This window comes from Coturnix japonica, chromosome 38 (assembly GCF_054131305.1).
Source record: "Coturnix japonica strain WE chromosome 38, WE-NBRP24, whole genome shotgun sequence".
Taxonomy (NCBI): domain Eukaryota; kingdom Metazoa; phylum Chordata; class Aves; order Galliformes; family Phasianidae; genus Coturnix; species Coturnix japonica.
In genome coordinates this window covers 3,714,812-4,774,416 of record NC_140700.1, presented here as the reverse complement: position 1 = coordinate 4,774,416, position 1,059,605 = coordinate 3,714,812, and the positions used below count along the sequence as shown (strand labels likewise).

Sequence of the window (1,059,605 nt, the reverse complement as noted above, 5' to 3'; positions counted from 1 at the left end):
AGCTGGGACTGTTATAGGATTGCTTCTTTTTTCACGTGTGCTAAATATGTTCTCAAATTCAAAAGCGTGGTTCGATTGCGTGGCACGATGTGCCAAATAAACTGCATCAGAAATAAGAAAGGCTACAGACTTGTGGTTGTTCCTTACTTAAAACCTGATAGCAAAATAGAATGATGTGCTCAGTCTTTATGGCCACCTCCAACTGGCTGCAATGGCACTGATGCAAACAAACCTGACTGCTCATTCCACTCTGCCTTTCACAGCTATAGTAGTTTGTGCAGCGTTTCTCTGTTGTCCTCAGTCAGATTTCAACATTCACTTCCTTTGTCAGGATGCTCCAGGTTTGAAACTCTGCACCCAGGGAACCAGGAGGAAGAGCAACAGAAGGGTTAAAAGGAATTATCTGGGCTGTGGCTTTAAAAGCATAGTATGGAGGGCACGAAACTGAATTTAGTAGGAGGTTCTTTGTCTGGAACACTCTTTGGCAGTAAACAGATCTCTGATCTCAGAGGCAATCTGAGCGCCAGGAGCACAGAGGGGCTGCAGACAGCACAGGGCTCTGCAGCCCGACCTGCAGCTCAGGGCACTGGGGGTACGTGGGACCCCCCTGGTGCAGCCATGTCAAAGGGTGGGACTGATGCTGTTGGAAAGAAGCACAGCCTGTGCTTCTAGTTGGACTTCCTGAGACAGAAGGGGGGCAGCGGAGGATGCGGTCTGGGAGATGAGTGGCACCGAGGATGACAGCCGCTGTCAGAAGGCAGTTCGCATCATCTCTGAGCTGTGCCGGAAGAAAAGCTTTCCTGCCCTGGATCTGGACACGTGTAGGGAATTCCTTCTGCCTTCAGACCAGAGCCTGAGCATCTCTGAGCCAGGTACAGTACTATGGTCCTGTGAGCTCAGGACTGCAAACATCCAAAGCAGGGAAACGCCTGCAGAGGGGGGGAACCTCTGGGAGCTCAGTGTTGGAATTAGGGGAGAACTGTCTTAGCACAGACCTGTCTTTATTTTCCTTTATGCATCCCACAGCTGGTGCAGGTTAATCTGTCGGTGTAAGTCAGTGTAACCCCATGGGCAGAGCTGCACTGAGGTGGAGAGGTGGTTGGTGGTGTTAAGTTTCTGTGTAAGTTCCTTGTTTTTAGTTAAAAACCTCAACTCTCATCCTATACGAAGAGAGAAGCAATAAAAAAGCCTGTTTGAGAGACAGAGATGCTTATTGTTACCTCAGCTCAAGGAAAGGAAGGGTTTGCATGGGGTCACCAGGCAGGGTGATGCATGGGCTGGGAGCTGGTGGTGTATGGCTCTAAAGGCAAAGGGGCACTTCTGCATGGGAACGTGGTGAATTCCCCTTCTGCTCACAGCTTCCAGAGAGCAGCCCTTACCTACAACTGCCAAAGACGTTTGCAGAGGGAACAAACATCACAGGTTCACATGGAGGAGCAAAACCCAAGCGAATGAAATAGCACTTTGCTAAGTCATGATCTAAAACAGTGATTGAGCACCTGGTGAGAAGGCAGGGCCAGCCCAGGGAGCACAGGTGTATGCAATGAAATGCACCTGAGTGACCAGAGCCTGGTTCCACCCCTTCCCAAACCTCATTTGAGGGTTGGCAGTGGAGGTAATGGCATCTCACTGGAGATCCTTGCTGCTCTGGAAGCCTTCCTGATGTAAGTAGTTATGTTTTCTTTTGTTTCTATGCTTAGGGCTGTTGCATTTGAGCATGTGTATTCAAAGGTTCTGTGCTAGTTTTTTACCTCCTGGATAGATCTATTAGCTGGTGGATGGGTAAAGTTGAGTTGTCAGGGCCATGCAGCTCATGTTGCTGATGAATGGGAGCACCCCAGTATATTGTGTGCTGTGAAGAAGTGAGCCAGGTGCCATATTAGCCTTCTTGGATCATATCTGGCCATGGAAAAGGACTGTGGATATAAAAGTACTGGGCTGGTTTCTGTGCAAATAGGTAGCACTGTGCAGTTCTGGTTTTGTGTGCTGATTCTCCTGTTTGAAAGTGCTTTGAATTGGATGTGAGAAGAGATTCTGTGCATCAAGTAGATGCAGCCCTACTCTCTGTGCTTTGGGTTATGTAATAGACTGTTCCCCTACTTAGTCAATAAGAGAAACGTAGCTGCAGTATTTCTCCAGTTCGCCGTACAGCACTGTGTATCAATGAAGGAGCTTTGTGGGCTGCTGGGTTGTAACTCTGTGTGTCTGAAAAATAAGGCTCTTGGGTGAGGAAGGTGTTGTAGGGATGTGTCAGCAGTGCCAGGAATAGCCCTGCTCTCCTGGCTGTGGGCCCTGCGGTTGGACAAAGGCAATGTCCTTTATTGTGCCCATCTGACCCCCCTGCAGCTCAGTGCATCTGACAGCTCTTCCCTGCCCACCCTCATTCACTGTGCAGTGATGCTGTGTGCAGACAGCCACGAGCTACAGGCTGTGATATAGAGCCAACATTTGCCACTGCAGTGATGTACCTTAAGCAAACAGGTATATACTGCTGTACCCTGCAGCTGTGGCAGGCACTCTGAGTTTGCTGAGCTCTATGGGACTTGAAGAGCACGTCTGCTTCCCAGTGTGGTGTTTGAGCTGTCCTGAGCTCCATCCCTTCCATAACTCAGTGCACTCTCAGTGCTCTGCCCTTTGTGTGAACTGCTCTTTTCCGTGACACAGACGGTTCTTGTGCAGTGCTCAGCACGCTCCTGGCGCTCTGCAAATACTATTAAATGCAAAACCCACACGTCTGTAAGCATTCCTGCTGCGGGAGGGGAGAGGCTGAGCTCTTGTGCAGCATGGGGAGGTTTGTTGCAGAAATGCTGATGGGGAACAAACATTTTTATATGGGGAAATTGCTTCTGAAGTGTGTTCCTGGGGACAAAAAATATCCCTTGATAGGGCAGCTTGACTAATGGGAACTTGATGGCATGACCATTCACTGATGTGGGATGCCTCGAGCCACTAGCTGTGAAATAAGGGCCACTCCTGCGTTTACTTATTGGCTGTAATAACACACTTCTCTGAATCACTGTTCAAGTGTATTTTAAGTCAATATGGTGGTATAACAGTGAACATGTTTGAAGCCACCCAGGCAAAACTAATACTAATCATCAAGGCTTACGTCTCTGGAGGCCAAGCATGTGAGGAGCAGTGCCTGTGGGCAAAGATCTCTCTTAGCACGGCGCAATGCACTCACAGAATGGATTTTGCCTTCCTCTGTGAGCGCCTGTTCCAGCAGCAGGTAGAGAGCCAGCAAGGGCTGCATGCAGCACATTTGCTCTTTAGCTCAAGCAGAACAGGTTTGTGCTCTGATCCTGAAGGTGTCGTGTTCAAATCTTGCAGCTAGAAGGCTTAAACTCTATTGAAATAAGGTCAAAACCAGCAGCGTAAATCAAGGGGAAATTGATTGTATGGTTTGTCTATGAATATGTTTATGCGTTCGGTGTGTAGCTCCGTGAATTCACAGCTGGCTTTGTGCTCATTGAAATGGTCCTGGTAAATAAACAGCACTATGGAGCTGTGCAGTGCCTGGGAGCTTTCTAAGTAACTCTGCATAGCGGCGAGCTTTGGATCTGCTGAACTGCTGCTGGTTGGTTCGTTCCTGAAGCAGTCGGGGAGTCTGAGTGTGTTTGTAGTTTTTTTGCGGACCTCAGAGCCGTTCCTGCGCTGCTGCAGTCGCCTCATGCATAGTCAGGGATGGGGATCTGAAACTCCATAGAAACAGGCAGCCAGATTGCTGCTGGTGTTAATTGGGAGTGTGAGCAGGCTGAGGGCAGTGGTGGCGGATTGAGCTGGAGACCAGCTGCCTCCTTGGTAAGTCCCCATTTCTGAAGTTACTTTCTTATATTTTTCTGTATTTTTTTTCCTTTTCCATAATACTGAGCATCTTCCCCTTAACAGACTTTTGCTTTAAAGGTTTCTGTCATTCCCTTTGGAATGTTTCCTTTTGCTATCAGCATTCTGCTTATGCTTCAGGGAGAACCAAGCATGTGCTTTCAGCTGGTTCAGATCAGGGTATGTCCTTACCCCATCTGTCTCCACTGCTTTGCAGGAGGATCCTGAGATGCTGATGGTTTTGTTTGCAGGTGTTTGTGGCTGGACAGCTGGGATCGTACCAGCGCTGTGCGTACGGCCTGCTGCATGCACCACATTCATGTATTTTTATGTGAGCACATAAAAGCCAGCACCACAATACCCTGCCTCAGCTCTGATACAGATTTCATTCAGCTGTAGTTGCAGCCATCCTCATTTTTCTTACCTCTTTCCATTGTTCAGTACGCTCATCTTCTTCCTTAGGACCAACGAGTGTTCAGCTGATGTTGGTTAAGCAGCTTTACCTGGCTTTGCTATTTATTTCTTCTTCAGGGGCAATAATGCACTATTTTCTTCCTATCTGTACATTACAGATAAACCTGTCTGTCGCAGCCCTTATAGCTTCACTCCAGCGGACTCGCACACAGCAGTCACTTACAATAGCAGTGGTTTGGGAGAGCTGTGATGTGTCTCTGCCATGCGCTGTCATTAATTATACTTGCACAGTGCAAAATGGCATCCTGGAGAGACAGCAAGGGTGTATCTGGAGTGACTGTATGCTGAATTCTCTATGGAGAAAAGAAACTTATCTGCAGGGTGCTCAGTGAGGCTGCAGCCCCCGATTAAGGCCACCCTCGTGTTTAGTTCAGCCATTACTGCCTGATATGTTCCTTCCACCTGCAGCACTTCAGGTTGTGGATGTCTGGATGTGCTCAGTTCTGAACCTGGGGACGTGTCAGGTGGGAGATGACATTCAGAGCCGTCCACATCAGCTCCTCCAAAGGGAGCATACGTGTGTTCAGTGCCACCGAGTCACCCGCAGATGTTGCCACAGCACACAGCAATGAGCTGCCCTGGGATTAGCACACAGCTATGGGCTGTAATTGCATGCAGCGTGGCTTATAAATGGTTCATTAGATTGTCATCAGTTAGGCATAAAGCGATGACAACAGTTACTATCTCATTTATAATACCCCAGAGAACAGCTGATTAAGACACAAAGCGACTGAAGTTAATGGGAGATGTTTCCTTCGGTTTGGAGAGATTGTTCCTTTTATTTCTTTGGCTCACTTTTATTATAGAAGTGCAACACTGTTGGCAGCTGAAATTCCCCTTTCTTGTTGCATGTACCAGCAGAAGTTTCAGCAAAAGGCTTTTTTGGTGCAATCTGGAGAGGAAACCCAGATCTCATGTAGGTGTGTTGGGTCTCAGAACTTTCTGACGGCCTCATCCAGCTGTCCATGACTCCCAGCTCCAAAACAGCATCTCCTGAAGAGCTGCAGTGGGTGCTGAACTAAACCCAGCACTGCTTAACAAGGGAAGTTTTGTCTGGGCTGGAACTGGTCAGAGCTTTAACTATAGATCCCAATTGCTTGCAATGCAGGCTCCCACCAAGGTCTCCTGATGAAGCAGGTTGTCTCCTCACTGAACGCGAGAACGAAATATTTTGAATATTGTAATCTTATATAATTACTCTCAAAATAGCTTCTGATTCATCCTTGCCTTTGAAGCTGATAGTTTGCATTGCAATCAGCTCTGGCGTGGCAGGAACCCTGTGGTAGCAGCGAATTAATTTTTAAGAAGTTTTCTCTATCTCAGTGAAACTTCAGCAGGGGCAGTGAGAGCCTTCCTGCTCCGTCCTTCCCTTCTTGTTAGGCAGCAGTGATGTGTGGGTGAGGTGGGCAGGCTCTGGCTGAGCTGCTGCAGAGCCCCTGGGTGCAGGAAGGAAGCTGCTGGAAGCTGATAGAGGAACCCACTGTCCCAGAATGGAGGAAGAGCTTGAATAGAATGAACCTCATTTGCTGCTTACAGGAGGAGGGTGGGAGCTGCAGAGCTTTGAAGGGGGCACTGTGAGGAGTTGGTGTTTTGGAGCTGTTGGTATTTCATAGCACTGTGCTGCAGTAGGCAGTGAGGAAGGATAATCAGTTGCTTTCTGTTCTCAAGAAGTTTAAACAGGCTGATTTGTTTCTTTCCAGGCTGCTCACAGCACCAAGTATTTCTGTGTCCCTTCGTATCCCTCTCTCGCATGCTGTAAGGATGCTGCATGCCCTCAGGCTGGGCAGTGCTGCCTGCCTCTCTCTAAAGGAACCTGACAAGCAGCCAAGCTCCTCTTAGTCCAAGCAGAGTGCCAGAAGGTGCAGATAGAGCAGTAGGTGACAGCTTACACGTGTTCCTATTGCTCAGACTGCTCCTAGGATAGAAAGGCTTTGGAGGGTCTGCAAAGCAAGCTGGTAACCCACGCAGGCACAGAGGATGCCTCTGGTGGCCTGATGCTCATGATGGGTTCTATGTGGGGCTGCTCAGCATCAGCATTAGAGAACATCTGCAGGGTGACAGCAGCTCTGCTCATCCATAACTGTTTATGAGCCCTTCCCTGAAAATGTGCTGAGAATTCACTGGGATCTTTTCCCATCCCTAACTGCTGCACTGTTGTTCTCTGTGATGTTGTTTAAGCAGCAGCCCCTGCTGCAGTGCTTCACATCGCATCTCTAGTGTTGGCTACCTGCGAAAAGCGAATTGGCAGCAGTTAGACTTTGAAGTGACAGCTGTTAATGCCTTCTCTGCCTCGAGAATATTTCAGGACGTTATCCCAGGGCTCGTAGCTGCCTGGGGAATATAGCCAATAAATCAAGAGGTGTTGCTGGGTTTCAGATGACACCCAACTGGCAGCGAGTGGACCTGCAGATGTGACAATGAACACATCAACCAGAGCAATGGCACGCTGGGCACGCTCCCAACCAGCGGAGGCAGCTGGTGACAGGCTTGCAGTGATTACCTCTCGCTGATGCTTTCTGCAGACCCCAGTGCATGCTCAGCTGTGGGCTGTGTCAAAGAGCTGCTTGCTGCCAGGAATGGTCTGCCCTCTATTATCTGTTCCATCAACATTCCCATGCCTATGGCATTCTTGTGGAGGGAAGAAGGAGCTGGCTGAGAGCAGCACTGCACTGCAGCTCACCTCTCTCACCGATCTCAGCATTTTACAATTCATAAGGCAACCCGCTTCCATCTCAAAATTCCTGTTGCAAAGTGCTCTGCTTGCTGCTTTGCTCCCTGGTGCCTTCTGTGTTTTGTTCTGAGCGTTGGTCCCAAAGGGGCTGTTCCTTTGCTCTGTTGCAGTTCCTATTTTGTCTCTATCTGTGCTGCTGTTGGATGCTGTGTAGCTGTGCTGCCCCAGCGTTTGGTTTCTGTTCTATCTGTTCCCTGTTCCTTTGGAGCTCTGTAAAGCTTCAAAGCTGAACAGCATTGCTGTATAAATACGTCCGTAGCCAGGACTGAATGGAAACCTCTTCCTTTTCCCCTGCTGTTGCTGTGTGCTTCCCTTTGAGCTCCCCAGGCCCAGTAGCTGAGGCTCACCACAGTTTCTCATGTCCAATTTCCAAGCCTCAGCCCATCAGATTTACATTGCTTGTGCTTCTCAATGACACATAAATTAGATTAGCAATTGGTGAGTGCCTCATGTGCTCCGTTGTAGCCCCAGAGCTCCTTGCCTTCTCTTCCAGCAATAACTCTCACACTACTCCAACATTTGAATGCGTGATTTCTACAAAGCTGCATGGAAATAGAACGTTTTATTCTCATTCTCTCAAGCCCTGTTGCAACAGAAAAATATGGCAAAAATGGACAGAGAAGCCTGGAAATACCTCCTGGTATGGTACGAGCAATGGCCAAAACATGATTCTTTAAAACCAGATGTGCAAATAGCAGGAACAGAGTTGAGGCACAACACCATCACCTTCCCTGTGCCCCTAAGGATGCTCTTCAAGGCAGCATCTGCTGTAGCAAGAAGTGAAATGTTAAGAGATGTTTGTTTTTTCAGTGGGAAATAAACCAGTGAGAGCTTTCCCTGACTCGAAGGTTTCCCATTAGTCACTGGGGAGTTCACCGGTTAGAAATGTGCATGGGAAAGATGTTCATTGGCCCCTTCAACTTTCACTTGTGGTGCTCAAACTCTGTTCAAGCCCAGCAGCTGCTGGAATGACTAATGATTGCTGGGATGCTGAGAGCTGTCCCACATGTTTTGTTTTCTCAGCGGGTAGTGGGTGGAAGAAAAGCTAAATTGCATCTTCTAGGATATTAAATATAACTCTTCACATTAAACACAGAGCTATCTGTGCATCTCTTTAATAGCAGTGCAGCTACATCTGAGTATTAACAGTCAGCCTTGACATAATAAGACATGTATTGTCTTGCAGTTAATGGGCTGTTTTTATCATAGCTTTGTCATATTATTAATCATTTTGTGTTTGGATGCTGCTAATTATCCCCTTTGGTATCTCAGCCGGGGTACTATGAAGTCATCTGAGCTATAAAGTGGAGTCGTGGTTCCTCGATGTTCTCTTAATTAGTTCCATCTAAGATGAAACGAAAGGGATGCTTTTGCTAATGAGATGCCTTTGGAGTGCAAGGGAAGGGGGCTTGGATAACCAAGAAAGGATCTCGCTTTCTTAAATTTGCTTTTTTAGCTTCAAAGTTTTAAATTACTGCTCTGTCCTTTCATTCTGCCCTGGGCTGCCTTTGTTTGAAAGGCAGGAGGAAGCAGTGACCTTCTCTGAAACTTTGTAGTTTGGAGTTATCCTATGGACTTTGCTCTCGGACTCAGTACTAAGATATATAAAAGCAAAAAAGCATTGTAGTGTTTGCAGCACATTGGCCTAAGCTGCTTTGTGCTGCCTCTAATGACATTAGTTCATTATTTTTCTATGCTGGGCTGCAGGTGTGGGAGGTTGGAGCCTCAATTGACTCAGATTTCATGTTTAATGGTACTTCCCATTGTGTAAGTGGTGATAAATGATGGTTTAGCATTGGCCACCCAGGTACTGCTGGCATTCTCCTGTAACAGAAACCATTCCCCCTGGTCACTAAAGGAAAGCAGAGCAAAGATAATGAGTAGTGTGGGCCTTCCTGCAGATACGCCTGTGTAAGTCCTGCCAGCAAATGGCTTTCTGTTTCACAAAACTCCATTTCTCCATATACTCGCTGCCATTTAACACAAATGAGGTATGCTCATTGCTAACAGCCTCTTCTAATCACGTTGTTAAACTCAGCATTGAACTACTCTGATGGGGAATCTGTGGCACAATTAAAGCGAAGCTCATTCCCATCTGAAAGGAGCCTTTTCCAGGTTATCCTGATGTGGAAAAGCTTTTGATGAAGCGTGCTGTAAGTTAGAGGACATTTAAGGCGTAATATTTTGAATACCAGGTATTTATTAAAGTAACTGATGTTTTCAGATCCACAAGAGAAAGCTCATTAAATCAATTAAGGTCAACTCCATCCGACTGATACATAAGTCTAATAGGTCAGGGAAAAGTCTTGTGGAATTTAATGCCATCTTTTGATAAAGTAACATCCCTCGCGGGCAGTAGCTTAAAGAATGTCTGTAAAACCTCAATCCCTTCCACTTGTGTTTTATGTGAGCTGTCAGAGGCAAGAGTGGGAGGTCATGCATAAAAATATCCGTGAATCCTGTCAAATCCATGACGAGCAGCAGATCAACTGGAGGTGACGTGGTGATGTGAACTGCCATCTACCTCAAACTGGCAACAGGTTTTTTTTGGGTGAAAATCTTTGGGATGTTTTTGTGTAAAGAAATGGGGACTCTGCATTGCGACTGTTTCCTTTGTAACATCTCGCCCAGTACATTTAAATTACTGGAAAGGATGAATATCCAAGTGAGGGCTCATGATATCAGTTACTGCTGACAAAGCAGTTGCTGAAGTTAAATCTGCAAAGCAGCCTGATCCTGAAAACATTCCTGCTGGGCTGCTGGAGTTTCATATGAATACTATTATGAGGCTCTTGGAGTATTCACTGAGTAAAATCTTAGATGCTGAGCCCTGGGAATCCCTTCCCACTTGGGATGCTCTGTGATTCAGTCCAGGCTCAGCCCATGGGCAGCTTACAAGGATTTGAAGGGATGGCACTGGAAAAGATGACTGCATTTCTAAAATGTGTTTGCTGAGGAAGAAGTCAGAACAGGAAGGGCAGAAGTCTTTGCTGAAAGTCTGGATTCTTACGTTTTTCTTCTTGGCTGTTTGTGCAACCTGGGCACGACTCCAGGACTTATCCCTAAGTAAAGGAAAGTGGTACCTTTGTGTTCATTGCTGTGCTGAGAACTCATTTAGCCAAATCTCTATGGAAGCCCCACCGCTGAGAGGTACAATCCTATTTATTATTGAATAAGACAGGACCTATTTATTCCAGTATGTATTTCTATCCTGGAACTACAGCAGAATATAAATGGTGCAATCTGAGCTGCACAGGAGGCTGTTAAGGACAGAGGGAAAGCTGCTTGCAGAACTTCTGGACAGCATTCATCCTTTCCATCTGGACCTGCTGGCAGCTTCCATCCCTTCCTTTCTAGGCACAGAACCCGGGGGCACTTGGAAGCTTTGCCTTAAGCTCTTTGTGAATTTGCACTTGATCTGAGTCCCCTCATGACTTCTGGTGCAGATAAAGCAGATGTCAGGAAGGACAGTTACAGTAGATGCGGTGATGCACAGATGTGCTCTCCTGGCTTTTGTGCTGAGAGCTGTAAGCTGCCCAGTAAGGTTGAATTTTGAGAGAGATGGCTTTAAATGCAGCTTTTTCAAGCATTTCTTAGAGCTGATGGAAGGGAGAGCTTGGATGTTTGCATGAAGTCCTTTTTTTTCCTTTCCTATCTGTCCTGACTCACACTTAACTAAATGAGGAGTACAGCATTGCTGGGCACTGCAGGCAGGCAGGGAATTTACCTTGAACTCAAAGCAATCTGTAAAAGAATCTTCTACAGCCCTGACACTGCCAGCGTGATTTCAGCACAGAACTTGTCTTCATCTCCAGGGGCTGATATGTTTGTGTATTTCAAACACTTGGAATTATGGTTTGAGTGGGAACCTGGGGATGGAAAAACTCTTGAGAGAGGAATTTAAAGTAGCCAATATTTTCACTTTGTGAATTGCCGTGAATCATTTCTCAGCTCCTATTTATACATATGTACATATACGCTCTTCCCCCCCCCCCCTAATTCTTCACTCATAGGTATGGAAAATCTTTCACTCCAGAAAAGACTGAGGGGCTGAAATAGATGCATGTGAGGTAGAAGTGACTCAGAAAAGCAGAGAACATACACAGCTTCTGTGCTATTCAGAACAAGGAAATGTGTGTATTGCTTTCTATACCATCACCTTCTATATTTGATCTATTTTCTTTATTTCCTTCTGTGTGCAGCCAGGCGAGAAGTGAGTGTTAATAGCACAACAATCTGCTTCCAGGACCGTGGCAGACTGAGGATGTTGCTTAATGCAGTGGCTGAACAGCTGCATTATGAAGCCAAAAGGCAGTTTCTGCCAATGTGCCAATGGGGGACTTGCTTTTCTCTCATTCAGCTCCAAAATTCTGCTTGATTTGAGGATCACTTGTATGCCAATACCACAAAAGAAAGCCAAGGTGGTGTTTTGTAGCCAAGCTCACCATCATAGGTGAAATTAGTCAGTTTTATACTATCTGGAGATGTCCTCCACAGATATGCTTGGAGAAGGCAATGATCTTGGGATGTTCACTTGGGTTTGGCTCTCATGTGCAGAACCTGCTGAGAGCTCTCCATTAGGTGCAATACAAGTCAGGTTGGATCACTTCTTCCCTTTGCTTATGGCTTTCTCACCATCTCTCTCTTTTCTTTTCTCCTTTCCCACTCCTCCCGCTCCCTGTCACTGTTGCCTTCTCTCCCCCTGTAGAGCTCTCCATCAGCCTCCTTGCAGTGATAGTTATTGTGTGTGGACTGGCCCTGGTGGCAGTTTTTCTCTTTCTCTTTTGGAAGCTGTGCTGGGTTCCCTGGAGGAACAAGGCCCTTTCTCCTAACCTGGCCGTCTTGCAGAGCGAGGCAGAGTGCAATAAGGAGAACATGGCAGACAAGCTGCAGGACACGGGCACCGTCAGCTTCCTGGAGGCAGCTGTGAAAATCAGCCATACATCACCAGACATCCCTGCGGAGGTGCAGATGTCCATGAAGGACCACATCCTGCGGCGCACGCGGATCCAGAGGCAAACAACAGAGCCTGCATCATCCACCAGGTGAGATGGGGATACTGAGCCCCATTGAAACCAGTTGGGGGCAGGGGGGAAGTGTGTGATGGAGCCCAGGGTTCTGATGGTTTGGGGGATGCACACCCACCGACATGCTGGATTAAGCTCTAAAGGTTGGCCATTAACCAATTACGACTGGCTGATGATGGGCTGTTTAAAAAAAGTATATTAAAGGCTTCAATCCCTATTAGTGTGACTTGCCCTCATTGTGTCTAGCTGTCAGTATGCTTTGGCCACTTTAATTTTGTTACAACACGAGCAGCAGGCTGGAGTATCAATGATGGGATACGGTCAGACAGAATTAGACCTTTTTGCTCTCTCTTGTTTATGCGGCTCATTGCAGCAACAATTAGATCAGCAGAATCGACGCTTTGCTCCTTGCCGACGCTTAGGACTGGCTGTGTTTGGTGCTGGGGATCAATGCACATCTGTTACCCAGGGGTGGAGGTTCCAGCACCATGCTTATTCAGTTTGGAGTGAGTCTATATGAACCTTGGGACACCTCTGCAAGAACACTGAGAAATACGGTACTCCTTGCTTGACACAGACGGCCGTGAAAGTAGGGCAGGAAGCAATGAGAGCAGGGCCTGGCTGCGACCCAGCACTTCTGCTTGCTTTGGCTGTGGCTGTGATGTGTAAGACAGAACAATTGTGAAAGCAGCCTTTGCTCAGAAAATTGGCTGCAGGGTGAGCAGGGCACAGAGCTCAGCTTTCTGCTCCAAGGAGCTGGTGTCAAAACCAACAGTGCAGGTTGTGTGTCATGCACGCGCATCCTGCTTTTGTCATACCTTCATAAGAGAGAAGGTAAAAACTCAGCTTGTCTGGATCAAGGTAAAAAAACCAGTTCCTAGGATGGTGAAATAACTCCATACATGTTCTGTACACAGCAGTTAGTCTGCAATCATGCCACGGGTCCGCAGGAAGAGTTTATGCTTCGCTTAGATAAAGCTTTGCTTATGTAACGTTTTACTTGTGCTGAAGGGGAGCTCAAGGCAAGGGACAACTTCCAGATGAGGCTGTGCATTCCTGTCTGTCAAGAATTATCTATCATTTCTCAATGAGAAAATTTCTCTGTTGGAGAAGTTTGGAAGCAACAATACCCAGAACAAAACCGAACCTTCTGAGCTGGCAATATGGCTCTTACTTTAAAAGCTCTGCTATTTTTTCCACCCCCTGGGGAATCCTAGTGCCAGAGTCTGGGAATTGTAAGAGCCAAGGGTGAGGAAGAACTCCCACACTGGGGTTGTGTGTCCTGATTAAGGAATTGCTGGGTCTCATATATTTAACTGTGGGCTGCCACTTGTGTCATAGGTGAAATTGCTGCAGATACAATGAAAGTTAGCATCCTACCAGGTAGATTCCTTGACCTTTGAGGCTGCTATTCAGTATTCCTTCATTGAAGCGTAGGTGGTTTCTAAAGCACACTTTACCTTCATGGCTGTACTCTCCCTGCTTTCCTACTTCAGTAGTCTGGGGGAGAAAAAGGAATGTCCTTGGGCAAGAATTCAGCTCTCATCTCTTCTATTTGCAGGCACATCTCCTTCAAAAGACACCTTCCCAGGCAGATGCACGTATCCAGCATGGACTATGGCATGGACCCACCTGCTGTAGCTGAGCAGCCGACCAGCATCGGCCGCATTAAGCCTGAGCTCTACAAGCAAAAATCTGTCGACTCCGAGGACCCCAAAAAAGAAGCAGCAAAAACCTGTGGGAAAATTAACTTCACTCTCAAGTACGACTATGAGAACGAGACGCTGACCGTCCGAATTCTCAGGGCTTTCGATTTGCCAGCCAAAGATTTCTGTGGCAGCTCAGATCCCTATGTGAAGATCTACCTCCTGCCCGACAGGAAGCGCAAGTTCCAGACACGAGTGCATAGGAAGACCCTGAACCCCACCTTCGACGAGTCCTTCCATTTCCCTGTGCCCCACGAGGAGCTGGGGAGCAGGAAGCTCCACCTGAGCGTCTTTGACTTTGACAGGTTCTCCAGACATGACATGATAGGAGAAGTTATCTTGGAGAACCTGTTTGAGGACTCAGATCTCTCCAGGGAGACTTCCATCTGGAAGGACATTCAGTATGCAACAACGGTGAGTGTCTGTTACAGCGGTGCTGGGGCAGGTGGGTTGGCCATCCCCTATGGCTTACCTGAGCCCTGTGCAATGGGAGCAGCTGGGTTTATTGCTGGTGGTGCCATTAGCCCTGGGAGCCTGCAGCAGTCACACACAGGGATGGACAAGGCTGCTCTATGTAGAAGCGTGACAGCTGTAACCAAGCCCTGGTTTGCTGGGAGTTCATCCCCTCATTAGTGGTTTGCTGTTATCTCACCTGCAGCGAGTCTCATTGTCACCAGGTTTGCTAAAAACCAGATGGAGGAGTGAGGTAAATTCCCTGTTATCATCTGTTCATCAGGGGAAGGTCTTGGGTTCTGGATGTCTGCCACGTGCACATGATAAACAGCCAGAAATAGTTTTGGAGGGGCTGTACTGGGCTTTACTATACGGAGAGCATCATTCCATCATGTTACTGTTCCCGTGGTTGTTATGAGCCTTTCAGCAGTTCTATTGAATTCTCTCTGAAAGGGAAACCTAACGTCAGGGATGGAAATGTTCCAGCTGCTTTCAGTGCTTCAGGCTTTGGCTGAAGCTGGCAGGAGAAGCCACCTTCTCACCCTGATCTTGTTGCAGAAGCAAAGGCATTAACCTCTATGCAGTAGCTATCTGCTTGTCCACTGTCCTCCCAGGAAGACGTGACCCTTCCTGAGGGGTGAACAAATGATTGCTCTGCTCTGCAGTTGGATGCCAAATCAGTTGTCTTTTCATGTTGTTATTTCTGAAGCTGGAACATGGGAAGTCCTCAGCCCTGCCTGGGCTTGGGCTGGCCCCAAACCCTTTGGTGATCATGGTGGTGTTGGGACAGTGGTTGGACTTGGTGATCCTCAAATTCCTTTAATGATTCAGTGGTTCTGTTCTATGCCTTATCCTGTGCCAGGCTCAGCTTGTGGACAAGGAGAACCTCTTTAGTTCGTGCTGAAAATCATCCTGATAGATTAATAAGGTTCCTTTTTTGTGAAGCAAGGAATTCAATTCCCAGTAGATGCATCAAGCAGCATTAAAGGCAGAGGAATAATAACTCAGTAACTGTTCTCAGTGTTTCAATACTGATCACAGACTGTGGGGCTGTGACTCAGGTCACTTTGCCCTGAGGTTTGCTCTGCTAATGTGAGACCCCTGAATACAAGGCAAGATTTACTTTAAAATCCATTTCCAGAAGGTATCTGGAAACCTTTCAGGTGAAGTCCCAGCTGTTTAAAGAATACCAGGCCTGTTTATAGTCTTACTTTTGGTCTATTTATGCTTATCCCTGAATTCCCATGAGCAAGGCAATGATAGAATGGGCTTTTGGGAGGTGTAAAAGAGAAATGCTACATGTGCAGGAGGTGTGAGGAGCTGTGTGTGAAAGTTGTTTTACAGAGCACCCAAACAGCAAATGGTATCGATCTGTGTCATCCTGAAGTGCTAAACGTTTCTGAGTGCCATCTGCTGGTTAATGCACTATTTATGTACAGACATACACACATTGATGCTGTGTTTGTCAGCTCTGGGAGGGCACATTTGAATGGGCGATGGTCCAGGGAAAAGCCTGTTCTGGTGCAAGTGCTGCATGAACCCTGCACAAAACATTGCGATGGAGGGTGGATGCAGCCAGGCTGAGTCTTGCACATTTCCAATACAGTCTGTTCTCTGTTTTATTGAAGGAAAGCGTGGACCTGGGAGAGATCATGTTTTCCCTTTGTTATTTGCCAACTGCAGGTCGCCTCACCCTAACAGTCATTAAATGCAGGAATCTCAAAGCGATGGACATCACCGGTTACTCAGGTGGGTGCTGGTGGCTGAGGGCACTGTGAGCTGCAGCCACACTTCCTCCTCCTCCCATGAGATACCTCAGTGGGGGCACATCTCCTTGTGCAGCTCAGTGCTTCTATAAATGCTGCATATTTGCTGCTACTTCAGAGTGCATTGCAATTGTCCAAGCAGCCAAAATCAGAAACAGGAGCCATTTGTAACCAAGATGCATTCTGCCACGATCAGCCAACAGAAAGCAAGCGAGACAGAGCTGTTCTAATATCTTTTCTTCCTCTGCTGCTCTCTGGGAAATATGGGCTTTCAGATTCCTCTGCTCACTGTAACTGTGCAACATAATGGATGCAGTTGGACAGATTTGGCAGCAGTGCAGGAAAAGGTGCCACATCCATGCTATGGAAATGCTGTTTCTGTATTGTGAGGGTAAGAAAATAAACCTCCATAATCAGAAGTCCTTTTCCTCTCTCCTCCTCTCAGATCCATACGTCAAAGTGTCTTTGCTATGTGATGGTCGAAGGCTTAAAAAGAAGAAAACCACCATAAAGAAAAATACTCTTAATCCTACTTATAATGAAGCAATAATCTTTGACATTCCCCCAGAGAACATGGATCAAGTCAGCCTGCTCATCTCTGTCATGGATTATGATCGGTAGGTGGAGGGCTCTGGAGGGAGAAGAAAATCCCATTGGGCACGGATGTTCTGCTCAGTAGTTGTTCCCTTACCATCACAGCCTTGACTGCACCCCTGTGTGGCATCAATGTGTCTCTAGAGATGTATTATGAATGTCATTTTTATATGGTTATAGGATCATAGAATGCCTTGGGTTGCAACGCTCACCCAGTTCCATCCCCCTGCTGTGTGCAGGGTCACCAACCAGCAGCCCAGGCTACCCAGAGCCACATCCAGCCTGGCCTTGAATGCCTGCAGGGATGGGGCATCCACAGCCTCCTTGGGCACTGTGGGCAAGAGATAAGTGTTGCTTTCCTATTGTTCTTCAGAGTGGGTCACAATGAGATCATTGGGGTTTGCCGTGTGGGGGTCAATGCGGAAGGACTGGGAAGAGACCACTGGAACGAGATGCTGGCGTACCCACGCAAGCCCATCGCACACTGGCATCCATTAGTGGAGGTGAAGAAGTCTTTCAAAGAGGTACGTGCAGTTCTTCTTTCCTTTGAATCCATGTACTGTGCATGACTGAGCTGGGTCAGGGCTTTCAGAGAGGAGCAGTTCTCACTTGGGGATTTCTGCTAAGAGCTGAGGGAATGTTCTCACCAGACATGAACTCCAGAAGCTGAACATCTCAGAGCAGCCTTGATAATATATAACTCCTTGAGCTTGCAAGCCAAAAAGATAAGAGCTGTATTTACAGATGTGACTGGTACCGTATGACTATTTTTTTATTTATTTTTTGTGGGTTTTTCTTTTAATTGAAGCCAGAGCAGTAAGGAAAGAGAATGCTGCTCTGATTGCAGAACAAATTGTCCAGGGATATCGCGTAATTCAAGCTTCAGTTTGTTCATCCTAGAAGATTTTTCTGTTGACTCATCTCCAAGCCTTTGAGGGAGAATAAATAGAACAAATGTAATTGCTGCAAGCATCTGCAGAGAAAGAGATTCACTGGATGTAACCCCAGATGGTGAAATAGGGCTGAGATGCCTGAGTGCCATTTTGACCATCTCTGGCGTTTTCTTCCTCCTTGAGCTCCATTTTGTCACACTCGTATGGGGTTGTTTGCTTTTTATCTGATTTAGGTAATAAATTCTGGAGGAGAGAGATCTGGAGAATGGCACTCAGTGAAAATAAAGCCAGCGTTTGTAGCCGGCAGAAGTAAAATAAATGCAATTAATTCTGTATCCGGGGTTAAGGAGGCTTTTCCCCTCAAGGCCACAGACTGTTCATAACAAAGAGTGCTTTATTTTCTCTTTGAAGTTCAGATTCTGAGCTCTGCTGGAAGTCAGATATGAGACCTGGTGGTCCTCCACAGCGGTCTCAATTAGGATGGAGCAAAACCTGTTTTTGTTAGAAACCTTCATCTTTTCCCTAACACAAATGCAGTTTGTTCTCAGTGAGCTCCATTTCGGCTCATTCTCATCAGTCTGGTTTCTGGCATTGGTTTGTGACCATCCAAACGGTCACAACCATAGGCAGGTCTTCTTCATCTGCAGGTTTCTTTCCCTCTCCAAGCACTCGTGAGAGGTGTCTGTGTACGGTGAGGCTGGAGGATGTCAGATTACAGAGCTCTGGCAGTACCTATGCAACCCCACCACAGTAAATAAGGGGCCATGACCAAGGGTCAATTGTGTAGATCTGGTGTAAATCAAAACAGAATTGAAGCGATGCGGAGTTGATGTGCAGCAGTAACACTTCCTTTGGGTGCTGAGCAGTGCCAGGCTCTCATTAGGCTTTTCATGCTGAAGACTAGCATAGTTCACATGAGTCAGAGCTGTTTGGGCAGCAGCATATGCTATCTGTCTCACACTGCTGGGTGTCAGCAACCACCGTGTTTTAGCAGAAGTGCTTTGTGAGCTCCCATTGGATCAACAAGCTGTGTATGGTCAGCTGTACCTCTGGATGTGACACCAGCTGCCAAGTCCAACCCAGGGCCAGGAGATCCTTCTGCAGTTTGTCATTTATACGGCTCTGCAGGGCTATTCCTTGGCTCCAGGTTGGAGCAGGAAAGAAAGAGCCCTGTAAATTAATTGAGAATAAACGGGAAGAAAAGGATGTAATTTCTATGACGAAATTTAAGGGATCGGAGGAAGGCATCAGGGTGACTCACCATGTAAAATATACCTCGAGGGTCACTGCTGAGCCCCCAAGATTTCAGAAACAGGGAGGAAAAAACCAACGAGGTGAGTCATTTCAGCAGGTCAGGAGCCCTCTAAAAAAAATGAATAGGAAAAAAAAACCCACACAAAAAAACCCCACTCTGATCATCTGCTCTGCTATTTCTGCCACAAGCCAGTGCTCAGAGCCAACAAGCAAATGGTATTTATTTGCCCTTTTCAGCTCTAGTTCTGCTGCTGGCAGCTCCACTGCAGCTAAAAACCAACTGAAACATAAACAAGCAAATAAAAAAGCAAACAAACAGCAAAAAGAGACACAAGATCCTGGATAGAAATGATCAGTGAAAGGCCATTTCTTACCATTAATCACATTTTCCCTATCTGAGCATCATTCAGAGATAAATTCAGCGCTGCTTGCTGTGTCAAGCACCTCCAGCTTGCAGGGGGCTCCCAGGCTGCCCCATGGCTGCAATGGGGTCAGTGCTGTAGGCACAAGCCTGGCTGCACATTAAGGCATGGTCCAGGGGTCTGCCTGCTCTGGAGTATGGATGCTGGGGAGGAGCTGCTGCTCCTTGTTCCCTTCTTCACCCTCAAATCACTAATTACCAGCTTCTAAATCGGATCCTTCTTACACAGCTCTTAGAAGGCGATTCAGGAGAGAAGGACCCTCTTGCTCTGTTAGCACACAAACCTGCACCCACCATCAGTGCAGCACATCGGTCTCCCAGGTTAAGTGATGTGTTTACAGAAAAGAAGGGAGAATTACAGTATATCTGCCCAGACTTTGAAGGGGACATCTGAAAACTGCAGATCTCTTTGTTGTATGTGAAAGACAAATGCAGGCTGATATCACAGAGGGGCAGCACAGAGCAGGGCTTTGATGTTGCCAAACACCTCTGACATTCGGCGTGGGAGCATTTATTTGTTTAAAGTGCTTCTCCAGATAAAAAGAGACAAGTGAGCAGAGAGCCAAGTCCTGCTGTAATGAAGAACAACCATTTATCTTTAAAGATATGCTAAACTGGCCCTGTCTGGGCTCCTGGGTATGTTTGACTTTCAGTGAACTTCTGTGAGCTTCCTACTGATAATTACAGTATGGATGGTTCACTTTTCCTAATTAAATGAGGGAAAAGTATCTTCAGGTTGTGCAGACCTCTGCTTTGCTGAGGTTCAGTATTCCTTGGAGCAGTGTGGGTATATTTCCACGGCACAGTGGTGCATGTGCTCAGGGTTTGGCAGAAGACATGTTGCTGTGGTTTCTTTTCTCCATGTGATTAGCTCCACTTGAACTGGTTTGCTGCAATTTGCCTAATGAGCTTTCACCCACAGAAACAAAATTCATACATGCTGGAACATTAATATTGTTTAGCAAAGAGGTTTTTTGCTCAAGTGGGAGAGGAGGGAATTGATCTGGGGGAGAAAGGAGCAGTGGAACGATTCCGCCTCCTGTTGTCTTTGGAAGACGTCTATCATTTGTCATTTGAATTTAATAAAGCATGATAGTGAGATGGGCGAGTACTCAAGATCTGAGTAGTAATGGCTTTGAATGATACTAATGGCCCCCAAGGCAGATGACTAATAATTTATGATCCCGTAATTATGGCAAAAAATAAAATGAAATGTTTACTGCATCCACTCGCTGGGATCTGATTTTCACTCTGAGAAACGTTCCTGGCACTGCAAACACAGCTTCTGCCAGGGCAGAGATTGAAGGGTTTGTGTGTTTGTTTGGTATTCCTTGAAATGAAAGAAAATAAAAACAAAATAACAGCACCAAAACAGGACGTGATGCCGGGTAAGCAGAAAAACTTTGTCTATGGAGCAGAGGTGATTAGTTTTCTTTTGGATGAGGGGGTAGCAGTCCCCATCACTGTGAATTGATTTGGAAAGGAATGAAGCTGAGTGTCCTCCCATCTGCTTAGGTTTCCCTTCTCTTTCCTCCTGCAGTGGCAAGGCCGAGCAGCGAGCTTTGACAGCCAGAGCTCCTGTCCTTCTCCCAAACCACCACCCACACCGTGATCTGCAGGGATGGACTCTGCCATGTTACCGTGCTCCTGCAGCCTCAGCAGCGCGTTGCTGAGTGCTGGGGGCAGCAGCCAGACCTCCCAGCCTCGTTGTTCCTGTGTAAGTAAAGGCAGAAACCCGTTCTGTAGTCAACACGTCTTTGTCTAATAGGTCTCCCAAAGCAACGTGTTCCTTTTGTGGCTTTACTGTCCGGACCCGTTTCCAGAGGACGAAGGCAGACTGTGATGTGAGCTGGAAGTTTTTGGTCTCTTAAATAGTTTGTGATGTGTATGAAGGCTGGAAATGTGCAAAGATGTTTTGAGTTCCTACACGTGGCCGGGAAGGAGCCGCCTGGTCCTGCTGTGCTGTGGGCTGGGTCTGACTGGGACAGAGCTGGGAGATGTGGGATCACTGCTGTGATGGCTCAGCACTGTGTGTCCAGGTCTGTCCCTGTAGAGCTGTTAGAAGTGTGTGCAGTGTGTATCTCCGATTCCTTTGGTCATATATTCAAACAAAACAAAAAGCTGTTGATTCCTCAGGGGGAAAAAAAACCTGCTTTTCTGTATCTGGAGCCTCCCTAGAGCTATTTGCATGAACTCTTTCTTAAGATGCCCTTTGTAGCTGCTGCTCATTGCTCTGAACATCACCACGTTACCTGGAATGGAGAGAAACTGTGTGTGATGTGAGGGGGAAACTGCTGCAGAAATAGGGGAGATCCTGGCATGGACACGAGATCCTTCTTTCCTACATGGTCCTGCTAATAGGAGGTGAACAAAAGGGTAACACAGGAACACAACTGCTGCTAAAAGCTGCCACATGTTTTTCCTGAGCAATCAGCCCTTCCCTAATGAATGAAGTTTTGATGCCCCAGCCCATGGAGGAAGGTTTTGCTTTCAAGTTGAAGCATAATTTGCTAGAAAAGCAGCATTTCCCCTCACAGCAGGTTAGCAATGGCATTTTCCTAACTGTCTCAGCATCAGCCTTCACCACCCATCACTGCTGTGAGTGCAGAGAAAGGACTTTTGCTTGCACTGTTTCTCTGGGTAACAGGAATCCTTTGTTCAGGTGATGGACAGATCTGTACTTGCTCATCACACCTCCTGTCTTCATTCTCTTCACGTGCGACGTGCTATAGAAGCCGAAACTCAATAAAATGGTTTCATTTGTAACTCCTGACTGGTCTCGTGAAGGCAGCAAAAAGGTTTCAGCTGGCTGCAGTGATCACAGCTGGGGGTAATGAAGGGGTGATGACAGAGCCCAGGTTGGTTCCCCTCCAGGTGCTGCAGATCTCCATTGAACTGAGGTGATCTGTGCACTCGCTCTGATGAGAAATAATAATAATGGGAGAACAAACAACCCTCAAAACTCCAACTTCTTTCGGCCCATTTAAACAAGAAGTGGTAAAACTGCAACTGTTTTCCAGTACTGAGGACTTCTAACAAGGAGATACACAGGTGAATCTCACCCTTAAAGAGTCCTAATCAGCCCAACCAGCCGCCTGCAGAGACAGTTGAAGGCTGACTGCTGGCCCTGAGCTTTGGTCTGTGTTGGATGGAGACCCCAGATGCTCAGCATCACCAATGGGAGGTGGCTCCTGCAGGTCTGCAGACCAAAGCCAGCTCAGCACGTGGCAGCTGTGCCCTGAATGAGCTGCTGCGATCCCAGCTGGGCACCAGGCTGGCACTCAGCACTCATTAACTGCATTAACCCACGCACTTATTTTTTCTTCTTTAATCCCAGCCTCTTGGTTTTCACTGCTCTCCATAGAATCTCCTTTCATCCATTCTTCTTGTTATCTCGGATTTAGTCAAAACACGCGTGGGGGTTTGACACAGAGCTTCTATTTTTAAGCTTTGCTTTGCACGGAGAATCAATTTCTGCTCAGTGCTGGCTGTCACTGGAAAACGGGATGTCAAGGCAGCGAAAACGCCCGCGCTTGGCTGGCTCAAAGCTCTGCCTTTGGGTTTGCAGTGCTGAGATTCAGCCTTGTCCCCAGGGAGGGGATAATCAAAGCATTGTGTGCACATCACCGCCCCAAGAAGATTGGTCACACCAATGGAAAGTAGACACGCTGTGAGAGTGCCGATATTTCCCTTTCATCTGCAGGAGGATTAGAGCTCTGAGGACAGCACAAGATACACCCCAGAATTAAAGCTGCCTTTATTGCTCCTTCTCTTTCTCAGAGCTTCTCTTAATTATATGGTAATAACCCACTGCAGGGTTGAGAACCACAATGGGGATGTGCCCTTATGGGAGGGGTGACCACCCACAGGTGATGGCAGCAGCCAGGAGTGTGGGCTGGGATGGCAGCACTGGTCACTGTGAGCAGCCGTGAGGGGGAAGCTTTATTTTGAGTAACACAAACAAAGCAAACACAAAGCAGCACTCCCACGTGGTCCTTAAATGCTCTTTTTTAATCTGGTTTCTGTCTCGTGGTCTCTGGATTTGCAGAACGATGACAGGCTTAAAGGGAGAGCAAGAGGCAGCGCAGCAAGGCCTGACATGTAATTACTGCTGCTCTCATGGTGGGGACATGGGGTGACACGATGCTGGACTGCTCATGGCAAGGGTACAGAGTTGGGGCTGAGCAGCTCTGCACAGCCCAGCAGTGACTACAGCCTGTTTGAGAGAAGCATGGCTTACTTCTCTTTCCTTTCTCACTCTTCTTTCGTTGTTTGCCATCTTACTCATGGACTTCTCACTTAACCAGGGGTTTCTCAATGGGGCACTGATCGTTTCTTCTGGCATTAGGGCTGCATACATCAGTACAGAATGACCTCTGGGGCCCAGCAGCTCTGTTGTTATTATGAAGTCATCATTCCCAGATGCAAACACAGCAGCTTTCAGCCTCTGATCTCTGCTTGCACAGCTGGGGCACACGGAGGGGAACATCCTGTAGGGCTGGCAGGGACCCAGGACCCAGGGCATGGGGTCACAGCTTTCCCTTTTGTGCTGGGGTTTATCTTCTTCGTGTCTCCACAGGGGGAAAAAGAAAAGAAAGGAGATCAATCCTTCATGTTTCAGGAGTAAAGATAATGCAGAGACCAGAGCTGCAGGTGAGCCTGGGAGAACAGGCTTTGGTTCTCTGTGGATGCACAAGGTCCTGGAGCCAGGGATGTCCCCACTGGCTTTGCTTGGTCACCGGCACCACTGCAGCCAGTGGCAATGTCACTGCATGTCCAATAAATTCTTTGCTTTGGGTTTTTTTTTCCTCTGTTTTACATATATTTCAATACAGCCATGCAAGCACAATTGTGTATACGATGTTCTCATGGCAGCTGTAATTAAAAGTAAGGAATTTACAGCACATCCATTTCAAAGACCCCGAGCTGGCTGCTGTGAGGATGGCAGTTCATTAAAGCCAATAAAGCACGGTGGCATGAATGGCTCGATGCAAATCCTACAGCATATTCCATTGCCATGGAAACTGTCTGCCCCAAAGCCACGATGAGGGCAGCCACATCATCAGCAATAACTGCAGAGATCTGGGTGGGGAGTGGGGGGGGGTCTCTGAGCCCACCTGGTGCTGCAGGGCCCGTCTTCATTATTTCCTGCCATAAAAGCACAGAAGTTCAAACTCAAAGCTTCTTTTTAGGATGTGGAATTGGGCGTGAGAGAATGACGAGCACAAAACAAGAGCAAATGGTTTGGCAGCAGTGGGCTGTGTGCTGCCATGTCCCCATAGGGTGTGTGAGCCCCACAAGCACAGCACAGCCAGGGGCTGAGTCTGGTTAGGGGCTCTTTGGGTTGTAGGGTGTCTATGGGAGCTAAAACCTGGCAAGCCCTTCCCCTCTGTGCCCAAGCAGTGCCCTGGGTGGGATAAGAGCTGGGGCAGCTGCACTGTGCAGCCTTCGGACTGGGCCAGACCTGAGCACTGTGGCTTTTTTGGTTTCCTTGGCCTGAGGTGAGAGCTCCCAGCAGCAGAACAGAGCTGACAGTGCCATTAAAAGACTTGTTCCCTACAGCTGAGGATGCACAAAGCCCTCGGGACGGGCGACTGCCTACAGGGCTTCCTGAGCAGCCCCAAACCTGACAGCATGGCCGGGAGCGATGGATGTGGGGTGATCAAAGTACTGAAATGACAGCAAGCTCCATTAGAGCCTGAAACTGTCCAGGAAAGGCTGGAAAGGTGCACTGCACACACAGCTCCTCGGGCTGAAACCTCTGAATACAAAGATCTGATTTTCAACCCGTTTTTGCTTATTGCACATCACAACAAGCAGCTGCTGCCTCTTCATTACCCTCCCACAGACCCCCCCCAGCTGCAGCATCCCCCCAACATGTGGGTCAGACTCTTGTATGGGCAGAAATACCTCTGGCAGCCATTAGGAGGGTGCTGGATGGCAAGGCTGCTCCCCTTCTTGCTGCAGTACAATGGCATCTTTGTAACTCGCTCCTCTGAGTTGCCCGCTTTTAATTTCAGTTTCCTGTTGCAGAACTATTTCACTCCACCGAGAAAGAGCAAGAAAAAAGGCTGAGGATGAGACAGAAAAGGCTCAGAAATGAGACAGAGGAAGGAATTAGCCACGGGAGGATCTTGCTTTCTCCATCCTCACTTTAACTTCTCAATTTACTTTATCAGATCGCCTTCCAAAGGGAAGCTTTTTTTCTTGAGAGGGAGATGAAGGGGATTATTACTTATACAGAGGCTTCTTTAAGGAGATAATATACTTGGCAATTAAGGCACGAGGAGCTGCAGAGTCAAGGGGAGCAGGGATGTGAGGGCACAGCAGTGCATCTCCCATCCCCCATAGCGGGGTAATTAACACTGTGCTCACAGAGATGGGGACCCAGCAGCCATGGCCACCAAAGCAGAGAGAAAAACCATCCAGGTTATTCCTGGTGTGGAACCATCGCTGCTCCATCAGCTCTAATTCATGCTAAAGAAATGATTAGGATGGAAGCACAGGATCATTAAGGCTGGAGAAGACCTCCAGGATCACCCCGTCACCCCATCAGCACCATCCCCACCATTATTTACCACCAGGCGACTTCTGAACATCACATTTGTTACTGCAGTTATCGATTGTGAGAAGGGCTGTGAATTAACCTGACAGTGCACAGAGCTCTTCATCCTTGGATAATTTCTCCGCTTGACTTGCACTGCGTTGAACTTTCTGCGCCATCCAATTACACTCATTCAAAGTGTGTATTTAAACATTTTTTTCTGAAGGAAGCAGAAGATATTTCATTAGCAGACAGAAGAGCTCCGTGTAGCAATCAGGTCAGCTGCGGGTGGCAGCACAGCATCCTGCATGGGGACCTCAGGGCCAGACCCACCCCCAGCTGCAGCCCCACAGGACTGATAGGACTGATCCTTAATGGCCAGAGCAGCTCAGGCTTTGCACAAGCGTTTGTGTCCAGAACTGATTCCTGTTGTGGACAAAACATGCTGATACCCCATATTCAAACTCTGCATCCTCAGGTACCTGAAGGAACTGTGACAGGAATGAACCAGGCTGTGGAGGATTGGTGTCATCCCCAGCCCAACCCTCCATCCCCAAAGGGAGAGGTGCATGTGGAGTGTGAGGATCTGCTGGTTTTCTGCCTCCAGCTGGGGCTGCTGAGGCCACGTCCTCATGCTCAGGGCCCTTCTGGGTCCATTCCCCCCCAGTTCATGTTGGCTGTGGCCCCCAGCTGCCCCCACACTGTGGGTCTCAGGCGGTGCCATGTGGAATGCACTGCCCTGAGGGATGGAGGGGGCTCAGGGAACGGGGTATTATAGAACGGGTCTGCCAACACTGCGAAGGGAAGACAACTGCACTTTGTGAGATACGAGCTTAGAAAATGAGGAACATCTGGTGCCGGCTGGAGGCCTCGCCAGCATGTGAGCAGAACCTCCAGTTGTCCTTTTGGATTAAGGGATCATGCTGTTTGCTCACAGCTTTGTTCATGGCATGCCACAGCCATGCCCAGAGGTGCTCTCACTGCAGCAGGAGCTGCCCAACTCCAGCCCACCCTCTGCCCAGAGCCCTGCCCAGCCCGCAGCCCAAACCCAGCACTCACAGCTTCAGGGACCCTCCAGGAAAGGCATTTTGGGGCAGCTCAGTGCAGCACAGGGCTCACTGCTCCAGCCCCCAGTGCCCCACACTCCCAGCAAGCAGGCGGCTGCAGCATGCTGCATAGCATTTATTCATTGCATCACAGAGTAGAAAACCTCATTCCATCAGTCCAGACTTTGGCAGGGGCCCCTTCAGACCTCCAGCTTCTTCTTCATCTCCATGCGGTAGATGATCTGGTAGCCGTCATCCCAGGCGTAGACCTGCCTCTCGCGGGGGCTGTATTTCATGCTGGAGTGGGAGCCGTAGCGCTTGGGGAAGTACACGAGGGAGGCTTCCTCGGGGGGCAGCGTCCCACTGACGTCGAAGACGCACTGCACGCGGGAGCGGCTGGGCAGGCGGGTGTTGTAGGCCACATGCAGAGCCCCGCACACCACGAAGGCGCCCTCTGCGTTCTCCCTCGGGCACGGTGTGTCCCACATTTGCTCGATGTCCAGAGAGTCGGGGTCCAGCTTGGCCAGGCAGATGTTCTTCTCGTTCTCCTTGGTGGCGTAGATGGCCCACAGCCCCTCTTCATCCGCCGCCAGCTCGATGTATGTGAATGGGGAGAGCCCGAAGACGGGGATCTGCTCCTCGGCCGGGAACACTGAGCTGTCCACCACCGTCTTGTTGGCCAGGTCGAACTTGATCACCTGGAAGGGGCCCTGCTGGCGGATGTAGTAGAGGAACCCGCCGTAGACCAGGTGCCCGGTGCCCACCCAGGGGTAGGGCAGCTTGATGCGGGCTGCGCGGCGCGTGGCGGAGAACAGCGTGAACTCCCGCATGCGGGGGAAGACGAACACCGTGTCGTTGGCGGTGCCGTCGAAGACGTAGATCTTCTCAGAGCTCCCCGCAGCATCCTTGGTCCACAGCCCCGCGGAGCTGCCAAAGCGCTTCAGGATCTTCATGGCTCTGACACTTGCAATGGTGTCACTGCAGTCTGAGATGGGGGGCAGCAGTCAGGGCCCGAGGGCAGCTCCCACCTCCCACCCAGCCCCAGGCAGCTCTATGGGGATGCACCATATTGCCTATGGCCAGCACTGCTGCCTTCCCCAGTGGCACCCAGAAGCCCCTATAGGGATATCCCAACCCCATCCCACCCAATACATGCTCTGAGCCCACGGCAGCCCACCAAGCTCACCCGTCAGCTTGTTGTACTTCTCATTCTTCCTCTGCTTGGCCGTGGCCGCCTGCTTCTCCACCAGTACCTCGTCCACCTCCACGCATGGCGGTGCGGGGTTCTGCGTTTCCAGGTAATCCACCTCTCTCTCCAGGCGATCCACCCGCGCCGCAGCACCCTCCGCCTCTGCCCGCAGCGCCTCGCGCTCCTTCTCTGCCGTCTCCAACATGCCCAGCACCTGGTTCTTGAAGTCCCGCAGCTCCGTGGAGTAGCGGCTGCTCTGATCGTGCCACTGCGCGATCCTCTCCTGTTACGGCCAAGGGGTCACGGAGCGCCCCACACCCCACAGCCCCATCCCACATCGCCCCGCTCCCCATCACCCCTCAGGCCGTACCTCCAGCAGTGCCAGCCTCCGCTCCACGTACTCCATGAACTGCTGCTGCTGTGCCCCGGCGAGGAGCGGCAGGAGGAGCAGGCAGCAACAGGGCCCCATGGCCGACGGAGTGTGCGGCAGCGAGGAAGCAGCTCAGCGCTCAGGAATGCTCACAGCCCTTATTGAATCCAGATGGATCAGGGGCAGAGACCAGAGGCGGCCCCGGGAGCCTTAACTCCGGCAGCTCCGCAGCATCCCGGGCTCCCCCCGGCGGCACTGAGCCCCAACCGAGAGACCGAGAGAGCCCAGGGATCGAGTACAGAAAATTAACCCTTTTTATTGATGCATTGCCATTGTTCTACATCTTTACCATATTATGTAGAAAATACTTAAAATACGAGCTACTTTGTAAAACCAAAGACAAACATTGAATCCAAAGATAAACTATGTTTTCACAATGGACCCTTCTCCCATATAGTTAGTATTAAATTTTTAAATAGCTATTTCTTTTTTGTTAAAATGATTTTTACAGCCCCCCCCTCCCTGACCCTCCCCAAGTACATCAGCATTACAAACATAGATCAGTAATGTCAGGAACTACCTGCACCTACCGGCTTGTAGAAAGGAAGAGCACAACCAGAAAAGAAAGGTAAATCGTACACAGTAACTATCGCATATCAAATACATTTAGTAAAGGAGGAATTCCATTGCAATATCAAGGATCCAAGCAGAAATACTAACATTACATATAATGTACTGCTACATGTAGTGAGATAGATATATTCCAAGCTGAATCTGAAATCACACGTTTATATAAAGTTTAGCAACAAACAACCATGTGGACATGCGGCACCATTCAGAACTTTAAATAAAAGGAAGCAGGGCTGTGCCAATCCGGTCATTTAGAAGCAATTGAGTTCAATGTACTAAAAGGAATCGCTGAGTCAGAGGTTAATGACTGCATCCCGTCAATTAGGCGCTAAGCAGGGAGGCTGTCAGGGCTGTGAGTGCAGATCACCCATAGGAACAGCTCAGAGGGACCCCGGTGGGACCATGGTTAGAGCCAATAGAACCCCAAAATGGGTTTAAAGGAAATTAAAGAGGACTCTGATTTCGACCCAGAGAGCATCTATCTGCAATGGCTGTAGCAGCTCTGAAACAGGGACAGCTGGTTATTGAAACTAATGGCAAAGCTGGACAGGAGGGATGCAGCTCCTTCCTGGGCTCAGAGCAGCTCAGTGTCCTGTGTCTGCCACCAGAGGAGCCTCAGGCTCCTTTGGAACAGAGCAGGTTTCATCCTTCCAATGTCAATTCCCATCTCGTCCGCTTCGTTCCAATGCTTTTGGAAACACGGACAGTGCAGGAGATGGCAGCGTGCTCTGTGAGCGCATCTGATTCATCCTAATGGCCATATTCACCTGCTTTTTTTTTAGGGGGTGTGGGAGGGTTGCACCCAAATTCCAGCATGTTTTGCTGCTGGTCTATTTGTTTTTCCAATTTGGACTTCATAGCCAACATTTCCTATTCATGTACAGGACATCAGGCTGTCCTGAAACACACGAGTTGCAACTTTGCCTTTGATAGAAAGGCACAACTCTGTACCCAGGAGGTATCTGAAGGGAAGTATTGCAAACAAGCAACGTGATACGGAAACGAGAAAGTGCTTACGGCAACAAAGAGCGTTATTGACACCAGTGATGTATAACAGCACGACCTGTTGGGTATCCTCACAGCTACAGAAGTGCTCTGACTACAAACACACCAAACATGGGCACTAATGCTACCGTCCAGTTCTCAAGTCCTCCAGCCCTCTGCTGAAAGAGGCACCAAACCTCAATGGTTCGTCAGTGGCAGGTCAGCCCAGGCTTCCTTCTATCAATCACACGGAATTCCAGAAGTTCATTTTTGCACTGTCTGAGAACCAGACCGTCTTCCACTGGGACGGGCTCTAACTGGGATTCAAGGTTACCAAAAACCTCTTATTGCTGCGTAACGCTGCTGCCCGAGCCAGCCTGGCTTCCACCCGGACAGCCCCGGTCTGCCCATAGAGATGAGCAACAATTCCTGGCACCAGAGACCCAAGGAAACAAAGCACGGTTGGATTTGCCCTGCACACTGACTGGCACACAGCTGACACCTTCCCAACAACTCCACATTAGCAGCAGCATTAGAAAACTTCTTAATGGTATTATGTGCTTTACAGCAGGCTCTCTTTGGTATAAATATCCTATCACCAAGCTAGCAATATTTTTACAGGAAATGTCTACTATTAACGTGGGGGAAGGTAACGCCATACTAATCTACTAAAAAGTGATTGCACATATTTAATCACTTCCGCAAGATGAGACTAAACATTCCAATGCATTCCCAGCACTACCCTATTCGAAATGCACCGACAGACAGCTAACAGGACGTGTGCCATTGCCAGGAACAGCTGTAAGGGAACATCGCTTCACTCCAACTAAAAGGTTGCTTTTTATGACAGCATTAGAACTGAGAACAATGCACCTATGCAACAGACCGCTGTTCTTGCTGTGGGAAGCGTAGTGAATTGCTTCAATTCGACGGGGGCTTGCTGGTCCCTCATAAGGCAAGCTCACTGTAAACTCTATTCACACTACATCATCATTTAAGGCACTACAATAAGGGGACACACCAAACAACTCTTCATCACACATACCTGTGCAAAACAAATCTGAAAGTATCCTTTCCTCTCGTGAAGCTCTACTCCTCTCTCAGTGCTACAGTGATGAGCTCTAACCATTGCATTATATCACATACATTCCGACATGAATCAATTCATTTTGGTTTAAATACAAAGGATACATCAAACTCCATCCCCAGGGACGTTTTAAGAGTCAGACAAACACTAAGTACAGAGTTCAAGTATCATCACTACACATCTTGATTACAAAGACAGAACGTTTGGGGTTAGCAGGAAGTTTTGCTTGTTATAATTCTTCTAATCAATATGTACATATTTCATTTTCTGTAAAATATTAAAACACCACCAATACAAAACTTCTAAAATAGTTTTAAATTCAGTAATAAACTTTAAAATCTGGATTCTTTTTTTTTTTTTTCTTTTCTTTTTTTCCTCTTTTTTTTTTCCTCTTTTTTTTTATGCAATTCCTACATGCACGTCCTGTATACGAGTCTTCGTAAGAGCGCTTTAAGGAAGCTGGCGGCATATCCAGGAGGATATGGCCACAGGAGTATAAAAAGCTGTACACACACCAAGACAGTGATGTTTCATTGCATTTCTAATGGTTCAACTCCCTCGGAAATGAATCACGTGAAGAAAAACATGAAGGAAAAATAATATATATATAACCAGAATCAAAAAGCCCTGCGCTTCGGTGAAGGCATCCAGCTCTGCTATTGGGCCAGCTCCTAACGCTGCAGGATGCAAATGTTAGAGCAGTGTGGCACAATTCATTCTCAACTGAAGATTTCAGCATCCTCGTGAAGGCGTTGAGTTCTGTTACACAGTGTGACCTCGAAAAACCTAAAGGGATTCTCCAACGAATGCACTAATAATTCAGCTGCGTTATGGAAACAAAGAATTTGCAGGAAAGCAAAAGAGATTCCAGGGCTCCTGTTGAGTTCTTGTTGATTCCTGAATAAATGATGTGGCCAGGACGAGGCAGCTGCCCCTCCCAGCACTTCAAACCAAGCAGAGATGTAAACAAAACCTCAGACAGAAACACACAGAGATGTGATGGCTTCTCAAAACCAGCGAGTTGTTAAAGTGAAATAGGGAACAAAAGTTAAAACACTCAGTTTGGGTGTTAGAGCTGCCCTGGCAACACAAAGAGATAAATGGGTGTTACAGTTTTAGTGGCAATATGGATCTGTGCAAGCTGCTGAAAAATCATCTGCTCATCTTCTTGTTTCAATTATACAAGTTAAAAAAAATCATCAGGATCTGGCATCCGAGACGCTGATCTTCCCTCCTCTTTCCATTAGCACAACAGAATGATTTTAAATAAAGGTGACCATGAACTTTTAAAAGCATCTATAAAAAGTAAGTAAAATTTGTAAAACTTAATTAGTGACCCTTGCACTGGTAACAAAGCATGCTGCTCGGTTAGTGACTCAGCTCACTAGAGACATCTTTGAACAACACACAACCAGAGAAGGGAGAAACGAAAAGCAGGCAGTTGTTACCAGGTAAAGATTCACCTGAAATCTTTCTCCAATTGCTCCAGCCTGTTGCAGGACAGGAATTGCTCTACCAAGAACTACAAGTATGAGTACTGGTTGATCTTTGTAGGGCTCAGCGGATATCCAGTGTAAATAGCAGATCCTCTGGAAGCACCAATATAGGACTGGGGAGCAAACTGGTGTTGGTACTGGGCAGGTGGAACATTTGCAGAAGTCAGCAGACTCGGACCAACACTCACAGGGACCTGGTGGACAAGTGTGCTGGGGTGGGCAGCGTACTGGGTGTGCCGTGAGGAGCCCTGAGGGGAGAAGAGATGGGCGATGGAGGTGGTGGAGCCCAACGTTGCAGCAGTAGTTGGAGCATAAGTGTACATATGTGGCTGGCTGGACAGATGTGCATTTGCAGTCGCTGCTGCCAGGTGGGGATGCACTGGGCTGCTGTGTTGAAACGTGTAGGGAGCCTGAGAAATAGTTGATGTGAGGGGTGCCACATAAGCTTGCTGCCTACGTGGGACTGCATTTCCGCTTCTCTCCTGTGAGGCCAGCACTGTAGTTTGCTGGTTCTGCTGGGAGAAGAAGGGAAAAAAGTCAAAAAGTAACCTTGAGGAGCAATGAGAGGTTCAGCCAGAGCCTCTCCTTTAACACCTATGTCCCAGCAGGACAGACAATGGCCAGGAAACATCACACAGTGCTTACCTGGCTGAGATTGAGAGGCTGCATGCCGTTTGTTACCACGCGGTGTGGTCGGTACCCGGTTGGTGTTATACAGCATCCTGATGACTGCCCACTCACGGAGGCCACAGGCTTGGTCTTACTGGTGCTGCTCAGGATGCCTGAAAGATTTCATCAGTTTAATCCCTTCTTCCTTCTCATGTTGCATGCAAGCACTATGCCAGCCAGCTTAGGTAACTGAAGAACACAGCACCTGCTTTTGTAACAGCTATTTCTTCGATTACAACTTAAAATTTGATTGTACAATTAAAGACCTTTCTAAATGAACGCAGTCAAATATGCATGAAAGGTAAATGTATCAATGACACTAAAAACAGACCGAGGCTTGCATTCTCAGAACATCACACCCAAAGCAGACAGTTAAAAACTGAAAACAAAGCTGTCAGGAATGAGACAGCATCCAAGCCCAACCTCCAAGCCCTCGCAAAAACCACTGAGCACAGTGAGCTATGAGAGTATATCTACCTGAAGCCTGGGTAGCTACAATGCAGTCGTTGAGCTGTGTTTTCAATGGTGGCACAATGATAGTCCGAGAGTTGGAGCTGTCAGCTGCTCCCCTGCTTGGCAGCTCCAGGGCACCACCTGTACTCCTGAGAGAAGAAAGTGGGTCTGTGGCATAGGGGCTGTTCAGGGAGGAGTCGGAATCAGGTGAGTCATTAACAGTAACGTAGCTGATGACATTGGATCTCTGCTTCATACCCAAACTGCAGGGAAAAAAGACAAACAGGAAACATTCCAGCTTTTCCCACACGACATCTCCCCTTCTGATTTCATACCCTCCTCCTAGTCATATGTGATCTGGTTAATTAGAGAGACAAACAATGCACTGAACATGATGCAGCATTTTCTGTCTTATGCAGTGGTTCTTAGCTGAGCTGGGGCTTTGCATGTAGGTGTCTCTGTCCTCCCTAACGGTTGGGCTCAGCTCAGGATCTATCAGCACTAATTGCCTAAATAAACTTCCTACCTGGCAGGTTTGTATTTGCTGTCCTCTTCCTCATCAGTGTCACTGCGAATGGTGATGACACTGACAGGAGGGCTTGGAGTGTCTGGGATCACAATGGGCTGGTGCTGCTCCTGCGCTGGGACGAGCACGTTGGAGGAGGAGGATGTGGAGCGCAGAGGACTGCTCCCAATGAGTGAGTAAACTTGAGTGGGCACAGTTTCTAGAGTGGAGCTGGACCTGGAGGAAAAGCAAAGCAGTATTCAGCTATGTGTCAGCAAGTCAGAATAAATCAATGCCGGCGTTAAGAACTGTCAGCCTCCAGCAGGATGGAGAACAGTACAAAAAGAAAAACACAAAGAGAATCTCAGTGCAGACACTAATACAGGAAAGCAACACAGAACGTGTCCCAGAAGGGACCGATGCACCCAGGAATGCTGTGATCAGGACTGATTCTTCTGTGCCACCCCTCGTCAGTCAGCTGCTGCTTCTGCCAGTTGTATGCTATGGCACCAGCACACTCTGAATGCATGAAGTCTCAGTTTGCCCCATACAGTAAAGCACTTGGTCAACCTTACTTCTGTGATGGTAAGAACAGTTTTTCACACCACAAAAGCAACCTGCACAACACACCCACAGCCCCTACAAGGGTTGGAAGACAAAGCCTTACTTGGCTGTGCTTGGTGCTGCTGGCTGCTTGTTCTTCTTTGCTGGAACATTGCTGCTTTGCTGCTGCCTAACAACATGAGCAACTCCAACATTCAGAGGCTGCGCTGTAGCTAACGTCACGTGGTTGGTCAGTAACGATGGCTGTTGCATGAGGGTACTGTACTGATTTCCATGGGAATGTGCATTCCTGGGGCAGGGAAAAAAACAACACAAAAAGACCCAAAGCCCATGACAACACTGCAGGCACTGCAGCACAGGCACAGCTGCACTGAGCCCCTGCGTGATTTTGAAAGGGGAGGGAGATATTCTGTGCAGTGCAGCACATGGGACTGAACCCCACGTAGTCCCTACCTCCAGTCAGCTAATTGCTGGCTGCTGCCGATGGTCTCTGGAATCACAGCTGCTGGCTGAACGGAATTGTGCAAGGCAACCCCTGGGAGCTGCTGCCAGGTGGATGGAAGCAGTATTTGCTGGGTTCCCCCAGGCCAGGCCTGCTGCAAAACAACAAACAGATACACAGCTTCACTAGATTTCGGTTCCTACAGAGACAGAGAGAGCTGTTCCAAGCAATAAATGCACTTACGCAGATTGTTAACTTGCAGAGATAAGGGCACATCATTGCACTTTCTCAAAAGGTCTCAGTACAAAAAAAAAAAAGAGCGAAACAAGCTTCTCCTGACACTGTGCTGACCTTTTGTAGCCCAAATGCCACTGGGGAGAAGTGACATATCGTACTGCAGAATGCAGCCAGGTATTGTATTGCTGGATGCATCACAAGTGTTTCAGGCTACTCTGCACAAAGGTTTCTGCACACTGCTCTGCTGAAAGATTCCAGACAAAGGCAGTTTGGCTCTTTCTGTTTGTCTGGATTGCAGGGCTCATACTACGGTAGCCATCTCATAGCTGAGATAGCGCTGTCATCATGGAAAGCTACACCTCCTCAACTAAAATAGTAAAGAAAAGCCATGGTAAGAAAAATATCTAGTGATTTGGGAGGTACAGGAGGCTACTTTTCATTCATTGGTACTTTCAGTGATTCTGTTCAAATTGGCAAAATGCAGAATTTTCTGGGGAAAAAAAGCCAACAGTGACCTAAATTGTGCTACTCCTAAGGTTTTGAAACTGCGTCTCTATTGCACACTGAACTGTAAAAATGCTGCTTGTTTTAAAGGAAGTATTTCTGCAAGTAACAGATCCACGTGTTACAAATACTGGTTCCAAACAAGAAGCCTTCAAAGCAGAGAACTGCGAAACCCTCTGCCAACACAAGCGGAATAACAATAATATTAAAATAAATAAATAAAGAGAAATATGTTAAAAGTCACACCATGCGTCTTTCCAAAAGCCAACACCTGCACAAGACAAAGCAGAGAGTTTAATACAGCAAGATATACAATTCCCAATGAGAGGCAGAAACCGGGCCTTCCAAGCGACGAACTGTTTTGACAGAGGAAGGACAAAAATACGCAAAGCTTAGCAAATGGCTAATGCAAACTGAGGGGAAGCAGCAGGGAGAAGTGTTGGAAGCACTAAAGGTGAGCAAATTCACGCCAAAGGCTCCCAGAATCCAAACAGGAATGGTAAGTTCTCCGGGGAAGCTCAGAATTCAGGCTGGCAGCTCGGAGCCGGCTCTGACTCCCGCTGCTGTATGGGGGAGCTGAGCGGCAACTCTGCCATACACGCAAAGGAGAGAGCAGATCTAATTTGCCTGTTGTTGAATCGAGCTCTGCTACAGTCACCCCTTGCTGTTTTCAGAGCCTAGAGAGCAGCCTTTGGGCAATCAAAACGCAAGAGGAGGAAAGGAGATGCATCCCTGGAGCTGTCAGCTCAGAGCTGGGACCCAGGAGAACCCCTCCTGCCTTCCCCCTCCTCCGAAACAGGGAGCACTTCCCTCGGTTCAGAACTCAAACGAGCAGGATTTCATTTCCATACAGGTATGGCCTGAGCAAATTCCACTTTGGGAGAGGTCTTGGAAGAAAACGACACTCAAACTATCACTCTAAAGCCACAAGAAACAACATGGTTCACAGAAGAAATGGAATGTGCTTTGAAGGACATGTGAGGATACCAGCACTTCAGTGCACCGCAATGCTTTCGTAAGCTTCACTGATCTGATTCTGGAGTTTGACAATGACTTCTCTGTGGCACTTACAAAGTTGTTGTGGTGCAGGTGCCAAATCCATGCAAAGAGGGCAATTTTGGAACCCAGCGTTTCCTAAAGGTGTGTTTACTTCCCCCGCCATTTTTTTGGCAGTAGTTCCAAATAGCCTAAGCGCTATCTAGTGGCACTTTTGATACAGCTCACCTTTAATTTCAACCGAGAAATAAGTATAAACTGAAAGTATCTGTGAAGAACAGCATCTTTGTTTGGATGAAACGAGCTACCTGTGGTTGGCTATGAATAACAAAAGGCCAGAACTGTTGTTGTCAATGGTAGAGATTGAGAGAAATTGATTCCTAAAGCAGTGTGTTACAGAATTGGCTGTCATTAAAGGCTTCTGCCTGTGCTTAACGACCTGACACATTTCTACACACAAAGCAGCTTTACAGGTGTCCAGACAAAGCAGGCAGCTAACTTGCCAGGTAGTTCAAGTTCTGGCCATCCAGGTACCTGTAGCAGAATCGAGCTAAAGACTGATTCCTTTGTATTCAGCAATCAAAAGGCAAAGATAGGATAGTAAGCAGAGAACAAGAACAATTGTAGCTCTTCTACAGCCTAGCTTAGAAGAGCTTTGTAGTACTAGGCCAGTAAAGAGTAATAGTCAATGGATCTGGATTCTTTACAGAGCCACACTAAACATCAGAGTCAGACAGTGCTTCAGCAATGTTGGGGAGGAAAACAACAAGACATTAAGATGTAGCGAGAACACAGCCACAAGATGGCACATGCTTCCATGCCCTCTGCAAGTCTAAGTTAAAACAAAAACTCAGTTAGTGAACACAATCAAGGGAGGCAATTACCAGTACTGCAGCCGTCTGTTCTACTAGCGCCGGCCGGCCGGCTGCGCAGTTCAGAGTAAAGGGGACCGCATACTGCGGCGTGATGGTGGCTACTTGAGGATGAAGAGTTGCTACCATTAGTGGTGTACAGCTTCCCTGAAATGTAGATCAGGCAGTGAGTGAAACAAACGTACCGAGGCAGGTAAGTGGGTTCAGCAATAGGGCTAGACAAGGTTTCACCTCACTGGCATTTTACGGTGCTTGAGTAAGTTCCAGAATTGCAATGGGTGCAGTGAAATTAACACTCTGACCCCCTGGGCATGTTCTTCTAAGCAATTACATGTCCCTGAGGGCAACACAAGGAGCAGGGAACTGGGGAATAGCATCTCCCCCATGACACAGTTGAGAAGTAAATACGAGATAGCGTTCAGCTACTACTATATCTTACCAGGTCCCAGAGAGCACACTGCACTGTTTTTACATCCTAAGCCATAAGAAACTGCACCCCACCAGGACACAGCTTTTAGTATCATACCTCCACATTCACATACAGCACTCTTGGAAAAAAACAAGGCATTTATTAAAAGGCACCAAAGGTCTTTTGTATTATTATGGAGCAAAGTTATCTGTGATGAAACTGTCAAGAAATGACCAATATTAGTCCCAAAAATATCTAATAAAATCAGATTCTCAGTTTACAATTTGCCTTCTCAAGAAAACTAAGGTTTGGATTCGAGATGGGCTTCCTTCAAATATATTCTGCTTTTTGGATACTGTCACCTGCCCAGCTCTGCCAAACAAAACAGAGATCACAGAATGCCACCCAAATTACTTGGACTGAACAATCTGAAATTGCTTCTCTGCAAGTAGGTCAGCAGTACGACACACTTCCTGGACAGTGAAATTAATACAGTATGTGTTAACGTCAGCAGAAGCTTAAATTATACAAATAGAAAGGACTGTGCTCAATTTTAAAGGCAATGACAATTTTCCAGTGAATGATACTCAGGAATCATTGGGCCTCCACTGTTCATATGAAATAATTTTTTTGAAATATATATATTTTTTTTCATTTATGACACATTAATGGTGTTTATAACATCAATTTCTAGAATGCTCTGTGAATTTTGGCAGTGCGTGTTGCTTAAACTGCAAACAGAAATAAGGGTGTCGTTGCTCCAGATCACTTCACACTAACAATGCAACTAATGGAGAAGAATTCATACAACTTCATTTGAAGATGAAATTTAACACAAACAGCCTTCGCTGCTACCTCTGCTTTCTGGGAACTCAGTTCTCACAGAACAGATTTCTTCTAAAATGTGCTGCCTCATTTTTGAAGTGCAGACAAAAACACACTGCAGACAGCTCTAAGGTTGTAAAAAGGCAGTCTTCTTTTCTAACAGCTAGAATGTGCACATTTATTCCTGCTGTTAAACCAAACTCCTCAAACCAGGGAGGCTCATGACATAAAACAGTTCACTCTTTAAATACTCCAGAAAAACAAAACAAGAAAACGCTTTCTTATAAGTGACCTGCATTTAAACCTTTCGGAGTGTTCTGAGAACCTCCCAGCATTCACCCCAAGCACCAGAAGGTAAGTCAGGTTCTCCTGGACAGCGATAGGAAATACAGTTAACTCAGGGATTCTTGTTGTTATTTTATCTTTTTTTACCTGTGTGAGAACTCCAGATTGGATCTGCAGTGGCTGTGCTGCAGGTGCTTGTGGTACAATTGGGACAGCATTCTCCATCCTTACTGGGAACCCGGAATGCTTTGTAGTTGCCTGAAGTCCAGCTGTGGAGGACAAGAATAAATCATAGCTCAGACAGTTTACTTATGTCTATGTGTTCTTTTCAAGTTCCAACCAAGTAAAAGAATAGAGGGTCAGATGAAGAAAAACTGTTTCCTTTGACAAAAGTCTTACTAATAGAACACCAGCTGGAGTAAATACTCCTGCAGCCCCCATTGCTAAAGGACAACGATGGACAACCAGCTCTCAAAAGCTCTGTTCAATTCTTCAGCCTTGTTTTCACACACCAGTAGTTCCCATTTCATAAATAATACTCCAGACTGGCACAACCCAGGTATAAAAACAAATGAAGAACTTCCAGTTTTAACAGAACTATGCTTGTACTAACTTGATTGCAGTTTGTGATGGTTCATTTCTTGTTAGCAAACTACACAACTGCATCAGTGATTGTGAACTGACTTGAGCAGATAATTCTCTCTTGGTACAAAAAAAAAACATGGCCAGGCGTTTTCTTATTTTCAGATAAGTCTGACTGTGTTCAGTGCTTTCTGAGGAATGTTGTTGTGTTCAGTTCGAAGGGAAAAACTGGTTGAGCAACCAGATGAAGGCTGCAACTGAGGCAGGCAAAGTACTGCCACCTGCTCAAGCTCACCTGGAAGAAAACCAAACTGTCTACCCGTGTCTGACCTGATTCTGCTCTTCGTTCTGATGTGACACACAGAGTGATCTTCTGCACTTTCTCAACATGATGTCAATCACAATTTCTCATTTTAATCTAACTGAAAGCACAGTATCACACAAAGATGTTTTTTTCTGCTTACTTTGGAAAGCAGGGGGACAAACAATGAATGTCTGCTGGAATGGGTCGGTCTGAGTGCAGATCTGGGTGGTTCCAGGTTGCAAGGAGACACTCTGCTGTGCCACACCTGCAACTGGTGCTGCAGATGATGGATAGAGAGCAGACTGATAATTTAACAAGGAGACGTCCGAGTTTGCCAGGGAAAGAGTAGCAGCAGCAGTAGAATTGGAAGCCAACACACTGGCCTAGAAAACAAAAACAATGTAGATTTATCAATTGCACTCGTTGTAAAACAAGAATTGTCAAGACTATACTGTGTAGCAAGCACCAGGAAAAGGTTTTAGGTAAAAAGCCCAAGATAACATAAGAAAAAACACAAGCTGCACCAACTTCATGTATGCTGCTGAACTGACAGGCCAATGTGATGAGGTAAAAAAGAGCCCTGGCCTAAGTTATGGAAAACAAGACTTCAAAACAAGACTACAAATTGTGGAATGTGACTTAAACATACTGCTTTGCAGAAAAGAACAGAGGGCTTAAAATGAGGCTGCTCAAGTTCTTCAGTTAGTACAAAACAGTTAGCAGACGCTATTACCTGGTTGTGCACTGTATTGAGCTGGTTGTTAAAGCTCATTGTCAGATTTGTGCTTGTATTAGGAGCAACGTGAGTGGTGAATGGGCTCTTAATCTGATTCACTGTATCATACATATTAACTCTTCGCTTGCAGATCTCCATATTCTGAAAGCAGGATTTCACGCTGGAAGAGAAGACAGAAGGAAAACATGAGATTAGGTACAATGCAATTCAACAGAGATACTACATTCCTGAGGTTATGAACATGCTTTCAGGTTAAGTACTTTTATTTTCCTGTTTTTTTTTTGTTGTTGCTTTTTTGGGTCCCCCTGAAACAAAACAAGGAATCCAAGGAAGCTTACTGATTACTGTGTGGGAAATCCAGTAGATGGGTCATTGTAACAAAAGGATGGTTCAAAGTCTTCAGCGGAGTAATTCTCTTATCTGCATCAATAGTCAACATTTTCTTCAACAAATCAATATACTCCCTTCGGTCAGCCTTCTCTGCCAACATGTCGGTCCCTTCTAAGTCTGTAGACATATTCACCTTGAAAACAAAATGAGAGTAGTATGCAAACATTACATTCATTACTGCTTAACCATTCAGTAACTTCATATCAAACACAAATATTTACAAACCATTTCTGTCTCTGAGCCAGCTTAACTTTAGCTACTACAGCACTAGCATTTAGGAAGGAAGTCAATCTTACACAAGCTTTCTCATCTCAACATGAAGTTAGTCTGCTCAATAGACAGCAGCCAGGCTTCATTCTCCACTGCCTGGCAGGGCCATAAGAGGCTAGCAAAACTGACTGGTGAGATTCTACATTCTCTGCACAGATGTACAGTGATGATAACAGCTAGAAAATCAATAGGAAATGGAGACCAACGTGTTTAAGACTCAAGGCCTCAAATCATTAAAAACACTCAGATATTCCCACTTATAAATTCTGAAAACATAATGGGAAAATGGAACAAGCTGTGGTTCCAGTCAACGTGCTCTCTCAGATTTCCAAGGCTCACCAAGAGCCCTAATCCTACAAACACCTGCAGGTGCTTAACTTCCCTGCTACTTGACTGCAGCTAAGCTGTTCCTAGCAATGCAGGCTAAGAACACTTGTTACATCCACCAGATCAAAGCCTAAGCAAGAACAGGAAATCTCTAATTGCTTCATAATTAACATTTTCACAGCCTTTAATACAGTGATTTCTGATGCAAATTGGCACCATGGCAAACCTATATCAGTGTTCTCAATAATATGTGGAAGAAGTCTGTACTGGTTTAGGAGCCTCATCTTAAAGACACCAATAATGTATGTACTTAAAATGAGTTGTCTGTGTGTTTCTACATACCTGCGCCATATCATCCAAACAGTTGAATATATATTTCCTTGCTTCTTTTGATTTTATCCCTGTCTCCAACTCATGTTCCTCTGGGGTCTATAAAATAAAGCATTTGTTAATATGAATGGAGTTTTGAGAAACTGAGATGTGAAAAAAGAAAAAGCAACATGACAAGCATTGAGCCAGGTCATCTTTTGCCTGCTTCAGTATAAATCATATGCTTGCATGCCAAACACAAGCAGTCACGGGTTCTCATCCCTCTGAAACTGGAAATACCACTCATTACTCACTGCCAAAGCTGAATTAACAACTGGATCAGTTCCCCTCAAGGCTTTCTTAGGTAAGTACTAATGTGAAAAGAACAGAAGAGCTCTGATTTAGGAAAAGACTATTTTTTAATCTCCTTTTTAAAAAGAAAAACAAAATTCCCTCCTTTTGCAGCTCAGCTTAAAAGTCAATCAAACGTCCATCTGACTCCTTCCTGTCCTCTGCCAGTACACAAACCAATCTCTGTTCAGCTGAAAATCACCATCAGGAAATGCTCCCCACTTTACTCCCTATTGTCAGGAGATGACAACGAGATGACATGCTTCCAAGACTGAGCAGACCATAATAAGCAACCATTATCTCAGTTACTTCAACACCCACTCTTTGCTGGTGCTATCATTCATAGTTGCTATTGTTAGCTGAGTATTAGGAGGTCTGCACAATTTCTGGAGTGCAGTACACAAATCAGTGATATTTGAATGGCATTTCAGATCCAACCTTAACGAATCAGGTGTCGATTTATAGCAAGTCCACAGCGAACAAAACAGAATTGGACGTTAAGAAGACATACAAACCTTTAGCCTCCACAGTGGGTATCCCAAATTTGGATCTCTGTTAAAAAACCTGCTTGTTTTCGTTCCTGCACTGAGAAGATACTCCGCTGGAAGGCCTTGAGTCTGTGAAATATAACGAATCTAGGAAAGAAAATAATAAGAATCAGGACTCCCAAAATAATCAGCTGATGCTTAACGCAGCAGTTAGCAACCAGCTTTGTTCACAGCTATTAAGAAACAACCTGCAAATAAAGAATGCCCAGATAACTGACATTAAAGAGACTATCTCAAGTATTTCTAAGGATATTTAACTTGTTCAGTCACATTATCTGCCAAAATTGTAGGTTTTGTATAAACACTGGTTTATGAAAATCATCTTTGCCTGCACTCTGAGCACACAACAATGTCATGACAAAGCTCTCATTTGAAGAAAGCAAGCCCAAACCCCTAATCCAATCGCTCGTGTCCTCAAAAGCGTTTAATACATTTAACACATAACAAAATCATAAGAAATCTGGAAGAGGCACCTGACCAGCTGCGATAGCATCAGTAAGACACAAGGCAGAGAGGTACCAGGCACAAAGGCGTGCTCCAAAACAGCCCGTTATTATAAAACACAGCACGTTCTTTGATATATTCTAAATGTTACATGGCTGCTGATGATATTTGCTCTTCAGGAGTACAGTGAGAAACGTGACATCACCTTTGTCACGACTATTCCCCAGCAGGAGCCTATTTAAAAGTTTCAAAGAAAACCAGTAACATTCTAATTTATAAAACTAAGGGCTAGGAGCACAGTGTTATGGTAACTGGGCTTTGTTCAGATTTTCATACATAGTGTTTTTAGCACGTCTCTTGTCTTATTTGCAAAACTCCTCCTCCTCCTCAGAGCAGCTGAATACGGTGATAAACTGATGGTTATAGTTTGTGTGCCAGATAGAACAACTGATTCACTTTCCATGTATGCCAGTGTGAATCTGAAGTATCTGCAGGCAGCTATCTTTGGTATCCACACAGTAGCTCAGCTAAGTGATCTGCTGGCCTATGAGACTTATCTCTTCCTTATAAGTAAATAATGTTTAAACAATCATTGTAAAACCCATCCCAAGCTGTGAACTCATTCCTAAGAGGTCCCTGCAGAAGTTCTGCCCGAGCTTTCATTTGCTGCTGTGGAACCTCAGAAAACATGAAAGCAAACCATCTCCATTTTTCAAGGGCAATTCAGATATCAAAATCAACCACATGAAGTCACACCTTACAAAGGACTGCAAAATCCTGCTGTTAAGCAATGGAAAAAGCACCTCCTCCCCACCCACCTACATGGCTAGATAAGGTTCTCAGAATTACACTAAACTCACTGTGCAAGGAAACCACCATGGTGTGTCTCAGTTATTTTCTAACTCATTCTGCTCATTAAAGTACCGCTGGGTTTCCTTTGGAAATTCACAGTGTTAGCTAGTGAATACCTAGCCCATACCAAAAACTAAGTTTGAAAGCTTACTTCTGTGTGCTCTGTCACATAAGGAAAACTATACCAAGAGTTGTCACAAGACATCACCAACAAAAACCACAGTGGAAAAAGTCAGTCTTAAAAAACCCCTTGCATAGAATTTTTGCCCCTTTACAGGCAACTGACGAGCCCAGGTAATAACGCTAAGAATGCACTGAAAGAAATAATTAGTGCAAAATGCCTTTTTGGTGCCTTGCCCTTGTACTGCAGAGACACCGTGGGCCCAAATACGTTGGGTTCAAAGGGTCTGGATACAGATCACTGTGGCTTCAACTCAACATCCCCACACTCCCCATGCACTCACCTGATCATACTCAGAGGCTCCTGGATACAGAGGCCAGCCCAGAAACAGCTCAGCTATCACACAGCCCAGCGACCACATGTCAATAGCTTCACAGAATGGTAAACCCAGGATGATCTCAGGAGCCCTGTTGAAAACAAAAGAAAAAGGTGGGGAAGGAGGGTTAAAATCTTCAAGAAAACACAGCCCTTTAATAATTTCTCTGGATAATGCTCCTTCATCTGAGTAAATCCATGTGAAATTAAGAGATTCATGTTCAAGCAGATGTTTCCTCAGGTGTCCTAACATGCTCTACCTTTTTATCACTTTGCATGGCTGATTTTGCTTTATTGCCAGGTGCTCTCCAACCTTATGCAGCTGTGAGACAGAGTGACTCCTTTAGTAACTGCTTTAATAACACACAACAGAGGCATCCCTGAGACAGCACACAGCCTGCCCTAACAGAGACGTCCTGGCAGAGGGTGCCCAGACCTTTCTTTGCAGGTCTCCCTACCCAGGCACCCAGCTGCCTGCATGTGGAGAGGAATCACACCTGCAGACCCAGAAAAAGAAACTCTCGATGGAGGCACCTGCTTTCTGTCGACTCGTTTTCATGCAGGGTTTGGAGAGTTTCGAGTTGAAAACAGATCAGAAGAGCACAGCTGGATATTCTGACTTCTCTTCAAGGTTGTGCTCCAGGTTTCTGTGCACTGAACCACAGCTAAAGCAAAATGTATCGGCCTGGATTGCCCTGAACAGGTGATGGGTAAAAATCGATGCTGCAGGAAGGATTTCAGGGAGATTTCCTTCTAGAAGCAACTCAGGACACAAAATGATGCTTTAGGACAACTCTTCACCCACACTCAGTTCTGAAACAAACTGATGCTTTGCTGTTAGACACAATTCTGGTCATGTATTTGCATACAGCATAAAGCCCAAGTGCTGCAAGAACCACGTGAGTTGGTATGGGAATTTACTCTGGAAAGTACAAACATTAAAACCTTGCTCTTCTTCATGCATAACTAACACAACAGCAAAGATAGAAAAGTCCTGAACTACAGGCTAGTGGTTTTCATGACGTGACTTTGGTAGCATGTCCTAAGGCCAACATGCCATTCCTTATATTGTACCATATTGTAGAGCCTGGTGTTAAAAAAAAACCTTCTGAAACCAATTCTGATCTTTCCACAGAACTCTGAAATGCTTTGCATAACATACAGGTGCCAACAGATCTCAAACCTTCAACTGTTCAACCCAAGTGCAGTTCACACACAACAAGGAGTGACTCTCCTATTAACCCCCCTCTGAGCTGAGGTGACACAGATACAGCCCTTGGTTAAGGTGACTGTACACAATTACCATGAGCCAGGCTCCAAAATAAAGCACTCAGCCCAGCTGCCCAGGCCTCTAAAAAGGCAGATGACTGTGCTGGCTATTGACTGCAGTGAGGTCAGACCTAAACCCTGCTGTTCAGCTTTAAAGGAAGGCAGTTCTTTTATTATGTGAAAATATGATCTTGTCAACATGAGGAATATCAGATATTTCAATTCTGAATCTCCAGCTAAAGCTTTTACTGTAAAAGAACAAGGTGAGGCTAGATGCAGCTCTCTATAGGCTAACAGGTGCTAGACAACATATACTGAAACTTCAATATCAGAATGACAGTAAGTTAAATTCTATGCATTTTATTCCCTGGGACTTAAATGAACTCCTCACAAGCCACTCGACTTCATTCTGATTCAAGGACAGAGCTGGCAAATGAGTCTCTATCATCTTCTCTCACACTGCTATAATTAGTGGCCTTATGAGATGTGAGTTGAAACAGGACAACAGGCACAGGTCACTTTCATAGCTGGCCTGTGAAAGATTAAAGTGAGCTTTACTGTCTTAAGCTCTTTGAAATAAGAAATCAAACATTCACGCTTTACATACGTGCTTGTCAAGTCTGCTCTGACTGCCAAAGTTAGCAAATCTGCTTGGGCACTGTTAAAAGAGGATTCAAAGCAGCAGCAGAAGAATCCAAGGCTTGGTTGAAACCCTTCAGAACATGCCACGTTCCTAAATGCACAGAGGTGTTTTTCCTTCCTGTCCTATTCAGAGCTCCAAGACTCATTCAAACAAAGATGGATCACTGCTCCGTAGCAATGAGTGTAATTAATAAAGGAATGATTTTCCCCTCAGGGCACATATATGGATCAGCAAATTTATCTTATGGCATCTGATTTGGCTGCTTCAGAGTTCTCTACAGGCAACTCAGTCCAGTAACAGGCCATGGAATCACACAACACTTCAAGTTTATTCTTAATAGCTGACAGAGCCAAATGAAGAATTGGTCTGTATTGTCTTATTAAAGCACTGAAAAGAATCAAACTTAGAGCCCATTGAACATGAATTTAACGTGAATTGTTTGCAGCAATCCAGCTCTGACAATTAAGTGGCTTCTGCACCATCTTCCTAAGTTCCTGGAACGTGGATTTTACTAAGCAACACCATCCAGCTAATTACATATCAACCTAAACATTAGCTTTCCACATCACAGCGTTCTCAACTTCAGTACAGCAGACAGTCTCAAGGTTCTCACCCTCCTGGCAGCGTCAGTCCCAGCTCTGAGGGCGGCGGAAGCAGCTCTGAGCTCAGCCCTGCACACAAAGACAAGCAGCCAGCTTCCTTCCCAGCAGCCCCTTCCAGATACTTATCGGCCCCTGCTACTTTTGTCTCAGCCAATCTGGCTTTTGTGCGCACCATATTACAAACTGGAAAGCACTATGAGCCTCCCCAGGCTGCTTTGCCCACATCTGTTGCAAGTCAGAGCAGACTTGAGCAGTGGTCAACGCAACAACAACAGGATTAATAATGTATTTTAGAAAGCGAGCGTTTTAACAGAGTCATAGTGCATAAAAGACAATTGCAGCTACAAAAAATAAGTACTTTAGAATTGAAAAAATCGGTGCCAACCAGCTGAGTGAAGATCATTAGGAAAGCATTAAGAGAAGGGTGTATGACCTGAAGGAAACTGTATAGAAAGATGGGACTCGGTGCAAGAAGCAGCACACAGAGCAGAGAGAGCAAGAGAACAAACAGAACAAGCACAAAGTAAGAGCTGGCCTGAAAGTGAAGCTCGGGAAAGACATCAAACAGGGGCAAGGCAGGGTGGGGTGTCCCAGCCCGGTCTGTCCCAGCTGGAAGGACCAGATACTGGCTGTGTTTTGTGTCGAGCTCACCCAGAGCAACCCCTCACACACAGCACAGACCTGCTCGCTTCCCTCTGATGGCAGAGGCACAGCCGCTAATTGAAGTCTATGGCTACTTACACTCTCTTATTGACAGAACCAAGCTTGAGGAAAAATTGAAAAGTACAGCTTGCTTTACCTACTCTTTCTGAGTTTGTCTGCCCATAAAAAAGGGCTTTTTTCCTTTTTAATTCTTAGCAGTAAAGCAGAAGACATTTATACAGCTCACCAAGGGCAGCACAGACCCATCTCATCCCCATTTATAAAGAACTACAGGTCTCACAGCATCCCAAACTCATGACAGAACTAATCAACTCACTGCCTTAATGTGGGGTAAGAGGAAGGCAGCAGACTGCACATTATGCCACGTTTGCAAAGCAGAAGTTCCATTTATTCACACACAAGTTTCACAAACCTCCAGGAAACAGGCAGAAAGGTGAACAGGCCGATGGTTTCCTTCCCCTGGCCCCTAACCGTAATCAGACCAAACAGCAGAAGAGTCAAAAGCATTTGCATTAGTCAGTCCCTATCAGATCAGCTTTCCCGTGCCAGGGCAGCATTCTGAAAGCAAGCATTGTGTCACTACTCACCTGTAATAGCGTGACTGCAGGTAAGTGGAGCACACTGCTTTGGATACGTGGCTGGCTGAACCAAAGTCTATCACCTTCACTCTGTAGGGCTGGCGTGCGGGATCCACCAACATAATGTTTTCCGGCTTCAAATCAGCGTGTATCAGACCCAAGCTCTTTAACTTCATCAAGGCAGTAGCCACCTGCTGCAGAATTGGCCGGATGTATTTCAGGGGCAACGGGCTGAATTTGTTTTGTTTTAAGAAATCGTATAAGTTCTGTTCTAACATCTCAAATACAAGGCATGTATGATTCTTGTGTTGAAAGCATTCATAGGAGCGAACGAAGTTATATTCGTCTGCATTCTCACTGCTCAGGCGAGAGAGGATGCTCACCTCTATCTGGCCCTGCCTGGCGTAGGAAGGATGGTTCTTCAGGATTTTGATGGCTACAATCTCCTTTGTGCTTCGCTTCCAGCACTTTGCCACCTGCCCAAACGTCCCACGGCCCAGGAATTCCAGGACCTCGTAGCTGTTTGTCATGGAGCACAGGATCTCATGCTGGACCAGCTGATAATCCCCTTCTCCACTGGAACTGCTGCTCTTCGTGGTTACCGTGGTGGTCGTGGCCGCAGCACCCACCGCAGGTCTGTTTTGCAGCATGAGAGGTGGATGTTCCTCAATTATCTGCACGCTACCGTTGCTGTCTACCTCTTCACTTTTCCTTTTTAATCCACATTTTTGGTACGGTTCCAGTAAAGAAAGGTTGGTCCTATGCGTTAAGGTTTGGCTGTTCTGGAAGGATGCTGTCGCGCTGCTGCCCGTGCTGTCAGCCGCTGTAACCACAATGTGCTCAACCGAAGGAGCGGGGAGAAGGAGGTTCTGGTCGTACGCAGGGACGCTGAAGTTGGCCACCTGATGAGAAGAGCTTGCTTGCCCTTGAGCTGCTGGGAGGTTCTTGCTGTGGGTATAATACTTGTCACTACTGCTCTGTCCTGAAACATCCCAGACGGAGGGCTCCACTTTCAGTTTCTTGGCACTGCAGAAGGCACTCGAGGATACTGACGGAGGGGAAAACACCTGCAGCTGTGAGGCCATACCTGAGGAAGGACAGAACCCGTTAGCAGCAGCAGGGTGCCATCAGAACCAGAAACATCATGTTGAGGATCTCCCTGAGCACCACCAAAGCCTGGGGAAGCCATGTGTGCAACCACCCATTGCTAAGGCACCCTCATAGCACACAACAGCACGGCGTTACCTCCATGCCGGCAGCACAACACGCACAGAGCTCGGTGCTCCACATCCCTAATGCTGAGCAACACGGGGCGCATGACGGGGCAGCACAGCAGGAACACGGAACCCGGCACGCAGGCGGGAGGCGCGGGGTGCTCGGATACTTCGTTTGTTTCCGTTTCCCTCCCTAACGGCCACAGCGGAGCCAAATGGAGCCCGACCCGGCGCAGCCCAACTCAGCGCCGTGCCGGAGCCGGAACGCCGCGTTGCGTTGCGTTGCGTTGCACACAGCGCCCGTTGCCAGGAGCGCCGCGCTCCGGCCCGCTCTGCCTGCCCGCCCGCTCGGGGCGCGGCCGCCCACACCAGGCCCAGCCGAGCGGCGAGGCCCCGCGCTGCCGCCCGCCACAGGCCCGAGCCCTCCCCCCGGCTCCCCGCTGCACTCACCGCCGGTGTGTGGTTCTCAGCCTCGGGCCGAAGCTGCCTGTGGGACACGCGGGGGTGCGGAGCCCCGCAGCGGGCTCATCATAGCCCCGCCGCGGCCGCCGGCCCGGCCCGCTCGGCCCGCGCACGCCGGGGGGAGCCCCCAGGCCGCTCCGCCGCCGCCAGGCTCCGCCTCGCCCTCACGGCACGGCCGGGCTCCCCCAGCTCCGCGCCGTCTCCGCCGCCACCTCCGCCCGGCCGGGCCCGAGCGACGCCGCCGCCACCGCCACAGCGCTCCCGCCGCTCCGGGCCCCAAGGCCGCTGGCGCCAGACTGAGGCAGCCGAGCACAGAGCGGGGCGGGCAGAGCGCCGAGCAAAGGAAGGGGGCGGAGCGGCCGGGAGGAGCCACGGGCTGAGACGGGATGGGACGGGCCGGGCTGCGGGTACCGGGCTCCAACGGGGTGGGATGGGGACACAGAGCTCCAACGGGGTGTGCAGGGGCTCTTGGGGTCGCCTTATTACAGCCCAATCCCAGCGATACCGCAGCTCATCGGTTTCAATCATTTTATTATAATAAATCATCCAAACACCGCACGGTGCCTCACAGAACAACACATAATGTTTACTCTCACAGCCATCGTGTGGGTCAACACACAAGTGAGACCACAAACAGCAGCAAAGCCTAAAGGCAGCCTTGGTTTGATAACACGACAAGCATTGTGTGTGCATGTTGGCATGGAAAACAAGCACAGGGTGAGCTGTGCACAGTGCTGTGCATGGCAGGACCTGAGCACACACACCGAGATAGAATATGCTCCTTATCTGCACAGGCACCTGCTCGCAGGGCTGGTCAGGTTCCTCCCTAACAATCATTGCACACTCACGGCCGCTTGCATTGAGGCTGCGCTCAGCTGAGTGCAAAATAACAGCAAGGAAAACAGGCACTGCAGGGACTTCAAGAGGGTAAAAACGGAGCAGAAGGGATTGCAAATGCAGCCCAAAGAGCTGGGTGCAGACAGCAGCTCACGTCAAAGCAGCTCAGGTGATGATCAGGGCACCCGCCTTTCCTACACTTCCAGTTATTCGTTCAGAAGGGCTCTAAAACAAGCACAAAACCTGGGATTTTAGGCTTTAAAACGCACAAAACCTGAGATTTTAGGCTTTAAAACGCACAAAACCTGGGATTTTAGGCTTTAAAACGCACAAAACCTGAGATTTTAGGCTTCAGGTTGTTGTGACGTTACAAAATACCCCCAGTATGTTTGTCTAGATGAACAGATTTCCCCGATATGTCAGTTCTTATCTAGAAAAACAGCCACAGGAACATGGGCTACAACAACCCAAAGCAGCTCTGAAGCAGGGAAGTTGTTGTAAGTGTTGGAGCCTTGTAGCATGGGAAGCAGTTAGGAACAATATCCATAGTATTGCAATGCAATGCACTGTGTGGAGGAGCTCGGCAGGGCAGAGCTGCTCCCAGAGCCATAAGCCTTGCCCTGCCCTTGTGACACACCAGTGTTTGATCACAGCCTGTTAAAACAGGGCTGAAGTCTTGCCAAAAGGAACTCAGCTCTGCTTTGAGCTCCTCTATGGTCTCTGTTTCATCCCACTGGGGCTTGGCTCTCAACTGTGGAGCAGAGATAAACAGCTCAAGCATGTTCTGCATGGATAGATTTGGGAGGGCTTCGGTCTGAGCACTTTACTGCAGGGATGACTGACACGCAGCCCCAGATACTCCACAGCCAAGCAAACACTTGGCTACAGCTTCTCACTGTTGCAAGCAGAACAACTAGCAGCACTGACACAGCTCTGTGCATTACTTGTGAGCAGTGGAGATGCTGCAGCTCAGAGCGGCACAGTGGAATCTGGAGTACAAGCAGTTTCACCCTGTATGTCAATGAGTCACTCACATTTCAACAGCACCCAAGCACAGCCTGCATCTCCAAGGCATCCAGTAACAAACTACTGCAAACAAAGGGCTGTAACTTCCCTGGCAGCCTCAGATGTTATACAAGAAGCAGGTGCTTCCATTCATGCTGACCTGATAAGGCTCTGGAGTTTAATTTTCACTGGGAAAAACAGGACTTGCAGACCACAGGGAGATGCTTCCATTGCAGGAAGTCAAGAACTCACATAAATCCTGTCTTTTCCAGGCAATGACCTGAAAATTGTATTTACAATTAATATGAAAGTAGTGCTGAGAGGTGAGAGAGTCAGTGCTGCCCGGAGGTATTTCAGCGATTAGAAAGGCACTTCATCTTCTACATTTCTTTAAGCACCAGCTTTTAAATATAACCTAATAAATATCTGTAACACATCTTAAAACAAAGTACTTATAAATATGAATGTCAATGAAGCAGCATAGATGTGTAGAGTAAGATCTGCAGGACTCCAGTTCCCCTTTGTTACTTCTTCCATCACACGTGAGCCCATCAGGCTGCAGGCAGCTCGTGCCCTCTGCTGCTCAACATGAACCAACCCACAACAGACACATAAATCTCTGCAAAAAAACAGATTAATGGTTCAGAAATGCAGAGGGACCACGTTGCCTGAGCACAGAATGGGGACCCAACAAAGTCAAAGATAAATAAACGAAAAATGTGATCTCTACTAACTAGCCCTCGATTCTCTTTTGCCTCTAATAAGAGGAACCAAAACCAAATCCTCATAGCTGAGCTCCTCTCCTGTGATGAGAAACCTGCTCACAAAGGAAAGGATGCAGTCTGAAGGCTTTCAGAATCGTTCTCATCAACTGCATTCGCCCCGACAGACAATTTTCAGGACGCCTCCCACCTACTAAATAAATCTTCTACAGCCTTATGGAAGGAACTCTGCTTTAAGGCATTTAAAGGAGTGAGTAAATATTGCTTTGCAAGTTCACTTTCAAAGTCCTCATCAGAAACAAGTGACTGCCCGGCAGTGCCAGCTGCTCCCCCTGGCTGTTCTCCACTTGGCTCTTCCTCCTCATAGTCATAAAAACAAATACCATCTTCGTGGGAGCAGAAAGTTGACTCGTGGGAGTGCTGCCGAGGAGCTGTAACACCCCCGAGCCCCTCAGATTGCTCAGCACATTCCTCCAGAGGCTCATAAACAACTCCTTTGGGCACAGAGTGCTGGGCAGCTCTTTTCACAAGGCACATGGGTTTCTGTTTCCTTGTTTTGCTCTGCTGCTGTGCAGGTACCTGCAGAGGCTTTGGAATCCCAAGGCCAGGAAGTGCCTGGTGGTCGGGACTCAGGTATTTCTGAAAGGCAGCGTAGCACGTGTTGTCCTTCACAATCGGGATGACCGAGCAGGGCTTCAACCACTTCACAAACTCACACAGCTCCGAGAAGGACGAATGATCCGAGTAGGGGACGAGGTGGATTTGGGGGTGGGTGACCTTCACAGGTCTGCCCGTGGGGAGGATGGCGATGGTCGGATGCAGCACGTTCCAGCTCATCACGGTGTCCCGGCGGATCTCAGAGACATCCACTGCTCGGATCCTGCCGGCTCCTTCCTCCGCTGTGAACACCTCGGGCAGCTCCAGCAGCTTCATCTGCTCCAGGCGCGATGGACTCACCACGACCCACGTACCGAACTCAAGCGCCAGGTCCACCAGCAGCTCCTCCTTCCCCAGGCTGTACACACCTGTATTATCACAGTATTATCACGGCGGGAGGAGCAGAGCAGGCACCGTGTGGCGCTCATTGATGCTGGGCATCACCCATTGATGGCACTGGGCATCACTCACCGATAACAACGCGGTGCTGCGGGTGCTGGCGGATGAGCTGAGCAGCCTGATGTGCAGCACGGCTCCGTGATGGCAGCGAGCAGCGCAGGTGGCAGTTGGTGTTGTCCAGGTACAGCCGGTCGATGCGGCGGCCGCTCAGGGATGGTTCGAGCTTCATGGAGCGGCTGTAGCGGAAATCACCTGCGGGAATGGGGCCGTCAGGGCAGGCAGGGCGGCAGCGGGGCCGCATTAAGCACCCCGTACCTGTATAAAGGATGGTACCGAACCTGTATAAAGGATGGTGCCGAACGAGCCTTCGAACAGGAACATGACGGAGCCGGGGCAGTGGTTGGCATCGAGCAGCGTCACCGTCACCTCCTCGCTCACCGCGTGGCTCTGCCCAACCTCCAGCGGGTGGATCCAGCGCGTGGGGACCTGCGGGAGGGTGTGAGGGCTGGGATGCGGGATCGACAGGGCCGAGGTGCGGGGTGTGTGCGGGTTGTGGTGCCGTACCTTCAGGCGGTGATGGAGCAGCCGGGCGGTGAGCGGGGAGCAGAAGAGCGGGCGGCTCCACGTGCTGGACAGTCCCACCGTGTGATCCGAGTGCATGTGCGATAAGAAGAACAGCCGGGCGGCCCCCGCACGCCGCACGCTCCAGAAATCAACGGCGATGGGAGTCCCGGGGATCAACGTGCCGTTCATGGCGATGGGATGCGGGGATGGAGCGGGTAACAACCCGCAGCTTCCCGCTCAATGCTTCCACGCATGCGGGGCAGGGGAGGGGCGATGCGGGGCGGGGCGGCGGCTGCGCGGTGCGGGGCCGTGCGGTGCTGTGTTGTGCGGTGTTGTGTTGTGTTGTTCGGTGTTGTGCGGTGCTGTGTTGTGTTGTGCGGTGCTGTGTTGTGTTGTGCGGTGTTGTGTTGTGTTGTGCGGTGCTGTGCGGTGTTGTGTTGTGTTGTGCGGTGTTGTGCGGTGTTGTGTTGTGTTGTGTTGTGTTGTGCGGTGCTGTGCGGTGCTGCCATGCCGTACCTGGGCGGCGAGGATGCGGTGCGGGACCTGCGGCGCGCTCTGAGCAACCCGCACGTGCAGGCGGACCCGCTGCGGTACCGCAACGCCGTGCTCAGAGTCATCCGGTGCGGGACGGGCTGCGGGATGGAGGAGGGATGCGGGTTAAGGTCGCGCTGAGCTGACGGCAGCGCCGTGTGCCGCAGGCTGATGGCGCAGGGCGCCGACGTGTCGGGGCTGTTCGCGGAGATGGTGAAGGCGGGTGCGGCGTCCGACGTGGTGCAGAAGAAGCTGGTGCAGCTCTACGTGTGCGCTCACGCTCCGCTCATGCCCCGCCTGGCGCTGCTGGCCGTCAACACGCTGCGCCGGGACTGCGCCGATCCCAGCCCTGCGGTGCGCGGCCTGGCGCTGCGCGGACTCTGCGACCTCAGGTGGGTGCCGTGCCATCCCTATCCTCGCCCCTCTCCCCTGTCATCGCCCCCTGCCGTCTCTTTCCTTGCCCACACCCCCTTTGCCAGCACCGCCCTATGAGGAAGGGACCCGCTGAGCCCTCCTTGGTGCCCGCAGGATGCCCGGCATGCAGGAATACGTGCAGCAGCCCCTCCTGAACGGCCTGAGGGACAGAGCGTCCTACGTGCGCAGGATCGCTGTGCTGGGCTGTGCCAAGGTGCACAGGCTGCAGGGAGACAACGAAGTGGGTGAGCAGTGCGCTGTCATTGGGCATGGAGGGATGTGACAGGTTGGTTTGGGCTGAATGCAATGGGGAGTGAAGGCTCAGCATCGCACCATCCCATCATGTACATCCACATGGCTGGGCCAAAGGCTGCTTGCTGCTGTAGAGTGAGAATAGCACTGCAGAACCTTTGTATCTTTGCAGATGGTGCATTGGTGAACGAGTTGTACAGCCTGCTTCGTGACCAGGACCCTATCGTGGTGGTGAACTGTCTGAGGGCTTTGGAAGAGATCCTGAAGAAAGAAGGAGGGGTTGTCATCAACAAACCCATTGCCCATCATCTCCTCAACAGGTTTGTCCTCTTCCATGTCAGAGATGGCACTGGGAGCCTGGTTCTGTCTGTTGCATTTTGTACACATAGCAGTGAGTGATTCTGGATTCCCATAGAACTTGAAATATCAGGCACCCAAAGGTGAAGGTGCCCATCCTAAATGAAACAATATCTGGATGAGCGAGGTGCTGCTGCCCAGGGACCTTGTCAGTGTTTCCCTGTCTGTCTCAGCCCTACATCAGCAGTGATCGATGCTCATTTAAGCCTATGATCAGTTGGTCCTTTTTAGATGAAATTGTGGCATCATAACAAACCCACACGGTGTCTGATGGGAGTGGAGGCTGTAAGGGCTGCAGCTGCACAGCACAGATCCTTATGAGCTCCCTGACTCCTGCAAACAGTGTCCATTTGGTTGGCAGGATGGCAGATCTGGATCAATGGGGGCAAAGCGAGGTGCTTGCCTTCCTGCTGCGTTACAGACCCCGCACTGAGGACGAGCTGTTCAACATTCTCAATCTGCTGGATGGATATCTGAAAAGCAGCAGCCCCAGCGTTGTGATGGCAGCCACCAAGCTCTTCCTCGTGCTGGCCAGGGAGTACCCACATGTGCAGGCAGATGTTTTGGTGAGGGTGAAGGGGCCGCTGCTGGCTGCCTGCACCTCAGAGAGCAGGGAGCTCTGCTTTGCTGCTCTGTGTCACGTGCGTCAGATCCTTGGGAGTCTCCCTGGCCATTTTAGCAGCCACTACAAGAAGTTCTTCTGCTCCTATTCAGAGCCCCACTACATCAAATGCCAGAAGATGGAAGTGTTGTGCGAGCTGGTGAACGATGAAAACGTGCAACAAGTGTTGGAAGAGCTGAAGGGTTATTGCACTGATATATCAGTGGAGCTGGCCCAGGGGGCGATCTCTGCCATAGGTAAGAGCTCTGCCTTGCTTCAGAAGCAGCTGCAGCCCTCAGTCTTAAGAAAATAGTCAAAAAAGAAAGAAGACTCATTTTAAAGAGTTTGTGATGAATAATTGGGCTCGTGGTTGACTTGTATCCTTTTTGTTGCCCCTGCAGGCAGTATTGCCAGGACATACACAGAACAGTGCGTGGGGATTCTGACAGAGCTCTTGGGGCTTCAACAGGAGCACATCACGTCAGGTAATCACCTTCACGTTGTTTACGTGGCTTAAGCTGTCAGGAAATGGCCTTGCGGAGGTTTGTGGTCCCAAAACTTGAGGCTCCAGGAGGCACCTGACAGGCAGAAGTCTCCCTGGTTGAGTGGGGATATGGAGTGTGACCAGACATTGTAGGTTTTCCTTCCTTGGAGATGGTTGTGGCTGTGTTCCTGGTCTGATATGGGGTCTCTTTTCTGGCTGCCTTCTGTTGACTCCAAGGAATGAAGGCAGAGGCATTTTATTAGGTCTGATTTTGAGTTCTTGCTGACTGGTGCTCCTAGATTCTGTCTTTTAAATGTTCCTGATTTCTTTTCCTCATAGAACAGCCTGATTCAACTCAACCCAGACTTCTGCCTTTTTGTTCTGCTGTTCTCAGATCTAACTTCCCTGAGCTATTTCTGCCCTCTTCTTAATGCTCCTGCTTTCAGCTTTCCATGCCACATGCTTACAGTCAGCTCTTGAAATGGTCCTCAGTAGTTTCAATTTGTTATTGTAACCTTGTATATCTGAGACATCCTGAGTCAGTCTCTGAAGGCTGGGGAGCGTCCAAAAGAGGGATTACTTTCCAGAAGCAAGAGGAACAACGTGAAGTTTCAGTGCTTTATTTTAGACTTGGTATATCTTACAGGGGCAGCATACTGGGATTTTGAAGGAGAATGTCTCAAAACTTAGCAAAGTCTTTTGACTCTGGTCATTTTGTTCCATTGCAGCGGTAGTACAGGCTTTTCGGGACCTGGTTTGGCTGTGTCCCCAGTGCACAGATGCGGTGTGTCAGGCACTGCCTGGCTGTGAGGACATCATCCAGGACAGCGAGGTAAGGTGGCTTTAGGTTTGTTCTCTTGTGTCTCTTGATTTCATGTCAACACTGGTAACCTGAACATAGCTACCCTGTTAAACAGAATGTGCTCTTCTTTGGTGCCTTCAGGGCAAGCAAGCACTGATCTGGCTCCTTGGTGCTCATGGTGAGAAAGTACCAAACACCCCCTATGTGTTAGAGGACTTTGTGGAGAATGTGAAAACAGAAGTGTTTCCAGCAGTAAAGATGGAGCTCCTGACAGCATTGGTGCGGCTGTTCCTGTCTCGTCCCGCTGAGTGTCAGGACATGCTAGGGAGACTGCTCTATCACTGCATAGGTGGGTTTCCTCTTTCAGCATCCTACTTTTAGGGACCTGTTTTTGATGCATTCCTGGTGCAGGGATGCAGTGTTGGCATCCTTGTAATGAGGGGACCATCCAGGGTGGCAAAGTAATGTAGTTCTATGCATTAGGCTGCATTGTGTCCCTGATTGGTGTGACAAGCTTGCACTGGATCCCTGGAAGTCTGTTTTTAGTAATGAAGGGTCATGAAACCTGGGGAAAATCTGAATGCTCAAATTCTCTGTGTTCTGTTACTTGCAGAGGAGGAGAAGGATATGTCAGTACGAGACCGCGGGCTGTTCTACTATCGCCTCTTACAGTCCGGTGTGGATGAAGTGAAACGGGTTCTGTGCAGCCCCAAGTCGGACCCTTCCCTGGGGCTCCTGGAAGACCAAACAGAACAACCTGTGAATACGTGGGCATCTGAGTTCAATACCCTCGCACCTATTTATGGCAAAGCACGTTGGGCACTTGTCACAGCTCACCAACCAGGGGAGCCCTGTCACGCTTTTACTCCTTGTCCAGACTCTGGGAATGGGGGCACAGGTAACCAACATCACCCGCAGTTTCTTGTTGTCAGTAAACACTCACATGAGTTCCTTTGGAAAAGATCACAGTGCCTTGAGAACACTCGTAGTGTTCTGTATATCTTGTGCAACGCCTGGTTGATCACCTCCCCATTGGCCCAGGGAGATTGCTGCTGAGGGTGCTGTAATTGCAGCCTTCATCTGATGGCCTCCTGGGATGTTCTGTGTGAAACTGGTAATAGGGGAATAAATACTGCATCTCATTTGTTTGTGCTTTGATTTCAGAGTCACTGGCTTCTGAAGGGAGTAAAGAAGTCCTCAAGGTTCATCCTGATACAGGCAGCCTTACCTTAATTCCTGATGTCGCCCTGACTGCAGAGCAGTTTGAGAAGACCTGGCTGAGCCTGGACGTTAGCTGCCAGCAGTCTGTGCCCTGGGTTGGAGCAGTTCACCCAGATACTATCCAGACTGCCCTTCATGTTGTCCACATCCAGACTATCGCTATGAGCAAAGCTGGTGTCCAGCCGTGGAAAGCTTATTTCATTGCTCAGGATGACGGTGGTTGCCTCTTCCTGACAGAGCTGTTGCTCGAGGCAGAAGATTCGGGGATGCAGGTTGCAGTGAAACAGAGCGAGGCGAAACCTGAGGCACTACAGGCCTTCATGTCTGTGTTCAGGACTGCCGTGGGGGCAGTTGCTGGGCTCAGATCCTGATGGGTCTCTGTTCTTTGTGGGGCGATTGCTCAGGTCGCAGGAGGAGTTTTCTCCTCTGGCTTCAGTTTGCTATTCTTGATGCAGGTTTTGTACTTCTGAACTGTAGGAGTGTTGGGCATAGGAGAGCTACAGCTGCAGCTCAGTGCTGCTGGTGCTGAGCTCCTGAGGCTGGTGAGCAGGACAGGGTAAAGGGCGTCCTCCCCTGGGCTGGGGAAAGGACAGGATAATGTGTGTGAGCTGCTGCTGATCTGAGTCAGAAATGCTGGCACCTGCCGTGAGTGTCACAAGGCACCAATGTGACTGATGGAAACAGAAGTGAGCCAAACTCAGGGCAGCACTTTGGACAGGTTGGGTTGTTTTTTGTTTGTCTTTTTTTCCTTTGGTGAGAACTAATTCAGAAACCATCCCGTCATTCAGGAGAGTTGCACCTGGTCAGCCCCAGCTCTCACTCTTCCCACTGCAGTAGCTTTAAGCCAGGGCACAGAGAGGACTCATAACGACTCTATTGTATCTCTATGTGCACTTCACTGGAACGCTGCTGTCCCTGGTAAACAACAAGTTTTAGGTTTCAGTTCTGATTTTCCTAATAAAGAAGTGAATCCTTCCTGGCTGCCTCCTGGAGTGTTTGTTCACAGGGCCTTCATTTTACACAGCATTTTCTCTCCGCTTCTCTTAAGAACACCTTGAAAGAGCAGTTGTGCAACAGTTCATTTCAGTCCTGCATGCCAACTTACTGTAATACCCAAACTAGGAGTGAAGCCCCACCTCGATAGCCTGCTGGCAAACCCTCAGCTGTAGCTGCACTGAATCAAGTGCTGATCTGGGACAGGACTTTGAGTTTCTGCCCTTCCTTCCAGGTACCTTTCCTGATAAACGGCTCAGCGCTGATCCTTGGCTTCATGTGATTCTTTCGTTGATTTTATCTCCATGGCAATGCCTTATTTTGAAACTAAACCACACCTGTAGTTTGAGCAATTACGGCTGAGGGCAAAGGTTGTGCTGTGCTCCTCAGCAGGGCCCTGCAGCCATGCTGTTCCCGGAAGGAAGGGCTGGCACTGTTCTGGGAAAAGGAGGATAACATTCTGCTCACCCCCAGAGCTGGGAGGCATTCCTGATTGCCAGCAGCTCTGGGTAAGAAAGCTGCCATGAGGAGTTTTGAGGAACAGACAGCATGCATTGTGGAAGCCTTATTTGATGATCTCCTAAACGAAGATGGAGCCCATTTCCGAAGCCTGCAGACAGACTCGGGAGGTGAGGTCTCAGTTCTTGCTGAGGATAATGGAGGGATGTAAAGGCAGGGGGTGCAGCTTGGTGCCGGGTGTTGGAGTTCTTCATCTTGTGATGATCTCTGAGTTGTGGGATCAGTTGCAGTGGGGCTGTTGGAGCCACAACACAGCTGCAGCCTGCCTCGGTGGGACCTGGGGGGCAAAAGTCCCCATCAGCCTCTGCCTGCTTTCCTTCCCCTGGAGCAGATGGGTTGCACACAGCCATGGGATGTCTGCGGCTCCAGCCTGTGCTGAGGGGAGGGCAGCAGGGTAGGATGTGCTGCAGGAGATCAGGGTGCATGCTGCTCTGTTGAAAGGTCCTGCTTTCAGTTCCTTATGGCTTTGTGAGGCTTGGAAATACTTCTGCTGATGTTGGTGATGGGTATCTCCTTCTGGTTGAGAACCCAGGGGAAAAACAAAACAAAACGCTATTTATCTCTGTGTGCTTTTATGGCAAATGCCTTAACAGAAGGAAAAAAGAAAAAAGCAACAAGTTCACTTTGAGTAGCTGAGCTAAGTTCTGATGATTTATGTACCTCAAATCTGTGCAATGTGCCTTGGAGATCCTCCCCAAGTTCAGCTCACTCTGACTCTGTCTTCTTCCTTTCTCCTCTGCCTTGCCATGTATTACCCCCCAGCCCCTCAGCCTGCCCTCTCTTTTCCTTGTTTCAGGGTCTGTGCAGAGTGAGGAAGAGCCAAGTGATTTTGACCCGGTTATTATTGCCAGTCGTTTGCGGCAGATCGGCGATCAGTGCAACATGGACTTTGAAAGGATTTCCTCGCAGGTTCTTCGTGATGTACTCATGGGGAAGGTAAAGGACCTGGTAAGGTAAATTACACTGTCATTTAAAAAGAAGCAGCTCAAACTGCCCTCCTGATGTTTGCAGGTGGAGAAATTTGGAGCTGCTGTGGATTCTCTCTGCAAAAGATGGAGTGACCAGAACCCTGAGCTGGTCTATGAGAGAGCTTTTCTCTCTGTTTCTGTGAAGCTGATGATGTTTATTCTTAAGAAAGGAGCAGCTAATTTCAATCCTGGTCACCTCGTAAAAGCAATTAATGAAAATACTCAAGTGAAAAACTACATTGTGGCCCATGGAGGATGGGTAAGTTCATGGTCCTGTGTGCCTGAGCACTGCTGGCTCCGTGCCTTTGTTTCTCTGAGCTTTCCTATGTGCTGTTCTGCCTGGGGTCCGCTCTCAAACCCACTCATCAGCTCACACTGCATGGAGCTGTGCAAACAGCTTTGCACGACGCCTTGGTGAAGATCTACTGAAGTCAGCACCAAACTTCCCATCTGCTTCTCTGCGTCAGGATGTAATTCCTTATCACAGTGCCCTGGGAGCTAAGCTTGCCTTGCCTTCCTGCATCCCTCCTGTTCTGCCAGCAGCTTCAGACCCACCTCAAATCCCTCCTCTACAATACACACATGGGTTGGTTCTTTGTTTGCTTTCAGGAGAAGCTGGACAACTGAGAGAGGGCTGCACCACCTTCCAGAGCGTGAGGCTGGGACTTTCACTGATATAACTGGAACAATTGCTTTCATATTTCATCGGGATGTTGCTAGGATAACCACAGTGTGTAAAGAAATTATCACTACAAATAAACAGTAATAAATGTTTGCCATTATTTCTTTTTCTTCTTGCATTTCTCATAAATGTAGCCAGGAAAGTAGGCTTGGGAGCCAGAGTGTGCCATGACTTGGACAAGCGTCCCAGCCAAGATCCCAGTGTGCTCATGAGGCTCTGGGGGCTCTCAGCAGTCACAGCACCCAGCTGTGGGGTACCCAGCTCTGGCCCCCAGCTCCTGACCCTGTTTGTCACACAGCCATGAGCACACGTGGTTCTGAATGGAGGCACTAGGGCCCAGAGCTGTGTTTTGTTTTGTTGTTTGGCCACGGTATCTGTTACGCACTAATTTCCTTTAAGGCTGGTGATGAAGTCAGTAAACCACAGCCTGCAGCGAGTGCTCTCTGAGCTGGTGCTTTCCGCTGTGACTTGCACTTGACATGTCCTCTCCTGCACTCGGCAGGCCAGCCTCGCTCCATCTCTTCCAGCATGGACCAAAGGGAAATCCTGCTTCAGAACCTGGAAAGAGCCCAGAGCAAGAAGCTCAACCAAGAAGCATTTGCAGATGAGTTTTTGGTAAGTTTGCTTTAAGGCACGGTTCTGTGTTTGGGTGTATTGAAAAGAGATCTGCTCGGTCACCGCTCCCCAAATGGGAGATGAAACATAGCATGTGACAGTAAGATCTTCAATACATTTTAAAGCTGAAAGAGATGCAGGAGTTAACTGGAGTAAGGAGAACGTAAAGACAGAAGAGTAATGTAAAGGTTTGTGTTTAAAGTGAAACTGTTTGGTTTTCTAAATAATTTACCAAGTGCTTCCTGTTTTCTACTGAGCGAATGCACTTATTGGGATGCAGTTTCGCTTTGCCCTGTTGCTGCACTGGGGACATGCTGAGGAACAGGGACAGCGCTGCTCACTGCCACTGCAATAGGCTGCATCTGTGATGTGTGCTCCTGCTGGGAAGCTCTAGTTGCTACCTGAGGCAGTTCTTTGCTTATTTATCACACTAGAAGCCCCCCAGCCGAACCCCCCGCAGAACAGGACACAAGTGTGGACCTGAGGTTGGTTGTGTCTGTCCATGGATGTATGAATGGCAACCTGGCCAAGGCAGGAGGGCTGTGCTGACTGCTTCCACAGCCTCCAGCACTGTGCTGTGTTATATGGAAGGGCTCCATTCATCTGGAATGAGTCTGTGTGCCTTAACATCTGCCAGTGCTCCTGCCTCCTCCTGGAAATCTATTTCTTATTTCCTAAAGGCAAAACTAGTAGAAATTGCTGATGGCTTTGGTTTCCTCCAGTGTTCCGCAGTGTCTGGCTGCTGAAAATCCATGCAGTGCCCAGGTCTGCTTGCTTTCTGCCAGCCTTGTTGCTGTTTGGGTGGCTGGGGTGAGCCTCAGATGGCAATGCACAGTGTCTCAGACAAACACCAGGACAAACACTGACCCCCACTTCTCCCCCAAGGGCTGTGCCAGGCAGCAAGTCTGGGGGCTGCTCAGCAAACCCCATGAGATCGTAATTTCGAACACTTGGGAAAGCTTAGTGCTCGACTTCCAGCTGTCTGGGTCGGAGGGAAGTGATTAATCTGAGCCTGCAGTAACACTCGGTTGTTCCATGGAACAAAGCACTGTCACAGGCTGCTGGATTTTCCCCCTTGCTGGGGCAGGGCTGTGAGGCAGCAGGGTGGTGAGCCCGGGGTGTGCGGTTCCAGCAGCAGAGAGCAGCTCGTGTTCTGACAGCAGCAGCACGTGGAAGAAGTCAGGGCAGCATTTCCTCTGGGAATAGGGAGAAATCCTCCCTGAATGGCCTGAGCTGATGGCCACTTCTGCAAGTACAGATAATGTGAATGAATTGTGCTCCAAACTTGGGATAAATGTTGGATCCATGCTGCTGCTTCCCCTCTCTGTGTGAATAAGAACCTGTATGTGCATATTGGGGTCATACTGCTGGAAATGACAGAGCTTTTCTGTCTGAGTCTCTGTTTTCTGCCACTTGTTTTTCTCCCACTTGCTTTCTCATATGTAGTCATTTTCCAGCAGTCCTAAATCAGTTTATGCAGGGACTGCAAAGTGATTTGGAGCCATATGGACCAGTCCCAGAGCTGAGCAGCTGTCTTCCTTGATATCCAACCTGGGAGGCTGGGGTTATGCTGGAAGGAGGTGGGAGGAGGTTTCATTTTGATCCCCCAGATCAGTGCCTGAAGCCTTTGGCCCCTACTGCCATTCCTGCCCATGTGTGCCATTGGAGCACATTACGTCCAAGTGCTCCAACACTGGCCAGCAGCACAGCACAGCACAGCCACCTCCTCCACCCATTTGACCATAGGGAGCTATTTTGGCTCGGTGACCCCGGGATCAGTCTGTCTTTCCTATGAGCGGAGTGGCTGAACCACTGTTTCCACTTCCTGCTAAAACTCACGTGTGTGCAAAGCACGAGATGCTCCATCAGCTCACAGCTCAGGTGTGTCAGCCGTCCCTTCCCGCTGCTCCTTTTACATCACTCTTTCACAAAGGCACAGACTGATGAGGGTTTCCATTTGTCGTCCTGCTTCCATGGACCCCAGTGATGATGCTGGAGTGAAGTTCTCTAACAGCATTACTCCACGTTACTACACTCACTGCTGAGGGCGATGCTTTCCATGCTGTACGAATGCATCCCCTCCCTTCAGAAGCCCACATACCCCACCTCCCATGGCCTCATTTTCCATTCTGGGGCTCTTTGGTGGCTTCTGTTTCTATTCTCGGTCTGAGTACTTTGAGAAAAGCCTCTCTGAAAAGAATTAATGGTGTAAATTTTGCTTTGTGGTGGTGAGCCCGACCCCCAGAGACCGTCACACGCGCTGTCTAATAGTGTTGTATGTAGCACATTTGCTGTAACTTGTTCCATTCTTTTACCACAGAAGCTGAAAAAGCAGTCAACGAAATATAGATCGGATAACATCTACCCTACAGCCACAGCTGAGTGCCCAGAGAATGTCAAGAAGAACAGATACAAAGACATCTTGCCCTGTAGGTTGGGAATTGCAAATGTTGCTGTTCAGCCTTCCCTTCTATGCTGTGCTGCAGCCGGAGGGGCTCAGGGCCATGGGATACATATATTAACATTGCTGCTGCTTCTCCTGCTTTTGTGCCTGCAGATGACCACAGCCGAGTGGAGTTATCCCTAATCACATCAGATACAGATTCGCATTACATCAATGCCAACTTCATCAAGGTATTGCTTCTTTCATGGTGCTCTGCAGTGTAAAGGTGTTTGCAGGCTGCTGGAGCACCCCGGCCACCTCATGCCAGGAGGAGCAGGTCCTATGGCAGTGGTTACAAGCAGACGATGTGCTTAGTGGCTACCACGCTGTGCAATGAGGCCAAAAGGTGTCAGGTTCTGCACTGCAAGCCCTTCAGAAGCAGCACAGAGGCACCAGGCTGCAGGCTCAGGGCCACACGCCTACTGGGCTAGAAGTTTGTGGCTCACAGTCCTCGCTTCCTGCCAGGGGGGGGGATGACACAAAACTGCCTGTGGCCGGGCTGGGCTGCCCAAACCCTGGGTGCTGATGGCCGGATGCTGAGCAGCACTGCTCAGCTCTGCAGTGAGCAGCAGGCAAGGCACTGTGGGCTCCTCCAGCAGCTCTGGGTGCTGGGACAGGTGTTGCCTCCAGCCCAGCCCCAGGGCTCTGGCTCTGCCTTTGGGATGTCTTCACAGCTTGGCTTCCGATTGCTTCATTTAATTATGTGCCTAACATGGAACTGTATAGCAGTCCCCCCTTATGGCCTCACTGGGGAGAAGTAGGATTCAGAAAGAGGGATGATTTTTTCTGAGCTATGCAAACGTGTCTTCACATCTGATTCAAACAGGGAGTCTATGGGCCAAGAGCATACATTGCAACCCAAGGTCCTCTCCCCACCACTGTCACTGACTTTTGGAGGATGATTTGGGAGTATGAAGTCATGGTAAGATGCAGATTCACGTTTGTTTGTTTTGTTATATTAAAAGTTGTCTGTAAAAGCAGCCAGAACTCCTTTGTGACTGAAGAGACAGACTCGGGTGTTCTGTGTGTCCTTCCTTTGAGCTGGGATGTGTTCCCATCCATCCAGCCCTGTGCTGGGAAGGTCCAGAGCTGTGGGTGGTGTCCTGAGTTTGCTTTGTCTGATGCTGGGAGGGCAGTCCAAGTAACTCCTTTATGGCCAATGAGCAGCCCCAGACAACGGGGCTGATTTCTCTGCCTGGATAAAAGAACTCTCCTAACAAACCTTCTTGCTGCAGATCGTGGTCATGGCCTGCATGGAGTTTGAAATGGGGAAGGTGAGTAACATACTGAGTTGGTTGTGTTGCAGCAGGACCAGGACAAGGTGGAAGTGCATCAAGTGGGCAGCAATGAATAACCAGGTATTTGCTTTTTGCTACAGAAAAAATGTGAGCGGTACTGGGCAGAGGTGGGAGACCCCTCCCTGCAGTGCGGTCCCTTCTCCATCACCTGTGTGAGTAAAGCACCTTCATACCTTCACACCACAGCACGTGCACTGGAAACTGCTGCCATCTGCAGAAAACGTGACTTTAATTCTTGTACTGCAGGAAGCTGAAGAAAAGAAAAATGAATACGTGATCAGGACTTTAAAGGTGACCCTGAATGAAGTAAGTAGAAAAGTTAAGGCAGGAAAAGCATCTTGGCTGGCTTAATTTAGAGATGGCTGCAGCACAGCAGCTCAGCTCACTGTGCTGATGGCCACGTCAGTGTCCTGCCAGCACTTCTCTCCTCCCGCAGGCAGTGCGCACCATCCACCAATTCCACTACCAGAACTGGCCCGACCACGACATTCCCACTTCCATCGACCCCATTCTGGAGCTCATTGGTGAGGTTCGCTGCTACCAGCCAGATGACAGCATCCCCATCTGCATCCACTGCAGGTGAGTGTAGGCAGGGTGTGCCCGGTGCCTCCCTGGCCTCCCCACAGGGATGGGTGGTGCAGTCTATGCTGTCTGTGGTGTGGGATGCGAGGCTGTAGGGCTTTCTCAATACCCTTGTTGGAGAATATAGCCTGCCCATCTCTGATCTCTGCTAGAAACCCTTCTGTGTTGCTTCTTGTTGCAGTGCTGGCTGTGGGAGAACAGGAGTTGTTTGTGCCATTGACTACACCTGGAAGCTGCTGAAGGATGGGGTAGGTGTCAGCCCCACCACGTGTGGTCACATGAGCATCTGTGCAGGCAGGTTGCAGACCTTCCTGCTCCCGCTGCTCTTGGCTTGGACTTCAGCTTCCAGGTCTTGGGTTGGCACTGGCCTTCAGTCTTCAATACGAGTTGACTGTCTGTATTTGTCTCTCCACACTTTACAGAGTCCTGCTTTCATTTTTAAGTTTTAATAACTTCTCTTTCTTGCAAGATTGTTCCAGTGAACTTCAGTATATTCAGCCTGATCCAGGAGATGCGCACACAAAGGCCTTCGATAGTGCAGACCAAGGTAAATGCTGGCTACTGGAATACCACCAGAACTGAAACCTCAGCACCTCCCCAGGAGGGCTCACAGTAAGGGAGCACAGAATGGCTGCAGGGCTGGGAACTGGGGGTGCAGCTGTTCCGTAAGGTCCCTTTTCTGAGCAATGATTTTGCAGAAACGAATTTCTGACCACTTCTCTGTAAGCAGCTGCGATAGTTTAATGCTTGCAGAGCCATTTTTTGAACCCTTAACGCTGTGAAACAAACGGCCATCTAGGAAATAAAGTGGAAACTCTTCTCAACTGAGAGCGATTGAAGAGGAAGCTCAGTGCAGAACAGAGCTGTGTGAGCAGCTAACAGAAAAAAACCAAATGCTTTGGTCTCAACCCCGTGGAAACTGCAGCTTCTACTTCTTCTGAGAACTTGTCCTGCCACCAGACCACAAAGTGGCAGCTTCTCACAGGGGCTGATGTTTGATTTGGGTGATAGGTGACCAGGGGTGACTTGTACTGTATTGGTTTTCACGTCTCTTTATTTGTCGAACGCAGGAGCAGTACAAGCTGGTTTACAATGCTGTCATTGAGCTCTTCAAAAGACAGATTGAAGCATTGGATGCTCAGGAAGATTCTGCTTCTTCACAGGTAAAAGCCACCAGGACAAACACACAGCCTCTTGCGGCCTGAGGCACAGCAGGTTTAACCTATTGCAGAATGGAACACATCACATTTTGCCCTATTTATTCATAATTCTATTAGAATAGAAGCCTCCAATTCACTGAGGTGTTTATGTGGCCCCTGGTTCCTCACCTGCCATTTCATCTTGTGAAAAGCCATGTCAAAGTATTTCAAATCTCATGCACTTCTGAGGGAGAACGTGAAGTTACGTAAACAGGAACAGCCCCAACACCAACAGCTTCTCCTTATTCTCTGGCTGCAGACACAAACATTACGTTGCCTCTGTAGCTGTCTGCAATCTTGTAGAAATGAAGAAGTTAAGAACTGCCACTCTTAAGTAAAGGCTGAAAAGTGCCAAATTGATGTTTCCAAGCTGGTGTTTGTCATTCCCAAACTCTGTTAATCATTACAAATAGTTGGCAGAAGTTCTGTCTCCTGAAATAGCCCGTTTGTGCTCTTTGCATTCTTTTTCTCTACTCTCTTGCTTTCTTCCATCAGGTTCTAACAAGGCATCCTGTACCCAAGCCACTGCTGACCCCTGTGGAAGATATTTATTCTCTGAGTTTGCTGACCTGGTAAGGTCACCACCCAAGTGTCCCTTGTATTTTCAGTTACCTCTATTATTTCAGGAAGATGCACTTTTCCCGTGTATCTTGTGGGATCATAGAATCACCATGGTTGGAAAACACCACTAGGACTGCTCTAGCTGCCTAAAGGGTCCTCCTGTGATCCCCATTTAATGATAGCCAAACAGGGCTTCCCTGTAGCTCCATGTTGAACTGGGCAGGCTCTGTGTTCCCAGAGGACAGATCTGCCCTTATAAGCAATGCTCCGGGGCCTTGTTAATCGGCTAACAGATCCCTGAGTGCTTGATGCCTCTGACTTCACGCTGCCATGCTTTGTTGCAGTTTGGGACAAGAGGACCAAGATGTGCACCAGTATATTCCTCCATTGGTACAAAATGAAGCACCGCTGACATCCCTGTCTGCCACAGCAGCGCGGGGCAGCTCTGGGGACAGAGGCCCTTCCATCAGACCAGCGGTCTCTGTTGGCACTCTGAACATCAGCAGCACCAGACATGCAGCTGCTGTCAAGATGTGGAGTGCAGGAGAAGCCCTTCAGAAGCACCGCAGTGTGCAGCTCAGCAGCAGGTCCTCTGAGCAGCTGCTGCTGGACCAGGAGCTGCAGGGAACAGGCAGGAGAGGGGCCCATTGCAAAGTACCTCTGGCACGGACCACATCGATACCTTTTGTGCTGCCACAACAAGGAGAAATCTGGGCTTGCGATGGAGGGATTGCAAAGCCCACCTGGAGTTCTCAGTCACCAAATACCTGCTGCTCAGGCTTCCAGGTGAAGGAGCAGGATGTATTTCTCCCTGTTGAGCTGAACCACTCAAGCCAAGTAGCAGACTGTCCCCCTGGCCACAGGAACTGCAGGCAATGTCCCTACCCGTACTGTTGTTCAGCAGAAGACCCCTACTTCTCTTCACTCTCCCCAGATGAGCCACCATCCCCAGAGCCATCTGTTGGGCAGGATGTGCAGGGCCCTCCTTGCACAGTGCCCACCTCCCCACCGCTCCGGCCTGCATCCCACCACGCTGCCCAGCCAAGCACTGGGAGGACATTGTCACTGAGTAAGTGGAAGTGCTTGGCGGGGACCTCAGGAGGTTTCATCCCACCTTCCATCAGGATTTGGTGCACAAGTCTTACTATTCATATGCCAGAGGTTCTGTTCTCATCTGTGTGTGCCATGCAGTAACCTGCTCACATCTCCTCCTTTAGACATCCTGCCCCAGACAGATGATGACGATCCTCCGCCCCTGCCAGAGCGAACTCCTGAGTCCTTTATTGTGGCCAATGAATCAGGTAAGTGCAGTTAGCAGTAAGTGCAGGGACTGACATCTGCTCTGAGGGCCCTTCTCAGCTTCATGGGGGATCAGAGCAGTGTTTGTTTCCAGGCGAACTTCCTCTGGCCACCTCAGATTTTCAGCTTCCAGATAGACATGAAAATACTGGAACCTCTTTGGAGCAGAGCAGTGTGTCTCCCTCAGTGACGTTTAATGACTCAGTGAGACTGAGACCAAGTAAGGTAAATTAGTGCAGTTTTATCTCTTCTCCAGCACTATCACTGTGTCAATTTCCTTATTATATACTATCCTTGTTTTTTGTTTCCAGAGTTTGAAGCTTCGGAGCCCACGCTCAGGTAAAGTCACATCCTCTTACTGCACGTTATGTGTTTCCTTTAACACAATGGAGGATACAGGGTAGAGTTCTGCAGTCCTTGCATTGAACAGATATATGCATTTTCAAAGGCAGATACACAAACCTTCCGTCTTTGCTTTCCCAGAGACAAACCTGGATCGCTCCGATTCTCCTCCCCCTCTTCCTGAAAGAACCCCGGAGTCGTTCGTTCTCGCTGATGAAGAAAGTAAGTGCGGACTTCTTTCAAAAAGCAGCAATAAAGCACTGAGAAAAGGGAGAGGATTCGTGAACGACCACAGAAAATGTTCTGCTTTATATTCCCAGGTCTGCAGCTTCCCACAAGAAGTTCTACAGCGAGTTCTTGGGACTTGAGTAATGGAGCTACTGAAACATCATCAAAAGAGCCTGCAAAATGCTTCAGGAGAAGCAAGGTAAGCAAACAACCAGAGCATTTAGAGCAAGGAAACAAGTCTAGTGATGATGCCGAGCTGTCGAATCATAGACACAACCTTTGTACTTATCTTTTTTTTTCCTTGCAGAGTTTGAAAATACTGAAAAACGTGAGAAAAAGTAAGTGCTTTGTGTGCACTGCAGCTGTATGTGTGGCAGCATGTTCTCCTGTAGGGCTGCAAAAACCCTGTTCTTCATGGAGTTATGAAGATCACTAACTGTGTCAGTGCAACTCTGTGTTTGCAGGTGTCTGTAGCCCATCTTCACTGCTAAAACCATCAGAATCTGCACCTTCACATCAGCTGAGCTCTTTCTTTAGTTTTGGTACGTATTCATGATGAATACAGGCTGTTGCTTCAAGTAAACTACATCATAAATCATGGGATGACAAGCCTTTAAAAAGAAAACAAAACATTATTTCAGGAAATCACACAGTCAATATTTATAGCATGATTAATTTGGTGCATTTTTTTCCCCTAGGCTTTGCAAGTCGATTTATAAAACCAAAAGGCCCAAGAAACCCACCACCAGCATGGAATATTTAGGTGAACCTGATCGATTTGGTGTCACGGAGGAGTGAATATCTCCCGATACACTGCGATGGCTCATGTCAATAAGGTTCCCATCAGAACGAATACATGGAATACGTTGGATATTTGAGGCACTATTTGCACATCCTTCAACCAAAGCTCTGAAGAACAGAAGGACGTGTAGGCACCAGCTGAGCTCTCAATTCACAACAGGGTGGATATCAGGCCCAGGAGCTGATTTTATCCTAACTAATGATCAGATTTGTTGCATCAGGGATTGTATTGACTTTACAAGGGCAGATTTGAGCTTTGTGAAGGAAAACAGCGATTCCAGCAATGCTCAATGGTGTGGAGGCCCAATGAGGGGCCATGGGTGCCATGTTGCTGTGCCTGTGTTCCACCCCCTGCACTAACAGGGAATCCCCATCTCAAACTGTCCATTTTCCCTCATATTTCACATTTTTTTCCCTCATTTGAACTACATTTCTTTGTTATTTCTGCTTAACAAACACCCTGCAGGCCTGGCCCTCACTGAAACCCCACACAACCATCTGTGAGGCAGGAACAATGAAGGCCATATATCCAAACTGTGGGACGGTGTATTTAATCTAGATGGTGTTTTACGATGTGTGACAAAGGCCGTGTAAATAAATAAAAGTTTATTTATAATAATATAAAATATAATACGTATAATTATATATATAACTGTTATATAATTATATATATAATTATTAAATAAATATATAATTATATATATACATAAGTGTATATATATATATAATTTTATTTTTTAAAAATATATTTTATATATATGTATATATATAAAGGGCCGGAATTCATCTGGAACCGCGGCCCTGAGGGACCGTTGTCTTCCCGCCCTTTTCACTGACGTAACGCAGGGCGCGTGACCGCACCACGCATGCGCCCTCGGGCGGACTACACTTCCCGTCTCCCCTCCTCAAACTACAACTCCCAGGTGGCTCCGCGCGAGGCATGCGCAGTGCCGTCTGGCGCTCGGGCCATTTAAATGTGTGTGAGGCAGGCAGTGAAATGGCCGCGCAGGTCGCTGCGGTTCGCGCCGTATCCCGGGCCCCGGAGGAGCCGCCCCCGCTGCCCTCAGGGGAAAGGCCCGGGCGGCCTCGGGGCGGCGGGCGGCGGCGGCGGGCGGCTCCCGGCGATACGGCTGGAGGCAAACGGGCCCGGCTGAACCAAGCGCTGCTGGCTGGGCCCGGCCCGGCGGAGCCGCTGCCCCCGGCCGCTCTGCCCGGCCTGCCCGCCGCCGCCGCCGGGCTGTTCGCCTTCTCCCCGCTCAGTCTACCGCCGCCTCCCGCCGCGCTCGAGGAGCGCCGACACCATCACCACCGGCATCGCCCCGCCGTGCTGCAGCCGCAGAAGGCGAGGCGGGGCAGCCCTGCGGACGGGGCGGCCGGGCGGCCCAGCAAGCGAGGTGAGACGGGAGCGGCCGCCGCTCGCGCTCCCTGCCCGGCCTCGGGTCCCCCCACAACCTCCGAGCCCGGGGCGCTGCGCTCGGCCTCTTTACCCTCTTACCCTGCCTTCCTTACCCTATTCCTTACTGCAAAGACATGGAGATTTTGGAAAGGGCCACGAAGATGATCAGGGGGCTGGAGCACCTCCCCTATGAGGACAGGCTGAGGGAGTTGGGTTTGTTCAGCCTGGAGAAGAGAAGGTTGCGGGGTGACCTCATTGCAGCCTTTCAATACCTGAAGGGAACTTACTCTTCCCTTAAACTCTTGGAAAGGGCTGATAATAGCAGGACACGGGGAAATGGTTTTAAGTTAAAAGAGGGAAGATTTAGGTTGGATGTTAGGGGGAAGTTCTTCACTAGGAGAGTGGTTAGGCCCTGGAACAGGCTGTCCAGGGAGGTTGTGGATGCCCCGTCCTTGGAGATGTTCAAGACCAGGTTGGACGGGGCCCTGGGCAACCTGATCTAGTAAAGGTGTATGTTTGGTGGCCCTGCCAGGCAGGGGGTTGGAACTACATGATCCTTGAGGTCCCTTCCAACCCGGGTCATTCTGTGATTCCTCGGGGGGAAAGGTGGGAGACAAGCTACGGCCTGGCCCAGTACTCACCTATGGACGGTGCAACGCTGAGCTGTGGCTGCTGTTGTTTGGAGCTGCCCTCGGTGCACAACTGCTTCAGGCTTTGCTTTACCTGAACTGAGATGCAGCTTTTTTACTTCTAACTAAATGCCTCAGTTCCGCAGTTAAGAATCGCTATTTAAGGTCTTATGTAGTGCAAGCTCAGTGTCTCACAGGTTAATGGTAGTAAAATGCTTCTTGGGAGAAGGAGTGTGGATGGGATGGTAGCACAAAGGCAGCTGTAGTGATGATGATGCTCTGAATTCTGCTTCAGGAATAGATATGACAAGGAAAGCTGGAATGCAGGTGCTTACAGGTCTGAAGTGTAAACTTCAGCTGTAGTGTCTTAAGAATGGGCAAAACTAGTGGAGGTTGTACAATCGATGAAAGCACTGATGTTATAATTAGGAAATATAGATTGGGAATGCCTCTGTATGTCAGTTCTGGCCGCAGATTGCAGTGAACATCTCCAGTGTCTTTGGTGGTGTTCCAAAATGCAGCGTGCACGTCTGTTATTCAGGGCTATCTTTAAACAAGAAGATACTGAGTGAAAACTGAGTATTTGAGTTGTTTAAACCGAATCTCAGGCTGGAGATATTGAAGATACCTTTCAGTTCACTCCTTATGGTTGGGAAAGCAGCACCTGTACTTGAGAGCTTAGTTAAATGAGTGAGGTTGTGCCTGTTTAACTTCTGAGACCTTCAGTGATACTTATTCAAGGTGCTGCTTCACTTGAATCACCAAAACAGCTGGTGCTGCCTTTCTGCTCTGCCTTCTGTAGCAGTAATAGAAAATAAAGCCAATTGCTTCTTGTAGAATCTGGGGCATAACAGCAAAACTTGTCTTTCAGGTCCTAAAGCAATTGTATGGAGTTAGTATGAAGCAATCGACTATTTCTTTCATGAGAAACCCTGTTTGCTACAAGAGGCTCTTAAGAAGGTCAACCATCTCCAGTACAGAGCTCTGAGAGCAAAGCATTAATGATACAGTTAAATACAGTGCTGAAACTAAGTAACTTGGAGCTGCGTGTATTTGTTATTGCAGCTTTTCTCCTAGATGTCTGTAACGTGGCTTTTTTCCCCTCTCACTTCAAGTGCAGCAGGAGAAGAAAGGAAATATAAACTGTAGCTTTGCATACAAGGGAAGTTTTGTTAGCGTGAAGTTCTGTGCTTAGGAAGCTGGGAATGCTTTAGTTATTACATGTCATGGTCAGGTATTGCCATCAGCAGCAGGTTGCTCTGTCGCTTATTCAGACAATGTGGCACTTTAGGTTTTATGTACGTCGCGTTCTTTGATTCAGGCAGATTGAAATCTGAGCAATTCAGGTTTTGTAGCAGCTGGACCAGCAGATTCCTATCATTACTTGCCACCTTATTTGAAGTATTGCTAATCCTGACAGATAAGCAATTAAGCTGCGTGTTGCTTGACAGATTCCTCCCGTTCATCTCTCTAAGCCTTTCAGCATTTTCAAGGTAGATTAACTTCAAAAAACAAACCAATACTGATAAGTCAGCACTTTTTAGCCTGACAGTCCCTTGTAAAACAGCCTGGTGCAAGGTAACTGAAAACATGGGTTCATTTGGGTTCCTTGTGCCGTTTGTATTGTGACTATCCCTCTATATTTTACTTTATCGGTTTCTACTCCGCTGAATACAAAGCTTAATTTCATTTAAAATATTCAGGGTCTCAGGTAGTTCAATTCTTTAATAGGAAAAGCCAGGAGTTTAGGGAGTTTTCCTTAATTCAGAGCTCCCTTTAGGAAGGGATCTGCTGTGTTTCTGTTCCATTGTTTTATTCTAAGTCAAAAGACAAGGTGTTACCATTGGTCAGTCTTAGTGGGAACAAGCAGTAGGAATTGCGGTCTTTGTTCTTTTAGGATGAATGTGCTGCAGTGCAGAACTCTAATCTTCTTTCTGTTATTGCTGCTAGAAACTCAAGATGAAAATGGCAAAACCCAACGAGCTGACAGTCTGATTATGAAGAAGATAAAGAAAAAAAAGAAAAAGAAACATCGGGAAGATGTGAGGGGCAAACGGCTGAAGATGTACAACAAAGAAGTGCAGACAGTGTGCGCTGGACTCACCCGCATCGACAAAGAGACTTTGTCTCAAGGACAGTGTGATAACTTAGAAATGAACAAGGAATCCTTCAGGTATCTTAAGGATGAGCAGCTCTGCAGACTGAATTTGGGCATGCAGGAGTATCGAGTACCCCAGGGAGTGCAGACCCCGTTTGTGACACACCAGGAGCACTCTGTTCGCAGCAGCTTCTTGAAAACTGGCACTAAATTCAGTAACTTCATTCACGAAGAACATCAGTCTAATGGTGGTGCCCTGGTCCTTCACGCCTACATGGATGAACTCTCATTTTTGTCTCCAGTGGAGATGGAGAGATTTGCAGAAGAGTTTCTTGCTTTGTCGTTCAGTGAAAATGATAAAAATGCAGCTTATTATGCTTTGGCCATAGTACATGGAGCAGCTGCTTATTTACCAGACTTCCTGGATTACTTTGCTTTTAATTTCCCTAACACTCCAGTGAAAATGGAAATATTGGGCAAGAAGGACATTGAAACGACGACAATTTCGAATTTTCACTCTCAGGTAAGAACACCCGATGGTGGGTGTTAATTAGTTCTCACCTTCCAACGTCAGAGAGAGGGCTGGAATATTCTTAATAGCATTTGATTTAAGGCTTTCACTTTATGTACTACCTCGATATTGATAGTTTCAGCTTATCTTAAGTCTGTGGAAGTAAAGCCTTTTCATTCTTTGTTTAGAGGATAAAAGCTTAGTTCTGAAAGCTCAAGGGCTCAAGTTCAGACTATCTCATATAACTTAAATACATGCATCAGTGGCTTTTAAGCTAAGTTCAGGATTCTGTTAAGAAAAGCCCTTACCTTTGACTCTTGTCATCAAGCTCAGAAGTACCCGTGACCATCCGGCACTGCTACAGTTTGGGTAAATTTGTAGTAGTAAAAGTAGGAGTAAAAGCTCTTTTTTCTCAGTCTAGCCTGAAAGCAGTTGCTTACAGTGCTTAACAAGAAGTTAAGATCCTGAATACTGGATCACCCGCTGGAAGGAATAACTGGGAGCTGTCGAATTTACATTAATCTGGATCTGGGTGAAGGTTGCCAAATACTTGTATACCAGGTTTGCATTGGAGAAGTGGTTACTGCCTTACCATGTTATTGTATGGTATCTTGCAGAGTGTTTGAATGCATCCCAGCAGTTACAGTCACCATTAAATCGGTAATTACACCGCTTAGCTTCTGAGTGGTTTTGACAATGGAAAGCTGCTGCAGCACTCACTTCAGAATAGCTTTGTGTGAATAAGAGGCTTCCTTGGGTTACAGTCTGTGCTGGTATTTCAGTTAAATCTATTTTAAGCGCTCTCTGAACTCGATTGAGTCAGATGTTGGGTTCAGTTGGGTTGAAATGCCTCTCTAACCAGGTCATGCTGAGCTGGGTTTAATCTCCTCTGCCTGAAGTGTGTTGGTATGGTTCACATGCTGAACAAATGTGTACAGAAGTATAGTTGTCACAGCTCTTAAGACAACAGAAACGTGAGTCTTTAGAGAGTATGGGTAATGCCATAACACGTGGAGATGTATTGAAACTGATGGATTAAACCACAGTGGCTGCATTCTGCTAAAGCTTAAATCTTGCAAGCTAGCTTATATTTACATGGTCAAAATCCTTTGCTTAGGAAAGTATAGGGAGGATAAGACAAGTTCTTTTGCTTGGCAGCACTGAGGAATGAGTAGTTTGGGTAAGTTTCACTTTTGGACCTTCCTATATGAGGAAATGTTCCGTATGGAAGTATATTGTAGAATGTTACACTTGTGCAGGCTGAGCATGTTCCAGGAATGCTTCAGATTCTACTTTCAGCTGAGGATGCTCAGTGGAGTCGTATCAACTTTTAAGGTATGGGTGGAATACTTAAAGCAAACCACTCCAGTGTGTATTTATACTGTATCGTGTTCAGGTTTTGTACATTGAAGTACTTAAGCTTGAATATCTCTGGATTTCTTCTGCTTTTGTTGGTTCTGGCTTATTTGTTTGAATACTTAAATGCTAAAGCTAAGCTTTAGTTTAAAGCTGTTCAGTTACACTACGAGCTTTCAAGACAGTGACTTGTAAATTACTTTGCATAAGGGCATACTTCAATTAGAAGACTCTTAGCAGTGCAGCTAAAAGGAACCAGTACTCTCCCTGGCAGCTATCTTCCTATGACTGCTATGTCTGCACTGAGAATGAAGCCGATATCACTTCTGGGAAGGAGATGGGAGAAGCATCCAGCAGGTGATGGATAACAGGAAGCTTTCCTACTCCTGCAGTACGCTGTCAGAAAAGGTTAAACTGTCCTTGACAGCAGTGGGCAATGAACCACACTGCTGTTAGGCTGCCCCACTTTTTCTTCCCAGAAAGAGAAGTTAGGGAAGTTTTTTTTGTATAGAAGCTACCCAAGTATTAAGCAAGTCACATCAGCAGAACATAACTCGTCTGGAAGTTGTGTCTCTCCCTTTGCCTTAATGACAGGAGGCAGTGAACTGTAACTGGCTTTAGTCCTTTGTCCTCCTGTAGCTGCGCAGACCCAGGATAACGCTGTTTTGTTTCAGCTGAAATCATTCTGCCTTTACCAGTCATGTTCTAATAGGATCTGGGGGCTTAACTTTCACTTAGGGCACCAGCCAGAAAGAATTAACAGGTCTCCCAAGATAGTGCCTCGATCATAAAATCTGTATCATCAGAAGCCGACAGTGTGTGCTAATATATATAACAAACAAAAAGCTTAAGATTTGTGTAGGTAAACACTGAAATGTACATTTGACTCCTGGTTCTTAGTTAGACCTCTCACTTCCTTAGTTTATTCCCTGATTCTGTGCACTGTCGTGCATTTTTTCAGAGTCATTACATGCAGGAGACACAGGTTCTTCACTGCAGTCATAGGGAAAAGCCCTGTGGGATATTAAGAGTTTGAAATGGAGCAGCAGTACTCACATGCAGTGTTTAGTTTAAGCTTCCTGGTGAAAAACTGAGTCACAGTAAAGCTTTAGTTGTCAGTTTTCTTATGTGAGCCTGGAAGCGTTGCTCCTGAATTAGTCAAGCACTGACTGGTTGTGATTCAAGTGATAGAAGTGTGCCCTATTAGCAGTTTAAACAGGACTTATCTGCTCTTGGGATACCCTACAGACACAGACATCCTTGTATACTCCTAAAGACACCGCCAATGAAACAGATGTATGCGAGTCTTGGATTTGGACAAAAACTCATTTGTAGCTTGGCGTATTCTATTAGAAATCTGTGATTTCTTGTAAAAGCACTGAATCTGTGGTGGCCTTTTTTCCTTTCTGGCCCTTCAGGTCAATCGAACGTACTGCTGTGGAACCTACAGAGCGGGACCGATGCGGCAGATCAGCCTCGTTGGAGCAGTGGATGAAGAAGTTGGGGACTATTTCCCAGAATTTCTGGATATGTTGGAAGAGTCTCCATTTCTGAGAGTAAGAAGTAACTTGTGGTGCTTAATTTAAAGTGCTTTAGGTAATTAACAGATTGCTAAGGCTCATATATATATTCAAGAGATTAGAAACCTTAGAAGTACTTTCTCCATTGATATGCTCATCACTGGAGCTAACGAGGATTGGAGGTACATTCTTTCCTCTATCCAAATGAAAGGTACTGAACTAACTGGCTATGGATCTGTAAATCATTCAAAAGCTAATTATGATTTATGCTGTCATGTATCAGCTACCTAGCTATCTACTTCCCTAGAAGCTAAGTTTGAATTTAGCTTGGAACATATCCTACTTCATAAAGAGCATCAGTTTTTGTACCATTCTTTTGATAGTAAAGGTATCATTTAGTTTTTCCCTCTCACCTTGTGTTTTTTCTCCTTTTCTTTAGATGACTTTGCCCTGGGGTACTCTCTCAAGCCTCAGACTTCAGTGCAGGTCACAAAGTGATGATGGTCCCATAATGTGGGTGAGACCAGGAGAGCAGATGATCCCAACAGCTGATATGCCAAAATCACCATTCAAACGGCGCCGGTAATACTTGGCTTTTCTTTCATTGCAGTTTTATATTCTTTGGACTTGAGAACGAAGCCTTGATATTTTAAATGTAATTAGTTCTTCAGAAGGCTGATTCACAGGCTTAAGTTCTTCATTTTCATTTCTATTTCAGATTAGCTCAGTGAACTGAGCTGAATGTGATGTTTGTGATTGTAATTTTCTCACTTTTCAAAGTAATATGTCCTCAATCAGTTCTCCCTTAACATTAAAACCAGTTCCTGTAGTCCTGCAGGAGACATATCCCTCAGCTAATTTCTGTGGGAAGAACTAATTTGGGGAGTGAAATGCTCCAAAACAACTTAGTTCCTTAAAGCCTTAGAGCTGCTTTTTAGTGTTAGTGCTATCACAGGAAATACTGTGGTGTGTGGATGTACTTTGTCTTTCTCAGATTGTGCTGTAGAACTGATTTCAGGTGAAGGATCGGCAGCGTGTTTTGATGTGATTCAGTCTTTTGTTGTCAGATAACTAGAGTGAGAGAAGTGCTTTGGCCTTTGATTTTGAAGCTGGCAGTATACAACATGTGAAGGTTACTTCAATACAAGCGTTTGTTTTTCTAAGTAGTTTGCCATAGATTTTAGTATGTCTTTTAATCATGTTGCAGGTCAATGAATGAAATAAAGAATCTCCAGTACCTACCTCGGACCAGCGAGCCCCGTGAGGTTCTGTTTGAAGACAGAACAAGGGCTCACGCTGACCATGTGGGTCAGGGATTTGACTGGCAGAGCACAGCTGCTGTCGGTGTTCTCAAGGCTGTGCAGTTTGGGGAATGGTAAGTGCCCCTGAGATGGGACTGCTGTAGTGGGAGGGGGCGAATCTAAGTGTTTTCTCTCTGAGAAGAAAATTCCTTGGGGGGGAAAAAAGGCTAATTAAAGAGTAATGAGATAAATGCGGTCTGTAGCTTGAGAAATGTAAGGCACATACAGACTGTGCCTCCTTTCCTAAATAGCATGCATGTCTACTGAGGAATGATGAGACTTTGTGCCCAGTAGGAAAATGAAGAAGGTTGTTTGTTCAATGAAACAATATAAGTGAAGTTCTTTAAAACTCCCTGCACTTCTCCTCTCTCTGTAGGAGCGACCAGCCTCGTATAACCAAAGATGTGGTTTGTTTCCATGCTGAAGATTTCACTGATGTTGTGCAGAGACTTCAGCTGGACCTACATGAACCACCAGTGTCACAGGTATTTGATCTTTCCTACTGACAGAGCACTTTGTAGGAAGCTTGACAGCTGTCAGGCTCATTGTACAGCCACCCCTTTTGTATCCCTGTGCCCATCAGTTCTCAGTTCCCTCATGCAATTTTCCTTCTTGTGTTTCCTTTCTACCAAACTGGGCTTCCTGCTCTGAGTCACACTGTAGTCTTCTGTTGTTGTCACCTTGTGTAGTTACCATGATTGGTGGCCCTCATAGAACAAAGTTCTTGCTTTAAAAAGAAAGAAGCTTTACCCGTTAAACAGAAATATGTGATCCAGGTCCAAAGTATGTTAAAAATAGGTAGGTACTGAATTATTTACCCTGAACGAAGTACAGCACTAACTCTACCATCTTTCCTCCTCTCAGTGTGTTCAATGGGTGGATGAAGCCAAACTAAACCAAATGAGACGGGAAGGCATTCGCTATGCTAGAATTCAGTTGTGTGACAATGACATCTACTTCATCCCTAGAAATGTCATTCATCAGTTCAAAACAGTGTCAGCAGTCTGCAGCTTAGCCTGGCACATACGACTTAAACAATATCACCCCGTGGGGGAGACTTCTCAAAACACAGAGAGCGATTCAAACTTGAACAGTAGCATTCCTGGAAAGACAGAGTCCAAAGGTGAACCCCGATGCGTGAGTGTAAAAACAGAGTGTGAAGAACCAGGGATAGAAATGCAGCTTACCACAGGGACGCTCTCCTCCTCTGCTTCTTCGCTATCAGGACTTGTACAAGCAGATCAGGCGGCCCAGCCTCTTCCAGGTTTTAAAATAGAGTCTGATCAGCAACACAATCCGCAGGATCATGCAGGCTCTTCTGTGTGATATGTATATAAACAAACATTTTTTAACAGCTTTTTAAAATTTTGATGTGAAGTTATAGTTTTATAACTGGCTTATGTTTTATTGGAGAAATCTTGCCTATAATTCTATAAAGAAAGGTGACATTCCAAAATGTCAAGCATATCTTTTTTACACAGATTATGCAAAACTCAAGTTGTATTTTAACCCCGTAGTACAACCTGTGACAGTGGTCTACCACTTCTTTCTGTTTAAGCAATGAGATATTGAATATCTCCTCAAAACCAGAATGAAATCCCTCCAGGAACACGCAATGATTTAACTCTACTGCTCGGTGTTGTTTCCCAGTTTTCACTCTCTCCCCTTCACCAGAAAGTGATGCTTTTGTAGACAACGTTGTAGGAACTTTTCCCATCACATTTTAATTGCTAGGACAAAAAAAAAAAAAAAAAGAGAGAAAGCACAGCACTTTTGTGGACAATTTGTGAAATATTTGGTGTCTGTTGTTGACGCGGTTCATATGCAAGTTGGTTTCTAAACGAGCTGTAGAAATCGGTCTGTATTCCTTACAGATCCTACCAAGGCCATCTGTAAAACGAACTGAAGGAAGTGTCTGATCCCGTTGAAATGCCGTGGCTTTACTGGCCTAACACTTCTCATAGCGCTGCTTGTACTGTTTGGCGTGAGGGTTTTGCTTCCAAAAGAGGTCTCCTCTGATGTGATTAATACTGGTGTCAAAGGCAGAGAACCTGTTGGCAGACTTGTGGAGGAACTCGCTATCTTTGAGCACTTTAAGGCTTTCAAATGCTAACCAACTTGGCAGCTTGTTTTGATCGGGTCATATTATATGTCCAACGGAACCACACTTTCCCTTGTACTGATGCACTTAATATGATAGCGTTGAGTTGGTGACTGACTTCTACCATAAGAATGTCCGTTTTCTAGGAAGTTCTGTATTACTGTTTCACAATAAAAAGTATTATGGCATCGGACTGCTGTTTCCATGTGTAGCTTTTGGGTGCCCAGGTACTGTGGAAGAACCAGTGGTACGCACTGAATACATAGTGTCAGCTCTCAGCAGTTCTTGACCGGTCTTTCAATGCTTCTAAATGTTAATATGTGTAATCTGTATCTGAATTCCACTCACCCCATTTATTGCTGCCCTTTCCAGTCATTGAAAGGAACGATCCCATCTCTCTCACCCCCTTCCACTCACATTTAGAATCCAAGTTGGCTTTTGGTGCAACTGAAGCTGCCTCCAGATGGCTTCATCTGTTCTCATCCTCACCAGGGTAGGAAGGATTTGAAACACTATCTTAGAGTAGACAAGAGCAAAGATGCCGTGTTAGTTCTGGACGCATCTTTTTAATATCAATTATTACTCTTCTCTTTATAAGGGTCTCTAAAATATGTTACTCTATTATAAGGATTACTTTGTGCAATATTGTTTGTGTAGGCTTTGTTATACATATTAGCACCTCGGTGTAGAGGTCACTATTTTAAACTGATAGGAAAAAGAGAATCATCAGATGAAACCGCAGTGATTAGTTAGAGCCTGTATTACTCCTTATGTGTATGTATGTATTGTCTTCGGTACAGAAATGAGGACTAGGAAATATTTCAATTTAAAACTAATTTACAGATTGAAGTGGTAGTGACTCGCTTTAGTAATCTGTGTAAATAAGGTGTTAGAATGGAAAGCTTTTATGATAAAATGTGATTGATGCAGGGCTGTAATTTAATCTTAGCAGGAATCCTGGATCATCCGGACCGGTTCGTTTCCGAGCTGTCTGTTCTCTGGTGGGTTGGTTTTTGTTTCCCACTTCTTATGTTGAGAGGAATTTTGTAGCTTTAAGGGTTGTTCAAAGTCAAATTCCTCGCAGGCAATAGTGGCTTCAGTCCATCCTGAACATCCCATCACCCGGCGGCGTTCTCTCCTCTGTTAGTCTTCCAAGTGCCCGTTCTCCTTCTCACCTGTGCTGTTCTGCTCATGGCAGCAGAGCAAAGCAATGAGGTTTTGCTCAGGAGCTGACAGAGCTGCAGGTGCTCGATGGTCCCACAGCTGTACCCAGTAACACAGACTAAGAAACCCTCGCACACTGACCTGCCTGCTTTGTGTTGGAGGCCGAACGAAGGGAAATCAATCTGTGAATCCTTTGTGTGAAATTCTAACAGTGTTTTAAATGGATAAAGGCAGAAGATGGGAGAGACTTACGCAGCTTTTAGAACTGCTGTAATGAAACCTGATGCTCTGGGGTGTCTTTGCTGTGCCCTGCAGCATCGTGCTCTCTGTGTTCAGTCACTGATCACATCTAATAGCACATAGTATGTCCTCAGAGCTGGATGTGAAGGATGGAGGTGAGAGCAGGATGCAGGAGATGTGCTTTGGTCACATCTGACACGGCCTCTTTGGGAAGGTGGGATGCTCAGGGTGTTCATTAGCTCTTCATAGCTATAGACATCACCGTACACTATCAGGGCTCTGTTCTGTGCTCTATCAGCTCTCCTTACACCTCAGTTCTGTGGGACAAACTGTCACAGCTTCTACCATGGGCAGCAGTTCCCACCCATCACCTGGCACTGCCTTCAATGGAGAAACAGAGCCCCAAATCCCACCTGCCCAGGGTCTATGGGGGCAATGGCACATGGCAAAGAGCAGGCGACCCACTGTGGCTCTATTGAACAGCTCAAAGCCCTTCCAACGCTTCTGGTTCCTTTGTACAGCGTGTTTTGTGGTTTCCATGTTGCTGTTGTGTGCTTTGGGTTCCATTGGCAGCTCTGGTTTTGCTGCGGTTCATTTACAAGGCCCCATTGCCTGTAAGGCTGTTTGCTTGGTGCAGCCTTACCCTATTTATTGACGTTCTGATGATCCGTGTATGCAGGTCGAGCTCTAAATCCTCTGTGACTAACCCTCATTGCGGTGCGTTTCTTGCTGTTTCTGTGTCAAATATTCCGACGGAATGCAGAATTCAGAGCCTTTTTTTTGTTGTTATTGCCGTTGTTTTGGGTTATTTTATTATTATTATTTTTTTTCCTCCTCCCTGTAAAAAGTATTTTTTTAAATAAACGAAAAATGGGATTTTTTTTCGTCCTTTACCGTTTGGTCTCTTTATTTTGGGGGCGGGGCGGGGCGGTAACTGCGGGTCGGGCTTAAGGTGGAGCGGGTCGGACCGGAACCGCATGGCTGCCTGCGAGCGGGACGCGATCTCCTGGTACCAAAAGAAGGTGAGTGCGTTGTGTTGTGCTGCGGGTGCCGGCCCCGCTGGGTGCTCAGCCCTTTATCCCCCTGTAGGTCGGGGCTTACGATCAGCAGATATGGGAGAAGGCGATCGAGCAGACGGAGATGAAGGTAACGTTTCTCCGCCCTCCCTGAGCGGCGCTGCGCTGCGGCCCGAGCGGCTCACGGCTCTTTGTTCGCTGCTGTGCAGGGATTCAAGAGCAAACCCAAAAGGAAGGGCCACATCCAGGCCGACCTGATCGACGTGGATCTGATCCGAGGTACAGGGGGGGGTGAACGGGGCGGCCCGGCAGCAGCTGGGTGCGATAAGGAGCGGGTGAAGGAGGCGGAGCGGCTCGTCGGGCTGCGGCTCGTCGGGGCTGCTGCTGCTTTGGCCCGATAGAGTCATTGCGGCTCTGTGTCTCCTTGGAGGTTCTACGTTTGCCAAAGCGAAGCCCGAGATCCCCTGGACGTCGTTAACGCGGAAGGGAATCGTCAGGGTTGTGTTCTTCCCGCTGTTCAGTCGGTGGTGGATCCAGGTTACGTCCCAGCGCATCTTTACGTGGCTCCTGCTGCTCTATGTTATGCAAGGTAAGGGCTGTGATGCTGTCTTTTTGTCTACGATAACATCATATGCTTTCATAGCCTGCTAAGGATGCTGCCTGAAATCCCTTTGTCTGCTCACAATATTGGCCCAAGTCAGAAGGCAGAGTGAAAAACAACCAGTTGAGATGGATGTGGAAATGAGGCTGCACTCGTTTCTGCAGTAAATCTTTCTCCTTTCCAGTCATTGCAGTTATATTGTACTTGGCGATGCCTGTTGTGAATGCCAGTGAAGTCATGGGACCCATGTGCCTTATGTTACTGATGGGGACTGTTCACTGCCAGATAGTGTCCACCCAGATGAACAAAACAGCAGGAAACAACGGCCTCAGCAGGAGGAGGAGGTGAGAGGTAATGGGTTTCCTTGCTGGGATCGGAGCATACGGTGAATTGCTCATGGTAGAAATTAGTGGGTAAACGTCTCCTGTTTGCGTGTAAATAGAATGAAGGGATCTTTTAGCTGCGATACCAATTCTCCTTTCGTTCTTTCTAATCAGGAAATTACGTAAATCTGTGGGTGCTGATGGGAGCAGCTGGGCTCCTCCTGACAGAGCCAGCACAGAACAGCAGGCGGAATCCACGTCCACGCTCAGCAGTTTATTTGGCATTCTGTTCCGGAGGAGGTGAGAGATCTGCCCCTGCTTTGTGTGTTTGTAACCACCCTGCGTGAGCTGTTTGATATTGGAAAATGAAGATGGAGTCACACTGTCACTGATGATCCCGAGCCCTGCCAGAATCAGGCCATGGAGAGCTGCCAGCAGGAGGCAGCCCTGTATTCACATATAGGCCACTAAGATATCAGAGGGATGGAGCTCCTCTCCTATGAGGAAAGGCTGAGGGAACTGGGCTTGTTTAGCCTGGAGAAGGCTGCAGGGAGACCTCATTGTGGCCTTGCAGTACTTGAAGGGAGGGGGAATGGCTGTTTGTGAGGGTGGGAAGCGATAGGACAAGGGGGAATGGTTTGAAACTGAGACAGGAGGTTTAGGTTGGATCTTAGGAGGAAGTTTTTCACCCGGAGGGTGGTGATGCACTGGAACAGGTTGCCCAAGGAGGCTGTGGATGCCCCATCCCTGCAGGCATTCAAGGCCAGGCTGGATGTGGCTCTGGGCAGCCTGGGCTGCTGGTTGGTGACCCTGCACATAGCAGGGGGTTGGAACCACATGATCATTGAGGTCCTTTACAACCCAGGCCGTTCTATGATGTTCCTCAGAGCTTTTCTCTGATGCAAAGATGTGATTTTATTTCCTCACCCAGGGTCAAAAGCTCGAAGCTGGTGGCTGAGAAAGGAACTGAGACAGAACACGGTGTGAGCGCCGTGAATAACGGCGTCAAGCACAGACATGGCCGGTCTGAGCACAGGCTGCTGCACTTCAAAGAGAAAAATAAACTTTCTGATGTGGAGAAGAGCCATCAGGTACCATCCCTAAAAGACTGTCACTGTACAATAGCAGCATTAGCCTGGAACCTTTGGTTTGATGCAGCTCAAGTTGGCTGTTTGTTGGTGCTTTTGCCTTGTTTTCACTGCTGTATTTCTAGGACGATTGCACCAACAGAGATGGTGCATCTGATGAGCTTTCAAGCGAGGAGGATGCTGAAGCAGTGGCAGAAAGGATCTTGTTACGGCAGCACGTAGAGGGGGCTTCCAGTGACAACAGCTACGAAGAGAAGAAAAAGCAGTGCCCTGTTTCTCTGAACCAGGCTGTCTCACAGGTACTCATGTTGAACTGATGTTGTTTTCCACCCAGTTTTCTGCTATGGATCATGTGCTGTTTCTCCTTTGTTTTTGGCAGGTCAAACAAGCCCTGAGAGGTGTCAGAGATTCTGACAGCGTTGCGGAATCTGAACTTGAATCCACATTATATAATCAGGTATGGTTATAAGTTCAAGAGACGTTTCTTTACTGACCCTGACCAGCACAGACGTATCTCTCCCATCAGAATGGCTCACTGTTAAATGATACGTGGGGCTGTCAGTTTCCAGCTGCCCCATGGAGGCTCATTTCACTGATTGCTGTGGGGGTGGTGCTCAAATTGGGGCTGTTCTGTCTAAGTTCTATTTGATTTCAAAGGACTCGAGGTCTTGTGTGAGTGTGGGGTCCCGGAGCTGCAGTGTGACCCGGAGAGACTCCGAGAGCACACGGCAGGACTCTGAGACAGAAGACATGCTTTGGGATGATCTGCTGCATGGGCCGGAGTGCCGCTCATCCTGCACCAGTGACAGCGAGGAGGAGACCATGAAAGGTGGCAGGAGAGACCTGAAGGAAGATGTTTTTCAGCAGGTCTGTTGGTTTCTATGCTGCAATTGAGAGAACTGAGAAAGATCGTTCAGGTGTTTTCCTTCAGTTCACACAGTTCTCTCCCATCCCCAAATCCTGCCCAAATTAAACAGAAGGCACAGCTGAATGCTGGTGCTTTAATGTGAGCCATTAGTAGAGGGCAGAAATGCATCATGTGCCCATTGTGTTCTTTGCTCTTTGACAGAACCATTTGCTGTGGCTACAGAATACAAGCCCAGAATCTGCAAAAGTGAGTGCGCTGATCTGGGAAGGGAACGACTGCAAGAAGGTGGATATGTCTGTGCTGGAGATCAGCGGGATCATCATGAGCAGGGTAAGAGGGCAAAGCAGTGCAATTTCAGCAGCAAAAACTTACAATAGTTACACCTGCAATTACTGTGTGCAGTATCAAAGCAGCTCCTCCCCCAGCTGCAAATGTAGCTGTGTCCCAAAGGTACCTAAGAATTGCATAAGCAAAAACTCAGCAGGTCTTGTTGAAGGCTGCTGAGTCTGTTTTGTTCAGTTTGGACTGAAATGGGTGCAGTGATTTTAGGCTGCATCCTCTGAGTGCTTGATTGAATGCAGCCACAGCACCACACAAAAAGCCTGACTTAATGGTGATGTTTTTGTTCCTGCTCGCCAGGTTAATGCCTACCAGCAGGGAGTGGGCTATCAGATGTTGGGAAACGTCATCACCATCGGGTTAGCGTTCCTGCCCTTCCTCTACAGACTCTTCCACACCGATAACATAGAGCAGTTGTGCTCCATTTCTCTGAAGGAGCTTTTGCACATCTTCTGTGGGGCACCTGCCAGCATCCCTGTCATTGTTCTGTCTACCATCAACTTCCTTGAACGGCTTTGCTTGACCTGGATGTTTTTCTTTATGATGTGCGTTGCTGAGAGAACATACAAACAGGTAGGATTCAATGCATCGAACCCCTTCAGTTGGGCCTTCCCAGGGTGCCATAAGTTGAGCTTTTCTACCCGTTACCACTAAACAGTCCCAAGCAACGTTGCTTCTTTCTCTTTTAGACTCATTCGTGTTTGTGTGTGTGTGTTTTGTTTATGATCTGCAGAGGTTTTTGTTTGCCAAGCTTTTCAGTCACATCACATCGGCTCGGAAAGCCAGGAAATACGAAATTCCTCACTTCAGACTCAAGAAGGTAGAAAACATTAAGATCTGGTTATCTCTTCGTTCCTATCTAAAGGTGAGTTCTGACCCAGGATGGATGCAGCTGGTTATTCCAGTCAGCATAAGCAAAGGTTCTGGGTATCTCCATAGACCCGACCCAACCCTTAGACCCAGTGCTGTCTTTGTTCCTGCAGAGGCGAGGCCCGCAGCGCTCTGTGGATGTTGTTGTATCATCCATCTTCTTACTGGCTCTTTCAATTGCTTTCATATGCTGCGCCCAGGTAAGACTCAAATGTTCCCAGGGTGTTTTATTTAAGAGAGCTGAGTGCAGCAGCCTCTTCAACCTGTTATTGAAGAACAACTCAGTAACTGCTCATAACACCCTTTAGTCCTTCACTAAACTACCTGTCACAGACATTTTCTTTCTGATGAGGAAAAAAAAGCTTCAACTTGAAAATGAACAAATTCTTGGGGTTATAAACAAGGCTCTGTACTTTAACCCAGCTGCATGAATGAATTACGCTTCAAGGGCAAATGTGCTGGTTGCTATAGAACACGGATAGCTGTTCTGAAGAGCTGTACAAGGTTTTTGCATGCTTGTTGTGACTGCCTGGCCTTAATTCTTTTTGCTTCCCCAAACAGGTCCTGAAGGGTCACAAAACGTTTCTGAGCGCAGCTTATAACTGGGAGTTCTTAATCTGGGAGGCAGCACTTCTTCTCTTTTTACTGCGCCTGGCATCCCTGGGCTCTGAGACCAACAAGAAGTACAGCAATATTTCCATCTTGCTTACTGAGCAGGTACCTCCATTGGCTTCTTCTCCTTTTGGTTTTATCCCTTTTTTTTGTTGTTTGGATTTAACTACAGCAATTTAAACCAGGCTCATAAACACCATTTGTGCTGCACTGTAATAAAGGAATACAACTCAGCATGGGAGGGACAAGGGGGTAAACACTGAGACAGGTTCAGAGTCTGAATTGCTTCTGGCTTTGGGTTATCACATCAGCTGTGTTTGTTAGTTAAAGTGTGATCTATCACTGCCCAAGTCCTCTGTATATCTATCACTGCTTTAGGAGTGACAACAGATTGTCATTGTTACTGTCACTGCCCTCAGATAGAAACTGGTTGGGAATTAATACTGGGATGTTAACAATGTCTGTCACAGATAAACTTATACCTAAAGATGGAGAAGAAACCCAACAAGAAAGAACAGCTGTCTCTGGTTAACAACGTTTTGAAACTCTCTACAAAGCTGCTAAAGGTAAAAAAGCATTTGGAATAGGAGCACAGTCTTAAAACCACATATAAAAAGCCACATAGAATATTGCTGGATAATTCCATAATAATCCTATAGTCCGCTGCATTAAGTTTCTGCCAGTAGAAAAAGGGGACTTTTCAGATTATAGATGGCCATTAGAAAACATCTGTGAGCAGAGAGGCTTGGAATGCATAGAATTTCTGTATGTACACTTAACTTGTGATACAGAAGCAGGGCACGGTTAGCAGAGTGTGCCAGAGAGCCAACATTAAGTTAAAAGGCAGACAGTTACTTCTGCTATGGACTAACTCTACTATGGGATTTTTGTTCTTTTCCCTTTTCCTTCCACAACAGGAACTGGACACACCATTCAGGCTGTACGGGCTGACCATGAACCCATTAATCTACAACATAACACGCGTTGTAATACTCTCTGCTGTCTCGGGTGTTATAAGTGATCTGCTGGGATTCAATATCAGAGTAAGTTTAACTCCCCCCCCACCTCCCTCCAGGGAATTCACACTTTACAATTAGTGCTCAGTGCAGGATGGGTGATGGATGAGCCTTACCTGTAGATGAGAAGCATTGCAGTCCTACTCTTAGGTCCATGCTTATTCTCAGAATCTCTTTTCAGTTATGGAAGATCAAACCATGAACTGACTGACCATCAGCACAGCCCTCCCCAGCGGAAGGACACGGCAGAGACCGAGGGCTGGGACACAAAGCAGGGCTGCTCTCACACTACAGAGGTCTGTCACTGCAGTTTCTTTAACAGAGCCTCAAGGTATGCATTGAAAGCTGTCCTGTTCTGTGACATAGAATAAATCAGTCCAGTTTATGAAGTCATCCCATGGCATGCTCATGTGAAACAGAGTAAATGGAGCCAAATACCGGTAGTACTTTGCACTGAAGATAGCAGGAACTGCGTGCACTGACTGTGGAGCATCAATCACTACAAAAGCCATGCTGGAACGACACAGGTGCTTGTTACAGGTGCCTTGTTTCTCTAAAGATCAGCCCCGTGCAATAACGTAACACATCAGTCCTCCTGCTGTTGTTCACATCATTTTCAGAGAGCACTGGAGCTACGCTGGGCTTTGTGTATCTGCCTCCAGAGCTCTGCCTGGGTGATACTGATGAGGCATTAATGTGAATGTGCTGAAAAGCACTTTGCTCAGCATTTCATTGTGCTTTTGGCTGCAGTGACAGCAGCCTGCACAGGACGAACGCTGACCCGATGCTGACAGTTGGGCTTGCAGCTGCAGAGCAGCTCTGTAACAGATGGATGCTGGCTGGCTTACATGGGGTTTACTGCAAGTAATTCATCGTTTTTGGAATACACAAATACAGGTAAAAACATCTGTTGGCTAAAAATCACTTTGCTATGGTTGTTCTCTCTGACACCTGAGTGTTTATAGGTAACAGTGGGCTACACACAGCATCCTGCTGTACATCCTTCCATGACAGCTGAACTTGGTGTTCTGAGAAGCTGCTGCAGCTCTGCACTGCAATAGTGCCTTACACTGGAGTACTTAAGGAAGCTCCTGCTGTGGTAATCACGGCAGTGGAAGATGACTGAGAAAGCCTTCCTCACTTACAAATAGATTCTTGTTTAAAAACAACATAGGAAAGACAGAGAAGTTGTAAAGACATCCTGTAGGCTTGCACTGTCCTTAAGTTTTGCTGACTGTTGTATCAGTCATGAGGAAAAGCAAAATGTGACGTCCTCGTGGCTTCATTCTGTCACGTAAGGAAGCAAGATGGCATAAGAACTTTTGGTAGTAAACTGTTTATAGCTATTTTCTGTACAAGGAAAGGTTGAAAGATGGAAAATGACAACTTGCTATATCAGAATGTACAAATAAACCTGCAGTTCAAGTATTCCTTCAGCAGCAGCTGTTTCTGTGCGACTCCATGACTTTATCACCTTTGTTGAACATCTGTTATCTGAGCAGGAAGCCAAGGAAACTTGCACTAATAAACTGCATTTGTTTTCCAGAAGGGTATTTTGTGTGTGAAGTATTAAAGCGCTGGACATCAACAAGGAATCGATCTCATACAGTGCAGAACCAGCAGGCCATGAACTAGAGTTTCTTTTTAATATCTATATAAAAAATAATGAGCGATTTACAGGTCTCTCTCTAGTCAGAACCTCAGAAGTATGTATAAAGGTGCTGTACAATATATAAACATTTACACCCAGTACATCCATACATTGCTTAGCATCCCAAGGCCACGCTGCTAAGTCATCTGATACAGTAAGCAGGGATACAAGTTCTATGGGAGGAGAAATCACACACAGGTCAGACACTAAATCAGGTCACATTGATAGATAGAAAAGATATGGGGGTGGAATTAATGTCAGCAGTGCTAATTCATCTCTGTACTACACTTCTGGATTTGGGACTGCACTCGGTGCTTAGGGCAAGTCCATACAACTCAACACGAATCAGATTCTCTTGGTAAGAGTTCGTAGGTAATATCTACATAGGTTAACTGCAAAGTATTAAGTATTTTCACAGTCATACTCCGTGATGGGGAGCGTTTGGTAACGTTATGCTGCACAGCAAATCGAAGGGTCGCCCAACGAGAGGCAGCAGAGCAAAGTTCAGATCTGCTTTAAAGCCCATTTCATTACAAAGCCAAAAGAAGAGCCTTGATTTCAAACAGCAAGTCACTTGTTTGCATTTTAAGGTAAGAAATGCTTGACCTTCTGCACCTCTTTTTCCTTCTGCACGCTGGGCTGATGAGCTTTTACCACCTTCTGCACTAATTAAAGACCTGCACCCAGGTTTATGCATTCTGCTGACTTACAGCTGTAGGTCTGAGGGGTCAGTGGGTTCTGCTTGTAATATTCCCCAACAGGACTTAAAAAGCCCAAAGAACAGAAATCAGGACTCATGTACCCCATATATCCTCATGTGCAGCACCCTTAGATTTAAAATAAAACACAGGGGGTTTCTCATATGCACAGGCAGGAATTTCATTTAAGAAGTCGATGCGGTGGTTGGTTCTGTCCTAAGGATTCTTAGCTCTACAGAGGGAGAGCAAATCCAATTATGAAGCAGCAATAAATAATGAAAGGTGGGACTTGTCAGTAACGCAGCAGCAGAACGAGGCTGAAAACAAATTCACAGTCCAAGGAGGACAACAGACCCAAAGGAACGGTGCTATTCAACAGGAACCAGCGCTTTCTGGACAGGTGTTTGCCAGCAGTTACTGTGAGCATCCTCACGAATGGAGAAAGCAATTCTGTCGTGTTGATAAAAAGCAAAATTACAAAACATCCATTATGTCAAATATAATTTTTTTATCTACATGATTTTATATTAGGTATAAAAAAAATTTACCAAAAAGCTCCATTGGAACAGCGTCAGTGGCTCAATTTTGCTGCCCTGGAATCGTTCGGACCGACTGAACCCATCTCCTCACTGAAGCAGGAGGAAGATGAGCATTTCCTTATGTAAACATGCAACATGCTCTGCAGAAAACACCCATTTCCAACAAAACCTGGACTTTTCCGTGACTGGAATACACTGAAGAATCAGACTGACTGGATACAGTAGATAACTTGGCACAAGAACAAGAAGTGAGTCATGATCACATTGGCATTATAGGCATTAAATAATTTTTGTTCAGAAACTCACAATAGGAGCTGAGGAAGCTGCAGCAGTGCAAGGTTGAGAGCAGCACAACACCGCCTTCAAAGGGACGAGGGGAGCAGTTCATGTCAGCAATCCAAAAAGTCCTTCATGCAGCTTGGAGAACTTCAGAACCAACCAAACCCTTCCCACCCTCTGAACAGCCTTGGAAAAATAGGCCAACTTTGTGAAAAGAAACAACGCTTTCGAATGATGGTTATTAGAATCTTGGTTCATTCGTTCTCCAATACAAAGCCATTGGTCAGAGCTGTTTCTCAGCCTCGCTTGCTGTTTTGGTGACTTTGCAGGCAGCTGGAACCCTCCAAGGTCCCGGAGTTATCGGTGCTTTTTTGACTGGAGAACTGCTTTCAGATTTGGGAATTCCATCGTCTTTGGTTCCATCGTGCAGCTCCACGTCTCCACGTTGGCTGTTCAGAACATCAGCCTGTTGTGCTTCCAGCCCTTTCAGTTTCTCCACGGAGAGCAGCGGAATATCAGAAAGACTTGAAGTTTTGAACCTGCTGGAACCCGCTTCTCCCAAGTTCCATTTCCTTGTTTGTTCACCTTCAGCTCTGTTCCTCCTGGAGTCACTGAATGGAAACCTGCCCTCATCTAACGTCGCGTATTTTCTATCTGGAAACCACAATTCCTTCTTTCCAGAAACCTTCTGCTTGGTGTCTTTCCTCGTGACTCCTGTTTTACTGCTCCCACCTCTCAGCTGTTCAGTCTTATCAGCACCTGTTCTATCATGATGCTCCTGCATCCTGCCTACCACTTCTGTACTGAGATGCTTCTGAGGACTGGCAGACATGCCTTGATCTCCACCATAATACTGCTTTCTGTTACTGCTGTTCATTCCTGTTTCTGTGGGTTTACGTGGGACATTGCTGTGGGTTCTATCCGCATCCCTCTTTCTAGGGCTGTGCAGTCCTGTCACACGGTGTCCTTCGGCTGCCCCCAACTTTTCTGGGCTCGCAGATCTGTCTCTTCTGGTCCCTAATTCCAAACTACCTTTTGTGACTTCAAACCCAGCACTGGAGGGAAGATCCCACCTGTTCTTTGTTCTCTGGGGAGAAGACGGAGGCTTCATCTCAAACTGGTTTTCAGTTAAAGTGCTTATCTTATCAGGCACAGTGTTCCTCGCTTGATCCAGTTTCTCAGACAGCTGAACTTTCCTTAAAGCTTCTCCTGGTACCGGTAAATAACACATTTCAGATGGGGAAGCAGAATGTGAAGATGAGGATAATGGTGACTGCTCTTCATATATTACATTTGACGAAGATGGATTGTAACTATCCCAATCACCTGGAAGGGAATGGGGAGAGATTTCACTGAGTTATTAGAGAAAGAAAAAGCTCCCTCAACAACCTACAAGCATTCACACTATTGAGGTACGGGCTGTTACGTGAAATCTTCCATTTTACTAAAAGACCACATAGTGCCATGAGCTTTAAGTCTTATTTAGAGCCTCTTATTTCATTGTTCTACAGCCTACAGCAATCAGAAGGAAATGATTGTGGAACAGGCTGCTGCTCAGGATGCTGGCATGATCCCTGCAGGACTGACGTGGTTTTGTATCAGCACATTTTAGAGCCAGTGCAGCCAAACTGCACAATTAGTTCCTGGCTTACGTTCTTAAGGGAAAAATCAAATGAACTGAAACTTTTCCTCTATAAGAAAAAAAAAATACATCTGAAAACAACGAGAAGTTGAGGTTATTCATAGCTTTGCACTTGAATAATAGAAAGAGATGAAACACAAGACATGCAGATTTACCAAGTCTTTAAGGAAAACCCAAGAAAAGCACTGAAAGCCCTTAATGCTGCTCAGGTTTCACGTAGGGACACAAACTGGAAGGAGCCAAACCTGAAGGAGGAAGAGAAAAAGCCCAGAACTACATACCAAAATCACAGAGTACAGCAAGCAAGATTTCAATCAGAAACGTGTGATTAACAGCAGGACGAGAGGCAGCAAAATCATTCCCTTCCCCACAGCTGCTGATCTTATCTACCTTGCTCGACCTTATCTCTCGCCCTGCTGTTGGCAGAGGGTTGCAGATCCCTTCTGCCATTTCTATGATTCTGGGTCAGATTTAGGAAGTTTCTATGAAGAAGAAGGCCAGGAGTGGTTCCGGATAGCTGCTGTGATGTCCTCTCAATGCACAATAAACATTATTTATCATTGCTGAAATGATACCAAGCATAAATAGCTGTTTGTAAGGAGAGAGCTGGAGGTGACCTCACAGTGGCTCCCTGTCTTAGAAACCAACTTTAGATGCTGATTTTTAAAGAGAACGAACAGAAGCTCATCCGAACACACAGGGCTCAACTTCCACCATTAAGAACCAGAAATTCAATGTGAAACACAAACTCAGCCAGACAGAAATCAAGGAGGATGGCACAGGGCAGATCTCATAGCTCACAGATGGGCTGTTTCTGTGCCATGCACAAATGCACTCTGACTTCACAGTGACGTTCAGTGTGAAACATTAAGATGTTAAGAATCATCTCTGGTGGAAAAGAACTTCTGAGCAGATTTTATGCCTACAGCAGACGCCATTTGCTGCTTGTAAGTGACTGCACACAGCAAACTGTCTGGTAGTTCAAGCTGTGGGTTTTTGAGCTTAGACAGACTGAAGTCATGGTCAGTTACCATCACTGAAAAAGTGACCTTATAGTTTAGGAAATTTACCATCAGAATCCTGGCGTCAGCATCAAGAGTTTAAGAATTAAAAGGTGTCCTCAAAGCAGAACACAAACAGTGCTTTGCTTTCAAGTACTGCCAGGGTCTGATCTTTTTGATTCGTTATTTTAGGTTATATCCTAAATCAGACTCAAAATCATCAGTTTAGAATGAACTGGTGGTGATTTCAGTGAACAAGCACAAGGTGTCTTTATTAAATAGACTGCAGCCCAATGCCACCAAAGGACACTGCGCCGGAGCTGACGTACTGTGATCTGGTATCAAGCCGGTCCCTGGTCTCAGCAGCAGCAGAACTTTGTTCCCTCCAGCCTGAATCAGTTCAATGGCTCGTGTGTGAGTGATTCCCTGGGTGGGCTCTCCATTAATTTCAACTATTTGGTCACCGACCTGAAAAGAAAATAGCAGCCAGGTGAGTTGTTATCAATTGCAGCTGCCATGAAATAAGTTTTCATTTAGGAACAAACAACAACAAAGAGCCAGACATGTCTGTGTTTCATGTTAAATCCACACAGCAATAAACAACAGCATCCCAGGACACTGATTGGTTCCAAGTAGGAGAGCTCACAGTTACACAGTTATCAGTAATAAGGTCTCTGAGGTCAATGAGCAACTGCAATTACCTACCCAATGCCCAAGGCAATGCATGCTAAGTCTGCAAATCGGAGAAGGGGACTCAAATAGCACCTTTTCAGTGTCATGAAACCTGTTTTGCAATTCGCAGCTCAGCCAATGGATGTCACTCCTGCCTACATCTAAAGGTTAAAGACAAAGCCTGGGCTTTGTTAAATAAATTGCCTCTGCCAAAGAAGGTCACCAGCTGGTTTCTCATCTGCCAGGACAGGACGCTCTGCACCATGCTACGTGCCTGGCGTCATGCTCAGCTGCCATTAACTGGGTGAGAAATTCCTCTTCTTTGTTTCAGAGTGCAGCCAGCAGAATGTCAGCATTTCACAGCTGGGGAGGGACAAAGTGAATGACAGAGACATGGAACAGGCTCACCCCGGGTTCCAGCTCTGAACCACCCCTCCCTGCAGCCACAGTCACTGCTGGGCATCAAAAGAACTCACAGCTGGGCTGGTACCCGGAGTGCTGCACCAATAGGGAACAGTGCTGCAGAGTTAAGAGACCTGAGCATGTTTCAGGATGTTTATCACTATTAAGTATTCTTAGTACAGCATTTGGGAGTGAAATTACTTATAAAGACATAAGAATTAGCTTCTTAATCTTTGAAAGCAAGAGCCCTTTAGCTTCAAATACCACACAGAACAACAACAGCACAACGTACACACAAAAATTCTTTATAAATTCACTGACATAGCGATGACTCTCAGTTTTCTCCTCCACTTTGCAGTTTCTTGTCTGTGCTCCCCATGTAAACCATGTTAAACTCACATGGAAAAAAAAGACAAACTCACATGGACTCTCCCATCTTTGACGGCCGGTCCATCTTCAGCGAGCCGAAGGATGAATAAACCCATGTTGTATTCCTTTCCTCCTCGAAGGCTGAACCCAAAGCCACGAGGGCCTCTTTCCAATTCGACTGGAAAACAGCCAGAATTCTGTGCAAAAAGGGAGACAGAATGGAGAGCTGAGGACCTGCAGGCAGGTTTAGATCTTCACTTCTCTAGTAAAACATTTCATCTGCTTCTTCCCCTTTATATACATGCAACACGACTTACACTGAATTCATCACAACTCACGTACAATGAGGTGCAATAGTTTCCTTCTAAGTCTACATGTAAATAATGCTTTTCCGTCTTAGTTTTACATGCTGATGACCCAGCATGTATTTTGCCTGGCTCTGCATCCTTACCTGTGCCTGCGAATGCCGGCTGCCAACACCCGAAGCACCTCCAGCATCAGGTTGTGCCAAGTGCTTATGCTCAGGCCACGAAAGCCTGTAACTATTTGAAACTTCTTTTCCAGCTTCACCTTCTGTAGCTCCCCTACGGAGAGGCAAAAGGAAGCAAATGTTACCCTTGCATTTAGCAATTCCAAGCTTGTCTGGTTGTTCTCAGCTCCTCTTCCCAAACCCAAAGCTCTGTACCTGTCCGTGCTGGCAGCAGCGCTCTGTGTTGATCCCAGAGCTCGGTGCTGAGGAGCTGGGCTTTGCTTGGCAGAGTTTGTTCCTGATGGAGGACCACGGTGTTCTAAGAAATGCAAACAAAACCAAGAGTCAGAGAAGCATCCTAAAGGTAAAGCCATGCACACACACTGAGAGACCACGGTGACCAGCAGCACTGAGCCTGCTCCTCACAACAGCCTGGAACAAGGTGATCCAGATACTGACGTGCATCAATGGGGATGTCAGTGTTCTCCAAAAGCTACGTAAAAACTGAATCCTAAGGACACATTAATAAAAAATCCTTTACAATAATTTAAGATTGTTTCCCTTCCACAACAAGCAGCGATTGCACACTTTGCAGGAGATGAAAAAAACATGTTTCAGAATACAAAATGTCACTTAAAAGAGTAATGAACCAGAGCCTATGTAAAAAGCTGCCTCTTAGCTAGAACCTTAAATGGCAAGTTGTGGCCCAAGATGAACTGACGCACTACATTATAAACTCATCAACTCCTTTTCCTCCTTGTGTTTAAAATAAAACCCCAAACTGCAGGTGCTCCAATGCTCATTAGGTGCACCTTGTTACTGCACTGCTGAGCTACAAAGCAACCAACCCAAACCACAACAAAATACATAAAGCACCCAGGCATTTTTGGGATAGCAAAGTGCATTATCAGGCTGAATATCTCGGTTATGCTGAACTCAGAAGGACTTGGTGCTATTACTGCAACGTGCCTTAAAGAGCTTTTTCTCTAGAGACAAAATGTCAACTTTTACTCCTGGTTTATACTCAGGATTTTAATTTAGAAGCACAGGCAAGAGAAATGCCATCTGTTTGTACAAATTCTCCAGCCTTTTTTCTGCGCTCTCTCTTGTGTTTCTTGCTAATACATGACAGAAGCTGACAGGCTCCTGCTTTTGTGAAAAACGTTGAAGAATGTCTTTTGGAGCATGAAGTGCAATTCGTTTATCCATGTAAAAAGCAAAGACCACACATCTGTGAAAGCCAGGAGGGAGAGAGAAGTGGTACATGGTAGTATTTTCATTGCCAGTCTCAGAGGATGGCACTGAAGATGATGCACTGGGGAACATTAAGCTCTGTGAGGGGTTTCTGTTTTGTGATGCTGAACAACCTCTGGCAAAATGGGTGTTTTTCTCTTTGGAGCTGCATCTTATCTTCGTCCTTTGCTTTGTGAATGATCCCTGCAAAGCTCAGGAACCCCAACAGTGGGAACTGACTGAAGCTTTGACTCATTTACAGATGAATTCTGCTGTATGGAGGTTATGCTGTGAGCTACCTGCAGTTCCACAACTAATGGAAGGAGAATTTTAGAACAGCCATTTATTCCCATTTCTGAGGAACAGGTTCTGCTTCTCTCTCTCTTTCACTGTTAAAAACTCCCTGCACCTGAAACAAACCAACTTCAGCTCCTCTGAGTTACAAGTCTTTACTGACCAGTCTTCTCAGCCTAATTTTATCTCCAAATCCATGATTGAGGAAAGAGGAAAAGCTACTTTCTTACACAGCGTCCAGGTGAGGTCATGCATAAATAAGGGACAAAAAGATTATATTCCATTCTGAAGGCAAAGTTGACTGAGAGTCCAAGAGAAGCAGATCTAATGCATTCAACTCACACTTCACTTGCATTACAAACACTGCCCTGCTTTGAGGTGTTCCTTCAAACTGCAGTGAATTAGATTTGATAGAAATGAAGATCTTAATAGAAGAACAACAATTTGTAGAAGTCTCTCTGCTTAGAGAATTAACAAGAAAGGAAATGAAGCCCTTGAAATTCTGCATTAGAAATCTCTTTTCCAAACACCTTAAAACACTCCCTTGTAAGCAAACTGACCTCGAAAGCTACAAACAGATGTGGCACACGTGGCAGCCACATTCACCTGAGCAGGTTGTGCAACCTCACCTTCCTCAGCAACGACGGTCAGAGTCACCACGTGTCCTGCATCTTTGATCAGCTGCACGATGCTGTCGTGGGAGAGCTCCACGATGGACTGCCCGTTCACTGCCGAGATGCGATCTCCCACCTTCAGCTTCCCGCACTGATCTGCTGGGCTCCCATCTATCACACGCCCGATCTTGTGGGGAATCACTGCAGAGTCAGAACAAACCCATCAGCTTCTTCAGAACACACTTAATATCCCTATGAGACGAGCACTGAGCAGACCCAGACCTCCCACAACCATCCCAGAGACTGTTCCTGCTCTGAACACTGCAGACAACCAATAAGGCCTCACCCATCAGAGCGAGATCAAACCAAAGGGGTTGTGGTACAGCCCTTCTGTTATCCCAGCACTGCTCTCCCATGTGCTTTTCTAAGGGGTCAGGGAGGTGAGGAACATCGTGCATGTGTCAGGATTATCAGCTGACTGTTCAAACCACGCCATCAAAGCTGAAACACACCGTCAGCAGGCATCCAGGATTAAAGAACCATCAAGGACAGTTTTAATGAGCCCGTGCAGAAGTTACTGTGAAGCAACAGACATTGATGCCTTCTAGCATTTACCATGACTTTAAATTTTAATTACATTTCCCTTAATAGACTACTTTTAAAGCATTACATAAACCTAAGAGCCAACTGTGAAAAGCACTGCAGGGTTGCAGACTCAATTGCTGATTGCTTGTTTTAGAGCATCTCAGCTTCAGAACAACACAGTGGGTTCACATTAAATCATGGCATAGGAAACTTCTGCACAGCAGAAACTCCAGCACCAGTCAGTGACCAAAGCACCAGATTCCAGCACTCACCGCCAGGAGGAGGTTTGTTTTTGGAGGTGAGAATGACAAAGCCAAATCCTTCGTTCTCCTTCCGCTGCAGACAGACATCATAGACCTCTGGGGACGGCTGGGTGCCAAATTCTGCCCGATTCAGGCGGGGAGAGCTGTTCTGTGCCACCACAGCCTGCGACTCCTCCTCCTCTGCTTGCTTTTCTCCTTAAAGGTAAGGCAAAAAACAAAGCCGCTGTTCTATCAGGTCAATACAACAGAAGCGTGTATCTCACTATCAGTGCCAACAAGAGGAAACACTGCCTGCCTGGGAACGTAAGAAGCAACTTATAAACAATGTGATCCATATAAAACAGAAATCAGATATTGGATGAAGCAGAGGCCCAGAGCCCTGCACAGGTGTGCACAAATATGCAAGACACTGCAGCCTCATTTCCCAAAGCAGAACAGACCTGGCAGCGTGTACAACAAAACTTTGTCAGAGTGAAGTGATGCCTTTTGTTGCAGCACAGTATGTCGTGGCTTTTCTGCAAGCTACATATACAAGATCTACAGCAGAGATCCAGCTACAAAAGAGATTTACTGCTGTCTTAAACAAGGACAACTCCTAAGTTCTGCTTTTCTCCACTTACTCAGAATTACAGCTGACACTCCTGAACCTCAGGCTGCTCAATTCTAGCACAGTAACCAATGCATTTCAGAACAACTTTAGTTGACTTGATTGCAACAAGGAGCATGTTCTATTAGTCAGATCTATTTCACTCTCTGGTCAGATACGTACCACCAAAGAAGATCTTCCTCCGGACCGTGAGCAGCACCTGACCGTTCCGTGCAGCACTGGTCATTAAGTCCAGAACTTGTTTGTGTGACTTCCCCTTAACAGGGACTCCATCGATGCACATCAGTTCATCAGCAGCTCGAAGCCTGCCATCTTTTTCTGCTGCTCCCAACGGGATTATGGCTCCGATATAAATCTATCAACAGGGCACAGTCAGTGGGTTAGATACGAGCATTTGATTGCTTGTTTCTAGCAGAACAGCCATTGAGTGATTACCTTTAAAGGTCCCTTCCAACTCCCTTCCTCAGTCAGAGCCCTGCACAACCACCTGGTCCCATGGATTGAGCTGCAGCCCTCAGACCACACTCAGCACCTCCATGGTGAGGGAACACACACTGCACCCATGGGGATGCTGCAGAGAAACCAGAACCGGACACACACCATGAGGAGTCTGTGTGTTTGCCCAGAGCATGGCTCACTCCATCCAGCTTTAAGCAGAACTGGATTACATCTCCCAGCTTTAACTGGATTACTCAAGAGCATTTCACTGACTGAAGACCAAATTATTTCCCTCTCTTACAAGTTAAACCACTTCTTAAACCCAGAATCAAGCGGGTAATCTGAACTGAATCTCCATCTCTAAAAGTCGATTATCAATCATTTTTCCCATCACTTAGAAGGGGAGAGAAAAGAGGAGGACAGAGCAGGAACCATCCCAATGGCAGCACAGTGAGACAACACATAGGCAGCTGTAAGAAGTTTCACCTACAGGCTGATCTGGTCCGTCCCCTCCAAGCACTCGGAATCCAAAGCCCGACTCTTGTTTTCGCAGGAAAACATCCAAATCTCTGGTGTTTGGAGCTGAAACAAAACATTTCAAACCTGTGATGAGCTGCCTTTGGTTATTGGAAGGTTATTTCTTTGTCGTGTGTTCTGATTCTTGTTATTGACAGACAAGGATTTACTCGTTACTTTGTGGAATTCCCTTATATAAAGATTGCTAAAACAGACCATTTATCCCCCAGAAGATTTATTTTGGAACAGGAAGCTGCATCTGCTTTGCCAGGCCCACAAAGTGACCAATTTGTTCAGCAATTCCTGGACAGCAAATAGAATATTAGAACATTACACCACCTTTATGACTAATTACATTATTGAAACTATGGTTGAAACACACTGTATAGATTTATCTATTTTTAATGGGCTCTGCTGTTTTCAAAAGTGCATAATTCACACTTAACAAACTCAATACATAAAGTCACAGCACTTTTACCACGTGCATGCCAATGAAAAGGTTCTGTTGTATTTGAGTATTTCCAAGCTGGGGTTGATATACTCACGTTTGTCCTCATACATCGTCTTGGACTTCAAGTAGACTTCTGAAGGGTCCAGTTTAGGAGAGCCTGATCTTACAGCAGTGGGAGGGAAAGGCATAGGCTGCGGGATGGCATCGCTGAGCGCTTCCAAACTCCCTGAACTCTCCTGTTTGTCCTTCTGGAACAGAATCCCACCCCACAAACCCCACGTTAAAGCAAAAGCCTGAAGGAATTCGTGCATGCAAAGATGATAAACGTCACAGAGAAGTGAAATGAACTGGGAATAAGTCAACAGTCTCAGCTTTTTTCTCTTCTCCTGTGACAGCTGCAACACTGCAACACACAGCCATTCCATGAGGAAAAGCCAGCAAGGATCCTTGTGGTCTCCCATCTTAATTTCCAATGGACAGTAAGTTTAAATAATTATTCTGGGCCTTAAACCTAACCCGGAAAACTGGAACGTGGTGGTCTGCACGTGTCTGTGCACGTTGAGTAACAGCACAATATTCTGAGCTGTGCCCTTTTAGGAGGGTGGAAGAAAACTCCCCCAAGCAGCTTCAGCTTTCACACTTGCACGTCCACAAACACAAAGACTTGCCCTTTTTAACTGAACTCGTTTGCCACGTTGCTTAATGCCACTGAACATCGAGTGCTCCATGGGAAAGCTGCTCCTGCCTGTTGTGGAACGATGCTCCTGGAGCCCTGTGTATTTTTAGCATGGCTGACATTGGAGCCGTGCAGACACAGCCCTTGTCCTCCAGCTGCACCGATCTGTGCAGCAACTTCCTTACTGCAGGCAGCTGCACGCTTGTAAGAAACAATCTGCAAATCTCAGGGAGTGCTTTAAAGCACCGAGTGTGAGCGCTCACAGACATGACCCCACAAAAATCTTTCACAATCTTGAGGGCATTTCACCAATCCTAACCATTCTTGGCTGTGTCAAAATAGATTGAAGATGCCCCAGTGGAGGGAACTCCCAAAAACAATGAGCAAACCAGAAAGAAGACTCCGGTGCATTAAAAAGGGAGCAATAACCAGTTTGTTATGAAGAAATCCATTATACCCATCAAACTCATAACACTCAAAGGATCCTGTAGAAGAACTGTTTGAAGCAGAACATATTAAGAAGTCTTTTCGCTACCAACCTTTCCCACCCCCCAGTATTTTTCCAACTGAAACAAATTAAAATCCACTGTAAATACTCACCACTTTGCCAGTTTTAGTAGGTGAGGGTGGACCTGAATAAAATACAACATAGAAAGCAATTTCAATTCTAGGTCATCCAAGATTAAATAGCATTAAGGCAATATAATCAGTTCATCCTGAGCTGAAAGTGATAACTGCTTATTCATTCTTTCTTTAAATTGCAAGGGATCGTTTAGCTGACCAAAGCCATCACTTAGGAGAAATCTCAAATCAGAGTTTCTAGCTGTACAGAAATGAGTTTCTCCCTTTGCTAGAGTGCATTGGAAGAGGGTGTGAATTAGCCTGGTGCAATTTCACTTGCCACCAACGAAATCTGTTTCTTTGGCTGATTGAGAAACAGCAGCATTTGTACAGAAAAAGACTTGGAGATTTTTCCAAACAAGAATGACCCGAGTGCCACCCAACAGGCCTTTTAAAAAGCACGTAGCTATACATGACAACAATAAATTTACATATTTACCTCCTCTTAAGATGAGCAGTGGTACCTCTGCTCCTATTGGAAACTGCTTCAGTACCTCCACGACCTGCAGATGTGTCAAGCTCTGTACATTCTGATGGCAGATCTCCTTGATTACATCCCCTTTCTGAAGTCCTTGGCACCACTGGCTGTCTAATATCATTTTTACCTTCTGTCCTGTAGGGCTGTCTGCAATGGCAAACCCAAAGCCTTTAGGACCTTTGATCAGTGGGATGGTGACCAGCTCTGGCTGAGAGCTTCCTGAAGATGCAACAGAGATCCTCTGCTCATTTGTATCCATGGTAGGGCCATTGAGACGACCATTGACCAACATTGGGCCTGTTTTCCCATTCTGGTCCAACACAACTGTTCCAGCTATTAACTCTTGGCTGGTCAGACAAATGTCTCCTTTGGTCACAGGTGGTCCATTGATAATAGGTGTAGCAGTCACTATATCTACAACTGGTTCCTCACTGTCATCAGGAAGAGGATAGCCACGACACAAAGTCATGTTTACATACTGGTTGACAGGAACTAGTTGAAACATCTGGACAACATCTGCGTGGGTATGGCCAAGGACACAGTTTCCGTTTATGTCTACGATGACATCACCTGTTCAAAAAGGAAGTTAAACAGCATTAAAACCAAACTACACACACCTTTCAAGTCTTCTGAGGCTCAGAAAAGAAAAAAAATCACTGGACAAAATCATTCTGTTCAAGAAATAATAATGCTGGCTTTACCTCCTGACTATCTGTTTCCAAGAAGTGTAAAGGACTTCCTCTTTGTGTTTATCCCGTGTCATCTCAGAGCACAGTATGCTAAATATATAAGGTTTAATCTCCAGCAGAGTTAAAAAGAAACAAACACCCTACTATACAGTCACAGGAGATGAAGCAGCACACACACACTGCTGCAAACAGATGTCTTCTGCTTTAATTCATGCTTTAGAGCATCCTAAATTCAATCCAAAAATAAATCGGATTTTTTTTGGGGGGGGGGTGTTCCTATGTTTATTTTAGGATTGGTTGAACTTAAGCTAGGATTGCGCCCACGCGTATTTCATAGCCTTGCGCTGTTGCCACGTGTGGGTTAAGCATGTAATTTCAAAGTGAAGGGAAAGTACATGTCAAATCCTGAAGCCCTGTTTCATAATACACATCACAGTGATCAAGATTGTGTACGCAATACAATATTCCCAGGAGAAAACCGTCCTCTCAATCTCGCACATCAGCAGCTGCACACTCTAAAAAGCATCAGAAGAAATGCAAGCTTAGAGAAATAATGATTTACCTGGTGCAATTCTCCCATCTTGCGCAGCAGGTCCATCTTTTAACACGTTCTTCACCTGGAGAAACTCATCAGGCCTGTCCCCTCCGATGATGGTAAAACCAAAACCCATCGTGCTTTTTTTCAGTGAGGTCCGTATAAGTGCTCCTATAAGCTGGGAGGGATCTCTAGTGAAGAGAGACTTCTCTGCCCCTGTGCATGATAAGATGCAATATAATCAACCATCAGCAATGCTGCTTTATGGCGGCCACTACATCTCCAAAGTACGGTGACCACAAGCACACGTAAAACAGACAATCAGAGAATTAAGGAAGATATCTTAAAGCCTGGCTACCAAACTTGCATGTTTTCCAAACTGTATTACAGATTAAAACAGGGGACAAATGAAATCTCCCACCTCTAATTTCTGGTTTTACTCTCTTACCCTTGACGTCAATATATATTTAGTGATACCTGATTTTGAAGGGCCACCATCAGTCTGTCCCAGTTGTTTTTTCCTTTTGGCTTCCAACACTGGGTTTTCAAACTGAGTTTTCTGGTTAATGTGACTGTAGACAAAAGGTAGATTAAGGTATCAGAGGAAACCATCCTGCCTGCACCATCCCAAGAGACAACCCACAAATACTATTGCTTGAATGAATTCCAAACTATCAGAATCAACATGGAATGTCTTTTGTTTTTATTTCCTTTCAACTTGATTTACTTTAAAAAACAACGTGATTTCACTTGTAACCAATTGGGAGAGTATACCTTCATCCCACTCCACAAACTTCCAAGCTCATTCCTATTTATTAATTACTATCATTGCTACTTGCTTTCCTTCCCTAGAAGAACTTCACTCCAATATGTCAGCACAACCATATTATGGTCCTTCAGTGATTTAGAAATGTGCACAGCAGCCTCTAGAACTTATCTTTACTCAGTGCAATCTATATACACTGCTATGCAACTGCTTCCCTGCATTCTGCTCAGCTTGTGCCTATTCCAAATTAATACTCAGCACTTACTCAACGTAATATGTTCCATACTGTGGATCTTCTATTTTTTCCCATCCATAAGGAAGTTCTGCAATCAGAAAGAACAAAATTCTCCACTACTTTGGAAAACTACCTGCAAATATCAGCACTCTTACAAAAAAAGGACAGATGAAAAACATGAATTAAACAGAAATCACTTTTTTTTTCCCCTTTTTTTGTTTGAGACTTTTCTTCTGATGAGAAAACATTGGCTTATTCCAAGGAACCTGAAGCCCTGCACCTCTCACTCTGTTCCACTGGATCAGACTTCTATTTAACAAAACCACATCAATTTAAGTCTGTAGTAAACTTAGACCCAAATTAACCTATTTGGGAAGGAAGAACATATGAAAGGGGATAGAAAACACAAAGTCTGGTGAGATGGTAAGCAGCAGCAGATCATTAGTGACTAGAGGTGGCAGGCAGTTAAAACAGAGGTCCAATTACTTTAGCTTTACTGTTCTAGTTACCATGACCAGGGAAATTTAAATAGCTGAATAATTGACACAGCCAGGTAACCAGACATTCCGAGGGATAAAATTTCTGTGTAATCTTGTTTGAGGCTGCCCTAAGTTTGAAGGTACCAGCAATTTTCCTTGCATATGACAGCATGTTACCACTTATTAGTATCAGCATCACTCCACAGGATTTGACAAAAGACCCAGGGGGGCTATTCATTTAAACGTTGTTCATTTGGATATCCTGCATCTCTCCGTTTCAAGTGCTCTTTTTATCCTGTGGTGTGCTGCACGTATGTTTAACAAGCAGCGGTATGAGTCCATTGCTCCAGCTGGCTTCATTATGAATACATGATTGTTAGCCTGTGCAATTTAAGGAGATGACAGGCTGTTCTGAATCTGCCTCAGCTTTTGTAATGTGCGTTTGCTGAAGACTGAGCTACTTGGTGCTCCTTTTTTGGCTGACTAAATCACAGACTACATAGGAAATGGATACAGGTGTCGTCTGTGGGTCAGTCGTGAGCCTGACTTACAAGTCTTGAAACAGCAGCATGAAGAGCTGTTACCCCTACTAACACATTCAAATGTTATACCATAAAGCTTGTGATACACATTACTAGCAATAGGTATTACACTGCATCTTCATTCTGCATATATTCTAGTATTTATGGACCTTTTATCCCTGCCATGTTCCACCCACATAAAAATTTCCAGCACGATTGCTGCTGATATATCCAGCTTTCTCCTTAGCAATGATACTCACTGGAACAACATATATCATTCTCTTCTCAGGAATGCAGATACATCCATGATTCAGTCAGATTCCACGGCTCCAGGAAAAATCCATTATGGTCTTTCCCAGTCTTATGTGGACTCTCACTACCACTGAACTATGGATACTCAGCACTACACTCTATTTGCTCCAGTGGCACGTGTATCAGCAGTAAGTTTCTGTCACAGCAGTAATGGATCTCAACTAGCCCTGATAAACTCAACCATTGATCAGCCACAGTAACAAACAAGCTCTAAATATCTCACCTCCATCTTCACAATCTTCAGGAGCTTTGGCTTTCTTACAGAGCCGTGGATCGAGCCATGTTGTTGTCTTTGTGTTGTGGCTGCAGAGCAAAACAGCCCATTAAAAGAAGAGGACTTCCTCAGACTCAAGAAATTTCACTTTACCTTAAATATTTACTACCTCGGTCAAACCATAGTCATTAGATAACCTAATCCCTGCTTATGCCTCAGTCAAATGCTAAATAGAAAAGGTGACAACGATACTCAGAGGTGCCAGCATTGGAGACTCCTGAGGACAGATGTGAAACATGAGAGGAATGCTCTCCTGTGCCCCAGAAAGCTCACGTGGAAACACCATCTATTTCTACCTGAAAGCAGCAAACGCTTTTAGTTGTATAATTAACATTCAATTGGGTTTTTATTTCTTTTCACCTCAGAATTCATAATTGAGGCTATTTCACATGTGCACACATGAACTGCTTTTCTATCCTGAGCTTTAATCTATGCTGCTCATCTTTTCAAGCAGGCATTCCCAGCCAAGGAACTCATGCTGAGAAGAAAGAACACGCAAGTTCTCAGATGTCAGAGAGATTTGTCATTGTAAAAGTTCATATGATGCTATACCTTCCCTACCAACATCCAGCCAGCTTTGCATTTTATGAGATACATAACTCACATTGCAAACTGACTATGCACGTGGAGCCATAACACTTCCCTGCACAACAGCAATCAAATACGTAGCATAAATGATTAACAGTAAGGAACAAATGACAGGAAATATATAAAATTAAATATATAGGAATATAAAGTAAAAGAACAGGACAGGTCTAAGAGCATTAGGCAGCTACCCAGACTGTGGCTCTTCAGCACGTATCTTTCCTGCTGGCAGTGTTGGGCTACTCACTCGATGAAGTAGATCATGCCAGTGTCAGTGTAGGCCATCTCCCAGTTCTTGGGCAGAGGTTCCAGGGTTTCATCCCTTGACATGTAATTTCTGAAGTCCATGGAGCTGCTTGTCTGGTTGTAACTGGGAACAGGTTTCATCCAGTCAGAAGAATCTGAGTGTTTTTCTTTGTTTTCTGCAGTTGTTCAGGGAAAGCATTACTATTTGTCAGATGCTTATGCTGTTTCTCACTAAGCACCACCCTCTTAATCTGGCTATGAGAGAATGTCAAACACGTCCCTGGATGTGATGAGCATTTTTCCACTTTTTTTTTTTTTTTCCAGCTATGGACTTTGAAAAGCTGACATGAAAAAACTGAACTCTGTTCTGCCCCTGCCAAAGAGAATTAACCTCATATTATTTGTCTGAGCCTACGCTACAAAATCAGCACGGGCAGGAATGCGAGCTGACTAATTTGTTTCCCTCCTCACACAGAGAACAGCGTTTGTAATACCACCAATAAACAAATAGGAGTTCTACTATTATTCCTCAAAGCACCAACATTAAAACATAGAAAAGACCCAAACTGCCAATAAGTGAAACACACCTTTTTCATGCAAGCTACAAGGAGCAAAACCTCCTCAAAATCCCTGCTAACACTTCATGCAGGCCTCAGCTTGGTACTTCAAAGGTTATGCCTGGCATCCTCAGCCACACTATGGTGCCCCTGACTTTCACATCACCACCAGCCAGGCCACTGGGTGCTCTGTGCTGTGGCATTGCCAGCATTAAAGCTAGCAAGATTAGGTCAGGTCCGGTCAATATAAGTCTTTCTTAAACGCTCACAAACAGGATCGTCTGCAAATTCAATGTGACGGCTTCTCTCCAACATCAGTTCTTCCCCCTCGAGATGAATAACCATGACAGCAAAACGAAAAGGGCGTGCTGCCAATCTCTGAAACATCCTACTGGACACTGGTCCGGTCTCAATGCACTGTGCTTTACTCCTCTCCATAAACACTCCCTCGGGGTATTTTGCAGTTCCCTTCAGCAAAATCATCTGAACATGTTACAGTACGAGCTGGTGCTGCCCCTCAGACTGATTGTTTCACTAAAACCTCCAGCGTTTGGTAATCTGACCAAAATGAAACGATTAAATTTACAGGGCATGAATTACACTCTGCAAGGGGATTCTGTTCTATGGATAAATTTTTCCTTCCCAATCAAGCAACTGGCTGCTGCCCAGCACTACATGTTCTCTACTGAGCAGTGCATTTTATGATGCAATTGCACATCTGGCTGGGAGAACAGCTGTTTCTTTTTAAAATGCAATTTCAAAGGAGAGCAAAAACACCCGTCTGAATAGAAAACTGCTTTCAAACTTCACTAAAACTAAGGAAGCAGTTCAAGCAAGCATGAATGCTATTCGTATACTTCTTATTCATTCATAAAATACTTCAGGGAATTTCTCCCCTTGTAACCAACCTATCCCTCCGCTGCCATTAACTGCTTCCTTTTCCTCTTCTTCCTCATCTTCAGGGAGAGAACTGTCCATCCTTTGCATTTTGCTGACTGATGTGGTTCTTTTCCTCTGTGATTCGGTATCGAAATCATTGTCAAAGAGAACTTGATCCACCGGATCAGGCTGAAAGGGGCTGGGCTCTGCTGGAGGCTTCGGAGTACCATAAAAATTACCTGCCAATGAGACAGAAACCAGGATAATGAAAGCACTGATACTTGCCCAAAGCCAACTCCTCCCTTCACCCACTTGCTTTAAACAAAAGTGAGTTTGGGGTCCAGACCCTCCACTCCCACATTAAAGGTCCCTCACATCCCTGTAAAGTTCTCTCTGCCTGCTATCTAACCCCTTCAATGACAGCAAATGCTATCACATGATGGCAGCTCCAGGTCTCTAACTGCTTCCCGATGGCTCACTGCCTCCAACTAAATGTTTTTGTTTTTAATTGCAAATTCCCTTGCTTCCCATCCCTTTAGTGCATGCCTCTAAAAACAGCATTTCTGTTCCATAAAACTGGGGAAAAGAAAGAAAGAAAGAAGACCAGTGCTCCTCTCATAGGCACTCCAGCTCTAAAACACGTACTGCAGTAGTGGAGAGGCAATATGAAACCATCAAGGTGAGTAGGAAAAGTGGCACCTCCTGGATACAGAGAGCTACACTTAGACCAAGATACTGGATGTGAGCACTGGATATTAACTCCTGTTCCAACAAGCTGCACCAACATACCATCATACGTTCCACTTTCTAGCAAGGCTCCACTTTCTTCCAGTGCTTTGAACTGCTCAACAGGAATGAAATTATAGTCTACGCCGGGGACTTCCCCATCTCTGGGAGCCCTCGTAGTGCCTGGAAAAAGAGAGAAAACACAACTGTAAGGTACTAAAATCCTGCTTTCTTACCAAACGCAGCCTGCTGTCAAAATAAGTGAAAACAAGATATTTTTGAGGCTTCATACAATGATGACCTCATTCTGCTATGCAAGCAAGTGAACAATAATGTGTAAAAACTAGGCCAAGAGATCGTGTAGGAATGGTAAGTTTTGATGTGGAGGAAGGAGGAAAAAAAGCAGAATGAGGCAGTAATTAGAAAATTTTCCTTAAGCTCAGTGAACCAAAAACCTACAGTGTAGAAGCTGATGATTACATGGGCCAGGCAGGCTGGGATTCTGGGTAACTCTTTAAGAGCTATGGGATTTTGGTGCTGGTTGGACTGCGATGCTAGCAGATGCACAGAACAGAAGGGCTGGCATGACTAAAGAGACCTGTGTCCATCCAGCTCCTCCAGCTAATTAAGCCTTGCTGTGACACTCAGTTTGTCCTTGCCTTGCTCACAGACCCCCTCTGCCTCTTGCCACCATATCCTTGTGCTTTCTTAACAGCATTACCCAGCAGGTTCATCGCATCCTCTGTCACCACAACCCTATAGGTGGTGGACGGCTCATCCCTGGAAATGTTCAAGGTCAGGTTGGATGGGGCCCTGGGCAGCCTGGTTTAGTATTAAATGTGGGGGTTGGTGGTCCTGCTTATGGCAGGGGGGATGGAGCTTGGTGATCCTCAGAGTCCCTTTCAGCCCAGGCCATTCTATGTAGCCTCCCAACTACCTGTGTATGACATCCCAGAAGTCATGATATGTTCACATGATGTTTGCTTGATTGTTCTGAGGAAGATCTATGCTATTCTAACAACGATAACTTCCAAAAAACTAACTTATACTCCTGAAATACTCTGAGCTCTGAACTCCAAAGATTTTGCTGTGTTGTCAGTCTATACCAGGTCTTATTTTCACTGCAAGTTAAGATATGAAACTGTTCTAATAAAGCTCTGAACACAGCTCTTTCCAAAGGGTGGAACTACACACCATGTTAAGAGAGGAGACGTGTAAAGCCCTTGAACGAGGTGATGGTGAGTACAAGCGGATCAAATGAGGCCAACCATTACATACTTACAAGGGATGGTTCTCAAGTAGAGATTGTCTCTGATCACTTGCTGGAGTTTATGGTCTATGGAGCCCTTCTGGAACTGAAGGCTCAAGTAGTGACGCAAATCTTTGTTGATGACTTTTCCTTAAAAACAAACAAACAAAAACATTTATTGTAAGCATTGAGCCAAGAAAATAAAATGCCAACAATGGTATTTCACTCTAAAGCCTTGCTAAAGCTGGTGTAAATATGGCAAGGTGATTCTAAGCTTAACTAAGCAACAGCCCTCCAACCTCAGAACCTCCTAAGCAAGACTGAAGTATTTTGAAGTACAAAGTGTTAAAATATGAAATCTCAGATCAGAATTCAGACTCCACACAGACAGAAAGCTGCTTCCAAACACACACAGCAGTAATACCTTCCACTCCATTTACTGCCACTGCTTAGACTACCTGAGGTCAATACTTGGTCACCACGAGCCTGCACTCTTGATGCTACAAAAAGAGAATATTTGCTTTTAAAAAACCACTGTATGATAGAAGAGGGTTTTTTAGTTTGTTTTGTGGTTTTTTTTTTATACAATTATTCCTTTGCAATACTTCTGTCAGGTATCATTAGCAAATCTGCCACATCACTAGACAACCACGGCCCCTTCAGCACACAAATAAGCGAGCTCTTGTATTACTGCCTCATCCTTCTGACAGAAGGGTACAAAACAATCTTTTGTACCCTGTCATCTTCCCAGAAAGCACATTAAATAGGGTTCAGTGACCCTGATAAATTTAAGTTATGTACTACAGCAGAACACTCAGGGCTTCAGGGAAAAAGACTTTTAGTTGTTGCCTCTTAAAACCAATGCAGGAGATGGCCGGCAGCGTGTTTATACCGGTGCAGCACAATGGGAACAAGGACTGTAATATTCAATGCCTTGTTTGAAAGGAATTCAGCAACAGGTTACAAAATGAAAGGAAACTGTTGTATGAGTGATTTTAACTGGAGTCTCTGAATGGTGCTGAGACCCAGCTGCTGGAATGGGGCACCAGACCCACATCAGCCTTAACATGAAGCTCATCTGTACCCTAAAGCCCAGGTAAATGTTCCTATGTGAGATGCCAGTTAGGGGTTGAGGACACAAAGCCCCATTCACTGCTACTGACCCAACCACTGCTGCAAGGTACGTCATGCATTCTGTTATCTGTGGGTTGATGCTTTTCCCTTCTCCAACATGAAGGAGCATTGAGTCTGTGCTGAGCAGCACAGTTCTCAGCCCCTCAATGCTTCCCAGGCGCAGAACCTCGCAGTGCTCCCATGGGTGAAGTGCTCTCTGCTGTTATGACAGCAAACCCTGAGCTCAATTCCCTGCTTTGCAATCAGGCGCTTTTCTTTATGAAGCTTTGGATTCGATTCCTGCAGCATAATGAGCAAAACATGTCACGGAAAATGAAAACAAATGGTGTAATCTCCACCAAGAAGAATATTTTCCATTTCTTACCGTAAATCTCTTCATTGTTTGCAGACAAGATGGTTTCTCAACATTTAAAAATGTTTTACTACTAAAAGGGCCCATCCATCTCCCTGTCAAAGCCCAACCCACAGCGCTGCACTTGAGCAACAACTCTGCACTGATCGATAGAGGCGGATTTCCCCATGGTGGATGATTCTGGTTCTTAGCTATGCTCTGAGAGCTGCATGGAGCTACATGGCTTGGCAAGTGGGGATAACCCCAAAGGGACGTGGACCTGCAGAGCCTTTATTCACTCATCTTCCCCTCTAAAATGTAAAAGCTCATAAATGCTTCTCAATAAATACCAAAAGAAAAAGTAAAAGCAAAGCTGCTCCTAAGGATGGGCCAACGCTATGGGGTTAATGTGAACGTTACCCTCGCAGATTGGACTGTGTTCTCAGACCACGACCACAAAACTAAAAGCACAGCCTGGGGAAAATGGGAGAAAGTCAAACAAAACACTTGGCAGAGAGAAAATGAGGGAAGGTCACAGCGAGTGGCGTGCATTAAAAAGCAGGAAACTGAAAGAAGAGTGAGGATGCTCCAGGCCGCCTCTAGGGCCCGTTTCTATGCAAGAGGCAGCCACCTCCTCCTGCAGGAGCAGAGCCTGCCCAGCACACCCCAGGAGCAATAGGAAAGCTAAATGCAATGCTGCTGTGTGCTGTGGATGGCACACACAACACAGGGACCAGTCGAGAGGAATAACATCCTTTATACCGCTCAGGTTGGCTAAGATGAACAGGCACAATCCTCTTGCTTTCAGGTTTCATTTAAATTAACCACAAAGGAACTGTTTAAGAGAGGAAAAGCAGAAAGGCTTCAGCAGCACCGCAAGGCACAGAGCTGAGCTGAGGACAGACCTGGGGACAAACAGGGCAGCAGCCCTCTGCTGTCACCCCATAAACCAAGGGGTAAATCTGCACCCCAGCAGGGAATGCTGAGTACACAGCCACAAACAGCTGCTTCCTGCTACGGCGTGACTAGAATTAACCCCAACAAACCCACTGCTGAATTACCAGCACCAATATAACAGCAGTGATCCAAGTTCTGATCCATGAATCACTGCCCAGCCATCAGTGACAGCACCGTGACTGCACAGGTAGCTGTGGGCGATGCTGTGGGTGCAAGGGCTGCATGACAGCAATGCCCACAGGTGTGAACACACGCGGGCATCACACTGTGCTGGAGCTCAGTGCTGTTTCCATGCCAACAGCTGCTGAGACGATGACCTCTATATGCTAAACAGCGTTGGGAGGCATTTTTCTTTCCTCCTTTAAAATAAATACCTTGTTGTTTAACAAGAAAAGCAACTTTTCCAAGCAGAGGTTTGTTATAAGCACGTTCACTTCCCCAGCAAATGACAAGATCCATTGGTAGGGCAATGCACCCAGCATGGAAACGTACTTCAAAGTAATGGATGCTGTGGGGGATAGAAAGAGCACTGCAGACAGATGGACACCAGGCCCAGAGGATGGACAGACACCAGGCCCAGCACACAGACCCAGCTTGGCCACTGCTTGCAGCCCCATGGAGAGGAGAGAGCCATAATGCACAGCTATGGGAAGAGCATCCTGCATGAAACCAATGGACCCACAGAGCTGCTGAACTGGAGTAAACTCGCACACAAACTGCCCACTGCTCACCCTAAATCCCCTCAGCCCCTCCCCAGATTATCCAGAGGCTCAGAGGGGTTTGGTTTGGTTTTTTTTTAAGCATTAAAGAAGGAAAAAAAAAGCTCGGATTAGATCCTGCTGTGTGATTCTGGTCTTCAGTGGGGACTTCCCTGCAGTGTGACACAGCCAAGCATGTGGGGCTGTGCTCAGACAGCAGCAAGAACCACTGCATAGGGCAAGGGAGAACACCCAGCATTTAATTAAATCTTGCGTATTAATATAGAACTAACGTTAATTGGTCTCTGACTTGACTAAGCAAAAGCCATTTAAAGCAGCTTCCAGCTGCACAAACCAGGTGTGCTGCTCCAGGAAACCAAAGCCACACGTGCACAGCAACGACTCACAGGGGGTTGTAATTCAGCACGAGCACAGCAACTTCCTCCTAAAAGCATGAAACAGAATCAGGTAACGGCTCCTTAAAAAGAGCAATCAGATGCTGAGTTATTTCCTAATGCACGACCAGGAAGAAAATCAGCGGGTTCAGCTCACAACACTTAACAGCTCCTATATGCTACCCAGCAATTACAGTCAGGCTGCCACAGACAACCCATGACAAGACACTGAGTTCCCCCTTCACACCGAGCACAACGGACAAGGTGAAGAACTTGATTTTCTAGAACAAACGTGGGAGAAGAGCCAAATACGTTTTAACTATTAACTTTTGGATTTGAAATGCAAAATGGTATCTTTCACAAAGACGAATGAACAAAAACCAACAAGCCAGAAACCACAAAAAAGCAACTTGTTAGATTCTTAAAGGTCGTGAAAAGAGAGCAAAACAGACAGCTCGTATGTATGAGGAGATGCAGAATGAGAGCCCAGAGCCACCACTGCTTAAAGTGCAGGGATGGAGAAGGGGAAGAGCACAAGTGGAAGCAAGCTGGGATGTTTGGGAACACAGATGGGGCATGAAAGCAGGTCCAGCAACTCAGAACCACGCTCTAAAGAGCAAATATTTAAAATACATACGTTAAATTCCTCAGTTGGAGGCCTTACAAAAGCTTTGAAGAACTTTGCTAAAGCCTCCTGTGATGTGAATTTCGCTTTACTAAAGGTCTGCAGGGAATAAATGGTTTGACTGAAGACAAGGAGAGCACGGATTGCTTTATAACTGAACCCTGAAGAGCTATGCAAATGGATGCGTTTACAGGACTGGTTTTACACATCCCCACCAAACGCCCCAAGGCTGGGGAGCAACAGGACAGACTGGCCAGGCTGGGATGCACCAGCATTGCATAGAGGAAGGCAGCAAAACCTATGTGTGAACATCCAGCTACAACAGCAAACCTCGCTTCTTTGAGCTGTAAAGAAATAGGGGTGAAGAGCATTTGATGGTGACCTGCTGAGAGGATGCTGCTGGCGTCAATCTGCTTCCAAGAGAATTGAATTAAGGATCTCTCGTGGAGATGTGTCGTTAAAGATATTCTGCAAACCCAATCTAATGTACAGGGGATGTCACACTGACCGAGTTGCCTTCGCATGACAGATGCAGAACAACGCACAGCACAATTTACATGGTTTTGTATGGAAGAAAAGCTCAAAGCAGTTCAAAGTCACAGCAGCCCGTGAAAGCAGACCCGTTTACCACTTGAAAGCTGAGAAAATATTAAAAGGTTTATGCTGCAAGGCTTATTTAATTGCAGTTTGTTGCACTCTGTCCAATGAAATCCTGCTAATACACTTGTATTTACAGAAGTTGTGGTGCAGATAAGCCTTCCCGTCTTAACAAATCATTTATCACAGCATTCAAAACACCAAACGTTTGGTTTACGGTATAGAAATAAAAGAAAAAACCAGTTTATCCAGATTGAAGCAAAGTTGCCACAAAGCTTATGATCCTACAACCCTGGTAGTGCCTGCATGTAGCCAAAGCTCTCCTTCACACAGCCCACCTCAGCAGCATCACGCACAGAAAACAGCAGGAAATGGGAGCTCTAACACAGCTAAATACTGAAACTGAGGGCTGGGAAGGATGAGAGGTGAAGTGTGAGCAGCAGGAGCTGGGCTCTGTCCTTTGGTTTTATTTTTGGTGGTGTGGAAACAGCAAAACACGCTGCACCAGGAGCCTCCATCTGTGGGCATCCACTGTGAGGTTCCTCATCCACTACCAGCAAAAGTGTTTTGCTCAGTGCAGAAGGAAGCAAGAAAAGACTGGCAGAAAATAGATGGCATTTCCAGGATTCTTTCAGTGCCATTTGGTTGGCGTATGAAAATAACACTTGTTACCCAACTAACAATTCCCTCAGTTTGCAAACAGATGTGTCACAGTTGACAATGTTGGAAGCAAGGAATGAGGACCCAGCAGTGTGGATCCGAAAGGTTTTGCAATAGGAAGATTCTGCTTCTATCTATCGAGTGCTGCCCTAAGACCCAAAGGGGCCAAGGGAAGGATGGGGGGATACCAACCTCAGCTTCACTTTGTCCTATGTGATGCAATGGTAGCACAGCCTGAGACATTGCCTGCCTGCAGCATAAAGGGTTTTCAAAGGGAAAATCCTATGAGCAAAGAAGTTGAAACTTTCAGATGCCAAGCTTCCAATGTAATATTATCAGATATAATTACAGCAATACATTGCACGCACACAAAAATCCATTAACTGTGGAAATAGAAGGAGAATCACAACGGGGAAGGGGTTTCTCTGATAACGCCAAGTATTTGAGCGCAGCTATTATTAAAGAGGAGAATGGCAGAGCACAAAGAGCTCTACAGCTGTTTCTGATATAAGATCAGACACTGAAGGAGATACGAGGAGAACTCAAATGATTCCAAGTAATGAATGGGTTTCAAACAAAACGCAAACATAACCGTTTCCTTCAGCTCAACAGTGGGAAATGCAAAAGAACTTTCCGCAAGAGAACGGTTTGACCTTTTGTATAACATATGGTGACTTTCTTGTCTTTGATTCGCTGTTTTCCTCAGGAAAACACACAGAGAAGATCAACAATCCTATGCATATTTATCGAGGTTTGCTATATTCTCAAGAAACATTTTGCTGCTCTGTTTGTCTCAAGATGCCTCCCCACACTTCAATGGGACACTGTATCACATGTAGCCCATAGGAAAGATGGAGCAATTCACAACCTCCTGCACGTACCACAAGTCACAAGCATTTAAACAGTGAGAGGATGGGGGAGCCACCTTCGAGGTCCTGCTCTTATGCACCAGATGAAGCTGGAGCTGCAGCTCAGCAGGACAACCACCGTTCCCTATGGCTACTGCAAGTGCTGCCGTGTCCTATTTCTAGCAGCCCCCACAATATTCCATCTGCCAGAATGGCACATGGCTACCAGCTCAAGTCGTGCTCACACTGATGATGAAGAACTCGGACTAACTCCTCCATCATTGCCAGGCTCAATGCAGACATGGGTATCTATAAAGCACAGTGAATGCAGCTTGGACAGCTTGAAAGACCTCACCAAACAAAACTTAAGACTTGCAAGACCAAACCTTGCTGCTGAAAGCAAAGCAGAAATGCAAAGCAGGAGAGCAAGCAGGTTCCTGCCATCGTCGCAGGAGATTAAGCCAAGCCCCATTAGCAGGACAGGACACAACGTGATCTGCTGTGCTGCTCACACTGCTCACATGCACCCAAAGCCCATGCAACTGAATGCTGAAGGGTCAAAAACTGTCCAGAACCTTACAGACCTCAGGGCTGTTCTAAGAATAGCACGGATGGCTTTATTAAGGCTTCCTAATTATGTGCTCCGTCTCTTGCTGAGTTTTAATCAGCGTGCAAACGAGCGCACCTGCGGGGGCTGTCTGGTAGGAGCAATGCTGGCGCTGCTGCAGAGCTGCACACAGACATCACAGCTATGAAATCAGAATCCCCCATAGCTGCTAAGGTTATAATAATACATAAAACGTTTAATCTGCTCGTCATTGAGGAGATACAGAGCTGGAACAGTGCAAAACAAAGGCAAGCAATGCAAACAATGAGGCAGATTTCTGCAGGGTAACTACAGCTTGTTCTTCCAAATTTATAGACAATCTTCCATTCATTCCCTTGCATTTCCAACGTGGGGTCTCGGTACGTTCACAGCAGATATAATGATTTATTGAGATTTGAAACAAACCGATTTGCTCCAGGAGGCACAATTAACATACACAGATGAACACAACTGCTCTGATATTAATAATTCCCTATTGTAATCTGCAGCTATCGTGTCTGTGCAGTTACCAACACTTAGCAAGCATTCCTTCAACAGCCCCATCTGACAAAGGGTCCCCAATGGAGGACTTGCACTGGTTTTGCCCTGGGCAAACATGGTCTGCCCTGGTGTCTGCCCTAACGTAGCATCACATTTCACGTACTGACATATGGATAACACACCGTATCTTATTGCTCAAGCAGCGTGAAGTTCTATAGAATGACACACATTTCAGTCACATCCCCAAAGAAAAATGTCCTTGCAGCTGCTCTGTGTTACACAAGCCATTTAATCTGTTTGGGACTTGGCATTACTTCCCCAGCAGAAGGGTACGTGTTCACATGCCAAGACCTTCTTTTTCTTTTTTTTTTGGAATGCAGTGATTAGAACTTATTCAAATACTACACGGGCTTATTTTTAGCCTGCTTTTCATAGGAAGCAAGGCACGCAATTACACTCTGCATAATTTCTAGGCCCACTAACCTATTTCGGGCTGGAGTTGGGCAGAGCAGCAGTTTGACAGTGACATTGTGCTTGTGTTCTCATGAGATGTGGGAAGCCCCGTCTGCAAGGAACCTCCTGGATCAGCACAAACTCTGCTCTGGGACCCCACAGCTGTCCCCATATCCCCTCACTTTGAGTATCATTCCCATGCGCTGGCTCACGCTGCAATGTAATCAGAGCTTTGTTGAGCACACAGCTCTGTTCATATCAACTTGGGCTGGAGATTATTAGCTCTTTAACCACAAAAAACTACCCGTGAGCAGCGCAGCTTCGCACGCTGGGATTAGACTGACCATGAAAAAATGAAGAATTGCCGTGAACTGCAGCCAAAAGGAGGCATTTATTATCGTCTCTGCTTCCTCTCCCTGCTGTTCCCATGTGCTCCTCACCCATCAACATCCATCATGGGGGCAGAGCCATCCACACAAATACTTTCACAACCCAAGGACAGCAGCCGCCTTACCTTCCATCTGCCACACTCTTCTCGTTTTAAACTTCATCCTTATTTTCAAGACATTTCCGCCCTAAATCCCACACTCAGCACTGAAGCTCTGGTGGTTTCCAGGAGCTCTGGAAGGCCCAGCACCTCCAACACAGCGGTGACATTCCCCGAGGACATCTCCTGCTGTGCCAGGGAGGCAGCACAGCAATAAATTCAGGCTCCAGCACACACAGCCGTGCCTCAATGCGCTCCCAAGGACTCCCAGGGATTTAAAAACACTGACATTGTGTTCTAGGTCAGCACTCCTCTGCATCACATTAACAAACACACTTTGCCCGCGGCCGTATTGATTACAGGTACGGCCAAGTTTAATTGGAAAACAGCAGCATCACAGCACGCAATTACAGACCACCCCTTCGCAGCAGCCCATGTCACACTTTAGCAGATGAAGCCACTCTTTAAGTAGAAGCTTCATTAGGCTTTAATTGATTGATGACATTTCCTATCCCAACCAATTGTTCATCATTTATGTTCACAGTCGTGCAAGCACGATTTGCAGCACAGAGCAGGGACTGCTGTGGTGATGCAGCAGTGTTACATCCCCAGGTGGATGCAGATGGACTGAAAGCATTGGTAGAGCTTTGGTGTTCTATTATTTTCTCTCCAGGGCTACACCAACAGCATCAGAACAAACTCAACAACAATTCAGTTGCACTACGCCCATCCGAGCCCACCTTGCAGCTTTCCTTCCATCTACTGAACACAGAGCTGTGTCAGCACCACTGACACCATTGCCTTCCTGATTGCCATCCTGATACACAACATGCTCAGCAAGCAGGACGTTACATCTCACTGCCAAAGGGTTAAGGGCTGCAAGTCAGCTCTGACCTTGGCATGACTTACCGAGCTCCTCAGCAACACAGATGGCTGAAAGGATGCTGCCAATGTTTTAAAGCTCAGAAAGTGCTTTTAATGTTTTATTATTATTATTATTTCCCCATGCTGTGTTTACTGTTTTACATACGCCTCTGACTGCCAAGGAATTGTTAACTAATTACCAGGAGATTCATTCTGTTAGTGCACAGCTGGGTACTTGGTCACGCAGCATCTGCTTCTCAACATTTCTCCTTATCTCACAGTTAGCGAGGAAGCGGCCTCAGCAGAGCACATGGAAACTGGAACTGGTAAATGAGTCTATTAACTGATGGTAATTAATACGGGAGCCTTTGGATTACTGATGAACCCACAGACACTCTGGTTACCTCCTCCTATCCGAGAACTCTGCAGGTTAGTTTTCACCTTCAGAACAAACTTCTTCCACTACTTGAGAGCATGTTATAAAGCAGAACGAGCTGAAGCAGAGGGGATAAAGGCACAGTAAGATAAAGCAGAGGGGATAAAGACTTCACAATAAGAAAACTGCTGTTCTCATTTCTACTTCGTGCTTTCTATCATGAAGAGCAGCCCAAACTGCAGCCACCTCACTCATCCCATCCCCTCCTTGTCACAACACTGACACAGCAGCAAAAACTACACAGCAATTAAAATCCAAAGGAGGGAACAGAAAACAGCTCTCTCTCTTGGCAGGAAGCCGCAGCAGCCGCGCGAAGGATGAGTTATCAGCCTGTCATCAACTTTCTCCAGGTGACTTCATTTTAATTATTGCCTCCACACGCTCTGCACAAGGTAAATGTCCTGAGCAGAGCAGTGATGCTCACACGGACCATGAGATCCCCCTGGTACAGCCCTTGCAGGGCAGGCCTAATCTGTATCTGCTCACAAAACCCTGGGCTGACACAGGGATGGAGCTCTTCTCATAAGAAAGCACTTCAAATAACAAGACAGCTTTAAAGGCAAAGCCAAATCCAATTGCTGTTCTCAATTCACAATCAATCAGAAGGCAGCTTCATACACACACCCCAATAGGGAAACCAGAGCTGACAGCACAGCCTTTTCCCCCTCTATTTATTGCATTGTTCCCTTTCCTGTCATTCTCCCCTGACCGCACTCATTCTGCAGCCATCCCTTTGAAATGCTTTACTACTGCCAGGGCATTTGAGAGAGCAGGTATCTGGATACGCACAATAGATCTTTACTGAAGTGCTGCTTTATTCACAGCCACCCTCGGTACCTTCACATTTACTTCCAGCACTTTTAGAAGGCAAATAAAGGAGCAGAGGTACAACCAGCCCATAGGGCAGGGGATGGGGGCTCCAGGGTCCCTTCAACCCAACCACACTGCAGTGCAGTGAAATACAGAGCAGCAGACAGCACCACACTTGAGCAGGCACAGCCCCCCTTTGCAGTTCCCTTAACATCCAACATCTCTGCAACCACCTGAACCAGAGCAATGGAGCTCTTAACAACGAAGTTCAATTAAGAAAAAACAACAACAAAAAAATGTATCTGCCAAGAGGCAACAAATTACAACAGCAGAACAACAACTGGATGCCCCCGAGGGTGAGTCAACAAAGCAGGAATTGATGTCAGACCTTTTTCCTTCGCTGCATTAGGGAAAAAGCAGAGATGGAAGTTCCTCAGGTACAAAGCCTTGTACTACACAACGCTCTGCATCACGCAGCAGAGCTTGATGACTGAATGGAGCAATATCACACACAACACTGTGATTCCTTATCAGGAACAGCAGCAAAACAGCAGCATCTTCCTCCTCCCCACACACGTGGCTGTATTGCCTTGTTTTCCCCTCTTAGACTGTGTTAAAACCAGATCTGCTGCATGGCAGGGCTCACATTTATGACCACAGGTAGATTCCAGCCCTCCCGGGCTCTCACAGTTACTTCCATTGACATTAGAAAGGTGAAATCTGGGGGGGTTATTCCTTAATTCCACTTCATGTCAAACATAGAGTCCACTGCAACTGCTCACTGCCTCGATGAGCGTTAAGTGCCCTGCCCTGATGAATTCATTTCAGTATCACTGGCATCTAACGGGCATTAATTAAACTTTTCCAGCATCTCCACCTTCACTAGAGAAAAGTAATTACTCTCCGCTGCCCTAGAGAGAGGGAAATAAAATCCTCAGGATTAGGTATTTTTACACCACAGAAGTAGGGCAGCAGAGTTGTTCCATAACACAGACCCTCCTGATGGGTGAGGAGCACACAGCTGGGCAGGGCTGCAGCTATGGCAAACCACAGTCAATCTGAAGCACAATCCATGCGATGGATGGTTCAAAGCATTGCTCCTTTCCACTTACTGGCACTTCCACTCGGCGCTGCCCGCGGCTACCGAGCTGTTTTCACAAACACAGCCCTCCCTGCATCAAAGCATTTGCAATCTAATCTCGCTGCAAAGGAGATTAGTGAAATTACCGAGCTGTAATAGTTTCAGCAACAGAGGTAAAAATACTTCCCTGGCACTTTGGGTCAGCTGGTTTCGGAGGAATTCTTTAGACCAATAACGGATGAAACAAGCCATTAAACATCATTCCCTGGGATTAATAGGGGACTCTGCCTCCCTCTTACGTAACGGGATTTTGACGTTCCTCCCAAGTACATGCATTAAGAGGAAATCATCTCCGCAAACCTAAAACTTCAGGGCTTAGTTATTTCCTGATAGTTCGGTGGGTTTAGAGGAAATAAACTGTACGTTAATCCTCTTGGATTTAATGAGCGGTACCAGCAAGCTCTGCCTTTAGCAAACCTTTGCTCGGACGAAGGTCACCACCAACAAGGGTTGTAACCAAAGCAAAGTTGCTTCTGTGGGCAATGAAATCTTAAAGGCAGGAGAAGGTTTAACTACCCGGGTACTTTCATTGCAGTCACAGTGATTCAAAAACCCAACCCTGTCTTTAGCTTTTTTCATACAAATAGGAAAATAGCTCATCAGCACACTGAGTTACACCAGGTTCAACTCATTGCTCAGCAGTTGTGTGTTTTGTTCTCTAATAACGCCAGGAAAAGAAGAACTAAGTGACACACACACAGCTGCACAAACAGCAGGCATGTGCCAATGGGACGGAACAACCCTCATTCCCACTTCAATCGTGTTTGTGTTGTGATATTCCCCTCAGTCCTGCAGGAAAAAGGAAAAACCCAGGCTGAAGCAGGCACTTCTTTTTGTTATGGTGTGTTTTAAGAGGGATTTTCCTGCTTGGCGCTCACTGCAGCCCTGATCTGGACACCACTCACCTCCTGTGTGCTTCTTCTCTTGTGTTCAGAGCACACTGCAGTGCTCCAGGACCTCCAGCACTTCAAGCCAATCTGAGTGTCCCTGTTGTTTCCTATGGGATCAGTGCTTGGCTCACAGCTGCTGCAGGAGACCCACAGTGTGTCCCAATGGCACATTATTAGCAGCCCACAATCAAGGCCCACCTGCACATCCCACTCCTGGTTCAGCCCATTGAGAACAGCTGAACACCTCTCACCCTGCCATGACCACAGCCCCAGGTCTCTCTGCAGGGTGGTCTCTCACCCACCACCACCACAGCCCTCCTTACAGCCCATAGAACATGCAATAACTGACCAAGCTCCCAAATGCTGAACGTGATGCAAAGAACGTGCCAGGGCTCTAATCACAGCTCCCTCCTCTCCTGCATACCAAAGCTGTCCTAACAGAAGGGACACAATTTGAATCTCAAAGCATAATGAGCACCAAATTGCTCTCAGAATTTAACTGCAAAACAACCCCGGTCCAAGGGAAATGAAACACCCCCTACGTGAGTTATCAAAGATCCTCTGAAAAGGCATCGGGGGGTATTTGAGCAGGAGCTCTATGATAAACCTCCTTATTCCTTCACTACACGCAGGCTGCACTTCGGAGCATCCATGGTTGTTTTTCAGAGCCATTTCCAGCAGATGACTGCACACAGCTCCTGACTTTGCATTTCAAAATGCAAAACAGCCTTCAGTGTTGTTCATCACCCTGAGAGGGGCAGATGCTGTGCACCTCAAACCCCATCTGCTCACCAGAAGGTAAACAGCACTGAAACATACCAACCATTCCTTTGGATTTCCAGGACTCAGCTCTTCCCTTGCATTTACACTACAAAGTGAGATGCCTAATGGCCAGACCTACAGGGTGTGGGGTTGGAGGCTGGGCTGTCAGGAGGGGAGTGGGCTCCTTCTTTTAAGTGCCTTCAGTGTTTAGTCTGCGATGCACCATAGATTGGGAACTTCTAAAAGTGTTTTTATGTAAACCCAGCACGGCCTGCAGAGCCAAGAATGCAGGATGGAGTAAACATCACCCAGCCTCACATCTCCCAGGTGCAATAGCATGTATGGGATTGAACCATCACTTCCATGCAGGGCATCCCCCAGCCCAGCACTGGGGCTCCAGGAAGTCCTTCAAAGTGGATCCAAAGGAATCAAAGGACCCAAAGGAATGGCTGTGCCTTCCCCCGTGCAATGCTCCTGCAGTACATGCAGTCACACTCTGCAAACATCACCGGGTTCAGGCTCAGCTCCTCTTTGGTGACCGCTCACTTCCTACTGCTGCTCCCATCACCTCTTACCTGCAATGAGAGGAGGAGCAACACGCTCCCATTGCTGCTCTCCTGTACAACACGGGCACATCCCTGCTCCTCTGTGCTGTAATTCCACCTGTTTCATGGAATAAAGGTTTTCCACCACGGCTGGATCCAAGCACAAAGCACTGGGCAGATGTGGGTTCCTATTCCCCTATCAGGACAACACTAGTTTGGCTTGATAACAAAGCACTGCCTGTTTCCAAATACAGCAGGTTGAGTGATCAGAAATTCCCACACAACCACGCTAACCTCACTGATCGCCTTCAACGCCTCTTGAAAGAACGCTTCATTAGCATGCAGATGAAAATAATGCCTTTCTAGACAGCTCTCCCAGATTCCCACTTCTGGTATTTCTACAGTACCCACGATCCATATTCATCAGACCCCAGCTGTTAGTCTGATTGTATTTATTACCCAAGTCAGTAATGAAACAGCACTGAAGTAGAACGCAGTCAGAACCCACACGGAAACGCACCACGGTCTGGCAGAGCTGGAATTCCAGTTTTACAGTTCTCATGCAGATAAATGAAGAGATACGGCAATCCTGAACCCAAAGGGATTAACTCCTTCCTTACGTACTACACACTGCTTTCATGTGATGAATATCAAGCTATACAAACTTCAGCAGGGAAAAGCAGCATAGGACTGACAGCCAAAGCTGCACTGGGGGGTGCAGAGCAACATTGCAGGTCCACAACCCAGCAGTGACACAGAAGGGAACTGAAGGGGGTTCTGGCTTCACAGCAACTCAGTGCAGCTCTGCAAACCTTCTCACCGTGGCCTCCGGGATGAAGTAAGGAACTGACTCTCACATACAGCAGAAGAGCTCGTGCTTTTCTTCACCCACATTGAATAACACTGCTTTAAAGAAGAAAACTGTTCTGGCTCGGGGAACAATACAGTTTACCTAACAGGTGAGGAGATGGCTCTGAACAGGAGGTATCCTGAATAGCCAGAAGAATGCATTCAAAGGCCTTATACATCAGAGCAACAACCGAAAGGTGAGGGCTTCTAGCAGCTCTCAGCCTCCACGCATGCAGCTCATTATACGCTTCAGACTTTCAGAACCACCAGCTGAAAAATAACTTCAAACAGAAGCTACGGAAAACAAAATAAATAGACCCAAAAAAAAACTTCAAAAAAGCATTAAATGGAATCTTCTGAGACAACAAAACCCAGCCGTGTTCTGCATCCAAGGAGCCCCTGGTTACGGCCAGCTGGGAGCATTGCATGGCTGCAGCCACGGCTTCTAATGAAGATTCATGTTGGTTCACACTGAGCACAGCACCTCCTGCCATCACACAGCAGCACCAACAGACACTGCAAGGAATTTAAGCACGTTAAACCAGGCTAGCAGGGAAACCTGGGCTGTAAGAGCCCACAAGCAACACACACATGCAGGTGTCTCAATCACGGCTGTCTGAGCAGAGAGGCTTTGCTTCCAGAGCACCTGGAGCACAAGCACCAGCTTATCTCATCCTACAAACCCTGTTTGGGGTTGATGTCAGCACGGTGCCCAGCACAGAGCAGCATCCTGAAGGGAACCAATTCAGAGCGTTCAGCAGCACAGCGGTTGCTTAACTGGCCACACGAGGCCTCGTTATCATTCGAAGCTAACACGCTAAGAATGGAATAATTAGAGCTGGTGAAATCACAGCACTGATGGCAGAGAGGTTTAAACAAAAGACTGAGCGAAAAGGAACGGCAGGATGCTCCATGCCAAGAATAACATGTTCGTATAGACACGAACGGGAGGTTACAAATTGCACACACCTACGGCTGCTGACAGCCATCACGGTGCTTTGGGCACAGCACCAACCCACGGCCTCACTCTATGGGGCAGAGAACACAACCAGAGAGGGAAGGAACCATTTCTCCAGCAACAAAGTGGTCCATGGTTTGCGATCCGCGCTTAACAGATGGCGTTCAATTCAGCACTCAGATCCTTCGAGTGCCTTATCAAACAGCACTAAACACTGTCTTGAAATTTCCATTTTCCATGAGATTTGTTAGAAGGATCACAGACAGATCTCAAAGCTGCTGCTGCCTTTTATAATGAAGGATGCTCAGAGCAGCAGGCAGCCAAACCTGCACTCAGCCCCTGCACTGCTGGGAGCACAGGGATGGGAGCAGAGGAGCCCTGCATTGCACTATGGTGTCAATAGAAACAGCAACAGCCTGCTGCGAGGTGCTGCGTTTAAGGACAGCCAGTCTGACACAGAAGCTCGCTGCCAAAACCATCTGATGTGGGAAATAAGCTCACAATATGTTCTAGCGTGGAAAAGCTGCTCCATCTCCAGCACGGATACGATGCCAGTTGTACCCACAGCACCAGCCCCATCCCATCGCACTATATGGGGCACTGTGGGACCCTCACTGTCCTGCAGCACCTTCCTGCTCCATATCACATACACTCATCCTAATATCTATCCCAGCAGCTGTAACGTGAAGTTTGGGACATCTCTGCTATGGAAACCCCAGCACAGGAACATCCCATTGCCCTCCAGAGCAAACAATTCCATTTGACTCATTATAGACCCACCTCCCATTAAGTTTCTTAGATTTCTTACTGCCTCATGTGAATTAATTTATTCCTCAGTTTATTTACCCCTTTCTATTCTATCTGTTCTGAGCTCTCCCGGCGCACCCTGCTGACCCGGGTCAATGCTGTGCTGCATTAAGGCGATACCCATCGGGGCACAGCAGATAACTCAATTTAATTAGCGGTCAAAGGAGGAAACTGCCTTCAGGTGCACATTAGCTACAGCAAGACGGCAAAGCAGCTCAGAACTCACCCAACCGAGCGGGGAGACGGACGGAACGGACCGAGCTGCCGGACACCGCAAAGGTTGCCCGTCCCTCCCGCCGGGCCCAGCTCCGGATCCGCCCTTATCCTTATCCTTATCCTTCCCGTTCCCCGCCCCACTCGGTCCAGCTCCGGTCTCGCTCCGTGTCCCGCTTTAAGGCCGCGTTGCGGGGCCTGCACCGGGCGCGGCCTGCGGGCTCACCTGGCCGCACGGTCTTGATTCTCACGGGCTCCCTGAAGTGCCGGATAACGGCCAGCGTGTCCCGGTGTGTCAGCCCGCTCACCGGGGTTCCGTTCACCTCCAGCAGCACGTCTCCCGGTGCGGGCGCTTTACCCGACAGCAACACGGGGCCCGGCGCGCCCTCTGTTCCCGCGGTCAGGCGGCCCGCCAGGTACGGGAACTCGCCTCTCTCGGCTCCGCCGTGCAGCAGCTCGGGGTCGGGCCCGGCCGTGCCGCCCCAGGACACCACGCACTCCTGCACCTTGCTCAGCCAGTGCCGTTTCTTCCGCAGCGTTTTGGACATACCGCACCATGGGGCTCAACCCCGCGCCGCCTCCCGCACCGGCCGCTGCCGCCCGACTGCCGCGCCACGCCCACAAAGCCAAGGGGCGGGGCTTGTGACGTCACGGCGCGCGCGCGCGCCGCGGGGTGGGAGCGCGCGGGAATCGGTACCGGGTCGAACCGGGACTGGGATGGGTTGGAAAACTGGGGCTGTAAAACTCGGTTCGGTTCTTTCCGATCCCATTAGAGATGTAAAACCACCGACACAGCTGAACTGCTGCTTACAGCTGCTCACCCGGCTCCTGGCACAGCACTGACACCAGGGGAAGGTTCAGGCGGGGGATTTAGTGAGTGCTGCTCAGAGATGGGCAGACATGGAGGGCAAGGGCGGAACTGGTGATGCCAAGAGCTTGTGGAGTTCAGTTTGTTTCAGGTAAGGCGATATGTATGAGTGTGGAATCAAAGCCCTCCCTGTATGTAAGTGGGTGCACCAGCTGGATTCCCAATGCCTGAACTGCCTGGTCTATATGGTCCCAGCTCATCAGTGTGGCAAAGGGGGGACACCACTCAGCTCTGGCTATCAGCTGTGACATGTGCTGGTCCCAGGCTGTGCTGTGGCTGCACCCACAGTTCCCACCTGGTCCCACAGCCCTCATTTCCCCCCATCACCTCAACACATCCACAGGCTTATCCCTCCCCGATGGTTCCGCACAGCGCTAAGCTCAAGACCCAGATCAGACAGGGCTGGCAGAGCTCAAAAGCGATCAAACAGCAGCAGAACCACGTCAGTGCAAAGCCAGGTCTGAATGCAGAGCTGTGCCTGGCTGAGCCCTGCATGCACCCCTCACCTGCAGCTGGAGCATCACCACAGCACCAACAACTGCATCCGTGCCTCCATTTCCCAGCTGCAAACACAGCACTGCTGGACATAAGGCTGCAGCCCCCAGCAGTAATTACAACACTGAAGCATGATGAGCACACAGCAACGTGCCCCCAAGCACCGTTCAGCCGCTCTGAAATAAAGAAGGCAACCACAGGGATCACTCTGCATGTGCCATAAGTGCAGCTGGTTGCTGCTGGAGCTTTGTGTATAGAGGAGCTAAAAAGATGAACTAAGAGGACTTGTCAGTGTGAATCAGGAGGCGGCCGAAGCAAATCCCCCCCTGCTGCTCGCTCTGGGACGCGCACTGAACGTCTGCGATGCGATCAAGCGCCGCTGCTGCCTATGAATGCAAAGAGGAGATAAAGACCCAGAAAGTGAACCGAGGGAGTCGTGCAGTCACACAGAATCACAGCTGAGCGTGGGTTTGAAGTCGACGCGTTGGATTTAGAGCCTAAAAGTAGTAATGGAGCGTTTAAGTCTGGATCTTGAGCTTAGCGCTGTGCGGAACCATCGGGGAGGGATAAGCCTGTGGATGTGCTGAGGTGATGGGGGGAAATGAGGGCTGTGGGACCAGGTGGGAACTGTGGGTGCAGCCACAGCACAGCCTGGGACCAGCACGTGTCACAGCTGATAGCTAGAGGTGAGTGGTGTCCCCCCTTTGTCACACTGATGAGCTGGGACCATATGCAAGCCAGGCAGTTCAGCCATTGGGAATCCAGCTGGGCTCCAAGCTGGTGCACCCACTTACATACAGGGAGGGCTTTGATTCCACACTCATAAATATCGCCATATCTGAAACAAACTGAACTTCACAAGCTCTTGGCATCACCAGTTCTGCCCTTGCCCTCCATTTCTGCCCATCTCTGAGCAGCACTCACTAAATCCCCCTGCCTGAACCTTCCCCTGGTGTCAGTGCTCTGCCAGGAGCCGGGTGAGCAGCTGTAAGCAGTTCAGATCTGTCGGTGGTTTTACATCTCTAATGGGATCGGAAAATGCTGAAGCGAGTTTTACAGCCCCCGCTCACAGGGATTTGGGAGAGCTGACATGGCCCCAAAACCCATCCCAGCCCCTGACACACGTAATCCCCAGCTCCCACCAGTCACTGTCTTCACCCCAATTGGAGCAGCTGGGGCAGCAGCTCACAGGGAGCTGCAAACCTCCCTGCAGAATGCATAAGGAAATCCAGGTTGCTGGGAGTGGATGCCCATTCCTGCACATCACTGCCTTCCAGCACTGGGCCCTGGTAGCCCTGCAGGTATATGGAGCTGTGCTGCATCCTGCTGCTATCACAGAACAAACCGCTGCCATTGCATCAGCACAGCTGGGTATAGCAGTGCTGTGCTGTGCTCCCCAGGGCCCTCCGGTCACACTGCAGGGCAGGCAGTTTGGTTGTGGATTAAGGTGCTCCCAGGCTTTGCCATCACTGGAACAGCAAAGGGTTCCTTGGGAACTAATGGGACACAACAGCAGCTCTGTGGCTTTGCAGGGCACAGAGCTGATGCTCAGCACTGATCAGAGGCCGATCAGGACAGAAATTAAGCAGGCCATTAAGCAGCACTCCGGTGGATTAAGGTTGCTCTGTCTCCTTACACTGCAGGATTTCAAAACCCCTTTGAAGTCTGCGCATTAGAAAATCACTTTCCAAGCCACATAACTTTGAGCTTTAGATGTTTCCTAACAATTCCGTGGCTGAGGAACAGCTGACTAATCCTTTAGGATTTAATGAGGTTAACTAACATGCACGGCTTTGTAGGGAGCTGTAGGTGGTATGTGGTAGCAAACACGAGGAGCAGTGGCTGTGAGCAGAGCTCTGCAATGAGCCGTGACGGCACCGCAGCATCGGCTCCCAACCTTCTGCCAAAGCTCTGCTTCCCTTCCAGAAGCACAGAAAGGGCTCTGACCTTCTTCAGTTCATAACAAATGGCTCAGTTTGCTTCCATCTCTGGCTGAATCACAGCGTCACAGAATGGCTTGGATTGGATCCTCAAGGATAATGGAGCTCCAGCCCCTCTGCCACACGTAGGGCCACCAACCTCCACATTGAATACCAGCCCAGGCTGCCCAGGGTCCCATCCAACCTGGCCTCAAACACCTCCAGGGATGGACGGGGCATCCACAGCCTCTCTGGGCAGCTGTTCCAGCACCTCACCACTCTCAGAGTAAAGAACTTCCCCCTGACATCCAACCTCAATCTTCCCTTCCTCAACTTCAAGCCATTTCCTCAAGTCAACAGGCACTCACGTTCCTGCTCCTCACTCAGCTCAGTTTCTGGCTGGGCAGCCCCATTCCCAGCACACCGTGGGTAGGAAACATTTTCCTACTCCAGTAGGAAACAGCTCTCAGTCAAAGCATCCTCCTCACTGTCAGATCACTGCCACTCCATTCCCATTTCAGACTTGTCAGCTCTGTGTGGCTGCTGCTCCACCTGGCCCCACCAAAGTGGGGAGCACAGGGATGGGTGCTCATGGCTGAGCCCCTGCAGCCCATGAGAGCTGACACCCCGGGTGCTGTAAGTGGGTCGGGTGCTTCTGTGCTGCTGCTGCCTCGTGATTAAGCACCATCAATATTTATGATTTATTATTGCAGCTTTGGAAAGATCCGTCTGGCGCAGCTCATGGATCATAGTAGCACTAGTAGCAAATAGAGGCATAAAACTGCCTCGTGCTCGTTTGCAGCTCCCCCTCAGCTCACAGGAGCCTGCAGACAGAGGCAGGGGCTGCTCTGTGCCAGCAGTTTCTCTACCATCTCTTCCATTCGTGAATTATTTCACGGGAAGAACGAGGCTTCAGTGCCTCGTTTTGCTTCCTCGGGTCCTTGAAATGTAGAAAGTAAAACACTGCGGGATGAACAGAAGAGAGGAGCAGGCGGTCACAGCGAGGACGTTTGGAGGAATGTGCTGTTACATAAAATGTGCCAAGCAAAGGTTGGTAAATACCACTCCTTCCCCTGGGAGCCCATGGCTGGCAGGAGCCATCAGTGCACCACAGGATAGCAGATCCTCACTAATTCTCCAGGTCATGAGCAAATGAATACAGCTACGCCAATAAACTCTCAGTCTCCACCAGGCAAAGCTGCCTGCTCACCTGCTGCCGTCACAGCAAGGTCGGGCTGCAGACATCAAACTCCCATCCAAAATGCTGCTCTTTGCCAGTAAACCCTGCAAAGGGCTTTAGAAGGCTGCAGGGTTTCAGGCTCTGTGTGGTCACAAAGTGGGGCCTGGGGTGCCAGGGAGTTTCAATTGCTTTTCTGCTGCAGTGATGCCCTCTGCTTTGGCTGCACACAGCACTGCACAGCAGCAGTGGGGCAGCTCTGCACAGCAGTGCTGGCTGTGAATGCCCCAGAGCTGCATCTGCAGGGAACAAAGTGCCGTCAGCCCGCAGCACAGCTCTGCAAATCCTGCCTTTAATCTCAGGTTCCACTAACAACCATCTCCGCATCCAATTACTTGTCTTAAAACTGACATCACAATATGAAACTCCTGAGAACCGAAGCGCTTTGAAAATATAACCTACTTTAAAGCAGACAAGATTTACGGACCAAGTATTAACTTTGCAGTCCTTGGTGCTACCAGAGCTGCTGCCACCCATACAGCAGCCCCAAGTGCCAGGCAGTGGCTGCTGGGTATGGGGGGGTTCCATGGTGCTCAGTGATGTTCAGCCCTTCCCTTCTCCTGTGGCAGTGCCCTGTATGGAGCACTGAATGCTCTGTGTTGCCTGCTTTGCTTGGGGCATCGCTGATAAGGAGCATCTTAGATCTGAGATGGGAAATCTCTCCCCCCATGCAGGCAGGATGCCTCAGACCAGCAGGCAGACAGCGCTGCTCCTGGTTCATTTCTCTGCCTGGCCTCACCCCTAATCAGATATTGCCGCACTAACTGAAATGGAGAGGCATTAACTTTCACTCCTGAAGCAAGGTGCAATTAGTTGGGCATAAAAGAACGCTGAAGTGATGCTAATTACCCTCTGAAAGATGAATAGAATTGAGCTGGAGAAGCAGAAAATTACCTTTGTGGAATATCAGTTTTGGAGCTCGAACCAAAGCAGGGAGGGCCCTCAGGTGATGGGTAGATGTGGCTGGGCTGCAGGCTGCCCCTTCCCATCATGGCACTGCTCTGCAAAGCATCTGGAAGGAAAACACCCAACAGCAGCTCAGGGAGTGCAGCCCTGCAGGGAGCTCAGCCCACCCTGCAGTGCTGCGATGCTGGTGCTGCTGTCCCAGCACCCTGCAGTCGAGAACAAAAGCAAGTATCAGTATGGACACCACATCTCTCCTTCCCAGCTGGAAGCTCGTGGATGTGGAGGCTGAACTGGAGGATCCAGATGCAGGTGGGGGAATGTGAGCAGGGCATTGCCTGCCTGGCATCAGGATGTACTCGGAGCCCAGCATGGTTTGTAGCAGCAGCTCATGAGTCTGACTGTCCCATGCTGTTTGCTCCTGGAAACCATCCAGATTTGTAATTAGCCCTTAAATATCCCCACCCATTTAGCAGCATTCAAGGAATCGAACCCATTTTCTCCCAGCCATCTGCAGGCTGCTCCATTCTGCCTTGCGGCTCTTTGCTGACCAGCAATCACTTCCAATAACAGCGCAAAATAAATCATTGACAAACTCCTCCCCCAGCCTGCACAGAAGGGACAGAACCTGCACTGCCAGGTTCGTGGGGATGATGAAGCTCCCCAAAGCACAGCACCCAGCCCACCACCAGGGCTGCCCAGCTGCTGCCAGCAAAGGGCCCCATTCCCAAGCAGGGCAGGGCTGTGCCATGCCATGAGCAGCCCCTTCTGCACACATGCTTTGTGCAAGGGCTCCAATGTGGCTGTGTGCTGCTGGGAAGGGGCTGAGCTGGCTCCCAAACTGAGCAGCCTCCAGCTTCCCCTGCTGCTCTGAGTTCATACCTTCATGTTCCCACCAAAGCCTCTCCCTGATTTGTGCTCTGGGGAGAAGCTCATGGAACACGCTGTGGGAATCAAAAGCTTAAGAAGGCAATTAGGAAAGCAATGCAGAAGGCAATCTGCTCCCAGGTACCGCTGTGCCTGCCCTCCCTGCTGCACAGGACCGGCTGTGCCTGCAGCACGGGCTGCTTCTTCCAGTCCTCATTTGAACAGTGTTTTCATCTATGAGATGCATTATTTACCAGTCCGGCATGCAGCTGATTTACAAACAAGATTTATCAGCAAAAACACTGTGCTTGCTGCAGTGACTTCCAACCAACTCGCTTTGCTGGGCTGCTGCTGAGTGTGCAGATCCCATCCCCATCCATCACCACACTGTGCCACCAGCACATGGTCCCCTCTGATCTGGGATGCAAACAGCGAGAGGAGAGACTCCTGCAGCACCCAGGGCTGGCACAGACCCAGACCCTGCAATCCAGCTCTATTGGGCAGCCACAGAATGAGCCCAATGGAAATGCCCACACTCCTGTGCCACAAAACCAAGTAGGTGCCCCCAGCGCTGCGGGCTCCCAGCCATGCCCTGTGGGCTCCCAGCCATGCCCTGTGCTCTGCTGGCAGGAGCTGAACAAAGCCCGAGGAGCTGCTGTGATGCTACGGAATTTTTATCAAGCCGTGGGAAGTGTCAGCTGCTTTGCAAAGGTGCAATGGTTCCCAAAGAGCAGAGAGTAACCAGAGCCCAACAGCTGATCAGAATCTGCACTGGAAACAGGACACCGGCACCCAGGGGACGCTGCCCTCACCCTGCATACCCTGTCCTGGCAGCTCCTGCTTCCCATAGCCTGGTGCTCTGTGATCCAGAGCTGTGGGGGTCTGGCAGAGCCTGCAGCCCCCAGCATGGCTGGGTCACATCCTCCAGCACTGCTCTATCAATAACGGAAAGCAATTTCCCCCTACAGAGCAGGGAGAGCACGCAGGCATCCGTGCTCCTCAGCTGCTGCTGACAGGATGGGAAGAACTTTAATAAGATGTGATTTGACAGTAACGCAAAACAACAACAGCATTAAAGGAAGAATAACGGCAAAGGCAGCTGTCAAAAACCTCATGTTCTCTAAGCAGGAGAAAGAAATCAGAGCTGTCAGGCTGGGCAGCACAGCACGGCAGAGGGCAGCCAGGTGCCCCTATGCAGCACCCAGCCATGGGGTTGGGATGAGGGGAGAAGGGGGTGAGGATGGGGATGCAGGAAAGACAAACAATCAGGGCAGTAATGAAACCTGTATATATATATTTTTTAAGAAATATGGTTTTTAATTTAAATGCAAATTCGGTGCTCTGCTATCTGTAGGTCGTTTGCACTGACACGCTGCTTAATTAGCAGAGATGAGACTCAGGAAGCAATAGCAGTTAATGGCTGGCCCTTTCCTGCGCATTTGTTTTAAGTTAATTAAAATTTCTTCGAGGGATCCATCCTGCAATGCCAGCCCTTCCTGAGTGCTGCCAGAGCTCTGCGGGCTCCTGGCCATTAATCGAGCTGGGCACATTTATTTCTGCATCCTAAGATCCCCTTCGGCGACCCACAAATCACAGCAGCCCTTGCTGGCACTCAGTGCTGGGCAGGGCCAAAACAGCAGCAAATCTGAGCGTGGAGGTGGGGGGGGGTGTTTCTGAACGCTGGGATGAATTGCACATTGAAGTTTTCAGATGAGACATGAAAGGTGATGTGAAATGGAACCTCTAAAGCGCTGAGCGGAGCAGTTCTCCCCTGCATTACACCACGAGTTATGCTCAGGAGGATCTCATTTAAGGGAGAGCTGCCTCCACACCAAGGGATGAGCTGGAGGTGAGAGCTGCAAGTGGCAGCCTGGGGGCTGCACTGACCCCCCCACACATACACACAGCCCTGCTCTGCCCCATCTGGGACATGGCAGAACCCAGAGCTCAGGTACGAGCCCCAGCCTGCCAATAAACACTTATGGATCAATCAGCACAAACCCTTGGCAGTGCAGATCAATCACCCCTTGTGGGGAGAAAACGACATAAGTGCTGGTCCTTCATCACGCTCCATATCCCTGCAGAGAGGAACCTGGAACAGAGCTGCTCCCAGCTGCAGGGATAACAGGGATAATTGATAAGCCGTGCTTTGGGTTTGCCAGTGCAAACCCAGCCACTGCTCCATCCAACACAGCAGGTCCAGCTGCAGGATGGGAAGCAGGGAACTGCCCTGTGCTGTGCCCACCCCCGGTGCAGAAGCTTTCCTTAACACCCACATTGACCTCCTGACTGCAGGAAGGCAGAGCTGTGCTGGGAGCACCGCAGGGCCAGGATGGGAGCTGCTGCACTGCAAAGTGCAGAGGGAGAGCAAGGAAGGGATGGGATCTTCCACGAAAACTCAGTCACTAGCAAAGCCCAAGGGTAGATGTGATTGTTTTTCGTTTTTCCCCTCTCTTTGATGACCCAGATTTTGTTGTGTTTTGGTTTTTTTTTTTTCCCCATCTCATCTCAGCCAGGCTGCAGTGTTAATTTTTAAATATGCTTGGGTAACTGAGAGCATTAACTATTCATGATCTTATCTTCAATAGCTGCTGGTTCTCTGACACCGCGCCAGGGCTGGGATGTGCACAGTGAACCTGGGAGGGCTGAACTCACCCGGATAGGTGACAGCTGGTTTTTCCTGTTGATCCCAGGACAGGCGGGGTCCCATTGCTCCCTGCAGCCTCGCAGCACCAGTGTGGTCCTCCTGCAATGATAGTGGGTTGAAAACAGGAGCGTGCAAAGAGCTGATCTGTGGGGGATGTGAATTTATAAACATCAGCACCCCTTCACAGCTGCTGAGTGGGCAGGCAGCTGTGCTCAGTGCCCTGTAAGAGCTGAGCAGTGAGGAACTCAGGTCAGCATGCATGCAAAGCCCAGAGCCTCTAAGCAGTGAAAGGGCAGCCCTTTAACTCCTGCTGGAAAAGCAAAGGAACATGGTATTATCTCATATTTGCATACAGCCAACTCTGCTTTGTGGTTGCTGCAGTGAAGGTCCTACAAAGGTGATGCTGCTCTGCCTGGGGGAGCAGGGCTGGCAGGCATTGAGCAGCTGCTGCCAAGATAAAATGGTAAAACATACCAAAAAGAGGGCAGGAACTGCCAAGGTGATGGTCAGAACATGAACCAGCACAGAATTAGTGGCAGAAATAGGGGAAGGTATTTGAAGGAATGAATGAAGTACTTACAGCAGCTTGTAGAAGTATGGCAGCCGGTGGGCAACTCTCTGAGGAGGGGCTGGACCATTTTGCCTTGTGTGCCAGTTAACGCATGAGCCAGGCTTAATGCCAGGTGATCTTCCCATCAGTACAGCAAAGGACTGGTGTAACATTCACAGCAAGAAGATCAGAATCCCATTTGAAAGTGACTTATGAAGTTGACTTTGTTTTCTTCCCTACGAAAATTAAATCTCGTTCAATAAGAATGCATTATTTAATGTGCAAACTAATGAGAGCGACGATAGATACTCAGTGTATATAGCATTTTATTGAATGTATATTACAATAGACAGACATATATTACACATGCTATACAAAATATACATTCTTATGTGAGAAAAAAATAGCAGGACATTGCAGCAGGGAAGCAGAGCAGCTTTGATCACCTTGCCCCCCCATTCCCTGCCATGAGTACTTTGGCATTGGTTGGAGAAACTGTGTTTACTGAGAACAGAACGGCCACTGCACTGTCTGTACATCACAGAGGAAAGGCTTAGGAAGAGACACCTGATATGCAGGCTTTCCTAGGAAGTGTTTTCCACAATGCTAAGTACTGTGAGGTGTTTGCCTACCTGCAAGCTTCAGCTATTTACATTTAGCTTATGGACTTCAGAGGTTCCACTTGAAAGGATGTCCTAATTCACAACGGCAGCTTTTATAGGTCAGTTCTTCTAGAAATCAGTGCAGCTTTAACTCCTAAATGTATTTCAGAGCTCAGGCTTCAGCTCGTTCTGCTGCAGACAGCACAAAGTTAACCACATCTTGCTTGAACTTGGTCATAGTGCCGAGCTGTGCATTAAGAACACCTCTGGGTGCTCCTCATACACACCAACATCAACCTGTGTCAGTCAGTTAACCAGCATCCAAAGTTTCAGCTGTGGTTTTATGTCTGATACCTGAGTCACACACAACATCTATGAACAGAGCAGTGGGAATCCCAACAAACCTCGCTTGGGCTGCTCCAGAAAGGTTTTTGTCTGTATAAAAATACACCACGCAGCTGCTCTCACTGCAATACACAGCCCACAGCATGGAAAACACAGAGCAGTGACTGAGAAAGCCCTGAGCTCTTCAGGCAATGAAAAGCACAACAAGCTCTGAACAAAAATGGGTTCTAAAAGCCCATCACTGCTGGGACCACAACATCTTGTACACAGAGATCTGCTTTCCCAGAACAACAACATTTCAGAACAAGTCTTTGTGATGTCCCTCCTCATCTTGCCAGGCATACCCCCCTGTAACCAGGGAAGTTGTTGCACTTTCCCATTTCTCTCAGCAAGGGCTGGATTTTCAATAGTGGTTCTGCCCTGCACTGTTTAATAGCTCACCCGTCAAATACTTACACGCTTCTGGGAAGCTGAATAACACTGGAGGCTGGAGCAGGTTAGCACTGTTAGTGCAGGGCCTGCTGGGCTTGATGCTCTACTGGAAAAGACAGGCTGCCTAACATAGAAACTTAAGGACTTGCCACATAAAGCAGTCAGACTTGGAATTCTGCTCACAAAACAGATCAGCTCGCAGGCAGGTCAGCCAAGCTCAATGCACATAGTTGTATGTAACAATGAAATTCATCAGTATCACAGTTTTACAACGTACCTATAACAGTAAATTCACTTCTGCCCAAAACAAAGTCTTTATCCCTTCAGAAACGAGCTTTCCATCCCACAGAACAAATTATGGCTTGATATGCAGCTGTCAGACCAACAGTATAATACATACTTTGGCATAATAAAAAATATATTTACATACAGCCAAGGCATTTCTATGCTTAGTGTGTACAAAATATTTATAAATGCAACTTTATTTACAACTAGAGTTTGTTTTTTCACAGGGGAAAAACAACCCCAAAGTGAGACTGGTAACGAATGTCTGCCAACAGACCGAGGAACAAAAAGCTGGCCAAGAGTTTTATGCTTACAATTACTGGGGAATTCCATGAGGAGGCCCTGAACATTTGTTTTCAAGCAGACAATGTGGTGTGAAATAGCTATGCATTCTTGAGAGGTTTTCAAAGCATGCACCAACACAAAGGCTGTTCCCAACGTCAGGAAATCCATGTTGTAGTGCTAATCATTAATCACTGTGTGTTCTGTCCCACCTTCCAGCACACAGGAATCCAAGCAAAAAGGGTAGTGCCACCTCCTGCTATGGGGTCTGCCTCAGCCCAGGCAGCCTGGAATTGCAGATACACGTTCTAAAGCATCTTTGGCCTAGAGGTTAGTCCTGAGGTAGTAAATATGAGTCAGCTGATACGGATTTGCTTCCAAGACTTCATTCTCGTGCCCTACGTGGTTTCACTATAGTCACGAATGTTCCGTGTCCTATTAAAATCAAAGTTATGCTCACGTAACCTGTGGAAGGGTCTGGGGGAAGCAGCTTGCTCCCGCTCGCTGTCAATGATACCCTCAGTTCGAAGAGGTCGCGGGGCCTCACGAGCTGACTGCTGATGCAGAAAGTGGGAGTGGGAGAGAGCCAGGTCTTTGTTTAGTGCCCATAAGGGAAGCTGAAAGGGTTCTGAAAGAGAAACAACAGAAGATGAACAGGATTGGGTTCATCATAAATAAACTCTAGATTTTCTGAATTGTGCTGTTTGGCAACAACCTCCTTCTGAGGCTACTCTGGTTTTGAGAGCACCCTTTGCAGGACACGCTCTCATTTCAGCAATATTTCTTACAGCAACCCTAAAACAACATACAGTTATGGTGTGAATTCTTAAAAAGGCCAGCTGGAAAAAAAGTCCACACAAAACGAATAGTGACAAAAATAATCCTTTTGGAGCTATTTGAAACTCAGCCCAGCTCGAACAGACTGAGTTCTGAGAATGTGGGCTAACAGACGTGGAAGGGATCATATAGCACAAGCTCTAAGAGAGCTTGTACACTAAGAAATACGGCTTTCGTAACATCATCCTTTCCAACTCTTGAGTACTAAATGCAAATTGGGGACTAGCTCTGCTAACAAGTAGTACATTAGCAGATGAACTACTCCACATTCTATGGAGTTTGTAGAATTAGCAGTGAACCAACAGTGAAAGGCAGTACAAGGAAGGTCAGCAATAACAGCAAATACAAACTATCGGGAGGGAAAAGGACACACTCACCATTCATCTGTTGGGAAGAGATTTTCTTCTCACTTATTCTGTCGTGACTGGTAAGGAAGACAGACATGTCTCTGTCTCCAAAAACGTTATCAAGAGCATTGGTTTCATGCTGGGTGTGTGCTGGGTATGTTTCCTTTGGCATTTGCACCATGAGGTTAGGGAGAGTTTGATCCAGGGGGTCCTCTTCTGTGATATAGGTATAGGGACAGTACTCCCGTGTCCTGGAGTAGATGTTTGCGTTGTCGTAACAGTCAGAGCAGATCACCAATGGTGCTGTGCCACCTGAGCAATGGGAAGGAAATAAATTGCTCTCAAAGAGAACAAGAATGCTTCATTTGCATTAACTTCCATGGCTTAGAATGATCCTTGACTTTCGAGATACCAAAGGAGCAGCACAAAACTCCACTCGATATTGAACTGAGCTCTCTAATGGCAATGCAGCCTTGCTGGGCAGATCACAAACCCTGAATCAAGAAACCTTTGGAGGCAACTGCACTACTCTGGGTAGTGAAGGATGGCAGTCACGACATCTATATGCAAAAGCACTCAGAGCAGATGTGAACCCAGTTATTATCGGACCAAAGATTGCACTACCTGCAAAGAGTGCAGCAGCTTTGATCACAGAATGCAAATACTAGAAGAAAAACTTCTTCAAACTCAAAACATTCAATGGATGCTTTATGACCAACCTCAATTCTTCTCTGAGGAAAGTCACCTTTGATGTTAACATGCAGCACTGCCCTACATTGTGCAACACTGCTGCCAGCCACGAGGACTAGAGGGTGCAGTGGCATCCTGCTGAATGCAAGCAGTACACGTGAGGACATTGCTTACCATCTGTGCCTTTGTGCACGTAGCTACTGGCTGGAGGCATGAGCTGCTGATGGCTTCCTGCCTCTGAGTTACTGTATCCTTCCTGAGGCTCTGACAGCGTTCCTTGGGAGGATAAATAACTGGGAATGTCAGCAGGTAGGTTCATCTCCTCTGCAAGGCAGAATCGACACTGATAATGTTAAGAGCTCAGTCCCCACGTTAACAAAAACACATACATACTGTTATCTTTAACTCGTTGATGAAAAACCCACACAGCTGGTTCAAAATGAATGGGGCCCCAACAGATATTCATACACACTATTTCAGGTCCTAAAGACATCTGTAACTTAATTCAAGGATTCATTCCCAAACTTTTTGTGCTTACCCTCAATGCAGAACAAATTCAGTGGGTAAGAAATAAAATACACTGCTGACATCTCATCAATCAATCAATCTACACTCGCCTCTTCACCTGAAAGGTGAATCTGAGCAAATCCCTTAAGGGACTGAAAAGGAAATCTGAGAACCTTTCATCCTATTCAACCAGAAATTGTGTTTTGGACTGAAAACGTGACTGAAGCACATCGTTGTGGTATCCTACCTGTGTTAGTGATGCTGTAATCCTCACCCTTCCTCCTCATGTGGTAGATCACTATAACCCATACCAGAGAAGTCCCCACAACGCAGCAAACCACGACAATAATCACAACTCCTACTGTTGTCCAACCATCCTCCTCATGGACAATGCCACTCTGGGAAGAATCGCAGTTGGGGGAAGCCAGCACATTTAGGTAAATGTGCCCACGCTCAGTGCCCAGCGTGTTGGACATAATGCACGTGTATTTTCCAGCATCCTCCAGCCCAGCATCCACGATGATGAGGAGCTGATTGGCTGCAGCAAAAAAATGCCGCTCTGTGACTGCCAAAGGTCCATCATCTTTAGTCCAATTGAGGCGAGGGGCAGGGCTGCCACCAGCTATGCACTGCAGGACAGCAGTTTCACCTCTGGTTACTGTTCTGTCTTCCAAGGGCCTAATAAAGGAAGGAGTTTCTGTGGCAGTGGAGAAAACAAACAGAACAACTGTAAGATAACTTCACAGTGCAACCCCACTGTGTATTCCACAATATAAAAATCTAGCCTTACAACCTGAATGCAAACTAGAGCAATGAAGCACAGGATTCAGCATCCAAACACCCCCAACCCCTGACGAGCAGTTTGAGATGTTCCAGAGGCAGCATGTTTAAATTTCAGGTTTGGTGGACAGGGCTGTTTGTGGTGCAGCCATCGGGGCAAAAACCAGCCTTCTTTTTCCTTATTATAGAATACCAACTACAGCCAGAGGTAGAAGAAACTATTTTCTTCATATTTTAACCTCTTTCTGCAGGAGTTAAACCAGCTACTAAGCTATACAAGTTAAATTAAATGATCCATGCCAGCAGAAATGAGCATGTCTCTTACCCAATACAGTCAGTGTAGCATTTGCTGACAAACCACCAGCAGCGTTTTGTGCCATACAGCTATAGATGCCCATGTCTTCTATTTTCACGTTTGCAATAAAGAACACATCATCCTCAGGCATGACGTGCATCCTCCTCTCTCGTGCAGCAGGAAAATCTGTGCCTCCATCTTTCTGCCAGGAGATCTGAGGAGTGGGGTGGCCCTCAGCAGCACACTCCAGTCGGGCCATAGCACCAGTGCGGATTGTAAGATCCATGGGGGTTTTCAGGAAGGAAGGCAGCTCTGGATCAAGAGAGACATTAAAGTTTCACTATTTTCAGTGCCAGAGGGAATACCACAAGCTATTTTTTTTTCCTATTGAATCTCCTCTAGCTAAAGGAGTGTGCCCAGTTAATGAAGGGACAGCAGAGGGAGCTTTTAGTTAAGAGACTTCTATTCCCACTCAGTCAGATCAACAACTAATTGAGCTATGATCTCCCATGCTTTCATACCTGCTCCTTTTCAAAAGTGAACAGAAAGCCTTCTACTAACAACATTACTTCTTTCCTGCTTTATTGAAAGGAATTTGATATATCTAATTCCTGCAAGGCATCACGGCACAGCTACTTTGGACCTGCTCTAATTGGGAACTAAGGAATCCTAATAGATCTTACAAATAAAAAAGGAAGTGTCAGAATCAGACTCATTCCACTTTTAACATAAGATGTTTCTCCTACATCACCATTATCACTTACCATTAACAGTCAGCTTGGCTTTGTCGGAATAGTTGGAGCCAAAGTGATTGGTGACAATGCACTGATATTTTCCTTCATCAGTGAAATTCACATTGAAAAGGTGCAGGACAGTGGTGTACTCAACTACCTCACCACTCTGCTGCTGATACCTGGCAAAATTCTCAACCTCTGCATCATACAGCACTTCGCTGTCCTTACGCCAGGCAGTGGACATGGGCGAATCACTGCTGCTCACAGCAGTGCAGGTCAGAGTCACATTCATGCCACGCAGAGCGATCGTGGTCTCAGGATGTACTCGTATCTGTGGTTTAGGGAAGTTATCTGAAAATAAAAGCAGCAAGATTAGCTACTTTCCTCTTGCACATGTAATTAATATTGCAAGAAAACTCTCCCAAAAGACTGAGTAAGCAGAATGAAAGCTGCAGGAACAGACGTCCTGCTTGAGAGGCAGGTATTTAACTGTTTTTATTTGGAAATCAAGCTGTGGAAGAGGATTAGAATCACATGTAGGAGTGCAGAAGAACTGAGAACAATCCGTGCAGAATCACGCTCCTGAGCAGAGCCCTTTTCTTTCTACAACCTTTTGGAACTCGCCCTATTTAGATTACATGCTCAGCTAAGAGCTGGGTTAGTTCACGAGGAGCAGATTTATTTCCAGGTAGTTTAAATATCCTGAAAAGCCTTTAATACAAACACAAAGCACTGCAAGAAGTTTACACTGTCTCATTTGAACAGTTATTTTGACACCTCTTATTACAGCACAGACATCCGTTGGTAATGTCACAGCGTTGGTAATGTCAGAATGGAGAAGCAGATGTTTGTGCCTACATGGTGATTATTGCATCCTTTACCACCAAAACAATTAAAAGCAATTATGTATGCAAAAGCAACACTTGTTAGACTACTCCTTTGGATAACAGAATAGCAGACTACTTTCAGCACTGCTGCAGACTTCACACATTACCGTGGGCAGCCTCTCAGTTTTCCATTTCACAGTTTGGTTACAGAAATAAACAGGCTTATGTCTGAAACTGTGGCAGCACAGAGACCAGATAAATGTTACAGATTCTGAGCATCAGAAAAGATGTCAGAGCATTAACGATCCTAGCCTTGCTGGTATGGAAATGAGCAAACAAGAGCCAAATACCTCTTCTAAAGCAAAAGGCATTCACACACAAGAGAAATGGAAATAAACAGCTTTTAAACAGTAACCTAAATGAAAAACAAAGCAGTCTCATAGAATTACACAGACCAAGCACCTCCAGCAGTGCTGCAGTCTGGTTGCAATAGATACCTGCACAGATCTGTATTACTACGTTTTGATGCCAAAAGTGATTAAAAATACAAACCGCAGACAAAGTCATCGGGGTCCACACTGAACAGGCTTTGCCCTGCTAACCACTCAGGGTGAGCACAGCTGACGTTCACAGCCTGCTGTAAGTGACTGTCAGTGAGCCACTGTGGCAGCCACTTCAGCTGGCAATCACAGAGCAAGCTGCTAGTGTTCAAAATCCTGCAGAAACAAGGCAAAATGCAAGTGTGATTAAAGGTTGTGCATCTCACACACTATATATGCTTCTAAAATTGTAAGATTTACAACATTCCTTTATGCTCACATGTAAACGTGCTTCCCCTCACCTTCCTCAGACTAGCAGACCTTGCAGACTAACAGTCCATATGGCCAACGCTAACCAGATAACAGTTTCAAAACAGATTATATGATATTCAGAGACTTTATCTCATAGAGACAGCTGTGTTACACTGGGATTAGTCTTGGGTGTGAAGGTCACTTCATGTTACCATACTTCACATGTCTGAAGACAACAACAGGCTCTACAGCAGCTTAAGCATCTACTCAGCATCTAAAATCTTCTGTCTAGCTGTGAATTTTAAGGTCTTTCCCTAGCCTGAAAATGGAGATGACAAAATGTATGTTCTGATAAGCTGCTGATGGGTTCTTTACAAAAGTAAGAACTGTAAGAACTGTAAAGAACTGTCATGAACTTACAGCTCCTTTAGTTGAGCCTGGGCAAACGCATTTTCTTGGATGGACATCACTGCGTTGTTGCTTAAATCTCTGCAAAGAACAACAATGGATAGGAATGACTTCACGTTACCTTCACTTAAATTACTGGAAATTTGAGAGAGAACACAAGATTGAAAGCAATAAACAACCAGGAGTTCTACAGAGCAAAGTACTTACAGATGCTCAAGTCCTTCAAGACCAGAGAACGCTTTCTTCGTAATTGATTTAATCTGATTTCCTTGCAAGACTCTGCAACACAAGTACCAAGCCCAGAAAGCAGTCAATCTCAAGGTGAGCTCATAAATAAGACCTCAAAGAGGCTCCCTGTGATGTTTAACAAAGGTTTTCTAGAAGAGTTTAAGCTCAAAAAATAGCATTCAGTCATTTAAGGCTCAACTAACTTTCTTAAGGATACCATTTTTCTATCTTTGAGATGGGCCTGAAGAAAATTAAACCAGTAAAACAGAACAGTTCTTGGGAGGGAACAAGAAGCTCCTAATACCAATCTGCCACAGCCACAATAGCTTCTGAGACTGCACTATTATGCTGCCTCATGCCATTCACAATTACTCTGTATTTTGCATTCCCTTCTTTTGTCTGCTTCTGAAGCACTGTCGCTCTGATGCTCTGTAATACATACAGTTTATCCAGCCTGCTGAGTCCCACAAACGCTTCGTTTGCATCTTCTATGGCCCAGGAGATCTCATTGTTCCCCAAGTCCCTGCAGGAGCAGAAAAGCCTTCTTACAAACCTTGCAACATCATCATGACCACTGCTAGTGCTTAGCTATGGAAGAAAACTTACTGTTATATGTGCCTGGGAAAGGTGTTCTGGGTCAGACACTGGAACAGGCTCCCCAGGAAAGTGGTCACAGCACCAATCCTGCTGGAGGTCAAGAAGCGTTTGGAAAACGCTCTTAAGACACATGTTTAAATTTTTAGGCAGCCCTGTGTGGAGCCTGGAGTCAGACATGATGATTCTCAGGGGTCCCTTCCAGCCTGAGGTATTCTATGGTTCTATGGGACAGCGTCACCTGGAAGGTCTCAGAACTTTTATAGAACTATGTTTGTAAGATGAAGAACACTCAAATCAGAGATGAGAGGAAAAATAGATGTGTCAAAGATCAATGCCTCATACAGAACCACAGATGAATACTGAAGCATGATTTCTTGATGTGGTATTTAAGGAAAGACCCAGCCTGACGAGCAGCACTCACGTGATGGACTATTTACCAGGAGCTGGGAGAGGCTCCTGCAGCAAGTTGGTTCATGCAAGTGAGTTAACCAACACACTTGCAGCATCAACCTCCCTCAGTAACAGGCTTATAGCAGCATTAGCATATCAGGAGATTACATGCAGGTTATGGAGCAAGGTTGCCAGGCACAAAGTAGTAGATTTCCAGACTGAAGTTGATATTCTGCTCACAAATCTTGTTACAAGCTAATGGGATTTCTGTTTGATCTCTGCACAGCTCTTCTGCCCTTCACACTGAACAGTGCGGTCTAAGCAGTAGAAGCAAGAGAGCAGTAAAGTCCTGGAAGGATTAAATGCTTTTTAAAGAGAAGGTGAAATAAATTCAGTATTTTCAGCCAGAATGGCATGGACTGAGCAAAGAGTTTCTACTGATAAAGCCAAGGTTTTGTGCCTTAAAACCACCGTGCACTGAAGAATTTGCAGACAGATGTGTTTAAAGGAAGATAAAGAGATGAAAAAGTCTACAGTGCACCTCACTAGGTATCATTACATGCCTCAGCAAGATGGACCTTCCAAAGAAGTCATGACACAGAAAGCTAACTATGCTTCCAATTGTGTGTATAACACTACTTTCCTTGTGCTAAGGGTGGCAAAGGCAGTGCCTACATTCCCCTGGGTGAGGCTGTAAATGTGTAGGTTAACGTCCTGGAAGAGACCAGGGTCAGACTCCAGGATGTTGTCAGAGGTTTCACACTTTCTCACTTTGAACAGAGGCCTCGTCCTTAGCACCTTGCAGGAGTCATTTCTGCAATAGTTTCTTTAAAGTTTAGGACCGAAACAAAAGAGAACTTGTGATTTCACAATTCATGTACCCCAGGGACTTCAATACAGCCTCAGCACTTGCTGACATTAAGGCATTTTCCTCTTCGGAATGTGTTCAGTTTAATGTACTGGATACAGATACGATCTAATGAGAAAAATGACTAGATGAGTAACATGCCAAACAAGGCATTCCCAAGTTGCTAATTCTTATGATTTGAACTATTTCCTTGAATTCTCTCCAGGTCTGCTTCAGAATTTTATATTATAAGTGCCAGAATGGCATTAATGCCAAGTTAGAGTATTAAGAAGTAATTAATGTTTTGAAGTTCTAAATTCTCAAACTTTAGTGCTGTTCTTCAATACACCTTTAATTTTACTGTGCTCTTATTACCTTGAGTTTTACATACAGATCTGAGTTTGTTCTTGGTCACTGAAGCGACCGTGCAGAATGGTGGCAGGGGCTGAACATACAAGCACTTATGCCAGTCTTAACACTGAAACAAATCATATACAAGCAACAATGGAAGCAATCTGAGAGCTGCACAGTATCTCTTGTTTGAAGTATTTTCACACTCCACTACTTCAACTGCCCAGTAAAATGAGTGAGCTGCCCAAAAGAAAAGCCCCTCATTGTGTAAGTGGAGGAGTTTGCTCCTTCTGCTTGGTTGGGCACGAATGCTTGGAGCTGCTGTCCTGTAAATTCCAGCCTGAAGCAGACTGCACTCTTTCAGCTGTTCCTCGCCCCTGAGGAGCCCGGGAAACCAACTAATTAATCTGCTCTTGTTCTTTTTTCATGCTATTCTAAATCTAAGAAATTACTTCTAATTATTTCATTAAAAGGTTGCATGAAGGTTAACAGAATATGACTGCTTACATAAATTTCTCTGATAAGTTTGCTTATTTAAGCATTTATTTAATGAACTGACAGAGGGGTTATAAACTTTCAGTCCCTTCTCAACTATCTTTGCTTAGGATGATCATAAACGTTTGAATCAACTTAAGGTTTTTGGGTTTTTGTTAATTAATACTTGGGTCCTGTCAGCAGTGCTCAACAGCTCCAGCTGGTAACAAAGGCACTGGCACATGCAGAGCTGTGCCTCTGATGGAAAGAAGTAACTCTATACCTCTCCTACATGATGCTCTGAGACTCCTGCACGCATCCAGCAGGTTCCAACCCTAAGAACAACACCTGGAATAAAGAGGTCCAGGCTGGTATTTCAGCACCTCCTCACACCTGGTATGATGTGCAACAGAGAACTCAAGGTCATCAAGTCACTGCTCGTTACCACCACTAAAATTAAGTGGTTGGTTTGTTAGCTATGCCAATGTTCTGTTATCTCAGAACACCAAATGATGATCAGCCCTGTCATATCCGAAGGCAGGACAGCGTACAAGAACAGCAAAACACCGACTTCAGACTTGCTGAGAGCAACGCTCATCATCTTCACTTCCAAAAAGTTTTGCTGCATTAAAACGAGACTGTTACTAGAAGCGTTCTGTACTCACAAGGTTCGAAGGTTTGTCAGACCTCTGAAGACACCATCAGCAATGTGACTGATGCGATTGTCTCCCAGGTTCAGTTTCTCCAGCAAACCAAGTCCCACGAAGGCAGATTCCCTGAGGCGAGTTAGCTGGTTGTATGACAGGTCTCTGTAAACATTGAACGAGCACTTCAGAGGCACGTGGAGGGGGTTTATTGTGATGACACCATCCAACAATTAAGTACTGAACCCTGATTAATTTCTAACAGAAGACTTATTAAAAAAAAATTAACTAAAATACACAGGCTTAGCAAGGAAGTCAAGTACTTCCTTCAGCAATTCACTGTATTTGTGCTACCCAATATGTTATTTGCAACATTACAAAATCCCCACTGAAAAGCAGCCCAGGGCTTACAGCTCAGCAAGTCTTTGGCAGAACTCCCACGCATCTGGGCTGATCTTGTTAATGGCATTCTGGCTAACGAAGAGTTGTTGCAGTGTCCGCAGACCATACAGCCAGCCCTTGTTTACTTCTGTTAAGTTATTATGTTCCAGTTCTCTAAGGAAAACAGAAAGGAAAACGTTTGCCAAACAGATAATCAATGAAATATTTATTTCCAAAAGTTTACCTAGCAGATCTCACAATGATTTACTAACACTAAGCCTTATAGAACCTGAAATATAAGATTATATTCATTTAATAGAAACCAAGAATGAACAAAAGGATACATGAAAATGACCATAACAGCAGAGGCAACAGCAATCCAGCAAAACTCAAATTACACTCTGTTCTAAAAGATGACTTTAAAAAACACTCTTGCTAACACTGTGTGCCATAGAGAGGCAGCATCCTTCCACCTCTGGAGTAACCAGATACAGCAACACAATGGGAAAATGCAGATCTATAAACTCATATCCTGCGATGCTCATTGCTGTTTCAGCACAGCCCTAGTGGAAGGGAAGCCAAACAAGACATGATTCTGCCCCCACCCCACAAACCTCAGAAGTCCCGAAGAGAAATTCCAGCACTGAATGTACTCACAATTCTTCTATACTACTGAGGCCAAAGAATGCTCCATCCATGAGCCTGCTAATCCCATTACGCTGCATTTTTAAGGATTTTAGGGACTCCAGGCCTTGGAATGTAAGACTTTCCACAATTTTAATCCGGTTCCTTTTCAGTTCCCTTATAGAAAGAGGACAGCAGAGTATTAAAACATAACTGATCATCAGGAACACCATGAACAACACAAACACACACAGCATCTTTGTGAGCTTTCAAGACTACAACTTACAGAAACTGAACGTGAGGCAATTTGAAGATCTTTGGTGGAATCACACTAATTCTATTTCTGTTCAGCTTCAGCACTATGAGAGAGCTGGATAAGTTATCGAGACAACCTGCTTCTAGGGTGGCGATTCTGTTGTTACTCAGATTCCTAAGGGAGAAAGAAGGAAAGAAACCCTTTAGAACAAGAAGAACTCTATGAACAAAACCAGAGGCCCACACTTCAGTTAGTTATGGTTAAGACAACGTTAACAAGGATCTGCATAAAATGAGCTGAAATGATTCCACATCCCTGCTGGTTAATATACCAGTACTCTGACTGCACTGTTTTCTGTACTATCTGAGAAAAAGCAAGACAAACTGCTATGAAAAGCATTTTATTTCAGGCACATTTGTTCCTGCCAAGTCAAACCCCATATTAAAACAGAAATGTTCAACACCACTGCCAGGAACCCCAGACACAACAGAGCACATACTTACAGGTACTTCAGTTGCATCCGTGGAAAAGAAGCAGCTTTAATTTCTGAGATAAGATTGGAACTCAGATCCAGATTTTCCAATGCAAGGTAAACTTGAAGCTGCTCAGCGTTTATTTCTGGAATGGCATTGTGCACCCTGAAAAACACCAGCAAGAGATGAGTTATTTGCTGTCCTGACGTATGAACAGATCCACATTCTGGATCTGCAATCAAGCCATTCCTTGTGAGAAGTGCAATTCTAAGGTCCAGCCCCTCCCCTTCAATGCTGCCTGCTGTATGTCCATTGGTAATTCAGGGTGACTTGACTGTCTCCCTGATCTGTACCCCTTTAAAGAGTGCTCACCATTCCCCAAAGCACTGCTCCAATTCTCCCACTTGCCAGACAAGCAAAAAGCAGCCGAGCTGCGACTTACACTGAGAGCAGGGTGATATTAGAAGTCGTGTCTCCAAAATATGGAATTTCGCTCAGCTCATTGTAATTCATTTTCCTTAAAGCAAAAAAAAAACCAAAGTCTTTACTGATGCTTCCAAGAGGAGTAAAACCCCTCCCACACACACAGAGCCTATCGCCAAACGTTTAACCATTTCATCTCAGAAACAACAGCTGACAAAGCAGACCAATAATGCCGAGAACTTCACAGCTTTCACCACATGATGAGAAAGTTCTCTTCTTATGAGATCAGTTTTACATAAAACACACTGCCAGCAAAAGCATCCGTGTTAAATTAACTGGTATTGAATATTTCTGCAAGTCAGACCAGTTATCTCGGTATGCAGCACTGATTACAATAAGGCAGTGGGTTCATAATTGTGAACAACACTTACACTTCTTGCAGCGTGTGAGCAGATAAATCCATGCTCCAGTTGGATGACAAGATGTGATTATGGCTTAAATCCCTGGAGAACAGAGAGAAAGGTTATTCTGGGTGCAGGAAATAAGAAAAACCGTGTACTTCATGCAACCGAAAAGCTGTAAACCATGTTTGTGAGGCATCCAACTCCTCTTTCACAGCTGCCTGTGAAAGACAATGTGCTCCAAAGGTGCTTTGCTGGCAACCAAAGCAAAGTGCCAGCATCACTGCAAGCAGTTTGTTAGTTATGAGAAAGGGGGCACCTCAGTCCTCGGATACGGGTGAAATGGCAGCAGTGGGGGGGAAATACATCTGGGACTTTGTGATGTGAGAAAGAAACATGCTTTGATTAACATTAAACAGCTTTGAAGCATCACAGCTCGCTGCGATTCAGCACCATTACAGCTGTCAGAATGAAAGAAGAATTCCCCCCCCCCACAACTCCCTCCACGTGCCAAAATCCTGAAAGCCACAACAGAGAACGCACTGAGCTGTTGTTTGCAGCAGATGTGGGATTGCATAATGCTGCTCAGTGCCAGCAGAGCCCAGCACAGCACCCAGCACTGAGCACAGCACCCAGCACCGAGCACAGCACCCAGCACCGAGCACAGCACCCAGCACCGAGCACAGCACCCAGCACCGAGCACAGCACCCAGCACCGAGCACAGCACCCAGAACCCAGCACAGCACCCAGAACCCAGCACAGCACCCAGAACCCAGCACAGCACCCAGAACCCAGCACAGCACCCAGCACCGAGCACAGCACCCAGAACCCAGCACATCACTCAGCACAGCACCCAGAACCCAGCACATCACCCAGCACATCACTCAGCACAGCACCCAGAACCCAGCACCCAGAACCCATCACTCAGCACCCAGCACCCAGCCCAGCACCCAGCACCCATCACAGCACCCCCCACCCCACCCCCCAGCACTGAGGGTCCCGCTGATCTCAGCCTCCTTCACCCCTTAGCACAGTGCTGCCCACAGCCCCGTTAGGCCTCACCCTGTGGGCCTCCCCCTCGGCCTATCTCCCTCCCGGCCCCGCCCCGCTCACTCACAGCGCCGTGATGCCGTCGGGCAGCGGCGGGATCCTCCTCAGGCCCGGCCCGTTGTTCAGGCGCTGCCGGCTGCAATCCAACAGGCCGCGGCGGCACGAGCAAGGCGGGACACAAGGCTGGACGTTGTCCGCCCGCACCCACAGCGCCGTTACGAGCGGTAACAACAGCAGCGCCCCGCGGGCGGCCGCTCCGCCCGGCCCCGCACCCCGCATCCCCGCACAGCGCGGAGCGGCCCGCACCGCACGCACGGCACCGCCGCGCTACGTCACCACGTCGGCGTGAGAGCGGAGAGAGGCGGGGATACAACGGGGCACGGCCTGCACCGCGCCGCTGTGACCGCTAGGGGGCGCCAGAGCATGGTCAGCATGGCTGTAATGGGAGCATGAGCTGCACTGCAACCTTGTGACTGCTGAGCAATTAGCAAGAGATTGAGGTTTATCTAGTGAATGCTGTCATTAATTGACTGATAAAGCACAAACCTTGGAAATTAATGTTGTGAAAGTCCTTGTTTTATTCAGCTCTTCCAGAACATAAGAATGAATGCCCCAGATTCTACAGAATCACACAATGATCAAGGTTGGAAAAGACCTAAAAGATCATCCAGTCCAACCATCAGGTTCCCAGTTCAATCATATCCCTCGCCTGTTAAATCATATCCCTTCCCAGTTCAATCATATCCCTTCCCAGTTCAATCATGTCCCTTCCCCGTTTAATCATATCCCTTGCCCATTAAATCATATCCCTTGCCCATTAAATCATATCCCTTGCCCGTTAAATCCCATCCCTGATATGATTTTACGAGTGTTTCTGGGCTGTTCACCTGCAGTGCTGCCCTGTTTGGTGGGGGATGAGCTTTGATGGATGCTGACCTTGCAAACATCCCGTCAGCCCCACGTCACACTCTCCAGGGCCTCCTCCTCCTCCTCCTCTCCCCCCCGGGGTCCTGCCCGTGGCCATGGGAGCTGCTGGGGCCAGCACAGGGTCCAAGGAGCACAGCAACATCAGAGCAGGGCAAAGTCCACAGCGGGAGGTAAAATGCCATCACACATGAGCTGTGAATGTCACTGCAGGTGGAGGAGCAGCTCTGCCTCCTGCACATGGTGGTAGAGCAGGGAGTTCTCCCACCAAACACCCCCTTGGCACAGGCAGCAGCAGGAGGAGCATCCCTCCCCATTGCTGTGCACCCCTGGCACACCATGCTGTGCTCTCCAGCCCATCACATCCCTCCCTGCCCTCTGATGACCACCTTGCTGTGGCCCAACTGCTTCTACCACATGGGAGGTGCTGCCCTGCCAGGGCATTGCCTTCCGTGAGCCTTTGTCTGCACCATCACGAATAATATCAAGGTGTTCTGCCAAGTTCCTTCCAGCAAACCTCTGATTTCATTCAAAGTGACAGGGGACCTGATTTATTATACTAACGAGCAGGCGATAAATAAACATGACCTGAGAGAATCCCAGGCCCACAATCCCATTCTTGTTCAGCTCCTTGGGGGAGATGAAAGGTTTCCTGCCATTTCCCAGTGCTGCCCAGAATCTCTCCTACCCGATCTGCCAAAACTTTCCGCTGCTGTCGAGCCCGGCATTTGATTGAACTGACAGAAGCAGCTTATTAATTGCGTTAATGAGGGGCTGAGCAATATGGAGCAGCGGAGACAGTCCAGTGTGGCTGATAAAACACTCAAAGCTGTGCAGAGCAGAAGGTCACCGCGTTGCCAGGCTACTGGTTGAGCTGCCTGGAAAAATAATACGCAAAGCAGTAGGTGACTCTGGGAAAAATATTGCTCCGTAACTCACATAATTAATAGGACAGTGATGCTTTATTTTCTTAGGAAGAATATACAGTGGGAAGGACTGGAGCTTGGTGCTGCAGCTCAGTGCATGGCAGCATAGGGGCAGCTCTGCTGATGGGGAATAGCAACAGTGCATTTGCAGACTGAGCACAGATATGCAGGCCAGGCTATAAGAAAAGGTGGTGGGAAGGAGTCCACTATCAACCACCCCAATGTGTGACCTGAGGGAGGCTGCAGGTAGGTGGTAGCGTTGAGGAAGCTGTCCTGTGTTTGACCTGTGCTCCTTTCTCAAATGGAGTTGCAGAGGGAGATGAATGGGGCTGATTAGAGGCAGCTTTGGCAGAAGGATGTTCTTGGGATCTCTGATCTCCTGAGACATTGGTTCCCACTGGGAGTTCACCATACAGCCCCTGAGGGTTTGTAGCAATAAACAGGAGTATTTTTGCTCTGGTAGGAAGGAAAAAGGGACAAATACCGATCTTAATCTTTTACTTTGCATTCAATTTTAGAGCCCCCATTCAAGTTCTCCAAATGGCACTCACCAGGGGAGCTCATCCTCACACCAACACTGTTATCTTCTCCAAGCCCTGCAGGATGAGCCCTGTGATTTGCAGCAACAGCTCTGCCTAAAGCAAACACCAAGGGAAGCTCACTGCTTTCCCAACTCCTTTGGGCTCACCTGGGCTCCAAAGAATGGATCCTTCATCCCTGCGGTGCTGTAGGGGCTCACCTATGGGCAGGAGGTGTATGGGAAGGGTGGAAGGGCAGCCTGACCCCTGAGGCCATCAACAGTGGCAGAGAGGCAGTGGGTGCTGGGAAGCAGGAGGTGTGGGGGGGAGGGATAGAATGCAGGCCCACCTGCCTGCCCCATAGCTCTTGCCTTCCAGCTGGCCATCCCATCTCATTCCTGCCCCATCCCTGCCCTCTAGCTCCCGGTGGCCCCAGCCCAGCAGCCCCTCTCCTCCCTTGCCCTGTGAGGCAGTCATTTGAAATCCTTTGTTTCTCTTCTCTGGAGGGAAATGGAGCTACGGATCAGGTTTCCAAGATGGAAAAGCAATTTCTTGCCCTTGTTTTCTTTTGCCTCCTAATCACCGCTGGCTGGGCTCACAGAGGCCACAAGCACTGGGCACTGCCTGCCAAGCCAGGGCCTCCAGCCCATTGCTGTGCCGTCCCTGAACAGCAGGGCTGAGTGCAGGAGCTGCAGTGCTTGGAGCCTCGATTCTATTCCCACTGCAGCAGAGGTGAGAGCCCAGGTTTGCTGTGCCCACCACGCTGCCACGCTCCTCTGCCTGGCTCCACTTGCCAGCTTAAAATTCACTTGGGAAAAATTAAAAAAAAAAAAACAACTTAAAGAGACCAACAAATAACAAATAACAAGCCTGGCAGCCGGCCAGTGATTCAAAGGCTCCAAAAATGAACTAAATTTGCAGCTGGCCACGTTCCCTGCCTGTCTTGGCAGCAGTGCTGCTGTCTGAACACCTGCCAAGGGCAGAGCGCTGCTCGGGCACTGCAGGAGCACTGCTGGGCATGGAGTGCTGGGCTTTGTGCTCCCGCTGGCTGCAGGGAGAAGGTGCTGGGCCAAGGAACGTGCCCTGCAGAGCTGTTTGCAAACAGCAAAGCTCAGCATGACCACATCACCCTGCTCCTCTGCTCCATGCCCTGGGCACTGCACAGTGGCACAGTGCTGCTGGTTGTTGGGGATGCTGGGGGGGATGCTGGCCCTGCTAGGCAGGGGGGTTGGAACTACATGATCCTTGAGGTCCCTTCCAACCCGGGTCATTCTGTGATTCATTCTGTGATTCTGTGGGGGGAAGCTGAGCCGCATGCAGGAGGCACAGGGAGCTGCTGTGACGCCAGCATGGCTAACTGCATTAATGCTGAGCGACATTGGGGCACAGGGAGCGGAGCTGGGCGGCACCGCTCGGCCCCCAGCCCCAGGACGGTGTCATACAAAGCAGTAATTGGATCGTGGGATTTGCTGAGTGATACCGTGGATTATTTCCCAGCCGTAGTGTCCCGGGGTAATCTTGTTACGGTATTACACAGCCACGTGCACAAGCAGCTCTGCAGCGCCCATGCGGGGATGTGCACAGCGCCTTCCTGCCCAAGCATCGTCTGAAAGCTCACAGAGGGGTGGGAGCTGGGGCAGAACCGGGCTGAGCAGCAGCTTCCTGCTGCAGGAGGAGCCGCAGAACCCCCGACGGCTTCCTGCTCCTCCCCGGCCCTCGGTGTGGGGCACAAAGTCTGTGTTTCAGCGGGGGAGGGACGATCTTTGGTGCTTGTGCCCCAATGAACTTCCACCCACAGAATACGTCTTAGTGCCTGGCAGCAGTGGGTTTAATCAGAAACAAGCTTCTGCCGTGTTTTTTGGTCTGTTTATGCCCGGCTGAAATGCTGCAGCCAGTTCTCCCACAGCAGATTTGCAGCAAGTTAACTTTGGACTGTGATGATAATGAATTATCTGTTCAACGCACATTGGAAGGGAAGCTAATTTGAGTGTGTCTGACATGGCTCTGGCTGCTCCAGTTTTCTCTGGCTTTTTTTGTACCTCTTAATACGTTTCGTTCTCTTTAGCCTGTAAACCAGGGAAAGGGTAGCAGTGTCTTCATCCCAAGAGGGAGCACGACCTGCTTAGAAAGAAAGCAGCCTTTATTTATCCTGAAGTGGGGCTTGACCCACAGATTATCAGCTGTTATTAGAGAGGGATGACAATGCAGAACGAGCAGCTTGTGGGACATGTTTACCCCACTCTCTTTATGGGATATCTGGGCTCTGTTTGGATGGTGGCTGCAGTTGTTCAAGGATCTTCTGCATCTCTGTGGGGCCAGTACATGCATGTACACAGCCAGATTCCTGCCACGGGCTGCAGTGTGGCTGTGACTGGGTCAAAAGACATTTTATGGGGCACCCTCAGGTGAGAAAGCAGTTCTGGCTTGTCCATCACAGTCATTAGATTTGCTTTGCGTAACTTCTCTGTTCAACCACAAGAGTTTTGCTCAGCAAACACAAAGAGCACTTGAAGAACAACAGGGCAGAATCGGGCAGCAAGCAGTGGTTTTCATGGGTGCTTGGCAGTGTTTACCTGGGTGTAATCTCAGGCTGTGTGTGCTGGGCTGTCTGCCCATGGCAGTGCTGTGCTATCTCAGACAGCAGCACCGCGCTGACGGTGTTATTGGGGGATCATCTGCAGGACTGCAGCTGAGCAGGGGATCTCAAAGCATGGCCGGAGTGTGGGGAGCAGCAGCACAGCAGCTTCTTGAGCTAAGAGTCACCTGCAGCCCTTTTGCTAAAGGAAAAGGCAAAGTCCCATCAGCCGTACGGGGCCAGGACTTCCTCCAGCTCTCAGTGTACTTTGGTGGTGCTGGACTTGGGCCTGTGTGTACACAGGGAAAGGGCCCAACCTGCTTCAGAAAGTGCCGGCTCTGGGGATGAGCACCCAGTATAGGGCCCCATTTGTGGGCACCAGCCCTGCTCACCCACCCCAGCAGCCCCATGGCTGGGCACACTGGCAGTCACCATGCATGCAGCACGTTGTGCTGGGAGCTCCTCTGCAGGGAATTTTCCTCCCAGCACGCACAGCTGAACAAAGCTGGAGGACAGAGGCTTTCCTGACATTGTCCATCCCGGCTCTTTGGGAAAGGAACAAGCAGGGTTTGGGAACAAGCAACACATCTGTGTATTTACACATGCACACAATAGGTCGTGTGTTCACCGGTGCTGAATGAGAGCAAAACGTGGCTGTCCCACTGCCAAACCCTGCCAGCAAGGGGAAGGCCAAGAGAGCAGCACTGATACGCACAGCTGAGGGAGCTGCCAGCACACAGAGCACAGCAGGGCAGCACGGTGGGGGTTTTCCTTCCATTGCTCACACCCACACAGCTGGGGGTGAGCAGTAGGATGCTGGGACAAAGCTGCTCCACCCCAATACCCAGCTGCTGCCAGTGAGACACATGGGGCACCTGGGGGGGCTGGCAGGGAACAGACAGAGCAAAGTCCATGCTGAGTCCCCATGGACTCAGCCTCAGAAGCTGAGCCATGCTCACTCCATGGGTATGAATGTGTGTCAGCAGCTCCAGAGCTGTCCTGCTCGGGTGCCCATAGGGCTCTGCATCCCCTTGACTGTTGTGGGGGAAATAAGCATTTCCTGACTCCTTGGCTGCTGCATTCCCCTCCTGGCACAGGGCAGCCCTGGTCCCATCCTAGCAGAGATAATGCCTACTGCAAGGACAGAACCAGCCCTGACCATCCTTGCTCTCCCCACACAGGTAGCCAGCACTTCCCATACGGTACAGAAGGAGTAGGCTCCTCTCATTCACCCAGGCCAGGAAATCCCAGCCCTCTGGCCCTTGCCAGGCTCCAGGTTTAAAAATACTTAAGGAAAATAATCCTCAGCCTCATTGAGGCCAAAGAAATTCTGGGCAGGTTTCAGAACAAACATTGACGGCTGTGTTTTGTCTCCTGTGCTCCCGCACTCCAGCCCTTGGCTCGGCACTTATTGCCTCCTGTGGACTCACACAGCAGCGAGGTCCTGGGACTGTGTTGGCAGTGCTGCCAAGCAGGGCAGGCTCTGGTCTCGTCCTGCTGTGTGTCCTGAGGCCCTGAGGTTTGTCCTCAGCTGCTGCAGAGCTCTGAGAATGCGCTGAGCTCCCCAAAGATGATGCAGAACTGAAAATACCAAGAAACACACAGAAAGAGATTGGGCATTGTGTAACATCCCAAGGAAACAGCTGCTGCAGCGTGGGATCGAGCTGGAGAGCAGCCTAGAGCTCCAGATTTTCCCTGTGGTGAGACTGTCCTGAGATCATCATGTGAACATTTACCATCCTCCCAGGGACAGGATAGGAACCGAAGGTGCAGGCAGTGAGGGCTGAGCCCAACGGTGCCATCATGGCAATGGATGCTGCTGGCAGCAGCTGTGGGTCACATGAAAATAACACGGGCTCCGTGGATGGGGACAGAAGGGACAAGGCAGGTGAGGCAGCGCAACTGATACATGAAGTCATTACACGTGGGATGTGGTTAAATGATTTGCAGAACCCCCACCTCTTCCTCCCCACCCCATGAACAGGAATAAAGTCATTAAAACAGAGTGTTCTGGGACAGCAAAATCCAGCTGGAGAGCACTGAGGCCTGGCCAGGTCCCCCTGCTCTGCAGAACCGGACCCTGCACCGGTCGGACCAGTCTGGATGTCCCTGAGGCACTGACCCCAGTGTGTCCCTCTGCAGCATCACCCCAAGGATGGGTCCCTGTGCCCCACACCAATGTGGTCCCACATCCTGGGGTTCTGCTGTGTTCCAGCCTGGGGTGTGATTCACCTCCATGTGGGCTCTGAGCCCCCCTGAGCCTCTGCTACACCCTGCAGGCAGGGAGAACACCAAAGGAGTTCTTTGGTGGGGGAGCACTGGGAGCAGACAGGCAGCAATGTACAGTAGGGCCGTCAGCCCCCGCAGCACACAGAGGCCTTCCAAGTCCCCGTGGAGCAAGAGTTAGCACTGAAAGTACACCGAGAACCACCACCTCCTTCTGGCTGCAAGGACAGCAAGGGAGGATGAACAGATGCGATTTCTTGTGCCAGATAAGCTTCTTGGCAAGAGGTGGCACACTGGCATATGCTGTGCAGCAGCGGCCCTGGGAGAGCAGCCTGAGCACATTGAGAGGTGAGGAATGGGCACAGAGTGGGGGCACACACTGTGTGTGATGTCCCTTAGCATCCACTGTGCTGAGGATCCCTTACATCTGAGCAGCACACAGAGGACACAGCACCCTGCTCCCAGCCACGTGTATCTCTGCATGTGCAGCGTGAAGGTGGCAGCAATCGCAGGGATTTTCTATTGATCATTAGTGGCAACTTTAAACACCTTATCAACAAACAATTTCTTCCTAAGACACGCTGTATTCTAAACAAAGCCAGCAGTTGTAGCACAGCCCTAAACAATGTCACGCCTTTGTCATCCATCAGAGGCAGAGCTGCTGCTCCCCAGGGACTGCCCCAACGCCTTCTCTTCCACAGCCATTGTCCCAGCAATGCTGGGGTGGGGAACCTCAGGACCTGGATATGGGGTGAGAAGTGTGAGCCCAAAGGTTCAGCAGACCTTCCCAAAGCCATCAGGAAGCTGATGGATATCTCAGAAAGACAGGCTTTCCCTGGAGATTTCCAATAATTCCTGGATTTGACTCCCGTTGTTGCCTCTCTTATCAAGCAGGACACGCACGCTCACAAAGACGGGAGGGCTGAATTTGCAGCTGCTAGAGACATTAGTTCCGATGGCAACCAAAGCCAGCTGATTATATTTTGAGGTTACTACAGGCCTTTAGTGTTTACAATGGGATACAGAAATCCTGAACTCCGATTGCTCTGCTGTGACCTCGCTCTAGAAGTGCATCGGCTGTACCAGCTCTTAAACTTGATTAGCAACGAATGCAGCCAGTAGTGCGGATGGCAAGGCTGCTTATGGCTGCCTTTAAAGGGTGGCTTTGTTGCCCAGTATCCTGAAACAATATCCTGTTTTCCTCATGAGAAAAAAAACAAAAATTCCTGAAGGGATTAATACTAAATCCATCTCCTAAAGGAGGCGGAAGTGCAGCAGCACTGAGCATGGGGGACTCCTTTCCCCATCTACAAACAAAGGAGCAATGGCAGCACCATCCTGCAGCCATCCCAGCTCACTGCTGCTCCGTGCCCCAGCAGAGCACTGCTTGCAGGTGAAGGCACTGCAGGATTGGCACACTGTCTGCTCCCAAATTCCCCTCCTTTAATCGCTGTTCATCTCACGATGAGATGAACCGAGTTGCTCAGATGTAGATGTAGCAGGAAAACCTTCCACCCACTCGCTTGTTGGGTTGCGTTGCCCTTCAGAAGTGGCTGGGTGAGGTTGCTCTGCTTCCAGCGGGTCACGGAGTGCCCTGACATGCACAGTACAAACCCATGCACACACCTGTGGGGGTGCAGAGTTGCCTTTGATACAAATGGGATCACATCTCCTGCTGCTGCTGCTCCTGGTCCTGTAGCTGAGCTCTCCCCTTCCTTCCCTCCCATGGCTCCGAGGTGAATTACACCACATTTCTGCTCTAAAACAGAGCAGAACAACGTGCAACCTGGAACACGATTAACTTCATTAGGCTGCAGGAGAGAGCAGCTCCAGAAAGACATTCAGAGTCACAGTCAGCTGTGCAGGATTTGTCACTGTGATGCGTCACTGCTGCAGCTCTGGGATAAGAACCATTGCAAGCAGCATCGCCTGCAGTGGGATGAGGGAGCAGTCGGACATCTCCATGTTGGGGAGACCTGGTGGTGGCCTGTCAGTACCTAAAGGGGCTGTAAGGAAGGAGGGGACGGATTCTTTAGCAGGGTCTGTTGTGATAGAAGGGGAAATGGCTTCCAACTGAAAGAGGGGAGATTTAGAGTGGATATAAGCAAAGTTCTTCCTGCTGAGGGTGGTGATGCACTGGCACAGGTTGCCCAGGGGTGGTGGGCTGAGGGGTGGCGGTGCTTCATCCCTTAAGACACCCAGGGTCAGGCTGGGGGGCTGATGGAGCTGTGGGTGTCCCCGCTCAGTGCAGGACCAGCTGGCTTTTAGGGGATTCCTTCCAGCTCAAACCATTTTGTGACTCCATGAAGGCCGAGCCCGGCTCCATCCACCATCTCTGCCTTGCTCTGAGCTCACTGCTCCGGGCACAACATCAGTTTGGGCACCGACAGCCACAACCAGTGGCCGCGGTCGGGGCTCCCACGGACCCGCACGGTCCGAACAGCTGCCCCTTCGTTCCCCCCCAGCCCCCGTCGGGCCGCTCTTTCCGTTCGGGGCGGTACGTGCCGGGCCGCACGGGAGCCGCGGCCACGCGTGGGGCGCTCCGCGCACGTGGCGCAACGACGGAGGCGGCGCTACCCGCTACCCCCGCCCCAAACGGAAGGCGCGGCCCCTGCGCCCTATAACGGCGGGGGGGGGCCGGGGGAGGCGACACTCGGCCGGCGGCGGTACTCGCAGGTAGGGCCCGGTTCTGCGTTGGGTCCACGTGGCGTTACGGGGGGAGGGATGGAGGTTTGAGCCGGGCCGGGGGGTTTTTTCCTTCCCGGGAGGTTTTGGGGCTCCACGTGGCTGGAGGTGGGGATGGAGGATGAGCGGGGATGGAGGATGAGCGGGGAGGCGGCGGGACCTCGTGGTGGGATCCTTAATGCTGCGGTTCGGTTTGGCCACGAGCTCCGCCGTTGGGACGGGAACGTGACCGGTGGGCGTTGATCGCCTGCTTAACGCTGGGGCTCGGTCCCACCGCGGGGATGCGAGGCTGAACCGCGGCCGGTGGGCCCGGGGGTGGGCTGGGCTGGGCTGGGATCCCCCTCCGCTTTTCTCCGGCATTGGGAGCTGCTGGGGCCTCGGCAGCGTGTCCGTGTGCCGCACACATACAGCGGCCGTGGTCTGAGACCTCTCGCTGTGTCCGCTCCCGGTTCGCTGTGCCGTCGGAGGTGGCTGCTTTTGTGTCGCCCCACGTTTCCCATCGAGGTAATTCAGGCCTCGGTTTTGTTGGCCGGGCCCTTAATTTTACTTCTTCCCCCACGTGGAGGAGAGACGGGAGGTTGATGGCCTCCAGCGCCCCGCGAGGTGCTCCTGGGGATGGGGGGGGTCCGCGCCGTCGGTTCTGGAGCCGAAGTGCTCCATGGTGAGAGCAGAACGAAACAAAGGTGGGTGCGGAGCGCTCGGGGCCCTTTTGTGCCGCGGCTGCAGCCGTTGGATGGTGCGGCCCCGGGGTGGGCGATACGTCGGTCATGTTTGTGGTCGCTGAATACAGGGTGGGTAAATCCGCTCTGCCTTGTGCGCTGCAGATAGCGGGGATGGATGCGAGGCCATTAACCGAGTTATGGGTGGTTGATAAGGAAAAGGAGTTGAGGCCCCGGGGGCCGCGTGGGGAGCGGGAGGTGAATGCTGTGCATAAGCAGAGTTACATCTATGGGGCACCCAGCTGCCCTATAGGTGCGGCCTGCACTGGGCTTACTCATTTTTCTTGGCCTTTTGTGTCAGGGGAGCCTTTTAGATCCATCCCAAGGCACCTGGAATGTAATGGGGTTTGTTTTCTTGTTATTCTGTGTGCCTGAAGCCATTCTGTGGTGCACAGGCATCCCTTTCTCATGCTAAGTGAGCTGACTTGGTGTGGGCTGTTGTTTGGATGCCTCTGCTCCAGGCTTTTTCTGGTTATGAAGAAGAGAAAGGCTGAAAAATGCCACTGCTGGGACTCAGGAGCTCCCCATGCACTGTGTGCTGACCTCGGAGCCTTCTCCATCTTCACCTCGTGGTGGATCTTCCATCTACACCCAGATGTGGTGCTGTGAGCTTCCCTGCAGTGTTAGAGCTGGGGTTGCATCCTGTCCTGCCCTCCAGGCAGAGATGGGAGCATTGCCATCTCTGTGCCCATCAGGAGGTGGTTCTTAATCAAAAGGTGCCATTGGTGCATCAGTTCTCTCTGCTCTCTCACTTGCCTTGATGTATCTGGCAGCAAAGGTGGAAAATAGACTTTATACAGGGCTGGATGCTTGCGTGATTCCATTCCATACATCCTTCATGAGGAGTTGAAAAGTTGCACGTAGCCTAAGGGAGGCAAGTTGTGTCTAAGCACCTCGGTGTTAATGTTGTAGTTTTATTGCTTCTCCCACTTCCTTCGGTGGAATAAGCCCATAATAGCAACCTTTCTGATGAAGAAAGCAGGAGCCTCTTGCCATTATTGTCTGAATGACTCATTTTTGAAATGCTCCATTCAAGCTGCTGCGATATAATTGTGCTGCAGCCAAAGAAAGTTGGTTGTTGGGCTGCAGTTGGTTCCCAAAACCACAGTCCTGTAGGTGGTGTCAGGTAATCTCCATCTGCCTCCTCTGTGCTGGGGAGGCTTTAAAAAGGGATGAGATGGATGTGGCTGAGAACAAAGGAGGAGCTGCTGCCCTCAGGGTAGAGAGGGGTGGTTGTTTTGACTGAAACAGCTGTGGGGCTCTGAGGTTTTGCAGCCCCACACAGTGAAACCTGGTGTGGCTGTGTCCTTACCTTGGCTGTGCATATTGATGTCTAATGAAGGAATGCTGGTGCTGCTCGGTACCACATTTTTCTCATTCTGAGGATTTCTTGGCAAGGTGCAGATCGTCTCTGAGGCATTGCTGCAATGCTGAGCTTGGAGAGAAACATCTCTGCTCCTATGGAAGTGTCTGTGCTTGGGGACCTGAGACTGAAACCTGCATGAGGGGATGCTGAGAGCATCAGCCCATCTGGGATGGGGTTGGGTGGCTGCTGGGGTCTGTGCTGTGCATGGAGAGCCCAGTGGGAGCTGTGTCATAGGGCCTTTACTACCACCCTAGAGCTGTGGGTCAGAGGGATCTGGAAGAGCTCTGCTTGAGTCATGGCCACTGCCAGCATGTAATGTAAAAAAGAAAAGATCAGCCAGGGTTTTTTTTCCCCCTTGATCCTTCTGGTTGCTTGCTTAAGCTTGCTTCGTGCTTTCTTATACTAGTAAGGCTCCTGGTCCTTGCTCAGACAGGCTGAGATCATTGGTGGTAATAGCTGGAGACAGCAGCCTGGAGTGGGTGCTTGTAATAGACCTGTTTTGGTGGGAGAAATTGGTACCTGCTTTCTTGTTTGTTTTGGTTTTTCCTTCCAGTGCTGCTTTGTGCTTCTGATAAACAATCTCGGAGTCCTGTTGTATCAGCTCCCTGCAGGCAGGAGGGCAGCGCTGGTGGCTGCAGGCAGTGAGGAGCTGCCTGGATGGGGTCAATGCACAGCAGTGCAACCTGCAAGCCAGGTGTGGTGGCTGCTGGGTGGGAGATTATCTTCAGATCCCTACAATCTCTGTCCTCGGCCGCTGTTTGTAGTGGGTGATGCTCAAGCAGAGCCTGCAGCCCTGCTGAGGTGTTGGGTGCTGCTGAGTGGGCTGCTGTGCACTCTGATCCTGTACTGCAGGCTGGGGCTTGCACTGCTGTGGGATCCAGCGCTGAGCAAAAGGTGAATTCAGCAGTCACTGGCACCTCTGAGAAGCACAAAAAAGCCATATATATGCCTTCTGGCATCTGCTTGTCTGCTCGCCAGGCCGGCAGACTGCAGCATGTCTGGGGCTCTGCTGGCCATCCTTGGGCAGAGGAGGGGTGCTGAGCAGGCTGTGCTGTGGCTGGTGGAGGAGCCTTGAGCTCATCTGCACGGGCTGCTGTCCTTGGGCAAACTTTATGTGCTACTGACCTCGCATCACCCTGGGAACAAATGCTTTGGCTGAGCAGGATCTCAATTGAGTATTGTTTTAGTGCAGAGTCCCTGCAAATGCTGGGTCGTCACGTATTCCATGCACAGCCAGGTTAAAACCCCGGCTAGGGGCACTTGTTGGAATTACAGCCCCATGCTTAATTCTGTCAATGTGCTTAAAACCAGTGGGAGCAGCGTCTCATTAGTTCATAACAATCTCTATTTGATCTTTCCTCTGGCCAGAAAATGTCTTGATTTGAAGCTATGAGGTGTTACTTGCTCTCCCCAGCTTGCAGTTGTTGGCAGCTCCATCTCCCCAGCAATAAGTATAAGCCTGCAGCTTGGAGTGAGGAACTGAGGGGTGCTTGGGGTTGTGTCCTGGGTGCTGCATGTCCCTGCCATGTGGGAAAGGCTTTAAAAGCACCTGAGACAGTGAGTGTGATAGGAACATGTGCATGGTGCAGTAAAAACCCCAGTGGGAGGGATGGATGTGAGGGGATAGTCAGGGGTCTGCAGGGCTGGGATGCTGCCTGCAGGGGTGGAAACTCCTTCTGCCTTGAAAAAGAGCACTGTGAGGTTACCTTTGTAAAGGGATTGCCCCAGAAATATTTAGCAGCATTTGCAGTGCCTCATAAATGTGAGCCTCTGTCTCTCTCCTCCGGAATCCTGCCAATCTGGGGCTTGAAAAAGCACAGCGATTTGCTGGGTTATATAAGTAGAAGTCTTTAAAATCTTCCTAATCCAGGCACTTCCAAAGAAGAGACCACAATAGCAGCTCATAGGACCTGGGAGAGGGGAAGGACCGTGGTCTCGTCCAGGGTCTGTTCCCATTTGCTGCAGCCTGGATTGCATTCTGCTCCTGCCATTGCTATGCAGGGTGAGGGCTTGCTGTGGGCTACCTGTTCCTGCAGGTTTGTCAAGACTTTACAGGCTAGCAGATGTGATACTTGCAGTCATTACTTGGTCTCATCAGTCTTAATTACTGCAAGTATGGTTGCTTTGTTTCCTAATAGGGCAAACTGTAGCTGGCTGCCTGGCAGCTGTGAATATGATTTCCAAACACATCTAACGTGTCGCTGCTCTTCCAAAACAGAACTGTAAATGTCATAACTGTTCATTTACTTTATGTATTTTCTTTTGCAGAGGGGAGGGAAGCTTTCCCTTTGGACCGGCTGCCTCGCGTGTGCTTTTTCTCTCCCATTTGAAGCCTCCCTTTGATAGAAGAGGTATTTTAAACCTGGCCTTCCTTAATGAGGGTTTGCAATGAGTCAGGGCAAAATGCTCTGACATGCAGAGCTCATGTAAACCCTCTGGCATCAAACTTTGGGGATCTTGCTTAATGGTCTCTAACTTCAGCCCAAGGTGTTTCGCTTTGCATTGGCACTACAAGAGAGATTGTCTTGCTCTTCAAAAAGTCCTTTTATGGAAGGATGCTACCTGAGCAGCAGTGTGTAACTTGCCTGCATAGCCAGAGGGTAGAGTGTGTGGTGGCTGCTTGGGGTGAGCTGAGCAGGGCTTGGCTGTGCTGTCCATGCAAGTTGAGTTGATGGTGGTGGCTTATAGGAGCATCCTATGAATGATTCCTGTGTATGGAGGAGCCCACGTGCTCATGATAGTCATGTGCTGTGCTGGCTGGAGTGTGGGTGAATTTACAGCCAAGAAGATCCATGCTTGGGCCAGGCTAAACCAGTCTTAAAGGCTTAGGGCAGTCTCGGGTGCAGGGCTGGCTGCCTCCTCCTGCCCACCAGCCCAGGTCTGCTGCTTGGCAGATGGAGCTGCAGGGCCACATGGGGCCTGGCCTGTGCTAAGAGGTGAAAGTGATCCGGGCACCTGTAGGAAGGAGCTGGCTGCCAAGAGCACGGCAAAACGTGCCAGGTAGATGCTGGCATGAGAGTGGCCGTGGATGCGATGGTAATCGCAGTGAGCCCAAGCGGATGTGTGCTATAAATAGGGCACATCACACCTCTGTGCCAGTCAGTGTGCTGCAACCTGGAGCTGTTGCTGTGTTATAGGAGCTCTGAAGGAATGTCTGGTGCTCCATTATGTTTTCAGGTGAAATCTGCGGGGGCATGTGGGAGCTTCAGGGGCTGAGGCATTTACTGTTGTTTTGCATACAGTGAAACCCATGCGAGTGGCTGATCTGGTTGTTTCCTCCGTGGGATGGATTGTGCTGCTCTCTGCTGTCTGAAGCAGCCTTGTTTTTTCCAGTAACCACAGCTTCAAGGTTTGTGCCAGCTGTGCAGGGAGCACAGGAGCTGTGGTGCTGGGGGTGCATGAGCAGCACTGTCCCAGCTGCTTTCCCTTGTGCTGGGAATGGCCTTTTTGGTATCAGAAGAGGAGTTGAGCAGTGCTGGGATGCACATCGGCTGTGGGGGTGTCCTGGGAGAACAAGAGAACCTCCCCCTCCCTGCCCCAGGGGAGGACAGTGTCCTGGCAGCATCCCACTGTTGTTGCTCACAGCTCAGTTTAGCTGCAGCCTGTGACCTTCGGGGACTGCAGGACTAATGGGTGTGCTGTCTTGACACCTGCCTGCCTTTACTTTGCAGAGTCCTGGCTTGTGCACATAGTTTTATCTGGTGGGTGTGTATTTAAGAACATGGCGGTGCTGCCCTGCTCTGGGCAGCCCTGTTGCATGTGCTGGTTGCTCTATACGACTTCGGGAGTCCCTTTCCTTCTTACTGATTCCCCATTTCAGGGTTTCCCAGGTTTTCCTGCCCATCTGTGGGCTGCAGGAGCCTCAGCACATCTGGCCCTCACCAACCTGCATGATCTGTGTGTTTGATTTTTAAAATGGCTTTCCAAGGCCTGCCTGCAAACCTGGGTTCTCCCCTCTAGGAACAGCCTTCCTGGAGGGAGCTGGGGTGCATGTTTGGCTGCCAGCTTCCTTGGTTGCACTGGGGTTGTTGGGCATCATGCTGACCTTGTGGATAGGGCCCTGCATAGCAGGGGAGCGAGGTTACAGCACTGTGTGCTCAGCTGAGATGATACTTTGTCCTTTGCAGATCTTTGAGCCTCAACTGATCCATTGCCAGCCTCATTCAAGATGCCAGTGGCCTTAGGAGGCCCTGTAGGATACACCCCTCCTGAAGGAGGCTGGGGATGGGCTGTGGTCTTCGGAGCCGTCATCTCCATTGGATTTTCCTATGCCTGCCCCAAATCCATCACTGTGTTCTTCAAAGAGATTGAGGTCATCTTCAACGCATCTAGCAGCAAAGTCTCATGGATCTCCTCCATCATGCTGGCTGTTACATACGGAGGAGGTAAGAAAACTGAGGACAGCATTGCATGTGCTCTTGTATTGGAGTAAGTAATGCTGAGCCTCATTAATTGTATCTTGTTTTGACTGTTGTCATTACAGCTTTTAGCAAAGTTAGGATTCTCTTGTTACGTGAGAGCGAAATTTCTTTAGCAAGCTTGCTTGGAGTAGATTGCTTAAAGTTCTTTTCAGTGCCCAGAATGCAAAAGCTGGGTTAATCTGTCCTCCTCAGCAAAGCTGTAGGTAAATTCTTTCCGGGGTATTACAACTTGTGTAATTCTGCCCTTGTTCTTGGAACAATTTGTGGCTGAAGATCTGTCTGCCCTCAGCACCTGCCAGGGGATGAGGAGAGTTGCTGTGCTGAGCCCAGAAGCCCTGTTATGGGGTCTCCTCCTGGTTCGGGTTGCTCAGTGTTGGAATCCAGCAAGCACTGACTGCCTACCAGAATCTGTTCCCTTTTCTGGTCAGCTCTGACTGCTGAAACATGTTCTAGAGTGCGCTGAAAACGGATGTAGTCTGCTCTTCCCCATTGGTGCTGAGCAGTGCCTCAGACAGCTTGTGCTGTTTGGAGATGGCAGCACACACTGGGTGATCAGAAACACAAGCAGAATAAAGCCAACTACTTGAAGTGAAACAGCTCCCCTCTCCCGTGCTTCAGAAACTGCTTGGAGTCTCTCGATCCCCAAGCTGTGCATTTTATGCTTGTTTTTACACCAGCAAGTGGCAAGCAGACTGTGCTCCTTGGAACACACTTGGTGTGTTCCAAGTCCTTGTATCTCCTGTCCCTAAGCCCTGGTGCCTTGTGCCAGCCTGCACATGCAGTTTTGCACCGGGTAGCTTGGCTGAAAGAAGTTCTTATTGGGACCCTGTTGTTGTATGTACTTCAGAGGCGAATCAGAGCTTGTACTGCTGCCATCCCGAGCTGGCAGGGTGCCTGGTCTTATTTGCATTTGTGCATCAAAAGGAGCTGACGTTAGCGGCCTGGCTGGGCATGAGGCTTTTCCTTTTGGGGAACAGGCTCTGCTTTGTCCTTGCTTAGTGAGCAAGGCAATGGGCACATCTCCCTGCTCCAATGTTATAACAAGCTTGTAAACAGTGTAGCTGCCTTAATGAGGCTTGATCTGGGCCATTCCTTTTTCCTAATGCACTGAGAATAGTCCCTCTGCGTGCCCCGGAACCTGTGATGCCTGCTGCTCCTTGGACTTGGGGTGACTTTTGCTTCTAATCCTAAAGACTCCCTTGTCCTGTGCCTCATGCTGATGCTGCCAGCTGCTCATACTGAACAATGCCCATCAGATCCAGCAGCTTGCTGGTTTTGCATCACTTGCTGTTACCTGCACACAGGCAGATGCATCCCTCCGGCCTGGTGGAGTGCAGCCTCTTCCACTGCAGCTGCTGCAGTAGCAGCTGGGCTTCCCAAACGTTCCCTGGGCTTTGTTTAAACTAGGCAGAAAGGTCAAGTAGTGTCTGAGGACCCATGAATAACATGTTGACAACCTTGCTATCTGTTAATGGCAAAACTAGGTCTGTTAATATTCAATGGATGTTCATTCAGTTTATTTAAATACATTTTAGTATCTGTAGAGCATGCTTTGCAGTATCTAATCACTGTTTGCTTTGGATTAAAGCTCCTGATAATGAAGCACTTAAAAGGCGGTGTGTGGAGCGATTGGGCTGCTCCTGCCTCAGGGGGTAGCAGTGAAAACTTTGCCTCAGTCTCCCTGGCACTGTGCAGGGGCCTTCCCTTCTGCAAGCCCTTGGTGCACTTTGCCCAGCACCCATCAAAGCTGCTGCTTCATGGCCTTGTCCTCCATCAAAAACATGTTGGATGCAAGCTATCACCGTGTTATGCTTTGCTCAGCCCCTGGGCCCAAGGTGGCTGCAGAGCATGGGGCAGGGCCTTTGCCCTGGGAAGCTGTTGGGCAGCTGGATGCCTTACGTGTCCCTGCATAGCCCATGGAAGGCTGCTTGCCCAGGGAAGAAACCATGACAGTAACTCACCTCTGGGCATGTCTCCTTTGACTCTCCAGGTCCCATCAGCAGCATCCTGGTGAACAAGTACGGCAGCCGGCCCATCATGATCTTGGGTGGGTGCCTCTCGGGCTGTGGTTTTATTGCAGCCTCTTTCTGCAACACGGTGGAGGAGCTCTACTTCTGTGTGGGGGTCGTAGGAGGTAAGTCCCAGCTGTGCTCTAATGGGATTGCTATGGAGAAGCCTTTCTCAGAGGAGCAGCTTCTGTCTAGTAATTCTTAGGAAATACTTACTATGAATTTGCGTAAGTCCCAATTCCCTTTACGTATTCTAGTAAGAGGATGGCCCTGGTGATGCAATGCAGAAGGAATGTAAGTGCACAGGCACTCATTTGCCTACTTAAAATAGAAAGCTTCCCATTATTCCTGTCTCGGGTTTGGGTTGTGCCGCACTAGTTGATGTAAGGTCTGTCAGGGGTCATGGCAGTTTTGTCTTTTTAGTTCTCCTAGCTCTTGTACATGGCTTGTCCTCCCAATTACCTCCACAATGGGTGCTGAGATGCTGAGTATTGCTCATACAGGCTGAGGGTTAATACGGCTGAAGTGGTACTATTTAACACAAAGAACTGAAGCCGTGATCTCTTGTTCCTCTTAGTCAGCCTCTCTGTCATCACTGCTGGCTTGTAGGGATGTCTACATGTCTTCATTTCTCCTCTTCAGGCCTTGGACTTGCCTTTAACCTGAACCCTGCCTTAACCATGATTGGCAAGTATTTCTATAAGAGGCGTCCCCTGGCCAATGGACTGGCTATGGCTGGCAGCCCCGTGTTCCTGTCAACCTTGGCCCCTGTGAACCAGCTCTTCTTTGGCATGTTTGGCTGGCGTGGGAGCTTCCTCATCCTCGGTGGTCTCCTGCTGAACTGCTGCGTTGCTGGGTCCCTCATGCGGCCGATTGGTCCCAAGCCAGACCAGATGAAAAAAGAGCCCAATAAAGAGGCATTGCAGGAAGCTGGGAAAGCAGTGAAAAAAGGTGATGGTGATACTAGCACAGACCTCATTGGTGGGAAGACAAAGAAACAGAAGAACTCTGTTTTCCAGACGATCAACAAGTTTTTGGACCTGTCCCTCTTCACACACAGAGGCTTCCTGCTCTATCTCTCAGGCAATGTGATCATGTTCTTCGGGCTGTTCGCTCCCTTGGTCTTCCTCAGCAATTACGGAAAGAGCAAGAAGATTGCCAGCGAGTCTGCAGCCTTCTTACTGTCCATCCTGGCCTTTGTAGACATGGTAGCCAGACCTTCCATGGGGCTGGTGGCAAACACCAAGTGGGTCCGACCAAGAGTCCAGTATTTCTTTGCCGTCTCTATAATTGGCAATGGGGTGTGCCACTTCTTAGCCCCCCTCCTGTCCACCTCCTATGCTGGGTTCTGCATTTATGCTGGTCTCTTTGGCTTTAACTTTGGCTGGCTTAGTTCGGTGTTGTTTGAAACCCTGATGGACCTGGTGGGAGCGGAGAGGTTCTCTAGTGCCGTTGGCCTTGTGACCATTGTGGAGTGCTGCCCTGTGCTTCTGGGACCACCCGTGCTTGGTAAGGATACCTCTGTGTGCTGCTTCTCCCTGTCTGGCCTTGCTGTGGGGCTATGGGTCCTATCTGTGGACATTGTTGTCCATTTCTATGGGGCTCTGAGCCTGGGTGGAGGTGAGGGAGGGGCAGTGGCAGCCCTGGACCTACTGTGATGTCTGGGGGGAATGGGAGGTGGGCTGAGCCCTGGCATAATCTGGGGGACTAGAAGGGATAGACCTGAAGCAAAGGCAGTGGCTTCTTAAACCCCAAGCAGTTCCTAGGCAGTGCTGGAGGTAGTCTTGCTAAGCTGTCCCCTCTCTGTCCCTTCAGGTAAGCTCAATGACATGTATGGTGACTACAAGTACACGTACATAGCCTGTGGGGTCGTCCTCGTCGTCGCTGGGATCTACCTCTTCATTGGGATGGGCATCAACTACCGCCTGTTGGCAAAGGAGGAGAAAGCAGCGGCGGAGAAGGCGAAGAATGAAGGGAAAGAAGAGGAGACCAACATTGATGAGGCTGAGAAACAGAAAGAAGCAAACAACGATGTGGCAACCTTGCCTCAGAAGAGCACAGAAGATGGTGGCAAAGAGGAAGAAAGCCACATGTGAGGGACTGGTTTTAATCCCAATGGGTCAGGGGAAGCGCCGCTGTCCTGAAGCAGTGCCTGGGGAAATGCTTGTGTTGGGCGGCTGTGAGAAGTGTTTAAACCAGGTGTTCATTTTTTAACCAGGCTCTGAACTGTCTTTCCATCTGTGTTCAACAAAGGTAACAGAGCTACATGCGCCGTATCCTCGCATGTTTGGGGTGGGGGTGGGGAAGGGATGACTTTTTATATTCTGGCTTTTTAACAGTAACATGATTGTACTAATATGTGCCTTACAGTCTTAAAATCTAGCTGAATCTCAATGAGCCTTAACTCTACTCTAAGCCGTGCTTTAGCTCTGTATTCTGCTTGGGGTATGATGTGTGTGCGTTTGTGTGTGTTTCTTTGGGAGTTCTGTTGATAAAAAGCCATAAAAAGTGGGATACTGGGTTTGTTGGCGCACGATAGATGTCAGGGCTGAGCCCCAGATGAATCCTGCTTCACACGCTTCTTACTGCAGGCACTGGGCATGGGGGCAGTGGGTCTTTTAGCTTCCATGCCAGGTGCCTCCTGGCTCTGTTAGATGGTCTTCAGGCATGTTTTGAAAACTTTTAGCTACTGTAGTTCTTTAAAATCCTTTTTTTTTTGTAGTTTGGTTCTCATGGGATAAACAGGTTGGAAATGGATGGCTGCAGTTCATGTCGGGCAGCATCTCCTGTGCGGTCGCCCACTCTGGGCCTGAGCAGACCCCTCTGGGCTGCATCAGTCCTCCCCCCCTCCCAGCAAGGCACAACCCGAGTGCTGGGGTCTGTGCCCATGGGTGGGGAACCTGGCACTGCTGAGGCAGAGACTCTTCTCAGTGTAATAAGATGTAATATGAAATGTGTATGAGTGGAGCTCAGCTGGCACCACAGCGGGGTTTGGGGGTGGGTGGCATCCCTTGGCCTTTCCACAGCAGATCCAAGGACAGGCTTCTACCTGGAAGGCACCAGCCCAACATCCCTATCCAGCCAAGGTTTAGGTGCTTAATGCTTCACAGACCGAAGGGGCCAGATGGACCAGACTGTTGTAGATGCATCCCTGAGACAGGCATTCTGCTTTTCCTGTTTTTATCTCTTAGAATTTTCCTCTTTTTATCTCTTAGAAAAACCTCCTTTACATGCTTCTGTTCAACTTAAGATCTTAAGGTGATGGATGCCTTACTGCTCTCATCTAGGACATGTAAAGGGGAGGAAAGAATTTGTTAAGTATTTATTTTTTATCTGTTAGTGTTGGAAAATATCTCAGTGTACGTGGGACAGGTTAATGGCTCTCAGTTCCTAGTACCCGTTAACCTGTGAGAGGCCGAGTATGTTTTGAAATAAACTTCTTTTTTAATAATTATCCCCTTTAATCTTTAACATTTCTTTCACGCTGACAGCACGTTCCAGAAACGTGCCACATGATGGGTCTTTTGGGCTGGTTCTGGGGAGACAAGTTAAACTTAAAGCAGCAGGCATAGAGGTCAGGTATGGTGCAGGGTAGTTCCTTAGCAGGCTCTTGTGTTGTGAAAGAAGAGGCAGCAAAGAAACTTGGTGCTTCCCTTTGAGGATGGCTGAGCAGATCTCTTGATCTCTTCCTGCAGCAAGAAGCTCCTTGGCCTGGAACTCCTGCCTGCAGGAGACAGAGCCTTTTCCCATGGGTCTGGCCAAGGTTGACATGGTGCCCGACATGGGGTGGGTAGGAGTGCATGTGTGTGCGTGTCTTACTGCTTCACTCGCAGTCTTTGCATGTCAGGAAAACGCAGCCTTGGGGAGCAACTGAGTTCCTGCCTGCTTTTCCAGCTGCCTAGAGCTGCTGCTAGTATGGTGTGCCCTGCTTGGGTTGGAAGCTGCTGTGGTTCCAGCAAGGGATGAAGTGTGTTTTGTGCCTCTTTCGATCTCTCTAGCTGCAAGATGACAACTGCCAGGTGTTCCTATGCACTGTGTTTTTAGAGACAGCTTTCCTCTTTTTAGCAGGATGCCTATGAAAGCCGTAAGGTTCTTTATTGCCCAGTGGGGGCCACTTCTTTGTCTGCTCTGTGGGCAGGGCTGTGATGAAGGGGCTCCCAAGCCCTGCTGCAGTCTCTGGTGCTGTCTGTGCTGCTGTGGATGTCTGCAGGCCCGGTGCTGCCAGGAGGGAACCCAGCAGCTCCCTATCAGCCCTATGGGGAGGTGCCTGGTGCCCATGGTGGCCTCACTCAGGGTGCTGACTGCTCTGCCCTGCACCTCTCCTGGCTGTTGTAGTTCTCCATCGTTGTCAGCCAGCTCCAAATCTCACAGGAAATAAACAAAAAAAGGCCAGGGTATTTCATACTGTAGAGTAACTTTATAAAAGCCAACAGTATTTTTGTACAAAAGGTCTTTATTGTACTGAGCTTGTAATACTGGAAAACCAATTGTATTTTTTTTCGTAAGTGCTGTGTCTATTGTAGTTACCATAACTGGTTCCTGTTGCAATAAACTAACCGTGTTGAGCTGCGGTGTGGTTCCTGTTCTGTAGGCTTGGATGGTTCCAATGGTGCTGGGTCTCGCCTGGTGGTAAAGGGATAGTGGGGGTGTGAAGGCTGAGCTGGTTCCTGAGCCCTGTGTGGGGGTCATGCAGCCTGCAGGCTGTTTTGTGCTTGCTGGATGTTCTTGAGTGACTATTCCTTCTGCAGAAGGAAGGGCTCAGCTCTTGACTGCTGTGTTTGACCCTTGCAGGAGGAGGAGTCCTCTTCCCTGGAATCCAGTAGCACAATTACTGATAGACACTTTACAGTAAGTAACGCTGCTTCCCTGCCTGTGACTTCTGCAAGGCGGCTGGGCTGATGGCCAACTTGGCCTCCAAAGGGAAAGATGTTTAAACAATTTCCTCCTGTTTTGCATTGCTGAGCTGATAACGTTCATTCCCCAGTCCTGCTGTTTGCTCGAGGTGGCTGATGGATCTGAACTGCTCTGGGTCTGGCTGAGAGCTGCAGCCTTGCCTTGGGCATGGGGGTGATGAGGAAGGGGCTGGTGTGTGGCACTAGGAGTGTTATAGCTCTGTGTTGGGCAATGAGGTGACTCAGGCTTGAGGGTGTGGGCTGCAGCATGCATGCTGCAGGTGGCTGATGGGTGGCACCGTGGCCTCTGCCCTGCAGCCTCAGATCCTGGGGGAGGGAGCAGTGCAGCTGCAGGTAATGCTGATCCTGTATGGGGCTGCTGTGGGCAGGTCAGGGGCTGCAGGGTGCGGTGCTGTGCTCTGCAGGAGTTATCACAGTCTGCCTTCCTTCCGCCCAGGGCAGCAAAATAAAATTCCCTTCATAGCAGGTAGAATTGAGGAAATAGTTGGGAGCTAATTCCCATGCCGTTTGTTTTCCCAGCCAGCTGCACTTTCTGGCCAGCAATGTGCAGCAGTGACTGGGGCTCTGGGGGGAGCAGATGGGCTCTGGCTGCTGCCCAAGCTCTCACCTCCCATCACAGTGCCTGCTCCCTGCCTGCTTCCATATATCTGGGGTGTATGGGGCAAGCTCCCTTTGACCCCACTGAGGTCACTGCCTCAGTCCCCCTGGCCCCATAGGCTGTGCTGTGTCCCTGTAGGGTCACTGTAGGCAAGAGGGAGGGGGTGAGCCTGGAGCCTTGCACACACCGGTCCTGGCAGAGCAGTCTAATCCCCCCATAATGCACACAATCCCCTCCGAGATGAAAGGCGTGAGCCCAGAGCAGAGCTCATTCATGTGACAGGCATGAGGAGGGGATCTGGGTCCCAGCCTGCTGCACGCAGGAGTTTGTTCAGGTTTTTTCGGGAGCTTTGAGTTCTGCTGAGTCTGCAGCTCTGGCTGAGCAGTCAGGGCTGCTGCTCTGCAAACAACCTCCTCTGTTCCCAGCCGCCTCACCAAGGTACTGGCACAAGTTGTGCTGATTCCGTGCTGGGAAGAGGAGCTGGTGGAGCTGCTGGCCTGAGGGCAGCAACCCAGAACAACTGAATGTGGTTGGGGCTGCAGCAGAGAACTGGGCTGCCCTGTGTGCAACCAAGGCTGCAGCCTGCCTATAGGGATGGCCATGCAGCACCAGGCTGTGCCAGTGCAATGCATGTCCAGCTGCTCCCTGCCCTCCTACAATCATCTCAGTGCACCTGAGGTCCATTCAGATGGCAGCTGGGTGCTGACACACTGCTCTGAACGCACCATTAATGTATGAGCAGAGCAGCGTAACAGCGGACAGATAATCAATCGCTACAAGATGCTCATCAATTATTTTCACTGCGTGTTATATTCCGTTAACGAGAGCCCTTTGCTGGTGCCACAGAAACACGAAGGAGGCGGTGAGTGATGCTCAGCTGTTGCATGGCAGGGAAAAGGCTGTAAAGCCCGGATGGGCTGCGCTCACTGCAAACACAACCAAGGACGCAATGAGCTGCACTTTGCCCATGCCTTTTCCCTCGGAGGACTCGAGACCTTTGCTCTGCTTCCTGCAAACCGTGGTGGCCTCGTGTTACTCGGGTGCATCGTGTAGTGATGGCCCCATCTCTATGGCCAGGCCGGCACGGGGCGGGGGCAGTGCCACCACGTGCGGGGCTCCGGGCCAGCACAGCACCGGCCGTGGACGCCTGACCCATCTGAGCACCGTGCCATGGTTGTGCACGGTGGGGAGTGGCTGAACTCGGCCTTGAGATGGGGCTGGATGTGTCCTGATTCCGCCCGCAGCCCCCGGAGCAACGCCACCCCACGAGCATCAGCATAGGATGCAGGGGAAGCATTTCCCCTCCTACGTCCATCTCTGCTCATCCCGGGGGGGCTGTCGGCATCAGAAATGAGGCTTCCTTGTTGCCGTGACGGTTCTCCCTGGCTTGGTATGGATTTAACGATAACCATTAATCACGAGGAGATGCTGCAGAGGCGCTCATCGGGGTGCACAGCTTCGGCCTTGGGGGGGGGTGGGCACGGAGAGGGGTGCGGGATGGGCATGGAGAGGGGTGCGGGGCTCCACCTGGCGGCTGCGGGGCCGGGCGGTGCGGGGAGGTGAGGCTGAGGCTGAGATTGTGCTGTGAACCCTCGGGGAGAGTCAGAGCTTCCCATGAAAAATGAGAAAGAGGAACGACAGCAAATGAAACGTGTCTAAAGTTTAATTGGCGGCTGCGTGTTGTACATAAGAATGAGCGTGATTTGGGGGATTTGAGCTTCGCAATTAAAGATCTGTGTCTCGGTTTCATCTCCCCCTGCCATTACTCCACCACAGCCCCCCGGCAGTGCCCTCATGTCCCCCCTCCCCTTGCTCTGCACGAACACTGCTGTCGTCACATGTATCTGCAGAGCTCAGCATTCCCCACGGTCTAATTGAATTGAATTTGGGGGTAATTGCTGCTTAATCACATTGTCACAACCTGCAGAGGTTGAATCTGCTTGGGGCGAGGAGTTGAGTCACAGCTTGGTTGGATTGCCCCCATTCCTGCCCCCACAACACACACTTGAGTCCTGCAGAGGCAGCAGTGGGGATGTGGGGGTGCATGGGGGCTGTATCTGGGGATGGGGAGGGGGCTGAACATCACAAGCATCAGCTCCAGGGCTGTGCAGTGCAGGCAGGGTGACCCCAGGGCAGCTGTCACAGCTCACTCCTGCACATCCAAATAGGAAGTTCAGTTTATCGCCTGAATCAGCTGCCCCAGAGCCTCCTCCCTGCACTCAGATGGAGATTAACAATCAAGGGAAGTGGCTGAGCATGGCCCTGCCGGGATCCAGCCTGATGGGGAAGAAGTTAAGGGAAGATATCAGCGAAATATTTCGATTTGCTCTCCAGATAACAGACCTCATTTGGGGAAAATTATTTTTTTTTCTTTTAACTTTGTTTTAATTAACTAAACAACAACAATAACAACAAAGCCATGTTTTGCTGAGCTCTGTGGACTTGTCCCCATGATGCAGCTCCCTGCAGCTGTGGGTCCTGCCCCACTGACCCCCAAAAAAAGCAGTGCCTGCAGGGGCCCATAGCACAGCTCTGGGCTCACAGTGCATGGGGGGCATTCCTAGCAACAGCCCCTCTGACAGCAATAGGAGTGCATGGGGCACAGCACTGCAGTGCTGCACTCACAGCTGCCCTTGAGTGAGGTGATGGTTTTGTGTTGTTGTAAAAGTGAGACCTTACAGGCCTAATGAGCAGCACATGAGTCAGAACCAGCCCAATTATAACCACACCTGTGCTAACAGCAGCTCCTCAGCCCATACGGGGATCTCACATCTCAAACAAAGGGCAGGAAAGGCCTCTACCTGAGATGCCTGCATCTCACGCAGGCAGACACTATGAACTCATTATGCTTCATCCTGCAATACCAGCTCTCTAATTATTTCGTTTTCCACCTTCATCGTGCTGGGCATCGACCAGAACCATCGGGTCCGAACGGGACGGCAGCAGCACAGCACAGCGGGCGGCACCAGAGGGCAGTGCGGGGCCAGCGCTGCTGCGGGAGGAGGGGATGGAAACCCAAAGGACCCCAGGCTCTGTCCTGCAGCCCCCAGCAGGGTCAGAGCCAGGAATCCTCCCCCTGCACCAGCATTGAACATGCTGGAGGTTGCAGATTATCTGCAAATTAATGCATAGCCGGCCAAGGGGCATGGATTATTATGGTGAAATTATGCAACTAAGAAGGTTGTTAACAAGTAGATTTAAAACTCATAAATGAGAGGGGAGGATAACGGGGTAGAGTGGCGGGCTCACGTTAATTTGTATTGTCTGATGAAGAATCGTTGATGCTGGGAGTGAGATGGAGGATTAAAGGGAATTCATTCTTAAAACGAACTGCAAAGGGCACAGGGCACACTGCACTCAGCCTGTCACTGCAGTTCTGAGTCCCTTCTTCCATTCCTGCTCCCAGATGGGTTCCAGACAAGGGGACACACACAGAACCCAATTAAACACATTCCAGCTTTGATTGTAGTCCAGGTGCCGTTTCAGCTCAAACAAAGGTGCTTACAGCCATTAATCACCAGGGCTCAATTTGTGCTGGCGGACTCATTTAGCTCCTGTGCAGGGCTACGATGCTTCCACCGTGTGCTTAACTTTACAAATAATTTATCAAACACAACACCCAATTAAATTGCCCTCTGGTACCTTTTAGACAATATATTGATCTTCTTTTTGCTACCTTCACCTCTAGCTGTGGTCCTTGGCTTTGCTTTAATAGCATCAACATCACTGCAACTCCCTGGATCCTGCTGCTCAGCCGTTCTGTGCCTCGCTTTGGTTCTGAGCTGCAAAGTGCATTTCCTGCCCCACCCTGGGTTGCAATAGCAGCAGGGAAGCGCAGCCTCATGCACGGAGCATGCAGACCCCCAGCACAGTGTGGGGGCTGCACAAAAGGGGGTTATGGGAGCACTCAGGCTCGGAGAGGGTTGAACCTCCCCTGATAAAGCCCTGATAAAGCCCTGATAACGGCACAGCAGGAACCACAGGGATCCCCATTGGGGAGCTGCAGTTTGGCACAGGAGGGGACAAGCAGTTCTCACCCAACCTGCAGCCCTGAGCGCTATCAGGGCTTGTGCAGGGGAGTGCGTGGCATCTAAATGAATCGCTTTATTTATTTGCTTAATTAAATTGGAGCGGTGCCACCGCAGAGTGGAATGAAAGTCGTAATAAAGGATAAATGTGTGGAGCTGGGCTCTCCCTGCTTGTCCCCCCACCCCTTGCTCAGCCCCAGGGGTTGCAGGGATTCATGCAGAGAGCAGCATCCTGACAGCACCCACCCACTGCCCACACTTTTCTTAAGGCTGCTGAGGGGGATGAAAAATAATCCATGTGCACATCCATCGTTTCTACATTTATATCTCCTAGTTTGCAATGAGGCACCACATCAGCCTCCCAGCAGCCCCCCAACTCCTCCCAGCCCTTCAGTGCTGGGGTGGCTGGAGTGTGGCTGTATCACAGTGCTGGGATGGGGCTTGCTCTGCATGCACAGCACATCCCCATAGTGCAGTGCCCGCAGCACTGTAGTGCCATCACCGCTCGCAGAGCGTCGAGTTCCTGCCTCCTCATTTAGAATGTCACAGCTTGCATTTGCTCTTTTATGCTTTGTACTTTCAATGAACTTCTCCTTCCCGGGTCCCATTAGCTGGTTTAGAACTTTCTAACAATCATCAGGGAGTTGTTCATTGCTAATTGTGCAGTCAGTAACACGCCTGCCAGGCTCCCCAGCTCTCCCTCCCTCCGCTGCTCATTATGGTGCATATTGAGGACCCAGAGCAGAGCTGGCACCCATGGGCAGGGTGGGTGCTCCATAGGAGCCGTGCACAGGGTCAGGCCAGGCCCTGCACTGCTCTGACCCCTCAGTGTTGTCCCATGCTGACCCCAAAGCTTCACAGCCACTGGAGCAGAGAGAGAACAACCAGAGGTGCCAGCATCCCTGGGGACGTGCACTGCATCCCACTCTGAGCAGCTGAAAAGGGGGATATTCCAAAAATGAAAGCTCTTTTAAGACAAAAAAGCACAATGCGTAATGACTGCAGGCAGATAACACGCTTAATCCTCCTGAGCAAGAAGGAAGATCCGCGTTAATCCCTGTGATCTCCGAGGAGCAGGGAGGTGGGAGCAGCAAAGCAGCAGCACGGGGTGTGAGCTGGGGGCTGTGCAGCCCCTCCTGCCCATCCTTGGGAAGGCTCTGTGAACCCCCACACTCTGTTTGCAAGGATAACCAATGCCCTTTGGCTGCAGGACCCTATTGTAACCCAGTTCTATCAAATCAGTTCTAGGAATGGTGTTTGATCCATGAACGGGCTGGGGGAGAACTTTGGTTTCCTGGAGGATTAATGTCCAATCTTTGTCCTGTGCACAATGCACAGCAGTTAATAACACACTCAATTCTGTAGCTTATCCCCAGCCCTCTTCACCAGTAATTAGATTGGGAAATGATGAACTGTAGGGCCCGTGGCATTTGCATGCTGGCCAAAGCTAATCAGAAAGGAGAAAATGCACTTCTTTAATTGCCTTAGGCCATCAGATCTGAGACCAGAGGAGGAAACATCTTCCTACTAAAGCTGAATGAGGATTCTGTGCCCACAGTCCTGGAAGCAGAACTGCACCCACATCCCAAACAGTGCCTGGAGCTGCAGGGCATCCCATCAACCTCCCTTAGGGAACTGCCTTCCTATGGCAGTGCCTTCTTGCATTATGAAGCACTGGGTGTGTGGTTCACTCTACCTCGAATGCACTGTATATTTCTGAATGGACTCCAAGCTACATGGACTGCTGGGTGTGCTCTGCATGGTCTGTGGGCAATGAGTAGATGGGCTCACAGTGCACCAACCCACTGCAAACTGCACCCAGGGCTCCCGGATTACCTAGAACCAAAGGCACTGAGTGTGTTTATGCCTCACAGTGTGTTTGCCCATGGGCAGAGCTGCTTGGGGCAGAGCTGCTCCAGCTTTGGAACGGATATGCTGTAAATGCTGAACACCCAGAGTCAATTTGTTTTAATCTGCTAATACTGCGGAGGCTGAAATGTGTGATTATTTTTGCATATTTTACTTTGAAATGCAAATTCTGACAACAGCTTCGATATCTGCGCCGTCTCCTGGGGTCAGAGGACAGAGGGCAGCTAATGGCTTGAAATAAATCTCTTTCCCAGTAATTCTTTGTTCTATCAGGCCCCATCTAGCTCTCATTTCCTCCACCTGGCTGATCTCAATAAGCCTCCTTCTCTCAGCGCATTGCTCTGCTGTTGTCCCAAACCAGCACCAATTTAGGACAAAACACTGACTTCCCAACTTCATGTGTATTTTCACTCTTTCAAATCAGCTTTGGTGAATTTTCACTTCCTTCGAATCACAGCTCCCCACCAATTAATCACTGCCCAGATCCTGCCAGTGTGTTAAAAGGCTCAGCTGGAGACAGAGGTCAGTGGAAGAAATTAATCTTCATGTAACAAGGGTTGCGCAGCAGTGACCACAGCCTGCATGGAGGGTCTGTCCTGCTTCAGTCCTGCTGCTCAGCCCCTACCCTACATGTCCTCACCCATTGGGATGCTGCCCAGGGCAGGGCACGCTCCCACTTACCAGCACCCAGCTGGTTCATGGATGCCTGTAATGACTGCTGGTATCATTTCTAATTTAAATCCAGGGGTAAGCACTTATGGGGAGAGAGTGCTTTTATGACCTTGTCTTTCCATCATTTTTCAGCAAGTCAATTTGGCCCCTACAGTATTTTCTGTTTATCGAGATGTGTGCATTTGTTACTCCAGTGCTATCAGCTTCCATTCAGCGAGATTTATTTTTTTCCTATTAGCCTCAGAAATTGCTTCCATCCCTCCGGCTGCTGTGGTGGGTGACTGGGGGGTGTGCCTTTATGGCCTGATGCTAAGTGCCCCTAAAGCCCATTACAATCTGAGTGGAGGAGGAAGGGATGCCCAGAGCAGGAACCCCCAGTGTTCCCATTTGAGGCCTTCGTGGTGCCCACATGCTGGGTGCAGCTCCTCCAGCCAGGATGCAATTAGCCGAGATGCAGCAGCAGACTGCATAAATGAAATATATATAACATCTGCAATTGCCGAGCTATTTTCAGCAGGGAGTGCTCCTATTTCCTGATTCTATTTCCTACTTCTGGCCCTAATTTTGTCACTGCAGCTCAGAGCAGGAGCAGGGAGGAGCTGCCCCTGCCCTACACTGCCTCTGGGGACCCCCAGAGATGGGGGCCCATACAGTCCCCTGGGATGTATCACCCCCTTGAGATGGGAGAGCTGCTCTCTCTGCCATCAGGGCTGCAGGCGGAGATCAAAAGCTTTTTATTTCTTTCTTGTTTTTTCCTTTTCCTTCGATCTTTTTTAGAACATGTTAATTGGCTCTTACTCTGGGAAATACAAAGGAGGAGAGAGCCATCCTCCAGCCCAAGTGCCAAACCTTGCACTTTGCTCTGTTAATCCTCATTAGATTCTTCCAGGCCCACCTTTTGAGTCTGTTGGGGTCACCCTGAATGGCATCCCTTCCTTCCACCCTGTCAACAGCACCACTCAGAGGGTGCACTCAATTTCATCATCAACGTCACTGATAAAGATGTTACAGAGCACTGGTCCCAAGACAGCCCCATCCACCACAACAGTGTTCAAGAGGAAATGTGCCCATTCTTCCCAGTGTTGGATCTACCAACAGACATGGCAAAGCTTCCCCAGTGCCCTCTTATAATGGGCCATTGCATCCCCCAACACAGACATGGGAACTGCAGAGCTGGCATAATGATATCTTCAGAACGAAATCATTTGGAGGCAGCTTTTCCATTTCCACTTTATTGTTATTTTTAGTCGAGCAGCTGCTCTTCGTTGTTGATATAAAACCCGTTCCTTTCATTGCTAAAGAGAAAAGTTCTTTATCCTCACGGCCGTAGAATCCAACTTTAGAGGTCACCGATTGTTTCCAAGTTCAATGTACTCTGGAAGGAATCTATATTCTCCTCATATGGTTCCTGGGCATGAAAGCAATCTCTAAATACTCAGAGGATAAAATGAGGTCAAACCCGCAATTCCACGAGGCCGCAGCATAGCAAGGCAGCCCTCCAACCGGCCGCTTTGTTTCTGTCAGAGCAGTTTAGAAAACAGCAGTGGGAAATTATTTGGCAATAAATAGGAGCCTACAAGCACAGACGGCTCTGAAGCCTTCAGTTCTCTTTCAAGATATCCCCCCTAAGCAGGAGATGGGAATTTCAATCGGCTGGGCCAGGCTTGGAGCTGAGCAAAGGGTTGTTTCACATCGAGAGCTCTCAAATGATGACTTCTATCAGCATCTCCTGCAGATCAAGCACTGTCCACAGCAGTGTGGAGCTGATGGTACACATCCTCTTTGCATAGGGATGCAGCACAGCTTGTTGTGGCTGGGGCCGAGCAGAAGCATTCATCACACAGCGCTCATTTCCAAGGAGGATATTACAGCTCCTTTCCCTCTGCAGCTGGAGCCGAGGGGATTTACAAACACATTAATCCTCCATTCAGGAGGAAATAAAGCACTGTAAATGTCCCTCAAAATGCACTTAAAATTTTCCCACCATTCAGCATATACTGGAGTGGCAATTAGCTGAGGCAGCTCTGTACCACCCCAAATATCCGCCTCTTTCCATCCGGAGACTGCCAGACGTTACCTCACTGTAGGGTGGGTTAGATTCAGGTTTGGATATTGGAGAACTTAAAGGCAGGTTCTTCTTAATCCCTGTCCCTCTGTGTGGATCAGAGCAGCCACTGCTCAGCGCTGCAGCTCCACTTTGTGTGCCTGCAAGTGTAAGAAGTCCATGGGAAGTCCTCACTTATGGATGTGCCCGTATGCACGCTGTATCTCATATCCTATATTTTCTACTTCATACGTCAGCAACTTTATACGGGAAAATATTGCACGTATAAAGAATCATTACTCCGAGTGTAAAAATGCAGGTTTCCCCGGGTGAAAAACATTATCTGCTTAACTGTGCATAGCAGCACTACAAATCCGTGCAGAACGTGAGGAGATTTGGATGCACTGCCATTTCCAGGGCAGCAAACTGCATGGCATACATGGATACATCCCCCACCTGCAGTGCATTGCACAGCAGCACCGCCGGCTGCCAAGGGAGAGTGGCAGCACTCTGTGCACAGAGCAAAATAAATGGCACGCTGCAACTTTAAGGTCTTTGTAATCAATAGGCACGAGTGATTGATTGGCCTCAAAACTTGGTGGCAGGAAATCTATCCCCTTGTCAATCAACCCCAAAGAGCTGCCATTTACAGAGGACTAAGACAGATGGCACCAATGAATCACACTGCAGTAAAACCAAGCCAGGGACTTGTCAATTTTTCACTTTAATCTGCACCAAAACGCTGCTGTGCTCATCACGGTGCTCGTATGCATTGCCACGTACCATATGCACAGAGGCTGTCTGCGGGCAGGGGGCTGTGTGAGTGTGTGCAAAGCCCAGGTTGGGTTTCCCAGTGCCACATGGATGGGTGGTGTGAGCCTGAGCTGGATTTGCTGCTTGTCCAGCAGCCACATGGCTTCAAGGACCAAAAGCAAAGCTGGGGGGCTCTGCTTTCTCTCCCATTTTCTACCCCCACTGAAGTACTTTTGCCCACCTTGAAGACCCTTCATATGAAATGGAAGTGAACTGCTTTAATTTATCTTGATCCAGTGGAACCTCTGCTCCACTCTCAGCGTTTTCCTCATTTAAACCCGAGACATTTGTAATTTCAGGTTGATCTGCTGCTGTTAAGATTTTACTATGTTGGCCTGAATACTTCTGCAGAATTATGCTGAGCGTTATCCTCATTATAATTAGTGCTGCAAAACAATTTACGTTCCTTACGGCTTCACCTTGAGTCTTTTATAACCAGAAGAGACTTAAGGCTGCAGGGCTCTGCTCTGCCATCTCAGTGCTTTGTGGGGTGTGGATTATGGGTGCTGGGCAGTGTGAGCATCCCAAGCCCAGAGCTGTGGGAGCACATGGGCAGCAGTGGTGATGTGATGGGGATGGGCCCAGTGGCTGCACAATGCTGCAATTACTGCCTGTGGTGAGGGAATGAGATGGGATAATCAGTGCTGTGAAGCTGTCATAATTACGTGGCCTTGATGAGTAAATAAAGGCATTAAGCAGGCAGGATGTTAACACAAAGTGTTAAGGAAGCAGAGGAGAGTGGTTCAGAAAACAAAAGGGCTTCTTCCAGTATTGGGTACCTGGGATGTGCTGTGCCCATTGACAGCCAGGCTCCCACAGCATTAGCTGCGTGTTTCAGTAGAGGAATGTCAATATTTACTGCCAAAGAGAAAGCTTCATTTACAAACAGACTTCTGTTTAGCAAAACAGAACCAAACCAACCCTTCAAACATTGACAAGGGCACCATAAAGCAGCATGTGCTTGGGGAGGCTGGGTGCTGCCAGTGGCTTGAATGCCTGGTGCTGCAGGGAGGATGCCCCATACCTATGGGAAGGAAGGATGCCCCAGGCATACAGTGCAGGTTAGCACTGCCCAGGGCAGTGGAGCTGTGTGTCCCAGCAAAGCCAGAGTAAGGAACGTGGCTATTTGTGCTCTTCATCAGTTGCCCTCGAGAAGCAGTGGGATAAAACCAATGGGAAAAAGAATAAGTGAAAAATGAGAGAGGTAATGGAAGCAAAGCAGAGATAAAGTGCTGTCTGGAGAAAAGTGTGCGGAAACGTGTCCCACAAAATAAATTGAGAAACACGAGGAGACGATGAGATCTCATTTATCTCCCCTGTGCTGCTCCTTCAGTGATTGAGTAATAACAGAGCAATAAAAGGGCTCTCTGCAACCCGCTCTTGTTTGGGACCCATGGGAAGAATCCCCAGCTGGGGCTCTTTAGCAGCCATGGGGTGTGCACCCTGCTGAAACCCCATTGCTACAGGAATTCAATGCCCATCCCCACGTCACTACGGTGCAGCTCCCACACTTTGCACCTTTGCTACACGCACACGTTGTTCCCCAGGGCTGTTTTCTGAGCTCAGCAGGAAAACTCCCAGCTAAGAGCAGGCTCCTCGTTAGCAGCCAGGGATGTTTCTGCAGGGTGATGCCTTCAAGGTTAAAAAATTCTGACGGCAAGGAAGATTCCAGGCTGAAGTTTTCCTTTGAAGCCTCTTTAGACTCTGCCTGAGGGGGTTCAGAAGGCGCCGTGCTGAATATTGACACTGCCCTCAGCTCCTGAACCCGAGCAAAGAGATGGAGTGAGGGGAGTGGGGCTGCAGTGCTGATGGGGAGCAAAAGCAGAAGCGTGGAGCAAAAGGAAAATGAATCATTAAGACTTGTGTTTTCCAAACTGTGGTGGCTCGTCACGTTAATATTCATGGAAGGTGACTTAATCCGTAAGGTACAATAAATTATAGCCATTATTTCAGCATCTTTCTGCTCTTCCAGGAGAGTGCATGACACACATTGTGAAACAGTATGAATTGTAAGAACTCATGTCTGGGAAGGAAAGCCAGGTCACCACCCTTAACGAACCTTCCTCCCATTCCCCATCAGGCAAGCAGTTCAGGAGAGGTACCACCACCAAACAACAGCCACATCCCTGCTTTAGGCACGGGAAGAACTCACTGAAGGCTGTGTCCATTTCTATTTGGTGGGCTGGGATGACTGCATGGTGCTGCTCCCACCCAGCAGCCCCACTGTGCTGCACTGCCACAGCCAAAAGAATAAGGAGAATAGAGCATCACTGCACCTCCTGCTGCTGTTGTGACCATCCTGGGCTGGGGAGGTTGGTGCCTGGCAAGGATTCTGATCAATTCTTTCTTTTTCAAGTGCTATTTGCTGAAATTAAGTGAGTTTTGATTGGAAAATGAGCCTAACCGACTGCTTTATTAGTCAGCAGAAATTGCTTTGGCTAATTGACAGGAAACACGAGGAGGGAAATCACGGCCTGGAAAATGTTATTTAACAGAGAGGTTCAGCTCCTTTAAATTGAGGCGAATGCTGGACGATGGGAAGCAGTAGAAAAGTTTCCAAGCAGTGGCTGCTAATTGCAATAGATTTATTGAAATGAAGATGATTTTGCCAATCTGTGCAGGTATGGTATTGCATTCCTGCTGCAGCTCAGGCACTGAACCCCTGCATGGTGGGCAGCAGAACTCAGCCCTGAGCTCACAGAGCTCCAAGAGTCTGATAGTCAGTGTCTGTTCCTAATGAGAGAGGCATTACCACTGAGTAGCTCTGTCTAATTAGCACATTGCCTAATGCCACGAAGCTCTGTAAGTCGTGTTGAGCATCATTTCATTTCACATTGGCCTTAAGATTCCTCTGCAGTGAGTTATTAGCTTGGTGATAAACACCTTTTGTCATCCCTTACATCATAAACGTTTATTTCTGGTGCTAATTAACACAGATTCACTGTTGCAGAAGTGATCCAGATCTCCAAGACTTGCCACTGCTGCAGTACAGGCTCTGTGTGCAGCTGTGCCCCCACAAATCTGGGATCCCACAGCAGATGGAAGGTGTTACTGTGCCATTAGATGAGCTACTGCTTGTCTGCATCATTACTGAGCTTGGAGAGATGCATTCACCCTGGGAAGAAGTGCTGGCATTGTACTGTGCTGCTCTCCTGTGCTCAATGTGGGGCAACAAGGGTTCTGCTGCTGGAATGAGGGAATGTCCTGAGCTGGAAGGGGGGAGAGGCTGTGATATTCCTGGCACAGTGATGAACTCGGAGCAGTAATGGGGCCATTTCTTCTTGGGATCTCATTTGGGCCCAACATGACAAATGCCACTGCTAATTTAATTGTCTATTGAATTGCCTTTCTCAGAGATGGCCTAAAAATCAATGCATGGGAATGTGTCAAGCTGCACATCCCTGGCATTATATATAACCCAAAATAAACCCAGGTCTGCTTTTAGTCAATTGCAAAACAGCATAAGATGATAATAAAGACTGAACACAAATGGACCAGAGGGCTGAGAGAGCTGCAATTTGAACTGTGAACATTCCTGCTTTGCCAGAGCTCCAGCTGCTGTAATGGGGGGCGGGGGGTGGAGAACCCCCTCCAGGATGTGATGCTGGGACTTGTTTCAGTGCTGGGAATGGGAATGCCCCAACCTCATCCCAGCTCAGCAGCAGAGAGACGAGGACTGAGGGCAGCATTGGACACCAGATGTCATTTCCCAGAGCATTTTGGATCCCATTTCACACAAGCACAGGGAAGAACCCTGAGTGTGTATTGCTTTTCTGTTGGGATGAATCCGCCAGGACTGAGCAGGGACACATCCAGCCCTGGAGAAGTGGTGCCCAGGGATCCATGTGGGCTCAGTGCCTCAGCCTGCCCTGATGAGCACTGGGTGGCACTCACTGCCTCCCTTATACACTGTGTTCCGCTGAATTAGGCTTTAAGATTAAAGCAATAAGAAAATAAAATTGAGTCAAGCCGATAAGAAGGCAAATAATGTCATTTGTAATTAGATCCTTTTGTCTTCCCATTTCATTCTCCGCTCTTTTATTGTCTCTCCCAGCTTTTATGTCATCCCTCTTCTGAATTCTCCCAGCCCTGCTGAGCTCTGGGTGGCAGTGGCTGTTCTCATCCCCCCCTTCCAGCCCTTCAGACCCAACAGTGGTAAGCACTGATTTCCCATTTATTCACCATAAAGAAACAAAACCTTCTTAAAACTCCTAATAGCTTTCCTAAAGCCGTAACCTGCTTTGTCTGTTGTTTAATAGGAAATCAATACTGTTGTAATACAATGAAATTAGCATTGATTTATCTCATCTCACTGGCAGCTGAACCAGTGCAGTATCAGTCTGTGGGATGGAGGGAGTGCTGCTCTGGGATGGGAGTGCCCACGGCTGTGGCTTACATGGGACCTACAGCAATTCTGTTGTATTCATATCAGTACCAGGCAATCAATGTCCATAACACGCTCACAATCAACATTTCACTCCTCAATTGCTGTTCTGTTTGGAACAGTTTCTAAGCCACAACCTCCTCACAAACACAATGCAGGGCCCCATCCAACCTGGCCTTGAACACCTCCAGGGATGGACGGGGCATCCACAGCCTTTATGGGCAGCTGTTCCAGCAGCTCCCCACTCTCACAGCAAAGAACTTCCCCCTGACATCCAACCTCAGTCTTCCCTCCTTAAATTAGCCCTATGGAGATCAATCAGAAGAGTACATTCCTTACTGGGACACTCCAGCAGTGGAAAGAAGTTCCAGCAGCACGAATCCCAGTGAAGAGACCTTTATAAACCCTCCAAACAGTGACTTGCACCTGAACTGCAGCCGGAGTGTGACTATTCACTGCAAGGAAGCAGCTCCAAACGCTGTGCATGGCACACAGTCATCTTATATACACTTATACACTTCGGTTTCGCTCCGCACTCCTGTGAGGCTGCAGTGAAGAAAAACCTGACGGCGTTCTCTCCTGCATTAATCATTTGAGGCTGATCTTACAGGATACAAGGGCAAATTAAATTCTATTTGCAATTTCATGCATGGCGCGCGGTGCGAGCGAGCCCTGAGCCAGCAGTTTTTCAGTAAGACAAGCGTGTAAGTTGCAATTATGCAGCTACTTTCCCCCATGAGCCAACACTTTTATTACTGACAAATTTATAAATGAAAATGTATGGACGGTGTTAAATTCACCTTCAAGGATGTCTCGGATTAAAATGAATAACCCGTAAGACCGTATTCGAAGAAAAGCACTACTTGTAGTGTTGCAGGTGATAAATGGGAACCCTGTGCTGCTGCACAGACTGAGCAGCCTCAGCCCCAGCCTGAAGGCACCTCTGTGTCCCTCATAGCAAGTGATGCACAGCCCCAGCCCACCTTCCCTCATCAAATGTAACTGAGTTCTGTGCACAACTGACTGCAGACGGGGAGTTCTGAGTGCTCCATCCCCCTCTGTTGTGCGGCACACGCTGACTGTGCTCCATGCAGAAGTTCAAAGCCCTTTGCAAGGAGCCCTGTGCTAATCAGGTAATCACATCACGTGCTGCTCAGTCCTCAGGAGGGAAACTCAGGCTGCTCTTCAAAGCAGTGCTCTGTGCTAACTCACAGCCCTCTGCCCCCACAGCCATCCTCTTTCAGCACTACATCACCACCTGCATCTCATCCCTCTGGGTACTCACTGCATCTCCTGCCCATTGGATTGGCTGGGAGTTGGAGCACAACATCCCAAAACGCACATACAACAATGCAGCCCTTGTTTAGCCCCTTGAACACCTGGCCCAGGTGGGTACACATGAATGTCCCTGATGGCCACAGCTGCTCCTACAGAGCCCTGCATGCTAGGGTTTACCTGGCCAGAAGGCACAGCCCTAATGATAATGTGATAACATGAGGCATATGGAATGGAAGCAGTAAGCTGGCACATCAGGGCACACAGCAGAGCTGCTGTTAGCAGTGAGCTCCTCGACCAGCACAGCAGTGCAGCTGTGACATGCAGCAGTGCTATAGAGTGTTCATCAGTGCCACCACCCCATCAGTGCAGAAGAGCTGGAGCTGTTGGAGTGATGCTCCAGGAAACATCAAAGCACTGTGAAGCCACAGTACAGATGGAGGCCTGGGCAGGCAGCCTGGCAGGGGTAACACAAATCACTTCAGGGAGATCAAAAGGAATGAAATAAGGAGATGTGCAGTACGGCTCTGCCAGCCTGAGAGATAGCAGCTAAGGGAGCTTCAAAGGCAGCGCTGCGTCTCAGACAGATGGATAAATAAGTAAAGGAGGCAGCAGGCAGCTCAGAGCCTGGCAGCTTGGGGGGCAGGGAATGAGCATCCCCAGGGGGCAAAAGGGGCACCCAGAGCTCTGGGCAGTCCCACCACCAAAATGTGAAGCTCCTTGTCTGCATCCAGCCTCTCTTCCTCCCAGAGCATGTCCATAAGACAGCATGTTGAGCAACATCTTCCATCCCATGGGCTGTGCTCCATTGGCCGTGCATTTTGACAGAGCATCATTGATTTTGTTCCTTGGGGAATGCTTTGTTTGCCCCTAGCAGGGGCTCAACCATGGGGTGGTTGCTCCCTTTGCTCCTGGTTGGGCAGCAGCAGTGCCACGGGCACACAGCACAGCGTTGGCTGCAGTGCTGGCAGCTCTGCATGTCAGCTGGTGCTGCTGCAGTTCGCCTTGGTTGAAGGGCCCCATTTTGGATTGTTTTCTGGTTTTTTTTGTTTCCTTGTCAAGAGCTGATTCAGGAAGCCTACAGTCACTGCTGAACAAAGCAGGCAGCTCTTGAATCCGAGTGGCAAATTCAGATAATAAGCAGGGAAACAGCTTGGCTTAAAAACTCCAAAGAAGCTACAAATTATTCCGTTTGAAGGGAATGAGCTCTCTCTAAAGCTTCAGTTGGACTGGAACAGTCAGTGGCTGCCTCAGCTCCTTCCTGCTGTTTAACCATGCCCCTGTGCAATGGCCATCATGTCCTGACCCCAGATCTGGAGCTGAAGGAGAGATGAATCCAGGGGTGAAGTTCCATATCCAGTGCTGGGTGGGAGCACTCATCCTGGTGTGAGAGCCAGCTGGTTTGTGAGGTGTGCATTCGCATGACAAAGGTTGAGATCCAGGTGTAAATTATACACCTTGTTTCAATCCCATCTCCAAAAGCAAGGGGAAATTTTGCCTTGGAAAAGGGATCTCTGTGATGGAGGGCTGCAGAGCAAGCAGGGCTGTGTGTAGTGATGGGGCTATGGGGCAGAGATAAGCAGCGCAGTGCAGGGAGCAGCACCTGAGCTGTGCCCACCATACCCAGCTGCAGCTTTTCTCTCTCTGTGAGCTTGAGAAGATGAAGAGATGGTTTGCATCCCGGGAAGCCATAATCCGCAGTGTGACTTACATATTTTTGTTGTCTTCTCCAAATGTATTTAGAGGATTAAGGAAAGCCTGCACTGTACAAGGGATACAGATGTTATTAAGGAAGAAATGTGTTTTTCAGCACGGGCTCCTGAAAAGCATGCAGCCAATAGTGCTCTAAATACCCCGTTGCTGTTATTCATAGAAAACAGTGCTCTCTTCTTTTTTTTCCCTCCCAAATATAACCGTAGCCATTATTCAGCTTTATAACTCTAATAGATGGTTGTGAGACGCCTTCCAAACAAGCCGGCACAATGAGATACAGACGGTTAACCCACATCAGCTCTCCAAGGAAATCTCATGTTGGGCACTTTAATACGTTCCTTTTGAAATTGTTCAGATAAATTAGCGCATGGGGCACTGCTGCAGGGGGAAGAGTGAACCTGGAACAAAGTGGAATGAGATGTGAAATAATAAAGGTAAAGAAAAAAAACACGGGCACCAGCTTCAGGTACACCTCCAACATTCAAATGAGCTCATTTGCAGAGCTAAAAATTTCCCAGGGACTCGAGTTGATTCAAAGAGAAATGTATTTAATTTAAAACAACTCACTTCAGGGAGCTCTGAGCTGGGATGAAACGTGTTAAATAATTGATCAGCCGGGGAGAGAGGAAGAGAGAAAGGGAAAGGGAGAGGGGAAGGGAGGAGAGAAAGGGGAAAGAGAAAGGGAAGAGGAAGGAGAAGGGGAAAGGGAGAGGAAGGGGGAAGGGAAGGGTCATGGGAAGGAAAATGGGGAAAGAAATGGAAAATGGAAAGGGAAGGAGATGTGGAAAGGGAAGGAGAATAGGAAGGAGAAGGAAAAAGGAAGGGGAAGAGGAATGGAAGGGGAAAGGGAGTAGGAAGAGGAAGAGGAAGGGGAAAGGGAAAGGGATGAAAGGCAGTGAGGCACCTCAAATGTATGCAGTCCTCCCCCCTCAGCCACTCTAAGGGCAGATCAAAATGGAGCTGGAACTGAACCGCACATCCGGACCGTTTTTCTGCTGCGGTTCAGATTAGGATGCAACACAGAAATACATTTTCAGTCCTTGGATGTAACAGTGCTGTGTGTGCAGACAGCAATTAAAACCCGCAGCCCAGCTGCGTAAGTCCACCAGTGACAGAATAACTGCAGCTGGAGGAGAAAACAGAAAGAAACTGCAGCTCATTTACATTCTCTCAGTGTAATTTTGCTCAGGCTACAGTTGTTCTGAATGCAATGGAACTCCCAGGCAGTGCGTTGCCATCCCAGGGCTGTGCTGTGCTCCTCGGGATGGAGATGGGCACAGTGCAGTGCTGGTGGCAGCGGTGCTCAGATGGCTTCCAATAAAAGGATTTAATTACCGGCATTAACATAATTGCTACCCAGCTCATGCAGCCCTGCCTGCAGCGTCCTCCTGCCTGTGACCCCGTGATGTTAATCCTGGAAATTCCCAGCAATATTCATGGTGGTTTTATTCCGACACAAACTGCCTGCTCTGGAACACGAGCTGCGCTCCCCAATAACATAAAGACATTTCAGGTTCAAGTCACAAGTACTTTGTTCCTCTTGTTTTCCTTTCTTGATCCCAAACCAACAGAACCATCTTTCTCTCTCCCTGCTGCCCCCCAGCTCTGCAACCCATTGGGCTGAGTACAGCATTGGAGATCAACCTGACAGAGCCCCTCTACCCTGGGGACACGGCAAATCCCTTTTAATCCTTTTCTTAAACTCTTTCTTACAAGTGCTTACGACAGAGTTTATCTTTCATCTTGGGGTCTAATTCTGGTTTCCAGATGAGTTTTTCTTTCACAACGAGACCACAGCTGTGCTCGTTATTTCCAAATGAGAGGCTTGGAGCTCAAAGCCCACACCTGCAACTGCAGCTCCTGTATCCTTTGCTCAGATCCTACAGCCTGGGGTATGGGGATGGAAACAGGGATGTTTGCCATCAGGGATGGCAGTGGGGATGGGAGTGGGGATGGCATCAGGGATGGTCAGATCTGAGAGCTGGGATGGCAGCAGAGCTGGCAGCTCCGTGGCACTGCCAGGGCACTGATACAGAGACCAACAGACACAAATAAATCACCCACTCATTCTTTTTTAAGGCAGGGGCTCCATCACTGCTACAAGTGATTAGATTGTTCTGCTGCCAACGTCTCCTTATGTCCCAACTGAGTTGGCTTTGGGGTGGCTGCAGGTTACGTAAAGGCACAGCCTGACTCACACCAATTAATCCCCACATCAGCAGCACCGTTTGGTTCTTTTCCTGCCTCTTCCACACACAGTTCTCTCATCAGCTCAGCCTGTTCCCATAGAAACTGAGTAGCATCACCACGGAGTCACAGTACCTCTGTTTTTAGGAGTTATCACCCGGCCTCCTTTCTGCCCTGGGTCAGCATCCCAAGCTGCAGCCCTGCTGCTGCCAGTGCTTGGGTTTCAAGGAGCAGTGCCCAGGGCAGCAGCAGTAGCATGAAGATATTCATTCTGTTGAGCACCAGACCCCCATGTCCCCATGGCAGCCCATGCCCTGGCACACAGCTGGGTGCAGTTGGCAGCAGCATTCCCCCCTGTGCTGCTCCTCCATGGCTGCAAAGAGCTGCAGCAGCAGCAGATCCCCAACCTGCAGCCTCTTCCCCCCCTTTGTTTTTCCATCAAACCTCTAATGTAAATATTTGCTGGCATCTCTCCCACTCTGCTGGTGGTGCAGGCTGAGCTCTCGGAGAAGTTCTTTAAAAGTCTCCTTGATGTATTCAAATCATCTCCCATGTATTCATTGGATTTGCTGGGTTTTGCAGGAGTGAAACTCCTGCACATATGGCTCCGCTTATGCAACTCGTTGATTAGATTTTACATTTCCACGTGTGATTTATGGGAAATTGCCCACAGACTCATCAAAACTCCCCATCCTTTAGAAATGTCCCCAATACTCATCCATGTGTTTTACACAGGACAAAAGCAGGGCGGGTCTGTATTCCAGAGGGAGTCGTGCTGATAAGAACACACTGCATTTACAGCAGTTTAGATGTGAGATACAGCAAACGTCTCACTCACCACGCTTTTAAAACCCCCCTAAAATGCACTGCAAGGAATCAATCAGTGCCGACTCAACGTACGAGAATTGCTTTAATAAATCTGAATAGATGTGTCAGGCACTGAGTGAATTACACATTAAATAACACCCAATTCTCCACTGGACGCATTGATTGTTATCAGTAAGGGTGTACTTGTTGCTGTTCCGGAGCAGGGGCCGATCAGCCCCTCACCCATCTCATTTCTTATGTTTTCTTTAGCCCCACTAAGCAGCTTGAGACAGATAAACCCATAAGTAAATCTTCTCCCCAAAAGCTGTTTTCCAAGCACGGGTTTGATGTGCAATGAGCTGTTCAGATGGCTGATTTATAGGGCATATGAAGTTTCCTACCGAAAAGAAATATGATGGATCTCTCAGGTGTCTCTCTGATTTATTGGCCGTAGGGCAATTTATAAGTCATGTCAGTAACTTCATCAGTAACACGATTAATTCTGAAGTTATCCCTGAGTTATCCCAGCTCGGTGTCACTGACGAAGCTGTGATGTGCTGAGTTATGGGCTGGCTCTGAACTATGGCTGACTTTGGAATAAGTCACAGAGCTGAGCCATCAGTCAGCAGATGGATGGATGTGGGCGCACAGTGGCATGTTGCCACATCAGATGCTGAGCTCTGACTGTTGGGTTGTCCACCTGGTGTGCTCCTTTGGGAGAGCAGGCACTGATTCACCCTGCTGGACACACAGATCACAGCCCCAGTGTTGATTTAAGGCTGAATTGGGGAGGAATGTGCAGCCGGCACCGCTGCGGGGCTGCTGGGCACTGGCATGTATCAGGGCCATTAATTAAGATGTCATTTACAGCCCCGCTGGGTGACCCTGATTAAACTGTGTGATGGCAAACGCTAATAAGAGAGATGATATCCCTGCAGGTGGCGAGTGCAGTGCATTAACCTCCTGGTGTGGAGCTTCCCTGGGTCACAGGGGCAGCAGCATCCCTATCTACTGCCCTGCTGTCACTGCTGCTGTCACTGCCATTGCAGCGGGATGTGGAGCAGTGCTGTGTGCTTTCTCACTGTGCACAACTCACTGCTCTGAACGAATTTCAGGCCAACCCCATGCAAGTGCCATCAATTCCTGCAAACACAGCACCACTGCCACTCACAGCTCAGCACCACGCAGCCCCTCCTGCCATGGTACCGCACTGCTCCAACTGAACATCCGTCACAGACACTGAGCAGCAATTCATCATAGCCAGGGCTGTGCTCAATAACCACCATGAGATGAGTAAGTAATGACTCTAGAATGCATTCCCACCTTCCCACTTCTCAGGCTGCCCAGCCCCAATGCTGTGGGTCACTGTGGGGCACAGTGTGAGCTCAGCACCCCCTGGATCAGAGCTGTTCTTGAAGCAACGCTCCCTCCTGCAATCTGAGAACAACCATCAAGGTAATGACAAAATCTCTCCTCAAAAGGCCTAAAAGTGATAATTTGATTAATGAAATGGTCTGATTTACAGCCCCGAGGGGCCTTTCAACTCAGAATCCATCACTTTACGCCTGTTTTACGCCGAATTCACTGTTGAAGTCACTGCAAACTGCATTAGTGATATTAAATAATTAGTAAGATTAATACTATAGAGCCTGGGCAAAATCCAGATTGATTAGCGCTAATTATCTTCTGCCTATTTAAATAATTTATCCCTGTTTTCCCGCTTGGGAAGAGCAGGCATTGCCCTGTTCCTGCGCTCAGAGCTGGAGGGGACGGTGCCTATTTGACCCATTAACTAACTACAGAATTTCTCAGTAATCCCCAACAGATGAGCATCAAAGAGGAGACCTATGGTCCGGGCTAATCCCTTTATCATGAAGTAATGCTACAGAAATCAAATACCGGCAGTAAGTCGGGAGATTAACGACAAGCTGGGAAAGGCACAAATTAAATTGCAATCTCCCTCATTGCTTTGCACAATGCCAACAGTGCCAGCAGGAAAACAAGGTTAGAAATCACTTTATAAAGATGAAAATCTCCTTTAATCCCTGGTTTGGTTGGTAAATAGCGTGTGCAGAGCGGGCTGTGCCCCATCCCCACTGCCTGCACCCAGGGAGGGCACAGAGAGATGGGCACAGGAGAGCAAAGGAAAGGGCTGGAGGGGCTGCAGCAGTGGGTTGAACTTCTGCTTTTCTAGCTCAAAAACACCCAAATGAATAATTGATTCCCTTCCTTAGGACATCCCCACATGCTGTGCAATCCTGCAGCTCTACTTTGCTGCCTGGAGCAAACATGGGGCAGCAGCTTTGGCCATGACCCCCAGCTGAGCACCCCATGCATGGCCCAACCGTCCCACTGCTCCTGCCCCACTGGTGCTCTGTGTTCCTAAATGAGGCACTACAGCTGCACGGTGCACTTTCCTCTTTTGGCTTCTGGAAGAGACAAACCTTTTCCTTGCTCACTGCTAAACCAACAAGGAGCAAACTGGGCAACAGCAGCAGGGCGAAGGTGGCGGGGGTTACTTCTCTTATCCTGCTACAAGGGAAAGAAATCCAATATAAGCCTGTAAAGCAGAAATCTAAAGCCACTAAACCAAAAACGTCCCTCCTGCCCTAACCCAGGCTGTGGCACTCATCACAGTGAGAGATCACAGTGGTGACAGCAGGAGCGGGAGCAGCAACACTCAGGGGATCATAGCCATGCATGGGCCCATTGAGATGGGTTTCCCCCCCATCCAGGCTGCAGGGGATGCTCAATGGGGCAGCCCACCCTGCAGTGCCACACAGCCATGCTCTGTGCTGGCAGCATTGCCCTGAGCAGCTCAGCACTGCTGACAGGTAATGCTGATTTATACAGCGGAAATAAATGAGTCTGCTCTGCAATTTCACCTAATTTTGTCTCCCATTTCAATTTTCCATCTCTCAGCGTAACGCCGGATGGTTAATTATGTTTCCATCTTACTTCTCAGATAATACACCCCCTCGTACCGCACGTCGTCGCTTCTCAAAGGGTCTCATTTTACCTTTCATTTCCCCACCTAGCACAGCTCTAAATTTAATCAGCTCGTAATTTTGGGATATTTTATCCATTAGGCCTTTGTTATTGTGAAGTAAAATGGAATCCTTGTCTTTTAATTCACTCTCTAATAATTCTCCACCAAACCTCAATACAAAGGGCTTTTTTTCTTCTCTCCACCCTCCTCCCCCCCCCCAAAAAAAGACTAATTTAACGAGGTGTAATTACAATATCCAGGAGATGATATGGAAGCACCTGAACTGTGACAGCCCCCAGGGGCTGTGGCTGATGAAGGGACCATGCTCAATGGGGATGGGGCCACATTGCAGCTCCTGGATCCCCCCACCCCTGGGAGCAGGAGGTGCAGCATCACTGCTGGGTAAGGTTTGCTGCCAGGAGGAGCCCACTGCCCCTGTGTGCATCCATGGTGGCACACAGTGGGGGGTGATCAGTGCTCAGCACACACAAAGGGGAGATTTGCTCCCCCAAACCAAGGTTGTATCCCATATGAAAACCTCAGCTGGGCAATGGGATGTGGACCACAACCTGAGGGATCCTCCGCTCGCCTTTGAGGTGTAAATCAGCCTTCCCTGAATTAAAACCCCTGCTCTCATTCAGAACACCTCCCATTAAAGGAACTGATGGAAAACCCAAATCCTGCGTGCTTAAAGCCACAAAGGGCTCAACAGATCAGCAAAGCAATTTCATGTGTAGGGGAACTGGTGCAAAAATGTCTCTCTCTGTGGTCGGATGGCACTAAAAAGCAGTTGTGAGCATCGGGTCCTTCAGCCCCATCACCAGCATTGCCCCTCAGCTTCACAATGAAGAGATCTTCCGCAGAGATTAAATTGGATTTAATATTTCACAGTCTGCTATGTACATCAGTCTGCAGCAACATTATGTACCCCAGAACAGGAGCAGCTCCATGCTGGGTCCATGAGCCCCCACCTCCCCTCCAGCTGCAGAGAGGGGACAGGGCACATTGGGGGGCACAGTGCTTCCTTCCTTAATGCCACATTCAGCCCAGGGCTGCAGAGCCTGCACGTGTCCAGCACTGGGATCCCCCTCTTTATTCAGCAGTTTGATGCAAACACAAGCAGCAATTTGGTGCCTGAGATTGGAGCATCAGGAACAGGCATTAAACTTGCCGCCTCATTAATGCAATTACAGAGGAAGGGAAGAAGCAGCAGTGTGCTCTGTGGAAATGTTTTGCCATCTCTGGAGCACAAGGAGGTGTCGGACCGACCCGGTACCATCACTGTGGGCAGCACTGAGCTGGGTCTGCATCCAGGACAGGGAGAGGGATGCAATATCTGTGCAACTCCCACAGCGCCGACCTTGGCTGTTTTAGCTTGGAATAAAGCCCTGCTGTCTGTCTGTCTCCATAACTGCCAACAACCCGAGCATTTTATTTCAGAGGATGGGAAAACGAGCCCATTTCTTGGCTGCAGGGCGCATCACGGGGCAGCAGGGGATGTGGAGCTGTGAGGCTTTGCAGCAGTGCTGGCTCCATTGCGATGTCATCAGGGCTGGCTCCAGGTTGCAGGAGCTACCGGGTGACCTGCAGGAGAGGAGACAATGAACACCCAGTGGATGCAAACATAACCTGCTCCTTGCATCCCACAAGGCAGTTGTTCCAGGGTTATTTGTGACCCCCCTCACTTTAAAGGCTGTTCCCACTTTGGGGTCTGTCTGCACTGGGAGGCTGAGGGCTGAAGCAGCAGCTGGGGGTTGATGGAAACCAAGTAATGCAAACCAAAGGCAGCGATGGGTGCCCAGAGCAGAGAGACCTTCCCAGACATCCACACACACACTTGAGCAGGAAAGTCCTTTTGGTGATCCAAAATTAAGGCAATAATGAAACCCCCCACCCCCAAAACACTTCTTTAATGTGATAATTTTACAGCGGGAGATGAGGGGTGAGAAAAGCTCCAGCACAAGGAATAATTACCCTCGACTGCATGAACAATGATGAACAAAATTATGCAACTGATTAACCGTGACATACATGTAATTACTAACGTGTTTGATACAATTTTAATTACACCTTGTTCTTCGGGGCGTTCAGCAAGCCATGAAAATAACAATCATGTGGTTCTCTGCCACTGATGGCCCAGGGTGGGGGGCAGAGGGGGCTTGGGGCTGACATACCTTGGTGGTCTTCACTTTGTTGCCACTGCTGCAACTCCAGCCCGAGAGGTCGGGCAGCACCTTGCACTCCTCCCCAACCAGGCAGGGCTCCATCTGGCACCACCACTTCTGCAGCACGATGGAGGCTGGGGGAGAGCAGCCATCAGTGAGGGGGCCCTCTGCTCCCAGTGCCCCCAGAGCAACCCATTGCCTATCACTGCCCCCAGTACAAAGCACAGCATCAGCCCCATCCCTATAGGGCAGGGGAGGTATCTCTGCTCCAGGCCATGCTGCTGATGCAGAGCTTTGTGAGACTTGTATATCCCATGCTAACAGTGTGGATAATTAGAGGGGGCTTCCCTATCATCGGGAAGGACAGCACAAAAGTTGTGTGGGTCAGTGAAAGCCTTCCCTGCGAATTAACCCGGGTATTTCCTGGCACCAGGCACAAAAGCACTGCAGGATGCGAATCAATAATGCACTGGCAGAGGCTCCCAGCTGCTTCTGGTGGCCCTATGGTAACGGCACATGACATCAACCGATGAAATATATATAGGCTGAGCTGTGCTTAGTGCTCCTAAGTGCACCGATGACGTGGCTGGAGTCACGTCCCTGCCTCTTCTGCAGGCACACAGGGACCAATGCTGGGGAGCTCCGGGTTGGGGGCAGTGATCACAGGGCATCCCCCTGCCCCACAGATACTCACCATCCACACAGGAGGGGGCTGCTCGCGTGGTCCCTGCCACCTGCCCCGGGAAGCAGGAACACTTCACAGTCTGGGAACGCTCCTCTATCTTGTTCTTATTGCAGCACCTGTGTGCTGCGATGACCTCGCAGGTGCCGGGCTCCACGTGTGCTGCAGGAGAGAAGGAGCTGTGTGATGTGGGGACATGAGGCAGCTCAGCACTGGGCAGCACCTCCACAGTGTAAGGGAGCTGGTCCTGCCCCAGACCCCTGACATCCAGCCCTGAAAGCTCTCACATCCATCACCGAGCACAATGAACAGCTTGGCCAAGAGCCTTGCAGAAACAAAGGAGCGCAATGGCTAACCAGAGCTGATAATGAGAGGTGTGCTTTGCTGCAGGAGGGGACGTTGCATCCAGAGCAGCACCAGCCCGGCCCCCAGCACCGCAGTGCAATGCAGTGATCCCATTGCCCCGTCCTTGGGATGGAGGAAGGAGAGCCAGGATTGTGCTCCCAGCCAACAGAAACATCACAGGGAGCAGCAGGAACCTTGGCTGCTCTGCTGCTCCCCCTCCCAATGCCATTAAAATATTAAGGCAGAAAGAAAACTAACGTGCTGCCTTATCACCGCTGGGATCTGGGTTCAGAAGCTGGTTAGCATCGCAAATCAATGCATTTCGCTGGGGAACAGCCCACGTAGGCACAATACAAATGAGCCAAACAGGGCTGGATAGACTTGATTCCCATGACCTGAGCACCACTGATCCCTGCAGGTCCTGTTTAATGAGCACCAGAGGAGCTGGCACGGAGCTGCCTCACTGGGTATGGGCTGTATGAAGCTGCTGGGCAGAGAGGGGAAGAAGGGAGCTGCAACGTGCACACAGATCCGTGCATGGGAAAGGCAGCCTGTACCATCATTTGCTGTTATTTATTGTTATTTCATGGTCATTTTCTTTTAATGAACCATCGCTTTCATTTCTGCCCATAATAATTACACAATTACCTATCCTGGAAGTATTTTGTAATAGCATCTCTGGCCATCAATTTAATCCTTCCTTTTAAACGCCACCATAATTCAGTTTTAATGACAATCTCCAGTGTTTCTCTATGCAGAAATTAAACACTTTGGTGAAAGCAAAAAGGAAAGCATCATTACAGGACAAACGTGAGCATGACTGGCTTTGCTTTTATGGGGTTTTCACAGAACAAGCGAAGGTCCCAGGGTTTGGTTGGATGTAAGAAGGCACCTGTGGGGCACACAGAGCCCCAGGGGAGCTGCAGCAACAGCCTATGGGAGACAGCAGAGGGTGAGCGCAGCAAACCCTGCAAGCCTGGGACGGCTCCAGCGCTGCTGGCACACAGCAGAACCCTTTTAAGAAACTCTTATCTCATGGAACCATAAAGGCGCTGTGAAAGCACGAGGCTTTTGAGTCCCGTGGGTACAAAATAAAACAAGAATACCACCCAACTCTGGCTGACCTTTAAGTGAGAGGCAGAACGGGGCTGCTGATGGCACAACCTGAGACGCCATGCTTTGTCAATGAGGAGGTGCAGGCACTGCTCTGTGAGCCCTAAGATCTCCATGCACTGAAGTGCAGCGTAACCACTGGGCAATGCCAAAGCCTGCAGCACCGAGCAGGGCAGGAGGGTGGGGGGACCACACTGCCCACCCAGCAACAGCCCCACTGCTACCATGGCTTAAATAATTCACGTCTTAAAATCACTACTGCCTCAGGTGCATGCATTATTTAAAAGGGGTTTGCAGAGAAGTGCTTCTGTTTTTATTGCTCGTTATCACTGTGCGCCGGCTGGAGCTTTTTATTGGCTCGTCATATCAGAACTCAGCTCACCCCGTTCCCTCTGTAGCACATACGAGTGCACGCACACACACAGCTGCTCACCCAGCTCCCAGCACCTGATGCTCACAAGCAGAATCCAGGGATTGCATTGAGAACTGTTGATAATGTGCTGGTGTGGAGACCCCCCACTGCTGGCAGTGTGTCCCACTCAGCTGTCCAGGTCTTCTTCCTGCCCTGTGCTGAGCGATGGCTGTGGGTGATGGCAGGGATGGGACTCTGGCTGTCACACTTATTGCAAGGTCTTGGACTCCATGTAGAGCTGCAGGGATTGCTGCTCACATAGCAAGGTGCATGTGGGATTGGGCTGCCCGTGAGTCATTCTGCACTGAGGAGTCCCTGTCTCCATCCCTGGATGACTCCATCTCTGCTCTGTTCATGTGGATGCTTAAATCCAATTGCACACACCAGGACACACTGCTCTGCTTTGACATCAGCATTCTCCAGGTGTGGGGTGAACGTGAGCAATTAGACTTTACTCCAAAGCCAGATGCATTGTGTTCCTGGAAGGCCAACAGAGGATCTGCACATTCCATCCCTTCAAGAAATGCCTGAGTTTGTAGGCTGTGAAATCCTGTGGCTGTATAGACACAACCACATCCTTCCCTCTGCAGTTTTACACTGGTAGGTGACTGAATGCAGCGCTGTGCATGGGCAAAAGCACTGCATGTGTCTGTCCCTCTGTGAATGCCATCTGCCAGCAGCAGAGGTGCAGCAATCCCAGCCCACACCTCCCGCTCAGCTCGGTGTGCAGCAGCGTAACCGCGGGCTTTCCAGGGGAAAATGTCACCAGCACTGAGAACGCAACCTTAGAAAAGGGCATTCCCAGCATAACCTTTACTAAAAGATGCCCTAAACGAAGCAAAAGCACAGGGCAGACAAGTGGAAAATGAATGCTACCAACCACCACAAAACAGGGGAAGCAAGAAACAGTGCAAGCAGCAAAACTCCTGCAGCAACCATCAAGGATGTGCTGCAAGAAAACTCGACAACACAGAGACACAGAGCAGGGTTGTGCATAACTCCCAGCCCCACACACACACATGGGGCACCTTCCACAACTCACTGAGTCCCAGCTGTGTTCTTGGGGTCTGGCCATGCCTCAGGGCAGTGCTTTTGGTAATGGCTTTGCTTGGAGCCAGCCCAGATCCCAGCAGTGCCTTCCCCTGCACCCTCCAGGTTGGAAGGGGAAGCGGGTAGCCCTGACTAGCTGGCTGATAGAGCCCCTCAAGAAGATACGCTTCAGTTTTAAGCAATGAGGATGGGGATTATAGGATTAGAAGTGCTTTAACCATCAGGGGAAAACGACAGAAATAGGACGGGGTTAGGTGTGGGGTCAGGCTGTTGCACGGTATTTTCAGATTAACCCTTGGCTGCCTGCTCCCCCAGAGACAGCCCCGAGGCACAGAGTGCATCCAGCTCACACCGTGCCATGAACCCCCATTGGCACAGGAGGGCAACGCATCTCTTCCCTACCTGAATGGCTTCTGTGGTGGGTGGAGGCCAGCGTCAGTCTTCCCCATAATGTGGTAAGGCAGAGAGTGAGCACTAAAACCCGTCTGCTCAAACTTTGTACGTCCCTTTCGCTCATTCTGCCAAGAACAAGAAGAGAAGAACAGATGGGGAGGGGCTGGGGGTGCCCCAAGCATACAGCCATAGGGTCAAGCCTTCCCCCCAGGGTAGAGGGGGCACAGTGGGGATACACCCGCCTCCCTTGGGCTTCATCTGCAGGAGGACAGTCAGAAAGCACAGCAGCAAAGAGAAGCACCGTTTACCTCTTACCGGGGCTTCCCGCTAACAGCCGTGCATCTGCCGACCACCGGTGTTGGGAGCTTCACAGACAGCTGACATCAGAGCATCTGAAAGGGGAGACACAGACAGCCCCATGGGCATGCTGCTGGCAGAGCAAACCAGAAGAAATCCAGGTGTTTCCATGTGCAGTTATGTGCTCCCATCGCCTCCTCGGGGGCCATCCCAATGCCCATTGGGATCGAATGGGGTCTGGGGCCAGTGAGTGCATCCCCACAGCGCTTCAGTACCAGCCCATATGTTACTGATGGAGAGATGAGCAGGAAGAACACCAGGGCTCTCACCTGCACCCCACAGTGCTGCCCAGTGGGAGGAGAGAGCTCCAATGTCCAACAGCCCTTTAAAAGAGGATCCTGCTCTGGGCCAGGCTGGGGCAGTGAAAGGCACTGATCTCACGATGTTCCAGTACAGAAAACACTGACATTTCATATGAAAACAAAGTGATGTGAGGTGGTAAAGGGCACTACTTGTTCTGAAACATTCCACAATGAATCGGGCTGTTTTAAACTGACATTTCGAAATGGAAAGCATCGCATTTCAAAACGCTGATGTAAAGTGATGGAAAGGGATGGAAAGGGATACTTTCCATTCTGATTTTCCAAGCTGGGAGGGGAAAAAACCCAACAGAAAATGTCACCCAAAATGTTGATATTGTCCCAGAGGAAAGTGATCTCGACACAAAAGTGTTTTAAGCTAGAAAATAATTCAGAGGCACCAAAACACTCCTTGTTGCTACAGCAGGACAGCAATGCATGCAGTGGGGTGATGTGGATGTGCAGGTGATGCGGTCCCATTGCTGGATCTATCCCTGCAGATCTCATGCCCACAGCCCAGCCCGGTGCCTTGAACTGCTCTGCAAGAGGACTGTGCAGGCTGGGAGACGTGCACGATGCTCACGCACAAAGTCCCCTTAGGATGGAACAACACAGCTCTGCAGAAATTGCTATTTTGACAGTTTCCAGCCTCCAACACCGTGAGGCACCAACTGCAGATGTTCAGTCTGACAAAGTTTTTCAGCCTGGAATGTCATCTTGAAACGAAGAGTGATGTGGCGGCACATCAAAGCACTTCATTTTGATTGAAAATATCGCTGTTTTCTGTTCCCTTCTGTTTGGAATTTGGTTCTATTTTCTGTTCAAGTTCTGTTAGCTGCTTTCCTCCCACCTGCAGGAAGTGCAAGACACCCAACCCTCTCTGCAGGCAGCTCTAAGGCACAGCCACGGTGCCAGAGGTGAGCACGGCTCTCCTGCACATCACACTGCTGCCCTTTGCACAACGATTCTCATTTTTCAGCACATTTGTTAACCCCAGCACGGAGCTGTGCAGGGCAAGGAGCAGGTGGACTTTGCAGCAGCCCCTCACATGCAGCTTTGGGGACCTCAGCACTGATGCAGAGGATGAGAAGTCCCAGCTGTGAACCTGGAGGCTCCTCCTGCACTTGCAGGGGTGGCCCTGAAGCCAGGGATGCTCCGGTGCTGGAGCACAGCCCGGTGCTCACAGTGCTAATGAGGGGTTCTGTCGTGCCAAATGACGTGCGGAGCTCTGGAAGTTGGGAGTGCTCCTTGCAAAGGTCCTCATGAGCTGAAATAATTATAGCCAGCAAAATTCTACCCAGAAAAAGAAACAAAGAGACAGGGGAGGCTGGATGTGAACTGGCTGTCTGTGCTAATGAATGCTTCAGTACAGCTCCACCAACCTTTGTGCACACCTGGCCCAAGAGATGTGCCATTTGTTTGAAAGCTATTTTAGCACTCCTGCTATTTCAGCACAGCCTGGAACTCTGCCGTTTTTGCTGGATGTAAGAAGAGTGTGCCCTGCTTCCCCAGGGCTCTGTAGTGGTGGGCAGCCCCGTGCCCAGCCTCAATATGGGGAGGAGACCCCAGAAGAGCCCAGCAGGCACAGAAACCTGTGATCACTGCAGATGTTACACTGCCTATTGGAGGGACGATTTGATTTTAAAGCTTCCCTGAAGCACCAAGTCAGGCATCTCAGCACAGAGCACAACGGCAGCACTCTTCATACCCACAATTTTGGGTTAATGCTGGCCAGCAGCTGGCTACACTCCAGCTCCCTGAACAGCACTGATGATGCTTAATTAAAGGCGAGGGTGGGGAGTCATAGCTACGAGGCTGCAGCTGCAGAGCTGGGGATGCACACAGGGAGCTGCTGTGCACACCTGGATGGACACCATCAGGAGCTCTGTGCAGCAACTCCCACCCTGCATGTGGTCCCTCAGCTGCACTGCTGCTCTCCGGAGCTAAATTGCAGAGCTCCAGGCTGAGCTGAGCCCACTCATATGCTTCAGTTTAGCTCCAGCTCTGAGTGCACTTGCAGCACTACAGCTCACAACGTCCCGCAGCCCCAGCACGGAGGGCAGCACGAGGCATGAGCTCGGCAAGCTGGCAGGGGGCACACACGAATACAGAGTGCTGCTTCCCATAAATGAGCTCTTTCCTCTGTGCTGGTAGATTTTCAGCTCCTTCCTCACTCCTCCCGTGTTTGCAGCATTTTCTTCCCGGCTCAGTTGAGCAGGAGAGTTTTTAACTTGAATGCAGCTCAGGCACGGCCCTGATTGCCGTCCCCTCACCCGGTGAATCCCACCTTCCTTCTCCTGCTGTCCTGAAGGTCAGCATTGACCTCACCCTCCCCATGTGCCAGGAGCACGGCCACACACCACGGGTGCGAGATCCAAACACGATCATCAGCAGCCACGGGAGCCTCGGCAACAGCTCGGAGGCAGCTCGAGGTCCCCAGGAGGTGCCACCTTCCCCCTCGTGGGCTCTTTGTAGGAGCGTGGGTCCCTTAGTGAAGGCGGCATCTCGCAGAGCTCCGGCATCCCGCGTGCCCACGGGCTCTTCCAGCCCCGGCGGCCGCAAGCCCCGCACCGCACGGATGGGAAGGCACGGCCGCTGCCTTCGGAGCCACTTGGCTCTAGCGGATGGCAGCGCATCACCCTGCCCGCTGAGCACCGGGCTCCTTGTGGGTTGCCGGCACTGACCCGGCACACCGCGGACCGAGAACCGCTGTGTACCGCAAAACAAGCGCTTCTCGCTCCCCCGCAGCGCGCCCCGCTCGGACAAGCCGGGCACAGCGGCTCCAGCCCCCGCGACGGCCCCGGCCCCGACGGCCCCGCAGCTCCGCCGCGCTGGGCTCCGTCCCGAGGTCCGTTCCCGTCCCGCCCCAACTTCGCAGCCGGCCGGGCCAGCCTGCAGGTACCTGCCGGTGCCGTCCGTGCGGGCCGGGGCCGCCGCTGTCCATGGCCGCCGTCCGTTCTCTCCGCAGGTTCAACGCCTGCTCCGCGGCCCGTGGGCCGGTTGGCATCGCCGGGCGGTGGCGCCGGCAGCGCTGGGCTCGGTCCGCTCCGCTCGGCGGGGCTGGGCGGCGGCGGGGGCGGTGGGGCTCGGAGCCGGGCGGCCCCGGTGCCCGCGCCGGCGCGAAGGGGCGCAGCGCCGCCTGCCGCCGCCTCCCCGGTACCGGCGGAGCGATCCCGGCCGCCCCCCGGGCTCAGCCCCGGCTCCGCGACCCGATGGCCCCGAGCGGCTCTGCGGGAATGGGGCGGACCTGCCCCAGTTATCCCCAGTGCTCATCACCAGGGCTGTTATAGGAGTGGTCAGTCAGAGAGCGGATTGACCTCCCCGACATGTCCCCCTCCCAAATCCTGGGTCATTGCCTCGGCATTGCCCTACAGAGCGCTGTGCAGCCGCTTGGAATCAAATCACAGCCCCTCAGAGCCTCCGCAGCACCGCGCCTGGTCCATTACCACCAGCTTTTTTTGCTATGAAAGGCTGCAGGACAGTATCCTCACCGGGGAGCGTTCCCTTCGTCTGCACGGACCCACAGCACGAGCCTAGGAGCATCCTTCTATAATCTCGCTTTGATTTATAGCATCTCCAATTCAGATCAGTGACAGCCCAACACAGAGGCACTGCCCGGCCCCACTGCATCCCATCAGCTCCTGGAGCAGCGGGGATCTGGGCCTCCTCCATGGGCAGAGAGGAACCTTGAAACCAGGGGACGACCCCTGGCCTAACACCCTTCATAACAATAGATTCTCTCTGCTATTTCATTAAACTGAGCTTTCTTGCCCCTCTTTTTAAAGGGAAAAAATCATATTACCATGTTAAGTTGGTTAGATGTGGCTGCTCAAGGGGGAAAAAAAGCTCTACAAGATTAACCCAAACTCCAGTAATAAGATATTAAGGAAATACGAGCATCGTACTCTTCAGATCAGAGAGTAATGGGGAAATTAATGGAAAAAAATTAATACAACATGAAATTAAGTCTGCTCTTTGTATTCATTAGGCAATTTGTCAGAGTCCACAAACCCAGTAAACACAAACAGATTACTTTCCAGATCACCAAATTTTAATGGAAATTATCAAGCACAAACACAATCAAAACCACCTTTCACGTCAGCCAAACTCCAATTAAATTAGGCCGGATTATTCAATAAGGAAGCCTACAAAAATCAAGCTCTTTATTGATGTAATGGCATAGAAATACAAACTCGCTGCTTTCCAGATCACAGCATTTCAATGCAGGGGGAGAATTAACACTTCAGCAAAGCTGATTTCATTGGAATTCCGGTGAAGAGAGCAGTAATTTCCCTTCTCTCCACTCCTCGGTATACTCAGTAGACTCCCTGCATTGTCCTCATTCCTGGATCTGACTCTTCCAGGAGTCCCTTATATTACTATAGAGGAAGAGAAGGGGGGGAACAAAGCTGAGTGCCCGTAAAAGCTGGCAAGGAAAGGAGCTGCACAAGAAAACCTCCCAGATGTTACAAGGAAAAGAATCATTTCCCCTTTGGCTGGAGGGCTGTGTTCGTATGGGGAAGATCCATCAGGTTCTCTGAAGGGAAAGGTGGGTTGGTAGCAGCAAATCCCAGCAGCAAACCTCCATCCACCTGCAGCAGAGGTGATGGGGATGGTCCACAGCACTGCACACTGCATGAAGCCCTTTGGTCTGCTGAGCACCACCTGCACTGAGCTGCAGTCACAGCTGAGCTCTGGGTGCAGCACTTTGCAATCAAATCACCCCTTAAAAGAAATAACAGTAAATTCTGAACTTCCCAATTACGGGGGACAGGCAAACCTTGGAAACCATTAAGAGCTGCTTCTTCTGGTGATGGATTATCCGGAGCTCACGGAGCTATTTGTGGAGCTTCACCGTATTACACTAATTATAAATTAATATATTGCTCATTACACAGTAAAGCTGCGCAGCCAACTAATGCACCTCTGCAAAGGGCTTCTTTTAAAACATCCTTCAATACTTTTATGATCTAGATGTTTAATTTGCTTACATACTGGCTTAAATGCCACCAACATGTTCTTTCCCATTTTCTTACCAGAAGATGCATTACAGCTCATGGCAATCTCCCCACTGTGCCCTAAGCAATCACCCCCTTGGGGGGAGAAGCAGCAATTTTGTTGTGCTGAAAGGAGCTCATTAGAGCTGGGGGTTGGAGAGGCCTCAAGAAGAGGGAGAAGGGAACTGGGGTTGTGGCAGGGATCACACAGACAGCTCTACCAAAGGGACACCCAAAGCAGGGTGAGCACCCAGTGCAGCGCTCAGGCAGGGCTGGGACCTGAAGGGTGGGAAGGAAACACAAGGATGGAGTAGGTGATGTTCAAAGCAGACTCGGGGGATGCTGCTGGGCCTCCCTGTGTCACTCACCCATGGGCCAGTGCCAGTAAAGGAGCACAGGGACAGAAGGCAGGGAGGAAGCTTGCATTGAGCTTACAGGGAGGATGAATGGGAGGAAATGTCGCTCTCTTTCTTGGAAAACAGCTATTAGCACTGCATTGTTTTGGGGAACGTTCTTGCAGCGTGTTTTTAGGGCAGGCCATTCTTTCTGCTTGGAGAGCAGCAGAACGGAAACACGAGGAGCACGAAACGAGGTCAGACTTGCACTGAAGTCAATCCCGATGCTGCAGTTTCCTTCTTTCCAAGGAACTTATCCTGGTGACTCAGCCGTGCTGGGCAGTGCGGGATGCCCCTGAGGAGCCCAGGAGGAAACTGCGCTGGTGGGGAGGGGTCGGGGGGAGGAGAGGGGCCGTGTTCCCCACCACCGTGCGCAGTCTGTGCCGCCCCCTGGTGCCCACTGCGCTTCTCAGAGAAGATAGAGGGGAACTCTGAGCAGGGAACGAGGGAATGGGAGCCGGGCAGAGGCGGGCAGAGGGCAGGAGGAGGGAAGGGAGGGCAGCTGGGACAGTTGGTGAGGATGGAGATGGGACAGGACATGCAGGTTGGGAAAGGGTACGTGCGTTCAGAGCTCACCGAGAGGCGCTGCTGAGCGGTTTGCAGCTCGGGAGAAAAAGGGAGTAATACAATATCCATAGGATGGGCTCAATAGTTTGCTTAGGGGACAAGGTTCAGCCAAGGACGCGATGGAAGCACTCAGCTGTGCGGGGCGAGCAGTGAGGGTTATGTTTCTGCACGGACCTGATGCACAGATTTGTGTGGGAAGGATGAAAGCAGCTCCCTGGGGAGTGGACCCAGTAAAGTAGACCCAGTTCTACTTCACACAGACAAATATCGTATTATTTTGCAGAATGTTTGTTGCCATGGGAAGCCCGAGGCAGGAGGTGCTGAGATCAGGCCCTGCGGGCATCACCCTGGGGCGGCTGAATCTGCATCCCGAGCAGCGCTACCGCAGCTCCGGAGGAAGGAGGAGGTTCTGCTCTCAGCCCCGTCAGCTCTGCTCGTTCCTCTGCAGCACGGCTGCTTATTAATAGCTCGGCGTGACCGCGGGGGGCTGGGTCTCACCGCTCAGCGTGACGAAGCACCGCCACGGGCGGCAGATGCTGGGTCGGAGCAGGAGGATCTGCGGGAGCTGGGGACCATCCCGCAGCCGGGGAGGAGGGATCCCACAGGGGCCGGCTGAGCTTCAGGTGACCGCTGCCAGGACCTCGGCTGCCATCCTTCACAGCCGGGAGAGCTGAGGCTCACAGCTGCATCACAGGAGCGGAACCATCTCGCTCCCGAGGATCGCCGCCGCTTTCTGTCCCGGTGCGCGTCTCACCCGGGGGGGGCGGCCCTGGGGCGGGGCCGGGGGCGGGTCTCGGCTCGGCTCGGCCCGGTTCGGCCCGGCATGCTGCTGCGGGTGCGCTCGGCGGTCTCGCACCTGGTAGCGGGGCTGGGCCCCGGGCCGGGCACGCAGCCCCCGGCCGAACCCCGGCACGGCGGTGGCGGCGGCAGCGGGGCCGGGGGCGAGGAGGGGCCGCGGGTGGCTGCGTTCTGCCGGCCGGCCTTCCTGCAGCTGACGCCCGAGGAACTGCGCCGAGCCGACGATCACACGGGGCGGGCGGTGCAAAGCCCCCGCGACGGCCGCCGCCGTCTGCCCTGGAGCACGGGCTACGCCGAGTGAGCGGGGCCGGGCCGGGCGGGGGGCAGCGCCGTGCCCGTCGGGGGGCTGCGGGGTGGGCGTTCGGGGCAGGCGGCTCCGTTCTGCCGCTCCCGAAGGCGGCTGTCACCGCTCGGTGGCTTCGATGCAGCGCTGCGGTGCGGAGCGGGGCGCGTTGCGGGGGCTCCCGGCTCTGCCCGACCCCTGCGGCCTCACCGAGCCGGGAGAAGCGGCCCATGAGAAACGAAAGTGGGTCGAGGCGGTGCTGAGCTGTGCGTTCCTACACCAGAGGGCTGCCTGCCGGCTGGCAGCCGATGGCTCAGCTCTGCCATCCCCCATCCCCTCTGCGCTTGAAGCACTTCCATTTTCTGCACTTATCTGCCTGGTGCCCGGTGCTACACAGGGAACTGATACTGAGGGGTGAAGGAACCGCTCCCATTCTTGCAGGACATGGGAGAAGGGAATTGAAGCTGCGTTTGGAACAGGACCTGACCCTGATTTCCCCTTTGGGAGCTCACTCTTCTTCTTCTTTTGCTGGTTTTGAGTTCCACCCGTAGCTGAATGCAGATGGGGAAGGTCAGGAGCTGAAGGCCACCTCTGCTGCTCCATGCGCTGCTCCTGCAGCTTTGCACGAGCTGAGCTCCCCTGGAACCTCCTGAGGAGGTGCTGGGGTAGGGGGGCCCTGCACTTGTTCTTGCAGGAGCAGAAACCCTGCAGATGCTGAGGGGAAGGAAAACTACCCCGTGCTCAGCAGTGGGACTTCTCCTCTGTGTCCCGGGACTTCTTTCTGCAAACCACTTGGAAAGTCCATGCCCAAACAGCTCACTCAGATGTGCACATTTACAGCTTCCCCTCATGAGCAGCTTTTGCAATCCAGACCTGGCACCTGCTTCGTCAGCACGAGCTGCAAAAAGTTCGTGTGAATCTTTCTGCAAAAGTTCTTCTGGTTCCATTTTGAATCCCCCTCCTGTCAGCTGCCTCCTTCCTCTGCAAGGTGCCAGTTTGGGATGGAGGCTGTGCACCCTGTGTAGTGTCTGTGTGCCCAGGCTGGGTGCCATGAAGCTGGAATGGGTTTGGAGCAGTGGTGGGGATGGAGGAATTTGGTGCTGCTGGGGTCACCTCTGCTGCTTGTGAGCTGGGCTGGTGTTCTGCAGTGTCTCTGGGTGAGCCCTGGCATTTCGAGTGCAAAAAGGAGAACCCTAATGCTTTGTTCCCTCCTGGCAGGGTGATAAATGCAGGGAAGAGCCAGCACAACGAGGACCAGGCGTGCTGTGAGGTGGTGTTTGTGGAGAGGAGGCCCAGCCCCAGGGGCCGCCTGCCCTGCAGGGATGGCAATGGGGAGCCCAACAGGGTGAGGGCATAGTGGGAGGCTGCTCCTCTAACAGCTATAACCCTCTGCTCCTGCCCAACTGCTCCCTTGCAGGCATCACTGAGCCCCCCATCTCTCCCCACAGGGCAGGAAGGGGTTTTATTTCCACTACTGGGCCCTGTTTGATGGACATGCAGGCAGTGGTGCTGCTGTCATGGCATCCAAGAGGCTGCACCTACATATCTGTGAGCAGCTGCGGGACCTGGTGGACATCCTACAGGACCCCTCCCCACCTCCCATCTGCCTGCAGCACGACTCCGAGCTGAGCCAGGCAGAGGACAACGGGGATGTCCCTAGTGATGCTCTGCCACGCTTTCACCTGGAGAAGGCAGTTTCCCATGAGAGCCTGGTGATCGGTGCCATTGAGAATGCCTTCAAACACATGGTGAGCTGCAGCTGCTGACTGGCAGCATTTGCTTTGCTCCTGTCTCCTCCCTGGTCTGCAGGGCAGCTCCTGCCCTATTGCTCTGCCTCATTTTGGGGGCACAAAACACACAGGCTTTGGGCTCTGTGTGTGAAGACGGTTCCACTGGGCTTTGTTCCAGCTGCTGCCTCCTCCGCAGTGCTGGGGAGGCTGTGTCCTGGGCTGCACACAAGACCTTGGGGTGAGCAGGGCGATGTGCCCAGCCTCAGCTGGCAGCCAGGGTGCTGACGGGGCAGCTCAGAGCTATTTCAGACTCCTTGGAGCTCTGCTTGCTGGCAAGGGCTGCTTCCCATTCTGCCCACAGCTCTCCATCTCTCCAGGACGAGCAGATCGAGCAGGAACGGGCATCCCAGCACATCTCTGGGGGCTGCTGTGCCCTGGCTATTGTCTACCTCATGGGCAAGTTCTACGTGGCCAACGCTGGTGACAGCAGGTACGTATGGCCCCAGCCAGACTGAGGTGCACCTCAGTTTCCACACTGTGCTGTCTGTGTGTGCCTGCAGCACTGAGGGAGCTGCAGAATTCCTTCCCCACCTCTGGCACTTGATCCCTGCCTTCCCAGGGATTGCACCAAACCCCAGCAGAGCTGGGCTCACCTGGGCCCTGCAGGGGATCTTTAGCCCTCGGCAGGACAGCAAGAAGGACAGGTGGGCCAGAAGTGTCAACAGATCCCCAGCTCCCTGGGACCTCCAGGAACATCTCATAAGCAGCCATTTTTTAAGCCATCCAAACCTCAGCCCTCCTGCAGGGAGCTCAACCCCAGTGCTGGGCACTTGCACCCATGTCCTGCTGCTGGCAACTTCTGCCTGCGCTGCACGAGGTGGAGGCTTAATAACCTTTGTGCTGCTTCTCTTCCAACCATAGTTTGCCTTCCATTTGCCCCATGCTTCTCTTCCATTTCCCCGTCTTCCCTCCCCTGCCCTGGGTGCTGGGCTGCAGGGCTCGGCTGGTGGGCAGTGGGGAGAGGACCTCTCCTCTTCTCTAACCTCATCCTTCCATGTCTCATTGCAGGGCCATTATCATCCGTAATGGGGAAATCATTCCAATGTCCAGGGAGTTTACTCCAGAGACAGAGAGGCAGAGGCTGCAGTTCTTAGTAAGGAAGACCTTTCTTCTAACCTGACTCCTGCTCACCCACCTCCTGAGCCCTGCCTGAGGCTGCCCCTCTTGCTGCTCTTGCACAGAGCACCAGGCAGTGCTGGGGAGCACTTCTGTGCCCTTCACCTTCAGTGTCCCATCGTGTGTTCAGGGGTCCCTGTGCTTAGTGCTGGTTTCTCACTCAGTGCTCCCAGGGGGAGCTGCAGGGTGCTGGCAGATTGCTGGCTTTCTTTCTGAGAGCTCCCCGTCCCACATGTCCTGGGCAGACCTCTCTGTTCTGTGCTATGAGACTTGTGAAGGTTATAAAGACCTCTCTGACTGCAGCGCAGAGGAGGAGGTGTTTATGTTAGAGGAGGTCTTGCTGGATGGGATTTCCTGCCTTGCAGCATATCTGAGAGAGCACCGTGCTACTTTTTCTCATGTCTGTGTTTGAATGACTGAGGGGAAGAAGTTGCTGTAAGCAAGATCCTCCCCAGCTGTGATGCACTCATGGGCAGAGGGCCAGGCGTGTGCTTGCTACACTGCACAGTAGCTGGGCTGTGGCCAGGGCTCTCTGTGCCTGAGCACCAACACTGCCATAAGTCAAAGGGTGGTGCTGGGCAGGACCCTGCTCTCCCATTGCTGCAGCTGAGCTCTCTGCCCCTTCCTGCAGGCGTTCCTGAGACCTGAGCTGCTGGGAAAGGAGTTCACACACCTTGAGTTCCCCCGCAGGATTCAGCCCAAGGAGCTGGGGAAGAAGATGCTGTACAGAGACCAGAGCATGAACGGCTGGTACTGTGCTGTCTGGGTCTGCCACAGCTCCAGCCCCTTCCCCATGTACCAAAGGGGCCTCATCCCAGGGCACTGGCCAACAGGTTGCTTCTGCTTATTTCATACAGGGCTTACAAAAAGATCGAAGAGGATGACCTGAAGTTTCCACTAATCTATGGGGAAGGCAAAAAGGTACAATGCTGGGATGTGAGGGGAGGGGTCCCTGCTGCCCTGGGAGGTGGGGGCCTGGCACTGTGCAGGGGTCATTCCCTGTCTGCCCTTGCTGAAATGGGGGTCCCAGCCCATTTTTCCCAGTGCTGTCAGGGTGCCAATGCCATGTGTATCATCTCTTCTCCCAGAGGTGAGGTAGCTTAAAGCTTGCTTTTGATTTTGCCTTTCTCCAGGCTCGGGTGATGGCCACTATTGGGGTGACACGGGGCCTGGGAGACCACGACCTCAAGGTGTTCAGCTCCAACATCCACATTAAGCCTTTCCTGTCCTGCTTTCCAGAGGTGAGCCCAAAGGCTCTTGTGATGGCTGGAGCTGATTGGGGTGATCTCAGAGAGTGCTCAAAGCACCTGGTGGTGTTGGGATGTCCATGAGCCCACTATCACCCTCATGTCCTGTCCCAATGTTTCCCAGGTCAGGGTGTATGACCTCACACAGTATGAACACTGCCCTGATGATGTCCTGGTCCTGGGTACTGATGGGCTCTGGGATGTCACCAATGACAAAGAAGTGGCCAGCGTGGTGATGGAGGTTCTGACAAGCTATGAGCCCAATGACCCATGCAGGTGAGGGGGAGACAGACAGGTATGTCCTGCACCATAGCATCTTGCTTGGAGCAGTGTTGTGGCCACATATCCCTCTGTACATAGTGCTCCTCTGTATGCATGTATCTGAGCTTTCCCAGACCCACTTCCCTGCCCCTTTGGCTCCTTCAGCTTCTCCTTCACCCTGGGGACAGCAGTGGGGTGCAGCATGATGCCTGCTGGGCTGGGGCTGACCACTGTTCTCTGCCCAGGTACACCATGGTGGCCCAGGAGCTGGTGCTGCGCTCCAGGGGCATCCTGAAGGAGCGAGGCTGGCGGCTGCCCAACGACAAGCTGGGCTCTGGCGATGACATCTCTGTGTTTGTGATCCCATTGGGTGGCCCTGGCAACTACATGTGATAATCTGTCAGCACTGGGCAGAGGGGCCACACTGCCTGGATGGCCGTGAGCAGGATGCTGGCACTGCACAAGGCACCGCTCACTCCAGCACTCAATTCCTGAGCTGACCACAAGAAGAATGAGGATCTTGGAGCCTCCTGCCCAAAGCACCCCCCTCACCTACTGCATCCCTGCCCTGTGTAGAGATGGAAGGACAGAGCAGAGACTGGGCTCAAGGGCTGGTTTTCTTGGTTGCTGTGAAAAGCCTCAGTGCTCTCTGGCTTCTCCGTGCATGCTCAGCACCTCGCCCTGGTCCAGGTGTGCTGGTTACAGCCCTATGACTGGGCTCTGAGTGCCTGTACCCGGTGAAGTCTGTGCTTTCTCCTGCAATCACCTCCTTTTCCTTCCCTGTGACATTTACACCATGGATGCTGAAGCTTCTGCCTTGGGATGGGTGTGGATTGGGGTCCTGCTGGCAGTGGGATAGTGTCCATCCCAGCTGCAGGTGCTGTGAGCCCTAAGGATACCCCAGTCCTGTGCTTGCCCTCTTTGGCTCCTGGGCCCTGTCCCCGGCTGGGCACACTACCTTGGTCTCAGGTTTCAGTGGACGTGACAGGGCTCAGTCACAGAGCACCTGGGAGGAAATGAGCTGTTGCACTCTCATGGTGTTTGCCAGCCCCTGGCTGTGCCATGGGCTCTGCCCACCACCTCTCTTCATGCCTTGGATCACTGCTGTATTTCTAGAGCCAATTATTTATTATTAACTGGAGAGCTGAGCTGGAAAGTGTCTGAATTCCTTCTTGGTGTGAGGTGGCAGTCGGTATGAATATAGGTCTGTTATTTCTGAGCGGTTCTAATTTGGCAACTGCCGAGCAGCAGTTACAGAGCAGCCCCGTTCAGCCAAGCTTAACAGCTTAAAATGCTGCATGAATCTGCTTAGCTGGGGGTTGGAAGCCTGCAATAAAAGCAGCTTGGTTGTGGCTGGGAAATAGGGTGGGCTGGTTTTTCCCCAGACTCGGAGCTGGTTCTGGGCAGGGCTGTAGCTGCAGTTGTTTTCTCTGCAGTATCCTGCATCTGCTATACCTCTCACCTGGGGGATGATGAGTTTCCTGCACCTCTGCAGCGTTGCACCCTGCAAAGCACAAAGCGAGACGTAAATAAACTGGGTGCACTTAGTGGGGAGTGAAAGTTATCCCGTGACATTTGTACCCGTGTGCATCTCTGTGTCGCAGGGGGATGATGCTGGGGTTGGAGGAGCTGCCCTTGTGTGGTTCAATAAAGCTCGTGCCTCTCGCAGTTCCACCTCAGCGCCTTTCTTGCGGAGCTCCCGCAAAGACGACTAACTTCAAAGCCAATTAGCGCTGATTAATTCGTGTAGGCAGGTTGGGTGCCATGTGAGCCGCTGTCCCTCCTCCCTTGCGTTGCTCCCACTCGGGGCTGCGGGGTTGGGGCTGCGCTGCCCGGTGCCCCCACGGCTGCCGGCCGGGGAGGGGCATAGCGGGCAGAGACTGAATTTAGCGCTTCCTCTGCGGTTCCCTTCTTTACTAAAGAAACGTTTCCTTTGGAGCCAGCTGCTGGCCCGGGGAGGGATAAATTAAGGAGAACGCGTCTCCGAAATCTTAAAATAGAAACGACTTACAGGGCATGGCCTGGGCTCCGACGTAACCCCGCTGCCAGGGCGGGGCAGGAGCTGGGCTGGGAGCGGAGCCCCCGGCGCACCACGGCTCGGCTCGGTTCGGTTCAGCTCCGCCCCTCCGCGGGCGGCCCCAAAACGGGGCGGTGCTGCCGGAGCCGGGCTGTGGGGCTGGGGTTGGAGCCGGCATCGGGACCGGGAGAGGGAGCCGTGCCGTGCCCTAGAGAGGTACGGGTTGTGCTCGGGATGCGGGCGCTGCGGGGAGCTCAAGGGGTGCGGGGATCGCTATTGGGGGCTGGAAGGGTCGAGGCTGCGGGGTTATGATGGGACCGAGCGCGTAGCGGTGCGCCATGGGGCGGTGATGCGTGCGGTCCCGGTCGGGCCGGGTCCTGAAGGCGAAGAGGGGTTGGAGCCGTCCCGCACGGAGCCGCCTCCGGTACAGCAGCTCTGTATTTTCTTTGTGAAAGGATAAAAGTTCGCTTTGCTTAGAGCTGAGCTCATTTGTAAACATTTATACAAGGGGGGCAGACGGAGGAGCAGAAACAATTGTGCAATGTCTTAGAGCAGAAAAGCATTCCAGAACCATGAGCAACCCCGGCTCTCCATCACCAAATCGGGCAGCGACCGCCCGATCCCCCCCGACACTACGAGGCCGTCTGCGTTCCCATTTCCTCCTTCCCAGCGCCTTGCCTTGAATCTATGGTCCTCTCTAGCACGGTTACAGCTGCGTGCGATTTTATGTGCTTTAAATTGACTCCTGACAGCTCCGGCTTGTCCAGGGAAACGTTTCATAGGTGGCTATTGGGATGATGCCAGTGGATATTGGGTGTGCTTAACCTGGCTCGCTTGGCAACTCAGTGCGTGTGCCAGGATGGGGCTGTGTGTGTGGACATGGGAAGTCTGGAATGTGTTTGCAAATAGCCATCAGCTGTGAGGCACAAACACAACCACCTGCCTGGCCTGGGAGTGTCATCTGGCAGATACTGGTGCTGCTACAGCTGGGGAAGGTGCTTCTGTGGGATGGAAGATAAGAACGTGGTGGATGGAGGAGGTGGGGACAAGCGTGGGGCTCCTGAGGCAGCAGTAGTGCTGCAGCAGGCTGAGTTCTCAGTGTATCCAGCTGAAATACAGCACTTGAGGAGCCTTGCTGGTTCATTGACCGTGTATAAACTGTTGGCATCTCTTCTTTAGCCCGGTGATGTGTAAAAGTGGGAGGCTGTGGCTGCAGTCCTGAAGCCAGAGCTGTGAGTTTCAGTCTAAGAGGTTTTGTGCACATGTGATGTTTTTGCTGCCTTGGACGTCATCCTGAAACAGAAGACATTTAAATGGGTTACAGTAAGACTCCAAGCGCTGGTCAGGGTTGGTATCATGTGTTGGTTTCACAGTATCTGCCCAGTGAGCACCAGCACTGCGGGGTGTGCAGCTCTGGGTTTGCTGGGCAGCAATGCCACGTGTTTTCCCACAAAGTGCTCCCAGCTCAAGCCCAGTTTGGGTTTTAACATTCTTCTGCTCCAAATCCCTTTCTTTGCTTTGCTTGTGGATGTTTTTGTGGGATTTGGCAATGAAAACTGCCTGCTCTGCCCCTTGTCTGCAGAGCAGCCCTGCTCCGCTGCTGTGTTGTTGCTTGGTGTAGCACAGTGTGTCTGATCAGACCTTAGGAACAGCTCCAAGCTTTCGCAACCGGGACCCCAAAGCCTGAACTTCCTTGCTGCTGTGCTGTGCCTTGGTGTCACTGCTCCTTCCCAGCTGTTTTTGGAATCTTGTTCTGCTTCTGAGGCTCCCCCCATTCCTGAACCTTGCCAGGAACTCATCCTGTGCCGTGGGACTTTCTGCTGGAGTCGTGATGATTGCAATGTGCCTCTGTCACTGTCCCCAAATACCTTCCCTTTAACTCTGGGCTCAGCTGCAGCCCTGAAGCACTCCAGGGATGCTCCGTGCCCACCCTGGGCTTCATCTCCCCCAGGGCCTGTCCCGATGTGCCCCTGCCTGGCGTGCGTTGGGGTGCGGCTGCAGCCCTTTGAACACACAAAGCCATGTTTAGAAGTGGAGACTGCTGTCCTTGGCTGCACTGGTTGGAAAGCGCCGTTTGTGTTCCCTGCTGGGGTTTCGTGCTCTTTGGGTGCTGCAGGATTCCTTAGGTCTCCTCTGTGTCGCAGGTTGAGCTGCCTGAGCGCCTGAGGGAGTGAAACCCAGCGAACTGCATGGTGATGTTCTAGCCTTGAGCCTGGTTTGTGCTGTGATTAGCCCAGCTCCTTCCAAACAGGAGTAAATCCAAACAGTCTGAGTGCCCAGGACGCTTGTTTGTTAAACACTGAGGTTCAGCAGAGGCTGCAGACACAGCAATGCCAGGCAGATGGAGACGGCTGCTCTCCTTGGAGATCTGTTTGCCCCCCATAGATGTGCAGTGCTGTGGGGTCAGGGCTGGGTGTGATGGGCTTTGGGGATGGGGTCTCAGGAGGAGAGGCCAGCGGGAAGGTTTCTGTCTCTGGTCCGATCCCTTCTTCAAAGCACTGACGTCATTCTGTGCCATTTCCTGAGGTTCAGGAACAGAAACTGGGTGAAAGATGCATCCTACCAGGAATTCCCCATTTCCTGCTCAGCAGGAATTTCAGTTTTTGAGGCACGAAGCTCCTCCTGAAGCAGCTGTGCCAGAGCCTTTGCTGTGTTACTGGTGGTGACCTTAGAATAGCTACTTGGTGCCACTCTGGGTGCCCACAGGGATAGGGCAGCCTGAGGGGCACCGTGGCTGCACTACTCCCCACCTCCTCCCTGCTGTTTGGAGGCTGGCTGTGTGTGTTAGCAATGGGCTATTTCTGGGCTGCTGGGTGAGTAATGGAATGAATTGTGCTGAGATTTTGGGCGGGGACAGGGCCTCTGCCCTGTGAGTCACTGCAGCCTTGGGCAGGGCTCAGGGTGATGCTGACCCCTCCCCAGGTTAGGATGGATGCAGCCCCCGGCAGCTCTGGGGCCCCACCAGTGGATTGCAGTGGGCTGCAGCCTCCTCTGCACAAAGCAGTGTGTGCCTGCATGGGGACTGAAGCATGAGCTGTCATCATGTGCCTTGCCTGGGGTTTCTGTGGGGATGTTGAACTGATGGGATCATCCACAGGGCCTAAGAAATGGCTCAGGCTCTGTGTTGAGGTTTCTGAGGAGTTGGAGATGCCAAAGAACTGTTGGACCCTGGAGCAGTGCCTGGCAGCAGTCCTGGTGCAGCTGCAGCCTGTAGCCCCATTCACCCTCATTCTTGTCCTTGCAGTGATGGCAGCCATCAGGAAGAAGCTGGTGATTGTGGGCGATGGTGCCTGCGGGAAGACGTGCCTGCTGATCGTCTTCAGCAAGGACCAGTTCCCTGAGGTCTATGTGCCAACCGTGTTTGAGAACTACATCGCCGATATCGAGGTGGATGGGAAGCAGGTAAGGACCCTGCCCTGTGCAGGTGGTGATGGGATGCTGCATTTGAGAGCGAACCCTGCAGCACCCTTGTTTTTGGGTTACCCCAGTTTGCAAAGGACCCTCCTCACTGTAGATGAGGAAGACTAAGTACCCTATGAGCTGCCTGGTGGGGTCTGTGAGGTGCTGAGTGATGTCTTTCTGCCCACAGGTGGAGCTGGCACTATGGGACACAGCTGGGCAGGAGGACTATGACCGGCTGCGGCCTCTTTCATACCCGGACACCGATGTCATCCTCATGTGCTTTTCTATTGACAGCCCAGACAGCCTCGGTAGGGAGCAGGGGGTGCATCATGGGGTCCTGCTGGCTGAGATTCTGCTGGCATAGTGGGTTCTGGGAAGTCCATGTGCCATTTTGGGGGTGTTAAGTCTCTCATTCCACCCCCAGCTTTTTCCTTACTCCAGGAAGATGCTGGGAACTGGTGCGCAATGGAGGTGCTGGGAGAGGCTGCTCTGTGCCCAGCTGGGGGGTGTTTTTGGGGATCAGCAAAGGCATTTTTCCCTGCTCCCCTTCACAGCACAGGGCTGCAGCTTGTCGTGCTCTCCTCCTGCCCTGCATGGAGCAGCAGCACTGCTGTGTGTCCCAGTGCCCCATAGCTCATAGCTGCACTCTGCTCCTCGCAGAGAACATCCCTGAGAAGTGGACCCCGGAGGTGAAGCACTTCTGCCCCAACGTGCCCATCATTCTGGTGGGGAACAAGAAGGACCTACGCAATGATGAGCACACGAGGCGAGAACTAGCAAAGATGAAGCAGGTGAGGTTGGATGTGCGCTCAGTGGGGTGCCAGTGCTGGGATCCCCTCACGCCGGGCTATTTTGCTGGAGCTTCCCTCCTGCAGCCCTGATCTGGGCATGGAGGATGCCCTGCAGGCTTCTTGCTCCTGGTGGTATTTCCAACCCTCCTTTTTAATGCTGCCCAGGAGCCTGTGAAACCAGAGGAGGGGAGAGACATGGCCAACCGGATCAATGCCTTCGGCTACCTCGAGTGCTCAGCCAAGACCAAGGAAGGAGTGCGGGAGGTCTTTGAGATGGCCACACGTGCAGGGCTGCAGGTCCGCAAGAACAAGAAGCGCCGGGGCTGCCCGCTGCTGTGAGCAGGGAGGGCTCTGCTCCATGCCTGTCCCCAACCCTCTGCCCCAGAGCTGTCCCCAGCCATTGGGGACACCCCTGTGCCACGTTGGGGGGCGATGCCTTCGTTCCCCATCACTCCCTATGGGCTGTGTGGTCTCCCTGCCTTGAGCAGGGCTGGCAGAAGCGGGGGCTGCTGGCTGCTCCCCCTGCAGTGTGCTGGCCCCATCTGCCCCATGGCCTTTTATATGGACTCACCTGGGCTGTGCTCAGCCCTGTCCTGCAGTGCTGTGCTGTGAGGAGTGCCAGCAGTGCCCTGCACCCTGGGACTGCCCCAGGGCAGTGCCTTGTCCCCATGTCCAGCATTAGAATGATGGTGCCTTCTTCGAGTCCATGGCCCTCACAGACTCTTAGCACCAGCTGAGTAACTGGGAGAAATAAATACAAACTGGTATGTGAGTAATTGTAACACTGCGTGTGTGGCATCCCTCTGGCTGCCCCTGCAGACCCTGTGCTGCTCCCACGCAGCGCCCAGGACTCAATAACAGAGTGTTTTTCTCTGAACATTTATTCCAAGGACACAAAGGTAGGTGTGCTGCACGTGGTTCAGCCTGCGGGCTGGGGCCAGAAGTCACAGCACAATTGATTTTTCTACAGATGTATAAAAAAACACTGCTGAAGATTTAAAAAAGATAAGACATTGGTGGTCCCGGGGTTCAACTACAGCCCTATGCAGGAGAGCTGATAGGACCCATCCTGGTTCACAGCCTGGCTCCAAAGGGAAGAGCAGGAGGCGGCTGTGGGATGGGGCTGGGCTGGAGATGCTGGAGCTCCATGGGGCTGTGCTGGGCTCCTGCACAGGGATGGGGAGCAGCAGAGAGAGAGCAGCTCCTGCCCGTGCTGAGCCACGTGTTACCTGGCTGCTAATTGCCGAGCTGCAGGGCGTCGAGGTGGTTGGCAAGGCTGTCTTCATCGGGGGGCTCCTCCTCATAGGGGTACCCCTTGTAGGCACCCTCATCCCGGCAATATCTGAGGAACCTGGGGACACAGTGGGGTGTGGGCAGCGGGTGTGGGGCTGTGGGAGAGCTTGGGGGGTGCAGGGCTCACCTGTGCCAGTGTGGGTCCTTGCTGAGCACGGCTGGGTTACCCACCACGATCAGCAGCGCCTTTGCCCGTGTGAGTGCCACGTTGAGCCTCTGAGCAAGAGAGCAGAGTTGGGGTTTCCCTTGTGTTCACCTCCTGGCTATGGGGCACCTGTGCCCATAGCAGCTCTGCTGGGGAGCTGGGGGGTCACACCTTGGGGTTCTTGAGGAAGCCCAGGCGGAAGGTCTGGTCCAGCTGCAGGTACTCACTGCAGCTGCGCACGGTGGAGATGAGGATGACGCGACGTTCCTGACCCTGGAACTCCTCCACAGAGCCCACCTGGGATGTGGGATTGTGAGGTGAGAGGGGATGAGGCTCCATCACCTCCCCCCAGTGATGTGTGGGGCCCTGGGTACCTTCAGCTGCCCAATGTCAGGCACTGCTTTCAGCACAGGGTCCTTGGAGGTGATGGCAAGGCGGATCTTCTCCACCTGGGGAGGACAGGGGATGTGCTGCAGTGCAGCTGCTGGGGAGGCTGAACCACCCTGATTCCCCCATCCCACTTCCCTCATCCTGCACCTGCTTCCTGTAGGGAGAGATGATGCCGATCTCCTTGGGTGAGATGGTGGGGCAGCCGCGCCGGCCCTGGCTCTGCAGCAGCTTCTGCAGGTAATCAACCACCACCTGGATCTCGGCCGTGTTGAAGAAGGAGGGGCTCTTGGCCTCCCGTTCATCCTCCCCACACACCCCATGGAAGATGATGGGGAAGCCCTGGGGCGAAGAATTAAGATCAGCTCAGCCGCAATGCATTGCAGCTCCTCCCACCCCACCCCCCTGGGTATCCCCCTACTCTTTTGGGGAGCTCCTCCCAGTTGCAGTAGAAGTTGCGCACATCAGGATTGCTGCCCTCATACGCCCTCAGCTCGTTGTCATAGAAGAGCTCGTTGGGGACCTTGAGGATGGCCCTGTGGGACCTGGTGGAGGCAGGGCAGTGTGCAGGAGGGGCTCGATGCTCTCCTCAGGCACCAAGCACCCAGGGCTGTGGGTCTACCCCATCCTCAGGGCTGTGGCACCCATCAGGAGTGGGGTGGCACCCTGTGCCCTGCATTGAGCTACATGGCCCTGTCCCCACCTGTAGTTCCACAGCAGTTTGGTGACGAACTGCGGGTTGTAGCCCCCGTTTGACTTGGCATACAGTGCGTTGTGCAGCATCAGGCGCTCCAGCAGTGAGGTGCCTGCATGCAGTCAGACCTGTGGCTCCTGCAGTGCTGTGCAGGCGCTGTACCACCCCCAGCCCTGCCCTCACTCACCCAAGCCATGCTGCACAGCCAGCGGTGACCTCAGGACGGGGCCCAGCTGCTGAGGATCCCCTGCCAGCACCAGCTGTCCCCCTTCAGGGTTGGTGGCTGGGTCCATTGGAGTCAGCAGCCCTGGGCAGAGGGAGCTCAGCAGGGAGCAGGGAGCACTGGGCAGTAATGCTGACCCAGGGAGGCAGCCAAGGGCCACTCACCAGCAATCGCCACAACACTCTCTGGCTCTACCGCATGGCCACACTCATCGATGAAGACGTGGGAGAAATATCCTGGGGAAAAGTTGGCCGACACCAACCTGGGGAGAGGTGGAATGAGGTGCCATAAGCAGCTCTGCCCGTACAACCTTCCCTCACCATCACCCTACTCGTGTGCTCCTCACATCCCCTCTTATTGCACCCAGTTGAGGCTGACCCTGCAGCCCTGGGGGCCAAAGGGATGCTCTGACCTTCCTGCTGTCACCAGTGTAGTGATGAGGATCCGGTAGGGCTGCAACAACTCTTTGCTGGGATAGACATAGCACTTCTCACTGTCGTCCCAGTTGCAGCAGGGCTGGAGAAGAACATTAGGTGGGGGCTCTTTTCCTCAGTGTTGGTGCTCCAGGGGCTGGGGAGGGGGCAAAGACCTACCCTGACATCTGCAGGCACATCCCTGTAGTTGGCGGAGCTGGCCATGATCCTATAGATGTAACGGGGTGGGATGGTGGTGAGGAGGCGCTGGCACAGCAGGTCAGCAGCACTGTTGGATGGGGCACAGGCCAGGATCCGGGCACCCTTGATGCATGACCACACCTGAGGGGAGGGAAGGCTGAGCCCCATGGGCTCGGCAGTGATGCCCTGTGCTGGCCTTCGGTCCCCACCACCCACCTGCTTTATGGCTTCCACCAGAGTAACCGTTTTGCCAGTCCCAGGAGGCCCAAAGATGAGGTATGGTGCAGGTCGGGACATCCCATTGATGATGTGCTTCACAGCCTGGCACTGCTCCTCATTCTTCTCCAGCCTGCGGTCAAACCACCTGCAGATGCAGAGGTTGAGCTGAGCACTCCCCTATTCAATCCCACCCGATGCACAAAGCTGCTCCTCACTGCAACTCACCGGGGCTGGAAGGTGCCTGTAGGGAGAGAGGGGAGAGGGCGGGATGCCGAGGGGAAGAGCACACTGTCCAGATCCCTCTGCATGGCCATGGCAGCAGCACGGTGCTGCACCTGCAGCGGCAGGCGGCTGAAGGTGAAGGTCACATCGAACTTCATATCATTCACAAACTTCTTCATGAGCCTGGAAGGAGAAGGGTGAGAGGGGGATGCTGCTGCGCCATGGCTGCCCCCAGCCCAGGGGAAGAGCACACTCACTTGGAGGAGAAGCCGAGCCGGACCCTCTCCTGCTCCACGTCGTGCACGTAGCCCTTGTACTGGACGCGTGGGGAGCTGTCACGCTCACTACTCAGGCTGGCAAAGAGGTGGTCGCCCCGCAGCACCGACGGGCGATTCTCAGCCACGCCAGGTACCTGCAGTGAGGTGTCACACTGGGTCCTTGGAGCTGCCCCTCACCCCCGTGCCCCACATCAGTCCCCACTCACATGGAGGAGCAGCAGCCTCCCGTTCTGCACCATGGGCACGTCCTGCAGGTCGTAGCGGCGGATGTCCACCTCCAGCTGGATCTCCTCCAGGTGCAGCAGCAGCTCGAACTTCTGCTTGTAGTTCTCAGGCTGTAATGGGGCCTCCAGCAATGACCTGGAGTTGGAAGGCTGGATGTTACCAGCACGGCCCGTGGGATATGGGGCAGCAATGGGATGTGCGTGGTGAGAGGAGGTGTTCTCCTGCCCATTGGCACTCACTGCATCTTCTTCCAGCTGGAGTCAGGGCTGGTCTTGGGCCCGAGCATGATGGTCTCCTTGAGGCTCTTGGGGTACGGGTAGGTGCCCAGGGGGATCTCCTTCTCCAGCTCATTCTTCAGGGAGCTGGGTGGGGAAACAGCGATGCTGCAGGGTTGCACTCCTGGGGCTGTGTCCCAAAGCCCACTACCACTGACCCCCCAGGATGAAGCAGCCATACAAGTGCATAGAGCTGCATCCCTGCCTGCAGAGCCATGCCCAGGGCCTTCAGTGTGGGACAGCAGTGGGTGATGGCCCTGTACCTGGTGGGGGGCACTCCGTCCTCGGTGATGACAGTGATGGGGCGCTGCAGACTGGCCTGGTAGGGCCTGTAGGGTGCCGAGGGTCCCAGCTCCTTGGCCAGCTGGCTCTGAGCGACGGCAGCAATGGAGCGGCCAATTCTGAAGGGCCCATCTGGCTCCTTGCTGAACTCAAACATCACCACGACACGGAAGAACCCATTGTGACTGGTCTGGCAGCTCACCTGGATGGGATAAGCACCGCCTGCGAAGGGAGGGAGAGCTGGGGCTGCATCCTGCATCCCTGGGGCTGTGTCCTGCATCCCTGGGGCAGCAGGGAGTTGGGTCAGGCAGTACCTGGGTGCAGCAGCAGCGCCTGGCCCTGTGTCACCCCTTGCTCATCCGTGAAGGTGAACTCCCGCAGGTTGCGGAGGGAACGGCAGTGGTGCAGCGTCACGGCTTCGGCACCGCGGTTCTGCACCTGCATGGTGAATGTCTTCGTATGGTTGAGAACTACAGGGAAACGGATCTGCCCTTTTGCCTGGTCATACTCTGAGACGATCTCTACCCCGTGCTTCCCATGGATGAACTCGGCCCTGCAGGAAGGGGGCACTGAAGTCACCCCATCTGTGATGGGGGTACCCGGACCCTTCGTGCAGGATTTAGGAGTATTACCACTTCTTGGCACGGCTCTGTGGCACTAGTGGTCCAGAGCTGGGCTGCTGGCCTGGAGCTGGTGCAGACACCTCAGGGTCAGTCCTGGGCCTGCGATATTGATCTGCCACCACCACCCGCCTCCTCTCCTGCAGGGAGCAGCCAGCATCAGTGCGGGCACAGCCCCTCAGTGCATGCCAGGGTCTTGTTGGGAGCCGGGACCCCCCCAGAGCCCGTCCCCTGCCCCAGCTCAGGGCCTCCATTACCTTCTTGAAGTGCACAGTCTGGCCATGTACCTGCACCTGCTGGGAAGCTCTCAGGGCATACAGGACGGAGGAGAAACTGGGCGTTCTTGTGTCAGTACTGCATATAAAAAGAGATCTTCTGGGTGAGGAGAAGAATGCTGAGCAGGGGTGGAAGGGGTTAAAGCAGGGCCTCTCACACCAACCATTCCTTCTACTTTAGGGGAGGGAAAAGGACGGGGGGGGGGCTTTCTCACTGGCTCCACTCAGACCTTACAGCCCTGCAGGCTGCCCCAGCGCCATTGTGCTTTGCCATGGCCTCTCCAGCTGTGCCCTGCCAGCCCCGCAGTCCGGCTGGTAGGGTGGAGGCTGCACAGAGGAGCACGGTGCCCTGCACCCAGGGGCTGACCCTGTGCAGATGGGGCCCACCTCCTTCTGTGCTGGGGCACATCCCGTGGCAGATGAACTCTGCCTTTGCCAATGATTAACCGTGGTGACGCTGCACAGGGGCCAGCGTGACCAGTGTCAGAGGGGTGAGGTGGGGAGAGGGTGGGCAATGATGCCCAAGGCTGAGCCCAGGCTGCTGCAGGGGGTCCCTGCAGCCAGGAGCGCCCCAGCGAGGCGGGTGGCACAGGGGGCACAGGGCAATGTCTGAAGAAGTTGCTGGCTGTGCCCTCCGTGCTGCAGGAGCCGAGTTGCTCTGCAGCATCACTCTATGTACCCCAAGATCGGGGCCCTGCGCGTCCGGGAGTCTCCTTGCTGTTCGGAATCACTCAGCCCCCATCCCACCCCAGCGGGTGATAGAGGAGAGCCCCGATGGGCACCGCTGCTCGGCACCCAGCACCGCAGCAATACCGCTCTCACCTGGCCCGGAACTCCTGGCTGTAGATGTCCCGCAGCACCTCCCTCCGGTTCTCCTGCTCCCGGTCCGTATCCCGTAGGAATTGCACGAACTGATTCCCGTATCGCCTCGCTTCCACTACGCTGAATCTCGGCATGGCTGTACCGCTCCGTGCCGAGCAGTGCCGTGCCGAGCCGGGCTGGATTCGAGAGAGAAACGAAAGCGAAAGGGGACGAACGACCCACGGAACCGCCCGCCCGGGGATGGGGCCGCCCCTACCGCGCTCCACCGCCCCCGCGAGCCCTACCCGGCCCCCAGCCCGCAACCCCCGGATCCCGATGGGGGCTGGGGAGGGGTCATGGCCGGGCAGTGGAACTGCAAAGGGCCGGACTCAGTCCTGTGATGCTGTCAGGGCTGCGTGGGCCAGGAGGAGCCCCCAGGTGCTCTGAGCAGGTGTGTTGTAAGCAATGATGAGGGGTGTGGGCTCACAGCTCTCACTGCTGCTCCATAAATAGGGATCACTTCTCTAGTTTAAAGCTCTAGAGTCTGCCCAGGAGGGATGAGGATTCTTGACCTGCTCTTGTAAAGCAGCTTGAAGCCCTGGGGTAAGACTGCTGTCAGTACAGCTGGGTAACTCCTGGGCACTGCTATGGGGTCCTGGGCAGGTTGTGGGAGGGCTTTGAGGCTTGGAAAATACAGGCGTTGCTCTTAGAAAAAGTCATTTCCAAGTCTTTTTGTCCCATCCTATAGGTAGGATGCTGGGAGTTTAAAGTCTGATATTGCAAATAGGTACAAAACCTGTCTGTGCTACCTTGGCTTGGTCAAGTTGCAGCTCTCACTTGATGTGAGTGGCTGGGGTCAGTGCTTGGTGGCTTCACGCTGTACCAGTGTACTGGTTTCAGGCTGGTCTCAGTTTCATCTGAAACCTCTGGTTGAGAACAGCTGACAGCTTTACAGATGGAGCAGCATTCAGAATGTTTCATTGCTGGCAGTTCAGTGTTTCAGCTGCAGTGTTATGCTGAACCTTGTTATTTTCTAAGGTGCTGGGCAAAGGATGAGGATAGGTGAGAGGCTGGTGGAGCAGGAAGGTGAGGAGGTCAGCAAGACCCTAAAAGAAGGCTCTGAAGATATAAATGCTCTCTCCTCTCAATCTTAAAGCTGGGACAAGCAGTGAACTACTTACAAAGTAACCCAGAGCAGGAAGAGTGAGACTGGCCTTGAGGTGGAGGCTGTGCTGGTAGATAAAAGCTCTGTTGTGTTCAGCGTTATCTCGGGCCTCTGTTTCAGCTTTGCATTCTTGGAATTGCTGCAGTGCTTGTCTGGATAGGCCCACAGCATCTCTGCACTGCGCCTCACCTCCTCCAGCAGCAGGGGCAGGAAACCCTCCTGCAAACAATGCTGGCAGAAGGGATGGTCTGTCCTTCAGCAGCACTGAGCACAGCTGGGTGCAAACAGAACACAAACATTGCTAGCATTAGGGCAGCCTTGTTTTGTCTAACGTGCCTGACCCTAGGATGTGTGTTGGTTTATAAGCTCCCTCCCAAAGGAGCTGTTCTGAGCATGGCATGTTCGTATCCAGTGCTGTTACACAAGTTGTGCATTATGAGCTTAGGAGGTGTTGCAATGAGACTTGGTGATTAGCAGAGCCCCCTCATCTGTTGTTTCACCAGGGTGCAGTGCTTTGTTCAAGTGGTACAGCTGCTGCTTCTTCTTTCAACCTGAAAGGCTCCAGTTCCCTGCTCTGAGTGCTGGGGTGGAGGTTTGCAAGCAATACAACAGCAGTTTTCAGGCTGTCACCTGCAGTCAACAGGAAAGAATGGACGTGAATGTCTTTAAAATGGCTTTAAAGCAAAGATTAGTGTATTCCTACTGGACTACATAGAGGGTGCCTGTACGATGAATGCTCAGTCTCAACAGCAAATACAAATAGATTTTATTTTGACAGAATTTCTCACAAAGGGTACATAGGATATAACTGCAAAACCTGACTTGTAATGCACGGGCAGTCCTGTCCCTATGTCCTGTCCCCACCTTCTTGAGCTCTTGGTGTAATTAAAAATAGGAAGACACTAACTAGTTTAAAAAACCAGAACCTGCAGAAAGGCCCATTGATAACCAAGTGTAAACAAGGCAGAGTGAGTGAACCAAAGGGGTTTTATGTTGTGATGAATCTAATTGCAAGCTTTGACTTGAGGAGGAAGCTTACATCTCTCCAGTATCCCTGGCAGATAAACTAATAGGGCTGCTATTCTTGATTCTACAGCAAAACAAATTAACACAAAGCAAGCAGTTAAGAGCAATGAAGAGATTAATTCCAGGATTCCCCTTAGGTGTGACAAGAAACTGGCCACAACAAAGACAAAATGGAGAAGTTATTCCTCCCACTTTGGTTCAAGTTGATTTATTTTGTATGCTATCCATCCATACACCTGTGATATACATTTGATGAACCTGCCACAAAGCAATAAAGCACGACATGCCTATTTTTTGCAGGCATTTGCATTTTTAAGCTAATCCAGTCTCCACAGATCAGCAGCGATCCAACTCGGAGCTCTATAAAAATGCAGACGTCTGATAACTGCACAAACATAAAAGAGAGCAAAAACGTTCATTTCTAAGGGAACATGGCTCAAATCTTCAGATTGGAAGAAAAAAGGTCCCTGGAAGAGCTATTTGTGTAGGGATTTCTGTAATGGATATTGTAAACTCATTATGTATAGTAAAATCCAAGCCTACAGGCTTTTGCTTTGTGGAGGTCAGTAGTAAGGATGCTTGGGAGCACTTACTGTGTCTCGTATTATTACACCTTGCAGCACAGTGCCTTGAGCTGTTGGCAGATTTGATGGACTTACTGGAGTACCTGGAGTGCTGTATACAGGTGAAGGAAATGCCCTGCACCCTCAGATGTATTTATAATAGGGCTTTTGCAGCTAGGCAGTTTTCCAACCAGTACAATTAGTGATTGAGAACAGCTACACTTCTGAACCATGAATGTGGTTTAATTAAAACAACCTATTGGTATATGCAATCACAAGAGGAAGCTTACGTGGCAGGAAACACAAAACACAAAGACAATGCTATTTGTTCCACAGTTCTCTCTGAGGCTAGAAAACCTGTCAACTTTGAAAGCCCTAGAAATACGCTGCACTGGTTTAGGAACCATCTACTTGGCATAGGACCACATTTGTTTTTTTTTTGCACACAAACATTTCATACAGCTCCTTATTTCCACGTTAAGCATTCTGCATTTCTTTGCCAATCTTGTAGCTGAGGATTTTGTTCCAGTCGATCTTGGTGCGGGTGACGGGCAGCTGCCGGCGTAAGGCTTTGAAAGTGGTGTCTGACATAGTCTGGTAGTTCTCGCTGATTGCTGTCTGCAAGAGCAAGTAGATTCAGTTAGAACAGCACTGAGATACTCTGAAAAAGCACAAGTGTTAAAGCCTTTTTCTACAAGGGGAATGCACACTGTAACACTACAACCAAATTAATAATGCAGTTACAAGTGTGTGTGCAAGTGAAGGGATTCTACTGAGCTCTCCTGTATGTAGCACTGTTCCCTTGAGGTGCCTCTCTGACTTATCTGCATCAAGTCTTTTTCCAGCATACAGGCTGGGATCAAGTAAAAAGCTCCCACGCTTTTCAGCATGTAACCCTTTAAAATAACTATATGGCAAACTTGATGATAATTACATAAAACTTTACAATTAGATTCTGGCAATATCATTTTCTAATTAATTTTTACAGTTGATGCTAGATTCAGTCAGGAACAAAATCTGAGGTCAATTTTCATTTAACTGTAGATGGAGATTGAGATGATTCTGATGTATTTAACAACCACTCATCTTTGTCTTACCTGATACTCATTTTCTGCGTTTTCTATTATCTTAATGAATTCTTTAGCTGTCTGAACATCGCTCTGCAAAGAGGAACAAAACAATTTGCACGTTTAAAAATAACATTTTTAATGGCTGTCCTCTCAAATGAGAGGCTGAGTACAGACAGTGCATAACATGAGATAGAAGCTGCTGATGTTTGTAGCTGGTTCCTTCTGCTCACTACAGATATCTCAGTGGAGCTCAAGAAACCAGGCTGAGTTTGTGCTTGAAACTGAAACAGGACTCACCCTTGTGAGCAAAAGGCACATAGACCTTCATGGTATAGATGAGGGATTTTTGACTACTGCTCCCCCTGCCGTGCTACAGTGTTACTTATTTTTCCCTGGGTATAATGACTTGGTTTCCATAGCATGTATATAGAAAGGTGTATTCTTCCTTCTTTAAGTGACGCTCTTAAGATAAGCTGTCCAATGGAGATTGTACTTTTTAATACTGCCTTATTTTAAGCAATCAATAGTCTGTGTTTTTCATACAACCAAGGAAAAAGCCCTACAACTACATTGACTGATCACCTTTAATTTAAACTAAATGGAATGCGGTCATACAACCATAACCCTCATGATATGTATAAGAAATAGAAGAGCTGCTTTATCTTTGAAAATGTTTTGGCATACTTACTGAAACCTGTACAGAGTCCTGGATATCTTTGTGACTAACCAGCTGAACATTACCATCTTCATAATAATGAACCTAAACAAAGACAAAACACAGGTTATCATTAATCCTCATTTTATAATCCCTAGAGCCCCCAGATTCTACCAGAATGGCACAACAGCTTTGTTATCTTTTCTGCTGTATATAAAATCAGAATAGGTGTATAGGACAATGCTATAGAACAAATCATGGGCCAGGCTGTAGACAGTGTCCAAAACAATGAAGCTTTAGGAATTAATTTCTTGAACTGTATAGCTTAGTAATACCTTGACTCTAGAAGGACACTTGCTGAATTTCAGCATCTCAATTTGAGCAAATGCAGTAGTTTATGGCAAGCAGTTTTTCCCATTATTGCCAGATAATGCAGCTCACCTGGATTTTAAGCACTGCAGCCACCTGAGCTGTTGGTGGTGTGATGGTAAACTTCCATTCTGATCTCCAGCGACCATTCCTAGAAACAGGTGAAGCATAAAAACTATATTTGCAGTAAGTGCTAACCAGAATAAAAGCTAAATTAATGTGAGCAATGATGTCCTGTTGCTCTGTGATCTGTGTTGAAGTGTTTCATATGCCAATGAACTCAATTTCTGAAGTGCAGTAGAAGCAAGTAGAGGAAGGGTTTATTTGAAGTGTAGTAAAGGAAGAAAATGCTGTTTAAGCAGTCTTACCAGAAATTTTTAGGCTGGAACTGATGGCTCTCAATACAGGCAATAATTGTCTGCTGTCCATCTATAGATTTACCATAAACCTGTATTCAGGATAAAAAAAAGAGTTAAATCAGCCCAAGAGCTGACAAAAACCACTTGCAATTTTCGCTCTTGGCAGTGCTGTGGATGTTTACTATTGTGGTATCTCACTTGGAATGTGCACCACTAGTTACATTGTCCAGTACTTCCATTAGCAGTTAAGTGCAAATAATGCCTCCTATTCTTTAATAGCAGGTGTTAAGGTACTTGAAAGTCATTAATATGAACAATAGGGTCCAATAAATCTTTACCACTACGTGCATACCAAGATTATTTGCACCCTTTTTGAATTTATTCCAAAATTAGCCAAAAGAACCAATGAAGACAGAACTACTGAATGACACACAGCAAAGATTTTCAGTGAAACAAGATGGATACTCAACAGTGCAGAAGCCATTTGGGTAATGATCTTTCACATAAGCTCTCAGTGCAGTGTCGCAGGCATCTCTCCATTGTTTTAAAGCTGATTCTGTGTCCTCAGGCTGAGGGTCGCCAGCTTCTTTCCTTAAGTGATCGAACTTGAAAGAGATTTTGTTTCTTGGATCTAAAAATCTGCCATTGCCCAGATCGCCGTGTTCTGTGATTAAGACCTGAAAAATAAGAAACAAAAATCAAAATGCTCTTATGCTGCTATAAACGTGAGACCACAGGAAAAAATAACACTGAGAATTCACCAGTAGGAACTGTGAGCATGCAGTAATGTAAGGAGTTAAAGTAATCTTTAATCATTCACACTTGATCTGGAATTCCAATGACTCCAGTGTGAAGCTTTACCTAACAATGAATTAGTCACCATTTAGTAACAGACAATGCTCTAAGGAAAGATTTTGCCTCTGCCTCTTACACAAGAACAACAATTTGGTAATGCAGGGATGATGTGGGGGAAGAAGAAAAGATGATAATTTGCATGTAGAAAGAAAATCATAGAGATCCTGATAAAATAGATATTGCTTCTGTGCAGTAACAGAAATCTTGAGTGTAAAGCTCTTCCTTACCTGATCATCATACCCTTCTATCTTCACCGGAGTGAATTGATCCATGTTATACTGTGCAAATGCGCTGTTAAGAATTAAGAGCATGAAATTTAGCTGTACATATATTCATATTCTTTTAGTAATAAGCACATGGTATGACTCATACTACAGGGAAAATTGCAACTTGCAAATAATCCACACATTGATAGCTGTAATAATCTGGGTCTAAAGCCAGGCTTATTCAGTGATCATGAAAGTACAGAGTTCAAAAGTAGAACAGAAGGGAGCCTGAGGGAAAACGAGCAAGCTGATGCAAAACAGGCAGCAAGGTAAACAAATATGAGTAGACTAATGTTTACAACAATTTTCTTCTGTCAAGACCTGCTGACGGATGTGTCACACAGATCTAAATAAAACATCAGAAGCCCTTTATGCATAGCATGTAGACACCTTCTGATGTGACTGTGCAAGTAAACAAGATGTTCTGAAAGCAGTTTGAAGGCAGCTTTTATTTTATGCTCTGGCTGAGGACTACTCAGAATTTCAGGCTTCACTTGCTCACCAAATCACATTTCAACAAGATCAGCCATTCTTGCTGCTGCAGAATTAGCCTTTTTGGCAGAGTGCCTTCCTGTCTGTTATATACGGCCTCTACACCACAAATTCCAATTTAAGCCTTTTAAAAAGAACCAGTCATGCCTTTCATTATATATTTCGGTGGGGGATAAGGAACTACAGCAGACTGCTCTCAATGAAACAAATGGCTTCCTTTGTTCCAGGATGATGGGTGTAAGTCAAATTACCACCACAGAGAGGCATAGTCTTTATGCTTGAAACATGAATACTTACTGTGCTGCTCCTTCCCTGAGAAGATTGTCGTTGTTAAGCAATAACCGGACATCTGGAGAAGAGAACATGTAAGTTATTGGGTTTTTTGATCAAATGTTTCTCTAATTTACAACTGTACAAACATAAACATTGCTGATTAAATTCATTTTATTAAGGGTAAGTAGTCGCAGAATGGCAGCATGCTTTTCCCAACTTCTACTTGACCTTAAAAGCAATGTATGACAGCCACAGCCTCTCGGATGAGATGTGGATAAAATGTTACTGATGGCTTTTCTTTACTTACCATTGAATACTTCATTGAATTCTCCAGGAGGGGCATGAGTGATGAACTTTGCAGCTATACGCACCTGTTAAGACAAAAACCATTTGCTGAATGCAGGCATATTGCAACCTACTCTGAAGCAATTAAACAAAACCCCCAAATCTGATGATAATACTAATTATCAGATTCAGGGAGAAATCCAGGTGTGTGTTTTCAAAGTGGAAACCATCAGTCCCATAAGGCTAGATACTTTTTTTTCTTGTGCAAAAAGTAGCAAGAAGAGCAAATTCCACATGGGTGACTGTGAAAATGTTCAGCCTTCCCAGTACTGTTTACTTCTCTGTACAGAGTTGCAAGTGTGTATCTGTGTATCCATTACACAAACATTTAGCATGATGTCCTGTGCAAGGACATTAAATGTATGTACTCAAACTGTTATACCCTAAACCTATCCAGAAACAGTGTAGGAAACCTGTTTAACCTCACCCTGACTTATGGATTTGTTGCTGACTTTGTCAGGAGCTGAATAGGGATTCATTACAGGATGTCCTGGTTTCTTGTTATCGATGTCAAGCTATGATTTCAAGAGTTATTGTCTCTTTGAAGTCTGTAGTTAACAAAAAGAACTGGATCTGCTCCATGCAGTGTACCAGCTTTTCTGGCATGTTTTCTCAAGGTTTACTGGCCATCCTTCTCTGGCTCATTACTCCTTCCCTTATCCTGCAATAGTCTTTTATTGGAAACTGCAGCACAGTCCAGCCATGAGTCGTCACTGTAAGGAAAGAATGAAGGCATCTGGAACTGTGATACAATAAATAAGAGAAAAGGTCAACTGGAAGGAAAATACCCAAATATCTGTAAACTCTGAGGCTGTAAAAACAAAAGCAGTTTCCTTCTGAAAAATAAAACAACTTCACTGTAACCCAAAATCTCACACAAGTCTGGGATTATTAGAATTTTGGAGTAATTCAGTAATTTCAGATGCCACAGCTGGAAAAACACTTTGTTTCTCTCCTGTCTGCCATGTTTTAATTGGAAATAGTTGTATCAATTGTCACATTTAAAGCAAGCCATGAATGAAAACTCACACCTTTCCAAACAAAGGGTAAATTGCCTTATTCCAACAGTATCAAGTAACTGCTCTGCCTTAACTGGGCAGAGCTTCAGATAAAAACACATTGCTTTCCAAATTAGAATCTATTTTGAAAGATGTGCATTCTTTATAGATGAAGTTATTGTGCAGTAAAAGTGAAAAACTTACACTGGATTTTGTTGACTTGAGTTGGTAACTTGTATAGTTTATATCAGGAAAAATGTAAAACCGTTTTCTCATGATTTCCTGCTTTTAAATAAGGCTGATGAATATATTACAATCCTAACAATGTCGTTCTTATTATGTGGAGCTTTTCACTGTCCAAAGAACTGTAATTAGGATGTACTGCTTCACAACCTTGTTAGGCTTCGCTGTTGGAAGCTCGGATGGTGACGAAGATAACCCAGCAGTAATTAAGAGGGATGCTTCTGTTCTGTATCCTCTGTGGATTTCACTGAAGGGCTGAAACACTCTGGAAATGATATAATGTCCTTTTCTAAGGAAGTGCAAGTGTAAGCATTGGTACAGGTGTAACAGAATGCACTGAAGCATTTGCAGATACAGTACTCGGAGCTCATGCCACAGAAAACCACTCAGTGGTTTAAAGCAGCCCTCGCATCGATTCTGTTGTGGAGCAATAAAATAAAAAGCATTTAAATCAAACCATTGAAATCAGGAGCAGAGCGCGAGAAGCAGACAATAGAGAACTTAATCCTAAACGCCATGCATTCAAATCACTATTACTTATCGTTTTTAGGGCTGGTTTGTTTCAGTGCACCGTCAGCACAGTGGCAGGAAGTTCTTTTGCAGAAGCATTAAAATAAGGTTTTCTGCAAGCTGCCCCATTTCCTGCCCATTGCTGCCATTTCAGGTAGCTCTGCAGCAAGCAAACGACACTGACTTCCTCTTTCCAAAATGGGGAGAGCTGCTGATAGAGAAGCTGCCCATCACTGCAGCAGACAGTTCCTGAGCATTGGCTTTCCTCAAGGCTTATAGGGTTGGGATGTATGAGGGCACAAGTGAATTTTATCATTTGTTTAATTGTTGGTTTCTTTATTAAACGGGTGGCGTAATAAAGCTCTGCTGTACGTTTCTTAGAATTCATTGTTTTCCACCATGGAGCTACTTAGACTGACTCAAACCTGCCTGTGCTGGGACATGAAGTCAAACAAAGGTTCCAGTTTCATGTGAAATCCTATCTGCTTGGACAAATGAAATGCTGGGGCACAGGCAGTGCAGGATGCATCCATCTGAAAGTGCTGTGAAAGAGCCATAGAATATAGAGGAAAGAGGAAAAAGGGCCCATTTTCATTTCAAATGCAATGATTTCCATCGTAGCAGCCGAATGACAGCAGGTCAAAGATTTGAGACAGCACTGGAGGGATTTAATTTCCAGGTGAATTCTGCTCTATTGGTTTCAGTGCTGCTGGGATCTAACACACTGATGGCCCAATGGATCCATAAGGCCCTGCCAGCCTCCTTCACCATAAGGCTGCTGACATTAAGCACAACCAGGGAGGAAAAGGAGAAAAGGAAAGTGACTCTGTGCTCACAGGATCCCCGAATGTTGACATCCCAGAGCAGAATTCCAAGAAACAACACAAAAAAACCCCAAATGCAACAGTTTAACGATACAAGGCATTGCAGCTGTGGGAAAGAAATGGCCACAGGCTGCCAGCTTTTCCTTTGTGGCAACTCAGACGGTAATTTTTCCACATTTATAAGCCAGAAGAACAATCTATTTTTCTCCTCTTTTCAATATGAGCCTTTCTATCCACATCCCATCCCCTCAGCTCCGCACTAAAGAGATGTGGGAGAGGGGAGTGAGGGAACGGAACGGGGATCAAACTGAATGAACCCGGGGAAAGGGAGGAGCCGAAGGGCAGCCCCTGCCCGCTGTGGGGCCGGCCCTAGAGGCAGCATGGGGTCCTCGGGTCGGGCTCGGCCGCTCCCTACCTTCTCCTCGTCCGACACCCGCTCCTCGAAGTCGGCCATCTTGGCAGCTCAGGGCCCGGCCCCGCGCGGAGCATGCCGGGAATCCCGTTTGGGTTAGACCGGAAGCTCATTCGCCGCCATGTTGGTTGCGGGTAGACGCTACGTTGCTGCCATCTTAGAGATGGGCGAAGTTTAAGGAGCTTCCCCTTCCCGGCATCCCCCGCGCTAAACATGGCGGACGGCTGCGGTACCGGGATGGAGCCGCCATGTCCCGGGTTGGCCGCGGCGCTGCGGCGCTGGGAGCAGCTGAGGCGGCGGGCGGCGGCTCCGTGGGCCCGTGGGATGTTGGCTGTGGCCGCCGGGCTCGGGCTCTTCTACCTGGCGCTGCGGGTGCCGCTGCGGCTACGGGACGGCCTGGCGGCCGGTGAGGCGGGGGGGGAACGGGGCGGTGTAGATTCGAGGCCTCCAGGCCGGGCCTTGTCCCCCCCGGGCCTTGTCCCCCGTTACTGTGCTGTCCTCGGGCTGTGGTGAACCCTCGGTGATTGTAGGGTGAGAACTGCGTTTCCTCGAGGGCCTTGATGGAGATCAGGGCAGTATCTTGCATCATGGGTTTAAGTTAAGATGGAATAAGGCCCTAAAAGGACGCGTTGGTGCCCGGTGCCATCAGGAGGTTGTTATGTGATGGTCATATTTTGATGGTTGTGTAAGTAGCGAGCTGTCACAGCAAGACATCCAGGCAAAAACAGCTCTAATAAAGCACTATTATCCATTGAAGCCCCAAAGATAATCTCACACCATATATGTGTGATTTTTAGGCAGCGTTGTTCAATAAAACCCCTTTTTATGTCTTTCAGTTCTGCTCATTAAGTCTTGGTTTTTCTGTCTCCCAACAGTGACTGTGTTCTTAAGCACTTTGACTCCAAAATTCTACTTTGCCCTCACAGTGACCTCATCCTTTATATCCGGACTGATATTTGTAAGTAGGCAGCTCTTCTTTTTTGTTTCCCTTTTATTCCCTGCCTTTTCAGCACCTCCGAGATTATGCCATTCACCTTCAATGGAACTGACTTCTTCAGTCAGACTCTAGAGGGTGCCTTTGCACTAGGAAGGAGCTCGTTACTTAGTATCCTTCCATATGTATTCTATATACTTTTTAACTTGTGTGTTGCCCAGGCTTAGGGAAAGTAGATTGCATCTGTTTGAAGGGTTGTTTTGAGGAGGTGTGTGTCTATTTGTATACACATGTGAATACATGCATAAATATATAAACATTTTAAAATATACATGCAAAGACAGCTGACACCTGTGGAAAGAAACTATTGAGATGTTTCTCTCTTGGAAAGTAGAGAGTTTAGCTTCCTACAGTTGTATTTTGGTGCTTTGTGCATGTATTGAGGTATTAATATGTTATTGTCCGCAGTGTAACAATAAGACCTGGGGAGAGAGGAACATAATGAGAGTAAAACTTTCCCTTTTTTCCATCTTTCCCATGTTGTGTGGGTAATCCTGTGTGACAAGACAATCCTGAAATAGATAATTACCATTGATTTTTAGGTATATATTCTGTCTGGAATCATTTGCAAGGGGATGTCCTTTCTCTGTGCGGTTTTCTCTCCATCCCTGGTGTTTATATCGGAAGGGTGTTGTTGCCTAAGGAAATGTTGAGTGCTTTCTTTCCCATAACAGGTATTTGAATGGTGCCACTTCCGAAAATATGGCACGTCCTTCATTGAGCAGGTATCTGTGAGTCACCTGAGGCCACTCATTGGCGGCGTGGAAAACAACCCTCCAGCACCAGCAGCATTCTCAGCTGGAGAGAATGAGGCGAACAGGCAGAACATGCCAGGTGATTGCTAACACATCCCTACAGTTTGCATTCAGCTTGAAGCTTTCAAATGATTTGAGGGAGTTTACCCTGTGCTATTGCTTGTAATGACTGGAGAAAGGCCTACATCCTATGATGTTAATAATGACACAGTGAGTTAATTGATCTAAAGCATTATTTATTCCCTTAGGAAATAGATTACACGTTCAGCTAAAACTGTTTCAGTAACTTTAGATCCAGTTGGATAAATATAAATTAAATTGGCTTTTAAAATTAAAGTAGCGTTTTCATAACTGCATATGAAACACAAAGCAATGTTGTTTGTGCTCTTAACTCAAAAAATACTTCTTTTTCAGAATGCAAGATGTGGCGAAATCCTCTTAATCTTTTCAGAGGGGCAGAATATAGCAGGTATTAACTGTTTTACTTTCCATTGCATGTTGTCAGTATTAACTGGGAGCCTACGCATGGCTTCACTGCAGAGCTTATACTGGGAAACGGCCGAGCCCTGCAAGGTTACAGGGGTGATTGATGCCAGTCCTGTGTTTAAAAGGCACCTCTCCAAGCTTTGACAGTCTTAATGTTAAGAATGCAAATATTATTGTAAATATCTTTTTTTTTTTTTTTTTTTGAGAGTAAAGTAGGAGAAAAATATTCCTGGAATTATTTTCCTCTTCTCCATGAAAGTCCTGGTCTTACAGCTGTTAATGTTTTATTCAGAGATTGAGACAGTGATTCTGAATCTTAAGTCTCTCCTCTGAGAAGATGCAGCTGTATTGTAACTCTCTGTGTTAGTTTGTTTCTTGAGAAGGAAGTTGATTGGGACTGCAGGATCAGAAAGTTTTTTTTTCCTTGTGCAACCTGTTAAGATTATGGGATAGTAATACAAGAAAACTCCTGATCAGCAGCTCCTGACTTTTATTAACATAACTTTTCTGCACTACTTGTTGTTAAACACTTCAGATATCTTCTTTGGCATCAGCATTACCATTTTACTGACATTTCTCCTGTTTAAGATACATGTGGGTGACTGGGAAAGAGCCTCTTACCTACTATGACATGAATTTGTCTGCTCAAGATCATCAGAACTTTTTCACGTGTGATACAGATTCCCTTCGGCCTTCGGATACAGGTACCTGTACTCTGTATGCATAAGATACGTAACAATTGGGGTGTGTAAAACGGGTTTATTTAATGTCATGTCAAATTTTTTGTGAATTAGCCTTTCTGTACTACTTTGAAGGTTTAATGTGTGGATTTGGGAATGAGATTTTTTCTCACCTTGTGCTTTACTAAAGGCTCTCAGGATCCTGACATATTATAATAGCTCACTTAAAATAAAGATAGTAATAATGAACAGCACAATACTGAAAACATGGGCTGTTTTCTTAACAACCAGTGAAGTGATCTCATTTCAACCTTACAAATGGTGCCATCTCTGTTATTTTGCCATTGTGTTTCAAATACTCAGTGAAGAAACTGTTCTCTACCTGGCTATTGTCAGACCGGCTCCTAGCTGTTAGGAAGCATTACTTGTCAGCTCGTTGTGACATTTTTGATATGAATTACATATTTCACAAGTGGAGTGTATTGTCTCTCTTGCTAAGCCAAGACTAATATTTTGTTTCCAAAAGAAAACTCAAACATTTTTCCACGTTATTCTTGCTGGACAGCAGAAAGTTTTGTTCCAAAAGAAACATGTATAGATTCTTCAGTTCTCTTATCGTGCTTTGAGATAGGCCAGATATGTGATTCCATGAACGTAAAGTTTTGGAGTTATTTCAGAGCTGTTATTTAGTATGAAAGCTATTACTTCAGCACAGATAATGGCAGCTCGAAGTATGTTGTCCATCTTCTGCTTGAAGCTGACTTCTAGTTTGGGATTCCCATTTTTCCCTGATGGAAACATTCCATCAGAATTTCACTTCTATTTCCAACTAAGGGAAAGGTTTAGAGATGCTGCATTCCATTTGTTTGCTCTTCATCTGACTGTGATTTTGAAATCAAACTGTGATTCACTTCACCCTTCTGAGTGGGAAGAAGTCACCATTTTTGTTTCCTACACTTTCTAATAAGCTGATGACTATCATGTATATTGAATTGGCTTGTCGTGTGGCTTTGCCACTGGAATGTACTCTGTACATTTAAAAGGATGTTGTTTAACCCTTTATGATCTGATAGTTATCTGAACACCAAAGTATTTCGTAGATATGTGCAATGCAGATCTTAACTCCATCAATGTTTTCTTGGAGGTTCTGTTTGAAAGCATCAATTATAATTCTGTGCAGGTCTGTGCAAGAACCCCTGTGTTTAACAATTACTCCTGCCAAGCTTTCAAGAAGTCTTGGGAAATGTTTCCAAAAGCTGGAGTACTTTAGAAATTGTACATCTGTCTGGTTATATAAGCTGTCTTTGCTTCTCAGTGTAGGAGTTTTCAAATGGTCAGTGAATAATCTTCCTGATGGTGTTGCTATCTTAAATCAAATCTGTGACACAGTGAGAAGTTGCAAGATTGTGCTCCTTTCGATAGAAACTCTTGCTGACATTAAAACATTCATTTCCTTACAACAGTTCCACAGCAAAGAGGTATTTGCAAACACAAGTGAATGTTAACACAGATCTGAGGCATGGGCAGCCTGTATTGCCTCACTTGTTCTGGTTTGCTAGCAGGTGTTTGCCTGCTTCTCTGTATCTCACCAGTCTTTATGTGTTTTTGCAACAGTTATGCAGAAAGCGTGGAGAGAGAGAAACCCTCAAGCCCGGATTAAAGCAGCATATCAAGCTTTAGAGTTGAACAACGAGTAAGTTTAGATTGTGGACTCCTTTGCTTTATTTCTAGTCTGAAAGATTAAATGGAGTGAAGCTAAGCTGTTTGTTTCTTATTCCAATAATAGTTAGAGAATTGTCTCAAAGTTTATATTTTTCTCTAAAACTGAAAAGTTTTGTTTTCCTGATGCTGTTTTGTTCAAAAATAGGGTCCTTTGTCCCTCAGAATGATTTGTGTCTTTTTGCCTTGTTACAGTTGTGCTACTGCGTATGTTCTTCTCGCAGAGGAAGAAGCAACAACTATTGTAGATGCTGAGAGGTATTTTAAGCAGGCTTTGAAAGCAGGAGAGATGATTTACAGGAAGTCTCAGAACTGCCATTCCCAAAGTCCCCAGCACGAAGCACAGCTAAGTAAGCACTTTGAAATCAAAGAAACGCTTATTTTTATGTGAGCAGAAGTGTAAAATCCAAGTTAGAATTAGTGATTCTAGTTTGACTTACAGTGTATTGAAGCACCTCTTACTGTCTTAGTATGCTTATGCACAGTGTGCTGTATGATCTGTTGTAGTACCTGGATGAATCTAGGAGGTGGCAGATGTGCTGTGTATTCACTGTAGGTTGTCTTCCGAGGCCTGATGCATTGTGTTTTGGAAAGCTGGGTAGATAGAGCAGGCTAATGAAACAATTAACATTTGTCCATAGCATCTTCTGTTATCACAAAAATATTTTGGAAGAAAAAGATAGGTTCTTTTTGTAATTTAACCTGTTTAAAAGTTGCCTGGTATTGGTCTAGATGGACTTTGGTTGGGATAGCAGTATTAGCTATTTTATGCTTTCACATGTGGCTAGGATAAAGGCTGTAGGGTTTTTAGTGTGTTTGTAAGAGAGAGAAAGAATTGAAACTGGTTAGTCTATTGTTCTTGTTTCTTTTAATCAGGAAGAGACACAAATGTACTGGTCTATGTGAAAAGAAGACTGGCTATGTGTGCAAGAAAGCTTGGAAGAATTCGAGAATCAGTAAAAATGATGAGAGATGTAAGTAATCAGAAAAGTAATGAGTGACTGTCATCCCTCTTGTCCAGTTTGCTTTGTGCCTGGCTTATCAACTACTCTGTTGAAGGAAGGATTCAAGTGAGTTTCTATATGTGCCTAATTCATTTCTCTTTACTGATTTTTCAGTTAATGAAAGAGTTTCCACTTCTCAGCATGCTGAATATTCATGAAAACCTCCTGGAGGCATTACTGGAGCTACAGGCTTATGCAGATGTCCAGGCAGTTTTAGCAAAGTATGATGGTAAGTGATACCTGTTGGGAAATATTGGTGGCTTTGTATAAGGATATAGGTGAACTGGACAAGGTGTGCCTATCTAAAAGCAGATGTCTGCCCAGTATCTCATCTCTTTGACTAGATTCTTATAATCACCAATGAATAGGTACTTCCAGACTGTGGGCCCTGTATTTCTTTTTAATGGTGAGCTCAAATTTAGTCAAGCTGTAAGCCGGTACACACTTTCTAAGTTAACTCTAATTCATAAAGAGATCTTGGAGCTCACTTTGCCTCAGCTCAAGGATTATTTTAATTTCTTAATCTCTTCTGCATCTGTGGCTATGCCTGATTTCATCAGCCTTTCTCAGTTAGTGCGTGGCCCCCTGTGTAATTGATGTAAATGGCTGAACAAGGTAGTCTCCCCTTCTGCTGTGTTGCAGGCTTGGCTTCATAGTTCTGTAATGCTGAGGTTCCTTGTCAGAGATTGTTAGTGACATACAGGCATACTTCTTACCAGAGATTAGTGGTATACAAGCTTTTGTCCATTAATTGGCAGCAGTTTGCTTTCACTTTCCATCTGAATTAATACATTTCAGGTGTTGTACAAGTCTAGATAAAAGCTAATAAAACGTAAACTTCCTTCATAGCTTCAGGGAATTAAAAATATCACGTTCTTGCCAAAATCTCTTGCCTGTTGAATGTGGCCACCCCAAATGCAAGCTCCTTTTATTTGATCATCTCTGTTCTTCTGTGTGGATTCTTATTAATTTAACAAAATCATTTGCTTTTTTTCTCCTGGTGCTTCATTGTTAACATCTGAGATTGTAACACTTCCTTAGGAAAAGGTTTCTGATATTTTTTTTTGTTCCTAAGCATCTGGAAAAATGAGCATGAGCTTCAAACTCTCTGTAGCCTCCCTGTGTTTTGCTTGGTACGACAGCCAGACTTCTAGTAAGTGATGGACAAGCCTAGGATGGGATTTACAAAAAAAAAGCAAGAGCCATCTGACTATACACAACATGGTATTTGGGAATTAGACCCCAGACTTTGTCTGCTTTTAAAGTAAACTTGTACTGTGGAGTGCTATCCTTCCAATCTATAATTGTCAGCTCAAACTTAGCCTTGCGTGTTCTACAAAACCTATAACTAATAGATTTTTTTTCCCCCCTATGTAACTGGAAAAGAATGGAAGTTGCATTTTCTGTAAGAATTTGTCTACCTGTCTGTAATATAATTTTTTTGTCAGCTTTTAGATGGTCTGTCCATTTTTTTGGTAAAACTTTGTTAACGTTACAAAATTAGGCAAAGATTAAAAGCTTGTTTTAAACCTTCCAGAGTTAATATAGGAAAAACGCTCTGTTCCTAAGTGTACGTTTATAGACGCACTTCTCTTTGAGTTCTGTTGCAGTGTTTTGTTATGTTTTAGTCACTTTACTGCCTAACTGCAACTCTGGGTTTTTAATCTGACACTGAAGAGTGACCAGAAAGACAGCTGTGCAAAGAGATTCAACGTTTCTAGACAGAGGTGGAATATTCTGGATGTTATGTTTATTGTATGGTGCACTGAAATCAAAAGTCTTTAAGCTCAGAGGAGGTTGATTGAAAAGGTTTACCTTGCCTTAAAATCTTACAGCTTGATTTTTTTTATCACAGATATCAGTCTTCCAAAATCGGCAGCGATATGTTACACAGCAGCCCTGTTAAAAGCCAGAGCTGTTTCAGAAAGGTAAGAAAGCACATCTGTGAAAGCAATGGTTGCTAATCTCAAGTTAAGCTTTAAAAGATGAATTAAGAATATCAAGACCCAACATGTAATATATTTCTAAGAGCAAGTTATGCATGTTTATATATATGTATAGTTATGTATAGTTAACTATATAGTTAGGTATGGCAAAACATAATTTAAAGTTTCTTTTAAGAATCTATAGAGTTAACACGGGTGAAGATGTTTCTGGAAAGCCCACACACATGTGTACCTTTGTATAATCTTGTTTCAGTCTTGCCTGTGGCGTTCAGCAGCTCTTTGCTTTGTGGATTGGGTGCTAGGTGATAGCGGTGGTTTATTGGCATTGCACTTGGATTCCGGTCTGTTTCCGTGGCTGATTCCAGCTTCACCTCCCCCTAGCTGGTGTCCTATCAATCTCATGAAAGATACGGGTGCTCAGTCACCCTGGGAGGTCGACATGAAGTTTTCAAAAAGTTTAACATATCTTTGCCTCGTGGGCTTGGATGACAGTCAAGATACTTAAACTAGCATGAACATTTGCCTCCGTGAAACAAATCAGTCACTTTTAATGAACTTCAAGCATAAAAGCCAATAAACACCTGGTTAGTGTTTATTATTTATTAGTTCTGTTCAGCATGAATTTTCCCCTTCAGGTTCTCCCCAGAAACCGCCTTCAAAAGAGGGCTTAGTACAGCAGAAATAAATGCTGTGGAAGCAATTCACAGAGCTGTGGAATTTAACCCTCATGTTCCAAAGGTAAGAGGGTTTTATTTCCTATTGGACCACATTATTGTTTTCTCAAAGTAGTCATTTTATATTATCATATTGTTTGAGCCCCGTATTTTCTTCAAGTTGATGTTCACTGTGGCCTTTGACTTATTAAACAGTAGAGTTGTTTTTAGTAATAGGTTGTGTTTGAACAGTTTTGATTTTAAACAGAAAAACCCTCAAAATGGTCCAGCTTGTTGGAAACTCCACTAATGCATTTCTATGGATGAGGATAAATAATTAGCAAATGTAAGATTAGACACTTAAAATCCCTGTAGCCAAATTAAGTTTCCAAACCATAACTACTCAAAATGCTTCTTCATGTTATGCTTAGAAGCCAGGCTCTGCTTAGTATAGATCTGCCATCATTGATTTTCCTCGTTTTTAAATGAGAGTAAGACTCAATACTGCTGTGTGATGTAATTTAATATCTTGAAGTGTCCAAGATAAGGATTCAACTGAGCACTGTGTGGAAATAGAATTCTATACTGCAGTTTACTGTCCTAGTGTTGGTGATGCATTCAGTTTGAAACCTTGAATGCAAAAGGTTTGCTTAGGTCTGGACCTAATCCTCTACAAATGATCATGGAGTCCGAGTGACTATTGCTATGAAGGCTCAAATTATCCAACCCCTCTATTCTGTCTGCCTGTCCAATCCAATAGAATGTGCACTGGGGAAGCTAATTGCTGGGAGAAATTGCTGCTTGTTTGCATGACTGATCAAGAGAGTAGCAAGTTCATTTCAGACAGTCTCAGACAGACTTTTCTTTTGCCTCTGCCTTTAGGGGAAGAAGATTATAACGCATTATCGTTATCTGGAAGTTGTTTTAATTTTGTTTGTCCTTCAGTTGTTTCAGGAGTCCCGTATTACCTTAGTGAGATACCATGTCAGAAATCTATTTGCAGACAGTAGTTCTGCAGACATTCATGGAAACTGATGCCAGGTTTCAGTCATTTGATCATCTCTTCCAATTCTGAACTTATCCATGTTTTTTTCATGACTCTTTCAAATTAAAACGTTGCCTTCAAGCACTGCTTCATTGAGCTGCATGGCAGAGTTTTATTGCTTGCAGTGGTCTAATGGGGAAGGGAATCTGCTTTTTGAATCTGAAGTCTGTCCTGTCCCATAGCTTAACATTAAATAAATGTCTAACAGAAATTTCTGGTATCCAACAAAAGCAGTTTGCTTTATGCATTTTGTGTAAGGAAAACTGTTTCTCTCTGCTCTGAGCTTTACTGTTATGTTTTTCGTTTGTAAGTGAGGAGATGGTTTTACAGTGCTAAGAAAAGGCTGCTGTGGGGTATTGTGGCATTGCTTGCAGCGGGGCTCCATCACAACTGCTGTGTTTGCACTCGAAGCAGTTCCTACAGCTGAAAACTGGGCACAGGAGAGAGCATGAGGAGTCAGGTCAGAGGTCAGATATCTGAGACCATTTTCCCACAGCAGCCCTGTGTGAGTGATCCTTTACTGTGTTAAAAAAATAAAAAAATAAAAAAAATTGAAGAGGATTAGAGAGGATTAGCAAGAATATTACCCTCCAGAGTGTGGGCCCAAGGCACTAAGAGAAGAACCTAGCCAGGCAGTAAATGTGCTTTATTTGGCCGGGGCACAACCCCTACTACATTCCTTCAAGAATCTGAATGGGAAAAGTTAAGTCCTCAAACTAGATTAGTAAATAATCTCATAGTTTGTGGCATCTGCTGAAATAAATCGGTGAGCAGGCTGCATTCTTACACTTTGGGAGACAGTCAAAGGAATCACTAGCTACAGTGATCAAAGATGCGGATTAGCTTTGGCTGTTATTGAATGAGATCCTATATGCTGGGGGAGAACAACTCGCAAGTAAATAATAGAGCTGGAACTATCACTTGGTTCTTTTAAAAAAGACTCCTCTGTTTTTAAAAGCAAAATTCAAAAGGAATAACTCTTTTAGTTTTTCAGTATACAGTGAAGAAGAGAAACTGTGTGTCCCGTGTATCAAGGAAAGTTTTAAGTCTTGTGTTATTTGACCCTTCTGTGCATCACACGTTCTGCTGATGTGTGGGGAAAGTTCACATTGGAGGTACTTGATGATAGCTCCACAAAACCAGGTTAAATTTGGGTTTTCCTGTGTTTGGTGGGTTATCTTCATGTGATTAGCATACCAGTGTTTCCTGACTTATACTTGGGATACTTATACATATTTAGAGTTCTACATTGAACCTTGCAGGGATGAAACAATGAACAAAAATACCAATGTTTTCTTTTTATTAGCCTGAACTTGTAGTTCCTGTGGTGTTATACCACAAGAATGTGGTTTTTCTTTTATAGTTTATTTTATGAAGATGCTTTTTCTTTCTTTCTTTCTTGGTATTCTGTGTGTGAGAACCCCAATCTGTGCCTTATACTCAGTGCTTTTCACTTCCCATGCCAGTGGATGCTACCTGTGTTGTGTTGGGACTGGGCTGTTTTACCAGCACATGGAAAGTGATTGCTGTGGTGCTCAGCTGCCCCTCAAGAAATGATCCTCTTCACTGTTAGAAAACAGTTTGGAATATTCTGTGTAACCAGGTGTGTACTTTCCCTTTTCACTTTCAGTATTTACTGGAGATGAAAAGCTTAGTCCTACCTCCAGAGCATATCCTGAAACGAGGGGACAGTGAGGCAGTAGCATATGCTTTTTTCCATCTCCAGCACTGGAAGAGAATAGAAGGGGCTCTACATCTGTTGCACTGTACGTGGGAAGGCAGTAAGTATCTCTTTTCATTTTCTTTCCTGTGCAATAGAGTAACATCTTTACCTTTATTCACCTCAGTCTCCTTTATTCACCTGCTTTCTGTATGGATTAGGTTCAGATCTAATGTCACTTCCTCTTTTTTTCAGCATTTAGGATGATCCCTTACCCATTAGAGAAAGGTCACCTTTTCTATCCCTATCCAAGTTGCACGGAAACAGCAGACAGAGAACTGTTGCCAAGTAAGTGGTTTGTAAGCAGTAATAATAAAACATAACCTAAGGACATGTTCAATTTGTGGTGTTCTGTATTTATCTTAGTATGTTTTTGAGTTAGAGCTTCTCATGAAGGGGTTTCAGCTATTTGTTGATGTCTGTCCCCAAATGATCTTAAAATATCTCACAGGTGCGTAGGGTAAACATGAGCTTGATTCTTTAAATTACTTTTTTAAAGAAGTAATGGATTTGATAACTGTTGTAGAAGAGTTGTTTCCTTTTTGCAATGAGTCTTCTCCAAGTGTTCAGTACTTTGAGTTCAATTATGGAGGTATGAGCCTACAAGCTTCATTCCCTTGGTGAGACGACCTGAAAATAAACCATTAATACCTGTGCCCATCATTCTTAGGAAATTAACATTAATTTAGATTAGAATTGTGCTCTTAATTGTAAATTTGATAGAATTCCTCTGAGGGTAAACTTCTACGTTGTGGATAAACACAAAGTCCCACAGAAAGAGGAAAGAGCTACTGCAAAAGCAGCAGCAGACCCACTGAGACCACAGCTGTGGAAAGCAAACCTACACATACGTGTTTCTATTTAAAAACCTGAAGTTATATTTAAAATGTGTAATTTAAATTTGCCCCCAGACTGCTTTAAATTACTCATTTCTCACTTATGCAGGATATTGCAGAAGGAATTCCTCAGTTAGTGACTAACCCTAAATTGTAGACTTCCCAGCATAATTAAACACCAACACATGCAGATATTTCAACACAATCATTCACGCATTCCTGTTATGTTTAAAGTATAAAACTACCCATAAATAAAACCATCTTAACACTTTTATTGCAGCACTTCCTCAAGAAACCTTGATACTTCATTTTAAATAGATAAATTTTAAAAGGTTACGTTGACCAAATTAATGAGTCAAAACTCCTGGATTGAGCTCTGACTGTTAACAGCCCCCAAATGGCTGTGAACATACAGAAGTGTCTCTCATTGTCCTTATATATTCTGGATTTGATTCTGGTGTACCAATGAAGGAAAAGCTACTGCAAAAAGAATTCTTTCTATTTTTTACCCTTTCTTATGTTAGACTCTGGCTTTTTCTACCTTATGTATCTCCTTGTTTTAAAATCCAGCTGAGTTTCTGCATTGTATGAGAGTGTAATAGTTTTCCATAGCAGGCAAATGATTTCTTTGATTTCTTAGCAAAGAGCGAGTAGGTTTTGAAGCTTTTTTTTCCCCTTAGATTTAAACAATCAGCTCTTGAAGAAATATGCAGCCCTTTCATAATTACTTATGTCTATAGAAACTGCTTTTCCTCGTTTAAAGAACCTTTCAGAATCATTGGATAGAAGTCAGAGCTGCAGGTATTCTTGGCCAGAAGTAATTGCACATTCACCAAACAGATCCTCAGCTAGTAACCAGTTGTAGTGTCTTGAGTGCTGAAAGCTCCATATGCCAGTCCCTCAGCCTTGCTAATCACCTTCTTTTGATTTTGTTACCATAGATTGGAAATTGCAAGGAACTGCTATGTAGAGAATTTATAACCTCGTCCTGCTGCTGTTTTCTTTGAGGTCTACTCTGTCAGCTGCTCTGAAAAATTTACTGTAGTCTGCCAACCAGAAATCTTTGAAAAGTATTGAGGACCTACTTTGCATGTGTATATAACATGGTGCTTGTTTTGTGCACACCGAGCTGCTCAGTCTTACAGGAAGGGTAGATCTGATCCTCTCTCTGGGTAACAGAATTAGGTTGAGAACACCTGAATGGTTGAAGTAGACCTAATAGTCAAGATTACAGCTTGTGAGTTGTGCAACTCTTCCCTCCATTCAATTAAAAGTTATCAAAAGTTAAGCCTGATGAAATGCTTCAGAAGTCTCATGCAAGTGAAAAAGAAGGTTGGGAAGAGCAGGCTATGATGGCTGGCAGCAGTAATGCTTTACTTAATATATTGTGCTTCAAATAGCCGTGAGACTGAATTGATGCCTACTTTAAGTCTGGAGTGGAGCATAAGGCTATTTAGAAAATTACCCTTGATTATTAAGTGCCAATATTCTTTTTCTTTTCAGCGTTTCATGAAGTCTCCGTTTACCCTCAGAAGGAGCTCCCCTTTTTCATTCATTTCACAGCAGGCCTGTGTTCCTTTTCGGCAATGCTTGCACTCCTCACACACCAGTTCCCTGAGCTGATGGTTGTTTTTGCTAAAGCTGTAAGTATGGTCTCTGCCATTTCTAGTTTAACGATGTTTCCCACACCTTTGTCTCTTAAAAATCAGAGACTCCGCTTTCCATACAGCAGATGTTTGCTGTGCTTTGTACTGTATAAGTTGCCATTTCCCTTATGCACAGACTCAGCCTCAGTATATTTAGCCTTTATTGATGTTTGAACCTCATGTATACGTATATGAATGTGTATAACAAGTGATGCATAAGTTCACCACCCACTGACTGATTCCCAGTTAGTTCCCATGAGCAGTGGAAAAGAGGGATGAATTCCCACCTTCAGAACTCCTTCTGCATGATGTCGTATGATATGGGATGTCCCTTTGGCCAGCTTAAGTCAACTATCCTAATTCTGTCCCAGATCCTTGGGTCCTTCTCTGGGAGTAACCTCAGCTCTGGACAGCACTGCTTAGCAGCAGCTATAAACATCAGTGTGTTATCAACATTGTTTTTCTCCTAGAACCAAAACATAGCATCACACCATTCTAAAGAAAATAATTCCAGCCCAGCTGAAACTAAGACACACTGAACTCTCTATTAATTGTTTTTTCAATCCTTGATAGTCAAAATTAGAGGGTGAAAGAGGTTCTGCTACCTTGCTGTTTTTATACAGCAGGTAATGGGGACCTAGGACATAAGCCCTTAATCTTAAGAATACATTGCTCCTAAAAATGTTGGATTTACTTTATTTATTCCAGTCCACAATGCCCAAATCATGCAGGTCTGAGAATGGGGCCTCATTTCCACACAGTTCTGTTGATCTTTATGTTGGAAAATGTAGTCGGACATGCCAGTGACAAATTTCATCGCTGCTCATAATTGGCTGGGTTCATAGTAACCAGGGTCTAACTATCTGCTTGATTAATTCTGTAAGGACTGCATTAGCAAAGTTGTATGATTTCCAAAGAGATACAAGGTCAAATGTTATGCTAACAAAGAATTGCTTGGTGAAGTTCTCTCTGCTGGGTTTCTTGAACCAAAAAAATAGACTTTGTACAAGTTAGTTGGCTTTGTATAATGGCATTCTGAATGTCAAGTGACATGTCCAAGTGTGGGGGGAAAGAAATCAGTGTTTGGCCATTTGGCAGTGTGTTTATTTCACTGTCTTTAGGGAAGGGCAGATAGTGTCTGCTCAGCAGAAAAGATGATCAAGGAGCTTTCATATCACCACGTAATTCCTCCCACCAATTGACAGTGATCGCTGGCACTGGCAAAGGGCTTCTTGCCACTTAGTCTTCTAGTTGAGCACTGCAAAAAGTGGAAATTACATTGTTAGGTAAACAGACAAGAAGTGAATTCTGTGTTAAACTCTTGAGATTGACAGCTGAGAAGGAAATTCTGTCTTCCAGTATTCTGCTGTTTTTGACAGAATTGATGCTCGATTCCATTCATGCTCTAATATTCTTGCTTATGTTAATTATTAGATTATTGTACTCTTGATCCTACTCCCCCTGTAAGAAACAATGCTATTTCAATATTGAACTCAAAACTTTTAGTGGTATTCCTGGATTGCTTCAGATCCTTTCTAAGTTGTCTCTGTATTTAATAGAAGTAATGCTGTGGTGAATGCCAAGACTTCATGAAAGTTTAGCACAGAATCATCTCTCTTGTGCTTTGGAGGAATGTGGCATTATAGCATATCAATTAATTTTCATAGCATGGTGGAACCATTTAGGTTGGAAAAGACCTTCAGGATCATGGAGTCCAACCATCAGCCTGAATCCCATCACTAAACCACATCCCATAGGGCCACATCCACAGATCTCTTAATTACCACTTCCCTGGGCAGCCCTTGGCAATGCTTGAGCAGTCTCTCTGTGAAGAAATTCTTCCTGAAAGGAAGAATTTTGTATTGAAAATGGAAGTTTACCTTCTGTTTAATTACCTGAAGGTCATTCCAGTGCTTTTAAGTTTTCTAAGTGAAAAGAAAAATCCTGTAATGAATTCTCTCAGTGACTTGTAAATAGATTCCTTGAATTGCATTTCTGTTACTTCTTGAACTGTTGTTTCCTATGGTTGAACCTAATATGCCTCTGTAGGAACTGTTTGCCTCTAAACAGCTTTAAGGAGTCGAATACCTTTCTATTGACTTTAAAAGTTGGAGTTTACATATTTTCATTTGTTAGTGCTTGAGTTTGTTTCCTCCATAATAAATCACAGGGTAAACCTTGGCAAATTGCTAAAAATGTTCCAAGTGGCCAAAAATCACAGTGAAGCATTTACTAGTTCCAATATATACAGTCTAATACACCATCAACAAAAGGCCTTTGCCCTGGCACCTACTCTGGTTCAGCTCCCTTTGAAACTGATGGCAGTCTTTCCATTGTATTTCCTCGCTCTGAATCAGGCTCCGAAGGGAACTTGGTTGTGTTTTATACAGGTGGAATGGCTTGTGGATGTGCTTATCATTTGCTAATCTACTTAGTGGCAAGCCTAGCTTCATTTGTTCTCTTGCAATGCTAGTTTTTAATATCCTTCAGCTGAAGGAAGAGGGTAAGATTTGCTGCATGAATCATTTTGGGTGATGCCAGCATCACCTTGCTACTGGAATAGACCATTGTTAGTTAATGTACTGAAAAAATACTGCAGCAGTGTTCCAGTATCCTACTGAAAGCATGTTCTTGCTCAGGGAGTTGGACAAAATCCGAAGACAATCCATGTTCCAAAGTATTTTGATACGGTTTGCTTGATATTTTCGCAACAAAGAAAGAATTCATGGGACTTAAATGAAGAAAGATTGGCTAATTTTGACGATAGCGAGATAAGGAGAAAACATTTTTCATTCGGTGCAGCTCCCCTTTAGAGGATTCCTCTCTGTTCTGCTGATAGCAGCCATCTCAAGGCAGGATACAGGACTAAGCAGAGCCCAGTCTGGCAAGTCCTGCTTTCTGTGACACTGCTTTACTTTCTGAACAAATCCCCCTACCACTTTCCCCAAAGCTCATTAAGTGAGACTGGAGAATTAACTTTTTAGCCAGCTGCTGAACTTTTCATATTTATAAACACTTGAGTCTTTTGCTTATCTAAGAGAAAATGTGTATAGTTTGGAGATGTGCACTTCCCTGCCAATGTGCAATGAGTGGTTCTACACTTCATAGACAAAAAAAAGCCTGAAGTTTCCTGTCACAGCCGAGTGTCGATGCCAAGGGCAAAGGTTCCTTGCCTCACTAATCTACATCTTAACTCATGCACTTAATGTGAAGGTGCCACACGCACGCAGGCAGTGAAGAAGCTAGCTGCAATGAAAAGCTCCTGCGCTGTTGTCAATGTTATGTTTTAAAAGCCTTTTTAATGTAATATTTGAGGTTATGATAGAAGCCAGGAGGGCCGAAGTAAAACTCTCAAAGTAAATGAGTCCTGTCACTGCTGCCTCATGGAAAGAGGGTTTGCGTGAGGATAACGCAGGTCCTGGTTAGCAGGGGGGTGGCTGTGGGGGTGTTCAGAAGGTGCGGGGTGGGGGTTGCATCATTTGTTTTAGCTTAATCTCTGTTTCTGGAACTGTTTAGATGGCATCTGTGGATCCTGTCTGAAGAATGGGCTGCTCTTGCTGGGTTGTCTCTTCTCTTTTTTTTTTTAACACATTTTGAATCGGTGACCTATAAATAATCCGTGTCTGAATCCCCAACAAAATGCACCACCCCCATCCCCAATGTGCTTCATGCTGGTGTAGTGTGGAGAAAGGCTGTTCTGACATGTGCTGCTTGTTCCTAGGTGCTGCGAGTGCTGTGGCCTGTGAGTGCCCCCAGTGTGCTGGCATCTGGCTGAGCCCCATCGTGCCCTGGTGAGTCACACCATGCATTGCTCACACAGCGCAAGTTTTAGGCTCTGTTTTGTGTATTTTTGTCCCGCCATCCTTGTTATTGCCTCGGCAGCTTTAAGAAGGCTCAGCCTTTCTGCCTCCCTTTACTGACGTCTGTAATTAAAGTGCCACAGGTGTTAAGTGCTCAAACGTGGTTTGATTCTCTGCTTTCTTTCTTCATATCTTAAACCTATAACATGAAGTTGATTTTTAAACTTGAGCTCACTTGTTGTCATTGCTGTGTTGTTGTTTTTTTCTTCCAGTTCCTTGGGACTCTCCTTTTCTCCTTTGCTGTGGAAACACTGAGATCCTCACGTTGTCCGGTCTGTGGCACAAGCTGAGTGCAACATTCCTCCCAGAGGGTTTGATTGCATTGTTCCCAATGTGTCCTGGCAGCACCCCAGGCATGGCTGGCTGACACCTGGCTGTGGGAGGCAGCAAAGAAAGCTATGCTGTCCTTTGTAGGCTGCCGTGTTGGTAATGGTGCTTCATGTTTGAGTTCCTTCTTTGGCCCTAGAGTCTGTAATCACCTAAGAAAATAGTTTTCATTGAGCAGCAACCTCAGTGCTCTCTTAACTACTTGTACAACTGGAAGGTAATAACTTCTGTAAGAAATGTGAGAGTGTAAGTTGGGCAGATGCTTTGAGTGTTGACACTTCCTTCTCAGCTGCAGATGCACCGGATAACTGGCTTTGGTTTAATTTTGTAAGTCTTTTTCAAAACATTTGTTAAGAGCAAAGTATGGTTTTGCTTTCTTTATTAAAAGGTTGCTTCTTAACGTGTGGAGTTTGTTGAATTCTTAAGCGCCTGTTTGAATATAGATGATAGCATGCAGAGATTTATTTCTTCTGTATCCCGTAAGTTTGCATTACACAAGGAAACTGTAGTGTAAACTCCTCTACTTCTTGTTTTTCTTCTTTAGATTTAATTATACGTATTTTGTCTGTCAAATCCCTTTGCCTTGAAGAATGGGCTGGTTTCTGAAACTACCAAAAGTGATTGTGGTGTCTGCATGGGAGAGTCTCCTTGGGAGACCTGAACTTTCAAGTGTTAGTCCAAAGAAAAGTGCTATCGTTGTTGATATCAAGATCTGAAGAGACCTGAGGTGTGGAGCACTCTTAAAAGGAATTACTTCAGATATGGACCAGCCACGAGGGTCTGTTTACTGGAAAGGTGAACAGATAGCTGTGGCAGCCAAGTGCTTGGAGGTAATTGGTGTGACCTCCATTTCCACCCTTCCCCCATTAGAGAAAATGTCAGCTTCTCAACACTCAGTTCTGCTGCTCTGTACTGAGGGAGCAGGCTCATATTAGACAAAAAGCTTCTTAAAATGTGGAAATCACAGGAATAGCAGAGGCTGGCAGATAAATGCTAATTCTGTGCATATTAGAAGTCATCCATCTTCCTGTGTTTCTGAGCTACGTGTAGTTATCTGTAAGAACTAGGGAGATTTTGCATGCTTCATCTTCACTGATCTTTGTGAAAGATTGATGTGAGCTGTGACCTTGACAGCTTCTGTGAAAGGTGTCATAAATTACCCTGGTTTTTGACTCCTGAATGTTAGAAGTTTGCTGTAGCCTGTGCCGTTCTCTGGAGCGGTACCTAAACCAATCAGCAGGAATGTTCTTTATTGGATTCTTCCTTGTAGGCAGGACTCTGATGATATTTTAATCAGTACAGATGAAATACTCCGTAATTCTGATTCTCTAAAGGTTTTTCAGTGCAGGTGCAGCTTCTGGTGCTTCAGCAGAGCTTCCAGCCTAAGGACCAGTGGGCAGGTGTTATTGGTGTGATGGTCATTGCAGCTTTTGGCAGAATGTGATGTAAGAACATTGCAGTGTGAAGACAGAATGAGTTTTTCAAATCTAGTTTAAGAAAACAAAGACTACAAAGCCTCCTGTGCACCTCCTGATTGCGACTGGCTGAGATGGAGCACCCACGTTTAGGTAGGAATACCACTGCTACTCTCTTCTGTATGTTGGTTGGGCTTTAATCCAAGTTAAATACTTGAACCCCTCATGGAATCACGAGGGGAGCCCAATGGAAAGGCAGTACCAATGTGTGTTTTTGAGATACCTACCTACTAGTTGGTGACTTTCTCAACTTTCCTTCCAGTTGAATTGCAGCCATCGGTGGTGTTTCTCACTGTGGAATCATTGTGGTGATTAATAGGTATGTTGTGTTCATGTAATTTCACATCTTGGTCCACAGGGGCCCATAAGGTAACCAACCTAATGCTTTTTAAAGTTGAACATTTTCCAGCATTTGTGTGAGGTTATAAATGAAGCAGTGCCTCCCATGTATCATCCCAAGAGCTGCTTTCTTTCACTGTCCTCCCCTGACATAACAGTAACAGAAAGGGGATGGGCTTGTGCTGAAAGTATAGCTGGCAGCAGCCTATGTAATGAAAATGTTCCTGTCTACCTCGAAGTGCCAGTAATTCTTGAGGAAGGAGGAGCTCTCTGCATGATTTCCTAGCAGGACTGTTCATGCTTTATAGCAACATTCCTTTGCCACCTTGGAGCAGGGGCTTAGCACCTGATGCATACCACAGTGCTACCATATCAGTCCACGTGCAATTAAGTTGCATAATGTATATGTAACAAGACAATTATGACTGGGGACAGATAAGCATTGATTGTTGCCATTACCCTGAAACATGCACTTTACAGTAGAGCCTCCCAGCCACTGGAATGGCAGAAGCCTCTTTAAGGCTCTAAGTCATGTAGTAGACTTTTCAAGTCTTCATTATATTTGGAAGAGCCAATGAAAACAAGGAACTTGAAAATCAACATTTGTTCATATACATGCTGCTAATATGTGAATAATTATCATCTCTTTGATTCACGCTGGCAGGGATTTGAGTTTGTTTTGCTGCTGTTGTTGCTTGTGGTGTCTTAGAGCATCTCAGAACATTTTTTGCCCAGCATTCTGCAGACATTTGTGTTGCAGTTGTCTCCTGCAGAGGTAGTGACTGTGCTGAGCAGCTCTACGGGGGTGAAACTTTCCTCTAGCTTATAATTAACTCTTAAACAGCTGTGTGACAGCACAGGCTTAGAAACTCCTCTGGTTGACAGGGGCAGTGTGAAGCACCTCTAGTTTCTTTGGGCTGATAAGCCACGTCAGAATAAGCCTCTAGGAAATGAGCTCCCTTGCAGTTGTGCATCATGGTTCCACCCTGTCACGAACCACAGTCACCATTTGTCTCTCTGCTGACAAGCTCGTGCTGTTGGTGCTCACCTCTTAGCCCAGGCTGCTGCATTGGAGGAGCTGACAGCTGAGGCTCGGGGCACCCAAGATCTCCCATGCCATGGTTCTGATGTGGGCCAGGCCAGGTTATTTCCTGCCTCCTTGTCCTGGAATTGTTGTGAAGGTGCCAAGGCGTAGATCCATGACTCTGAGCAAGGCAGTGTTTAAAGGTCATAGTCGAGATCATTAATAACAAGGTGCAAACGGCTGGTTTATATGTAACGTGAAGCTTTTTACTTATTTCATTTTTGCACTTTGGGGGCTCTGTTTGCTTATGGAGCACTTGGTGTCTGGTACCTATTTAGGCTGAGAGCAGGCAATTGGGTTCCTTCAGGCCTTCAGAGGAATGCAGAAAATTGTTCTCTGGTGTTGTAATTCTGCTGGGATAACTGGAGCTTATTTGTCTCACTGCTTATTAAATGCATACTTGTCTTGAGGTCCTCTTTTTCTTTTTCCTTCTTTTTTTTTCAGAAAAGCATTGGGTGAATCCCAAGGACCACAAGTGAGAGGGGAAGATTCCAGGGGGAGGGGGAGAGCAAAGAGCCTGTACCTCTCTTTGAACTGCATCATTGGCCTCCTGTGCCAGCAGGCTGAGGAGGTTAAACATGAGAGCAAACCCCCAGAGAGAAAAGGAGATGTACATATGGGGGTCTTACGGACATAAATTAATCTGCCCTTCCCCCCTGCCCAGAGATGACAGGCTGAGGGGAGATGCACCTCCCAAACTACTAATATATGGGGTGTGTGGTTGGGAGCCACATGGAACTGCATTGAGATTTCAGAACAGGAACAGCTGTGGAAGCAGAGAGCAGATGTGTGCTGGTGCTGTGTTCTGAGCAGAGGATGGTATTGGTAGCAAGGGCAGCGAGCGCAGATGGGATTCAGATTCTGCCAGCCTCCCAGCAATACCCACACTCCCATGCTTTGCTGTTAACAAGAACAAGCAGACTCCTTGCTTCTCTTTCTGCACTTAAAGGCTGTGTGGCTGCATAAGTGCTGGACTGTCTGTTCTGATCTTCTGCTTATGGTTCAAAAATGTCCCCTAACCATCAGGTCACGCTGGCAGCAGCAGTAGCAGCGGGCTTCTGTGTTCAGCCTGCTGTGATCTGAACTCACCCACGTGTCAATAAAGACAGGGAGAAAGGCAGCTTCAGTTTTGGACTCCCTCCTCCCTTCCTTGCACCTCCCAGCTGAGGCGTGCTCTGCATGTCCCAGCCCTAAGCACTGCAGGAAGAGGACGGCGATCGGGGATGCTGATCATCAGCTTGGAATTTTCCTCTTTATTTCCAGCTTCCATTGTTGTGTCTTGCTTTTTGGTAGGCCCTTAGGTGAGTCTAATCATTGGGGAATGCTGGATAACACACCCGTATTCATTGCATCAGCAAGGGTGCTTCCATGAAAATGAATACATGTCTCCATTGGGGACCTTCTTGCTTTGGTTATTTCTGGTCAATGACATTTTATTCTACTCTGGATGCCTTGAATTGTGCAATCGCATCATAGCCTCATCAGCTTGGATCCTTCTCTTAACAAACTCTTGATTTCTTTTCTAATCTGGCTATAGGCTATCATCAGTTATAAAACAGTGTGACAGAATATGTGACTATTGCATTCTCCCATACTGACTCACCAGCTGTGATTTCAGAGCAGTAATTCCCTGCTGCTATTTGGAGCAGCCCTTCGTGAGCCGTGTTCAATAAGAAGGGATAGGAAGGCTCCCACACAGACCTTGACAGGTTGTGCAAATGTTAGTCAGAACACCCTGATACATCTGTCCCTGAATCTTGGACCTGTCATAGGAGCGTGGCTGTTGGGATAGCCCTCATTCAACATACTGGCACAGGTGCACGAGCACTGCCTTCTGGAGAGCGTGATGGTGAACAAAGGCATCTACAGCTGTGAGAAGGGTTTTTAGGGCTGGGGTGTAACCGGGTGGTGTATGCATTCTGGATTGTTGTAGGTCAACATCTGATCCATCTGTTCAGTGCACCCATCCAGAAATATCATGGTGTTGCCTGGGCTAAGGCCCTCTCTCACTTGCACGTGGCTTGGTAGAGAGAATGCCTTGTGTTAGTACAGGTCCCATGTTTTGGATGTCTCCTCCTCCTGTGCATCCTGCCCAGCTTCTTCAGAGAAGGTAATTAATTCAGAAGCTCATTTAGCAATTAATTCTGCTCCTTGTTTGTGAGTTCGGCCATGCTTTTGACTGGAGGAATAATTAGAACATGATCTTCCATAAAAGGCTCCCCGTACACTTCAGATTACTTAACAGGGGCTTGTGAGTGGAACCGAGTATTCCCTGACAAGACTGCAGCCTTCATAAACTTTTATAGATGGAAAACATCTGCTTTCTGAAGATGAGTGCACTGAAGGGGAGTTTCGGGAGGCCTCATCTGTGAGAAGACACACAGCACTCTGATTTCCATTCAGCCTGCACTGGGACGTCCTCCTGTACAAGCACTGGGGTTAGTTCTGTTAACCAGCACTGCTGGCTCCCGGGCATCGTGCTTTTCATGCTTCTGCTAATCACTTGTTAATAAACAAGAGGAGAACGCAGCCTCGTGTAGCCCTCTAGAAGGACCTCCTGCCTCGTGGGCTTGAGCTGTTGGGCTGCATCCACACCCTCTGCTCCCAGTCCTTTTGCAGTGCCAAGGGGCAGACAGTGGGGCCCTCGTGTGCTGTTGGTGTGGGACTGCAAAGGGAGGTGGTGCTGGGTGGGTTGGTGCTGCAGGAAGCACAGCTGGGCAGGGGGATCCTCACAGCTGTTTAATATCTCATGGGTCACCTCAGTGCTCATCCTGCAGGATCTCTGCCCCTCACAGCCTGCCTGGGGTGAGGTACCCCCAGCTGCCCCTGTGGGGGCTGTGTGAAGTCTTTGAGCCCTTCCCATCAAAGCAGTACTCTAAGGGCTTTTCTCTCCCGTGGCCCTTGCTCATAGGTGGCTCTTCATGCTCTGTGAGCAGATCTGGTGCCTCCTGTTCTGCCAGCAGGTATCCTGGAGCACAGTGCTGCTGGGAGGATTCCCCATTGGATTTGGACATCGGGACACTGCTGTGAGTGATGGGGGGTGAGTGCAGGGGGATGGCTGGGACCTGGGGCAGGAGGGACCACTGCAGCCACATCCCATGGGGTTGGAAGTACAAAATTAGGCATGCAGAAATTCAAAAAGCAAAGAACATCATTTTCTGATATAGGTTTATAATGAATTTTGACTTAAAATAATAAGCAGTATACACAACATACAAGTGAGTCTTACAGAGAGAGAGATGCTCTTTGTATCCATCGACTTCTGAACCTACCAGTTAAGTTCACAGATCTCATTTATCTTGCTTTTCTCTAACGCTCTGTCTGCAAACTTCTACAGCCAACCTTCATCTGTAGCCTTTGTCTTTTTGCAGTCGTTCAGGCTTCAGCTGACAGTTCCCAACCCTGCTTGTCATCTTTGCTACCATGCAGGGAGAAGACTGTGCAGAAGTTGCTCAGCGAGTGTCAGTAGTGCAGTGGGGACAGCGTGCCAGGGCTGCTCGAAGGAAGCACGGAGATATGGAGCTTTCTGAAGACCTTACAACACCTTTCCTCTGGCCTTGCAGAAAGGTAAAAGCAAGAACACTGTCTGCAACAGTTTGTTATTCAGAAACAGTGGGCTGGCTTTTGTTTTTTGCTGGTGAAACTTCAATGTAAAGTTGGGAAGAGGCAGCATCGCTCCGTCATTGCGTCCCCAAGGTCGGTGCTCTCAGTCTGTGCCAGTTGCACTGCTCCTCCGCCAAGGGAATGACGGCAGCAGAAGTTTCACAGTTGAAGTGAGGTTGGCTGCCTCCTGGGAACAGGGATCTGTTTTGCTGAGCAGATAGAAGGGTCCAACAGCACCTCCTGGGAAATGTAGTCCTTTCGTAGTGCTTTGCAGAGTTAATCAATTAAATAAAAGCCATGCAGTCGTACTACAGCTCCCAGAACGCAGTGGCCCACAGGGTGTGGGGGCACAAGTGTTTAAAAATGGAAAAGGTCCGGGGTTGGGGGGGTTTACAGCCAGGTTCTGCCCTCTGCCACTCATCTCCTCAGGTCTGGTCCAACCACTCGGCCCTTTTGGGAGCTTTACACGTGTGCACATCCACAGTGTCCTCGCACTCCTTGCAGCGCACAGCGCAGCACCAGTGGAACTTGCATTCACACTTGGTGACGCGGGTGACGCGGGTGGTGTCGTACCCCCTCCCGCAGCACATCACCTCGCAGCCATCGGTGCCACGGGAGATCTTGTTGCACACGCGCCCTGCGGTGCCCAGTGAGCCTGGAGGGGAGGAAACAACAGCAGGTCAGGCAGTTCCCCCCCACACTGTTTTGAGAGCTCCCTGTGGCCCCCCACCCACGTGTCCATCACCTGGGGCCTCAGGTGGGGCTGTTTTATCAAGGCTGTTGGGGGCTCCTTCCCCACCCACAGAGCATCCTGGCCCCAGGGATGCTCTAAGAGACACAGAGCTGCACCCCTGGGGGCTGCAGGCCATTGGGGGGCAGGGAGAGCTGCTGTAGGTACTTATGGGAGGTTCTGTATGTACCTGCTGACTTGTCCATCACACAGTAGTCGGGCGAGTTCTCAAAATACACCAGGTCTGTCTTTGTGGGCTTCCTGAAGTTCTTGTTGGCCACGGTAAAGCCGGTACCATCCTGGTTCATGATCACCTGGATGGCTCCATTGTATTTCTTCCGCAGGTAATCCCCTGTTTTCCGGAAATCCGACATTGCCAGCCAACAAGTCCTTAAGGTGCAGGAGCCGCTGACCCCGTGGCATTTGCACTCCAGCTTCAGGAAGCGCTTCACAGCCTGCGGGAGGGGGTAACACATCAGGACTGGGAATGGTGGCCACAACCAGTGGGACCATCCTGGATGTATTCAAGGACAGGCTGGATGTGGCTCTGGGCAGCCTGGTCTAGTGGTTGGCAACCCTGCACATAGCAGGGGGTTGAAACTAGATGACCTCAAGATCTGTGTCAACCCAGGCCATTCTATGGTTCGATGAAAGGAGCCCCAGGGATGGGTTTGTGGGCTCCCTGACCCCACAAATGCAGCCCTGGGAGGTATCCCAGCCTCACTCACCATCCTGCCACAGCGGTTGTTGTGCAGGTTCATCAGCGCCCGCGCGTCCTTCACTTTCTTCTCCTTGGCATCCACGAAGGCTTTGGCGAAGCGGATGCCATAGTTGATGTTGTCGCTGCAACCGCCCCAGTCGAACTCCCCGCGCTCATCCTTGGCACGACCACGTTTCAGTGGGTCACAGCCACAGGCCTTCAGCTCCCCTTGGCTGCAGGCACGTGTGATGGCGTACACCACCCCAGCCGAGGAGATGGCATAGACAAAGGCGGCCTCCCTGCTGCCTGCGGGCACAGAGTGTGGGGTGAGGAGTGGGCTGGGATGGGGCTGCAGCTCTGCATGGGGAGGGGGTGCAGAGCTGCAGGTCAGCCTGAGGGGGTGGGGTGGGGGGAGCTGGGCTTTGGGAGCTGTGCTGGCCCCCAGGCTCCCCACACGGCCCTGTGTGCCCCCCAGTGCTCTGTATCTCTGGTTTGAGTTCGCAGCTGGTTTTATAACGCTGTAAAAGATGCTGCAAATCAAAACCATGCTCGTCTTCGTTTGGAGAGCCTTTGAAAGCAACTTCAAAGGGAAATGAGCTCTCTCTGAGCCTGGCAGGATGGGGTAGGGTGAGGAGCTTTCATCAGCCCCTGTGCTCATCGGCTGGGACAGGACGTGGGGCCACAGTGACGCTGGGGCTGAGCGCTGTGCCCCAATGCTTGCAGCCTCCTGCTTTCCTCCTGGGTTGCTCTGAGTCTGCCCAGCATCCACAAACCCCATCCCATGTGTGCCCACATGCCCCACAGATGGGCTGCTCCTGGCACTCTTAACAGGTCTCATCATGGCTGATGTGCTCCAAGCTCCCCACCATGCCAGGAAGGACCCCCCCCTATGGTGCAGCCCCAGCTTGGAGCCTGCAGTAGCGGTGCCACCCGAGCCCAGCCTTGCCTCCCTTGCCATGTGAGGAACAGGGAGTTCCCACGTGAACTGCTGATTCCTGGCCAACCCCGCTCTCCAAATATTTATATATCCCATTACTGTTTACATATGAGCCTGTTCTCTGGAGGTGTCTCCTCCTTCCCCCTTCTCCCCCAGTGCTCCCCCCACTCCATCTCCTCTGGTGCAGCTATTACAAAAGCAGTGGAGTGCCCCCATTACTGCTTGATTAATTTACAGGGAAGGCAAAGCTCTCCCAGGCAGTAACCAAAGCCACAGGGCACAGCAGCAGGGATGCACCCAGCTCTTTTTTGTTGTTGTTTGTGCACAAGGAAGATGCGAAGAACCTTTCTCTCCCTCCCCCATCCCAACCCACACCCTGCACTGGGGCACAGCACAGACACACAGCAGCACCTACTTCTCAGCATCACCCTCCCGAAGACGGTGTGGTCCCGGTCCAGTGTGCTGCAGTTCCAGCGGTGGTGCCGGAACTGGTACTGGCACTCACGGATCCATTCCTTGGCTCCTTCCCCGACGGACTGCATGATGTCTGGGTACCTCTGGCACAGCTGCCTCTGCTTGTTCACCAGCCCTGGGATGTTGTCACAGATCACCCTCGCCCCCAGCGCCCCGATGTACCTGCAGGGAGAAGGGAATGGTGTGGAGATGCAGGCTCTGGTGCTGCGTGGCACCAATGCTGAGGTGGAAGAAGGGGAGATGTGAGCTTTGCTTGTTGCTGCAGGTCTTGCTCATGCTGCTGGCACCAAGTCCTTAAGATGGACAGCTGGTGCTGTGCTGTCTGGCCTGCATGCACATCGTCTGCACCTTTATGCATTGCTGGGAGCAGGCAGCAGCTCCATGCAGCAGTAGCAATGTTTGATGTGCAGTGGGCAGCTTTCCACATCAACCAGGGGGATCCCGGCTCTTCCTGCACCCAGCAGCCCTCAGGCTTGCATGGACAATGGAGACATGGTGGAATTTTCCATCCCCATCCCATGCGTGCTGTGCCAGCAGGCAGCTTGCTCTGTGCCGGCAGTGATTTTTGCCACATAGCACGGAGTTTTGATTCTTCTGGCTGCAAGGGAAGAGGTTTGGGTGGGATTCAAGTGTTTCAACCCCCCACCCAGAGTGGAAATAAGACCCTCCCTTTAATCACAATAAAAAGCAATAAGCTTGGGCAATGCATCATTGTCTTTCTCTCTCTCTCTCTGGCCATGCTCTATCATTTCCATCAGCTTCAGAGATAGCTCCCAGGCTCAGGAAAACCCAGCGAGCAGAGAAAGCAATGGGATCTTTTCCACCCTTCTTTTTCTTTTTCTTCTTTTTTTTTTACACTATTTTGTTTAAATGCTGGCAGAAGCATGAGGTCATCTCAGGCTGGAGCTGAGGATGACAGACACAGCTCCCCATAGCTCTGCTGCACTGGGGCCCGTGGGCACTGTGTCTTTGTGGTGGCATAAAGCAGGAGGGCAGCAGCACCCCCAGAGCTGGGAGCAAAGGAAACCTCCATTTGGGAGGGGAAAGAACAGCCAAACATTGGTTTTGGATTGGTAAAAGCATCCCCTCTGATCACACTGCTGAAGTGCTGGGATGCTTTGAAAGCACAGAAATAGGGAATACAGGGGTGCTCTGAGAAGCTCCCAGTTCCTTTAGCAGAATGATTGCAGGTGTACATCTGGGTTTTCTGAGTAGTGTCTGAGAGCTCTGTGTTGCTCTGGATCCTTCTGGTTCTGTTCCTGTTTCCTCCAGGTTTTCAGCTTGCTGGGAGATGGGTGAGCAGCACTGTGCTCCTCCTGCCACACCTCCACCTTCTCCTCATCTCTTCCCATGGTGAACACCACATGCAGCACCAGCACAGACCAACAGCTTCATGTTCTGCTGGTTAGTGCTGTCAGAGCCTGGGTGTAAGGGAGGGGAAGCAGTCCCATTTTGCTGTCTGCTCTCTGCTCTTTGGGGCCATCCAGCCGTGAGGCCGATGCTCTTTCCCAACAGGCTGCGCGCTCCGGCTGCGCCATGCGTGGGGAACAGGAGACAACTGTCACATGTTGGCTCCCAGTTGTTTTTCTTGCTCTAAGAGTCTGCTGACTTCTCCTCTTGTAAACAAGGAGAAACCTAAATTGCTTCTAAGATAAACATGCAAATCAGAGGCAGACGCGTCTATGTACTTGGCAGCATGAAGTTGTGCTAACCCCCTCCCCACGCACGCCCTGTGCTGAGATGCGCTCCTGGGACTGCACACCCGGCTGCCCCATTGCTCCCTGCTCCTTAGGGATCTCTTGCAGAGCTGTGTGGCCCACGTTGCATCTCTGCCCCTGGTTGAGGCTGCCCAGCAGCTCAGGGTTCTGCCCACTTCTGCTCTCCCCATGGGTTCAAGGGGTGTCTGTGCTGATGTGCGTTGGCTGAAGGCTCTGGGATGTGCCATGCAGTGTTCCCAGAAGCAGCTCTCATTCTCCTGGTGTGCCAGAGTCCCTTTTTGATTGCTAACTGTGCTTTTGGCAGCAGCCCTCCTGCTGCTGAGCTATTTAGTGAGAAATGCAAGCTCCCGCTGTGGGGAAAGCAGGGCTGCACCAGTACCATGGAAGGCACAATTCTAAATCAGATTGATAGCAGCTGAGGTCAGCACCGGAGTGGGGTGCCCATCTTTGGGGCTGCATTAGAACAGACCCCATCCCAGCTAGAGCCGGGGGCAGCTCTGAGCTCATCCCTGCAGCTTCTGTTCTCTTCCTTCCCACTGAGAGGATACGGAATCTGCACTTTGGTGGGAGGCTGAGAGACCCCGGCGGCTGTTGGAGACACCTCTTCCGATAGGATCGGATCCAGCATCCCTGCCTCTTTATCTGATAAAGAGCGAATTCCAGAGGGCCTGGCAGCATCTCTCTCCTCGAGTGCTTTGCATAGTTCCTGTGGAGGCTGCTCTCTCCTTCCTCAGCTCTGCACGGGGCTGGGGGGACAATTTATAGCCAATGGCACCACGCTTTGGGTTGCAAGGTGCTATCGACATATGAGATATTATTTTATTATTATAAACCCTGAGTATTTTATTAAGCCCCACTGGGAACGGGGCCATCCTGGCCTGCTGGAATTGTTAGCGCCTTGGAGTGATTAATAGTCCTAATTTCCTCACTTAGAGCCACTGCTCTGTGTGCTGAGAGCGTTAGTCTCACTTGAATAATTTCTAATATCATAATGCCGGGTGAGGCTGCTCCAAGCGACCCGGCCAATGAGCTTGGGAGAGCAGAAGGATTTTTTCTGTTGTCTCTCTCTTTTAAGAGACACTTCCTATAGGTGAAAGTGACCCTAATGAAAAATGAACTACGAAACACAATTAGGGTTATTATAACTGAGCGGAGAGACTGAGAGAACCCATCTGTTCCCAAACGCTCCTAGCACAGCGCCAGGACTGCCCTGAGGGCGCAGTTTGTTCTCCATCCCTCCAATGCTGCTTTAGGACTGATGTTTGAAGGAAAGGAATCCCTGGATGGCGGGGACTGGAGCACGTTGGGGACAGGGATGGCCTGGTCACTGCCCTATTGCTGCTGTGACCATGCAGAGTGTGCCATGGGGAGCAGCATGGGGTCCCTGAGCCCCCAGCACTGACCTGCACTGGGCACACTGGGCTGCTGGGGTCTGACTGGGAGCAGCAGCACACACACCCCAATGGGTTACGCACTGTGGAGGCTCACGCAGCTGTCCTTCCCTTGGCTTAATTTCAGACATTCCTATCGATGCTATTTCCCCTCCCACACACCTCAATGCGATGCCTGCTCAAGTGAGCCCCTCTCTGATATCCAAGAACCATGTGTGCAAGTAGTTTGACTTCTCCACTGCACCCAGACCAGGACTCAGCACCGGTGTGGGATGGAAGCAGCAGCAACCACTGCCACGTCCCTTCCCCTATAAGCATTGCCCTAAAAGGTTGAGCACCTGCTCAACCTGACTGCAGGGCATGCTCCTGCTCCACCATTTACCCTCACATTGTGTTTCCCTCCTCATGAGCCCCTCCTGGTGTGTGCACAGAGATGAAGAGTGCGAGTGGCCACCCAAAGGGATAGAGCATCCCAGCGTGCCGCAGGTCCCAGCCTGGAGGCATTGCATGCAGTCAGACCCTGCACACTGCTTGACCTCAGCGCGAGCCCACACCGCTCTGCTTTCCCCAGATTTGCTTTATCTCTCTGGGAGCCTGATGCCTCCCATCTGCTCCAGTGCCAGATGAAATCGAATATTTGTACTTTCCAAGGGCTGTGGTTAGCAATAAACAAGTTAGCTGACGAGGACTTGGCGTGTGGCGGCAGTGGGGGATGCGCGTGGGGCTGCAGGTACGTGTGAGGGTGGGGTGTGCATGCGGTCTGTGTACATTTGCCTTTAACCAAACCTTCAGTCCACAATGGCTTTCCACACCAGCGCACTCGGCGGAGCCCTCGCTTGCAAGCGAACCCAACTTGGTTATTTACACGGCGTTTGTTTACTGCACGGTTCATGTTTATAAGCAACATTGGCCTAATCTTCCCAATCTTTACAAGGAATTTTGGAGGCCGTTCTCGGGGCTTTGCAGCACCGCCGGGCTCATGGCACGGTCCCTCCTGCGCCGCGGGCGCTGCGCTCGCCCTGCCTGGGCGCACTTGAGTGTAAACGGGATTTAGGGATTTTCCCATTGCATTCCTTTTTAATTTCTGTCTGTGTTTCAGGCGGTATTTTGTTGCTAAGTGATGTGTCATAAGTTTGGGAGCTTTATAGTTTGGGTGCTGCTGCTCGACCCGCGCCATCCCACACCCGCTGGTGGTCCTGGCAGCACCCACTTCTCCTCTCCATCACCCACACCCCATCACCACTCAGCCCCAGACCCCTCATTTAGAGCTCCCCAGTTCCTGGAGCTCTTCATGGCGATGGGACCATGCCTGACGTCACCCAAAATTAATAATTTGCAGTTGTTTAGAAGAAACATTTGGTTGATATTTCCTTCCCATGTACTCCGATCAGAAGCAGCCCTGTTCTGTGGGGTTTTTTTCCCCCCCTCTATTAATCTACTTTAAAAGTTGACTCCGAAAATGAGAAGCATTTCCTCTATTTCCACAAGTTTATTGTGTGTGAATCCCTAGAAGAATTTGGCAATAATAATGAAAATAAGGAACGATGATGCACCACCAAATGTATTTACTGTAATATCAGTAGTGCTAAAGATGTGCTTTGGAAACCCATGGAAATCACTGCATAACTTTTTCCCAAACCACAGCTGCTTGAAGCCTCTTTCAGTAAAGCACAATCTCAGCTAAAGGCGCTGCTTTATCAGAGCTGACTTGAAGAGCTGAGCAGCGTTGGTGCTGGTGAAGGTTTTTCTTAGGACTGCTCTGCTCTATGGAAGCACAATCAGCAGCGTGAGCTTCTGAAGTTGATGTATTTGGTTGAGGTTTCCTTTTGTTTTTTGGTTTTTTTAAGGTGTATTATGAACCCCAGGGCCAATTCTGTTCTATGAGAGAGGCTGAAAGCACCATGCTCAGCCTGTGTGGCACAATGTATATGTGGGGCTCTGCCTGCTAAGCTCTGCCCGTTTCCAGCTCCTCTCTGCCTCCTGAGGGCACAAGAGCTGATCCAGTGGCCTCCAGAGAACACTGAGGCTCACTGTAGCTGGTTTTGCTCCTGTTTGTTGGGATGAGCATTTGGAATTGGAGCCCCCACTGCGGTGCAATCACTATGGGGAGAAGTGGGCTGTGAAAGCAAGGAAAACCGATGCTTTTCACGCTGTTCATAAGGGAAGGATTTTGACTCATCAGAGGTATCTCAGTGCATTAACAGAACTGCTCAGCTCTGGGAGATGCTGTGAGCCACAGCCTGTCCCCTTCCAGCACCATTATCCCGTGCGCCCACCCCCAGCTCCAGCAAATCTCCCCCTTCCCCTGCCTCCTTGGTAAGGACTTAGAAATCTCCAACTTCTCTGCAACCCTGAGACTGCCTCGGCTTTTAGCATAGCAGCACCGTCACCTTCTGCACAGATGTTGTCCTGTCTTCGCCTGCTGTGATGGGTGGGGGCCGATCAGGCGGCTGGGAGCCAGGCCATGCGTGCATCGACCTGAGCCTCACCACTGCTGCCTCCCTTCCTCACCCGGTGCTTTCAGACCCATCGATCTGCTGGTCTCCTCTGGGCATTGCAGGCACTGTGTCCCCTGGGATGCTGTCCCCAGGATCACCGCTCCCTTCCCTTTCCCCCTCCTGTCCCAGAGCACTCAGAGCTGCCGATATGACACACAGGGCTGTGCTGGAGCACCAGGAGGACCTGAGCTCTCAGTGGGGCTGCGCGGTGCTCCTGGAGCTGCACAACCTCAGGAGTGTCACTCATCCCCATCAATGTCAGATGGATTAAGTTAGATTAAATTCAGCTTCAGCCACTGCAGTGTGCTAATGGTGACGGTGTGTAAATTGGGCTTTTCCACAAGGTTACTGAGCACTGTTACAGGTCGGGACACTGAGAACTCATCTGCAGCAATCAGATGGGATTAAAATCAGTTTTACTCGGGCGTTTCTGACCTACCGAAGCCGTGTGGGCTCACTTGAAATCTTCACCTTTCCCCGTTTTTCTCGCGTTGATTGTGCGAATTTGAATTGTTACGAGGACAGGAGATTGATTTTGGCGAGGCCGGCAGGCTCTGTGCGTGGTCTATGGCATCACCTCTGGCTGTCTCAGAGCCGTATCTTACTCGAAAGAGGGAGAGCGGTAATTTGGGAGCGGTTGAAAAACCAACCGCAAAGCACGGAGGATAATGGAACAGTCCGGAGGCGTTTGGGAGATGGATCGCGATCCCACAATTGCAGAGGGTTAAAAGCGGGGCTCCGGCTCTACCTGCCGCTCAGCCCAGTCCGTACCGAGGGCTCTCATCCCTCTCCTTTCCCTCTGAAGGCCGGGCTCGGGGCTCAGCTCCCGGCGGGTCCCGGCCCGAGCGGCCCCGGTTGTGCCCGGCCCCGATCCGGCTCCGTTTGGAGCCGGGGCGCGCCCGCATGAACCGGGATCCCCAAAGCCGCTCAGCCCGGCGCTGCACGTCGGATGTCCGATCCCCGACCGTTCCGCAACCCCGACGCGTTCCCCCCGTCCGCCCTCCCCGTCCGGGAATCGCCGCCGCGGAGCCGTCGAGGCGCGGCCACTCACCACCACGAGGAGTCGGCGCGGGGCGTCAGGGCGAGCAGGATGAGCACGAAGGGAAGGCAAATCCGCGGGGCCGCGCCCGCCGTCCGAGGGAACGCTCCGCACTCCGCACGCCCGGGGGCCACGGCAATCCCAGGAGACGCTTCCAGGCGGTTTGGACTGAGCATATCTCTCCGGGGCTCGGTCCAGACGGAGAAATGAGCGGGGACGGGGTCCTGCCCTCGCTTCCCTCGGGTGAGGGCGGTGCGGGTGCCCGTCACTGCCCTCCTTCGCGGCTCCCGGCTCCGAGCGGCTGAGCGAGCCCCGGCTGGGCCCCCGCTCCCAGGCTCATGCTGCCGTGCGGGGGGCGGCGGAGGAGGCTCCGGGGGTCCCGGGAGCTCAGCGGGGCCGGCGCCCCCCGAGCGGAGCACGGCGTGCGGCGGGGCCGGGTCGGGCCATAGAGGTCCTTGTGCGGAGGGCGAGGACACACTGGGGATAGCGGCGCGGGGGCTGTGGCCAAATATTGACAGCTCCCTCCGTGCTCCGGGCTCTCATTGGGCAGAGTCAGAAACGCGGAGCCGCGGCTCTGGCCGGACCGACCCCCATTTCCCCAAAGGGCACGTCAGACGGCCCCCTCCGGGCTCCGACCCACCGCCCCGCGGGGCAGCTCCGGCCGCCTCGCCCTCGGCCGCGGTCCCGCAGCGATGGATCCGCCGTTCCGCGGCCGCCCCGTCGGGGTCCGCCGGCGAAGGGGCTCAGCTCGGGGCCGCTGCCGGCTCTTCCGCGCTCGCCCCCACCAGGTGTCACTGCAGGGTGCCAAACCGAAGCGCTCCGCCCGCCCGGTTCCGCGGCTCAGGCTGCGGGCTGCGCTCCTCCGGGCCGGGCCGGGCTGCGGGAGCCCAACGGAGCTCTGCCCAGCGGAGATCAGCCCAGCGGAGCTCTATCTGCTCCGCACCCGCCGCTCGGGGGAGGTGTGCGGTGCGGCTGCCTCACCTTGGAGCTCCCCTTTCCCTGTGAGCCCTGCCCGCCAGCCCTCCCACGCCTTGACGGCGAAGGTATCGGCCTTAAGTGGGTCGCCTCTCTCTCATTGTTGGCCCTTCCCAATACGCCTAATTATTATTTGCTGGGACCGCAAATCTCGGTATCAGCTGAAGGGCTTTCAGCGGTGCCGGAGCCCTCAGCCTCCCCTCCCCTCTGCCCAGCGAGCTTTCTGCTCCTTCCTTCCGACTCCCGTTGTTAGAGATCAGACAGAGACTTCGCTGGCTTGGGAGAAACTGGGGCTAGAGCCTCGCGCTTGGTTATAATCCAATTATACTTCTGAAAACTGCAGCAGCAGAAAGCGAGTGCCGGTGGGGTGCCGTCCTTTTGTCTGCGAGCCTCAGTGAAATATTGCATTACAGCTTGTTCACGAAGCTATTGCGCTGAAAAGGCCGATATTTATAGGCTATTGTGCGAGGCTGGGCGTTCGTACGGGAGCCCCATCAGCAGGCAGCACGTCGGGGCACCTCTGCTCGGACCGTGCCTGCCCCTGGGCTGCCCCAGCTCCGTCCTGCAGAGCCAGGCTGAGTTGTCGGTGCTGTTGCTGTTCCGTGGGTTGTTATCATTCGAAGAGAAGAGATGGAGCTCTCTGCATCCCGCTGCTGTGGGAAGGGCAGAGCAGGGTGCCAGGTGCCGCAGCCCTGGGGTTGGTTTGGCTGTGGCGCTGGGCAGAGCTCAGGGCTGGGCAGGAGACACAGGCAAGAGATATAAGGGGGGTGCTGGGTGTCTGCTGGGGGTTCGGGGCTGAATTTAGGTGCTGGGCACTGCCTTTGGGTCCTGATTCACAGTGCTTAACATGCAGAACATCTCCAGTCTGATTCCTTCTGCTGATGCTTTCCTTGACAGGATCTGGTTGGCAGCCCCAGGTGTCGCTTCAGCTTTGTGTTGGGCTCTCTCCTATCTGCCCGCGTTGGGCAGTGCCCCATGGAGGGGCCGGGGCTGCCCTCGTTGTCCCAGAGGCTGCAGGAGCCTCACATTTGATCTTTCACTCAAATTAGCAGTGCTCTTGGGATGTGTGTGTGCCTCATCGGCATGAGACGCCGGGAGTAAATAAACAAAGCTCTGCTTTCAAAGGCTTTCACGATTCATTAACTTCAAAGGAGCGGGTGCTCAGTTTCCCTAGCAGGTTGCTGGATTTCCCTAGCAGGTCATTCATTGCAGCTCATTCTGGTTGCTGGAGGTGCCCGGCTGCTCTCTGGCCTGGTGCAAACACTTTGCAGTGTCCATGAGCTCTGCAGAAGCCTCCTCACCCTTCCCAAGGCACAGTCCTGCTGGTGATTGTGGCTGTGCTCTGTCCCATGCTCAGGGCTCAGATTTGCTGCCCAGCTGTCCCTCCTTGGCAATGGTTCCTGCAGGCACAGGTGCTGGGGCAATGCCAGGCATTGGGGCTTTGCACAGGGATGGCTGCACCTCCACCCACCCATGCTGGGCACAGCTCAACTTACATGTGGCCTCCCCAGGAATAACTCTCAGCTTTGCATAATGTGCCACCTGGAACCCCAGTTGGGAAAAGCACTGTCCTGGGGTAACCCTGAGTGCCAGGCCTGCTGACCTTGGGTGAAAGCTATTTTCTGAGGCAACAAAGCCTGCTGTAGGCTCACGCATGGAGTGCAGCAGTCCCAGGCTGGGCTGGGGGGTGGTTTTGGCACTCAGGCCATGAGTGCTGGGATGAGCCCTGCAGGCAGAACTGCTTTGATGCAGCAACGGGGCTGTGCTGTCAATGCTGAGCTGCATCCCCATGTGGCTTCAGCACTTGGTTGTGAAAGTTCTGCTCCCCCAAAGAATGGCCATCCCTGACCCCCCAGACCCAGGCTAATTGAGGAGCTGCTCCATGACCTGCAGAGCCTGGCTTCATGGTCATACCCACTCCTCAGCCCGCTGAGCCTGAGCTCCACGTGCACAAGCGAGTGGGCTCTGATGGATGGCTTCAAACCGGGCTGCGTTCATCATAAAGCCACCAAAGGCCAGAAATGGTGCAATATGCCTAAAAATACCCCGACCGAGCCGCGCAGCCCCGGTTTTCCGTCATCTCGCAGAGGCATCTGTGTATTGTGTGCAGAGTGAAGCAGAGCGTGCGGGAGGAAGGCAGCCATAAATCCTCCCCCCTCCCGCGTCCCGGGGCTGTCTGGCAGGCGTGAGCCCCGTCTGTCATCGGCGGATCAGACGGGCTGAAATTCGACAGGCCTGTGGAAAAACGTGGGGTGACATCACGCAGAGACACCAACCCACTGATTAATCTCCAGGGTCAGTGGCTGCTTTATTTATAACCAGGCGAGTGGTGGAGGTGGGGTTTTTTTTCTGTGTGCAAGCAGCGAGAGGTGCGTGGGCCCATCCTGCACCAATGGCTGGGGACAGCACAAGAGAGGATGTCCCCAGCATGGCCATAAAGTGGCCCTGGCAGTGATGGACCCCAGCTTGGCTACATGGCCTCATGTCCCCACAGCCCCCATTGGCATTTCTTTCCCAGATAACCTGGATGGGTGACTGAATTGGAACAGACATGGGTTTGTTTTGCAAAGCCAGGACTGCATTGCTGCTGCCAAGAGGGAAGTGGCCGAGGGGAAAGAAAAAAAAGCCCATCAGATGTGCTCCAGCATTGTTTCTAAATGGAGAAAGTAAAAGGAGTAAGTTTCTAAGTAGGAAGTATGACCACTTCATTAGCACCAGGTGAATATCTTACCCTGACTGCAGAAATGATGCTGCAGAGATGTGTGTTTGCACGTGCCAATGAAGACATTGACTGGCTTTTGTCCTTAACCTTCTCTCAGTGCTGGCTCAGGCTGATGCTGGTGTAGGTGGGAACCAGCAGGTTTCACCTCGCCCACAGGTGTTCAGCACTTACAGCTTGAGCCTTGGCTTGGGCATGATGAGAGCTGGTGCTGGGCTCCTATAGCTCACAGGAGATCTGGGATGGGATGGGAAGGTGGAACAAGTGAGGAAGTGTGGATGGCACAAGCATAGCTCCAAAGCAGGGCAGGACACATCCTCTACATAGCTTCAACCTTATCCTCACCCATTGTATGTGCATGTAGGCTGTGCCTCCCTCGTGCCCCAGCTGGATGGGATGAGGACAATCAGAAACCATCCAGGTTGCTCGTTAGGGATCCAGGCTCGTGCTAAGAAGCCCTCTCTGTATGGTGCCACACATAAAAGGTGCTGCATAGTTCAGAGGTTAACTTTTATCTCCAGCTCAGCACGGAGCTGAAGAGTTTCAGCACTTTTAAAAATACCAGGAAAATATAAGAAAAGGAAGGACAAAATCCAATCTCTGCAGCATCGATATTAATGGAGAGAAATTGAATGGAGGTATGTAGAATCTTCTGATTTCCTCTTGTGTGTGATTGGATAGAAATAACCCAGAGCTTCTCAGTGCTGCTGCCCAGCAGGAGCTATTAGTGTTTCCTTCCCTTTGGTCGGTGCCTGTTTCACAGCAGGAGGAAGATGGGTTATGTCTGTGAGTGTCCCCATGGTGTGTTATGTTGGATAACGAACTGTGGCTAAATTAGAGGAGCCTTTCAGGTGTTGGCCTCTCTGAGGAGGCAGGTAGCAAGCTGTGCTGGCAGCCCTGGTGCCAGGAGCAGAGACACTGCTGTGATAACCACATGCTGATCTACTGGGAGCACCAGCCCTTCTCATTCCTGAGTCTTCACAGTGTGAAAGCAAAGACACTGACACTGTTGTACAGGGGAGCTGTGAGTGAGAACATGTGGTCTTGTTGCTGATTTTATTTGGCTCTTATGGTGAATGCAAGGCTGAAGGATAGCAGCAGTCAGCACACAGCTGGGCTTTATTTTAGACCAGCAATGTGTGAGCAAGGTGAGGAAGCACTGCTGTAGCGTTGTGATATTGAGACCATCCTGAGCCAGGAGCGGTTTGCCAGCAGTGCTGTGGGCAGAGGGAGTGAGGAGAGGATGCTGCCCATGGGAAGTGGCTCCTTCTGCCTGGCAGATGAGGTCTGGTTGTGCTGCAGGAGCAGATCGGAGCCGCCGGCTGCTGCTTTGATCGCAGGGCAGCATGGGGCTGTGCAGGGCTGGGGCTGTGCTCAGCAGATGGAAGAGGCTTCCCGCGTTCTGTCTGTCTTCTGTTTGATGTCTAATCCACCCTTGAGAGCCAGAATCCTGCTGCCTGGTGCTGGGCTGCTTTGCTGCAGGCAATGCTGGTACTCATGGGAACTCAGCCACTGAGGGGCTGTGAGGACAGGGGATGCCCACAGGTCCTCTGCAGGGCTGCATGTGCATTCAGCACATCCCCAGTGCTGTGCCTTGGGTTTTGCAGTGCTGGATGCTGCCAGGCTGAGCTCCTGAGCGACCCCAGGGAGTGCATGACTCCTGGGCCCCGGTCCTTGGCTCCCCACCAGCACACCTCCGGGGGATTGAGCCTCAGTGCTTTGCAAATCATCCAGCAACCAATTCATCCCTGAAGTATTTTGGAGATGTCACACTGAGAATGTTAATGGTGCGTGATCCAGGGGGTTCGGCGTGCTGAGAAACATGCAGCCCGGAGCAGCCCATGTGGGAGGGCTGCAGGGTGGGATTTATTGGCAGTGGGTCACGCTGCCTTTCAGACCCCACTTCCCTCCAGCACAGTGACCTGGGAGAGATACAGGGCTGTTTAGCTGGCATGGATATTGTGCTGAAACTTGGTATTTTCAGATAGTTTCCAAGCTGTCTTTCCCCCCTCAGTTCTGAATGCTGTTGTTTATTGGAGCTGACAGCAGAAACACAAGCAGTTGTCGGTCACTCCTGCAAAAGCAGCATCTATTAGTGAAGGGATGGATGTGACTAAGCCTGCAAGTATTGCAGCACAGAGCTTAGTGTGCATGCAGCCGATGGTCCCCAGATCCCTGCAGCCACAGCACTGGGTGCAGAGCAGCCCAAGGACCCCATGGAGCAGCACCTGCAGAGGTGGGAGGGAGGCAGCAGCCATAGTGAGTGGGTGCCCAGCTGCATGCAGAACCCATTGGTGTCTGCAGCCATTTCCCATCTGTTATTGCGCTCACTTGATTTATCTGCTGAAGAAATTCCTGGTATAAACACAGCATTATCAGAATTTTACTCCAGACTTGCCCCCTGGATTCCCTGCCAGCTTTTGCTGGTATTGCACTTCCGCTACAGCAACTCTTCAGTGAAAACAAACCCCGGTGGAAAGTTACTGGGGCCATGGGCCGAACTGGGAAGCGATGCTTGGAGCCAGCCCGTGGGAAGGCCCTGGTGTGAGAGTACAGGGATCAGCTGGTGCAGCGCAGTGGGAGGCACAGGGACAGCTCGGCGCCTGCAGCACTGCATCCCAATGTCACAGCCCTGGGCAGAGTTTGGAGTGCCCAGCACTGAGCACAGCTTGCAGGCAGAGCTGCATCTGCCTATGGGTGTCAATCACATTCACTTAATAGCTGGTCCAGGGCAGCACAGAGCTGCATTTGGTCACACTCCCTGTGAGCACCAGGGCAGAGGCTCATCCTTCCAGGGCTTAAGGACACTGGGTTGCCCTCAGCCTGATGGCTGCAGGATGGCCCAGGCCAGGTCTGTGTGAATCATAGCTGTGGAAATGCCTCATTCCCAGCTTGGTTTTGGAAGCAGCACCCATTTGTTGCCCCTTCCATGCATTGAGTCCCTTCTGCCTCCTCTGGGGCTGAGGGTTCTGAGGAGCAGAGCTGCTGATGGGGCCCTGCAATGGGCATTGCACACAGGAGCAGTGCTGACAGTGGGCACTGCATGATGGCTGTGGTTTGGTTTTATTTCCCCCCTTCCTCTGCTCCTTTTCTTTGGAACCAATGAAAACCAAAGCCATTCATTAGCAGGAGGAATCTGATCCCACATGATTGTGTCAGAGGCAGATTGTGTCCTTGCAGCCCACCTGTAGCTCCCCTCACATACTGTGCTGCAGTGTGAGCCAGGATCCCTGGCATCACTTCATTACCTTAAGGGAAGAGCCGAGCGGTGCAGATAGGACGGGTTTGCCTTGTGCCCCTCCGATAATATTAACGGCTAATTATTGTGATAGCGCCGCTGTGGTTTGAGACGGGCCGTGCAGCTCAGCACCTCAAACACCGACAGCAGACATGGGGACAGGAGCTGCTGGTTGCGGTGACACGCGGGATGTCCCGTCCCGCAGGCGGCCGCGCAGCGCGCTCTGCCGGCGCCTCCGAGCACGGACGGTGCGGGGTTTTGTGCCCACTGCCATCACATGCGGGATGAAGGACGATTCTCCAGCAGTGCGAGATGCTTTTCAAAACAGGGGTTGGTTTTTTATAGCTAAAGCAACTGTTGGACTTGTGACTGCATCAAAGATCCCCCCCAATACCCCCAGGTATTCTGGCAGAGCAGGGCCGCTTTCCGCATAGATTCCTTGTAGCCCTTTGCACAGCTCTCCCCTTTTCCCCTCTCCGAGCTGCTCTCCAGCTGGGACGGCTCTCCCGCACCCCGCCCGGCCCGCTGTCAGCGCACTGTCCTCCGCTTGATCTTCCCGGAGCCTCTCGGCCCCGCTCTGTGTTTACTCGCCGTCGATCCGACGGCCGCAGGAGATGGACGCGTGGCACACGTGGGAGCTCCGGGCTCCATCTCCTTGCAGAGCCCCCCGTGGGTCAGGGTGGGGGGGGTCCCGGGGCTCTGCGGGGTGGGTCCCTCAACAGTCCGCAGCCATCAGTCGCGAGCGAGAGGGGCTGTGTTTGTTTTTGTAATCCCCCCTTTTTTTTATAATTGTGATTTTAGCGGTGGTGAAAGGTGCTGGATTGACAAGGCACGGAGACGGAAAGGCCTCTGGGCTCCGCTGAAGTTTACATTTACAAAGGACACAGAGAATAAATAGAAGACAGTGTTTAGAGTCCTCTGTAGACACTTCAGACTTGCTTATAATTCTGCAGCAATTCCATCACCTCTGAAGTGATTGATGCTCTCTATAAAGTCGTGCCTTAAAACATTTTCCTACGTGTCAGGGAGAGAAGTTTATGATGCTGTACTGAGGGCAGGATGGTGCTGAGAGTCAGGGCTGCCTACCTGGGGCAGCTTCATGGGGCTGCTTCCACACACCTTCATCCAACCACTGTGTTTTTCTTTCTTCCCCCCCAAAAAAGCTTTTGTTTGCCCTTGGTAGAACAAAAGTTCCCTGGGCTGATCCTGCAGGCTGATCTGGGCCATCCCATACACCTGCTTCTCTCCTTCTTTCTCACCTCTGAGTGCAGCAGCTCATGGTGCAGCATCAGTGTGTGCTAAAGTCAGTGCTTTGTTGCTGTGTCTGCCTACATCTCATCCCCGTGGTGAAGCTGTAGAGAGAATCTGATGTCAGTTCAGCTCCTTGTCTGCTAAAGAACGTCCCTTCCCCATTTTTGTGCTGGCTTCCCCTCCCTCTCCACCCCCCCCTTCCTTTCCATGCCCTCAGCTAAAAAGACAAATTGCAACATATAAAAAATGACCCCCGTCACTTAATTTGAACCAGAGGAGATAATAACAGCCTGAACGCAGTGCTGGATTTATGTGTTTCTCTGTAAAGAACCCCATCCTCTAATGACGGCCGAGGAGCATCTGAAGCAAATTGAGGGGAACCTTTTGTACGGCACAGATCTTCCAGCAGGGCTTGCTGTTCCCAGGGACATCTGCAGGCCTCATGTTGGATTTTGGCAGCTCCTTCACCCATTGTCAGCCAGTTCCATTGCATTAGCTGGTAATGGATAGAAACGTGTCTGCCAAGCTGGCCCATGCGTGTGGGGCTGAGGGCAGACAGGAGCATCCCGCCCATGGTTTCCTACTGGTGTGGGGCTGAGCTGGGGCAGCACCCTGAGCAGGTGCCCACAGGAGGATGTCTGGAATGATGGCAGAATGAGAGCTGAAATGGAGCTTGATAAAGGCACGCGTAGATGGAGATGGGAAGGAGAGGGCTGAACAGTTCAAGGTACTGTAAGTGCTTTGGTTTGAAGGCTGGGAGAAGAGGGTTGCAGAGCCATGGGGTGCTCAGTGCTTCCTGGGGCTCAGTGCTGTGATGGGCTGCACTCAGGTTTGCTCTTTGGTTTGCACTCCACAGCCTCTGCGCCCACCCCGAGGTGCAGCTCGTGCTCTCATCTCCTGGCTGAGCCTGGATCTGACCTGGGAGGGGCTGGGAAGGCAATTAGAGGCTCTCCCTGCCTGCTAATTCAAAGGGATCTTTTTTCTTTCCCTTTTCTCTTCTTCTTCTTCTTTTTTTTTTTTTTTTTTTGATTGTGGCCAACAACATGGAAAAATGTGAATGATGCAGATCAAAAAGAGGAACCAGGAAGCTTAACCTCTGGCTTGCGAGCTGTTGGAGCAGCAGCTCGAGGATGAGAAGCCAAATGTCAGACACATGATGCCTGCGCTGCACTTTGGGGCTCAGGGCTTTCTTAATTATTTTTTTCCACATTTCTTTTAATGGACGGGAAATAATACTGGCTCTTACATCTCCAGCTCCTGTAAGCCTTCCCTGTGACCTTTCCCAGTGCCCAGTGTCAGTGCTGGGGCACAGTGCCAGAGGGAGCCCTGGTAGGGCAGGAGGGGGGTATCTGCCCCACTGCAGCCTCATACCAGCAGAACAGGGTCTGATTTTACTTCCAGAAACTACAAGAGGGGCAGAAGCTATCCTGGCTGTGGAGGTGCAGTTAACATGCAGCCTGCATCTCTATTTCTGAATGCCCTTTGCAGCGGGGAGGATGCAGTTCAGACTTCTGCAATTAGCTCTTGGCCAGCTCCGCGTCCTCGGTAAACACCGTCTGTCTGCAACTCTTCCCAGGGCACGAGGAATCACTCTGCAGCCTCACATCAATCCACAAATCATGCATTGCAATGCAGCTTCTCCTATCCCTGTGCTCACCTCTCCTCTCTCTGCCACTGTTTCCAACCTGCCAGCACAGAGCAGAACCCAGGGCACAGCATGAGCTGAATGGGGTACCCACATCCCCATTCTTCCCTCCCCCTTTTCCTCCCATTTCTCCCACTGCAGCACATTCTCTGATTTATGATCAGAATTCTACAGTGACCGAGGAGTGAAATCAGGACACTTTATAAAGCATTTAATTGCGTTTCATAACCTCTTTCCGTAAACCATCCGCGGGGTGTTTATAAACTTCCCATGTCTTGTTTCCTGGCTCTCACGGCGGCTGCGGTTCTGCAGTACCTGGTTGTGCAGGGCAGGAGGGCACGGTGAGCAGTGAGGGCTGTGCTGGGGATGGACATGGATTGCCACTGGGGATGACAGGTAATGCATTTTTCTAAGCCTAAATTCCCATTTTCCAATGATACAGACAGGAAATAACACATGGTGCCCAATCTGCATCTCCCTGCTCACTGCCCTCATGTCTCTGCTTCCTGTCCTGATGTCCCTACTCCCCATCCTTGTCTCCCTGCTCCCAATCCTCATCTCTCTGCTTCCTGTCCATCATCTCCCTCCTCCCCACGCTCATATCCCCACTTTCCATCCTCATGTCCCCCCCAGTATCTCCCTGCTCCCCATCCTCCTCTCCATCATCTCCTTCCTCCCCATGTTCACAGCCCCATCTTTCCATCCTCACGTCCCTGCTCCTTGTCCTCATCTCTCTGCTTCTCATCTTCCTCTCCCTGTTCCCCATCACCTCCCTGTTCCCCATGTTCAAGTCCCTCCTCCCCATCCCCATCTCCCCTCTCCATCCTCAAATCCCTGCTCCTTACTTACCCTCATCTCCCTGCTATTCCTTCCACTCATAGGATCGCTGTAGCTGCCCACTTTCCTTGCTTGTTTGTTTTTAGCTCAATATAAACAAACTGAGACTGCAGCAAAGTGCCGGGTTCACATGGAGGAGCCTTTCCACACACAAAGCAATGACAAAGTGATGGTTTCATGCCCCAGGATGTGAGATGTGCACAGATATGTTTTACCCAGGAGGTCAACAACTTCTGACTGTCAGCAGTTCCCACTGCTGCGCCGCGGCTGTAACATTATCGCCAGCAAATGGCCCTCAGTTGTTACTTACAGCAAACAGCAAAAACAAACAAACCCTGAACCAAAGCCAAAACATCTTCTGTGGGACTCGCAGCTTTCTAACTTTATTTAAAAGAGGGGGGAAAAAAAAAGAAGAAGGAAAAAAAAAGTAAATTTTCCTCGTCGGAGAACTGCTCTCATCACGCAACAGCACTTAGGAATATTATAAACACTGGTGTCAGTTTATAGGGCTGCAGACATTTTTTCTGGGGCTCGTGCAGTTTTCCCCTCTGACGCAGAGTGGGGGCTGTGGGCTTGTCATCCTCCCCCTCCCACCTTCTGGCTGCTGTGGGCACTGAGCAGAACCCTGTGCATCCCACCTCAGTCCTGCCTGGTTCACAGCTCTGCAAAGGCAGGTGTTGTGTAGCCAAGGAGCAGAGGAACCTCTGCTGGGTGGGATGGGAGGGGGGATGTGTTGGGGTTGATCCCCAGGGCTGAGGAAAGCTCTTTGCATGTTGCTCTCGTTGTTCTTGCACATGGAGCTGCAGCTTCCCAGCGGGCCCAGTGCAATGGTCAATGCAGGGTGTCCTCCTGCTGCAAGGCAATGCAAAAAGCCCCCACAATTATCTGCTTTCCTCTGCTTGTGAAGGGCTGCAAACAGCTGCACAGCCAGGGCATGCCCCAGCTCTGCAGCAGAGCTCTCAGCACACCCTGCAACCCCCATGACCCCACAACCCAGGATGCTTGAAGCCCTGCAATCATGCAACCCTGCACCTTGCAGCCCCACAACCCAGCGTTGCAGCCTCAGCAGACTGCTGGGAGAGCTGCATGCCTGGCAGAGGAGGGACTCCAACAGTGAGGGAACCGCAGCGCCGTGTGCTGGATTCGCTTCAAGGAATTTGCAGCCCCTCTGGTTCAGGCAGGTTCACGTGGAAGATGTGCCAAATGGATGCCATAAAAAGGATGCATGAGAAAGGGTTTGGGGCAGAGATGGGTTTAACCCCCTTCTCCCCAGAGCCCCACGTCCCACCCCTGTATTTATGACACGCACCCGGATGGTGCTGATAGCAGAGAGGCATTTTTGTAAGTCAATAAAACTCAATAAGAGATTCCACCCTGGGAAGAGGAGTGGTTCCTTCGAACAAAACGGAGCGCAATGAAGGAGATCATTCCATTGTTTTAAGGTTTCCATAACTCACTGTGTTTAAGCACATAAAAATGTAGACATTTTGGCAATAAAGTTTGGGTAATTTTGGACCATGAATCAAAAATCTCTCCCTCTCTCTGCCCTCCCCCCCCCTTTTTCCCCTTTTGTTGCTCCTGACGGCAGCCGCCCCCCCACCACGTTCCACCCTCTCCACCCCATGTCCTCATGAACGGAAAAATGTCTTCAGCAGAAACCTCCCAGCCCTTCGTTTCGTTAATCTGCAGCATCTGTGCATCCGTGCCCAACCCACGGCTGCAGGTCACGCACAGCCCTGCCTGCAGGCTGCACTGCAATGCATCGGGCACCTCCTGATTTACAGCCATCCCATGGGTTGCCCCATGCTGCATCACATTTAAGATACCCCATGCAGCTGGGGGCAGGTGCCTGATGTGCCCTGCATCCCTCCCACCCCATAAGGGCAGACCTATGGGGCGCAGCACCTGCACCCCTGGCATGAGCAGAGCAGCTCCTTGCAGCTCACTGTGTGAAGGGCTGCAGACTGAGCACAAATCGTTTCCACCAAGAGCAAAATTGTTTGGGTGAAGATGAAGTTGTTTTGTCGACATCTAATTTACCCTGGAAGACCAGCTTAGTGCATGGGGGGGGGAACTGAAGTTCATCTCCCTGAGCCATCCACATTATAACCCTGCTGCATGTTGCCCCCAGCCATGGATTGGCAGCCCTAAACTGCACTGTACTGCATCACAGCGCATTGCACTGCACTGCATCACAATTCATTGCACCACATTGCATTGCATCAGACCACACTGCACAGCATCGCATCACATTGCACTGCACGGCCCCACTTTGCACAGCATCAGACCACGCTTTGCACCACATCACAGCAAACTGAAACACATTGCACTGCAACACATCATGCCAGGCTGCACCACGTTGCACAGCATCACACTGCACTGCTCACCCTGCATGATGCAAAGCAGCCAGTCCTCAAAATCCCACCTGATTGAGAACAAATGCCACCTCCACCTCCACACGGCCGCCTTGCAAAGCAGCCCAAAAAGCTGTTGTATGTTTGTTAGAGTTAATCATGACTGACATTACGAGAACCAGATGATGGTGGAGCCAAGAATGCGCTCGCCCATTAGTCACTTCAGATAAATACAGTCATCTGTTTCAGCAATATGAGGGCTGCAGAGATTAGCCAAGAGACTCAGACACAAACGCCTGCAGGAACATCTCAGTGACCTGGGCTGGTCACAAGGAGGGCAGGATGGGGCCGAGGTGCTGCTCTGTGCCACGCTGCACCCCGGCCTGCATCACTGCCCTGCACAGAGCTGCAGGGTGGGCAGTGCATGGCGTGCAATGCTGCGAGCACACAGCCAGGGCTCGGTGCCTCATGGCTGAAGCACGCGGCGCTCCTGTTTCCACCCACAGCACTCGGCACAAAGCTGGTCTCACGGGGCTGCACTGCCTGCACTTCGTTTTCTTTCCCCTTTTTTACTCTTTTTCTCCTTCTTCCTCTCACTCTCTCTCTCTCTCTCTCTTTTTTTTGCTGAACAACTTTATTTCCCACTTTGACACTCACCAGAGCCACCTGGGAGCCTGCCTGCCAGAAGGAGAAATGGCACAAGAGGAAATACATCTTCACAGCCCTGAGAACAGAGAGCTTTGGAATCCGCGTCCGTAAACACCACCGCTGCGCACTGAGCAAACCCAGAGCAGGTTGTGCTCTGGAGAGTGTAACCTCACCTCCACCATTGCTTTTCTGAATTAAAACACGGTGAGGGAAGCGGGTCCTGCTTGTCCTTCAATGACTGCGTGCTGCAGGCTGGGGGATGCTGCTGGCTGCGAGCACACAGCCCTGAGAGCTGGGAGGGACCATTGCCCTGCAGCCATTCCCTTCTGAGATGTTTGGGAACCACAAGCAGGTGCACGGAGGTGGCTCTGACCTGGGTGTTGCAGCCAGACAAGGAGCAAACCCCCAAGCACCCAAAGCCAGCACTGCGTTTGTCATGGCAGCACTGCAGGCAGAGACCCCAGCATCACCTGGGGAAGCTGCTGCTCCCCAGCCCCACCACGGCCGTCCCTATACTTAACACAGGCCCTGTCTATACTCCTTCCCTCCCCAAAGCCCTGTTCTACCTCAAGGATTAAGCTTTCATCCTTCATTACGAGCTTCTCCCCCAGGCAACATTTTCCACGAAGAAAAAAAAAGGAATTTCTGGGATTTTGCTTTTAAGAGATTATGTTACTAAACGAGTGTGTGCTTGTGCCCCGGCGAGGAAAGTTCCTCACACCCCGGGGTGATTCGACACAACCCGTGTCAGCAGGGCAAGTGCTGCAGCTCTGGTTAGATGGTGATTTGTAGAGAAGCACCCATCAGCATCAACTTGCTTCTGGGAGCCTGGTGCTGCTGCATGCAGTGGGGCAACCCTAGATGCAGCACTGTGCTCAGAGACATGCAGCAGAAGCTTGCACAGGGCCAGGTGCAGCTCAGAACCCCCTACAAAGAAGCCCCCGGGTCCCTGCACAGCCCCACAGCCCGCACCCCACCCAGCACTGCAGAGCTGTGAGTCAGCGCTGAGTCAGCCCTGTGCCTTCAGCCCCGCTCAGTGTGATGGGGGGGACGATGCAGAGATGCGGCCGGCAGCTCTGACTGCAGTCATTATGTGCCATAATTAAGCAGTGCTAATTGAGGGTTGCTTACTGAGGATGCTTGGAGTGCCGTCCTGCCATCAGAGCAGCTGGCTGTAGCCCCGTGCTGTTAAGTTCAGCAATCACTGCTGCCTTTGGATAAACTGTAGTTGATTTTCCTTTGGAAATCAAGAAACAAAAGCAGCAGATTGGTCCATCCCAGGAGAAGCTCTGCTCGAACACACAGACAGCAACAGGCTTTGTTCTGCATAAGGTGACCACAGTCCTCCAGCACACAGAGAGCATCTGAGCAGGGCTCAGGACCCCGGGGCAGCCCTGCACACTGAGCACAGCCCCCCACCCCGTGTATCACACACGGACACACACCACCACAGGTATCAAAGGGCCTCAATCTGATTAAAGCTTTTCTACCCCCTACCAATGGTCAATTCCATAAAGCAGCTCACCCAGGAGACCAAACTCATTTCATCCCTGAAGTCTAATTAAAGCCATTAGGGTATTCCTTGTCCTCCCGATAAGATCAAAGCATTCCAAGAGCCGCTCATTACCTTATTTTCAAGACAATTATACATCGTGGAGCACGGATTGATCCTGCCTCCAGCTGTATGCGTTTATCTCTGTCTATCATCGTGTAATCTGCACCACCAGACACGGTGTGAGAGCAGCCCATCAGCTGACAGCGCTCTGTCATCCTGCTTCACCCTCGGCTGCAAGAGAGCAGCGTGGGGTGCCCACGTCCGTGTCCCCAACCCCACAACCATCAGCACAACCCCTTCCAGCAGCCATACGAGGGCTGTGCTTTGCATGCCCGACAGCATTGGATCCCATCAACCCCGGCCCTCGAAGCTTTGCATCCCCGGCCGTGTCCCCCTCCCCACTCATAGGGCAGAGCTGCTTCTCCCCGGCACTGCCAGGCTCTGCCCTGCCCCGACCCGGCCATGGGGCTCAGCCGCCTTCTCGGTGCCTTCCGCTCACATAAACACATCTCCGGCAGCTCATGTGGCCGGCGAGAGCGGAGAGCTGTGAATTTTCATCTCTCAGCTAATCAACTCGCCCTCTAGTCCAAACTTGTCAGGAGTTTTATCCCTGCCCTGCCCGCCCTCCTCCCGTCCCACGGGTGACAGGAGACGTTCCCATCCCTCCCAGACACATCCAGCTGCTACAAAAACAAACAAGCTCTTCGGGCGATGCCTGCAGGCAGACAGCGCTGACCCCAACCCGCTGCCCCCGGCCCCATAACGCGGCACCACGCGGCGCTTCGCCGGCACAGCGTGAACGGACGGCACAGCGGCTTTACCCTGAGCGGGTATTTATTAATGGCAGCTTCTTGCCGTCGTCCTGTGACAAAACATTAATCACACGCTGCTCGGGAGGCTCCTGAGGATGAGAGGCAGCTGTGGCCACCGACGGCTCCTGGGCTGAGCTGGAGAGAAGCGCTTTGGGAGCAGGGTGAGACTATCGGTCCCGCTTCTGTTCTGCTTCGTTCTGCGTTACCTCCTGCCAGCCCCGATGTACAGGGGCAGCGATAAACGCACAACGATGCGGGGAGCTCCGAGGAGGGGCTGCAACACAGCGGGATGAGCAGCTCTCACTGCCCAGCATCTCTGCTGACCTCTACACCAGGAAGGCTTTTCACAGCAGCTCTCGGGTTGTGCAAACAGGGCTCAGGGTGCGGGTTGTGTCACTGCGGGGCGATGCGGGGCAGCAGCAGCATCTCACGTCGGGTAACAGCCCCGCAACGGGACCCGCAGCGCCATCCCTGTGCACACAGCGCCCCCTGGTGGCCAAAGGCGGCGCTGCAGGCGCTCCATCTCTCGCCTGCAGGGGGCGCTGCGGGATCGTAGATCTCAATGTTAAAGCGAAGCCCGCAATCTCAGCGTTTCACTCCCCGACGGGGCGCTGCTGACATAGAGAAACTGTGAGTCACGGCTCTGCCCGCCGCCCTCAAAGGACAAACAGAGCTGTTCTGTGCAGGGCTTGGCACTGCTGTGCCCCCAGCCTCACCCTGGAGCAGTCCCGGGGCTGTGAATGGGCGCTGTGTGTGCGGGGATGACTCAGTGCCGCCCTACACACCGCCTTCCTATTGCCCTTCTCGGCATAGAAAAGCACATCATCACTGTTTCTTGGAGGGTTCGTGTTATTCCAGCAGCTCGTATCCCCCACCCTAAGACCCGCATCCCCCCCCTCAAGGCTCACAGCTCCAAAGGGCCGCTCGATAAATGTTAAAAATAAAATCCTTTATTGATCATACGAATGTTTAACACGTTTAATGCCGTCAGCTATAAAAACAATGATTAAAGACTTCAGCTTGGCTTTACAAATGTACAGGTGTTAATGGATTAATACTAGGGTACACGCCTTTGCACTTCATTATACTCCATTCTCCAGTGACAGCTCTTGCTTGTAACAGGTGTGAGCTCTAGGAGTGATATTTAGCTGCTTTCACACAGAATCTACATGGACAGTTCTACCTTTAAGCTCCTCAATGAGTTAATTGCAGCCACTGCCATCTTTGTGCTTAATTCCCCCTCCCTCCCCCCCAAAGATCAGCTGATAGCAAAAATACATTCTTCTGCAGGCCCCTTCCCATAGTATATTGTAGAAGAAATGGTACTCAGTGCATTTCCTAATAAACTTCATCATATTCTCTCTATAGAGCTATAAGGAGGGGGGGTTATACAATTTACATCAATGTAAAAGCAAAGGAACGTTGTTAAAGCAGTGTATACAAAGCCTTGCTTTTGAATCAAAAGCCACACGTGGGCCTGAATCCATCTGCCCATCCATCTCTAGAATTACACTCACCGAGAGGAAAATAACAAATCTTTGCTATGAGTTATTAAAAAGAGCAGTAAATGTGCTTCCCAAAGGGCTGCTGCTGCTCCCAGAGCTTCAGAACTATGGCACACAACAGCACGACTTGAAGGGCTATTGCTGGGTGGGTATGGACCTGAATGTCTGTGCAGGGAGGACAGCAGGGGCACTGCAGGCAACAGCCACTTCAAAGCAGCACACGGCTCTGAAGTCCTATAGAGGGAGACCCAAAGCTGGAGGGAACCCATTAAGGTACAGCAGTGCATCCTCCCAGCCACCGTGGGTGTTTTTCCTATGGCAAAGTGGGACGTGTTTTGTTTAATTAAATATTGAACGAGGCCGAAGGAGAAAGCAGCTCTGGTTATAGGCAACCTGATGCTGCTTCTGAATGCGGGATGAGCTCACAGCCAACACCTGAGAAATTAACTCAGCATCACCCACAGGCAACACTCACTGCATGGAGCCAAGCATTGCATGTAGAATGAAGGCAGAGCAACACGGTGAGGGCTGCACGTCCTGCACAGCAGCAGCTGCTCTGCCCCATTTGGGCCCACTCTGCTTTTTGTGCTAAGGATTTCCCTCAGACTTCACCCATTCCCCTTGCTCTGAACCATTTCTCAGCTCAGAGAATGCCCCTGCTCTCTTCTTATCCAGCAAAGGCTCAAGAACAGACTTGGATAACACACTGGGTACTTAATATGTGTATGTGTGAGGCTACCTACACACAGGACAGCAATTATTTGGTTCCCATTTTGCAGCAGCCATTGAAAGCCAAAACACCCACAGCTTCCTCCTGTTTAAGATCCAGGTCAGCTGGATGCCATGGGAGCAAATGATGAACAAAATTATTGCTTTTGTGTAGGGCAGAAGGTCCCACGTTGCAATAGAATAAAAACACCTGTATCATATGGAGTAGTGTTTTGGTTCTCTTGTTTTCAAGTAATAGCAAGACCTTGATCAAGTAATAGCAAGATCCTTTTTCTCAGAAGTTCTACACACAACAGTAGAATGCTTAAAGAAAGTGGAAATTCAAAGGGACACACCAGAACTTGGAGTTCAGCCATCAAAGCACGCAGGATGTGCAATAGGAAAGCAAATAAAACCTGCTTGGAAAGTGAATGAAGAACCATAGAATGGCTCAGAGGTTGGAGGGGGCCCTAAAGACCACCTGGTACCAACCCCTGCCCTGGGCTGGGAGCCTCCCAGCACATCAATAGGGCACAGCCAACCTGACCACTGGGGAACCTGTTCCAGCACCTCACTGCCCTCATATACAAGAAAGGAAAGTGGGTTGTATTGCTCAGTTCTACCCCAAGGGAACTTGTGTTGCTTCCCAAAGCCCCCAGGAGCCGTCCTGAGGGATGCACTGTGCCTGTGGCTGCCGCAGCAGTTTGGTGCTCACCTTATAGAATACATAAGACATTTGCCACCTTAACTGCAGCAAATGGAAAGAATCAACAACAGTGTCGTCCTAAAACATTCACGACTCACAGAAGGATTTGATCCTGCAGCTCGATGGTCCCCATCCTCACCTTTTCCAAAGGATCACATTCATATTGGAATGCAGACTTAAGTTCAGGCACTTTGTTTTCTTTTTTTATATATATATAAAACGTTCATCTGGAGCATAAAGTCTGCAGAAGCCATTTCTGCTTAGTTCCTAAGTAGCATTTCAGTCCCATTTTTGCTTGATAGATCCAGTGCAGGGTTAAGGTTCTTGTTATTGATCTGCCTGTTGCCACGAGGCATTTTGAGGCTACTGTATATAGCTGTAGTTAAGGTTTCTTCATAAACAAAAATATTTTCCTACCTATTAAAAAAAGGAAAAAAAATATATATATACTAAATGCTTTGTACAGACAGATTCTGCTACTATGGAAATAAATAACACGGAGTGGAAAAAAACAGTGCCTCAGCTCTATAGCATGCTAAGCCACGGAATGTCACATTCACATCTGCTGGAGACTAGCTGCTGGTTGGCAGGAGGATCTCAATGTCTTTGCCATTAGACACCATGGTATTGTTGGAGCAACTGCTTGCCACGTCCGTGGGGGCACCCAGAGAGGATGACTGGGATGAGGCTTTGGTGAGCGGAGTGGGAGCAGCAGGAGACTGAGCCAGGCCTGGTTTCTTTGGAGGAATGGGTGGAGGGTTCCCTCTTTCCGCTCGAGGGATGGTTGGTGACTTAATCCCTGGAGACAACGGGCTGAGAGGGCTGGAAACCTTGGCAGGGCCTGGAGAATGACCAGATTCACTTTTAGGGCTCACAGCATTTGCCAGATTTCGATAGTCTGTGCCAAAAGGTGAGCTGTTAGGGGAGACCGGCTTAATGGGGCCCTGCTGGCTGGTAAATCTGGACAGGACCTGAGTGACCGTGTTGCGTGCCAACTGCTTGGCAGCAGAGTTATCTGCTAGGGTAGGAGACAGATCCCTTGCTGGTGGGCTCTGCAGGCCGCTGATCTGATGATCCTGTTCAGCTTGAGACTGAAACTTGTGCCGAGCTGCGTGGAAGCGCTGGTTGATCCCCACCTGGTAGGAGGACTGGTAACCAGGGCTGCCTGCAGGAGCCCCCACCAGGCGTTTGCTAAGAACGGGTGAGGAGCATGGAGAAGGTGTGAGGGAGGAGGCAGCTGTGCTGCTGGGAGACAGGGATACCCCGCTGGAAGGGAGCTGGGACGGCAGATGCACCGGGGACTCCGTTCTTATGGGAGAACTTCCATTCTCAACTGTGTTCTCTGGTGTTGCACTAGTGGGTTTCTCCTTCTGCACTTGGCTCTCCGGGGTATTTGTCTGCAGCACCTCCCCACCCGTTTGCACGTCTGTATCACAATGGCCATTGGATTTCGCATAGGAATGAGTAGGTGTAGGAGGGCTGGGAAATGCAGCGTGCACAGCTTTGCTTGCACCAGCAGGATTTGCTCGGTCTGCTTGTGGAAACTCTGTCTGGCATGACACAGACTTGATGGCAGGGCTGTCAGTAGCAACCCCTCTGGACATCACAGAGAGACTTGGCTGTGAAGGCTCAGCAGGCCCGTGCTCCTGGCAAGCAGCCTCCAGCTCTTTCAGGGCTTTCTTCAACGATTCCACTTCTTCTTTCAGTGCTTTTGTACGGTTCTCTTCCCTGTTCAGCTTGGCTTTCAGCTGCTCTCTTTCGATGTCAAACTCCGAGAGCTGCTTTTCTACTTGTGCTTCCATCTGTAAGCCCCGCTTCCTCTTGGATGCCAGCTCCTCCTCCAGCTTACTCACCTTGCTCTTCTCTTTTTCCAGTTTCAAGCTCAGTTCTGCAGTCTTCTGACTCTCTTCTGCTGCTTTGGCAGTGGCTTTCTTGCACTCTACAACAAGCATGGAGGACAGCTGCTTGTGGCGTGCCCTCTCCTCCTCCAATTGACTCGAGAGCTTCTTCTGTTCTTTCTCAAACTTCTTCACCTGGGATCTTTCAAACTCCAGCTGGAAGAGAGGAGCAAAGAAAGGCTGTAAGGGAAGCACAACGCCTCCACAAAGCATAACAACCCAAAAGCAAAAGGGTTTACAACACACATTGGAAATAATGCCCAGAAAAAGATGGCTATGCCTAAGGTGAATAAAGAAGTTCTTCCCCTGGTGTCTGCAGGACAGCCTTGTACAATAAGGAGCTCTGTTCATGTACATTATGGATTATTACTTACTAGCACATGAAATTCAGTTGGCATTAAGCTACACGCAGCTGGCATGCACTGATCTGAAGCAAATCTTCCTTCCACCCCATCTACTGCTTTGTCAGTTTGCCTTTTAGAAGCATTTAGCCTTTAAAATGCTGATGTGTTATTTATGTTTATTAAAGCCCGCAGTGCTTCAGTAACAGAAAATAGCAGCTTAAATATTTATTATAATCTCTCAACAACCCCCTTAGGAGACCTTTCATGATTTATTCTCATTTTAAAGTACTAGAAAGCATCATCACTTGTGAGCAGGGCTCTGGGCTCTTCAGAACTGCACAGATTTTGGTCTGAAGTAAGATTACAAAGCACTCATTTATGAACAGCTTACCAGAAAACTACATCTGTTTTTCCTATTGAAATGATAATAACTCAGAGGGACTCACAAAGGTGTGAGGCTCATGATATTCTTTTGACACTGAGGTGTGATCTGGCCTCAGCAAACCAACTGAAGCTGCATGGAACCATGGGCTGGGCAGTGAGCTGTACCTGCTGGGTGAGTCGTTCCCGTTCCTTTTCCAGCATGTAGGTGACATCATCCCCCTCTGCTGTATCCTGGGCATGTCGCTGCCTCTCCTCCTCTAGGTCCAGGATCACCTGCCAAGCAAACACTGGTCACCATAGTGCCCTGCTGAGCAAAACACAGAGACCTGCACCCAAACTGCAGTTAGCTTATACAAAAGAGCCACCACTGTGTTATCTGTCACTACTGGCTGCACCTTACCTGTCACCTCCTGTCTGTACCTCTAACAAAGCCAACAGGAGCAGAGCACGTGGCACAACAGGCTGCAATTTGCAGACAGATTGCTCCATTTGAGGGCTGCGGAGCAAAGTTTATTTTAAAGAACATTCATTTCTTCTTCCACTTAAGAATGAGATGAGCTCTTGAAATGAAACAGCTTGCCATAAGGACCCGGTTAAGGAGCTCCTTCAGTTTCTATGCTGATCTAGAACAACTGAAATTCTATTAGCTCAACAAAAAGAAAGCCAAATATGGTGGAGTCTCTTGGGTGAGTTTGCATCACCCTGCAGACCTCCAGGCTTTCCAAAAACAGTGACCAGGAATTTACAGCAGCTTCTCAGTCTTCCTGCAATTTAGGCTTCCAAACAATGCTTGCATATCTTTCAAGTACACAGGGAACCTTTTTATTAGAGGAAAAGGGGGGGGGGGGGGGGGAAATCTGATTTTCCTGTGAATATTTAGTTAGATTCTTGTCTGAAAGGTGACACACATCATGCTTCCCATGACTCCCAGCACACTAATGGGCAGTTGAAAGCTCCAGCTGCCAGCACTCAGCACAGTGATGGGAAGCCCAGCTGGCAGCTCATATCACTGTGAGTGATTTCTGCATCAGAAATGCTTCACGCTCCTCACAGACTGAAAGAACCTTGCTCTGCCTTATCCCCATCAAAACAGTAGCTAAAAATAGACTTAAATTCTTACTCTGATGCGAGTAAAAGCAAAATCCCAGCTGCTTCTCAGTATGTGACCCAATGGAACAGGTTGCCCAAGGAGGCTGTGGATGCCCCATCCCTGCAGGCATTCAAGGCCAGGCTGGATGTGGCTCTGGGCAGCCTGGGCTGCTGGTTGGTGACCCTGCACATAGCAGGGGGTTGGATCTGGGTGAGCACTGTGATCCTTTTCAACCCAGGCTGTTCTATGTGAAGAGGCTGAGACACAGCACTGCAGTGCAGGTGCTGGAGATAACACCATGTAAACAGAGGGATTTGCGTGTTTGTTTTTTAAGAGCAAAGTAGTTACAAGAAGAAAGTACTTTGTAGCGGGTCTTTGAGTTCTATACACTGTGGCTTTATCCTTTAACAAACTGAGGCATGATAGATGGGCAAGCCTATGGGAAGAAGCCTGATTGAACATCACTGATGGCAACCCATTCAAGGTACACTTCATGTACAAGTGAATTATAAAAGAGACCAAACAGCATGAAAAGCAGCTTTGGCCACGTCACTCTGTGTTAGGAAAGCTCATCTTATAGGAGGTACTCTCCCATAAGTAGGTGGTACCAGATCCTTGATGATCATAGGGAACAGTGATATGTCTGCTCAGAATTCAACCACCCAGCTATTCTCTTACATTTGCTACTACATCTCTTGTCTCTGGGCAAGGCAATTCCTTCTGCACGTCCTCTAATAGAAACCTCAATGTTATCACTACAGTTGCTGAGCTTCCCAGTTGCATCATAGAGTGACAAGTAGCTCACATGAAGGTGCACAGCCCTTTCAGTCACCAAAATCCAAGCATTTCAGTGTTGTTATTGAAACCAACATAACTTCAAAAGGCAGCTATCCACCTCTGTGTAGCTTATTAGAAGCAAAACGTACCTTTCTGTGCCTGCTTTCTGCAGCAGCTAGTTGGGATAACATTCTTTCCTGCATATTCTTGCAGTGTTTCATCACCACCTTCAGGATGGATAAGGGATTGGAGCACACTGGCTGCTTTTCACCATGATTCGCCTCTTTCAGGGCCTCAAAATCTCTCTGCAAAGCCATTAATGGATCACTGATGTTGTACTTTCCATAGCGTTCTTCAATGAAGGTGTCCCTGTGCTGGGCCTGTGTATCAAAACAAATTTGCACGTCAATATACTTAAAGCACAAACCCTGCTAAACAAAATAAAAGGAAATTGTTGAGAGTTCACATCCCCCCTTCCCAGGTCATTCTGTGATATCATGATATTGGTGATGAGGGCACTTAGAACAACATCAGCATCATTCCTCACTTCCTCAGCAGGAACATGATGGGCAAACCATTACCAAGCATCAACCATTTCTTACAGGATTGCTTAAGGACAAGTTTTAGGTAGGAGAGCTCCATTCTGACTGACAAATACTGCCTTCTCTGCTCTCTTTTCATTGGGAAAGGTGCTTTCTGACATCTCAATAAACAGCACTGAGAAATAAAATGCTTCCCTCAAGCGTACAACAGCGAGAGCTGCTCCAAACACTGCAGCTGGAACAGAGAAGCAAACTGATGTAACAGAATTGTATTGCTCAGAGGACTGATGTGATGCACAGTAAATCTTTACTCAAATACCAACAGGGACTTCTCGGTCCTGTTTATATCCTAAGATGCAGCCACGTGATCAGCATGGGAACAAAACAGCAATCAAAGGCAAGCATTGCTCCCTCTAAGGGAAAAACGTGTGGGTTGCCTTGGAAAAAGGAACAACAAAAGCACTTCTCTCTCCATGTCTCAAGTCAAACCCACTCGGAGACATTTGTCCTATGAGAATGATTTGGAGCTGGATTCTAAGCCTTGCAGCAAACAAATATGCTCCCAAACACCGTTCATCTCTTCCTGGCAAAGGTGGGTGTGATGGTTCTGTGTCTGCTTGGTCACAGCTGAAAGTATCGTTCCAACTTTACACTCGAAAAAAAGAGAGGAAGGAAAGGCTTAGCCCTGGAAATGGGAGGGCAGCCCTGGATAATGAGCCACCCATGGGTTAGTGAATCACAGGAAAAAACACAGCCTTCTTTTTTGGTGCTGGGGTGGAGAACTTCAGCTATTCTGAAGAATCCAGAAAAATGACTCAAGCAAACCTCTCTCTCCAAGAGCCCAAGGGATGTATAAGTGACTCAGGCATTGCGTGCCTGCAGCTGGCAAGGGAGCTGAGTGAGCCCTTGGGGACACCCCAAGCAGTGCTGTGCCCCTGGTTAGGCAGCAGGGCAGCTCTTAAGTTTGCTTCTGATCCTTCTTCTTAACTAAAGCTCAAGGAGCTGGGATTTACCACCAATGAGGTTTACACCCGCTGCACACAGCCCCTGGTTCTCATGCATTCGGTGCCTGCAGAAATAGCTGCACTTCCCCCACTCTCCTGGTCAACGCTGGGCTTTAAGCTCCAACTGCAGGTCGGGTGGTTTATTTCCTGCTGGGAAAGAACAACAAGTTCCTCCTCGTTGCTTTGAGCAACTCAGTACTTTCCTGAAAGAGCCCAACAGCCGGATGAGCTGTCACAGCACTGATGGCACCATGAAGTCCAGCAATGCACCAACACGAATTAAAGCTGTCCGAAGTGCAAAAAAACCCACCCCAACAACCCTTGTAATCAGCTCATCCTACACCAACTGCTGCTGGAAACGAAGCTTCGGAGCAAAGAAATCATTTTACAAAGAGCACCACTGACCCAGGAATACAAGATTCAAGCTGGAAAAGCAGAGATGACGTTATATAATACATCCCACAACGTCAGCTGCTCTTAGAAGGGAAGGTGCAACCTGCAATTCCATCTCTGTATCACCTCAAATATCTGTTCATCTGGAGCTGATAGAGCTGCAGGGATGATTCCTGTGCATATGAGCAAAGCAAAACCTCACTGTGCAACAGGAGACTGCTTTCCCCTGGGATTTCTGCACTTCTTTGGGCTGAATTTTTCCCATCTTTTTTTTATCATTATTATTTCCTCCTCTCACTGAAGCCTCGTTTCTGAGGCAGCATTTTCTTCTGCCTTCGGTCATTTTTACAAGTCATTTTACTGGAACATCAGGAGGGGAATTTCCAGCTCTTGCTTTTAAGTGCTTTTCTGGACACGACGTGGACTGTGATGTCAGAGCGTGGGATTTAACTCAAGGCACGACACAAACAGTGTTAATTAACCACACTTACTGCACAGGCAGCACAAACACACACAGGAGTTCCTCCTTCACGTTGCAGAGTGGCTTAATCTGTAAATAGCTTCTCCCTGCCTCCAACTTCCTTATTAGCTTTGTTCCATGGAGCCTGGAAGTCGAGCAGGAGCTCACTGTGTTGATGGCAGCATGCAATAGAAGGGATATCACACACACAGTGCTCTGAACCACCACCACCATGCTGCAAACCAACAGCAGCACGTGCCCATGTGAAGGCTGTTATCAGCTCTGAGCAATGTAAGAAATGTTCTCGACAAACACAGAGTGGCACAGAGCTGCAGTTCCTCCCCTGGCAGCTCCCCAGCTCAATGCCAGTCCTAAGAAGAGCAGTCAGAAAAGCCGGCATTGCAGATCATGCAGAGCCCTGCTGGATCTCAGCTGCTCTATAAGCTTGTATGGAAAGCCCACCCTGCCCCATCTGTGAGAGATTAACAGCACCTGCATGCAGGTTCTTTTTACATGGCTGAACTTTTTCCTGTTGAAACAAAGAGGTCGATGCTTTAGTTTGCAAAGTGCGCTGTAAGTAAACTTCCAAAAGCCACTGACAAATGGGCATTTAATTGCGCAGTGCATTAATACTGCCAATTAGCCAGGTTGGAAGGGAAGCAAGGAACATCAGCTCATGGTCCTTAGCACAAAGCAGTTCCTGCTCCAATGCACATTGCCTCCGACCTTACCACAAAGGAATCTGCCAGAAAGCTGCTTCCTGTTCTCCAAAAATAAACAGAACTTCGTTTCCAGTGTGCACAGAACTCTCATTTGAGGAGTGGGGAACTGTGCTCTGAATTACCCATACAGACAGGGAAATACCAAATGACTCTCAACAAACCCACCAGCAGTTCGTGCATGCAGAGCGACAGCCCTGCCCGCAGCATTGTGCAACCCTGCCAGCATCTGGGCTTCTTGGATGATTTAAATAGGATCGTAATGATGGGAAAGGAGATTTAAGGGCTGCTCTGCAGAGAGCGCTGAGATTTATGCAGTGGATCGGAAACGACTTTTGGCTAAAGAGAGAAGACAGTGAGAGCAAGTCGGAATGGGGAGAAGCATTAATTAGAGCTGGCCTAAGAACTGCCCTTTATAGTTTGAATCCAAGCACCTGAGCAGTGCCCTCAGCCCCCTCCAAGCCTCCTTAGCTGAGCCCTGGTGCTGTGCAGGCAGGACTGGGGTAAGGAGGGGGACCTCATAGAAGGGGAAAAGCTATTTTGGGATCTGTCATCTGCGTGCGCGGATCCTCTGCTAAATGCCAGATGGTGAATGCTTTCCTTTAAGCACACAGGATATCAATTAGTGCAGGCTGCGCTATAATCACATTACAAGTTGACAAATTAGGGCACTTTTCCTATGCAAGCACTTGCTCTTTCCTACAAGGTAACATCAGGTCTGCCTCAAGAACCCAAAGGAGTCAGTAGCATTTAAATTAGAAGTGGAGGTCAAACCAGCCCTTTTAATTGCTCCTCAGTTATGAGACCCAGGCAATCTGTGCCAAAAGGTATTTCAACCGTGTTAAACTCCTCCTGCAAGAGGGAAATGCAGGTTAAATTTCAACAGGAAGGTGTGCATGGAATGCCTATGGAATGGAACAGTGCTCCTTGCAATGGTCCTCAGTGCTCTGCTGTGTGCACTGCAAGTGGTTTGGGAGGGCAGCAGTGCTGCTCCTACGTGACAAGGCTATCACAGGAAAAATATAATGGCAGGAAGAATGTAGGTGTCCCAACTGCATTAAAAGGGCAGAGCTTTACCCGACAGCACCTCAACCACTCCTATTGACGTGCCATAATTACAGAGCCCTGTCCTCTGAGTAGTTTACCTCTTTGGGAAGGCAGTAAGGAAGTTGAAGTAAAGCCAGGTTAGAGCGAAGTGCAGCCCCTGAAATGGGAGGCATAGAACAATGCTGGAGGGTGGGTTCTCTTAATGGCACCGTGCCACCTTCAGACATCAGTACCAAAGTTCACCACATGTAATGACTTTAAAATCAGTTCAAAAGTCCAGAAATGCCATAGAATCACAGAATGGCCTGGGTTGAAAAGGACCACAATGATCATTGAGTCCCAACCCCCTGCTATGTGCAGGGTCACCAACCAGCAGCCCAGGCTGCCCAGAGCCACATCCAACCTGGCCTTGAATGATGCAGGGATGGGGCATCCACAGCCTCCTTGGGCAACCTGCACCCTGCCCTGTGCACGTTCATCCACACAGCTAAAACTCAGGCTGCCCAAGGCAGTTTTTTGTTCATTCCTTCCTAAGAAGTGGAGGCAAACGGCCAAGAAACACCTAATAAGGTGTTATAAAGACAGAAGGGCACAAGAACAGCACGAAGCTGAGCATTACAGGAGGGAAGCCAAGAGCCTTCACACAACCAGCACCGAGTGGTAAAGTTGCTCAGCAAGAACTGAAACTGTCAGCATTACGTTCACTGTGGGAAAACAAAGAGCAGATTTGAAAGCACAGGCTGGCACTGCCTGCATCTCGTGCAGACAGACCCATGACAATCCATATCTTCCTTCTGGATGGTGAGTGTTTTAATTTTAACAAGCAAACCAGAAAGATTAACTGCTGTTTGTGTTAGCTAGATGTGGCCTAACCACAACAAGTGCTAGTGCAGTTTAGAAAGGGATTTGCACATACCCAGCTACAAGCATTACTAAGCAATGCGCGTCTGACTGCTGACAGATCAAACCTGCAGAACACCTTGATTCTTATTGGTGACAACGTGTGACAGGACAGGAATAATGGTCCCTCCGACAGCCCCGTGTCAGTGCACACCCAGCAGAGCTGCACAGTGATGCTGGGAGGAGCCCGTTCCCACCTGAGCTCATTGCTGTGCTCAAATAATTACAGCTGTCAGAGCATAAACAGATGCAATCTTTGGTTGGCAGCAGCAAATCACGGATGAAAATCAGGTTTGTCAGCACTCAGCATCCCCCGGATATCTGTGGCAATCATGGAGAATGCACGACAGCCACTCCTGCCTCACAACACAACCAGAGAGACCTCTGCTTTTCAGTCCACAAAGGGGAAAAACAAGCAACAAAACGGGCTCCAGTCAAAGGGGAATTTCTTAGTTCCTCAAGCTGAGAGCCAGCAAAGCACCCCCAGAGCAGAGGGGGGTCAAAGAGGAGTCAGGAGGGGCACACAGCACTGCATCTGCCAGCAGCACCAGCTCACATCAGCTCAACATAATGCAAAGCCATGCAGGCTTTTATCTTCGTGTGATGTTATTCTCAGCACAGAACTCATCTGTGCTCCCTCCTGGAGGGATGTTCTGCTTTATTAGGACTCCTTCCCTCCTAAGTCAGAACGCAACCAGCAGAGGAAGTCTAACAGACCTTCTTCTTTTCTCAGGACAGCAGAACTCTTTATCAGAGCTGATGAAAGCACACGCACAGCACTGCAGTTAAACACTAAAACACCTCGTGCAGCAAATATAGAGACACAGAGCAATATACACCATCTATATCACTGCTGGTACTAAGATAGGATCCCAAACCGGTAGCGCTGTTGCCATTTGTCCCTTATCAGGGTGCTTACAACATACCTTTAAGGCTTCTATGACAAGATCCCTTGCTTCCAGCTCTCCCTCCAGAATGCTAAACAGCGTCAGTAGTTCTGGTTTGCTGAGTTTTTCCAGATTCATCCTGAAAACCTGAAAAACAGAAGGCAGGACACCCATTTCAACACACATAGAAACACACTGCTGTGATGCATAACCTCTATTTAACTTCAGCTCCCAGACTGCAGCTGACCCTATGGGAAAGCAGAGCACGCACAACACAAACACTTTGCTCACCCCAGCTCCAAAGACCAGTTCATTTTTCACCTCATCCCAAAGGGTCACAAACATATGAACACCCAGATGGTGCAGGCAGAGCCTAAGGGTCAACACAACAGCACAACCTTCACCAGGAACTGCTTAATGGGAGAGCAGGGATATTTAGAAGCAGGGATATTTAGAAGCAGAGCTACTGTGGGTTGCACATCTGGATCCCACAGCTGCCAACAGCACTAAGGCTGAAGTGAATGCAGCCCGACTTGGGCCACCTCCATAAACCCAAAGGTGAGGTTAACGCTGCAGTGCTATATGGGTCTCTATGTTATATTACTTTATCAGCAAACAACTGCAATCATTCCTCCTACTAAATCATCATCCTATGGGACAAAGGAGCCTCTTGGACCCCCAACCCCACAGCAGAGGTCAATATATAACCCTATAACCTATATCTATCTATCTATCTATATAAGGTTATTTATAATATATATATTTAGCATACAGAATGCTTCTTCCAATCGCTTCTATACGCTAAATCCCCCCGGCATTTAGCTTCTATATGCTAAATGCTGAATGACTCACTGCTCTGCATTAGGAGAAATAAGCCGTGCTATTCTTAACGTGCTTTTAATCACCTTCACAACAGAAACAAGCCCAGCCCCTTTAGATACAGCACCAGAAGCAAAGCGGGGCAGCGCTCACACAGCAGAAGGGGCTCAAACACGGACCAAAAACCCGATAATAATAATATTATTATAATAATATTATTATATTATATAATAATAATAATAACAGCCCGGCTCTCGTTTCACAACAGGACCCCGAAGCTCAGGGCTCACAGCCCGTTCCATTCGGTCCCATAACCCTCAGCCCCCCCCCAGCATATCAATGTAACCGGACCGAACCTCCATCACCCCCCGGACCGAACCGAACCGAACCGAACCACCGACCTGCCCGACCCGCCGCCTCCGCTCAGCCCCGTGCGCTCCCACCCCTCCGCTCTACCCGCTGATGGACAGCCCAACCACCAATCAGCGCCGCCAGGAAGGAGGGGAGAGGGCGTGGCCAAGCCGGTGAGGCCAATCAGAAGGCAGGATGAGGCGCGGTGGGCGGGGCGTGAGATGAAATCCCTTTTGTTCTACGGGGGAGAGAGAGGGAGGCTGTGATTGGTGCGTCACTTCCGGGCGAGGGCGCTGCCCGGGAACCAATAGAGCGCCGCTACCACAGCGCCCCCTAGTGGCGATTTAGGTGTATTGCATGGCCAAGGCTGAGCGCGGCTCAGCAGCGCCCCCCAGCGGCCATCGACCTGCACTGCAGCTCATCCTTACCTGCATTGTGCCATGTAGGAATGGAGGTTATTTCTATAGCAAATTGATTTGTGCGAGGTTTTGGACCTCTTAGACCCTCATCTTATCCAGGGGATGGATCCAGGTTGGTTCCCATCGCCACGCATTGCAGCCCTAGGGCTGTCAGTTAACAGCAGCTGAAGTACTGCAGTAAAAGAGCTTATCTCTGCTGGTCAATCTGAGCTTATCTCCAAGCCCAATTACATACTGTGCAATCTGAGACCTTCTACATGGTGTATATAAGATAAACAATGCAAAACACGGGAGGGAAATGCATTAAGATTCTGGTGTTCTTGCATGCAACGTAGCTACATCCCAAATGCCATCCCAGCCTGGTTGCATGGCACAGCACAACATAGCAAGGCACAGCATGGCACCATCTCCTACTACACCCCTGCTATGCCTGGAGCAGCAGGGAGCACCAAGCCCTGCACTCCTGCAGGCCAGTTAGGTTTGTTTTATTCCTCCCTCATGGAAACTCATTTATTATTTTTACATTACAGTCTGAAGCCTCGGAGCATCTCTTCCTGCATTTAAAATAGGCAAAAATAAAAGTCCTCTCTCTGTGAGATCCACATACAGGATGGCTCTGCCAGGCTCCCTGCACAGCTTAGAGCTGGTTTGGCTGAGCCCACTACAGCAGCAAAGCCATCTCCATTTAAATAGCAGTTAATAAAAGTTGTCTATACAGGGCTGTAAGCATCCTGACACTTGATTAATCACACCACAGCACGGTATCCCTAGCAGCACTAAAGCTAACACACAGAAGGAAGCAATGAACAGCAGCTCAGCTACTGCACAACTCCGCAGCCTGGCTGGGGATGCTTTGCAGGCCAGGTGATGGTTCTGAGCTGAGCCCTGAACCAGGTCTGATGGGCAAATCCAGTGTCAGGATCCGAAGCTGGGGGTCAGCATGTCCATGATGGGGGTGGGCACACAGCACTCTGCACTCCATCCCCCTTTGGCTGCCACTGAAGGCAAACTATGCTAATACTGAGCCATGGACTACGTGGAAACACACATTTTCGTTGTATTTTTGGTGCAAAATGGGGCTTGAGCACCTGCAGAACTGTGTGATCAGTGGCACTTGTTACCCAGCTTCATGCTCAGAGCATTCTCAGCCCGCAGAAACCCTCTGGCCATCGTCTCATCCCTCACTGCTGCATTCCCGAGCTCTCCATGCTGCCAAAGCCCCGCAGCTCCTGCTCTGCCTCTCTTGGCACTGGGCAGTTCCCCGTGTGCCAGCTCTGCTGTTACATTAATGTGCTGCTCTCAGCGGGCAGAGCTGCTCAGAGGGCTTTTCTAATGGGGATCAATGGGGCAGAAAGAAAACGCTGTGCCCGGGCTCTGCAGTGACCGCACGCAGCATTGCTCACACTTAGCAGAAATCTCCTCTCTCATCACAAGGAATGGCCCAGAAGCACTGCAGGGTCTGAGCAGCCCTGCACAGCACTGCCCAGGGTCAGGATATGCAGCTGATAGTGGGGCCACATGTAACTCCCTCTGCCAGCCCTTTCTTAAATGGAGACAGTGGTCAAAGTCGGCTCTGCGTTCACTTTCCATCCGTGATTGATTTGGGTTACAAGCAGAGGTGCTGCATATATTAAGCTTTGCGTTATCCAAGAGGCAGCGTAACGGCACTCAGCCCCCATAACTCACTGTCAGGTCCAGGCTGCAAATACAGATCTAACAACGAGACAAATAAAGAATACGGGCTGTTTATAGCTCTGTCCTTATCCTCTGGTAATCAATATGGCTCATTAGGCTTATGAGACAATCATGTCTTCTGCTTCTCCAGCCCAGAACCTCTGAGTAATGGCTTGCCAATGCCAAGTAATTATAACAGCGTCTTGCAAGTGAAGCAGAAACTACCAAGTAAACTGATGCAGAGCACTGTAATCAGGCTGAGTTCCCTGAGTTCCCCATGCAATGCTTCTGGCTCTCCCCAGTCCCAGGATGCAGCACCCAGGATGGCAGTAATGTTTTGTAAGGAAAATCACAAGATAATATTGCATCCCTCTATTTCAAGCCACAAAGAGAGAAAGGAGGCATCCTCAGGGGCTGGGGGGCACCAAATAGGACCCACTGGCCCCACATACACCTGCAGCTGGAAGTGCTTTTCCTTCTGACACCTCTACACTGACTGATCACACACACAGCAGAGACTCCATGAGAAATAAGAGAGGGGACAGGAACACAAATCAAGGGGGAACTTCTCTTTTTTTTCTTTCTTTCTGAAGGAGAAATTATAAATTGCAATTTAATCACATAATCACTTTGACACTCTCAAGCAAGCTAATTTCTTCCCTTGCCTCATTTCACCCACTTGGCAAGATGAATCTTAATGAAGAATGCCCTATGAATATTGCATTTTTTTGGGGATCAATTTGAATTTTTACCTTACCATCCCTATGTGCCAGATAGGGAAACCAGTGTTCCCACCCTCCCATCCAAAGGCAGAGTCCCTTGCACACTCAGCTCACCAGCACAGGGTGATCCTGCAGAGGGGTCAAGCTTTGCATACAGGGGTGTAAATCGATGGCTGAGAACTGCAGAGCTTTAATGCGAATTGATTATCTCTAATGGCTTCAGGTATAACGGGAGCGTTTGGGTCAGAAGCAGGAGGCTGAGCTGCAGATCAGCTCGGGGTGGTTTGTATGGGCAGAGCTCAGCTTCTGGGATGCCTCCAGAGGAGCAGCTGTAAGGCACAGCACTGCTCTGCTTCATAGCAGGCTCTCAGTGCTTCGAGAGCATCACAGCTCGTGCACGGGTGGTCTGGGTCATTCGTTTGATTGAATGACCCATTGAACACAGGCCAGCTGGGTGAATTCCAGGAGCTTTTGGCCTCCTCACACAACACGTGCCTCTGGCTCCAGCACTGTCTGTAGCGCTCACCAAGCTGTGCTGGAGCTGCAGTGCCCACAGTTCCATGGCACATCAGTGATTACAGCTGAATGAGCTGCTTGCTCTCTGTATATTACTCAGCTGATGTCCTGTGCCCCCTCCTGTGCCCTGTGTGCCCATAGCTACTTATTTGAGGAGCAGTGGCTGTGCTCAATGGGGGGGTGCTGAGCACCCACTGCTTCCCATGTGAGGATGGAAACACACAGCAGCACACAGGAGTCCTCATCAGGGGGTCAAAATCAATTCATTACGGTGTTAAAACAATCACACTGCTGCATGCAAACATATTTGTGTTAGTCTTCATATAAACACACACAGGTATATGAACATACCTTGTAAATCGTTCCTCTTTGCTTTCATTTCCAGGGCAATGCTGAATAGAAGATGCAGCCTAACAGAAGGCCAGCTGGGGAATGCCACGATGCAGTCAAGGTCCCAGAAAGTCAATTACACTGTAGACTGTAGGGGATGAAGGTATCTAATGAGATTTGCATGGAAATCACTCATCTCCTGATAGAGGGATCACAGGAGACACATCAGGGGAAGGTAGAGGTGGGGATGGAAGAGCAGAAGCTGCAGCCAATAGCAGTATAAGATGGAATGGTATAAAGATAATAACAGATACTTAAAAGGTTATTTATAATGAAAACTCACCAATATGGATGCCTTCACTGGGAAATGCTGAGGCAATCTCCACCATGAAGCAACCTCCAAGAGATGCTGCCTTAGTGGGGGTCAGCCCTTAAATGAGGTCTAAGAGGAGCTAAATGACTCTCACCTGTGCTCCCACAGCTGACCTGACACTTGTCTTTGATTAATCAGAGGTTCAAGCTATGATTACCAGTTTCCCATACAGGCAGCTTAAGTTTTCCATTAAACTTAACAGGCCGCAAAATAATTGGCCGTGAGATGTGATATATAACAAAGAAACCATTCCTGCTATGAGTTAGGGAAGCAATACATGAACACATGAACAGCACCAGGTGCTCTCCATGGAGAGCTGTGCCTCTTGGCTGCAGGGATTTGGCCACATCTGGCACCAACCCCAGCCTATGCAGTGCTCATTTATGGGTGGCAGCGAGTTCTCCTGCATAGAAATGAGACAGATTTGCCCCTCTCTGGGCAGGAGGACTCCAGGCCATCCCCACAGCACTGCAGTGCATGTGCTGTCACAGCTCCATGCAGGGATGGCATCAGTTTGGAGGCTTGATGCAATCTTCCTTATTTTTTGATAATACATTTAATGCAGCAGTTTCTCAATCTGCCTTTCTCAAGAGGTTCTTTTTTCTCCCCCCTTGCTGTTGAAGTTAAACTGGATTGACTCATTATTCCTGATGTTCCACAAGTCCCTCTTCTGAATATTTTTAGAAGAGCAAAAAAAGAAAGAAAGAAAGTGAGATTTCAGCTCAGGACTTTATTGTTTATAAATTTTGCATACATTTCCAATACAAAAGCAGCAAAAGGCATTTAAGCAAATCTTTCAAGAGCAGGAGCAGCTTGTGATGTACAGAGCAGAACCACGGGGTTTGACGGGCTGAGAGCTGGGAGGAGGACGAAGCAATTAAGGGACAGAGGGATGTGGAAATGAGGGTCACTGGGGGAAGGCAGCAGGCGGAAGGTTATCTCTGCAGCTGTGTGCTGAGCTCTGGACTTGGCTTAGAGCACCAGGATATGGGGCAGTACTGAGGGCAATGCAGGATGCACTGAGGCTGCAGTTTTGGGCTGGGAGAGCTGGCTACAACTCATCAGCTGATAATCAGCCTGCTCTGATTGTAGACGGAGCCAACACTGAGGAGATGTGAATCACAGCCCTCACGCTCCCCAGGGCTGAGAGCAACGTGATGAGTTCCACTCATGCTCAGGTGCTCACTGATGTGAATGGAGCACCCTGTGCTGTGGTAGCAGGAAGGATGCTGTGCTGGGTAGGGCTGGGTGCAGGGAGCCCGTGCCCCTGTGCTGCTGCTGCTCCACTTCCCCAATTGCTCTCTCGGAAAAGAGTGGCTCATAAAAATTTTAGTGTTGAGCTGAGCTACCCCATAAATTCACAGCACTGCAGGCTTGGCTGGAAGTGAGTGTCCATGGAGCTGTTTGGTGACTTCTTATTATCTGTGTGCAGGATGAGAGCTTGTTTGCACTGCCAGGACGGAGGCTCATAACACTGCTGACCCCCAGCCACATGTCTTGGAGTCAATGGAGGGCAGTGGGCAGGGTGGCTTAGAGGAGATCCCCTGGGAGGGTTACATTGCACAGCCAAACTCACTGCCCCTTTATTAGCAGTGTATTAAATCTGAATAATTAGCTTTTATTTTAATGTCACACGTCGCATGCAGGGACACCAAAGGGACCACAGGCACTGTACGGAGCCATATGGTTCTCTGATTAATGATGTCAAGCAGAAGCAGCTTAAAAGCACAAGCTGGGGAGGTGAGCTGAGCTCGTGCTGTCCAAGCGATGCCATCGGTGGTGCTGGGCCTGCAGATGGGCTGCAGGAGCACACAGGGTGTGCATGTTGGGTGTAGTGATATAATGCAGTTTAACCAAACCATTGGGGGAGCAGCCCATGCCATGTAACCCCAGGGCTGCTTCACTGTGAGCTCTGCCATGGGGTGGGGGTTGGTGTCAGCCCAGGGGAGAGCCAGGTGGGCATCCCCATCTTTGGAGGTATTGAGGTGCAGCTGAAGTGGTTCTAGAGAGGCTGTAATAAGTCAAAAGATTTCAGGCTGATGTTCATCAGCGAGTAAATTCGGAGCACAGGACAAGAAAAGCAGCTGTGTGTTATTTTCCAAGTAATTAAATTTAAATCTCTCTGGTACAGAGATTGGGGGGGGGGGGGGAAGTAAATTATACAGAAAATGCAGTTGGAAAGATTGTAATGTTATTACAAACCTTCATTATAATGTATGATCAAGCATGTAAGTGAGAAGTCTTGGGACCCGTGGGTAACACATATCGATTCTGGAGGACATCACGATTTCCATTTGATGCTTAAGCAGGATCGAATCTGACTTCTGATTTTGCATAATATTTCAGGGTAATTAGACGTGTTTGTGTGCTTTATTGGTTCTTAACATGATCATAAGCATGTGGGGAACTGATGTGCTCTGGATTTAAGGGAATGAGGCTCCTTGATTTCAGGTAACAGATATGCAGGTAACGTTTAACAACAGAGATTGCACTTATAAAGGAGTTATGGGTGTGTTTGCTCACAGGAGACGAGCGTAATGTCTTTTAGGAGGAGTCATAGATGTAAGTAATAGCCAGCACCCAAGTGTTCCATCAGGCAGCTATGGAGCAAATCAGCTTTTATTGCCAAGTGAGAAGTAGGGAACCCAATTCCTTGGAAGCTAATAAAGATCTTATAATTATTTGTTGAGTCGGATAAGCGCAGGGCTTATTGCTTTGTAGATGTCTTCATAGAAAGGAGAGCAAATCTGATCTGCAGCAAAACAACAGCTGTGAGGCACGATGTGTTTGACCAAGATGGATGCCGCGGAGGTACAATATTCATTAGCTCAGTAATTCAAAATGGTAAACAAGGTTTAATTAATCTTGATTTCAAGCTACAGCGGTTCATTGGTGACACAAAGGTGTGAGCTGGGGACGCAGCTGCAGCAGGAATAGGGGTTCTTGGAATGACTTTGCACACTGAGGTGACATCTCTGCTGATATCTCCTACCAGTCCTATGCTGTGCACCCCCTATAGCTTCCATTGCCAGATAATTCTTCCACACAGAGAATTATTTTCCCTCCTGAAATAACACTGTTGTTTCCCTGCTCTGCCTCTGAGCAATGTGCACAGAGGCTCCTAGTGCAGACAGACCCATGATAGATGGGTGCACAATAGACAGAGATCTCTTTGCATTTAACCAGGGGCTGCTGCAGAGCAAACGTTGCTGTTGGTGATAACACTGTTATTGATTGCAGGGAGTGTCCTGATGGAAGAGTTTGCTCATGGGGTATCTGAGCGAGGTTCAAAGTGTGAAACACACAAGTGTGTGTTGCTGACACTGGGGGACCCCAGAACAAAACACAGACAGAACTCAGCAGCGATATGAGCACGCACAGAGGTGCTAATGAAGCACAGCATCGTTGAGTGCTGTCTTGGTAAATGCAACCGTAGGCTCTCCAGGTGTTGAAGGAGGGTTGTGCGTCCCCAGAGCCATCACTCACATCTCCTCCCACCACAAACAAATGGAGGTGTCAGCAGCAAGAATGCCCTTCAAGGACAGTGCTGACGGGCAGCACGTGCGTAATTGCCAAGATAAATGCTGAGCTTGGAGAGCACAGAGTGCACAGAGCACTGAGCAGAGCCTCTGCTGCTCCCACCATGCTCTGTCTTTTGGGAAAGCTTCCAGCCTCAGGGGGGAATTCTTAGCAATGAGGTTACAGCTCGTGTCTCACTTCAGCTTCTTCTTCCTGTCCGTGCAGAAGTTCTGCTACGTGTGATTCTGAATTACAGGCTGTGGGTTCGTGCTGCTCAGCCCCACACACAGCAGGGGGGACTTTAATTGCCACTTTCTATGGCATGAATGTCTCCTCTGCCTGCGTGCCCTCAATGCTCAGCTGCTCCCATGAGATGCTTGGATGCACTCAGAGCTGCAGGGATCCCCTGTGCAGGAGCTGGGGTGAAGGGGTCTCAGTGTTGCAGCTGCCTCCATGCTGCTCTTTATGGAGTGTCAGCATCCTTCAGTGCTGCCCACACCAGAACTGCTTCCTTAACTTGAATCATTGGCCGTGGCCAGCAGAAATGATGCCGGGGCGGTGTGATTTATGACTGGCATAAAGAAACACTGCAGCAGTATTACAGCAAGGAGTTTCATTTCAATGGGAACAGCGGAGAGAAAAGCCATTTGGATGCTTTTTCCTCCAAGATATAAGCCCACAATCGAATCTTTCTATCCCAAGGCAGACTTCACAGCAGAGGTATTAGGTTTGTAAGCGAATTCCTCTGCCTCACAACAACACAAGTGGGAAATCACGCAGCCCTGGAGTCCCATGCAGGGACCCTGAAGGCTCTCAGCTCAGCAGGACAAGGCTGGAACAGCATGAGTCTCATAGATCCCTGCTTCCCAGTAACTGCTGACCAACAACCCAATGTGCAGCAGGTGCTGGTGCCACTCCTGCCCTAGTTCAAACCTACACAAATCTGCTTCCAACAGACCCAGAGCTGCTCGAGTGAAACCAGCCAAAGGACGGGCTCAGCACCAAGCTTTCATGTATGCATCGTTAGAATGTCACGGCACATAACTCCAAAACACTTAAGTGAGTTAATTGCTCTATTGCTGCATTTATTATCCATGTGTACCACGAATCCAAATGTCCTTTACTGCCATGCAACCAGCACGGGATACGCTGCACAATCGCTTTGCTCACAGCCATACACCTGGAGGTCTTTGCTTTCAAGCAGCAGTGGAAGTGTTGTGACAGCCTGTGAGTGACGTTAGGACATGCACTTGTTTTGTACTTGCGAATCCAAAATGTATTTAATTCAGGCTCAAGGCAAAGTCATGGCTCGGAGCCCTTTAGTGTGCTGCTGAATTTGAAACCAGCTTGCAAAAGTGTTCCAAAAATAACCTTGCGAGCATCTTTTATGCAGAACCGTATAAAATACTTCTGTTCAAAGACAGAACTTCAATGTCAACATGGAGAAAGGGGACGGTGTGGGGACAGCTGCCAACCCGCCGGGCTCACATTGAGGGCTCTGAATGCAATGCTCTGCTGCTGGGCACGGCTACTCCATCCCATGTTGCTTTGGGGATGGGACTGTACCCACTCCAGTGGGCAACTGTACACTATGAGCAGCACTTCCAGCACTGGGGTCAGGGGCTGCCCATGTTTTCTGTCTCTTAAACCAACAGACAGGTTATACAGCCAGGCAAACTCCTCTGGCAGATCATTGCTGTCCCAAAGCTGGAGATATGCTGCAATGAAGCACTACAAGAAATAGCCCTGTATTCACTTCTTCTTTCCCCTTGCACGATAGACAAATTTATGCACTTAAATAATCCTGATGTGTTGGGAGACCACAGCTAAATAAGTAGGCTGGAAGCTTTGCATATCTTATGCAAAATAATTTGCTAGCTGCAGGATTTTAAGTTTCATTTAAAAACAATCAAATAATCGGAATGAAGCCTATATCCCAAGCCCAGAGCTTTGCATTCATAAGTGCCACAGCCATAATGCAATAATGAACATATTTGTCTTCTTCAGACTGCCATTCTATTAGCTGTTGTGTGTAACAATCTGCTCTCAGCTAACGTCTATCATAACACACAAATCCAAGAGCTGAATGCATTAAAGAGAAAATTGATTCCTCGCATGCCCTCGTTTGTCTGGTTACTTTGTTTGCCTATTAGCAGCCGACTGTGCAATTAATCCTGTGCCATTCCAGGTACAACCCTCTCATGCTGCAGAAGAGCACCGATGGAGTTCTGCAGAAGCTCCAGCCCTGCTGTCACCCCTCAGGAGCACAGGGAGTGCTAATGATATTATTTTTCACGTTCAGAGGGACGTTAATGATTTACAAAGCTCCCAACCAGATGCTCAGTGAGCCCGATGTGCGCCACATCTTCCCCTCACTCTGCTCCCCATGTCTTTGCTTTGGGAATAGAGGCACCTTCCCCTGCTCAGATGGGCACTGCTGTTTCCCATTCACTGCCTGGAGCATTATCGGGTCCCTGAATGCTGTCAGCACCCCCAGCCCTGCCCTCTGCCCCTCATCCCCATCCCACCCACCTCACAGCAGCACGATCAGAGCTAACAAGTTTGCCCTCAGGCAGCCACCTCCGCCTCTCTGTTATTTTTCCATTTCTTGGAGCCTCGTTGCTCCTCCAGCATCAACAACATTAATGGCTTCTGACGTCTCATAAATTTCCCCTTGGTGAAACAAAGAGAAAGAAACAGTCAAACAAGTTTCACAATTACAGGGGGTCGGCGCTTCCAATTTTTCCTTCCCATTCTGCATCTCAGACTGCACTGCAAGCTGCCCCCCCTCCCATTCTGCTGCAGACCCCCAGCACCACTGCCCAGGGATTCCCATGCACTGCACAGCATCACAGTCTGAGCTCAGCCCCCCTGCAGCAGCTGAAAGAAGCACCCACCGCATCCCCCATCCCATCCATCACTTTGCACAACAGTGGAAGGTGTCTGTGGATCAACTGCTATGAATCTTGCTGCTCTTGGGATCAGTATATTTTCGAAGCAATATGATTTAGGGTGAAAAGTGTATTTCTTGCTGATCCCGTGTAAATAGCATCTGCATTCCATCGATGAAAGCTTTAATACCTTATATGATGCTACGAAGATAAAAGCGTATCTTGAGAAGAAAGCCCATGGCATGAAGATGAGCAGTGATGCTGAGCCCTGCAGCTGTGATGGATGGAGCTGCTGAGCCCCAGGACTGCTCCACTCTGACTTGTCCTGAGCTTTTATGAGTGCACTAAAAGCAAACGTCACAGCACACAAGCATGAATCCTGATGGCTGGGAGACAGACAGTACATCTCTGTCAGTTATATGGGTCCAGAAAATAAAGCGATCTGAAATAGCACGTTTGATTAAAGAGAATAAAACACCACGTGTGTTTAGAGAAAAAAGCAGCAGGGACCAACAGCACTGTATGACCAAAAGGAGGGGGGAAAGGCTGGGAGAAAACAAGAGTCTGAAGTCTTTTGTGCCCAATGAGTCCTTGAGTTTTAATGTAATGGATGCTCTTCACACAAACCAGACCCAAACAGCAGCACTGTTACTTAACCAATAGTATCCATGTGGGAAGGAACTGGTGGAGCGATTCCTGGGTGAGCAGTAATTGGTTTGAACATTTCTCTTACCCCGAGGGAGACTGAAGTCACAAATAAGAGAAGGAGCTTTTTCAAATTAATTCCCATGTAATTGTATAATATGCAGAGGGAACACCAGCACCAGGCACGGGCTGTGCAGGGGGACAATTAAAGCCAAGGGGTTCAACATCTTCACAATGTGAGAGCATCACTCTTTGGCACTTCATCTTCAAGTAACCCCGGCAGAGGGCAATGTCACAGAGCAGTGCTGTGTGCTGGCACCTGATGCTGCCATGTTGGGCTGGTGATGGAGGCAACACCTTCCAGGTCTGCTCCAGGATCCTGGCTCCTTCTGCACTGATGGCGAGCACTCAGTGCTGCCCACAGAGAGCTGTTACTGGGATCACAGCTACCTCTCCTGAAGGCTCTTTGTGTAAAGGACTGAGCTGGCAGAGCAGGGCCAGGACAGATGGAGTGACAGGAAAGCACGGTGGCTGCCCAAAGCTTCATCAAGAGTGAGGTCTGCTGGGTTCTGAGCAGAGCCAGGGCTTGATGCTGCCTTGTGAGCACAGAATGCATGAGCAGCCCTCCCGTTGGCATTGCCAACAGCAGATAAACTGAAACAACCCAGAAGGAGGGATGCTGTGTGTAACTCTGACACAGCTCCTTCATCCCAATGGCCTTCCCTTTGTGCTGCACAGCTGCAGTCCCTCAGTGTGGGCAACATCCTCTGTCAGCTCCCCCATCATCCTGGATGCTCTATATTTGCACTTAAGGTGCTTCAAGGAACCTGCCATACCTGTGCTGTGCCTGGGTATGCACAAAGATGCTTCTTCCCTCAGACCCCAGGCACAGACTGTGAACAATCCCATCTCAGGGGTGGAGGGGGCATCTCAAGGGTGACCAGATGGCAAACCAAGAGTGTGAGCAGGGATGAGTGCTTGGCAACTGGCTCCTGCACTGAAGCCTGAGCCCAGAGGTGCAGGCACATGCTGCATGGCTCAGCAGCACTGCAGCACCCACCATGCCCAGCGGGACAGCTCGGCTGCACAGAAGCAGATGTCTTCTGTCTAAATATATCTGGAAAGGCAGGCAGCGTTTATCTGCCAGCTAGCTACGTGTCAGGTCAAAGCCTTTCAAACTAAAAAGGCAAATACAAACTTAAGGAATTTTCATTCCCAATAAACTACTCAACGCACTGCTTTAATAATACAAATATCAATAGCTCTGCACTGTGAGTACAAACCTTCCCAAGAAAAACAGAGAAGCAGAGCTGCCCTCTCATACTTCTATGCCATAAAATTAGCTTTTAGATGAATACCAGTCATCAGGAATGACACCCACCCTATCATGAAGGATGTCTGTTTGCAGAGCTGTTCATACTGTCATGCTCATGGCTACATTGGAAGTGGCCGTGCTGCCAAATGCTTCCCATTTCTCTTCCTGCAGTTGCAGTTCAGCATCTCTTTTTCCCACCTACCCTCCGACCAAATCCCGTGTCTTTCAACAGCCAGGACCATTCTCAGCCATCTCTTTTGGTGTCTGCATTGATTTACATGGAATGGAAACTCAACTGGCATGGAGCTGGATGGCATCTTTCCTTCCATCCCACCCTTCACTTTGCTATGTGGCCCTGGCACACGCAGAGCTACATGATGGCTGGGCAAAGGAGATGGGTTCCAGCAGAACCAAATGAGTGTTCCTTCACTGTGAGCCCCAGTGCTGCCATGCATAGCTTGCACCTGTGCCTTCCATTCCACTCCAAAGACTCTTCTTCCTCATAGGAGAAGAGTGCTGGAAGTTTTTGTTCCTGCTCATTGTTTGGGCCCTACATGGCTGGGGGAAGAAATTTTAATTAAAAGCTGTTCTGCTTTTATGTCCAATATGCTTCAGTGGGAAATACATCTTTCCAATGCCTGAATTGCCTACTTAGTATTTCTTGCACCTTCTCAGCAGCTGGTGAGAGGCAGCACTTGAAACAGGATCAGGAGGTGGATAGAAACTACATGGTGTGGCCACGAAATCCTCTGCTCCTCCATCAACACAACTAATTATTGCCATGGCTGGAGTCCAGACCCTTTGCTCAGCCTCCACAGCACAGGAGCCCTCCTTACCTGTGTGCTTGCAGGACCTGCCAGGTAAATGCACTGCCAGAGCCTAAGCTGGGAACTGCTTGATGCATTCAGCCCAGAGCTTAGTGATGTTTCCCATAGGACCACAGTGCTGTTTACAGATTCTGAAGAACACCTCAAGTCATTTCTGGCACGGGCTTATGATTTCTTTTAAAGAAAATGGGACAGAGCTTGTGGGTCTGTGTTTAATGTAAAAAAGGGATTTGGAAATGAAAAGTCAACTGGCATGAAAGATTGCAGGGCAAATGTAATAGCAGCAAAACGTGTGGGTGGTCTGTGAGCATGTAATAGGCTATTTGTAAGGAAAAAGGAATCACATTCAGAGTGGTAACGCCTAATAAAACAGTTCCTTTTTACCCAATCAATAACATAATTGTAATTTTCCGAAGCAAACTGCCCTTAGCTCCTTCTCTGAAGGAGAGAGTGACACAAATGGGACGAGGGCTGAGAAATTGTGAACACAGCCCCATGAACCCAACCCAGCTGGGAACCCCAGCAAACGCATCCTTGGTGGTGTGAGGCATCATGCATGGCCCAGAGCCACACGTTGGCACCAGCTCGGCTTCATTACATGGCCAAAAGGAAGGCAGTTTAAAAGACTCTGCTATTGTCCTTCAGGACAATCACACAATAATTAAAAACACCCTCTGCAGCCCGTTTTCCTTCTAGACCTTGGAATAATAGAATAGGCAGAGGAACAATTACCAGGGTCCTCCGAGCCCCCAAAGAGCCTCACGACAGACAGAGAGCTGCAAGCCCAGAGCTGTGCTCTCAGGGAGAAGAAACCCTGCTCAGAATATAGATTTTGGGGGCCAGATGGGAATTACAGCCCTGATCCATCCTCCTCTGTCACTGGAGCCGGTGTTGCTCTGTGGGCTGAATGGAAGCGAACACAGCTACATCCCCTGTCTTGGGGGAATAAATGACATTCCATTTTGTCTCCGAAAAATACACATTATTTAACTTATAAAATATTTAATCTACGTAATTAATCCTCTCATGACAGCGCTTTGCACATTTTTGCTGGCAATCCATACTTTGAATGGCCTATAGTTACAGCTAACTTTGTTTCCTTTTTCTCATGAAATTAATCAAAGGCTTGTATTCTGAATTATTCACGAGCTGAGAGAAGCCTGCTTTTCTGTGGCTCACAGCAAGAAAAACTCCTATTTCTTTCGTGTGCCATCCACACAGCAATGCAACAGTTCCACTGGGGTAGCACAGAGAGGATGCAGCAGCACAGCCAGTGCTAAACCCACATCCAGGCACCCTCTATGGGCAAACCCTGCTGTGTTCTGGTGTCCCCTGGGGTTGGGGAGCACAGTTGTGCAGAGATCAGTGGTTCTGCACTACACTGAAGCAAGGAGAGGAGAGGAGAGGAGAGGAGAGGAGAGGAGAGGAGAGGAGAGGAGAGGAGAGGAGAGGAGAGGAGAGGAGAGGAGAGGAGAGGAGAGGAGAGGAGAGGAGAGGAGAGGAGAGGAGAGGAGAGGAGAGGAGAGGAGAGGAGAGGAGAGGAGAGGAGAGGAGAGGAGAGGAGAGGAGAGGAGAGGAGAGGAGAGGAGAGGAGAGGAGAGGAGAGGAGAGGAGGAAAACCAGCAGCATCAACAATAGCAAACCCTCAAATGAAACATATTCTGCTGTACAGAAAAGTTCAGTGTGAACCAAAGGGCTCTGCAGAACATGAGGTTAATGCATGAGAGCATTCAGAGCAGCACTGTGACACTGATACAGGACGTCGTGTAATGATGAAGCAAACATTGTTAAATGAGGTTTTATGGGTGTATGAAACAAATATACACGCTTACCTTGCTTAGTGTTATTTTCCAGTTGGAACCTTATTTTAATAGAGATACCCTGAAATGATACCATTCATAAATAATGCAAGCAATGAAACCTTTCTCTTATCCCCTACTGTGCACAAATTTGAGCTTAAATGTGGATTTACAACCAAATAGTAGAACTTGGGGCTTAAAAAATGGAAGCAATGAAGGGATGCCAGCCACCATGAGAGCTGGGATGGTCTGAGATGCTCCAGGCAGAGGGGCTGAAGGCACTGCAACTGCTCAATGGGAGAATCCACCACTGCTGCCACTCATTTGCTATGCATCTTCTACATAATTCATATCTCAGAGATTGCTGGAAATCAGGACCAATAAATAAGGCTGTAAAGTTTGTGTCTTTGGTTTGGTTATTGCAAAGCAGAACACGACTAAAAGAAAAACGCTGTCTCTTCTTTTGCTGAATCTGGTACAATCCCAACCATGGGCAGAAGTGCATTTCCAACCAGTAAAAGTCAACTGTCCTTTCCCTTTCCCAGCAGCAGTGTTTGTGCTCCTTGCTGCTCCTTGCTGTGCTTTGGCTCCTCAGACACTGAATATTTGCAAAGCACTCAGTGTTTGTTGAAATATTCTCTCTGGATTAAAGCTCAATATTTCTTGGCTTTTCCACTCTTTCTGAGCTGCCTTCTGCTCGCCATTGCCTATTTGCCTTTCCTTCCTGGGCTGTTAATAGGACTGAATGGCGTTTGTGTAAAGATCCTTCTATTCACAGCACCCACTCGGGGTCAGCAGATTTTAGTGGTATCCCTTATAAAAAGAACACAGCAGAGGAAAATAACTTGAAAAGTATTAGAGCACGCTTTAATGAGCTCAGGGCTCCTGGCTGTGACCCTGGAAGCCTGTTTATCTTTAGGCTTGTCCCTGAGCCATCATTCTCCCCCAGCTGCTTCAGGAGCTGTACGAGTGCACGAATATGCAGCCTCAAATCCCATTTGCCTGCATGTAATCCGGTGGTTTTCCATGGCAAAAAGGTTCAAAACTCTGCACCTGTCCTCCTTTTGCAGGGATGGGATTATGGGCCTGGATAATTATTGTATCTTCGTGTCTAATTGGATTGCCAGGGCCATTTTTGTCAACATGAGGCTAAACTGGAAGCAACCTGAGAGTGAGTTTATTCATCCTAAAGAGCTGATAAAGTTGTGACAAGCAAACTACAAAGAGAATGGGGACACTCACACCATGGAGAAGGCAGGCAGAGATGGGATTCGTGCTGGATTCCCAACCAAGATTCCTCTCACCATTCTGTGCCCTATTTCGTCTTTAGCCATCCTTCATTTATTGCAGCTTGATATGCCATCAGTTCATGGCCTGGCACTGTGAAGCCACAAGCTGGTGTTATAAGAGAAGCTCGGTGGTTCAAGCCAATTGCTGAGATGGAGAGGCAGGAAACATTCACAAGGCGATGACAAATGTGTGCAGTGAGGTATAATTACACAGCAACAGATGGGATGCTTGTGACAGCTCAAGTGTCTAAAGGGGGCAAGCGGGACGACATGGGAGCTCTTAGGCAGGATCTGTAGCAACACAGCTACAGTGCATCCCTCACCACTGCTCCTGCTGTGATCTCCTTCTCTGGTTTGTAGCCAAGCAAGAACAGGTAGAGCTGCTACAAGATATGGGACAGCACAGCATGCCCAGCCAGTGCTAAGCAGCCCAGTGCTCACAGTATCTATCCTGCTCTGTTCCCCACTCTTCATCATGTTGTATCCGATCACCATGCACTAACGATGCCCTCAGCATCCTTACAACCACGAGTTTAATCTCATAATGAATATTCATTTGCTCACACTGTTGCATCTTCCCTGGAGCCCAGCACTGTGGTGAATGCAGTAGGAGAGCACTGGGCCACTTCCCTGCAGCACTTCTGGCTCCAAACACACAGAAACAACTGTGGGGGAAACTCCGCCGTTCAGCAAGTTTATGGGCAATGCAATTTATTTTATGACCAAATTAAGCCAGGCTAATGCTGCCTTTTGTATCAGACAATTCAGTTCTAGTAATTGCTACCCTGGGGGTCTCTTCTCCTCTCTCCATACTCAGCCCATTTATAACAGTAATGGCAGCGATGTGTGAGCAGAGGGAGGATAATAGACCTTAAATAGCAGCAGCATCCTCCTGGAGGAGAGAGACAGCTTTGTCTTTCCATTTCCAGGACTTGTTGAGCCCCAAGAGGCTACAGGGAGACCTGAAATGACACTGAGTTGATGTCATATAAGGGATGGGATCAGAATACTGCCCCATACCTGCAGCAGCCTCCGCACAGAGGCTGCATCATCAACCCACCTGCTCCTTCGTGCTACCTCTCCCTTCCTTCCCTCTCCTTGCTGTTATATTTGCCACCCATTCACAACGTGGCTTTGCAATGGCCCATGATTCAAATGAGATAAGGCCTTTGCTTGCCTCTTTTTAGTGCACTTAACAAAACAGTTGTGTATAAAGCCAAGATCTCCAAAGCAGCACGGCGAGGTGAATGTGGCTCAGCATTTCTTTTCAGATATGAGGAGCTGAAATGTCACAGGAATGTTGTTAAGATGGAAAAATCTTTTCACAGCCTGCCTTGACTTCTTCTAAAAAAAAGGTGAAAATAGCTGTAGGATCTGAGCACGGTATTGCTATAGGAATGGAAATGTCTGTGCCTGCAGTGTGTCTGCAGTGGCTGCGGGCTGCAGCCACAGCACCACAGCCCTTTGCCCTTCTCTCTGCAATGGGGGCAGCTTCTACCCCCCAAGCTGTGACCAGAGGCCCAGCATTGCTGGACATGGCATGAAATAGCATGATGCATTTTGAAACAGCGTAAGAGGAAGAGGTGTAGGAGCAGCTCCAGAAGGACTGAATGGGCTCTGGGTGCTCACATGCTGCAGCCAGCAAGGTCCCAGAGGTACCTCATGGCTCACGTGACAGTGTTCCCATTAAGAAAAGTTCTGAATGAGAACCTCCTGGCTCCGAGAGCAAATAGCACAGCTGGGAATACAAAGGAATGGGAGATGGAAACAGAAGGAACAAAACCAGAAGCTGGAGGCCCCCATCAGTGTCATATGCACAGACCCACATGCTTTTTCTTACAGCTACAATGATCCACAGTTTTAATGTACTCCTCATTTTTCTCCTTTGCAATGAACAGCCGCACCTGATCCATCTACCTTTACCAGGCACTGCCTCCAGCATTCACCCATGGACCCCCTGGTTCCTCTGAGCACATTCACAGCAGTGCTCACATACACACGCTCACTTCTCATTCCCTCACACCTAACAAGATTTCCTCTGCAAAATGTCACAGCCTCCTTATGGGCACTGTGCTAAATATACACCTCACGACGGGTCTGCAGCAGCACTGAGCTGCTGTCCAGGAGTGGGATATCGACCTCAGCCCTTTTATGCCTCCCATCCTCTGGTGGAATGAATGCAGAAATAGCATTTCCATTTGCATTTGCTTGTCCCTGTAGTATGTGTCTCAGTAATAGGAATTTCTGATTTCAGGAGCTCAGCAGCCCAAATCCTTCCAGCTCCAAAATTTCCTATTGATTCCTCCTATTGTCCCCATGGGGCAGCCGGGTTAAAAATCCCATTTGAGTTTGGGTAGGATGGTCAGATTGCTGTTGAATTTAATGATCTTTAAGGTCTTTTCCAATCTGAGCAATTCTATGATTCTGTGACATTTCCAGCACAGGTGGCAGATTGAAGAGGCTTGCAGATATAGGAATTATTCAGCCACAAACATGCCAATATCGAAGTAATAATCTGCTTTACCATAAAGTCCTCTAATTGCCAATGAAGGGAGAACAGTCACTACATCACCCCTGAGCCAAGGTGTGCTGCCTGACATATGGGGGCTGAGCTGCTCATCTTCCAACATCACTGCATAGGAGAGATGAGCGGGGAGGTTTCCTTGCACAGATCTTCATCCATTTCCATTTGAAGAGAAATGTGGGCCCTGGTTCTTTTATTCTCACTGTACAAATGCACTCCACTTCTCCATCTCTTTCTGCTTGACTCATCCTCCTCTGGCTGGCTGTAGAGAGACAGATCCCTGTACTTACATTGAGATGCAGAAGTAACTACCAGGAAAGGTGCTGCTTTGTTAACTGTGGTGAATGGCAGGTTTTATAGATGGAGACAACGTGGCATCTCTTCTGAGGACTTGGGAGCAGCCACCAACAGAGCTGCATTGAGGGGTTGGCCATTGCCCACCTCCCCATCCTATGGGGCTGGAGCTCCTCCCAATGCACCACCGAGAAACTCTTTCACTACATTTGCCTCTTGGGTAGCGATACATCACAGCCTAATTAAACCTTTAATCGAGATGTAGTAACAGCTATGCAGATATTAATTAGCTAAGTAGCATTGTTTATGAACAGCTCATAGAATGCTGCCAACTGCCACGCAGTGCACAGACCTGTGCAACTAATGGCTCATTGGGCTGAGCAGTGATTTCTGGTTATTTAGTGGGACTGGTATCACAAATTATTAAATCCAGCTAATAATTACTTTAAGTGGACATTAATTTGCATTAACTAATAACCAGATTGTTAGGACACCCACGTGCTTATCCAAATGTCTTCTCCTGTTTAATGACACAGAAACAAAAGTCATAAGAATTACTAATATTTACAGCTTATTGAGAAGAATGGCTTCAGCCAGGAGGAATAGATTAGCTGGACATTACCACATGTTGAGCGGAACCACTGCTAACATTTCAGGCATGTGTTTAATTGGTGTGCTTTGCTAATCTGATCACTGTGCTGCAAAGCAACCCTCACTGCATCTCATTGCACACGAGGAGATGGGCTGTAGCACAACATGTTATGGAATTTTCTGCTTCAGGAACAAATTACACTGCAGCAAGCTATATTTGGAGGTCTCCAGCGCTGCTTTCCATTCCGCGTCCTTTGATGTTTTATACATTTGTCTGAGCTGCTGTCTGCTGCTTGAGCTGGCTTGAAGTTATCAAAGCTTGATCATCTTTCAACTATCAAAACACTTTCTACAGCCCTCCTCTTTCTCAGGTTTTGCTTGAGATGCAGTTGAGCTGCAGAGACAACAGCAGGCATTACCCATAGACACAGAGCAGAGGGTTGGGAGCACTGCACAGGGTGGCAGGGGGGTGGGATCAGCCCAGAGATGGCCTCAGGACCCCCACCAGCATCACCTTCCCCAGCACTGTAGGGTCACAACCACAGCTCTGCCCAAGGAGCAGGAAGGAATTTCTTTGATTACATTCCCCTCTCCTCCAGGGCCCTGAAAGTCTTTATCAGTTCTCACCTAAATGAAATTAGCTATTTTTATACCGGATTCTGTATGGGGAGCTTACACTCAGATGAGCAGCAATGACCATCAAGGGAAGTATTGTTTGTCCTTTCTCATTGTGCAGAGGCAATACGAGTGCAATGGGAACTACCAATATGATTAGAAAATGACAAAAAGGAGTGAAAGAAATGAGGTCATGCCATGCAGAGAAAACAGATACCAAAGCCTTGGCTTATACAATGCAAGGGGCATGAAAGACCAGGAGGAAATCAGACCCTGCGGTGATGATGATGGTGCCACACACTGCTGGGAGATGATGCTCTGCCCCACAGCCCTCCTTTCTGGAATGGGCAATAAAGGTGCAATTATGCTGAGACAGAAGAAGAAGGAAGATAAATGAGGGCCTTGCATTTATATAGCCCATTTCATCCCAAACCGTCGAGTTAACTGATTGATATACAAATTACATCTTGAGAGATCACTGTATCCCTCCCTGACATGCAGATATGGATAATGTAATCATTATTTTTTTTAAGCAAACTCACTTATTAATGCGAACCCTACAATTGGGGTGAGCTCTGTGGGTAAAGATGAATCAGCAGTGACAAAACCTTGCAATATGGTGACAAGAGTGCTTAAGAAGGAATGGAATAATTTAGCTACCGAGATCCCTCCGACACGATAAGTTCAAAGCCAAACAGAAAGCCCTCTCTCCTCCAAGGATTCAAAACAGACTTTGTTAAAATGTAATTAAGCACTGAGTCCCTTGAAATCAATCATTTCCAGAAATGAACGCCTACCTTGCTGATTAGATGGTGGGTAAGCCAGGGGCAATTAATGCGTTACTATGAAAATTGTTCACCATGAAAGCAACCCATTTTGATGGGATAATTGCTCTGAAAAAGGCCGGATGGTTAGTAACAGAAGTGACGTATCTGGGAGAGGAGAACCAGCTGCGCTAACTGCTGCTAATTAGCAGCGACCTGTTCTTCATTAGTGCCGTGTTTGATTGGATCTGAGCAGCTCAAGCCAGCACACACAGACCCACTGGCTGAAGCCAAACCCTCATGCTGCACCACTCTGAGCAATGTCCTGCATTTCTCCATCATCCAAAGCAAACAAAGTGTTTGATCAGCGTGGCTGAATGGAGGTGCTGGGGAAATACGTTTGTTTCATTGACTGTGATTACCACTTGCTGCTCCTGAGCCTGCCTGGCTCCCCATGCCCAGCAAGGGGCTGCCATACTCCAACAGCACATAGGGCAGCAAGCAGAGCATGGTGCCAAACTCAACCTGAACTCACACAACTTCCATCAGCCAACCACATCTATGGGAACCAACAAACCCAAGAGTTCTTCCCAACCATTCCTGGCAGCCTTCTGCTCCCTGCACAGCACACATTGCCATCCTGCTGCCCTCTCTGCTTTGCAAGAGAACAGCGTGGCTTCTGGCGGAGCCTCATGGAAGTGATGGAGCCTCTGCAAACTTTCCGCTTGCTGAACTTGGGAATCTCAGCAGGTGTTTCACTTGCAGCTGGAGGAATGCTCGGATGTATGTCTTCCATTGGTTTAATGATTAATTGTATCCAGTGGAAAATTATCCCGCAGGCACCACAATCAGCACTCAGTGTTTCCAAATGTTAGTTTCTTCTATAAATGGATGTTAGCAGAAAGCAGATGGCAAAGATAATTCACTGTCTGCTGTGCTATCCTCACCCATTGTCTCAGCCTGTTGTGCGAGCCTCAGTCGGGACAGATCCGCCGTTATCTCCTCAGCTGCTGGGTATCAGGCTGAGACAGGGTGTGATTTATTGCCGCCTGGGTTTCATTACCAACTTGTTGCTCTGTGATGCAGTTTGAGATCAGAAGGGACCTGGTGAGGCTGAGAGGAAGGAGTTAACACCAGGGTGCTTTGCTTTGCACGGTACCCCATGTGCATGTGCACTATCTGGGCTGCAGTTAGGAGCTGAGTGCCATTCAGCTGAATGGGATGTGAAGTTGACATATGGGGGCTCAAGGATCCATGTTACATTTGTGGGACCTCAGAGCCCAAACTCCGTGGAAGACAAATGCTGAATGCTGTGCTGTGGTAGACCTGAAATGCTTTAAACAAAACCAAAACCCATCAGAGTTTCAGACCAGACCGCTGCTGGCAGCATCCCCAGTCCCTGTCCCATGGTGCGGAACGTGGCCCTCCTGAAATGGATCTGAATGCTCAAATTCAATGTCAAAATACAAAACCCTGAAGCACACGAGAGGAATCCCTCCTGTCCTCAGCAGCAGTGCACAGCCCTGAGGCCAACAGCTGGCACAGGACTCCCTCCCAGAGCCTATTTCTGCACAGCATTAGGGCTTGGAGACCATCCAGGGGCAGCTACTGCCATCCGTGCTGACTCACAGCTGTAACTCACACGTGCCACTGTCTTTATTCAGATTTCCCACTTACGTTGCAGCATCTGACCTTGCTAATTACAGCTTTATTATTATTACTATTATTACTATTTCTTTTGTTTCTCCCCTGTATATTTAGTAGTTTTAGAGAGAGGCAAAGCAGGCACTGATGAAGATGTCCTCATTACAGAAGTCAGCACTGAAAGGAATGGGAGAAACCCTTCCTGCACCTCATTGCATGGAGTTTTGTCCCAAAAGGAGGGAGGAAAACCCTCTGATAGGTGACAGCCAAGCAGTGAGACACATGAAGAGCTCAGAATAAATGTCTCACTCCACTTATCAACCACAGTTCTCACTATTACTATGTTTTAAGTGTGGCTGCAGTTACTTGGACCTATTGATGCCTCCTGCACTGAATCAATCCTGTTTCCTGCAGACCACGGATACAAACCCACCGTGCAGGTAATGAAATATTTTGTACTTAACTCAGCAACAGCGATAATGAGAAGTCACCTGGATTTCAGCTCTAAAAAGCAGGGCTGAGAGCAGGGAGCTGGAGCCCAACAACACACCCTGCTGCTGCTCGAGTCGTACTCCCTCTAGTGAACAAGAAATGCACATCTATTGCATTACTCAGCTCACAGATGAATGGGACCTCGTCATTTTGATCTCTGCTGATTCAAAGAGAGGCTGGGCAGCCTGCCTTGCTCCAGGGAAGACTTTGGGTTTTCTACCTGAACCAGTTGGGTGCTCTCCCACCTGCTGAGCATCTGCTGTCTGCTTCCTGTATATGTCTGTGAATGACTCTGAGATCTGAAACGATTCACACTGAAATGAAAACTGAGCTCAATCGCCCCATTTTATGATCATTGCAACAAAGTCTCTTCTGGATCATTTCTGAGTTCATATTCAGCACAAGCACATTTTAATGAGTCTGCTGCTGGGGATTTGAGTAACTGCACTGAAAGATGTTACTAAACCCCATCTTCCTCTTGTTGGCTTTGCTGTGTTGCTTTTCTCTTTCTGTTGCTTTTCTTTAGCACTCACATTGCATTTGTATGAACGCGAACCCCATCCCACGGTGCAGGTGGAACCAAGAAACCCTCTATCCGTGCCCAACAAGACTCATGTTAGCAAACACAGCATCATTCCTCCCTTACTAACAAGGTGGCTTTCCAAGGAGCACTTTGATAACTGATCTCTAAAGGACTCCTGCCCATCTCCGCCGTGCTTTCCCTGCCACGCGTACTCCAGCATATGCCTGCAGTCTACAGAGGCGACACAAACAGATCAGCTGTCCTCATGACTGCGCTTTGGAGCTATAAATAACATGCTGGAGTGAATGCATTAAGTTCTGTATGCAAAACGCTGTGTGTGAAGTGTCTGTTTGCACTGCTGATAAAATGTGTGTTGAAATATCCGTGGCCTCGATGTCTCATATTCACAGAACGGGGCTTGGCAGCCAAAAATACCACCTACAACGCATGCTGAAATAGCAGCATATTAATCTGCTTAATTTTTCCATTCTCTGCTGTTTTGAAGGTCAGGTATTTGCACACTGTACCTACCTTCAAGCTACAATACAAAGCAGTAAAAAGCAGAAAATTTGGGCTTAGAGAGAAGTGCCTTTGCATAGTCCTTCAAGTCCAAGAGGAAACTTCAGTTGCAATGTGCTTATGGCTCCTTTGCAGCTGCTTGTTCTCATCGACACCATGAGAGAGATGTCAGACTCAATTCATATAGATTCAGGTGCTCTCGAAAAGGAGATCACGTCAGCAGGCAAGCATAGGAATCAATGTGATTATTAATGAGAGAGATGAAGGCTGAGCAGATGAATGCATGGAGAGAATCTGAGCAGAACCATTTCAAGGGGCAGCAGCAGGACAGGGTTAGTGGTGCTGCTGTGCCAGCAAACAACAGAACCAGCCATTTCCCAGGTAGCTGGGGCACCTCCAGCAATCCCTCAACATCCCATCTATATGTAGACTCTCATTAGACATCATCTCCCTGTTCTGTTATTGTGACAGAAGGAAAAGTGAGGATGAATGCTTAAATGCTTTCCTCAATTCTGACTCAAAACAGGCTGCAGAGGGAAAACAGAGGTCTTTTTGACATGCTTTGAACAATGTTCCTGTTGCCAAGAGGTGCTTTTCCCACCTCTCCCATCCAGAGGATGAATGGTTCCATTTCCTTCCAAAGAGATGTTATTAATTCAGGTGTCTACGTTATAAATGTGTATTCTGCTGATACGTTCTGTGTGTCATTCAAGCCAAAGTCTCCCCCATCTCCCAGTTCTGCAGCACAACAGTTACCACAGTCTGAAGCCAATTCACCATTGAGAAAAATAATTAGCAGGAAAGTAATTAAATTAATTGACCAGGGAAGTGATTTTATGAGGCTGTGGGGATAATTAAAACTAACACATATTTTGGTGCTTTTGTATGCTGAGTGCACAGAGATGCAAGGTTAACTGTCCTTCTTGCTTCCTTTCTTCACCCCCCTCCGTGTCCACCCAGAGTAATGCAAACTGGGGTTATACATATGCATAATGAGCATTTCTCTTAATTATCTTTATGCAAATGGGACCCACGTTCTTGAGGCTCACCAAGAGCCAGGCCAGAATCAAGCTCTACTTCTGCAAACAACGAGTGTGCTTCGGAAGGGGAGACAACTTTCCTGCGAGTCCTCATGCAGTTGGGGCAATGGTCAATGGGCATCTCACTTCAGAACCCACATATTTGTGTGCTCCAGTATTTATTCTCTCTTTGAAAGTTTGAGTTGGAAGCACATCAGGTCACCCTGGGGAAAGGCGGCCATTTGTTTCTATTAGATGAGCAGTTAAGTGAAACGGAGCCAGGTGCCAAATTCCAGCAAGTTCTCCTGATAGCTGCCATGAATCATTTTGCTTTCTTTGTTTAATGAGAAACAGCCAATAATAGTTCACACCTTCTACACCTATCGCGACTTTGCAGCTTCCTAACCTATCCCTGCCCCAAAACCAAGTCCTCCCTTCCGCCTTCTTGCCTTCCTTGAGCCAGAACAAGGTTCTTGAGGCTGGTTTTCCAATTCCACTCTTTAAGTCGTCCTTGGTGAAGTTGCTCTTTATTACGAGTCATCCCACTGAAAATTGGGCCAAAGGGACTCTTTAATATTAAGTCACGCTTGGAGGAAGCAGCAGCTCATTCCATAATTACAGTTACTATCATGCTTTAATGTTGATGTGGGTGTAATCTTCTAATTAACATATATCTCTTAAAGCTCTCAACTCCTATGCCAGAAAGCGCTGAAACATAATGCACTAACTCAATAACAGCATAACCCACTTCCTTTCAAATGAGAAAGGAGGGAATGATTAGACATCAATGCATCATTCGCTAATGAGCTGTAAATCTGTATTAATTTATCTACCAGCTCATTATATAGGAGAGATGCTATAATGCTAGGGATCGTGGGTGCAGAAAACCAGTTCAAAGGGCTCGCTGTGCCAGAATAAGCTTTTTAGGTCTTGTTGGAAAAAAAACAACAAGCAAATGTACTTAAGTGAACAGGTTCCCTCCTGTGTGCATTAATGCAGAGCACAAACAACAAAGTTTTCCTATTTCTTAACCTCCAAACCCAAGGATGACATGCCAGCAGATCCCTGCCCTTCTCCATAGAAGGGAGGAGAAACAGAGGTTGACAGTGCCTGGATTGTTTATGAGCATCAGCTCCTGTCCCTCCCCAGGGCTGGGGCAGCAATTGGTTGGGATGAGGTCCTTACAGCCCACAGGAGGCAGGACCATAGATTGAGATGCTTCCACTGTAACAGACCAACAGCAGCAGATCAGGCATTTTTCAATGGCACTATACCACTCTGCAGAGCTGTGTGCTTCCCTCAGGAACAGATCAACCCTAGGTTTACCTTTTGGAGCCTGGCCATGCTCTGCTGGGGATTTTCAGCTTTTGTATTGACCCTTCTTACTGAGTTCATCAGGATAATACCTCTAAAGTCAGAGCAGATGTTTTGGTGCCCACACCACAACCTTCCCAGCAGCCAAGTTAAGGTGAAACCCCACAGCTGCAGTGGGGTCTGGGCATTGGGAGGCACCTGCCAGCATACAGCCCCGGGAACCAACCCAAAGGAGTTTTAAAACCTAATCAGGGCCAAACAAGGTGGGTAATTGCATGGATATTCCCTGTGCTCAGCAGCCTCCCAGCTTTGAGAAGAGCATTTCCATCAGGCCTGACTTCACAGCATACAACAAGCAGTGGGTTTGGATCCTCTGCAAAGATCACAGTAAGGAGAACTCTGTACAGTACCCCATCATTTGCAAGAAACCCCTTTAATGCTATAACAATCACACCCCACACATATACTCCTACACAGCCTCAGCAGTGCTGCATTCAGCCATGTGGGTGGGTTACAGAGGGGGAACCATGTTCTGCTGTGCAAAGCAAAGCTCCAGCACACAGCTGGGAGCCCAGCAGGGACCGAGGGGTGTTGGGGGATCAGTGCCACTGATCAGTGGCAAATAAGGAAATATGAGGCTTTAAATGTAGAAAGGTACGAACCCAACAGCATGCCCAGTGTTTCCCCAAACTTGTATATATAATCATTACAACAGACAGCAAATGCCACAGCAACTCCTCACGCTTCCTGCAAAAATCAGCATCCTTATCAGCAGCAAATGGGAGCTGCAGCTATGAATATTTAACACACAGCATTGCTGTGAGTTCAGAAGTGCCTCCTATAGCCTTAACCCAGCCCTATAACAATCCCTAAGGTCTCCTGGGATACTTTTTTAATAAAAAGAAATTAGAAAACCCATTAAAGCTAAGTCATTGAGTGCTGGAAATAGCAGCCAATGCCAAATGCAATCTGTGCAACCCATCAGTACAACCTCACTGCAAGTCAGGTGCACTTCCTAATGCATTTCAGATTTATTCCTTTTGCACGACGAAGCCATAAAGCTTTCTTTGCATTGCTAAGAAACAGCAAGAGCACCTCATGGAGATGATGAAGGTACTTACAAACTGAACCAAAGCATCAGCTTTCTAATTTGCCTTCTGCATGGTTTGAGTTCCCTGACCACTCCACTGCCATCTGCATGCTGAGCTTTGCACTGAGGAGCCAGGCAAGGAGCGAAGTGCAGCACCCAATGGGAGCCCCATGTGGAGGTTCCCCCAAAGTCAATTACTTGCATGCATAAATTACATGGGGAGCTGCCAAGGAAGTCAGCCACAAATTCTATCGCGTTGAAGAGTAATTATGGCTTCTGTTTGTTAGTAATAAAATGATACATTAGCCGAGCTTACACAAAACACAAACACCTTCTGATTTCATTGAAGATTAATGCCAATGGGCCAAATTGTCAGGCTGAACTTAATTACTCTTTTTTATCTTCATTAAACGATAAGCTGCAGCCACAGAAATTGCTCTGGTGACCTCGGGTGTGCACAGCCCCCAGCCCTGGAGCATGTCCCATGGGAGCTGCAGCAGCAGAGCAGAGCTGGGGACCAGGGAGGTGTTGGATGCTCCATCCCTGGAGGTGTTCAAGGCCAGGTTGGATGGGGCCCTGTGCAGCCTGGTCTGGTATTAGATATGGAGGTTGGAGCTTGATGATCCCTTCCAATCCAAGCCATTCTGTGATTCTATGATTCCCTTATGGGGTAGGAAGCAGCATTGCCTCTATGTGACCGCCCAGCACTGACCTCTGCTCCTTCGAAGCAAAACAGAAATGGGGAAAGAGAAGGAGCCACGGTATGTTTGCAGAAGAACATCACACAGCTCCCTCCCATCACCATGGAAACACTCCACTGTGGCTCCAATTGATAAATACTTTGCAAATCCCTGCTCCTGTTGCAACAATCATACACCATTGCTCACAACTAAATGCACGGCATTTAAAATGTTCTCCAGGTGAAGAGTAATGACCTGATTTTAGCCCTTGTACACCTGAACTGCTGTTATTTGCTGTGTTTTTTTTTCAGAGAGTGAACAATTGCAGGCAGTTTCATTCATTTCTATATCCAAGCAGGGCAAGGCAGGTTCCTGCTTGGTGTGCTGAGGGCTGAATGGCTTCCTGTGAGATCAGGGGAGAGGGAGAGCACAGGATCCCACCTTCTGTTGTTTGTTACTATAGGAAAGCTGCTGCTGCACATCTGTCCCTCATCCAGCAGACCCACCCCAATGTTATATAGGGAAATGGTGGCATAGAGACATCCCTGCTTCTCCCTGAGCTCCAAGCTGGGCAGGGATGAGCAGCGGACCAGGGGAAAGTAATGCTTCTCATCTACACCATCCTGCCCATCTGAACCAACAGACAGAGCCACAGTGCCCACAGAACCCAAGGGACTGCTCTGCTCTCCCTCCTCCCTGCAGCCCATCCTACCTCCAGCACTGAGTCAGCACCAGCCCTGCCCGAAGGGCCCTCCTGGCAAAGTTCAAATGACCAATTAGTGTCTCCGTGTACTTTTAAGCTTCTTTCCAGCCTGCCAAGGCTGACTCAGTAACCTTTAAAGATGTAAAGCTTCTCATGGGCTGCTTGCAACCACATCTGCAGACATCGCTGCTGGGCAATGCAAGCAGTGTCGGGGCTCTCAGTCTTTCTTATACCATCAGTAATTTAAACCTATGCTTCACTGCTCGGCATACAGAATAAATCCCAACCTGAAGCAGGCAGTGAGAGGGTGCAGACAAGCAATGGGATGCCTGGGAGGAGATGGACATTTGCTCTTGGGTCTGATTCAGAAGGCCCAGGGATGGGAGCAGTTAGGTGAGGTATCCCAGTAGTTAATGAGGCTCAAAGTTCACAATTTCTGCCTTGTTAATTGGATTTTTCTGCCTTTATCTTTAAGATATTTGGTCTTTTAATGCCTTTCTCTGAAGAAAAAGCCTTTCAGCACCTGGAGCTTCTTTCCCATGCAGGTACTTATCCACTGAAATTAAGTTACAAGCTTCTTGATAAGATCAGCAGACTGAGCTCCTTAAACCTCGCTGTAAAACATTCTCTGCAGCACTTCCTAATTCTTTATGAATCTCTTCAGCTCAGTGACGTGGCAGCAGAAGGGTAAAAGCCAGGACAAGCAGCAGAAAACCCAAGTCCTGTTGCACAGCTAAAGGGATTGCTCTCAGAGGCAGAGGGCCCAGGAGATGCAGAAGTCATTTAGCAGCCGAGTGCTCAACGTCTTGCAACCACCAGGAATCAATCCTACTTTCAACCCCCCTGCTATGTGCAGGGTCATCAACCACCAGACCATAGTCACATCCAGCCTGGTCTTGAAAGCATTAAGGGATGAGGGTAATGCATGCACTGATGTACAGATCTACACCCTATGCAGTACCTTGAGCACTCCAATATGACACAGCCATTTGTTACATCACTGACCCTGCTGCTTTACTCATTTCTAGTTCAATTGCCAGTTAAATGGGATCAAGTACCTCCAAACTGAAGCCATTTGCATTAAAAATAATACATCCATTCCCTTGTACGCCCCTGTATCGAGGCAGGTGCTGCTCAATCATTCGATCAGAGCCTGCAGAAAGCTGCTGATTAATTAATGAGAGATGGAATGGATGGAAGTCTCAGGGAGGAAAGCAGACGTGGATGGAGAGCACTGAGCTCTTGCACTGCAGAGATGTCCCAGCAAGGAATGGGACTTTCCCTCCTGATGAGTACATCGTAATTAATTCTCTGCAGAATCCTTGCCTAGGAACTTTATCAAATCACATTAAGACTAATGAATTGTTGTTGTTGCCTAATTATATAGTTGTTCCTAGTTTAATGAACTGTGTATTAACAGACATAGAGCAGACACTTTGCTTTTGGGAGGGAAATATTTTAAATAAGAAATATATATTCTTGCTAATAGCATCATTTATTGGTTACATTCACTCGTAATGAATCTGTTGGATGATGCTGTCCCTTGAATACAGATTTTGCTCGCTAGAGGCAAACCAAAGCCCAGAACTGAAACGTGTTCCAACAGCTGATGCGAAGCAGATATTTTTTGCTCCTGTTAATGCGATTTCTCTCTGCAAAATAAAACCTGAAGACCTCTCCTGCCAGCTGAGCACTCCTGTCTCAAATGATCTGATAGAGAAAAGGCACAGAGCAGGACGGGTGTGCTGGGAGATTTTCCTTCTTGCAGCTGATAGTGCTTTTGCTATTCCAGCTGCAGCCCAGAGCCCAGCATCCCCCCCCACCCCCCAAAGGCTCACAGAGTGCCTGAAGGAGGGAGGAAAGTCTCCCAAACTTTTCCTGAGGATATCTGCTAGGGCAAAATAGTTGCACTCCTAAAATAGGAGCTGCTTAAAAAGTCAGAATTGCTGCTGCTTAAGGAAAAAAAGAAAAGAGGACAATCATCGTCTCCAATGCTAATACGTATAATCTTCAACACACTGCAGCCACCCCACAGATTAATTTCAGCACAGAGATTATGGTAATATACACAAAAAAGAAGTTGTGATATTGAGTTAATCAAAGATTTTTCATTTCAGTCCCTGCCTTTGGCTCCAATCAGCAGCGCTTGCTGCAAAGGAGAGTCAAAGGCCCCTATCATGCACTGAGTTGAACAGTAATTATTACAGGGAAAACAAAGTTTAAACCAGAGCGTTGCTTGATCTTGCTCTGACATGAGCTCCTAAAGCAGTGAGGACATGATGGGGATCTGTTGCTCCCAGGGCCAGCGCTCAGCTCCATAGAAGCGCTGACCCGGGGTGGGCACTGCAGACCTGCTATGGGTGCACAATGAAGAGCTGTAAACACCTTGAGCAGCCTCATTCCACCTCCAAGACCATCTCTCAACCCCAACACAAGTGGCACAAAGCTGCTCTGCAGTCCTCCTGCAGGTGATGGATGCACTCAGCTCATGGGGCAGCATGGGGGGCTGAGGCTGGTGAGTTCAGCCTGGACCCTCCCCAAGGGCAATTGCACCCAGGCACAGCCCTGCTCTTTAAGCACCTCATTCTCTCCCAGCAGAAGCTGGAGATCTCCTATTTTCAGCCATGGAGGCTGAGCAGAGTTGGGCAATGCCAGGAGGGTCCTGTGGGGCTGTGGGTCCTGGACCCTCCATCCCTGCAAAGCAGAGATGAGGATGAGACTCCTGCAGCCTCCCAGCAGCACCAGCCTTCAGCCACACTTTAAATACAGAACAAAGAAATGCCAGCTCTGGGCAAACCTTAACAAATCACAGAACAACCAATTAACCCCTGACAGGACCGGTTAGCTGAGCTTAACTCCAGCTCTTTCTAATCAGCAGTGAGCATTCTGCTCAGGCACAGCATCCCTCTAACCTGTCCTATGGCATTTTACATCTCAGCATTGCTGCTGCAAACAAAGCAAGCAGCCACCTGTATGGGATGCCTGCTCTCAGAGCATCGCTGTGCATCACACAAACTGCTCCGTCGTAAAGCTTAGGCACAGGTACCTGTTATGACCTTGCTGCTACGGCAGCAGAGCAATATTTCAAGGCTGAGTGGAAAAGCACTCTGAGGACTCGGTTCTCTGCTGCCTCCTTGCACATGAACCCACTGCTGCCACTTGACATCTCAGCACTGACACGTCACGCTCCTCGCTTTGTGTTTTGCCAATGAAAGCAAAGCAAATGGAAGCAGCTCCCCATATCAGGGTTTTGAAGAGGCTGCGAGGATGAGATGGCAATAGAGAACAGCAATACACATGTAGAAATCTTCCCACATTTCCCTCTTTGGAAGAGCCCAGGGGAAGCTGTGCTTCCTGGAGGCAATGGCATTTTCCCCCCACATTTCCCTTTTGGAAAGCTCTTTCAATGTTGGCCTTGCAACGCACAAGTTTGTTGCTGCTCTACATTACTCTGAAGTGCTGTGAGTTTTAATTAGCAGGTTTTCAGTCTTTCTGGCTCATTATAACAACAGACAAGAAATCACAGTTAAATTAATAAATCAAGTTCCCATCCTAAATCACTGCTGGGCAGAACTCTGAGTGTTTTTAATGTGCCTAATTATGCTCAAGGATCTTGTCAATCACAGCATTAATCTGACTCTCAGGGACTTTGGGAAGCAGCAGTGGGTGCAGGGAGCACAGCACTACGCTCCTTTGCTCACCCACCACGGAGCACTGCCAACCCCAACACAGCACACAGAGATGCTTCAGCGGGACAACACCACTCAGCTCAGCACAGATAAATAGCAAACTGTGTCTTTATAAGCACAAAACACCATTATAAACTCCTGCGACTGATGTGATTTGGGGCAGCAAGCAGCAGCAGGTCGCAGTACAGGGGCTGTGTGCCCTGCTCTGCCTGCAGAGCCTATGGGTGTTTCTTGCCTTTAGAAAAGCCTTCTGCTTCTCAGCTTCCCTCCCTCGTGGCTGCACAGCAGCCTCTTGAAAACAGACATCCAGCACCTCCGTCTGACAAGTGCGTGCCTGAATCCTGTCACAACATAAGCCCCGAGTACTTCACAGCCGGGGGAAAATAATGCCATTAATACAGCAAAGGGATCTAGATGCATTAGCTACACCCAGGAGAGGGCTCGCACTGCAAATCTTAAGCATCCGAGACAGCAGATGGAAAAGCAATACCAGAAGGGCTCTGACAAGCAGGGCTCTTGTCTCTCAGTTCCATTTACGGAGCTCTGAATCACCACAGCACAATAGGAATGGGCAGCAGCCACAGCAGCACTCCTGCAGACATCACACTTCTCTGCTCCTCAGTGCACTGCTCTGTGCCACAGGCAGAGTGAAAGTCACCATTCAGCTCTCACAACAAGCTTAAACTTCAGAGCTTCAGCCCCTAGGATTGTTCTGCTATCAGCAATTGCTGCTTTGTAAGTGTTGAAGCAAGGTTTCCATCCATCACTAAGCTCAAGATAAGAGCACCAGATGGGCAGCAGAGCACACCCTGTGCCCAAGGAGCACCTATCCAACACGGCTGTGGATGTGGCAGAGCAGCGATGCTCTCATTTCTGTTGGAGAGGGACTGTAAAGAAGCGCTGCTAAGAGGTTTCTCATTAGTAGAGAAGAGCTGGAGACGGCGTGATTCATCGTCCCCTTTTTGGGAAGCCTGCAGAGTGTGGCAGCAGCACAAATACAATTTCAGTCACAACAAAACGCCGTGCCTTCGACCATTAGCTTCGCTGGGCAGCAGTTATCATCTCCATTTGTTTATTTAATCCATTAAGTGCACAAATGTGAAATGCTTCTCTAAGTACCTCGGGGATAAAGGAGGTGAAAGCATTCAGAGCAGTGGAATTGAGGTGGCTTGTGGCAGGGTTTGATGCATTCAGCTCTTGTGTTCTCCAGCCCCATTGCTAAGCAGTCAGCCCCAACAAAAGCTCTGCGCCCTCAGCTGTACCCAATTCACTGCCATCTTAATGCAGACATACAAAGAAAACTGGGGATAATTTAACATCTAGGAAAGGGAAAGACAAAACAAAAGCCTGAAGTCCTCGGCAGCTTCTTTGAAGGCAAAAGAAGTGTAATTTGCCTGCAAAGATGAAGACGCTGTTAAAGGGAGTTGTGACAAGTCCAGGTTCAGAAGTGTTTTTGTTCTCCTGTTCTGCTGTGGCACTGAGTGCTGGCAGCCTGTAATTCATTCAGGAAAATCCACAAATGAAGTGAAGGAGAGAAAAACGAGGACACATTGCACAGCTCCTGCCTGCACCAGGCTGTGAGGTGATGGACAGCACAGCACTGCTGGCAGCCTCAATGCCATCCCCCAGCCCACACAGCCCTGAGCAAGCAGGAGCCACCACTGTGCTCCTCCATTCACAAGCACAGGGGAAAAAACAGCTGTTGAAAAATAAATGCGCGACTAATTACACGTGATTGAGGATCTTAAACTGCTATTTTTAGCTCCAAATTAAAAAAAGATTGGATGAACCCAATGTTTGTGCTCAGCATTTCAGAGCTGGAGGGGGGGAGCACCGGCTCGTCCTGCTGCATGCAGCAGCATGGGGAGCAGCACAGCCAAGGGCCAACCCATGGGCTGCTGTATTGTGTCAGCCATTTAGATTTCAGAAGACTTAAATTGCTATTGGACTTTCTGACCATCTCTGTCAATTAACCTTTCTCCCATCCCGGCACGTGTTGGCTTTGGATTTAGGAACTCAGGTTGTAGTCGATGAGATCCCTGCATTATGGCTTCCCCACAAACCAACAGTCCATGCATTCAAGGGGAAAAAGCAACACTAAGAAGATAGATTTTCTTTTGCCTAATGCTTTGCTTGCCACTCAAAATCCCTGGCTCACGTGCAGACAGGGCTGTGCCCAATCCAGGTGAACCCTCATTTATCCAATATCAACAAAGCCCTAATTGAGAGATCAATTGGGAACCTGCCTCGTCACACGCAATTTGGAGAGCTGACAAAGCCACCTGTAGGGGCTGGAAAATAAGTTCTGCCTCATTACAAAAGAAATTGCATCTAAATGAAAAACAACATATAATAAGAGGTCTAAAATGCCTGCAAAGCACTGCCAAGCAGACAGGTAACGCAGTGATATATGGCACAAGCTGCGTCTTTGACAAGGGTCACCCTTAATAATTCAGCAACCGAAGGAGCTGAACTCATTTCCCAAAGGTGGAAATGTATGGGGTTTTGTTAGGATGATGTGGAAATTCCAGGGCAGAGAATTAGTGTTCCTGAGCCCAAGCACTGCATCTCTTGGGTAGATTCAAACGTTAATAAGTGTACATATAGCAAAGCAGGAGCATCTTACCAGGCTTCCCTGCAGTGTCTGGGAGAGAGTCAGACTGACTCTGATCTGAGTCAGAATATCCTTCATTCCCTGCTCCTGTTCAGATGTTTGAGATCATGGTAATAAAAGACAGTCTGGAAACAGCCAATGATGGTAAAATGATGTTTTGACATGGAGGTCATACATGGCTGATGGGGAAAAATGAACCAAGTCAATGATAGAGGAGGTGCTGGAAAAATCCTCTCTAGCAGCTGATGAGGCTCCACTCAGCAAATCCCAGAGTGATGGATTCCACAGAACAAATCCCTCACTGTCTTGGTTCATCACCACAGCTCTCTGCTTCAGGACCAACCACTTAATCTCAGCTTTTCCTCTTTATATTTGAGAGCTGATTGCCTTCCCTGTTGGCTCTCTTCACCTTTTGTTCTGCACCAGTCTGTGCCCCATCCCAGTGTCCCCTCCTGGCTCTGCTGCCCTGGGGATGATCATAGTGGGGTGGAATGTCCCTGAGCAGCACGAGCCCAATATGAGCTCCAACAGGGAGCAAGGAACCAACTTGATAAATATGATGTTTCCATCCAAACTGAGCATCCCCCAACCTTATTTCTGAGTCGGGTATGTCATTGATTGACAACCCAAGCAAATGTAGCACCGTTTTTCAGGTGTTAGCATCATTTTCAAGTAAATCTCAGTAATATTTCAGCACAGCGTTATTACAGATCTAAAGAAACATAAATGCTGCATTTCTCAAGCATCAAATGTAAACGTTTCCTTGACTCCCCTGAAAAATGCTCCATTTTCTTCACAGCACTGAAATGCTTTGATGAACGCAGCACCCCTCACTCATTTCATTCACTGTTATGCTCCAAGCTAACCTGGTGCACAGCTGTGCCATTGCTGCACTGCACTCACTGCTCTCCCAGACCCCCTGCAATGGGGAGAGCCACCCTCAGAGCCCACAGTGCTGCTTGGGGCTCAGCTTCATCTCTCCTGCATGAGAGCTGGAGATCTTTCATTATCTCTTAGCTAATGCTGGGAATTCATAGCCCTTCTCATCCCCAGTGTTGGGAGCAGGGAGTTCAGGGATCACCAAAATATCCCCAAAGAGAAAGTAACATGGGAAGAGGACTAACCAAGACTGATTATAATGAAGTTTAAAGTACATGCAAATAGACCTTTAGCTAAAAATAAAGCAAAAAAGGATAAAAAGCCCATGCTGGTTGCAGGCAGGCACTCAGCATCCTCCCAGAGGCTGCTCTGCTCACTGCATGCTGCTTCTGGCTGCAGCACTATGTGACACTGCCCCGTAGTGAGCTGATACATGGGATGATGTGCAGCTCAGGGCTCCACAAAGCATAGAGCTACATGAAATAAAACGAGTTTTAGGCAAATCACAAGAGCTGACAGCAGACAAATTTCATATGCCAGACTATCAGTGCATGCTGCAGGACGGGGCTGCCTTCAGTCTGCCTCCTTCCTCTATCACAGCAGCAAGCATCCATCACAGAGCCAATGCTTGCACTCTACATGAAGACTGACCACCCCAAGATGAGCCCACCCCATAATCACTCAGCTATTTTTCCATCTCTGAGCTGCAGCAGTGATGATACACAGGTGGGGCAGAGGCTGTGCAGTGTGCAGCAATGTGAGGGAGATGCAAAGCATTGATTTTTGCCACACGAAAATCTTTTGCAATGATGCAATACTACTAAAGAACGCTGAGGAAACTGGCAATGTGTTGGCATCACAGAATGTTTGGGCAATTAGCTCATAAAAGGAGACATCAATCCACCAGAGTGAAATAATGGTGGGTTCACATTGCTACATGCCCTGTTCTGCATTTGATGACAAATTATTAAGACCTGATGAGCAAATGTTCCCTTTAAATCATGTAAAGGTTAAATGATCTTACACAATGCTCAGGACTGCCCACAGAAAGCCAGACTCTGCTCCTGATGCTTCTAGCTGGGCAGAGAAGAAAACACCAGGCTGTAGGTGTTTGATGCTCTGTTAGGATCAAAGCAGGGCTGTGCTGGATGGAGCTGGAGCAAAGACCACAGGCTCCAACCAGAAAGGGATGAGGTGTGCAGCCAGGAGATCTCTGATCTCATCACTGTAGCAGTGTGGCAGCCTGGGTTAATCTCAGCTCTCAGAGCTTTCCTGATCCACCCCCAATATTTCCTCCCCCCATCCCTTCAATTTCAGGTTTAATCCTCCAGTGCAAGTGGAACTCAGCCAACCTCTTGCCTTCCAGGTCGAGGAATAATCTGTATAATTTTTGTAAATTAGTAGAATGATGTTAAGAACAATGACTGCAAGAGGCCAAAGTAGCACAAGCATGCCTTAATTCTGCAAAACCTAAAGGAATCAGAGCTCCTCCTTCAAACCAGCATTATGTTCAACTGGACTTAAGACGTGCTGGTGGTGCATCTGCCCAGGCTGCTGCTGAAGAAGTGCTTCCTGCAGGGGAAGGAGCACACAGACCCATGTCAATGTGCAGAGTGATGCACAGCAACTGCTTCTCACCACCCCTCCAAGCATTGCTGAGCCAGAGAGCAGCTGCAGCAGTGTCAGCAGCTAATTGGGGCATGCTGGAGTTCACACTTGGTCACCAGCATCCCAGCAGACAAAGCATGGATGCTAAGATGGAGAAGGAAGCAACACGAGCCAGCAACATCACACCAAAAGATGAATCCAACCTGCTCATCTCTGCACCCCAAACCACAGAGAACCCATCCTGGGATGCAGGAGCTGCAATAAATGCACCAGTAACACGGAGTCAGCAGGTCCTTCAGCACAGACCCAGTTTGGTCTTAATTTACAGCTCACGCTGGACATCTAAACAAGCTCCTTTTAGCACTGAAAACGTTACAAGGAGCATTTCCTGACAACAGGAGTAGCCTGTGGCCAAAGAATAAACGTTCTGCAAAAGCTCAGCAACAGCTCAGGCACCGAATGTCATCATCTCCCTCTGAAGGATAGCGCTGTATTGTCAGGATTATGTGAAATTATCCTCAGCGCCGCACACAGCAGTTTTTTTTCCAGCTGTGCATCTTATCTTCCTGCCTGAAGGTCAATTGAGAATTATCCACCCCTATTTTTGCTCACAAACGGGGGCTGTGACTGACACAGGGAAGTGCTAACTAGGCTTATTCAGTACGGTTAATAAACACTACTGCAGCCCTTCTGAGAAGCAGCAACCAGCCATAGGGCTCAACCACCAGAGCAACCAGTGCAGGTGTCATCATTGCCCAGCCCCATGGCCAAGCTCACTTTCCAGCAGATAAGAAGTCATGTGTTTGCTATTGTGGAGGCTTTTATTGGCAGTGATAACACAATTAGCAGCAGCAGTGTTTGTGGATGTGGCTTAGTGGGCATGATGGATAGGCTGGATCTTGGGCTTGATGAGCTTAGTATCATTAAGGTTAGGATAGACCTATAAGATTCTCATTCTTCACCATTCACCCATACTTTGAGTTGCACACAAGTGGTTCTGTGGGTTTGTTGTGACTGTGTATATTTGCTGCAAGACACCTTACAGGAGGAGGATTCCAGACACGCACAGTGCTATGAGCAGTCCCCACCAAGCTGTGGGTAACAGCACATCAGTTCACACTACTCTGACATCTCTCATCAAGCACATGCCTGCATAGCCCCGAGAACTCTGTAGGGCCAGCTGTGCTTCCCCAGCCCCATAGCAGCACCCCTGGCCATGCCCCCGGGACCAGCCCCTTAAAATAAGCAATCACAGGAGCTCAGCTAGCAGATTTACCGGCTCCTTCCCTGCATGTTTGAGCGCTTTAGATGATTTATCTGCTCAGAAAAGGATTATTTTTTGAGCTTCTCTTTGCCAAAAATGTAAGCCTTATCAGATAGAAATCAGAATCTATTCTTCAGATCAGCAGCCCGGATCCAAGCTGAGGTGGAAAGGAGGTCACATGAAATACAGACACTTCCACAAACGTTCGCCTTGCTTTTCTCAAGCCTTCCACCTGCAGCTCTGATCACAGACAAGCTGTACCTTTGCACACCGCAGCTCCCAGCCAAGTCAGCAGCACAGCCAGGCAATGGGATGCATCAGAGAAGCCACACAGAACTGTTGCTTTGCGACGCACTGAGAAACCACATTTGCTTTTCCTCCTGGTAACACGTGAGCAACACACAGCTGGGGCTCGAGGAGCAATAAACACAACGTCACACCAGACCTGTTGGTTGCCTGCATCGATTCTGAGCCAGAACCATTTAGCATCACTCCTCAGCTGATCTCACACAGACAAAGGCAGCCTCTCGGGCATCAGATCCATGCAATGAGGACAAGGCAGGGAAAAAGCTCCTCAGTGTCTTTTATATTGAGGAAAAAACCTGCATTTCTGCCCATGGCAGATGACATACAAGCAGCTGGTTCTCCCAGCTGTGTGTTCTGAGAAACTGGACAACGTCTGCAAATTCAGAGCCATCCAAATAAAAAGTGCCATCAGATGGTGAGGTTTCATCAATATCAAAGCCATTGTTTGATTGAACTCTATTCGATGCCTATTACACAGATTTATTGCTTGCTATTTAAACATTTCCTACATTCCTATTTATGCTGGCTTCTATTATTCCCCATGACATCATTCTGGACTGTGTTGCTTTGTGCACATTAATCCTTGTACAGAGAAATACTACAGCTAAGGCAGCATTAGCTAACATTTATTGTGGTCGCTGAATGCTTGTTTTCTTCCCCAACTACTTTCAAAAGGTCTCTTAGTCAGAAGAACTGTGGTTTTTAAAGATAAACCTCATCTTCTTTGCCAGCCCATCACCAAACCAGAATGACTGATCAGCTTCATCCAGATTCTGCCACCAGTAAAACCAGTCAGATTTAAGAACACCCCCTTGAGTAGTTTGTACGGGCAATAAATGAGGAAATCAAGCTGAAGGCAGCCTGCTTCCTGCTCTGCTTTTGGACATAGAGATAAACCACATCCCAGCAGAACCCCCAGCCAACCTGCAGCTCACCAGGCCCAGGAGAAGGCAGGAGAGCACCAAGCTCAGACAGCACCTGGGTAGCTCAGATGAAGCACTGCCTGTTCCAGGAGAACTTCATTTAACACTGGACTACCTGACCCCAGTCACTTCCATTACCCACAGGCTATCAGCCCCTCCTGCTCTGAGCTCATGTAGCCCATGCAGCAGCACAAGCCCTCCCTTATATCAAAGGATTAAGATCTGAATCCCAGGTTAGCCCTTCACAACACAGACTGAGCCTCCCCTTCATCCAACAGGCAGCTCCCACACCAGCAAGGCAGAAATAATGACCTTCCTGCATTCAATAATTCAAAAAAATATATCCTATTAAGCACAAACGCCAGTTGCAGAATTTTGTCTGCAGGTGAAATTCTCTTTAATCTGCTCTAAGATAAAAGTAAATCTATGTCTGCCTGCCAGCACTTCCTACACAGGAGGGTCTGGTAAAGAGCAACAGAAGGGTGCAAGAGCTGCACCAGGCAGCATCACACTGCCTCACCCCTCACAAAGGAAGGACACAAAACTCTCTAAACAACAACAAAAGTACATTATTGTATAAATTCAAAGAGTAGGACTAACCTTGTGCACTCCAAGCTGCTCTGACCAGCTCTGCGATCCCCCAGCATGCAGCTCACAGCACACAGCTGAGCCCAAATGCAGCTCCTGGCTTTTGTTGAGCACCCATCACACCCTGCTGTGCACCCGTGTCAAAACCAACGTGCAGGAGCAGCTGTTCTCAGTTGGCATTTGCAGAGAAATAATTAAGGATGGGTAGAGAGGAGCAGAGCTCAGCCCTTCCATAGCAGTGTGACTCCAATGCAACCTAGCTGGGAAGGATGAGCTCCCAGCCCCATGTCTAATAACAATAAAAAGGAATCACAGCATTGCAGGGCTTGTTTCCCCAGACAATAGTGAGCTGGGCCGTATATTGTTCTATGGCCATTGAGTTGATTTAAAATGCACTCTTCAAAATGAAAGAACAACTCCTTAAATTTGCAGTAAATGTATAGCTCCACAGCTCTGATTTACTGGTTATGAGCCACCCAAGAACTGTGATTGCAATTTATTGTATTGTTGACTACAGCAGCGAAAGCCTCAGCATCACTTTAGCTCTGGAAAACCTGGCCGGGTAAAATTAATCATTTATTTCAGGTTGGTTTGTTGTTGGGGTTTTTTAAAGTTTTTCTTTCATTGCCCCCACAACTTCCAGCTTTGATGGTGACTTTGACCCAACAATCCAAGCAGTGAGGTTGGCCTGGGCTATGATCCTGGCACTGCTCATCCCATTCTGCCCAGCCTCAGGGCTGTTCACACCAGGTTCTCACTGCTTAACTCTTTGGACATTGATGATGTGGAATATGGCCAATTAAGCACAATGAGAAGTTGCAGTGTGAAGCACTGCAAACCAGCATCTTTATTTTAACTTACCTCATGAAATGAGACTGGAGAAGAGCAAGATGTGGAATGCACAGGGGAGAAAAGGGGAACGCTGAGCAATAAATCAAAACATCTCAGCAGTGCTCCTGTCCTTCAAGGGTCTTTTCCCTCTGCTCTCATGTGTGATCCTTTCTTGATTCATTGAGGTCAGCTGAGCAGAAAACATTGCGGCTGCTGGTTAGATAGCAGGGCTGCTGGACAACATCCACGGCTCCTTCCTCTTTCCTTTTGGAAAGAAGTGGCAGAATGCAGCTGCTTGTGCAGCTTTATTTCAGGCTGGAACATCTCCAAACACGGCGAGGGGGGAGAGAAACATGCTGTAAATCAGAGATGGCTTTGAACCAAAGCCCACAGTCTCCAGCAACAACAGGCAGTGATGGGGACATGGACAGTCCTCATAGAGCCACACCACCGGTGGGCTGATGGGCTCTATGAGCCTCCCAGGGCACAGCCAGTGTCCCTGCAGTCAAAGTCAAAGTCCAAGGGTCAGCCAAGGTGTGGAAGAGCAGTGGGGAGCAGCAGATACACTCAAGCAGCTGTGTTTTCCAGCCCTTATCAATCAGCAGAGCACAGATACAATTTGAAGGCTGCAAAGACTATCATAGTCTGGTTAATGGTCTTCAAATTGTGTGGGCACTTTTGCAAGCTTGGATCCAAAGCAAGGAAACCATTGGCACGATCTATGGGGCATAAGCAGATCACAGAGCTACGCCATTACAGCAGGCTGTAATTCCAAGCGTCCATGCTAGCTTTATTGCTGCATCTGCCATTAGAGAATGCTTATGCAGCACAGCCATGGAGTCAGTGGGATATTTAGGCACAGGATTAATGAGGGATAGCACCCAGTGTAAAGAACAAACACAGTAAGTAAAACAGGCAGTAGAGGTGCAGGATATAAATACAGAAGACAATGTCAGAGCAGAAAGAGATGTCCTTCATCTTTAAACTATCTTTAAAACATAGGTTTAACAACCTGAACAGGTTATTCCATTTGTTTCTTTGCATGGGGTTCATTTTAATGCCAGCAGGTTCAACTTCTTTGGTAATGGAACGACAAAAAGCTGCTCCAAAAGTTTTAATAAGATGTATAATTGGCTCATTAGAAGCTAAAGAGATTCCTAGAAAGCAAGAGAGAAAAGGAAAGGCAGAAAGAAAGAAAGGCAGAGAGCGAGAGAAGGGAAAAGAAAACGAAGTGCTGAAGTGATTGAGAATGAGAGAGAAGGAATGTTTCCCCATCAGACTATTTGCAGCTAGCTTGCTTTTGACTTTCACACTCTATTTAAAAATACAAAATCAGGAGCAATAGCAAAGAGCTCCCAAATTAGCTTTTTAATAGAGATCGAAAGTTAAAAGGGGCCGAGTCATGGGGGAAAAGCTGCTCAGAAGCACAGCCAGGCCAGAGCTGGAGAAGGGGAGGCCAGAAAGTGCCGGAGCTGAGCAGAGGCAGAGAAGCACTGACATAAATCACAGCCATGTCTTTTATACCAGTAAAAGCCAAATGGCATTTCTGGTTTGACTTTCTTCTGTGCATCTGCGAGAGGAAAAGAGCGAGCGGAGATATAGGAGGCACTTTTAAGAGTAAAGTGCTGAAGGCATTTAGCAAGGATGGATTGTGGGCACTTTGATGTGCTTAAATTCAGAGGAGCGCTGAGAGTTTCTCATGGAAGTCTTAAGATTCGCTTTGTACCCAACCACCCATGTGTTTCAGTATCCATATTCTATAGATTGCCATCGGTGGCATCAGCATGACCTCCCCAAGCAGGCTGAAGGTGCAGCTCAGTGCTGGGGGGAGCAGTTCTGGGGGATGATTACCCACAACCTGTCATTCAGAAATGATTTTTGTCTTTAATACAACTTGCATTGAGTTACTGGGGATCAGACAGAGCTGAGCCAGCGTGCTGGGTGGACTGCGGCTCTGGCACCAGAGATGGATCGCATTTTCTGAGTGCTGAAGTGTTTGGGGCTTTGTGGTTTGGTTGCTTTGGTTGCTTTGCTTTTTGTTTTGTTGTTTTGACTGTATTTTTCTTGGGAGGGTGGGATGGGCAGGGATGCTAATGCTTAGAGGCTTTCGGGGTGGGGGGGGAAGGGGGAAAAGACTTCGTGTAACAGAAAGACACCAAATCACCTGGAAAACTGCTCCTGCTTAGCGGCACATCCACCTTCCCCCATCCCTTTCCTTCTCTAGAAGCCACAAATCCTGGGCTGCACCTGGGGGAGGCATGCGGTCACTCCGGGTGACCTCTGCCGGCGGCGGAGGGCAGGGGGGAGGGGGGACAGGGAGGCTGCAGGGCAAGACCTGCTCACCGCATCCTTCTATCGGACCCCGGCCCCAAACAACCCCCCCATAAGGCTCAGTACCCCCAGCTCAGCCCGCAGCCCCCCGACCCCTCTCGGTCCCCCCCCCCTCCCATCACCCCGGCCCGCTCCCTGCGGAGCTGTCCGCCGCCGTTGGTGCTGATCGCAGCTCTCCGCCGCCGCCCCGCGCCCGCGCACACAGCGCCCGCCCCCGCTCCGCGCTCCCGGTACAGCCGCATGGCAGCGGCCGCTCTCGGCTGGGTCCGCGGCCGGCAGCGGAGGGCAGGAGGGGAGAGGAGAGGCGGACGGCTGTCCGGGACCCTGCGGAGGTGAGCGGGGCAGGAGGGACGGCGATAGAGCCGGGGAGGGGAGCGCCGGCGACGTGGGAGGGGGGCGAGGGGCAGGGGCCACTCCCGCCCGTCCGCGCCCCCGCTCCGCATTCCCTCTCCTGCTCTCACCTTCCTCGCTGCTCCGCTCTTTTCTCTCCCTCCGCTCCCTCCCCTCCCTCTGTTCCACCCTCTGCTTTCCAGCCCCCGAACTCCCGGCGATAGATTAAAGTGAGGAGCTGAGCTGGGGAAGGATGCGAGGCAATGGCGAGACAGCCGAGCTCCTCTATTCCATGTACGTATCTGTCTTACTTTATGGAAGTCACTAACTATCGCTGCGGCGCATCAGTCAGTGCCAGAGCTGCCCGGCAGAGCGGAGCACGACTGGGTTGCTCTCGCTTGGGCTGAGAGTTATTTATTGAAGGGAGATTCGCCGGCAAACATAACTGAGCAAGGATGCCAGCTCTCTGAGCACCCGGAGTCCAACTTCTGACCGCGGATGAAATGAAAGAGGGATGCAGAGAGGACTGGTAAGAGCTGCCAAGGAGCTGGGCGAGCAAGAACGGCAGGATGAAAAGGAAAGGGGACGTGGTGGGAGAAGGAGAGGGGAGAACGAGAAAGGGGAAGATCGGCTTCAGGCCGGGGTATTTCTTTTCATTCCTGCCTCTTGCCCGGGCTAAGGCTGCCTGTGGGCTCACGGTGCTGGAGAATGGCTCTTCTCCACTAGAACGGACCTGGAGGGGCACAGCGGCTCCGGGAGGGGCCGATGGAGTTCATCGCACACCTTGCCCCCCGGCCCCCAGCCTTGCCGGTGCCGGCACGTCGGCCCGCAGCCTCGGCTCGGGTGTGCGTTTAATGGCTCCGGTTGTTGTGCCTCCGGTAGCTCGCATCACCCCTCCTCTGGCTGCATCCCCCCGTAGGTCCGTGCCCGCGGATGCTCCGGAACCTGGCAGCGATCTGAAGCTCCGAGCGGGGCTGGGAAGGGAGGGGGCAAACCCAACCGGCTTAGGAGAGAGGCAGAGAGAGACTGTCTCCGCTTCAACGAGGGAGAAGCCGTTTAGTCATCTCTCTCTCTCTATTTTCCCTATGATGATTGCATTTTCTGATTGCCTCTGACTGCATTTAGAGAGGGAGTCGGGAGGCAGGCACAGCTCACCTCGTACTCTGAGCAGTGGTGCTCCCTCCCTGCCCGTTCCCTCGGGCTCTTCCTGCCCTGGGGATCCGGGAGCAATTCCTTGCAGGTAATGGGGTGCTGCGAGATGGGGCGCCTGGGCTGTCGGGGTGGGCAGGACTTGGCATGCACTTATTGTAAGCCTGTTGCTTTTGCTCCCATATCTCTGCACCTGGCTGAATGGATGCTTTGCAGAAAGTTTGGGAAGGGAAGAGAAAGGAATACTTGGCTGAAAGAGGATTTTGAAGCTGTGAGTGGCATATTTTGCTCTTAAGCGAGAGTATCTCTACTGTCTGAGCCTGACCCAGCTATGCAGAGAGAGCAAGAGAAGGGATGATCTCCAGGCTCTTCACTCCCATTAGCACTGTACTTCATTAAGACACTCACTTGTTTATCAGCCGTATTTTAAATCAGCCCTGTCTGCTTCCAGAAATGGAAATGCCACAAGATTTTGGTTCTGTTTTTCTGAGGCTGTGAACAGACATTTATTAAGTAAGGCAATGGCAATAGAAATTAATGTGGTAAGAATCCGTCACTTAGTTGCTGATCCTTTAGGTAAACAGCAATGACTTTCTCTGCAGTTTTCCTCCAGAGCTCCATTGATCCAGCAGAGCACGCCAGGGCTTTGCTTTTAGCCTGGGATCACATCAGGGTGCACAGTGGGCAGTGGGGAGGGATGGAGATGGGGCTGGAATCCGCAGACATGGGCTCATGCCAACAGCTTTCCTACCCCATGTGCTTGTACCAGGAACCTCTCCTAACTGTCCACAGAAAAGAGTTATTTTCTCCACCAGTGATGACTTCAAAATTCAGACAGAGGCAAATGATTATATTTTGTGCACCAGGTCTTCTAAATGTCGTCAACAGGCTACTGATACAAGTTGCTTCCAAACTGCATGCAGAAATTACAGTAATTAAAGTCAGGAATGTGTGTGTAGGCAAGAACGTGCTTGATAGAGTTGCAGTGTGTCTGTTTCCTATGCGAGCTGAAGAGACTCTGTCGCCCATACACTATATTTTGTACCCAGGCAATTGCTTTCCAGCCTGAAGTGAATGGTTAGCAGTTACCAAACCCAGATACAGACAGCAGAAAAGGGGCTTCTTTCCATAGTTAACAGATACACTGTTTTGTTTTGTTTTAAGCAAGTTGTGCAGCTCTGACTTATAAATCCAGTTCCATCTCTCTTAGTTTTCTGCCTCTTCTTTTAGAGCAGTCCCAAAGATTCATGGGCAAGAGAAAGCAAAGCCTTTCTGAGGAGGGATTTGAGTGTTCTTTGGCCTCTCAGTCCTTTCTTACAGACACCCAAATTACATCAGACAAAGGCTTTTCTGAGTGTTTTGAGGACCAAATTGGACAGATAAAAGCAACTTTGCAAACAGAGCTGCGTGCGCTAAGTTCACTTAACTAGTTGCGTTCCTTTCTATTGAAGAAATGGGAACTAAACCTCTATGGAAGAATACACTTCTCTTTCTCTTGTTTTAATCCCCTGCCTGTTTCATAGCTGGGGTATTAATAGCTTCCCCACATATAGCACGGAAAGACCCATTTTATCTTTAAAAATTGATTTAAAAATGCGTAAGTCACTTATGAGCTACCAGTGCTTCATTAGAACAATTATACGTGAAGTATTTATAGAGCCTTGGCAGCTAATGTAGGTAACCTGGAATTTACAGCCAAAGTTATAAGTACAGAAGAGATTTCTAATAAAGTTCCCCAGAGAAATCAGGGAAGATGAGGAGCTGCTGCATTGTAGCTGCTCAGGTCAGTGTACAGAACCAATCAGTCCTGGAAGAACAACTTGTGATGGTACCACTAATTGAAATTAAAAGGCACAGAAGAGAGTTTACCAGCAGGGAGATGAGGGAGAGGATGAGTTATCTTGGTGCCTTGGTTATTCACCTGTAAATGGTTGTCATCTTTCTGCCTCCTGTTTTGCAGCCCCTTTCTCATGATACGGAACAACCCTCAGTAGCAAAATATGGTGGGATATTGGCTCTAGTGCGTGCATATGTGAAAAGTATCTCCTTGGGATAAGCATCACTATGGATTATTCTGTGTTTCATAATTACAACACTTCTTCCAGCAGCAGTGAGATGTTCGCATGAGGGACTTCAGTTGTCCTTTAGATAGTAAAATTGCACAGAGAGATACTCCACATTAAAGTGATGAATGTTAATGTGTCCTGAAGAGGAAAGAGCATTCCTGGGAGCAGTTCAGTTGTTTTTGCCACAGATTGATTCCATCATTTTTTATTCAGTATTTTGATGGCTGTTGAAATCAATAATGCTGCAGCCTCACTGGCTGGGATGGCAGCTTTCATATAATTAAAAATGTTTGGAGTAAAATTGCATAGAAGGATACCGTGTAGAGGATATAATTAGGCTTTGAGGGCTTGAGTCAGTGGAATCAATGGAATGGCCATTGATAGATTGGCTTTTGATAGGGCTCCTAATGCATCTCATATGATAATGGCACCTTTCTCCAGATAATTCTCTGGCAGACTTAGGAAAACAACAGGGAAGTAAAAGTAAATGTAAGTTAAAAGATTAAGTATTTGAAGAACTCAGACCAAAGAGTGAAAAGGAAAAGAAAATTCATGGCCAGATCAGAACCATAGCAAGCACTATAATTTCCAAAGAATGTTGGCTTCCAGTGGTTGAGGGTCTGGACAAGTTGGGATATATCCAGACTGCAGGGAGCATAATTCAGTTCAGACTAATGGTCCTTTAGTTTTGTCTTTGCCTGCCAGGAAACGATCAGGGTCTCCTGGTAATAATGCTGCTGGAAGAAAGCTGTCCAAACCTGAAGGCTTCCCTGTTCTGCTTTTCCTGGTACTACATTGGTAACATTTTCCCGTGGTCCAGTGGAGGGAAGCAGTGTTTCAGTTCAGTAAAACACACCTCTAAATCCAAGAGACCAGCAATAAAGTGCTGCTGAGCCCAGGTTCTTAATTAAAGGTGGGAGAAGATGAAAACTAGAGAGGTGATCAGCTTCGATATATGTTGAGCTTTTGATACCTGGAAACCCAGTTCAGTACAGTCATGGCTCATCATGGCATGCAGTTTTGCTGGGTGAACTGCAGGCTGATTTCACTGACACTCCCAGCTCTTTCTTGACAGCTGTAGTTAAATGGATGAGCACGAGACTTACACCTGGGGAATTATGGATTAGTCTTGTTTGTAAGGAGGCAAATATAAATTACTGTGTTTATGCTACTTTTAAAGAGCTTTTAATGAGGAATCATTTGCTATTCAAAATTTCAATCCATAATAATGCCTTAACCTCGCTGAGTTGCATCTTCTTTAACATCACCCTTCATACAGGAGATAAGGGCAAGCCGGCGGTTTGAAGTTTTTGTGCCCATTTTGATCTGTCTCTTGAGCACGATGGAGCAAGACACCCTGACTGACTTTGTGCTATGCTTTTATCTGCTCTGCCTTTCAGATGGAGCTGATCTGAGTCCTACCCATCCCCTCCAGTAGCACAGCCGGGGGCACAATGGCTGCGGGGGTGGCTGCGTGGCTGCCCTTTGCCAGGGCAGCTGCCATAGGATGGATGCCGGTGGCCAACTGTCCCATGCCACTGGCTCCGACAGAGAAGAACAAGAGGCAGGATGAGCTGATCATTCTCAACGTGAGCGGCAGGCGTTTCCAGACCTGGAGGACTACACTTGAGAGGTACCCGGACACTCTGCTGGGCAGCACAGAGAAGGAATTCTTCTTCAATGAAGACACCAAGGAGTATTTCTTCGACCGGGACCCTGAGGTCTTCAGGTGCATCTTAAATTTTTATAGAACTGGCAAGCTGCACTATCCCAGGTACGAGTGCATCTCTGCCTACGATGAAGAGCTTGCCTTCTACGGGATCCTCCCTGAAATCATTGGGGACTGCTGCTACGAAGAGTACAAGGACAGGAAGAGGGAAAATGCAGAGCGGCTGATGGACGACAATGACTCAGAAAACAACCAGGAAGGGTCCATGCCATCCCTGAGCTTCCGGCAGACCATGTGGAGAGCCTTCGAGAACCCCCACACCAGCACCTTAGCCTTAGTCTTTTACTACGTCACCGGTTTCTTTATTGCTGTCTCTGTGATCACTAATGTCGTGGAAACTGTCCCTTGCGGCACGGTGCCGGGGAACAAGGATCTTCCATGTGGGGAGAGATACGCTGTGGCTTTCTTTTGCTTGGACACGGCTTGTGTGATGATTTTCACAGTTGAGTACCTGTTGAGACTCTTCGCGGCCCCAAGTCGCTACAGGTTCATCAGAAGCGTGATGAGCATCATTGACGTGGTGGCCATCATGCCATACTACATCGGTTTGGTGATGACCAACAACGAGGACGTCAGCGGAGCCTTTGTGACTCTAAGGGTTTTTAGGGTTTTCAGGATTTTCAAGTTCTCTCGCCATTCCCAAGGCTTACGAATCTTGGGCTACACTTTGAAGAGCTGTGCCTCTGAGCTTGGCTTTCTTCTCTTTTCCCTCACTATGGCAATTATCATCTTTGCAACTGTGATGTTTTATGCAGAGAAAGGGTCCTCAGCAAGCAAATTCACCAGTATTCCTGCTTCCTTTTGGTACACTATTGTAACCATGACAACACTTGGGTGAGTATTACTTTTTCTTCTACTCAGCAGCCTGCAAGCGTGTAGTAGGAGCAAGACTTAGTTGCTCCTAAGCAGTTTTCTGGATGCATGTTGTAAAAGGGAATGGAAGTGTTAAAGATTTGATTGTTCTTTGCCTGATAACTGATAAATTTGTGTTTATGTGATGTATGAAACAGAAAAAGCACTTAAACCCACCAGACAAAAGCTTGGCACAATGGGAGGTGAATGCAGGAGAAGCAGTCTATGGAGCAGTAGGTGCTGATTTACTCTTGTTCTGCAGGAGAGAGAAGAGGAAAGAAGTTGGCAAGTAGTGCTCAGGTTTCTTTCAGACTTTCATTTGAGCCATGGATTTTACACTGAATCTCTGACGTATATTTTGTCTCTTTTCGCAATGTTGGTCACAGTTTCTTTGTTTGGCATGCCAGGAGTTATAGATGTGCTGAATTCAAATGGATACTGTGGGCTGCTGCGCTCCTGCAGTCACTCAGTGATCTCCAGGACACGTTCTGTGGGATTTTTCTCACTTAATTTAGCAAGAAATGGGCTTCTCGTCTGTGTTTAGTGGTGAGTTTAAAAAGTAATTGGCATACATTGTGGTAGAATTTCAAACACTGCTATGGACAGGTGCAGAGGTAATGGAATAATCAAAGCAAAGGGAACGTAGCCTGGAGGGCGCTGTTTTTTCCCTTCTATTTCATTCCTCCCTTACAGATATTTCTACTGAGATTATAGATTTGAGCTTCTGTATGAACAAAAGCCTTTGTCAGAATGGCCGAGCCCTCACCCTGACAGGGTTATGTAAAAAGAAAGTAGGCAATCATCTCTTAATGCCACCCATCAGGACACGCAACGTTTGTCGTTACTTTGCAATGAGTTTTCCCACTGGAGAGCTCAGACGTAGACAATCCTCACTCTTGTCCTATGGTCACCGCTCTTTCCTCTAAGCTTGATTTGAAACACTTCTCTGTGCCTATTAGGCATGGACAGGCTCGCAATGGCACTTGTAAATTATTGAAATGGTAATTCAGCTGTCAGGGAGGCGCGGAATCTGGTGACAGCTGGAAGTCTGAATTCTTCATTAAGTGAAAATGTCGATGTTTGTCATAGTCACAAGAAGGCTGCCTCCGTTTCTGTTCCATATAACTGCACCTATCTTTCTGTCTGCAGACACGTTGTGTTCACATGGATGTCCTTTCTATCTTTGTCATAGGAAAATTGGGGTTAAGGATACACTCAGTGTTGCTTGGGAACCAAAGTTCCTGGTAAAACCCATGCAGTTAATGCTCTGCTCCCATCCATGCTTGGTCTTGTTCCCTTTCCCTTCCTCACTGAACACATAGGTGACAAAACAGAGTGCTCCTGAGGACTTGAAAGTGTCCTCAGTCTGTTGCAGTCATAGAAAATTGTAGATGAATGAGTGCTTTAAATGAGTCGACAAGAATTAAAAACACCCAGATGTTTAAGCATAGCTTTATAAGCATTCATTGGAAAGGGACCGATAACATGCTACCAAAGCCTTAAAGCTTACACTTGGAGCATTACTAATTTAGGGCTTTCCGTTGCAAGGTTTTAATTAAAATAGGTGTCTCTGGCAAACAGTCTGCCAGCTGAGATTGCTGCCATTAGCACAGACTTATAAGGCAGCTCCTGAAGAGAGATGCCCTCTGCCAACACCTGCCTGCCCCAGGCACACCTGCTATGGGTCTAGCACCTTGCTGTGCAGTACAAAACCAAACCCTCTGCTGTATTCCCAAACCCCGTGCTAGACAGACAAGTTGATGCTATGTGCTATGCAGACCTCCTTGGGGTCGGCTGCTGCCGTCAGCCCCTCACCCAGAGCAGCTCTATGGCATCAAAATCAGCCAGCCACGGAAACAATTCTTTGGCCCCACGTCATTCCCATTTTCCTGGCATTTTCACACCAGAGTTCATCTCTCTCTCTTCAGAAATCACTTAGCAATGTTTGGAAGGATCTTGTTACTAATGAGAGCGCTGGCAATTCCCATCTCACAGCAGTTGCCAGAAAAGCAGCCGGAGTTCCTAACATGCTTCTTATTCCATCTCACTTCACCTCTCTAAGCAGTTGCCTGTTAGCTGCTGCCATCCCAGCCCTGCTCAGAGCATCCCAATATCATCTGCTTTAGCCACTAATTGAAACAGAAAATATACAGTGCCACAGTTTTTAAGCCAAATGTATACACACGCATATAGATTTCTTCTTTTGAACCCTGAGACTTAAATCAGGTAATGAACATTTCCCTGGCGCTGGAATGTCTTTGCTTGTGGCAGTGTGATTTGCAATGTGGAAGATAACTTCTCCCGTGTTTCCAAGCCTGTTTCATATAAAGAGAAAGTTTACTGACAATGCAAACTAAGGTTAGAGCTGGGAAAGCATCAACAGATGTTCCAGTTGACTAACGTTAATAATTAAAATAACAAATCCAAGCCAGATATTTGCTGGAGTAAATTAAATTTGTTCCGTTGGAAGCAAGGAAGTCATCACCATTAGTGAGAGGCAGCCTCTGTGCACAGCCTGGTGCACAATCGTGATAAAGGGGTTTTTCCTTTGAGCAAAAGGCACAAAAGCAACAGGGAAAATCAGCAGCGTATGGAGGGAGGTACAGCAGCTTTTCTGGGATGGGAAACAAAGCAAAGGAATTAAATGATTCCGACCCTGCATCTCTGAGCTCTCTCTGCTGTGCTCCTCAGCCCCGCTTTAATAGAGGCTGTTTTAATTTAGCACGAGGTAAATTTTGCTCAGGAGGTTTTATAATGAAAGCATTACTCTGAGGTGCGTCTCAAATCAATCTGAATCACTGAATCAACTACTCAAAATTAATGCAAGGCCAGCCATCCAATCCACGCAGCAGCACTTTCCTCTGCAGCACCCATCCTCTATCTGCCAGCATTTGTGCCCCCTCTTGCTTTTAACTCACTTCATATGCAATGGCCATCAGCTTTACACCCACACTGAGACAGCTTAATTATCATAAATCGCGTCACTTGTCACAGCACATTGTTTCCATTTACTCTTAACTGGGGTTTGCCTCCGAGGGGGCTGATCCCACATCCCTGTACCCCAATGTGACAAACAGGGATGAAGTGACAAACCTCCCCCATCCCCGCTGCAGCCTGGGCTGCTTCTTCCCATGTCATGTTTCCCTTTGCTGTTTATGGCTGTTTCCCTTTCACCTGACAGCAGCAGTATGTTTAGCCTCCCAGGCAGCTTCTTTAAGCACAGAGTGGCTGCAAACCCCCATGCCCACACTTGTCCCCATGGGGTCTGTAATGTCCCTTTAGGGTTTGGCTGCGCTGGTCACTGTGCTGGGACAGCAGAACCGTATCTGTAGAGTTTGTTGAAGGAGCCACATTAGTGTGGGGAAGTCATACAGCAGATGTAATGGCCTTGCAATGTCTGCTCTGCAGCAAGGATGGGAATCCCTGAGTGCTGGGGGGGTGCTGGGCTCAGGCTTGGGGGCTGCTCCACTATCTTGAGGTTACCCAGCTGGAGCCCGAGGTTCTGCAAAGTATAGGGAGGGGAAGCGAGAGTGAGGTGATGTAATCGACCATTTTGTTATTTGTTTTGTTGATTTCTTGGGCTTTCTTTTTTTTCACTGGCATTCAGTCTTGGGGGAGGAAGGAATGGGATGAAATGCAAGCGGTGGAACAGGATGTGAAACTCGCAGTGCCAAAGCGCTGCCGGCTGAGCAGCACAGCCTGGCTGAGCGCTGAGCACTGCAGGGCTGCCAGCATTGCCTGATGGGCATCTCTGCAGCACTGCTCCATGCACAGCCCCAGGGCCCATAGGCTGATAGCAACCCTCATTCACCCTCCTTCATGCAACCCAGGAGGAGTTTGCAAAGTCATGGAAGCCATAAATCAGCCCTGGAGCGCTGCCATGCCGTGCGGCTCAGCCCCGTAATCCTGTGTTGTGTGTCACTACCTCAGTAACTGCCATTAAGTGGAATCAGAAATATTGCTCTGATAGAAATACTGCTTTGCGTGTCTAACATCATCAGTGGGAAGATGGATGAGCTGTGGGATGTGTCCTTTGTAAAGCGAGGTGCCAGCACATCATCACTCTCCCCATTTCTTTCCTATGGGCAACAATTCTTCTACCCACAGGCCAGGGAGCAGCTTGAATTTAATATACAGACAGCCCAATCAGACAATGAATTGATGGAGCTACACAAAGAAGCCATTTGCTTGAGCTTTCGTTCTCCTGACTCCAGCTTCACCTTATATGAAGTGTGTATCAATTTCCTTCCCCTAATGGATTTACAGGTACTGTGCAGAACAGCTCTGTATCAGAAGCAGAGATAGAACCTTTTCCTTCACTGCCTTGTTGCAGATCTCAAGCAAGCATCGCATTTTTGAGCTATTTGCCTTCACCAGAAGTATTAAAATGCCCATATTCATTATTATAGCAAGTGGGATACAGTGCATTTTGCCCCCTAAAAAAAAAACCCAAAACCAAACCTTGAAAAATGGGTTTTTTGTGGCTTTGGTTACTTCTCATGATTGCACACACCCCATTTCTAATGGGCAAGGCCAAATAACTTTCCATCGAGGCAAACTCGTGCGAGAAGGATGTTATTTTGAATGATGCTGAGTAACGGCACTGCCTCAAACCACAACATGACTGCTATGCTTACCAATGGCAGAGATGCATCTATAGCAACTGAGCTGAGGAAGCTCTTGCAGCTCCTCATTCCTGCTTCCCTCCCCAGCCAGCAGCACGGCGAGTGCCTGAGAGACGCAGACTGCAGAGAGCATTGTATTTTCAGTGGGGATGAAGGGAAGTGATTGGCTTGCTGATTTGGATCTGAGTTATTTTTAGGCTCATAAAATGATAATTTCATAACAGCGCTGACCCAGTAAAAGTAATTAGTTTACAGCAATCAGCTGAAAATAGGGGACAGAGTAGCCACTGTCAGTATGAAGGCGGTGAAAGGGGAAGGAAACTTAAAGGCCTGCAACGAATTAGCCAAAACGAATTACATCTCTCAGCTGATTACATCCACACAGTCAAAATCTGCTCTAAGCGTGCATTGCTGCATGGGCACAGAGAGCTGCAGGACCAGCAGAGAGGTGCAGAGCTTTGGTGCTGTGCTGCTGGGCCCATCTGCATCAAGGTACCCAGGGACAAGAGATGCTGTGGTGCTACCAGAAGACAGAGCAGGTTTGGGTGTGCTTAATGCAGCACAGGAGCAGAGGGCTCAGCCTGGCAGATGCTCTGTGCCTTACACTGAGGGTTGCTCTGTGCCAAACCTGTCCCATCTTTGGCCACCCCAGGCAGGGCTCAGCCCCTTGTCTTTCCCAGACAGGCACTGTCAGTGCCACCATTTACCAGCACTACGTTAAAGCACATTCAAAGGCTGTAATTCACCTCTTCAGGTTACAAGTAAGGGTAGAAGAGTTATTTAAAAATCAATATCTAGCAGAATGCCATTGTTCCAACATTAAAACCTGCTGGGAAATTACTCGGAGGTATGTGGCAAGTCAAATCGCTGCCTGCCGGAGGAGGAAACAATTCATTACCTCTTTAAAAGGTGCAGATCTTTCCCTGCTTTTCATTTGGGTTTGCAGCCTGAGGAACGATGCTGCAACATCTGGCCCTTTCCTTCTCTCACTCGTTAGTGACTTCTTTCTCTTTTGGTTCTGCACTGGGGATGTCTGTGCGGGGCTGTAGGGTTTGGGTCTGGGCTGCACGCTGCTGCTTAGTGCTGTACATGGGATCCATTCCCCTACAAACACATCTGAAAGCACCGTGTTGAGGTGGGCAGCCGTGCAGAGCTGTGCTGTGCCATGAGACTTCAGGAGAGGCACCGAGCACAGCGCCTGGGGCAGCCTGCTGCTTTCATCTCATCCTGCCATCTGCAGCAGAATTAAAACACAGATCAGCCCCAGCCTTTTGCCTTCAGGACTTTGCGAAATTTGGCTGCTCTAAAGCCCTCGAGAAGGATTGTTTGCTTCTGCAGAGAGCAGCCCTGCAGAATGGGGCCATGTGCCCCTTTAAGCTGAGCTCAAACAGAGCCAAGCTCAGAGTGCAGCGGTACAATGAAACCTCCCAGTAACAAAGACAAGACCCCAGTCCTGCACTGCCCAAGTTGCTGCCTTGCAGCAGCAGTGGAAGCTGTCAGGTTGGCTTCTGGCAGCTGCTGTTGGCCCAACAACACGTCCTCAGCCTGCTGAAGTACCCTCAGCTTTTTCATGCAGATAATTATTTTTCATGTTCTTGTTGCTTTATCCCTTCTGTGCATGTGACTCCGTCTAAGAGACACAAATTGCTGCTGTTTCTCTCTTGCCTGTAGATACGGGGTTTCACATCAGATGTGAAAGCAGCAGATGATAAATTCCCATTTGCTTTCAGCCTTTAAGGTTTAAATGCACAGCTCTGAGATAACAAGGTTTCTCCCCACAACCTGACAGCCCCTTTATTTCTTCTCTATACAAAAGAAAACACTTTCACTATTACTTTATCCTCCTTGTTTTTGCACCCGGTTGCCACAGTTCTCCCTTCCACGTCAGCACGCTCTTCTGGTGTGTAATTTGTACACAGCGTGTCATCAACAGGACACACTTTCTCTCTACTTTGGTAGGAGCAGTAGCACAAGGGACTCATCCTCCTTAACTATTAATTAGTCACCATGGTAAGGAGAAAAATAACACATTGTTTTTCAATTGGAAAGGATAACTCAAGCCAGCTATTCTTGCAACCTGGTGCTTGGCAGAAGTGAGCTCTCTTCCAAGGGAAAGCTGCAAGGAGATTGCTGCTCTGAGCTGCCCGTCTCCATCATTGCCTCTGCTTGGACCAGGAGCGTGCTCTGAAAGCAAACCATCATCCCATCCTGCTGCCTGGCTCATTGCACAGCTCCAGAGCTGCCCAGCAGCATTCCTTCTGATGAAACACGGCTTGAAGGCAGCTGAGAGAACATGCCTGATGTGTTCTTACTGCCCATGGGTGTTCAGTCCGTGCACTGGCTCAAACTGAACACCCCAGGTCTGCACAGGGTGGGCACTGCTCCAGAGCTCAGCTCCCTTTGAGCCACACAACTTGCTGGGGTACAAACAAACTTATCCGTTCCCATTGCTCAGAATTCATTTTCCTTGTAACTCTGTTTTATTGCCTTTTGAGGCTTCAGTATTTGCTCGACCTTTTGTCATCAGTATTAAAGAAGAGATCCAACTGCTTCTTTCTCCTTCTTCAGAGGGAAGGCAGAAGGAGGCTCTCGTCCATCCAACAAACTCTGACACCATGGGAGCCTTTTTCCAGTAATCAGTGTCTGAAATGAGTAGAAATAGGACTAAAACGTTCCACTTTGAGCATGAATCAATGGAGCACTATTGCCAGCACACGTCTTTGCTGTCACACGTCTCAGCTATGCCGCTGGTTCAGGAAGATGTAGCAGCTCATCTCCCACCCCGTGAGAGATCCTCGTTGCTCTCTGATCTCTGCATAGGCTGAACCACAATACGAAATCCCTTTCTTCTGCTGTGTGTGTTCTCTGAAGCTCCCTGCATGGCCACGCCATTGTGTGCAGATGGGCAATCACGGGCAGCTCGCAGGAGGCAATCACAACTTCTCCTCGTGCCTCTTTCATTCTCCTGCCTACTTGCATCTGCCCCACCGTCTGTTCCTCCATCCAGGGAGCATCCATCATGGAACAGGATGAGTCCTACTGAGTCAGACGCTCGGCTTCAGTTCTTGAAATGAGCTGGCACGAGATTCTCTCCTTGGCACGTCGTGCATAAAGACTACAGCCCTTGTAGATATTTTCCTGCTGCAGAGGAATAGCAGGCCAGATTAAATAATAGAAACATTCATTCAGCGAGGCAGTTGTTGAATGAAAATATGCAAAACAGATCAAATTAGGTAAAAGTCACTTCTCTTGCTAAGGGTCAAACGAGCAGTAAGCTAGGCTGAGGGAGACAAGATTTGGGCTGCAGAGGGCTGAGCGGGATGAATTCCCCTACTAATGAGCTTAGTGAATAAGCTCATTACCTAATGAGCTCTATTGAACAAGCTTGATTTCCAGTCTAGGGAAAGCCTTCTGAACTGATAAAATGTAGGTAAACAGCAACCTCCTTTTACTGATAGAAAACATATCTGTAGCTCCAGAGCAAAGCTGCTGTCACCATCGAGTTCTTCCTCGGAGCTGCAGACAAAGTTGCAGTGCTTTGTTTCTTACTTGTTAGTGGGGAAAAAAAAAAACAAACAGCCATTTAAATGGATGGCTCAGAAAAAGCAACAAATGGTAGATGCTGTTTTCCAAGTTTAATCATTACTTGGCAAGTTCAGATACAAGCAAGGATGTGCACTAACGTGGCTAGTTCCAACACAAGTGTCCTAACACCCCTCCTTTGGTGCAGCCCTCGGGGTGTTCTCCGTATAAGATAACACAGAGCCAAACTGGGTACCCAACAAAGCTCCTCTCTAACCACAGCCATCCTGTACTCCTATGAACAAATACTCCTGGAATGGATCTTTCTCATCAGGTCAGACACAACAGAGAGGTCTGGACAAATGGCACAAAGGAAAACTCACACCCACGCAGACCTGTGACAGATCTTGTGTGCAATTCATTGCCCAGAGAGGTGGGAGTCCAAATACCCGCTGTGTGAGCAGCAGTCCATCACGTACCCACACATAGCTTTCCATTATGTTCAATTCTACCAGACTGGAAAAGAAGGGAGAGAATAAGATTTCGGTCAAGGAAACTACATCTCCAGATGTTGAAAGAGAAAGATTTACATCTTAACATTGTCTTCCATATAGTAACGCTTGTATTTATTTTGACTGTTGTTTTTTTCTTGGCCAGCTGAAGGTTTATAGCAGATACAAAGTGCTGTTAGGATGGTTCTGCTCCCATAGCTGTGCTGCACTCACACTACCACTGCCCATCCTCTGTGTGTGCCCCTCTGAGCAGAGCTGGGCTGCATCTGAAGAGGGGAAGGGGGGGAATATCCAAACTCTGCACTAAGAACCAATTGCTGATTTGGTGGGAGATGAAGGATTCTGAGGAGAAAACAGGTGTTCACCCTTCACAAATATATTTAAACCTATGCATGCATGCCCTCAAGTGCACATCACAGGGTAAATAAACATGCTCACAGCTCACTTGTACGTGTCAGTATATATTTGCATGATTGCAGCATGAAAGTCTGGCACCAAATGTACTGTGAACTGAAAATGAATTTCAGCAGCTTTTATGATTCATTTTTTGTCAGAAACAAATGAGGCGTCTGCAGCCTCCTCGTTAGCTGTGGCCAGCACTGATCCTCCATTGCTGCTGCAAAGACAGCCTGTGGCTGCACGCTTCCTTCTGGGGCCTCTTTACTGACAGCTTTCCTCCTGCAATCTCATCTGTGTCAATAATTCTTTAATGGCTCTGCCCACTTTGATTGCAGTGTGCCTCAGTGTGCCTCCATTGCAGGCATTGAAGGGTCCCAGCAAGGAAAAAGGAGCGTTGGTGGCAGTGGAATGGGATTGTAGGGTTTGAGTGGGGAGGACTGAGATGTGCAGTGCTGTTATGGGACAGAAGTCACAGCAAAAGGGGCTCTGGGTCCTGAGCAGCACTGTTCCTCATCCACCTTCACCTGTGGGCATCTTGTGAGGAGCAGAGATTTCAGCTCCAGGCACTGGAAGCTCTATGGCTAAGTTGGATAGAATTTGTAGCCATTAATAACTGCTTCCCTGGCAATATCAAAACAGTGTGGGCAGACAGCGCTTCTACCTATAGCACTTGTCTGCACAATAAATCAAGCCCACCCGCTACATCATCACAGTCTGAGAGAGGGCATTTATCTGAACACGTGTGCTCAGTGCTTTACATACAGTGGGAAATGTTTGCTAGTGAAAAATGTTGGTGCCCAAAGCCCCATCAGATGTGGGAGATGTGCATGGGAGCAGGGGATGGGATGGCTCTGCAGGAAGCCCATCCACAAACAGCTCCAGGGCTCGCTCCCAAAGCACGATGGGGTCTAAATAAAATATCAAAGAACTCCATCTTTTCTCGTAGATAAAAGGAGAAAACAGGGGGAAAAAGATAAAAGAAAATAATCATCTCCCAGAGTTATGGATGGTAGAATAAAAGATGCTCTGCAGGTCTGTGTTTTCCTGCTCCAGAAGGGAAGACAAAACATGAGTTGGCAAAATGTGAGCAGGAGTTGCTGCCTTCCCAGAAGCAAGGCTGGGATTTAATGATGAAATACCATAAATAATGAATGGACGGCCTCCTCTCACCATGGTGCAGGTAAAGAAACAGCAAAGCACCTTCCTGCTGCAGAAGGAAAACTTGGATGTGCCTCAGGCAGCTGGGAATTATATTCAGAAATGCATTAAGGTGGAATGAATGGACTCAGCGCCAAACGCTGCCCAACTGCATGCAAAATGTTCCATAGCAGCAAAGCAGCCCCCTTCCACTGCAGGGTAATGTAAGGATTTGGGCTTTTACTATATACTCCTTGTCAAAGTGTTTGTGGGTGTCTCATTCTAATAGGGTGTTCAGCAAACCTTGGCCTACAGAACATAACCCACATACCCATCACAACAAAACACAACCACAGGGGTCAGCTTGCCATCTAAGGTGCAATGCAGCCTCTAGGTTTGTTTTTCCGCTCATCTTCTAAATGCAGATTTCCATCCCATTCTGTTAAGCCCAGGCTCTATCGATGAAACAAACCCAGCATTATAATACCACGTATTGTGGCAAACAACTGCTGTCCCTCACAGGAGGAGATAAACCAACACAAAGCCCAACCAGCTCTTCCACAGATGGAAGGGCTTTCCCTGTTCTATGCTGCTCCCAGAGCCAGAGGCAATGCCAGAAACACAACAAATCATCCCCTTCAGCAGCAGAGGAGTGGATGAGGTCCAGTATTGGAATTTAACAGCAATCACTCTGCCTAATCATCATCAGTATGTGTTTTTTCCTTGGATGGATCTGTCACTGGTTCATAAAAAACCACAAGATGACTGTCACCGTTAAGCAATGACATGCAGGATGTGTAATGGAATAGCTGGAGACGGTGCCACAAACACTTTTACAGCACAGGGGTGAATTTCATGCCCTTTCTATGGAAACATGCCGAGGAGAAAGAAATCAAGTGAGCAGAAGTTACAGCCCACAGCCCAGCGCATACAGTGAGCTCAAAGGACATTTAAAACCTGCCATAAGCAGTTGAAGTCCCATGAAAATCGGGTTGAATGGGGATGAAAAGATTCATGAGGATTCTGTATGAGATGTGAAAAGCAATCACACCACTATATAAAGCTATGATAGAAGATAACCATAAAATAAAAGACTTGAAGGCCTGACTCACTGAGCAGTTACCCAGTGATAGCTGGATACAGCAGTTTTACCAGTGCAAATTCATTTTAAAACATTGCCATTTGTGTATGGTAGGAAATAACATCCCTCTTGCAAAACATGCAGTTGTAAGTGGTAGAACACAAAACCCATTACACGAAGCCCTGAGGAGGGACGGAGCAGAACCCAGCCTGACCTCTCCCATCAAAGCACATCACTTTCCTTAATAGGTGCTCAAAGCTTTGTGTGATTTAAGAGGAGTTCTGTGTGTGCTGTCGGACAGAACTGTGTCTGATGGGCTGCACTGGAAGATGGGCACAAAGAAGATCCCATAGGCACAGCCTATGTCTGAGCTGTGACTCAGGCTGCAGAGAACGATGCTCTCCCAACTCACTATTGACACATGGGATGGGTAAAAGAGATTTACTTTGGCATCTCATTCACTTTTCAATCCATCTTCTCTAGTACCTTTCTCCTGTCTGTGCATGGGAAGGTCAGTCTGTTTAATTACAGCTGTTAGGCGCCTGTGTGCCATTTGCAGAACCACTCAGTAAATGGAGCTGGGCTGCATTGAATTGTCTTCTGCATTGAATGCAACAGCACAGTCCTTCCTGCTGCAGCCCACAAGCCTCCCCTGCACTAGTAACAAAGCAAAGAGGCAACTGAACTGAACTGAGTTTTCACAGTATTTCTGTTCCACTGCAGCACAAGAAACATCTGAGAAGCGTTCCCCACACATGGCAGATCTCAGCACTAGCCCTTCAGAGAGGCATGCAACAGCTCCTGAAAGTGATGGCTTGCAACAGCTCCGAAAAAGTCACATTTTAAATTTATTTCCATAATAATGAGTCCAGCGAGAGATTCTGTCAGCAAGATTTATTTGCATACCTCACATCTCTGTTTTCATGTCAGTTCTGTGCTTCCCAGGGCCATCAGTCCCTGCTCTCCATGCACTCACTCTGCCTATCAAGGAGCACTCAGCAAACCCAGCTCCAGTGCGTGCCCTGTGTGCCCAGGTGGGTTTCAGCCCCATCATTATGGCTGAGGTTCCCCAGCCCCCAGCAGAGCCCACCTGCTGGGCAGCTGCCCCCATCCCCTCCATGGGCTGCTCCTGGGGGCTGCAGTGATGCTGAGCCACCTCCCAGCAGGGACTGCTCATCCCCTGGGTGTTACGAGGCCATTTGTTCTAATTCTTGTTGACGTTTCATTTCACACGCTATTAAATGAACCTCTTCAGAAGGATGAAAGAGAAATTTGCTTTGGAAGGGAGAAATATCACCATGTGCTTTAGTACCAAACAAGCTGATGATATACTTTTCTGATCACAGTTCCCGTTTGCAGTGCAGAGCACCCACTCAACTTCACTCAGTGCTGCTCTGTTGTGCACCTTGTGGCCCTGGCAGCAAAGTCATTGACACACACCATGTTTCTGGCATCCCATTGCCATCCTTAAAGCAATGATAGGAGTTCTCAGTACGCTGTTATTCTCTTTGTCTGTCAGTAAGGCTGCAATGCTTTCTGTAGTTTGGTGTCCATGACCATGCAATGTGGGATAATGGAAGGACAAGTGTAAGGGAACTTCAATGAATCGTTTCTTATTGGAGCAATGTAGCATGGAGCTTCCTCCTGCCTTCCATGAGCCTGAGCTCCCATTGTGGTATGGCTGCCTTCCGGGGTGATTAAACGCTAAGAAATAGGCTTTCTTACTAAAGAAAACAGCCCCCTTCCCCTTCCTAAATCCGCTCTCATATGGGAACCGTAATACTGAGAACTGCTGAGCGGCGGTCATCTGTATATGGCTAATTAACAATTTTATGGATACTATAAAAGTACATCTTGCAGGGATAAATGAGGGCCATTATTTGCAGAAACGACACAGGTTCAGAAAGGAAATACATCAAAGCCCATTACTTTCTCCCATCCCATTTATCAGGAGCTGGGTGGGACGTTGGGAGGCACTGCAGGCAGAGACTCCAAAACAGGGAATGATTCTGAGGACGATGTGAGCTTCAACTTTCTCCATTTTTAAACCTGGATTATGTCACGTCATATTCTTTAAGATATACCCCAGGGCCAGTCACTTTCGCAGTGAATAATATCCCATCACCCATTTCTTCCCATGTAATATACCTCCGCCTGCTAAATTCGTCGAGCTAATTAGCTCTTTCCCCCAACACTCGGTATGATTAAATCTGTATTAAAACTTTCAGCGCAGGAGCAGACACACCTGAGCGTCCCCTAAATATAGAAGAGGGCGATATTTAATGGGTTATTTTTAATGGATGCTGGAATTGCTGCGTAAATGGATTCTGATCTGAATTTCCTCAGCCTCCTTATTTTTTCTCTCCTAAAAAGCTCCCTTCAATTGTATATCAGGCAGATTAGAAAGAATAATGGAGAAGCCTACCTGCTGCCATCCATCAAGCATCTTTCAGAGCTAAATTAACAGTGAGCACTTTATGCTAAAAAAAAAAAGAGGAGAAGAAACTGGGTTTCTTGATCCTTCAGCTCCATCACTGTCTAAGATGTGTCAGATGAGACACAGCTGGACTCGTCTCGCAGTTTCTATGTGGTTTAAGCAGGGCAAGGTGAGCACTAGGATGCTATGGGATGCTGCGGATAGGGAGCAGCAGACAGCAGTACTGAGCTGCTGGAGTGCAGTGCAAGATGGATCTCTGGACTTCTCCAAGCCTCTCCATGTCATTGGTTAGCAGGAAGCTATGCTGCATTGCTGGGGCTCTTGGATGCCTCCAGAAAGCCCCATAAAGGTCTGTGTGCTTCCAGCTGGAAGCCTTTGTGCTGTAGGTGCTGGCACTGTGGTGCAGGTTGGATGCAGGAGTTCGGCCCATTGCTCTGCATGGCCTCTTCCATTTGGGTCCACAGGCTGAGAGATAACAGTTCATCTCCATAATTACAAAGGCATCCTCAGCAGGAGACAATAAGGTTGTTTCTTACAGAGGATTTGAATTACTTCAATTATCGCTTCTGCAGCCTCCCATTCAGGGAAGCGTGAGGGTTGGGAATACTTCAGAGCAATCAATTGTGACGGATTGGTTATATTCAATACAACCAGATAGGAGATTTTGGGTTGTTTGTTTCCTTTAGGCAATACAAGCTCAGAGAATTGTAACATTTCTGTGCCCACTTCAGGGCTGTCTCTTGAATGCAACAAAGGCACGAGCTGGAGAAGATGGGACTCATATTCTGAGAGTGATGCAGCAGCTTCTTGATGAAATAACAGCCCAGCCACACGCTTGGTCCCCAAAAGCACTTGGTGAGCAAAGCCCAGCCGAGCTGAAGGGTGACCTCTGGCACTAATGAAGTTCCCATGGCTCTAATTGAAATGCACTTCTTTATTCTCTCTCTTCTAGTCAATAAGAGAAACAATGGGCTGGTGGGATACAAAGAACTTGCTTTGTGCATTGTGCGTTCTCAAAGATGCTTTACAGCATTAGATAGGGAGCACAAAAGCGGAGCTGCTGATGTGTTTATTGCTGTATAAATATGTTTTCCTCCAGTGTCACTTCTGGCACGAAAGAAAAGAAACGCTCCCTCGTAAACATTTCAAAATGGCCAGAGGATGTAAAGCAGATCCTCATTAAAAGATTTGTAATCCCGTCTCTTGAAGGCATACAGAAAAATGGATACGCCTCAAAAACCCACAGCACGTTAATGTTTTTCTACATAATCCACTCCCATTTGGCCAGGCATCCAGCTTGCACTGCATCTCAAGCACACACGTGTTCCTGCTCTTACACTGAGCTGGAGCTCTTTGCTGTGCTGTGCATTGATTTGAGGCCACAGCTCTGAACTCAGAACTGTGGGAGTTGGGAGCAACGTGAAGAACTCCACAGGTCTCAGGATGGTTCAGCAGCTCCTGGGTTATTACAGTTCCTAAAAGCTCCCCCTAAGAAAAGATGATTTCTTTCTTCATTCTCACCTCCAAACAGAACCCCTGTGAGATCATAATGATAAACCAAAATCAGATCATGCTTTCAGCTGTGTTTCCTCGTTGGCCTTAAAATCTCTTTTTGGGAGATGAGAAAATTGTTCTTTTCTGAGTGACACACGTATTTATGAAAGCTGCAGTCGCTCTGCCCATGGAACCGCTGTGCCAGCTCAGCTCTCCATCCTCAACCAACAGCACTTTGCATGTATTTCATTCCTGCAGGCGTTGGGACCCTCCTGCCTTCATCCCCAAGCTGCTGCCAGGCGTGCTGTGCTGGCTGTGCTCTGCTGCACTCTGCTCTGCAGCTCAGCCCTATCCTGGCATGCAGCCTGAGCCACCGCCGCTCCCCCTCCAGGAGCTGGATGGAGCACACTGCTGGCACTAACAGTGCACTCTCCAAGGGAAGCAAAGTGGTCACGGTAGAACTGGCTGCTGCAGCAGAGAATGGAAGATGCTTGCATTAGCAGTGAAGTATAAGATATTGTGTAATAGGACCGTGCTTTGCAGAGCTTCTGTTGGGGCATAAACTATGTTATCATCTCAGGGCAACCTTACAGCCTGCTGTTACGTTTGCTTTGTGAAGACCAAGAAGATATAACCCTATAATATATAAAATCCCTAACCCCGCAACTTTTTTCTCCACCTAAGTGTCACCTGAACGTTTCAATTTAGCAATTACAAGTCCCACTCTTTTAAAACCTAGTCATGAAACACAAAATAAGCCCTCGGCACGATCCACCTTACATAACTTCCTCCACACTTAAAAATAACCTGTGCAACCTTCCCAGCTCTCCGTGCACATCACAGCAGCTACATGAGCAGCACCTGCACCCCCACCCAGACTCCATCTCCTTGCTCTCATTGCTCTCCCTTGGCAAGAACCCCAGTCTCTGTGCATTGAGTTCAGCAGGGGAAGGACTGGGGTGGTCCTCCCAAGTATGGACTTGGCCTCAGAGTCCATACTTGGGAGTATGAATCCCAAGTCTTACGTTATTCTGGTCCAGTAAATATTAAACTCAGGGAAGAAACTCACGACGGGTTCCAAGAGCATGAACACAAAACAGGGCTCTGGTTTTATTCATGCTGAAATCAAACAGTGCATTAAAAGCACTTCATAAGATCTCCCTGGCACTGGGCTGTACCGAATCCTGCACTGTTTGCACATGGACAGGTCTGAGTGCTCTTCTGTTCCACATGAGGCTCCTGAGAATCATTCAGAAACAGCAAAAAAATACAAATAAAAATGGAAATCAGTAGGAAGTGCAGAGTGGAAAGGAATGACCACATGAGAATGATAAATGTGCTGAAAAATAAGGAGAGTGAGGACATACATCAACACGGGTACATAAATCACACAGATGCACAATTAATTTGTCACACCAGCTATGCCTGCGGAGCTCAAGCAATGCTAAAATATGATCAAGAAACTCTAAGCAAATCTCTTCGTCCCTGTCTGGAGTAAATGATTACAGCTGGATTGCCCAAGTTGCTGGATCCAGCCTGGGTGGTTGCATAGAGAACGACCAGCAAGTGGCAATGGGCAAAGCAGAACCAGGTAGGGCAGCACAGAGCAGAGCAGAGCAGCACTGGGTAGAGCAGCATTGGGCACAGCAGCACTGGGCAGCTTGGGGCTGATGCTGCAGCCACCAGTGGGATGGGATCCTGGAAGCCCTCGGCTGCTGTCACTGTGTGGTTATTTATAGGTTCAGTCTGTGTGCAGGGAACCGCAGGATGTTGACTGTTTTTCTTCTATGAATAAAACATGGATATATTTCCTGGCTGAAAAAAGCTGAGAGCTGTTTCAGATTGAATATTTTTCCCCTCTTGATTGGGCTGATCAGCTGAGCTGGTTCCTTGCACTTCAGATGCAGAGATTTGGCCTGAGAGTATGAGTTACAAACACGAGGTCAAAATGTCCTTTGCTGTGACAGAATGGCACATTCTATTAATATTATTTAGGGGGAAAAAAAATGATAAAAATTCATAAAAATTGCTTTTTTTTCAGATACAGCAGGGTGCCTGCATGCTTAGCTTCAAGCAACCTCCCCTAAGCACCAACAGCACACACTCCTTCATTCCAGCTCTGTGCCACACCAGAATAAAACAGCACCTGATCTCCATCAGATCCATAGGTGGCAGAGCAGAAAGGAGGCCCTGCCCTTCCAGCACAGCGTGGCTGTGTGTTGGTCTGTGAGCATCCTGGGTCACTGCCCCAACCCCTCTCCCTGTTGTAAAAGCAATGCCAGGTTTCCTGCATCTCAGGTGTGAAATGCCGAAAAGAAGGTCAGTTTGGCCGATACATCTTTCTATATAGTTTTGAAGTAGGTCAAGTAATAGAAGACTTGGCATCACTCTCAAAGTAATCAGAAGTGGAATTAAATTTAGATCTCAATAATGAAGGTGCTTGAGAAAGCCAAGAACTCCAGGTCTGGTTCTGTGGCACCTCTGCAAAGCGAGGAGCCACCCCACACCTCTGCCTCCATCTCAGTAGACTAGTTAAGCACAGCACTTTCATTGTAATAATTCTGTTTATTTATGAGCTCCTATAAAAAAAACACAACCTTACAGCTACCTCTGCAAGATGAATAAATGCCATTAGCCTCTGTTTTAACAGCAGAGGTTACTGCAGCACAGGAAGATGAAGTGAGCTGCCAGCATTGGTACCAAAGTGATGAGACCAACCTGGAGACACTGCCCAGCCTTCCCTGGTGCCTAATCTGCATGAGGCAGAAAGCTTGACTTTCAGGTTCATGCTGTGCTAAACTGCCATGAACTTGGGTTCAGTTTTCTCTTGTGTTTCAAACTATCCCATAGGAGAAACCTGGCAAGAAGAAAGCCTGACCTAATGAGATTATCCAGGCTGCTGCTCTCAGGGCCAACCACACTGAAGAGGAACAGAAAGGAAAGCACATTACTGACCGATAAATAAAATAAAACTCATTTTCTGATGTATTTTGTAAAGTAAAATGCTAAAAGAACCTCTAAGGCTATATTAAAGCTGAGAAATATGTAACACCAAATCAATGTTAAAGGCCATCTCAGCATCCTTTTATCTAACCAAAATTGTAAACACACTGCTACATTCCCAAAGCATAAAATCCATTTACACTTTGCATACTTGAGAAGAAGTCTAATGCATTTTGAAAGCCACAAACCTAACTGCGTGCTTCTCCCATTTAATACAACAGGGCTTAACAAGATTTGCAGGAGGCATGAAAGGCAAATTGAACCCTACAGTTGAGCATGCAATTTCAGGTTCCCAGCTGAGAGGCAAACCCGGTGATGGGGAAAATGCAACACTGGAAGAGATCAGAGCAGGATAAGGGATGACTGGAGAGCACAGGGGCTCACAGGGCTGCAGCTGCTTGGAGCAATGCAGACAGCAGGGGAACATCCAATACACACTTGGAGGGGGCACAGGAGATGATGGGGGATAACATTTGTCCTTTTTCCCTTACACTCTATGCAACGCTGTGCCACCTTCATTCCAGGGAAAACTGGGTTCCCTGCTGCAAGCTGAGGGTACAAACTCAATGGTGCTCCTGTGCCTTCGCCTTTCAGCTCCTGTGCATCTCCTTCACTTGAAGGCATCTCCTGTTACAGTAAATGGCTGTAATTGGTGCTCTGATGTCCTACATGGCTTTACAAGCGACAAATCAATCATTACACAAACATCCTTTGATAATCAGCGTGGTTACGTTAATTATGAGAAAATGCTTTTAGCAGCTGCAGGATGAGGATGCAGTGCATTATTTCATAGGGATCGTATTACCCCACTTTTCTATTCCGTAATGCAAAGTCTCTCTAAAATTTTCATACTTCAGTAGCTGAACTCAGAGTTTATAATCTACTCTGCCAAGTGCCAGCTGTGGAAAATGCAGAGTCTGTTAGCGTCACTGTTATTAAATATTAAGTAATATCCCTTGGAAAAAGAACCATTACCACTTTCCAAATGATGGACATACAGGAGGATGGTTCCTGACCCAGGGGATCAATAGCAGCAGTTGTTGCACAGCAACATGGTGCAGCAGATTAAAACCATAGAATCACAGAATGGCCTGGGTTGCAAAGGACCTCAATGCTCATCCAGTTCCAACCCCCTGCTGTGTGCTGGGTCACCAACCAGCAGACCAGGATACCCAGAGCCACATCCAGCCTGGCCTTGAATGCCTGCAGGGATGGAGCATCCACAGCCTCATTGAGCAACCTGTTCCAGTGTGTTTCAGAGTTTTTTTTGTGGTCTGTTTTCCATCTCTGCCTGCTCAGGGGCTGCATTTCAGAAGCACTTTGCATTTATCACAGCGTGTGGCAGCACATGGGATGGGATTCTGCAGCACACAGCAGTGCTGCTCTCAGATCCCCTCACATCCTAATGACTGCAAGGGGTCAGACCTTTGGCTTTATCTCCTATCACGGAGCTTTAAGAGAGTCTTTCAGGGGATTTTGGTAAAGCGGAACAGCCACATTAATTGTGTTGGGAAACAGAAAGCACATGTTTCAGCACTTGCCACAGCATCTGTGTCATTTCTGCAACAAAGCCTATTGCATGGCGCTGATATCTGGATGGACTCTAAGGCAGCACAGGGGAAGGCAGGGTGAGCTCAGGAGCCCTGATGGCTGCGTGCAGCACAACGTGTCAGAGCTGCCATTTCTCATCTGCATGGACAGAGCAGTTGAGATGATGGAGAGCTTTGACAGGAGCTTTGATATTTCAGTGTAATGGGGAATCAAAATGAAGGAGCAGACAGGAGGGCTGCAGTCAAACTCCAGCCCCCAGCAGGAGCCCAGCAAGGCAGCACTGCCCGGCACCCAGCTGGGATGGCACAGCACTGTGCCATGGAAGGAAGCACGTCCCCACCGTGTCTTTCATGGCTGTAAATCAGCACATTTCCAATGGTTGTAGCAGTTTTCTTTTACCAAAGAGGGGCTTAACCCTTTATCCTCATCAATTTCCCCTAATCCTCATGGTACTGGAAGATCTGAAAATAAAACCTTTCGTATTTGGTGTGGTTTTGGAGTCTGATTTAGAAATGGTTCGAGATGAGCCCTTTTTTTTCCCCTTTTCAGTCTTTGTATCAGTCATTTTATCTGATATATGATAAAGCTGAGATGAGTTTAAACTGATTCATCCTATTTATTTATTTTTTTAATGTTTAAATGTACTCCACCGAAGCTCCATCATAATGTCACACACTTCTAAAATGCATAATTCATCCAGCCCACCTCTTCTGAAATGCCAATGCGCCTCACCAGACAGCAGCAAATAGCTTTACAAACAAGTACACAAGGAAACAGCATCAATGTAAGAACCAAAACCAACCCAAACTGCACCACTGCAACTGAGATCTCAGGTGGGGATATGCAGATAAAGCCCTAAAGGGAGGGAAGGCTCTTTCCTATGGATGTTCAGAGCAGGGATTTGGTTGTTCTCTGTGTTGGGCACTGAGGGTTCTGTGCTTTGTACCAGGACTCGAGGATGTGAGAATCACTGACAGGTGCAGATAAGACTCTTCCAACAAATGCCTGTCAAGGAACTGTGTAAGAAATGACATTGATTTTATCCCCATGCTGCTCCTATTTCAGGGAGAGCCTTTGTCAGTTCTATATTTAGCTGCTATATTATGTACCTCGCTAATAGTCAGGTAGAGGTTTGTCAATTTGGAGCCCAGCGGGGATCAGGTTCAGGCTCTGCAATGAATGCCACTTTGTGCAAAACTGCTGTTTGCTGACTGGAATAAAACAGAAGGGATGATGAAATAGAACTGCAGGCAGAGGAGTTTCCCAAGGCTGTGCAGCTCAGTGCTGCCCACTGCCCCATGCTGCTGCCCTGGGATGGGGTGGGCAGGGAGCACAGCACCCAATCAAACAGCCCTGCTCTGCTGGAGACAGGCTGTCACAAAGCCAAAAGCAGCTCCCCATGTTCCCCTGTGAGTCTGGGATAAATAAAAACTGAAGCAAAATATACTAAAAAATAACCCTGTAAAAACTCCACAGTCATTTTCCATCAACAGCCCCGTGCATCTCATCAAACATTGAAGAGCAGACTGTGAATATCTGAAAAAATGACCTCACTGCCATCCTTCAAACCTTCCCTTCAAGCCTCAGAACACAGCAGTGCTTGCAGCAGGGCACCAAATGAATCTGGAGTCCTGTGGCCACGTGTGCTCGCCTTCACCAACGTGTTTGCACTCACAGCTGCTTCTCATATGGTGGAAACACAAAGCAGATGCATCAGTGGAGCCCCCTGAACACTCAGCCAGGCTCCTCCTGAAGCTGAACAAGAAAGGAAGCGATGCACCAAACAGTTTAACACTGGTTGCAAATCTTCCAGAGGCTCAGCTACAAACCCAAGGAGCTCAATCACTCTCAGCACCACTATCTGTTTCCCAGATAGTCCCAATTATCAGCATTTCAGGGCAGGTCGATGTGAGAGGTGCTTAGACCCCAGCTGAGGACTCTGTAATACCTTCTAAATGACTGGATCTTCACTGGTCTCTAATTAATCTCAGAGGGCTGATTGGAAGCTCTCTGAGCCCTGCTGAGAAAATAATGTGTATGGGATCCCTTAAAGAGCAGAGCAGGGGGAAGCAGAAGGTGAAGCTGGAGATGCAGGCTGGGGGGAGGAGGGTCGCAGCTCCATGCAGGGGATGAGGATGTTCCCAATGCAACACTTAAGCAGCGTGACTCAGACACTGGGTGGCTCCGTGGGAGCACTGCAGGGCCCTGAGCTCTGGACAGAAGCAGGGGAGACAACTTTTCCCTTCCCTGTATTGCTCAGTGGTATAATTTATGGCTGCATATAAAAGTTGTTCATTTCTGCAAGACTTTGGGCACAGAAATGCCCCATGGGGGAAGCAATGCAGAGCGCTGGTAAATGAGTGCAGGATGGGACACAGCAGGCCAGGGATCCATTAGCAGCTTTTAAGGAGAGAACATAATGCTCATCCCTAGAGTTGGCTGCTCATTGGCAAAAGGCAAAAACCCTTTTGCAGAGCATGGCTGGCAGCTGATTCACTTAGTTTTGAACAATAGGAGTGTCTTCTATCAAGTACTGTAACCTCTTTCACTGCTGCTATTTATTGGGTGCCTTGGTTTGCTCCATAGCAGGCTGCAACGGGAGCTACCAACAGCTGCTAAAATAGGAATTCTCTGCTCCAAAAGCCTCTGAATTCAAGAGGAGGTGGTTTAAAAGAGGCAGGAATCCACTGTGCAGATAAAAGGCAGGGGCACACTGACTGACTACTGTGCTATATACACTGAAATGTGCTCCTGATCCATCTAAGCAAGTCAGCATTGATTGAGACAGGGCTTAACACAGGTGCTTAAATGCTTTGCTGGATGGTGGCTGGGACACTGAAGGTCTTGATGGACGCCCAGTTTTCTTGTGGGAAAGTCACTTTCATTATGTTTTGCTGCATTTCTGTCACAAGCCTCGTGCCCTGTTTGCTGCCTACAATGGTGGCTGTGATCTGTTAATGCTGTTTTACATTGCATTTACGTCCTTGGTGACATGACTTAAATCTGAGCCAAGACAAAGGTAAAAGGGGTGGGAATGAAGTCCCAGTTTAGCTCCTTTATAGATGATGATTCCACTTACAAAACAAAAGGCATTATTCAAGAGAGGATAAAAGATCTCTTCTATAGGAACGCCTAAATTTGCAGAGGGACACACTGCTTCCATGACTCATAGGAGGATTTACTATCAATGCCACCTTTTATCATGGCAATTTCAAGCTGCAAATGGTTTCAGATTGAATTTCTGGGGTATGAACATACAGGGAAATGATCCACTGAGTGCAGAACCAAACTTGGGGTTTGGCTGCGTGGGTACCAGGTGCCCTTTTGCTCCTGAGCTACGTGACCACAGCATCTCTGTGCCTCAGCTTGCTGCTGAGGACTGAGTCATCCAGCTGCTGCAGCTAAACCAATGAAGGAAGTTAATGAAAGAGACAGAGCAAACATCCTGTTTTGTTCTTGCTGCGTATAATTAGCTAAGATGTAGCTTCATTAACCAACCTTCCCTCCCCATAGGACAGTCTGCCATCACTTACAGAACACAAAGCACTACACCGTGTCCCTATGTACCTATGTCTTTGTATTACAAACCTGTATCACGACGTCACCGCGATAACTGCACCACTGTCAGCAGTGCCAGAGATGTAATGGGCCACTGAGGCTGATGTTCCCTCTCATCTCTAGAGCTGATGCCTCTCTTGTGAACGTGTTACTGATGCTGTGCGCGGAGCAGAGCTGATTCTTGCTGAATCACTTGGAGGCTTTTTGCTGCTTGTAAATTACCCCCAGCCCAGCTGCTTCCCCTGCCACAAGCATTAGCACGCAGCATTTCTCAACTGGAACACTGAGCAGGCAAACCTTGGCCTGTGAACTGCTGCCAGGCTCTTCCTCAGACACATCCCTCTCCTTCTCTTCAATAATATTCCCCACTGCTCTGGTGCTGAGCTCTGGGCTCAGGGTCCTGTGGCCATTTGAGTGCCCAATGAGTCCCCATGCCTTGTGAGTCACTGCACCCCAGTCAGTATCCTGGCTGGGTGACTCCTGTCTGAGGCTGCCAGGGATTTTTGCCATATGGCAACAAGGAGATCTGATTAGTTGACTGTTTCCTATTTGTTTTAATTAGTAGTTTATTAGCCATATGTTAAATTGCACATTTCAACTATTCAGCAGCGTTACTCGACTCAGAACGCATCTGGATGGGGTTTCTGTTGTCTCCAGGGCCACGTGGGTATTTGCTTTATATCATGTCACACAGGGGGAGTGTGTGCCCCAAGTGCCCCTCACCCCCATCCCACCCCTCTGCCACTCATGTCCTGTGCCCCCAAAGCAGCCTCATGCATCCCAGTGCTGCCAGCACAGCTCCATTGCCCTTAGGAGAGTTCCCTGTTAAGATTCCAGATGGCAACAGGATTCCTCCAAGGACCTGCCTAGGGATTTTCCAGCTCCTCAGAGTTCTCTCAATGACCGGAATCAATGGCGTTTATAGACTTATTGAAGTTCCATTTTGCCATGTTCAGGTTTTAGCACTTCTGCACACAGAAACGCCTGAATGCTCTGCTAATTTTACCCTTGACTACTTCCACTTTTTCATATTCTTCTAATCTTTCTCCATTATAGCACTACACATCAAAGTAATTGCACAGAATTAAACATCGAATTCTGGTTTATCAGCCAGGCTAATTTGTTTAAGTTTGTTTTCCTTCTTGTTTTCTTACTCTTTTGAGAACCGTGAACATCTTTTTATACAGATATACTGATGGCCCCTCCATGCCCTGTTTTCCTCCTTCATAAATATTGCGTTTCACACTTCCACCTTCTCCTGCCAAACCTCTTTGAACTGGGTTATCCAGTTCCCAACGCAGCTGACAAATGCAGATTCCTAGATGTTGAGCTTGACTTTATCACTCTTTTTTTCCTCCATGCTGTGGGTTGTGATGGTCTGTAATGCAGCACCCCCACTCTCAGGCAGTACATCTAACCCCCATGTTACACTGATTTTTTCCACTCGCTCCCACGTGGGCTCAGATCAATCTTTTAGATTCTAATGGCTGACACATTCTTAAACCACATCTCAGTGCCATGCTTACAATACATCCCAGGTGTGAACTTGCTCGCTGCCCCCAAACCCTTACCCATCATGAGGGTGAAGGTGCAGGCTCACAGCCTGGCTGCTGGTGCCCTCTGCTGCTGCTGGGTGCAGAATGGGGCAGTGCAATGGGACTACAGACACTTCCTATGGCACCAGATGCTCATCTGTGCATGCAGGCAGTGAGAGAAGCTCCCTGGAGGAGCTGAGGAGAGCTGTATTTACTCTCCCTTCCTATGAGAGATTATAATGTCACCGGTCATGTTAGTAAACACTGACAAATGTGACAGAACGGAGAGTTAATCCTTGAAGCCTGCTGCTGGAACTAATTATTCTGTCCAATTTGTTGGCAAGTGCAGATAGAAACACACCCTGTGACCTCAGTGTAGTCATATTAAATATTTAAAGTGACTTACTAAATACACAAAGGCTCTGAACTTCCAGCTGATGTCATAACACGTAGATGCTGGGGAAGAACACAGCGCCAGCAGCTCAGCATGGGTGTGAACAACTGCAAGTTATCCTTCAGCTGGAAAATAAGACAAATGAGACGGTATTAAAGCATCAGATAAGAAAAGATGTTCCCTTTATTAAAAAAACAGCAGTACATTCTTTACATTTAGCATAAAATCTGCTGTAATTACATAGCAGTTGGAAAGCAATTTGCAACAGGCTTTATTGTTCAGCATCTGTGCCAAACTCTCAGGGAAACATCCACCAGGGAATAAAGTCAAATGAGATGTGCCACAGTAACTACAACATTGAAATGTTTGCACGATGGAAATTTCAGTGAGGCTGAAACCAGCTACAACACAATCCCACTTTTGTGTTGCTGTTTTTGTTTCGTTACTTAAGGGGCTCTGGGTTTCACTCCAGCTTCTCTTTCTCCTGCACATACATACCCTAGGAACACTATAATCCACACACTCACGTTGGTAAGGCTGTATTACAGAATGAGTTATTGTTAAAAGAAGAATCAAGTCTGCTGCAGCCACTGAACAAGAAGCCTTCTAGGAGGTACCACCACCAGGGCTTCATTATTCATCACTTCTTGTACCTCTTTGGTTTTAATCTTGGCAATAAAGAGAAAGTAAAAAAGCTTGTAACAACTAATGACTTGCAAATTCAGCACAGCATCCCAGAGGAACCATTCCATCCAGCAGAGCAAATGAGCTCACACAAGGTTTGGTAGATGCCTAAAGGAAGCTGCCTTGTGCTGCTGCTTACCCTCTTGTAACCCGCACCTAACCTCACCTCAGCTGACACAGCAGAACAGAACTGTAATGGAAACAGATAACTGAGTGGTTGTTCTGCATGGAAGCCATGCAGCAACCCTCATCTGTCTCTGGTGTTGAAACCTGCACCCCTGTGCTGTGCAGAACAGGAGCCTGATGCTCTTGGATGGCTCTTAGGTTCCACATGTGTCACAAATGACAGCCTCGGGTTCACTGGATCCCTGGTTATTCCTTCTTTCTTGCTGATTAAATAATATCCTTTATGACTTAATTGCAGGCTGTCACATAAAACGGGAATGCATCTCTACAAGGAAGCATAACTTATGTTCCGTTCCAGCCTGAAGCTAAACAGCATAAACAAATTCATCCCTTTTGGTAATGAGGACGGCAAGAGTGCTCGGAATTAAGGCACATTAACAACTTCCCTGCCTTTTTCTCCCATCCAAACTGCACTTTAGAGCTCTACCTCATGCTCTGCCCCCCTGGGTTACCCCATCCCATCAAGCTGTGTGCCCTCGAGCCTCCGAGCAGCTTATTAGTCTTACAAAATGCATGGGATTAAAAGCACATCTCTTTAAGCTCCACAGGCTGAATTTTAGTCAGCACGATTGCGTGGATACAGATGGGAACAGACCTTGATTCTGGATGCTTACAGTGCTGTGCAATAGGCTTTAACACACTCGCTTGTGGGTTCAGTGAGGAGTAAGTCAATGCCCACGTGCCCTTTTAGATGAGGGGTGAAGTGCACTGAAATGGGGAAATCAAAGTCTTATCAGGGAAAATAATTCCTTCGTTCAACAGGAAAAGGAACATTTCAGCTGTGGTTCAAAGCAATGTGATGGTCTGTGAGCAAGAGGGACCCACGTAGATGCGATGATAGGAGGAATGCACTGTGCTCTGTGGACTGGAAGGAAAGCCAGGAATAACAGAGAGCAGGGAGAATCAGACAGACATTTACAGAGATCCTAGACTTTATTCAATGAATTATTTAAAGCCTATTTCTGATCTGGCACAGGAGTTCACTTGGTCTCCAGAAGGGAGTAATGGGAGCCCCATCACTTCTGCCATCCAATGAACGAATGGTTGGAAGCTCACAGCACAGAACAGTCACTATTAGACTTGATCAGCCTTCCCTTCTTTGTAGCACATGCTGTGTTTGCAGCCCTGGAGCTGGCAAGCAGCCTTAACTTCACCAGTTCAATCTGTGCATCATAGGGCATCACTGGAGCTGTGCTGTCTCAGGAACAGCCCCTTTATTCTCCACTGTTCTTGATGCCATGGAGGTGCTTATCACCTCTTCCTACACTGCCCTTAGCTCTCTGCCCTATAGATATCCATCATAAATCCCATGGTTGGAGAAGAACCTAAAGAACACACAGTGTGTTGACTGCATTCAACACGTTCACGGTGGCTGGGGCTGCCCATAAATAACCACATTGCTAAGGATGAGCGTGAATAAGCTGAGATATGGAGAGACCAAGAGAGAGAATGTTTGAGTTCTGGGCAAAGCTGAGACGTGGGGTTTCTCTCCCTCCTATTCAATGGCTGTAATTTCACCCCTCTGGGAAGAAGGAAGAAAGGCTGCAAGCGTTGAGATTATTACATTTGGTACATTATTACATTTATACCCTGATAGAAGCTAAAAATAGGCTCCAGTGGTTGCTAAGTGCATTTCAAAAGGCTTTCCTTAGAGGTAAAAAAAAAAAAGGGGGGATTTTATTTGCAAAGCCAAAAGGTGGGATTTGTAACATCTGGGCAAAGAGCTGAACAGAACATCGCTGTTTGTATGGGAACAGAGGAAGCAGGAGTTTGTGCTCCCTCTGCTTCTCAAGGGCTGTTTGCAGGAAGATCTGGGCTACAAAAGAACACCCCAATGGCACCTTGTAATTAATAATGGCTCTTTGTGACTGCTTTCTGCTCAGCTAGTCCGTGTTGCACATCCCGTGTGAAAGAGGCCGTGTAAAAACAGTCACTGATGATGCTGTAGTGCAGTGTGAGGTCTGTTTGCCTTCTGTCTGACTCACACAGTTCTTCCAAGGTCTGAAACACTGAAGTGTATGGACAGACTGCCATTCTCATTAAAAGCACGCGGTGATTATCATTTTGTAATAAAGAAAATGAGCCGCCAGAACAAAGAGTTGTAGTTGTAATTGAAAGACGTCTTGTGTCAGAACAATTTTGGAGACACACTCCAGATATTAAGAGCCATTTCCTGCTGTAGTAACTGCTGTAGGAATAGACGACCTGCTAACGTGCCTACCTGGCAGAAAACAGCCCCGAGATCATTAGAATTACAGCCCTATAAATAGTATGAACTATTCCAAGTGCTTAGATGCTACCAGAGCTACCAGGTGCTACCAGGGGGACAAGGCATTATGGAATCTGGACCGCAAGCACTGCAGGCATCCAACAAGCTGTGTCCACAGCTCCCCAGCAATAGGAGGCAGGAGAGGATTTAGGAGACTAAATCAATGGTTCAAGGAAAGCAGGTGTTACATTAACAGTTAGAGATGCCTTGACGTGAAGGGCACATATGGAGAATGCACTGAGGACAAGGACTGGATGCACTAATAGCCAACAGGTCCTTCTCCACTGTACTCAGAAACCTCATTAGAGCAAAGCTCAGCTACTTCAAGTAATGTCTGCTTTTATTTATTTTACTTTCATGAAAATCTCTGTTATTTTCATTCCTGACATAGCTCTACATTGCAAATCAGCATGTGATAAAACTGCAGAACATTCGCTGGTGTCAAACAGAGGATTTCAGCAATAAGTTTCAGAGCAATGTGAGATATTGCTACAATTATTCCTCGTGATCAGCACGTTAATCTTTCCTTTTCAAACCAAATCTGAGATAACTGCCATGAGCCAGCACTCCCTCCCACCCCACACAGCCCTGACCCACTGGGTGCACTCCATCTGCATGACCAACATTGCCCTGCTGGGGGAATGGCTGTTTATGAGGGTGGGCAGTGATAGGACAAGGGGGAATGGTTTCAGACTGAGACAGGGGAGGTTTAGGTTGGATCTTAGGAGGAAGTTTTTCACCCAGAGGGTGGTGATACACTGGAACAGGTTGCCCAAGGAGGCTGTGGATGCCCCATCCCTGCAGGCATTCAAGGCCAGGCTGGTTGTGGCTCTGGGTATCCTGGGCTGCTGGTTGGTGACCCTGCACATAGAATGGGGTTGGATCCAGGTGATCATTGTGCTCCTTTTCAGCCCATTTTCATATTCTGTGACTCTAACTCCAACATGCTGACTGCTACAGCAGCCCAGTGAGATGCTTGTGGATGCAGCCTTGTACGGTTTATTTCTCTCTACCTTAGGTGTTTTGGCACAGAAATAGCAAGGAAGAGCTAAACAGAACTCGTTACTCATAACGTCCCAGCAGTGCTTGGGATGCAGACCTCAGCAGTGCCACAGGATTCACACTCAGGGCGCAGCTCCCAGCAGGGTGAGCAGCTCAGTGTAGCAAAGCATTTCTCAAGGTGATTTGAGCCCATAAAAACATTTCTCAGTGTACGTTGCGTATTTTGAAGGTCATCCTAAGCCCATAAATACTGCTCAGCAGTGGCTGCGGGGGCACAGAACACTTGCACAATGGACCAGAGTCCAACCAGACTTGTTTCCTCCCTTGTGTTTTGGTATGATAGAGCACAGGGCCCATCCTCATGGCACAGACATAGAAGTAGGAAGGGATAGGAGTGGAATCCAAGAGAGGATTTCACATCTCCCAGCAGATCCCTGCATGACCTGGAAACACCCGTGGCTCTGCTTCTGTCTCTATCACATCAATGACTGCAGTGCTCACCCCATCCTGACCCACAGCCCCAGCCCAGGGCAGCTTAGACCCTCAATGCTTCAGCCAGATGTTGGGGGGCCAGGCAAGGATGGGAGCAGCTCCCAGCTCCCACATCCAGCAGCTCCCAGGCAGCATTTTCTCACCTCAGACGGGGACAATGAGCCTAATGTGACTAATGTCTGAAAAGAGCTCTGAGGCAGCTGGATAGAAGCGTTAGCATTATGATTAATTCCATAGACTCATGTGGATTATAATAAGCACGAAGCCGAAGCGTTGAACAGAGGATGTATGATATTATTCAGCTGTGGCTTTGCGGGGTGTTTGCCTTTCAAAACCAGCAAAGATGGCTGTGTATCACCCATGCAGGGCACAAAGCAGCTCTCTGTGTCCTCAGAGGGATGGGCAGATCACAGAGCACATCACAGAACGGGTGCTGCCAGCAGCACAAGGCGCTTCAAAGCCTGGCACACAAGTGCCTGAATCACACCAAGGTTCAAAGACAAACACCATGGTACTGATCTCACTCCTGCCTGTGTCAGGGCTGTGGCAGTGCAGTGTCACAACACCTTGTGTCTCAGTGCAGGCTCTGGCAGCAATGATATCAGAATGCTTCAGTGAGTGAGAGAACTCCTGTAGTCGTGGAGCTGCTCCTTGAAAACAATGTGGCCATCAAACCTTCATCTCCAAACAAAATAACTCCCTTTTTCCTCACATCTCATCTACATGGAAGGAGGTGATAAGCAGAGGAGCAGCTTTTTAATTCAAACAGGCAAACGAAAGCAGAAGAAGGTTGTTGTGCAAGGTTATTTCGACACCCAGAGTGCAGGCGAGCAAACACCCTGCAGCCCGGTGCCACTGCAACATCAAATTGCAGCAGCAGCAAGGGTTAGAAGATCATGCACATACACAGAACGGGGTTTGCAAGACCCACCGGTAATCCAGCCTCTTGCAAACCAATGCAGTGTGATGTGGCCACTGTTATCTGAATTCCCTCCTTCCTGGGAAGGACAGCGATATGGCACACCTTGCAGGGAGGTGCAACAGAGCTTTAAATAACCACCAACAAACTTCCTTTGCAAAGAAAATTGCAAGTTGGTTAACGCCGAGAAATCTCAGGCTAAGACTCATAAAACAGGGCTGCCTTCTGCATCTGTGGCAAAGGAATTAAGGAGTCACGGAGTGTTTCTGGCACTGCATCTCTCATAGAGAGAGAGTTCTCACTTTGTTTTTTACTGAGTGTCTGTGTCAAAAGAAGAGGCTGCGATTCAGTGCTGGAATGAGATTTGCACCATTTGATGAGAGTCAGAAAAGCTGCATCCGTTTGTAACTGGGCGAATTTAGTGCAGAAACTTCAGATTTAAAGACTTATGGTGAAGTCCTGTACATAAAAACAACAGCAAAGAAAAGGCAGGACACCGGGTTCAAATCAGGTATCCTCAGGCTAAAACATTTCACCTCTTTGGCCAGTTAATTTAAAACAGGATTAATAATTCCTGCATGATTAGGATTTTATGAGGCTTAATTAATTAAAGGTCATAAAATGCAATCAGACTTGCCTATGACAGATACCAGAGAAGTCGGGACCGTCAGCATGGCAGCCGTGTCACTGCATGCAAAGCCAGAACGTGTGGCTCTGCTTTGCTCTGCTCCTTTCTTCACGACTTTTAATACCTAAAAACACTGCAAATCCCCTTAAACATGCCATGCTGGGGTGGGTCGAATGGGCTGCTCGGGTTTGAGGAGGGATCAAGAAAATCAAATGCAAATCTCCCTGTGGTTTGTGCTTATGACTAAGAACTCATCACACGGGCTCCTGTGATAACACGCTGCTGACTGCACCTTCCAGCCCTCCCCACCTCCCAGAGCCTCTGCCCCGTGCTGTGCCCAGCAGCCTGCACTCAGGGTCACTGCTGGAGAAGCCGTGCCTGCAGCACTTCCAGCTGCTCGCTGATTGGGAAAGGCTCCAAAACCTCTTACCAGAGCACTTCTGTCTGGGTGAAATTATCAGGGAGGATGAGAGCACAATTCATAGCCACAAAAAGCAAAACAAAGCCAAACCTGGCCTGAATTCGAGTAAAGCCACTCCAAATCCATGTCTGGCTTCACTTGGTGGGGGCAGGTAGTGATGGCCATTTGGGCACACTGCTACACTAAGAGCTTGGTATAAAAAAGCTTATATCCTATGAGTCTATATAAATACATTAGACAGAGAATGAAAACTGCACTGAGATTAGGTTTCCATCTCTTAACATCTACGTACATGACAGATGGGATTAGTAAATGAACAGACCACTGAAGGAAGGAGAGAGGATTAACAATGGAAAATAGGGAGGGTGGGGAAAGGTAGATAATCAGCAGCAGCTCTTTGGAAAAGAGACTTAAGGCAAATGGCACAGGCAGCTTCCATTTATTTACTGCAGCAAATGAGAGATGCAGAATATGAATATGAAAGACCAATCTGCCTTCAACCCTGGGGGAAGGAGGGCTGAGGGCAGCCCCATAAGGGCTCTGTAATGCACTGAAGGGATCATCATCCCTGGCTCAATTCAGTGTTCTGCCCAACACAGGCAAAGTTTTCCTGCTTATCAAGCCCAAATTCTGTACTCCAGAGAGTAACAAGGAAGCAGTGTCTGCTCTATGCTGAGCACCAGTGAGGAAAATAAAACAGCCTGTATCCAGCCAATGAAAATATCACTTCTGAAATGGAAACTTATAGAAGGTAAATAAGCAAACGAGGCAATGTCTGATCCCACTCGGTCCAGACAATGTGATACAAAACCACATTCGCTGTACAAAAGCCTTAAACATCTGTCTGGGCTGCAGCTCTGACCTACAACAGATGTTTGCAGATGTTCTGCTCTAAGAGACAAGGGAGTGGCAGAGCGATTCTTCCACCAGCAGCGCCTCCTGGTCTCCAGCAAACAACAGGTCATGAATTTCCTGACCCAGAAGCTGCTTCAAGCCACCATATTTAACCCAGCAGTGACCCATCAGTTTCTTTTTACATGCATGTCTGCATTTGTGCATCCTCAGCTCCTGCATATCAGTGTGGAATAGAGACCCAAGCTGTAAATCTGATGCCTTTCACTTACACTGAATCACCTCGCTAGCACCGAAAGGAAATCAAGAATGATTTTACACAGCTTTGAGCCCATTTACAATTTTCTGCATTAATATTACTTTTAAACCATATTCTCTCCCTTCTGTCCAGACTGCAAAAAACATGAATTAAAGATATTTGAAAGTTATTTAAGACTCGTGCCCTCTGAACAGCTCCCTTAGAAGGTGAACCATTAAGTCTTGACCTCCCATTTGGAGCAGACTAAAACACTTTTTGCTGCTTGTTAGCAGATTAACAGATGAGACAGAGGGGAGTTAAACACAGCCGAGGTGTGAGAAGTAATTATAGGCTGCTGCATCAGGTTGGGAATAAGAAAAGCCAGTGTTAAGTGCCTGCTCTGAGGGGTATCTGTCTTTAGTGGAGGAGGAATGGGATGGCTGAATCTGTTTCTTTCTCACAGCACAATTCCTTGCTTCTTGTGTTGCATTCAATTGTCCTCTCTTGCATTGCACTCCAATCCTAACCTCTCTGAGGCTGCATTTCGAGGTGTAACTGCAGTCACCACTGACTGCCACTTCACATCAGCAGGGGCAGCTTCTCATCACAAGTGGTTTTGCACAGCATCCATGAGAGCAGAGCCAAGACATTCAGGCAGCTCCAGCACAGTGACCCATGTTACGTGATGTGCCTGAGTAGCTGTTACCATTTGATTATATAATTGACTGGGTGAAAATTCTATTGCTCTGAACTTCATCTTAATGCAAATACACATCAAGGATGTGAGTGAGACCTCAAAAGAAAGCAAATTTTCCTATCTATTACACATAAATAACTACACAAGTAGTTAGATATTGCAGGGCTCTGGAGTCCCATTGCCTCTGGGTTGCATTCTCTACACCCTCCAGCTCCTCAGAGACAAAGCTCTAATGTGGGAATTGTATGGCAAAGAGCACCAGAAACAGACAAAAAACCACCTTTTCCCTAACAAAGATCCACCAGGACTCCAATGACTAAATAAACATCTCTGCAGTGCAAGTGCAGTAGTTGAGCACCAGTAATTTCATCAGCCAGAGGTCAGGACTTATGCATTTCTTCTCTTTTTTTGGAGTTTATGGCTGATTCTTTATGCATGCACAAGAGCTAATTGCATCCAAGAGACTTCTGTGCCTGTTGGTCTGGAGGTGTATTGCCATATGTTTGGTGTATACTTAATTAACGCGGTACAGCTGCACTGCTTTCCATTTGTATTATAGATTAGATTTCTATTACACATCCAGGCAGGAGTCGCACAATTCATATTTATTAAAATAATTACCCCAAGATTTAGGTGGTTGGAAGTACTCAGTCAAGCAGCCCAGCGCTACTTTGCACAAGGAGCATAATTCAGCTACGAACCAAAACTGAATAGCAGGACTACTTAAGTGGTTGACATGTGAGTCAGAACATCAGATTTGCAGGCAGAGGGTAAAGCAGCCCGCTGAGCCTTTCTCCAGGTGCTGGTTCTTCAGATGTGAAGGCTATTGAAGCGTGACTTGCCTACTATGCTCACACAGATCACATTCTGATCCCTTTTTTTAGCTTCCTGCAAGTTTTTTTTTCCTCCAGGCACCGAAAGTTCATTTTAAAATTGGATTTCAGAATGTGCTCGCTGGTGTTCAGCATCACTTCATGAAGCTCCTATGGATCAAAACCCACACATACCTGGGCTTTTCTTTTTCCTTAGGAGGTTTAGAAGCTTGACTTCAGTCAAGTAGGCCTCCAGTATTATTTTCCCTTTATACAACAGTGTTTTGCATAGAGATACACCGAGACTGCAAGAACAGAACAGATCCAGAATGCAAGCGCATGCATTAAGCGTGGCCTAATTGCTTGAATCCAGGATCTCATTCCAACTTCAAACACACTTCAAGGGTCTGGAATACTAAGATCCAGAGCTGTGCTTTGGGTTTGATAGAAGGGGAGCATCCAGCATTTTATGTGAACGTTATTGTCTCATCCAACTCTGAACTGAGGAAGTAATTTGACTAATTAAAGTCCAAATCTTTGCAATTATAGACGGCAACGCATGGCTGAGGAATAATCAAATTTACTTTTTTTTTTATCCATTCATTAAGCCATCAGTATAATTTTATAAGCTGCTTCAGAGCAGCATGTAGGGAAGCAAAGCTCTGCAATTACCTGCAGAGAACTGAGGGCACAGCCTGGCAGCTCCAGCTGCTCTCACACTCTGCTTGCAGCCCATGCATCTCCAAGTGCCTCTGATCCCACCCCAGCTGGAAGCAAACGAGACCCCTGGTTGTCTCAGACAGGCTGAGGAGCATTGAGGGATTCCTACCCTTATTTTGATCGAGGGGAATCAAACTCCTGTGCTGTCTGAGAGCCGGCTGGTATTTTGGAACTGAAGTTAATGGGGCTGTAAATCTGGAAGATGGGGAGAATTAACAGGTCACTTTGAATCAGTTGCTTCTGCAGTCCTTCTGTTAAGGCTTATTAGAATGGAAATTTCTAACTTTCCAGCTGAAGACTTTTGGCTGTTTTATGTTTAGATTTGAATTACAATGGACTTGCTGTAACTGGAGGGCAGAGATAGGGAGAGGCTGAGAAATATGCTTAAACAGCCGGTTGCTCCTTTTTTCTCTTAGAGATTGTTGCCTGCTTTATGGAGTCTGTTGTCTGAAAACAACGAGAACAACAACATAAATATTCAATAGAAATCCGAGGAGAAGATGCAAGAGAAGAAGCATGGGAGATTTTCTTTGAGAAGTTAAATGCAGTCCCATTGATTGAGCAGCCACAGCTCAGAGGACTCTTGGTGCCTTTCAGCTTTACAAAGGTCTCCAGATCCCCATGAGCAAGCTTAAGGTGTCTCTTAAGCCCATGTGTCTCTTAAGTCCTCCCATCTTTTTGTCCCTCCTCTCTTTTCCTAACCAGACCAGCAGCATCCAGCCCCAGCAGCCTGAAGAGCAGCTTATGGATGAGCAACTACAAAAGGCTGTTATCCACCTGCCTGCTCCCCCTTAACTTTTCCTGTTAATTAACATCTTCAGCTTAAGTGGTGCTTCTGACATTGTGCGTTAATAGAAGGAACAGAATCACATCTCTTAATGAAAAAAAAAGAAAGGTATTTTGCAAATGTATCTAATCCTTTTAAAAGTCCCAGCACACAAACACACACTTCTGCATTCTGATGGTTCATTTTCACACTGGAATTCTCAGGCAACTCAAAGACATGGTCACATATTTCATGCTGCTTAGTGGAGAAAGAAATGAATTAAGATAGGAAAGAAAAGAATAATGTTTATGTTATACTAGATAAGCATATGGGGTAGTTTGCTTCTCAACTTCAGGAGAGACTGTTCGCCCTATTCTTGCCTCTCTTTATTACATCTGGCTCTGAAAAGCCATAGGAGTATAAACTAGGCTGCTTGTAGGCGAGGAGCTGATAGGGAAACTTTATAGCACCACAATCACCAGCTCCATCCCACAGTATCCTCAGCAAGGGAACATTAATAAACATTAAAGAGGAGAGTAAGCTCGGCATCTAATTAAGAGCAGAGCAGCCTACCAGACAAGGTCAGTCCCCAGATGGGGTTGAAGGGCAGTGTAAGATAAGAGAATAAATTCAACGTAAAGGTCATCTATATGGATTAAACGATCTGAGCAGTCATTTCCAGCCCCATCTTGTGCAATTAATATTTAATTAAAAATAGCAACACTATAAAGTTTAGCTTTTAGCCGGCAAAATTATTTCATGTCCCATAAAACCTTTAAATACGAGATCATGCATTCGTTCTCTCGCACTACACAAAGTAGGCTTCTGTGGTTCTGAGTAACCTGATAGAGCTGAGTTACCCAAGAAAGTGTGTTTCAAGGACAGTCAGCCTTTGCACCTTAACAACTGATGGAAATCAGCTTCCAGTGACCAAAGGCAGCATGTAAAAGTGGAGGGGTCCCTCCTGCCCGCATTCACTCTGGAGTTAGGTGCAATTCATCACTGAATATTCATCAAAATTCATGGCCATTCTACCTGGGTCTCTTATCAGGAGCGCCTCCAACCTGTGGTTAGTGTCATTTTCTCTCTCCTATGACCTGGCAGCCCAAGAATTAGGCCACCAAAGCAGCCACCAGAGGGATCGCTGCTCTTCAGCTCTCGAGTCCTTTGCGACCTACTTCCAAGCTTTTAACCTCCACCATCAGAACGAGTTGGAAAAGGAGTTTCAGGCTCACCCTGTGAGTGCTTCAGCTTGGAATATGCAGCTGAACGTCCATTTCTGCTCAGTGTGGGGTCTGTGCATCCCTTTGTGGGTTGGGAATTTGAGGTTAGGATCTGTTTGAAAGGTGCGCACTGACACTTCCCTGCAGGTAATAGGAACTTCCTTCTGCAGGAACCGGAGATATTTTTCACAGCACTATGAAAATTAGAAGCAATCTGGTTCAAAGACTTGTTTTTACTCCTCTCAAAGCCAAGCGTAAAAAATCCCTTTACTTCATGGGTGCGGGATCAATGGTTTTGTTCTTTAAATGCTTGATAGAGCTTCCTGACTTCATTCCTGGAACCTGGGGTCTGACTCTATTTATTTTTTACCTGGTACAGTGACAAAACAAGGGGTTTGTCATTGTTTTCAAGGGTACCAAAGATGTCAGTCAAAAACCTGAAGCTGCTCGCTTTCCTCGTTGGCTCTCATAGCTGTGACCTTCACACTAAGCCTTGCTGCCTCACCCCCATCTTTGCTTCTGGAAGTTTCTCAAAAGAACCCAGGCTGCTTTCTGCTGGTTATCCCCCCTCCTGGGAAACAGGGATCAAATCTAACTGAACTTGCACCCAACCTCAGGAGCCTGGTGGTGCTCCCAGGGAAGGAGCAGCATCCTCAGCAGCCGTGTGAGCACAGGCGAGGAGAGGCAATCAACTCTGATATGCTAATAAGAAGGCACAATTAATTTCTTCACCTTTTGCCCACTCCCTGCTGCATGTATAAATTAAGTTAGCATCCATCCACAGACTCACACGCATAATACCCTCTGATTTAAATGGCATTTACAACTTGGAAATATAAAGCAAGAGGGAAAACTGTTGAAGTTAAGCAAGAAAAAAACACAGGCAACATAATTCCTACACGTGTGTAAAAAAAGAATTTTGGGGGGCAAAATCTTTTCAAGCATCAAATATTATTTGTTGCTAATTCAGGTTTGCAAACAACTGCCTATTGCTTCTGTTAAAATATGTCAGAGTTGTTAAATGCCTGCATAAATAATAAATGGGAAGGGCATGTACTAAGACTAAGGTCTCTCTGCATTGAGACATAGCACTATGTTTTATTGATAACAATTGGAAAGCCACAGTGAAGTAGGAAAATTGCTCCTTTGCCAGGTTCCTAAGTCCCTGATTCTCAGCCAAGCACAGTCCAGATGGTAACAGGTCTAACTTTATCATAGGGACTCTACCAGAACACTTAGCCTTGTCTATACAGATACAAGAATTACAGTTATTCTTGGTTCCATGAGTATGTTGAGTAATAGGCCTTTGGCTGATGGCGAATCGAGCATTGCTGGGTCTAACAGATCTGCAGAATAACTATAACAATCTTCCTCTGATTTCTACCCGTGGTTAATGATGCTGTGATTATGGAAAAGCATTATGTCACAGCAGTGCTTACACTGAATATCTCAGTAGGAATAGTCTGGTGCCTCTCTAACAAAGCCTAAAACCCATTGGATACGATAGGCAATGATAGAACTCAGTGCACATGAAATGACACAAGTGCTTCCAAAGGAAGTCAAAGATTCAAAAGCAGACACATAAAATACTTCCAGCTTCGTGAATTGTGTGTATTTGGTTGCAAAAAAAAATCTCTGGTGATGGGATCTGATTCTTTCTAGTTTTGCACTTCAAAAGTTGCTTGTTGGTACACAGTCGGTGCACAACTCTTCACAGTCGGCTCTGAAGAATAAACAGGTTCTTAAAATAACCCCCAAACTTGAGCTTAATCAATTTTAAAACGAAGCCTTGGGTGTATCTTTCAAAGATTCCTTGTGCTTCACACATTTGCAGCACAGCAGCTGCAAAAACAGATTTTACAGCTCTTTTTATTTACAACACCTTTGTTCTTTGCATTTAGGTAATAACGATTTCTGGAGGGTTTAGCTCTAGTTTAGAGGCTCGAGTAAAGCCCAGATATGCAAAACATTCCCTGTGCTGTGAGAATGCAGATGAAGAGTAGGGACCACAAGCCACATTGCTGCAAAGTCACTGCAAATCAAAGCAGCCCTTCCATATACTCATGAACCTTATAGGTCTGAAACAGCTGTAGAAAAAACCTTATGAAGTTCCAAATGACTTATTCTGGCCCCTGATGTAAATAGGGGAACTGAAACATCAAAGCAGGCTCTAAAGAACAGATTTTGTTTTGTTAAAGAACTGATCTTTGTTAAGCCACACCTCATGTTGAGATACCAGAGATTAACACTAAACCCAGCAAGCAATGGAGAGGAGAGCAGCAGGCTTCCCTTGCAGCTGCCTGATCCAACATCTTTGCACTCCTGCAGTGCTGTTAGGACTGCAAGCATCACGCCTTGTCTGCTCAGACCTCTGCAGACATTAAACTCCACGTCAGATGTGGGACTAATAATGTAGGACAATTCTATGGCTAAACCTAGTATCTACGCAACATTTAACTTTATCCTGCTGCTCCCAGACAGCGATTTTGAATATGAGTGTTCAGTAAAACTAAACTACTTGAAGTTTGAGAGCATGGACCAGCCTGTCCTGTTACGTGCCCAGACCCAAAACAGAGCAGGAAATCATAGCAACAGCCTGGGTTCACATGAGTGCAAAAGCAGCACTTCTCTACTGCCAAAAAGCAATAGCAGTGCTAAAAGCATCGACAGCAGCAAGCATTGAACAGGTCAGGGTATCAGGGGTCTAGAGCAGCCAACAGCAGAGCTGGGCACCCTAACACTGCCTTTGCTGCATCATTCCAAGTGCCTTCTAGGACAGACAGAGGCCTTTCATTGCACAGTGAAGGGCTTCTAGAAGGAACTCCTGCCTTGCTGGGTCAGCAAGCAAACCTTTCCTGCGAGCTTTTGTCACCTCCATGGCTTGCATGATAAATAACATCCAATTGTACACATTTGTTTTGCATCTCAGCCAAGCAGATGGCTTGGGAGGATGGAGGGGATATTAAATTAAGCTAAGGTGAACCTTCTGGGAAAATTCAAGGGGACTTAATTGTATGGTATTAACTTTTACCTATTTCTCCTTTTTTATTTGGCAAATACTTAGGAGCAAACTCCTCATTTAATGAGGAAGAAAGCACAGATGAAAGGAGTTTTTTCTTTAACATCTTTAATCTGAAATCCTGCTGGTGCTGCATATTTTCCCACTGGGATGCTTAAAGGTGATGAGGTTACCCTGCAATCTTTTACTGATTACACCCTAGGCTAAATTAGCTATGGGATGTATATGTATATGTAGAAAAACTGCAAGACAAACACCAGATTTTAAACTCATCAAACAGAGCTCCAACCCCTCTGTGATTTGAAAGGGAAAAGTGTTTTATAGCAGATGCAACGTGTGCAGTTTTATTACAGACCAAAGAGATACACACACAAGACCTCTGCATTCAGTGGCGTTGAACACCTGACGTACCAGCTCAGTTTCTGAGTTTATCTGGGATAAACTGAGGTGCGAGAGGTGTTAAATGATTTCCAGCAGGGTAAGTCATTGCAGGACTAGGAATAGAATCGAGGTTCTCTCCCTGACCCAGCTCTGACTAACTGATAAAGTTATATTTTGAACAGATCCACTTCAGCAGGGAATTGCTCAGTCACCTTGAGCCATGTAGGACTTGACAAGGAACAAACCTTTCTAGTTAACAGAGTGCCTTGTGTAAGGGCTGAAGTCTAATGACTAAGTATCCCACGGGAAGGGTCTGTTAATGGGAGGTCAAGCCTTTTGTCTCCAAATTCCATCTTAAATCTGAGCAATATTGGCACAGACGGGGAGCGAACTGGTTGTCTCAGAGAAGAGTATCACAGAATTCAGTATAAGCCATAAACACAGAGATCAGCACAGCATCTTTTATCAGCACTGGTAAATATAGATACTTCTTACATAATAAGGGACATTCAGGTCATTGATTTTCAGCAAGAAGTTCACATTGATTTCCAATAGGAAATTCTGATCTTAAATATTGTATAAAATGACATTTTGATATTATTAATGCCATCTGCTGAATGATATGAATGTTTAATCGAAGTGTAAATAATGGTTATGAAATGGCGCACTGGACACCATGTCAATGCAAACAGCAAAGTCCCTTATATAAAGAGTAAGAGAAAATACTGAGGATTAGAGGAAAAGAAATAATATCTCCCCAGTTTTAGCATGGGGAAACCGTGGAGGAAAGAGCTTACTCAGGCTGTCCAAGGTCACAGGAAGGGTCAAAAGTCACATCCCTCAGAGCATCTGCCTTGCAGCTTTAACATACCATAGATAACATCTCTATGTCTCTCGTGCCAATAAATCTTCAGGCAAAAAGAAGCTTAAACTGGAGTGGTGGAAGATATGAGAAGCTGGCACTGGGGGAAAGCCCATGCCACAAATGACAAATAAAGAACAAATAAGTAAAATTTATCAACCGAATAAATCTTAAAATAAAAGGATTTAGGGATGCTGTCATGATCTCATTGCTTACATCAAGGGCAAGCTGTGCATATCTTCATATCGTATTTACTGTTATGAAAACATAAACGGGATTACCAGGGCTTAGTGCTTAAGCAGCCTGTTTCATTAGGAAGGCAAGGAACTTTGTCTGATATTAAAGATGAGACAGGACAGAGAAAAGACAAAGAGTGGCCCATTTTCCTGGTCCAAAGGACAACAATTCTACTAAATAAATAAAATACTGATCTCAGAACCTTATAAGTCTGTATCCCTAAATCCAAACCAGGCTGGACCGAGCTGCATCGCCCCTATAAGGATTCATGTGAGCTCTGTAAAGCCATTCAGAACTTTAACATTGGTTTCCTGTAGGAACCTGAAACCCATCACACTCACATGTAGGGCTGCGAATGCTGCTGTTTTGGGTTTGCAGGAACACAAAAGGAGCAAAACAGAGCTTAAAATTCACATAAGTCAAAGGAAACCTGTGTACTGAATTCCCCAGCAGAAAGGCCAAGCCAGAGATTTTCCTACACTGGAATGAGTTCAAAATCTGGTTTGTTTCCCATTGATGCAAGGGAAAAAACAACCAAAAAAGAAACAAAGTTACGGTGTATGTTTTTCCCCTACCCGATTCCTAAGCCAGACTGGTAAGAACTGTTGGTAATTCACATCACTTTGTGTGGATATTACAGCTGTTGCACTAATCTGCAAGGAAAAGGTACAGCAGCTTCTTGCCAGTCACAATATGAAATGCTGGCAGATCTAAATGGCACGTTGCAATGCTTTTGCAGAACATATTGTGAGACATTTGAGTTCCGACATCTCTCCTTTTTCTATGGGGAGGACAAAGGGTGAAAATGCATGAGGCAGATCTGGGCTCCTGTTTGTTTTGCAGCCTTTATGTTTTGTTTTGGCTTAGTTACGTTTGTTTGTTTGTTGCAAAATCACCTTGGGAGCTGAGCCTGCTGGTATGAATCCCATAGATAAATGCAAATAGTGCTATCTGAGGTGGTTTGTACCTGGAGGAAGTGCAGCGAATCGGTAACTGCAAAAGAGAATGATTTCACAGTTGAGTGTTTCTATGAAGGCACCAACTCAAATTCAGTGTTCCAAGTGTGATACCTACAGGGAAAAGCTCAGCTTTTCAAGCTTCTGTTTTTCCTGAAGTACTTATGGAAGGGCATAAAGATGTGGCTGGTCAAATGCATAAGATATAAGCTAAAGGTACCTATATGGACAAGAAACACTCTGCAGCTTTGTCCCAGCATGCAGACCACAATGATTTATTCCTTTAGCCTTTGTTACTCATGCAGTACTCAAAAGCACTACAGGAAGCAAAGCAGGGTTTGATTTTAGTGACTGTCCCTTTGTGTGCTAATGATTTTCATTAGCAAGTTAATTTTCATTGCAAGCCTTCTGCTTTGTCATCTGGGAGATGAGAAGCCAAAAGTTCAACATCAACTTTCTGAGCATTGTTAGGGAGGGAGAACACTGTGCACGTTGCACAGTCTTGCAGCAAATAGAACACAATCCTGAAGCTCAGAGCTAAAGCAAAGAATGCAATGCACACCCCTACACACACCACTGCTTGGTCTGCTGTCATAGAACCATAAAATGGTCTGGATTGGAAAGGACCACGATGATCATCTCATTTCAGCCCCCCTGCTATGTGCAGGGTCACCAACCAGCAGACCAGGCTGCCCAGAGCCACATCCCTGCTCTCTATGTTGCTCCATGTGACAGCACGGCTGGTGCAGCTGGCTTTGCAAATTGCACAGCAGGGAACGTCGTGCTTTGGCAAAGCTCCCACCTGAATCCCAGAGGAGTGAAGGAAGAGAAAACAAGTTTTGACTAGTAACATATAAGGTGACACTATCAATCACTGGCAAACCCGGACAGCTCCAGTTAATTTTTGCTCAGGATGATAAAATACTCCAGTGGTGCGGAAAATAACAGGGAGTTTCATGCAGGGCTATTTTTCTTCTTGTGTTTTTTGTTCCGTTTAGGAGAAAAATCACATTAAACCCACAGCAGTTTTAATCAAATACAGACAAGGGAAATGGAAGTACCCACAAATAAGCTTATGCTGTCAATTGGCTTTTGTTGCTTTCAGTTAAAAGTTTATGCTTTGTATATAAATACATGTATTTCTAACAAATCCAAAACATTTCAAGAGAAACTGATATTTGGGAGCGTGGTCCCTTAGTCTGCCTTTGAAGAAAGAGGAGGTCTGAAATAGAACAGAATTATTCAGCCAGCTTCTAGACTCAGAACACTTCCCTGGAGGCGTAGATCTGGCAGCATGTAGGTGAATTTGATTTCTTACTCAGAAAAATTATCTACGCGTTATTAATATTAACACATTCTTAGAGGAGCAAATGTATAAGATGTTCTAAAATGCAGATAAAGATGGAGCCTGAACTGCTGGGTCCTCCAAATGAGGGTCAACCCAGAGGGGAAGCAAAGAGGAAAGGTGTCCCAGCCAGAACAAACCTGGGCTACCAACTGCACTTGGAGGGGATGCTGTTTCCCCATGGCACATTTCTGCCCTGGAAGCAGCATGGGGTGCCTGTGTGTGTGTGTATTGCTGTTGTCACACAGGGGACAGCCAGGAAAACAAGGATCTTTTCTCCTATTCATCCATCGTGCATTAACAGAATGAATTTTGGATCACTATTTGGTGCTTAAAGCTCATCAGTTTTCTTTTAATGAGGCACTCATTTGGAGAAGATAGAAGAGCAGCCAGCAGAAGGAAAAGCTCTTTGCTTTCACTGTCTTTTGCAGCAATTTTTTTGCTGCCCTGCCGCGGGAGTTTTTTGTTTTCTGCTTCAGAGTAACGAAATGAGGGGAAGTGACCTAAAGGCTTCCAAAAAACCCAAATGTATCCATAGAAAAGAAAGCAGAAGGAACACGTTATGAGCAAGTAATACTGAAGTCATCCAGCTTGCAGTAAGGCGCAAAGCAAGCTGGCCACAGGTGATCTTCACATCCCAGGAGCAAATGAAAGCGTGATGAATAGGGATAGCATAATGGTTCTGCAATCATAACACAGCCCTTTCTGGAGCACATTTTGCATTAAAAGAGATGGGGGGGTGGAGAAGGAGTCATTAAGTATCTCAAGGAAGGTGGAACACAGCACGCCCACACCAGCAGCCTTCTGCAATGCAGGGGGAGCACCCCAGCTCAGCTTAGAAGAGCCAGGCAACAATCCCTTTCATACCTCTCTATTTGATGACAAGTGATCTGAGTTCCCCCCGCCATTACTTTTAAATATATATATTTGTCAAATTGCATTTAAGGTCCATATTTGATAGATCTAATAGGATGAACAGAGGAGCACGCAGCTCGTTATCTTCTAGACATGCAATGTCCCCTTCACCTGTGGCATCTCTCACTCCAACTAACCCAACTTTATATGCTTCAATATTTGATCATAATTGCTGGCTGCTGAAAACAGAACTTTTGATCAAGGAGAGTAATTCTATGCAAATTTACAGAATTATAGCTATTCTTCACTATAAAATACTACAGACTGTTATTTAAAGAGGAGCTTAGGTGCTTAAATGTAATTAAAGAAACCAAACTGCTAAGGAGAGGATCAAAATTAAAACAGCTTCTCTCTTACAAAAGCAGCCAAAAAACCATCCTGCAGGAGCTGTGAGAAATAGGTTGGCTGTGCATCTGCCTGTTATTTTAGCCAGCAGTGATGAGCTGCCACCTCCACACGGGAGGCAAAGCTGCAAATGCCACAGCAAGAGAAAGCACCACACAAAGACAGTCACCTCCAGATGGAAAGCATCGGCCACTCATTACTGCAGGGCTGAGGCTCTGGTCCCTCTCTGCTCACCCTGCAGGTGATGAAGGCAATGAAGGTTTTGGAGTAGGAACAGTTCTGTGCCCATTTACTGACCAACAGAGTGCTGGGATATGCAGTACTCCACCACAACACACTCCTTCTGTTCAATCCTTCGACCCCTTGAAACTCTTTCCAGTTCCAAGTTCTACTGTTCCAGAAGCTGAGGCTTTCAAAAAGCCACTTCTTAAAAAGCTAATTAATTCCCCATAGGCTTCTCCCCTCACCCCCCCCAAACTCCTTTTGACTTGGTAAATATCTCTGAGATTGCTTTTTCTATAATCAGTGTTAGCAGCTCATTAAAATGCACAGTATGTGTATCGTTTTGAATGTGACACGGCTCAGCATGGACGCTGAAGCTGCTTAAAAGAAAGACAGAAAAGAAACAGACGAGGATAACATGAAAGCAGAAACCCAACATTGCTTATGAGTTGACACCAGAGTTAAGAACTCGAGAGCAGGGAGCCTTCAGCCCAGAGATTAGGAGAGCACAGTCTGATTGCACAGCACCCCAACCACTCACTTCAGCCTGCAGATTTCCAGTGAGCTTTCTTTTTCAGAGGGTTTTAATGCTCTAAAAAAGAACTGATTCTACTATCAGGTAATTGTATGAGGTTTTCACTCCGAATAATAGGAGGATTCTTCTCCAGTTAATAATGAATGAAGTAAATTAAAAGGCCTTTAGCGTACGTAGTCTCCTTTATTTCCTGAGCATCCCTTATGCCCCATCGTGATGGGAAACAGGTTAAAGGTGTTGTTTGGGGTCACAGTAAGAAAATCCAGGTTGAAGGGATCATTCAGTAACAGGTGGCTGCATAGCTGTTGGTCCACATTATTTGAATGCCTTTAATTCTCTATTGGATAAAATACACCTCTGCTCATCTGCAGACAGATTGCAAATGATGGGCAAACAAGGAAGATGACCACAATGCTGCATGTGCTTGCAGTAGCTCTGCTCAGCACACTGCCATCCCATCCTCACAGCACCCCAGGCTTCCTGCAGCATGAAGGGGACCCATAAGTAAAACAGGAGCAAAGCCCCATTACAGGCACTGCCTGCTGCTGTGTGCTATCAGGGCCAAGGGGAGCCCTGTACCCCTGCACAGCCTGATTCTCATTACTGAGTTTGAGTGCCCACATTAGAATTTAAATTAAACTAAATATTGACCAAAGAAGAGCTTTCTGTTAGTTTCAGGGTGAAAAGCTAAAATTACCAAGGCAACAGGAGGCTGTGGATATAACATCACGCTTTCCCCATCAGGGAAAAACCTTCTGTATGGAGATAAACAGCCAGGGGTGGATGTTTGGTCAGCAAAGAAAGAACCCAAGGGGGTTCTTTTGTTCATATATGATAAAAAGTCCCCACTGTCACAACACAGCAATGAGCTATTCCCCAAACAGCAGCAGCACCCAGCACCCACACAAAGCCTCTCGGGGCATCCTGCCTGCATCCTCAGTACTGGCACTGAGAGTGGAGGATCAGAAGCACAGGGGACAGCCTGGCTGCATGCTGGTGCTTGAGGAATAAGAAAACTGAGTTCACTCCTGGCTTTGTGACAACCAAAGGGAACAGAGCCAAGGGAACATCCATTACAGACAGTGAGGTGGAGAGGTTAAGAACGGGGGCATTTTCTACAAAGGGAAATACAGATCTCCCTATACGGGTTCTTCACTGAAGTCAGTTCCTCCTTTTCTCTACAGCTGTTACCTCAGCAGATTTTGTGTTCCTTTTTGTGTAGGTTCTATGAGGTGGCTGTACAGAAAAGCGAGATATCATACCAAAAAATAGCATATCATTGATGAGATGGAATGATGCAGCAAAGTGCCATTCTTATTAAGGAATAGACAACCACCCTGCATGAGTTCTGAGTTACATGGGCCAATGGGAAGTTCCAGGCTTCACTTCCTATTCCTGTCACTTTCTGTTGTGACAATGACAGCTGGAGAACCCCAGTTCTGCCATTGAGAAGAGCCAACAGGAGCTCTCTGCCATTCAGACTAAGGCGGCTCTCATTGCAGCCCTTACTTCCAAGGTCTCTGACATTCCTTCCTATGCTCCTTTTAATGAATGGTAATAGAGAACATTTGATTAGAAGCCTTTCATCCATTTAGGAGTAGGGGCTTTAGCTTTCTGACCTACTTTCCTTGCCAGTGGAATTCTGGTTTTAGCTTAAACTCAAGGTCTGAATGTTACCCAAATTCAGACCATCTGTTTTAACAGCCTACAGGCTGAGAAGTCGATCCAAGCCAAAGAGAATAAATGGAACCAGTGTGTGTGTGTGCATATATTAAGTATTCTTAACACTCCGTGTATTCAATAACTGACTCAGTTTATTCTTGAGTCTACATAAACACTCCTGTTGCTTTAGGCAGGGAACGCTGCTGTTGTAAGGAACATTTATGCCACCAGATGCTACCAAAGGCCTCCACAGTTAGGTCATAGCTCTGGAGCAAGTACAGCACTGGGCAGGCTACAACTGACTCAAGTCCACCTAAGGCTTTAACATGGCTTTGAGGAGGGTTTAGTGTGGGCTGCCCAGGAGCAGAAATCCCCCCCATGCAACCCTACTCTAGCAAGTTCCCCACAGTTATCCTGAACCACTAAGTTCCTACAAAACAGCTTCTGGCACCATAAGGAATCCCTCTCAGTTTGAGACGCTCCTCATTTCATTGCTTGCACTTTCATTAGAATGAGAAAAGAGCTTAACAGCATCAACACTTATCAATCAACACTATGTCAAAGCCCCCCGCTAAGCAACTGCTGACCACAACTCTTCACTAAGCCCAAACCAGCCTGAGTGCTGCAGATAAGCTCCTGTCGCTACTGCTGATAGGCATCTATAGAACACAGCCCCTCACAGCTTGGCTGCTGGATGTAATTTCAGCAGCATATCCAGGGAGGATGAGAGCATCCGTGTAAACATTAACAACTAAAATATGCTAGAGCAAGAGAAAACAGAAGTGTAAAAACCCAAGCCAAATATCACAGAAGTTGAATACCCAGCTGGGGAGCTGCCCAGCTCAAAACAAGGCAGAAAATAAGTATACTTAATGTAAGAGAAGCCTAGCATGAAATCGCTCTGTACTTCCCCAGACACAGCAGACTGCCATTCCAGTCTGTCACTTGACAGCCTGCTCGCAGTCCTCGCATGTTGGCTGCTCAGTGGTGCATCGCGCCCTGCCTGGGTGTAGGAGGCTGGAAGAGCTGACATGAGATGTACCACGACATCCTCACCGACACCCCATGGTCTGTGTCCACAAAACAACTTCAAAACAACTTTACCTTTGGAAAATAGCATGCCAATATTAACTAATTAATCAACACAGAACTTATCCGAGATAGCCCTGAAAATATATGCTGAAAATGGCAATAGCATCTTTGGAGATCTGGAATGGGTGAGAGGATAAATGGTGCTGGGGAGGAACGTGGCATGTGTGAGCTCTGAGAGGTCTGGGTTTGATGGGCTACATCCAGCAGGGCACATGAAATCAGGAACAGGGCAGAGGAAGAGGGAATGAAACCCTAAAGGGAAGATTTGAGTGGCACCAGTCCTGCATTATAGCTTTAAAACCCCTGTTCATTTGTCATGTGCAAAAACAAGGGAGGAATGAGTAATACTTGCCTTTGTTTTCATTGCATCATTGGAAGTGACACGATCATTATTTCACTGGAGGTTCAAAGAAGCATTAGCATAATTACCTTGGACTTGTACCTATTAAACAGAGGGACATCAGCTCCTCTGAGCTGTCAGATGTGACACAGCCTCACAATGCAACTGAGACTTTCTGGCTGAATTTGAGTCATTTTTCCCCTTTGTGTAAACGAAAGCAAGGCAGAGCGATTTACTTACAGTACAGAAAAGGATCTCTCACACCTGGGAAGTTACACGTTAATTCCATGCTTTATTCTCTCATGCAAAAAGCGTTCCAAACCATATTCCCCAATGCAACACATTGCCTTGCTATTCTGTCCTTGCTGTCCTAAAAGCAGAAGGTAAAGGCTTGAGGGAAACTGCATTTTGACCTTACAGCACTGGGCAAAAGGTTGGAGAGTAAGAAACTCAGAGAGATGTTAATAGTGGTATAAAGCAGAACAGTAAACAGATCTAAAGCAGCACATGGCTGCTCTGCTAAGAGAGGTGTTGGGATACAGGCTTACCAAATGCCAATTGCACTCTGATCCCCTTTACATCACAGGAACCAGCACCAACAATAACCATCCAATAATAATATTTAACGAACATTAAGGCCCTCCCCGGGCACATTCCTGATATCCACAGTGCCTGGAAAGCTGGCATGATAGAGGACTGCTGGAAAAGAGCATCCTCTGCAAAGCTCCTCCACTATCCCCACAGCGCCGTTTGTTACTACAAACCCCTCTTTGTAAGGCTGTGAGCATTGCACAGAGAGAAAAGATCACCAGAAATGCTGCTGAGAGCCTATTTTTAGAGTGAGTCATTTGATGAGCTGCTCAGCACCTTATTTATTGCTGTCTCCAGCTGGAGGAGCTAAGCAGCATCCAGACACCTCTGCTGCTAAAACCAGAGCTCGGAAGCAGTGACCTCTATTTGAAAACATTTTCTTCATTGACAGGGAGAAAAACAGCAGCACATTATGTTGCCAGGGCTAATAGCTGCTAATTACAGTGCGTGCCATATGACCCCTTTTATACTCTAAGAACAAAGACATCCCAAAACAAATAAATAAAATACTGAAGCTCGATACTCACAGCCTTTCCCAGCCTACAGACTGAGCACTTAGAAGTGCTTTCTTAATGCTTTGCTTCTGGTTTGTTTGTTGGGAGGCTTTGTGGGTGTGAGCCTCATTGCTCACAGAGCATCCTGAGATGGAAATGCTGCTGTAAAGAAACACCAGGAAGGAGAAGAGCCATGTTAAGCATAGGGTGACCATGCTGAAGCTGCAGAGCACCTATGGGTCACAAACCTCTGTGTGCAGCAGCACACAGCCGCAGGTGCAGCATAGCACAGGCAGTGAGCAGAACAACCAATTCAGCAGCTGTAAGCTGGCCAATCTGCTGCCATCCAACTGCATTTCTGGCAAAATAAACAGCAAATGTGTTTACCTCTAGGCATGTTCCACTTCTAACCTAGCCAATCCTCAGTGTTTATCTCTGGATGTGCCCACAGCCACGTACAGGCTGCTGCCTCCAGCTTTCTCTGCAATGCTTTGCATTATTAACACTGGTAACTCAGCAGCACTTGGGGTTCTGCTGGGTGCACTCAGGGCTCAGGGCACTCATAACATCACCCAACCAAGAAGGCAGAGCAGGTGACCAAATGCCATCTCAGCAATGGAGAACTGAGGTCCAAAAAGCTGAAATGATTTATGAAAGGTCACAGGAAAATAAAAAAAACTATCGAATTTGTGGCCTCTGTTGTTTGTATGAAAGGCTTGAGCCTCTGAATGTTAATCATGACCTCACTCTTCTATCTTCTTACTGCTCTAATGAGCTTATTGATTAATTACTTAAAACACACTTTCTGTAGGAGTTTTTTTAGGTGACAAGTTGCCATGTATGAAACAAATGAATGGGAAAGTTGGATGCTTTCATTCCATTAAAAGAAAAAAGTTCAGGTTTAAAAATACCCAATTAGCACTAACTGAAATCCAATACTTGAGATTATTCGGTTCTGTCTCTGTTATAAAGATGCCCCGTGTGCCATCCGGGACAAAAACAAATTGTCACTCAGTAATTAACATTGCAGGAGCCACACGTATGTCAGTATAAGCACGGGTAGAAAGGCAGCAAGTTACTGGTTCCATCCAAGCCTCATCCCAACCCAAATTAAAGGCAAGTCTAATATCTGCAGCACTGACATTCACACGCACCTTCCTCAACAGGATGAGACAGAGTGCAGCTGCTGTGCCAGCTCTAAGCCACCCCTGGCACAGCTCATCAAATGCAATTCAGGTCTGAACGCTGCCACTGCTTTGTATTCTGCCTTGTTCCTCTCCCCTGCAGATGTCAGAGTAATGCATGAACTCTAAGCCCAGCATGGCAACGGTGCTGAAAGGAATGCACACCTGGAGCTAACCCAGAAACCTTCAAGGTCTGAATGAAGCTTTCTTTTTAAGAATAGGTCATCTAAAAATGGCCCAAGTCACCAAAGCACAGCAGCGCTGTGATCACAAAGCTAGGACGTGTCCCGTTGTTGCTGACACTTCCCTTGTAGGTCAGTAGCCCAGCAAAGCTGGAGAACACTGCTGTAATGTGCCCCATATGGCCCAGAGCCCCCCATACAGCTCAGAGCCCCCCTTCCAATCCCTCTGCAGGTAATTCTGCATCAGATGCAGAGGAGTGATGGCACTAGGAGGAGAAATTCTCCCTCCCATGTCTGCACCACCTGCTCCAGCCAGTGCCACATTTTCCATCCCGATATCCCTCATAATGGTTTTGCAAACAAAGTTCTGCACCTCCCCAGCAAAAAAAACCAAAACCCTTCTCTGTTCTCCCAGATCTACCCTGAGGGTGTTAAAAGCATCTGCTCTGAAGTCACAAGTAATGAGGAAACTCAGCCTGGGTGCAAGGAGAAAACTCAACGAGGCTGTGAGCCAGACGCTTATCATTATACTTTGTACCAATGCACTGAAGGGCTTTCTCTCAGTACTCCAGGTCACCAAGATCACATTAGAGGCATATGATTAATTTTCAGCCCTACTGTGTGAAGGGGCAGCAGGAAAAATAGAGAAAGATTCTTATTTTTTTTTTTTTAGAACAGTGTTAAATGAGGTAGGAGACCTTGTCACTTGGCAAGAGCTTCAAAACTGTCTTGGCATGAAGCAGCAGCAGCTAGAAAGTTAACAGACATAAATAGCACATTATTGATTTGTGGTATTGCGAGGGGTCTGAGTGCAGTGAAGGCAGGTGAATGCAGAAGGATCCTGCTTGGAACAACTGAGCTTACACAAGTGATGTCTGAAAAATAAAGGCCCGACTATAAATCACTTTACTATCAATATTTGCTCCATCAAACACCAAAATATCCCAAAGAAACCCCAAACACCATCTGATAGCAAAGAGAAACCACTTGTTGCCCCTCGAAGGGCTCAGCCTTTACTTCTAGCATCGTTTTCCTGTCTCCTACAAAACTTCAGCAGTGTTTGCAATGGGGTTTCCTGTGCTGACCTCCTGAGCCACTGTGGGAATTCATGCACTCCGGTGGTTTGCACGTGGCCATTTTGGTGCCAAACCTATTTTTTTTTCTTACAATAAAACACCACCTAAATATCTCGCTGAAACAAGGCCTGTGAACTCAGTCAGTGCCTGTGAGAATCACATTCCTGCCTTACTCTAGGAGCATCAGCTACAAAGGAACCTTTTGCTACACGATCAGAACACACCTCCACTTTCTGAATGGGTTTCCATTTGCAGATGATAACTTTGAAGCCAATTGGAGACGACAAACTACAGAGGAGAATGAGCCTCCAATGGAGGCTTCCATTGCACTGGTGGTGCTCAGGGTAGCAACATCTGCACTGCCAACCTCTGGTGCCCTCCTTATTATCAGGAGCTGGGCTGCGAGGTGTGGAACCTCAGCAATGTGCAATTGGACAAAGCACATTGGTTTTCTCTACTTAGAGCCAATGTTAAAGCTTAAGTATAAAACTCCTGCAGAAAACTTTCGTAACTTGCAAAATAAAACCCACAAACTGCAGAAAGACCCCCAAAAAAAGCACTTAGCAGAGCAGTGCTTATGTGTTTACATGCAATCTAAAGAACCTGGGTCAACAGCATGAGGGATTTGTTGCTTGTCTAAGCATTGCTATCAGGATGCTCTAATTGCTGCTCAGAGAACCTGGAAAGGCTTTGGGAGTCACTACATGGGTCTGAAGGGAGAACCTCCCATATGTGTGTGTTTCCCCCTAGCTACGGTGACATGGTGCCCAAGACCATTGCTGGGAAGATCTTCGGCTCCATCTGCTCGCTGAGTGGGGTGCTGGTCATCGCCCTGCCTGTTCCTGTCATAGTCTCCAACTTCAGTCGCATCTACCACCAGAACCAACGTGCCGACAAGCGCCGGGCACAGAAGGTAAGCGGCTGCATCACACACACAACCATGGATCACATTGCAAAGCAGCTCCAACAACATCCTGGCCAGGCAGGATGCTGAAGCTGCATCCCAGTTCACTTTTTCCTTTACTCATTGGACCATGTTCCCATTGATGGCAAAGAAACGTATCACCGAGGCTGATGCCGATATGATTGATGGCAGCTTTTATAAGGTCCGCAGTGTATTATTTCCCCCATTTGAATTTCTAATTCCCCTGATATCGGATTAATTTCTGGGCTGAGAAAGTTTTCTCAAGTCAGAAGTGTGACTAATTTTCACATGAACTCCCCTGCATGAATACTAAAGAGAGCCAACAAACCAGCAGCACGTGGCTGGCCGGCTCTCCAGGGATGGTCAGGACGTACACAGGCGAGAGCAGAATCTGCTTTGGTAACACAGCCTTGTTCCAGCACCAACCTGCAGTGATTAAATTTCTTCTTTGGGAATAGAAGTTTAGTAATAGTTAGAACTCTGTCCCCATCTAATTAGAGTCACAAAGACATTTATGTGGCTTTTTCAGGACGGCTGGATACAGCTCATTGCGCTTTCTCAGTCCTTGAATACATCCCCCAGCTTGTTATAAGCAGAGCTGAGGACACACAGCTTTGAAGAAGTAGCACAGACATCTTTTCTCACTTCCTAGTGTGCTAAATAAATCCTTTTTCTCCTTTAATTGAGGATTAGATTGTAAAATTATTATAAACTGAACTTCTTCCAAAGCACTGATTCCAAGAATTGTAGCTGGGACAAGTGACTCTGAAGGCTGCCCAGGCTATGGATCGTTCTGCTGTTGGCATGAACTCAAATGAAGTTGTCCAGTGAGAAATAATTGAGGCAAAAGCCTTGCAAGAGCATCCAGCTGAGGAGGGGGCACAGTGCTGAGAGCTGAAGGTTGAGGTGTGAATAAGGGGATGGGGGGTGGCTGTTACAACAGCCAAGGAGAAAGGTGCCATGAAAAGAAAGGGGGAAGAGCAGAGAGCAAAACAAAGCCACCACCACCACCAGTGATTTAGTCAGCTCGGAGGTAAATTATTCCTTGCCAAACCTGCACTGCAAGAAAATTAATTACGGGGAGATCTGGCAATCTTAATTTATTGCGCTGTGTCATCAAGGTTTGTTCTCTGGCAGGCAGCAAGGACCAGGTCACTCTGAATGGGAGACAAATTGATCATGTCTGACAAGGTTCACTTTGGTAAAATTGTGTTGGTTTTTTTTCTCTCCCCCCAAAGACTTTTTTTTCTCCCCCCCCCTTTTTTTTTTACTGACGTGCTAAGAATAGACCTTCCTGACATTGAAGTGATGCTGTTCTTCACTGAATGTCAAAGCCTCTGGTTTTAAAGGAGAATTTGATGCTTAACGGGCTTGACAATTGAATGACTTTGTAACTCAGGTAGTGATGGTGCCTCCCTTGCTGTGCTCAGCTTGAGCAAACTCAACCTCCCTTGGGGTAAGAGCAAAATCAAACCAGGCCACCACAAGAGTATGGACTGTACTGCAGAAGCCTTGAGAAAGCCTTCTCATTTCATCCCCTAAGCAATACCTTCCCAGAGAAGAACTGAAGCCCCCAGTTTAGGCAAGAAAAGGGCAACCTGGGTAAAACTGTACTGCAGAGCAGCCCTCACAAACAACTGCAACACAGGACTGAAAGCTGAAACTTTGGCTGTCAAAAAGCAGACGTACAAATGAGGTGAGGCAGAGGAGTGGACTCATTGCCTGGTGCGTGAATTAAAGCGTTCCATCATACAGTCAATAGCAGCAAAGAAAGGGATGCAGGACAAGGGAAAAGCCGTATCTTTTCAGATAGAAGTTGACAAGAGGAAATAGATGGAGGTAGATTACTCTGGAGCACAGAAATCCTCGTGAGATGGTTGTGCACACACAGCCATGACTGCAGGAGGATGCAGAGGTAACTATGGAGATGCTGAGAGGGGCTTCAGCCACAAGGAAGGACGCAGATAGCTCATAGAGGCACATTGGAAACAGCCTGTTCTGGAGCCACCGCCACTCCCAGAGGCACAGGAAACAGCCACTGAGCTGCCAAGAGGGAAAACGGTGACGAAGAGAATGCTCAGTCCCAGATTTATGTCATCATCTCACCCATGAGAAAGACAGCCCACACACCCGTCAATAACAGGGCCATTATAATAATTGATTTTCTACAGAGCATGGGAGTCAGCTTTGAAATGTTCTGTTTCTTCAGCTGACACCCTAAATTTTGGAGGTGGGTTAGTGAGCTTCATTCAGAGCATAGAACAGAACGGCCAGAAACAGCGAGCAGAGCAGAGCTGGGAGCTCAGCGACAAAGCGTGACTCAGTCCCAGCAGGGGATGGGGTTGGGAACTTCAGGAGGGAGAGAAACAATAAGGTTAAATCTGGAGCTGGCTGACATTTAAAAAAAACACAGTTTTGGGTTGTTTTTTTGTTAGTTTTTTTTTTTCCTTTCCCCAACCACAATGAACCTTCATGGAATACGCTCTCGTTGTTGTTGATATTTAACAGTTACTGACATAGAGGGAAAAAAACCAACTTAGTTTTGTTTTTGCTTTGATATTTAAAGAGGGAAATCAGGTTTCCTGGTGTGGGTCAGTGTTTGCTGCATCCCCTGATACAGCAAGGGGAAAGGAACAAAGCAACCAGGAGCCCTTCCTCACCACTTGCTTTCCCGAGTGTTATGAAATAGGAATTTTCCACCAGTTCAGCCAGTTTGAAATCCCTGGGTGCCAAATTACATAAGACAACTAGATGTAACCACCTCTGAAAGCAGCGATTGAAATCAGCAAGCTAGAGCTTACAGGTTTCACCTGCGAAGCAAGCCCATTTATCTATATACCAAGCCTGATGTCGATAGTGGCCCAACGCCCAGCTTCAATCACATCCACCAATATCCAGAAGCCTCTCTGCATTTGTTTCAAGCCTTGAGGTGCTTTTCATAGCAGATCTCAGCCATAAACAGGTAACAGCCACAATGCTCAGGAAGCTGATGGATCCATCCTGGGGCAGCTCCTCGCAGGAGGTACCCGCTCCCACCTGTTGGAGCTGGGATGTGCAGCAGCTTTGGCCAGATGGCTCATTATGTAGCACAGTCGGTAGGATTTGTAATGGCTGAGGTTGCCTGATTCATCCCAGATGTCTAAATAAATGCAATCTGAAATTGCCTTGTCAAGGAGACCAGCATGGGAAAGCATTCAGCCAAAAATATCATCAAGCTTTGGATGCAGGTTCTGGAGATCAGAATTTTCACTGTTACCTCTGTGAATTACTTATTTTCCTGTTGCACTAAAGTAATGCAGAATCAAGTGTGCTGAGTGCTGTCGAGCATCCATGCAGTCCCATCTATGCACCAAACACAACACCCCTGTGCCAATTGCAATGCATGGTTACTTCTAGATTAAGGAACATGAATGTACCCATAGGCAATAAAGTGGGTAGCGATGGAAGTAAAGCTCACTGCCATTTGTGCCATGCAAGCAATTAGCAGATGAAGAGCAACATTTGTCCCTGAGACACGTGGTGCTAAGATGGCAGCAGAGGTCTCCATGTACCCCAGTCTGTTGAATGGATAGGAAAGCCTTGCAACCTGCCAGCACATCACCCAGGTCCTCTGCAAACACTCCCAGAGATATTTCACAGCCCAATTTGAAAGGTCCCAGATCTCATTATTCCACTCCTCCCACTCCACCCAGCAGCTGTGGTCACAAAGTCTGACTCAGAACACATCTTTGTTGTTTGGAGGTCATGAAAATCCAACCAATCAGTAGCAGGGGATATCTTCAGCATCAGATCAGGCTCTCAACCAGCACAAGGCAGGCTCTTTCTGGGCACCAACAAGAGCCTGCCATCCTCTGTTGTCTCCCCACCACAGCCTGTCTCATTGTTCTGACAAACACAGATGCTGCAGCAGCATCACCCTCCCAAACCTCCCTCGCTGTGACTCAGGTTTCCTTGAGCGTAAAACTGGGATTAATCCACTTCTCTTCCCGTCTCAGTGGCTTCTCACCATTAGCTCATACGCACATACAGGGCTATAAACCAAAACCATCTCACTGCTCCATTGGAGATAGTTTCTCTTGTCTCTGTTTGTCACAGCAGAGCAGAACTCTGCTATTTACTATGCAGCCCGCTGCCTGTTGGTAATTTGAGCCACCTGTTCCCCATGTAAGTGCAGCCATTTAAACCGAACTCGGCATTAACACTGAACAAATACAATCATAAAGAGTAATTCTACGCATTGTCCGGGAGCTCCAGCATCCACCGCCAGTGCATTTCTGTCCACGTGTGAAACAACATCCTTTGGTTAGTAACTGAGTCGGGACAATTAGGAGCCATTCTATGATAGGAACGTGCAACAATGCTGGATTGCACAAACAAGGGCCAGAGATGTGAGTAACCATGACAACTGCAGAGCTTTCTGCTGACAAACCAGAGAGCTCTCCAGCACCCGATATAGCACGAGAAGCAGGTTTTTCCCTTGACGTTTGCCAAATCAAGGCGTGTAGCCAATGTTTTGTGGCTGTCAGTGTAAAGACGTGAGCTGTGACACACATTCTTCCATAAGCCTCCATTTACCAGATGTGACCACGGGATGGGTTTGTGAATAAAGAGCAAAGACAAGAAAGGGAATGGTCTACGCAGGAAGAAAACGTCAATACAATGGCAGCTAATTAAACCTGGTGGTAAATACAAGCAGGCTGAAAATCAGAAGACATTGTTGAAAGAGATGAATGAGGTTCTAAAATAGGTGCCCTGTAGGAGTGAGAGCTTCACTAACATCCATCCAGAGCTTAAGTTCGTCATGAAAACATACAAGGAGTTGGCAGCAGGAAGGGACCAGCCTCAGTGCTCCAAGAACCTCCCATTCAATGTGTGCATCCCAACCGATGTGTGCACCCCAAGTCAAGCTCTGCATAACATGGCTCTTCTCAAAGCTCCATTTCATCAGCCAGAATGCCTATGACCAGTACAGAAGTTAAGATCCATTAAGCTCCCTATTCTGTGCATTGTTGTGTAAATAGGTTGAACACCTTCAGTGTTAGAGAAGATTAAGCCATAACACCTGAAACGATGCTCTGATGCTTTAATGGTGCCCAGGATAAGTTAATGATTAAAAGGAGAGCCAAAGAGATGGGGAGGGGAACCATTTCCTCTCTGGATACTAACAAAGAGGTTCAAAATAAGATCTGATTGTAAGAGATTCTATCAAATTCTATAGGAGTACAAGGAGTTCTACACAGTCTGGTATTCATATGTGGACTCTTCTGTCTCTGCAATAACTCCATTGCCTGCCTATTGCAACAGCCAGACAGAACGAGGGTTAGGAGAATAATCACTGGTACTTATTATATGGGCCATTTGCTTTTTAAGCAGCTGTTATTCTCTCTTCAAATGCATGTAATGACCTGAGTCCTAATCTGGCAGCCCAGCCTGCTTCCAAGCTCTGCTAAAGTTGGCATAGCAGCTTCCCAGAGCCCTAAGTAGGACAAATGAGCATCACTTGGCTGTACTGAAGAAAGCACTCTACAGGCAGTAGATTCATTTAACTTCTTGACAGCTTTAATAACAACATTTAAATATATCTATTATTTTTAATAGAAGAATGTTCTATTTTCCATGAGACAAAGGGAAGCTACTACAACACCTTAGTGTGGATAGCAGATAAAGTGAGATAGGAAGGATGATGCAAACAGCAGGGGCAGCCTTGAGGAGGGAGCAGGACCTGACACTCGTGCTCCATTGCCTTGCAAAGAGGCACCAAAGATCTGGAAAGCTGAAGACGTCTGGCAAATGTGAAATTATGTCATAGGTTGTAACTTAATAGCTTATAATACCACATAAATCAAGAGCGAACGTCGTCTCCATAAGTACTAGATGAAAATCATTAATAAATAATAATTAGCTGTTTCCTGGGCCTGCCATCTGGTAAGCATTTCTCCTAGCCTGCAACTCCTGCTTCTTTCCTGCTCCAAAGCAGCTAGAAGATGAAGATACGCTTTTCTTTCTCTCCTTCATTAGTCCCTTTGGGAAGTGCAGGTACCCAGGGTACTGCCAGGCCCCCTCCCTCACATGCACAGGGCTTCACAGCTGTTTATCCCAAATCTCCTTCCTTACAAAGCAACAAGGAGACAGAAGTTATGGAGACCTGCCTTCCATCCAGCTCTAAAGAACACACGTGCATCAGGACAACCAAATTAACCACTCTAACCTGCAAGTGGCTGTCATTAGTATTATTATTTTCATCCTAGAAATTATCTTCCAGATTAGGTCATATGCATTTTGAGATCCTGCTGTTTCCTAGCAACTCCTCTTACCACTTCACATGCAGACACAGCGTGCCGCTTTCTTTTCCTTTTTTAGCCTCTTGGTGCAGGGGTTATATTCAGTAACAGTGATCTCAGGCCCAGCCCTGATGACCCTTAGTCTGTCACATCCATGAGTGAGATGCAGAAGGCAGCCACCCCACCAATGGCACTCACAGCAGACTGTAAGAAAACCCACAGCAGAAGCACTGAGCTGTGTAAATGGAGGGCTGACATAACAAAACTGCACCCACAGGTGTTACAAACCAGCACCGTTTGGAGGAGCCCATCAGCCTAAAGCTCCAGGTTAAGTACAGGACAGGGTGAAGTACAGGGTTCACTACAAAACACTGCTCAGCAAAGCTTGCATGGGATGCCCTAAGTGCAAGGCTTCAGCTTCTGTCATTTGCTCCTCTCCTATTTGTGCTCTGACAACTTCGCTCTCAGCTGCAATCAAAGTCCTCTGCACCTTGCACCACCATAAAGCCTGGACCTAAATATCACAGGAAGCTTGCATTGCTTTCCAAGTAACACACACAAACAGGATTGAAGTATGGCTTTCCTACTGTTTCTAGCCCAACTGTCTGGAGGGCCAAACCAATTTTAGGCACCAGTTTTAATTAACTTCTCTAGCTGACTTAATCAAGATATCTACCAAATTTAATCACGATGCAGGCACCGTTAGGTGATGCAACTCTCCTAGACAGCCTTCTGTGTGAGGAAAATAGGATTAATTTCTGCCCTGCCCCACTGACATTTTTTAAAATAACAACGTCTGTTCTAAACTACAAAAGCTATGGGGTTTAATTATTAAGAGAGCCAGTGGCCCTATTTCAAAGGAGAAAAGAGAACAGACCTCAGAAATGAACCGTCTCCAGTCCATGTGGAGTACAGCTATTAATATTTGATCTCCTGCTAGCCTGGAGGCAAAGGGAATAATGTTCATTACAAGAGCCTAAGACTGAATCCACTTTAACAACTGAGTGAACTGATGATGATAGCAACCGAAGGCGACAATGAAACCGTTCCCACTGAATGTGAGGTGCCTAAGTTGTGAACTTGTTCTTCCTGCAGCTAAAGGAGCTGATGTTCTGTCAAGCCCAGAAAGGAAAACGAAAGGAAGTCTTCTGGAAACAAACAGACTCCTTACATCTCTCTCCATCTGGTACTTGGGTGTCTGAATCAGAAAGCCCTTCATAAGACAGAGGCTTCAGCCTGTGATGAGCCAACTTAAGAAATGCAAACTGCTCAGCTCCAGGCTCAATCAATGCCTGCCTGCAGCCCCTGTACATTTTGCATGCAGAGGTCAGCCTTGGTCCACGTCCCAGAGCAAAAGCAAATAGGAAAGACCTCAGAAAAACAGGACTAATTTCCCACTCTTGTTGCATCTCCAGTACAGAGCAACTTTTGGCCATTTCATTCTCGCAGAGTTAACGTTAAGATGGGACAAATCTAGCTGAAATATAGAAAAGAAACGCAGTTTTGGATGTCCCCATTTTGGGGTGACAAAAAGCATGTCCATTTTTCAGGCTGGTCATAGCCTGTGCCTCCTAATTAAGGCTGCCAACCCACATCCTGCACATGTTGTCCCCTGAGAAACTGCCTGCTGAAGCAGATGCTCTTAAGGTTCAACACTGAGAGCCAGAGTCACTCATGCACATACAGTAATAGAGCTCCCAGAATTATTACACTCTCTGGACCCACTGCAGATATTTGCCTCTTGGCTTTACTCTCCAGAAAGCTCGTACCCATTAGCACCTCTAATTAAAAGGGGAAAAAAATCACGAGTTCCATGTTATTTAAAAAGATTATGCAGCGTTTTAAAATACAGCACAATGTAATTATTTTTAATAGCCGCAGCTATTTCATGTATTTACTTCTAATGGCGTTTGAGTCAGAAATTAACAGTAGAAAAAGGCAAATCAGCACTTGACAGAGAAGGAGACGGCATTTGAAAAGATTAACTGGGAAGCTGAAAACCTGTGGGATCAAAAAGGGAAAGAGGGCCTTATTTGCTTTCCTTTCTTGTTTTGCTCTGGACTGCTTTATCATTTAACTTGCCCCCTTAGAGGTCAGGGATAAAGGAAAGTGAGAAGAGCATCGATGCAGAATGACTTCTGTCAGTTTGCAAAGAGATGCATGGTTTTGTCCCAAGTCCTGAGTTATCAGCCACCAAAGTTCATGAACTGACACTGCTGGTGTAGAGGACAAAAGGAACAAATAAAGTGCCTTTCAGTGCTGCAGGATGAGGAATGAAGACTTTTCACTACTATTTCCCAGCATTAAGTCCACAATCCATGCTATTCAGGTGGGCAGTGAAGCAAGTTACCAAATAGCACTCAGCTGAAGATGAGCATCTTGACAACCAGCCCCCCAAAAGACTAATAACTCCTGAAAGAACAAACAGATCTGCAGGATCCTTTTCCTTAACTCTGTAGAGGCTGATAGCATTGCAGGTCATGCACATCAGCTGTTTGTACTCAGGCAGGCAGACGTGTGCCAGCTGATCTCAGCCACATCCTCATCCCCTGTGCCCCTGCTTCTCACCCCCAGGGCTTCTCAGGTACAGAGAGACCCTGAAACATCCTTAGTCCAGATACAGACAGTACAGCTGTGCCAATGTCTAAATGAAGCCTGTTTGTATCTCCTGCAGAAAGCTCGGCTTGCAAGGATCCGTGTGGCCAAGACAGGCAGCTCCAATGCCTACCTGCACAGCAAACGCAATGGCCTGCTGAACGAAGCCCTCGAGCTGACGGTGAGTGCAGAACCCCAACCCTGCTCCTCCCCCTCCAGGCTCCCTTTTCTCCCCATTGCCACCCAAATAATTCATTACTTAACTTGGCAGCCCCACACACCAAATGGCATTACACCCTAATTGCCCTTGTGTACAGTATAGGCAGCACGGAGGAATACTCAGCTGTATTTGATGGGTTGGATGAGAGGAAAACAATTCCTCGGGCTTCTTCTTGAGCCAAGGAAGGATCTGGCCTCCTATCGTGGACCAGCTTTGTGGTTCCCTCAGAACCCAATGCAATGAAGCTGTTGGAGCTGTACTGATTTACACCACCTGCCCATGCCAGAATTATCCACATTCTTTCAACACACAGTGATTTATTTATAGAAGTCTCTCTCTAATACAGACCATCTCATTGTGCCCAACAGGACAGGAAAACATTCCCTAGCTCCTGTTTCAGGCAGTTTGGTGGTAGGTTTATTTTTAATAGAAAGGCATCTGGAGGCTAATAATAGCTATTCAGGAGGGAAAAAAAATAATCTAAGTGCGTCAGATTGCTCAGCAGAATCAGTGAAAAGGAGAGGAGGTTATTACATTAAGCCTGATCAACACCAGAGCCAGTATTAACACATTTCACGGATTCCATTTTAAATAAATCAGCCTTTCTTGCATGTGGGGAGCAAACAGCAAGCTGAAGAATGTCTAATTGAGCCCTCACATGAGATGCTACTCTGTGCAGGTGAGGATAATGGAGTTGGGTCTGGAATTGCTTTTAAGCAGCACTTCACTCAAAGCACACATTTGAAAGGCAGGATTGCCTGGATCACTTTCTGTTCTCTCATCCAAAATGTCCTGACTGCACATCCAGCATCTCCTGCTTAACACTGACAGATCTGCAGAGCTGGAACCATATGCTGCTCTGGAGAAGTTTAAGGAAAGTTACTGTATTAAGAATATACAGAGACCAGGAAGACAAGTCACTCATAAGCCACAGCTTTACTCCCTGTACAAAAAATGCTCGGGAGCAGGACAGCTCAGATGTCTATTTCATTTCCCAGATACACACAAAATAACTTACTACAAGTTTAAAACTTGCTTTTGTGCTTTACATTCCTGGTTTATAAAAGTGCCATAGGAGATGAGCACAGATACTCTGTTTCCAATTGACCTTCCACACTGTTATCCCAACACAAATCCCCTCAACATCTCTTACTAACCAAAAATCCCCAACTTCAGCTCCACAAAGATTTTATGTCCTTCCATTTGATGGCAAGAGAACAAACTATTCTTAAGAGAGTACAAAAAGTGAATGACAACATAACCTACCCAGCCACATTTTTAAGCTACAAAAACACGAAGGAATATGACTTCTGTGGTTGCTGTATGAGAAGCCAAAATATTATCTACATTCTGTGCATAACCCCCAGCCAAATTAGCATCCAACTGCTTTGCTGATCAGGTACACATCCTGTTCTGATCCCTTGCCCAGGACTCATGCTAGCTGCGATGGCCTTACATGGCCAGACTGCCATAGGGCAGTAACTCCAACTGCAGTTATTATATGGCCATGACTAGATAGCATCCCTTACTACATTACCAAAGAGTACCACAATCAAGCTATTGTTAATTATTTATTTACAAGGTCACCCTGCAGTCTGACACCTGGAGGATCTGACCTAGAGAGGAAAATAAACCCAAACACCCACTTTGCCCTAAAACGTATCCTGGCTGTGACTCTGCAGTCTAAGTAATAAACTGGGGAAAGAAAGGCTGTTCAAGATTCCAGAACACGTGCCAGGATTTCCTTTCATTAGCACAGAACGAACACGCTGACACCATCTTTGGAGGGAACAGCACGTCTTCAGCCTGTGGTCTTCTATCAGAGCAACAAATGTATGAAGGAAAAGACTGATCCAAGGACAGCAGCAGGAGGAAGTTCTGCTGCTAACAAGAACACAGATTCTTGCTTCAGTAACATGGATTTGTAGCATTTTGCATCTGCCATCTAGACACAGAGTACTCAGAGCTTTTTCTTCTCATTTCGAAAGCTTTTTAGTGGGCTTTATGTCAGAAGGATGGTGAGCTTCCCATGGCAGCAGCCTACATATCATATCCTCTTAGTGTTAATCTCCTTGTACAGCTAGCTGAAACTCCCTTTCAGCTAAAGAGCCAGGCTGTATGTATCCTAGGAACGGCAGGTTGTGGGGTCTAGTTCCTTTTCCACAAGCAGAATCTCCTAAACCACAGATAACCATTATGGTCACCCCCGCTGCATGGACAGCCTAACCAGCAAATCAGCTCATCTCAGTACACCAGTTAATATTAACTGCTTGTGCAGCCCTTGGCATTGCTGATCAAGGGGCAATACCTCCTGCAGACACTGGGTTGCCCTTAATGGATTCTGTTTCTGAAAACACTCATCCAGCTGAAGAAGGGAGAAAGAGAGATAAGGGAGAATCATACTCAGTGATAACACTCTTTATTCTTGGTCTCTCCCTTGTTCCATTTCCATCAGTGGCAAGATAGTTCTTGTAATGGAAGACAGAGGAAGAGACTGAACTTTGCTACCAAAATCTGACATTTGGCTTCCTTCTCCTGTTAGAGATTGGGAGGCTTTATACGAGGATTTGCTTGAGACCAAGACAAAGATGCTTTTGCAATATGTGCTTTTCCACTCTCATTTTCCAGTGTTTTAGTGCAGCCTCATATTTGCTTTAGGGCTTATGAGGACTTCTTTGGGAGATATTCCAACACAGACTTAGCAGAGTCAGTAATCTCAGCAGGGTAGGAACAGGACCTGCTTGATTTGTTAGCACACCAGGAGAATTGTTAATAAGAAAAACTGAACTGATTTTTCTTCTTAGGCTACTCCTAAAAATACTTATGGGAACGCTCAACCTTCCAGAACAACAGCAACCAAAAAAAATAATCCATAACCTGCTAAAGAAGCATTCCTATAGGAATCTATTAATTCCGTGCACAGTAAGTCAGCCTGATAAATGTACCAATTCAGCTCTGTTTTGGCACCTGTCAGAGAAGGAATTTTTCCTTCACTTAAGGATCACAAAACCATCCATGAAACAGCATCCAGAACACGTGTTTGTGATGAATCAGTGGGACACACGGGTGTAGTTAAAAGCAATGCCTTAAGCACAGCTGAATTTTACCCCCCTTGAGAGCAACAGACAAGCCTTGGCAATCCTGCATCTCCCATTCAACCTGCTTTCTCTCCCAGCAATAGGATTCTGCTGTTTTGTGTCTAAGCAGAAACTCAAGCCACACACACCCATTTCTGACTTCCAGACTCAGGCACTGCAGGAAAAACCAGGTAACTCTTACTTGGGGAGCACAGGGAAACATTTCATAGCACCTAATTGCCATTTTCATGCATTTAATTGTCTTTGGAAACACTACTCATTGAAGACGTGCTCAGATTGATGTGTCACAAAGCCAGGATGAAGTTTAACACTGGGGAGTTTAAACAGTGGCAATAAGAGAATATCCTGAACAACCCAGATCTTAAATCTGCCACTGCTTAGCAGAGACAGTGAGAAAAATAATCCCGGCTCTTCAGCATCACAGATGCTCTCTAAACAACCCATCTCGCTTCCATTTCTGAGGTGTATCTGATCACAGTGCAAGTGACAGATGCTGCACTTTGAACACAAGCATCTGATCGAGGATCAGAAGCACAGAGCTCTGCTTCTCCCCCCACACCCAGCTGACTCAGTTGGTCCATCTACTGTTGCTCTGACAAATGAACCCAAGCATTATATCCATACTGAACTCCAGCTCTCAACCTCTCATCCACATCTATTTTAGACCTTTCTAGCAGATCAAGCCCTTCAGCTTAACAGAGATTGATCCAAGATCTACAGCTTATCTTACTACAGCTGAGCAGCTCCCTCCCCAAATTACTGCAAGCACACAGCCCTGATACCAAAGCTGAGCCCTTAGGACCCACTGCCACCTTCCCCCAACACACCAAGGCATTTCTTCTTTTTCTCTTAAGCTTCTGTTTCCAGAACCTGCAGCACTTCCAAAGCTTCCTCTGCAGCTATAGAATGGCTAAAAACAAACTGGTTTTGAATCAGAGCTCATTCGCTCACCTGAGCTTACAAACCAAATCACTAAAGGGATAAAAAAGAAAGAGGTAATCTGTGAGAAAAACCTGAGACGACAACATGGAAATTGTTATCTTTATCCCTGTGAAAGCTGAAGCTGGTGGTTCTTCTTGTGGTTTTACACCTGGTTTGGGTTTGTTTCTCCCCCTCTCCGCCCCTTTTTTCCTGCTCTTTAGGGATCCACTGAAGATGAGCAGCATACGACTAAAGGCACCTCCCTAATTGAAAGCCAACATCACCACCTGCTGCACTGCCTGGAAAAAACAACTGTAAGTAGCAACACAACCCTTTCTTCATCTTACAGCCCTTGTGCCTGGCCCAGGCTCCATGCAGAAAAGACATGTATGCAGTGTGTTCTGAACCAACCCTCCAAGGGACATCAAATATGGACCTATAAACTGTGCCGGAGCAGATTGATGCTCAGGTTCCCAAGAACACTCTGCTATGGATTAAATGTGTTTAGATTTCATTATCTTTCAATTAATAAATCACTGTAGACAGGGATGAGGATGTTGATGTCTGCTACTCCCCAAGCACCAGTGCAAAGTTAATAGCAGGTTGCTCGGTTCACTTAAATGCAAGTCACTTGGAAGATCCTGCAAATGAGGTGCATACTGAGTTCCATTTTCCCAGTGCTTCCTAAGACAAAAAATACTGTGCTTGTCTTGTGCTGTCAGTCACACATCATATATATATTTGTTGTGCTAATTAATAACTCCGGACAGTTCTGCTGTATTAAGTGAAGGAAGCTGCTGTCAATGAAGCCAAACTACATGTGGTCTTCAGTGCCAACAGAAGACCGAGTTGGAACAAATAACCTTTAGCCCTTAAAGCAAAGCAGAGCAGAAGGGTTTAAAGGTTACACGTGTTTTTTCTCTGGTTACAAGAGAAGCTAATTTACCTTAAAGCCAGTCAAGCAGTTTTCTCTGACAATGACTTTTCTGTTTGTGTCGTGCAATTCGCTGCTAGAGAGAGAACCTCATTTCTCACAAGGTTATTCTGTATGCAGAAGCCTCTTGGAACATTTCAGATGTTTATCTGGTACATGTGTTTTCCTTCCAGGTTTATATAAAAGGTTATGCAGTAAAGGCACACATAATATATACCGTGATTCATTCTAGAAAGAATGAAAAGAGGTTAACATTTGAAATATTCATGACTTTTTCCTATCTGCATCCATCATCAAACGTACTTTTGATTTCTGACTTGCAAGAGCTTTCTTTTAGATAAATCACCTCCACTTCCATAGTTTGGCTTATGCTGGAATATCACTTAGGCTTCAGCGATACACTGGAAGAAGATGTCTGGTTAATTACAGTGACCTGCTGAGTACAGCCGGGTTATCACACCGAGCCCTTAAGGTCACCATTCTAAGGACTGTGAACTGATTCTTCCTGTATCAATGACTATTGGATTCATTCGATAAGACTCATCTCACCTCTGGTTCTAGCAATTTTGGATGTTCAATAACAAGCGGATATTTCACAATCTGACTCTTCAGTTTAGAGCTTAAAGGCTCCGCTGCTGTGACCCATCTTTCACATGAATACTTCACTTAAGAACTTTTACAAGCTCCCTGAGGCAAACAGGAGCTGGCAGCCATCCCTGCCCCAGGGTCTGCCCTTGACAGACATTCTGACCTCTGCGTGGGGTGGGGGGCATCTCTTGGAGCTGTGTGAGTCACTCCACTGCTAACAAGCAGGCTGGGCTGCTGGAAGTAACACAGCCAAAGCATATCCTCATTTGTGGACGTGTCAGCCTACCATAGTAACAAAGCTTCCAGCACACAAGCCTGCTCAGACAGTGAGTCTCAGTGCTTTAAAAAAAAGCAGCGTTTGAAACATTTTGATTATTACTTTCTGCAAATAATAGCAATAAGAATAAGAAATCCCATAGCCAGGTTGGGATTCTGAAGCTATCAACCCAAATGCTTCAAATTACCTTCTCTTGAAGCTCTAATATTCACACAGCCTAATGAAAAGCCACCATGCTTCTCCCCCTGAAACATTAAACATCATTAAACACTGAAGAGTCATTTTGTGACGAAGTTGCAGGAATGGAATGAGGAATGGTTGCAAACTCGTTTCAATGGGCAATTCACCTCTCCTGAGAGTAGGCAGAAAAATCCCTCAGGTACATTATTTACTGTCATGGCATCTCTGGTTTCATGAGCATACAGTCTTAGAACTGAATTGCTCTGAAATCTGGTGTATATGATGACAAAGGGACTCTAAGTTACATGCAACTGCCTTCATAAAGGCTACTTTGTCATATTAGCACAACAGATGGGAGTTTGCTCAAAGAGCTTTTCCATTCCTTCTGATCCCTGGATTCAATATGGATACTCACAGGCCATACACTGAACTCACTGAATCCAGTCTTTCAACCCAAACCTCCCATCTGTGTGTTTCCACAAAGCACAACTAAAGCCTCAAACCCATTGGAGACCCAATGGCAATGCAATTCCAATTGGTTACCTGAGAATTAGAAGCTGAAACTTTGTTCTCCTTCTCATTCGGCTCTTAAAACATCAAAATAACAGATTTGTTATCAGGAACAGGAGAAGGAAGGAACAAAGTGTTCTGATTCGAGCAAGGTTTGGCAAAGAAAAGGTCTATCTGCCCATTGAAACTTGAACAAACTGGCTGGAATGCTGAGAGAATATTTGCAGTGCTGGCAGTAAATTTCTGGATGCTGGAATGGACAATCAAATGTGTTTTTATCTTTTGTTGGCATGTTGTCCCGTAGGGATTGTCCTATCTTGTGGATGATCCCCTGTTATCTGTACGAACTTCCACCATCAAGGTATTTCCTTTTTAATTCAATTCGCTTTCCTCTATGATCTATGTGATGTGTCTTGAGAGTGTTGGCTTCCCTTCTTGTTCCTGGTCTTGTCCTTGGGAGTTTGTGCACATGGCTCTTCCTGCTACCCAGTGCTTGTTTCCTTTGAGAGTCATTAATTGCTCCAGTGAAAACGGGTGGCTGCCTTCACCACAGTTGCTGTTGTTTCCCATCCTTCCTGATGCTGACAGGGGCTGGATAAAGTACGTACACTAGAACAACTTGAGTGCTCGTGTATGTGTGTGAGAGTTCTTCCTTTCAGGCTGCATTGTCCCTTAGCACAAAAACTCCTTACAGATACAGCTTTATGAAATCCCTTCCTCTACATGCTTCCTGCTGTCAGCTGCCATGTTTATTTCCACTCAGTTAATAGCAGCTCCTAACGAACTACAAGTATGCTTTGCATCAATACAAGCCACATCCAGTAAATAACATATAGGTAAGATGGCCCTCCCAACCCAATACGATCCAATCCCCACACATACAAAGAAAGGGATCCTGAATCTCCTCTGGGGTTTAATAATCACACATACCACTGCTTCCAGAACCCAGACACAAAAATAACAGGAAAATCAGACAATATATTAACAAGCTCAGTCTGCATAAGTGATGCAGCACTGACAGACTATCAGGTTTCTATCAGAGCAGTTTCTCTTATTCCCCTACTGATACAGAACAGCAAAGTCTTCTCTTGGTTGCAGCGAGCAGTTATTCCTTTTCAGATCTGCCTAGTGCAAATAGTTCCAGGCACAGGCAGAGAACAACCTCACAAAGACAAAGGACTGACACATCCCACCAACCTAGCAATGGGTGCTGTTGCAAACAACCTGCTGCTGGGTCACAGCTGTTACTGCTACCAGAGACTAACAGCACTATTCTTTTCCCTGCCAGAACCACGAGTTCATAGATGAGCAACTGTTCGAGCAGAACTGCATGGAGAGCTCAATGCAAAACTACCCATCATCTCGGAGCCCTTCCTTGTCAAGTCACCACGGCCTGACCACCACTTGCTGCTCTCGCCGTAACAAGAAGACCACGCACCTTCCCAACTCCAGTGTGCCGGCCACCCGCCTCCGCAGCATGCAGGAGCTCAGCACCATCCACATCCAGTGCAGTGAGCAACCCTCACTTACAACCAGGTACGGTCTGTAGGCTCTCAATGCTACTGCATGCAACCTCCTCAGGTACTTGAGCAAGTTGTAGAGAGCTATTTTCCAGCCAAGGAGAAGGGTCTAAGCTAGAAACATCTTTGTTTCCCTGTCTCTAATGATAACCCAAGGAAAGCAGCTCATAGCTCTTCTCTGTAACTGCTCTGGGGGGATCCATGTGAAATCTATGCTTTATAGCAGCTCTTCTCTGACCAGACCAGATATAGAGGAATCAATTTCAGCCTATGAAGTGCTAATCACACAGGCAGGAGCCAGCAGTTGCCAGCTCTGAACCAGACACCAATAGCAGAGAACTGCCCTGCAACCCAGCTCCCAGCCAGCCCAGCTGGAGCAGACAAGGACAACCAGCTGAACACACTGACCCAGTCCACTTAGGGACACTCAATTCACTTGCTTTCATTACCCAGGTCTGAATCACAACTGAGAAACAAACAAGGAGAAATTCCACAGTAGCATCTTAATGGCTTTCACCCAAAGAGGCGTTAGTAAGGGCAGGTACAGAAACTTCTCTTTCAATAGAAAACCGTGAAATAGCATCATTTTATACAAAACCTACTGAAAAAAACATTTCCTCACTGTGTATTTCTCACAATTATGAAATGACTTGCTATAAGGCAATGGAAAGCACAACAACGACAGCAAAGCAGCAAAGTTTTAGGCTACAACAAGCAAAGGTTTGTTCAAACGCAACAGCCATTAGCACAGAAACAAAGGAAAGAAACTGCTTACCTTCAGAAGGCCTCTGGTAGGTAGGGGGGTCACCAGCAAAAGACACCCACTCCCATTGCCAACCTTTAAATGAGGTCTGGGAAGGGGTGGATCCCAGCTCTACCCCTTCTGGTCACCCAGCTGCATTGAATTGCATGCACCTGAGCTCCCCTGGGTTGGCCCTGCCTTCCCACCAGGTGTTCAATCACTGCTTCAGGCCATGATTTAACATATCCACTACACTTAACTAAATTCCCTCTGCCCAAGAGGCTCCTGGAGCACTGGGCTGTTTCTGAACCTACCATTTTCCCCCTCCCCAACTCTTATATCACAGGGATCTGGAAATCGAAACAAAGATGCCTTGAGGGCAAAAAGCAGATACTTCATGCCAGGTAGAAGTAAGAAAGGTATTTCAGAGAATGAATTATGAATGAATAAGCACAGAACAAGCCTTCGGCTGCTGCAGTTTGAAGATGACAGCAGTTTAAACCAGCACCTGAAACAGTAATTCAGTGGAACGTGAAGCTGTCCCATGTGGGTGCTACGTGATGCCAGTGATTGTATTTTTAATGGCAGCCTTTGAGCTGTTTTTCATGTGGGATGCAACTCGCTGGGTGAACCTGAGTGGAATGCAATGCACTGGGTGTGTGCTTACCACTGACAGAACCTCCCAGCCCTTATTGCTGTCCCATTCTCTGCTTATGACTGAGGCAGCCAAGGAGCAGAATGGATTCTGTGGTGTTCTGGGGATGCTTGAGAGATCAAAAAACATCCTCTCGGTGACTCACTCAGTGAGATAACAACTGCAATAGCTTTCCAACTGGGAGCTTTATATTTTAAAAGGACAGGCCTTGTGTTTTAAATGAACACGTTGGGTTGGTAATAGCAGACTCCGGTAGCTGTGCAGATGCACAGAAATCAACCTATCATTTTCGCTCCGTAATTAATTATAGGATGCAATTGATGCAGATCTAATAAGAATGCTCCCAGCTGCCAGATCCTTGAAACTACCACAGAGATGGAAAAAAAGAGAATAAAATAGAAAGGATCAAGGGACAGCAGTTCGGAAAGAGGCATTCAGAATGCAAGGAAGACAACATCTCTTTCTCAGAAAGAACTACCTGTGCTCCAAAAAGATGGAGTGCACCGTATGGTGTGTTTAGATATACTCTGAATTATACAAGAATGAAATATGGAACAACCTGCCCTGTGAAAAGCTGAATCTTACCATGAGGAGTGTTAAGTGAGCTTAGTGTAAGATAGGTAGAAATGAACAGCACCTAGCAGGGAGCTGGGGGAGCATTTAAGTGGATTCTGGTGAGTATTCTGGTGCCCTTCTTTCAGAGGAATAAGGCATTGCTTGAGAATAAACACCATTCCTCTCCTCTCTACTTCCTGCTTTTTAAAAGGGCCAAACCGCTAAATCTGTTTTCCAGTCGTTCCAGTCTCAACATGAAATCAGATGATGGGCTGCGACCGAACTGCAAAGCCGCCCAGATAACCACAGCCATCATCAGCATCCCAACACCGCCGGCGCTCACACCAGAAGGTGAGAGCAGACCTCCACCCAGCAGCCCCAGCCACTCCACGAACATTTCCACCACCACCACAAGCAACATAGTCAAGGTCTCTGCCTTGTAAGATGTCTCATGCACGGAAGGCGACTGAAAGACCGGTGCCCCTCTCCCTCCACACCTCCATGTTCCTTTCTTGCTGCAAATTGTGCCTGGATGGACAAGCCTGTCGGCTGGTTATCGGGTTAGAGATGGAGACCCAACGAGGCAGCTTTCTTCAGACTCAAGGACGTGCTGTGGGCTGAGGAAGGATTAGGAGAGGGAGGAAGAGCCTTGGTAATAGTAAAGCCTGCATGGAGAGCACGTTGTGCCATAGGACAGGGCAGAAAGCACCCGTGGAGGCTGAAGGGAAAGAACCGTCGTGGCAACAAGAGAGTAATAAAGAAAACAGAAATATAACACTGTGTATCGCAGCACCTTTTTAAAGGTTTTTAAATGGATAATATTTATTCATGAGGAAATGACTGAAAAAAGGTGAAAAACAATGGATTTTGTGAATTTTTTTTTTTTTCTTTTCTTCATGGAGAAAAACCTTTAAGCCAACCAAAACTTCACATTTGGTTCGTTTTGTTTTTTCTTTTATAGGAAAAGATTTAGACAAAGAAGCCACCTGTCACAGAAACCTATTCCCATCCCTGTGTGTGTGTGAGTGTGCAGCAGAGCCGTGTCAGAGCAGCTCTACCATTTCAAAGGGTAGAGCACGTCCTCATTGCTGGGTGCACAGTAGGAAAACACAAGCACGTGCCAGCACATGTGTGCACAAACACACACACACAGCTATTTCACCCTGGATGGCGTTCTTTACTTAGACACTTTTGTATCCGCCTTTTAAGTCAATACAGTGCAATTGCAAACAGCGTGTTTGTCTGCTAATTATTGTCTGTGAAAACATATTTGTGGAGAAAAAAAAAAGCAACAAACAGGACAAAAAAAATAAGGCTGCAGTAGAGTTTTAGTCCCACATGGGTACCTGCTTTCTATTTCTGTTATCACTTACTTGTAAGGGTGTGATTAGACCTACCGGTTCTGTATTTTTAACAAGGAAAAACATTAAAAGATAGGTTGTTTTTTTTAACTACTGTACACACAAATGGCAAAGAATGAGCAAACACTGAACTCAGCTGCACCGAGCATTCTTAAGCCTGACAGAGGTTTCTTGTAACGTATGCCCATGTGTTTTTACTTTTGTTTTCTATATACTGAGTTTCTTTGCTAGCACTGAACATACAACCCATTGTAAATAGTAGCCAAATAACATCTGGATCTATACTTGATAATAAGTAACCCCAGAGCCAAATATCTTGCATGGACGGGGAGCTATTTGGCTTTTTCACAGTCTAGGTGCTCCCATTTGTCTCATCAATGACTTCTGGGCCGCAGTGACTTTGGGGGTAGACTAGGTTAGCAATTTTAGATACCCATTCCCAGCACAGGATGTGCATCATGCACCCACCAGAGAAGTGGGAGCAGCACTGGATTTTGGAAAGCATTTGATCAAGTGTTACAGACAGCATTTTCTTTTTGCAATTCTACAATTGGTTTGAGATAATTCCTGTACTTCTAGGCAATCAAAACCTGTAAGTAACACTGTGTGGTACTGCCCCCTTATAGGAAGCTAATACAGTTAGCTAAGGTGTGCTCAGTCATAGCCCCTCTTTCTAAGCTCTATCTAGGAATGTTTTCTTATCAGGAAATACATGGTCCCAAATCATAACTCATTTTCCCCTCTCTAAGAATAACAACATTTCTTCCATTCTGCCTTTCCCAAGTCCCCTTTCCATATGAAGCATGGAGGGCAGAGTGAGAACACATCACCCACCTCTCACTCCCTGAGCCCCTCCCACCCATCATACACTGCCTGGCTAACTATTGTGGTTATGCACAAACACCCTTCAAGGCCCCCTATACACAAACACACACAAATGGCCACCAACCCAGCCCCCAGCAGCCTCCACTAGAATAGATTTCATCTATCTTGTTTCTGAACAATGATTTTACCAGCACTACAGAGCATGTTTGAGGCTGTTTCAGCAAAGGGATGCTTTTCTTTTTTTTTAAACATCTGTCACAATCTAACCTGACGTAATACTGATATACACATATACACATATAAATAAATGCAGACACATACACGTATAGATAAATAGACCTACATGCTGACTTAAAACAGACAAGCTAGCAATCTGCTTTGTTAGCACTCCTAACCTGTTAATCTATGAAGTAGGCGGCTCATGCATTAACTCAATACCCTCCTTAGGAACCTACAACATTCTAGGAATATTAGGGCTGTGGCAAAGCCTTCAGTAGCTGCATCAGCTTATAGTCATTGACCCCGGTGCTGTAATATGTTACCCAAAACTACCTTTAGTCCTGTTTTAAATGATTAAATGCTCTGCCTTCTCTGCTTCCTGTAGGTTATACTGCAGTTAATCTTACCATTATTGAATTTTTCTTGATGTTTTAATTTAATCTTCCTTTGCTTTATTGAATTTCATTATTTGTCATCATATCTGCTCCCCATCCGAACACCCTCAGCCTTGTAGATCAGAGGCCTCGCTCTCCACCACTTTCAACCTCACAATCTCATTTACACTGGCACAGAACAAGCATTAAATGCCACCGTGCTGACAGGGTACAGCGTTCCTTCCAATGCATGGGAGTAAACGATTACAAAGAGACAGGGACTCAGCAGGGATTCTCAGTGCTGCCTTTCTGTTTCATGATTCACTATAAATGGGACACTTTGACTCCGTGCACCCATTTCTTGATCTGTAAATAGCAATCGTGGCAAGTCCTGCCTAAAGCACAATGGGTGGATTTCACTATTATAGATCAAATGCTTTCTAATGTTTTTAAAGCAGCAAAATCAGGAGGAAAGCCAGTCCTTGGGTTTCTGGCTGGCTGTTAAGTCCCAGTTTAAAGCAGTGCTATCCTTGCCTTGCCTCTTCTACCATTAACTCAGCCAGTACCTCAGCACAGACTTATCAGAGGACAAAGACAGGCAGAACTGAGGAAGTCTGAGCCTAGAGGAATAGGACTAAAAATATTTTTAATTGAGACATTAGCTCCCTTTATAGGCTGATCTGAAGTAGAATGAGTAATGCTTCCAAAAGCACTTAAAAACGTGCTTGTACAAAACCTCCCCGGATTGCCCAACGCGGCTATAGCCTCATTATGGGAGCACTGTGCATTCACTGAAACAGCAAAGACAAGAATCTATCGCCAGCATATCAGTGGTTGGTAGGGCATGACATAACATCCCTCAAATGAAATGCAGGAAAGAGGCATTTGCACACAAGAGTATGAGAACTGTGCAACAGCTACTTTTTCCTACAGCGAAAGGAAGCAATTAGCTTTACTGAACTGCAGGGCTCTTCGTGGCCTTTAAATAGCAACGTATAAAGCATTGCTGTGATAAAGCCAAGTCAACCCTGTAAATTCCTAGAGCAGAACTTTAGCAGAAGGACTTGGGCCGTTCTCTCCAGTGGTTCCCATTATTGTCCTGCCTTACCTGCATCACCCTCCCACTACCATGAATGCCCAGGGCCAAACACATTGCAATGGATATAAAAACAAAAGCACATACCCCTGCAATCCTTATCATTCCTGATGCTTATGGAAGAGGGGGCTCTTCAGTTGTAGGCTGCCTCCAGGAGAAGTATCCAGAAACACAGATAGATTCCAGTCCTGACACCTTTCTGAAAGGTACAACACAGCCTGATTGGTGAGACTGCTCAGCAAAAAAGGCAATAGCATATCAGCAGCTCGTGGTGAAAACCTTACCCCTTCTCCTTTAATTCCTTGCAAGTTCTTAGAGTTTTTCTTTCCTCATGGAAAAAAAAAAAGATGAAACCAAATTGTTTGCACATAAAGCAATTAGAAGGGGATTGTTTTTCCAGCCTTCTTTAAAGCAATACTAAAAACATGAAAGAAGCAGCACCTTTGTCCAAGCAGTTTGCTTCTTTCCAAAACCATCTCTTGAGGGAAAAGTATTTCCATGGATTTTCTGCATATTCTATTGCTTCACTCTCTTCCCACCTGGCACTGCTCCCTGCAGGGCTTATTCCAGCCTAATAGATCTCAATGATCTCAAAGATTATTCCCTTGCTGTTCAGCCATAGCTCTTATTTTCCTTTCCTTTATTACTGTTACATTCTCTCATGTCTTTTAAAGTTACTCTCTTTTCCAGAGGGTGAGAAAGCTGCCTTTATTTGTGTCAATGATTATCACTGTATAAATGTAATGGGGAAAAAGTAAACTAAGTAAACACGTGGCTGATAATGTGTTGCAAACCAGTATCTATCATCCCAGATTAGACAGCTAAAGGGATGTGTATCAATGCCAGCCAAGGGAAGTGAAGTTTCTCCCACTATTTGGCTTCTTTGAGTACATTGGTCATAAACGTGTTGTATCTTACATACATTACAAATTGGACTCAGGTTTAATTTATGGCTTACAACAACCCTTGTTTTAATATGTTATTTATGTCAAATGACTGCACAGCTACAAAGCAAGCAGTCACGGATGGCTTACAAACAGCTTTGAGCTGAAGACTTAATTCTGCTTTTAACATTAGATAAGTAACATGCCTCTTCCGCATAACTTACCCATGAGATCTATTCTAAAGCTGATAACTTGATTAAAAACAAAAGACTTCCTTCAACACTTTAAGCAACCGCACTAGCTAACTTGAGTGTTTTAGCCTTCACATTTATGGATGCCATAGATGCTCTTACAGTGGTTTTATACTTGGAAAACTTTAAAAGCAAACTCAATGCATTGTGCATACTGATTGGAGCCAGGAGAGTTGGCCTCAGGAACCAGTGTTCTACTCTTCATTGTCTCGAGGAACCACTAAGCAATCTTGAAGTCATCATCTCACCTCTCTTTGCCAATTTTATAATAACCTGAAGCTCAGTCCCCAAAACACCAGAGAGAGACCTGAAGCATACCAGGAAAGTACTATGGTCAGAATGCAGAATACACTGTGCCAGAAAAACCATGGGTAGATTGTTCAAGGTGACAAAAGACCATGTGAAAATTCCTCCCTGAGTTTTTGATCTCAGCCAATTGTCTGTTACTTTCATATGTACGTGTGTGCACGTGTTGCTTTTTGGTTTCCATTTAAACTAGAGTTAGTCACAGGAGGTGACGCAGCTGCGTGGGTGAGCAGTTCACCACCACATCCAATGCTCTTCTAGGTCCTGTCGCAGCCATGACTGGGAGCTCCCAAAGGCTCCTCAGACCAATGAAGTATCTGACAAAACACGGGTGATGGTCTATTTTTGATAAATTAATAAGGCATTCCAATAGCGTTTTCTTTAGTTCTATGTTACGAGAAGCTCTCAACCTTATTGTTTTCTATTTTCGTACTATAAATGGGCTTTGCTTACAAACATCAGAGGACAGATACAAAATGTACCGTATACAACTGCAGGTAGCTTCATTTGAGAACAACTTTCTAGAAGAACCAAGTTTCCTGTTGTCTTCTTTTGGAATTGTAGTGCATATGTTGAAAACTTGTATATCATTTACAGTATTGAGTCTTGTGCCACTGCTGTACCTGATGTATCCAATCTGGATTAAACAGAGTATGTGCCACAAATATCAAGATGATGCTGTAGATTTCTTCTAAAAACCTTTTGGGAGGTTCTTTGGTGATGGCCTCAGCAATCTGAGTTGCACTGGAACACAGTATACTCTTACTTGAACAAGAGCTGATGAGAACAGAGATAACTGAGATGCTATAGGACAGCATTAAAGCAGATACCTAAGGGAAACTCTTACCAGCTACCTCCTTTTGATTGTTAAGACACCCACCAATCTTCACGTTGGAAACAAGAACACTCAGATCAGGCAGATGCAATGCAGGAGAGCCCTCTTGCTGTGGGAGTTTGTTATGGTACAATGAAATTCAGCAAAGGGAGGAGAAGACAAGAACAGTCCTGAGTTCACAGTTAAAAGCACACATTATGCCTTCCTTTTCAAAGGTATTTTGGTCTTGGGAGTTCCTGTTAGGCTTAGAGGCATGCTTAATAAATAATATTTAAACAAAATTACTTACTATGTAAACTAACACCCAAGCAGTAGCTGCATTTACAGTCTTTCATGTAGTAAAGCAAGACACCCACCAGGGGGAACCATCTCCCCAGCTTAAAAGAGACAACAGGTGTATCTTGTTATTTAAGCCTCTGAGTTCCTGTACCACTCATGAGCTAAAGCAAACCTGAGGTTCTTCTGACAGTCCAAAAAGACACAGCATGAAACACAGATATCCACAATGCACAAAAAGGTTTGAAGTGCTGCCAGGGACACCACGGGATCTGCATGGGGTTATTGCAACAACGTTAAGAACTCTCACGAGCAACAGAATTTATCCACAGAAGCATTTTGTATTTCCCAAGGTTGATTTGGAAGCAGCTGGAGGTGAGCAACCAAGTATCCTCAAAGGATCCCACCTGTACTAAAAATGAAGTTCCAAAATGAGCATGAAGTCAGTCTCGTGTCTATAGCCTAAGCCAGCCATTACTTTCATCTTGTCCTGCTTCAAGAGAGCCACATAAAAAAAAAAATAGAGCAACCAAAACAGGAAATACAAATTAGATTTAGAAGTAACAGGTAATTTCCTTTCTAATTAAAGCTTTCCTGTAAGCATGGCAGGTCTGAAACCGCTGCACCCTGAGGACAGCTGTGCATCTCATACATAATTAAACCATCTCCTACTGCACAGCTTGCCATTTATCTAGCTCTAGGAATGTTCTTTAAGCAGCGTTAATTAACTGCACTTAAATTAACAATACAGGTATCGAGATGCAGGTTTTAGTCTGCCACTATTAACTGGCATATTACCAGTGCCCTCTGGTTAGGAATTAGAGGAAAGAACAATCTCTGACTGTAAGCAACTTCTGCAGCCTCACAGTGAATTCATCTTCAGCCAAAAATCACCAGGGAAAAAAATCAAGTGGAGAAAGCTGGGCTTGTTTTGCATTTAATCCTTATTGATGTTTCTTACACAGAAGCAACCAACTTTCCTTTTGTTTACTTAGCATTTTAAAGACTGCAGCTGAACATTTAGTTGTCTGCTATTTCATTTTATTAACAACTTGTAACAACACCACTGCTGGAATGCATATAAAACAGTTACCTGGACACAGCCTGATAATAGAAAAAGACAGTACTTTGCTTAAACAATGCCAGTACATTAATCACCACCTTCCAGCAGTTCCTGAAAGTACACTGAGTTGACGTAAGCATTCATCCACATCAAGTGCCTGTAACTTCTCCTGTAGTGAAAGTGAGAAAGTGCAGCATAGTAGTTCTGCCATGCTTGATAGTAAGATTTCCAGTAGTCTTCATAGCTCCACATCTCATGAGGAAAGTCAGGAACACCATCATCCCAAGAGCCACAGGAGCAGTTATCTGCAGTTTTCCTTGGGGCAGTATCAGTATACTGATAGGAATGCTTTTTCTTTTCTTTGGCATTTTGTTTCGGAGCTTTCTTTTTCACCTGATTTTGCTTTGGGACTTGTGAGGGCTCCTTCAGCTTCTCCGGTGTGGGACAGAAGCCTGTAAGATCCTGACAGGCAGTGGGGACATCACTCTTTACCTGCCTGTCTGAATATGCCTCAATACATGAGTTATTTTCACTACTGTGAGAGGAAGCCATTGAACTGTATGAAGAATCACTGTCATCAGACAGAAGATCATTTGCTACCGTGTCTCTATTATGTTCCACCTCTTTCCACTCTATACCACCATTTCTGGGGAGTTCACGTTGATCTCCTGGGCCTGAATAGCTTCTTACAATTTCAACATCTCTCTCCAACCCTTCCTTAATAAAGTATTCATAGTCCTCAACAAAGTCTGAAAAGCTCCAAGGACTGCTCTGTTGGTTTTTGAAGGATGATAAGCATGGAATTCTAGGCAGATTTCTTTTGAAGGCTTCCTCATCTGGAACCTCTGTGTTACTCTGCTCAGCTGTTCTGGAAACAGCTTCTACCTGATTTTTCTGCTTTGTATTGCAGTTGGAGGTTTGGGAGTTCCTGCTGCTTTTTCCCACCTTAGCAGAATTTGTGTATTTCTTCACCTGCTTTTGTTCCAAAGCATCTTTTGGCTTCTCTTCAGAAGAATTACCAACTGGAAGGTTAGAAGGAGGCTGAGGTACCTCTGTAGAATTATTTTGGACAGGCTGAAGTACTGGTTCTTCTGGTTTAAGACACACGGTGTCAGAATTCACAGAAGCCCCTGTGTGTACAACAGGTTTGACTTCAACATCCCAATCTTCAAACTGATCCATCATTCCAGGAGGAATAGGCTCTGCACAAAAGGGCAACAAGCAAGCACTCGATTACATGCATCCTCCCTTCTGGAATTCAAATGAATACTGAAGTCAAATGCAGAAAGGCTTAATACTAAGTTTCTAAAAGTTCCTGGAGTTCTGTAATTATAAGAAACAGCTGGATTTCGAGTTCCTGTCTCCATGTACAGGCATGCACTGCAGACATTCTCTATTCCTTTGCATTATTGCAACAGTTACACAAGTGGTCACAAGCACTGAGGATAAATCCTGACAGTACCAAAGTTAATTCAGCAAATATTCACGTCAAACCTGAAGTCTTGAATGAACAGCAGAAATAAATAGGAGAAACGTATATATATGGATGGATAGATACAGCTGCATTCACAAGACAGAACATACCAGGTAAAGGAAGAAGCCATAGGTTACATTTCTGAGCAATTTTCATCATCATGTTTTCCTCCTCTCCACGGCAGCAATAGGTCACAGATAAACCTAAAGTTCCTGTGGTACAAAACAAAGTATAATCACCTCACTAGACCCAGCAGAACTGGTGCAACCTCGAGAAAACCACATGACAGTGTTCTTACCAAAGCGGCCAGCTCTGCCAATACGATGCATGTATGTTTCCCAGTCTAGAGGAACATCCAGATTGATGACCAGATTCACCTTTTCAGCATCAATTCCACGCGATGTCTCAAGAAAACAAAGTCAAAAGGGGATAGTAAGTGAACGTGCTTAAAAAGATGTTTTTAAATGCAACACATTTGGGAGCAACTGCTCATGTAGTAACTCGAGTTGTTGCAATACGCTATAAAGCATCTACAATTTTCCAGTGAGTCTACACAGAGAACAAACATCCTGCATTGGAATGTAAGAATTATGGCTGAGTGCTTCAAACATAACCACTGCTCTATGTGAAGTTGTACTGTGGGTATATTGCACTAAGGAAAACCTAATCCCACCCAGTCCTCAAATCAAACACTTGAATAGCACGTCTGTATTCTAGTCTAATTGGTTCTGAAATGGTTTTGTTTGCAGCAGTCACATACACTATGAAACACCAACTCACCAAGTCTGTGGATATCAGAACTCTACAGTGGAATTGCTTTAATTTAGCCATAGCATCAAGCCGCTGGCTTTGATTCATGCTGCCTAGGGGGGAAAAACAAATAGCTTATGTTCAACAGATTTATGCCTTTATAACTCCTAGAAAACATTACTTTATAAACTATAGATGATATGAGAGGTAAGCTCAAGAGAAACTTCCTCAAACATCTATTCTAAATCAGTAAATATAATAAGCAAGACAAGCAAGAAAATAAATACACTTGGGCAAGCATTCATAATGTGATTCCCCAACAAACTAGAAGGCTGCAAGCTTCATCAAAGCAAAAATTGAACTAACATTCAAGTCTTAGAGACCATGAAGATTCTATTGCTCTTCTTAGTTATTCAAACAGAGGCCATGCAAATCAAGCTTTCAAGATGTATCTTCTTATGTTAGGTCATATTTACACACCATTTCAACCAACAGAAAGTTCTAAACAGGCTTACCTGAAATGCACTCAGCAGGAAAGCCTCTGGATGTTAGTATTTCAGCTAGATGTTGAGCCCTAATAGAATATACACAATAAAAACAGTAATTATGAGTGCACATATAACAGCCCATGTATGTTCCTTAACACAACACTGTTCTTTACAGGCAAGGACTCTACTATCATCTTATGGACAGTTCCTTTATAAACAGACATGAGCAACAGATAATAGGACTCAATGTAATCTAATGTACTTCCGTGCTGAAGTTTTACTGTTAATATTTCAGACTATTCCAACATTTCTGTTCTGTATCTCAGAAACCTGCACATTGCTTTGAGATCTTTAAAAAAGGTGTTAAAAAAAGACGCAAATTCATCCTTGAATGGGTTTATTACCTGCTATGCAAATTCGAGAAGACCAATGCTTGATTAAATGGAATCTTGCTGAACAACTCTTGCAGGTGCTGGGTTTTTTCCTCAAATGTTTTATGTGGAAGTGGATGGGAATTCACTATTTTATAATACTGCTTCAGCCCTGAGCATGAAACCAAGACAGTCATTAGATTAAGGATTCCCATAAAGACATGAAAGCTAAACTGCTATTTTAGCTGCTTTAACACATTGGCAAAGACTTTTAAATGCAAACATATACACCAAATAAAACCTTATAGGATATGTTTTTTCTTAAATGGAAGAAACACAGAAAGAATCCAAAACTGTGAAGACATGCTTTGGTCTCAATACACTGCTCACAATCTATTGACAACATGATCAATAAACACAACTCACCAATGAGACTCGGATCAGTAGGATTCAACCTCACAAACGTTGGTTCTCTCATGTACATTGTCAATGCATTAGCTAATGATTCAGGGTAAGTAGCTGAAACAGCAAGCATCTGTTTATTGGCTGGCAGTGAAGAGTAAATCCAACTATGAGAGACAAAAATGGGAATGAATAACGAAGATTAATCTAATCTGCAGATAAATACACAGGGTAAGTGGTTTTCTCACTTGATCTGCTCCTGAAAGCTGCCTTCTTCCAGCAGCTTGTCTGCTTCATCAAGAATGAAGAGCCGGATACTGGCAGTATTCAAGTAGTCCAACTCTATGAGCTGTTTTATTCGACCTACACATGAAGAAATACAAGTAAACTTAGCTTCTCAAATATTGACTTGAAGTTTAAGCTATGTGAAGCATGCCCATACCTGGAGAGCCAACTGCTATGTGGCATTTCTTTAGTCGGACTTTATCCTGGCTCAAAGGAGTACCCCCAATGAAGACATGGCATTCCAAACCTTCCATTTTGATCCCAATGGTTGTGATAACAGCATGAATCTGCACAGCGATCTCTCGAGTTGGAGCCAAGATAAGAACCTGCAAGTAACAAACAGCTGTGTTTGAAAGCCACAGAACAGCTTGTAAGATCAAAGCATGTCAAGTTGTGATGATTTAGAACCACAGGACGGTTTGGGCTGGAAGGGACCTTTAAGATCATCTAGTCCTAAATCCTCTGCTATAGGCAGGGACACCTCCCACTAGCCCAGGTTAATCACATCCCCATCCAGCTTGGCCTTCCAGAGAGGGAACCTCCACAACCTCACTGGGCAACCTGTACCAGTGTCTCACCACCCTCACATTAAAGATATTCCTCTTAATATCTAGCCTTTGTGGTGCTCAGGGATATGATTTAGTGGAGGGTTTTTAGGGTTAGGATACTGGTTAGGCTGCGGTTGGACTTGATGATCTTCAAGGTCTTTTCCAACCCAGGTAATTCTATGATTCTATATCTCCACTTTAAAAGCATTTCCCTCCATCCTGTCACTATAAGCCCTTATAAAACACCCCTCCCTGCTTTTCCTATAGGAGAACCCACCAAGTAGTGGAAGGCTGATATAAGGGCCTGTCAGGCTGAAGAACCCCAGCTCTCTCAGCCTGCCCTCATAAGGGAGGTGCTCAGACTTCAAATACAGCTGTTTATATGCAACATACGAAGGGCTCGGATATGTTCTTAGCTATGAAAGTAATACAGCAGGCGTTAGAATACAAAGAAGAAGAAGGAAGGGGATAACTTCTATAGGTGCACACAGAACGAAAAGAGCCCCATAGAACAGAATGCCCCTTCCACAACATGAAGAGACCACCACCATAAGGCCTCAGAACCAGGTTCTGTACCGGGTCTCACCTGTGTGGCTGTGCTGTCCAGCAGCAGCGAATCCAAAGCGATGGTGGAGAAGACACAGGTTTTACCGGTACCGGACTTGGCCTGTACGATGAGATCTAAAAAGAACTCATATATATCAATGGGAAAGGCCTCTCACACCCCCCAGAACCCATAGATATCAATGGGAAAGGCCTCTCACACCCCCCAAAACCCATAGATATCAATGGGAAGGACATCTCACACCCCACAGAACCCATAGATATCAATGGGAAGGGCCTCTCACACCCCCAGAACCCATATATATCAATGGGAAAGGCCTCTCACACCCCCCAAAACCCATATATATCAACGGGAAGGCCCTCTCACACCCCCAGAACCCATATATATCAATGGGTAGGCCCTCTCACACCCCCAGAACCCATATATATCAATGGGAAAGGCCTCTCACACCCCCCAGAACCCATTGATATCAAAGGGAAGGCCCTCTCACACCCCCGAGGCCTACCGCTCACCCAGCCCACAGCGTCCCAGCGGAATGGCCTTTAGCTGCACAGGAGACGGTCTATGGAAGCCAGCCGCCTCCAGCCCCGCCAGAACCGGAGGCGATAACAGCAACGAGCCGAAATCAGACGGGCCGCCGGGCAGCAGCACATCGCGGGTGCGGAACCGGCCTTCAACGGGGGCCGCCATCTTGAGAGCCGGAAGAGATCGCTCGCTTTATCACGCGAGAATTCAGCGCCCGCCGCACCGCTAGGGGGCGCTATAGGCGCATTGCGCTGTGTGTTATCTGTGCTTATCAATGTGTGTTATCAGGCTGTGCTTATCTATGTGTGCTCTGATCTGTCCTGCATAAAAACGCTGCAAAATAAAGCCACAGTGCAGCAATGCACCTCAACCACACGCTGCTTGTCATCCTGACACCTCCAGGAAGCCTCAGTGTGCGGTGGTCTGCAGTCAGAATGCAATTCGTTCATCCTGTTTGCATTTATAAGGCAAAATAAGTGGCTGAGTCTATTTGGTTATTATCTATTTGCTGTTATTTGGTTGTTTCTTAGCATTAGATGAGATGTTCCTATAGATATCTGAGCACACAACAGCCCTGCAGGGAGGGCAGATGGTGGTGGCAGGGCTGGGGTGACATCCAGCATCTTCTTAACCCCATTTGTTCTTTAATTGCTAAGTGGATATTCCCCTTTGGGTCCTCAAAGTGGAAACGGGTCTCCAATGAGATGATTCTCTGGATACATCCAGGAAAGGAGAGGGACAAGGAGATGTAAGAAAAGCTTTGGTTAAAGGCAGCCTCTTATAACCCTTTTAAATTGATGTGATTCAAGCAGACAACAGAGAGCAGTCAGGACTATCTGTGCTCAGTGGGGAAAGGCAGAGAAGAGGTGATAAAACATCCCCATGCAATGAGCTGCTCCTCCTTTCTGCTTCCCTCACCTCTCCCTGAGATATCGGGCGTGTTGGGGTCTGGATGCAGAGATCACTGTCCTCTGCCATGCAGCGTTAGTGACACATTCAGACACATCACCTTAATTCACAAAGACACCAATGTCTGTGGAGGCTTAATCAATTTTCTCAGCCCCCCACTGAAGTTTGGAGGGAGGGATTCCAAACAGTCTCAGTGTTTCTATGCTGCATTGCCCATCTCCACTTGTTTTTGTGGCTGCATCAGATCAGCTCCTGCAGTACTCACACAATCTATGGCTGAAAGATGTGGCTCAGGCTCTGTCTCTTTACTTTTGCATGACATCCAAAGTAACACCAGAATCCCTAACACTAACACGTGGAGTGCAAAGAAACATCCATGCAGCTCAAGTACCAGCACTGAGTACTCACTATAGATTCATCCATCTCTTTGTAACTTATTCTCCATCCACTACAGCTAAATTCCCTTATTAACACTTTCTAAGCACTCACAAAGAATTTCTACTGGCTTCCAGAGCTGTCAAGCTCTGTATATCCTTATAAAATACATTCATTATGGGTTTGAATGTAGTTACTGTAAACAAGCACCTGCCTTGTCTGATTCCTTTAGCTTCAAAGCGTTGGTCTTTTATATCTTCTAAGACTTGGAGTTACTCAGAACAAGTCTTGGTTTCCATAATATTTATAAAATAGTTGAAAAGTGAGATAATCTCATCCCCCCTTTGCAAACGAGTTTGGTTGAAGGCATTCTCTGTTCTTTGCAGCACACGGAAATCACTCTGAGGAGCAGAGTATGTATTTGTGTTTACACTGCCATAGTAACTGTGTGTGTTCTCCGTACAGTCAAAGTGCCATTGATGTTAACACAGATAGTGGATTCATCTTCACCACCAGTGCAGAAGCAGGAGCTGATGCAGCTACTTCCATACTGAAAAACCTCACATGCACTATTAGTAATAATCTGGAAGGGAATGCCCCATATCATGCGTAGTGCCAGAGGGGCAGCAAGCAACCAGAGCTCATCACTCCACCACATTCCCCCATTCCATCTTTAATGACCATGACTTGCAAAGACAGAACGTTACTGTTTGATTCTTCCCACATTCCACTTCCAGTCTTTTTCTGACCCTTCGCTTCAGCACGCATGAATTAAATAGCAAGCTGTCCCAGGCAAGGGCTCTGCATTATTTATCTGTGCTGTTTGGAGCCTAACACGGTGGGTGCTGAAGGAGGTGAGGAGCAGAGGTTACACACAGATACACAAACACATGTGTTATCCTTTCCCACAGGAGAAAGTTAATGAAGTCAAAGCAAGCTCTTGGTTTCAGATATACGTTACCTTTTTGTTATTACTCAAGGCCTGCAATTGAATGAGAACTTCTAAACCCTCCTGTGTCTTAAAAAAAAACAGTTTGGGGGCTTTTTTGTTAGAGAAAGGCAAGTATAATGCAGGATTTCACTTCAAGTATGACAACATTACAGGGACACAAAAGAAACCATCAGAGTATCAGCTCAGATAACCTATTTCAGCTATGGCAGTGAGGGGTTTACAATGACTGCCCACAGTTTGCAATAAATAAATACCATCTCGTTTTAATCTTGGATAAGCTTTTATACGAAGGTTTGCTAAATTATTTTTCAGCTTGTATGAAGATGATTCAGGTCACCCAAATGCAGCCAGCCGAGCTGTAATCCATTCTGGAGCTCCAGATAGCACAGTGAGTGCAGCAGTTCTGCTGCCCTGGCACTTACCCCACACTTCAATGCTGGCTGGGGAGTTTCTGGGGCTGGAGCCTTTACTTCTGTGCTGCAGGCATAGCAGGGTATGGGCCTGAGAGGGATTCAAGAGCCACAAGTGCAGAGATTGCATACAACCCCATGGAATAAATGGTTCTGTTTACAGGGGAAACTTCACCACTTAATGCACAAATATAGAAGCAGAATCCAGGTTTCTGACCTGATATTCTTACCTACCTTGTGGCTGGCTGCTTATGGCCCAGTGGATTTTAATGGATGGATGCAATTTAGGTCACGCTGCAGCCTCAGCAAGAAGAGATTTGCCTTCGGTGTGCAATAAAGTAAAACTGGAAGAAAATTCAGAGATAAGCACGGTTGTTAGTTCAACAAAGAACAGCCTCGTGAAAGCACTGGATCAATGAACTGAAAGACAACAAATGAGATGAGGAAGCCCTCAACTGTGAAGGGATGGATGTGTTCTCCAACAGAGAAGGAACGAGGCAGTTCATGTAAGTGGGTACAGCTCTGAAGGCATATTCTATTTTTTACCCAAGGATCTCAGTTTTTCATGTTATGCTGCAATAAGCCACATTGTTTTCTGCTTAAGGGGGTTTTGCTTTCAACTCTGTGCTTTCTTGGAGTCCTGATTTTCCAGCACGCTGCACCATCTGCTCATTGCTCACACAAGGGAGCAGGGCCTGCAGTGTTGTCCCCACTGAGAACCCAAATGTTGGGCTGTGGGGAAATCCCACTGAGGAAATGCTTTTCATTTTCCTGTTCACTTTCAGGTTCCTTTTAGTTTGGAGCACACGGATATTCTGCTCCTTTCTATATCAGCCTCACTGGACATATGCAATCCTAGAGGCTAAAAAACTGACCAGAACAACGACCTTAAACAGGAGCCAAGCAGAAGCTAAAACCTTTTTGCTGCTCATCTGCTGGCAGATCGCAATGCTAAGTCCTACAACTGTTACAGAGCTTTCTGGAGCACAGCATCTGCCCATTGCCATGGACATGTGCAATAGGTCCTGGATGCTGGGCTGGAAAATGCAGTATTGCTCAACTTAGATTCAATGCTTCCAGTGATTATATGTATGCTGTTTTTTGCTTGTTTTAAACAGGAATATTCCAAGTGCTGGGAAAAGCACCATTTAACATAATGATAAACAAACAACTGCTGTAAAGGAAACAGTGGGGTGAGAGCCTGGGATAATCCCTGATCTGATTTCATGCTGGTTTTGAAGATGCCAAAACCACAGAGCACAGCATCAACCTCCTTTGTGTAGACACAGCTAACCCAGAGAACAGAAGTCATTCCCTCTTGATGGCTGTGGGTCCTCCTGCAAACAGACCCCTCAGGAAGGCACAGAAAGAGGAGGGAGGATCTTCCAGTGTAGCGTGAATAATGGGTGGAGGCAGGCGTTCCAGCCCATGTTCTCCACACGATGCCATCTTTCTGATTTTCTACCACTGACTGGCTGTTCAGAGCTGCCATATGACACTTGACATGCATGGATAAGCAGGGGAGCAACATCCCCCAGCCCTGGGCTGTGGGGAGCATCCAGCTGGCCAATGAACCCAGCCAGACTGCAAGAGAAGGTGATGGCTGGGCCAGTTGGCTGAGACCTTAGGGAAGATCAGGCCTGGCAGGTGTCCTGCTCACCTCCCAACGTGCTGTTAGAAGCAATTAACTTTTTGATAAGGCCATTTCTTTAATACATTTATATCTTTGTTGCCTCACATTCTATAAAACCTTGGAAAGAGGAGCAAGTTTTGTGCCTCCTTTCTTTTGCAAGACATGGAAATCATGCAGAAAGAGGTTGGGAATCTTGAACAGCGATGGGAGAGATGCTGGAAGGATCAGCAAATGTGAACTCCTAAGCATTTCCCAAACATACATGGAAGCCCAGAACACCAGCTTGTGATTTAAGCTGGGTTTTGACACAAAGGTCAGCTTTCAGAAGCACCGAGGCTGACTTCTACAAACAAAAATGTCACTAAGGATAAAAAATGTTTTCCTTCAAAAGAATTAAAGACCCGAAGAGCAAAGGCTGCAGTCGCTCTTTGACAGTGCTGACATTTACAGCAGAAAGCAAGTAATTGTCTCCCACCCCAGACGTGAGAGCAGTATCACTCATTCCATCAAGTTCTTTCCCACTGCAGAGTGATTCACACAAGCCTTGTTAAGCCAGCACAGGGATCTCAGCGTTTATTACTCCGACGACTCATAGTGCACAGGAGAGGAAAGCAATTAATACCTACATAAAAATACATGAGAAAGGTTGGAAAAAGAGAAAAAATCAAAGCCTTCCAAATTGAGTGCAGCAGCCAAAGCCCGGCTCGATGATCTCTAAGGTCCCTTCCAACCCGCACGAGACTGTGATACTATGATAGAGGTGTTTCCTGGCTCCCGTGTCCGAACAGGGATGCGACCGGCGATACCCCGCACAGCAAAGCGCAGTTCTCTCCCAGGACAAGGAGCAGTTCTGAGCACTGAAGGTGGGATGGGTCTCTGGGCAACCCCTCAGCGCATCCCCCTCCCACTATCTGATCTCCCATCCCCGCACCACCCGGACCCAATGCCAACAGAGGGGATGCGGGGCCGCCCCGTCTCTCTGTGCCCGCTCAGGTTGGGGCCGCCCAGCGGGGCGGGCAGCACCGGGACCCCCCTCCCTTTCTCTCCCTTCTCCTCCCCTCCCCGCTGTGTGCAGGCGGAGCGAGGCTCAGCGCATGGAGGGGCCGCACTGAGCCCGGCCATGGAGCAGCACCTGCGGCGGCTGAAGCAGGAGCTGGTAGGGGGCAGCGGGCGGGGGGCGATGCGGGGGCATGCGGGGCAGGGGGGGCTGGACGCAGCTGGAGGGTCGAGGGGCGAGCGGGCGCTTTAAAAAGGAAAAGAAGCGGCTGTCAGCGAAGATCGGGAATGAAAAGAGCGTTTGTGGGAGCGTGCGATAAGAGTAAGTTCGTAGGGATCGATATGATGCGAAGAAAGAGTGAGGTTGTCAGCGTCGGACCTTTGGGAAGATGCCTCTTCTTGAATGGGGAAGCCTTTGTCGTCGATCAGCGCTGTTTTCTCGCTCGGATTCGGATTGTGAGCTCGCTGGCAGAACTTGCAGGGGCTTGTCTGCATTGTTGGTGTGCGGGGCTTTGCTGGGGATGGAGCAGCGTTGGGAATCGTCTTCGGAGGTTTAGGGAGCAATGCAGCCATCTAATAAATAGATAATGAGAACAAAAGGGGAAGACGAGGCAAAGCAAAACGGGTAGGAGAAGTTTCTGGTGTAGGGTTTAACAGGATGGTGATTTTGGATGGAGTTCTGGAGCAGAGGATCACGCACGGTGTTCCTATCCTTACAGGAAGCATTTCATGTATATAAGCAACACTGCTGAGTCAATAGAGAGACGTGCCAAGGTCCAGCTGTGCTGCGGGCAGCTCCGGAGCCTCAACACATTGTAGCCTGGAAGGTCTTTAAAAGCTGAAAGGTGGATTAAATGAGTAGCTTCCAAAAGAACGTGCCTAGAATAACACTGTAGCAATACATACATGCCATTATTAGCCAAACTATTGTCACTTTGAAAACTTATTTCAGCCTGAAATTCCCAGCTCGGTGCTGCTCAGAGCACAGCAGTGCCAGGGTGCTCTGAAAGCACTGCTGTCATCAGCCATGCCAGCGAGCAGTGATTTACTGAAGGGAGGAGGTCTGTATTAATTAACATAACTGTAAGTGATAACCTCAGCAATAATAGCTTTTAAGAATCAATACTGGAATTAAACCTGGAATTAAAATAGATTAATGTTTCTTTAAAGGCCGGCTAGCAGGGCAAGAGACAGCTGGGGCCATCTGCGCTCAATGGTGAGTGGGAATGGAGCCTCCTGACCCTGCCTTCCTGCCACATTCTACATTACATGGCAGGTTTTGCCTCCAAATATTAAATGCACCAGAACCAAGATTCATGTGGGAAGGATTCGGATTGTTTGTGCTGCCAGATAGAGACAACAGCTGCTTTCTGAGCAGCTGAATGGGAGCCTGGTCAGAGAGCATCACCCTGAGTTGAGAAGCAGAGATATGCAATGTGTGCAGGAGCTGATCTGGTCAGGGGAGGGGGGCTGTGTAAAGCCAGCCTTGCTGGGGCTGGGCAGCACAAGGCGGAGATGTGAGGCCTCCTGACCTGTGTGCCTGGTTGAGGATGCTGTGCCTGGATATCCCAGCACAGCTGTATGCTGAGCTCACACAGCCCTTTGCCAGACAGGGCACAGAGCAGCATGGGTCCAGGCATGCAAACCCAGCCTTGGTGTCAGGCTCTGGGAATGCCCCCCAGGCTTCTCACAACAGCTCCTGAAGATAAACGTGGCCCATTTCAGTCAATGAGAAGGCTCATATTCCTATTGCATGTTTTCCATTGTAAGGCGATAGTTTCTGGCATGTGTGGTGTCCCTTTGATTGGAATTCATTCAGAAGCTTCCACTCACAGGCGCTGGGAAGCCAGGCACAGCTCAGCTGACACAGCCATTCATCACAGCCACACGTGAGCCCAGCGTGGAGCTGCAGCCATTCCTGACACTGTGGCTCCTTCTCAGTGCTGGCATTGACTTCAGGAGCAGCTCAGCACCCCCTGGGTCCATTCACAGCCCTTCAGCTTCTGGATATAAGATACAGAGACTTTGTTCCCCTCTTCTAGTTTGTAGGGCTGACATGGGGTACGTCATGCTCTGCCACTCCTTCTGGCATCTGTCCTTCATATGGCAGTCATGAAAACCTGCCACAGCGCTTATGCAACTTCCATTAATGCAATTAAGCTAAATACCGAAAGACTAGCAGCCAGACTCTGAGTCTGCAAAGATCCTCCTGAGGCACAGAAGTATCTCAGCTTTCTGAGCTGCTGCGTGTTGTCTCTCAGCAGCAATCTGTGAGCATTTAACTGGGGTGTGGGCACCACCAACCAGCTGGGCACAGGGAAGGACACTGGTCCTATTTAACAGCAACAGGATGGGAGGTGACGGCCTCAAGTTGTGCCAGGAGAGGTTCAGATTGGATATTAGGAAACGTTTCTTCTTAGAAAGAGTGGTTGTATGGGAAACTGGTAATCACAGCCTGAACCTCTGATTAATCAGCTGAGGCAAGTGTAGGGTCAGCTGTGGGAGACTGCTGGGCTGCAAAATGCGGTTACAAATCGTGGTTGCAATTGAATGGATGGAAGCAGAGTAAGGAAGACAGCTAAGTGCTGTGAACCATGTCTTCCATGGCTAACATCTGCTTGAGATCTGTTCAACCTCCTGGGAAAACCTTTGGTAGAGTTTCAGCATCCTTCCTCTTTTAGATGCACGCTCATGGTTAACACCCTAATGGAAGGAAAAGAGCTTAAGATGGCTTGAAATCCATGTGAAGAAATTCAAGGACAGGCAGAACACCGCAGGCTGTAGCATCCAGAGAGCACAGCTGGAGGGAAGCTCCCTATGCAGCACAGACCTGAGCTGGGACAGGAGATTAATCACAACGACCCAAACAGAAACGGAAACAATGTGATCAGCTCAGCACTTCTGAAATCATTTTGGTCTCCATTAGGTCACCCCTTCTAAATACCAATTGTTTCTGTCTGGTTCTGTTGCCTATCAGCCCTATTATTACAAGCTGCTATTTGCCGTTTGCTCTTTCCTGTCTTCTCAGGAATAGCTTCCTCCTGTTGCGTTGCTTTTACCTCAGAGCCGGACATCTGTCTTCCTCCTCATTACACAGCCGTGCTCAGAGCCCTTCTGCCCTGGTTCCGCCTCAGCTGCAGCCCTTGTCAGGCAGTGCATAGAAGGACTGAGCAGGCACTCATTGGATTTGGGATCATAGAATGGTCTGGGTTGCAAAGGACCAAAATACTCATCCAGTTCCAACCCCCTGCTGTGTGCAGGGTCACCAACCACCAAACCAGGCTGCCCAGAGCCACATCCAGCCTATTTGTTGAACCCAACTTTGAGGCATCCAGCTTTAAATGACAAATTCAGATCCCCATGAGCTGTCGTAGTTCCCATCTGTCTGCTGTTGGAAGCAGAGGTGAAGCTTTGCAGCCCCTTCCCCTGCGCTCTGGCTGGGATTTGAAGCTCACAGGAGCACAAGGCGGAACATCTCCTGCTGCCCACAGTGGCTGGGTTACATAAAGCCACTTGCATAACCTCTGTGAGTGCATTCGGGGGCTCTGTGCCAGTTGAGGGTTCTATGGGGTTTGTGCCACGCTCACACTCTGTCTCATGTTGCACTTCAGTTCCTTCCACGTGCAGGATCTGTTCTCAGTCCTGTGTTCCCAACATCCTTCCCACTGTGTCACTGCACAACCAGCATCCCAGGTCACTTAATGTCATCCCATGGCCAGCACTGTGCTCTATGTTCTGATGGAGGTGTTTCTGTTTTTGCTGCTTAAAGCCCAGAGAGCTGCAAAGTGAGAACCTGGGGAGGTGAGATCCACTTGGCAATGGGGAGGGAATGGCTGTTAGGCATGAGGGAAGAAACTTTTCTCCCCAGAATTCTCTCTCCAGGGTGCGTACTCTTAATTACCGCAGAGTAATTACAAGTGGATGGGATCCAAGGCCCTGCAAAACGATCTCCAGTCGGTGACTTCACTTGGGCTGGGTCTCATTCAAGGCTGATTCTGCACTGCGAGCAGCATTAGATAGTGCAGGCTTCTGTAGGATTGGGGTTTGTTGTCTTACCAACTTCCACAACCTGAACCTTCAGCAGTGTTTGTGAGCAGAGTTAAAAGCCTTGGAGCCTTTGAAACCCTTTTAGTGAAAGTGGGATCAGCTCCTTTTCCCAGGGGGGACACTGCAGCCATCCCCAAAATCAGCATCCAAACCTCAGCGCCCTTCATGGGAGAGCATCAATGTAAAGGAAAAGGGCAGCTTGGCTTCTCCAGGGGCTCACACTCCCTAGGCTGGCATTGGATTCTTTGCTTGGATGAGGGGAGTGCTGGAACGGGGCTCTGGGACTCAGATCCTGAGTCCATCTGCAAGAAACGATCACACGGATGACAAATGCTGCCCCATGAAATATTAATAAAGCCTCTCCGGATGAGGCATGCATTGTAATGATACCACCCATCATGGGGGAGTTAATTGAATCAATGAGGTGAGCAGTAGAGCCGGCCAGCATATGCTGGGGTTTGCTCAGCCCAGTCATTACCAAGGACCCTTGTCACTCAGCGCCGTGGTGCCTGCAGGGGATTTGATGAGAGGCAGCCAATGGGGGGCCAGGCCAGCTCCAAATCCAGCTTTTTGCAAAGCCCCAGATAAAACAGACTTCCATTAATAAGGCGAGAAAGGTTAGGACGAGAAGCATTACAGCAAATCTGGAGAGGTAAGGTGATAGTTTCGTCTGAGGCTTGTAGAACATATGGCCTCAGCTTTTGTGCTGGTAACCCGAGTGCTGGTAGTCTGGAAGTGGGGCACTATTTGCATATCTGCAGAAGTAGAGGTTTATTTGCTGGGGTTAAACAATGAGGTAGTTGGGGACTCTTGGTAGTAAATGGGAGGTTGAGAGCTTCTCTGGGTCTTCATGGGCAGCTCATTTGTTCTGAGTGATAACTGAGTTTCTTGGGAGGGAGGATTTGGGAAATCACTGCAGTCTGCTGGCTTGGTTTTGGCTCTGGGTTGTGAAGTGCAGGTAGAGGTTGGTGGAGCTTGTTGCTTTTGGACTTGGGTTGTTGCAAAAGAGCAAAGCTTTGGGTGTCTGCTCTGGCATAAAGCTCAGGTTTGGGTACAGAAATGGAAATGGAGCAAAGAATTGAATTCATTTAGCAAAAGCAAAGGAGAGGTAAAAAGCCAAAGCTGAACAAAAGGCACAGCTGTCCTTTACCTTAAACCTGAAAGATCTGTGGCTACACAGAAAAGAAATGCAGTGAGCCTTTCAAAGGGTTTGTTTCTGGCAGCGTAGGCTAAAGCTTTTCCTAGACAGCGCTAATCTGCTCTGCAAACCACCTTGCATGGATATACCATGCTGCACCTCCAGCCCCATCCCCTGCTGCTCTCCCTCTCCTTCCCATCCCCTCCCTGAAGTGGCAGCTGTTGGAAAGTATCGCCCATTTGTTTTATGGCTCAGCTTTGGGAACGTGATCCGGATCCCACCTAAAGAGAAAGCAACGGAGCAGAAGAAGATGGGAATGTAGAAGCTGCAGAGTTTCTCAAGCCTAATGTGGGAAGTTAAGCCATTATGGCAAATTTCAGGGATAAAACAGAGCTGCTGCTAATGCTTTTAGCATGGGAAGCAGAGATTGCTGCCTGCTTGGAAGTGAGTTTGGAGTTTGTTCGATGTTACCTCTGAAATTTGGAGTGAGTTGATGTTTCTTTGTCCTCCAGTATGAAGTGCCTGTAAGGAGAGAGTTGGGCTCTGAATAGGGATTCTATAGCAATGTGTGATCCTCGCTGGGGTTTCATTTACTGTTAGCACTTCGGGTATAGAAACAGTTCTCAGGGGAAGGCGCAGTCTCATTATTCCCACTCCTGATTTCCGTTTGTTCTCTGCACAGTGCAGAGCAAACAAAAGCAGCAGTGAAGGCTCCAGCTGCAGGCAGCCCGGCTGCTCCCAGCCCTGTGCCTTGGGGCTCTGCCAGGCGATTCCTGCCATCTCCAACTATTTGTTTTTGTTGTCAGGTCACAACACCCCGCTTCTTCTGTCAGCTTCTCTTGTTTCCAGAGGGTCAGACTTATTTTTAAACTGTTTCAAATCCCTGGAGAATTTGAGACGTATCCGATGGCCGTTCCGTGCCGTGTTTGGATGAGGGGAGGGGAGGGAGCTCTGCTGCTTTTTGGGGCTCCCACTGACCGGTGCTTGCTTCTTCCCCGCAGCTGTCCATGAAGGAGGTGGGCGACGGGCTGCACCAGCAGATGAACTGCATGATGGGTGCACTGCAGGAGCTGAAGCTGCTCCAGGTCCAGGCAGCTCTGGAGCAGCTGGAGATCTCAGGGGGCCGAGGACCCATCCCTGAGCAGCACCTGCACTGTCAGGGAGGAACAGCGGGGCTGGAGGAGCGGCCGCAGAGCAGGGCAGGGGCTGGGGGCTGCAGCCCTTCATCCTTCACCTGCTCCATGCCAGCATTGCCCCATCCCACCTCGCTCCCAGAGAGCAGCCACCATGGAGACATCCCCTCTTCCTCCTCCTCTTCCTCCTCCCGCATCCAGGAGAGATTCTGCTCCAAGGGACCTTCCCCAGCTCCATCCAGAACAGAGCGTGCACATCGCAGGACATCTGAGTGCAGCAGCCAGGGCACGGCTGGGGGATGGCCAGTGTGTGATGACAGCAGTGACTGGACGTCCTCCCTCATGTCCCAGAGCAGAAACAGGCAGCCCCTGGTCCTGGGGGATAACATCTTCGCAGACCTGGTTGGGAACTGGTTGGACCTGCCTGAGTTGGATAAGAAAGGGGAGAAGAGCGAAGCATCGCTGTCTGCTGGCAGGTCCCAGGAGCTGTGCAGGAAGTTCTCCCTCACAGCCAACATCTTCAAGAAGTTCCTAAGGAGTGTTCGACCAGACCGGGATCGGCTTCTCAAGGAGAAACCTTGCTGGCTGCCACCTGAAGACAAGCAGCCTGAGATTTCCAAGAGACCTAAAAAGACAAACAAACTCAAGGGGACATTTTACTTCCCTCTTCATGGGAACATCCAGAACCATCACAGCAAAGCGGAGAGGTGCCCAAAAGTGGAAAGCCATATCGAGAAAGCCAAAATGGGCACCAAGAAAGTCCATGACACCATAGACTACACCCAGTCCGGGTTTGATATCAATACAGCTGTTTGGGTCTGAGTTGGTTGGTGGCTCCCCCAAGCATCTTCCAAACCAGGGACCATATGTTGTGCTCTGCCAAGACCAAGCAGGTAGAGCTCCCTGTGGAGTGAGCTGTAGCTTCAGCCATCAACATGTGGAATCTCTGCTGGTTCAGCCCCATGGGAGCCCTCAGGGGCTGTTTGTGGAAACCATTGGCTTCTTTGGCAGCTTTTGGGGTGAACCAGCTCCCGGAGCCTGCAGATGTGGGTCACCTCTGGATGAAGCAGCTGCAGCACAAAGTTCACTGTGTGTGTGTGTGTGTGTATGAGTGTGCAAATATACATATAGTTTTATAAGGAAAATCTTCTCCTGCTTGCGTGCACTTCAAACTGGGTTACGAGCCTGGCAATTTCAACAGTGACCCCAAAAGACTTCTTTAAAAGGAAGGCAAATCCTGAATTCAGAAGGCAGCTTTACTCGGACAGTCGCCCACTGCAGGTGTTGGATCCCAACATTGCTGCATTTCAGCTGTTTCTCCCACTCTCCTTTCCCTGCAGACAGAGCAGCAGGATGAGGTTCATGCTCAGAGCACTGTGACATCAGCCTGTTTCAGCAGCTTCGCCTCTTTCCCCACACTCTTCTCCCAGGGGGTCACACTGAGACTCAACACAACGTTACCACGGATGTTTCTTGTTGCACTGTGACACAATTTTGCAAGAGACCTTTGTGATGGTTTTGTTTCTTATGCTGTGGTGTACAAACCCCGTCCTGAAAGAACCAAGTTCTTCAGCATCCCGCTCTCCAAGAGCAACCAATAAAACAGCATCATCCCTACACAGAGCGCTCCGTATCGTGGTGTTGGTGTCCAAACTGTGCATGTCAACCTCAGCCCCCAGACCCAAACCCCAGCTCATGTGTGTGTCTTCAGGTCTCATCCCACCAGGGGATACATCCTGAGGGGCTGCAGGGCTCAGCACGTGTCTGAGTTCTGTGGTGTTGGGTTGCAAAAACCTGTTGTGGTCACTCCAAGTTTAGGAGTGTGAGCAGCAGCGTTTGGTCTTTCAAACATGCGACTCTTTCAGCCTCAGCCCTGGACACAAGGGCTGATGGAGCAGAGGCATGGAGGGAGAAATATTCCCCCCTGCCCCCCCTTAGAAATTAAATATAGGCACAAGGCAAGCCCTGCTTCTGCCCATACAAGGAGAGAAGAGCGGGTCAGCATCTGCCAGCGCTGCTCAGCACTTTTTCAGGAACCTGAGTTGCAAGCAGCTTTTGTTTTCCTTCCTCACAGGCTTTAGGGCTGATTGTTTTCTCTCCCATTTCTCTGAATGCTGAAAAGCTGCTTTTCAGTATCTTATTTATCAGCAGCCCTTCCTGTTTATTACAGATGCCCCCCCACCCTTGGTCCCCTCCAATCCTTTCCCACCAGCAAAGAGAAGGAGCTTTCTATAAGCAGCAACAACACCAAACAGCAGAATGCAGCACAACGGCTCCTTCCAGCACCAAGAACCAAACTTCCCCCTTTCCTTGGCTGTGCAGGCAGCCCACCCCACTCCCAGCACTGCTCCTGCTGCCTTTATACACATCCAAAGGGTATTTTGCACAGCAGTAGGATTTTCTGGGGTGTTTACATTGACAAGCAATCCAGCCTTCAAACAGCCACTTGAAAATCACCCAGTAGCTGCATCTCCACATCCTTGGGAGAAATATATATATATATTTAATTAATATTCCTTAAGAGGCATTCAGACAATAAGGACTATCAGCCGAGCCAGACGCCCTACCCCTTTTTGTCTCCGGAGCAGGATTTGCTAATAGATGTGGGGAGGATTTGTGAATTACCATTTTACTTCTCCAGGGACTTTTCCCGAAATGATAATGGCTTTTTCTCCTCTTTTCCCCCCCCTCCCCATGAAACTGCCATGAAATAGTTCCCTGTTATTAAGTATGAGACCTACCTAATTAGCACGATGACAGTCTTTAATGAGGTCCTAGCCGTGTTCTGCATCTTTGATAGGTGCGATTAATACCAAACCCTGTGTGGTAATTAAAGAACCACGTTCCCCTGTCAGCCTGCCCTGTGGATGGCAGCGCTTGAAAATGAAGCACAGGAGTTTGGATTTATTAGAAATCTCAGTTCTTGGGGCCGTGCAAAGCCCAGAGAGGATCAGAGGGAATTTGACACCAATAACATTCAGACAGTGGGGGTTAATGAGGCAGCAGCACTGCCCAGCTCTGCCCATTGATGTCCACTGATGCCCATTGACTCCCATTAATGCCCAGCACTACTCAGTGCTGCCCATCACTACCCATATCTGATGCCCACAGACCCCCATTGATGCCCAGCACAGCCAATTGCTGCTTGTGCCATGGGCCCTGGGCAGTGTTTATGTCTGTCCCAGTTCACTGTGTGCAGAGCTGTGGGCTCTCCCATCTGGTGCCCTGATTCCCAGGGCTGCTCCTTGCTTTGCTTCCATGCTCTCCCATCCCATTCAGCACTGATGCTCACAGTGTGCTTCACACAGTCAGATGGCCTCCAGAAGGCACACAAATGTGCCTGTAATTAAAAAAAACCCTATTTTCAAAAGCATTTCACAGCTTGTTCTTCTGACAACGGGATGGGCTGACGCTGGGCAAGAGGAAGGCAAACACAGGTATTGCCTTCTGACTCCCCCCACTTCTACACTGCTGTGCCCCACTAACCAGAAAGTGCACACAGAGCAAATTAAACAATCAGTTCCCCTCATATTGAGTCTGGTATGAGACAAGAAACCAATTGTCACATCCACACCCTTCACAGCCCAGTGTTGCTCTGTGCTCTGCTACCACAACACATTCCCCACCACCTTCACTGAGTTACTGACCATCAGCAGAATCCCTTCTCCCCCTTTAAGCAGAGCTCCCAAGAACTGAACCAACGCTTTAACACCCGTGTCTCCGCAGATGAGGGTATGTTTATCTTCCCTTTTGTTTATTGTACCCACGTGGCATTTCTAATCAAGTACTGGAGCTCTCTCCAGCTGGCAGGCAGCCTGTGCTGGTCTCACAGAACACATACAGACCACTTTCTGGCACTAATATCCCTCAGCTGGGAGCTGTGCTGTCCCCACTCAGCTGCAGGGGATGAGGCTTTGCCCTTGGATTAACCTGGGGATGGTCCAGCTGCCCACTCCCATCCCTTCCTGCAGCCTTTGTGGTTCTCTGCTCAGGTTTGTTGGCCTTCACCAAGCAGAAGGGAGAAATCAATCCCCAGGCAGAGGCTAAAAGGCAGCTCAGAACCACAACTCCCAGTGTTATGAGTGCTGGACCCCAACGTGGGCACCAGACCCATTAGTGTTCATGTGAGATGGGCCCTCCCAGGGGCCTCCCTGTGCTCACACCACCAGGCTGGTGCTGGCAGTGTGACATTTGGAACCCAGAACTAACGAATGCGATGTGCTGTCAGTTTTAATTAGTCCCTTTGCTCTGACTGTGACAGGTGAAAGCTGGAGCTGGGGCCCCGGAGGATGCATGGAGAGGGGAGGTGCCAGGAGGGGAATCAGCAGCTCACAGCAGAGCAGTGCCTTCCTTCCTCCCTACCATAGCAGTATTTCTGCCCTCTGAAGTCTATAGCAACCTGCTGAGCCTGAAGGTGCCTGTGTACTTCAGGAGGAGCATTGCAGAACACTTCATATCTGCTCCAGATAGAGGACGTTACAGCAGCCCCATCTGAAGGCAGAATCGAGGTCCCAGGTCACCCCCAACACAGTGACAGCAGCATTGGCTGCAGTGATGGCAGCAGTGCTGTGCAGCTGCAGCTCTCCCCGTCCTCCTCTTTTCATTCCATTCCAGCCCCATTACAGAGAGGTTGCACCCGGAGGCAGCTCGCCAGGCGTTTATGCATGCAGCTGCCTGAGCTGAATGCACGCATGTTAATGTGTGGAAATGAATCAGGGCCACTTTTGTACCAAGTTTTCTGCTCTCTGAATTAAACCCACCAGGTCTTCTGGACCAAAAAGAATCCAGCAGAGGATCTTTGCGCTCTCTGCTCACCCCCATCTGTATGGTTGAACGATACCAAGATGGTAACGGATATTCAAAAGGTTATTTATACGGAAAACTCACCGATATGGATGTCTTCACTGGGAAACACTGAAGCAATCTCCACCAGGAAGCCATCTCCAAGAGATGCTGCCTTAGTGGTGGTCAGCCCTTAAATAAGGTCTAGAGATGGAGTCGAGCTCCACCCCATCCAGGAGCACAGCTCCATTACTCTCACCTGTGCTCCCACAGCTGACCCCACATTTGCCTCAGCTGATTAATCAGAGGTTCAGGCCCTGGCTGGGATTGTTGCTCCTGTGCCATGAGCTGCTGTTGAGCTGCTGCTTTGCTCCTGCTGTCCACGCTTTGGTCTCCCTGGACCAACCTGTCAGTGCTGCAGCATGTCAAAGGTAACGCTTCCCTGTATCTCTTACCGGAGGGGATTATGTTCCCAGCAGGGGTTCAGGTTCTTTCTTTTGCCATCGTATGATTTAATGTGACAACTGTAATTTGATGTGACGCTCCTTCTCAACAATTCGCTACCTCGGAAAATCACAAACAAGCTTAAAATAAGAACAGAACACAAGGATTCGCAGCTCCCTTTGTGCTGCAGCTGGAAAAATAAGCACTGATCTCAGGACTTCTCTGTGCTTCCTTTGGGAGACAGCGAAGTCATGGACATGATACTGTAAAATAATCATGTGGATCCCAGCCCTGCAGTGAGAGTTGTCTTGACCAAATGCCTTCACCTTCCCAGAGCCCTGTGGAATTAAGAGCAGCCGCGTAGGAGCAGAGATCTTTGTGTATCTCCTAATGGGCCGAGGCTTCATTCCCTGCCCCGAAACAAGCAGGATTAGGACAAAACATACTCTTAGCACTCAGCATCCTAATACTATTGAGCTCCCTCTGAAATTAAGACAGCAAAGTAAACCTACAATGGCTGTGGAATTGAAGGCGTACATTTACTCTGAGCCCTCTGGTTCCAAACACTGACACTAATTAATCCTGGCACGCTCACTAATTGGCTGTCCCAGTGGCTCCCAAGGTAGAGGTGAGGAGCTCTGCACTGGGGCAGCCCCAGCCCTGGGTAAATCCCCATGTCAAACCATTCTTCCCTATGGGATCCCAGTGCTGACCCTATGGAATCCCACACCATGGGAGCAGAGCTGGGCACAACCCCACACAGCGTCCCCCCCTTCTTGGGCAAAGACAGTGAGGAAAGGGTTAAAACTGTCTGCAGGCAGGAGAACACCAACACGACCGCGCTCACCTAATCACGTTATTTAACAGGATACCCTCTCATTGATTGTAATTACTCATATAATTTGGGAAGTAATTCGCAGCCCATCGCTGTAGGGTGCACGGATCTCAGCTGGGAACAATGTGCCCAACTCTTCCTGCTATGGATGGAAGCTCTGCAGCCCTTCAGCCATCCCCAGGGCTCCATGGAGCACAGCAGCTCCATCAGATGGCCCCATTTCTCCATCCACGTGTGGCTTTGTTGAAGATGGGTAAAATCAGGCCACGCAACCCCAGCCCACACTTGCTTGGATTCTTCACCCGCTTTTGTAAGATCCTGATTTAATTAAGTTCCAACGATCCCAGAGGAATGTTTAATTAATGGTATAAAGAAACAATGGGATGATTAAGCAAGACTGGGCTGTTGCCATGAGTGGGGCGCGTGGCACTTGTTGGGGGGGCGAATGTAGGAACATCATTTTATGGACCTCTGTGCCACTTTATTCATTGTTTCAATCGTCTGCTCCAGTCCTTCTGTGCTCACTCAGGCAGAGCAGAGATGGAGCTCAGTCTCTCATTCAGTGCAAGCTCACAACATGGAGCCCTCCCACCCCCCCCCTCCATCCCCACTCCAGAACAGCCCAGCAGCAGCTCTGGGGCCATAAGGGCCTTAAAAGTGGTCCAGGAATAGCATCAGGGAGAGCCCTGCAGCAGAAATGTGCCCTGGGGGCAGCACAGCATATAGGCTGAGAGCAGCACAGGGTTCTGCCCCACTCCTGGGGTGGGACACAGCACACCATGGGCTGCCAGCAGGGTTTATGCAGCAGCCAGCACTGTCCATCCTCCCCCTGCCCCATTTGGCTCCTCAAATGGTTAAACGATGCTCTCATTGCACGATGGCTTCGTGGCATTGATTTTAGGCCAGTTGCTATTTAAAAGATCATTCTCGCTGCTCAGAAGCCTGCTTTGCAACCTGAAGTAATTGCATTTGCCTTGGGTTGAATTCCTTTTGCAGCTTCTAAAAATAACCCCCACCACCACCCCCCATTTCTTCTGCTTTCCATAGAGCATCTGCACTGAGAGCAGTGAGCAAGAGCTGGGAGGGATGTGAAGGAAGAGGAAGTGGAACAGCCAGTGTTGGTCCTCCCTGGTTTCCAGCAGCATCTATAACACAGGACTGGCCCAAAGGGACTCCTGAATAGCTGCAGCTCTCAGCATACAGTGCTCCAGCCCCAGTGAGCCCTGAATTGAAGCTGTGGCACTTCCCATTCCTGAAGTGAAACGAAGATAGTGTGATGCAGGGAGCCTGCAGCCCTCCAAAGGATACAGCCACACACAATGGGATAGGAAAGGCTGCGTAAAGGTGCACACCTGGAGCTGGTTTGTGGGACGATTTGTGCCCACATGGGGCATCCTCCTCCCCTCTTGTAGGGGCTGAAGGCAGCGCTTTGTTGGGGAGCAGCCCGGAGCTGCCCCATAACGCGTGCAGTGTGTGCTTGGCCCCATGAATTTCTCCTTTGTGCCTCAATGTGCAGCCCACAGCTGCCACTGCCCCACTGCATGAGGCCAGAGAACCCCCAGCACAACGGGCTCCTTGTTCGCCCTGCGATTAAAGGAGAGGCTTTTGGCCTTGAATGCTGGTACCACCCAAAGAAAATGTCACTGGTGTGCAAACACAGCACTGTGCTGGGAGCTGCTGTGGCTGAGGCAGCAGCACTCAGGGCACTGGGCTGTAACTGCAGCTCCAAACCTCTGACAAATCATTGCCTCTTCCTTGACTGCTGCTCTCCTGGAGGGCAGCCCTTTGGGTCAGGGATGGAGGCTGCAGGACCCTGCAGACATGGGGACGTCATTCCATGCTCTGTGCCTGCTGATGCACAAATGCTGCTCCCTGTGCAGCACTGAGCTGGTCTAAAGGCAGGAGAGCCTGGCCTGGAGCAGCCACAGCAGCACAGCTCCTGGCCTGGCTGCTAATTAGGCTGTTCCTGGTGCTGCCCCATGCACTGGCAGGGAGGTGGGTTTGCAGGTGATTGCTGCTGAACCACCACAAAGCTTTGCTGGGAACCGACTCAAACCCAGCTCCCAGAAAACCCCAGAGGCACTGAGCTCGGCTGAGTTCTGCTTTTACTGCTGGGCATTTTCATGCACCAGGTCCCAGCATTTGCCCTCAGTCTGTTTCAGCATCCATCACGCCCATGGGGCCACTGCGAGCAGTCTTGGGCTCTTCTGGATAACATGGGAAGAAGCAAAGCTGCTCCACGTGAGCTCAGGGAGGGGGCAGCCATCAGCTCCCATCAGCCCTGGGGATGAATTCAGGGGATGCTCTGCTGAGCACAGCGCCTGTGAAGGACGTGGAGCTTTCCCATCCCCTATATCCCATGTGCTGGGACAGGGCCAGGCACGGCCTCATCCTCCCGCACACAGCTGCCTCATTGCAGGGGGGGGAGCAGCGTGGGAAAGCACTGGGAATGGGCAGTGTGTGCCCCAGGGACCCCAGGCAGCCCCTCCAAGCTCTGCTCACAGCCCTTGCTTGGAGCACACGTTCCCACGAGCCCCGTGAGATGGCACAGCTGCTTCCACAGCTGTGAAAGGGTCCTGCCCCATACACAGGGGATGGGGGTGCAGAGGGGACCATGGGGACAGCACTGGGATGGGATGGATGGGGATGATATCACCGTAATAAGGGGCTCTGCCTGATCCTCATGGCTGCATCCAAAGCCCTGAGAGAGCCACGAGAACAGACTGTACTCACACACAACATGAAGAATGAAAGCCCCGGCTCTTCACCGAATGCTCCACAATAGGAATTAATTTCATTTCCTTGCAGTCAAGTCCTGGTAAAACAGATAAAAACACTCATTAGTTTTAATGGTTTTTGCAAAGGTCAGCTCCCAACTTCACATTAATTACGTTTCTCATCCTGCTGCAGGCTATGGGAGCTCGTGTGTTGACCCTGCAGCCACTCTGACCAACCCACAGTGGGAAACGCCATCCAAAATAACCTTTAGAGAACAACAAATGAGATAAATACACGTGGATGGGAGACTGTGCTCCATGCAAAGCATCAGCAAGACAGGCACGGTGACTTCAGGGTTGTGGGGCTCAACTGCAATTGTAAATGCTCCCCTTGGAGCCGAGTGTTACTTTGCTTCCTTGGGTAAAGCAGAAGCACATGAGGGCACTCTGGGGAGATTTTCTTTCCCAATTCTCTTTAGGACACTCTTCAGTAAACGCATCTTTAAGCCCACGAAGCATTAAATGCTGAATGCTTTGGGGCACGTCCTATTTGCAAATGAAAACTGTGCAGCATTCAGCAGGGAGCAGAAATGGGGCTGTTGTGCTGCACGCAGGAGAGCCAACACATGCACTAACAGCTCCAGGAGTGGGGGCTGCGAGCAGGAACTGACCAGGAAACCCAAAGGGATCCAAGGAACCAGGGACTCCAAGGGAACTGGGGGGACCCCAAAGGAATCTGGGATCCCAAAGGGAACTAGGGAACCCACCACAATTCAGGGACCCCCAAAGGAATCTAAGATCCCAAAGCAATGGGGAGGACCCAAAAGAAACTTGGGGGGGTCCACTGAGAACCAAGGGACCCCAAAGGAACTGGGGGTGCACCAGGAACCTCAAAGGAACTGGGGGGACCCAAAAGGAACCAGGGATCCCAAAGGAACTGGGGAAAGCACCATAATTCAGGGACCCCAAGAGAACCCGAGGGGAGCACCAGGAACCAGAGGACCCCAAAGGAACCAGGGGACCCCAAAGGAACCAGGGGGGAGCACCAGGAACCAGGGGACCCCAAAGGAACCGGGGGGGGGATCACCAAGATCCAGGGACCCCAAAGGAACCCAGGGGGACCCCAAAGGAACGGGGAGACACCATAGGAAGAGGTGGCTGCGGGCGGACAGCGCCCCCTGGTGGCAGAGGGCTGCCATTGCAGGCACATCGAGCAAGCAGCACAAATGTGAAAATTACCTTATATTATTCAATATTTGTACATTTAATAAAGATAACCGACCTGCAAACACCACGCTTTGGCTCCTCCTTTAAAGGAATCACGGGGGGCTGCAGCCTGGTGCCCCAGTAGCTTTCATGCAGGCAGATAGATGGGTATTGCCAACCTATGTCTCCATCCAGTCTGGTTGGGCTGCATGGAAAAGGTGGATCTCTGCTTAACTCCACAGTTGCATCGGGGTCAGATGGAGACAAAGGCAGACACTGGGATTTCTCAGCCCTGGTTCCCAATAAAAGCACAGGAAAAGGCAGGAAAGCGTAACAAAAACACCGAAACAAACTGAAAATGTACTAAAATTTAATCATTCATAAAAGCTGTAATTTAATCTGTGACAGTAAAACACAAGAAGCAACATTAGAGTCGGTTTAGTATATTATATATATATTTGCTTTTAAAGCCATAGAAATCAGTTATCCCAGGGTTTTGGTTTTTCTTTTTCCCCCTATAAAAGACCCATTTGTCCAAAGCATTTTGCACAAAGTTTTTTTTTTTTTAATTAGAATATAATCCCAGGATGAAAATAATGATAACTCTGTAACTCTTAAATATAAAATGAAGTCAATGACTCAAAAAGTTATTTGCTGCAGGGAGTTCGAAGGAGGGAGGGGGGGGGATTTCAGATAATAGATATCTATAGTTACAGATATAAAATAGAATGGTGGAACATTTTTAGTGCTCGAAGGGGAGAAATTACCATCTAAGGGTCAATATGAAACTTTCATTCTAGTAGCGATGTCTAACATTTGAAATGCATCCATGCCCCTCTGTATAATCATACACTAGAGTCAATTACGTTTATCTTTCACTTCTGTTAACTGCTGTAGCAAAGGAGAAATGCTGTTGTCTTAAATTTCCAAGAGATAAAACACAGAGCAATTTCTTTTTTCCAGGGCCTGTGTGTGCAAACCATGTTAAGATCTAAATTCTTCTCGTCGGATACAAAAGAACAGGAGAAGCTCCTTCAGATATGTCACTAATTTCTGTAAGGTGGTGACGTTGGGAACGCTGGCACTTTCCATTTAGGCAACAGTTCTTCATTCCTGCAATCTAGGAAGAGAAAAAGAATGGGGTTTCTAATGCTGTAGGGTAAGGGCACCGTGCTGCTCCCAGCCAGAGCCTGCAGCTGCAAAGAGGCTGCTTTCATCCAGCAGTGTGACGGAGCAGCTGTCAGCACACTGAGTACCCTGCCAAGATACACAGGAAGATTATTTATAGCCTAAGTCCAACCTTCGGTGGGGTTTTGTTTTGTGTTGTGTTCTTGGTGGGCAGCCATTGAAATCCACGTCCCACCCAAAGCCGTTTGCAATTGTCCTCTTATCAGCCAGGGCTGTGACAGCACAGAGTCACCCGACTGCCTCTGCACTTCAGCACAGAATAAGGAGGAGGCACCGCTGACCCAGGATGGCTCCGAGCACGGAGTCACAGGGGAGAGCGAGGAGGAACCCATCCCCACCGGTTCCTGCTGTGTCACAAACCACAGCCCAAGCAAAAGAAGGAAGGCTGATATTTCCCTGCCAGGTCCAGCAGTGGAAATGGCTTTCAGTCAGAAAACACAGACAGCAAGAATTGTGCATTGTGGAGCAGACAGAAGGCAGAGGAGAGGAGGGGAAGGGGAATGAGCCCCACCAGGAGCAGCTCAGGTGTGCATTACACCCAGGCTGCATGTGAGACGCTGCTTACCTGGCTCAGAGCTGCTGCACCATGGGACTCTAAAGCAGCAGGCATGTTTTCTTTTTCGGCTTCTTCTTTTCCACTGGTGTTTTTCTATTTATCTGTCTGACCAGGTCATAAAAGATCTGAAAAGGAAAAACACAAACTGAGCGCCAAACTAACAAACACTACGCAAGCATCAAAGAAATCAGGCAGGTTGGCAGGATGACACTCCTTCCTGGTGTCTGCAGTGTCATGTATTCAATCATCTGCTTCCATTTACCTGCATGTATTCCTCAAGCAATTGGTTATTAAACAACAGGGCACAGAGCTCCCATCCATCCATAACGGAGCCCCTTCTGGGCCCTGGCTTCACTCCCCACTGTGTAGGATGTGTTCTTAGTTTCCCCTCCTGGCCTTTCAGATTGGAGCTGATCTCATTTGATGATCTCATGTGCCTTTGGTGCTGACCTATCTGAATGTATTAATATCAGCAAGGAAAAACAAATCATCTGCTCTGAAGGAGACTCTTCCAGAAGGGGACGACCACAGAGACCTCTTCTCACTTCAGCAACAAACTTCTTATGAACGCTTTTTGCTGCCATTTGTTTTCCCATTAATACCCATTCCTAGCAAAACGAGCTTTGCAAACTTGCATGGAGTTGGGTCGTGGTACTGAACAGAACTACTTTGACCTCCAGAAAGCCCCACCCTTCTTCCTCATTTCCTTCCTTCCTTCCTTCCTGGAGCTGCTGATTGCTCACAAATTCTGGTTGATTCCAAGGAAATCCAGAAGACAAAGAAACAGGTTGGAACAGATTTCAATGCCTGGATATTTCACATTTTCTGTCTTGTATGTGCATGAAAGCACAAGTGCCCAGTTCCATTGCTCCAAACAGAATGAACCCACGCTGCCTTCATTGGGATCTGGTGTAATGAAGAACACCTGAGCTACTCCTGCATATCCTTTGCTAAGCTGCAAGATCCAGGAAGCAGGAGCAGTTCACACCCAGATGCTAAAAGTACAGATGACATATAAAGGAAAGGTTCCTGTAGGAGAAACCAACCAATAAGAGGCATTTTCTATTCTGATGCAGAACAGCTTTTCCATCTTTAAGCCTTTACAAGCAAGAGCCAAGGCTGTACAAAGGAAACCACCACGTTCTGGAGCAACATGTGGCAAAGGACACAACATCTCTCTGCTGGCAGATGAGGTCCCTGCAGCCCCATCCCTACAGCACTGGGCATGGCACACCGGCTGCCAGAAGGATGCTGGGTCTGGGCCAAAAGCCACTGCTTCTCCTTATCTCAGGCTCCTAAATGGTCCCAGTTATCTCCTGGCACCAAAGCTGCTCTGCTCAATGGGGTCACCTTAGCATTTGTGAATGGAAAGCTGGCCCCCGGCCCTGTCAGATAGCTCACAAGGGAGAATAAAACCTCAGTGCTGGATGGCAAGAGCCACGCGACGCCGGGCACACCAACGTGCAGAGGTGGTTCTCATTTAAACAAGGAAAACTGTGCAGATAGATCTATGTTTGGAAATGGGCTCAGTAAATCAGTGGCTTACCAGAGGAGGAACTATGATGGGATGTCTGCTTGAGCAGCCAGATGTAGCAGGAATGTGAAAAGCAAATACTTTCAAAACCAACAGCCAATACTATGCAACACGACAAGTGATACAGTGGGGCATATCCACATTCAGAATAGCAGCAGTTGTTATCTTAAAAACGTGTAGAAGTTTGTCTAAGAGTCATCCAGGTCACTCGGGACCCTCTGCTATCCATGCTCCCTGGAGGTGTTTAAAAACCATCTGGATGTGGTGCTCAGGGCCGTGATTTAGCAGAGGGCTGTTAGAATAGTATGGTCAGGTTGTGGTTGGACTAAATGATCTTTAAGGTCTTTTCCAACCTGAGCAATTCTATGATTCTACTCTACATGGCATTCATGTAGAAGTGACAAAGACAAGGAGCAGCTCATACTTACCTCATTAACATTGATTTTAGACTTTGCAGACGATTCTAGAAAGGCACAGTTACACCACTGTCTTGCTAAGTTTTGACCCTGTTCTTTGCCGACTACACGTTCTTCCTCCAGGTCACATTTATTGCCAACCAGAATCATTGGAACCTGGAGAAGGGATGAGCAAGAGGACGAGATGTGTCAGCAACATAATATACAACACCTACTGCCCAAGCAGTGCTGTCACTGAAATGCAGCTATGTGTTCCCAGAGCCCCAGCACACAGCCATCTGCCCATCACATCACAGTGCGTATTGCATCACTGACATATTTTATGCACAGATAAAAGGGCATTCACTACAAATAGCACTGAAACCATCATTAATATTGACTCGCTGATAATACCTGATTAGTTTCTAACTAATGAGCCCGTGGCAGCTCAGCTCCCAAAAGGAGCTTCCAATAAATGCCACATTAAAATACACATTTGGTGCATTTTCAGTGTATTCAGCCTATATCCACAACGCAGACACAAGAAGTCATTTTGCTCCACAGCACAGTGATGGCCGTCAGCCCCTCTCCTTCAGCAGCTGGGTGCACCTCTGCATCCTGTTTCCCTTTGCTATACACACATAGAAAAAACCCCAAACCCAAAGAGCTGCTGCTGGTGGGTGTGTGCCTCGCTCCATTTCCTGAAGCATTTCATTCTTTGAGCAGAAAATGAGTACTCTCCAGCTGGGAAATAAATCACCATCCACTTCCTTTGATAATTTCCAACGCACTGTACGCTTTCTAATCCACTTGAAAGTATTTGCAGTCTCTCCCTCTCATTCAGCTGCACTCAAGATTAATTTTTGTCTTTAAAACAGCCGTATTGAGCAGAAAACAACGGCACTTTTATGCTTAAGAAGTAAATTTTACTTCTTACATCAGAAAGCTGAAGGCACAAAACCCCCCCTCAAAAGATCATTTCACATTAAGGCCAGGCTGGATGGGGGCAGCAAGCAACCTGGGCTAATGGAAGTGACTCTGCCTGTAACAGGGGGGGGGTTGGGAACAGATGACCTTGCAGGTCCCTTCCAACCCAAACCCTTCTATGATTCACAGCCATCTCAGCCCAGTGCTCTCCCTTACACTCTCTCCTTCTGAACACGTTCAGCAAATAAAAGAAGGAAATGAAAATGAGAAACAATAGTGGGGGGGAAAAAAGTGCTACTTAGTTGATTAATGGGACAGGTTTGAAAGATTCCAAACTTTTTATAAGGTTATTTCAAGATACAGTAATCAATGTGGAGCAGAAAAGGGAAGTAGAACAACTTGCTCTATCACTTTCTGTGTCATATGAAGACTGGATTTAAACACGGACTAAGGTTAATGGTTTAAGTGCTGGGATGTTAAAAGCTGTGTCCTGAAACTTAAAACAGGAAGCCCAAAACTGAGCATGGAAGTTGAAGAGGTTCTGAGCCTTGGGTTCAACGAATAGGCTGGATGTGGCTCTGGGCAGCCTGGTTTGGTGGTTGACAACCCTGCACACAGCAGGGGCATGAAACCAGATGATTATTGTGGTCCTTTTCAACCCAGGCCATTCTATGATTCTAAGTACCACCCCCTGGCACAACACCATAAATCCATTTTAGTGACTGAATCATTATTGGCAAATTTAACAGTGATTTCTCTTAAGTCTGAAGGAAACGAAGTCCTGCTAATGCACAGTGAAAGAGGAAAATACCAATACTAAAAAAGACTCCCACCATTTTGCTATCACTCCCCATCCAGACTGTCAGCTTTCCAGCAAACTCGAGTTGTTGTTTTTAATGTCACAAACACTGCAGAGGGAACTCCAGCACAAAACTTGGCTGTGCAGCAATGAGTATTCCTAGAAAGACATTCTGCTCACGTACAAATTTCCACGTGCTTCATTCGGAAGATATGCTATTCATTTACAAAACCAGACAACGTTTTACTTACATCTTCAGTGTCCTTCACCCGTAAGATCTGTTCCCGTAGGTCCTGTAGGTCGTTAAACGTGGACTGTGCTGTTATTGAATATACTAGTGCAAACCCTTGGCCGTTCTTCATATAGAGATCCCTCATTGCTGTGAATTGCTCCTGGAGTCAAGGAAAAAGGAATGGCATTAATGCAGCTGATGGATGTTTGTGATGGAATAGCTTTGCTGTATGGAGGTGAGGAGGTGCCAATTAGAAAAAGGGGTTATACTTACTGTCCCTGCTGTATCCAGGATTTCAAGCATACACTGTTGACAGTCTACCTCCACTTGCTGGGGAAAAAGAGAAAGAAACAGTTAAAAGTAAAGCCTCCAAAATGAGGCAGAGGAGAGGAATCTCAGCTTCATTTTTCACTTCTGCAACAGAGAGTTCTGCAATACAGCACCTTCCCAGCATCACGAGAGGCTCTGCTATCAGAGCTCAGTGACACCCCCAGCTGGCACATGGGGCAGCTCCCTTGTACCTCTGCTCACGCTCAGGCCTATCAAACCTTTCACCATCTAAGAAATGCCTCTGACTCCCCGTGGGTAATTCTACGAAAGCTGAATAAATCTTAACAGCAGAGCTCAGAATTTATGCTTAATTATTGCAGGCACAAAGGCTGCAAGTTTTGTTTTCTGTTTTGGTGTCTTTAATTATGGCAACAATTATGCTAATCTGCTAAACAATGGGTTCCTTGACATCAATCCCAGAGAAGAAAGCAGCACTGTTGATAGAGCTGCATAACACCAGGGTCAGGGATCCTGACAAGGACTTCTGCTCAGCCCTGCGTGCAAAGCAGCTGCAGAGACTTTGTATGTGCCTTCAAACTAAGCAGAATAACACCAAGAGAAAGCAACAAAGACATCAGAGATCTAAAAGTTGTGTGAGAAACAGAGGTTAAGTTCTCCTATTAAATAGAGGTAAAAACAGCCAATTTAACAGCACCATTGGCCCTTTTCTTATTATTCAGCTATACAGCAGCTCATGCCATTGGGTTGGCCAGAAGCCTCAAGTTTGTGAAGTATTCTGCAAAGCCAAAGGAAACTATCTGTAGTTTTATGGCTCCATGATGCTCTCAGATACACACCTGGCTCGGTCTGATAGGCTTTAATAGCATTATTAAAAAGCAGTGAGCAGTGTGAGATGTGAAAGGAACAGAAACGCCACTACTTTACCTTTCTGTATGAATCTTCTATTGTTGGGTCATATTTTTCAACAAAAATTCCCTGAACAAACTGTACAGTCTGGGGAGAAAAGAGATGGAACAAAAATCAGGTAAGCAAACGGATTGTGATGGTAACACTTAACCAATAAGCACTTCACCAAACAAGGAGCAGCATCAAATCGCTGCTGAGAAAGTTCAGGTGGAGAGAAATGACATCAATTAGCGGTAATGTCAATTAAATGTTGTGCAGTCTGTCATTTCTTGAGCCACTTTGGGACTGCTGGACTGTTGTAACACATGAGACCCATTCCTGAACACTCAGGCTCTGTATATGCATCACTCTGACTCCCATTGCTCCCCAGTTTTCCTGGTCCCCTGGAAGGCACAGGAATTTCTGTAGTCACTTCAGTTTGCTTAAGGTGCTGTGGAAGAACAGAGTGTATCAAAAGCTTTTAGTCCTCTGTCTTGCAAGGATTAGGATGGGATCTCTGGAAGAGCACATCAAATTTGAGTCATAATTGAGTAACATTTCCCTCCATCCTTCTGGATTCCGCAGGTCATCTGACAGCCCATAGCAGCCCATTCCAGCAAGAGAATGGAAAGGAACAGGGCTCTCTGCTGAGAGTCAGCTGCTGTCACCCTGCATGACAAGGAGCAGGGCCTGTTTCCTTCTTAGATAACCTCACACTTGACCACTTCTTTGCCATCCTGGCTGCTGGGTGAGCTGCTTGGCTGCTCTGTGATAAAACAGGTGACAGAAATCTGTCTTACAAAGCTTTCCTATCAACTCTGCTCTGTAAACCTCTTAGGAGGAACAACACGACCACTTAAGGAACGCAAAGTGCCATCAGTGCAGCCCTGGCTTGGTGCTGTGTATCTACAGCATTACACATCTGCAGGAAGCAAGCACCAAAGGCTGACTGTTCCAGCAGTGATTCATTACTTCTTTCTTCTCAGGCAAAAAAAAAAGACATTCACAGATCCTTCAGCAGCGTAACAAAGGCAACTTGGGTGTCATTGAGTTCAAGCAAGCAGCAGCACAAACATCCCAGCACACTCAGTGCCCAGGAGCAGCATGCAGCAGTGCCAGCACCATTCCCAGCCACTCACCAAGGCAGACTTGCCCACACCTCCTGAGCCAAGGACCACTAGCTTGTACTCACGCATGGCGCGGGCTGCTCAGGTACCAGCAACCTGCAAGGCAAGAGGAGAGCAACGTTACCCTTCATGCACACCTTAAGGACACTGCCTTCTCAAAGGAGCAACACGCTGCTGCTCTGCAGATGTAATCACAGCTGGAACCTCGGTAGGAACGGTGAAGACTTTCCTTGTCCACTTGGATGCTTGAGTTTAGATGGCCTCTGACATAAGCTCTGCCTCATACCATGCACAGCAATAACCATCAAAGCACAGACCCACCCTCTAACACGTTCCAGTGTGTGTATACACCAACTATATGCAATCCCACACTCCCATAGCAAACCTGACAACTCAGTGCTTCCTTTCACTTTGTCACAGAGAGTTTTAATTATGGCAAGCATTGCCCTGAGCTCACTGGGTTGGGATGCCCAGGCGAGACCTGTTGGCTTTCTGTTGTTGGGAAACACTGTGTGTGCAGTCACAAACCCATTCCCCACTGCAGCGCCTTCCCTCTGTGTTCTCAATGTTTTACAGCCATGAGGACAAGGCAATGAGGCTGGTGAGATGTGAGCAGGGGCTCAGGGAAGGATGTAGGGCAGCAGTTCTCCCCAGGAAGGTCAGCCCGACCCCACCGCTGCCAAGCACTCATTGCTCACCCAGCCAGGGCTGTGCCTTTTTAAGGAAATCTTCCAGCTCTCTGTGCTCGCTGCGCTGCACGAGAAAACCTCTCATTCTCCTCGAGATTCCCCGACAAATAAGGCAAGTGACAAAGCTGGCCATAAACATTTTACGCTCTGTTTACATTTTGAACCAGGCTGGGCTGTCCCGGTCGGGGCGTTGGGCAAACAATGACCTCAGCTGCCAGTTATCTTCTCCTCCTTCCCAAGTAAGGGTTCGGAAACATGAACGCTATGAACCCAGGGAAGTTTCATTATTCAAAGGCATCGCAAACCAATGTTGCCATGGGATTTACAGCTGCACCAGATTGGCTATAAAGGAAAAGCTGTTCCTTGGGGTTTGGTGCAGAAATGCATCACCCTGTCCATTACCAAACACATCACCTTGTCCACTATCACCAACAGCCAAGCTGACATGAGCCCAAGCTGCAGTAGAGCAGATGCCGCATCCCATCCACACCGAGGCTCTCACCCCTCCAGCTGCTCCCCAGCCTTACATAGAGAGCAGAGCTGAAGCCAGCGGCAGCACCAAGAGCTTGAATTTAACCTCAGGGCTATTTTTCTTCACTTCTCGAAGCTGTTCTTGCTTAATTGCATAAAAACTGATGAAACAGAGTCAGGGGTTTTCCAGAATGGTAGCTTTAAATATCTTAAAACAGTCCAAGCAATGTCTATACACTGAATACACTGGCAACAGTTTTGGCTGAGATTCTGGCAGCTCTAAGCTCTTCTGCTTGAAAACTTCCCAGAGAAGTAACATTCACTTCCTTTTAGCTCTAAAATTGTGGGTTATGTTCGGAAGTAGAGGGGAATTCCAATCAGCAACACTTTTCCTCTTGACAATCCTTAGGAATTCCAAGGGGTGGGTGACTATTTTATAACAAACCATCAATGCAACCCATTGATCTGTGCATCTTTCAAGGCTCCACGGGATGCTCCACCCAAGAAAGCCCTGAAAGTAAATCACGCTACGGTTTAAATATAGCTGTGAACTCTTTCACTTCTTATTTATAGTAAAAATACTTGTGGGAAAGTTCCAGCCAGCAGTAATACAAGACTGACTTCTCATTTCTTCTCTGCAATATTTGCTGATTTTATTTTTTTTTTCCTCTCAATTGCAACAGGAAACCAAGATCCTGAATCATACAAGCCTTGTTATTGTAGATCCCACATGCTTTAATTATCTCGCAGCCCTTACACGAGTTTGTTAACGTTACCTGTTTATCCAGCACAGATATTTATATTTCTCCTCCAGAAATGACCATGTTCCATCCCAACCAACTTCTTGTTTGGCAAACTGAATGTGCCCACCTCCATATAGGAGACGTTTGGCTCTCACTGCCACTGTGCAGTGCAGGAATGTGCACTGAAGCAAAGGCTGAATTGCAAAGCAGCATGAAATGATGAGCATTCAGTGCTTCTTTCGATACAAGAGAAGGCTGTGATCACTGTGAAGTGTAAAGGTTTCCTGTTCCAAGCAACCCTCACGTGGTGCTCAACACGAGAACAGCTACCCACATGCAAATGTAACCGTCCACACATCACACCAAGGCTGCCATGTATCTGCAGCTGGTTGGATGCTTCGAGCAGCAAAGCTTTTCACTTTACCACTTGTCAAACTAAACATTAAAAACCTCATACCTTGGCATAAAAGATCTCTCATCAGTGTTAACAGCACTACTGAAGGGTTTTCCAGGCTCCTTACGAGGGCACTGAAAGAAAAACAAACCAAAATTAACTCTTCAGAAGATATTTTTTAGCCAATAATGTTTGTAAGCATCAAATCCACTCTTTAGAGTGGGGCATGGTGAGGCCCCAGTGCTGCATGGCACAGGAAGCCAAGCAACTGCTTTTGTAAGATGCTTTTGCAGCAGATCTGCACCCAATGCTGCCACCTTGAAGCCCCAGAACCAGGTAAAGGAGATGTAGAGATCTCTGCTAAACATCCTTCCAATTGCAATTGGAAAGCGAGGCTACAGCAAAGGGATTCTTGCTGACGGCATTTGCATGCCCTCATCCCCTGCTCCCTACCTGGTTTGCACCCACAGACAACCAACATTTAGCATCTGCAATGGCACTGCCAGCACCCTGCCCCACACTGTGGCCACGCATGGGGTTATTTTTACCCTGGCAGCTCAGAGCTGAATCACGGCTACTATAAACAAACCTGTTTAATTTTGAGCTTCAAAGTGCTCCTCGCGCCAGCTTTTTCAATTACTACAAACTAGGCCATGAAAAGGCCATTGTTTTTTGTGGGTTTTTTATTTTTATTTAGTTTTTATGTCTACTGATGAGCTCCCAATGCTCCACCAAAACTCCTCCTTCAATCTCAGCTACGTTTGCAAAACAAACTCTAACCCATCACAGCAATGACCAAACCCAGGGCAAAGGCAGCATGAAGGGCAGGATGTGATCTTTTATCCTCCTAAATGGGGCCAAGACTCAAATTATTCCTGTTAAAAACAATGGACCTGTTTCCATCCCAGGCAGGAATTTGCCCAATTAACCCACCTGTGCTTTGCTAAGGTTGCTGGCAGAGCACAGGGCAGCACACCATGGAAGTCCACACACATCCAAGGACCAAAACCAGCCACCAAAATGACACGTGGGTCTGTGCAACAACAGCTGGGAACTGAGCCCAGACCTGAGCCAGTCCCGTGTTGAAAAGCAGTTCAATGAAGGACTGCTTGAGGAGCAGGGAGTTGGAACCAGATGATCACTGAGGTCCTTTGCAACTCAGGCTATTCTATGATTCTACAAAAATAATCCATCTTTTTGCCCTTCCCCACCAGTAGAACCCATCAACATAAAAGGCCACTGCATACAGAACCAGCTCATAGGGTTTCCTCCCATCTGCTGTCCCCCACATCCACCACTTTGTGAATTGCTTTTTTTCCCCCCCCCCATTTTCTCCAGCAGGAAAAACAAACCCCAAACAAACACTCTGACCTTTTTAATGCCAATTAAATCCCAGCCCAAAGCTGGGAGGCTCCATCGGTGCAAAACCCTGACCATATTCTACTCAGGAAGAAGAATTTGTTGTGCTGATAGTAGCCTGGCAACATCCTTAACCATGTTCTTCCTGGTTTATGCAATTAAGAGTAACTAAGAGCCACGAGGTAGCCCGGCTGTCACCATCACTTCAGCTTCTACTATAAGGAATTATTTCATTTGGGCAGCAATATTGGGCAGATAGATGCAAACCACTGCCTTCCTCCTGTCCAAAGTACAGCACTGTGCCCAAGGGGTATTGAAGCCATGCCCACCCAGCACGGGGCCAATTAGTGCCACGCTGATTGGCAGCTGATGTGCCACACCAGGCTGTAATGAGCACCCAATTGGTGTTAATGTGTTTTATCAGCACCGTGCAGGAAAGCACCTCTTGAAACCTTCCATGGCGAATTTTCTGGCTCAGCGGGAACGCCGAGAGCAGCAAGTTGGATGCACTGAATTAACTCCAATACAGGAAAAGGTGCCATTGGTATTATTATTTGTATTAAAACGAGGCTTTCCACTACAGCCCTGAATCCTTCAGTATTAACTCAGTCCTGTAATGCTGCATCCTGGAGCCTGGGGGGGGGCAGAACAGGGAGAAATTCTCTTCTATGCAAAGCTTTTAAGAGCAGGAAGATGCAGAACGCTGTCAGCAGCTCAGTGTTGGCACCTGAAGGCATCAGAGCCCGGAGCTGAGAGCTGCACAGCAATGCTCATAGTGTTAAATCCTCCTGAGTCTGCAAGGCTTGAAAGGGCAAAACAACTGCAGCAGTTCCTCCCGGAATTTCCTGCATGGAAAATAAGAGTGACGTGACGTTCCTCCCTAAAGGACACTGCTCTGATGGGCTAAAGAGCTTCTATACGAGCCACTTCAGTTTTACCCCATTATGGGGGATGGCAACCAAAATAGATTCTTATACAATGAAATGAAAACCAACAGTCCGGGCAGCCAAACTCCTGCTCCAAAAGCAGGGATGCTCTTCTGTGGGTCTGAGCAGAGGGAAGGAGCTGTGCTGCAGTGCTGGGCTGCAGCAGGAGGGTATCAGGCTGCTCCTGTCTCTGCACACCTCTGTGCAATGAAAAGACATAAGGCAACAGGGAAACGAATCTGTTAATGTGTAAATTCATGAAGCATATGGCCTGGAGACAGTCAGTTCTGTACTCTGATCCAGACCTTAGAACGTCCCACACTTCATCTGAATATTAATTGCCATGATCTGTGATTTCTGTACTTTCCATCTTGCTCAGGACACCTTTCTCAGCAAAGCCGACCCCCACATGCAACTCGTTTTCTTTCTTGAGCTCATACAAAATCACCCATATACCAAAGCAGGGATGCTGCTGATTTCAAAAGCCACACAGCAATATTAGTTGGGTTTATTAAACCTCTTCCCTGTCCAGATGCAGTTTGTATCAACTCAGCATGAAAATGTCAATTAAAGAGAATGAAGTTTCAGCCTCACCGTTCTGCAGACCGGGTTTTGCTGAGCTGCAATTCATGGTCCCCAGCACTGCACTGCATTGCACTGCACTGTATGCTCCAATGCCTGCAGGGTGCTGAGATTGCAGAATGGAGGAGAAGGCACTAAGGACCCCGGGGCATTCAAACAGCTGTTTGATCATTGCAAAGGAGATGCCTGAGAAAGCCGTGTTCTGATCTATGCAGCTTCTAGTGATCCGTGTGCCTATGATCACATTCACCAACAGATCCAAAGCCAGCAAGTCGCACCGATTACAGTATTATTATACGTAATCAGATGAGTTAAAAGCCCTAAATACATGAATATTTCATCAGGAAGGCTGCTGGGAACGGCTTCAGTCTCCAACTTTAATCTTGACGTTATTTTCATCTACAATTAGCGTTACAAACCAACATCTGGCCACGTTAACTTCCCTTTCACCTGCCTTTATGCCATAAACCCCTTCAGATCTCTGCTCTTCAGCCCAGTGCCAGCCTGGGAAGGGTGTGCTGGAATGGGCCAGCTTGCGTAAAACAGCTGCACCAGAAATAACCTTACCCAGTGACCTATGATTTACTCCAAGCTATCATGCGGTAGGTGGCACATAAAAAGATATTATCCTGCATGTCAGCTGTCTGTAATGAAAGTTTTTTCCACTTCCCAGCAGCCCCTCCCTGCAACTTCAAGTTTATTTGCATTGGAGGAAAGGATATGACATGAAAAGCAACATAAAAAGGCAGTGCAACCAATACATCCAGCCCGACTGCTCTTCCCACATGCCTGGAGTGCTCCACGTTAAGGGTCTATTTCCAATGGATGTGTTTGGGGTGATGTTCGGTTCCATACTGCTCACCCCTGGGATTGAAGCCATTGATCCAAACACTCCAAGAAAGCCTCAAATCTGCTTCAGCCATAATATGGCTACGGCTGCAGATGCACTCAGACCTCTCATTTCATTGCCTAGATGGACTTAAACCCTTTTCCATCTTATCAATATTGAAAATAAATAACAGCTAGTGGTGACTCAGAGCACCTGCCCAGCACACAACCACTGCCTGGCGCCCATATTTTCAGCTAAACAAAAGGAAAGGGGGGAGGAAAGCCAGGCCCCACCAGCAGCCCCTAAGCGTGCCCAGGAACATCACCAACCCCACACAGGCTCAGAGCTCCCCCCATAGAAAGGGCTTTGCTCATCAGAGGCAAACAAACAGCAAAAGACACCGAGCTCTGCTTTGGTTGGCGTTTCTCAATCCAAAGAGTTCCACTTGCACCCTGAGCCAGGCTCAGGTGAGGCCACCGCAGCTGCGAGGCAGTGCCTGTTCAGGTACAGCCGGTATTTCCTAACACCCAGGACCTGCTGGGCTGCCTGCAGCAGAGCAGAGATCAAAACACCACCTGCACTCCCATCCACACTCATCTCTCATAGGATCATAGAATGGCCTGGGTTGAAAAGGCCCACAGTGTTCATCCAGTTCCAACCCCCTGCTATGTGCAGGGTCACCAACCAGGCTGCTCAGAGCCACATCCAGCCTTGAAAGCCTCTAAGGATGGGGCATCCACAGCCTCATTGGGCAATTCTGCTGCTGCTCTGCATTGAGAAGCAGCACAGTGTTGTGGTGGAGCCCTGTGGCTATTGCAGTGCAGGCAGAGATAACACTGATGCTTTCGGTCTCACCTGCAATCAGGTGCACTGCCTGCTGTGCTGCTCTGAGCATCATCTGCATTGCACTGTGGCCTTTAGGAAGCACGGCCAAGGCTTTCCTTCTGCAGCTCTTCATTTAATAGATGGGGACTTTCTTTCCCCATTGAGTGATGGAGACACAGATGGTACCGACCAGGCTCCTGACTCATAGAAAAGGTCTCTCTCCTATTGGTCTAAGCAATTACATTTATCACTTGCATGCACTGAAATGAATCCAAACTTCCAAGTTCCTTCCTGTTTTCATGAAGCAAAAGAGACTGAACTTGATGACGTTTGTAAGAAGTTGCTTTCATTACAGCCCTGCTAAACAACCCCTGGTCCCATAAAAACAAGAAACGTTTCCACTAAAGAAAGAAGAAGAGAATAACAGTGAGCTGAGAGTAACTTACTGACATTGTGAACGCACACACACAATCACAGCTGAATCGTTAATGCTGCTACAGAGCAAACACGGCAGCCTTTAATCTGTGCAAGAGGGGAATCAATAAGTGCTGCAGAGCTCAGCACACAGTGATCCCGGCTGCTCTGAGCCCACAGCCACCAACTTCCCTTCAAAATAAAGGAGACAAAAAACACCCCAAAACCTGATCAGGGCTGAAACACAACCCAAACCTGACCCAGTTTTAAACTCATGCCTCCATCCAAGCTGATCATGCAGAACTGCCATGCAGCCACGCTCAGACTAAGTGCAGATGGGATGGACACAAAACGGAGCTCAGTTTATGGTTTCAAATACAAACCATCCCAGTTAAAGGCTGGTTTGGAGACTCCAAATAAAAGCATTAGTGTGTCAGAGCACGACACGGAGCAGTTCAGTCCCTGGTTGGCAAAGCTCAAAATCTTCACAAAGCTCCTTACCCTGCAGCCTTCCCAGGGCTCAGCTCGTCCCTGGGGCCATGGAACACGAGGGTTAATGGGGTGAACACTCCACATACAGAACCTATTGATGTCAGGGAGTGCCATCCCCATACCAGCATCATCACCTCCATGGGAACACACGGCTGGGCCTTTGGGCATCAAAAGGTGTTTCTTGGATGAATGGACCCTTCAATATTTGCATGTTTTAACATTAATCTTTCCCATAGCAGCACGATGTGAGCACTCTGGCGTAGGGAAGCGGCCATAGCAATATGGTGTGATGTCAGAGCACCATTCGGACACAGCAGCCAACGTCACTGATGTGAGTTATGATCTCAGAACTGCCCCAACGCTGACAGCTCCATGGACTCAATGCTGTGCCTCCATTCACACTTATGGCCTCAGTAACCCCAAAATGAAACACATCCCTACTTCCAGCACACCACTAACACAGGGGGGGGGGCATTAGAGCGGCACAGAGCGAACCCAACCAGGTCCAACCAAGTACAGAACCAACAGACACGATGACAAACGCTTGCAGATGAAACAACCGCTGATAGAACGCTGTTATAAAGCCGTAGAGGGGCCCTTGGAGCTCGGTTCGGAACAGGAACAGCGAGGCAGGAATTCCCCCCGGTACAACCCGGCTGCGGAGCGGGCAGGAAGCGCTGACGGCCGGGCCGGGAAGCGCCGTTGTTGACACCGCCTCGGCCTCGGCCCTCCCCGCGGCCCGGGCTCCCAACTCGCTCCGTTCCAACCCCGGTCCCCGTCCCCACCGCCGTCCCGGTGCAGCTGAACACCCGGAGCCGCCCCCTCCCGACCCCGCTCCGCTCTCTCCCTTCCCCCGCTCACCCTCCGCTCCGCTCGGCGTTCGGCCGCTGTACGCGGCGCCGTTCCGCTCCGCTCCGCCCTCAGCGCCGGCCGCGGCCCGGGGAGGGGCCAAGAGGGGCGGGCGGGGACCAGAGGGGCGGCCCGGAGGAGTTCAGGGAGGTGGAACGTCCCGTAGGGGCTGATAACAACCACGAACGTTGCACTATCGGGGCCACATTAGTAGCGCTGGGTGGGATGTGAGCGGTGGATCAGACAGGCAGGATGCGGCCCTGAACTCTGTGTGTCCCTCGGTGCTGGGCAGGGCCCAAAGAATTCTGCCATTCTATGTCATAATCCCACGCTGCTCTTGTGAGGCCCCATCTGTTGTAATGTATCCAGGTGTGGAGCCCTCAGTACAAGAAAGACATGGAGATTTTGTTAAGGGTCCAGAGGAGGGACAGGAAGATGATCAGGGGGCTGGAGCAGCTCCCCTATGAGGACAGGCTGAGGGAGTTGGGTTTGTTCAGCCTGGAGAAGAGAAGGTTGCGGGGTGACCTCATTGCAGCCTTTCAATACCTGAAGGGAACTTACTCTTCCCTTAAACTCTTGGAAAGGGCTGACAATAGCAGGACACGGGGAAATGGTTTTAAGTTAAAAGAGGGAAGATTTAGGTTGGGTGTTAGGGGGAAGTTCTTTACTAGGAGAGTGGTTAGGTCCTGGAACAGGCTGCCCAGGGAGGTTGTGGATGCCCCGTCCTTGGAGGTGTTCAAGGCCAGGTTGGACGGGGCCCTGGGCAACCTGATCTAGTAAAGGTGTATGTTTGGTGGCCCTGCCAGGCAGGGGGTTGGAACTACATGATCCTTGAGGTCCCTTCCAACCCGGGTCATTCCGTGTGATTCTGTGTGATTCTGTGATCTCCATGCGATCAGCAGCACGGCTCAAAGTCCCACTCCGGTCCTCTGCTGTAATCAAAAGTAAACAGTACTTCAACACTGCACTGTGCACGGGGTTGGAGCAGCTCAGTTTTGCTTGCAGGTAGCAATAGCACCATTCTGATGTCCCAGCTCTATGGCTCAGCTCCTTCAGGTCATCTGAAGCTGCAAAACAATGAGGGTCCCGGCACAGCCAGGGCCTGATTCAGCAGAACAGAGCACTTGGTTGAGGTCTGTTCTGATAAAGTTTGATTTCCATCCAAGTTTTCTGCAGGTTTGGATGGAAGCTGATAATATTTGTCGCTGAGTCAGACTTTGCAATGGGTTGAAATTAAAGCTGGTTGAACACAGACCCGGTTATGAGGATTAGAACAGAAGGAAGGAGCTTTCCCAGCTCAGCTGCAGGCAGAAGGACCCCTACAGCTCCAATAGGACCCAATTGGGTGAATTATCACAAGTTGAGCTGATGTAAATATCCAGCTAATGCCCGTTTGCTGATTTAATGAGATCCAGAAACCATTTGCAATCACGTAACAAGCCTGGATTCCTGGCTGATAGAATCACAGCATTGCCTCGTGTATCCCACACAGCACAGGGGATGGAAACTGCCCAAGCAGGGCTGGGTGTTCTGTGAGGTTCTGTGTTGGGGTTTTGCCCTTCTATATGGCCCCTCTATATGGTGCTGGGCAGGATGGGAGCCCCACACCTCACCTCCAGCACACAGCTGTGCCAAGGAGCACAGAGAGCATCAGAAGTTCATCATGCTCACATCCACATCGTCAGCTAAAGAGCAGCCTGGCTGCTTCCTAGGAACATCTGGGGGGGGGCTTTGGCTTTCAACACTTTCCTCTGCTCGGCCTTTGGAAGGAAAAGTGTTTGGATAAATAACAGCAGATGCCTTTTAAAATAGCCCGTCTCCCATCCAGTGTTTGGTAATAGAGAGGAGCAGCGATTCAAACAGTTGCAGATGATGTGGGAAGCTCAGCAGATGGGCAGCATGGAGCTGCAGGCAGCTTGTGCTGTGTGTCAGTGCTCGCGGATGGTGCTGCTCTGTGCTGCTGCAAGCTGTGACCGCACTGCAAAGAGCTGGTGGGGCTGCAGGGCTCTTCTCTGCTCAGCATTAACAAGCACAGCACTCAGCAGTGACCCGAACAGCGCAGGACACACACTGGTGTTTGTGCACTAAGTGATGCCATCACACTTACCAATCTCATGGGGTATTTGGGGCCAATTCTTGGAGCTCCCGTAATATCAGAAAACTCCACCTGGATTGCTAGAGTTACAGAAACCACAGAGATATCAGCCTGTTCCATCAGCTGTCGCCTGTGTTTGTGGTGCAGTGCTGCACTCGGTTCTTGCTGATGGCTGCAGGCAGCGCTGCTGCTGCGGGTGCTGTGGGGTTCATGCAGGGCTCGGGCCCCACTGCCAGCTCTGTGCTATGGAAGCAGGGACGTGCCTTGCTGCCACTCCAACACAGGTCTCCCAGAGTCAGACAGTGCAGCAAGGGGATGTTGTCATGCTGGTGCTTGGTCACGTCGTGCTGCTCTACCAGGAGCCCTGATCACAAGCAGATGACCCAGCTTGCCTACTGGTTTCTTCCACTCAGGCTTGATGCAGAAAGAGAGTGACTAATATCTCTCCTCTCATTGCTCAGAAATGTTCTCCGTGCGGTTCTTCAGGTGTCACCAGCACTGCTCCAGGCATGGTGACCTGCACTGTGACCCCATGTGGCAGCACAGCACCAGCCTCCTGCTGCTGGCACCTTCAGGTTTGGAGCCCACAGCTCCATGCGGGGACGAGCAGCAGCAGGGCTGTGCATTGCCAGGAGGGCTGCAGGGGTGTTTCACAGGTGAGCAATGCCAGCATAGGGATCTGCATAGCCCTACAGCAAGGCAGTGCTGCTCATTGGACTCACCTCATCCAGATCCCACGGCTGGAAGCTGCTTTGGGATCTCCTCTCTATGGAAGGGCCTCTCAGGTTCAGCCCTGGCCATAGCACACCTTGCATTGAATGCAAAGGCAGTCAGATGGGAGAGCAGAGCCGGCAGGCTGAGGGCCAGGAGCAAGATGCAGCTGAAGGTGCACACTGCAAAGCACCAAATCAAAGTGAGCCCTCCATGCCCTGCAGTGCTGCAGGGTGCTGTGGGTTCAGGCTCCAGGATGCTCCAGGTGCTGGGGGGTGCAGGGTCCTGCAGCCCCCCTGCTCCCACCACTGAGGTGGGCCATGTGTCAGAGAGGCCTCCCTATTGTGAGAACCTATTAAAATCATTGCCTCGGTTAACCAAGGAGCCTGCACCGCTATGGTTTGCCCTCACACGTTCTGTCTGCATGTTTGGTGGCCTCTGGCTGCCCTGGCACAGGATTTCCTCCACAAATGAAACTAGCAGGGGATGAGGATGCCGAGCATTGGCTGGGCTGCAGTGAGCACATGGAGCTCTGTGAGCACGGCTTGAGCTCGTTTCCTGCCTGCAGAGCGAACAGAGCTGAGCTCAGCACCTCCATCCCACCCACCCCACACCCACAGAGCACAGCGGAAGCAGCGAGGAGCCGAAGGGATGGGAGCACCACAGCTTCATTTCAGCATCCCCCATCTGCTTCAACACAAAACACAGCAGCTGTGCCCATGGGTCCCTGCTGAGTGCACCATCCCAGCTCACCAAGGTGCTGCACAGCTGCATTGGATGAGCCCTACATCTTGTTCTCCAGTAACAAATGTTCTGCCGTTGTCTGGCTGGCAGCACGCTCAGTTTATATTCCTTCCTGCTGGAGAAGAAGTGCATCGCCATCCCTCTGGCGCCAGCCTAATTCGTGGGCAAATCCTGATGTACGGTTATGGGACTCGGATGCTGCACATTGAGGGCAGTGCTGGAGAATGATGTACCTACAAATCAGGGCTGCAGTGGGTGGGAAGGGGACAGCTGAGCTTTCTGCTCCATCGAGGGATCCGCTCTGTGTGCTGTGCTGCAAATGGGCAGCAAAGAAAAATGAAAGCCATTATTTTTTTTCTGAGTTCATCACAGAAACAAAGGAGGCCTCGGATTCCTGCCACGCATCATGGAAAGGGCTGGGTCCAAACAGAAGCGAATTAAAAATAACGAGGTGCAAGCAACACTTCCTTCCTGCAGGGCACAGCTCTGCCTGCAGCCCTGCAGCTGTGCCACAAACCCTGCCCCATCACAGCATGGGTTCTGAACTTCACCTGTGCAGCACTGCGGCCTCAGGACCCAACCCTGCTGTTTGCTGCACCCACGTCAGTCTGGAGTAAATCCTTTTAAGCCATCGGGGCCACTCTGGGCTTACCCAGAAAGAAGTGGCCGTGCTATAAATAACGCCTTGCTTTGATTAGAGAGCTAAAGGCAGGAAAACAGCACTTAGAAACCATGCAAGGGAAATGTAACCTCCCCCCTTTAGTAGTTGTGCCGCTGCTGCATTGACCTGTGTGTGCCACTCAGAGCTGAGTCACATTTTCTAAGCAATTTGCACTAGAGGCAGTTCCCCATTGCAGAGCATTCACCTGCACATAAGGGCAGACCACACTATAGGACAGCGAGGCCCAAACCTGCCAGACAGGGGTGAAAGGGAGGGTGAAATTCGGTCAGCTAAAAGAGCAGAGAGCAATTGAACCGCAGCCGGGGTGATGGAGCCCCAGAGTTACATGGAGTTACATCTCATTTGATGAAAAGGGAAAGCAGCCAAGAAGAAGGGAAAGAGAACCATGAGCATCACAGGGTGCTCCGGGGCACAGCAGGACTGAGTCCAGCCCTGGGCAGTGCTGCTGGCTGCCCTGCAGTGTTGATAAGATGATAAGCTCATCATCGTGAGTTGTTCTTTCCCCCACCTGCATGCGATTGTCACTTAGAAATACTTGTTTTTCTATAAAGTCTCTTCTCCACCCCCAATGTGAAAAGCAAATCTGTGCTCAGAGCCGCTGCTGAGATTGCAGTTAGACCATTCCCTTCCTGATCCTTATCTCACCAGGATGTAGGAGGGTCCTCAGGGAATAGCTGGAAGCCTTTCGCTGGAGCCATCCAAGAAACAAGCGCTGACTGCAGCCTTTAAATGGCAAATCCATCCAGCTCTGGGACCGGGTTCTGAGGCACAGTTTAACCCCATTGCACTGCACCATCCCTGAGCTCTGCTGAACCGGAGGTATCCCAGCACCCAGCATGGGCCCTGGGCACTGCTTGGAGCTCCAGCTAAATAGCAGGATCTAAAAATACACCTCTGAATCCTAATCTCAAACAAAGCCTTAGATTGCTGGCTCAAAAACCTACTCCAGCTGCTTTCTGTGCAGCAGCAAAGCCAGGGCTGAGGTTCTGCAGGGCTCAGCAGGAGCTTATCCTGCTGCAGGGTGTGTGGGGGGGAACAAAGAGGGGATCCTGTGCAGCCAACCCCAATGTTTCTTGCACAAAGCTCCTCCTGCTGCCAGTTTCATCAGTGCAGGAAGGCTGCTTCAGATCCCAGCTACTTTTATGAAACACAATATGCTGTATTTGGCAGCAAAGGGGTTCAAACTCTCCAACAGCGTCAATACAACAAGCAGAAGGATGATGTGCCATAGCAGTACATCTTTTTACACACACAAAAGGTGCCACGTTGCTGATGTGCCATGTTGTGCCTAAAGGAAGCACAGTGTCTCACTTCTCCTCCACAACATCTGCAGGAGCCTCCTGTCCAGCATGCCCAGGTGTAATAGCAACAACACAGCTTCCATTCGGGGAGCACGCAGTACTTATATATTTCAATGAATCAGCCTTGGCCAGCCCATTTCACAGAAGAAAATGAAGAAGTCTCCTTTATTTCTAGCTCTGCCTCCTGCCAGTTTCACTTCCCCTGCTCTGCCAGGGATAGGGATGCTGTGGCTGGAGGTGGTGCTTTCTACATGCACAGCCCTGTTCTGCCTGGTGCTTGTTCTGTATTCCATGACCCAGCCCTGGCCTTTTGGCACCCACCACCCTGGGGCGGGCCAACAATGAGGTTGGGGTCGGTGGCCCTATGGGCTCCTACTTGAAAACATCACTGTCACTATGGTCAGGAATGCAGCAAATCACCCTATGAGCTGCATCATTTCCTACAATGACCACAGAACGATTATCTGCATTGATAGAGGCAGCAGTGTACAGACAGTTCTGGGTATAGGTCTCTCACTTCTAAAGCTGCCTTATCAGCTTCCTTCTACTGGTCACATTTGGTTTTGGGTTGCTGGTAAGGAGAGTTTTTCCTGCTTTTTTTCCTCCTTTTTCCACTTTAAAACATCTTTCCGAAGAACTTGAAAGCACAGACCTTCCAAAGGGTTGCAGGGAGCTTCAGACGTGTCCAGAAGGAGGAATGAACGCTGAGACATCAGCAGCCTGTGGAAGGACAACAGCTGATTGACTGCTGAGCGTTGAGGATGTGAAATTCTGGAGGATGTTCACACGCCAGGGAGGCACCCAGACAGCCCACAGCAGCACTGCGGCTTCCACAGGGACCACCGGTGCCCATGTACCCACAGGGCAGCTCATGGCCAGCCAGCAGCAGCCCCACCGATGTGCCCTTCAACAGCAGCCAAGTGATGGGCAGCACGGATGGGATCTACATTGGTGCTGAGTGCCTGGTGGCTCTGCTTGCAGCCCTGGGGAACATCCCAGTGGTCTGGGCAGTGAAGCTGAATGCAGCCTTCCACAACACCACCATGTACTTCATTGCCTCCCTGGCGCTGGCTGATATCGCAGTGGGGGTTTTTGTCATCCCGCTGGCCGTGTTGGTCAGCCTGCAGGTCAGCATCCCGTTCTATTTCTGCCTCTTCCTCTGCTGCCTCATGGTGGTCTTCACCCAAGCCTCCATCCTTTCCTTGCTGGCCATCGCCATCGACCGCTACCTGCGTGTGAAGATGCCCATCAGGTGAGCACATAGTTCTGTTCTTTGGCTGATGGGTTGTTGTGCAGATGCTAAATGTGCTACAGATTTCTTTGGGTTTCTGAGGATAATCTTTTAAATACGTTCTCTTTGATTGCTGGCTGAAAATAATAAGGATTTATGAAGGCTTTCCCTTTCTGTGTTTGAATGGAAAGACATACAGAGAGCAAAACTGCAGGCATAAATGGACATATTTTTGTGGGGAGAAGACCTATACATTGTGGAAATACAAGTATTATCCAGGCAAAAGGAGCATTGAGATCAGAATGAAACAAGAAATAAAACAGCAGCCAACCACAAAGAAGGGAAGTTAAACATAGTTCACTTTCTATGACTGTTAGAGAGAAGAGTTATGGCTTGTAACAGAATAAGGTTTTCCTCCCCCTATTATGGCTTATAACAGAATAAGGTTTTTCTTCCCCCCCCCCAAGTTGGTGCTCCAGTTTGTCATTATAAACCTCAAGTTTTTGAACACGAGTTACTGAAATCATCCCCAAGTATTTCAGACACTTCTGTTCAATGTGAACTTGGTTTTCTTCCTTAACAGATATAAAATCATCTCTACAGAGAGAAGGATTTGGTGGGCGCTGGGGCTGTGCTGGTTTCTGTCCCTGCTGGTGGGATTAACCCCAATGTTTGGATGGAACAATCAAAGCACCCGTTACCACACGTGTGAATTTACCTCCGTGATAAGGATGGATTACATGGTGTATTTTTCCTTCTTCACGTGGACTCTCATCCCTCTGAGCATCATGTGTGCTCTCTATGTCGCAGTATTTTACATCATCAGGACAAAGCTAAGCCAAGGAGCCACCAATGGGAGAGGGGTGGGTACGTTCTATGGGAAGGAGTTCAAGAAAGCCAAATCTCTGGCACTTGTTCTCTTCCTGTTTGCAGTGTCCTGGTTGCCTCTGTCCATCATGAACTGCGTTTCCTACTTTTACCCTGGATCTAAGATTCCGAAACCTTGGATCTTCTTGGGAATCTTGTTATCTCACGCTAATTCTGCCATGAACCCCATTGTCTATGCTTGCAAGATAAAGAAGTTCAAAACCACTTACCTTTTCATTTTAAGGACTTACATCCTATGCAGAAAAAAGCCCAAAGCCAGATGCAGTTCTCACAGATTAAACACACCAGCTGCCATAGACATCGAATGAACGTTGACCCACCAGCATGTACAAGAGCACTGATAAAATGCTTTAAGGGAAAAACCAGTCCAGTTCCAGCTGCTGTCTGACACAAACTGTGTGATGATAAGGGTGAGCTCCTCGCATACTGTCTGATTCTCATTTCACATTAAGCCCAAAAAGTTAATTTCTGAACTTCTACGTTATTATACCCCAGTAAATCTGGCTTGGTTGTTGCTGTACCAAGCCCAGATCTTCTCAGGTAAGCACCTGCCTTTAGGAGCACCTTCTGGTTCTTGTTTACTGATCTGAGCGTTGCTTGGCAGACTGTGACCCAAAGCACTGTTACAAAGATGGACTTTTTACTTCTGATCCACAGGAAGTAAGAAATAATGCAACAGTTCTTGCTAGTTTCTAGCTTCAACTCAAGCCTGACAAGTCTTTTGGCCAGCATTTTGCTTTCTCTTTACTTGCACACAACCACACCTGCACTGATGTTTCGCTCCAGCAGCACAAGTGCAGTTATAGCATCACATGAGACCTCCATCTTCAAATGAAAGACTGCACCAGGAGCTGCCTCCATCCCATGGGGGTGCACATACATGTCTTACACCTGCATGTCTGTATTATATAAGTTTCAAAATACAGAAAAGAGTTAAGATTAACTTTGTCCTTCCCCCCCCTCCTCCATAAGGATTGTCTGCGTACACTTAAATACAGGATAAATGCTTGCAATGCAGGATGCCCTCACTGCCTCCTCTTGCACCCATCATCAGTCAGTCAGTGCTGCTACATTTTCATGAAGGATAATAAATATTAAATGGACTTTATGCAAAGTCGAAGTGTTACAATAAATCCCTGCTTTGTTTTAGCAGGCATCCCAACAGCTCAGAAGCTGCAGAGTAGATGCTATAGCACAGCTTGGTTTCAGGGAACACGGCTTAAGCTGAACAGAGGCAATTCAAGGCAAGGCTCTTTTTTCTTCATCTTTGCATAGTAAAAGTGGTCTGGGAAAACAATCAAAGGGGAGTTCATCCTTCTGTTATGTAGCTCTATAAACTACATAAAAGCCAGTGCCTGCTCCTTTAACAACGATCAGAGATCTTAGTTCATTATCTGATGTAATCCTTTGCTGCTGCCCAAACCCACCCTGTTACGTGGTCCCACCCTTAATGAAGCAGCTGGGCAAAGGAAGTCACTGAATGAGTACATCACAACTCGGAGATGCGATCCCTGCCGGTACATGGAACCGATTCCTTCCAGCAGCAGCTGCTCGGTGCTGCCCCGCAGTGGTTCATCATAATATAGTTCAGCAATTTAACCAAAGCATCGGGCGCTCTTATCAAAAACGCTGCAGCCAGAGACTGAACAGGGAAATAAGGGCACAGATGTGAACAGGTGCAGAGAGACACTTCTGTTTTTCAGTTCTCTTCAGCAGTTCCAAGCAATGGCAGAAACCCACACGGAAACTGCGCAACAGGTTGTCACCAGGATTGCTCTACGGATGAGGGAAGGCGGTAGAGAAAGCAACTTGTCCCCAGTGTTGGCAAGAGTTGTAGAACAGGAGATGCTGTTTTCTCCTCCCAGCTATGAATTCTGCTGATGTTATGTACTGCAGCCTGGATATCTCACAGAGCACTACAGTCCTCCGTGCAACAATCCCATGGCATCCAACATGCAGAAAGTGCAGGTGCTCTCATGGCAAAGTTCCACTGTCAAACAGGTGCTGCTTTCGGTCGGGGCTTGATGACCACAGAGGCGTAAGAGACCTCATTCTGGGATATGAAAGAGGTTAAAACCATCAGAGAAAGTGCAAATGTAACATCTCAGGACAAATTTCCTGCTCTGAGTTTGACCTCAATGCTACAGAACCTGAGCAGCCCCAGGAATTATAGCTTTTTTACCTGGGTGTTTTCAGCAGATTCCTCACATGGTGCCTTGGAAGGAACCTGTTCTTGTAGATTTTCCTGGGATCTCTTATACCCTAGAAGGGAGGAGAGCAGAGTGAGATTAGCCAGGTGGTGCAGTTGTTCTTAGTCCATACAGCACTTCTAGATGGCCATTTAAAGGTAACAGAACAAAACTCACAACAAGGATGCTTTAATTACAGAACTAGGGAGCAATGAGGACCCAGTGGGTCGGTTGGTTGGTCTGCCCTGTGTGCATGACAATTTATTCCTCTCACCCTTAACCGCAAGGCACACAGTTATGCTCCTTTGTCATTTGTGCCACAGAAAGAGGAATTGGCTGTGATACTCTGCCAGCCAATTGTGCAGTTCCCTCTCAGCTGACAGCTGGGCAATCCAACCCGAAATCTGTTGCAATCTTTACTGCAAATCGAATGATTTGGAAACCCAAGAACCACGCTGCTGGCATTTCCCTGACTGTGCCACTTACTTTTTCTGATGAGGTAGATGACTGCAACCACCAGAAGAGTTGACAGGATGCCAGAGATAAAGGCTAGTGCTAAGTAGAATATTTCAGGGCTGTTGATGCACAGGAAACAGAGTCAGAATCGCATTCTTACAGAAATATCAAAGAATTAATAGCTTTCAAATTCAACCAAGCTTACTAAACATCCAATTACCAAGCCCCATGAGATCACAAGATATCTGCATTAAGTATTAATAAGTACGTAGAGCACAGACTAGAAAATTCTAAGCAAACTTGTACAAAAATGGGGCATAAACTGCATTATTGTGCAATTTCTCCCCTACATAAAGGGTCTGTAGTTTCAAGGTTTTCAAAGTAAAGAAATAAAGGTGTAGCATTTACTTATCAAACAAGGATTCGCCTTCTGAACCTGGCAGGGCTGCAGTAGGTGTCTGTACAGTGGTTTGTACAGTGACAGTAGTGGAAATGGGTGCTGGTGTAACTAAAAATGAACAGAAAGAGTTTAAATGTGTTAATATTTCCAGTACTATTACAAGCAGCAAGCAAACAACAAACAAGTGCGAACCTATTCAAGAATGACTGCAAGAAATGTTGCAAGTGTAACAGAAGGCAGAAAAACGCCCCTTATCCTCACATCCACTGCTCCCCAGCAGCCTTTGGGGATTGTGCAGTAACTTCCCAAGCACATTTATCCACAAAGCTACCCCCACAACCACCTTTCTGAGCCAGGAAAGTGGTGATGTAGCCAAGATCAACGGATCTAATAGAACTCCTTAAATAAATAATAATAAAATGAAATACCTGGTTTTGAGTAGCTACGTCCCATTCTCTCCAAACACCAGTTGGCAGCAAGAAATCCTAAAGGTAAGGGAAAGCTGTATTCACACACACAGACATGACACAAAGCTAACGTCCTCATTCACGTCTCAGACTTGATTTAACTTTTATCAGGGTTTTAGGCACCTTACACAAACTTGAACAAAACCACAGCAGGAAATCTGGCAATTACAGAACACTTCTCAACATCTCACTCCTGCACCCAAGTGCACGCAAACCCAGTAGCCTTTGATAAGAACAACTGCTCCTCTCAAAATGATGGGATATATTTAATATCAGAATAAAAAATATCCCCAGTGTTACTTAGCTGGAATAGAGGGATCTTTATGAGAATTTCCATGATCAGAAGCATGGATAGGAAAAACCAAAAGGGTCTTAAGCCACATTCAGAAGAAGATAAGAATTAAAACGTTATTCTCAAATGTAGGTGCAAGCTTGAAGGTAGGGAAATACAGGTTTACTAGGAAATTCTCACCCTGATCTCTCTCATTACCTGGTTTTCAAACTACACATTGCAAAGAACATCCAACCCACCCTCACAACATGAAAACAAACTGCTCCCACTGTTGCTTCCACCTTTTTCTCCTGCATATCCCAACAGCTAGATCTCAAAGTACATTGCACTTCCAATATGAGAAGTAAAGCTGATAAGTGATACAGCTTCATCTTACCTCACACTGTATAATAGCCGCCCGCTTGCTGGTAGAAAACTTCCGTAGGGTTATAGCAGTGCTTGCACAGCACTACGTGCTGCCTTTATGAGCAGAACATGTCCAGCTTGTGAAAGCTTAAATTCAAACGAGAAATCAATGTGGAAGTTGAGTAACTTCGCTTTTTTTTTTTTTTTTAAAAAAAAAAGACAGGAAATGATGAGAAACCTTTATTGCAAGGAAATGCCAGAGGGAAACAAAAATAGCCACCTTTACCTTAAGGTAGATAAGCTTTGCCTTTAAGGCCTCCATAGAACACCTTTTTCTCTCAGCTGTTGTAATGAAAAACAGTGTAGGAACCTGTCTATTTTACCAACTCCACCAGCAGTGTTCCCTTACCACATTACCAGTCCACATACAAAAGGTGCTTCAGTCCCTCCAGGTCATACTTATCAATTCTACTGCTCTAATCCTTACGGTGGTAAATTCAGCAGAAGTTAAGCTTTCTCTTCTGTTTCCTGCCAGTCATATCCTCTTTTCTGCAGAACAAGAAGAAGCTTTTGTAATTATTTAAAGCTTTGTTACTTCTTTTTATTTTTTTCCAATTGTCCTATATGAGGATCATATATCCAATCATCTCATTGGGTAGCATTGGGTCAGCATCTCACCTCCAGATGGGTTCACAAATGAACCAGGAACCACAGCAAGCTGTACATGCTGCGGTTGGAATTAATCCCCCACTATAACCTAACTGCAGTGGTTTATTTGCATTACCAATCAGGCTACTGCAAACACACACACACACCACTACTATCACCGAGAGTCAAAGACAGCAAAGATTTTTGTTTGTTGGTTTTAATGACATTTTACAATCAAGAGTTTCCAACAGTGAGTAATGGGGCACCTCAGAGGAATCAGGTACTACATGGTTACACCGACACCTGGGCGTTCTTTGATAGTGCCTTCAGGTCCAAAATGCACTTTGCAATGCTCTCCTTTTGCTGCAAAAGAAAAAGAAAAGGTTTTCAGTAGGAAGTTAAACAAGCAGAGCAATTATTTAGTGCATCTTTTTATTGTCTCTTTGAATGCTCAAAATGAGTTATAGACTGAAAGGAACAATGCTATATAGCTTGTAAGGCAAGCAATATACCTGTAGACTAAGATATAACACAGATTAAGGCAAACAGCAAAAACCAATACCTGCTGAGGAGTGATGCTCTGAATAACATTCTTCTCCACCCACTGAACCATGTGATCTTGTTCTTTCTGCCGCTTCAAGTTCTGCAGAGCCACCTGATAGTCCAGCCTTTTCTTTACTTCATTGTATACTGTCAGCATTCTTTCTCGATAGTTAGCTTCCAGCAACATTGCAATGTTATTCTAGACACAGAAGATGAAATCAACAGATTAATATTTGACAACAAGACAACAGAGCAGAACACAGCCCCCATACAACAGATCATGTAGTGGAACTGGCCTTGTCTGCAACAAATATCTCATAACTGGTTTATTGCTTGTTAGTAACCCAAGGCACCCACATTATGTGATGGAAACAGCAGTAAAAGTGAGCAGCAAAGCTAGAGCTGCATACCCTCTTAGCATCAAAGAGGTAACGGTGGCCTTCAGTTCTCCACTGCTCCTTTTTCTCCTCCTCAATGGCAGTTTCCAGTGCTTTAATTGCTTCATTTTTCACCTCCAAAGCTTTAGCAACTTTCTCCTGAAAGCAGAAACCAAATATATGATTCAGAATTAAAGGAAGCTGCAAAGAAAGCAAGTGATCTGCAACCTACTCCTGAAATTCTGCATTACAAGTTGAGAGAGAAATACCTACACAAGCTAAATTGCATCAGGTTTGAGGATGGCATGACAAGAATTACTGTTCACAACCAACTGTACTTACAAAAGACATCAAATATTTGTGTTTGGTGCTTTCCTTCATTTTTGTCCCCCCAAAGCCATGTAGCAACACCAACATAAGACCTAAAACATACCTCATTTAAGCACAGGTACAAGAATAACAGGCTCGGATTCTATCACAGCCCAGACCTACTTCAGCAGATCAATCAGTTTTTAGCTTCTGCAAAGTTGGATTGCGATTTCTTTTTACCTCATTAAGTTTGTCAGCAAAAGCTGCTACGTCAGCACCGTACTTTTTAACAACATAAATAATGACGGAAAGTATGGAGATAGCTGCAATAGTCTCGTGGTTAATGACGTAGATTTCCTTAGAGAGAAAGTAAAGCAGGAGTCCAGTTCCCAACATGTAAGGCCCTGATAAATAAATAAATCAGTATTATTTGCATTGAAGCGAAACACTTAAAAGCAAATAGATTAACTCCAGGAAACATTCCTTTGTACCATGACCAAAGGCAGAATCAGCTTCAGAGCACCACAGTGGGAAGGACACCACAAGGAGCATTGCATCCAGCTCCTGGCTCTACATAGGACAGCACAAATTCAACCCATTGAGGTGCCTGCTGCAGGCCTAGACTATTGTAAGGCTGTTCAAAGGCACTTAACGCCAGGGATACTACAAAGGCCTCATAATCACCCTCTCATAATAGAGAGGGACCCCCTCATACTCTCATAATAGAGAGAGACCCCCTCATACTCTCATAATAGAGAGAGACCCCCTCATACTCTCATAATAGAGAGAGACCCCCCTCATACTCTCATAATAGAGAGACCCCCTCATACTCTCATAGAGACCCCCTCATACTCTCATAATAGAGAGAGACCCTCTCATACTCCCATAATAGAGAGTAAAAATTCTCCACCTCCTCCTTAAATATCATGCTTTAAACACTTGCAGGATGCTGACTGATGCTGTGTTTTCACTCATACTTTACCTATATTATGTTAGGATTATGGACACATCTAAATAAGCCCAAGTAAATGTTAATTAAAAGCACATCACAGGACTGCAGGGTCTGGAAGGGAAGTCAAAGAGATCTACCTAATAGGTAGATGTGAAATCTGTTTCTTGGGCAGTGAGGAACACAACATATCAACACGAATAAAGCAAATCTGGTACATTAACATCTCTGCCACCTTAACACTCATATATTAACCTGTAACTCCGGTTTTAGGATAGAGAAACTGGAAGAACTCCTCAGGGATCAGCCCATGTCGAACCTCTCCTCCTTTCTCCGGCAGAGGTGGCACAGGAGCCAAGCGCTGCAGCCCGGTGTGAAGCGGCCTCGTGACGTGTAATACGCTGCAATATGAAGGTTCCCATTCAATGCAATAAGAACCAAAGAGAGAAACCCACCCCATCAGCGCGATACTCACCCCACACACACAGGAGGCGACAGGCCCTGCAGGCCCTTCAACACGGCGGGGGCTGTGGGATGAGATGAAGGGCACAGGGCACGTCAGGACGGAGCTCAGACATACCCTCCCCTTCCCCCCAGTTCCCACCCGTTGTTTCCTATAAGGAGCCGTGCCCGCTCACCGGCACGAAGGACGAGACGGGACAACATGGCGGACACAACAACCCTTCGTCCCGGTGACCGCCGGCCGTCTCCACAGCACCAAGATGGCGGCTGGGGAGATCTCGCGAGATTCACACAGAGGGGGGTCGGTCTCGCGAGATGCGACGGCGCGCGCGCGCGCTCTAGGCGGAAGCACGTGGGTCAGCGCCGGTCCCGATCCCGATCCCGGTCCTGGTCCCGGTTCTGATCCCGGTTCTGATCCTGGTCCTGCTGCCATGGAGGAACCACCGCCCGAACAGCCGCCACCCGCAGCTCCTCCAGCACCCACAGCAGGCGGAGAAGAGGAGGAAGGGGTGACAGGGGGTGGCCCGGAATGGAACATCCCACCTAACGCTCCCGCTTGCATGGAGCGACACCTGGAACGGGCTCATTACCGAGCAGGTATCGGTGGGTACGGGGATATGGGAGGGAAATGGGGACACACAACGGGAGCTGAACGGGATCTGAGCCCACAGACGGAGCGTTGCTGCTGGGAGCATCGGGGCTGAGCGGTCGTTGTTGGGCTGGATCCATCTGGGTGTTCGCCGACCCCCGGAGAGCCCCCAGCGAAGGGTTCTGCACCGCCGGGGTCCAAACCGAAGCGGGGGTGGCCGATCTGCGCTGGGTGGCGGATAGAGGCATCTTGGTGGGCTCTGACTCCGGTAAGAGCTGGTCCCAAACCCCCCCCCCCTCCTACCTTTCCCCATCCCCCTTTTCCCCCCTTTCTTTTCCTCCATCCCGAGGTGGGACCCCTCTCTGTGCCCCGCAGGAGCCGTGGAGCTGTGGGAGCTGGATGAGAAGGAGACCCTCATCGTTAATAAGTTCTGCAAGTACGAACACGATGACATGGTGGAGGCGGTGGATGTCCTGGCGGGCAGCACGCAGGCGGTCAGTGGTGGAAGGGATTTCAGGTGAGTGCTCGTCACCCTGCTCCCCCTATACCCCCCTTGGGATGTGGAGCTGGGCACTGATTGCTGCCTCTTACCTGCAGTGTGAAGGTGTGGGACCTCCCACAGCAGACTGTGCTGCATTCATACAGAGGTGAGTGCTCACTGTGTTGCAGGTTGTGGCCCCTATTCTTCAGTCTGTGGAGTTTCTAGCACAATCACACTTATCTATTCATTTCTCAATGCCAAACCTGTGTTATAAGACCCATTTCTTCTCATTTCCAAGTATATTTGAGAATGTCTCTGCTTTCTTCTCTGCTTTCTTCTCTTCTCTGCACCTACATGCGTAATCTAAGCTGTATTTGCATTGAATAACACTCTCTAGAGCTCTGGGAGCTCACACTGTCACAGAGGCCATGCTGTGCTCGCTTCACCTCCTGCCCCTCTGTAACCACCCTCTGGTCTGCAGAGGATTCTTCAAGCTGGTGCACACTGCAAGGACATTGCTGCAATGGTTCTGATTGGGGTTTGGCAGCTTAGAGAGTTAAGAAGCGCTTGGATATCTTTGGGTAGAAGTCATTCTTTGTCTGCTGTGCCTCCAGAGATTCCCACCTCCCTTCTCTGTGTTGTGTGGGCACACAGGGGAATGTTGGATGCAGCCTTTGATGCTCTTTATCCTTGTGCTTTTGGTAGCTCACTCTGATGCAGTGACGTGTGTGGCTGCCTGTCCTGGTAAGGACACCATCTTCCTGTCCTGCGCTGAGGTAAATCTAATTGTATCTGAATCTGCCTGATAAATATGAGATATAATTTGTTTATTTGCAGTTATACACATTTAATGAGAAACCAACCTGTTGTGTTATATATAATCTGCATGCATGTCTTCTTTCAATGTTCCAGTTTGATGGGCTCACCCCATCTGTTAGAGGTTTGTGTTAAAACATTGGAATTCCCAGTTCTTTCCTAGGGTGACTGAAGGAGCTGAGTGTTAATGCCAGCATCGTTTTAAACACAGGAAAGGGGTGATGTGGGTTTGAATGTGGATGGGTAGCAGTAATGCAGTGAATCTGAGTTGATGCCTGCTTCTTCTCCAAGAAAAGGCCTGTAAATATCTTATTTGCTTTGAATTTATAGGATGAAAGAATATTACTCTGGGACACCAGATGCCCCAAACCAGCTACTCGAATTGGTATGTTTCTTAATGCAGTCACTGCTTACGTATGACGTTGTGTGTAGAAATATGTTATTTCATGCCTGAGTTCTTTATGTTCAACCTCAATAACACAGCCTGGCCGCTTGGTTACAGAGGCCCATTAAACCATAAGAATTCGAGCTCTATCACAAAGTAAAATCAGCTTTAAAATAATCATAGTGTTGTAGCTGGGCTATTGTTGTAGGGGTAGGAATGTCTGTATAAGGACCGCTCTCTTCACACCCAGTTTATTTACTTACAGTTTGCAGTGCCTGTAATTACCTCCCTACCTCAGTCCTGTGGCATCCACAGGAAAGTGACATCTTTGCTTTAGGTAAGAAGTTCTCTTACTGTTCATCTTTCACAAGACAAACTGTGGTCTTTCTTTTCACGTGGCAGCTTTGCTGATAACCTCGTTCTCTCTTCTCCCCCTAAAGGTGATGAAAGTGGAACGGTTGCACTAGTAGACACAAAGAATCCTGATTCTGCCCTCAGCTCCATTGTGCACGCCCGACGTATTACGGGCTTTGCATTTTCTGCACATAGGTACTGTCTAAAACAGGAGTGTTTTAGAGTGTACAACTACGTACACTCAAATGCCAGAGTAAAGCATTTTTTTCATTAAAGCTTTTGTGTATTTAATTGTTCTAACCGTGGTCTCTTCTCTGCCCTATAGCTCACCTTTGCTGGCTTCCATCAGTGAAGATTGTACAGTAGCTGTTCTCAACTCAGACCTTTCAGAGGTGTAAGTACCAGACAGTGTATTCACTGGGGCTGTTTCTCTTGCTGATTTCTCACTAATTATTTATGTACCAAAGGGAAGATGAAAATACTCCTTAAACTGGGGAACGTTGTCCTAACAAACAAGTAATTAGGAAGTGTTCAAGCCCATATATTCATAGCAGCATTGCTTCATGGCTGATTGCTCTGTTTTCCAGGTTCAGAAGCCGTTCTCATCGAGACTTTGTCAAAGGTTTATCATGGTCTCCTTCAGACAATGCCTTGCTCACTACAATTGGATGGGATCATCAGGTTTTACATCACACTGTCCCCATACCAACTGGTGAAGCTTCCGGAATCAACTGTGTAAAAGAATAGTTTTATAAACTCATTGGTCCAAATTCCTTCCTGGCATTACTTTGGTTCTCCTGAAGTCGACGATGTTTGTGAACTGGAGTGGTTATGGATTATTGTCTGCCTTGAACCTTGTGACTAAGAAGGTTCCTGTAGTAGTTTTGAGTTAAGCATAAATTAGTTGCAAACCAGACTGTACCACCTCCTCAGGAGTTGGATTCACCTGTGAAAAGACTGCAGTTTTTTATCCTGGAAAAAGAAATAGTGGCTTCAGCCACAGAGGAGCCTTGGAACAGGGAATTAGGTATAATAAAATGAAAGACTTGTTTCTTCAAACCACTCACAGAACGAATAGAAACAGATTATTTGTGGAGGTAAAAAGGAACCACCTTTACTGAGGTAGATGCAAAAGCCTCACCTGAGCAAAGTGTTTGCTGTTGAAATACTTCCTTCCAATGGGGCAGGAAGACGTGTTGGAATTTTAAGGGTAGAAGAGTTACCTTGTTGTCTGTAGTGCCACAGTCAGTGTAGGTTGGTTTTTTGCATCTTCTATTGCAAATAATCCCACTGTGAGCACTGTATGTGCACTTCTGCTCCACTGGTGGGTATCAGTACCAGTGCTTGGTGTGATACATCACGTATGCTGTATGATAAGGATCTCAGCTGCAGTCATTAAACATCTTTGTGATGGTGCATGACATGCTGAAATACCAGGACCTGTAATGCTCAGCATTGCTTGGAGCTGAGAGCAGCTCAGAGGCTTTTCTGCAGCATGCTGAAAGCTGAGAGAAGTTCACTTGACACCACATTTCAGCTTCTCTGTGCTGAATGCAACTTACAGAATAAGGTTTGTGAACAGAAGTTCATATAAGGGGAAAAACTGGACTAAGGACTTGAGTCTTCATTTTGCTGCTCCTGTTATCAGACTGCTTAGTGATAAATAAGGCTCCTGATACACATTCAATGAGTGACTGAGAAGATCAAGCTTTTCCATAATCCCCTCAAAGACTTCACGTAATCCTTAGAGGTTGAGTTTTGTTCTTTAGGTATATTTTTTGGGGGGTAATATAACGTACAACTCAAACCAAACTGTTTCCTTTCAACATATTTAACTGACAATAAATGGCATTGCTCTGCATACATGGCTGCTGCTCCAGGTGTGGCTTTCCTAGAGACAACAGTGGGTTTTAGCAAATGAAACAAACTACTGTTAAAAACAAATGCTACATTGCCCTTACTGTGATAGCATTGCTACACTGTAAACAACTACAATCGTTTTTCAGAGCAAAATTCCCCATCTAGAGCATTGTAATCACAAAGAACAAGTTTCCTCCATGCTGCCCCTTCAAGGAGTTCAAGGCAAAGGTTGTGTATTACAAAGTGCTGCTTGTGAACAAGATGTCTTTGCAAAGGATGGAAGATGGTTTTTAAATAAATCATAGTTTTCATTTACAACTGGCTCTTCAGTTTCACTTTGCTTCCTGTGCAACGCCAAGAGCCAGCTGAGGTCACAGCCCTGGAGTTACAACTGTGCTTAAATAAACTCACCGCATGCAATGCAAGCAGGGACAAGTTTCAAATAGGAAGTTTTAAACCACCTAAGTTCCTCAGCTCACCGTGCTGCAGAGCTCTGCAATCCATGGCAAAAAGTGATATAGTGGTGGAAGATGAGGATCAGGTGGAGAAAAGGTCACTTGGTATTTCATTCCTGTTCTTGTACAGCTGATTAAAGACTTGGCATAGTAGCACATACTGGGCTTCAGCATCCTGCAAGCCTTTGGGTAAAGCTCTGTGTTCCACCGCAGGAGGGCAGCAGCATGACAGCAGAGGTTTGCATGCATGAAAGACCATCTACCCTTTTTACTGCTTGTTTTTTTTCCCCCTACCATCATAAATAAGCACAGAAGTGCATCACTTTATTTAGTAGTTGCTACTGTGTTAGCTTACCAAGGCTATAAGCACTGGGAACCAACAAGGCCATAAGAAGCAGTGTCATACCAGCACAGGGGAAGAACACTGACACCATCACATCGATGCCCACTGACTTACAAGCTATTTGCAAAGGAACTGGAGGACTCTCTGGGTTTCGTGGTGTGCTGATGCTACCCAAACTGCTTCACACCCTGCTTAGGTTTGGGGACACTGCTGTAATATATTGTGGCTAGAGAAAATGCTTCAAGATACATTGCACGCTTCCCTAATGAAGAACCTTGTTTTGTAGCCAGGATTAAAGAGATGAGAATGCAAATAAGTATAATTTGGAGGAGTGGAGAGAGTAAGCCACTCCGAAAACAAGCTGCCTTTTATGTTAGTGCTTGCATTGCTCATCCTGCGTTTTCAATTTTAAGCACAGCATTCTAGTCCGGACTTGCAAATCACTTTGCAAGTTTCATTCCTAATGAAAAGCTCCAAACCAAGAACACTATTTATAGAAACCCAGGCTGAACTGTAAAGCTGCTCCATCAGGCTGCTTAGCCTGCAGGGCATGGGGTGGTTCTGCAGCAATGGGCAGTGAGGAGAGCTGCCTGCTCGTGCTTCTATTATCACTAACACTGTCATAGCAGCTGTTGATTCTGAACCCTAAGCAGAAGCTGTCCCAGCCCATGGGAAAGGTGAAGTTCAGTAGATAAGGCGAGATAATACTGAAAGAAAGTCACACCAGGCATCATAAAACAACACATCCAGAGACATTTAATGCAAGAAGGTTCGTGTTCAGTGGCGCTCATAAATAAGAGACTTTGTTCAAACACTTTACAAGTAGAGCTATCAGTTCTACTACATTAGCAGGTGCTTTAGAGGAGGTTGCAGGGGCTCATTTAAGTTGTATCAAGGCTTAAATGATCACACTGGCAAGAGAGCATTGAGGCAGTAAGAATTCCACTGTCAGCTTTCAGGATGGCTTCTAGTACTATAAGGTCACTTGGCTCTGTTGCCACCTCTGTTTCCCTCCTCTATCGCTAAGTTTATGTAGTAAAGCAACTGGGGGAGAAGGAAGAGAAATGGGAATCAGAGTAAAGCAATGTGTGTGCTGTGCCGACAAGATAACCAAGAGGGGCCCAAAGAAGAGTCCTCACTGCTCATTGCAATGGTCTGCTCCACACCAGCTCTGACACTGATTTCTTTGGAATTCAAACCAAACCCTATGGCCTTGGCCTGTTAAATCATACTGAAATCCTACTATTTTCCTAAAGCAGCAGGGATAGCCTGCAGTGTCTAAAGAACAGAATCGTTTCAATGCTTCAAACATTCACGTTAACCAGTTTTACTGGGAAGTCCTACCCGGTTTCATTACAGCTTAGTCCACATGCATTCCCAGAATGGGTGTTCTTTGAGTAAATAAACGGCTGTTACACAAACCTGCCTTACATTCTTATGCTTCTGCTATTTAATTTAAAGCAATGTCCACCTGCTAGGAACAAAATGCTCCACGCTATGTAGCACCGTATTACAGCCACTTGTGAATTGCATGTCTGAATGAAACAGTAAACATGGAATTCAAAGCAAATGCCAACGTTGGACTATTGGATTTTGCTCCGACAAAACATGAAACTTGTGTTGGGATTGAGCAGAACTGGTAAGAGGAAATTGGATACATGTTAAAGGATTCATCTCCGAGTCTGAAGTCTCCCAGCAAGTCTTGAAAGTAATGTTAGGAATTCATTTGCAGTTTAACTCTATGCAAAAATCCACACCAGGAAGCAAAACCATCAGCTCACAATGTTATCAGTGAAGCTTCTTTGTTTTAGGGGAAAAAAAGCCTGTTGTGCACACAGAGTCTATTGAGCCCAGGGAGTTACTGCCTGGTTCCTCCATAGTCCCTCCTCTCCTCCATAAACCAACATCCAGCCATTTAAACCGTGCTGTTTCAATACCAGCTGGAAGCATTCCAAGTCACTGCGAGTTACTGGCATAAAAACATCCTATGAATTAGCTATTAGGCTGATTATGGTATTTGCGCTCTGGTTTTATTCACAGCAAAGTAAAGTTCAGAACACTTTGAAGCCTCTGCAGCGTTCGGAACAGCTGTTAAATTATTAGGTAGGGCTGGAAATGATGTAAAACAGAATGTCAACAGCGTGACATTAATAAAGATAGCTTCTGAAATCTGCACTGTGAGGGGAAAACTTCTCACCCAGTTTTGAGTCTAATTGTAGAGCAAAATCTACTCGCAACACAAAGCGGAATAAACTTGAATGGAACTAATGATACTGTATGACATTGAGAAGAGAAAGTGCTTTCAATAAAGGTAGACTCGTGTCTCAAAGTGCTTTTAGTTTGTCAGCGATTAGAAAATACTCTCTACAAGTTTTTACACCTATCTTACAGTGATTTGCAGCAAGTTTACCTGGGAGGAAGATTCGCTTCTAACCTCAGAGTAATACACTCCCACTACAGCTGACCGCAGTGTGAAATACCCTCTTTCAGACCACTCTCCTCTCCCATTGCACAACACTGGCTCCTTCAGATAGATCTGCACCAAAGCGTCCATGATGTGCTGATAGAAACAGCTGGAGACAGGTCCCTCAGGTACGTCACACCCCGGAGTGTCAAAAACTTACACCAAAACTGAGTTTATCCATCCCCTAGATTAAAGATCTCACGTTGCCAACATGCTTCACAGCCACCCAGCCAGGCCTCGCAGCCTCCCATGACAAAGAACCAGCAACACAAACGTGCAGGCACCAAAAGGAGTGGGAAAGCAAGGGCTGTGCTTGCAATGCAGCTGCCCCCTGCCCTGGGGATGGTCACTGAGAGCATGATCTGGCTTAAGGCATCAGCGCAATGGGTTCACTCAAGGCTGAGGGGGCGGCGATGCAGGAATCCTCAACTATTCCTATCCAATTGACCTCACGTTCTTAATTCCCCTAAATTCAGATCCATACTTGCTTGCTTCCAATACACACATCCCCAGCTTTGGCTTCTCCCCACTCCCAAGCACAATTAAACAAACAATCTCTCCAGTAACAATGATCTTTAAACTAAGGGTCTTTTCCATTTTAGAAGACCTACCAGGCTGCAAATTTGAAAATAATACTGGGAAAGAGGGAAGAAGAGAAAGAAAAACATCTTTGCTCACATAACAGTAGCTGGTCTGCAGTAACTATGCTCCATGACAGTCTTTTTGAAGAGTCCAAGCCCCAGGTTTGCTCTCCACATTCATCCTCTGCAGTCTCGAGCAGTGTTTGCTGGCCAGGTGGAGAAGACCCCAACCATGCACCTCATTGTCTCTTCCCAGCAAGATGAAGGCAGTGGAGCAGCCCTATGGTTGAACCTATCGGTGCCCACTCTGGTAGGTGTAGGAGATGGGTTGCCGTGCCCCAGGTCTGACTGTGAAGGTGTTGGTGGGTCCACCATACTGCGAGCTGCTGTGGGCAGGTCTGGAAGGAAAACAGTGGGGAAAGTCACCAAAAAGCAAAGAAACCAATTGTCTGTATTCAAAACAGTTATACTCTACTGAAGCAAGACAGTTACAATAGAAGCTTTCCTCTTTTCCCCACAAGAAGCCCCTCCATGCAGCAGCCCCCCACCCATGGCTGCAGATATGAGTGTGGCAGTGAGTGCCAACCCCAGCTTGTCATCAGTTATGGCCTCTGGGCTGCTCTTACATCTTCACCATGGAGCTGGTGGAACAAGAGCCACCACAAAGCCCTTATCTCTGCCATTTGTGGCAGATGACCCAAGGTGTTGCTTTCCCATCAATTTCTCAGCCCAGGGCTGTGCTAACAACCAGAGATCAGTTCAGGGAGGCACGTACCTGCCAGCTCCTAAGAAGTCCCCATTCTGCCCCTTGTACTTGGCATCAGTTCCGCTGTATGACCCAGCTTTCCCAGCTGCATCAATGGAGGTGCGCCTGCCCTGTGTGCTACCGGGGCCGTTCCAGTGGGTAGAGCTGAGGCGGCGGGTCCCATCCCCAGCTGAGGAGCTGTATGCCCCAGAGCCATAGGATGAGAGCACTGTGCCTCGGGCAGCTGCTCTGGGGTAGGATTGCTCAGGCTCGGAGACATAGAGCCTCTTTTTGATCAGCGGGCGGCTGCTCGGCCCTCGGTTGAGATAACCAGCGGAGCTGCTGTAATCTGGACATGGGGGTGCCAGGTCACCATTCCTCTTGCTGTGCTCTGAGGGGTCCTGGCTGCTCCCATAGCCATAACCACGGCTGTAACCAGGCCACCTGTAGTACCGCGGTGTATCCGAGCTCCGGCTGCAGTCAGGGAAGCTGGGGGACTTGTGGTTCCCTTCACGGCTCTGCAGGATCCCATTGAGCTCATCCACTTCATTGCTGAACTCAGGGGGTGGGGGGATGATGGTGTAATCCAGCGCCGCCTCGCTGTTCTCCTCCTCATCTCCAGGCATGGCATGGTGGGGAGGGTCAGGGGGCTTTGGCTGCCCTTGCTCCAGCAGACCCCTCAGCAGGCTGGAGGCTGCAGCCCGCTGCTGCCCCTCACCCACCACCCTGCCCTGCTCTGAGGAACTGGAGAAGGATGGTGGCTTGTTCTGTGCTGCCAAAGGTCGGGGCACCACGGTGAAGGAGTAAGGCTTGGATTCATGGCGGTAGAAGCTGGTGCTGGAGGTGGTTTCTGATGCGGTGCTGCCAAATTTGGTGTGTAATGGTCTGGCTCTTGGCTGACCCCCCACCTCATTGCCTGAGCGGCCCCGCTGTGCCCGCTGCCGGGCTGCCAGCAGCAGTGCCATGGGAGAACCCCGCTCTACCCGCTCTCCTGTCACCGGGTGGATCAGCACCTCCTCCTGCCCTGTGCCTGGGACTCCTGGGGGGCTGCTGGCTGAGCTTGGGGGGCAGGCAGGCTCAGCTTCACCAGCCCCAGCCCGATGCACTTTGTACTGGAAGATGTCAGCGCTGGGCTGTGGTGCTGGGGAAATTGGGGGTGATGGGATGGGGGGAGCTGGTGGCTCCTCCACTGCTCTCTGAGGTGAGCCCGGGGCACTCACACTGCTGTCAGGGGAGCAGGGAGCAGGGGTTGAGCTCTCTGTAGCCTTATTAGCAGCAGGGATGATGATGGGAACAGGATGTTCCTCCTGCTCTGTTGCCTTCTCCACAACTGCAGCAGCTGCTGGAGCTGGCAGTGAGCTCAGGGCTGGTTTTGGCAGCGTGGTGTCTCCTGGCTCAGGAGGGCTCAACCCTGAATGCGAGGCACTGCCACCATCCTCAGGGCTCTGCTTCTCACCACCGAGCCCCAGGGCTGGCTTCCTCTCCTTCTTCATGGAGAACACAGCTTCCAGCTCACTCTTGATCTTCTTCACGCTGTGGGGCTGTGCAGTGGGGTTGCTCTCCACAGCTGGTTGTGCTGCATTGGGGTGTCCCCCCATAGTACTGGGGCTGCTCCCAGACCCCTCTCTTTTCTCGCTCTCCTCTCCTGTAGCTGATGATAAAGCTTTTCCAGCAAGCCTGGCTCCATCATGCCCATGGCTACCAGTATGGTTGGTGCTGCCATTTGCAGGCTGGGGGGCAGCTGGCCCCTCTGGCTGCCTCTCATCCCTCCTGGGGGATCGCAGTAGGGCTGACAGCTCATGCTGCAGCTGACTGAGGTTGCTGGGATCCTTCCAACTGTTCTCACAAGGTGGATAGTCCGGAGGGGGCAGCTCCAGGTCGTTTGCAGTGATAACTTCAGATTTTGGAGGAGAGTCTCTGCTGTCTGTTTTTGGCTTTGGCTCTGAGCTGGGCACTGAGGATCGGTTGCTGAGCACAGTGCCTGGCTTGGGGCTCAGCGGCGGAGGGGCTGCCTTGGTGAAGGGCTGTCTCAGAGGCAGATTTCTTTCCTTGGCTTCTCCTGCATGAGCTTTGGCTGCGGGTCTGATGGTGAAGCAAGGTGGGAGGGGAGGCCGTGCATGGGGCTGCCGGGTGAAGGGCTCAACACGGGAAGGCTGGCTCTCCTGCATGGGGATGGAGGAGGATCGAGCTGGAGCCGGTGGGGGCACCTTGAAAGACCTGGGGAAGGTGAGGTGGGGCTCAGGGCACTGCTTAGGGGGCTGCGGGTTCTCCTCTGCACTGGGGGCAGCCGGCACCTTGGTCTCAGAGGGACAGAGTGGCCCTTCATCATCCACCTGCCTCGTGTTCAGCACTGTCTCAGACTTCCACTTGGAGATGCCATTGCTGAAAGGCACAGGGGCTTTGTTGAGCGGTGGGGCCGGTGGGATGAAGTCCGGAGGTGCTGGTGTGGTGGGGGAGGGCAGGGTGGGTTCTGGGGGTGGTGGAGGGGCCATGGCAGGGGGTGGTGGCACTGACTCAGGTGGTGGCAGCACTTCAGGTGGTGGAGGGGCTGGTGGGGCTGCAGGTGGAGGTGTGAGCGCCCGCACTGTTGGAGGGGGTGGTGGGGGCACTGATGGTGGTGGAGGGATGTCCTCATCCTCATCTTCCCTCTCAAGAGCCTGTGGGCGCAGGTCCCCCACCGAGCTGTACATTCGGTAGTTCCCATTCATCTGGGAGCCATTGCCTGTAAGGAATTACAAGAGCAGGGTGGCATGAGAACAGATTCATTTTCAATGACCTGAACAAGTTATCAATAGCAGGTCTGTTTTTAGCATTAAAATCTCAGGATCAGAATCTCTGTCTGCTCCAGTGCGTGGCACATGCACACTTCCTTCAAAGGATCCCCCCCAAGCCCAAGGGATTATTGAATGCATTTCACTGAAGGACTTTGGAAAGATCCCTTACCAAGAGCTGCCTTTTCCTCAAAGTCTTCTGGCACTGATGGTGTTGGCACAGCCACTCCATGGGATTCCTGGGCATTCTGTTGAGAAAACAGAGCTGTTTTATGTCCAGGGATTTAGAATAAAGGGCTGACAAGCAGGCAGTAGGTTGTATAGCTGGTAATCTAAGCAAACAGAAACCTGATGGGATCCAGTGCCACTTCCTAGCCATGGAGGGACTGCAGCAGCTGCTGTTGATGCTATTTAAGTGGACACGGGAAGCAGTCGAGGTTGCACAACCCACAGGACACAACTCTCCCTGCTAGTCAGGTGCAGACAGGCTGAAAGGAGCGTGGTTGTTTCACACCCAAGCTCAGGGCTCCACTACTTGACATCAGCATCATTAGCTTCTCACCATTCACCTATCAAGTCAATTTAATCTCTCTCTCTGGTTTTGTGGGCATTGCTTTGCAGCAAGTCCTGACAGCCTCTGCCACAGCCACTCAAGCTGCAGAAAAGGCTTCCAAGGTTTTTGGGCAACTCTGGCACCAGCATATCTGAACAGGCCAGGGAAAACTGCTGTGTGGTTTGTTTCACTCTCAATCACTCCCTTAACATTCATGCTGAAGATTCAGCAGCACATTTAGCTGGTGCAGGACCGTGCAATTTAGCAGCCTACACATCTGTGAGGATGCCCACAGCCAGAGCAGCTGGGGTAATTACAGCCACCCACTGGGAGATATTCAAGGCATAGTGACTCACCCAAAGTGCTGACCAGGGCTCCTGTGTCCTGCCTGCCAAAAGCAGAAAGGCTCTCCTCCTTCCTGCAGTGACTCACTGTAAGGTTGGGGTTGCTCATGAAATGTACGGTAATGCACCCATGGCTTAAACACAACCTGATGCTGAATCAGGCTGCCACGCAGACGCAGCGCGTTGGGCTTCCAGATCCCAGTGCTGAGAAAAGCCATAGAGAGGACAAACTCCTGTAGGCAGGAGATGGGTACACACCACTATGTGGGCTCTGCCTTCCCAGGCCAGCCCTGTTGCACTGCTGTGTGCAAAGGAGACACTCCTCAGCCTGCACCATGTCTGCGCAGTGTCTAGATAATGATTGAGCCAGTGCCCTTTGCCTTTCGCTGGTACCAGCACTGTTTCCACAGGAGATTGCTATAGGATTCCAAAGTCTGTTTGCTTAAAGGCTAAGCTCAGTGCCTACAGACAGCCCTGTGCAGGGCACAGGCAGCACGTGAGCATTACACACCGGGTGTAAGGAGACTGGGAACGTGAGCTGCTGGGGCTGAGCTGACTTCAGCAGCAGCCCAAGCTCCTTCAGAAGGTCCCTGTGTCCTTCCCATTCCCAAACATGCACTAAGGCTATTGCCCTTGCGAAGTCTATTGTCCTGCTGATGACCAAATACCCTCTACAACCGCAAGTGAGTGAGCCAGGTAAAGGCAAGCCCAGAGGAGAGTGAATGGGAGCGCAGAGCTCATGGCATTGAGCAACTGATCAGGGAACTTCTCTCTGCCATTCCTAAAGGCACAACACAGAGGAAGGATCCTCAGCTTCAGCTGAAAGCCAGAAGGAAGATGAAGGGTAACAGAGACACTTCAAGACCAGAAAACAAAATCGTCCAATGCGACCAAATTCCAAAGGCCAAAAGGAAAGAGGCAGCAGTACCCATTTTCCATGGAGATTCATTGCTGCCAGACTCCAGAACACACTGCGGGTTCCTGCTCATTTACAGGAGAACAGGAACGTCTGAGTGCTCGTTAGACCTGAATCAAAAGCAAAGTATGCATCACACGTTTGGATAGCAGTAGGTAGAAAGGGAACAGCAGACAGAAGAGATCTATGCAAAACTGAAGGAAACAAAGTCCACACATCATAAATGAGACTTTTTGGACACGTTTCTCCAACAGGTCCTAAAAACTGGACAAGCCTGTTTTACACTCAGAATTTCTGTGGCAGTCGCTAATGTTCAGCATCTGAAAACCCACCCATCCTCACTTCACAACTTGGCTTCTAAAATGGAAAGCATCTCCAATGCACTGCCAGCCTTAAGAGATGACCAGAAAGATTATTTCCCTCTCATGTGTTTGCTAGGGGTGTGACCAGCCCCAAGCTCCTGCTGATTCACAACAGGCTGCCCAGCTTGTGGGTGGTGCACCAGGAACCTGCATTTCCAGTTTGTGGTGCTCGAAATCAGATTTGTGTGCTGAGGATCCTATTAGGGTGAGCTTTCACTGTAACAACCAGGAATCCCTTTTCAGCATTGAGACAAAACCAAACATCCTCTGTCTCCAGTGGAAGAGCTCACCTGTCCTCATGGTCCTCAGCTCCCCTCAGTCTTTCCCATGCATTCAGAACCATAGAGTTGTTTGACATAGAAGGAAGCCCCCAAAACCATCTGGTTCCACTGCCCTGCACAAAGCAGGGACATCCATCAGGTGCTCAGAGCCCTGTCCTCTGTCTATAGGGACAGGGTACCACCTCTCAGGGCTGTCGATGCCCACTGGTGTGCAGGGAGGGCTGCAGAATGCTGCCATGCAGGGAGCAGGCACTGCAGGGCAGGGTGTGTGCATTGCCTGACTCAGCTGCCCAGGAGCTGCTCCCCATCATGCTGCTGGCTGGGGAATGCAGAGGGGTTGGGTGGGAAGAAGGGGTTAAAGCTGCAGAACAGCCCAGCACAAATATGCGTGTGGCAGCAGAAGCGTCTGTGCCAAGACAAATCATCATCAAACCTGATCAAAATAATGCAAATAATCAACCCAAACTGGTCCTCAAAAAAACAACGTGGCTTACACCTACTTCTGATTTCTTCAGTTAAATACTCTCAGAAGAGGAGTACTGTGATAAGGATCCATTACTCTGGGAGAAACCCCCCAGACCACCAATGTTACTGAAGGCAGCAGGAAAACAACATTGCCAGGTTGACAGCCTCAAGTATTTATTCCATTTGTGCTGTTTACTCCAGTACCACCCCTTCACTTCCACTAGGAAAATGTCTGGAAGCTCTAAGATGCAAAAACCTAGAAAACACTATGGGGTACCAGCTATGGACAGCTCTATAGCCTCCCCCCTCACTGTCCTCCCAATGACACCTGTGCAACCCACAAATGAATTGCACCCAGGTGACAGCAGACCAGCCCTTCTGCTGCAGGTGATGACTGCTCTGAAGGATGAGGATGTACAAGGAAAACATCCCTTGCTTAGACAGGATGTGCTTGTCAAGACTAAGTGTGTTCAGTGACCCGTGCGTATCACTTCACATTTAGCTGTCACCATCCCCAAACTACTTCTGAGCAACCACACACTTCCCTGTATCTACATGAGGTAAGACCACCAGAAAGGTGTGTTATACAGGAGGACAGCTTGCTCAGCACGAGTGGCAGTGCAGCACCAGAGCCAGCACTGAGCACCTGTGGCTTTTGGAGGCAGCAGCATCCCAGCTGTGGTCCAAGTGTGCTGGCACTCCTTACCTTGGGCACTGGCAGTTCTGCTCAGAGCTACATCCCATAGACAGAGATTGGGAAAAATAACTGTCCAGCAGCCACAAAGCTTTGTGATAGTGTCCTGATAACACAGGTGTGACAACTGCCCACAGCTGCTTGGATGCAGAGAACAAAACCCATTGACCTGTCCCATCCCCAGCCACGCTGGGTGGAGGAGCTCTAAACAGCGGTGTGACTTCAACCACTGCTAATTCATCAAGCAACACAATGATGTCACCTTCGGGGTCAGCCCTGACACACACATGCTGCTCTTCCCTCCATGCCAACCTTTGGACAGTGACAGAATCTTTGCAGAAGCCAAACTCCTTATAGAATAAGAAATAATGCAGCTTAGTCACTCCCTGCTTGCTGAGCTGGTCATGTTTGACATTCACATCTGGTGTTTGCTATGGGACACGAGAGATTCTACTCCTTTGTCTCACACCAAAACAAAGAGATTTGGAGCTGGTGCAGCCCATCAGGTTTTGTAGGCACCTGCTGCATCACCTCCTCTTTCCTGTGCCAGAAACAAGAGCTTTCCTCCTTCTCTATCCAGTATGATGCCGGATCAGAGACTGCCAGCAGTGGTTACACAAAGAGCAGCGCCAGCCAGATCTGTTCATCTACACACTCAGCAATTCTGACAAAAATGTAAGTACAAGGCAGATAATGCTCACATCTCTCACCCAAGCATCTCGCCTATTTCCAACACAAGCCTTGAACTCAAATCACCTCCTAATCCCTCGCATCCATTATCATTACAGAATGGTTTGGCTTTTCATTTCTTTTCTCCCCCCACCAGGAATGGGGTTGAGGGAAGGAACCAACCTGGCTGGTTCTGGGCATCAGCCCCCAGCATTGATGGCCAACACTCACCAGGGGTAGGAATGTCAGCAGCGGCCGCACTCTGGGACGAGGCTTCAACGTTGCGGTTCCAGAGTCAGTCATCGTCCCAAATCGATTGTCACCATAATAGACTTCAATCACATCCCCTGAGAGGAAGAAAGGACTGTTAGCAGCAGCACAGCATTCAGGGTAGCAGGGAAACAGCTTCAAAAAGTGCTGGGGAGGGTTTGCTTTATCTGCATCCAGGAATAAGCAAGGAGCATCACATTGTGTAGGGGATGGGAGCTGAGGAGGCAGGTCTGGGATTCAGGTGCTGGAGGTGGGAGAGCACAGCCATCTCTCTGACAGGCTCATTTCTAATAGCAACTAAGCAAAGTCTACCTCGGAGGACCAAATATCAGCACAAGCATCCAATTCACTCCCCATGAAATGCCATGATGAGCACAGAGCCCTGGCACTGTGGGCAGAAGCTCTCAGGCCCTGCTGGTTCCCAGCCCTGTGCTTCTACCTTCAGCCACACCTCTTGGGTCGGTTTATTTCTGACGGAGAATAAAGCTCATAAAATTACTTTAATTGCGTTCTTTGTGTCTGATGAACAGCATGAACTTACAAGCAGAAGCTCTGAAGTGTGTAAACCCCACCTTGGCTAGAAGGAGATACACCAATGATTCCCAGCCAAGCAGACCACCACTGAATATGGGGGTCTGAAAAGGAAGGGGGAGCATGTAAAGCAGCCGTGACCAGGGAAGGTCAGCAGCTCCCACCCAATAGAGTTTGATAGCAAAGAGGATAAAGCAGAAACCAATCCTTCTGCTCCAGAACACTGATGCTGAGAAGTAAACAGACTTGTTTTCTCCTTGAGAAGTTTGGAAGCACGGTGCTCAAGCTCCCATGCTAAAGCGTGAAGCGCAGAAATAGCTGCTGTCAAGTTCCATACTGTAATTAAAGGCTGAGGAGCAGAAGAGCAAAAGTTGCATAAACTCAATGGTAACAGAGGGCTGTGGCTCCATGCATCCACCACCTCCAGGCAGGGCATCTGCACAGCTGACCACGTCCCCTCCTCATGCAAGCAGAGCCCCTGGTGGGGTCTCTGGGCAACCCTGGGCTGTCATAGTAGACAACCATATCTGATGCTAAGGCTTGATAAACAGAGTAGAAAGGAGACATCAGGCATTGCATACATATGGACAAGACCAGGAGGCAGGGCAGCTTTTCTCTAGGATAGTAAATGAATCAGAGCAGGTCCAACTGGGGCTGGGATGGATGGAATGCAGTCTTACACTGCAGAGTAGAAATCATTAAACAGGAACCCCTCCTGCTGAACAAACTCAAACACCTCCAAGGGACTTCAGAGAGCCTGCGGGCCTTCCTCTCATTGGCTGCAAGAAGCTCTGCTCTCTGGGGATCTGCAGAGATCAGTCAAGGAGGAAACAGGGGTTTACAGCAAGTTCAGTGGAATAAGAAGAGGGCAAATGCTTAAGTGAATCCCCACAGAAGTACTTTCTTCACTTAGAGTGAAGGAATTGGCCACAGTGGGGGCTGGACATGACTCAGGAGGGGTGAAAGAATTCAGTATAACCATAAGTTGTAGCACCAGATCCAGCAGGCACGCAGGCTTCTGTTTCCTATCACAGGTTGCCCTAATGTACAGCCAGGGGTATCCACCATCCTCTGTCCTCATGGACTTCCCTGAGATGCCAGCAAGTAATTACTGTTATTGTTAATTTTGCATAACCCCTTGGGTAACCCCACATTCAGCAAGAGCCAAAGCCAACACAACATGGGAATGTTGATTCAGACAGCTTTGTGGAGCAGAGATAGAGCGGTTCAGAGACCTGAAATAATGAGAGAACTTCCTATGAAGACATTGAGCAAGTAAACTCAGTGAGAAAACGTATTAAAGATCACAAGGTCTTTGATCCTAGATTACTAAGCATCTCTAACCCGAATGCATTTAATTAAAGTAAAATGAAGTGCTTGTAGTTGTGCTTTCTTTGCTAGATAAACAGGAACTGCCTGCTGCAGGTCTGTCACCAGCAATGCTCTGTTTCCTGGAAGGAGAGTTTGGGGAAGTTCTGAAGCCATGAGGAGCAGCTGGGCCTGGCTGCTACTCTGTGGCATTCAGACTGTTTTGAAGTCATTTGTGTCCCTTCAGTTGTGGGGAAACAAAATAAGTGATTTACAACACATGCAATGGAACTCCTTCCTACTCCAGGGTGGGTTGCATCACCTGGAGCAGGCACAGTACGGCCAGGAACCGCAGCGAGGAGGCGGCAGCAGTCCCTACGTTCAGGAATCTCTGAGTCAGTGACAGGCAGACCTACACCCTTCCCACGTTGCTTAACTTCTGTTTACTTTGTATGAAAAAAGTAAGGTGGGGATTAGGGCAGGGGACTCTTTTAGGCAGCAACTATGGCATGTTAAGATGCAGCAAACCCTTGAGCGGCACGAGGCTTCATGGGGTGAGAATAAACCATTTGGGATCCAAGAGAGCCTGGAAGCATCACCCCACTCATTGAGCACACACTGCATGTGTCACACCACAGCCATATAAATGAATTAATGGCACAAACGCCGTGAGGACGGCAGGATTCAACCCAACCGCCTTCATTTATTCACAAGTCTTCTGGCTTTTGCTCTACACAGCAGCTCCTACACCTGCAAGGAATGCCTTTGTACTGCGCCGCAGCCATGGGAGTCCACTGGGCAGCAAACACGCAGCAAGTTTGTTGTTGGCTTTTTGTTTGTTTGCTTTTAACTCAAACCACATCAGAGAGAGGCCCGAATCCCGCTCACACTCACAGCAGGCAGAAAGCAGCGATTTACCCTCCGAGTTTGAGAGTTGCACGAAACTCCGTCACGTTTTATCCGATTTCCATCAGCGGCCTTCGGGGCGTAACTGCGCTGCGACGGCAGCCGGGGAGCAGCGCTATAGGTTCCGCTGGGACCTCAGACGGCCAAACCCAACCTACAGCGGCCTCTACCTCCCCGGCTGCACCACCATCAGCCCGGCCCCCTCCTCCATGTGCCTCCCCCAGGGCGCAGCGTTGCGATCACAACCAAAGCGATACTCAAGCTCCCCCCTCCCCACCTCCCGGACCGCCCCCTCCCCACTTTATCCCCCCGTTGCAGCACGGAGGATGGTGAGCACTGACCGGTGCCGCCCGCACTGTCGGAGGTCACCTCCTGGCTGAAGATCCAAGGTGGGTTGGTGGCAAAGAGCGAAGCTGCGGTGGCTGTGCCGTGTTTCTTGCCGAAGAGGCGGCTGAAGGTGCCCTGAACGGAGTGATGCTTCTTCATGGCGGAGGGTTCGGCCGCTCCGCTCCACTCCCGGCACCGAACCTCCAAGCGGCACCGGGCCGCTGGGTGCGGGAGGCAGCGGGCAGGGAGCGAGCGGAGCGGCCGGAATACCTGGCTCCGCCCGACCCCGCCTCCATCAGGTGCCAGCCCGGCCCCGCTCCTCCTGCCTCCCCCTCAGCCCCAGGTGTAGACGTTCAACTCTTCCGTCTCGTCCCCAGCGTGGCGAAGCTTTTGCCCGACGGTTGTTTGCCTGCCCCGCTCTTGGGCAGCGCTCCCATAAGCACAGCGCTCACATAAACCTTGAGTTGGGGGGGACCCTTAAAGGCCATGTGGTCCCTCTGCCCTGCAGTGCACAGGGACCCCCACAGCTCTATCAGGTGCCCACCCGTTCCCGAGTCGGTTTTCCACCACCACCATTTAGCAAAGCCCCATTCACACGTGCAGACCCCCCTGCAAACACCAACCCCCCGCAGTGCTGGCAGCTGGGCTATTTCAATCACAACACCTGAAAGACAGCACAGATTGATTGACCTGAGATCGTTTTTTTTCTGCAGCGTCCCCACACTGCCATCCATTTCCTGTCCCACAAGAAAGAGCTGAGGGTTAATGAGTAACCTTGGTTATTAATAAATGATGGGGCTTACGGGAGAACTTTAAACCCCAAATGATCGTCAGAACATTAACTCTGAAGCACAGCTATGGAGTGAGGTCCTCCTGTCTTGCTGAGGGGAGCTGATAGACCGACCATGATGGCTCTGGGGCTGTTACAGGCTGTGATATATCAGAGTCTTTCCAGGATGCAGCTGGATCCACTGACAGCCCTCACCCATCCTACAGGCTGATGCTGCTGGGGTGGCTCCCAGCCTGATGTGCTCTGTAATTAGTGGGGCTCAGCCCTCGGGACTGTTACCTTAACTGCTGCTTATGGGGAGGTGGAACGGAAGCGATAGTGTAAACTTCTGTCTGAGAGCATCTCCTGCACACCCCGGGGGCTGCAGCCATGGATCAGGGGAGAGGGGCACCTCTGGGAAGCAGAAATCAAATGTGAGGAAGGAGCCACATGCTGGCAGATGGGTGAAACAAAAGCATTGTGTGTTATGTGCAAAGGACACAGCATCTCTGTGAGGTTTGCCAGGTGTATGTGCTGAGCTGATAGTCACAGCCTTTGACTGAGCAAATGGAGCAGGGCAGGCAAGGAAAGTCATGAGAAAGGGGAAGGAGAAGAGGAACTGTTCTGCCAGCTGACTCCATGGCACTGAGACAGCCCTGTGAGCTCTGCCGTGATGGAACACTGCTGTGTGAGGCTCTCTTTGATCCCAGCACAGGTGAACAGCCCAGAACAATCTGCCTTTACATCAGTGCAGGGAGCTGCGCCCTGCAGATGCAGATCTCCATAGTGAGAAGTGCTTGTGCAGTGAGGTTCCCCTGCCAGACTCCATAGGAGTTGGGAGGAGAGAGCCATGTAGTGAAGCAGCTCATGCCAAAAGGAATAGTGGGGTCTGTGCTGCTGGAGCCATGATCTAGTGGTGGTGGCAGAGCAGTTCCATGGGCATCCCTGGCAGAACCCCCTTTGGTCAGGGCCACCACCCCGGTGACACCACAATGGCCCCAGCAGCCCCGGTGATGGGAGAGCTCTACTAACAGGACCCGGTGGTGCCAGGGAGCTGCAGCATCCCTGCCCCATTACACATGTGCCAGTCCCTGTGCAGGGACACTGCCATCATCCCGGGGTAGGGCTGCTGCTGCCAGCGGGGGAGCCCGGCCAGGAATACTCCGGTAATTCAGCCTTGCCCTTGTGACCCCACCTGTGGGGATCTTCTCTGGGAGTCGACAGGCAATGCAGGGGGGATTAAAGGTCTCTAAATTCATGGCTGAACAAAATAGGATTGCACAGGACTCTTAATCTCTGCTAGAGCTCTGCCAGTGCCATAAATAGTGCCATGGACATGGAACTGGGGCTTCCCCTTTGATCACGTAAGCAGGTGCACCCACACCAGCATAAGGGATCTTTCAGTGCCTTGCAGGGTGAGGAGGAGGCCCCAAGGCAGGCGAACCCATGAGCAAAGCCCAGAATCCTGCCCATCACTGCCCTATAGCAGGGCGCGTGCAAGCCTTGCACATCTCAAAGGCATCTACATGACTTAGCAGTTAGGTTTTCTAAGCAGCCAAGGCCTTGCCCACACACCCCAAATGCACTGCCTTAATAATGCCTCCCTGCTGGGTGGGTGCAGTTGCAGCAGCTCAGTCGTGTGCATACTTGTCTGTTATCTGTCAAAGCACACAAGGCTAAGAGCTGCAATCATGCATGTGTGTGACTGTGATTGGTAGTGAGCAAATCTCAGAGTGTTTGGAGCAGGGATCCCCAAACCACAGTGCAAGCTCCACTCTTACATCTCCAAGACCCAAAGCCCCCATATTTTGTCTCCCATGGGAAGTGCTGGGAGTCAGGCTGTTTCCTTGCAAGAGGAACAGCAGAACTCCAGGAACCAGGCTGGATCTGGGAAATAAGTGACTAAAAGAGGTGATAAGCCTGGGGGAATCTCATCATTTCCCTATAAGACTGAGGGAGATGCCTATAAATGATTCACTGGTGTTCCCCTTGTAATTGGTTTAGCAGCCTCTGTTCAGAGCCAGATATGCAGAGCTGAAATAGAGCACCAAGTATAAGCCGAGGCGTCACGGAAACTGGGAAACCTCTTTACGTGGTTAAAAATAAATTCAGACAGCGAGGAGTTTATTTAGGACGCCCAGAAGTAAATAGGATAATTGCTGGGGGAAGAGCCAGTTTCCATCGGCACAGAGCTGCCATCAATGAAAACAAGATAACTGAGTCATGGTTAAATAACCATGGCAAAATAATTCTGCAGTCAGGCTCAGCCTTGGAGGGCTGTGCCTCCAGGCTGTGCTTGCGTGCAGCCATTGCTCACACTCCATTGCTCCTCATGTATCAGGCTGGGGGAAGCTGCTGCTGCTTGGTGGAGTCTTGACATGGTGTTGGAAGGAGTTCATATTGCTATTATTTATAGGTGTTAGACCCTAATTTGGGACCAGAGTTCTGCTGTGCCCAGCATCAAAGGGAAAAGCAATGTCTCCTGAGCAGCAGGGGATGAGCCCAAGTCCCTCAGTGTGCTTTGGCTTATGTTCATTCTGATTTTTGGCCCCTGGTAATCAATGATCACGTTGGGATGTTGAGCACTGCTGGGTGATGGGGGCAGTTGCAGTGTGTTTGTGCACTGCCAATGCATTTATCCAACTTTATCTTCAGGTGACTGAAACACCAGAAGGCCACAGCAAAGACCAGAAGACAGGAAAGGGAATGGGCGACCGCAAAGCAAAACAGGATGCTCCCCAAGCTCCACCCAACCCCAAGGGATCCCCAGCACAGCGCCGCACAGATCAGACCTTGGCCTCCCGCTTTGTTCCCGTTGTTGCCCACCCTGGGGGTCAGGACCCTGACTCCTTCAGGTTCTGCTTTTACACACGGCGTTGCTCCAACTCATACAGCCCTTTCTACACCTCACAGCGTCCGACCTGCGGGTACCACTTTCACTATGACACCGATCACACCAGGAAGGTGATGGACATCCAGACTGCTAACCTTGCGAAGTGGGGACCCAAGCCAACTCAAAGCCCCAGGGCAAAGAAATAAACCCAAGCAATGAGAGCAGCAGTTGGTGTTCCTCCTGCTTCCCACCCAAAAGCATAGATAGAAGTGACATGGAGCCAGGGGATGGGTAGCAGGGCCATGGCTCTGCTCACAAAGTGTTGTTCCCAATGGCTGGTACATCTCTGTGCTGCTCTCCCAGAGGCACAGGCAGCATCCCAGCCTCATATTCCAGGAGCAGTGTTAGCAAAGCCTCTGGAAACCATTGGTGAGCTCACACTCACCCATAGCACACAACTCTGCCTCTGTTAATGGGCACTCAGAGACTGCAAGGACCTGTTGCACTTTGGGGCTGCCCCAAAGAGGCTCCCTCTGCCACTGGGCACAGCAGGAGCTGAGCCGGCCACTGGCAGGAGCAGGATTAGTACATCCAATTACAGTTCCTCGATCTAATTCCTTTTTCATAACTGTTTTATGCTTATGTAATTCCACCTACCAGAGCAGACTTACTCCTGATCTACTTCAATGCAGGCTCAGCATCAGGCTTTGTCTTAAGGCTGTGATCTAAAGGCAGAGGTGCTATGGGATAGGCAATTCCACTATAACAGTGTTATCAGAGGGCCCATGCCACAGCCTCAGGATATGCCCTTCAATCTCCCAGTCCTCCTCTGGGTGCTGTGAAGGTGGCTGTGGGGCACACAGCAGTACAGGGGCTTCCATGCGGCTGCATGGCAGCTGTATTCACACTTAGTTACACTTCGCCATCCAAAGGAATGATGTTGCTTGTGTCCATCTCAGCTCACTGAATATACCCTAACAGAGCATCCCTGATAGGAGCCAAAATGGAAATTTCCCTCTCTAAATTTCATACTGATTTGAATTAGAGATGCTGTGGATGTCCCATCCATCCCTGGAGGTGTTCAAGGCTGGATGGGGCCCTGGGCAGCCTGGTCAAGTATTAAATGTGGAGGTTGATGACCCTGCCTGTGGTGGTGAGGATTGAAGCTTCATGATCTTGGAGGTCCCTTCCAACCAAGGCCATTCTGTGATTCCCACCTGGGTATCCTCCAATAGAGTAAGGCTGAGGAAGAGCAATAGGGTGACACCACCACCAGAACATCTGAGTGCTTTTCTCTCTCTTTCTCTGACACTGATTTTGGTGCAAAAGCTGTTGATCGTATGAGCCCTCAGAAAACTGTAAGTGAAGTGGATTAGGAGCTTACACCGTCATGGAGCAAATTCAGCCCTCCTAATCTTCTGCTGGGCTATAATCTGCAAGACATTCCCATTTTACCTCCTTACTATTTTAAACCTGAATGCTTAATGCTCCTGGTGGGGGTCCATCCTGCTCCTCATTGGCTGAAGAAGGATTTGCTGCTACTTAAATGGCACCCTCTGCTCTGTGTCTTTGTGCTTTTTGCTTGTCGTGCTTTTACATTTGCTTGGAGAGAAAGAAAGGAACCTGTGTCCATCACCACCACTGCTGGACTGGGATCAGCACGAGGCACTTTAAAGGTGAGAAGGAGAACTTCAAAGCTCTAAAACTTCAGAACTCATCCATCAACCTGAGAACTCATCCATTGACTCAGAACTCATCCATTGACTCAGAACTCAGCCACCAACCTCCAGTTTTGGCTGCAAAGTGACCATCGCTCTGTGTGGAGATGGGGAACATGGATGGGAAAGCAGTGGAGGAGCTGAGTGCCACCGAGTGCCACCAGTGGTACAAGAAGTTCATGACGGAGTGCCCCTCAGGCCAGCTCACCCTCTATGAGTTCAAACAGTTTTTTGGCTTGAAAAACCTCAGCCCGTCAGCGAACAAATACGTTGAGCAAATGTTTGAGACGTTTGACTTTAATAAGGTAAATATTGTCCTTCCCACTCTGCTCTGCGTGTTGGCTGCGTTCTGTTCCATGTGCGGTCGCGGGTGTTGCCAATGTAGGTGTGTGTCTGCAATGCATGGCCTGAATGTCTGCAGCCTCATAGATTGTAAAATAATAATGCAATGTGAAGAAATGCAATAGGGCATCAGTCAGCAGAGCTTCCTCACTTGCTGGAAGAGGCTCTCCAAGGACTGATATTGATATTTCCCTTTGAATTCGAAGTAATTAGAATTGTAGGGTTTTATTGGGCACTCTGTGATCCCTTTAGTGCCCTCAAAGCCTCGATGTTGTGATAGTAGGGAACAAAGCAGTGTGCAATAGGAGAGCAGGTGCTGTGCTCCTGCAAAAGCCCAGCATGGCACAAGCAATGCTTTGCAGCACAGCTTGGCTGTGTTTTCCTGTTGTTATGAGTTGCAAATGGATTGCAATGACATTGATTTTGTTGCATGTGCTCTGCACTACCTGGTAAGGAGCTGCTATTTGCTTGCAGGGCCTGAGCAACAGTGAGATGAGGAACATGCTTTGTGCTTAGTGGGCTTAATCCCACTGAAGTAATACAATTTAGGCTATAAATCCTCTGAGTCTTTTGCTTATGGCCAGGCCCTTCCTTTGCTCACTGCCCGGTGTTTGACTCTGTGCCTGGAAAAGGAATCGATGCTCAGGAGATCCCTGCTGGGAAGGGCTCAGCAGCGATTTGCACTTAATCCAGCAGTGCAGCAGAGCAGATGATCCCTTCTGGAAGCTGCCCCATGGGACAGCCCAGGGTTTTTGTTCATTGACAAAGCACCACTTTACTCTTTCCAGAAGACTTTCCATGGTCTTGTGGCACGTACCATTTTCCATTGAAGTTATTTGGATGTGGTACCACATCCATTGAATCACTCTGCATTTCAGCAGACTTCCCATACACAGGCTGCTGGCAATGCAGCACACACCAGGACAGCTCTGCATTGCCATGGGTCCCTCCTGGGTTCATTTCTCCCATGGAGTTTTGCAGACAAAGCTCTTGACAGCAGAGAGAAGCTGTTATGTATGTGCAGAGAGCACAGCATTGGGTGATCCATCATAAGCCTGCTCCTCTTTGACCTCTGAATTACTGCTGCTCTGCGTAGCGAGGTTCCTTTTAGCATGGGGAGATTTGAGGCTCGTTAATCCCTCATCAGGTACATGCGTCAAGTTTGCTCATTATGGCTCTGTATAGATTAAATCCTTCTGCTTCTAGGATGGTTACATAGATTTCATGGAATATGTGGCAGCCCTGAGCTTGGTCCTGAAAGGCAAAGTGGATCAGAAGCTGCGGTGGTATTTCAAACTCTATGATGTAGATGGGAATGGCTGCATTGACCGGGGAGAATTGCTAAACATCATCAAAGTGAGTGGGCTCTGCTTTTCCTGCTTCTTCCACACGCAAGATTTATTAGGCATGGGTGGAGAGAGGCTGCAATGGGAACATCCCAACCTGACAGACAACACCCTGTAAATCAGCAGGCACTGCCCAGTGCTCCACAGAGCACACTAGGACCTGTCTCATCCTAACCCTAACCCAACCCTAATCCTACCTCAGCTCTAACCCTCCCCCTGTCCTTAGGCCCCAGCACAGTGCACAGTGAGCCCCTTGTGATGGCACGCTGTATGAACACGGCCAATGCAGCCTGGGCTGAGATAAGCACTTGAATTTAATCTAAGGATTTTCAGAGGTGAAGGGCTCCTGGCTTATCCCAGCATGCCCACTTAAGCTTTTAATGCATTGAGTGCAATTCAAAGTGATTTTAATCCCCATTATTTTAGGAAGGACTTACTTGTCCCTTTCAGAACCCAAATGTCCGGTAAAAAGGGCAGCCCCTCATATCACTGAGCCCCTTGTAGCAATACAGAAGCCTGCACAGCACTCAATACCTTTCCCTGTATCCCTTCTTTCCAGGCCATCCGAGCCATCAACCGCTGCAACGAAGCCATGACAGCTGAGGAGTTCACAAACATGGTGTTCGATAAAATTGATATCAATGGGGATGGTAAGGAAGTTTCCCATGCAATACTAAGCTCTGCCCTCACCCTCTCCTTCCCTTCAGCCCAATTTGCTGGAGTAATTCTGGGTGTTGGGTGCCCCAGAGCATTGGAAGAGGGGAAGGTTTGGCTCTGGCTGCCCTTCCATAAGTCCCTGTGGGCTCCAGGGGACACTGCAGTGTGGGGCTGAGCTGCAGTGGGGCTGGGCAGTGTGCTATGGTTCAGTCTGTGTTATTGCCCCTGGGCTGGTGTGGGGGCTGTGGGTGGAGGGTGATGGCTGCAGGGCATAATGAGCCCTAACGAAGCCCTTCTGGCTGTGTGTTCACAGGTGAGCTCTCACTGGAGGAGTTCATGGAGGGTGTCCAAAAGGACGAGGTGCTGCTCGACATCCTCACACGCAGCCTGGACCTGACACACATAGTGAAATTAATCCAGAACGATGGGAAGAACCCACACGCCACGGAGGAGGCAGAGGAGGCTGCCCAGTAAACTCCAGGACACGTCCCCTCAAACTTTTCTTCCCCCTTCCTTTGCGTTATTGACACAAAATGGGCTGTGACTGCTGGAGCTGGGGACTGTCCCAGAGCCACAATGATGCTGTGACAAGGCACTGGGTACCAATGAGCACAAGGACTGATGTCCCCTCTGAACACTTCGCCCTGTTGACACACAGCACTGGGGGGGGGGAGCCTCTGGTGCCTCTGAAATCACTGCTGTGTAGGGGTGTGCAGAGCCCCATATCTGTGGGCAGGGAGAGCTGCAGCACACAGGGCTCGGTTACACTACATTAAAGCAGTCAGAGCTCTCACCAAGCCAGTGGCCAATGCCAGCACCCACATAACATATCTAGGTGAGAGCTCAGCTCATATGAGGACTCCACTTCTCAGTGGGACCTCAGTGGGGTCCAGAGCTGCTGCAAGCAGGGATAGGGCACATGTCTGTCTGTGGAAACCCCAGCTGGTCTTTTGCATGGGGAGAATGGCCCTTCAAAGAGCAGAGCAGTGTTTGCTTGTGCCCCCAAAGCAGATCTGAGGCATCTCTTTCCATGTATATTTTCAGAGTATTCTCAGTGTTTTCCCCAAAAGCAAATGGCTTTGGTCTCACGTTCTTTCATTTGTTGCTATTACGTTAGTGATAACATGAGACCAAAACATCTCTTAGTTATGAAAAGGAGAGAGGTGAACGCAGTGGCTTTTCTTTTGTTTTAAAGCATTCAGAACACAGAATGGTGCCTTTTTTCTAACAGCAGTCAGAACTTGAAGCGTATGCTCATACCTGCAACAGTCACAATGTCAGTAACCCCAGAGGGACCATGTTGGGAATTCTCCTGCATGTCTCATCACCCATCCATCAAACAAACCCTTGCTATGCTCTGTGGCACCCTCTGCTTTCTGCTCCACAGGGCAGCGATGGTCTCCATGCAGTTGGGTGTGCTGCAGAGATGGGCTCCACAAACACCCCAGCTGTGGGGAGCAGGCAGCCCCAGCACCCAACAGCACAGCGGGCACGAGCACCATCCCCCATGCACCCACCCAACCCTCCCTGCAGCTCCCTGGAGTTTCCTCATCTACTGGGAGCCGATTTCAGCACGATGAGGCAATGCAGGGTACAAGGAAGGAGCTCTTGCCCGCCTGAAGGACTTTGTTGTGTATCTCTGGATGCTTTGCAATTCACAAGAGACTTTTTGGTCCATTTTTTTTTCCTGCTCGTGTATCTCATGCTGAGGCACCGTACCTGGAAGCTTTTGTACTTCCGACCTTATAGTGAATTAATAAATCATTTCACCTGGTGCTTTTCTCTTTCTATCCATTACTCCTGCTTCCAGCAGAACAGGTTAACCTTCTGACACAAGCTCTGACACAACCTTTGCTTTTGTTACGTCCTTCTGTAAGAACACACAAGCCAGGAGGGAGCCCTGGTTTCTCACAGTGGGCTCTGCCAGCTGCTTTCTCCTTGTTTCATTCTGTCTCCATCCTGCCCCTGTCTGCTGCCCAGAGAGATGCACTGTGCCCCCATGTTGCTGAAGAAGCCCCAGCACACCCAATTTCAGTGCCATAGGAATCCCTAAAGACAAAGCTCCTGTAAAAGGGCCGTCTGAGAAACCCATCCAGCACCTGGCACTGCTCCCAGGAGGGTGATTTTTCAGCTTCGATGAAAACAAAGTAAAGAGAATGAAAATCTAATGTTGTGACTCCCTAATCGTGCAGAATTGGTTCATTTTTCTTTTCCAAATGGCAGCAGCTGTGCTGGAGCCACAGACGTGCTGTCAGTGATGCCAATAGGGAGCGATGTGCAGCACAACCCCTGCACTGAGTGTAGGATCTGGGGAGCAGGGGGTGCACCCATGGGGCTGCTGGAGCCCTGAGCTGCCCATTGCTTCTCAACACAGCACTGCCAAGGGGTTCTCAGCTGCTCTGGGGATGAGCTGCACACAGATGGGCCTCACCTCCCAGGATGTGGACGCAGACAAATAAAGAGTGTGGCTAAGCACAGTGTAACCACACTCTGTCTTATCTTCATGATTTAGGCTGCTCAGAGCTGCACTCATTCCCTCCCATAGCATTTGGGGATGCATCGCTCCCCATTCACAGCCCCTCATCCTGTCACCTGCAGCCGCCTCACCTCCAGCTTCCCAACCTGCTTATTTCACCTTCAATCCCAGCCAGCTCCGCCTGCATCAAACCTCAGAGCTGACAGTAAGGAGCTCAGAAAATCAGATGGCATTTGCTCTCTCCAAGCCATCCTGTTTCCCCATTTAGACCAACAAGAAATCCGATCAACCAAATCCAATTCCAGCTGGGCCGCGAGTCTGGAAAATGGATTATGCAGAATGTTTGACTTCAGTACCTTGATGTAAGTGTGAGCTGAGTTTGGGAGGAGATCAAAGCAGTTTATACCTGTGGATTTATAAAGGCGACTGAGACCAAAGCACCTTGTGGCTCCTTGACAAAAGATCACAAGATTGGGAAGAGATTTTCCACCAAGCTCAAGCGCTGCTGTTGTCCCCATTGATGCCAGCATCCTGCAGCTGAGTCCCAGATGCTTTATTGGTTCCTTCCTGAGCCCTCACAGGGATGAACCAGAGGCCATTTCACTGCTGCACCTTCAGCTCACGGTACTGTTGGCAGTTCTGTTTCTGTTTCCATTCAGAAAAGGAGCATTGGTCACACACATAGCAGCCAAAGAGAACTCCGTTCCTGCTCTGTGTCTGCAACATCACCCCTACTTCTGCCTCACCCAGCTCAGCTGCAGCCATTCACTCCCATTACTTCCCTTAAATGCATTTTATCAGCCCTAAACACCAGAATGGTGGTCAGCCACTCGAGTCCTCAAGCTTCATTAACAATAAATAACTGCTGCAAACCAGCTTTTAACAAACCGACCTTTATTAAGCGCACGGTATAAAACTCCTGGCACCGTCTGCTTGGTGTTAGGATGCCCTCTACCACCCCAACACAGAGATGCAGCTCCACTGGGGAGCAGGGCACCAAAACCCACAGCAGTTTGGTTTAAACCGCGGTGTGAAGCTACAGTAACTCCAGAACCATTTGGGTTAAGAACTACGAGAAGCAGAAACGGAGCATCACGTTGCCTGAGATGCTGGAAATGGGAGGGTTTGATTTGGATTCTGCCATGGGAATGTCTGTCCAAGAGGCTGAAAAATCAGCAAAGTGAATCATTGTCTCCCACATCAGCTGGAAGGGAGATGTTTATTTCAGGTGGGGAAACTATTGACTTGAATGAGCCTTGAACGCTTCCTCGCAGCAACACAAGAGAGGAGTCTAATCTGCTGTGATAAGCAGGCATGCCATGAGTGAGAACATTATTTACAGAGAGCTCTTAGAAAGGCTGTTTCAATGTGGAAATGGATGTGCATTCAGTCTCCAGCACTGACTGTGCCCTACCCTAAACACTTCCTCCTATTAATGGGCTTAAACATTGGTTAAGTGGACTAAACTGCAAGCCAGCAAAGTGGTCACCTGGTGAGAGGTTCTACTGTCATGATTAAAGGCCACAAAAAACCCAAAGAGAGATTGCCAGCTTCTTCATGGATGTGGCTCAGCTCAGTGATCCCAAGGGAAAAGTAAAACAGGAAAGCTCATGTTATTTTGCAGGTGAAAATAAATCCAAGGGAAGCAAACCCAAGAACGAGGCTGACTCAAATTCTTTCATACAGGTATGTAGGAATACGGGTCAGCTGTAAGAACAGCAAGAGCTCAACCTCCAAGCTGTGCTGATTTTCTTGATTTTCTTTCTTGCTTAACACTGAGTATAAACCTTATAATCTACAATACATTGGTGTTCAATCACCTCACGTTATTATTAGTATAATCCACTAAATATGCCTTATGTGTCATAACAGTATTCCAGATGGTACAGACTGTCATCAGAGCACCCCTATTGCCATTGCTTTTGGATTAGCATCTGTTATATCAGTGATGCAGATGCTGCCCTGCACAGAGATGGCACTGCCACATAGGACTCCTCACTTCCCTGCTCTGTTGGCTGGACCAGATGCTGCCCAGGTCCTGCTCCACTCCACCATGGAAAGTTTGCTCCTCGGGGTGTAACCAAAACCCAGATTGGCATTGTGTACACAGAGAGACTTATTCATGGGCCAAAAATAGTCTCTGGGTCCCAGGAGTCCTCGCAGCACATGGGTTTAGATTGAGATATGGCTTCTTTAGACGCTGCAGTTTTCATCTGGATGCTGAGATTGCATTGACAAGGAAAGCCACTACACCCTGGAGTAAGAGCCACAGCCACAGTCTGCATCACATCTTCAGCCATATCAAAACTGGGCTCCCTCAAAACAAAGCACTTTTCCGCCTCTGCTCTGTGATCCATCCCCCGGGGTTTACATCCATCTGCAACATCTTCATCACCCACTTGTCCTTCCTGGCCCCATCGATGAACTCATCCAGGGACAGCTGCCCTGTGTGGGAGGTGAGGAGGACGGGATGGGGAGACAAAACAGGACAGATCAGACACAAGAAAAGGACAACAGGAAGTGAAAACCACCTCCTATGTTTTCCCCATACAAACTCTATAGACCAGCTGGATAAAAAAGGCTGATAACGGGGCTGTAACCCCATCCATTCATTCATTCCATCCCCCCCCCATCCCTTCAGCTAGTGTGCAATGTCACATTAGCTCACACAGCTGTGCCAGGATCACAAGCACACCCTGCAGGCACCATTGGGCTGCAGTTTATAGGCTGGGATGCACTCTGTGGCTGCTGTGGGCTCTTAGAGAATGGTTCTGGTGCAACATACAGACAGAACAGTGATATTTTACATTACAATTAGAACAGATTTCCTCCTGTTGCACCAAGCTGCTCTCAGCTCTGACCATGAACAGACCAGATCCAAACGCAACTTGTCTGAGTAATGCCATCATTCTAAGTGATTTCTTGATAAACACAATTAAAACCAGCCTGCCCAGCAGAGATAACTTTTCATTATGCATGAATGCAATCTGAGCCATCAGTTCCTTACCATCCCCATTCTCATCCACCAGCTGAAATATCCTGTCCACAACCTCCTCCGGTGTGAGCAGCGGGGTTCTCTCCTCCACCTCTGATCGACACACCTTCTTCAGCTTATAGATGGACTGAAAGGGAGTTCACAAGTCAGAAAAAGAGTCTTGGAAAATGAAGAGCAGTGATGAAATTCATTGTTTTATCAGCCTTTCTACAAAGGCTGCAGCTCTAACTTCCTTTGAGAGAGATCCACCTCTGACCTTAAGCTCGAACACACCAGGGATTGCTTTATCTGTGCCTTGAGGCTGTTTACTCCCCTCTCAGAACCTGGTCAAGACCTCAGAGATCCTTTGCAAGGAACAAGGCAAGAGTTTCAGATGGGAAAACCTGGCTCTCCAATACAGCTTCTTCCTAAGGTCTGAGCAGAGCAGATCCAAGGCCAGACTCACCTACACTTCCCAGCCCCCCCCCCAAGCTCCTGCCTGAGCTGCCACCCCCAACCTGCAGCAGCACATACCCTGACCCCTAACTCCTGCTCCACTTTGTCATTAGGAAATAGCATTTTCCACCTCCTCCTGACATACCAGCCACCTGCTCACCATTATCTCTTCTCATTAGGCTGAAGAGTTTTGTCTGATGTCTTCCCAGAGAGGGGATTAGCGAGGTCCTAACACAGCTCTGGCCAATTCCAGTCTGACCTCAAAACCATAATTGAACCTGCCCAGGTCCAGCTTCCAGATGCTCCCTACCTGCTCCTGGCCCTGCAGGTGATGCACTGGTTGCTATTTCCCAACTGCTGGCCATCCAAAGGACCTGCTTTCCACAGCTGATTTCTTTTGGTATTGCATTTAGCCCCAAATCCTAAAATATCATACAAGCATCAGTTGAACCTCACAAATATGGCCATGAAAGGGTAAAGCTGTGACTGGGATGCACCCTCAGGGATTTACTTGAAGTTAAAGGCCAGTTACCTGTGTCTGCCTGCTAACCCACATGCCTCCTCACACACCTTCGCATTTCACTAATTAAAACTAAGCACGGAACAGAAACCCAGAAAGGACTAATTACAAATGGGATTTCTCTGCTAGTTTGTGCCTCCCAGCTTGTTCTCAGCTGCTGTGCAGTGAGGAAGCCTGGCTGCTGGGAGGAGCGGGGCTGGAACAATCTCCCCTTGGCCAGGACAGCGGGTTCTGATGTAAAACACCCAACAGAAAGATGTGAGCTGAGATCCAGAGCCCACAGCGCTGCTGTTCTCACCGCTGGGCTCCACCAACCCTCTGACCCCTTCACCAAGATCAGGCACTGCCGCTTTGCTGCCCCACAGCTGCCTTGAAACCCAGCTGTCAGAAAACCTGAGAGCATCACGATGTTGCTAAAGAGCTGTGATTGCTGAAATGAGCAATGAGGCAATGCTGACTTACCTCAACAATTTCTAGCAGCTCAGGTTTGTCTATGCAGCCGTTCCCATCCTTGTCATACACTTTGAACGTCCACCTCAGCTTGTGCTCCAGTTTTCCCCGTAAAACAAGATTCAAGGCAGCCACGTACTCCAGAAAATCAATGGTGTTATCCTGCAGGAAAAGAGGAGAGTCTCACTGATGCTTAACTAGGCATGACTGATAGAAAACAGCTTACAAAACCTCAGTGCAGAACTGACAAACAGGGCTGTATGGGCTGAGCGTATCTGTGCTGCTTTGAATATAATCAAGAGCTCCAGACTGTCAAGCATCCCTTACCCATTTCAAGATGAGAAGGGCAAGCATATCACACTTCTGTTAATATTACTCCCTTTTGCATTAATACATGAGAACGTATAAACTGCCACTATACCAGACAGCCTGCTTGCCCAGGAGCCCTGGGGAAAGCACCCCAGGAAAGGGTGCCTCCTTCTCCCTACAGCAAAGGGAGTCCAAACCAGAAGGTCTGAACTGGCCGGCTTTCCTTTGCTTCTGATGATGACCATTCAGTAATAGTGTCACAAATACAACTACCTACACTTAAACCTTTCAATCCATCTACAAACATTCCAATAAGGATGTTTTGCCTTGTGTAGGTTTGTGAGGCCATCCCAGCCTACGCAGAGCGCTGCATTACGTGCCCCTTCTGTCCCATTAGAGCACCATGACATGGGTGGGAGCTGCACCAGAAGACCTGCATCTTGCAAGAGGAAAGGTGCTGATCAGTGGCCAACCAGCATAAGAACTCCTCTCCACTTACCCCATTCTTATCAAAAGCTCTGAACATGTTTTCAATGTACTCTGCTGCTTCGTGGTTATCCTGGACTCCAAAGAACCTCTTGAATTCGTGCATGAAGAGGGTTCCACTGGGACATTCAACCACAAACTTCTTATACCATTCCTGCAGTTCAGCAACATCGATCTCTGTCTGTTCCCCCTCAGCGTTGGTAAACTGCTGTCCCATTTTGCTCCTTAAAGTGGGAAGAAGAGAAAAATCCAAAGTCCTTTGGCTTGAACGGTCCTTTACAACACCTTTAGTTTTCCTTTCCCTTGCTGTTCCGTGCCTCTGTTTGATGTGAATATTGTTCCTTTGTGTTGCTGTTGTCTCTTAATTTCTCCTTCCCCAGGCTGTGCCCACCTCCCCAGCTACGTGTGCTCGCTCGGTGCTCACAGAGCTGTTCTCTGTGCTGGGGCAGAGCAGCATGTGGCAGCAGACACGTATAAAAATAACTAAGATCATTAGGAGATTCCCACCCATGAGCCACAGAGACCTTCAGATGTTCTGGGCCGTGCCCTATTTAGAAGCAGCCTGAAGAGGCTGCAGGGTCCTCCTGCACATAAGCACTCACAGCTCTGTTCACTTCACTGTGTTTTTCATTACAAAGAAGGATCCTAAGCTCCCTCCCATCAGCTTTCCTAATGAAGGCACATAGTGCCTGTTTGCAGGGAATTCTCCAGCTTTCCAGTGAAATCAGGCAAGTGAATGAGAAACCTTAAGAGCAAACCCTGATAAAATACGTACAGCTCCACTCACACGAGAGAAGCTGCTGATGTTAATGGGACAGCTGATATATAAAGTTCATTGAATGCCTACTCCAGGCTTAACTCTATACCAAGTGATAAAGAACTGAGGCAGACATTCCTATTTCTCTCCATGATGGACATTTTCAATGAAAAGCAACACGTCTTTTATTTCCTTCCTATATAGAAAAGTGTGTTTTTAAAACCTGAGGCTTCTTCATTCCTCTTCCATGTGTTTTCCTGTTGAAGCATTTCTGCTTGCCATGTCTGTCTATAATACTGGCCTCCTTCAGCTCCATAGAAGCCTGGTATAGGGTTAGTCACAGCCACCTGCTGTCAAAAACCCCCTTCCCATCACTGTTCCCTATTCCTACTGGGGCTACCAGCCCTGATCCTCATCATCCCAGGTGTTTTGAAACCGACCACTTATCTGTGTCAGCTGGAAACAAATGACCTGTAGCTAAAAATGTGCCTGAGCCAGGCTGATAGCAAGATAGGATCCTCCTTTTAAGAGGATTGGAGTAACGTTAATAAGAAACAATAGACTCCCCATTATAACAATATTAAAGACCATCAGGGTTTAAGCTGTTCTTTTTTGGAAGCAGATTGGCTTGGGAAGAAGAGTTTCTAATATGGAAAAACAGAGGTCAACAGTCAGTCTAAAGTTTGCTGCTGTGGGAGTATTTTGTGTCTGCAGTGGGAATGGGGCTTCCTCTTAATCTGCTTACAGCTGGCAGTGAGCTGCAGTAGCTGTGTGTGTGAATGTGGAAGTTCCTATGTGTGTGTATGCACAGATCTGCAGAAGTAGAGTGCAGCTGCACCTAGAATACAATGGGGTTACTAAGATTAATCCTTCCCTTTACAAATGCTGTGGACAAGTTTCACCCCTATGAATTAGAGATAACTCATTGGTAATGGAGCAGTGTGACAATGGATCACTGGATCCATCCATCAGCGCTCACCATTCAGCCAGACCTGCAGGAAAGCACCTTTGCCAACCAAATGTTATGGTGGTATTTCATTTGTTCTATTCCCCATTCCATTTACTGCATGGAGCTTTTTCAACTGATATAACCTTGATTCATTTCACTTGGCACCTTGTGAGGGCACGGCTCTATCTGGGTCACAGAGCCTGCAAGAAGCAGAGCTGCTTCTGCTGGGAAACGAGTTGGGGGGGCTCTACGTGGCCTTGCAGCACATTGAAGGGCTCTGCACCATTTTGTGCAGCACTCCTGTAAGCAGCTGCATGCTGGAATGCGAGTGCTGAGAGTGCATAACAAGACTGTGCATGCCTGGGACAGTATGCTGCCTCATTGCATAATTGTGTTTTGCCTTATGGGAACTTAGCAATCTGTTCCCAGGACAGAAAATGGCTCCTCATTGTTTCGATGACTACAAGCTTTTCTAGCCAGGAACGGGAGACCGAAAGAGACCCAGGCTACAAAGTCTGCCTGGTGCTGCTGCTTGTACCAGGGCATGCGATCGGGTTAATACAAGATGTGACTTTGGTATTGAAATGAAATCTCATCTCTCCTGGTATGAGAATTGCTCTGCAGACACTCTTGCTGCCCAAAGCATCCGCTCTGTAGGTTACAGACACAAACACTGCTCTCTGGTCAGCAGCACATCACTTTGTGAAGGCCAGTTTATCAACCAACAGAGTTCTCTGAATGCCTCAAGAAATAGATGCAGGTCACGTAATAAAGAACCTGGTTCTATTTGGCTCCTTGAAGGGTTCAGATCAATGCTTTATAGGGTGATACCTGCTAAGAAAATATCACATCAGAATGAGCAATTTTGGTGATGAGTTGCAAAGGGGGAATATCTGATTACACATCCCCACAGCACTTCCCATGTGGCTGAAACACTGCAGAGTTTCCCTGCCGACAGCATGGAAAAAGACTCGGCTCCTTTCCCATCAGTTCTCCAGCACAACGTGCTGCCACATGCTGCAGCATTGCCCTGGAGGAACTTGGGGAACAGAGCCCTGCAGAGCTCTGTGTTGTGTGCCTGGCAGCTGCAGCCCGGTGTCCGAGTGACTCTTTGCAGTCACTCATATTGGCCATTGCATCACCCCCATCCCTGGAGGCATTTGAGGCCAGGCTGGATGAGGCTCTGGGCAGCCTGGTCTGGTGGTTGGTGACCCTGAACACAGCAGGGGGTTGGAACCAGATGATCACTGCGGTCCTTTTCATGAAGGTTCTCAGCATTCTGCATATAGAATTCCTAAATCGTGGTGTAGCACTGAGCTCTGGGGGTAGGTTAGGCTTCCCAAAGCCAGGATTCAACGCTGTCCACTGTGTTCCGTGATGGAGGAGGGGAAATTCCCACCGTCTTTTCTAGTTCATTGAAACTGAATGGGGAAGCATTATGCGATCTCCTGAAACCAAGATTCACCACTGAGTCACGGCTCCCCACCTACAGGGAAAAGAAATGAAAGGCGAACGAGAGGCGAGACCGGCGGGATGCTGAGGGATGCCGCAGGCAGCGAGGTGGGTGAGAGCGGGGACGGGCGCTAATCCGAGCTGGCTTTTAGTTTTGCCTTAGAACGTAATGGGTGGATTTGCTGGGCCAAATGGGTTATGAAGTGGGGGAGAAGAGTAGATAATAATAATAATAATTATTATTATTATTTAAAAAGAAGGAATTCATTTCGTTTTTAAAAACGCCACTAGAAGAAGAACAGAAAGAAAGAAAATAGAAAGGAGAGCGCTCAAACCCCCGGGGCTGCCCCCACCCGTGGGGACGGAGCTCAGCGCAGCGGAGCCGCCCCACGGCCGTGGGCGGAGCGGGACGGACGGTGTCGCGGCTGCGCCCGTCGCACCTGAGCAGGTGAGGGCGGAGCTGTAGCCGTGTGTGCGCCGCCGTCGCTCTCCCCTTCTCCCCTCCAGCCGCCCCGCCCCGCCGCTGAGCCCACGCTCGGGCCCTGCGGGGCGGCGGAGAGCTCCGGGGCGAGGAGCGGACCCTGCCTCGGTGCGGCACCTCCAGGCGGAGCGGAGCGGTGAGTGGAGCGGGGACTGGAGTGCGGGGGGGCCCGACGGTGCGGGGCCGCCCTCGGGGAGCGCTCGGTGCGGGGTCGGGGTGCGGGGTCGCGTCGGAGCTGGAAGGCGGCCGATGGGGAGAGGAGTCGGCTCAGTGGGAGGCAGCGCTCCTGCGGGTTTCCTGCCGGGAGGTGCCCGGCCCGTTCCGGGCTGCGAGGGGAGGGAACTGCCCGGCCTGGGGAAGCACAAAAGTGTCCGTTTATTGCCTTCTGTATCTGCTTGCACGGGTCGTGCCGCCGTTAGCCTTAGGCGATGTCTTTCAAGTGGGCAGAAGCGAAGCCCAGAGGCAGGACGGGGTGGATCTCGTCCCCCCGTGCCGCGATAGCTGCTCCCATAGCGCAGCTATGAGACCAAGCACCTGGGAGGCCCCTTCCCTCGAACCATGCAGTGGGAATCGCGAGGGTTAATCGTGCTCAAAGGGTTAATGGACTCACCGAAGGGATGGGAGGGGGACTGTGGGGCTTTGGGGAAATAGTGATGTCCAAAGCTCTGAAATGTGGGAGCCACAGGTTCCCCGTGTGTGGGGGGTGATGGAGTGTCATCTAACTGGATGAAAGTTCAGTGTGTTTGTAGGTGGGAATGCTGATACTGAGGGTTGAGCTGCTTGCCTTTGGGAAAGAAAACATAATAATAATCCACCAGACGCACGAGAATGTCATCAAACAAAGGTAACAAGCAAGGAATGAGGTGGCAGCCCGTGGTACTACAAAGCTGCACCCAGAGAACGCCTCTTCCTTCCTTGGAGGCGCTGTGAGCAGGTTGGGAAGGTGCTGAGTGTTGGCGGTGCTGGCAGAGCCTGAAAGTGCTGGGAAAACCCGTGGGCTGCGACGCTATGGGGAGAGGTGTGAACGAGGGAGGCAGGAGGAGCATCCTTCGGCTCCGGGTCAGGGCAGAAAGCCCCGTGTTCCCCAAGCAGCGTGGTGGTATCCAGATGTGCTGTTATGCTGGCTGACAGCTGTGCTGAGAGTCACCGTGTTCGACTGTGTCTGGCTCTGACTTTCATTGCTGGGCTGTGAGATGGCTGTTCATCCTCCAGCCCCATGAGCTCTTGCTGGGTAATGTCTTGCCCTCGCAGCACTCAGTGGTCGTGGATTCGTGGGCTGGAAGTTGAAGGCTGTGAGGGGCTGAGTCACTGTCTGCTGCAATGGATTCAAGTTGGTTTGCTCTCGTAGTGTGTCAACAAAGTCATCGGTGATAAAAGGTCATAAAGCATTGTAACGTCTGCTATTGACAGAGGCTGGTTGTCATCCAGGGGACAATTTGATCCCAATGGTGCAGTGCCAACGCGCCGTGCACATGATGATTTGTTTTCTATGAGAGGCAGGCATGACTTTTTCTCTGTGCTGTATGGGTTTCTATTCCATCTTGGCCTTGCAGCCGGATGAAGAAGAATATTGCTGGTTACAAATGTAGCAGCAACACGATACTACTCGATACTACTTAACACATCCAATTTGTAGCTTAACTGCAGTTTTGTTTTCTTAAGAAACCATTAAGGCAGCATTACTTGACTTCTAACATGAGCGTGGACTTGCAGTTCATACCCTCCTGAATAAACATCACAGCACAGGTCAGCACCTTGCAGTGATGTTTGCAGATGATTCTCCTGCATTGAGGAACTTAAGGAAAGGCATGAAATGACTTCCTGGAGGAAAGCCCATCTCTTATAAAGCAGTCACCTCCACACGGATGATTCCCTATACCTCAGTTGGGGCAAGAACTTCAGATTTGGCATATTTGCTTTGTATTTCAAAGGCAAGACTGACAGGGCTGAAGCAAAACTAGGTGAGAGAGTCCCATTCAGTGAGGGATACATGGAGGCCTCTGGAATTCCTATGTCAGTTCTTGCTGTGGCTTGCTGGTGGCTTTATCTCCTGTACAGAGTTTCCAGCTTGGGCTTGGCTGGGTCTCACCCTTCCCATTTAACATGAATAACACACATCTCTACTTACTGGAATTATTTACCAAGTTGTTGTTCTAGAGATACTTATAGTCCCTGCTTAGTGCAGCTCCTCCTGTAGAGCAGTTGCTAAGTCTGAGTTAGTTATTGCACACCTAAATCACAACTGATAGCAGCAGCACCTCATAGGGTGCTCCTTCACGAAGCTCACTTTGTAAACAAGAGGAATCTCATCTAACCTGCTGCAGTTGGTCTGCTATCACCTCTGTCTTTCATAGACGATGGCGTTACACCCGCGCAGAGTGCGCCTGAAGCCGTGGCTCGTGGCCCAGGTGGACAGTGGGATGTACCCCGGCCTCATCTGGTTAAACCGAGAAGCCAAGAGGTTCCAGATCCCTTGGAAGCACGCAACCCGACACAGCCCACAGCACGAGGAGGAGAACACCATCTTCAAGGTGAGGGAGGGAGAAGCTTGGCTACACAGAGACAAAGGGCTGGATTGTTGTCCCCAGAGCTCTATAGGAGTTTCAGTAACAGTTTCCAGGTGCGTTTTGTTCTCTTTCTTGGCTCTCTGAAATGCCACTCTGTGCACCTGGATGCCAAGCTTGGCACTGTGCTGGAAAGGTGTACAGTTCTTTAACCCTTTCAGACCATGAGAGGTCTGATGTGTGGTTGCATGGTCAGCGGGTGACTGATGCTCTGATGTTGGTGCCTGGGGCTGCTCTGCTCCACTGTAACCAAATCCATCCCCTGCACAGGAGATGCTTCCAGGAATGGTTTCTAGTATCACAGCTGAGGCACACAGAGACTCAGTGCACAATCCTATGTGGCCAGTGCTTTACTTATACATTCAGAGCATGCATCTTCATATACATTTATTCTTTTCCTTCTAATAGGAAAAGCTATTAAGGAGGGAGTATCCACTGCTGTTATCAGAAGAGCTGCGGTTAAGGCTTCTGAAAGGGAGGGTTTTCACACTAAATTTGTTTCTAAGCTTTATTTCTGGTCAAATTGGCTCTGTTGTGAGGGCTGGACTGAGCACAGTGCTGTACTTTGTCCCCAGGCATGGGCTGTGGAAACAGGAAAGTACCAGGAAGGAGTGGATGAACCAGACCCTGCAAAATGGAAAGCCCAGCTGCGATGTGCTCTTAACAAAAGCCGGGAATTTAATTTGATGTATGATGGCACCAAGGAGGTGCCCATGAATCCCGTGAAAATTTATGAAGTGTGCGATATCCCGCAGTCCCAGGGATCAATCATTAATCCAGGTGAGGGCCTTGCTGGCACAAGAGCTGGTTACTGAGCAGGCGTTTGTCCAATGCGTGCACCTTTCCCTGCGTGGCATTAACTCCCGAGCTGCCTTTGTGTGCAGTGCCTGGCAGCTGCTGTGAGCCCAGCTGCACCTAAAGAGGACTTTGAGCCATAATATGCCTGTACTGAAATTAATAGATCTTCACACAGCTGCATGCTTTCTGCTAAAAAAGCAATCCAGTGTTACTGATAGTTTCTGTACTCTCAGCTTTCTGAAAGCAGGTATTAAGCTGAAAATATTGTACGGGTGAGGTTTTATTCTTCTAACTTATAATCAGAAATAAACTTCTGATATTGTGCAAAGCCAATATGAAAACTATATATATATTCTCTCAAGAAATGCACTGCAGTGTTTCAAACCACTTGTCTACTCAATCTATGCTTGTTTGCAGGGTCTACTGGCTCAGCTCCATGGGATGAGAAGGAAAATGATCTTGATGAGGATGAAGAGGAAGAATTGAATCCATCTCAGCATGTCCCTATTCAAGAGACGTTTCCATTTCTTAATATCAATGGTTGGTGCCATAGTCTGTAATGTAATAGTGAAGTTATTTGCTTGTATATTGGTGCATGCTTAAAATTAAGGCTTGGCTTAGGAAAGAGTCAATTCCCTTCTGTAGATTCTCCAATGGCTCCAGCCAGTGCAGAGAACTGCAGCCCTGAAGCTGTGTGGCCAAAGAACGAACCTTTGGATATGGAGATGCCCCCGACTGCTCTGCAGCATGACTTCTTCAGCAGCCCGGAGCTCTGGATCAGCTCTCTTCCAAGTACGTTCATGGGTTTGTAGTGCTTCTGTCATTGCACTTAAAAAGTCAAAACCATTTTTTAATCCTTTTTGTTTGTTAGCATCTGTGCATAGATAAAAGATCCCTGCAATCCCAGCTTGGATTGCATGATATGTCTCTACTGCTGATGTATGTGCAGAGGTCCAGGAAAAGCACTACTGACAGTTTCTCTCAGTGACAGACCTAGAAATCAAGTTTGAATATCGAGGAAAGGAGACTGGGCAGACGACAACGGTGAGCAACCCGCAGGGATGCAGGCTGTTCTACGGAGAGCTGGGTCCTATGCCAGACCAGGAAGAGCTCTTCGGGCCGATTAATTTGGAGCAAGTAAGGTTTCCAGGAACAGAGCAAATCACCAATGAAAAGCAAAAGATCTTCACCAGTCGGCTGCTGGATGTTATGGACAGGGGACTGATCCTGGAGGTCAGTGGCCATGCCATCTACGCTGTGCGGCTCTGCCAGTGCAAGGTGTACTGGTCCGGTCCCTGTGCACCTTCTGCCACTACACCAAATCTGATTGAGAGGCAAAAGAAAGTCAAACTCTTCTGTTTGGAAACGTTCCTAAGTGGTAGGTAGCTTCTGCTTCTGGAGGGTAACTTTGGAACCTGGTGTGATATTACTGGAAAGGGTGGTCTGTCCTGGGGGTTGGCTTGGATGCATTGATTGGTTTGTATATTCATGGAACATAAGTAGTTGTCCTTGCTTCCTCTGACCTCTGTGGAGTGGCTGGGCACTCATTTAATGCTCTGAGAGCTACTGGTGGGTTTGCTTTTAGAGGAAGCTTTTCTGTATTCAAGAAACAGGCTGTAATTGTGGATATGTAAGAAGCAGCACTGGCAAGGGACAGTGCATAGTTGAGACCTGGCACAATGTAATGGGGTGGGACACGGTAAGTGCTACTGTCCAAAAGGTGGAAAACCTACAGCCTTCTGCTTTTCTTCTTAGAGCTGATTGCCCACCAGAAAGGACAGATTGAGAAACAGCCACCATTTGAGATCTATTTCTGTTTTGGGGAAGAGTGGCCTGATGGAAAGCCTCGGGAGAGAAAGCTGATCGTGGTTCAGGTAGGAATGAAGGCCTTGGGGTGACATGCGATAGCCCTGCTGCGGCAATGTACTGGCTCTAGATTGATACCCACAAGAATAGGAGAACTGTTCTTCTCTGCTGTGAACACTGGCAGGGGGAAACCCCAACAGGGCTGCTGGATTTTGTCACAGCAAATGTGTGCCAAACAGCATTGAGCTGTGAATTTGCTTTCAGTGTCTGTGGAAATTATCCTGCTGTACGGTGTGATGCCTAGGCTGAAATGATGGATTTCTTCAACAGGTCATCCCCGTTGTGGCCCGGATGATATATGAGATGTTTTCTGGTGACTTCACGCGCTCTTTTGACAGCGGCAGTGTGCGGCTCCAGATCTCTACTCCTGACATCAAGGACAACATTGTAGCTCACCTGAAGCAGCTGTACCGCCTGTTGCAAACCCATCAGGAAGGGTGGCCAATGCAGGCCCCAACCATGCATATGGCACAGCCACTGCCTGCACAGTGACAGGCACTTGGTCCCCCCTTCCTTGTATATACAAGACAACTCTGACAAGTGCCTTGCCTGAACCTGAACAGAATCTGTAAATCTGGTTTTCTGATTGAATTTCCACAGTCTCATGGTGCTTTTATTTGGGGAGTGTTATAAATAAAGGAAATAAGGAATGCTTCTTTGCTCCGTCACTGTTTTTAGCTGCTTGCTTAACCTTACCGCTATGTATAAATCAGATTTTTAATCCTGTAATATTTTTTTAAACCAAACACTGACATCCTGTATATAAACACTTGATCAGGAGAGATTAAAAAATAACCTGTACTCTATTAAAATTGTCTTAACGTTATCTCGTCTTATTTTATTTCTCTTTAACCAGTCTGTGGCTGCAGGCTCTCAGGCCGGCTGTTTTTTCCATTATGCTTTCTATTTCGTATCTATTTCCACACTTGAGTTTAGAACAACTCCGAAAGACAGAGGGAGCTGCTGTGACTGCTACGCCTTATTTCGTGTTCGGGATTACGAGGCAGCAGCTCCGCCTCACTGAGGCCGGCCCCGCCGCCATAGGCCGCTCCGCCCCAGTGTTGCGTAGCGCTGTGGCCGGGCCGGAAGCCGTGGGCGCCGGGTGCGCCGCTACTCTAGGCCGAGGCCTGGCTATGGGCCCTGCAGGCCGCGACGAGGCTCAGCGTGCCCTGCCCGCCCCACAGCTGGTGGCGGCGGCTCGGGAGGCGCTGGGGGCCGGGTCTAAGCGGAGGCTGGCGGCTGCCCGTGCCCTGCAGCTGGCTGGAGAGGTGCTGGCGGTGGCTGTGGGGCTGAAGCCTGCCTTGCTATACGACTACGGGGCAGCAGGACCCGCTGAGCTGCGGAGCTACGTGGAGCAGTTGCAGGAGGCTGGGCTGGGCCTGTGCCGCCTGCACCTGCTGGGTATGGAGGGTGAGGTGTTGCTGCTGCACCCAGGCCGTGCTCGTCGACATCTAGAAGCCGCACTCCATGCCCACCCTGCACCGTTCATGGATGTGGCAGCAACGCGGTCCAGTCCTGCACTCTGCGGCCCAGCTGAGGCTGCAGCCATCAGGCGTCACCTCGAGGCCCTCCTGGCCCACCTCATGGCTGCGGAGGAGGCTGCCAACAGCCCTGTGTCCTGTAGTGAGGTCGTGGCCACGGGCTGGAATCTTTGCACTGTGTTTGGGGTGCTGCTGGGTTATCCAGCAGCCTACACCTTCCCAGTGGAGGAGGGTGCTGAGAACTGCCTGGCGCTGACACCACTCAGGGTGTTCACAGTCCACGCTTCCTGCCCTAGGATACAGGGAGGGCTTCGGGTGCAGATCTATTCCTTCAGTATCCCTGAGAGCCTCTGCATGGAGCTGAAGGAGGTGTTGGACGCCTGGAGCAAAGAGCTGAGGGATGACTTCAGTGCACAGAGTGACTTCATCGATCTCTGCATTTCCAGCGAGGTGGTGTCGCTGCCAGCAGTTGCCTTGTGACAAACAGACAGACAAACACTGGCTTTTCACCCTGTTCCTCACATGCCTCAGGGAGTGAGGTGGGGAACCCACTTTAGAGAGGCCCCGAGCACCAACCAGATGCATTCGGGCCTGACCGCTCAGGCCAGGTGTGGATCAAGTCCATGCAAGTCCCAAGTATGTGGATAAACACACAGAGCAGCTCCGCAGCCTGGATCCTGACTGTGGAGTGTGTTATTGGGTGTATTTATTTGCTGTGAACGACTGAGGATTAATAAAGAAATGCTAACGCGGCAGTATTCTTAGTTTGTGAAGTTTGTTGTAGGCTCTTTACTGTGCGTGTGATGTGGTGTCACGCCTCGTGTCTGAGCCCACACTTAGCAAAGGACAAGCACTGCCATAAAGCCTGCATAGCTCTGATGGGTGGAAAAACATGGCTCTGTCAAATTAACGTGGTGCTGAGCATGAGAGAGAAGCAGACATGGCTGAGGGTGTTTGGCCACGAGACAAGCTGAGCTGGGCAGTTGGTGCTCAGGTTGGGTGGCTTGCAGGCCTGGTTTTATTGCTGGATGTCAGTAAAGATAGTGCAGGGTGGAATATTTCCCATGCACTGAAACATTAAATGAAGGGACTTGCATTGTTGTTTCTCTACATGCATACAGCTTGGCTCCAAAACGCACAGGACACATGGTCCCTACTGCCCCCATGAGTCCAAGAGGTGCCAGTTGAATGGCTTTGTTCAGTGCAGCCCTCAGTTGAAGAATAACCAACACAGGGAAGAGAAGGTTGATCTCCCCACATTTATTGGAGCTATGTCAGTTTGTCTGGCCAAGACCAGCTTGGGGTATGAAGCAGGCAAGGAGTGGCAGAAGGAGGACTGCAGTGAGGGCAGGTTGCTGCCAGAAGGTCAGGAGTCAGTTCTGCATGGAGGTCACTGAGGAGGTGCTCATGGCCAGCACAGCAGCTGTGGCCACTACTATCACTGCCAGCAGAAGAGGGAGCCAGTTACCACGTTGTGTCTGCAAAAAGGAAACAAGCATAACCATGAGATGATGGGGAGAAGAAACCTGCTCATCCTTCCACACTGCCCCCAAATAAAGGAGTGTTTCCCAGAGTGATGTACAGCTGCCACAAGGAAGGGGTGAAAGTCGGTCCCACCTTCACCGTCTGGCTTTGGTTGAGCTCCTGGCGGCACTGGTGCAGGCGGCTCAAGCAGCAGCGATACTCCTCGCTCAGCGCCTCCAGCTCTGCACGCAGCTCCTGGCACTGGAGGGGAGAAGAAGAATGGAGGTATGGGTCAGGAGGAGGGAGCCCTGTGACTTCAAGCACCCCAGCACTCAGGGCTCCTACAGCAGCTGGTGGTTCACCTGTATGAGAGCAGTGTGACGAGGGGGGATTTGCCCTTCTGCTGCTCGTGTGCCCATACATACCTACAAAGGACAGAGCAGGTTTCAGTGTTAGGTGGGGGCGCAGGCAGTGCCCTGGCTGCTCCCATCCTGTGATCTGCTTGCTCCTACTGCCATCTTTCACATTATGTGTGAGAGAGAAAAGAATAACTATTTCTTCTGACCAAGCACAGATCAGGAGGAAGATGTGGAGTGTAAAATCATGGCAGGGTTCATGTCCTGTGCAAGCCAATGCAGCTGGCACCCACAGCTGTTCTCTTTGCTGTGATTATACTCAGCTAAGCCCCTTCCCCAGGTGGTGTGGACACAGTCCTGGAGTAGTTAGTGGAACACGTCCTGATGTGCTTCTCAGCTTTGGTAAGTCATAGATCTTATTTTTTTAATAAGTCCCTGTTATCTGAGTTCTGCAGTAAGATGTGTGGGATGGAGGGCAGTCTGTGCTATTGGTGTTATGTCCTCAAATAAGTGCTTGTGTGGTAAGCACCTTGCAGAAGGTCACAAAACTGAGGGGGTTGTTTGTTGTTATTTGCAAACTTTCCTGTTATTTATGAGCCCTCCTTGTAGTTCCCCCTCCCATGCTTCCTTTATGGTTAAGACTTTGGTTCTTAAAGATTGGCTTTATCTTATTTCCTGTGAGCAGAAATGAGTTTGCCTGAAGCAGTGGTTCTAGATATGGTTGCTTGGTGCCCGGTCCTTGCCTGCAGATGCTGTGAGCTTCATCTGAGGCTGGTATCAAAACAGAAATAAAGCAGAGAAAATCCTTGTGGTGGATACCAGGTGCAGCCTGTAGCTCTGTCTGCCTCCAGGAGCTTTAATATGCTGTTTTTTATGCTCCTGAGAGCACCTAAAAGGCACCTTAATCCCTGGCTGGGTCGCTTTGTCCCAGCAGTAACTTCCTCACCTCTTTCTCCTTTGCTGTAAGCTGGGATGTCCTTTCCTGCATCTCATCCCTCAGGCTTTCTTCTGCCTTCTCCTTGGGATGCTTGGACAGAACATTCTGCATTTCCTTGGCAGGAGTGAGAGGTGGGGTCTGCATGGTGAAAACCTGATCTAGAAAACAGGCCACTGGTGAGAAACACATCTTGGCCTCCAGTTTGCTTTGTAGCTTCTCTACTCAGCACAGTTTAAAGCTAATATTTGCAATCTCTGCACAGAGAAGAGCTCAGTTGGTTATCATGCCTCTCCTGTAGATGAAAGCTGATGGTCTTTAGAGAAATGCTTCCAAGCAGTTACCAGCAATGGAAGGGGAGTTTAAGTGTCTTTTACTGCTTTCTAGAAGTACAGCTGTAATTGCAGCTTCAAACTGATGATTTTGTTCCAAAATGGCATAGCCACTGAAATAGAACTTGGAATTAAAACTCTTTATTTTCTTGTAAACCATCTGCCTCATAAATACACTTGTGTTTTAATGTTAACTACCAAAATATAATCGCGGAATCATTACTAGTTTTGCATAGTTTTAATATAATCCTTTATTCTAAACAAATACAGACTTCTCCTGGAGTCACTTCTGACATTCCCATGTCAAGTCATGGCAGCTTTAGGTGGAAGTTAGAAAGTTTGCTGACCTTTCCTTTGCACCATCACGTCCTGTGTTTTCTGCTCGTTGGTCTGGTTCTGCATCAGGTCTGGGGACGAAACAAGTCACAGTCATTGCTACAGCAGTAATGCAGAGCTTTCACATTGCGCTTCTTTGTGTTACTCACTGTGCAGTTGGCTGATTGTTGCCTCCAATATTAGCTTCTGATTTTGCTCTTTTTGCAATTTACCTGAAATAATAAGAAAACCAGCGTTCATGCAAATATCTGCATGCAGGTTTGAGTTTCCCATTCCACCCTTCTTTTTGAAACCCTTTTAATCTTTCATTTGAGACCCTATGGAAACCAAAGGCTCTCTGCAAGAGGTGTGCAATGCATTCAGGTAGGGATTGCTTTGGGTGTATTGGCTCCAAGGCTTTCAGATTATCTCCTTGCTGTCTGCCCTTCCCTGGAGGAATGGTACCTTCGATGTTGCGGATCTGCTTGGCTTGGAGCTGGTTGTCCTGCTGCAGGTTGTCAGCGTGCTGCTGGAGCTCAGCATGCTCGTGCTGCAGGAGATCCAGGGCCTGGCAGAGCTCCTCGTTTTGTGTGGCCATGTGCTGTGGCAAAAAGCAAGGGCTGGATGTGAAGTAACAGCACTTCATTTAATGCAAAAGCCCTTTGGTGATCTCAGCCTATGGGCTGTTTGCAAATCAGAAAACATGGGCTCCCTTGGGCCATGGCATTGCTCCCACAGGGGTCTGATGTACCTGCAGTTGGCTTTGCAGGGTGTGGAGGTTGCTCTTGAGCTCGTTGTGTGCCTTGGCCATCTGGGCCCACTCGGATTTGAGCATTGTGTAGTGCTCCTTCCAGAGGGCAAGGTCCTCCCTTGTCACTGCCAGGCATCTCTGGGGGAAGAGGTCATTAAAAACAGCACAAAATGAGCACAGGTTGTTATTACTTTTGGACTTGGGGTGGTAACAGTAACAAAAAAATAACTGATTTTGCATCTTTGTAAATGGTAAACTGGTTGCTGCCTATCCCTGAAATGAGGGGGCAGGATAAGATTAAAGCAAAGCCAGGTGTCAAATGTGTTTCTTACCTGAGAGTTTTGCAGCTGTTGCTCAGCTTGGAGTTTGTCCTCGAGCATTTTCTGCAGAGCCTCCTTTGCTTTCTGCTCGTAGGTCTGCTTCTGGTCCTCCATCTCTATCAGGATCTTCTTCACACACTCCTTTGAGTAACTCTTTAAAGGAAGAATTAGTGTGCTGGAGGGGTTTTATCGGACATATTCCTAATCTCACTAAGACTGAATATTAGCAAATCCACTCTGTGTAAATGCAGCTACTAATGTGCTGTGAAACGTTGCTTCAGCAAAGAGGAAAAATACTTTTCAGATCCGTATCTAATCAGATTACTGTAGAAACTGAGACCTGACCCAATGACATGATTCAGTTTTTCATGCCTTTCTTCACCCTTGCTTGTTGCTCAAACCATCAGACCTTACCTGGGTACAGGCCTGCAGCTGATTTTCCAGTGCCCTCAGTTTACACTTGAGTTTATCTTCATTCAGCTGACCCTGGACAAAAAACAATTGAACCAATGTGTGTAATCACAATTTACACATTCTGCCTTCCAACACTTTGGGAGTATTTTGTCCATTTTCTTCTATAATATTGTGGTTAAATTTGGTCAAAGTAATTTCAGTTCTTATTCAGTCTCAGGATAAGTGGGTTGTGGAGGAAGTTAAACCTTTACACATGGAGACCCAGGGGTCCATCCTCCCTGCCTGGCCCAGGAGGATGGATAACAACAAGGGTTCATTTTTCCTATTATCATCTCACTGTTTGTTAGGCTTTTTACTTCGGTTTTGTGTAACCAGACTGCATACAAATTCAGGTAAAATTTCTAGCAGAGTTCATATACACTGTTTGTTCACTACTGATACTGAGAGCATCATTATCATCTCTGCTTGCTGCTGTTTGAAGCTGGGCTTCTGAATAAGCAGCTCCTTGATGTTGTGGGAAGAGCTGTCAGACCCAAGCCAAACCTGACTCTCTGGTGTCTTAGCAGTGTTTAAATTGGCACAGGAATAAGTTTACAGTCCCAAAGAATAAAGCTTCCCAGTTCGGTTGTCAGTACAGAAATAGCCTGAGGGCCGTGTCCCCTTAGAAAGTAGGTGGCATATTGAAGAGCATTTTAAAATATGAGTTATTATGCCTGTCTTTCCTCTGTGGTTCATTTGTTGTGCTGTATGCAGAGACTCACAAAGGAGGGCAGTGGTGTTTCATGGTTGTTGTGTGCTGTATGAAGTACAGGGCAGCAGAGGACCAGCCCTTTCCTATGCTATAAAGGAGAAATGAGCTGGCAGGCTGCTTTTATAGAGATTCAGCTTATAAGTTGGCAGGAGAACATACGGTATTGAGATTTCCCTAAAGGGAATAAACTGCCTGTTAGCAGACTGAGTGGGTATGTGCAGATACGTGGGATGGCAGTAGTTGTTGTTGTTCTGACCAGAAGTTTCTGCATTTCTCTCTAAGAGCCACTTCAGTGTCTTGATAAACTGTTTGTGATACTCCTTTGTGAACCCTTTGGAATAGCTGGTGTAAAGCAAGAATTGCTTTTTCTAGAGGGCTTCCACTTTGCACAAACACAGTGCTTGTGCTGGCAGAATGGATCCACAAAGTCACAGTAAAGCATGGGATGTGACAAAGCTTATATTCTACAGGGCTGTAAGGCGCTTCCAAGCATTGGGCTCAACTTTAGAAGGCAGGAAGGGAAGCAAATGTATTAAAGAAATAATCTTTAAGAAGAGGACAGCTCTAAAGTAATTTACTCTTACTAGCCATAGGAGAGACTATGCTTTCTGCACCTGCCGGTACTTTTGAAACCATCAGTTTTACAACAGACAAGAACTGAGCACCAGAGCTGTGGCAGGAGAGTCTCCATCCTGGAGGTAAAACCATGGTAGGATCCAGGGGACTGATCCCCCCAGCACTGCAATGCTTCCATCCTGCACAGCATGCACTTGCTCCTTCAAACTAGAAGCATCCATGAGCATCCCTTAAATCACTCTGTGACCAACAGCTGCTGCCAGATCACCCATGTACCTGCATTCCCAGGACTTTAAAACCCCAAATACTGGAAGGAATTAAAAGCTGCCATAACATACAAGGGACATCCAAACCCACCCACAGAGCAGCCCCCTCCCAACACAGTGAGTGAATTAGCTTCATTCATAGTCCCCAATGTAAGGCAGAGGGAAGCCTCCCTTCTGCAGCAGAGACAGCAAGAAGCAAAGTGCACCCACCTGTTTCTAATCTGAGGTTTCATGGCTGCTTCATGCAGTGTGTCGGTGTTTTTTCCTTCTGCATTATATTTGAAGAAGCAAGCGAAGGCGGAAGCTTCTAACCACAGCATATCTAACACTGTTGTTTTTTATACCCTCTCATCCTATCACTGCTTTTGTGCCCCAAACGGAACTTTCAAACCCCTTTTTTGATGGTATGATGAACCGTGTATTAATATCTGATTTGGTAACCCTACATAAAATGCTTCATATGTCCCTAAAGAATGAGCCCTAAAATGCATTGCCTCCATTTCACCTCCTGATAAGGACAGAGTGAGAAATTGCAAGCACATGTCCCTTCAATTGCATTCTGAGTTTGCATTCAGCTTGCTCTAAACAGAAAGGGGAGAGCAAGAAAAGAAGCATTCTGTTTTGCAGACAGCGCTGCACGTGTAGCATCTCCAAAGTGCTATGCTAAGACCCAGATATATATAAGTTAGATATATGGGGCTGTGGTTGTGCAGTCTACCTGTCCCTGCCCCATGGCAAAGCCCCCAGCTGCCTGTACCTGCCAGGACTTCTCAGAGGCGTGAAGCAGCGTGGCGAGCAGCTCCTGCAGGATCACCATCTTCTGCTTGAGCAGCAGCTCACGGTGCAGTGCCTCCTGTGGGGAAGCAGCCCTTGGTCTGATAATGATAAAAACATATGGTTGTTCTTGCTCCAGGGCTGCTCGTGGTGCCTGGTGCCTACCTTCAGGTAGCCAGAAAGCTGCACAATTTCCTGCAGGAAAGGGGAAGTATTTCAGACCATGGGGTTGTTTCAGTTCACAAACAAATAACAAATGGGCAACAACAGCCAAACACTTTGAGATCAGCTGGAGGCAACAGTGGGGATGGGGCTGTATATTGTGTGTATATCGCTTACCTTACTGAAAACTGTATTTCCACAGCTGAAATGGAAAAAGAGAGCACGCTTGTGAGGTGAATACAGGCCCTTACAGCAGCCCAGATACCAGCTCTGCCATTGTGGTGCACAGTGCAGGTGTCTGCAGGCTGTGTGTTATGGCAGCAGGCAGTGGGCATGGTTGGGTTGTGCCAGGGGTAGCAGAGCTTACTCTGTCTGTTGGCCTGAGTCCTTCAGCCTTGTGCTTGCAGGAGTCTGAGTTCCTGTGGAAATAAAAGCAAGAGGATGCACCTGGGGCCCCAAAGCTCCTCTCTGTGCATGTGCTGAGCTCTGCTGAGGAGCAGCTGTAACCAGGAGCAGTGGGGACATGGAGCTGTGATGCTCAGGGGAAGAAGAAGGACCACTGAGCATCCCTCACCTACCTCGGGTGCTTGTAGAGGTGTGTGGCCCAGGGATGGCTTCAGCCAAAATGCATGTAGGACTGCTGAGCCCAAGTGGGGGGAGTGTGGATGGGCACACGGGGTGACTCCATGGGCGCTGCAATGAGAAATGGGTGTCAGAGCTACATCCAGCCTGGCCTTGAATGCCTGCAGCGATGGGGCATCCACAACCTCCCTGGGCAACCTGTTCCAGTGCATCACCACCCTTTGCCCTCAGCTGCTGCAGTCCATAAACAAATGCAGTTTTGCAGGCATGCAGCCACTTTGTGCATCAGGCCTTGACGTGGTGGGGGGTGAAGCATTACCTGTAGCAGGATAGGTGCACTGAGCTCCCCTGCAGTGCCCCCCAGGTTCCTCCTACGCAGGAACTCACGCTGCCGTGGGCTCTGTGGCTGCTCCTCAATGCGTCCTGGACGTCGGGTGCTGTGTGCATGGCCACGGCGCCGCAGGGCTTCACGTGTCTCCTGCCGCCGCTCACACTTCTCCTCGTAGCTCTCACCTGCACGCCGTGGTCGGGCCCGTTCTGGGGGGCTGATCATGGTGGTACCCCCCGTCCTGTCAAAACCAAGGGGTGGTGGGGTTTATAGTGGGATGTGTTTGTTGTCTGGTGCTGACTGTGTAACCCATCCCATCCTGCTGCTCGGTGGGGTGGGTGCTGACCCAGCTGCTACCACTTTGCCTTGGGCACAAATTCCACCTCTGCCCAGTGTTTGGGGGTGTTCTGTGGTCCACACCAGGTGGGCAGCTGAGTTCCTGCACTATAGCACACATCTGCAGGGTGAGTTTCCTCCCAGCAAACCTTTGTTGGTCTCGTTCTGTCTCAAGCAATTAGGAAGTCGCTGAGTTTAACAGAGGGGAAAGAATGTGAGCAAGTAAAAACCCATTTATGTATATAACACATCCATGCTTGTTAGTCTGCACTAAGCCTCTCCTTTGGTCTGGATGTGCCACCAACCAACGTGTTGCTCCTGCACAGGGCAGAGGAAGTGCCTGCAAACCACAGCACTGCTGCAACACAGGGCTGTGGGGCTGGGTGATCCGGTGCTTATAGGAGATGGGTGGCGCTCCCTGTTCTCTGTGTTTGTCTGAATATCCCATTCTGTGAAGCCTCCAAAATCTTCTGAAGCATCTCTAATTTTTACCTGATGCTTCCTGGGTGATTCCAGCAACGTTCCTCTTTTTGGGTGGTTCTTACTGCCATGTGCTTCCAACAGGAGGGGTTTGGGGCTATGAGAGGCTGAGCGGGCTATTTGCACATGTTATTATCCATACCATAATGACCCTGCTGTTCCCATTTATGGCCCCACTGGGGCCCCGTTGCCCACCTAGGCATCCCTCAAGCTGCCTTGCAGCACTTGGGTTAACCAGAAGCTGTTGTAAACCAAAGTAAGGCTTAAGGAAACACACGGTCCATTACTCACCCAGAGCTGAGCAAAGCGTTGAGGCCTTCTTGGTGAGCAAATACCTTATATCCTTCTGCCGCTGCCCGAAGTTACCCTCTCTAATTACCAACCGTGTCCTTTAGCTTTGCTTTCCAACCTGTTACGTTTCTTGCTTCGAGGGAAACAAACAACAAGGAACGTTTCATGCCGGTTCATGTTACCACCTCCCCGTGTCCATCACAGAGAGGTGGAAGAAGGTGCGTGGTGAGGGGGCAGCGCTGGAGCTGCAGGGCTGCAGGCACTTACCTGGCTGTGCCCCGGTGCTGCAGGGCACAAACACTGTCCTCTATATTCCCACAACTTCGTGCTGCTACTGCTTTGCTGTGTTTCTTTCTGTCGAACAGGAAGCGTTGGGGCTGCAGCCCGAGCCCTGGTTCCTGTCCTGCTCGCGCAGCATGGGGTGTGGGGTTATCTTGGGGTGCCAGCAGCTCCCACTGCCTCCTGTCCCCACAGCCACCTCCCTTATCAGCACTGATCCTGGGGCTTCAGCAGCACTGGGTGACCCAATCACTCCAGGTTGCTTTGGGGGTAGGGGAAATCCAGGGAGTAATGCTATTATTGTAAGGTTTCTCACAGATTGAAAAGGAGGGGGAAAAAAAGAGTGTTTTAGGACAGGTCACGAACAGCAGAAATTCATTAAGGTCTTAGAGAAGTGAAAGCTGTATTAATGCAAATCATGGGGTGGGTTTAAGCAGCTGCGTGCTGAGAGGTGCTCTGCGCATACTCCAGTGGAAGAGGAACAAAACTCAAACCACAGATATCACAAAGTAATATAGGATTTACTGCTCGGAAGTAAGAGTACAGGGAAATAACATTGTAGTATGAGGACCCTCTGTTTGCTTTTGCTGGGTGGTTAATGGGGGTTGTTCTCTACAGGTCCGATGCCTTCCATATCCATAACCTTTTGACTAACTCCTCCTTTGGGAGGGATGTGGGTGAGATGGAGCAGCTGGGGTCTGGATGCTGCCTGCATCCCCCAGCCCACTCCTAATTCTGGCCTTTTAGAGCCCTTCTGGTGCCCCCCACTGCCTGCTCCTCTTAATTGTGAGGAGCCATTTGCAGGCAGCATAAATAAAAGTCATTTTTGTGTTGTGTCGTGGGCTCCAAGTGCCCCATGTTGTGCAGGCAGTTCCCAGCCACACTGCTTTCAGAAATGTCCCCAGCACTGCTCCACGGTGGGCTTTGTTGGAGGCACCGCTGCCCATGGGGAAGTATTGGCCACTCAGAGCTGTGCTAATGCCCCGAGCCCTGGGCTGCTGGTGCTTTCTTGATGTTTTCCACTCGGAAGTTGCTCCTGATGAGGCCATCCAGAAACTCGGGGGCAAGGTCCCGCAGCAGCAGCGTTGGGGTCACAGTTCTGGCAGGGTAGTGCAGCTCACGCTGCCGCAGGGCCCCGCTCCGGATGATCTCCAGTGCACATTCCTCTTTGGGTGCTGGTGTTTCATTAATGACGTGTGAGACCGCCCGCACCGCGCTCTCTGCAGTGACAGAAGGAGAGCTGTGTTGTACCAGGTCTATGTTTTTTATCCTTGAGCCTCATTGGCGCTGAGCTTACCTGTGTTAATATAGCCCAGGATGCAGAGCGTGATGGAAACGTTGACGTTTTCTATGATGAATTCATGCCTCAAGGAGCTGTAAAATCCTTCCAAAGCAAACTTAGTCGCAGAGTAGGGAGCAGTGAAGGGGGAGGCAACTTTACCTGGACAGAAGCACAGAGATGAGCAGGGAGGGCACAAGGCAGGGACATGGTAGGGAGAGACAGGCCCTTGTGTGCTCACCTGAAACAGATGAGACCACCACGATGCTGCCCTCACTCTCTTTCAGCATAGGCAGGGCAGATGTGGTCATGGCCACGTAGCTGAGGAAGTTGGTCTCCATGAGCTTCCGCACGTGATCCACGTCCCCATTGAAGAAGTCAAAAAAGCTTTGGCCAATGTGGTTCAGGATGAGCATGTCAAGGCCTCCTGGAAGCAGAGTGTGTTGGCTGTTGGCAGCCTGCATCTCAGCCCCGGGCTGCATTGTGGTGGCCACGGTGGCCCCAAAATGTGGCACAGGGTATTGGGCACCTGCTACGCACCCCAGGTGTTCTCAGCCTCTTTCACCACCTCCTCAGCAAAGGCTGTGCTTTCCATGGAGCCACTCACGTAGCGGGCAGATGCAGCACCCAGATCCAGGCACTTGTCCACTACCTGGGGACAGTGAGAGAGGCATTGGCCAGGATGCTGGGGGTGGCTGACAACCCTCCTCCCTTTGCTTGGGGGAGAGTCCTCAGAGGGACGTTTCCTCTGCAGTAGCTGAATACTGTGGGTGGAGAAATGCTGTGTTGTCAGCATTGAAAATACAATCTATGGTGGTGTGCTGGGGAGCCTGCCCGGAATCTAGCATCCCTGTGAGCATGGGATGGCCCATGGGTCTGCATTGCAGCCATGCTCACAGTGCTGCTGCCCACCTTCTGCAGCTTGGACTCCGTCCGCGCTGTGAGCAGCACGTGGGCCCCCATTCGTGCCAGGTGATACGCCATCTGCTCCCCAATGCCACTGCTGGCTCCTGTCACGATCACTCTCTTCCCCCGGAGCATCTCTGGAGGGGATGCAGAGCTCAGGGTTGTGCACAGCCTGTATCACATCACCGTGCACAGCTCCTCTGTGCTGCTGCAGCCCCCAGCCAGGCTCCGGCCCAGCATGGAGCTGCTCTGCAATTGGCAGGAGTCGACAAAGAAAATGAATAAATATTTACAGAGGTTAACTGCGTGTTTCCAAAACAAATCCATTGGCTGAGAGCAAGAATGTGAGCCTGGCGGACCCACATGCAAACCCTCATGCTCCTCCTGCGTGGGGAGAAGGACTCCCATTGCCTTCACTCTGCTTTTCAGATGCTTTGGAGGCCCCTGAGCGCTGCAGGCTGGGCAGCAGCCCGGCTGCCTGCTGCTAGGAGTGCATTTTCAATGACTTACCTTCGCTGAAATTCCCAGGTCCTGAGTAAAAATACACGGCCAGCCCCAGCCCCAGCAAGGGGATGAGAACCTTCAGGAGCAGCCCCATCCCTCTGCCAGCACTTGGGTGGGAGCAGATGAGTAGCCTGGGAGAGCAATGGCTGCGCTGAGCCGATCCCTGCAGGTCTGCTGGGTCCTTTTCCTTTTGTGCTCGCTGCTGTTTAGCAAACATTAACCTAATAGAGGGCGTTGTGCCGGACTTTGGGCTGACTCTTTGCACCCTTCTCCTCCTGTCAATGTCCGGGGTTTTTTTCTGAGGCCACCTTGGGAAGCTGCTGCCTGATGGAGATGTGGGTACATTTCAGCTTTCTTTCTTATCATTTCACATCTAAAACTGAGCCCACTTTTCCCTTCCTCTCTGGTGCCACGAGGCTTTGTTGGTCAGCAGTGACCACTGTGATGCAGGTTCATACAGATATAGGGCAGAACAACACCAAAGCAGCATCGTGTGTCTGTGTAAGGGATTGTACCCCCAAAGAGTTAACTTGGTGAATAGATTTGCATTGAACTTGGCCTTTAAGCTAAATGAAAACCAGGCTAGACTGTTGTTCTTCCAATGAAATAATGGTTTATTGTAATATTCAGTGATCAGAGAAAGGCAAGTCAACGGAATGATGCCCATTTGCAGCAGCGTTTAGTAATGGAAAAAAAGAGGTTAAAAACAAAACAACATAAAACCCGCAGAGCACACAACGAGGTTAGTAAGCTGCACTTAATAATCAGTTAGTTACTGCTTTCCCCAGGCCTGGGGAAGGGCACGGCTCCAACCAGGATGGATGCTTCCAAGCAGGAAGGGCTCACCTGCAGGAATCCTCAGCACAGCCGGGGGGTCCCAGCCGGCTCCTCTCGGGGCGAGGTGGTTATTAAAGGTAAATAGGGAGGGCTGCAGGCACATCTGCGGCCAGCAGAGGCGGCTGTCGGCCCGGCGGTGCCGTTGCTCGGCTCAGCTCAGGCTGCCCGCAGCCGCTCGGGGCGGTACCGCTGCCGAACCAGCAGGTCCAGCAGCTCGGCGGCCCAATCCCGCAGCAGCAGAGGCAGTTTGGTGGATGCATAGCGGTAATACACCTCGCGTTGGCGCAGGGTTCCTCCTTTGATGATCTCCAGGGCGCATTCCTCTTTGGGAGCCGGGGACATCAGGAGAACGTCGGCAGCTGCACGCATGGCGTTCTCTAGTTGAGGAACAAGAGAGGTTTCAGTCGGGCTGCTTGTCCTCTGCCTGGGTTTGTTTGCAATGAGCGAGCTGGGGGGCTGAGGAAGGCTGCCTCGTTTGTTGCTACAGTTAGATGTAGTTTATGCACTGGAAAACAGAAGCAGCTTCAAGTCGGTCCCACTGATGCTTTCACTCCCGTATCTCACTGTAGGTAATCTCACCTATCTCTTAGGTGAGATTAATGGGAGATATACAACCAGTGCTTCCACTTAAACTCATTGAATTTTAGGCTGTCCCAGCATGAGCACAGTGGTTGATTTTCATAGAACCACGGAGTCATTAAAGTTGGAGCTATGCTCTAACATCCCCAAGTCCAACCCCACCATCGCTGCTGTGACCATGTGCAAGAGAAGCAGGAGCCCTCTGAGAGCAGAGGCAATGTTGCACTCACTCCCACTACAGCAGGAAAAGCAGCACTGGAGATGGAGGCAATGGAGGGGAGGGCATGAAGCTGGAAGCATGATGTGCAGCCAGATGGAATGGATGGAGCTTACCAGTGTCAATGAAGCCAAGGATGCAGAGGGTGATGGAAACGTTAACGCTCTGGATGCTGAATTCCTGCCTCAGGGAGCTGAAAAATCCATCCAGGGCAAACTTAGTTGCAGAGTAGGGGACGGTAAAGGGAAACCCAACTTTACCTGGACACAGAGTGAAGTTCCATTAAAGCATGGAAAGCTGCACCACGTAAACCTGTGTTTTGCATTTCATCAGATATAGGATTTTAGCCAAAGGGAGTTTAATGTTAGGGGAAACGTCAGCCTGGCACCTGAGCAGCAGGACTACAGAGCAGTCCTGTCAGCCTCCAGCTCTGCTACAGTCTGAAGTCCAGCAGCAAATCTCACAGCACTGCTCAGGTGTGAGCAACAGGCAGCAGCCATGGAGCAAAGTTTAATCTCATGCCTCTGGGTGCTGAGTGGAGCTGGGCTGCAGCTGCTGTTAATTTAATCTCCTGACTTAGCAGAAGTTTATTAGAAAAGGCTCTGCAAACATTTGCAGGATCTTGACCTGGCAAACCACAGCGAGCCGTCAGAGGAACAGCGTAGTGAGAAATTACAGCATTTCCCCTTTTCTTTGTAGAACTGGAGCTACGTGAGCTCCTCTGCACCGCTGGGTGTGGGGTTTAATCACCAGGCTCCTTGGGGGGGCAGTGGGATTGCATCAGAACACTAAGAAATGTGAAAAAGACCTGGAGACTGTGGTATCCCACTGCCCAGTCCTCGTTCCCACTCACCTGCCATGGAGGAGACCACCACGATGCTGCCTCCGCTCCGCTTCAGCATGGGAAGGGCAGAGACTGTCATGGCCACGTAGCTCAGGAAGTTGATGTCCAGGAGCTTCTGGACATGCCCAACATCCCCATCAAAGTAATTGAAGTACGACTTGCCAACGTGGTTAAGAATCAGCATGTCGAGGCCTCCTGGAAGCAGAGGAGTGGGTATTAGTTCAGGGTGGGAAGGGGGGCTGTTGTGGGCAGGATGGAGCCTTTCTTGACAGCAGAACCAATGCAACCAGAATGTTTTGGGGTCAGTGTCATTTGGGGTCAGTTTTTTGGGTCAAAGCTGTGGCCTGACTGCCTGGATGGTGGCTGCCAATAAAAACATGCTGGACTCATCTAACTTGTCCCAGATGAGAACTGTTGTGACTTCTCCTCCCCATCCCCCCCCCCAATTTGGAACACAACACTGCACAAGGGAGTTTTCTCCTGGGCTACATGGGCCCATTTGTAGCCCAGGGGGAGGCACAGCACTGAGCTGAGCACTGCCATTCTGCATTGATGACCCATGACCTCAACAGCAATGCCGCTATGAGCTGCTGCATGGCTTCACCCCTGATAGCAGCAGTGATGGAACCCAGGATTGTGATATCGGGACATTATGTTACAAGGGCACGGTGATGAAATCCAGTGGGCAATTTAGGCTCTGCTGGAGTGATGCAGGCTGGGCTGCAGGGCGTAAAATGAGGGGAAACCTCTTCCCATCCCCACTTCTTTTTGCTTTTTCAATGCACAGCAACAAAGCAGCGTGCTGGGGAGCTGCAAACATACCCAGTTCAGCCTCGGCCACCTCCACCAGCTGCCGGGTGGTGGCCATGTCCTCCATGCTGCCGCTGACCAGCCGTGCTGAGCTGGCCCCCAGTGCCCGGCACCTCTCCACCACCTGCGATGCAACGTGGCGCATCAAGCCCTGCAAGCTGGGGGCTGAGCTCACCAAAACACACCCCAGCCCCCAAACCTCACTGCAGGGTTTCTGGGAGCCTCTGAATCTCTCAGGCTCCCTTTGAAGTTTATTCCTTTGGTGAATGCGTGGCCCAAGGCGATTTGGCTCCTTATCGGTGCAGTCTGTGCTGGAATCGCGTGTGTAGGGTGAGCGGGAGCTGATAGATCACTGCAGTGGAATGAGGGTGTGTGGCTGCAGCCTGTGCATATGGAGACGTGTACTTCGCCGAGCAATTCAAACATCACAGGGCGTGCAATGCGTGCCTGCAGTAGGGCCATTTCTATGCATGCAGGAGCTCTGGAAAGCATTAGCTTTGCACACCCGTGAGCAGAACTGCACACATCTGCTGTCTGTGCTGCTGCAGCTCCGTGCGCCCGTATTTATGCATATACCTGCGATGTGAGGTTGGCCTTCCTGTGTCTGTGTGTGCATGTGTGAGTGCCCAGTTTGCCATTTACTTGCTGCAGCTTCGCCTTCGTCCGCGCCGTGACCAGGATGTGGGCTCCCATCCGTGCCAGGTGATAGGCCATCTGCTCCCCGATGCCGGTGCTCGCTCCGGTGACGATCACACGCTTCCCTTTCAGCATCTCTGGGGATCAAGGCACAGGGGTTTAATTTATCCAAACCCTATTTGAAAAGAAAATAAAGTCCCCTAATGCCTTCAAGTAGCATTGAATGGCAAACTGAATGCAGGTCTTCGTGCTCTGTCCCACACATCTTAACCCTCCCTTGGAAATGCTGTACCCAGGAGCAGCTGCAGCTCAAACTGACCATAGAAACACAGTTCTTAGCTCCCTCAACAGCTTTTCACACATCAGGATGCAACTTATAAACACCCCAGCTATTCTGCAATGAAAAACACCCCAACAGTGCATGCTGCACAACTTGAGATCCAACACTTAAAAACCATGTCTGGAAGCTTTAGCTTACACTTGAATGCAAAGTGCTCAAAGCCTTCTTTGCTTCAGGAGCCCCTGCCTCCCTGCTGCCCTGGGAGCTGCGTGTTGCTTCTTCCATTGGAGTCCAGATCTCTGCTAAAGCTGCTCTCCGTCCTCAGCCCTGCCACAAAGGCTTGGTCCAACCTCTGCACATCTCCGTGCCAAATGCTCCAGTGTGGCTTTTAATATTTGACTTAAGGACAGATTCCCTTTCGATACTCACCAGGTTTGAAATTCTCCCTCGACGAATAAAAACAGAAGGCCAAAACCAGTCCCAAAACGGGGATGAGAATCTTTTGCAACAAACCCATCGCAGGAAATGGAGCAGGAAGAGAAAGGAGGAAAACAACCTCTGCAGAACTGCTCCTGAAGGCAGCAGCGATGCCAATCCTTCAAAACCTGTTGGTGCGGGAGCCGCGGCTCCCAAAGCACTGGGAAGTCACAGTGGGGTTGGTGAGAGAAGGAAACACTTCGAGCTGCTCCCACGGAGCTGGGGAGCCGTGGCCTAACTGGTGGTGCTGCTGCGGGCTCTGCCCGGCTCTGTTCATATTTCCTGTCCCTACGTTAAAATGCAGAATTTTGCACAACACCCTGGAAGAGGTGTGTCCTTGCTGAACAGCATCAAGTTTCACTCGGAGAACATCAGAAGCAGAGTGCTGCAGGTGGCCGGGGCTCCTCTTTAATGCCCGCTGGCTCTGGATGCATGCAGCTGCAGCACCCATCTGGATGGGACCCTCCATGCAGGGCAGCACCTCTGTGCATCCCAAGGAGGAAACCACAGAGGAAGCATTTGCTTTTTCACCTCACCCTGCTTATGAGAGGGCTGAGCTGAACCCCCTTAGGGCTGCACCCCCCGGCTCCAAGGGGAGCACTGAGAGCTCTGTGTCCAAGCATTGAGTGTTGTGTATTGAGAAGTCAGAGTCCTTGTGCTGCCTGCTTGGAGCGCTGCGGGAGCTTTGCTGTTATTATTAAGTGAATGCAGTCCAAGGGAAAAACATGTCACATCCTCTGCTCCTTTGCTATGTCCAGGCAGCAGCCAACCTCATGCCATTGATGGTGTGTGTAGCTGGGAGCGCTACAGGATGTGGGCACCGTGAGCTCCCTGCAGCCTTTGCTGCTCCCAGTTCTGCTCTTTTACTTCAGACCCAACTGATAAGAATTACTTCACCCACATTTGGTCCGATAACAACACCCTTCCTGAGTCCCTTGGGGCTCTCATCTCACCCCTCAGCCCTGCCTCATCCATGCTGCGAATGTGGGGAGCTGCTGTTGTAATCTGTTGTTACATAGCATGAGGATGCTGTGGTAAGCAATAGCTGCCAGCCTTGGTGTGGATGCTGCAGAGCCCCGACTCCAGCTGTGCTCTGCTGCCTGTGGGGACTTTTCCTCCCCCCTCATCACCTGGCATCGCTGCGCCTCACTCCCACTCAGAGCTTTTTCTGGGTTTGTTTTGCTTAAGAACTTGTTTTTAACCTCTTCTGGAGGGCGGGGAGAGAAGAAAGTGAGAGGAGGGCAGGGAGGCTGCGGAGGCATTTTCTGATCCCAGGCATTGAATTCAGCCCATGGAGCTGCTTCTGCTGCCCGACCCTCATAGGGAGCATTGCAAGGGGAGCAGCTCTGCCTGAATCCTCCTGCCTGCTCCCTCCTATTGCATGTCCCCTCCTGCTGTGTGTCCCTCCTGCATCACCCAGCCCCTTGCAGCTGTGTTTTCCAGCGCTGGGACTGAGGCAGGCTCCTGCACGCACCATGGGAACTCAAAGGAACTTGGCAGGAACTGGAATACAGCTTTTTTTCCCTTCCTTTTGAGAGATATTTGGCTGGTTTTAACCCACTGGCAAATCTTTATTAAATGTAGAGGATCTAACTATTCCCTTTGTTTTCCTTTTCTTTTCCCCTTGTTTTCCTTTGTCCAGTAGACATGAGACTCTTCCTTATACTCTGCTCTCCCAGCATTCTTTACCATGAATGCAGGTCTTTACAGATTGGGGTGTCCCCATTATGTGCTGTGGTGACTGTGGGACAGTTTGCTTCGACTTTGTGCTGTTTTAGAGCAAATCTTATCCAGTTTGGGCCATTTCTAAGCACTGCATTTGTTTGCTTTTTTTTCCCCTGTGTAACCAAATCAGGAGTTTCTGCCTCCATGCATTGCTTTGGTGCTGCGGCTGCCCTGCACTCTGGCCACTCTCCATGTTCCTGATGCCCTTGCTGTTGGGTAGGAGAGGATGATATCCTTATCTGGGCCCCTAAATTTAGCCTGACAGCTCTCAAAACATCCAGAGCACATACTCCAAATAGCAGGTGAGCATGCCGAAGACATTCAGCTCATGCCCTTGAAGTCAATGGCCTGACCAGGAGGGCTGCTGTGTTCATGGTGCCCAGCTCTGCCATGGGGGCCCGAACTGAAATCAGATCTGTGTGGCTGCGCTGCCAGGATGGCAGAGGCAGATAAGCATCAGATCTTGTGCCAGCTGCAATTTGCCCAAGGACTTAATGCACCACATCTATGGGTCAGAGCAACCTGCGTTCATACAGGTCTTAAAGGAAACAGAGCAATAGAAATTGACCCTGGGTGGCTCCAGCGATGTGCTGCACCTTGGGCAACGCGTGGCTCTCCTCGAGAGCTTATCCCTCAGTGCCTGGCTTTAACTCAGCCTCAGATGCTCCCTGTGCTGCTGCAGCCGCTTGCCTCAGATGTCCTCATAGCACTGTCTGTGCAGCTCACATCCCACATGGTTGTATCCTGGTCACAGTTTCCCCCTGCAGTTCACACCTGGGCCACGTGGATGTGTTTTGCTGATCACACGTGGTTGTGGCAGGTGCTATTGGGGATGTGCCATTGGGGGTCAGGGTGGGGGTTTGGGGGCTCAGGGAATGAGGCTGGACTTGGTCTGTTGCATTTGGCAAGTTTGCCATTCATCACAGTTACAGTGATGTTAATGGACTACCAGTCTCATACACACACTGAGTTTGTCATAGGGATTTTTATGGTCATTGTGCATCGATGCTCATCTGATCTGCATCACTGGCTGAAGCCCAAAGCACTGTTGCAGAAGAGGCAGCACACAGCTCAGCCCCATGGACTGGGGGGCAGATTGGAGGTAGAGAAGCAAGACAAGCTCTACCAAGTTGGCTGCAGCACCGCCGGCACGGCGCTTTAGCTGTCTAATCCCGTGAGCTGCCTTAGCAGCAGCTATTTTGATTGTGCCACAAACCTCTTTGCTTTAAGCTCATAAACCCGTGACTGGATAACGGCGGAGAGGTGGCGAGGGCAGCGGGATGTAGTGGGATGGGGCCGTGGTGTGACAGCCCCAGCACCGCAGGACACTCATGACCCTCATCTCAGGCTGACCCATGTCGTGATGTTGGCTGTGTTGTGGGGACACACAACCTGTTCCACGATAGAGCCTGGCCTGGGAGGTGCTGCAGGCTGCGACCCTCTGCCCCTCTTTGCCTCCACATTCCCATTGGTGCCAGTGAGGTGCTGGGTCGCTCCACCTCACCAGAAGCCAAGGGTTTCTTAAAAATCATTCTACAAGGTTTTTATTTTTACTTTTTAAACAGGACTCTGTTCCTTTTTCCCTCAAGGTAAAGGTACTTTGCTCTCAGTTCAAAGCCTGAGGAGTTCTGTGTGGATTCTGTCTGGATTCTGATCCTGACTCGCAGCTCTGGGAGGATCCCTGTGCTTGTTGTGGCTGTCAAAGTGCTGCTTTGTTTTTCAGCCCCTTCTGCTGTTTTTAACAACTGTTTGCTTATAGCTCCTAGTTTCTATGCATTCCCTCCCCCCTCCATCCTTGCCCCACTGCCTTTGGCATTGAGCAAACAGGGATTTTCTCCCCCTACCCTGCCTGTCAAGGATGTTTTCTCCACTGCTTTGTAGCACTTTTGGAATCTTTCAGCTGCAGTTTTCTGCAGAGTTTAACATTAGTGACTTAGCAAGAATCTGTAGCGTTCAGAACTACCCCGGGAAGGTTTCAGATAGGTGAAGGACTGAGAGCAAACACCGTTCTCCACAATCAGGTGTCAGGCTCAGGAAGGATCCCAGTCAAAGCAGAGCATTGTTTTGAGCTGTGCCCGTAGCCTGTTAGAAGCCTGTGGGGGATGGACAGATTCAGCAGCTCTGGGTACACGTGGACATGGCAGAGCCCTGAATCTATGCCATCAAACCCAGATAACCCCGGAAGGAGCATCCCCACCTCCAGCTTTGGGAATGTGGCTTGTGAGCCAACTCCTCCCCACACAGTGACCCATTTTTGGAAGGCAGCAGCTACTGGAGTTGGGCAACTCCAACACTCTGCCCTGAGCTGCCAGACCAGGGGAAGGAGCTCTATAGATAGAGCTGGTTTATTGCCCACAGCCATTCACAAAGGGGCCAGAGGCTCCTGCAGAGCACAAAACTCATCTGCAAACCTGTCCATGAAATGAACGCAGCCAGAGAGCACTGGTACCATATAAAACATTTATTGAGTTTGCAAAACGTTGTAAAACGCGTCTGTAGCAAAAATAAGAAACCACGCTGTGCACCTTGCACATTTTCATACCAACAAAAGGTATTTTTTCCTACTGCTGCACGGCAGCAAATAAAACCGTTCCTTTCTTTCAAGTCCTACACTTTGCAGCCTCCTCATCCAGCCAAACCTTCGTCCTTCTCACTGGAACCACCATCACTGGGACCACCATCTCCAGGGATATCAGGGCAGCAGAGCTGTGTGCTCAGCTGAGCAGTGGGTCCCTTAGGATGCATGCTGCCTGGTCACCATCCCCCTCTGCACCACCGATGACTTCTTGCTCTGCTCCAACACCAAATCCTCCCGTTTCTGAGGAAGCGCTGGCTCTCGAGATGGGTTCGGTCTCTTCTCCTCCTCCTCCTCTATCCTCCCTTCAGAAGTGAAGGGGCTGCACACTGCCTCCACCAGCCCGATGACCACACCAAAGAACGCCAGCACGCTGCCCAGCATGTACAGCTTCACCATCTTCCTGTTGGGCTTCTGGCTGAGCATCTCTTTGGCGAAGGGGATCAGCTCATGCATGGTTTCCATCTTTGCACAGCAGCGTAGGAAGAGCTCCGTTCTGCAAGAGGAGAGCAAGATAGGGGCATGTTAGTGTAGCTCAGCGCTCACCCATAGCAGACACCAAAGATTATGTTCAAATGGAGAATTCTGCCTTTAGCCAGAGGCTGCCTTAAAGATCAGCACCAGGATCAGACCCGCACCCCATGCTGTCCCAGCACCGCTCCTGTCTCTCCCCCTTACCTGAGGCCGCGATGCGGTTGCGGTGCCGTTGCGATGCTCAGATCTTATGTTCCTCAACGTGCTGCCCGCAGCTCCGCCCGGCTCTGCCCGCTGTCCGCTGCAGCCGCCTTTTATCGGCGCCGGGGGCGGGCGGTGCCGGGGGGGGGGGGCGGGCACGCTGTGAGCACGGGCAGCACCCCCCTCCTTCCTCCCCCCTTGTTGGCTGCGGTCCTGGACGGCCTAAAAAAAACCCATCTGCAAAACGTTTATCTCCCCTCTCCCCCTCCTCACCCCCCCCACCATCCCCCCAGCCCAGGTCTCGTTTCATAGCGGGGGGGGGGGCTTCTGTGAGCGTTGCGATGCAGCTCTGTGGTTGCTTCTGTAAGGAGTGTGTTTAGGATGTGTATTATTGGGGCTGGGGGGTTTGAATGTGTCAGTAGTGCTTAATCTTTGAGCTGGTGGATGTAGGGAGTTGGAAGTGGGGTGTTGGGTTCAGCAGGGCTGCCCGTTATCACAGTGAATTCATAGAATCACAGAATGACTTGGATTGAAAAGGACCACAGTGATTATCTGGTTTCAAACCCCCCTGCTATGTGCAGGGTCACCAACCAGCAGACCAGGCTGCCCAGAGCCACTTTCAGCCTGGGAACCGAGTACAACCATCTGGGTACAGCCCAACAGATGTGACCCAGGTTGGGATGCTTTAAAGACTTTAAAGACTACTTCAGGTTGGCAAAGGGACCCGTTAACAGCTGTGAGATGCAGCAGGACCTTGATTTGTTCAAATAAGGGAATAAATAGCAATGACACCTGCAGTGAAAGCTATAGGCTGCTTGTTAGATCACACTGTCCTCCCTGTGCTCGATGCTGAAACTCCCTAGCACCTCGCTGTAATGTTAACCTCCCTTATGATTCACAGAAAGAACAGCCTATTTCCTTACAGGGGAAAAAAAAAGAGCACATCACTGTCACACTGTTTCCCTGGCTCGCTGCCTGATAGCATTGCATCAGTATCATACAGTGCATCACATCAGCTGCTTCTGCCCTCCCTGCACTGCTGGCTCTGATGGTGCACGTCTGCAGCATCCCAGCTGTGTCCTGTGGTTGGTAACTGCAGAGCTGAGGTGGTTGGAAGGGCACTGCTGGGGCAATGTGTGGTTGTGGGTAGCGTGAGCTGGTGCAGGAGGAGATGCTGATACAGGGTAAAGCTCACGGTGAGAGGTGGAGGAATCTCCTGGGTCAGCATTGTTGGGGTGGGAAAGACATGAAGAGAGCCCTGTGCCATTTGGGAATGGCAGGAGCTTGTGTTGCTCCGTCCTTATTCTAGAGGACCCCTTCCAAAAGGCTGCTCTATGAGGCAATGTTGCCTAAATTATGTCCTAAAATCACCAGACTGGCTCGTGGTTAAAGGACCCCAAAGTCTTGTTCACATTTCCAAGCCTGTTTGCAGTCGCATGTGCTGCTTTCCACCCCTTTCTACTTGGCACACCTGGTGTGCAACTCACTGCCCGCATGAGGGCGGGTGGCAGGCGGATGCTGGGCTCCTCAGAAAGGAAAGCATTGGTTTCATTGGTTTCTTTCCCTCTTCCTCCTCTCTGAGCTGATCCCTGGGCTGTATGAGCAGTGAGTCAGCCCAGTGCTCACATCCCTCACGTAGAGAAGGGAGTGCAGCCATCCCCGTGGTGCTGCTGGGAGGTGCTTGAGCTGCAGGGGAAATTTGGGGTGGTTTTTTTTTGGTCTTCTTGCAAGTTCTGAAGGCACTTAGGAAATTCTATTGCAAGACAGGCTGTAAAAGTTGCTAAAGAGGCTGTTCCTTCGTACTGTCTATTTCCCTCCCCCTTCTCCCCTTTCTTAAAATAAAGCCCTTATCTTCTCTGCCAAGTTGGCAGCAAAGGTTGCAGCTGATTCTTCGGCTTGAGCCACGTTTGTCTTTTCTGCAGCTCTTTGACAAACGAGCGTTGCAGGAAAGAGAGCCAGAGGAGACAGCAATTAGACAGGGCAAGTTCAAGGTCGTGCTGCTGCCCGGGGCCAGCTCTGCTCCCACCCCCAGTACTGCAAACTACAGGACAGTGCGGGCTGTAATCCCAGGCACAAAGGTCAATGAGGAGGGTCTGAGCGGTGCCACTGGGCTTAAGAAGTAAGAAGTTACAAAGCAAAGCAACCAAACAAAGCAGGCAGGGATTGTTTTGCTTCCTGAACCTTTGAATTCATATTAAATGCAGAAGGAGATATCTGCAATCACGCCTCATTGATACCTGGAGCTGCAGAAGCTCAGGGCTCTGGGTGATGGTTTGGGTAACTGAGTGATTGATGATCACTTGCAAACAGCTCTGATGGCAGCACGGTGCTGGTTTAATTAAATAATGTTTAATTCAGCGTTGTTTGCAACTGCACTAAGGACATCTATGCAGTCTCCGTTGTGTGGACATTTAAATTGGATTAAGAGTGGATAAAAAGATTAATGATTACCATTAAATTAGACTAATTTTAGCCGGTCCCTAATCTTATTTAGGAGAGTCTGCACAGGGTGGTTGTCAGGTTTAATTGCAGTTTTGATTCAAGCGGGCATTATAGCCGGGAAAACGACAAGAGTTGAACGTCATCGGGAGGAAGAGCTCTGCAGGGCAGTGTAAGCACCGAGGCTTAACCCAAATCCCATGGTGTGAAGGGGGGGCAGCGTGGCGGCTGGGGATGCCCTATGGCCATGCACTGAGCTTGAGTGCTTCTGGGTTTGGTCTGTGGCTGTGTAAAGAGGGGAGAAATACTGGTGTTTAACATAGTAGGGTCATGGCATGCAATGGGGATGGGGTCATGGCATGCAATGGGGATGTCCCTGGTATGGGAGGCGTAAAGTGGCCATCAGGAGCAGAATGAAGAGTGACTTCAGCAGCCACCACCTACAGTGCCAGAGGGGACACAGCTCAGAGAGAGCCTGCCTTCACTGCAAACCTTCTGCAAACCTTCTGCCATTGATGAATGCGGGTGTGCCGAGGTCTCACTGTCCAGCAGGGTCCCTCCCTGCCTCTTAGTGGGACAGTTTCTCTATGGGGACACAGAGGACATGTCAGACTGGAGCAGAAGCAAAGCCGGGGTATTGCCCTGTGCAGGCTAAGCAGACGGTAACCCTGGGTTAGATCTAAACTAGGTCAATGATTTTTTGGGTTCAAAGTTTTATATGCTGCAGTTTCTTGCTGCAGCTTCTATGTGCTGAGCCCTGGGCTGCATGGAGCTGAGCTGGGGATCCCTGTGCCCCACCTGGATGAGATATGCCAGCAGTGCTTGTGGCATTCTTCAGCTCTCAGGTCCTCTGCAAAATACACCAGCTTTCTCATTACATCCCCCATCCCCCTGCTGGGATGGAGGAGCGTTGCTGGGTACAGGAATGCAGCAGCCCCACATTGCTGAGTGGTGGCTCAGGGCGGCACACCCAGCTCTGCTCCTGCACCTCGGCAGGCACCAACAGTGCACACTTTGTAGCCGTAGGGCATTATTTTTCCCAGCTCTGTTGTACGGCTTTTCTATGAGCTCCATGTGAAGACGGGCAGGCTGCTCCCACCTGCAATGCATTGGGCACACAGCTCTGGGGTCACCTGGCACGGTGTGATGAGGCACAGGACGTGATGTTGGGCTGAGTCAGTAAAATAAATAGCGAATCTTCCTGCGAGTTTTCCTCTTTAGACCATAAAAAAACAATCGTTAGAACAAGAGCATGGGGGGTCTGCGTGGTTTTGGGGGATCTGAGGAGGTAAATATGGAGTTTATACCTCTGGGTTCAGCAGTGCTATGGGTGCCCAGAGCTGTGCCATGTAAAGCATCGATGGCACTGAAGCTCCAAGCACAGCAGAGGTCAGCATTAGGCCCCATGCAGGGGAGATGGGCTGCTCTCATGGTGTCTTTCCCACAGGCTCCCAAGGAGCTTTTAAAGCCATCCTGGTGTGATAAATACAGAGTCTCTATGGAAATCATGGCGCTTCTCTCAGTACCCAAATGAGAATTGTGCTTCTTGGAAAACGTGGCTCTTCTCTGCCTTATTTTGTCACAGCTGGTGAGTTTGCTGTACTGTAGTTCTGTAGATTGTGTAAGATGAGGTTGAGAACTATTTTGTGCCTGGAGGGGCTCCAATGCTGGAGACAGGAGAGGTGCGTGCTGCAGCCTGCACAGCCCCATCCCTGCTGCAGGTCATCCGTGGGCTGATGCCTGATGTGTGAATACAGAGTGCAGCAGCAGCTCACACACAATCTCATCAGGCTTTAAATCCTCAGGTTGGGGTGCTGAGCGGGGTGCACCAAACCTGTGCATGAGGGGTGGGCACCTCGATCTGCTGGCCGTGCAGCCTGGCATTGGGGAGAAGGGAAGCAAAGCCCCTGGGTGCAGCACCCACCTGAGCCCTGGGCACACTTGGGGCAAGTCCTGGGGCTGTAGGGAAGCCCCTTAAGGCACTTGATGCCATTTCCAGCAGACCTGCTTGTTCACCCCACTGTCACACTGCAAAGTGACGCTGTTTCTGGAGCAGCTGCACTCCCCGGAGCTGGGTGGGGATGTCTGCAGTGCCTGAATCACGCCTTTATCGCTGCTACACCCACTGGCACCTCTCTCCCAGGTGAGGCAGCTGCCTGTTAAAAGCCAAACAAGGACGGCAGCAGCACTTGGAGACTGGTGTGACTGCAAGGATCAGCTGCTGGGAACCGCAGGGAGAGCCCTCGCCACCAGGCAGGTACGTGGTGGGGGAGACCTGGGGCACCTCAGAGACTGGGAATGGGGCTCTGGTCATGCAGGACAGCAGCAGAGGGAACTTCCTGGAATGGAGCTTGCTGCTGGCTGCCCGGCTCCCTTATCAGTGCCCCCTGTCCAGGCTCACAGCCATTGGGATCTTCCAGCTGGAGCCGCGCTAGGTAGCATGCAGGACAGCCAGGCTGAAGGGCAGCAGCGTGGGGTGGCTGTGGGCTCTTTGGGCACTGCTTACTGCTATGTGTATCCCTATGGCTTTTTGGAGTCCCCAGAGCCAGGAAGGTAGAAATTGGAGCTCTGCAGACGGCAAAGGGCCATTCTTGCCTGTGTGGTTCACCTCAGCAACATCATAAAGATCCACAGATAGCACCTGGGAAGGGGATTGCCTTGTGCTCAGCTCAGGGGGACCCTGGGTGTGCCTCACCTGTTTGGTGAAGGGCTGCGATTCCTTGTACTCATCTGTTCTAATGTGCAGTCTGAGGGGTTCCCTCTACATTACTCCTGACTTTCGCCTGCTAGATCAATTCGAATTAGATAAGGAGTGCAAAGTGCCCAGGATGAGGCTTAAGGTGGTATTTTCTGGTATTTTTGCTTACACTGCAAATTCCTCTCTAGGTGTGTCCTTGTCCTTGGCATGATGGAGACTTGCTGCCAGCTTTGGCTGTGGGCATTATTTGTCCTCCTGGGTAAGGCTCAACATTCCATGTTTGTGGAAAAATAGGAGGGAAAGCTGTCAAGTGTTTGCTACCTATTGGAAATACATTGATAATTGGGTTTCTATATGAGTACTGCAGTGAGTTATATTACCTAGAGCCTCCATGTGTGCCATGGTTTAAGCAAGGTGAGCTTATGGATAGCTAAACTTCTTGCAAAGGAAATTGGAGGATTATGTTTATTAATAAGAAGGGAATGATAGGAAGGTTTTCCCTTTGAGGCTAAGAAATGCTGCTAGGGTAAGCACTGTATGAGCAGCACTGCAGCTGGAAGATTGGCGTTCAGTAATCCTTTGGGAAAAGGATGCTCTGTGCTGAGCAACCTCCTGCAGGGCCTGTGGGTACATGGAGGGAAACCAGAGTGGGATGCTAAGTACAGTGAGCAGGGAACTGAGCATCCCTGAACCAGAGATATTGGGATTCTAGAGATGTGTCCTACAAGAAGAGTTTCAGGAGCAACAGCTATAAAAAGTTATTTTAAGCACTGTGTGCTATTAAAACCCAAGGCAATTCAGAGATGAACCCTCACCCTTTCTGGCATGCCCAGGTGTAGCTTTGTTCCAGGCCATCCTGCTGGCTGAGTCACTATGTGTTTCTTCCCTGCCATTGCAGCCTGCCCACAACCACAGGTAGCACAGTCAGCCTGCTCCCATGGGGCTTGCTACCCCCCTGGGGGGGACATCCTGCTGGGACGGGGTCAGCACCTGATGGCTTCCTCCACCTGTGGCCTCACCAAGCCTGAGACGTACTGCACACCACACGGAGAGGTATGTGCTGCTCCCTCTGCTTCCAAGCCCTGTGTGGGGATGCTGATGCCTTTATCCATCCTTCCTTCCCTTTACAATGTCTTTGATCTACTTTGGATGTTTGTTTCTCTTTCTGAATGCTCTGTGTCCCCTCCAGCCCTGGGGTCTGTACCACATCAGGGCAGAGAAGCTGAGCACGAGCAGGGAACAAGCTGTTCAATGGACAGAATGGAAGCTTTTGCAACCAAAAATCCAGTCAGCAGCCTCCTTAGCTGTAAGCTAAACTCATCCTTCAGTTGTCAGACATGGGAACATTCCAGGGCTTTTGCTTGGAAGAGCTGCTGAGCCGAGTGGCTGTTTCCAATTACATGGTGTGGGGGTAGGAACTGGTGCTCAGAGGGTAACAGCTGCAGCTGCACGTTCCCAGGCTCAAAAGCTGTAACCAAAAATCCAAAAGTTGGAGCTAATGGCTCATTCTGCAGCATTTTTAGCTCTTTGCTCAGGCAGGGGTGATGTCTGTGACGTGGCTTCTTTATATCTCTCTGTGTTAGTCTGGAAATGTGGTTATGCTGGAGAGCTTGGAAGGGAATGGACTCAGTGCAGAGGAGGTGAGGAGTGCCTTGGGAGGGTGCTTGGATGAGGTGCTCAGGAGGAAAGGACACAGCAGTCCTCCATGAGGATGTGCTTTCTGCAGTGAAATCCAGCTGGAGTGAGTCAGCTTTCTTCTGTGAAGTACCCTGAGCACAAATACCTGTTTGGAGTGGAATTGGTGGCTGAAGTCCCATGGTGGGAGGTGGAGAGGTGGTGGCCAGCTGGTTTTCAGGTCCCTAAAACATCCAGGTTTTGTATTCCTTAGAGTTTGTCAGTGGAATCAGCACCTTATGCTGATAAGTACTGAGGTTCAGAAGGAATTTGGAAGGGTTAGCATTGGTATGTTAAGTTGGATTCATCACTTCTAGCTTTGAGAATAGGATCTTTGTGTACTTAGTGCCTTCCCTTTGCTGGAATCAGAGACCTTCATTTCTGTCCTGCAGCTGTGATGGCTGCTACAAGTTGTGAATACTCCAGCTTCTATCTTTGGAGACATCCTCATGCTGAGCATTTCCTAATTGAAGCCAAAATGAGTCTCCTGAACTCACATTTTCCCCCTATTCTCATCCCATACAATAATCAAATGCATTCTCTGACTCTTCTGACTCTTTGTTACATGCCTGGCTCGTGTGTTGGTGCCAAATAGGTACAAATTTGGAGTGGGTTTTGCAATGTCAGCAGAGGGCACGGGATGAGGGGTTGCTGTGGGTGCCGATGCCCGGTGCCAGCTGGCTGCTGTGAGCCGTCTGCCCGCCACCCTGGAGGCTCTTTTGCAATCCTGTTGGGCTGCTCAATTGCACCCCCCTGCTCCGTTGTCTGCTCTGGATCCCTCTAACCTTTATACTTTGCACCACTGATTGCTCCATCCCTTGGAGACCCGGGATTGCCATTTATAGTGCAAGGGACTACGGCGATGATTCGAAAAGTGAGGGGGGAGGAAACCAAACAGACCAATGGCCTGGCTTGGAAATCACTCAGAGCTCAGGAAATGGCTGTTCAAGGTGGTAGGGAAAGCCAAGGCAAGAGGAAAACTAACAAGAAAAATAGGCGTCCCTGAATTTGATGTCCTAAAGGCACTGATGCGTGTGGAAAGACTAAGACAGGTGTGATTCAAGGCTGGTTAGCTCATCTCTCTGTCTGGATGCTATACATAGTACTATGGTAGCAATATGGGTAACCAAGGGGAGGCTCTCAGTGTGGTTTTCACATGGATTAGCAGCTCCTGGCCTGACCCCCCCTCCAAGGACAGCACGATGGCACTCACTCTACAGCATTGTGCCCTGGCCTTTGTGTCAGGCTGGGCTAATGCTGCTCAGATGCCTGTGTCCTCAAGGCTTGGAAATGCTTTCAACTGAAGGGCATATTCAGAACTAGAGGAGAACTGCAGTTGTAGTGGCCAAACCACTCTGCAAATCACTGTGACATCTTCAGATTCAGACACACCTTGTTCCTGCTGCAGGGATGTGTCTCTACCTGCAGCAGCGCACAGAGGACGAAGGCAGTTTCCCACTTTTCTCCTCCTCCATTCTCTGTATCTTTCTTTGGCACATAGATTCCCACTTGTGCTCTTAGACATCACGTCACCCCTCGCAGACAGAGGCAGCAGGGCCTCTACAATGTGTGGGCTGGGGAGCAGCTCGTGCAGCACAGATTTGCAGGCTGTCATCGTGGCAGGCTTTAAGTGAAGCTTTTATGAAGGGAAATGATGTGAGGATGGACTGGGTGAGGAAAACAGGAGCCCACATGCTTGCTTTCCAGCAGGAGGAATGAAGTTCACTTCCTTAGCCCTCATGCTTAAAATGTTTGCCCTGCTGCTGTCCCAGCCCTATGATCACATCTGAATTCGGGGTCACCAGGCTGAGGACAGAATGCTCTGTGCTTTCAGCCCACAGTGTTGCTTATGACCAGCTATGGGCATGTATGGCTAAGACACACACCTATGCTTCAGCATTGAAGTCCAGTCCCGTTTTATGAATGCAGTTTGCACACAGGAGGTTCAGCTGCAGTGACACATCCATTGGTCCTTCTATAGCATCTTCCCATGGTAAGCAGATGGAACACATCCCTGCTCTGCTGGCCTGGTGCTCAGTGCTGGTGTTAGCAGGGAATTAGTGGGGCTGGAAAAGGGAATTGCATAAGAGCTCTGACAGGTGTCTTTGTTCCCAATATAACTTATTCTTGCTGCCAACCCTATTTTTGATTAATGCTCCATCTCTCTGTATACACATAAATTCCTTCTGCCCTCCGTTCCCCAAATAGAATTGGGACAGTGATTACTATCGCAATAGGATATTAATTGCACAAGAGACATGAGGCTGCCGCGTGGGAGGCTGCATGCCTGGAGCTGACTGGCACAGTGCTCTGACCCACAGAGCTGTGTTGGCACAGGACCACCAAGGTCCCACAGTTCCTAAAGGTCTCTATTTCATGACCGGAGAGCAGCAGCTTCTCATATATGCTGATGAATGGCTTCAGTTTATTTTGAGTGATGCACCTCCGCCAGGTGGTTTTATTTCAAGGGCTCTTTACTCATATTAAAATGGCAGCTACAGCTACCTAACATACTTTGGTCAGAGGCCATTGGCTTCAGATCATTTGAGGCTTTCTTGCCCTTAGATGTGAGGAGGGAGAAGGGATGGAGGAGAGCCAATGCCAGGCACACCCCATGCACAAGGTGAGAGCAGAGAGTGGCAGCAGGGCACAGGGATGGGGCTGGTCATCCCCAAACTCTGCACAATGTCCCATGAGTGTCTTTGGCCTTTGCAGGTGTTGATCACCCATAGGCACGTGTGTGTTTCCACTTGTGCAGCCCATCCACATGTACTTTCCATCCTGATTTGCAGTCTTGCTCTGCTTTTCCATGTAGTATATGGTCATCTTTATAGCAGCCGTTTGTTCTGCATAGGTGATTTTGTTTCCACCACTCACTTGGAAAACAGGAGTCTGTCTGTTCTCAGCGTGTTTGCTTTTCCTCTCAAATGACCCCCTCATGAGTTACTTTTCTAAAGACTGGTACAGATTTCCTTCCCAAGATCTCCATGACCTGAATTTCAGGCTGTTCCAAGGGCAAAACTGAAGTCAACGAGCACTTTCTAATCAGACCCAGCTACCAGAACTCACCATCTGGCTCTTGGTGCTTCTGCTTTGCCACACAGCTGGGATCCTTTGGGAGGGGGTAGGGATGGAAAGGGACCAAGTTTAGAAACTGTGACCTATTGACTTCCATTTTGTCACATACTCTCATGGCCCTGCTCTATTCCTGGCAATCCCGGCTCTGATGAATCCACTGAGGCTGTTTCTATGCTGGTAAATATGATGGGGAGAACTGAGGGAAGGTGTGCTCCTAGGAAACCTTCCTTCAGAGCAGAGCTGGGCTGTCATTTGTGGTAATTCCCTCTGTCCCAGGGAACTTTGAGACACATGCACAGTCAGTAATAGTGAATTCTCATGTTGTGCAACAGAGGGATTTCACAATTTGCTCAAAGTACATGAAATAATTTTTGCTTTCCAGTGTTAATTTTGGCCTTAATAAAGGTGGAGGATGGGAGTGGGGGGAGGAAAGCCAACTTTCCACACTCAGGTCTGTGGCTGCCCTATGGGATAAACTGAATTGGCAAAGATTGCTGCACAGCCCCCAGACGTGGTGGGTGTGAGCTGCCCCTTTGCTCAGCACCGTGTTCTGAGTGTGACTGTGGCCAATACTGGTTGTAACTGTGGGATGTGCTTGTGTCTGTGGCTGTGTGAATGGTCTCAGTAAGCACGCATGAGTAATTCCTAATGAATAATTTAGCTGACATTAACCTTTCCCCTTGAAGAAACTCGTCCTCCCCCTGTTCTAATCACAGTCAGAACTGCTGGGAAGTTTAATCATTATTAGCAATTGTTTGTTAGGTTATTTCAGTGGAGAATTGCTCTGGCTTTCCTGCTGTTTTGCTGCTAGCTGGCATTATCTGCAGTGAGTTCCTCTGTTTGCAGCCTTCCCATTCAACCAGCTCAGCTCCACCTGCAGGACCCCCTGATTTGGTGATGCACTCATCCAGCTCATCTGCTTCTCCATGGCACCTCCCCCCTTGGCCATCTCTTCCCACTCTCTGCCTGTTGCTCAATCCCTCTCCATCCCTTTCTGAGCCCACCCATGTGCAGCACGTACCCGGCAGCCGTTCAGAAGCACCGGCACAGCGCGTTGCTTGGTTGTTCAAAACCAGGGTGTTTGTTTGCTCCCTAGAGATCCTGATTTCCCCAGTCCCTCCGTTGTTCACAACACGTCTGTGTTTGCTACTTGAATGAGTTGCTTAAGTGAAGGGCTGAACTCTGAGCCACTCGACTTCCCACCCGCTGACTTTCCACCCACTGAGCTGTTTGCTGCTGCTGCTCTTGGAGGGGAGAGTGCAGAGGTGGCTGAGCCCTACGCAGGGTTTGGGATGTGAGAGCCCTTCTGCTCACCCAAGCAAAGCTGCTCGGCCATGGGTGAGGGGCAAACTGGTGCTGATATATATTTCGGTCAAAGCAATTTTCAGTTTTAGTTTTTAACTCCTTCATTCACAAGTTTCTTCTTTATTATATGGAGTGTGAGGGTAACCACTCTGATCCTGGGTACCACTTGGCACATGATGGAGGTTCTCCAGGTCTCCAATAACTCAGCTCTATTGATGCCATCTTCAGTGATGTCCCCCCTGTGTTGGTTCTTTGCCCAGTGCCTGTGGGGTCTGCACCAGGGCTGTGTCCTGTCTGGGCTCCCACCCACCTTCTCTCTTTGCAGTGGAACATGAGATGCTGTAAATGCGACTCCCGGCTGCCTCATGCCCGCAATGGGCACCGTGTGACCAACATGCTGTCCTCTGCCGGGCGCACACGCTGGTGGCAATCCCAGAGTGGTGAGTGCTGGTCCTCAGCAGTGCTGGGTTCAGTGAATGAGGGGAAAGAGGGGAATAGATGGCTCGGTTTATGCAGCCAAATGGTTTGTTTTCCTGAAGTCTTGCATCTCTGAGGCCATCTCACTGTGTCTGCAGGCATGGAGCACGTCTATTTGCAGCTGGATCTGGATGAGAAGTTCCAGCTCAGCAGCATCGTGCTGGACTTCAGGGTTAGTACACAGCAATGCATCTCACAGGGAGTTGTGGGTGGATGGGCATTGCTGGCTCCTGGTGGTTCAAAAATTGATGTCCCTCTCTCCCTGATGCTGTAGTCACCTCTGCCTGCTGCGATGCTGATTGAGCGCTCTACGGACTTTGGCAAGACATGGGAGGTGTACCAGTACCTGGCCTCTGACTGTGCTGCTGCCTTCCCCCACATCCCTCGTGGTGCCCCTGAGAGCTGGGGGGATGCTCGGTGCCAGCCGCTGCAGGCCTTAAATGGACACCCCATGCATGGGGGCAAGGTGAGGTCTGGGGTACTTGGGTGGGTTATGGAGGCTCTCCAGCATGTGCCTTTGCCCCACAGTGCTTTTCCTGCTTTTTAATTATTACTTTTTTTAATTCATTCTAAGGTGAAATTCAGTGTCCGAGACCTGGCATCTACCATTACTACCTCGTACAGCCAGTCTGTCAATAGTAAGTGAACAGCCTCTGTTGTGTCTGAGAAAGGGAGGGAAGATGCAGCCTGTGGTTTTTTAAGGGGTGTTGGAGTATGCTGGGCTGGAGCAGCTCTTCTTCAAGCAAAGCCTCGAGCTGCTGTGTGCCCAATGGCTGCCCCTGGTGTGCCAAGGATCAGCCTTTGGCCCTTGCAGAGGGTTCATCTACTCAGGGTGCTGGTGCTGCTGTCTCTGAGCCCTCAAAGCATCTCTGCAGATGGCACCTTGATGCTGCTGTCCCCTCACAGTGTCTGTCCCCAACAGAGCTGGGGCAGTTCACCAACCTGAGGATCAACTTCACGCAGCTCCCACAAGTCATACACCACAGCTACCGCTCACCCAGCAGCTTCTATGCGGTGACAGAAATGCAGGTGCTGGGAAGCTGCTTCTGCAATGGCCACGCTGACCGCTGCATCCCTTCGAGGGACCTGCAGGCCATGGTGAGCCTCGTGATGCAGAGAACAGCCTGGGGACAATGCTGCATGTAACTGGGGGGAGCAGTGCTCATTTTGCCTGCAACTTTGGGATGGTGGCCATGAGAAATGAAGGCTGTTACTCATGTCCTGTATGGGGAGGGGGGTGGAGGGGCTTTGTGAGGAGTTTGGGAGCTTGGTGGCTGCAAGAGCTGAGCTCTGAGCTCACACAGGGTAACTGCTCTCTGCTGTAGGTGCACGGGCGCTGTGAATGCCAACACAACACTGCTGGCCCCAACTGTGGCCACTGTGCTCCTCTCTACAATGACCGTCCCTGGGCACCTGCGGAGGACAACGACCCCCACGAGTGCCAGCGTATGGTGACAGCCTTCCCCTCTTCCTCCTCCTCTTGAGTATGAGCCGTCCCTATAGAACGGCTTCACAAAGCATCCTGCTTCGCTGAGGCTGCAGCCAGGCAATGTCATAGGTGCACTCACACTCCTCTGCTTTGCCCAGTATGTCTCAGCTCCATACTGGGACTGTAACTGGGTGCAGAGGTGCCATGCAGGGGACTAGGGCACCCTCTAGTGACAATGTGTCCTATGCTGCAGGAGGGCCTTGCATGCTTGCTGCACCAGATGGGTTGTTTGGGGTTTTTTTAGGGTGTAACTGCAACGGCCACTCGGCTTCCTGCCACTTCGACCCGGAGCTTTTCCATGCCAGCGGTGGGGTGAGCGGAGGTGTCTGTGATGACTGCCAGCACAACACGGAGGGGAACAACTGCGAGCGCTGCAAAACCAACTATTTCCGTAACCAGCGCCAGGATCTCACCCATCCTGAAGCCTGCCAGCGTGAGTGCACAGTGATATCCCCCATTAATACCCCTTGCTTGCTCTGAAGGCAGCTCAGCAGTGCCACTTCTTGCACTTTTCCAGCCTGTGAATGTGACCCGGATGGCACGGTACCAGGCTCTGTCTGTGACCCGATCTCAGGGCGCTGTGTCTGCAAGGAGAACGTGCAGGGCGAGCGATGCCACCTCTGCAAGCCAGGCTTTGCCCAGCTGGCCCATGCCAACCCCCTGGGCTGCCGCAGTGAGTATGCTGTGAGATGTATGCTGTGCCCTGATGCTCCTGCACCTTTGCCCTCAGTGTCTTCTGCCATGCTTCCCAGCCAGCTTGGGTTTGGGGTTTCTAAGATGTAGCTGTGCTTTGCAAAGTGTTATAAAGCTCCTTGCTTAGGCTGTGGCCTGTCTCAGGGATGTGTTTGGCCACAGGGATAGGGAGAACAGAGTTCAAGGCATGCACAGGGTTGTGCCCTGTTCTTGATTCAGGCAGCTGCAGGGGGTGCTGCAGGCAATGCAATACAGGCAAGCCAAGCTGTGTGCAGCAGAGGGCAGCCGCAGCTTGGGGTGGACGCTGTCTGTGCTGGGAATAGAGGTCTGTGGGGCTGGTGAGTCTGGCTGCTGGGCTCCAGCAGGCAGCACAGTACTAGAGCAGGGATGCACTTTTATGCCAACCTCTGCTGCAAAGGGAGGAGTGGGAGAGCACATCTCAGGCAGAAGCCTCCCAGCTTTGCGAGAATCCAGTCCGCTGTTCAGCACTCAATTTTAATCCAAAGAACTTCTCCCTGTTTCAGGATGTGCCTGCAACGTACTGGGAACACGGCAGAATGTGCCCTGCGATGATGAGACGGGGAGCTGCTCCTGCCTGCCCAACGTGGTGGGCACTGACTGCGACCAGTGTGCAGCTGGGCACTGGGACATGGCAAGTGGCCGGGGCTGCCGGCCCTGTGAGTGCAACCCCAGTGGTTCCCACAGCATCCACTGCAACCAGGTACTGCTCTGAGCATCCTTTGGTGATCTGTCTGTATGCCAGGGTGTTCCCTTTGGAAAGCATTCCAGCAATATCTATTACTGTTTTCTCTGCCTGCTTCGGTGCAGCTGGGGGTATCGCTGCCAACAGAAGCTGTCCTGCTGGCCATCACTGCAGCCTGGGACAGTGCACTTCCTAGCACAATCTGCTCTTGTTTTCCTCTCCCTGTTTCCTAGAGGCACTATGACAGGCTACTCAGGAAAATGAAAGGAGGTGGTAATTACGGAGGCAAGATTAAGCTGCTCCAAAAGGCTTGATATTTATTTAGCAAGGAAATCCTAATGAGAGATCTTCACGCAGGCACGGCAAGTTAATTATCCTCATTTGTCAATGGAAAGCATGTGTGTCACTTCAGCCTTAACAGACAACTGGGAAAATTATAGCTCAATGTAAAAACGCCGTAACAAAAGCAAAGAGCCAAAGATAGGTTCCAAACAGCACAAGGAGGAGACCTGAGCTCAAAAACTGGTTGGTTGTGGGCGATTGCTTTGTCTTGGAAACAAAACCTAAAGCTTTGCAGTGCTTGTGAGTTGAGGCTGTTTGCAGGCCTGGCCCCATGGCTTTGCTGTTGGCATCTCTGCAGCCACATCCAAGGACACGGGCTGACAGCAGGATGGTGACAAAACACCTTATTTCCATCTCGCCTCCACAGAGCTGTGCTCCCTGTTGTGCCCCTGCATCTGTTAAGAAGCTTTGTGGAACATAGTCTGCTTCTTTTGCTTCAGGTGCTGCTTTTCCTCTGCTCTGCTTCGCCTTTCTCCCATGCTGGGAACTCCTGTTGTGGTTTTCCTGCCCCCAGGTAGGAGATGAAGCTGACAGGTGATGGGAGCGGCTCAGCACTCACCAGGGAGGGCTTTCCCAGCAGCACACTCAGTGCTGAGACTCCTCCCTGATGTCCTTTTCCTTTCTCAGTTCACAGGACAGTGCCAGTGCAGGGAAGGCTTCACGGGGAGGACGTGCTCTGCTGCACAGCAGGAGCAGGTCTGCCCAGACAGGCACTTTGGAGACGTCAGGGTTGGCTGCACAGGTAGGGAGCATCACGTTCACTTTTGGCATGGTGTATTTTAGCACTGTGAAATCCCCGCTATCCTGGAAGAACAGCACTTGTCCCGCATTCTGACATCAGCATTCTCTATGTTATTTCACCTCTGTCCCCAGCACTGTGGGGCTACCAGAGTGGGTCCCACTGTGCGTTGCATTGCCATCCAGCTAGCAGCATCTGATTAGTTGTTATTCTCCCCTTTCAATGGGCATCACACCTTTCCTTTCTCCTTTCCATCCCCCAGAGTGCAACTGTGACTTCCAGGGCACCGAGGACGTGGGATGTGACAAATCCACAGGCCAGTGCCTCTGCCGCCCAGGTGTCACCGGCCCCCGCTGTGACCAGTGCCAACGGGACCATTGCAGCACCTACCCCAGCTGTGAGCCGTGCCATCCCTGCTTCCACACCTATGATGGTGACATCCAGCGGCTGCGGTTGCGCCTGCAGCAGGCCAGCCTGAGCAACTCCACTATAGGGCTGCCTGGGGGCTCCCAACTGGATCTCCGGCTCTCACGGGCACAGGGCAGCGTGCAGCAGGCACAGGGCATCCTTGGTCACTCATCTGCTACTGAACAGGGCCTGGCCCAGCTGGGCATTGCACTCACTGCCATCAGGTGAGGGATGCACCACTTTGCTTCTGTAACTCGACATATTAAGACTGCCCTGCAGTCCCACCTGGCACACCTGTAGTATTCCAGCCTGACATGGTCCTGCTCTCTGCCTACACTCAGTTTCCTCTCTGCTCAAATTCACATTTTCTGCTTTTTCTTTTTTTTTCAGGGAGCAAATGCAAGGCATTAATCCCAACTTTCAGTTTCTGGATGTGACTGCCTCTCTATCTAACGAGCTCGAAGCTCTCAACAGCAGCCTGCTTACCATCAATGCCCAATATCAGAGCAAGAAGACCCAGTTTGAAACCAGCCGCAGCACAGATCTGTCAGGTATATAGCACTGACACATTAAAATCTCTTCATTAGAGGCTGACAATTAACCTCAATGGCACCGTGTACCTGGTGGTTTCCCAGTGGCCGGGTGGGGGAGATGGAGAAGTTTTCAGTCTGTTAGCTTAGGAACAGCAAACGAACATCCTCTCTCCCTCCTGCATGAGAGATGCTTTCTGCCCTGCCTCATCTCTGACCAATGTGGGGCTTTCTCCTGTGGTTGTTGGGGTTGGGCAGCTCATTATGCAGCCCCACATCCCTCCCTGTCAGTGCATCACTGTGTGCCAAAGCACCCCAACAGCACAGCTCAGCAGGGACAGGGCTGAGCCCAGGGAGGAGGTGTCATCGAGCTGGGGGTGGCTGCAGAAGTAATGGCTGTGTGCAGATGGAAGGGATGGAGGGGTGGAGGAGATCCAGCAGCTAGCTGTCAGGTGCTCAGAAGAGCTAATTATGCCCTGTGATGTTGCTGGTGGTAGGTTGCCATTAAATCCTTGCAGAAGCTAAGGCTCTCCAAGTGCCATCATCTGCTGCCTCCTCCATGCAATGAGGCTCTGCTCTGGTGGTGTGAAGGGCTCTGAGATAGCTGCAGCACAGCCCTGCATCAGCATAGTTATGGCTTTTGCTTTAGTTTTGTTTCAGTCTTAGAGTCCTAAACGTGAGGTCAGTCCTTCAGCAAAGCTCTGCAGCTCGATGTACAGGAATGGCTGAAAGGCGTTTGGAAATAAAAGGAGCTTTTTATTTGTGCCTTCGTGACTAATCACTCTAGCTGTGTCCCCCTCCTCTCCATGCACACATCTACTCACAGGGTATAGTTAATGCCTTCCTTTCGGTAGCTCTGCTGCATTTATGACTCACTGAGGCATTTATGTCATTAACTGCCTTTATTCCTGCAGGAGCCTTTGGGACCATCCGATCTGCTCACCAGACATCCACCAACGCCAGCAGCCTTGCTGCTGCTTGTGCCACACTGCTGGCCACATCCAGGGAGAGCCGCAGGGATGCAGCAGGGCTGGAGGCAGCAGCTGCCACACACAGCAGCAAGTTGCTGGCCCTCAGGGCCCAGATGGCCTCGACTCCCAATCTGACTCCTACCGTGAATAAGGTGAAAATAGAAAGGGGTTCTCTGTGCTTGCAGTTGTCAGTATGGCCTTGTATAGCTTGAGGGGTAGAAGTCTTACCCTGTGGTCTCACATCTTTGCTCTTAATCTCCCAGTGTGGCACAATGGAGTGGGGCATGGAGGTGATGGGTCAGACTAGAGGATGTTAGCAGTCTTTGCCATTCAGGGCAAGTCTCTGAACAAAGTGCTGCTTGTGGACATTAAGCAGAGCCATCAGAGCATCCCCTGCTGTGGATAGCAGACACCCAAGCACTCCCTCCATCCCCTCCACAACCATGTGCATGTTTCCTCCAAGGACTCTCTCACGTGTCAGTTCTCCTGTCTCACAGACCCACTTAATTTCTGGATGAGGTTTCTTTTCTTTCTCCTTCACTGCTTTGTTATTGCCATGGAGATCCATTTCAGTGCCTCCTAATGCACGGTTGCTGTGGAGACCACCAGCCTCCCCTCTGCTTTGCAGGGCACCATCGTGTTCCCAAGCATTCAGCAGTGCTGGTGCTTGCACTGGTTGTGCACCTACCCATGCCCTGCAGCAGTGCCCTCTCTGTTGGGTGGCAACATAAGAAGGTGCCAGGCAATCAAACACACTGCTAAGACCTCCTCAACCCACTGTCTAAAAGCAGATTACAGAGGTCGAGCAGGGTTTCTCTCTGAGGGTCAATGAAGTGGTTGTTCCATGTGCCAGCAAACTGCAAAGGAACATGGAGACAAGCAGATGTGTGAGCCTCACCACCCTGTTTCTCCCCTTCCTTTCCAGATCTGCGGTGGTTTCCGAGCAGAGACGTGCACCCCAGCACAGTGTGAGGGCTCTCTGTGCCCACAGGATGGTGGCAGGGCCTGTGGGGATGGACTCAGCTGCCGTGGTGCCCGGCCATTAGCTGGTGGGGCCCTGCGTGTGGCTGGGAAAGCTGCAGGGGAGATGGAGAGCCTGAGTGCACGGCTGAGGGAGACAGCACAGCTGGTGAGTCTGAGGGGTGGGCATGGAGGGGCAGCCCACCATAAAGCACCCAGTGTGGGGCTCTGGTCATCTGCACAGTGTCTCTGCTTCTCCCTGGCACAGGGGGCAAATAGCTCCTCTCATTGTATTTCCAGCATTGCCAGTAGGTGTGGGAATATCTCTAAGAAGCCAGAGCTTGGCCTTCACATGGCATTGGGATTAGCATGACAGAAGGGTGATGGATGTGAAAACACCTCAGAGTCTGCAGGGCATCATCTAACATCTCAGATTCTGCCCTAATGTTTGATGCAGCCCGCAGTGCCCGTGTTTGTGCTGCTGCACCTCTTTTCTACAGCCTCCGAGAGCTTGTGCAGATTAAACAAGGTTTCAAAGTCATTCAAAATCCATTTCAAATGGGTTTCCAAAAGCTAAATGGTACTGCCTCTTTAGGGAGCCTTCTTTACTAATCCAGCCCTCAGTCTTTAACATTTACGCTCCTTGAAAAGGATGACACGTTAGAAATGGAAATAGTGTAATTTCAAAGTGACCTGCTCAATTCACTCGGGGTTCAGGGAGGGCTGTTGGGATTCCAGGTCAAGTCAGAATGACTCCATCAGGATTCTGGGTTTTTGTGCAGATTAAAACAACGGAGGCATCTGCTAATCAGATTCAGAGCAATGCCTTGCGGCTCATAGAACAGATGAGCATAACAAGAACTCAGATTGAAGGAGATGTTCGGCATGCCCAGCAATTCATCCAGCAAGTTCGGAACTTCTTGTCAGGTAGCAATGTATAAGCTCACAGCATGCGTGTGCAGGTTGGCTTGTGCGTGGAAAACCCAATTTTTACAGTGATATTATGTATGAGAATGGTGTACAAAGGAGACACTGAGCAGCTCACCCCAGCTTGGCTCTCAGCTACTTGGTCTATCCAGACTGCTCTGGGAGTCTCTCACTGTCTTCAGGCCTGAAGCCAAGCCATGCCCATGACAGATGCTCCCTAAAGGTTTGCAGTCAGCACTGACCACAGTGTAGAAGAGTTTACCAGTGACCTTATGGACAGGAGATAAATGGACATCTCTCTGGAACAGACTGCTAATCATGAGAGAATTCCTCACTGTCCTATAAACCAGTGGGATGACTTATTGTTCACAGACAGATTGTAATAACATAATAAGCCTCACGAGCATTAGCTGAATAAGAAAATCAGGTCACTTGGTGCTGCCTGGTGTTAATGATGAGGGAAGATATTTGTGAGCTAATCACCGGGCTATTGTCCCTTGGGCTCTGTCTGATTCCGATTCCTCAGGTTTATTAACTTTTATTTGTGCAATAAAAAGGGCTTGTGTTGGAACACAACCTTATCTACTCAGTGGTGCAAGCTCTGCCTGTGCTCTGCAGGAACGTGGGGCACAATTGTGCCTTGGTCCCTCTGTGCTTTCCATTTGGTGCTCCATTTCCATCAGCATGGGGCAGATCACATTCATATTGAGCTTGCCTTTAAGGACGGGGACTTGAGCTGGTGGATTGAAGCAGAGTAGATTCTGGCAGCTGTCTGTAAGGAAGAGATGGTGTGTGAGAGCATGATGGACATCTGCCTTTACCCTCTTCTGTGTCTGACATTGTTCCTCTGTTTCATGCAGACAAGGACATGGACCCTGCAACAATCCAGGAAATCAGTGAGTTTGTTCTCTCTCTCCGTCTCCCCACGGATGCTGCTGCAGTCCTGAGAAAAATGAAGGAGATACAAAATTTGGCCACCAAGCTTCAGTGCCCAGAGAACATACTTGCCCAGACGGCTGAGGACATTGCCAAGGCCAAGCAGCTGCAGCAGGAGGCAGAACAGGCCAGGTCAGCTTGGCTGAAGGCTTTTGGGCTCAGGGTCACTGAGCCAGAGTGAATGTGCTGATGTTCAGCTGGGGTGAAATCTAATTGTGCTTCTGTGTATGTATGGTGGCTAAAAGGATGCATTTGCAGTCTCTACAGAGGCTTCTCTGATACTTTGATTCAAATAAGGATCTGGCTGCCAAGAATAGGTCTTGTCATGGATCCTAGAGCAAGAAAGTTTATACCAAAAGTAACAGAGAATTTTCTCTATTTCTCAATATCATATAAGGGGAGATGATGGGGTTGCTCTGTTATTGATATTGGTGACCCACATTCTAATCACACAAGAGAGCACGAGGGGATTAAATGGGCTATTTGTTTTCTGGGTGAAAGTTGGGAGGATTATCCCATGGCCCCTTCAAAAGCAATTACACAGCGCCCTTGCAAATTTGGAGCATCTGCTTTGTCACGTGTTGACTTTCAGCAATATCCCGGTGAGAAGGTGAGTGGGATAAGTATGTAAACTCCTTTATAGTGTCTGACACCTGCTTAGCCTGCTGGAATTGACGAGACAAAGCAGTCTGGCTTCTGTTATGATGTGGAATACTGATGAAAAACCATTTTACCCCTGTAATCCTGACATCCAGTCCATGCAGTTCTCCACACTCACCCTGGCTGTTTCTTGTGTTTCTCCAGGAACCGGGCGAATGCAGTGGAAGGCAACGTGGAAGAGGTTGTTGGGAATCTGAGACAGGCAAACACGGTGCTGCTGGAGGCCCGGGGGGCTATAAGGGGCTCAGGTTCTTCCCTTCGGTTCATTCAGGAGCGCATAGAGGAAGTAAGTGGTGTTCAGTGACTTCCTGAATAACAGCACTGCTTCCTGCTCACTGCTGCTTTGCTGCTTTGCAGTGTGGTACAGCCCTGTACCAGCAAAGTGGAGAAATGGGATATTTTGTGTAAAAATCTCTATTCCCTTTTGGGTCTCATTTGTCTGCTTCTCTGAGGGCCAGGCCTGCAGCCTGAAGGAAATCCGTGGGCCCTCGCTGCACAGAAGAAAAGGTTGTTGTTTGCAATTTCCCTCTTAACATGGAGCATTCTGCTTGTAGATTGAGGCAGTGCTTGGTCCAGCTGAGAAGAACGTGGGCTCGGTGGCAGCCCAGCTGGCTGTGCTGGCAGAAGGGCTGCCTGGGCTGCAGCAGACAGCAGGGCAGAATCGGCTGCGGGCTGGCGATGCGCAGCAGACAGCGGCAGCAGCAAGCGAGGAGGCCAACAGGGCTCAGCAGGTATTGTGGCCTTGCACCATGTTCCCTCTGGCTTTCTCAGTCTTGTGCTGAAGACCTGTTTCTGCCCATGCAGAAGCCAGCAAGCATCTTTGTGAGCACACTGGGCATCTGCATATTATCGTAATTGCGGAGCTCTAGCACAGTATCTCTTTAGTATTTAAAATGGGTTCAACACTGATAAATCTTCACCAGTTTATTTGCTCGATCCTACATGCGCTGCTTAATTTACCCAGGCTTTCCAACAAGTGAAAGATATGTATGCAGAGCTGAAGAGCAGGCAGGGGGAGAGCCCTGCACTGGGAGCACAGGGCAGCCTTGTGCAGAGCATACACCTGGAGGCAAAAGCTCTCTTTGAGGAAACATTGAACATGATGCTCCGGATGGAAGGTAAGCTCAGGGTGATGGGCAGCTGCACTGGGGCTTCTGGGTTCCAGAGGGGTTGGTGTTTTTGTGGGGGGAGAAGGGGGTGCAGGAGGGAGGAGGGGCTGAGCCCAGGAAGGCAGACTGCACACAATGCCTTTTTGATGCAGTTTTGATGTCACAAAACCCTTCCCTGCCCTCTCTCCTCAGCTTTGGAGACAGATATTCAGGAAAGCAACAGAGCTCTGGTGGCCAAGTCAGCCAGGCTGTCAGGCCTTCAGGAGAAGGTGGGCAGGATCCGGGATGCCATCCATAAGCGAGTCACCTACTATGAGAGCTGCTCCTGAGTGAGGCTTCAGAAGGGACTTAATAGACCATTTCGACGAATAACCAACAGGCACTTTACAAAACAAAAGTCAGCTTTATTAAGCAAGTATTTATTGTGCAATTACAGACTTGGAAGCAGGGATTTTAGACCTCGCTGTGGTTATTATCAGACATACGGAGGTTGCTAGCAGGTTGTCTCCTTTTGTAGCTGAAGTGAGAACCACGCAGCCTGGGCAGCTGCTTGTCACCGAGCTGCAAAGAGCTGAAGCCTGGGAGGAACTGAAATCCAAGGAATGGGAAGGATGCAGGTTGTAAAAATAAACTGAGCTGCCACTGAATAAAACTCTGCATGGCTTTGGTTTATAGGATTTATGCTGTGCAGTGCACTTGTTATGCATCGGACGACTTAACCGTATACAGAAAACAAAAGCTTACAGCGTTGAGCAATGTTGTATGGATAATGTACACTGAATATGCTTGCAGCAGCCTCAGACTTTCCCTTGCTTAAGTGCCTTCTTCCAGCATTAACGATCCAGAAGCACAACGAGGTCACTGCGCTGATGGATTCCCAGCATTACTGTGCTGCTCATCACTGTGTCGCTGCTCACCGTGACGCTGCTGCCCGTCAGCCCATGGTGGGACACAACATCCTTTCTTCTTGCTTGCACTGTTGATGTCTGGCTTTGAAGTGCAGAAAAGAGTAAAACAGCCCTTCTGTTTCTGCAAGAGTGAGAATTTCAATTGGGAATTGAACGTGGTTTCGCTAGACTGCTGCCTTCACAATGTGCTCTGTTAATAGGTGGCAGAAGCACAGGGGGTTAGGAGCAGCTTAGATCCTTTTGTATGCTGCATTTATAAAGGGCTGTTACATGGCTGATCACTGGAATTGACCTGTTTGGAGTCTGTAGTAGATCTTACTTGCATTTGTCTCATCTATTGATCCTTTGTATGTTACAGTTCTGTTTGTGTGATCTCAGCAGTAGAGAAGGTCATAAAGGATGACACGATGCAGCTCACTTGGTGTAGTTTTATGCTGGCACATGCTCACCTTTATGGAACATCTCCTCAGCCAGAATCTAATGGCAGCACTTCCTACTGCTTACACACAATGTTAACTTTAGAATTAATCTGAGCTATGACCAAATGGGAGGAAACTTTCATTTTCTTACTTCTCTGGTATTTCTTGCTCACCTACAAAACCAACATCTGCATGCCATGCTTCCTGATAACAAAGCAACTGGAACTGACCCAGCTGGATCAAATCTGTGCAAGGGATGGGCTGTTTAGGCAATAATTGCCTTTGAAACCAATTGATTTTAGAGCCAGTGGGCTGGCCCGCATGGAAGTCAAAGGATGACTTCTTCCTCAAGAGATGGCTTAATTAGGGCTTTTTCTGTTACAAAATACCTGCAAAATCAATTTGTTTCTGTACAGTCACTTTGCTAGTTGTGCCTTTCCCATTTTCAAGCTGTAATGAGTTTAATTGCAAGCAGCTGGTGGTGGGATGGCGTGCACTTACCGCTGGCAATGGGGGATCCCGCTGGCTGCCTTCCTCATCACATGATCAAACAAACTCCAGTTTGCCCAGTGCCACAGTGGGATGAATGCTTACCTGTCTTCATTGGAACGAGAACTTCTGATTTGAAATGGCTGGATGGAAATGGAAGAATTGGAAGAAAGAGAAGGTGCAGGTGAATTGAAGTTGTGTTTGTGAATATAAAGAGTGTCAGCTGCTGAAAGCAAAGTAGAGCTGGAGCACAAGTCAACACTGCAGTAAAGGCAGGGTTCACTCAGCCAGCAGCTGCTGAGTAATTGGCATCAGCAGCTCTAAGCACAGATCATCAGATGGCAATGGCAACCAAACCCCCCACCACCTCAGCTCACTGCAAGCCTTGCTGTGCAGCCTGGGCACTGTGCCTCACCTGCTGCTCATACAAGCACTGAAAAACACTTGGCTGGGCACTGGTGCAATGTTTGCTTCTGTCATTTTCCTCCCTCCTCTCTGCTCCACCTGGAGCTGCCAACTTATGTGCCAGGCAGCAACTTCCAAGCAGGGTTAGTCCCATACACTTTGTCTGAAGTTATGGCTGATGATGTGGATACCTACTGGGATTTTGCAGGCTTTTTAAGGAGCACCGTCTCGGAGCAGAAGGATGCCTTAGCTCTCTCATGCCCTGTGCACACTGGGCTGCAGCCACACGATCTGGCTGGTGGGCTCTGGTTGTCTGGCAATCCATTATTCACAGTGGGGTTTTGCAGCTTGTCCTCTCTCATTCCTGTGCTTTGCTCCAGCAGAGCAGGAGGAGCTGGACAGGGGACCTGGGGCAGTGATACGTCCTCATCCTTGCTGGGCATTGCTGGCTGCATGGCGTTGGGTGTGCCGGGTCTGGATGCCTCGGAGCCTTGTATAACAGGGTGAGTGCTGCCAGCTGCAGCGTGGCCATTCATGTGCAGCTTCCTCATGTGGTGCACCACGGCTGCAGCATTGAAGGCTTGCTGGGGAGGAAGAGGAAAAACCCCACAGTGAGCACCCAACGGTGCCAGATGGACGTTGTCCATATGAAGCAGCAGCAGCAGGGTGGTAATGCTGAGCTGTTTGGTGCTGCTGGAATGTTTGCACAACGTGCTATAAGTGCTCATTCCTGGCATAAACACTGTGGATACCACAGGCTACAAACTGCTGATGCTTTTGAAGATTACAGCTCTTTCTAGATAAGGAAACTGGGGGGGGACAGCTGTAAATTACCCCACAGTGTGAAACAGAGACTCAAGATGAAATTTGAATGTATTTAAAACACTCCGATTCAAGTGGCTCCTACAATATTCCTCTCTCCATCTTAATTCTTATAAAAGCTCTTTTGCTATAGATTGAAGCAGCAGGGCTAAAAGGAGGAGAAGCTGGATTAAGCTCACAAAAAGATGTGCTGACAGTTTCCAGCCCTTGTTTTGTTGGCAAGGGCATTATAGTGCAATGTCCAGGGTTAACAAACCAGTGTGGGTTGCAGTAGAGAACACTGGTCCAAGCATACCATAATGAGTAGATACATGCCATTTTCAGACAACTTTAAGGGGATTTTGGGTGCTTAGCCGTGATGGAACCTGTCTTGTTGCTAGGTGGCAGCAACTGGCGTTTGCTATTGAAATGGCTCTGGGCTCCCAATGGCAAACAACTTACCCTCCATTTGCTCTTTGCAAAGTTTTTCTGTATCTGAGCGCTGACAGATGGGTATATGTCACGGTGAAGGGCTGTATTTCCATTAATCCTGCAGATGGGGAGAGAAGAAAATGGGCTCGTAGGCAGATGGCATTTGTAAGTCATTCCACATTCTGGAGGCAACTAACTGCTTTGTACATTCAATCAGCAATAATTAAACCCAAAGGAAAAACAGCAACAAAATGTAACACAAACACACACTTCAAAGCTTGGAAAAGCCCAGAATGGGATTTCTTCTTTGCCTCTGTTTATGGAGACAAATATTAAGCCAATTGCATCTTTAATTATCCATTGTTTTCTATGTTCTGTGTGCTGATGGCACTGCCAGGTTGGGGGACACCTCTTACCATGGGTGTCGTAGGGCTTCTTCACAGGAAAACCTCGTGTCCGGGTTCTTCTCCAGTAAGTGCCTGATGAAATCCTTGGCTGTTTGGAAAGGGACGAGAAGCAAAGGGGAAAGGTTATTTTCTCCCCATTCCAGGATACGATTCTAATAACAGAGGTCAAACACTTGTAGATAAACATCACAAAGGTCGGAGTGGGAAAGAGGTGTTTGTACATCTTCATTACAGCGGTGGAGGGAGATGTGTGTGGTGAAATGCTTCTGATGGAAAAATGTCACCTGCACACGTATCTCATTTCAGCTGAGATGGGGTGAATTTAACCTGATAGCAAACATGCCAAAGTTGGAACTGAGTGGCTTTAGAAGCAGCTCTAAAGAGCAGCCTCCTGTTTTCTTCATCTTTTTCCCCTATTTACCCACACAACTCAGCTTTGGCATCGCTGCTCTGCTTTGCAATGCTATGGGCTGTCCCCATTCTGTTCACCTGTCCCCATCCCCACAGCCAAAATGAAGGTGATGTGCTGCTGAACTCTACCTGAATCGGAGATGTCATCCCAAAAGGGAGACTCAAACTCATAGTAGCCTTCCTTGATCTTTTCAAACAGCTTCGACTCGGTCTCTTCATAGAAAGGGGGGTACCCACACAGCCTGGAACAGAGCAGAGGGGCATGAGTCCTTCAGCTGTGCATCCACATGAGCTTGGTATGACTTGTTAGGGCCGGGCACGTGTGTGCAACATGAGGGAGTGAGTAACAGGAGGTTCTGTCCCTAAGAGGATCCATCTGTCCCTAAGAGCATGGGGAAAGCTGCAGAAAAGAGTTAAAACTATGCAGCAAAAGGACAAAGCAACAGCTGGAACTGAGCTGCATGGTGTGGGAGGAAATGAAACAAAACGTGCAGAGAAAGACTGAATGATAGTCGCAGGCAACTGGAGAAAAACAAAGCAAAGGATGAGGCACATAATAGAGAAAATGCGATTCCTTTCATATCCAGTTCTTGATTCCCACCGCCCCTTTCATTGCTATGGGATGGAGGATCTGTGTGAAGGAGGAGTAAATTGAGGTGCTGCCACGAGGAAGTAGAGGGCCAGCACTGACTCCTTTCCATGCTGCAGAGGTGCATGAGGCTGTGCATGAAACATGGAGAAGGGGGGGGCTGCTGCCTGCTGCTACTCACAGGATGTAGGTGATGACTCCGATGGACCAGCAGTCCACGGCTTTGCTGTATGGTTTCTGGGCGAGGACTTCAGGAGCTGCAGGAAAGCAAAAAGAAATGCAAATGGCAAGGAATGGTAAATTGTGGGAAAAGGAGAAGTTCCTTGTGCAGTTGGCTTCTGACAGGTCAGCATAGGAGCCAGCAACAGCCCTATATACCAGCTGGATTGCTGTCTGACAAGCTGGATGGAGGCAATGCAGTTTGGTTGACATGAAACAATATCCCTAAACCCATTTGTAATCCACTCTTTATGGGGTCCTGCAGTGCCTCTATGACTGGTGTGCTGTTATTAAGGTGGCTGTGTATTTTTTCCCTTTCATGCTGTAAGGGCACAGCCCTTTTCCTGGCAGCCCACTATAGCACTTGGCTCACCGACATATCCCGGCGTGCCGCAGGCTGTGGACATGATGCCGTTCTGCTCCATCTTGGACAAGCCAAAGTCTGTAATCATGATCTTGGAGTTCTCCTCGGGAGTGAGGTAAAGGAGGTTTTCAGGCTGTGAATACAGAGAGCCAGAGGTTGAAATTCATGGTGGAAAAAGAGAGCTACGGGATGATGGAGCTCAGGAAGCCAAAGGACAGACTGCACCTTCAGGTCACGGTGGACGATCCCATTTTCATGGAGGTATTTCACTGCTGTCAGCACCTGGTGGATCACCACGCTGGCATCTTTCTCAGTGTAGACCCCTCGTTCCAAGATCCTGTCGAACAGCTCTCCGCCTGACACCCTGTTGAAGAAAAAGGTGGCAAATCAGGCAAATCAGTTGCCTCTCAGGCAGCAGCTCAGCAGCTCATCTCTCCTGAGTCCAATTTTGGAGCACCAGGAAGCATTACAAGCAAATCTTTGGCTTCTGGTGTGGCTGCGCTGAGTTGCAATGCGCTGTGGCCCTGCTGTACTTACAGCTGCATCACCAGGTAGAAGTGGGTTGTGCTCTCATAAATATCTTCCAAAGTCACGATGTTTTCATGCTTTATTCTGCAAAGACAAACCTGGGTCAGAAACGAACCTGACAAGGATCAATTGGTTTTTCCAGCTGAAAACCCAACAGTTACTCTGGAGACCTTAGGAAAGGGTGTTAGTTCTTTACATTATAACCTGTGTGTATGAACTCACTTTTTCAGCACTGCTATCTCGTTCTCCAAGCTGCTGTCCCTTGTGAGCGGGGACTTCTTGATGCACTTCAGAGCAAAGAGCTTCCCAGTGCTTCTTTGTTTCACCAAGAAAACTTCCGAGAATGCACCTCTGCAAAGAGAAGTGTGAATGGGGGGAGACTGGTGGATAGGAATAGGAAAAGCAGGGAAAAAACAACCTGGGAGTGGTTTAAACAGCAAGTGGATGCTGGTTGCAAAGCTGAAGGTACATCTCCAGCAGCTCCAGAGTTAGGAAAAGCAATGCAAGAAATGCCCCAAGTATTCCCTATAGAGAAAAGTTTGTGTTTGCATAGTTTATCATGGAGCTATATTGGAGTGGACAAAGAATTGCAATGGAATTAAGTGATGCCCTTCAGGATGCTTGCAGTGCTTGGTATGATCCTGATGAGGGTTCAGCATGGTGTAGCCAGCAGTGAATATCTGCAACGTCCTAAGCCTGCAATCCTGCTAGAGGTTTTACTTAGGCAGCAGAACACGTGTCTTGGGACAGTGACAGTGCATGCTTTGCCAGGTCAGTCCTCAATAATCCTCATCAAATGAGCAACAGATTAATTCATGGCAGTTAAATGGGACGAGCTGCTGAGCCTATAACCCTGCAAGGCAGTGGTGGGTAAAGAGAGGAAGGTGAGCAGGGTGGAAGTGTGATGGTGGGATGCTATTGTAATAAACCAAGGGCAGAATAGCTGTAGCTCCTATGATCTCCTAAACAAAGAACACAGGGCACTGCACAGATGGCTTTGGCGGTGCAGTTGGTGGCAAAAAAACCCTAAACTCTAATACTAAATGATCCTATTAATGTAATAGTAGGAAACGAACAACCTACAAATCAGATGCTGGGGCATCTGTTCTATATATCTGTCCCAAACAGTTTATAATAATTACACCCCTTATTAAAAAATGATGAATCAACAAGTTGGCGAGGAGAAACCGAGCCTTTCTTCCTGCCTTCTTCCTATAGGGAAAGCTGTTGGGTAACGTCATTGATTTCTGAGGCTGACATAATAACTTAAAACCCAGCTGAGCTCTGACATAGTTGTGTTTGGAATCCTTGCTGTGGGTTCTACAGTCATGGAGAACCTGGACATGGCAGAATTTCCTGCTGGAGGCGATTCAATTCCTCCTCCACCACCTTGGAAATGCTTTCTTGTCTCATTCACACCAATAGACAAATTAAGCTGTTAACTCCCAGGGAAATATCGTACAACTCGAGCAGCCACGCTCTCATTTCATCCTTCAAGTGACTCAGGGTTTATGAGATAAATACACGGCGTTATTAAACCTCTCAGAGCCATCCCTTGACCTTGCTTGACCTTGAAGTAGCAGCAGATTGATGCATTTACAAGGGAAAGAGCAAAGCCCCAGCCAGGCTGTGAATGGAGGGCAGTGCAGTGCTCAGGCTGCTGCACCTTTTGGGGGGGTGAGGGGGTACTTACGATCCCAGTGCCTCCATGAAAATGAATGTCTTTCTGATATTGCTCGTCTGTTTCTTCCAGGAGCTGCTGTCATCCTCTTCCTTGCGACCCATCTCCTCCAGAGTGGAAGCAGGGAACGCTGTAAGGGAGAGGGACAGAGAGCTGAAGGCTGCGGTGGGAGCTGGCACAGCAAGCAAGGCTGGCTCAGGGTGCCATGCACAGCACTCACCTGGATTCAGACCTTTCAACACCTATGAAGTATGTGGAATTTGATGCTGCTTTTGCTGCTTACCAGCTGTTGGTGCTGTGCCCTGCCTGCTATGTCCAGCTCCAGCTGCTGATGCAGCGTAACACTGGGTCAGCTGGGCACTGCACACTGCAATGCTGCCCAGTCTGTGCCCTCCTCTGATGCATGTTGCCCATCACAAATGTTCCCACTGTGCTAAAAACCCTGCTAATGAGTATGGCTAATTGTAACTAAGGCACCCATGGCTTAATGGGTTAAAGTTAGGTACAACGAGCAACTCAGAAGCATCAAAGCTGATCTAATTGATTACTTGAGAAATGGTTAAAAGAGCTTGTGACTGCAGGAGGGGGAACTGATGGAAAACATGTTGTGGATATGCTGTGGGCAGTTTACTCTGCTGTTGTCTAATTGTTGTTAATTGAGTCATGACCTTCTTGCTACCTGCTCCCCACTGTGTGCTGTGACTGGTGCCGGCAGTGAGAGGAGAGCTGGGTGTGGGGTGAGAGCATCCCCAGCCCTGAGGTGGTGGCTGGGCACCCATCATTGGGGTTTGGCTATGGGATGTCACAGGAGGTGTGCTCTGTTTGGAAGCACTGAGGGCTGTCTGCCCTTGGCCGTATCCCAGCTCCCTTCTCTAAGCACTGCTGTCACATAGAGGAGATGCTGTGTGAGCTCACCGGAGTGGTGGGAGAATTAGGAGAGCTTATAGGGGCCCTGGGGGGGGGGGGGGGATGAAATGTTATACAAGTGTCTGAGCACTCTTAATAAGATCAGGTCTAACATTATAGAGCTGGAAGGTGAAAAAGAAGCCACGGGATGGGAAAAGTGATCAAAACACTTGGCTTATGGCATGATGGAGATAGGAAAGAAAGGGAAAGAAAATATGAAAGCAGCCATGAGCATCACCCTCCCACCAGCAGGAAGAGCTGCCCTTGGGGCCATAACTCCCCCTGTGCACAAGTGCTGGGGAAGGGGAATGTATTGCAGCAGAAAGAGGTGAAAGATGTTGTTCCTTGCCAGTCAGCTTAGGTGCCAAATTCCTCCTGAACCTCACTGACCTCCTTAATCAATGTGCCTTTAGGATTTTGAGATCCTTGACACCATTTTTAGAGGTTAATTTCATGTTATTGAAAAACTGAATTGACTCAATTGCAAAGAGCTGAAGGCTCTGTGAAATCACCAAAGGCCGCTGCGCATTGACCTTTATTTACTTGTATTCTGACAGGTGTGTAACCCTCAGAACTACAAATACTTCTGTACCATTATGTCTGGAATCAGCAAAGTCCAAAAGCCCTCCATAAAAATGGTGACCCATCAGCAGAATCCTCCTCTAAGCCTCAGCAATGGAGTTTCCACTTTGCAGTCACCCACCCATCCCACCCACCCAGAAATGGAACTTCACACTTAAAGGACTCAGAGCAAAGATGTCCAGCTGCAATCTGAAGGTGTTTCTGATTTAGAATGGATTTTCCTTCTAGAAGGAAGACATCAGAGTGTTTTCTTCAGTCTCCCGTGAATCATCTGTTGGTCTTATAGTTTCTCCTTCTGTCACTCCACGCACGCAGCATTTGGTTGTGCTGCTGTCTGCAGGGAGGGCTGGATGAATCGCTCTGTCTCCATACACGTGTATTTGATTTCCTGCTTTCTCAGTTTTGCTCTAGCACTGTGAACAAGTCATTTCCTGCCTCGCTGCCTTGCTGAGAGAAAGGGGAGTAAGTAAGCGTTGCTATTTTGAGAGCAAAATAATCCAATGTTTGAATAGCCCAAGATGTAAAGCTGCATACGTACTCAGGCGATAAATACTTGCCCACCTTCCCTCTTCCTGGCACTAGATCACCTTCTTTTCAGTACTGTTACCTTTGCTGCTCACAGGACCCATTGGCACGGAGCTTTGTGCACCCTGGATATGTTTCTGTACTTTAGGATGCAGGTTTTTCCCTGTCTTTTCCCATCTCTCTCAGTCTGGCTAAGGCATCACAGCAACAGTTGGGCCAGCAGCCTTTGTGCCTGGGGGCTTCCTGCCATCCTGTTGTGCATCAGACCCATCCATGCCCCTCCTTGAGCACAGCCCCGGCCCTAAGGGAGGATATCCACCAGCAGTGGGATGTGCAGAGAGAATGGGACGGTGCTGCTTTCAGCTCCCGACCCACAGACAGGTCTGGTTTTGCCCACGTTCCCACCTACCTTTAACAGCGCATTAACAGCAGTATGTTAAGATTGCACAATGAAATGGAAGCGTTCATTAACTAACGTACAAAAGGACCCGCTGAGATGAAAAAGAAGGACATAACGCTGCTTTCATTTGGTTCCTTTCCCCCAACATAAACATCTAAGCCACGTGCAGGACTATGGTCTGATAGTGCACACTGAGAGCAGTGATTCCAACATTACTGCCAACCTTTGGGCTCTAGCACAGACTCAGTCAATAAACACAACTGCTGCCATTCTCTGTCTGATCCAGCAATGACACGTCGCTGCTTGGAATGTAATGAGTGTTATTATGACCTTGCTTAAATGTTTCCTGTAGAAATGTGTTCAGCTCCATATCTCACGGTAACAAATCCTTCCGCAGACAAGCATTGGGCTCCTGAATGGATACACTGCACTAATGAAATGGTTGTAAGGCATGATTAATAGTCTTGTGACAAAGTTACATGTGGAGGGGGAAGATATGTGGCTCTCTCATGATGCTGCCTTTGGAATTAGGAAGTTTAAAGCAATATATGTATATATAAAAAGGAGGAGAGCACAAAGTCAAAGGGTTCGTTATAATATACACCAGGCAGTCGAATTAGCTGCCAGGCCTCTGTGTTTGAGGACAAAAGACTGAGAAACTGAAAACACAGCTCGCCATTAAAGGCAAATCCACATCAAACCTCCCCACCGATTCAAAAGCAGTTGCGGTAACTCGGCGCTCCTCGATTGAACCACTTGCAAGATGCCATCTATCAATATGAACGTTTTGGATTCTTACGGTGGTTCTGAAGTGAAAATGCCAGGAGGCAGCTTTCTATGAATTGCTCAGGATCACACACCAACGCTGCGGGGCATCGGACCAACAGCCCGGCTCTCGTAGGTCCTTTGGGATCCTCCCTCCCATTCCCAGCCACCATTCATTCAAAACACACAGCCAGGTCAGCCAACACACACCGCCTGCTCTGCTGCACGGATCAGTCGGGGAATGGTTATGAATTAATAAGGTTACGCTTACCAAAGTCAGAAGGAACGAAGCCGGTCGGACCCTGGCGCTGCTGCTCTGCTCCTCAGCTCTGGGGGGATTAGGGGCTGCTGGTGGCAGCAGGCAAAGGCTGCGGGAAGAGAGGAGATGGCTCCGCCGTGCCGGTAGCTAGGCAGCACTTACAGGGAGTCAATTGACACGAGAATAAGCAGCTTGTGGGTGTGCATGTGTGCGCACGTCGCCGTGCATCGCGGCGGTGCTACCTGGTGCTGGGAGAGGGATGGAGAGCGCTACCCGGCTGCACAGCCAGGTGCTGGGCTGCTCCACTGCCCTCCAGAAGCCGGTGTGGAATTGAAACAGTGCCGGGGGGGCGGGAATGCAAATGCGATTAGGCTTCATCAAACGAATGACTTCTGGGGATTAAAGACATCCCGTTTGCTTCTCTGAAGGGCTGCAGGGTGTGCTGCAAGCAAAGGGACAGCTCCAGCTGGGCAGGTCAGGGTGCTGTTCTCCACCATCCTTATATGGCACAAAACCCCAGAGAGAAATGACACTAATTAGTCTAATTAATCTCCATCAACAGCGCTTTAGACTGTTTCAAACCAATCACTGCACCTCACCTTCCTGAGAAGTACAGGAAATATTCACCATTCTTAAATCCTTCCTATAGTTTGGAGTTTAAAGGTGGGACAAAGCCAACTTTGCTGACTGCACTCTGTTGGTTTCACAGCGTGGTCTAAAACGACTCACAGCAGCCATCTATGTGGTTAAGTTTAGTTTGTTATCAGGAATGATCAGCTTTAGGGCAACATCAGATCACATTACTTAAGTTTGGAACCCTCCCTTTATTTGCTGGCAGATTCTGTCAGTGTAAAAGCCCAGAACCAGGACTGGGTCAGAACTTCTGGGTGTGAAGCAGAACCTGAAAGGTGGAAAGCAATGACAGAGCTTGGACAACTGATACAACTGCACCTGTGGACACAGCAAGGAGGTGAGTGGACACAGAGAGGAGCTGCAGGAAGAAAGCAGCACATCCCCTGCTGAAATAACCCTATTAAGGCCATAATTCAGTGCCCCTGCTGAGGATGAATCACCATATGTGCACAAGCATCCGTTTCCCCTTTGGTGCTTGGTGTCCTTGCCCCATCCCTGGGCTGTGTGCTGGGCAATGGGCACCGCACAGTCACAGGGTGATGGAGGGGGAGTGAAATTAAAGGCAACGTTATGCAGGATAATACGATTGGCCTGAGAGAGATTTAAGGCAGAGATAATGAGAACAAAAGGGAAGCAGTTACTGCAGTCCTTGGGAGTCTGGGTGCTGAAATGAGACAGCTGTGATAAACCCACTTGGAGTGGGAAAGCAGAGCAGTGGGTGCAAAGTCAGCACTCAGGGTTTGGCCTTTAGAAGCACTGAGAAAAGCACTAACAGTCAGTGGGAGGGAGAGGGAACACGTCCCTGTGTGTGCTCTGCAAAGAAACCCATCTACATGGTGAATCCTGACCTTGAATGGTGCAAATCTAGGATAGAAATTGGGGCCTTGTGCTGAGCTCTCCATGGGCTTGCATTAAAATAGCAGTTATTAAGCAGAGGTGCTCCGAGTCAGCACCAATCTTGGTTTTAATGGCATGAATCAGAAGCGAGGAGGTGGGATGCAGGATGGGAGGGCAATATCAGCCCCATTGAGCACAAAGCAGAGCATGGAGGGGCTTGGGGAAGGCATTGCATCCACTGTGATGTCAGTGCTGTGTTTGCTCACTGGGTGGTGTCACAGAGGTTTTGCCTTGGGACAAATGGGCTCAAGCTCAGCTGTCCTGTGCTCAGAGGGGATGTGGAACATGGCTGGGTCTGTGGAGTGAAAATAAATGTCTCAGAACATCGTCATGCAGAGGGCAAACAGGAGGCAACAGCACAGCGGTTTGCAGACAGAGAGACAGACAGAGACGTGACGCCCTAATGGTAAATACAAGCTCAGAAAGTAAATAGAGCTGAGCTGTGACATGGCAGGGAGGGGTTTTGCTCCATCCCAGCTCCACAATGCAATTAGGTGCTGCTCACAAGTGGCAGCTGCAAGCATTGCTTTGCTTTGCTTTGCAGCTTTAAGAGTAAAGCACAGCGCTGCTTATGCAGCAGGGAGGCTCATTCACATACAGGTGGCTGGGCAGTAACCCGATGCTGCTTGCATCTGCATTAGCTCAGGTGGAAGGAACTGCTCTTATCTCACGGATGAGTCGCCTGGTGGTGCATTTTTGTTTCCTTTTTTGTAGTTTAAGTGGTTAAATTGGAGACACAGAGGATTTAGCAGCACGAGCTCAACAGGTTAGCATGGGTTCCATGGGTGCTTTGCAACCCATTGCAGCTGGCGCCCTCTGGTGGACACAGCCGGAACTGCAGCAGCGGCGGCTCGCGCCCGGAACCGCGTGGGGCCGTTTCCTATTTCCCTCCCCACAGGAGAAAAGAGTCGATGGGATCGATCGATTCGAGTAAAAATCTCTTTTTTTTTACTGTTAAGATGCTGAAATTTGACCGAAAAGCTTCACCGGGAGTGATCTCTCCCTGTCTGCTTGCTGTGTGTGGTAAATAATCCAGGTGATAATATAATAATATATATAATATGATAATAATGAAGAATTCAGCTTAAAAGGAGGTTAATTCGATGCGTGAGGCCTTGTCCCACCTGAGGTTATGTGTGTTTCTGCTTCGCTTTCTTTCCTTTCATAGGCCAAAGCGTGTCCTCACATCACTTATCTCTGCTTTATCTTCAATTACAGGTGTAGCAAAAGAAGGAAAACCCCACCACGATGCTTCTCTGCAGCACCCAGTGCCCTTTAATCTGTTTTCCTGACCTAGAGCTTCAGGTAAGCCCCATAATAGCTCTGAATGCAGAGCAGCCCCCCATTATGGCGTGCTGCACAGCGGGGGCTGCTTCCTGCACTGTTTGTTTTGCTTGCTGAGTGTTGACAGGCGAGCAAACAAGATCTGCGTATCACATCTGCTCCCAAGACTCCTCTTAAGTCTTTATAAGTAGCCAAAACATATCAGGAGCTGGTAAGACAACACGCCGGATGGATTTATGCTTATTTTTCTGTCCTTTTTTTTCATCAGTTTGCTGATAAGTTGAAGCTAAATGACAAAACATGAGTCCATCCCTCGGTGTGTGGGAGGGATGATCTGAGCTGCTCTGCTAATGGGGAGCTGCTCCCTGCATTGAGCTGCTGCTCTGCAACCCAAGCCCCATACATAAGCCTTTGCTTTTCTCACCTGACCATAGACACACATCAGTCTATTTCCCCAACCCTTTCCCTTTGCTTTTGTGATGTTTGGAGAAGTGTTTGTCTTCCCAGCTCCTGTTAGATGTAATTACTGTGAATATCTGTTTTCTGGCCACTTGGTAATAACTAACAAGGTCTGCTGTGACACGGGGAATACATCCAAAGCCTATTTAAATACTCCTTTCTCTGTTGTGTTTAAGGAGATGGCAGTTATCCTTATGGGCACATAGACTCTGTAGGTACTCTGTCATATGCAGACAAGCAAGGCTCCTCAGCAGCACCAAATGCTTCCCTACCACCTGGCAACGTGCAGGACAGGTGACAGCAGAGCAGCCTCTGAGCTGGGAATTGAGGCAGTAACATCTAATCACGTAGCAGTCTTTTATTTTCCTTCTTTTGCCCTTGTTTTCTTTTATTCCCCTCTGTGAGTTCTCTAAGCAGCTGATTTGATGCATGTCTCTTTAACCAAGCCTTTGCTGAGGGCTGTTCCTCTAAGAGCACAGCAGTGCTTTATGGTGGCACTGAAAAGTGCCACAACTCCTAAGCAGCTGAGATTTACATTGATGGGTTTTATTCCTGAGCCACCTCCCTCCTCATAAAGCTTCATATAGGTTTTGAAATGCCTGACAAGAGACCACCTGCCTTTCTCCTGATTTATTACCGGAGTCATCTGGTGCCATTTGATTCCTCCCAGTGTGAAACCATTCATTATTTATATTGCCAAGTACCAGGAATAGCTGTCAGGTGTCCATCCTCAGGTTCACAACCACAGAGAGGAAAGCAGAGGCTTTGTGAGCATCACTACACCAAGAGCAAGGTGTAATAGACAGGCTGCCCACAGGGAAGGAGCAGAGCCAGTGTGAAGTGCTAAGAAGCAGCTTCAGACCCTCAGGGCTTCATGCAGAGAAGCTGTGTGCTGTGGGAATGGCAGAACCCTGCCCGTCTGCTCACCAGGAGCCCTCCTTGGTGCTTTAATTCAACTCAAACCTGTCTGTGCGTTCAGGGCTCTGCTGATCTCTGTGTGTCAGGCTCTCCTGACTTTAAAACAGCTGGTTTATTTTGCTTCCCAAATGTGTTTCTTGGCTGTCATCCTCCTTTTGCATCTTAAAGCTTCAGTCTTCTGGTTTGTAATGATCTCACGGCTTGAATGGTGATGCTGGCTCTCAGCATCTCTCGTGTGGCTGTTTGTGAGCATCACCAAAGGGCGGTGGTGGAAGCAAACAAGCTCCTGCTACACAAAGCAGAGGTAGATTTTAATAGGAAAACTTGACATTCGTGGGGTCAGATTGCCTGTTTCTTGTGCTGCCTTCTGCATAAGGCCAGGTTTGCAGGAATAGAAAGGCAAAAGGCCAGAGGCTTTGGTTCAGCATAAAGACCAGCCCCACCAACTGTACCAGTACAGTTTTGTGTGTGTGTGCAAAGGAAGGAAGAGAAAATCAGACCGTTTTCCCCAGGCCATAGAATTTCTCAGATATCCATTTCAAGGTGTTTATTGCAGCCTTTCATCCCGTCCCCTGACTGCTGAGATTTAAATTCCCTGCCTGGCAACAGATGGGATGCCAATGTATTTTTAGCAGTTTGTTTGCTTTGATTGAACCCTTAAACAGGATCTTGCTTTTTTAAGTCCTTGAATTGCCCTGGGGGCTGAACTGTGCACAAAGACATGCAGGAGCAAAGTTGCTTGTGCAGAGCTGCTATCCCAGCTGTATTGCAGTGCTGTTGTACTCAAGGAGACCCATGGTGTGCTGTAGCCATTAGCTGCTATGCAGGATGGTTTTCTGCCTTGGGAAGCTGTGAAAAGCTGCAGCAGAGGAGCACACTGAGCTGTGCATGCTCTTGTTCAGCTCCTTGCTCAAGTTTGAGTCATAGAGTTCCTTCAGACCCCTCATTTATTCTTTTTCCCCCCCTTTAAATTGCTTTTAATAAGTGTGATGTGGAAGCTCTGATTGGATTCCTCACTCAGAGGGTTAATTAGGTACATCTAAATAAGAAACAAAATGCATTCCTTTGGACTCCAGTCCATTTCCTCCCTCCAAACTAAAATGTTCTGCTCTCCAGAGAGTTCTTGTTTGAGAATTGACTGAAGGTAATTATTGCAGATAATTAAGATCACTAAGCAAAGTAATTTAATTTTCTTTTTCTCTTCTTCCCTCCAAGAAATTCAAACGTCCACGTAGCACTATATCAATAAGAAGCCTTTTAGGAGGCAGTGTTGGCTGAGGATGCGCTCAAGCTAGAACAACTGAGCACAAAGTGAAACCCAATAGTGATACTTTGAAAAGCAGTGACTTACTGCATTGAATGAAGAGTCCTGTGTTCCTAGATGCTGGTTTTGAATGTTGTTGCTCTTTAATTCTGCTTCCACCATAAGGGCAGAGCAGCCCAACTAACTGATGTGCAATCAACTGTGTTGGACATAGCACAGCTGAAGGCCTTGAAATGAGGAGGTTCCATCAGTGCCGCCTGTGGAAGCTCTACTTAACAAAGGTTGTGGGGGGAGGTGGAAAACTGGAACAGTTCAGAGTGTTGGAGGGTTGGAAGAGCTGAGCAAGACGAGGTACTGTGGCTTTCTGCTTTGTTTTCCTGCTTCGTTGCTGTGATTTATTGTGTCTCTGGGTGTTTGTGTGCTGTGTAGGAGGTAAAAGAGACTGGAAGAAAAGCTGTTGTAAGTTTTTAGTTGGAGTGAGTAATCAAAGATAAAGAGGGGATTACAGCAATGTGTATCACAGCGCTTCTCATGTCTGCTGGTTCTGTTCAAAGCTGGAGAAGGTCCCTGTTCTTTGCAACTTGATGGTGTCGAATTCTCTTGAAATACTTGAAATAACACCTGAACTTTGTGGCTGTGAAATGGGAGCTTTCAATGGGCTTGTTTCCTTATTGGCCCTGCTGCTTTGGATGCAGGTGTGTGGCACGTATCTGTGCCTCTTGTTGCTGGCTTGCTAAGATAGGAGCACAGCCTTGCACCTCCCTGACTTTGCTTGATCTATTCTTGTAGTTCATACGATGGAATTCCTAAGGTGTAAGCAATCCTCTAACAGCCAAAAGCCTTGTCTGAAGTTCCAAAGCAGGCACTGTTCACATTTTAGACCCTGATTTTGCAGCAAGGTGGGGTTTTGGCTGAGTCTTCCAAGGTATCTCTATGTGCCAAGTGATACTCAGCATATCTGAAGTGGTAAAAATCTTGCTGTAATTAACTCAGTGTATTTTATGGTGTTTTGTGTGTATCTCTGGTATGTGGCGGAGGATCTGGGGTCTTTTGATCCAGAGGTGGTGATTTATTGGGCGATTGCATATCTACACACCATCAGTCATGCTGGAAAGAGGCACTGTGATCTCATCAGTCTGGGAGAATGAGACATGGAAGGACTTCTATCAGATGAAGTGGAGGCTGATGGATGGAGGAGCCATGGAGGTATTGATTCGAGTCAATAAATTATCTTTTACATTAATATTGTGCAGATGGTAGCAAATAGAGACTCTGCGCTGGTGTTAGTGTTCTCTTCCCACGATGAAGAATTGCCATTTTGTGAAGTTCCATTTCAGTGAGGAATGGGAAGTGATTTCATATGGAAATCTCAGTTGTTCCATTACGTAAAGAACCAGGTAAAATGCACAATTGATAATGCAGGGAAAGCAAGGAGAAATGGAGTGAGGTGGTGAAACTTTGAGCAGAAACTTTGGCATAGAAAAATCCATTCCCACTGAATGAGCTGAAGGGGTTGGTGTGTTTTTTGTGGGCTCCTCATGGCTCGTGTTTGCTAATGAAACTTGGGTGGGGAGAGAAATGACAGTGTCCATATGCACAAGCATTGCAAACACCTGAGATATCTGAGAGCAGCTCTGGTGCTGCGCTCTGCTTGTGCATCCAAGTGCAAATATCAATGCTGAAAGCCATGGGGTGGCATTTCTGCTATGTAGGTGTATTTCCCCCTGTTTCCCACTGGAGGTCACTGGAACATTGTTTACCGTTGTCTTTTAGGACAAAGGAATTGCAAATCTGATCTTCCAGGAAATTAATGTTTTTTTAATAGAAATACATAGATCTTTATATGCAAAATTGATTATGAATAAGTCTCCAAATTACTCATAATCCCTGTGTGTGATTTGTGGTTTAGAAATAGTTCTCATGTCCCGAGGAGATACGGTCCCATTCTTTATTTTACAGCATTATGAATTAACAGATAGAAAGTCAAAGGCTGTAATGAGCTCCGTGCTTCACCTGATGGATGTGTCCAAACAAAGTTGGGGACACAGTCACCCCAATCTGAACCTGTATTGCTCTAGAACCAGCAATCCTGCCTTTGCTTTGTTGAAAAGCTCTCCTTAAATGCTTGCTTGTAAACCCCGGAGCTGCATAACTCAACTGTTTTCCCAGGAAAGCAATTAAGAATGTGTGTTAATAAGAAATAAAGTTGTTTGCAAATTTTTAATGGTTTAAAAGATGCCCGAGGGAAATCGCCAACAAATGGGACGCTTTGATATGGCCCTTCACTAGCCAAGCAGCTCTACCTGATACAAATGTGATCAATTAAAAACCACCAGGAGGAAAGAACGTATTCTTTTAAAGTAACATACATAGCCAAAAGGGTTTTCTAATGTGATTAGAGACTGGAAGTGGTGTGTCCTTTATCCCCTCTGTGCTGAAGGAGAGGAGGAAAGGTTCTGCCTTGCTGTGCTCTGCTTTGCAACGTGAGAAGGTGAAAGTGCACAGTGGTGGTGGGAGTTGTATGAGTGTGGCATTTAATGACCCAAAGATGGGTTTGGATGTGCTGGTACTGGTAGCCAAGCAGTGCAAACTCACTTGGCTCTCAGGGTATGTCTGTAGTGTGTATTTGTGAAATATTTACTGATAACCTGACAGCACCTCAAACACTGATGGAAAACATCCAGGATGAGATGAATCAAGTGGACATGAGCAGTGATTGAAGCCTGTGCTTGGTTCTGTCTGCAGTCAAAGGAGAGACGGATGGCTCCAGCAGGGCAGCAGGTGTAAGTTTTAAGACATAATGAATTGTTCTCTAGAGGTTCTGCTCTTTGTCCATTGATTTCTCTTCCCCGATTATTTTCGACAGACAATTGACATCTCCTTGCAGGTGAGATTAACCCACGCAGAGCTTTGCTTTGGGGAGTGTGTTATTGCATGAGATGGTCTGGGTGCTGTGCTGGGTTCAAGTGTCCTCGTGCTGCTTTATGAGATAAAGCAGTGGAGCATCTTCTCTCTCGTGGTGGTGGCACACAGCAGGGAGGTGGCACGGTGTGGTTCTATAGTGCTGTGTGTTTGTATAGAGGGTCTGCTCGGCTTTGTAACACTGTTCTAAATAGGGTTTACCCCCATAATAGTTCATTCTGCTCTTTCTGATGCATGCACTATGTACTGTAGGGTGGCACGGGGTATTGCTGCATCTGTGGAAAGCATGAAGTGAATACGTTTAGAAGGGGAGAAAAAAAACAGCATTAAAACACAGCTTATTTTTTGTTTCAATTCCATGACTGCACGGACCATCCCATCATTGTGAGCCCCAGCTTGTGCTTTAAATAACCTAAGGGTTGGCACTTCGCTTCTACTGTGGCTTGGGAATAATTTGATGAAGTTCTCTTAATTACTGAAGGTGCTTATGTCTGACACATGCAAAGAGCAGGAGCTGAGGTTTTCATGCTGCCGTGGAAAACATTAATGTGGCAGGAATAGAAGACAAAGTGTAAGGCAGGAGACTGAGGCAGGTGGAAAAAGGAGAAGTGATGAAGTGACATCAGCGTTGACTGTAATTCAGACATGCAATGGGTATGTGGCCTCCATAGGGCTGGATTCTTGTAGTCTATAAGAAATTTATGGAACTACGTGTAGTTTTCTGTGATGTATGTCTATATATACATGATAATCAGCGGAAGATTTCATTACTGCTATGACAGGTTCTGTCCAACTTGTTTGCTCCTGTGATTATTGCAATTTGCTTCTCCTGGAGTCTCTATGAGGCATGACAAGGCACCAAAGTTAGGGTGAGTTACACAAAGGACTCCTTTGCATATTAAAGACTTTGCATTGTCACTTGACTAAATTTGGGACAGCATCTACCACTGTGAATGTCATCATGGAGATGAATTCTGCTGCTCATTACTGGGGTGTTGTGATAAATTGGTGGAGGGAGGACTATGAAGTGGTGGTGTGCTTTTTTTTTCCCCAAGCCTTGTCTATGCTCATTTTGCTTCCTTCCATCCCTAGCAGTCTCAATCCCTTGATAATAAATGCAGCTCGCATACAAGCAACCCCCCAGACTGATTTCTCTCCACTGGAACGAGTGATTTAAAAGAACAAGAAAAGACATTGAATGTGTTCATTATTGATAATCTTAAAGATTTACTGCAGGCTTTCGGAAAAAGCTCCAGCTTTAAAGCAAGCTGCTTTTATCTCCCTTTTTGTTTGTCTAGTTGGCTTTTGTGGGTTTTGTGGCTGTTTTTCTTTCCCATCTCGTGTAGGTAGGGGCCTGAATTATTTCCTTTCTGAGGGAAAATCTGTATGGCTCTGCCATACTTGCAGGAGGAAGAGTTTTGCTAGTGTATCAATGTGTGGGGTATCAGAGCCAGGGGCTGTGATTCTTTCCATTGGCTGCTTCATGGCATCCTGAACTGTAGATACTTGTAACAAGAACCATGGGGAATAAAACCAGTGGTGACTGAAGCTGTATCCAGTTCAATTCAGATGAATCACAGTAGTTTGTTTTGTTGCTCCCAGCTTTGAGGGAGCAGAAACAGTTGGAGTCGTGCAGGAGATGCAGGTGGGATTCAGTTGCTTCGTGATTAAACCAGAAGGTAGAAAACCAGGGCAATGGGAATCTACTAAAAAGCCAAGGAACAGTGGGTATCTCCATTGGGTTCTGACCTTTCTCAGCCTGTATCAGAGGACAGCGTTAGTCACCCTGTGCTCAGAGTTGTTAGAGATGTTAAAGTACAGGATACCAAGCTGGGAGGTACAGACCTGATGTGCTCATTCACCTCTATGCCCTTCAGCCTCCAGAAGATCCAGAATTTCTAATTAAACCTGAAAAGAGGCTCAGGGAGGAGCAGATGGCATTAGAAATCATAGGATGTGAATGAGCTGCCACAGGGATGTGAACTTTTCACCCACATAACCTCTTGATGGGCACAGGGGGAGACCTCTGTGCTGACCCGAAACCAGAGCCTTCTAGGAAGGTTGGGAGGTGCTGGGGGTTATCATGGGGTGGCAAGTGGGTCTCAAGTCTGGGCTCCATTCTGTGCTAAGCATGCTCGTTATTTCAGAATAATCAGCTTTTCTATATGGATGACTGTCAGGAAGCAGACTGCACTGCCCCAGAGATGCATGCAATGGCAGAAGCAGCAGATGCTCAATATCCTGGGAAATCAGGACTTCCAGTGGGAGTTTCTTCACCCATTCCCTTCTGTCTGGGCAGGAGCACTTGTGTGTTTGTGCACAACCACAAAGCAAGAAGGGGATCTTCCCTTTTTGTGCATTGGGGAGAGAACACAATGTGATAACAGCTGAGATCGAGTGTGTAAATGGATGCTGCAAAAACTTAACAGGGAGAATCTGACCATAAGAGTAAGGATATAACTTTGCTCTTCTGGAGTGCTGGTGACACAACCCAGAGCAAGTCATGTTTCTTCTGTTTTATGTTCTTCACTTGCACTGTGCTTTCCTTTGTAAGAGGCACAGGGGAAGTGCCATGTAAGAGTGGTTTCCTTCTGGCACAGAAGGTGTAATTTGATGGTTTGAATTTGCAGGTGTGGAGTTCTGATGGCTGAAGAGGCGTTCATGAGCTTAGAATTAAAAGAACAGCCACAAAGTTGGATGATGCTCAACCTGAATGCTAATAAGACATAGAGGACTTGGTGTATTTAGTGGTCAGATTCAGCACGGTGTATCTCTGAGTTCCTCTGCTTCAGGGTTTTCCCACCTGTGTAAGTGAAAACCTATTGGGCAAGCATCAATTCAGTGACATATTGGAGGAAAAAGGATCTGAATGAGCTTTGGATTTGTTTATTCCTAAGTAGCTGGAGTGAGTGAGGGAATTTGTGTTGAATCTGGGCTCATTCACTCTCCTGCCTTCCACGATGTGATTTTTTGCTTCTGAAGCAAAAGATATTTCCCAAAGGTCTCTGAGCATGTGTAGCTGTATTTCATCCCTGTAGTTAATTCAACAAAGGATGCTGGAACACAGAGTATCAGAAAACATTTTCTGTGTTCGGGAAGCAAAACCATATGCTCAAACCCCATCATCAGTTCACAGGCATTTTAATAACCTCATACTTCACCAATCAGAATAATTAAATAGGCTCATTATTTAAAATATTCATTGTGTCCGGATTCCATGTTTGGCTTTCTTGGTCAATTTGGTTCTTGCTAATCTGGGGGAAGGAAAGAATGTTCTCTAGTGCTTAATTTGCATTAAAAACACTATAATTTGTAAGTAAATTGGAAAGCTTTTAAGTGGAGAGGGAACATCAGTGACTTGACAGTCAAAGCTCTCCTTTGTTTTTCAAGCATAATGTTCCAGAAAGATGCTCTTCCTTTCTTGGTATTACACGGCAGTAAGAATGAAGCCTTGTAATTGTTCATTAATCTACGGTTATTAAGAGCCTGGTAGAAAGCGCCAGAAAAGGAAAAACAAAAAGACCCGGAGTGGGTGCTATCTTGCTTATGATACCTTCGTTAGAAAATGGACTCTTGATGGCTTGCCCTGTGTAAGGAGTTGTCAGCAGCATTAGGTTTGGGGGATTCCTCTTCTTGATGACCCAAGGGATGTTCCCACAGGGGCTCATCATCGAAACTTGGCTGAAAGAGAGAAAAAGATGTAAAATCATTTCACTGTTGCTAAAGAAGAAACTCACTGTAGGCAAAATGTGATTTTTCATGATTGATTGAGTCAAACTTACTGGTTTGACTCAAAAAATGACCCGACTGGCAGATGGACTCTACTTTTCTTCCTTTTTTGCTTCGGTGTATCTGATTGCAAGGATATTCTTGGGGGACAAATCTTTATCCGCTGTATTAAAGGCGCTGCTTTCTTTGTTGCTTCCTCCTCTTTATTTAGGAGGAGGGCAGAGGAGTGAGAAACACAGTGGAGAAGCTTATTTCAATGCAGATCTATGGTTGATAATTGCAGTTTTAAAGCCTTCTCAACCTCCAGCTGAATGAAGATAAAGGAATAATGGCTGTGAATTATTAGCTGCTCCACTTACCTTCAAAACAGTTCTTACACTGTTGTGATACTTGGGATGTATTTATTACTGTACGTCTTTTGTTTTTAGCACACACGTGGTTGCTGTGGTTTTGGTTTTAGGACCCCTATGGTAATTCTGCATCCATCTTTCTGCTGTGGGTGTGTAGGGCTAAAATCAATGGATTCTCTGTTTTATGTGTTTCTGAAGTGATCAGATCCTTTTCTTTTTCACCCCATTATTTTTAGGCCAAGATAATGCAGCAGATATGCAACTGCAGGTTGTGGCTTGTAGGGAACTCAACCAAATGGACTCTTGACCATTTCTCAGAAGTAAAGGGGGAGAAACACTGTGGATGGGTGTAAATAAAGAGAAACCTAACGCTCCTAATAAATATTATTAGAGCCACCAAGTCCAGCTTGTAGCAGGAAGGTTCTATAACTGATGGTTATACCTATCTGCCAGGATAAAAGAATGGCAAATCAAGATGGATGTGTTTCCACCTGTCTGAACTAACAATTTATCACCCTAATTCCTAATGGATTGAGCACTTGCTAAAGCAGAGTAATTGTTTGGATGTGTAAGTTGGCTTTTGGATGTATGGGATTTATGATGTATCAGGATGCGGACAGCAAGTCTAATATTGTTGTATACTAATTTTTATGCTAATGCACATCATATGGTAGTGCAAGACCAACATGCTATCCAACATACAAGCATCTATAATGGGAGTGCATGCTGCAAGTTCATAGGGTTCTTACCACATTAAGTCAACCTAAGGGGAGACATTCTATCTTATAGAGCAGAACTACATCTGATTATGGGTTGCTGTTAAGACTGGAGAGAAGAAAAGATACTCTGTGTGCTCAGGAGGCAGCATGAGGCTTCAATGCCTTATTGCTGCAGGTTTGCTGGAGAACCAGATGGAAGATGCTGGAGAAGGAACATCACCAGAACTGTGTGGATGCCTACAACATAAAGGGGAAGTTTTTTGATCCCACTGATTAACTGAGGATGATGCTGGGAACAAAACTTATAACACACAGCCTCAGTAAAATGGCTTTCACGGCCTGCAAAGGGAAGATGTCCATCCCAGTCAATGAGTTAGGATCTGGTTGATAACACATGAGGAAAGTAAACCACCAACATTATGGGGCTGGATCATCTTCTGAAACCCTATAGCTCTTGAAACCTTTTAATTGGCCTAATGGGTGAGATGGGCTGGATTTGGAGAGCAAAGTGTTGTGCTGGAGGATACTACCCCCATGAAGTTCTTGCACCTTTGATTTGAAGCTGCTGCTGGCATATGTTATCCATGGTGGCTGAACGCACAAGATCCAGCAGACAGAGCTGTGAAAGACTTGATTGCTTTTCTCACCTGCCCGAGGAGTGTCAGACCCTGTTGTTTCTGACAGTGCGCTTCAATTAGGTCTTAAAAATAAACGTGGTAATACATCCTCCGAGCAACTGGAGATGCTGTGGTGGGTTCCTTGGAGAATGGAGCAGCTTGATTTAGGCTTAAGGACGATGCTTCTGCACAAGGGAGCCACCAGTCACAATAATTACATCGCTGTCTTCTCATAATATGATTTATTTAGATGTTGCTGTATGAATTAATTCCCTCTAATTGCTGCTCTTCTCACTGTAAATCAAGGCTTCTTGCTTTCTGGAGAGTAGTGAACATGATCCTACACTGAAGTAATTAGTCCAATTAGTAAGGAAAGCAGATGTGGAAAACCAATTACTTTCAGGAATATGTCTGCTCCCATGTAGCCCAAATGCTGTTCAATCAAAATATAACAGTAATTTAATAAAACATTGTTTTATTCATCGGCTCCATTCAGCACGGGGGGCTCCTCCTGGCTGCTTTGGAGAAGGCAATGTCTGAGGTTTGTGGCTGCAGAGATGTGAAAGGAAAACAGCTGTAGTTGGATAGAAGTGATGCTTTCTTATCCTTATACCCACTGTGCTGCCTCTGTATGGAAACAGGTTGCCTTCTACCTAGAAGGCGCTTTGTTTAGAATATGGAAGTAATCGATAAAGCATCCAGAGTGGGGAAAAAATTGAGGGAACAGCACTGAGCACTTCCTTCCCTGTAATTAATTGTACAGGGGGGTCCTTGGAGCTGCTCTCAGTGGGACAAGCACAGCCAGAGGCGCTGTGTCTGCCTGCATTGAGCAGGGAAACCAATGCTCTCACTGGGGTTTGTTTTTAAGCTCTTTAACAAAACACACACAGAGGAAGTTTTGCTGCTGAAGTTCACCCATCTATTTTCTTCTATCTACCGCACGGAAGACAAGTGTTCTCATAATTGGGCCATTAAAGGAGGTGTTGAAATGTTGCTAATTGTCAAAGGCAATTAAGTGTAGCAACATGTCACAGGTAAATTAACGAGGCTGCAGGTGTTATGAGCAAATTGCATTTCTGTGGGTATCAAACAACTCCCGTCCTTTCTGCTAGCTGTCTGTGCAGCCCTGGTGAGCTGCTCCTTTAGTGATGCCCTCATGTTTGGGCTGCCTGTATGTGTGGGATCTCTCCAATAAGCAGGCAGTTCTGCAGTAAGTTAGTAATAAAACAGCAACAGTGCTGTTATCTGCTTTGTTCCATGCTTTGCTATTTTCAGGAAGACCTGCAGTGACCCAGAAGCACTGCTGAGAATGTTTAGTGTTTTAACCTTTGAATAAATATCATTTGGAAGGGGGGAGAGGGTTATTTCTGATCACAGTTTAACACACAAAATTTGGAGCTCCTCTATGAGTGGCCAGCAGCTGTATTGCTCTTGCCAAAACCCATGGCATAACAGCCTCCCCCTGCAGCTCACAGAGCCATGGATATTAGGGGAGCCCACAGAAGGGTGGGACTGCTGCATGGCCCTATAATTATCCCTCTTTGTTCCTTTTCTCTTCCTGCTGCATTAGATGCCCTCCCTGCAAAGAGGCTTGTGATTATGTGTGTGTGCACGCGTGTGCTCGAGGGTGGGTGAAACCTAATTGTATATTATTAAAATATTATGATTATTTTTCCCCCCATTCCAAGCTGTAGGCGACGTGGCACCTCCCCGGTGCTTGGTGCAGCTGGTGTTGACTGGCACTTGTAAGGTTGTCCTCCAGGTGCTGCATCAGAAATCTTTTGACACAGTGTCAGTAATTAAGTGTACAATTAAGAGAATGTCTGCAATTAAGTTCAATCAGTCAGTCAATCAAATCTACATTTGGAAAGGGTTTCTAAAGGGCCTCTTATCCAAACCTCCCCTCTGCTTCAGAGCACTGCAGAGCTGACACCAGACACAAGGCAGTGCCTATGGGAGGGGATACAAAGGGCTGTATGGTCAGTAGTGCAGACAGCAGAGGGTATCCGAGGCTCAGCTCTGCTGAATGGAACTAATTTTAGGTAGGGAGTTCAGATTCATCACTAAAATAACTACTGAATGGGTTGGCAACTTTAGCTTTCTGTCTCCCTGCGTATCCAGCTCAGCTCAGTTGCATTATTACCCATCTTTGTCCTTATGGAAAGAAACAAAAAAGGACAGGAATTTTGACAAGATAAACTCTCTTGGCTTCATGGCACTCTGAGCATCCTTCAGTTCATGCCAGCTTTTGATAGAGATAATGGAGGGTCTTTTATGTGCATCTGTGGCAGACATGTACCATGTCCTGCCCAGTACATGAAGCTGGAGGGGAAGCACTGCCTGCTCTGCTGTGGTTCTTTGATGCATTTTCCTCAGCTGTACCACGCTTGAATTTCTTTTTAGCTACTCGAAAGAGTAACTTGAGGGCTTTTCTTGTCTGTGGTGCTATGTCAACTTGAGCAATGAGCCTTGGTCTCTTTGATAACGAGCTTGCATTTACATAGCACCTGTCATCTCTTAAGGAGCTGTGCTAAGTGTGTGTGTATTGACAAAGGCTTGTCCGTAGCAACGTGCAGTTTGTCTGCTGTCTTCTATATTCATTGCTTTAATGCATGGAAAGCTGTCAACCAAAGTGTCCTTCATCGGCAGGAAGAAAGGAACAACTGGCTAGGTGCTATATTACTGTCAGTGCTGTAAATACACCTCAGTGTATCACTAATACCCAGCTGTATTTCTGTCCTTGTAAAGCTCCCAGTGCCCTACAAAGGCATGTTGTACCTGGGAAGCTGAATGCACCAAAGAGGGGTTGAGAAGTGCTGGGGATCCCAAGCAGGGTATGGAAGTACACAATGTGTTTTGCTTTAAATATGCTAGATCTCATTTTTTGGGGGGCCATTGATCCCAGGGATATGAGGACCTCAAAAAGGCAATTGTAATTGCCAGGTGATTGGGTTTAGAGGTGATGTTTCTGTGTATCAAATTGAAGTGTGTTAAACTCTGAGTAATCAACACTGACACCTTAAAAGAAACGCCTTGTGTTTAACCTGAAGAATCTCAGTTCTCCCTTGACTTAGATCTTATTTACATGTGTTTTATTCCAAAATAAATAAGCCTACAGTTATAATGGTGTTCTGCCATGCTATGAAGATACAGCAGCAGGGATGCTGGAGGGAGGTGAAGGTGGATGCTTAGAGGAGGATCCCTAAGGAAATGCACTGTTTGTGCCCTGAGACAGTTCCATTCTGGTTCCTGCACTTGGCTCTACAATCCTAGAGGGAAGATGACTGAAAGCAAAGGTTACACATCTTATTTATCCACATTTGTGTTTAATATCCCACTTAAAAAGGTATTTAAGCCTCCAGGAAAGCAGCTTGTGGTCTTTGTAGACTTCTTTTTATCTCTACATACAATGCAGAAAGTACGTACATTTTCAAAATGGGCTCTTAACGGAGATTTAGAAGAAATATTCAACTTATTAAAGTGCTTGGTGTGCTGCTCCTGTTTGCCAGCATCCTTGGCCTCTGTTTGGTTGCCTGGTGCATCAGGGTCCATGCTGTTTCCTTTCTCTGCCATTGTGAAGCAGCTCCTCTCGTTGCTGATTCATCTCCATGTCTCTTGTGCTTCACTCCACTGAAATCTGGTTGGGTATGAGACAGACTCCGGTGGAATGAAGGACAACAGAACACATGGATTGTCCTCATTTCTCTTGGAGAACGCAGGCATGTTCAATGTGTCTCACAATATGCTTTAGGGACGTGCAGCTGGGATATCAGTGATGCTCAAATCACATATAGGAGGTGTGAAACTCTACAGTCAGTGCTGATGGGAATCCTCTAGGATGAAACTTTCATTCACTAATACATTTCAAACCACCCCCCTCCCACTTTCATTCATTTTTATTTTAGCCTATTCTGTATTAACCAGGGGATCTGAATCTACAAAACCATAAGAATACTGATAGGTACAGCAAAGAACTGTCTGGTCTTATTTGCAGTAATGACAATACATGAAACTACTGCTTGCTTTCAGCCTAGGTAGGGCAAAAAGAATAACATGGCACTGCCAGCTTAGTGCTGCTCACATGCACCTCAATGCGGCCAAACTGAGTTAATTACATCATGGGGGGGGGGGGGAGATCTGAGACCCTGAGCGAAGCACTGTCCAAACCCTCTAGGAGATATCTGTCCTCTTCCAAGGAGCTTCTCATCTGTGAGGCAAAGGAAAGGGAAAAGACTGTTAAATATTCGCCCTTCATCTCCCCTAGGGTTCTAGAGAAGGAATGGGATCATCAACAGATGCATTTTACCACTTAGCACGTACAAACAAAGCAAAGATTAATACCAAAGTTTGGATGTGATGGATATGCTTTTGGGATTGAATGTTGCTTCTCATCTAAAGAACTAGAAACACTAAAAGTCCACCCTGAAAGCCTCATCTCTCCCAAATGAAATGAAACCTGCAATATTGTTGGAAACCATCATTCACAATTGGGTGGTTTTGCTTCTCGGGGCCTTGAAGCCAAGTGAAGGATCCAAGTCCCAGTTCCAACATCTTTGGTGCCTGGGTAAACTGGGAGTACTGGAGTGCCAAGTCCAGTTCTGACCAGCCCTGGGCTTTGGCTGCTCCCTGGTGCTCAGAGAACCCAGGGAACATCAGATTGAATTTGCTTGAGCTTTGCAGCTTAGGAGAAGGTTGATTAGGAGGCAAATGGCAATGCTTGGCTGTGCTTACAGTAGGAAAACCAAAGCATGCCATGGAGGTGCTGATAGAGGGTTTAACACAGCAAATAGCTCTGGGTGTTTTCTTGCTTTTCCTTTTAAATCTAAACCTGCCCGCTGCTGCATTGATGGCCCCTCCCTTTGCTTTGTCAAGACATGTTGAGAGCTTCTGGTTAAGTCCTGAGAACCAAGAGCTCATCAACTGGAATTCCTCCACGCAATCCTGGTTTATTTGAAATGCCTTTTATTAGGCGAGTTGCAACTGGTTTGTTGCCTGAACACCTAATGCACAGCTTCCAGCTGTTAACCACTCCATGCCTGGAACTACCAGTGGAGGAAAAAAGGAGCTGCAAGGCTGGCATTGGTTTGTTTCAGGAGCAGTTCAGATTATCAAGTAAAAGCAAGTACCAACAAAATCTTACATAAAAACGATGCTAATAACTTGAAATACAAGCTCTAGAGACCTGCACCCAAAAGCTAACCACCCTTCCACCTTCAAAAAACAACCTGAAGTGCGTTAAAAGTTAATGATATCATTTTTGTTCTGCTTTCTAATGAGATGCCGCTGGGTCTTTGCTTCTCGCTGGGTAGAAGTCTTGGGAGTTGGGTTTTGTGCATCCACCTGAGCTGCAGCACGGATCCATTGCTTCCCCTGCAATGGCAGACCTTTAGCTAAAGGTCAGGTACAATTGTACTGGACTTCTCTGAACTTTAATGAGAGCCAGTGTTTCTATATTCTCGTCTGCAGGGAAACGAAGGGATAAAGATAGATGCTCTGACCAAAGCTCTTAACACTTTTGCTATATTAAAAGCACTTTGCATTGGGTCCAGTGATTACAAACCTTAGAAACTTCCTCAGAAATGCCTGAAAATGGTTCTGCTGTCCAGAAAAGTATAAAATAACTGATTTCATTACAACAAATGGATTCAAAATCAGGCGTGAATGAGATTATTTCTTCCAGGTGAGGCCTAGAAACTGGGCATGAGTTCCCAAAGTAACACACACCTGCAACCCATACCTGATTGAGTTGTTAGGTCTGGCAATGACCCTTTATTCTCTTAATTTTGAGCCAGTTTTGGGACTTGCAAGTTAAATTTGCTGTCTGCTCTTAGAGAAGAACCTGTTTCTACAGCAGTTGCTGAAGTCTCTTACAAAGCTCACCACTGAGGGATTGAGGCCTTCAGACTCTTTTGCCAGTGCTCAACAGGCAGAGAAGAGTAGATAGACTCAGTAGGGGAGACAAGCAAGCTCAATGCACTGACTGCTCTGACCACAGGGCTGGATGCAGCTACCCCAGTTCTTCAGCATCTATAACCCCACAGAGCACTGTGTGATTTCAGGACTTCAAAGAACTTTGCAAACTTCAACCTAATGTTTGATTAAATGTTCTCTATAGGCTACTCAGCTAAATCTTTAGGCAGCTCAAGCCTGGTATTCATTGAACTGGTGTAAAGCCAATGCAACTCCATGGCTTTTAGTTGAATTACAGTTCTTAATTCTCACCAGTCCAGGAAGTGTTTTTTAAGGGATCCCTCTATGTATTATCAACTGATGCTTCAAAAACCTTAGCCATTACTTAACAAGAAATGTTTGCAGCCTTCCCTTTTAAAACCTATCTCCTGGCCTTGCTTTCCAAAGCACAAAGGGCAAGTGCTCCAGCATTCCCACCAAACAGGGTTGGTGCAACTTAGTGCAAGAATGCAGCAATTCAAGGCATCTCTGCAGCCTCTTAAGAACCCATCTGCACATGATACTTCCCAGCCACATTCCCCCCCCCAAAGCCCATAAGTTCTCAGTCCATGAGCTGTGCACTCACCTGTTAATTAGGTACAACTCCGGCTTGCAACTGTTTTACTGAACTTTAAACCCCACCAAAAAAAGAAGGGGTTATGGAGATTGGAACTGAACCCAGCTGGTAAAGAAGTACTTTCAGGGCCCTATGCGTTCTCTTCTTCTTGTTCTTCTTTCCATTGACCAGAATTCCAGATCAAGTGGAACAGCAGCAGAAAATGCCAGCGTTCCTGCAGTGGGGTTGTACGGGTTGTCGTGCCCTATCAGCAAGGGGTGTTATAAGGGACTCAAGGGGTGTTATAAGGGACTCAAGGGGGTGTTATAAGGGAGAGGGGGGAGAGGAGCAGAGCCCTCTTTGGAGGTGCGCTTCGTGCACCCCCCAATAAATAAATAAATAATAATAATAAATAAATCGAGGGGAGGGAAAAGGGGGGGAGGAAAAAAAAAGTGCTGGAGCCAGGAGAGCAAAGTTCTGCCCACTTTAAGGTGGTGGCCCCAAGGTGCAGTCTTTATTTGCGCCCCTGCTCAGGCGGCTCCGCGCTCCTGCGGGCGCAGCCAATGGAGAAAGCAAAGCTGAGCGCTCCGCCCCGCGTTGCGCTGCGCGTCTCCTGCGCTCCTCCTCCGGCCTCTCCTTTAGGGAGGGGATATCCGAGCAGCGCTTGGTTCAAAGCACACTAAAGTTACAATAAACCCGTTCTAAACCAAGCGTTTATGATCTTAGAGATGGCATTGGAAGAGCTTCCATGCATTCATCCCAATTCCAGCGCTAAGGTGTGAAATGACTCTCAAGTTGCCTGGTGTGTTATGCAAATCCCTTGAGTCCCTTATTTATACATACCTTTTAATGTCTTTTTGTAGTGCTAACCATATTGCTTTTCCATGCTGTTTCCCATATAAGGAGTGCAAATGAATCCCCTTCTTTTTCTTGCTCTTGCTGGAGATCCAAAGTGGAGCTGCTTTGGTTATGACACAGGTCCCAAGGTTGGTGTGCTCCTTTCTGCCTGTGCTGAGTTGCATTTAGCAGCAGTGTGTGTTGTGATTCCCCACAGTCCCAAGTAAAAAGTTTGGGGTTTTATTTGCCATGCTTTTAATATAGAGTTGAAGCTATCAGCCTATAAATACATCAGCCTATAAATACTCGTAGAGAAAAGGAAGTCAGTGTTTTCCACATGTGAAATATGCACTGCAGGTTATCACTATTAGGGTTATGTATTCATGTTTACCTATTGCTTGCTTTTACTTTAGTGAACAGGAAGCCAAACTCTTCAGTTTTGTGCTGCTGCTGCGTTTGGAGGTAGGGCAGTAGTTCTGCTAGATCGAAATCAGCTCTTTATTTGCTCCTGTAAAACAAGAAATAGCTTTGCTATTTACAGCTCTTTCTATTGAGGACAGATACGGTGGGGCTGGCTGCGGGGTGGATGGCTGGGTAAGAATGTAATGCCATTCCACTGTACCCAAGCATCAGTTGCTTTAAGCTTTCAATGCCCGTTAGGTGGAAAAGCTGTTGGCACATCATAAAGCTGCTGCCAGCTCCCAGGCCGTGCTGATGGAAAGGTATCAGGGGATGGAGGCTCTTCCCTGCCCTGTGTGATGGGCGCATTCCACTGCTTGGCTTCCCAGGAGGAACCCTGGGTGGTCTGAAAGCTTGTCAGCTTTGACCTCTAAATTAGTCCACTGAATGGAATCAGATTATTCACTTGGTCTGCAGGTTTTGAGACATGAAACGCAGTGGAGAAAAGCTCAGGGCCGCCTCTCTTGGAATTACCTGCTGTAAATTCAGTCCACAAGCAGATAGAGAAGGATTTGATGTTTTTCCTCCTTTGCCTCAGCAGTTTATTTATGATTGGTGGAAAAAGAGCTCAGTAAAGCAACTGCCTGTCTAGGAGTGAGGAGTAAATACAGCCATCAGACTTTGCAATCCCGATATTTCCTATCACAGGAATGAACCCTGAGGTATCGCTATTTCAATTCTCTTTCACATCATTTCTGTGGTGTTGTGCAGTGTAACCTCCCTTCCTGCACCCTTCCTCTCTGCAGCACTTGCTCTTCCATGTGCATGGAGGGTTGTAGCCCTGCAACCTTTCCTGTGTGCAGTCCTTTGATTGCAGGGAGTCATTTTCCCTGCTCCCTTCTGGCTTTAGCACTGGAGTTCCATTTACTGTTACTTCTTCAAGTCAGCTTTGCTGGCATTTCTGCTGCCAGCCTTTCACTGGTGCATGTTCTCTTTAGCACTGCAGAAGGAAGGTGAACATGCAGTATCTCTCTCTTCACACATCCCCTGCTCTGTGCTGTCAGGTGGGTATCTCTGCATTGCACAGCTCATCTGTACCCCCTCTGAGGCTGCATAGACCGGTGCTTGATAGCACCACAACTTGAGCTGTGCTCCTCATTTAGCGTGACATCCTTGCAGAGGTCAATCAGCAGATGACAGGTTCCACTAACTTTAAATAAAGTATTCTCATCTGTAATTGCTTATTTGCAATTTGCAGAGGAAAGAAAACTGATTGCACCAGTCTCTCCTGTCGCCCTCACCCCATCCCCAGGCTCCACACACGTTTACGTTCTCCTTTTCCCTTCCAAATTTAAAAGAGAAAACTGCCTCTGTTCTCTTCCCATTCTGCCTTTGGCAATGGGAGTTGGTTTTGGGTTACACACCTGGTTCTGCAGCTTGGCTCTTCCACATTAACCCATCTGGCTTCTTTCTTCCTTTAGAGGCATTGATTTAACTGTGGGATGTAACCTTGGCAGTCCTGTGCATCTCTCCCACGAGTCCGGTAGCAATGACTGCCTGGGGAGCAGATCTGCTTTGTGCTTTGCTGTATCACCCTGTGAGGGCTGGAGCACACTGTTAAAGCTTTCAAACCCTTTGGTCTGGTTTTGTTGTTTTGTTCTTGTGCTGCTCTTTTAGCCTAAAGAAGTGAAAAGAAGTACAGGGAGAAATAGGATGGTGAAGGGTTTAATTCTGTCTTTGTGGTAGGGAACATTTCCATGAAAGCATTTTCTTCTTTAAGAAGAGAGAGTTTAAGAGTTATCCATACTGCTTTGTTCTTGTTCAGCTTGTTTTTGTTTCTATCATTTACCCCCCCCAATGAGAACAGCCGCTGAGCTGCACGCTGTTCTCTTGGTGCTGATCTTAGGGGCTGCATCCATGTGGGCACCTCCATGCTGCTCTGCTTCTCACTGTATCCTGTCCTATTACCCATTGATGCCTATGCAATAGCTGTGCTTGCAGCCCCAGAGCAGTGCTGCAGCATGGTGTTGGTTCATGCTCATGCTGGGGAGGTTTATGGGCACCCATCTGCTGCCCTGTTACAGCCGTTCTAAACTTCCCAATGTCTCTCATGCCCCATCACAGCCTTTCCAAACTTATCAGGTCTCTCGTCCTATTTGGGACGTTGCTACCCAGCTGGTGTTTGGGAGGAACCCTAAAAGCCAAATGCCTTTATGTGCAGTGCAACAAACTGGGAGGTGAGATCTGTAACGAGCCATACTGTGGCAGAAACCCAGGGCTAAGGAGGGGACATAGCAGGAAGCTGGTATAACTGAGTCATAGATGGAGATACACGTCTGTAGAGAGCTGTGTTGTTTATAGTATAAAGATGTACAGAGAAACACAGCACAGAATGGAAAACTAAATTACAGAGAAACCTATTACCTGGAAAATATGGAGGTAATATTCCTCCCACCGTTCAGTTGTTTAGGGCTACATTAAAAAGTTGCCTTCCACTATAACAGATGCTCTGAAGAATCTGATAACTCTTGTAGGTGGGAGGGAGAGCTTCCAGGGAGCCTATGGTCTACAGGAACAGTGTGTTTGTCTTTCACTGTATATTAAGAAAGCCGTGAACAGTAGGTTATGTCTCTTTGAAAATGCTTTGGGCACACATCTGTGCAGGTAAATGAATTGTGCTGCTTTAAGCCTGATGTAATAAGAGATCCAGGCCCCTAAATCACACCATGTCCCCAGCTTTGGGAAGACACTGATGCTGTGTTCCCTCCACCTGGAGGATGCACACTGCCTGCACTTCTAAAAGACTTTTCCTATAGGTTGTTGCATTTGTTTCCTTGCTTCTACCTGACTCGGACCACCAGTGCAAAGCTCGGCTCGGTGTGCAAATAGAAGAGAATATTAGATCTCATGGCTAAGCAAACAAAGTGAAATGAAGGCGGTTCTGCAGCTGGCAGGCTGCTGCTTGAGCATGGCTGCACATCAGTATGCAACGCGCTGCAGTGCGTGAGGGTTCGGAAGCAGCTGGGTCTGACTTCTCCTATGTTCATATTTAGGGCACGGACGGGAGCACTGCTGACAGCTCTGACAGTGTTTGCAGATGGAGCTCTCTCCTAGTTCTTTCAATTAATCTATTTATGATTTCATGCAGGTTGGGTTTCATTTCCTGCAGTGACACTTTTGTTACCTTTAACGTGTGCCAGCACGTTCCCTTCAAACAGACGTGCTTCTTCATTATCACTTGAAACAGCAGCTCCTCTTCCTGCAGCAAACCTGGAGTCTCCCAAAATGGAGAGGTGCATGGAGAGGCTCTGCAAAGGGGGTTAGTGTGGGTATATGTTATACCCAGACAGCAGAGCACTCCTACCTCCTCATTGAGGGCACTGCTTGGTGTTTCTCCCCCAAAGAAAGCAGAGGATGCTGTAGTTGACCATAGAGCTCAATGGTGGTTTTATCCTCTCTGTGCCAATTTCTACGTGATGGATTTGGGCACAGACATCTCTTTGTGCAATCACATGCACCGCCGGGATGGAGCAATTGATGTTTATGAGTACGTTTGTGTCTGTGTGCTGTTCTGACCGTCATCCTTATGAAACTACAAGTGCTGACAAAGCTGAGTGTGAAAATGTGGTCATGAAAAGTATGAGTTTAGTTTGGATAAGTACCGCTGGATTCCGAAGGGTTTTCATAGCATTCTAGCTTTTACTGGCTCCCTTTACTGGCAGTATTAAGCCCGGGTGTGGCAAAAATGGATTTGTATGGCTTGAGCGAAGCCAAAAACGCCACAATTTTTCTGTTTTTGGGCTCTTGTTGGGCTCTTGAGAGGGAACAACTCAATAGAAGATAGACAGTGAATGGCTGCAGCAGCTACTGGTGGCTCTGTGCTGCATGGAGAGCAGCTCCCAAGCATTTGGCACAAGCAATGGGGAGAACAGCTTTGAAGTGAAGAGTTGGGGGCTCACATAACATCCCCGCTCCTGGTTCAACCCACTCCCCCTCCACATAGGCACGGATCTGTTCCCTCTGCAGCTTTATAACCTGATCTCGTGCCCATCTCCAGCACTGGTACAGCACAGAGCTCCATCCCATGGGACACTCTTTGCTTTTTGGGGGTCAGTGGCAGACAGACCATCTTTCCAACCTGCTCCTCTGATCTGTTCCAGCACGTAGAGCTGCTCAGCTTTGTCAACTAATTCTTGGCCTTTTGTCTGCAGCTTGTGAGTAACACGAGCCCTTCCCTTGGGGATGTGCAGTTACATGCTGGCTTATCGAGCTGCGATCCCAGCCAGGGACACGCCTTTGGGAACGTTCCTTTCTTCAGCATTATTCAGCTCTGTGCTGTCTTGACTTGTTCTGCGCTGCTCTCCATCGTAGCTGTGAGCAAACCCTGAGCCAGCTTCAAGTGCACTATAGAGCTCACTTAAATCCAGGGAAAACGACCCTTAGCTGCAGGCATGTTGGTTCAGTGTGCTGTGGATGTGGGCTTCTCCAAGCTGGGGAAACACTGCCTGGGTTGTGTATTGATATCTATAGGTCCTGGCTTTATTTGGGTGTGTTGCATTAATGCTTGGATTCTTTCATATGGCATCTAAGCTGATAACTTGAGGTTTTATTCTTCTGTCTCTAGTACTGGCAGCCTTAAGAATACACACACACACAGTGACTGGCAGCTGTGTTACAGCCTGAAATCTGAAGCATGCTGAAAAACAATCACTTCCATTTCTAGCGCTTCTGTAAGCGATGTTTCCAAAGGCAAAGCCACCTTATGAACAGTCTGTGAGGTTTGCCTTAAAACTCTGCATTGTGTCCTGCCTGGGATTGAATGGGGCAGGGAAAGCACTAATGGGATCAGGCATCCTAAAACTGGGATGAGGTTGGGCTCAGGTGTGGGGACTTACTTTGGTTAGAAGCATGTTTTTAACCTTGCAAGTGATGGGCTGTTTGTAGGATCCCACTATGCCATCCTTCTATGAATGGTTGAGAAAGAGATGTTAGATTGTCTTGTTGTTATCTGCTATTTTCGTGTTCTGAGAGAGTGTGTTTGGATGTGTGAGAAACCAGAGTTACACATAGATGTCCCCAGTGACTGGAAAAAGGGAAACATCACTCCTATTTACAAGAAGGGGTGGAAGGACAGCCTGGGGAACTACAGGATGGTAAGCCTCACCTCTATGGCCGGGAAGCTCATGGAACAGATTGAACAGTTCCTCTTGGTATATGTGTTAAGGCATGTGAGGGATGAGTGGGTGAGCTGAGACAGCCAGCATGGCTTCACCAAGGGATGGTCGTGCCTGTCCAATCTGATCTGCAGAAGTTATTGCAGATCTCCACCAGCAGCTGGTGTCCTTAGTGCCCATATGGGTGCCTTGTGCCCATGCACCAGGCGGTTTGTCTGCTGCCTCCAACACAAAACAGGGACTGCAGAAGCCCTGCTGCATGCATTTGAAGATGGCATGATCTAAGCTCTCATCCTCATTAAGTTAATTTCTGTCTGGGCAGCAGACATGAAGCAACTCGCTCCATCAATGTATTGCTCAGAAATTACTGCAGCAAAGGCATCGGGCAGCCAGGGAAGACTGACAGCAGGCACTGTCTTGCAGGTATATGCAGTTTCTCAATCACATGCGGGTTGTTCATTGTCTGCGCTTGCAAAACCTTGCAAAGCCAGTGGATTTGAGCAGCTACCCTTCACTCCCACTGCAAAGCAGAAATGAATTTGACTCATCAGGTTCCACAGCTGTGTGTTGTTTATTTTCATGGTGTTTTCTTTGTGCAGTGCATAGGGGAGCACAGCGCATGTTGGACTTACATTCAGATCTCCTGATGCTGCAGCAGGGGCTGTATGTGATGCATAGATGATACGTGGGCATGCAATATCCACGGGGGATGGATTCTGGTCTCTGGTGACTCACTTAGACATATTGGGTGCGTTGTGGATGAGTGGTGGTATGATCTCACCTTTGCTCTATGTGTGTTTTCAGCAGCCTGGTGAGGAACTGAGAGATATCAGTGTTTGTGCTTCTGCTGCTCATTTATTCTGCTGCTGGCGTGTCCAAGTGTGGACTACAGTGTACAAAACCACTAAGTATGTGCATAAGTTCTAGGAGGCAATGGGCAGCGGAGCAGTTCCTGCTGCTGAGAGCAGTGCAGAGCTGGGGGGAAGCAATCCCTTTTTCATTTGGTGTGTATCCAAGCGCATAAATAAAACATCAGTCCAGTAGGTATTACTGAAGGAATAAAAATCAGTTCTTAAAACTCACCTTCAGCTATTATCAGTGATAATATAATAAAAATAAATAACCTTGGTAGAAGTCATTGTTCGTTACCCTAAGGAGGGTGCAGGATGCTTTGGAGCCATCTGGGAGTTCTGCTTTTCCATCCAAGTTCAGAACATCTTTTTAAGGGGTTCAAAACTCATTTGTGCCTTAAAACTTCTTATTCAGAAGTGCAGGACCAGAGGCTACCCTTCAGCTGGCATCAATCTGCCTGCATAGAGATAAACTGGTTTACTCTGGCTGAAGATGTGGCCCTGGATGGAAGAGATGGAAGCAGGTGAATGTAATTTCTCTACATTTCCACTCAAGCTGCACACGCCTGGAGCACCAGAAATTGAACGGCACTTTCCCTAAGAGTAAAAAAGTTATTAGCTTCATATTTGTGTTAGTGCTTCACTGCCCTCCCTCTTGACTTGATCATCACACGTAGCCACGGGCTGTCTCTGGCAATGACTCTGTCTCCCCAATAAAATTAAAAATCACTTTTGTTTCATATCTTTTTAATAAGATGTGTCCTTTTTAATAAAGGGCTCTGCTCTTTAACGGGTGATGCGCTGATGAGCAGCGAGCTCGGAGTTTATTGCGTTTCCCTTCATTTGAATTTCTCTTGCTGTGTTTCAGCTGGAACAATAAAGCAAAGTAAGAATCCCCAAAGGCTGTGCATGTAGAGCTGCCACGGTCCTGCTGCCACTGTGGGTTGAAATGGATGCCCGGTGTAAGTGGGAGCGTGGCTGTTGTGTGCTTGGATGTAAGGAATAGATTTTGATGCTGAGTGTATAATATAGGAAAGAAGAGAGGCACAGGTTTGGGTATGTATGTATGGGTAGGTCTTTAACTGTGAAGACACAGATGGGCCACAGTGGAAGGATGCACGTTGATTTTTAGTTCCTTATTCTTGGAAATGAGACACGATTTTCTTTAAATTATACTGAATTTGGTGCAGTTCTGCTACAAAGAGTGACCTGGGCAGGGGCTGAGCCCAGTGCTGCCCTTCCATCAGTACAGCCCAGCACTGTGATGCTCAAACCCCTCCAGGTGTGAGCTCATTGTGCCTCCACTCTCCAAGCCCAGAGCAATCTGAGCCTGCTAAAACTTCCTTTAATTAAACCTGAACCTCCTGCTGCCACTCGTGTGCTGCGGTTTCTGGGGTTTTCCAGTGCAGAAAAGCGTAACTGTAGGCTATGTTTTCCAGGATGGAAGAGGGAAGGTGATACAGTTACAGCCGCTTTGCATATTTGTGATCCTCAGGCTCTTCCACTTCAGTTCATTCCAATGGCACAAGTTAGGACAGCGCTGCTGTGTGCTGGGAGCTGCAGGGTTTGGGGCCCTGCTCCTGCTGCTCTGCTGTCTCCCTTTGCAAGTGTGCATCAAGCAAAGTCTAAAACAGAAAACAGCCAAAAATAGCTACAGGTGATCTCAGCAGATTTGCTTTTGCTTATTGGTGCCCTGTGGCTAATTTGGCGTAAAACTAATCGTTGCATCGCTTTGACAGTTAATTAAGACGTGATAAGGTGCAGTTAATGTTGAGCTATCCTTTATTGTAGGGTATCTTGTTTAAATGCCCAGCTTGCACCTGGATAAATCAGACAGGATCTCTATGGTCACACTGTCCTCGAGGCTTTGCAGCACTCCTTCATTTCAGACCCTGCTACTGCCACCATCCCTGTGTGTTGGTGAAGCTCTGTGTGTATTTAGAAGGAGAAATGAAGGAAAGTTGTGAATTCTGTTTTATTTTGACTTGGGCAGGTAAATAGGAAGGCAAGTTAATGTTCATTTCTAAGTTTCTTGTTTGAAGTGTTCTAGGTGTTCATCTTTAGGGGTGCTGTGTTCTTTCTGTCGTGGCTCTCCATGTTCTTCCTCCCACTGTTTTTCTGTGGCTAAGCTGTGATGGAGAGAAGTGGATTCCAGGTGTGTGAGCCATGAGATATTTACTGGTCGAGGTTCAGAAATTCCTACCCTGAGGTGAAGGGGGAAGTAAGAGGGAGGAGAAGAAAAGGAAGAGAAATGAGAAAATAAAGTAGGCTCCAGCACCTGCCATGTAATGATGGGTTGTGTAGATAAGGCGGTTTTAAGGCACATTCCAGACATCTGGGTCCTGCCCAGACACAGCACAAAAGAAAAGGGAGACTTAAAACAACAGCCAGCTCCTTTTAGCCCCAATCCAGTGTGCACACACATGGGAGAGCAGCTAAGCCCAATGAAAACCTTTCTCCTGGCCCATGTTTTCCTTCCAGGTTTAAGTCTACCCCCCTCTGAGCACACGCAGCCCCTCTGATCACGTTGATGTCTGTCACTGAGGGTTCAAGGTGCAGGACATGAAGGGCTGGGGCTGCCCTAGAGCTCTACATGGGGTTGGGTGAATGCCACATCCCCTTCAGTCACCCCTACATGGATAATCATTCATTAAATAAAGACTCCTTATAGTTATCTCATGTACTTGTGTGCCTCAAAATTGAAGGAGGATGAGAGTTGAACGTTGCGCTTTGGGCAGCACTTAGCATTGCACTGAACCTCATTCTGCTCCCCAGAGCACAGTGAGAAGGCAGGATGCTCTCCAGCCTCCATGCTGGCTTTCCACCCTCTTGTTTTTATGCTCCTGCAACCGATTTGTTCCCACTGGAGCTAAGGATAAGGCCTTTATGTGTTCTGGGGGATGCTGCTGTAGATTTATATCTCAGAGGTACGTGGCACATCTCACTGGGTGACAAGGGGAATATAAAGTTGCTTAATTCACTGGGTTTTGCCCAGGTGAAAGCGACAGGAGGAACAATGGGTAATTGTAGCAGCATCTTAGGAAAATGCTGCTGCGATAAAAGTGGAATCACCCAGTAAAAATGTGTCATAAAGCTCCTAAATTTCAGCTCCGCTTGTCACGCCGTCGCCGAGCAAATTTGTTCTCTGTTGGACTGTAAAGAATCAAGTGGTAAACACTGGTGTTTGGTGCAGGAATGGGAACATCTCTCTGTAAGATGGGAATCTTACCTGGGAATGCAGAGATCTGCAGCAGGAGGTGTTGGCTTCTTTGGGAAAGATGGGTGTTTTTAGGATGTGTGAGAATCACCACTTTGGTCTCTTTTTAGTATTCCCTGGCAATAATATTGGTGTGTGTTTGAGTAATCACAGCTATAATATTGAATTTATACCTATCAAATAACACTTTTGATGTGCTTTGACTGCATCTGCACCTTGCATGTGTGCAGGGTCCTCACCTGGGGTTGCTTTTAGTCACCTGGGGCAACACGAAGGGAAAAAATAGCACTTAATAGAACCTTTTTTCCCCCTCCTTGCTATCCCTTTGTCCCATGTAACCTCATGGGAGATGGCCAGCACCCTGTCTCTTCCCCTTTGGATTGAAGGCAGTGCTGGTGAACAAAGGTATCTCGACACTCTTGAGCAGGCAGTTTTAAACAGCCTTTAAAATACATATTCAATTCAATTTAAAGCAGGCTAAAGCCCACGGAAAGGTTAAAATATCTTTTGAGCCTTTTCCCAAATTTTAACTCCCTTATCTTAATGCATTGTATTGCTTCCTGCCCATTTAGTCCATTTCTATTCAACTCAGGGAAGTTTCCTCATAATTACTTGGCCCCCATCTGATTCCCCCGAGGTTCCAAAATGCAAAACAATTCTTCACAAGGCAGAGATTGCTTTTTACAAGCTTTAATGGGAGGTAAAAAGGGAAAAAGAAAAAAAAAAGGCATTAAAATGATGTGATCTGAGGTAGATATTCAGCGCTGAACCGTTTTCTATAAGGCTTCATTTAGCAGAGAGCAGATATTATGTGGTTTCATGAAAGAGGGGGGTTGAGTCTGCTCTTGCTCACCCTGGTAACAAATTACCTTTGACATGAGCAGAGCAAACTCTTAGAATGTGCAGACTGACATCTTTTCACTGCATTCAACATAATCTCTGCAGTGAGGGCTATGGAAAGAGCGATATCCTGATGTAAATGAGAGCATTGACATCCATCACATTGATACAGCTATCAGACCTGGCGGGTTCTGAAGGCGTGGGGGATAGGAAGGAGCATTTAAGTTTTCTCTGTTGAAACATTCCTTCACGTGATGTAATTTTCCATCCATATATCTATCATTAGAGGCAGGAATTGCATTCATTTTCACCAGTCAAAAAGATGATGTTCACTTCTGGCCCTCTTACATTCCCTTTGTTTTATCTACCAAGTGGATGATGGGCTTTTCCAGGTGCAAAACTCCTGATGTTTCAGGTGTGAGACAAGGAGGAATGTTATGAGCTGCTGTACCAATCTGTGCTGATAGCATGGCCTGACTTGTAAAACTCAGTGCCTTTATCTCATACACTGTGAGGCAGCAATGAATTTAGGGGTGATGTTACCAGGACTGTGGTTTCTGATGTAGCACTTGATTCACACACACAAGTTGCTTTTGCAGGCTCTGGAAGGGCTGAAGGGGATTTACTATCACTGTTTAGGCTTTGCTTGCACTGACATGCTTCATGCCCGAGCAGGGCTGTGCTATGTGCAAAGCAGCGCTGAAATGGAAGCAGCAGATGGAGTGAGCTGAGAAAAACAGATGTGTTCAGTGGAGGGGCAGAGGGGCAAAGCTCCTTGCATAGGTCAGAGAGCCAAAGCAGCATGAGCTCTGCTGCTGCCCATGGGACAAGGAGCTTTGTGCATGGTGATGCTGCAGTACGGGTGCACCACGTTGTCCCACTCACATGATGTACAACCAGGTTCCTCAGCAGCTCCTCCCATCCTCTTGCATTGTGGGAACCACAACTTGTCACTGCAGAAGGGAGCTTCAATATTTTATGGGGAGAAAAAAAGCATTTTAACTCATGGCTTTTGGTGAATATCAGCTTAATATAACTGTGATTTAAAAGAGCCTTTCATTGCCTTTTATATTATGCCTTTCTATCACCTGCCCTATGGGTTTCCTTGCTTTCCATCTCACAAATCCCATTACTTATTAATTTCCCCATAATACATAATAGAGGTAGAAAAGCGTATGGCATCCCATTCAGCAGTGATTTACAAGTCTCTTAGTTCTGAAGCAACATAAGAAAGAGCAGACGTTTTATGAGTTTCCTCTGGATGTTTTCCTTGGAAAAATACATAAAGCATTGCATATGAACTTCAGACTTCTTTGGGCATGATCTCATGACTGCATCTCTTGCAGCTCTGCTGAAGGTGCGATCTGATGAAGATTACAGAAGCACAGCAAGATGGTGAGCAAGATATACCTCATGCTTATTATGGTAATGGATGTAATATCCATGGAAATGCTGATGGGCTTTGCTTTGAGAGGAAGAACTGCAGGCAAAGAACAAACACACAAAAGAGCATTATTTACCCACATTCCCAATCAGGTTTTTTGCTAACATGTTAATCCCTCTACAGAGGACCCATGAGAAACTTTGATTCTCTCTACAGCTTGGAGAAAATGGCGAGCACGTAGCATGAATCAGAGGGGCTCATTTAGGAATGAAGACACCATTACTCATCCTGCTCTGGCATGAGGGAGCATCTGGCAGCCTAGTCTGCAATTCAGTGAAGGCAACAGGAGGCAAAAGAAAAGAAGCTCTAGCTCCAGTACACCTCTTGTCAGCTCAGCAGGCAGCATATGAGACCTGGGTGGAGGCAGATGCTGAGCTGAGCCTTTATGTGCTTTGCTTTCTGTTTGCATCTATCTGCTCTTTCCAGCTTCTTTTTTAGTACGAGCTCGGGATCACAATGCAATGCACAGAGACAAATGCTCTGTGTTACCTCTGCTCTGAGAGCTGTGTTGCAGAAAGGTGGAGCAGCCCCAAAGCAGACTGAGCCTGCATAGTGTGTGGATGTGGAATTGGTCAGATCTGCTTCTATGTGCCTCAACCCTGGATGGTATCAGCACTATGCAGGAGTTGACTGTACTGTGCTCCATTAGGGTCTGAGCAGAGTCTCTTGAGTAGGGAACCAGGGCTCATTTTTAATGTCCTCTGCACCCATGCATGGTGGTGAAACTTAGGCTGAGCAACCCATGTATGTTGTTTGTTCTCCTACCAACAAGTGCCTGAAGTCACTGTGTCAGCTGGGAAAGCTCAGGGTGTTGGGGCACCATCCCACCCTTGTCCTGGAACAGCCCGTGTTCTCCTCCAGCTGTTTTGCTGCTGATCCGAGGATGCTACCTTGCTACTTAAGGATTTCTAAGCAGGCCCAGTGCAGCACAAAGCTCTGGGGCCATCTTAGCAGCATTTGTGTCATTTCCTCCTTTATTTACCAAGCAGCCGAGGTGGGAGCGCGGCAGGAAGGCGGGCGATGGAATGTTCCTTGCACAGACTTGCAGCCGCCGCAGGAATGCATGCAAGACACAGCATGCTGCCCTGATTGTCTGCCTTCATTCCCCTCCAGGTGTAGGCAGCTGCTGGTGCTGCTCTTAAGGTTTAATGTGACATCTTTCTAATTAATAGAGTTTCTCACTGGCCTCCTTTTGTCTCTCTTCTCCCCCTTTGCAGTTCTGAGACTGCAAAGACTACAAGCAAACAGGGCAAGGAAAGGATGTACTTTTCGTTTTCCAGGAGCAAACAAACCAGTTTTTGTTCTTTCTTTTAAGGTTGTCTTTGTTGATGTATTTTTCATGGGCTGGTGAGGCCAGAGGTGTCCATAGAGCTCTGTGGGTCTAGAGGCTGGTGTCTTCCTCAGTCTCAGATGGGACATGCTTTGCAGTGTTGCTTCCTTTCTCTTTTCTCTGGTAGAGCCTGAGGTGGCAGGTTTAGGTGAATAATAGAATAGGTGAAGGAGTTATTTTGTTTGCTTTTCCTTCAGTTGGTCTCTTCTAAATAAGCATCATTTACCTCTGTGTGCATTCTGCAGCTCCTCGTGCCTTTCCCTCAGTAGACGTTTCAAAGGGATTACCAAATCAGCCTTGCTTTCAAACCATCTGGTTTCTGTACTTCCAAGTCAAGGTTTCTAAACTCTGTTGCTGTTTCCCAAGCCTTCAATGGCTTCTTTCAAGCTCTTCTGTCCTTTGAATTGCACATGTCCAAGTGTGAAGTCCCCCAGACAAATCTCCCTGTAGAAGAAGGTAATATAATGATGGTAGGAAGCTCCATTTTTCTAACAGAGCGGCTCATGTGCATCGCCCCACGGGAGCTGAAATCTGCAGCGATGTCTCCTGCCTGCTTCATCTTAAAAGCATTTTGTGATGGTGACAGATCATTTAAAATCAGGGTAAGGAGATTAGAAAACAAGGGCATGGAAAATGATGCTTTGTGAGCTGGTCAGGGTTGATGCAGTGCTTCTCATTTCTTCTTTGTTTATTTCTTTGCCTGACTTCTGTTACCGACTCACCCTCTAAACGCTTTGGGATCTCTCTGAGCAGGGACCATCCATTGAATTTTAGTACAATGTTTGGCACAGAAGGGTCTGGCTCTTGGGTTGAGCGCTGCCATGGCTGCTATAACAGTGTTAATAGTACTAGGAGCAAAGTATCTTCTCTTGTGCATCCCCTTTGCAGAGAGGTATTAACCAAATATTGACTTCAAAGGACGAATCTTTGTTCTAAATATAATGCTCAGAAGCATTTTATAGCCAATTATTTGCAATTAGAATTAAGGGAGAAACCCCCTTCCCCAAACTACCTATAATTACAGCTGTTCCTTTCATGAAGTATGAATCCAGTAATTAAATCATTTCAGAAGTTTCAGTTCTCTGGGTGATTAAGATGAAGCATGCTGGGTGTTGCCTCTGTGCGTTTTGGGTCCTATGTTATCAGTGCAGCTCTTAGCAGCAAGATTCTTCTATTGCTTCTCATGACCCAGAGTTCCTGTAGGATGCATTCATTATTCGTGATGAACATTTAACTATAAAGGCCTTCTCTTAGTTGATTTTTGGTAGTTGGCAATGGTGGGAAGCAACAACTGTCTTAAAAGTAAACGACTGAGATCGATTCTAAGATGAGCAATAAAGAAATGATCGATGGTGATGATCTGATAGGGAAATGAGGGGCATCAGTGGACAGCCATGTAAAATAAATAGGAGAAGCACTAGAGCTGCAAACAGGCTCAGCTCGTGTTGGCGTTGGGGCTGTAGAAAATGGATGTCTGGAAACGTTAGTGAGTGAAGGGAGAAAGATCAGGGCTACATGTTCATGTTTTACCAGCTGATAGCAGCACCTACCTTTGAGTTTTCAGTTGGTTCAGTTGCAGATCAGGATGATAAGCAAATCTAAGGATACTCGGGTGAGTGGCTGTGAAGGAGGAGCTGTAATTTTTCCCCTCTGAGGTCACACTCATCCACTTTTGTGCATACCCAGCAAGGAGTGAAAGGAGCAGATGCTTTTTCTTGCTATTTCATTGATGTTCAAGAGACTATTTTTAGATGCACCTTCATCCAAAATGAATCCTACAGAGGATACACACTGTTAAATATTGCTTTATTTTCCCCCAGAATAGGAAATATCTGTCTGCCACCTTCCTCCAGCCATGAGGACAGCATGGAAATCACCCGCAGTCTTATTTTCAGGGGGAACCAAACAGTCTGAGCTTCCAGTGGCTGCAAATGGAGCTGCACATTCCCAGTATATCTGAGTATCAGTGTCTGGTGCTTCCTGAATGCCTTTGAGGGCTTTGCTTCAGGTGTAAGCTTGATTTGGATGAAAGTCTGGTGTCTTGTAGGGCACCGGGGAAGCTCTGTGCTAGAAGTGGTTTAATTATGGAGCTCCTTAAGGTCTTTCCACTTCTTCCTTATTCGGCCATACAGGCTTCCCTGCACTTTTCCACCCTTCCCCCATTGCCTCTCCCTTTCCCGACCATAGGTAGCCACACATTTTGATTGAGGTTTAATCTCCTTTCTTCCTTCCTTTGCAAACCCATCTCCTCCCATGCCTGGGGCCGATCTGTCAGCTCAAACGCATCACAAATCAACTTGACAGTGGAGATCTCCCCTGGAGCCACAGCACCGCCAGTTATGCTCCTGCAGATTTGCAGATAGAGAGGGTGGGGTGCATTTTCCACCTAAAACCCGGGAGCATCTACATGGAAGTAAATTTCCATTCCACTCTTGCCTTTGTTTCCAACTCTTGCTTTCTACAAAGCAGGTCCCCAGCCAGGGGAGGATTCAGAGGACCACAGTGTGCCATCTTCATGCATGCAATTGCTGCTGCATCCTGCAGTGCTGTTGAGGATCTCGGGCAGCTTAAGAAAGTTGAACCAGCTTCCCATGCCAGCCATCACTAGAGCCATGTGTAGAGTTCTGTGCTTCCTTTTTAACTCATTTCATGGTGTTAGCAGTATGGGGAAGTCTCTTGGATACCACTGAGCCATCACTAACACAAACCAGTGGCTGTTGGACCTGAATCAGCAGCTGCACTGAGCTTAGGCAAAGGTCAGATACCTTGTTTGAGGAATAGGACCAGGTCTCTCTTGTTTTTATCTGTACGTTGTTGCAAAGGGAAAAAAAAGCTAGAAACTAGCCTTGGCTTGTGCTGCTTTTTCAGGACTTATTCCGAGTGGCAGCAGAGCCTGTATTTGCATTCTCATGAGAACAGAGCAGATATGCCATGCAAATGTAAGCATCTCCTTCCTCTCCTTAAAAACCTGACTTCCATCTGGGAGTTGATTAGAGCGCTTGCAGGAACATTTGCTCACCTGGTTGAAGTCTTTATTCCAAAAGCTTATCACCATTGTGGGGTCAGAAGGAGCTGCTCCTGTCTGTATCAAGGAAAATAACATGGTTGGAGCAAGACACAAGAAACAGAAGGAAAAGAGGCCCCTCCTGGCCATCTTGCCATGACAAACAGCATGACCAGGCTTTGCCTAATCTGCTTGTGGATGCAATCACTTTTGGAGGCAGAGTTCTTCCAAGTGCACAACCTTTCCTGCCATCCGGGGAAGTAAAACTGCTCCTATTAGCTGAATTCAGCCCGAAGTTGAATTGCTTACCATGTTTGATTTATTGGTTTTGTGAAATGCAAAGTCTTTAATGTTCAGTGCTCGGAGCGCACTGTAATTCTAAGTACGTTATTACAGTCATGACCAATGTAGGAATTATCTTCAAAGGCTTTGAGTTCCTCTTAGCGAGCTTTCCCAGTCCAACTACCAAGTCAAAGGAAGGCAGGGAGGTCTGTTCTTTCAAGGAAAAAGGAGTAAAGTGTTATAGGTCAGATGCATAGGAATGGCCTGGAAACACCGTGTGGAGAAAGCACAGGAATTATTTCTGAGCTCAGGAATAGTGCTATTCACTGTACGTAATTTTAATGTCTTGTGAATGGCTTCTTAGAAATGAGTTAAAAGTCTCCAAATCCCAGAATAGAAGTGGCTGTGTTAAAAATATCCACCTGGCTCACTGCTTTGCTAAATGCACGGAATCCTGTAGGCCAAACTTGGATGTGATTGCAAGCATCTCTCCAAGACATATTGGAATCAACAGCAGCGCAGAGGGTGTCTGTGCTCCGTGTCCCTGCACAGCCTCTGCTCAGAGCCCTCTGCCTTCAGGAGCTGTCACAACAAAAGCTATTCCCACCAGAATGAAATGCATTCAAAGTCATTTTTTGGAGGTGATTTGGGCACAGCCTACTGTGAAAATGAGATGGCACCGAGCTGATTAAATAATATTTATGCAAATACAAGTGCTGTCAGGGCGTTGTTTTCTTCAAGATTCAGCTTGTCAGAGACTCTCTTTTGGCTAAGTGTCAGGTTCATTGAGCTTGACTGAGCTAGCAGGAGCTCAGCATAGGGGGCCAAGTGCCAGAACCCCACAGTAACTCTTCTCTAGTGCATCTCCTTCCCATCTCCCACCCATAGATCTTGCTGCTGACTTCTTAGTGCTCCGCTGGCATCTTGGATTTCCTCTTTTCAGCTCCTTTTGTGCCTTACAAGTCCTGCATTGCTCAGTTACAAAGCAGCAGCTGCCTTGTTTTGTGATATTTTTTTATACCTTTTGGTCCACCCGTGGTTCCCTCGTTACAGAGGAATGTTGGCGTTGATGTTAGGAAACGACTAACAGGTGCTGAGACAGATGTTTGCAACAGCCTTGGGATATACAGATCCCTGCACAAAGAGGGCTTCAGAGGCTTTGAAATGATTTGGGAGGTAGTTTGAGGAACAGTTTTCAATGGTATTGAGGTGGCTTTGCAGGGATTCCTCTCTCACACTCAGTGCTTCGTACTGATCTGAGCTACACAGTCTATGTGGCACTGGGAGCCTGATTGCTCCCCATGTTCACAGATAGCAGGGAAAGTCCTTGGTGCCGTGACTCATCGGAGGAAATATTTGCATAACTGCTCAGAACTGAGCATGTATTTGCCTGAATGTTTTACGATGCTTTGTCTGAATATGCTTTTAAATAACAGTTCATTTGTGCAAGTGCTCCAGCAGAGTGTACAAGAGACATTATGACTCGTGGGGACTGCTGAAATGAATTCCAAGCCTTGATTTGAACAAATGTTTGCAAGTTCTTTCTCACAGTATTTACGCAGTTCTGATCTAAGCTTCATTAGCTCAGCAGATTCATTTCTCTGCTCCAATACCTCACTGGCCAGCTGGAGTCACAGAGTATTTTCTTGTGGCATTTTCAAGGGGATCCCTGGGGAGGGTTGGCTGATAAGAAATGAAAGAAGTTATCAAGCGTACATAGAATCACAGAATGGCCTGGATTGAAAAGGACCACAATGATCATCTGGTTCCAACCCCCTGCTATATGCAGGATTGCCAACCAGCAGCCCAGGCTGCCCAGAGCCACATCCAGCCTGGCCTTGAATGCCTGCAGGAATGGGGCATCCACAGCCTCCTTGGGCAACCTGTTCCAGTGCATCACCACCCTCTGTGTGAAAAACTTCCTCCTAAGATCCAACCTAAACCTCCCCGTCTCAGTTTCAAACCATTCCCCCTTGTTCTATCACTGCCCACCCTCATAAACAGCCGTTCCCCCTCCTGTTATGCTCCTTCAGTGTTGTCCTCTGCTGATGAGCCCCATCTGGAAGGATCACTTTCCTATGGTACTTCTGCCCAATTTAGATGGCAATGAGTCCTTCTCCCTGCATTGTGTATATATATCAGATGTAGTTATTTCTAAAACTAGCTGGAACACATGGGTTATAGTCCATGTAGATTAATTCTTTTGCCATTTTAAAATGGTTTTAGGTGCTTGCCTCAAATAGTCACAACACAACGTGGCCTAGGGCTTGGAGCTGATCTTACCATGGTTGCACTGGCAAAAGCCCACTGTCTTCTGCAGTGTTAATGCTGGTTTGGTTTTCACTTCGGTGTTTTCCTCTGTTATTTTGGCCATTCTCATTAGGAACTGAAGAACGAGGTTATAAAACCTCCTGAATCCCAGCTGCCTGCATTTGAATCTAAGTCTTCTCTTCCCACTAAATACACAATTGGTTCAGATTTAAGCTTCAGGCTTTGGCCCTTCTCCACCATCTAAAAGCATGCTTTAATCTCCTGAAAACCACGAGCTCGATAGCTTCTGGGTGCTTTAATTAAGTGAAATGAAAGATGTTAATTTCCATAAATAGAAGAGCTTCCAAGAACAGCACTGGGGCTCCAGCCCAGCCACCCACCCAACACACTGTGAGAACGACCTCAGTCTAATTAATGCTCCCTGATGGAGGGAGCAAGGGTGGCTTGAACTTCATCCCGAAAGATTCCTCTGATACGATAATGAGAGAAAGAGAAGAGCAGGTTTTGAGTGCCCTGCCAATGTGATAAAAACTAGGGAAGATGGAAGGCACTTCTTTTATCTACCCAAGTAGATACGAGGCACCCAGCACAGCCCTGAGCCCATCTCTTTGGCCAGGTCGTGATTTTGAGTCAATACAGACATCTAGTGGCCATAGAACTGGAAGTTGCATTGATCCCTGGGGGAGTTCTGTCCTTGCACCATCCTCCTTTCCTTTTCTTCTGTATTTCTTTCTTTATTTGCTTTAAGGAAGACAAAAGCAAGATCTCAACGTAGATCCTTATCAACGTGCAACATTTCCTTTGGTTCTAATTTGCCTTGAGCTGTTCTTGAGCTTTATCGTGGGAACACCAAAATGAAAATTCCAAGCTATTTTCATAGAAATATAGATCCCCTTCTGGAAACCTCAACGTTGCCTATTTATTGCTATTGAAACTGATTTGTGCTGATCAAAAGCTCTACCTGTGCTGTGAGCAAGTGAAGTTCAGAATTGCTTGAAACAAAGCTACCAAAAGACCGAGACCCCCAAGAAGAATCATTATGAGATGGCACACATGATGAGCTGATACTGGAGTAGTTAACCAAGAATTCTCCTTATGGCAGCAGCGAAAAGTGAGGCAGGAAGCTTCTTGTTCAGTCTGTTTGCATTGGCTTTTTCCTATCCAGCACACCTGCCCCTGTTCCCCAGGAACGGATGCCAAGGTGCATCTGTTCTCATAAGTGGAAAAATAGGATTCTCACATTCATTGTTGTAAGACTTGAAATCCCAATGTGACAATGGGATTTGGTTTTGGCAGCCGGCGTGGTATCTTTGGCTACTTTCAAGATGTGAAATTAAACTGTGTCATCTCTGCTACCTATGCAACTGTACTGCCTTTGGCAACAGCACAGGATGCATCTGCTCTGCAGAGCCTGGAATCCTTATTCACGTTGCTGAAGGCAACAACTGAATTTGGCAAGGAGTGTTCCATAGTCAAAATGCAGCAATTCAAAATCCCAAGTGCTTTCCCCCTGTGCTGTAGAATGTTACTTTAAAGGTGGGATCTGGGTTTGAATAGTAAACCCTTCTCCCTTCCCACAGCTGATTTTGTCCCATGAAAAGGGAGCCTGGTGATGTTACATGAGGGCTGCAGTTAAAGCATTAAAATACTGAACTTACAATATCAAAGCAGTTGCTAGAGCAAATGGAGCCAATTCACTGTGTGGCTAGTGGTTGTTTCTTTGTGCTAATGAAATGGGTTCTTTTCTGCATTGAATTGAATCGCAGCTAACTGAGCAGCAGTCAGCCCCGTGCCCTGCGTTCAGATAAATGTTGCCTTCCTAATGCTTTGTAGAAATGCAGGATGCTGATAGTTTCTTATAGTTGAGTAGACCTGTCTTTGTTCAGTACATGATTTCTGTTCCCATGTGCTGGTAGAAGGCAGCGAGTTACTCCGCCAGAACCCACTGATTAATCTTAATGAGCCTTACATCCTGGGAAACATTTTTATTGCAGATCTGCCTTTGCTTTTGCTCCCTGCCTCTATCTAAAAACCATTCCATGCCATTCAGTTGTACTGAACTTCCTTCTGCAAATAAAACCCCAATTCTCTTTCTGTAATTCCTGATGGCTCCCATGCTTGACGATGGGTTGCGTTAACATTTCCTTCAGGTGACATTGGATGTTGGTGCTCATGCTGCCTTCTGGTGAGGGGATTTGGGTCTTTCCCTACCAGCACTTGGTCCCAAACCCAGCCAGAACCATTGGGAGAGAGCTCACAAAGCAACCAAAGTGAGGGTAGTGAGGAGGAGGGCAGGATGGAACCCATGGGTGAGAGATAAACAAAGTGATGCGCTGCCGCGTCGTAGAAGAATGGATTTATGGGTTATGACATTCCTAAAATATCTTTATTTAATAATGAAAACTTCATTATCCAGCCCTGTGCCGAAGTGTTGCCATGGGCCTGCTGCAACTCCCTGGGAAGATCTTTCATCTTGACAGAAGTTCTAAATTACAGCATTAGTGCTCTAACGGAGAGGAAGTTATGGCCTATTTTGTCTGTCCAGGGAAATGAGACACGCATTACTATGGAGCGGGTTATTGAAATGTAATCACTGAGAATATTAAAAATAGGGGAGCAAAAAAAAAACTAGTCTGTGTGAGCCCTGGGGACAAATTAAGTGATAAACCTTGAGTGTTTACTGGAGTTTCATCATTTTATGAAAAAGTAATTCATCTTTATTACAGTTGAGGCTATTATGTTTCACACCATTAAGGAGGCAATGCATGGAGACCCTTAAGCTAATTTTCAATCCAGCTATCAGAACACATTATGTTTTTATTTTTATCACAGGTATTGCAACATCCTCCATGGCTGCGTGTTCTGACCTCCAGAAGCATCTCGGATTGTTTCAGACACAATGAAGTAGATCCAGCTCCTGCTCTCCAACTCATCATCAGCACTGTGTGTGCTTTGGCTCCTGGTCCTGACGTCCAGGTAAGGAGTCTGTTGTTTGGATTATAGCCCCAGCCCCAGGCTGTGACCCTGTGCAACACAGCTTTTAGGTGCTTTGGCTGCATTATGTGTCCCTCTTAGTCCAGGTTCCAAGAATATTGCAGTGAACTTGCTTACTGGCTTCACTAAAAGGGCAACATTTAGATAAATGCTTGAAACCATTCATAGGAAATGAATCTGGAATTTATGGTTGTAAGTATTTCCAGCAAAATCTCTGTGTTTGGATGAGAAACTCTGCTTACCGAGGAGCTCTGATCCGGTCATAGTAGAATTTCAGCCTCTGATGTGGAATGGATGGAAAACAAAGTGGCAGCCCTGGGTCTCTTTGTACCAGTAACTCAGACCTGATTTCAGGTGCTGGCTGATGAAGGGCACCTTTGCGAACACAGCTTGTTTCTGAAATGCATTCCTGTGTGTAGGGTGGGGGGGTCTCAGCTCCCAGCAGTTCCCATGTTGCCCTTGTTTGCCTTCTTGGGGCTCCCTACCACATTGTTCCACCATTTCATGATCAAGCTGAGAGTGAGGAAAGGTGGAACTTTGGGGAACCGATGCTGTGAGTTTGGTGAGGGCAGAGCACCCTCTCTAGCACAGTGCTGGTAGGACACCCTGAGCACCATCCTCTCTGTTGCCTCTACCTTGTGCAGGTATAGCAAATAAGGTACACCCAGCTACTGGAATGACCTGTATATAAACAACACAGCAGAGGCTGTTGTGTAGATGGGAATGCAAGGAGATTTGTTGTCTCATAGTGGCTCTGAAGGCAGGGATCTGTGGATTAAGGTCAGTATCTTCCAATGATACACGTGGCAACAGGGGACAGGGGCTGAGAATTGTCTGCACGTGTTCTGCAGACCAAGAGGAATAATTGCTAGGAACGCCTCGGTCAGGAGTTTGAAACAGAGAACAACATTGCTGCAATAAAATAAAAATGCAGTAAAGAGGATATACTGCTCCTGGTATCTGGTTAATCAATGGACTGTGAAGAGGCTGGGGTGATAAACTGACTATAATCAGAGCTAATTTCATGCAACAGAATATGTCCGTAAGATTAGTCTATTTAAAAACAATTTGAACTGAACTTCTGAAATGCAAAGCTGTTCTGCACTGCTCAGTTTCAAGACATGCCTTAAAGCAGATGAGGAAGGCAGGAACCATCAGACGTGTATAATTTAAACAATACCATCAACCGAGTATTGATTGCGAAGTAATGTACTTATTAATTAATAGATGTCCTCGTGTTAAATACATTTGTCAGAGCTTTTCGGAGGCCATTTAGTGAGATAAATGGTGGGTTGTATAGTGCAGTACTTTGTCATTAAATGGATGTCACTTTGGAAAGAAATGCAAAGATGTGCATTTGCTGGAGTGCAGTGCAGGGTGGATGGTCAAGCCAGCTGATTCCTGCAGCAGTGAGGAAGCAAAGGAAGCAGCCATAAGGGCAGCGACCATCTCCAGCCCATTGACCTACAGGTTTTGTGAGCTCTGTAACAGGCTGTGGGTCCCATTGGCATACGGAGCAGATCTGTGTGAGCTTGCACATCTCACATATACGCCGTATCCAATTTTCTTCCCTCCTTCTTCTCTCCTGTGTGCTGAGCAGACTTTTTCGCTGACTGCTTGATTGATGGATATTCAAAAGGCATCTTTATGAGCCCTATAAATAATCCCTTAAAGACTTTGCTTTCCTTGTTGTGCATTGAGGTGCCACTTGATGGTTTCTCCTTGCTGATGGTGGTCCTTGTTTGAGCAGTATCTGTCCTGGGCTGGGCTGGTGACTTTGGTGACATCTCAGGTACAGAACTGTGATGCTTCATTCTCAAGTGCTTAACTTGGCTTTTTGGAGCTGGTGTATAACATAGGCACTTTTGATTGGGGTTGATTTCTACATTATGTGAAGTGGAGACAAGTTTCCTCCTCTGAAAGGAGGTGTTGAACCACCTTTATGAGGCCTGTATCCTAAATCACTGCTCTGTGTTAGGGCACGTGTGGGCAGCTGCAAGAAAGATACAGCATCTGAGCTGGGTCCCCTTCCCTTTTCAGACTGCAGGGCTGTAATTCTAGCTGACAAAGTGTGAAATTCCATTTTTATTTTCAATTATTGCGTGATTTGTGGCACGGTCAGTTTAAAAAGAAACTTTCCTCCCTGTGTTTTTATATACGCTGAGTTCATTGTTTGCAGAGGAAACTCTCAGGGCAATAGAACCATGCTGCCTTCCAAGCATTGTACCTGGCTATGAGTTTTACAGGCATCCCCCCCCACCTCTTTCTCATCACAGCTTTGATTAATTTCTCTCTTTTGAAACATGTGGGCTCTTTTTTTCTTATGAGAGCCACTTTGCTGTTTGCCAGTGCACAAAGAGAACTGGGTCAGAGTGGGCAGGTTAGGAAACAGCGAGATGAATGAGAGATGGAGCAGGTACACATGAAATGCAGCATCAGGTGTCACTTTTGTAGGGGTAATTGAACAGAGAGATTTATGACACTGATATTCGTTTCCTTGAGTGCTCCCTTACTCTGCTCAGCAGCATTAACAGGCCTTTGCATGGAGCAGAAATGATTCTTCCAGCCGTGTTACAGGTGGTGTAAGGGGACTTTGCACCAGTGAGAATCCATCGGTATGCATTCAAAATAAATAGATGTGCACATAAAGAAATAACCCCTATTATTACACGAGGATGCAGTGGGAGTGCCAGGGGAATGGAGAAAGTAACAAAACTTGACACCGGTGATAATAAAAGAGGGAGCGAAAGCAAAGAGATCAGCCCAGCCTGCTGGGTTTGGAGTGCTTAATCAGAACTGACTTCTACTACTGCAGCTGCAAAAGGAATGTTTCTAGCCTCCCATTAATTTCCATACAATAACCCTCTAATGGGGGAGTTGCTGGGGAGAGGAAGGCGATCAATCTGTTGTAATGACACACTGGAGACTAAGGGAAAATGCAAACTTGGAGCAATTTCATGGCAGGTGCAACCTTGGAAAGTACAGCCATTTTTCTAAGTTAATTTGTTCCCCTGATATGTTTGAAATCCATATTTGTACTTTAAAGGTCTAAAATGCAAGATGATTAAAAAATATAACCAGATTTCTGTAAGCTTTTCAGCTGGATCAGGTGATGTATTAAAGCCCCTCCTTGGAGCTGGGGCAGCTGGATGTCTTTTATCATTTGCTGCCAAAAAGGGATTGTTTGTCCTAGCACTTGGTTGCTGTCTTTAGCCCTCCCTCCCATTTACCTCCATGGTGTTGGTTCACCTCGCAGTTAAATTGATCCCCAGTACTACAGGATGTATTAAGAGCAATAATAAGACGATGGCAGTAATAATTACCACCCTTGTTACCATTAGTAATAACAGTGCTATATAATTATAACGATCGTCTTGGAGAAGAGCCCCAAAGTGCTTTAAATGAGTTAATTTCTGATGCGTTTTAGGTACCTGCCTCTTTTGCATCGTTCTGAGCATTCCATATATGAATGGTGACAGGACCTCATGCCTTCACATGGGAGCACCATGAAGGTTCATCACCTCATTTCATTTTGGGCCTCATCCCCATTCAGCATTCTGGAAGATGTGCTTTGTTTCAATGAGCTTTGCAGTTTCCTTGTGGCACAGAGCAGCCCCATTCCAATCTGTGCCATCATTTGGGCTTCTGAGAGCCACTCTCCTTTCTCCTGATTGCAGCTTTTCTGTTTCTTTGCACTTGAGAGCTACAATCACCATGGTGGATGTATTGCATTATAAAGCACTGGGAAGTGCAGGGGCTTTGCATGAGAATTGGATACCCCTCTGCTCAGATCTTTTGTGCTTTGCATTGAGCACCAACCCTCACCATCAGATTTGTGTATTTGTGATACAGCCCTTTGTGGCTGAAGTCAAGGGATATGCTTTTTTACATGAAAAGATGCTTCTTATTCTGCTGGGATGCTGCATTTCATTGGTGCTTTAGGCATGTGGAGCAGCTTGCTGCGATCAATGACTATTCTTACACCCTGGTTCAGATCCTGTTCTAAATGCACACTTGTCCAGAGCTGCCCCAGGTTACAAAGTTCCTTCATTGACACCTACAAACCAGCTTACATGCCTTAGTTCTCCTTTGCTGCTGCCCTGCCGGGCTTCCATGAGCCTGCTGAAGGAGATAAACAAAATAATTGATCATCTAAACGAGATTGAGGGATTCGTAAAGGTTCAATTATGTCTCCCTAAGTCTGCTCTCGAGTTGGTGTAATGAAGTCTCTGCCTAATTCTCAGTACATCATCAAAATCAATTTATTGGGATCAGCTGCTACAGAGGAGGGAGCAGAGCAATCAGAAGTATGGAGTGAGAGGAAAGGCTGAATACACCAGAGCTGAAATGGCAATCTCCTCTTCTGAGTAATTCTCTACTGATTACAAACATAATTTGAGGGCTGGGAGTTTCCTGGGGCTCCTGCAGCTCCTGGGCAACACGTGTCCTCCATCAGACATTGCTCTGTCTTTTCTTTCTCAGGTTTTAAAGCTCATCCCCCATAGGGTGACAAATCCCTCGCTGTCCATCCAAAGGTAAAGGTCTGTGAAAGGCGATCCAATTTCATAGGCCGTAAAGCTTTATATCCACTCCTTGTGCTTCTTTCCCTCGTTGTTTATGATTTCAGAAAAATCTTTAAGCCCTCAATCTGTATTTGGCCTCTGGACACTCATAAGGCAAAACTGGATTCCCAGCAATTGCTCACAGAGGGAAAGCAGCAGCAGAGTGCCCTGCTGGGTTTGCAGTGCCTGTTCTGGAGGTGGCAGATGGGGGCTGTGGGATGCACTATGGCAGAAGGTGGGAGAGCATCCTTAGGATGGCCTGTCTTATCCCCACCATCAGCTCCAGACCACCGCCCCATTGCTTCCCAAGTCATCTTGCAAGCTGCCACTTGGAAGCAGGATTTATACATAGAAAGTGGTGCTATTGAGGAAATCCAGCTTCTTTACACCCCTTATGCAGCGAGGTCTGTTGTCTTCCCTTTGAGTCATTCCTGTTTCCTTTCTGAGAATGGCTCCATGCGCCTACAAACCCAAGATTAAACACAGGCAAATACTGTGACATTTAAAAAAGATGTAAATAGAATAACTCATTTTGCCATCTAGACAGGAGTCTCAGATCTGACAAGTACACGTGGCACTGTGCCTTGCTCATCTCATTACTCCTCACCTCTGCTCATAAACTTCCGCCTAGAAAATAACGTAATTTAATTAGAAACGTGGAATTGGCCTATTGCAGTCACAGCTGGTTAAGTGGAATCAGTTTATAAGTTCCATTGTCATCGGGGTTGAAGTATCTATTACATTATCAGCCTGATTTTATGTGTGGTTGCTATTTGGGGACCGGCAGAGGGAAGGTAAAGAAGGAGAGGACGTGAAGTCTGCACAGTGACCTGAAGGTCCCTTCCAACCCAAGATACTCTACTCTATGCTTGATCAGGTATTGGGGGAGCAGGTGGTTGGACAGCACAGCCCCGGGGTCTTTGAATGGGAGAGACCCCCACCCCTCCATCACCTGCCATATACTCCCATTGATTTGCTCCTCAGCTCTCCATAATCACAAGGGCTTTCTGTTGGAGCTCCCAATGCTCTCTGCACATCCATGGCATCCATGGGGAAGGACTGTCATGGGGTAGTCCTCTCTGTGCTGGGTTTTTGTATTCACAGCACACACAAAGGAAAGCCATGAGGACAAATAAAGCCAGCTTGGTTTGCAGTTCACAAATATTTCTGAAGGCAAATGGGACAGGAATGGTTTAGCCCACAGACACTGATTTGTCATACAGTCTGACTGGGGCTTTGATCCTCTTCTGCTTTTTTGGGCTGGTTTTTTTTGGCCCAGGCATTAGATAATGCTTTAGAAGCCATTAGAAAAACTTGTGACAATTGAACTGCTTTGAAAAAATGACAGTTTGGTGGTCTAATAATAACCCATAAACTGAGCTGGAGAAGGTTTTTTTTTCCCTTTCTCTTTGGTATTCATTATGTAGGGTATGTTTCAAAATGTCCTCCTCAACAAATAACCCTTTCAGACATCTACACATTGATGATAATACAGGCTTCTGTAACACATTGGAATGCTTACAGGTGTGTGTGCATTATAAGTAGCTGGTAAAAGGTGCTGTGATGTTGGAGGGGGAAGGAATGGAGAATGTGGGGATGCCTTTGACTGCGATCTTTGAGTGGATGGAGAAGGACTTTTCTCCCCAGGTCCTGAAGGGTAACATGGGTGGGAGCCCACGCTTCATTGCAGGATCTTGTTTTTGCAAGATCTCACTTGGCAGCGATAAATGAGCAACTTTCAAGCCTCAGAAATGATTAATTTCTCACTGGAGCTGTCTCTGAGGCTGTCACAGCCTGACAATCCTGACATAAGTGTCATTTATAATGTCACAAGTCTATTATACATAAATGTCATTACACAATTACTCTGAGGATGAGGAAAGGTTTGCTGTGGCCTGAAATTAAGTCAATTACGTATCTTAATATTATTGTTCATTCGTCCCCCCCCTCACGCGGTGACATTGTCTCCCGTTTGTTCATTTAGCACAAATTAGCAATTATTAATTGCAGTAGTGCTGTTAGGCAGCCCAGGTAGGGTCGGTGTCATGAAGGCTCTGGCACAGCCCTGTGCACGCTGCAGTGATTGATATCAACACGAGGATCGCAATGCTTTGATAATGAACCCTCTTGAAACAAGGCCTCCCTTCTTGGTGTCCCCCCCCTCCCCACACACACACATATTCCTGCATCCCCCTGAAAAGCAGCAGCATCTGGGAGCGATGATAAATCCTCCACGTGGTTCTGATAAAGGTGGCTTGTTTTAATGAGGGTGACTTTTTGTGCCGCTTAACAAAAGAGGCTCTTTCTTGTTAGAAGGACGGAGGAGTTCAGCGAATTCCCCCGCGCCGCACCTCAATTATCCCTTAAAATTGGCATAAATGTAGCCTTCATTTAGTTCTAACAGGCTTTCATCCTCCTTGGCCCAGACACAAACAAGGCGTATGCTGGGGCTGGGTGTACTGGTGGGGTGGGAATGCATTATGCATCAGAAGGTGCAGTGATGGAGATGAGAAGGAGAAGGAGCTGTATGGGACTGCAGCAGCCCTGGGAGCTGTGCTTATGGTTTGATCTGAAGGCATTGACATCCAGCATGGCTTGGAAGTGGAGCTGCATGCCAGGATATAGACCTGGGTCTGAGGGCATTGCAGGTATTTTGTGCTGGCTTCAGCAAAGCAAAGCTCTCTATGCTGAGTTACACCTCAATATAGAAGAAGGCAGCAGATTTCTATGATAATCCTTCAGATTTCTAGCAAGACAACAGAGATGAGCATCAGGCCTTTTAAATCTCTCCCTTTGCCTGTTTTCTATTCTGGGAAGCTATTGTTCTCAAAGGGACATCTTTAAAGGAAAAGCTGGTAGAATAATTTATTTGCGAATAATTTATTCAGTGATTGATGGGAAAAGCTGCTGAATAAATAATTCACTGAATGCTAATGGAACATCAGAGATGGACGAATAATGAAAATGTTTATTTGCAAATAATTTATTCAAAGAAAAATGCTGAAATGTATCAGCTCAATTATTCTCGGTCGTAATCCAGTCATCCCCACCCAGCACACTGTGACATGTCGTACAGTGATGCTCCTTTCAACTAAATAGAAGCTCCAGGTAGTAAAGTCATATCTGCTCCAAACGAAGGGCTCTGATCTGCTGTTAGTAAAGAGAAGTCATGAGGAGTTTGGGTGAGATGGACCTTGAGCTTGAACTGGAGTTCAAGCTGTAAGTCCTCTTGTGATGGTATCTTCATTTGATAGGATCATAGGATCGTAGAATGACCTGGGTTGAAAAGAACCACAATGCTCATCCAATTCCAACCCCCTGCTATGTGCAGGGTGACCAGTCACCAGCCCAGGCTGCTCAGAGCCACATCAAGCCTGGCCTTGAATGCCTGCAGGGATGGGGCATCCACAGCCTCCTTGGGCAACCTGTTATTATTAGGAGCAGCTTAACGACCTGAAATCCTCCTCTCTGGGAGTGCGGCTCTTTGTTGTGCTGTTCTGCTCTCCCTGGGCAGGATGGGGAGGTAGGGACAATGTGAACAACATTGCTTTTTATTGTTAAAGGTTTTCAGAAAGCTTCTAGTCAGATGGAGATCCACGTTCTGCGCTCAGGCTAAAGATGGTGTATCTTCTGTTCAAGCTGTTCTGCTTATGTCTGGTTTCCATAGTTTAAAAAACAAGCCTTCAATTTGCATTAAGCACACGGTGCTGCAGTCTCAGGTGCAGATCGGGTCATCTTGCCCATCCTTCACTGCTTTATCATCTTGTTTTCTCCATTTCCTCCTGTGATATATTGAACTAAGCGACATTTTCAAGAGCAGGGACACTAAATCATGTATGCTCTGTATGCATAATCCAGTCCCGAATGCTAACGAAGGCGTGTTGGCAAAAAGAAGTTGCAAGAGGGACCTTGGAGTCATCTGGGACGCAGGTAGCAAGAGAAGAGAGAGCACCTGTATTGTATTTCCTTTGTGATTACAGCCATCCATATCAGAACCAGCTCAGGGTTGTTTTATTCTCCGAATCTCTGTATTAGCACTTGCAGGGAGTCTAAATGCTTGGCAGTGCCTTCCTTTGCAGTTTCCTTCTGGGTTTGGAGCTGAAAGCGCAGCCAGAGTGAAATCATTTCTCTGGATGCTGCTGGAAATGTAAGAGAAAGCTCCGTTTGAAAGAAGTATGAGGGGGCCATAAAGATGAATCTTTTGCTAATCAGATCAATTCACCCTATTTGTACCAAAAGAAAGATTCAGGATGAGGAGCTGATAATGCAGGCTTCAGTTTGTGGGAAATGAATTAGAGAGATGTGATTGGAAAGAACTGTTTCATTTAGTTGCTCCACTGGCATCTAACAAGGCACTGTAGCTATACTGTAGCAAGCTAAAATATTATTTAAAAGTTAATTCATATTTTTAGCATATAATTTCTAATTAACTCGCTGTAGTTATCTTGTTAAATGTCAATTAAATCTCAGAGCATTCCTCAAAAGGTTTCCTGTATTCATAAAATGTAATTATGGAGCTATTGCTCATGTAGCCCTTATTACTAGTATAATCTACAGCTAAATATATCTTTTACATACTCATTATACATCACTCGCCGCTATATTGATCATCAGAAATTGATTTGGCACCATGAGTCGTCACGTTACCTTTTCAAATGTCAGCTCTAAATAGTTAGAATGCAAAGTTCTGGCCATAGCATTGGGTTGGGGGGGTTCGATGCAGCTGATAGACGCTCTCTGGTCTCAGCCAACCTCTGCTGCTTCTCCCTCCCCCTCTCCTGTCTGAATAATACTTACTGATACATCACTGTTATTTGGAGTTTGGATCTTCCCCGTCCCTTGCCAGATTCATACGTGTCTGTGCTGATATGGATGTTGTTCAAACAACGATCAGCTCCTTCCCTTGTCACTTTATATCGCATATTTCACATAGCACAGCCTTAGCAAAGCAAACGATTGTCGTCCTCTGCTTTTTTTTGTTTATTCCACGTGTGGGGTTTCTCTTTTTTTCCTATTGCTGAAAGTGGTATTTAAATTAAACCACGCTTCGTCGTTGTTTTCCCTTCCTAAGGCAACCAATGTTATGGATGTGGGGAAGGGAATCGATATGAAGTTGGATTGTCCTTATGAGATCCCTTTAATATCCCAGGAGGGCAGGCTGTGTAAATCAGGATTAAAGAAAGGGAAAATGACCGAGGGGAGGATTCTTCAGAGGGCTGTTTGTGTGCACAACATGGACAAATATTGAGATGTGGAAACGTAATCCAGGGAATCCAGGGCTTTCCATAGCTTTAATTGAAGCAGTTTGTAACCTTCATTCTGTCCGATCTGAAACAACTCTTTCGTCTTCGCTGGGTTCATATGGTGGGCTCTACTGCATATTAAGTTCATGCAATAGATTACAGTTGAGGCAGTGAAAGGGGAAGGAGGTGGAGAAGGCCTGAAGATGACTCAAACCAAGTTGCTGAGATTAAAGCTCCTAGAGCTCTATCTCTATTGCACGTGATTCCAGTTCACCTAATTTACGGTCTTGGCAGTTTCTTTTCTCTTTTTTTTGTTTAACATGCTCATCTATTGACCAGCATCCAGGAATAAAAAGACAAATAGAAGTTCTGAAGGTTCCGTGTGTGTAACACAAATGTGATGCGACGTATTCCCTCTGAGTATTTCCAGAAGAAAAAGGCAGAGAGAAATCGGATAAACGCATCAATAGAAGTCAGCTGTCTGCCAGAGCGTGCTTTAAATATCAGATTTGAATAGAATAGTGTGCACGGTTTCTGTATCAAATTATGACATTATTGGCAAAGACTAGAAAGTGACACAACTCAGTCCTCCTACCTTCCGAGATTACAGATGAAACAGCCTTAAATGGAATACAAAGCAGTTGTGTCATCAGATGAGGGCTTACAGGTATTCATGTGGTTCAGGCAAGGGAAATCCAAATGAAGGCAAATTGAAGGGGTTCTTTAATGTACTTTTATTATGGGGGGGGGGGGATTGCTGGGTGATAGCAGTGCGTGGCTGTGGGGTTTGTTTCAGACCAAGGATTTTGACTTAAATGAGCTCAGATTTTATTTCAGAGGCTGTTAAAGAAAAATAATAATTCTCTCATAGAATACTCCCAAAAGACGAGAGCGTGTAGACGAGAGTCAGAAGGCTGTGTACTTAATACATCACGTACTGTTGATTTTTAAAGTAATAAAGCAATAATGAGAGCAGGAACATCTGGAAGCATGCTGCGAAACTGTTATTGTTTAAATAATAATGATCTGGTTTTGTCGCAGTTAACACACAGATGGAGGCTGGGCCTTAGCTGGGCTGCTTGGACTGGGCATAGGGAAGGGTTGCAGGGGTTGGATGAGCTGCATGGTGGCATCTTCCCATACACCAAGACTCAGGTCCTTATGGTGTTGCCTGCAGATGGCAGAGTGGTGTTGGGGCACCTCAAGGATATTGGGACAGAAGAAGAAAGAAGGAATATATATATATTTTTTCTCCCAGCCCTAAGAAATATCGCTGTAATTTTGCTTCTTGCTTTTGCTGCCGTTCCCCCATGACAGTTCCATATAGCTACAGGCTGTCTGTCAGTGGCTCTCATATATGCACAGACAGACCCACACTCAGAGGGAATATTTGTTAACTATGACTATTTGAGGCGAAACACTGAGGTTCTGTGCTGAAGAAAGATTTTTTCAGTGAGCTGCCTGGGGCACCAGGCATTTTAGAATCAAAATCTGGAAAGCCGAGTCATTATTTCTGTTGTTTTAGTGCCTGCTTTTATTCTTTCTTATTGACAAATGTTCCTTAACCCATATTGCTGTGGGTGGTTTCTTTTTTTTTTCCCCATATTTGCACTCTACAGAACTGTTCAAAAAGAGGCTTTTCACTGAGCAGCCTTGGCCATGTCTCCCACTCTGTGTTCCATCATCCTTTTCTTTCCAATTCCTGCCTCCGCTTTGGACTTGCAGGCTGTGGTCATAGACTGTGTGTAATCTTCTACAGGAGATGCGAATGGAAAAGGTCTGGAATGAATGGGAGCAGGAAGAAGTCCTCCATACCTTCCCGTGATGAGGCTTTATGGGACATTCAGGGAGGTTCATGCTCAGAGCCCAGGGAGCAGATAGAGGTCTTTGTGCTCACATGAAGACCCCAATGGGATAAAGCAAGAACCTGAGGAGGAGAAAGCATTCCCTTCCAGCAGCAGCATCAGTGGGGAGCCCCTGCCTGACCCCCCCCCCCTGCTCAGCCCCAGTGCTCCATGAGCCTCACAAAGCAAAAGGGCCCTTTGCTGAATCCACAGACAACTTTCCATGTGCCACAATAGAGATGGGGATGGAGAACGCTCCTGAGAGCAGCTCTCCTCAGCTCGAGAGCCACTGAGAAAACTCTGAAGGAAGAGAGGTTTTCAAGGAGAGATAACAGCTTTTTTTTATGAGCTGCACTAGAAGCACACAGTCAAGGTTTTTGGTTAGACAGCCCTCTTAAGGCATCTTACAAGTGCTGCAGGAGTGCCAGCTGCTGTGTCCCTCTCTGCTTGATGGCCACAAAACCCCACGGTCCTCAAAGCAAGGAGCAGGGCAGGTTTGGTGTCCTCTCCCATTGCATTGCAGGGATCAGGGGGGTGGTGGGGGCTGAACATGGGGGTGTGAGCAGTGGGGTGGTTATGGGGAGGGGGAACCTGTGCTTTGCCCTATAAGACAAACAGGCACTTTTATTTCTCCTGATGATCTTCATCATGATTTTGTTTTCCATTCGTTATGGGTTGCGCTGATTGATGCTTGGTGAGTTTGAATCACAGTCGATTTCCTCAGCAGCTCCTCTTGCCAATGTGCAGCTCAAATAGGCTCAGATTTATATAGGGAGTGAGGCTCAAAAAGTTGCTCTGTGAAAATAAAAGCAGGATCTGATAACAGAAGTAGTTGTAGGTCCTGAAATGGTTCCTTTTATTAGATGAAGTTCAGTTGGCTCTATTTGCAAATGTTATTTACCGTGGCATTTCATTCATACACTTAATGCTGTTTGATTAACCTGCGGAACTAAATGTCTGATGGATGAGAAAGGTTATGAAATGAAGGATGTAAACTTGCTTACAGGGATGGTGTGGAATCTTTGCATGTTTCTGCAGCCTTTGTGCTTAAGGTTGAGCCTGGGCTGTGATGCAGAGGATCTCTATCTGATCTCTTGGGCATCAGCTTGCAGTGGGTCCTGCTGTGCATCGGGTGGGTCCTGCTGGCCCCCATTGTGGTTTTCCCCCTCTGCTGATAATAGCCATAAATAATAACACGGCTGCACAGGCATCATTCTAATACCTTAGAAACTAGTAACGATGCTGGGACTGACAGCTGGGCTGCACAGAGCTGCGCTAGGGGGGGCTCTGGGACAGCACAGCACTGCCTTCAGCATCAGCCAGTGTTTAAGTCAAGTTCTTAAGTTAATATCTCAGTTCCTTTAAGTCTTCCCATAGCTGTTGACACATGAAATAGACAAGCAAGGAGCGTGCCTGCAGGTAGCTCTAAGATGGGTTTTCCCCACAGTGTTTGAGATCACAAGTTCTTACTTACCTGTTTTTGGGGAGCATCTCCAACACCATCACAGGGCAGCAGATGAGAAATGTCCACCTCCTTTCTCAACCTGTTTCCTAAGCTGCTCTGCATGGCTGCTGTGCACCCATACAGCACCAAACCAACCTCTTTCCCTGCTCAAGTGGGTTGGGAGGCTGTAATTCATTGCTGGAGAACTGTGCGGAACTTGTTGGCTTATAATAAACCAGGTACAGCATGCAGATGTACTAAATGTCAAAAGGTGCCAAAATGGGAGCAGAGGACTTATGTGAGGATGAGCTGTTTTATTTCCAGTCGGGTATTTGCTGTAATAGAAATATTATGGTGACAACCAATCTTGCTCCCAAGCCTAATGCATTTTCAACTTTCTTTTGCTGATTTCAGGACCTACAGCTCCTGTAATTTGCATCTGGATATCAGGAAATGATGTATTCTGACAATATTCCACCTAACGCCGGGGACAGACCAGCAGAAATAACTCATACCAGCAGATCTACAGGTAAAATTCCTTCTTATTTAAGAGGACTCCTATGGAAATTGCTGTTTTCTGCTTTGGTTTGAGTTGGAGTCACCGGGAACTCCAAGTGCCTCTGTTGAACCCTTTGGGATGGAGGGGTATGGCTGAAATGTAGGCACAGAACCAGAGCTGCTCTGAATTTCCAGTCTTATCCTCATCTTCTCCAGAAATATAATGAATATAATGCTGGGCTATCAGTACTGAGCTCTGTCTATTAGAAGCATTGCCAACAAGTAGTGAGTCTGAAGAAGAAGAGGGGCAGGGCTGAGCTGGTTGTGGTGGAACAATCCTTCCTGGTGACGCTCCCGAGTCAACAGTTTAGTTTCATTATTATAGAGACATATATCAGATGTCTGTGCTTTTGCTGAGTTGTTGCTTTTTATTCTTGCATAAATAGAAAATATACAGTTTTCAGAGCTGTCAGTCTGGGATCTACAATGAGCAGTAAAAATAAACTTAAAAAGTAATGCTCAGGCAATTGGAAATGATGGTGCTTTGATATGGTTTTCTCCAGCCAACTTGCAACCTAAGCAAAATTACACACAGCTTTTGCCAAGCTTAGGATTTCTAAAATGCTTTGATTTCTCTTCCTCCTCCCTGCATTATTTGGTACTTTGTGTGCAACTGCAGCAGGCGTCACGAATGTAATGTGTGTAAGAACAGGGGACTTTAAATGGGAACATGACAGACATCACTGGGCTTTGAAGGGAAAGTAAAGTGGTGTGGGGGTGTGATGAGGGGAAAGTAATCCACCACTCTGCAGCAGGGTAAAGGCTTCATTGAGCCAGAGGGGCTTTGCAGGCAGTGTCATTCGCTGGTGGTACTGCTGAGTCAGAGAAGGGTACAAAGAACTGCTTTTGGAACACATAGTGATGCAGAAATTCATTACTATGTGTTTTGTTGGTGCTGAAGTAACACCCCTAGTGAAGCTACAGCAGTTCCCAGCTTTAGTTGTGAAGCTGCAGCCTTCCCATTTACCAATGGCACGTCTCACCTGGTTACATCTCTTATAAGCAGGATGGATAGCCAGGTACCTTGGAAATTGCTCTGTTCTTGGGCACATCCCTCCCCTTGTGCTTGAGTTGTGCCATGTTATGCTCCCATAGCACACTTTGCACCTGGCAGCAGTGGGCCCCTCTTCTCCTCTCCTCCATTCCTGTTCCCCTTCCCCGAATCAATCAGCAGAGATGAGTTCTCATTTTCAATGGAGGACCCATCACTCAGGTTCCTTTGGTAACGTTTTCACTTGGTATGTTACTAAGTGTTGACATTCTGCCGTACAGAGGATGACAAACACAGCACTGAGGAAGGGAATCAGATCATAAGGACTCACAAAGCCCTCATTTTAGTTTGCTGTCTCATTGTGCTACAAGAAAACGATCAATCTCTGTGCATGTATTTTGGGTTGCACAGTATTGCACTGGAAAAGGTTGTATGCTGTGTCTTCCTGGCCCAAATTAATCAGATTTGTGTTCAGGCAATAGCCATTCCCACTTGCAGTATGTACCATTCGCCAACCTTGCAACTACAGTTCCTCCTACACAAATCAATCCCTGTTTAATTTTATCCTCAACTAAATTTGACCAAACCCTCAGGAATTGGCTACAAGAGCCGAACAAGTTCATCTTTTGATTTTGATCAATTCTGAGGGCTGTAGGCATCCATTCTGTAATCATTGCTCACAGAAAGCTCAAGTGGAGCACACGGTGTTTATGTAAGGAATCAGAAAGCAGATTCCTCATCTCTCATCTGTTCTGTCTGCGTCGTTCTCAGCTCTCGAAGCACCAAGTAGGTGAGCTTTTGGGTTTGAGGTGAAACCATTGAGTCCAGCAGCACGTGGTGTGAAGGCAGCAATCCTGGCACGCTGTTGGACAGCTCTGCTTTTCCTGATGGAGTCAAGGCTGGGATTTTATATATTCCAAAACTGTCTTCTCTTTACCTGATAGTAAATGAATCCAAAACAGATTTCTGTCATTTCACAATAGAAAATGAGACAGATTGCACCGTTGCTTCAGCTTTCATTTTAATACCTGCCAATATCGTTTTGCAAAGCCTGGAAAGTGTAATATTGAAGAAAAAAAAAAGAGGAAGAAAAAAAGTGTAGCTAACATGAGGTTAAAAAATGTCTTTAGTGTGTAAAATATGAATCTGGATGACACATAGGCAGCTGCAGATGCACTAATTTGATTTCATGCCTTAGAATCAACTGTTCCCTTGCACTGAAAGGCACATTTACATCCATCTGTCAAAGTCTATTCCTTGTCTTTTCAGAGTTGCTCTGCTCTTGTTTCATCCCATACTTTGCTCACCAGGGTGAGTTTGGAGTTTGCTTTCCCCATCGTGTCCGTATTTTTCACATAATGGTAGCAAAAAATGCCTTGCTTGCAATTTCTTTCTGTTTCTGACTCCGATGGAGGTTTTATTACAAGATTGGGAGAGCAGACAAGTTGATCAAAAGCCAGAATGGTTCTCAGGTTGGCCCATTTAGCAATCAGCCTCCCAGTATTCACTTACAGTGAATAGATAGTGGAGGTTGGATGGCCTTCCTCATTGGGTTAAAATGCTTGTAAAGAAAAACACTGCCAGGAAAGTTTGTGGGAGGATAAAACATCAGTGAGCCTCCGAGGCTGTCATGCTGATGGGTAGAGAGCTTTGCTCTCTCTGTCTTTTGGTCCCTGATGCTTTTTCCTGGTGTTGGGGAAGAAGCAGCTCCTGGTAATAGAACTGGTAACAAATTCTTGGCAAAGAGAGAAAGAAGATGCAGAGGTCAGTGCTGAAGCTGCATGGAGCTTATTAATTTTTGCTTCATGAATTTTCATAGCGCTAAATTGACTTTAAAGTGAAAAGGCAATTCTCATGTCTCTACCCAACTTGTAATTACTCAAAGTTACTGCTGAGAGATACAACAAAGATAAAGCACGGAGCTGGGCTGGAGTCCTTACTGCTGCTGGCCACAGTTTGGCTGTGCTCCTGGGATGTCTCGAGCCAACAGCCTCCATATGAAAAGGGACATAAGCTGGAACCCACATAGCTTTGTGGCTCTGCATTATCTTCAAAAATATGCCTATATTTGTTTTCTTTCCATCTTGTTACTTTCAATACTGGCTGTCATCACAGTGGTCAGGGCAAGAGCTGCGTGTTGCCAGCTCTGATATTTCAGGGACACGAGATAATGGCTGGGGTCAGGAAGCAGCTTTTTGCTACAGAAAAGAAACCAGATATTTATTGGTGCTGATACATCTCTAATCTCAAATAGTTGCCTTCAGTATGCTTGAATGAACTGATCTCTTTGTTATGCGCAAGTTGGCTTAAGATACAAGGAAGGACATGTCACGTTCCAGATGATCCATTCTGATATGTCAGTAAAACTCCAATGCTGATGTCCATCTTCCAGCGTGGACATTAAGGCCGCTTTCTCAGCCAGACCTTTACTTTCCACATCACACAGCTTCACCTCCTGCTGCTGAATGGGCTGGAGGCAGCTGGACGCGAGGTGGAGAGAGGAGTGAAATGATAATTCATTCAGGATAGAAGCAGGAGGCAGAATGTAATCCATCATATCTGCTCTATCTCATTATGAAGGTGAGATACAAGAGAGGGCAAGCTGTTAATAAACTGGTGGATGAAGTTATTTCACCAATCTGTTACAGCACGCAGGGCTAGACAGGGGCAGAAGTGCAGTATTCACACCTTTTTCTAATTTTTTTTTTTTTTTGTTCCTTATCCTATGGAAATGCCTTTGCAAAGCCAATGAGACAGTCTGGCTTAGGGAGCTGACATCCAGCCCCTCGCACCCTCTGATTAATGCCTCTCCATGAGAAGCACATTGGGTGCTGCAGGGCAGCATTGCAGCAAGGGGCTGCTGCTCTGGGGCCATGGGATGGCAACTGGGTGGCAGTGGGGCTGTGCACACAGAGGCCTCCAACTGCTCCTCTCCATACACAGGTGAGTCAGCAGAGGTTGAGTCTGTTCTAGTTTAAGAGTCTGCTCTTAAGAAACAACGCAGGCGTTTGAAGGATGCCCTTCAGCAACACCGTGGGCTCATTTATTTCGCCCTCTCTTTCTCTGCCCACAAAAAACACTGTTTTGTATTCTGTCATTTCTCATCTTGAGATGTCTCCCTGGCAAGGATAAGAACCTTTCTTTGGAGCCTTACAATGGGCTGATCAGCAGCACAGCTGTACTGACTAGACTTCATTTCAAGGCTGTCATTTTGGCTATGAGCTGGAGGCTGTTGGAGGTGCTTAGCATTCCTGATGGTCTCCCAGTTGCAGCTGGGGTCCCTGCACCTTCACCCCCTCAATCTGGTGTTAATTCCTCATGCTGAAATATGGGGCTCAGCCCCACGTCCCAGCAGTGCCTCCTCATTCTTCAGTGCTGCAGTCAATTCCCTCCACTGATGATTCCCTCTGTTGGTGCCTTTAATTATTCTTATCACAGATTCATTGAGCTTGAATGAAACTACCAAAAGCTACAAAAGCTCTATTCCCTTCTCTCCACCTTCTTCCTCAGCTGTCACAATTCTGGCAAATAGCAGCAATGACAACAACAACAAAATAACTCACACTAAATGGGGTTGGTGAGTTGAGGAGATGCGCTCGGTGTGCACCAGGGAGGGCTGGATTGAGACATAACCTTGTTACCGTCTGCACGTGATCACAGCAGGGCTGCAGGGGTTGAGGCTGAACGCTTTGTAATTCGAAGGAGAAAGAAGCAAATTTGCAGATAATGGCTTTATTAAATCTAAGTTAGTGATGACATGGAGGTCTGTCAGCAAAAACCCAAAGGCAGAAGGAATGTGAGCAGATAGGCAGAGCACTATGGTTCTGTGTACAGTACTGGGAGTAAGGTGGCTGATGGGACTGGATCATCATGGAGATCATTTCCAAGCTTGGTGATGCCACAGCCCTATGGTTGGACTGACAGGCAGTGCTTTGAGTCCCCCTGGAGCCTGAAGGCCTCCTGGGTAACGCAGAGAGTCTTATTCAAATTTCAGGTTCTTGATGACACGAAGAAGGCATACTGCAAAATGATGATAAATGCATATTATCATCATTTAGGCTTGTCCATCAGTGAGCACTTTGCTGTATGGAGTGTTGGAGGCACCGGGCATTTGAGATCTGCTTAGTCCATGGTCCTGGAGGGCGACGGCACATCTTGCCACAGACAGGCGCTAATGAAGATAATTGAAGATGTTATTAGGAAAATGTGTTTGTTATCAGAGGTTGCTTACGGCGTTATTACTCGGAGTTACACTTCATTAATATCCATTTTTTCATGGCTCTTCTTTGCCGTTCGTTAATTGCGTGACCTTGTGTCACTGGAGGAAATGTCAGTGATGGAGTGAAGCGCTGCACTGCCTGCGCTCACCGCGACTCACCCATCTCCAGCACAACCCCATCCTCAAAGCAGTTACAACACAGCCATCAAAGCAAGAAGACAAGTAAGGCTGTAACAAATGTCTTATTGTGAAGCCCACTCTCAAATCAATCAGGAGGTATTAATTGGGAGAGGAGCCCAATTGGACTTCAGGAAGGAAAAAGCACTACCAATTTTGCAAGGAAATGTTTTACTATGTTATGGGAAACGCTGACTGATTTTGTTCTTTGATTAAAATTGCTGCCAGTTGTTGTTTTATTTTTCCCACCCAGTCACATTTTACCTCCTGGAAAGATAGTTTTGATAAATAGAACAGTAAACGTTTGAAATGAAAACGTTCAGAGAGATGTCAAAATTGATTTGAAAATGCTAATTATATCGGATTCTGACACCCACAGGTTTGTGGGAAAGCCTTTTACAGGAAAATGAGTCTACAGGTTGTATAAGGGATGACTGTTCCATGTATATGTTGCATTGCATGCACGGCATGGGAAGGGTTTTCGTGCTTCCTTTGACGTAATTAAGAATCTGGCTGTATAAAGCTGGAGTTCACAATCTTTGTTGTACTAATTCTCAACACCACGTAATTAAGGAGATCTATTTATTTATTTTTGGGGTAAGAAAACAAAGCAATTAAATACCAAAGTAATTATCATGCAAAGAACTGCAGTGTAGCGCTCTGGCAAAGACTATTTGTTCACAACATCTGGAAGTGGGCAAGTGGAAGCCGAGCGGGCTGCAGTGCTAATTGGCAAAAGGCATGGCCTTAAGTCATTAGTGAGATGATTATTTGGCAGGCTTGTGTTAGTTTTTGTAGTATCGACAGTTTGATTAATATGTTAATGAGCTTAATTTGCATATTGAGTTTTGTCACTTTAATTTGTCTAACATGCCTGGAAGCGAAATATTGGCGCTGTGAAATCTATAGAAGAAGTAAAGAGGCAGAAATCCCATCCTAATGATGGTACATAGGGTAGAGCAGCCACACACCATGCGGTGCCCAGCGGCCATTTGCAGAGCTCACCATCACCTTAACATCCCTCTGCATTGCTGAACCATCAGCTTACATCTTCAGAACGTTTGTCTGGATCTGGAACTTCTCCCAGTACATCTCCTGTAACAACTGGGGTACTCGAGAAAGGGAAACATCCCTCTGACGTGTTTCCTCTTGAAGAAATTCCTTCATGCCTTCCTTACCGCCATCATCTCTTTTGCTGAGAGCTGAACTCTGAAAGCATCTCTGCGTTGGCTGGAGACAGTCTCTTAATGCACTGCAATATCAAGTATATTAGCATCAAGTTCTCACTCAACTCTAAGTGTTACTTAAGGATATTAATCAACTGCTGCTTTATTTTAATGGGCTAATTTGGGATGAATTAATATAGAGGCTTGATTTACAGAGAGGTCTTTGGTTTGTCGCTTCCATGGTGCCTTCCCTCCATTTGCTTTCACTGCAAAACTTCAACCAGATGGATTCCATCCACCCCGAGAAGTATAGGGCGCTAAAAAGGGGATAAAAAGTGATGGTTTTCCCTTTTCACCTCGTTGGTGCAGCCGTGCTGGCATCATGGCAGCACCTCCCTTTTCCACTGGGAGAAGACCTTCCCATGTACTGTGCTATACTCTGCACAACCTTTGCTCTTCCATCACCTCGAGGTCTCAGAGGGATTAATACTAAATCATACCCAGTTCGTATCCTTTCATTCTGATCCACTAGTGCAGAGTGTGCACTTTTAATTAAGGCTTATTTACTTTACACAACATGATCAGATGAACAGCAGTATCCACCCATTCTTTTCATCTTCTGTTTATGCAGTGTATAATAACTAAGGAAATAATTAAGCGCACTGGTTGTATTTGCAACAGTTTGCCAAGATGGTGGTAAGTTGTGTACAATACATCATATTTTTATGGCATCTCTGGAGCCATACAGAAGCAGTAGAAGAAAAATGCCATATAAACAACTACTCAAACAGAGTTTGAATGATCCAGTAATTTTGATTTATGCTTTGCATTTCATGGAAGTTTATTAGCAGTTAAAGTCTATGGTTAAATGATTCCCAGTACAAAATGAGTTAGAAATACAAAAGAAGGTTTACAATGCAAGATTTAGTACCGGGGACTTTGTTTAAAACCAGATTCTGTATATAAATTATAGTCCTGGTTGTCACTTTTAACTAACAATCCCAAGCACTATGGCATAGCAGGGTAATTTGTCCACTATTTCTTTGCAACAATAAACTGCAGTTTAATTCTCGTCTGTTTTTCAAAGGCAAAGAAAGCCCAACTCTCTGACATAAAGCAATGGTTTGACCGAATGCTCCTTGCAAAACTAACCTTGGTGCCACCTCATGGCTGCGCACAGCACCAAGTCAAGGTACAACACAATGAGATTTCTGTGCATAGTGAGAGCATATGACAAAAGGTGACACAACTGTCAATGGGGTTCAGTAGTTAAACTGACACCAGGAGGACAAATAGGGTTTATCCTTTTCTGGAGCAGCTGCTTTTCCTACATCAAACGTTGAAGTTTTTGCTTCGTGTTTTCAGCATCCTTATCTAAGTGTTTTTACAGGGGAAAATCATACCCTGTCCTAAAGGGCATTGGTCTGCTCTAGAGCACACAGACATCACTGTCTCACTGAGAATGAATACAGCAGTGCAGCCTGGCTGTGGAATTATGCTGCAATGGAAGCAAACGTTATTGATGGCTTTTTTTGGGGGGGGGTTAGTTTTCCTCGGAGGAGTATGGGGTACAAGGTAGAACTACTCCAACACCAGCTTGATTATAGGCTTGTTCAGAGGTTTTGCTTATGTGCCTGTGCAGCACTCTTGCTCAGGGCAGCAATAGCAGCAGTTCTTTTTAGTTTGCTTACACATAGGACTTCAAATGCTTTAAAACTCTTAAGTTTAAGCTCCCAAGGTGGAACAATAAATTACTTTCTCGAAATCATTGATTGAGATATAATCACTTTGCCCCTGTGGATCCTGAAGCACTTTGCAGCCTGTGCAACATCGCTGTCTATCAAAAAGAAAACCAACCATCTTTGGAACAGAACGTGCCATCTGGTGAGCGGGGAGCAGCAAGGCCATTAGCCAGCTCCGAGGCAGTAGAGGTGATGCAGTAGGTGTTCATTTGAAAATACAGAGGACATCTGGGCAGATGTGTGCTTTCCTATGCTGGAGCTCAGCCAGGGCACAAGGACATCAGCCCCACTGCAATGGAAATGGGACGTGCTGCTGTGCCCCAGCTTTGCTGATGGGCACATCTCCAGCCCATAAAGGCTCTGGAGAAAAAAAGAAGTGGCATTTATCAGCGGATCTGGGTCCCTAATGGTGTGCTGATGGTCAGCTGTGAGTTGTTGTATCCTCAATCTTAGGCTGATGCTGACATTTCTATCACCTTTATTACCTGGAGGCTTTGATGGCTCTTTGGGGCAGCGATGATTTCATCAGATGGATACAGGGCAAATCTGGAGCAATACTTTGGCAAGGCTGTAGGGGAAGGATTCTGCCTTTCAGCACCTGCAGCCTCATGTCAGTCTGTAGGTCGGTATTAGTGGTTATCAAAACTTCTGTAATGCATTCCAGAGCTAATTTGTTGCAAGGGAAGGATGGCGAGTGAGGAATGCAATGGAAGAAAGACCAAAATATGTAACTTTAATATACAGATGGCAGAGTTAATCCACTCGATTAGTGTAGCAGAAGAGAATAATAACTGACACTAAGGGAGTTTCTACTCAGCTTGATTAATATTGCCATGAAAACATATGGGTTGGAAGAGACATGCTCTAATGACTTTCTGATCCTCGTTTTGCACGGTTCCATAGAAATTGCAGACGTGCACAGATTAGAATCAACATATTACTTGGGTAGCAAAAAAACAATAACCAAACCCAGGAATGGCAGTTTCCTCAGGTGGAAGGTAGGCTTACACATGTCACACTACAGCTGGCACCCCTGCAAACGCAAGAGTGGCTCTGATGGGACTTAGCCGCTATGATTTCAAATCCATAAGCCTGAGGGCACTGCAGTGGGACTGGGGATAAACCATGGGGATTTGGTCCTCTTGGAAGCACACCGTGAGCCTTTGTTGGCCAGCAGAGCAATTATTACCTTCCTATGCTCTCCCAGCTGAGATGGGATTGGATTTTGCCAGGTCTTGTAGCAGGAGTTCATGGTGTATCATTGGGCTGTGGTCAAAAGATCAGCTCCATTGGGTTCTGGGGAGTTCTGGAAGGCTTTCAGGAGAAGATAAGGCAGGCTGAGAAATAGCCATGGTTTAAACCACCTCCTCAGATCGTAAAGGGAAAGAGAAAGAGTCCCAGTATTGTTGACGGTTTAGGAGAAAGCTAAATACAGCACAGGAAGAAAAAGGCAATACCTTAAAAATTAATTGTTCAAGTACCAGGTCATTGTAGAGTAATGCACCGTGAAATTATGTTATTCTCTAGGAGAATTTCCATAAAGTTTAACATTCCATGACACACTCTTTTTCCCGTCGAAGTTAGTTAAAAAACAGTACATAAAAGCCTTTTGATTGTGGAAGGAGCAGTGGGATCGTGCCTTGCCTTGGAGGAGGAGATGGCAATGCTGCTGAGCCCGTGTGCTGGAGGAGCCATTAGTCTTGGTGTATTGTTACTGTTATTCACATCAGGATAATGAGATTATTGGAATATTATTTTTTTTTTCCTAATGAGAACGAGACAGAATACCTTGGTCTCTAAATGATTTAGTCACAGAGGAAAGCCATTAGTCTCTACTTGATTGCTGTCAAATGGTGGAAAATTGGAACATTATACCGATATTTCTTGTGATGGGCCATATTTTTCCTGCTTGTTTGGTGTCAAATGAGATGGTAGAAATATTTGTCTAAAGTGCATGTTTCTTTGTCAGCTCTGTAGTGAAGAAAAGAGATCCCTGTGTTGGGCTGGTGGTGGGAGTGGGCTGGAGGACAGAAGGGGATGGTCATACAGCAGGGATATGGGGGATCCTGGGGATGTGGGATGGTTTCCACTATCTGGACTCCATCTGAACGCTGAGTGTTGACTTCAGAGAGGCTTTAAAAACGTGTTGGTTTTCCTGTGTTTGTTTGAGCTTAGCAGACAAGCATCTGATTATTTACAAGTTCTGTTTGTGGTTTACAAGCTCTACGTGCGTGGCCTCCTGGGGGGTTTTGGAGGCCATTTGAATCGTATCCAAAGATCTGAAGTGATGGGGTTTTTTTTTCCCCTCATAACAATCTCCTTTGGGGTGCCATGGTGGGTGCTGAGCCGTGTGACATTTCCACAAACAAATACTGTCTCCCAAGGTTTTGTTGACATACGTTACCACCAGCAAATGGCTCCTCGGGGATCATTGGCAGATCTCAGGGTTGTTTCCTTGTGAGTAAGAATCCGGGACTGGTTCCACTGCTTTTAATCTTTGATCTGCACAAAATAGACGTTTTCCTGGAGCCCCCTGGCAGCTGTTGCTGGCTGAATTGCAGCATCCTCAGGTTAGCCAGGAGTACGTAGGATGATGGGAAAAGGTGGTGACAAATTGCACGGCCATCGGATCATTTGCTGGTGAGTCACAAGCTGAGTGCCTCTGCCTGCTTTCTGCAAGGTCTGGCAAGCAAGCACATGGAAAGACTGGGAACACAGATAGCAGGGAGGATCTGATGGCCATCGCTATGGGAGGCCTTGGTTCTAATGGTTGGCCTTCTTCTTGTCGAGGAATGAAATCTCAACAGGAAAAATAGCCTTGCTATCTCGTTTTGTATAGTTAGCATCTGAAGCCTGAAATGGCAGCAAAGTAAAACATTCAAAGTGTTGGATTGACTGGATTTATTTTTATTTTTGGGTGTTTTTTTTTTTTTTTTTAGGAGTTTTAAAATGATGATGGTGCTTTTGGAAATACTGCTTTTGCAGCTCGAAACGGGAAGCTGAGTGCTTCTGAACACTCCATTCCTCCTCTTTATGTTTTTTCACCCCTGCAAGCCCTGCAGACGCAGCACTTTTCTGGCAGCAGATGATGGGTCACCATTGCTACACAGCTCTGAACGCACTCCTAGTTGCAGCCTTGTGTTGTACGAGTGTTGCTTGAGGTCCCACAGGGCACACTCGGTGCTGATGAGCAGTTGTTGGTATCCTATGGGCCATCCTCTCCTTGGTCCATGAGGGCAGCTCCCCACATTCTCAGTTTGGCTCTCCAGGCTGGCTCGCTCCAGTTTGTTAGCAGGATTGAAAGCCCCGAGTGCTTCAGGCTTCCTTGTTTACCTCTGTTGCCTCTCTCCTTCCTTTCCCCTGCAATAAATGTCGGCTTTATTTATTAAAGGCTGCATCCCACTGCCCCTAAATCACCGAGCTCCGGTGTCACGCAACAAAGCAGAGCCGCTTGCAAAGACAATTTCCAGCTCAAGAGGACCATATGCTACATCAGCTGAATTTTAAATACTTTATTTATTTATTTGCTTCTTTGTTTGTTTGTTTCCTTTTTTCCTTCCCCCAAATTCTGTTGCTATTCCGTGCTCAACTTTCACCCCATGAGGTGTGAGTGTGAGGCCAAAGGAAGGGCTTGCAGCACCATGGGCCTCTTCTGCATGCGCGTCCTTCAGCAGTAGTTTTCTATCAACTAATGGCGAAGAATTGGGGTTTAATTCACCGTGCTTTTCCCTCTTTTATTATCACACCATTATTGGATCTTCTCTGAGCTGTGAAGCATCTCAGCGCTGGGGCTGGCGATGCTGGGAAGAAAAGCAGTAATAGAAGCAGGGGAAACAGCGTGACAAAGCGCTTCTGGTCCATTTTGGAATTAACGATTTTTCAGAAGCTATCAATTACATCCCTTAACTGGGGAGCACAGATTATAAAGAGGAATATAATTAGTGGCAAATGCTGTGAGATATATAAAGACAAATAGGGGAGTGGGATGAACGGGAGCTCATAAATTTTGTTGAGAACCACGTTTGGATGTAATCATTTATTACTGGGGTTCTCTTGAAGTGGTTCCAAAACGCGAGTTGTGCACGCTGGAGCAGGCGAGCAGGTTGCTCCCATTACTAAATCAAGTGCAGGAGATTATTGATTCACAAAGAAAAATCGGCGTATTTTAAAAGTGGAAATAAATGGATTCAGTGCAGCATTCCCTCTTTGCTATCAAGTGGCTCTTTATAGGTTTTCACTTGGTCCCCCGTGGTGCCCATGGGTATGATTGAATGGCTTTCTCCTATAGGGACTGTGCTTTCTGAGTTTCCTCCAGCAGGTTGAAGGCCCGTTAGAGCTTTGCTAGCTGTGCTGGATGCACAGAGTGCTGCATAGCTCTCCCTTGTGCCCAAAGGTAGAGGAGTTTGTTTGAGGCAATTCAGCACTGAGCAAAGTGGTTTTGTAGAAGCACGGAAGGATGGTGGGAGAACTCACAGTGCTGACACAGACCTGGGGATCCTGGTATGTCCCCCTGCCCACCTTCCATTGCTGGAACCTTTGCTGGATGATTAGGTGAAGTCACATCAATCCCAAAGTGCCTTTTCTCCAAGCAATCCACCTCATAGTTATTAATGGCAGAAAGGTGACCTATAGGCTTCCAAACATCATCCATTTTTAAATCTCCTATCTTCCCCCCAATCCTTCAATCTAATTAGGCTCACATCAGTATATTATTACAGAATGTAATCATTCCTTTCTTCTAATAACATTCATGGATAATTTTATTTCTCATTTTCAGCCTCCTACTCCTGCGGTGTAATTAGTGTCTCTGGCACCTCGTGACGCTCAGAATGAGTTGCAGCTGCTAATTGCTAATTGAAAAATTAGAAACTCAGTTAGAAAAAGGATCTAATTAAAATGAAATTAGATAAAATCCCTTCAAACTAGTTTCTTCCCCTTTGCTTTTTTTCCCCCCAGTTTTGCGATCACAGAGCCATTAGCACTTGCCAATTACACTTAATTGTTAAACACAAATACGTTTTCATTTGACATCCTCCAAAAACCTCCTCGTAGTGAAATGTGTGTCTGTATGGGAGGCTGAATCACGGCCCTGATGTCAGCAGATCACCTGCTGATCTTTTCCTCCCCATACATAAGCTGTTTTGCGTAGGTCAATGGTTGCACCTCTCCTTTTCAGAACATGGAGCTTGTGGGATGTGCAGGTTTAATGCTCCTAATGATGTGCACTTAGTGCTGTCCCCATAGGGTACAGTGGGCATCCTTGCTTAACTCTGGGGAAGTTTCCCTCTGATTCCCCTGCCATTGGCTCAGCGGTGCCTGCATTGCTGTGCTAGCTATTGATGCTCATAGGGCTCTACATCTCTTCTTGGCCCAGTGATGGGATGTGTGCAGGATAAGGCAGAGCTCTCTGTGGGTTCCGATGGTTGGCAGATGGCTCAGAAAACAGAACAGAGACCTGGAAATGAAAAGAGAATATTGGGGAAGGTAGAAATCTCAAACCAAAGGAGAATGTAATGATGCTGTGCTAATTGTCGCTGTGTCAGAACTTCATCGGACGTGGTTATAGAGCTCAGAGCAGGCAGGAAGGAGATGAAGAGTTAATCTCTTTGCAGACAGGGTTCCTGATGGCAAATCTTTTTAGCCGTGGGCTGGTAAACCTCATGGAGATGGATGCTTTACCGCTCTCATCTGGGAATGCTGCCCTTGACATAATTAATGCACAGACATGGCTGTCCTCTGCCAGTGCTCCCATCTGTCAGCACGGAGGAGCTCTCACTTGCAGGCAGGGTGGGCCAGGAGGATAACAAGGTGTTCCTGCAGCAGGAGATGGAGGGGGCTTTGGGGCACCAAGCCCAACTGGAAACCTGACACGACATGGTTGGCATTTTGGCTGTCCCCTCTCCCACAGCAATCACTTTGCTGAAGAGTTCATGCTGATTAAATTTGGGGCCAATGGGTGTTTTTGGGCACTGAATGAATTGGACCTGTTTGGTGATGCTGAGTGCTCTGGGTTTGTACTTCTCATTACATACAACTGCTTCAGGGAGGTGGTAAAGCATGGAAGGTTTGTTGCTTGGAAGTGCCAGTTATCAGTGTAAATGGTTCAGAAAGAGCATGCTTTCATACCAGCAGGGTGTTTTGCTTTATCCAACATAGCGAGCACATCTGAACTGAGCTCAGACAGCACGGACAGGAATTATTTTTGCACTGCTGATGGATAACTGATACCAGAACAAGTATTACACATCTTCAACAAACAAGTCTCATCATGAACCCAATTGTATCACACAAACCACAGCATTAACTTGAGAAACCCCCGATGGGGCACCAGAGTGGGGCCACCAGTCCCTGCTTTATCCCTTGTGGGCATGCAACATAAGCATTGCTGTGCTGCTCTGATGGGCGGTTTCCTTCTCAAATCACGTGCATCACAAGGAGGTTTCAATCCCCAGCATTTCTACAGCTAAGACAAAGAGCAAAAATAACCACTGTGCACAAAGGCATTGGCGTGTGATGCTCCCAGGGCTTCACCAAACGCACTCGTTTTGTTATTTGATGTGAGAGGCACTGTCTGCAGGCGAGATATCAAGGGAAAGGAGAGAACAAGGGGCACTGATCTCAGAGAAGAGTGGCCCTGAGCTACTTGATGCTGGCGATCCCAGCTCCTGGAGCAGCAGTCGTTCTGCTAATTACAGCTCTGGTCTCCCATGTCAATGCAGCTTAGTGGGGAAAAGAAGAGCGTTTGGGTCGTGAGCTTCCCAAGGCTTTGCCATTTCTATTCTAAATATGGCAAGCAAACTTAAAGAGCCCTTTCAAGGTTGCAGAGGACTCTGGGATGAAATGGTAGATACAGTGCTGGAATCAAAAAAATATCTGGATTTTTATTGCTTTCACATACAGTGTTCATTTTGCAGCTGAAATTTTGTATACCTTGCAGTAGTTTTATTATATACGCTGATTATCGTCTGCTTATTGTATCACCTGTAATAGATATTATTATGCTATTGATCTGCTCTGTGGCTTTTGGAATGTAATGGCAGCAGTATTGAAGGAAGGGCTATGGAGATTGGGTGGATGCAGTCATACAGGGCACCATCTTTCCATCCTAAGTGGAATTTAAACTCATGGGGCACCTCTTATTTATTCTCTCTTCATTACAAGGGCGTTGCTTGGTTTTTGCCTACATTTAGGGTAAAAACAGTTCATTCGTAAGAACTTGTCCACCAATTACAGACAGTAGCGGGGCCAGGATTTGTAGCAAAAAAAAACCCCAACATAGCAAAGTGGGTAAATATATAGTGGGTAACATATATAACAATGCAAGATAACAGTGAGAAAAATGAAGGGGTGGGAGGAAGGAAAAGGAAGATGTTTCACAGGCAGTAGATTGTGCTGTGTGAAGCTCTACCTGACTGAGCAATCACAAACCAGAGCTAAGCATCAAACAGTGCTCAGACATAAAGCTTTTAGGTTCGCTCATCCCCAGCTTTTGAAGAAGATAACGTGCCATACCAAATATTTGTAGTCTTTTGTGATCTGAGTTTGTCTCCGTTCTGATCATTCAGAACAAAGTAAGCAAAGCAATCAGTTACAGAAGTGTGCCAGCAATGGGATTCTTCATTACCACTTAGAAAAATAAGCACGTATTGATAGACGTATTCTGCTGGTTTAAGATATATGTATATATATGTTGTATATATGCACATGTAGAACGTTGTTGTCACATTCAATTTGCAATGCGTTGGAGCTCTGTAATGGTGAATGGCAGTAGAAAAGAAAGGGGCAGGGAAGGTTGAAGAGATGTATATAATCATGCTGAAAAAGACTCTTCTGAAGCCCTGAGGCTTCTGTGATGGGATCAACCCGTGCAGCACAGTTGTGTATGTAGAGAGGATGGACCGAGGAGGGAAGAGCATGATTAAAAAGGACAGATCTTTTGTGAGAGGTTACTGATCCACTGGGAAAGAAAGATGAGTGGGAAAAGAGGTGGCTGGAAGGGCTGAGCTTACGAGTACAGCTCTCAGACCCATTCAGTTCCACTGTTCTTTTCAGTTCATCTTTGGAATTTAATATTCAGGTGTTGCAAGTGACTCTCCTGGGTCTGAATGGGCATTTCTAAGTAGATAAACATGGACAGTCCTTCCTGGAAGCTGCCGTGTGTTAATTCCTATGCTTGCTCTGTGTGAGCTCATGCACATGCATGGCGACTCTCAGCAAGCTCTGAGTGCTGAGGGTTTATATAGACCCCATTCCCTGCACACACACACACTGTGCAAATACTCCCAGTATGCTAATATATACCCGTATTTAATTATTTCTTCTTAATAAGTGAGTCAAGCCACGTTCTTCCTCCTCTACTTACAACCAGAGAGGCAGTGTCCATTCTATACCTATATAAACATACAGATGCTAAATGAAGAGGCTGTGCAGGATCACAAGCCAGGGGATGCCTGGCAGCCTCAGCAAGGAAAGCACGTGGGAATGATCTCAATTAAAGCAGGGAACCAGGTAGAACTGGCAAAATGGGATTGCAGGCAGAAAGTCGGAGCGATGAAGTCCAGTGTGGACAAAATACATACAAATTGCAAAACTAATAATGGAAATTCACGCTCAAACTGTCAGGGGGACACCAGCCATCCTACATTACCCCCAGGAGTGCAAAATGAGCTGCTAAGGAGGGCACGCTGCTGGTAGCAGTTGTCTGTTATCACGTGTCTCGCCTCAGTTCTCCAGATGCTGAAATACTTCCCAAGCTGAAATGAGTTCTCAACTTTTGCTTTCGCCCTGAGGCTGAAATAGTGGTGATGGCATAACAGGGCACGTGTTCCTTGGGTCTGCAAAGTGATACCCTCCTGTCGGGGGGAGGAGAACAGCCCTGAGCAGATGGATGGAAGCACGTGGGCTCCAACCCAAGGCTGTTACCAATGAGCTCCATGCACTGCGGGGTGCAGAGAGCAACAGTAAACAAAGGAAATAGATTTCAAGCATTGTCATCTCCATCTTTTTGCCTCCCCTCCATCCCTCTGTCCTCCGTCCCTCGGGGCTGCCTTGAGAGGAGCTGCTGTGTGATCTGTTGGTGGCAGAGCCATTAAAAGTGGCTCTTTAGATCAGGAGGGATGAGAGCAATCACGCAGGTGTTGTGGATTGGGTTTTTTTTTCCCCCCCTGTTTAAGCAGTGTAAAGCAGATTGTGTTGGGAATTGGTGGGTTCTTCTCGCTTTTAAGCTCAGTTAAAATGACAGTGGAAGTAAATGTACCAGCAAATTGTTATCTCACCACGAGTGCCACAAGGTGACGCTTTCACAGGGGCACTGCTTTTGATGAAGTATGATGCCTTAATGTTATGACAACCAAAGACGGGTTATTAAGGTACAAATATAAACAGGACATGAGAAATGTTTCACTTGAAGCTGGTTATAAACGTTGCCAGAGAAATCCCATCTGTAGATTCAGCAGTGACTTCCCATGAAGGAAAGCCAGGCATGAGAAGCATTGGCTGCCTCACTCCATAAGAAGCAGCCCTGTTCTCTGGCCCCAGTTTTCTGTCCATTTGGCCAATGCAGAGTTAAATATCTTTGTGCAGTTAAATATCTTTGAGCAGTTTCCTGGCATGGGCACTGTGATCTTCTCACAGGGGTTGGAGAGGTGAGACCAGGGGGTTCAAAGCACTGCTATGAGCTGGGCTAATCTAATCGTAGTCAAAATGCACTATAATAAGTAATTTAATAGAATAACTCTCGAGAATCCGTAGATGTTTTACAAGTATTGGGTAACTTAATTTCATGCTGCACCAGGGTAGAAGTTCAGGAGGTGATCTCAACCATCATCCCAGTACAGCCTGCACTGGGATGGCATTGGTAAGGGATGCGGGGCAACTTTCAGTGCTGCTGAAAAGCAAATACCCCTACAGAAATAACAGATTTGTATTGAATGTGGATATTTGCAGGTTAGATATATAGTTTGCAGTGAAGAATCTGGCCCCAGCTGCAGTCTGTGTCGGAGTGTTGTTCAAAGCATGATGCAGGAATTGCAGGCTGGCTTCTGGCTTTACCATAAAGACATCCATTTATCCTTGCTTTCCCTAGGCTAACTCCAACCCTGTAGCTTTAATAAACACGGGAGCTGAGCTGTTGTCTTGTAGGCACCTAACATGAGATTCAGATATTCTGTTCAACCTCAAACACTGTGCAAGCCAAGGCACAGACTGCAGAACAGCATTTTGTTTGCAGTGACCAACATCTCCCCATCCTTCTGGCTGTGGTTACATTGAAAACAACATTGTGTAGCTCTATTAATGGATCATGTTGGATGGGATGATGATGACAGCAGCACGAGGTGCGGGGCACAGCTGGGATGGGGCAGGGGAGTCTGCAAGGAGGCAGCTGCATGAACAGCCATGAGCAAAGGAAGAAGTTATGTCAGCAGCCAAAGTTCTCTCTTTGATTATTTTGGCAGCTGTTTCCCTTCTCTGGGAGCTGGAGCTGGCTCCTTCTATTCGGTTAAGTTTTAATAAATAGCAATTGGACAAAGCTGATTGAACTTTGAAGTCAGCCTGCCTTTTAGCAGGTGCTTGGGCTAGATAATCCTCGGGTCTCTTCCAATCTATGCTTTTTTTTGGTTAGGATTTCGTGTAACGTGAGGTTGCTCTCGACTTCCTTCTCAACTGCACATGAACTTGCTCATGGATATGTATTTTTTTTCCTGAGTACTTCTACCTGAGACTTAGAGCGGCTTTCTGGAAATGTTTGCATAAGCAAATCCAATCCCAACAAGCACTTAGAGGCAATGAAGAGCAAAAGGGGAAAGGGCAGGGGCAATGAGAAGTTAATTTCAGCGTGCAGACTGATGTTTGCAGAACAGCTGTTGCACTGTTTACCCAGCTTTGCTAATTACGGGCCAGGACCTGGGCTCCATCGTCTGCCTGTGCATGCAGTAAGCATCTAAGCATCTATTAGGAAGAAATTCTTTACTGTGAGGGTGGTGAGGTATTGGGACAGGTTGCCCAGTGATGCTGTGGATGCCCCCTCCCTGGAAGCACTCAAGGCCAGGCTGGATGGGGATATGAGCAACCTGGGCTGATGGAAACATCCCACCTATAGCAGGGTGTTGGAACCACACGATCCTAAAGGCCCCTTCGAACCCAAACCATCCTGTGGTTCTATGACTCTATGAAAACTTCAGATGTACTGAAGATCCATCCCCATCTATTGGATGCGATGATGGGTTTGGAGATGATTGGTTTTGCTTCTCCCCCCTGCCCCCAGGCTCAAGGTGAGCTGCACTGGGGCTGTTTGGTCACTGGGTATGAAGGAATGCATGTGGATCTAAGTGCCTGGAGTGCTACATGGGACGTTTGTGCTCTTGTATAAACACATACTGAATAGCAGAGACATATGGGAGAGCTCACAGCTCATCTCCTGCCCGACGTTCAAGGAGGAAAATAAAATATCAGAAGATAAAGATGGCAAAAGACCCCTGCAGGGAAAGCCTCTTTGTCTAATGACCTTTCTAGGTCTATGATAGAAAATACAATAGCCAGCCCTCATAAATCATAGTTCAGGAAAACATCCGGAGGGCAGACTTTGACATTGTTTGCATATTCAAATGTCACCCCACTCATGAAAGAAAGACAAAATGTTTTTTAGTCTCAAAAATGTCAGCACGGGCTGGATTAGAAAAGATAATTCGGAAGTACTTCCAGAGAATAATTACCTCTGTCACCTACCTGCAATGTAGTTAATGAATGGGAAGGGAGGGTGTTTTATTAGGAAAAAAAATTATGATTATTAGAGTAATTAATCAGCTGCGTGATGACAGCTTCCCTGAGAAAATAATCTCCAAAGGCCAAGCAGCTACAGTAGGGCATTTTGTTGATAAAGCACCGGAGGCACAAAACATTCCTCTGCTGTTAGATAGGAGCGCTGTGTGGTGGGATTATAGGTACCTGTGGGGATGCTGCACCTCTGGGGTGAGAAGATTCATCATCTCATTGGTTGAATGAAGGAAATGTCATCACCTTCTGGTCTCCCCCAGATAAATAACACTTTTTTTTTTCCCCCTCCGTCCTCTTTGTCTTATCTATTTAAGCCTCAGCCCAGGGAAGCAATTAGTGAGCTGTTTGTGTCTGCAGCTCTGCGTGCGTGGCTTAGCATCCCCCATTAGCACAACAGGACTGTTCCACACAGGAAAGGGAAGGAGTAAAGGGACAAGCTTACGGCCTCTTCACTCTGTGCTGGCCATTTTCATCAGCCTGTGTGATGTGCAGGGCTTTGAGGCTTCGCTTTAACATCAGCACCTGAAGCAAAAGCCTGAAGGAAAGGTGCTATGAAGTCTGCTTCTTGCTTTCCTGCATTAGGGGTTGTGCCCTCCCTCTCTTTCTATGGGTACAACATCTGTATGGTGTGGTTTTAATCTGCAGGGGGTCTCATCCCTCTGGGGTCACAGTGTGCCCTCAAGGATCACCTTCTCCCTTGGATTTCTACATTTCTTTGCCCTTATCCCTTCTCGCTCTGCCCAGCACTGAACCCTGACTCTGAGCACCCTGAGCTGAGCTCTGGGCAGGGGTTGCAGCTCCAAGGCTAAACACACAGCGGGAGCAGAGCACGCAGCCAGATAAAGCTCAGCGCAGGGTTTGCTTACATCCCCTTTCACCCTGTGGCAGCATCGCTTTATTTCTAGATCATGAGATTTTCCTGCTTGTTGGAGCTGCAGGGATTTCTCAAGGCCACCAAAGACACAGGGCACCATGCTGAGCTCAGGGCTCCTCTCCTCATCTGTTCTGTGCAGTGCCCAGACTGCTGGCACGGTGAGGGCAGAGCAGCCACAGCTCTGTGTGCATCACAGAGGTTTCTCGCAAGCAAAACCAGGGTGTGCTCACAGCAGAGGGACTATTGCAGAGGATAATGCAGGAACAAATGCCAAAAGCAACAGCTCAGAGATATATTATTTACATATTTATTAGAAATCCAGTGCTGCTCGTGAGACCGAGCCGCATCTGACTTCAATCCCAGTAAGTAAACAACCCAATGGGCACATAAGAGAAAAGGGAAACAAGCGCTGATGCAGTTTACACAAGCTAATACAGTAAAACAAAATATTCAGAACATGGAACTATTTTGCAAGATAGGGGAAAAAGAAAACAAAGCCCACCTTTATTCTTCTTGGTTAAGCACTCATGAAGTAATAATTGCATAGTAATTTAATTCTATGCGATATCAGTTGCCTCGCAGAACAAGAGAATGACAATTAATCCTTGTTTATCTAAACTGCATTCTGGTTTGGACTGAGCTGCCCTCCAGCACCGAGCATCACTTCTGCTTTATCTGAACTTCTGCTGGCCTGGCTTTCATTAGTATATATATTTTTTTCCTCTGGGTACTTTAAGGGGGAGAAAAGAAATAACAAGAGCTGCTTGCTGCTGCCTGAGAAGGAGCACTGGAGGGATCTGGGGAATGGCAGAGCAGAATAAAGATCCCAGATCCTGGCTGCAGGAACACAACCATCATGATGGTCCACTGCAGCCCTATGGGTGAAACCCCCTCTGGTGGATGGGGATGGTCCTTTGCTGGAAAAGGAAAAGAGCTCCTTTGGAGCAGGATGGAAAACCTCATGGGAAAGAGCTTCTGAAAGTGAAAAGCTCCATACACAGAATTTGGGTTTATTTATTTATTTTCAATGTGAGTCGTTGAAACTCTTTCCCTCCGTAAAATAAAAGCTGCAAAGCGGGAGTTATTTTGATTCCATCAGGTTTTTTTTTCTATGTGAGAAGAATCAAATCCATAGTCTGACCCATAATCTGTTTGAGAAACACTTCATTTCTCCCACCTCGTGTTGAGAAAGAGCATTTGATATCGCCAGCGATTCAGGACACAATAAAAGGATGCAGAGGCTTTCAGCTTCTTTCCCAACCGCTTATTTGAGGCATTTCCAGGTAGATCAGGGTTACAAAATGATCAGGAAGAGGAACAAAGGGTTTGTAAAGGTTAGAAGAAGTGTAAAAATGTTTGGAAGTGTTAGCAGCGCTAAAACCTATTATTTAAATTCATCAGATGTCACTTTGAAAGGAGCTTTCAGAAACAGTCTTTATATGTATTCTTTTCTAAGAGAAAGTCATACGTAATTGTCAAATAAAGAGCACTCCAGGCCACAGCCCCTACTAAATGTCAAAGCTTCCAGACTAATAATGCCCCGCGGTGTTTTAGATGGAAAGGGTAATGCAGTAATAACATGGGGCTCTCACCAGTATGGGAACCAGCTCTCTGCTCCCAGCCATGGCTGAGGACATCTGAGTTCCAGGGCAGAACTCAATGGAGCTGATTCATAAGGGGCTCCCAGTGTTGGTACAGAGCTGTGCTGGGATGCCAGCTAACAGCCTACTGGGTACTGGGGAAACATGATTAACAGATGTGCCTTCCATCTCCCAATACCTCCCTTTTGAATTGCAAAGTGGCCTCCTGCTTATTTGGAAGTACAATATGTCTAACCTTCCAGGCACGGCTTATTGCTAATTTCTTATGCCACGACGAATCTATGATTTATTTAACAAATTTCCACCCAGCAAATAAAACAACATTTGTTCTACCTGGAGGGTAGTTCCCAAATATCACAGAATATCCAGGCACGGCTCTAACAGTGGGCATGAAAACAGAGGTCAGAATGATGAACCAAGTGTCTGACTTCAGACATGTAAGGTGAAAATAATATGAAGATGGTAATAATACAAGAAGGATGGTGATAAATAACCAAAAGGTTATCTATAGGAAAAACTCATCAGTATAGAAGCCTTCAATATGGCTGGAAAACACTGAGGCAATCTCCACAGAGGAGCAATATCCCAGAGATGCCGCATTCAGAGCTCAAGAAAGAAATTTCCCCCAAACAAACACACCTGAAAGGAATTTTCTTTGGGTTTTATTTGCTTTGGGTCATTGAAATGGCAGGTGTGTGCTGTCCGTGCAGTGCAGGGGATTAAAAGGCTCCAAGGACACAGCCCGACCCCGGTGGGTGCTTAACATCCAGCACCAGCAAATTCATTTCTCTCCCTCTGTGTTTGCTTTGTGGCAAGCAGACACGGGGAGTGATGGCAGCGGGTTCTGAATGACATCTAGAGAGCTGAGATATCCCTCCCTGCCCAGGGCTTAAAACAGAGCAAGGCAAGAAAATATTCTCTTAGTGCTGCTGGCAGGATTTCTTCTTGTTTTTTTCCTTGATGTCATATTTTAAATGTATAAAATATTTAACCTGGGCAAATGTAGTTGAATCATAATAGACTTCTCAAACTTGTAGGGAAAAAGGTTGATTATTTGCTCTCAAAAGGCTGATTGTTTACTCTCTCCTGTGTAAATAACTGCACGAGAGCAAGGAAACATCCGTCCTCCTCTAGTCTTCTCTTGCATCCTCTTCACACTCAGCATAGAATAGATGGGAGGAGAGCACCATGAAACTGCAGTGGTGTTGATTCAGATTGGGCTCTGAGTACGTGCTGGAGCTGCTTGCAGGGTGGTGGGACCAGATGGGTCCCTTCCAACCTGACATGGTCCTACTTTGTCGTGCTGCTGGGGTTGCTTTGCAGAGCTTTATTTCTCTGCCCTTTGTTCATCAGAAATGCTGTCCCTGATTACAAGAGGGATGTAGCAGGTGATGGAGGTCTTGTTTGTTGGTGACTGTGGTGTCAAGCCTTGGTTATGGTTTGATTGTGCTCACAGAAGGGTTATGCACCATATTCATATGCAAATGACGATGTAATTAGTCTGTCTCAAGAGAAGTAAATTTCTGTGGGCAAAACCTTACCTACATGGACTTCTTCCTGCCTTATGTCTGATGCTGGCAGAGGAAGGAGCTGTTGCTCCAGGTGGGATGTTCCCTGCAGAGGGGTCCATTGCCCACCCATGGCAGCACGCTGGGATCAAACCCTTTTTGCCTCCCCAAAAGCAGAGCTAAAGAGCTCCGGATGCTGTCACTTTACTCCTTATATTGCTCTCAGGCTGCGTTAAACCTCAAGCTCTACTCCCAGAGCTCAGCAGCCCCTTGGGATTCCTCCAGAAGCAATGGGATCTCAGACGGAGCGGTCCTGATCCATCAACTCAATGCCTGTTTTGTAACAGCCGTCCGCACGATGACACACATCACAGCACAAGCAAGGCTTTCTGTTTATAAAACAGTCAATAGCGTTTGTGAAGAATTATTTCTTTTCCCAAGGACACCTTTCATTTCAGCCTCTGAGAGAGCTGGGAATAAATTGTTCCTTACCATCAGCACTGACCTCGCTTGTTTAAAATGTGGGCGTCATCCGAAGAACAACAACAACAACAAAAAAAAAACCCCACCATTTGCTAAATGAAGCAAAACACCATAATAGGTTTAATGATGTAGATTTATCTCCTAACAGTTGTTTCGAGATCACAACAAATCATTAAAATCATTAACTCTCCGAGCTAAATTAGATTACAGATCTTGGAGAATGTCTGGCCATTGCGTTTGCGAGCAGCGCCTCGGCCTGCCTGCGCGCGTCATTAATTCTGCTCAGATTCCTCTGCAGACAATGAACCAATTCAGCATATTCCAAGTCAGATGAAACAAAAAGAAGCCAACATCTTTGTGTGTGTGTGTGTGTGTGTTTTTGTTTCTTCTCCCGGCTTGTTTTCAGTAGTGGAAGATAAGGGCAGAATGGGATGCGGCCTGTTGGGTAACGTTGTCTCCCATATCACAAAGCTGCACTTTGTGGTGTCTGCACTTTGTGCGTTGTGGTCCCAGAGCTGAACCATGTAATTAAGAGGCACTTAAAGCTATAAGCCTCGCATAGCAGCCCATTTATATTGCACCTATCAGTGGCAGAGTTGCTGGCAGAAAGTGCAGCTTTAAGCATAAGATAAATGAACAGACATGGAGGGTGTGGGAAGTCTGTGGCTGGTCCTGTTGTGTGGGCTGATTGCTCAGCACCATCCCTTCCCACATACAGCAAAAGCAATCTCATGTTAGATCACAGCCTGTCCTTGTAGGAATCTGAGCCTACTCAGGGTTTCCTTTTGCCCCCATGCCCTTGTGGTGTTGTTCATAGAGGCTGTGCTGGAGAAGAGCTGTGTTTTGTCATGGATTTGGCTGTAGAAAGGAATGCATATGCTCCAAAACAAGGAAAGGTGGAGATTTGGCACACACACACCAATATACTACTGCTCTAAGAGCTTTGGCAAGGTTACCCTGACCCTCAGCTGGGGATGGAGAGAATGCAGTGAAAAGAAGTTCTTGTCCCATCTGGCCCATAAAGGATGCCTGAAGCACAGAGCGCTCTGTCCTGTTCCTTGCAAGAACTTTCCATGCCCATTGTTTGTATGTGAGCTTCTTTTCACATCCTAAAGGTGGTGTGGGAGGCTGAGCATTCATTCCTGTCTTTCTGGAACCGTTTTTAGTATCTTTATCTTTTTTTCTTGTTCCCGTCACATTTTAAAATTGATTGTTTATCCCCTATACACCTTGATGCTTATTTTCTCCTCTCCACCCCCTCCTCTGAACCTCCCCTTCCACACTCTGCCTTGGGGGATGCTTTATTCTTTGATTCTGTGTAGCCCTTAGCAGATTTCACCCTTATTGCCACCTGTGAAGAGTTTCACACTTATTAGAAAGGGTATGATTTGGAATATGCGAAACGATAAAAGGAAAGAAAGGGAGGGGGGGGAGAGGGGAGAAAAAAACACCCGACAAACAAACCAAAGAAACAAAAAGTATATTATTTTAAGGGGAGCAAAATGGATTTAAAGGGAAATGAGCCTTGCTGAGCGTTGTGCAGGCTCAGCAGGACAAGGATGAGCACATCCTGATGCCACCTCCCCTGTGTGGGTGCTCATGGGATGAGCTCCATCCCTCTCCCACCCAAACTATCCCCTGTTTTTGGCTCTGCAGCTGGGTGAGCTGTGCTGCTCCGCTGCAGGAAGGCTTTGAGCGTCTCTTTGTTTCACGTTTGCACCAAATGCCAAAATACCAGGAGAAAAGTTGCCTCCAGCAATTTTTTTGGAGCTGGAAGGGGAGCATTCTAACTCTTGACATCTTGGCAGGGGTTTCTCAGAGCCCATATGTCAGATCCAGAGAAACAGTTCACATTAATTTTAAATGTAAATCTTTAGACCTTTGCTAGGCAACTACATTTCTCATTGCGATTCTACCCACATTTTACTCCAAATAGGCTTGACAATAGCACACTGAAATCTGAGTGCTTCAGCAAAACAGAATCGCACCCTTTTGATTGAACATCCATCCTTGTTCTATTTGTTCAGTGGCAATTAAAATAAGCATGAAATGTGCTTGGGCATGCTCTTGGTCTCATGCTCATTTTAAATATTAACTCCAAGTCTTCACCGCTATTATTTAGTAATAATGTTTATTATTGGTAGGGCTGTGCTACCTGGGGGCCAATCTTTTTATTATTCTCTATAAGCGTACATCAGGAACGGTGCTTCCCAAAAGCATTGCTGATCTAATTGAACTCTACCATAGGCCAACTGATAGCTTAGAAATATTTCCTATATAAAATAGCCTGGCCGCTATACCATAATCCTTTCTGGTTTACATCAGTATAGGAAAGCAGCAGCTCTCCATCTCCTGCTCAGTGTGTCCGGCAGGCTGTTCTTGCCCACATACAGTAGCTGACTAATTACAGAGCAAATATATATTTGTTGAGTTGCCAAAGCACGTGCAATTGCCCTTGTGAGATTCAGCAGGATCTGAACTTATCATCTTTCTCCTGTTACAGGTGCTGGTTTCTGCAGCATGGAGGCAGTGGGGCAGCTGAGCTTCTGTCTGAAGAGTGAGAAAGTGAAGGTAAGTGAAGAACTTTTTGCTGGCCCTTTGCAATAAGAGCATTCCAGATGCATTGTTTTACTGATGAAACAAACGTGTGCTGTTTGGGTGCAGGCTCTCTTCCACCATCTCTGTGTTAGAAATGCTTACAGGATGATTCGATGTCATGTTGACAATGGTTGTTGGATGTAAAGCCGGGATAGCAGTAGTAGTGTGAATATGGAAACCAAAGCTTCCATGTGTTCCGTTCTCCCACTATTTCCTCTACAAAGCATAATGGCAGACCAGCATGTCACAACACAACACTGTGCAGCAGCCAGCAGTTTCCATTCATTCAAAGGAGTGAGAAACACATTTCTCCTCTCTGCTTCCTCCTGCCTTTGGGTGAGTTTGCATCTTAATCTGGAGAATAAAGAACTCTGGGTTTCAGGATTTTGGCTGTTGAGAATGGCTGCTGTCCCAGCTGTGCTCTCATAGTGTCTCCCCAGGTGCCAGTGCCCCCATTGCCACGTTCCCTTTGCTCCCACTTTGTGTGTACTCGGGAGGCTGAAACTGTGTGTAAAGCTGAAAGGGAGGCAGGGATGGGAAGAGGGCATGGGATTCAGGCTGGTTATTGTAATAGATAAGGAATGTCAGGTTATCTTTCTCAGTTACCTTGTGTCATGAATTGGCATGAAAGAAAGCTTACTGGAAAATGCAGATTTTCTGCCATTCGTGAAAATTAACTCCTCTAATTAACTTACACATATAAATGCACTTAGAATGAAGACATTAAGTTGATTATCTAGAAAATTGCTACCTTGGTAGACTCCCTAATGCCACCTCTGAATATGCCAAGAATTAAATGGCTCTGGTGGCATTGTTTCTAAATCAGCACAATTCAGTAATGCTGGCAAGCATTTGAGGTATTCTGTGGTTTAGATTTAGATTCTTGTCTCATAGAGGTGTGTCTGAAGTTGTAACTTCAACACTCAAATGAGGTTTTTAAGACGTGGATGACCAATAGGATGGTAAATATGCAGAAGAACAAACCCTGGTTGCATCTACAGCCCAGAAATACCTGAATTCCTCCAATTCTTTTGCTGGTGCTTTTGTATTAAAATGGAAACATCTTAAAGAAATAACTGGGTTGTCTGAGCCAAAAGGCCCACACAAGAGCAGCTAAGGAGCAGCACCTTCCAGAGCCAGTAATGTACCATTTATTGACCTTGACGGCGTCCACATCATATTTTCCAATGTTGGCAGGCAACAACGTGCAGCCACGGTAACAGAGTCCACCTTTTAGCACCAGCACAGAGCAAGGGCCAAATTTCCACTCTCATCTATTAATAAATTGCAGCCATACTTTGGCTTCATGATGAAATTCATTGTTAGAACAGTGACAGGAGAAGAATGACAGTGATGGCAGTTCCAAACTCATTCATAGACTTCCTCTGGTCTCAGACGATTCTGATGGCTCATTCTTCATCCTGGGGAGCAGCCATGTATGTGTGTGTGTGTTGCTCAGACTGAGAAGCTTCAGAAGTGTGCAACCTAGAATAGCCTGCCTTTGCATTTTGCTTGACAGTGAAGAAGCTGTTTGACACTGTTTGAAACGATGGCCTTGAAAACCAAACAGTCCCTCCACCCCCCCTTCCAGATATTCATGATTTTTGCTTTGGAATAAGACTTATTCAGAGTGTGTAATGTGCTGGTAAGCCGCCAGCTTCAGATGGTACAAGCAAATATGGAGTTTTATGCAACTAGAATTTTCTAAGAGGAAAACCTTTGTGCTTTTCATCATGGACCAAAGGAAAACCAGCAAAAAATTACTCTGGTTACACTTTAAAAATGATAGTGAGGCTATGAGACCAGACCTGGAAAGAACTGAGTTAAAGAGAAAGCCAAATTTACACTTTATATGAGCCTTATCTGTGACTATTGGAAAAGTGAGAAGAGACAGAAAGGGCTACAGAGGGCCAGTTCTCATCCTTTCAAAATGAGGACCTGCTTAACACCACAACTTCTTTGGACTTTAGGAGATGGAGGGACTGCAAAGTGTTTCCAAAAGAGCTCTTCCTCCATTTAGCTTGAGAATGTCTGTCTGTCCCTGCAAGAACAAATAAAGAATCCAGACGTATCTGATATCTGAGCCAGAGCTGCCATCATATGAAATGTCATCGTTTAGTTCCAGTACAAAATAGATGAATTCTCTTAATTTATTGGATACTCAAGCCCATATTAATTGCTATCTGTTAAGAATTACAGTATTTCAAACCATCCATTAGGAAACTTCAAGATGTTTTATTATTGTTATTATTTGGCAATTAGCTGCTGCAATTATCTTACTGAATGCTCTTTAAATGGGGCTCACTGTAATCCGAGGTTTTCTGCTTTCTGCATGTTCAGGAAGTCAAAGTGAAGGATCCTCCCCAAAACCTCTTCTTGATGCTCGAGTGCTGGCAGCTGCCCTGTGGCCAGAGGAGGGCCATTCTGCTTCCCAGCTGCTGTGCTTGGGGCACTGGTGACATGAAGAGGGTTATTCTCTTTCCCATAAGACAAAGGCTTTACAAACTCTTGTCATTATTTGTTTCCTTCATCTTTTTTTGCCTTCTTCCCTATTTAATAGGAGCCCAGTCAGTTCCTACATTGCTGTCGGTGCAAGATGCCTTTGTGTTAAACTCATTAAGAGAAGATCCTCTCTCTGAGAGTTCATAATCTGTATAGACAGGACGGACAATGAAAGCATTATCCTCTTACTGCCCTCTTCTTAGCAGGAAGCAGAGAGATGAAGAAGCACAGCCAGTTCCCCATGCAGGTCACAACGTCCATGTGAGGTTGCTGCCCTGAATGCCTGACCAGCCAAAATCTGCTTGGCCAGTTCCCTTCTCTGCGTTCATTTTCAGATGACCCTTAATGCCAAGACAGCAGAGATGGATTCTCATTGCTTGAGATGTCCAGCCGTAATAATATTTCTTTAATACTTTAAGCCATTGACTTTCTTTTTCCTTGCCCTTCTCTTAAGTTTGAGACACAGTGAGTTGTTATTTGTCTGGCTATCAGGAGACTGGTTAAATACTATCCATTGCCTTAGGGCTGTGGAATATTTCATCACAGACAGATAAGACCCAATGTCACAGTTCTCAGAAATGTCAGAAAATTAATTATGGACTCATGCCAACCCCTTTACTCTCCCCCCCCATTCTGCTTAATGTCATGTTTAGAGACTTAATTTAGCAAACCATCTCATTAGCTCCAACAGACCAGTAAGAAAAACATTTCTCACCAGGCACGCAGGGCTCTGCCCGGTGCATTGTCTGCCGAGTGCAAAATAGGCTGATAGAGATAAGCTCTTACTGTTTCCAGACCTAAACTTGTGCATAGTGTCTTCCTGCAGTTCCAATGAGGTCAGGCTGGATTTCCTAGACCCGTCCTCTTAAAACATAGTATGAAATATTCAGCCCATAATTCTCTAACCCCCTCAGGTCAGACAGAATTCACCAATGAGCCTCACTTTGAGAAGGACATCCCTTATCTTGACCCTACCTTCATTAAAAGAAGCATTCTTAGTGCTTCCCAAACCCCGATGAGAATGAAGCCTTTAAGCAAAGTTATGCTGTTGTTTTCCAAGAGATTTACTTGTCTGTACCCAGCCTGAACAGGAACTTAATGGATGGCAAGTCTCATCCCTTCCTTACATGGTGAAGAAACACAGATATACCCTCACCTGAACACGTGGATCACCAAGTATTATTATTATTATTATTATTATTATTATTATTATTATTATTATTATTATTCTTGATGGCTGCATTTCCAACTCTTGTCAACGCAGCTCCAAGTGCTGCAGCACATCTGCCAGCTCTCCATATTTTCAATCCTCCCCGATCCTCGTTCTTTTATCACTAAATATTCTGCTATCAAGACTGCACGCACTTGATATCACTCCAGGATTTAAGAGGGCTGGTACACAGAGTTCCTTTTGTATGAGATGAGACACTTAACCTTTCCAAAGAGAAGAGCTGTTTTTAATCATTACCTCTGATTTGCACATACAGAGCATGAAGCCTAAAATCTATAAACATTTCAGGCTTTTTTGAGGAGTGTCTTTTCCTCTCGAGCTCTGCATTTACAAGCCATTTGTTTCCATTCAAAGTTTGAAGCTGTGATGCTGCTGCAGCCCTTCAGCAGCTGAACTGCACCAACAGAAGTGCTCAATCCATCATTAGAGCCGTGAAACACGCTTCTAAATAAATAAATAATGGAGAACCCATTCAGTTTGGATAGGATGCGTGGGGGGGGGAAGAGAGCAATTTGCTTAATGGATTTTATTGATTTAAAGATTAAAATACTCAGAGGGTTAGATACAGCAAGACCCTATTTTTCTACTGGAAAATCAGAATCACTTACAGAGCCTTTGTGTAAATGCAGAACTTAAATGGAGCCAAATCTATGGCACTGTCAGCTGAAAATCAGTAGGTCCTTGAAGGGGAGATGGAGCACAGGAGACACAGCATGGACTGTGCTGTGTTTTGGTGTCTTTAAGGACCTTGGCAACTGCGCTCTGGGTAGACTTTAGAAAACTGCTGTCAGATTGTTGTATGCAGGATGTGTGGTTGGGTTGCTATGTCTTATCTACAGAACCTGGTTCCTGGCTGAGAAGGGGAGGTGGTAATGCAGAGATGCCAGCGGTGGATGCTCACCCAGCCCTGCCTTGCTTTGGTGGCGTTTAGCAGCACGTAAGGGACGAGCTCAGATCAGAGCAGCATTTAAGTGGCTCTAATTTGCTGCAGTGGCTGGTATACCCTGACAATACGCTTTGCATTTAAACTGTCTTTTTGCGCAGTGTTAGCGCTCGCATGTGCCAAGTAGAAGGTGGACTTAACAAACTCAGTGCCCGATGACTGATCAGTGCATAAAAACTCTGTTTCATGTCCACACTAAACAATTCCCTAAAAGAATTACTATTCCAAACATCCTTCTAAGGCTTCTGCAGTTTGAGGGCCCTTGTCCCAAATGTGCTGCACTTGGTCTGCAAGATTCACCCTGCAGCACAGCTTCCCAATAGCTGATTCTCCTTTCAGGTTCTTCTTTCTGAGGGTGTGTGTGAATATCTGTGCTGGGATCTCCCCAGAGATAAAAATCAGATCTTCTAAGGAGCTCAGGTCCCTCTATGGACGTCAGAATAGGATTTAGGTTCCTCAAAGGCAGAAGCATCCTGAGCATGGAGTGTTTTGATGCTATTGCCTGAGCAATTCCTCCTTATTTCAAAGGAGATGGTGGGAGGACTGGAAATTGCACTCTATGTGGGCACCCAGATTTAGCCGTCACCTCTAATATTTGTAGATCAGACCCTTCTGTGCTTCTTTTTTCTTCTGAAAAATGGGGATAATGGTGGTAGCACTGTGACATTTCTGTCTGAAAAGCGGTGCCCACATGTAAAGTGTAGAGAAGGGTGATTATGTGTCTTATTTACACAGGAGAGGACTCCTAAAATGGGGGAAAAAAAAGACCTGAATATATTCACAAATATGAACATGAACGCATTGCCTGGAATTATAACAAGCTGATTTCACTTATTAAATTCTAACTGAATATTGGTAACAAGAGGAGGTTCAGCGTTGAATACACTCTGCTTAAAAAAATTAAGAGGCTGAGGTTGCAAAGCAGCCCATTTATCTCTTATTGTCAGAGCTCTTTGCACCAGTCCTGCCTCCTTACTTCATGCTAGAATATACAAGAATGGTGGTAAATAAGGAATACACCATACAAGAAAATACATAGCCAGAGGTTATCTATAGGAAAAAACTCACCAACTTGACTTCTGGACTGACACTCTGAATCTGATGGCCATTATCACTTTCCTCCTATACTAAGAGAAAAGGGGGAAAAAGAAAAGTGAGATGCTGCAGTTGGTCTGCAGATCTTGGAGCCTGCAGAGTTCAAACCATTTAGTTCGATCGCTGCTGAGTATCCCAGAGAACCATTTTTTGGAGGAGGCTGGAACAGATGATGCAGGCATTAAGAATGGTTTTATTGCTTTTGAATTGTAGCCAGCGAGCACATAGCCAGCACTCTACCCACAGATTTCCATTCAAATAAATGTTCGTTCTTGCATTTATCTTCTGTAGGAGTGAGGTCTTATAGATTTAAGCCTGCATCTCCAAAGGGGCTTGCATGGCTTTTTAAATGGAAGGACTTTAAGCTGGTATTTGTGGCAGATGATCTGTCTTTGCTACAGGCTTAGCCAATTCACTTCCTTTCTATCTATGCACTAAGCTGTGAAATTCATATCTTTAAGCTCCCAAAGTCTGACCTATGTAGCTGAGAACTGTTGTCTTTGGGTGCAGTTTAGTACCAGACCTTGCAGAGGAAGAAAGAGGAAGGACGTACCTGCAATTCCAGGTTGGTTCATATCTCATCCAAGCATTGCTGCAAGTGCAACCACAGCCCACTTGCCTATATAAATATACAGCAACCCAGTATGTTTCATACGACTCAGGACACCGTAATACTCTGTAGTTAATCACTGCTGTGTGGTGCTGCTTGAATCCAGTTCCCTTTACTTCAAGATGAGCGGGTCATAGAAAGTGCACTTTGCATTGCTCTGCTTCTCAGGCTGCTCTGTGCATCACCGTGAGATGAGAGCAAAGTGGACATCAGCTGTGGCTAAACCAATATGGCAGAAATGTACGCTTATTTGCACTGCAGTAAATGATTTTGCAGAGTCCAAGGCAGCAGAGTCTGGCCTCGTCTCTAGTGCATGTGCAAAGATTAAGCCTTGATAAGCTATGGGACTTCCATTCTCAAAGCAGGTTCATTACTGGCAGCAAGTTCCCACTAATGTACTACAGCACCAAATAAGGAGAGAAAATGAAACATCTTAATAGTGAAGACATAAATGACAGTCTCTGGTAACCTGATTAAGAAACAGGGGAGGCTTAATTCAGTTGCACCAGGTTATAAATAGGCCCAGGACTGTGCCCTAGACAGCCGTTCAAGCATGAAGACATTTCAGATCAAAACCTCTGGGTTGTCTCAGACACATGTACTGAAACGGTGATTACTGAATCCTCCAGATGTCTTTTCCATACTTTTTAATGTACTTCTTCTACTACTGAACTTAAGCATTTCATTTACATAATGTGTTAAATATTTAAGATTCACTCTAAGGGCCTTTTGTTTTCCCAGCCAAAAAAAAAAAAAGAACAAACCCTAAGAAATGATTGTTTTACCTTCACAGCATTGAATTCAGAGGATCTTTTCAAGTGGTCTGTTGTGCAAAGCCTTGCAATTATATGAGAGCTTGAACAATGCATGTGGGGAAAGGGACTGGACCAGGCAAGTTCAGCTCGTCTTGTTTGCACTTGACTAGGAGAGCTGAAAGCAATGGGGTAACCATTGTGTTCAATGGATGTAAGCCAGAAGAACGTGCCTTGTTTCCACTCTTGCACAGTTCATTATATTTTATCTACGTTTTTGCATCTTATTAGTAATTCATATTCTGCTGAAGGAGGTGCAGTGCACTGAGTCTAAATTACAGCGCAGACAGGAGCCCGATGTCTGCAAAGCCATCTCAGAGGCATCACTAAATCCCCCCCGCTCATGTTTCCAAATGAAAATCCATTTCCAAACAGGAAAATGTTTTGAAGCCATCCTTGTTTGGGCTGGAAAGTGAGGCTAATTCAGTGTAATGAGAGGTGAACTGTGCTCAAGACGCTTCCCTTGCCACTGGAGACCCCTTACAAATGATTTTGCTCTTTCAGTCATTAATTTTTTATGAAGTTTAATAGGCCTGCGGCCTAGAGACCTGCCTGGGTGTTGATTAGCTTCATATTTTCTCTCGTTAATGTAGAATCTGATTAGCCCTTGTTACAAGCATTTCATCTGATTCGGCAAATGGCGTTGTCCCGATAGCAGGCTTTACAAGTTTACTTGGTCTGAGGAAATAAAGCCTTTGCCTGCTCAGCAATCCCATTGCCTGCCCTGGGGTGGAACTGATGGGTGAAAGGCTCCAGCCTGTGTGAAATTTGCATGGCAAAAAGGGGCTGGTGCTGCTGCTGATCCCCACATCCCTGTGTTCCTCTGACACCCTCCTGGCCTGGGATGTGGCTGCACTGGTGAAGCTTTTGCTCCTGTTATCTCTTCTTCAAACAAGCAGAATTCTAAGCTTCATTCAGCTTCCTGACCTTAAAATTCACACTTCCCTGTTGCTTGATGTTCTGTGATAGAGACACGCAAGGAGCACGGACTTTCAAGTCTCTTTAAAACCGCTAGTGAATGAAAATAAAAAGCATTGATACACAGCGATGCTTAAGGGCAGCCAAGGCTCACCGTGCAATAAACTGGAGAGCAGCTCACGCAGCCCAGCTCTTAACAAGCACTACAGCTCAGGGATGAGTTGCTGTGATTCCTCACATCAGGGCTGTGTGGTTTCCATTCTGAGGGAGCAGAGCTTGGTAACCATCTCCAGCTGTCACCCAGTGTTGCCTATTGGGGTGCAGGAGGTGCTGAGCACAGAGCCACGATGGTAATGCATGCAAAAGAGGTGGTTCGTTTTTGCTGCAGCTTTTGTACTCTCTCTTGTGAAATGGAAGAGAAGTTTTATGAATGACCCGAACGCTCCCAGCTAATGGCTAGAGCTGAAAACCACCCATTGATAATCCCAGGTGAATAATATCTCAGCAGACTAAAGGAGTCTTTTACCTGTCTGACACTATTATAGATGCCGTTAGTTAACAAGGATAGTCAGGGGTTTCAGAACAGGCATTAAGTGAGATTGCTTGGGTCATTATTAATTATGCAGATTCTCCATCTTCTACTGTCAGAACGCAGGAGTTAAATAAACACAAATGGATCAAACTGCTGTGCAATAGAAACTTTATGTTAATATAGCAAAATGCAAGGCAGGAGATGGCAGCTACATTAATCTCTGGTGGATAGAAGTATGAAGGGACTTACAGAGACATTTGTTTCTGTTCTCCAGGTAGTGGAATTGAAGCATCGTTTATAGAAGCAGCCAGTGGTCCCAATGTGCTGGGCACAGCATATTGTTATATTAAAGGCTGGTGCTTGGCCTGAAGAGGCTGCACTCTAATTTGACTAATAATGCGAGAGGAATTACATCAGAAGGATGTAAGAGACCTCGAATCGCACTGCAGAGCAATAGCAAACAATGCTGTTTCCATTGCTTTTGTTTAAAGATTGGAGTTTTTTTGTTTAAAGTTTTTTGTTTTTTGTTTAAAGATTGGAGAACTGGCTTCAACAGATGAAGAGAAAGCTGAGGTGCTGAATGAGTTCTTCACCTCGGTCTTCACTGGTGGCCAGGATTCTAGTCTTTTTCACGTCCCTAAGTCTTGCACCCCCATACCTCCATGTGGGGACCAAGGAGGTAAATCCCTCCCCACTGTAAGGGTAGAGCAAGTCCGAGAGTGCCTCCTTAGACTGAATGAGTATAAGTCTATGGGGCCAGATGGCGTGCATCCCAGGGTTCTGAAGGAGCTGGCTGAGGTGGTTGCTGAGCCGCTCTCCATCATATTTGAGAAGTCGTGGCTGTCAGGTGAGGTCCCGGATGATTGGAGGAAGGGTCACGTCACTCCCATTTACAAGAAGGGGAGCAGGGATGACCCGGGTAACTACAGGCCGGTGAGTCTCACCTCTGTGCCTGGGAAGATTATGGAACAGATCCTCCTGGACAACATGCTTGATCACATAAAGAACAAGCATGTGATCCGAGACAGCCAGCATGGCTTCACCAGGGGAAGGTCATGCTTAACTAATCTTGTGGCCTTCTATGATGGAGTGACGGCGTTGGTGGATGAAGGGAAGGCGACCGATGTCATTTACCTGGACCTGAGCAAGGCCTTTGACATGGTCCCCCATCACATCCTCATCTCCAAATTGGAGGGAGGTGGATTTGATGGGTGGACAACTAGATGGATAAGCAATTGGTTGAAAGGCCGCAGACAGAGGGTGGTGGTCAATGGCTCTATGTCCAGGTGGAGGCCGGTAACGAGCGGCGTCCCTCAAGGGTCTGTCTTGGGACCGGTGCTCTTTAACATCTTTATTAATGACATCGATGAGGGAATGGAGTGCACCCTCAGCAAGTTTGCTGATGACACCAAGCTGAGTGGTGCAGTCGATACGGTGGAGGGAACAGATGCCATTCAGAGGGACCTTGACAGGCTGGAAAGCTGGGCTCGGGTGAACCTAATGAGGTTCAACACGGCAAAGTGCAAGGTTTTGCACTTGGGCCGGAAGAACCCCAGGCACCTGTACAGGCTGGGAGGAGTTGTCCTTGAGAGCAGCTCGGCTGAAAAAGACCTAGGGGTCCTGATAGATGAGAAACTTAACATGAGCCAGCAGTGCGCTCTGGCAGCCCGGAAAGCAAACGGGATCCTGGGCTCCATCAGGAGAGGGGTGGTCAGCAGGGATAGGGAGGTGATCATCCCTCTCTACTCTGCTCTTGTGAGGCCCCATCTGGAGTACTGTGTCCAGGTGTGGAGTCCTCAGTACAAAAAAGATATGGAGATTTTGGAAAGGGTCCAGAGGAGGGCCACAAAGATGATCAGGGGGCTGGAGCACCTCCCCTATGAGGACAGGCTGAGGGAGTTGGGTTTGTTCAGCCTGGAGAAGAGAAGGTTGCGAGGTGACCTCATTGCAGCCTTTCAATACCTGAAGGGAACTTACTCCCAGGAGGGGAGTAAACTCTTCGAAAGGGCTGATAATAGCAGGACTAGGGGAAATGGTTTTAAGTTGAAGGAGGGAAGATTTAGGTTGGATGTTAGGGGAAAGTTCTTTACTAGAAGGGTGGTTAGGTCCTGGAACAGGCTGCCCAGGGAGGTTGTGGATGCCCCGTCCTTGGAGGTGTTCAAGACCAGGTTGGACAGGGCCCTGGGCAACCTGATCTAGTAAATGTGTATGTTTGGTGGCCCTGCTAGGCAGGGGGGTTGGAACTACATGATCCTTGAGGTCCCTTCCAACCCGGGTAATTCTGTGATTCTGTGATTCTGTGATTCTGTGAGTTTGGACAGCTGACCTCATTTTGCACTGGAACACCAATTTGTAGGAAATAAAAAGGCATTTGGTCAGAGGGACCCCTGGATTGCCCAGAATGTGATGGTAGGAAAGCTGGGTACAGGAGCTGTGTGCTCAGGTGCCTGATTTGGAGTGAGGGTACAAGCTTTGGGTCCATAAGAGCCCCTTAAACACAAAGTTGCTGGTTGTTTCTGCTGGAAATTTCTGTTGAATTCTGTTGGAATCGAACGTAGTTATTAGAAAAGAGAAGGTCTATAGATTTCTGATGGTTAATTGTTCAGAATGTAGCATGGCATGAAAGAGAAGTTAAAAAGAGCCAGTCAAACTGCAGCGATGGCTTTCCAAGCATCTGTTACTGAATGGGGAATAGAGAAACAAAGAGACTGGGCACTATTTCCTTAAAACTAAGAGCTTCTGTCTCTGCGTTGGAGGACGAGCCTTATATAAGATAGTGAGCACTGCTGTACCCTATTTATCTATTTCAGCTTGTGGCAACACACACTTTGCCTCTGCTGCCAAGCAAGCTGGGTGTCAAATCAGTACAGATGTGCATAATTCAAGCTGGCACAGAAAGTGATGGGTTTTGCATTGGACATGTTTATTTTCTTCTTGCAAGGCTTAAGCATGTCATTTGCTGTCACACATGCCCTTGTGAAATCTTGGCAAGAAATCAATTTGATTTTCAATGTCAAGCGGCTTTCTTTAATGTCTCTAGATAAGGTTTGTGTGTATTTTGTGCTGGAGGAGTTGTGTGTGTACCACCTGGGGTCAACAGCAGAGAGCTCTATGGGAAATACTCATGCACAGGATTTCAAGTGAATCTCTGCACAGCTGTTGCTTCGTTTCCATCTCTTCCAACACTGGATATTCCCACTCCTACCTTCCCAAACCACATGGAGGACACAACATAACATATGATGCTGGTGTCCAACCTCATAATGCTTTGCCTTTTTGGGTGAGCTGCGGCTGGTTTCGAACAACATCCCCTATAATAAATAGCTTCATGTGAATCATTTATTACTTTTGTCACTGTTTTGCATATATGCAAAACTGTCTATTAGTAATATATGGGCAGTACTTGGAATGCAGAGCTGAGATGGACTCCTGCAGGGTGCCAAAATGTGTATGTGGTGTGACCAAAGCAAAAGAAATTCACCTGTGCAAAGGCAGATGCAAGTGAACCCTGCAGTACAATGTCATGCTTGTCAGTCGTACGGAAGTTGTCAAACCGTATGAGAACATGCAAGAGTCTCCCAAAATAGAAGGATTCTGTATTCCAGCATCAGCGCAGTGAATGTGAGTTTAGAAATGCTATTACTGGCTTTTCTGTTTACGTCAGCTGCATTTCTTCAAAGGACTTTAACCCCCCTTTCAGCCCGTGTTGAGCTGTGTGATTTCATTAGATCTCACCAGCGGAGCGGTGCCAGGGGAGGTGGGTATTTGCATTGAGGGTATTTATTTGCATTGAGGGTATTTGCATTGAGGAGCTCAGTGGTACCCTGCCGTAATTCTTACCGTTCAGAAAATGACTCCCCTCGGAGCTGAGGCTTTGTTCTGTTCAAAGAGTGGCTCTGTCTTTTGATGCAAGCAGATAGATGGGATGGGTGTCCCAGGTCTTTACACAAGCAGTGGCTCATGGCCATTCTGGAAGCTGGTGTTGCCATCCTGAGTCATCTCAAATAGGAAATATTATATATTAACTTCCTTCTAATACGTACAATAACTTGTGTGCTTGTTTCTGTTTATGCTAGTGCTGTGATATTGCTTCTTCTGTTCCTTTCTCTTGCGGGTGCAGTAATTCCTCCATGAATTTGTTATGCTTTAAGATTAATAGTGAGTAAATGACTACAGCACAGAACAAAAGCAAAATGGCCTTTAGAAGTGCGTGAATCTTTTCAGTACCAATTTCTTCTGATTCTATTTCGTCTTGCCCTTTTCCTCAACAAAGTAGTCAAAAGCTGCTGCTATTTATAAATGTACTTCACATAAATTCAGCGTCAGACTGTAGGGTTTGGTGCAGGCTCCCCTGTGGGGCCAAGCACGGAGAAGAGGTTACCCACTGCCTTGTGCATGGTCTCTCACCCAAGGGGGATTGGAACCGAACAGGAAAGCTGCCTTGGAAACTGTCTTAAGCATAAGCAGATGGCACCAAAATCTACTAACACTTCATGAGTGTGAAATTCATTAACTCCCCTCCCTACTCCCCAAATTAATATTTTTAAGCCAAATATTACAGAATTTCTGGTCTAAGTTTTGGATTCAGATAGTCTGGCTGCTCCTTAGCCTGTAAAGCAGGCTAGTGGCTGCAAAGAGTCACATTAGTAATAGTTCAAGTGCCAGTAACCACTGACAGCTCTTGCAGGGACAGCCCATGACTGCGGACTTAGCAGATCTTGGCAAGCAGCTTCTAACTAAGGGGGAAAAAAAGGCTTTGAAGTTGGAATACAGTGCAGTTTTTCTCTGCCTCTGTCATTTTCCACGTATATTAAAGGCAGGTCTGGATGTTTGTCTAAGTTACATCCGAGTATTTTATTCCTGATCATTTCGGTTTTGACATGTGAGTGAATATGAGAGCTAATACAGGTGCTGTGTGCTAATCCTTTCATTCCAGAGAGATTCGAGGAGGCTGTTTCACCATTTCAGCTTTGCTCTGTTCATCCAAAAGTAGCTCACAGCTGAAAGCAAAGCAGACACCTGTTGGCAGCTGCTGTCTGCTCAGCAGCATCACCTGTATCACAGCTCTACACAAACAAACCCCCCTCTGCACTTGATTGTACCTCCTGCCATTCCAATTCCTTTTTGGGGTAGACAATGCTGCTGGTCCTAGGAGCTTTGATGGCTGCTCTGGTTCGTCTCGTTGATTTTAGGTATCTCTCAGCTTTTCATCCTGCCACACGGAGCTTAAACCTCCACCCATCAGTGTGGCAAACATCTTGTTCAAGTCCTTGCTCTTCCCTTCTCCACAGGGCCCTTTGGCAGCTACATTTGGAATAGTTCAGCTTTCCAATGTCCTGCTTGTGACACGGAGTTCTTAAGTGCCCCAATCTTCACTCTTTGAATGCTGCAACGTGGCTCAGTTAATCAATGAGATGAGATACCATCAGGCATTCAGACTGGCAATAACACAGCAAAAGTGAAGGAAGGAAGGAAGGAAAAAGAAAGCTGGCAGAAGCATCGGAGTGATTATTATTGCTTATTGCAGAACAGTTTGTATTAGTCAGAAAACATTTCATGCTGTCTTGCTAATAGGGAATCCTTCCTCCTAAACTTCATAAGCATAGAATATCTCAAGCTAAGGGGAGATCCACAAGTAATGTTAAAGAAAAAAGGCAACAAAATGTGATTTATAGTACAGGAACACCGTTTTGTGTCTGACAGGGAAGCCAGTAAAATCCTTGCTGTTTTAGCTTAGCTCCTTTCATCAGAGAAATAAGAACAGCAAAGCAGCTTTTGCATGTTTTTAGCTCCCAGTGGGTAACCTCATTCTTGTCGAGGAATGTCCAGGATTCTCTTTCTTTCTACTTGTAATGCTCAAGTATTATAAGCATCAACAGTGGTTGAAGAGGAAATTGGGAAATAAAATGTGCTCTATTAGGATGCAGCAAACTTTCCTGTGTTGTTGTGACCCAACCCTGGAGTTCTTTCTGCTCCTGCAAGGACTGATTTGTTCATTGTGGGGATGTGTGTAGGTAGAAAGCTTTGAATAAAGGTGCATTAGATCAATGTATTCACACACAACGCTGCCCTGGTTCTCTTAGAGCTCCATCTGGCATTAGCTGGAATTCTGCATGAATAAGAGTGGGAGAAAAAAGTCAGGATTTATCTCTTGCTATTTTGTTCCGTGTTGTTCAGGTGCGAGTGAAAGTACACAGGAGCAAATGAGATTCTCTCCACTGACCTCGAGGTCTTTGGATCTCCTCTTCAAGTGTAAATTTACTAGATGTCAGTGTAGTCACGGTATAATCTGACTGTGCTGCAAATACTGGCATCTAAAATAGAGGAGAACAGAGGGGGAAGTGCTGGGAGGTTGGAGCTCATCCTTATGGCCGGCTGATCTGATCTTAGTTTAAGTGCTGTTTCCCCAGTTCTGGCTTTGGGCTGAATTTGGGGGGACCTGCAGAGTTGTGTACAAGAAGAAATGTGGTCCAGGTGTTGGCATCCCACCACAACCTCCTTCTATTTTGCAATTAATATCCATCAGGGGTTGTAATTCCTACTGTGCTCATCGCGATCAGAAATATTTGGCCAACGAACATCGCTTAGCTTTCATCTTCTCTAGGGAGATAAGAGATAGGATTAAAGAAAAGGAAATTCCTCGCTAAACGCTATTAAGAGTGTGAGTACAGAGTCTGGAAACGTGAAATCAAATGAGTGAAAACAAAGGAAAAGTTCAGGAGCCCCTTGCCACCGCCTGTGGGATTTACCCTTTGTTTACTGCTGACAGTCCATCTGTCAGCTCCTGAGCAGTGCTGGAAAGGAGACTACACCTGTCAACAAGTCTGCGAGTCAAAGATGGAGCAGATGTTGGAATTTGCACCACTGAAGCTGGGATTTATCATACCCAGCTGCTAATAGAGGAGAAAATGATCACTCTTTAGTTCAGTGCTTGATCGTCTTCTCTTTTCTCTTCCCTTTCTACTTTCCTGAGTGCGTATTCACTGCTCTGCTTCAACAGAAAGTAGTGAGTCGACGGAGGAATTGCATTTCAGTGCTATTCAATCAAACCAGAATAATGTGTTTAATATCTGTGCTGTGTAGGGGAGGTGGAGGATTCATGCACTCCGAGGAGGCAAGGGAAGGAGATTCATTAAAGCCAGTGCTTTGGTAGGCTGCAATATAAATCCAACCTCAAACACATGAAATACATTAAGGAGAGCTGTGATACAAATCAGGAAAGAGCGAGGAAGGCTCAAGTCAAAGGAAGAACAATATCATTTGCTATTATGTTATTACTTCTATATATTCCGGTATGCGTTATTAATGGCAAATGTAATGCGAGTGCTAAACGTGAAGGTGTAGCAAGGAAATACAGGCTGAAATTAAGTCAGGAACATTGAGGTTTTACATCTCACCACAATGAGAGTGAGGCTGTGCCACGTTCTCCCTTGAGGAAGGGTTGGGCTCCATCAGAGCACTTGGAAGCAATTGGAAGACAGCACTGGGCGAGGGATGGCAGGGAGCAAACCTGCTGTGCTGGTGAGGGGTCAGCTAATAACCCTGTGTATTCCTTCCCTAGGGCACCTCTCACACATTTAAGTGGCTTATCTCCTTATTTAGTGTTGTTATCCCTACTGCACCACTGGGGAAACTGAGTCAGGGCCCCTTGTTTGCCTGGGAAAGCTGACATTAGCAGCCAGCTCCTACAGTCCTACCCACAGCATCAGTCTTGTCCTTCTGATGTGCTGTTCCCCTTCTTGCTCTGAGTCCCAAAGACACTGGTGTTTCAATGGCAGCTGTAACTTGGATTTGCATGAACACTTTGGGAATCCATAACATTCGAGAGTGGATGTCAATGGCATTGAATGCAGCCATTGGTTAACAGCCCCTCACTGCTAGAAATACTGCAAGCAAAGCCGAGGCGTTCGGTTTTTGCTATAAAACAGGAACTATTGATCCTGCAGTAGCTCTGTGTGCAATATTCCTATCGCATCAAATGGCTGATGTCGTTTTAATCGCTTTGTCTGAGAGCGTCTGCTGCAAGAAAGATTATATTTGTGACTTCAGCTCCATATGGATCGTGGAGTTTGCAGGGAATTCTGGAGAGGATCTCAGGCTAAACAAGTGCCAGCTGGGAAGCAGGCGCCGGGTCCCCCCGTCTGCTGCTGAGTGCAGACACGCACACATCACTCCCATAAAGTCAGGCTGAGTAGAAGGTATGAGGACATACATCGGTATTTAAAATAGAATATATTTCCTGTCAGACAGAAATGTGTATTTATGGGTGAATGTTTGTTTACTGGGGATGCTTCCTGAAATTATTATGTATTTCAGGTTGTGGGCAAGTGGCAGGCATTTAAAAGCTATCTATGGGTGTGAGCAGATGCATCAGTCATCATTTCGACTTGCTTTCACGAATTCTGTATTTTACAACATAGAATGATGTGCTCGATAGTGGAATTAATATTTTTATCAGTTTTAATCTGTCATTTCAGGACAGTTACTGATTTGCCCAATCAATGAGATCAGCGCCATTGAAGTTAACAGATTTACATTTCTAACTTAATTATGAGCTTAGTCAATTTTACCCGAAGCCTCGCTTGAAAAATAAATACTTTGGATAGTACATCTCACCAACTGCATCTCTGTGGTACCTGTGAGAGTCACAGTCTGCTCCAGCACCTAAATTAAAGCAAGGAGAGGTGCTCTGTGATACCTGTTGTGATGGATCCCATCAGTGATCCGCAGCCCTCCTGCCATGGAGCAGCCTTTATGCCCTCCCTGTTGGCCACAGAGCAACGGGTATAAAGGAAGCATTACACCAAACGTGGCCCTTAACTCATAGGCGTTCCCACTCAGATGCTGTTTGTGTGTATGGGAATGATCTCAATGAAGGATTTAGAAGGCTGTGTTGGTTGTTGGGCTGTGCTGGGAAAAGGGAAGTGAGAATGATGACTACAGAAGACAACCGCAACAAGTGAACTGTAACTGTAGCGTGTTTCTTGATTGGAAGTATTTAGAAGGTGATGTTGGAACATGGAAATCAATTAACTCAAGAAGAAATCATGTTCTTCACCTCCTTCCATGTTTCCTGGCATCCTGGTAGGCTTAACATCTGGGTGTCCTCAAGACATTTGATGCATTTCATTCATCATACATGGCATTTGCATAATGCGAACATCGTACTTTATGCAGATGCATCCTTGAATATTTCACAAATTATGATTGCTATTTAAACTTCCCATAAATAAAACCCACAGGGACTTGCCCACTTCTGAATGTGTGAAAATACAAGGTCCAAAGTGATTCGTTACTTGCACTGGCACACGATAAATTCCCTTTGTATCGCAAGTAAATACACTGTCTTTCATTTTATTTTCTTTCTAAAGCCATTAAAATTCTATTAGCTGTTTGTGAATATTATTTCATGCCATCTGCATTTACTCCTAAGTTGTGATAGCGACAGCTGCAATCATTTGTATGCATTTTCTGTGTACAGTTTGTTATTGAGTAACAGAACCTTCCTCTCGCGTCGCTATAGAAGATACGGCCAAATACAGGGATGGTTTGTTTGTAAATCCAAATCCCCAAAGTATTATTTTATTTATTAGGACAACAGAAGGGAAAATGGAAGATGATACAAGAGGAGGTGTTTGATGTTACGTGACAAGCAGTCACGTTTCTCTTCTTCACTTATTTATTTGCCCCTCGGTTATAGTTTGGGGTTGAAATAAGAGTGGGCACCGTGCACATTTCCTCACCACAGCCTTCATTGCTTAAGTCTGAAGCCTTCTATTGTGTAAAACAGACGTTGTTTCGATTGACGGTCTTTTGAATATTGTGTAGGTGCTGAATTCAGATGAATGAGATTTGATCTCCATGCCAGCACCTGGTGTGAAGTCCCCTCACTTTCAGGTAGCTGAGGACAGAGCCAGTAATTCCAATACAAATTAAATGTCTCCACATTACAGAGCAATAAAATTGGATAGCAACAGGTCAGCGTACCGAGCAGGGGCTCTGCTGTGGATGACTGAACATCCAAACTCTATTTTATTTCATATTTATTCCTTGTGAGCTTTCTCAGTGAGAAATGTAGGTCCATGCATCACATCAGGCGGACTCAAGCCTTGCTTTGAGACCTTCCTTAGGAGCCACATGAAAAAATAACTCTGGGGTGAATTTCCTCCAAAGAGAGCTGTTTATGCCCAGAGGCTGCTTGATTTTGTGAGCACAGAGCTAGGCAGGTGCCAGAATATTTCTGTATCTTGATGCATGTGCTTGAGAAAGTGTGGCCCTCCCTTGGATGCTTGTGTAAAGTCTGGCTTGCAAATGCACAGGTGATGAATGCTTAATATTTAACTGTGATTTACCTGTGGTGAGAGAAGGAAAAATTATGCAAATAGGGTCTGAATCAGAGCAATGAGCCCCTTTATATTCTCCAGAACATGTCAACATGGAATGTTTTATGAATTGCTCGCTTTCCTTTGAAAATAAAACACTTTTCTTTTTAGATGTCCAAGGTTATTCCTAACCGTAAATTACAAAGGAAGGGTAACCGAATTAATATTGCCCCCAAATGGCACAGATTCATATGGCCCCTTCCGACTGCCCTTTGCTCCAGACCCCCATATCAGCACTGCTGTTGGGGCAGGGGCTGCCCAGCAGTGTGGGCTGGATGAAGGGAAGGAGTGAAAGCAATGCTGCATGAACCCATTTTCAAGCAACGCTATCATCAGGAGAAGTAAAGCTCTTGAAACTCAGCGAAGTCCTTGGAGTGAGAGCTCTACTCACTTGTATGTAGGTAAAACTGAGCTTTCCGAAGGTGAAAACACAACACCGTGCAGAATTTCCACTTCTCTCATCTCTGCTGTTTGTTCTTGTCCTCTGTGGCCTCAAAAGGGCTCAAACATCTAAGAAAAACAAATTTCAGTGCATCACTTTGAATAATCCCAACTGAGTCATCAACTTAAACGCCTCGTTCCCATTAGCACTTTCCATCAGCTCTCCTGGAAGGCTTTGATGAGGTTATGGCCATCTTCAGCATGAGGACATGAAGGTTTCTGTCACATGCTCTGATGCAGTGTTTCTCCCTGTGATAAAGTGGTTGCCTCTACACAGAGTGTTGAGAATTGTTATTTAAGACAGGAAAATGAGAGAAACCACACAAAAATTGGGATTTCCGTGATAATAACAAGTCTCCCTAATGTTCTATACTGTATTCTATATAAGGATTCTCTCTATATTAGTATTATATATTAAGATCTTTAAGGGATGTGTGGAGGTTAAGAAAGCCAGGAGACAGCCTTCCTGAGCTGCATCCTGCAGGCTTGTTGGTGACCTGAGGAAGCAGCACTCCATTTTCTTTTGCTTTCTTAAGAGATGCTTTAAGGCAAGAGAAGGCTCCACAACTCTTGCGCTTGGCCAAGGGTTGCTCTTGACCTCAGCTCCTATTTATAAGTTTTGAAAGCCTACTATTTGGGCCTCACTTTAATGGCTTTTAAAGCCTATGTACAGATAAAAATCGATGGGAAATCAACACTGCAGATGATAAGTGACTGCAAAAATGGAGTCACTGATTGCAACCCTGAGACCTCTGGTACAAAAATAGCTCTGTAGCTCCATTGAGACGAGCCTCAGTAACTCGAATGGCAGACGGAGATGGAGGCTCCCTTGGCGTGTGGATGTGCCTACTTGCTGTCTTTACTATCAGTAAAAACACAGTCTAGTTTCCATTTGTTATTCCGATATCATGGAAAGTCTATTTGGGGAAAGAAAACAGCTTCAGCAAGGTAGATTCCCATCTTCATCCTATCCAGTCTGGCAAGATGAAATTATTCTCTGGAGCCGATAGGCCTGTAACAGGCAAAGATATGTCTATAAATCTTGGAAACTGCTGTTCTTTAGCTTATAGGTTCATTAATAGAGTGATGGACCCTGGAAGAGAAATTGCCTTCAGTGTGATTGCCATTAGCAGGTTTGTTGACAATGAGCCTTCTGACCTTACCAGGCAGCGAGGCGGCGCACTGCATGGAGGGGAGCTTGGAGAGTAATTACCACCATGATACATCTTGGTCTGAGCTGGAATTAAAACAAAAAGTCCGTTTAGTAGCCTTGAAGGTCACTGGTTTTTGCTGCCTGGGCGGGATGTTTTATGGGGATATTGTTGCTGAAATGAAACTTAAAACATTATTCTGTTCTGGGCTGTATTAAGATTGGTGGAGAGGCTTTTTGCCGCTGTCTGTTTCATACGTAGGGTGGATGGGTTTGGAGCCTGAAAGGGAACTGAGAGAAGGGTTTGGAGTGTGTATGATTGGGGCAGGAGGGGGCATCATTGAATTCTTGAGATAATGAGGGATTACTGATGGAGCAACTTATTTCCCTGTTGTCAAGAGAATAGAATGTGACTGCGAGCTTTGCACCTGTCCAAAGGTGGCAGATGGAAGTCAATAAAATAATCTTGAGAGATGGGGGCTCCTACTCTGAGCTCACAAAGCTACACGACTCGCTGCAACCTTTTCCTATTAAATTGGCTTTTCTCCCTGTCACAAACTGTTTGTTTCATAAGACCAAAATTACTGGGAGATGCTGCAGAAAAATGAAAGTCTAATGATGTCCGATTCATTCTCGATCCTGCTGGCAGTTTCCCCTTTACGACACAGCATATATTTAATTAGATTTGAGTTTCCTCTTTGGAGGACCACAGGCTCCAGATGGCAGGTGATGTCATCACCTCTGCTTTATGGAGTTTGGGCCTATCTTGCTTATCTTCAGCTCTCCCTTGTTGCAATGCAAGTAGGCATAAATGTGAGTTAGAAGCTGGAATCTCACCAGTGTAAGAGATGTGGCGTACTCAGTGTTACAGGCTGGTTTATCACTGGGAGGTCAATTAGTACTTTTCACCGTGGTCCCTTTGAAACTCATATCCTGAAAGCTGGACTTCTCAAATTTCCTAGCTCAGTGTTGTGAATGAAGGGGTGAGAACAACTCTGCAGCACCACTAGTCCAGGAAGAGGGGAAGGTCAAGCGTTAGAAGCTTTAGATCAGTATCTTTGACAGCGGAAATGAAGTAGGAAAAAAATGGAAAAATAATATACTTGTATTTATCACTTCTATCTGCTACTTTCTGAAGCACTGAAAATGCTTTCATCTGCCTCGAGCATCCCACTCCAGTAGCTGCATGCAGGGTAAGCGTGTAATCCTTCTGCTGCAGGACCACCAGTGACTGTCAGCATCCCTCTGCTCCACCAGCTCTGCCCATAGCACGAATGCTTCAAAGAGACAGCATTAAAAACCGATGCTGCTCCAAGGACAGAGCACGTTTGGTGCCTGAGAACCCATCAGATGTGGCTTCAGAGCTATCGTAAGGTACTGGATCCTTGCCCAGCTGAAGCCCTGTACAGCTCCATGGGCTTGCTTTGTTCTTGCAATGTTTTCTACCCTTCAGCACAGTCCCTCTGTCCAGGCAAGGCAGTGATATGGTGTCGGGGTGAATACAAGCGTGGTGTATCCTGAACTGGGTGCTCAATAAAGCCATTAAGAGTAGACTATGGAGACAAACCAACACTGCTTTAGCTCCAGCTCTTCCCTGTGTTCACCAGGGATTCCCTGTCCTGCCCAGGGAACATCTACTGTGTGAAAAACAGATTTCACATAAACAAGGACTGAAAGAAGAGGAGTCCTTATTGCTAGAACTTGAGTATGAGGTCCATTAACTTTAAAACATGGGCTAGCCTTGGAGAACCCTGCGTGTGTTTCATCTGCAGAAGAAAAGAAAGACCTGAATTAAGAGGACTGCACAAATACATCACTGCCGTGAGTAAGCGCTGTCATCCACTCCTGTGAGCACCCCTTCCAATGGCAGATTCATGGTCCTCAGAGAAATTAAACTCAGTTGTGGGTGGAATCTAATTTCATCCCTTGTCATTAAACATCTGCAGTGTGGATTTGCTGCCCTACCCAGGTGTTACAGGAAGGAACGTGCTGCTAAAGAGCAGTTGATCATTCAGGGAGTTCCCTGTTTTCCATGAAAACCATGAAAACAGGGCTGCTCTTGGGTGCAGGGAGAATATTCCCATTAGGATATGCTTGCCCACAGCCTGGAGTTCCTTCTGGGCCAGGCAGTTGTGTGCTTGCATCTATCTCATGTGCAAAGCTGCCCAGCAGCAGCATCCTCCAAGACCAACATTCAGCTTCACATGCTGTATCAGTCGGGAGCTGATAACAGCTATCGGGAGCACAGATATCATCTGAAGTGAATCTTTCATTTCCTGGCCAACTTGCCAAGATCAACGATGCGAAGAATATAGTGCTGCTCTCACTGCAGAACAAATAGGACTGTCCTCACTGTGCTTTTTTTTTCTTCTTATTTACCTCGAGAAGTTTATATTCCAAAGTAAATCTCTTTGCAGCAAAGACAAGATCCCAGAGTTTAGTCCACAGAAGTAAAGGCTGGGTCCTGTGTTCTGGGACAGGCCAAGACCTGATGGGATTCAGTGACTTGAGCCCATTCCAACCCAGCACTGGGAGCAATTGGGATGCTGTGCCATCCTTCCCTACAACCCCAGTTGCAGGGCTGGCATTCAGAGCCTGCTGAGCATCTCTACATCCACGATCCAGGCTCCTAACTGATCACACTTATGAATTCTGATCTGCTGACATCGAGCCCCAAACAAAAGAGCAGAACCTTGTCTAATAGCCCTGTGCAAAAGAATATTCAGGAGATATTAACAAGTCTCATGTGGTAATTTATGTAAATATAAACCGTAACTCGGTTGAAAAGATGCAGTTGAACCTATAGAAAAAGTCTGAAAGTTAAGGCTTTCATGATAAAACACGAATTGATGCTTAGTCTTTACAACCCAATGTTGTGCATCCTTGCACAGAACAAAGAAGGGAAAACCAAAAGCATTTCCTATCTTTGGTGTTCAGGATCCAGAATTCTGGAGTTATAAACAGACTTTTATCAGGTTGCATCCGCATAGAAGCAACCTTGCAACTCATTAAGCTCCAGGCTGCAGCTCTCCATCCACACTGCAGGACTGTTGCATGGCATGACAGGATCAGGGCTTCAGCCTTCCCTGAGATCAGTGGGATGGAGGTGAGCCAGGAGATGAGGCAGCTCCTTTCTGGCCTCGTCTCTTTCCCTCCTGCCACACCAGATCTGCCAGTCATCTGTCCAGCCCCCGCTGGGCACATAAGATCTTGATGATCTGCTGATGCAGAACGCAATGAAGACATTGGGCTTCATTTGGTTCCGGATGACTTCATTAAGGTCATTTCCAACCTTAGCAGAGCCTCCTCTTCCATCTCCCAGCTGAGTTTTGCAAGGACCGTGTATTTTAATTAAAGACGTTTAATTAGTCTGCCCATAATCTGTCAAAGCTCTCATGCTGAGGCATAATTAATGTATTGAGCCTGTACCTTGCAGCTTCCATTATATGTATGTTTCCAAAACAAATCTGCACTTGTATTTGAAAGGACGTTATAATAACAGTTCGGAGCACTTCTTGTTACTAGAAGAACAGTATTGTGCATTTATCAAGTGTCATTCCCCTGAGGCTGTCCAAAGGGCATCAGTACGGTGTGTGTGTACTCAGCACCTTCCCAGACTGAGCCTCGAGCACACAATCAATATTTGTAAATTACACTTCAACCTTAAAGCTGTGTGGAACTTTCTGGGGGGGAGGGGGGAGTGAGGCTCTGTTTGGTTTCCAATGGAAGCAAAATAAATACCAAAGACCTTAGACTGAGTTATAGTGAAAGCCAAATTATCCATGCTTCAAATCAATGATCAGCTCCAGTGAATGGTTCTGCTTCCATCTCGGAACCAAAAGGAGTGTTTGGATTGTCAGAATCTCTTGGCACATTGTGTCTGATGCTTGAGTGAAAACACACTTCCAGCTATAGGTGATGGTTGGCCATTGGAACTGCCTGCTCTTCCTGCAACTGAACCACGGAGATATACTTTAGCACTGCAGAATGAGGGCAATAATTTAGAGGAAAGGGGCACAGGACCTTCATGATAAAAATAGCACGCTGTCCTCCTGAGATACTGGCTCATTACTGGCTGTGGAAAAAAGGCCATTTACTGAGGCATAAACACCATTCACATCCTCCTTTTTCCTGGCTGTTCTCCCACTGAAATACTGATCCAGGGCAGCACGTGTGCAGTGCACAGGGCTGCAGAGACCGCAGCCGGGGGGATGTGGAGAAGACGAAATGGAAAACATATTTCAACAGGAAGATTTCTAAGTGAGATAAATACTTTGAACGCCGAATGGAAGAAGTGGTATTTTGACCATCCCTAGTCCTTAAATTCACATTGGATCAAACAGATCCCTGTTTTTTCCTCTGTTTAGGCCATTTTGCAGTCCCCTTCATGGCACGTGAACCATCGCTGCGGTTTCCCTTTGTCTCCACTCCTGCCTTTAATATTTCACATTAAGGGAAATATTCACAACACAGGGTTTGAGCAGTGGAACAGCTCTGCTGCTCTACCCAGGTTGGTTTTTTATGCTCAGGGTGCAATACAGGCACAGAGTAATGGTGCAGCTCTCATGCCTTGGCCCCATGTACATCAGCTCTGCTCCCACCCCATGGCCGACCCATTCCTCATCCACCTTCCCTCAATACCACCAGTTATGATGTGTTAACTAAAAAATGGAGACCCAGCGACTCGAGTGTTACTGTGAGTCACCGGTTCAGCCGGGTTCTTTATTATTATTAATGATGAAATACTGGGGCTGGGCTGCTAATGAGTCTGAGCTCCCTCCTGTGTGTTTATTTTTCTTCCCCCTTCAAACTGTCATTTCAGAGTAAATTACTTCTCCCTGCATCTTTGTCAGGCAACACTGTACTGCTGCCTCCCCCCATCTCACCCTCTGCTCTAATTTCAGGCTTATTCAGTTTCTCTCAATGCAGTTTACTAAGCAAAGTACAGCATATCCTCCCATCTGTCTTACTTAAGTGGCACGATGCGCCTCAACAGCAGATAGAGACATCATTTTTATTACGCTGAGTTCTGGTTCTTGTTGTTTTTTTTTTCTCCTCTGAATTATTTACTAAGCCATTACCAGAAAAGGGGGGGAGAGGTGTGGAGTTAGAAGAGGAGGGAGGGGGGGGGGAAGAAGCATTTTTAAAGGGGCAGGAGGGAGCGGTGAGGGAAACAAACAGTTTTTCAAGCATCACTCAAAAACCGCTGCGATTTTCTCGCCTTTGTTCCATCTCGTGCTAAACATGTTTGTGTCAGGCAAACAACCCACGCTAGATGGAATTTCACACCATCCGAGGCATCAGTGTCTCCAGCCTTAATGTGTATTATGTTCAAACATGCAACGTAATCCATCAAAAAACCCCTGCAGACCTCGCGCTTTCCTCCAGATTTACCCCTCCTTGCAGCCTCCCCTCCCTCTCAGCGCTCTCATAGCCGGCCTTCTGTCTGTGGGTTTCTTTATTTATTTGGAAACAGCCGAGCAGATTTGCAGTCAGTGTGTGCTGTCGCTGCTCCTCTGGCTCCGTGCCTGCAGATTTATCCCAGCAGAGGGGACTCGCTGGCTGCTGGCTGTAGGATTAACTCGGGGTTGAACTCGGGCTCTGTTCCGAGTGTGGCCAAACTGCCCAACCTGCTCATATCAAAGCTCCTCCAGTGGGTCAGAAAGCCACGCTGCTATTGCCTGCCCGCAGCCCAGACTTGTGCAGAATAGCATCACATTGACATGAGGACAGTATTGAGATGGAGGCTGAGGTCTGATGCAGTGAGCAAAGCAGTGTCCTAGAGGAGCCTGTTGCAAGAACTGCTGTGTCCAACCCAAAACAGGAGCAGAGCTTTCTGCTCTGTTTTTCTGCAGAACTTAATGTGCACAGATGCAGAAGCAATAACATCAAAACTGGCCCGACAGGCAGGAGGAGCTATACTGGATTTGTGCATTGTGGATGCCCCATCCCTGGGGGCATTCAAAGCCAGGCTGGATGTGGCTCTGGGCAGCCTGGTCTGGTGGTTGGTGACCCTGCATATAACAGGGGGGTTGAAACAAGATGACCATTGTGGTTCTGTGATTCTATGCTTATGGTTCTATGGATTTGAAACCAGAGAAAAGCAGTTATCCCTCCAAAAAGAATGCTGCAATAAGTGCCATTAGATGAACAGGGAGATATTTACATCAGTTCAGGAAGGAGGTGAACTATTGAGATACAATTCACGGAGCAGTGCTGTGGTGACAAACACACCTGGCCCTGCTGATAAGGCTCTGCTCTCACGGCCATCTCCAGTGAATTCTGAACATTCAGAGGGGGTCTGTCTGGGGTTTATCATAGAAACAGTAGGAAATACTGTGGTGTGTTAAAGTCTGTTTTTCATTGGAGACCTTGTGTGTCCCTCCAGGCTTGTTTGCTTTCAGCCTCGTCCTCACCGCTGTTCATGTTTTCCATGGTACACATCTCCATCTATCACCACTCGTTGCTCACCACCTTGCTGTGTAATCAAGGTGATTCCACACGTCACAAAACAAACCCAGCAACACTGGAAGCAGGACAGAAATGTTGATTTTCTGATCGTAGGGTTTAGAAATGCAGGGAAGAACAACTTCCCTCCTGCCTTGTCCAAATCAGAGCTGCCGGGTAGCTGATATGTGCTGCAGAGAACAGTGCCGTGTTGCACACCTCTCCCAGGTGTAGTAATAGTGATGAGCATTAAGCTGTCTGCTTTGCACACCAATGCTATGCACCAGGCTTAGAACCCAGTGTGGTTTTGGAATCTCTTGGTGCAGAGGGCATGTGCATGCCCATCCATCTCTCAGCACGGCTGCTGGGTGCTGTGATGGGGAGGGAGCAGACGGGCATCGGGGGGAGAACTCAACAGAGTTTGTTGGCCCCACTGTGGTGTGAAGGAACTCAGTGCTCACAGCCCAGCTGTCTCCTTACATCCTTTCCTTGCATCCTGGCATCAGTTCCTTCACACCTCTGCCATGCTCTGTGCAAGGAGCTGTGCTCAGCCCACAGCCGCGGGGCTGGAGCCTGTGCTCAAAAACTTCCAATGACAAATTTTAATGGGCCTAATTTAGGGAAATACGGTCCATTCCATCTGCTTTGCATTAACTTGAGTGACTACTTAAAAACACAGGTTGAAATATTACAGCTCCTCATAATTTCTCCGCATGACTGGATTCTAATGGATGGAGAGGAAATTATGAATAAGGCTTTTTATCAATTTTCACAGGCACGCTTTGCCATAATCCTTTTATTTCTTGGGGAGCCGTGTTTGTTTATCGCCATTTTATTTGTTTAATAATTTCCCTCTTTTCCTTAATCTTGCTGGTAATTACTTCCCATTCTACAAATATTCGAACAAATTTTGTTCCTTATAAATATTATGTTTAATGTTTTTAAAAGCTCTGTTTCTCCCAGTGGGGTTCAGCCCAATGTAAGGCTGGTGGGCCACCAATGCTGTTGTTGGAGGCTCAATTGACATCCCAGCCCCATGATAACAGTTAATTTTCTCTAATTACCACCCCCACCCCCCCCCAGTGCATTGCTTCTCCTTGACCTGCACTGATAAATCAACTGGCCATTACCTTCTTGGCCACATCCTCTGTTATGGAACTGATAATGATGATGCCATTCAACACAGTGCTTAAATATAGCTCTGGTCTCAAAAAAACACCACCAAACCTCCTCCTCTTCCCCTCCTCCAATAGCAATAATGAAGAGAAATGGCATGGGAGCAGTGACTCGGGCATGAGATGTAAGCTTCCCTAATTTACTGCTTGTTTGTCTTTCCAAACTGCAGGTGCTTAAAGTTACTGTTCCCAATTAATCATGACAATATATACAATTTATGGAATCTGCATGGTAATTGCTGCGGAGCCATGCCTGCAGGTGGGTCCGAATTGCTGCAGTTGAGCTGTAATGGAATGGGGTCAGTGAGGGTGAAGCTGGTGGGGTGTTGCTCATAGGATGGGTGAGCTGAGTAACCCAGGCTGGGATAAGCTCTGCTGGTAGATCAGCTCCTTAGGTGACTGCTGGCTCTGGGAAGCAGAAAAGGCAAGGTGTAAGGTGTGAGCAGGCTGAAGGAGAGCCCTGCAAGGTGGCAGAAGGTGGTTAAATGCTGTGTGTGTGAATCCAGAGGGCTCTGTCTTCTCCATCTGATGCTGTAGACCCGTGGCAAACTGGAAAGATGGAGTTCCAGCTTGTCCCCTCCTGGTTGTATGCTGTGTGCTCTGCCCCCAGGCTTGGGGATCTCAGCCCATTGCTCTGATTGATCACCCCATAAACTGCTCTGCCCCCATCAGAGGGGTTCCTGGGCTATTTCAGCTCTGCCTCAGGGGAGTATCCATCAATATTGCTGTAGCACTGGTGTTGCGTGGGTGACAAAGACGTTCAGAGATCATGATGCTGTATTAAATGCAACTGTCTGCTGTAATATATCATCTGCCCGACTTTAAAAAGCTGGCTCTGCACTGATAGGTAGGAAGGAGAAAAGAGCCTGGAACACAAAGGCAGTCGGGTTAATCAGCAGATCTGGTAGATGCTGTTCTGCTGGAGGATTACATTCTGCTGTAAGGATTACACCTCAGTGGGACGGGCTCACCTCACCTTTAGGGGTAAGGAAACACACAGCATCCTTGCAATGTTACACACATCCACATAACCCAGGGCTCTCTCTGTGTGTATTTAAACCATCGCAGTGTCATGCAGTGAAGGTCCTCTCCTAGAGCAGGGCTCCTACCTAAAGCTCACTGGAGCAGGGTTGGAAAACACTTAGAGAAATTCTCATATTCTCCTTTTTGCCTTTTCCTTTCATTTTGCCACTGCATTAGAAAATGTGTGGCTATGCAAATATTTCACAAGCAGTTTGGGATCTCTCAGGATGAATGATGCTTTGTAAAATATGATTATCTTTTGTAATACATCACCTACTTGCACTGCAGCATAATTTTCAACTTCCCTCGGTTTCCACGTAGCAGAAAATAAGCAGAATACTGAGTAGGGAAAGATAAGTTTCATTAGCAGCAACTTTGACACCACATATATATCTTACGTTGCTGCTCTAAAGATGAAATCAATGGCTGCGTTTACATGAGGGCTCCGACACTTCTGAAAAATCCCACATACAATTTGTATTTAAGATGAATGCTTCTGAGAATTGGAAAGCTGCTGTTTGCATGAGCGATCTTCCAGATTTGCTACGTATTACTCATAAGTCTGGAGAGGAAAAAAGTTGTTTTAACTCCTACACATACGCGGGCATTGAATTAGCAAAAGAAGGTATGCAGTATGGCACCAGTGTTGGTGGTAAGACTGAGTGCCAACATGAGGTCAAGGCAAAGGGAATTCTGTAGCATTTCAGGTGTATTTAATTCATTTTCAGGTGTATTTAATGCTGGGCAGCCATTTAATCTCCTCCTTGCTTTAGAGGAAGCAGTGACATGGCCAGTGAAGCAGAAGACCAGGTTAAAGCAGTTGGTTTTTGATTCCAGATGTGTGCTCTGTGGACAGGTTTGGATCTGCTGACCCAGCTGCATTAGGAGTAACCTCTTTTTGTGAAGGCCACGCTGTCAGGTTCTTGTTTCATATGTTTCTGTTGCTTGAAACGACTCATTTTAGCACTTGCCTAAATACTGTAGCGGCTATCAAAGACCTTGAGGCCTTTATTCGTATATATACTATTGCCAGTAAATGTCATCATTTCTCACACTGTGGGGATGCTGAAGTATGTGATATTCCTATGTGGTTTTTTTTCTTCCTTTCCAAAGGCAGGGTAAGAAAAAGATGACAAAATGCTCCTAAATGAAAGCTCTGCCAAGTTTGTGTTCGTTGCTTTCTGAATGTGGGCTGATAAAAATCATCTGAATTGAGGACGTTCATTCTCAAACTCCTATTTCGGAGCAGGGGAAGAAGGAGGAAAACACAGATGCTCTTCCTTTACCTTGAGAGCCATGAAGTCCAGCAGCCAACAGACACATTGTGCCTGCACAGAAAACATGGTTATATATATATGATATAGCCAATATCATGGCTTCATGATATTTAACGTCCAGTTTTAGTACTGACTTAAGATGAAATAGTTGAGTTTGATGGCTTCTCTTAAGGGTGGAAAAAAGAAAGAGTCCAGGCACACAGAAGATATCCCAAAGTACCTGCTCAGATCAAGTGGCCTAATATTAGCACAGTAAATGTGTGGGATTAATGATGCTTCTTGGAGGATCCCTGCCCTGTGCCAAGGGCTCTATGTGTTGTGATGGCTTATAAAGCAGGGAAAACCTGCAGCCACGAAGGGTTGCAAGAAGGAAACAATAAATGCAGCAAAGCACTGCAGGGCTGTGGGGTCTGCTCCAGGGAGGGATGAGACCTGGGACTGCTGGTGCTGACTTCGTTCAGCTCCAATGCTTGCGACTGGAAAATGCAAATAGGCTTTGCAAGGATCTGTGTAAGGGAAGGCTGCTTTCCTGACTAATGGTCTGTGATGCCCACCAAAAACATATTTGTCATCCAGGTCATTTGTTGCACTTACGCAGGTCATTTCTCAATTACAGACAACAGGAGATCCATCTTGTTGGGATAAATGTGGAGGAAGAGCTTAGGAAGCTGCATGTCCTGCTCAGGGAAGGTGTTGTACGTGGGTTTGTTGGGTATTCACACTGCAAAATGATGGATGCCAATCTAAGAGGTGTTGGTGCTGTTCTTATACATGTTTCTCAGTGTCTCATAAACTAAGTATAGACTGTCATGGGTGATAATAGGGAAATATCACTGGTGTGACTGCAGTTTGTTGTGCTCCAGCCCACTATTAGGCTCACTGAGCCCAGGTCAGTGCAGGCCCTTGCTCCCTTTCTTTAACCACATCTGCCGAATTAAATTCCATCCACTGACAGGGATGCTTTCAAAAGCTCTGAATCAATTCTTCAATCACTCCACATTCTTAGCTGTGATTAAAAACATGTGTCCCCTAATTAAGCTAACGAGAAATTGTTAATTGGCACAAAGCCCCCCTCTGATTATGCTCGTTAATGTCACTTTGACAGGAGAAGGAATATAAATGAAGGGCAGACAGTGTTACCAGAATTAAGAATCGGACTTGGGATGAAGGCTTTGTGTGCACGGCTGTGTCCATCAATCTGGGGACAAGGAGGGAGGAGGATAAGGGCTGCCCTTGTCTGGGGAAGGTCAGCAGAGCTGTGCAGGGGAATGCTAAATGTGGTCCTTCCCAGTGTTTATCACCACGACATCACATCTGCATGCCCTCCTCCTGCTTTACCCTGCTGTAGGCTGATGCTCATGCATGCTGGGTCACCACTGCTCCACGGATGCTCCATGATGAAACACACAGCTGCCTGCCTCTGGCCCGGTGCACTTGGTTTTAAATGATACATTCCTTCATACAAGAGCTGAAGTCCTGTTTTCCTAATTCTTATTGGATCCCAGAGGGACATATGAAGAGTTAATCATGATGTTTGGATGCAGTGCTTGTCTTCTCTTGGTGGCTGAAGGAATCCCAGTCCTGGCACAGCACTCACTGCCATATGCAGCCGCGCCAGGGATATTTTCCTTCATCATTTTTCTTCTCTGTGTGTTCATTTGAGGTATTCCTGTTCCAAGCTCGTGTTCTGTCCAACACAGAACCCAGGCTGTAGCAGCAGTAGTTGCCTCTGCTAAATGAATGTTTGCTAATAATGCCTTCCCGTCTGGATGCTCATCGTATTTGCTGAGCTTATTTGTCATTTCTTCCATCCCATTTCCATTATAACATAAATAACAGACGGATTGGAGCCCACACTGTCCTGCAAATTGGCAGTTGCTATTTTGACCGTGCTGCCTTTTATTGAGCTACAATGAAGTGTGTTCTTCTGAAGACTTTACTCTGCAGTGGGTAAAGCCCAAGTGACACTGTATGGCGAGCGTGCCTATGGTAGTGAAATGTAAGCACGTCACATCTTAGTCTGGTCTATCAAGCTGCAGTGAGAAGAGGAAGAGATGAAACAAAGTGAAAGCATGCTGCTTTTATCATTGGCTCGAATCCTGCTACTTCAGGTTGAAGCCTCCCTAAGAAAATCTATCACTTTCATGCCAGATGCAATCACCTATTTCTTTCCATGGCTGGATGCACAAACTTCAAAAGTCACAACTGACTGTACTCTCAGATCTTTTGACGGATGCAAGGTACCATTTTGATTACTTGTGCACAGCTGAGCAGGGCACCAATCCTGAGACACTGAAAGAAGAGTGGTATGAGTAAACATAGGAGCAGTTCTAAGGATATTTTTAGCACTGGTACTCATTCTTACCCTGAGTATATGGAATATTGCAAATACTGCCATACAGGCAATACAGTGATCTGTGTGTTTTGCTTTGCAGCTGATTGCTGGGGCTGCGTGAGTCTGGATTAAGCTGTGAGCTGCACAGCCATGCGGGAGAGGCATGGTTGGGCCATGAGAAGGTGTTTATTGCAGCTCTGTTCCCTCTGGTTTCAGAAACTCTGGAGGTCAGAACTGCAGCCTTTCCTCCTGGTTCATATCGTTATGTGATAGAAGGAAACATTGACAGGGCAGGTGTGTGAGGTGAGAGGAGCATGAAATCTTTACTCTGCGATGAAAGGGGAAGGAAATGGGACTGTGAAACCGCTGCTCCCAGCTGTGTGAGCTCCGGTGAATGTTGATTTCTACAGGGAATGGGGATAAAAAATAACATTTCAGGTAGTTTTAATACGTTACATAAACTACAACTCCAAAAAATAGAGATCTGAAAGACTCCATCCCTGTTAGACCCGCTAAGTACACCCAGATGGAAATGTATCTCAAACCCCGCACAACTGACAGATTTGTCATAAAATCTAGTCTGTTCTGTCTAAGTTGATAAGGATGCCACTCTCTGTATCACGCAAGGAGAGGTGTCTCGGAGACAGAGAAAAGCTCATATTTCTGCTCACTGAGGTGTTGCTGACACAATTTAGCATGCAGTATCCAGCTCGTTTAGAATTCAGTGCCAACTTCATCCACATCATAAAGTGAATCCTGTTTTACAATTCCCTTGAACATTTCTCTAAATGATGGCATCTGAAAACAAGCGGCACGGCTTATATGTCTGAATTGTACTTCTGAAATTAATTCTTAGCACTATAATGCGGGATATCAGTCAGGCGTGTGTGCAGATAGAGAGGCTGCTGTGGCTGGGAGCTTGAAATGGATCCTTGCAGCATGAGGTGCTGCTGCCTTGAGCCAAGATGCTGTGCCCCTGCTGCACAATCTGTGCCCTTTTCCTTTCCAAATTCCTGAGTCTACAGGGTAGATGGGGATGTGAACACATGTAGGAAGGGGAATTTGGAAAGGGTACATGGAGTTCATCATGGTCTTCCTGTAAGCAAACAAGCCATCGTTTCCTTCAGTTATTGTACATTTGTATTGACCCATCTTTGGGTGCCAGACTTGCTCTGCTGGCGCTAATCTATTCCTCATTATCTTATTTCTCCTGTTTCTTTGCCGTGTGATCTTAACCTGAACGGAAGATGCACACATGTATGTGGAGATTTACAGCTCGTCCCATTTGTAAATCAATTTAGGACTTTCCATATTTTAATAATTCAGAAGCGAACAGGATTTCAATGCCGCTCTCAGATGCGGGAGCACCAGTTGGTCAATGATTGCTCATCTGTGATTCAATACATGATGGATGGCTGCAAGGTAACGCTGGGCATCTGACACAGGTGTTTATGAGAGCTGCAGGTACAGATCTCTTTTAATGCATTCTTTATGAATTATTGGCTGGGATTCTCAGCTCTGCTCTGCAGCCGCTCAGGAGGGATGTGAAAAGCAGCCTTTATCCTGAGGTAAAGTGAAACACTTTCATGGTAATAGTTTGTTTTAAAATCAGTTCTGCATCTCGTCTATTATACATTGAGAAGGCTCCCCTCTGGTTACTGTGAGACCTGGGCAGACTGGGCAGCAGCAAAAGCCTTATGCTATTTGCACTCTGCCATCAGGCTGCAGGTTTGCTTTCAGGTCCCCTCTGTACAGGATAGCTGTCAGAGCACCCATGGGTGTTTCAAAGAGAAAAATGGTGTGATTTTCTTTCTTATTACTCCGTGACCAATGGATTTCACGTGATTATTCCAAAATTATATCTACGTTTCCATCTACTCATTGAAAACAAATGGAACTCATCAAGAAAAGATGGAGCCATTGAATGGGTGAGAGGCGAGGAAAAAGTGTGGGTCCTTAACACAACTTCTCCCTGATTACACCATTGTTCTGTTCTGAGCAACGCAGGAGGATTATGGTAAAAAGTCAAGGATTGAATGGAGACTTCTGTCGGATGATTCTGTTAAAGTATATATCCATCAAAGCATGCTGTGAGTGCTTTTGATAATCAATTATTGATGTAATTAGTGATTAATTCTTACATCACAAGGATAATTTCAGTACAAGCATGGAGACAGTATTTTTAAGGGGTGAAGGCTCGGAAAAGGGGAAAAAGTCATTAATCTTCATGTTTGGTGTGTGTATGTATAGACAGAAGAACACAGACACGCTGCTGAAAAGGCAATCCAATTTCTTGGATGCTGGGACCATCTATAACAGTAGATGCATCCTTTCCTCTTTGTAGTCATGATGCATTTCATGATTCCTTTGCTTTACAGCATCCTTTAAAATGAAACATTTTATCAATTCTCTGGGTGATATTGATGTTTTGCCCTTTTAAACACGTCATTTGATTTTCTGATGTTCCTCTCTTATTCCCCATCTGTTTTCCTGTAACGCTTTCATTTGGTGGCGGTTTCTCATTGGGTCCCTGTGGGTTTATTCCAGGAGTTGCCTTGAGCAGTTTTGCTTTCCTTGTGTTTTGAAATGTCTGACATGCCACCAAACTCCTCACACAGCCCTAGTTTTGTCCTCACTGCAGCCTTAGTTCAGTATTTCAGCATGCAGAGCGCATTGACTTGACTTCACCATCCCCATGGATTCAGTCAGAGAGCAATCTTTAAAAGCAGGCAAGGAAAGGAAAAAGCCGCCGTGGTGTTTTAGATTGTGAACCAGGCCTGCTTGGAGGTATTTCCCAATAATGATCCTTTGATATCACAAAGGTGTAAGGAAGGCTGTGCTTCCCTAAGGCCCCCTCCATGGGTTGCCCTGCTCCCTATGCCCATTGGGATGCTGCTGGTGCTGGTCTGACCCTCCATTTGAGTACCCTTTGGCTCTCCCATTTTAAACGTCTGCATACCCACATATGGTGGATATAGGCAAACTAGCTGGCGACTTTTTGGTTTCATTCGCTTTTTTTATAGCTGACAAGTTGCAGCCCATGAATTTACTTGGGGTTGCAAAGGAAGAATAATGCTGGAATTAGCAGAGTTTGCATTCATGTGTGAAAAATCAGCGTTTGGGTTCATTGTGCCCATTATGAGCCGGGCAGAGTAATGAGTTGGAGCAGGTTTTTTTTTCATCCTCGGACTTCTATAGCTTCCAACTGTTTGCTACTAAACAGCTCCTTTGGAAATAAAGTCAGAATTATGTTCAGAACATCTGAATGTGAAAGCTGAGTGTGGATGAGAGATTTCCCAATATGGCTTAAAAAGCCAAAGCTGGTATTTTTTCAGTAGCTCTTCTTGCAGTGTAAGGAGATATTTAGGTATGTCCCATCTATAACCTTCCTATCATCTCAAATGGTCTTTCCAGGCCTGTACTTACCAAGGGTGACTTAAGGGACAAATGATGCTCAGCTGCATTAACACTGTAGATGGAGTATTATTCCAGCCTGGACGGCAGGAGAACACAGTTTACCTCCAGACTCAGCAGATGTCAATTTATATTAACGAGCAATGGCAACACACAATATATTTTATTTTCCTTGTAACCTGTCCTCATTACAAAACATCTGCATCTTTATTTCCCATTCCAGATGTTTAAAATTAATACTGCAGCAAACAGCTCACATTTTGCCTTTCAAATGATATATATGTATATATATTTTTGTCAGCATAAAAATTAGCTCTGATAAAATGAACGCCCCAGTGATGGCTTTCACTGTGTGCTGGAGAAAGTCTATATTACACTATCAATTTCAGCAGCACAGCGTGCTAAAAGGAGCAATAAGACAAGACTGCCTGTCACATATTTATGAGCATATGAACCTTCCGCTGTCCCTTTTGTTATCCCTTCCCTTGGCAGTGCACTGAGACTCTGAACCCTGAATTAATGCAAAAAGGATGAAGATCTACTTTCTAGTCCGTACGTCCAGGGTACTTGGCAGTTTGTAAATGTCAGTGCTGGAAACAGGGAGAAGAAGTGGTGTGGTTGTAAGCCATCGAGTCTGTCATTGTCACCGGCTTACTGGAAAATGTATTGAGCAGTAATGAGTAGCAGATAAAGGACATTCAGATTAAAGGAACTTTATATTTTTCTTTATCTTCGCAACAATCTACAGATGGATTTCCTAAGGGTGCAGTGCTAAATCTTTCTTACACAATAAGCTGTAAATCCTGAAGCTGGAGATCTTCTGGTTGGCCTGAAAGTGGCCTTTCATGTAAATACGGGGCCTGAATAATGGCTGGAAAATTATTCAAAGAATAATTACAGCAATTGATCTCGAGAAGTTTTGTGGTGTCTTTCATTTCCCGTTCTTCAAAGCTCTTTCTGTGACACAGCATCTCATTGAACCTGGGGAAAGCAAACCAGCTTACGGGTCGTTATTAAAGATGAATCATTCAGCTAATTGTGAAGGGCATCTGTGGGAATGGGTGGAATAAATATAGATCTTCACATGTGTGTATGTACATATATCTGCATGGGTGCTTATATATATTGTGTATTTGTGCATGCCTGTATGCAGCTGAGCATAGGGTCCCATTGGTGACACACCAAAGCCACCAACCCACCTTTGCTAAATGGCATCCAGATGTGCAGGTGAGCTGACTCAGACCAGTTTCAAGGCTGACCTTCCTTCATGTCCAGATTTCATTCTGACCCAAATGAATTTGACTTCCCATATCCTAAAGGTGGAGGTGTGTGCGTTCCCCAGGGGCAGACCTGTGCTGCGTTGCTCTATAGGGCAGGAGAAGAAATATATCTTTGTTTAATTTAGTGTGACTTGATTGTTGACTCAATTGCAGGTCAGCAGCACACCCAGAAAAGTCATATAAATCTTTTCTCTGCCGTGTGGGGGAGAAAACAGATGGACACCAGAGTATATTAATGTTCATTCTCCTTGGGAATCAATAGGAATCTGTATTTTATAAATGGGTCTGATAAACACAAGAGAAAATTCATGAAGCAGACATAGAAAGAAGGAGAGAGTGAAAAGCCAGTTAATTCCTTTCAAGCTGCTGATCATCAGCATCCTTGAGACGTATGTCCATTGGAGTCCTGGTGCAGCAGAAGGCAGTGATTCCACATTTCTTTTTCTGCTAGGGCTGATTGCATTAGTTATGCAGAAACATCAGGCCCAGTCCTGTTGTTTCTGGAGTGCCCTCAGCTCTAAATGGCAGCTATCAGCTGGAGGTGCAAAGCTTCTGCTTCTTGTTCAGCTCCTATTAGCGGCACAGGGAGGCTGTGCTGACTTTGGTCGGAATTGGAGTGGGTTTGTGATGTTAATAAGCAATGAACTGCAGCCTAAATAGACAAGTACACGGGAAAGAGTAAAATCATTTAAGAGGATGGTGAGGGTTGCTTTGCAGGTAACTGTGATGGGAGTTGGGATTTAGTGGGATTCAATGGGAAGAGGGTTTGGAAAGTACAGGAGAATTTTAAGGCAGATGGAAAGTTCATATGGAACAGAGGGAAATGAATACACAAGCAGTCAGATTTGTGGGAGAAAAAGGAGTGATGGAAAAGAAGCAGAAGAATGAAAGGTGAAGGGGAGGGAAAGGTTAAGCTGAAACAAAAAGCAAATAAAACTCAGAGAGGAGCAGAAACAGATCAGAAATAATGTTTACCAATGCAGCTGTGGCCCTGTCTGAGGTCAGGGATAGGTGCTGCTTGCTGAGATTCGAAGCACACTTCTCTGCCTCCCTGTAGTGTTTGTCCTCATCTGTGGCCCTTATGTGGTCAACCCAGGGCCTGGAGATTCATTTTCCTCTCCCTTCCCCATGGTGCACACTCACCTGAACCTCTCCCCATCACTTATGCCCCCCTCCCATTTCTCCAACATGGAAGAAGGAAAAGGGGGGTTGGGGGGAGGATTTAAAAGAATCATTGTGCATAAAACTGTAGCTCAATTTCCATAAAGAAATAGAATTAGAGAACGATAGAAATGAGAAATATTAGCCTATAACACCACATGCTTCATCAAAAACCCAGCCTTGCGAGATGACAGCAGACATCAGTAATTGCCAAAACACCAGCTTTATTTATAGATGTGGGGGAGAGAGCAGCGCACTACATACAAATTCCAATTAAGGATAAACTATCCAGCTTACAGAGAGAGCTACTGTCTCTCATTTGCAGTGGCAGAAACTCCATCATGTTCATAGTCTTGGCGACTTGCCGTAGATTATTAGAAAATAACGCACTGCTATTGTATGCAGATCCCATCTCTGTGGTGCCCTTGCAGTTGTCTGCTGTCAGCAAAGCAAAATCCTCTCCTACACGCAGGTAGAAGCAATGTGAACAAAGTCCAGCTCTCTGCTTTGCTGGGTGTGTTTGGTGGGTCACATCTCAGCAGCCAACATTGTGCTGCTGGGTTGTGTACAAAGCCCAATGAGAAGCTCACAGTGTGCAGGGGACAGGGAGGTTGTGAGCAGGGAGCAGGCACCTCCATCCTTCTGCAGTGAGAAGGCTCAGTCTGACTTTCCAAGCAGTTCTTGGGCCAGACCAGCACAGATAGCTCAACAATACAAATTATTTTGTTTACAGCCTGATGGGAGCATTTGTTAGGCTAAATTCTGCAGCGCGTTTGCAATACCTTCGCTGTGGATCACTGAAGGAATCCATTACCACGTATGTGATAATGGATGGGTTTAATCAGAGGCTGAGAGTTTTGTGGTCCCTCCCAGTGTTGCTTGGTAGTAATCCTCTTTAATTACAAAGGATGAGGTGGTCACAGAGATGCAGAGCGTCCAGGGTGCTCTCTTGCCTTTGCCACCAGCTCAGAAAGTTTGCTAAGACGAATGCTGTCATTGTGCATCAGTTTATTCATGCAGTATTAAATGTATAGAGGACGACAGCAGAAATGAATGGGGCAGAAATCTGGCCTGCACCCCAAAGGTGATGGAAACATACACAGCCAATCCTTCACAGAAAGCTTTGGCAAAAGCAAGTGGTGTGCATTGCCAGCACTGCAAGAGAAGCAGCGCAGTGTTCATGCAGCCCAAAGAGAAGCAGAGAGGAGCAGAGATTGGGAACCACAGCCCTCAGTAGGGGGGCCCTGGTTATCTCCCAGGAGCCATTTACATCTTCTCTTCAGGTGATCCCAGCCTCTAATCATTATCCCGAAACCACAAAGCCGCTCCGCACACACAGCAACCTCCTTGAAAGACTTGTCAGGACTGAAACAGTAATTCACAAATTCACTAAAATTCCCTGCTCTGCTGAGCAATGTGACAGCTCTGCCGACCGCAGTAACATTTCTATTCAAACTGGCTTTGGTGCTGAAGCTATAAATATCCCTGCAATATTTCCTGCTTCAGAACATAAAGACAGCTTTACAGTGCTGATAAAATAGAAATTACTTTCTCTCTGAGGTCTAGCTGGAATTTTAATGTCTGTTTTGCAATAAAGCAGCTCCTACGCAATTCGATTTGAGGGAAAGAAAACAAACGGTCTAATTTAGTTACAGTAATGACTCCTCTTGTATGGTTGGCCATAGTCAAATCTGGGGTTGTGGGGTTGTTTGAGTTCTTAGCGGTGAGTGCGGGGATGATTTTTACAGCCATCTGAATTTGGTTGTGTCTTTTACATCTGCATCCAGCGCTGGTTAATTACAGGTATGAAACAAGAAAGAGCGAGAAAGAAAAAAGGTCATTACAGTTTACAACCTCTGATGGTGTTCCTGTAAAAATCACTTGTCACAGCTGTAAAGCCAGTGACCAGAGATGACACGGATTAAAAAGGGGTCTGGGATTGAAAAGAAGAATTGCAACTACTGCGCTCATCAGCGTTGCCTTTAATTATTCCATAAATGTCACCCTGGCTCTTGTTAGCTCCTTCAAAGGAAGGGAAGAAAAAGACCTCATTTTCTGTGGTCACCGAGTTCCTCTTTGCATTTCTGGGATGAGGCTGAGAACAATTAAACGAGGACATTTGCATTGCAGGCACATGGAGCGGAGCAGATTGTCTCGGCACACGGGTGCCAGTAAATATTTTAGACACCAAAGAGAGTCAGCTTTGGTTATCTGGCAGAGCACAGCTGGTGATGGGTGAGCCACAAAGCTCCGAGTGCCTGGTGAGGATGCTGGCTCTGTCTGTGTGTGCAGATGGGGGGTCTGGGTTCATTTGGTGGGAGCACTTCTCCTTCACATACCCCCATCAGGTGCCCTTGACTTGGTGTTTCATGCCCAGCACCCACCTGTGTGCATGTAGGATGCACCCCACCTCTCTTCTATGTATGTTAATAGACCAGAATCAATCCTTACTGTAATGAACATTGACGTGAGATAGTTCCTTCCGCAGGTGGGAGCATGGGGGTCAAGAAAAGCCCTGTCTCTTTTATGAATACCCTAAATGTAATTGCTGAGATCTGAAACAATTAACATGCAGATGATTTTGGCATCCCCATCACTTATCTAGAGAATCTGTCGTGCCTGTAGCTGTCACTGACATCAGCAAAGCAGCCAAGAAAGCACAGAAACTTATGCTGCAGATGCAAAAACTGGAGCTGGTTTGTGTCTGCAGCCCAGCACTGCCTGTGCTCTCATTTCTGACTGAGAGAATCAAAGTCTTAGTGAATAAAAGCAGGTAAAGAGCTCATTACTTCTTATTTATTGAGCCTGCGAGGAGTCAGCTGTGTTGGTCTTCAGTTGGTCCAATACAATAGGGTTGGTGGGAAAAAGAAAAGTCAGGATCCACCCATTCCCAGACCTCATTTAAGAGGTTTCAGTGCTAGTAAGAGTTTCTTGCTGGAGATCTCAGTGTATTTGAAGCCTTCTTTCTCTTCCCTTCTCTGCAAGCTTTGTTTTGTTGTTTGTTTAGACTGCTGTGCTCTCTTGGTATGCAGATGAAATGCCTGCCACGCTTCTAGGGCTGTGTAAATAAGCGACTATTCAGAGTCTTTTAAAAGACACATAAGTTTACTCCTCTTCATAAACGCAAGCTTAAGTTAATGAGAAACCCAATGCTTTTATTTCAATGACAAAACAGCAGTAGATTGGCTATGTGGGACTGAGTGAAATAAACTGCAAGTATTATTCTGCTCCTTTCTAAGGGCTGGAATCCTGCAATGAATCTATCTGTGTTTTTTTTCTATTTCAGAAGGAAGTGATCATGTCTGATTATGGCTTCCAGTGTTTCAGATTGAGAACGTACCCGTCGTTCTCTATAGAATTTCTTACACTGGAAGTTGTTGTATCGTGTAGCAGAGAAAATTAATAAGGCTTTGGAAGGCCACGTTGAGTGGTGTTCTGTTACTGAGGACTGTTTACTGAAATCTAATGTGTAATTGGTTGGGGGAAGAACAATATAAATCATGTTCAATCCCTTGCAGGAGGGTTTTCATGTGTAAGGCTTGCTGATTGGTTTGTCTTGTAGATGTAACATCAGTGTTTTCTGCTCTGGGATGTATTAAGCAGACAGAAGTAGTATTAGACTCAGGAAACAGCACTATTTTTGTATTGAAGGAGTATCATGAATAAACTGGCATAGATGTTGCTTCCTAGGGAAGGTGCTTTTGGTTTAGGTGATAAATGGGATTAATAGATTCCTCTGGAGTAATGATTCTACTTTGTTTCTCAGCCTCCAATAAGAGAAACCAATGGCTTTCAACCCATTGGTTGCTTTTTAGGGACTGAATCCTGGTTTTTCTACCAGTTCTCCTTAATATGGATGTTCAAGGCTGTCCAACCAAAATTGCATTTAGATTACATTACATTACACAGTAAGTGGCAAATCATCGCCGCTTCCTTTGACATTCAGTGTAATAACATTAACCATGATGAATTTCCTTTTACTATTCACGTGGCCTCCATACATTATTTCAGCTGAATTCCATTGCAGCGCAGCATTAATTAATGTCTATTGCTTATCGAGTCTTACCCATTTCTACCTTCCATCCCTGGTGGACCAGCGTTAGGACCACAACACAGATAGTGAACTTCCTCCTTGCTGTTTAATACCACACCAATCCAAGTTCTCCTTTCCACCTGTAAGGTCAGCAAGAAGCTCTGCTTTCCACTTGTACCTGTTGAATACGGCTTAATTTACCGCATTTAATTAGTTGGTGGGCCTCTGACCCTTCCTACCACCAGATGTCATCCTTCCAACAGGTAGGGATGCAGCTCTGGTTGATGTAGTGCTGCTGCTCTGGGAATCCCAAGCCTGGACTTCCTTTTTCTGTTACATTGGGCAGCCTTCAGTGGCCTCTTGTCATTCTAGAACAGCTTAAGGCAGCAGCTGCCCTCCAGGAAGAGCCATTTTATCCCAACAACTGCTTTCCTGCAGGGCTTGAGAAGCTGGGACACAAAACAAGAGGATTTTCTGCCCAGAGAAACAATGGATTCCTTGCAGCAAAGCAGAGTGCAGGAGTTAAGCCATGCAAATGGCTCTAATAAGCATAATTTAAACCCATGGTTTTCTTTTTATAGCACTTTCATACTCGGTGTTTTATATTCCAATTTTCCACCTTTTAGTCTTGCTTCTTTCTTTTTTTTTTGCTGCAAAACCCTATCTCAAATGGGAGGGCAATTACTAGGCAAGCATGTAGTTCTTTAATTGAAACACTTATAGGTGTACACTTAAAAACTATAAAGACTTTTTATGGAATAGCAATGCCTTAATAGGCTCTTGTGTATGTACATTGTAATCTAATTCTGTACTCTTTCAGCATTGCTGGGGGAAGCTGTTAATTTATGTCTACAATGAGCAATAAAGCAATAACAGTAATCTAAAGGTGCAATATCCCTTGTTTAGGGGGCATTTACGGTTATGTATTAAAACTATAAATACATCAAGATGCTGCAGGACTGATCTATATGAAATGAAAGATAGGATCTCCCCACTTTAAAATGTGCTGCTTTCAGCAGAAAAGCGGCCGTGTGCTGGTGGTTAATGTCAAATCCCAGCACTCAGCATGAATGGTCAGCAGAGGCCACCGCCAGCCTCTGGTGAGAATTTAACTCATCTTATTCCCCCTGTAATTTAATTTGTTACTGTGTCTGCGGTGCAGAAAAGCAAGAGGTAATCTTGTTTTAGTAATTAGCCTGATCCCACTGTGTTGGTAGCTACCAAAATTTGTTGAGAGCCGGAGTCCTTTCAGTGCTTTCACTGCTGTTAACTCTATTTGTTCCTTAGTGATTTCTATACATTCTCTGTGTCAGTCTTGTCTAAAGTGTTTTTTCCCCCCCATGCATTTTTGGGGTGAAAAGCCCCATGGAAAGGACTGAGCCTGGCAGGAGCACAGGGGATCCCATGGCTGTAGGAGCTGCAATGTTCCATTGCAGACTGGTTGCTGCACTCTGTGCAAATGGTTCTTTTTACACAAGCCAGCATAAGGATGGGTGACAGGGAAGGGTAATTACCTCGTATGAGGGCTGGTCTCTGGGTAGAGATGGTGACATACCTGATATCCAGGTATTATGACTGAGAAAAGGAATGGAGGGCAGAGCTGATGCTGTAAGATGGCATCAAGAGCTCAGGCATGGTACAGAGAGTCCCAAACTCAAAACAATGGGAGAGGGGAGAGATGAACAGAAGGAAATGCTGCAGAAGCCCATTGTGTGTCATCCATCACGGGGCTAAGAGGGATTTAATCTCATTCAGCCCATTGAAAAGACACCGCTAACATTTCTCAAAGTCAATCATTCAATTTCTTTTGGAAACATCAGTCGTGGCTCATTCAGCAATTAATCTGATCGATACTTTGAGGTGCATATGATACTTTTTTCCCCCTCTCGTGCATAGAGCATGTGCTTCCATTGGCTTCTATCAGCTTTCTGGAGCTCAAATGGGTGCACGTGTCATTCAGACCTGGAAGTACAATGTTCTGCTCTGTGCTCTGCTCCTCGTGTCTCCAAACCACTCTTCAACTCAACCCAAATAACCACCTGGGAGCCTTCTGTTGAGAAGTAAAGGCTGTGCAAGCACTGATTGACTTAATGTGCCATAATGCAAATATCCGTGGCCAGTCCTTCCTTGGAAGGCTGATTGCAGGAAGGTCCTCTGCTTCCACCCCAGGCCGTGCTGCTCTGTTCCATCATTTCAGCAGCAACCAGCTGCTTGGCACAAGCCGTGCCAGCTCAGCAGCTCTGTCTACACTTCCCTTGAGGAAACCATTCACCTTATCACCAAAGAGAAACAGGGGGGGAGAAATTCCATCTGTTACAGCTCTGAGCTAGAAGCTTCATAATTGCATGGGCACACAGGCTGCATATCAAATCTTTTTTTTGTTTCAGGAATCACTTAGGGAGCATTCATTCTCCTTTTATTGTTGTTCCCTCCCTTGCAAGTGTCTGTATTTAATCTCCTTTGGGACACAATGCAAGGATTTCTGAGCAAATTTGTGGCTTAATGATGCCGGGGAGGTGTTTAGAACCACAAATGGATCCGGGAATATCTGCTGTTGTGTGAACCCATTGTGAGCTTTACTGGATGTGAAAATAAGGATTTTCTTAGGAATCGATCAGTTTTGTTTAATATCTCACTTTACAGAAGGACCTTAAGAGAGTGAGTTATAAAACTTCTGTATAAAGTCTCATTCTATCAAGCCTTTCTATAGCACGTGGTTTCTCAGGCCGTCTTGGCTTTGTGCTGTTCTTCAGGTATGGACCATCACCCCTATGGGGAATTCGGTTGTGAAAGACTTGAGTCCCATCTGAGCCCAGTTTTGCAGTGGGGTTTTTTTACCTTTGCACGCTCTTATTTTTTCTTGCAGTAATTGAATGGAGAGCTGCAGCTTCAACAGAAAACTGCTGAGGTTCACAGACTCATCTATTCTGGCCTCAAAGCGTGCTGGTCTCAGGTGATTAGGCCAAGACACCCATTAGTGTGAGCGAAGCAAATGTATTCGTGAGGGGCCCTGGGGGTCTCCACAGTGTCTTTGAAACCTGGAGGATGACTGGTCCCTGGGGATGCTGCTTGCTTTGTCTGAAGATACAAGTCATATTGCAGGGCTTGAAAAACGTGCCTGGCGGTGACAGACTTCTGGAGATCAATCTGATTAGCTTATCAAAGGGAAGATTAGAAAGCAACCTGATCGTGCTGTTTAAATATGTTCACAGAGAGAGCGCGCGAGGTACAAAGTAATATTTAATCTTGTGGAGGAAGGTATGACAGGAGCTGGGGTCTGCAGGCAGGAGCCACACCGAGCAGGGAAGCCAGATTGAGGAATGAAATGGTTCAAATGCTTAATGAAGGAAAATGCAGGAGTGCATCATCTGTGTGCATCATTGGGCCCTGCAGTCAGAGCTGCCCCTCATGGGCACAGCAGGCAAGGAGCAGTTTTATAGTAGCCCTTGCAAAAGGGGTTGGGGCCAAGTGCCTTTTCTTTCTGCCTTTTGTGTCTTCTGTGTTGTTCAGGCTGCAAATTGAATCCAGCGTTATTTGTTTTTGCTGCTGCCAAAAGGGGGGGGGGGGGGGGGAGAAAAAATCACAGGGTAAACAGTGGGATGTTTGCAACCTTCTTACATTAGGCAGATTGAATAAACTGCCTTGCAGCTGATTGTTTTCCTTCAGATCAGTCAGAGCTGCTGTATTTCTATTTATTTGATTTTATGTACATTTCTGGGGCTTTGGTTTTGTCGGGGTTGTTTTGCATTCCTGGCTTGTGGTAAGGGAGGTGAACAGCTCTGCAACTCAGTGTCCAAACAGAGCTTACAGAGCTCCAACTCTTGGGTTAACCAAAGAGCAGCACGGATGAGCATTGCTTTTAATTACAAATCCCATTGAGCCCAATCTTTTCATCTCCTGACATTGCATTAAACTGCTGTGACTAGGGCTGGTTTGGGCACATGCAGCGTGGGGCTGGGGACGGGCACAGTCCCCATCTCCATATGGCTCAGTACTTCAAGACTCCATCTTGTGCCCACTGACAGCAAAAGCAAGCTCCTGTTAACTTCAGTGCTGCAGGATCCTCAGTGGAGATCCCAAGTTGGATATTTCTTGCCTATGTCAGGCCCCAGGTTTGCTCAGCAGTACAAAAGATGCAAAGCCAACAAGCTGCTCTAACCAAAGCATCCCCACCACGTGCATCTCTTTGCTCTCTTCTCCCCCACTTCATTCAACACCAGGAGCATTCAGGGTACATGAGTGAGAAATGAGGGCAGGCATTGCACACAGCATTACTCCAGGATGCTGATGAATGCTGCCATCATAGTGAGCAGTGCCTGCACAGCAGCTTCCTCCCCAGTTCTGCAGCCACGAAGCACATGGGAGCCGCGTGGCAGAGCTGATCAGAAGGGCCATTTAAAAACTGAGCTCTCTTCTTTTTTGTCATGCTTTGCAAATGCAAACAGGTTGTGGTTCTCTCTTTGGAGGCGAGGGCATGCTAATTGCAAGAGCGCTCATTAATTATACATGTTGCGCCCTGTTTGGTTGCCAAAAAAGTAATATTTTTGGATATTGTTAGCCAGAATATGACTTTAACTTGCTGTCACCATTATCTTGTGAGTGGTAGTGATTTAATGAACATATGGCACTGCGTTTGCTAATGCCAAACCCCATTCTCTTCAACGAGAGGAGCTGTTTTCCCATTAGGTGCTGTGGATGTTATTCACATTGAGCTCCACGCTGCTAAATATTTAAAGCTATGGAAGAGAATGGTGGAGTCTGTACCTTCTTTGCATTCTTATGCAAGCTCCTTGTGTCTGTCTGTGGATGCAAAGTGCTGCTGTGGACTTGGTTGGAAGGGTGATCATTGCTGAACCCACTGCATGAGTCTGCCCTCAAATTCCATGTCTGTAATGCATGCTTTGCTTATTTCCAACTCCATCCATTGACCTCTGGAATGACTTGGAGCATCACTTTCATCTGAGCCATCTTCAAGGACTGGACAAGTGGTGGTGGGGGTGGTTTCTTTCATAACACATTGTTTTAAAGCTGATCTCATAATTGTATTGATTTGGGGTTGTTGGGTTTTGGTGTGTTTTTTTTTTTAGTTCTCTGCGTCAAAGCACTTCTTTAATCAAAAGTAAATTATGTGGAGGCCGTTAGGGGTCAGCCCGGCTGGCAAAACAAAAACTGCAATACATCATTTATTTGTAAATGTCAGTGAAATCTGCAGATCGATATCCCTCTCCATGCAGATGATATTTGTGATTCACTGTGAACCCAGCACCTCCTGCCCGCAGTGCTGCAGCCCCCCTTGAACAGCACAGGGCTTGCAGAGGGCAGCAGCTTGGCTGTTTTCCCACTTAATTCTGATTTTTCTCATGCATGCTCAAGTTGAACCCCACTGTCAGTTAGGTTGGCTGCTCCTGCTGCCCTGTATCATACAGCTTTGGACCCCCAGGCTGTATGGGCTCCCACTGTGGGTCCAGCTGAAGCTGGCAGCTATGCACACAGGTGAGGTTTTTGCCTCTGAACTCCACCTAGTGGCAAAACACTCGAGGTCTGGTGGTGGTGGGTCTGGGTTTGAGCTGATCTACCCCCATGCCAGGTCATTCAGCTCTTCTGTCAACTGGAAGCTTAACCTTCTGGGCCCTGAGTTGCTCCTGAGAGCATCGTGTTGGCAAGGCAGGCATTGTGCAAAGGGCTGAAGCAGGTATAGCTGTCATGAAGGTGGATGTGCAATACATGTGCTCCTGTGGCCTTGGGTAGTGTTCGCCCCATGGCAGAGCTGGGCTGCCCATCCACACTGTGAGTATCTGCCCATCTCCCAGGGGTTGTATTGGCCTCTGTGGTCACCGTGTGATCCTGGTGCTGTTATAGGAAATGAAGGAGGATATAACAGCCAGATAGGATCTGAGCACGGGTTTTTCTCTTAAATATTCAGAAGAATTTATATGAGGGATGGGATTGAAGTTGAGATGTTGCTGATGTGCTGTGTATAAAAAATAACCATGCTCCATTCTGCTGTGCTGAGGTTATTGCCCAAGGTCTCTGGGCTTATACTGTGGTCATGGGTATACCCAGCCCTGCTGGAAAGCCCCTGGGGAGCTGCTTTGTGTGTCTGCCTACCAGTAATGCAAACCTGAAGCAGGTTGCTGTGACTGGAGTGGCCATATAGCAAACTTCTGGGTTCCTTCTGGATGAAGTCATTGTGAATGGATTGCTTGCTGAGTTGCTTTGAGTTTCTGCCTGGCGCTGCAGGTTTGCAGGCTAAGCTCTGTCCTTTCCAGCAGACAGGTTGGCGAAGGTTGCTGAGAAGTCATTACAAAGCAATGCTTTCCTTTGATTTTTGCACTGGGTCTGGGCAAAGAGCTGGGCTGCAAAGCCTTCAGCCAGGTCCTGGAGTGGAGCAGCTCAGGCTGAGCCTCGCTGCTGGCAGGAGGGTGTGGAAACAGGAGGGTGCCTTCCTGCACATTGCAACAGGAGCAAAGGCTTTTTTGCAGCCCAGAGGGAGGGAATCATTGCAGACATCCCCGCTGCCTGGCTGAGAAAGGAGGATGCTGAGTGGGAAGTTACCTGCTTTAAAAGAGTTGACCTCAGCGCTCAAAATGTCATTGAGAAAAGGCAGGTAGGGAAGTATCCAAAGCAAGATCATGGGTTAAAGCTGCCTGCTTCAGTAATTCATCAGGAGCTGCCAGTGAGGCTCTGTGTGACAAAAGGAAGGAGTGTTGTCCAAGGGATGGAATAACAGAGGCTGGGCTGTGTGGTGCATTGGGGATGTGAGCTCTTGTGGGTCCGAGTGGCTGAGCCAAAGGTCCCATGGGTTGGGGATGGGCTGTGCAATCCTATGGCCACATGCATTAATTACAGGGGTTGGAGCTGTCCTATGTCAGCCCATGCTGTTTCATCTTCCCAGTGCACTGCCTGCCCTTGGTGCAAAGGGATAACAGCCTTTGCAGCACAGTGGTGCCCAGGGCTCCGTGTTGTAGTGATGCTGTGTGGGATGTAGGACACTATAGGGTGGTGATGTGGCATCACCAAAGGCTGAGGGGGGGTTGTCCAGAAAGCAGTTTGCTGTGCTTAATCACAGGATGAGTATTGATAGAATAACCTGTCGGGATGGGTGAGAATCATGTGTGGGTATTTGGCGTGGGGAAAAGAGAAAGAGTGGCTTTGAGTTCTAGTCAGGGCAATATGGATATTCTTAATTAATCTTTCCTATCACTGTAAGTTGAAATCCAGCCGTGAGCTGCAGCTGCAAATCTTGTGGCTCTGATGTAAAAAGTCATGCAGGTTAAGGTAAAAAACAACTTCTCCAAGGCTTTTCCCTGCCTTTCTGAACTAGGAAAAGCAAAAAGAAATGGGGTTAAAAGCCTGAAGCTGTGATTGAGCTCGGGATGAAGCATCAAAAGCTCCTATGAAGTTATCATTTAAAAATTATATATAAAGATTTGAGAACAGCTTGGCCTGGAACAGCGTTTCAGGCATGGCTAGCTGTTAAAAATAAGCTAATTCAGAAGAGGCGCATTTAAATAAAAATAATGCTTAGACATAATGGCAGAGATAATAGTTTTGAATGGGGAATTCTAATGACTTTGAGGGCATTTTACAGGGCAATTAATACACATGAAAATGCTGCTCTATTCAGCTGATGGAAAGAAAGGGAAATAAAATAAAACAGGCGGGGAGAGAAAGGGAGACGGTGGTGACTGGCGAAAATAGGGTTTGATTTTTTCCTTTTCAATAGGATCACTGCTTACAAACATAATAAGAGGAAAAATAAGCATGTCAGGTTCTATAATGCGGCTTGTAAAATCCGGAATGATTAGTTTGTAAAGAGGGGCAATTAGGCTCCTTTTGCATATGCATGTGACTTCTGGATGGAGCGGGGCTTTCTCTGCTTCCACCCCCCCCCTCCTCTTTATCAAGCACCTAAAAATAACAGAGCCCCGTTGCTCCATCAGCAGAGCAGTGGTAGCTGGGATCTCCCTTTAGCATCTGCTTTTTGTTGGCAGGTGGCCCTGCTGCGGGTGGGGGCAGTGGGTGGCAATGGGACCAACCCCCGTCCTCTCCATGTCAGCAAGCAGCCCCTCCTGGTCCTGAGCTGCTCTCTTCAAACATATAAATAAATATTACATATGCTAACAGATGGTTCATTAGCCAGTTGTTATGGCAATCAGCATTTCAGCCAATTAAAATCCCTTTCTCGTGGCTTTAAAAGTGTCAGCGATGGGAATGGTGAAATGGCCGATGAACAAACCATGGCACGGGGCTAAAGACAAAAGGGGTTTTCTGCACTGGGCTGGTGGGTGAAGGATGAGAGTGTGAGTTCAGGCTCTGCAGGTAGTGATGGAGTTGGTAGCTCTGAATGCCAGAGGGGATGAGAACCCAGAGCTGCTCATCTGGGTGAGGTGGGTATGCAGTGATGTGCATGGATCCATACAGGTTAAGCAGGAGATAAACCTCTGTTCACAGCAGCAGGACAGAGCTGTTGTCCCTCTCTGTGCTGCTTTCAGGTGGCACCAGCAAAGAGTAGGATTGGGATTTGATGAGTCATGGGCTGCCTGGGGCTGGTTCTCCTCTTTCACTTATTGTGACCATTTAGAGGAGTGAAAAATAGCTCCTGCAGACAATCAGAGCAGATTATTTTAATGAGAGCTCAAAAATGAGAAACCAATGGCTCAAATTGAGCCTTTAAATGTTTCTACACACGTCTGCGTGGAGCTGAGCAATGCTTAAATCAGCAGGTCTGCAGCACGAGGCGGCTGCTGTCAGGGCTTGAGTTTCCAGCCCTCTTCCAGCAGCTAAACTGAACATCCCGAGTGAAGCTGCGTGCTCTCAGCAGCTCCATTTTCTGCCTGTAATTGTCTTTTATCTGCTGGAGTCGTCAGTGCCCGGCTTGCATCTGCTCCTGATTCCCTCAGTGTACACATCAGAGAGGGAAACAATCATTTTTCCCATATGTGCTTGAACAGGCAATAGGTAGAACACAGCTAATAACCTTTCAAAGCTCCTTTGCTTCTCTCTAGATTGTGCCCACTTTTCCGATGGGTGTTATGTGCCTATTAGTCCTCCTTTTTTCTTTCCTTTTCTTCCTTCTGTGCTGGTGATCCTTTGTGTGCTTGCGGTTGAGCTGGACCAAGAGTGGGTCAGAGCTGCAGGAGAGGCTGTTGTGTTTGCAGGTTGTTTCCTTCAATAGGGAAAGAGGCTCCAGTTTTCCCCTATTTTCTCTCTTTTCTGACAGTTAAGTTACACAGCAAGCAATGCAGATGTGTCCTACACTGCTTTTTCTTCCAGCACAGCCACATAGAACCATAGGATATCCCAAATTGGAAGAGGCCTATCAGGATCATAGAGTCCAACTCCTGGTTCTGTGCCTATTAGAGGTTCCCTCTGGTTTCTACCCTTACGGCTCCAAAAATTCAGAGTAACAACCCTGTCTCTCATTCCTTCTGGTTTATAAGGTGGATTCCTGAGTTGGGATGCTTGGCTCATTTCAGACCTTCAGTCTGGAAATGGAAGGATTGCTCTGACATAGCACTTTGTCTTTGCTATGTTATCCAGAGTGCTCTGTGCCACCCATACATATATTTTTCCCCTCACTTTTATTTCAAGCATCCCTCACAGTTTGTGATGACAGTTCCAAAAGCTTCAGAGCTTCTTCTAGATGGGCAGGAAAATACCACGGGTACTTGTTTAAACATCAGAAAGGTATTAGCTCAATTTCTCACTTCAGTGCTACCAGGAGTGTTTAGGCCCATTGGGCATGAATTTAATTTTCTACAGGCTGCAGAGAGGAGGAAAAAATCTGCCTCCTGATCTTAGCATTAGCTCCTTCTCATCCCCTTCCCAAAGCTCCAGGCTCTGAGTGATGCTGAGGTTGGAGCTGATGCCCTGTGCTGTGTTGGAGGAAAACCTGGAGGCATCAGTGCTGGCAAAGGTATCTCAGTGGGGTTAGCAGAGCAGAACAGCCAAGCAGTGCCATGCAGGGAATGGCAGACAAAACCCTGTCTGAGTACTTAAGTCAGGAGTAAAACCAGGCTTTCAGTTTTTTAATGGTGTTAAGGAGGTGTTAATAGCCATGAAAGCAGGCAGAGTGTTTTAAAGGCAGTTTGTTGTCCTGGTTGGGCTCTTGGTGCAGGAATGGAGTGAGGCTCTGTGGGTGTCAGGACATCACCCAGCTTTTTCCAAGGGTATGGGAATGTCAATAGTCCTTGTCACACATAGGGGAAAAATTGCCTTTTAATGGTCAATAGTAATAACCAGTCTGTTTAAACTTTCATGACTGAGGTATATACAATCTATGGCCTATGAATTATGCACATCCCTCTGGAGGCAGGGAGGTGCCTGTGGTCCCCAACCCATTTCTTCCTTCCCAGCTCCACCCCATGGTGGGGATGTGCCCACCCTGATGCCAGCAGGACCTCTGCTGGGACCCAATGCAGGCAGTAAGTGTCATAAAAACATCCATTTCATTGCATTTTGTGTACACAGTTCAACAATATCTCCATCACCTCCTTTCTGCTTCTTTGTCGCCTGCAGAGTGCGGCCATAAAAGGGCCGTATATTTTGGAGAGCATTTCCAGCTGTGACTGTGGATGCCCAAACATCTCTTAACAGAAATGCGCTCTGGGGTGACTTAAAGCCCAGATTTAGAAGCTGTGCTGAGGTTCAGATAAGCCTCAAGAGAGCATCTAGAAATTACAGATTCCTTTCTGTCCCCTTGCCCAGGCTTTGGGTCCTTTGAAGTGTGCCCAGGGCTGCTGGGCAAGAGATCAGCTGGGCTGAGATCAGAGCCACAAGGAGGAGTTCTGAGTGATGAACAGAGCAGTGCATGTTCATAGAAATAGTGGGGGGAAAAAAAAGCCAACACTTGTGAAGAAGCTTGTATAGGGTTTCACAGGTGTGCTTTGCAACGCTTTGTGTTGTAGGAGAACCTGATTGAGGTGTGGGTGGAAGAGGGTCTTGATGGGAGTCAATGATTTTAAAGGAAAGCTGGAAGGAAAAACTCTATGGCTGCACCAGGTTCAAACCTTCCCCTTTCCTCCCCACCTCTGCTGTCTCAGCTGCTCCCCCATGCAGGAAGCTGGGAGGGCAGAAAGCCCTTATGGGGCCGTAACTTTTGTCTGTTAAAAGTAGGGCGCTTTCAACGTGGATCCACGTTGTTCATAAAGTGAGCTCCCAAACTATCATTTCATCTCTCTGCCAAATCATAATCCTCTTCCAGCTCCCTGGGGTTCTGCCGGAGGTATTTGACTTTCTTTTTTTCCCCTCTGTCCCTTTCTTTTAAAACCCATTTCATTATCAAATGGCGTTAAGGGAACTGATCTGTAATGAGGAAGCTGGCAGAAGTCCCGGAGCGATCAGAAAGGGCTGAGATTCACTGAGGTTAAGCTACTGCTCAAAAAAAAAAAAAAACATTAAAAAATGGAAGTAATTAAAATTAATTAAAAATCATTAAACAAACCTTCGTTCTCACCACGTCTCGTGCTGCTGAGGGGAGGGCAGGGTCTGCTTCTGCTGGGGGCTGTGATGTAATGGTTCCATACTGGTCACTATGGTCACTATGACTGCTTGTAGGGTTGGTCAGAGTGATGGTTGTGTGGTCACAAAGCTCTTCTCTGTCCTTTCTGATGCTGCCCAGCTTCCCTCATTGACAGCAGGGCAGTGGTTTGCTCTGTCTGAACCCAACTCTGTAGCTGCAAAAGGGGCTATTTGTCCTTTCCTCTGAATGTTATGAGCATCTTTGGTCCTGAATGTTGAAGTCTTGCTCTCACTTGGGATCTCTGGGCACTCAAGCACTTCTGGCACTGATATTTCTCATACTAAGCCATGCTGCTCGTTCAGAGATGCTCTTTGTATTTGCCTGAGTAATTCTGTCTCATACTGCTGGCTCGTGAGGGTGCGTGTTGCTCCTCGTGCTGTCACACTGCTTGACAACTTGTGCACCACAAGTGACCCAAAGTTTAAGCTGTCATTGTTGCTATTGTGTTCTAGATTCCCTTATTCCTCCACTGCTGCTTCCCATGTCCTGCCTATACATGGAGCCAGGCGGGCGATTGGGGCCCAATTGAACTGCAGTGGTGGTTCCAGCTGGGGAGAGACCATCACCCAGTTTCCATAGTGACCAAATTACCTCTTTCATTCCAGGTCAGGAGGTTAAAATCATTGATGAGGACTCTCCGGCGGGTGGTTGTGCATCTCATCTCTCCTCATTGTCTGCTCCCAGCCCTACTGAGGACAACGAGAATTAAGGTACCGCACCCCAAGGGTGGCTAATTGCAAAGATAGTTGGGTGCTGTCAGTGTCAGGCAACAACTGGTCCTTGTTGTGAATGTGCTTCTGGTTTTGTTGCTTCCTTAGAAGACAAGTAGCTGTGAAGGGCTTTGGGGTTTTTTTCCTGCCCAAGTGTGGTTTAATAAAGGAGGAACTGAGGGTAGATGGATGTGTTTTTGCAGTTAAACTCTATCGATGCCTCCTCACAGGTAGGGAAAATGAAACAAGAAAACAAATAACGCTTTGATAGATTCACGCTATCTGCATTTAAAAGTACCACTACAGAAAGCACAATAACATTTCATAACTCTCTCACTGCATAAAGCCACACTGGGCAATGCTGCCGTAAATTATTGCATCCTGCTGCTATGTTTCAGACTCCTTATTTTTCTGGACTTGGTATCTCTGGGCTTTCCCATATCGCAGCAGTCTGGGATTCAGTGCATGCAGCAAGGCAGGCTAAAGCCCATATTCAGCTCTCAAAATATTAGTTCAGTCCTCAAAGCAATATTTGATTTATGGGATGCTAAAAGAATATAAATAATTTCTTCTTGTTTTCACTGGATTAGTTGCCAGATGCAAAGCTAGAAATAAGGGATAAAAGGTCTGTGCTTGCTGTCGGGCATAGAAATGCTTTAATGATTTATTAATGCCAAACATCTTTATTTTTCATACGGTCCATACTTCTATACGTGTCTCTTTATTTTGGTGCACAGCCAAAGGTCAATCTTTGTGAAACAGGCAGGGGGGTGTTTAAAGGTGCTCAAGGAACCTCAAAGCACTCTTCAGATGTGCAGCCCATAGGTGCTCCTCTCCTGCCTGCAAAGTTGGCTGTGGAGTTTTGAGGCTGATCCAATGCAATGTTGGTGCAGAAGGAGCTATAGTGCAGTGCTGGATATTCAGGGAAGAAGGCACATATTCACATTGAACTTAGTGCCATGTGTGACCTCTGTGCAATGGAAGTTATGCTCAAAAGGGAAAGAACATCCCAACCCAATCTCTCCTGTGTCTCGACTGCCTAAGCTCCAGAAGTGGGTATTAAATCGCAGCTAAGACACTGAAATGCTCTTAGTTCAGCTCGGAAAAGCTTCTTTGCTCATAGTCAGGGATTTATATCCCCTGGTTCTGTAGTGGTGGAACAGTCTGTTGTGGGGCAGAGGGGGCTGCCTCTGCCTGCAGGCACAAAGCTGCTGTGGTCTCAGCAATTGGTGCTTCCTATGGGGGTCTGGTGCCTGCCCTGAGCGTGGCACATCACTATGGGCAGCATTCCTTCTTTGGGATGTAATTCAGTTAAAGTTCCCCAGGTCAGGAAATAGGCAGAAAACATGATTAGCTTACGGTGAGCTTAGCATGTAAGTGCATGTACAATAGGAGCTTGTGTCCAGCTGCGTTCCTGGCTTTAGGACTCAGCCTTTGGACTTGGTGCTGCAACTGGAGATGAGGATCTCTCACTCATAAACAGATCCCAAAGTTCTTGTCCTTTATTGAGTGCAGCAAAGGAAACTGAGGGAGGGAGGAGCTCTAGAAGCAGGCAGAGCTGCCATCTGTCTGTAGTTGAGATGCACATCCAAGGAAAGAGATGCTTTTTAGGACTGTGTTTGCAAAACATTCAGTGTGTGGAAGAATTCTGATGCAGAACAGCTCTGTCTGACAGCACAGCTAAAAACCTACTGAGGTGGGAGTGCCTGTGTATGCTGCTAGGGGGGGCTGTATTCAGATGGGGAAGTCGTTCTTTGTCAAGGCAAAACTCTTCCTTGAAGGCAGGAGATTTGGGGTAATGTTATAGACTTTGTTTTCTAGACTAAGAAAAGTCTTTGCCTATATAGTGTGAGATTGTTTAATGGGGTTTGTCAGCTAAATAATTCCATATTATCAAGCCAAATGCTGATTTCTAAGGGAAAAAAAATATACACAGCAGCTTAGTCTCAGATACAGTGACCCACAAAATTGCTTATGAATGTGCTATTAGTTTGAGCTAAAAGTTAATAGAGAAGCTGACTGGCCTTGGGGGACTCATAATAGGATATGAAGCCCTTCTGCTTTAGGGCAGTGTTTCAAAATTGGTCTGAATCTGCAGCGGGTTGGAAGGGGCTCCTCGTGGTGGTTATTTGTTGGTCTGAGTGAGATAATGGATAGATGAGCTGCAGCCTCATTCTGAGTGAAGCCTGGATCCGGAATTATCACGTTGATTATGGAAATGCTCAGAGGCCATGGAGGGTGTCTGGGTGTGTAATTCCTGGGTGCTGTACAAGCCTGTAGCCTGGAGCATACACAAATCAGATAGACAGAAGTGTGATGCTGTGTTACAACCAAACCTGGACATGGGATCTCACCTCCCCTCCCAGTCTGTATTTCTGCCATATTTATCTTTATCATTTATCCCTTTTGGTTGGAGCTGTGTAGCTGCCCTCATTTCCAGCCCTCTCCAGGACCTCAGCATAGACACGTTTTGTGCATGAATGTCTCCATAAGAATATCCCCCCATTCCCCTCTTCCAAAAGGAGCACTGCGCTTTGCTGAGGAGGATTTATGGGCGGTGCATCCAATGGGGGTCAGGAGTTAATTTCCTGCATGTACATTTCAAATTGTCCTGCAGATTCACACATTGACTTTTTAACGGGAGAATAAAAACCCTTCAAGGAGAGGCAGAGCTCGGTGGGTTTGGTGTATGCGCTGTGCTCCTCCTTCCTGCAGTAATTTATCAATAATTCCATTGCTCAGAGGGTTTTGGAGTATTGGCTGTGGAGCTTTAGCACAAGCAGAGAGGGGAAAAAAAAGAAGGATTAGATTAGAGGATTAGACATTAGACATTTATATGAATATGAATAGTCTTTGCAGCTACATCAGCTAGGAGAAAATTACATGGAGCTGATAATCTTCATGCTTCAGGGCGTAAGCTGATGGTGAGAGCCAGCCACGTTGTTTGTTGGGAGCCATTTATTTGAGGAATTCAGCCCTTTTCTGTTTGCAGGTGGATCGTGATTTTTATTAAGACACTCTTTATATAGGTCTGTCTGGCAGCGCTTGCATGGCCAGGGCTGAGATGGGAATGGTTTAACACATTGAGCAGTCATTCATTGGAAACACACAGTCCATTGGATGGACCTGTGAGCAACCTGGGCCAGAGCGAGCCAACCCTGCTTACAGCAGAGGCTTGGAACTGGATGAACTTAAATATCCCCTCCAACCCAAAGCATTCCATGCTTTCCAAGCTAGGATTGAGTCTTCAGGGCTGGAGGTGAGAAGACAACCATCCCATGGGTAGCAGCAATCTGTACCCGTTAAGCATCGTTCCTATGCATATATGAGGATATTCTTCTCTTGGTACCTTTCTGACCTGCTGACACAGGAAGGATGGGAGCAAAGAAGGGAGAGATCGATACATATTAAAAGCAAATTAAAAGATGTGCAGAGGGCCAAAGCGTGCTGCTGAAAATGCATTAGCTGCTGATTTATAGTTTTGTGATGCAGGTTTGTTTGCTGTGTGATAGAAGAGATCACAGCATCCATCTCCTTCCATGGCCTGTTTGGAGAGGCTTGCAGGATCACGGGAAAGCTTTAATTTAGATTGAGTTGAGTAAATCCTCATGTGTAATTAGACAGTATTTCTTGTGTTGCCCAGCAGTGTCTAGCAAAGCAGGGAAGGTGGCTGCCTGCACCCACCAACCTATGGACACTTTGGGTAGCAAAGAAGAAGCTGAGAGTGGGAAGTGGCTTTGGATGACTTTGCAAACAGCCACGTTCTGCACATCACATTGGTGAAGGCAGCAACCAGGTGCCCAAAGAGAGTGGGTGCCTCCAGCATGAGGCACAAAGTGATGCCCATGGGAGGCTCAGCCCTCACTGTGCTGCATAGCAGTGAGCAGGATGGACGCTGCTCTGCATGTGATTGCTTCAGAAATTGCTGGTAAATTGTTTGGGCAGCGCTCTGCGATCGTAAGCTGGAGCCTCAGCAAAGGCCAAGAGGTGAACGGAGCTGTACATGAATTATTGAGGAGGAAATAAGAGCCAAAACAAACAAAAGAAACCTTCTGCACCTTCATAAATCCTCGGTTGTGCTCACAGGGACAGCACTGGTGCCAGTCGTGTCTTCCAGCAGCAAAAGAAATGCTCAGCATTGGGAGAGGTCCAAAGGGCAGCCACAGAATGTCATACGTGCAGAGGAGATGCTTTGGAAAGCATTGCTACACCAGACCCATACACTGGGGCAGAGGGATTGGTAAGGATTAAGGAAAAATGCATTGTGAAATGATATCCATGAATTCTTAAAAAGCAAATATTAGCGGACACCTGCCCAAATAATCTATCAGCAAGTGTTAAGCAAGAGAAGAATGTTGTTCTTTAATGTAACTCGTAATGATATCACAGCGCTCTCTGCCACCGGGTACCCCAGATGCTCACAGCATAAATGGGTTTGGAGAGGGATAAGGTAAATTCACTGTGTCGTCAGTGAGTGCTCAGCTCTCATTGCAGGTGGAATCTTCAGATGGGAGATAAATGGGTGGGATGGGAAGGAAAGCAGCGTAGGGTTCTGCCTGTACGTGGAGATCTTAACACTTGTAGGCTCGGAAATGCTGCGGTGCTGCGAGCGCAATGGTTAACAAGAAGAAAAATGGGGTTTCTGCTGCTCCACAACCTGCTGCCGTCACATAAATTGAGACCGACAGAATTACCATTGATACAAATTAAAAACAAATAAAAAGGGTACACAGAACTGATTCCCGGAGTTCAAACTCCATTACCAACTGATTTACTGTGCAGTGACCTGTGATTGTTTGCGCTGAGAAAGTGCCGTGCTCGGATCCTATCGGCCTCGTGGCTACGTCTCACACCAGTCAATAAGCTATTTAATTTAATGGGAAGCCGTATTGACGGGCCTGGAATGCAGCTCAAAAAAAGAGGAGGGAAAAAAAAAAAAGAGATACAGCTGCAAAGAGCAGATAAAGTCTTCAACTCAGGGGTTCACTCTTTGGGTGTTTTCCCTTTTGTTATCTCATTAATTAAAGTCCTGAGGAGTCTCAGTTGGATTTGGGAGTGTCAAAGCTTGGCAGGAAGGTGCTGGAGGTGCAATTACTTGGGGGTGGGAGGGAATATGGGGTGCAGTGCCCTGCCCTTTCCTAATAAACAAATGCACTGAGAAACAAAGTTGTTTGGAAGGAGAATCTGTTGGAGGAGAGGAGGGTGCCAAACCACTTCAGCAAACACCGTTTTACTGCTATGGGTTCCATAGGGATCTGGTGTAGGGATGGTGCTGGTTCTTATTGTGGGTCTCTGAGTAGTGGGTTTAGAGTTTTTTATGTGTTTTTAGCAGGGTGCTGGACATGTGGCTTATGGGGATGGCTGTGAGAACAAGTGAATTTGGGACATGGAGTGACCCCTCTCACCTGCCCTGCCAATGGTTAATGTGGCATTAGTGGTGTCCAGTAACGGTGAATGGCCGTTATTACCCTTGTTATTCTAAACGCTCATTTAGATATTTAGCTTTGCTTTTCCTGATCTGATGCGTGGCTGCTTCTTCTGACAGCTCCTGTCATTTCTATCTGTGAATATGGACATGCACATCTGCATATAAATCAGTCCCAGGGACCACGGTGCTTTCCTTCTCTGTCTGGGTTTGGAAGCGGTCCTGGGGCACAGCAGGGATGGGAGCATGGAGCATCCCCTGCTGAGCACTGCAGTCCTTAGGGCACAAGCTAACGACCTGGTGGCTCCCTGCTGCAATTTCTATGGCAACACTCCGAGCCTCCAAGATGAAAGTTGCATTTGCAATGTCACTCACATCTCAAAAAAGCAAAAATGAAGGAGGTGGGGGGGGGGGGGAAAAAGTGCATGCGTGCATGGGCACACACACAAAGTGTTTGGTGGAGATTTCTAATTAGGTGGCACAGCAGGGTCGGTCTGATGCTGCTTTTGAAAGGGAGAAGTTGGCCAAGAAATGAGAGCAGTGAAATGCAACGATGTGGGAGAGAGGATGTGGTGGGAGAAGGGCTGCAGAGCTCTGCTCCTCCCTCCAGATCTTGCTCCAATGCCTCCTGGCACCGTGGTGGTCACTGCAAGGAGCCAACAAACAGCTGGATGTCAGAAAATAAGTAAAAGAGGAGGGGAGCCTGAAAAGAAATGTGAATGTGCGGCAGGGCTGGACTTCTGGTTCTGAATTGCCCTTCCATAGAGCAGCCTGTGTTGGGTTCTGAGTGCGACTGAGCACAGCGGCACGGCTCAGCTTCCACCTTCATTAAAGTTCAGTGCCTCCTTGGCAGTGAATTCCCAGCTGACAAAGTGAGATGTCGATGCATAAACTTCAGTTGATTGCTTCAAGTTTTCCGTACTTAGTAGCCTGTAAAGAAAACACACATTTAAGGAAATTAGAGCTGCAAGACAAATGGGGTGGAACCATCAGGAGAAGCAGAAGCTGGAGATAATCCATGTTCTGTAATATTGCAGTGGCTTTGCAGGGTATGGAGGGAGCAACAGGATGTGTGGGTTTTTTTATGCAGAGGACTTGGAGATGTCTCACAGCTCTCCTCTACAATGGTTGGGGTGGGGGGCTCTGATTGCACACACTGGGTAAACCCAAAGGGGCATCTCCATTGGGTTTAATCCAGTGCATGCAGATGGGCTGACCCAAATGAATCCCAGTCCCTGGGTCTGCTGCTTGTTAATGCTGGGGCTCTCCTGCACCTTGCAGCCTCTGGGGCTGAGTGCTTGCATTGGGAGAGGTTGGGTGTTACTGCAGGCTGGGCTGGCTGCTCCATGCTTGTTGCTGCAGAAATCCCTTCCTTCTCCTTTTCCAGTGCATTGGGTTCTGTAGCAAGACCATGGGATGGCGTAAACTGTACTTTCCTGAGCCCAGTGCCTCTTGTTAGGCATGGCAGCTAAGATATTCTCTATGGGGAAGCAGTATTTTAAGTGGGAGGGTCAGGTTGGGAATACAGACTTTTTGCTGTCTGCTGAGCTGTGTGTGCTCTCCAGGAATCTTTTTCCACCTGTTCCAAGAACAGGAACGCGAATAAAGCAGATGGTGTGAGGGAGCAGACACGCTGCACCTTGCAGGTTTGGCTTAATCTCATTTTCTTTAGCCACAGTGATCTGCTTTTCCAGGTTTGGTGGACCCATGAGGGAGGTTTTATGCTCTCCTTTCAGGTGCACGGCACTTTGTGGCCTAATCATGGAAAATTTGATTTCTGAGCATATTTTCCAGGCTGCTTTCCCCATTCTCTGCTCTTAAATGAGGCTCTTTGCACAGCATCACTTGTAGGAAGGTAAATCCACCTTTCCACATGTACTCCCTTGGGTGTCATTGAATCCAACACATACAGGCTGCTCGTGTCTGAGCCCAGCAGCTCCCAATGCAGTGGGCTGCTCCATCCCAGGCTGCTCCTTATCCCCACTGTATGCATTTCCCATTGCTCTCCTGGAAAAAAAACAACTCGAACACATTCTAAATATCCCCTGAAATCACTTTGCATATGTTGAAAAACAGACTGAACACAGAGCATAGATCTAGAACGTAATTACCATGGCACGGGAGACAGCCTTGTGTGTTCCAATTTGCCATTAAGTTACATTATGCTGTGACAATTATTCTACTTTAATGAAGGGAGAAATTTGTTTAAGATATGTTAAAAACGAGCCTATTCTGACACTAGCTGCAGTTTCACGATATGTTAGAAACATATTGGAGGGTAATCACAAGTGTGGCTGAATGTATTTCAATACAGGCGTGCATCCGAGCAAGCTTCATCTTTTCCTTCCTTCCTTCACCAATGATTCAGACCTTTTGGGCTTGTTGACTTTTCTGAACTCTTAGAATTGAAGCAACACGTAGAGAAACCTGTTCTTAGCCTTGCAAAGCAGCAGCTGGTAAAGCTTAAGGTTCTGCATAGAGATACACTATGGCCTAGCAAAGATAACCCTCCTTTGCAGGGTACCCAGAGAGGTGAGTGGCTGTATTCCTGTATTGGGAAACAAGAAGTGGAGAACTGCAATGCTTTGCCATAGGAGCAGTGAATCCATGTCAGATCCAGCTGAAACCTCAGCCTTCCACTCCTATGCTGTGGCTTCAGGATTGCACTCCCACATCCAGCACTGCCGAGGGCATAATTTAATTTGGCTTTTCCCTTGAGAACCTTCTGCAGCCGCAGATGTGCGGGAGAGATTTGTCCCTTAAATAATCAGATTAAACAAGTCTCATGCTTCATGGTCGCCTGAGCGCTGCATGGGACGGGAAGGATTTATTCTCCCCCTGGCAGAGAGCTGCTCGAGTTGCCAAGCCCAGGAGTGGGGCGTCTGGAGGGGTGGCTGCTTCATTCAGGCATGATGTGTCTGGCACTGACAGCGAGATAACACTCTCCATCTGAAGGGGAGGTGCCCATTGCTGTCTGGTTTGCTTCGGTTATCAGAAAGAAACCTCGCAGTGTTCTCAGGTTAGGTTGAGCAGAGTTGGGATAAGTGATTGTTTTTCCTCCTTTTCTGCCAGCAGCTGATGCAAAGTGCTGTGTGTGTGTGTATTGATGAAGCCCATGGGGTGTGCTTCTATCTTCTTCCTCCTGTTATTTCTGCAGTGATCTCAGTGCCCGCTGGCACCCATATCCTCCCAGCTCCCTGCTGTGATTTGAGCTCCCCTGAGCTGACAGAACCCTTTAGCACTCACCTGGCTTTGGAGCACCGAGCATCTCCTGATGGTGCCCAAGAGAAAATCCACGTGCTGAGCTCATTACCTGCCTAAGCTACATGCAAAAGTGGGGACCTCATGCAAGACACCTGGCCTTGGGTTGTGTTGAGATGGCTGGCTGCCCTGAACCTGATATCGTGGCTCTTGGGAGAGCTGCAGGAGCTGCAGCTAACTCGTTCCCATAGCCTTTGTATTAAGGGCTCATCAGCACAGCTGATGGTGAAACACTGGAAAGCACAGAGTGCCCAGGGGCCGCTGCCAGTGAAATATCTTCTCTCCCAGGTTGTGGTTTGAACATCAGGGATTCCTCCTGCTATGCTCTTATTAACATCGTAACTCAAGGAGCCTTCTCCCATCTCGTGCAGCAAAGCATGGAGGCTGCTGACTCGCAGGCAAATCGATTGGCTTTGGTTTTTTAGCAAAAAAAAAAAAACCGCTGTGATCAATATTTAAACAGGATCCAAATCAGCCTCTTTCTTTCCAGCTGCCTGCCAAGGGTGTATGGGGAGGCGAGGAGGAGGGCAGCGGAGCTCTGAGTGTCATTAACAGTGACCTCAGGGCTGAGAGAGCCCTTCCATGCTCAGCAGCACGACCCTGGCTCTGTGAGCCCATTCTGCAGGGGGCTGAAATCAGGATCAAATAAATATATGGAAAGTCCCTTTATAACAAGAGCAGGGGGTGCCAGGCTGTGTGTAGGGCTGTAGTGCTTCTGGCAACAAGCTGCTTCAAAGGATGGTGCAATAAAGACCAGTGGGGAAGGGTCTGCAGAAGGGGCTCCTGTCCTCCTGGGGGGGCAAGAAAAAGCTCAGCATACATTTTAGTTTCCTCCAGTGGGTTCAGAACTTCCTGATTTTGGAAGTATGTGGATGTTCAGCCAGATTTTTACTAGGATTTTTTCAGTTTCTCTGGTTACAGCTTGGACAACTCAACAGAAACTGCAGCCTGACAATTCCTTCTGGCAGGCTACAGTCGTGTGTTTCGTGCTTCAAGACCTTTCTTTCCAAGGGGAAGTTCTGTCTGAATTGCTTTCAAGGCAATATTCATCCTTAACTTCATCACGAAGCATTAAGGAGAATTTAGATAATCAAATCCAAGCCCTCATCTCCTAAGAGATACATACGATCTATACTATGTAATTACTTCTCTCTTCAGAGGGGCCGTCACCATTTGATTAGCTCTCATTAGGGCTGATCCCCAGGTGCCATCAGGGGACGTCCTGCTCTGTGCTCCCAGTGCAGGAACCAGGAGGGAAGGGACCTCTGCCAGGAGATAGAAGCACGTGTAGTTGGATAATGCAATAGGAACGAGAGAAAGATGGGGAATATAAAGGGGTAGATTCTCATATGAAAGTGTAATAGCTTGTGAAAGGGTCTCCCAGGGGAAATAGAGACAGTTCTGTCAATCTTGAGTAGGTTTAATGTTGGACTGACCAAAGCAGTGGTCACTGAACCATGTGGGCAGTGCTGTGTTACTGGGGAAGGAACTTATTAACTTACAGTTTGCTTTTAGGAGCATGTGTTTCCATGGGGCAGCCTTGAGCCAGCAAGACAAAGCATGTACCTTCATTAAAGTACATGAGTGTTTTAATTGCATGGGACGCGTTACCATATGCCTACCATGAGACGCAGGGCTTGTGGTTTGGGGACAGCAGATCTAAATACACAGAGTCAGGATGGGGCTGTGATTTAGCCTCAAGTTCAGCACAGGTTTAAGCTTTGGTCAGATGCTGCTGTGGAGCACAGGACAAGGCTGCACCACTGCATTGCTTGGGCAAGTGCACCAACCTGAGCTGACCCCTGTGTCAAATAAGGACAGCAATGCTCACCTGCTCTGCAGGATCAACAATTAATTAACAGCTTGGGATGGCTCAGGAAGCCCTTCATCAAAGGTCCTACATAACATAGAGTTTTCTTGTGGCAGTTTGGCATTGGCAATTTGGCCTTGTGTCCCTTCCAGCCCCATTGAGCTGGCTTGGCAGTGTGGCTGCATTCTGAATTCTCAGCCTCTGGAGAAGTGGGATGAACGTGGCTTGGTGTTCAACAAGACTTAATCTCTTTGTAACCTTGGATCAAGAAGAAGAGAATTAATTTGATTTAAGATGTTGGCACAGATGGTTGTTTTCATAAAGATAATATGACAAATAATTCCCTTACTCTACCCTACTTTTTTTTCTTGTTTTTTAGTTAAGTCTAGAAAGAAGCAAGCTGATCAAATTACATAAAGATAAGTTTGATTAATATTTATTAAGATTTTGGTGCAAGAAGAAGACTTGGAACAAAAGGTCAGTTGTGGATTTGAGTTTCCATGCATAAAACCTGACCTGCCCCACCATGCTGCACTGCAGCAACCTCTGGGCAGTGAACTGCAGCACATCTGGGTTGGAGGAGGAGGAGGAGTATAAGCCCACGTAGCACACAGCTGATTGTATTTCCCCTCCAGCTGGCCACCTTTAGGCTCTACATTTTTCTTCCTTTTCCTTGTTGGAAAAGAAAATGCAATGGAAATGGTTGGAGGATTAAAAAAAAAAAACAAGAAAATTCAGCTTGGCAGCTCTCTCCTGCCTGGATGTCCTCCTGAGAGCACTGCAGAAGGTGGTCACCACCATGTTTTAATTAACAATTTACGTGCGTTCCGGCTGTTTGACTATTGTAGCTGAGCTTGTTGGAGCAATGGGGGGAGGATGAGGTTGGTTTCCCCCCCCCCCCCCTTCAATTTCCACACTTAATTCCTTTCTTGCTCTAACCGTGCCCACACGCAGTTGTACACCTGAGTAAGGCTGATACCTACATTGAATCAGTACCGTGATTTATGCATAAAAACCCATCAACCCCACAAAACAATCATGCGAGTGATTTTTCATGAACCAAACTTAAAGCGCTTGCCAACAGGCTAAATTACCCTCTTGTTAAGTGTTGTATTTTGTTCTTCCTTCTTTCTTCTCCTCCGTGTATGCCTTAATATTGATAAGTGTTCTCCAGCATGAGAGAGCATTTGCATTTTCCGCTGAGCGTCGCGTGGCTGAGCACATCAAAGGATCCTTTTGTTCCTTCCCTGTTGTGTATTCCCTCAAATTCAGTGCTTGATTTTGGAGATAGTGGTGTGTGTGATGGTGGATGGGTTCGTTAGCTGTGCTCCAGCCTTGCTGCCCTCACAGAGTTTCCCTCAGGCACACGGAGCCCCTGGGAGGACCCTTCCATGGTATCGCTTGCAAGCGGGTTCTCTTATTCTGCTCCATACAGAGCTGGTTCAGTGGCTTCCCTGCCTGTGGTTAGACTTCAAGTAGCTGCTGCAAATCAAGTTAATGGTCTTAATAATTTCTTTCCTTCCCCATGTGGCTGCTTACAGGCCTTGATTGCTCCTTTGTCTTGTGGAACTCAATTCCTTCCAGTTCCATTGGCGTCGCCTCTCTCATGCCTTTCATTTGCCATTCTGTGCACAGGGCAGGTGGTGCACGGAGCCCAAACTGAGCACTGCTTACAGGTTCCATATACCTGATCATTCTCCACGCCATTTATTAAAAAGAACAGGGCTTTAACAATTTTGTCTATCAGAAACAAACCACTACCACAGCATCAGCACTCCCCGCTTAGTTAATGTTTATTTAAATGCCCATTTTATGCAGGCGGAGAGAAGATTGAACTGTTTTGTTGCCACTGTTGCTTTTAAAGCCCTCAAATATGAAGGCGCCCGAAGCCAACATTTGATTCTCATTCTGTTACGACAGTTTTTTTCCCCTTACAGAATTTGAATAACATTCTGCTTAACCCAACAGCTGGAGGGATGTGGTCTTTCTTTTAACTTCTAGAAAAAGCAGCTCGCCCTGTAAAAACCTCCAGCCTGCAATGAAACCAAGCATAGGAAGTCTGGTGTGGGTTGCAGAGCGCTCGTTTTCCCTCCCCACCTTTACATGGTTGTGGAAATGATCACCCAGGGTTTTTATTTACTGCGGTGATTAGTGCAGTAACCACTCAGACAGAGAAAAGCAGCGAGCACGAAGGGCGTTTTAATGGCACGCACACCTTGCCATTAGGAAACAGATTGATAGTTAGCCACTCTTGGGTTCCCACCTCTTAAGGGATCATTACAATCAATTAGCCCTCTCCAGTCTAGCGCAAGCTATAGGGTTTCAGCCGGTTGTTTTTGAATCAAGCTTATATCTCACAGCTCGAGCTAAAGCAGGTATTTAAGTGAAGGCAATCCTGCCCTGCCTTGTGTTAAAGCTTTAAGCAAATCCTTTCAGGCATGACTGATCTACACTGGCTCCATCAGCCTCATGGGTACCATCCTGCATCCCATGAGCTGCACACTGGGCAGCCCCAACTTTTCCCTTCATCCTGTGGTTTAAAAAAATAGCAGGTCCTTCCAAAGCCCAGATCTCAATGGGAGCCAAATGGATTTTATCCTCACTGAGACAGCATCGCTTTTAAAATGGGATTTTTAGGGGTGTTTTACGTTTTTTTTACTACCTTTTCATACCTTAACCACAAAGCATTCCTTCCTCCCTGATCATATGCAAGTTGAAATGAAAGTCAGAATTGATTCAAGTTTTCTTAAATCTTACTTGTTACTGCTCCTCTGGGCACGTTATTGAAACTCCAGACACTCTTCCCCATTTCAGGAGTTAATGAGAGTCATTTTACACCCTTGAAACACACTCGTGTTTTACCTGCTATTGAGACACACGCTTTCAAGGTCTCTCCAACAGCTTGGCTTGATAACACAGTTTTAGGCAGCTCTATACCGTGTTATTTTGCTGAATAACTGCATGCCATATCCTGGCACTCCTGCATTATATTTTGCCATATAAAATAGCTCAGAGCTTTCTGGTCCTTGAGAGGGTCGATGCAGGCTGCCCTCAGCCCCATGGAGGTTTGCTAATTGGATCAGGTCACCTCAAGCCAAGGTCAGTGTGCAGTGATTCAGTTTGGCTTTGCATTACCTCGTGTCTCTCTGCTGGCTCATGGTATTTTTTTTTCCTCTTCAGTCTGTTCTGTTTTCTTATAACCTCTGACAGCCCATAACAACAGTGTTGGTTCCAGATGAAGCCTGTTTCATGTTTCATAACTCACCCCTTCCAGATGTTGCCCCCAGCTCCATGCAGCTGGATCAGGGCGCCTGCTCCCATGGTATCAGCCCATTCTCCATGTCAGCATCACCCAAAAGTGTAACAACATGTCAAGTAGGAAAGGAAAGAACACGAAATAATACCAAGTTTTCATTTTCTCTCACATCAAGTCTTACTGCCAAAGTCTGAGGTGCACTCCCAAAAGTCGGCAGGGGCTTTATTTAACTTAATTAATGGATCCATCCCTTTAAAGTTTTGAAGAGAAATGAAGGAGTGCGCCTATAGCGCAGGATCCAGTCACGCTGAGTTACAGCATGGAGCTGCTAGCAGTATTTCTCAGGATATGATTTGTGGACACGGTGCTGGAGCAGCTGCCCTACAGCCATAAAATAAGGTCGCTCACCAGCAGCACTGTTGCCTCAGGCTGACAGCACTTCACGTTTCCTGGAAGCACAGAACTCAGTGCTAAAGGGAGCTGCAGCCTCCCACAAGCTGGGCTCAGACTGCCCCGATGCAGGGCAGAAGCACTTGTAGCCTGAACATTGAAGGAGATGATGTTGAAAAGGGTTCTTGTAGAGTTTTCTGTCCCCTCGAGTGACAAATTGCTTTAGCTTCGTTAATGGAATGCATCTCACAGGATGTTTGTTATTGTGACCTGAATGCTTAACTTCAGCTGGGAGGGATGATCAGCATTGTGCATCTTAACTCAGGAATAGGAGGACCATCCCAATGCTCTGCAATGGTGGCGTGGCAGCGGACTTGGGCTGTGCCAGCCCCATTGGCCCCATTGAGTGCAGAGAAACCTTTGCTCACATTACTTGGGGTTTTCATTTCCATTTCTCTCCATGAGCTCGAGAAGTGTTAGAAGCTGAACTGAGCGTGCAAATTGTTTTGAGCCAAATCAATCTAAACCTTACAGCAGTGCCGGGGGTCCCTCCTTGGTTTCTATTCTCTCCTAAGCCATTGGGTCAGAAAAGCAAAGAGGTCAGGAGCCATCATTGCTTTGACCTCTGTGTTACTGAATGCCTCTCCTTGCTCCCAGCCCAGAAAAAATAGAAGGTTCTGGATGAAATTCTGTGCATGGCAAGGAAAAAACATAAGAAATTCTATCCCTGGGGGAGAAAAGGCAGCAAAGGAGGAAATAAACTCTCAGATTAAATTTTAAAATGGCTTTATTATTAACACTTTTCTTCTTTTTAAAGCATAGTTCGCATGCACATCTCGAAACCTTTCTATTTCTTAATAGCTCTCCCTCATTTAAAGCACAATAGAAAGATAAATGTTGGGGGAGGAATGAAAGTGTCTCTGATTCCCCCTTAACCCCTTACAAAATCGCTATGGAAACAACAAACAAATTATTTCAGTGGCCGTTCTGCATTCATATGGACAGGGCTTTTTTTCAGCTCATTGGAGCTGCTTTGTTGCATAGGGTTGGGCAGCAGCTGGGCATCCTTTGGGGCACCTGGTGCTGAGTTTGGTTCTGATCCACGCTGTGAGGCTTCAGAGGGGTCCAGAATGGTCCACATGTGTTGGAACAGGATGTGTGCAGCCATGTTGTCATTGGAGCATCCTTCTTCTTGCACCCTGCATGATACAGTCCCTTCTCTCCTCCTGTAATCTCAGATCTTTGCTTGGGATTTTCACCTCTGTGATATATTCATTTCAAATATTGACTCACCGGATTCTGTGATGGATAGAACTCAAACATATTAGTCTTATTACATCCTATATACTTTAATTAACTGCCGCAGGTGATGTTAATCAACTCGAAAGCTGAGGTGTGAAGCGGCTGAGTGAATGAAAGGGAGGTTGAAAGATATCTCACTGCATCACCCACCCTTGTGTACAGCTGTTGCTATCAGGTCAGATGCATTTAGAGAGTGGTTTTTTGAACCCAGATCTGTACCTGAGACATCTGATGCCTGGTTACATCAGTGTCCCTTAAAAGAGATGATCAGGAGGCAGAGCGGTGCTGGCAGGTTATGCAAAGCATCAAAAAGAAGCATTGTTTGAGATGAAATACATTCCTACATAAGCTGGAAAGCCAACAGGTTCCCCAGCACAGCCAATATCTCCAGCAGGTGATTCATCTCTCCCATTAGGGGATCTGCCGGGTTCATTAGTTGATGTACCTGGTTCAGTAGATGGCACATTTGATTAAATAAGTGATGTATTAACACGTTGGTTCATTTCTTTTTGTTCCATTGGATCATTTACCCACTGCTGAGCAGCCCGTGTTTGGTTCACCATGCAGTGATGTCAGCACCACCTCCACCTGCTTGGATGGCCAATGTCTGCAGTGCTATTGTGCACTGAGAAGCCCTTCGTGTGCAAAAGGCCACATGAAAAGCACCCAATACGTTATGCAAACAGGAAACATTAGTTGCAATTTATTCTGATTTTAGCCATCCTTGTCAACACTGAGTGCTGGGCAACCCCTGCTGAATGCTGTGTGATGGAGGCATGATAAAGGCATGATTTAGAGGAGGGTATTTGTTGGATTAAAGGGTCATCGGGGTCTTTTCCAACCTTACTGGTTTTCCAACCTATGACTCTATGAAAGATGTGAGAAGAGAGAGGTGTTCTATTATAACGTGTTTGTTATGGAGTTTGCATGTCCCAAGCCACTGCCTGACCTCAGCTGCAGCTGCAGGGACAAGCGGTTCCCATTTACTTTGGTATCCTGCAGCCAGCTGTACCTGACCCAGCAGCATCTCCACGTCTCACAGCTGTGTAAATCACTCTGCTTTTAATTACTGCAACATGGTATTGCATACATACGGCGTGGAGTAATCTCAAATAAATGGAACTTTGCCCTGGAATTAATACTTAATCTCCCATTTTCCTGCCGTTTTTTGCTCGCTGAATGCTGTGACCTTGCAGCTCACACCGTTTGCGGGACTCTGCTCCATTAGAAGCTGTTTTCAGGAGCAGAAATTGTGTGAGAAACCCGGAATTTTACAGCAGCAAGATTTAATTTAGATAGCGGGGAACGATCATTGAGACGTCTTTTGTATGGAACGAAACTTTCCACGTTAACAACTAACAAGCAAACAGCAGCCTGGGATCTAACCGAGCACACAGCACAACACAAGGCAGCCCCACAGCTGCCCCATAGCTGCCCCATATCCCCACTCTGGGGTTGTGGGTCCGACCCCATTCCCATCAAACCTCATGCCCGGTGCTGATGCCATCCCAGCTTGCAGCAGCCTGGCTGTTGTTAGAACATGAATTGATGGCAACAAAGACGTTCTTTCCCCTATGCGTATCGCAAACATCTGGCTCCAATTATGATTCAGGCTTCTCAGCGCTTCAATACTATAAATGCAAACCAAAACTGCCAAAATCTCTTTTTATTTCTTCCCTCCCCTTGTGCAGCTGGGTGAGTTTCTGCCATGTTGATATCTTGTATGACCTTGGGTTTGGTTTTGTGACTGATTTGACTCGCGTTCAGTGGGTGCAAAAATAAAGGGAGCTCTGTTGGTGTTGCCTACATGGCATCTCAGACCGAAAGACTCAACTGCTGCCCAAGTTTAACCCAACTTCCTTTCCCCGCCTTAATCTCAGTAATCAATAGGATGAGATTGATTTTTACAGGCATAAATCATAAGTGCCTCTCAGTGCTCGGAGAGCGCACTCAGTCTCAGTAATGATCTGCTCGTTGTTTTCCTCTGTGAGCTGTATATGATGTGGGGGATGATGCTGGGAGTGACTCATATGTGGAGCTGAGGTTCATCTCTATGGGCTGTTAATGCACTGCCCTGCAAAAGCATCGCTGGGTGATGCAGACCTCTTTGCTCCTGGGCTCCTACCCACTGTGCTGGACACCCTGCTTTCCTATCCTTCCTCTACTTCCACCATAGGACTTTTGTCACAGTGGGAGCTGGGGAAACAGGCTCTTCTTTTGAAATTCATTGATATAAAAAGTAATATCCACCTCGCCCGGGATCTTCCTGACAGTGACTTATAACTGACGGTTGGAAACATATGCAAAAATTCCTGCGGTGTCTCCGACCTGTCAGCAATGTATGCACGAAAATTGCTTCCTGACCTCCATCATTTCATAACCTGAAGCAGGAGGGCTCATAATCTCAGCACTGTGTGTGCTGCAGCTCCTGGAGCTGCGGATCCTCGTCTGATTATTATGGACGGATTGGAAACCGAATAGGTTATAGCTTAATTTAAATGTCCATCCTAATCTTTGCTCTGTACTTCCTCAGCAGCTTTTATTGAGGTAAACAATCTATTTGCAAAATGAGATGCTTAAGACAAAATCGGGGTGTTTTTGCTGTGGGGAAATTGAGACTTGGAATTATTGATATCAGCCGGTCAGAAATGGGTGTCTGTGTTGTTTGAGAAGTTAAAAGCCTTTCAAACAGCTCTCTTCCCCTCCAGTGCATAAATATAGGAGTGGAGTTCAGTTGTCCAATGGGTCACTTGGCTCCTCCTGTCCCCATTGCACTCAATGAGGAGCAGAGCCATTTCCACGCTGCTCTGCTCAATGGTTATGTGTTTGTATTCAGTTCCCAGCATCCACCCAACATGGTCCTCAGCAGGTTCCCCTGCACCCACATCAACCCCCAATGTTTCTGTCCTGGAGATGTGGTAAATGTTCAGCAAGCCGTGGGAGGACTGGGTTAACAGAGCTGAATGCCTCTAGCCAGGACCTCGCTTCATTCCATTTCTCTAATCGGGAACGTTGTCATCTTCGGTGACAGTTTATTAATGCTACACACAGGCATGAAGCAGAGATTGTGTTTCTTCATTCAGGGCTGTCCTGATAAGCAGGCTGCACACGCGTCATCCCGTCACCATGCAGTCTGCCTTGGGCTCAGCCCCATTCCTGAGAGCTGCTGCCCCCCACGGCCCCCTGTCCTAGACACAACTGGTGTTTCTGTGTCCCATCCCAGCTCATAGTGCTGCTCCTTCATCTCCGTGTCAGCTGCAGTGATGCTGAGCAAGCAGAATTGCACTTTTCTTCCCTTAAATCTTCTTCTTTCTGCCCAGTTTTGATGGTTCCTTATGGTTAGGGAGCAGAAGTTAAGGTTTGCTCTGTCATTTTACTCCATCTCTTCCATGTGTTGTTTTCACTGATGGTTTATTTCTAGCCGCTTACTTTAGCTGTACCTTATCCTCAGCATGTCTTGTATTATGGGATGACTGCTGAGGGTGCTTCATGAACAGGAGCAGCCACAGTGCTGACATACCCACAGTGCGCCATACAGCAGCATGGGAGCAGAGCAACCCCAAAACCCACATGTGGGGCATGGAGGGTTCATGGAGCTCCAAGCAGCTGTTTGTTGCAGCTGTGCCTCCTGACGTGCTTGTACGAGCAGCAGCTTTAAATTATTCATTCATTTGCCATAGTTTGTTTGTTTTATATTTAGTTTGACACGGGCTGGAGGTTGGAGGAATTTTCTAACCCACCAGATGATCTTTTTATTTTCACCTTCTCCGTCAGACAAAACCAGTTTCCAATCAGGAGAACAAAGCAGCCACTTGCAGCGGATGGACTTTATTCCCCGTGAATACAATTTAGCAGCTTTGGATAAATTTCCTTTAAATACATTTGCATGGTGAAGCCGCGTTAGCCTCTGACTTCAGGTGAAGCAGCTCCTTTCCATGCAAATACTCACAGAAGGGAGTGACCCCTGTTGCATCCAGCTTAAATACCATTTTGCATAACGGCGTGTGCTCTGAAATGCAATGAGAATATTTTTACATCTTATTCTATCTCTCCCTCCCTCCCTGCGCTTCTCTCTTTTATATATATGTACCTGTGTATATTTGAAAGGAAGCAATGGAAAGTGCTTGAGTGGGGCTTTTTGTTGCTGTTTTGTCCTTGTTCCAAGCCGTGCTGCAGGAGGGGCTGTGCAGAACTGCCCCGCTGGCAGTGACAGCCGGTGAGCCCGGCCAGAGCTCCTCCTTGTGCCAGCCTGGCGGAAGGCACCGCCGTGCTGCTGCTGTCCTGCCCCGCTTCCCTGCCCCTGAGCCATTTATTAATTACTCTGCATCCATGGGAGAACAGAACCTTGGCCTAATTTTGGTCCATGCGCCATGGGGTGATGCTTGCTTAGTAGCCAGGAGCAGCGTGAAGGACAAGCTGTGGTTGGAGCATGTTTTGCAGGAGCAGTGTTTGCTTTTTTTGCATTTAGAGATTTTGGTGTGTCTTACAGGAGGAGGGGAGGGCTGTTTTCCAGGCTGGAAAACTGAGAGTGATCTGGTGAAGCCCACCAAGTGATCATGGGGACCGATGTTTCCTCTTCAGAGCTGCATTTGGATGTTTTCAAGGGAAATTAATATAGAAGGTTATTGGAGAAACTGTCCAAACCAGGGTTAGTTACAGGCACTCTCAGCACAAGGATGACACAATTAGTGATGTAATGGTTGGTATTTGTGGAAAGCCTTGAATGATTGAACCTCTAGTTTGAAAAGCATTGCCAAAATGAAGCCTTGCTGGCTACAACCAGAGCTTGCTCATGGGAGAAGCAAATCCAGGAAGGAAGGCAGTGTGATGCAACACAAATAGCAAAGAATTAGCTGAGCTCACCAATGTCCGTGTGCTTCAGAAAAGCACTTAAAGGCAGTGGCTGCCTCTTACAAAGGTTTGTGTGTTCAGCACCTTCTGCAGAAGAGATTTGAGCTCTTGTCAGTAAACACTAAATAAATTATCACAATAATTAAGAACCTGCCACTTTCTATAAAGCCACGTGTGTGCTCTACTTTTACAAAGGTGAAAAAGACAACGGCTGCTTGGGGATGGCAGTGCTCTGTCTGTGCTTCTTGTGATTCCCCATGTACCACTGAGTGAAGCCCCATCAGAAAGGACCCCCGCTAAGAAATGAGCCCCTCTTGTTCCTTGGATGCCAACAGGGCAGGTCCTGGCCTCTATAAGTGGTGAAGTTCCCATTGGTTTTGCCTGGTGACAGTAACCAGGTGCCTTGGTATATCTGCAGTGTAGTGCTCAGCTCAGTTGAGGACTAAGCTTTACCTACTAACATGAAAATTCATTTTGCTTGCTCTAATGTGGAACACTCCAAACTCCTCGTGTTCCTAAAATCTCTGCAGATAGCTCCTTTCCTATCAGCTGAAAGTGTTTGGATTCACGGGAGTGCTCACTGTGTAAAGGAGCTCCTTCTGCACTGGGGAAAATAAGTTGAGGCTTTTGGAAGCAGAAGATGAGCGGATTGCATTGCAGGGCATTGCAATTGCAGCTCTCCTTGAAGCAATGCTGCACTTCGGCTGCTCTGATTTCATAATCCCTTTTCCTTCAGTGGATCAACTGGATGACCCTTAAACTCAGGAGGGATCCAATCTTGTGCGCTTAATCTGCCTAAAACTGGCCAGGTCTGAGAGACTGAATCAGAACTGAGCTACAACCAAACTGGTGTGTATTGATTCTATTCATTTATTTATTGTAACCCAAACCCCTGAGCTTGCCTAGGAACTGCTGCAGTTCTGGGTCAGAGCTCACTTATTCTTTTGCTTGTTAGAGAGCATGAGTGAAAGTTCCTTCCATAAGCTGAAGAAAAGCAGGAATACTTTAAATCCAAGTTAGAGCACTGGATCATATTGGGTCACCACTCTCCCAGATCCAAGTGTCTCTTACCTCATGGGTCTGGATGTGTATAGCTGCAATTGCCAGCATTCATTGCTCACCTGAAATTGGCTGCTTTATTCTTCCACAAAAGGGCAAATTTGGATACAATACCCAGTGATCTGTGCTATATGAGAACATACAGAAAGGAGAACATGCAAGTGCTGCTTTCTGCACAGCCACAGACCTGAGCTCCGGCCCAATTAGACAGAAGACAAAACTGCCCTCAAGTTCACAGCCATCCCTGCTGCCTATGAAATGCAAAGGCGTGTAGATTTGTGCTAGAGAAGGCTTGATCCGGAGCGCTGGCTGTCCTGCTGCACTCCAATCCCACACTGGGATCCTGCCCAGAGATATTTTCATATAGAAGAATGCTTTTAATGAATTGGATTTCTGCACAGAAAGATAAAAACCTTTGAGAGTGTTTTTCAGCGCGTTCCCATGGAATGTTAAATTTCCTTGGCTAGGCAATGGTGTAGCTATCATATTTAATTAATCTCCTTCCTCAAAGAGGATCTTATCCTCCCACCTTTGTAATGCACTTCAGGTCACTCCGCTGGGACTTTCCCCCCACCATGTCTGGCATTAATACCAATTCAGTGCATCAGTTCGGATGGGAAGATAGAGGAGTTCAAACCAGAGGTGAGCTGGGGTTATGCAATTTGGAAACACGGGAGTTCTTTTGCTGAATATAGATGTTCTTCCTGACTCAAAGCCACGCAGGAGCCAAGTCCATTCTGACAGGAAAGCATCCCTTTGTCCCTGAACCTCCCTGCAGCTCTCTGCGCCCCTGCAGGGCATTTGTTTGTGATGCCACAGAGATGATGTACCACCTCCCAGCTCAGCACACAGTGCAGAAGCAAAACAAATAATAACATTTTCTTGGGCCTTAGTTCTTCTACTCTCTGCATTGTCATTGAATCATTGAGTGGCCTGGGTTGAAAAGGGCCATAATGATCATCTCGTTTCAAACCCCCTGCCATGTGCAGGGTTGCTCCTGTAAGACCCCCTCACCTTGCCCTTGTGAGTGCCACATATGCAGAAGTGGCAGATGTTCACTGCAGTAATGCTTCTTTTTTGGGCTGTCATCCATTAAATACCTCCATCCTAAAGTGCACTGCCTCGCCTGAGACTAAGGCACATTAGAATGATGGGGATCAAATGCGGAGTTTGGATTTGATTCAAATCCTGAATCCATGATAAACTGAGTCCATTCCTACCTGAGCTGTTGGTAAATGCATTTAAGAAGTGAAATCCTGCAGCGGTGGCTGCTGGCCATGCAGCAGAGAGAGCTTAAAGCCCTGCACCCATCTCCATCATGTTGCCTGCTGAAATGCCTCTTCCCATCTGTCTGATTTTTCCCACTGTTGCAAGATCTGAACTCAGTTCCTCTCCAATGAAAGGCCCCTTATCCAATGCATATGAGGCTTTAATTTGATGTGTATTTTTGTTTATCTTAGTTCTCCTCGTGCCCAGAATACAGCACGGGTGCTTCCTGCACCAGTGTCCCATCATGAGCCTCACTCTGCAGAGCTGCTCTGTCTCACATCTTACCTCTGACAGATTCAAATCTGGATTTATTTGCTGAGCTCTCGATAAATTATCACGGCGTTGGTGAAGCAGCTGAACTGAGAACACTTGGGGAAATAAACAGGCGACGAGAAATTTATGCCTCTCCATAAACTGTCAAATCCCTGAGTGATTTATGCCTGCCTAAATATGGCTGTTAATTGTTAACTTCTATTAGGCTTTCTGTACGCTGATGGTGCAGAGCCTCTATAGGGAGGTGGGCCAAGGAATACTTAATTTAACAAATCTTCTGTATTCTAAAGATGGCTGAGGGAGTGAAATTCCCATGTGCTGTGTCAGACATCCAATTTGAATTGGATTTGAAGCCTTTTTCCTGGAAGTAAAGGAGGCCCTTCCATACCCACGGTGTCACATCTCCTCCTGCAGAAACTGATAATTCCTAAAGCCCTGGAAACTCAGCAAGCCAAGAAAATCAGTGATCTTCCTTTTCCCCATTAATACCCAAATAGATGTTTTTACATTGGTATACCCACATTGGTGGGAATGGAGCAGAAGATCTGGACTTGCTCCTGTGATGGAGGGGCTCAGGGCCAGGCTGGAGGGAGTGCTGAGCTCTGCTCCAGGCAGCACCAAATCCCAGCACACGTTTCTGACAAATCTTTGTCTAGCCAACACTTACAGACCCCCAGGGACGGGTATTTCATAGGCTCCACAAACAGCCCCTTAATAACCTGCTACAAAATGGAAAGCAAATGTAATGAGGACTCCAGCAGCTCCCAATTCAAACACGGCTTTGGAAAGACAAAGGAGGAAAAGAATGGAGCCAATTTACATATTTTGGCAGGAAAGTGTGAGTCACTAGAAGGAAATAGAGGCGGGTAGTAAAATGTGCTACGTGTGTAGTAAGGAAGGGAAACAGTCAGCTGAGATATGAAAAATCCAAACAGTGGTGAGAGATATAATCAGCACCTAATAGTGGATGTAGAAAACCTAAAGGACTGAGCACTGCACAGAGTACAGCCCAACGTGCACTGGGAGGGCATGGCCATATATGTGGGCTGAGGGATGTCTGACTGTTGGGATGGAGGGTTTCTATGCAGCCATACCTGAAGTGGAGTTGCCATTAAGAAGCTTCTTCCCTGAGAAAAGAAATCAATGAACGTCTTTATTGCTTTTATTTAAATTTAAAGCAACAAGAGCAACGACCCAACCTGCAATGAGCTGCGTCGTTAGAGACGAATGAAATTATTCCTTGAACAAAAAGAAATCCATTTGTGACATCTTAATGTGTCCTAAATAGGCTGTGAGGTGCATCTCCATCTCACCAGCAGCGTCAATGATATTAATCACGCTCGCGATGGTTGTGCAGCTGCTATGCTTAGCACTGGCTCACTCCAATATGATTGCTCTGTCTGGTGGAAAAAAACAAGTTTAATGTGACATCATCAATCTAAGACCAAGAACGGGATAGATTTTCTGATTACGAGGTTAAGTGATGCATCAAGAGAGAGCAGAGCTTGGTCATTGCTAATCATTTAACTTTAAGAAGACTGAGGACCATGACATTATTGTCTGGCATTAAAGAGCAGCTCTTTGATACCAGCCATTTGTATGTGTCCTTTCTTCTTCATGACTGTATTTATTATCCCAAGCAATAGGAAAATTAAGCTGGAGAAGCCATTCTGCTGGGTTCTTTGGTCCTCAGCTCTGTGGAGGACCCAGCTCAGCTGTTAGGATTTGGTCATCTTGCTGTGAGGGCAGAGAATAACCTGGGAACAAGCAATCCCCTGAAATCAATCTGTCCCACCGTGCTCTTTCTGCATAGCACCTCCTACATGATATAATTTCCTTCGAACCCCTCCAACAGTTCCCATTAAAGCACATGGGTTCACGCTTTCTGACGTGCCCTGCCTGCCCCCATTAAAGCCCCCAGTCCTCAGAATTCAGTGGAGTGAGTCGATGAATCAGGGCAGACTGTCTCAGCGAGGTGCTGACTCTGTTTCCCCTGGCAATAATCCCTTCATTAAACTGCAGCTCCCCTAGACCAGAATGTCGTATTTTAGTGGCGGATGAGATTCGTTTTATGAAAGAAAAAAGGCAGACAAGGTTGGACCCTCCAGAGTGATTTTTAATTATTTTCAGATCTTCTGGATCATTAGGAAGATGAAAGATGGCATCAGTTAAGATGCAGGGCACACTGATATAATGTAATTGATTTTTACATATATTTAACTGATGATTCATAAAATGCGATATGGCTGAAGCAGCACAGCCTTAAGTGCAATGTGAATCTGAAAGGTCCAAGCTCATAATAGAGAGATTACTGGGCCTGCATCTTCTGAAGGTGAGAGCCCGAGGACAGGATTCTTGACATTCATCATCATTATCCTTATTATTTATTTGTTACAGCCAAGTCCAGGGGCTCAGTCCTAGTGCTGATTGCACTGGGTGCTCACAAGTAGGACGGAGAAGTGAAGTGCAGTATCCAAATGCCTGCTGGGTCCAAGCCACCTCCTGCTACTTGATGCTGTTTGCCATCCAGAGTCAGTTAGCTCGTTTTCTTTTCTATCTTCATATCCTCTGTGTATCAAATCATCTATAGAAAGGCTCTGATTCTGCAGCGTTTGGCTGGTTTCCCTGGTGCTGCTTCCCAGGTCCGTGCCCAGCACATGGGCTGAGCCCACCTCGGCTAATTCACATCGTAGCCTCTGTTTGTCAGGCTGAGGGGTCTGAGGATTAAATCTGACAACCAGCCCAGGAAACCTGTGCAAACACTTCTCATCTATGAGATGTTCCAGGCTTTGATAGCTTCAATTTTTCATTTCGGGGACTTATATTGATTGGCTTAAGAATTACACACACACACACACAGAAGCGTGTGAGCCTTAAGGGAAAATCAGAGCAAACTTTTTCCCAAACAGACGTATCCCAAAGGACTGGGAAGGATTGATTTTACACCTTCGGCTTATAGGAAATTCACATCTCAATCCAGACCATTTTCTTCCAGGAGAGTCCACTACAGTCCGTTTAATTGTATTTTCTAAGCAAGCAGTGGAGGGAGATTTGTTGGCTTTACTGTCCAAAGAAGACACAAATCTTTTCTTCCTCCTTTTTTTCCCCCCCTTGAATTGATAATGTAGTGAGTGAATTTCTGACCCTAAAAGCAATAAAGTACCAAGTAGTTGAGTCGAGCACCAGAGGGAAGGGATTCATTCACAGAGGAGTTTAAAGGCTTGGAGAGGAGGACCTGGTGGTATATTATTCTATCTTTTTTATTGGGTACCAATGGCTTTTAGTATAGCCTTCCAGTTTGGTCAAGGCAGTGTGCTGGTTCTGATTCTGTGCTCTGTGTAATAACTTGGAAAAATAATCTCTCTACGAGTGTTATTCTTTATGTATTTTTTAAAGGTATTTTCTTTGGCTCCAGGTTTAATAGTTGGGCATGTGATGCGTGACCAGGTTAGGTATTCCAATGACATCTTATAAACTGGGTTAAAAATACAGTTTTGTAAGACCTTCTGCCCACGTTTACGAGTTTATTTCAGGTTCAGTTGTTATAAAATAATCAGTTAAAATACCACTGCTTCTATTTGCAATTCATGCTTTACTTTGCCTGGCTTGGAAGTGAAACCATGAGACCCAGTGAGGTTGGAAAGGCACAGCTTTGCTAAACAGCAGCACAATTCCTCCTGCCTGAGGAGCCCATGCTACTTCTGGCCCAGCTTTGACCAAAGCAGAGCTTCTGTTCATCTGGAGCTTTTTATGAATACCTTCATTTAAATGGTCCTTAAAGAAGCACCACCCAAAATCATTTTGGCCGGCATACTTTGGCATCCAAGCTCAATAGGTCTTCTCCCAGTTTTCCTTGCTGTCTGCATTATCTCATTGCACGGTGTGCGAACCCAAAAGCAAAGGTCTGTCCCACCTCACTCCTGGAGGCTCATTTCTCCCCCAGAGGAGGAAATGTGGGGTACGCTGAGCGCTGACCCCTAAATACACGAGTTTTCTTATAACAGTTACTGCCAATAACTGTTTATTCCATTCCAGCAAAACAAGCAAATAAACTGCCGACGGTGGTTTGAAACTTCGTACAGTGTAATATTCCTGTAATGGAATGCTTTTAGAGAAGGGCAATAAAAATAAATTGAAAACTGCTTTTCTGCTGGATGCAGCTGGCACAGGCGCCATCTGAACAAACAGGATAACGCGGAGCTTAACGGGACATCTCTGCTTTTATTGCTCAGAAACGACAGGTCTTATAATAGTATCAATCCAGGCAAAAAAAAAAGAAATGGCCTTTTTTTAGAGCCCCACGGCGTTAATTCTGAGCAGTATAATTACAGGTCTTTTTATGATTTAGGTTAGACACAATTAGCTTGATGCTGAGCCTCCTGCAACTCTTCTCCCCATTCCCGTGCAGGTTTCACTCACTGTGTATTTATACACACAAAGTAGTAAAGCAAAATAGTTGCTAGTGGAAGGAAGCAGCAGCGGAGCTGGCTTGGCTTTGCTTTAAGTACATTTTCTGCAAGACAGCTGTCATAAGAGATGCAAATCAGATACAAGCACTCGCTTCTGCAAACCAGAGTGCGTGAAATGGTTGCGCAGTTGGAAATGAGCGATGTTTGCACCCTGCCTGCTGCCTCCCTGCCACTCCTTCCTCTTTGCATCTCCATCCCATGTCCTGGTGCAGCTCTGTGCATGCTCCTACCCCAGCGCTCACGTGTTGCTGGTGCTTAAGGTCTCGTGGTGGTTGCTTGTGTGCAGGGTGCTGGGTGAAAACAAGTGCTGCCCTTTGGGGAAGGCGTTCCAGTTCTTTGCCAGCACGACATGAAAAATGTAGTGTGTCATAGCAGTGGTTACATAAGGAGTTGCTCCAGTTGGCGTCTTGGCTTGCTTTGATGTTGTTTTGCATCTCTCACCAAAAAAATCCCTCTGTGGGCTGTGTGTGGGCTGCAGGATGCTCTTACCAACAGGTTCGGAGCTGGTGCAGCTTGTCCCTGTTATAACTGAGAAGCATCTCTGACTGTAACAGCCTTAGAAAGGGAGAGGATTTCTAATTATTAATCATACTGCTTAATTTTTAAGCCAGGTCTTCAGCTGGTATAATTAGTGATGCTCTTGCCCCTTTTCTTGCATTCCCTGCTGTACTTACTGCCACCTACTCACAGCTCTTCCAGCACAACGTGGGCTCAACTCAGTGAGTCTAGAATGGGGTTCTCACTGCAGGTTGCACAAGAAAAGTGCATGGAAAGAGCACAACCTCCTGCCTTGAAGCTGCTCTTGCAGATACAGCCCTTGGTCTTCACTATTTCCCTTTGGAAGGTCAAAAAGAGGGAAAGCTGTGTTACAGCCCAAGGAAGCTCTTCACCAGATGATTTTGCTGCTTTCTTTACTAAGCAACCACGTTATGCTTTATTTTCCTTGCCTCACGCTCGGTAGTACTTGATGGTTATCTTAATTTGTTTGAATTCTAACTAAAGACTTCCATTTACATTGAGGGATTTGCTTCATTGCTGCAATGCAGCGTTCTCTGGGACAGGACTTGTGGCTGCTTTGCAGTACTAATGCACAACAGCTCTGGACAGGGAGTGACAAATCTGTTATTAATATATGACTACGTAGCCCAAGGGATCGATGATGTCTTTCTCCTCAAGGTCACCAGTTCAGATATAACACGCTGGAAGTGGAAGTTATTACCATTTGATGGCTTTTTGTTACTCCATATAAAATTAAGATCGCACATCATGCACGGTAATGGACTTTCCCCAGGACATATCCCAGTGCCACATACCTGGAGGAACCATCAGCTGGGCAGAGCTGTGGTTCTTTATCAGTGACTGAATGCTTTGCTTTGATGGTGTTGCAGAACTGCCGTGGCCCTATGAGTGCCAGCACAGAGCCTGTCCCCTCCTGGGGCTGCCTCTAATCGGGCATGCAGCTCTGGTGACTGGGTCTTTAATATGTGACAAACATCCGATCAGTTCCCCATGCCTCAGACCTGTCTTGTTTCCCTTCTTGTTACAGCAGAATGATTACGGAGCGCTTTGTCAATAATCCAGCAAACCTATCAGGGAGTCCATCAGTGGCAGCTGGCTTTGTCCAAGCCTTCCTTATAGCTGTGTGTCTGGAGAATCCCAAGGGGGAGGACATTGCTTTGCCACTTATCAGGAGGCACGACTCAGAGATGTTCCTTTCTGAATCCTTTGTCTATATGAACCCCATTGTTGCTGATTGATACCCAAGATCTCTACACTGAGGTCTCCTCCTTCAGCTCAGTGGGACGCTACTGGCTCAGAGCTTTGCTGCTCAAGTATGTCTTGGCAGAGGGGGGGGGGGTCTCCAAACCCTTATGTTTAGGTTTTTACTCCTTTTAAGCCCTCTATGAGTCCAGGATTTCAATCTGGCCATAACAGTGCAGCATTTCTGTTCTCTGGTACTGCTGCTGCTGTGACCTCAGCTGTGGCTGTGCCCCGTGTTCACCTATTGTCTCTGCATTGCAGTCTGCCCATCTGCAAATCAGGAGATGAAGGCTGTGATGGCATCTCCAGCTTGCAAACTTCCCGCTGAACTTCATAGACACTGTAAAGAAAAACACAAAGTATATGGGGAGTATGTGCCCAGCTGCAGAGCAGCCCATTACCTTTATGCCATTAGTTTGTTCCCTCAGAGTCCCAGCGATGGGTCTGAAGGTTTCCAATGATGTCCCTGATTCTTTTGGGTTGGGAGAGAACTTGTGGAAAGGCATAGAATTCAATACCCGGGGATGCTGTCCAAGGACAAAGCGGTTTGACCTAAATTCCTCCTTGCAATGGCAGAGCTTTGCAGTAATGAATTCTGTCTTATCTGTGTGATGGGGGTATGATTTGCAGGCATCAAAATCTGTAATTTAGTGAATGCTGCTCTAAACTTGGGAAGGCGGCTAAATAAATAAATAACATTTGTCAATGCAGAATAATGCGTTGGCACGTGGTTAGCAATAGCCAGGCAACTGGATATCAGAGCAGAGAATAATGTCAGGTTTGGGAATCAGATAAATTGCAAATAACAATGGAGAAAGCAACTGAACCTTGAGGAATATCGGCAGCTCGGCGAGATGAGGCGGCTGCAAAAAAGCCATTGTTTGGGATGGAGGAATAGAGACCAGCAGGAGGGTGGGGGGTGGATTGCGGGGGGAAACAGGGAGGGAACAGCAGGCCATAAAGCTGTGATCAAGTGCAGGAGAGATGATAAAAGGCTGTGGACAGCCCAGAAAAAATATTAGGAAGCAATAAAATGCAGCATCAGTGGAGATAAGGTGATAATTTGTTATTCTCAGCAGAGCTGTTTCTGTGCTGGAGATCCTTCTAGCTCCGAGCTGAGCTGAGTTCTGCCCCATCTCACTGCCCCCCCCCCCAGCATAGGCAATGTTCAGAGGTTCTCAGAGATGCTGAGATGATACAGTACTTATTAAGCTGATGGCTTTTAATCATTAAATCCCGGCTATAATTAAATTAACTGAAATTGTGGGTTGGTTTTGAAATCCCAGGCCAGCCTCTTGCAAAGGAGGGCATTGACTGCAGAGTGACATGACCATCCTGCTAATCAGGAAGTCATTTCTTATTAATTTTTGTTCGGTTCCAACCAGCTTCATGCCATCCTCCTGCTCACATCCCTCCTGCCTACCCTCAGCTGTGTAGGGGTGGCTATCCACCAATGGAAGGGACGCCCATCCATCCCAGTGTGGGGAGAAACTGCCCAGTGTGCATTTCCAAAGGACGTGGGAAGGGAAAGGAGGCTCTGCTGACCTCAATCTGAGTGTAGCCAAGCGTCAGGTTCCTGAGCAGGCAGCCTGGCAACTCTCCTGAGCCCACAAATCCATTTTTAAAGAGAAGGGCTGAAGGAAATGACAAACTAAGTTACACAGACTCTAACCTGGCTTGCTGTTCTGTATTTAAATCTATTGTTATTGCCTCGGGCATCCTCGAATAATTACTTCTGATGAGTGGCTGTGGCTTGCTCTGCTCAGGTTAAGAGGATGTTACACTAGGGCACAGCTGTGGGACACCCCAGGTAGCTCCTTCCCATGTTTGTGTTGCACACGTGTTTCCCATTATCACAACCAGGGGGAAGCCAGGCTGCTTTCACTCACTGGTCAGAGTCCACCCTTCGGTGTATTGCAGCAAATGCTTCTATCAGGTCACCTCCACCTCCATCACCTCTGCAGAACTCATATCCAAAGGACTTTCAGCTTTTCTGCTCTGGCTTTGAAGGCCTGATTCAATTACATTCTGTTTTGAAGGAATGGAAAATATACTTGTTAATGTAATAGATGGCTTCCTTTGGCTGCAGGATTCATCCCTGCGAGGTGCATCAGTCAAAAATTATCTATTGTGGTTAAAGAAATAATTCCAGGACAGCTGGGCTTGTGCTAATGTCTATGAGCAGCAAGTCTTCGATTTCCTTCATACTTCATTACTGACGTGCCCCAATAGCAATCCCTTCCTAATCAGGGCTTGTTTCTGCTGTCAGGTTATTGTTCATTGTGATGTATGAAGCAACAAGAGGGCGTTTTTGTGATTTTCATAAGTTCAGCTCACTGGCCGCTGCTGACAGCCCTATTAAAACACAGCAAGTCGAATGCCTCAGTCGAGTTTCGATATCAAATCTATCATTTTGATAAAGTGGATGTTTTTTTTCCCTTCCTCTCACCCTCTGAATTCCTTCTGTGGTTGCATAGCAGGGCAGGGGGAAGGACAGGCGGATGGACAGGTGGACAGACAGGAGGGGCCTGATAGACTGATGGGGGCCAGTGCAGACCTGACTGTCACAGTGCTCTGTATGATCTTCTTATTCCTCATGAAAGCCAAAAGCGTGGCAGGCTCGGAAATTGTGTCCCGTTTCATCTGCCTCCGACCCACAGCAAGACACTGACCTGCTAATTCATCATGGGAAAGCACTGCAAAGATTAATCACCTGATATTAACGCAGCACTTCGGGTAGCCAAAGCACTGCACACCTCCTAATTAACAGTAACAGTGTTTGCACCATTGAAAGTGAATGCATGCCTTATTTCCCAGTGAAGTTTCTGATGAGCAGAGCTGTGGGAAAGAGAGGCAGTTTGCTGTTGAGTCAAGAGGTGTAAGATGCCACGTAGAAGTCTGTAATGTAACTCAGTGCATCCAAAGGGGTGTTTTTCCCTATTGATTTTGTTCTTTGGGTTGGAGTATCTAGGAACAGCAGCAGGTCCCCAGTGGCAGCACCTGGCCCCATTTGGCACAAGGAGTAAGTCAAGGCTTGCAGCACATCATTGCCAACCTCCCCCTGCTCTGAGTCCTTGTGACTTCCCTATCTGTGCCCTTAGAACATCCTTATAGCTGAGCTTTATGCACGGTGCAGTTGTACAGTCAATAGGTAAACAGAGGTTATACAGATGTTTTGTATGAAAGAATATTGTGATAGGAAGGTAATCTATGATAAATGGGAAATGCTCACTGGTGTTGAAGGCTCACAGCAAACTCCACACAGCTGAATTACCTTCATATGTGCTCCCAGGGCTGGCTGGGATGGGGTGTCTCAGTGGGGCTGTGCTGGGCTGTGCAGGGAGTGGTGCCATGCAGGAACTCATCTGCTGAGTGCTGTGGAAGCACAGCTGGAAACAGCTGCATTGCGTTGCCCTGAGACTTTCCTGCACACCCCCAGCCAATAGGCTTCCCTGTGTTATAAATGGAAATAAATATTCCTTGATAACAGCTGACATAGAATAGCACTGAGGGTGTTTCCTAAATGGAAGAAAACCCCACATGGAGAAGCTGCACAGAGAAGCAGGAACTCAGCCTCACCAGCAGAGAAGCAATGGCTTGGAACAGAAATCTCAGCCTGTGATCACATCTTCTTTTCCCCTCCCCAAAACTGTTTAGTTAGATACTCTATCACCAGACAGAGGTCACATTATCGTGGCATCCCAAATAATAACCTCATCCAAGTGGCACAGCTGCAGCTTGTCCCGGCTCCTAAGCAGGTTAGGTGCCAGGGAATGTAATAAATGGGGCGAATGAACACATGAGCATGGAGAGCTTTTAGCACAGATCAGTTTTCCTTTTGGGCCGTGCAGTTTATAAACCACAGCTTAAAAAATAAAATGGTAAAAACATTTCACTTGCAAAATGCAGTGGGATATGTGGTTTTCCATTTATCCACGTTTAGGAGGTGTTAAATGTGCTGGAACACAGCAATAACTACAGAGTGCAGCTGGATGCTGGGAGGAATTCATTACAGCACTAGGTGTAGAACTGAAGGCTCCAGCTCCTGGCTCTGTGTTGAGCCCAGAGGGAGAAGGTTGTGAACCCAAATGTGGGGCTGTGTGTTAATCTCAGACTCAACACTCAGTGCCAAAGGTCCTTGATGTGGGGGTAGGGGGGCTCTGGAGCAGTGTGGTTGCAGCCTGCCTGCCCCATGATGCAGCCCTGCTTGGCATGGAGCAGCTTGTGCTGAGAAAGGAGCGTCTCTATGGGATTTCAGGGGGCATTCTGAGCTCTGGTTTGAGCCTCCAAGCAGGTTGCTTGGTTTAGATGCACTACACTTGGCAGCCCAGACCCCACTGCACATCCCCATTTGATATCTTCCTTCTACTGCTGCTCCAAAGGAGCGTTAGCATGTTTATAAAATCACAGATGCTGGAGGCTCAATCCTTAGCTGATGGGAAGTGGATTTTATAGCATTCCTTGGCAGTCTCGAGGCGGCTCAGTGTTACCCATCAGCTCTGCTTAAGCGTGTTAAAACAGAAATGGAGACAATTTGCTAATGCTGCGTGCAGCTCGGTGAGAACTCAGGGCTTTCCTGGAAATGGGAGCTGCACTTACAGCTGGAGCTCCTCCACTGCCCCAAGTTGGAATCACTTTTGATATCCCTGCCTTCCAAGTGCGTCTGGTGCCTGTTCTCCCCTTCCTTCACACTGCGGGAGCTCAGGGGGTGCAGAGTGAGGTCCCTGGGGAGGGCTGATGGGTTGGGGTGGTGGCAGCAGGGACAGCCAAAGGGATGCGTGGATGTGTTAGTGTTAGTGCGAGCTGAGAGCTGCTGTTGACATCTTGGCCTCGCTTGGGTACTTCAGAGGAGGGATTCTGAAAGAGACAGAGAGAGGCCGCAGCCTTTTTTCAAGGAGGATAAAACCATCTTAAGGGCACCGTTAAGGAAAGAGCTATTGATGATAAAGGCCAGCAGAGCTGTGGCTGAATCATTATTCAGCTGGAGAGGTACTGAGCCACGAGAAGCTGTGGCTTCGTGTTTGAACTTTTCTGTTTCATCTGGAAGGGATTTGCATTGGGTTCTGCTACAGATTGGGGTGGGAAAAGGGATGGGGGTTTGTGTACCAAGGAATGCATGAATCTCTCAGGTTAACCAGAACACAGCTTGCCATGTTGTTCTGCATCAGGACCATGCTCTGCTCTGCAGAGGTGGCTTTCCAGAAGGATGTTGAATTGCAAATGTAAACTCCTTCCAGAATTGCATTTTCACACTGTATCTTTTCATCTTTTGCATAAATCATGGCATCTTCCCCTCTAAGAAACTAATGCTCCCCACCATCCACAAATAGCAGCGTAAGTCAAGGGAACAATAAAGGAAATCCTTTGTTGTCTCTATAAAGGCAGCCAAAAGCCTGGAAGAGTCACCAGCTCTCTCCTCTGAGTCTTAAGAACATGGAGATGCAGAAAGACAGACATACAGATCTTGGCCAGACAACCGAGCAGGCTTTGGGTTTGTCCACAAGGTATCATTGGGTAAATATCCCTGAGCATAAAGATGAGCTTCTGCTCCAGAAAACTCTTTAATCTCCGTTGTTTTTATGGATCAGCACAGGCGTCAGAAGTTTGACACTCCAGATAATTGAGCTCTTGCATTTAGAGCACAGCCTAGGAATAATGGCAGCTTTGCTTTGAAACAGTCCTTCTCAAACTTTGGTTCGGCAATTAGCATTTCAAAAGGTTGCATGTAGGGATCTGCCGTCTCCTAATGCACAGTTTGAGACAAATGTGAGGATGAACAGCACAGCCTCAAAACAGCCCTAAAACCTCCTTGCTTTGGGAAGCACTTCTATGCACTCTGGCAGAGGAAGATCCCAAGCTATGCTTCCACCAAGCAGCAGAGAGCAAGAAGCAACGTGACAAGCAAGCTGTACTCAGTCTTGCTTCCAAGCTAGGGGCCGTCATCCAAAACTAGCCTAAATTTGGAGGGCAGAAGTGGCAGATGCCCACAGTTGAAGCCCCCCAATGTGGTGCTGAAGTGCAGCAGCTTGGTGCTGTGCTTGCAGACCACAGGGAGGGGAGGATGTGTGCTGCTTTGCAGAGCTGCCTACTGCTAGGTAGAGATGTTATTATTAGGGGCCTTTTTTTCCTCCCCTTTGAATGGATGCAAACAACAGGGGTTTTCTTTCCAGCTCGTTCGGTAATAACCTGGGTTAGTCATAATGAAATCTGTTCTTAGGACAGAATTAATGTGAGATAGTAATGGTGATTAGGTAATTAGCAACTACCAGGAGTATTTAACCTTCCTGGTGGCAGCGTGTCTGACATCACCTGAGCTCGTGCAGGCTCTGTGAAAAGAATTAGCAATTTTAAATTACCCCATTTAAGTTATTAATTATGAAATACAAATGGGCCCAGAAATAGTGCCAGCAGTGCTCGGTGTCCTGGTTGGTTTTCCAGCATCGCTGATCTTAGATCTGTATTTACAGTCTCCCATTTCATTATCAGATGGAAATACATGCAGACATAGGAGGATGCCATCTGCAATGGGGTGTTGTGCTGCAGAGAATGGCCAGGAAGGAAAAGGTTGCCTTTTCTGCTCTGTTTTGCTGAATATTCAGTGCCAGCTGAAATGGCACAGCGTCCAATGGTTGGCCATTTAGTCCTTAGTGCCGGTGTTTTCCATAGGAGCTATATTCATTTCAGTAATGTTTTCTCCCTTGCCACACATAGTTCCAAACTGCAGCCATGGTGTCTATATGCAACGTCCTGCACGCCAGCAGTGGTTCAGCCTTTCCCCTCCTCTTTGTTTTGAGAAACAAAGCAAAGCAAAACAGCACGAAACCCAACGAAACTCCCCTAGCAGCACTGCCAGCACAGCATCGCTTCACCAGCAAAATGCCTGAGACATTTATGTGCAGATACAAGCCCTGTTCCAAAGGAAGCCTGCAAACATTTGCTGCTGCAAAACCCTTCTGCAGCTTTGGAGCTTTGTTTTGTAAGCAGTTTGGTTGCTTTGTGGCTTGTAAATGTCCACGTGGAGTGGTTAAATCTGCACCCATCCCAGTGCACTTCGGCCCCATCTGGGCTGACCCTCTCCTTTGTGCACCATTACAGTTTCTCTTTATTAGAAGCCAAGAATGCATTGCTGCATTCCTTGGTGGGAATTGCGTTCCTAACTACTACCATGGACACTCGTTTAGTTGAGTTTGATGGTGACAACGCATTGACATTGGTAAGGTTAATGACCCAATACTTTATTTCATTGAACAAGTCGAACAACATTTAGTACATTGTTCCACAATGTCCTAGAGAGCTGTCTGTGCTATTATTTTAATGGTACCTTGGCATCTTTGCCCTTTAAGTAATTGGCACCATGAAAATACTCTCTATGTCCTGTCACAATCGATTAGTATTGCACTGAATTATGGAAAAGGAAAAAACAAGCAAAAATTACTTTTATTTTTACTTTTCCAATCTCTTCCCATGAGTGGAAGGTAAAACTCAATGTCTGTGCATGTAGGAAGATGGAAGAGTGAAAAGTGGAGCGGGGAGGAGAGCTCTTGGCCAACCCCTGGGCTCTGCCCTCTGGAGCCAGCATAGCTCTGCCTTGCCATGTCCAGTGCTGGGAAGGTGTCCTTTCTGAGTGTCTTTGTGTGCTGTGCCCACACTTTTAACTAGGAGGACAACACCACTATGGGGATGCTCTCCCCTGGGTGCCAGCTTGCAGCATGGTACGCTCCTGTTTGCTCTGCCAGCCGTGGGGATGTGGGCACTTTGCTTTGCTGCGGTCTGGTGCAAAGTCATGACTCAAAAGCAGGGAATGCTCCGTCTCCCTTAGAGGCTGAGGATGAAAGGAAAGACATGTTAAGATGAATCCTCTGTTCGGTGCAAGAAACAATAGCACAGCTCTTGATGTGACAGCATCTGGAAAGAGAGAGTTGGCATTTGGTGGCAGTGACCTGGAAGGCACCCGCTGCTTTCAGCATGGGACTCGGAGGTGCGAAGTAGAACATCATTTTTCTGCTTGTGGCAACGGCACAAAATTTCTTGACTTTGGATTCATTTTGTCCTTCCATCACCTTCCCCCTCTCTTTTAAATTACCCTTGATTGTACAACATCTGCTCCCTTCATGCCTGCATATGGCTCTCTCCTTAAATCTGCGCTTCTCTCTGGGGGCTGCGTACAAATACCCAGCAGAAAGTTTTCTTTCAAAGATCTGATTAATCGTCTCACTCTGGAGAAGGGAAATGGGTACTGACGTAGCTCTGTGAGCTGCAGAGGGGCAGGGGGTAGCTGTGCAAAGGGATGGAAATGACAGGAGTCAGGCGGGGACACGGGCAGGCACCAAAGACAAAGCGAGTGGAGGATCAAACCCTGCGTCTTCAGACAGGAGGTTGTGTTTCATTCCTGTGTTCAAAAAACAAAATCCTCACGGTTGTGAAATCCCGAAGCATGAGAGGAATGTCATTCTTTTCAGGCACATGAGAAAAATCCCCACAATTAACATGCTCTGAGTGTCTCCTCACCAGACGTTTTCTACCCCAAAACACCAAAGATGTTCAGCAAAGCTCAGGGTTGCAAGTGCAGAGGATGGCAAGATAAAGGCATGTTTGCCTGAGAGCTTTATTTAGTAAGATGTTATCCCTCTTTTGATTCTGAACCTTACAAAATAACCATATAAAAATACGGTATTGTCCTCTGATCATCCGCGTCTGCTTACAGGATAGTTTTGCAGCTTGTTCTGATGCCTTTCCAGGATCCATTATGTGGCATTAGATTTATGGTGGAGGGAATAGTGTATGTATGTGTATGGTGGAGGAAAGCTTGAATTTCAAAGGTTAAAACATTGAAACTTTGGATTCCTTGCTGACTCAGTGTGCCTGTTGGCTGCTTAATTAACTTCTCAGTGCCTTGACCTGTCACGTGCCAAACTGCTCTGCTGTCTCCTGGTAGAGTCCTTCCTTTGCTCCCATCACCGCAGCATCACACTGAGCTCCATCACCTGTGTGCCATGCAAACTGTCTGAGGGCACATCCTGGGTCTGCTAGGAATAACACACAGGAAACCCAAGGATGATTACAGATTAAGTTAGAGCAGGGGTATAAATGGGAATGGAAGGGATGTTCATCCAGCCCCAGTGCCCACGGCGGCACAGGAGTGCTCCCCCAGCGCTGCCACTGCATGGCTGAGCTCACCCACTGCTTCCTTCCCCCTGGCCCCATTACCCCGCTCCCCAGCTGAGCCTCTCTGCAATACGTGCTGTATTTGTCTCCTGCTTCCCTGCACACCCATTATTATGTAGAATAATAAGTCGGGAGCTCCGCTCAGCACCTCTGCTCCGTGGGCTCCGAGTGGGTTGAATTGTAGCCAGCGGCGGGGGGTGATAAATGTACCGTAAGATGCCTTTTCCACAGCAAACTGCAAATTGCCTCAGCAGCACGGCCCACAAAAGGTTCCTACGGAGCAAATTTATCTCCCGTTGTCGACCCGAGGAGGTAGCAGAGAGAGGACCAGGCAGCCTATTTTTAAGAAGTCACATTTGATCTCATTCAGGCTGAGTCCGGGTTATTTTAAAGGACTTTCCACGGACCGTGTGGGCCTGAGAAAGCAGCACAGATAAAGGGATTTATTTTTAACTGCAGCCCAGGTTCGTGACCATGTAAGCATTTCAATTTTAAGCCACTCGGTTTGAATAATATATTTCAGAGCAGCAAATGTTATGTCATCTACTGACTCATGGGTAGCTGGTGCTGGGGAGGGGCAAATAAGACTTGAAACCCCCTCCCAGGTGATTCCCATTTGCAGAGTGGAGGAGGGGGCTGCTCCAGGGTCCCCCATCCGGGTTTCTCCTCACATAGGGCTCAGCGCTGAGAATGCAGTGGGCCACACTGAGCTGTGCTGATCCACGTTGAGCTGGTGATGGATAAAGAGGAGGGGGGATGTTTGAGGGTGGATTGATGGCATCGCAACTGCTGCATCCGAAGTTAATGCTGTGAGACACCTCTGATGTATTAGAATGTTAAGTACCTCTGTATTTGATGCTTGCTTGTTGTGTTTCTGCCATACTGTCCTTTAAATGCCAGTTAGTGAATTAGATGTGAGGACTGGGTCATGCTGGGTGCCTGGGGTGGATGGGGGATAGCAGCCCGCTGTGCCCCTTGAGCATCCCTGTATGCCTGCACTGGGCTGAGGGAACGTATGGGCCCAATCCCAGGAATATGGGCCCAGCTGACTCTAAATTTGTCCTTCACTGGCATCATCGAGTGTCTGTTGATGTTACAGCAATGGTGAATGCTCATCTGAGCTCAGTTTTGCTGGGGAGTGGGCAGGTGTGGAGCAAAGCATCTCGGGGGCATCACAGACCAGGAGGCAAAGGACAGGTTGGGGAGCAGAGGGGATGGAAGGCAGTTGTGCTGGGGGAGTACCCAATGATGGAGATGGCAGAGCTAGACCCTGGCATCCATATACTGCTCTGTGCCTTCCTCTTGTGCCAGAACCCATTGCAAAGACACGTTTTGCTCACATTCACTTACCTTCCAGATTAGTTCAAGGATTTCAAAACCCAAGGTGTGCTTGCTGCGTGCTTTTCCATAGCAAATGAAGTAACTGCAAAGGAGTTATTCTGGATTGAGGAGTTGTGGAGGTGAAAGCAGATGAGCTCTCCTTGCCTCAGTGTCCCTCGCTGTGATACAACGCTAAGCAAATAACACTGGTGGAAAGTCAGGCTTAATTTATTAATGTCACGCCTAATTAACGTTTCAAGATCCTTCCCTAAGTAAGTGGATTATTAATAACAACAACATTATTATTCCACCGGTGTTGATTTTAGCAGCACACGGATGGTTGGTGCAGCGATGGGCAGAGCAATGCAATGGAGGGGGGTGAGGGATTGGATAAGGGAACCATCAATGGCTCACACCGTGTGTCTGTTTTCCCATAGCTTAGTTGAAAACACATCAACCTATTGACAATCCCAAGTTGGATCTCAGGGATTTCAGAGCCTATTTTGCTGGGTTTAACGGACTGAAAAATAAAGTTGTGGGGTTGTTTATTTCCAAATGGCCTTTAAGCTTCAGGCTCGTTTCTACGCTGAGCATCCCAAGGACAGGCATTAACAAAAGAGAAATTCACTCCTCGTCTTTGTCAAAGATATCTTCATATCTTTTCCCATGAAAATAATTCATGTGGCTGTGAAAAAAAAAAGAGCCTTCTGTGAATCACTGATGAGTCTTTGATGCTTAATGTGCTGTCCAGCATATGCGCGAGTTCTCTTGGAATTGAGTATAACAAGAGAATCTGATTTCCTTCCCAACGTCATTAAAGTTTCCCCTTCAAATTTCACTTAACAAGCAAATGAATGTTCTCCTGGCATAATTATAGTTTCTTTTTTTGAATTTCATTAGAAAAAAAGCCAGCCTTACCCACCCCGTGTTTTCACATGACTATGAGCACCATTTCCAACATGGCCCTGGAGCCTTATGGGGGCAGATAGGGCTCCCAGTGCTGCCTTCCAGCAGGTTTTATTACCCTGATTATATTCCTGCTGCTTCCCACCCTCCCGCATCGTTGGCTCTGCTTTGGTTCATCCTCACTTTGCAGTTTCTCCCTGCCATGGGCTTTGCAGTTCGTGCTCCTTCCAAATCATGGCATAAATCCCTAACATCTGAGCAGGTAGAATGTGAATAATTAGAGCTGAGTGCGAGTAATTTTTGAGTCAAGGCCTCGGTGTGTCATGGGTTGTAAAATTTAATCTGCCAGCAGCTCCTGGCCTCATATCAATTACATACAGTAAAATGAGGGAAAGTGCCCCATATTTCTGTGCAGTTATGGGAAATGCCATCCTTGTGTTTGAACACGGCGTATTATCTCCGTTCTTATCTGTAGTGCTGGGTCACTTAACCAGAAGTGCTGGGAATTGTTCCTTTTATATGCATGTAAGGAGTTATCTTTCTTAAAAGCACCCCGGAGAGCTTCCTCTTGCCTCCGTGTACCGTTCAGCACTTGTGATTGCAGTTCTTTGTTACCCATAATGGAGATTGCAGATAGGTAGGAACCTCTCTCCCCTGTGCTGAGAAATTAGGGCCCGTACGCAGCGATTCTGTCTCATTTGCTGCTTAGACAACTGGACTGGATGTCATTGCTGGGGAATGCGTTGCTGGAAAGGACAGCCAGCAAATGACACGAAGGTAATTGACAAGAGCACAACAGCCCTTCGGCTGACACCGTTTCCTGCCTTGTTGCAGCGTGTTGCAAACACAGTAAAGGAAATAGGAACTGGAAATGGAGGCAGATGGTGTGGGTGCATGATGCAGGTGGCAACGCAGGGTAAGACGGCTGGGAGCCAACCTTCCCACTGTGGAACAGCCATGGGATGGGGGCATCTCCCTTGGAATCCTCCCCTTCACTGGGGGGGAATTGCTGTTTCCCTTGCCTCACCCTTAGAGGTAAATCCCACATGTGAATGTTTGCTTTGGAGCAGCTCCAAGTCCATGGCCACTCCGTGTTGGCTAAGGCTGCAGATCTGGCTGCGTGTCTGCAGAACGGTTAAACAATCTCACCGCTATCCAAAGAATAATAAAACCTACAGTGCTGCTCCAAGTGCCAGAGAGAGAATGAATAATTAGCCGTATAATAGAATATATAAACAGAAAACTGCTTTAAAATCAAACAAAAATATGCAGCTATTGTTACCGTTCTCCCCTCTTCCATCTGAATATATCTGGGGATGCTTTAACTCTCTTCTTGAGGTTTGAAATCCTCCTCATTCCCACTCCATTTGTATGCTGCTGTAATGGCTTTAAGAAATTAAAAATAATTGATACGTTTGAGAAAAGCACAAGCAAAAACTACTTCATATTTTTAAAAGCTTTGCAAATATCCAGGAAAAAAAAAAAAAAAAGAAAGAAAGAAAAAAGTGCTGTGCGTGCAAAATACTGCAGCTAAAATCTGCTTAGAATGATGCAATGAAGGATGCTTTTATGGGAAGAGCTGTGCCTGCCTGTGATGAAGCAGGAGATGGAGCCTTGCAGTTGTAGAATGGGGTTTGGGTGCTTGAGAGGAGAACTCTGCACCACCACCAACTCCATGGTGTCATAGAATCATAGAACAGCCTGGGTTGCAAAGGACCCCAATGCTCATCCCATTCTAACCCTCTGCTGTGTGCAGGGTCACCAACCAGCAGCCCAGGCTGCCCAGAGCCACATCCAGCCTGGCCTTGAATGCCTGCAGGGATGGGGCATCCACAGCCTCCTTGGGCAACCTGTGCCAGTGCATCACCACCCTCTGGGCGAAAAACTTCTCCAAAGGTCCAACCTAAACCTCACCTGTCTCAGTTTAAGACCATTGTGCTAAATATGGACTCAGCATTGGCCTAAGACACTCTCATTCTGTAATGACAACATGTTAATTACAAGTAATTTGGAAGAAGCCTTGATAGCCATGCGTGCATTGAATGGAACAGATTAAACCTGAGGCAAGGCGTTTCCATGCGATACTGTGGCAGCAGTTTTGCACGATATTGTTGATGAATATACAACACATCAGTGCCCTCAGCTGCAGAGTGTGCTCTGCAACAGGAGTAATCATGCGGACTGGACCTCCAAAGGAGACTGCTTTATTAGGTAAAAGGGAATGAAGCACAGAAAATAGAATTAAAGATGAACAAATGCCTCCATTATTTGGTAAAATTAAATGTACTTCTCCAAGTAAAGGAGGCAAAAGTCAGTCATTATCGGTCTGTAGTACATCACAGCAGATAATAAAGAGAGGTTTATGATCTCTGAAAGCAAATTAGAGGATATTCAAACAACACATCTTGCTATGAAGGAGCGATAATTACACACTCAGGTCAAGGCACAGAACTGCCTCACCCTGCCCCACGCTGATGTCTCTTGGATAAGCTGAAATCTCTGTCTTTTCTCTTGGAAGGATTCATCTGGAACACAGCTGCTCTCATTACTGTTTCTCAGCTGCACTCCTACATGTTGGTGTGTTGTGTCCCCATATTCTGCCCTGGTTGGGCAGGGAGTTCACCTTCCTCCATCCTACACTCTCACTACTGTCCATATTGATTCCTTTTCCCATTTTTTAGGCCTTTCCAATGATACGTTTCCTTTAGCACACGTTTGCAATAACCCAATTTCCTTTGGGTTGGGCTTTGGAAAAGGCATTTGATAACGGTGGGACTCCAGTTCTGCTGGGAACGGCTGGGAATGGGCCTCAATCTGCCCCCACTGCGGTCAGTGGGACTCAACCCCCCCTGATGGGAAGCACAGCCAGAGGCTGCAGCCCATGTTTGTGAGTGACAGATGCTGTGTGGCTTCCACAGACAGAATTAGGTTCTAAATCCTTTTGTTATCTTTCACCGTGCTACCCGTGGTCCATCCCATAGTGATTTTAATGACCTTTCTGGGACAAGGACAGTTGCTTGCATGGCAGGGGGACCATGTGGTGACAGTCACTTTGCATGTAATGATCAGACCCTCTTACTGGGAGCACCAATATCACACTAAAACAAGTGTGTCAGGCTTGGGAACCTCTTTGCTGTCTCTCTCTGCGTAAGAACTCTAAATTATCCAGCATTCAGCAAAATACTTACGTTTCCCACTGGTTTAAGCAAGAAGAGAATTCTTTTTGCTGATAATAACAAAGGATGAGCTGATTCCCCAGCCTTATCCTCTTGTCTAATCCTCTGTGACCCTCAGTATGAAAATTGAACTGATTAAAGCGCTGCAAACGTTCTGTGGGAATCCTGCCCGCATTTATCCCTGGGGGAAAGACTGGAATGGTCTAAAAGGTCTTTTCCCCGCTCTCATTTCAGTGATGTTTATCATTCACTTTGCTCTGCTTTGGGAATAAAAAGGAGAAGGCAGAACACCTGGTGGGCTCCTCAGGTCTATGCTGGTTCCAGGATCCAAATACCTGCTAATGGCTGGAGGGCATTCGTTGCAGTCCTGGAGCTCCTTTCTTGAAGTGCAATCCAGAAGCAGCCCTGCCGGTGTGCTCAGTGCTTTCCAGTGTGACCCACCATTGTGTGCCAGACAGGGCTGACCAGGAGCTGACCCCAAGAGCACAGCCCTCATCATGGTGTAAGGTGTTAATGCTGCTGCATGCTTGCAGGGATGGAGTTCATTCCCCAGCCAAGCAGCGCTTCTGCCTCAGCGTTGCTCCCGGGCATCTCAGGATCTGTCTGCAAACATTAACTTCCAGCACTCTGCTGCTGACAGTTTGCAACTGGAAGCAGGGCCAGAAGACACTCGGAAGCAGATCAGATGGGTGATAACTGTAATTTATGGGACTCTTTGCAATGCTACAGAACAAAAATAATTGCTGCAGCTAGCATGAAATAATGAGATATGTTTGTGCTGCGTATTGTTTTCTCTAACTTTTATGGCAGCTGACACCCAGTGCCTGCACTGGGCAGCAAAACATTATTGAAGGAGTCATTTGTTACGGAGTGTAAAGGGAGAAATGCGGATGGATGCTGAGCTCAGCGTGGAGCGTGGGGTGTGATCAAGCTGTGGCACACCAGGGAGGAGAGGAAGACAGAAGCTTCAGAGGAGGATACCAAGGAACTTGGAACTTATCATTGTAAGGATAACGGGACAACAGACAGCTGGCAGATCATGGGAGTGGGGTGGATGAAGGGTGGATGAAGGCCCAGAATCAGAACTGTCCAAAGCAAAACAGCACTGCAAGGCTGGTGATGCCCAATGGATGGAGGAAGAGTGATGGAGAGCCAGCTGAGCTCTCCTGGGAGCAGTGTGAGCCCATGTCAGGGCTTCCTCAGCCCTCTGCTTCCCAGTGTGTCTCCCCAGTTAATTAGTTCTGCTCTTCTTCCAGCTAATTAGCTCAAAGGGAAAACAGTCCTTTGCACACAACCTTGTAAATTCCAGACTTTTCCTGTCTTACTTTTTAGAAGAGATGACACTTCTTGCATTTTCATAGCGGGGTCACCTTACAATTCCTAAAGGTTTGGAGGGAGCCTCATTTAGCAGCGTTGCATGGCACAGTCGTGGGGAGAGGTGAACTCTGTTAAAGAAAGGCTGAGTAATGAAGAAAGTTACTGAAAAAAAAGTGTATGAAAGTGGAAAAGCATCTTGAGATGTTCATGAGATGGCAACTGCCCATGGCTGGTTGGTGTGCCATGCTGGGACAGCAGGTTGCTGCTATGGTTTTTAGTGTTGCACGCTCACAGGAAAGGCTCAGACCCATCTGCTGACATCAGAACTTAATGATGGATCTGCACCACAAAAAGGGAGAGAATATAAAGAAAGAGTTTAGATAAGATAAAAGTAGGTGTTTTCAAGACCAACTTGGGGTCGCAAGAAAGCCTATAACCATAACTTAGCTCACCCGCTTCACCTACAGCACTGGATAACGAATGGCACATCAGCCAGAAGCCACACGGAGGGCCGGACAGCATTTTGAAAGCTGTGCCCTTGGAATGCTGTCAAAAGAAGAGGAAAAGCGATGCATCATGAAGTATTTATCTACCTCTGGGCTCTGTGCTCCATCCTCAGCTGTTAGAATTGAACAGCACTGCCAGACTGCACAGAGCCAGGCTGTGCCATCCCCAAAGCAGCAGATCTCACCCTGCTATCATCTGTGGGTGCATAAATCAGTGCAGCTGTGGTCAGTGCTTGGCCACAGCACCAGTGCTCATGGAGAGATTGGAGCAGAGATGGAGATGGAGGGAGGATGGCGGTTTCAGAAGCAATCAAGGTCTTAACCCAAGTGGGATGGGCAGGGGGATGTCACAACAGAGGGATGGGGTCTGGCTGGGAGCACATGGCTCCCACCATGGCCATGGAGCTGAGAAGGGAGGAAGGTTTCCATAGAACTGACTCTTTTTAAAGTGTGTCTGAATGTTTGATCAAAAATTTCACCTTGGGATTATTGGAAATGAGCCTAAACTCCAAAATCCACATGGTTCCATCGTGCCTAATTACAACCTGTCTGAAACCCTAATGGATCCCAGCAGCACTGTATTAATAGCAGGGAATTATTGCATTGTGCTCAGGATAGAGTTCATCTGGTTGTCTGGGCTGTTGGACAAAGAGGTTCAATAACAGGAAAACAGCCTGCTGTTGGGTTGAGTTTTTCTGGATTATAGATTGAGTTTTTAAGTTTAATGCAACGAGACGGTTACATCGTACAAAGTGTATTTTAAGCCTCTATTTATTAAAGCTGAATCGCGCTAGGACTTGTGTTCAAAAGTACACCTGACAGCTAAATGAATAGCAAATTATTTCACAGCGATCTGTGCTATTTTCTGTTGTTTCTGTGCAGCCAGCTCCTGCATGTACTACAGGTTAAAAGAATTCTCAGCCTCCTATTTAATACAATAAAGTTTGTCAGATGTTGTTATTAGTTTTGCCGAATGCCATATCTGAGTGTAATATATGCATAAAAGCCTCGTTGACTCCCTGAGCAGCCAAAGTCAGATGGAAACAGGCTGCAATAGCAGGGAGAAACCGAGCTAGGTAGCTGTTATTTAATCTACTTCAATCAGTGCGTAATGATAGGCGTTCAGACTGCCAGAAAATGAGTAAAACAGCATTATTCTCATTCACCAGGGATAAGTGTGGGCATTTTCTCTGCAGAGGGGGAAGGAAAGGCTGGGTGCTCTGAGTGCTGCAGAGGGCATTGGCCATGAAATGACATCTGCACTGCAATGGCATCGAGCAGCTGGAGAAGCCCAAAGGAGGAGCAGCCCCATAAGGTGGGAAGGAGGCAGTCAGCAGGAGCTCCCAGCTGTGTGTGCTCAGCAGGGTGAGCCCAACTCAACCCTGGATTGTGTGCGCCCTGCTCTAACATGCAGGTAGTACCCATAGGGTACTTTATGTTGGTGAGGTGATGCTTCACAGAGAAGGGTTTGGAAAGGAGAAAAGGAGAACTCTTCTGGCTCTCATTTGCCATTACAGTAAGACCTTTGAAAGTCAGATATGTTGATTCAGTTTATATTCCCTTTCCTTTGTGCCCCAGTGCAACTAATCGCAAGAGGATGCGTTAATTGCAGCTGAGTATCTGAAAGAGCCACACTGACGTTATGGAGGTGGTGTGTGTTTCAGAGATCTGTGTCTGATGGCCGTCTCTTATTGGAGAGCTAATTTTGGGAGCTGCAGGTAGTTGGATAGCCAGGGTTTTGGGGGTGTGGGTTTGTGGGAATAGGAGCAAGCAGTGAATGCAGGGCAGGGTGCTTCGGTGCTTCCTGCAGCCACAGGTTGCAAACAGCTTTTGTTTCTTTGGGTTATATGGCTTTCTCATGTTCTTTATGTGCCTTTCTTTGCTTAAAAGCATTGCAGAGCCCATATTCTGCTCTCCTGATGGAAGTGTAAATCAGAAAGCCAGCCTGCCCCACCCCATCAAAAAACCCCATACGATTCTCTGCAGCTGCCCATTAAGCTGCACAAATGGATAAATAAGGAACAGAGATGTGTCACCTCAGAAGGCGGGGAGGAATGCCATAAAATCCAGGGACACCTCGAACTTCAGCCCTGTCACTAAGCAACCCACAGCTTGGTGCTGCAGGAGGAGCCGAGCATGAATCCCATTGCTGTGCCAACCCGGCCTCTGCCTGCACACAGAGGGACCCCCAGTGCTTTGAGAGCCCATGTCCCTGCCCTGTCCATGTGGGCACACGTTTCCATCTCTTCTCCCCTCAGCATCCTCACCTTCCCCAAGTCTGTGCCCATTTATTTCTTTGTCTCGCTGCTGGGAGTCCTATGGATGTGCTTCCTGGCTGTGCCAGTAGAGTTTTCAGGGAAGAAAACCATAATACATGTGTGTGTGATAGCCATTCCAAAAGCAGCAGCAGATAATGGAGAAGGAGAGTTGAACTCTGCCTGCGTGCACCTACATGTTGTGTATAAGGGAAGGAGGGCTTTGCACATGCACTAGGAATAGCAATTAACTCGCAGCTCATCATTATTAAAACAGAATGAAGGGGATATTTCTGATCTCAGGATCATGTACTTGTCTTCATTGCATCTGCATTGCTAAAGGCTCCGGTGTTCCTCTCTGCCTGTGGATAACACAGTCAGTTATGTCTACACAAGAGGAGATAGGTGCCGTAGTGTAAAGGTCCAGGGTGCTCCACAGTGGAGCCCATTGAGAAAGGATGGGCACAGAGGTGCATTTCTCATAGGAAATGATGCCAACGAGCAAAGAGTCCCTCTGGTTCGCAAAGTTATTCCAGCAAGTGGCTATATAAATGTCTTTATATTGTTATTTCCGATATTAGTTTGTTGTTCCTCCATGAAAGCTGATTTATTTGAAATGTTATTACTTGAAACACCCTAATCTTTTTGTAATAATTCATATACTGGAGATTACGGTTTTGGAAGGCAGCCCAGCTCTGGCTGGAATCCTATTTATGGATTAAAGGATTTGAACAGTATTGCAAGCTAGATCTCCGAATAGCAGGATAATGTAAACCTGGTTCCATATAAAATGCTTTACCTCTGCAATAGTAACCCCATTAAAGGCAGATTGTTGGAGGACGTTGGACAAGAGGACTTCCATTACAGCAAAGCAGGATATCTTGCACCCTGAAGAGCATGGATTTTTCAGAGCAGAGTCCTCCCTTTGCTCAGATGTCCTGAGCTGGGTTTTGTATCCCTTCCTTTCTTCTGGAGTCATCATGCCAACCACTTATAGGACCTTTGTGGTGGGGTTGAACAGACTTCCTGATGAAAGAACCATTGTTTCTGGTGGGAACTGAGACTCCATATAAGCAAATAAAGCACCTTTGCAAAACACTGGGGAATGTGGCTTCTATATGAGTGACAGCATGAAGGCTACCACCAAATCTGTTGTGTTATAGGAGGGACAATCCTACCCCAGGAAGCTGGAAGCTTATGGGTCTGTCGTTAATGTAGTAGTGGATGGAGAACCCAGTTGCAGCCTGGAGTGCTGTTGTGTTAACAAGTGCTGCACGAAATCCAAACTAGAGGATGGCAAATGGCATAATTTAATTAGAAGTACGCTTATAATCTGCAAGGAGATAAGTGCAGAAATAGTCTGGAAAATAATGACAGTGTGAGCCAACATTAAAATGAATGGTTTGGGGACGTAGGCAGGCTAATTGTTTTCGAGCCTTTTCTGCACGTTGCAGTAAGCAAATTTTGAGATGGGATTTGAAGGAAATCAATGGAGAGGCTTTGTGGGTGTTTATGGGCTGATTTTAGCAGATCGGTGTGTGATAGAGTGTGACATCCTGAGCTGAGTAGGGAAGAGGCTGAGCAAGAGGTGGGACAGGACTGGTGGCCATTGGAGGGCTCTGAGTGCTGCCCTGGGTGTGATTGGGATGGATGAGCCAGCAGAGGGATGCATGGAAAAAGGTGAGGCAAGCAAAAGCTGCTAGAGCTGCAAGGATAACTGAGAGTCATGTGGTGGTAGCAATAATTAGGCCACAAAATGATGGAAACCTGGAGGAGGTTAACTGTGTGCCCCAGGGAAGGCTGAATGTTAGAGATAGTATGCAAAAATTCTGCAAGATTTATTGGGGCTGGGCTGTAAAGCCCCGGAGAGGCTTCTGGGTTTAGCTGATGCCCAGGTTTTTGGTGTTATATGCTGCCTGGAGAAGCTGGGAAAGGCATTTGGGAAGAGCGCTTAGGAGAATATTAAGATCCTTTTTAATGTGTGAATGCAGTGCTAATACAAAGGAGGAGGTGGGGAGGGAGTGTGCAGGCTGACCACTGCACAGGGCTGGGGGAAAAAAAATCCAATAGGGAGCACCTATAGGAGCAAATACCACTTCTGTATGGTGCAGTAGTAACCATAACCGTGGTGTGTCAGGCTGTAATAATCAGTTATATGTGGGGTTGGAGATGTGTGTGGGTATCACTTAAACCTGAGTGGCTGGTTGGAAAGGCAGCAGCAGGGGCTGTGCAATAATATGGGGCTGTGCTTCCCCCAGCCTGACTGCAGCATAGCCTGGGTAAAATCACTGCTCAGCATCTTGGCTTCATCTTCCATGGAATGAGGTAATATCGTCTGCATCCCAGAGGATTCGAGCATTGCTTGTTATTTCCATAGGGATTGGAAGGTTAATAGCTTTACACAAGCCTAATTAATTGCCATTATTTGGTTTAATATTCTCTCCGAGTACTTTGTCCCTACAAATCTTGCTCTGCCATCCTCTATGTAAAGATTTTGAAGCAGTGTGGTTCGTCTGTTTTAAGTGCGTCTGTACCCACAGGCAGGAGCTGTGTGCTGGGGTTCAGGTATGTCAGCATGTACAGCTCAGTGTTATTGCTAAGGGTGTCATGATGCAAACCATGGTAGAGCAGCTCTTCCACAGAGACAAACTCAGATGGGACAACAAAACAGATGAGGAAAATAAATGCTTCTTGTGTGCACGGTACTGACTCTGTTCGTGTTGCTGGTTGAGGTCCTCAGTGTGGAGATGGAGAGATCGGTGACTCCAGAGTAAAATTTCATTGCTTTTAAGGAGTTTGTTTTCAGAGTAACCAAATGCTTTTACAAGGAAACCTTTCTGCTCGTGCTTCAGAAATAACGTTTGGATCTTTTTGTTGTGGCTGCCTTCTGGCTGGCAGCCCTGATGTTTAATGGGTTCTGAAACTGAGCTTTGGACACTTGCACAGCATCAAGCACTTTTGTATGTAAGCAGAACCAGCGTGATGCCTGCTGCAAATTGCTTTAGTTTGGGCTGTGGGTGGAAAAGCTTTGCACACCCATTTGCTGAGTTCTGCTCTCCCAGCACCTCCTACCTGGGAGCTCTTGCGCTGGGTGAAGCAGGCTGGTGCTGGAATGGGGCCATGGTTAGAGGATGCATTCAAACCATGCTTCCAAATATGCATAAGCCAAGAATGCTTCCCTTAAAGGCTCTGTTCTTTGCTAGCTTTGTGCTTTTGCCCTTCTCCTCTCCTCTGCTATGCTGGGCTCTGTGCCACAGGCTCTCAAGTTGCCCTGGTCCCCACCAGACCTGCTCACCTCATTGCTGCCTCCCTGGTGGTGCTGCAGCTGCTCCAGCACTGACAAAGTGAATACCTGGAGCCCAAACATAATTATTAAATGATATCTTTCAAAACCCTACCTGGCTCAATAATTTTAAAGAAAAAAAATAATAATTAAGAGCCGTGCTATGGGAGCTTTGGAAAGAAGGCATAAATATTTAATAATTATTAAAATATTCATATGTTACATGTTTTTAATCTCGAGTCAATATTTTTGGGGTAATCAGCCACGGTTTTGTTATGCTAAAAGTTCGCATTGTAAATTCAACCACGATTGATTTAAAAGAAAGAAATGTGCAATCCATTAATTATGGAAGAGCCCATATGCCACTCAGGACCTGGAAGAGATACAGATATATATTTTCCATAATGAGAAGTTATCAAGGTAATTTGCTTATTGAAACTAAATGAAGGCTTTGATTCATGTAATTACAGCGAGATCTCTACCTTCATCTCTGTGTAAATACAACTTTCAGGTTTCTTCTGCAGTTCTTCCTTTCAAATAAATAAGAGGTGGGAAGGAAGGGGAGATCCATCCCATGAGCTCTGTTTCCATTCCAGCTATTGGTTTTCTGCAGCATTCATAACAAAGTAACTAATTTACCAACCTCACTTCCAGGGTTTTTAAGGCCATTTGTAGTGCTTCTCGGACTCTTGCCTACTCTGAATGAATCACAGCAGCACAAACAACTTCAAAGCAAATGGCACTCAGTGCACATTTCTCTTAATGAGCTGAATGCGGGCAGCAGCGCTCCGACCCTGCCTGCCGCGTTACCGCCGCTTCTGTGCTGTCACTGGAGCTTAAGGATCCCTTAAGTCTCTTTATTCCCTCCGCAAGACAAATAAAAGGCTGTTACTGCAAATTAGAGTGGAAGTCGAAGCTGCTGGAGACACCAAAACAAAGATGAAGCACGAGGAGCGTTCGGGGCTTTTTGTTGCTATTCTCGGTGGAAGGATTGTTGTTGGTTTTCAGAAGTTCCTCCTGGAGGCAGCGAGCAGTTGCATCACTTGAGCAAGATTGAGCTGTTTAAAATTTCAGGGTTGTTTGCCAAAAAAATAATAATAGGAAGTTGTATAGAGAGGAATGTGCTGACAGCAGTAATGTTTGGGCAATAATTCATGTGTTGTAGCTGGTGCTCTGGAAGGCTGCCCGGCCGACTAATGCAGACTGGGGATGCTCGCGTGCTGATGGCTGTACCACTGATTGGCATTTCTGCTCCATCATGAAATCAGTTTGCAAATGAAATGTAGATGGGTTTGAGGATGCAGGGGGTGGGCAGAGGCCTTGGGCAGCAGCACCAGCAATGCTTCCAGGTGTGATGCAGCCCTGACCCACAGCACCCTGCAGCACAAGGGCAGGAATCCTTCACTTCTCCCTGTTGCAGCCTGGCTGTGCTTGTCCCAACCCTAAAATGGGGCTGACTGTTGTTAACGGTGTCTGAATGTCTCTAAGCCCTCTCAAGGGAATAGAACGCTGGGTGATCTGTTGGTGATATATTTACCATTTTCTCCTAGATTCCTCCTTTAGGATGGGTTGAAGTGACAAATAACTGGTGCTATTTTAGCTCCGCGAGCGCTTCAAAGTCCCCATCAGCGTGCACGCAGCTCGCTGAAATGCACCACCAGCAACTTGATGGCACATGAAAGAGGGAATTTCACTTAACTCGTGAGTTATCCAAGGGAAAACATCATCTCTCCCTTCTTCGGGGCAGAGCTGCTGGAGGAGGCGGCGCTGTCCGTGGTGCCTGGGCTGTGTGCCATGCTGCTGGCAGAGCCGTGTGCTTGGAGCATCCTCTTTAGTAATTAAAACTAGGTAACACCTGAGGAATAACCAAGTCTGTTTGGTAACGGAAAGCCTTGCTCTGTGTTGCTCTTTGTTGGTATTACCACTGTTTAACCTCCGCAGCTGCTGGGGAAGGGACTTCAAGGTGGGCGCGAGTCACTTTGTTTCATGGGTTTAGTGGTTAAACCTATGCAGAAGCACTGGTTGGTGTTGTCCCTTGCGACTGGTGGAGGTGTGGCTGAGGTCTGGTGCACCTCTGACTGTCTGATTACTCCACGAGTCTTTGCTCTGGAATTGGAATAACTTTATTGTCATGTATTGGGTTCCAGGAATTACAGGCATGAAGCGTAAGGCTTTTAAAATCTGACTGAGAACTTGGCTTAAGACCCCAGAAATAGCATAAAGAAAGTAAAAAACACAGTAAAACTGCAGAAAAAGGATTAAAAGGAGAAATAAGCCAACAGGAGCAGTAATTCTGACTCTGAATGATGAGGTGATAGAGTGCTGCTGCAGTTGGTGGAGCCAGGGTCTGCCTCCAGGTCTGTATACAGCCACTTCTCCATTCAAACCCACAGCCATTCTCTGGTATTTCTGGCATAACTTAAGAATGAACTAATAAAGCCATGGCCCTGATGGGGGCTGTTGTGGCATCACCAGGCTGAGCCCCCACCAGGGGAACTTGGAGTGCGCCCCAAATCTGTGCCCCACCTTTGCCCAGGGCAATGTTGCCTTCACATTCCTGTACATTCCTGTCTCAGACTGTGTTAAAAGGGCTATAAATTCCTCTGGCATGAGTCTGTGTTTTAGGATTGATGGATGTGATCAGCAATCTATTCAAATAACTATGCATATTATTAAAACCCTGCTAGGAAACGGATGGCATGTGGAGAAACTAATGCAAAGCAATTTCTCCTTCACTTCTGAGTCTTACCCGGTTTTAGTGTGGTGTAATAACATTAGTTTTTAATTGTTTATTTGGGTTGATTGGCTGCTTTATTTGTCCTTGCATGTCTATGAGACTTGAGGTTAGTATGGCTTGTGAGAGAGGTAGATGTGCATGCAGAGACACTTGTTGGGATAGCCAAAGGCACATGGAAGCTGTGCCTTGATCCAGACCTAGGACAAAGGTAAAAATGAGATAAATGTATATATTTATATAATCTAGAGGCTTTCACATTATTATTATCTACAGTTGTTTCAGTTCGGAGGTCTTTAAAATGTGACAAGTGAAGAGATAGAGCCCCATGGCACAGGTTAAGAGCTGCTGCTGGGAGAAGGCTTTCCAAATGCAGCTCCTTCAAGATGATGGGCACTTCTATCAAAGCTTTGGGTGCTTATCTGCAGAACTCCCGCAGATCAGGAGCTGAGAATTACCAGTGTAATGAGATTAGGCATACATCTATGCTACGTGGTCTTAAGTTGCTTCAAGTTCTGAAGATGAGATAGGGTCAGGCAGGAAGGGCCGCACGGCGGGTGCTGGCAGCAGATAGGTGAGTGACTTGTGTTCCGATGAGCGCTGTCACATCCCTGTTGGGTGCGCTTCTGATTTCCTTCTCTCCCTAGGAATTGGCTGGGAAACTTAATCTCCAAAATTGGCAAGGAGAAAAAAGAATCCCAGGACTGCTTTTTTCTTTCTTTTTTTTTTGCTGAGCTCTTTTATGACATCAGCTCCTGGCATAGCACAGGTGCTGAGCTTCCTGCTCACGTCCATCACTGCTGTGGGTCTGAGCTACAGGACGTGGGCATTGCTCCCTGCCTGGACTCAAAGCATCCACAAAGAAAAATGGGAAAGGCCTAAAACATAACAGCCTATTTTGTTGACTGATCACAGTGTACAATTGCATAGAGGCGGGTTGATGAACGGATAGACAGTTAACGAAGTAAAAGAAGTGATATCTCAAACTAGTCCTAAATTAATGGCACCTTACAGATCTTTACTGCCTTCCATCTCAGGATCTCAAGCTGACATACCGGTGTTTATTAATTAGGGTCCGTTTTACAAGAGAACAAGCTGAGGGTGAGAATGAAGAAGTCTCTTTTGGCCCATCCAAAGTCAGACACAGTGATGGAGGCAGTGATTAAATTGGGCACACAGGTTCTTGTCTGTCTTCTCAAGACATGTGGCAATTCCCACAGCTACACATCGACTCCTGAAACCCTCTGTGGCAAATTGGGGCAGCGCTCTGGCAGGTGCCAAACCCCGGTGTTGAAATGCAACAGAATGAAAGTGAAATATTAGCTTCCCTTCTCACAGCCAGCACTGCTGCCTTTGAAGAAAGTGAGCTGTATGAAAAATGGATGAAAAGGCTCCTTTGGAAATTGCAGCGTTTGCCAAGAGCAGAAAATGAAATTTGGGAGCAGATCAACAATAGCGTTCAAATACTTAAAGGGATTTACTAATTTACTGTGTAAACCTAACAAAGCTTCTGTTGCCACCTAATGAAGGCAAAACTGATTAGTCTTTACTATTGCAGCCCTTTGTCTTTTGCCTCAGGATGAGCCTGAGCACCAGAGCAGTGCCTGTTTCCCCATTTAACCCAATGGTGGCTGTGTGCTCCAGCAGCAGATGGGAGCTCCTGGGTCCCTGCTGCCTATTGTGGGTGTGTTGGTGCTGTGGGTGACCCTGTGTAGGGCTCAGAGGGTCCTACAGTGCCTGCAAGGTTATGTGAGCAGATGCTGCTTGGCTCAGGAATCCATCGTGTCAAATGCTCTCATGCATTCAAGCATTAGCATGTGCTTATTTCAGTGGCTGTGCTGTGTGATGGTCTGTGAGCCCTGGATGCAGAATGCTTTGGTTTTGTTTTGTTTTCTATACTGAGCTGTAAATGGTGAGACGGGCTTCATTTCCACTGATTTGTTTCACTGTAGCGTGGAGAAATGGGACAGCAGAGCAAGAGCAGGTGGGTGGGGAAAAAGGTTGCTTTTCTTACTAAAACCCCCTAACGATGCAGGTATCACCCTTGGCCCCAGCACCTCACCCTGTGAGACAAATGGAACTCACAAGGATGGAGCCTTTTTGCTGCTGTGAGCTTCATCCAGGGCTCAGAAAAATGATCCGTGCCCTTCAGAGAGGGGTACATGAGGGTCACCCACCTGGTGAGGTTTACAAGGGGATTCGGTTATCTTTCCTCCTCTGACCTTAACATCTGAAGCAACAGAAAATGCCTCTGTTTAACATCTGGGAATAGAACCACATCAGCCTTCCTCCTGCAGGGTCCTCGCTCTGCCCTTTTATTGTCTGAGATCTTGTTCAAACCCTGCCTGTCTGACATGGCAATCAGCTTCTGCTTTGCTGGTGTCAGCAGGAGGAGAGCCAGGCAGAGCTCTGCTTCCACACCACTGTGCTTCTGGTGTCCTGGCACTGCTCTGGCTGCATCTCCCATAGAAGCAATGTGTTATGGTTCATCTCAATGGGGCTCTGCTGCACCCACGCTCCCATTGCACGCCTCTCATTGAGGCAGTAGGAAGTGCTTAGCTTAATTTTCTACACCAACAGCAAGTGAGGCGATGTGAAGCTGCTGTGGCATGCCTACACACTCAGACAGCTCTGAGTGATGATGGATGGGGTTGGAGCACTGCACCCAACCTGCCTGCTGCTGTGAGCTTACTGTGCTTCCTAGGCTACTTTTATATTTATATTAGCATACAGAATGAGAGAGATCGTGCTTAAACGTGTTTGTTTAGCTTCAATAACAGTTTTGAATGCATCTGAAAATCGCACCGCCATGGCTCAGTGCTGTACTTCAGGCTCTAATTTAAATACCTCCATGTGTTTGGGGTTCAGAGCGGATCGTTAGCTGTGTGTCCACGTGGCTTACACCATTCCCAACCTGGGGAAAGCACAAGCACCTTGAGCACCAAGCTGGAGCAGCACTGGGCTCTGCAGCATGCACAGGGTGAGGGGTTTGCTCAATCCTGCTGCAGGCATTCATATCTAAGAAATGTAATCAATGAGTTGATTTCAATGCCTATAGGCTTTCCCGATAGGATTTCCCCTGTTAGTCAATTAGTAGGAGTGAATTTCATATTACTTAACATCTAAATGCCCGCATCTCCTCCTATATTTGCTGGGATTATTGCTTAAAGGTGGCTTAGCTGTTAAGCCACTGCTGTGAAAGCTCCATTAAGTTCTTTGCTTGTCGTACACGTGAGCTGGAAAGGTTTCAGTACCACAAGTGGAATAAAGAAACCTGACACCCATTCTTCAGGCAATTAGACTTTGTAAAGTAAACTATCTGTATTTCATTAAGGAAATGGATCTTTCAGCTCTGGGAATACCGTCTATGAATATTTCCTTGTAATGGAAAAGTGAGCATGTTGACAGGATGAATTATTAGACATATTTACAAACAGCTGTTAAAAAGCCTATGTGCCAGTCCCAGCTGTATTTTTTCCCCCCTTTTTTTATGCAGGTTTATTGCAGTTGCACTCTGAAAAGCTCCTGATTGGCTTTTAGCAGGGGAGGTGAACGTGATTAATTTATTCATACTGCAAGAGGCCTCAGCCACAACTGCCAGAGCAGTCGGTCTGTCTGCAACTCATTCGTGGCTGGGATTAACCCAAGGGCAGACGATGACTGTGTTGTTTAATTGCATCCATCGGGTGCCTCTGGTACTGAAAGCAATAAACCAGCCTTTCCCCAGCTATGCCAGCTTCTTCCAGAACTCATGTGGGTGTGAAAGGAGATCTGAGGTTGCAGAATATCCTAAGTTGGAATGGACCCATAAGGATCGATGAGTGCAACTTGGGAGTCATTGGGGAAAGGGTTTGATGCTGCTGATGCTGTTTGCTCTGGTGTGCTTTGCTGGCTGGTGCTGCGAGTTGCAAGGGCAGATAAGGAAGGATTAAAGCCAAGATAGCGGCACTTGAGGTTTTGCGAGTGCTACTTCTGAATTGTCAGCTTGGGATTTATAGGATGTCTGAATGCTGTGGCATTAGATCACAAGTGCAGCATATGTGATGAGATTACTGCCAAGGTGCTCAGATTTCTCTCCCTCTGTCACTTCCCACCTCGGTTGCTGCACTGTCCCTGGAGCCCCTGGGACTGAACCCAGAGCTCTGTGGGGCTGTGCCTATGTGAGCCTGCAGCACCAAGAGCCTGACCCGACGCTGTGCACTCTGCAATTATATCTCACCCCATGTCCCCGCCAGCCTCAAGCAGGAGTTCTTTTTTTTCCCTCTTTGACTAGACACCATGTGGAAGGTTCCTTGTGTTGTTTCCATCTGACTGCAGCAGCATCTGCTGCCGACACAATTGGGATGAGAGCTGAGAGCAGAGCGGGTGCTGCTTAGCATTGGGTGCTCCAGCACACCTCTATGACCCAGGGCTGGGCAGCATCTGCCCAATGGCAGCCACATAGAACAGGTTCTGCAGTTTAATGACTCCATGCTGAAGTCTTTTGTCACACTGTCTGATTCCTGGTCTCCAGCTTCCACCCCCTGGTTCTGGCAGTTACCTGTTTGCCTTCTGGGGAGAGAATGGTTCCTGGTTAGCAGTTAATGATAGCATGAGACAAAGCGTGCTTTCTGTGTACTTCTATCCAGAGCTTTTACCCATTTGTTTAAGCCAGATCTGTTTTCATTGCCACGATTCCCTCTGACTATTTTGGGTCTCTTTAAGGTAAGAAAAATCACACCAATAAGGTGTTTTAAGAGAATATTAATTAAGGAAATGAAAGTGTGTGCTTCTAAAGAGGTTGGGTTTATCATAGCATCCATATGTAGGATCACAGAGCAGCTTAGGTTGGAAGGGATCTTAAAGATGATCAAGCTCCAGCCCCCCTGCTCTGGGCAGGGTTGCCAACCACTAGATGCATAGATAGATAGATAGATAGATAGATAGATAGATAGATAGATAGATAGATAGATGTAAAATGCACAAAGCACATCTGGTTTAAAGAATGTCTGACAGAAGGACACGCTCTATTCTGAGTTCTTAGGTTGATGAGAGCTATTTGTAAGGAAAATTGACTTGGGAAATGGTTGAGAGCAAGTGGCTTCTTCTATGTCTCTGCCAAGTGATGGATTTAGTCCATAGATTCATCGGATCTCTGCTTCCAATAATATGATTTTGCTTATCTGTTTTGTATACGATCAATGTGATAAATATGACAGGAGCACAGAAGTGCCAACCAGATTATCTCTGGCTGTACAGAGTGGTGGGGATGTGCTCCAGCCTCACCATGTGCCTCGTGAAGCAGAAAAGCAATTCAGTCAGACTAAGGGCTACAGATGAGGCTGTGTGTTCTCTGCAGCAAATGCAAATGATTTGAATTCATTTCACTGGTAAGAAGGGAAGAGGAGGGGAAAAAAGAAAAAAGAATTAAAGCTAAAGATGTTGCAGATCAAGGAATTCAACTTTAAACAGAGGGAAAATTAAGATGAAAGAAAACATGGCAGTGAAGAGAGGGGGGAAAATAGATTTCACTGAAATAATCTGGTAATGAATAGACCACGATCTGTTTCTGAAGTACTTTTATGGGTGTTCCTCCCCCCTTCTTTTTTTCTTTCTGTTATTCTTTTCTTTTTGAGCATGTACAATGGCATTATGGCCCAACTGCAATCAGTCTGCTGCGAACAGCTTGTATGTATTTGGATGCTCAGTGGCCCATGAGAGCAAATCGTCCTCCCTTATCGTCAAAGACTTTCTTTCCCAGTCCCTTTATTAGGTAACAAACGGTTCCTATTTGTTTTGCTCTCCAGGGTTGAGCACACTCACTTTTTTCCAGCTCTGTATTTTTGTTCAGATTTGTTAACGAATTACATTTGTGTTGTTTGCAAGGGGCAGAGGTGCAGCCTTTTCTCTTTTCCACTAAGATATACTGTTTTCCGCTAAGAAATACCATAGAAATACCCTGTAATGAAATACAGCCTGGAGCTTATCAATACAACACACAGACCCAACTGGGATCCCTCTATGAAGCACACACTGCACGGTTTCAGGGTAATTTTCCTGCAGTCTCTTTAGCAGAAAGTAAATTTTCTCTTGTTCATGGCAAACGCCATAAATACTCAATGAGCACCCAGCATCTCACACACCTGGGTCCAAGGCCACGAAAGAGGAAGGATAAAAGCTTCTGAAAGTGGGATGTTTGGTTACAGAGGGTCTGGGTTGAGCTGGAGCTCCTCTTGGGTTCAGCACTGGGATGGGGTTTGGGTGCTCAGTGGGTACCAGGAGTGACCCCACAGCACAGAGAAATGGCACTGACCACCACCGTGATTGTGTGGTTTTCCCTTTCTACTCTCTCTGGGTTAAATCTGCCTGAGCAACACCAGGAATCACAGAACAGAATAAAACTGCCTTCGTAATGAGAAGCAGCCTTTCCCTTTGTCTGGGCCGGGTATGTTTAACTGCTCCCATTCCACTGCCAGTGCTCATTTGCCAAGGAAAACTTTCTCATTTAAACCTTCCACTTATCCAAATAAAGAAGAGAGGAGCTGGAAGGGGGTCTTGGCACAGCCGTGAGAGATTGGAGCTGAGAGAAGTAGTGTGCTTTCCTGATCCAGTTCATTCCCATTGGAGTGATATAGCGATGCATAGTGCAGGCTCAGGGCTTGCAGAGCACATGGGTATATTCCTGGTGATGGTCATAGTGTGGGTGTATGGCAGGTTATCCTCCTAGGACTTGGCTGTGGAAAATGCATGGAAGTGAGCACGGAGCAGGAAGGGAGAAATTATTCACATAGGCCTAAAGTTTACTTCTAAGAGGCCTTTTTTTTTTTTTCCTTCCCCAATTTCATCTCTTTTCCTTGATCTTTTGAGAGAAAAAGATTGGTCTGCAGACAGATCTCCAAAGAGATGGTTATTTTTTTTTTCAGCTTTGCCTTTGCTTTAATCCGTGGTCTCTTCAGATGGGGAATATCTAATTGGTGCAGTGCTGGAATGAAATGTTTAAATGGACTGAGCAGCAGCCCCTTCCCTCTGCAGCAGCATCAATCCCCTGATGTTCATGGGCCCCTTGCTGGGCACAGAAGGGAGCCAGAGGAGGTCCTTCTCTATCCATCCATCCCTGTATGCACTTACAGACATGACCTGATGCACCCAAACCCTATGCAAGAACCATGTACACACAAAATAAGCCCCTCTCTGTGATGCCCTGAGGGAGGCTCTTGTGCACTTGGGGTGGGGAGCAGAGCCATAGCATGGGGCCAAGCATTGCTCTGTGTGCACAGAGCTGTGGGCACTGGGGGGGGAAGGAGGTTTGGGAGAAGCAGGTGAGGTAGGAGGTATCCTGCTAAATGACAAGGGAAATTAAAGGCTGTTGCGATTGAAGTCCTTTTTCCCCTCTATTTCCCTTTCTTTTTTCCCCCACCTTTGGGAGTCTGCTCTCTCAGTGATCATCGCATCCAGATTGGTAACAAAAACGTTTCAAACGAGCCTGTAGTACCTGCTCTGCTTTTCTCTGACTTTGGCTGAATGCTGTGAGGAGTTTCTGTCAAATTCTGTCTGCTGTTGGCTATGAGGCAACTCCCTCCCCTCCCTTTCCTGAAAAAAAAAGAGAAAACCCTCCTAAAAAATACTGAAAAGAGCATGAAACGATAAGGAAAGCAGACGTCGGGCTCCACGTTCCTCCATCGCTTACAAAATGCTTTGCAGAACTCACAGCAGAAGATTAACAATCACAGAGCCACAAATCAAAGGGCTTCCAGCTCCATCCCCCTCCCACCCATTACGCAGCGAAGAAATCTCAATCTGCTCAGACAGGAGGGAAAAATCAGATGAAATTAGGGTTTAAAATAATTTAGTTTTCTGTTGTTAGGAATAAACACTGCCTACAGGAAAAATCAGAAAGAACGTTGTGGAATAAAAGGCAGAGCTACAGCATGTTTGACAATATGCTTCATATTTTATGTTCATTAAGACAGGAAGCCTGAAATACTCATTTCTTTATGATGAAGTAACTAAAGATTTCCAATGAACAAGCTACAGCGGGTGCACAGGACAGATTTATTGCTGAAGCAGCTCGTTAATCACTGTATCCACTGCCAATGTGCATAACCTGGCAATGGGGAATGGGGAACCCTGCAGACTTCAGCAGGACACTGGGATGGGGCTCTTCAGACTGGAGAGTGCTCAATCCAACAACTCAACCCAAGAGCCCAACTTAACAACCCAGCCCTACAACCCAACCCAACAACCCAACCCAGCAACTCAACTCTACAATCCAACAAACCAACCCAGAAACTCAACTCTACAACCCAAAAACCCAACCCAATATCTCAACTCTACAACCCAACAACCCAACCCAGCAACTCAACTCTACAACCCAACAACCCAACCCAATATCTCAACTCTACAACCCAACAACCCAACCCAATATCTCAACTCTACAACCCAACCCAACAATCCAGCAACCCAAGCTGTGATTGCAGCTCTCTGTGAGCCGTCCCCATGCACACTTAGGACACCCATGTCTGAAATTGGCCATTTGTGTCCAGTGCTGTTTTGGAGGGTTTCTGCTAATCTCACAGCCATGGGTGCTTAGGATGAGGAATGCCTCCTGCACTGGGGATGCTGAGCAGCCACAGGGAGCAACACTGTGTGTGTAGGGGGCTTGGCACGGTGCAGTCTTTTCCCTGCAGCCTCTGCTGTTAGCAGAACAAACACAGGCTGGAAATCTTCAATGGCTGCCCCGAGCACAGCAGGCTTGTTTGCAACTGTTATTAGTAAATAATTAATAATGTAGACAAACCAATGACAGCAAAACCAACTCTGTCTTGCTGTGCTTGCTGCAGCCAATGAATGTGAGTGAGCTGAACAGAGAATTTTTCTGCTTCCCAAGGAGTGTCAAGGAGAGCTGGCAGCCTCTTAGCTGCCCTTTCTTGGGAGCAGTTTGGTGCATTTTGGGGTGCAGGTGGGAGAGGTGCAGCCCCAGGGCTGTGAAACACAGTGATGCAGTGGGGTCTCCCTCTAAAACAAGAGCTGCTCTACATGGGGTGTAGGCTTTTGAGTGGTCACCCCACAGGGCTCCCTCCTGGACATGGGCAGCACGAGCACTTCAGTGCTTGTCTGTTCTCAAGTAGCAAAGCCAAGTGGTGTTTTTGCAGGGTTATTTTGTTCTCTCCAGTCTGTGATCGGCTTTTTTTTTCCTTGTTGTTTCTTTTTTTTTTCCAGCCGAGGCAGTTCTTGGCTGTAGGAAGCCGACTAAAAATGGCACATTGTCTGCACCTTGAGTTTCTGACACAACCTCAGCACAGATGTTGTCAGTGATTGTGTTTTTGACAGTAACAAGACACTCCGTAACTCAGATGCTGGGACTTTCTGTTCCGCTGCCTCTGGACTTAATGAAAACAGGGTTTGTTTGAAAAAGAGGAAACCTTTCGGAGTTAATTTCATCTCAGTTCAAACCAGGGGATTCAGAGGCAAGAACTGCAATAACCGCAGCTCACATTTATGAGGGAATCTGAGGAAGGGTGAGGAGAGGATTTCCTTTTCCTAAGGACAGGAAGAGAAAAATCCTTTCCATTTCACACTAAGAGATTATGAACAGTAGAGGAAAAAATTGCTTGACAAGTTTTTTTTTCTACAAGGAAGAGTAGCATAAAGTGCTGGTTAAATTCCCATTGATCTTTCACTCAGCTTCCCATACGCATGTGGGTTTGACTATCTGAGATTTCCCTTCGCTGTCATAGGTAATAACTGAGTGGAAACAATCATTTCTAAATAACTGCCTATGATTCTTCTATTGTAGTGATTAGCGCTGAATAATTATTAGCTCTGCTGAAAATTGCATTGATAGCTATGGCACGAGTAATGAGGAGCTGTCAGCCAGCAGCTGTGCATCAACTGGCAGCAAGCAGAGCCCTGCACCTATGGCTGGCACCTATAGCTTGGGCTCATCCTTGTGCCTATATCTGGGACTTATCTATAGTGCTTATCCCAATGCTTATGGCTGGAGCCTGTAGATGATGTTCATTCTTGTACTTATAGCTGGGATCTGTAGGTGGTGCTCATTCCTGCACCTATAGCTGGGACATATAGATGGTGTTCATTACATGCTCGTAGCTGGGTCCTATACTTGATGCTCATCCCTGCACTTATGGCTGGAGTCCATTGATGGTGCTCATCCCTGTGTTAATAGCTGGGACCTATAGATTGTGCTCATCCCTCTGCTTATAGCTGGAGCCTTTGGCTGGTGCTCATCCATGCACCTGTAGCTGGGACCTACAGATGCTGCTCATCCCTGCACCTATAGATGGAGCCTACAGGTGCTGCTCATCCCTGCACCTATAGATGGAGCCTACAGATGGTGCTCATCCCTGTGCCTATAGCTGGGCCCTAAAGATGATGCTGATCCCTGTACCTGTAGCTGGAGCCTACAGATGGAGCTCTTTGCCACACGCTGCAGCAGCGGCAGCTCTTGAGCAGCTCGGGTTGTACTCAGTGTCCTAAAGGGACACAGAGAGGAACATAAAAGAGAGATTTTCCTGCTTCGGAAATGAGGGAAAGGCAGAACCTGTTGTATTGCCATTAGAATGGCTAATACAGAGTGAATGCCGAAGTCAGGTCCTGCTGCATCTGCAGGCACACAGAGGAGCACCAGAGGGAAAGCACGGAGACACGTTAGAGAGCACAGAAAGCCGAGGGTTGGGAGGATGGCTGCTCACAGCTCAGACAGATTCATGACCCCTGTGCTCTGAAGCAAAGGAGTTTATCAAAGAGGGGGACAGAGAGCGATGGTGAACACGCAGGCGAGAGGCAGAGGCTGATCCTTCACCGAGGAGAGAAGGAGAGAAATGGTTATTGAGATGCTCTGACCTCTTTATGCAGCTCTCTATAACAGGAGGGACTGCACTGGTGGGATGTGCACTTAACCAGGGCTGGTATTTGGAATAGGATTTAGTGCCATTCGCGTGGCATAGTGAATGTATTAGGGAGAGAACAGTGAAAGAGGAAAGCTTGCTAAGGAACCAGTGCTGCCATCCACTGAGTGTCTCCTGCTCCCTCTCTTGAGCTAAACAGCTTCAACTTAGCATCTCTCCAGGGTGTCAGAATGCTGTGCTCCAGAGCTTCAGCAATGTCACAGGGACCCTCTTCCCATGGATGGGACTGAGCCCTTGGCTGCCACACGGGGTGGTGTTCCCACGTTCTAATGGGAGTTCCACAGCCACTATTGGAAAGGAAAATCTTTTTTATAGGGTGGTAGATGTTGCAACTTGCTTGGAACCAGGCTGGCTCCCTAACGTGTGCTGCATTGCAGCATGTCACTGTGTCCCAAGCACCGGGAGGTGAACTTGGGGCACCTGCCTGGCCCCATTGTGAGCTCCTGCCTCTGGGTTCCATACAGCTCCCAGGTGCCAGCAGCTGTGCAGCACATCACTGGGACACAGGGGCACAGGGAGGGATCCCACCCAAGCTATAGGTGCCCATAGGATTCCTGCTGCAAGCTGGGTGCAGCTGAGATTGGACTCTGCCCACCTCTGGCAGTACAGAGAGGTGATGGCAGTGGCTCCAGGGACTCGACACAGTAGAGACTGCTGGAGCTGATGCGACCTCGAGGGAAAACTGAGTTGCCAACGTGAGCCCATTTTGCAGATCCATCACCCTGGGTGCAGAGTATGGTCCGGTGGGAGGCTGAGACCCAGAAACATGGGACGGGGGGTGGGGGCAGCCCTTAATTCCACCGCCCCCACCCGGGCGTGCTGATGCTCGGGCAGCCTCAGCCTCCCGAGGGGCGGGCAGCCCTTAGGGCTTCTAAGGTGCTCCCCGAGCACCTCCCAGGCTCAGGTGCACCCCCGGGTCCCCTCGTTCCCCTCCTGGGGCCGCGTCGCTTCCTCGTAGAGGCGGACGAAGGGTTAAGTGCGGGGAGCGGGGGCGGCGTGGGGGCGGTGGCGGGCGGAGGGGGGGAGCGGAGCGGAGCGCAACGCAGCTCGCGGTGCTCGGAGCTCGGCGGCGGCGGCGGAGGGAGCGAGGGGCTCGGCAGCGGGTGGATGCCTGGGAGGTGGGAGGAGGGCAGCCGACCCCCCCCCCCGCCCGCCGCCGCTGTCGGGCAGAGCTGAGCCGAGAAGCTGAACCCCGGAGCTACGGGAGGAGGAGAGAGCGGCGGGTGCTGGGCTGCGGGTTTTCAGCCTGGAGGGGGTTGCGTGGATTACCCCGCTGTGAGCCGGGGAGACCCGACGAGGAGGCGAGCGGAGCGGTGCGGTGAGTGAGGGGATGGGGTGGTGGGGTCGGCTGTCCCCACGGAGCATCACCGGGTTGGGAATGGGGCTCGGCACCGGGTGACCGCAGTCCTTTCCCCGGCATCGCGACGGGCGGAGCTCGGTGGCTGACACTGCGCTGCGAGCGGCGTCGCGGGGTGCTCCCATCGGCGGCTATGGAGGGGATGGAGAAATCCCTCGAGCCTTGTTCCTGGTCACCTTCCCTTCCTCCCTTCCCGTTGTGGTGTGTGTGTGTGTATAAGCGCCGTACAGATGGATGTTTCCTCCGGAATTCTGTTGTCATTTGTTAGTGCTCAGTCGCAGGTTGGAGTGTTCAGTGCATCGGAACCAACTCCTGGCCGTGAAAGTTCTCGTCGGCGTGGATGGGCTCCTCAAAGCATCCCCTGAATCTCAGGGGGAAAAGAATAACCAGACCCTTTTAAAACTTCCCTAAATCCCTGCGAGACCTTCATTGAGAGGCAGCAGAGGATGGAAGGGAATTCATTCCTTCTCCCATTGGGAAATCTCAGCTCTGAGTGATGCCCACAGCCCCCCACACCGCTATGACCCCGACCCCCTCATCGCCCCATTCCCAGGCCTTGTGGCTTTGTTTCCATTCAAGTCTATTCCTGGAGGTGAAGTGAATGATACTCAATTAATCTGTGTTCTGAGGGGTATCAGAAAGTCAATAGGTTAATATAAAGTGAGGTGAATAGTAAGTGGCGGAGGGGAAAAATAAACCTCAGCCCTGTCCATCTGTGACCTGCAGTTCAAGGGACGGGCAGGGAGGTGAGGGAATGAAGTTCACGGAGTGCCACGATGCACTGAGTGCTGCTGGCAGGGTTTCCTCGCCGTGTGCTGAGCTCTCAGTGCTGCTGTGGTGCTTTGGAACCATCCATCAGATCCCAGTTGGCTGCAGGGAACTGTGCTGGGCTGCCCTTCGCTGGGTGGCTTTACTGATAACGACGCCTCTGGAAGTTAAATCAGATGACCTACTTAGAGCAGGGATGGATCCCTCAGAAGAAATCTGTGCCATCCTCGGAACAGATGTTTGGCTTTTTTTCCCTTTAACACCGAGGTGTTAGATCCTTTAAAAAGTGGGGTTTTTTTAATGCTTTATTGCTGTCCTTTTGCCATTTGTTGTCGCTTTGAGGATCCTCCAAGTGTAAATGTGATATTGGAGCCATCGAGGGAAACAGATAAAATGGCTTTAAATTGGGAAACTTGGTGCAGGTGATGAGTAATGTCCACATTTACCTGTTGGGAAATGGCTCATAGAGAGAACCTGCCATCCTCGGCTCATCTAACCATCTTCAGTGCAAGAAGATGAAGTGACACCATTGACTTCTCATTGTCTCGATGGCGTTATTTGATGTAATTAATTGTGGAACTTCTCACTGCCTTGTAACAAGTTCCTGCAGTAGGAGCAGGTAACAGATGCTGCATCAGATCTGCACACAACCCACCGCTATGATAAAAACAGCTTTTCCTGGTGCTCTTATCACTCTGTCTCGCTCTTCGTGTTAACCCTGAGCTTCCCTCTGCCTCTCTTGACTTCGGTGAGATGCAAAAGGGAAAACAGACCCATGCTGGATGGGGGAGCTTGGGAGAGAGGTGACTGCTGCTGCCCTGTGCTCTTTAACTCTCTGCAGCAAATTACATTAGTATGTGACAAATTGGCTTGCAAAGCAGCTAAACGGGAATGACATTTGGAGCAGTTTGCAGTGCAGACCCTGTGGTGTCTCGGGGAAGCATGGCATAGTGTGATATCTTCTCCGGTTAACCACGGCTCTCAGGCTTTGCTTCGGGAACTCCTGTTGCAGCCAAATGTAGGAGGCTGGAGCGTGTCTTGGGATAATTGCCCAAAAGCAAACGTGGGTGCGGGCTGTCTCTTGCAGTAGGCAGCTTGTGTGAAGAGCTGAGCTGGGAAAAGCAAAAGCTGACACCCAGAAACTGCAGGGCTACGGGGGAGAGGGCTGCAGGAGGAGAGCTGCTCCCATTTAGTGATGCTTTCCTGCAGGGCACCTGTGTTCAGTGGAGGCTGTGAGCAGCTCTAGAGGAGCAGGCTGAGCTGCTGCCCCACATCTCCATGCTGACGGGGAGCAAAGCATCCCAATGGGCTCTTCTGCAGCTCAAACAAGAAATACATGAGGGTCTCCCTGCCTGCGGCTGGGGCTGTCAGCACTGATATAAGTGTGTCTGCTGGGCTCTGGGGCTGTGAACTGCCCTAACCTGTGGCACCGTGCACCTGAGCCAGGCCCTTGCCCATCTCTAAGCACTGCTGATTATTCAGCTGATCTTTATTTCATGCGCCTGTTACAAGAAACACATACAGGGGAGAAAGTGGAAGGCGGTGACATGTTTAAAATACACAAGAAAAAGCGCTGGCAGGAAAATAATGGTTCTTATTCCAGAGGGATGAAATATTGATGGGCTGAAGTTGTGGCAGGATTCTCACCCTACAACTCTGTTCTCCCTGTACAGTACCCAAGAGGGACCGGCTGTGCTGTGTGCCCACTCCCTGTTAACTTGGGGTAACCCATGGGCAGCCCTTCACCATCCCATGAACATCCCTTTGGGCCCCACATCGTGCACGAGCTCACTTTTCTCTCGGGGCACTCAGCCATTAATTCATTAGATCTGAGGATTCCTCCCCCTCCTCCTCACGCTTTTCCCCCTTTTCTCCCTTTTCTTTTTCTCCCCCTCTCTCCTGCAATTCAGACAGTGATGAATGGACAGAAATCCCTCAAGGGAAACATTTTTTTCTCTTAGTTACAAAGATTTCATGGCTAATTAGAGTAAATGTGGTTTTTAGAGTGTTAATCTCTTAACCAGCTTGGCTGGGGAGGGGAGGGGTGTGGGGAAAGGTGGAGAGGGAGGGGGTTGCCACCACGCCAAAAGGGGAGGGTCGGGCAGGGAGCAGGATGCTGCCTAGTCTTATAGGGCTGTGCTCCCACCACCCTGTGCTTGTAATCATGCATCAACGGGGGGAGAACCCGATGTGCGACCTCCCTGCTTGGAGCCGCGGCTGCCGGGTGCTCTCCGCTTTATCTTCGGTGGCGAAATGCGGCCCGAAATAACACCTCGACCCGAAATTCCACCTCGGTCCGCTAGAGGGGACCCTCCGGAGGGGATGCTCCCATCGAGGATCAGAACGGGGACACGCAGTCGGGGCGCAGCTGTGATCCTCGGTGGGGGCTGCGGGTCCGGTGCTTCTAGAGGAGACCTGGGGGGGGTCTGCATAGAATGAGGAATTTGGGTAGATTTCTTCTTACAAAGAGTGGGGATGCATTGCAATGGGCTGCCCAGGGAGGCGGTGGAGGCTCTGGAGGTGTTTTGGAACGGTTTGGGGGGGTGCTGAAGGTGAGGTGACCCTTCTGCTGTCTGACAGATCCCATCTGTTTCTGGCCGAGATTTCTGGTTCTGCTTGGGTGAAGCCGAACTGGGAGGTGCTGATAAATGTATCGTAGTCTGAAAGTTTAATCCTGCTTTGCCTGGGCTAAAAGCGCGATCAGAGCAGGAGATAAAAGGCATCAGTCGCATTAGAATAAAAGAAAAGCTCGGATTATCTGAGAGGGTGATGTGACATCATGGGCAGCCCCACAAACTGGGCCCTGTGCTGTGCCCATAGCAGCTGCTGCTCCCAATGTGGCTGTGCTCAGTGCCATCCCATTGTATGGCAGAGGATCCCAAGGAGCAGGGGACATTTTGCCACTTGCATTGTATTGTATTGTGTGTATGATCTCTTGTCCTTAAAATCCCTGTTGGTGTGATGGGATTCTGTATGGTCAGGGCTATTCTAAAGCATGGAGTATGTGAAGAGGGTCTCAGCCTTCCATTTTAGGGGTGGTTGAACAACCCCAAGCACATTTTGGAGGCCCAGTGCTCTGTTACAGTCTCCTCTCCTCACTGTCCAGAGCCACAGTGCTCACTGCTACAGCAGCTTCCCAGGTGGGACTGTTCCTTGCAGCCCTTTTCCTGCTCTGACGCAACTTCCCCACTCCATAAAAGTGAAAGGTGACGTCTAAGTAAATATTGCACTGACCTCTCACCTCACCACCTCCTGCTGCTGCTTTCCCTGTGCTCAACGACAGAGCCACGGCTGTGCAAGGGCTCAGCACTGGGGTAGAGCTGGTAGGGAGGGCAGCCCCCCATCCAGCCCCCTGCCCAGCTCCCAGGGGTGCGGTGAGTGGGGCTGGGGTTGTGGGTGGGTGGGTGGCTTTGTGGGGTTGCTGTGCTGGGTACAGGTACAGCTGCAAAACCCCTATTTGCTGAGCACTGCACAGAGCCAGCATGGGATGGGAGCTGGGATGGCAACAGGCAGTGACTGGGGGTGGGTGCTCCCATGGGCTGCACCAGCTATGGAGAAGCCCTTAGGGTTCATGGACAAGGCTTCCTCCATTGGGAGAGGGAATTTGTTAGCTCCTTATTATCTCCTGGTGAAGCAATGGGTTGAAGTCCATGGAGAGGTTCATCCCTGCACCTATCAGGAAGGTGAAAGGAAACAGCGTTTCTAACAGTGTTAGAAAAAACAGAAGCTTTAACTTGCACAAGGGTGGGCTATGAGCACCCTGTGCTACATCTCAGGGCACTGAGCATTGCTGGGGAAAACAGGAACCCCCCCGGCTCCATGCGGGCTGGGCAGGAAGGCAGCGGGATGTGGCAGCCCTGAGTCAGCACAGCAGCATCTCGTGCTTCCAGCCAGGAGCTGGGAACAGAACCACTGCCCGGAGACCTTTACCAGGAGCTTCCTCTGTAGTGTGTCCTCAATAAGAGTGATTGGGGAAATCCCTATCATAGGTCGGGAGAGGGGTTGTGGGAGTCACTGTAATACTTAGGGCAGGCTTTGGGTTCTTTCTGTTTGCTTCTTGCTTGCTGTGCTCTCAGACTTTGCCTGTATCCTCATAACCTGTGGATGTAGTGCTGGGGTTCTGCAGGTGCTGCAGTGGGGCTGTGTGCATTGGTGGGAGCACTCAAACTTCCCCTTTGTGCTATTGAAAAGGCTGATTTCACACTGTGGGATGTTACAGACCCGGTGTTCGCCTAGGTGGCCGGAGAGCTCACGTGCAGGCAGCTCATGTTAAGAGCTTTGTTCCCCGTGGCTGTGCAGATTTATTGGTGTCAGAGCAGGAAAATGGTCCGTTGGCTGCCGAACAGGGATGTTACAGTTCAACTCCATAAAACATGCCGGCTGTCTGCTTCGCTCTCATTCATTCGCCAGCCACCCAAAAAAGTCACAGCAAAGGGAGGAGAGGATGGAGCTCTGCCCCCGTGGCCGTGTTTCCTGCCTTCCCTGCTTTATGTCACACCCTGTGATGTTAGTCAAAGCCAAGAACAAAACCTCTGTGTTTCCTCTTGGTTTTTAATGTAGGTGGAGTAGGGAAGGGAAGGAGCGTGGCTGTAGGTTTCCTTGCAAGCTGAGCTGTCCTATCCTATCTGTTAGGCTGAGTTGGGGTGGTGGTTTGCAGGCTGCCCCTCTGCGGGCTGCAGTTCTCTCTGCAGTTAGCGAGGAGTTAATTGCAGCCGTGCTGAGCCCTCGCAGTGCTGTGCTGGCCCTTTGCATGGGGACCCTGCAGAGCAAAGCTGTGTTTGGTCACAGCAGGTTCAGACAGTCCTTGGGATCTCATAGCAACCACGAGGCAGGGGGAAGCACTCGGGTGTGCTGGAGGAGAGGGGCTGAGCCTTGTGCTTGTTGCTGGTGCATAATGCGGCGCCGAGCAAGTGCTGGCGTAACTCGGCTTTTCAAGGCATAAATTGTGTGACAGGGGCAAAGCTGTTCCATCAGCTCCACCAAATAAACACTCTGACTTGGAGGCGGCCGCGGCTTGTAGGGCCGAGCTGGAAGTGCTAGAATAAACTGAGAGAGAGAAAAACAAAAGCTGAAGCTCTTTCAAGGACTTCCAAGGGAGTTGTATAACTTGTCTGGAAAAACAAACCATGCCCTGGTGCTGGGATGGGGGGAGAAGTGGTGGATGGGGCTGCTGTGCAGCTGGAGTCCTTCAGTGCTGAGCCCAGATCCAGCAGTGTGGCTTTAACCGTTCCCATCCCTGCAGGAGCAAGTGAGCGTGTGTCAGTCCCAGCCCTGATAATGGCTCTATTTTGGCAATCTGCACCAAGAAACCCAAATGTGGGGCCTGTGGGGTTGGGCAGCAGTGATGTTTGCTACCTGAGGCACTGCTGAGGTGTCGAGCCTTCATCCCAGGGTGCAAATTGTAACACAAGGAAAAGCAAAATCTTGACCCATTTGTCCCCATCAACTCCTGTTACATCCTCTGCAAATTTCCATTACAAACAGCACTCTTTGCCAGATTATCTGTGCGAGCCATCTTGTTTCTGAAGAGGATATCATATTAATTCCCGTGTCACTTTGTTTTTCTCCAGTGTTTGAGTGCATTTGATTAACTGTGCATCTTTGCATGAGTCAATTGGGTTTTGCTTCTGCCCTTCAAAATGAGGATGCTACTGCAGGGTGCATGGAAACTGCTTGAGGTGTAGAGTTCTTTTGACAAAGCATCTCATCCCTGTTGCATCAGTGGAAGTTTTGCAGCTTGTAGGCCTTATATATATTCAACTCTCAGCCTATGCTTTAGGATGGGGCCGTGGGTGACAGCTGAACCCAGGGCTGTGCCAGGAGCTCTTGCTGCATTCCTGTGAAATATGGCCTGAAAAATCCCTGAAGGATTTATTGTTTTCCGGGCCTGGCTGGATGTGGTCTGATAGGTTGGATCTGGGAAGGAAATGACTCAGTTGCTCTATGGACAAGTGTAGCTTTGAAATGCCAAGAGGTGGGAGACAGCTGAGAGCCTCCAAATGGTGGGGAGTTGGGTGCTATGGGTCTGACCCTGCTCTGCTGGTGAGTGCAGGGGAACAGCAGTGGGTGTGCAGGACAGAAATGACTTCAGACCATGGTATCCATTGGGGTTTGCAGCTCCTGTGCTGTGACTGCTGGCCAATGTCACGCATAGACCTCAGCAGATGCTTTTTGCATCCCCACTGTCAGGCTGTTTGGAGAGGCAGAAGTTTATAAGTGACAGAAAGATCCTTAGTGAAGAAACAAGAGTTAGTGTTGCAAATAAAGAAAACAAGACAGCTTGTTTCATCTAAACAGAAGGGTTATTAAACAGGCTTGAATTAATCAGCGATCTGCCAGAGTGCTGAAATTGAAAAGCAGGGCAGAGGAGCACAGAGCAGAGCAGGAGGAACTGCAGTCCTGGGTGATCCTGAGTGCAGATGATGTCCAATGATGGTGGGACAGGGCTGAGCTGCTGCTGGGTTTTCAAGCATCTTAAAGCACAAGTAACAACCATCCCATTTCCTGATTTACTTAGGTAACAGCACTGTGGCTACTGTGTAAATACATCTGGCTGCCCAGGGGGTGTGTGGGGATAACAAATGCTGCATTGGCACAGCCAGAGGAGCTCTGTTGCAGGATTTCTGTTTAATGGAGTGGCTGGGGACCCATTTAATGTGAAGCTGGGGCTCTCCATTTGCCTGTGGGGTACTTGGAGAGAGGCCAGCAGATGCTGCTGCCTGCTTTCCTCCTGCAGCTCAGTGACTTCACTGCTCGTGTTGTCGTGTTCCTATGGAACAAACCACAGCCAGAGGTCACCTGGGGGAGCAGCGGGCACTGACACCTTCTGTATCGCTTCAGGCAAAGCGTTTAAGCATTTGATCTGCTTTGCACTTAAGGTCACCCTCCATTAAATTCTGTTTTGTTGGGATTTAAGTCCCTTGAATAATCAAACAGAGTCTGAACTGAAAAGAGCTCTGAGATCTCTGACTCCAACCCCAGCAGTGCCCACTGAACGTGTCCTCATGTGCCAGACCTGCAGGGTGACCCCACCACTCAATGGCAGTTCTGTGTCAGTGCATCACCACTCTTTCAAGCAATCATTTTTTTTCCTTATATCCAACCTGCCCTGGCACAACTTAAGGCCATTCCTTCTCATCCTGGAGGCAAGCAAGGGCTTACCCTGTGGTTGGAGATAGCTGTGCCCGTGTTTGCTTGTCACTGTTGTCAGGGGAGAGCGGCTGTGCTCTGCTGAACAATCTCTGCTCAGTTCATGGACACAGACACGGAGAGGGGGATCGAAGCACTAACACAGCCCCTTATATACACTTTACTGCAGTGGTTTGTGCTTGGTGACTCCCCTTTGATAGCAGAGCATTTCCTTTGATTGAACATGAGTGCCTCTTGTGCGGGAGCACCATTCGCAGCCTGAGAGGGAAGCAGAGTGCTCAGAGTACCATGTTCAGGGCCAGGCAATGAGGCTGGGATAAGCCAGGGATGCTGCCAGCCCAGCTCTATGCTACTCTGCTTCTCCTCACCCCAGCACCGCTAGGATGCACACTCAGGATTGAGGCTGGGGGGGGAAAAGGTGGCTCATCCGGTATGTATTGCATAAACAAGATCCCATGTCTGGACAATATGACTGAATTGGGTGCATAATTCATGCAATCGTGTTTGTTATCAGGGAAATGCCTTTTCACGGCTGGGTTTCGCTCTTCCCCTCCTCTTCCTTGTCCCAGGGCTGGAGGAAGCAATAAGCACAATGCTATGCTTTGCCCTCTTAACTCTTTCCCTGCACCTATGGGGGTGCTGTGAGCATTGGGGCTGCAGCTCAGTATCTTTCAGCCCTGCTGTTTTGCTATCTCATGTTAAGGAACACTGTGTGGATAGCAATCCTGTCCCAGCCATTCCGGAGCTGTCTGCCTGCTTTTAGTGTTGGTGGGGTCAGAACCTTCTATAAGCAAACAAAAAGGCTGTAGGAGCCATCATCCCTGCTTTGTGTTAGGAAAATGTAATTACTTCACATCAAACTGTTCGGTCATTGCAGGCTGGTGTCAAGCAAACAAATGATTGAGTGCCGCCTGGGCTGAAAGTGCACGGGGCTGCTGCACCAAATGTCCTGAATATTGGGTCTTCACAGGACATAAATCACTGCAACAGCTTCAATGGTTGGAAACGTTTCCCAAGAACATTCCTGGTCGGCTCCAGGAGGGCTGAGAGGAGACGTGTGTGTGCTCTCACTTGGCACAAAATGGGCAAACTCCACTTTTCTTCTCTCTTTTCTTCTCTGGAAGGCAGAGATAGATGGAGCCCATGCGAAGAGAGAGGGGCAGCTGGTGGCCCAACACCGTGTGAGAGGGCAGCTGCTGCACTCATAGCACCAAAACTGTTCCTTTGAGCCCTCATTTTCCATAAGAGAATCTCATTTTTTCCTTATTTCCCCCCCTTTTCTTTTCCCCCCGCTTTTTCATGTGCATAAAATGCCACAAATGACAAAGCGTGGTGCTGCAGTTGAGTGACAGCTGCAATAAGCAGAGCGCTGCTGCACTGAGATGGAATGAGCCGGGATCCTTCCCCCCTCAATGGGAACCGTGGCCATTTGAATAATAATATTATGGCCTCCATTAGGAAGACAGTGGGGGAAAAAAAGCCAGCTCAGACCTGTGATTATTCCTTCAATCTAATAATTATTTAAATACCCGATAACTCCTTTCAGCCTAATTGAGGCCTTTCAGCTGCTTGGGTTTATGTTGTGGCCCTGAATTTACTCTTTTATTGTTTAGTGTTTTTTTTTACCTTGTGTTACTAATAGCTTCAGATTGCCCTTAAAGCCGTGTTTTAAACTCACTTCCAAGGGAAAAAGAAAAACCAACCCAATACTTCAGCAGAAAGTAGTTGTTGTGCATTGAGACCTTGTGCATCCCAGAACCCCATAAGCCAGAACCTGCTGCCCTGAGCACCCCACCATCAGAGCACGGTGCTCTCTGAGCTGGCAGAGGGGAACTGCTGCCTGCCAGAGGTGAAAATGAAGCTGGAAACCAGAAGCAGCAGCTGAGGAAACGTATCCCTGAGCAGAATGAGGAACCCATTATCGTGCTCCTGCGCTGTCTTGTCAGTGACACGGAGACGTACAGCCCTGGGAGAGCTCCTTTGTCACCTCTCACAACACCCATCTCCAGCTCCCGGCATTAACAAGCCTAAAGAGCAGCCGCTTGCTGACACCCGCTTATGAGCGTGGTGTAGGTTTCCAGCAGTATGAATTGTTTTAAATACCAAATCTGAGATCAGCATCAATCAGAGCAGAAGCTCTGACAGCAGCATGGGGCCGGGAAGAGCCCTTGTCCTGCAGGATAGGTGCCAGCATGGACACGGTGCTGTGCTGTGCTATAAATCACAAGTCTTTGCCTGGTCTATGTGTGATGGAGGAAGATGGATCATCATCTTCCTCATCCCAGGGTGGTGCGACCCCATAATGATGTGGGATGAGGGAGAATATCAGCCAATGGGACAGTATGGGATGGTTCCTGGAGTTGTCCAACATGGAGTGTGGAAGAAGCACAGCATTTGGGTTAAAAGCACAAGTTGGGGTCGGCAGCAGGTCTGGAGGTGTGAGAAGGCATTGGTGCCACCTGCATGGGCACTGCTGGCTCAGGGCAGTGGTGATGGGGGCTGTTGGGGCTTTGGGGTGCATCCTTAGTGCACTTTTGCCCACATGAGGCTTCTTCCTCAGTCTCTCACATTAAATCATAGAGGTCCTAAAGGCAGAAAACACCTCTTATTTCCTGTGTTGCTTCCAGCAACATTCCCTGCAGGAGGCATCCTTTTAGCCAAGCCTGTAGATTGATGGTTGTATGGGAACTGCAGGCTTTGTCTTGGCCGGGAGCTGATTATCCCCTCCCATGGCAGAGTGGAGCACATTATAACAACCAAACACCGAATGCATTAACACGCAGGGGCTGAACCAAGTGGCACAACCTCAAACCTGAACAGTTTGCCAATAAGTTAGGAGACCTGCTTAATTCTTGTTAGGCTTAGGGATGTCCTCGCTTTATCTCAAGGACTCTGTAATTAGAAAGTGTAATTTGAATGGTATCTGCAGGCACACCAGGTCTAATCCTTTGCTCTGTGCCTTTCTTCTCTCCTCCAGAACCATGTGAGGGACGTTGCTGGGGCACAGGTCGGCCATTCCCAGGATGGATCGGAGGAGGACCTGCCCTTGGGTGCTGCGCTGTGATAGTGATGGCAGGTCAGCATCTCTTCTCTGCCTCCTCCTGGCATGGCTCTCCTGGAGCGCATCCGGCAGTGCCTCATTCAGCACTTTCCATTCTGAGCACCGGGACTGGACTTTCAACCACTTGACCGTCCACCAAAGCACCGGGGCGGTTTATGTCGGAGCCATCAATAGGGTTTACAAGCTTTCAGGTAACTTGACCATTTTAGTGGCTCACAAAACCGGTCCTGAGGAGGACAACAAATCCTGCTACCCTCCCCTCATCGTGCAGCCCTGCAGCGAGGTGCTGACCCTCACCAACAACGTCAACAAGCTGCTGATCATTGACTACTCCGAGAACCGGCTGCTGGCCTGTGGCAGCCTGTACCAGGGGGTGTGCAAACTGCTGCGCCTGGATGACCTGTTCATCCTGGTGGAGCCCTCGCACAAGAAGGAGCACTACCTGTCCAGTGTCAATAAGACAGGCACCATGTACGGCGTCATCGTGCGCTCCGAGGGCGAGGATGGGAAGCTCTTCATTGGCACAGCAGTGGATGGGAAGCAGGATTATTTCCCCACTCTCTCCAGCCGAAAGCTTCCCCGCGATCCAGAGTCATCGGCGATGTTGGATTATGAGCTCCATAGTGACTTTGTCTCGTCCCTCATCAAAATCCCCTCAGACACTTTGGCTCTCATTTCTCACTTTGATATCTTCTACATCTACGGCTTTGCCAGTGGCAACTTCGTGTATTTTTTGACTGTCCAACCAGAGACCCCAGAGGGCGTCTCCAACTCTGCCAGTGACCTCTTCTATACATCCCGCATCGTCCGGCTCTGCAAAGATGACCCCAAGTTCCACTCCTATGTCTCTCTTCCCTTTGGCTGCGTCAGGGGGGACACGGAGTATCGCCTGCTGCAGGCAGCCTATCTATCAAAGCCAGGGGATGTGCTGGCCAAATCCCTCAATATCACAGCCCAGGAGGATGTCCTCTTTGCCATTTTCTCCAAGGGACAGAAGCAATACCACCAGCCTCCAGATGATTCTGCACTCTGTGTCTTCCCAATTCGTGCTGTCAATGCCCAGATTAAGGACCGGCTGCAGTCTTGCTACCAAGGGGAGGGCAATCTGGAGCTCAACTGGCTGCTGGGGAAGGATGTCCAGTGCACCAAAGCGGTGAGTTGGTTGTCATAGCCTTTGTTTTTAATGTGTGGCCCTAAGTTATAGAACAGAATCAATATTTCCGTGCCTCAGTTCCCCTAAATATGGAATGGATGTAGTAGTCCTTTTCTTCCTTAATCCCTATTGTTTTCAGACAATCAGTGATGGCAGTGAAAGGAAGGACAGCACTGAGGCAGGTGGATAAAGATGAAGGTGTGCTGCTTGTTGGCAGTGTTTGCTGTTCCCAACCTCAGGCTCTCACCTTTCCCGCAGCAAGAGGCTGGTATCAGCAAACTAACAAGATAAACACAAATGACAGTTGCATCTTTCGTGGTTTTATTCAGATGATTTCTCTAATCTTGATTCAGATGCAGATTGTTCTAGGGCTGACTTGAGAATCCCCGGGGCCTTCTTTTGCCAAGCATATTAAGTTTGGCTGCTGGGAGGAGATGAACGTGGGTTAAATGAAATGAAAAAAGGAAAGTGAGAATGCTTGCACATGGGAGAGCCATCCCTTCACAGTTGTGTCTAAGTGTTTGGTGATTCCTGAATGTCCCTTATGGAAAATAAGCAAGAGAACTGCAGTCAGTGTGATGGTGCAGCCCCATGGCACCACCATAAAAACCAGGGTCTGCAGCTGGGTCAACCCCTACAGACCTCACATCCATGCAGACTCCATGTCCCTACCAGCCCCATGTCCCCAATCTCCTTGGCTCTCCTGTGCAATGAAATTAGGGCTGCCTCCTGCTTTGTATTTCACTCACGGTTGCCCCAAATCTCCTCTTTCCAGCCTGTTCCAATTGATGACAACTTCTGTGGGCTCGACATCAACCAGCCCCTGGGTGGCTCAGTGCCAGTGGATGGTGTGACACTCTTCACCTCCAGCCGGGACAGGATGACTTCTGTAGCTTCATACATCTACAATGGCTACAGCGTGGTGTTTGTGGGGACTAAAAATGGCAAAGTGAAGAAGGTAAGAGAATTTCTGGGGCTTTGGGGAGGCTGGATACGTTTCTTGTCAGCATTACAGCCCATTGTGGTTCGGTTTGGTCTTGCATTTCATCATTCAGTGAACTGTGGTGCAACTGTGGGGCTGTTGAAGAAGTTATTGGAGCAATAACAGGCTCACATGGTTGGAGGCAAAAAGATCTGGTGGACAGTTTGTGAGCTGAAGTGACCATCAGCGAACCATGGCAGGGGGTCTCAGAGATGTCCTTTTGTTTGTGAAGGTTTAATGGAAGTCTTGCAGCAGGTTTGAGTTGTTTCACAATAATCCTTCTGCCGTTGGTGTGGTAGACTGAGCTTCAGAGGCTTTTGGGTTTCCTTTTGTGCTGGCAATATTTGGTGGTGGTGGCAGAATGTTGAATCAGCGAGTGGGTTGACTTGGCTGCTTTTGGAAACCAAGCTTCAGGGCAAAGCCTTCCTCCTTATCCTGCTCTCCCCAAGACAGCTGGATGATGGATGCCTGGTAGATAACATTCCTCACCCTTTGCATCACAAAAGCTGGGGCTCTTGCCCAGGGCTAAGAAAACCTCCATGTTGCTTTTCTCTCCCAGCAGTGAGAGCTGGGGGCTTCTGGGTGGGCTCTGGGGGTCCAACCACCAGTCTGCTTCCTTCAGATGAACCTGAGATGTCAATGACATCATTTGGTGAACCTGCTAAATGCAGACCCTGCTTCTCTAAGCCAGGGAAAGAGTTAACAAATGTAATCAACAGCAGGTTGTTAATTTTTTGTGTCCTTAAACAGCAGGGAATTTCTTCCTCATCTATCCAGGAAGATACAAGGACAGGCAGATACTACACTTGAATGTCTGCATCATTTTAATTACATCAGTTCATTAATATTCATTCAGCACTTTACAAGTGCTGAGCAGCAGTAAATTAGGAGTCTCCCTGGTGCCTCTCAGTGCAGTGAGGAAATCTGGAGCATGGGGGCATGAGCAGAGCCCTTCTTTCCCTGCCCAACCTGGTGCTGTGTGGGACATGGGGCTCATCCTGGTGTGGGTGGAGAAAGAAATCATCAGCATATTGCAAATAATGCATCTGCTTGAGGTTCCAGCAAGCCATGTTGGCCACTGGGTGGTTTCTAGTTGTTGGATATTTGCTGACCATTGTTGAGTGGTTGCTTGCCATGGCTGGGGGGTTGTTGGGTATTGTTGGGTGGTTGTTGGCCATTGTTGGGTGGTTGTTGGCTATTGTTGGGTGGTTGTTGGCCATTGTTGGGTGGTTGTTGGCTATTGTTGGGTGGTTGTTGGCCATTGTTGGGTGGTTGTTGGCCTTGCTGGGTGGTTGTTGGCTATTGTTGGGTGGTTGTTGGCTATTGTTGGGTGGTTGTTGGCCATTGTTGGGTGGTTGTTGGCCATTGTTGGGTGGTTGTTGGCTATTGTTGGGTGGTTGTTGGCCATTGTTGGGTGGTTGTTGGCCTTTGCTGGCTGGTTGTTGGCTATGGTCGGAGTGTTTGTTGGCCATTGTTGGGTTGGGTGCTGTCCATTTGGTGTTTTGGGAAGCAGGGGAGCTGCTTTGTGTGTAGGGAGTTAAAGCGAACAGCTTGTGCCTGCACACCAGGCATTTACTGTAGTGTGGCATTAATTATGTAGGATTACAGAAGAAGCATTTTCTCCGGCACAGTTAATTCCTTGTAGTTGTCTGCATCGAAGCCCCACTCAAACATCCACCTTTTGATGCTGGTTAGTTTATTCATGCCCATCCACTTTACTCCTGTGGGCAGGAGGGGAGCTGAGGAGCAATGCAGGAATAATCCAAGCTTTGCCTGTGGTTTGAGCCAGTGGTAAACAGGTACTGAAAAACTGAACTTAAGTCTCCAGCGAGTCCCTTCCAGTCATTCATTACAGTCAGCCCTTAGTGGCATATGTTAAGAGCCCTTCTCCACACATCAGCTGCTGGGACCCTGCTGTATCCAGAGCTGGAGCCCTGTCTTATGCTGCGTGGGGCTGGGGATGTTCTGGACTGGACCTCTGGTAAATCTATTCCTTTTTGACATATGGGGTTATCTTTATGTATGAAGTGTGGGAAGTGGCTTTGCCTCTAACAGTGCCACATTGGAGGTGTTTTGGATCCAGAGATGTTGCTTAGTTGTCTGCAAGGCTGAGCATGGTCCCAGAGCTGGCGCATCACTCAACGTTACGAGGGCTATGAAAGCTTCTGTCTCTCTCCTTCCCCACATGTGAAATGAGGACAGTAAAGATGTGCACCTCTGTAAGTGCCAGAGATTCCCAGATAAACGCCTCCTCTCCTCATCTCACTGCCCTGCCTATCTACCTACGCACCGAACGCTGAACGCTGCTCGCATCTATTCCCTCTCCCACAGTTGTTGATTTACTTTGGAAGCAAGCTGGTGGCTCAGCCTGGGATTTCAAAGAAGAGGCTTTTATGTAGCTGCAGGGAAGAAGTCAGGGAGCCAGCTCTGAAATCTTTCAGCTTTGCTTGTGAGAGTTCATTACTGAAAATATCCCCTTATCTCACTGATGTCCTTCCCATCAGCCATTCTAATGGGCTGCTGCAGCCTGTCCTCCCAAGGAGCTGGATGCTGAAGGTCTCTGCCAACCCAGGGCCACTTCACTCCAGGCTCTGTCCCTTCCCTTTGTCCCACTGTCCCTCTACAGTCCCTCCCCCAACCATCCCAGGGCTATACCTGAGCTGTGGACTGTCAGCATCTCATGCCACGTGGAATGGTGCATGCACCCCTCTGCCCTTTGCTGCTGCCTAAGGGATAGGGATGAGTCGATGGATCCATTCTGCATGGAAACCCTTTGCTATAGGAGGGATGTTCTCATGCAACACTGGCTCAGCCATCCCGACTGCCTTGGGTAGGGGATGCTTGGTGCTGTCAGGGGCTGCACCTGTAGGCATGTCCCCACAGTACATGGGATGTGATAGAGCAGCCCTGCTCCATGGCAGCTCTCTGGCTTTGGGAACTGCTGCAAATTACTGCAGCAGTTATCTGTAAGTGGTGAAAAGCCAATGTGCTGATAATGCCGTGACCTTCGGATAAGGTGGGTACGTGCGGTCCTGTTCTCTGCAGCCTGGAGGTCTGGTTCTCCTGCAAGGTCTCAGCATCCTGACTGGGCTAAACGGTATCATATCGAGACATAACTGCTCAGTTAATGAACTGCAATAACGCAGTTTTCATGGAGGAAAATTAAAGGAGACATTAATACAACAGTGAACAGCAACTGAGTGCTGGGGGGAGATGTGTCGGCTTGCTTGTTCTGTTTACGGGCTTCATACAATTCCATCAATATTGATGTGTGATGCCTTTGATTTTGACACTAATCATTGCTACGAATTAAATTTGCAGCCATATAATTAGGACTGCTATTAATAGGGCCTCAAGCTAAGCACTGCTGTGCTGCTTGTCTTTTTACTGATGGAAAACAGCGTCCATAGAACTCGGCTAACCTGGTCTGTCTGGTGGAGGATGGGACTGATGTGGGAATGGCACTCATTGCATTTAGGGGGGGCAGAGACATGAGAAGGGCAGATTTTGGGGTTTCCTGAGTGCTGGAGTTAATCCATGACTTTGAGTCCTTTGAGGATGGAGCAGGGCTGCAGAAAGAGTCACCCTCCATTTCTAGGGCTGAAAGGCTATTGCAAGCCTGGTTTCTATTCTAGCTGCCCTTGTGCAAATCTGTCCCTTTATTTCTCTCCCCCATCACTGCTTGGCTCCGTGGCAGCAGGCACAGCACAGTGGCTGGGCTGCCAGCACCTCTCTCCACTCAAATCAATCTTGTCTTTCATCCCGAGAGGTGTGCTTCTTATTAGATCTAATAAATCAGTGAAGTGCCCTTCATTCAGCTTGTCAATGGAGGGCATTGTTTGTGATCAAGAATAAATAAATGTCTCTTCTATGTCTGACCGTGCCCAGTCCAAGTGCTGTTCGACTGTTTTGCCATCGCTCTGTCTGTGCCTGAGCCAGGCAGAGCCCTTGCAGCATCAGGGCTGTGTCTGCCCGATGCTCAGCAAGGCAGAGCCCTGCAGGGCACTGATAGTTGCTGGGGCAAGAGGGAGCGAACCTCTGAGTGCATTGTGGTGTCTTGGTGTGTGAGGGTTTTATTCAGCTTGGCTGATTTAATTTCTTCCATTTGTGGCAATAAAACAGATCTTTCCCCAATGAAGCACGTGTCTGAACCTGTCCTTATCTGACTTCATTCTACAGATGCTTATCTCATCCTTCAGTATATCCTTAATTATCGCCCCTACGTGTATTTTGGAGCACTTCAGGACAAACGGTTGCAGAGGAGCCCAGAGGCTGTGGGGCTGTTCCAGCCCATAAACCCCACAGCAGCAATGGCAGCAGCTGCTCAGTATCACCCCGTGTCCCTTCAGGGGATGGAGCAGCTCAGGAACATCCCCACTGCCCCTTGGAGGCGTGAAATTGGCTCCTCTTCTCCCAGCATCTCTCCTCCAGTTCTGTTATCTGTTGCCTGGCAGAAGGAAAATGAAAGAAAGGAGAATTTTGGATGTGTTTTAAGAGCTGCTGGAGAGCTGAGGGGCAGGTGTTCGGGAGCTGCTATGTGAAATGGAGCCAGGTGGGCTCAGAGGCAGCTTTAATCCATTCCTTGGCTCACGGGTGGTGATGAGAAGGCTGCTTACCAGGCTCGGGCACCTTGAAAAATCAGCTTGAAATGCAAAGTGCAACAATGGCGTTTGATTTGCTTCCAAGTGGAGTGGGGCCGCAGAGCAGTGAGATTGTAAGAGACTCAAGGGGGTTCTGTATGTGGGTTCTGCACCTTGGGGGTTTGGTCCCAGGCCTCACCAATGGCCCTGAGCATCACAAGGGCAGAGTGAACCTCCATATGTGGCACATACAGTTACCACGAAGCTCTCCCACTTATGCACTTGTGTCTTTTTTATCTTGGACGTATTTAGAAGATAATGAATCCCCACACCTTGCATAGGAGGAGGCATTATCTCCTTTATGAGGATGAAGTGAGGCAGAAGTTATTCCTCCTCCGGTTCGTGCTGGAGGCAGAGCAGCATTTCCACGTAGTTCAGTAAATGCCAAACTGCTCCATGAATTCACATTGGTTTTGCTGCCTGCTTCCCTCTGGGTTTGAACCTGAAGCTGTGCTGTGCTCTGACCACGTTCTTGGCTTCAGCCTCTCCATCCATGAGTGAGAACATTGTGCTCTCCTTGGGGTATGTGTTGCACTGCAGGCTTTTAAGATCCTCACCGAGGTCAAACAATACACGTTTGGGTCCATTTGTAGCATCTTAAATCCCCGTGTGGTAGGAAATGCTGCAAGGTGACCACGCTGCATTGCTTTTATAAGTGCCTCCTTGGGGTAAAAAGAGCAAAAATGGAAACCACAAATGGTGGGCATGCTCTGCCCACCACCCTTCCTTCTCCTCAGGACCTCAGGTCTACAAAGTGCAACCAGCAGCAATGACTGGAAACGGCTTCTCCAGGACCCACACATCCTCCTGGTTGCTCCTTCTCTGTTGGTTCCACGTCTTTGCATCTCACAGATGCATGCAGATAAAAGAGATGTGCATTTGAAATGAACGTGCGCATCGTACAGCCTACTTATTATACAGCGTGGGGTTTGGTGGGTTTTCTTTTTTTTTGGTGGTTTTCTTTCTTATTTTGTGGTATGCTGCTAAATTATTTATCATGTGCTGGGCTTTAATCTCATAAACCTGCCTGCAGGCCTTATGCTTTGCAGCCTGAGCGTCCTGCAAAGCAGGAGTGGTGGGTGCAGGTGCTCAGCCCAGCCTTTAGCACTGGGAATTTGGTCATGGCACTGTGAAATAAGTCATAAGAAGAAGCTGGAAGGTGAGGGTTGAGGGGCAGGTGGGGCTGGGGGTGTGAAGGGGATGGTGGGCTGCTCTGCTGGATCCATCTCTGGATGGGAACCTCTGATCAGAGGCACAGCCCTGAGCCCTGCAGAGCCACGTGCTGTTCCTTAAGGAGCCTTAAAGCGCAGCCGATGCCTGCTGGAACGCATCGATAAAGCACTCTTTTTAGAAGCATTTCTGCTTCTCTTGCACAATTTCTTGTTTGGATGCGTGGCTTTCTTCCTTCGTTTTTATTACTAGGGACATTTACATGAAAACAGCATGTTTTGCTCTCGCAGCATCTTCCCCCTTCGCAGCTGTGATGCTCAGCCCCTGCAGTCTGTGCCATCCCTCAGAATGGGGCTGAATTGGGGCACCCAAACAGGGCTTGAGCACGGCACTTTAATTCCTCACCAGTCTGAATGATGGCTTTCCTCTGGATTCAGTGTATTTTCTTTCAATGCTTAGCCATCATAGAGTGCAGCACTGCATCCCCCCCAGCTAGAACCTTGTGCCCCATATCTGATCATCCCAAAGACCCCCCAGCTTGTGAGAGGGCCCCACTGCCCTGCACTTTTAGGGGCTCTGGCTGCTGCTTCATGGAAGCAAATGATTGGGGAGAAGTGAAATTCCAGCCTGCTGCTTCCCTCCCCTCTGACCCCGCTGCATTTCTTCCTGCTGACCCCTGAATATCAGCACCGACCTTTGGTATTGGGGGGAGGAGGGCAGGCAGAGGTCAGGGGGGTTTGGATGCTGTTTTAGGGGGGGGAAGTAAAACTGAAACCAAATGATGGATGGGGATGGGCTGGTGCTGGAGATGGGCTGAGCGCACACACTGTGCTGCTTTGCTACTGCTCCATCACAGAGCCTGCTTTGAATGCTTGCTGGAACACTTAGTTTCCTGAAATGCAAAATGTGAAGCAGGCAGATGAGCTCCTATATCTCATCCCCAGCACCTTACACTGACTTTTATTGGCTGCAAGGATGGGGCAAAACCACTGTGGACTGTGCTAGTGTGGACCAATAGCTCTGATAGAGCCAGGCACACAGTGTGATGCTTGTGGGTGTTCATAGCACAGCATGATGGCAGCTCCTGCTCCTTGTCTGCAAGCTCTGATGTGCTGTGGTGTTGTGTACCACTCAGGCTGGCTGAGCCCTGCAGAGCATCTCTGGCCATCCCTCGTGGCAGCAGGACCGAATGCTGTTATCTGGTGCTGAAAGGTTTAACACAAGGCAGAGAAGGAGAGGAGAGTCAGGGAAAATGTTGGCTGCTCCCTGCCTGCCCTGTAGGGAAAGCATTGCAGCTTTCAATTTCTTTTTGCTGTTCCCTTTGGTAAAGCCCTCAGTTCATGTTATGAGCAGCTTTTGCTGCTGTGCCACGAAACTCTGCAGCTCTCCATGCTCTGCACAGAGCCCTGGGTGCCCACCCAGCACCCTGCACACCCATCCTTGCTTTGCACAACACAGCATCATCCCAGAGCACCCCCTGCGGTCCTACATCTCCACACATTGTATTTTTCCCCTGCAGAGCCCTGGGAGCTGCACTGTGTCTGTGTTCAGGATGCTGTCGGGATGGATGTGCAGCCTGGGAGTGCTCAATATCCCCCTGACAGGTAGAGCCCCCGCAATGGGATGTGGTCACATCCATCACCCAGCAGCGCAGGTGCAGCCGTGGCCCCGCACCCACAATAAAGGCTCTGTGTGAAGGAGGATGCAGTAAATGTCTGCCTCTCACAGATTTATTCCTTCATTAGGTATTTAAATACATTCTGCTGTATAGGATGCTTCTGTGAGGCTGCTGCTTTTTTTCCTCTCATGGAATAAATACAAAGCTCTCCCCCTCAGCCTCTGCTGCTGCCCTGGGGGTTGGGGTTCGTGTCACAGTGGCTCAGCCCTGAGACCCCGCAGGGCACCCAGCCCAGCTCTTCAGGCCTCTCTCCATCCCTGTGCTCAGCATTTTGGGCACTTGCAGCAAAGTAAATGCTCCGAACCTGGCAGTCATTGAACCAAACAGCCCAGGGAAGGAGCAGGGAAGCTAAAATTAGCAGAAGCGCCCCAGGCAGGGGGCCACCTGGGGCTTTGTTTAGTTTCACACCAACTTTCATCTCTTCTATTTATCATCTGGGGCTGACTGATGGGTTTTGTTCCCTCCTCTGCAGGAGGGGAGCACTGCTGGCTTAGCTGGGCAGAGCCCCTATTAACCCCCCGGTTTCCCCCCCCTCCAAGCCCAAGCTGCATTCTCTTGGGCAGCTGAACTGAGTGTGGTTGTTTTAAGCTCCAAACACTTAAAATGTAAGGAGAATTTTGAGCACAGATGAGTCTGGCAGTGATGCTTTGGTGCCTAAGAAGCTTTAAATACAAATATACCTGTGCCTGTATAACAGTGCCAGCTTGGGTTTGCTGATGGAGGGACATCGTGCCACATTGGGATAGTCTTCTAAAGGCAATTTTCCTGCTATGTATTGCTTTATAAGACCTTCTCTCTGTGCTCAGAGCGGGTTCTGCAGACCTTCTGCCCAGTTAATATACCCTGGCCTGGTGCTGGGGGTGGTTGGCTGCAGGGCAGCAGCATCTCATCTCTCTGTGTGTGCTTTGCTCCCAACTGTGCTCATCTCCCAGCCCTGTGCCAGCTCTGCTGCTGTCCTGAAAACAAACAAAATCCCATTCAGCACTGGTCGGAGAGGCAGTTTTTGAGTGATTTCCAACAGAATGAAAGCTGGACAGGGTTTAAATCAATAGGTGCTGGTACGAGGTTTGAGTACCACAGCAGCCCAAGCAGAGCCCAGGTCTCCTAACAGCCAGCACGGCTTTGGGCAGTGGGGTCAGGATTTCATTTTCCCCTTGGGAATGGCTTAGAACATGAAATATTCATTGTAACCCAGGGCGTGTTTTAAAAGCCTTCTACCTTCCACTGCACCATTGTTCTTCCCTCGCGCGTCTCTGGCTAAATTAAGACTTTCTTAGAAATGCACAGGTTAAAAGTTTAAAAGCTTAAAGTTTCATTCATAATTCACGTGTCAATGAGGCTTTGATTCCTCCCGGGGAAGCAGCCTCTTCTCTGTGATGCATGTTGGTGGGGTCACCCTGTGCCCAGCCAAGGATCCTCAATACAGTGCGGGATACTCCAGGGTTGCCAATGGGGAAGGCAGAACCCTTCACTTGGGGTCATTGATTGGAATCTGACCCAGGGCAGCGGGTGCCAGAAGTCATTAATGTCTGATGGCTGCTCAGTGCCCTGTGAAAAATGAGTCCTTGGGTTTTGGTCTCATTCCCAATGTGGTCAGGCATCCATGCCCCAGTCCTGCTGTTACTTTATCTGATAGCCATCCACAGTGATCCCAATGTGCCCTTCCCACCCCCTCGCAGCCCTCCCAACCCATAGCCCCTCTTGTGCCTGGGGCCACAATGCTTGGCTCTGCTCCCCCTTCCACCCCACAGTGCTGGTGGTTTTGAGAGATTGGACCTGGAGGAACATAGCAACTGGGTTTGGAACTTGGATAAGGGGATATAAGAAAATAGTTCATTACAATAAGGATAGTGGGGCATTGGCACAGAGAGGTGGTGCCAAGCATCCCTGCAGATGCTTCAGACTGGATGGGGCTCTGAACACCTGATTGAGCTGTAGGTGTCCCTGCTTACTGCAGAGAGTGGGACCAGATGGCCTTTAAAGGTCCCTTCCAACCCAGGCTGTCGTGTGATTCTCGGATGGGGTTGGCAGAGCTGTGCACCAACTCAGCACTGCACCACACAGCTCAACTTAGTGCCGTGCTGGATCCCAATGGCCACGTCCCAGCTGGAGTGGGGGATTAGAGCTGAGCCCGTCTGGGCTGGCAGATGCTGTGTTAGCTGATCTCCTGCCTTCAGTGCTCTGCTGTGAACCTTCACAGCCATTCCTTCAGATTTTTCCAGGGGTCAGGTTGATAATGAAGGGATTAATTTAATTCCTCCCCCCTCCTCCCACCCACCCACCTTTACCCCAAGCTTCCCAAGCAGCTGCTCTGCGCCTGTTCATCTGTCGGTGTTTTTATTGGCATCATTTGGGCCATGGCCAGTACTGAGCTCGTGACCTGGCTGGGGATGAATGCAGCATGGGCTGTGAGCCCACAGGCCTGTGGTTTCTCTCCTGATGTGCACTGATGGTGGCAGCTCCCCATGGGTGTCCCCAAGGTTTCCCCTCTTAGGATCTCAGTCCCTTCTCAGTGAAGCTTTTCCAGCTACGAAGGGGCTGGGCAGCTCACTGGCTGTTTATATGCATTAATCCTTTACAAGCACGAAGGTCTATTTCCCATCAGTCCTGAAATAAGCCCTTCCACTGATTTTGATGCGCTTTGACTAAATATCAGCCTACCCCTCAGCTGCCTTCAGTTTATTTCCTCCAGGTGGATCTGCATGTCGTGGCCCAGAAGGATGCTCAGCTCTTTGCACATCGCTGCCAGCATCCTCCCTTTGTCCCTGTGCATGGTGCGTGATGGCTGAGCCCAGAGCAGCACTGTGTCCAACACAGGGGGGTTTGTGCTCACAGCCACATCCCAGCCCCAATCTGTGCCCCATGGGCAATGGGGTTTGGCTTAGGCAGGGGATTGTGATCCAAGCAATGTTACGGTGATGGAGGAATTTAAGTGAGATTGAATGCATGCGCTTTTAGGGAATCATTTTCCAAAGCTTGTGGGTTTAGTCAGGAGAAATAGCTCAGATTCCCAAGGTCTGCAGTTTGGTTGTTGTTCTCCCATATTCTCCCCACCACTTTCACCTGCTGCTATGGCTCCATATGCTCACAGCTCTGCAGGCACATGAATCTCCCATGTGCCCAGGCAGATAAATATTGCATCCCTGCTCCGGTACGTGACAGTTACCCCAGGCTGTCATGTTCCTACCTGGCCATGCTGTTCCTGCTGGTTTTGTCCATGAAAAGGAGATTGACAGTGCTGGGAATTGGCTGCAGGTCCCAGGAGGAGCAGCTCTGCAGGTTGTGCTGGCAGCCCGTGCATCTGGACGCATCAATCCACAAATGTGGGAACAGCTTAGCAGGGAATTGTGGTTTAGGTTACAGCAAGATCCCAGAATGAGCACATCTGTGTTCAATCCGCAGCTCTCTGTCAGTCTAAAATGAAGTTGGGGGGGAAAAGGGGGGATTTTACTATAGTTTTGTGTGCCCTGAGGGATCTCTCTCCCAGTTTGTAATGGCGATGTAAAACCCACCTGTGGTTGTTCCCTCTCCTTTTCTATTGCCTCCCTGTGCTGCAGTTTGCATTATGAAGAGGAGATATTTGCAATGCCTGGTCTTGCGGTGGCTGAACTGTTGCTGCTGTTTGATAGCATGCAGCCCATGCTGTGCCTTTGAACCCAGGAACTGTGCATGGAGCTGTGGGCACATGCAGGCCAATGCCTGCAGTATTTACATGGAGCCACAGCAATGGGAGCTGGGAGCAGGCAGCCCCCTTCCATCCCACTTCTCTACTGCACCACTCTGCATTATTCACAGCCGTCAGGGTGGTGATTTGTATTCTTTATGGCCAAGCAAAGGCACCACGGGGTCTTTGATTCCCTTTGGGAGGAGATTACATGAGATTGCAGAGAGAACTGGCAGGGAAATTGCTTGAAATTGCACCTATCATAGCATGCATGTGCACGGGGATGTGCATGTGTGTGCTCCTCCGTGCTGCTTGTAGGGTGCAGGGTGGGTTCCTGCAGGGAGCAAACTCCTGCCCTGTGTGGTTTGGGGCAATGGGAGGACATGGTGCTCTAAGGAGATCAGGAGCTGCAGTTGTACAGAGCACATGGGGAACCTCAGCCAGAGCCTTTCACACCTCCTCTTGCCTTCTTTTACGCAATGTTTTTGCTCAGATAGCAGTGGGGACCTGTGCATCATTTATTCATGCTGCAGCAATACACAGCAAATCCCTCCACCACTTCTGTGCTTTCTGTTCCCCTTGCACGGCCCCACAGAGAACAGACCGGGATGGAAAATGAAGACAAATTTAATGTCTGCAAAAGGAGGATGAAGTGGTGCACCCATGGCACAAAGAGGGAATGGCTGCAACTGGTTTTAGAGGTCCCACTTGGATCCCATTGCCTGCATCGCTGCACCCCAACCCCACCATCTGCACTGTGTACAGCTGCAGCCTGTGCCCACTGCAGGGCTTTGCCCCGTCCTCATGCAAAACACACAGAGCAAATGGAGAGTGACAAGAAAGGGTCACTGCTCCAGGTCACCACCAAGGTGCTGGAGGAGATAATCAGACCCTTTTCTTTTCGGTTCAGTGCCCAAGCAAAAGCCCAGAGCCTTGCAAGCGTGCCACGGAGCAAAGCCCACAGCAGCAGCCACTTTGCTGGAGAAGTTTACCCCATCGGATGCATTTGTGAAGTGTTTTGCACTCCCTTGGGGTGTGCTGGGGCACAGCAGCCAGTTTGCATTAGCATTCCTATTAATAACACTAAATAGCAAATATGCTCTGTATAGGTGTGAAGGGTCTGTGTTGGCCTCACAGTTCTAGTTTGCTGCTGTTTGAGTTTAACTCTTCTTCCCCAAATAAGGCTGGGATTGTGATAGCATCACTGAAAGGCTCCCGGGCGGGGGATGTTTTGACATGAAGCGTGATAAAATGTAATGCAGTGGATATCGTCCCATTTGCCATTTATGAGGAATCCTGTAACCTGGGGGGATTAATTCTGCATCACGCTACGGCGCAGCGGATGGGTTCTCTCCTCGTGCTTGCAATTTCTCTGCATGCATAATAAGCAAACCTGGTGATATTTTTTACCGTGATAATGAAACATTATTTTGTGGCGGAGCTTCAGCCACCCCTATCCCTGCCTGGAGGGTCAATAAGTCTCTATGGGTCTCTATGGGGTCTCTGTGGGGATCTATGGGGATCTATGGGGTTCTATGGGGTCTTTATGGGGCCCTATGGGGATCTATGGGGTTCTATGGGGTCTATAGGGCTTGCCTTCTCTCACCCTCACCCGCCATCTCTAAGCCCGAGTCTCTTTTGCACCATCATCTCCATTTGCATTTCCAGCAGATCCGCTGACACTTGGCTGGACTGTGGGTGAAGCTCTCCTTGAAATGAGCCCGCGTGCAGAGTTTGTTCTGGGGAGATAAGAAGGGAATTGGCATGGGGGGGGGCTGGGGGGAATTACGCATGTGAAACTGCACTCGGATTTGTTTTGGAAGCAGCATTTCTTACCGTGGGCAATAGACTTCATCTCCCTCACCCCAGCAGCTCTCAATCCCAGCTGGGGAAGCCAAAGGAGGAATTGTCTGCTTGCTCGGTCTGAAGTTGCTCCGTAGTGCTGGCAACGTGATACTGAAGAGGAATTTTAATTTCATGCTGTGTAAGAAGAGTGCATGCAACAGTAGCAGCCGTATGGATTTTCATATGAATAGCTGCACAGTATTCATAACAGGGCAGCAGTGTTGTCCCGCAGGTTTTCATTCTTCTCGTTTCTTTGCTGTTTTCACATTTCCTTTTGCTGTCCACCCATTCTAGCACTTGCTGAAATGGAAAGTATGTCCCCGCCAGATGGAGGCACAAAGTGACGAGCCTGCTTGTCAGCTATTGCAGTTGGCTGCAGAGACCTTTTGTTGCTTTGATTTCTGCAAGTGCAAGTCTGTTTGCTTGGGAGGAAATGTTTTCAGCCTCGTGCCCCTCTTGTTCAGCTGAGAGCAGTTTGGGACAGCAGAGCCCATTGCTGCTGCTCTGGCCCAAGGACGCCTCAATAACATGCTTGGAGCTTCCTGCTGGGAGAGGTTTGATATTTGCTGGGCTGGGGACCACTGCTGTCCTGCAGCCTCCCCAGTGCTGATGGGGGCCTCATGTTTCACCTGAATGATATCAGTGCAACGAATTTGGCTCGGGGCGGAAATCACATAATGAGAGCTGCCCTAAAATCTGCTTTGACTTCTCCCAGTAACACACTGAGGCTCGCTGCTTTGCCAGCACCTGTGCTAAGCTGCTCACTAATGCACCCTCACAACCCTGCTTGTCCATAGAGCCAATCTGTTCTGCAGTTGGGACAGGTGGATAAATCCTTCTGCCTGCAGACGCTGCTTTCTGATATTCCGACGTGGCAGCAAAAGGCATGGATTGAGGAAATCCTATTCAGCTGCGAATGTGCAACAGGAGATGAGCAGAGCAATACGAGGGAAAGCCAGCCCTGTAGGAAGGGTTCTCAGCAATGTGAATGGTCCTCCCCTATTGCCACCCCATCCCTCTGACAGCCACTGGAACCCAGGGTGACAATGGGGCTGTCGGGCTGCAGGTGAGGGCCTGATCCCACACTGCGGATGCTGGGTTTAATGCTTTCCTTCATGGCTGCAGATTGATCCAGCTGGGAGGCACATGAAAGGGTTCTGCAGCAACGCAGACGTGTAATTAATAAAATACAGATTTCCATTTGAAACCGTTGCCCGAAATAGCTCGCTGATAGAGGGAGAGCTGTCTGCTCACACGAAAGAGCTGAGTTTGCAGCAGTGTGCTGAGCTGCTGCACCCTGGGCAGGGATGGGAGCACTGGTGAGACCATAAAACCAATGGTGGAAGCACAGAGTCATTCCAGTTGGAAAAGACCTCTGAGATCCCAAATCCAACACTCTGTGCCCACTGAGCACATCCTGCAGTGCTCCAGGGATGGTGACCCCACTGCTCCATTGGTGCATCACTGCTCTTTAAGAGAAGCAATTTCCAACCAATATCCAACCTGAGTACCCGCTGGCAGCCTGGCACGGAACTGGTTAACAGCATGGGCTGCAGAAAAGCCGCCTCAAGTGCAGGTTAATAGGCTGGAGTGACCGAGAAAACTTCCTCTGAGCACTTGTAGAGGCTTTGGGATCCTCTTATAAATCAAAGCGTGCAGGTTGCCTGCAGGTGTGGGTGCACAGAGCTGTGCTAATGAGGCCACCAGCGCCCTGCCCGACCCTGAGCTCAGCACACATTCAGTCTAGCAAATGACAGGGCATGTTATGCAGGAGGGAAGGGTCAGTGCAGGCTGCTAAGTTCCCAGTGCTGCAGCGGCTTGTTGAGCTCCTCGTGTTGCTTTTCTGCTAATTGGAGTTGGCTGTAACCGATGTAGAAAGCGACGGCCTTAGGGAGATGAGATCGTTGCTTGTGTTGTTTTGTTTGTGTTTGTCTGGGATTAAATACAGATGGAATTGTATGGGAAAAAAGCTGGCTGCGGGGAGGAGGCTCTGTGGGTATAAATGTGATGGAAATGGTTGTGCTGTGGCTGTGTTGTGGCTCCATTAACATGAGCCAGAGGCAGAAGGTGCTGGAGCTCTGTTGCCCATCCCCAGCTGCTTCCAAGAAGAGCTGGGCTGGTCCTGACCGTGCCCTGCTGGACGTGGAATGGGGAGAGGGAGAAATAAAGCAGCCAGAGTCTGGATGAACCACATGCAGCTCATATAGCAGCTCCCATGGGCCACTGATTGCCTTGGTTTACTGGGGATTGAGGGGAGAATTTGTGTTGGATGTAAGGCAGAGAAACCACAAACCAGTCAACACGCTCCCACACCAGTGACACATGGGTGTTAGTGGGATTTTGGCAGGAAGGATTTCCCCAAAGCTGGAGGAATTACGGAGAGGCTGAGAAATGAAATAGACCACATTGCTACTGACCGCTCCAACCGCAGCCCATCGGGCACAGCTCGGCTGTGTGAGCAGTGCTGGTTTGAAGGGAGGCAGGATGGAGGGGGGGGTTGGCTCAGTGCAATGCAGTTGAGCAGCTGGGCTCGCTCTCCTCGGGGGCTTCTCTTTAAAAGGAGCTTTGAGTTGATAAATTTGCGCTCATTTTTGTATAAAGAAATCTCCCTGGCTTTGATACAAAGGAGCAGCTCGCTCTGCTCGGTGCCGGGTTGTTTACAGAGCAGCAGAGTGATGGGGGCAGAGAAACAGAGATGGGCAGCTCAGAGCCCAATCAAGGGCATCGTGAGCACTGCAGCATTAAGTGGCCCCAGTCATTCCAACCTGCTGGAGATGGGCTGTTTGGTTTGGTGAAGGCACATCCTGGCTGTGCTCTCTACTCTCCCTGACACATCCCTTCACGTTCCTCATTCCTCTCCCATCTGTTTCCACTTTCCCAATTTCTAACACTTCACTCGTAAGATTTTGCCTCTGTTCGGATGAATGGAAAAGGAAAATTCTCCCTGAGGCCCTACAGAACCTGGGATGGATTTTGGACAGTGCCACAAATGTCCCTGTGAGAGATGCATTGCTCACAGCTGGACAGTGTCTGCATCAGAGCCTTGGGTAGCAGCACTGAGGGATGCTCTGGGGCCAAGGGAGCAGCTGCTGTGTGGTTCCTGGGGACCTGCTTTGCTTTAGGACATTACGATGGAGGAGCAGCCCTGGGGACATCAGCCCCATTGCTGCTGTGGAACTGCTCAGTGCTACTGAGGATCACAGACATGGAGGACAGCAAAGGGGTGTTGCCTCTGTTCAAGGATTGAACCACTGCACGTGGTGTTTGCCTAACCAGCTAGACCTGAATTGCTGCTTTTCTGCCCACCCGTTGGCAATCAGGGAGCTAATTACACTGGATTAGGGTTTTTCTCTTAATTACATGAAGAATTTAGCGTGGCTGATGTTCATGAGGCTGCAGGGGATTAGGGCAGAAGCCATGTGTTTATCTACAGGTCAATTACAGCAACGAAAGCAGCAGTGCAGTGTGGCTGCAACTCTACCATCCACAAACCCCATCCTGAGCCCATCTCCTGCTGCTGATGTTGGACCATGGCTGCAATATGGGATTGGCACAATTGGGGTGAGGTGTGTGGGATGGGCAGCAATTGTGGGGCAGCCCCATTGCTGCCCATTAGTGGAAGCCCCATTAGTGGAAGTGGGGCTCCAGGCTCTGAAATTCCTTCACATTTTCGACCGAACAAGGTGATATTTGATGAGTAACACTGAAGGTTTTGGAGCCACAAGATAACAAAAAGTCGGGTTCTTCTGTTTCCTTGTAGGCTTTGGCTTCTGGTCGTGTGCACTTTGGCTCACGGCGGTGTTGTGCAGGAAGCCCGGCTCATTCGAAACATATTTCTTTCATGGTGTTTGTGATGAGGAAAGGGAATGATATTTCCTGAGGAACTTCCTGCCCCCACCTGCTGACCAGAGCTGGAGGGCAAAGCAGAGCTTTCACATGGCACCGTGAGGGCTTCTCTCTCCATAGGGAGCGAGCCCTGTGTTAACCCATCTGTCCAAGTGGCTTTTATTCCCAAGCCTTGCTGGGGCTGCTTTAACCACCTCCTTTCATTCCCTTTCCCACTGTAAGGATAGGAACTGATAAAAGCAGCAGAAGGCAGCAGGGTAAGTTGGGGAGGAATAAGGGAGGGTGGAGGAGCACGTTGCAGGGAGGCGAGTGCAGCTCTTGTGATGCAGAGACACCCAGCTCATTGCTGGCTCTCCGAGGCCAACACTCAGTTTCTTTGATGGTTTCCTCACTCTGTGCCAAAACATCAAGCCTGCAAGCAGCACTCAGTGCTTCCCATTTCCCAGAGCAGCACGGAGCCGCCTCTTTAAAAATAATACAGGGATATAAAGGGAGAAGGGTGCTTATTGCTGACAAAAGAAAGGGGAAGTCGTTGCACATTGCGGCTCTTTATTCCAGGGCGACTTACTTAGAAGTGAAGAGGTTCTTTAACAGCTGCAGTGCCCCAGTCTCTCCTCTTCCATGGGGGGTAAACCTGCAGGATGCTCTCAGGCTCTGTGCTTCTAATGGGGTGTGCTTTGATGCTGCTGGAAGGTGCTGAACCGACAGCCCTGAGCTCATGCAGTTGTCTCTGCTCCATCCCTAGAAGCCGATTCCTGAGCACTCCATGCCAACAGATCTACCTGCAGCTTCAGCCAGGATGTTGGCACAGGGTGATGGACCCAGTGCTGCAGGTGCACTGCAGAGGAAGGTGACCCAGCCTGGCTACCTCCCCATACCCTCTCCTAATGAACCCATCCCTTAGAAGAACGCTAATTAATTAATTAGCAGCTCATTTGCATGAGGTGGCGCGTCGTTCAAGTTGTGCTGCTGCAAGTAGGGCTGTGACAAGGTGGGAGCCGACAGCTTTTCAAATACAAAGTCTTATAGGGGGGAATGATCTCCTGAACTGGCAGCTTTGTTCTGGTGAGCCTCTCATGCAGTAATAAATTAAAGACGTGGGGCTGCTGATTAGTCTCTGCGTGGTGCCACAGTGCCACCCTCCCTGTTTTGCCTTGCAGGATCAGCTCTGCAGAAGGATGGAAGAAGGAAATAAGGGGGCAGTGCTGGTGGGGTCATGGATAGGTCTGGGTGTGCTCACAGTGCTTTGAGCTGTAGTGTCCAATGCTTGGGACATGCAGGGGATGCTGAAACAGCCGAGATCTTCAGCATCGTTGTTATGAGAACACATGGAGTGCAGCTGAAGCTTCAGGACAGAAGGAAGGGCAGCGTTTTCTTTTTGTTTTTAACGTATCTTGCCTTCTCTGCAGATGAGCTCAGACCCTTGGAGGTGATATGAGTGAGGTCTCTCCTCACCTCAGCTGCACGTGCAGAAGGTTTGCAGCCCTTGTGCAGGGAGCAGGTGGGAAGAAAGCCCAGCTCCTGTGAGCAGCTCTGCAGCCTTAGTGCTGGGGATGTGGAGCTGAGCTCACTGGTGCTGCTTTGCTGCCAGGTCAGTGGGTTTGCCCCTTTGCTCTGATGTGCTGCACCCCAGGGAGTGTTCCTGCTTCCAGGTGGTGATGGAGTACTTAGCAACACTGCCAGAGCTGAGAAACACATGTGGGTGTGAAAGACACACGCAGAGACATTTTTTGACATGAGTATTGGATTTGCAGGAACCTCAGATCTATAAATAATGTGGGTCATGATGGCTGATCAGCATGAGCTCAGGCTTGAGCTCATCGCTGTCCCCCCCCTCACTATGCAGGGCTGATAAACCTGTATTTGTGTCAATGGAAGGAGCATCCGTGGTACCACGGTACCCAAGAAAAAACTCCTGCTTGCAGTTCCCTTGCAATGCCTGTGCGCTGCTGGAGCTCTTTACAAAGAGCTGCTTCTCCCCAGTGATCTTTATGAGGACAGCCCAGTAGGGATCACTGAATGTATTTAATGTTTCTGCACTGCAGCTCTGGGAAGGAGGGATTTCCTCCTCCCAGGGTGAGAGGATCCTTTTGCCATAGCCACCCAGTCTGGTATCACTGTGTTTTCTGCCATGAATCTCTCCGTAGGTCTCCCCTAAAGGGGTAGGAATGAGGGTGATGCTCACCAAGACAGATGGATTCTGTCCCAGTATGGGGGAAAAAAAAATGCATAAAGAAAAGATGACAGGAGAGAAAGAGACTGGAATGCGTGGGGGCCTCCAGGTAATGAAGTTAATTGGATATGCTGATTTAAATTGAACGTGCATGTAAGGGTTGTCATTAACTTCCTCACGGACATGTCTGTGATTTAAGGGAAAGATACGTAATGGGATTATTGTTTCACTTTAAATTCAAAGGGGAGACTTCCCACGTGGAGAGCACTGTGCCCCATCACCCTGTGCTGTCCCTGAGTGCAGAGGGATGTCAGCTCCTCAGGTCCCAGATGGGAATGGGGGGTACCCAGCTTCTATATGGGAGGGAACAGGCAGTGCTGCATTGGGGTGCTACCTGGTGGTGTGAGCACAGCCCCATGCACCAGGTTTGTATCCCAGATCTGCTATGGGCTCACTGTGTGATCCCCAGCAAATCTTCACTACCCTCTGCTTTATCAATGATGTGCAAGTGGCTCTGACCCAGTCCCAGGGCATCCCAAAGCGTTCCGATGCCAGCGGTGCTCATTGGCAGCTGAAGAGGTACTTCACATGCAGAACAATTTCATAAAGGGCCTCAAGGGCTCTTGAAAACTTCTCATCTAGAGATGATGTGCAGTTTCTGTTCTGGGTTCTCCCCTCCCTGCAGCCTGTTGTGCTTGTTCCTAGTGGTGGCAGTGGCTTCGGTGTGGGCTGTTGGGTGCATTGATGCCGTGAGGAAGCGTGCTCCATCCCAGTGTCTCAGCTCGTCGGTTGGATGTGGTTATGTACAGCCCAGCTTAATTAAACTGGATTAGGAAACATAAATCCCTTCCACAAAGATGATTTGGTGGAGGAGAACGAATGCAGAAGATCTGGGCCGGTATTTATTTATCTCATCCTGTCTTTGGGATCTTCTGCTCCGCTGAGTGTCTGGCTTGTAGGAACTGCCCTCAGTGCCAGGTTGGGATAGGAGAAACCCTGCAGAACAGTGGGTGGAGGAGGAAGGGGAGGGCAGCCCAAACCTCATTGCTCATTGTGGCTCTGAGCCCTGCTGCAGCCTCAGTCCTTCTGCTGAATTTCCAGCAAAAAAAAAATCCATCCTGGAGCTTTACAGGGAAGCTGTAATGGGAAATATCCATGAGCCAAAACATGCAGCCTTAAGGAGCACAAAAAAAAGGGCAGTTCTGCAGAGATGCACCTTGGCCGTGAGGGCTGTTCTTATTTTCTGTTTCTATTTCAGGCAGTGGATTGCAGTAACGCTCCAGTGCGCATTCCCAGAGCCATTGCAGCTCTAGGAGAGGAGCCCATTTGATGCAAATGCAATGTTGTTTGATGGCATTCGCCCTCAAGGGCTGGAAATCCCAGCACGAAGGGAGCAGTCTGCAGGCTGCAGGGTTGGCTGGGCTTTGAGCTTTGTCACTATTACACACACAGAGCCAATACCCCATTGGGGTTGGATGTGATGATCTTAAAGACCTTTTCCAACCCAAATGATTCTGTGATCTCAGCACCCCCTTGGTGTTCTCAGGGCTCCTCCAGGCTGTGGTATATAGGGAGGATTTGGGATCTGCCACCCGACCAACCCAATGGGTGACTTCGCATCTGGGATGGGGAATCAGTCCCTGCAGCCATGGAATACTGAGCTGTTTTCTGGCACAAGCATTTCATCACGAGAGCCACCCTCATTGAAATGCTCATAATGAAAGCAGACAGGTAATTTAATCACGGAAAGTTCCTACAAAGAGATTCAGTGTCTTCTAATGGAAGCCTGCTGGGAGGAACTGGAATGGAATCCAAATGTGGGTACCAGCTGGGCAAGATGAATACCTGAAACCTCAGCATAATGCATACGTGGGAGCTCCACGTTGTATTAGATCCCTGAATGGCTCACGCACTTATCACCATGGGTGCTACATATACGTGCCACAATATAGTATTTTGCTAATCTCCTAAGATAATGCAGAGCTTATGCCTGCAGGCTGCATTGTGGGGGTATTAGGCTCAAAAATCTGCACTGTGCCTTTGAAGGACTGTGGTTTCCTGAATGGAAAAGCGTTCTGCTTCATCACGTGGGGGTGTTCTGCTGGGGCTGCTGCTCTGAGCCACTGCTGATATTGGGATTTGCAGATTATGTCGTTAGGTGCTTTTCAGGCCATATTTGTAAACACACACCGAGAGCAACTGAGGAAAGTGCTGTATCTGTCCCAAGTGACTTCTCCAATTCACACCTGAATGTATGAGCCCGTCTTCTGCCCTCCTGTCTCCTGCAGTGAGCGTGACTCTTGTATTGAACACCTTTGGTTTATGTTGCCAGCACTGCAGGCATCTCCCTGCACCCTGTTTTGCTGCACTCCCACCCATTGCTGCACACTGTGATTTTCTCCCATGCCTTTTCATCCTGGTTGTACTGCAAGGAAGGGCTGTGGGGACACAGAGAATAATGGCTGCCCTCAGCCCAGCCCCATCCTACATCTCCCATCAGGTTGGAATCACGATGTTGGGTCAGCTTTGCTTCCCAGGCACTCAGAAATGAGCACCCCCATCTCTCCTCCAAAGCCTCAGACCTTTATAAAGAGCACCTTTAGGGTCTGTTTCATCACCTTTACCCTTTATCTTCCCGGTGTCTGTGGCACCATGTTTATTTATGAGCATACATTTAGCTCCGGGAAGACACCTGTAAGGTAGGCAGAGGGATTATTTCTCCCTCCAGACATCAGCAAGAGGTTTCCTGCTGCAGAGATGATCCCTTTCTTCTTCCGCATGCACAGGAATCATCCTTCTTCTCGTCTGACATCATCATCTGTTGACATGGAAACTAAACTCTCAGGGAGAGAGGCAGTGAAACACCCTGGCATCACCGGGTTCACCTCCTCCTATTGCCCAGGCACTGTGTGGGGGTGCTCACAGCTGGATCTGCTGGGCTCTCACAGCTGGATACACAGCTGTGTGGGGTGTACTGCCATTGCCTGGCCATGGGATGGGGCAGAGCCAGGTGGGATGCCCCATAGAGCCCGGCTACTCAGGGCAATGCTCCTGGCTCCGGCCCTGACCACAGCTCCTGGTTGGATTTGAACTGCATGAGGCTCATCCGGTGGTATCTCTCTTCATTAGCCCTGTCTGACCTCATTACTAGAAAGAAGCTCAACGTAACGAGCTGCCGGTGCCCCCGAGGGAGGGCTGGAAAACAGTTGTTTTGTACAAAGGTTGCTGATCCTTTGTGTCTGCAGCTTCCATTCCCATCTGGCTGCTAATCAGGAGTTTGCATGGAAGCGACTGCCTCTGGCAGGGCTGTTTGTTCCTTGGGTGACTTCATGGCATTGTCCCTGTGTCCCTGGATTTGGTGCAGGATTGTGGTGGTGCCCCAGTGGGGTTTGCAGGTCCCAACTACCTCCGGTTCCCAGCGGCTCCGGAAGGGGCTGAGGTGTCTCCATTGGCACAGGTGCAATTAAAGCAGGATGTGACCCTCTTTATTTGGATTTTGCTGTCTGAGTTCTCAGGGCTTTTGAGTCTGAGGTGTCATGGGTGCCAAGCCAGCTCTCCCTTTGCTCACATTCCCTTGCCCTTCTTTTATGTCATGGAAAAGTCAGGTAAGGAGGAAAGAGATGCAGTAACTGAACCCAGCTGTGTATCCCGTGTCTCTGTATGGTAGGAGGCATCAGCAGTGCTTCCAAGAAGAGGGTTTATTTGGAGCAGGGTTCCGTGGAGCATCTCTGTGTGTGTGTGTGTGTGTGTGAGCATATTGCTGTGTTTTCTGCTGCTGTCGCACCTCTGTGACATCAGGCTCTGCCTTTAGCATCACCAGCATCATCCCCCTCCCAGCTCTGCAGCCCTGGGGTCACTGCATGGCACCAGCCTGGCACGTGGCACATGGCCAGCATCTGCAGCACCGCCGGCACCGTGTTGCAATCCAAAGGCTTTTCAAATATGCAAATCCTGGTAGGAAAGACAATGTCAACTGTTTGTTTCTCCTCCTCCCTTTCCCCTCGTGCAGCCCCCAAGGCCATCAATTATTAACTTTTGGAGGAGACAGGCACGTTCCTGGCGGCGCTGGGGATTGTCACAGCGTGGGTAGAGCTCTGCAGGCATGGAGCTGCCTGCTGGGGGTGTGGGATCTGCAGCCATACGTATGGATGTGTTAACACTCTGCTCTCTCAGTGATGCTCGGGAGGAACAGCATGGCAGCAACATCTGCCAGGGGTTGGGCAGAGGTGGTGTCTTAAGAGGCTTCTGTGGTGGTTGTTTAAGTCTTGCTCCTGATGCATTTAGAGAGAAACCATCTCTGCAATAATCTGGTTGTGCTGTGGAGTGCTGTAATCTCCCCTCCAGCTCTTGCAACTTGCAGTTGCATTTGGTGACTGCAGCCGTGGCACGTGGGTGATCTGTGTGCTTACTTACAGCACAGAGCTTACTCCTTCATTCTGTTGCAATGGGGAAATGACTTCAGATCCTGTGCAGAACGAGCCTCTGCTCTGACTCCTGCATGCACTCTGCTTGCCAGCTCCTTGCTCTACCTCCAGGTCCCAAGCTGAGGGTTGGAACGAGATCCCCTTTTCCTCACTTTATCCTCTTCCCCTCACCCTCCACCCCCAAAAGTAAAACCTGCATTTGGCTGCTGTGAAATCACCTGCAATGTGGTTGTGCTTCTTCCAGATCCGAGCAGATGGCCCTCCCCATGGTGGAATTCAGTATGAAGTGGTGACGGTTTTCAAGGACGGGAGCCCGGTGCTCCGGGACATGGCTTTCTCCATTGACCACAAGTACCTGTACGTGATGTCAGAGAGGCAGGTAAGGACCCCCAGGGGTTGAGCTGTGTGATCCCAGCTACAGAGCTCAGCTTTAGCCAGAGATTGACCTAATGCCACACACAGAGGACTGTGCTGGTTTATTGCTGTCTGCAAGTATTGGAAACCGAGCTGATCTGCTGCAGGGGAAATGTTTGGGTATCGGAACCATCGATGATCAGATAATGAGCTCCTGAGCTGCTGGCGTGGCTGCCTGCTCCCTGCAGTGAGCTTGGCAGGCTGCAGTTTTACGTAGCTTTGTCCGAGCATCCTTTATGATGGCTTCATTTTTTGATCTACCCATATATATTTTAAGTAAGGTGATCACAGCTGCCACATAGGTAACACTGAGCCTGTGCCTTGCCATCATGGCTGTGCCATCATCACTGTGCCACCATAACCCCATCACTGTGCTACCATCACTGTGCCACTTTGGCTGGGTCAGCCCCCACCTGTGGCAGCCACCCATCCCTTCTTGGCCCTTTGTGGTCATAAAGTTTTCTCTTCCAATGTTATACCACGGTATTATGAGGAGCATATCCTTAGTGTTTGCATAGCTCTTAACATAGGGGTGGTGTGAGTTGTTAGAGGTTGCCAAACCCGAAGGCTGTAGAAAGCCAAACCAAAAAGATGACAGTGGGAATTTATGGCCAGCAGTGCACAGGAGCCTGCAGCTTTGGGGAGCCAACATGGTGTAAATAAGGCAGGACCTCAGCTGGAGCACATCTCATCTGCTCCATTCTCTGAGTCAAAAACAACACCAGAAGTCCCATGCGCTGAGCCAGACTTTTGGGTTCGCTGACTGCTGAGCGTTTTATTGGCTGTTACTCACCACTGTGTAATTCAGATTTATAGAGCTGGTGCCTCGTGGGTGGTGGAGACAGGAGGAGGGTTACATCTGAGGATGTCTGGATGCCATTAAGTGGCATTGCCTTGAGTTAACCCTGTGAGTTAACGGCGAGCTTTGCACGCCCGGTGTGCGGAGGCCTCCACCTGCTGCAGGAGGGACACAGGGAGCTGATGTGCTTAATTGGGAAACAGAAGGATGTGAGGAGAATTAGCAAACAATGGAGTGCTCCTGGATTGCTGGTTTCATGCACAGCCTTCATCCCCTGGAGCTGCCCTCTGCCCTCTGGGGGTGTGTGTTGTAGCCCTAGGAGCCTCCCCACTGTCATAGTGTGGATGCTGTCAGCCCTGCTGATCCTCACTGCCCCATTTCAGGCAATCCACAACAAAACAGAGGGGGAGATGCTTTCCTTTCATTCCAGAGTGCTCTGGCTGGAGCCTGATGGCTGCAGAGAGTCGGTACCATGAAGAGGAGAGAGGTCCAAACTGAGGCTGTGAGCAATGAATGGGAATCGCCCTTGGAAGTACTGAGTTTGCACAGCTCAAATGTATCCTGCAGTCTGAAGATCTGGAATAAGATGGAAATCTGCCACAGTGAAATGGCAGCGGAGCAGCTGTGCTGAGAGTGAGCTGGGGAGGGCTGCCCAAAGTCTGTGGTTTCTAAGAAAGAAATAGGATACTTGCCTATGGCAAAACTGATCCCATAAACACTGAGTTTCTGTGGGGTTCAGCAAGGAGATGTGCTCCCATGGCACAGACTGGGAGCAGTCCTGAGCTCTGTGCTGCTGTGGGGTGGGAGCAAGTCATTGCATGGGTGCAGCACTATGCCTTGCACTGTGGTTGTGCACAGATGCTTCCGGCACATCCATGTCACTTCTGTGTTGATCCCACCGACCTCCGTGCTCAGAGCAGCTCCGTGCTGAAAGCAGAGGGAAAGCATTTGCTTCATCCCAAAATCTAGAGCTCAGTCCTTCCCCACTCCCCCTGGCTCCCATCCCAGCCCTGTCTGCTTCTCTCCAATTTATCTGCAGTCCTTTGGAGCTCTCCTTGAGCCTTTCATGTTCCCCTGCCAACTCCTTCCAAAGCAGAATATTTGACATTTGATTTCACTCCCACAAAGCACAGAAGCAACAGTTGCACAGCCTGGTCTGGGTGGTGGGGGGGGAGGAGAATAAAGAAACTTCGCATTCATCCTCTTAGCACCAATTCTTTAGCTACATGATTTAGAAGTGCTCATTAGGACTGCATGGGGATGCCCTGTGTAAAGCAGGAGGTCCTTACAGATCTGTGTGCCTGCAGCTGGCCCTTGGGTGTCTGAGCTTTACAGCATCATCCTGCAGCCCTCCCTCCTTCCTGTACATCACCGTGGCTGTAAGGATAAGCTGTCTCTCCATCTGCTCTGCTAGCAGTGAAATATTTGCTTAGCAAATGCCCCCGTGTCAGGAGCTGCAGAGTTGCAGGAGCCACCGGGGATGATTTGTTTCACCATTCCCTGTCCTGTGACCCCACGCTGCGTAACTCCTGAGCAAAGGGTGTTGTGTTGAGCTGAGCTTTCTGGGTGTCGATGGAAGGGAGAGCACTGCCAGGGTGATTTAAAACAGCTTGGAATCAGAGTGAGGAAAACAAATCCATCAATTCGGGGGGTAGAGATGCTGTAAGTACTGATGGTACCCAGAAAAAGAGTGAGAAAACACGATAAAAAAATGCAAGAGATGTGGATGAGAGGGGATGGATTCACCCCCTGCAACACATGCAGCCGTGCAGGGCTTGTTCCGCTTTCTCCCTGTAGTCAATTAGAAGTAATTAAGAAATGTAGGTACAAGCTTGTGTGGGATCATTAACCATATCTATGTGATAAGAAGGATGTGCTAATGGATGCTGGTTGACCAGAAGGCTGCCGTGTCTTGGGGCTCTGAGGCTCAGGAACATCCTACAGAGCTGCTGGCATGTATGGTCAGCCACCAGGAATCTGAGGGCTCAGAGTGAAGGGCAGACAGCTTTGGAGTAACACACACTTGATAAGTAAACTTCCCTGCAAGAAGCAGCAAGAAACCACCCCTGTGGAAAAACTCAGCGTCAGGGGTCGCTGGGTTTGTTTTGCTAATGGGATGGATTTCAGACGCCGCTCACACGGCTATTGCTTTCAAGTGCTTGCAAGGTTTGCTCGCAGGGTTTGTTTGTTTTGGGTTGGTTTTACTTTGTATTAAGTCTATTTTTTCCCCTGCCACTCACAGCCGCAGGGTTCCCATGTATGTGCTTCCCTTTGCCATTCCTCCCCATCCACAGACCTATTGTTTAATTTTCAGGCAGGCAACCGCAGTCCTGAAATCCTTCCAGGATTTCCCTGCATGCACGTACACATACATTGATCCCCTGCTCAGAACACTGGTGTGCATGGGACAGCTGCAGTGCAGAGCAGCTGCTCTGACACCATGTGCTCCAGCTCTGCTTGCTGCTGGGGCTCCATTTGGGCATTGCATTGCTGTGCCCCCAGTGCATCCTGCAGAACAGAAGGGGTGACCTATGGGTGCAATATCAGAGCCCCCCATCAAAGCAAGCTGGGACTTCTGATGCATGATGGACAAGCTGAAGCCTTGCTGAGCTATGGGGGGTTTTGCCCCCATTGGTCTCAGATGACCCCAGCAGGGCTGCAGCAGCACTGAGGATGCTTAGGGACATGCTCAGAGCTCTCTGTTCCTCTGTCTCTCTATCAGAGCTGTTTAAAAGTCCCCCCCCCCCCATGCTGCTGTGGCTGTGTTACCCCAGCAAGTGAGTCTGGTGAGGAGGGGAACGGTTCACACATAGAAACATAACTCACAATATGGTGAGAGGAGCCCTGAAATGGCACAAATTATTCTACTTTATACTTTAATTAGTTTGAATTAGCAATGGGAATAGCTGCATAAAATGATCCAGTGAAGGGTGAAATGGAAAAAGGGATACGGTGTTGAGTATCACTTTATTATTATGAAGTTTGCAGGAAGAAAGAGCAGGCGATGAGCTGCTGGTTGCTTTGCTGATGGGCTCCGAGTGCTTTGCAGGGAGGTGGTGAGGACTGTGCACAGAGCCCAGGGCTGCTCCATCCCTGCTCTGGGGGCAGTGCAAAAACAGATTGGTTGGGCTTTGGCCTTCAGCCTTTGTATTATTCTTTGTTTCGATTCAGATCACATGGGGAAATAAAGCTCTAAGCGCGGTTTCTTGCAATAACACTGAAATGAGCAGAGCCAAAACACACAGTCAGTTCCAGCCCAAACCTCAGGATACACCAGCCCAGCCTGTGGGATCCCATGGCCGTCCCATTGGCACCACTTGAACAACAGCTCTGCAGCTGGAAACCACATTCCCACCAAAGCATTAGGAAAGATTTCAAATGATCAGGGTGGAAAAAGAATGAGTTCCTGTGGATTCCAGACAGCTTGGAAGTGATGCCCGTGCCCCGGGGGAGGTGGCTGTAATGGTGTTTCAAGCTGGGACTGCATATAAAAGTTAAGGCTGGTTGCAAAGCAGAAAAACGCAGCTTGTGGGTTTTGTTCTCACTTTTTGCTGCTCCTTCCTCCTCCACAGCAAAATGTTTGCTCTGTAAAACTGCAGTGAAGATGCTGAGGTTTTCCAGAGCATTGTGCATGCAGCCCCCCAGAGCTGCAGCCCGTGGGAGCTGCAATTGCTCCTCATTTCTGGGCGATGTGTGAGGCAAAAGGAGCCCCATGAATAATCTGCTGTTTGTCTTAGCGGCGTGCAGGAATGTGCCCAGCAGACTAAACACAACAGGGCCAAGAGCAGGGCAGGCACCAGCAGTGCCCATGGTGGGGGCTGAAGGCCCCCAGGTCCTTAAGCTTATAGCACAGCACCATTCTTCAGTGTTCCAAAGCTGGATGGGTCCATCCATGGCACAGTTTGGGTTGTTACAGAGGCTTCATGGGTGCCAAGCTGCTGCTGTGGATATTAATGTATTCTGGGGTTTGTTCCTCCAAACTTCTTGACCTTTGGCAGTGTCAGCCTGCTGGTTACAGTGGTTAAAAATGGAGTTCAGGTAGGATTTTGTTGTTTGTGCCTCGAGGTGTCTCTGCTACATAGAGCATCTCCGTGGCACTCTCAGTCCCATGTACATCCATCATGGGATGGCTTTTAACCCAGGAGGTGGCAGGGAATGGCTGAGCCTCAGGCTGTGGTCATCTCTGAGCACTGCACCCAGCCAGGCACAGCTGCTTGGGACTTGGCACAAGCATTTGGGTATGTGCTGGGAGCTTGTATGGGAGCACTACCATGCCCAGCCTTCAGATGGGACAGAGCGTTGTGTGCTCAGAGCTGAAGTCAGAGCTGTGGGTTGGCTTCTGCACGGACTGCGTGTGATGAGCACTACTCTGAAGTTCTGCCACCAACAACAATGACACATTCCCTCCTCCCCTCACTGGCTCCACTTCACAGTGTGTCTATCCACTTTGTCTCACAACACATATTTATCTGCTCGATGCCCTGGTGGCTGTTTAATTGGCACTCGTGCTTCCTTTCAAGCAGAAATAGAGCTGAGTGCAAGAGCAGCACGTGGGCAGGACGGAGCTGTGCTCCCATCACAGCAATGGGACTTGGAGATGAAAAGGAAGCATGATGCCATGGGATGGCCACAGCCAAGGGACACTGAGGGCACAGCCCCAGCTATGTGGGTCACCCCATGTCCCACAACCAGTGCTTGGTGCTGCAGCTCACAAAGGATGCTGCACCGTCTCCTAGCAAGGCACAGCAGCAGGTTTTTCCCATCCCTTTCAGCAGTGACTCACAGGCAACTGTCAGTGCTTTGGGTGCTATTAATATCTCCACAAGAACACGATGATAAGTGGTCTGGTTTTTGGATGGGTGTGAAAATAACTCCTCTTCATGTGGCCAGGCCGTGGTGTGAGCTGGCAGACAGCACTGCCCACAGAGGGAACTCACTGAAATCCCTTGCATCTAAAAAGAGCTGACCACACTGGAACTGTGATATTAGAGAAACTGTGCCAGAAACAGCATTGCTGTGACTGCAGTGTGCAGGGTCCAGTTGCTAGCTACAAGCGGGCTGGGTTTTTCCATGTTGGGTCTTTGCTGTTGGTGTACGTGGCACATAGCTTGGGGAGCATCCCTGCAGAACAACAGGGCTGGGATGTGAATATGGTGTAGGTGTGGGTCAGCTTCAGCAGGGGGAGTTTGATGGGGGTTCTGAATGCTTCTATAGGTGCTGCCACCACCCCCAATGCAGACAGAGCCCACTCCAGCAGCCCCGCACTGCTGTGGTTCTGCATTGTAGTGGGAGTGGTGCTAGAGGAAAGGTGAGGATGTCATCGTGATCCCAGCTGGCAATTTCCTATCCTTTCTTAATGGACTGGACGTGGTCCCCATAACCATAAATTTTCCTGGCTTGGGTCAGTCGAAATCGGAGACTTAATGCTAGAGATGGGCACATTTTGGTTTTATTTTTGCACTCTGTGTAATCACATTGATGGCAGCGCTGTAACAGTCCTGAATTATGGGTGACCAGAGAAAAAGAAGGCATCTCCTCCACTCCCCATTGTTATTGTCTCCGGGTGCAAAGCAAAATGTGTAGGCTCCGGGCTAGATTGTGTAAATCTCGTTAGAAAACCATTCCCAGCTAATGAAACCCTGGGAGAGAGGGATTTGCTTTCCCAGCCTCCAGCCCGGTAGCAAGGCTGGAATCAATCCATTGCAGCGCTGTGCACTCGCTCCCCTCTCCCACACTGTGTGCTGCTGCAGCCGCGGGTCAGCGATTTGTTGCTTCTGCACCTGAGCTGTTCCCAGTGACAATTACCTCCTCGGAAGCAAACTATGAAATAAAAACCACGGTGCAAAGCAAGCTCACCTGTCTTCACTCCGTACAGGGGAAGCAGCGAGCAGACGTGTAAATAATTGCGCCTTCCCCGCCGTGTGCCTGCTCACAGCCCTGCTTGGCAGCGTGCATTAATTCAAGGCACCGGCGCTGCTGGGGAGAGCGGTTGGAGTGAAGGATCTGAGCTAAACGTGTCTCATCTACCCCTGTTTGTGCAGCCTGTGAATGTGCCAGAGCCACAGATCTCACTCGGGGTCGGGTTTGTTTGGCTGCGACTTCTTTGCTCCAAGTGAGGGTTTAGCAGCACCCACGGTGCAAAGTACAGTGCGCTTTGTGCTCTGTGCTTGATGGCCACCACGGTGGTTGTTGGAGTCTGGAGTGTGTCTGCTGTGTTAGTGGTGTTTGTGCAAGGAGCAAGCAGAGCTCTTGCAGTGCTGGCTGCTGATCAGCAGCCTCAGTGTTGCACTGATCAGGGAGGTTTGGGGAGCGGGCTTGCTGCTGTTGGGTCCTGGCCTATTGGGGCATCACTGCCTTGCAATGAGCGCTGTGCTCTGCGACCTGGGAATTGTGCTGTGCAGCACAAAGTGCTGCTGGACACGAGGTCATCTGTGCCTGTTTGTCAGCGAGGTTGGAGAGCACAGCCCTCTGTGCAGCTGTGCAACAGCTGAGGTGGAATTGCGCTGGTGAGAAAGCATGCGGGCAATGGCTGTGTTGTTCTGTCTTCTGTCTCCCGCCTGTCCCCATGAACAGAGGGGATCCTGTGTGTGTAATGCAGTCTCTGAAGGTTTGAATACTTTCTTCTGCTCTAACTAATCTTTTTAAATGCTTGACAGCTTCGTGTTCTGTAATTGAATGCATTTTATTTAGAAAATAACATTTAGTGCCACTTTGGATTTCCAATTATTCTTCAGACGGGCTTATGAGGGCCTGACGCCTTTCTCATTTTGATACTCACAAATGATGGTAACATCAGAGCAAGGAAACAGCAAATTGCTGTTTGCTGGGCTTGGGGGGAGCAGCAGGGCCACGCTCAGCATCAATCCATGGAATGGAATGGCAGCATTGCACCAGCAGCAAACATGCCATCACCCTGTGCTGCTGCTTTGTGCAATTGCCTTTCCTTTTCTTGATGCCTTGTGCCACCTCTGCAGGTGAGAGCAGAGGGACAATGCTCCTGAAGTCAATGGCAAATAGGGCAGGAGGGCACCACTACAGTGGTTCTGCTGCTTCATCCTCATTGGGGTCAAAGCAGCCCTGGCCTCAGTGCTCAACACTTGCACTGTGTTGTGCCCGGCATCTGGGAAAGGAATGTTGAGGTCTGCTGTGCAAACCAGCTGCTGTCTGAGCAGGCTTTTGTTTCCACTGTAAATCTGCTGTAGGGAATGATTTAACCTCTATTTATTCTTTTCTTTGTATCGTTTCATTAAATAAGATTGATATAGGTTTAGCACTGGAAGGATCGCCCATCCCCTGGGCTGGGGGCAAAGCTGAGCTCATTGCTCCTTCCCTTGTCCCTGTTTCACCTGTTGTTTCAGGGCTGAAAACACAGAGGCTGCCTTTCATCCCCAGCAGATAAATGCCACCAAGCACCCATGAACCACCTATCCCCGATCCCTTCATTAGCAAAGCTTCTGATCAGGTTCATTTCACAGTCCCTGGGTGGAAAGGAGAACACTGTGCATTGGACACAGAGTGCATTGCTGCGAGCAGCAGCTTCCAAGTGTGCAATGCTTGGCTCCTGCACAGAAATACAAGGACTCGGTGCAGTGATTGGGACCAGCCCTATGCAGCAGTTGCCCTTAATACTGGAGATGTGCTGGAAATGCTGCCTGGTGCTCGAGAAGGGAGGAGGGGGAGCTCCCAGCCCCACTCTCAGCTCTGCAAGGTCTGCTCTCCCCCTGGGGAGGGATAAGCCTTGCAAGCGCTGGGGAGGGAGGAGGAAATGTCTTTTAACAGTAAATATGGCCTTGTTATTTATCAATGCAGAGTAATTGAAGTAATTTCATGTCGTTTTTAAATGCAGTGCCTAGGGATCTAATCTATCTGTCTAATATTAATGGGTAATATTTGGTTGCCTCATTCATTCATTACTGTTTTCATTAAGGCTCTAATCCCATTTAGGAGTCTGTTTGTCATGTTAAACTCCTCTGTTTTATCTTAGCCTGCCACGATCCTTTTAACAACTTCACTGAATGCATGAGCTGTGGGCTGGCAGCTCAGGAGGGGCTGCAATGTGGGGAGACAGGAGCAGAGAGATGAGGGCAAAGCAGCAATTTCAATAGGCACAGCCCAGCACCAATTGTCTGCTGAACTCCGAACTATAACACCAGGCATCCCTCCAGAATGCTGCACAATTCCTTTCTCACAGCTTGCCTGCAAAATAGAGAGGGAAAGAAGCTTGCACTTAATAATTATTCATCTTAATTCATTTCCTGCTCTTAAAACATGTTGGTGGCTGCAGGGAACGTGCTGTGAGTCGCACGGCACAAGGCGAGAGCTGGACGTGGGCCATGGACTGACACGAGATGAAAGTTCACTGCATCGCTCTGATCCCTGCACTCATCCCCACCTGAGCCCAGACATTTTGGCCTTTCATCCTTATTAATTAGTTCCCCAGAGGTTTGGGCTAATGAGCACAAAGGAGGGTTCCCAGCAGTAGGGAAGTCTCGTGTTATCCCTTTGTCAGAAGTTGGTGCCAGTGTTTGGAGATGGCCACTGCTGGTGGCTGTGGTGATGCACAATGGGTTGAAGCCAACAGCAGCACACCCCATTGTGCTCACCCTACATAGGAAGCATCTGAATCCCTGTGCTCCACCACTTCTCACCCTGCCAAGGTGCTGATGGGGTCCTTCCAGCAGTGAAGCCACACTCATTGCCAGTGTGGATCAGAGTTGAAGGGACTCTGTCTACATGCTTCTTCAGTGCTGTAATTAAAGAAACCCCCATAGCCATGGACACACAATCCCTGTGCCCTCTGCCACTGTCTGCCCAATGCTCCCCTCCCCTGCTACCTTGATGTGTTCACAGCTGGGATCAGAGAACTGATGCTCCTGCCCACAGCTCTCCTGCAGCAGCACAAAGCGGGAGCATTGTTGCATGAATGAAGACAGAATCACAGTGGAAAGTTCATCAAGCCCGAGCTCCTGCTGGCTGAGTGATGGATAGCTTTAATTACACAGAGCTGGCCAGCACCTCCCCATTCAACACCGATTTCCCTTGAGCTGTGCAGTGCAGTGGGGATGGGGCATATGGACTGAATGAGACCCCGCTCCCCTGCATTCCTCCCTGCACATCTCTGCAGCACTCTGTGCAGCCAGGCTGTGTGCATGCATTGCTCCCAGCTCCCCCGCACTCATCCCGCTGTGCTCCAAAACACACAGCCCCAACCCCTGCACCATTTTTGTTGTAGGCAAAGCTGTCGAGTAGGACTCAGGAAACAAGAAGAATAGCAGCCCTATTGGTGTCATGTTTAGAGAGGAACTGGGTTCTCACTGTGTCAACAGCACTTGGCGTGACAGCAGCCTTTGTGGGATGCACACTGCTCCTTTCAGGGCTGCCCAGCTGCTGCCAGCCGCAGTCCGGCCCCGCGCAGGAACTGCTCTTTCCCTGCCTACTTGCATATCTGGTTCCCTTCTTCTTTTGTGGAAGAAATGTTATGCATACACCAGTTGGAGGGATCCCAAAGCACGAGCAGGGAAATCGCTTTTGCTATTGGGATTTGTGTGTGTTTATGAAGCATACAGGGTCCTTGAGTTCCCCCAGCACTGGGGAATCCAGCCAAAGCTTGCTAGAACTTTACATCATCATTAAATGGGGGTGGTAAAGAGTGGCCAAAAGATTGAGGTGGAATTGGATGTCTGGGGTCAAGCGATGATCCATGGCCTAATCGCTGCATTTGAGCCTTTGGGGTTTTTAATGCTGAGCAATGGATCAGGATTGTGTTGTATCTCAGTGATGTGTCCCACTGGGCTGGGTGAGCTCCTAACAGTTCAGCACATACTGTTGGCCTAATTCTACACAGGTGTCATCCTGAGCTCCGAGTCTATGAATTGCTTTTGTGTTGCTTAACCCACCTCCCCCAACGCAGCTGCTCTGTGCCACCAGACCCACTGAGGCTGTGCTTGTCCCTTGTCCCTTCCAGGTGTCCCGTGTGCCCGTGGAGTCCTGTGAGCAATACACGACCTGTGCAGAGTGCCTGAGCTCGGGGGACCCACACTGCGGCTGGTGCACCCTGCACCACACGTAAGTCAGACCATGGCAATGAAGCACCTCTCAGCAGCATCCAGTGCAATGATGCAAAATGAGGCTCAAGTCCCTCCAATCCACCCTTCCCTTCCCCTGAGTGTTTCCTGCATTGCGGCTTGAGTAGCATTGAAGATCCCTGAGCAGATTCCTTCTTTAGGAGGGTGGATTGCACGCAGCACGCAGGGAGGTACCATGGGACAGAGCACAAAAAGCAGAATTGAAAGCTGGGGGAGCAGAGCTGTTGCGTTTTGCATGTTCCCCATTGCTCGAGCTGCAGTCCCTCCTAATTAATGGGGAATTTTTAGAAGCAAGTGATGATGTGAGCAGGACTTTGGAATGGAGAGCAGCACCCCATTGAACAGAGCTGGAAGAGCTGCTGTAACGCAGCGTGGTGAGGGCAGGGAGCAGCAGCAGGGAGGGCTGTTCCCAGGGGCACTGCTGGAAATGCACTCTGCATTCAGGAGGTGTTTGGGCTCATTCTTTCACCCACCAGCAGAATTCTCACTTCCTATGGCGGAAGGGGGGACCACCGGGCAAACACTGATGGGGGGAGGAAGGGCAAACCCGGAGGATACAGAAGGAGAGGAATAGAAATCCCTTCGGCCCTATGCCAGCTTGCAAAGCAGCCCCCTTACATGCATGGAAATCAGGGCGGAGGCAGAGCAGAGTTCAGGGCCTTGCACAATGACGCTTGGCCACATGCCTGAGCAGCAGGTGTTGGAGGGAGCGAGAGGAGGAAGGCAGGCTCGAATGCAAAATCCGGCCTGGATTAGGGACTTGTGTGCTTTGGGGTGCAAAACAGCTTCCAGTGCCCACCAGGGTTTGCAAAGAGTTGGTGCTGCATTCAGGGAAATAGGGCAAGACCGTTGCAAGAGCATCCCTGGTGCACACAGCCCCAGTGCCATGCCTGCACTGTGCCCCCATGGGTCCATACAGGCTGCAGGTGGGTTGGGTGTATGTGCCTTTGCTGCTGCTCCTTGCACGCCTGTAGCAACCCCTCTGCAAGGATCAGCGAGTGCTTTCCCGTTGCTAATGAACTGCATCTTCATGAACCACCTGGGAAGCAGGTAAAGGTTGTTATCTTCATATTGCAGAGAGAAAACTCTCAATGTCAAGAGGAGAGCAGAGTGCTGTTTGCTCTGCCCACTTGGCTGTGACATTTGGGCATTAGCATCCTCCCAGCCAACACTTTCTTCCCTGATGTCAATTCTCAGCCCTGCACTTCCTGCTCTGCTTGAAGCAACGATCATGTTCTTAGCCTTTGTCTAAAGCTGTAAATAATTGAGTTTATCTTGCTCTTCCTGAAGCCTCTGTCGTATTTGTTGGGAGGCCTCAAGCACTGAAGTGTTTGTATTTCATTTGTCATCTTTCTCCTCTAACTCGTGCATGTGTTCCCCTCCTGCCAGCTGCTCCAGCTGCTCGTGGCTCAGTGAGGGCAGGCTGGGATGCTCCTGCTGTGCTATAAGGGCTGCCAAAGCATCCATTGTGGGTTCTGGATTGTAAACAGCATCGCATTGGATGTGTGAGATGGATGCAGGGAGCAGTGCCTGCTTCAGGTGTGCTGTTGTCAGAGCCCTGTGTTAGGGATTCAGGCTCCACTTTGTGGCCTGTGAGACTTGAATAGAAGTGATGCTCAGGAGTGAAAGCATCTGTGGGGATCACAGCAGTGCACACGTATGGGTGATTCCATGGCACGGAGCTGCAGGGCAGGAGGAAGGCTCTCTCCTCCTCCTCTCATTCAAGTGGTTCCTTTGGAGCAAGCAGAGACCTCCAGGAGATCATTAAAGACTCTTTAGCCCCCAAACCCGCAAGGCTCTTCCATATGCTGCTCTCTGCAAGTCTGTTATTGTCTACAGGCCTATTTATCTCTGTTAGGGCTGTTGCCATAAATAGTATGATAAAAAAAAGAGCCATTCCAGCGAGTCAATGAGATAAAGGCTCCAGTCAAGAGCTCACTTTAAAGCTATCTCAGAGATTCACTTAAACCTCAATAACTCTTCCTTTGGCAGTGTTCATATTTAGCTCCATTATAGTCCAAAAAAAGGGGTTGAAGTGAGCAGCAGTGTGTGCCGGGTGTCACTCTGGGTGCTGGGAGGGGACAGGATGAACTTTGCTTGTCTTATTGGAACACTGATGGCACTTGGGGCTGTTGGCAGTGCCTGCATCCCCATCATGATGGTGAGTGGGGTCTCAGACCATCACTGAGTGAGAAGTGATGAAGTGAGTTGGTTAATGAATCAGAAGGGCACTGTGTCACCTGCTGCCAAGAAGTGGGTTTTAAAGAGACAGAGTTTACCCAAATGACATGGAATAGAAACACACACCCCCCAACGTCTTAGCCCAATTCTGCATCAGCATTTCATTGTGCTCTGAGGCCACCTGCCATAGGAAAACAGGCATCATGGGGTGCATTCCTCAGGGTAGGAACAGGAAGGATTTGGGAACGATGTGCATTGCTGTGTGCTGACGTTGTGCATTGCCATGTGCTCCCCAGGTGCTCCCCACGGGACAGCTGTGAGCGGGCCGATGAGCCTCATCGCTTTGCCGACAGCATCGGGCAGTGCATGAGCATCATGGTGCAGCCCAGCAGCATCTCCGTGTCGCAGCACAGCCTGCCGGTAAGCTCTCTGCTCTCCTTCCAGCCTTTCTTCCCTTTCCACTGCACAACTGTTTTCCCATGAAGTCAGGCTTGCAGAGGGACGGGTTTAGGAGAGCCAGGGGTAGAGAAAGGGGGGTATAGGGATCACAGCAACAAATTCCCCCTCCCCCGTGGGCCCCAACTCGTGTTTCTCTTGGTCTGGTTTCATGAACTGTTGAAAGGAAAGGCTTTGTTTCCCCATGAGCTGTGCCCAGTGCTGACTCTCTGGACCTCCCAGCTGCTTCTCCTGAGCTCCTGGTGCCCGTGGATGGGCTGTGGCAGCTGCAGCCTCTCCTGGGGCTGTGCTATATGGGGAGCTCACTGCTGCTGGCTGTGCAGGTTCTGAGGGTAGCAGGGGTTTTATGGAACAAGCAGCTCCCTGAATTGCAAAGGCTCAGCGAGGTGTTTGTGTATCATTGAATGACATCCAGAGGGACCTGGAGAGGTTCAAAAATTGGACCCATGAGAACACTGTGAGATTCAACAAATCCAAGTGCAAGGTGCTGGCTCAGGGTAATCCCAGGGCTGTGTACAGAGTGAGATTTGAAGGGCTCAGCCGCAGCAAAGCAGCAGTGCTGACTGCATGCAACAGGTCAGGGCTGTCCCACTAACACACTGCTGCTGTTCTGTGCCCCTGTGCAGCTCAGCCTGCTGGTGAGTGATGCTCCAGACCTGGCAGCCGGTGTCACTTGCCTCTTTGGGAACCTGACAGAAGTAGAGGGCCAGGTGGTGGGCAGCCGAGTTGTGTGCATCTCACCGGCTGCAAGGGATGTCCCGGCCATACCCGTGGATCAAGGTGAGCAAACAGCTTTGGGTTGTTCCCCCATTAACATCACTATCCGTGTCGGAGGGTTTGTGGCTGTATTCCCCCATTACCTCTGGGCACTGACTGGCTCTGTGCTGCTCTGCAGACTGGTTCGGTGTGGTGCTGCAGCTGAAGTCGCAGGAGACTGGAAGAACGTTTGTCAGCACGGAGTTCAAGTTCTACAACTGCAGCGCCCACCAGCTGTGAGTGCCCACCCTTCATTATGGAGTGCAGGGGGGGAGGAATCCTGGTGGGATGGGGTGCACCCTCCAGCCAGGTGCTTTGTACCTGCTGTGGATGGAAGCTCCAGCTCTCTGCTCTCTGAGCAACCTGCAGCTCTTCTGCCTGCTGAGACAGAGGCTGCAGGAGCCTGAAAAAACCTTAACCTGCTGGTGCCCCCAAGCTGCTCCATCCTGCAACTGTGAATGTGGATGTTCTCCCATTGCAGGGCTCAGCTCTCAGCTCTGCTTTTGGAGCACAGTTTGCTGCCTGGTAGGAGATTAGAAGTGCCAGCGTGGGGTCACTGACAGCCTTTCTGCTCTGGATTTGAAGACTTGAGCTATGGGAAGTTCCCTGCTGCACTTGGAAGAGGGCTGTGTGCTCTGATGAGCTTGGCTGGCATAGGGTTTTTCTAGGCATGCATTCAATGTATTTTTGAGCCACCACACACTGCAGAGGCACTGGGATGAAAGAAGCCCTGAGGGTTCTCCAACCCCAACTGCAGCCTCTCCCAGTGGTCTGAGTCCCCTGCTCCAGTGCCTCCTATTGTGCTGCAGTTCTGCACAGCTCTGTTCTTGCCCCCTGTCCCTCAGTGACAGCATTCCCTCCTCCTGCCAACACTGCTGGCCTTGTCTGCATCCTTGCTGGGTCTTTAGGTTTGACTGAGAGGTGACTTCATAGGACCCCTGTTTTCTCCTCCATGTGGAGGTTTGGATCAGAAGAGGCAATGCATCTTTTCTGTCCCTTGGCTCCATCTGACCATGCCTTTCTCAAAGCTCGTGTTTGGAGATAAAGTGAGAACACGGTTGTAAATGCTGTAGCACTTGCATCATCCTGAACTCATCATCAGCGAGTTCAACAAGGGCACGAGCCGGCCATGCAGGAATGAATCACAGCATGTGAAAAGCAGAAAGGAGTGCAGGCCTGAACCAATGCAGGGTGGGATGGATTGATCAGAGACCTTTCCCTGCAGCATGGCAGATCAAGCAGGGGGGCAGCTGTGGCTGCACAGCAGCATGCATAGGGACTATTCCCAACGTGGTAACCCCTCCCTTTTCTTTTCCCCCCCAGGTGCCTCTCCTGTGTGAACAGTGCTTTCCGCTGCCACTGGTGCAAGTACCGCAACCTGTGCACCCACGATCCCACCATCTGCTCCTTCCAGGAGGGACGGATCAACGTCTCAGAGGTACCACACTCTGCCTTCAGCTCTTTCTTGGTTGCTTTTGCTGTGGCACCGTGAGCAGAACCAACACTGTGAGGCCGTTTGGCTTCTGGTTTTGCATCTGGAAGTGCAGCTGCAGCAGGAGCACAGCAGCCGAGTGCTGGTGCAGCACAAGTGATGTGCCGCAGCCTGAATGCTGAAGCTTATCCTGCCTTCAATAACGCGGGTCTGCTCAGGTTCAGTAATAACCGTAATTAATCTTTTAATTGCTGTAGTGCTTTCCTTTGGGATCTCAGGGGCTTTCTGAAGCATGCAGGGATCTGCCCAGCAGTGAGTGCAATGCAGAGCTGCTGGTGGGACTTGTGGTGCTTCATTCTGGGGTTGCTGGCAGTTCTGCAGCTGGAGCTGGAACCCAACTGCAAACTGATTAAGAAAGGAATTACAGATGCAAAGAGCCCCAGACTTTGGAAAAGAGAAGTGCTTCAGGTTCCAGCTTTGAGAACCAGGAGCTCTTAGCAGTTAATAAATGGTGCGGGGCTCAATTCCAAAACTACTTTTAACACTGAGAAGGAGGCAAAGCCCATTATCAGCTTTGCCAGATCTTCTGTGTTTCCTGAGGTAGAGGGGTCCGTGGAGGAAAAGAGTTTGTTAGTACAGATTCCTGATCAAAGTTACCACCAACCCTGAGGTTTGGGACCTTTGCATCTTGTCTGCTTCCTTACAGCTGTACCCCAGCAGCAGTGGGGCTGAGACAGAGATACATGATGTTCTGCTGTGCTTTCATAGAGCAGATGCAGCTGGGCAGGGACTGGTCCCGGTCGTCCTGCCCTTACAGAGCTGTGGTTCAGATGGAGGACACATGGGGATGAGATGAGCAATGCACGGTACCAACCCCATGCCACCCCCAGTGGGGATCATGGGATGTACTCACAAAGTGCTGTGAAGAGCCTCATGCAGGGTACAGACATCCAAGGAGAAGTGTCTGCTCTGGGGACAAACCAAAAGCTTTCCCAGTCCAGTTCAAAGCCGAGAGACTTGCTTTTAAGATAACAGGAGAAAGCAAAACCTTTGCTTTCGCTTCTCTCAAGGGGTGCGTGTTGTTTCTTTTCTTCTCCTTCACACTCAAAGCGTTGCCCCTCTTCCCAGGCTGTACAGTCAGAGTTCTCACTTTTATAGCTCTTCTGCCCCAGGATATCAGGAGTGTTTGACAAGTCTCTGCTAAAGTAGGACACGTCCACTTGCTTTGCTCCAGGAGCGCGTGGGACTTCCCAGCAGTCAGACCTGTGCCCATCCCTGCTGGGCTGATGGGCCATCACAGCTCCAAGGCTTTGTCTTCCCCATCCTTTCAAGTTCTTAGCCAGGATGTTATACAGTAATATAACACCTAGCGATGACTTTTGATAAAGGCAAACAATAATGATATAAATACTCCACTGCTCATCATGACTTCTCTGCACCTCTGAACACGCAAGCAAAGCCAGCCAACCACCCAAACCCAAGTGTTTGCTTATTTGAGGTGAATGAATGGCCATTCATGTACACCAGATGCTCCTAATGCCCTTACTATGGACACTCCACTGCTGCATCAAATAAGTGCCTCCTGAAGAGCTTCCCCCCCCTAAAGCAATTCCAGTCCCAGTGTCCTCAATGTACTGCCCAAACATCTGTGCTTATCAGCATTGCTCCCTTTGAGTCCCAAGGTCTGTTGTGCACAGAGTCTTCTGCACAGCTTCAACCCCCTGGGGTCACACGTGGAGCTCTGTGCCTGTAGCATCATGTGATCGTGTCCTTGGGTTTGGGTTTGTTCCTGTGTGGTTCGTGGCTGTAGGATGTGTCGCTGTAAATGTACGAAGCACAGAGATGAAGAGGAATGTGGACGCAGATAGATTTGTACACCCATCTCAATGGAAGGCTAGAACCAAATAAATCCTATTAGTTTCCCAGAACGTGGGATCCCTTCCCGCTTTGATGTGTGGATAATGCCATTTCCACGTGTGAGATGCTGAATCAGGGGAGCGGAGCGTTTCAGGTTCTGGAAGTTAAGTGCAGAACCAGATTTAAGCTCTGTTCTGACGCCGTGGATTTGGGATTTAAATTACTGCTGCTTTTAGAGCAACGTCTTGGCACCTGGCTGTGCCCTTTGATGCTAAGCACTGCTGGATGCGCCTTGAAGGATATAAAACAATCCAAACTTTCCTCGTACCTGTTCCTACTGTCCTCGATTTGAATGCCTAGATGGGAACTCTGGTGCATGGGATGCAAGCAAGGGCTGCATTTCTGTGCCCTGAAGTCATCACATGGCTTTGCTGGGTCCCATCTCACTTCTGAGAGTGAAGCCCAGCACAAAGCGGTGCCCACAGTCCCTTTGCTGCTACTTTGCTTTGCACGTCTGGTTTCCAAGGAGCGAGGGCTGCTCTCCTCTCTGATGGCATAAATGGAGAGTAATGTGTCTCCATGAGTGATGGGGACCGTAATTTATATCATTGGGAGCGCATCTGTGAGCCAAGAGTTTACATTCATGTGCCAGGATCGTTTATGTTCAGAGCTCTGAAATGTGTGCAGTTAGTTAACATCTGCGGAGGGCTTTCAGTTAAAAATTGATTATATATATATATATATATAAATGGAAAGAAAATGTTGTTTTTCCTTCCATTTGGGTGAAATCCTCCAGTCAAAAGCAACGCCTGCCATTTCCAGGCACTCTTTTCTCCAAACAAGAGCGAGGTTTGACCCACTAAAAGCGCTCTGTTAAGCACAAATAATAACCATGGGTGCTCTGCTCTGCTCCACAGGCAGATGCTTATCTCCGACATTGAAGGTATTTATAGACCTTGGAATCTTTGAGGCTAAAAAGTGTTGCAGAAGCATAAAATGTCTTTGTGAACTCTGCACTGAGTTTTCCCTGTGTCTGTGCCAGCCGTGCATCACCCTGCTTTTTCTCCAGCAGATCCTCCAAGCTGTGTTTGTTCTGCTTTACAGAAGTCAAGGGGGATAATGAGGGAATTCAGCTCTTGTTTGTTTAGCAATTGGAGGTAATGACAGCCTTCCTCACTCGGGGCAGGATTTACTCCCGGTGAATTTAAAAACAACGACACAAAGTGATGCTGGAGCAAATTGCTGGGCAGCACAGCTGGGCACCTCACTGTGCAACCAAGGGCTCCACTGCTGGGTTGGGTGTAAGGAGGAGCATTATGCATCCCACACTGCAGCACTTTAATGGTGGGATTCCCCCCATCCTACAGTTCTGGGCTGTGCTCCCCCTCCCAGCCCTGCCAGCTTTCTGCTGCTGGAGCTCAAACAGCTCCTGGCTGTTAATCCGTGAAAGTCTCTGTTAGAAATAAAATAAAAAATATATAAGGAAAAGTGCCTCTAAAAAGGTTTACGAGGCAGCAGTTTAAGCTACCAACTCCTCCGTGCTCTGGCAGCAGCTGGTTCTCATTGATATCATTCCTGAGCTGGGAGCTGGGCTGGGATCAGAGTCCTGATGCCATCAGTGCAAGGCAGAATTCCTGCCTGGATGTGACCCATTAGGCTGGGCAGGAGGGCTGGGATTTGGCAGAGCTGAAGGAAGCATCCCTCAATTCAACACTGGGATTAATCACTGAGTGTCAGTTACTTACAGGTATTTAGGCACCTGTTTCCATCAGATCAAAGCAAATTAGAGCTAAATGGGATGTAAATGCTTCTGATGGTCAGAGCTTTTGTCTCTGCATGTTGCAGTCCCTGGGACAGAAATGGAGCAAACCCTGCGTGCATCTCACAGCGTGGAACGAGATCGTCTTTAGGATGTTGAGATGTTAAATGTCCTGCATTTACTGTGTACAGCCCCATCCATCTCATGCTGGGGTGTGCTGCTGTACAGTGCAGCAGTGTTTGCAGGGGGGGGGTTGCTTTCTTTGCTTGGAGCATCTTCAGCAGTGAAGTTTCCAGCTCCTGCAATAGCAAATGTAACAGAAATAGCAACACTAACAGCAGCATTAACATTAACAGTGGCTGCTGCTTTACAATTGCATTATTTTGGCCAGATAGTGGCAGAAGTGGAAACAAATCACGCTTCTCTACTTAATGCTTTAATTACTGTGCTTAGTTATAAGTGCCCACAACCACAATCACTGCCATGCTTTCAGTATATGCAGTTCCAGTTCTTCTCTCCCTCATTGCAATCATGCTGATGTTTGAAACATTCCCGTGTGGTTTTCAATGGAGAATAATATAATGGACTGCTTCCAGTTTCATGGCACTGTGTTCATCCCAAGGCTCAGCACCATCCTGGAGCAACTCTATATCCCTACACATTATAAACTGACATCTCTTCTGCCACCCCCAGGACTGCCCCCAGCTCTTCCCCACAGAGGAGATCCTGATCCCGGTGGGAGAGGTGAAACCCATCACTCTGAAGGCTCGGAACCTTCCACAGCCTCAATCTGGCCAACGTGGCTATGAATGTGTGCTGAACATCCAGGGCGTCATCCACCGCGTGCCCGCACTGCGCTTCAACAGCTCCAGCGTGCAGTGCCAGAACAGCTCGGTGAGCACAAAGCTGCCTCCTGTTTTAGCTGCACTGACCTGTGTGCAGCATCCTGCAGTGCCCAGAGTGGGCTGCTGATGCTGAGGAGGAGGTGGGCTTGGCTGTGGTGGGGAGGAGGGAGAGATTTAATGTCTGAAATGGGGCTGTAAGAAACGGGATACTCGGTAGCAGGGTGATAAGACCAAAGGGGAATGGATTCAGATTTAAAGAGGGGCGATTTAGGTTGGATATAAGTAAATAATGGCATTGAGGTGCTGGCACAGCCTCCCCTGAAGAGTGGTGGGGCCCCATCCTTGTCAGCCCTTGGACTCTTGAGCACCTGGTGGAGCTGTGGTTGCTCCTGTTTAGTGTAGGGCAATGGGACCAGATGGCATTGAAAGGTCCTTTCCAACTCAAATCATTCTATAATTTATGACTCTGTGAATCACCTGGGGGTGCTGCTAAGAAGCAGGTGGGAAAGGCAGCTCTGCCCTGCATAGGATGGGGCTCAGCAGATGGCAGGGGCTCTTCAGAGGGGTTGCAGGGTGCCCACGGTTGGGTTTAGCACAGGGAACTTTGGGTGTGCTTTAATATTCAGTGCAGATGGTCTTAAATTGTTAATCAAGTTTTGAATTTTTAAAAGTTGTGCTGGGTATTTATACATCACTGGCTGTCTTTGGGCCTTGCAGCTTGGTGCCTAATAAATGTATTAATACCATGTAGCACTTTTCCTATCCAGAGCGATTTACGAACATTAGGGGAGCGCTTTTTCCTCCTGTTAGGCTGATGGGAAGAGGTAGGTAGAGAATTTAAGGGCAATTCTGCACCAACAGCTCCATCAGCTGAGCAGTGGATGAGGTTTGGTAACAACTCAGTGAAACCCAGCAAAGTAAATCCCTGGAACCAAGTGAGAGTTAAAGCAGAAGAGCACAGCACGGAGCAGTCTGCCTTGATGGCTGTGGATGAACTGGAGGGGCCATATTGATGAGCTGGGGCTGAGCAACAGGAGCAGCTGCTGCAAGGGGAATAATTAATCCATTACCTCTCCCAGGGACTGGGTCTGATGTAATTATCTGCACACAGCGAGGAGGAGGGAGGCAAAGCAAGGCCCTGGAGCTGGAGTGTGGAAGTGGTGGTGGATCAGCCACCAGCACGTGATGCAGAGAATAATCACTGCTTCTTAAAAAAAAAACCCTCCTTTCCTGGCAGTGTCTCTGATGCTCCCTCGCAAGCGTTTCATTCTCCTTCTTCTTCTCCAGTATCTCTACGATGGGATGGACATCAGCAACTTAGCAGTGGACTTTGCTGTGGTGTGGAATGGGAACTTTGTCATTGACAACCCGGAGGATGTGAAAGGTAACGTGTGCTGGGGGGGCTGTGGGCAGTGAGGGTGGGAGCAGCTCCATACCAGAGCAGTGGGAAAACCATTGAAAGCCCTGAAATGAAAGCTTTAAAAGCAATCTATGGGGGAAAAAAATGGCTTCTAGAAAACATTCAGTGCTTCTAATTACAGCTGTTAAGAAACTATCCAGGACCTCATGCTCTAGGGGCACTCGTGGAACCCAGACCGGGTTACCTGGGGATGTGGGTGGTTGCAGGGAGCTGCTCCTTAATTCAATTCCTTGGGGTGACCTCAGTGTTTGTGGAGGGTTGTATTGCTGCTCAGCACCGTGCTCTCTCCCCACAGTGCACCTTTACAAGTGTGCAGCACAACGTGAGAGCTGCGGGCTCTGCCTGAAGGCTGACCCCAAGTTTGAGTGCGGGTGGTGCAGCGGGGAGGGCAGATGCACCCTGAGACCCCACTGCAGCCCCCAGCCCTGGCTCGACTTGTCCAGCAGGAACGTCAAGTGCTCCAACCCACGCATCACTGAGGTAAGAGCACAGCTGGGCTCTGGGCATCACACTGGGGTCAGGTGGGCTCAGGGCTGTCTCCATCTACTGTACAAAGGGTGGAGGGTTCAGTGTCCCAATGCTGAGCCTCATTGCATGGCTGTTGTGACCACCACAGACCGGCATAGGAATGCTGATTAAACCAGAGAGCTCATTAGGCTGCAGCTGACGTGCCTGATGTTCCCATTCAGACCACTGAGGGATGCAAAGCATCTCCCAGGAGCATTTCTACAGCAAAGCTGCTCGTGGGCTGTTAGTGCTGCTGCCAGGAGTGACAGTGCTGTCAGGAGGGAATGAAATATTTTGCCTTCTTGCTTAATTAACTCCCCCAGACCCTTGAGCAGCCAGGTCTAAGGAGAATGACAGAAGCCCAGGAGAAACTCTGTAAGGTCGATATTCCTAATCCCAAACCCTGTGGGCACACAGGTCAGCTCCTCTCTCTTCCCCTTTGCCTAGAAGAGTGTTTGTGGTACTCTAGGGACTGTTGCAGCCTTGGGTTCTGTAGCTGTCACATAACATGTTGGTGTTCCTCAGTTGCCACTCGCAGCATTCATTGCTATTGGGCTATATAAGCCCAGCACAGAAGTGTATGGGTTGTACTCAGTTCTTGTTTTGCACTTGACTGAGGCCTTCTAACAGCAAAAAACTTCCCCCCCGGTCTGTGGTCCTGGCAATAAATAAATAAAAGTCAGTTTTCTTGCGAACAAGCGGCACTCTGATCTCCTATTCACTTATTTGAAGGCCTCATTAATATAACATCAGTGCAACAAACAGCTGAAGGGGGGGCAGTGTCAGCCTGAATAATGGAGTTGCTCTGAGGAGATAACAATTAGGTTCTGAATGTGCCATCAGCCAAGGCAGAGATGAGGAGGGGATCATGCAGTGATGACAGTGCTCGTGTGCTGGCTCCTGCTGGGCTCATCAGCTGGGATGGGGCTGCTTGGAGCAACAGGGAGAGGACAAAGAGTGAGGTGGTTGTGGCTGGGGGGTGGAAGCAAGCAGCTCAGTGTTGTTGGCTGGATGCTTTACCTTCCAATGCCCCCCATCCTACACAGCACCCCCCGAGTGACCCACTGTGGACCTTGAAGGCTTCTCCTCTTTCTGTGATTTTGACTGAATCTCTCCAGCTGCAATTAATTGAATGCATCTGTTCTAACCCCGGGGCTGCTTTATGGCACAGTTACTTCAAAACTGTTCAATTAGCGACCACTAAAATCTAGGTCGAGTGGAGCCCCATATTGGGGATTTTCCAGGTCAGGAAATCAAAATACAGCATCATCCCCTCATTGTTTGGTGAGGCCTTTGGGTGAGCTCCGGTTGGGGAACAGCGAGCTGTGGCTGTTTGTTGGAGATGGGAAAGGACCAAGGAGCCAATGAGCAGCTCAGTGCTACAACAAAACACGTCTTAACATAATGTGGAGCTGCAAAGGACAGTTGTAGCTGTCAAGTAAGCGAACCGCCGGGCTCAGGTGATCCCTGGTGATGGGAGCATTAGCGCTGCAGCCTTCAGGACTCAATGCGCTGCAGCTTGGTTTGTAGCATGCCTTGTGGGCACGAAGAGCTAAGTGCTACAAGGCTCCCCATGTAGTGTGGGTTACAGCACAGAGCAGTGCGTGGGGGTGGGTTGGAAACCTCTGTTGGAGAGGGAGGCAGAAATGGAAGCTCTGGGGAAGGGGAAGGAAAAGGAGCCGGGCAGAAACACCAAGGAAAGGTCTTGGAGAGCTGAAATCTTGTGCCAAAATGGAACCAACAAGCAGGAATAAGATTTATCCATTAAGTGAATTGAAGTGCATTATTATAGATGATGCTGTTTATTAATACCAGCTGTAGCACTGGGAAGATCAGTAGCTCACCCAAGAGCGGTAGCAGATACAAAACAATTGTTTAAGAGTCTTGGGTCCCAAACTTGAGCCTGTGTGGTGTTGTAATTTATCGTGCTCATGGAAGAGAGCATTGTCCTTGATGAAAGGCTGTAGGAGCAGAGCTGGCTGCAGCTCAGGTAGGCTATAAACAGGCAGCTTTAGAGCACACCCCTCACCCTTCAGCATTTTGAGCCACTTGAGGTGCCAGCTTACTGATAAATGTGCTATCAGCATTCAGAGAGCAGCCAAGGCAGAAGGTAACAAAGTTCTCCAGAGCAGCAGGGAACTGCTGGAGGGTTATTTGCTGCCTTGTGCAGCATGTGAAAAGCAGCCAGGCTTCTGCTTCACTGGGGCCTGATGGCCAGCATGGAGAGCAAGAAGAAAATGCAGAGGCAGTGGAAGCAAGGACAGGTACCCTGGGAGTAGGATAGAGATGCTGCTGGGCTGTGTAGGAACAGGGTCAGCAAAGTCAAGACACAAATGGAACTGGACTTAGCGAGGGGTACAGAGAACAACAAAGGCTTCTACAGGGTCATAAAACAGTGGAGTTGGATTAGATTACCATGAAAGGTTCACAGTTCTCTGACCCTTCTTCTACCCAGTGCATGTAGCAGGCAGGGAATACAGTACTACTCGGGCAGCCCACAGGGTGGGATCCACCTCCAAGCTGGGAGCTCCTGCAGAGAACAACCTGAACCTCACTGTGCTTCCCTTTAGATCCTGACAGTGTCGGGACCCCCAGAAGGAGGAACCAGAGTGACCATCCGTGGCGTCAACCTTGGTCTGGACTTCTCAGAGATCGCCCGTGGTGTGCAGGTGGCAGGAGTGCCGTGTGCTCCTCTACCAGAGCAATACATCGTCGCCGAACAGTGAGTGACCTCAACCTATGGGCACAACACCTCCACCACCTCCCAGTCCCACTGCAGTGCAGGAGCAGGGCTGGCAATGGTTGAGGTGCTGGGTGCTTTCTTAAAGGGGGTTAAGCAGCCCTATAAGCTCTCATAAAGCGTTTTGTTTCTTTTCTGCGCTGCTTTGCTAAGCAACTTCCTTGCTGAGGTTCTACCCCCTCTGCTCCACTTGCATTTGAGATGCAGCTGGCACTGCAGGCTGTGTGCTGCCATTTGTTAGGCGTGAGGTGCTGACAGCCACCTCATCTGAGCAGCCCTGCGCTGGAGCTCATTCATTTATTTCACTGAGAAAAACGTCAACCAAAAATGAGAAAATAAGGCTTGTAAGAGAGGGACGGGCAAATAAACCTCCCACGGTGACACCGATCCTGCTGGGGTGGGCTGATGTCACTGCTGAGAGCAGGATGGTGCAGGAGCTGTTGGGTGTGCCAGGGTTGCTCATTAGGATGCCCACCAACAGCATGGATGTGCCCTGGGAGCAGTCATCCATTTGGTTGGTCCCAGTCTGATTCCCAGCTCATGGAGCTACCCATCACTAGGGTGTGTTGGCATAGGGATTTTGCTTATTGCTCCCTACCCTTAAGAGCTACAAGGATATCCCCTCCCTGATCCATCAGCATCACCATCACTGCAGAGCTGCTCAGCACCATCAGTGCCCACACAGCTCCAGGCATGTGCAGAGCACAGTTGGTGCCCATGGCTGGCGCTGTTCCTCTGAGCAGAGTTTTGTTGTATTTTATTTCTCAAATAAAGGACAGAATATGATAAAATTGTCCTCCTTTGATGGTACGGAAGGCCTGATTTTATAATCATGACTCTAATTATGGCTCTTGAGCTTTCAAAGTTTGTTAACATCATTAAAACATTTACCCTGGGCAGATAACAGCAAGCTTTAGCATGAGAGTTGCCTTTTAAAGATGAATACAGATAAAAGGACCCTCTTAAGGCTTCTGTGGGCAGACTGAATTCCAAGACTGTAATGACTCACCATATGCTCCAGCCACGCAATCTATCAGCCAGCAATTAGGTTAATGTTGGTGAAAGGACCACTTAGCCCAGCAATCAGCACCCTACAGCGGTGCCCAATGCATCATTTTGTAACAAGGTACCTGCTGGGGATTTGGCTTTGGTTGGGAATCAGGTGCATCGGGGTCACCCCACCTCCTGCCTGGTGCTGTATGGGGAATGCATGCTGTGCCTGTGGGTGCTGCTTCACTATGAAGCATAGAGAATTGGGTGTTGCCTTCCATGGGTGGCACTTGGTGGGTGCATCCCAGCCTGCAGCAGGCCAAGCAACAAAGCAGCAGTGAAGGGGAGAGAGGTGCCAAGGCCATGGCTGGATAAAAGCAGAGCAATGCATGGCACACTGAGGCATGCAGCTGAGGCACTTCCCTTTGTGTTCTCTAAAGGCAGCATCTCTCGAGGCAACCCATTTCAATGTGCAGCAATGAGAGCTCCTTATTAGCACGTGTGTATTTTGTTGGGCCTCCTGGCAGCACCTGTGCATGCAGTCTGCAGGTTTCTTCCATCTCTTTATTTTCTTTTACTTGTAGTGAATTTAGCACTGCTGAAATTCCGCCTTCGCAGATGGGAGCCTTTCATGCCTTCTCCTGTAGCTGGGGGAAAAGCAAGCATTTCCCCTGCTGCTTTGCAAAAGCACCTTCAGCTGCAGCGAGGGAGGGGAATTTGGCTTTTTTCTCTGGCTCCTGGGGCTGAACATCATCATGTATTTCCCTGCCTGTGCTGCTGCTTCCCACATGATGTTGCTTTCTTGTACCCTCAGGCCTCTCTCCAGGATGCTCGTGACCTTTGAGCAAGTAACAATCCCTCCAAGTGTAGCAGAGCCCTGACAGCCCTTTGCAAACCTCTCCCTGCATCTCCAGCAAACCTGCTGCCATTGCCAGGAGCTGTAGGTTGCAATCTGAGCCACCCCAGTGCACCCCAGCAGCTCTGTGAGGCTCTCAGCGACCCCTTGGGATGCCCCCAGGGCACAGGAGGGACACAGGACTGTCATTGCTTTGCCCTGACCCTGTTACCCATGTGGGTGCATCGTGCAGCAGCCCTCCCTGCCTGCACTGTTTTGTCTCTCATCCCCAAGCAGGTTTCTGCTTTTTTGATTAACTGAGAGACTGCAGTGCGAGCTGTTCCCTTAATGAACTCATCTGTTACTCTAAGGACTTAGCACTCACTTTGCTACTGGCTAATCTATTGCCATTAGTGCTCTGCTTTGCTCTGGAGTTTACAGCTTGTAATAATTATGTCTAATTTTGATTTTCTTTTTTTTTTTTTTTTTTTCCTCCTTTTAAATTACTACGTGGGGTAAAAATAGACTCAGTAATTAACTCCTTCCAAAGAGGCAGATATCAGAGTTAAAGAGGGGAGAGGAGAAAAATAACGCAGCAAGCAGCCAGCCCTGTGCTGGCAGCCCCTGGCAAACCCTCAATGCAGCATTTTTTGCTTCCAGGATCGTGTGTGAAATGGGGCAGGCACTCCCTGGGATCAGCTCCGGCCCAGTGCTTCTGTGCATCGGAGAGTGCAAGCCTGAATTCACAGCCAAGTCGGTGCAGCACTACACGTTCGTGGTGAGTTCCTTGCATTGGGGGGGGCTGAGCTCGTGGCTGCAGCACCAGAAGCAAACTCAAGCTTTTCCAGTGCTTTCCCCATGTTGTTGCACATGCATTGCATTGGCAGCCTGTCACCAAGCCATGCTTCCAAGGTGTAAAGCTCACACAGGCCTGCAGGAGAAGCAGTGTTTAGGTAGGAGTCTAAAAGCAGGCTTTGCACGGCATTTGCTTCCAGCTTTGTGCCTCTGAATAATGCCAAGCTTTGAATTGCTGCTCGGTGCTCCTCCTAGCAAAGTGTGGTGTTGTGCAGTGCTTGAGGACTCCTGTACACATGAGCTTGTCACGGGGTTGCACTCAGGACTCAAAATGGGGTTCTTGGCTGGTCAGTGGGTGATTTAATTAGCATCCTTTTGATTCATAAACCTAAAGCTGTGGCTGGGGTTCCTCCTATCTCCAGTTTCATCTAAATAGGGCACTTCATCCCGCCACATTGATTTTGTGCCGAGTGGGATCTATGTATGCAGTGCAATGCCAGCACAAACTGATTGGCCGCAATCTGTAATCCAATGAAGAGGGAAATCAGGGCAGCCCCACCATCCTATGGGGTTTGCATCTCCCCAAGGGTGCAGAACACCGGGGTACCAGGAGCTGCTACATAGGAATGCATTGAGCATCACCATCCCTTGCATTGTGGTTCTGACTTTCAGCACCCTGATAATGATTTCTTTTTTCCTCAGGCATCTAAAACTTTGCGGACATCATTTCCTTCTGTTACTTGGCCTCTATTTTTTCTTGCTGGCACCGCCACAAATTCCATTACAGCTGGTTTATACCATTAAAGTCAGTAGTAAAATTGATTGGTACCTTAAAGCAGAGCTGTGTTCTGACCCTGAGAGGGTTCATGCCTTGGTGAGCTCATCTGATGCTGTGACCAAGCGGGAGCTCAGCTGTCACCATAATTACACCCATTGTACCCAGGGAAGTGGGACCTTGGAGCTGCTTCAGATCCATAAATCTGTCATAATTATCACCAAACCATGAGCTGAAGATGGAAGATCCTGACTTAGCTTTCAGCCCCTCCTGCAGTGCTGGCCTTGCCCCAGCCTTCGAGTTGCTGCAGATTCTCAGCGTGCGTGCTCAGCTCTTCTGCCTTTCCCTTGTCTAGCAGAACCACTTGGTGTAGTTATCCACAGCAGGGTGAGATGTGGTTTGTGAGTGGTTCAGGTGGTCATAGCAATGAGGAGCCGGGGTCATGAGTGGCAAGGTGGCACTGCTGCAGAGGTACCATGGATAAGTGTTCAGTGGGACACAGGCACACACTGATATATCCTCCCTTCATCCCCACGTGTGAGTTCTGTCCCCACGCCACCACTGATGGTTCCATGGAGCTGCTGGCGCTGCTTTTTGCTGCTGCTATATGCAGTTTCCCATGACCATACCCAATTTCTTTAATGTTTTAGCACAGTGGCAAACCTTAACCGTTTGTGTTCAGACATCCACCGTGCTATATTTGTGCTGTATTTCATTTCTGAAACTGCAGTGCAGACAGCTTTATTTCTCTAAGAACAGAGGTGAAGGTAAGTACATAATTTTGCCCGGGCTAAACTTGCAATTACATCGTAGGGATGTGTTTTGTTCACAGCAGGCTCCGACATTTCAGCAGCAGCTGTATCAGGTGGCCGTGACGCAGCTCCATTTTGCTTTGCTGTTTTAAAAGCAGAGGGTGGGATGATGCTGGTGTGGGGATGCTGAGCTGTCCTTTTTTATCCGCAGACACCAACTGTGAGCTTCCTGAGCCCCAGCCGTGGCCCTGAGTCAGGTGGGACATTGGTGACCATCACGGGGCACCACCTGGGTGCTGGCAGCCGCGTCTCCGTGCTCCTGGGCAACCAGAGCTGCGCCTTCAAGGGGTAAGGACCAAGCTGTGGGTTGTGGGGCTGAGCACACAGCCACGTAAGAAATCATAGAGTCACAAGGAAAATATCTCTAAGTCCAACTACCACTGCCATTAAGTCAAGCTGTCCCCACCATGTCCTCTCACCATAACCCCAAGTGCCACATCTCCGTGTTTCATGAACAGCTCCAGGGACCACGACCCCACTACATCCCTGGTCAGCCTGTGCCAGTGTATCAATGCTTCAGAGTAAGGATTCCTCCTAATGTCCAGCTTGAAGGGGATATCTCTCCTATCCAAAACCCTTGGAGCGAGGCAGGGCTCTGAAGCTACGGAGCAGAGGAAGGATCTTCACCCGCCTCCTGCTGTGGAACGTGCACAGCCATGAGCCTCCTCTGGGATTCCCATGGCAAATTTGCTTTTTACCCAGCAGTGTAAATGCAGAGTTGACATTTGCAGGGTTTAATGGGTTTTCTTGGGCTTAGTTAAAAAAAGATACAAGCAGTGTATGTCTGTGTGCATCACGCACGCATCCCCACATGGGGTGTCCCCAGGTGCCCCAATGCCACCAGCATAGTGTCACACTGCAGGCACTTGTATGCAGGATGGAGGGGGCTGTTCTCCAGGAAGACATTCCTTGCACTGAGCAGATGGGATCTGCATGGGGCTGCAGGACAGAGAATGCCAAGAGGACCCTTTGCTTACAAGAGGACCTGGAGTTACATGAAACGCTGTGATGTGTGGAAGTTTTCTGCCTTCTAAATCCCAGCTCCAGCTTGCAAGGAGGAGCCAAGGAGGTATCTGGGAATGGAATGACCCCTGGAGGTGAAATTCTTGTCTGGGAGGCCTCAAGGTTCGTGAATATGGGACTTGTGAAGGTGCAGCCATGGGATCATGTTGACCCAGCAGCCAAGCAGCACGGAGCCAGCTGGGGCCTGGGACCTGGCCTTCCCCACTCATGCTGTGGGCACCAGATGAAGGAGTTGGAGATCTAGAAGGGTTGGACCTGCCGAGCTCTGCAGCTGCAGACAGACTTTCCAAGTGCTACATTTGGCAACCAGTCCATTGGCATTTCTTCCTATGTCCGGAGCAGAGCTGCCAGATTGCATCCTCAGTGCACACAGGTGACCACGTTACCGCCAGCAGAAGCAGCCACGAGCAGAATTGGCTTTGTAATAAAATCCCATAAATGTATGATTACATTCAGGCAACCTGCAGATACCGACCTGCAAAACCTGAATTCTTGGTATGTTTTAATTACACCAGGCAAGCAGAAACTTAAACAAAGCAAGCAGCAGTGTATAAATGACACCATCTTTCTCGTGGGGTCACACTGTGCACTTTGTTTTGCTTGGACTGTTTTGTGGCAATGAACTTCAATTGTACTGGAGGGTGTGGGGGAGCCTGATTAGATGAAGCAGTTTCTAATGAGATTCACTCTAATTACAGCTTCCCTCATTCTCCCAGCTCGGATCGGAGGAGTGGGTAGATTCACCATGACGACACCATAATAGCACAGAGCTAATTAACGAGTGGTGGGGAGCTGGCAGCAGTGGGGCAGGCAGAGCTGGGGCAGAGACGTGGTGTGACGGTGCAAAGTAGGACAAAGGGATGCAGGGAGCAGGGATGGCACAGGAAAGCATCCATAGGAACAGCCAAGCGTGGTCGGTTTTGGGTATTTTAGGAATTTTCTGTTGTCTTGGTGACGCTGGGTGGGTGTGCAGATGGTGCAGCACTGCTGTACCCGAGGGTGGATGTTCTCCTGAAGGGAGGTGAGGGTGTGGGAGGGGGCACAGTGCACCTACAGAGACACGGGGCTGTGCTGGATGCGCATCAGTGCACGTGCTGAGTTGTGCCACAGCTGCTCAGGCACCTCGTTGCTGTGTGCAGGATGGTGAAGACGGTGATGATGGAACCGTGGTGTGCCAGGATTTGATTTCAAGCTAAAGAGTGCCAGGCTTTGATACAAGTGCCATAACAGCAGTGAAACACTGAGGAGCTGCATGTCGTCTCCCCTGTGCTGGCAGAAGGGAAGCCAAAGCTAAATGAGCCGTGGCAGCAGCATGGCCCTTCATGCCCTCAGGGATTTGGATTTGGGCTCTGGGCTCTTGGGGACATGGCTGTGCTGCTTTACGCAGTGGTGCTGTGGTGCTGTGGAACTCAGCAGCTCTATCCTCAGGCTGGGGGAGCTCTGCCGACTGCACTACCTGACTGCTTTGTGCTCCAGCAGCCAGCTTGCACCATAGTGGGGGAGCAGATGCCATGCTGTGCCCAGCAGCACCAAGCAGGGCTCATGCTGTACTGATGGGCACACGGAGCAAAGCAGTGCTGGCAGCGTGGTGCTCCCCAAACCAGGGCTCCGTGGGTCTGTTCTGCAGCTCACGAGGCTCTGTGCGTGCAATGGGGTGGAGAGGGGAAGAATTTGGCTTTGGAGCGAGCTGCTGCATCCCATTTAAAAAGCAGCCATCTGTTTTCACACACCCAACAGAAGGCAGCGGGTGCAGGGAGGCTGCAGTTTGGCACAAAGTACGTGTGCCTCTCTCCTGGTGGGCAGATAAGATCTCTTCTTGCATGGGGCTCTGCCCCTCTCCTGTGCCTGCTGGGCTCGGCCACTTTGAGTCTCATTGCACAGGGTTCCATGATGGTTCCACCTTCATGTGAGCTGCAGGGTGGCCCCAGGGGAACAGCGATGCTCTCTGCCCACTGACACTCTGTTCTTTCCATGCAGGAGATCCATGAATGAGATCGTGTGCCTGTCAGCACCTTCAGCCCATGGCCTGGGGCCCGTCCATGTCTCTGTGAGTGTTGACCGTGCTCAGCTCGAGCAGACGTTGCTGTTTGAATACATTGATGACCCCAAAGTGCAGCACATCGAGCCCGAGTGGAGCATCGCCAGGTAATGCAGCTCAACTCACCTGCCCCATCCCATTGAGAAATGCATGTACCACCCACGTCCTGCATTTCTCAAGTGCAAAACATCTGCAGCTTTTGCACTGACCAAAAGGCTACACTCAGATTCATTTCAAACTCTAATCATTCCTTAAAGTTGGCTGTGAAGGAAATAAGTACCTCTCAGCAGCCCACATTCAAGCTCACTTCTCATTTTAAATGAGAGGGGTTGGATGGGTGTTGGAATGGCAAACACATATATGGTGTTAACCAAACAGCACAAGCTCTGCTGTGGGGCTGCTGGAGGTTTGGGTCAGTTTGGGCTGTGCAGCTGCAATTGACACATGAAAGGAGCAGCCAGGATTGGAAGGCACTTTGTGTGCGTGCTGCTCAGCAGCTCCCTCACCACGCCGCCATTCAATCCTTGCTGCCATGCGCCTTGGATGCGCCGCTGTGTAAATCATTAAATGCCGTGACTAATTTATTGTTCTTCACATTTAGTCTCGGCTCAGTTGGTTTCTTTGGTCCTGTTTCTCATCCTACTGCCTTGTAGGGGCTGCTGTGTGAGAGAGGGCACAGCTGTGAGGCATCACTGCCCTGTGACTCGGGGTGGGCTGGGAGTCCCTGGGGTGCCAGTGTCTATCAGAGAGCAGCGAGCATCCTTGTGGCCAAACACTGCCTTCCCATCCACCAGGCAACTAACGAGGGCTCTCTGGTTCCCCACAGTGGGCACACACCTCTGACCATCACCGGCTCCAACCTGGACGTCATCCAGGAGCCACGTATCCGCGTCAAGCACAACGGCAGGGAGTCCATCAATGTGAGTAGCTGTGGGCAATGTCCCCTCTGCCACTGTCACTGGAACTGATGCTTTCTGCTTGGCAAAGGCTACTTGGGGGTCTGCCCTATGCTTAGCCCCACTCTTAGCAGCAAGATGTGGAGACAGGAGTCACGACACATAGAAATGGTGTCTCTTCCTCTCCACCATCCTTCCTTTCCCTGCACCCAGCTCAGCTCTGCTTGGTGATGGAAAGTCCATCTGACCCCACCATCCCAACCCCTTCCCCTCCCTGTGTGTGGTGCTCCCACTGTTTGGGGGGAAGCTGGGTGTTATTTTCACACCTCCATCCCATCTAGCACCAGCCAAGGCCTCTATTTAAACCATTTGTTCCACCATTCATAAACTGCTGTGGAAAGCAGTGTTTTTCTACGTTACAAATACAAATTGCACCTCCGGTACGCTTGGAAATTATTTTGATCAAGTAAAACTGAAAAATACTGTTTCTATGGAGTGATCTTTCTGAACCCGCATTATCTTGGAAAGGGCAAGGCTGTTAGCAGCCATTTCCCATCCCCTCTCTCCCTTCCCCCTGTAGACCTTTTCATTCTGAGCTCTTTTTAAGAACGTCTCATTTTGCTGTTAGCGCTTACAGCGTTAGGAAAATAATTTTGAAGGCACAAAATTGAGTGAAATTAAATCTTCCACTTACGGTCGGCCCCTTGCTGCTCTGTAAGGCAGCAGCTCCTGCTGCGGGGCTGGGGAGGAACCGGGGGTGTCTGCAGCCCCCAGGAGGTGACCTCCGTGCTGCCCCAACCCCATGCTGTCAGAGGATGGCCCCTGTCACTCTCTAACATCAGAGAGATGCCTCTAATCACCAATTTGCAGCAGAGGCCAGGTGTTCATTATAGGTCTGCTTCAAAGCAGGCGCTGCCAGCGAGGGTGCAGCTGGAAAGGAAGGAAAGAAAAAGACCCAGTGGTTCAATGTGCAATCCTCCACCTTCCTTCAAACATTCTCATTGTGAAGCTCTGCTCCAGCACCTTTGTGCTGGCTGCACGGGAAGCAAATCCTCCCAAACGATGGGTGTAAGGTGTTGAGCCCTGATTAAATACCCCCCAGCAGAGCTGGAATCCGCCAGAGCTTTCAGGGAGTACTTGAGGTCCAGGAGCATCACTGTGCAGGTTGGAACCCCCCAACCTTGGGGCAGTTCCCCAGCACCACTCACAGCCCCATCCACAGGTGTGTGTAGTGCTGAATGCTACAGCACTGAGCTGCCTTGCTCCTGCCCTGGCCCCCGAGCCCCGACCCACCATGGATGCCGTCGAGCGACCAGATGAGTTTGGCTTCATCTTCAACAACGTGCAGTCCCTGCGGGTCTACAACGACACCAAGTTCATCTACTACCCCAACCCCACCTTTGAGCCCCTGAGCTCCAATGGGATGCTGGAGCAGAAGCCAGGGTCACCCATCATCCTGAAGGTAAGGGCACCTCTGCTCACTCTATTCAGTGGTGGGATGGGGTTGGAAGCTCCACAAACCCAGCAGAGCCAAAGGCACTTAGGTGTTTCATATCTCTATTGCCAGGGCAAAAACCTGTGCCCACCTGCTTCTGGAGGAGCCAAACTCAACTACACGGTGCTGGTTGGAGAGACGCCCTGCGCTGTCACTGTGTCTGAGACACAGCTGCTGTGTGAGCCACCGACCCTCAGCGGGCAGCACAAAGTGACGGTAGGCACTGACTGCTGCTATCAGAGCCCCTTCCTCCTCCTCCTCCTCCTCCTCTGACCTGCTCAGTGCTGAGTGCAGTTTCTCATCCAAAGACTGCAGGATTTTAGATCTTTATGGTTGCCTAATTGAAAGCTTAAAAAATTGATGAGGATTAGCATGGTGAAACTTCTTGTTGCCTCCTTGAGACTCACTGCCCACTGTCAAAGCCTTCCAGAATTAATAAATATTTAGGGCATTCAAGCACCGGACTCCAGCCTTTCTGTGGTAGGACAAGCTGTAGTGTTCTGTGTTCCCCTTCTGTAAGGCTAGAAGGGATTTTACAGTCCTTGTAGCCAGAGCTGCTTTGCCAAGTGGGTAGCAGGAGGATTTGGCATTCCCTGAAGCAGAAGGAGCCAGGAGGTCCAGGCTGCTCATCAGGATGCTTTGCTTTGGTTTTGGGCACTGCTGCTCTCCCCAGACTGAGCACTCAGCTGCAAAAGTGCTCGAGCAAAACCCAGATGAGATTGCAATTCTGATTTATTTCTCTTTAAGTCCAGCATCCAAAACCTGTTCAGTTATCACTATGGCTTGCAGAGAGGCACAGCTCACATCTGTGGCCTGGGCACATCCAAGAGAACCAAGTGGCCTCTGTGTGCATCCCCCCTCCCTGCTCCTCTTCTCCCCTCTCTCCATTTGCTCTGGTTTCTTGTCAGGGAAATTGTCACTGGGTCACAAACGTTCACGGGTTACAAAAGGGAGTTGAAAGCTATAAACTGAAAGTCAAATGGAGCCATCAGATAATACGAACAAAGCCCAGATAGGGAAGGGCTGGCACATTTATCATGGCTTGAAGCCTCGCTGTGCTGCGCTCTTTGTTTCTGGAGGCAATTGCTGCTGCCGCAGCCGTGCTGTGTATCTGCCATAGAGGCATATAAGACGTCTGTAGTGCCTGCCTTGCATTTGGGCAGGCCCAAAGAAGCTGCTTCTTACCTTCCTGGTGCTTTGCAGGTGCGTGTTGGAGGCATCATCTTCTCCCCAGGTTCAGTGAGCATCACCTCTGACAGCCTGCTGACCCTGCCAGCCATCGTCAGCATTGCAGCCGGTGGCAGCCTGCTCCTCATCATCGTCATCATCGTGCTCATCGCCTACAAGCGCAAGTCCAGGGAGAACGACTTGACCCTCAAGAGGCTGCAGATGCAGATGGACAACCTGGAGTCCCGGGTGGCCCTGGAGTGCAAGGAGGGTCAGTACCACGTCACTCTGTACCTGGATGCTGGTCCTACCTCCTCCCATCCAGCCATTCCCCCTTCTCTATGGAGGCCGATTCCTCTTTGGATGCTGGCACCCCTGCTTTAGTCCCTCCCAGAGCCATTCCAGTGGTCCCTACTGGAGCCATCCCCATTGCCCAACATTGGCAGCAGGGCACGTGCTCCCACAGAGAATCAGTAATGAGAGCGAGTGGCAGACACGGGCTCTGCCTGCCTAATGTGCAGAGAATAGGATTAAAGTTTGATCCTGCTTAAGCAGCGTGCCTCGATCGCGTGGTGAGGGCTGCAGGGTGCCCAGCACAACACGTCCCCTTTCAGTATAGGGCTCCAGAAAAGGCACAGAATGAGATGGAGAATGGGGAAGGGTCAGGCTGCAGAGAAACTGTGTGGTCTGGAAAGGAGCTTAAGTGAACCAAAAAAAAGGAAAATAGCTGCAAATGTTATAATGTTAATGTCCCTATCAACAGCTGATGAGGATTAGTTCAGCTGATTTTAAAAGGGGTAACCTTGAAATACAAAGGATGAGATGTGGGGCAGAGGCCTTAGTGAGCCAATGGTTATGCTTTGTAGAATGAGCACAGGGCCACAGATAGAACCCTGACATCCACACTGAGATTCTGAGAGGAAGAAGCAATTCCTCCCTGAGCCTGCACAGGCACATTCTGCTTGGATTTGATCTGCATCGGGTTGGATTATTTTGGCAACAGTTGGTAGGAGAAGAAAGGAGAATAAGGGAGGCACCAGGTTATGAAAAGAGATCCTCATCTCTATCTGCAGCCTCTTTAAAGGTGTCTTAGGTTCACAGACACAGGTGTGAACTGCATACAAATTCATAAGCATCTTTTGTTCCTGGCATCTGTTCTCTGCAGCATGCTCACTCCCAGCAAGAGTGAGGGTCTGCATGAGCTCCATGCAGGCTCTGCTCTGTACCCACAGCTGCATGCTGCTCTGAGCCCATGTTGCATTGCATTTCTCTTTCTTCTTTTTCTCCCCAAACAGCTTTTGCAGAGCTGCAGACAGACATCAATGAGTTAACCAGTGACCTGGACCGCTCTGGCATCCCATACCTCGACTACAGGACGTATGCCATGAGGGTCCTCTTCCCTGGCATTGAGGACCACCCTGTGCTGCGGGAGCTGGAGGTAACGGGTGGGCAGTGATCTCCTCCCCCAGCCCTGTTAGGAACCATTGGACCAGCAGGGTGAGCCCTGAGCTCATTGTAGCCAACAGCTTGGTGTTGTATCTTCATCACGTGCTTCTTGGTTCCTCTCCTCCAGTTTGGATACTGGTTTGGGTTTTGCTTTAGGCCAGCAGCAAATGATGCTGGATGATTTCCTGGTGTCCTTTCTGATGCTCCTCAGCCCAGGCATCCTCCTGCTGCTGTTCCATGGCATGCCCACAGGAGGGCAAGCACAGTGCCTAGGCATGGGCTGTGGTGTCAGTGAGTGCCCTCCTTCCTCTCTCAGGGCTTTACTGATGTCCCAGTGCTCTATGCACTCATTGAAAGGCTCCTCAATACTCATCCACTAAATCTGGCTCCTTCCCAAGGGGCCACCAGTTGCTGCTTTTGGGCCAGTATCTCCACGCCCTGAGTTTCCCAGTCCCACCCATTGTTTGCTGCTGCCATCACCATATAAACTCTAGCAAATAAATATGAGTTCTTCATATTTGGGTTTTTTTTTTCTGGCACGAAAAGTAGTACTGCAGAAGTGATAAATGTGTTGCCAATTACACAGTTGCTTGATTATGTAACATCAGGAAAACCAATACATAATTCTCCAAGATGTTTGGTAAAGGGAAGCTTAACGCTCCTCATCCATTTGTAATGAATTATTTTAGTCTGGAACTGGCTGAAAGCCTCATTTTTTTTTTTACACTTGTCCCATAATACAGCAATAATCAAAGCTGGTATTTAATTCACTTTTAAGAGTGCCACTTTTAGTGGGGAACAAGCAAAATTACTTATAGGGGGGCCTTTGTAGGGCTGTTGACAGTAGAGTGCAGCCCAGGGCATTGAAGTGCCCCCAGTGCATGGGGTGGGACAGCAGCATCACCCCTTTGTCATCACCCCACTCTTCATTGCTTTTGGGCTGTGGGTCCCATCAGTTTGGTGTGAAACCAAAGGGTCCTATGCACGTGTTGCCTTCTTCCCTCTTGATAGCTGCTCTCTGCCACAGGTCCAAGGGAACGGGCAGCAGAGCGTGGAGAAGGCCCTGAAGCTCTTTGCTCAGCTGATCAACAACAAAGTCTTCCTGCTGACCTTCATCCGCACGCTGGAGATGCAGCGCAGCTTCTCCATGCGCGACCGCGGCAACGTGGCTTCGCTCATCATGACGGGGCTGCAGGGCAGGCTGGAATATGCCACGGATGTGCTAAAGCAGCTGCTGTCTGACCTCATCGAGAAGAACCTGGAGAACAAGAACCACCCCAAGCTGCTGCTGCGCAGGTAGCGGGAGGGCTGGCACTGCTGGATGCTCTTGTGTGATGATGGTTAAAAGCCAGATGGGATAAGGGAGCCGTTGGGTTGGGAGCCAGCAGGGAAGGGCAGGATGCTCATCCAGACCCTGCTCATGTCATCAGCTGTTGCTGTCCCATGTCCCATTGCGTGCTGCCCTTGGTGCCCCATTGGCACCTTGCTGGTGCAGGCGGCCAAGTGAAATGGGATGATTTCACAGCCCCAGGAAAAACGCAGGGATTCCTCCAGCCATAATGAATATACTTGACAGGAAATTGCTTTAAGTCTGGCTGTGTTTGCAGAGGCAATAACTCATCTCGGGAAAGGAAGCCGTCTTAATTTCCCCCGTGGTTTGGCACGTCGCTGGGAAGGCACCTTCAGCCTCAACCATCCCTTGTGGCTCTTTGCAGTGCCCCACAAATACAGGGATGGCACTGGGGGCCGTGCCCTCCCCTCCCACCCATCCCCAGATAGGAGACAGCACTGCAGTGGCAGGAGGACGGCTCTATTCACAGCCATTTATTATGGGTTAGCTCTGAGAACTCTCCTCCTAAACCCGCCGGCTGGCACAGGGAAACCAAATGAATGCAGAAAGCACAAATTTGCTTTTAATTTGCGTGTTCTCGCCCTGCTCCTTAATCGTCAACAAACAGCCACAAAGCGAGGCACTGCGTGCTTTTATTTACTGGGCTCTCTGGTGGCAGTCATTGCTAATCAGTGCTCAGTTCTCCCTCTCTTCCTTCTTCATTTTTCCTCTCTTGTTCTCCTCCGCTATGACCCCTCATGGGAGACAGCAAAAAAAAGTTGATATTAAATCAAATGGCAGCACTGGTCCCTGGCACAGACAGCAGGCAGCAGCTGAGAGATCCAGATACAACAGGGAAAATGAGTAGAATACATATTGATTTTGGGGTTCTCTGGGCTCTTTTTGTTTAGCTTTGCTTGCTTCCCAGTGCCAGAGCAGGGCACCAGAGCCATCCCACAAGCACCCAGCTGGAACTGGAGCTTGCTAGTAATCAGCACCCTAGCCAATTATTAGCCTAATATTCTATTAACAAAGTAGTTTATTAAATCAGTATTCACCCCAAAGTCCCGAATGCGTGGCTTTCACTGTCTGTGTTTTAATCCCTTTCTTGGCTACATCAGTGCTTCTGCTTTTGCTGTGGCTCATGGCTGGCTGGCACAGCAACGTGCTGCTGGTGTTCCTCTTTAATTGGGCAGTGGAAGTGATTGAAACAGGCGAGCTCCGCGCGTGTCAATTTGCAGGATGAGTTTTTAGGCAGTTGAAATCAATTCAGGCTGGAATTCTTTGGGGATCCGCAGACGTTTTCACAAATCCCTGGCAGATGTTGTGATCCTCGGAGGTGATAGATAACGTCAATGGGAAATGGGTTGGGAGAAGGATGGGACCCAAAGAGCTTTGCTGTACCTGTGCATTGCTGCATTGCTGCAACACTGGAGGCTCAGTGTCCCTATCCCAGGAAAAGGAACTGCACTGCACTTTAAGGAGGGTCCCTGGGTCCTGCAGAGCCAGCGTTAAAAGCTATCATTAGGAGCTATTGTATTGAAATTAAAGATAATCTTGGGCACAATGTGGGGAGAAGACGCTGGGTGGGACCGGGGATAAAGCTGCAATTTTCCTGCCATTGTCACTCTGCTGTCCCTGATTGCCAACCCAGTGCAAATCCCAGTCATTTACCGCACCAGGCTGTAATTTGCACCACGTGCACAGAGCTGAGTGTCCCCAGGCTCCCTGTCCCCTGTCTGATGGGCTGTCAGCTGGGGATGAGCTGCCTGCATTGCTGGTGATGCTCCTCTCCTCCTGGCTCCATCCATTCCTGTTTCCCAAGGTTGGTTTTTGTGAGGATTTGATTTTGTTGGTAACGTGCCTCTCCTCCTCTTGGCTTTCCTAGAACAGAGTCGGTGGCTGAGAAGATGCTGACAAATTGGTTTGCCTTCCTCCTCCACAAGTTTCTCAAGGTAAGGAGGGATAAGGGTAAGGAGCTGCTTTGTTCTCCCACCTGCATGGGGCAAACCTGAGCTTGAAAACAACCTCGTGCAATCAAGTTTCTGTTGCTTTCCTTGAGTGCTGCCAAAAGGCTGCCCTTGGGAGAAGGTTTTCTGCTCTTCTGTTTAATGTTCCCTGGCCTTTGGCTGCATCATGTGTCACCCGGCTGTGTCCTCTGGAGTACTCCAGACTGTGCCCCTCTGGAGGGCTCACACCTCTTTTAGCACCTCCATGCCTGCACTTCCATAGCTTTACAATTTAACTTTGGTTTTGGAAGCCCCCCCCCCCCCCAGAGTTCACTTCATGAGAGTGAACAGTGAGATCAAGATCTCAGATTCCCATTTTACAGCCCTATAGATTCAGTAGAGCTTTATACCGAGCCAAGCACAACAACCATCAAGCAACAGTTTTGGCTGTACTCTGCCAGAGCTGATGGGGGCTGAGCCCTATCGCACATGTGCTAATGATTAAGGCAATGGGTCTGTGCCTCTGCTGCAATTAATCATGTGCAAGATCTGTCTGTGGGCCAGCAGCCCTGGTGGAGCTGCATTTCACCCCTGGGTTGATTTCACCACCGGTCTCCTTGTGCAGGAATGTGCCGGAGAGCCACTGTTTATGCTGTACTGTGCCATCAAGCAGCAGATGGAGAAGGGCCCAATTGATGCCATCACAGGGGAAGCTCGCTATTCGCTCAGTGAGGACAAGCTGATCCGGCAGCAGATTGAATACAAGACCTTGGTGAGTGAGTGCTGGGGGAGAGCTGGATTGCTGCTGTCCTCCCCGTTAGGCATGAGCCATGCTGACCCTTGGGCCCACAATGGGAGCACTGCCATGAGAACTGGTGTTGGCAATGCAGTAAAGTCCAGTGAGGAGTGTCCCTATCTGGCAGCTTGAGGTTGTGACCAACTCATAGGTACCAGTATGCTATCTGACCACTGTCCGCCCTCTAGCAAAGGAAAATCAACATACTAGGACTCCTATCTTGGTTATTTATTTAGACATATGCAACAGCAATGATGCAAATAGAGATGCAGGGTTTTACCGTGAGGGCTGCTTGTTGTGCAGACACTTATAAGGCCATTAAAGTTGGAAAAAGCCACTAAGGGCATCCAGTCCAACCATCAATCCATCACCACTAAACCATGTTCCTGTTGTTCTGCTTCTTTGTGAAGCCCTTAAGGGAATGCTGTGCTTCTCCTTTCCTCCCAGATCCTGAACTGCGTCAATCCAGACAATGAGAACAGTCCAGAGATCCCTGTGAAGGTGCTGAACTGTGATACCATCACCCAGGTCAAAGAGAAGATCCTTGATGCCGTGTACAAGAACGTCCCCTATTCCCAGCGACCGAGAGCTGTTGACATGGACTTGGGTAGGGGCTTAATGCCATCTCTGGGTGTCTCTCTTAAGCTATTGAGCTTTTCTGTTAGCTCTTTGGGTTAACCAAGTGGATGAGCCCATGGATGTCCCTACTCTGACCAATGCATCCATTGCTTTTGGCTTGCAGAGTGGCGGCAGGGCCGCATCGCGCGCGTGGTGCTTCAGGATGAAGACATCACCACCAAGATCGAAGGCGACTGGAAGCGTCTGAACACCTTGCTGCACTACCAGGTGAGATCAGACCTGGGCAGAAAGCTGCCATGATGAAGGAACAGAAAGGCAGAAATTTAGTTTCCAGGCAGATGGAGAGGTCACATTTGCATGCTAAACCTGAGTGGTTCAATGTGCTTCTGCATTAGACAGGAAAGCAACCTTGACGTGGATCTTAAAGAACCTAGCAGGGTTGAAAATTGGCTAAATTAAAGCTGCTAGCTGTGCTCGTGTGACAGAATGAGGCTGAGCCTGTAGGGCTGTAGGAGGGCACAGAGCAAAGGGCAGCAGGGAAAGGAGAGGAGATTCTGCCTTCCAAATCCCAGAGCCTTCCTATTCAGCTCACAGGTTTCCAGCTACCAACACCATATAAACCAATCCTGAAGGTCTGTATATCCAGGTTACCTTACAGTGCCGTGGGAGATGAATTCTGGTGTTTTTAACATCATCTCCACCTGGCAGTCGCAGGGGATTATCCAGCATGCAGGGAAGCAGCGAGTCTATATGGTATCTGGGTCTTTGGAAGTCAACCATGGAAGTCACCAGTGAAATTCCATGTTCTGATGTGAGCTGGGTGCTGAGGGAGGGTCTGTCTGCATTTAGGTGCCTATGGGAAATCCAAGCCATAAGTTTGCCCTTAAAATAAACAAAACCCTGACAGCGCTCATGGCACCGCAGCTATTCCTGCCACTCGAGTGTCAGCTTTGCTTTGGAACAAAGTACAAGTTTGCTGCCAAGTGCCTAAATAGGCAGCAGTCACACATGGCTCTGGCCACAGCTCCGTGCAGCCCGAATGGAGCTGTTTCAGCCATGAAACAAAGCCAAGTTCTCTGCACTGCAAACAGGAATCTCGCCGAGGCAGAGCTTTTGCCAAAAGCAAACAGCAGTGATTTCTATTTTTTTTTTCCCCCTTTGGTATTTCTACCATTTTATTTTATTGTATTTTATTTTTTTCCTGTTCCAGCAATAAATGTTTTGATGAGGTATCAGAAATACAGATGCTCCAGGGCTGTGCATTAAAACAAACACGCTGGGCAATGGCACTGCTTAGGAGGGGGTATAAAATCAGCACCACCTCCGGCTTTGCTTTCTGATTGCTTCAGTGTTTGGGTGCAGAAAGTGCATGGCACAGAGCATGGAGGGCTGTAGGGCAGCAGGGAAGGACGAATGGCATACAACACATCTGTGCTTTGGACTGCAGGAAGAGGCTGGAGGTTGCTGCTGGCTTCTGGAGGGATGATATCTGGATTTATATGCACACATATTTCATTTTCTACGTGTTTAGGGTGGTAAAGAACAAAAACAACCCACCATCCATTGGTAAAATGTACTGTTCATGGGATGCCAAAGCCAGGTTGGATTTAAAAGGGTATTTTCACCTTCTATAATATTTTTGAACCACTTTATAGACTAAAGCTGTACACCTGCTGCTTTATTTCTTCGTTTCTATAATAGGTGTATAGGTTAAATAGGTGTAGTGCTTTGCTGAAGTCTCTGGAGCTTTTGAACCACGTTGCGTTAACGTTTGTGCAGTGTCCTTTTTGCTTCGTGCTTATTAAACTCCATGGGTTAATCCCGCCCTGTGTGGCTCTACTGAAGAAAAATGAAACCCTGGATTTAATATTGAATGATTTACAGTGGCTCGTGCAGGGTTAACTAGGAGGCAGCAGAGCATGAGTACCTGTCAGGCACTGGGAGCCTGGAAGGGCTGAGAGATTAGAAAACTGCTTTAAGTGACAAATTAGAAGCAGAGCATGCAGAAATGAGGATGTGGTTGTGGAGCTGCTGGGGCTGCATCTTGCTGGGAGGTGGCACCGGGGTGGCAGCCCAGCTCCATCTTTCCTTTCCTGAAGTCGTTATGTGCAGCACGTTTCCAGCTGGGGGAAGGAAGAACTGGAGTATTTCTGAAGGTGGGGTTTAATGACAGCATGGCAGCAGCAGAGTAAGGTGGAAAAGGGACTTGTGTTCTGTATGATACTACTCTGTACATCAGCATTTTTGGCTGGGTTCAGGCAGTGGGAGTGCTCAGGGCATGGGGACCTCAGCTGTCCCCATCCCAGGCTGCATCCCAGTGCTCAGCTTCCAAGGTAGAGCTGAGCTGAAGTGGCAGCTAATGACACCCCTGGATAATAATACAGCCACTGATTGCTCCTTCCATTCACTTAGTAAATCAGATGAAGTGATGCAGGAGCAGAGAAGGAAACAAGAAGGGTGTTGGGAGTGTTTTGCTCAGAAATATCACACCTTTGTGCTGTGGAACACGAGTGGCTGTTATTGCCACTCTCGTTAGCAATAATAACACCACCCATTTGCCTGAAACTTCATCTTAATACACAGCAAGGCAGTAGTGCAGGAGCTGTGCTGCAGGCAGTGCTGGGTGCAGAGATTCCCATGAGGCCCACAGGTCCTTAATTAACAGAAATGTGTTCAGAAACACCCAGTGGCTGTTGGATTTATAGGGAGGATAAAATTAAACATGGCTACTAAAGTCTGCCATAACCAAACCTTGTTAGCGCTAATGTTCATTTATGGTTGGACTTCCCAGCGTTTAATTCCCTCTCTGGTGCAGCAGAGGGATGGACGATTTAATACCCCTGAAAGATGGCTGGATGACATGCTGGGCCGTAAATCAAACTTGTAAAGTTCATAAAAATTGTTAAAATAAAAAATGGTTTAATAGGAATGTTTTATGGCCCGTAACATTATCACGGCTGTTTTATTCCCTCTGCATTGTTACTTTAATTGGATCACAACAATTCTCGAGATTCTCGTTTTTTTTTTTAATGCATAAAACTCAATCTTAAATCAGAATGACCAAAGCCATCTTCAATCCATCCCTTGATATATCACTGCTTTCCTTTGGACTCTGTTCCTAAGGGTCTGATACAGCACTTAGGCTCAGGACCAGAAGCCCAGGGCTACCACCAAGACCTTTCTCATTCACCCAAGGAGCCAAGCATTGTGTTATCAGTTCTGTACCAACCTGGGTGTCTGCATTGTCTGACTCACCTCTTCTCTCTCCCCTCCCCAGGTATCAGATCGCTCCGTTGTGGCTCTCGTCCCCAAGCAAACCTCCTCCTACAACATCCCTGCCTCTGCCAGCATCTCCCGCACGTCCATCAGCAGATACGGTGAGGAACAGAACTGCTTTAAACAAGGATGTGTCCTGGTGGGTGTTGGGGCAGCATCAGTAGATGAGAAGCCCTTGGAATGTGGGTCTGGGGAAAGCCCTGGGAATGGCTTTTGGCTCAGAGGGTGCTGCACATGGAACTATAGAATCATTAGGGTTGGTAAAGGCCTCTGAGATCATCAAGTCCAGCCATCAACCACAGCACCTGTTTGTAGAGCAGACTGTGTACTCCTTGTAAGCAGGGCTGCAGGGGAGGGGGAAAAATAGCAATTCCTTCATCTATTCTTCCTCTAAGTGGAAGATCCCGACATCTCAGCTAATGGGTCAGAAATGGTAAGAGCAGTGTGAACTCGATGCGCTAAGATTCACTCTCCTGGGAATCAGTTATTTGCATAATAGCATGGTTAAGGCACTTTGCAGATAGTCCCTAAAGACTCCACGGTCTGAATAAATGAGCCTGCTAGGTGCCAGGTGTGCATTTATAGCTCTAAATCCACAATAATGGTAATAATATACTTTCATAAAAGGCAGCAGTGGCAAAATTTCTAGCACGCTGATCTCTCATTATCTTGCATTGGGCAAAGCTTTCTACAGAAGAGGGGGACTCCTGGCAAACCCATCTCACTGTCCTGGTTATAGCTCCCCAAACAACAAACTGGGCATCCTTATTGCAGGAAAGCCCTTAGACAGACTTTGTGGTCCAGAACATTTCTGCAGCACAACACAACTGGAGCCCAGAGCTTTGACTCTGCAAGGAGATGGGAAAACCAAGGCCAGGTCACACCACGGAGTCCTGAGGACTCATCGATCTCTGCCACGTGAAAAAGCCTTTTGTGAGCCACCAATATGAATTATCATTCCTCACGTTAAGATTAATACTTCTAATTGCGCCGACAGAATTTAAATGAGATACTTATTTACTTTCGCCATTATATATCAGCACAGAGCTATGCTTAAAAATAGAATTACTAGATGCTTCCCTAGCCGTCCCCCTGTCTGTCTCCTTAATTATATCAGTTGGAGTACTCATTTATCTAAGCCCTAATCAGGGATGAAAATCTAGCTAGTTTTGTAATGAGCTGCACACTTCCCCTGGCTGATTTATGATTGATCTCCTTCCTCTTGCTGGGAAGGGCGAGCAGCAAACTGAAGGCTCAACTTGGGAAAACACATGAGCTTCCCACAGAACAAAGGAATTCAGTGAGAGTATGAAAATGAGCAGTGCGTGGCTGATGTTGGCCTCACCAAGCTGTTAGCACCTCGTTTTGGCTCACAGAGGATGGCATCCAGGGCATTGCATTGCTTGGGAAGTCATCCCTCATCCCTTCTTGATCTCCGTGCTATTGGGTAGATCCCAGATGATTCAGGCATTAAGAAGAGCAGTGCCATCCCCAAGCAGAGGCAGGCAGGTGGAAGGAGGCATTACATTGAGTGTGTCCTTTCCTCCCACACTCAGATTCCACCTTCCGCTACACCGGCAGCCCCGACAGCCTGCGCTCCCGAGCCCCCATGATCACCCCAGACCTGGAGAGCGGTGTCAAAGTCTGGCACCTGGTAAAAAACCACGACCATGGTGACCAGAAGGAGGGGGACCGAGGCAGCAAGATGGTGTCTGAGATCTACCTGACGAGGCTGCTGGCCACAAAGGTAAATGATGTGCTAAGCTTGCATGGGAGATGCCCAAGAAGGGCTGTCCATGTGGTCACTGGGGATCCTCACCCCCTTATCATGATTCGTTTACATAGAATCATTGAGTTGCTAGGGTTGGAAGGGACCTCAAAGTTCACCCAATTCCAACCCTGAGATTTACCCCCTAATTTATGAATGTTTCCCCCTTGTCAGCTGTGCAAGCCCAGTTTCTAAACTGAGCTGTTTAAATTGGAGTGCTTATGCAACAGCAGTTTCTAACATCAAGCCCAAATTAGCAACCACCAAGCAGCCGTATCCTAAAATATCCCCCCCACACACACAAAACAAAAGCAATCCCATACCCAAACAACAAAAGCTGCCTGCTGTTCCCATCAGGGCACGCTGCAGAAGTTTGTGGATGACCTCTTTGAGACGTTGTTTAGCACGGTGCACCGCGGCAGCGCGCTCCCCTTGGCCATCAAGTACATGTTTGACTTCTTGGACGAGCAGGCGGATAAGCACGGCATCCACGACACGGATGTGAGGCACACGTGGAAGAGCAATTGGTGAGACCTGGTTGTTGTCATGGGGGGAAAAAGAGATGGGAGAGCTGTGGGATGGGTCAAAGCAACACAATGCTGTAGCCCCAGTGCATAATGCAGCATGGAGCCATGCAGACCCTTCTACCAGCACTGCTGCCCCACACAGATGGGGCTCAGGATTTGCACCCAGAGCCACAAGCTCAGCCTTCCCCAAACAATGGAGTTATTACAGCTCTGCTCTGCTGTTATTTTAGGATTAAAAGCTCTGTGGGTTGGAAATTTACCTCTGCAAGAGGGGGGGGGAAGGAAACAACACCAAAAAAAACCCCACAACAAATGGCTGTTCCCTGAAGACTTTGTGCATTCCCCCAAGTCCTGTATGGCTTTAAAAGCCTCTAATCACCTCGTCTGCAAAAGCTGCATTCTCTGCTAAGGCAGCAGGGAGCAAAAAAACAATTTATTGAAGGCGTCGGGAGGAGTTATTAGGATAAAAACGTTTGAATGGCAGATAGAGATGAGTCTTCTTAAAGCAGTGACAAAGAAAGCACCCCATGGGGTGGGGGGTTTCTCTGCTGGCACCACTGGGAGCTCTGACCCATCCATGGGCTGTGACTCCACAGGGCACTGGTTCTGATAGCAGCTGGGTTGCAGGGCAATGGGGCAGAGCAGCAATACAAGAGTTTTTCTGGAGAATGGAGAGAGGCTTTGGCTGCTGGAGGGGTCAGAGCAGAAGGAGCTGCAGGACAGAGCTGGTGTGATGGAGGGGAGGGTGCAGGCACTGCAGGGTGCAGCTGAGCTGCTGGCCTGCAGCATCATAAGAGTTAAGGCTGCAGCTCTCCATGTGTAGCTGGATGGAGAGAGCCGAGACTTGAAAGGTAATAGAAGGCAGCAGCTGCTTTTTTGATCCTGCTGTACAGCCAAAGAAAAAAGGAATAATAATTCCCCTTTGATTGCGAAGGCCTTGGGATTTGGGGAGAAAGCAGATGATGGGCACAGAGGTGACCACACTGCCCCAGGCTCAGCCCCACTCCTCGACCACCACAGAGGGAACACACAGCACAGGAAGGATCTGTTCAAGCTTTTCTTAACATCCAGCTTTGTTTCTCGCTTTCCCTGCAGCCTCCCTCTCCGCTTCTGGGTGAACGTGATCAAAAACCCCCAGTTTGTCTTTGACATCCATAAAGGCAGCATCACGGATGCCTGCCTCTCAGTCGTGGCTCAGACCTTCATGGACTCGTGCTCCACCTCCGAGCACCGTCTGGGCAAGGACTCCCCATCCAACAAGCTGCTGTACGCCAAGGACATCCCCAGTTACAAGAGCTGGGTGGAGAGGTAGGAGCTGGGCGGAGAGGTTGGAGTCATAGCATCCCATTGATGAGACACAAGGAGAAGAGGGGATATTTTATCCTCCCTGCTCCTCACTGAGCCTTTGGTCCCTGCAGGTATTATGCAGACATTGCCAAGCTGCCAGCCATCAGTGACCAGGATATGAATGCATACCTGGCCGAGCAGTCACGCCTGCATTCAGCTGAGTTCAACATGCTGAGTGCACTCAATGAGATCTATTCCTACGTCAGCAAGTACAGCGAGGAGGTGGGTATCTGTGGGAAGGGGATGTGGGGACATTCCCCTCAATGCAGCTTGTCTGTAGCTTGCACAGCTGCTGCCCACATCTGTTCTATTTGTGCACAGTGAGGCTCCGGTCCTGCTCTGTAGCATTTGTCCCAGGAGATCTGATAACTGAAGTATTGGGTGAGCAGCTCAATTCCTCAGCCTTGGCACGGTGCATCTGGCTCCTAAGTGCAGTAAAAAATCATCGTGACCCAGTGAAACTCCCCCTGAATGTCTCTGTCCTATGGGAACAGCATAGTACTAATCCCTGGTGCATTGGTGCTCACTCCTGTTTGCACAGAATTCCTGGCAGCGTGAGCTCCTTTAATGAATGCATCACTTGAAACCAAGTTTTCTCACCATCTGTTCCACCCCTTCACTTCAGTGCAAGAGGAACCTATTTTCCAATTATGTCCATTATAAAGAAGGGTTTTGTCATTTAATTGCATGTATGCATTTGTGATACAAGGCCGTAGCTTTTTGCCAATTAGATTTTAAAATCCCATAACTTTCATGCTAAATGAGACGAGGAATGTGGAGCCCGAGGTGCAGGGCTGTGCACTGAGCAGCCCAGCAAGCAGAGGAGCACGGCTGGGTGCTCACTGTGCTGCTTCACCATTTGTTACTGAAGAATTATATTCCAGTACAGAACTATTAGAGTGAGACCAAGGGGTTTATTAGCAGTGGAGGACCTCAGAAACTACTCATCCTAAGAAAGCATTGGACATACTGTGCCCCATTCACTGTCCCAAAGGAAACACAGGGCGTTTTGGTACTCTGGTAACGTTCCTATGCCATCCTATGGACCTGTTCTATCTGGTGTTCTTCATTGGCTCTTTCTGTCCCTTGAAGCACATCAATGCACCTTCCTACCCTGCAGTCCTTCCCACCCTTTGCTCTCTCACTGATTCCTTTCTCTTTCTTTCCATGTCAGCTCATTGGGGCTTTGGAGCAGGACGAACAGGCACGGAGGCAACGTCTGGCATACAAAGTAGAGCAACTCATTGGTGCCATGTCCATTGAGAGCTGAAGGAAGGTTGCAGCGCACACGGACAGCGAGGGGCAAGAGCATGGCACGGATGCCTGGGGATTCAGAGGGAGAACAAGCAGAAAGGCACTGCTCACCCCAACAACCACGCTCATCAAGGGGAGCAGGGATGGCCCAGGGGCTGGCTGAGCTCAAAATCACATGGGATCTGGTTTGAAAAGGCAGGAAAGATCAAGAAGACAAAGCACCGCAATCAGCGTCAAGTCAAGGTGGATCACTTCTTCTGGTACTCATGGAAAGACAGAACCTGGAACGTCTGGATGTCTCCACGACTGCTGCTTCGCATGAAAATCATCTGATGTACATTAGGAAATCAAACGTTTATTTAAAGGTCTTTTTGAAGGATAAAGGAAAAAGAAAAATGGGGAAAAATAAAGAAGAAACAGAACAAAATCCATAAAAGCCACATAGGTGACCCTGGCAACCAGGTTCTGTCCTGATCCCATCCTCACCAGGCCCCGAGGATGTGCTCAGGATCTGCAAATGGACTCTTGACATCAACTGGAAAGCCTGGAAGACAGCAGCCTTTTTGGGATCTTATATGAGCACAAGTTTGCACCACACCTCTCCACACAAGCAAAATAGCAGCTCATTGCAGAAATAGCTCAGAGTAGCCTGTAGGCACTAGAAAGAAATTGTTGTGAATTGCAAAACTATCCGATCATCCAACTTGTCTTGAAATCCAGCTTTATCTATGTATTTATATAGTGTCTATATATATATATATACATATATATATTTTAAATCCCATTTACTGTTGAATGCGGAAGGATCCTGTTGAAGTGTGGTGCTCTTGCAGCCACGGCAGGAGCACAGTGGAGCTGTCTGTGGTTCGTGCAGTAAAACCAACCCCAAACCCAATGTTTACAGTGAGCAATACTTGAAATGCCGAGCTGTGGCGAGATGCTGTTTATTATTCTCTTGTTTGACTGCAGACCAGAGAAGCACGGGCTCATAGGAAGCATCATCCGTGGGGCAGGCCCTTGGCTTTGAGGGAAGGGAAAGAAATCTGTGCTCTAAAAGGAAGCCCATAGGCAGCACTATCAGTGCCAGCTGCTGTCTGTGTGTCTGTCCAAGCGTCTTGTCGTTACCTTCTGTTCTTCGCTGGCTCAATGGCGCATCTTCATGTGGCCAGTGATGGGCAAAAGTCTGTGAGTGTTATTTCTTTAAAAGACACCAAAGCTTACGTGTCCCTTTGTAGAGTGCCAGGAGGGGAAGGAGCGCTGTAAATATATCTCTCTGTAATAAGAAGTGTAAGGACAGGGCCATTGGACTCAGTGAGGAGAGAGGCATCGACCATGGGAGCTGACAGCAGCAGAGTCCTTCCTGGGCTGTTTTACCACAGTCACCAATGAGCAGCACGCCTGTTATTTGGGATATTTGAGCACGATGCTGTGGAGATGCACCATAAGTCACCAGGTGGGCTGGTCTGGACCTTGATCTACTGTGCTTAGCAAAAGAGAAGCAGTTTCTGTAAGCACCAGGGGTTGAGGTAACTCTTGTTGTGGGATGAGGTTCCAGGACCAGCAGGAGGAGCTGACGTGCATCCAAACCTCTCAGGAAACTCAGTGTTGTAACGACCCTTTGCTGAAAGCCATGCTGAGCTCAATTGCTTCTGTGCATTGTTCTGGGTCCAATTGGTAGTGTGGAGGAAGTCCTGGTGGTCAGCCTCATGCAGCACAGTCTGAGCTGTGTGATGGGATGCTCTGAGATGGGAGAGCTGTGCAGAGAGAGCTATAGGAAGGCTGTTGTGGTCATTGCTTTGAGTATTCATATTCAGACTGTTCACCAAATCCTTATGGTACTCTGCGACACACAAAATGGTTTGCAAACACTTCTAAATATTAATCTAAATAGTTATTTCCGTGGGACTGATAAAATATGACTATACCCAAAGCAAAGACTTGGATGCTGCTGGCTGTGCTGCCATACAGCCTGCATTTTGCTTTCTGCCCATCTCTCCATGAGGCTTTTGCACTGCCAGGTCCTTGTCTCCTGGTCAGGCTTCATAGAGCTGAGGAGGGCAGGGAAATCCAGAGGAACTCTTTGCAGAACAACAGGGTACTGAGGTCTGAGTGGCTTCCAAGGAAGGCCGCAGGAATAGCTCTTTGTCCATCACCATGAAGGCATTAAGGAGGACGGCATAGAAGCAGCACGGTGCTGACTGGAAGGAGTGGTCTGTAAATAAACCAACAAGCTTCTACTTGTGATGGTAGCCATGAATTATGGATCTTCATGGGCAATTACATGGGATGAAGCAACATATCCCCTCGGGGCAAAGAACTTGTAATCTATCGTCCTGTTTGCATCCAACTCTTCATTTACTCTTCGGTGAGGAAACGGAAAAGCTCCAAAGGGCATTTCCTCTGCATTGCAGCAAATGGATTCAAGGTTTGCTCAGGAGGGGCAGTGACTTTGCCTTAGATGAAATGATTTCACCTCTCTCTCGTGGCCCCTTCCTCCTGCAGGGCTGTTGGTGTTGTGGTTCTCCAGTTCACTTTCTTTTCAGGTATTTTGACATCAAAGTGGGAGACGTCACTCTCTGGAATCTCTTTACCTGGTGTCAATGCTTAAATAATTCCATTTAATCTCCTGCTCATGTACTATCAAAGCACCCACTCCAAGGGGGAGCAAGGTGCTAATCAAATGCTTCTCCACCATGAAAGCCTTTATTAAAAGCCCATATACCAGAGTCTAACTTACAGGCAAACTCATCTCTGCAGGAGCCCTGCTGTGGAATACCCAGCACCGTGCAGAGGTGCAGTCCCCTCTGTGCCATAAGGGATGGATTTGTGCTTAAAGGAGGGCAGGATGCATCAGAACAGCTGGGCTGCTGGGGACTCCCTGGGATACGTGGGGTTGGCAGGTACAGCTGCCCAGCTCAGAGCCACCAGAGGCCTCCATCACAGCAGTGCCTTCAACACTCTGTCTTAAAAATGGCCCAGTCCTGCGGAAATTATCCACCCTGCCTTGAAATGGACCTCACCAAAAACGTCCTAAAATAACCCAGCAATTATTGGTGGGCACGTGGAAGCCAATAGCAAGAGGACGTAATGCTCTCAGTTTGTGTTCTGTGTGATGCTGACCTCGGTGCAAGTCCTTGCTGTCAGTCCAAGGCTCAAAGCACTGAGCTGCCCATTGCCCCAGTGCAATCCCAGGATGTTCCAGTGCCTCCAGCCCTCACCCAGCCCCACTCCTCCCTGCTGGTGACTCTCCATTCCATTCCCAATGCTCAGCTCAAAATGGACAGAGTAGAGCAGGCTGGAGAACACATGAGTGGCTGTACCCTGGAGAGAAGAAGAAAATGTTTGGGGATGGCTGAGTAACTGATGTCAAAGATGTGTTAAAATGCCACAGATCTTCTGCCTTCCAGTTTGGGAATGGTGTTTGTGCCATAGACTGTGAACCAATTGAGGCAGGGAGCTGCTGCCCTGCCTGTGGATGGGTGAGCTGGGAGAGCTATGGATGTGTTCTTGGTGAGAGCCCCACATCACCACTGTGCTGTCCTACTCTCACATAGGCAGGACTATATTTTTCTTGGACATTAGGTGGGAAAATAATGAGATTAAAGCTGTCGGTGTACACCACGAAGAAGATGCATTCCAGATCCAATGGGCTGAGCAGCCCTGAATGCACAGTTTTGGTGTGGTTTGGGTTTAGAGGGGAAGAGGATGGAAGTCCTCAAAGGGATTTCTTATGGAAGGTGCTGCTCAAAGCACATGGCACCATGGGTTGGCACAGGGTGGCACGGGGTGGTGGCAGGTTTTGTGACCATGCTGTGGGCACGGCAGTGTCTGTGTGCTTGTTCTTGTCTCCATGTCACCCCCTTCTCCTTCTTCCTTTCTAAAAGTGGAATATAATAATGACAAAACACGTGTTCCTGTAGTGAGTAAAGACATACTCACATCTGCAGGGTCCATCCATTGCATGGACAATGCCCCAAACTGGGCCTCCAAAGGGGAGGGAACACACAGGTACTAAAACTCTGGGGATCCCCAGAAACGAGGCCCCATCATGTCATAGAATGTAGAGGTATCAGTCGTGGAACAGGTTTTTATGTTTTCTGCCCCGCTCCTTACAGTAAATAATGCCATTTCTAAGGGTCGTGTGTTGGCAGGAATAACAAATGGATTTGTATCCGTACCCATTCCACCTTATTGTCCTCTGGTCCCTCCCCTCCCGTTATACTTGACACACTGGAGTTCTGTATTATATCTATTTTTTTTTAAGCTGATTGTCTGGTTTGGTTTTTTTTTGTTGTTTTTACAAGTGCTGTGGAAAAAAAATAATGTAAGAAAGTTTAAGTATTTAAAAACGTTCCAAGGAAAAAAAAAAGGGGGTTTTGTTATTATTCTAATATATTATTGTGTACCTATTGTAAATACGAAACACTCCTATTTTGCAAGCCAAGGACTCACTTTGTACTGTTGTTATATATAAATAAAGTTTACTGGTTAAAAAAAACAACAACAACAACAACAAGCACGTCGTGAGTGGGATCCTTATGTTCTCCTTATGTTTGGAGCAGTTCTGCTTCTGCAATAGGAAATGCTGTGATGAGGTGAGGATGCTCCATGGGTGCTGGTGGGACCGAGCTCTGCCCATGGTGCCATGGGATGGGGATTCAGCTTTCCCCAGCCCCTCTCTTTGCTTTTTCAGGTCCTTCATTGCAGGTTGCAGTACATTTGCTCAGTGTCTTGAGGACGGTGTTGTCATCTGGAAGGCAGCAGAAGGGCTGAGGGGTCCCTCTCTTTGCATGGGACAAGTAGCATCCAGATCAGCAGTGCTAAGTGATGGGAAGGATCACACAAATGGTGTTTGCCAATAAATCAGGTGGGTTCTTCATTTCTTTCCCCATTGAAATGCTCAGTCCTCACGGTAAAACACGTTTGCTTCCATTCCATAAATTCAAGCTCACGTTTGAGCAAGCGCTGAGAGGCATCTGCTGAGTGGTAGGAATCAGCAAGTGACTTCTCCAGCAGCTGTCTGTCAACTTTAATGACCAATATGGTTGCAATTACAGCAATGAACTTTCTCTAACAGCCCCAAATTACTCCGGATGATGATAAGTGACGGAAAAACGGAGACCCTTAAGGAAAGACTGAGAAAGAAACACGGGGATCTCAAACGAGAGGTTTCAGCTTTTCTTCAGAAGGATCTTAGTTTCTTCTTTTTAGATGAGGTAATTGAAAGGATAAATCTAAGGCAGGAGGGGGAGGCGTGACGCACCGCAGGTCGCAGCAGGGAGCTCAGTGCTGCCCCGAGATGTGGTTTTATTCAGCCATTTGACACCGAGTCCGCTTGTTTTAGTGCAGTGCTAATAGGCTGATGGGAAGCTCTTCCTATTTGAAGCTAATGCAAATATGTCAGGGAGACAGCCTGCTCCTCAGGCAGGTCATTTCATCTTATTTTGCTCACGTTGAGAGCGATGCTTGACACGAATGCTAGGAAGCAGCTGGGCCGCATCCTGCTCGCTGCCACCTGAAGCAGCAGAGCTCAGCCTTTGCAGTTCCATTCCATGGCTCCACCTGCAGCTGTTTGTGCTAAACTGGGAGGTGCTGGGATGGAGTGACTTTGCAGAGCTGGAAAATAGTAGAGGAGACAATTGTTTTTCATTTGTGCTTTGGGTTAATCTGAATTTATCCCAAGGTGGGAAATATGATGTGAGGTTCCCAGAGCTTTCCAAAAGGCTGCAGGAAGGGAAGGGACGTGCAGGAGCCCCAGGGATGCTCAGCCCTACTCTCACTCACCCTGTGCTGTAACAGAGATGCTGGCGGCAGCAGCAGGACCCATTTCAACCCCCTGGGAATGTGATTGACTCCTTCAGCTCCTCAAAGTCAAAAGGAATTTCGATGTGAATCGAAAGCATTAAACGGGGGGTCATTTGTATTCATCTGCGCCCTGTTAATATATTTAATATAATAAGTATACTCAATTAAAACTACATTTTATCTGGCATGCACTTCCCAGGGCTTTATTGGCACTGACAAGGTCAAGTGTTGCTTAATAAAGGTTATATAAAATGCAGATGGCTCAGAGCCCTCAGTCAATTCCCGTGTTCAATGTGGAGAAGGTATGAGCCACAAACAGCACCTTGGGAGGCACTGCTGGAACAACTACTTGGGCTTGGGCTGTGGTCCTGGGGTCTTCCTCCCAAAGCCCAAGAGCCTGACACCCCCCCCAGCCTCATGGGCTGCCCCTGTTCCAGCTTTATATCCCCCTCCAGATGCACAGGATTGGCCTATTGATTGCAGATTACCATTGTTCTGTAAGTAGTAGGAAGGAATTTGGACATCCTGGTGCTGTCTTTTCCAGCCTGGTTATCAAGATGAGCAAATGGAAGTGACGCTTGTAATTATCAACCGCAATCATGGCATTAATTTTGACCTGTTTAAATTCCAGCATCTTTTCTCTTCTGCGGTTGCTTAGCTAGAGGGTGACATGTAATTGTATGCGACCAGACAGTTATCTTAAATGGGCAATAAGAAACACAGGAATCTATTGCTCTTTATTCCAATAAGCATGCGTGGGGTTGTTCTATGGCAGTGGCTAACTCATTGCTAATGGAAATTTATGTTGAGTTATGGGTGGCAGACGGTGAGACGTGTCCAACAAATCCCAACTCTGGAACATTTTAAAATGACACTTCTTTTGCTTAAGCATAGATTTTGCTTCCTAAGCACCAAGTGTTTGCTATTGGACTGCCACAGATGCTGAATGCTGTTCTGCACTCCCTGTCCTGAAGCTGGTGTGTGTCAACCTGGGGCTAAACCTTTCCCTATAGGCAGATATGGAGCAGAAAGCCATGAAGTCACTGCAGACAAAGGGATCTATGTTGGTCCTGGGTGGGATCGCATAGTTCCAGTGCATTGATATGGTTGTCAAGGTATGTGCATATATAAAATGATGTGAATGCATTACAATGCAAAATGAAATAGATGTGCGGCATAACGCAGAGTGAATGTTCCTGTTTCTATCCCAGGTTTTGTGTTAAATTACAGATATCAGAGCAGAGGCAAAGGGTTTGGTTGTAGTTCAAAATAATACTTATGGAAATGGAAAGCTCTCCGTTTTTATTGTTGCTTCATAATTAGCTCCAGTGAGGGAATCTAATTACAGATGTTCCATGCTGCCCTATGGCAAAACGTCAAAGTAAAGGCAAGGATGGCCAAGCTTAAGCAACTCAGGTAAGAATTAACTCCACGGTAATATCTGATAATTAAGGATGTCTCTATCAGCTTGTCTCGCTATTAATGAATTGGGCTGCTCTTTTCACGTTTGATTGCTGGCGCTTTATGGCTGCCATTTCACCCTTCATGCTCCTGGAAATGGGCTTTCCTGTCTGGGGAGCGAGCACCAGGAATAATGGTTGGGGATTTATAAATGGCTCCTATTCTCTCCCCAGTAAAACTGCTGTTCTTTTTATTAAGTAGAGGACGTGTGTGTCCTCCCCAGTGCTCCCAGCTCACCCCACATCTCCTTCCCCTCAGAGAAGGGCTGGAAAGGGAGCAGGAGGTTCCTGTTTAAAACAAAGCCAGGTTCATTGATAGCACCTGAAAGTGGAGGATCTCACTGAGCTGCTTTTCCGTGAGTTTTTAACCATTCTCTCTACATCCACAGTGGGAACCCACCATCACTGTGAGCTCAGTACAAAGGCACAGCCTAGGGCTGTACAGGGCTGTATGGGCTGGGTCATGGACCTTGTGCTTTGCTTGTACTCATACACACTGCATTGTGGACTTCAACAAGCACTGGTCAGAGGGCCATCACCCTGCCCAGGTGGCTGAGGGCCACGTGCACAGCAGAAGTAAAGCAAGCAGAAGATCAAGCCCCAGAAATGCTCAAATCCACTCCAGGATATAAAAATCAAAGCATTGCTTTGTGCACGGTGCTCTCCATGCCTGCACAGACTCCCAGCCCTGTGCTGATTGCAGGCATCACCCATAGCCATCTTTCATGCCAGCCACCCATCATTTAAGTGGGGGCTCTGCACAGAGCTCACCCACACCTCTGGAGCAGCACAAAATCCTTCTCCATCTGCAGCTGAGCAGCGTGGAGGCAGCTGGTGGAAGGTAATGCCCCAGTGCTGGGGGATTAGCTGGTTGGTAATGAATATGAGCGGAGCAATAATCTGCGGATTGATTAATATGGATGTGATTTTTTGGATTAATAAGGATGCAGCAGAGCTGCGTGCTCAGGAAAGAAGTTTGCAATCATCAGCTTGGATGCAGTGACCGTTACCTTAATGCTGTGATTAAATCCACGTTTAAGACACTTCATTAAATTAGAGTGTAAGTGAATTCTTCTAACCCTCAGCAAGAAATGCACTCAGGCTCGGTGGGAGAGGAATGCAAGAAGATCCCTAGAGAGCAGCAGGATTGGGGTGCAGAGTTGCAATGCACTGAGTTTTCCCATCTCACCTGGGAGAGTGGAGAGCCAAAGGGGTTGCTGCTGCAGTGCAGGTAAGCACAATGCAGAGGGGTCCCTCATTAAGTGGGGCCACCCCACTAGTATATACACACACCCACACGCCCTGTGCGTGTTTGTACAACAATCCCTTTTAATTTTCTGCTTGGCTTGGCAAATCACAGCTGCTCCTTACCCAGAGCTCCCCGAGCACATCGGCACAGGGTCCCATTTCCATACAGCAGGGAGTTTCATTTCCCGGTCCACATAGTGAGCTGTGGGTTTAACCCATGTCCTCCTCCGTGCCGAAATATCCGACCATAGGATGGTTTAATTGAAATCATGCTGGAAGTTCCGGCGTTCTCTCCCCTCGCCCTTTTTCTTCCCTTTGAAACAGAGATGGAGATACACAGAGGGATGCGATTTATCTGTTGTTAGAGTAATATGGTCAGGTTATGGTTGGACTTGATCTTGAGAGTCTTTTGAGCAATTCTATGACATGAAACCAAAGCTTAATCTATACACAGAGACAATGGATTGTGAATGGACCGTCTTTGAGTTTTGGTGATGTATTTCAATGCACCTCCACAAGGATGGAGCTATTTTTGACTCCAGACTGCAGGTTGGGACACAGCTCTGTGCTCTGCTTCCATCTGAGCTTTGAATTCCCCAAAGGGATCCCATTGTGTGTTTGGGATTTTTCAGGGCTGACTTTGTGGCGTGTGGTTAGCAGAGACTCTGAGATGTGACCGCCTTAAAGAGGGCTGATGATGCAAAGGTCAGGAAAGTGATTGACAGGGAGAAAAGTACATGCTAATATTTCTCCACGAGGAGGGAGAATTGCATATAATGAGTGTAATATTCTAAAAGAGCTGGCACACGCAGTGAGTGACGCCAGCGTTTTAAAGGCAGTTAAGCCTTAAATTTCCCCTTGATAAAAGTTATGTCACTCTTACACCGTGCTTCATACTGACATGCTTTGTGGGCAAAGTGTCATGCAAGTATCCCCAGAGGAAAAAGAAATGCTGGCAGGAGTTAACCCACTCCTTGCTTAGGGCTGCAGCTCTGTACCTGCTGTCCTGGGCTGCCTGCATTACAGCGTGCCATGCATTGCCCAGGCAGACCTACCTGCAGCAATGGAACATCAGAGAAGATGCATTGGGTCTGAAGCAGGCACACAGAAACTCAGGGTGGTAATCAGTGATCAACTTTGCTTTCCTCTATCACAATGCGATGATTGTTCTGCCTGAGCATCATTATCCTGCCATTTTTCTGCTCCCATGTCACTTGCTGTAAAGGAAGGCTCACTTCTACCATTGTAATGAGCTGCAGCTTCAATAATTCACAAGGATTTCTACTGGGCTTCATGTTTTAATCTCCATCACAAGGGTACAAAGTTGATGCCACTCTTCTAAGTGTTGCCAAGGCACTGGCACCCTGTCCATGTTTAGTTTTCCATAGACAAAGTTGTCTTTGTTTTCAGGGGAAGAACATGAGGCTTTTGTGTCATTCATCTTGAGTTATTCTGCTCTTTCCGAGAGCTTTCTTCATACGTATGATATTATTATTTGACAGTACCACATTCAATATTGCTGGAATAATTATCATGCCTGTTTAAGACGTCAGTTTAAACCCTTATCATGGATCCTTTGAAATGCTGGATAATTGCATAAATAATTATAAAACATCCTATCAGTGCATCGTAATGCGAAGCGTTGGCACCAATGCTTTATAGACACAAAGCATGTGGTTGGTCCTTTGGTTGGTCCTGAGCTCTCCTCTCCATTGCCTGTGGGGATGGTGGTGGTCCAGCACAGCTCATCCTCAGCCAATGGAGCACCTTAGTCCTTCCCTGCTTCTCTTTGTTCCTTTGGAGGTTGATTAACATGTTATTAATGAAGAACCTGAGGCCAAGGGGAGGTTGGCTGGCACTCATATCCACCATTCCCAAACTCATCATTGCTATTCTCTATGTTGGTGCTTTGGAAATGGCATTTTTCTTCTTTATTTTTAAGAGACAAAGCAGAATTGTGTGCAACCATTAGTGTGAGCCCTCAGCAAGGAAAAAGAGAGGCATTGTGACCTTGGGGATGGTGGGGAAGGCAGCTCCAGCAGAACATGGCCCAGCAGAGGTTCAGTGCCTCCAGCAGCAGATTTCACATGAATTGCTTTGAACCAGGGGGGTCTTCAAACAGTTGCTGGTGGAGGTTTGAGAGCACAGCCAAGTTCTGGCTGAAATTTGCCTTCCTTTGTCTGCACCCCCCTGCAGGATGCAGCCCCTCCAGGGCCTGTCGTTTCCCCCCCTACCCACCATAGCAGCTGGCAGAGCCGTCCGTCACCGCGCTGTCACCGCAGCCAGGGCGCAATGAAAACAAAAGACATGACAAATTTGTCCTTTTCTCTTTCATAATTAACCAAAATATCTCGTTGTGTAGCAAAGCGTGGCTCCTAATTAACAGACAGGCAAGAGGCTATTTTTAAAATCCAGACCCCCAGTAATTATATTTGCGGCAGAGAATGATATTTCAGTCAAATGCGACAGACAGCGAGCCAAGCTCCCATGTGAGGCAATTAATATTTCACACCTGCCAAGCAAATCAGCATTGGGAAGAGGAGGGGACGGCATTGAGAAGGGAATGCTGCGCTTTTGACACAGACCAAAAATCCTTTGCTTGGTCATACAATGGCTGGTGAAGGAGAGCTTGCTGCCATTGAGATGCAGAGAGAGGAGAGAGCCAAAGCTTGAATGATCTCTTGATGGGCAGAAAGGCTTCTGGACACACTTGGGATGTGAAGGAAAAGAGATGCTTGGGGTTGTTGACCATAACCAGATCTGGAGGTTGGTGGCCCTGCCTGTGGCAGAGGGGTTGGAACTGATGATCCTTGGGGTCCCTTCCAACCCAAGCCATTCTATGGTTCTATGATCTGTTTGGAGGAAGGGCCTTAAAGCTTTCTTGGCTGCAGGCAGTTGTGGGTACTGCTCCTCAGCACACCCCAGCACAGCTCTTCAAAAAGACTAGAGGCTCTACACCCAAAAGAAGTGGCTGAGAAGCTACAGATGCTCGGGCTGTTTGCTGTGGTTCTCCACTGGTCCATGGCCACCCCTCCTGTGAGCCACACGTATTAGGCGAGCTCATTTTTCCTACTGCAGAGACAAAGGCACGCATTTTCCTTCCCACTGTTTTTGCTGTTGAGGATTAATCTGCCCATTAATGGATAATCTGTCAGCGTTTAGATGCATTGAGGTTGGGAGGAGATTTGCAGGCTCACGATACCATCTGCTTTATTCGAGCGGTCTCAAGACCTGACGTTCAATTTGTGCAGCGGGATTTGACAACAGATTATTCTCCAGATTCCCAAATAATTAAGGAAACCAAAAACCAGAGAGAATGGTGATGAGGATGGAGAGAGGGAGGGTGGAGAGCTGCCGTGTGTGCGTGGCTGACCCCTATGGGGTGCAGAGGGTGCTGCTCTTCTTTGTTCCTGTGCACGGTAAGAAAATGCCGCCAGACACGTGGCTTGGAGAGCATCACATCCAAAAGTTTCCCCTTGAAGTGATGGAGGAATCTCGCACAGACAGGGCACTCTATTGACCTCCTGCCACCATCCTAATGAGAAAAGATGATGGTGGAACTCCAGGGGAGGAGGGGAAAAGCAAACAAATCTTCCTTCCTCCATAAAAACAAACCAACAAACCTGGAACAATTAATCTGAAACCATCTCGGAGAGGTCTCAGGAGAGGGTTTGTGTTTCCAAAGTGCTCTCTGAAGCATTTCTCATAAGTAATGGAGCCTCAGCCCCGTGCATCGATCGTGTGCCCCGTGTCGCTGCGGCGCTTTAGCTAATGATGCAGCGTCGCCTCTCATCTCCTCATTGCCAAAGATTGCAAGTGCCGTACAAAGGGCCACGTCCTGGGGGTCAGCAGAGAAGTTTGTGATAGAGAAAAACAAGCAGATTTCTGCTATTCCTCATCAGAGGAAATTTCCCCCCTCCTCTGGCCACCCTGGCCAAAGCCCCATTGAGCAGCGCTGACTGCTGTGCCCATTGCCTTGCATGGGATGTCATAGCAAAACACAAGCCTTGTTACAGGAGATGCTGCACTCTGCTGGGCTGCTCATGAAGTCAGATTTTGCTCCTGTTGTACTGGGTTGCAACATCTCCCTTGGCTTCATCCCTTGGCCTCTCCTTGTTCCCCCAAGCAGAGCCCTGGATTCTATGTGTATGAAATTAAGGTGCTCTTTGTTCATCACAAATGCTTGAGGTCCTTGCATTGAAAATGTCCTAAAGGCACAAAGCAGAAATACTCCCATCCTGGAGAAGATTTATCCTCACAAAACAGCTGGTGGTGTCAGGACCTTCAGCAGCACTGATGCCAATGCAGAACCACAAGGGGAAAAAATGCATTTGATGGGGCTAAGAAGAAAAATACTGAGCATTGAGCACACAGGTTTCAGATTGTACCCACAGCTTATGTGTCCCTCCCATGCCTCTTCTTTAATTGGACCTTTTCAGTGGTACTCCTTGAGATGCTCTGGGAGGGAGGGGAGTGTAGATTTTCATGCAGCTGCTTTGTAACACCCGTCTCCTCCTCCCCAAGCTCATGGATGCCCCTCACGCCCCTTCCCCGGAGGTTTCACTGGAGAGCACTGATCGCATATGCACTTTGATTTTCAGTGCTACTGGAAGCTTTTTGTTCTATTATTCACTGTAGGTCTGTGTTGTCTGCGCTTATTATGTGCCATCAGAAGGTACCTGGGAGTCTGCAGCCTTCCCAGCCACTCCTATTGTACAAACACATCAATAAGTAAGCGTTGTATGAATATAGCTGTGTGCTGGTGGCTGTGAGCAGAGCCCTGTCATTTTATCAGGTCACCTCGCACTGAAGTTGAGGCAGTTTTGCCTTCTCTTCAGGAGACAACCACAGAAGTGGCTCTCACTTTTCTGTTTCATTTTATTTCTGCCTCCAAGACAGCGGAGACGACTTCTAAAATCAAAACAGAAGGGTAGCTTGAATGAGGGCTGCAACCACTTCCAGTGTGGGGGGTCAGAAGCAGCAGGATGGGTAATGAGCGGGGATGCTCCTGTCTGAATGTTTGAACAAACCCTCCTTTGAACAACAGAGAGGCTCGTACCTCTGGGACCTCATTGCCAGGTAGAAAACAGCAGCACTTTATTATCAGCAATTGCTGGGGTGGAGATGAGAGCCCTTTCCAGTTCTTTTCCCCCAGTGCTCTTAAAGATGCCTTTCATCGTTGCTGCTGATGAGCTCGATGTCTCATCTGATGCTTCGCTGCCACCTGGCACTAACTGATATTTACTCAGAGTAAAAGTCAACCCTTTATTTCATAATCACCATTTGGGTTTCATCACCCAGAAATACCATCACTTCTCCCCCTGGACACAGCAGGGATGCAGACTTAGATGGCTTTTCCCTCTAAGGCCACTGCCCTGTGCTTTGGGATGAGCTTCATCCCCCACCTCCATCCATCCGCACCGCTGGAGCGACTCATGATGGATGGGAAAGCCCAGCAACAGATCCAACACACGCAGTTATACGACATCCATAAATGGGAGGAATAAATTGCAATCAGCAAGCTGTAGATCTGGGTGGAGAAGCTAATCTTTGCATTAAATTACCAGACTTACGCTTTAATGATTTTTACCGGCGTTTCGTGGCGCCGCTGTTTATTACTCGGATGGTACAGCAATGAAAAGCAGTCTGTGAGACCAGCCGGGTTAATGAGACCACGGTGCATCCCCAAGGGAATGATGGATGGTGGTGGGGATGTGGCTGTTTCATCGCTGTCCTCCCCTGCTTGCTTTCATTCATCGCTGTTCATTGCGTATCCAAATGATGGCACCTTTTCCTACAGTGCACAAACGAGACCTTGAGGACATCAAATTGCAAGCAGCCAAGAGGCCCTTGCTTTTGCAATGAGGGAAGCCACATCTTTTCTATTGGCTCCTGGCTTTGTAGATCCTCCCTTATCCTCTGTTCAGCCTCCAGTATTGCCATAGAAAACACACACCTAGGGAACAGTTCCATGGCAAACACTTAAGTGGTCTGATTTACATTGGAGTTTGCCCCTTCAAACTAGATTAAGGGCTCGGTAATACCCTGCAAAGTGCTGAGCAGACAGAAGGCAGCAAATGAGCACAGCCTTGATTAGATCCGAACCAACAGTCTTGAAGTAAAAGTTTAAGGCATGAAACTGTTAGACAATATATTCGCCATATGGTTTGTTCAGACGCAGCCCTGAGTGTGCTTCCTATCCACTTATAATTTGAAGGTATTGATTTTAGTGGAGTAATCATACAAAGCCACTTGTTTTAATGCATCACTTTCCTTAGCAATGTGCTGTAGTTCCAGCAGCCATGGAATTTATTTAAGGTTTCCCAAAGCTTTTTGTTTTTAAAGAGAAAACATGCGATTTGTGCATCAAAAAATGGGTATTGTTGGGTTGTTTCAGCTGTTTCTCTCTGAGGAATGGCTCTGCTGAGGGTAATTGAATAAGCAATAGCTGTGCAAGGGTGCAATAAATAACAAGGAACTCATTAAGTGCACTCGCAGGCAGGAGTTTGCCTGAATTAATATATATATATATATATATGGTCTTTAATTCCAAGAACTGAATTTAAACAAGACTTAGGGAGAAGACTTTGGGTGCTTTGGAGAAGCTCTGCTGCAGGAATTCAGGCAGGGATATCTCAAGAGCAGCTCATGGGGTGCTGCAATTTGAACCTGAGAGGGAAAACTATGGGGCTTAGGAGGTAGCATTGCACACTGCTGGGTGCTCAGCAGCCCCAGCATGTCAGTGCTGTTGATGCTTGCTCAATGCTCAACGTGCTTTGAAGCATTGACATGGGAGCGGGTAGGTGAGCACAAGGTTTGGTTTCTTTAATGGGGTTTTGTGCAGAAATAGTCCTCTAACGCTTCACATCCTCTGGGTCAGTAGTGTGGGTGTCTTGGGAGAGTGGTGGGGAACTTGATTATTTCTCCTGTCCAAAATAGCAGCTTTTCGGAGGTGGGGAAATGACTACACCAAAACTATTGTGTGCCATCTGCCTGCTGAAATGCTTATAGAAAACATGTTTCCTGGCGTATAACTTCCCAGCCATATGTCTATTGCATCATTCACAATTAAATTAAATCACCCTTAAATACTTGGCCAAATTCCCAGCCTATGTGAACAAGCCTTCATCACCGTGCTGTCTGAAATGTGGGCACTTGACCCTTCAAGTGTTTGGGTCAAATTGTCTCAGCCATTGTTAACCTTGGACAGCTGATGGCGACGGCTTTGAGATGATTTTTGACTATAAAACCCAGTTACAGTGCTGAGAGGAGAAAATCATTTCCCAGTGTTCGTTCGCATCCTGCTCGACTGGCTTTGAGCAGAGGGTTCAATGGAGAGCCACATCCACTCGCTGAACAGAGGGAAATAGGCACAGAGTGTGGCTACAGCTGGATGTTCTGCCTGTTTGCTTCGAGCTCAGAGGTCCATGTGTCCCCATCCATGGGCAGCCAAAGAGATGGGACAGTTCTTTGTGAGGGGACAAGGGTGTCAGGACCTGTCCTGTTCCTGCTCCAGCTGTGGCAGCTGCTGGTGATGCTCAATGGGTGTGCAGTGGGTGCCACCATCTGCCATCCCTCCTATGGGCAAAGCAGTGGGAGAAAGCAACTTGAGGTATCACATCTAAACCACCATGCTTTGAACTGGAGAGGTCACTTTAGTGAATCACCATCCTACCACCAGCTGCAAGGCATGGTCTGATGCAGTTGGTGCAATGGGAATGAATGCAAAGCCACATCTTTGTCACAGGGGGTTTCATTTAAATGCAGCTCAGCTTCCCCTGGAAGCTAAAGGCGTTGGGTCTTATCCTGGTGTCTGGCAGGCCTGGCTGCTGCCTATTCTTAGCCCACCCCTCTATTTTTAGTTTGTTTGTGAAAGGTGAGACATGACTGGCAGCCAGACCCGGATGATGCTGCTGGTCCCCTCCATGCAGCAGCCAGGGGCAGCGTTGGAATAGAATGGCAGGAAATGGGGCCAGCGGATGGGAGAGCCGTGTAGGACAGGAAGGGACACTGAGGGCAGGGGCTGTGGGACTGAGCTCTGTGGGGCCAGGGTCTGTAGGGCTGCAGGGTGGGATAGGAGGGATTGGAGGCATCTGCACCATGTCCAGTTGTGCCAGTGTGGAATTGCATTAATTTCTGTTTAACTGTTCCACTCTGGTGAATGGAAAGTTGTTGGTTTGTTTTGTTCTTTCCCTATGGTTCAACTTTATATTAGTGCTGAGGTCCTCACCAGTGGTATTTGGTCTTCCCAGGAGATTTCATTCTTTAATAGAGTCACATCATTCTACCATCCAATCCGAAGCAAAAAAAGTCCAAAAGCACGATAGAAATCTTTATCTAGAAGCTGGTGCACATTTTTTAGCTACAGATGTTTCCTTCCAAGAGGCTTTTTTTCCTGTCTTAAGCCAAAAAACAAAAGCTGCTGGGATTTTGTCCTTCCACCAAACGTGTAACGTGGAAATGCTGTCTGGGGATCTCTTTGTGCATAACAAGACTAATTCCTTTCTTCCTTCCCTTTGATCCCTTTGTAGACTGGAGCCGTGTGGCTGTAGAGGTGCAGCACACAAGTCCATATATTCACTGAATACTTCATTGCCCGCGGTTTTCATGGCCACCTCAATTTTGTTTGCTGTAAAAATGGCTTTTCCAGTGATGGTATCATTCAGTCAGACCAGGAAAGGAAGAACTCTGACTTAACTGGGGTTTGGTTTCATAGATGGCCATAGCTGTGCTACTTCCACATGGTTACCCTCAGCCTGGGAGTAAGAGTGGGGTCGGTGTTTCTAAACTACTATCAATGTTTCTATAGGGAAAATTAATGGAAATCAGCTCCACGGAGGTATTTCTTCATCTCATGTCGCTTTTTTTGCTCCAGGCTTTAAGCAAAAGGCTTTGACCATGAATCTTGTAAACCTCTCCTAAATCTCATTCAGCTCTCAGTTTGACCAGAGTCAATTTAGTGAAGATAATGGAATTACCTCTCTTCAGGTCAGTGATGATTTCACATCCTTGAGTTCCTTGCTAAATTTGCTGAGAAAATCTCAGTTTCAGGAGTCATTTGTCAGCATTCCCATTTCCCGGGGGTTCCCCATACCCACTAAGGGTGGATTTGGGTGGATTTGGGGCAGCTCTGATGGGCTGGAGCCCCTCTGTGCAGGGCAGCAGCTCTCAGGAAAGGGTTAACACAACGAGGGCTGTGGGCTCCTTTGCTGGGGGAGAGTTGTTCCGTCTGTTTGTTTGTTTGGAAGTGCTGGCAGGAAAGCAGGGAGGAGAAAATTACCTAAGTGATAGCGAGGTTGCCATGAACTCTATAAAACCGTGGGATCGAATCAGGCAAACTCCACCTCGCCGTCTTGAACCAATGCACAACTCCTGACTCGAAACCCACCCCAGCACCGAGTGAGCTCAGGGACTTGAACTCCAACCAAGCACATGAGCTCAGCAGTGCTGCAGAGCTGAACCCACGAGCGGTCCCAGCAGCACCCAGAGTTAAAGGGGAGCCCCGAGCAGGAATGCTGTGCTGGGGAATCGTGCAGATGATGAAGTGGGGGCAGCTTTTCTGGATCGCCTTCTGCGTCGTGAGGTTGTCTGGTGAGTGAGGGCTGCAGAAGAGATCAGGGATGCAGCTGCTGGGAAATGGAACAGCGTGGGAATAGTGCATGGGGCAACTGCTTTGTGTGGTTGGAAAGGGAGAAATGGGGGGGGGAATGCTTTTTGTTGGGTATGGAGTGGGACCAGAGCAGATTGCAATTGCGGTGCAATACAGAGCACCGCGCTGATGTTCTGCAGAGCAATGAGCACCCTGCCCAGCACACACCAGGTGCTGCAAATAGAAGGGCAGCAATCGAGATGGGAGAGCTCCCTAATGGGAGCTGCAGATAACACAGGGGGTGCAGATGCAGCATGCGAAGCTGCAGGGTGCACCCACAGCTCAGGACACCCCTCAATGCACAGCGGTGTAAATCTGTTCTGTGGCAGGAGCTGAACATGTTGTGAAAATCAGATGGATCTCAACTATTAAACTCCCCCATTCCAGCAATTTGAAGCAGTCATCATCTGAAAAATATATAAATATATGAATAAAGGGTTATTCTATATGGAAATATTATCATTTTTGTCCCAAGCCCAACAACCATAAAGTAATAAAGAAGTGAAGCAGCGCTCCGTGCGGGCGCTGAGTGCTGGGACAGCAGCCAGGGACCCGCGGGTGTCGTCAGATGCAATTTCTCCCAACTCCTGCCAAAGTGAGGGACTGCCTCTGCTGAAGGAATTTGCTGTGTTTTGCTCTTCTGTTCCACCACGCTCCATTCGTGTTCCCTTTGCTGTTGGGTTGGATTTCTCACCCCAGGGCACTGTGCTGCCCTGCATTGCTGTGCTCATGGCACAGAACGGAGCCTTGCAGGTGGGGTGAGCTCTGTGTTTCTGGCCGTGCTCAGCTCCACACCTGTGTGTGGGACAGAGGAGCTGTGTTTTGGATGCTCCCAATGCAAGCTCTGCTGGCCCATGTTGTGTTCAGTCTTTTCTGCCAAGCTCGATTTTGTTCCTTAAATCTCGTATTGTTGGGAAGCATTCTTTATTTCTTTATTTATGTGCTAATTGTTTTCCTTCAAGATCCAAGAAAAGCTCTACAAATGAGCCATGCAGAGGGGGGTTTTCCAATGTCCACAGCCACTATGGAGCACCACCACAGCCCCACACCCATATCCTGCCTGGGGCTGTGCGAGGAGGGAGGGGGGAGGGCAGGGATTTTATCAGATATTTCCAGAGGGAAGAGGGCTCCACCCGCCCCAGTTCCTGCCACATGGCCGGGAGCAGCAGCACGGCTGGGAATGTGTGAGTAATGCAGGACGGAGCTCCACGCTGAGGTCCCAGAGCTGTGCATCCCAATGTGCACAGGAGATGTAATTAAAGCCCAGGGAATCCCACTGGGCTGCACCTTCTGCCTTGCAGGGTTGCAGGCTCAGGGCTGAAAGCGCTGTGGTCCATGACTCTGAGCACATAGCAAGGCATTTACTTTCATGTTTCCTCAGCTTTTGGCACTGTGGAGTTTTGTTTTCTCTTGGACCCGCTTTAGCAAAGCTGCTAAAAACGTGCATGCAATAAAAGGCCGCTTCAATGGACCCTCCAGCTCATGTTTGGATGGTTATTTGTCTCATGAGTTGCAAGTGCTGCAGAAAACCTCGCCGTGACTTATGTCGAAGCAGCTGCATGTGCCACAATGGAGGGAGGAGGAAAGCAACACTGTGTGACCCGTCTTGCAAACTGCACCCAGCAATAAACCCAGGCTTCAATTTGTGACATTGGGCGGTAAAAAGGCTTTGCTCAGAAATCCTTCTGGTGCTGTGCAGACATCTGGAACAGTTCACAGGTGCTGGGGTGGCCGTGGTGCTTTGGGAGGTCACCTCAGTTGCAGTGACGTAAAGTTTCCGGCTGATTGCCATGCAAACACAGAGCTGTAAGCAAAGCATGGCTTTAACTTTGAGCTACTTCAGTTCTGGGCACGCGTTCACACCTCCTGGTTTTGATTTGGTAAAATTCTTCAGAAAAACACAAGGATGGGATTGGCTGCAACTGCTGGGGAGGGTGGAGAACTTCCCACCCCAGCACAGCCCCCAGCAGCAGCTGCAGTGGGGCCAGAGGGGACGTTGCTCCTAAGCAGCCCCAAAGGGACCTCTAAGCAGCAGCGTGGCCTTCAACCAACCACCCATGTCCTCAAGGCCTCCTCCAGCCAAGTGCTGATAGATTGAGTTAGGAGAAGGTCTGTCAGGATGATGCTGATGTGCACAGCACCCAAATGTACAGCAATCCAAAACACCCCCAACACACAGCCCGTAACCCCCAGCTCATGGAACCCCAATGCATAGCATCCCAAAACACCCCCAATGCAAAGCATCCCAATGCAAAGCATCCCAATGCAAAGCACCCCAAGGGCACGCTAAGGGTGCCCTGCATGCAACCAGCCCTACTGCTGGCATTGCTCAGCCCATGTCAGCGCTGCTCCCTGTAGAAGCGCTGCTGGGAAGGGTGAGGTAACATTCCTTGGGCAGAAACACAAACGAAACGACGTATTTTATATTAGTTTGCCTTTAGTGTCTGGATGAGAGTCTTAAACAGCCCCAAAGGAGACGCAGGAGCAGCTTGTAAAAGTGGAAATAGGAACGTAAAAGGTTAAGAGATGGGAAGAAGTGCGTTTTCACTGACTCATGAAGTTCACAGCAGAAAGCTGGAAGTGTCATCTCTGGAACACACCAGGAAACAATATATAAACTTTAAGTTAGAGCAACCAGCGACTCCCCAAACATTCAGCTTTACCTCCAAAGATGTTTTCTCTCATGAGTCAGAGCCTGAGCCGCAGCCAATGGGAATGTTTCTATTTACTTTGACACTCTGCCTGCGGCTGCACATCCAACTTTTTCTGTCCCGAGGCACACAGAGATCCCTTCCAAGGCCTCAGTCTTCCCTATGAGGATTATCGACTCAAGCTGCTCCACAATCCGGCTTTGTGCAGCGCTCTGATGGAGCTCAGGGTGTGCAGGATGAGGGCAGAACCGAGCCTGTTCTCAGTTGATCTCAGTTGTTCTCTCCGAGCTTTGGTGCTCGCGGAGCCTTTGATGCTCTCCCAGCTGTTTGCTCTCTGGTTTCCCCCCATGTGAGCTCAAGGGCCAACTTGGGGCAAGAAGAAAGAGAAGCTGCCCCTCCCTGTGCAGCTATAGGGAAGGGCTGCAGCCCCTAATGCTTTTTCTCCCCCAGGTACCGCTGCTGACAGCCTCACAGACAACTCAACTGCTGTGTCCTTGGCCTTGGCAACAGAACAGAGCAGCAGTGGCAGCGAGGCATCCACCAGCATCATGGGCAGCGCTGCACCGACACAGGACAGCCCTGGTAATCACTGTGGGGTTAATCAGATTTATTCAGTGCTTGGGTACAGCGTGTCCTGAGAAACCCAGCGGTCAGAGAATGGGTTGCTCTCTTAGAGTAAAAAAGAACACATTGGGTAAACCCATTGCCTTATTCCTGTGCATCCATCAGAGCCGGGCAGCACGGTGCTGGCTGCCTGCAGGCTTGGTGGCTCAGCCCCATCCTCTCCATTAAACAAAGAGATGGGATGATGGCCTTGTTCATTTTTACCCCAGCTCTCTGCTGGCTCATGATAAGGGGGGAGGTCAGCCATGGCACCCTGGCTGTGTTACAGCGTGTGCCCAGGAACTGAACCCATTGTGCACAGATTATGGAGCTCATGTAACAATTAGGTGACCTAAGCAAGCCTAATGCATTTCTTACACAGCCAACACCGCGTCCTGGTGCTGCTGGCTATGACAAATCAATATTGTACTTCAGTCAGCGCGATGCCACGCACTGATTGCAGAGGACTTAAGCTTCTCCATGCATCTTTCTCACTGCATTTCTTTCAACCAGAAGCCACTGCTCAACCCGCATCAGGCAGCTCCAGCTCCCCAGAACTCAGCAGTGGGCACAGCCCCCATCCCAGCACCCAGACCAGCACCCAGAGCATCACCCAGACCAGCCAGACCCCCACAGCACTGCTGGGCAACCACTCGCATGTGGAAGATATAAGCAGTGGAGCACCCACCACGCTGAGCCCAACGCTGCACCTAAGAACAACAGCAGCTGCAAACCCATCTGCAACAGCACTGCTCAGCTCCACGGCCACCCCTGGACTGAAGGAGGTCTCGGAGGTCACCACACAGCTGCACACATCTGGTGGTGTCAGCAAGGTGAGAGGATTGGGATGGGGCTGCACGTGGTCTGCGTTGGTGATCCCATGCTTTGTATCAGGGCTGTGAGCAATTACAGAGGGGTGCCTTGCTCCCAATCCTGCCTGGGTCTGCACTGTGTCCTTCATGGACATAGGAAGGTTCATAGGAAGAACCTTGGCCAGGATGAGTAAGCAAAGCACAGGTGCTTCAGAGCCCTGCAAACTGCTCCCACCCTTACAGCCCTGCTATATAAGGCAGCCCAGGAGCCTTCAGCACTGTGCTGTGAGCTGCTGAGCAGAGGAGAAGACACAAGCACTAATCCCAGCTCTGCTTTCTGACTTCCAGCCCATCACGTGTCACAACATCAAAGAAGTGAGAGACAGCGAAGCCCTTTGCCTGCGTCTCAATGAGTCCCACACCTGTGTAAGTGGGAGCCCTATGTTTGCAATGGGGAGGTGGGGGGTGCCAGGGGGGGGTCCTGAAGCACTTGCAGCATGGATGGAATGGGGTCACTGTACCTGGGGTCAGTGTGGGGTGGAGAGCTTTGCACTTCTATTCCTGGGGGAAAGCTTTAGGGCTGTGCCAAATAAATGGGAAGGATGGCTGCAGCAGCCCCTGGAGTATCCCAAAGGGATCCCAATGTAATCCAGCCTTTTGGTTGCATAAATCCTCCTTTTTTTTTGTCATCGTGAAGCTCTGGGGTCTGTTTGGCTTCTGAAGTCTCTCCCACCACGTTTAACAGGAAACTGCCTTTATTGTTCTCTTTCCTCTCCTCTGTTGGGAACGCAGTCGTCTTTTCTTGTCCTGCCAGCAGCCCAGGGAAGGAACCTGGGGGCAGAGCTGCATCCCTGCCTGTGCTGACTCCCATGGGCACTCAGCACAGCCCTTGGCTTTTTGCATCAAAACCATTTATAGGAGCAAGGAAGGGTCAGCTGCAGTGATGCTGCGGGTGGGAGCAGATGGACTCTCCATGCAGGAGATGCAGGGGAGCCCAACAGGGGCAGGACCTTATGGGACAGTGACTTGGCAGAGCCCTGGGCACAAATGACAATGATAAGTCTTATATTGCTGGTCAGCCACACTGTGGCCACTTTGGGTGGGTGAATTCCTGCTTGGCTTCCATTTGTAAATTGCCCATTAATTGGCATTTAGGGTTGCCAGTGCTTATGGTGGTGGTGGTTTGCCAGGGTTGGTATGGAAGCTTCCAAGCTCAGCTGCCATCTAGTGGTACCGACCCTCCTGGCACCTGCATGGGTTGCATGAGCATGGATATATAGCATGCAGGATAATCCTATGGGGCTGCAGCAAAGTGCATGCCCTGCTCCAAGCTGTTTGGCTGTAGTGGTGGGTGCTGCAGCTGGGAACTGATAGGAGCTGCCGAGAAGGGGCAGATCAGAGGGAATGGCCTTTGCGTCCTTCCTGCTGCTGACTTTTCCCAAAGCAAATGAGCAATGAGCTGGCACCCAGCACTGCTAATTGCAAAGGGAAACTCTGATACGTGGATGAGTTCTTTCCACAGCGGAGAAAGGAAAATACACTCTTGGGCCTCTTGTTCCATCTTGGCCTTCCTTGTCCCCACGCCAAGCTCTATAAAGACAGCTGAAATTGATTTGTTTGTTATTCTGCCGTGGATGGATCTCTGCATTTTTTTTTGTTTGCTCAGTGTGACTGTTGGTGTGGGACTCCAGGGGAAGGCAGGCGGCGTGGAGCTGTATATGGGACACAGGGGCTGTGATTGTGGCCCAATGGGATGAGATGGGGTAGAGTGAGATGGGATGGGATGGAATGGGATGGGATGGGGCAGATTGCATCTGAAAATAGCTGCAAGGAGAAGGACAGTCCTGTCCCATGCAGGGACCTGCCTGTGGGAGGGAAAGGCTTCAGTTCTCTTCCTCTTCCACCCAAGCACTGGTTCAGCTCTAAGAAGTGCGAAAGGCATGTTTTGTTGCCTGGCCTTTGATCAGCAACCTAGAGAAAACACTGCAGACATTTCCTAAACAGGAAGGCAAAATGCTTCTTTGTTATTTCCCCCTCTCTCCCAGCTCCCGCCTGGGATCCCGAAACAATGGGGCTCTTCAGGCTGCTTGCTCCATCCAGAGATTGGAGGGACTTGCCATGCCATTCGGATCCTAAATTTAGCTTTGTTTAAATGTCACTTGCGAGAGCTGCTATGAATATCTCCATTTCATTTATCCTTGGTTTCATGGCTCTTCCTTTGAAAACCTTTGCAGGAACATTTTTTGGACACGAAGGGCTCAGATTTATGGAGAGCCATCTGTGAAGAGGATGCTCACCGTGTGCCCCAACCCTGCCAGATCAAATTAGCCACGTCTGAGGTGGACCGGGAGTGTCTGCTGCTTGTCCTCAATGGGAACACAGGTCAGGAGCTGAGCCCCAGCCATCACTATGCCTGAGAGAGAGGCTGGGGAGGTCTCTATAGGGCATCAGTTCTCACTTGCAGCCTGGGAGGAGCTCTTTCTTCTGGGGTTTTGCTTCATCCATGACGTTGCACCGGGGGATGTGAAGGGGTTTATGGCTCCTGGTGCTGATATAAACTGCAGTGTGATGCTCATTGTAATGCACTTCTCCTGTTGAACAATTGCAGATCCTGCTACAGATGTGCTCCATGAGTCTCATTGGGAAAAGGTAAATGCCTGGAGGGGTCGGGGGTTGGGGATGGGGTTTGGGCAGCTCAGTGTTAGGATGGTCTCAATGTCTGGAGTCCACTGCTGTGCCAGGCAGCACTGAGCCCACAGTCACCATCTTATTATTGCTTATTGGGCATGCAACAGTGCCCCAAGATCCCTAATGTGAGCACTGAAGGTAGAAGTGCTTGGAATAATCACCATAAAATTGGGTTGTATCCTCTTAAAGAAGGGCCACATCCCCACGATATCTCCTATTGGCACTCTGCATCTTCCAAGCATTGCGTGATGTTAATTCATTCCTGCTCTCAGCACTGCAGTGAGGCTCGTAAAGCCGAGCTCCAGGTGCCCACATAAAGGCAGCCAGCAGAGCTGCAGCAGCACTCACAGATACTCCATCCATGCAGATCCATTCTCTGTTTGCGATGCTCTCGGCTCTGTTTGGTGGCGTTCTTTTCTCTTTTGCAGTTCGGAATCAAATCCCTTGAACAGGGCAGGGTGAGGAGCCACCAGGACTTTAGTCGGAAGACACTGACGGCTTTGGTCACCACTGGGCTCCTGCTGGCGGTTCTGGGCATGGCTGGATACTTCTTGATGAGGCGACGGAGCTGGAGCCCCGCGGGACAGAGGCTGGTCAGTGCCTATAGGTGGCAAAGCGCCCAGTAGCCACAAGCCAGAGCCTTGCTGCCCATTTACTGATACTGTAAGAAAAGCTCTTCCTCCCCTCGCTTAATAAAAAGTATCAAGAAAGAAGAAATGCTCCTATGTCCATGTTACCCTCTCCGGACAGGCTGAGAGCTCAGAACCCCTTTGCCATTGCCCCTTTTCAATCAACGCTCATGTGCACAGCGGTGCTGCAGCCATTGGAGAGCTTCATTGGCAGGAGGGTCTCACTCCAGATAGAGGCAGCTGGAGCCCAGCATTGTTAGGTGCAGGCCTGGATGGTGGCAGTGGGGCCAGAACACGGTGGGAGCTGCTGGTGTAGGTGCTGAGCAAGTATCACACCACTTTGCATGGGCAAAGATCACAGGATGCACATGGGATGTGCAGTGCTGATGCCCAACCTCTGCTCTCCTCTGCTGCTGGCTGCAATCTCTGCCCACAGCCCAGGGTCACCAGGCCCTACTGAACACCAAAGGACCTGCTGTGTCCCAATGGGACTTGCTGCTTCCCTATAGAAACTAATGCATTGTAGGCACATGGAATGAGTGTGCTTGAGTAGGGGATGATGGCAGCTCCTTGCAGCAGTGTCAGAGCCATAGAACACAGCTGTGTATGGGCAGGCCCATATGCATCTCCATACTGGAGTGCAGTGCTGAGCTGCTGGTGTGTTGCTGCAAGGAATAGGGGAAGAGAAGTTGGAAATGGCCGTAGCTTTCATTCCATGGTGGTTCTTCTTGGCCAAGGGAGAAGGCAGAGCCACTCAGTGCTGGGGCAGCTCTGCCAACCCAAGGTGGGTCATCCAACAACAGCATCCCACCACCAGCCCTCCCCTCCCTAACACCACCTCTCCTCTCCTCTTGCTGCCTGCAGGATGAAGACCACTACGACCTGGAGACTGGCAGCCAGGGCAGCCCTGCACCGCAGGAGAAACCAAGTGCCAACGGGGCACAGGAGAACGGTGCATCCCGCAATGGCCGTGGCACAGCTCAGAGCCTCGCCGACACCTCCATGTGACCCCACAGAGTGCACAAGAGCCTCACACAGAACTTTGCCGTGACTTTTTATCTTCTTTATCTCATTTCCATGAAGAACTTCACCATCACCCCAAAGCACGCTGCGCTCCAGTGCTGCCCGGGGGCTGTTTCTCTGCTCTCCCTCCTTCTTCTGATGACCAAATGGAACTTCTTTAATGCCATCCTCTGCTTTTGTTGTTAAAAGCACACGCTGAGAAATGCAGCTGAGCAGAGGGAAGTTGAAGCCACCATCCGGGTTGCAGCGGTGATCTGAGCACCAGCAGCCCCAGGATTTGGTGGCACTGTGATTTAAGTAGTTAGATTGGGATTCCAGTGACACGAACCTCTCAGGTTTCAGGGAATGGTGTTCTTTTTATCTCGTCTTTAAGCACGGGACGTCTTCCTCCTATAAGAGTATGGGGTCTTTAATCCCCTCCTCGTGCTTTGTGCCGTCTTTGGCATTCCTTCGTCTCTTAGAATGTACTGGAGCTCTGTGTAACACTTCCCATGTGGTGTTGAAGGCTGAAATACAGGCAGACCTTGAGCTCTGCTGAGCCCACAAGGGTGCAGGTAGTTGTTTTAGGGTGACGTCTCACCCATCTCCCAGCTTGGAGGTGGCAATAACACCATGATCCATCACCGTGTGCTCCCATCTCCCTACCCTATAAAACAGAGTTTTGGCCTCCATAGGACTTTGGGAACAGAAGATGCCAAAGGGCTCCTGGTCTGAGATCAGCTGGACTCTGTGACGGACATTTCCATTCAGACAAAACCAAAGTATTTTTACTTTACAGTAATAAAAAGCCTGTGCTGAAATGCCAACAGCGGGAGCAAACCGAGCTCTGCTCCCCTGCAAACTGCTCCTCCCAGCCCTCGTTGTTAATCATCTCAATGAGAAAAGAGAAAGCAGCAGCATTACAAATGAGTGCACTCAGAGCTGCTGCTTGTTCATCCCGCTGGGACTTGGGGCTCAGGACCACACCTCATTGAGCCCTTGTTTTGCAGCACAACGTGATGACTCAAAGCTGTCCCACATGTCTGCTGGACAAGTGACTGTTTATCGAGTTATTCAACAACATTTGTTTGACTTGCTGATGTTTACCATGTGCTGCTAATTGCCGGAGCAATAAACGAGGCTGCAGGCTGATGGCTGGGGGCTGTGCTTACAGCAGGGTGTATGTGTGTGTGTGTGTGCATGCAGGAGGAGGAAGGCTTCCTCTTTGTATCCAAATAATGAGTGTTGGAGCTGCACTGACCTGCCATGCACACAGTGGGGCTGAGCAGTGGGCAAGAGCTGCATGGCATGGAGATGGGTATCCATACCCATATCTCCCCATCAGTGGGTATGGATAGTGTGGGGTCTTTGGGCAGAGGAGGATGATCTCACTGTTTCCTTCCTTCCACATATTGAATGCTTGTAGCTGCTGTGCAAAAGGTGCCCTCAAAAACCTCCTCTCCTGGAGGCAATTCCAACAACACAGAATGGAAAGAGTTGGGAGGGGGGAAGGCCCTTCCTCCTGTGTTTTCTGTTTCCTTTTGGCAGCTGCTTATCTAATCAGCACTATCTGCTGCATCAGAAAGGAGAGATCTAATCAAAGCTCAGGTGCATTTTTCACAGCTCTGGTTAAAGTCCTCCAGATAAAGTGAGACAACAACAAAGCAGCCAACAGCAGCTGGGGGAAAACAAAAGGCTTCACAGGGACATCCTGGTGGGCACAGAGCATAGACTGTGGGCTGCTCAGCCCAGCCAAGGCAAAGGAGCTGCTGTTGTTCCTTCCTATCAGCCCTCTTGCATCTCTTCCTTGTGGATCTTGCTGGGGATGAGGCTTTTCCTCTGCTCAGTGGTGACCCAGCCATTGAGTGTCACATCTATGCATCAACCCAAAGCAGAATGGAGCCCTGGTGCCATGCAGGCAGCCCCAGACCCTTCCCCAGGCTGAATGCAGAGACTTCATTCAGCAATGAGAGTTACTTTTGAGTCTGAGCTGCCACACAGTGCGTTGCTGAAGCCAATCAAATCCATCAGAGCGAGCCAGTTTTAATTAAGTCTTATTAACTACTTCTCTCAGCGGATCTTCCGTGGTGTGCATAGCAAAACCAGCACGACCTCACCAGGTGAGCCCTGCACAGCAGAACAGCCCATCTCATGCATGGAAGCACTGCTCCCATGTTGAATTTTCACATGTGTGTGTAGTGGAGATGCTAAATCACAGCCTGAACCAGTAATTGAGCAGCTGGTGGGAAGGCAGGGCTAATCCAGGGAAGCTCAGGTGCATGCAATGTACCTGAATGACTGGAAAGGATGGAGTCAGGTCCCACACCTCATATAAGGGCTGGTAGTGGAGGTGTGAGGTTATCTGTTGCTGGAGCTCTCTACTGACCTGTATCCCTCTAAAGGTAAGCAGTTCTTTTCCTTCTACATCTGTGGCTGCTGTATTTAGGCTCGTTCTCATTTGTTGTGACTTTGTTACCTTGGTTTTATCATGGTTCTTTCCATCCTGTTATAGCACTGCAGTGTGTAAGCATTAACACAGGCTGCAGCCCATTGGGTCAGCATTGCTGTGCTCTGCTTCCAGCAGCACCAAGTGCTCAGGCCGCGTGTTCTGAGGTTCCTACACCACTTAGGAGCTGCAACAGCAAGTCTGGGGTATGTACATACATACATATGTATAGCAATGCTGCTATCTGCTGGCTGTGCTATGCTAGAACAGCAGGGCTGGCACCCAGGTCGTTGCAAGCTCTGCTGCCCTTCAGTGCCTGTGTCTTGCATGGGACAGACCTGCATCCCTGGGGTGTTTATTTCTAACCTGTGTATCTTTTTTATCCCTGTAAATTCAATAATGCACCCTCGAGTTCTTTATTTGCCTTTTTTTCTGCTCCTTTTAGTTGTGATTTTTCTTCCTCTTTTTGTTAATCTTCACGTTTGCATCTTCCTCCCTTCCTTATCTGCCCCAGAGGCTCCTCTGCTGCTTTGGCAACGTGTTAACGTGTTTGGGGATGATAAGACATCTAATTAATAGTTTAATTAGCAGTACAAGGTCCTAATAGCTTATTAAAGGGAAACCATTCAGAGGATTCTTTTCCTTTCCTTGTGTTGGTTCCGTACCATTTATGAGTGCACGATAAAATGGCTTTCAATGGTGTTGGGAATATAGCAGGGGAAGCAGATGTGTGATTTCATGGGGGGATTTCACACCACTAATACCATTATTATTATTATTATTTTCTTGTTTAAAAACAATTTAACAGCTTAGCAGAACTGTAAGGGAACAGCAGAGCTGTGGCATAGCTGGTGGTCCTGGAGTGATGCAGCACTTATTGCATATAAACACCTCCTGGGTCTATCAGACCCGAATGGGTTTGTAGGGTTGGAGCCTTGGCTGACCACGTCTAAGTATCACTGAGAGCCCCCCCCCAGCTCCTCTCCTTGTCCCTCCCAGCCCTCAGGCTGCAGTAGGAGCCACTCAGTTGCTCCGTTTGGATTCCAGAGGCTGCAGTGTTTTTCCTCTGACCCATACAAAGATTTCATTCTAAATTTATCTCGGCCGCTCATCGGCAGTCCCACTTAGCAGCAGATTAAGAGGCCGGGCCAATTCAAATGAGGGCAGGGGAGCCTGGAACGAGGCATGGCCCTGACATAGGGTGGGATGACAGCGGGGCAGGGCTGGGTTCAGCGCTGCACACCCACAATGTGGCTGCACCCAGGGGCTCAGCTCTGCCCTCCAGGCTGCCTCCATCCCATGGGGCATCCATGGATGCTCCTCCTGCATGGACTACAGCACAAAGCATCCTTTGGTCCCCCCATAAGTCACAGCTGCACCCCTGCCCACCTCAATCCGTGCCCAGGTGCTGCAGCAAGGATTAAACCATCCCAGCAGGATGCACGGGTGCTGCTAATGCTGCCTGCACTCTTTGCATTCAGCAATGCAACTCCGCACAGGGAGTACATTCGGTGTTTGGAATCACAGAGGGAAATTATGCAGTTAGAAGGATGGTATAATTGAGAGAATGCTCCGCTCGTGCAATTTTCTTACGCGCTGTCAGCAAATCGCTTAATCTGTGCTGTGCCAAGTTTCCCATCCATTAAATGGGGAATGATTATCGCTCTGCTTCCTAAGGGGGGAGAGGGAGCGGCACCACCGATGGCTGCGGGTGCAGAGCTGCGAAGAGAGAGCGGTGATTGTAGCTTCGTAGCACCGACCTTCGGAACCGGATCCCTCCTCCTCCATCTCCCGATGCTTTATTTGCTTTTGAATTGCAGAAGATCCCCCCTCCCAAGCTCGGTTCATCTCTTCCGTTCAGGATTTAATAAGATCTTTCATGTCCCGACGACGCACCGTCCTGCGAGAAAGGAGAGAGGAAAAAAGGCTGCGCTGGATGAACTCGTGGATACGGAGCTTTTCCTTCGCCCGTCCGCCGCCCCCTCCCGACCCCCCCATGGGCTGTAAGGGGGGGGCACGGCCTCTTGGGACGTGTAGGCAGAGCGGGGTGACCTTGCTGCGTGGTGCGGGGGGGGGGAGAAGCGGCCGCTTGCTCTGCTCGGCAGGGCCGGGGGTGGAGGGGGGGGAAAGAGCCGCTATGGGAGCATCCCCTGCCCCATAACTCCCCTCCACCCCCCCCTTACCCTGGGCCCTGGTGCAGGTGGGAGTATGGACAGAGCCCAGCCAGGTTGCAAAGGCACTTGGAGCTGGGAAATAAGAGATAACAGCAATACTAATAAGTACTAATTATTATTATGGATGTAGTGATCTGTTGGGGGGATGACAGTTGTCCAAATGGGACATAATAATGGAACGTAACAGTAACAAACGGGACGTAATGATTCAATTAATAATTATGAGAATATGTTCTATACTTAATAATTATCCCTACTTCCCCCTGTGTAAATGGGATGCAGGCACACAAGGCTGCCCTGATGGGAAGCAGTTCCTTTACAGCTTCGTGTTTTCTTAGCCTTCCTTCCCAAGGGCAGCTGTTCCATCAGGCCTTACAGCGATGCTTTGCTCTGTTCTTTGCTGTTTTCCTCGCTCTCAGAACATCCGATGCCGTTTCTGTTTGTGGAGCCTTTTAATAGCGACGTGGTGGCAGAGACAAACCTGACTCAGTCAACTTGCCTTCCCCCCCTTAGGGCAGCTGTAGCCCAGAGAAACAGAGGGAGAGGCGCAGCTCAGCGCTGTTTACAATCCATCATTGTTAGTTAATTGCTGTTTGGTTAAATATTTACTTTGGATTAAGTTCTTTTGTGCTCTTTCCTTAGAAAATACTAAGTACGGGGTTTATCTGCGGGGCTTTTTAGACGGGTTTTTTAAAGATAATTCAGCAGCAGAGAGACTTCATGGAGTTATTCTCCTTACTTTGTGTGTATTTGCCTTGTATTGCTGCGCTATCACCTGTAATGAGTGGGGATATCAGGCCAGTTTCTGGCTGCCCCTAAGCCAAGCTGTATAGGGTTAGGGCGGGCTCCTATAGGGTTAGGGCAGGCTCCTATAGGGTTAGGGTAGGCTCCTATAGGGTTGTGCTGTTTAATGGGGTGACTGCAGACCTCATGGGAGCAGCTGTTGGCTCCACCGGATCCTTTTTTGGTGCAAGGCTGTGAACTCCAATGTTCTGCAGCACTGACCCAACTGTTATATAAACACGGGTTTAATTTTGGAACTTTAATATTTAAGAGGCTTAAGTTTCCTTTTGCTCGGGCTTGTTTTTTATGCGCTGCTCCTTTGCAAAGTGCTTCTTACCTACGTTATGGGTTGCTATGTTATCCTTCATGGTCTACCTATGCAAGGGTTTTAACTCCCTGCCTTAGCATTGCTCTGCCAGCATGAAGCAGGGTTTGCAACATTGCCTTGCCCAGGCTGCCCCTCTGGGTTCTCAGCTCCCTTTGAAAAGCAGCAAGTAACACAGAAGGAAGTGCTGATACTGAAGGCTGCCATGCAGTTACATTGCCTGCATAAAATGGGACCCTATGGAGGACAACACAGGGCTCCATCCTGCAGCAGGATCTAAAACCCATAGGTACCAACAAGGCTGGAGCAGCACTGATCTTCTGCCTTCAGCAGGTAGGTGGTTTGTCTTCAGCTTCTTTCTGTGCTCAGCAATCATCCCACATGTATCCAGTTCAGTGATGGTGGGACAGAAGCACTGTCCATCTCTTGCTGTCCAAGATGAAGTTGTCCTGCCTGCAGCCCTCACTGCTCTGTTCTGGCACCAGCAGAGAAGCTGGAGGATCAGGAAACAAATTAAGTGCCTTGAAGGTAAGAGTTCCCATTGCAATATGAAGCCAGGTGCTTTCACATGCTGTTAGGAGATAGTAGGCCTTCCTCAAACAAACTCATGCTCTTGGTGACATGATTTTTGCCTCTTTCTTTGCAATGCTCGGCAGCAGCATGATTTGGTTGGACTCGATGATCTTATAGGTCCTTTCCAACCTTGTGATTCTATGATGGTCCATCACAATCATCCCCTCCAGCCATTCAATCACCAAACACCCCCTGCTGAAGCTCACTGATGTGCTCACCCCAAGCTGCTCCCTTCAAGCAGCCCCATGTTCCTCACCCTCTGCTCTCTGAAATGCATTTAAAGGAGGAAGCTTCCATTCTTTGCATTGGTATTCTGGAAAATATCTGCCTTTAAAGCAAGAATTATGTTGTATTTCTGTTACAGTCCTATACTTTCTAACCTGGATCCCCTTAACCACAATGTAATGATCATCAGGCGATTATGGAAGGAATAATGTAGACCTTGCACCCTTTTCAGTGCACCAAAGGGTAACACCTGGTGCTGGCTGCAGCACAGAGCTGCTCTGTGCTGTGTGGATCTGGCACCCCATAGCTCTGCAGTGCCCTGTGACCGCAGCCCGTCACGCTGCCTGCTCAGCACAGTTTGTCACGTAAACAGGGAGATGCAAATAAAGCAACCGGCCTGATTCCACACCCTGAGAACTCAGGAGACTTCCAGCATCCTGGCTTCTGTTCTCTGTATGTTTCTGTTTGCAGTGCTCCCCTGTGTGCAAGGCTCGATGCAAGCAGCGGATCGTCCTCCCAAGGCGGCTGTGGGTTGCAGGCAGCTCCCATCTTGGACGACCTCATTTTAACCTCCCCGTTTCGAGGCAGCAGTAGTATTATATAACCCAGATTTCGGCGGGTCTGCTGGTTTTAGTGCAGAAAACAAACGTGTGCTCACAAGGGTCAGGGTGTCATGGGTTCCTTCCGCTGGTGCCCTCGCCCACGTCTCACCCTGAGCTGCCAAGGAAAGCTCCCACTCCAGGGCTGCAGCTGTGGAGCTCTGGACTCGCAGTGCAGAACACATTCATGGCAGTGCTAAGGATAGAATGGCTCTGAGCAGCTGAAAGCCTGGTGCTCCTGCAGGTGAAACTAAGGAGGGAGAGTATGTCAGAGGGAGGGCTGGGACTCAGCTCATTTACACCAGCTTTTACTTTTCTATGCAATTCCTTGTCTCAGACATAAAACTAACCCCTTTATTACAGTCGTGCAACAAGAAATGAGCATGGAAACCATGTTTATATGTTTACAATAGAATACATGTATTTTCCACCCTCCCCAGGAGCCTTACATGCATCCTTTCCCCCTTTGGTGTTATTTGGTTCTATAGTAAAGCCTTGCAAAACCTCTCTTATGATTCAGGTTTCAGGAAATCCAAAGTCTTTAATTCCTCATTTAAGGAATACCAGTTAGTTGTTACTACTGAGCACATCCACAGCACTTCCTGAGCAGCAGCAGCCATTGAAATCCCTCCATTTCAGTGCAGAAATTCATGCTGTCCCCTCAGTGCTGCACCATCCACCCCACAGCTGCATGAGAAGGGCAGGACAGGCGACTTTTGTTCTGCTGAACACAGTTCCACCAACTGGCATTGCATGGAAAACATGGGCAACACGGTTGTTGTGTAACGTGCTCAGTGGGAGGCTGCTTCCAGGTGTTACTTAATTCGTTCAATTAAGTGCTCCATGGCAAAACCAGACGAGCTGTACAAGCTGTGAGTTCTCCTGGAGCTGTTGCTGGTGCGTGTGTTTGTGTCCCATCCACTCTGACACACCTTGCTCTCGTTGCCAAGTGTTGCCAAGTAACTAATCGTACTGCTGAGAGCCAGCATTGTGCATGAACTGCACTGGCATTCGTCCTCTTCCTCTTCCTCCTCCCCACCTCCCACTGTCTGTGCTGGGACTGCATTGGGAATAGCAAAGCTCAGAGATGTCCTGCTCTGTGCAGGCTCAGACGATGCAGGCACGATGGGTTTGGAGGAACAGATGTGACAAATTGGCCTGGTGTGCACCTCTGCCAGATAATTCGGGTTACCATGGTTATGTGTGGAAAACAGGGCTGCAGGTTAACCTGAGCCAGTGTGGTATGGTGTGAAGCATCTTGTGTTGTGGGGTCTTATCTTACGGTCACTGCTGAAGACCTGCCCACCCCATGGGCACCTTTTAGTCCTCAACAGCCTAAGAGAGCTGCAATATCTCACCATACCATTTACAGGAGCAACACTGAGTTCACAAATGGCTTTCAGCAATAGTTCTATGAACACCAATCTGAAATAGTGCTCTGGAGGCAAAGCAGATGATTTCAGCTCAAAGGCTGCTGTCCCACCTTCCCCATATGACAGAGCTGACACAAGGCACAGGATCAGGCTGACCATCCCAAACACGACCATCTTCTTGACTTGGTGGAAACCTTCCAGCCTGGGGAAAACCTGTTAAACAAAGGGGCAAGTGAAGCCTGGAGTGAGTTAAAATTCAAAGAAAAATGTAAGTTCCTCTGCCAAGCAGTGCTTCTGCTGACAGGAGGTTTCGGAAACTCTATTAAATCATGTTGGGACTCTGCTATTTATCTTTCAGTGCAACCTGCTCAGAGAACGCAGCAGTGGATGGCAGCACAAAGGCCTCAGAAGGAGAGATTCTGCCAAGCTGTTTTCGGTATATTACAGTGCACTGAGGCAGTGCTGCCTTCCAAAGAGAGAACTGCACGCTCACAGGTATAAATGAGGAGGCAGAGGCCTGCTACAAATACCACTCTTGGCTTTTTGATGTATTAAATGCCTCCTTTTCCCAGGCTGGCTGTAAGAAGCATAAAATGACATTTAAAAGCAGTGGTTTGGGCAAATAAATTGTGGGAACCCTATGAACCCATTAGAAAAAAGCCTTAAATATTCACACCTTTGCTAGAATATACCCTTACTGCCTTGTTTCAGGGGGATGAATAGCACTAGATGCTGGTTCAGAGGCTTAAACCCAGACCTTGGCCACTGCAGAGTGCTCATCCTCAGTCCTTCCTTCCCCTTTAAAGGAGTACAACCATACAGTCGTGCATGAGGCTGAAGGGGTTGGTTTGCATTTTGTTTTCCCTGTGTGTCTTTAAAGAAAAATAGTTGGCAGGAAGGTGAGCAAAGCTGAAAGTCTTTTCATCTGTTTTGTTTTGTCACGTTGAATGTTTTGTTTTCTACTTGGTGGATTAGCCAAAGGAATCGCTGAAAACAAAAAGGTCTCCCATTCTGGAAAGGGAAATCAGTCTTACAGTTGGGTTAAGATGACTAATCAGAATTGGTCAAATAAAGAAACCAAAAACATACTGAAAAATGAAACTGTCTGTGTTTTCCTGGGAATAATATAGAAAAGTCCAACTTTTAATCAGGACTTGTTTATAAAATAGTTCCCCGTTGGGAAAAGTAACCAGGCTGCTTTCATAAAAACTAAGTTCAAAACTGTTTTCTTAATGGCAGCTTGGATTTTAGACCTTACTCGTGGCCTTCCAGTGATTCTGGTTGTGTAAGTGCAAAGTACGAGGCCTGCATTTGAGGCTGTTGTGCTCTCCTGCTGTAGGAATGGCTGCGGAAGAAAGCAGATTGAAAGAACACTGCTTAGAAGCAGAGTAGTTTGAGGAGAAAAAAGAGATGGGAGATCCTCTTTTTAACGAGTATTTTAAGGAGATAATATCTTATAATTACTTATTTTTAGAAGCCTTAACTGAGAGGCCAGAGCAGCTCAACGCTGGACAAGCAAAGACAGTTTATCGCCGGCCAAAATAATTTACAATCCCAGTTTCAAGGACAACAGGAAGGTACAAAACTCAGGCAAGACTTGCATGCACTGAAGGAATGCAACAACAGCCCGGTTAGTGACAGTGCAGGGTTATTCCTGCAGAGCAGGAAGGGGGAGGTCTCACCTCAGTGAGGTCTGCTGGTCAGCTCGGCTCTCAGATGCCTTCCAGTGCTGGGGGCTGAGCTCAGCGACCCTCCATCCATTCACAGCCTTGGTGTCCCCATGTGAAACAGGAAACCTTGGAAAAGTAGAAGTGTGGCTGTAATTAGGATTAATCTATTTTTAGCAAGCTGTCTGCTGCCCTGTCCCTGCTCCAGCTGAGATGTTTAATTCTATCTAGCTTGACCCTTTCTGTAGCTGAACTCAGGATTGATACAGCAGCTCTATTTCAAAGCTCCAGTTTGGGTGTGTTTGTTTTGGTTGGGCAGGGTGTTTTTTTATACAAATCAGCCTTTTATTTTATCTTATTTATTTTTGTTTTCTCCTGTACAATAGCTGGAGAAATCCAGCACTAAAATGACAAGCAGATTGCTGTGCAAAAACAGTTGTACAACTTTGACTCTCATTATTATTCCTTTTACTATGTAGCTTGGAAACGTAGTCATGGAGCAGGAATGTATCGTACCCTGCGCTGAACAAACAGCATAAAAGGAAACTCCCCCCTTAGCAGCTGTATGGAGTGAAAACATGTCGTGGTATTGCAACAATTTGTCCTAACAGCACCATTGCAAGATGTTAAGATGCACATGAGAGCCAGCTCTCCCCAGGTCCTCATCAAAACACTGTTCTCCCCACCCCAAAATCCAGCAATTTGCCTTAGGGGAAATGCTCTGTTATCTCATATGTAAAGGGGGAGGGGGTAATTTCCTCTGCCCCCTACCTGTCCCCTCACCGTGTATTTCAGTGACTCATGAAGCTTCAAAGTGCTGAGTGCGGAGAACGGCTATTTCTGTGCTTCCACTGCAATCCCTGCTACCTCCAACTGTGCTGTCAGTGCACCTCAGCCATGCAGAGCACCCCCGCGGGCTCTATTCTTAGCAGCTAATAGCTGAAATAATTACTTTTGTCTCAGGGCTGTTGGCTCCTTGGATTTGGATGAGAGCAAAACCCACAGCACTGGAGGGCCGGGATCACTGCAAGGCAGGGAGCTGAGCTGGGGGCTGCTGATGTCCCAAACCTGACTTCATCAGAGGGCATTCACTCTGTTTGGAAGCAGTCTCTGTGTTCCTGTGGTGCCATCCCCTTTGAAAAAGATCTCAGCTCTTCCAGCTGGGATTTTCTTAAGGCTTCAAAGGGCAAATGCCAGACTAAAGCTTTTCAAAGGGACGGCCGGGTTCGTCACCTTCAGGTTTCCATTTTGGCGCCTGCCTTATTGCACAGGAAACGCAAAGATTTTGTGCAAAACCCAGCACCAATACACCCTTGGTTGTTGGGATCTAATCCACACCTCTGTTTTTTTTATCTCAATGAAACCCCCAAACCCTGAGAGGATGATGAGAACCCACCCAACAGCTGAACAACGCCTGCAATACAGTGAGAACAGAATGAACTTTATAAGCAGCCAATTCTTTGCCCTGCACACCTGGGTAGGTGCACAAAAACAAGCCCAGAAGTGCTCCAGAAAGGGTTTGTATTGTTATTTATACACCTACCTGCTCTGTGGTTGGATGGGACCACAGTGTGCACACACTGGGCTGGCAAAGACGTGTGTCACAGCGATGGTGGTTGAGCTGATCACAGCCAGGAATCACTGCAAACACTCCAGAAGCCATTCCTCTGACATTCACTAATGAAAATCATCTGGATGGCAATAAACCTTTCAGGAAAAGCAAAACAACACAACAACATGCTAAACCTAAAGGTTTGACTTGGTAACTTTCCTATTATTGCTGCAGCAGGAGGAAATTCAGCACAATATGCAGAACATTCCCCCATGGACCCAGCTGGGTTCCTGAAACCCAGACTGTCTCTCTGATAGGACAGCACTGTAGGACCACGACCCACCTGTCATTGCTTATGTCCACGTGAGAACAGAAGCAAAACTTGCAAGTTTTATTTCTGCTTTTCTTTGAAAAATGAAAGAAAGTACCTCCTCTAAACAATTTCCTATCCATTTCCTCTAAAAGCCGCACTGTTCCGGCAGCTTCTCTTTCAGATGGCTGTTAAGTCTCTCTCATTAACTTCTGTGTAATAAGGGCTTCAATTAAGCAAGAAGCACAGCCAGAGTAAAATACAGGAACTCCCAAATTTCCTTCTCAGCTTTGACCCTGAACCCACTCGCAATCTGAGCCAAGTTATCGAACCTCCATTTGATTCAGTCTTCCCATACGCACAACTGCATTAACTTCATACACGACGCAGGATGCCACGTCAGCACCTGAGAAGCATCACCGCTTGCTTGGCTTTCAGGACACTTGATTGGCAAACTGAAGAACCTTTGTGCTAAGCATTATTACTCAGTTCAATGCGACATTCACTTGCCCACACTCTCCTGACCGCCTGCTCCCAGGGTGACGCGTTGAGACGTCACTCATGTGGATGCTGAGGTCGGGCACTACACACATTTCCAGCTGCACAGACTTGCTGAGTCTTGGGCAGGAATTTGTTTGGCATTGCCGAGGCCTTTGGCTTATTTGATCTCAGCCTTTTAGTTAAACAGGAACATGCCCTGATTTTAACAATCGCAGCTTCCTGCAGTTGGGAGGAAGGTGTGGCTGATGGCATTTAAAGTGGAACCAGAGCCAAGCCTTCACCAGCGGGAAGTTAAAGCACTGCTCAGCACCACTGGGGCTCTGCCCACCATTAAAAAGATCAAGGACCTTTCTCTGGGAACAGCCAAGGTTATTTTATCACCCACGGCACCACAAGGCATTGGATGACATTTGCAAGCGTTAAGATTTTCACAACTTCACTCCCCGTATGTTATTGCTATTAAGGCCATTGTAGCATGACAGCAGAAAATAACACAGAAGATGCCAAAGACAATGCCATATCCCAACCAAGCTTTGCATCACTCTGTGTGTTTTCCAGTTGCATACCTGAGTGCTTTGCAAGGCACAGTTGCTTCGATTCTTCTTGGATCAGCACCTGGGGGCTGCTGTCTCTCTGGGGCTCTGCAGATCAGCTGCAGGCAGACACAGCTGTCTCTGTGTGCTGGTTGAGCTTCTGAGATAACTCAGGGGTAATGGAAACCGACTGAGTAACCTTGCACAAAATGCTGGCCTACATCAGAGCATCACCGCTGAATGACTCATTTAAGTAGCCGAAGCACTCTTACAATTAACTGAAACAGTTAACGCTTGCAGCTTTGCCCACAAAGCAGATCTGTGAGGCTTGAAGTCCCATAGGTTCAATCGTGTAAGAAACCCCATCTTACAGCATTTTGTTGACCAAGCACTTACTGCTCTTGGTCACTGGAAGGTCTGCATCGGATACAACAAACCTTGTGCACTCCTTGTACTGCTGTCTGGATACTCAGTTCACAAGGGTCAGCTCTTCACCCCACACTGCCCTCCTACATCCCCAGCTCCTATCTTTCTGTTCCACGGTAGAGCTGTATCTGAGAAACCAGGAGCTTGCAATTCTTCTCATTTATGTCTGTGTGTAACAGGTGTCATTTTCAGTGTAGTACAGACGAATCCCAAAATAGCTCAGGCTCTTCAGACGCTGCAAAGAGGGAAAGAATAAAAAACACAGTGGTTACTTCAGCTCTGGTTGTAGTGAAAAGCCCAAAGCTCACAGAGTTCAGCACTAAAATGGCAGATGCATAGTGATCTCTCCTGATTCCCAGGTTTTCAAATGGGCTGCTGGCTCTGTTGTACACGCAGTCTGACGCATGAACTCCCTCATGCAGGGCTGGCTTTCCATTAGCTCTGCTTTGATTCCCAGATGCTCCATCTACCACTGATCCTCCTCCACATTTTCCGGTTTCGAAGCTCCGAGACTGGAGCAGAGCTTCCTCTGCCTGGTGCTGAAGTTGACTGCACTGAAGCTAACACAAGGCAGAGGGCTATGGGCAAAGAGAGCCGCTCAGCAGCAGCACTTTGCTTGCCTGGCTGTGCCTGCTGTGCTGCAATATGCAGCTGCTGGTGAACCTTTTTGACAGAGATGATTGGATCCTGAAGACTCCCGGAATGCAGCTATTAGTTCCCCTGCCTACACTGAGCATTCTGAATCTGTGTGTGCGGTAACACTTATTAATACTGTTCAGATTAAGTAGAGCCTATAGCTTTCTAGCACTTTCAGTACCTTATCCTACACAATGCATCTGCTCAGTGGCTGAACCACAGTCAGATCAATGCCGAGCAGCCAGCATAACAGGATCACGTGGATCCAGCAGCATTTTGGTGCTTTCACATCCAGAAGTCCCACATCCATCCCTATGAGTGGTTCCTTTTAAGTTGCTTTGTGCTCCAAGGTAATGCTGGCTGAGTATTTGCAGGACATAGGCCCAGACTTCACTTCAGGACATCAGGCAGTAGTTCCTGACACCGAAACAGTTAATCAAGAAGCGCTAACTCTCTACTGGAACGTGTGTGTGTGTGTGTTTTTGTTTCTTAGAGCCAAGAAGATTTGCTTTGGTTTTTTTTAAAGCAGAAACCACCACAAAGTTGGCTGTGGTTTCAGCTGCGCTCGTTTTGAGATCCGTATTGCTGACTACCAATCCTAAAAGAGTTAACCCAGCAAGCATGACTCAGAAGCAGAGAGGGAGATGCGAAGCTCAGAGGCTCGGAAGGCAACACAGAAGCACAGGTGAGGAACATAAGAATCACCAAATAAAAAGGTGCAGCGTCCAGGAGCGAGGCTCCCTCGTTGTGCCTGGCCCTGGCACTGCTGGCACGGGCTCCCTGGAAGGCTGCAGTTCCGCTGTTATAACACAGGGAGCAGGCTGGAGAATTTAGAGCTGCGTCACAGAGCTCAGCGAGAGAGCGAGAGAGCAAGCTCCGTCGATAGGTCTACCAGCAACAGCCCTGCTGCAGCAAGAGGGGAGAGAAGCAGCCAGAGAGGGAGAGAGGGCTCAAGAAAGAGAAGTAATACCAACACCACGGATGGAGCTCCTGTCAGCAGACGGTGTCATTTAGAGAATGTATCTGGGCTCGGTTGGCGTAGGAGGCTTCGCCCGTTGACGATGCTGGAGACCCGGCGTACTTAATCCCGCGGGGAGGGAGAGTGGGCAGACACCGAAAGGGTTAACGGGAAAGGAAATTTCTGGAACCTTCTGTTCTGCGGCGCTCCACGGCAAGCAGAGGGCTGAACGCTGCGCAGCTGGTACACGGGCAGAGCTCCTCGGTCCGGTTCGTCTTTCCCACGTACGTACCCTTTGATCAGGATGGGGCTGGAGCTGCATCTACCTTTTGTAATGCTTTGCAGGGCGTCCCTCCTTCCTCCCTATCGTCCCTAAGTTCAGCTCCCCCAAGTGCCTTCATTATTATTTCGGCTGGGTATGATTTGCTCTGCTCTGCGTCAGAGCTGTTTTCTCAATGGAACGTCGGCACAGGTTGTACGAATGCCACTCTCGCCGGCATTGCTGTAATGCAGAGGTGGGCAGCAGCCGTGGGGGTGAGATGACAACTTTGCAGACTGCTGTTTTCGTGTTTTGCTCGGGCTTTTTATTCCCTGCCTTCTCCCCCCCCCCTCCCTTAAGGGCTGGCATGGAGGCAGGGCTGGGTGCAGGGGTTAACAACCACCCTGCGAGCCAGGCTCAGGGTTTTATCACTGCGTAGTTCGGAAAGTGGCAAACAGTGACGCAGTATGATCATTGCAGAGCACAGTTTTTAAAAAAGCATTGGGGACAGGTACCAAGGGTGCCCCTTCCAGACTCTTCCACACCAGCTGAAAGGGGGTTAAGGATGAGTCGAGACGGGAAGCAAGCATTTAGGGATTAAATGTCATCATTTTGGCGTTGGAAAGTTGTTTACCTTGCTCTCTCCGTGTCTCCATGTTGGCAGCCTTCCAGCTCACATGTGATAGTCTTCCCTGTACTGCTGCATCATTAACTAAGTGGCTCAGCTGCCTCCCGATTGGCCGGGGTGGGTTCTCTGCCCAAACAAGCCGTTTGATTGGAGGAGAAAACGATGGCAGGTGAAAAGCCCTCTCGGATTGGCTGATAGCCTGGTGTCAAATCCGAATGTTGGCTGAGCTTGTCTCAAAGTACCGGGGGCTCCCGGTCCGGTCCAGCATCGGGGTACCGACTGTCTGATACCCCAAGTTCGGTCCCCGGGTTCGGTTTCCACCTCCTGGCTGCCCTGTGCCAGCACCGGGAAGGTTTCACTTTGCTGTGTCGTTGTCACGATGACGTGTCAGAGCTGCCAAGCTCCACCACGGAAAGAGCTTCGGCTTCGGGGCTTTTAGTTCTTCCTTTCCTTCCTTCTTTTCCTCTTCTTTAGGCAGTGGTTAAGCACAAGGGGGCACCTGGAAACGATGCAGAAAGGAAGGGCAGAGTTAGGACATGGGCAGGAAGGAGGACAGGGCAGGAAGGTGGGCAGAATCCTTCATTCCCTGCACTAGTTATTGTGCTGTTTTTTCACCTCTCAATGTGCCCAATAGTGAAGATGTGCTGGGAAGTTCTGAGGACGCAGCTCTGAGCTCAGTCCTTCTGGCTATGGAAGTCACCCGGTTAAGCACAGAGCAGTAACTTTGCTTTACAGCAGGGCATGTTATCCCATAGCCCTTCATGGCAGCATGGCTTAAAACAAGTTGAAGGATGTGGTAGCATAAGTATTTAATCTATATTCGTCACTCACTGACACACCAAGCGTCAGGGCTGGTTGTTTAGCAACAACCGCTGGGTTTAGATCCAGCATTGCCTGTCCTCTGGTTATCAGTCTGGTTGCCCTGTCTTAAGGCAGGGGCTGTGCTGGCACATTGCATTTGCCCAGGTTGGGGTTGCTGGCTGATACAGGCCGCGAGCGCTGCGGTTTTATGCCCGACTATTTCTTTGCGCATTAACCCAGAGGGGAGGACGCCATTTCCAACAGCAGTGCGGTGGCAGGAGCAGGGAGGGAAGAAGCAAACAAACCTCTTCCCCCATCTTTACCTTCCTCGCCTCTCCTCCTTTCTCTGCTGGATTCCGGAGGGGGTTCAGCTCCTGCTGCAGTCATCACAGCCCCTCCTGAGTCACTGAGCCCTCGCTGGCTGGAGCATCCTTGTCTCCTGCAGCGCCAGTTCCGCAGAGCAGGGGAGCAACTGGAATAGCAGCAGCAATGGTGGTCCCTGCAGCAAGACGGACAGGTATAAATACACCTATGGGAACAGAGCAAAGCAGCCGCAGAGGGAAGTTCTGCCCAGCCGAATGGAGAACCCACCATGTTATTCCTCCATCACAGGAGTGATAATTTCCCCCATTCCCCAATAATTTCCAAAGATAGTGCATCTTAATGGCATTTCTCAGTCCTTCGGAAGGAGGTGCTGCCAACATGCTAAGGGTATGCATGCTCTTAAGTAGCTGCATTCAATGTAGGAATGCATTTCTTTTTGCTCCCATCTTTCGGCCACAGTGATAGTTTGTGACTAAGCGCAGGCAGGAAAAGGAGACGGAGAGAGAGGAGTTAGTTCAATGTTAAACTTAGTCTGTAAACATCATTGGTCAGGAATTGAGGTTATTATCAGCAGGTGAATCTGTGAGACATGCAAGAAACAAGGCTAAGAAAAGGATAAGGCATATTTGTGTAGGACGGTAGTGATTTAATGCATGTGAATGCTATATGTTAGCTATATGTTAGCTGTACGTGGCTAACTCCATAATGGTTTCCTGTGTATTGCCTTGGAAGGTCCTTCTCCCTCTGACACTTGGGTAAACTGATGTATTTCTCAATATTTTGGTTTCCCCTCCTTTGTCAAGCAGGGTTTATTACACCCTCAGCCTTAGTGCGGCATTGTGACGCAGTGTTCATCAGTGCTTTGGGTCTGCTGGCAAAATACGTGCAATTTCCTTTTGAGTTTAGACTGCTCAAAGCCTTTAAAAATGTGGTACAGTTAAGAACTGCAAATGCTCATGACATAAAGGTAAAAGCATTACCAGCTCATTCTTCTGTGATCCTGCAAGGAGGCTGTCTGAACGATGAGACAGCCATGATCTCTTCCTGCACTTGTTTTGCTGATGGTCATGTTACATCTGTGACGCAGTCCGATTTTGCTGTTGGTTGCTGTCTCTGCTCGGTGGGGTTGAGCTGATGAGGGCACAAGCTGGAATAACGTTAGAAACATTCATTTAAACATCAGCATTAAAGTTCGCAATCATACCTGCCATGGCAGGGATACTGGCACCCACTGATTTTACCACCCACAAACGGTGAAGGAATTCAGATGAACACAACAGCACCCCTAGCCATTTTGTTGTTCGCAGAGTAGGCTCTGAGCCTGCAGTGCTGCTGCTGCTGTTAATTTCCATGTCATACAAATACGGCACCGGGCTCTGTGTCAGGAGCTTTACTGATGCTGTGAGAAGCTTACAGTCTATGAGGAAATGCTTTTCTTATTTGGGAAAACTCATTAGAATGTCCAGATGCCAAGTATTCCTTCCTCACTCCTCTTATAAATCACATCCAGACCCATCCAGAAAATTCACTGCCGCCTTGTATTTTTTCATATGGACATTTTCTAGCCATTTAATATGGGTGTGGTAGGGGGTTAAGGTAGAGATTAAAGCTGCATCAGTTAAGTATCTGTAGCAATGGACAGAGTTACGTGCAAGAGAGGTCCGGGTCACCCGTATTCCCTATATACCTATAGAGAGGCAGATATTTGAGACCTAGGGCTGGGACAGTGCTCTTGTTATGGCATAAGAAGGGAACACCCTGCCCTGCTCTGACCCACCCACGGTAGTGCAAAGTAGGCAGCAGAAATGGCCAACGTGGGAATCTCACAAAATGGTTTCAAATGCGCTCTGAGATGCGAGTGCCCTTTATACTGGCACAGCTCCGGGAGGTACAATAAGCCGCCCGCTGCAAGGTCATTCCTGACTCATTGTCAGGTCCTGGAACTCCCAGTCCACATTTCTTGCAACAGTTGCAGTGCTTGAGCCCTTAACATGGCAGCTAGGCATGAAAATTAAGGTGAGGCTACTGCAGTACGGGGACAACGTAGTTCAAAAGCGTAAGTGCAAAACACATCAGATCTCAGCTACAGAAACTTGCCTAAAAACTTTGTACTGCTTCTCTCTCCCCTTCTTCCGGCTGCGAGGCAGGAGTGGTGTATTTTGAAGGACCAGGCATCAATTTACAGTCTGTTCCAAATGGGGTGAGGATGAGGGGGGGCATGGAAAAGGTGCAGCTGCATATATTTGCATTTCAGTTCCTGCAGTCATTAGGAGGTGGATTCCACAGCGGTGTCTGTCACAACGGTGCTACCTCTCATGCTTTCAGGTATCTCAGCTGCCTCATCCCCTGCCACATTTCCACCTTCTTCTGAGGTGTTTCTATCTGTCCATGTCAGTGGTATTTTCAGTGGACGACTCAGGGCAACATCAACTAGGGATGCTTTACACCCAGCTCCGCTCTTCTGAGCTCCATAAGCAGCACCAATACTTCACGCCTCAAAGATCTTAAGCAAAATAAGTTATTTTGTCCCCATCTTCACAGTAACAAAGTTTGGTTGGTTCCTGCCCTGGGCTACTTCTTGCTCTGACCATGCTTCAAGCCTGCCTTAGCCTGCAGCATTACTCTCCAGTTTCCAAAGGAAAAAGAACCTGGCTGCTAATCCTGATGCCAGTGACGACTCTTCGCCTACAGGGAGGCATATGTGATAGCTTGTCTGCTAAAAACTGAGCCAACACAGTGTGATTCAGACCTTAAGCTTTCCAAGGAAGAGAGCTATTTCTGAGTTAAGCACATCTCTTCAGCTCCCCACACAATCTTTATCCAGTGCAAATGGTGCACACTACATGTCCACCAGCAGCATGCAGTTCTGCATTCGGTTCTGCAGCTCCAATGCAGAGAGCAGCAGCGGCTCTCAAACATAGGGATGTTTTTGTGATAGAAAGGATGATGAGAAAGCTGGGAATAGGCAAAAACCAAACAGCTCATGTGCTTGGGGGGAGATGGGTCAGGGATTTTCTCCAGCTTTTTTGCTAGGTCCTTCTATTGTGAGCAGTGTTAGAACATGGCAGAGTACACATCTGGCTTAAAGGCAGGCTGTACTTAAGTTAAAAATGGCAGCAGCTGTTCCCTTATATTCATCACTTGCACAAGGCGTTATTTTGTCTCTTCAGTGACAAAAGAAAACAGGACTTCCCTTCTTGACATTACCTAAAGCAGCTGGAACTATCGTGCTAGAGAAACACCATGTCCTGAATCAACTACACACATCACAATAATCTCCCTGCAACTTGTTTCAAGACCTGCAATAACACTGTATATATTGAGGTGATGCTTAGGTACAGAAGTTAGGAACAGAAAATTACTTTCCTGGTTTCAGCTGCTTTAGTGGAGACTTCTTTTAGCTGTGCGACACGCTGTTCAAACAAGCTGTGCAGAGCTACATTTGATCAGATTGAACTGCTACACCTTCCTACTGCTCCTCCACCATGGAGGTCATGCAACTGCAAGGCTTTTTCTCCCTCGTGTGAATTTGCATCACTGTTCTTTGAGTCATCTGAAATCCTCAAGAGGATTCAGCAGCTCAGTACTTCCCATGCCCTCCAAGCAGGCTGCGGCTTTGCGTAGGAGCTCTTGGGAAGGTAAAGGTGGAAGAGAACTGTATGACTGCACACAGGTCAGAACAATTTCAGATTATAGCAGATGGGAAGCAGAAGACTAGAAATTGCAACCCTAATGGCTTGCATTCCTACAATCATCACCATGTTAATATTCAGTTTAGAACAGCTTTGGGACACGTAAATCAGGAGAATAGCAAATAAGTGCTATCTTTCACCTAACAGTCCGACACAAAGTTTGGGGATTAAAAATAAAGACATAAAAACCAAGCAGGTCTTGCAAATAAATCACAGGTATGATAATAATATTGCACTGTTAAGAACCAACTCCTCCATCTAAGGGGTTTCTTAGACATTTTTCAAACCTCTTTTGTTAGATCTAAGCACGGAACAAACAGAACCCCTACACTAGGGCTGCTGCAGCCCATCACATCAGCTGATGCACCCACATTGATTCTAGTGTTATTTAGCCCTCAATACAATGTTAGCTGCATCTAAACCACCAATACAAAGCCTATGCTGACTGCCAGTCCAGGGCTCAACACTGCTCAGGAAAACTTTGGTAGGCACCAAAACCACGGTAAGAACCAAGTCCAAAACTCACTCAAAGCACTAAGAAATAACCACACACAAAAGTGCTCTGGTGAAATCACATTGCAAAGAGGAAAGGCAAAGACGCAACTCTGACCTGAATGCAAACCCAGCTCCAGCCATCAGCGATGCTGCACATCACAGGGTATGCCCTAAATAATCCCCAAAAGATTGTTTTCTGGCTCCACTGTATGTTAAAACAAATTAGTGACCCAAATATCAAGCAGACCTAGCTGTCCTATTGCTCCAACAGGCTGTGTGGGACAAGAAGTCCTATAGACTTTAGTGCTGTACACCACAGCATGTCATTGAGCAACATTCAAGCTTCCTCTTCTCTTTTTGGTGGTGGGGTACAGACAGCACGAGTTTGTAGGCTCAGAGCACCTGTTTTTCACTCTACTATTCACAGTGCAATTCTTAGGCTGCAAGAATGGGACTAAAGGAACAAACTGTTCCTTCAGGAACGTGACCTGAAGTTTTTATTCTGGTCCTAATGAAAGACAAAGTCTCCATTAGGCTCTGAACTCACGAGGGAGGCGCATGTTTGTGCTGCCTTAAGTAACAGCAGCATCTCTAGGGATGTCTTCTAGTCCCAAGCATCAAACCCACAAAGCAATGCAGCATCTACTTGCCTGCACCAGGCCTCGGTCAGTGCTGCAGCTGCAGAAGGCATTAACACACTAATAAGCCCAGACTGCAAGTTAAGGCACATTTGTCCATACCTGACCTACGCAACTCCGCACAGTAACAGAGCTGCACAACAAACAGATGCAGTTACACTCTCCCCTGAGCTGAGGAGGTTTTTTTTTGTTTTTTTTTTTGAAACCTTAGAAGTTTAGTCATTTCAATTTCCCTTACAGGTCACCACTTGCACTGTCACACCCCTCTGTCCTGCACCTGGCCTGGTCTGACTCATCCCTTGACTGGGGGGGGGGTGCCTCTCTGCCTCAGCTCTGCATGTGGAACAGGAATATTTCCTGCAGGGGAGATCAGAAATTGATGAGCTGGGAATTTAATTTTGGCATTTCAAAATGAAGGGGGGGAAAAAAAATAAAAGGTTACTGCAGAATCCCCAGAAACTGCCCTTATATATATAAGCAGTTGTGAGAAATCAGGTCTGCAACACTTGGACTTACCACGTTCCTGCAGACTACATGAAAGGTCCTTGGCTAGGGAGGAGGTTCCCTTTCATGGAGCAGGCAGCGATTTCTTCTCTTTTTTGCCTCGTCTTGTCTATAGGATATAAAGCAGGATGGAGTCCTGAAAGGCTTAGAGAGGTTGCTCTGAAAGAAGCTCTAGCACACTGCTGCTGCTGCTAAAATATGTCAGAAAAGGAGGGAAAAAAAACAGAACAATAACATTGTATTTTCTTTGCTATTACTGGAATACTTTGACAAAGCCAAATCCAACTGATTGTATTTGCTTGTCTCTGCACGTGTCCCCATACACACACATCCAACACACACCCAGCGAATGCTTGAGACAAGCACTGGTTTTGCATATATGCATACTGTGCATATCACATGGTGCTGAGCCGCTCTCTTTTTCTCCTTCCTCCTGCACACTGCCTGCCCCAGCACGCTATTGGGTTTGGAAATAAGAGAACAGACAGTCACAGATGTATCCTTTCTGCAAGGTGTACCTGCAGCTCAGCAGCAAGAGCTTGCACCTCCAGGCTGCACGCAAGGAAGCGGGGCTTGGTGAGGCCTAGGGAGCTCTGCAGGAGGAACAGCATCATATTAATCATGCTGAAAGGAAATTTGTTTTTAATCGAACTATACATAATGAATGAGCCATTGGTCTTTAACTGCTGCATGCTATTTCTAGAAGGTTTGGCTGCCATAGGAGGGGCAAAGGGGAAGGGGTCAGAGACGCCTATAATATAGGATGCCTCATAAATAACTATGCCAGCAAGATGGACACTGGGGAGGGAACCTGCTTTCCACTTTTCTCTCACCCTGCTGCCCCAGTTAATGGATTTAGAAACTACAGTAAATATCCAGACTGTAATCTAGTACAGCTCCTTCCCCTACCTCCACCCCCCCCTTTCTTGGAAGGACATGCTTTTTTCCTTGAGCTTTCCTCTGCTATCTGTGGGTGTGCATTAGAAAACCTAGACACTGAAGCAGATTCTTGGTGTGGTTACAAAACCGATGCTAAGCACTGCCAAAACCTTGGGGTATCAATAAGTAAAGCCCACAACTCCGCTTCTGCTGACCTCGATTCCACCTCACACCAGCTTTGCATGAGCACAGGTTAGAGACAATGACCAGGGTCTAACAGTTGTTAAACTCCATGTGTATAGTGGTTGGCAGGCCTGCAGCCAGTCGTCTCTTCCTACACATTTGCTGCAGGGTAACCACCAGGGCTGCACACTCTCCCACCTCCCCAGCAACTTTTGTTGAACCATTTACAGTTATATTTTCAAACGCTCCCATTTTAGGTTTCGTTCTGGCCTGCAGCTCAAAGTCATTTCCACGTCATTTGTTCTCATTAAAAGTTCCTTTTTGCTGATTTCAGCTTTCTCACAAAGCCCTGCCCTCCCTGCTTTTTAAGAGCACCCTATTTACAGGCTACATCCCATCATGATAGTCACATTACCCTCCCCTGTAACCAAGGGTGCCCAATGCCCACCTGTCCTGTGTTGACACAGAGATCAGTCGGTGACATCCACAACATTGCCTTAGGGCAGGGGATACTGACTGTATCTATATGGGATGACAGGTTGCTTCTGGATGGCACAAACTTCTTTCTTCCCCCTCCTCCAAAGTCAACACCACTGAAGTCAGATGTTTTTCCACCACCTGCTGGTAAGAGCTCCCCTACTCTACCTGGTGAGCAAAGGAATCTACAGTCCCTGCTGAGCAATGGGCTTCTACAGAACGTCTCATTTCTCCTACAGGAGCCTCAGTCGTCCATGGGATGCTCAAAAACACATCAATAAAATAACTAACCCGACGGTCACCGTCTCGCTTTCTAATAACATCAAATACATTAATTCTCCCTCCAGGTACGGTGGAGATGAAGGACTTTCAGCCTGCAGCCACGTGCAAGATCTGTCTTCCTCTGGAAGCTGGTTTCACATGGTGGCTTAGATTTTCCCACTTTGTATCTAGCACCATTTGAAATCAGTGTTCTAGGAGCAAGAATTACAGCGTGGGAGGAGATCAAGCAGCTGCTAACTTCACCGACAGCCTATCCTTAAACCAGCACTTTCCCCCATCATTTTTATTCTCCTGCCAACCATCCGTTCTGTAATGTCATCTGATTTCTAGACACTATACAATCACTGTATGCACCCTCTGGAAGTTAGGGCCACAACAGGAGAAATCTTCCTTCCAATGTATTTCTAATTAATAAACGATGGCTGCTGAGTTCAAGTTGTTCAGAGTAAAGTCATCCAAAAGTTGCATGGAAACCAGCACGGTGCTTCTTACACCCTGACAGGCAAAGAGTACATTTCCTCTCCTATTTAGTCACTAGGAAGCTAGCGTTTAATTTACTAACTTAGAGCAAATGTACTTTCCCTGTGTGCTTGGGGATCTTCTCATTGCAGCATCATCATCCTGCAGCTTCCAGGGACTTGTTCTGCAAACAGAGAGGCTCCCCCTGACAGTTTGATCTCAACAGTCAACAAAACCCACACGTGCCTTCAATAACGGTGATGAAATCACATTGATGCACACAGAATCCTCTCCTTTTCCTAATATTACATGTTTTTTAGCTTATTGCTGTTCCCTTCCAGTAACATTTTGCTACGCATTTATACTTCTGCATCCAAACCATGAAAACGAAGCCAAACTAAACTACTTTTGCCTGACCTTGCTGCTGTCAAACACGTTTACACACACAGAAAGTGGATGAAGCACTCAATAGACCACTGAATAGTCTTCTTTAAAGAATGCATAGCTGTCATCTGCAAGAGGATCTTCTCTGAGCCAGAAAAATGTCTCTTACACAGGCTGACCGATTTCTCTTGGTGTTCAGAGTCTCAGTTTCTGTCTAGCACCATTTGAAATCGGTTATGATGTAGGGGGAAAAGCAACAATAAATGGAAAACTTCATTCATTCCCCCCCCCAGCCCCAGAGTCCTTATAAATAAACGCCAGCAGAGGCACAACCTTGCTTCACAAACATCCTGCATGTTCTCTGAGCCGAAGTTACACCTCTGACCGACCATCCTGGAGGACACTCAGCACCATGGGATGCTTAAGGGGAAAGCAGAGCATCTGCTCTAACACCCAACTGAGGTCCTTCACCTTGAGCAAGTCAGGGTTCACTCACAGCAGCATAGCCAGCCTCCCTCCTGCCTGCTGTATCCCATGTGCTATTTGTTTGCTTTAACCTGTTATTTACTCACAGCTTCTTCTTTTCAATAAAACTGTGTGCTACTTGGGATCAGGCTCTGTCTCAGGTAGACAGATGACGTGGTTCCCTGCTAGACGACCAGCCAATCTCCTTGAGTCTCATTTCAGTCCCAGCTCTGTTTGCACATCACACCCCCCCACGCTCAGCAGTGAGCACTAATGCTGATGTTGGTAATGCAGACACCTACTACCACTGACACGCCAGCAGATGGCAACAACACGATGCTTTCATCGCAGCCAGCACGAAGCCCAAGTGCTCCAGCCTATAGCAGCTAATAAGAATCATTAATTACAACACAAAACACACTAGTTTTCTAGCCCTTCCTCTGACAGGTTTCACCTTAAGGCAGCTGACCACACATTTCCAAAGAGCACATTTAAAACACAAACCTCACAACTGGCTTTTCATGCATCCAACTCATGTTCTCCCCTAGGAAAACACAAACACAGCCGTCCACCACGCAACAAATGAAAGACAAACGCTTACTGCCAAATAAGATCTTTATTTGTCATAATACAAGCCATCGCTCGTCTTTACATTCATAAAAATATAAAAAATAAAGCCAAGTTTTTACAGTCATTTCACTCAAGCATTCGGTCTATTTCAGTATATTTGGAAATGCCACACACAAGCCAGCTAATGAGCAACACTCACAATTCTCAGTATATTAGATTTGTACAGTACTTACAAGCAATTGGCAAACTAGGTATCAGCTATGGGAGAGGCTGTGAGCAGCAAGCACTTCTGCACAGCCAAAAACCCCCTTCTTAATAACTGGAGACTGTTAGGAACACTCAAAAACAACTGCTGGGAGTGTCCCAATGAAACCCTAACTAATTCCATGCTGTTGAAACAACCTGTTTCCAATAGCAGTGCCAATCTACTCCAGCCACCTGATGCCAGGTGACTTGTTCCTTATGGGAAAATGGGTGCATAGAAGCTGCCTGCATGTTGGCAGCAAACCCACAAAGCCAAAACCTGTCCTCATTTAGCTCAGCTAAATTCATATGGGGGAAGACTTTCTATTCTGGAAAGCAACAGAATCATCTCAGAAATGGACAGCAAGACTCAAAGTAAAAATAATAATTATAATAATAATCATATCAGACACTCCAAGGATGGGCACGCAGATTCTCAGTAGGTTTTGGTTAATTTCCTTCTGTCAGCAGGCTGATAAATACAAACACAGAGGATACCCCTGCTAGGGAAACCTCACTTCCCCATTGCAACAAGTCCATTATATCTCCTTTGGGACTATACCAATGGTCTTTCTTTCCTTCTTAAAATAGCATTATAAAAGCTATAAAACTCTGATTCAAAAGGCACATTTTAATTCATCAGATATACAAAATCAACTTTGGCAAACGAGAAAGCAGCAGATACAAGATCTAAATTGCAACAGTTTCAAACTGACGCGGCCTTAAATTGCACCAATCTCTTAAGAAAAACGAATACTTAAAGCATTACAGAACATAAGGGGCGACATTTACACCACCTTAACTGCAAAAGGGATGGAGAAATGCATTAGAAACTTAGTGAGCAGAGCTAACATTGTCTTCTGTAAGGAAGAAGTGCTCCCCGTCGACAGACAGCGATGTGTGCTGCAGCAAGAGCCTCTAAGTCCATTTTACATACACAGAGGAGACAATGAATGACCCAGAACAAAACAAGCAGACAATTCTGATCTTTTTTTTTATCCTACTATTCCCTACTACAGTTAACCAGTAGCATAAGACTCAGTGTGAGGTATGTTCAGTTTCCGTAGGCGAATAAGCGCTCTCATTTTCATTTCTGATAGGCACATCCAACTGCAAATTCCCTCCCACCCTCTGAAAGAGTCATTCATGCTTTACAGCTCGTATATTTGGCAGTATGTGGAGTGCTGTCACTCTTCCTACAAACAGAAAAATAAGTCAAATCAGGGATTTTTTTTACATTTAAATAGCTCTTACGTTTTATTCTGGAAGCACATCCTCAGATGTAGCATTGAATCATCAGGTGAGATCATGAAACTAACTCACTTGTCTGCTTCCTACTAAGCAACCAATACACTTAGTGGGATTTTGGCTTCAGTTTCACCCGCTGGAGTGCAAAGAATAACCCATGGATTAAAGAGGATTGGATCCAAGTGGACCATTTCAAGTGATGAAGAAACCATGCCAGAATATTATCAGGAACTGAGCACAGACAGAGCACTTATACGATTCCTAACTCAATTGGAGGCTACGTTGTGAGCAACTCATATGTTTTATATGCAGTCTGATGGCTTCTGGCTATAAAATACATTCTAACCAAGCATTAGTGAAAATTTGATTCTGTAACTCACTGTAAATGTATACAGTACTTAAACATAAGAGGGTTATAAACTTATGATGGCAGCCACGACCACTTAAAGCCCACATCCACGTATATTCAAACTCTTGAATAGCACAGCTTTTCTTTCATAGAAAACCAACAAGCAAACCAAAACCAACCAGTGTCTGCACCATTACTTGAGGTCTCCGAGGAGTTTTCGATACTGCACAAAGCCTTGGGAGCTTTGCCACAGTGTTATTTCTTATTCCAATCCTCCCTTTTACTCATGACAGGAAGAGTTTCAGATTCTCTCTCCCCAAAATTAAGGCCAACCAACCCAGAAAGCTAATTCTCAATTAGGAACACCTTATTTCAGAGATGGTATTCATTAACACATTACCTTGGAATCAGCTTTAAGCTTGAGAAGGCATAAATGGAATTAAGCTTAGGGAGACTCACAAGAATATTCATATGAAGAGACTTTAAGTCAGAATAAGAAACATGATGTTTCTGTTATTACCTTCTCAGAACTTGTGCAATGGAAAACAGCAACACAAAGCCAAGCTCACAACATCATTTCTTGTGCAAATTCAAGCCATTAAAACAGTAACAACAAAATACTGATGAGGAAGAGTCAAGTTGATCAAGGCTCAAAGAGCCAGATTTTGGAAGGTGCTAATTGCAGAAAAGACATGTAATTGGGTTTCCTCTGATAGGAGGACATGAATGAAGGCTTCTTATTGCTTTTCCTATAGGAAACTGAGGTTCACTTGATTCCATACTGCTAAAATTCAGGGTAAACCATTAAAAAAAAGACACTTAAGCTTAATGTAAATGTCCAAATGAAGTGGAAAGAGTATACCTTTTCAAGATTCAATTAATTCATTTCTGCAGTTCTTCCATCTCAGCTGGCATATTTGTTTCTAAAATACATGTTTTCTTGCCACTCTCATCAACTGTATAAAAGCTGAACAGCAAAAAGGGGGAAAAGGTCTAATTGAATGTCCTATTAAACTGACAGACTGAACACAGAAGCAGCAGAGGGCAAGACACAGCTTTTGCTGTACGCTATAGACGAACACAGCCAACGTACAATATGAGATACTGGAAGCACAGTGGTTCAAGAAAGGCTCAGCTGCTTCAGGAATCCAGAAAACGAGTGAGACCTAGGCCCTAGCAGAAGGAGATTAGATTGGGCTTTCAGATAAGAATGGGATTTAACAGTCAGGCGCTCACAGCAATGAAGCTCAAGGAAAGCACAGGATGCAGTAAGATGGCGTGGGATTTTCAGGAATACAATGTTATTTTGTTTTCCTTTAGATCACTTCTATTTCCAAACTGAGCAGTTTCCACACAGGTGAAGGCAGAAAGCGCTGCCAGAGTAGCACGAGCTTGCATTTGGGCTGTCCAGGTTGCAGATTACCCAAGTGATGGACAAAAAGCAATTACTCAAAAGCACTGCATTACTTTGCAGCGCAGCCCCAAACACTGGGGTCACTGAAAAGATTCCATGCTGCCTATTGGGGAAGGTACTTCCACTAAAACTTCACTGGATATAAGCTAGATTCAGGTTTGTCCCAAGTAGCACCACATGCCCTTCACTACAAATAAGAACTGCAGGAGTATTTCCTCTGGTTAGCTTTGCTGAAAGCATCCCTTTGTCTCACAAACTCCAGATTATTATTTCTTTTACTAAATCTAGTGAAATTTAATTGAGTTTTGGAGAGATGTGTATGGTAACACCCCACTGTTCAAGCTGACTTGCTCTAAGTTTTCAGTGTTTTGTTTGTTACAAAGAGCTTCTCCAAGAAAAGAGCATTTCTTGTGAGAAGGTTAAAAAACAAAAGACATCACTACAAGAAGCAATGCACAAAGCATTTAAATCCACCGCCAATTCTCTACCACAAAGCAAATATAACCAGTTACTCTGAAAAGAAAGTTCAAAATGCAAGATACCCTGCGTGATTCATAAAGAAACAAAAGCTACTACTTGTGCTCCGAATCTTTTACAGTTGATTTTACAAGTCTATAATGTAAAGATAGCAAATATTGCTACCACAAATGACAAAACTGAAGTCTATCCACACATTATAAATTCTAGTAGCAATGCCTGCTATTTGTTCAAACACTACAGGACCATTTAGGTCGATGTAGTTACAAGAAGGCTCTAATAAGTCTGTGGTATTTTATTCAAGTTGTTTCTAGTCCAAATCACAGCAGCAATCTCATTTCCCTCCACTATCATTGGTACATCAGAAGCAAGGAAGCTCACTTCCAAGGCTTCCAGATCACATAAACCACTCTGGCTTTTAAAGCCTGAGGAGATTTCCCCTAGTGACACCACATGCTTATTCAGGCAAAAAGTGAAAAATAAAGCAGGTGAAGCCAAAATAAACCTACAGTACCGCTGGTTTAAAGATAGAAAATGGCATGTTTTCGAGCACATGTGAATATTGCTAAGTGTACCTCTGTTAAATATAAGCCTAAGGACAGTGTTTCTCCATCCTTCAAAATAGCAGGAATGTTAATTAGCATCTTATCTAAGTAACAGAAACGAGAACAGTCAAATATGCTGTTAGGTACTTTAGCTGCTAAGCTCACACACAGACATCACACAACTGAAAAAAGAAAAGGCAAATAAAGCTTAAGCAACTACATATGTTAGCACTGCTTTTGCTGTCACATAGAAATTGCCAATAAAAAAGACTTACTTACCCTTCCCGTGAAATGAAAATCTTAAAGATCCAGAAGGCTGCCAGGAACAACAGAAGTGCCACGATCACTTGAGGAAGAATTAAAAAGAAGCCTTAGAGTGATAGTAAATAGCTCATGAAAAAGACATCCTCAAAAATTCCACAATCCTATCCAGCATCCTCCTCTTCCAATGCTCAAAAACTCACATGGCTTCATTCCCAATTACATATTTGATACTTCAATCAAGACTCTTCAGCAGAGTTCAGCTCAAGACAAGCTATCACCAAGATGGCAAAACATCACCAAGTTCATCAGGAATATTAGCACAGCTCTCACAACAGTGCTGTTACTTTTTAGAATGAATTTATAAAGAAGTGGTGGTAGAAAGCTTGATTTTAGGAGCAGAAAAGCATTTTTGAAGTAACCAGAACTCCAGACATGGCTCTTATTAGTCCCAGGTAATGACCACAATATCAATTCCAAATAAAAAACAAACAGCGTGTTGTACATTATTCAGAAAGGATATGATACTTACCACAGATGATGGCAATAATATAAGCACCTAAAAACAGAGTAAATTAGTATTATGAAGAATGCATGCTTCTTATCCAAACGTACTATACAAGTATTCACGAGGGTGTTTTAAATACAAACACTTGTCAAGATGACCCTTGTGCAGGTTAGTTTTGCTTGGCAATTTTTTATTTAACTTAACTATGCCAATTCTTCAAAGGATGTTTACCTAAATCCCAATTTCTCATGCCGAAATAAAGATAAAGGTTTGCAATAAATAACTTCTGAATATAAAAGCATGATCTTGAGAAGTATTCTATATGTATTTCCATTCCACTGGAAATTCTTGCAGTTCATACTTACTTAACTTGCAAACTGGCACTTCTGGACTCCATCTGTCTTCTCCAATATACTCAATACGAGCTGCACCATGTAATGTGTAGCCTACGTAACATTCAATTGTAATTGAATCCCCTACAGAATATGCAGGTTTTTTTCCTTCAATTATTCTACCGTGGCTGATGACTGGAGAGGAACCAGAAGGTACAGGACCACCTAGAAAGGCAATATTTTAAAAGTGAGGGGAAAAAAAAGAAGACAGTCTGAGAATAGAACTGATGCATGGAACACATTAAAGAAGTTGCCATCAAATAGCCCCTACATTTGTGTAAATATCAGATGCTCAGTTGATCGTTAAGACATTATATGCAAAGGCTTTGTGCTCCCCAGAGGCAGCAAAAACTTATGATGATGGACATGCTTCAGATGCATGAACAGAAATATACACCTCAGCCTCACTGGGATAAAGAGCTGCATCAAAGTAATGAAAATCTTTCTGTTAACATTACATCTTGCAAAGGGAAAGAATAGGAAAAAAGTATAAAGCCTGTCACCTCCAAAGGCAGAATGTTCAGTTAGCACTCCCTGAACAAGTCTTCCACAATGGGCTCTTGAATTGTATTCATTTCTACACATAGAACTAAGACCAAAGAACTCCAACTAGGCTCTGTACTGTTACTCAAATCCCAACCCATGGCACTCACACACTATTAACATAACCTGTAACCAGCTGGGCACACTGACAGGCCTCTGACCTTCAGGGGTCAAACACTACTATATCAAACAATTCAAACTTGTCACTTAATTTTCTTTATTATGAATTCTACCCACATGCACAGTTTGGTTCAGAACTCCATGTATTTTGTCCTTGGCACGTTACTGTGACCTCTGTACCACCATCAGGAAATGCACAGTGAGGACTGCACCTTATCTGAGCAGACTCTCCTCTTGAGTACACAGATTTCAATGGAACCACTTCTCCATGGGAGATGCTTGGGGCACTGCATGAATCTCCACTAACTAAAACATAATTTAAAGGCAAACGTAGCAATAAGAAGCATTAATTTTTTTATAACTCATTAGCCCTCTAAGTACACACTGCTTTTGTATGACACAATGCTATCAGCATATCTGAATTGTTAGAACTTCTTGTCTGCCTTTACCATAATCTTAAGTATAAGTGTTTACTGTGGAAGGCTTAAAAGAAACATTACATCACATGAATACCTGGATGACGAGGCTCAGCATCAACTTCCTTAGCTCCTGACTTCCAACTACAAAGTACTTCAAATTATAGCTAAGATTTAACCATACTCAAAAATACAAGAAAAGTTGGATTCCTATATAAAATCTTACCTTTACGACAAGTTGGTATTGGTGGGTACCAGGTGCTATTTTCTTGACAGGTAATTACATCCTCACCAAACAATACATAGCCCGGATCACATTCAAACATAACTGAGTTCCCATAGAAATAGTGAGATGCAGACCCAGTTAATTTTCTTCCATGTTCTACCTCTGGGTTTTCACAGATGACCACTGAAACAGGCGAGAGGAAAACCAGCCTTGAAACTTTTGTTAACAGTATCTTCATAGCACTCAATACTTGGAACAAAGTTTCTTAACCCCTCCAACTATTTGGACTGAGCTGTGTTGCTCTCTCTAATGTGCAGGTGGTCCCTGATTTAAGACACTGACTTGCAACAGTAGACAGTCAAATAAACGCACTCCCCACTTCCAATCCTCATATTTCTTCCTACACAGCAGCAGAGTTTCAGAAAACACTTTGTTCTTGTCGCTTCTACCAACTGCATGCTCATATTTTATTCTTTAAGTCCTGTGTTATGCTCTTATCAATATCCATAATGCAGTTGATCTGATGCGTGCTAGAATGTTATCAATTCACAGCAACAGAGGACAAAGTTCCTCCTTCTCTCTAGAGAAAACCATCCATCCCTTCAGCTCCCCAAGAGGCAGATATTGAAACTTTTGAGTTCTATAAGATATATTTGAGAAACAAACCTTTACACTGTGGAGGTGGTCCGCTCCAAACACCATTTGAGCTTTCATCAGCCGTGCAGAAAATAGAAGGTGAACCAATCAGCGAGAAGGGATCTTCTCCTTTCTGTGCATCATTACAACTATAGGTTACCGTTGATTGATAAACATAGCTGTCTGCTTCAGTGTAACGCCCATTGGCTATACTTGGAGGCGGTTCACAAACAACATCTAGAACAAAACCATACAAGTTAGCTAACAGAATTCTGTTCACCTAAGCAAAGAGCTTCGATTTTCAAGTCACTGCACTTAAAATCTGATATAGAGCTGTAACATGTCTTAGTTTTAACTGAGAAGGACCTGTAGTTATTATAACAATAGCTTTAACAGCTATCAACTTATTACCACAATAACCAAGGATTTCTAGTGCAGATTCCTCAGGCACACCCCCAGCAAACTCAAGAACAAAAAAATTAAGTGCTCTCCTATTTTACCATCATCTCTTTCACCAGTGAACATACAGCACACAGCTATATTATAAACTAAACCACCACAGTCTGAGTACAAAGCATAAATACAGCAGTACTTTACTTACGATCACATACAGGAAGAGCTCCATTCCAGTCAACACCTTTATCTTTAATTACACAGGTAATTTGTTTATCTCCATATAACCTGTACCTAGACAGACAAAAACATTCAAAGAGGTGAAACTTAAGAACATTTGTTTCTCCAGGGAGCAGATAGAAATGCTGTTCGCATAACTCAGTTCTGTGACTACGTAGACACAACATACCACATATCTGTTGTGGTGAGAGTGTTTTCTTTAGAGCTATTTTGTTAATAGGCTCAACTTCAGAAACAAGAGAAGGAAACGAGATCCTTTAGGATCACTAAAGATCACTAAAGAAACAGACAAAACCTTTCCCTTTTAAGACTTGCACATAATACCATCAAGCCACCAGTGCTAAAGAAATCAACTGCAAACAGGAAAGGAGGAAGAAAAAAGCCTGCGAGAGGTTAATGCTTTAGAGCTGATTTGCTACACACAGACAAATGGGCTGCTATACAAAGAAGTAATGAAGTGCAATGAATATACACTTACTCCCTGTGCCACAGGGGCAACAAAAAGGTTGTTAGAAGGTAACGCAGGTAAAACCTTGCTAAACACTTTAAGCCTTACTTAATGCAAGTAATGCCAGGGAATCAAACCAAGTTTTGCTACAATTTGTCCTGCTATAACTCAGTTTGGGTTTGGTTCCAATCAGTTCTAAATGGGAAAGCAAACAAACAAACCCACTTACCCTTTCTCACAAGAAAAAGTAGCTGCTGAACCAAATGTAAGATCTGTCACATGAACAAAGCCATTTTCTAAATCTCCTGGATGAGTACATTTTCTCGCTGGGGAAAGGGAAGAAAAAAAACCAAGCCTATATCTTTGTACTTATATACAAAGACTGTGTCTTTGGCACACACCGCCCTTAAAGTCACTAGTGATTCTTCCAAGCTTCAACTTAAATTAGACAGAAAATTAATTCTCACTCAAAAACAACTGAAATCGTTAAATAACAAGGGAAAACAAACAAAAAAGCAAGAGGTCTGTCATGCTATAATGGGATGATAAGAGCTGGGTGGCAAACCTTTGGCTACAACAAATGAGAATGAGTCCAAAGGCAGCAGCCATGGATACAGAAATGAAGGAAAAGAGTCGCTTACCATCAGAAGGCCTCAGGTAGGCAGGATCTCCAACAAGAGATGTCCTCACCTCCACTATCAACCCTTAAATGAGGTTTAGGAGGAGGTGGATCCTGATTCCACCTCTTCCAGTCACTCAGGTGCACTGTTTGCACCTGAGCTCCCCTGGGTTGGCCCTGCCTTCCCACCAGGTGCTCAATCATTGCTTCAGATCATGACTTAGCATCACCACTACAAGTCCACGCACACATTACCTGTACAGAACGTCTCAATTTGTGACCACTCTAAGTTTTCACCACACGTTCGATCAGTGGGCATCCCAGGGATCTTCCTATAGCCGGGGCGACAGGTGTAGCTCACGGTGGTTCCAACAGGAAAGCTGCTCATTGCACTGAAACTCTCCATGAGCTCTGCATTCTGGACGTTATCTGGAGGCAAGCAGGAGTCTGGGGAAGGAATGAAACAATATTTATCAGCACGAGGAGATACAAGAACAGGCACAGACGAGGTTGGTGCTTTCAGTTTTAAGGCTGTTACTACAAATAATCATAGAGACCATAAAGCCCATCTGGCACCCCACCAGACCGGGCTGCCTAGATCCCCATGCAACCAGGTATATCCACAAAGTAACTAAGTTCTTAAAAGCCAGCACTGTTTTTACAGCTCTTAAGGTTTTGGGTTGCCAGTTCTCACCCTGATTGCATCCAGAAACCACTCAACACCACCACAGCTTCATTGCTGCTCTGCTCGGGTCCTCTTTAGCAACCTACCTCTATAACAGCTTTATAATAGCCTCTATAATAGCTTTCTAGTTCCTATTTTTGTGGTTTTCATTCAGTTGATGACATAACCCACACTGAGCAACGTTCCCCTTCACCTTACAGCAACAAAAGCAAACAACGAACACAAAGGAGCCCCTCCCCGAGCTCCGTTCGCACAAAAAAACGAACAAAACACACAAAAACACCCCAAAAAAACCATAATATCCCCACTAACTTTCACCCCTCCATCACCACAGCACGGCGGGGCTGCTCCCTTTGTCTCCTCGCTCCCCACAGGCCGCCCCGCTCCCCACTCGCTTCCTACCTCCACCCGGCTCTCAAACCCCCCCCACCCCGCTCCGTGGCGGCCCGCAGAGCACCGCACACCGCTGCTAACCCCGCTTCTCACTCTCACCCTCCGCCTGCACCGCTCCGAGCCCCGCCAGCAGCACCGCAAACCCGATAACACCCGCCGCCATAACGGAGGCTCCGCGTCCCTCTCTCAGGCGACGGCGCGCATGCGCGCTGCGCTTCCCTCGGCTCTGTGGTACCGCGGCCGCCATTTTGTGCCCTGCCCTCCTCATTAAGTTAAGGTTGAGAGGGCGGCTTATGTCAGCTGTAAGAGTGGGGTTTTTCATAGGGAAGGCTCGCCCAGCCTCTTTCCGGCTGACGGAACAGCTTTAAAGTGTGGTTTGTGAACGGACAAAGGCGGATTGGAACCAAAAAAAGCAAAGAAAATATCAAAAGGCTGTGTGAGGCCTGAGGGGGGCTTCCTCAGGAAGGCAGGCCGCACGCATTATACTATTAAAATATAAGGCAGGTCTATCGAGATGGAGGCACAAAACACAGTGCTGCCTTTAGGCTTTATTGGTTGAAGCTTTTGTATGAGCACAGCCTAAACACACAGAAATGCTTCGGTTCTCTATTAGCTTTGCAGAGCAAGGAGCAGGTGAAGTGCAGGAAAGGAGGCTCCTGATGGGCTTCTGTACAGCTTGAGCTTCGTTAGACCCTTAGATGGGTGTTGATTCTGTGTTAAAAGTGCTTTCTTGGGTCGGTCCTAATGTGAGCAGTGCTTCCATGCATAGGACGCCTCAAGTGCTGGTTATGGGCTCAGCCTGTGGAGAACACAACGATGTGAAAATTAGATTTCCTCAGGCTTTTATATCAGTGTTTATTATATCATTTCTTAGGAAGGGAGGAGAGCCTGCTCTCCTGGCTAACGCTCCAAAGAGGAAATCAATTGCAAAGCTGCCATTGCCAGAGAACAAAAGATAAAGTTTATAGCTGAGGTTCTGTAGTCGTGTTTGACTTACCAGAAGTGAACGTTTCTGTTCTGTCATCTAATCCAGAGAGGTTTTGTAATTGTAGTTTTCATACGTACGGTAGTAGCTACGTGAAAAAGAACAGTGAGCTATGTCAGATCATAATGAACGCTCAGATTTCCTCTTGGGAAGAATCTTGGACATGAAACAACACAGCCACGCCATTGACTCCCAAGTTGATGCACTCAGTACAGCTGGCCACATAAAGCTCAACATAGAAAATTAAAAGACTTAGCTCATAATTCCGGTGCTTTGACTGTATGTGAGTCACAACTGGGCTAAGAAAGATCTGAATGGATACCCAGCAGGATGTCTTACCCTTCCTTCTGCTTTGAGATAATTTTCCAGCCAATGGTCACACCCAGGAGAAGCAAAACGACTGCAGCTGCGATTCCTGAGAGGGAAGAGAGCGTATTATTTGCACTGTGTGCTTTAAAACCCATCGGCACAGGAGACACGATGAGCATATCTTCAAGTTAGGAGAGGAAAAATGCTGCTGGGACCATGAAGCCAAAGATCTGGCCACAGAGATTCTTCTGCTGCTTACCTAGCCCTACTGAGCCAGACCTGGGTGAAGCTGAAAGGGAAGAGAAAAGCAGTAATCAGTAAACAGCTCTATAATAAAACATAGTGTTTCCTCAGCAGTTTCTAATCACTTCAGTGGGAAAGTTTTTGCTGCTTATGCCAATAATAGAGAATTTTAACAAGGCGTACCATTATATATATATATATATATATATATATATATATATATATATAACTTGCATTCTTCTGTTTCCTTTGCTTGATGTTTCACTTACTGAGTTTGCAGGCTGGCACGGGAGGGTCCCAGCTGAAATCCTCCTGGCACTGAATCTGATTGAGGCCTTCCAACGTGTACCCATCATCACATTCAAGAGTGATGTTAGTCCCAAATCTGTACGTTTGTCCAGGCGTGCTTTTCTTCACACCTTGAACTTCTGGGAATATGCAACTGATCTCTGAAATTAAAAATAACGAAGGAGGACGTTAAGTGTGAGGGAGTATAAAATATGAAAGGTACAAGTGTGGGTTATTGAAGGCATTGCTCTGGAGTTCTTATTCCCAAATAGGATTCATTTCTTTGTGGCTACAAAAGGAGCTCTGTGTCTTATGCCACCATGTAGATGTTTGTACAAGTCAGCTTCTTCCCACTGGTTACCCCCTGAAGAACAGGGATTTTCTGATGCTGGGCCAGCAAGACATTTGGAGAAGAGTGATGTATCAGGTCTGATCATCATTTACAGTTCAAGCCCAAGGATTCTAGAGGAGAAAAACCTAAGTGGGGACCAGAGGGTAACATCAGCATGTTAATTCTGACCATTATTTTACGGCTTATTTATTTTTACCACCGCCTATAATAGTTTCTAAGGACAGCTCAAAAACATGAGAATGTTGAATAACAGGGAGGATTCTTCTGTGACTCTGCTTCCTTTAGTTACCTACTGGCTTATTTATGTAAGCATTTGGTGTACGTTATTTCCTCTTATTGTTACCCAGGTGCATTTCTATTGAGTCACTGCTGTTGTACAGCTCCACCAAGGAAATACCCTTTGAGTTTATTCTGCTGAAAGCCCAGTTTTCCACATGGGAACACCCACATTAGGAATCTAGCTATATTCATGAAATGGCCATGAGTCACATTCAGAATTGACCCTGTGCTATGCAGAAGTGCCAGGTCACAGAAGCAGAGGCACTTAACATGAAAGGAGTGGTAAGACTCAGGTGTAAACTACAGGTCATCCATCAGAGAAAAGTCATCAGACATAATGACTTCCTTTGTTTCCTGTTAGTGATAACAGGGCATGGAAAGGGAAAGGGAGAATGTTTCTACTTCGCAAGGTGAAAAGGCTTTTAAGGGAGAAATATTAATACACAGCTCACTCATAGCGATAAAGGCAGAGATGCAGAACGTGCAAGAATTAAACCTGCCTTCCAGATTTTCCTCCAAATAAATGGGTGGAATTCAGTGTTAGCAGCAGCAGAATGTTTTACTGCTTAGATTTAGATCTCACACACACACACCTTTGCATTGAGGAGGAGGATGGCTCCAGGTTCCTGATGCTGTGCAGGTGATGAAAGCATCCCCAATGAGTGAATAACCAGAATCACAGCTGTAGGACAAGGATGCTCCATAGAAATAAGTGTCTGAGGTGTTGCCTTGGAGCTTCCCATTGGTGACAGCAGGAGGGTGGAGGCACTTCACAACTGGAAGTCAGGGAGAGACAGGTGATAGTGTTGAAATAAGAATCCTCACAGGCAACCAGAGAATAGCAAAGGCGCTGTACTTTTGCAGCCTTGCTCTTTCCATTTCTTCATCTAGTTTCAACAACCGATTCTGCAGCTCTTCAACTCCACCATGTTTTGTTCTTATCACTCATTTAGCAGTAAAGGACTCAGATTTAGTCCTTTATAAACCTTTCCATCAGGTACATTATGCATTAAACTTTCTTCTTAGCTCTCTGCAACAAAAACGCACCTTTGCAGACCGGAGGAGGATGGCTCCAGGCTCCAGACTCTGTACAATAAATGGATGTCATCCCAATGAGGGAGAAGCCAGTCTCACAACTGTAGTTTATAGATGTTCCAGGAGTGAAAACTGCTTTTCCCAGGCCACTGTGGCTCCCGTGGAGGATATCTGGGGGCTTGGAACAGTGCAGCACTAAGGAGAGAGAAGTACAGAATAAAAAGAACTCTTAGATGCTGAGCATCTCCAAGCACCTTTGCATGGCTGTATGCCCACCTCCACACTGCTGACACTAATGCACAGAGCCCACTGCCCAACCTCATGCACCCACTTCACCCTAAAGCATCTGACTTGGTGTCAAGCTTATTTCTTCTTATCCAAAGGAGCACTACAAGTAGTGCAAGGTCAGAAGGGACAGGCACTAAGGACAGGCACTTACCTCTATCACAGGCTGGGAGTGGAGGAAACCACGTGCCCTCAGATCGGCACTGGGACTTGTGAAGCACTTTAGAGCTATTATCAGTGTTGCATTCAATGGTGATGATGTCTCCAGGCATGTAGAGAGATTCCCTTCCAATTGCTTTTCCATGCCCAATTCCTGGACTCACACAGCCAGCTGTGGAATTGAGGGCAGATAGAACTATTTACACTGCAAAGCTTGTGCAGGATGGATAAAGGCATTTAGCCACAGAGAACACATTATTTCCCCAGGTGGATTTTGCTGAAGAAACAGCTTGTTCCTCCAGCTCTTTAGCTACAGAGCACCATATGCTTAACACACTTAGGTGAGAATCAGTGACAGAAGTGTGAACGTACCCTCACACTGAGGTAGAGGATGGCTCCAGACCCCATGCATTGTACACTGGATGGACTCATTGCCAATGAGGATGAAGCCAGGTTTGCAGCGGTAGTGAACGATTGCACCTACCCCAAAAGTATCTGAGAAATTACCGTGTTCCCCATTGATGATGCTTGGAGGAGGCCGACACTTTACCACTGAAAGAGGAAAAAGGTGAGAAGGTGAAGCTAAATTATGATAAAGCAAGAAAGGAGTAAAATGGGTTATTACTCCTCTTCCCTCAATAAACAGGTCTGGGTTCGAGGAGCATTTAGGGTTCATTAGATCTTGCCTCCCATAATACACCTACCTGGACTCATTGTAGCAGCAGGATGATAATAGCAGCTAGATGTAGCATTAAGAATTGAAAATATACATTTGGTTGAGCACACACAATGCACAAATTCACCTTCATTTTCTATCATCCTTTATATTTCTAGCAAATAAATCCCTTTTATAGTCAGCATCCTGCCATACAGCTACCAAGTTTCTATCTATCAGAAATGGAAGAGATTCTGGACTATGGACTGCAGCAAGCAGGGAAGAAAAGCACGAATCCCACTTACTGCACTGCCCTCAACCTGGCTTATCTCCTGCGTGAGGAAAGAGTCACTTTTTGATTTTCAGCACTTAATATGGCAATTCCAGACCAGATTTAGTTGCGACCTACTTACTCTGACAAGTGGGAGGTTCACCACTCCATGCAATATCTGCTCCAGAAAGCTCACAGCGCCTCAGGGGCTGTCCAACCAGCCAATACCTGGAGTTACACAGAAGGAATAGCAGCTGATACCAAGGTGTGCACCCTGGGCTTTGCATTAGACCATTTCCACAACACTCCTTTGCTTCTGGATAATTCCCTTGGTGCACCAGATTCCTTCTTCCTGGGTCAAAAGTACCAATACTGGCTTATGAGTTGAGCAGCGTGCTGTGCCCCCTTGCTTTAGATTGCCTACCATGAGCTCAGTAAATGGATCAGCAGAGGCTCTGTGGGACTCACCCTTCTTCACACGTGTAGTTCACGATGGACCCGAACAGGAGATCTGTCAGAACAACAACTCTGCCATTCTGTGGTGCTTCTGGATAATTACATTCTTGCCCTGGGAAAGGACAAGGCTTAAGTTTAAACTCTTCTCCTGCAGTTTTACAGCGTGCTATGAGAAAACATCTTAAGGATCTGTCCATGTGCAAACACCAGTAAAGACTCTTATAGCAGACCAACAGCTGTCCAAACTATGTGACTAGTGAAGCCATGTAAGAACCATTTTTTGTACCAAAGAATTGCTTTAGAAACCCATTTGTTTCAATTTAGACGCGTTTCCAAAACCAACACCAAACGGATGGAGCTATTCACTTTTGCAGAACGCTCGCACATCAGACCACGTGTGGTTTTTGAGGCACGTCAGAGCTGGCAGCATTGTGGGGTGTCTCATGAATCCTGGGCGACAGGAGTAGCGCACCGTGCTCCCAATGGGAAAAGCTGTCACGTTCTGGTGCTCCTTGGCCAATTCAGCATAGCTGAGTCTTGGAGGAGCACCACAGCTACCTGCACAGAGAGAACATAGAGAGATTGTGTCTGTCAGCATGCACAGAGCATCCCAAGCAGCCTGGAAGCAGTTGCTGCTCCACAGCACCTTCACACTGAGGAATGGGCAGGCTCCAGTTTCCAGACTCGGTGCAGTAGATGGATGCCTCCCCCAGCAGGCTGTAGCCAGGATCACAGCTGTAGTTCACAACCATCCCAGGAAGGAAAACTTCCACATCCTGGCTGTTGTGATTGCCTCCGTCGATATTTGGAGGCGAAGGACATTGTAGAACTAAAAAGAGAGGGGAAAAGACTGAAAAAGAGCACAAGTGGGATAACATGTAGAAAGGATGTTTGCAAAGTGAGCACAGCATCCAGTGTGTGCTGGAAGCAAGCTGAAGCGCAGGCCAGGCTCTGTGCAATGGCAGTTTGTTGGCTCTAGGGGCAGATATGCAGGGAATGCAGGGGGGGTCTGGAGGTTTAAATCCTGATCCATTTGCTCTTCTGTGCCTGACAAAGTCTGCTGCAGCCCTCTGCCCTTGGTTCTTGCTGGAACACCATGGTGTCCTCCCTTTCGTGGCACTGATAGCATGGACATCTCACCTTCACAGTGGGGCTGAGGGCTGCTCCAGCTTCCATTGTCAGTACAGTACAGAGCTGCTTTTCCAGTAAGAGAGTAGCCAGGGTCACAGCTGTAATTTACAGACATTCCAGGGATGAACTCCACGTCTTTGCCATCATGCTGGCCATGGTCAATCTCAGGTGGGGAAGGACACAGCTGCCCTGCAGGGAATGAAAAATGAAAGACTCCATGGAGGATTCCAACCCTGCTCATAACAGAGGGGTTGGAACTCGATGATTTTTGAGGTCCTTTCCAACCCAAGCCATTCTATGACTCCACAAAGCTGTACCTCCACAATGTGGTGGTGGTCCACTCCAGGCACCGTGCTCCCCATCCTCTGTGGTGCAGAAGATGGAGGCTGTCCCAGCCAGCACGTGGCCAGGCTCACACGTGTAAGTGACCACAGCTGCATAGGGAAAGGCATCCATCAAGTGCCCACTGTGTGTTGCATTTGGGATGTCAGGCGGTGGGTCACAAACAATACCTGGGGATGCACAAGTAGGGTTTTAGTATCATTGCTGCTGCAGTGCTTGGGGACTGCAGGACCCTTCGCTTCCAGGAAGAGATGGATGAGGGTGAACTCTTTACCTCAAAAGACCCTTCTCAAGTATAGAACTGCTCTGAACCTCTTTGTGCTGTGCTCAGCTCCCACCATGTGCACTCACCCTGGCAGATGGGAATGTCCCCACTCCATGTCACTCGTGTCCCAGAGCCTGAAGTCACACAGTGCCGCTGGGATGCTCCAACTATCCTGTACCTGGGGTTAAACAACAGCACCCCTGTTACTGTGGGACTGACTTCGGAGATTGCATCTCCCACAGCCACCAATTACCACCCTGCCTGCCACCACATACTGCCAATTTAACCATTTTCAAGGTATAGACCTGAGCTCACTTGGCCCTGGGTCTCCTCAGTGGGCACAGCAGCACAGTTCGACCAGGACTCACCCTTCATCACAAGTGTAATTCACTGTCGATCCGAAGAAGAGATCTGTCGTAACAATAACTCTGCCATTTTCTGGTTCTCTTGGATGATCACACCTTCTCCCTGGACAGAACAGGAGGTGCTTTTCAGCCTCTTTAACTCAGCATGAAAGGAAAATTAACACTAAAATTCTAAGAGTCTGACCAAACCCCCCAGGGTAGGGAACCAAAAACATCCACCGAACAACTGATCTTCCATTGTCACACTGTGATTTAAATGATAGAGAAGCATCTGCAAAACTTACGTCTGCAAAACCTCTTGGCTTCGGACCACGTCTGATTTTCAAGGCACTTAATAGTGGGTGGTATCTGTGAATGTCTGGCATATCCTGGCAGGCAGGTGTATCTCACTGTGGTCCCAACTGGAAACTCAGTCCAATTCTTATACTCCTTGTTTAGATCAGCAAACTGTAACCTTGTTGGTGTTCCACATCCAACTGCAGGAAATAGCACATGAGAAATCAGGCTGGCAGTGAAATGTAGCTGAGAAGGCAATAGCACTGGTAGGTTCTACTACAAAACCTGGGGATGGTAGCATCTCTTCTACCCTGTGTTCTGACATTTATCTACATGAATAACTCTTAGCATGGAAGGATGCATGCATGAAATGTATATGGTCTTTAAAAAACCCTTAATTTGGCCAGTTTGATGCTTCCACGCTCCTCCACACATCCTTTGGGATTGGCTGTTGGTCTCAGAGTGCTGGAATCTTCAGGCTCAGATATGAGCTCACCCCCAAAATAGACTTAGCTTGGGGGGCTGCATGCCATGCCATGCTGTGCTGTGCCCTCACCTGCACAGTGTGGGTACGGGAGGCTCCAGTTCCCTTCCATGCACTGGACAGAGGGGTCCCCAATCAGGGAGAAGCCGGTCTGACAGCTATAGTTCACAGACATTCCACTGGTGAAGTTGGCCCCGAGCTCAGCATCGTGTATGCCATGGGCAATGGTGGGTGGTGGAGGGCAAGGCAGTGCTAGCAGGGTGTGAGGAGAGAATGAAGTTGGAGTGATTTTGCATGATGCAGGAGCAAAGGATCCCTGTGTGTCCTTGTCCCCAGACAAGGCTGCCCAGCTCCTGTCTTCCCACAGAGCCAGCAGCTCATACTCACCTGGCTCACAGATAGGGACAGAGGGGACCCAGCGGCCATCAGAGTGGCACTTGTACCCCTGCCTGCCCCGCAGCACATAGCCCGGGTGGCACTGGATGGTGATGATGGTCCCGGGGTGGTAGACAGCTTGCTGCTGTTCTTTAGCCACTTCTCCATGCTTAATGCTAGGGCTCATGCAAGTGATCACTGGAGGCAAAGAGTAGCAAAGCCTGAGCTGGGGAAGTGGCAGCCAGAGCCAGGCATCCCCATGTGTTTTTATGAGGTCAAAATTCAGGGAGCATCCACACAGAAAGGAATGAAAGCTTGAAGCCTTTAAATCTCTGCCCACCCTCTCCCCCATGCTCCCCTGTGAATGCAGCCCATGGCCCAGAGCCCTTCTGCTCACCTTCACACCGTGGGTAAGGGATGCTCCACACTCCAGATGTCAAACAAGTCACTGTTGTTTTCCCAGTGAGGACATACCCCGGGTCACAGCTGTACCTCACAGAGGTTCCAGGGACAAACACTTTCACATCCTCTCTGCTGTACTGACCGTGTGTGATATTTGGAGGGGAAGGACACCGCAGCACTACAGGAAGGGTTAAAAATGAACTTAGTGAAGTTCTACACCGCAGGTCTACACCTGGTGTAATGAGGCAGCACTGCTATTTCTTTCTTTCCCATTAGCTCTTCCCAAGTATTTAAAAGTGCCAAAGTTTGGGTATGATTCCACCCTGCCCACACCCATCTGCCTTCATTTCTGTCTTACCACCTAAGGGCACCCTTAGGGTTTCTTTACCTCCAAAGTGAGGTCATTGCACCTGCTGGGATGGATTCAGGAGTCACTCACCACCCACTGCGTCCTTCACACTTACTCTTTTCACAGGTGGGGACAGGAGGATCCCAGGTGCCCTCAAACTGGCACTGAGACTTCTGAGAGCCCCTTAAGGCATAACCAAAATCACATTCAAAGACAGCGATGTCCTCAGGCATATAGATGGACTCTGGCCCAGTCACTCTTCCATTCTCAATATCGGGTCTTTTGCAGCCTATTGCTGGAATTGAAGATTATGAGGCACTTTTGGAACACAAAGCCCAGCCAGGGTAGTAACTGCAATCAAGCCTGGCCATCACCACCATGGGTGTGTCAACAGTATTGATTCCTATTCTTGCCCCCCATAATCTGAAGTCTCATTATCCAGTTGTGATCGAGAGACTCTCCATATTGGGACCCCTTGGCTGTTCCTCTGTGGGGGTTTGGTGAGTAGTGGTTAAACCCAGAACCAAGAGGAAAGAGATGATCCAGGTGCCAAACAGGCAACACATACATACCTTCACAACGCGGCCGGGGCCGGCTCCATGTTCCTGCAGCAGTGCAGGTGATGGATGCATTCCCAGTGAGCAAATAGCCATCCTTACAGGTGTACTGAACAGCTGCACCGGGCAGGAATGTGTCCGAGGGCTGGCTGTTGTGCTTCCCATTGGCAATGCTTGGAGGGGGAGGACACTGCACCTCTGCAGAAGAAAGGGAGAGTACTATTAAATATGGAAAAGAAAATAACTCAACCTGCAGAAACCAAAGGAGGAAGACATTACTTACCTCCACAGCTCGGCGGTGGCCCACTCCAGGCACCGCTCTCCCCATCCTCCGTGGTACAGAAGATGGAGGCTGTCCCAGTCAAAACACGGCCTGGCTCACACGTGTAGGTGACTGGAGTGGCATAGGGGAAGGTATCCATCAATCTCCCACTGTGTGTCCCATGAGGGATGTCCGGTGGTGGATCACAGACGATACCTGGGGATGCACATGTGAGGTTTTAGCATCATTGCTGTAGTGTTGGGGTATGGGACCCTTCACTTCCAGGAAGGGATGGATGAGGATAAACTTATCCCAGCAATTAAGCTCTCTGAGCAAAATGACCCAAAGAAACATGAAATATTTCATACACAAATATCTGATGCAATGGCACCTTTGCCTTGAAAGATGCTCCCCTTCCTGCTGCACAACCCAAAGAAGGCAATTCCAAGGGCCCCCTCCCATCCCACTTACGATGGCAGGTGGGTGCATCCCCGCTCCATGCAACATGTGCGCCAGACACCTCGCATGTCCTCTGTAAATGCCCGATCAGCTTGTACCTGCATCACACAGAAGCACTTTAGCTACATGAAGAGACTCCAGACTTCTCTAGAAGCCTTGTTAAAGCAGCCAAGACTTCTGACTTTGTGAGGTTCCTCCATGTAAAGCCATTTTGCCACTTAAATTCTGCGTTACTCTCAATTAACAGCTGGGCTCAGCTGGCCACAAACTCACCCCTCATTACACGTGTAATTCACTTTGGACCCAAGGAGGAGGTCAGCCAGGACTATGGCTCTGCCATTCTGTGGGTCCTCAGGGTTCACACATTGCATCCCTGTAAGGCAACACAGCTGCTGTTAGCACTGCAAAGTGCACCACATCCCCCAGGGATGCTCGGACAGACAGCATGCCATCCCAAAGGAATAAACCCACAAAGCCACAAGTATGAACTTCCCAACAGCATATACAGGACTCACTTTTGCAGAACTCCAGTGCCACAGACCAGCTCTGATTCCCAAGGCACGTGATGGTTGGTGACATCCCCACGTGCCAGGCATAGCCAGGCTGGCACCTGTACTCCACAGTCGCACCCACAAGGAAGGCAGACTGGTTCCTATAGGGTTCCTTCAGCTCAGCAAACTCCAACCTTGGGGGTGTCCTGCATCCAGCTATTGGGGACACAAACCAACACCTTATCAAAGGGTCATGGGACACTGAGGCAGGGTTGCACCTGAAGTGCTGTCCGGCCACTTGCCCTGCTCGCAGATGGGCACCGGAGGCTGCCAGGTGTTGTTCTGTTGGCACTGCACTACTCTGGGGCCATGGATGATGTAGCCTGGCTCGCACTGAAAGGTGACAGTGTCATTGTGTGCGTAGGTGCTTCGAGGAGCTGACACTATCCTCCCATTCTGGATCTGCGGGGCAGAGCATCCAGCTTCTGGAAGGGAAACACAGTCCTCAGAGTGGGCACAGCTGTGCACTGCTGCAAAACACTTGCATCTGTGATCACCTTCAAATGCAAGCCTGAAGTTAGTTTTCCTATTCAACCGTGTAGGGGAGATCCCAGCTGGAAAGTGAGGCAGGGAGTGCTTCTACAGCTTTCTGTCTGTCTGCATCTGCCCCACAAGCAGCAAATCCCACCCCAATGCAACCCCAAAGCAGCAAACCCTGCCTCAGCAGGCACCCAAGCAACACATGCAACCATCTTGAGATCTCCTTGCCTTTCCAAGCACAGAGCAGTTCGGCTGCACTCCCACCTGCTCCCCCCAATCCCTACCTCCACACACTGGGGGGGGCCCACTCCACACCCCGTTTTTCCCATCCTGGGTGGTACAGAAGATGGAGGCATCCCCATGCAGTGGGTAGCCGGGCTCACAGCTGTAGGTGACCGAGATGCCATAGTGGAACTCATCCAGTAGCCGCCCTGTGTGCTTCCCATGGGGGATGCTGGGGGGGGGCTCACAGGGGATACCTGCAATGGGGCACAATGAACCTTCTGCATCCAATTACATCACCGAAGTACTCAAAACCCCACAGTCTGTGGGGTCTACAGGTGGAACGACTGCAATTCCTCTTACAGAGGAAGCTTCTATGTGCTTTATCTACTGTTCAAGAAGGGAAAGAACCATCCTTGAGCTGGGAGTTACTCACGTTGGCAGGTGGGAATGTCACCGGTCCATGCAACACGGTTCCCTGAGATCTCACATCTCCGGCTGGGCTGCCCGATCAGCCTGTGCCTGGAGGTAGAAGGGCTCACATTCACTCCAATCAATTTGGTTTGACCTACCAGCCCCTGCAGTGGGTTCAGCACTGCTGGAACTTGGAACCTTGGCACTGTGGGAGAAATTCCCCTACAAGCTCAGCACTTTCGGGCCATTTTCACTTGGGAAAACCCTATGTGCTCATATGGGTACAGAGCTCTATACCTGGGCTTCTTTATAAGATCAGTGCATTGAGAATGAATGCATGAAAAGGAGGAAAAGAGGGACATTTTCCTGACGCATCTTGACCTTTTAAGGAGCAGATCTGAACTCTGGACTTACCCTTCCTCACAGCTGTAGACCACTGTTGACCCAAAGAAGAGATCTGCAAGGACTGTAATCCGGCCGTTCTCAGGTTCCCCGGGGTGATTGCATTGTCTCCCTGGAGGACAAAGAATCTCCCTGTAGGTTTCTCCCTATAGCACAGCCCAGTAAATACAACAGCTATTCCAATCATCCGCCCACATTTCCAATTGTTCCCCAAATGGGTTTCAAATAACATAAGGTTACATGGCTTTACTAGTCACATATGACTTGGACACCAGAATCACACTGAGGTTTTTGCAGCATGGACAGAACCCAGCACCTAATTCCTTCTGTGACAATAACACCAAATCAAGGAGCTATTCACTTTTACAGAACTCGAGTGCTTCTGACCACACTCCGCTCTGCAGGCAAGTAATAGTGGGTGACATTCCTGGGTGCTTAACAAATCCGGGCCGACAAGTGTATCCTACAGTCTTCCCAACAGAGAAATCAATCTCATTTCTGTGCTCCTCATTTAGCTCAGCAAAGTTCAGCCTGGTGGGAACCCCACAGCCACCTACCAAGAGAAAACAGGCAGAGTTAGGCAGGTCAGGAGCAATGGGTGAAAGCACAGAGAGAACAATATTACCAGGAAAGATGTTTGTTTTGCCTTGAACATTTGGTTATTTGATTTGATATAGACACTGCTAAGCAAACACGACATAGAACCATAGAATCCATCTTTTTTTTCCCCAAAGGATTCCAGATTTCAGGCTCCCGTTCCCACCGGATACCTGAATCTTCTGCTTTCTTACAGGATTTAACATGTTATTTAACAGCTGGGTTAGGGGACAGCAAGCAGCCACCCACCCCAGGCAGCTCCAGCATCGTTACCTGAGTGCTCAGCCCTACTGGGCAGCATAGGGCCATGGAGTAGATCACATAGGGGCACTGGGGGGTCCCATCTACCATCCTTCTGGCACAGAGATTGGGCACTACCATGCAGACTGTAGCCTTCCTTGCACTGAAATGTCACCATTTGCCCTGGTGCATAGATGAGTCCATGATCATTAACTATCCACCCATCCTGTATGTCCGGCTTCAAGCAAATGGTTGCTGGAAAGGGAGATGTGCAGAAGTGATGAGCGAAAGGTGTAAAAATACACAAATAAAAAGCCCAAACCCATGTGCTGCTAATAGTACAACAGCAAAAATCTGCATGATTTGACAACAGAAGGGTTTTAAATTGACTTCCACCATGCAATACTTCACATGGGATTAACTCTGAGGACCTGGGGGCAATATGAGGATGGGGGGGTAGTCTGCACATGGTGAGCATGGATTCACCTTCACAGCGTGGGCTGGGCTGGCTCCAGGTCCCTGATGCTCTACAAACCACGTGTGCGTTCCCAACCAGGTAGAAGGTGGGATCGCAGGTGTATGTCACAGACATTCCCGTGGTGAAAAAGGCTTCACCGTGCCGGTTGTGATCTCCATTGCTGATCTTTGGAGGCATGGGGCAGGGCCGGACTGCAGGAGGGAAACGGAGATGAAAGAGGAGCCTGCAGAGGGATGAGTGGCTGTGATGGGGATGGGTAGCAGCCCTGTGGGGTCCCCCTGTGCCCACACTCACCCTGCTCACAGCTGAGCACTGGTGGGTCCCAGCTCCCCCCAGGATGGCACTGAGCCCGATGGCTGCCCTCTGCAGCATAGCCAGGGTTGCAGTCAAACCACAGCGTCTCCCCAGCCTCATAGGTGTCCTTTGGTGCCTGCACCTTCCCATTGTGCACTGTGGGTCTCTGGCATCCGATGGCTGTAGGAACACAGACATGGTTGTCATTGCAGAGCTGCATCCTGCAGGCACAGAGCAGCAGTGCCCACAGAGCTGCTTCCACCCACCTTGGCAGCGGGGCAGGGGTCGGCTCCAGCGCCCGACTGCTGAGCAGTTGATGGAGACATTCCCCACCAGCTCGAAGCCATCCTTGCAGCTGTAGGATACAGTGGTGCCATGTGGGAACCTGGCAGAGGAGCGGCCACTGTGCAGCCCATTGGCGATGTTTGGGGGCTGAGGACACGTCACTTCTGCAGAGGAATTGGAAAAGCCATGAGGCTTCATGCTATAAGTTCATCCTTTGCCTGTTATAAAACTGACTACTTAATTTCAGGACAATTGAATCCCTTGCTGAAGGGCTCAGTGCTGTGGCCAGGTGCTGCATCATGCCACTGCCATGTTGTGCTGGCCAAAGAGTGAGGTGACAGCTTGCAGACAGGATAACAGTACACACACGTACCTTCACAGCGTGGGCTGGGCTGGCTCCATTTCCCCGATGCTTTGCAAAACACACGATCAACATCCCCAGCCAGGTAGTAACCGAGATTGCAAGTGTACATCACATACATCCCCATGGTGAACTCTGCTTTGCCGTGGCCATTGTGATCTCCATTGCTGATCTTCGGAGGCATGGGGCATGGCTGGACTGCAAAGGGGAGATGGAATGAGAGGGGAATATGTGGAGGATGGGTGGCTGTGATGGACATGGGGGTGTGTGGCAGCCCTGCAGGGTGCCCCAGTGTACTCACTGCGCTCACAGCTGAGCACTGGTGGGTCCCAGCTCCCCCCAGGCTTGCACTGAGCCCAACGGCTGCCCTCTGCAGCATAGCCAGGATTGCAGTTAAACCACAGCATCTCCCCAGCCTCATAGGTGTCCTTTGGTGCCTGCACCTTCCCATTGCGCACAGTGGGACTCTGGCAGCCGATGGCTGTAGGAACACAGACATGGCTGTCATTGTAGGGCTGCATCCTGCATGCACAGAGCAGCAATGACCACAAGGCTGCTTAAACCCACCTTTGCAACGGGGCAGGGGTCGGCTCCAGCGCCCGACTGCTGAGCAGTTGATGGAGACGTTCCCCACCAGCTCGAAGCCATCCTTGCAGCTGTAGGACACAATTGCTCCCGGGGGAAATTTATCCATGGATTGGCCACTGTGCAGCCCATTGGCGATATTCGGGGGCTGCAGACACATCACCTCTGCAGGAGGAGATGAAATTGCACTGGGAGTCACTATTTTGTACACAGGACTTATGGTTGGGGTGATTGCCTGAGTGCTGCTGGTCTGTGCTTTGTTAAATTAGAGCAGCATTGAGATTACAATCATATTGCATCCGGAGGAAATCACTCATAACAGGGGCACTCCTCCCTCTCTGTCAGTAGAGAAGCAGCACATCATGGATCAGGCAGAGCACACACGTGAGCATGGAAGCAGCATAAGTGGGAAACTGTGATTGTTTCCCATTCTGAGAGGAAGATGGAAACATCCCATGTGTGGCCATAAGCAGAAGTCCAGAAATCCCCCTGGGGAGGCAGATGGTGCCATCCCCCATGGCTGCAGCCTTTGGTTGTACAGCACCAGCATCAGCTTCTGCCCATCCCCTGGGAGCCCTGGCTGCTTCCAGCCCTATTCCCCAACCCAGAGCTATTTTCCTCCCTCCCACTTCGGGAAGAGCTGCGGGGTCATCCTGGCTTTGCTTTCTCAGCAATATGAGAGGACACGGAGGGAGCTCTAACCCACAGCAGCCCCACTCACACACACAGGACACTTGCCCTTTTTGCATGCTGGCAAAGGTGGGCTCCAGCTGAAGTCAGATTGGCAGACACTCGTGGGGGAGCCTTGCAAGGTGTAGCCCGTGTTGCAGGTGAATCTTACTCTGTCCCCAGGCCGAAAGATGTAGTGAGAAGGAGCTCTCCTCCCATTCTCAATGTGTGGCACTGGGCATCGGCGCTGCCTGACTGGAAAGGGAAACAACAGCAGAGTTGAATTGCACAGCCCTCAGATCTGCAGTGCTGTGTCAGTGCTGCCCATGCTGCTTGCAAACCCAAATCAATAGGGGAGCAGCTCTGATGGCAAAGACAAGCCCAGCTCCCCTGGGTTTGGGCTGTGCTTCCCAGGAACCTCAGGCTGTCAGATAAAGAGCAGAGCCCAGCCTGTTTGCTCAGCCTCATCTCAATTCACTTCTGTTTATCGCAGCAAGTTTCAACTTGACAAATCCCAAACACAAACTATTATTGCAACAGGCTTCTCAAGTAATACTTCATTTGTGCCCTGCTTTACTTTGGCAGCTCAGACAGGCAGGTCAAGCCCCTTATTCCAAGAAGCAGTTATGAAACACTCCGTGCCCCATCTCCTGGTGCTGCCCCATGAAACATTCCTGCAGGTGCTCAGCTCCAAGATCCCATCCAGAATGAACCTGCAGGGCCCAAGCGCTCGCAGCCAAGTGCCAAGGGAAGGTGCTGGTGTACAGCTTTTACTCTAGCACCACCCAGCTTCAGCCCACCTCTGCCTCACATAGTGAACAGGAACAAAGTTTTGGCCTTCTATGCACTGGGGAAAGCCAGAGGAGCAAGGAGAGGAGGCAGATGAAGGGTGTGGAAGATGGTTTTGGGTTCTGCCTTACCTTGTTGCCCACTCACAGCAGCCAGGAGCAGAGCGGAGCAGCCCAGGATGCTGAGGGTGAAGGTGAGCACCATGCTCTGATCCCGGTGCAGCCTGCAGACCCCAGAGGATCCAATGCAGATATAGGGGTCCTGGTTCCCCATGCTTGAGGAAGGATCACAGCTGTGGGGCTTCCCAGGGCTGTGGGACAGGAACCTGTGGGCTCCAGCACAGGGTGGAGGCGGACACCAGCCTGAGCTGTGCAGCCCCATTGAGCTTTTGCTGTTGGTTTTCTGGTCCTTCCATGTAATGAAGGATGGGCCCTTGGGAGCTGCTGTGTGACACGGGGTATCTGTGACAAGGAAGGCACGAGGGGCTTTCAGCCGGATGGGGCCATTGCAGAGCATCCCTGGTTAAGGGAAGTGGCCAGTGTTCTTCCCCTGCAGCCATTGCCCGCTAAGCCTGCCTGGCTATGGGAAGGGAAGAGCAGAGTAGAGCACTTCCACCTCTTCCCATACATTGGGCTGGAGGCAGCAGGGGCCACTTTGTCCATGGGGGGCAATGGAGCACTTCTGTGCAGCTGGGGATCAACTATCAGGGCTACAGGACCCCCCCAGCACTGCTGCATGGCTACGGATGTTCCGAGCCCAAAGGAGGAGCTCAGGTTGTCCTTATCCCTTTTATTGGCAGCTTCCACAACACACACAGTCATTTCAAGATGAAATTCAATTATATGGGAAATTCAGTCTGATCTACGCAACCGAAACAACGGCACTGAGGTTAAAATAAAGCAGAACAAGTTGCGTTCTGACCCTCCTGTCACCCACATGGCTTAAAACACATATATATACAGCTGTGTTTTCAATATGCTCTGCCATAGTGCCAGCTGGGCACAACAGAGCTCTGCTGTTATTGGGAACCCTCTGAGCCTATTTACAAGAAAGCTCAGGTGTGGAAATGGCTCCTTGTGCTTTTTCCTCTTAACAGATGCACGTTCCGGTTAACAGGAAGGCACAAATGAAAATGCAGAAACAAATAAGTGCATGATAAGCATTCTGAATGCTTCCGTTTTCCAGCTGTAAATAGCAAAGAAGTCAGAGCTGCAATCTTCAGACACAGCCCTGAGCCTCCATGTTTTGCTTAATAGAATCATGGGGTCCGAAGGCAGCAACCACACACAGCATTGCATTCCTTATGCATTCAGATGGCAGCTCACTGCTGGCAATGCAGCACAGCCCTGGGGCAGGAAGGAAGGGCGTCTCAAAGAGAAGCACTGATGTGATACGGAGCAAGGAGGTGGCGAACACTTTCACACCATCTCCGAACCTAACTTTAGCACAAACAGGAAGAGTCAGAATAGTTCTTTGTCACAAGGTGTTTATATTTATATTCTCTCCGGTAAAAGAACCCGTTTATAAGGCTTGTTGTGTCCAGACTGGCCTTGAAGTAATTGCTACAGTGTGCATCTATGCAAATATTGTCAGTGCTTTCAGTGTCACAGTATTTGGCTCACACCATTTGTTCAAGTACGTACCACTCATACAAAGACAGTCACCCATCAGGACACCTGATACAGCTGGGAACCCTGATGGGGATGAGGCTCAGCATTACCTCAGCAGGGCTGAAAATCAGAACATGGAGGTACCCAAAGTGCCCGATTTCCTTGAGCCCACAGCAGTGCAGTTCAAAAGTCTTTAGCATCACTTCCACTTCCCATAGTGATAACCTCAGTCACATCTGAGCCACGTTGCTGTTGTGTCCAGCACAACAACGGCCACAAAGTGCAAGTTCTTGCCTGGGGGGCACTAGGGCTCAACATCATCTTTATCCATCACAGTTCTGTCAGTCATCATTGCAGGGTTGGCTTATCCAGAAGGCAACACAGGACCCGACCACATCCCATCATCTGTGCCCTGATCTAGAAATCCATCACCAGCATTGCCAGAAGGAGGGGCAGGACTCCTGCAAGAGGCAAAAGGAACTTCAGGCTGTGCACCCACCTCCCCACCTCTTCTTCACAGCAACAAGAACACAAGCATGACAACAGATTGCTATGGAAGGCTCTTCAGCCTGTATCAGGTTGAAGTAAAACACATAAAGAACCAGTAATGCAAAGATAGCCAAGAATGGGAGCACAGTGATGTTCAGTACATGTCACTTACCAGCAATGATGCTGCTTGCTCCACCTGGAAAGGAAGAAAGCCAACATGTGACTCTGCACAACCATGCAGCAGTTCAGGGCTTCTGATTATACAGCACTGAGCAGCTCAAAGCCAGTGTATGGGTAGAAAGGGAGCCCTGCATCACTGCACTGCCTTTTTACTTTCAAAGAGAATGTAAATGAAGGTGTCTTTATTGTTTTAAGACAGAGAGAAGACAGCAAGACAGCCCCAGGAGATAATCACCTCTGCACTCAGGAGTGGGTGTGCTCCAGACTCCATGGTCCTGGGTCTTTGCAAGGCACTGAATGGAGCTGCTTCCAGCCAGGATGAAACCATGATTGCAGGAATAAACCACAACGGAGCCCTGGAGGAACACTGTGCTCTTTGTGCCATTGTGCACCCCATTGCCGATGCTGGGGGGTCGATCACAGAGCACATCAGAGCGCTGTCCTATGGGGAACACCATTGGGAGAGACTGAGTGCTTCTGCTAACTGAAAACGTACACAGTGTGAATGGGGAGAAGGAAATACAGCCAGGGCTGTGCATCAGTAGTTTTCCTTTAACTTTTGCTCATCCTTTGCTTCTCCACTTAACCTCTGACAGGCCCATAAGGCCTCACAGAACAAGTTAGCACTGAAACCCTGAGCTTCGCAGCCAATTGAATTGGCACAGCCCCATCCCACCCCCACACAGCTACACCAGAGCAGTTCCAGCTGTTATCCCAATGGCTCCGTGCAGTTTTTCCTTACTTTCACAGGATGGGAGATCCACGTCCCATTCAACTCCATTTCCCATTGCCACACATTTGGCAGAAGATGATCCCTTTAATTCGTACCTAAAGAAAAAGTAGAAGTTTAACACACTCCAGAACATGGTTCTCCCTTCAATCAACCAGGAGCTGCCCCTGCTATGGAATGGGATCTGGCCACAGTGCCCATATGGGTGAGCAAGAGCACTCTAGAGCTGTGCAGGCAGCATATGGTCAATGTAAAGAGTTCCCAGCATCAGTGCTCGGTGAGCATTGCCTCTCTCATCTCATTTACACTCAGCATGAAGCTGTTCTGGGATCTTGAACTGGGAACCAGGGCAGCAAATACTGCAGGTGGGTGTCACAGCCTATTAGAGTCCCTGATTTTCTGCCCCAACTCACCCACTCTTGCATGAGAAGGTCACAGTCATCCCAAATAGAAAGCTGTCCCCATTCACCATCCCATTCTGTACTGTGGGAACAGTGCATTGCTGACCTAGAGAAAAAGAAGTTGGTTTATACATCTTCAAGCAAATTCAGCAAGAAAGCTGTATGCTTTGTGCCTGCAAAGCCAGAGCTGGACACCAACCGGAGTAGCTGGCATCTCAAGCAGGTCTAGCTCACTTGTATGGCCAAACAGAAGAGCAGAGGTACCCACGTGTGCACAGTGCAGAGCCTGCAGACCAGGTTGTGTCCAGCAGACAGGTGACTTCCAGTGTCCTCCCATTCTCCGTGGTGAAACCTGGCTGACACTGGTATGTCAGCTTTGTTCCAGCCAAGGAGCTGCTGCTCACAGCCCCCATTAACTCAGCAGAAGGGATGTTAGGAGGAGGGCCGCAGTATCCTGACAATTGGAGACAAAAGCAATGCTAGCTACCAAAGCTAAACATGCTCCATGCAGTGCAGCACACAAATGCAAACCTCAGGGCAGCTCAGGAAGCCTGTTTGTACTCACGTGGGTCACACGTTGGCAGAGCTGGCTTCCAGGCACTGTCTGCATCACAGGTAACTGTCTGAGTGCCATTCAAAGCATGCCCAGGAGCACACTCAAAGCTCACTTTTTCTCCATACATGTACTCGGTGGCAAAGCTATTGAGATTCTTCCCATTTTCCACTTCTGGCTTTTCACATCTCACCACTGGAAGTGGAGGGGAGTTGATAAGAACAGTTGTTACAGGAAGAAAAAGCATCACCAGGGCCACAATATGAGAAGCTCCTATAGGTTTCTTCTATAGGCTTATAGTGGTGCATAGGCATGATGCAAGTACTCAGTGAACAGAGACAAGAAGAAACAACATGCAGGCCTTCATCTGCTTATGCTTGTGCAGTTCAGGTTATCACAGCAGCTATCCATGTGATGAGGATCCCATTATAGCAAACCTTGTCTCTGAATATGGGAAAGCACAGCACTATGGAACCCATTTAGAACCAAATCATTCTTGTATTTGTCAGCTCAGTGGAAGGAATTCACATGGGAGAAACAAAGCAAAAGAATAAGGAGGGGAAGATGACATCTACCTTTGCATTCTGGGGCTGGACCACTCCATATCCCATTGAGGTTATCGTGTGTTGTACAGTGAATGGTGGCATTCCCAATGAGAGAAAACCCTTCTTTGCAGCTGTAAGTTACAGCGATCCCATAGGTGTAGTCTGTGTGTGCACCGCTGTGATGTCCGTTCTCAATCACAGGAGGTGGTGAACAGGGAATCACTGCACAGGAAAGCAATGGTAGGAAAAGACAAAAGCATCATCAAATGTGAAACTGAGGACCACCAACTTCTACAGTCAAACAAAGGACAGGCAAAGGGAGCAGCCCTAATGCAATCATCTCCACCTGAATGCTGCCAAGCCTTCAGACTCCATCTTTTTAGTGGTAAAGTGGCAGAAAAGCAGCTTTATTCCAAGAGGACAGGCTGAAGGAGAGGCTGGCAGCAGCAGTAGCAGCAGCAGCTTTGAGGATGTACTCAAAGAGCTTCAGATCTACTTACTTTCACAGTGTGGAACCTTATCCCAAACAACATCACTGCCACTCAGAACACATTGTGCTGTCGGGCTCCCAACTAAGCGGTACCTGAGAATAGAAAGATTGGATCTAATAAATATACAACCCCCAAGCATCAAAATCATCCCACCCCTCACTGCTGCCTGCAGCCCCGACTTACTGCAGCCTTACCCAGCCTTGCAGGTGAAGTTTATTGTGGCTCCAAACCGGAGGTCGGTGCTGACATGGAAGTCACCATTTGGTATTTCGGGTGGCATACATAACTTTCCTGGCAGGGCAAATGCTCAGCATTAGCTGTATGTTATTGCAGTACAGCAATACAGCTGGTCAGAATCACTGCAGAGCAGGAGCTCCTTTTCACCTGCCTTCCTCCCCAGCACTTTCAGAAGCAGAAAATCACTTTAGCTTTCAAGGAATGGGAAGTTAAACACAGCCAAGGGCAAGCAGCACAATAGAAGTTTATAAGCTTCTGGGGCTTAAAACAGATCTAGAAGTGAAATCACGGTCTGTAGGGGATGAAAGCAGCGCAGAAGTTGAAGGAGGGAACCCCATTATTACTGCTTTGTTAATGCATGAGGAATCTTGCTGCCTTTTCCCCTTTGTACCCTACTTCTCTGGAAATCTACTTCAGCACTTGCACCGTATCAACAGATGGTAAAGTGAGATAGGGCAGAGTTCATGCCCAACAGATTAACATGCCTCAGAACAAAGAACAGCTCTGCTCAAGCACTGTGGGTGCCCAGAATAGGGATTAACAACGATCCTGGGGGGTATCCCCCCATCTCTGTGAAGCCCTGGGGACTCTGGTGACCCCATAGGAGCACTCACCGATGCAGAAATCAGGTTGTGAAGCCCAGGTGGAGTTGGGCAGGCAGGTAACACGGTTGGACTTATTCACATCTCTCATGTACCCCGGGCGGCAGCGGTACAACAGCCTGCTTCCAACAGGGTACGAAGAGTTGGTGGGGTCAGGGGGCTCCGCAAAAGAGAACCTCGGTGGTTCCGGGCAGTCACCTGCTGGGAGGGGGAAGCGATAAGGGGAAGCGATAAGGGGAAGCGATCAGGGGTGGCGATCAGGAGCGCTTCTCGCAGCTCTTCCCCAGCGGGAGCTCCGCTCCGCTCCCCCCAGGTCCCCACTCACCGCTCGCTCCGGGCAGTACCAGCAATACAACGCTGAGCCACGGCAGCATCGTACCCAGGGCCATCCCTGGATGCTCCTACGACTATACGCAGAGCTACGAGCAGCCCAGCAGTACAGCTCGGCCCCGCACAGCTCAGCTCCGTACAGGCTTTATTGGAGCGAGAGGAAGCTGCATCAGCCCCAGCCGCCGGTCGCGTTGTAATACGGAATCCTTCTGCTTCCGTAGGAAAATGAAGAGCCGGGCCGAGCACATACGCACTCCCACACCCACATCCACACCCACATCCACGCAGAACGGGGCGCGGCCAACTCCTCCCCCTTTACAGCTGAGCCCAATGATGCTGATATTTTGCCTTCAATTAGCGGCTGAGTCACAGGGCGGGCTGTGCGGGTCGGTGCCTCCATCCTTCCCCCTTATACCCACTGGTACGGGCTCTCCTCCAACACCAACGCCTAAATCAAAGCTAATCCCAGCAGCTGAGCCACCAACAACGCGACGCAGCGGCAGCCATCAGCCCGGAGACCCATTTCCTCTCCATGAGAACGAGATTGCAGTGAACCGGGGTGATCTGAGAAGCTTTCTACCCTCAAATGCGACAAAGCAGACGATGACGGTGATGCTTGTTTTGTATTGCTTTCATTAAAAAAGATTAATAATGGTAACAGTTTTGCTATAAATACTGTCGTTTTCAAACGTTTATATCTGCAAACTACTCAATGAGCCTTAGAAAAACAGTGATGGAATCACACAAGGATGTGCAAATGCAGCGTTTTCCTGGTGCAAATGCAGTGTTTTCCTGGTTTCTTTCTTTCTTTTTAAAGAAAGAAAGAAACGATGATTGAAGGTTAAAAGCCTCGGCTTAAAAACTGGGGGAAAATGTTCTTCTGGCACTAAAAGTAAAGTATTATCTAAAGGGAGAAGGAGCTGAATCCAAAGGGAGTTTGGATCTCCTGCTTCTCAACACATCCTGGTGCTGTCAGGAGTTGCTTTCAGCTGCCCCTACACACACATCAGCTCCGTGCTCCTCTTGGGGTGGGTTCTGCTCTACATCCCCTGGATTTGGCTTGTAAGACCTGAGGAGGAAAGGAGAAAATCTAAGGAATAAACAGCAGTTGAATGGGGACCAATATAACAACCAAACTGTGACCAAATGGGGACCAAATATAACAACCATTGCTCAGAGCTTGAAGAACTCTGGCTCTGGGCAGCCTCATTGGTGACCCTGCACACACAGGGGGGTTGAAACGAGATGATCATTGTGGTCCTTTTCAACCCAGGCCATCTTATGGTTCTATGATTCTATGAAATACTCCGACTGTCATTAGGAAAAAGCCAAAGGTAACTGAGGAATGAAGAGCAGAGCTCACTTACCCCGTCTTTTTATTCGCACTGCACTTGTTGATGCTCCAAGCAACAATCACAGCAGTTCCTTGGGAAGAAAACAAATGATAAGCAACAAATCCAGTGTGTGAAACGTTCCTATTGCAAATGCCACCTCGTTGGTGAGGGAAAGGCAGCAAAATTCAGTGCTCTGCAGCACTGTCCCCCCCCCCATAGAGGCTCCTTCTCAGCCAGAGAAACCCAGGAACCCATAAAACTCAGCAATAGGAGCTTGGAAACAAAGAAACCAACACAATGACCCCATACGTTCAACAGCAAATCCTATCTGCGTGTCAGGAAAAGATATCTTCCATATTAAGCTACGTACCAATGACACAAGGGACGAGGATAAGTGCTGGATAAGAAAACAAAGAAATTGATATTAAATAAAAAGAAGCCAATGAGGGGCTCTGAAGTGGGGTGCAGGGGTTGCAATCATAGAGGCCTGAAGGCAGAAGGAGCCTTCCTGAGCTCTTACGTAGGATGTAGTGGTTCTCTGATGCTTCCTCTTCCAAATGAGTGGTTGGGTTTGTCACTGCTCCAGTGCCAGATCCAGAGGGAGAAGCTGAAGAAGAAATGGTCCAAAATGTCCAATTGAATGGAGATGGAATACAAACCCACGCATCCACCTGCTCTTTTGCTCCCAACCCACTTGAAACATGCTGTGTTTAAAGGGAGAACTATTAGACTGTGCACATTGAGCCCACGCTGCTCTCTGGTGGAGCTGAGCACCACATAGATCCACACAACTGGTAAAATCCACAACACTCAGTGCTGCTTTTTAATACAGATGTTCTGTGTTTCCAGCCAAGCTCTGAAGGCCTCCCTTACCCCGACATGTTGGAAGTGGAGTCCAGGCAACCCCATCTCCTCGGATGGAACATCGGATGAAAGATACCTTTGTTGACAGCGTGTACCTGCAGGTGGAAAAGGTGCATCCATATTTCATGCACTGACACCCCCAGTACCTCCCCAGGACAGTGGGCATCCTCACACTCACCCTTCATCACAAACCACCTCGGCTTTTGCAAGGAAGAGCTGATCCGTTACCACAACAGTGCCGTGTTCTGGGTTTGTTGGAGGACCACAAGACAGCTCTAAAGAAACAAGAGCATCCTTAAGGCACGGAGCAACAGGAATAGAAGAGCTGATATGATTTTCATGCTGGTGTTTCCTGCTAAATGCCCTGAAAAGCAGCTCTGCATGGAGTGCTGGGGCTGCAGCAGGAGGAGGAGACAGGAGGGAAGGAAGCAATGCAGGGTGCACTCACTGTGACACAGCTCAGGGACTTCTGACCATGTTGAATTCTCTCTGCAGGTGCTGCTGGGGGGCACAGCAGTGCTGTTCTCATAGCCTGGCCTGCAGTCATAGCGCACCGTGATCCCAACAGCGTAAAAGTTCTTCATTTCATCTTCTTCTGATAGTTTGGCAAAGGGCACTTGGGGAGGGCTCTGGCAGCTGCCTGGCAATGAGGAAAGATAAGCATACAGCTCCAAAGCAAGGGAAAAACAACAATATAAGGCACAAATACAGGCAATGATGCACAAGCCTTTAGGATACTGCTACGCTAACAGTTCAATGAGTAATTCCTGTGGTTTTAAGATGTCCACAGGGGGCTTCACTGGAAAGGATTTCAAATGTTCTATTGCTCCTTCTTGGAGCTGCCCACAAGCCAGGTGCCCACCTGCCCTGCCAGCTCCACAGATGGAAGCTTTGGTGTGAGCCAGCAAAGCCAATTAGCCACAGACTTCCCTACATTGTTAACTCCAAACTCAGCCCTGGGCTGTGCTAGTGCTCCCCAGCTGTTTTTCTTCCCCTCAATGCTATGCTGCCCTGAGGTATCTGTGTTTATTAACACCAGCTCTGAGGCAACACAGTTAGGAAGAAGGGCAAGAAGTGGTTCCTCAGGTGAGGAAGCCCTTACAGCCACGATTGCTGCGGCCACGAATGCAGTGCCAAGCACCAAACTACTCACGGTCACAAAACTCCTGCAGTCTGGACCATCGGGAGTTATTAAAGCACACGATCGTATCCGACCGCGATGGGATCTTCGAGTAATTCTGGAGGCATCTATAGGTTACTTGGTAGCCCACAGGGAAGCTGTCCTTGTGCCTGTCGTCCTCAGGGGGCTCTGCCCTGTTGAGGTTGGGCAGTGGCCCGCAGTCACCTGGAAGAGAAGAAAAACGCATTCAAGGGTGCGAAGGAGCGCAGCGTAAAGGCGCACGGCCCGGAGCTCACCGCACACTGCGGGCAGCACAGACAGCGGGGACAGCAGCAGAGACAGCAGCGAGCGGTACGGCACGGAGCCCATCGCAGCCCACGGGCATATGGGGAACTCCTCCAGCCCCAGCCCCGCCTGGATCCGGCCCCTCCCGGCCCGTATTACGAAGGGAGAGGAGCCGCCCCCTGGCTCGGGGGTCTGTCTTCATCCTCCCCCTGAAGCGGGGAGGCTCCCTTCGTCACCCAGTACAGTCTAAACTCCACTGAGAACTCAGTTATCCTTTATTATTATTATTTTTAGCTTTATTTCCTCTTTTCGCCACGGCTTAAGCTCCATCCGAAGTGTTTGCAGTGGGGCCAAGAGCTGTTTTCTTAAGGGAGGGGTCAGGCGCACTCCTTTGAGATATGCGCTTGTGATGACAGAGTGCGTGGAGATTGATGGTCACTTGTGGTGTGAATGAGGGCAGCGGCTGGGTTGTGTAAAACAGGAAGAAAACGCTTTAAATGCTGGGAAATCTCTTGTATTGCCTTATGGCAACGACCTCGGGGCGAGAAAACAAAGTGCAGAGCAGCATCCGACCCTCCCATAGAAGGCAGCTGAGCCAGCTGTGTTATCTCACCCTGCCAGCCCTCCCCGTGCAGTGGGGATCAGACCCAGCAGTGCTGCAGAGCACACCCAGGAGCTGGCAGGACGAGCACGAGGTTTCCAGTTCAACCAGCCTGCAGAGCCACGCGTGGGGGTTGCCCATAGGAATGACTGCTTTTCTTTCTTGCCTTACTTGCGTCAGAATCAAACTCAAGAGATAAACGTGGAGGAGGGATGATAAAGAACTTGCTCACCTTGTCGAGATGACTCCAAACGCCTTGAACAGAACATACAGCTCACACAATGAGCAGTGAACTCACAAGCGAGCACTCAAACACTCATCATTTATTATGAGCTGTAAATAAAGATCCAGACAGCCCTGTATATAAAGCAGTTACAGTCCAGAATGGGACAGCTAATGATGTAACATGGACATTTCTTATTCTCTATTGCAATGGGAGGACATGAGAGCACAGGGTGCAATGCTTGTGGCTTCTAGCTCTCCTGTAACCTCAATATATATATATATTTACATTTGATACAACAACAACAAAATGCTTTTGCCAATGAAAGTGCTTACAGTGCTAAAGATCAAATGACCAATATTCCGTTTCTTGTGCAAATTACTCTGGTTTCCTAATGGGAGGAAGATGCAAGATGAGGAAGGCAGTGCTCTGCTCACACTGTGGCTATGACAGCACCAGACTGCTGCAGCCAAGGGAGCACTGTGGATATCTGTGTCTCATTCATGAGCTCCCCATGTGCCTTTGTGTTTGTGCCTATTGCTGTGGCAGCAGCCCGTGTTGCTAACGAGGGAGGAAACAGGTTGGGGTGGGGGGGTGAGGAAACTCTGCCTATAAGAGATTGTGACACAGTGGAGCTCTGACTGAAATACTGCCAACAGCTCAAAGGGGTTTGGGGAAACCACAGCCTGCTCTGCTCACAGGGATGGATGAGTGGATTTGTGACCTCAAAGCCAACTATTCCAGGCTGGATGTGGCTCTGGGCAGACTGGTCTGATGGTTGGTGACCCTGCACACAGCAGGGGGGTTGAAATGAGATGATCACTGTGGTCCTTTTTCAACCCAGGCTGTTTTATGACTCCATGAGCTGCTAACAGATCCGATGGGAGAGGCAGCTGTGGCAATCAGCCATGGTCCATCACTGCATTGCATGGCATGGGACGGTGTGTGCAGGCACACAGGGAGAGCTCAGTGTCTCCATTCAGGTCTCCCCATAGCTGGGATGTGTCCAGGCTCTGCTGTGGGGCACAGCCAGGTTGGAGCTCCCTCTTGGTCACTGTTTCCAACCCAACCAACACTCACCATTCTTACAGGTAAAAGAGCCCTTTGCAGCGGATGGGAAAGCGGTGATAGCAGCACTTCTGCCACATCCAGGTTCTCCTGGCTGCCCACGATCGCCCTGGGGTGGAACAACATATGGATGGAGCCCAGCGCTTTGGGCTGTGTGTGCTGCAGCATCACTTCTAACAACAAGACAGCAAATGAAACACTCACTTCCACAAAATGCTGCAGCTTTAGACCACCAAATGCTTTCAGAGCAGCCAACATTGGGGAGAGCAGCAGAGATGCTGCGGAACTTGGGAGAACATGGAGGTGGTTGGTGGCTTCCAGGAGAGAAGGAACGTTGGGGTTTGTACAAAGGCAGCACAGATTTGAGAGCTGAGGTAGCACAGTTCCCTGCTATGGAGGAGAAACATGGGAAGGAATGAGATACAGAAAGGGAACAAGTCATGGGTGCCATGAATGAGCTCTGCTGGGTGCCTTACGGGTTGTGCTGGGCTCACCTGGCTTCGTGGAGAATGAAGAAGAGAAGGAGTTGGTGTTTTGGAGTGACTTCTTATAGAGGTTGATTTTCATTTCCATTCTGGAAATCTTCTTGAGTGGTTTGAGGCCACTTCTCTGGGGACCTGAAAAGGATGGAAGCCTCAAAACCCGCAGAATGGCTTTTTCACAGGGCTGTGACATAGGGGGAAATCAAATCTGGGGCTTAATTCAATTGGGGTTGGAATCAGTGCAACTCACTCTGGGGAGGAGGACTCCTCTCCATGGGTTTTACTCTGAGTTTGACAGGTGGGCTTACTTCTGTGGTTAAAAGCAAGATACATTGGTCAGAGCTCTCCCTCTCAGATGCTTCATCCCTCACTCAGCAGCACTGCTTGGGGTTCTTCTTCAGATCATGGTATGGCAATCACATACTGAGCACCAAACCCATCATAAACCCTAAACTCAAAGGTAACCACCTTTACATTGGGGCACTGCTCCACTCCATCCCCCTCCAGCATTGCCTGCTCTTGTACAACGGATGCTCACGTTCCCAATGAGTTGGAAGCCAGAATCACAGCTGTAGGTCACTGTTGAGTTGTAAGCAAACTTTTCCACACCTTCACCATCGTGCTTCCCATTGCTGATCCGAGGGGGTGAAGAGCAGGTGATTACTGCATGACAGAAAGCCAACAGCAGCATTACTGAAAGCCTCAAGAATAATGAATGTTAAATGCTTCTGGATCCAGCAAAGATACCTGGAGAGATCTGAACAGGTAAGGATGGGCTGCCAGCACTCCCTGTGCTCTTTAGCACTAGAAATCTCAGCCCACCCCCTCCCCTGCTTGTCTCACATCATGAGATAATACTGCTATCACATTAGCCTTACATTCACAGGTTGGAAGTTTACTCCACTCGACATCATCTCCTTTAAGCCAGCACTGGATGAAGTTCCTCCCGTGGAGCTGGTACCTGTATTAAAGCATAAAATAGAAGAAATCTATGTGGCTACCCTGAAACTGTGAGTGTTTTCCTCCCTGTACTGATGTGATCAGGTAGGAATCTGCCTTTTGTGGATGTACTGATGGATGTTGACCTCCTGTCCTGGCAGCATTCAACTTCCATCCTCCTGCTTGGAAACGTCATCACTTACATACCAGTGATAATAGCTAATATTGCTTCCATGGATCACATAATCCCTCCACCCTTATGTGTGTATCCCATCCATGGGATGTGCTGTCATTTCCCTCCAGGGCTCCCTAAGGGAATATTTGTAGGAAAAAAAGTCTCTGCTTGCACAGAAGGAAGGAACACAGGCTGGATGTGTACGAGCTGCACTTTGCAAGCCTGCAGCTCTGCCAGCACTGCGTGTGTGCCCTGATTGGAAGCAGACAGAGGGCATGACTCACACTGATGGGTGGGAAGCGTTTTGCTCCTGTTTTCTGGCTCAGCTTTAATATTCAAACATAACCCATTTTATACATTATAGCACAAGCACGTTCAGTTGAAATACTGCAGGTGTTCTGTTTTGCAGTCTGCAGTTACAGACTGATGCCACAACAGATCTATTTACCCTTTGGCAATTCGATTTCCTCTGGATGACACCTGAAGGAAAAGGCTGCCATAAACCCAGGGCCCAACCCACTCACTCCAGCTATGCCTCATTCCTTCCCAGCCCAAAGCTGGAATTCAAAAGGGAAAAGCACTCAGCACCAAAGCACAGCAATGGGGACAGCAAGAGAGCAGCCCAGCCCAGAGCCACAGCTCCATGCATGAGCACCAGGCTTACAGTGATCCAACACCAGGCTCAGGACTCACCCCTCATTGCAGAGCACGCTCACACGTGTGCCAAACAGAAAGTCAGTGGGTTGGAGGGTCCTCCCTGCAGGTGGGGCCATGGGAGGACCACAGGATTTCCCTGTAGGGAGAAGGGCAGAGTGAGCATCCATCCCTGTGCTTTGGCTGTGACCCTACAGCTGCCACACCATCCTTCTCAATGCTACACACCATCCTTCTTAATGCTACACACCATCCTTCTTAATGCTACGTGGGTTTCATTAGGGAACCTAATGAAATCCTCCCTGCGAGCTGGCTCTTGTCCCATACTTATGCTATGTCCAGCTGCAAACATGACGTGAACATCAAAACAGATGCGTTCGTGCCAACAGAAAATAAAGAATGCTACCAAAGAGATGAGATAACTCCTGTATGAGGTCTTAAAGGAGAACACCCAGCTGAGCCTGCATTCAATGGGGATTTAATGGTGTTTCAGCACGGGATGCTCAGCAGCAGGGGGAGGCTCTACTCACTCTGGCATAACTCCGGGACCTCCGACCACATCAGGTTCTCAAGGCAGGTGCTGCTGGGTTGGTTCTCTGTGATGTTCTCATATCCAGGGCGGCAGCTGTAGCTCACAGTGATCCCAACAGGGTAGAAATTGATCATCTCGTCCACCTCGGACAGGGCAGCAAAGTGCAGCGTGGTCGGGGTGGTGCAGCTCACTGGCAACCAAGGAGAGCAGGTCTGAGAGCTGGCAATGAAAGCTGTGCAAAGCAGAGCCTGGAGGTGCAGCAATGTTATGGAGCATTTGGAGAGCTCTGTGTGCTCATTGAAGGTTATGTCTGTTGTCTTACCAGGTTGCAGCTGTGCTAAATGCATCCATAAGCAAAGTGCAGCCTGGGATGCATTGACTGCATGCACCATGCACCATGCATCACGGCTGCAGCTCCAGCAGCACTGTGCCCATCCACAGCAGCAAAGGATGCACCCTGCAGAGCAGCTGCTTTAAGCAAGAGGCATCTCTACCAGGAAAAGGGGGATTTACAGCCACAGGGATCACGCAGCTCCGACCACTGAGATCCAGGCAGGCACTGCACCGTGTCCAGCACCCCAGGGATCCTGACAGCACCGTGCACACACAGGTAGGTCACCCTGGAGCCCACAGGGAAACTGCTGAGCTGCTCGATGTCGGAGGGTTGGGAGTGGGGCATGAGAGGGGGGGGACCACAGGCACCTGTGGAACAAGGAGACATTGGAGGGTGAGAACCCCAATCCCACATGGACAGCTCAGGATCCTCCCCTAAACAAAGGCAGGAGGCTGAGCTGCAGCCCTTGGGGATGGTGGTATTGAATTCCCCAACCCCACAGCAGGATGGAGGGAGCTGGGACGCTCTCATTGCTGCCCCCCATGCATCCCAATGCTGTACTTACCATGAGCCATTGGCACGCCAAGGAGCCCCAGCAGAGCCAGGAGCAATACGGGATGGATGGATCCTTGCACTGCGCCATGAATCCCACAGCTTGGGGTGTCCAGACACTTCAATCCTCCTCCAGACCCCATCACAGCAATCAATCCCTGTGCTGTTCTGCAGAGCTGCTGGCTCCCAGCTGCTGTTTTGGGAAGCTGGGAGGGGATGCAGCATCACGGATGCAGCCAAAGTGGTGGAACAGTGGAAACCCTCCCAGAGCTCACACAGAGCTCAGCCCTGCTGCAGGGGGAGCAAAGCGTCCGTGTGCTCCCAACACACACGGGGCACCCCAAGTCCAGCCCCATAGGCCACCATTAAACCCCATGGAGCCCCATAGACACCACAAAGAGACCCACAGAGACCCCATAGTGACACCATAGACCCACATAGAGACCCCATAGAGCCCCATAGACACCCATAGAGACCCCATATGCCACCATTAAACACCATAGAGCCCCATAGAGACCCCATAGACACTCCATAGACACCCCATAGAGCCCCATAGAGCCCCATAGACACCCCACTCTCAGTCTGCCCCCCAAGTGCACTCATCACCTTCTGCCCCCCAAGTCCAGGTCCAGAGTCCTCAGCCCTTTTACTGACCTCAGATTGGCATTGAGCACAGCTTTACCACAACTGGATGCTGCCAGGACAGAAAGCTTTAAGCCCCCGGCCCCTGCTCAGCCATTTGCTGGCAATAACAGCGCAGCTTTTCCATGAGCAGAGTTACAGAAACTCAAATAAAAGCATTCTCCTTTTTGTCTGTTCATTTTTTCCTAGCTGCCCTGACTCATTAGTAATTAGGGAGGGATGTGAGCAGCTCCATCTGCGTCCCATCTCAATGCACTGAAATAAAGCACAGACATCAGCTCAGGGCACACAGATACAGCACAATAAATCACAATTTAGACCCTGATCTCATGGGTGATTTGAGCACCACTCCTGAATGCGACTCCTGATTCTTTCATTGCAGAGATGCATGAATGGATTATTGTTTATTGAATAATAAGAGAAATCATTGCTATTTGATTTGCTGCGCTTAAACTTGCACCGTCTATTCTTAGCATTTGCTTGCAGACACGGGGATGTGGGAGATGAAACCAACGCTGGCATCTCTCAAGTACAGAATCCTGTTACCTTTTAAATCCAAGGAGAAGCAAATGAGCCTTAAAGCCTGGTTTTGTTATTGCCCTGACACTGCCCAGAACCAGATGTATAGAAACCATGAGATCATGACGTAGGTTAATAGGAAGTGATGCAGCTCAGTACTCACTCCATTGCTATTTCTAGATAGGTGAAATGCAAACACTCATAGCCTGGTGCTGGGCACTCACCTCTGGCAGCAGTTTGCTTTCCTGGACTTCAAACCCACCCCTCCTGGCTTAGCACAGTTTATACAGAGCTCAATTGAACTTCTTGCTTTGCTTCCTAAAGCAAAAAGCAATACAGAGAGAATCAAGCATGTCCTATCTGAGGGTTAGAACAGAAACCCCTCTATGCTCTAGCATATAGCGTGGCAGAAGAGATCTGGCCCTATGTATAGAAGCACAAACCATACAGTTCTTAGGGGGCTTCTTATAGGTACTCAGACTGCATGGACTGTGCCCACAAGGAAGGCATTCAGTGCAGAACGTGCTCCTTGCTCAGTCCTTGCAATTCCACCTTCAGTTTCTGAATCTCCAGGAAGAGTTTTTGTATTTCCAGCAGAGTTTTCACATCCTCCGTAGGCACGTGGCAATCAGAGACGATACCTTGGACATAAGCGACCTCTCTGCACACGTCAGCATCACTTTCCTTCTTCTGTTAAGCAAAACAACAACCAAAAGCACAGAAAGCCATTTGAATTGCTGCAGATGGGGACCCAACACTGCAGCTTGGAGGGGCTGCACCCCTTCCTAGTTTGCTGTGCATTGGTTGAACATCTGCATCCCCCCAATGAAAGAAAGCCTTTATAAGAGGGTCAGGGTTACTTTCCATAGCAGAGATCAGGGAGCATTCATCCACAGTTACTTACACACTTGGGCAATGGTGTCCAGTTGCCATCAGCCAAACATGTGGCTGTCCAAGAGTCCTTTAATGCAGCTTCTCCATCACCTGAGAAGTATTGGTATCCCTCATGGCACTCAAATGTGACTGTTGTGTTTATTGGGTACCACGTCTGATCAGTGCTTGTCAGCTTCCCATTGGCAACTCGTGGTTTGGGACATTGAACTGAAAGCAAAGCACACAGCAGAAAGCAGTTCAGAATGGGCGAAATCATTGTGTAGGTAGAAAACCAAGCCTGAAATTGGGGTAATAAGAAACTGAATGTTAAAGCTGGACCCACCTGGCTGGCATTCAGGCAGGGCTGGCTGCCATGTGCCATCAGCCACACAGCGGCTCTCAGCGTTGCCATGAAGCACAAAGCCCTCATTGCAGGAGAAGCGCACTGATGTCCCATAGGAAAACGTGTGCCATGATACATCCATCCTCCCATGGGTAACCACAGGCCTGGGGCAGCGAACCACTATGGAGAGAGCAGAGCTGCCTTACGGGGATGCCTCAACCCTTGGGACACAAAGAGGGTTGGGGGGGGATGAGGGGCTCCTCCTGATGCTCCAGCTTTGGGGTGACCCCACAGACTCACCCCTGCACTCTGGGGCAGGGTCGCTCCATGTCAGATTCCCCCCATCCTCAGAGGTGCAGTAGATGGACTCAGCCCCAATAAGGGACAGCCCAGTGGCACAGCTGTACTTCACCTCCGTGCCATAGGGAAACACTTCTGTTCTCAAGCCGGTGTGCTGCCCATTGGTGATCACTGGAGGGGGGCTACAGACTTGGAGAGAGAACAGATAAGACGCCAAAGGTTCCAGGATTTTCTCTCTGCTGCTCCCACATGCCATAGAGATGCCATTCCCAGCTCCCACCATCACTTGGGCTCACCCTTATCGCAGTAAGGCACTGGGGGTTTCCACGTCCCATCCGACCAGCATTGAGTCCTCTGGCTGCCCCACATCCTATAGCCTGGGTTGCACATGAACTCCACCTGCTGCCCAACGCTGTATTTCTCTTGCTTCACACTCATCTCCCTCCCGTTGATGATGGCCGGGCTCGGGCACAGCACCACTAAGGGACAGAGCCATCAGAAAGCTCCATAGATGGGGAACAGTGTGTTCCCAGTGCTTGTGAGCACTGCAAACCTGCCAGGCATCACCACCCAACTGTGGCACACCATAATTATGTGATACCACCATTCCCACTTATAGGCAGAATGGCCTGAACCCCATGGTTGGCTGTAGATGGCACCAGTGAGACGATATATTGCTGCTGTTGGGGCAGCTAAAGAATTAGCTGGAGTTTCTGGCGTTATTTTTCACCTTGCTACGCTATGAACAGCAAAATTATTACTGGGAGCTCAAATGATGCTAAATAAAGCCTTGACAGCATAGCAGCAATGAAGGAGTGATGCTGTTTCCACATCCTTAACCAATGGCTTTGCTAGAAGGGAAAACTCACTCATGCAAAGCGTTGGGATCGCGGACCAGGTGAAGTTTTTGAGGCACGTTGTTGTTGGAGATACGCCGGGGATCAACGTGTAGCCGTGCCTGCAGAAGTAGGTGATGGTGGAACCCACCAGGAGCTCATAGGAAGGTCTGCGGTCAGCGTGGTCCACAACGGGAGGGGAAGGACAGCGACCTGAGGAGGAGGAGACTCAGAGCAACCAGGTCTATCCTACACCCAGGGATGGGGCTGAGCTTTGCCTCTGGGGTCCCAGCCCACCTCGATGTGCTTTTAGCAAGTAAACCCATATGAATACATGGGAGAAAGATCAAGAAGAGAGACCACGTTACCTCGGGTGCATGCTGGTGCCCGTGGCTGTAATCTGCCACTGCTCAGACATTTCACAGTGCTGCTGCCCATGGGGACGTAGCCAGCATCGCATTCAAGCACAGCTGATCTCCCAGCACTGAGTTCCTTCTGTGCAGGATTCAGCCGCCCATTAGGGATGGTCGGGACCGGGCACTGCACCTCTGCAGCAGCAAACAAATGGGAGATTGCAGGAGGGTCCATATCGGCAGATCCTTGCACCTCTGATATATGGGTTGACTTGCAAGTGCAGGGGTTAGTAGCGTGCTCAGGGAGCTGCCAGCAGTGGGATTCCATGGGTACAACCCATGGCTGGTTCTGCCCTTTCATTGCACCATTTGCTCTGTGCATCAGAGGAGCACCTGCAGTTACAGGCAGTGTCAGCTGCAGGAGAAATAGGGAGTTATTCCTCTTCTGAGGGTCACTACAGAGCAAACCACTGCGTCTCATGCAGCCAACCCACAGGACGCGTGACAGCCAGCACCATCCTGACCTCTGTGCTCACACACCAGCCTTGTTCCTAATGCCACTCAAACTGCAAATTATGTTCCTTTTAATTAAACAATTAAGCTATCATCTAATTGATTTTCCCCATCCAACCACCATCCTCATCTCAAGCCTCATAACTGTAGGACATGCTCCAACCTGGGGATTGACTCTTTGCTACTGCATTGATCAACAGGATAAAGGGCAATGGTGCAGCAAAGCCCTAGATGGGCTCTGCAAAGCTCTGCTCAAGGACCTGGCTCTGGGTAGCACAGGGATGAGCTTGTAGCCCCTCAGGCAGCATAAAAGAGCATCAGCAAAAGGTCAGCAGCACCTCCAGCTTGGAATGCATCCCTATCCTGGTTATCCCGTATTGGATCAAAAAGCAAAGCTGAGCCACAGCAGGAAAGGAAGGAGGCAGCACTCACCCAGGCTCCCCGCTGGCTGCAGCACCAGCAGTGCCAGCAACGGCCCCATCCAGCCCAGGAGCACCCGCATGGCGAGCAGCAGCCGTGCTACAGGACTGCACTGATCTCAGGGGAAGGGGAAGCAGGCGGAGGAAGTGGGGGACAGCTGACTGCCAGCAGCACTGCGCTCCTCCTGCACTGCATGGGGATGGTGGGGAGCAAAGCTGGGATGTGGCCAGAGCTGCTCTGCATCATGCTGGCCTTGTTTCTGAAGCAGAAAGAGACGCAGTCATTGCATGGTCCCCTTTGTCTTTTCACCTGAGTGTTGCTCTATATCACAGAATTACTGCAAATAAGGCACAGCAGCCATTAGAACCGCAGCTTTATTATAATCTAGCAGCCAAGAAACACCAGTCTGGTCACACAACGTGGGTTATAGCAGAGCACTCCTCCATCCCTGGACATTGCAGAAATAATTTGGCCGCTTCTTTCCTTGCAGTTTTATTTCTATGGGCTGAACTTCTTGCAGGGGACACACACAGGTTTGGCTCTGCTGCCAGATCAGAACTTCCTACTTGGGAGGAAAAGCTGGCGTTGAGTTTTTGCTTAGAGGGTTTTTCCATTGTACCAAGTAGCTCTGGAGGCTGTGGGTAATCAGGCTGTTAATGCTTGTTGGCAAGCAGTGATGCAATGAATAGGGCTGCAGCTGGAGAGGGTGAGTGGTTCAGTCTCAGTTCCATTCCATCCAGACCACACACCTCTCAGGATAACAGACCTAAATGTAAAGCTTGGAAAGGTATAAAGTGATGCACAAATAATGCAGTGAGCTCTACTTAAATGAACCCAATACTCCGATTCCTCCTAGGACACAAATCTGTTCCTTCACTGACTGTTTCTGCCCACCACGATACTGCTCACAGCCACGAGCGGCCTCCTCTTGCTCCCAGCTCCTTCTCCAGCTTCTGGATCTCCAGGTAGAGTTTCTGTACTTCCAGCAGAGTTCTCAGTTCTGACAGAGGAACCCCACACTCAAAGGTTTCCTGGATTTGACGGATCTTCTTGCACGCATGATGTGTTCTCTTAAAGAAAGCCAAGACAAAGAGGGTGTGAGTCAATGCCATGGGGACCCACGTGCTGTGCAGCCCCATAGTAACAAAGCACATTCATGAAGGCAGACTGGTGCTATTCCAGGTTATAAATGGGATAAAACACAAAGCAGCAGTACTCACACAGTTGGGAGGTGGCATCCAAGAGCCTCCAGTAGAGCAGGTGGTTATCAGCATCTCTGATGGATTGCTGCTCTGCTTGCAGGAGAAGTACAGAGATTCATTAAACATGTACTCCTCCTTGTCAGAGAAAACCTGTAGGTTCTCCTTGTTCCTCGGTGCAAGACACTTAACTAGAAGGCAAAAAACACAGCATAGTAATGTAACAGGAGGGGTCAATGCTCTGCCAGCTGCAGAGTGAGGGGCTGGACCCACCTGGCTGGCATTCAGGCAGGGCTGGATGCCAGGTCCCATCAGCCATGCAGCTGATCTCAGCATTGCCCTGCAGTGTGAAGCCCTCCTTGCAGTAGAATCGCACAGTGGTCCCATAGGGGAATGTGTGCTGCAGTGTAACCATCTCTCCATTCTCAACCACGGGCAGAGGGCAGTGAACCTCTAAGGAGAGAGCAGAGGGATGTAGTACAAGGATGCCTCATAAGCTGGGACAGAAAGTGGGTGGGGGGAATGAGGGGCTCCTCCTGATGCTCCAGCTTTGGGGTGACCCCACAGACTCACCCCTGCACTCTGGGGCAGGGCCGCTCCATTCCAGGTTCACTCCATCCTCAGAGGTGCAGTAGATGGATTCATTCCCAATGAGGGACAGCCCAGCAGCACAACTATATTTTGCTCTGTAGCCATAGGGGAAAAATGATGATGTTTGATCGACCTTCAGCCCATGGGTGCTTTGTGGAGGAGGGCTGCAGACTATGGAATAAAGATTAGGAAGAAAAATAATTTTATATATATAATATATATTATATATTTATAATTAATAATAATTATATATATATACATATAATTAATCTAATATATATAGTATATATATATTATAATATTTTATATGTATATTATAATATATATATATTCCCTTGTATATATATATATAAGGGAATACACCTTCAGCCCCACAGCCAATGCTTGCCTCCCTGCACCCCATATGTGATGCTGGAGGACAGCTGCCTGCCCTGCCCCAGCACAGATCACAGCTCCTGCCTTGCACCTACCTTTCTGACAGTAGGGTAATGTGGGAAACCAGTTCCCATCATCCTGGCACGTGACTGACTCTTGGATACTCAGCATGTAGCCTTCATCACACTCTATCCTCACTTGAGTCCCAACTGCGTAATCATTTTTGCTTGTATAAACCTCTCTTCCATGGGCAATGACAGGCTTTGTGCAATGAGGTACTGAAAGCAAGAGAAAAAATATAAGGATTTCATGCATTTTAAGGAAGAACCCCATAAAGAAGCACAGAGAAGGCAGTAGATTTCTACTGATGGTAGCGGATATACCCTGTATGGAGCAACACAAACCTCTGCTGAAGTCACCAAGTCGAGGTGATACAGCATCTCTCCTACCTGGAATACACTCTGGTGCTGCCCGGTTCCACGTGCCATTGTTTGTACACTGAAGCATGACATAATCATCACGATCCTTGAAAACATAGCCAGGGCCACAAGTAATTCGGACTCTGTCTCCAAACACATACACGTCTTTTTCATCCCAGGCGCTTATGCGCATTCCCTTCTTGGGAGCTGGATTTGGGCAACTAACTCCTGAGAAACACCAAATAGTGTGAAATCAAGACAAAATGTACCTCGATGACAACAGGTCTGATTGAGGCAGAAGGAGAATGAATGGCTATTTCTGGATAATCTTAAAGGCAGTGTCTGGGTGTGCATATGAAGTTATTGCAACCCGCCACCAACGCTGATGGGCACCATGGGACTCATGGGGCTTTCATGGACGTACATTCATGGATGTACATTCATGGATGTACATTCATGGATGTACATTCCCCTCCCACACACCATCCCGTCTTTGTGATGGTGATCTGATTTTATCATGGGTTCAAAGGAGCAGAAAGCACGTCTGGTAGATAAGGTAGACTGCACACAGATTCTTTAATTGGGAATAGCTTTACCCAAGCACAAGGATACTTAAGCTGGAGGAACACGCACTTACTTTGACAGGGAGGTGGAATTTCAGTCCATGTATAGTCTGGAAGACAACTGATGTGTTGCATCACTACTCCAGGGCTGAACTCATAGCCTGACTTGCATTCATAAGTGATGACAGTCTCAATAGGAAATAAATTGCCCGCTAGTCTTGCTTTAACAGCATTCTGCACATCAGGAGGGTCATCACAGCTGCCTGGGGGTGAAATGAACACTCCATGACATTGCCAATGAGAAAGCAGTGAGGTGCAGGACAGCACACAACGTGAGAGGATCTGGGGGGGAAAACATGGGCTTGTGTGATCTTCCTGAGGTTCACTTAAAGCAATTGTCTGAGTTTAGTGATACCGAAAAGTGAATAAAATAGAAATAAAATGAAATCTGTTATTACAGTGTATGGTGATTGACACTAACTTGCTGCAATGACGTGCAATTTCCAACAAAGCCAAATACTCCCCACCCTAATCTACCAGTGACCTTTAAAAGCACTGAGCATAGAAAGGTCAGGTCAGTTCCTCAGAATTCTAAGCTCTCATCAAGTTTAGATCTTGGAACAAGACTTCAGCTATAAAGCCCAAAAAACCATCAAGTCCCACACCTACATCATCTCCAGCAAGCTGCTGGGAAACAAAAGCACAATGCACTGCGGTGCAAGAGGCAAAAACAACAGAATACAGCCCACAACCCCCATAGCAATGGCTTGGATCACGTCCCTGTGGGCACTCACTGCGTTGGCATTGCGGTAGCGGTGGGTCCCAGCTGCCATCCTCCTGGCACATGGCTGTGTCGCTGCCCAGCAGCGAGTAGCGGAATTCACAGTCAAAGACAACGGCATCACTGTAGGTGTATTCAGCCTTGTACCCGCTCTGCAGCCGGCCGTGCTCCACCTGGGGCTCCCTGCAGCTCACCACTGAGTGGGGGAGATGATGCTGCTCAGGCGATGGGTGATGGGTCAGGGGGAGGTGATTGAAAGCATTGGAGCGGTCAAGGTGAATAGGGCATGGGCAGCCTGGTGTTGGCAGCCACTAATATGGGTGAGGAGCTGCAACTGGATGAATACTCCTTTCCTAGGTCCCCCATGGGCAGTTTGCTGCTCACCTTTGCACTCCGGGGCTGGCTTGTTCCACACACCATTCACATTGTCATTGGTTGTACAGAAAATAGAGGCATCCCCCACCAGGGAGAACTGCTTCTTCCCCCTGCTGTTAGTGTGGCAGCGGTAGGTGACAGAAGCTCCATAAGTGAAGAGCTCGACGGTACCTCCGTTGTGCTCTCCATTAGCTATTTTTGGAGGGGGTAAACATGGAATTGCTATAGAAAAAAAGAGTTGGAAAATTAATGTTAATTAATGTCTGAAGTTGAGACACAAACACCTGAGGTGCCAGAAATTAGAGGCAGGTCTCAGGGCAGCTCTGCATCACAACTGGGTGGTTTGGGGGCACGTCCCTGTGATGTGGAGCTACCTTCCATGGGATGCAGGATGGAAAACACCAAGAAAAGTGTTTTTTCATATTTCCAACATGCAGTGAATGACTAAAGCCCTCTGTATCTTCATCCAGCACCATTCAAACAGCAGCTGAGCTGCAGGACTCTACTTACGATCACAGATGGGAACGTTTCCATCCCAAGCAACATCCCCATCTTTAATCACACATCTTATATGGGAATTTCCAACCAGTCTATACCTGCATGGAGAAGAGGAGAGGGAATTACCGGTCAAGTACAATATAGATTATATTCTAAATGAAATTTAGATTTCATTTAGAATACCACCAGCAGGATTTCTTTGGCTTCCTTATCCCAACCCAACCAAACCCATAGTCACTATTTTACAGACAATTGGGCTGAACATCCCCTCAGGGTCACAAGGACCTGCAGGACCTCCAGTACTCCCAGCTTACCCAGTGTCACAGCTGTAGTTTGCTATGGACCCAAAGGTGAATTGCTGTGCTTCCACAAGCCGGCCATTGATCGGCTCTCCGGGGTAACTGCAGGGCTTTGCTGGGGGACAATAGGGCCAGAGTTAGTTCTTCAGGCTCATGGAAAATCAGGAACATCCAGCAGGAGAGCTGAAGGCCCCTCCAATACTGAGCAAGCAGGTAGACTGGAGTATTATATATTCTGAGTATAGTCAGTCAGTGGTCAAAGGACACCAGGGACTCCATCACTGTTGCTCACTCCTACCACCTCCCCACCACCTGAATGCTGCTCCAGCCCAACGAGCCAACGGATTCACCCAAAGTCAGAAGTCAACTCACGTAAGCAGAAGTTGTTTGATCCTTTCCACCTGTTTCTTTCACAAACGTAAGTGTTCCTGGCCCTGAAATTTCTCATGTAGCCCGGCCGACAGCGGTATTCCACCACATCAAAGGTGGAATATGTCCTGTTGTACAGGTAGTCTTCTTTCAGCTCTGCAAATGAGAACCGTGGTGGAGCATCGCAGGCACCTACCAACAGAAACAGCATAAGAAAACACTGGGGAAAACTGAAAATCAGAGGGTGAGTTGCTCTGAAAGCCCAGTCCTTAAAACTCAATGGAGAAGGAAGCAAAGGAGAGAAGGGAAACTGCAGCCTGCGGTGGGATGAGCATCACTCCATGTATCACTTTGCACTCCTCATATCTCATCCAGCACTCTCTAAGGATGGTGACACAGCCTACACCCACAGCTGCCTTATCCTCAAGTAGTACACAAGTCAGTGCACCTTTTTCTATACCTAGAATAATTTTACAGCCATTCTGCATAGAAAGCAAAAAGGTTGTGATCAGATTCACGGGGCTCTTCAAGTGCAAAAGCAAAGAGATAAATAGGAACAAGGATCAGGAAAGAGTTTCCCCTTGGGGGGGATCCCAGCTCAGCTTCATATTTGCTTACCCTGGGTGCCCACCACCAGGACAGCAGTGAGGAGCAGCACCAGGACAACAGCACAGCTTCTTGGTTTCATTGACCCCAGAGCTGGCACCATCCTCATCCTGACCACGTTGCAGATGTCACAGCATGCTTTTTCTAGGCCAAATAACCTGTAAAAATAGTGGGGGAAAGAAGAAAAGTATTGAGTTTACTCTTGGGGTCACACCATGGCTGATTGCAGATGCTAAGCTGGTCCTGCAGGCATCCCTTCACTGGTCTTCTCTTTGCATATGTGACTGCACTAAGGGTCAGAGAGCCCTATCTGACTTGCAGCTCTCCAGGATCATCCCTTATGAGCCCAAACCCTCCCAAGTTTACACACTGACTGCTTACCTTCCTCCTGGATGCAATACAGCCCACCTTGGTGCTTTGCCTGGAGGCGACTGATGAGAAACGGGTCACTAAAATAAAGGAAAGCTAAGCACCTCCTTATAAAGTTACTCCTCCCTTTCTCTACTCATCTGCCCTGAGCTCTTCTTGCTGCTGATTCACTGTTCTGGCTTTAATTCACTCCTTGCTCATCATTTCATCCAATTTATTCTACTTTTCCCTTAGAGCTGTAATAACACCCCCAGATCCCACTCCTGGAGCTCAGCTCACCTTACCTGTGCTCTGCAGGGGATGGCACCAGACTGGGCTCTGCAGGCAGTGATGGGTGCATCCAATGGCACTGACACAGCCCTGCTGTGCTGAAGGAGGGGTTCTGATCCACCCACACGCTCAGAAATGGCTGCACACAGCAAACCACATGCTCTACAGGGACCAGACCCTTGCCAGTTCTCCTATCAATGATTAACTGCTCCTAGCAAGAAAGAAGATGTTTACCCAACCCACGAAACAAAAACGCTAGAGAATTGAACGCAACCCAAGCAGATGTTGAAATTGTTTGCTCTGTGTGCAGAGCTGCCAGTTGAGATGATCTGGAGGTGAAGGCATCCAGTGCTGGTCCCTGCACAACGCCTATGGGTGTCCTCAAGATGATGGCATCCCTCCGGGCACTGCAGTTCTTACCTGAAAGCTTTAAGGCCAGCAGTGCCTATGGGGTTTCCTCACTCAGCTCAGCAGCACACTGGGCTCAGCTCATTGATGCTGCACACAACTCCCACTGTTTTCCAACGAGAGTGTTGGCAGAAGCCACAACCATTTGCTCTTTTTGCACTTTAAAGCTTCAATTGCCAACACAAATCCAGCAGTGCCCTTTTTACCCTGCATTGTGTTTCTTGCAGCTCCACCTCGCATCCTCAGCCCCAGAGGGAAATATTACCTTCCCAAAGCCTGCCTGAGCCCCAGCCAAAACGCAATGGAACAGATTTGGTTGTCTAAACCACAGCAAGCTGGGCCTTGTTTAGTCGCTCCCAGCAGGCAGTGACCCCTGCTGCCTATTTACAGGAAACCCAGTTAATCCCAAGCCCAAACACAGGTTCTTCTGATTTATTCTTTCCAGGTGGCACAGGACAAGCCCACCTGTGTGTGCTGAAGGCACATGGATTACTTAGGGAAGGGGATGGCACCCACCTCTCCTGCTCCCCATGTCCCCTGCCCCATGCTCACCCTCACCCCCCAGTGCTTCCCATGCACTCCTTGAGTTCAGCATCACCCTCTGCGTGCAGGTTTGGTGACACACTTATAGCAAACAGGCACAGATAAACGAGAGGAAACAAGATTGTATCTTTAAAATCTCTATATTGTAAATCAACGCTCACGGGCTAATTGTGCGTATAAGTGCAAAGAGTACACAACACAACTCTGCATACATTGCTTTTCTTTTTAAAACCTAGGGGGAAAAAAAGACCATTAGAAAGCAGTAAAACGGCAGAGCTGCATGGAACACAAAACATCACCCTCCCCACGCACAGCACAAGGATGCAGTTTGCAAGCAGCAGCGATGCAGAGCAGTGCCCTGAGACCAGCACAGAGCACCATCAAAAGCGGATGGAAATAGAAATCAAAGAGATACAGGAGTAAAATCTGGTGTTGGTGCAACGCTCACAAAACAGGCAAGCCCACCACTGGACATTCAGTCCTTAGTGAGCTACTGGAGTGCTTTGAATGCAGCCCAACACTGCAGCTCTGTATGACCAGCAGTGCAAACCCCCGTTAATCCTAAATTCAGGTAAATTGTGCAACCCTTATTTATCCTGATCTGTTTGCATGAGCAGTGCCAGGGCAGTCAGGTGGTTTCAAGGAAGCGCCTGGCACCCAGCACAAGGCAGAGGCTCACCTGGGACATGCAGCACCTTGTGCTGTCACCTCCCATTCACCTGCATGGTCACCATGAATTTGCCACTGCTCTGCCTTACAGAGGCATGTATTAAGATGCAGGAGGAGAAGCTATGCTTTGGCTTAAAGCACCGAGGGATGGTCTGACCACTGCAGATGGCTGTGCCAGCACCAGCACACAGCTGGGAAGCACAGGAACCTACAGCCACCCATCAATGCAGGGCAGACATTAAGCAGCAGTTAAAAACTGACATCTACCAACACTCATCAGCTACATTCATGAGTTCTGGCAGGGGGAAATAAAACAGCTATGCCTCTTTACAGCCATTAGCTCCTCAATGACACGCATACAGCTAACTCCTTATCACTGTGTCTAGTTATTACAGCATGTTGTGCGTGAACAGCTCACAGTAGGCATCTGCTGGTGGCCTCTTGCAGCCAACCCATCCCAGCATGTTTGTGCGTTGAAGGCTCACTGCTGTGCTATGGAGCCTATAGAACTATTCCTTCAACTCTTTGTTTCCCTTTCCCTTTCCCCTCCAAGCCCTGGCTTATTTCTAACATACATTAAAACAAGGACGACTGCTCAGTGGGAACAACCTAAGGAGTAAAAGAAATAAAACTCAGGTTTTTTTACCCCCCTGAATTTCATCCCTCTCAAGCAGAACTGCTTAAGATCAACACAAAACTTCAGCAGACTGCACATCCTGAAGGGTTTGGGATGCATTTGCTGTGGCTCTTACCTCAGCTTGAGAGAATTAAAGCTCTGGGAGTGTTTACAACACAGGTAAACCTCAGCCTGCTGAGCACAGGCAGAGCATGGAGCTCATGTATCTACGGGTGGGCACTGATTTACACACTTAATACACATAGCCTAGGTCCCATAGTTACAGATCCTGGAGTCATTGGACGGAGTAGGTCTGTAACAGCCTCCTGCTCAACCCCAAATGCCCATTTCTTCACCTTATTTCGGGGCTGCAAACCTGATAGTTTTGCCCTAATTTCAAGGGGGACATTAGGAGTGAGAGATAATGGAGTTTGGCAAAGAACTCATAAGAGAAAAGTGAACATTCAGGGGTGTCATCACCCCAATAACAAGCAGCCAGCACTGAAGGAGTGAACCACCACTGCCCTAAGAACTAAAACAGCTTCAGCTCCACAAAAGGCAGCATTACATCAGCAACGTTCACAGCTTACTCATAAGTGAGTACAGAATAGTGCTGTGGGTCTAAAATCTGGTACAAGAGATAATGAGCAAAATAATATCACACACACATAACGGCCCCATTGCTGCTCGTCACCTCACCCACAGCCCAGGCCCCTCACTACCCTCTGACAACAAAAAATATCTCAACATAGATGCTTATTGTGAGAGGTTTTGGCTAAGGTAAAGGGAACAGGATAGGAAGCATGGAATGCAGGAAGGAAATGGTGCAGTGCAATGCAGAGTGAGGAATTTCTGCTGCAAGAGAAAAGCATCCACAAAGCCCAGGAGGAAGGAAAACAGGGTGAGGTGTGCAACAGTGGAAGGACAAAGCAGGGTTTGAGCCCAAATGCAGCTTGGCTGCTCCCAGATTGCAATGGTCACATCCATGTCTTGGTCTGTGTGGGTCAAACCCTTCCCAAAGCAAAGCAAGAAGCTCAGGTCTGAGGATTCAAAGCAACAGCCATAGAAGACAAGCGATACCTGGAGTGCTTCTGCTTGTTATATTGCACTGAGTAACTCTGAGCTCAGAGATGGTAAATACTGAATAAAACCTGGGAACGGGGTCTGATGAGAACATCTTCCAAAGAACAGTTGATTCAGCAAGCAGGGAGAGGCACAGAGGAGGCCTTGAGCAGCACACACAAAGCATGGGGACAGCTTGCTCACATGTCCTGCTGCTCACACACACACACACACACAAGTTAAAAGCAGCTGATAAATCTTCGCAGGGGTTTCTCTGTAGTGCCATGGCAGACACTGAGTGCTCACAAGGACGGGATGGCTGCAGGAAGGCACCGCTCACTGTGCTCCCTGGTGGCATCATCGGGCTCCTGCTGTCCAATGCAGCCCTACACCTCTAGGCCAGCCAGCCTCTGTAGAGAGAAAAGCACAGGTTAGAACATGGTTCAAGCAATCAGTGCTAAACCAAATGGCACCACAGACAGATGCTTTGTAGCACAGAAACCAACCAGCTCCACACCTGGCTGCATCTGCTCAAGGATCTGCTTATGAACTTGTTCCTGAGCAGATAATTTCTTCCTGCCTCACCATTCAGCCTCCTGCAGAGCTCTCCCAGCTGCCCCGAGTCTGAAACCTTGTAGGAATGAAGCTGTTTGCTACTCAGGGTCATTCCATTCTATTCCTCTCCATAGGAAATAACACTTCCAGAGAAACAAGTGAATGTTGCATTTACAAGCACATGGACTAAAACCTGGCAGCCACGATGTCCTGCAGCAGCTGCCTGCTCACTCCATGTCCCAGAGCACAGGCAATGGTCCCAGAGACCTGAGCTGCATCACACAGCAGTGCTTTACATGCTGCAAAGAGGGGTGTGCAATCAGTATGCACCATTCGTTACCTTCTTACCCAGCCATCAATGCTCTGCACTAAAGCAGCAGGCACAGCTCTCAAGCCAATTTGCTGACAATTAGCAGCAAGCATCAACATTTCAGTCCAACATTCAATTCAGGAAACTCAGACCCTGCATTCTTTCCATTTGTGATAAGAGAAATATAATAACAGAACAGCCTTCCCAGCAGTGACACTTAATAAGTAACCATCAGAGTTAACTCACAATAGCTGCCCACATGCTGTTTTCTCAAGTAAAAACCCCACTATTACGGGAGGGTTTGTAGAGGAATGAAGGAAGTTGGACCAAATTCCCTTCCTGGATGCCTCTGAGGAATTATTATTATTTTAAACAAAAGGGAAAGCAAATAAAGGATAATGTTAGAAGGGTAATTTTTCATAGCTGGCATATGCATTCATTTGTTATACACAGCCCCTTGCAGTTCGGAGAAGCAATGCCCTCCCTCACATGGAGGTAATGCACAACCTCCCCAACCAAACCTTCACCTTCCCTCCATCCATCAGCAAATGGAAGCAGCAATCACTCCACTAAATCCAGCTCTCTGCACTTGAAGCCAAAGCACCAGCAGCCCTCAGGTTAAAGGCACTCTCATGTCTCAGGGTGCAGCACCCAGCAGTGCAGATGCAACACCCAAAGCTTTCTTGAATGCTCTCAGAGATGGGTAAAAGCAGGTTGGATCTTGTGGTCACCCCAAGTGCATAGGGACCAACATTACACTCTGCAGGGGAGCACACCAAGAGCTATCCAATGTGGATGGAACCTCAGCCCTGGTAGCACCCTGCACCCATCAAGGTCCCCTTAGAGACTAATTACTGCACACCAACACTTCCTTCTGCTCAGTGCATTTGCCTTTCCCCAAACTGGTTTCCATGCAACTTCAGCCAAGAGAAATCCTACTTACTAAAGCACAACAGAATGCACACAAGCTGCTCTCAGCGGTACTCACAGGCAAGCATTTCCCACTTGAGGCTGCAAAGGAAAAAGAAACAGCATAGGAGAGTTCCAAGTGCATTTTAAAGGTAGTTTACAAGCAATAGTAACAGCAGGGAAGGAAATGAGGAAAGAAGAGAAGCAACCAACAGGGTTCAGGGTAGGGAGATACAGGGCAGAGCTCCAGGACAGCACTCACCATCCCCACTCACACTGAAAGCAGTGGCTCCTGGGCCACTAGATTTTAATGCTACAGCATCACAGCTGCAAACAGCTTGGAAAACACTGAGCTGGGAAATGTCCGAGATTAAAGCTACTTATTATTGAAAATGAAGCCACAGCTCTACTCAGTCTCACACTGCACTGAGGGGAACAAAATGCACAATGGCCCCAACTGGCTGCACCATCAAATCTGGATAGAGATGATATTTGTAACTCTTTCCAATCAAGCTCTTGTTGGAAAGCATGACCCTGAACGAACCACCCTGCTGATGGCAACTCACCTACATATCCCAGGTGACCTTTAATGATCCATACTGCACATGATGTTATGATGTGGAATACTGACAGCAACATTACAAAACCATGACAGGGGGCAGGGTTTTATAAACCTCTGGCACAACAATTCTAGCTTAATGGAAAGATTTTCATGCTTAATGGAGAGATTTTCATGCATTTCCATGTGGCATTCGGGTATTTTAGGATGTTTCTGCCGGGACTACAGCCATGGTTGGGTGCTATGGGTGGCAGGGGAGGGGAAGCAGAGCAAGGCACCACCTGGACAGTGGCCTGCAGCCGGGGCTGAGCAGCTGCACCTCGAACCTGCAGGTCAGTGGGGCCGCTCCCAACGCTGTGATGCCGCGGGCGCTGCTCTGTGGCCGTGCTGGCCAGCGGCGTCAGGCTGCTCCTCCTCATCCTGCCTGGGCTCTGGCTTGTGGGAAGGCGGCTCTGGTTGCAGGTGGAGGACATCACAAGGAAGGGAAAAGGGGAAGCAGATGTTACAACTGTGATGCATCCACGAGAGTCTCCGTTCACGAGTGGACACACGGTGGTGGATGTCCTACACTTGTTTTGCTTGCAGATTCATTTCCTTCTGGCTTTGGGGTTAGTTTGTGTTGGGGTTTTTTTTTTGCTTACTGATTTCTACATTCAATTCAGGAAATAGAAGAATAGAAAAAGCTTCCCTTATTTACTCTCAAAGTAGTTTGTTCCAAAGGAAGCACAAGGTAGAAGCATCCTCTGACTCCTCCCAAGCAGCACCAATGAATTCAGTATAGGAATCACACAGGCAGCACAGCAACAAGACTGAGACAATATCGAACAACCCTTCTCCTTTGGAGCCCTTCCTGGAACCTCCTACAGCACCACAGGGTGGCTAAAAGCCTCCATGCGCTACCAGAGCTGAAGGTGTGCTCAGTTCAGTCCCTGCAATCTAACACAGAGCACAAAAAACAGCAGAAACCTCCACAGAATGCTTGCAAAACACAGGTGAGATCCAAAGGCAGAGATCCCTGTCACTAAGCAAACTACAAACATCCTCACCTCAAAGGAAGGGATGAGCCCTGTGCTTTCCACCAACAGCACAGCAGCCTGTCCTGGAGGCTGCTGACCCCACAAGGTGCAGCCTTACACACCTACAGCTCTGAAATAGGCTGAGAGCTCAGGAAGGCAGCAAGAATTCTCTAAATACATTGTGTTGATAGCAATAATTCCAAGCAGACACGCCAAACAAGCATCAACAACAAGACCTAGGATTTAAAGATGCACATCCTAACCCAAATGGCTCCAGTTTGCTCACTTCTGCCCCTGAAAATACTGCTTCAAAATATCCCCCACTGTCTTGGGAAGCACCACATGCAATGAGTTCTGCTTCTGAAGCAGCTTTGCAGGCACTGAAAGCAACCGACCACTTCTAGCTGGGAGAGCTGCAGTTGATTTATGTCCAAGGAAGGCAAATGTTGAGCAACCAAATGAAGCAAGAGGCAGAACAAGGCAGCTCGACTTACTGAGTTGAGGGAAGGTTTGTCCCGGTGGGTGTTCACCGCTTCCACGTTCAGGGTGATGGTCTCCACTTTACAACCTTAACCAAACAGAATGGGGAGTTTATAGGAGGAGATGTGATTCATTTTATAATCCATTTAGAATAAAAAACCATGTTAAAACTGCATGCCAAGCGAGCAGGTGGTTATTTCTTGTTCCTAAACTAAAAGCAAAAACCTGATGAAGATTCTGCATTAAGAGAATTCACACTCTGGTTACTTTTTGGTTTTGACCCTCACTGTGAGAGCTCAGAGCTCCATCCCCTGACCTTGAGTGTCTCTAAGGACAGGGATATCCACCCCAATTATTGTTTAATACTTATATCCAATCTACATCTCCACTACGCACCATCCCATTGCTCCCACCACCATCACCAAAAGCACTGACAGCAACAACTGCTGTACCCACCCAAAGCAGGGGATGAGGAGGCACGTACCGTAGGCGACTGGGGTGAGCTTGAGGATGGCATGCAGGGGACAACGCAGGTAGGGCAGCTCATCTGCAGGAGAGGCAGCATCAGCTTTACCTTCAAGGTTCCACCATAGCCCCCCCAGCACCGCTGAGGGGGAACCCAACCCCACAGCACAGGACAAACTATAGCACCACACAGCATTACACTGCCCCATAGCATGCCCCAGCTTCCAAGGGCTACAGTGTTTTCTCTTTAAGGGACCTCAAACAATGCTCGTCCCACACCATGTTATTCTGTGCTGATCGGTGCTGTTTGCAAAGTGAGGAGGAGCCAATCCCCATCATGGAGCATCACACATGTAGTGTGTTTCATGCATCCATCACTGTGCCACAGACCACTGCCTTCACTGCTTTAACAGAGCAAAGTTGCTTTACATCAATAACTCAATCCCATAGAGATGCTCCTCAATGAAGCACTTCTGGAAACAAGAGCTGAGCAGAAAAGCCAGCATGGGAAGGCACTGAGCACTGTGCCCTCATGGGGCACATCCTGCAAAGCTCAGCTGAAATGCAATGGTTAAACCATTTCACAAGTGCTTTGGTTTTGTTTTCTATTCTAAAAGCAGTTCCTCCATTGTCAAGAAAAACAATCAAGACAGCAATTACCAAACACCCACCCAAAAACCCTGAAAAAAAGAGCAAAAATAGAAGGCAGCCCCCACCAGCATGTGCTTATTTCTATACCTGCACTCTTATCCAGGAAGTAAGCAAGGAGGCACCTCATCACTGCCTGGTGGGAGATGACGAGGACGTTGCCCTGTCGCTCCAGCTCCATAATTACAGGCTCCAGGCGTTGAACCAAGTCCTGGTAGGACTGCAAAACAAAATAGAGGAGTTTTTGCAAGGGGTTTTGTAAACAGACTCAGTGTAGAAGTAGCAATTAAGGCAGCTTCACCTTCAGGAAAGTATCGGTTAAAGCATCAAACTGCAGAAGAGATGGAGTAAATAGAGGGGGGGAAAATAAGGCAACAGCTCTGGGTGGAATTGGATGGCAGCAACCCTCAGCTAACAGGAAGTTGAGATTAGTGCTAACTCTTAGCGAGTGCAATTTGAAAAGAAAATAAATAAACCACTCAATTGTACATTTAAATACGGCCGTGAAGTAAAACCAGAAGTGACTCCATCCCCCACCCACGGCCACTTCTCTTCCTGGGGTGATTTTCCATAGGGACAACTCAGCTTCAGCACAACGAACCTGCTTCGTGCACTGCTAGAACAACGAGCACTGCTCCTTCCCTCTAAAACAGAGCTGGCTTTCCTAAGGCTTTCTATTTCTAATGGAAATACTGGGGATAGAGAGCTGAAATCAAGCAAAGCCCCTCTATTCTACTCATCACATTGCCCTATGAATAATGCAGCACCCTGAGTGCTCTCACCTCTCCTCCAGGATAGCGATAGAGGTATTTCTCCTGATCCCTCAAGGCAAACTCCTCGGGGTATTTGGCTTCGATCTCTGCATAAGTCATTTCTTCACACACCCCCTGCAGGAAGCACAACTCCGTGCAGCATCACTTCAGCAGATGTACAGCAATTCAGAACACAAACATGAGCACAGCACCAGCATTTCTTTTGCCCAGAACACAGTGAGTGCCAGCAAGGCATTGCATACACCCCATGAGTGCATGGTCTGCTGTGCAAGCTGACAGTTCCAGGTGCTTCCAGCCCCATCGAGTGACCCTAAACCTGATGGGGTGGAGGGTTCCATGCACAGCCATGGCTGGAAGACTTGAGGGATGGTCAGGAAACACTTTTATGCCCAATTTATTTCCCACATAGAAAAGCAGAAGGCTCCACCGTGCCCCACTCACAGCATCGATCTCATTGAGGATCTTCCATTGCTCATAGGTGACCCCCAGAGACTCAGCAGTCTGGATGGTGCGTTTCAGCTGGCTGGTCCACACCTTCAGCTCCACAATCTCCTGCTCCTCAATGAACTTCTTCAGCGCCTGTGCAAACTGGGAGAGAGCAGAGGAGCTCAGGAGCTGCACTGGGAAGCTGCCTCTCTACATGCCCTTGCTGTGGGTGCAATGTGGGCTGTGTCACTTTGCAATGCAGCCATCTGAGTGCTGCAGAACCAAACCTGCTTGCCACGTGCTGACAGCCCAGAGTCCCCTCCAATCTTGCCAAGGAGGTTATACTCGCTCTCACCGTGCCGGCAGAGGTAGATGGTGCGTGGCTGCACGTGGATGTTCATTAGGTAATAGACGATTTTGCTCTGGATGTAATCTTGGACTCTGTTCACTAGGAACCGCTGTCCCACATTGATCACTTTAATGAAGGAAAGATCTCTGGAGTCAACATAAAATAAGAACACCCACACGCCGGGTTTGACAACTGACACACGTGCAGGCGTCCCCCAGCTCTATGCCCTGAGTTAAAGGCATCAGCACTACTGCAGGGACACGGGGCACACCGTGCTTGCACAGGGAGCATCGCATTCAAATCCACTGCAACCCGAGGGCATCGCCTTCGCACGAGCAAATCTCAGCTTTGGGAGTGCTCCAGCACAAGCACTGCATGTCTTCGGGCACAGAACACAAAGCAGCAAAGCAAAGCAGCTCAGGGACAGAGCACAGCCTGGGCTTGCTGCTTACTTGTCGTACTCATCAGGATCGAGGGGTTGGTACGTGACCTTGTAGCACTCGATCCTCTTCAGGAAATCATCCATCACATTCTCCCTGTTTCTTTCAGGGTAATCAGGGCTGGAGACCTTCACCTCCTGCCGAGCAGAACAAGACACGTGGGGAGAGCTGAACAAACACAACATGGAGCAAAAGCAGCACTGAACATCATCATCCTTCCCTTCTGAAACAAGTCAGCATTGTTTAGTGCTGTCCAGTAGAAAAACCTGCCCCTGGCAAGGCAACAAAAGGCGATGGGGAGATACACTGCAGTGCTTGGCCACAGATCTGACACAGCTGCCTCTCATCCCACGTTCAAGGTCAAACACTGCTCAGCTTCAACTCGCATCCAACTTCAACAACTGCACCTTCCGCTTTTATAACCCATAAATCTTCAATAGTCTTTACAAGCTGAGATGTAATAGCACTACAGGGAAGCACCATTCAGCCCCCAGCTGGCACCTGCAGCAGAGGGAATGCCTGCAACCATCCAGCTGCAGTCTGAGCAGGATCCTGATCCCCCTGGCACTGAGCACATCCCTAATGCCAATAATCCACTAGCAGTGCTGCGAGCAGAGCTGGTGACCTTGCATTGCATAGCACACAGCTCCACGGCACAGAGCTTGGCAACGCACCAGGATGTTGGCAGCAATGACCTCCGGATCGTCGCACACGGATTCCACAAAGAACACCTGTAAAGGAAGCAGTGAAACGTGTTTTAGAGGATCAAGAGCTCTGCTTTTACTCAGCAGACAAGAACAGCTCCAGCACTGCAATCCCAGTCACAAATGAAACACAGCAGCATTACCTTGAAAGCATTTTCCTTAGCAAAATTCAAGATCAGGTCCCGTCTTTCTCGAGTCGTGTTGGTTGCATCAAACACCTACCAGGAAAGAAGTGGCCGTGAGAAGGTTTATCTACAGCTCCTAAAGCAGCCCCAAATGATTTGGGATTACAATCGGGTTCCCGAATGCTCTGGGCAGCTTTGAATAACCCAGATATAAAACACCCCATGGTGTGTTTGGCTGGGAAGGGCCTTACAGCTATCTGGCCACACTCCTCCAGGAGATACGCCTTCACATCCTGTAGGGCCACCAAGGCACATCGTCTGCAGGAGAGAAATACAGTGTCAGAGCAGGTGTAGAGCATTACAGACTGGAGGTCCTCTGAGCTTCTGAGATAGGGAAAATCCAGCTGTCTCCTCCCTCCACAGATGGGAAGCACCCAGCCCTGCTTCCTTCCAGCTCCTGGGAGCTCGACAGAGCTGAACTCTGTTTAAAACCCCATTTCCTATGCTCCTAATCCCTGCCTTAGGGATGCCCCAGTTGCTGCCCCCACCAGTTGAGGCTCCACGCAGACTCCCAGCCCCACTGCCCACAAAAAGACATCACACAGCACAGCCTATGAGGGCAAAAATCCACACCTTCCCTGCTCCTATGGGTGCTCCAAGCCCCCGCTTCCTTTCCATCTAGTTCTGATGCCAACAACATTCCCACGCACCCAGAGATCCTGCCAAGGGATCCATGCACTGTACTACCTCCTTCCATGGCATTCAATGTTATTTGGTGCTACAGAAACACACAGGCTGCCAACCCCGAGCCTAAGCAGACCGCGGGCCATCTGTGCAGCCCTGCAATGCCAACTCACTTGCGGATCTCCATCGCTTCCTTGTTATCGTGCCTGAAGAAGTCATAGGATTTGTAGGACTTGACAGCTTCCCGGCGATACACCCCTAAATTGAACACTTGGGACAGAAAGCAACACTGTTTTGAGATGGGAACCCACCAACACCCTCCCACCCGTGTTAATGGGGCTGTGTGGACACACACACACCTCGGGTGGGCACCCCGATCCAGTTGAGGTAGCGAGTCAGCTTCTTGGAGACGTAGGTCTTGCCACGGGCGGGCAGCCCGATCATCACGATGAGGGTGGGTGAGTTGGTCATGTAGGATGCCCACGCTGCAGGGATATGATGGCATGGAACCCAGTGCACAGATAGAGCTACATAGACAGAGCCGGCCGTCCTGCAGCTGGCAGCTGGCTCCTAATGAGTGCTGCAAGCGGTGTTAGCTAATGAAAGTGATTAGCAGCGGCGCACCTGCTGCAATTAATGGAGCTAATGCAGCTCTCGGCGGGGCAAATATTTACCCAGCAGGTGCCGGCTGACAAGGGCAGGAGAAAAATGGCTTGAGAATGGAAGAAAACATGGGTTCAAACAGATGGTCACGAAAAACAGGAGGCAGCAGGGCTGCAGCAATGGGCTGACACTGCCAGCAGCACCAAGAGCACCGGGATAGCGAGTCAAACCCACGCGTGGGGTGGGAACCTAGTATTCTGTTAAGCAATAAGACAGCCATAAAAGCTCTCCATGCACGGTTACACGGTACTTACAGCACTTCTTCTCCCCTCCCCGCTGGGCCCCGGCTCTGCCGCCGTGCCGGTACGTTGCCGCCATGGCTCCGCGCCGCCGCGCTGCATGCAAATGAGATGCAAATCACACCCCGGCAAGCGGGCGGGAGAACGGCTCTACGCCACAACCCGCAGCGCGCCCTGCATGCAAATGAGATCCACACCGGCCGCGGCGCGCGCGCGCGCCCGCTTTGGAGACAACCACGATTGGCCGCGGCCTGGCGCCAAATGAAACAGCAGCGCGGGAAGAGATCTCGCGAGATCCAGCGGGCGCTGGGCCGGGTGAGGAAGAGGAGGGGAAGGAAAGGAGGAAGGAGAGGAGGAGGAGGAGGAAGGGGGGCGGCACCGACCATGTTACGGCTGCGCTGCAAGGCCCGGAGCGGGACCCAGCTGTTACCCGGCCTCACCGCACACACCCGGCTCAGAGACATGCAGGCCGCTTTAGCCGCCATCACCGGCGTCCCCGCCTCGGCACAGCGGCTGTTGCTCGGTTTCCCACCTCGGAGCATTGATCTGAGTGATGGAGAGAGGAGGCTGGGAGAGCTGGGCATCCATTCGGGTGAGGCCTAGTTATGAGGGCTGTAATTAGGGCTGTAATTAGTCTAATGAAGTGAGGCTGTGGGTGCTCACCCCCCATTGGAGGTGCTTGAGAACCTACAGCACTTTGTGTTGGGTGGGGATGGGTTGGTGTTAATCTGCCTCTCTACTCACCTCTCTCTAACAGGAGACACGCTCATAGTGGAGGAGGATACATCTAAACCCAGTGCTGGCTCCCCAGTGGTGACCAAGAGAACGATGGAGGTGATGGAAGCGCTTCCAGTGTTGGCCAGGAGGGTGGTACCGGCTGATAACTCGTGTCTGTTCACCAGCATCAACTACGTGGTGGAAGGAGGGGTGTACGACCCCGGCTGCGCTCCGGAGATGCGTAACCTCATAGCACAGATCGTAGGCAGCGACCCCGAGGCGTATTGTGAAGCTGTGCTGGGGAAAAGCAATAGAGAATACTGCGACTGGATCCGGAGAGAGGAAACGTGGGGGGGAGCCATCGAGGTTTCTATTTTATCTAAGTTTTATCAGTGTGAGATCTGTGTGGTGGACACACAGACGGTCAGAATCGATCGTTTCGGGGAGGATGCCGGCTACACCAAACGGGTGCTGTTGATCTATGATGGGATTCATTACGATCCACTCGAGCGTAAGATCCTCGACTCGGACGTTCCTCCCCAAACCATTTTCTCTACCACTGATGATGTCGTCCTCGCACAAGCTTTGGAATTAGCAGATGAAGCCAGAAGGAAGAGGCAGTTCACCGACGTGAATCGCTTCACTCTGAGGTGCATGGTGTGCCAGAAGGGACTGACGGGACAAGTAGAAGCCAGAGAACACGCCAAGGAGACGGGACACACCAACTTCGGGGAGGTGTGACTCCTGTATGAGGATGGTTACATCTACTACCTCACTCATCCGGAATAAAATTCTGGATCTCCAGATAAGCTGTATTTAATCACAAAATTCCGTTCACAGAGCTTGAAAAGCGTGTTAGCTTAACGATGGCCGAGGCGCACAGGTTTGGTGTTGGATAGGGATTTATCCAGCTGGTTTGAAATGTAGGTTATCTTCTCGCATGCTGATTTAGAGTCACTGGGCAGGTGATGTACACTGGCAGCTAAACCTGATGACTGTAATAACCTTCTCTTTGAGTGTGTGCTCTGAGTGGCCATACAGAGCCAGGCTTGTTCAATACTAGTGTAAAAAAAGCGAGCCTCTAAATCACTGTTTTATGTTGTCAGGGTAATTAAATTAAGGGTTTAGGAAATGTATGTATCAGCACTATTTATGCTCATAAATAGACTCTGCGCATAGAAGCAGCCCTTCCAAGGGGAACTGCTCGTGGGGTGCGCAGTATTTAGTGGGAAGAGCATCCCTAAAGCTGCCCTACACTATGTTACTATCAGAAGTAGAATGTATTGTTTGTGTGAAGTCACGGCTTTAGAGAGAGAAGTGGCCTTTAAGCTTTAAGATAGCCTTCTTAAAATTAACGAGTAGGTGGTTAAGTGTTGAATAAACTTATTAATCCTCCATAGGTAGCTTTTAGTTGCTTGGAAAATAACTATCCAGCCCCTTGGTGTTTACACTGCATCGGAACGTAGGCATGTTACTTGGAATACTTGGGTTCTTCTTCACTTTATCTTCAATTCTGGCAGGAGGGAAATACATTCATTAGGGAAGTATCTTAATTTGCATCTCTTTAATACATTGGAATGGTTTTCATTTGGCTGTAGCTGATCTCATGGCCACAGTGTTACTAAGCTGTAGCAGATTCCAAATACTGTAAATTAGCACTTTAAGGTATAGTTCTCAGTTGTGTTTGCTGGTAAGAAGTCTTATAGAAGCAAGGAGTAGTAATCCAGAAGGGAGGCTGGAGGTTTCTTCATCTGCATTCTGCCTTAATGTGTTTGATTTGTCACCGATGACTGTTAAGGAGCAAAGCTTATAATTCAAGATAATGAAGGATGATGCAGTTGAACTGTCAGAACAAAACAAGCTGGGTAAAGTGCCCTACTTCTCATACTGCTCCGAATCAGGGAAGGTGGAATTGATTTCATCAACCTTACCTCACAGCAAGGTTGTGAGCTTAACAGCAAGTGCTTTGAGGTCTTTTAAAAGGTGCTGTATAGGTGCGTAGTACCGAAGGGGATTTATTTGTTTCCTTTGTAATGCCTGTAATACACATTTGTTTTAAGGGATTTTACAATGTTCTTAGCCTTCTATCACACTGTTTCGAGTTACCTCTCTTGCTCTTCTACAAATGGAGAGCAGGAACGTGCATCTTCAGTTTGAGGCAGAAACAAACCTGCTTTCCAAATGGAATCCATCTTAGCTCTGAAGGCCTCCATTCATTGAAGTTCTCAGCTGAGTTGGACCTTGAAATACTGAGAGAATCTCACAGGAAATCGAGTGTAATCACATCAAGTGCTTTGAATTGAGGCAAGAATAATTAAGGATAAAGAATAGGATTGCCAAAAGCACTACAGACCAATTTTCTTTTTATTTCAGTATTAAAATACACATTCACACTGTTGGGGAGATTCCAATAGAAAACCACTTAGCTTCCAGTGTTAAACCACACTTTGCTTTTCATCCATCATGAGAACAAAACAAATCATTACCAACAGCCCTCGAGAAGCTGATGCTTATAGAACCTGAAGGGGAAACTTGAAGATTACACTGATACAACGACTTGAGACAAAGTGCTGTCTAAGAACGAGACCAAGAGACGATCAACCTTAAATCATGTTCTCAGCTTTCACACTGAAGAGGTGAGGCGCCTCGGATAAAGGAGCTGCTCCTCATCATTTGCCATCTGTTACATGGACAATACCTACCTCAGAGAGGTGAACTTTGGGTGTCTTTGAAACAAAAAGTGCTGTAGAAGAAGGAGATACGTATTTATTGTCTGCCACGTTTGCAACGGCGTGGACTTTATGGGAGCAATGCTTAGTATTTTTTAGCTTTGTATCCTTCTGAAAGAGCATCCAAATGCTTTGGGGGGGATTATTTCTCACTTTGCAGTATTTGAAGGTTGAAAATCAGTTGTATTGAATTCAGAGCATTTAGCTTTGCTTTATCATGTCTGCATAGCAAAGCCATTAACAGAGCAGGAGATCCACATTAGGGAGGTGCCTCAGTGTCACCGCTTGGATGCTTTATTTAGTTGCTTAGAAAATAAAATCCTTTTTGGTTTACAATATCAATGGGAGAGCTGTAATTTGTGTCTGTAAAAGCTGATATTATTATGTGCTGACAAAGCGTTTTGAAGAGCAGATAACTGGGGATGTGGACTGAGCTCCTGAACTACATTAAAATGGGGAGCTGTAAAAGGATGGAACATGAAGGGGTTTTTTAATGTCTTTTTAGCAGCATTTACCTGCCCTTAATGCCACAAAAATGGGATCCTGGCAGCAGTGGTGTGAATTTCTGAGCATCCCTCATACATTTGCACTGAACTGTTATTAGTTACAGATACTTTAGAATAGACATATTGTGGGCTCAGGTGGTGACAGGCAGCCTGTACCCATCCACAAAGCCTGCAAGCTATGGGTGTGTGTCCTTACCAATGCCACTTAGTCCCATTCAGATTGAAATTAAACACCAATTTCCTCACTGAACGCTTCAGCACAGAGCTCAGCAGTCACTCAGGCCCTGGAAACTGAAATTCATACTTGAGAGATGGGCTTGGTAGGAGCTGCATTGTTTGTGTTGGCTTCCTGTGCTACTTGGATTAAAGAACTTCACTTTCCCAGTGCCTGCCTGGCCACTTCACCAGCACTAAACCCCTTTAAATAAGTAGAGCCTGACACCCTCATCACGTGGCCTTTTACAAACACTTTGCGTTGTGGGAAGAGATGCTCATCTCATGGATTTCACAGCACTTTAAAAGTTGGTCTGAGTTTACACACTCAGCAAGATACCAAGCAAGGACTTTGCTACATCAGCAGCGCCCATTCCCATTGCAGCAGAGCAAATGGTGTTAAGCAGGTGATTCTCAAGTCTTAGTTACCACCGTAGCACAACGTTCCATTTCATGTACCATCAGTGCAGACCATTTGGAATAACATATTTCCTTCAACACGTAACTTGAACTGCAAAAAATTGTCGATGCACCAATAAACGTGACTGATGCATGCACCCTTGTTTAGCGTAGTCTCTGCCTCAGCTCTTGGATGTCAGGTTATTGCTCTATTCACTGTTCTTCCACCAGCATGGGTTTGTTTTACAGCCTTTACATCTATAAGACAGTCTCTGAGTAATTTACATCTGCTTTCCTCTCTGTCTCATGTCATTAAATAGACTTCAGGAGTTCTCTGTTTCACTAACACCCCGTCCATTACATGGAAGCAATTGCCAATATTAGGAGGTAATCAGCCCAAGTCTGTATTCCACAGCTATATATTATATTGCTGGAATAATGGCTTTTGTAACAGAGCGATGCAATAGGAGGGTTAACAAAATCAGGTTGGCCAGGACTGCAGTGCTCTTGTGGATTATGTTTAATCAGTGCCTTATGGAAAGCACTGGGGGCTGCATTACACAGCCAGAGCTGTCCCCTTGTTTCTCATGTGGGGTTAATGCTAACCAAGCCATGGAGTTCTCTATCTCTTCTCTCTAAAATAGAGGTAATAAACAGGGTTCCTTCTTAGTTCACAGCCACACCAAGACCACCTTATTTCTCTAAGCCAGTGCATTACCCAATCTCTTCCATAATTAGTTTGCCAGCACGCATGGCACCATACACACAATACAGCCCTACAACCAAACCCAGCTCATTATGTCAGCAAGTACCTTATCTGTACAGATGCTGTTCCTCCGTTCCAAGCCTGAATCACCCACACTCTGCTGTTTGTGCAGAGGGTGAGGCACGAGGTGCCTGTTAACATGCCAAAGTCCTTTCACAGCATTCTGGAGAGTTTTCTTTGCATCACTTGACTATTTGCATACACTTCATACCACGTACGTGAAATCACGCTTTATTTTGAGTAGCAGCTGGTTTTGTTTGCCAGAGGAAGAACGTAGGAAAAGAACAGGTTCATTCCAGGCACCTGCTGTACAAAAGTCAGCTCTCAGTAGCTCATGACAATGAAATAGGATGTTTTCCCTCATCTACATAGAGCAGCAAACTCTGCAGATCATATAGCAGAGATTTAGGTCCCAGTGCTGTCAGCACGTTGCTCTCAGCACACAGCCTCTCCATCAGGAGTGCTTCTTCAATTCCCCACATATACATAAGAAAACATACCTGGTCTTGCCATGCTTCCATGCTCTAAGCAGACTCAGAACCAAAGGCAGATAGACAAAAGCATCACAAACCAGGCTGCTCAAACTGCTGCACCATCCAGCACTGCCCCAGTGAGAGCACTAAGCTCCACAATCCCAGGCTGCTGCCCTGCTCCAACAATACAACTGCATTGAAAGCACTATGCTCACATCTCTTACCTTTGTTATTTGTGTGCAGGAGGGCAGCACTGGCTCAGGACTCCCCATACTCACCAGTTTCTCCATCTGTTGTGATTTGCCCCTCAGCCCACATGGCCCTTTTATAACAGGGCACAGCTGTGGCTTGTCAGTGCTGCTGGGAAGCTCTGTGTTCCCCACTCATCCACTTTCCCTCCATCCTTCTGCAGCTTGAAATAACCCATATTTCCACTTCCCTGTTCTATGCAGCAGGGCATGTGTTGCAACAGATGATTACAGCATGAAAACTTGAACCATGGCTGGATTTGTGCCATTTTCCAAGGATTCTGCCCTTTCCTTCTATGAAAGAATCCCTGTAAAGTATAAAGTGGGATAACACAGTCTATGGGAATGATGATACATGAGCCTCATTCTGTTCTGGCAAACAATCTGTATGTGAAGGAACTGAGTCCTGCCCCCAGCTGATGCATCCAATGCCCCAAACCACGGAAGAGAAGAAACCTGCTGCACTGCAATGCGTGCGGCAGCACCCAGCGCCAACACCCGGCGCAGGGTTTAATCACTGCCAACAGGGCGTTTTGGTCAGGGCCTCCAGATGTCAGCGAACAACTATGCTGCAGAACAGGATGTTGGATTAAGGAGTCTCCAGTGAAACCCATGTTGAGGCCAGGAAGGGAGGGCAATGGGTGGTGCCGGGAGCCCGCAGCCACTCACCAAGCTCTGCCCCCCTGGGCACCCTGTGCTGAGCTGCACAGCTGGGTAAAGCAGGGGCTGTGCTGCACCCTGACCCCAACCCAAGTGCAAGAAGGAGCTCAACATGCTCCGGTTGGGATGAGCGGGTCTTGAGTGTGCTGCAGGTGACGGGCAGGCTGCTGCCTGTGCAGCCTTATCTCTGCTGGGAGTTAATGTGTAACCCGCCTGTGTTTGGTTAGCGCAGAAAAGCAAAGACGTCCTGGGATAGACGCAGGCAGGACGAGGATTTGGGCACCGGGGGACGTCGGATATCCTGGTAAAAAAAAAGAGCAAAAATCTTTATTCTTTCCTGCTCTCTCTGCTTTTCTTGCTGAATGTGGTTGTGGTGAAGAGCTGAGTGTCTCTGCCTGGGGTATGGGGCTGCGGTGCCTTCATATAGGGGACTTTGGAAGGAGAAAGAGTGGTGGAGCTGATGCATTGAGCGGCACCAGGATGGAGATTGGGGGGAGGGGGGGATGAAAGTGGTGCTGGGGAGCTGGGGGACACCGGTAAAACTTGTTCTCAGGACAGCAAACTCAGCTCTTAAAACTGAACTGTGCGCCCTGTGCGCCCTGTGTGCCCTATTTGTTTAAAGAGGAGGAACTGGAGAACTGCGCCATTGCCATCTTTCACCCTGGGGTGGGATCTGTCTCACTGTATGGAGAGGCCAGGGGCTGCTTGTGCTCTGTTTCCTCGTGCTCTTTGTGTTTTAGGATGGGGCCCCTTTGCAAGAGGGTGTAGGGCATCAGGGTACAGCTGCAAAATGCACTGATATGGATGAGCGCTGCTGGAGAGCTGCGATAGAGCTCTGGTAGTCAGAGCTGGGATTAGAAGAAAGTAGCCTCTTCAAATAAAGCAATTAGCATTAATTGCTACCCAGCAGCTCTTTGATGTCTGAGGGCTCGGCAAGCTTTGCACAGGACAGTTACAGCAGCTGTTGCAAAAGCTGCCCCAGCGAGTTTTGTGTTCCAAATAAAAAGTGGCCTCTTGGAAAACCTTTTTTAGTGGGAGAATACATGATCGAGAAACACCTTGTCAAGTATCTTTTTAATTCAAACACTTGGTTGACTGTTTAGTCTGTGGCTGACCTGCTGGTTTTTTATAAGGAGGGAACTGCAAAATCCTTCTGAACCATAAAACCTGAGATTTTATTCAGGGTTGGTTTCCTCTTTCCCTGTCCCGAATCGGATGAATGTGTCAGAACCATAATCTCCTCTAAGAACAGCACACAGCAGAATGAGCCCCTTGTTCCTGCCCGGCTCCTGACGCTCCCTGCTGAACTTTGCCTCCTCTCACTCATTCTGTTTAAAGGAAAGGGCTGCTCAGATCAGTTCTGACCACCAAGAATCAACCCGGAGACCCCCGTGTGGTTTTCCCTGCTTGGGTCTGCTTGCTTTGCAGCTGGGGTGTTGCACAGAGGACGATGCTCCAGCATCAAGTTCAAGCAAGACTTTCGCTTCCCTGTTTTGTTCCCTTGGGTTTGTGCAGTGGGTAGGAAGCAGTGCAGAACATTGCAGCAATCCTGGGGGTCCTGCTGGGGCTCTTGCTGCAATTGCAAATGGCGTGAGCAGCAATGTTAGGCAGCTTGGGAAGGCTGAAAGTCCTCAGCCTCAGAGCAAATAGCTCTGGCTATAAGCTTCTCCAAACTCAAAGAACTGGGGGTAGTGCTGCTCCAAAGTCACTGCTTCCTCAGCTGTAATTTGGGTAGTAAATACTGCAAAACCCAAACCTGAAGCGCTGAGTTCCTCCTGAGCGCAAGCATTGGATCTTCCAGGTTGTGGGCGGTGAAATCTGATTTTTGCGGCATATCCCAATTACAAAAGAATTCCTTCAGGGTCTGAGTGTCTTAACAAGCAGCCAGTTCTGCTCGCTTATCACCAGATCTAATACCCTGATCCTGCTACCAAGAAAAGCAGCAGTGTGCTCCCGTGGCCAGGTTGCAGCACAAAGAGCTCCTCTGTCTGTCTGCAAACAACTGCTCCCGCGTGGGCCTGTGTGTGTTGGGGAGGGCGTTTGTTTGCTGGGCTCTGCAGCCCAGCTCTCATCTCCCAAAGAATGGGCGGTGCAAGCAAAGAAAGCAGATAATTGGCGGTGTCAGTCGCTTTTGGAAGATTAATGCTTTTATAGATAGAAGTAATGATGGCTTCTGTAGGTTACTTGGTCTTTTCCCCAGGGGGTGAAGCTCTGCTGTGCATGCTGAGTGTAACTGGCTTGTGTGGGATCCTGTGGACCCTCCCTCAGAGGTGCTTTCAGAAATGCCTTCTCCATGCTAGGAGCAGCCTAAGAGCACAAATGTTTGCATGCAATAGCCCTGCAGCCTAACACATCTCTCTCCTTCTCCAGCCCTGCTCTCCCAGCCCACACTGCAGCCCGTGACATGCCTGGGAAGGACCTGGGGCTGGGTATGGCTGCCTGCAACTCAGACAGCTGTGACAGCATGGTCAGCACAGCCTCCAACCACTCACAACGGGTAAGTCGTCCCATTGCGCTCAGCCCAGGCATGGCTCACAACCTTCAGCATGAGATTCTGGTTGGATTTCTGCTCGAAAGTGCTGTGGCAGCACAAGGAACACACAGATCTTGACCCTAAAACACCTCCGTGGTAGCAATCAAACTCACTGCTTGGTTTCTTCAAGGAATAACACCAAACTGAAGGAGCCCTTGGCACAGCCCAGGGGCAGGGCAGGTTGTCCCAGCACTAGGGTAACTGGGTCACAGTGGCTCCAACAAGAGTGACTGCAATGTAGAAGACATCGAGCTGCGCTCCTCCCCGGCTGACAAGAGATGGGTTTAGGAGTTAAGGTGGAGATGAGCTGGGACTATGGGTGTAGATGTGCAATTTTTCATTATCTGTTCCTTAAAACTTGTTTGTCTCCAAACACTGATTCCAAGATTGATGGCCTAATTACATCCTGTCTGACTTGAAGCATAATTGATATGTGCTAGGACAGTGCTCAGTCCTGGGCAGGTTTCCCATTTGATGTATTGCAAACCAGAACCAAACCCTCTAAAATTTATTAGGGACGGACAAACTGGTTGCAGTATTGCATGGTGCAAGGCTTGGGTAGGTGCCTCTCTGCAAAACAACTCCACCTGAAACAATTTCTCCCCTATGTTTGTTGATCTGACACATGCTCCATCCTTTTCTGCACTTCAGCTTTTTAATGATGTATATTACATGTTGCACTTTGACTTGTTGATTCCACAGTGATCGTATCTCACCATGCTTGAAATGGAACAAAAATTGAACAGGATCTCGCTGTGTTCCTTTCAAAGCTGTGATGTTAACAGGAGAACAAGCAGACCTGTAGTTCCTATCAGTGCTTTCCTTCTTTTCTCTATTCTCAGAGCGATAACAGCTATGACTACTTATCTGTGGAAGAGAAGGAGTGCTTGATGTTCTTAGAAGAAACCATCGGCTCGCTGGATGCAGAAGCAGATAGTGGAGTTTCCACTGATGAGACTGACTATGCAGAAGCCACCCGACTGCCCAGGGCAAGGCTGAAGAAAGACACTGCTCCTCAAGGTAAGCTGGGAAGCTCCAGCCCTGTTTGTAAAGCATTTCCACACTGGGTTGAGCTTCCTTGGCAGGCAGGGAGGGAATGTTGCCCCAGTTTTATTCACTTGGTAAGCAAAGTCCAGATGGCTTTCATCACTCCATGGGTGAGAGGAGGATGTGTGTGGTGGGATATATAGGGCACCGGCTGCGTTCTCCCAGTTGCTGCATGTAGGAGCTGCTAGCAGCTATCTAATGAGGCAAAAAGAACTGCTGGGCAGAGCTCCTCTGCTTGTCATTACCAAACATGAAGAAGCATGCTGTAAATGACAAGATATCCTTTGTGCATGTGCAGCACGGTGCATGACTTCTCACCTCTCTCTGCCTAGAATTGGAGAAGGCTCCTCCTGGAAGCACAGCTCAGCAGCATGCAGCCAACCAGAAAGACACTGAGGGCTCCTCTGGCTTCCCAAGCTCAGCTCCAGCAATGGCACCAAGCCCAGGCTACCACAGCCTTCTGAGGAACATCAGTGCATCAAATGCACAAAGAGCAAACAGAGCTGATGGCAAATCAGATGCACACACTGTGCAGGACCCTGTGCCACCGGGTAAATCTCCACAGGAGATGGGCAAGGAGGGCAGGCTTGGCCAAGCTAATGTGAGAAGAGAGGTGAAATCCATGATCATCCCACCTCCAGCTCCCTTCCAGGACAACCAGGAGAGCCATGCAGAGCAGCCACGAAGCAACAGCTCAGATGCCTGGAAAGAAAATGCAGAGGAGAGCTGGACACGGCCCCGTCCAGCCCTGGGGATGGTGGCTGTCCCCAGTCCTACACCACTGCCACACCGAGAGATGGGCCAGGAGAGCTCAGCACTTCCTCGGGGCCAACCGGATCACCCAGCAGCACAGGAGGTCCCACAGGACCCCGACACCAAACGTGGGCCTCCCACAGCTCCCAAACCACGCAAACTGCCACCAAACATTATCCTGAGAACCAGCAAAGCCAGCCCAGTTCCTCTTGTTGCAGAGCCCGGCCAGAAGGTGAAGGTACCACCGCCATCACCTGCAGGCTCTGCTGGAGACACTGCTGCAGAAAAGCAGAATTCAGGGCAGCTTGATCCCAGGGAGAGGGAAAAGGCCCGGAGGGAGGCACTGGAGAAGCTGGGGCTGCCACAAGACCTGCATGAGCCCAGCCCTGTGCCACCTCCCGACCGGGGGCAGGCAGCACCGAGCACAGCCCCAGCAGGACGGGCCATGAACTTCAAATCCAACACCCTGGAGCGCTCCGGTGTGGGGCTGGGCAGCTGCATGGCCAAGGAACCAAGTGTCAAGGGCAGCGGGTCACTGGGCAAGATGTCCTTCATTGAGAGGCTGGCACCCAGCTTCCTCCGCAGCAGCAGACCGCGGCCAGCATCCCTTGGAGCAGGGAAGGACTTTGCTGCACTGAAAGAGCCCACCGAGGTGGAGAAGAGCAGCAAGAGAAGGTCGAACCCACTGCCCAGCTTCCCCCGGCCACCCCGCTCCTGTGTCAGCGTGAAGATTTCCCCTAAGGGTTCAACAGAGGAACACCGGCGTGAGGCCCTGCGGAAGCTTGGTCTGCTGAAGGAATAGTGCTGGGTGAGCACGAGGAGCACAGCCTGCATCCCTGTGTGGCTCTGCTGGATGAGCAGCTGCTGCTGGGACAGCTTAGGGGGCAGACACAGAGCCTGATGCTCCTGGAGTCGCTCGGTGACTAATAAAGCAATGCCACTTGTATAGGATGTTTTGTACACGGCGAGATATGTGTTTACACATCACAGCAATGTTTGTAAAGACCCAAACACTCAGCATTACTTTTTGCATAGGCTGTGTATCCACTTCTTAACTATCCATCCCTCTATGCTCAGACATGTCATTTCCACGTCTGCGTGAGTCTGTTGCTGCTGGCTCAATTAAAGACACTCTTACACACATCTTTCATTACAAGGATCAAATTCAGGAGCAGTGCTTTGATATGTTCTGATCCCAAACCCTCATGACTATGGTTTCCATGTGCTTCAGTGTGGGAAGCTGACACAGAGCAGATATAAAGTCAAGCTGCACCAAATGCACTCAAGAGCTCTGCAGCATCCAAATGAACACATTTTTCTCTGCTTGTGGTACATTTTGCTTTACTTACCAGTGATGCAAACCTACCTGATATATCAAAACCAAACTCAAACAACGTCCCTCATTCCTGCTCTTAAAATCTAAGCTCAGTAGGAGACAGAATGGGTTATTGCTGCTCCTTACAGAGGGGTTCATGCACAGTGATAGCATACCTGAGTTGTTGCAATAGCTGCTATTTAATCATTAACTCCAATGGGCACTGCAAAACAAGCACAGGTTGTTGTTCTCATTTATCCACAACAGCTCTGACAGCACCTTCACAACTGTACACTGGGAAAACACGCTGGGAACCCAGTATGATACCCATCCATGGTACATTAAAGCAAGCATAGCTCAAAGGAGCTAGTTCTGTCAATTATCTGAGAGCCAGCTCTTGTTTAGTCACAGGAGAAAATATCCCTTCTTTCTCCCAGTGCTGCTCTATTTCTCTCCTTTTTCATCTCAAGGAGGTGTGGAGTTCAGGTGTCCCTGCTTGATGAGCTGGGATCAGCCTGGTACAGCTGGGGACCTCATACCCAGGTGAGCAAAGGGAGCAGCTCGCTGCTATCACTGTTTGTTATTAACCCTCCAAATCACCTCGGTCAAAAGCAATCAGCCTCCACCCATCAGGGTGACTCAGGATGGGTTACCCAGCTCGAGGTAACTCAAGCTCATCAAACAGCAACCCTGATGCCTTTGGTCTCACGCTGCAGCAGCCAGAGCTCACTCCTAATGCAGGCACAGCTGCAGATGGATTGCAATGTGGGGACAGCAGGGACATAGTCCCCATCCCTACCATGGGGCTGTCATGCTGCTGCAGCCTTGCATACTAGAAATCCTTCTCCTTACCTTTTGTAAGGAGCCCATGGGATGCCAGGTTGTCTTGGTGGCAGGTCACCAGGTTTTGTCACCCATGCTTTAGTCCCCACCAGCAAGGTGACTACAGCATGCAATGCACCAGCATGAGCATCCTGGTGATGGATGGGGAAGGGAAACTGCAGTTGTTCTGCGGTGGCAGCTCCGCGGCAGCGACACGCGGTGGCAGTACATGACACACAGTGATGATGATCAAACCTGGTCCACTCCTCCCGCATCCATCCCGAAGGGCAGGAGCAAGGCTCCCATAGCACCGTGAGGTTGTCCTCACATTGAGGTCAAGCAGATAGCGAAGGAACGGTTAGGAAACAGCCAGAGAAAGCGAGATGCGGGGGGAATTAACCCAGTGCCACAGTCAAAATGAATTATTAACGTCGGAGTGGAAGTAGGGAGGCTTTGTCTTATCGACAGCAATAAAACAGTTATGAGAGCAACCTTTGAGCACATTGAGTGCTTCCTGGACTGAGGCACCAACGCAGCTCAGACCCTTTGGGGCATCTCCTGAGCTGAGGTCTCTGCTCACCCTTAGGCATCAATTCTTACCCCAGTGACAGCTCATGGGGTCCTGTGGGCTCATTGCTGCTCCATTAGCTGTGTCAGAGATCCCAGCTGCCATCCAGGCCCCCCTGAGCTCGGGTTGTGACTTCCTGCATGCCAAGGAGTTCTGGTTCTCACCTGCAGCATGGAGTTGTTTCCCACCTTCAGTTTTATGAGCCACATTTTATTGCAATCTGATTGTTTTGCTATCAACATCAATATCAAACCCAAACAAATAGATGTCCTTAGGGAGACTGATAGAACTGAAGCTGAATCAGTGTTGGGAGCTGGTTATTGCACAAGTCTGGGACAAGGCAACAAAATGACTGCAATTCAAGTCATCAGATAATGATAAAGAAAGCAAAACGGCTGGAAACAGATACAGCTTCAACCAGGGAGAATCTAAAGTGATTCAAAAAGCAGGACCTGAGGCTTCAAAGCATTCCTGTGCCCCACAAGTTGGAGAGCCCAACCTTTGCACCCTGGCACACTGCAAAGAGCAAAGCTTGACAGTAAGTCCCATCTATTGGCTTTGCTATGAGCTCCAAACCACCTGCTGCTCTCACATGGAGCCTGATGTCCTACAATGTCTATGGGGGATGGGGAGGGCAGGACCAGCCTGGGGCGTTTCCAGCCCTGCTGTGCATTGACTGCTTCAATCCATCATCTTTATTTGAAGGAAAAACAGAGCAAAGTCCCATCACAACATCACAACTGTTGCTATGCACACTTCTGCCTTTCCAAAGACGATGCAACCCAACCAGCTTCAAATGCACAGCAGTTAAAATGCAGCAATTAAATACAGAGAGAAATTAATCACTATGAAATGACAAGAGGGCACAGAGATGCTCTCAAGTGAAGTCCACGTGCCTTAAAGACACGCTGCTTTGATTTCTCAACTTTGATCTCTGTAGCTGATTGGCAATTTGGTTTAATCAGGCCACGTTGCAATGATCCGATATAATTTCCCTCCATTAAAGTAATTATAACTACCTGGAAATCACAGCGCAGCAGTGCAGCCTTTAACACTGTAGAGCTGAGCTTGCTGCAGTGAGAAACTTGAATGAACTTTGAGGCAGAAAACAGACTTTTGCCCTGGAATCTTTGAGAGCATGGAGCCAGAGGATGAGCATTAGGGCGACTCAGGCTGCAGAAGTGAGTTGAAACACACACAGCATCCTGTCTTGATGTTAAGTTCCACCTTCCCAGCAAGGAGCATTTCAGTGCTAGCAATTAAAAGCCATTCCTTAGTGTTACATCTTTGTGTGTTGTCTTTAGCACTGGGGAATTCCTCTCAAACTGTGCTGTTTCTGCTCCTGGCTTCTTCATTGGTTTCCTTTCCATGTCGCCCACATCATTAAATGGCTAAAAAGGAGCACTCTTCAGGTTCCACATTCAGTACATCACTGTCATTTCTCCTACTTCTGTCATCATTCTGCCTGTCTCCAACTTGCTGAACCTCAAGACAGCAGAAAGTTATTAACTTACATTAAAGAATTAAACATCAAGAGCTGAGCAGAGACCTGCAGAGCTGCAGACCAGGAGCAGAAGCATCCTAACCTAAGGTGGGTGATCCTTACTTTGCCCTGAAGTTAGTATAGAAGAGGGTGCAGTGCTATCATACAGCAGCATGCACTGCTCCGATGAACTTCACTTTGCAAAGGATGGATGTCAGTATGCAATATATCCGCAACGTGAGGTTGTCATCTTAGTGCAGGAAGATTGGCATAACCCATTTCTGCTTAAACCTGCCATTGCTTTTAGAGCTATCATCATCCTTTCTTTCCTCTCCTCAAAGCCATCAATGGGATTATTGCATTTGAAGGAAAAACATGAGGTAGATGAGGCAGGTTCTTGTGTACATGGAGAGATGCAAGCAGGATGCATGTGGCTGGCACTCAGCTGGAGTTGCTCAAGGTAATTGGACTTGGAAGAAGTGAGATCTACTTCTTAATTAGCCTCTTCATGGCGGTCCTGGAAGGCACAGCCCAGGCATTCCCCAGCCCTGTGCTGACACCCTGCTTGTTGCTTCAGGGTGGGAAATGTGAACGTGTGGGGCTTTGAAGCTGTTGTACGGGATCCCAAAAGGTTGCAGCTGGGTGATTGTGCAAGCATTGCACCCACCCCTATGGAGGCACGGAGCTACAGCAGCCTGCAGACACTTCACATCCAGGCACTAATGGCCTAATGCCAGGAAGAACTTAGCAACTTAGTGCCAGCACATTATGTATGATATAGGAAGAAAGCCTTGTTGGAATGCTAACTTGAGTAATCAGCAGCAGGGCCATCTCAATGATGGCAAAACTGGTGACTTCTTCATTAATTTTGGGGTGCCAGAACTGCACCCACTGCCTGATACATGGGGGGAGAAGAAAAACAAGGGGAACTGCCCAAAGAGGATGCAGGGCCAGCTGCACCACCACAGCGCTTCTGCCTGCACTGAAAAGGGAAGAGCACATTTCTGCTGTCCCAGCCACACTTCCCATCAGCAGAAAGGCAACTGGGGCTGAGAGCTGGCTCTGAGCTGGGTTTGTAAGCCCCACAGCTGGGGTGCTACAGGAGAGATGCACATAATCCCAATGCAAGTTATGCAAAGTGTGCAAGCCATGCAAGGCCCTTAGAGTGAGCTGCTGCATGGACCAAACCCACATCCAGAGGCATTCATTGCGTATGCTGCTGCCAGGGCTCAGCCCCATGGCTGGGAATAAGGCATTAAAAGAGCAGCCATTTCCTTATTCCTGTCTCCAAAATGCTTTGAAGTTAGCTCAGTGAGTTAGCAAGGATGAAATAAATCAATTGGTTTGTGCCAACTTCAGGCTTGAATCGCAGTGTGGGTCAAGTCAATCTCAAAGAATTTTAGTTGGGACTCCATAGGATGAAATTCCAGTAATTAAAAGTCAATTTTTAACTCGCACAAGGAAGTAATTCCCCTCCTAAACACTCAAACATCACTTCTGCTGAAATCTGGAAATGGATAACAGCGCTCAGCCCAAAGGTTTTCTGCAAGAAGTGAAGTTACAGCTAAGTAAAATAAGGTTAGAAAGATAATTGCACCTTACCAGGAGGGGCGTTAAGACATGCTGCTTGGATTCCCAGGAACTGCAGCCATTGCTATTGTGTTTTGCACTGAAAAAAAACAGAGAAGATAAGCTGGAGCCCCCAGGTTGGGCTGCAGAGGTTCTGGACGAGACACAGTGATGTGCTATGGGTCATGGCTGCAGCTGGGCTTGGTAATCATCGCTGCCATCCTCAAACTCTCTGTGTGCACCTTTTTGGAGCTGCTCAGCTCTGCAGATCCAAACCACAATCTCCTTTCTGTTTGCTCACAGGGACACCAGCAAAAGCCAGTAACCAAAATGACATTCGGAAGTTTGCCAAGAGAACATTCGAGAAGGGCAAACATGGAGGTTCTCCTCCTCTTTGTGGCTTTGCTGCAAGGTGAGTCAACAGGAAACTCTGCAGGCACCAAAGGTTCCTGCTGGAGTTTTGCTGCTCCCCATCACTACGGAGCAGGATGGCCAGGGCTGATGGAGCTTTGCCTGTGTCACCCTGCTTGGGATGGTAAGGTTCCCCATTCATGGGGATGTTCACTAACTAATGCACTTCTTCCCTCCTTCCCCAAAGAACCAGCCTCAAGCACTTTCTATGGGCCCAGGTTTTTGACAGGTGCAGTTGGAGGGTCCGTCACCCACCAGTGCTTCTACTCCATCACTCCAGCCAACAAGCACGACAGAAAGTTCTGGTGTAAAAAGGGCAGAGATGGGGTTTGCTACACCATCATCTCCACCACCGACTTCATCTCAAAAGACTACATGGGCCGAGTGGCCCTGGAGGATGTCCCCCAGAATGGCACCTTCATGGTGACAATGACACAGCTGAAGACAAGTGACACAGGGTCCTACCGCTGTGGCATTGGCCCCACTAACAGGGACGTGTTTGTCAGCCTGAACCTGACAGTATCAGCAGGTACAGTGATGGGACAGGGAGGGGGTCAGGTCCCCTGTGCTACCCATTGCTTTAAGCAGTTGTGGGCATAAAACCCACCAAAACACCAATGTAGAAGGAGGTGACAAGCAACCAGATACAGTGGTGGCACTCACTCTGTTCCTGCAGGTGTGGACACACAGAGTCCAGTCAAGATGTTCCTCGGGGAGCTCCGTGGTTCTGTAACCATCCCCTGCCCACCTGGGGACAGCCATGGGAGCACCAAGAGGCTGTGGTGCAGAGTGGGGAGAAGCAGCTGCATCCTCATTGCAGACACCAATGGCTACGTGAGGAAGAGCTATGAGGGACGGATCTGTATTACCCCTCAGGAGAGCTCTGGAGCATTCAAAGTGCTGATAAATGATTTAAGGCTGGAAGATGCAGGGCTGTACAAGTGTGGGATGGGCAGCCCAGCTGACTGGGACAGCTGGCAGCTGATGGCCCTGCAGGTGACCACAGGTAGGAAGGGGCTTCTGGGGGCTGCTGTACCCCATTGCAGCCACATCAAACACCACCATGACTTCTCCTATCCACAGTCCCTGCCCAGCCACGGAGGGCGAAGTTTCTGCATGGCAGGGTGGGGGGATCACTGTCCTTCAAATGCCACCATGACCCTGCAGGCAGCTACACCACCAAGTACCTGTGCAGGTGGAGGGAAGCCAGCTGCTCCCTGCTGGTGGACACAGATGGGTTTGTGCACAAGTCTTACAAAGGACGCATATGGATCAGCAGCAGCGAGCAGGACAGTGGGAACTACACCGTAATGATGAGCCAACTGCAAGAGGAGGATGCAGGATGGTACTGGTGTGTGGCCAGGAACGGGCATGAGGAGCACACGACCTCCATGAAACTGAGCATCGAGAAGGGTAGGTGATGGCTGGAAACACAAATCAATCCTTTCCATTTTGTTAATCATTCTTCCCCCATATCCCTTTATGGACACCCCCTTCAAATACTCACCTTTGGGCATGATATCAGGCTTTTTCCATCAGCAGATGTGAAGTGAGATGTGCAAATCACTGGCAACTCTGGAATGACCCCACAGAAAAAGATGGATATTTAAATGCCCAAACCATTTTCTTTGCAGAAAACTTCACTCCACAAAACCCAGCAAGACACAATTCTGTGAACTCCACTTTGCCATTAAGGTCAGCTTCCAACCATATAGTGGCACAGAGGAGCACCACATGGCCAATATACACCATGGGACCAACAAACACCATTGGGCTGACATACTCTGTGGGGCCAACAGACACCACTGGGCTGAGACACACCACGAAGATGGCATACAATATGGGCACCAGCACTGAGGGCATCAGCTCCCATCCTCCAGTTCTCCCTTCCAGCACCTTTGTGACCTCCCGCAGTGAGACCTACAGCCATAAGTAAGTTCATGGCCACCTTTCCTATAGGCACAACCTTAGTGCTTTGCTCCTGCCTGCCCAGTTTCCCTGGGCTCTATACAGATTATAAACTCCAATAGGAGAGAGGAGTAATTAGAAGAGCAGTAGGCAAGCGTATCTCATGTCCATCTGTGGTGTGGGTCTTTGAACTTGTCTTGAATTTTTGATGCTGGTTACTCCTGTAGGCCAGACACCAGAGCCAATAGATGTGTTTCTGCCTGTTTTCCTTTGGTTAGAATGGAGACAGGCCATTAAGCAACAGCAGGCTTGAGCAATAGTGCTGGTGAATCAGTAGCTGTCTCGCTGCACACCTTACCCCAGTCATTATAGGCAGCCAGGAACAGTACGGTGTTTGGGTGCATTGCATAAGGATCTACCTTTGGATGAGGTTAAACATAAGACCAGGAGCTATTTTAGCCTGTAGTTACTTCATAGCACTTCTCTACCAAAATCCGTGCTGCTCACCTGGTGATTTTAAGCTCCTGTGCTTCCTGCTAACGAGGACCAGGACAGCCATGAACTTTTGGACCCTTCAAACCCCCACCTATGGCACCATCCAGCACTGGATGATTTGCATAGCTGGCACAGGCACATCAGATACTGCGGTATCAGTCGTAACTGAAGAAAAACCACAAAGTCCACAAATCCATCCCAACATCTCCAGCAGCAACCCTGCTCACCTTGGAGCCTGCATAAAAAGCACCATCGCTCCATCCCCTGCAGCCTCCTTCAGGCCAAAAAGAGCACGTTGCCAAACCTCAATTCACAACCCTGTATAAAGGGTTGGATTCTTCACTATCTGCATGTAGAACACTGATAATGCTTATGGTGTTTTTTGTAAGGAGACAGCACGTAGATGCCCTGTAACAGCATGAGAGCCTACAAGAGCTCACAGAGAGAGCCTGAAGCTTGCTTGGGAATTTGCATGGTAGAAATAGCTCCTTTTCCTTTTGGGAAGGATAAGTCAATGTGCAGCACAAACCCTGTGTGGTAGAGCAGAGGTAGCTGTAGAAATTACTTCCTCATAAGCCAAACTCCAGATCAAATGACTTCAAGTCTTGCTTGACTTTGTTGACTGTTCTCCTTTGAGTCAATCAGGCTATTTGCTATAAAACCTGCAGCCTGCATTCACCCACCCAGTAACTGATTATGAATCCTATTTAGTTCTGATGGTTCTTCTTTCCAGCTCATCAGGCGGATTCTCTCTGCTCTCCATTGTGATACCAGCTCTGGTCTTGCTGATTTTCATCATAACCACTGTTCTCATCCTTACCAAAATAAAGCTTTGTAAGGAGATGGGTAAGTTGGCCAGGAAACATCTTTTGGGTTACAGCTGTTTCTTCTGGAAGGGCTTTGCTTGCATTCTCGGGGAGCAGAATGTTGAACAAATAGCTTTACAGCAGTGCTCAGAACCATGATCATAAAGGGCTGTGTTGGGATGGAAGAACATCTCACTCTCCCACATACGTGTATCTAAATCAGGAGAAGGAAGAAGCACCCTGGGACAGACAGAAGCTGTGCTGAGTCCCACAGAGGAGCAAAGGATGGAGGAACTCAGCAGCCCAGACAACACCAATGGATGCAAGGCAGAGTCGGGCAGACATCGGTGGGTGTTTTCTTGCAACTCATGCTGCAAATGCCAGCTGCCTTAAAAGGAGAGTCCCAAAACAGATATTAAGGTAGCCATGCAGCAGCTCAGCATGTAAAACATCCCTGCAAGACAAATGTTGAGTTCACACTCCTGGAACTGCCGCCTTTATCCTTTACCAAGAATCATTAAAAGCCATAATCTTCAAAATAATTTGATTAAATCCTATACAAGGCCTATAAATTTATTTCAGTGGCGATTACAACTCTTGCTGACGCATTCTGAACGTGTTATCGCTCTTCCTGCTTGCTTGTTCCAACAAAATCTAATTGCTTGCAACCTCTTGAAGTATTATGTAGAAGCAATCCTTGATCAGTGTTGCAATCATACCATTTCTTTCTGCCCCACATATACAGGATAATACGTGCTCTCCTTGGAAGGTTCGGGCAGACCAGGTTGTGTGTAAGTATCTTCTGTTGGGTAGCATATAAAACCAATGGAGGACTGGTAACACTGCTGTAGAAAACATCCATGGAGACGTTTCCTAGTATGGAGATTTATAGCGACACTTCTCCATCACAAAAATAACATCCAAATGACTGTCACAGTGGTTCAAGTAGTTTAATGATGGCATTTCCCTGTTCCCATCACGGTGCTCTTACATCCCAGCTCTCCGATGCTATAAGCAGCTGTTAATATTTCAGAGGCAGACTGTTGCAAAGGGAAATTGGTCGTGACAACTTGTGCCCTCTGGAACACACCAGTGTGTGGATGCTTACGTGCTTTTCCCTCTTTTCACAGGAATCCTTCAGTGAAAAATACTCTTTCCAACATGAATGATGAAGACTTGACGGAATCCAGACAGACCCCCTTCTCTCAGAGCACGATGTACATGAGCTCAGAAGCTTCTTTATTGAAAGGCAAGGCACAGCTATGACCTCGAAGCAAGCAGCACTTCTTTCTTCCTCCCCATTCTGCAGCCAAATGCCTTGCTGTGTAGTTTGTAGAGAACAAAATGAGGCAATTAGCCATGCTGTTCCTGTATGCAGACCTGACTGTCTCCTGTAGAGCAAAGCACCCCAATGGGGAGCTGGGCGTGGAATGGAAGGATCCTCAGGGCTACAGGTCTTACTTTTGAGTATCTTCATCCTCAAGGATTTGTTTTGCAAAGCACAAACCATGTCGGACTTCAGTCCAACACCAAAGATTTCAGCCCAGCAGCAGCCCAGACTACGTGCCATACTTCAGCCTGGAAAAAAAAAAGCAAAGCAAAGCAAGGGTTGTTTGTGTTCTGGAGATGCCAAAGTGCTTTGGCACCTGTGACTTGGCAAGACGACGTTTCCTTGTCTGTTAAAGCAAATATATTTGCGTAATTCCATCTTGTTCAGAGACAAAGGATCAGTTTCTGGTAAAACTTCAAGGGCAAAGACAGAGGTTTGGATAAAGCAGCTGTTAGTCCATCAGGAACTGCCTCATGTCCAAGGTGCCCAAGTGGCTGCAGGTCCTCACCAGCTGCTTTCAACCAGGGTTCCTCTGCCTACAGTTGTGCCACCATTTCCAGCTCCTTCCAAGCACATCTCAGTGCACATCAGCAGCCAGACAGGTGGTGGGGAAGGCGACACACAGACATCTGAAAAGGAAAGGCTCTCCTGAGAACAGGAGGTGTACAGAAAGCAAACACACCTGTGTTTATTGTGGCCAAGTGCAAACCCCAGAGCTGCTGTCCTGCTCCAGCTCCTCAACTTTCCCTATGAGCAGGTGAGGAAGTCTTCATGTGGCCCTGAATTAAACAATAATTATTGCCTTATTAGAATAAAGGAAAGCAGGTTAATGGCTCATCCCACACAAACAATTCAGTTGTCTCTGATTTTGTGCTTTCATTCAGTTCCATTTCCAACAATCCCACTCTTCACAAGGAACTCTTGCTTGGGACCCCTCATGTGCCACAGCAGGGGAGCAGATCAGCAAGGCTATCCAGCAGAAAACCAGTGACAAAGATGTTTTCACCCAGATTTGCCCCATCAAACACTTCCTCTATTGGTTTGGGATGTCACATTTTGGGTAAATAGGTGAGCCCTGCAGAAGGAAGCTCTCCTTCTTAATGCTAAATGTGGCCGTGACTCAGGGTGCAATGCTGAAGAAGGAGGGACAGGACCCCAGCATGGTGCGCACACAGCAGACCCTTGAGTTGGCATCAAGCTGAATCCCTTCCCAAAGCCAGCAGAGGTACCTGGGCAGCATCCTGAGCCAGAGCCCCCCCTTGGTTGCATAACAACAGGGTGCAACTTGGAGGCTGCACCCTCAGCCAAGTGCCAGCAGAACCAGGAGAGACATTGGCTGCTCTGCTCTCACGTGGCTCAGGGCTCACTTGGGCTTGGATGCTGTTCCCTTAAGTCACAACAGGTGGAATTGCAGGGCTAGTAGTATGAGTATTTAAAACAGGCTGGCACTGCCTGAGCCTGGTGTCCTGGAAGGAGACAGGACAGACACACAGACACACACAAGGAGGTCCTGGGGTCAACCACGAAGCCAGGAGTGGTGAAGCAAAGAGAAAGCAAGAAGTGCAGAATGGTCTGCAGAAGTAACCTGGCATGTAAGTAATGCTTCTTTGTTGTCTTCCTCTCCCTCATTCATCTCCAGGTAGCAGCTCTGTACAGCTGTGCATGGACATGCAGGTCTCGCAGGTGAAGAGATGCTGATTTACTTCCAAATAAGCTCAGAAGCACAGAATCAACTCATAATGTGATCTTCCTTCTCTATGGTAGACTTCTAATCTTCTATTTCTGGAAATAAGTTTAATTATCATTACAATCTTTGCACCGATTGGAAATAATTGTTAGTAAATACTATTGCGGTCGTTACAGCCTTTTGAATGGCAGCAGGGAGGCAGTCACAAGGATGTGGATTTGGGACTGTATCACAGCAAAGGGTGGGTTTCTGCACACCTAAATGCTGACCACACAAAGTCCTTTTGGGCTTTCAATGCATCTGTATGCAGAAATAATGCAGACCTGTAGAAGTCTCAGTTTCACTTTCCAGCCCAAGAGACTAGAAACAGAAATAAGAAAGAAGTGAACCGTTCAAATCCCATCTGAAAAGCAACAAGTTAGTACGGGGGCACATCTAACAGCTTAAAGGAGCATCCAATCGGGTCATCAGCACCACCTCAGTGCAAACTTCAGCCATAACCATGGGGATCATCTGGGCATTCTTATTTGTTGTCCAAAATATAGTGCTCACCTCTCAGCTTTACCTGGAGCAAAAGGGTAATCAGCATCACATGAACAGCAGTTTGCATCCATGCAGCTCACCCCCAGTATAAGTGGGTCTGATTCTGAAAGAATTTGAGGGAGAAAAAGATATATATTACTGCATTCTGTATGTTGTTTCTTAATTATGGAAATAACAGCAAAGCAGACTTGTTATAGGAGTCAGCTCTCCATGTTCCATTGATCCCAATGCATGTCCTTGACACTGGTCATTGTTAAGAGCAATAGTTAATGGCTAATAGATTACATACTGTTGATCCCTTGCAAGCTGCACCATGTGAGTACACCAGTATCTCAGGTGAGAAACTTGCAGCTGAGTCAGCAGAATTTGGGAACTGAACTCTGCTTTTTCATACCCACTCAGGGCAGCTCCTTGCTTGCACTTGCATAAGGAGTTTCAAGACCTGATCTCCTCTGTATCATCTAATCCGAGGACATTTCCTCCCCAGTGGCCAAGTCAACCCTCCTAGGGAGAGCAGGGCTCATACAGCATCATGCAGAGCCCTCTTGGCAGTTCTGTGCTGTTCAGCTTTGAAATACGTGATGCGGGGGCAGGAAAGGGGAAGGAGCCAACAGTTTTGATGTCGCAAGATGAAAGTTTGATTCCACTTCAGAAAAGCAAGGTTTGGGTTGTATCTAAAAAAAACAAAACAAACAAAAAATCCCACCAGCACCACCCACCACCACAGCAAGAAATGAGTACAAACCCAACCCACAGCTGATGCTGATCCAAAGAGAACCAATTCTGCAGTATCAGGAGGGGGCACAGTGGGAATAACTGGGCTCCGTCTCCTCTTCTCCTGGCCAGCTCATAGAATTACCTCCCAGACAGTCTCACACTCAGGTTAACACATCAGTCTTTTAAGTCCCTACATGCAAAGTGTTGGTCTCAGCAGTCCAAAGAATGAGTGCTACTCCTGCACCAACCAAGGCAACAAACCCAGCTGCCACTTGAGCCCAATGGAACAGCTCAGAGATGAGAGCAGCCATGTCACACAGTCCCATGCAAAGGATGGAGTCATCCATGGAGTCTATGCAACCCCTCCTGCATGGTGTGACCCAGTTTGGCTTCTGTTGGAAGCTACAGGGAGCACACAAGCCTCGTGCTTCATGCCAGACCCCACGAGGATGCAATGGCTCTCTCAGAACCACCCATGGGAGCAGTATTAATGCAGATTGCATGTACAGCCACTTACTTGCACTCCCACGCAGCTCAGCAGCACTTTCCCTTAGCTGTGACCTGAGATTTAATCCTGTCCTCTGACTGAAGGCAGCAAATCCAGCAGCAAAAGTCCTCTGAAAGCACAAAGGAACCCGAGCTGTGTTATCAGTGGGCTCAGAGTGATTCTCCTCCAGCACCTTCAACTGTGATTGCTTCATGCAGAGCACCCAACAGTGCTCAGCCATGCCCTGGGTAGCATCCATGGGCACACAGAACAGCGTAGAGGGTTTCCATGCAACCTGCTCCATGGGTCAGGCCAGACTTTAAGTAACATGTGGCTGTGCACAGGATATGCCTCCATTCATTCAGCAAGTGATGCAAGGCAACAGCATCAGAGCAGAGGCTGAGCAGAGCTGTAGCCTCAGATAGAGATGCAAAACCTTTCTGCTCTTCCAGGTGCAGACCAATCTGGCACATCTTTTTGGGCACAGGTGTAGCTTCATTTCTAAAGAGACCTCCATAACCCTTCACTGCCCAGCAGCCAATTGCTTTGAGAAGGAATCAGGCCAACACAAACCTTGTTAAGAGGGGGGAAAAGCTGACCCATGACCTGTCCTTGTCCAGCCCTGCAGTGAGGGCAGCAGCAGCCACAGGAGCCCTGTGGGTCTGTGTTGTACAGCACTATTTACTTTCCACAGCACACAGTTTGTTTGCCCTGCTGGCTGCATGTGGGATAAGTATGAAGAAGCATTTTTCATGCTCAGCGGGTTAATTATTAGCCATAGACAAGTGGACAGCGAGCAATTAAAAGTCCCAATACAAGGAAGAAAGCATAACAGAGTGCCTTTCATCTTCACACGGAAGCAAAGGCATTTTTCTTCTACCGGGAATTACCCCTAATAAAACAAACCCTATCACCTGATGCCCAGAAATCAAATTCCTGTGACTGTTTATAAAGACTTTCCTTGGCATCCATCATCTTCATTATAGCTTGTAAGAATTAATGGGTAGATCAACAGCCTGGAAATGCATCTGCTCACTATGGAGACTCCTATAGCACACTCAGATCGATCACCATGAATTAAAAGCCTTGGCTTTCCCTGGGTCATCGCTGATATCAAAGCCATAAATATCCATCCTATGGGCATGTTTCAGGGAATGAGAAGCCTGGTTTGGTGCTCCCCTAAGGCATGGTTTGGGTCCTACCAGGACTACACAGCTCTGCTTATCCACAGTGTTTAAATCTCCGCACCTCATCAACTTTATCAGCAGCCAAGGGGAGAAAAGGTCCAACTCTACCACGTCCTTGAATAGAACAGGGAAGCAAAGATCAGAAATTAAATACGGGCTCCAGACAGGAACTGCTCTACACAAGCAGGTTTTCCCAAGGAGCGGTTTTGGCACCCAGGCTCACAAAGGAACAAATCCTTCTTTCACTGCATGGACAACAAACCAGCACAAGTGGCATTAGCCCTTGGCAAGGGTCATGAGAGCAGCCCAGCTCTGGGCACCCTGAATTCCAGCCCTGCACCTTTTGGGCCATATGTGAACTTCAGCCCTTCTACTGTGCTAAGGTGGACAAGTAGTCACAGTGCCACGTAGCAAAACAGGCAAGGACAGATATCAGCTCCCCATTTCCTATTAAATTTCTTGACAAGTGATTAAATGTTGTATTTCTCTCTAACAGCCTCAGTGCTCTCATTATCCAGGCAGAGAGATTATCAAGTGACTTGACCACAAATCATTTTTGCAAGTGCTGTCATTCACCAATTTCCATGCCTTTTCCAGGGAACGCAAGAAGAATGACTTTACTGGCATCCATCCTCCTGCTCTCCTTCCTCCCAGCTGAATCTGCAAAAAGCAGATATCCTCCCAAATCAAGTAAGTGCAACATTAAACCAGATGATACACTCCTAAGGGAGAGAGAAGGGTTTAGGGTCCCCATTCACACCCACCACTGCCTTGGGATCTTTCAGAGCACACCAGGACATGCAGCCCTTTGCACAACCATGGTTGCAGACCATGCACACCCAATGGGTTTTCTTCTTGCAGGCTTAAACCCAGTGTTCGGACCGCAGCAGGTGTATGGCCTGATTGATGGATCTGTTAGCATCAAGTGCTTCTACCCTCCCACCACGGTGAACAGACATGATAGGAAATACTGGTGCAGGGAATCATCCAGGAGCTGCCCAACTGTGGTATCCACCAGCGGGTTCATAGCACAAGGCTACAAGGGAAGAGTCACCATCACTGACTTCCCGGAGCAGGGTGTTATGCTGGTCAACATCTCACAGCTGAACCTGGCAGATCGAGGCACCTACCAGTGTGGCATTGGGCTCAGCGGCAGAGGACTCTCCAACAGGGTCAGCCTGGACATTTCTGAAGGTAATCACAACCTTTTTCTTTCACTTTCTGATAGACTTTCCATGGGATGTCTGCCCAGGAAGAGATCAGGGTGTTCCATGCTTCAAGGGTCTTTTTCCCCACTGATGTTCATATAGAACGTATTGTTCTTTGATCAAAAATCTGACATAGAAGTCAGATATAAAACTCTATGTGACAAACCTCAGCCACTGAAACACAGGGAGAGGTGCTCACAGCAGGACTGCCCATCACCTGACTTCCAATAGGGAACACACTGACAGCTCTTTGATTACACAGGTCCAAACTTACCCGAAGAAGCTGAGCTCTTCTACGTGGAGCTGCATGGCTCTGTGAGCATGAGCTGTGACTTCGGGGGGGATTACGCCAGCACGAGGAAGTTCTTGTGCAAGATGGAGAAGGGCGGCTGCCGCAACATCGTCGACACGTATGGGAAAATAGATGAGGATTTCCAAGGGAGAATCCTGCTGAGCAATGAAAACACAGAGGGTGCGTTCAGCATCATGATAACCCAGGTGGATTGGGAAGATGCTGGCCTGTACCTGTGTGGGGTTGGCTCCTATGGAGAGTATGGAGAGACAAAGGAGCTGGATTTGCACGTCTATGAGGGTGAGTGAGCTGTTCCCAATGCATTGTTTCCCTTTAGTCTCTTCTTTTCTTTAGAAGCACCATTAATTGCTCAAGGAGAACTGTAAGACCACCTTTCACTTAGCAGAGAGGCCAGAACTGAGAAAGGCTGATGCACAAAGAACCATCAGAGGATTTGGGATAGGAAAAGGCCTGGCAGAACCCTTGGGGTCAATTCAGACAGTGCCAGAATGGTCCCCTCATATCTGCACCCTGAGCACCCCCTGGCTGTACTTGAGCTTTGCCACATGGAACAAAGTAGGCAGGTCAGGCTGCTCATTTCATTGTCATCTCCAGGTACAAAAGCTCCACAAGGAAAGCAGACAATATTTGGAGTAAAAGGAACTTCAGCAACCATCGATTGTCACTACGACCCAACCAAGAGTTACTCACTGAAGTATTTGTGCAAATGGAGAACGACAGGCTGTGCTCGGATCATAGATAACAAAGGCTTCGTGCCGGGTCCTTATGAAGGACGAGTGGCCATGTTTGACAACCCAAAGAATGGCACATTCAGCGTCATCCTGAACCAGCTGCGCAGCAACGATGAGGGTTTCTATTGGTGCATGACAGATGATCAGAGGGAGAGGAAAACAACAAAGGAGCTGAAGATCATAGAAGGTATGAACCCATAAGCAGCAATTCCACTCTCTTGATACAAGACAACCTACCATGCTTCATAGAATCATTAAGGTTGGAAAAGACCTCAAAGGTCATCATGTCCAACCACCACAATGGAGTAGATCTCACATTTTGGGAAGAGATGTGAGTAAAAACTAATGTCATGAGGCAAATCATTGCGACAGTCCCCCCACCCCTAGCTTTATCCCGACATCTATGTGGGATCCCCGCCATTAATTTAGTAACATAAAGGGATAATTTCTCTCAAGGTCAGACCTCCTGGTTCACCATCTCCAGCAGCTCCTCATCCTTTGGGTACCAGTCCTACCACTGAACCAGTAACTGCAGCCTCACACTGTGTTTGCCCTCACAGGAGAGCCTGGATTAACAGGAAAGCAGGAATTGCAAGCACAAGTGGGTTCACGAGTGGACTTGACATGCTCCTACACATGCAAGTACTACTCCTATGAGAAGTATTGGTGCAAGTGGAGCAGAGAAGGCTGCACCCCATTGACTGCTTCCGACCCAGGGCTGGATGTCAACTGTGACATTGCTAACAAAACAATCATCCTGAGCATCGACCCTGTGACAGTGGAGGACCAGGGGTGGTATTGGTGTGGGGTGAAGCGCAATGGCCACTATGGGGAGACCATGGCAGTGTCCCTGCAGGTGGATGGAGGTGAGTCCCAGGGCATATGAAGCTTGGTGGAAGGGGGGGGGGAACCAGCTGAGAAGAGTCCTCTCCTTGTCCACTAGGTTGCAGCACCTCAAAACAGAAATACTCCCACACATGGGCTCTCCCAGACCGGCTGCCTTGGTTCCCATTCACAAAACCCTTCCAGTCCTATAATCACTTCCTCCCAGCACCATTTTCAACCCCATCTTCACTAATAGTTGCTCTCACAATCCATAGCATCGCTTGAAATGATGCAGCCTCCAACATCAGTCACACAAAGGGCTGTGTGTAGCTCCGAGGGGCTCATTCATCATTATAGACACAAAAGCAGCGGGAGGGAAAATAGAAGAGCTGCCCCCCAGTTCCCTATGAGCAAAGAAGGGGCTCAGCATCAGCTTTGGAGCAGTATTTTAGGGTACTCAAACCTCATCACCCTTCTTACCTTCATCATGCAGGGAAAGCCGCCAACATCAGCCCAGAGCTCCTGGATCTGGAAGACAGCAATGCTGCTGCTGCTCCTGCTCCCAATGAGGCTGTTCCACGGGGCAGAGCCAACAGCAATGCTGGGGTGCAAAGTGCAGCTGCCTCAGAAAGGTCAGTCCTTCCCCAGCCTCTCTCATGCATTAGTTTTGCTAAGTTAACTTCTTGTTGACAGGCAGTTTGCACACACTGCGCTCAGTTTAGCAATGAAGAAAATATCTTTTTTTCCCCAAAGAAATAAGCTCAAAGCATCAGAAGGAGCAAAAAGTCACAGCAAAAGACATGGAATTACTCTCTAGATAAGGTAAACGCCATCTCAGAAGGAAATAACTGGAAGTTCCAGGTACAGGAAAGTTGATTTAAAGCATTTCTGACAAGATTAGAGAGCCTTCCTTCACACATTTATTACTCAACTGCTACTGCAGCTGCTTGGGCAATACCTCCATCCAACACCTTCACTTATCCTCCCGTGATGTGCTCAGATCAGTTCATTGATTGCATTACATCACACACGTCCAGATTTACCATCCTATATCGACATGTAGATGGAAATCTATGTACACCATACAGTCCAGAATGAGACTATAAGAAAATGCCTTTCACAGCTCAATGCTCCACCTTCCTCTCTTCCAGCTCTGAGCAAAGCTCTGGCTCCAACACTCTTGCTTTAATCCTGGGCCCCGTTGGTGCAATGCTCTTGGTCCTTGCTACAGCTTTTGCTGTCTTTAAATACCGTCAGATCAGGCGATCAGGTGAGTCCCTGCCCTGTGTAAGCCCCCAGGTGTCACTAATATTAAGATAAAAGAAGCATACTTAGTGTGTGCAGGCTGAAGGTGCTCCCAGTATCACTATGAATCCTTCTCCTGTGCAGACCTGGTGTCAGTGGGCAGCTACAGGACCAACATCAGCATGTCAGACTTTGAGAACGCAAAGGAATACGGAGCAAACGACAACCCCTGCATGAAGCAGAGCCAGGAGACCCAGCTGGGAGGGGATGGTATGGCACTGCTCACAACCCCAAGCTTTGGAGAAGGCAGCAAAGGGCTTGTAGAAGCCCAACAGCTGCTGAGACATCACACTCTAACACTTACCTTTCTGTCTGTGCAGAATTTGTCACCACCACAGTCAACGTTGAAAGCACCGCTGAGACAAAGAAGGCAAAACGGGTAAGGGGAGGTGGGAGAAAGACCTGCAGCCCCAATGCAGCCCTACAGCATCACCAAAACAGCTGCCCCAGCCCCTGGGCCCTATTTGTAGCCAGGTGCCTCCATCATTGCTAAGTCAGCCCACCTGCTGCAGGTCAGCCCCCAGGGGGACTGTAACCCCTTCCAGCCCATGCACCAACACACAGCACAAGGTTAGAGCATCTCTTTTTAACCCCCAGCCACAGGTTAGCTATAGTTGCAGGTGCCAAGAGATGAACCAGATCTACACAGAGACCTTCCTCAAAGCCAGGAGCCCCAGCTTTCTACCTAAATAGTTTTTGCAGCTATTTTCCTGCCTTGAGAATCCACAAGCTCAGGCAATTTTTGTGCACCAACCCAAAGGACAAGCACACACACCCCCTCCCCACCACTGCCCATCACCCCTCACCATATCCTCCATCCCTCCTGCAGAACTCCAAGGAAGATGCTGACCTCGCCTACTCTGCCTCACTCCTCACCCCCAGCACCGTCACCCAGAGCCCTGCGGGGGACAGCACAGCCCCATCTGAGGCCCCTCCTCTGTGGGGTGGCTCAGTGTGAGGGTGAGGGATGGGGACACGCATTGGGGGTGGCTCTGCTATGGGGCTCACTGCTAGAGCTCAGCCCGCTGCGTTGCTTGCTGCTGCCCTTGTTTGCTATCGCTTGATTTTCTGTCTTTAAATTCAGCTTGGAGCAGAGATTCAACCAGAATCATAGAGGCTGAGCCCCAGCACAGCCAGGGCCCTCTTCAATGCTCCCAAACACTACAAGATATATATTTTTAAACCTTATCTTTTTTAATTTCTATTTTTTTCCCCCTTCCCCTGGAAATCCCTTTAGGGCAATGCCTTTCGCTTTTGATTCCTGTCTGCTCTCCTGGTCATAGGGCAGCAGCTGCAGACCAGGAGTGCCTGGGGTTGTTCATGTCCAATAAAGATACAAGCAGCTTTCAGCAGACCAGGCGGGCTCTCAGTCTGTGGCAGAGCACGGGGAAAGCACAGAATGGTGTTAATTAATATGACAAACCATTTAAGTGATTAAGCAATAGGCACCAGAGGTCAGACGACCTGGCTGGTTTTGTGTTCCTCCAGGCAGAAGCAACGATGGCTGTAATTAAAACAGTGTTGTCTCCCAGTCTTATCCTCCAGAGTGGGTTATTCAATAGAGAAAAGCAATTTATTTGTGCATGGCCGTGTGAGCCCTGCTGCCTGTAGGTCAGATCCTGGTGAAGAGAGCAAAACACGCTGCAGGTAAAGCCTTGCAGGAGCAGTGAGGATGGAGATGTGACAAAGAAAAGCAGCAATTCGCCCCGAACACAAGAAATTCTGCACATCCCCAGGGAGCACCCAGGGTGGTGAGAGGCACAAAGAATGGAGGAGATAGGCAGAAATAGCACTGACCTGCTCAGGTTCCCTGGTTCTGCCTCGGTTATGTGCATCTCTGACAGCAAGTGGTAAAATGTAAAGAATAAGGAGCATTACTGCATCCTCTCCTCTGCAGCGTGGGGCAGCATTGGGAGCAGCAGGGACAGGATGGGTCTGTGCCTGCCTGCGGTTGCTGGGAGTGAATGAACAGTTCTGGTGCAATAGGAAACACATCCCCAGGGGCTGAGCAGCAATTCAGCTGCAGGAGAATGCTGTGGTTTGGAAATCTCCAGCAGGAGAAAACCCCTTTCTCTCTCCCTTTGTGAAGCAGTTTCCTCCTCCACCTGCCCCTGGGTGGCCTTTCCTTTGCATGTGCGTGGATAGGAGCATGGAAGTCACACTGCAAAATGCTGTATATGAGAAAGTAAGTGAAGTGAAGGAGGGCCTAGAAGCATTTCCTTTTTGGCATAAGCAAATGCTTGAGCAAGGATGGTGAGCAATCACTGTGTGTGCAGCCATATGAGGCTAAAGAGCCCTAAAGAGGTGGGGATGGGAGGAAGCTCTCCATCGTGCACAATGGAAGTGATCCCATGGACAAACATAACTGCACATCGTTCCAGTTGAAGTTTCCAGCACTGGGGGGTGTGAACTGCAGGACGCTCCTCTATCCCTTGCAGCCCCACTGCTGTAGGATGAAGCCTCACACTTCAGCTCCACAGCCCCAACGCATCCACTCACACCTGAAAGCAAACAGAATCAGACCCCTCCTGCCTCCTGACTGCTCTAACAAACAGCCCGACATCACTTGTGGGTGGGCTGGTTTTTCTTCCTAAGAGGAGAAGATAGTGGGTATTACAGCCATCATCAGAGGTTAAGTGGGGCATCTGATTGCATTGCTACAGAGGCTGTACCTGCTCTGAAAGGGCACCACGGTGAGCTCAGAGTTTCACCAACTCGAAACGTAATTCCTCCGAATTCTGATCGAATTCAGCACAAACTCGGCACAGTTTCAGGCTGGGTTGGTTTGTTTACAGTAAGTGCATCAGCCTTCCACAAACCTCCTGCTGAGTGTCAGCAAATGCACACCAGAGGTTTCTTCCATTCAGCAACCACACATCTTCTATAGAACACTTCATTTCACTGATACTGCAGAAAACATCAGCTGGAAAGGAAACAGATTTCCTTGGCTTGCATTACCTGCAAGGACTTGGCTTGAAGTTCCTGCAAGTGTTTGTCACCCACCAAAGCTGAGCCCAGAGTGGTAAATGTAGCTGTAGCATCAGCTCTATGGGAGCAGTTCCTGCTTGGTACTCAGCACTCATGATCATACAGTCCATACACAAAGAGCTGATAATTTAAACAATATTTTTATTAAGTTATCGTAGCTTATTGCCTGCTTGCAAGAGAACTCTTTAAAATTCTCCCCTTGGAAAGTGTCGTTTGATAGAAGTCAGAGATGTGAATGCTCTGTTGATTCAAACAAACTCCACGTTGCCATCCAAATGCAAGACCCTGTGGCTGCATGAGGCTGTTCCTGTGCCTGGCAGCACACTCAGTGCTTGATCAAGCAGTCATCTAGAAATGGTTCTGGGACAGTGCATTCATGGGGTGTGCAGCCCCTCAGCATCTCTGTCAGCACCTGGTTCCTCACTATGGGGATTTCTCCATCCAGTCCAGCAGGATGTCCAGCTCGCCCAGGGATTTCATTGCTGCTGATGTGACGTTCAGCTGAAAGGGATGGAAAGGAGCCGGTTGCAAGCAAAGATTGTGGTACCACCAGGTGTAACGAGGCTGAATAGCTGCATTAATTACTAGGCTGAATCATCAGCTTACCCCTTCATAGTTCACAAGTATCTGCTTAAATCTCTCAGTGGATTCCTGTCCACACAAGCACTTATTTTCATCGTGCTAGACAAAACAAATTGAATTCATTAAGGGTTTCGTTTTCATAGAGTCAATCACAGAATCAATCACAGAATCAATCACAGAATCACCCAAGTTGCGGTAGATCTCCAAGATGATCCTCTCCAACCATCCACCCACCACCAATGCTTCCCCACTAAACCATGTCCCTTAGTACGACACCTACATGTTTCTTGAACACAAACATTTGAAGGACAAGGGGTTGCTTTCAGATCTATTACACAGACAGAATCTATCTGAGGTCTTGAAATCAGGCTCTATTGCGAGCAGTTCACCTGGGCAGACCCAGTGCTGGTTTTATCACTGCAATGGCGGTGAATGAGCACGTACATCGATATCTCAGTGAATGCATGAACCCTTTGCATCATGCTTCTTCCTATTCCTGTTAAAAGCTTTCCTCTAAATAAACTTATGAATCGCTGGGGTTTCTTTGCATACCAAATGCCAACAGCTGAAACTAAACTTTAGCAACACGAGACTCACGCAGTGCTCGAGTTTCCTTTTGATGCTGAGGAAGGAGTTGGCTATGCTGCTGATCTTTCGGTTGATGTAGGAACTCTCGGTCTGGCAGTGCTTGAAGACTTTGGCCACGTAGAAGTTGAAGACTTTGTGGACGATGCAGCATTTATCTGAAGACTTAAGGGACAAATTCCTCTTATACTACTAGAGTAGCACCAAGCTCATTCTGTGCAGGAAACACTGCAGGACCCCCAGCTCCTTTCACACCTTCACATCACTCCCTCCTCCTTGCCCTGCCCTTTCTTCCCATGCTCTTGATGGGAACTCAGATGCCATCTCAACACCCAGCCCTGAGCACAGTTAGCAGGGAGGAATGAGGCATAGCAGGGCACTGAGGGCACCCACCTGGACCCTATGCAGGGAATGTGGGTGGGACAGGATGCTCAGCGTCCTGATGGGGTCCCGGGCTTGCTGTGTTGAAAAGAGAGACACAATGAGGGACCAGAGTGATATGGGAACACAGTCTGCTCCCTAGGAGCCCGCAACAGGACTTACAATGTTGGTTTTGATGGCGGTGAAGCTAGTCCTGATCTCACCCATGCTCACTGAAATCCTACAGGGGCCAAAGTGGAGGATGGTGTTCCCAGCTGTGGGTAGCATGGTGAAGCAGCAGGTCATGGTGCAGAGGCAGAGCAGCACACGGGAGCCCAGCATACCTGATGTATCCTCACCACCTTCCCTCTACATAAGAATAAAAAGCACAAAAGATAATAATCCCCCCAATAGCAAACAGTTCTTATCAAGACTTCTAACAAATAGTTTAACATTCATTGCTCACCTCGTGTGTGTAAATGATTGAGACTGAAAGTGAACGTACATCTGACAAGGTTTGTAGCCAACAACTAAACTATACAGTCATATTTCTGGAAACACACAGGTTTTATACAGTACTGCTGGTACACATGCATGTACATGTGTTTAAAAGCAACACTGACTAATATCTCTTACCCATTTTCTTTGCCAGTAACAAGAGAGAGAGAAAAAAGAAGGAATATTTACACTTTCCCTATGGAACAGCATGGATACTTTGAACGTAGGTTGCGTTCACAATGACACTCACAAATAAAACCCTTGCAGAACCTGGTTATAGAAGATGCAGATGATGCATAGTGGAAGGATAAAGCCAGCACTTTACCTGCTCCGTTGGCACTGGTCAACCTGTCCCGCCGACGTCTGTCCCAAAGAGCTCCGAAGGACGTGTTTTTATCCAGGAACTGGGAGGAAACAGCTCATGGATTAACTTTTGGGATTTTTCTTGCTTTTCCCAGCTCCTATTTCCCTTTGCAATTCATTGAATTAATTAGCAAGCGATAGGGACTAACTCCTTCACCCACAGGTGTTTCCCTACCATCTGGGGGCGGGAGACGCTGGCACGAAGCATTGGGAGGATGGGAATGAAAGGAAGAACCAGACTGGGGTGGCAGCTCCAGCCATTGGGTTGAACCTGGGTGGGAGGCATCTGGCCCTGCAGCAGGGGTTGGGAAGATGCTGAACCCATTCTCTAGCTCTGTCCTGGCATGTGGGACCTTTATCCCATGTTTTAGGGGACCCTGCTCTCAGGCTCACTCCTGGGGTGGGTGGATGCTCATATCCACAAGCACATCCTCAGTGTTAGGGGACCAGAGATGTTTGGGTACAAAGAGCTTTGAGACAACATCCTGGGGCCACAAGATGGTTTCCAAGAGCTCAGTTAATGGAGGTGATCATTACACACAGCCCAGGCTGGTTGGTTGTTCATTCCTTCTGGACATAGCCATACAAATGAGCAGCTAAATAATCTCCTCAGGCTGCCTGTACCCAATGGGGATGCACTGGTGGAGCTGGGGCAACCTCCATCCCCACAATGGTGCAGAGCAGCACCCTTGGGGGCACAGCTGTTGCAATATAGGGATGGGGTGTGAACACCTGTGGGCCACTGAGTTTTGCTGGTTGAGTAATTTATTGATAAAGAAACTCAATCTTGAGAGTATATCCGTCATCACACCAGGGCAGGCAAATAGGCTTTATGCCCAGGCTGTATTGCATACAGCTGAAATGGCCACAAATGCACCCACCATGCCTCCCTACTCCCTATAAAAGAAACAAGCCAAAGGCAGCTCCACACCCACCTCAGGCTGCATGTCATCTTGTCAAAGCTTTGGGGCAATCCTCAGCAGCTCATACCTGTTAATCTGCACCTTCCTTTCCAAATCCCCAGCTGCTGCTTGTTAAAATTGCAGCAAAACTTTTGCTCAGAGCAGAGGAAGAGGCATGCAAGAGCCCAAACGTGCCTGCAGCTTTCCCAGGCACACTGTGCACACCCAGCCCTGCAGGGAAATGAGGGAAGAGCAGTGAGTTCTTACTTCATTATGTAAATTGCAGATGAGAAGAAGGGATTTCTCTTTATTCCTTTTGGTAACAAAACCTTTTCCTTTTTGGTAACTGGCACCCAGTTAGCCAAGCACTAATGTGTGAGAAACCCAATGCAAAATCCACCCCATGGGGGAAGTCAATGGGCGATGGGGTGCTGCTCTGTTTTCCCCTTTCAGAACACATAGCAGAGGGTCTGGACCATGTGCCAGCTGCATCAGCAGGAGAATATCCCCAATAAACCAGCAAGCCGTGGCTCATGCTATCTGGAAAGGAAGAGGAAAAAAGAAGTAGGGATTTTTGAAGCACGGTGTGATGATGCAGCTGAGATCAGATGGTAGAGTGGGAACTGGATGCCTGGGGCATATGCAGTGTCATTCAGGCTCTGATGTGTGGCTGCAGCCTGGAGATGAGATATGTCCCTGTTCCATCCTTCCAGACATCCCAGAAAGCAGCTGGATCCAAATAACTGGTCACAGCAGCACATGGTAGGGTTTGCCATCTCCACTGTCACCATGATCAGGGGTTACAAGGTAAGAGGACAAGCCCTCCACATCACTAATTTGCCTCCAAATCTCAAATCAGAAGAGGAAAGCAGACATTGAGCAGCACTTCAACCAGCCCCTGCTGGCCCCAACACCACAATCATTCAGAGATCCAGAAGCTTTTATTTCATCCTAAAAAGCAAGCAACCAAAAAAACCACCACCATGATACCCTGATCTGGATAGGAGCTGCTCTGTCAATGACTGACCACACACACAGGTTGAGTCTAGATTTCCAGTAAAGGATTTCAGAGTGATAATGTGTGTTTCAATAGCACGTCTCAATGTAGTTTCATGCTATAAGAGCTGATAATGCTTTGCAGACCGTCCTTGGTTTGTCATTCAGTTGCATTACTCATTTCACAGCAGTTTTAGGTACTCCATCGTATCAGATCTGAAGCTGATAATGATTTGTACACAGATCCCCAGAATGAGACGACATGAATGACAGAAATGCCTGCACTCATTTTAATAAAAGAAGAATCCAGATGTAATAGCAGAGAGCTACAATAATATGTGAGCTCAGGGAGCAATTCGTGCCATGCATCAGGGGAACATCCACAAATACCAGCTCAGCCAGGCAGGGAAATGTTTGGGAAAAGCACATGGTAAGGTTTGCCATCTCCATTGGTGATCATGGAGCTGATCAAGACATTGCCTAATGTCAGGGATCACTGTCAAGCTACTGCCTGACTCTCAAACCCAGAGCCCACCTCAACCCCCATTGGAACAAATAGGAACTCTAAACCCAGGAGGGAGGGCAATCCCCACTTGTATGAGCTGCTGCTCTCATGGAAACACACTGCAGTGCTCCATCCGAGCCCTGAAAACCTGACTGCTCTGCTGTCTCTTAATTAGTGCAATCCATTCTCGACAGAAACCAGGGAGCTGCTATCAGAGCAGCACCGCCCGCTCAGCCACAGCTGCTGACAAAAGTAGAAAATTGTTTTTCTCAGTAAACTCGTCAAATGACTCAGAGTTCTGCGCGGAGCAATTGGCTGATAGGTGCGGTACAATGTGTGCCCTCTTCTCAGTCACGTTTCTAACCAAAACCACTTGAATAATACTGAAATTCAAGCTGCTCTCTGCCTCCCAGGCTCAGCTTCACCCAGCGCACTAGGGATCAGTGATGCCCAAAGCCCAGGGAGCCAAACTCACACTGATGCAGGGTGGCAGTGCCAGGGATCACATCAGGGTTTGAGACCCAAGTAAAGTGCCCAAAAGCTTTGATCTTCCTCTACCCAAAGCCACTACCCTGAAGTTTGTGGTCGGAATATCTTGTAGGCATTCCACCTTGCCAGGCATGTTCCTTTCCAACAGAGGAGAGCCTATGTTGTCCAGGACACCAACACACAGCCCAGGGTTATCATTGCTTATCACATATGCAAACAAAGCAGCTCATGCCCCACCAACAACACCCCCACAGGGCTTTGGGAGAGCATCCCCAAGGTGTGACACCACCTTGCTGCAGAGCATCCCATGGGGGACACCCCAACCATCACTCTGCAGCTCTTTCAGCCATGTAGGGTAGCGATAGCACAGCCCTATACATCCCATTCTCTGCTCCGGGGTCCTGCTGTCCTTTCTCTCTGTCCCCAACTCCTGGCTGTGCATCACAGAAAGTGCCGCTGCCTCAGCCACCGCCTTCATAGTGCCGACGTGATGTCACACACATGACTCACTCTTGGCATTGCTGCCACCAAACCAGGATTTTACCTAAAGAGGTTAAAAATAAATGTAAAAAAAGAGAGAGATTTTTAATATTTTTCCTCTAAGATTCATCTTTGCGGAGGGGTTTTGCGCATCGGCACAGCTGTTCTGCAGAAAACCATTAATTTAGTCACCAGAGTAGGAAAGTGGGGGGTGGTGAGGGTTAAATACTTGCTAACCCAGCTTTGATAAAGCATGAACTCATGTTCTGGTTGTCATCAGTTCCATCTTCCTCAAAGGGAAGCGCACAAGGCACATCATAGCATCATAATCCTGGCAGGTGCACCAAGCATGCGCGAGGCAGGGAACTCATCCCTACCAACTCCTGGAGTTGGATGGGGAATCAAATTGCTCCTGCCCTAACCCCACAGCAGCAAGGGAGGTTTCTATAAGGCTTTTGCAGTCCCTGCTCGAGCACACGGTGTGCTCGTGATCGTTTGACCAAGATTTCACAGTGAGCTTTGATGGTTCGCTTCTTCCCTTTTCCCCACCGTGATAAGGAAATCAGCATTTCAGCAAAAAATGGGGTTAAAGAGCCTGAGAAAATCTGCCTTGCTGCTGCACACGAATGAAAGCTCCCACTGATGCATGATGCAAAGATCAGCACCCGTGCTGATCTACACATCCATTCTCAAACAACACACATCTCCGATATCAGAGACTCAAAACAGCCAATGAGATTAAACTCAGCTTTAATCAATGAGGCTTCTCAGTTTCCAGGAGGTTTGAGAAGCCTTTTGATGTGGGTGTGTGACATATTAACAACTGGGATCCTCTAACAAATGGTGACAGTGATGCAAGGCAAGAGGAGGCAGTGAAGCCGAGCTGCAGTGGCAGCAGGGCTCAGCTCCTTGCGGGGAAACGAAACTGTACTATAGAGTGTTTCTTGGGGGGGAGAGCTGTGCATGAAAAGCAATTGAATAACATTGACTTCTACTTTTAAAACCCACAAGAAACCCTGTACACATCTTCCTTGTACAATTTGGATGTAGGCTTAGTTATAATTTCAAACCCTTTTCCTCTTTTGCAATAAGGATTTCCATTTTCTTGCTACCATCTATTGCAGCGTTTCACTTGTTCCTGCAGTTTGGGGGGTTCCATAGAGTTCATGTTGGAGAAGCAAGGCAGTGCCCAGGTCTGTGTGTGTTCTGCAATGGATGGGGATGGTGAACAAATGGGGATGAAATAAAACACAGCCACAACTGGAGAAAAGTTCTTTATTTTGACTATTCAAACTGCAATCAGCTCCAAATTTGAGCACTGTGTCTCATAGAGCCGTGTTTGCCTGGTAGCACGAAACGTGCTGACAGCACAGGCACTAAATGATGCCTAATAGAGGAGAAACTGACAGCTATCAGCTCGATTTTTTCAATTATCTGGGGAACAAATTAATCATCCTGATGACCAGGCTCAACTCACATCCACTTACCTTTCACTAAAACCGAAACATGTTTCATTGCATGAGCTGTGCATCACCCAGAGCTCACATGCAGGTTTCGGTCTGGGGTTAATATTGCCCTGAGCGCAGTTCAGGGTGCAGATTTCACAGCCCTGAGGTTTCATCCCCATGACGAGGAGGAGCACAGAAGGATGGAGAGAGCAAAGGGTTTCCCATCTCATTTATCATTTCTTAATGGAAATGTGGCACATCAACATGGGAAATGTTTTCAGGAAGGATCTGCCATGCAAAGCACTCACTCACATTGAGCATCTCAGAAGGCCACAAGGATTGTCCCACCCCCAGTGTGTGCCTCTCCATGTGAACCCTTGGAAAATGAGATTCCATCCATTGCAGCAGCACAATTTTGCCATACACAAAGTGACCAACAAACGCCCTTCCTTGACTTCATAGTTTGTGGCCAGACAAGAGGAAAAGGCACCGAATGGCCACGCTTCTCTGTCCTGAGCAGGCAGCAGCCAGCAGGGGAAGTTCACTTCTGATTTGTTTCCTTCTTCTCCTCCTCCCCACCCGCCCTGCCTCCCCGATCTCTTCTTTTTTTAAGCATTTATTTCAGCACAGGGGGGTTTCCACCATTCAGACTCATCTCCAACTTCCCACTTCCAGATGTCTGAAGGGACATGGAAAGCAGCGCTGCCACAGCTCTTCTCTTTCTGATCTTTGCCTCTTTGTGCTCTAAGCACCCAGCAGGAGGTACCTTACATTGAATGTTTAAATCCAGGTGGACATTAAATAGATTTCAGTTTTATTTTTTTATCAGAAATCTCTGCTTCCTTACACACAGAGGGTCACATGCTGATTATTTCCCTTCTTCTGGAAGTGGCATAGAAGCAAAGTGCAGCCCATGGCCACCAGATACCTCCCAGTTTGGGGGGAACTAAATACAAACCACCAGCTCAAAATAAGAAAATGCAAGAAGATGAAAAACTTGAGCACTTCTATTTTCCTGCATAGTTTTCTGAAGGAGCAGCAGTGCCAGCAGCAAATCTGGGGTGACTGTTACTGGGAATCTGCATCATGAAACTCGTTCCTTGTTCCTTGGTTTTGCCTTGGAAATATCAGTTGTAATTCAACCTGACTCAGCCATCACATTTCTGTCTAAGGCCAGTGATGCCATGTCACCAAATCTGTGCCCAGTTCACAGCAATGCTAGATAGGCAGTCCCCCCCAATCCACCCCACTGCTATTTGGGGCAGGTGACAATGGCACGGGGGGAATCCCAGGGGTTGTGGGGTGACAGGCACAATACATGCCAACGCAGCATCACAACCAGCACATGCTGCTCTGAACACAATGGGCCGGCAGAGAAAACCCAGGATTTCTCAACTGCTCTGCAGCATGCAATGAGCAGAAAAAAACCCCATAGCTTCATGCCCAGCAGCTGGGAGCTCAGGGCTGGAAATGTGGCACTGCCAAGGTGTTGTCAGCTGCAGCTCACCGTGATGTGCTGGTCTTGTGCCTGCTGGCAGAGCTGATTTCCTTCACAGTGTCTGAGGTGAAAAGAAAAACTATATTGGCAATACAGTGATCCTTTAGACATTGCTGAGCAGTGCTGCACAGAGTTGAGGGTGTTTCAGCTTCTTGTACTCTCCTGCAGGAAAGGAGCTGGAATGCACAAGGTGCTGGGGGAGCATAGGGGGGATGATGATCTAACTGGCCTAATGTATGTGCTGTGTCATATGACATCTTGCTGAAAGCTATAAGACAGAGGAGAGCTGGCTGGGTGGCAGCTGCTGCTCGGGGACTGGTTGAGCATTGGTCAGCAGGTGGTGAGCAACTGCTTTCTGCATTGCTTCTTCGGGTATATATACTATTATCATCATTAGTGCTATTTCTTTCTACCTTAGAAAATAGTTTTAAACTTCTACTTTATCTCTCTACTTCTTTCTTTTTTTTCCCCCAGTTCCCTTCTCCTTCCCACTGGGTAAAGGACTGTTTGGTGCTGAGCTGCTGCTGCTTAAATAACCCAGCATTAAGCAATGCACTGCAATGTTCTTAATGACTCTAGAAACTCCAGTTAGAAATTCTATTTGGACTCTACTTAGAAGAATCCATTCAGTTCTATGAGCTGTGACACCTCACTCCTTCATCTAATAGAAAAAGATATTGCAAGTTCCAAATCTCCATCGACCAGTGTTTTTAGTTTAGGATTCCAGTTTTGTTTAGTTCAAATGGAAGTTCAGGACTTACTAAGAAATTCTTATGTAAGACTGTGTCATAGTAGAAGTTGCATTAAAGGTCACAAAAATGTGTCTATTCATCATTAGTAACCTATTCCGGGACTCTTAGATGTTACATGACAATACAATTCACGACATGGGTTGAATTTCCATAGAGTAATTTGGGATTTATCTGTTGAGGTTGGGATGAGTCAAGCTGCAAATTCAAACAAGTGCTAGAAAGCTGCTTTCCAGAAGTGAAAAGTCCAACTTTGTGCCTTGACAGCAAAAGATGATGAAGGAAAAGCAATGTGTTTCATGTGTCAGAAACTGTTAGTCACCAGAGAGGGTGCTGCCGAGAGAGCTAATGGGTGTTTCATAGTGGGTGAATGAAGGGCAGCACTTCCCTGGTGACACTGACAGCAAATAGGGATGGATGAGAAGTAGGGAACTGGGGGAAAGAAACGTGCTGTTAAGCAGCCTGGAAATCCAGGCAGTTCCTACAGTTCTATAATAGCCCATAAATACACCATGTTCCTTTGTCCAAAGGCAATGTCTAAGACCCAGAGGGAAAAATAAAATGGGAGAAGTTGCCCCTATGGAAGCTGCCGGCATCAAAGAGTGCAAAAGGCTTTTGAGTAACGTTTCCTTCCTGAAACGACCTTCTTGGCGATTATGAAAGCTGTTTCCTAAAGGTTTAGAAATACACCCACGTCCTCGGACACTCTTTAGGAAAGGTGCTTTATTCATTCATGCGACTGCTTCGTAGTACTGCAGAGTCAATGTGTTTCCACAGCAGTAAGCGGTGGTGAGTCAAAGTGAAACTGCACTGTCAAAATCTCTGCTATGGTGAAGGAAACGCAGGTAAACACATTGAGCATCGTGCGTGTGCAGGGCAGTTTCCTTTGTGGAATGGACGCAACTGGCTTACATGGTGTGCAGCTGAAAAACAAAGCAGGTTCCAAAACAGGGAGGAGGGAACTGCAGAAGGGCGCTGCTCAGCGTGGTCTGGGTGTTGAATTGAGATGACTTCATGGAGAACAAAGATTGCTGAGAAGAAGGGAGGTTTGGAAACATGAGCTCAGCTCCTTGGCAGGAAGGAAAGCGTGGGACGACCCCAGGCCAGGACCCCTCAGTCAGCACCATGGCCAGAGCCCAAGACTTGCGTTGCCAACATCATGAGCAATGAGCTCAGCCTTGTGCTGAGCAACCCTTGTAGAGCACAGCACTATTTGAAAGGAGGGTTCCCCAGATTGACCAACCAAGTCACTGCTTTGGTCCTAAGCTGTGCAGAGAATGGGGTGAGCTCCAGGTGATGCCACGTCCCTGTGCCCAGCAGGAGTTTTGGTGTTCCCATGGAACTCAGCAGCCACCACACACAGCTCTACCAACCTGAAGCAGCTTGAATCCAAACTAAGACCTACACCATGAGGTGAAAGCACAAAGCTGTGGGACAGCGACAGTGAAATGGCTACACGTTTCATTAATACTTGTACACATTAATACTACACATTCTGGCCTGAGTCAGCTGTTGTCCTTCTCCTTCCTCATGGCCTCTTGACCTCATTGCTGATGGTCAAAGGAAGAAACCACTCCGAGGCTCACAAACAGGGGAAGAAAAGCTGGGCACAGTCCCCATGACGCAGTCTGATTCAGATAGAAGTTCTGTGCCCCTGCAGTGATTCATTGGGAAAACTCTCCCTCCCAGCCCTTGGGAAAGGTACAATGCCAACAGAAGGAAAACAAACCAGATAAAACCCCTCAGTGCTGCTGTGTTTACAGAAGTTACCTCGCCTGATTACAGATACACACTTCATCTGCCCTTCCTCATGCATGTTCTAACACAAAACTTCCTTTTGTTTTCTAAATCAAATATAAATAGGTGTTTTCTGCATTTTTCGAGCATTAGTTGTAAGAAATTCCTTCAGTGAGGTCTGCAAATTCACACTGAAGGAGGCTCGGGGCATTGAAATAACTGAGAATTGGAGTGACTTGTCCCAAGCAATAAGCTGGAGGCAGCATGAAGGGAATGCTGCATCCAAATAGCAGAGAAGCCTTCAAGGAAGCCACCAGAAAGGCCAAGTTAATCTCTGCTTTCTCTTTCTTGGATGACAGTCTTATCATCAAAAGGAAGCAAGAATAAAACTATATAGAAAGAGAGCGTGAAAGAAAGGAAAACGGAAGAAAGAGAGACGTCAGTGGAGTTATCTTCAGCACTGCAATGGTCACTGTTATCAGTGGGGAGGAGAGAACACCCGGTTCATGCAGCTGGTGCTGGGGGCTTGGCTTGGGTTGATGTCCATTTCTTGGAAACGAAATTGCATCCAAAGACAAGAAAGAAAAGGTTTCATGTTCAGCTTGGACACGTGAGCGGCGCACATCGATGTGCAAACAGTGGGTCCCATGATAGAGTGTAATAAAACTCAGCATGTGCTGCTAGGAAACACAGTAAGAAAGTGATAGTTGTTCTCATTACTAGCAGGGAAGCATGCAGAGCCCAAGTCCCCATCGTGTTTCTATGTGCAGTGCACAGGGCTGACCATGATAAAACACCAGCTGAGTGCTGTGAGCATTCACATTGGCTTTGCTTTAACTCCACTAAAAAGAAGAAAAGAAGATTTAGAGTGTTGCATATTTGCATCACGGTGCTAAAGGAGGTGAGAGTGTTTGAGCAGGTTGGTTAAGAGCAATGCTGGAGCATGGAGCACCTGCACAGGTTCACTGAGTGTTGTGCTGCTGGGTGATGCTCAGTGCATCACAGGTATCAGCTTGTAGGGAGACTTAAATATAGAAACACTTTTTCCCCCGAGAGCAAAGCATTCTTCTAAAAATAAAAGGTGGCTGTGAAGTGCAGATGTGAGCTCACACAGCACCTTTCCTTCTTCGTTTTGTATCTGATGCCTCATTTAAATTTACAAGAAGCAAGCAATAGAAAAAAAAAAATGCAGAGTCTAAGCACAAAAGATTTAATGGGTAGTGAGGAGGGGAGGGGGGTCAAGAGAACAGGAAACCCAAAGTTGACGGGAAACCCAAAGTGACATTTGGGTTTATTGAGTGAGTGACTTATACCCTTAATATCACCAGTCAGGAAGGAAACTGAGATGCTTTGAGAGAGTATAAATGAGCGGCTCCATCAAGGTGAAGGCTGCAGAGCTGTGCTTTGCCCTCCAGTGGCACCCAACCAAAGGCAGCAGCAGAATAAAGAATAAAGACCCCAGGATGCAGACCTGCTACCAGGCCCTGCTGCTGCTGTTGGCTGCTTGCACCCTTCCTGCCTGCTGCTCAGAGCCCACCTGCCTGCACTTCTCCGAGCTGCTGCCCGCCCGGCTGCGGGAGCTGAGGGTGAAGTTTGAGGAAATTAAGGACTATTTTGTAAGTACAGCAAAGCAGTTCAATGCTTCTCCTTCTGTCTCAGGGGGTTGGTTTTGCAGAGTCGAGTGATTTGGGTGAGGGAACAACAGGTTCCTCTGGGCAGAAGCAATTTGGCCGTGTGCTGCGCTATGAGCTGCCCTTTAGTTTCATTGCTTGCTGAGAGATAACACGAAAGGCTTTTCTTCCTTGTTTTAGTTGTAATGAACTCGAGACGTTTCATAATGTGAGCCTTATTGTGCAGACTTCCCCCTAAAAGTCTCATAGCAAATCACGCACTGACTTAGCAGCAAGGGATTAAATACATCAGAGCAATGAGCTCCGGTCTCAATGAAGCCAGTAGTGTCTGAAAAGGGAAATCTTTTGCTACAGACTTTCTCTTACAGAGCCACAGAAGCCTGAATGTCAAATCTCAGTGCTCTGCATACAGAGCAGCACAGAGCGCACTGAGCACCCAGATGAGCAGCACGGCTTGTATTAGTTATTATATTATTAGGCTTCAAGCCTGCTGCAAGTCTTTCAATTAATATTAGGAACAAAACTTTCTTACCTCTCAGAAAAGCTGTTGAGCACTCTGGAGCCATGGGGTGATGCTCAGGAGCTGGAGACACAGAGAGCCCCTGGAGATGGGGACTCAGGGGGGTTAAAGCATAAATGCAAGCAAAAAGAGCAGTCGAGTGAGGCAAATAAGAAAGCAGATCTGCCTGCATAAAGCACATCTTCTATTGCATTCTCCTACAGCAATCCAGAGATGACGAACTTAACATCCAACTGCTCAGCTCTGAACTGCTGGATGAATTTAAGGTAAGGATTACTGTTCAAGTGCAAGTCCACTGCCCTACTGCATCCTTCCACCAAAGGAAAACGATCCTAATTTGGGATGCTTCCCACTGTCATACTCGGCCCATGGATCCTTCTTCCAGCAAGGTGCCTGCAGTGGGACTGATGCACATTCACCCCCAGCCTCTGAGCGCCGCTGCTGAGGTTCAGATTGCAAAAGTAAAGTCCCCTCTTCTCCCCAGGGTACCTTTGGCTGTCAGTCTGTGTCAGAGATGCTGAGATTCTACACAGATGAGGTCCTGCCCCGTGCCATGAAGACCAGCACCAGCCACCAGCAGAGCATGGGCGACCTGGGCAACATGCTGCTGGGCCTGAAGATGACGATGCGACGCTGTGTGAGTGGGCTCTTTATGGCAGGGGTGGTCCCTGGGTCTCCCTGGGGCAGGGAGATGGGAACAGGAGCCTGGCAGGGGGGCAGAGAAATTAGAACAAGCAAAACCCAATGGGATGGAGTTCCTCCTTGTCCCTTCTCTATACCTGATAACCAGAGAGACAGGGAGGATGCTCAGAGTGCTGTTTGATGCAGTCTAATGGCATGTGGGAGATGGGGGGGTGCATCCCTTACCTGCATGCATTGCAGCAATGCTGCATCCCCATTGCTGGAGCAGCCGGCGTGGGTTGAATCACCCCAGGAGCAGCAGGAAGGAACGGCACTGAGTTAATGCATTGCATCTCATCTCCACAGCACAACTTCTTCACCTGCGAGAAGAGGAGCAAAGCCATCAAGCAGATCAAGGAGACCTTTGAGAAGGTGGGTGCCTGCAAGGGCTGTTTTGCTGCTGGATCCACAAATGTTAAAGTCATTCTGACACAGCACGGTGCAGCTCAGAGCAGCCACTGCATTGCTTCAGTGGGTGGGGAGAGAGCAGAGGTTTCGGTGGAAGGAGAGCACAGCTGGGGTTCTGCACCGCACGTGCAGCCGGGCGGGTGATGAATCACGGGCTGACTTTCACCTGCAGATGGATGAGAACGGGATCTACAAAGCCATGGGGGAGTTCGACATCTTCATCAACTACATCGAGGAGTACCTGCTGATGAGGAGGAGGAAGTGAGCACACACACACAGCTGCTCTCAGCCCAACCCTATTGGGTTACAAATCACACTGTGCTGTGCTGGGGCTCAAGGCTTATAGCCCCACATTCAATATTCTATTTACAAGTTGGTTGGTTCTGTTTTGTTTTTTCCTTCCATGTAAATTTAATATTTATTTTTTTCTCCCCTCATACCTCAGTGTCCATGTTTACAACGCTGTGTTATTAGTTTGTGAACTATTTATTGCTCGTTGTTTTGTACTGTTTATGATAGTGTTGTTATTCATTGCTTCAGAGCTCCCAGCCCCCTGGGGAGCAGGCAATGAGCTGAGTCTACCCTGAATGCAATTGCTCTGAACAATTGGGCAGCAGCAAACCCAGCTCTGGGCTCAGCAAAACCCAACTGCAAACACCAGCTGAGCCCTCAGCTCTTCATCTTTGCAGCTATGATTTCTTTATGCAATCAGCTACTTCTTTCCATCACCACATCCCCATTTTTGGTCTCGCAATTGCAATTGGGCACTGAGACATTCAGAATTAGCACAAAGCAAGATGAACAGAAGTAACTGAAAGCAGGTTGGTTTTCTCCTCATGCTTTGCATGGGAAGCCACGTGGAGGAGAGGAGCTGCTCCCCAGCAAACAACACATGACTGCCTCAGCAATAGCTCTGTTCAGCCTGGCTCTTTCCCCCAGCCTATTATGCTGTTCCAGGTCAAAGAGAATTAGTGATAGGAATTAAGCATTGGTTCTAATAGAACTTGATTTAAAGGCTGCTGTCAACTGGCTTCCAGAGCTGCTGGGTCGAACACTCTGCACTTTGTAGAATTAACTCGGGTAGTTTTCAGTCTTTGGTTGAGTTTCATTCACTGTTTATTATATAATATATACATATTCTTTATTTTTTTAGAAGTTAGAGAATATTTAACTGGCCACCATTTTAAGGTGGGTTGGGTAATTTGCATTCAAATCCATAGAGCTGCACACAGCACTGGCAATATTTGGTTTCGTTTCTAATTTGCAAGAGGAGATGGAGGAACATCCCAAGACCTGGAGGGCATTTGCTTCTAATATTTAGAAGCATTTGGGTACCAGGATGATGAAACACAGCCAGTTCGCTGTTTGCTTTCCTGTACTTTGTAAATTACTGCTGAAAAGTGACTATTTATATGTGATTTATCTTGTTCTGGTGTGTATATAGAGATGGAAGGGCATCCCCATGGGAAGCATTCCCAGTGCAATGCCTCACTGGAGGTAACTGTGAGAGGCTCCATCAGTTTGCATGGAAAGAAAGATATTAATTTTGCTAATAAAGACCTTGTGGCAAACAAAGTCTCTCCTCTGTTCTTCCAAGCTGTTAATGTGGCTGTACAGCATCACAAGTGGAGTGATCTCCACCTTCTACATGACTTATGTCCCCTGAGCTTATAGCAGAAGCTCCAGGTAGGAGCCCAGAGAGCTCAGCACCTGCCCCTGCCTTGGAAAAGGCTGAGTCAGCTTGGCGGTGAGTTTTTCAGTAAAGCTCAGTCACTCTGCTGATTTAACCACAGGAAGGAAGTGGATGGGATGCCTCGTACTGTACAGAGCAGGAAGGTTTCCAGTTACCTGAGGCCACCAGAGCAGTTTAGACCAGGACACTGAGCACAGCTGTGCTCTGCAAGGGGACACCAAAACACAGGGATGTCTGCAACACAACACTGACCTGGTGGTTTAAACACATGCACACACACCTGTAACTAAAGGCAGGTCTCATCCCTTAGGAGTTTGCAGAGGGAGGCTATGGAAAGCCCTGCAGAAGTTGCCTGGGCAATTAAAGCCAGAATCCCTCAATGATGATGACAATGCCAGAGGTGCAATGCTATGAGTCACTTCTGGCTGTGCCCTCTATGCACAGCAGTCCTTCCCACTCCTGGGCACGCATATAAAAAAGGAAGAAAAATAAACAGCACACAAGGGCAGCATGTGATGGACACACCAGGGCCATCCCAAGTCACAGCTGTGACTCACACCCACCTCAAAGCAGAACATGGCACATACACCATTCATGCTGCATCCTGTCCCAGCCCATCGGGTGCCCCAGCATCTACAAGCACACACCTAAAACATCAGCCTTTAGGGAGAAATGCAACAAAATGAGGATTCTATATAGCAGGGATTTGGCATTGCAGCTGCTCGTGCAGCCCAAGTTGTTCTGTCCCATATTCTGGCTGTGGTGCTGCATTCATTATCCCACACTGCGTAGTGCTGATGTAGTTCCTGCCAATCTCAGTCTGGGTGTTACAGTAACAGCGTGGGACTGTCACATCTCTCACAGGCGGTGGTTTTCTGCTTGTTTGGTTTGTTGGTTTTATTTCTTATCCCACGGAACTAAATGGTTTCCCTCACTGGGTATCTCTTATTTTAGGTTTCCTGAGAGCAAAACCCCATTGTATGAAGGCTCCCTGAATCCCAGAGCCTCAGCTCCCATAGGGTGAAGCAATGCAGGACATCAGGAGGCAACCAGAACACAAACCCAGCAGAGCAATTGACCTGAGCTGCCACATTGCAGCTAATGCTACATGGAAACCCACCCAGCTCTCACTGTGCCCCACCAACAGGGCTTCCTTCCAACAGCAAAGCCAAGAACATGCTCCTCATCTTTAATTTCCTCCCTAAGAACCCAGCAGAACTCAGCCCATGCTTCAAACACAGGGCACTCTCTGTGGCATAAAAGAATTGGGGACAACCAGCAAAGTCCAGGCTTGCACAACCCCGATGTCAGATGATTTAATGGTGAAACAGCCAAGATTCGGGTGAATCACTGCTATGGGCACCAACAGCTCTATGAGGTGCTGCCATGAGAGCAGCCTCCCCATTCTTCCCTTCTCCATCAGAAAAACACCTGGATTCAAGGAGAACACAGAGCCCAGAGCAAAGAGTTGGGAGAGCATCCACACAGAGTCTGAAACAGTTGTGGTTTCACCACTGCTTCAGTTCAATCACTCACACAAACTACAGAGGACTTTGGGATATCCAAGCATTAGCTCTTCCCTCCTCCATAAGCCAACGTCACTTCAAACAGGGAACACACCAAGGATGGAAATGCATCAGAGTTCCCACGAGTGGAGCAGCAATTCCTTCTATGTTTTCCATTCTATCATCTCTAACCTTTCCTGAAAGTCAATCACCTTCTGCTAATAGGAATGAAGCTGGGGACCAGCACCACTTCAAACAGCCACACATGACAAGGACCCAAATATCAGTGCCATGAGGGCACCGAAGCAGCAAAAAGACAACATCAGAACTGCAAAAGCTTTCAGAACTCTCCCGATTTCAGTTGTGGTTACAGTTAACACTTGTTATTTAATGGTTTTTTCAACTTTTCGGGCCATGCTAATGCCTCTCCGTGCCCTAGATTTTAGCCCCATGTGACTGAAATTGGCTCTTTGCAGGTTCCTATCACAAACTCTCCTCTTTCTGAAGAGCATAACAAGATGCAAAGAGAACAGAAGAGAAGAAAGGGTTCAATGTATCCCAAAACATCCCTACAAAAAGCACGGCTAAAGCCTTCCACCTGCCCATTTCCACCCTGTTGTACTGCCTTTAATAGTTACTGGCCATGCTCTGGTGTTATAGAGCTGAGATGAGCACTCTGCCTCCTTTTCCAGCCATAGTACAGGGACAAGCCCAGGAAAGCAGCCCCACTGCTGCTGTCCCAGAAACCAAGCACAGCAGAAGGAGCATCACTAGCAAAACCAATGGATGTGAGGGGCCAGGGGATGTGCAAAGCAATTCCACCCATTGCATCTGCAGCTTCTACCCCAGGGCTGTGCAATGGGATGTGCAAAGTGCCGGGGTTTGGACAGAGGGATGTGCAAAGCAAAGTGGTTCCTCCCATAGCACCCACAGCCCTTTGGGGGGCGGCGGTTCTCATCAAGCCACCCACTTTCAGTGAAGCTCCTTCCCATGCCGTGCCGA

At 48.1% G+C, this 1,059,605-nt stretch overlaps 55 protein-coding genes and 6 long non-coding RNA genes across 198 annotated transcripts; 30 read left to right on the top strand and 31 right to left on the bottom strand.

Annotated features, from left to right (window-relative positions):
* The first annotated feature begins 451 nt into the window (after positions 1-451).
* On the top strand, positions 452-21,907 carry SYT6 (synaptotagmin 6). Of its 7 annotated transcripts, none has more exons than XM_032449330.2 (7): positions 452-872; positions 11,819-12,072; positions 13,616-14,174; positions 15,842-15,962; positions 16,425-16,596; positions 16,947-17,097; positions 20,682-21,907. In XM_032449330.2, exons 2-7 carry the CDS (start codon positions 11,903-11,905, stop codon positions 20,751-20,753), a joined length of 1,245 nt encoding a protein of 414 aa, XP_032305221.2. In that variant the 5' UTR covers positions 452-872; positions 11,819-11,902; the 3' UTR covers positions 20,754-21,907. The 7 variants fall into 7 exon arrangements, with proteins under 7 accessions (XP_032305221.2, XP_015740699.2, XP_032305225.2 ...); XM_015885213.3 differs by having other exon boundaries at positions 11,736-12,072; XM_032449334.2 differs by having other exon boundaries at positions 474-872; positions 11,876-12,072.
* A 4,940-nt stretch (positions 21,908-26,847) lies between these two features.
* On the bottom strand, positions 26,848-28,403 carry OLFML3 (olfactomedin like 3). The gene is made up of 3 exons (XM_015885215.3): positions 28,291-28,403; positions 27,918-28,203; positions 26,848-27,716 (listed from the first exon to the last, which is right to left on the bottom strand). Exons 1-3 carry the CDS (start codon positions 28,387-28,389, stop codon positions 26,932-26,934), a joined length of 1,170 nt encoding a protein of 389 aa, XP_015740701.1. The 5' UTR covers positions 28,390-28,403; the 3' UTR covers positions 26,848-26,931.
* A 178-nt stretch (positions 28,404-28,581) lies between these two features.
* HIPK1 (homeodomain interacting protein kinase 1) lies at positions 28,582-50,416 on the bottom strand. Of its 12 annotated transcripts, none has more exons than XM_015885208.2 (16): positions 50,277-50,416; positions 48,622-49,699; positions 44,826-44,949; positions 43,033-43,152; positions 42,200-42,286; positions 41,209-41,393; positions 40,868-41,030; positions 40,295-40,517; positions 39,396-39,517; positions 37,742-37,876; positions 35,132-35,274; positions 34,782-34,967; positions 34,136-34,351; positions 33,634-33,872; positions 33,133-33,269; positions 28,582-33,002 (listed from the first exon to the last, which is right to left on the bottom strand). In XM_015885208.2, exons 2-16 carry the CDS (start codon positions 49,695-49,697, stop codon positions 32,514-32,516), a joined length of 3,645 nt encoding a protein of 1,214 aa, XP_015740694.2. In that variant the 5' UTR covers positions 49,698-49,699; positions 50,277-50,416; the 3' UTR covers positions 28,582-32,513. The 12 variants fall into 12 exon arrangements, with proteins under 12 accessions (XP_015740694.2, XP_085383327.1, XP_085383328.1 ...); XM_085527201.1 differs by having other exon boundaries at positions 28,582-32,999; XM_085527202.1 differs by lacking the exon at positions 50,277-50,416 and adding an exon at positions 49,858-50,009 and having other exon boundaries at positions 33,634-33,758.
* Positions 50,417-50,799: 383 nt separating this feature from the next.
* On the bottom strand, positions 50,800-54,805 carry DCLRE1B (DNA cross-link repair 1B). Its single transcript, XM_015885214.3, has 4 exons — positions 54,473-54,805; positions 54,247-54,394; positions 53,981-54,160; positions 50,800-53,877 (listed from the first exon to the last, which is right to left on the bottom strand). The coding sequence occupies exons 1-4, from the start codon at positions 54,659-54,661 to the stop codon at positions 53,027-53,029; spliced, it is 1,368 nt and encodes a 455-aa protein (XP_015740700.2). The 5' UTR covers positions 54,662-54,805; the 3' UTR covers positions 50,800-53,026.
* AP4B1 (adaptor related protein complex 4 subunit beta 1) lies at positions 54,762-60,109 on the top strand. 3 transcript variants are annotated; one of them, XR_014938765.1, is made up of 10 exons: positions 54,762-55,092; positions 55,171-55,395; positions 55,532-55,662; positions 55,842-55,989; positions 56,388-56,884; positions 57,029-57,112; positions 57,840-57,943; positions 58,029-58,262; positions 58,527-58,811; positions 59,078-60,109. XR_014938765.1 is itself a non-coding variant. In XM_015885211.3 (10 exons), exons 1-10 carry the CDS (start codon positions 54,980-54,982, stop codon positions 59,503-59,505), a joined length of 2,223 nt encoding a protein of 740 aa, XP_015740697.2. In that variant the 5' UTR covers positions 54,769-54,979; the 3' UTR covers positions 59,506-60,109. The 3 variants fall into 3 exon arrangements, 2 of the variants coding, with proteins under 2 accessions (XP_015740697.2, XP_085383269.1); XM_015885211.3 differs by having other exon boundaries at positions 54,769-55,092; positions 58,055-58,262; XM_085527143.1 differs by lacking the exon at positions 54,762-55,092 and having other exon boundaries at positions 55,204-55,395; positions 55,532-55,703; positions 58,055-58,262.
* A 410-nt stretch (positions 60,110-60,519) lies between these two features.
* Positions 60,520-62,396, top strand: BCL2L15 (BCL2 like 15). Its single transcript, XM_015885216.3, has 4 exons — positions 60,520-60,756; positions 61,443-61,582; positions 61,658-61,873; positions 62,224-62,396. The coding sequence occupies exons 1-4, from the start codon at positions 60,651-60,653 to the stop codon at positions 62,239-62,241; spliced, it is 480 nt and encodes a 159-aa protein (XP_015740702.2). The 5' UTR covers positions 60,520-60,650; the 3' UTR covers positions 62,242-62,396.
* A 160-nt stretch (positions 62,397-62,556) lies between these two features.
* Positions 62,557-72,290, top strand: PTPN22 (protein tyrosine phosphatase non-receptor type 22). Of its 4 annotated transcripts, XM_015885212.3 has the most exons (21): positions 62,683-62,911; positions 65,232-65,340; positions 65,469-65,545; positions 66,181-66,276; positions 66,590-66,628; positions 66,733-66,804; positions 66,899-66,958; positions 67,089-67,231; positions 67,416-67,482; positions 67,704-67,781; positions 68,305-68,397; positions 68,929-69,005; positions 69,339-70,063; positions 70,212-70,295; positions 70,388-70,518; positions 70,605-70,632; positions 70,777-70,857; positions 70,956-71,062; positions 71,171-71,201; positions 71,328-71,405; positions 71,562-72,290. In XM_015885212.3, exons 1-21 carry the CDS (start codon positions 62,825-62,827, stop codon positions 71,624-71,626), a joined length of 2,328 nt encoding a protein of 775 aa, XP_015740698.2. In that variant the 5' UTR covers positions 62,683-62,824; the 3' UTR covers positions 71,627-72,290. The 4 variants fall into 4 exon arrangements, 3 of the variants coding, with proteins under 3 accessions (XP_085383271.1, XP_015740698.2, XP_085383270.1); XM_085527144.1 differs by lacking the exon at positions 66,590-66,628; XR_014938766.1 differs by lacking the exons at positions 70,956-71,062; positions 71,171-71,201; positions 71,328-71,405; positions 71,562-72,290 and having other exon boundaries at positions 62,557-62,911; positions 70,375-70,518.
* A 296-nt stretch (positions 72,291-72,586) lies between these two features.
* Positions 72,587-84,861, top strand: RSBN1 (round spermatid basic protein 1). The gene is made up of 7 exons (XM_015885239.3): positions 72,587-73,058; positions 75,640-76,310; positions 79,073-79,210; positions 79,614-79,756; positions 80,382-80,549; positions 80,852-80,960; positions 81,340-84,861. The coding sequence occupies exons 1-7, from the start codon at positions 72,605-72,607 to the stop codon at positions 81,799-81,801; spliced, it is 2,145 nt and encodes a 714-aa protein (XP_015740725.2). The 5' UTR covers positions 72,587-72,604; the 3' UTR covers positions 81,802-84,861.
* A 68-nt stretch (positions 84,862-84,929) lies between these two features.
* Positions 84,930-92,261, top strand: PHTF1 (putative homeodomain transcription factor 1). 2 transcript variants are annotated; one of them, XM_015885238.3, is made up of 18 exons: positions 84,930-85,002; positions 85,070-85,126; positions 85,206-85,275; positions 85,427-85,585; positions 85,782-85,941; positions 86,095-86,220; positions 86,852-87,011; positions 87,134-87,307; positions 87,388-87,465; positions 87,666-87,875; positions 88,078-88,206; positions 88,516-88,788; positions 88,949-89,080; positions 89,199-89,285; positions 89,647-89,802; positions 90,168-90,263; positions 90,615-90,740; positions 90,895-92,261. In XM_015885238.3, exons 1-18 carry the CDS (start codon positions 84,958-84,960, stop codon positions 90,913-90,915), a joined length of 2,259 nt encoding a protein of 752 aa, XP_015740724.2. In that variant the 5' UTR covers positions 84,930-84,957; the 3' UTR covers positions 90,916-92,261. The 2 variants fall into 2 exon arrangements, with proteins under 2 accessions (XP_015740724.2, XP_085383272.1); XM_085527146.1 differs by lacking the exons at positions 84,930-85,002; positions 85,070-85,126 and having other exon boundaries at positions 85,782-85,948.
* A 79-nt stretch (positions 92,262-92,340) lies between these two features.
* On the bottom strand, positions 92,341-139,459 carry MAGI3 (membrane associated guanylate kinase, WW and PDZ domain containing 3). Of its 7 annotated transcripts, none has more exons than XR_001559574.3 (22): positions 130,038-130,452; positions 113,298-113,414; positions 112,079-112,198; positions 111,319-111,528; positions 109,855-110,029; positions 108,972-109,051; positions 107,467-107,524; positions 106,913-107,007; positions 106,463-106,651; positions 105,173-105,781; positions 104,713-104,744; positions 103,531-103,684; positions 102,960-103,051; positions 102,194-102,386; positions 101,434-101,619; positions 100,592-100,777; positions 98,652-98,754; positions 98,418-98,550; positions 98,020-98,163; positions 96,853-96,991; positions 93,611-95,206; positions 92,341-93,512 (listed from the first exon to the last, which is right to left on the bottom strand). XR_001559574.3 is itself a non-coding variant. In XM_085527141.1 (22 exons), exons 2-22 carry the CDS (start codon positions 138,808-138,810, stop codon positions 94,164-94,166), a joined length of 4,113 nt encoding a protein of 1,370 aa, XP_085383267.1. In that variant the 5' UTR covers positions 138,811-138,846; positions 139,328-139,459; the 3' UTR covers positions 92,341-94,163. The 7 variants fall into 7 exon arrangements, 6 of the variants coding, with proteins under 6 accessions (XP_085383267.1, XP_015740722.1, XP_085383268.1 ...); XM_085527141.1 differs by lacking the exon at positions 130,038-130,452 and adding exons at positions 138,756-138,846; positions 139,328-139,459 and having other exon boundaries at positions 92,341-95,206; XM_015885236.3 differs by adding an exon at positions 95,678-95,767 and having other exon boundaries at positions 92,341-95,206; positions 130,038-130,453.
* Positions 139,460-139,605: 146 nt separating this feature from the next.
* On the bottom strand, positions 139,606-154,932 carry LRIG2 (leucine rich repeats and immunoglobulin like domains 2). The gene is made up of 18 exons (XM_015885237.3): positions 154,666-154,932; positions 153,579-153,650; positions 153,167-153,241; positions 152,755-152,889; positions 152,282-152,425; positions 152,029-152,172; positions 151,402-151,545; positions 151,012-151,155; positions 148,130-148,210; positions 147,667-147,738; positions 147,472-147,540; positions 146,813-146,976; positions 145,464-145,784; positions 144,730-145,011; positions 143,872-144,321; positions 143,292-143,441; positions 142,458-142,739; positions 139,606-141,871 (listed from the first exon to the last, which is right to left on the bottom strand). The coding sequence occupies exons 1-18, from the start codon at positions 154,875-154,877 to the stop codon at positions 141,642-141,644; spliced, it is 3,171 nt and encodes a 1,056-aa protein (XP_015740723.2). The 5' UTR covers positions 154,878-154,932; the 3' UTR covers positions 139,606-141,641.
* A 9,483-nt stretch (positions 154,933-164,415) lies between these two features.
* On the top strand, positions 164,416-177,532 carry SLC16A1 (solute carrier family 16 member 1). Of its 5 annotated transcripts, none has more exons than XM_015885337.3 (6): positions 164,416-164,443; positions 168,806-168,888; positions 170,665-170,922; positions 172,949-173,092; positions 173,610-174,476; positions 174,783-177,532. In XM_015885337.3, the coding sequence occupies exons 3-6, from the start codon at positions 170,706-170,708 to the stop codon at positions 175,061-175,063; spliced, it is 1,509 nt and encodes a 502-aa protein (XP_015740823.1). In that variant the 5' UTR covers positions 164,416-164,443; positions 168,806-168,888; positions 170,665-170,705; the 3' UTR covers positions 175,064-177,532. The 5 variants fall into 5 exon arrangements, with proteins under 5 accessions (XP_015740823.1, XP_085383314.1, XP_015740825.1 ...); XM_085527188.1 differs by having other exon boundaries at positions 164,416-164,497; XM_015885339.3 differs by having other exon boundaries at positions 164,416-164,956.
* Positions 177,533-202,118: 24,586 nt separating this feature from the next.
* Positions 202,119-211,039, bottom strand: TAFA3 (TAFA chemokine like family member 3). 2 transcript variants are annotated; one of them, XM_085527362.1, is made up of 6 exons: positions 210,978-211,039; positions 207,735-207,811; positions 207,429-207,544; positions 204,119-204,268; positions 203,434-203,558; positions 202,119-202,843 (listed from the first exon to the last, which is right to left on the bottom strand). In XM_085527362.1, exons 3-6 carry the CDS (start codon positions 207,541-207,543, stop codon positions 202,832-202,834), a joined length of 402 nt encoding a protein of 133 aa, XP_085383488.1. In that variant the 5' UTR covers position 207,544; positions 207,735-207,811; positions 210,978-211,039; the 3' UTR covers positions 202,119-202,831. The 2 variants fall into 2 exon arrangements, with proteins under 2 accessions (XP_085383488.1, XP_015740880.2); XM_015885394.3 differs by having other exon boundaries at positions 207,728-207,811; positions 210,978-211,035.
* A 3,765-nt stretch (positions 211,040-214,804) lies between these two features.
* PPM1J (protein phosphatase, Mg2+/Mn2+ dependent 1J) lies at positions 214,805-221,197 on the top strand. Of its 7 annotated transcripts, none has more exons than XR_014938747.1 (10): positions 214,806-215,129; positions 216,334-216,460; positions 216,564-216,863; positions 217,207-217,335; positions 217,914-217,998; positions 218,653-218,771; positions 218,879-218,942; positions 219,155-219,262; positions 219,393-219,544; positions 219,775-220,685. XR_014938747.1 is itself a non-coding variant. In XM_015885244.3 (10 exons), the coding sequence occupies exons 1-10, from the start codon at positions 214,858-214,860 to the stop codon at positions 219,920-219,922; spliced, it is 1,488 nt and encodes a 495-aa protein (XP_015740730.2). In that variant the 5' UTR covers positions 214,816-214,857; the 3' UTR covers positions 219,923-221,197. The 7 variants fall into 7 exon arrangements, 5 of the variants coding, with proteins under 5 accessions (XP_085383245.1, XP_085383246.1, XP_085383243.1 ...); XM_015885244.3 differs by having other exon boundaries at positions 214,816-215,129; positions 217,223-217,335; positions 219,775-221,197; XR_014938748.1 differs by lacking the exon at positions 217,914-217,998 and having other exon boundaries at positions 214,808-215,129; positions 217,223-217,335; positions 219,775-221,197.
* A 497-nt stretch (positions 221,198-221,694) lies between these two features.
* Positions 221,695-226,521, top strand: RHOC (ras homolog family member C). Of its 2 annotated transcripts, none has more exons than XM_015885249.3 (5): positions 221,695-221,762; positions 224,791-224,948; positions 225,136-225,256; positions 225,609-225,739; positions 225,905-226,521. In XM_015885249.3, exons 2-5 carry the CDS (start codon positions 224,793-224,795, stop codon positions 226,076-226,078), a joined length of 582 nt encoding a protein of 193 aa, XP_015740735.1. In that variant the 5' UTR covers positions 221,695-221,762; positions 224,791-224,792; the 3' UTR covers positions 226,079-226,521. The 2 variants fall into 2 exon arrangements, with proteins under 2 accessions (XP_015740735.1, XP_015740736.1); XM_015885250.2 differs by lacking the exon at positions 221,695-221,762 and adding an exon at positions 224,428-224,468.
* Positions 226,522-226,602: 81 nt separating this feature from the next.
* On the bottom strand, positions 226,603-232,514 carry MOV10 (Mov10 RNA helicase). The gene is made up of 21 exons (XM_015885241.3): positions 232,314-232,514; positions 231,474-231,570; positions 231,229-231,356; positions 230,911-231,149; positions 230,578-230,818; positions 230,279-230,401; positions 230,021-230,174; positions 229,794-229,948; positions 229,540-229,719; positions 229,312-229,459; positions 229,075-229,236; positions 228,894-228,997; positions 228,646-228,743; positions 228,446-228,565; positions 228,268-228,370; positions 227,986-228,109; positions 227,715-227,906; positions 227,552-227,626; positions 227,349-227,474; positions 227,160-227,248; positions 226,603-227,090 (listed from the first exon to the last, which is right to left on the bottom strand). The coding sequence occupies exons 1-21, from the start codon at positions 232,445-232,447 to the stop codon at positions 226,976-226,978; spliced, it is 2,907 nt and encodes a 968-aa protein (XP_015740727.2). The 5' UTR covers positions 232,448-232,514; the 3' UTR covers positions 226,603-226,975.
* A 1,692-nt stretch (positions 232,515-234,206) lies between these two features.
* CAPZA1 (capping actin protein of muscle Z-line subunit alpha 1) lies at positions 234,207-242,776 on the bottom strand. The gene is made up of 10 exons (XM_015885247.3): positions 242,721-242,776; positions 239,693-239,756; positions 239,410-239,461; positions 238,582-238,645; positions 237,970-238,176; positions 237,509-237,588; positions 237,213-237,291; positions 236,805-236,876; positions 236,144-236,206; positions 234,207-235,664 (listed from the first exon to the last, which is right to left on the bottom strand). Exons 1-10 carry the CDS (start codon positions 242,757-242,759, stop codon positions 235,524-235,526), a joined length of 861 nt encoding a protein of 286 aa, XP_015740733.1. The 5' UTR covers positions 242,760-242,776; the 3' UTR covers positions 234,207-235,523.
* A 145-nt stretch (positions 242,777-242,921) lies between these two features.
* On the top strand, positions 242,922-260,788 carry ST7L (suppression of tumorigenicity 7 like). Of its 4 annotated transcripts, XM_015885243.3 has the most exons (17): positions 242,922-243,123; positions 243,593-243,675; positions 244,386-244,545; positions 244,881-244,935; positions 245,541-245,656; positions 247,247-247,325; positions 247,547-247,701; positions 248,228-248,325; positions 248,470-248,584; positions 249,431-249,508; positions 250,211-250,283; positions 250,937-251,039; positions 253,630-253,780; positions 253,915-254,007; positions 256,059-256,198; positions 259,923-259,992; positions 260,274-260,788. In XM_015885243.3, the coding sequence occupies exons 1-16, from the start codon at positions 242,931-242,933 to the stop codon at positions 259,974-259,976; spliced, it is 1,746 nt and encodes a 581-aa protein (XP_015740729.2). In that variant the 5' UTR covers positions 242,922-242,930; the 3' UTR covers positions 259,977-259,992; positions 260,274-260,788. The 4 variants fall into 4 exon arrangements, 2 of the variants coding, with proteins under 2 accessions (XP_015740729.2, XP_085383242.1); XR_014938744.1 differs by lacking the exon at positions 250,937-251,039; XM_085527116.1 differs by lacking the exon at positions 249,431-249,508.
* A 5,649-nt stretch (positions 260,789-266,437) lies between these two features.
* Positions 266,438-277,338, bottom strand: WNT2B (Wnt family member 2B). Its single transcript, XM_015885246.3, has 5 exons — positions 276,389-277,338; positions 269,672-269,892; positions 268,348-268,625; positions 267,810-268,074; positions 266,438-267,544 (listed from the first exon to the last, which is right to left on the bottom strand). Exons 1-5 carry the CDS (start codon positions 276,550-276,552, stop codon positions 267,315-267,317), a joined length of 1,158 nt encoding a protein of 385 aa, XP_015740732.1. The 5' UTR covers positions 276,553-277,338; the 3' UTR covers positions 266,438-267,314.
* Positions 270,993-273,527, top strand: LOC146754806 (uncharacterized). Its single transcript, XR_014938750.1, has 2 exons — positions 270,993-271,134; positions 272,967-273,527. It is a non-coding gene; the product is annotated as an uncharacterized LOC146754806 (long non-coding RNA).
* A 9,051-nt stretch (positions 277,339-286,389) lies between the features above and the next one.
* Positions 286,390-287,209, bottom strand: LOC146754805 (uncharacterized). The gene is made up of 2 exons (XR_014938751.1): positions 287,054-287,209; positions 286,390-286,587 (listed from the first exon to the last, which is right to left on the bottom strand). It is a non-coding gene; the product is annotated as an uncharacterized LOC146754805 (long non-coding RNA).
* Positions 287,210-293,338: 6,129 nt separating this feature from the next.
* Positions 293,339-310,753, bottom strand: CTTNBP2NL (CTTNBP2 N-terminal like). Of its 3 annotated transcripts, none has more exons than XM_015885351.3 (5): positions 310,627-310,753; positions 305,814-305,921; positions 299,972-300,202; positions 298,121-298,228; positions 293,339-297,383 (listed from the first exon to the last, which is right to left on the bottom strand). In XM_015885351.3, exons 2-5 carry the CDS (start codon positions 305,910-305,912, stop codon positions 295,902-295,904), a joined length of 1,920 nt encoding a protein of 639 aa, XP_015740837.2. In that variant the 5' UTR covers positions 305,913-305,921; positions 310,627-310,753; the 3' UTR covers positions 293,339-295,901. The 3 variants fall into 3 exon arrangements, with proteins under 3 accessions (XP_015740837.2, XP_015740838.2, XP_015740839.2); XM_015885352.3 differs by lacking the exon at positions 310,627-310,753 and adding an exon at positions 306,950-307,061; XM_015885353.2 differs by lacking the exon at positions 310,627-310,753 and adding an exon at positions 306,995-307,061.
* Positions 310,754-351,300: 40,547 nt separating this feature from the next.
* Positions 351,301-435,771, top strand: KCND3 (potassium voltage-gated channel subfamily D member 3). 5 transcript variants are annotated; one of them, XM_015885346.3, is made up of 8 exons: positions 351,301-351,400; positions 356,014-357,176; positions 410,540-410,702; positions 419,670-419,771; positions 424,051-424,143; positions 426,623-426,679; positions 427,607-427,854; positions 430,029-435,771. In XM_015885346.3, the coding sequence occupies exons 2-8, from the start codon at positions 356,068-356,070 to the stop codon at positions 430,231-430,233; spliced, it is 1,977 nt and encodes a 658-aa protein (XP_015740832.1). In that variant the 5' UTR covers positions 351,301-351,400; positions 356,014-356,067; the 3' UTR covers positions 430,234-435,771. The 5 variants fall into 5 exon arrangements, with proteins under 5 accessions (XP_015740832.1, XP_015740835.1, XP_015740836.1 ...); XM_015885349.3 differs by having other exon boundaries at positions 351,301-351,927; XM_015885348.3 differs by lacking the exon at positions 351,301-351,400 and adding an exon at positions 351,438-351,692.
* A 1,367-nt stretch (positions 435,772-437,138) lies between these two features.
* DDX20 (DEAD-box helicase 20) lies at positions 437,139-442,873 on the bottom strand. Of its 2 annotated transcripts, none has more exons than XM_015885344.3 (11): positions 442,676-442,873; positions 442,185-442,279; positions 441,208-441,376; positions 441,014-441,128; positions 440,790-440,932; positions 440,397-440,535; positions 440,020-440,078; positions 439,535-439,617; positions 439,053-439,158; positions 438,865-438,966; positions 437,139-438,482 (listed from the first exon to the last, which is right to left on the bottom strand). In XM_015885344.3, exons 1-11 carry the CDS (start codon positions 442,851-442,853, stop codon positions 437,368-437,370), a joined length of 2,304 nt encoding a protein of 767 aa, XP_015740830.2. In that variant the 5' UTR covers positions 442,854-442,873; the 3' UTR covers positions 437,139-437,367. The 2 variants fall into 2 exon arrangements, with proteins under 2 accessions (XP_015740830.2, XP_015740831.2); XM_015885345.2 differs by having other exon boundaries at positions 437,242-438,482; positions 442,669-442,873.
* A 2,298-nt stretch (positions 442,874-445,171) lies between these two features.
* On the bottom strand, positions 445,172-457,149 carry LOC146754804 (uncharacterized). Of its 5 annotated transcripts, XR_014938842.1 has the most exons (4): positions 453,620-454,072; positions 448,343-448,536; positions 445,569-445,678; positions 445,172-445,425 (listed from the first exon to the last, which is right to left on the bottom strand). XR_014938842.1 is itself a non-coding variant. In XM_085527419.1 (3 exons), the coding sequence occupies exons 1-3, from the start codon at positions 453,926-453,928 to the stop codon at positions 445,624-445,626; spliced, it is 558 nt and encodes a 185-aa protein (XP_085383545.1). In that variant the 5' UTR covers positions 453,929-454,072; the 3' UTR covers positions 445,172-445,623. The 5 variants fall into 5 exon arrangements, 2 of the variants coding, with proteins under 2 accessions (XP_085383545.1, XP_085383544.1); XR_014938844.1 differs by lacking the exons at positions 448,343-448,536; positions 453,620-454,072 and adding an exon at positions 457,023-457,149; XR_014938843.1 differs by lacking the exon at positions 453,620-454,072 and having other exon boundaries at positions 448,343-448,700.
* On the top strand, positions 448,035-455,900 carry INKA2 (inka box actin regulator 2). Of its 3 annotated transcripts, none has more exons than XM_015885381.3 (2): positions 448,035-448,123; positions 454,150-455,900. In XM_015885381.3, the coding sequence occupies exons 1-2, from the start codon at positions 448,088-448,090 to the stop codon at positions 455,101-455,103; spliced, it is 990 nt and encodes a 329-aa protein (XP_015740867.2). In that variant the 5' UTR covers positions 448,035-448,087; the 3' UTR covers positions 455,104-455,900. The 3 variants fall into 3 exon arrangements, with proteins under 3 accessions (XP_015740867.2, XP_032305173.2, XP_085383542.1); XM_032449282.2 differs by lacking the exon at positions 448,035-448,123 and adding an exon at positions 452,597-452,662; XM_085527416.1 differs by lacking the exon at positions 448,035-448,123 and adding an exon at positions 453,368-453,592.
* A 7,469-nt stretch (positions 457,150-464,618) lies between the features above and the next one.
* Positions 464,619-480,839, bottom strand: RAP1A (RAP1A, member of RAS oncogene family). Of its 3 annotated transcripts, none has more exons than XM_015885364.3 (9): positions 480,785-480,839; positions 474,560-474,630; positions 472,212-472,295; positions 471,112-471,180; positions 470,170-470,226; positions 469,916-470,056; positions 467,972-468,115; positions 466,019-466,134; positions 464,619-465,385 (listed from the first exon to the last, which is right to left on the bottom strand). In XM_015885364.3, the coding sequence occupies exons 3-8, from the start codon at positions 472,266-472,268 to the stop codon at positions 466,048-466,050; spliced, it is 555 nt and encodes a 184-aa protein (XP_015740850.1). In that variant the 5' UTR covers positions 472,269-472,295; positions 474,560-474,630; positions 480,785-480,839; the 3' UTR covers positions 464,619-465,385; positions 466,019-466,047. The 3 variants fall into 3 exon arrangements, with proteins under 3 accessions (XP_015740850.1, XP_085383546.1, XP_085383548.1); XM_085527420.1 differs by lacking the exon at positions 480,785-480,839 and adding an exon at positions 475,868-476,162; XM_085527422.1 differs by lacking the exon at positions 474,560-474,630.
* Positions 480,840-486,447: 5,608 nt separating this feature from the next.
* Positions 486,448-489,532, top strand: ADORA3 (adenosine A3 receptor). Its single transcript, XM_015885222.3, has 2 exons — positions 486,448-487,557; positions 488,120-489,532. Exons 1-2 carry the CDS (start codon positions 487,157-487,159, stop codon positions 488,730-488,732), a joined length of 1,014 nt encoding a protein of 337 aa, XP_015740708.2. The 5' UTR covers positions 486,448-487,156; the 3' UTR covers positions 488,733-489,532.
* Positions 489,048-493,122, bottom strand: C38H1orf162 (chromosome 38 C1orf162 homolog). Of its 3 annotated transcripts, none has more exons than XM_015885221.3 (7): positions 492,860-493,122; positions 492,605-492,720; positions 491,898-491,954; positions 491,478-491,577; positions 491,100-491,188; positions 490,607-490,686; positions 489,048-490,477 (listed from the first exon to the last, which is right to left on the bottom strand). In XM_015885221.3, exons 3-7 carry the CDS (start codon positions 491,920-491,922, stop codon positions 490,418-490,420), a joined length of 354 nt encoding a protein of 117 aa, XP_015740707.2. In that variant the 5' UTR covers positions 491,923-491,954; positions 492,605-492,720; positions 492,860-493,122; the 3' UTR covers positions 489,048-490,417. The 3 variants fall into 3 exon arrangements, with proteins under 3 accessions (XP_015740707.2, XP_085383549.1, XP_015740706.2); XM_085527423.1 differs by having other exon boundaries at positions 492,983-493,122; XM_015885220.3 differs by having other exon boundaries at positions 491,898-493,122.
* Positions 493,123-493,422: 300 nt separating this feature from the next.
* On the bottom strand, positions 493,423-496,105 carry ATP5PB (ATP synthase peripheral stalk-membrane subunit b). The gene is made up of 7 exons (XM_015885219.3): positions 496,038-496,105; positions 495,875-495,926; positions 495,655-495,800; positions 494,691-494,854; positions 494,175-494,300; positions 493,784-493,963; positions 493,423-493,584 (listed from the first exon to the last, which is right to left on the bottom strand). Exons 1-7 carry the CDS (start codon positions 496,063-496,065, stop codon positions 493,513-493,515), a joined length of 768 nt encoding a protein of 255 aa, XP_015740705.1. The 5' UTR covers positions 496,066-496,105; the 3' UTR covers positions 493,423-493,512.
* Positions 496,106-496,183: 78 nt separating this feature from the next.
* WDR77 (WD repeat domain 77) lies at positions 496,184-500,664 on the top strand. The gene is made up of 10 exons (XM_015885218.3): positions 496,184-496,458; positions 496,533-496,718; positions 496,826-496,967; positions 497,048-497,097; positions 497,637-497,707; positions 498,078-498,132; positions 498,398-498,469; positions 498,573-498,681; positions 498,812-498,880; positions 499,074-500,664. The coding sequence occupies exons 1-10, from the start codon at positions 496,293-496,295 to the stop codon at positions 499,231-499,233; spliced, it is 1,080 nt and encodes a 359-aa protein (XP_015740704.3). The 5' UTR covers positions 496,184-496,292; the 3' UTR covers positions 499,234-500,664.
* Positions 500,665-501,877: 1,213 nt separating this feature from the next.
* On the bottom strand, positions 501,878-515,727 carry C38H6orf132 (chromosome 38 C6orf132 homolog). The gene is made up of 5 exons (XM_015885217.3): positions 515,346-515,727; positions 512,221-512,336; positions 507,878-507,953; positions 504,965-507,656; positions 501,878-504,587 (listed from the first exon to the last, which is right to left on the bottom strand). The coding sequence occupies exons 1-5, from the start codon at positions 515,488-515,490 to the stop codon at positions 504,482-504,484; spliced, it is 3,135 nt and encodes a 1,044-aa protein (XP_015740703.2). The 5' UTR covers positions 515,491-515,727; the 3' UTR covers positions 501,878-504,481.
* Positions 515,728-517,176: 1,449 nt separating this feature from the next.
* Positions 517,177-519,157, top strand: CIMIP3 (ciliary microtubule inner protein 3). The gene is made up of 2 exons (XM_032449311.2): positions 517,177-517,266; positions 518,756-519,157. Exon 2 carries the CDS (start codon positions 518,807-518,809, stop codon positions 519,137-519,139), a length of 333 nt encoding a protein of 110 aa, XP_032305202.2. The 5' UTR covers positions 517,177-517,266; positions 518,756-518,806; the 3' UTR covers positions 519,140-519,157.
* Positions 519,158-520,665: 1,508 nt separating this feature from the next.
* Positions 520,666-523,568, top strand: GUCA1A (guanylate cyclase activator 1A). The gene is made up of 4 exons (XM_015885223.3): positions 520,666-520,956; positions 522,200-522,349; positions 522,899-522,989; positions 523,310-523,568. Exons 1-4 carry the CDS (start codon positions 520,759-520,761, stop codon positions 523,468-523,470), a joined length of 600 nt encoding a protein of 199 aa, XP_015740709.1. The 5' UTR covers positions 520,666-520,758; the 3' UTR covers positions 523,471-523,568.
* Positions 523,569-526,353: 2,785 nt separating this feature from the next.
* Positions 526,354-531,069, bottom strand: GUCA1B (guanylate cyclase activator 1B). Its single transcript, XM_015885231.3, has 4 exons — positions 530,681-531,069; positions 529,885-530,034; positions 528,480-528,594; positions 526,354-527,917 (listed from the first exon to the last, which is right to left on the bottom strand). Exons 1-4 carry the CDS (start codon positions 530,882-530,884, stop codon positions 527,790-527,792), a joined length of 597 nt encoding a protein of 198 aa, XP_015740717.1. The 5' UTR covers positions 530,885-531,069; the 3' UTR covers positions 526,354-527,789.
* A 2,331-nt stretch (positions 531,070-533,400) lies between these two features.
* Positions 533,401-540,360, top strand: IRF6 (interferon regulatory factor 6). Of its 3 annotated transcripts, none has more exons than XM_015885225.3 (9): positions 533,401-533,698; positions 533,785-533,933; positions 536,661-536,837; positions 537,446-537,650; positions 538,086-538,208; positions 538,314-538,460; positions 538,654-539,046; positions 539,424-539,542; positions 539,805-540,360. In XM_015885225.3, the coding sequence occupies exons 2-9, from the start codon at positions 533,907-533,909 to the stop codon at positions 540,024-540,026; spliced, it is 1,413 nt and encodes a 470-aa protein (XP_015740711.1). In that variant the 5' UTR covers positions 533,401-533,698; positions 533,785-533,906; the 3' UTR covers positions 540,027-540,360. The 3 variants fall into 3 exon arrangements, with proteins under 3 accessions (XP_015740711.1, XP_085382991.1, XP_015740712.1); XM_085526865.1 differs by having other exon boundaries at positions 533,516-533,698; positions 533,866-533,933; XM_015885226.3 differs by lacking the exons at positions 533,401-533,698; positions 533,785-533,933 and adding an exon at positions 534,272-534,442.
* A 141-nt stretch (positions 540,361-540,501) lies between these two features.
* C38H1orf74 (chromosome 38 C1orf74 homolog) lies at positions 540,502-541,770 on the top strand. Its single transcript, XM_015885227.3, has one exon. The coding sequence runs from the start codon at positions 540,668-540,670 to the stop codon at positions 541,493-541,495; it is 828 nt and encodes a 275-aa protein (XP_015740713.3). The 5' UTR covers positions 540,502-540,667; the 3' UTR covers positions 541,496-541,770.
* Positions 541,771-542,260: 490 nt separating this feature from the next.
* TRAF3IP3 (TRAF3 interacting protein 3) lies at positions 542,261-550,904 on the bottom strand. 7 transcript variants are annotated; one of them, XM_085526861.1, is made up of 18 exons: positions 550,715-550,904; positions 550,448-550,580; positions 549,332-549,581; positions 549,009-549,123; positions 548,798-548,849; positions 548,608-548,632; positions 548,434-548,463; positions 548,252-548,347; positions 545,902-545,973; positions 545,500-545,640; positions 545,168-545,305; positions 544,882-545,017; positions 544,587-544,649; positions 544,449-544,508; positions 543,782-543,930; positions 542,842-542,904; positions 542,633-542,740; positions 542,261-542,493 (listed from the first exon to the last, which is right to left on the bottom strand). In XM_085526861.1, the coding sequence occupies exons 3-18, from the start codon at positions 549,563-549,565 to the stop codon at positions 542,389-542,391; spliced, it is 1,587 nt and encodes a 528-aa protein (XP_085382987.1). In that variant the 5' UTR covers positions 549,566-549,581; positions 550,448-550,580; positions 550,715-550,904; the 3' UTR covers positions 542,261-542,388. The 7 variants fall into 7 exon arrangements, 4 of the variants coding, with proteins under 4 accessions (XP_085382987.1, XP_085382988.1, XP_085382989.1 ...); XR_014938674.1 differs by lacking the exon at positions 542,842-542,904 and having other exon boundaries at positions 544,882-545,036; XR_014938672.1 differs by lacking the exon at positions 542,842-542,904 and having other exon boundaries at positions 543,782-543,925.
* Positions 550,905-551,228: 324 nt separating this feature from the next.
* On the bottom strand, positions 551,229-553,613 carry LOC107324848 (11-beta-hydroxysteroid dehydrogenase 1-like). The gene is made up of 6 exons (XM_015885229.3): positions 553,422-553,613; positions 552,918-553,048; positions 552,546-552,657; positions 552,247-552,432; positions 552,024-552,167; positions 551,229-551,946 (listed from the first exon to the last, which is right to left on the bottom strand). Exons 1-6 carry the CDS (start codon positions 553,507-553,509, stop codon positions 551,702-551,704), a joined length of 906 nt encoding a protein of 301 aa, XP_015740715.2. The 5' UTR covers positions 553,510-553,613; the 3' UTR covers positions 551,229-551,701.
* A 395-nt stretch (positions 553,614-554,008) lies between these two features.
* On the bottom strand, positions 554,009-558,397 carry LOC107324849 (11-beta-hydroxysteroid dehydrogenase 1). 5 transcript variants are annotated; one of them, XM_085526867.1, is made up of 6 exons: positions 558,048-558,397; positions 557,279-557,475; positions 556,715-556,826; positions 555,902-556,087; positions 555,165-555,308; positions 554,009-554,629 (listed from the first exon to the last, which is right to left on the bottom strand). In XM_085526867.1, the coding sequence occupies exons 1-6, from the start codon at positions 558,133-558,135 to the stop codon at positions 554,409-554,411; spliced, it is 948 nt and encodes a 315-aa protein (XP_085382993.1). In that variant the 5' UTR covers positions 558,136-558,397; the 3' UTR covers positions 554,009-554,408. The 5 variants fall into 5 exon arrangements, with proteins under 5 accessions (XP_085382993.1, XP_085382995.1, XP_015740716.1 ...); XM_085526869.1 differs by having other exon boundaries at positions 554,009-554,757; positions 557,345-557,475; XM_015885230.3 differs by having other exon boundaries at positions 557,345-557,475.
* Positions 558,398-562,266: 3,869 nt separating this feature from the next.
* G0S2 (G0/G1 switch 2) lies at positions 562,267-563,162 on the bottom strand. Its single transcript, XM_015885395.3, has 2 exons — positions 563,074-563,162; positions 562,267-562,891 (listed from the first exon to the last, which is right to left on the bottom strand). Exon 2 carries the CDS (start codon positions 562,858-562,860, stop codon positions 562,555-562,557), a length of 306 nt encoding a protein of 101 aa, XP_015740881.1. The 5' UTR covers positions 562,861-562,891; positions 563,074-563,162; the 3' UTR covers positions 562,267-562,554.
* Positions 563,163-567,249: 4,087 nt separating this feature from the next.
* Positions 567,250-585,885, top strand: LAMB3 (laminin subunit beta 3). Of its 2 annotated transcripts, XM_015885105.3 has the most exons (23): positions 567,250-567,766; positions 568,396-568,466; positions 569,106-569,260; positions 574,590-574,704; positions 574,840-574,913; positions 575,016-575,207; positions 575,316-575,379; positions 575,664-575,839; positions 576,067-576,187; positions 576,475-576,663; positions 576,748-576,903; positions 577,448-577,644; positions 578,596-578,710; positions 578,970-579,339; positions 579,506-579,666; positions 580,560-580,768; positions 581,542-581,745; positions 582,359-582,503; positions 583,364-583,571; positions 584,244-584,385; positions 584,654-584,830; positions 585,064-585,217; positions 585,401-585,885. In XM_015885105.3, the coding sequence occupies exons 2-23, from the start codon at positions 568,415-568,417 to the stop codon at positions 585,535-585,537; spliced, it is 3,513 nt and encodes a 1,170-aa protein (XP_015740591.2). In that variant the 5' UTR covers positions 567,250-567,766; positions 568,396-568,414; the 3' UTR covers positions 585,538-585,885. The 2 variants fall into 2 exon arrangements, with proteins under 2 accessions (XP_015740591.2, XP_085382958.1); XM_085526832.1 differs by lacking the exons at positions 567,250-567,766; positions 568,396-568,466; positions 569,106-569,260 and adding an exon at positions 569,426-569,847.
* On the bottom strand, positions 585,592-596,770 carry CAMK1G (calcium/calmodulin dependent protein kinase IG). The gene is made up of 13 exons (XM_015885125.3): positions 596,311-596,770; positions 592,874-592,991; positions 591,403-591,531; positions 591,190-591,264; positions 590,878-591,016; positions 590,662-590,785; positions 590,251-590,326; positions 589,610-589,722; positions 589,079-589,157; positions 588,693-588,780; positions 587,625-588,013; positions 587,037-587,167; positions 585,592-586,237 (listed from the first exon to the last, which is right to left on the bottom strand). Exons 2-12 carry the CDS (start codon positions 592,963-592,965, stop codon positions 587,074-587,076), a joined length of 1,398 nt encoding a protein of 465 aa, XP_015740611.2. The 5' UTR covers positions 592,966-592,991; positions 596,311-596,770; the 3' UTR covers positions 585,592-586,237; positions 587,037-587,073.
* Positions 592,976-595,542, top strand: LOC146754803 (uncharacterized). The gene is made up of 2 exons (XR_014938670.1): positions 592,976-593,110; positions 594,325-595,542. It is a non-coding gene; the product is annotated as an uncharacterized LOC146754803 (long non-coding RNA).
* Positions 596,771-596,779: 9 nt separating the features above from the next.
* On the top strand, positions 596,780-898,848 carry PLXNA2 (plexin A2). Of its 5 annotated transcripts, none has more exons than XM_032449324.2 (37): positions 596,780-597,268; positions 599,047-599,133; positions 639,077-639,220; positions 652,746-652,860; positions 679,926-679,993; positions 734,911-735,015; positions 811,962-813,198; positions 813,974-814,156; positions 837,865-837,999; positions 848,798-848,898; positions 851,396-851,519; positions 852,182-852,335; positions 852,451-852,547; positions 853,635-853,749; positions 858,053-858,253; positions 859,492-859,588; positions 859,920-860,104; positions 862,702-862,853; positions 865,357-865,474; positions 867,230-867,366; positions 870,079-870,246; positions 870,966-871,059; positions 872,258-872,497; positions 872,603-872,746; positions 873,734-873,968; positions 874,993-875,135; positions 876,171-876,439; positions 878,362-878,428; positions 879,048-879,194; positions 879,666-879,825; positions 879,961-880,064; positions 883,075-883,174; positions 884,630-884,820; positions 885,199-885,368; positions 886,464-886,676; positions 886,787-886,937; positions 887,890-892,485. In XM_032449324.2, exons 7-37 carry the CDS (start codon positions 812,008-812,010, stop codon positions 887,983-887,985), a joined length of 5,682 nt encoding a protein of 1,893 aa, XP_032305215.2. In that variant the 5' UTR covers positions 596,780-597,268; positions 599,047-599,133; positions 639,077-639,220; positions 652,746-652,860; positions 679,926-679,993; positions 734,911-735,015; positions 811,962-812,007; the 3' UTR covers positions 887,986-892,485. The 5 variants fall into 5 exon arrangements, 4 of the variants coding, with proteins under 4 accessions (XP_032305215.2, XP_085382957.1, XP_085382956.1 ...); XM_085526831.1 differs by lacking the exon at positions 596,780-597,268 and adding an exon at positions 598,527-598,758; XM_085526830.1 differs by lacking the exon at positions 596,780-597,268 and adding an exon at positions 598,730-598,864.
* On the top strand, positions 892,709-915,668 carry CD34 (CD34 molecule). 3 transcript variants are annotated; one of them, XM_015885129.3, is made up of 8 exons: positions 892,709-892,836; positions 909,233-909,364; positions 909,899-910,218; positions 910,546-910,623; positions 912,432-912,579; positions 912,806-912,846; positions 913,314-913,478; positions 914,379-915,668. In XM_015885129.3, the coding sequence occupies exons 1-8, from the start codon at positions 892,797-892,799 to the stop codon at positions 914,520-914,522; spliced, it is 1,068 nt and encodes a 355-aa protein (XP_015740615.2). In that variant the 5' UTR covers positions 892,709-892,796; the 3' UTR covers positions 914,523-915,668. The 3 variants fall into 3 exon arrangements, with proteins under 3 accessions (XP_015740615.2, XP_015740614.2, XP_015740613.2); XM_015885128.3 differs by lacking the exon at positions 892,709-892,836 and adding an exon at positions 905,689-906,073 and having other exon boundaries at positions 909,902-910,218; XM_015885127.3 differs by lacking the exon at positions 892,709-892,836 and adding an exon at positions 905,696-906,073.
* A 621-nt stretch (positions 915,669-916,289) lies between these two features.
* On the top strand, positions 916,290-922,019 carry LOC146754802 (uncharacterized). Its single transcript, XR_014938669.1, has 2 exons — positions 916,290-916,918; positions 917,029-922,019. It is a non-coding gene; the product is annotated as an uncharacterized LOC146754802 (long non-coding RNA).
* Positions 918,500-950,981, bottom strand: LOC107324778 (membrane cofactor protein-like). 25 transcript variants are annotated; one of them, XR_014938654.1, is made up of 20 exons: positions 950,893-950,981; positions 949,971-950,162; positions 949,326-949,422; positions 948,617-948,702; positions 948,046-948,252; positions 947,380-947,562; positions 946,855-947,043; positions 946,048-946,239; positions 945,707-945,733; positions 945,193-945,259; positions 936,951-937,129; positions 932,590-932,756; positions 931,609-931,784; positions 929,614-930,983; positions 927,611-928,238; positions 926,225-926,388; positions 924,697-924,810; positions 923,125-923,227; positions 919,146-921,891; positions 918,500-918,862 (listed from the first exon to the last, which is right to left on the bottom strand). XR_014938654.1 is itself a non-coding variant. In XM_085526841.1 (12 exons), the coding sequence occupies exons 1-11, from the start codon at positions 950,954-950,956 to the stop codon at positions 943,360-943,362; spliced, it is 1,389 nt and encodes a 462-aa protein (XP_085382967.1). In that variant the 5' UTR covers positions 950,957-950,981; the 3' UTR covers positions 940,665-942,076; positions 943,340-943,359. The 25 variants fall into 25 exon arrangements, 4 of the variants coding, with proteins under 4 accessions (XP_085382967.1, XP_015740608.2, XP_015740609.2 ...); XR_014938646.1 differs by lacking the exon at positions 936,951-937,129 and having other exon boundaries at positions 929,614-929,890; positions 930,491-930,983; XR_014938643.1 differs by lacking the exon at positions 936,951-937,129 and having other exon boundaries at positions 929,345-930,983.
* On the top strand, positions 929,744-938,772 carry LOC116654431 (uncharacterized). The gene is made up of 2 exons (XR_004309681.2): positions 929,744-929,881; positions 938,539-938,772. It is a non-coding gene; the product is annotated as an uncharacterized LOC116654431 (long non-coding RNA).
* A 327-nt stretch (positions 950,982-951,308) lies between the features above and the next one.
* LOC107324773 (complement receptor type 1) lies at positions 951,309-969,063 on the bottom strand. Of its 3 annotated transcripts, XM_085526828.1 has the most exons (41): positions 967,876-969,063; positions 967,025-967,210; positions 966,269-966,451; positions 966,003-966,182; positions 965,714-965,899; positions 965,322-965,504; positions 965,056-965,235; positions 964,770-964,952; positions 964,317-964,538; positions 963,808-963,999; positions 963,459-963,558; positions 963,067-963,152; positions 962,693-962,887; positions 962,171-962,353; positions 961,893-962,084; positions 961,651-961,750; positions 961,390-961,475; positions 960,940-961,134; positions 960,672-960,854; positions 960,215-960,394; positions 959,746-959,928; positions 959,361-959,546; positions 959,046-959,225; positions 958,498-958,689; positions 958,217-958,316; positions 957,935-958,026; positions 957,559-957,753; positions 957,251-957,430; positions 956,757-956,939; positions 956,477-956,668; positions 956,123-956,222; positions 955,797-955,882; positions 955,101-955,280; positions 954,724-954,900; positions 954,297-954,479; positions 953,843-954,025; positions 952,600-952,779; positions 952,347-952,376; positions 952,118-952,193; positions 951,791-951,866; positions 951,309-951,592 (listed from the first exon to the last, which is right to left on the bottom strand). In XM_085526828.1, exons 1-40 carry the CDS (start codon positions 968,258-968,260, stop codon positions 951,818-951,820), a joined length of 6,507 nt encoding a protein of 2,168 aa, XP_085382954.1. In that variant the 5' UTR covers positions 968,261-969,063; the 3' UTR covers positions 951,309-951,592; positions 951,791-951,817. The 3 variants fall into 3 exon arrangements, 1 of the variants encoding a protein (XP_085382954.1); XR_014938637.1 differs by lacking the exons at positions 951,309-951,592; positions 951,791-951,866; positions 952,118-952,193; ... (3 more) ...; positions 954,297-954,479; positions 954,724-954,900 and having other exon boundaries at positions 955,218-955,280; positions 955,797-956,006; XR_014938638.1 differs by lacking the exons at positions 951,309-951,592; positions 951,791-951,866; positions 952,118-952,193; ... (5 more) ...; positions 955,101-955,280; positions 955,797-955,882 and adding an exon at positions 955,992-956,006 and having other exon boundaries at positions 956,397-956,668.
* A 150-nt stretch (positions 969,064-969,213) lies between these two features.
* Positions 969,214-974,263, bottom strand: LOC146754801 (complement component receptor 1-like protein). Of its 8 annotated transcripts, none has more exons than XM_085526845.1 (12): positions 973,908-974,263; positions 973,595-973,783; positions 972,938-973,034; positions 972,753-972,835; positions 972,283-972,474; positions 971,720-971,902; positions 971,423-971,608; positions 971,167-971,260; positions 970,766-970,851; positions 970,259-970,507; positions 970,016-970,039; positions 969,214-969,815 (listed from the first exon to the last, which is right to left on the bottom strand). In XM_085526845.1, the coding sequence occupies exons 1-12, from the start codon at positions 973,969-973,971 to the stop codon at positions 969,772-969,774; spliced, it is 1,491 nt and encodes a 496-aa protein (XP_085382971.1). In that variant the 5' UTR covers positions 973,972-974,263; the 3' UTR covers positions 969,214-969,771. The 8 variants fall into 8 exon arrangements, with proteins under 8 accessions (XP_085382971.1, XP_085382973.1, XP_085382972.1 ...); XM_085526847.1 differs by having other exon boundaries at positions 970,259-970,465; XM_085526846.1 differs by having other exon boundaries at positions 973,595-973,780; positions 973,908-974,257.
* Positions 974,264-974,516: 253 nt separating this feature from the next.
* Positions 974,517-994,734, bottom strand: LOC107324784 (complement receptor type 1). The gene is made up of 41 exons (XM_085527444.1): positions 994,603-994,734; positions 993,962-994,107; positions 993,347-993,535; positions 992,990-993,089; positions 992,688-992,773; positions 992,187-992,399; positions 991,816-991,998; positions 991,096-991,284; positions 990,489-990,686; positions 990,135-990,317; positions 989,647-989,835; positions 989,347-989,526; positions 989,095-989,264; positions 988,782-988,944; positions 987,887-987,991; positions 986,957-987,136; positions 986,622-986,801; positions 986,049-986,231; positions 985,753-985,941; positions 985,453-985,632; positions 985,141-985,337; positions 984,749-984,926; positions 983,682-983,769; positions 983,089-983,297; positions 982,703-982,891; positions 982,188-982,379; positions 981,697-981,796; positions 980,768-980,850; positions 980,358-980,552; positions 980,140-980,199; positions 979,902-980,024; positions 979,612-979,797; positions 979,420-979,516; positions 977,264-977,455; positions 976,559-976,750; positions 976,289-976,385; positions 976,120-976,205; positions 975,767-975,853; positions 975,617-975,643; positions 975,280-975,337; positions 974,517-974,981 (listed from the first exon to the last, which is right to left on the bottom strand). The coding sequence occupies exons 1-33, from the start codon at positions 994,656-994,658 to the stop codon at positions 979,425-979,427; spliced, it is 5,154 nt and encodes a 1,717-aa protein (XP_085383570.1). The 5' UTR covers positions 994,659-994,734; the 3' UTR covers positions 974,517-974,981; positions 975,280-975,337; positions 975,617-975,643; positions 975,767-975,853; positions 976,120-976,205; positions 976,289-976,385; positions 976,559-976,750; positions 977,264-977,455; positions 979,420-979,424.
* A 926-nt stretch (positions 994,735-995,660) lies between these two features.
* On the bottom strand, positions 995,661-1,007,321 carry PFKFB2 (6-phosphofructo-2-kinase/fructose-2,6-biphosphatase 2). 13 transcript variants are annotated; one of them, XM_015885114.3, is made up of 16 exons: positions 1,007,247-1,007,321; positions 1,006,689-1,006,814; positions 1,006,503-1,006,599; positions 1,005,897-1,005,963; positions 1,005,664-1,005,738; positions 1,005,491-1,005,547; positions 1,004,829-1,004,953; positions 1,004,315-1,004,522; positions 1,004,043-1,004,189; positions 1,003,611-1,003,715; positions 1,002,919-1,003,048; positions 1,002,200-1,002,262; positions 1,001,730-1,001,803; positions 1,000,501-1,000,671; positions 999,695-999,762; positions 995,661-998,296 (listed from the first exon to the last, which is right to left on the bottom strand). In XM_015885114.3, the coding sequence occupies exons 1-15, from the start codon at positions 1,007,308-1,007,310 to the stop codon at positions 999,736-999,738; spliced, it is 1,536 nt and encodes a 511-aa protein (XP_015740600.2). In that variant the 5' UTR covers positions 1,007,311-1,007,321; the 3' UTR covers positions 995,661-998,296; positions 999,695-999,735. The 13 variants fall into 13 exon arrangements, with proteins under 13 accessions (XP_015740600.2, XP_015740599.2, XP_085382966.1 ...); XM_015885113.3 differs by having other exon boundaries at positions 999,740-999,762; XM_085526840.1 differs by having other exon boundaries at positions 1,000,539-1,000,671.
* A 259-nt stretch (positions 1,007,322-1,007,580) lies between these two features.
* Positions 1,007,581-1,011,953, top strand: YOD1 (YOD1 deubiquitinase). The gene is made up of 2 exons (XM_015885132.3): positions 1,007,581-1,007,823; positions 1,007,989-1,011,953. The coding sequence occupies exons 1-2, from the start codon at positions 1,007,616-1,007,618 to the stop codon at positions 1,008,687-1,008,689; spliced, it is 909 nt and encodes a 302-aa protein (XP_015740618.1). The 5' UTR covers positions 1,007,581-1,007,615; the 3' UTR covers positions 1,008,690-1,011,953.
* A 2,238-nt stretch (positions 1,011,954-1,014,191) lies between these two features.
* Positions 1,014,192-1,019,226, top strand: C38H1orf116 (chromosome 38 C1orf116 homolog). The gene is made up of 4 exons (XM_015885124.3): positions 1,014,192-1,014,246; positions 1,016,313-1,016,439; positions 1,017,318-1,017,495; positions 1,017,855-1,019,226. Exons 2-4 carry the CDS (start codon positions 1,016,347-1,016,349, stop codon positions 1,019,075-1,019,077), a joined length of 1,494 nt encoding a protein of 497 aa, XP_015740610.2. The 5' UTR covers positions 1,014,192-1,014,246; positions 1,016,313-1,016,346; the 3' UTR covers positions 1,019,078-1,019,226.
* LOC146754800 (uncharacterized) lies at positions 1,016,067-1,017,972 on the bottom strand. The gene is made up of 2 exons (XR_014938671.1): positions 1,017,841-1,017,972; positions 1,016,067-1,017,717 (listed from the first exon to the last, which is right to left on the bottom strand). It is a non-coding gene; the product is annotated as an uncharacterized LOC146754800 (long non-coding RNA).
* On the bottom strand, positions 1,018,668-1,033,062 carry LOC107324791 (uncharacterized). Of its 12 annotated transcripts, none has more exons than XR_014938665.1 (7): positions 1,032,447-1,032,541; positions 1,031,222-1,031,315; positions 1,026,859-1,030,764; positions 1,025,951-1,026,018; positions 1,025,631-1,025,867; positions 1,021,013-1,024,132; positions 1,019,126-1,019,813 (listed from the first exon to the last, which is right to left on the bottom strand). XR_014938665.1 is itself a non-coding variant. In XM_085526858.1 (3 exons), exons 1-3 carry the CDS (start codon positions 1,032,718-1,032,720, stop codon positions 1,030,751-1,030,753), a joined length of 369 nt encoding a protein of 122 aa, XP_085382984.1. In that variant the 5' UTR covers positions 1,032,721-1,033,047; the 3' UTR covers positions 1,029,647-1,030,750. The 12 variants fall into 12 exon arrangements, 3 of the variants coding, with proteins under 3 accessions (XP_085382984.1, XP_085382983.1, XP_085382982.1); XR_014938663.1 differs by lacking the exon at positions 1,019,126-1,019,813 and having other exon boundaries at positions 1,019,830-1,024,132; positions 1,026,859-1,029,230; positions 1,029,665-1,030,764; XR_014938660.1 differs by lacking the exon at positions 1,019,126-1,019,813 and having other exon boundaries at positions 1,019,830-1,024,132; positions 1,025,631-1,025,886.
* On the top strand, positions 1,022,439-1,029,359 carry LOC107324775 (polymeric immunoglobulin receptor-like). 2 transcript variants are annotated; one of them, XM_015885110.3, is made up of 9 exons: positions 1,022,439-1,022,571; positions 1,024,336-1,024,444; positions 1,024,631-1,024,972; positions 1,025,120-1,025,449; positions 1,025,527-1,025,856; positions 1,026,078-1,026,375; positions 1,027,580-1,027,692; positions 1,027,876-1,027,999; positions 1,028,398-1,028,503. In XM_015885110.3, the coding sequence occupies exons 2-9, from the start codon at positions 1,024,363-1,024,365 to the stop codon at positions 1,028,501-1,028,503; spliced, it is 1,725 nt and encodes a 574-aa protein (XP_015740596.3). In that variant the 5' UTR covers positions 1,022,439-1,022,571; positions 1,024,336-1,024,362. The 2 variants fall into 2 exon arrangements, with proteins under 2 accessions (XP_015740596.3, XP_015740594.3); XM_015885108.3 differs by lacking the exons at positions 1,022,439-1,022,571; positions 1,024,336-1,024,444; positions 1,024,631-1,024,972 and adding an exon at positions 1,028,783-1,029,359 and having other exon boundaries at positions 1,025,122-1,025,449; positions 1,028,398-1,028,443.
* Positions 1,030,378-1,039,516, top strand: PIGR (polymeric immunoglobulin receptor). Its single transcript, XM_015885111.2, has 11 exons — positions 1,030,378-1,030,574; positions 1,034,201-1,034,293; positions 1,034,465-1,034,797; positions 1,035,074-1,035,403; positions 1,035,719-1,036,042; positions 1,036,416-1,036,721; positions 1,037,174-1,037,312; positions 1,037,832-1,037,950; positions 1,038,070-1,038,195; positions 1,038,306-1,038,364; positions 1,038,815-1,039,516. Exons 1-11 carry the CDS (start codon positions 1,030,550-1,030,552, stop codon positions 1,038,941-1,038,943), a joined length of 1,983 nt encoding a protein of 660 aa, XP_015740597.2. The 5' UTR covers positions 1,030,378-1,030,549; the 3' UTR covers positions 1,038,944-1,039,516.
* Positions 1,038,972-1,053,546, bottom strand: LOC107324789 (interleukin-20-like). The gene is made up of 3 exons (XM_085526860.1): positions 1,042,684-1,053,546; positions 1,042,534-1,042,599; positions 1,038,972-1,042,305 (listed from the first exon to the last, which is right to left on the bottom strand). The coding sequence occupies exons 1-3, from the start codon at positions 1,042,840-1,042,842 to the stop codon at positions 1,042,069-1,042,071; spliced, it is 462 nt and encodes a 153-aa protein (XP_085382986.1). The 5' UTR covers positions 1,042,843-1,053,546; the 3' UTR covers positions 1,038,972-1,042,068.
* On the top strand, positions 1,053,524-1,055,842 carry IL10 (interleukin 10). Its single transcript, XM_015885136.3, has 5 exons — positions 1,053,524-1,053,781; positions 1,054,520-1,054,582; positions 1,054,801-1,054,953; positions 1,055,304-1,055,369; positions 1,055,578-1,055,842. The coding sequence occupies exons 1-5, from the start codon at positions 1,053,530-1,053,532 to the stop codon at positions 1,055,668-1,055,670; spliced, it is 627 nt and encodes a 208-aa protein (XP_015740622.2). The 5' UTR covers positions 1,053,524-1,053,529; the 3' UTR covers positions 1,055,671-1,055,842.
* Positions 1,055,843-1,059,605: the final 3,763 nt, after the last annotated feature.

Excerpts from the sequence above, each read along its gene's own strand:
- SYT6 (XM_015885213.3), top strand. The coding sequence starts at position 722 with ATGAGTGGCACCGAGGATGACAGCCGCTGTCAGAAGGCAGTTCGCATC. Across the intron at positions 16,597-16,946 it reads TCTGTCATGGATTATGATCG|AGTGGGTCACAATGAGATCA; the intron begins GTAGGTGGAGGG and ends ATTGTTCTTCAG. Across the intron at positions 17,098-20,681 it reads TGAAGAAGTCTTTCAAAGAG|TGGCAAGGCCGAGCAGCGAG; the intron begins GTACGTGCAGTT and ends TTCCTCCTGCAG.
- OLFML3 (XM_015885215.3), bottom strand. The coding sequence starts at position 28,389 with ATGGGGCCCTGTTGCTGCCTGCTCCTCCTGCCGCTCCTCGCCGGGGCA. Across the intron at positions 28,204-28,290 it reads GGAGGCTGGCACTGCTGGAG|GAGAGGATCGCGCAGTGGCA; the intron begins GTACGGCCTGAG and ends TGGCCGTAACAG. Across the intron at positions 27,717-27,917 it reads GAAGTACAACAAGCTGACGG|ACTGCAGTGACACCATTGCA; the intron begins GTGAGCTTGGTG and ends CCCCCATCTCAG.
- HIPK1 (XM_015885205.2), bottom strand. The coding sequence starts at position 49,930 with ATGCGCCCCGTGTTGCTCAGCATTAGGGATGTGGAGCACCGAGCTCTG. Across the intron at positions 37,877-39,395 it reads AATCTGGAGTTCTCACACAG|GGAAGCTGTACACCACTAAT; the intron begins GTAAAAAAAGAT and ends TCTACATTTCAG. Across the intron at positions 33,003-33,132 it reads AGCCTCTCAATCTCAGCCAG|CAGAACCAGCAAACTACAGT; the intron begins GTAAGCACTGTG and ends TTCTTCTCCCAG.
- DCLRE1B (XM_015885214.3), bottom strand. The coding sequence starts at position 54,661 with ATGAACGGCACGTTGATCCCCGGGACTCCCATCGCCGTTGATTTCTGG. Across the intron at positions 54,395-54,472 it reads TGCTCCATCACCGCCTGAAG|GTCCCCACGCGCTGGATCCA; the intron begins GTACGGCACCAC and ends ACCCTCCCGCAG. Across the intron at positions 53,878-53,980 it reads GCAGCACCGCGTTGTTATCG|GTGTGTACAGCCTGGGGAAG; the intron begins GTGAGTGATGCC and ends GTGATAATACAG.
- AP4B1 (XM_015885211.3), top strand. The coding sequence starts at position 54,980 with ATGCCGTACCTGGGCGGCGAGGATGCGGTGCGGGACCTGCGGCGCGCT. Across the intron at positions 55,093-55,170 it reads GCCGTGCTCAGAGTCATCCG|GCTGATGGCGCAGGGCGCCG; the intron begins GTGCGGGACGGG and ends CGTGTGCCGCAG. Across the intron at positions 58,263-58,526 it reads ACTGCTCTATCACTGCATAG|AGGAGGAGAAGGATATGTCA; the intron begins GTGGGTTTCCTC and ends TGTTACTTGCAG.
- BCL2L15 (XM_015885216.3), top strand. The coding sequence starts at position 60,651 with ATGAGGAGTTTTGAGGAACAGACAGCATGCATTGTGGAAGCCTTATTT. Across the intron at positions 60,757-61,442 it reads CCTGCAGACAGACTCGGGAG|GGTCTGTGCAGAGTGAGGAA; the intron begins GTGAGGTCTCAG and ends TCCTTGTTTCAG. Across the intron at positions 61,583-61,657 it reads GTGATGTACTCATGGGGAAG|GTGGAGAAATTTGGAGCTGC; the intron begins GTAAAGGACCTG and ends TGATGTTTGCAG.
- PTPN22 (XM_015885212.3), top strand. The coding sequence starts at position 62,825 with ATGGACCAAAGGGAAATCCTGCTTCAGAACCTGGAAAGAGCCCAGAGC. Across the intron at positions 66,629-66,732 it reads TGGAGTTTGAAATGGGGAAG|AAAAAATGTGAGCGGTACTG; the intron begins GTGAGTAACATA and ends TTTTTGCTACAG. Across the intron at positions 66,805-66,898 it reads GTCCCTTCTCCATCACCTGT|GAAGCTGAAGAAAAGAAAAA; the intron begins GTGAGTAAAGCA and ends CTTGTACTGCAG.
- RSBN1 (XM_015885239.3), top strand. The coding sequence starts at position 72,605 with ATGCGCAGTGCCGTCTGGCGCTCGGGCCATTTAAATGTGTGTGAGGCA. Across the intron at positions 76,311-79,072 it reads TTTCGAATTTTCACTCTCAG|GTCAATCGAACGTACTGCTG; the intron begins GTAAGAACACCC and ends CTGGCCCTTCAG. Across the intron at positions 80,961-81,339 it reads ATGAACCACCAGTGTCACAG|TGTGTTCAATGGGTGGATGA; the intron begins GTATTTGATCTT and ends TCCTCCTCTCAG.
- PHTF1 (XM_015885238.3), top strand. The coding sequence starts at position 84,958 with ATGGCTGCCTGCGAGCGGGACGCGATCTCCTGGTACCAAAAGAAG. Across the intron at positions 85,942-86,094 it reads GGCCTCAGCAGGAGGAGGAG|GAAATTACGTAAATCTGTGG; the intron begins GTGAGAGGTAAT and ends CTTTCTAATCAG. Across the intron at positions 88,207-88,515 it reads GCGGGATCATCATGAGCAGG|GTTAATGCCTACCAGCAGGG; the intron begins GTAAGAGGGCAA and ends CCTGCTCGCCAG.
- MAGI3 (XM_015885232.3), bottom strand. The coding sequence starts at position 130,359 with ATGTCCAAAACGCTGCGGAAGAAACGGCACTGGCTGAGCAAGGTGCAG. Across the intron at positions 105,782-106,462 it reads AGATGGGAGAATTGCACCAG|GTGATGTCATCGTAGACATA; the intron begins GTAAATCATTAT and ends CTTTTTGAACAG. Across the intron at positions 102,387-102,959 it reads GGGACGGACCAGATCAGCCT|ATTTATATCGGAGCCATAAT; the intron begins GTAGGTGAAACT and ends CCCTGTTGATAG.
- LRIG2 (XM_015885237.3), bottom strand. The coding sequence starts at position 154,877 with ATGCGGGGTGCGGGGCCGGGCGGAGCGGCCGCCCGCGGGGCGCTGCTG. Across the intron at positions 145,012-145,463 it reads AGCCAAGCTGACTGTTAATG|AGCTGCCTTCCTTCCTGAAA; the intron begins GTAAGTGATAAT and ends CTCTTGATCCAG. Across the intron at positions 144,322-144,729 it reads TGCTACACTGACTGTATTGG|AAACTCCTTCCTTTATTAGG; the intron begins GTAAGAGACATG and ends CCACTGCCACAG.
- SLC16A1 (XM_015885341.2), top strand. The coding sequence starts at position 170,706 with ATGCCAGTGGCCTTAGGAGGCCCTGTAGGATACACCCCTCCTGAAGGA. Across the intron at positions 170,923-172,948 it reads GGCTGTTACATACGGAGGAG|GTCCCATCAGCAGCATCCTG; the intron begins GTAAGAAAACTG and ends TTGACTCTCCAG. Across the intron at positions 173,093-173,609 it reads CTGTGTGGGGGTCGTAGGAG|GCCTTGGACTTGCCTTTAAC; the intron begins GTAAGTCCCAGC and ends TCTCCTCTTCAG.
- TAFA3 (XM_085527362.1), bottom strand. The coding sequence starts at position 207,543 with ATGAGCGAAAGGGACGTACAAAGTTTGAGCAGACGGGTTTTAGTGCTC. Across the intron at positions 204,269-207,428 it reads CCACCACAGAAGCCATTCAG|CACACGTGGAGCCCGGCACC; the intron begins GTAGGGAAGAGA and ends TCTCTCCTGCAG. Across the intron at positions 203,559-204,118 it reads AGCCCCCTCCTGTGTGGATG|CCTCCATCGTGCTGCAGAAG; the intron begins GTGAGTATCTGT and ends GCTCTCCCCCAG.
- PPM1J (XM_015885244.3), top strand. The coding sequence starts at position 214,858 with ATGCTGCTGCGGGTGCGCTCGGCGGTCTCGCACCTGGTAGCGGGGCTG. Across the intron at positions 217,336-217,913 it reads GCCAACGCTGGTGACAGCAG|GGCCATTATCATCCGTAATG; the intron begins GTACGTATGGCC and ends GTCTCATTGCAG. Across the intron at positions 218,772-218,878 it reads GACCAGAGCATGAACGGCTG|GGCTTACAAAAAGATCGAAG; the intron begins GTACTGTGCTGT and ends TATTTCATACAG.
- RHOC (XM_015885249.3), top strand. The coding sequence starts at position 224,793 with ATGGCAGCCATCAGGAAGAAGCTGGTGATTGTGGGCGATGGTGCCTGC. Across the intron at positions 224,949-225,135 it reads TCGAGGTGGATGGGAAGCAG|GTGGAGCTGGCACTATGGGA; the intron begins GTAAGGACCCTG and ends TTCTGCCCACAG. Across the intron at positions 225,257-225,608 it reads TGACAGCCCAGACAGCCTCG|AGAACATCCCTGAGAAGTGG; the intron begins GTAGGGAGCAGG and ends TGCTCCTCGCAG.
- MOV10 (XM_015885241.3), bottom strand. The coding sequence starts at position 232,447 with ATGCCGAGATTCAGCGTAGTGGAAGCGAGGCGATACGGGAATCAGTTC. Across the intron at positions 230,175-230,278 it reads TCCAGCTGGAAGAAGATGCA|GTCATTGCTGGAGGCCCCAT; the intron begins GTGAGTGCCAAT and ends TTCCAACTCCAG. Across the intron at positions 229,720-229,793 it reads CGGCTCGGCTTCTCCTCCAA|GCTCATGAAGAAGTTTGTGA; the intron begins GTGAGTGTGCTC and ends TTCTCCTTCCAG.
- CAPZA1 (XM_015885247.3), bottom strand. The coding sequence starts at position 242,759 with ATGGCCGACTTCGAGGAGCGGGTGTCGGACGAGGAGAAG. Across the intron at positions 239,462-239,692 it reads ATTCAATGAAGTATTCAATG|ATGTCCGGTTATTGCTTAAC; the intron begins GTAAGTAAAGAA and ends TCTCTTCTCCAG. Across the intron at positions 236,877-237,212 it reads CTGCAGTGCTTAAAATCCAG|GTTCATTATTATGAAGATGG; the intron begins GTGAGCTGCATT and ends GTCTTTGTTTAG.
- ST7L (XM_015885243.3), top strand. The coding sequence starts at position 242,931 with ATGGCGGACGGCTGCGGTACCGGGATGGAGCCGCCATGTCCCGGGTTG. Across the intron at positions 249,509-250,210 it reads GTACGACAGCCAGACTTCTA|ATATCAGTCTTCCAAAATCG; the intron begins GTAAGTGATGGA and ends TTTTTATCACAG. Across the intron at positions 250,284-250,936 it reads GCCAGAGCTGTTTCAGAAAG|GTTCTCCCCAGAAACCGCCT; the intron begins GTAAGAAAGCAC and ends TTTCCCCTTCAG.
- WNT2B (XM_015885246.3), bottom strand. The coding sequence starts at position 276,552 with ATGCTCAGTCCAAACCGCCTGGAAGCGTCTCCTGGGATTGCCGTGGCC. Across the intron at positions 269,893-276,388 it reads CGCGCCGACTCCTCGTGGTG|GTACATCGGGGCGCTGGGGG; the intron begins GTGAGTGGCCGC and ends TTCTCCCTGCAG. Across the intron at positions 268,626-269,671 it reads CGGGAGGGTGATGCTGAGAA|GCAGCAGGGAGGCCGCCTTT; the intron begins GTAGGTGCTGCT and ends CTGTGCCCGCAG.
- CTTNBP2NL (XM_015885352.3), bottom strand. Across the intron at positions 300,203-305,813 it reads TTGTCATAGAAGCCTTAAAG|GCCCAGCACAGGGACACCTT; the intron begins GTATGTTGTAAG and ends TTTGATACACAG. Across the intron at positions 297,384-298,120 it reads GGGAACGACTCACCCAGCAG|CTGGAGTTTGAAAGATCCCA; the intron begins GTACAGCTCACT and ends CCTCTCTTCCAG.
- KCND3 (XM_015885346.3), top strand. The coding sequence starts at position 356,068 with ATGGCTGCGGGGGTGGCTGCGTGGCTGCCCTTTGCCAGGGCAGCTGCC. Across the intron at positions 424,144-426,622 it reads ACTGCCTGGAAAAAACAACT|GGATTGTCCTATCTTGTGGA; the intron begins GTAAGTAGCAAC and ends GTTGTCCCGTAG. Across the intron at positions 426,680-427,606 it reads TACGAACTTCCACCATCAAG|AACCACGAGTTCATAGATGA; the intron begins GTATTTCCTTTT and ends TTTCCCTGCCAG.
- DDX20 (XM_015885344.3), bottom strand. The coding sequence starts at position 442,853 with ATGGCGGCCCCCGTTGAAGGCCGGTTCCGCACCCGCGATGTGCTGCTG. Across the intron at positions 441,377-442,184 it reads TGGACAGCACAGCCACACAG|GTTCTTATCTTGGCTCCAAC; the intron begins GTGAGACCCGGT and ends TGTTACTTGCAG. Across the intron at positions 440,079-440,396 it reads TTCTCGAATTTGCATAGCAG|GGCTCAACATCTAGCTGAAA; the intron begins GTAATAAACCCA and ends ATATTCTATTAG.
- INKA2 (XM_085527416.1), top strand. The coding sequence starts at position 453,515 with ATGGCAAATTTCAGGGATAAAACAGAGCTGCTGCTAATGCTTTTAGCA. Across the intron at positions 453,593-454,149 it reads AGATTGCTGCCTGCTTGGAA|CTGTCCATGAAGGAGGTGGG; the intron begins GTGAGTTTGGAG and ends TCTTCCCCGCAG.
- LOC146754804 (XM_085527418.1), bottom strand. The coding sequence starts at position 453,928 with ATGGCAGGAATCGCCTGGCAGAGCCCCAAGGCACAGGGCTGGGAGCAG. Across the intron at positions 448,537-453,619 it reads ACTCACTCCAAATTTCAGAG|ATGGCTGCATTGCTCCCTAA; the intron begins GTAACATCGAAC and ends TCTATTTATTAG.
- RAP1A (XM_015885364.3), bottom strand. The coding sequence starts at position 472,268 with ATGCGTGAGTACAAGCTAGTGGTCCTTGGCTCAGGAGGTGTGGGCAAG. Across the intron at positions 470,227-471,111 it reads TAGAAGATTCATACAGAAAG|CAAGTGGAGGTAGACTGTCA; the intron begins GTAAAGTAGTGG and ends CTTTTTCCCCAG. Across the intron at positions 470,057-470,169 it reads TCCTGGATACAGCAGGGACA|GAGCAATTCACAGCAATGAG; the intron begins GTAAGTATAACC and ends CCTTGACTCCAG.
- ADORA3 (XM_015885222.3), top strand. The coding sequence starts at position 487,157 with ATGTACCCACAGGGCAGCTCATGGCCAGCCAGCAGCAGCCCCACCGAT. Across the intron at positions 487,558-488,119 it reads CGTGTGAAGATGCCCATCAG|ATATAAAATCATCTCTACAG; the intron begins GTGAGCACATAG and ends CTTCCTTAACAG.
- C38H1orf162 (XM_015885220.3), bottom strand. The coding sequence starts at position 492,015 with ATGAGGACGTTAGCTTTGTGTCATGTCTGTGTGTGTGAATACAGCTTT. Across the intron at positions 491,578-491,897 it reads ACGTAGCTACTCAAAACCAG|TTACACCAGCACCCATTTCC; the intron begins GTATTTCATTTT and ends GTTCATTTTTAG. Across the intron at positions 490,687-491,099 it reads CATCTACCTCATCAGAAAAA|GGTATAAGAGATCCCAGGAA; the intron begins GTAAGTGGCACA and ends CCTCCCTTCTAG.
- ATP5PB (XM_015885219.3), bottom strand. The coding sequence starts at position 496,065 with ATGTTGTCCCGTCTCGTCCTTCGTGCCG. Across the intron at positions 495,927-496,037 it reads CCGTCTCGTCCTTCGTGCCG|CCCCCGCCGTGTTGAAGGGC; the intron begins GTGAGCGGGCAC and ends CTCATCCCACAG. Across the intron at positions 493,964-494,174 it reads ACCTCTTTGATGCTAAGAGG|AATAACATTGCAATGTTGCT; the intron begins GTATGCAGCTCT and ends TTCTGTGTCTAG.
- WDR77 (XM_015885218.3), top strand. The coding sequence starts at position 496,293 with ATGGAGGAACCACCGCCCGAACAGCCGCCACCCGCAGCTCCTCCAGCA. Across the intron at positions 497,098-497,636 it reads TGTGCTGCATTCATACAGAG|CTCACTCTGATGCAGTGACG; the intron begins GTGAGTGCTCAC and ends TGCTTTTGGTAG. Across the intron at positions 498,881-499,073 it reads AACTCAGACCTTTCAGAGGT|GTTCAGAAGCCGTTCTCATC; the intron begins GTAAGTACCAGA and ends TCTGTTTTCCAG.
- C38H6orf132 (XM_015885217.3), bottom strand. The coding sequence starts at position 515,490 with ATGAAGAAGCATCACTCCGTTCAGGGCACCTTCAGCCGCCTCTTCGGC. Across the intron at positions 512,337-515,345 it reads CGACAGTGCGGGCGGCACCG|GGGATGTGATTGAAGTCTAT; the intron begins GTCAGTGCTCAC and ends TCTTCCTCTCAG. Across the intron at positions 504,588-504,964 it reads GACTTCTTAGGAGCTGGCAG|ACCTGCCCACAGCAGCTCGC; the intron begins GTACGTGCCTCC and ends TTTTCCTTCCAG.
- CIMIP3 (XM_032449311.2), top strand. The coding sequence starts at position 518,807 with ATGGGCGACCGCAAAGCAAAACAGGATGCTCCCCAAGCTCCACCCAAC.
- GUCA1A (XM_015885223.3), top strand. The coding sequence starts at position 520,759 with ATGGGGAACATGGATGGGAAAGCAGTGGAGGAGCTGAGTGCCACCGAG. Across the intron at positions 520,957-522,199 it reads AGACGTTTGACTTTAATAAG|GATGGTTACATAGATTTCAT; the intron begins GTAAATATTGTC and ends TTCTGCTTCTAG. Across the intron at positions 522,990-523,309 it reads AATTGATATCAATGGGGATG|GTGAGCTCTCACTGGAGGAG; the intron begins GTAAGGAAGTTT and ends GTGTGTTCACAG.
- GUCA1B (XM_015885231.3), bottom strand. The coding sequence starts at position 530,884 with ATGGGACAGCAGTTTACCAACGCTGAGGGGGAACAGACAGAGATCGAT. Across the intron at positions 528,595-529,884 it reads AGCTGCTAGAAATTGTTGAG|TCCATCTATAAGCTGAAGAA; the intron begins GTAAGTCAGCAT and ends ACTCCCTTTCAG. Across the intron at positions 527,918-528,479 it reads GGTGGATGAGAATGGGGATG|GGCAGCTGTCCCTGGATGAG; the intron begins GTAAGGAACTGA and ends CCTCCCACACAG.
- IRF6 (XM_085526865.1), top strand. The coding sequence starts at position 533,614 with ATGATCACTGCGGTCCTTTTCATGAAGGTTCTCAGCATTCTGCATATA. Across the intron at positions 533,934-536,660 it reads GGGATGCCGCAGGCAGCGAG|ACGATGGCGTTACACCCGCG; the intron begins GTGGGTGAGAGC and ends TGTCTTTCATAG. Across the intron at positions 537,651-538,085 it reads GGGATCAATCATTAATCCAG|GGTCTACTGGCTCAGCTCCA; the intron begins GTGAGGGCCTTG and ends GCTTGTTTGCAG.
- C38H1orf74 (XM_015885227.3), top strand. The coding sequence starts at position 540,668 with ATGGGCCCTGCAGGCCGCGACGAGGCTCAGCGTGCCCTGCCCGCCCCA.
- TRAF3IP3 (XM_085526861.1), bottom strand. The coding sequence starts at position 549,565 with ATGATCAGCCCCCCAGAACGGGCCCGACCACGGCGTGCAGGTGAGAGC. Across the intron at positions 545,306-545,499 it reads AACAGCTGCAAAACTCTCAG|AGATGCCTGGCAGTGACAAG; the intron begins GTAAGAAACACA and ends CTCTTCCCCCAG. Across the intron at positions 542,494-542,632 it reads ACCAAAGCCAGACGGTGAAG|ACACAACGTGGTAACTGGCT; the intron begins GTGGGACCGACT and ends TCCTTTTTGCAG.
- LOC107324848 (XM_015885229.3), bottom strand. The coding sequence starts at position 553,509 with ATGGGGCTGCTCCTGAAGGTTCTCATCCCCTTGCTGGGGCTGGGGCTG. Across the intron at positions 553,049-553,421 it reads ACCTGGGAATTTCAGCGAAG|AGATGCTCCGGGGGAAGAGA; the intron begins GTAAGTCATTGA and ends CATCCCCTCCAG. Across the intron at positions 552,168-552,246 it reads GGTGGTCTCATCTGTTTCAG|GTAAAGTTGCCTCCCCCTTC; the intron begins GTGAGCACACAA and ends GCTTCTGTCCAG.
- LOC107324849 (XM_085526867.1), bottom strand. The coding sequence starts at position 558,135 with ATGGGTTTGTTGCAAAAGATTCTCATCCCCGTTTTGGGACTGGTTTTG. Across the intron at positions 557,476-558,047 it reads GAGGGAGAATTTCAAACCTG|AGATGCTGAAAGGGAAGCGT; the intron begins GTGAGTATCGAA and ends CTTGATCCCCAG. Across the intron at positions 555,309-555,901 it reads GGTGGTCTCCTCCATGGCAG|GTAAAGTTGGGTTTCCCTTT; the intron begins GTGAGTGGGAAC and ends CTCTGTGTCCAG.
- G0S2 (XM_015885395.3), bottom strand. The coding sequence starts at position 562,860 with ATGGAAACCATGCATGAGCTGATCCCCTTCGCCAAAGAGATGCTCAGC.
- LAMB3 (XM_015885105.3), top strand. The coding sequence starts at position 568,415 with ATGATGGAGACTTGCTGCCAGCTTTGGCTGTGGGCATTATTTGTCCTC. Across the intron at positions 574,914-575,015 it reads GCATCGTGCTGGACTTCAGG|TCACCTCTGCCTGCTGCGAT; the intron begins GTTAGTACACAG and ends CTGATGCTGTAG. Across the intron at positions 575,840-576,066 it reads CGAGGGACCTGCAGGCCATG|GTGCACGGGCGCTGTGAATG; the intron begins GTGAGCCTCGTG and ends TCTCTGCTGTAG.
- CAMK1G (XM_015885125.3), bottom strand. The coding sequence starts at position 592,965 with ATGGGTCGCAAGGAAGAGGATGACAGCAGCTCCTGGAAGAAACAGACG. Across the intron at positions 590,327-590,661 it reads CGGCACGCCGGGATATGTCG|CTCCTGAAGTCCTCGCCCAG; the intron begins GTGAGCCAAGTG and ends GCTTTCCTGCAG. Across the intron at positions 589,723-590,250 it reads GGAGTCATCACCTACATCCT|GCTGTGTGGGTACCCCCCTT; the intron begins GTGAGTAGCAGC and ends GCTCTGTTCCAG.
- PLXNA2 (XM_032449324.2), top strand. The coding sequence starts at position 812,008 with ATGGATCGGAGGAGGACCTGCCCTTGGGTGCTGCGCTGTGATAGTGAT. Across the intron at positions 813,199-813,973 it reads ATGTCCAGTGCACCAAAGCG|CCTGTTCCAATTGATGACAA; the intron begins GTGAGTTGGTTG and ends TCCTCTTTCCAG. Across the intron at positions 851,520-852,181 it reads TGTCGCAGCACAGCCTGCCG|CTCAGCCTGCTGGTGAGTGA; the intron begins GTAAGCTCTCTG and ends GCCCCTGTGCAG.
- CD34 (XM_015885127.3), top strand. The coding sequence starts at position 905,995 with ATGCTGTGCTGGGGAATCGTGCAGATGATGAAGTGGGGGCAGCTTTTC. Across the intron at positions 910,219-910,545 it reads CATCTGGTGGTGTCAGCAAG|CCCATCACGTGTCACAACAT; the intron begins GTGAGAGGATTG and ends TCTGACTTCCAG. Across the intron at positions 910,624-912,431 it reads TCAATGAGTCCCACACCTGT|GAACATTTTTTGGACACGAA; the intron begins GTAAGTGGGAGC and ends AAACCTTTGCAG.
- LOC107324778 (XM_085526841.1), bottom strand. The coding sequence starts at position 950,956 with ATGGCGGCGGGTGTTATCGGGTTTGCGGTGCTGCTGGCGGGGCTCGGA. Across the intron at positions 950,163-950,892 it reads CGGAGCGGTGCAGGCGGAGG|ACTCCTGCTTGCCTCCAGAT; the intron begins GTGAGAGTGAGA and ends TTCCTTCCCCAG. Across the intron at positions 948,253-948,616 it reads AGCTCTTCCTGTATGTGATC|ATGTTGTTTGTGAACCGCCT; the intron begins GTAAGTAAAGTA and ends GTTTTGTTCTAG.
- LOC107324773 (XM_085526828.1), bottom strand. The coding sequence starts at position 968,260 with ATGCTCTGCAATGGCCCCATCCGGCTGAAAGCCCCTCGTGCCTTCCTT. Across the intron at positions 961,751-961,892 it reads GGCACTGGAGTTCTGCAAAA|GGATGCAATGTGTGAACCCT; the intron begins GTGAGTCCTGTA and ends GTTGCCTTACAG. Across the intron at positions 959,226-959,360 it reads TGTCCCTATCTGTGAGCCAG|CACTGCCTTGCCCTCCACCA; the intron begins GTGAGTATGAGC and ends ACACCCTGCTAG.
- LOC146754801 (XM_085526845.1), bottom strand. The coding sequence starts at position 973,971 with ATGGCCCTGGGTACGATGCTGCCGTGGCTCAGCGTTGTATTGCTGGTA. Across the intron at positions 972,475-972,752 it reads TAAGGTTCCACACTGTGAAA|TGATTCCCTGTTCACCACCT; the intron begins GTAAGTAGATCT and ends TTTCCTGTGCAG. Across the intron at positions 970,040-970,258 it reads ACCCACTCCTGAGTGCAGAG|GTGGAGCAAGCAGCATCATT; the intron begins GTGATTATCTCC and ends CTTCCTTTCCAG.
- LOC107324784 (XM_085527444.1), bottom strand. The coding sequence starts at position 994,658 with ATGCACCCATCACTGCCTGCAGAGCCCAGTCTGGTGCCATCCCCTGCA. Across the intron at positions 991,999-992,186 it reads GCCAGCCCCGGAGTGCAAAG|TGGTGAGCTGCAGGGAGCCC; the intron begins GTGAGCAGCAAA and ends TCCCCCACTCAG. Across the intron at positions 985,633-985,752 it reads CCCTGCCCCAGAGTGCAGGG|TGGTTCGCTGCCCCAGGCCT; the intron begins GTGAGTCTGTGG and ends CTCTCTCCATAG.
- PFKFB2 (XM_085526835.1), bottom strand. The coding sequence starts at position 1,007,310 with ATGGCGGCAACGTACCGGCACGGCGGCAGAGCCGGGGCCCAGCGGGGA. Across the intron at positions 1,004,954-1,005,490 it reads TCATTGCTGCCAACATCCTG|GAGGTGAAGGTCTCCAGCCC; the intron begins GTGCGTTGCCAA and ends TCTGCTCGGCAG. Across the intron at positions 1,004,523-1,004,828 it reads GATCCTGATGAGTACGACAA|AGATCTTTCCTTCATTAAAG; the intron begins GTAAGCAGCAAG and ends TGTTGACTCCAG.
- YOD1 (XM_015885132.3), top strand. The coding sequence starts at position 1,007,616 with ATGTTACGGCTGCGCTGCAAGGCCCGGAGCGGGACCCAGCTGTTACCC. Across the intron at positions 1,007,824-1,007,988 it reads AGAGCTGGGCATCCATTCGG|GAGACACGCTCATAGTGGAG; the intron begins GTGAGGCCTAGT and ends TCTCTCTAACAG.
- C38H1orf116 (XM_015885124.3), top strand. The coding sequence starts at position 1,016,347 with ATGCCTGGGAAGGACCTGGGGCTGGGTATGGCTGCCTGCAACTCAGAC. Across the intron at positions 1,016,440-1,017,317 it reads CCTCCAACCACTCACAACGG|AGCGATAACAGCTATGACTA; the intron begins GTAAGTCGTCCC and ends CTCTATTCTCAG. Across the intron at positions 1,017,496-1,017,854 it reads GAAAGACACTGCTCCTCAAG|AATTGGAGAAGGCTCCTCCT; the intron begins GTAAGCTGGGAA and ends CTCTCTGCCTAG.
- LOC107324775 (XM_015885110.3), top strand. The coding sequence starts at position 1,024,363 with ATGACATTCGGAAGTTTGCCAAGAGAACATTCGAGAAGGGCAAACATG. Across the intron at positions 1,024,445-1,024,630 it reads CTTTGTGGCTTTGCTGCAAG|AACCAGCCTCAAGCACTTTC; the intron begins GTGAGTCAACAG and ends CCTTCCCCAAAG. Across the intron at positions 1,027,693-1,027,875 it reads AAAGCTTTGTAAGGAGATGG|GAGAAGGAAGAAGCACCCTG; the intron begins GTAAGTTGGCCA and ends TATCTAAATCAG.
- PIGR (XM_015885111.2), top strand. The coding sequence starts at position 1,030,550 with ATGGTCTGCAGAAGTAACCTGGCAT. Across the intron at positions 1,030,575-1,034,200 it reads CTGCAGAAGTAACCTGGCAT|GGAACGCAAGAAGAATGACT; the intron begins GTAAGTAATGCT and ends TGCCTTTTCCAG. Across the intron at positions 1,035,404-1,035,718 it reads GGATTTGCACGTCTATGAGG|GTACAAAAGCTCCACAAGGA; the intron begins GTGAGTGAGCTG and ends TGTCATCTCCAG.
- LOC107324791 (XM_085526856.1), bottom strand. The coding sequence starts at position 1,032,720 with ATGGAGCAGGTTGCATGGAAACCCTCTACGCTGTTCTGTGTGCCCATG. Across the intron at positions 1,031,316-1,032,446 it reads TGAGCTGCGTGGGAGTGCAA|AATCAGACCCACTTATACTG; the intron begins GTAAGTGGCTGT and ends AAATTCTTTCAG. Across the intron at positions 1,031,030-1,031,221 it reads GCTCCAGGTAAAGCTGAGAG|TCTCTTGGGCTGGAAAGTGA; the intron begins GTGAGCACTATA and ends TTCTGTTTCTAG.
- LOC107324789 (XM_085526860.1), bottom strand. The coding sequence starts at position 1,042,842 with ATGCTGGGCTCCCGTGTGCTGCTCTGCCTCTGCACCATGACCTGCTGC. Across the intron at positions 1,042,600-1,042,683 it reads CCGCCATCAAAACCAACATT|CAAGCCCGGGACCCCATCAG; the intron begins GTAAGTCCTGTT and ends TTTTCAACACAG. Across the intron at positions 1,042,306-1,042,533 it reads ATTCCCTGCATAGGGTCCAG|TCTTCAGATAAATGCTGCAT; the intron begins GTGGGTGCCCTC and ends TTGTCCCTTAAG.
- IL10 (XM_015885136.3), top strand. The coding sequence starts at position 1,053,530 with ATGAGCGGCTCCATCAAGGTGAAGGCTGCAGAGCTGTGCTTTGCCCTC. Across the intron at positions 1,053,782-1,054,519 it reads AGGAAATTAAGGACTATTTT|CAATCCAGAGATGACGAACT; the intron begins GTAAGTACAGCA and ends ATTCTCCTACAG. Across the intron at positions 1,055,370-1,055,577 it reads TCAAGGAGACCTTTGAGAAG|ATGGATGAGAACGGGATCTA; the intron begins GTGGGTGCCTGC and ends TTTCACCTGCAG.